The 975,175-nt window shown below is 44.9% G+C and overlaps 7 protein-coding genes across 19 annotated transcripts; 5 read left to right on the top strand and 2 right to left on the bottom strand.

The window, feature by feature from the left end:
- Positions 1 to 3,629: 3,629 nt before the first annotated feature.
- On the bottom strand, positions 3,630 to 142,279 carry MARVELD3 (MARVEL domain containing 3). Of its 4 annotated transcripts, none has more exons than XM_033941782.1 (4): positions 142,130 to 142,267; positions 123,267 to 123,764; positions 93,688 to 93,818; positions 3,630 to 4,713 (listed from the first exon to the last, which is right to left on the bottom strand). In XM_033941782.1, the coding sequence occupies exons 2-4, from the start codon at positions 123,692 to 123,694 to the stop codon at positions 4,133 to 4,135; spliced, it is 1,140 nt and encodes a 379-aa protein (XP_033797673.1). In that variant the 5' UTR covers positions 123,695 to 123,764; positions 142,130 to 142,267; the 3' UTR covers positions 3,630 to 4,132. The 4 variants fall into 4 exon arrangements, with proteins under 4 accessions (XP_033797673.1, XP_033797672.1, XP_033797670.1 ...); XM_033941781.1 differs by lacking the exon at positions 3,630 to 4,713 and adding an exon at positions 72,667 to 74,287 and having other exon boundaries at positions 142,164 to 142,279; XM_033941779.1 differs by lacking the exon at positions 3,630 to 4,713 and adding an exon at positions 72,667 to 74,287.
- TAT (tyrosine aminotransferase) lies at positions 49,177 to 302,185 on the top strand. 2 transcript variants are annotated; one of them, XM_033941777.1, is made up of 13 exons: positions 49,177 to 49,228; positions 220,297 to 220,366; positions 230,149 to 230,391; positions 234,500 to 234,604; positions 240,055 to 240,122; positions 242,680 to 242,838; positions 245,811 to 245,949; positions 254,896 to 254,948; positions 260,662 to 260,814; positions 289,692 to 289,820; positions 291,147 to 291,230; positions 299,033 to 299,131; positions 299,470 to 302,185. In XM_033941777.1, exons 3-13 carry the CDS (start codon positions 230,157 to 230,159, stop codon positions 299,611 to 299,613), a joined length of 1,368 nt encoding a protein of 455 aa, XP_033797668.1. In that variant the 5' UTR covers positions 49,177 to 49,228; positions 220,297 to 220,366; positions 230,149 to 230,156; the 3' UTR covers positions 299,614 to 302,185. The 2 variants fall into 2 exon arrangements, with proteins under 2 accessions (XP_033797668.1, XP_033797669.1); XM_033941778.1 differs by lacking the exon at positions 49,177 to 49,228 and adding an exon at positions 83,634 to 83,715.
- Positions 302,186 to 344,278: 42,093 nt separating this feature from the next.
- KARS1 (lysyl-tRNA synthetase 1) lies at positions 344,279 to 548,796 on the top strand. 2 transcript variants are annotated; one of them, XM_033942263.1, is made up of 15 exons: positions 344,293 to 344,424; positions 353,331 to 353,507; positions 376,610 to 376,751; positions 417,931 to 418,096; positions 418,215 to 418,308; positions 441,395 to 441,581; positions 461,417 to 461,542; positions 463,768 to 463,887; positions 490,947 to 491,109; positions 498,330 to 498,503; positions 507,034 to 507,119; positions 507,902 to 507,987; positions 532,193 to 532,319; positions 532,976 to 533,119; positions 548,547 to 548,796. In XM_033942263.1, exons 2-15 carry the CDS (start codon positions 353,365 to 353,367, stop codon positions 548,628 to 548,630), a joined length of 1,842 nt encoding a protein of 613 aa, XP_033798154.1. In that variant the 5' UTR covers positions 344,293 to 344,424; positions 353,331 to 353,364; the 3' UTR covers positions 548,631 to 548,796. The 2 variants fall into 2 exon arrangements, with proteins under 2 accessions (XP_033798156.1, XP_033798154.1); XM_033942265.1 differs by lacking the exon at positions 353,331 to 353,507 and having other exon boundaries at positions 344,279 to 344,424.
- A 72,087-nt stretch (positions 548,797 to 620,883) lies between these two features.
- ADAT1 (adenosine deaminase tRNA specific 1) lies at positions 620,884 to 668,045 on the top strand. 4 transcript variants are annotated; one of them, XM_033943798.1, is made up of 11 exons: positions 620,971 to 620,987; positions 621,596 to 621,771; positions 633,257 to 633,440; positions 634,648 to 634,716; positions 637,956 to 638,010; positions 644,661 to 644,791; positions 645,501 to 646,092; positions 648,226 to 648,371; positions 653,949 to 654,048; positions 663,588 to 663,674; positions 667,482 to 668,045. In XM_033943798.1, the coding sequence occupies exons 3-11, from the start codon at positions 633,269 to 633,271 to the stop codon at positions 667,612 to 667,614; spliced, it is 1,485 nt and encodes a 494-aa protein (XP_033799689.1). In that variant the 5' UTR covers positions 620,971 to 620,987; positions 621,596 to 621,771; positions 633,257 to 633,268; the 3' UTR covers positions 667,615 to 668,045. The 4 variants fall into 4 exon arrangements, with proteins under 4 accessions (XP_033799690.1, XP_033799689.1, XP_033799688.1 ...); XM_033943799.1 differs by lacking the exon at positions 621,596 to 621,771 and having other exon boundaries at positions 620,884 to 620,987; XM_033943797.1 differs by lacking the exons at positions 620,971 to 620,987; positions 667,482 to 668,045 and adding an exon at positions 665,027 to 665,928 and having other exon boundaries at positions 621,418 to 621,697.
- A 5,791-nt stretch (positions 668,046 to 673,836) lies between these two features.
- On the bottom strand, positions 673,837 to 779,818 carry GABARAPL2 (GABA type A receptor associated protein like 2). Of its 2 annotated transcripts, none has more exons than XM_033941483.1 (4): positions 779,673 to 779,818; positions 731,419 to 731,474; positions 677,007 to 677,179; positions 673,837 to 674,417 (listed from the first exon to the last, which is right to left on the bottom strand). In XM_033941483.1, exons 1-4 carry the CDS (start codon positions 779,677 to 779,679, stop codon positions 674,327 to 674,329), a joined length of 327 nt encoding a protein of 108 aa, XP_033797374.1. In that variant the 5' UTR covers positions 779,680 to 779,818; the 3' UTR covers positions 673,837 to 674,326. The 2 variants fall into 2 exon arrangements, with proteins under 2 accessions (XP_033797374.1, XP_033797373.1); XM_033941482.1 differs by lacking the exon at positions 779,673 to 779,818 and adding an exon at positions 754,822 to 754,973.
- TMEM231 (transmembrane protein 231) lies at positions 753,735 to 931,544 on the top strand. Of its 4 annotated transcripts, XM_033941481.1 has the most exons (9): positions 779,984 to 780,119; positions 781,467 to 781,633; positions 781,958 to 782,209; positions 782,532 to 782,653; positions 821,762 to 821,890; positions 828,943 to 829,086; positions 871,950 to 872,031; positions 906,713 to 906,815; positions 931,039 to 931,544. In XM_033941481.1, the coding sequence occupies exons 3-9, from the start codon at positions 782,137 to 782,139 to the stop codon at positions 931,217 to 931,219; spliced, it is 834 nt and encodes a 277-aa protein (XP_033797372.1). In that variant the 5' UTR covers positions 779,984 to 780,119; positions 781,467 to 781,633; positions 781,958 to 782,136; the 3' UTR covers positions 931,220 to 931,544. The 4 variants fall into 4 exon arrangements, with proteins under 4 accessions (XP_033797371.1, XP_033797372.1, XP_033797368.1 ...); XM_033941480.1 differs by lacking the exons at positions 779,984 to 780,119; positions 781,958 to 782,209; positions 782,532 to 782,653 and adding exons at positions 753,735 to 753,812; positions 804,737 to 804,841; XM_033941477.1 differs by lacking the exons at positions 779,984 to 780,119; positions 781,958 to 782,209; positions 782,532 to 782,653 and adding exons at positions 780,174 to 781,378; positions 804,737 to 804,841.
- Positions 931,545 to 942,301: 10,757 nt separating this feature from the next.
- LOC117359858 (carbohydrate sulfotransferase 5-like) lies at positions 942,302 to 962,046 on the top strand. The gene is made up of 2 exons (XM_033943243.1): positions 942,302 to 942,402; positions 960,285 to 962,046. The coding sequence occupies exon 2, from the start codon at positions 960,320 to 960,322 to the stop codon at positions 961,499 to 961,501; it is 1,182 nt and encodes a 393-aa protein (XP_033799134.1). The 5' UTR covers positions 942,302 to 942,402; positions 960,285 to 960,319; the 3' UTR covers positions 961,502 to 962,046.
- Positions 962,047 to 975,175: the final 13,129 nt, after the last annotated feature.

The raw sequence follows: 975,175 nt of genomic DNA, 5'->3' as shown, positions 1-975,175 counted from the left end.
ACTAAACGGAGCAAATGGTTTTCGCAGTACACTGAACAGAGCAAATGTTTTTCGTGGCATATTATTGAAATTATAAAATTGCAAAGCCAACAAAAAATTAAATCTGAGTTATTTAAAGTTCTTTAACTATGTATGGGTAACTGTAACAACAGTGAAACTAAAGTAGAGAGAATAGAATTTCTTATCAATGTCATGGATATTTTTGGTTTTGAGTGCAAATAACTCAAAATGCAGCTCAATAGTCGACAAGCAAACACGCCATTTCATCATCCACCATCTGCAGTTCTCTTTTTTATTTCAATTTAATTTCTGTTAAAACTTAAAATCTAAGTTCGCTATGATAAATCATTGGCGCTAGCTATTGCAGAATCTGTACATCGGGAGTGGCCGGGACGGTTTCCTTTATGTTGGGTGGACGGCTCTTTCAAGTATTTGGGTGTGCAGCTCACAAGCTGTGTGGGACTGCTCTATCGTGCTAATGTTGATGCTTTGTTGGCCGCTACGACTTGTAGTTTTGCACAGTGGATGTCCCTGCCTCTTTCCTATGGTAGGGTTCAATTGTATAAGATGGTTGTTTTTCCCCACTGGCTATATGTGCTCCAGCTTCTGCCTCTTTGTTTTCGGCACCTGGATATTCAACAGCTTCATCAGCAGTTGACTCGCTTCCTTTGGCAGGGTAAGAAGTTTCAGATCTTGCTAACTTACTTGTTTGGCCCGGGGAGGTCCAGCGGTTTGAGACTTCCGGATATTGGCATGTTTAACTTGGCTTGCCTGCTTCGTTTCTTGGGTAATTGGTGCTTACGGAGCAATGATTATCTTTCTCGGGACTTCAAATCTGCTCTTTTTCATCCTTGGCACCTGTTTTCTTTGTCCCAGATACCCATCCACCATTTGCCCCCTGCACTTTGTTCCAGTATTCTTCGGTCTTAGCGCTTTTGCTGGAGGGCCTTGGTCGGGTTGTTGGGGGGTGGGACCCTCAGGTTTCGGATCAGTTGTCTATTCGGGGGAATCCGCACTTTCTTCCTGGCAACGATAACCCCATCTTTGCGAGATGGGCTGGAGAGGGTTTGTTTCTTCTTGAACATTTATTGGATGCTGAGGGTGCTATGAAATCTTGGGGAGCTCTTCCCATGCTCCATCTCTTGGGGTGGTGACATTATGTGGAGTCCTTGGCTCACCCGGGCCTACGGTTTCGGTTGGGACATCAATTTCATCTCTTTTTTGCCCAGTTTCATGATAGTGGCCTGATGGTGTCTGTGTTGCATGGCGCTTTACGGCGTCTTTCGCCTCGGAAGTCTTATGAGGCTTTGGGACATTGCTGGGGGAGAGATCTAGGTATATCTGTTGAGTCCTTGAATTTTCATTCCCAATTATCAATCATATTTCCTCTATTAGCGCCGAACTGAAGGAATGCCAATTTTGGGTGGTCTATCGAGCATATTTTTCCCAAGAGCAGGTGCACAAAGTCAGGGGTATTTCTTCCCTGACCTGCCCTAAATGTCAACAGGGCTGTAATTCATTTTTTCATGCTTTTTGGGGGTGCCCTCACATGAAAGTTTTTTGGAAGGCTGTACTCTGCTTTCTGGAAAGGCTTTTTGGCCAATCTCTTCCGATGTCGATGTAGGCTTACTTCTGGATCAGTATGAATCTTTGAGGGTGTCTGCTCAGGGACATCGAATGTTGATTCGGAAGGCTGCTGTTATAGGTAAGAATATAAGAACTGCCATCAGCGGATCAGACCTTAGGTCCATCAAATCTAGCGATCCGCACTTGCAGAGGCCCAGCCAAGTGTACCCTGGTGTAATTTTAGTCACCCGTATCCCTCTATGCCTCTCGTAAGGAGATGTGCATCTAGTTTGCTTTTAAATCCTAGAATGGTGGATTCCACAACAACCTCCTCCAGGAGGGCATTCCAGGTGTCCACCACCCGCATGAAGCAGTGTCTGGATGCAATCAACTGCTCCTGCTTACTGGGCTTGGAGGAATCATTTTCATAATTTGATGCTCTTGGAGCAACGCCATACCCGCTTGTTGTTCAAGTGGAAAAAAGTTTTTTTGCAGATCTGGGACTCCTATATTCAATCGCTTTCCCTAGGGCCAGAAGTCTGGTCGTAAATTCATTCTAGATAATGATACCCATACCCTCGGATGCTTTCCCAGGATGGTTGGTATGATGTTTGGCTGAGTGTGGATGGTTGGTATGGAAGTATAGGCGAGTGTTGTATGTAAGTTGGGGAAGTTGGGGATAGATTCTGTGGGAGGGTGGTCGGGGTTGGGGTTGTTCTGTTCGGTGCTGGCTGAGCGGCTTAAGAACACAGCTTGCTCAGCAGTTTCTCTGCTCTCTTTTTTCTTTGAGGTGATGGGATGGGGTATGGGGAGGGGTGAGATTCCAGTGTGGGTGGCATGTTTGCAATCGGGAGTGGGTAGAAGTGGGGACGGGGGTTTATTTGAAAAAAACTTGTTTTGTTGTAATTTTGGTGTTCTCGACCAGGTTATACTCTTGTTTTGTTTTGTGTGTTTGCTGATTTACACTAAAATCCAAGTTCGCAAAGATAAGAAGACCAAATGGTAATAAAGCCTTGAATACTTTGTTGTTCAAGTTAGGATGATGACTGCATAAAAAAATTAAAATAAAATTACTTGCCATTAGTTTTCAATGACCAATCACATAAAAAAATGATGCTTGTCTAGGTGGTTGTATCCTTACAAACACAGATGCTCATAACATTGACAGACTCTTGTGTACATGATATACACATCATCTATTCTAGTGTATTACTTATGAAAGGAATTTTTATACTAAAGTAAAATTCTGGAATCTCTCATGGCACACCCAGAATCTCTTCTGGGCACACCAACACAGTTTCAGAGATACTGCTCTAGATCTAGGGGGTTTGCCCAGGTGACTGAAGACTCCCCACCCCCACGACTACTTCAAAAAATTGCAAACCATGGATTTGAGGGTGAAATACTCACGTGGATTAAAAACTGGCTGGCGAGACTTTCAACAAAATAGAGCAGGGGAAGCAGTTATTTACAATGTCTGATGTGACACGGACAAGAGGACATAAACTGAAGCTGAGGGGGGACAGGTCTAGGACAAATATCAGGAAGTTCTGTTTCACGCAGAGTGGTGGACACCTGGAATGCTCTCCCAGAGGAAGTAATTGCAGAATCCACCGTTCTAGGATTTAAGGGTAAACTAGATGCACATCTCCTTAAGAGTGGCATAGATAAGGGTAAATTAGATGCACATCTCCCTTGAGAAGCATACAGTGATAGGGGGACTAAAACTAGACCAGGGTACACCTGGTGGGGCCTCCGCGTGTGCTGATCACCGCACTTGATGGACCCAGGGTCTGATCCGGAGATGGCAATTCATATGTTTTATGAAACAATCAAGATACTGAAGGGAATAGACTTAGTAGATAAAGACAGGTTCCAAGGTAGGGAGAATGAGAGGGCACTCTCTAAAGTTAAAAGGGATAGATTCCAAACAAACGTAAGGAAGTTCTTCACCCAGAGAGTAGTGGAAAACTGGAACACTCTTCCGGAGGCTGTCATAGGGGAATATACCCTCCAGGGATTCAAGACAAAGTTAAACAAATTCCTGCTGAAACGGAACGAACGCAGGTAGGGCTGGTTTCAGTTAGGGCACTGGTCTTTGACCTAGGGGCTGCTGCGTGAGCGGACTTCTGGGCACAATGGACCACTGGTCTGACCCAGCAGCGGCAATTCTTATGAAAATGATTTAGCTGTTTGTTTATTCAGTCATTCATACATACAATGGGTAGTTACAGTTCTATCCCTTCTCAGCCCTGGTGTTTGGGTTCAGTATCTTACAGCAAATAATCTACCTTGTAAGCCAAAATGGGGTTGGCTGCCAAGTTCAAATTTGAATAGGTGAGTTAGATTGAGGAGTCTGGGAATTGATTTCTTGACTTCTCTAGCTCAATGTGGAACTCAGCCCCAAGGTTTAAGGCTGCTGTCTCCACAGTGCTCCAAACCCCTGCTGATTTGATGAATAGAGGCCAGGGTAAGGTCTCGGGGCAGGATGGCAACAAGCATGTCAATTAAAACAGTAATAATAGATGAACAGTGCTGTTGAGATTTGTGACAGACCATAAGATCCTTATCCTATTCTCTGTTCTTGTTTTAGCTGATCTTTGTAGTAGTTTAATTCTCTGTAAGCTCGAATCGCAAGAATGAAACTAACTCCATAAAATATAACTAGAAGAATACCAAAGGTTGCAGCTGCACCATCTGTTCCAGCAAGATCACAGTTCATCCAGGTGAGTCCATTTCTGGCATACAGCTGCTCTCTTCTCTTGCAGACATCGGTGGAATTTACCTGAAGGGCAAAATGCAGAAAAACACCCACAGCTGCTGTATATGCCACAAAGGCTAAAAGGCTGAATGTAGCTTCAAACAGTAGCCATTTCCTAGAAAGCTGCTTGGATCCTGCTGTAAGAAGCCCCAGAGTAAGTGCACCAAGCACCAAGCAGAAAGCCAAGCCACTGTAAAGAAGGGGAGCCCGGAGTACAGTAAACTGTTGATCCAATTGCCGCACCTGTACCAGATCTTGTCCTTCGAATGGAGAGTAGAAGTTGTTATTGCCAAAGCCAGAGCTGAATCCAGATAGAACAAAATAGGAGGAGATGACACAGAGCAGAACGAGGGCATTCAGCACAACCTCAAGCAGCTGCAGCACACCTAGGAAAAGAGAGATGGAACCCTTTGAAACACTGGGTCCTAGTCATTGATCACATCTGAGCATTAATATTATTAAACAGAATCCTACTACAGGTCTTTATGCTTGAATCAGGCCTGGATGGGGGAGTGTGTGCTGTAGTGGTTAGAGCTACAGCCTTAGCACCCCGAGGATGTGGGTTTAAATCCCATTCTGCTTCTTGTGACCCTGGGCAAATCACATAAGCCCCCCACTGCCCTAGGTACATTAGGTAGAGTGTGAGTCTACTGGGACAGATAGGGAAAAATGCTTGAGTACCTAAATGTAAACCACTTAGGCTATACATAATATATAAATACTAAAAAACTCTGCCATATGCCAAAGCAACAATACAATAAAACACAGTTACTTACTATAACAGGTGTTATCCTGGGACAGCAGGCAGATATTCTCACAAATGGGTGTCGACATCCCCGGCGCCCCGGTAAAGACAGTGAAAAGTGTAGTATCGCTTTAAGCTTTAGCAAGCTTTTTAGACTGCCCACACCGCGCATGCATGAGTGCCTTCCCACCTAATGCCAGCTTGCTAGGTTGGCAGTTTGATGCCCAACTGAAGAAGCCAACTAGGGGAGGTGGGCAGGTTGTGAGAATATCTGCCTGCTGTCCCAGGATAACACCTGTTACGGTAAGTAACTGTGCTTTATCCTTAGACAAGCAGACAGCATATTCTCACAAATAGGACTCCCCAGCTTGAATAAAAAGGGATGGAAGAACTCAGAAAAACTCTAGATGCCACATATACATAGACTTAGGGCTTCTTTTACTAAGCTGCGCTAGCGGTTTTAGCGTGCGCGCTAGATGCTAACGCCAGCATTGAGCTGGCATTAGTTCTTGGTGCATAGTGTGGGGTTAGTGCATGTGGCAATGCAGCATGTGCTAAAAACGCTAGCACACCTTAGGAAAAGGAGCCCCTAATATCTGTTGCGAGATTGCGGAGGCAAGGGAAGGAACCTAATGGACAAAATGAAGAAAGGAACCCTATGCTCCACTAGAGGTAAACGGAAAAGTCTGATAAAACCTATGAGTATGGAAGTTGAAAGATAATAAACGACCTCCTAGAGTCAATTGAATCTAAATATATGTTATGGATATGCCAAAAAGATTCAAGAACCAAATAAGGCTACTGGCTAATGAACCTATATGGAGCAACCGACCCAAAGAATAGTTGAAATCAGTCCTATCTTTGATTAGATACGAATGAAAAGGGAAAGGAATTTCATAATCAAATAAAGATAGGATTTTCTTGAAAAGAATTATCATAGAGAAGACAATGCTAAGGAAGATAAAATCAGAATGACATAGTGGCTTACTGAGAAGAAAATCAACCTCCTGATAAAAATATTTGTAATAATATTATTATTCTTTAAGATCTCACAAAGGCTGAAATAGCAACATAAAAAGCCTTAAAACAAGTAAATCAGTAAAAACAGCAAGGAGAATAATATCATCAAAACAACATGCCAGTAAGATGAAACCCCTCAAAGATTTAACAAAGAAAGTGAGAATGGATGTGTGTAATATCCCTGTAAAAACTAAAAGTTGGTTAAGTGGTTTTGAGTGCTGGTTTTGGGGTGTTTTTTTAAAGTCTCCTCAAGAGGAGCTTAGTAAAGACAGAACACCATGAAAAAATGGGGCCTGAGCCCATGAAAGCGTGTGTAAAAGTAGTTGAACTTTTAAAACTACTGACCCTTAGTAATGGCTCATAGGAAACTGGGGAATCAAAAAATATAAAATGTTACCCAAGTAAAATAAGGAATGGAGAACGAGCCATGATAGATGTGGTCCCTAATATAAGTGCCACATGGAACACAAGTATCTATGAAGGTGACAGGAAAATCATAGTAATAAACTCATGTCACTGAACTTCTGTACCATCTTACTTTACTAGTGAAGAGGAAACATGGGTAACCTGTACCCCCCAAAAATCAAATAATTTACTCCTGAGCCAGTGGCATCAACTGAAGGTAAGGAGATACCATAGAGTTGAGTGTGACATAACTAACCAAAGAGGCAATATGCCTGCAGAGTTGTGGTTCTGAATAGAATCTTCTTAGAAAAAAAGGTCACCAACAGCAGAATGGTAACCTCAATGTTTTCTCTTTTTTTTTTGAGGAAAAAATGTTGCACAGAGAAGTACACAATGGAGAAAAATATATGAGAAATAAAATTGCTCATCTGAAGCTAATACTAGAGGACCAGCAAGAACCAACAGACTCAGAATAAAAACCAGTGTGTGGATTTTGAGAAGTACAACCTAGAGAAAACTTGTGAGAACAGTTCCGCACTCAAAACCATTGAAGGAAATATGATTAGTAAGAAAATCACAAAGTGAAACAGGGGAAACAACACCACACACTCAAAAGCATAAAAACAGTGGAATTGTCCCAGTCAGAATGGTGAGCACCAAAAAAGTGTCCTTCAACTCATCTGATATATACAAATACCTTTATTCATCCAAGAGCTCGTATATATATATATATATATCCAATAACTCAACGATCCGACATGTACATGTTTCGGCCCAACCGGCCTGCCTCAGGAGTCTTTTGAGTCTTCAATGGATATGATGAGTTGAAGGACACTTTTTTGGTGCTCACCATTCTGACTGGGACAATTCCGCTGTTTTTTGTGCTAGTAAGAAAATCACACCACAACCTTTCCTACAGAAATATAAAAGCATAATGGTAGAAAAAGTCAACAGACCAACCACTCTGTAGGAGTCCTGAACTCTTCTTTAGGAAAAGCAAAAAGTAAAATAGCTCTCCGAGATTATTAAGAAATGGTTGTAGTAGAAGACTATGGGCTCCTTTTATCAAGCTGCGGTAGGCCTGCCACGCTAGTCACTAACGTCTCCATTGACGAGGCGTTAGTTTTTTGGTGTGCCGCAGGGGTTAGCGCGTGATGAAATGTCCGACGCGCTAACCCCCGTAGCACACCTTGATAAAAGGAGCCCTATATAAGGTCAACAACCAAGAAAAATTTGTCCTTTTTTTTTTTTTTAAGTAAAGGCCTCCAGGTAACTTTACAGGCTTTTGGCACCACCATGGAGAGGTTTCGAGTCTTTAAATGAGAAATTTCAAAAGAGGGATGAGTCTTAAAAAGATGTGACTATTATGTTAACAGGAACGAATATACCATTGGTAAGAGAGGTGACCTAGAAGTAATCTAGAGCAGTGTTCTTCAACCTTTTTAAATCTATGGACCAGCGGAAATAAAAGAATTATTTTGTGGACTGGCAAACTACTAGGACTGAAATTTAAAAACCCCATTTCTGCCCCGTCTCTGCGAGCTCGGTCCCCGCAAACCATCTGATCCCATTCGCACAAGCCTCAATTATGATTTTATATTGAATGTATTTTATTAAAGTATAAAAAAAAACAATATTCTGTACAATTGTCATTTTATAATTACAAATAATACAGAGCAAAGATCAACAAAACCCCTGTCTCCCCTCCCTTTCACATATATCCCCTCTACTATCAAGAGAACTGAATAAGCCAAATTATTACAGAGTGCTACACAGAAATATCATGATAACAGAATACTGCAGTCACACATGACAGGAATAGTGTTAAAGGAGTGTAACTAGGGCAACTTCCCCCTGGTCAGAGAGAACCCTAAGCCAACTGGAAGCTAAAGAAGCACTGCCTGGGCTTTGCAGTTCCCAGTTATGTCTAACAACAGCTCTAGCAGGATGCATATTTCAAATCTGACATATTCTAATCACAAAATAGAAATAAAATTATTTTTTCTACCTTTTCTCATCTCTGGTTTCTGCTTTCATCTTCATTTCACTCTCTTCTTTCCAGTGTCTGCCCTCTCTGTCTCTTCATTCCAGCATCTGTCCCTTCCATCCACTGTCTGCCCTCTTTCCCTTCCATATGGTATCTGCCTTCTTTCTATGCCCCTCTCCCCTTTCCATCCAGCCTGCGCCCCTCTCCTTTTTACATGATTCATTCCAGCTTCACTGCTCTCTCCATTTTTATCTCTCCTACACCAGATCTAACATCTTTGTCCCTCTCTGCTTATTTCTCTGCTGACCCCTTCCCATCATCAATCTCTCTACTTTCTCATGCCTGTCTCTCCCCTTCCCCTCCTCTAATGTCCCTGCCAGCTGCTTCCTTCCTTTTTTCTTTCTCTTCCCTCCTCCTATCCAGCAGTAACTCTCTTCCCTTCCCCTCCTCCCCTCCCAGCATCATCTCTCCTTCTCTCTCCCTCCAGGTCCAGTAGCAGCTGTCCCTTTTTTCCCTTGTCCAGCAGCTTCCCAGACTCCTTTCCCTCCTCCCTTCTCAGCAGCATCTATCCTTCCCTCCAGGTCCAGTAGCAGCTGTCCCTTTTTTCCCTTGCCCAGCAGCTTCCCAGCCTCCAACCATGGCTTTCTCCCTTCCCAGCGGCTCTCCATACTTGCCAGCACAGCAATTCACTAAGGCAACCACGGGTCCTTTGATGTGTCGTGCCACCTCTGAGGAAGGAGGAAGTTGTGTCATCAGAGGCAGCTGCGACTCAGCAAAATCCCCAAGGCTGTCTTGGTAAATCGCTGCACTGGCAAATACCGACAACTGCTGGGAGGGGAGAAAGCCACTGTCGCAGGCTCCCCATGACCTCACCGGCCCTGCACGGACCGGCAGGAAATTGCAGCTCATCAATCTCGCCGGCCCTTTGTGAACTGGCAGGAAATTTCTACGGACCGGCGGTTGAAGAACACTGGTCTAGAGCAGTGGTTCTCAACCCTGTCCTGGAGGACCACCAGGCCAGTTGGGTTTTCAGGATAACTCTAATGAATATGCATGGAGCAGATTTCATGCCTGTCACTTTTATTATATGGAAATCTCTCTCATGCATATTCATTAGGCCTTGCCTGAAAACCCGATTGGCCTGGTGGTCCTCCAGGACAGGGTTGGGAACCACTGGTCTAAAGCAGTGGTATTCAAACTAGTCCTCAGGGACCGCCTGACTAGTTGGGTTTTCAGGATATCCACAATGAATATGAATGAGGATATCCTGAAAACCCAGCCTGACCAGGTGGTTCCTGAGGACTGGGTTGAATACCACTGGTCTAGAGGACATAATATGTAAACCATGGTATACGAAACCTCAGCATACTGCAGTGAAGAGTAACAGGTAGAAATAGTAATGCACTGAATGAAGATCGATACATAAACCAAGGATCTGTGACAAATCACGTTTGTCTACGTGTTCCACAATTTTATTTTTTATAATCGCTTCTACCATTTTGCCCGGCACTGAAGTGAGGCTTACCGGTCAGTAATTTCCTGGAGATCTGGGAAATTATAGATTGGTAAGCCTCATTTCAGTGCCGGGCAAAATGGTAGAAACAATTATAAAAAATAAAATTGTGGGACACTTAGACAAACATGATTTAATGAGACAGAGTCAGCATGGGTTCAGCCGAGGGAGATCTTGCCTCACAAATTTGCTTGACTTCTTTAAAGGTGTAAATAAACGTGGATAAAGGTGAGCCAGTTGATATAGTATATCTAGATTTTCAGAAAGTTTTTGATAAGTTCCTCACGAGAGGCTCCTGAGAAAATGAAAGAGTCCTGGGATAGGTGGCAAAGTTCAGTTGTGGATTAAGAATTGGTTATCAGATAGAAAACAGGGGTATGTTTAAATAGTCATTTTTCTCAATGGAGGAGAGTAAACAGTGGAGTGTCACAGGGATCTGTACTGGGACTGGTGCTATTTAACTTATTTATAAATGATCTGGAAATTGGAACGATGAGTGAGGTGATTAAATTTGCAGATAACACTAAACTGTTCAAAGTTGTTAAAACGCATGCGGATTGTGAAAAATTGCAGGCGGACATTAGGAATTGGAAGACTGGGTGTCCAAATAGCAGATGAAATTTTATGTGGACAAATGCAAAGTGATGCACATTGGGAAGAATAACCTGAATCACAGTTACTGGATGCTAGGGTCCACCTTGAGGATTAGCGCCCAAGAAAAGGATCTGGGTATCATCGTAGACAATACGATGAAACCTTCCGCCCAATGTGTGGCGGTGGCCAAAAAAGCAAATAGGATGCTAGGAATTATTAAAAAAGGGATGATTAACAAGACTAAGAATGTTATAATGCCCCTGTATCACTCCATGGTGCGACCTCATCTGGAGTACTGTGATCAATTCTGGTTTCCTTATCTCAAGAAAGATATAGTGGCAGCAGAAAAGGTTCAAAGAAGAGCGACCAAGATGGTAAAGGGGATGGAATGCCTCTCGTATGAGGAAAGACTAAAAAGGTTAGGGCTTTTCAGCTTGGAAAAGAGATGGCTGAGGAAAGATATGATTGAAGTCTACAAAATCCTGAGTGGACTAGAATGGGTACAAGTGGATCAATTTTTCACTCTGTCAAAAATTACAAAGACTAGGGGGCACTTGATCAAGTTACAGGGAAATACTTTTAAAACCAATTGGAGGAAATTTTTTTTTCACTCAGAGAATAGTTAGGCTCTGGAACGCGTTACCAGAGGATGTAGTAAGAGTGGATAGCATAGCTGGTTTTAAGAAAAGTTTGGACAAGTTCCTGGAGGAAAAGTCCATAGTCTGTTATTGAGAAAGAACCAGGGAAAGCCACTGCTTGCCCTGTATCGATAGCATGGAATATTGCTACACCTTGGGTTTTGGCCAGGTACTAGTGACCTGGATTGGCCATCATTAGAATGGGCTACTGGGGGGTTTCACGTGATGCGCTCATGGTGATCGGACGTGCGCTGCTGGGCTCCGCACTCCGATTCATTTATACCAGCAATATTCTTTTTCCTCGCCTCCCTGAGCGGCCAGCGCGATTCGTCTTCCGCCGGGAACCTCGGAGGGAGTTTGCCGAACCGGTTGAGCCCCGGTATGCCCGTTAAAGCGGCTAAAGCTGTTAAGGGCAAACTCTGCACGCCGGATCCGAAAATGGCGTCGGCTCCTAGTGCTGCACCTGCGGAGGTGGGAGACTGGGCTCAGGAGATATCTCGCTTGGTCATGACCGCTCTGGAGGACCGACTTAACAAATTGCAGTCGGCGGTGGAGGGCATTCATGAGAAATTTGAAGCCTGGGCTCAATGGCTGGGGGCGGTGGAACAGCGTGTTTCCGTCCGAGAGGATGAGGCCCTTGAGGAGCGGAGGCAAGTTGATGGCCTGCAATCTCAGGTGACGGCCCTCCAAGACAAAGTGGATGATCTGGAAAACCGCCATCGGCGAAATAACCTGAGGGTTGTGGGGCTCCCGGAGCTGAAATCCTCTGATGAACTTTATACTTTCTTTCATTCGTGGCTGCCGGAGCACCTCGGCCTGGAGGTCTCGGAGGCCAAATTTGTGTGCGAGAGAGTGCACCGGCTGGGACCGGCCACGGGGTCTACCTCTAAGCCTAGAGCGGCTATTGCCAAATATGTGAACTGGCGGGAGAAAGAACAACTGTTGAAAGCTTATCGGGCAGCCGGCAATCTGATGTACGAGGGGAGCCGGCTGCTGCTCTTCAATGATTATTCGGCACATGTTTCTTCCCAGAGGCGGGAAATGGCGCCCATCTGCACTTCCTTACATCTAAAAGGGGTTCGCTTTGCTTTGGTTTACCCTGCCAGCTTGCGGATCTGGAGGGAAGGCAAGGTACATACTATGCTGACTAAAGGGGAGGCACAGCGCTTCCTCAACACCATTAATGTTGCCGGTTCTTCTGGGGAGAGCGGTGGAGACTCGGCATCCTGAGTTTGGCGTTGGCATGCCCATGCAGCTGGGGGGTGTGTGCCTAGTTGCCCTAGTGGCTTGCACTTCTCTCTGACTGGCTGTCTTTGTTAGGAATGGTGCTGATTGAGCCTCCTCTTCCTCCTTGTTCCAGTGCTCTAGCATTTTCTGAGATCTGAGGATGAGCTCTTGGAGGCCTCGCTGGTGCTGGCATTTGCCTCTCGTGTGGTGAATGCTGTGGGCGGTGGTCATGCTGTGGTCCTGCCTTCTTTGCACTCGCCCGCTCTTGCTATAGACTGCATGTATCATCCTGCTGGGTTTATGTGAAAGGGGGGTGGGGGGTTTGATACTGTTTTACACTGTTTTATAATGTTTTACCATGGTATATTGCATGAAACCTGTTTTGTACTGCAAGTATCGGATCGTGGATTGCCCAGATCTGTGACCTCTTTAGTTTTTTGCTGTCCCTTATGGGATTTTGTTTTGCTGTTCCATTTTTTTTGGGTTTGGTGGGAGTTCAGGGGGAGTCCTGGGGGAATAATCTCTGGGGTTGGGAGGGGGGACAGGGTTGTGTGAGTGGGGGTGAGTCTGGAGGGGTTGTGGGGGGTGAGTGGTGGGATGTATGGGTATGTTTGTGGGGGTGGGTTGGGGAGTTGAGTGTTGGATCTGCACCTTCCTCCTTTTTCTGGTGGTCCCCGTTCTCCAGGCGGGGCTGGAGGACATTGGGGGCTGTTCTACTGACAGGGCCCTATTTGCAGAGAGGGGGGGGGTCTTAGCTGGGGAGGCCCTCTCTCTTCTTTTTTTTCACTTTTTCCTATCTTGTCATCCCGTACCTCCTTTGATAATGGTTAATCTCCGCTTTTCTACTTATAATGTAGATGGTATTCATTCCCCCGTGAAGAGAAAGAAATTATTAAATTGGTTCAAGCGTAATCGCATTGATATTGCATATTTGCAGGAAACTCACCTCTCTGGTGCTGAGCATGCCAAGTTGCGCAGGGAATGGGTGGGAGAAGTGTGTTTTTCTCCCTTTAACTCCAGACAGAGGGGGGTAGCGATCCTGTTTCATAAACAGCTTCCCTTACACATCCATAAAACTCCCTCGGATAAAGAAGGCAGATATGTGATGGTGTTGGGGGAAATCTGGGGTCAGAAATGAATGTTTTGTAATCTCTATGCCCCTAATGTCTATAGTCACCGCTTCTTCTCTGGGCTCTTGGCTAAGGTAGCTCAGTACTCTGACTACCAACTCCTGATGGGGGGGGGATTTTAACATCTCGGCTGACCCCTTGATGGACTGTAAACCGGCGAGGGTATGCCCGGGGGACCATGGAGCCAAGGGGGTCAATTTTTTGATGGATCAGCTGCATTTGTTGGATTTGTGGCGGACTTTGCATCCCACTGAGCATACTTACACTTTCTACTCTCACCCTCATGATGTTTATGCCCGCTTGGATTACTTTCTGGCGCCGCCCTCACTGCTCCCGCGGGTAGAGCATATTTCTATTGAAGAGGTTCCATTATCTGACCATTCCCCGCTGATACTGTCGGTTCAGCTTATGACTGATACTTCGCGGCGGGGGTGGCGGTTCCCGAGCCATCTGTATAAGGATCTGGAGTTCCACAGGTATCTCAGGGAACACTGGCTGGAATATTGTCACCATAATGCTACGTCTGACGTTGACCCGGTGATATTTTGGGAAGCCTCGCGGCTGTACTTCGGGGGTATATTATAGCTTATGTGTCTCGGGCACGGCGGCGACAGGAGGCAGATCTTTTACGGCTTTCTGAGGAGCTGCAAACTCTGAGACGACGGCATGTAGCTACGCTTTCGGCGGATGATAGGCGTTGACTGGGGGATGTCCGTTCCCAGTTGGAGGTCCTTCTGACGCAGCGGGCCCATAGGGATATTTATTTCTAACGTTATCGCTTGCATCGCTGGGAGGGGGGGAGGCTGGGCGGCTGTTGGCCAATCTTGTGCGTCCTCCTCGAAAACAACAAGTCATTTTGTCAATTAAAGATCAGGAGGGTCGTCTTCATACAGGAGCAGAGGACATTCAGTCCCAATTTGTGAAATTCTATGAGACTCTTTATTCCCATTGCGACTCCCTCGATCACGACCGAACGGAGTTTTTCCGGGATTTAGCTTTGCCTCAAGTGAACGCTGCCCAACTTGATCTTTTGAACGCACCGGTTACGGCGGAGGAAATTCAGTTGGGTATCACAGCTTTGAAACTCACGAAAGCGCCGGGACCTGATGGGTTTGGGCCCGAATACTGTAAGATAGTGGCGGACTTAATTCCTCCGGCATTGGGGGAAGCTTATAATGTGATGCATTCGGGACAGGGCTTAGGCCAGAGAAACATGGCCCATGTGGTCTTGCTTCCTAAACCGGGGAAGGATCCGGCACAGGTGGGATCTTATCGCCCGATCTCTCTGCTTAATCAGGATGTTAAATTACTGGCTGCAATATTGTAACATATACATAGTAACATAGTAACATAGTAGATGACGGCAGATAAAGACCCGAATGGTCCATCCAGTCTGCCCAACCTGATTCAATTTAAATTTTTTTTTTTCTTCTTAGCTATTTCTGGGCGAGAATCCAAAGCTTTACCCAGTACTGTGCTTGTGTTCCAACTGCCGAAATCTCTGTTAAGACTTACTCCAGCCCATCTACACCCTCCCAGCCATTGAAGCCCTCCCCTGCCCATCCTCCTCCAAACGGCCATACACAGACACAGACCGTACAAGTCTGCCCAGTAACTGGCCTAGTTCAATCTTTAATATTATTTTCTGATTCTAAATCTTCTGTGTTCATCCCACGCTTCTTTGAACTCAGTCACAGTTTTACTCTCCACCACCTCTCTTGGGAGCGCATTCCAGGCATCCACCACCCTCTCCGTAAAGTAGAATTTCCTAACATTGCCCCTGAATCTACCACCCCTCAACCTCAAATTATGTCCTCTGGTTTTACCATTTTCCTTTCTCTGGAAAAGATTTTGTTCTACGTTAATACCCTTTAAGTATTTGAACGTCTGAATCATATCTCCCCTGTCTCTCCTTTCCTCTAGGGTATACATATTCAGGGCTTCCAGTCTCTCCTCATACGTCTTCTGGCGCAAGCCTCCTATCATTTTCGTCGCCCTCCTCTGGACCGCCTCAAGTCTTCTTACATCTTTCGTCAGATACGGTCTCCAAAACTGAACACAATACTCCAAGTGGGGCCTCACCAATGACCTGTACAGGGGCATCAACACCTTCTTCCTTCTACTGACTACGCCTCTCTTTATACAGCCCAGAATCCTTCTGGCAGCAGCCACTGCCTTGTCACACTGTTTTTTCGCCTTTAGATCTTCGGACACTATCACCCCAAGGTCCCTCTCCCCGTCCGTGCATATCAGCTTCTCTCCTCCCAGCATATACGGTTCCTTCCTGTTATTAATCCCCAAATGCATTACTCTGCATTTCTTTGCATTGAATTTTAGTTGCCAGGCATTAGACCATTCCTCTAACTTTTGCAGATCCTTTTTCATATTTTCCACTCCCTCTTCGGTGTCTACTCTGTTACAAATCTTGGTATCATCTGCAAAAAGGCACACTTTTCCTTCTAACCCTTCAGCAATGTCACTTACATACATATTGAACAGGATTGGCCCCAGCACCGAACCCTGAGGGACTCCACTAGTCACCTTTCCTTCCTTCGAGCGACTTCCATTAACCACCACCCTCTGGCGTCTGTCCGACAGCCAGTTTCTGACCCAGTTCACCACTTTGGGTCCTAACTTCAGCCCTTCAAGTTTGTTCAACAGCCTCCTATGAGGAACTGTATCAAAGGCTTTGCTGAAATCCAAGTAAATTACATCTAGCATATGTCCTCGATCCAGCTCTCTGGTCACCCAATCAAAAAATTCAATCAGGTTCGTTTGGCACGATTTACCTTTTGTAAAGCCATGTTGCCTCGGATCCTGTAACCCATTAGATTCAAGGAAATACACTATCCTTTCTTTCAGCAACACTTCCATTATTTTTCCAACAACTGAAGTGAGGCTCACCGGCCTGTAGTTTCCTGCTTCATCCCTGTGACCACTTTTATGAATAGGGACCACATCTGCTCTCCTCCAATCCCCATGAATCACTCCCGTCTCCAGAGATTTGTTGAACAAGTCTTTAATAGGACTCGCCAGAACCTCTCTGAGCTCCCTTAGTATCCTGGGATGGATCTCGTCTGGTCCCATCGCTTTGTCCACCTTCAGTTTTTCAAGTTGCTCATAAACACCCTCCTCCGTGAACGGCGCAGAATCTACTCCATTTTTGGAAAAATAACTTGAGACTCCTAAATTTTCCAAAATGTCCCTTAATTTCACCAATGGAGATGGCAAGAAAGTATTTCAAGGAAATTTTGCTTATTCCTATTGAAAGTTTGCCACCTATTGTTAGAGCTAATTATTTTCAAATTAAGAGACCTGTGGAAGTTTCCACTCCTAATGAGATTCAAGGGACCAACAATGAAAATATGAACTTAACAACTTTTCTGGAAAACTCCTTGGAGGTTATAACGGAAAGGAAAACCCTGTTAATAACTCTCGCTTTGGAAAGTGATAGAGAATATATATTGCGTTTGTATTTTCGTCATATCAATGATCAGTTTTTAGGTTCTAATGTTCGAATATTTCCTGATATGTCTTTAAGATCCCAGAGGCGTAGGAAAGAATTCTTGGCATTAAGGCCAAGAGTCCTTGCCTTGGGGGCAAATTTTCTATTGAAATTTCCTGTAAAATGCTTTGTCTCCTATCAGAACAAGAATTACTTGTTTTTTGAACCTAAACAACTAGTAGGATTTATAGAATCCAAAGAGCAAGTAGTGCCTATGACTGAGAATGTATAACCTGCCATGAATGGCTGTAGCACCGCAGATAATTGCCGCTTTCTAGGTTGGATAAGATTGTTTCTATTGTTAATTTTCTTTGCTAAGAATCTCTTTTAAAAGATTGTGGACTAAATATATTGGAAGTATAAATGAATAACCAAAACACTGATTTAAGTGGATTGGTTTATAAGTTTTCTTTTTAATAATTTATGTTAATCTGAAATACAAGTAATGTATTGCTTGTTTGTATTGATAAAATTGAATAAACAAATAAAAACAAAAACAGAATCTACTCCATTTTCTCGTGTAACTTTGCCAGACAGTCTCGGTCCTTCTCCAGGATTTTCTTCTGTAAACACAGAACAGAAGTATTTGTTTAGCACATTTGCTTTCTCCTCATCACTCTCCACATATTTGTTCCCAGCATCTTTTAGCCTAGCAATTCCATTTTTTATCTTCCTCCTTTCACTAATATATCTGAAAAAATTTTTATCTCCCTTTTTCACATTTTTAGCCATTTGTTCTTCCGCCTGTGCCTTCGCCAAACATATCTCTCTCTTGGCTTCTTTCAGTTTCACCCTGTAGTCCTTTCTGCTCTCCTCTTCTTGGGTTTTTTTATATTTCATGAACGCCAACTCTTTCGCCTTTATTTTCTCAGCCACTAGGTTGGAGAACCATATCGGCTTCCTTTTTCTCTTGTTTTTATTGATTTTCTTCACATAAAGGTCCGTAGCCATTTTTATCGCTCCTTTCAGCTTAGACCACTGTCTTTCCACTTCTCTTATGTCCTCCCATCCTAACAGCTCTTTCTTCAGGTACTTTCCCATTGCATTAAAGTCCGTACGTTTGAAATCTAGGACTTTAAGTATCGTGCGGCCGCTCTCAACTTTAGCCGTTATATCAAACCAAACCGTTTGATGATCGCTACTACCCAGGTGAGCACCCACTCGAACATTAGAGATACTCTCTCCATTTGTGAGGACCAGATCCAATATCGCTTTTTCCCTTGTGGGTTCCTTCACCATTTGTCTGAGCAGAGCCTCTTGAAAGGCATCCACAATCTCCCTACTTCTTTCCGATTCCGCAGACGGAACATTCCAGTCCGCATCCGGCAGGTTGAAATCTCCCAACAGCAGAACCTCCTCTTTCCTTCCAAACTTTTGGATATCCACAATCAGATCCTTATCAATTTGCTGCGATTGAGTCGGAGGTCTGTAGACTACACCCACGTAGATAGAAGTTCCATCTTCTCTTTTCAGAGCAATCCATATCGCTTCTTCCTCTCCCCAGGTCCCTTGCATTTCGGTCGCTTGGATATTGATCTTTACATAGAGAGCTACTCCTCCACCTTTATGACCATCTCTGTCCTTCCTAAAAAGATTATATCCCGGTATGTTTGCATCCCATCCATGTGATTCACTGAACCATGTCTCTGTGATAGCAACAATATCTAGATCTGCCTCTAATATCAGGGCTTGCAGATCATGAACTTTGTTGCTTAGACTGTGAGCATTTGTGGTCATCGCTTTCCAGCTATTTTTCAGCGATAATCTCCTTTTTCGTATGGATTTTTGTGTCGTTTCACTTTCCGTTGCAATACTAAGAAATGAGTTGCTGATATTGCTTATGTTGCAGCCTTTACTACTCTCACATCTTTTCTTTTGCCGGGGGTGGTCTCTATAATTGTCCTTCGTACATACACCACCCCCACCTTCTAGTTTAAATGCCTAGAAAAATATTGTCTAAATTTCCCTGCAAGGTTTCTTTTTCCTGCTGTAGTAATATGTAGCCCATCAGTGCAATATAGCTTCTTGTCCTTCCATGTATTTCCCCATCCTCCTATGTACCTGAAGCCTTCTTGATGACACCAGGCTCTGAGCCATCTATTAAAGTCCTCTGTGTTTTTCACTCTTTGCTCTCCTTTTCCATATGCAGGCAGTATTTCAGAAAAAGCTAAAGTCTTTACAAAAGGTTTCACGCCCTCACCAAGCTCCCGAAAAGCTTTCTGTGCTGCAAGTGTGGAGTTGTTGGCCAGGTCATTTGTTCCCAGATGGATAACAACATCAGTGTTAAAATCCTTAGTTTCTTCCTTAATTATAGTCAGTATTTGCCTGGAACTCCTGGTAGCTGAGGATCCTGGAAGACATTTCACTATTTTGGTCTCCTCACCTTGTGTTCCAAGGTTAATGCCTCTGATGATGGAATCCCCCAACAGTAATAGTTTTCTGTTTTTGGCTTTTTTATTTGTACTTAGGGTGCGCTTGTTCTCTTGAGTTACCTTCATTGGTTCCAGTCCCACCTCCCTTCTGTTTTCCTGAGTATCGCAGTGCACTAGTGGAGCGAAGGAATTCTGTAGAGGTAATATTAGTGAAGGTGGATGTTTCTGTGTTACATGTCGCAGTCTTCCTGAGCCTACTGTGACCCATTTATTCCTGGGCTGTTTTATTCTTTGAGGTAGAGGTGGTAAGTTGGTATGATTTTGTGGAGTGATGGAAGCTGCTTTAATTGTATTCAATTCCTGTTTAAGTTTGCAGAGCTCCTCCTTAATACTGGCAAGTTGAAGACAGATGGGGCAAGCCTTAAGCCTCCAAATAGTATGTCTTGGAATTAAAGCACCACAGTGATTGCATAGAATAAAGGTCATCTTGATTGGTTGTGAAGTGACTTGATTTGAGTAGTCCTGATTATATGGGTCTCTATATATGAACAGTGGTCCCTGGGGTTGGTGGGACTATAAGTAAGACTACTAGTAAGGCAGAAATATAGGCTCTATACCACCTAAAACACAGTATTTGAAACAAAACTGCAGGTTCTATCAGTGCTACCCTAAAACACAGGATTTATAACAGGATTTTCCCCACCCTAGTCACCCTGAGCCACAGGCACCAGAAATATAGGCTCTATACCACCTAAAACACAGTATTTTAAACAAAAATGCAGGAAGAGGAAATAAGATTTAACAGAGGAAAGAGAAGGGTTTATTTTTTTGTGCTTTTTTATATTTTTTTTTAGTAAGAAACAGGGAGGAGAAGAGAAATTAAGCAGATATAATGCTGAAAACCAGTGAAAAGAGCAGAATATGAAATGCTGAGTAACTTAGCTTTTAGAAGTTCACAGGGCAGCCTTGTTTCAGCAATGTCCCAAAGATATTGGCCCGCCCTCTGAATGCAGTCCTCCCTCTATTAATTCATGAAGATCAGGTGGGATTTATTCCGGGCAGGTATGCTTCCATGAATCTTATTCGGGCCTTGATGGCATTACACTCGAGACGGGGGACAGGGAGTAAATCGGCTATAGTTGGTTTAGACATGGAAAAGGCATTTGACAGCATTTCCTGGCATTATTTATTCTGGGTTCTGCAGCAATATGGATTGGTCGTCCGCTTTCATGAATGGATTCGTAGTTTGTATCTCAACCCACAGGCGCGTTTGCTGGTGAATGGGGGTCTTACTGCTTCTTTTCCTTTGGGTAGAGGTACCCGGCAGGTGTGTCCTCTTTCCCCTCTACTTTTTGTGCTCGCCCTCGAACCTTTAGCGGCACGGCTGCGCACTGATCCTTCCATACGGGGAATTCGGATAGGTGACAGGGAGAGTCGGATAAATCTCTTTGCAGATGACATCCTACTCTATCTCGATAATCCCCTCGATGATTTGGAGCGAGCACTCGGGGTGGTTCGAACTTTCGGTAATTTCTCGGGCCTGCGGGTTAATTGTGCCAAGTCCGAGCTGCTGCCTCTGGATTCCACTCATGGGGAGGCATGGCACTCCGCTCTTTCTATACCGCCTGTCAGTGGGCCGTTGCGGTATTTAGGAGTGTATCTGACACCTGACTTATCCCTCCTGTACCAGTACAATGTTCGTCGTCCTCTTGAGCAAATCGCGGCTCAGTGTGAACGCTGGAGGGAGTTACCGTTGGGCTTGTGGGGTAGAGTTGCTCTCACAAAAATGGTTCTCCTGCCAAAGATCTTGTATCCATTACAGACTCTCCCCGTGTGGTTCTCTGCCCGGGATGTGCGGGCTTTTCGTTCCACTATTTCTACTTTTATTTGGAGGCGCAAGAGGGCTCGTATTAGCTATACTAAATTGATGCTGGATAGATCGCAGGGGGGCTTGAATCTTCCAGATGTTAGACATTACAATGTAGCGGCTCTGTTCCGTATCATTCATGAGGGTTGGACTGGCCATTATAGGTATGCCCCGGGGGGCTGGCTCGCTTCCTGGTGTGTGCCGCACTCCTTCTTGGCCCGTTTACATCTGCCGCCTTCGGCAGTTCCCGGGGGTTCCTCGACTCTGGCTCTTCTCCAGCCACTTCGGTTGGCCTGGAGGTGGTGGAGGTGACAACAGAAAACGCCAGCTGCGTCGGTACTCCTGGCTTTGTGTGGTAATCTTGCTTTTGTCCCGGGATCGGAGTGCATTTCTTGCATTGTTTGGTCCTCTTAGAACCATGGGGGGCTCCTCTGATCTCCAGGAAATGCAGTTTAAGATATTACATAGGGCATATATTTCTAGGACGCATGGGGCTCGTATGGGCCTTTGGGAGGGGGATGTATGTATTAGGTGTTGCCATGCTGCTGGGACTTTGACCCATCATTTTCTGGAATGCCCGTCCACTGATTTGTGGCTGCAGGCTCTTCCCTTTTTGGAGCGCATTGTGCACCGTCCTATCCCCCATGACTAGGGCATGCTCTTGTTGGGCGACCTGAGAGTATTGGAGGAGGCTGGTTTTTCGACTCCTCAGCAGAAATTTCTTTATTTAGCCTTCCTTTTGGTGAAAAAACTTCTCTTACAATATTGGGTGTCTGATCAGGTGGCTTCCTTTACTCATTGGCTACATCGGATTGCCCAGGTAGCACACTTTGAAATTCACCGTTCTCCCCGGGGGGGACGGATTGACCAGCGTTGCTATGTGGGACTCTGGAAGGCGGCTTTGTCGCTGTGTCCCAGGGATACGGGGGCACGGATGGATACCTGTTCTTGATTCCACAGTTCTTTCTCTTTCTTACTCTCTGTTTCTCATTCTTCTTTCTTTCCCTCTTTCTTCTTTTTGCTTTTCTTAGGGGCCTGTGTGGCAATTCCTTGTGAAGAGTGTGTTGGGGGTGTGTGGTTGTGGAGTGTCAGTTGTGATTTGTATGGAGTGTTGGGGGGGTTCTGTAATTCTGGTATGCCTGGAGGGGTTGCTTCTGCTCTTTCTTTGAAAAATGTTGCAGATTGTGACTGGATGGCTCAGAGCTTGGCCGCCTTCATTTTCTTTTTCTGAGTTTGCCAGATCATTTATTGTTAGAGTTTGTATTCTCTGTATTTGGACCTGGTGTATTTGTAATGCTGGATATCTGTGTCATCTGTGTTGCAATTGCTTCCAATAAAAATTATTTTTAAAAAAAAATGGGCTACTGGGCTTGATGGACCATTGGTCTGACCCTGTAAGGCTATTCTTATGTTCTTATGTAAAGGTACTGCTTGATTTCAGTATTGGAACCATACCCAATGGTACTAAGAGATTCTGGAGTAAAAGGAAAAACATCCTAAAAAAGAAGTAGTGGCCTCCTCCTCTCCTATAGCCATTCCCAAACCTCCAGATTCCTTTAGAATAAAAAAGGAGATGGAGTAAAGGGTATTGTGGACAATGTCCATAAAACAATAGGAGACACGTGTAGGGAAATATATTTCTGAGCAAATTTATGAGCCTTCTGAAAAGTACTGCTGAACATTGATGGTATAGTGGAAGGCATATTCAGAAGAAAAACCTGGTTGATGTTGCTTAGCAGATAAAGCAGAGAACCATGCTGCATTAATGGTTAATATAGAGAATGTCCCTTGATAACGCAGAAGTACAAAAGTAAACACTGCTTGTCTGCTTACTGGTTTGTTTGTTTTTACATGGTAAGGAATCTAACTTATAGACTACACATCAATGTTAGATGCTGCCATTTGTCTTTGAATATTTGTATCCAAACAACTGGGGAAAAAACACCTAACAGGCTCTACCCCCATGGTGGATTCCTGAAACAGTATGGAAAGGTAGTTTCAATGTGGATCGACGCTGGTTAATCCTGGTCAGAAGATAAAACAGAAAATCAGGCAGTGTCCATTATATTGTTTGTTTAAACCATGGTAAGGAATTAAATTGAAAAGGCTCTATACCCATGTTAGATTCCCCCACTAGTCTTTGCTTGATCGAGTTCTCTTTTGGACCTATACTAACGCTCCAAGATAACAGCGATGCCAAATGTGATCCACATGAATTTCTGTTCAAATGCGAGTTTACGCAGCGAAGTCCATAGGAAGATAAGTACTAAACTGCTGGAAATTAAGAAACCTGAGATCACTCACACGAGGTGCAAAAGTGATGGAGATGGAAAATACCACTTCCCAAGTTATTCAGGAAATTTGTCAAGTCAAACTAACCTCAATATATGCCCAGATCCTAATGCTTCTTCTAATCATCCTTCTTGTAATCTCACTGGGAATGCCCAGACCAATTCTTTTGTAATCCGCCTAGAACTGAAACGTATTGGCGGAATAGAAGACACTAATGTAATGTAATGTAATAGTTAAGATGAGTACAAAACATTGGTTCAAATGGAGGTTTCATCAGACTGATGAGAACAACATTAATATCCGGTGGCTGGAGAGGTGGGTTGATATTGAAAAGTTCTTAAACTGGGAAACAAGAGGATGCACAGTCAGAGATTTATGGTGAACCTGAACATTTCTGAAGTGCAGACAGACAATGAGGCTCCAATGAAGATGATCGCCGATGTTGGCATCAGGAGTGATATCCTCTGGATACAGACTGACGCTCTGAAAATGAACAGCAACAATGACTTGAAGTTGAAAAGGAACCGATGTCTTCGGTACCCCTCCATTATCGACACTGGAATCTATGTTCTGCACCGATACCTAAGCCTGAGCGATTATAAATGATGCCAGAGGGATATCCTGCACTGATACCTGAGACTGAGCTGGTAGCAATGGTGGCGCAGGGTGTCAAGGGGTAGAAGACGAGAGGGAACGTGCATCAGAGGGAACATGCTACCGAGGTGGAAAGCGGCCTGCGAGGTTCGCTACAGCCGGCCGGCAAACCTCAACAGGCTGCTTTGAAGAGGAGCAGCAGCAGCGGTTGGTGAGTGAGGCAGGAGGGGGGGAATCACCGGCGTGTTCCCTGCCTCCGTGTTCCAAAATGGAATTCGGCACGGAGAGACACAGCACGGCACAGTGATCACAAAACCCTAGGTGTGCATGCGCGCTTAGGGTTTTATTATATAGATAAGTGGGAAGGTAACTCAATGGGGAAACAAGAGATACATCTTCACTCTGCAGAAAACAAAAAACTGATGACCTCGTGAGCTGGCGTTGGACGGGAAGGCACTCACACATGTGCAGTGTGAGCAGTCTAAAAAGCTTGCTAAAGCTTAAAGTGATACTACACTTTTCACTGTCCGTACCGGGGCTCCGTGGAGGACATTACCCATTTGTGAGAATATGCTGCCTGCTTGTCTAAGGATAAACCATTTTATGACCTGGTCAATTTAGCCCAAAAAACCTTATAGTCTAGATTTGGCTCGTGTTTTAAAAAGCTGTCCCAATGTTTAGTCCATAACTGTCTGCAATGTTGCGCAATCTGTGTTGTGAGTATTCTTTGGGAAAGAGTGTTGTGTGGGCACATGGGTTTCTTGAATGACATGATTGTTTGGAAGAACTGTTCCAACTCCCTATTACATATAAGCACTGACTACCACCATTTATAGGCTGTTTCCACCACTCCCCCCCATCAACACTTCTGCCTTTGTGTTCCGCTTGCATAACTACCTCATAGTATACTGCTTACTTTATATTTCATGGTTGTAACTCCTAAGCGTAATGTAAACTTCTTAATTTGTAAGATGCCCTGAACCTAGATAGGCATAGAGCAACCTGGAAATTGAAGATTAGATTAGATTTTGAAACAGGAAGTGTGGTAGTATAAGCATTCCCTTTAAATTATATAGAAATAATTGTCATCAAATAAGTTGTAGGTAAGACATTTTTAATGAACACTGGACATTTTTAAGAGTTATTTTCTCTGCATGAGACAAGGGAAATGAAATTAATTTACACTACCTCAAAATAGAGCCAAGTCAGTTAGGAAACAGGCCTATACCCTGTATCTCAGAACTAAGCCAGCTTAAGGGATGAGGCATATATCCTGTAGCTCAGCACCCAGGCCCACCTTAACTCTTTAATTGACAGATTGTGAAACGGATGCTTTACGTAACTTGATGTTGAACGAGAGCAACATTGCCAAGTAACAGGCGTTTGGAGAAGACACATGTTGCTTTTGAGCAACAATGCCAAATAAAGGGTTAAGGCAGGGGTGTCCAATGTCGGTCCTCGAGGGCCGCAGTCCAGTCGGGTTTTCAGGATTTCCCCAATGAATATGCATTGAAAGCAGTGCATGCAAATAGATCTCATGCAGATTCATTGGGGAAATCCTGAAAACCCGACTGGATTGCGGCCCTCGAGGACCGACATTGGACACCCCTGGGTTAAGGGATCAGCCAGAGATGCATAGGCTCAGGATGCCAAAGCCCTTAGGCATCAAAAGCCCCATCTTGTTGATTTGCTTTCATAACTTGATAGCATGTCCCTTCACTCCCACCACTGTGCAGAAAATCTCATGCTTTGTTTAATTTTCCCTCTGTATAGGGCTGTAAAAGTAAGAAATTTCTCGATCATACTTTGCCATTCCAGGTAGCTTCCCATGACAATGAATTTCAATCGTTGTTGCTTACAGCTTATTCCTACAAACACTTCATAACACAGTTGAAAACCTATCTCTTTTCAAAGTATTTGGCAAAATAACTTATTCTTATCCTATAGACCAGACATGGACAACTCCGGTCCTCGAGGGCTGGAATCCAATCGGGTTTTCAGGATTTCCCCAATGAATATGCATGAGATCTATTTGCAAACAAAACTGTCAATGCATATTCATTGGGGAAATCCTGAAAACTCGGTTGGATTCCGGCCCTTGAGGACCAGAGTTGCCCATGTCTGCTATAGACTATGTTCATTGTTTATAATCTTTTGTAAACTGTGTTGAACTTACAGTTATGCAGTTAATAAGCACAATGTTATGTTATGTGCTCTCCAGATCCCCTGTGCTTGTTCCAGTACCAGCACAGCTTTAAAAATGAAAACAAGCATTTTCTACTCATGATAAACAAGTTTCCATGTTTAAATCTGCAGCAGGGTGGAGCTGGCTGGATAGGGAAAGTATTTATTTATTTATTTAGATTTTTATCCCGTCCTCCCAGTAGCTCAGAACGGTCTACAATTGAACATACACAATGGAGAGTAATTAGACATATAAGAAGTACAATAGGTTTAAGTGTTTGGACATACAAGATTTACAAACATACTTTAAATACAGGGAGTATACAGCAAATTAAGAGTAGAGTTTAAGAATAAGTAGTTTAGTTTAAGTACAAGTTATTTGAGTTTAGATACAATTTGTCAGAGTATAGACTAAGAGAGGACTATACTGAAATTTAGGGAGAAGATAGACAGGGGAGAGAGGAGAGAGGTGGGCTTAAGGGGGGGAGTAGACTGAGTGTGATCTTTAGTTGAAGAGGAATGTTAATAATGAGTTCTGTTGTCTGAGTTGAAAGGGGAGTTGGTTCCAGAGATGTGGAATGAAGTGGCTGTAGGATCGTTTGCGGGCAGTTTCTGAGAGGAGGGACCTTCCGGGGGGGTGCATAGGCGTATCTCCGATTTTGAGCGGAGGGTGCGAGTGGGGGTGTAGATGGGAAGCTTGGATTTTATGTAGGAGGGGGTGGTGGAGTAAATTCTCTTGTGGACTATTGCCAGGGCCTTGAAAGCACAGCGCTGGCTAATTGGGAACCAGTGTTCAGCACGGAGTGCTGGGGAGATGGGATCATGGTAGTTGAGGTTGTGTAGGAGGCGGATAGCTGCATTTTGGACCCGTTGGAGGCTTGTGAGATTATTTTTGGTTAGTCCATTAAATAGGGAGTTACAGTAATCCATTCTGGAGAGGACATATGCGTAGAGGAGTTGGGCGAGGTCAGGTGTGGAGATGTAGGGTTTGATCCTTTTCAGTTGGCGAAGGTAGTAGAAGGAGATGGAGATTACTTGGGATATGTGGGCAGATAGGGATAGGTAGTAGATGGATAGAGGTCTGATACTGGGGTAGAACTGGCTGGATAGGAGTTGATCCTGGAGGTGGAGCTGGCTGCAAGAAGTCTAAAGTGAGGGGTACAAAGACAGGGTCTGTGGCTGGGAGAAAGGAGCTGATTCTGGGACTGCAACAGAAGATGGATGCTGGCAGATACTGGAACAGGTGGGCGAAAGAGTAGGACAGATACGTGGGGGGAGGAAAGAACAAAGGCACATGCAAGGGAAAATGGAGAGGGAGGGGTATTAGGATAAATGCTAGGGAAAGGAGGAAGACAGGCAGGATACATAGTAACATCGTAGATGAAGGCATATAAAGACCCGAATAATAATAATAATAATTTTATTTCTTATATACCGCAATACCATAAGTTCAAAGCAGTTTACAACAAGTTACATACAATGAGAGTAAGAGATGTTTACAACAAGATACATACAATGAGTGTATGAGATGTAAGGGGAACAGAAAAAGTACTTTCTGGGATACAAATTGCAAATGGAAGAGAACCAAGATGGTTTGAATCAAAAGGAAGTATCTAGTCAGAGATTGGGGTGCAGGGGAAAACAATTTGGGTGGAATACCTTTACAAATGGGAAGAAGGATGAGTTAATCTAAAATCAAGAGAAATGGGGAATGGGATGAGGATAGCTGAGGTGGATTAGGCAAGAATTGGGAATTAGAATTTGTTAAAGAGACGGGTCTTCAGAGATTTTCTGAAGTCGGCATAAGAAGTGGCCTCGAGAATGAGTTTTACGAGCCACGTGTTCAGTTTGGCTGCCTGGAATGATAACATTCTGTCTAGGAACTTCTTGTAAAGACATGATTTCAGGGATGGGTAATTAAAGAGATTTATTCTGCGAGAGCTCTTATTAGAGCTGTTGAGGATGAATTGAGAGGCGAGATAAGTTGGTAGCATTCCAAAGATAGCTTTGTAGCTGATGCAGGCAAACTTGAAGAGTATTCTGGATTCCACCGGCAACCAGTGGAGTATCTGGAAGTATGGGGTGATATGTTCCCATTTTTTTAAACCAAAGATGAGCCGGACCACAGTGTTAAGAACATAAGAACATAAGCAGTGCCTCCGCCGGGTCAGACCACAGGTCCATCCCGCCCAGCAGTCCGCTCCCGCGGCGGCCCAAACAGGTCACGACCTGTCTGTATCACCAGAAGTGGCTCCCTTGCCACCTTGGTTTCTCATTTAAGTCCTGTCTTTCTATCGAAGTCCTAACCCTCCGGTCTTGCACATGCATGACCTGGTTTGGTTTCTATACTCATTACCTGGTTAGCTTTCTATACTTGTGTTACATCCCAGCTCCTCCCTCAGTATCCCATGATCCCTTTATCCTTCAGGAATCCGTCCAATCCTTGTTTGAATCCCTGTACCGTACTCTGCCTGATCACTTCCTCCGGTAGCGCATTCCAAGTGTCCACGACCCTTTGGGTGAAAAAAAAACTTCCTTGCGTTTGTTTTGAACCTATCTCCCTTCAGTTTCTCCGAATGCCCCCTTGTATTTGCTGTCCCCTTCAGTCTGAAGAATCTGTCCCTATCTACCCTCTCTATGCCCCTCATGATCTTGAAGGTCTCTATCATATCTCCCCTGAGCCTCCTTTTTTCCAGAGAGAAGAGCCCCAGCCTATCCAACCTCTCGTCGTATGGGCAGTGTTCCAGCCCTTTTACCATTTTCGTTGCTCTCCTTTGGACTCTCTCAAGTACCGCCATGTCCTTCTTGAGGTGCGGCGACCAATACTGAACGCAGTATTCCAGATGTGGACGCACCATCGCTCGATACAATGGCATGATGACTTCCCGTGTTCTGGTTGTTCTGAATTAATCTCAGCTTAAGTGTCTTCTTATAAACTCCCAGTAATCCAGCGTACTCAAGATGGATGATTGTACAAGTAATCGAAAGGCTGAATCATCGAAGTATTTTTTAATGGTGCGGAGCTTCCATAGGACTGATATACTTTTTTTGAACATTAAATCTGTATGCTTTTCCAGGGTTAGGTGTTTGTCAAGGGTGACTCCTAGTATTTTTATAGTTTGGTCAATTTCGCAATCACGGCCATTCACGTGAATCGTGTTGTCTTATCTTTTCATTGGGAGATGCCAGGAAAAATTTAGTTTTTTCTGTGTTCAGTTTTAGTTTGAAGGCCGTCATCCAAAGCTCTATTTGCTTTAGGGTGTTAGTTAAGAGATTAATAAAATCTGATGACAGACAGGTTAGTGTTAGCACTACAGTAATGTCATCAGCATAAATGTAAAAGTTGAATTTTAGGCTTTGTAGCAAGTGTCCCAATGTGATAAGGTAGATGTTAAATAGGGTCGGAGATAGCGGGGAGCCCTGGGGCAACCCGAAGTTGTTTTCAAAGCTGAAGGAGAATTTGTCTTCTTTGAATACCTGATAGGATCTGAACTCGAGGAATTCCTGGAACCAGGTGTAAGCGTTTTCTGTAATGCCTAAGGATTCTAAACAGTTCATTAAGATGGTGTGATCTACTAGGTCGAAGGCAGAACTTAGGTCCACTTGTAGAATCATTGCACTGGTGCCTTTACTGAGAAGGGCATGTAGGTGGTTTAGGAGTGAGGCCATAATTGTTTCGGTGCTGAAGCCGGGTCTGAAACCTGATTGGTTGTTCTGCAGAAGGTTGAATTTGTCTAGGTAGGTATTTAGTTCAGCGTTTACCAGGCCTTCCATTAATTTAACAGCAAGAGGGATGTTTGCGACAGGTCTAAAATTGGCTATGTTATTGGATGTTTCTTTGGTGTTCTTTTTAATAGGAGTTATTACGATTTGACCCAAGTTTTCTGGAAACTTGCCAATGGTCCATCCAGTCTGCCCAACCTGATTCAATTTATTATTTTTTTTTCTTCTTCTTAGCTATTTCTGGGCAAGAATCCAAAGCTCTGCCCAGTACTATGCTTAGGTTCCAACTACTGAAGTCTCCGTCAAAGCTCACTCCAACCCATCTACACCATCCCAGCCATTGAATCCCTCCCCAGCCCATCCTCAACCAAATGGCCATATACAGACACAGACCATGGCAAGCCTGCCCAGTACTGGCCTTAGTTCAATATTTACTATTATTTTCTGATTCTATATTCCTCTATTTATCCCAGGACAAGCAGGCAGCATATTATCTACATGTGGGTGACGTCATCAACAGAGCCCCCTAGTGGATGTTTTCGCAAGCAGATTTGCTCAAAGACCTTCAAGCTTGCGATTGGCCCGCGCATGCGCGTATGCCCCTCCCACCCTGCCTAGGGCATGCGTCTCCTCAGTGTGTCCTCAGTTCAATGTTTTCCGCGGGGCCAGAAGCACTGCTCTCTTGCTGCGCGCAACCTCGTTGTCCCTCTTGTACCGCGGCTTTCTTTATTATTTTAGTTAAGTCGCTGTGCAAGCGTATTTATTATTTTCATTTTTTTCAGTTTGTATTTTTTGACCAGGTTCCCGGTCTTCCTCTGGCCGCCTGGCCTCGCAGCCGTACTTCTTCTTATGTCCGGGCCTCGTTCGGGTTTTAAAAACTGTACTCAGTGTAACCGGGTTATCTCCATCACCGACCCCCATCGTTGGTGTGTTGAGTGCAGAGCACCGCACTGAGTTGTGCCCCCATTGTGCGACTCTACAACCGCGGGCTCTTCGTTGAAGGGTGGTCAAGATCCTCCAACTCTTTGGCTCCATGAATCCTGCGGGGCAGGCCTCGGCACCCTCATTGGGTGCCTCAGCCTCGAAGTCCTCGGCCTCGAAGTCCCCGTCGGCCTCGAAGGCTCTGGCCTCGGCCTCTTCTGCTACTCCGGCCTCAGGTAAGTCTCCTCTTTCCTCCTCAAGTGTGCCGGGAAAGAAGCCTTCCTCAGAGTCTCATACTAGCACCGCCTCATCGGCGCCTTCGAGACATCACTCTAAGCGTGCCTCCTCACATAGGGAATACTCTTCCTCAAGGTTGCTCCCGAAGGAGCGCACTGCTGCACCTCCGACCCACCTTCCTTTGGTCTCGGTGCCTATGTTTGAGGACATGCTTAAGGTTATCATTACCACACAGCTTTCCTCGGTGGTGATCCAACTAGTCCCGACCTCGACGCCTGTGACCTCAGTCTCGACCCAGTCGTAGTCTGTCCAGACTGAGCGTCCCCTTATTTCTCGAGGCGTCGCACGCAAGACTCGTCGGGTTTCCTTGAGTGATTCTTCCTCCCCTGAGGCGCTTGGGACTTTTTGGGGGCCTGGCCAGGGGCCCGTGTTTCCCCCGCTACTGGGGCGAGGCTTGCCTCTTCTAAAAAGCACCGGTCGGGGCAGGTCTCCAACCTGGAGACCGTCTACGCACACGCTTGTCCTCGAATTGGACTCTAGTTTGTGTTCCCCATCGAGGAGCTTGCCGGCTTCTAAGGGGACTGCTTCAAAGCCTGTTGGGGCTTTTTCCTATGCCCCGTCTTCTCCAAGGCTTTCTCAGCGATTTCCTCAGACTCCGGGGTCTTCCCCGGTCCATTTGGCCTCTACGCGCCTTAGTCGAACCTCTTCAGTCTCATGTTCACGGGACTCTGAGGCTCCGGCTTACTATTCCAGGGAGGTTTCTCATTCACTCTCGGCTGCGCCCCGATCTCGGTCAGAGTCTCCTCCGGAGAATGCTTCCTCTTCTCGGATCTCCTCCTTTTCTCGTTTCATCTCTGACATGGGCAAAGCTCTGAACTTGACTCTTCAGTCTGACTCCCGCTTTACCCAGGAATACCTGGCGGAAATGGAAGTTGACCATATGCCTCTTGAGGCTTTTCGCCTTCCATTGCATCAGGTTCTTCGGCAAACATTCCTCCAGAACCTGGAGACATCTTATGCTGTCACTGCCATCCCCTCCAAGTGGAATCCCGTTACCGGACTACCCCGGTTAAGGGGTTTGAGGGTGCTCAGCTTTCCCACCAATCCTTGGTGGTTAATAATAATAATAATAACTTTATTTTTCTATACCGCCATAGTCAGGCGACTTCTAGGCGGTTTACATTGTAAGAAGGCTGGACATTCAGCGAATAACAAAGGTCTTAGTACAGTACAATGCTAATACAATACAATAAATCCACATATAATACGATACAGTGAGTCTAAATACAATACTATACAATAAGTTTAAATACAGTGCCGAACAAAGAGTCTAGATGCTGTACAATAGTCTAGATGGTAAACTTACATATTAATTGGAGATCTAAGGGTAATGAGTGTCTGAAAGATTTAGAACATCCATGAGGGGGGTCTTAGTGGGGGAGGGGACCGTTTTAGTCAATGAATTTAGCGAATAGGGTGGTTTTGATCGATTTGCGGAATGCATTATAAGTCATATTTGGTTCGTTTATGTGGTTTTTCAGCCAGGTTTGCTGTCTGTTCGCTTGGAACTTAAAGGTTCTGTCCAAGAAGGATTTGTATCTGCAGCCTGTAGTCTTTGGGTATGCAAAGATGTTTTTGTTTCTGGTCGTTCTTGTGGGGTTGTGTAGGGTGAAGTGAGTTTGTAGGTATGAAGGTGCTAGTCCCCAGGCTTGTTTGAAACAGGTGCAAGCGAATTTGAATAGAATTCGCGCTTCTATTGGAAGCCAGTGCAGCTTTTTATAGTAGGGGCTGATGTGGTCGTTTTTTCTAAGTCCGAAAATTAAGCGAACGGTGGTGTTTTGTATTAATCTCAGTTTTTTTATTGTTTTTTGTGGGATGCCTAGGTAGATGATGTTGCAGTAGTCAAGAAGGGATAGGATCAGTGCCTGTACCAGCAACCTGAATGATGAAGGATCAAATAATTTTTTTATGGTTCTTAGTTTCCATAGCGTGTAAAAGCATTTTTTCACTAGTGAGTTTGTGTGGTCAGTCATAGTTAGGTGAGTGTCAAGAGTGATACCCAGTATTTTTATGTTTTTGGAAATTGGGTATTCGTGGTTGTTTATTTTTATCGATGTTTTCGTAATTTTGTCATTGGGACTAGCCAGAAAGACTTTTGTTTTCTCTGCGTTTAGTTTTAGTTTGAAATTAGTGGTCCATTTATCAATTTCGGTCATTGTGTTTGAGAGATTATCTACAGTTTCTTTTGTGATGTCGTTAAGGGTTAAGGGTATAAGGATGGATATGTCGTCCGCATAGATGTAGTATATTAAGTTTAGTTTTTGTAGTAGGTGACCTAAGGAGGCGATATAGATATTGAAAAGTGTGGGGGATAGGGGGGAACCTTGAGGCACACCTGAAGGGTTTTTCCATGGTTTAGAGTAGTTTCCATTACTGATTACTCGGTAGGATCTGTTTGTTAGGAACTCTTGGAACCATTTCTTTGCCTTTCCCGAGATTCCCATTGCTTCAAGGCACAGTAGCATGATTTCGTGGTCTACCAGGTCGAACGCGCTGCTGAGATCTAATTGTAGGATCAGTGCGCTTTTGCCTTTGCTAAAGAGATCATAAAGGTGGTTCAGCAAGGAGGCTAGGACAGTTTCAGTGTTGTATCCTTTTCTGAATCCTGATTGGTGTTCGCTAAGGAGGTTAAATTTGTCCAGGTAATTGACTAGTTGAAGGTTGACCAATCCTTCCTGTATCTTTGTGAAGAGGGGAATGCTTGCTATGGGTCTGAAATTGGGTGTCAGTGCTGAGGAGGCTTTCTGATCTTTGGGGATTGGAGTGATTAGTATATGTCCCATTTTTTTGTTTAGTGTTCCGTTTGCAAGGGCGGATGTTAGCCATGCAAAAAGTTCCTTTTTAAATTCTAGGGGGGCAATTGTCATGATTTTAGGCGGACATGCGTCAAGTAGGCAGTTAGATTTGGTGTACTTGTTAAATAAATTTAGGAATTGCTGCCAGTTTGGGTATTCGAGGTGGTCCCATAGCATGTCTACTCTGGTGTCTTGGTCATGGGGGTCCAGGAATTGAAGAGCATTTGTTGTGGATGTGGGTAGAGTTGCTCTTAATTCGGTGATTTTGTTTTGAAAGAAGTTGGCTAGGGTTTGTGCCGATGGAGTGGGCGCAGTGTCCTTTTTCAGTATTTGTGTTGTATCGGTTATAGTTTTTACTAGTTTGAATAATTCTTTGCTGTTTATTTTTGAAGTACCGATTTTATTTGCATAATGCTTAGTGCGTTTTTCTTTGATCAGATTTTTGTATATTTTCATTTTTTGTTTCCAGTTTGACTTGTCTGAATCATTGTTTGTTTTTTGCCAGATTCTCTCCAGTTTTCTTAGTTCCTGTTTGGTGGTTAGAAGTTCACCGTCAAACCATTCGTTTGGTGGTTTATTTTTCTTTTTGTATGTTTTATATGGTGCTATTTGGTCTAAGAGTTCTTTGCTGTAGCTTTCCCATGTTGCGGGGAAATCCTGAATTTCATTGTTTATAGGTTGTAACTCGTAGTGGGTCCAGAATTCGGTTGGGTTAATAATGCCACGGGTGGTTACTGTGTTCATATTTGCGTTTTTGTGTTTTTGTTGTGTATTCTGTTTTTGCCAATGTAGATTGAACTTGCCAATAAAATGGTCTGACCAGATACATTTTTCCCAGGGGCCTGAGTGATATTGTATTTTGGGGGCTAGTATTTCTTTGTGGGAGAAGGTGATTAGGTCTAGTTTGTGTCCTTTTTCGTGGGTTATTTCTGTGTCTGGGTTTGGAAAGTCCAGTGACATAAGGAGGTTGGCGATTTCAGTTATTTCTGGTTTTGTCTTTTGTTCTAGGTGAGTGTTTATGTCTCCCAGAAGCAGGTTGTATGAACCTTTTAGGTTAGATAAGGTAAGGAATTCGGCGAATTCCTCTTTTGCGCTTGACCATTTTTTGGGTGGGATGTAAAATAGAGTTGTGGTTAATGATTCTTCTAACTGTGCGTTAGTGATTTTGCAAGTTAGTATTTCGAGATAATCTGAAGATTTGGAGTCGGTCTTGGTGTAGTTGTAGTGATCTTTTAGGATGATTGCTAGTCCTCCTCCTTTTTTCCAGTTTCTTGATAGTGGGATAATTTTATATCCCTGAGGTAGAATTTCTTTCATGATAGTGTCGGTGTCAGAGATCATCCATGTTTCTGTCAGAAACAGGAGATCAGGTTTTGTTTGTTGAGTCTTCATTGAAGAAATCTAATCCCTCGAAGGTATATGCTGCCGTCCCTCCTGGCAGGGAGGGCCGTACAATGGACAAATTTGGTTGCCATCTTTATCAGAACTCGATGATGGCGAACCGTGTATTGATACCCTCCGCTCGTTCTGGAAAGTCATGCCGCAGCCTCGGTGTCAGGAGTTTTGTCTCCTCGTGGAGACCCTCTCCCAGCCAGTATTTGTTTCAGGCCTCTTACGACGCCTTTGAATTGTCCTCAAGAGTCACAGCCTTTGCGATCGCTATGCATCACCTCGCTTGGCTCTGACTTGTAGGTATGGATCCGAATCTACAGGATCGCCTTGCCAATCTCCCGTGTATGGGTCATGAGCTCTTTGATGAGTCCATTGAGGCAGCCACGAAGCGCCTCTCGGACCACGAGCGGTTCTTTGCTCCCTGGTGAAACTTAAACCTAAGGCCCCTCCAGCTCGCCAATATAAAATTCCTCTCCGGAGGTATTCACTGAAATCCATTCCTGCTTTCTCTAGGCCTCCTTCGAAACAGCCTCCGCAGCAGCAGTAGCAATGGCTGCCTAAGACTCAGCCGTCGGTCCCGGTGAAGGCCGGGCCGTCTTTTTGACAGTTCCAGTCCAAGCCTTCGGGCTCCCTTCTTTCTGGAACCTTCCCCCTTCCCCATCGGAGGTCGTCTCCATCATTTCTATGCCCAGTGGGAAATCTTAAGATTGGCAAATACAGTGGAGCACTCAATAGTTACATATAATGTGAATAGAATCAGAGGAAAAAAGGACCTCAAAAAACCCCTGGACTAAAATCAAAAAGATCTTAACCAATTGGGGTTGGTTTTCATCACCGGTCCAAAACCCCTGTAAATATTATTTGATTTTTAAATTTTTATGTGAATTTGATTTTCCAAAATTCAATATGTGTTAATACTAGTGAATAAATATTGTGACAGGGAAGCTCCTGTCACCAGTTTAAACCCGGTTTTAAACCCTGCCAGGTAAAGGGCTGCCCCTATTCCTAAGCCCAGGAAGCTGCCCATTAACCCTGTTCCTATTACAAAGAGCCAACAGGCAGGGCAAGGCAGAGAGGGAAGGGCAGACACCACAATACCTGATTTAGGGCACTATAATCCCTTTTATAATTCCTTGGGCAGTTCTCCAGTAAAGCCTCTGGTAAAGAAAACTAGCCCAGGAAGGGTTAAGGAAAGGGGCGGAGCTGACAGGCAAGACAAACCCAGAGGGAGAGTGGGAACGGGCCTGCAGCATAAAACCAACACACCTGGGAACACTCGGGGGAACTCAGGAACTTCAAGAGAGAGACAAGCCGTGCAGAGCAGGAAGGAAACAGCTAGGAGTTTTCTTTCACAGTCCAGGGCTAAAGAACAGGCTGTCCTACAGCCCTCACGAATTAACAAACTTCTGGCTCCCAGGCAGAAGCTCAAGTGAGGAGAAAGGCTTCCAGAGCAGGGCTGGCCGGTAGCTGCCCCTGAAGGGAATTCCTATCCAGCCTCAGAGAGCGGGGAGTCCCTAATGGAGATAGAGATAGAGGTCTCTGAAGGAAGTGAAATGGAGTGCAGACTGGCAGCCTGGGATCTCCTATCTAACTACAGTCAATAAGGTAATGAATGGGGGAGGGGAATGAAAGTTAACGTCTTTCTGTGCAGCGTTCTTTCTCCTTTAAGGAAGTGTGAATGTGTCAATTAGAGCCTGAGAGATAGGCCTTGAAGAGAGAGTGAAGGAGGTGGGAACCCTAATTAACCTCTGAGAAAAGCCTGAACGGGAATTCAGTGACCTGACGTTACATAGCCCTGAATAGGGGAACTTTTGGGTGGGGACTTAAGCCAGTCAGAAAAGGGTGGATGGTTCCACAGCCCCTACCCCAGGAGCATAAGGGTAGTGGGGGCATTGTACTTCAGGTGGGTCAGGTGGGAAAAGCTTCCTGAAGTCTTATACCCTTAATGGCGAGATTCTAGCAAAAACGGTAGCAGAACGAGACTTGGGGGTAATCGTCAGTGAGGACATGAAGTCTGCCAATCAAGTGGAGCAGGCTTCGTCCAAGGCAAGACAAATCATGGGCTGCATACGAAGGGGTTTCGTCAGTCGTAAGGCGGAAGTCATTATGCCATTGTATAGATCCATGGTGAGGCCCCACCTGGAATACTGTGTGCAATTCTGGAGGCCGCATTAGCACATCCTTGCGATGAAACTGGAGTCGGTGCAAAGAATGGCCACCCGGATGGTCTCGGGACTCAAGGATCTACCATATGAAAAACGGCTTGACAAATTACAGCTATACTCGCTCGAGGAGCGCAGAGAGAGGGGGGACATGATCGAGACGTTCAAGTATCTTACGGGCCGCATCGAGGCGGAGGAAGATATCTTCTTTTTCAAGGGTCCCACGACAACAAGAGGGCATCCGTTGAAAATCAGGGGCAGGAAACTACGAGGTGACACCAGGAAATTCTTTTTCACTGAAAGAGTGGTTGATCACTGGAATAGTCTTCCACTACAGGTGATTGAGGCCAGCAGCGTGCCTGATTTTAAGGCCAAATGGGATCGGCACATGGGATTTATTCACAGGGCAAAGGTAGGGGAGGGACATTAAGGTGGGCAGACTAGATGGGCCGTGGGCCCTTATCTGCCGTCTATTGTTTCTATGTTTCTATGAAGTATCCACAGGCACAATTGGTGAAACTGAAGAAAAGAACGTTTTTGTTTATTTTTGGTTTATCTGCCTGAACAGCAGTCTGGACTCTCTTATAAAGGAGAAACATTGCTGATGTATTATTTGTTTCAAGTCCACTCAGCCAAGAGGGACTATTTGAGACCCAGTGCCCTAAACTGGGGATAATAAAAAGAAAAACCTGAACTTTACAAAGTGAGCAGTGTATTGTACTTTCTACTGGGATTATCCAGCGGGAGTCCTCCAGGGAGCGCTCCGTCCTGCGCCTGGAGCGGGAGCCGGGTTGCCAGCGCTAGGCTTATCCCTGGCCCCGCCACAATATTCATAAATACATATCTCTCTGAATTCTTTGAGCATGATATGGTCAACAGCTAAAGTTGAAAATCTCTATAAACAATCGATATAGCCTTATATTGACAAGCACTTATCTTAGTGACCCAACGGAGGCCCAACCGTTTCGCTCCAAACGGGCTTCTTCAGGGGTGATGACAAGGCTTGTGGTTATACGATTGAAAATATTGCTCAAAATTTCTTAAACTGAAAAGAGATAAAATAAAACATATCAATGTTTTTAAAAAACATATCAAGACCTAATGATTTTAAGTACATGACATGTTAACACTGTGACTGTTTAGTTCCAACTCCAATTATGAAACATAATGTAGTATATGTAAGATAAAGGTCATTAAATATGTTGATGATCAAATGTTTGTTCTTATCTATATTGCCACAGTCAACGTTAATCAAAAATTGTATTGCACAATGCAAACATACTCTATGGCTGGCTGTTCATGTATTAATTTAAAACAAAAATTCAAAAAACATGTCTATTGACAAAAAGGGTTTATAACCCAAAAAAACATAACTGATAGTTATGGACATTTTAATCTCACTTGCCTGTGATATAGCTGCGTGTTTGATGCTCTCATAAATATAGAAACAAAATGGTGCCCGTATTTAAACAGGATGCTCAGAATGTTGGACCTATCAAATCACTACCAATGTCGATGAAAGATGATGTGATTTAATCATGTCAAAAATATATCGAAATCATTAAGGTTCTGAATAGAGCCAAAAAATTGAACACAGTGCTGTGATCACTAAGTCCTCACTCGTGGCCATGTTCCAAACTGAGCTCAGAAAAGTTATTTAACTACACTGATATATTAAAAATAACATCCCTATTCAAATGGGAAACTGAGAGAACTAAATCCATCCACTCACTCCCGACTAACTGTAGATGACATAAATGCAATCTGAGGAAAATGTCAAAAACATGATGTAATAAAAGAAGACATGTTGTTATGTGAACGTTAATCAAAATACTACTAGAATTGGCTAAACCCCCTTAAAGTCTGAAAATATGATATTTTCTGAGGGGACACCGGGGTAGAGATCAAGGACATCAGTATGAGCCCACCATAAATCGTGGGAACCTCTGGCTGAGAAAATACCGGCTTAACACTCAGGAAAAAGGGGGAGATAAAGACATGACAAACAAATACCCTTTCAGAGACTAAACCAACACAATAACTACAATAAATGATAATAAATAAGGAAAGTATGTGAATGGCACTTTTCATGAGTATATAATCTTTTTACAGTATTTAAGTCATCAATCTCAGGGTCCTTATATATTTGCACACATTTTTTCATACATTGTTTTTATATATTTGTAATACAATTTCATATTTATTTAGTGAGAATTATTTATTAGATATTATGCACTAATTTTATTGGATGTTACGCATTAATTTATTAATGTCAATGTCTATGTATGTATTTATTAAAACCTAAAACTTAGAATTATGCATGTGGAAATCATTAACTGCCATTCACATACTTTCCTTATTTATTATCATTTATTGTAGTTATTGTGTCTCTGAAGGGGTATTTGTTTGTCATGTCTTTATCTCCCCCTTTTTCCTGAGTGTTAAGCCGGTATTTTCTCAGCCAGAGGTTCCCACGATTTATGGTGGGCTCATACTGATGTCCTTGATCTCTACTCTGGTGTCCCCTCAGAAAATATCATATTTTCAGACTTTAAGGGGGTTTAGCCAATTCTAGTAGTATTTTGATTAACGTTCACATAACAACATATTTTTACCATTTAACTTTTATTACATCATGTTTTTGACATTTTCCTCAGATTGCATTTATGTCATCTACAGTTAGTCGGGAGTGAGTGGATGGATTTAGTTCTCTCAGTTTCCCGTTTGAATAGGGATGTTATTTTTAGTATATCAGTGTAGTTAAATAACTTTTCTGAGCTCAGTTTGGAACATGGCCACGAGTGAAGACTTAGTGATCACAGCGCTGTGTTCAATTTTTTGGCTCTATTCGGAACCTTAATGATTTCGATATATTTTTGACATGATCACATGATTAAATCATATCATCTTTCATCAACATTGGTAGTGATTTGATAGATCCAACATTCTGAGCGTCCTGTTTAAATAAGGGCGCCATTTTGTTTCTATATTTATGAGAGCATCAAACACGCAGCTATATCACAGGCAAGTGAGATTAAAATATCCATAACTATCAGTTATGTTTTTTTGGGTTATAAACCCTTTTTGTCAATAGACATGTTTTTTGAATTTTTGTTTTAAATTAATACATGAACAGCCAGCCATAGAGTATGTTTGCATTGTGCAATACAATTTTTGATTAACGTTGACTGTGGCAATATAGATAAGAACAAACATTTGATCATCAACATATTTAATGACCTTTATCTTACATATACTACATTATGTTTCATAATTGGAGTTGGAACTAAACAGTCACAGCGTTAACACGTCATGTACTTAAAATCATTAGGTCTTGATTTGTTTTTTTAAAACATTGATATAATGTTTTATTTTATCTCTTTTCAGTTTAAGAAATTTTGAGCAATATTTTCAATCTTATAACCACAAGCCTTGTCATCACCCCTGAAGAAGCCCGTTTGGAGCGAAACGGTTGGGCCTCCGTTGGGTCACTAAGATAAGTGCTTGACAATATAAGGCTATATCGATTGTTTATGGAGATTTGCAACTTTAGCTGTTGACCATATCATGCTCAAAGAATTCAGAGAGATATGTATTTATGAATATTTATTCACTAGTATTAACACATATTGAATTTTGGAAAATCTAATTCACATAAAAATTTAAAAATCAAATAATATTTACAGAGGTTTTGGACCGGTGATGAAAACCAACCCCAATTGGTTAAGATCTTTTTGATTTTAGTCCAGGGGTTTTTTGAGGTCCTTTTTTCCTCTGATTCTATTCACATTATATGTAACTATTGAGTGCTCCACTGTATTTGCCAATATTAGGATTTTTTCATTTTGGACACTCAACACAGTTTCCACTAACTTTTCAGTTTTAACAGTGGGAAATCTTACCTCCGACAGCTGGGTGTTGTCTATCGTCAAGGAGGGGTACTCCCTCCACTTCCGTCGCGTACCCCCGGACCTGCTTCCAAGAGAGTTTCCTTCTGCTCAGTCTCAGCTTCCTCTCCTTCTGCAAGAAGCTCAGGTCCTTCTTCGCCTTCGGGCAGTCGAGGAGGTTCCCACGGAACAGTGGAACTCCGGATTTTATTCCCGGTACTTTCCGATACCCAAGAAGACGGGGGATCTGCGTCCGATCCTGGACTCCGTGCTCTGAACAAGTTTCTAGTCCGGGAACGATTCAGAATGCTCACCCTTCCCACGTTGTATCCCCTCTTGGATGAGGGGGACTGGCTGTGCTCACTGGACCTCAACATTCCGATACACCCGGCCTCTTGCTGGTATTTGAGATTCCAGGTGGGGGATCTCCATCTCCAGTATCGTGTTCTGGCAGCCACTCCGAGGGTCTTCACGAAATGTCTGGTTGTGGTGGCTGCAGCCCTTTGCCTCCGTGGCCTGCAGGTGTTTCCCTACCTCGACAACTGGTTGATCAAGACATCCTCTCGCAACGAAGTCCTGCAAGCAACAGAACAGACGATCTTGTTCCTTCAAAGTCTCGGCTTCGAGGTGAACTTTCCAAAGTCTCACCTCTGCTCGTCCCAGTCTCTCAAGTTCATCAGAGAGGATCTGGATATGGTGCATCTCCGCTCCTTCTTGCCTCGTCCTCATCGGGAAGCCCTTATCCGTTTGTGCCGAATGGTGTCCCATCTGCACTCGGCGCCGGCTCGGCTCATGATGGTCCTCCTAGGTCACATGGCTTCCACGGTTCACGTGACTCCTTTTGCCAGACTTCACCTCCATATTCCTCAATGGACTCTGGCATCCCAGTGAACCAGGTTCGAGATCCTCCTCTCAACGCATTGTCGTGACTCCTTTGTTAAGGAAGTCTCTCCGTTGGTGGACGCTTTCTTCCAATCTTTCCAGAGGTTTTCTGTTCCATACTCCTCCTCCGCAGAAGGTCTCATGACGGACTCGTCAACCTATGCTTGAGGGGCTCATCTGGACGGTCTGCACACCCAGGGTCTTTGGTTCTGGGCCGACCGCCTTTGTTACATCAATCTTCTGGAGCTTTATGCGATTTTCCTCGCTCTGAAGGCTTTTTGTCATCTGCTTCGCGACCGAGTGGTGCTGGTTCGCACGGTCAACCAGGTCACCATGTATTATATCAACAAACAGGGGGGCACGGGGTCCAGGTCACTGTGCCAGGGGGCACTGCGGCTCTGGGAATTGCCCATTCACCGCAACATTTTCATTCATGCTATCTACATTCAGGGCTGGCGGAACTGTCTGGCCGACAAGTTGAGTCGTCTTCTGCAGCCGCACGATGGTCTCTCCACTCCGTAACCCTGTCAGGTGTTTGCTCGTTGGGGGACTCCGGACGTCGATTTGTTCGCATCCCCCCCAATCACAAGTTGCCCCGCTTCTGCTCCAGGGTTTACACCCCTCTCAGGATCGAGGCGGATGCCTTCCTTTTGGATTGGACGGACGAGTTCCTGTATGCGTTCCCTCCATTCCCTCTGATTCTGAGGACTCTCGGCAAGCTCAAGTCTTCGCATGCCACCATGATTCTGATAGCTCCTCGGTGGCCCCGACAGCCGTAGTTCTCCCTGCAGTTGCAACTCAGTTCCAGGGAGCCTCTTCCTCTGCTTGTTTTTCCTTCTCTGCTTACTCAAAGTCAGGGTTCTCTGCTTCATCCCAACCTCCAGTCTCTGCACTTAATGGCTTGGTTCCTCGAGACTTACTACCTTCGTTCCAGTTCTCCCAGCATGTTCTGGATGTCCTTGAAGCATCTCGGAAGGAGTCCACTCGCCTGTGTTACCACCAGAAGTGGACCCGCTTTACTTCCTAGTGTGCTACTCGACAGCTGGAGCCTCTATCTGCCTCCTTATCGGCTGTCCTGGATTATCTGTTACACTTGTCTGGCGCTGGACTCCGGTCCTCTTCGGTTCGAGTCCACCTTAGTGCCTTTGCTGCTTTTCATCAGCCGATTGACGGGAAGCCTATCTCTGTTCATCCTGTGGTTTCCCGCTTCATGAAAGGTCTTTTCCACGTTCATCCGCCCCTTAGACCTCCCCCGGTGGTTTGGGATCTCAACGTGGTCCTTGCTCAATTGATGAAACCCCCGTTTGAGCCGCTAGCGTGGGCTCACTTGAAGCATCTTACTTGGAAGGTTCTGTTCCTTATTGCTCTCACTTCGGCCCGTTGGGTCAGTGAGCTTCAAGCCTTGGTTACGGACCCACCTTTCACTGTCTTCCATCATAATAAGATGGTCCTCTATACCCATCCTAAATTCTTACCTAAGATTGTTTCTGATTTTCACATCAATCAATCCATTGTTCTTCCTGTGTTTTTTCCGAAGCCCCATTCTCACCCGGGAGAAGCGGCTCTGCATTCTCTTGCTTGCGTGCGCTGGCCTTCTACTTGAAGCACACCGCTCCTCACCGTACTGCTCCCCAGCTGTTCATCTCTTTCGATCCCAATCGCTTGGGTCACTCTGTTTCTAAGCGGACCATTTCTAACTGGTTGGCCGCTTGTATCTCTTTCTGTTACGCTCAGGCTGGTCTCTCCCTTCCGGGTTGAGTCAAAGGCCACAAGGTCTGAGCGATGGCAACGTCTGTTGCTTTCCTCCTCTCAACTCCCATCGAGGAAATCTGTAAGGCTGCCACTTGGTCCTCGGTTCATACGTTCACCTCGCATTACTGTCTGGATGCTTTCGCCAGTTGTGATGGCCGCTTTGGCCAGTCTGTTTTGCAGCATCTATTCTCCTGAATTGCCAACTTTCCCTCCATCCCATTGTAGTTAGCTTGGAGGTCACCCACATATAGAGAATATGCTGCCTGTTTGTCCTGAGATAAAGCACAGTTACTTACATAACAGGTGTTATCCAGGGACAGCAAGCAGATATTCTCACAACCCACTCACCTCCCCATGGTTGGCTTCTTTGCTTGCTATCTGAACTGAGGACATGCTGAGGAGATGCATGTCCTAGGCATGCCCGCGCATACGCAGGCCAATCGCAAGCTTGAAGGTCTTTGAGCAAGTCTGCTTGCGAAAACGTCCGCTAGGGGGCTCCGTTGATGATGTCACAGGAAGTATTTCTTCACCGAGAGAGTGGTTAATCCTTGGAATGAGCTTCCGGTGCAGATAATCGAGGCCAACAGTGTGCCAGATTTTAAGAGCAAATGGGATCCCTCAGAGGGTTAAGTTAAGGAGATCAGTCATTAGTAGTGGGATCTCTAGGAAAGTAGACTTGGGGGTGGGTAAGTAGTGTAGGCAGACCTGATGGGCTAGGTCCTTATCTGCCGTCATTTTCTATGTTTCTATGTCACCCACATGTAGAGAATATCTGCCTGCTATCCCTGGATAACACCTGTTACGGTAAGTAACTGTGCTGTTCATCCCACGCTTTTTTGAACTCTGTCACTGTTTTCTTCTCCACCTCTCTTGGGAGCGCATTCCAGGCATCCACCACCCTCTCCGTAAAGAAGAATTTCCTTACATTGCTCTTGAGTCTACCACCCCTCAGCCTCAAATTATGCCCTCTGGTTTTACCATTTTCCTTTCTCTGGAAAAGATTTTGTTCTACGTTAATACCTTTCAAGTACTTGAACGTCTGACTCATATCTCCCCTATCCCTCCTTTCTTCAGGGCTTCCAGTCTCTCCTAATACATCTGTTGTGCAAACCTCTCATTTTCGTCGTCCTCCTCTTGACCGCTTCAAGTCTTCTTGTGTCTTTCGTCAGATACGGTCTCCAAAACTGAACACAATACTCCAAGTGGGGCCTCACCAACGATCTGTACAGGGGCATCAACACCTTCTTTCTTCTATTGGTTACGCCTCTCTTTATACAGCCCAGCATCTTTCTGGCAGCAGACACCATCTTGTCACACTGGTTTTTCACCTTTAGATCTTCAGACACTATCACCCTAAGGTCCCTCTCCCCATCCATGCATATCAGCCTCTCACCTCACAGCACATATGGTTCCTTCCTATTATTAATCCCCAAATGCATTACTTTGCATTTCTTTGCATTAAATTTTAGTTGCCAGATAGACCATTCCTCTAACTTTTGCAGATCCTTTTTCATGTTTTCCTCTCCATCCTCGGTGTCTACTCTGCTACAAATCTTGGTATCATCTGCAAAAATGCAAACCTTACCTTCTATCTCTTCAGCAACGTCACTCACTCATAAACAAATTGAACAGGACCGACCCCAGCACCGAACGCTGAGGGACTCCATTACTCACCTTTCCTTCCTCTGACCAACTTCCATTAACCACCACCAGTTTCCAATCCAGTTCACTGCTTTGCGTCCTAACTTCAACCCTTCAAGAGACTCCTATGAGGAACCGTGTCAAAGGCTTTGCTGAAATTTAAGTAAATGGCATCTAGCATATGTCCTTGATCCAGTTCTCTGGTCACCCAATCAAAATATTAAATCAGGTTCATTTGGTATGATTTACCTTTAGTAAAGCCATGTTGCCTCAGATCCTGTAACCCATTAGATTTTAGGAAGTTCACTATCCTTTCTTTCAGCAATACTTCCATTATTTTTCCAACAACCAAAGTGAGGCTTACTGGCCTGTAGTTTCCCACTTCATTTCTGTGACCACTTTTGTGAATAGGGACCACGTCTGCTCTTCTCCAATCTCCAGGAACCACTCCCGTCTCCAGAGATTTGTTGAACAAGTCTTTAATAGAACCCACCAGAACGTCTCTGAGCACCCTCAGTATCCTGGGATGGAACCCGTCTGGTCTCATCGCATTGTCCACCTTCAGTTTTTCAAGTTGCTCATAAACATCTTCCTCCGTGTAACTTTGCCAATCTCGGTCCTTCTCCAGGATTTTCTTCCGTGAACACAGAAGTATTTGTTTAGCACATTTGCTTTCTCCTAATCACTCTCCTAGCAACTTTTAGTTTAGCAATTCCATTTTTCATTTTTCATCCTTTCATTAATATATCTGAAAAATATTTTGTCTCCCTTTTTTACATTTTTTGCCATTTGCTCTTCCGCCTGCGCTTTCGCCAGATGTATCTCTCTCTTGGCTTCCTTCAATTTCACCCGGTAGTCCTTTCTATACTCCCCTTCTTGGGTTTTTTAATATTTCAGGAACGCCAACTCTTTTGCCTTTATTTTCTCTGCCACTAGTTTGGAGAACCATATCGGTTTCCTTTTTCTCTTGTTTTTATTTTCTTCACATAAAGGTCCTATTTTTATCGCTCCTTTCAGCTTAGACCACAGTTTTTCCACTTCTCTTATATCCTCCTATCCTAACAGCTCTTTCTTCGGGTACTCTTCCATTTTATTAAAGTCCGTATGTTTAAAATCTTGGACTTTAAGTATTGTACGGGGGCTCTCCACTTTAGCTGCTATATCAAGCCAAACCGTTTCAAGTTTATTAGGATTTTATATACAATCAGGTACTCAAGCATTTTCCCTATCTGTCCCGGTGGGCTCACAATCTATCTAACGTACCTGGGACTATGGAGGATTAAGTGACTTGCCAAGGGTCACAAGGAGCAGTGTGGGATTTGAACACACAACCCCAGGGTGCTGTGACTGTAGCTTCAACCACCGCACCACACACTCCTCCTTCCCAGGTGAGCACCCACTTGATCATTAGAGATACTCTCACCATTTGTGAGGACCAGATCCAATATCACTTTTTCCCTTGTGGGTTTCGTCACCATTTTTCTGAGCTGAGCCTCTTTGAAAGGCATCCACAATCTCCCTACTTCTTTCCATTTCCGCAGACAAAACTTTCCAGTCCACATCCGGCAGGTTGAAATCTCCCAACAGTAGCACCTCCTGTTTCCAAACTTTTGGATATCCACAATTAGGATTTTTCAAGTTTATTAGGATTTTATATACCGCCTATCAAGGTTATCTAAGCGGTTTTTACAATCAGGTACTCAAGCATTTTCCCTATCTGTCTCACAATCTATCTAACGTACCTGGGGCTATGGAGGATTAAGTGACTTGCCCAGGGTCACAAGGAGCAGCACGGGGTTTGAACCCACAACCCCAGGGTGCTGAGGCTGTAGATCCAACCACTGCGCCACACACACTCAGATCTTTATTAATTTGCTGCAATTTGGTTGGAGGTCTGTAGACTACACCAGTGTTCTTCAACCTTTTTACACCTATGGACCAGCGGAAATAAAATAATTATTTTGTGGACTGGCACCGGTCCGCAAACCGGCGGTTGAAGAGCACTGGGCTAAGTCGTGGGCCAGACCCCGCCCATCTCTGCCCCAAACCCTACCTCCATAATAGTACTAATTGTAACACTATTTTTTTTCATTCATTTTTCATATATACACACGATATAATCTTAACACCACATAATGGTTAACCACAAAATTAAACTACACAAAGCACACTGTAATAATAATAATAATAATAATAATTAATTTTTATATATCGCCAAAGTCATAGTAGTTCGAGGCGGTTTACAATAAGAAGAGCTGAACAGTCAATGAAAAAATAACAATGAAGTCTTTGAATACATGAATATTTGTAGGGAGGGAGAGAGACAGAGTAAAAGTCACAATGTAGCGACATCAAATACATGTAAGAAGTATACAGGGATAAGGCTTTAAGAGTTCTTGTTATGCTTCTCAACATTCATTCCTACCAGAACAGATTGCCCCTATGCAAATATGGGACCACAAACTAAAATTACTAATATATTCAAACAAAACCCTAAGATTCAAGACTCTGTATACAGTACAACCCCAGCGAAAAAGAAACAAAAACATTTCTTCTTGAACAGTGCAAAATATAGACAGCAGATGTAAATTCTCAAAATTGACACAATTCAATCACTAAATTGAAAATAAAATCATTTCCCCTACCTTTGTTGTCTCCCTCCCTCTATGTGCCATCCCTTCATGGCTGGGAGTCCTGCCCTCTCTTGTTTACAAACAACGGCTTGAGAAAGTCAGCTGTCTCTCTTGTCTTCCTCCCCCTCTGCAAGAAACATATCAGCGCTCCCATCTGGCTGTTTGATGCTGCCCATGGCCGGAATATGCCTCGGGCCTGAAATTAGTGCACAAAGCCACGTGCGGTGGCTCCTCGCGCATCATCTGGAAGCTTTTCCTCTGACATTGTGATGTCAGAGAAGGCTTCCGGTTCAGGCGCAGGACGTGCATAGGAGCCGCCTCCGCCCATAGCTTTGTGCACTGATCTCCTCAGACCCAAGGCACGTTTCAACCACGGACTGGCAGGAAATTTCTATGGACCAGTGGTTGAAGAACACTGGACTACATCCACGTAGATAGAAGTTCCATTTTCTCTTTTCAGAGCGATCCATATCACTTCTTCCTCTCATGTCCCTTGCATTTCAGTTGCTTGGATATCGATCTTTACATAGAAAGCAGTCCTTCCTAAAAAGATTATACCCTGGTATGTTTGCATCTCATCCATGGGATTCACTGAACCATGTCTCTGTGATAGCAACAATATCCAGGTCTTACTCTAACATCAGGGCTTGCAGTTCATGAAAATATTGGAAAACAAAGTTGTCAAGCAGATACTGGGGAAGAGGAGGCAGCAGGCGACAGGCAGTGAGGATGTAACAGTGCAGGTAATCGGACATATAATTGGTTTGAGTCACATCTGAGTGATAGATATAGGTGAAGATTGGAGATCAAGTTTCATCTTATTACTCTGTAAGAGCGGGAGTGCCACAAGGTTCTTCTTTCTCAGCAATGCTATTCAATTTACGTGTGATGTCAGTAGGAAATCTTTTTAATGAGATGGAAGCGAGTTACCATATAAGATGTACGTGCATGGTGTGCAGTTCTTTCTCCCTCTAACATCAGGGGCCGATGTTGCTGTGCGACTTCAAAGTTATATGATCAGAGTGAACAATTGGAAGGCAGACAATAAACTGTTGCAAATCTGATGAAAACTGAAATAGTTGTGTTTTGGAAATAAGAAGCATGTCTATCCAAGATTAGCTGCTTATTGAATGATGTGTTGATGTCCACTAATCAGAAGGTAAGTTTTGGAATCATTTTAGATATTCAATTATGAGTTTCTTTTAAAGTGGAACATGTAATTAAGTCTTGGTTTTATATATATATATATATATATACACACACACACGTATGTTGGTACAATTGAAGCTGATGTTAAATAAGATTTGGGGGTTATTCTACAATGTTTGATTTTACCCTGACTGGATTATTATAATGCTTCGTACTTATGACTGGCTAAACAAGAGTTAATGTGCTTCAGGTGATTCAGAATGCAGCGGTGAGGCTGATTTAGGGAGGAAACAGATATGTTTATGTAACCTCAATGTTGAAGCAATTACATTGGCTTCCAGTACAATATCAGATACGTTACAAGGTTTAAACCTTGATTTATTGGTATTTACATCAGCCTATGCCCTGATATTTAAAGCAAATAGTGCAAATGTACAAACCGCAGTGAAGTTTGAGGTTTGCACTCAGCCAATATGTGTCTGTACCAGATATAAATGAGTCACACTGATGAAACTTCTCCATGCACATTTTCTATAGCTGGACGGATATGTACATTGGAACAAGCTTCTGGGCTATGTTCATTTTTGCACATCTTTTTCATAATTTAAAAAAAGTTGAAAAAAAACATGTTTGTTTTTAGAGTCATTTTCTTAAGAAGCAATTGTTTATTGCAATCGAAGCAGACTTCGTTGTGATTTTTTTTTAAACAAATAAAAATAAATATGCAGATACTTGGGAACCAAGAATGAATGCAGAGATGGAGGGGAAATGGTTTGAAAGATTTAGAGGGTATGGGGAATGGTTGGGAGGTTGTTGAAAAGGCTAATATACTATGAAGAGGGTGTGAGAAAATAATTCAGCATTCTCGGGGGCTGATTCTGTACAGGACGCCAGGTTCAGGAGTCGCCTAAGAACCGGCTGAGAATTGCATCTTAAAGAACAGATGCTTTATCCCCCCCAATCCTCTAACCGGTGCCCATGTTACCAGCGCTGTTTAGAGAAACATGCCTGCCTGATCACAAAGATAGGTGCTCAGCCACCTATCTTTGCTGTGGAATCCCTTGCAGTCAGCTGGTTGCGGCAAGGGAATCCCCAATCAGCTAAGTCAGCAGGACTCCCCAAACTTGTGGCTTCAGGAAGTCCTGCCAGCTCAGCTGATCGGGGGGGGGGGATACCACTGCTGCGATCAGCTAAGCCAGCTGCAGCAGAGGACCCCTCCGCAACACCCACTTCCAGTTGGCAGGAGGGATGTCCACTCCCACCTGCCGATGAGTTCCCTCAATCCCCTCCAGATATTCCAATACCCCCTGAAAATCCAACACCCTACCCGACACCACACTTCACCCTGACCCCTCCTCCCTTTGAAGGCCAGCAAAAAGGATGTCCACTCCTTCCTGCCAGCAGGCCTTAGGCACCTGGGCCAATCAGGGCTTATGCCTCCTTCTCAGTGCATTCTGGGATGCCCTAAGACTCCAATAGGTTCAGATACCAAAGGCCATACCCATGAGCATTCCTCCTGCTGGCTTTCTTCAAAGTTTTTTTTTGGGGGGGTAGAGTCAGTGGCTGTCGGGGGAGATATTGGCGTGTCAGGTTGGTGTTTTGGGATGGGATGTTAGAGGTTCAGGTGATCGAGGGGGTTCAGGTGGCAGGAAGGAGTGGGCATCCCTCCTGCCAATCGCAGATGGGGGTGTCGGGGGAGGGTTCTCTGCTAAAAAAAACTTTTGTAATAAAAAATGATTTTCTAACAAATGAAGCCTAGCAGATTCCATCAGACATTATTAAAAAGGCAAGTACTGGACATGTATGTGTAAAGAGACTAGACTATGATTATCACAGCACTTTTTATTATTGATAGATAAAAATAAAAAAAAAAAGATGGAAATGATCCCCTGAATAAAGAAAGCTAAGGAGTTCAAAACTAGCAGATATTTAGGAGACCAACAAAAGCTGAAGATTGTGTTTCTATAAAATTCATCCAGTAATTACAAACAGCAAATGCTTTACTTAGCCTAATTAGAAAGCAAGATTGTCACTCTTATTTTTATTAGGTATTTATCAAAGATAATTGAGAAATACATTAATAATCCAGATATTAGATTTTTAGTTAAGACCATCTACCTCTGAATTCTGAAGACAGGTTGCCAACACCATTGATTTTGTATAGATTATTTCATGCCTGGACACCCCACTAGTTAGCTGCTTTCCCCTATATAAACTGTACCATTCCTGCTGGCCAGCAGAGTCTTAAGACATCAAGGAACCACTTTGCCAATCTGACTTTCCTCATTGGCATGGCAATTTCTAGTCACATAATTGTGAATAAAAGAATGTCTTACTGACTTAACTAGACCTGGCTCCTCAGAGGTATTTTAGAATATTTACAGTGCTGACTTTTCGTAGGTAGGGTTAGCACAGTTTGTAAGCACAGAGGATTCTTGACTGTTCTCTCTTTTTCAGCTGGAGGTGTTCTGGATAAATAAAACTGCCTCTCTTCAATCCCGTCCCCCAAGAATCCTCCTCAATGTATACTGTATACTGGTTAATCAACTCCAAAGAACTTAACTATTCAACAACATGAAGCCCTCCAGGAGTTGAAAACTAATAATGAGTTAGTCATTATCAAAGCTGATAAGGGAGGAGCCACGGTGGTCCTGAATAAAAAGGATTACACCCAGGAGGCTGAGCGTCAGTTGAAAGATGGCACAGCATATAAAAAATTGGAAGTGGATCCCACAGAGGGTTTACGGGAAGAGATAAGGATTTGGGTTTGCCAGCATTATGACAAGAAGATGATAACCAAAAAAGAATATGAGTTTCTAATACAAAGATTTCCAAAGAGACCGGGTATATATTTTGTACCTAAAATACACAAAGGACTGACGCCTCCTCAGGGACGTCCTATAGTGAACACCAGAGAATCTGTATTAGACCCCTTATCTCAGTTTGTTGACTTCTTTTTGTGCACAGAAGCCAGGAAAGTAAAATCGTTCCTGAAGGTACTTCTCATTTTTTGAGAAAGCTACAGGGACTACAATATAGTAGGGAAGATCTATGGATGGTCACAATGGACGTTGTTTCATTATACACCCAGATCCCTCAGACCCAAGCATTGAACATCATTGAAGAGATCTTGGAAAAACGTGAGGTTCCGCAGAGAATCTTCACAGACTTCCTTATACAGTTGGCTCGATGGGTAATAAAGTCTAATTATTTTGAGTTCCAGGGCTAATTTTTCAATCAAATTCAAGGGGTCGCTATGGGGGCCACTTTGGCACCTTCGGTAGCCACTTTATACATGGCCAAATTTGAGGACTTATATGTATACACCGCAAGCCAATTTGAAAACATTTTAATATGGACTAGAAGTTTACATATTCTTACCATCAACAAAAGATTGAATTTTTGGATCTTACAGTAAATCGCACTCATGAGGGTTTCTCCACTACCATCTACAGGAAACCAATGTCCCGGAACACCCTTTTGCATTTTTCCATTCACCACCCAGTAAATTTAAAATTGAACTTACCCATTAGTCAATACTTCAGAATAAGAAGAAACTGTTCTGAATTACAAGATTTTAAACATCAGGCTAAGGTATTGGAAGGTAGATTTCTGGAAAGAGGGTACCCGAAGGGGGCACTAAAGAAAGCCTATTTGAGATCTCGGTATGCTAATAGGGACTTACTGCTTGAGGAGAAGAGAAGCGAGGAGGAAGAACGCCTCATATGTGTTTTACCATTTTCAAGGGCTACAAAATTGCTCATACAAATTATGAGAAAACATTGGCACATATTGGGGCTTCATATTCATTTAAGAGAGTTCCCTATGATAGCTTTTCAGAGAGGTAGAACAATTGGGCAAGTTCTAAATTTTAAGAAGTTCCATGATTATGTTGAAATAAAACATCAAGCGTGTGGAAAGTGTCAATGGTGTAGTAACACCATAGAGGGGGCAAGGTGGGAGGTGCCAGGTAAACACGTTACTATAGAGTCTAGATCCATTACGGATTGCAATAGCAGGGGGGTGATCTATGCAATCGTATGCCCCTGCGACTTAGCGTACATAGGGAGGACAAATAGACCAGTGAAGGTTCGGTTGAACGAACATAAATCACGTATAAAGAACAAAAAGAGAGAGGCTCCGATGGTTCAACATACGTTAGAGTTGAACCATTCTGTATTAGACCTAAGATGGAGAGTCATTGATGATGTTAGCGAGGGGAGGGTGGGTGGTAACATCGAGGCAGCTTTAAATGTTAAAGAACAACATTGGATCCACCGGCTTAATACGGTGGAACCAACGGGTTTAAATATGGAAATAGAGTGGTCTACTTTGTATTGATTCATTCAGGTTTAGTTTAATTTTACACTTGAGTGTGATTGGATGCATAGTAGAGCACGCAGGGGGGTTGGTCTTAAGTCACAAGCTCTTTAAATAGCGACATGAAAGACGACGACGCCATTTTGCAATTTAACTTTAGAGCGGGGTGGATGTTAAGCGGCTTAGGGTGAGTAAATGGAAAAAGTGTATGAAATTTGAATTCACAGTAGGATATTGGTAGCATTGTACTGACATGAGGTATATTTATTTATAGCATGGATCCCTGACGAAGCGGAAGCGAAACATGTCGGGTCCTACCGCTGCATTTATAAGAGATAAGTACATATTTAACAACTAAAGATTTAAAAGGTTGAGAAGTTACGTATAAAAGATATCAAAATCTGGACCGGTGAGGATATATGCACTCAACACTCCCCGTTTAAAAATTTACTGTAACGGATGGAGGTGGGTGGTTCTGAGGTCCATTAGGATTGATAATCCATATCTGAAATGAAAGTTGATTAACCAGTATACAGTATACATTGAGGAGGATTCTTGGGACGGGATTGAAGAGAGGCAGTTGATGTTTCAACCCCAAGATTAAACAGTTAGCCTATCATCAGTGGCTGGATAAATAAAAGGCATTATTTTTCCACTAGTCTTATAGCCCATTACATTAACGGGTGCTAGAATATATGTGTGTGTGTCTCTCTTTATTTCTTTCTCTCTCTTTCTCTCTCCTTAGCCGCTTTCTTTCTTTCTTTTTCCTTGGCTGTCCATCACTACCCCTTGCCTGCTCCCCCTGTCCATTCTCCCTTCCTTTTACCTCCCCTGTGTCCACCACCACCCCTTCACAGCTCTTCTTATGCAGCAGCAGCCCTTCTCCCTTTGTTTTACCTCCCCCCTGTCCAGCAGCACCTTTCCCTCCTCCCATACCAGCTCCCTGTGCACCTGCCCCTGTGTCTTTCTGTCTCCTTTCCTCCCTCTGTCTGTGTGTCCAAAGCAGCATTCCCTCCCCCTCCATTTCCCTCCCCCCACACCAGTTCCCTGTGCACCTGCCCCTGTGTCTTTCTTCTTGTCTTTCTGTCTCCCTTCCTCCCTCTGTCTGTCTGTCCAAAGCAACATTCCCTCCCCCCACACCAGTTCCCTGTGCAGCAGCATTATTGTTTCCTCTATCCCCTTTCCCTTCCCACAGTAGCGACTACAAACGTGGGCCCGAGTCCTTTGGTGGCCCCCCTTCCCTTCCCTTCCCGCGGGTCCGATTACACATGTCGATTCAAGCAGCGTGTCCAGCAGTCTTCACACGCTGCTTCGGGTCCTTCTACTGGCCTGATTTACTCTGGCACGTCCGGAGCAAATCAGGGAAGTAGAAGGGCCCGAAGCAGCGTGTGAAGACTGCTGGACACGCTGCTGAAATCGCCAGTCGTGGCTGCGGTAAGAGAAGGGGGGGCGGCAAAGGACTTGGGTGCCGGGCAGCGGAAATCTTCTACCTTGCCTCTCCTCCACTGTCGGGAGTCAGCGCCAGGAGCTTTAACGGCTGGTGATTCCACGTTGAAAGAATCCCGTGCCTCTTTGAAAACTGTCATGCCGCTGGAGGCGGGAGGTGATGGAGAGGGCAGGGGGTGAGCCGCGCATGCGCACTTCCTAGCTACAGCTCACAGAAAACGGATGCACGCTTAGAAAGTGCGCATGCGCAGCTTACCATTTTATTATATTAGATTCCCTTCCCAACATTCTATTTACTTTCTTAGCTACACCTGTACACTGAGCAGAGGGTTCAACCTAGATTTAATCTAATCCTGTTTTATATACCACATCACAGTATATCAATTAAAAATTTTGTAGAAATTATACTATTAAAAACTCTAATCCAAAATAGCATAAAACAAGAAAGTCTTTAACCTTTTTCTAAAGATTTGATAGATAGTACATGACCGCAGACTGATAGGTAATTCATTCTATAGAGTGGAAAATAGAAAAGAGTGAGAATGGAAAACTTGACTCCTTGACTTAACACCTTTAAACAATGGAAAATACAGCTTATACGCAGTAGAATATCTACAGCCACTTTGTCCTGGCAGACCTAAAGGCAATGGTATGACTGCGTCACCTAATTGTTCATAAGATATTTTAAAAACTAGATAGGCACATTTGAACTTGACTCTTGACTGAATAGGAAGCCAATGTAGTGATCTCAAGAAGTGTAACATGTTTGAATGTATTTTTATTAAAAATCAGCTGAACTGCAATAATCTGTATTAGTTGTAGACTTTTTAAATTACCTTTACTAATACTACAACAAACTGAATTACAATTGTTCAACTGAGTTAATACAGTCAACTGAACAATCATGGCAAAATGATGTTGATAAAATAGGGCTTGTAGTGACTTCAACTGACATAAAAAGGATTGAAAAAAATAAGAGACAGAGCAGATCAGATCAGAAAGCTCCTTCCAGCTCATGTGCAGAAGGAAAAACTGAATGGAGCAGCAGAGCCCTCTGATGAAGGAGGTGGTATTGAAAAGCTGGAAGGGATTCCTTCTGCACCGCTCACAAGCCTGGGAATATTTTCTGCCCATCCAGAATGACACACCTATTGCACTAGAATATTTATTCTGGATATCCTGAAAACCTGACTGGCTGGGATCCCCCAGGACAGGCTTGGGGATCACTGCAGTGGAAGCTCAAAGAAGCAAGATCATGAGACTATGGCTAGAATTTGATGCAGAAAAGTTAAGGCCAGGCAGATCTGCCATTTTGCAGATGATACCAAGATTTAACAGAGTGGACACTCCAAAGGAAGTGGAAAATGAAAAAGGATCTAAATGCCTGGCAACTAAAATTCAATGCAAAGAAGTACAGATCGATGAATATGGGGAACAAAAATCAGAGGGAGCCATATGTACTGGGAGATGAGATGCTGACATGCATGGATGGGGAGAGGGACCTTGGAGTGATAGTGTCTGAGGATCTGAAGACAAAGAAACAGTACAAGGTGGTGGCTGTATATATAGAGAGAGACATATCCAGTAGAAGAAAGAAGGTGCTGGTGCCCCTGTACAGGTTATTGGTGAGGCCCCACTTGGAGTATTGTGTTCAATTTTGGAGACTGTATATGGCGAAGGATATAAGATGACAAAGCAATCTAGATAAAGGCAACAAAAATGGTAGAGGGTTAGAGACTGGAAGATCTAAATAAGTATACAGGAGAGATTATGATACAGATGTTTAAATACTTAAAATGTATTAATACAGAACCAAATCTTTTCCAGAGAAGAGAAAATGGTAAAACTAGAAGGCATAGATTGAGGTCACGAGGTGGTAGACTTAAAGAGTAATGTTAGAAAATTATTTTTCAGGGAGAGGATGGTGTATGTCTAGAATACCCTCCGAAGAGCAGTGGTGAGAGCAAAATGGTGACGGAATTCAAAAAAAGCATGGGATGAACACAGATGATATCTAATCAGAAAATGAAGAGTATACTGTAAATTGAAGAATCAGGGCCAGAACTGGGCAGACTTGCACAGAGAGGGTGGTAGATGTCTGGAATGGCCTCCCAAATAACAAATTTTTGAACAAATAGGTCTTAATCAATTTTCTATAGGTGCAATAAGATGTAGACGACCTGATTCAACAAGCTGCATCTTATTGCACCTTTAGAAAATTGGTTTAAGACCTATTTGTTCAAAAAATTTGTTACTTGACTGATGACTATGTCATAGTTTCTTATTGTATTTTTCACTATTGAAATATTGTACTGCTTTTCTGTGTGCTTTGTATCATCACTGGAATGTCCAGTCCTCTTATTCTGTGAACCACCTAGAACTTTTTGGGTGTTGGCGGTATAGAAAAATTAAATTATTATTATTAGGTGGTGGAGAGCAAAATGGTGATGGAATTCAAAAAAGCATGGGATGAACACAGGATCTCTAATCAGAAAATGAAGGATATAAATTGCAGAACCAGGGCCAGAACTGGGCAGACTTGCACAGTCTGTGTCCTGTATTTGGCTATTCGGTTTTGGATGGGCTGAGGAGGGCTTGACGGGACCTCAGTAATTTGAGATGGTTTACATAAGTTGGAGTGAGCTTCAATGGCGACTTTGGTAGTTGGAACCTAAGGACAGTACCAGGCAGACCGCTATAGTCTATGGCCTGAAAATAATCAAAGAAATTAATTTATAATGCATGTACCTATTTGGGCAGACTGAATGGACCATTTGAATCTTTATCTGCTGTCATTTACTATGAGAAATTCACTACTGAATTAAAAGCGAGAGCAGAGTTTGAAGGTCACAAGCACCTCCTGAACTGTATCGACAGAACAAATAAGCCCATCAGCAAAAAATTGTATATGAGTGTACTTGTGCGATGGCAGAGAGAAAAAATATGAAAGGAGTGAGTCAGAGTGGATGTATTTGAATGGTTTAGAGAAGGAAAGGGAAGTATAATAAATTGGGATGCTACAATATTTGGTCTCCTCCAATGGGTTTGTATTTCTACCATTTTAAAAGTTTATAGACTGCACATATGAATCTTGTTTTCTTTCTTTGAAACAGTTATGACATTGCATAGCATATATTGATTAGATATTGCATATATTGATTAGATATATAGAAATGTAAATGTATTCTATAGAAATCTATTGTTTCTTTATAGTGAATTTATATATTGTCTGGCACTCACAACAAAGACATAATTCAAACAAAAAAGCAATTCTCTCCTCTTGTCATGGTTTTTCATTTATAGGGTTACCTTTCACTATAAATTTCTCACTTGACAAAGCCCGTGAATAGGCTGAAAACTATTTCTGGCCATGGTTGAGACAGAGTACCCCAGCATTAGAAAGCTTAAACTGGTAGTAACAAAACCGTTGCATGGTAATTTAAAAATAAGTAACTCAAAAAACTAATTTGCAAGTGAGTCCTTATAAAAATGTATAATAAACACTGATGTTCAAAAGTGTTCAAATTTTTAATAAAAGAGAATTTTTCAGTTATGGTAGCAATGCATTTCGTGCCCGTTTGGCAGTGTTTATTATACATTTTATAGTCTCTTGCATACGAGGTTTTTTGATTACTTGATATATGGGGGTCACCTCATTTGTATGTTTAGACCCATTAAAGAGACTTAGGGGGATCACGTGATGCTGTGAGCCGGTAAGCTGCTAGCCTTGCCAGCTCCGAAACCTCGTCCCTCCCTTTTGTTGCTAGCGGGAATTACAGCGCCTTTTGCTTGAAGAATTTACTTAGCTCGGGTGGGCTACTATATGGACAAATATTTGGCCAAGAATCAGCAAGCCATGTCGACTAAATCGACGAAAAAGGATAAGGAGAAGGGAAATCCCGGAGAGGAGAAAATGGCAGAGTCCCCTTGTGGCATGCTTAAACAATTTACCATGGAAACGCTGGCGGAGTTTAAACAACTTATCGCTCAGGCTTTAACTCCTAGTATGGAGCAGCTATTGGCTTCCCAGGGTGTCCTGCCTTCCTTTGCAGTGATGCAGACTGATTTCAATTGGACTTCTACTGATTGGTAGGCGTATTCACAGATGGCTTATGTGCGGTCTATTCCACGGGAAGGCCTTACTAACAAAAGCCAGGAGGCCCTTTCGGAAGCGTTATGTTTATCTGCTCAAACTCCGATCCCATTGAAATTTAATCTTCACTTTCTTCGTGAGAGCTTGGGATCCATTTCTTATGATTTTTATGCAGCCAAATGGTCTGGGGACTTATCTTGTGTGGTTAATGGCTTGCATATTTAGAAAGGACTTAAGCGTATTTCTGGCATCACACCTCAGGTGACTTTGATTGAAATGAATTATAAATTTCTTTGACTCCATAGATCCCCAGCTTATCTTCATCGAGCCAAACTTAGTCTCACGGATACATGTCTTAAATGTAATCAACCATTGGCTACTTTAGGTCATTAATTCTGGACCTGTCCTTTGGTCCAGGGCTTTTGGACTCAGCTGTGGCAACATATTACTTCTATGTGGCACCATGGCTATAATAACTGCCCAGAGATGCTTTTTACTTTGGAGCATCTCCCTCGTGTGTCCCCGAAGGGATTCCGGGTTTTTTGGGAACGAGCCATATTGCTGGGAAAGAAAACTATATTGCAGTGCTGGATTGTACCGGATTCCCTCACTTTGTCTCACTGGCATTCTCTCATGATACATCAGCGCCTCTCCTTGACATCTTTGGATACACCACAGGGACATTTATTTTGTTCCATTTGGGAGCCCTTTTGGCTCACATTGACTTCTAAAGCTCGTAGTCATTTGTTCAACCCATGATTTGTCATGCATTCTGGAAGATGGATTGTTTTGTTTCTGTGGGTAATTTGGGTGGGGGGTTGGAGGGTGGATGGGAGGGTGGGGTGTTGCTGTATTTGTATTGTGAATTTTGGTTGTTTTTGATGTGCTTGCTTATCTGGAAAATTTCAATACAAATATTTCAACATAAAGAGACTTAGGGCTCCTTTTACAAAGCCACGCTAGCCGGAAATCTACCGTCTGCTCAAAAGGAGGCGATAGTGGCTAGCGTGTGCGGCAATTTAGCGCGCACTATTCCGCATGTTAAGGCCCTAGCGCGGCTTTGTAAAACAAGCCCTTAGATAATCAATGTTTTGAAAAATAAGAACATAAGCACTGCCATACTGGATCAGACTAAAGGCCCATCAAGGCCAGGATCTTGTTTCCAACAGTGGCCAAGCCAGGTCACAAGTACCTGACCAGATCCCAAAAGAGTAAAACAGACTTTATGCTGTGGATTTTCCCAAGTCCATCTTAATAATGGCTTATGGAATTTTCTTGTAGAAATGGTCCAAAACTTTCTTTAAACCCTATTAACTGCTTTTACCACATTCCAGAGTTTATTTACACACTGAATGAAGAAATATGTTCTCTGATTTGTTTTAAATTCCCTAGACCTTGCTCAAATAGTAACAGCTGCGACCTCCTTACAATTATTTTTTTTTTAAATGTGAAACATTTTTTTGGCTGTGACAGATTTGTTGTTAACCAGTATTTATTTCACAAATTTGTCCTTTTGGTGTTTATACTAACTTTTGAAAGGCTTATCTTGTCTCTCATTTTGAATTTCATAGAACAAGTGTGAATACACGCAAATCTTACTGGTTTGCATTTCCATCACTAAAGCTTGTCGTTATATAAGATTTTTTGATCAAACTTTAGCATTCCAGGCTAGCAAAATGAACACCTGGTGGAGTATTTTAATTCCTCAAGCTCAATCTTACCAAGCTTTTAGAAAAATACTGAAAACCTACTTGTTTGATAAATTCATATCTTAATTCTTTTAGTATTGTATTTATGATTTGTCATGTGGTGCACTTATAAGATTCGCTGATTGACCAGCTTTTCTTGATGCCTAGAACTCATTGGTATGGTGGTATACAAAAATAAAGTTTATTATTATTATATATCTTAAGTTAAAAAAAAAATTCAGTATATTATTGGTGATTTATTATAAATACATTAAACATCACTTCTTATCCTTTTAACTTTTTACTTTATTTTAACATTGTTGTACTCTTCTTATATTGTATGTATTTCTTTTTTATTGAATGCACTTAATTTGTCGAATCTTAAATGAATTGCATTGTTTGTACTATGCTTAACTGTTGTGAACCGCCTAGAACTCATGGGTATGATGGTATATAAAAATAAATTATTATTATTCTCATTTTTGCAGCAAATATACACTACTCTTGCTTTCAGGCAACAATATTCATAAATAATCTAGAAATGGGAACAATGAGTGAGGTGATTAAATTTGCAGATGAATCAGTTATTCAAAGTTGTTAAATCGCATGCATGCTGTCGGACATTGCGGCATGACCCTGTACGATTGGTAGATGAAATTCAATGGCGACAATTGCAAAGTGATGCACATCGGAAAGAACAACCCGAAGTATAATTACAGTGTTAGGTTCCACATAAGGAATCGCTGCCCAGGAAAAGGATCCGGATGCCATAGTGGACAGTATGTTAAAATCTGCAGCCACAAAAAAAAGCAGCAATATTAGTAATTGTTAGACAAGAAATAAAGAATATCATACTGCCTCTGTATTTTATTCACTATCACTCCACGGTGAGACCATACTTTGAATATTATGCATCTTGAACATTATCGCATCTCAAAGATACAAGTACAAAAGATAGAGAAGTATGACCAATACGATTAAGGGGATGCAAATACTTGAGCTTTGGAGAAGAGACACCTGAAGGAGTCTATAAAATCCTGAATGGTATAAAACAGGTAAAGAAAATCTTATTTTCCAAAAAAATAGAAATTATAAATACTAGGATATACAACATAGCACATTTAAAATAAATTGAGGAACATTTTATCACTTAATACATAGTTAAGCTCAGAAACTCAATGCCAAGAATATGGTAAAATCAGTTCGTTTAACTGGGTTTAAAAATGGTCTGGGCAAATGCTTGGAAGAAAATCCATTTACTGTTAAGGCAGATCGGTGGAAAGCCACCGTTTATCTCTGAAGATAAGTAGGGTGGACTCTTGTTACTTTTTGGGATCCTGCCAGGTACTTGTGACTTGGATTGGCCACTGTTGGAAAATGGATACTGGACTTGATGGACCTTTCATCTGTTCCAATATGGTGATTTTTGTTCTTATAAACATGAGTCATTTTGTAGCTTATGTGTTAATGTAGCTGGTTTTAAAAAAGGTTTGGACAAGTCTATAGTCTGCTATTGAGATACATGGGGGAAGCCATTGCTTGCCCTGGATCGGTAGCATGGAATGTTGCTACTATTTGAGGTTCCAGAATCTTGTTACTCTGAGATTATGGAATGTTGCTACTCTGGGTTTTTGCCAGGTACAGTGGTACCTTGGATTACGAGCATAATCCGTTCCAGGAGCATGCTCGTAATCCAAAATGCTCGTTTATCAAAGCGAGTTTCCCCATAGGAAATAATGGAAATTCGCTTTGATATGTTCCCACCCTCCGAGGCCAGCGGCGCTGCTCTATCCTCCCCCCCCAAGAACCGGCATTGCTCCTCCCGAAGGCCCCCTCTGCGATCCAGCACCCTCCCCCCGCGATTCAGCACCCTCCCTGCCGCTTCTTACTGTCATCTGGGCCTGGGCACCGGCATGTCCTTTGCGTTGGTGCCGGTGCCCGAAGATCGGCTTCCTCTTTTTGCTGGGCCTTGAGCATCTGCGCATGCTCAAGGCCTGCGAGTTCACGTTCTCTCCGAGATCTCCGAGAATCAAAGCCCAGCAAGAAGAGGAGGCTGATCTTCGGGCACCGGCACCAACGCACAGGACATGCCGGTGCCGGTACCCAGGCCCAGATGACAGTAAGAAGCGGCGGGGGGGGTGCCAGATCGCGGGGGGAGGGTGCCGGATCGCGGGGGGTGCCGCTCACAAATCGAGGCACGCTCGGTTTCCGAGGCGCCGATTATGCGAATGTTTTGCTCGTCTTGCAAAACACTCGCAAACCGGTGCATTCGTAAACCGAGGTACCACTGTATTTGTAACCTGGATTGGCCACTGTGAAGATGGGATACTGGGCTAGATGGACCATTGGTCTGACCCAGTAAGGCTATTCTTATTTTTCTTAAGGCTCTCATCACTCATACAGTTTTTGCAGGGATAATGCTCAAAACCTGGGTATGTGTACAAATAAGCATTATTTGCCAGCAGTCATGTAGGAGACAGTGGTTTTGAATCCTCTGTGACGTGCTTTACAATTTATATAACTAGTTTTCTAATACACATAAGTGGATGTTCTCGGCATTTTGGCTGCAATGGTACAGGCAGACTGAGATAGTCCCAGGTTTTGCCTCTTTGACTGATTTTCTGAAGAAGCGTGGCGAAACGGGCCCGTCAGAATCATCAATATGAGATAAGTGGCATTGGCAACTGACAATGAACATAACGTTTTTTATATAGAAAAAGGGTTTAATAAGCATATATACAAAAAATTATTAAAAATATTATTTACAATCATTTTTGCACAACTGAAGAATTGCAATTTTGCACACCCAAAATACAGGGTAGCAGTTTGCACATTTAAAATATTATGAAGGTGGCGGAGTATCAATGATTAGAACATGGTTGCTTTGGCTGAACAGCTATTCCAGCTGACTTGTATACATCAGCAAGCTATCTGAGATCCTTCCTCCAAAACTCTCGGGGCCGATTTATTATAAAAATATATAATTCACATCCTTACTATTTTTTGGCAATTAACAAGATCCACTTCTGGTTTTACATATAAGATAGCAATTCCCTAATGAATCCACAACCCCACCCATTAAAAAACTATCATAACCTATAAGGCAATGGTCTTCGCTAATTTTTAAGTGAGGGCTGTTTTAGGTCCAAAAGGGCTGAAGGCGATACTTGGGGCCATGACGGCAATGGTGCTTCTCAACATTCATTCCTACCAGAATACCTGGCCTTGGTCACACAATACAGAACACAGATAAACCCTATGCAAATATAAGACCACAAACTTAAAAGTCCTAATATACACAAATGAAGCCTTAAGATGCCAGACTCTACATGCAGTTCAACACCAGAGAAAGAGAGCAATGCATTTCTTCCTGAACAGTGCAAAATAAAGAGAGCAGATGTAAATTCTCAAAACTGACATATTTCAATCACTGAATTGAAAAATAAAATAATGTTTCCACCTTTGTTGTCAACCACCTTTTCCCAGTCTCTGGCTGCACTTCCTACTGTCTGTGCTCTTAACCGTGCATCCAGTGCTTTCTCATCCATTTGCTATTTTTCTCTCCTTCATTTTGTGCCCTACATACATCTTTGACTTCGCATTCAACACACACCTGTCTATGAAGTGTAATCAATATGTTTTAAGTTGCTCAGAAATGTGAAACTCAACAAGGGGGGAACGCACCCCCCTAGAATGGGAACAGAGTTTACCTCCCAGTCATTGCAACTGTTTCTGTAGAGATCACACTTCAAGCCAGGATGTTGGTTAATAAAGATTGTTACAGTCCATGAAATGATATAAAGTATAGGATTTTCTCCTTTCTTCTTATACTTGTTTTATACTTGTCAGAACATCACTTATGCATGATTAATAGAATCATAACTTAGCTCATTAAACTATATGTACAGAGAAATCATTAAATTTCTAGACATTTTTGTTTTATACTTGCTGTTAATGATTTATGTGTTCTATTTTTAATTTGTTTCTTGTTTTATATATGCTGTTAACAATTCTTGTTTATTGTTTTTAACTTATTATTAATAAGATTGTTAGTCTCCCCATAATTTGTTTTTAATTGTACATCGCTTAGAATGTTTTATATAGGCGATTTATCAAATAAACGTGAACTTGAACTTATTAACCAACATCCTGGCTTGAAGTGTGATCTCTACAGAAACAGTTGCAATGACTGGGAGGTAAACTCTGTTCCCATTCTAGGGGGGGGCGTTCCCCCCTTGTTGAGTTTCACATTTCTGAGCAACTTAAAACATATTGATTACACTTCATAGACAGGTTTGTGTTGAATGCGAAGTCAGTTCATATATTATTTATCAAAGCAATTTCTGACTTCTTCTAGTTTTCACTAGTGACATCCCCGCCATCTCATAAGGAAAATTATTTCTACATACATTTTTGGCACTAACTTTTAACATTCAACTTTCTTCCATTTTTTTACTTCCTTTAAATGCTCTAGTCTGTTTTCTTTGTTATGGGGCTGCACTTTTCAAAGCTTCTTCAAACTTTTGAAAACTACAAGAACAAGAGGGCATTCGGAAAAGTTAAGAGGGGACAGATTCATAACCAATGCTAGGAAGTTCTTCTTTACCCAGAGGGTGGTGGACACCTGGAATGCGCTTCCAGAAGGTGTGATAGGACAGAGTAAGGTATTGGGATTCATGAAGGGATTAGACAATTTCCTGAAGGAAAAGGGGATAGAAGGGGATAGATAGAGGATTACTATACAGGTCCTGGACCTGATGGGCCACCGCATGAGCGGACTGCTGGCCGTGATGGACCTCTGGTCTGACCCAGCAGAGGCACTGCTTATGTTCTTATGTTAATCTATTTTTCCATATCCTCTCTTTCTCTCCAACCATGTGTACCATTTCCTCCCTCTCTTTGCCCTTCCCCTCCCCTCCATCTATGTGTACCATCTACTCCCTCTCTGCCTTTCTCCTCCTCTCCATCCTTATGCACCATCTCCTCCCTCTTTCTCCCCTATGCCCATAAATCCAAAACAGCATTTCTTCCATCTCTTTTTCCTTCCCCCCACACCTCCCATCACTGTTCACCATCTTCTAAAGGACAGGGGAAAGCCGACAGTCGACCACCAGTCGATGGCCCGGGCAACAGGATGTCCCGAAGGAACTACGGACAACTACTCAGACGCAGGAGGGGACGTGCACAAAGCATATGAGAGAGACGACACAGGAGCAGAAACAGATACCATAAAAGAACCAAGGGAGATTGCTAAGCTTAAAGAGTCCAAGAAGGTAACACACAGGGAACTCAAATGTATGTATATGAACGCTAGAAGTTTGAGAAACAAAATGGGAGAATTAGAAGCAATAGCAAAAAACAACGAACTGGAAATCATTGGCATAACAGAAACCTGGTGGAATGATGAAAACAAATGGGATACAGTACTTCAGGGATACAAACTGTAAAGAAGAGATAGAGTGGGGCAGAAAGGTGGAGGTATTGACCTATATGTTCGTGAAGAAATAGAATCTGTGAGAGTGACTATGACGGAAGAAAAAGAGAAGCTGGAATCCCTCTGGATAAAGATTCCCAGACACAACAGTGCTGACACAAAGATTGGCCTTTACTACCGACCGCCAGGACAGGGAGAGGAAACAGACTCGGAAATAATAGAGGAAATTAAACATGAATGCAAGACAGGTAATGTTGTAATCTTGGGGGATTTTAAACTTTCTGGGGATAGACTGGGACCTGGGAACCTCAAATTGTGGCAAGGAGGCAAGGTTCCTTGAAGTGCTAGGGGACTGCTTCCTGGAACAATTGATGGGGGAGCCGACAAGAGAACACGGCACCTTGGACTTGGTCCTAAACAGCATTACAGGGTCGGCTAAAGATGTAGAAGTCACAGTCCTGCTGGGGACAAGCGATCACAACAGGATCAACTTCAAACTGGATGTCGGGAAGGAGAAAGGCACTAAAACCTCAACCACGACTTTAAACTTTAAAAGGGGAAGATACGATAGCATGAGAACCATGGTGAAACAACGGATCAAGAAAAAAATGGGCAAAGTTAAAACGATAGAACAGGCATGGTCACTTCTGAAAAATATTATCACGGAAGCACAAAGCCTCTACATTCTGTGGATGTCCAAAGAAAAGAAAACAAATGGCAAAAGAGAGCCGGCGTGGCTTACTAAAGAGGTGAAGGAAGCCATAAAAGAAAAAAAGGACTCCTTCAAAGCATGGAAACACATGAAAACAACCGAAACTTGGAACAAACACAAGGATGATCAGAAGAAGTGTCACAGGGCGGTGAGGGATGCCAAAAAGGACTATGAGGAGAAAATAGTGCAGGAGGCCAAAAACTTCAAGCCCTTCTTCAGGTACGTGAAAGTGAGAAAACCCGCAAAAGAGGCAGTGGGACCGCTGGATGACCAGGGAAGGAAAGGGTACATCCAGGATGACAAACAAATCAGACAGACAGACTAAATTCCTTCTTTGCATCTGTCTTTACAAAGGAAGACACTGCAACAATTCCAGAAGCAGTGAATGTAGGGAAATGCAAGGTCATGCATATAGGGAGAAAGAACCCGATGTTCAGCTACCAAATGGGGGGATTAGTATTAGAGGGAAGTAACCTTGAAAGAGATTTGGGTGTACTGGTGGATACAACAATGAAGTCAACGGCGCAATGCGCAGCAGCCGCGAAGAAGGCGAACAGAATGTTGGGTATTATTAAAAATGGTATTACGACCAGAACGAAAGAAGTCATCCTGCCGTTGTATCGGGCAATGGTGCGCCCGCACCTGGAGTACTGTGTTCAGTATTGGTCACCGTACCTTAAGAAGGATATGGCAATACTTGAGAGGGTCCAGAGGAGAGCGACACGAATGATTAAGGGCATGGAAAACCTTTCATACACTGAAAGATTGGAGAAGCTGGAGCTCTTCTCCCTGGAAAAGCGGAGACTCAGAGGAGACATGATAGAGACCTACAAGATCATGAAGGGCATAGAGAAAGTGGAGAGAGACAGATTCTTCAAACTTTCAAAACATAAAAGAACAAGAGGGCATTCGGAAAAATTAGAAGGGGATAGATTCAAAACAAATGCTAGGAAGTTTTTCTTTACTCAGCGGGTGGTGGACACCTGGAATGCGCTTCCAGAGGATGTAATAGGGCAGAGTACGGTACTGGGGTTTAAGAAAGGATTGGACAATTTCCTGTTGGAAAAGGGGATAGAGGGGTATAGATAGAGGATTATTACGCAGGTTCTGGACCTGTTGGGCCGCCGCGTGAGCGGACTGCTGGGCACGATGGACCTCAGGTCTGACCCAGCAGAGGCATTGCTTATGTGCTTATGAAAGTGTTCAAAGGAGCAACAGAGGACAGCCTTACCACAGTAGAAGTGGACTTGGACCAGATTTACCACCAGATCGACAAACTCAAAAGTGACAAATCTCCTGGACTGGACGGAATTCATCCGAGAGTCTTGAAAGAGCTAAAAGTGGAAATCGGTGAACTATTGCAAAAACTTGCCAACCTGTCAATCCAAACAGGACAGATACCGGACAATTGGAAGATAGCGAACGTCACGCCGATATTTAAAAAAGGATCAAGAGGAGTACCGGGCAACTATAGACCTGTGAGTCTCATGTCAGTCCCTGGGAAGATGGTTGAGGTGCTGATCAAGGATAGCATAACCGGCACTTAGACACACATGACCTGATGAGAGCCCGCCAACATGGATTCAGGAAGGGGAAGTCATGTTTGACGAACCTACTTCAATTTTTTGAGACAGTGAACAGACAAACTGATAGTGGAGAACCGGTGGATATTGGATACTTGGATTTTCAGAAAGCGTTTGACAAGGTTCCACATGTAAGACTCCTCAGGAAACTGCAAGGCCATGGAATAGAAGGAGACATACTAAGATGGATAGGCAAATGGCTGGAGAACAGAAGGCAGAGAGTGGACATAAATGGGAAATTCTCAGACTGGGAGACTGTGACTAGCGGTGAGCCCCAGGGCTCAGTACTTGGGCCCATCTTATTTAATATCTTCATAAATGACCTGGAGGATGGAACATCTTGTGAGATCATCAAGTTCACAGATGACACAAAGCTATGCCGGGCAATCAAATCGCAGAAGGACAGCGAGGAACTCCAGAGCGACTTGAGCCGATTGGAAAATTGGGCAGATAAATGGCAGATGAAGTTTAATGTGGAAAAATGCAAAGTCATGCATTTAGGCAGAAAAAATAAGGAACACAAGTACAGTATGTCAGGTGCAACTCTGGGAAAAACCGAACAGGAAAGGGACTTGAGTGTATTAATCGATAGGACCCTGAAGCCATTGGCGCAATGTGCGGCAGCAGCGAAGAATGCGAATAGAATGCTAGGCATGATAAAGAAGGGAATCACGAGTAGATCGGAGAAAGTAATACTACCGCTTTATAGAGCAATGGTCAGACCACACTTGGAATACTGCATCCAACTTTGGTCTCCATACCTAAAGAAGGATTTAAAAGTACTCGAGAGGGTGCAGAGATGAGCAACTAAGCTAATAAAGGGCATGGAGAACTTGGAATATGAGGAACGACTTAAGAGACTGGGATTGTTCTCCCTTGAGAAGAGGAGACTGCGAGGGAATATGATCGAGACTTTCAAAATACTGAAAGGATTCGACCAAATAGAGCAGGATAAAAAACTATTTACAATGTCCAATGTGACACAGACAAGAGGACATGGACTAAAGATAAGGGGGGACAAGTTCAGGACAAATATCAGGAAGTTCTGCTTCACGCAACGAGTGGTAGAAACCTGGAATGCTCTCCCAGAAGAGGTAATTGCGGAATCCACCGTTCTAGGGTTTAAGGGTAAGTTAGATGTACATCTCCTTATGAGTGGCTTAAGGTGACATTGGTAAGGGTAAGCTCGATGCACATCTCTTATGAGAAGCTTAGAGTGATATGGGGACTAATACTATGCCAGGGTACATCTGGCGGGGCCTCCGCGGGTGCGGATCACCGGACTTGATGGATCTAGGGTCTGTTCTGGAGATGGCACTTCTTATGTTCTCTCTCTCCCCCTCCCATGTTCTGACATCTCTGTCTTCCCCTTTCCTATGGTCTGGCATCTTTCTTCTCTCCTTCCCAGTCTGGCATCTCTAACCCCTCCTTCCCCCCTACTGTGATATGGCATCTCTCTCCCCTTCCTGACCTCCCCTTTCTCCTTCCTGCAGTCTGGCATCTCTCTCTTCCACTTCTTTCCTTCCTTCCTACTGTGTTCTGGCATCTCTCTCTCTCCTGCCCTCTTCCCCCTCCTTCCAGTAGTCAAACATCTCTCCAAGTTTATTTTAAACTTTCCATCCCACCCTAGGGGAAACTTTCAGAGCGGCTTACAATCTAAAACAGGTTGTAAAAATATTTTGTAAATACAGTAATAATAAAACCAATATAAAACATGAGATTAAGGTTTAGGGGAAAGAACTACAACACCATGGTCTGGTACAGACATGGGCAAACTATGGCCCGCAGGCCATATCCGGCCTGTGGAGATGTTTACTTTCCTCCCTCCCTCCCTTCCATGAAGCCTTGGCTGGAGCTGGTTGGAGGTAGCAGAAGAACTGGCAGATGGAAAACTGAGTAGATTTGCGCTGCCGTTCCGCTGCGCACGAGGAGTGAACAACCAGAGAGCAGCGGATGTGGACAAGCTGATGCAATCTGTGGACCCAGCTAGAACTGCAGTTGGGGGCCCTGGAGCGGCAGAGTGCAAAGGACCCACTACCCGTCTCCGTTGAATGTCCTTGTCTGGCCAAGGAGACCAGCGACGCGTTGCTGGTGTTGGAAGGGCCTGAGTCGGAGGCAGAGAGCCTGGAGAATACCAGCTGCTCGTAGGAGGATATGAACAGCCTGGAGCCACCGGGGGGAGCCCGATCACAGCTGCCTGAGCCACTGCAGCTCCCAGCACCCACACGACTTGGTCTGCCGCTGCACAACCCTTGCTCCATGTCCCTATCAGTCACGGTGACCATAAGTGAGTGAGGGCATGGAGTGAGGGTTGTGCAATGGCAGACCAAGTCATGTGGGGAGAAAATGCTGCTGAAGGGAACTGGGGAAGAGAGAGAGGGGAGAAGACACTGCTGAAGAGAGTGGGGAGAAGACGCTACTGAAGGGAACTGAGGAAGAGAGAGTGGGGACAAGACACTGCTGAAGAGAGAGTGGGGATAAGACGCTGAAGGGAAATGGGGAAGAGAGCGATGCCAGATTATGGGGAGAGCGTACGGAAGAAGATGGGCACCAGACCAATGGGGTTGGGGTGGGGGGTGGAGGGAGACATGGAAGGGAGAGGCACAGTAACAGAGCATATGGAAGAGGCAGAGAGAAGGCAGACAGTGGATGGAAGGAATTGAATGAGGAGACTATGAAAGCAGAAACCAGACAACAAAGGTGGAAAAAAAATTATATTTTCTTTTTTTGCTTTATGATAAAGTAGTATATTAGTTGTGCTGATAAACATTTATAAACAAAGCCCTGCTGGCTGAATATCTCTTTCTCTAGTTCAGCAGCCAGAACTTTGATTTATAAAATGACAATTTGTACAGAATATTGTTTCTTTTTATACTTTAATAAAATAAGTTCAGTATAAAACTATTTGAGGCTTATGTGGATGGGATCAGATGGTTTGTGGAGACAAGGAAGGGGACTGAACTCGTGGGGACAGGACAGGACCGAGCTGATGGGGATGGGATGGGTCCGGCCCCTCTGTCAAATTTAAGAACCCATTGTGGTCCACGAGTCAAAAAGTTTGCTCACCCCTGGTCTGGTATCTATCTCTCCTTGCACTCTGGCATCTTTTCCCCTCCATCCCTTTCCTCCTCTCCCCTAGTGTGGTCTGACATTTCTCTCCTCCTTCCCTTCTCTGGCATCTCTCTCTCTTTTTACTTCTCTCCCGCCCCGGTCTATCTCCCTCTTTCTCTTCCCTGCTTCCCGTGGTCTGCTATCTCTCTCCTCAGAGTCTGGTATATCTATCTCCCCTCCTTCCCTGCTCTGTATCTCTCATCTTGCATCTCTGTCCTCCCCTTCATTTCTTTCTTCCCACAGAGGTCTGGCATCTTTTTACCCTATCTTCCATAGTCCAGCATCGCTGTAGTGCCCTCTCCCTCCCCCTTGTGGAATCTAGTACATTTTTTATCCTTTTTTTTCTAGCGCTTCACTCTTCAGGCTGTGCGAGTGAAGAAAACACACTGCCTTCAGCAGCCCCAGCTTTCCCTTTGCTACAGCTTCCTACAGTGGGGACAGGAAGCTGTAACAAAGGGAAAGCTGGGGCCACTGAAGGCAACGTGTTTTACATTACATTACATTAGGGACTTCTATTCTGCCTATACCTTGCAGTTCAAGGCGGATTACAAAAGAGCTAACTGGATATTTCCAGTGAAGTTACAACAGTTTGTTGTTTTTTTGGGGTTACAAGAGAGGAGAGGTAGCTGGATTAATTCCGGAAGAACTTGCAAATTGGATATTAAATTGACTGTATGTTACTGTGTGATATAACAAATAGATTACAGTTACAGTTTTCTTCACTCATGCTGCCTATGACGCGAAGAGTGCAGTGCTAGGGGGAAAAAAGGGTAAAAAGTGCCAGATCCTGCCAGGGAGAGAGGGATGAAATTCTGGACAGGCTCTGCAGGCCACCCCCAGAGATCTCGGAGGGCTGCCATCGGCTCGTGGGTTTTGCAATGAAGACCACTGCTGTAAGGCATGACCAAATATCGCCTACAAATAAAAGGAGCATCAGGATTTTTATCCCTCTCCATTAAAATGTCTAGAATACAATTCAAGTGTGGCTTTAATGTCATACTGTTCACACCAACCCAAGACGCTTTCAAAGATGCTACAAAATAGCTTCCGATGGTTAAGTTGCTTTAGTTCTGGGGATTTCTCAACCTCAGGACACTCCCAGCCAGTCAGGTTTTAAGGATATCCATAATGAACATGCATGAAATAAATTTTGCATGTTCTACCTCCCTGTGCAAATCTCTCTCGGGTATATTCATTTCAGGTATCCTGAAAACCTGACTGTTAGGTGTGGCCCAAGGACTGGATTAAGAATCCTTGGTTTAGTCCACTGAATATCTGTGAGTAGGTGCAGCAATAACAATCTTTTATGAAGTATTGTTTCCTAAAACACAAAGAATCTTCCATCCCAACTTACAGAAGAGCCCCCTTATTTCCTCAGTCTCACACTAGTATACATGGAATAGATGCTAAAAGAATAGGTGGCTAGTAATTTAGCAAAAACTGTAAAAATACACATAAATGGGACTAACAGGCAAGATTGTTTCCCAAGCACAGGTCCTACAAAGGTTTTCTACCTGTCCTGAGCAAAGAAAATCTGCATAATACAGAAATATCCTGAGAGAGCGGTGCAGTATTTGTAAGTTCCTTTTGCAAAAGAAGCAAAAATATGGCAAGAATTCATGCAGCTTGCACAGGTACAGGTCCTTAGGTACTTAAGGTGTCACATGCATCAGGACAGGCTTTTTCTTCAACAGGCAAACTCTGCGATAAGCCTGGATAGCAAGGACAGCACTTAGGAAGAATGTCACAGCAGCCAAACATCCAAAAATGCCAACAGCAACATCTGCTCCATGAAGGCTACAGCTGAAGCCTTTATATCCTTTGCTACTGTACAGCTCATCCCTGTTCTTGCAGATCTGTGACTCATAGGCATCCAGGAGTTTGCGAAAGTAGAAGTACAATGCTGGTATATAGCCAAATGCAATCAATACATCCAGCATAAATTCTACTAGTAACCACATTGGAAATCGCCAAGGGAGTCGCAGGATACCAATAAGAACCAGGAGACAGGAGTAGCCCATGAGAGCACCTCCAAAGGCCATGGTGGCCACAACCGTTGGAAGCTTCAGCTGGTAGAACTGAGTGTCCAGTCGTTTGGCTGTCTCCCCATCAACACCATCGAAACCACTGTAGGCACCTCCAAAATGGTAATAGTAAATGCCCCCTAAGCTGGTGATGCCAGTATAGCCCCCTGTGGAGTTATAGGACACAGAGCCACAGATGAGGATCAGCATATTCAGAAGGACTTCAACCAGCTGGCAGCAAGCTGCAAAGATGAAAAGAATGCAGGCCCATTAGTGAGGGCCAATGGCTAAGCTGTACTACTGTCAACTCACGTCTCTTCCACTGTTTAGATCCCTAATACACATGTCAGAGTCACTATATACATACACACACACACAATAGTCAGGTTCTCTCTCTCTTTCCCACTCAGGCTTCCATACATACATTATAACTAATGTCCTCTTCCATTCAATAATAAAAAGATTCTATGTGGTAATCAGATTTTTCTATGCTTCATGGCTTGTCCTCTCTAGATAAAAATAGCTTTCATGCATCTGATTCAGCTGAGATCTTTACAAGCTGAAAAACATATTTGGGTCAGAATTCAGTCCCCTCAGACAGCATTTTGTTTTGGACACCTGCTGTGGCAGTCAAAAAACATCTAAATACTCAGCACCACTATCCAGAAAGTGGCTGGTACTGAATATCCAAATACAATGGTCAGTGCTCAAACTTAGCTGGACACAATACTCCAAGTGGGGCCTCATCAACAACATGTAGTTGGTCAGAAGGAAATACTGTACCTGAATGTATCTCACCTCGAGCTACTGAAAAAAGGTATTAATTAAATCCAAAAATAAATAAGGTCTCATATTTGTATGAAATTATTTGTGAATTTATTCAGAAGTACTGCTTACTGTTCCAGTACATTGTATTATGTCACCAACTCATGCATGGGGGCCCCTGGGAGAAGGAAGAAATGTTCCCCAAATGATGGGGGAAATCCTCTGGTCAAAGGTCTTCCAAGACTGGCTGCTCTAAACCTCAAAACCTTGAAAGTGTACAGTTCTATCCTCTTTGAGGAGGAGGGGGCCCAAGAAGAAGGAGATGACCATGGCTACAGAAATAATTCTCCACAGAAAGTGAGACATCCACAAGAACCCCTAAATGGCAACTTTTCTTTTTTTGCAATGTAAAGGTGTAGTGGCCGTGTTAGTCCACTTTCCAAGGTAATATAAAGAAATAAAACAAAACCCAAAGAAAATAAGGTAATACCTTTTTTATTGGACTAACTTTCTAGCATTTTATAAAGGTAATGCATCTTCTTCAGATCAGAAATAAGCAAATGTTAACAAATATCAGTATATATATAAGGAAAACATGAAAGCATTTTAGGGATATGAAGAGGGAGGGAGGGGGTGAGTGGGCAGATGACAGAGCAGTTTTAAATGCCTTTGTAGTGGGAAAGGAAGCCCAAATCTCTGTTACTTCCTGTCTGGTAGGTGTCAAAATATTTTATCATTTTGATTTTAAAGGTTTTACGTTCTTGGATTGTCTTAAAGTTCCCTTTGGAAAAACTGACCACCCCAACAATGATTTTATGGTAAGAATACTCAAAGTGTTGTCCGACAAGAGGTGACATTCTGTTTGGTATTGCAATTTTTAATACATAAAAGCAGATCTTTCCTTCTGCGCTCTCAGCAGACGTTTGATGTACAAGGATAAGAAAAGTAGAAGCAAAGAGCCACAGAGAAAGCAGCAGGCAAAGCAACAGAACAAGTAGAAGAACCACTAATTCAAAGAAATGTATCTTTATAATGCTTTCACTGTTCAAATATAAAATACATCCGAAATAGCTGGGAAACTAGAAAGATAGCTTTAAATATACCTTACAAATCCTAGTAACATTTGGGATGAACGTACGCAACTAGAGAAGCGTGAGCCGGCTGCTGGGCAGGATGGACCTCTGGTCTGACCCAGCAGAGGCACTTCTTATGTTCTTATGTTATGTTCTTATTAAAATTTTGATATATCGCAATATCATAAATTCAAAGCAATTTACAATTAAAAATGGGGTCTCAATTATTAAATACAAACACATGGACATTACAGACTTATACCTGAGGGAAGTGGGGGGACTACAATAAGCATAGTAAAAGAAGACAAAAGATAAGAATAATGGGAGAGTAAGAATTTTTAAAAGAAACTAAAAGTGCTTTAATTTCTCAAGGCCTGGAATAAGGGAACCAGAAATTTTTGCAAAGTGCAGAGTCAAGGGAATAACCTGCAATGATAATGTCTCAAAGGCATCCTTATACAGACAGCAGAATTACATAATGTAACTTTTATCGAATAAACATGAATTGATCCCACATGGATTACAGATTATTAAGGAGCCTAGATTCTTATGACGACACTGATTTTGTAGCAAAAAGGAATCTAATTTTGAACAAGGGTTCCTTGGACCTTAAGATCCTTATTATTGAAAGAAGAAAGGGAAGAGATAGGGGGATGGGGCTTGATATACCATTTTTTCTTGTGGTTACAAATCAAAGCGGTTTACATATTTTTTTTCCCCAAAACAGTTTATTAGAAAAGGCAAGATGCAAACAAACCAGCAGATACAGCATTTTTCAATAGTCAAACAAAGAACAATTAACAAATGGAACATGATAAGACAGTCAGAGTCCAGGTTTGGGTTCTTATAACCTGGACTCGACCAGTCCCCACCCTACAGGAAACCCCCCACTCCCATCCCTCTCACAGCCACCCCCCAACTGACAATAAGGGCACCAGTGGCTTCCGTAACCTATTAACAACTTAACTTTTGATCAGAGGGGGTAAAGTATCTAAATAAGATGCCCAGACAGACAAGAAAATCTTACTCCGATGTCTACAAAACCGAGCTGACAGCGATTCCCACACCATTAAAAGATGGAATTTATTGCACCAATACCAAACGGTGGGTGGGTAGTCCTGAAGCCAATGATTCATAATGCACTTCTTTCCCACTAATCTAATCTTTGGTTTATATACTGGGTCATCTCCCAGTGGAGCTCGACTCGGTTCATATATAATTAAGACTAGAGTACATAGCAGAAAACATAAGAGAAGAAAAAACTAATTAAAAACTAAAGTACATAAGAAAAGCATACTAAAAATAACTATATTATCATTTCGTTGAGGCTGTAGTTAAACCATTTAAAAATTGCGAGAACAACAAAGTTTTCAGGAATTTATGAAATAATTGCAGCTGGCCTAAAAGCCTAATGGAGTCAGGAAGTTCATTCCAGATCTCTACAAGCTTGAAAACAAAAGATCGACTGAGCTTCCCAGCAGATTTAATTCCCTTAAAGGAAGGGAAGGCTTATGGATAAGCAAGCTATCTCTTGCAGAGAGCCCTCCCAGATGGCCCTTAGCCAGAAACAGAATCCCTTCAACTTGCGAGGGGAGGGTATAGCCTACCAGGGTCTGCAAACAGCATCTGACCTCCAGCCAAAAGGCAGCAATAGCTGTACAAGATCAGAGACCATGCACTAAAGAATTATCAACCCGGTGGCATTTCAGTCAAGTAGGAGTAGGGACACACCCAAAATAGAAGGTCTGTTTCTGGGAACTATAACCCCTATGAAGAACCTGAAATTGGCATTCTGAAGATCAGCGCTCTGCACCACCTGGGGGATCTGCTGCACCAATGTAGACAAAGACACCAACCAAGGGCGGCAACCCAGATCCCAAGTACACAAAGTCAAGGAGCTACCAGCTGGCAATGATATTGAGAGACCAAGAACCAATCCCAATCCCAATTAACATCAAAAAAGAAATCCTGCAAAGTGACAAGAAAAGCCAAATGCAAGGACTCTCTGGGCAGGGAAGCAACATAATGGGAAAGCTGCCTATAAGCAAAATGATCCTTAACACTCAGGGATCAGGATGCCCAGAGAGCAGAGAAGGAGAAAGACTACTGTCCGCCGCAACAAAATGCCCCAAATTACAAAGCCCCTTCCGTCTCCAGCGCTACATCAGTGTACTGAGAGTCAGCAAAAAGCCAGTCCCGCAGATGGCGAAGCAGACAAGCCAAATTATAAAGGTGAACCATAGGAAGCCCCCAAGCCACTCGTAGACCAGGACCCTGAAGAAACTTACCATTCATCTTACCCTTCTTGCCCCCCCCCCCCCCCGCAACAGAATGAGAGAACCAGCTGCTGGAGTCTCGCCAAGTCTTTCTTCAGGAGAAACAGGGGAAGCGTTTGCAACATATATAGCCACTTAGAAAAGCCAATCACCATAATAATAAATTTTCCTAGCTTTATTGATTTCATGATTGTATTCTTTTATTTTCTTTCTCCAATTGGACCTATCCACATCTAAATTACTTTTTTTCCAACTTTCTGCATAATTGCTTAAGTTAACGATGATAAAAAGTGTACCATAGTGCATCCTTCTTATGAGAAATCAATTTATTTTTAAGGGGGGCCATAGTATTAAAGATTATTTCAGACTTTTCAAACCAGATTTTTAATATAGACTCAGCGTTAAGACTCCCCAAGTGGAACTGAAAAAACTTGACTCAATTTTTGCCAGAAAATATCAGTGTTAATTGTACTAATTTTAATTTTTTCACTCAAAGAGTTATTCAAAATTTTAGATAAGAAAATAGGTATCCTTAAACATCCTAAAAAATGATCTGTCCAAGGTTGTTTATACCACAGTTCTTCAACCGCTGGTCCGCGGACCGGTGGCGGTCCGCAGAAAATTTCTGCCGGTCCACGCAGGGCCGGCGAGATCAAGTCGGCAGTTAAATTTCCTGCCGACTGCGGTTCCTGCTCACTAATGTTCCTCCCAGCCTCAGGCGATTAAGACAGTCTGCCGACGTCGGGGCCTTCCCTCTCTGAGTCTCGCCTGTTCGGAAACAGGAAGTTGAAACAAAATAGGCGGGACTCAGAGAGTGAAGGTCCCGACGTGGCAGCCTGTCTTGATCGCCGCCCCTGCCGAGTTGCTGAAGAGGGCCACGGGGAAGTTACAAGTAGAATGGAGAGAGCTGCAGATACAGGTGCAGGTGGAGGGAGATGGTCAGCGTGTGCGAGCAAGATCCTGGGGAGCCTTCACAGTGACTTCCTCCCCTTCCACCAGCTCTCCTACTTGTCAGGGCAGTGATTTACCGGCAACTTCCTGCAGGCAAGTACTGAGAGCTGCTGGAAGGGGAGACAGCCACTGTAGGAGGCAGGGAAGCTGCTGGATAAAGGGAGAGCTGTTACTGGACTTGGAGAGAGTTAGAAGGAGAGATGCTGCTGGGAGGGGAGGAGGGAAAGGGATGGAAAGAGAAGAGAGTTAATGTTGGATAGAGGGAGGAGGGAAGGGAGAAGAAGGAGAGATGCTGCTGGAAGGGGAAGAGGGAAAGGGAAGAGAAGAGAGTTAATGTTGGATAGAGGGAGGAGGGAAGGGAGAAGAAGGAGAGATGCTGCTGGGAGGGGAGGAGGGAAAGGGATGGGAAGAGAGTTAATGTTGGATAGAGGGAGGAGGGAAGGGAGAAGGAAAAAAAGGAAGGAGGGAAGGGAGAAAGAAAAAAGGAAGGAAACAGCTGCCAGGGAGATTACAGGAGGGGAAGGGGGTCAGGGTGGAATGGAGAGAGGGGAATGAGAGGAATGAGAAAGTAGAGAGACATTGATGCTGGAAAGGGGGTCAGCAGAGAAATGAAAGAGGGATAAAGATGCTAGATCTGGTGTAGGAGAGATAAAAATGAAGAAGGCAGTGAAGCTGGAATGAATGATGTAAAAAGGAGAGAGGAGGAACAGGCTGGATGGACAGGGAAGTGGGGCATAGAAAGAAGTCAGATACATATGGAAGGGGGAGATGGCAGACATTGGATGGAACGGGCAGATGCTGGAAGGAAAAGAGTGAAAAGAAGATGAAAGCAGAAACCAGAGACAACAAAAGGTAAAAAAAAAATAATTTTATTTCTATTTTGTCATTAGAATATATCAGATTTGAAATATATAGCCTACTAGAGACATAACTGGGGACTGCAGTATTCTGTTAGCATGATATTTCTATGTAGCATTCTATAATAACTTGGCTTGTTCAGTTTTCTTGATAGTAGAGGGGATATATGTGAAGGGGAGGGGAGACAGGGGTTTTGCTGGTCCGTGCTCTGTATATTTGTATTTATAAAATCACAATTGTTCACAATTGTATTTATAAAATCACAATTGTTTCTTTTTATACTTTAATAAAATACATTCAATATAAAATCATAATTGCGGCTTGTGCAGATAGGATCAGATGGTTTGCGGGGACCGAGCTCGCGGAGATGGGGCGTAAACGGGGTTTTTAAATTTTAGTCCTAGTAGTTTGCCGGTCCACAAAATAATTCTTTTATTTCTGCCAGTCCACGGGTGTGAAAAGGTTGAAGAACACTGGTTTATACCAATCAATATCAGAATTAGCAGACCTAAAATGATCCATTTATTCCTGGGTTGCTTTATTCTTTGGGGGAGTGATGGTAAATTGGTATATTTGTGTGGGGTGATTGTAGCTGCTTTAATTGCCTCCAATTCTTGCTTAAGTTTACAGAGCTCCTCTTTGATACTAGCAAGTTGAAGACAGATGGGGCAAGCCTTGAGCCTCCAGATGGTGTGCTGGGAACTAAAGCACCACAATGATTGCACTGAATGAAATTCATCTTGATTGGTTGAAATTGGGATAGATAGACTTTTTGATTATTGGGCTGTCTATATATGAGTTGCAGACCCTGGGATGGGTGGAGGATGGGAGGGTCTAAAGTCCCAGTGAGTCACCAAGATCCCTATCAGCAATTCTATAGGAGGGCCTAGCAATTGAGACACTGATACAAATTATACAAATTCTGCTGGAATCTACCTTTTTTCACCTTTTTTTAAAATTCTAAATATTCCCAATAAATCTAGCTAGCGGCTTCTGTACTATAATTTCCAACTACAGATTAAACCTTAAAGCTGCTTTCTGGTCTGATTGACTATGTAAATAAAATAAACCTTGCCTGCAGTATGAAAGACAAGAGCTAGTGAGACGAGTTTATCCCCTCTAATAACAGAGCTAAGCAGAAAAAGGAGGGAATGCTTGTTTGGTTGTTTTTTTTTTTTTTTTGGGGGGGGGGTTTAGGTGGGGAGGGGAGAGAGAGAGAGGAACGGGAAACTCCCTGGCAAGCAAATCAATTCTGCTCTATAAACAAATGCAACATCAATGCAAAATGAAGTAACAGGTTATGAAACATTGAAACCTGAATGACAAAACCGTGCTATATGGAGACACAGCCTGCACTGTCAGAAGGGGGCATCTGAATTATGGACCTCCCCCAAATTAAGTGCTAAATCCAGTTGATGGCACTCTTATAAAGGCTGGTCAGAAACAGAAATCCAGCTTACCAGTACTTGTAAGACAGACAAGCGGTGAATCCGCCTCTTTACGACTGGTTTTTGAAAAAGCTCCATTTGGGTTTTTCACTTTCCAGGCTTCGGTCCTGGTCAGTTCTCCTATGCCTTTTCCATTCCATCCACAGATCTGGGCCAGGTTTCAGAATATAATCCCCAGATAGCGTTTTCCGATCTGCTACAGCTTTATCTCCTGAATCCTGCTCTTTGGGAGATCTGAATAGCCTGAAGTAGATTCTGCCATGGCGCAGGTTTCCAGCAGCCCTCCCTAGGGCTGGGGAGTGAATATTCAGGTCTCTCATGATGCAGGATGCTGATACAAAATATTCTTTTCTAGCATCCTCAGTTAGCTGAGTGGTCACTTCATTTTTGGCACGCACCTGTCATTCTAGCCTGCGCAATGGGTCCTCTGTGGTGGTGCATGCCTGTTCTCCGCTGGTGCAGGTTGGTGTGGCTGTGGTACCAAGTGTCCTTTATGATCTCTTTTAAGTCTTAGTACATGTTCTGCTGGTGCAGAGTCTGAGTGCCGGTCTCTTGTCTCTGTCTTTGGATGCGGACGCAGCCTTGAAGTTCTCCTTCAGCAGCCTTTCAAGGGCCAGATTCTTGTTGGTATAGATCAGGATGACCTTTTCTCAGATTTGGTGCTCGCCACCCTACATTGCTCCCTGTAATCCAGTTTCGCTGGCCGTCAGGAGGAGATCGTAGTTCTCTTCATTCCTCCAACAGGTGTCGTCAGGGATATTCAGGTTTTTCCTCCTAGAGACATTCATAGGGCTATGCAACTGATACCACACGCGCACACACAAAAAAAATTAGAATCAAAAGTGCTGATGTCACCTGGGGTGGGCATGATTTCCTCACTCACAGGCTGCCTTCTACTGTTTGTCCGTGTGGATTTGACTTCCATCAGTCACTTGTTAATCTTACTTTGCCTGCCTCTGGCTTGGTTTCTGGACTCCAGCAAGTCGCCGGCAACAGAGTTCAGGGTCTGTAGCCAAAATGATGCTAGGCTGTATAGAAAGAGGAATAACCAGCAGAAGGGAGGTGTGATGCCCCTATATAGGTCATTGGTGAGGCCACACTTGGAGTTTTGTATTCAGTTTTGGAGGCTGTATCTGGCAAAGGATATAAAGACTTAAGGCGGTCCAGAGGAAACACAGAAACATAGAATAAGACAGCAGAAAAGGGCCTTCGGCCCAACAAGTCTGCCCACTCAAATAACCCTCTCCCCTAAGTTCTTCTGTGAAGTGAACCCACATGTTGATCCCATTTATTTTTTAAGTCAGTCACGTTACTGGCTTCAACTACTTGAAGTGGAAGATCATTCCAACGGTCAACCACCCTTTCGGTGAAGAAGTACTTCCTAGTGTCACTATGAAATCTCCCGCCCCTGATTTTTAGTGGATGCCCTCTTGGGCCTGTAAGGAAAAAGATGTCTTCTTCCACCTCAGTAACATATTTGAACGTCTCTATCATGTCACCCCTCTCTCTGTGTTCCTCGAGAGAGTAAAGCTGCAACTTACCTAGACATTCTTCATATGGGATATCCTTGAGACCTGAGACCATCTTGGTGGCCAATCGTTGAACTGATTCCATTCTCAGCACAACATTCCGATAATGTGGCCTCCAAAATTGCACACAGTATTCCAGATGTGGTCTCACCATGGACCTATAAAGCGGGATTACCACCTCGGGCTTTCGGCTGACAAAACTTCTCCAGATGCAACCCAGCATTTGTCTAGCCTTGGATGAGGCTTTCTCTACTTGATTGGCTGTCTTCATATCTTCACTAATGATTACTCCCAGGTCCCGTTCTGCCACAGTTCTAGTTAAGGTCTCACCATTCAGAGTGTAGGTTCTGCATGGGTTTCTGCTACCAAGGTGCATAACTTTACACTTCTTGGAATTAAAACTCAGCTGCCAAATAGTACACCAGTGTTCCAGTAAAAGTATGTCCTGTGTCATAGTGTCAGGCACGGTACCTACGCCCACTATGAGAAGAGAATGGAAGACCTAAACATGTATACTCTAGATGAGAGGAGGGACAGGGGAGATATGATACAGACATTTAAATACTTGAAAAGTATTAATATAGAACCAAATCTTTTCCAGAGAAGGGAAAATGGTAAAACTACAGAGCATAACTTGAAGTTGCAGGGAAGAAGACTTAGGACTAATGTTAGGAAATTCTTTTTTGCAGAGAGGGTGGTGGATGCCTGGAATGCCCTCCCATCAAAAATTACAAAGACAGCGTGGCTTCGCGGCGTATGGGGATGGTCAGGTGAGTGAGTGGCTCCTGCAGTGAAAGGTCAATTTTGTTAAAATAAAGCAGTCAAAACTTGTGTAAGTCGGGTGGAAAGTGGAAATCTAGAGTGAGAATGGCTTCGGGTAAGCATGGTAAAAATAATACGGCAAATTTAAACGGGGGGAGTGTAAAAAGATCAAAATTAGATTTGATCTCCCCGTCAACGGTCCCGTTGCCATCAGAGGAAATAGAAAACAAAGATCTGATGAATGAATTACAGAAAATTAAAGAAATTGTATTGGAAAGCGCTAAGAACATAAGAGGTTAAAGAGGAAGTGGAAAGTTTGAATAAAAGAATGCAGGCGGCTGATTTTAAAATTGAACAGTTGGAAAAGCATGCTGAAAAATCTGAAGCAGACTTGAGGGAATGCAAAAAGGATCACAAAGAAATAGAGGCTTTAAAAAGGGATCTGGAGGATCTGTCAAACCGAGAAAGGCGAAATAATTTATGTCTAAATCGGGGTGCCTGAAGGGGTTGAGCAAGAAGATCCTATAAAATTTGTGATGTCCTTTATTTCAAAAATCTTGCCGTTGAAGAGTCCTTTCCCATTAGAAATAGAAAGGGCACACCGGATCCCAATGAGGAAATCAAGCAGTCAAAAGGGTCTCCGTCCAATTATTTTCAAGTTATTACGATATCAGCAGGTGGCAGAAATTATGAAGCTAGCTAAAGATAATAAAAATCTTAAATGCCAGGATTCAAAAGTTTTCATAGTTCCGGACTTTGCAAAAGCCACCACTTATAAAGCAGCTTCTGGATTTGAGACCTAGATTAAGAGCTTTGAGTGCAAGGTATGGATTGGTATATCCAGCAATTATGAGAGTGACCTATGAAAACAAAACATATAATTTTGAGGAGGCAGCTAAATTGAAATAATTTTTGGATCAGTTTGATTTATCTATGGACTCTTGAAAATTAGTTAGATGCTGATTTCTTGTTTATTTGATTTTTGTTTTTGATCATTTTATTATTAAACTGAGAACTTTTAAAAGTTTATAAATGGAGGAAATGGATAAGAAGAATATGTTTTCCAGCAAGGAATCGATGCAGTTAACTTTTGAAAAGAACTCAGCATTCTGACTAGGTCATGTGACCAGCCATGAGGGAGGCTTGCTGCAGTGTTGTGATGAAATGTCAGAGATATGGAAAAATAACATATTTTTGGTTAATGTTTATATGGCAAAGGGTCAGCAGAAGTTTAAAAAGTTGAACAAATATGGAAAATGGTGAATGATTTGACAATATGGAAAAGAAAGTGAGATATGATGTGAAGTGCTAAGACTGATGAGGATCGCTTGTATGATACGGCTGGATCCTCACTTTGATTTATATTTCACATCTGACCTTTGCCTAGATTTAAAGTTTGGTGCTACACATGAATTTTAATAGAGTTGTATGGATGATGCAGCTTAGCATAAGAAGAACCTGAAGACGGCTTTCAGAAAATTGGATGAACTACTGCATTGAAATGGATAGGTGAAGCTGAAAATAGAATGTTAAGACCTGCTGCGCTTTGGAATAGGTTACTGGACTTCTATAATATTTATATAACATAAGCAATGCTTGGAGTTAGGTTCAAGTGTTGATATAGAGTGGTTTAGTTATGTATCATATTATGAACTAACTAAATATAATAAAGGTACAATCGTATTCTGTAAAGAACAATCACAACTCAATGTACGTTGTAAAAAGTTAGAGCAGGGGTTCATTCACTCAAAACATCACCAGGACAGTTGACAAAATCATAAATGAACCAATAAAAATAAACGGAGAAAAATAAACCTCAATTGTGGGTCGCCAGGACTACACAAGTGCCAAAGCTCACCACCTCATCACGGGTTTATGAAAAAACTCCGTACAAATATAATTTGCTTTCATACTTTAATATCTCTTTAGAAGAATAGTTTTCAAAAAATTCTCCAAGGATTTGAAATTTAAATGTCCTGTGATTTTCTATTAGTAAGTGAGACAGCCCCAAGCTAACTGAATATATGGCAATCAGCTACAGCTGTGAATACATTCTGAACAACGTTTAGTAGCGTGGCTAAACACTATTGCAACTTAGCGTATATAAGAGTCAAACACTCATCTGAAGAAACATCTTCGTCCCGATAGATAAGATCTTCTATTTCGCCTGCTAGCAGGCTGCTTCAGGGGATTCTTTAACAATGTTGTCTCCACGCTGTCAGCTGTATAACGGGCGGCCGGACTCTCTCAAAATGGCCCTCAGACCGAGATACGCGCCCGACTCGTTTAAAAACTGCATCGAGTCGGGCGTCATGACGTCATCGCACACACGCGCGACGGGTCAAAGGTCAAACATCACTGCTTCACATACCATACTCACTCCACGCAAATAAACCTCCCATTCATAGAAAAGGTTGCCACTCCTGTTCAGAATTTAAACCTAGTGGTTCTATAGTATGGAGGCGATTTATCCATTGTTGTTCCTTCTGCCATAAAAGTTTTCTCATGTCACCTCGTCTCATTGAAGGGGTCACTTTCTCCACCACCCAACACTTCAGGCTAACAAACTTGTGTTTCGAATTTACACAGTGAGCCACTATTGGAGCTGTCATTTTACATGTGTTCACGCAACTTTTGTGCTCAGTTATTCTAATGGTTAAATTGCGTGATGTTTGGCCCACATAGAATAATTCACATGGGCATTGTATTATATAAATCACATTTGCTGTTTGACAGGTGGAGTTATGTTTAAGAATGTAATTTTTCCCATCAACAGGATTAATGAAATTCGAGATAGTGGACATAATTTTACAATTCGTACAATGACCACATGGGCTGTGTCCTAGAATAGATTCTGATCTCACATCTGTAAATTTTTCTTTAGATGTATGGCACAGCCAGTCATTCAAATTTCTATTTCTGGCCTGAGGAAAAATAAATCTTTTGTTAGAAAAACATGGAAGTGTTTTGAGTAGTGGAAGATGTTTTTTGTATTTCTTAATGATCTGTGGAGATGCACAAGTCTGTTTAATAACGCAGGGAATTATATCAGATTGTTCTTCATTTTCCCGAGGTTTGTTATAATCCAATAATATCTCTCTGGGATTAAATAGCGCTCTTTTCTTTGCTTTCTTGATTATAGATGTTGGATAATTTCTAGATTTTAATCTTTGCTCCAGTACCTTTGCTTCTTGGAGAAAATTTTCCTTACTATTGCAAATTCTCCTATATCTTAAAAACTGAGCAAAAGGAATACTGGTTTTCAGGTGTACAGGATGCATACTGTCAAATCTCAACAGCGTATTTCTATCCGTTGGTTTTCGAAATACCAATGTTGTTAAGCGGGTTCCATCCAATTGTATCCCTGTAGCCGTGTTTTAAAGCTTCAGAACTTTTTTGAGCAATTTTTTCAAATATTTCTAGTGAAGGATCACTAATCATTTTCACATATGTATCTCTTTTAGAAAGTTGACTATTAGCTTCTGCTAAATATAGCTCCAAACCCCATATTACAATCGCACCCCCTTTATCAGCGCGTCTAATAATTATTGTGGGATCTTTCGGGACGAAGATGTTTCTTCAGATGAGTGTTTGACTCTTATATACGCTAAGTTGCAATAGTGTTTAGCCACGCTACTAAACGTTGTTCAGAATGTATTCACAGCTGTAGCTGATTGCCATATATTCAGTTAGCTTGGGGCTGTCTCACTTACTAATAGAAAATCACAGGACATTTAAATTTCAAATCCTTGGAGAATTTTTTGAAAACTATTCTTCTAAAGAGATATTAAAGTATGAAAGCAAATTATATTTGTACGGAGTTTTTTCATAAACCCGTGATGAGGTGGTGAGCTTTGGCACTTGTGTAGTCCTGGCGACCCACAATTGAGGTTTATTTTTCTCCGTTTATTTTTCTTGGTTCATTTATGATTTTGTCAACTGTCCTGTTGTTGTGATGTTTTGAGTGAATGAACCCCTGCTCTAACTTTTTACAACGTACATTGAGTTGTCATATTATGAACTTCCATGGTGGTATGAGCCTGAAGTATCATAATAAATTGATTAACTTGTTTAAGAAAAAAGAAAAAAAAAAAAAGTAGGGGGGATAAAGTATAAGTAGATAAATAAGAAATATAATAAGTAAGATATTAAGTATAGCGTGAAAATGAAAGAATACATTAACTTTCTATTTATTTTAGGCGCTATGGATATAAATTTTATTAGTTCAGGAATAAATGTGAAGGATTTATGGTAGAATGAGTGAATGAAAAAGGAAATTATATGATGAAATAAGTTACTAATTGGGTAGTTTATAAGTTGATAAGAGATGATTTGAGTACATGAAGATTTGAATGTATTGCCTTTAGAATGGAGAGGGGAATGAGGAATATTCAGGAATATGAATTTTTGTGGGATGTAGAATCTTATGTTTAATGGAGGTCTAAGTTATGGAGGTCTAAGTTATGAATTTAAGAAGAAAGTAAATACTATTTGTCATATGTGATTTATAACAAATATTTATTTTATGTTATTTAGGAAAAAAAAAAAGAGTAAGGAAATGGATTGGGAGTAGATTTTAAGTGATTTATGGTTTGCTAAATGACTTACAGTGTAATATTTAAGATGATTATTATATTTAGGAGAGTTGTTATGAATTTGGCCTGGGGGAGTTTCTCATTTACTTGAGCTATGTATATACGCTTCGAAGTTGGGGGGGGGGAGGGGGGAAAAGGTGGGGGGTGTAATGGGAGAGTATTTGAGAGTGGGTTGGGGATTGAATTAAATTTTCAATGTGGGGGAAATGATTATATAATAATTATAATGCAGAAATATGTAATTATTATGTTTCATTTTGTTTAAATGGATTTAAAAAATTTTTCTTTAAACGTTAATGGCCTTAATCATCCGATAAAAAGGAAGAAGACGCTATTATATTTAAAACAGCAGAATGCGGATGTCTGTTTTATACAGGAGACTCACCTTACTGGAGATGAATCAAAGAAACTAATTGGTAATTGGGTGAAGGATTGCTTCTTTGCTCCTGCGGTAGGGAAAAAAGCAGGTGTAGCTATTCTGATTAATAAAAAAATGCACTGCAGTGTTTAACTTGGTGGCTGCAGATCAATTAGGAAGGTGGATACATGTGAACATGAGTATGGGCAGTACTATTGTAGCGCTTTTTAATGTGTATGCCCCTAATTTGAATCAAATTGAATTTTTTAAAACTCTGCAACAAATAGTTCTACCACTGGCTGCCAGTAATTTGATAGTAGCAGGAGATTTCAATGCTGTTATGGATCCTTTATTAGATAAAAAAAACCTAGTAAAATTTTAAAATCATTAGGGTTGGATAATTTTGCAAATTCCTGTAATTTAAAAGATATCTGGTGCATTCTTCATTTTAATGATTGAGAATTTTCATTTTGTTCACATGTCCATAAATCTTTCTCTAGAATTGATTATGTTTTGGTTTCAGATAAGTTAGTACAAAATGTCACTCAAGCTGCTATAGATCCAATAATTTTATCTGATCATGGTGGTGTCTGGATAAATTTAAATTTTGCTGATCAAGATAATGATAGGCCTGTTTGAAGATTCGATAATGCATTGCTTGCATACCCAAAATTTTGTGAAGAATTTCAGACAAAGATAAATGAATAATACGGAAGAAGTCTCGTTAGAAATCTTGTGGGATGCTTTTAAGGCAACTATGAGAGCACAAATAATATCATTTTCAGCTTATTCTAAAAAACAATAAAAAAAACAATTTATTAAGTTAGAGCAAGAGATTAAGATTTTAGAGGCAAAATTGATAGAAAAATGGGAAAATTCCACGCTACAAGCTCTTTTAAAAGTTAAATATAAATATAATGAGATTTCTTCTAAATTGGTTAAGAAAGGTATTCTTTGTCAGCAAGCTTTGTATTATGGTAATTCGAATAAGGCGGGAAGATTACTGGCTAATTATCTTAAAGTTAAAAAAAGAAGGTCTAAAATAAGTGCAATTAAAGATGAAAAAGGAGATACTCAGTCTCAAAATGGACCTATATTAAAACAATTTTTAAATTTTTATAAAAACCTGTATTCTTCCGAGTCTTATTCAGATAAAGAAAAGGATGGAATAGAGTTTTTAAATTTTATTAAAGGACCGAAGGTTCCGGATCATATAAAAAGAAGTTTGGAAGAACCAATATCATTAAAAGAATTGCAAACAGCATTGAAGTCTCTTAGAGTAGGGACTGCTCCAGGTGGTGATGGTTTTAGGGTAGAGTTATATAAAACATTTCAAATTACCCTATTACCTTATTTATTAAATTTATATCAGAATCAACTAAATAAAGGGTGGATTTCAGGCACTAGGGCAGAATCGTTGACCATTGTTTTGCCAAAGCCAAATAAAGATCCCATGCTGGTTTCAAACTACATGCCTATTTCTTTGATTAATGTTGATGGTAAGTTATTACCACTGGTCATAAAACCACTGGTCATGGGTATAGAGAACATAGACGGGACCGATGATAGCTCACGTATCAGTCATTGGCTTTGAAGTATAACTCAGACCTCTGGCTGTGAGCACTTGAGATCCCCGTTAGTCTCTAATAATCCTATGATAGTGTGCATTTCTTTGTGTGACAGCGCATATTTTTAGGTTGATGGTAAGTTATTAGCCAAGCTTTTGGCCATGCTTTTGGCAAAGGCTCTTCCTCATACAGTTGGTATGCACCAGACTGGTTTTGTTGCTCAGAGACACTCTTCTAATAATACTAGATTGTCTTTGCAGATGTTATACCTAACAAAAGAAATAGGAGATCCAGCTTTCTCTGTATCTTTGGATGCAGAGAAGGCTTTTGATCGGGTGGAATGGATGTTTATGTATCAGGCTATGGAATGGTTTGGCATTGGTTCGGGATTTATACAAATGATTAAAACCTTGTATAGCTCTCCTGTTGCTAGATTATATATAAATAATAATCTTTCTGATTGTTTTAAATTGCAAAGGGGGGTTAGGCAGGGTTGTCCTTTATCTCCTTTGCTTTTTCATATAGTGCTTGAACCCTTATTATTAGCTATTCAACAAGTGAAAGAGATACAGGGTATTCCACGTTCTGGAAAGGAGTATAAAGTATCTGCTTATGCGGATGATATATTGCTTCATTTGAGAAATCCTGAAACAACCATTCCATGTTTACTTGAGTTGATTGAGAAATTTGGAAAATTCTCAGGATATAAAATATATTTATTGGTCCAAATCAGAAGTTCTTCCTTTAAACGTGCATTGTACAAGAGGACTATTTGATGCATTCCCTTTTTTAGGAAAGAAGAAGGAATAAAATATTTAGGTATATGGTTAAAAAAATACACTTGATGAGACAGTAAAAGTGAATGAAAAATTGTCGTGGTGGGGAAGAGTCCAAACTGTCAAAATGATGATTTTGCCTGTTGTTTGTTACCAAATGGGAATGATTCCAGTTTTTTTCCAGGGGTCTTTCTATAAAAAGTTAAATAGTATTATTACTAAATTTATTTGGCTGGGTAAAATTGCTAGAATTGCCTTAGTGACTTTACAAAAAACAATTGAGGAGGGAGGGGTAAATTTGCCAAACTTCTATAGGTATCATCAATCCTATATATTGTGTTCAAGGTATGTACTGGGTCCTCCCAGAACTCATGGAGAAACTTCCGGACTAGTTATGGTTGGAATGGCAGCTCATGTTTCCTATAAGGCTTCGTCATTTACTTAGTATTCAAATGCCTAGGATACGAAAAAGTAATAGGATAATTATGGATACATGGAAAACTTTAAAATATATTAATAATTTAACTCCTCTTACAATTCAAAAATTGACTTTTCAAAATATATGGCTAAACTCCAAGATTCAAATAGGCAGTTTTAAGATTGTCTGGAGGGATTGGATTAAAGCAGGAATACGTACTCTAAATGATGTTATAGAAAATGGTAAGATGCTGGAGTTTTCACAATTGCAATCTAAATTTGGACTTGATAAAAAACAAAGTTATAAATGGTTGCAATTGAAGCAGGCTATTCAGGCGGGGTTCCCTGAATGGAAATTACTTAATAATCAATTTAGCTTAGAATTTTTATGCTTTCAGGCAGACTTTCTGGGTCACCAGGCCGCACAGTGGTATAAAGTATTATCTGGCTATTTGAACAAGAAACCAAAAAAATGGACTTAGAGAAATTTGGAGCATTGAGATTAAGCATCAAATTAATGCATCTCAATGGCCACGCATTTGTTCTTGGAGGATGAGATGTACAATGTCTCCGTCTATGAGGCAAACATGGTTTTTCTTGTTGCATAAAGCACTCTGGACCCCTGTGCATTTACAAAAATTGGATTGCTCTAGGTCTAATAGGTGTTGGCATTGTCATCTTGAGGCTGGAACTTTAGATCATTTATTATTTTATTGTCCTTTTATTAATGCTTTTTGGAAATTGATTTGGGATCAAGTAAATTGTATGCTTGAAAATCCTGTAGCTTTATCATATGACACCATCTTATTTGGTATGTCTATGAGGGCTAAATCTCAAATATCTTCCAATAATAATAAGCTTTTAATGATTCTAACAGGAGTTGCCATTCAACAGATAACTTTTAATTGGAAAGATTACACAAGATTAAATTACTCTTTTTGGTGGAGTACGGTGTGTCATGTGTATAAAATGGAGAGAATATTAGCTGTTAGAAAAGGATGTTTTAAGAAATTTAAGGATGTGTGGGGGCCATTAATGAATTATTATAATGAATAATCAGTATTTTCCCCTTTTTAGTATAGATGATATAGGGAGGGTGGGTGGGTTTTTAGTTTTCTTAGGGTTAAATGGAAAAGATGTAATTATTATATTATGGGATATCTAATATAAAGATTATTGTATGTGGGGTGGGGAGGGATTAAACTTTTTTCTGTGAGAATTGTAGAAATTCAAGTGGAATTGTATATTATATGAATGATTTTCTGTATGCTTGTTGTAAAATTTAAAATGAATAAAGATTTACAAAAAAAAAAAAAAAATTACAAAGACTAGGAGACACTCGATGAAGTTACAGGGAAATACTTTTAAAACCAACAGGAGGACATTTTTTTCACTAGAGAATAGTTAAGCTCTGGAACGTGTTGCCAGAGGTTGTGGTAAGAGCGGGTAGCGTAGCTAGTTTTAAGAAAGGTTTGGATAATTTCCTGGAGGAAAAGTCCATAGTCTGTTATTGATAAAGACATGGGGAAGCCACTGCTTGCCCTGGATTGGTAGCATGGAATATTGCTACTCCTTGGGTTTTGACCAGGTACTAGGGACCTGGATTGGCCACCGTGAGAACGGGCTACTGGGCTCGATGGACCATTGGTCTGACCAAGTAAGGCTATTCTTATGTTCTTATGTAGAGGAAAACAGTAATGGAATTCCAAAAAGCATGGGATAAAAACAAAGAATCTCTCATTAGAAAACAAACAAATAATATAAATTAAAGCACTAAGGCCAGTATTAGGCAAACTTGTACAGTTTGTGTCCCATATGTGGTGGCTCGGTCCCATATGTGGTGGTTACTGGCCAGACATTATGGTAGATATCCTGCAAACAACAGGATGGTTGGATAGGCTGGAGTGAGCTTGGAAGGCAACTTCAGAAGTTGGAACCTAGGACATGGACATGGACTTTAGTCTATGGCCCAGAAATACCAAAGAAGAGACAAGTTAACTTAATATGTATTTCTAATGAGAATAACTAATGGGAAGGCAGGATGGACCATTCAGGTCCATCTGCCGTCATTTACTATGTTACTATTTCTGAACGTTTTCACTTGTATTGTTTGCCCAACCTGATAAACCAGAATTTCAGCATTTTAGAGGGTGAGAATGAAAGCAGCAGCCAGGTAGCTTTTCTGGTTTTCATGTACAATAGATCTGATTGTTTTGGGAACAGGCTGTGCTGGAAGAAGCAGACTGTACCTACCATCTTCACTTACCTCTTCCAGTACATAAGTATCTACACTTGTTACACTCCAGGATCCCACTCTTCTGCTCAGTTTCATGGTATTCTAGCTCCTGAACAGTCCAGCCATGTGGATGGGGCATGTATCCTAAAGATGGGGGTGATCTGTCAAAAAAAAGAAACACAGGGGTCTACAGCTGGATTCATATATTGGCAAAGTGTCAAATATTAATAAACCTTATAATCATAGCCTAATGGTAGATTCTGTACACAAAACACAAGAACGCTTTCAGTCTTATCTAGAGCATATTTGCATACATTTACCTGAAATTAATGAACACAAAAATATTAACTTGTTTTATCATAGCCCTTTATTTGGCATTGTTGCATAGAAGCAACATGTGTCTTCTTTGGCTCTTATGGGAGATCTGCCTCTCCAAACACCTGTTACTTGACACTGTTGCTCTCGTTCAACATCAAGTTATATAAAGCAGCTGTTTCACCATCTGCCAATTAAAGGGTTAATAGTCAACTTTTATCGAAAGATTAGGTCCTTACCTTTGCTAATCTTCTTTCTTGTAAATCCTCACTTTATTCTGGAACTGGTGGGTTATTCCCCCTAGCCCCCAGGACATATAGGAAACCTCAAAACTTAAGAAGCTTTTACCCCCTTCCTCTCATACCTTATCACTGAGCATGCTCCTGTGTACAGCAGTCAGTCTTAAAGCAGCTAGGAACATCTGTGAAGGAGTCCTGTAACTAATGATTCAGAATACACTTCTTCCCCACGGTGCAGCATTTACTAAGAAGAAAATTGTCCCCATCGGAGTGCCCCCCCCCCACAGGGCAGGATTAATTCTTCGAGGGCCCCTAGGCACACAAGTACACTAGGCTGCCTGCCCCACCCCACCACGTGTCCAGGCGGAAATAGGAAGCTGCGTCAGAGGGAAGCTTTGGGCAAGCAGCACCACTTGCAAAATTACAGTTACCGTTGCATTTCTTACCCGTGTTGCTTGCTTACATAGTAACATAGTAGATGAAGGCTTGGTCCATCCAGTCTGCCCAACCTGATTCAATTTAAATTTTTAAATTTTTTCTTCTTAGCTATTTCTGGGCAAGAATCCAAAGCTTTACCCGGTACTGTGCTTGGGTTCCAACTGCTGAAATCTCTGTTAAGACTTACTCCAGCCCACTACACCCTCCCAGCCATTGAAGCCCTCCCCAGCCCATCCTCCACCAAACGGCCTATACAGACACAGACCATGCAAGTCTGCACAGTACTGATCTTAGTTCAATATTTAATATTATTTTGCTAGATTCTGTCCCTTCATACATTTTTTGCAATATCCCTTCTTCTGTTATTTCTTGGTTTACAATGTTGGTTAACTATGTTCTTACTAGTGTTTTTTTTTACATCAAATATGGGACGAATTATACTTAATCTATTACTAAAAAATTCGGATCTAGACTCAACTCTAGCCCTTAATTATCGTCCTGTTGCAAATATACCGATGTTAACAAAGATTTTGGAAGCTGTTGTATCGAAACAATTATTGTAATACCTGGATAAATTTTCAATACTTCTTCCATTTCAATATGGATTTCGCTCGAATCATAGTACAGAAGCTCTTCTTATCTCAATGGTTGCAAAAGTTCAACGTTTTCTAGTTCATGGCCATTGTGACGTCTTGTTGCAATTTGATCTTTTGGCAGTTTTTGATGTCGTGGATCATGATATCCTTATACAACTTTTGATTAATATAGGTTTAAATCAAGAAGTATTGAATTGGTTCAACAGTTTTCTTTTTTTTTTTTTTTCCATTATATTTTTATTTTCAAATTTCATAAAAAGTGTACATAATAATAAAATATATTTGATACATGCATGTTATCACTTTTATATCTATCACAATATTTGTCTGAATTTGATTTTCCCCTTCACCCTCCCCCCACCCCTTCACCACTTTAATATAATATTTTCAAATTTTGTTAAAGTATATAACATGTTTGAATACAAATGATAATTATTCAATATCATATTTATGTCTATTGCAATATATTCTAGATAAATTTTATTCATTTTCCCTCCCCCCACCCTTCTATTATCCCTTAATCATTTGTTACATTTTGTATCATATATTATAATATATTATATCTAAATTGTTTTTCTTACCCTCCCTATATGTGTGTCATAAGAAGATCTCTAAAAGAAGAAAAGAAGAAAAAGTATTCTATTATTTAATCATTATAGTATTTTGTCAATGGCCCCCATATTTTTATAAATTTATTATATGTCCCCTTTTGTATTGATATTGTTCTTTCCATTTTAAAAACATGGCATATTGTATTCCACCAAAATGTATAATTTAGGTTGTTGTAATTTTTCCAATTGTTAGTTATATGTTGAATGGCAACCCCTGTCATAATTAATAAAAGTTTATTATTTTCTGGTGAAATTTGACTTTTTTTTCTCATCATTGTTCCAAATAAAATTGTATCATATGATATTGCAATATGATTTTCCATTAATTTATTAATTTGTGGCCAAATTGAATTCCAAAATATTTTAATATAAGGACAATGATATAATAAATGATCTAATGTCCCTGGTTCTAGATTACAGTGCCAGCATCTATTAGATTTAGAACTATCTAGTTTTTGTAAACGAGTAGGGGTCCAAAAAGCTCTATGTAATAAAAAGAACCATGTTTGTCTCATAGACGCTGACACTGTACATCTCATTCTCCAAGACCAAATTAGTGGCCATTGAGATGCATTAATTTGATGTCCAATCTCAATGCTCCAAATGTCTCTTAGACCGTTTTTTGGTTTTTTATTCAAATATCCAGATATTAATTTATACCACAATGCGGCTTGATGTCCTAGGAAGTCTGCTTTAAAGCATAAGAACTTTAAACTATATTGATTGTTTAATGATTTCCATTCAGGGAACCCAACCTGAATGGCCTGCTTCAATTGCAACCATTTAAAACTTTGTGTTTTATTAAGACCAAATCTATGTTGCAATTGTGAAAAATCCAGCAGTTTACCTTCTGAAATAATATCATCTAGAGATCTAATTCCTGCAATAATCCAGTTCTTCCACAGGATTTGAGCTCCGCCAATTTTGATCTTGGAGTTTATCCATATGGATTGATTAGTTGATTTATATATTGGGTTGGGTGTTAATTTATCAATAAATCTCAATGTTTTCCAAGTATCCATTATTATTTTATTTTCTCTGTATCTTTTGGGTATATTAATACTTGGTAAATGTACTAAATTTAGGGGAAACATAAGGCGCCATTCCAAATATAACCAATCTGGTGCATTATCCATAAGTTCTGGGAGGATCCAATACATACCCTGACGTAGAATATAGGCTTGATGGTACCTATAGAAATTTGGAAAATTTACCCCTCCCTCCTTAATTGATTTTTGTAAGGTTACTAAAGCTATTCTAGATGTTTTACCAAGCCAAAGAAATTTTGTTAAAATTCTATTAATATTCTTATAAAAGGACCCCTGAAAATAAATAGGTATCATACTCATTTGGTAGCAAACCACAGGCAAGATCATCATTTTAATAGTTTGAACTCTCCCCCACCAAGATATATGTAGTGGGTTCCATTGTTCACATAACTCCGTTACTTTTTTTAATACATATTTTTCATTTTCTTTTACAGTATCTTCAATTGTTTTTTTAACTTGAATGCCTAGATATTTAAATCCTTCTTCTTTCCATATGAATGGAAAAGTATCAAATAATCCTTTTACACAGTGAACATTCAAGGGTATAATTTCAGATTTATTCCAATTAATTTTATAACCTGAAAATTTGCCAAACTTATCAATTAATTTCAATAAAGAAGATAAGGTAGATTCTGGATTTCTCAAATAAAGCAAAATATCGTCAGCATAAGCCGAAATTTTATATTCCATATCTGAATATGGAATTCCTTGTATCTCCTTCGTTTGCTGTATTGCTAACAATAAGGGTTCTAATACAATATCAAATAACAAAGGAGATAATGGACAACCTTGTCTAACTCCCCTCTGCAATTGAAAACCATCAGATATCTTATTATTAATATTTAATCTTGCAATCGGGAAGCTATACAATGTTTTTACCATTTGTATAAATCCAGAACCTATACCAAACCATTCTAAAGCCTGATACATAAAATTCCATTCTACCCTATCAAATGCTTTCTCGGCATCTAATGAAACTGTAAATGCCGGTTCATCCATTTTTTTTGACAAGTTTAGCATGTGAAATAATAGTCTAGAGTTATTGGAGGAATGTCTTTTAGCAACGAAACCCGTTTGATGCATATCTATAATATGTGGGAGAGCTTTGGCCAATCTCAAAGCCAAAATTTTCGCCAAAAGTTTATTATCAACGTTTATCAAAGATATAGGCCTGTAGTTCGAAACCAAAGTAGGATCTTTATTTGGCTTAGGCAAAACAATTATTATTGATTCAGCCATAGTACCTTTTATATTACCTTTTATAAGTTGTGTCTGATATAATTTTAATAATTGTGGGGAGAGGATATTTTGAAATGTTTTATAAAATTCTACTGTGTAACCATCACCACCTGGAGCGGATCCAACTCTAAGAGATCTCAATGCTGTTTCTAATTCTTTTAATGATATAGGCTCTTCTAAACTTCGTTTTATATGATCAGGAATCTTAGGTCCATTTATTAGATCTAAAAATTTTTTTCCATCTTTTTGTTTCTCCAAATAAGGTTCAGAAGAATATAGATCCTTATAAAAATTTAAAAATTGTTTTAATATTATATTTGTTTGATTTGTTATTATACCATTATCATCTTTAATTCCATTAATATTAGTTCTCCTTTTTTTTGCCTTAAGATAATTTGCTAATAATTTTCCCGCCTTATTAGAATTTCCATAATACATTGTTTGCTTGGAAAACAAATCTTTTCTTATCATTTTTGAAGTTAATTCGTTATATTTACCTTTTACTTTCAAAAGAGCTTGCAAAACTTCATATTCCCATTTGCTTATCAATTTAGCTTCTAATATTTTTATTTCTTTTTCTAATTCTATATGTTGTTTTTTAATTTGTTTCCTAATAAAAGCTGAATATGATATGATATTACCCCTCATAGTTGCTTTAAATGCATCCCATACATTTTCTATAGATGTATCTTCCACTAAATTTATTTGAAAGAATTCATTAATTTGTGTTTTAAAATTTTCCAAAAATTTGTCATCTACAAGCAATGCATTATCAAATCTCCAAAGAGGTCTATTATTTTCTAATTGATCTAATTGTAATTCTATCCATATTCCTGCATGATCCGAAATGATAATAGGATCAATGGAGGCTTTACTCACTTGTTGCACTTTATTTGTTGAAACAAAAATATAATCTATTCTTGAAAATGATTTATGAACCTGTGAACAAAATGAATACTCCTGATCATTAAAATGAAGAATACGCCATATATCTTTCAAATCACATGATCGAACTAAATTATCTAAACCTAAAGATTTAATATTTTTACCTGGTTTTTTATCCAATAATGGATCCATTACAGCATTAAAATCTCCAGCCACCACTAAATTAGAGGCAGCCAGTGGTAATAACATATTTTGTAGCTTTTTGAAAAATTCTGATTGATTCGAATTAGGGGCATATATATTAAATAACGTCAGGGTATCATTTCCCATACTTATATCGATATGTATCCATCTTCCATGTGGATCTGAATTTTTTATCTTTATATTGGCCATACATTTTTTATTTATAAGGATTGCAACCCCTGCTTTTTTACCCACTGCTGGAGCAAAAAAACATTCTTTTATCCATCCACCTGATAATTTTTGTGATTCCTTCATATTAAGATGGGTCTCTTGCAGACAGTAAATATCTGCATTTTGTTTTTTTAAATATGTTAATATTTTTTCCCTTTTAATTACATGATTCAGGCCATTGACATTAATAGAATATATTTTAAAAGACATTATATATTTTAATACTTTTCATTATCTTATTCTTCCTCTCCTCTTTCATATTTAATAACCAAAAAATTTTCTTCATGACACACATACTAAACCCTAATGTATCTCCCTTAATTATTCTAATAAATATTCTTCTTATCCCTCCCTTTCCCACCCAATACATTGGCTGCTTAAGGATACACATTGGAAATATAATCCTAACATTCTCCCCATTCCAGGCAATCAATATTCAATTGTTTAAACAAATTTCCCTTCTATCTATCTATATTGATCTTTTATATTTATTTAATCATTTTCCATAACATTTTATTAATGTATCATTTTCCATTTAACAATGTGTTAATTTGTATTTCCTTAGTGTTTTGATTTCAACATATAATTATTTTAAACTTGTATGCAGTGTATTATTTAATAATTTTCATATATTCTGTTCTTTCTTTCATATAATTATTATTGTCTTTTCTTTGTATTGTTTTCCTCCATTTCTTCAATATTTCGATATGTTGTATTTCCTAATTTTTCATAGAGTCTTCAAAACCTTTTTAATATATTTTGTTAATATATCATAGGTTCTGGTTTAGATAGAAACTCTTTTAGTTTTTCGGGATCCTCAAAATATAACGACTTGTCTCCAGATGACACTCTCATTTTCGCTGGATAGTATAGTCCATATTTAAATCCTTTTTCTTTGAGTAGTGGTCTCATATCTAGTAGTCTTTTCCTTTTAGATGCTGTGTTTTTGGCGAAATCTGGTAAAAACCATAATCTTGATCCTTTATAGTTTAAGTTTTTATCTTTTTTTGCAGCATTTAGTATCTCTAGTGCTTGCTGGTATCTCAACATTTTGAAAATGATTGGTCTTGGTCTGTTTTTATTTTCTGAATTTTTTATTGGGATTCTATGTGCCCTTTCGATTTCAATTGTTTGTTTCAAGTCTAATTGTAGAATTTTTGGAATTAAATTTTCAAGGAAAAGGATAGTATTTTTCCCCTCTAGATTTTCTTGTATTCCAAAGAGTTTGATGTTCTTTCTTCTTCCTCTATTCTCGTAATCCTCCAGTTGATCTTTTAATTTGTTTAATTCCAGGTTGTCGTTTTTACATCTTTTTGATTCACATTCTATAATTTCCATTTTTGATTCTAATTCAGTTGTTCTTTTGTTGTTAACTTCCATTTGTCTATGTATATTTAAAATTTCTTCTTTCATATCAGACATATTAGTAATAGTTTCTTTCAGCATTTGTTTGATTTGTTTTAATTCTTCCATGACTTCAGCTTTGCTTAATGTGTCTGATTCTTCGATAGGAAGTGGTATCTTGCTTGGTGTTATTTGTTCTTGTTTCTGTCTTTTTGCAGATGTACCTGTCTCATTTTTGTTTTGTCTGGTACTTGCCATTTTATTGTTCACTTTTCCTTGGTTATTATTATTTCTTGTATTTAAATCTTTTATATTTGGTATTCTTAGGTTTTTAATCTCTTTTCTTCCAAGATTTTGTTATATCTTTGAATTAGAAAGTTTTCTTTTTAAGTTCTTTTCTTTTCCTTTAGCTATGTTATTTTGAAAATTCTTTTCTCACTTTCACTTTTTCAATGTTGTAGGGGAACTTTTTCCTCTCCTCTTACAAGCCCAATCGCAGCTCTGATTAAGGAGAGCAACCCTTTATTAGAGTTATTTTTTCTATTTTGATCAGCTTTAAGCAATTTTCTTCTGTTTTTTCTCAGCGTCTTTCAAATTCCTCAATATCTTGCTGTTTCAGTTTTTTAGAGTTCCGTTGAATATTTTTTTCGTGTCTCCTCTCTCACAAGCCCAATCGCAGCTTTGCAAGAGGAAATTGATATTGAATTCAGTATTTGTTTTTTATTAGTAAGCTGACATTTATTTGTCTTCAGTGCTAAGGCACCCAATTTTTAAGAGAAATGTAAGTCCTCCTCTCTCTCAATTTTTTTTTTTAAATCCCCTTTTTTATCAAAGAATAATTTTTTTTTTTCAATATAATTGGTCAGAACACAAATTCCTTTTTTATATTTTTTCCATTCAATACTGATCTTTCACTTGTAATTTGCTAGTTTCAACACTGCATTCAATTTCAATGAAACCGCCAAAATCACAAATGGTTTTCTGTCTTCCCTTTTATTGTCAGCACTTATCCCACTTCAACTGCCGCAATTCAGGTTATATTTTTTTTTTTTGGCTATATTTGATCAGATCACCTTTTGGTTTTTCACATTCAACTGTATCAGTATTGCTGCTCGCGCTAAGCTGTAAAGTCTCTTAAATCAGTTGAAATACAGGCAGTTCTCAACTTTCCTGACTTTTAACAGCTTCCTTTTTATGTTTCAGTATATATTTGTTCAGAATATAAACTTTTCTCCTCTATTTCGCCAAACTGTTCAATCACGTATATCACGCGGTTTCAGCGCTGCATTTAAACTTCAATAAACTGTCAGCACAAACGGTTCTATGTCTTCCCAACTCTCATCCGCACAAATCCCGCTTTAAATATAGCAATTCGGCTTTTTTTTTTTTTTTTCTTTAGTTATATTTTGTCAGAATATATTCATTCTTTACTTTTCTCAATTTAACATATATCTCAAAGTCTATTGAAAACGCCGACACTGACAGCTCTCTGCTTACCGATTCCCTTCAGCCTTTTTTTTTTTTCAGTTTACTTTCGTCTCTCCGTCTCAGCGCTGCTTTCAAGCCTCTCCAAACATCCGGAATCACAGACTACTTTCCCGATTCCCCTCAGCTTTTTTGTTATATTTGATCAGAATATAAACACATACTTCGGTACTGTATTCAGTTCTATGTAACCGTCAGTTCAAACGGCTTTCCGTTTTTCCGTCTCCTGTCTGCACATACCCTTCTTCAAATATCGCTATTTAGGATTTTGTTTTGTATCTTTTACTCAGCTTTCCGTATATATATTTATATATAATTATTTTGAAGGAAAATAAATTTTTTTCTTTATTTCATTGCCCGATGGAGAGGAGCTTCAGGATCACACCTCCATCCGTGCTCGCGCTAAGCCACGCCCCCGGTTCAACAGTTTTCTAAAATTACCAATCATACCAAGTACATGCTGAGAATAAATTTTCTTCATCATGGACTCCTGTTTGTGGAGTGCCTCAGGGTTCTCCATTGTCTCCTATATTATTTAATTTATATATGACAACATTGAAATATTTGAATTTATCTGTCTCAGAATCGATTTTTACATATGCTGATGACCTCTTTATTTTACTTGATGTTGATCCATCATTATCAAATTTAACAGCTGATATAAATTCTTGTATTTCACGACTCCAAGAATGGGCCTCTTGTATGAAGTTAAATGCCACTAAAACTAAATTATTATGATTTGGCCCTACCCTACATAATTTACCTTTATCTATAAGATTAAATTCAGGTGATTCTTTAAAGATTGAATTTTCATCTAGAATTCTTGGATTTGTTTTAGATTCTACCCTCTCTTTGACTAATCAAATTAATAACATATCTAAAAAGTGTTTTCTAAGTTTACCGATGCTAAGGAGAGTTCGTGGTTTCTTTCATCAGCATCACTTTGTTATTTTATTCCAGTCTATAATCTTAGCATATTTAGACAGTTTAAGCAAATGTAATATGAAGAGATTAGTGTTAAAGCCCGTTACATTAACGGGTGCTAGAAAGCAGCCCCCTTTCCCTCTCCCCCTCCAGTTCCTCCCTGACTGTCTCTCTGTGGCCCCCTTCTGTCTCCCCTCCCCCAAGCAAAGCTGTCTGCCTCCCAACACACCCCTCCCCCCAAAGCAGCCTCCTTTCCCTCTTGGCCTCTAGTTCCTCCTTGACTGTCTCTCTGTGGCCCCCCCTTTTGTATTCCCCCACGCAAAGCTGTCTGCCTCCCAGCACCCCCCCCCCAAAGCAGCCCCCTTTCCCTCTCCGGTTCCTCCCTTCTGTCTTCCCCCACCAAGCAAAGCTGTCTGCCTCCCAGTACACCCCTCCCCCAAAGCAGCCCCCTTTCCCTGTCCCCTCAGCCCCCTTTCCCTCTCCCCCTCCAGTTCCTCTCTGAATGTCTCTCCATGGCCCCCCTTCTGCAAAGCTGTCTGCCTCCCAGCACACCCCTCCTCCAAAGCAGGCCCCTTTCCCTCTCCCCCTCCAGTTCCTCTCTGACTGTCTCTCCATGGCCCCCCCTTCTGTCTTCCCGCCCCCCCCAAGCAAAGCTGTCTGCCTCCCAGCACACCCCTCCCCCAAAGCAGGCCCCTTTCCCTCTCCCCCTCCAGTTCCTCTCTGACTGTCTCTCCATGGCCCCCCTTCTGTCTTCCCGCCCCCCCAAGCAAAGCTGTCTGCCTCCCAGCACACCCCTCCCCCAAAGCAGGCCCCTTTCCCTCTCCTCCTCCAGTTCCTCCCTGACTGTGTCTCTGTGGCCCCCCTTCTGTCTTCTCTCCCCCAAGCAAAGCTGTCTGTCTCCCAGCACACCCCTCCCCCAAAGCAGCCCCCTTTCCCTCCCATCCCGCGGTGTGGCCGGCTCCCTTAGTCCATTGCCGCCCCCTTCCCGCGGTCCAACAAAAGTCCTTATTCCAGCAGGGGCCACATCACTCTAAACACGCTGCTTCGTGGCCTTCTACTGGCCTGATTTGCTCTGCCGTGTCGGGCAGAGCAAATCAGGGCAGTAGCAGGCTGCGAAGCCAGGGCTGTGGAGTCGGTAGATAAATGTTCCGACTCCGACTCCTCAGTTTTTTGTACTTCAGACTGCGACTCCGACTCCAGGTACCCGAAATTTCCTCCGACTCCGACTCCACAGCACTGGTTAATTTTCAGATCGTTAAAATGGAATGTCAAGTTGAGAGAAATGAGCATTTTCGACACCACCTTCTTTTTGCTTTTAATCAAGGTTCTAAGGCCACAGAAGCTGCTCGCAACATTTGTGTTGTGTATATAGTGGGTGCTATAGCTGAAAGAATCGCTCGTGATTGGTATGCCAAGTTCAAAAATGGAGTCGGTAGATAAATGTTCCGACTCCTCAGTTTTTTGTACTTCTGACTCCGACTCCAGGTACCCGAAATTTCCTCCGACTCCTCGACTTCGACTCCACAGCCCTGCGCAAAGCAGCGTGTTTAGAGTGCTGCGGCCCCTGCTGAAGTAAGGACGTTTGTCGGGACCACAGGGCGGGAAGAGAAGAGGAGCGGCGGCAAGGGACTAAGGGAGCCGAAGGTAGGGTCAGATGGGAGGCTGAACGGGGGTTCGGGTGTGCCGGGGAGAGGAGCGAAGACTACGCTGACGACTTTAGTTCTGACCGAAGTTAGTTTTTAAGTTGTAAGCTGCGGCAGTGGCTGCGGCTTAGAACTTAAAACTAACTTCAGTCAGAACATTACCTTGGGTTCCGCGATCGGGTCCTGTTTGGTCTTCCACTGCCTGGAGGAGCTGAAGAGCAGGGAACCCCGTGTACAGATTCTCTGCCAGCCAGAGAGAGAGATTCGCGCGCATACGCACTCCTACCGGTGCCCTACAACACACGGAAAACAGAACACGCAGATGGAGTGCGCTTGTGCGGCTAGCATTTTATTATATTAGGATGGAAACAACAGTAAGGGCGGACGACTTGGAATCACTATGGGTTAAGCTACCAGGAGGAACTGGAGCAGACATAAAATTGGGTCTGTACTATCGCCCACCTGGACAAACGGAAGAAATCGACCAGGATCTGGAGGCTGAACTGAGGCAGGTATGCAAAAGCGGAAGTGTGGTGGTGATGGGAGACTTCAACTACCCGGGAATAAACTGGAGTATTGGGCACTCAAACTGCATGAAGGAGACCAAATTCTTGGAGGTCACGAGGGATTGTTTCATGGAACAGCTGGTCACAGAACCAACACGGGGTGATGCCACTCTTGACCTAATCCTCAACGGACTCTGGGGACCCACTAAGGAGGTGGCGGTACTAGCCCCACTAGGAAACAGCGATCACAACACGATCCAGTACAGGCTAGAAATTGGATCATCAAAGGTGAAAAGAACTACAACGACTGCACTTAACTTCAAAAAAGGGAATTATGATGCCATGAGGAAAATGGTGGGAAAGAAACTCAACGACAGCGCAAGGAAGATGGAATCCGTAGAAAATGCCTGGACCATACTCAAGGGCATAGTGCACGAAGCACAGAACCTGTGCATCCCCAAGTACAGGAAAGGGTGCAAAAAAAACAGAACAAAAAACCCAGTGTGGATAACAAATGCAGTGAAAAAGGCGATAAGTGACAAGAAAGCATCATTCAAAAAATGGAAAAAGGACAAAACAGAGGAGAACCAAAAGGAACACAACACCAAAAGGAGTGTCATCGAGTGGTTAGGAAAGCAAAAAAAGAATATGAAGAGAGACTGGCAGGGGAAGCAACAAACTTCAAATCATTCTTCAGGTACGTTAAGGGGAAGCAACCAGCAAGGGAGGAAGTGGGACCCTTGGATGATGGGGACAGAAAGGGAGTAGTAAAAGAGGAAAAGGAGGTAGCTGACAGGCTAAATAAGTTCTTCACTTCAGTTTTCACGAGGGAGGACACAACCAACATTCCGGAGCCCGAGGAGATCGTAAAAGGAGAGCAGGATGAAAATCTGGTCCAGCTAGAGGTGAGCAAGGTGGATGTCCTCAGGCAGATAGACAGGCTAAAGAGCGACATATCGCCAGGTCCGGATGGCATTCATCCAAGGGTACTCAAGGAACTAAGGAACGAAATAGCTGAGCCACTTCGACAAATATGCAACATATCCCTAAAAACTGGAGAGATTCCAGAAGACTGGAAAATAGCAAATGTCACGCCCATCTTCAAGAAAGGCTCAAGGGGAGACCCAGGAAACTACAGGCCGGTGAGCTTGACCTCGGTCCCGGGAAAGATGATGGAAGCACTGATTAAAGACAGCATCTGGGAACACATCGACAACTATGGGCAGCTAAAGTCGAGCCAGCATGGCTTCTGCAAGGGCAGGTCATGCCTCACGAACTTATTATACTTCTTTGAGGAGGTAACCAGCCAGGTGGATAAAGGGGAATCAATAGATATCATTTACCTTGACTTCCAAAAAGCCTTCGACAAGGTGCCACACGAAAGACTACTAAGGAAGCTATGGAACCATGGGGTGCAAGGGGAGGTCCACCGATGGATCAAAAACTGGCTGGCGGACAGGAAACAGAGGGTTGGAGTAAAGGGATATTACTCAGACTGGCAATGGGTCACGAGCAGAGTTCCACAGGGGTTGGTGCTGGGACCGCTCCTATTCAATATATTCATTAACGACGTGGAGGCAGGAATAAAATGTGAGGTTATTAAATTTGCGGATGACACCAAACTATCGCAAGGTCAATAACATGGAGGACTGCGAAGATCTCCAAAAAGATCTGACAACACTGGAAAAATGGGCCAAAAAGTGGCAAATGAGTTTCAACATAGGGAAATGCAGGTACGTTAAGGGGAAGCAACCAGCAAGGGAGGAAGTGGGACCCTTGGATGATGGGGACAGAAAGGGAGTAGTAAAAGAGGAAAAGGAGGTAGCTGACAGGCTAAATAAGTTCTTCACTTCAGTTTTCACGAGGGAGGACACAACCAACATTCCGGAGCCCGAGGAGATCGTAAAAGGAGAGCAGGATGAAAATCTGGTCCAGCTAGAGGTGAGCAAGGTGGATGTCCTCAGGCAGATAGACAGGCTAAAGAGCGACAAATCGCCAGGTCCGGATGGCATTCATCCAAGGGTACTCAAGGAACTAAGGAACGAAATAGCTGAGCCACTTCGACAAATATGCAACATATCCCTAAAAACTGGAGAGATTCCAGAAGACTGGAAAATAGCAAATGTCACGCCCATCTTCAAGAAAGGCTCAAGGGGAGACCCAGGAAACTACAGGCCGGTGAGCTTGACCTCGGTCCCGGGAAAGATGATGGAAGCACTGATTAAAGACAGCATCTGGGAACACATCGACAACTATGGGCAGCTAAAGTCGAGCCAGCATGGCTTCTGCAAGGGCAGGTCATGCCTCACGAACTTATTATACTTCTTTGAGGAGGTAACCAGCCAGGTGGATAAAGGGGAATCAATAGATATCATTTACCTTGACTTCCAAAAAGCCTTCGACAAGGTGCCACACGAAAGACTACTAAGGAAGCTATGGAACCATGGGGTGCAAGGGGAGGTCCACTGATGGATCAAAAACTGGCTGGCGGACAGGAAACAGAGGGTTGGAGTAAAGGGATATTACTCAGACTGGCAATGGGTCACGAGCAGAGTTCCACAGGGGTTGGTGCTGGGACCGCTCCTATTCAATATATTCATTAACGACGTGGAGGCAGGAATAAAATGTGAGGTTATTAAATTTGCGGATGACACCAAACTATCGCAAGGTCAATAACATGGAGGACTGCGAAGATCTCCAAAAAGATCTGACAACACTGGAAAAATGGGCCAAAAAGTGGCAAATGAGTTTCAACATAGGGAAATGCAAGGTCATGCATATAGGGAAAAAAACCCCGATGTTCACTTACAAAATGGGGGGATAAGCGCTAGGGGTGAGCGACCTTGAAAGAGACCTGGGAGTGATGGTAGACCCAACATTGAAGGCGTCGGCACAGTGTGCCACGGCCTCAAGGAAAGCAAACAGAATGTTGGGTATCATTAAGAAGGGTATCACGACCAGGACAAAGGAAGTCATCCTGCCACTGTATCGTGCTATGGTGCACCCGCACCTGGAGTACTGTGTTCAATTCTGGTCGCCGTACCTCAAGAAGGACATGGAGGTACTTGAGAGGGTCCAGAGAAAAGCAACTAAGCTAATAAAGGGCATGGAGGACCTCTCATATACTGACAGACTGAAAAAGCTAGGACTTTTCTCCCTGGAAAAGCGGAGACTTAGAGGAGACATGATAGAAACCTTCAAGATCATGAAGAGCATAGAAAAAGTGGACAGGGACAGATTTTTCAAATTAAGGGAATCAATAAGTACAAGGGGGCACTCAGAGAAATTGAAAGGGGAGAGGTTTAGAACAAACGCCAGGAAGTTCTTTTTCACACAGAGGGTGGTGGATACATGGAACGCGCTACCAGAGGATGTGATAAACAGGAGCACGCTACAGGGGTTCAAAGAAGCTTTGGATAGGTACTTGGAAGACAAAGGGATTGAGGGGTACAGATAAGAGTAGAGGTAGATTATAGGGATGGGATTAGAGGTAAGTTACAAAATTAATCAGGGACCACTGTTCAGGCACTAGGCCTGATGGGCCGCCGCGGGAACGGACCGCTGAGCAAGATGGACCTCTGGTCCGACTCAGCGGGGGCAACTTCTTATGTTCTTATTACAGCTTATTCAGAACACGGCTGCCAAATTGATTTTTGGTAAAAATAAATTTGACCATGTTTCACCATTGTTGAGGACATTACATTGGCTTCCGATATATTGGAGAGTTCAGTTTAAGTGTGCTAATGTTGTTTTTAAGAGTTTATATGGGATTTTTTCACCACTGGTTCCTCTTTCTTTTAATTCGCATTGTCTTCAGTCTACTAGGAATATACATAAATTTAAATTTCCTTCTGTTAGAGCCATTCAAACTTTAGGTAAATTCTCACATTCTTTGGCATATACCAGGGGTAGGCAATTCCGGTCCTCGAGAGCCACAGGCAGGCCAGGTTTTCAGGATTTCCACAATAAATATGCATCAGATAAATTTGCATCTCAAGGAGACAGTGCATGCAAATCCATCTCATACATATTCATGGTAGATATCCTGAAAACCTGGCCTGCCTGTGGCTCTCAAGGACCGGAATCGCCTACCCCTGGCATATACTGTGGTGAAAGTTTGGAATGATCTTCCCTTAATCATTAGAACTTCTTTATCTTTGACCCATTTTAGAAAAACTCTGAAAACATATCTGTTTAGGAAATTCCTAACAGATAGTTGAAAGAGTATGTCTTTTTGAAAATTTCTCTAATTATCGATGAATGTTAATATTCATTATGTTTTATTAATTTTATTTCATTACTGTTTCACTAATGCAGGGGTAGGGAACTCCGGTCCTCGAAAGCCGTATTCCAGTCGGGTTTTCAGGATTTCCCCCATGAATATGCCTGAGATCTATTTGCATGCACTGCTTTCAATGCATATTAATGGGGGAAATCCTGAAAACCCGACTGGAATACGGCTCTCGAGGACCGGAGTTCCCTACCCCTGCATTAGTGAAACAGTGATGAAATAAAATTAATAAAACATAATGAATATTAACATTCATCGATAATTAGAGAAATTTTCAAAAGTGAAGCAGGACCAGGTTCAACACACATCTCCACCTCCAGGGACAATGGATCGACCCCCCGAAAAGAAGCGCAGAGTAATAGTCATCGGGGACTCCATGCTGAGGGGCACCGAGGGACCAATCTGCAGACCAGATATGCAGTCAAGGGAGGTCTGCTGTCTGCCCGGAGCCAGAATACGAGATATGACCACCTGTCTTGATAGACTTATCAGACCCCAGGACCACTTCCCCATGATGCTCATCCACGTCGGAACGAATGACACTGCCAAGAACACCCTGGAGGACATAGCCAGAGACTTCGGAGCTCTGGGAAGGAGGCTAAAACAGACAGGAGCACAGGTAGTATTTTCTTCGATTCTTCCTGTTAGGGGCAGAGGAAGGGACAGGGACGAACGCATCCTGAAGACGAATGAGTGGCTACAACGATGGTGCCGAGAAATGAACTTCGGATTCCTGAATCACGGAGAGGCACTACAGGGACTACAGGGATCAGACGGACTCCACCTGACCAACAGAGGTAAGAACGTCTTCGGACACCGACTAGCCCGCCTACTTCGAAGGGCTTTAAACTAGGTAAATCGGGGGTGGGTACCCACTTTTACACCAGAGCAGTAAGTAACAATCCTGATGTGGCGAACCAAAACTCCGCTTCTAAGTCTGAGGTAAGTACCCTTACTGCAAAAGAATCGCTAGGAGACACTTTAATTCAAATGGGTGGCTCTCTACATGAGAGTAATAAACATAAAGAGTGGAGAGCTATGTATGTTAACGCACGCAGCCTAGGGAATAAATTTCTAGAACTGGAAACAGAAATAGTTAATGCAGACCTTGACGTAATAGCAATATCTGAAACATGGTTCACAGACTCTCATGGGTGGGATATAACTATACCAGGATACAACCTGCTTCGCCAAGACAGAGAGGGTAAGTTAGGAGGAGGGGTAGCACTTTACATCAAAGAGATCATCAAGACAACCAGGATCACGGATGTCAAGTATACTGGGGAATCCATCTGGGTAAACCTGGCCAGAGGCGGGGAAAAATGCCTGTACCTTGGTGTGGTATACAGACCTCCAAGACAATCGGAGGACAAGGACGCAGAATTAATTGAGGACATTGAGAATATCACCTTACGGGGGGATGTTGTTCTTTTAGGAGACTTCAACATGCCTGATGTAGACTGGAACACTCTCTCAGCGACAACTTGTGATAGCAGGAGGATATTGACGTCCATGAAGGGAGTACGGCTCAAACAAATGGTACTAGAGCCCACCAGGGCCCAGGCCATCCTGGACCTGGTACTTACGAACGGGGAAAGCGTCTCGGAGGTCTCGGTGGGAGAAATGCTAGCCACCAGTGATCATAACATGGTATGGTTTAACCTTAAGAAAGGCTTCCCTAGATCACAAACAAAAACAAGGGTACTCAATTTCCGGGGCACTGACTTCGCACGCATGGGAGATTTCGTCCATCAGAAGCTGCAGGTTCAAGAAGTAACTGATAATGTGGAAGCTATGTGGTCAACCTTGAAATCGACGCTTCACGAGGCAACTATCCGCTACATAAAATCGGTATCTAAACAACAAAGGAAAAAGAAACCCCAATGGTTCACTGATGAGGTCTTGTACCTCGTCAAGGAGAAGAAAAGAGCATTTCTCTCATACAAACGCACCGGGGAAAAGGAAGCAAACATTGAATACAGGACAAAGTCTACAGCGGTCAAAACAGCAGTCAGGGAGGCCAAGCTTCAAATGGAAGAAACTCTAGTGAAGAACATTAAGAAAGGGGACAAATCCTTCTTCAGGTACATTAGCGACAGAAAAAAGAACACAAACGGGATAACACGCCTTAGAACGCCAGACGGGGATTATGTGGAAACAGACTCCGATAAAGCCAAACTACTGAATGATTACTTCTGTTCAGTCTTTACCTGTGAGGCACCAGGGCACGGGCCACGGCTGGAAACAAAGCAAAGCATGGAAGACCCATTTCAGAATTTTGAGTTCACAACTGCTGATGTTTACAGAGAACTGTCAAGACTCAAGGTGAACAAAGCCATGGGACCGGACAATTTGCACCCAAGAGTGCTCAGAGAGCTATGCGATGTTCTGGCAAAACCGTTTGCCATGCTCTTCAATCTCTCCCTAAGTACGGGGAGAGTCCCCCTGGACTGGATAACAGCTAACGTCGTTCCTCTGCACAAAAAGGGTTGCAGAGCAGAGCCTGCGAATTACAGACCGGTGAGTCTCACATCAATAGTGTGTAAACTCATGGAAACTCTACTTAAAGGTAAATTAGACACGATATTGGATGAGGGGAATCTAAGGGATCCCTGCCAACATGGATTCACTAGGGGCAGGTCATGCCAATCCAATCTTATCAGCTTCTTTGATTGGGTGACAGGAAAGCTAGACTCGGGAGAGTCTCTGGACATAGTGTACTTAGATTTCAGTAAAGCTTTTGACAGTGTCCCACACCGCAGACTATTAAACAAGATGAAATCGATGGGGTTAGGTGAGAAACTAACTGCATGGGTCAATGATTGGCTGAGTGGAAGACTTCAGAGGGTGATGGTCAACGGCACCCTCTCTGAGACTTCGGAGGTGACCAGCGGAGGGCCGCAGGGCTCAGTCCTGGGACCATCCCTTTTCAACATATTCATAAGGGACTTGACCCGAGGGCTTCAGGGTAAAGTAGCACTGTTTGCCGACGATGCCAAACTGTGTAATACAGTAAGCGAAAGCAATCTCAAGGATAGCATGATGCATGATCTGATCACGTTGGAAAACTGGTCCTCGATATGGCAGCTGGGCTTCAATGCTAAGAAGTGTAAGGTCATGCATCTCGGCAGCAGAAATCCATGCAGAACATACACCTTGAATGGAGAAACACTAGCTAGGACTTCAGAAGAACGGGACTTGGGAGTAATCATCAGTGCAGACATGAAGGTTGCCAAACAAGTAGAGAAGGCCTCATCCAAGGCAAGGCAAATGATGGGATGTATCAATAGAAGCTTCGTTAGCCGCAAACCTGAAGTCATTATGCCACTTTACAGAACCATGGTGAGACCTCATCTGGAATACTGTGTGCAATTCTGGAGGCCACATTACCGTAAAGATGTGCTTCGAGCTGAGTCAATCCAGCGGATGGCCACTAGGATGGTCTCCGGACTCAAGGGTCTCTCATACGAAGAAAGACTGGGCAAATTGCAGCTCTATACTCTAGAAGAGCGCAGGGAAAGGGGTGACATGATAGAGACATTTAAGTACGTCACAGGTCGTGTCGAGGTGGAAAATGACATATTCTTTCCCAAGGGACCCTCGGTCACAAGGGGGCACCCGCTCAAACTTAGAGGAGGGAAATTTAGTGGTGACACCAGGAAGTATTTCTTCACAGAAAGGGTGGTGGATCAGTGGAACAAACTTCCGGAGCAGGTGATCAGAGCCACCAGCGTGCTCGACTTTAAGAATAAATGGGACATCCACGTGGGATCCCTGCGAGGGTCGAGTTAAGGAGCTGGGTCATTAGCACTCGGGCTTAATGGGGTGGGTCAGTAGAGTGGGCAGACTTGGTGGGCTGTAGCCCTTTTCTGCCGTCATCTTTCTATGTTTCTATGTTTCTACCCCTGCACTAATGTATTATTAACTTAAAGTTTGTTAACCGGGTCGAATCCCCTTGGGGAATGATCCGGTATATAAGACTGAAGATTAGATTAGAATATAAAATCATAACTATTTGAGGCTTGTGCAGATGGGATCAGATGGTTTGCGGGGGACGGGGTGGGGACCGAGCTCACGGGGACGGGAACAAAAAATTTTCCACATGTCATTCTTTACTGTAGTCACCATCGCAGGCTGCAATGAACTAACCCCCAAAGAGGAACGGGAGAGTCCAGATCATGACTCTATGATGACAACCGCCAAAGAAGCACATAAAAGGATGCATGTTAGCCAAACCCCACCTGACTACTTCCAAGGAGGCCACCATCAACCTCAAGACCTGCAGAAAGTTCTGCACCTGAGGGCAGCAACAAGGCATCAGGGAGCGAATCTGTGACTGCAATTTGTCTACCCTGGCTTCTGGAAGGAACACTCTCTTTAAACTGGTGTTGAACAAAACGCCGAGATACTCTAAGAACTGAGACGGAGTCAACCAGCTTTTAGACAGGTTTACCACCCAGCCCAGGAACTCCACAACCCAAGTAATAAACCAGGAGCTCTCCTGAAAAGACTTTGCATGAATCAACCAGCCGTCCAGCTAGAGGTGTACCAGAATGCCCTCCTTGTACAAGGCCGACACCACCACTACCATAATCTTGGTGAAGGTCAATGGCACCATGGCTAGACCAAAGGAATCGCTGATAGGAGGCCCAAATGGGAACATGCAGGCAGGCTTCCGTCAAGTCGAGAAAAGTCAGAAATTTCCCAGGCTGGACTGCCAGAATTACAGATTTCAGGGTTTCCATATGAAAAGAGGGAACCCAGAGAGCTCTGTCGACACCTTTGAGATCCAAAATGAGATGAAAAGACCCCTCTTTTTAGGCACCACAAAGTAAATGGAGTACATGTCGGTGCAAATCTCCTTGAGGCAGAACTGAGACTGCTGATTTGAAGTCCAGCAACCTGACAAAAAGCCCTCTTCTTCCAAGTCACCTGACAAGGAGAGGAGAGAAAACGATCTGGTAACGGTCGGGAAAACTACTTCTGCATGAGCGGACTGCTGGGCACGATGGACCACTGGTCTGACCCAGCAGCGCCAATTCTTATGTTCTTATGTAAGACCCACTGATCCATGGTGATTTTGGCCTACCCCCGGTAAAACTCCCACAACCAAGCTCCAACTGAAACTGGGGGAAGAACCCGCAATGAATCATTGGGCTGGACGGGCATCTGCTGACCAACCCCAAAAACTACAGGGTACGGTGGGTAGTTACTTGAAGAGCCATGAACTTGGCAGAGGCAGGCAAAAGATCATTCATGGCATTAGAGAGAAAAGAAGCACTCGGCTCAATCTTAGCCACTTCCTGATCCACTAAGGACCAGTCAACTGACTCATGGTCAACTCCTCACTCAGACCACCGGAAACAAGCCCAGGCCACCAGACCGCCACAAACTGCTGTCTGGACAACCAGGGCAGCCACATCAAAGCTTTGTTTAAGTAGATCCTCCACCTTACTGTCCTGAGGATCTCACAGGGCCGAACTTCCTTTAACGGCACTGTATGTCTGTGTGCGGTAGCCGAGACCACTGCATCAACCACAGGAGATTTAAAAGAATCTCTATTGCCATCATGGATGGGGTAGAGTCTTGCCATGGACTGTACCACACGAAAAGGCACGTCCGGAACTTTCCACTGAGCATGCACTACATCCCGAATATGCTGATGAATAGGGAATTAGCAGGATGCTGACCAGATCCCTCTTAGGAGAGGATCCAAAACACAAAAGGGGTCCTTAGTTTCCTCTTCAAAGTGTAACAAGGAAGACACCTGAAGAATAGCTTCTGCAACTCTTCCCAATGAAATATGCACACAACCGATGCATCCTCGCCAACCAGTGCCTCTAAAAAGTCTCTATCCAAAAAATCAGGGCCCCCTAACGGATCTGGAAGGTCATAGAAACATAGAAACATAGAAATAGACGGCAGATAAGGGCCCACGGCCCATCTAGAAGGGCCCACGGCCCATCTAGTCTGCCCACCTTAATGTCCCTCCCCTACCTTTGCCCTGTGAATAGATCCCATGTGCCGATCCCATTTGGCCTTAAAATCAGGCACGCTGCTGGCCTCAATCACCTGTAGTGGAAGACTATTCCAGCGATCAACCACTCTTTCGGTGAAAAAGAATTTTCTGGTGTCACCTCGTAGTTTCCCGCCCCTGATTTTCAACGGATGCCCTCTTGTTGTCGTGGGACCCTTGAAAAAGAAGATATCTTCCTCCGCCTCGATGCGGCCCGTAAGATACTTGAACGTCTCGATCATGTCCCCCCTCTCTCTGCGCTCCTCGAGCGAGTATAGCTGTAATTTGTCAAGTCGTTTTTTGTATGGTAGATCCTTGAGTCCCGAGACCATCCGGGTGGCCATTCTTTGCACCGACTCCAGTCTCAGCACATCCTTGCGATAATGCGGCCTCCAGAATTGCACACAGTATTCCAGGTGGGGCCTCACCATGGATCTATACAATGGCATAATGACTTCCGCCTTACGACTGACGAAACCCCTTCGTATGCAGCCCATGATTTGTCTTGCCTTGGACGAAGCCTGCTCCACTTGATTGGCAGACTTCATGTCCTCACTGACGATTACCCCCAAGTCTCGTTCTGCTACCGTTTTTGCTAGGATCTCGCCATTAAGGGTATAAGACTTGCATGGATTCTGGCTGCCCAGGTGCATAACTTTGCATTTTTTGGCATTGAAGTTGAGTTGCCATGTTCTAGACCATCGCTCCAGTAGGAGTAGGTCGTGCATCATGTTGTCGGGCACTGAATCTTCGTCTGTTGTGCATTTGCCCACTACATTACTCAGTTTGGCATCATCGGCGAATAATGTTATTTTACCTCGAAGCCCTTCTGCCAAGTCTCTTATAAAGATGTTGAATAGGATTGGGCCCAAGACTGAGCCCTGTGGTACTCCACTAATCACCTCCGTCATTTCGGAGAGGGTGCCATTCACCACCACCCTTTGGAGCCTACCTCCAAGCCAGCTCCCAACCCATTTCGTCAATGTGTTACCTAATCCTATAGAACTCATCTTGCTCAGTAACCTGCTGTGTGGTACGCTATCGAATGCTTTGCTAAAGTCCAGGTACACGATGTCCAGGGACTCCCCAATATCCAGCTTCCCCGTTACCCAGTCAAAGAAGCTGATCAGGTTGGATTGGCAGGATCTCCCCTTAGTAAATCCATGTTGTCGAGGATCCCGTAGATTCTCCTCATCCAGGATCTTATCTAATTGGTGTTTGATTAGAGTTTCCATTAGTTTGCTCACTATTGATGTTAGACTCACTGGTCTGTAGTTTGCTGTCTCCATCTTTGAGCCTTTCTTGTGGAGTGGAATGACGTTAGCCGTCCTCCAGTCCAACGGGACGCTGCCTGTACTAAGGGAGAGGTTGAAGAGCGCGGACAGTGGCTCCGCCAAGACATCACTCAGCTCCCTAAGCACCCTGGGGTGCAGGTTGTCCGGCCCCATTGCTTTGTTAACCTTGAGCTTTGACAGCTCACCGTAGACACTGCTGGGCGTAAACTCAAAGTTACTAAACGGGTCAACTGAGCCAACCCTTGTCTGTAGCTGAGGGCCGAGCCCTGGAGCTTCTCGGGTGAAGACTGAGCAGAAGTATTCATTTAATAGTTGGGCTTTTTCCGAATCCTTTTCCACATAGTCTCCGTCTGGTTTCCTAAGACGTACAATCCCGCCTGAGTTTTTTCTTCTATCACTGATATACCTGAAGAAGGATTTATCTCCCTTCTGGATGTTCTTTGCTAGAGACTCCTCCATGAGGAATTTAGCCTCCCTGACTGCTGTTTTGACGGCTTTTGATTTGGCCAGGTAGTCTGCTCTAGAGTCCTGCTTCCCTGATTGTTTGTAAGAGATGAATGCTTTTTTCTTCTCCTTGATCAGGTCTGAGATCTCCGCAGTAAACCACTGTGGCTTATTGTTCCTTCGCCGTTTACTTACTGATTTTACATAGAGGTTTGTTGCTTTCAAAGTCGACCACATGTCTTCCACGTTATCGGTTTCTTCTTGGCTTTGTAGCGCCTGGTGAACGAAGTCTCCCATTTCTTTGAAATTTGTGTCCTTGAATTTGAGGACTTTGGTTAGTGTAGTAGATTTAGTGAAACCTTTCCTGATATTGAACCATACCATGTTGTGGTCACTGGAGGCCAATGTGTCGCCCACCGAGACCTCTGTGACACTTTCTCCATTGGTAAGTATCAGGTCCAGTATTGCCTGATCCCTTGTCGGTTCCAACACCAGTTGCCTGAGGCTTGCTCCTTTCATAGAGTTTAATAGCCTCCTGCTGCTGCCGGAAGCAGAGGTAAGTGTAACCCAATCCACATCAGGCATGTTGAAGTCACCTAGCAATACTGTGTCCCCACGCAAGGTGATATTTTCTATATCTTCGATTATTTCCATATCCAGGTCATCCTGTTGTCTTGGGGGTCTGTAAATTACGCCAAGATACAAGCATTTGTCCTTCCCTCTGGCCAAATTAACCCAAAGGGATTCCCCAGTATGCTGGACATCTGAGATTCTCGTGAACTTAATGTCATCTTTAGTATATAATGCTACACCCCCTCCCTTCCTACCCTCTCTGTCCCGGCGAAGCAAGTTGTAACCCGGTATGACCATGTCCCACCCGTGCGAGTCTGTGAGCCAGGTTTCAGATATCGCCACCACATCCAGGTCGGCATTCCTTATTTCTGTTTCCAATTCCAGGATCTTGTTTCCTAAACTGTGTGCGTTGACGTACATAGCCCTCCATGTTATATTTTTGTTATGTCTCAGTGGGGATATTCCTGTTTGAGCTATTTGAACACCTTTAGCATTGTTTGTGTTATTTGTGCTTTCCTGAGGCTCAGAACCACAATGTGTACTCCCCATATACCCAGAACTACAGTGTGTACTCCCCCTAGACCCGGAATTACAATGTGACCCATAAATATGATGTGACCCTACTCCCGACTCAAAAGTGTGTGCACTCACCCCTGACCCAGAATTTCGGTGTCTACTTTCCTCAGCCTCATAAATGTATTGGCATTTTAGTTCGCCTGGTATGTTGTTTGTGCCTGTACCCTCCCCCGACTTACCTAGTTTAAAGCCCTGTGGAGTAGGCGGGCTAGGCGGTGTCCAAGGACATTCTTCCCTCTTCTGGTTAGGTGTAGCCCGTCGTGTCCCTGTAGTCCTTGCAATGCTTCTCCATGGTGCAGAAACCCGAAGTTCATCTCCTTGCACCATCCTCGCAGCCAGTCGTTCGCCCTTTGTATTCGATCCTCTCTGGCTCTGCCCTTGCCCCTCACTGGGAGAATCGAGGAGAAGACTACCTGCGCATCCATCCTCCTCAGCTTCTCCCCCAGGGCCCTGAAGTCTTCAGGTATGCTGTCCGGGCTGCTCCTTGCGGTGTCGTTGGTTCCGACGTGGATTAGAATCATGGGGAAGTGGTCTCGGGGCTTGATGAGTCTGTCAATGCAAGCAGTGACATCCCGGATCCTGGCCCCTGGCAAACAGCAGACCTTCCCAAGATCCATTTCCTCATCTGGAGAAAATTGATCAGCCATAAAAGAATCCTCGTACCAAAACGCCCGCTTGGACAAAGGCTGCAAGTGTTGGACAGAGGCAGCTGCGGCAAGAGACTAAATGGAAATGGCAGTGGGAGGAAAAAAAACCCAAACTACCCCACGACCCCCGGCACCAAAGCAGGACCCCAAGCTGCCTTTAAAAAAGCCTTGCACATGGCCAACATCAAATCAGGGGGAAAAAAAATCCCTGGTGACAACACAGCATTCATGTTAGGAGCAAGAGACACATATGCAAGACCTGTTACAGTCTTTCCAAGCAGAAGGAAGGTCACCGGAGGCCGTGGGCAAATTAGACGTGCTTACCACCAAAACTGAGAGAAGGGTCATCGATAAACTGTTACCAGAAAACATATGCAGCACCGAAGGTAGAGACGATCCCACCGCTACAGAAAAACCACCAGCCACTGTAGCAGAAAGGGAATCCCCAGCGGTCTACACACTGAAACTGACTGACCACCGGCAGCTGAGGAAATCCCGGTGTGGGCAGCAAGGGAAGCCAGGGCCTCACCTGCTCTGCTGATGAGTGATGTGCGTGCGAAGGAGAACCCGGCATGCCGACACCTGAGGCCGAGTCTCCCTCAAGATGGCAGGAAAATTTCGTGCACACGCCAGCCACATCCACTGCTCAGCACCCACAGAAAATGCACTTTTTCTGCTTTTTTGCAGTGCTCATAATGAATGCGCCAAAAACCCACACCCAACAATGCTGTATAAAAACGGTGGCCTCAGGCCCGAACAGACTTGCCCATCTACAACGTCTGAAATGCTAGCAACGCCAGCTAGATGGCTCTGGTCTCCAGAACATTGATTGACCAAGACGCCTCCTCTGGAGACCAGCTGCCCTGAGCTGAGCAACCGAGACACTGCGCTCCCCAACCTAGGAGACTGACGTCCATGAGAGAACTGTCCACTGGAGCTGATCCAGACTCACTCCCTGCACCAGATTGGAAGACTGTAGTCACCAATGGAGACTGTGATGAACTAAGCCATGAAGAGGAATGGGAGAGTCCAAATCGTGCACCTGGGGTGACCAATGCTGAAGCAGGCGCATGTGAGCCCAGGTCCACCGAACCACATCCAGGGAAGCTGCCATCGACCCCAAGACCTGGAGAAAACCCTGAGCCCGAGGACACCGTAAAGCCATCAGAAGGCGAATATGCGAATGCAACTTGACCACTCGGGCCTCTGGCAGTAAGACCTTCCCCAAGCTTGTGTCGAAAAGAACCCCAAGGTAGTCCAGGCACTGAGTCGGAGCCAACTGGCTCTTAGACAGATTGACTACCCATCCCAATAACTGCAGGAATTGCACAACCCGAGCCGTAACCCGGGAGCTCTCCTGAAATGATTTTGTTTGGATCAACCAGTCGTCCAGATAGGGGTGAACCAGAATGCCCTCTTTGCACAAGGCTGCCGCAACAACCACAATAATCTTGGTGAATGTACGCGGAGCCATGGCCAGACCACAAGGAAGCGTACAAAACTGGTAGTGCCTTCCCAAGAGCACAAAGCAAAGGAACCACTGATGGGAGGTGTGAATCAGAACATGCAAGCATGCCTCCACCAGATCGAGAGAGGTCAGAAATTCCCCCGGCTGAACAGCCAGAATGGCAGATCTCAGGGTCTACATGCGAAAAGACGGAACCCGCAGTGCCCTGTCGACTCCTTCATATTTAAGATGGGTCAAAAAGACCCCTCTTTCTTGGGGCACCATGAAGTAAATCAAATACCTGCCTGTGCCCCATACCTGTGGAGGTACTGGCACCACCGCTTTAAGTTCTAGCAATCTTTGAAGCGTCTGGCTAAAAGCTCACTTCTTCCATGCCACCTGACAAGGAGAAGCAAGAAAAGAATCTGGCAAGAAGCGGGTAAACTCCAGAGCATATCTGTCCCGAATCACCTCCAGGAACCACTGATCCATTGTGAGTGCAGCCCACCCCTGGTAAAAATCGCGCAACTGAGCACCCACCGGAACCAAGGGAGGCGCCAGCAAGGAGTCATTGGGCAAGACGAGTGGCGGAAGAGCCAATGGAGAAATCACATCCTCCCCTTACGGGCCCCCCCGAAAGGACTGCATGGGCTTAAAGAAATGGCCCTGAGGACCCCCAGAGTCTGGAAAAGAAGCAGCCCCTCAGCCAGGACGAAACTTGTGGAAATCACACAAACGCCCCTGAGCAATGCCACCTTGCGTAGGCGGGCAAGCACGGTCTTCAGGAAGACGAGGAACCTTAGAGTCCGTCAAGGTCTGAATCTTTTCCAAATCCTCACCAAACAAAAAAGACCCCCGAAAGAAAAATTTTGTCAGCTTAGCCTTAGATGCTGCATCCACTGACCAAGTCCGAAGCCACAAGGTATGATGCGCGGCCACGCCGAGGGCCATGGACTTGGCCGACACTTGCAACAGGTCATACAGAGCATCAGAGAGATAAGAGGCACCAATCTCAATTTTGGCTACTTCTTGTTCCACCAAGGACCAGTCATCATACTCACGGTCAAGGACATGCTCAGCCCATCGAAAATAGGCCAGAGCCCCCAGACCGCCACACATTGCTGCCTCAACCGCTAAGGCAGAGACATCAAAATTCTGCTTAAGAAGGGCCTATAACCTACACTCTTTAGAGTCCTGTAAGGCTGAGCCATTTTCGACGGGTACAGTATGCCATTTCGCGATTGCCAAGACCACCGTGTCCACCACTAGCGACTTCAAGGTATCGTTATCCCCCTCCAGGATGTGATCCAGGCCAGCCATATAGCATGCAAGATGAAAGGGCGCCTCCGGCACTTTCCACTGCAAAGGATGCATAGGAAAAGAGCAGGATGCAGAGCGGATCCCCCGAAGCAGAGGGTCCACGACACACAGGGGCGCCTTTGCATCTTCCTCGTAGCGCAACACCGAGGAGACCTGAAGAATAAGCTCCTGTAGCTCTTCCCACGGAAAAATGTGTTATCACTTCGAATCCATGCATGCGCTCAAGCCCTTTCTGACTGCCCTGCCTTCTGCCACCCTGCTCTCTGCCCTGTCAGCTCGGATCGCCTGCCTGCCCCAAACTGCCCCAATCGCCCGCCTGCCTGCCCCGAACGTCTGCCTGCCTGCCCCGACTCTCCCACCCTTCCCCACAGTGCAAGCCCGTGGTTTTAAGCAGTTAAACCACGGGCTCCAGTTAAAAAAAAGAAAAAAAAATCTCCACCAGCCTGGAGCGATCCAGGCAGGCAGATGGAGGCGTTCCTCCAATCTCCCCCCATCTGTATATTGTTGTTTTGTGAATTCATCGGACCTGCCCAGATCGGGCCCGATTGGGCAGGTTTGTGAATCTAGCCCTATATGTCTTATCATTCCCTTTGTAATTCCCCCACCTGCTAAGCACCAATATATGCCATTTCCCCCACTGCTAAGCACCAATATCTGTCTTATCATTCCTTCCGTAATTCCCCCACCTGAGCACTGTGTATTGATGCACCTTCTTGTCCAGTTTATCTGTCTTGACTAGATTATAAGCTCTTTTTAGCAGGGACTGTCTCTTCTATATTTTGATGTATAGCACTGTGTATGTCTAGTAGCGCTATAGAAATAATTAGTAGTAGTAGTAGTAGTAGTAGTAGTAAGAGGTGATAGGCTCAGGAGTAATCTAAGGAAATACTTTTTTACAGCTGCATAGAAAAGTCTCCTAGTAGAGGTGGTGGAGACAAAGAGTGTCTCTGAATTCAAGAAAGCACTTGGGATCTCTTAGGGAAAGGAGGAAACAATGGATGCTGCGGATGGGCAGACTGGATGGGCCATTTGACCTTTATATGTATATTACTGTTTCTAAGTAGCAGTTTCATAGATCAGCAGACTAAGAACAAGGGAAGCCAGAGTTCAAATCTCACTGATGCTTTTTGTCCTACTTGGCAAGTCACTTTACCTTTCATTGCCTCAGATAGAAACTTAGCTGGTACGCTCCGAGGGGACAGGAGTACCTACTATATTGAGGAATAGCTTATTCAGGTACAACTTTGGAATCCACTATAAAAAGCTTTGGATTTAAAATTTCAAGCTCATCCTTCCCCCTCTCCACACTTACCTTTCATGCCTGTAGTAATCAGACTCCTGGTGATAAGCTTTGGTGAAACTACTAGCATAAGACTGATCTGGATTCATTCTTTGATGTCTGTCTATATCCCGATGCAGGTCTCCCTTCTTCCAGTTATACTCCTCACAGTTCTGCTCTCCTCTGTAGTGGTGCTGATGCCCTCTGCTTTCCTGGGAATGGCCTTTATACCTTCCCTTTTCACGGTAGGGGTCATTATTTTCTTCTAAGCACTGCTGGCCCTTGTTGTGGTGGGATCTGCTCTCTTGAGACCAATATGCCTCCTTTTTCTGGCATGGTACACTCCTGGTTCCAGGTCCATTTTTCAGCTGCTTTTGTTTCACATTATGGTCTCCACCTTCTTCCCTGTGTCTGTGGTCTCTGACCTCTTGGTTCTCCCTATTCCTAGGTATTCTGCTCATGATCAGGTCTGTTTGAGTATGGACCTACTTTCAGGACTGTTGTCACGTTTTGCAGATACTTTCCTCCTGGCTGAAAAGAAAAGCAGAGAATGAGAAAGCCTTATGAAGTTCAGATCAGAAGCTGACAGTATGGCTCAGCCTCTGAGAGTTCTAAAAGGTGTTTTGTAACAACAGACCATACCACACCCCACCGCTTACTTAAAGCACTCAAAGTGGTAGTTAGAGCTGCAAAACATTTTCCCTATTAATTCCATAACTTTTAGCTTTTCAGGTTTTCTAAAATATTTCTTTAGAAACTTGTTTACAAACTTATATACCATATTGTCTAAGTCTAGGCACAAAAGTACATCCATAATAAAAACAAAACATACAAACACTTTAAATAAAAAAACCAAAACCAAATTCCAACAAAAATTCTAAAAATAAAACCACAATTTTAAAATACATAAAAGAGAAGGAAAAATTAGGTTCTTACCTGCTAATTTACTTTCTTTTAGTCTCTCCAGACCGGCATAGGCATCTTACAAGCTGGTTATATCTCATCATGACCAGCAGGTGGAGACAAACAAAACTTTGGAATAGTACATAATAGGTGTCTCTCCCTATTCCTATCAGTCTGCCGAATAGTCAAGCAGAACTAAGAACTTGAAACAGAAATAAACAAGACTCGAAATAGGAGTAACAACTAATATACCTGAATGCTGTTGGAAATTGCAAAGGAGAGATCCCAGCAAGAAAATGTCCCCACAGCTTGCCAGCTACGCCAGCCGAGCCACAGCTGCTGTTCAATTCTCCCAGGCCCTAGAAAAATACTAGAACCTGCAGAAAAAACAAAATCTGCATGCGCAACACCCACAAGAACAACATGACAAAAGACAAGGTGGGGTCCTATGTCAGTCTGAAAAGGCTAAAAGAAAGTAAATTAGCAGGTAAGAACCTAATTTCTCCTTCTTTAGCAACTCACCAGACCGGCATAGGCATCTTACAAGTGGGACGTACCAAAGCAATCCCCATCATGGGCAGGATCCCCGAAGGGCCAACATCAGAACACACTCACTGAACACCGCATCCTGATGCACCTGAACGTCCACACGGTACTGTCTGCCAAAGGAAGACCAAACAGCAGCCTTACAAATATCCACTGGAGGCACTAGTGAAGACTCAACCCAAGAAGCTGCCTGACCCCGAGTGGAATGAGCCTTGAGAAATACTGGAACAAGCTTCTTCTGAAGAAGGTTTGCGGAAGCAATAATCTCCTTGATCCAGCGCGTAACCTTGGAAAAGCCATCCCCCTTATGAGGACCCACTAGAAGGACAACGAGATGATCTGATTTCCTGAACTCCTAGGTCCTCGGAACATAAGAGCGAAGAACCCGACAGACATCTAGCTCGCTCAATTGTTTCTGCTCTGAAGATCCCTCCTGACTACCCAACACCGAGAGGACCACTGCCTGATTGATATGAAAAGGAGAAACTATCTTTGGCAGAAAGGAAGGAACAGGCCGCAAAATGACCCACTCCCTAGAAAACTTCAGGAAGGGAGACCTACAAGAGAGAGCCTGCAGCTCCGAAACATGCCTAGCAAAAGTAATAGCCACCAAGAAGACTATCTTAACAGTAAGGTCCTTAATGAGCAGGCGCCCAAAGGCTCAAAAAGGGGGGCGCACCAGCCCAGACAGGACCAGATTCAAATCCCAAGAGGGACCAGACGGTCATGGGAGGCTTCAGCAATTTGGCCGTCCACAAGAAGCGATGTTTTGTATGTTTTCAATGGGTAACAAGAAATTTGGACTTGGGAGAGTCTTTGGACGTCGTATACCTGGACTTCAGTAAAGCTGCTAAGCAAGATGGAATCGATGGGGTTAGGAGAGACACTAACTGCATGGGTCAATGATTGGCTGAGTGTCAGACTTCAGAGGGTGGTGGTTAATGGTACCCTCTCTAAAACATCGGAGGTGACCAGTGGAGTGCCGCAGGGCTCGGTCCTGGGTCCACTCCTTTTCAACATATTCATAGGGGATCTGACTCAAGGGCTTCAAGGTAAAATAACACTATTCGCCGATGACGCCAAACTATGTAATATAGTAAGTGAATGCAGTTTACAGAATTATATGGCGCAGGATCTGCTTACATTGGAAAGTTGGTCCTCAACCTGGCAGCTAGGCTTCAATGCTAAGAAATGTAAGGTCATGCACCTCGGAAGCGGAAATCCATGCAGGACGTGCTTCTTGAACGGAGAAACTTTAACTAGGACTTCAGCAGAACGAAATTTAGGAGTAATCATCAGTGCAGACATGAAAACTGCCAATCAAGTGGAGAAGGCTTCATCTAAGGCAAGGCAGATATTGGGTTGTATCAATAGAAGTTTCGTCAGCCGAAAGCCTGAAGTCATAATGCCGTTGTACAGGGCTATGGTGAGACCTCATCTGAAGTACTGTGCAATTCTGGAGGCCACATTACAGTAAAGATGTGCGCAGAATTGAATCGGTTCAGCGGACGGTCACCAGGATGATCTCGGGGCTCAAGGGTCTCTCGTATGAAGAGAGACTGAACAAATTGCAGCTCTACACTCTCGAGGAACGTAGGGAGAGGGGAGACATGATCGAAACATTTAAGTACCTCACGGGACATGTCGAAGTGGAAGATGATATTTTCTTTCTCAAGGGACCCTCGGCCACAAGAGGGCACCCGCTCAAACTCAGGGACGGAAAATTTCATGGCGACACCAGAAAGTATTTCTTCACAGAGAGAGTGGTTGATCATTGGAACAAGTTTCCAGTGCAGGTGATCGAGGCAGACAGCGTGCCAGACTTTAAGAATAAATGGGATACCCATGTGGGATCCATACGAGGGTCAAGATAAGGAAACTGGGTCATTAGGGCATAGACAGGGGCTGGGTAAGCAGAGTGGGCAGACTTGATGGGCTGTAGCCCTTTTCTGCCGTCATCTTCTATGTTTCTATGTTTCTATGACATCAGGAATGGCAGTCAGACGCTGACCCCCATAACAACCCACGAAAGGCTGACAAGGCCACCAGCTAAACCTGAAGAGAAGACCAAGTCAGACCCCTGTCCAGGCCATCCTGTAAGAACTTTAAGATGTGAGGCAGGGAAGTGCAAAGAGACCACACCATGCGCCCCACACAGTCATCAAAGATACACCAAACCCGCACATAAGCCCAAGACGTGGAAAGTCTCTGGGACACAAGAGGGTGGAGATCACTTTATCTGAATATCTCTTCTTACGTAGGCATTCCCTTTCAACAGCCAAGCCATAAGACAAAAGGGACCCGGATCGAACACAGGAATGGGGCCCTGAGTCAGAAGATCGGGCGAAAGAGGAAGAGGAAGAGATCCGACACCAGATGCCGCACCAGATTCACATACTACGGACGTCTGGGCTAATCCGGAGCCACCAGAACCACAAGGCCCGGATGAAGAACAATGTGGAGTAGAACTCTGCCCACTAATGGTCACAGAGGGAATACATACAACAGCCCCTCTGTCGGCCATGGTTGAACCAGAGCATCCAGCCCCTCAGCCTGACTGTCTCTCCGATGACTGAAGAAGCGGGTTGTTTTGGCATTGACACTCGTGGCCATCAGGTCCATGAGGGGCTGACCCCAAGACTGCACTATCAACTGAAAGGCCACGTGGCTTAAGACACCACACTCTGAGATCTAGCACGTGATGACTGAGCAAGTCCGCTTGAACATTCTCAACTCCGGCTATGTGGGAGGCTGAGATGTCCCGAAGATGAGATTCTGCCCAGAGTATGAGCAGAGCAGCCTCCTGCGCCACCCGAGTGCTCTTTGTCCGACAGAACCTTGACTGATTTGCCCATCAAGTAGGAGCAAAAGCTAACAGCACAAGACGGACAGCTCTGGTCTCCAGAACATTGATCGACCAGGACGCCTCCTCCGTGGACCAGGTGCCCTAGACACTGAGCTCCCCAACTGAGGAAACTGGCATCCGTGAGAAGCACCGTCCACTGTGGCTGATCCAGACTCATCCCTTGAACAAGATGGGAGATCTGGAGCCACCAACAAAGACTGCAGCGCGCCAAGTCCCTCAGAGGAACAGGGAGATCCAGACTGTGCCGCTGGGGTGACCACCTTAGAAGCAGAGCATACTGAAAAGGACGCATGTGGGCCCGAGCCCACCTCACTACGTCGAGGGAAGCCGCCATTGATACCAAGACTCGAAGACACTGGGACGCCATTAGCAGGCGAATCCGAGATTGCAATTTGCTTACCTGAGCCTCTGGGAGGTGTCGAACAGAACCCCAAGGTACTCCAGGTGCTGAGATGGGGCTTGGAAAGGTTGACCACCCATCCCAGCGAGTGCAGAAACTACGCCACCCGAGCCGTGACTCGGGTGCTCTCCTGAGATGGCTTTGCTCAAATCAACTAGTCGTCCAGGTAGGGATGACCAGAATGCCCTCTGTCCACAAGGCCGCCACAACAACCACCATAACCTTGGTGAGCATCCATGGAGCCGAGGCCAGACTAAAGGAAGTGCACAGAACTGATAGTGCAAACACAAGATTGCAAAGCGAAGGAAGCATTGATGGGAGGCCTGAATTGGAACATGCAAGTAGGCCTCCATCAGATCGAGAGAAGTCAGATACTCCCCCGGCTGAACTGCCAGAATGACAGACTGCAGTGTCTCCATGTGAAAAGATGGAATTTTGAGAGCCCTGTTGACCACTTTTAAATCTAAGATGGGCCAGAAGGCCACTCCTTCTTGAGCATCACAAAGTAAATTGAGTTCCTGCTGGTACCACACTCCTGAGGGGGTACTGGAACTACCACTTTGAGATCTAGCAAGCGTTCAAGGGTCTAGTGAAAGGCTTGCGTCTTCCATGCCGCCTGACATGGAGAAGCTAGAAAATGACCTTGCAGGGAGCGAGCAAACTCAAGAGCGATCTTGGAGTGATAGTGTCCGAAGATCTAAAGGTGAAAAAACAGTGTGACAAGGCAGTGGCTGCTGCCAGAAGGATGCTGGACTGTATAAAGAGTGGTGTAGCCAGTAGCAGGAAGAAGGTGTTGATGCCCCTGTACAGGTCATTGGTGAAGCCCCATTTGGAGATTGTGTTCAGTTTGGGAGACTGTATCTGGCGAAGGACGTAAGAAGACTTGAAGCGGTCCAGAGGAGGGCGACGAAAATGATAGGAGGTTTGAGCCAGAAGACGTATGAGGAAAGACTGGAAGCCCTGAATATGTATACCCTAGAGCAGGGCTGCCAAGTCTGGTCCTTAGATCTACTGGCAGGCCAGGTTTTCAGGATATCCACAATGAATATGCATGAGAGAGATTTGAATATTAAGAAAGCAGTGAAGGCAAATCTTTCTCATGCATATTCATTGTGGATATCCTGAAAACCTGGCCTGCCAGTAGATCTCGAGGACCGGACTTGGGCAACCCTGCCATAGAGGAAAGGAGGGACAGGAGAGATATGATTCAGACATTCAAATACTTGAAGGGTATTAACATAGAACAAAATCTTAGGACATAATTTGAGGTTGAGGGGTGATACATTCAAGAGCAATGTTAGGAAATTCTACTTTACGGAGAGGGAGGTGGATGCCTGGAATGCGCTCCTGAGAGAGGTGATGGAGAGGAAAATGGTGGTGGAGTTTATAGAAGCGTGGGATGAACACCGAGAATCTAGAATCAGAAAATAATAGTAAATATTGAACTAAGGCCAAGGCAGACTTGCACAGTATGTGTCTGTATATAGCCTTTTGGTTGAGGATGGGCTGGGGAGGGCTTGAATGGTTGGGAGGGTATAGATGGGCTGGAGTGAGCTTTGATGGAGACTTCAGTAGTTGGAACCCAATAACAGTACCGGGTAGAGCTTTGGATTCTTGCCCAGAAATAACTAAGAAGAAAAAAAAAAAAATTAATTGAATCAGGTTGGGCAGACCATTTGGGTCTTGATCTGTCGTCATCTACTATGTTACTATGTTAGCATATTCATCCCGCACCACCTTCAGGACCCACTGATCGGACGTGATCTTGGCCCACTTTGGAAAAAACTCACGCAGCCGGGCACTCCCAGAACCAGAGGGGGTGCCGGCAAGGAATCATTGGGCAGGATGGGTAGTGGGGGAACCGGCAGAGAGATTCCAACCCCTCCCCCCCCCGAAAGGACTGCATGCGCTGATAAAAATGACCCCGGGAAAACCCCAAAGCCGGGAAGGGAGCAGCCCCACACCCAGGGTGGTATCTGCGGAACTACTGCAGACGCCCCCAGGCACTGCCACCCCAAACCGCCGGGTGGGTAAGGTCCTCAGGCAGGCTGGGCACTTTAAAGTCCGTCAGAGTCTGAACCAACTTTCCAAATCATCTCCAAATAAAAACGACCCCCGAAAGGGAAATTTAGTGAGTTTAGTTTTGGACGCTGCATCTGCTGACCAAGGGCAAAGCCACAAGGTATGACGCATGGCCACTTCCGCACCAAGTCACAGAGGGCATCCGAGAGGAACGAGGCAGCCATCTCAATCTTTGCCACTTTCTGTTCCACCAAAGACCAGTCATCAGACTCGCGATCCAGGACACGCTCGGCCCACTGAAAAACAGCCTGAGTTGAACCCCCAAATAGCCGCCTAGACCCCCAAGGCAGAGACATCAAAATTCTGTTTAAGAATGGTCTCCAACTTATGCTCCTCAGAGTCCTGTAATGAGGAACCACCCTCGACAGAAACAATATGCCACTTAGCAATCGCTGAGACCATCGTGTCCACCACTGGCGACTTCAAGGTAGCCCTACCCCACTCTGGGATGGGATACAAATGAGCCATGGAGCACGCAAACTGAAATGGCACCTCCGGCGTATTCCACAGCATCAGGACGAGATCCCAAATATCCTGATGCATAGGAAAAGAGTGGGAAGTAGCGCGGATCCCCATAAGAAGAGGGTCCTCCATATGCGGGGCCTCCGATGGCACCTCCTCGAAATGCAGCACCGTGGAGACCTGCTGAATCAGGTCTGGCAGGTCATCCCCTCTGAAAAAGGTGCACTATGGATGCCTCCTCACCAGAAACTGGGAAACCAAACGCCCCGCCACCAGCAACTGTCCCCTCAAGAGGATCCTGGAATTCCTCAAAAGGGTCCAGATCCTCATCCAGGCTGACACGGTCCTCTAACCACAAATTTTCATCCCAAGGGGAGGAGAAAGAGGGGACACCAAAAGCGGAGAGGGAGGCAAAGCCACAGGAGGTGCGGAGGGACTCCCCCTCTGAAATCCCTGGGCGCAGGCAGGACCCCCAACCGCCTGAAAATAGGCTCTGCACAAAGCAAAAATTAAATCAGGGGAAAAACCCCCAGGGGGTCCCATGGGATTCCCTGCCACAGCAGGAGACCCAGAAGAAACCTGCCCCTGTTTTCTAATACAGGGGGAAGATCACCTGAGGTTTCAGACAAAATGGAGGGGCCTGCCATCAAAAATGGCAAAGATCCCACCAAAAATAACTCCTCCACGGCCTGTAGTGGCTGGGAAGCCTGAACTGTCCCAGCTGCTAAAACAGGCAAGCCGGCATCACTGTGAGGGAATCCCCAGCTGAACCGGCAGTAAGGGAATCCTTTTTACCCTTACTGGATGAGGAAATCCCTCTGTGGGCGGTGGGGGGGAAGACCGGGCTTCCCCAGTGCTCCATGCAGACTCACGAGGCACTAGTGGTGGGGAGCCCTGGACGCCAGCACCCACTGCCGATGAACCTCCTCCACCGATCCGGCCTATACACTGCTTGCACAGGCCAGTCACAAGTGCCTCACATCTGGAGCACAATGAGCGCTTTTTCCCTTGTAAAGTGTTCATTGCTCCATATGTGACCTAAGAAAAAGTGCCGGTTAGTTGAAAAATACAGTAAAATACAGCAAATTTAAAAGGAAAGCAACCCTTCAGATCGGCACTACCTTAGGATTTTTTTTTTTTCACAGAACAGACTCCACTTGGCTCTCAAAGCAGTATGCCTTACCTGAACTAGGGACAAGGCTTACTGCTGAGGCACCTCTACAAAAATGTTGGGGAGGTGGAGGAAAAGGGGGAAGGGACCCAGCACAGGACCCGCCGGGAGTGACACCTCCGAGGTCGGACGTATCCCAAAACAGGGCCCACCCAAGTTCAATCTGGCACAAAAACGGGGACTAGGATCCCTACACTAATTCCAACAGCCCTACCAAGGGAGATGGGTACAGCTCACTTGCAGCTGCTGGAGACTGAAAGAAAACCGATAGGAATAGAGACACACCTATTATGTACTATTCCAGAGTTTTGTTTCAGCCTCCACTTGTAGGTCATAATGAGATATAACCCACTTGTAAGATGCCTATGCCAGTGTGGAGAGTTGCTAAAGAACATTTATTGAACTTGTGTTAAAACAGCAGCATAACCAACCAGATGGTATTAAATCAACCATCATTACCAAAGGTCTGCTTAAAAAAAGTCTTAAGACTTTTATGAAAGGCTAACAATTACAAACCCCTTCTTAATTCACATACCCCCCCTCCTTTACTAATGCATAGCGTGGGCTTTATCGCCTCCAACGTTCATATGAACAGTGGACTAAGAACAAGGGAAGCCAGTTACCGCCGCTGCCAGCGCTAAAACCAGCGCTATGCATTAATAATGAAGGGGGAAAGTAATTCCACAACAGAAGCCAAGCAAGTGCAGTCAGGTGTAGTGGGGACTTACTCAAAGCAATTTAAACAGCTAAGAGAGGCTCCTGGCCATTTAAAATTGTTCGTCTAGGGCTGTCCGGGATGGTTCATAGTCATTTGCGCGTAGGACTTCGGTGCACTGACATTACAGCGCAAGACCCCAACGCTGCCTAAAAAGTTATTTTTAAAGAGCCCCCCACTTTATTTTATACTCTTCGCGCTGCCGTTGGGGGGGGGGGGCGGTTGGGGGGTTGGAACCCTCTATTACAGAGTAAACTTAACTTTTTCCTTAAAAAAAAAAATAATAATAATAATCGGAAAAAGTTAAGTTTTCTCTATAATGTGGGGGGTTGCACCCCCCACCTACCCCCAACGGCAGCACAAAGAGTATGAAGTAAAGTGAGGGTTCCCCTTCACACCCCCCATTGGAGCTCTTTAAAAGTAACTTTTTAGGCGGCGCGCTGGGATCTTGCGCACTTTTGTCCCGTCACCGTCCAGGATTATTCATCAGCATTTAACTGGACAGTGCCGCTGAACATCCCCCTAACCATCTTTACTGAAACTGGCTATTTTGTAAGCAGTGCGGGTGTGATGTAGGTACAGAGACAGAGTAGGGGGATAGTGCAGAATCCTAGCTAGTTAGTAGAGATTTTCAGTCTGTTAACTGCATAAAGCTAGGCATAAGAAAGGATGTCTTAACTTTATGCAGCAAAGTCTGAATAATTGCCAGTAGCCAGTTAACCTCCAGGTTATGGAATGACGTGCTGCCATCTCTTTCCCTCCCAAGCATGTTAAGCGGCTTAACATTCTCTACTAAACATACAAAAATAAACCATGTTTCACTGAGCAATACCCACTTCTCACTCTAACCTAAACATTTGCTGGAAAAGACAAACCTTAAGGCTTTTTTTTAGAGGTACTTCTGGCGGAATTCTTCATCCCCTTGGGATGCACAGAATTCTGCACATGCAGTTAATTCAGTGCAGACACAAGCAATAGAGGAGGAAGTGAACCCCTGCACAGCGGGTCACTTTCTCCTCATGTATTGGCTTAGTGGTTGAGTCTCTTTCATACACACAGAATTCTACCAGGAGTAAAAAGAGGCTAATCTCAAGGATAATGGCAGGACTCAGTGAGTATCAGTATGAAATTAGAAGCACACATTTAAAATTAAATTGCATTTAAATTTTATCATATTTTATTTATCTTATTTGTTCATAATGTAACTTAACTTTTTTGTATTCTTTATTTATTTTTTTAATACTGGTTTTTCCATTTTCATTCTATTTAACCTCCATATTAAATGTAAACCACATAGATGCATTTGCCAATGTGGTATATCAAATACTAAAACTTGGAAACTTAGAATTCCACCACACTGGATCCGTACCCTAAATGTCGTTCTCTGGTATTCCTCTAATCTTACTTCACAAAGAGATGGAATCTCCAGCAAAACTTGAGAGGAAGATCTTGGTTTATGCAGTCTTAACATAGTGACAATCTGTCATTGATGGCTTTATGCTCCAACAGTAATACTGGTATCTTATACTTAATCTGCTGCTTGATGGGTAACAAATACAAGCGCTGCAGTATTGGGGTGACATGATCACAACTTGGTCGATCAATGAATGGGGCAAACCAGTTCAATGGTGAAATATAAATGAGGGTAGACCAAAACAGTTTTGTAGCAAGAAAAAAGCCACTGCTCAAACAGAAATTCAAAAAACTAATTTCACATAAATTTGATATTCCTTACAATAAATATTTCAAACAACAGAGACTTGAAGGCAAAAACAAGGGACATGCCCCAAGAATATTGCCTCACCAACCAGTCATCGTACATGTGTTAGATAGTATCAAAAATCATTATATTTGCTGTACACTACAGTCAAAAACTTTAATTTAGATCATATGCTTAAAAGACATAAGAGATGCCCTCACCGGATCAGACCGAGGTCCATCTAGTCCGGTGATCCGCACATGCGGCGGCCCATTTAGGTACTCCTTTTTGGAGACCCAGATTTACCGTATCCCTCAATATGATATGCAAGAAGGTGTGCATCCAACTTGCGCTTGAATCCCAGTACAGTGGTCTTCTCCACAACCTCCTCCGGGAGTGCATTCCAAGCACCCACAACGCGCTGTGTGAAACAGAATTTTCTGACATTTGTCCTAAACCTGCTGCCACTCAGTTTCAGGCTATGACCTCTTGTTCGTGTCACGTCTGAAAATTTCAGTAAAGCTGCTTCTTGGTCTATTTTATCAAATCCTTTTAATATTTTAAAAGTCTCTATCAAATCCCCTCTCAGTCTTCTCTTCTCAAGGGACTTATCTCAAAGGTTCCGACGGACAGAGCCTGTTTCATTCCTGTGTCAGGGAACCAAAAAGGATATTTAAACAGCTGAAAAAGGTGGTATTAGTCTCTGCTATAAATTTAACAGCAATTCTATAACATGAACAAGGTAGGAAAACACAAAATGAAGAGGACAAAAAAACCCCAAAACACCTCATCAGGCAACCAGGAGGGGTGGCAAAACCCTGATGCTCCTGGCCAAAGGGTAGGTTACTAAGCATATGTCCCGATATAACAATGGGGGAAAAAACAAAAGTATCGACTTGCTAGTTGAAAAGCACAAAATAATACAGAAAATGAAGGCAGGAAAGGAAAATCCACACGACTTCTTTGCTCCATGGCAAATATGAATACACTGATGCATGTGTGCAGGGGCTCTGTGGTTGGCATCAGCTACATGTGAGGTCTGTGAAAATTGCATGTAGACCTTAGGATATTGGAAGACTGGGTGTCCAAATGAAAATTAAATTTAATGTGGACAAATGCAAAGTGATGAACACTGGGAAGAATAATCCAATGGTAGGGTCCACCTTGGGGGTTAGAAAAAGATCTGGTGTCATTGTAGACAATACGATAAAACTTTCCACCCAATGTGTGGCAGTGGTCAAAAAAGCAAAGAAGCAACTAGGAATTATTTAAAAAGGGATGATTAATAAGACTAAGAATGTTATAATGCCCTTATATCGCTCTATTTTGCGACCTCACCTGCAGTATTGTATTCAATTCTGATCTCCTTCTTTGAAGAAAGATATAGCGGCACTGAATCTACTGGAGAGAACACACCACAAAAGACGGATAAGTTAGAGTCTCTATGGGTAAAAATTCCAGGAACAAATGGACTGGAAACGAAGATTGGCATCTACTACCGACCCCTAGGGCAGTCCAAAGAAACTGATGGAGAAATGATGGACGAGATTAAACGCAACTACAAGGGAGGCAACACAGTTATCATGGGTGACTTCAACTATCCAGGGATAGACTGGAACCTAGGCACCTCCGGCTGTGCTAGAGAGACCAAGTTCCTGGATGCTGTAGGCGATTGCTTCCTGGTACAACTTGTCAAGGAAAATACAAGAGGAAATGCAATTCTGGACTTAATTCTAAATGGACTGCGAGGACCGGTACAAGGTATAGAAGGAACGCTGGGAAACAGGGATCACAACATGATCTGTTCCACAAGGACGCAGGGGCGAATCATCGGTCCAGAACGATGGCCATGGCACTGAACTTCCGAAAAAGGAATTATGAAAGGATGAGACTCATGGTGGGGAAGAAGATTAAGAAGAGGATAAGCACTGTAAAAACGCTAGAGCAAGCTTGGTCCATTTTTAAGGATACAGTCACCGAGGCGCAAAATCTATATATACCATGTATCAACAAGGGATCCAAGAGGAAAAAGAACAAGAAACCACCATGGCTCACTATAGAGGTAAAGGAAGCTATCAGAGACAAGAAAAGCCAAGGAATAGAGGGTGAAAGACTCACGTGGATTAAAAACTGGCTGTAGCATAGGAAACAGAGAGTGGGGGTAAATGGACAATAATTGGACTGGAAGAGCGTCATCAGTGGGGTGCCGCAGGGCTCGGTGCTTGGACCCGTGCTCTTCAACATCTTTATAAACGATCTGGACATTGGTACGACGAGTGAGGTGATTAAATCTGCAGACGATACAAAGTTATTCAGAGAAAACAGAAGGGAGGTGGGACTCAAGAAAACAGAAGGGAGGTGGGACTGTAACCAATGAATGTAACTTAAGAGAACAAGCGCACCATAAGCACAAATAAAAAAGCCAAAAACAGAAAACTATTACTGTTGGGGGATTCCATCATCAGAGGCATTAACCTTGGAACACAAGGTGAGGAGAACAAAACAGTGAAATGTCTTCCAGGATCCTCAGCTACCAGGAGTTCCAGGCAAATACAGACTATAATTAAGGAAGAAACTAAGGATTTTAACAGTGATGTTGTTATCCATCTGGGAACAAATGACCTGGCCAACAACTCCACACTTGCAGCATAGAAAGCTTTTTGGGAGCTTGGTGAGGGCGTGAAACCTTTTGTAAAGACTTTAGCTTTTTCTGAAATACTGCCTGCATATGGAAAGGGAGAGCAAAGAGTGAAAAACACAGAGAACTTTAATAGATGGCTCAAAGCCTGGTTTCATCAAGAAGGCTTCAGGTACATAGGAGGATGGGGAAATACATGGAAGGACAAGAAGCTATATTGCACTGATGGGCTACATATTACTACAGCAGGAAAAAGAAACCTTGCAGAGAAATTTAGACAATATTTTTCTAGGCATTTAAACTAGAAGGTGGGGGTGGTGTATGTACGTAGGACAATTATAGAGACCACCCCCGGCAAAAGAAAAGATGTGATAGTAGTAAAGACTGCAACATAAACAATATCAGCAACTCATTTCTTAGTATTGCAACGGAAAGTGAAACGAAACAAAAATCCATACGAAAAAGGAGATTATAACTGAAAAATAGCTGGAAAGCGATGACCACAAATGCTCGCAGTCTAAGCAACAAAGTTCATGATCTGCAAGCCCTGATGTTAGAGGCAGATCTAGATATTGTCGCTATCACAGAGACATGGTTCAGTGAATCACATGGATGGGATGCAAACATACCGGGATATAATCTTTTTAGGAAGGATAGAGATGGTCAAAAAGGTGGAGGAGTAGCTCTCTATGTAAAGATCAATATCCAAGCGACTGAAATGCAAGGGACCTGGGGAGAGATGAAGCGATATGGATCACTCTGAAAAGAGAAGATGAAACCTCTATCTACATGGGTGTAGTCTACAGACCTCCGACTCAATCGTAGCAAATTGATAAGGATCTGATTGTGGATATCCAAAAGTTTGGAAGGAAAGAGGAGGTTCCGCTGTTGGGAGATTTCAACCTGCCGGATGTGGACTGGAATGTTCCGTCTGCGGAATCGGAAAGAAGTAGGGAGATTGTGGATGCCTTTCAAGAGGCTCTGCTCAGACAAATGGTGACGGAACCCACAAGGGAAAAAGCGATATTGGATCTGGTCCTCACAAATGGAGAGAGTATCTCTAATGTTCGAGTGGGTGCTCACCTGGGAAGTAGCGATCATCAAACGGTTTGGATTGATATAATGGCTAAAGTGGAGAGCGGCCGCACGATACTTAAAGTCCTAGATTTCAAACGTACGGACTTTAATGCAATGGGAGAGTACCTGAAAAAAGAGCTGTTAGGAAGGGAGGACATAAGAGAAGTGGAAAGACAGTGGTCTAAGCTGAAAGGAGCGATAAAAATGGCTACGGACCTTTATGTGAAGAAAATCAATAAAAACAAGAGAAAAAGGAAGCCGATATGGTTCTCCAACCTAGTGGCTGAGAAAATAAAGGCGAAAGAGTTGGCGTTCGTGAAATATTAAAAAACCCAAGAAGAGGAGAGCAGCAAGGACTACAGGGTTAAACTGAAAGAAGCCAAGAGAGAGATACGTCTGGCGAAAGCACAGGCGGAAGAACATATGGCTAAAAATGTAAAAAAGGGAGACAAAAATTTTTTCAGATATATTAGTGAAAGGAGGAAGATGAAAAATGGAATTGCTAGGCTAAAAGATGCTGGGAACCAATATGTGGAGAAAGCAAATGTGCTAAACAAATTCTTCTGTTCTGTGTTCACAGAAGAAAATCCTGGAGAAGGACTGAGATTGTCTGGTAAAGTTACACGAGAAAATGGAGTAGATTCTGCTCCGTTCACTGAGCAGGGTGTTTATGAGGAACTTGAAAAACTGAAGGTGGACAAAGCGATGGGACCAGACGGGATCCATCCCATGATACTAAGGGAGCTCAGAGAGGTTCTGGCGAGTCCTATTAAAGACTTGTTCAACAAATCTCTGGAGACGGGAGTGATTCCTGGGAATTGGAGGAGAGCGGATGTGGTCCCTATTCATAAAGTGGTCAAAGGGATGAAGCAGGAAACTACAGGCCGGTGAGCCTCACTTCAGTTGTTGGAAAAATAATGGAAGTGTTGCTGAAAGAAAGGATAGTGTACTTCCTTGAATCTAATGGGTTACAGGATCCGAGGCAACATGGCTTTACAAAAAGTAAATCGTGCCAAACGAACCTGATTGAATTTTTTGATTGAGTGACCAGAGAGCTGGATCGAGGACATATGCTAGATGTAATTTGCTTGGATTTCAGCAAAGCCTTTGATACAGTTCCTCATAGGAGGCTGTTGAACAAACTTGAAGGACTGAAGTTAGGACCCAAAGTGGTGAACTGGGTCAGAAACTGGCTGTCGGACAGACACCAGAGGGTGGTGGTTAATGGAAGTCACTCGAAGGAAGGAAAGGTGAGTAGTGGAGTCCCTCAGGGTTCGGTGCTGGAGCCAATCCTGTTCAATATGTTTGTGACTGACATTGCTGAAGGGTTAGAAGGAAAAGTGTGCCTTTTTGCAGATGATACCAAGATTTGTAACAGAGTAGACACCGAACAGGGAGTGGAAAATATGAAAAAGGATCTGCAAAAGATAGAGGAATGGTCTAATGCCTGGCAACTAAAATTCAATGCAAAGAAATGCAGAGTAAGGAAGGAACTGTATGTGCAGGGAGGAGAGAAGCTGATATGCATGGACGGGGAAAGGGGCCTTGGGGTGATAGTGTCCGAAGATCAAAAGGCGAAAAAACAGTGTGACAAGGCAGTGGCTACTGCCAGAAGGATGCTGGGCTGTATAAAGAGAGGCGTAGTCAGTAGAAGGAAGAAGGTGTTGATGCCCCCGTACAGGTCATTGGTAAGGCCCCACTTGGAGTATTGTGTTCAGTTTTGGAGACCTTATCTGGCGAAGGACGTAAGAAGACTTAAGGCAGTCCAGAGGAGGTCGACGAAAATGATAGGAGGCTTGCGCCAGAAGACGTATGAGGAGAGACTGGAAGCCCTGAATATGTATACCCTAGAGCAGTGGTTGCCAAACCCTGTCCTGGGGGACCCCCAGCCAGTCGGGTTTTCAAGCTATCCCTAATGAATATGCATGAGAGAGATTTGCATACCTGTCGCTTCCATTATATGCAAATCTCTCTCATGCATATTCATTAGGGATATCTTGAAAACCCGACTGGCTGGGGGTCCCCCAGGACAGGGTTTGGGAACCACTGCCCTAGAGGAAAGGAGAGACAGGGGAGATATGATTTAGACGTTCAAATACTTGAAGGGTATTAACATAGAACAAAATCTTCTCCAGAGAAAGGAAAATGGTAAAACCAGAGGACATAATTTGAGGTTGAGGGGTGGTAGATTCAGGGGCAATGTTAGGAAATTCTAGTTTACGGAGAGGGTAGTAGATGCCTGGAATGCGCTCCCGAGAGAGGTGGTGGAGAGTAAAACTGTGACTGAGTTCAAAGAAGCGTGGGATGAACACAGAGGATTTAGAATCAGAAAATAATATTAAATATTGAACTAAGGCCAGTACTGTGCAGACTTGCACGGTCTGTGTCTGTATATGGCTGTTTGGTGGAGGATGGGCTGGGGAGGGCTTCAATGGCTGGGAGGGTGTAAATGGGCTGGAGTAAGTCTTAACAGAGATTTCGGCAGTTGGAACCCAAGCACAGTACCAGGTAAAGCTTTGGATTCTTGCACAGAAATAGCTAAGAAGAAAAAATTTAAAAATTTAAATTGAATCAGGTTGGGCAGACTGGATGGACCATTCAAGTCTTTATCTGCCATCATCTACTATGTTACTATGTAGTGAAGACACAGGGGGATTGCGAAGGTCAGCAATGTGTCATAATCAAGCTCGAGAAATCGGCATCAACATGGCAAATGAGGTTCAACGTTGATAAGTGTAAAGTGATGTATGTCGGTAACAAAAACCTCATGCACGAATACAGGATGTCCGGAGCGGTACTTGGAGAGACCTCCCAGGAAAGAGACTTGGGAGTTCTGATTGACAAGTCGAAGCCGTCCGCGCAATGTACGGCGGTGGCGAAAAGGGCGAACAGAATGCTAGGAATCAGAACAGATCATGATGTTATAGCGGGCCATGGTGCGCCCTCACCTGGAGTACTGCGTCCAGCACTGGTCAACATACATGAAGGAGGACACAATGCTGCTCGAAAGGGTCCAAAGAGCGACTAAAATGGTTAAGAGGCTGGAGGAGTTGCCGTACCGTGAGAGATTTGAGAAACTGGGCCTCTTCTCCCTTGAAAAGAGAAAAGTGAGAGGGGACATGATCGAAACATTTAAAATACAGAAGGGAATAGACTTGGCAAATAAAGACAGATTGTTCACCCTCTCAAGGTAGGGAGAATGAGAGGGCACTCTCTAAAGTTGAAAGGGGATAGATTCCGTACAAAAGTAAGGAAGTTCTTCTTCACCCAGAGAGTGGTAGAAAACTGGAACGCTCTTCTGGAGTCTGTTATAGGGGACAACACCCTTCAGGGATTCAAGACAAAGTTGGACAAGTTCCTGCTAAACTGGAACATACACAGGTGAGGCTGAACTCATTTAGAGCACTGGTCTTTGACCTGGGGGCACGATAGACCACTGGTCTGACCCAGCAGCGGTAATTCTGATGGTACTAGAAAAGATTCAAAGAAGAGTGACCAAGATGATAACGGGGATGGAACTCCTCTCGTATGAGGAAAGACTAAAATGGTTAGGGCTCTTCAGTTTGGAAAAGAGACATCCGAGGGGAGATATGATTGAGGTCTAGAAAATCCTGAGTGGAGTAGAATGGGTACAAGTGGCTCGATTTTTCACTCCGTCAAAAATTACAAAGACTAGGGGACACTTGACGAAGTTACAGGGAAATACTCTTAAAACCCAATAGGGGGAAATCTTTTTTCACTCAGAGAATAGTTAAGCTCTGGAACAGGTTGACAGAGGTTGTGGTAAGAGCAGATAGCCTACTTGGTTTTAAAAAGGGTTTGGACAAGTTCCTGGAGGAAAAGTCCATAGTCTGTTATTGAGAAAGACATAGGGGAAGCCTCTGCTTGCCCTGGATCGGTAGCATGGAATATTGCTACACCTTGGGTTTTAGCCACTGTGAGAAAGGGCTACTGGGCTTGATGGACCTTTGGTCTGACCCAGTGAGGCTATTCTTAGGTTGCTATTTAACAGAGGGGAGAAGCCATGGGCAGGCAAAATAACTTTTTCACCCTGATGTTCTAGACACCACTAACCCCCTTCCCCGCCCATTGGGTCTGAATGGGCCTCTTCTCCCCCCGCCTGAAGATATTTCCTTCTGCTCCGGCCACAGCCCAAGACTGCCCTGCGCGCCATTTTCAGAGCCAGACAGAGAGGTGGGGAGGGAAGGTAGGATGGTGGGGGGAGGAGGAAGAGCCCCCTTTACCCCTCCCTCTCCCCTTCCCGGGGTTTCTTCCTCCGGTATTTCTCTACAAAACTCACAAGCCGAAACGCGCGCTTCTCAGACTTCGGACCTCACCTGGACGTGCGCGTATCCCGACCCGAGCCCTCACCTGGACGTGCGCGTAACTGTAACAACGCCAACTGTTTCTACGTGCGCGAACTAGCACGCTGGAATTGACGTTTCCGGGCAGGACACGCACGAGCTCAAAACGCGTTTCTCCCCACCCCCACTACACACCCCTCCCTCTACCCTCCCCCAATACATACACACACCTCTCCCCACCCACCCCCACACTTTCCCTTTCCTTCCACACACAATACCCCTCCCTCCACAGACATAGACATACACTCCTCCCCCTCCCTCCACACAGAGACATGCCTTCACCTACACCCCCAATACATACACACACCTCCCCCCACCCACCCCCACACTTTCCCTTTCCTTCCACACACAATACCCCTCCCTCCACAGACATAGACATACACTCCTCCCCCTCCCTCCACACAGAGACATGCCTTCACCTACACCCCCAATACATACACACACCTCTCCCCACCCACCCACACACTTTCCCAATCCTTCCACACACAATACCCCTCCCTCCACAGACATACTCTCCTCCCCTATACACTACACACCTCTCCCCTTCCCTCCACACAGAGACATACATTCCCCTCCCGTAAACACTATACACACATTCCAACCCCCTCCCCCATCACACCCTAAACAAACCTTCCCTCACCCCACACACACATCTCTTCCCCTTGCTAAACACACACACATACTACACACACTTCTCCCCCAATACATACATAAACAACACACCCACCACACATTACACACACCTCTCTCTCCCCACACACTTTCCCAATCCTTTCACACACAATACCCCTTCCTCCGTAGACATAGACATACTCCCCTATACACTACACACCTCTTCCCTTCCCTCCACGCAGAGACATACATTCCCCTCCCGTAAACACTATACACACATTCCAACCCCCTCCCCCATCACACCCTAAACAAACCTTCCCTCACCCCACACACATATCTCTTCCCCTTGCTAAACACACACACATACTACACACGCTCCTCCCCTCCCCTCCCCCAATACATACACACACAACACACCCACTACACATAACACACACCTCTCCCTCCCCCCCACACACACTTTCCCATTTCTTCCACCCACAATATCCCTCCCTCCATAGACATACACTCCTCCCCTATACACTACACACCTCTCCCCTTCCCTCCACACAGAGACATACATTCCAACCACCCCAAACAAACCTTCCCTCACCCCACACACACATCTCTTCCCCTTGCTAAACACACACACATACTACACACGCTCCTCCCCCAATACATACACACACAACACACCCACTACACATTACACACACCTCTCTCTCCCCACACACTTTCCCATTCCTTCCACATACAATACCCCTTCCTCCGTAGACATAGACATACTCCCCTATACACTACACACCTCTCCCCTTCCCTCCACACAGAGACATACATTCCCCTCCGGTAAACACTATACACACATTCCAACCCCCTCCCCCATCACACCCTAAACAAACCTTCCCTCACCCCACACACATATCTCTTCCCCTTGCTAAACACACTGACTTCAAACGCATGGGAGACTTCGTCCATCGGGCACTGCAAGACCATGCCGAAACCAATAATGTAGAGGCCATGTGGGTAAACCTGAAATCTACCCTACATGAAGCAATAAATCGCTATATAAAAACAACAAGCAAACGACGGAGGAATAACAGACCCCAGTGGTTCACTACAGAAATCTCGGACCTCGTTAAGAAAAAGAAAAAAGCATTTGTTTCCTACAAACATTCAGGAAGAGGAGCAGCAAAAGAAGACTATCTGGCCAAGTCCAAAGCTGTCAAAACGGCAGTCAGAGAGGCCAAGCTTCAGATAGAAGAGAATCTAGCAAAGGACATTAAGAAAAGGGATAAATCCTTTTTCAGGTACATCAATGATAGGAAAAGAAACACAAATGGGATAGTACGCCTTAGGAAAGCAGACGGGACTTATGCAGAATCAGATTCCGATAAAGCCGAACTACTAAACGAATACTTCTGCTCAGTCTTTACCTGCGAGGCGCCAGGGTCCGGTCCACAGTTGCAAGCAAGGCATAGCTCAGATGACCCGTTCTGGAATTTCGAGTTTACACCCAGCAGCGTCTACTGCGAACTATCAAGACTCAAAGTGAACAAAGCCATGGGACCGGACAATCTACACCCCAGGGTGCTTAGAGAGCTGTGTGATGTCCTGGCAGAGCCATTGTCTGTGATCTTCAATCTTTCCTTGAAGGCGGGAAAAGTCCCCTTAGACTGGAAAACAGCCAATGTAATCCCACTCCACAAAAAGGGCTGCAGGACAGAGGCTGAGAATTACAGACCGGTGAGTCTCACATCCATAGTGAGTAAACTCATGGAAACACTAATTAAGCATAAATTAGATACAATCCTAGACGAGAAGAATCTACGGGATCCCCGCCAACATGGATTTACCAGAGGCAGGTCCTGCCAATCCAATCTGATTAGTTTCTTTGACTGGATAACAAGGAAACTGGATGTGGGTGAGTCCCTGGACGTCGTTTACTTGGACTTTAGTAAAGCTTTTGATAGCGTTCCGCACCGCAGACTATTGAACAAGATGAAATCAATGGGACTGGGAGAGACATTAACTACATGGGTCGGTGATTGGCTAAACAGTAGACTTCAGAGAGTGGTGGTAAATGGTGCCCCTTCAAAAACGTCGGAGGTGATCAGTGGAGTGCCTCAGGGCTCGGTCTTGGGCCCGATCCTCTTCAACATATTTGTGGGAGATCTGACTCAGGGGCTTCAGGGTAAAATCACATTATTCGCCGATGACGCCAAACTATGCAACATAGTAAGTGAGAACACTTTACCAGACAGTATGACGCAGGACCTACTTCTATTGGAACATTGGTCCTCGACTTGGCAGCTAAACTTCAATGCTAGAAAATGTAAGGTCATGCACCTCGGCAGCAGGAATCCATGCAAAACTTACACACTAAATGGTGAAACCTTAGTTAGGACCAAGGCGGAACGTGATTTGGGGGTGATCATTAGCGAAGACATGAAGACTGCCAATCAAGTGGAGAAGGCTTCATCAAAGGCAAGACAAATGATGGGATGCATCCGAAGAAGTTTTATCAGCCGGAAGCCCGAAGTTATAATGCCATTGTACAGATCCATGGTGAGGCCTCATCTGGAGTATTGTGTACAATTCTGGAGGCCACATTACCAAAAGGATGTGCTGAGAGTTGAGTCGGTTCAAAGAATGGCCACCAAAATGGTCTCGGGACTCAAAGACCTCCCGTATGAAGAAAGGCTGAATAAATTGCAGCTATATTCACTTGAAGAACGTAGAGAGAGAGGAGACATGATAGAGACGTTTAAATATATCACCGGCCGTATTGAGGTGGAGGATGATATCTTCTTTTTTAAAGGCCCCTCTGCCACAAGAGGCCATCCGCTGAAAATCAGGGGTGGGAAATTTCATGGCGACACCAGGAAGTTCTTCTTCACCGAAAGGGTGGTCGATCGTTGGAATGAACTTCCACCTCAGGTGATTCAGGCCAGCAGCGTGATGGATTTTAAAAGGAAATGGGATACACATGTGGGATCTCTAGGGGGGTAAATTCAAGGGGGTAGGGTTGTTGGAGTGGGCAGACTTGATGGGCTGTGGCCCTTTTCTGCCGTCATCTTCTATGTTTCTATACTACACACGCTTCTCCCCTACCCTCCCCCAATACATACACACACAACACACCCACTACACATAACACACACCTCTCCCTCCCCCCCACACACACTTTCCCATTTCTTCCACCCACAATACCCCTCCCTCCATAGACATACACTCCTCCCCTATACACTACACACCTCTCCCCTTCCCTCCACACAGAGACATCCTTCCCCTCCCATAAACACTATACACACATTCCAAACCCCCCCCCCCAAAACACCCTAAACAAACCTTCCCTCTCTCCACACACCAAACACACACATATCTCTTCCCCTTGCTAAACACACACACTCCTCCCCCTATCTATACCCCCTCTGCCCTCCCCCAATACATACACACACAACACACCCACTACACATAACACACACCTCTCCCTCCCCACACACTTTCCCATTCCTTCCACACACAATACCCCTCCCTCCATAGACATACACTCCTCCCCTATACACTACACACCTCTCCCCTTCCCTGCACACAGAGACATATATTCCCCTCCCATAAACACTATACATACATTCCAACCCCCCAAACACACCCTAAACAAACCTTCCCTCACCTCTCCCTGCATGCACACTCCCTCACCCCACACACCAAACACACACATATCTCTTCCCCTTGCTAAACACACACACATATTACACACACTCCTCTTCCTACCTACACCACCTCTGCCCTCCCCCAATACATACACACACAACAGCTCTAACAGGATACATATTTCAAATCTGACATGTTGCAATCACAAAATAGAAAATAACATTATTTTTTCTACCTTTTGTTGTCTGGTCATTTTGTTTTCCCATCATCTTGATCCCAGTTTCCCTTTCTGCTTTTTGTCTATATTCTACTAATTTTCTTTCCAGTGTCTGGTGTCCATTTTTTCTCCTCTTCTCTCTTGTTCCATTCTGTCCTTATGCCTGTCTCCAACATATTGATTTTTCCCATTCAGCTTTCTTAAGTTTTTCTTTTCTTTTTTGCCTCTGTCCACTCAAATCTTGCCCTCTTTCTCACTCTTCTTTTTAAATTTTCAGTTACCTCTCAATTCTCCATCTCCTCCCAGTCCCTAGCTCTCCCATTTACCATCTCACTCCTTTTCCAGCCTCCTAATTCCTCTATCTACTCCCCATTACCACATCTCTCCTCCTCTCTCCCCTTGGTCCAACATTTTGCTCCCTCTTTTTTTCTGTTGTTCTTCTTCCCTTCCCCTTTGATGCTGAAGTTTCAAGTTTCTTTATTTTTTATATAGTTTATCAGTCAGGGAGATGAGATGGAAGGAAAAAAAAGAGATGCTGCATTTCTCTCTCCCTTCCACCCCAGACCTAACATTTCTCCCTCCCTTCCACCCCAGACCTAACATTTCTCCCTCCCTTCCATCCCCAGATCCATCTTCTCTCCCTTTCTCTTCCCAACTGTCCCCCATCCCATCTCTCCCCCTGTCTGCCTGCCTCCCTCTCTCTCCCCTGGTCCACCATTTCTCCCTTTCTCTTCCCAACAGTTCTCCTTCCCTCTTCCTCAACATCACCCCAGGTCAAACCTCTCTCCCTCTCTTCACAGCTCAGCATGTCTTCCCTACCACGCCAGTCCCTCTCTCCTCATAGCCCAGCATGTGTTCTGTACCGCACCAGTCCGATGTCGCCGTCACACTGAAAAATCTGCCAGCCTCGGCAGTGATTCAGCAACGTCCGCAGCTCCCCTTCCTGCTTTCCATCTGCTGTGGAAGGGAAGCCACGGACAACATTACTGAATCGCTGCCGATGCCGTCAGATTTTTTTAGTGTGACGGCAACATCAGACTGGCGCGGGAGGGAAGACATACTAGGCTGTGAGAAGGGGAAGTTTGGGAGCACTGCTGCCCGCCACATACAATGGCCAGGTGGGCTGGATTTGGCCCACAGGCCTTGTGTTTGACACATGTGTTGTAAGGATCAAGAATCTGTCAAGTTGAAAGGAAGTTCAGGCAGCGACAGAGAACAGCATGCTCTAGTAGCTTGGATAGGAATGGAAGAAGGGAGACAGCAATAGCTGGACAGGCAGGTGGGGTCTATCAAGGGGGGGTTTGAGAAGCGTCTTAACCACTGCATGTTTGAAGGCAGCGGGGACAGTTGCAGTGGAAGAGGATAGGTTGAGAATATGGCAGATGGGAGGGATAACAGTATGTGAGATGGGGTCAAGTAGAGGGGTCTATATAGGGTCTGATGGGCATGTAGGCATGGCTGAAGACAGAAGTTGTGCAGTTTTTTCCTCTGATTTCAGAGAAGGAAGAAAAGTCAGTGGTAGTTTTTTATTTGTTTTTTTTAAAGAATCATTTTTATTAAGTTTTTGAAATACAGATCATCACACACCAACAACCACTGACAAGAGAAAATGCTGAAACAATCGGGTCTTACGTGTCATTCCTTCACGAAAACCCATGGAAACCTAACCCGCCCAACTGAACCCCCCCTCCCCCACTTCCCCCCAACCTCCACCCCCCCCTCAGCACTCCAGTGTCAAAAGTTCAATAAAGAACTGCGAGCTCTAGGGGACAATCCCTCCCAAATTGGAGCCCAGATTCTCCTGAATTTCCTCCAAGGCCCAGGACCACCCCTCCGAACATCCAGGTATTCAAATTTCAAAAGAGTAAACAGTTCATTCCTCCACATAGTAAGAGTCGGCACTTCAGCTTGGCGCCACAGCAAAAGAATACACTTCCGAGCCACAAAGAGGCCTTTTGTAATAACAGGTTGCCCCCTCTGGACAGTCCTAAACGGACCCCCTGAGAAAAAAGCAGAACATCCGCTCTCACGGGAATCTGCTTACGCAATGCAGACTGCAGATACAGAGCTACAAAGGACCAAAATGTTTGAATGTGGTCACAAGACTAGAACATATGAAGGAGGCCTGCAAGGTTGGACTGGCATCGAGGACACCAAGCATGAGAAGCATATCCAGAAACATAGGCCTGGAATGGAGAGACATGCAGCCGCAGTAGAAACTTGAAGTGTTGCTCCTGCAGAACCACGGAACGAGTCATCTGAGGAAGATGTTTCATAAGAAGACGAATTCCGGAGCCCGTAACACGCTCAGACGGGGGGAGATCCTGATTCCACACAGCTGCCACCACTTCGGGATCCCAAGGGGCCACGAAGCAGCCCAAACTGACTTGATGAAAGGATAAACTAATCCGAGTCAGGCGGGACAGAATCAGGGTCTCACATACCATATCTGCCTTGTCTTCATTCAAAGTAGCAGCATCCAACGAGCGGAGACACCTGGCGGTAGAAAAGCCAGTCCCGAGCCTCCAAGAGACCTGTCACCTGCAGATCCTGAAAAGAGCGAGGCACACCCTCCTCCGACACCACATCACGCACATAGCATAGTCCTCGAGCACTCCAACGTTTTAAGTATAATTTAAAAGCGTCATGATCCAGGTCTCGATTACCCCATAAGGGCAACAGAATCGTAGAGGTGAAAGGTAAATGCATACGTTTGCACAACCATTGCCAGCATTGTCTCATGGAACACAGCAGAAGATGAGACCTAGTAGGAAAAATCTGGTGTAGGCGCTTAGCATGAAGATAGTACATCAGGTGAGTAGGAGCCATCAACTGCTGTTCAAGAGTAACAGGCGTATAAAATTGAGTGTTCTTAATCCAGTCCACCAAGTGCCGAAGAAGGCAGGCAATGTTGTATCTCCTCAGGTCCAGGAGTGCCAGTCCACCCCGTCCCACAGGGAGAGACAATTGAGCCAGAGTCAGTCTAGGTTTCCTATTATTCCAAAGAAATTTACGTAAGACAGTGTGAAACATATTAACATCCTTATTAGTCATATACAATGGAAAAGTTTGCATCACATATACCCACTTAGGAAACAACACCATTTTGTAAAGAGCAATGCGACCCCGTAGGGACAATGGAAACCGAGTCCAAAGACTCAAAAGATCCCGGGACCTGTTCAAGAGCACTGTGAAATTTTCCTTATAGGCCCGGGACAGATCGCCAAGTATTTAAGTTTGTGTGCCACCTTTCGCAGAAAGCTGCACATTTGAGGATTTTTCATGATTGGTTGAGTCATTCCTCTAAGTTATGGGTTCGATTTGAACAGAGTTGGATTCCTTCCACCCCCTTGTGGGCGGTGCCTTGGTTACCTGCCTCTTCTATTCGAGGTATTGCTCAGAGGTTTCCGCTGGCATTACGGAGTCTTTTGGGTATTTGGGGATCAACTAGATCTCAATTTTTCCTAGAACGAAAATACAGTAAAACCTTGGATTGCAAGTAACTTGGCATACAAGTGTTTTGCAAGACAAGCAAAACATTTTATTAGATTTTAACTTGATATACAAGCAATGTCTTGCAATATAAGCACATACAGTATACACACATCACAATTTCAGAACTGAGCTGATGGTTCTTCTCTCTCTGACACTGCAAGAGTGTAGTGACTTTACAGTCTATGGCCCAGAAATATCAAAGAGAGAAGTTAATCTAATCATGTATTTTTTTATGCATATAACTTATGGGCAGATTGGATGGACCGTTCGGGTCTTTATCTGCCATCATTTACTATGTTACTATGACTGTTCTTTTTATTTTTTTTTTTTTGAGTTCAATAATTTTATTGAATATTATAAGTAATATACAGAAAGCAGTTCAAATACATAAAAATTGAATAAGAAATAGTGATGTAGAAACAAAAGAAACCATAATTGCAGTCATTTGCATTTAATAGATTAGTAAGAAGAATTCAGAGTATTTGAAACTGCTAAGAAAAGAAATAGAGAGGATAGAGAAGCAAAGAGGATGAAGTAAAAAGAAAAAAGAGAGATGAAGAAAGAGAGAGAGAAAGAGAGAGAGGCAAAAGTGTCTACAAGGCAGAATGAACATATGAATCTAAGAATGACCAAGGTGATTTATTTCGCACCAAATTTGTAGAATAACGGGATATCATGTTCTTTTCATATGCATATGATTCGAATTTGTGGTACATGCTCAAGGAGTTCCACCAGAAGGTGTAGTCTAATAGTGCGGATGACTTCCAATTTTTCAAAATGTGCATAAGAGCTGTCACAAACATGATGTCAATAAGTTTAGGAGGACAGTTAGATAGTGCAAAACAAGGGTGTTGAGAACGAAGGATTATAATGTCTATGGAAATAGCTTCTGAACATTTGGTAATAGATTTTATGGTGTCCCAGATACGAATCCAAAAGGAATGAACCATAGTGCAGTGAAGAAGCATGTGATCAAGAGTTCCAGGCTCTTTCAAACAGTTCCAACAGGTAGGATCTTGTTTCAGTTTCTGACTGTTCTAAACAAGCAAAGTCTTGCAATACAAGTACATACAGTATACACACATCACAACTGAGCCGATGGTTCTCTCTCCGACACTGCAAGAGTGTAGTGACTTTACAGTCTATGGCCCAGAAATATCAAAGAAGAGACAAGTTAATCTAATCATGTATTTTTTATGAGTATAACTTATGGGCAGACTGGATGGACCGTTCAGGTCTTTATCTGCCATCATTTACCATGTTACTATGATTGTTCTAAATGAGCAAGTACATACAATACAAGTACATACAGTATACACAAATCACATCATCACAACTGAGCCGATGGTTCTTCTCTGATGCTGCAGGAGTGTAGTGACTGTTCTAAATGAGCGAGGTCTTGTAATACAAGTACATAAGTATTTTGTATTAAAGTTTTTGGGTTGTGGAACAAATCATCTGAGTTTTCATTATTTCTTATGGGGAAATTTGTTTTGATTTACGAGTGTTTTGGATTACAAGCATGTTTTTGGAATGAATTATGCTCACAAACCAAGGTTTTACTGTATTTTTTGCAAAGTTCTTTAGGTTATTTGCCTAAGTTTCAGACGGCTTTAATTGATTCTTCTTTTCTGGGGTGGGCTAAGTGTGGGCTATACACCATAGGACAGCTTTGGGAGGAGGAGAGAGTACTTCTTTTTCAAATTATACAGGAGGAATATAGTCTACCAAATAGTGATTTTTTTCATTAAACCCAGATACATACTTTTTTGACTTGTCATGTGGCAGAGGAGCTGACCTTGGCTGAAACACACTTAGAAAAGGCTTTATATAAGGATGCTAGCAAGGGGGTTGTATCCCAAATTTATTTGGCTTTGGTGCATCATGCTGATCCAATTTCCATTTACAAACAACGTTGGGAAAGGGATCTTCGGATTACTTTTAATGAACAGCAGTGAAATCAAAGTCTTTCTAGTTTGCTTAGGTTGTCTGTTGATAGTTCTTTAAGAGAAAACGGACATAAAATGCTGTTTCATTGGTATTATACACCAGCTCGTATTCGAGCCTCGTGTAACCTGGGTGATGGGATTTGTTGGCGAGACTGTGGTAATCAAGGGGATCAAGGGGAAAGTACCCAAGAAAAGGACTTGGGGGTATTAGTGGACAACACAATGAAGCCGTCGGCACAGTGCACAGCAGCCGCTAAGAAGGCAAATAGAATACTAGGTATAATCAAGAAAGGTATTACAACCAGAACGAAATAAGTTATCCTGCCACTGTATCAGGTGATGGTGCGCCTGCATCTGTAGTACTGCGTCCAGTATTGGTCGCCACACCTTAAGAAGAATATGGCGATACTTGAGAGGGTTCAGAAAAGAGCGATGCGATTGATAAAAGGGATGGAAAACCTTTCATATGCTGAAAGATTAGAGAAACTGGGGCTCTTTTCCCTGGAAAAGCGGAGACTTAGAGGGGACATGATAGAAACTTACAAGATCATGAAGGGCATAGAGAAAGAGGAGAGGGACAGATTCTTCAAACTTTTGATAAATACAAGAACGAGAGGGCATTCGGAAAAATTAAGAGGGGACAGATTCAGAACCAATGCTAGGAAGTTCTTCTTCACCCAAAGAGTGGTGGACACCTGGAATGCGCTTCCAGAGAGAGTGATAGGACAAAGTATGGTATTGCGGTTCAAGAAAAAGGGATAGAAGGGTATAGATAGAGGGTTACTATACAGGTCCTGGACCACCACTGTCTATGAAGGCAGTTCTTCATAAATTGGATTTCATCTTTCTTATGACCAAATTAACTGCCTTAAAGTCTGATCATCTGGTGTCTTTTTATAAAGTCTGGGACCAATATATCTCAGAGAGAGGCTCAATTATCCTCTTTTTGAAGTTCTTTTTTCTGATTGGGGCTTTTTCTTTTCTTTTTTTTTTACTGCTGTACTTTATTCCTGTTTGTTGCTTTACTAGTTGATCCATGAACCTCCAAGGGTGTGGGGAGGGATGGGGTGGGGTTTTCTTTTGTTATATTATCAGCAGATTTTTTTTCTGGTGGTTGTTATTGTATCTGTTTGGATAATCTGTTCTATAGTTTGTTTTTTTGTTTTCTATTTTCTGTAAAATTCAATAAAGAAAAGTCAGCAGTAGTTGACGGAGGGACAATAGGGTGGGACCAGGCAAGAGAAGCTTCATGAGTTGTTTGGGTGAAGGATGAAGGGGTGGTGTGTGTTTGAAGTTCAGGTGATGGATGGTGAATAGAGGAAAAAGATGTGACTCTGTAGTGAATTCAAGGGTGATCTTATCACTCAAACATACTTCCCCTCCCTCTATACACATATCCTTTCATCACACACTACACACTTGCCCTCCTCTTCCCTACATACTTGCCTTCCCCACTCCCTATAGACTTCTCCCTCCAACACACTTCTCACACATCTCCCCTCCCCAATACATTACCCATACTCCTCCCCCACTTCCTCTGACACACCATATACTCCTCCTCCTCTAACACACTACACAACCTTCTCCCCCACTCCCTCCAATACACCACATAGCCTTTCCCCTCACTTCTTCCAACACAAAAGTAGAAGTAAGGAAGAAGTAGGGAATTACAGGCCAGTAAGTCTGACTTCTGTGGGAAACAAATTAATGGAAACACTTATTGTTTTTGTACTCTTCCCAGCCACTTGTATTTGTTTGCATTTGTATTTCCCAGTTGCATTTGTATTTCTTGTATGCCCTTTGTTACTTTGGTTTACCTCAATAAACATGATTAAAAAAAAACAAAAAAAAAACCAACCCAGAATGGTGAAGTTTCTGGAATCCGGTGGATTACAGGACCGAAGGCAACATGGATTCACTAGAAGTACATCTTGTCAGACAAAACTGATCAATTTCTTTAACTGGATGACCAGAGAATTGGATAGAGGGAGTGTGCTAGATGTGGTATATTTAGATCAGTGTATCTCAAACTCCTGAGATTCCAAGTGTGCCACGGCACACTGAGGAGGAAGAGAGGCGCCTGCCAGCTGACTTCCCTACACGGTACGGCGCCAGCGCTGCCTGATTCACCAAAGGCCTGCATGTTTCCCCCTTCTCTCTAGCATCCTCCGGTTTCCCCCCTGGCCTCCCGGTCTCACCTTTAAAGCTAATTACAGCAGCCTGCAGAGGATAACCAGTAGATATAATGATTTTATTTCCAATATAGTGATTGAAATATGTCAGTTTTGAGAATTTATATCTGCTGTCTATATTGTGTGTATATGAAAAATGAATGGAAAAATTGCATTAAATTAGTAAAAGGGATGGGATCTGGGACAGAGCTTGGGTGGGCCTAGGGAGGGTGTTTGGGGTACTCAGTTGATATTTGTTAGACTTAAGGGGTACTTAGCTTGAAGTAGTTGAGGAACACTGCTGTAGGCAATCAGCTGGCACCAGTGCCTCTTCTCTCCATTCTCTTCTCTGTTGGCACCACCTACTGGCATCTCAGGGCCCATCGGAGGGCCTCTGCACATGCGTGGACGTCGATGTGATGATGTCACCCATATGCGTGATGTCATCACGGCAATATTCGCACACTTCTGCGTGCCTCAAGCTGTGGCCACTACCTTTAGTGTGCCCTGACTCAAGAAAGTTTGAGACACTGATTTAGATTTTAGCAAAGCCTTTGTCAGTGTTCCACACGAACATAAGAAATGCCGCTACTGGGTCAGACCAGTGGACCATCATGCCCAGCAGTCCGCTCATGCGGCGGCCCCCAGGTCAAAGACCAGCGCCCTGATTAAGACTATCCCTATCAGCGTACATCCTTGTTCAGCAGGAACTTGTCTAACTTTGTCTTGAATCCCTGGAGGGTGTTTTCCCCTATGACAGACTCCAGAAGAGCGTTCTAGTGTCCTACCACTCTCTGGGTGAAGAAGAACTTCCTTACGTTTATACAGAATCTATCCCCTTCCAACTTTAGAGAGTTCCTTCTCGTTCTCCCCACCTTGGAGAGGGTGAACAACCTGTCTTTATCTACTAAGTCTATCCCCTTCAGTATCTTGAATGTTTCAATCATGTCCCCTCTCAATCTCCTCTGTTCGAGGGAGAAGAGACCCAGTTTCTCTAATCTTTCACTGTACGGCAGCTCCTCCAACCCCTTAACCATTTTAGTCGCTCTTCTCTGGACCCTTTCGAGTACCATGCCCTTCATGTACAGTGACCAGTGCAGTACTCCAGGTGAGGGCACACTATTGCCCGGTACAATGGCATGATAAATAAACTAAGTGCCCTCGGGATGGGTCCCAAAGTGACGGGCTAGGTCAAGATCTGGTTGAGTGGAAGGTGACAGAGGGTAGTCATCAATGGAGACTGCTCTGAGGAAAGGGATATTACCAGTGGTGTGCCTCCAGGTTCTGTTCTTGGGCCTGTTCTTTTTAATATTTTTATAAATGATATTGCTGCAGGGCTGTTGGCTAAAATTTGCCTCTTTGCGGATGATACCAAAATCTGCAATAGAGTAGACACGCTGGATGGTGTGAACAACATGAAGAAAGACCTGGTGAAGCTTGAAGAATGGTCTGAAATTTAGCAAATAAAATTTAATGTTAAGAAATTCAAGGTCATGCATTTGGGCTGCAAAAACCCAAGAGAACGGTACAGCTTAGGGGGTGAAGAACTTATGTGCACGACAGAAGAGCGGGACTTGGCTGTGATTGTATGTGATGACCTTAAGTTGGCTAAACAGGTTGAAAAGATGATGGCAAAAGCTAGAAGGATGCTAGGGTGCATAGGGAGATGAATGGCCATTAGAAAAAAGGAGACATTGATGCCCCTGTATAGGACTTTGGTGAGATCTTATTTAGAATAATGTGTACAATTCTGGAGGCTGCACCTTCAAAAATATATAAAAAGGATGGAGTCGGTCCAGAGGAAGGCTTCTAAAATGGTATATGGTCTTCATCATAAGGTGTATGGGACAGACTTAAAGATCTCATTCTGTATACTTTGCAAGAAAGGTGGAGAGGGGAGATATGAGAGAGACATTTAAACTGCAATGAGAGGACATAGGATGAAGTTAAGAGGTGATAGGCAGAATTTTACATATATATGTTTACAAATACTGAGCAAGGGCTCTTTTTTTGCACATATACAGAAAAAGGTTGCATTTTGATTTTAGATATGTTTTAAAAGTATTAACTTACCCCCTCCTTTACAAAACTGTGCTAGCGTTTTTAGCTCCGATGCTCATATAATTCCTATGAGTGTTGGAGTTGTTAACACAGCGGATGGCGCTAAAAATGCTAGCATGGCTTTGTAAAGGAGGGTGTTGTTTTTAATGTTAACATTAATATATATTTATTTATATTGTATTATTTGGTCGTCGAATCTGAATGTTGTTTTGAAATTGTGGGTTGTTTTTATTCAGTTATTTGTAGACTGCTGGGGCAGGCCATAGTGGCCGAAACACATACATGTCGAGTCCTGATCACAATAAAGAAATTGAGCATCACAGGTCACCTTTTCTGGTTTTCTTGTGTCTCTATGCGACATAGCCAGTCACTGCCAATATTCAGCTGCTGGCCAGCTAAGGTACTTTAGATAGATCGTGAGCCCGCCAGGACAGGCAGGGAAAAATATAACATAGTAACATAGTAGATGACGGCAGATAAAGACCCGAATGGTCCATCCAGTCTGCCCAACCTGATTCAATTTAAATTTTTTTTTTTTTTTCTTCTTAGCTATTTCTGGGCGAGAATCCAAAGCTTTACCCGGTACTGTGCTTGGGTTCCAACTGCCGAAATCACTGTTAAGACTTACTCCAGCCCATCTACACCCTCCCAGCCATTGAAGCCCTCCCCTGCCCATCCTCCTCCAAACGGCCATGCACAGACGCAGACCGTACAAGTCTGCCCAGTAACTGGCCTAGTTCAATCTTTAATATTATTTTCTGATTCTAAATCTTCTGTGTTCATCCCACGCTTCTTTGAACTCAGTCACAGTTTTACTCTCCACCACCTCTCTCGGGAGCGTATTCCAGGCATCCACCACCCTCTCCGTAAAGTAGAATTTCCTAACATTGCCCCTGAATCTACCACCCCTCAACCTCAAATTATGTCCTCTGGTTTTACCATTTTCCTTTCTCTGGAAAAGATTTTGTTCTACGTTAATACCCTTTAAGTATTTGAACGTCTGAATCATATCTCCCCTGTCCCTCCTTTCCTCTAGGGTATACATATTCAGGGCTTCCAGTCTCTCCTCATACGTCTTCTGGCGCAAGCCTCCTATCATTTTCGTCGCCCTCCTCTGGACCGCCTCAAGTCTTCTTACATCTTTCGCCAGATACGGTCTCCAAAACTGAACACAATACTCCAAGTGGGGCCTCACCAATGACCTGTACAGGGGCATCAACACCTTCTTCCTTCTACTGACTACGCCTCTCTTTATACAGCCCAGAATCCTTCTGGCAGCAGCCACTGCCTTGTCACACTGTTTTTTTCGCCTTTAGATCTTCGGACACTATCACCCCAAGGTCCCTCTCCCCGTCCGTGCATATCAGCTTCTCTCCTCCCAGCATATACGGTTCCTTCCTATTATTAATCCCCAAATGCATTACTCTGCATTTATTTGCATTGAATTTTAGTTGCCAGGCATTAGACCATTCCTCTAACTTTTGCAGATCCTTTTTCATATTTTCCACTCCCTCTTCGGTGTCTACTCTGTTACAAATCTTGGTATCATCTGCAAAAAGGCACACTTTTCCTTCTAACCCTTCAGCAATGTCACTTACATACATATTGAACAGGATTGGCCCCAGCACCGAACCCTGAGGGACTCCACTAGTCACCTTTCCTTCCTTCGAGCGACTTCCATTAACCACCACCCTCTGGCGTCTGTCCGACAGCCAGTTTCTGACCCAGTTCACCACTTTGGGTCCTAACTTCAGCCCTTCAAGTTTGTTCAACAGCCTCCTATGAGGAACTGTATCAAAGGCTTTGCTGAAATCCAAGTAAATTACATCTAGCATATGTCCTCGATCCAGCTCTCTGGTCACCCAATCAAAAAATTCAATCAGGTTCGTTTGGCACGATTTACCTTTTGTAAAGCCATGTTGCCTCGGATCCTGTAACCCATTAGATTCAAGGAAATACACTATCCTTTCTTTCAGCAACACTTCCATTATTTTTCCAACAACTGAAGTGAGGCTCACCGGCCTGTAGTTTCCTGCTTCATCCCTGTGACCACTTTTATGAATAGGGACCACATCCGCTCTCCTCCAATCCCCAGGAATCACTCCCGTCTCCAGAGATTTGTTGAACAAGTCTTTAATAGGACTCGCCAGAACCTCTCTGAGCTCCCTTAGTATCCTGGGATGGATCCCGTCTGGTCCCATCGCTTTGTCCACCTTCAGTTTTTCAAGTTGCTCATAAACACCCTCCTCCGTGAACGGCGCAGAATCTACTCCATTTTCTCGTGTAACTTTGCCAGACAATCTCAGTCCTTCTCCAGGATTTTCTTCTGTGAACACAGAACAGAAGTATTTGTTTAGCACATTTGCTTTCTCCTCATCACTCTCCACATATTTGTTCCCAGCATCTTTTAGCCTAGCAATTCCATTTTTTATCTTCCTCCTTTCACTAATATATCAGAAAAAATTTTTATCTCCCTTTTTTACATTTTTAGCCATTTGTTCTTCCGCCTGTGCCTTCGCCAAACGTATCTCTCTCTTGGCTTCTTTCAGTTTCACCCTGTAGTCCTTTCTGCTTAAGTACCTGAATAAATTAATGTAAACTGTTCTGAGATCCCCTGGGGAGAACGGTATAGAAAATTGAATTAAATAAAAAACAGGTCTGTCTTTGGCTGCTAGGCCTTAACTATCAGCTTGGCTGGCTAAATCTGCAGCAGCGAACCTTGACCTCAATAGTCAATGGCCCCAGCATTGAATATCCAGGATCGCAATGGACCATGAGAGATTGTCGGGCTGCCTTCTGTGTTCTCACGATTATTGGGCCCAGTGTTTTATATTAAAACTTTTATTAATTACTCTATATTTCAAATATCTAAATTCATTAAGCTAAATTCCTTAGTGAGTAAATAGTCAAAGCCACATTATTAAAATGTTTATCTAGATTGTTTCCAGTTCTGTCCCATTTTAAGCTACAAGTGAAGAAAGAGAGAGAGAGAATAAAGACTAGGAACTCATTTGTTTTTAGTTTACAGTAAACTAAAGGTGGGCAAAGGAGCTCTGTCACAGACGGTGAGCTAAAATGCTGAGCTCACAAACCAAACAAAGCCTCTGAGTTTTGCACAATATTGACAGAGCAAGAACTTCGTCAGCAACTGTTCTAGGAAGAATTTGTACAAAACCCTGTTTGGACAAGAGGGGCTGAGTATAAGAAACAAAGAGAAATGTTTTGGGAGGGTAGAAGGAGGTATGTAATATACAGTGAAGGAACAGTAACATAGAAACATAGAAAGGTGATGGCAGAAAAGGGCCATAGCCCATCAAGTCTGCCCACTCTACTGACCCACCCTATTAAGTCTGAGTGCTGCTCGACCCACGTAGGGATCCCACGTGGATGTCCCATTTATTCTTAAAGTCGAGCACACTGGTGGCCTTGATCACCTGCACCGGAAGTTTGTTCCAGTGATCTACCACCCTTTCTGTGCAGAAATATTTCCTGGTGTCACCACTAAATTTCCCTCCTCTGAGTTTGAGCGGGTGCCCCCTTGTGACTGAGGGTCCCTTGGGAAGGAATATATCGCTTTCCACCTCGACACGACCTGTGACGTACTTAAAAGCCTCAATCATGTCACCCCTTTCCCTGCGCTCCTCTAGAGAGTAGAGCTGCAATTTGCCCAGTCTTTCCTCGTATGAGAGACCCTTGAGTCCAGAGACCTTCCTAGTGGCCATTCGCTGGACCGACTCAGCTCGAAGCACATCTTTACGGTAATGTGGCCTCCAGAATTGCACACAGTACTTCAGATGAGGTCTCATCATGGTTCTGTACAGTAGCATTATGACTTCAGGTTTGCGGCTGACGAAGCTTCTATTGATACATCCCATCATTTGCCTTGCCTTGGATGAGGCCCTCTCCACCTGTTTGGCAGCCTTCATGTCTGCACTGATGATTACTCCCAAGTCCCGTTCTTCTGAAGTCCTAGCTAGTGTTTCTCCATTCAAGGTGTATGTTCTGCATGGATTTCTGTTGCCGAGATGCATGACCTTACACTTCTTAGCGTTGAAGCCCAGCTGCCATGTCGAGGACCAGTTTTCCAACTTGATCAGATCCTGCGTCATACCATCCATGAGATTGCTTTCACCTACTATATTACACAGTTTGGCGTCGTCGGCGAACAGCGCTACTTTACCCTGAAGCCCTCGGATCAAGTCCCTTATGAATATGTTGAAAAGTAGAGAGAGGTTAAGGAGCAGCTAAGAGTATCTTTATTTTACTGGTTTCTGCCTTGTTCTGGGTAACAAAATTTGCATTTGTGGTCTAGTTCAGTATTTCTTATTTTTTTTTTTTCCTTTTTATTAGAAAAAACATAGCAGTTTCAAACAAAGCAATAAAATATAACATCAAAAGATGAAGAAGCGAGTGTATACAAAATGCTTGAGTACCTGATTGTAAAAACCGCTTAGATAACCTTGATAGGCGGTATGTAAAAACCTAATAAACTTGAAACTTGAATTCTGAGCATCAGAGCTGCTACCACCACGGCTGGCGCTAAAAAACGCTCCATAGTTGTGTAAAAGGGGGGATAAAATAGAAATACATAGACAAAGGTTAAATTGAACCAGCAAGAAGCTGGACTCTGCATAAAATGCAACACCACAGAAACAGTGATATGTCTCCTAAAGCAATAAATAAATAGAAAATTTTTGTTCTACCTTTGTCTTCTCTGGTTTCTGCTTTCCTCATCTTCTTGTTACTGTCTTCCTTCTATTCACTGTCTGCCATCTCTCTGCCCCTCCCTATATGGCATCTTCTCTCCTTCTATTCCCCTTCCAGAAACTGTATGCCTCCCCCTTCCATCTCTCCTTTCACCCCCATTGGTCTGGCATCTCTCTCCGCTCCTTCCCTCTCCCACACCTCTCTTCTGCAATCCCTTTCTTCCCTCATTTTCCTTTTCAATTTGTTTTCTGCATCCATCTAGATTACGTTCTTATTACCCTCTCATCAATTTCCTTTTTTACTGTCTACCTACAGCTCTCCACCTCTTTCCCTCACCCCCTCCAGTATTTCCCTAACTCAATCCTTTCCCCCCATCATCTGCCCTCTTTTCTCTCCCCACTTCCATTATCTGCCCTCTTCTCTCTCCCCTTTCTTCCCACTTCCATCATCTGCCCCTTCTCTCAATCTCTCCATCCACCACAGGCCCATCTTTCTCCCTTCCTCACCTTTCCGATTTTGGCAACAAGATCTGCAACTCCCCCCACCCCCCCGCGATGACACTTAAAATCGTCAACGGGCCTCCTTCTACCCCTGGCATCAACAGAACTTCAGATCGGCAACGCAGTGCTCAGTCAAAAGTGGAAACAGGAAGCTGAGTCAGAGGGAAGCTTTTGACGTGAGCACTAGAGAATGACACGGGGAAAAAATCTGTCCCGTCACTGCACCGTCCCCTTCACCGCCCCATCACCGCCATCCCGTCACCGTCCCCGCAGCATACATACAAGCCTCAGTACTGCAATATTTAGCTTATTCCTTCCTTATAAATCAAAGTTCTGGCTGCTGAACTGGAGAAAGAGATGTTCAGCTGGCAGGGCTTTGTTTATAAATTTTTATCAACACAACTAATATACTACTTTATCCTGAAGAAAAAAAAAAGAAAGAAAGAAATAGAATTTTTTTTTTCTACCTTTGTTGCCTGGTTTCTGCTTTCCTCATGTTCTCATTCAATTCCTTCCATCCACTGTCTCTCTTCTCTCTGCATCTTCCATTTGCTCTATTACTGTGCCTCTCCCTTTCTCCCCCCTTCCAAATTGGTCTGGCACCCATCTTCTCCCCTCCGCTCACCCCATAGTCTGGCATCTCTGTCTTCTTCCCTGCCAGCATCTTCTCCCCACTCTCTCTTCCCTATTTCCCTTCAGCGTCTTCTCCCCACTCTCTCTTCCCCATTTCCTTACAGCGTCCTTCTCCTCCCCCCATCTTCCCCATGTCCTGTCAGCGTCCATCTCCTCCCTCTGTCTTCCCCATGTGCTTTCAGCGTCCTTCTCCCCCTCTGTCTTCCCCATGTCCTTTCAGCGTTCTTCTCCCCCTCTGTCTTCCCCATGTACTTTCAGCGTCCTTCTCCACCCCTCTGTCTTCCCCATGTGCTTTCAGTATCCTTCTCCCCCCTCTGTCTTCCCCATGTGCTTTCAGCGTCCTTCTCCCCCCTCTGTCTTCCCCATGTGCTTTCAGCGTCCTTCTCCCCCCTCTGTTTTAACCATTTCCCTTAAGCATCTTTTCCTCTCCACCACCTTTCCTCCCTTTCTCCCTCCCTACCCCTTACCTTCATGACGCTTCCCTCCCCCCCCCCCCCCGCCTGCCCGCTCGACAACAGGCCCGGTCCGACAAACCTCCCTGCCCTGTGGCCGCGAGTCTAAATTACCTTCTTATAACAGCTGGAGCATTGTAGTTGCATATGGCTGCCATAAAGGTCGTCTCTGATGCAACTTCCGGTTGCGTCAGAGATGACCTTTAGGGTACATATTGGGGGGTGTATATGCTAGGGGAACATTTGAGAGAAAATTCTGGATATCTTTGGGGAGAGGGGACTGACAGAAGTATGAGAGGTATATGCACTAGGAGGGATAAAGGCAGGGGTTCAAGCTAGAGAGAGAGTGACACTGGTGGGGGAATCAAGCCTGAGCTGGTAGACAGCTGGAGGAATTCTATGCAAAAACATTTACAAATTTAAAAAATGCAAAATTTTTTTAAATGGTGCACAGAATCGCCTTGCTTTCCCGATGGGGGTGCGGCTTCGGTTATTTTTTGATGGGGTGGCAGTGGCTTTTACTTCGGTGTCGGCATTATATAGGGCCTTGTTGGAGCTTATAGATACTAAGGAGGTGTCGCAGCTTAGGCGAAGCTGGGGTCGTGAACTTGGCCTAGATCTTGGTGCTTGGGATGTTTTGCGAGCGGTGCGTGGGGTCCCTTCTCTGATTACGGGGGCGGAGTATCGTGAGTGTTATGTTAGAGTGATTTATAGGGCCTATCTTACTCAAGTCCAATTGCATAAAATGGGAGGTATTGACTCCCCTTTGTGCTTGAAATGTGGCAGGGCCCCCAATACTTTCGTTCACTCCTTTTGGGATTGTTGGACTATACAGGTTTTTTGGAGGGCTATTGCTCGATATTTCCGTGGGTTATTTGTGAGTGCTATTGTGGGTACTGTAGAGCAGCTGGTTCTTGATCTTCCTGGGGCCTTTCGCGGTCTTCCTAGAGGGGGTAGCCTTTGGTGTCGTAAGGTGTGTCTCCTTGCTCGCAAATGCATTTTGAAATCTTGGACTGTCTCGGAGCCTCCCTCTTTTTGGTCCTGGAGAGCGCTGGTGCATAATTTGGCCATGTGGGAGGCCCGCGAGGCTGTTGGCCACCCTCGTCGCCGACGCCATTTTTTGCTTGTCTGGGGAGTTTATTTGGACTCCTTAACTCCTAGAGGGCGTAGTCTCCTGTTGAATCCTCTGGTTTAGCTGGGCTGAGGCTCTGGGCGTCTCCTGGGTTCGGGCACCGCTCCCTCTTTCTTTCTTTTTTTTTTTTTTTTTTTTTTTTTTTTTTTTTTTTTTTCTTTTTGGTTTTTTGTTTTCTTTTTTCTCTTTTTATTAGTTTCTTCTTTAGGGTTGTTAAGGGAGGGATGGGTGATTCCTTGGGTCAGCTGGGGGCCACCAGAACACGGGCCTTCAGTGTTTGAACGTTACGTCTTTTGGCTTCTGTTTGTTGGGGGTGGGGGGAGGGGCTGTTTTGGGGGGGGAGGGTGGGGTTGGGGGGTTGTTGGCTTTGTACGACTTATTACTGCACGGATTTGGGCAATTTTGGAAGCTTAGCCCTTTTCAGTGTGGTTGTTGTTATTTGTTGCCTTCTTATTCACTTAATAAAAATAGATTTGAACATAAAATGGTGCACAGAATTTTCAATTTTTTTTTACACAGAATTTGCCCAAGAGTAATACAGTGGTACCTTGGAATCTGAACTTAATCCGTTCCAGAACTCCGTTCGAGTTTCAAAACATTCGAGTTCCAAGACAATTTTTCCCTTTGAAAAGAATAGAAACTGGATTAATAATCTAATCTAATCTAATCTAATCCTTAGGTTTGTATACCGCATCATCTCTACGTTCGTAGAGCTCGATGCAGTTTACAGTAGGAGAAATAGGAAGGAACTACAACAGAGGGTTAGAGGTAGAAGTGTGAAGAAAATTTAGAGGACTTGGGATGCCAAGATATAAGAGTTTCCTTGATTCCTAAATTGGAGGGAGACTTACATTTTTTGAGAAAAGCCAGGTTTTCAGATGTTTGCGGAAAACTTGGAGAGAGCTCAAGTTCCGAAGAGGGGAGATAAGGTTGTTCCAGAGCTCAGTGATTTTGAAGTGGAGGGAGGTCCCTAGCTTTCCTGTGTGGGAAATGCCTTTTAGCGAGGGGAAGGATAGTTTTAATTTGTGGGAGGATCTGGTGGTATTAGGGTTTGAGGAATTCCAAGAAAGAGGGATAAAGGGAGGGAGGATACCATATAGGATTTTGAAAGTTAAACAGGCCCATTATAATAATAATTTCTTTTTGTATACCGCTATACCAGAGAAGGTTCAAAGCGGTTCACAACAAGATAAAATATATACAATCAATAAAATTGAAAAGACATAATAAAAACAATCAATTAAAATTGGAATACATCAATTAAGAATCAGTTAGAATTGAAATGCATCAGTTAAGAAACAAAAATTCCTTGGTCCCACAAACTCTGCAAGATCGGGCCTACCTGGCAGAAACAGCAAGATCGGGACCCCCATCAGCAGAGGCAGCAAGATCAGGATCCCCAGGAGCAGAAGCAGCAAGATCGGGATCCCCAGCGATAGGAAAGATGTCAACTGAGCAGGCTCAAAAAATACATACTTTTGTGAAAGATATCACACTACACATTTACAAGGGTGACATAGGTAAAAAATTGCCCCTAAGGCCAGAACCCCCGGTTTCAACAACAAAAATTATTTCCTACATTTTTGAGTATCCCTGGCCAAATCTGGATCCATTTGTACGTTTAAACCTAAAAAAGACTTCTGCTTACTCTTAAAGAAACACTTCATAAGCCAATTTTTATCTGGTGCCATTGCTACTGTAAGTAACAATGTAGCAGGTGAAACAGTTCCTCTATCAGAAAGCTCAAGCAGTTCTGATATATTTAAGTCAGGAGCAATTCCTTGCTGCTGATCTTGAAGTTTTGCTGGTAAATAATAAACCTAAGATAAAGGAGGCAATTGTTCCTCGGTAATCTCCAAGACCTCCATCATAAATCTTTTCAACATTTCCCTAGGAGAAAAGACAGCAGTTCTAGGAAAGTTAATTAGTGTAATGTTGTTGGAGCGTGACAGATTTTCCAAGGATTCCAATTTCCTCCTAAGATTCAAATTATCTTTAAAAAAGTTTCTTGAATTTTTTTAGCCAGACAGTTCATCCAAGAGCATCAAAGCCATGCTGCTCCATAACAGGAACAAATACCCATCTTTTCCACTGGCTCACTCAGTGCACCTCAAAGAGGATTACAACAGCATCAAGACCTTACTAGGTGCCTTGAAGTATGATGAGTATGACTGGGAGGTCATCGGAGACTTCAAAATTGTGACATTCCTAATGGGTCTCCAAGGCTGTTTTACCAAGCTTCTCTAGTATCTTTGCCTTTGGGACATCAGGGACACAAAGGCATACTAGCAAAGGCAGGACTGGCCACAGTGGACTGTAGAGAGAAACAGTGTCAAATGGGAACCATTGGTGGACCGAAAGGTACCAATGCCACCACCAGAAAGGTAGCAATGCCACCACTTCACACCAAATTGGTAATGAAACAATTTGTCAGAGCCCTAGATAAGGAGTCAGCATCCTTCACATTCCTTCAAGACATCTTCCCTAATCTGTCTGAGGCAAAGGTCAAAGCTATTGTTTTTGTCAGACAACAGATAAAGAAGATCCTGGAGTGCTAGGAATTTCCCAAGAAGCTAACTAGGAAGGAGAAAGGTCTTAGAACAGATTTGTCACAGTGGTTCAGGGCTTCCTGGGCAATCACAAGACCAAAAACTATGTGGAGTTGGTTGAAAATCTGGGGAAGAATTACGGTAAAATGGGCTGTAGGATGTCTCTCAGAATCCATGTTCTTGATTCTCATCTTGAGACATTCAAGAGAACATGGGAACATACTCAGAGGAGCAAGGTGAGCGCTTACGCCAGAATATATTGGACTTTGAACACCACTAGCAAGGACAATATAATGAGAACATGATGGGAGACTACATCTGGGGGCTGATTCGTTAAAGTGACTTACAATATAATTGCCTTACTGGCACAGATAGAAGGTCCATCAAGCCTAGTATCCTGTTTCCAACAGTGGTCAACCCAAGTCCCAAGTACCTAGCTAGATCCCAAGTTGTAGAACATATTTTATGCTGCTTATGGTGAAATCAAAACAAGGACTGTAGCAGAACGTGACTTGGGGGTGATCATTAGCGAAGACCTGAAGACTGCCAATCAAGTGGAGAAAGCTTCATCCAGGGCTAGACAAATCATGGGCTGTATCCGTAGAAGTTTCGTCAGCCGTAAGCCCGAGGTCATAATGCCGTTGTATAGATCCATGGTGAGACTCCATCTGGAATACTGTGTACAATTCTGGAGGCCGCATTATCAAAAAGACGTGCTGAGAGTTGAGTCGGTTCAGCGAATGGCCACCAGGATGGTCTCAGGACTCAAGGATCTCCCGTATGAGGATGACTGGGTAAGTTGCAGCTATACTCACTCGAGGAACACAGAGAGAGGGGAGACATAAGCACATAAGCATTGCCTCTGCCGAGTCAGACCATAGGTCCATCATGCCCAGCAGTCCGCTCCCGCGGTGGCTCCCCAGGTCAATGACCTGTAGCCAAAGATCTATTACTCTTTTATTTTACAGCCTTTTGTACTGTATAGTAACCCTCTAGTTGTACCCCTGGATCCCCTTTTCCTTCAGGAACTCGTCCAATCCCCTTTTGAACCCCAAAGTCGTACTCTGCTCTACCACCTCCTCTGGAAGCACATTCCAGGTGTCCATCACCCTCTGTGTGAAGAACTTCCTAGCATTTGTTCTGAACCTATCTCCCTTCAATTTTTTTGAGTGCCCTCTAGTTTTTGCTGCCCCCGCCTGTCTGAAGAATCTGGCCCTCTCTACCTTCACTATACCCTTCATGATCTTATAAGTTTCTATCATATCCCCTCTAAGTCTCTGCTTTTCCAGGGAAAAGAGCCCCAGCTTCTCCAGCCTCTCAGCATATGAGAGGTTTTCCAGGCCCTTTATCATTTTTGTCGCTCTCCTCTGGGCCCTCTCGAGAATCGCCATATCCTTCTTAAGGTACGGCGACCAGTACTGAACGCAGTACTCCAGATGCGGTCGCACCATTGCCCTATACAGCGGAAGGATAACTTCCTTGGTTCTGGTAGTGATATAAATAATAAGTTAGTACAAATAAGCCAATGGCTTAAGGACAACATGTTAGCGTTGAATCCAACAAAATCTTCCGTGATGTTTTTTCCATGGAAAAGAGAGCTAAAGGAACAATTTTCATCTCAGATACTACTAAATAACACTCCCTTACAGCAAGTGAATACAACAAAAATATTGGGAGTAACTCCAGATCAAGAATTTAGTTATCATAATCAAATCAGTACAGTAGTTAAAAATTGTTTCAATAAACTGCGACTTATCAGATCATTGACTAAGGTCCCTCCTCTTCTGACATCCCAGCCCGCTAACACTCTTCCCTCTCTGATCTTCACCCATTCCCTTCCTTGGAGTTCCTTTCTCATTACAATTCCTGTAAACCGTACCGAGCATGTGGAGATGGTGCGGTATATAAATCCAAGATTTAGTTTAGTTTAGTTTAGTTTAAACCGGAAGCACTCAACATTCTTATTCACTTTCTAATCATCTCTAGGTTAGATTATTGCAACACTTTATACTGTGGTATAGCTAATAAAGAAATAAGAAGATTACAGATAATACAAAATACAGCAATAAAAATTATAACAAATTCAAAAAAGTATGATCACGTCACACCACTCTTACAAGATGCACACTGGTTATCTATCACATATAGAATAACGTTTAAAATCATATTATTAACATTCAAAATTCAACAATCACATGAGCCGTTATTCTTGGATTGACTACTAATACCTTACTCCTCACTTAAGACACTAAGATTGACGCAACAAAATTTATTAACTATCCCTTCTTTGAAAATAATTGGGACCAGAAGAGCAACAATTTTTTCAGTACTAGCCCCTCAACAGTGGAATAATTTGCCAATCTATTTACATACCGAATCATCATTACACAAATTTAAACGTGGCTTAAAGAGTTTCCTTTATAAAGATGCATTTAATATATAGACAGAACATTCTAATAATTATAACACCTAGTCCCCAAAGAATTAAACGAATAGGACGTCAATTTGAAATTATAAGCGTTTTTCTAATCTTACTCTTCTTATTTTTCTTTTCCTTTAAAAGGCCATTAATATTTAAACTGATTAACCAATCCAAACATTATCTTCATATCCTGAAAGATTTTAAAAAATAATTAAAGCATTTTTAATCAATTTTTATTATATTCTTTCTTAAATGACCCCTTCCTTGTGTGCAAACCTGAAATGTTTCTTTTTTTTCTATAAGTTGTAATTCTACCCATTACCCAATTGTTCCAGTTTGTATTAATTTGTAATAGAACAAAAATGATTAGTATGTATTATCTTATCTTATTTGTATTTGTCATCCCTGCCTTTTTTCTATATATTAGAAATATGTAATACGCACTGAAATATTGGATATTGCGTAAAAATCAAAATTTATTAAACTTGAAACTTGATACCTTTTTTGATAATGCCTAACATTCTGTTCACCTTTTTTGAGGCCGCTGCACACTGTGCCGCCGGTTTAATTGTTCTATCCACCAAAATCCCCAAGTCCTTTTCTAGGTTGCCTTCCCCCAGTACCATCCCCCCCATCGTGTAGTTGTACATCGGGTTCCCTTTCCCTATGTGCATAACTTTACATTTCTCTACATTGAAGCTCTTCTGCCATTTATTTGCCCACTCAGTCAGTTTGTTCAGGTCCCTTTGAAGTTCTTTACATTCCTCTACAGATCTAACCTTACCTGAGAGTTTTGTGTCATCCGCAAACTTTATAACTTCACACTTTGTCCCTGTTTCCAGGTCATTAATAAATACATTGAATAGCAGTGGTCCCAGCACTGACCCTTGTGGGACCCCTCTCGTGACCCCTTTCCAGTCAGAATAGTGTCTCTTTACTCCTACCCTCTGTTTCCTGTTCGCCAGCCAGTTTCTGATCCATCTGTGTATGTCTCCTTCCACCCCGTGGTTCCACAGTTTCCTTAGTAGGCGCTCGTGAGGTACTTTGTCAAAGGCTTTCTGGAAGTCCAGGTATACTATGTCTATGGGGTCACCTTTGTCCAAATGTTCGCTTAACCCCTCGAAGAAGTGCAGCAGGTTCGTTTGTCAAGATCTTCCAGTACAGAAACCATGCTGGCTTGTTTTCATCAGCTTATTTCTTTCTATATGCTCATTGATGCTGTCCTTGATTAGTGATTCAGCCATCATCCCCGGAACTGAGGTTAAGCTGACCAGTCTATAATTCCTCGGGTCGCCTCTGGATCCCTTCTTGAAGATAGGTGTAACATTTGCTATCCTCCAGTCCTCCGGTATTACCCCCGTTTTCAAGGATAGGTTGCAAATCTGCTGCAGTATCTCCGCTATTTCATCTCTAAGTTCTTTTAGTATTCTTGGGTAGATTCCGTCCGGGCCTGGAGATTTGTCAGTTTTTAGCTTATCTATCTGTTTGAGTACGTCTTTGAGGCTTACCTCCATGCACGATAATTTATCCTCTTGGTCCCCCTTGAAGAATTTTTTTGGTTCCGGTACATTGGATATGTCCTCCTTCGTGAAGACCAACGAGAAGAACGTATTTAATCTGTCCGCTACTTCTTTTTCCTCCTTTACTACTCCTTTCCTGTCCCTCTCGTCCAGGGGTCCCACCTCCTCCCTTGCCGACTGTTTCCCTTTCACATATCGAAAGAAAGGTTTAAAGTTCCGTGCCTCCTTTGCAAGTCTCTCTTCATACTCTCTCTTTGCTGTTCTGACTGCGCGGTGACATTCTTTTTGGTGCTTCCTGTGCTTTTTCCAATTTTCCTCGGTTTTGTCCTTTTTCCACGTCCTGAAGGATTTTTTCTTATCTTTTACTACCTTCTTAACTTCTTTGGTTAAACATGCTGGGTCTTTCGCTTGATTCTTTCTGCACCCTTTTCTAAATCTGGGTATATACCGGTTTTGCGCCTCGTTCACTGTGTCCTTGAATAAGGTCCAGGCTTGGTCCACTGTCTGTGCCTTTCTGGAGCTGTTCTTGAGTTTTCTCTTTACCATTTGTCTCATGGCATCATAGTTCCCTTTCCTGAAGTTGAACGTTGTTACAATGGTTCTCCTCCCCTTTGGCATGTTTAGTTCCACTTTGAATTGGATAGTGTGGTGGTCACTGTTCCCTAAAGGTCCTACTACTTCCACTTCTTGGGCAGGTCCTCCCAGCCCATTGAGGATTAAATCCAGAATAGCTGTCCCTCTCGTTGGTTCATTGACAAGCTGTTCCAAGTAGCAGTCCCGCACAGCCTCTAGGAACTCCGATTCCTTTGAACATTTTGAAGCTCCATGGCTCCAGTCAATCCCCCGGTAGTTGAAATCTCCCATGATTACGGTGTTTGCGTTTTTACATTCTTGCCTCAACTCGGCTCTCAACTCGGCTCTTCATCCATTGCTTCTGTTTGCCCGGGTGGGCGGTAGTACAGCCCCATCTTTATCTCGGTTCCCTTTCTTCCTGGTATTTTAATCCATATTGATTCCAAATGGCCATTTGTTGTTGCTGTGTCCACTCCGGTCGATTGAATGGTATCCCTTACGTAAAGTGCTATTCCTCCTCCTTTCTGTTGTGTCCTGTCTCTTCGGTAGAGCTTGTACCCTGGTAGTGCTGTGTCCCATTTGTTGTCCTTGTTCCACCATGTTTCCGTGATTGCTATGATGTCTAGATTCTCATCTTTGGCCCTGGTTTCTAGTTCCCCCATTTTGTTCCTCAGGCTTCTTGCATTAGCGTACATACAGTTTAAGTTTCGATAGTTTTGTTTTCTTGTTATTTTTCCTTGCGATTCATCATTTGTTCCGTCCTCTTCACGTTCTGTAGACTTTTGCTTATTGTCTCTCTTGTCTTCCCCCTGTGGTGCGTGGTATGTTTCCTCTTTACGTTCATTCCCTTCTTCTTGGTCCTTATTGTCTTCCCCATGTAGTAAATTCCTCCTGTCCCTTTTACTGATTTGTCTGGCTCCATCGGTATTTTGTTGCTTGCTTGACGTTCATGGTGTCTTCCCAGCACTTTTCCCACTCAGTATCTTTTTGAGATACTGTCTTCCGAATCATCAACACCTGGTCGACTGTCGGCTTTCCCCTTCCTCTCAGTTTAAAAGCTTGCTCTATTCCTCTCTTGATGTTGCTTGCTAGTAATCTAGTTCCCGCCATGCTCAGGTGCAGTCCATCTTTCCTGTAGAGCTTGTTCTTGCCCCAGAACGTTGTCCAGTTCCTCACGAAGTGAAATCCCTCTTCTTCACACCATCTCCTCAGCCACGCATTAATTGATTGTAGTTCCGTCTGCCTCTTCACATCTGCCCTCAGTACTGGTAGGATCTCCGAGAACGCTATCCTCCGAGTCCTCATCTTCAGCTTCCTTCCCAAGATTTTAAACTGTTCGGTGAGTGCCTTCCTGCTGTAGTCTCTCCTGGCGACATCATTCATCCCGACGTGGAGTATCACTGCCGTCTCTTCCGACTCTGCTCCTTCCAGGATCCTTTCAATTCTGTCAATGATGTCGATGATGATAAAGACGTTCAAATATGTCACGGGTCGTATCGAGGTGGGGGAAGATCTCTTTTTTCTTAAAGGACCCACGGCAACAAGAGGGCATCCATTAAAAATCAGGGGTGGGAAATTTCATGGCGACACCAGAAAATATTTCTTCACCGAAAGGGTGGTTGATCGCTGGAATAATCTTCCACAACAGGTAATTGAGGCCTGCAGCGTGCCAGATTTTAAGAAAAAATGGGATTGGCATGTAGGATCTCTTCATGGAGGTAGTTAGGGGGTGGGTCATTAGTGTGGGCAGACTGGATGGGTCATGGCCCTTTTCTGCCGTCATTTTTTTATGTTTTTATGTTTCTATCCTAGGAATAAGCAGTGGATTTCCCCAAGCCATCTCAATAATGGCCTATGGACTTCTCTTTTAGGAAATTAGCCAAACCTTTTTTAAACCCTGCTAAGCTAACTGATTTCACCACATTCTCAGGCAACGAGTTCCAGAATTTAATTGCACATTGTGTGAAGAAATATTTTCTCTGGTTTGTTTTAAATCTACTACTTAGTAGTGTCATCACATGTCTCCTAATCCTAGTATTTTTGTAAAGAGTGAACAAGCGATTCATATCTACCCTTTCCACTTCCCTCATTATTTTATAAACCTCTATCATATCACCCCTGAGCCATCTCTTCTCCAAGTTGAAGAACCCTAGATGCTTCAGCTTTTCCTCATAGGGAAGTCGTCCCATCCTTTTTATCATTTTTGGTGCCCTTCTCTGTACCTTTTCTAATTCCGCTATATCTTTTTTAAGATATGGTGACCAGAACTGCACACAGTATTCAAGGTGTGGCTGTACCATAAAGTGATACAAGGGCATTATAATATTTTCATCTTTGTTTTCCATTCCTTTCCTGATAATTCCTAACATTCTTATTTGCTTTCTTAGCTGCTGCAGCACATTGAGCTGAGGATTTCAACGTATTCTCAACAATGTCACCTAGGTCCTTTTCCTGGGCAGTGACTCCTAACACAGAACCCAGCATCACACAATAGTTTGGGTTCCTCTTTTCCACATAAATCACTTTGTACTTACTCACATTAAAAGTCATCTGCCATTTTGACACCTAGTCTTCCAGTCTCACAAGGTCCTCTTGCAATTATTCAGAATCCTCTTGCGATTTAACAACTTTGAACAACTTTGTGTCATCAGCAAATTTAATTATCTCACTAGTTATTCCCAACTGTAGATCATTAATAAATATCCCAGCACAGATAAATATCCCAGCACATTGATAAAGTGTTCCCAGCACAGACACCTGGGGAACCCCACTATTTGCCGCACAGATATTTGCCACACAGTGAGTGTAAAGTTGAAACATTGACAGATTGAATCCATTTGCCCTGAAGCAGCCCTTTGGTGAAATGCCAGCTAGCTATCATCGGCAGCAGACCGGGGCACAGCATATAAAACATATAAGACTTAAGCAAGATAAATTTCATTTAAAATTGAAACATTGATCACGTTATTATAGACAGCTTTATAAGCACAGCTGCTATAACCTATTTATGCTGAAGAAATATTAGAATTAATGTTATTATGCCAGCAATTGCTTAAGTTACGGAGGTTTTTCAGGCCAATGAGGTGTTTTCCCTTTCCAGTATGCTTTTTCAGTCGTGTACTTTTAGCATACGGGGATCTGTGGCCTTTTCCTCTTTTAGGAAAGTGTTTAAAAAGATTTAACTAGTTCTGACAGTGAAGTCCACAGTTTTTCATATTTTGAACAGTTGTAAAATATTCTAAAGCATTTCAGAAGGTTGGTATAAGTGGTGAACCCCACTATTTATCCTTCTCAATTGAGAATATTGACCATTTAAACCCACTCTCTGTTTTCTGTCTTTCAACTAGTTCTCAATCCATAAAAAGACAATATCTCCTATCCCAGTTTAATGGTTCTATCTCTGACACTTTCTCTAACAACTATGGAATCTCACAAGGTTCCATTCTTTCCCCTATGCTGTTTAATATCTTCCTCGCCCCACTTATCATATTAGGGCAATCTATTGGGTTCTCTATCTTTGCTTACGCGGATAGAAACATATAAATAGACGGCAGATAAGGGCCACGGCCCATCTAGTCTGCCCACCCCAAAGACCCTCCCCTATCTTTCTCTGTGAATAGATCCCACGTGTCTGTCCCATTTGGCCTTAAAATCAGGCACGCTGCTGGCCTCAATAACCTGAAGTGGAAGACTATTCCAGCGATCAACCACCCTTTCAGTAAAAAAGAATTTTCTGGTGACCCCGTGCAGTTTCCCGCCCCTGATGCCCCCTTGTTGCCGCTGGACCCTTGAAAAAGAAGATATCTTCTTCCACCTCGATGTGGCCCGTGAGATACTTGAATGTCTCGATCATGTCACCCCTCTCTCTGCGTTCCTCGAGTGAGTATAGCTTTAATTTATCCAGCCGTTCCTCGTACGGGAGATCCTTGAGTCCCAAGACCATCCTGGTGGCCATTCTCTGGACCGACTCAAGTCTCCGCACATTCTGTTGATCTGGACAACCCTGCAGATTTTGCATCTATTAATTTGAAACTGGAGCAAATCAGCCATTGGTTAAGCACAAATATGTTAGCCCTCAACATCAGCAAAACCAAAGTAATGATTTTCCCAGTCAAGGAAGGTCTTACCCTTCCCTGCCCCATAACAATAAAATCAGTTTCAGTTCAGGTAGTCACCTCTATTAAACTTCTTGCGGATTCAGAACGCCGCAGCTAAGCTTATTTTTGCGAAAAGCAAATTTGATCACGTCTCGCCACTCCTGTCTAAGCTCCATTGGCTCCCAGTAATCTCCAGGATCCACTTCAAATGTGCGTGCCTAGCCTACAAGATCCTACATGGCATCCTTCCTGCCGTTATCCCTCTATCCTGGAACTCCCCAACCCCTACCTCCTCCAGATCCTCCCAAACTCTTAAACTATCCTTCCCTTCCACAAAAGGTATTTCTCATGCAGGCAAACTTGGGTCATCCCTCCCCTTTAGAATCACTGAGATCTGGAATAACCTTACCTCCCAGCTCCGATCCTCAAGCTCCCTCCAACTTTTCCGTAAACACCTTAAAACCTGGCTATTCTCAAAACTGTTATAAACAAACACTTTCACTGAAATGAAAAGATGTCACAAACAAGAAGAAAGCAGCACTGCTATAGTTCCAAAAGGGGAGTTACAGTTAACTGGAGGAAAAAGCCTCAGATAGGAGCCCTTCCACCACCACAATGGTGGTCCAAGGTGGTTGGACGTAACACCTCACTGGCAAAAAACCTCCAGACCGGCTCCCCGTAGTGAAGAACTTAAAGCAGGGCGGCGGTGCAAAAGATAGAGGATAACAATCCACTTATCTAGATTAGTAGATCGGTACACCGACGATGGCCAGCGTTTCACTCGTCTGCTGCCTCAGGGTGTAAAGAAATCCGATCAAAACTAAGAACCAGAATCAGAACAAAAATTCAATCAGTAAACTGGTAAAAATGCACAGCTTCCAAAGAAACTAGAAGAAGCCTTAATCCCAGCTCTGTCATGGTACGGCCATCTTATGATCCTGAGATGCAGTTGCGTCCTATCTTAAGGTATGTCATTAAGGCTTCTTCTAGTTTCTTTGGAAGCTGTGCATTTTTACCAGTTTACTGATTGAATTTTTGTTCTGATTCTGGTTCTTAGTTTTGATCGGATTTCTTTACACCCTGAGGCAGCAGACGAGTGAAACGCTGGCCATCGTCGGTGTACCGATCTACTAATCTAGATAAGTGGATTGTTATCCTCTATCTTTTGCACCGCCGCCCTGCTTTAAGTTCTTCACTACGGGGAGCCGGTCTGGAGGTTTTTTGCCAGTGAGGTGTTACGTCCAACCACCTTGGACCACCATTGTGGTGGTGGAAGGGCTCCTATCTGAGGCTTTTTCCTCCAGTTAACTGTAACTCCCCTTTTGGAACTATAGCAGTGCTCTATTATAATTTAAAACAAGTTTCCTATTTAGGAGAAAGAATATTTGTATATCCTGATGTTTCCAAATGGACACAATTAAGAAGAAAAGAATTCTTAGGTTATCGTGATAAAGTGGTTTCATTGGGTGCTTCTTTTCAGTTAAGGTTTCCATGCAAGTGTTTCCTATTGTATCAGGATAATAAGTATATATTTTATGATCCCGACCAGTTGCGTTTCTTTTTAGAAGGGAAAGGGATTTCTCTTGCACCCCAGTGAAGGACAAAGTAATTCAAGTCTGTAATTAAAGCCAAAGTTAATGCTCTAATTTCCTTAATAATATTAATAAGTTGTTTTCTTTCCTGGAAGAATTTCTTTCTTGCCTTCTCTCTCCAAATTTGAGGACTATGTATTAAGGTATATTATTTTACAGCCATGTTGGCTTAATTTAATTTCTAAATCCATTAGTGAATTGGATGTATCAATTTCTGTTAATTTCCTGTTTAAGTTTTGTACTTAAATGAAAATCAATAAATAAAAAAATTCTAAAATATTATGTAAAACCACTTTGAATTTGAATAAAGCAGTATATCAAATTTTTAAATAAACCTGAAACCTAATTTCCTCAAGGCAGGTCCTCAGAACCTCACGTTGTGTGACCGTTGCCATGCCCAGTGGGATGTAGAGTTGTATATCATCCACGAAGGAGTGGATGTGGATTTCGTGTCTCTTTTGATGGCCGGTCTAATGTAGATGTTGAATAATAGTGGAGACAGAAGCGCTCCACAGTTTGTGGTTCTCGGCTTTGCAGTCTGCTATGGAGGAAAAACTAATAATAGAAATTTGAATATAATTTTTTCAAGCTCTTGAGAATGTTTTGTGATTTTGAAAGCATGCTGAATTGCAGTTTAATATTCCTTTTTGTGAGAGTAAATATTTGGACAAGCACCATTCAGAAAAAACATCTATTGTATCTGAATGTACACTGTTTTGATATTCTTCACTCTTGCAGGAGTTTTGTTTTTTTGTAACGCACCCAGTTAGCTTACAAAAGTTAAGTTAAGTTTATTTTGATGGCTGAAATATCAGGTAAGATGTATCTGACTGAAATGATGGTTCATGCTCCCTCCTGAAGGAGTTAAAGTTGCTCTCAGAAGGGTGGTTCTACTGCCCCATGAACCCATGTGAACCCTTGTTGCAGCACTTGCGATTCTGGCTGGTATGCTGGTTGCGTCATTTCTTGCAGTTTGTTGTTGGACAAGGTGACTGTACCATGGCCTTGAGACCCTCCGTGTTTTTATCATCTGCTTGTCAATATGTATGTTACATAAGAGAAAATGCTCACAACAGATTGCAAGAGTAGAAACTGGACAGACAAAAATATTACCAAGCATTCAAATAAAATATAATTATACAATCTGCTGATCTTTTTTTTTTTATATAGAAAATTACATGAACAGAGCCACTCCCAAATGACCAGACTACGGAATCCAAAGAAATTGTGCCTATTTCAAATATCAATCACCACCCCTGCCAACTCATTTTAAAACTGTTCGCCTTTGTGAGAAGTACAAAAAGGCACATCTTATCTCTATTTTGTAAAAGCGACATAGGTGCCTAAGTGCCTTCATAAAATAGAAACCCAGAACCAACTCCTATAGTGCACATTGCTCACACACAAATTCACATCTGCTCCAAAGTTGGTGTAAATATGTGCATTTATTCTGCCTCTGTGTGTGTGGGGGATTTGATAAAATACATACACATACATGACAACTTCACACTCACTCCACCCAAACTACAACCCCTATGCATAGCACGTCTATAAGTGCAAATGACATATCAAAATGAATATAATCACGAGGGAGGAAATTAAGGGTGGAGGGTGGAGTGAAGCCCAGTGGGTAGAGAGCCCAGCTGCAGCTCAACAGGACATGGAAGACAGCCCACATTCTCTTGATCTTCCAGGAAACTCACACAATGTTGATCCTATCTTTTGGATTTTCTGAAATTCTTGCACTCTACGCAAACTAGTTTTTAATTTCAGTTCTCTGCCTGATATTTTAGAACAAGTGGAAAAAGCATGCAGAGCATGCCTCATGACATTCTTTTCAACACCAACACCAATTGCTGCCTGGTTGGCCCAGAGCTTCCTCTTTGACATCAGAATTGACGTCGGGGGAAGGCTTCTGGGCCAGCCGTTGTGCAGTCACTGCACTTGCCTCGCCTTGCCCTGCCCTTTTGCTGCGTCAGGGAAGCAGGGAGAACTTTGCGGCAGCGGTGGTGGCGTGGGGGGAGGCAGGGAGATAGAAAGAAAGAAAAAGTTAGGGGAGTGTGGCGGCGGTCGCTTGGAGGGGCAGGGAGGTGGCGGTAGCTTGGGGGGGGCAGGGAGAGAGAAAGAAGGGGCAAGGAGAGAGAAAGAAAGAAGGGGGCAGGGAGAGAGAAAGAAAGAAATGCAAGAAAGAAAGGATGCACAGTTAGAAGGAAGTACAACCAGAGACTCACCAGACAACAAAGGTAGGAAAAATGATTTTATTTTAAATTTAGTGATCACGGTGGCCAATCCAGGTAACTAGTACCTGGCCAAAACCCAAGGTGTAGCAGTGGCTTCCCCCGTGTCTTTCTCAATAACAGACTATGGACTTTTCCTCCAGGAACTTGTCCAAACCTTTCTTAAAATCAGCTACGCTATCAACTCTTACCACATCCTCTGGCAATGCATTCTAGAGCTTAACTATTCTCTGAGTGAAAAATATTTCCTCCTATTGGTTTTAAGAGTACAGTGGAAGCTTGGTTTACGAGCATAATTCGTTCCAGAAGCATGCTCGTAAATCAAATTACTCGTATAGCAAAGCGAGTTTCCCCATAAGAAGTAAGGGAAACTTGCTTGATTGGTTCCACCTCCCCTCCCCCCTCCAGCCACCAGCGTTGCTCCACCCCACCACATCCCCAAAAGACCCCCCCACCCCCAGGCCACTGGTGCACTTCCACATCCCTCCCCACCAAACGCCGCCCCCCCCCCTCCATGAACTGGCATTGTTTTTTTTGGCTCTAATAGTCTCTTTCACTTCACCTTTTAACCACGCCAGCTCTCATTTCCTCTTCTTTCCACCAGGCCCATAAGTAACTCTAACCACTGTATTCATGGTGAAACATGTGCACCCACCAAAACCCTTTTGTACTGCCATATAGGTGGCACCTGCAACCATTGGGGTGGTAGACAGGTGGGTCTAGTAGGTTTTGGGGGATGACCATGACCTGCAAGGAAGTTGTGGTGAGATGTTTATGTGGCACCTTTTTTGTGAAGTTCACAGCAGTGCCCTGTAAGGTGCCCCACAACTCTGTTGCCATGTCTCGGTGTCCAGTCCATCACTTTCCTCAGCATGCTTCTTTAGCCTCTACATGCTTAGGAAAGTGAAATCCTGCTTTCGCCAACATTTTGCCGTCCTGGTTCAATCTATCATCCTCTTAATGCCATCTACCTAAGTCTAATTTTAAAAAAGTCTTCAAAGACTTCAGCTAATTCAGAACACTGCGGCCAAGTTGATCTTCGCAAAACGCAAATTTGATCATGTTTCCCCACTTCTGGCCAAACTTCGCTGGCTCCCAATAATGTCCAGGGTTCATTTTAAATGTGCCTGCCTAGCTTTTAAGATCCTACACGGCATCCTCCCTCCCCTAATTCCACTATCTTGGAACTCCTCGAGTCCTGACACCACCAGGTCCACCCAAAAACTCAAACTATCCTTCCCCTCGCTAAAAGGTGTCCTCTATGTGGGTAAATTGGGAAAATTTCTCTTCTTCAGAATCACAGGAATAATCTAACTGCCCCACTACGGAACTTGGGCTCCTTCCAACTATTTCGTAAGCACCTGAAAACTAAGCTTTTCACAAAAATGTAATGCTCTCTTCCCCCCTGTCCCAACCTCCAACCCCATTTGCTATTCCTTCTTATATTAAGCTCTTGTAAACCGTGCCGAGTTTAGTTTAGTTTAGTTTACTTTGCTGATCCTGCCCACGTCCAAAAGATCTTGTTCTAGGCGTTTTTGACTTGAACTAATTTTTGGACGAGAATGGAGTATAATGATAGAGGAATTAGCGGTCTGGACGATCAGATAAGAACATAAGAAGTTGCCTCCGCTGGGTCCAGACCAGGGGTCCATCGTGCCCAGCAGTCCGCTCACACGGCGGCCCATCAGGTCCATGACCTGTAAGTGATCCTTTGTCTAAAAGCCTTTCAATTCCCATTGTTCCTTTTTCTATACCCTTTCATAATCCTATCTCTACCTCTATCCTAATCCTATCTCTACCTCTATCTATATCCCTCAATCCCCGTATCCTTCAGGAATTTGACCAATTCCTCTTTGAATCCTCTTAATGTACTCTGTCCTATCAGGAGTTGGCAGGCCAGGAAGGGGACAGAATGAAGCAGGAAATGCAAGGGAAAATAGAAAGGAAGGGAAAATGCCAGGACTTGAACTGCATGTATACTAATGCAAGGAGCCTAAAGAACAAAATGGGGGAACTAGAAGTCATGGCCAAAAATGAGAGACTAGACATCATAGGGATCACGGAAACATGGTGGAACGAGGAAAACAAATGGGACATAGTACTGCCAGGATACAAACTCTACCGAAAAGACATGACTTACCAGAAGGGGGGAGGAATAGCACTATACATAAGGGATACCATTCACTCAACCACTGTGGACACAGCAGAGACAAATGCCCAACTGGAGTCATTGTGGATCAAAGTACCAGGAAGCAACGGATCTGAGATAAAGATGGGATTGTTCTACCGTCCACCTGGGCAAACTGATGCTGAAGATACAGAAATGGTAGCCGAGCTGAGAAGGGAATGCAAGAACCCAAACACCATATTTATGGGAGATTTCAACTACCCTGGGATAGACTGGTGTCTTGGAAATTCAAAATGTGCAAAGGAAATGGAGTTCCTGGAAGCAATCCAGGACTGCTTCATGGAACAACTAGTCGAGGCACCAACGAGAGGATCAGCGACTCTGGATCTGATCCTCAATGGGCTGAAAGGCCCCGCGAAGGATGTGGAGATCATAGGACCACTAGGAACCAGTGACCACAACATGATTCAGTTCAAAGTGCAAGTAGGACTACCTATGGGAAAGAGAACCAAGGCAATAACATTTAACTTCAAGAAAGGGAACTATGATGCCATGAGACAAATGGTGAGAAAGAAGCTCAGAAACAGCTCCAAGGAAACTCGAACTGTGGAGCAAGCCTGGTCCCTATTCAAGGACACAGTAAACAAGGCGCAAAACCTATACATACCAAGATTTAGGAAAGGTTCCAATAAGAATCAGACAAAGGACCCTGCATGGATAACCAGTGAAGTAAAGAAAGTGATAGGAGACAAGAAAAAATCATTTCGGAAGTGGAAAAAGGACAAAACTGAAGGAAACTGGAGAGAGCACAGGAAGCAACAAAAAGAATGTCACAGAGTAGTCAGGAAAGCCAAGAAAGAGTATGAGGAGAGACTAGCCAAGGAAGCAAGAAATTTCAAACCATTTTTCCGATATGTGAAAGGGAAACAACCAGCGAGGGAGGAGGTGGGGCCCCTGGATGAGGGTGACCGGAAGGGAGTGGTGAAAGAGGAAAAAGAGGTGGCTGGTAGGCTAAACAAGTTCTTCTCGTCGGTCTTTACAATAGAGGACACATCCAGTGTGCCAGAACCGGAAAAAATCTTCAGGGGAGATCAAGAGGGGAAATTATCATGCATGGAGGTAAGCCTCGAAGACGTTCTTAGGCAGGTAGATAGATTAAGAACGGACAAAGCTCCGGGCCCAGACGGGATCCACCCGAGAATACTGAAAGAGCTCAGAGATGAAACAGCAGAGTTACTGCAGCATATTTGCAACCTGTCCTTGAGAACAGGGGTAATCCCGGAGGACTGGAAGATAGCGAATGTTACACCGATCTTCAAAAAAGGATCGAGAGGCGACCCGGGAAACTACAGACCGGTGAGCTTAACCTCCGTTCCGGGGAATCAATGGTCGAATCAATGATCAGGGAAGGTATCAATGAGCATATAGAAAAAAATAATCTGATGAGATCGAGCCAGCATGGTTTCTGTAAAGGCCGATCATGCCAGACAAATCTACTGCATTTCTTTGAGGGGATAAGTAAGCAATTGGACCAAGGTGACCCAGTAGACATTATATATCTAGATTTCCAAAAAGCCTTTGACAAGGTGCCCCATGAACGCTTACTGAAGAAACTGTGGAGTCACGGGGTGGAAGGGGACGTGTACAGATGGATCAAAAATTGGCTGGCGGACAGGAAACAGAGGGTAGGAGTAAAGGAGCACTACTCTGACTGGATAGGGGTCACAAGTGGTGTTCCGCAAGGGTCAGTGCTGGGACCATTGCTGTTCAATATATTTATTAATGATCTAGAAACGGGGACAAAGTGCGAAGTTATCAAGTTCGCGGATGACACAAAACTCTCCAGCAGGGCCAGAACTGTTGAGGAATGCAAAGAATTGCAAAGCGACCTGAACAAACTGAGTGAGTGGGCAAAAAAATGGCAGATGAGCTTCAATGTGGAGAAATGTAAGGTCTTGCACATAGGGAAGGGGAACTCCATGTACAGCTATACGATGGGAGGGAGGGTACTCGGGGAAGGCAGCCAAGAAAAAGATCTGGGGGTATTGGTAGATAACACAATGAAGCCGGCGGCACAATGTGCAGCGGCCTCAAAAAAAAGCGAACAGAATGTTGGGCATTATCAAAAAAGGTATCACTACCAGAACAAAAGAAGTTATCCTGCCATTGTATCGAGCAATGGTGCGCCCACATCTGGAATACTGCGTCCAATACTGGTCGCCATACCTCAAGAAGGACATGGCAATACTCGAAAGGGTCCAGAGGAGGGCAATGAGGATGATAAAGGGTATGGAGAACCTTTCATATGCCGAACGGTTAGACAGGCTGGGGCTCTTTACCCTGGAGAAGCGGAGACTGAGAGGGGACATGATAGAAACTTATAAAATCATGAAAGGCATAGAGAAGGTGGAGAGGGACCGATTCTTTAGACTAGCAGGGACAACTAAAACAAGAGGTCATTCAGAAAAACTGAGAGGAGACAGATTCATAACGAATGCAAGGAGGTTCTTCTTCACTCAGAGGGTGGTGGACACCTGGAACGTGCTTCCCGGAGAGGTAATAAGACAGAGTACAATTCTGGGGTTCAAAAAGGGACTGGATGACTTCCTGGAAGCGAAGGGGATAACAGGGTACAGATAGAGGTTTACCGTACAGGACATTGAGCGAATAGGGTATGGATATTTTAGGTTAGGTAGGGAACACTTTCAGGTCATGGACCTGGGGGGCCGCCGCGGGAGCGGACTGCCGGGCACGATGGACCCCTGGTCTGACCCGGCAGAGGCAACGCTTATGTTCTTATGTTCTTATGTACATCCTCCGGAAGTGCATTCCAGGTGTCCACCACCCTCTGAGTGAAGAAAAATTTCCTAGCATTTGTTCTAAACCTGTCCCCTTTCAATTTCTCCAAGTGCCCCCTTGTTCTTGTAGTTCCCAATAGCCTGAAGAATCTATCCCTTTCCACCTTCTCTATGCCTGTCATGATCTTGTAAGTCTCTATCATGTCTCCTCTGAGTCTCCGCTTCTCTAGGGTGAAGAGCCCCAGCCTTTCCAGCCTGTCTGCGTATAAAAGGTTTTCCATAACCTTTATCATTCTTGTCGCTCTTTTCTGAACCCTCTCAAGTATTTCCATGTCCTTCTTTAGGTACGGCGACCAATATTAGACACAGTATTCCAGATGCAGGCGCACCATCGCGCAATACAGCGGCATGATGACTTCCTTCGTTCTGGTTGTAATACCCTTCTTAATAATACTCAATATTCTGTTTGCTTTCTTTGAGGCTGCTGCGCATTGTGCCGTTGACTTCATTGTTGTGTCCACCAGCACACCCAAGTCTTTTTCAAGGTTACTTCCCTCTAGTACTAATCCCCCCATTTTGTAGCTGAACATCGGATTCTTTTTTTCCTAAATGCATGACCTTGCATTTCCCTACATTGAAGTTCATCTGCCATTTATTCGCCCACTCCTCCAGTTTGTTCATGTCCCCTTGTAGGTCCTCACATTCTTCCACAGTTCTAACCCTGCTACAGAGTTTAGTATCATCCGCAAATTTTATAACTTCACACTTCGTCCCCGTTTCTAGGTCATTTAAAAATACATTGAACAGCAGCGGTCTGAGTACCGACCCCTGTGGAACTCCGCTTGTGACCCTCCTCCAGTCCGAGTAGTGGCCCTTCACTCCAACCCTTTGCTTCCTGCCTGCCAACCAGTGTTTAACCCATCTGTGTACGTCCCCTTCCATCCCGTGGTTCCACAGCTTCCTTAGTAGCCGCTCATGAGGTACCTAGTCAAAGGCTTTTTGGAAGTCGAGATAAATGATGTCTATGGATTCCCCTTGATCCATCTGGCTGCTTATCCCCTCAAAGAAGTGCAGCAAGTTTGTTTGGCACGATCTTCCTTTGCAGAAGCCATGTTGGCTCGCTTTCATTAGCCAATTTTTATTAATGTGCTCATAGATGCTGTCCTTTATCAGTGCTTCTACCATCTTTCCCAGAACCGATGTCAGACTTACCGGCTTGTAGTTTCCCGGGTCTCCTCTCGATCCCTTTTTAAAGATAGGTGTAACATTTGCTATCTTCCAGTCCTCCAGGATCTCGCCAGTTTTCAAGGATAGGTTGCAAACTCGTTGGAGTATTCCCGTTATTTCATTTCTTAGTTCTTTTAGTACCCTTGGGTGGATTCCGTCCAGGCCTGGTGATTTGTCACTTTTCAATCTATCTATCTGTTGAAGGACATTCTCATAGCTCACCTCTATTGTCAACAGTTTATCTTCTTGGTCTCCAATGAAGATCTCTTCGGGTTCTGGTACACTGAATGTGTCTTCGCTTGTGAAGACTGACGAGAAGAACTTGTTTAACCTATCAGCTACCTATTTTTCTTCTTTTATCACTCCCTTTCTGTCTCCATCATCCAACGGTCCTACTTCCTCCCTCACCGGTTGCTTCCCTTTAACGTATTTGAAGAACGATTTGAAATTTTTTGGCTCCCTGGCCAGTCTTTCTTCGTATTTCCTCTTTGCTCTCCTAACCACTCAATGACATTCTTTTTGGCATTTCCTGTGTGCCTTCCAGTTTTCCCCGGTTTGGTCCTTTTTCCATTTCCGGAACAATTTTTTCTTGTCTCCTATCGCTTTCTTCACTTCATTGGTTATCCATACTGGGTCTTTCGTTTGGTTTTTTTTGCACCCTTTTCTAAAATTGGAGATGTACATATGTTGTGCTTCTTGCACCGTGTCCTTGAATAGGGACCAGGCTTGCTCCACAGTCTCTGTTTTCCGTGAGCTGTTTCGGAGTTTTTTTCTCACCATTACTCTCATAGCATCATAGTTCCCTTTCTTGAAGTTGAGCATTGTCACTGTGGTTCTCTTCCCTACTTCTATTTTGTACTGGATCATGTTGTGATCGCTGTTTCCTAGTGGTCCTACTATTTCCACTTCCTTTGCAGGTCCCCCTAGCCCGTTGAGGATTAGGTCGAGAGTGGCATTCCCCCTCGTTGGTTCCTTGACGAGCTGTTCCATAAAGCAGTTTCTCACAGCCTCTAGGAATTCTGTTTCCCTTGCACAGTTCGAGTTTCCAATACTCCAGTATATCCCGGGGTAGTTAAAATCCCCCATTACCATCATGTTTCCGTTTTTGCATTCCCGCCTCAATTCTGCTGCCAGTTCTTTGTCATTTGCTTCCGTTTGTCCAGGCGGTCAATAGTACAGTCCCAATTTTATATCAAAACCATTTCTCCCTGGTAATTTAACCCATAACGATTCCAATCCTTCTGCCTTGGTTTCCATATCCATGTCTTTTATATATAGTGCTATTCCTCCACCCTTCTTGTGAGTCCTGTCTCTTCTATAGAGTTTATACCCTGGCAGTGCTATATCCCATTTGTTTTCTTCGTTCCACCATGTTTCCGTGATTCCAATGATGTCTAGGTCCTCTTTTTTGGCTGTGAATTTGGGTGACTAGTGACTTAGGCCCAACATGGACTTAAATGTGTTTTTTTATTATGCTGCTCCACGTTTGTAGGCATTTAAACTAGAAGATGGGGGTGGCATATGTATGAAGGACAATTATGTAGGCCACCCCAACAAAAGATAAGATGTGATGGCAGTAAAGATAGCAACTCACTTTTTAGTGACACAACAAGAGGCAAAACTATAGAAAAAAGAGTTTACCACTGAAAGATAGCTGGAAAGCAATGACCATAAATGCTCGCAGTATAAGCAACAAAGTTCATGGATCTGCAAGCCCTGATTGTAGAGGCAGACCTGGATATTATTGCAGTCACAGAGACATGGTTCAGTGAATCCCATGGATGGGATGCAAACATACCAAGATATAATCTTTTTAGGAAGGCAGAGATGGTTAAAAAGGTGGAGGGGTAGTTCTCTATGTAAAGATCAATATCCAAGCAAATGAAATGCAGGGGACCTGGGGAGAGGAAGAAGTGATATGGATCGCTCTGAAAATAGAAAATGGAACTTCTAGCTACGTGGGTGTAGTCTACAGACCTTTGACTCAAATGCAACAAATTGATAAAAATCTGATTGCAGATATTCAAAAGTTTGGAAAGAAAAAGGAGGTGCTGCTGTTGGGTGATTTCAATCTGCCTGATGCTGACTGGAAAGGTCCATCTGTGAAATCAGAAAGAAGTAGGGAGATTGTGGATGCCTTTCAAGAGGCTCTGCTCAGACAAATGGTGACGAAGCAAAAGTCAATACTGGATCTGGTACTCCCAAATGTGGAGTAACCAGAGTAACAGTTTGGTTCAATATAACAACTAAAGGGGAGGGTAGCCACACAAAACTCAAAGTCCTAGATTTCAAACATATGGACTTTAGTAAAATGGGAGAGTACCTGAAGAAAGAGCTGTTAGGAATGGTGGAAATAAGAGAAGTGGAAAATCAGTAGTCTAAACTGAAAGGAGCAATAAAAATGGCTACTTTACCTTTATGTGAAGAAAATTAATAAAAACAAGAGAAAAAGGAAACCAATATGGTTTTCTAAACTAGTGGCAGAGAAAAGGACTACCAGGTGAAACTAAGCCAAGAGAGAGAGATGACTGGCGAAAGCGCAAGTAGAAGAGCAAATGGCTAAAAATATAAAAAAGGGAGTCAAAATTTTTTCAGATATATTAGTGAAAGGAGGAAAATGAAAAATGGAATTGCAAGACTATAAGATGCTATGAACCGATATGTGGAGAGTGATGAGGAAAAGGCAAAAATGCTAAACAAATACTTCTGTTCTATGTTCACTGAAGAAAATCCTGGAGATGGACCAAGATTATCTGGCAAACATATAAACAAGAATGGAGTAGATACTGCACTGTTCATGGAAGAAAGTATTTATAAACAACTTTAAAAATTGAAAGTGGACAAAGCGATGGGACCAGATAGGAGCTCAGAGAGGTTCTGGTGGATCCTATTAAAGATTGTTCAACAAGTCTCTGGAGACGGGGGTGGTTCCTGGGGATTGGAGAAGAGTGGATATAGTGTCAATTCACAACAGTGATCACAGAAATGAAGCACTTCAATTATTGGAAAAAAAAATGGAAGCGTTCCTAAAAGAAAGGATAATGAAATTCATAGAATCTAATGGGTTATAGGATCTAAGGCAACATGGCTTTAGTACAGGTAAATCATGTCAAACAAATCTGATTGAATTTTTTGATTGTGTGACAAGAGAATTGGACCAAGGACATATGCTAGATGTAATTTACATAGATTTCAGCAAAGCCTTTGACACAGTTCCTCATAGGAGGCTCTTGAACAAACTTGGGCTGAAGTTAGGTCCCAAAGTGGTGAACTGGATTAGAAACTGGTTGACGGACAGACACCAGAGGGTGGTGGTTAATGGAATTCACTTGGAGCGAGAACCAAGGACATCGTGGACAAAATTGGAAAGATCCTGGAAGGAGCGGAGATGGAAGAGACCACAGTAATGATCCACATCGGGACGAACAATGTCTATAGAAGAAGCACGCTGATAGAACAGTTCAAGATTCTGGGAAGGAAACTGAAGATGAGGACCCAGAAGATAGCATTCTCAGAGATCCTACCAGTACCAAGGGCAGATGTGAAAAGGCAGGATGAACTACAATCAATAAATGCGTGAATGAAGAAATGGTGTGAGGAAGAAGGTACCACTTCGTGAGGAACTGGACAACATTCTGGGGCAAGAGCAAGCTCTACAGGAGAGATAGACGGCATCTGAGCAGGGCGGGAACAAGACTTCTAGCAAACAATGTCAGGAGAGGAATAGAACAGTCTTTAAACTAAGAAGAAGGGGAAAGCCAACAGTCGACCAAGTGTCGACGATTCGTAAGAAGGTATCCCATGAAGATACTGAGGGGAAAAAAGGCTGGGAAGAAACAATGGACAAATTACAGGAGTCGACTAACCCAAAAGAGGAGGTTAGAAGGATTGTAACAAAAGAGAAGAAACTAAAAACTGAAGCACTGGGAAAGGAAATGAAGACAAGAAAATACCAGGATCTAAATTGCATATATACTAATGCAAGGAGCCTAAGAAACAAAATGGGGGAATTAGAAGCCATGGCCAATGCAGAGGACATAGACATCATTGGAGTCTCTGAAACGTGGTGGAATAAAGAAAACAAATGGGATACAGCACTGCCGGGGTACAAGCTCTATCGCCAGGACAGAAAGGAGGTGGAATAACCCTATACATAAAAGAAAGCATATACTCGACAAAAATGGGCACAGCAGAGACGACCAACAAGCTGGAATCGCTATGGGTTAAAATACTGGGATGTAAAGGGAATGAAATAAAGATGGGCCTATACTATCGTCCACCTGGGCAAACCGGAGATATCGATGAAGAAATGGAAGCTGACATGAAGCGAGAATGCAAAAGCGGTAACACAGTTATTATGGGAGACTTCAACTACCCCGGGATAGACTGGAGTCTTAGAAGCTCAAAATGCGCTAGGGAGACAGAATTCCTGAAGGCTATATAAGATTGTTTCATGGAGCAGCTTGTAAGAGAACCAACGAGAGGAAATGCCACTCTGGATCTAATCCTAAATGGGTTAAGGGGGCCTGCAAAGGAAGTAGAGGTAGTGGGACCATTGGGAAACAGTGATCATAACATGATCAAGTTCAAGGTTGAAGTAGGAATACCGAAAGGAAAGAGAAACATAGCGACAACTTTCAATTTCAAGAAAGAAAACTACGAAGCAATGAGGGAAATGGTAAGGAAGAAATTTAGGAACACTTCAAAAAAATGGCAAATAGTAGAACGTCTTTTCTCAAGAACACGGTGAGCGAGGCGCAAAATCTGTATATCCCCAGATTCAGAAAGGGGTGCAAAAAGAAACATAGAAACATAGAAGATGACGGCAGAAAAGGGCTACAGCCCATCAAGTCTGCCCACTCTGCTTACCCACCCCCTGTCTATGCCCTAATGACCCAATCCCACATGGGTATCCCATTTATTCTTAAAGTCTGGCACGCTGTCTGCCTCGATCACCTGCACTGGAAGCTTGTTCCAATGATCAACCACTCTCTCTGTGAAGAAATACTTTCTGGTGTCGCCATGAAATTTTCCACCCCTGAGTTTGAGCGGGTGCCCTCTTGTGGCCGAGGGTCCCTTGAGAAAGAAAATATCATCTTCCGCTTCGACACGTCCCGTGAGGTACTTAAATGTTTCAATCATGTCTCCCCTCTCCCTACGTTCCTCGAGAGTGTAGAGCTGCAATTTGTTCAGTCTCTCTTCGTACGAGAGACCCTTGAGCCCCGAGATCATCCTGGTGGCCGTCCGCTGAACCGATTCAATTCTGCGCACATCTTTACTGTAATGTGGTCTTCAGAATTGCACACAGTACTCCAGATGAGGTCTCACCATGGCCCTGTACAACGGCATTATGACTTCAGGCTTTCGGCTGACGAAACTTCTATTGATACAACCCAATATCTGCCTTGCCTTAGATGAAGCCTTCTCCACTTGATTGGCAGTTTTCATGTCTGCACTGATGATTACTCCTAAATCTCGTTCTGCTGAAGTCCTAGTTAAAGTTTCTCCGTTCAAGAAGTACGTCCTGCATGGATATCCGCTTCCGAGGTGCATGACCTTACATTTCTTAGCATTGAAGCCTAGCTGCCAGGTTGAGGACCAACTTTCCAATGTAAGCAGGTCCTGCGCCATATAATTCTGTAAACTGCATTCACTTACTATATTACATAGTTTGGCGTCATCGGCGAATAGTGTTATTTTACCTTGAAGCCCTTGAGTCAGATCCCCTATGAATATTTGAAAAGGAGTGGACCCAGGACCGAGCCCTGCGGCACTCCACTGGTCACCTCCGATGTTTTAGAGAGGGTACCATTAACCACCACCCTCTGAAGTCTGCCACTCAGCCAATCATTGACCCATGCAGTCAGTGTCTCTCCTAACCCCATCGATTCCATCTTGCTTAGCAGCCTGCGGTGTGGGACACTGTCAAAAGCTTTACTGAAGTCCAGGTACACGACGTCCAAAGACTCTCCCAAGTCCAACTTTCTTGTTACCCAGTCAAAGAAGCTGATGAGATTGGATTGGCAGGACCTACCCTTGGTGAATCCATGCTGATTGGGATCCCGAAGATTCCCTTCATTCAAGATCGTGTCCAATTTGCTTTTAATTAGTGTTTCTATGAGTTTGCACACTATTGATGTGAAACTCACCGGTCTATAATTCGCAGCCTCTGCCCTGCAACCCTTTTTATGCAGAGGAACGACATTAGCTAATTTCCAGTCCAGGGGAACTTTCCCCTTACTTAGGGAGAGATTGAATAGCTCAGCCAATGGTTTCGCCAGGACATCACTCAATTCTCTGAGCACTCTTGGGTGCAAATTGTCTGGTCCCATGGCTTTGTTCACCTTGAGTCTTGCCAGTTCACTGTAAACTTCACCTGGTGTGAACTCAAAATTCTGAAACGGGTCTTCTGTGCTTTGTGTTGCCTTCAACTGCGGACCGTGTCCCAGTGCCTCACAGGTGAAGACTGAGCAGAAGTATTCATTCAGTAGTTCGGCTTTATCGGAATCTGCTTCTACGTAACTTCCGACCGGTCTTTTAAGGCGTACTATCCCGCCTGTGTTCCTTTTTCTATCACTAATATACCTGAAGAAGGATTTGTCCCCCTTTTTAATGTTTTTTGCCAGAATTTCTTCCACTCGAAGTTTTGCCTCCCTAACTGCCATTTTGACCGCTGTAGACTTGGTCCTATATTCTCTTTTCTCCGTGCGCTTGTAGGAGAGAAACGCTTTTTTCTTCTCCTTAATGAGGTGCGAGATCTCCGCGGTGAACCATTGGGGTTTATTGTTTCTTTGTCGTTTATTTACTGATTTTATGAAGCGGCTAGTTGCTTCATGTATGGTTGATTTCAGTGTTAACCACTTAGCTTCTACATCATCGGTCTCCGCTTGGTCCTGCAGCGTCCGATGGACGAAATCTCCCATGCGTGCGAAGTCTGTGCCCCGGAAATTGAGTACCTTTGTTTTTGTGTTTGATCTAGGAAAGCCTTTCCTAAGGTTGAACCATACTATGTTGTGGTTGCTGGAGGCTAGCGTATCTCCTACTGAGACCTCTGAGATGCTTTCCCCCTTGGTGAGTACTAGATCGAGGATCGCCTGGGCCCTAGTGGGCTCCGTTACCATTTGTTTGAGACGTGCTCCCTTTATGGAGGTTAAGAGCCTCCTGCTACCACTGGTTGTCGCTGAAAATGAGTTCCAGTCTGTATCAGGCATATTGAAGTTCCCTAGCAGTACAGCTTCTCCTCGTAGAGTGATATTCTCTATGTCTTCAATTAATTCTGCGTCCATATCTTCCATTTGTCTTGGGGGTCTGTTTACCACACCTAGATACAGGCATTTTTCTCTGCCTCTTGCCAGGTTTACCCAGAGGGACTCCCCGGTGTACTTGACATCTGTGATCCTGGTGGTTTAGATGTCCTCTTTAATGTATAGAGCTACCCCCCCTCCTAACTTGCCCTCTCTGTCCTGACGAAGTAGATTGTAGCCCGGTATAGCCATATCCCACCCATGTAAGTCCGTGAACCAAGTTTCAGATATTGCCACCACATCTAGGTCGGCATTCCTTATTTCAGCCTCCAATTCTAGAATTTTGTTACCTAAACTGTGTGCATTGACATACATGGCCCTCCATATCTTGTATTTGCTAAGTTCCTGTGAGGCGTAACCTACCCGAGTCGGTGTGACTCCTAAAGAACTGTTTGCAATGTGGTACTTACCTAGGACATGGAAGCGGAGTTTCAACTCACCTCATCAGGATAATTCCTTTCTGCACTAATATGTGAATGGGTACCCTCCCCCGACTTACCTAGTTTAAAGTCCTGTGAAGCAGGAGGGCTAGTCGGTGTCCGAAGACGTTCTTACCCCTACTGGTCAGATGGAGTCCGTCTGGTCCCTGAAGTCCTTATAGCGCTTCCCTATGGTTTAGGAATCCGAAGTTCGTATCCCGGCACCATCCCTGTAGCCACTCATTCGTCCTCAGGATACGTTCATCTCTGGCTCTTCCCTTGCCTCTAACTGGGAGGATCGATGAGAAAACCACCTGCACTCCTGTCCGCTTCAGCCTCTCACCCAGTGCTCCAAAGTCTCTGGTGATGGTCTCCGATGTGTTCCTGGCAGTGTCGTTGGTTCTTTTGTGGACAAGAAGCATAGGAAAGTGGTCTCGGGGCGTAAGTAGTCTATCCAGACTGGCGGTGACATCTCGTATCCTGGCTCCAGGCAGACAGCAGACCTCCCTAGATTGCATATCTGGTCGAACAAAAGACCCGGCGTGGATAACTAAAATAGTGAAGGAAGCGATAGACAATAAGAGAAATTCATTCAGGAAATGGAAAAAGGACAAAACTGAGGGGAACTGGAAAGAGCACAGGAAGTATCAAAAAGAATGTCACCGAGTGGTTCGAAAAGCCAAAAGAGAGTATGAAGAGAGGCTAGCCAGGAAAGCATGAAATTTCAAACCGTTCTTTAGATATGTTAAAGGGAAGCAACCGACTAGGGAGGAGGTGGGTCCGCTGGATGACAGAGACAGGAAGGGAGTGGTGAAGGAGGAGAATGAAGTGGCAGAAAGACTTAATATGTTCTTTTCGTCTGTATCTACAAACGAAGACACATCCAACATACTGGAACCTGAGCAATTCTTCAATGGAAATCAAGCAGAAAAATTAACATCCATGGAAGTGAGCCTTGAAGATGTACGCAGGCAGATAGAAAAACTAAAAACTGACAAATCCCTGGGTCTGGACGGAATCCATCCAAGGGTTCTGAAGGAATTAAAGGAGGAGATAGCCGAACTACTGCAGCAAATTTGCAATCTATCCCTGAAAACAGGCAGGATCCCGGAGGATTGGAAGATAGCCAATGTTACGCCCATCTTTAAAAAGGGATCAAGAGGTGACTCAGGAAACTACAGACCGGTGAGTCTGACCTCGGTTCCGGGGAAAATAGCGGAAGCACTGATAAAAGAAAACATCGATGAACATTTTGAAAGAAATGAACTTCTGATAACCAGCCAACATGGTTTCTGCAAGGGGAGATCGTGCCTAACGAACTTATTGCACTTCTTCGAAGGAATTAACAAATGGATGGACAACGGAGACCCCATAGACATCATATATCTAGATTTCCAAAAAGCCTTTGACAAGGTGCCCCATGAACGCCTTCTCCGGAAACTGAAGAACCATGGGGTGGAAGGAGACCCCATAGTATATAGATGGATCAGAAACTGGTTGGCGGGTAGGAAATAGAGGGTAGGAGTGAAGGGCCACTACTCGGACTGGAGGAGGGTCATGAGTGGGGTCCCGCACAATTCAATATATTCATAAATGATCTAGAAACAGGGACGAAGTGTGAGATAATAAAATTTGCGGATGACACCAAACTATTTACTGGAGCTTGGACTAAAGAGGACTGCGAAGAATTGCAAAGGGACTTGAACAAACTAGGGGAATAGGCAACGAGATAATAATAATAATAACAGCTTATATACCGCAATACCGTGAAGTTCTATGCGGTTTACAAAAGATTAAGCAAAGGTACAAATTAACTGACTTCAAGAGGGGAAGAAGAAAGAGAAGTAATTAGACAGGAAATTCATTGTTGAGGAGAAAAGTGATCAAAAGGACAGTTGTAAAGTATTACATGTAGGAAGCAGAAACCCGAGGTACAACTATACGATGGGAGGGATGTTATTAAATGAGAGTACCCAAGAAAGGGACTTGGGGGTAATGGTGGACATGACAATGAAGCCGACGGCACAGTGTGCAGCGGCCGCTAAGAAGGCAAACAGAATGCTAGGCATAATCAAGAAGGGTATTGCAACCAGAACGAAAGAAGTTATCCTGCCATTGTATTGGGCGATGGTGCGTCCGCATCTGGAGTACTGCGTCCAATATTGGTCGTTGTACCTTAAGAAGGACATGGCGTTACTCGAGAGGGTTCAGAGGAGAGCGACGCGGCTGATAAAGGGGATGGAAAACGCTGAGAGATTGGAGAAACTGGGTCTCTTTTTCCTGAAGAAGAGGAGACTTAGAGGGGATATGATAGAGACTTATAAGATCATGAAGGGCATAGAGAGAGTAGAGAGGGACAGATTCTTCAAACTTTCGAATAATAAAAGAATAAGAGGGCATTCAGAAAAGTTGAAAGGGGACAGATTCAAAACGAATGCTAGGAAGTTCTTCTTTACCCAAAGTGTGGTGGATACCTGAAATGTGCTTCCAGAGAGCATAATAGGGCAGAGAACGGTACTGGGGTTCTAGAAAGAATTGGACAATTTCATGCTGGAAAAGGGGATAGAGGGGTATAGAGAGAGGATTACTTCACAGATCCTGGACCTGTTGGGCCGCCGAGTGAACAGACTGCTGGGCACGATGGACCTCAGGTCTTAACCAGCAGAGGCATTGCTTATGTTCTTATGTTCTTAAAAGTGAGTAGTGTAGTCCCTCAAGGATCGGTGCTGGGGCTGATTCTTTTCAATATGTTTGTAAGTGACATTGCTGAAGGATTAAGGAAAGGGTTGCCTCTTTGCGGATGATACCAAGATTTGTAACAGAGTAGACACTGAGAAGGGAGTGGAAAACATGAAAAAGGATCTGCAAAAGTTAGAAAAATGGTCTAATATCTGGCAACTAAAATTCAATGCAAAGAAGTGCAGAGTAATGCATTTGGGGATTAGAAATCGGAAGGAGCTGTATGTGCTGGGAGGTGAGAGGCTGACATGCACGGATGGGGAGAGGGACCTTGGGGTGATAGTGTCTGAAGATCTAAAGGCAAAGAAACAGTGTGACAAGGCAGTGGTTGTTGCCAGAAAGATGCTAGGCTGAATAGAGAGAGGCATGACCAGTAGAAGAAAGAAGGTGTTGATGCCTCTGTACACGTTGATGGTGGGGCCCCATGAGGAGTATTGTGTTCAGTTTTGGAGACTGTGTCTGGCAAAGGACATAAGAAGACTTGAAGCTGTTCGGAGAAAGTTGACGGAAATGGTAGGAGGTTTGTGCCAAAAGATGTATGAGGAGAGACTGGAAGCCCTGAATATGTATACCCTAGAGCAGGGCTGTCAAAGTCCCTCCTCGAGGGCCGCAATCTAGTCGGGTTTTCAGGATTCCCCCAATGAATATGCATGATATCTATTTGCATGCACTGCTTTCATTGTATGCTAATAGATCTCATGCATATTCATTCGGGAAATCCTGAAAACCCGACTGGATTGCTGCCCTCGAGAAGGGACTTTGACATCCCTGCCCTAGAGGAAAGGAGGGACAGGGTAGATATGATTCAGATGTTCAAATACTTGAAAAGTATTAACGTAGAACAAACTCTTTTCCAGAGAAAGGAAAATGGTAAAACTAGAGGGCATATTCTGAAGTTGAGGGGTGGTAGACTCAAGAGTAATGTTAGGAAATTCTTCTTTACAGAGAGGGTAGTTGATGCCTGGAATGCGCTCCCGAGAAAGGTGGTGGAGAAGAAAACAGTGACAGAGTTCATAAAAGAGTGGGATGAACACAGAGGATCTCTAATCAGAAAATAATGGTATACATTGAAGAACTAAGGCCAGACTTGCACAGTTTGTGTCACTTATATGGCCATTCAGTTGAGGTTGGGCTGGGATGGTTTAGATGAGCTAGAGTGAGCCTTGACGGAGACTCCAATAGATGTACAATACTGGGCAGAGCTCTGGATTTCTGGTCCAGAAATATCTAAGAAAAAGAACAATTTAAATTAAATCATTAAATTATAGAGAGTGTAGACTGGGCAAACTGGATGGACCATTTACTATGTTACCTCTGTGACTCCCTGTCAAAAATTCCATATCCTCCACTCTGTAGCAGAGGCATTTTTCAGGGGGTCACGCATCTAAAGTAATTTCTGGGAGTTTAGTTATAAGAAATTGAGGGAATTTTGTTATTGATATCAGTACTTCTACATTATAAAGTTTACTCAACCACAACTCCACCAGCTGCCTTCTCTCCTCGCAGGCTATTATGGTGTTTTATTCTTTTATAAAAGCACAAGGAGAAAAGCACAAAACCAGCCTTGATAAAAACAATAACAAAACACAAAAAAGAGGCAAGTGAGATGTCTTAAAACCAACAAAGAGAAACATTCTCATCTGTTGTGGTCCCAACTAGGAATCCAGTTTCGGCACAAGCTTTCCTCAGGGGATTAGTGTGATACTAAAAATGATAATCAATAAAATAACATATAAACAGATTATATCACATGTACATGGCTTAATTCATTTATTTAATAAAACTGATGACAAAAACAATCTTATATAAAAATAACCATGATGATAAAACTGAATGCAAAGTACATATTGAATAAAAAAGATTTTTAAAAGAATATGAAAATAAGGAAATGAAAATAAAGGAACAACAAACAAAATAAAATAAAAGATGAAAAAATGAAAAATAAAGAACTTATAAAGCAGAGCTCTATGAGTACAAGTGTAGGTTTATTTAACCTGCAGCAAAATGCTCAAATGCAGACTGATGGGACATGTCGTGACCATATAAAAAGCTATGCCATGCACTTCATAAACCTATCCTTTTTTTGTGTTTTATTCTTTTATAATACATGGTTTTTACTTGAATTGTAAACTTCTTTGTGGTAGTATGTCAAATTTAATAAATGATTACTGCATCACAGTATTGGCCCTAAGTACAGGAAGAGTTCCGTTGGACAGGAAAACAGCCAACGTCATTCTACTCCACAAAAAGGGATGCAGGACGGAGGCTGCGAATTATAGACCAGTGAATCTCGCCTCGATAGTGAGTAAACTTATGGAAACACTAATCAAACACGTTAGATATGATCCTGAACAAGGAGAATCTGCGAGATCCCCATCAACATGGATTTACATAGGGAAGGCCCTGCCAATCCAATCTAATCAGCTTCTTTGACTGGGTAACAAGAAAGCTGGATATGGGGGAGTCCCTGGACGTTGTGTACTTGGACTTCAGTAAAGCTTTTGATAGCGTCCCACACCGCAGGTTATTGAGCAAGATGAGTTCGATGGGATTAGGTGAAACATTAACTGCATGGGTTAAAGACTGGCTTAGAGGTAGACTTCAGAGGGTGGTGGTGAACGGTACCCTCTCCGAAACATCAGAAGTGATCAGTGGAGTGCTGCAGGGCTCGGTCTTGGGCCCGATCCTATTTAACATCTTCATAAGCGACCTGACTCAGGGGCTTCGAGGTAAAATTACATTATTCGCCGATGACGCTAAACTATGCAACATAGTGGGCAATAGCACAGTGCCAGACAGTATGATGCAGGACCTACTCTTACTGGAACATTGGTCCACGACTTGGCAACTAAGTTTCAATGCCAAAAAGTGTAAGCTCATGCACCTTGGCAGCAGAAATCCATGCAGATCTTACACCCTAAATGGTGAGACCTTAGCAAGGACTACAGCAGAACGAGACTTGGGGGTAATCATTAGTGAAGACATGAAGACGGCCAATAAAGTTGAGAAAGTTTCATCCAAGGCTAGACAAATGATGGATTGTATCCGTAGAAGTTTCGTCAGCCGAAAGCCGGAAGTCATAATGCCATTGTACAGATTCATGGTGAGACCTCATCTGGAATATTGTGTACAATTCTGGAGGCCACATTACCAAAAAGATGTGCTGAGAGTTGAGTTGGTTCAGCGAATGGCCACCAGGATGGTCTCGGGACTCAAGGATCTTCTGTATGAGGAACGGCTGGGTAAGTTACAGCTATACTCACTCGAGGAGCACAGAGAGAGGGGAGACATGATTGAGATGTTCAAATATGTCACGGGCCGTATCGAGGTGGAAGAAGATATCTTTTTTCTTAAAGGACCCACGGCAACAAGAGGGCATCCGTTGAAAATCAGGGGTGGGAAACTTCATGGCGACACCAGGAAGTATTTCTTCACCGAAAGGGTGGTTGATCATTGGAATGATCTTCCACTGCAGGTAATCGAGGCCAACAGCATGCCAGATTTTAAGAAAAAAGTGGGATAAGCATGTGGGATCTCTTCATGGAAGAAATTAGGGGGGTGGGTCATTAGAGTGGGCAGACTTGGTGGGCCGTGGCCCTTTTCTGCCGTCATTTTCTATGTTTCTATGCAACAGTTAACACACTTAGTAAACAGGGATCTATGGCCCCAATACACAACGCTCTGACACCACGACAAAAAATACCATGGCGGGAGTGATTGTACCCCAACGGGTGATGATCTGCCTGAATAGCATGCAAATTATATGCATGCTGTTCACGCGGAGCACCACCATTAAAAGAGAGGGATTGTGCCTGACATATGCTCAGAAGAGCAATTGCTAGGATTAGCTTTCCCCCATCCCTCTTGTGAAACTCTGCCTGCTGCTGCTGCGCTCTCTGCCAGATGAGCTGATTGCAGCAGGGGAACCCCCAATCAGTTGAGCCAGCAGGACTCCCTAAAGCCACCTCCTACTTAAGGCTTTGATTGGCTTAAGCACCCAGGGAGAAGGTACCTTAGGTGTCTGGGCCAATCAGAGTCTTAGGCCCCTCCCCATGCACCCCAGGAAGGGAAAGGTTGACCATTTTGAAGAGGCAAGTCACAGGAGGGAGAAGGCATCCCTCCTGCCAAACTTCATCTCATAAAAGATATGGTGTTTGGGGGTGTCATAAGGCAGGAGGGTGTGGGCATCCCAACTGCCGATTGTCATGTGTGTGTGGGTGTTATTTTATTTATTTTTATTTTATTGGGAGCAGTTGCTGTGCATGTGTTGTGTGTAGAGAATGATGCAGGGGAAAAACTTTGTCCCTGATTCCCACCCTGTCCCCACCCCATCCCTGCAAACCCTCTGATCCCATTCGCACAAGCCTCCAATAGTTATGATTTTATATTGAACTTATTTTATTAAAGTATAAAAAGAATATTCTGTGCAACTGTCATTTTATAAATCACATATAATACAAAACAAGGATCAACAAAACTCTTGTCTCCCCTCCCCTCCCCCTCACAAATATCCCCTCCACTATCGAGAAAACTGAACAAGCCAAATTACTACAGAATGCTACATAGAAAAATCATGCTAACAGAATACTTCAGTCACACATGGCAGGAATAGTGTTAGGAAGTGCAACTAGGGCAACTGCCCCCTGGAAGCTGAATAAGGCACAGCCTGTTAGTGGGCTTCATAGTTCCAGCTATATCTAATACCAGCTCTGGCAGGATACACATTTCAAATCTGATATAGTCTAATCACAAAATAGAAAAAAAAGGTTTTTTTCTACCTTTTGTGGGCTGGTCATATTATTTTTCCAATCATGTTGATCTCAGGTTCTGGTTTCTGTTTCCATAGTAACATAGTAACATAGTAACATAGTAGATGACGGCAGATAAAGACCCGAATGGTCCATCCAGTCTGCCCAACCTGATTCAATTTAAAAATTTTTTTTTTTTTTTTTTTTTTTTTCTTCTTAGCTATTTCTGGGCGAGAATCCAAAGCTTTACCCGGTACTGTGCTTGGGTTCCAACTGCCGAAATCTCTGTTAAGACTTACTCCAGCCCATCTACACCCTCCCAGCCATTGAAGCCCTCCCCTGCCCATCCTCCTCCAAACGGCCATACACAGACACAGACCGTACAAGTCTGCCCAGTAACTGGCCTAGTTCAATCTTTAATATTATTTTCTGATTCTAAATCTTCTGTGTTCATCCCACGCTTCTTTGAACTTTTCTGTCTTTTCTTAACACACTCACCAGGGTCTCCCCTTTGTTCATATATCTCACTGTGTCCAGCTTCTCCCCTATTTTACTCCCTTACACCAATATGTCTTTCATTTTCTTTCCTCCCTCCCTATGCTTTGTTCAGTCACTCCCCCCAAATGGGTCCAGCACCTCTCTCCCTTCCCTCCAGCTCCAGCTCTCCTCCAACATGTGTCTAACACCCTGCAGGCCAAGTCCCTCTGCCCCTTCCAGCCCCAGCCCAAAACATATCCTTCCCTCCAGCACCTCTCTCCCTTCCCTCCAGCTCCAGCCCCTATTTGCCTTCCACTCAGCTCCCCAGATCAGATCCAGTCCAGCTCCCCAGACCAGTCCATAGCATCAGAATCGTCCCATGAGTCCATCGCCCCCCCAAGCAGCAGAATCCCCCCTGAGTCCAGCGCCCCCCCAAGCATCAGAATCCCCCCAAGAGTCCAGTGCACCCCCAAGCAGCAAAATCCCCCTATGAGTCCAGCAGCCCCTCCCAAGCATCAGAATCCCCCCACAAGTCCAGAGGCCCTCCCAAGATGCAGAATCCCCCCACGAATCCAGCAGCTCCCCCAAGCAGCAGAATGCCCCCTGAGTCCAGCATCCCCCCAAGCATCAGAATCCCCCCATGAGTTCAGCAGCCCCCCCAAAGAAGCAGAATACCCTCCGTCCAGCAGCCCCACCCCAAGCAGCAGAATCCCCCCAAGAGTCCAGTGCGCCCCCAAGCAGCAGAATCTCCCCATGAGTCCAGCGGCCTCTCCCAAGCATCAGAATCCCCCCACGAGTCCAGAGGCCCCTCCCAAGATGCAGAATCCCCCCCACGAATCCAGCACCCCCCCAAGCAGCAGAATCCCCCCATGAGTCTAGCAGCCCCCCAAGCAACAGAATCCTCCCCCCGAGTCCAGCGGCCCCCCCCAAACAGCAGAATCCCCCCACAAGTCCAGCGGCCCCTCCCAAGCATCAGAATCCCCCGAGTCTAGCAGCCCCCCCTAAGCAGCAGAATCCCCCCATGAGTCCAGCGGCCCCTCCCATGCATCAGAATCCCTCACGAGTCCAGAGGCCTCTCCCAAGATGTAGAATCCCTCCTACGAATCCAGCACCCCCCCAAGCAGCAGAATCCCCCCAAGTCCAGCGGCCCCCCCCAAGCAGCAGAATCCCCCCACAAGTCCAGCAGCCCCTCCCAAGCATCAGAATCCCCCCATGAGTCCAGCGGCCCCTCCCAAGCAGCAGAATCTTCCCCCATGAGTTCAGCAGTCCCCCTCCCCCAGGCAATTCAGCATCTAAACATTCCTCTTCAACTCCCCACTAGCCCATGCCTCTTTTACCTTTTGCCTCAGCTGCCATGAAGAACAATCTTGGAAAGTATTCCCAAAGCTATGCCTTGGTATTGTTTTCATGCCCAATTTTGTTGCAAAGGTTTCCTCCTGCTCCTTTGGACTTCCTTTTGGGTCAGTTATAATAGCCATTAGCCTTCTTCACAACTAGGGGCTTTTCCACTATTTTATATCCCATTTCCACCTCAGCCCAGCCATCACAGTCATCACAGTTACAGTCTTTGACCAGGGTGTTCTCTGTATCCTGGATAACACAGACCTCAGTCTGTTGAGAAAAGGCTGGGACTCGGTTCTCTCAGGGGCTGTGAATATGAGAGAAGCAGAAACTGGGCTCGAGAATCTAACTCAGATCTTCCATAGAGCATTGAGCCACCAGAGAGGCAAACACCGCTTTTAAAGAGACAATACCATTCTCTTTACAGCATATCACAACACTTCTGTTTTTCATTTCATTTATATGCCCAAAGAGACTTACAAATATGAAAGAAAACAAGTATAATTTAATAAAGGAATTCTACACCCTCATCTAAAATCCCAGCTCAATTCTTTCAACTGTCACATTTTGTCACTTTCCTATTCCAAAAGCCACGTCTTCACCATTCTTGAAAAGGGAAGCAGTTCTCCTGGCATCGATCCAAGGGCCTGGATAAGCAAAAACATATTGTCTGGGGGCACTGAGGAGAGAAAAGAATTCTTTCAGAAACAACCAAATCTGAAAGATCCTTAGGCACCTCTTGGTTCAGTGGTATGAAGATCAAACAGTGGACTAGATTCACTAAGGACACCGATTGTGTCCCGATCACTTTGCAACCCAATTGTTCCCCTACACGATTCACTAACCCTAGTGCCGATCAACATCCAATCCAATCTGATCCGAACATGCAAATGAGGGAAATGGCATGCAAATGTAGGAAGGCAGCGATTCACTAAACAATTTCAGGAACACCGACTGGGCTGACCGATCAAAAAACAAGTGACTGCTGAGGACCAGTTGCTCATGTCTTTTCCTGCTCTCTACCGCCCTGCCTGAATCTCTGCCGCTCTGCTCTCTTTGCAATGTTCTCGAAATCAATAGCATCGATCGACCTATTTAATTTCTTAACTTCTGCCGTCAAAACAGAAATGCACGATGTAGCGATTGTATCCTGCTTAATAGAGTACATCAAGGTTGGGTGGTTTTTTTGTTTTTAAAGAAATCAGGTTCGCTTTTGATAGGTTTGGGGACATTTCCTATAATCATGTGAACACCCCCCCCCTCCGCCCCCATTAATAAAGATACTGGAACAGGTTAACACATTTATCATTTTTAACCAGTCTGATTTTGCTAAAGGTCAGTAGCACAGGAAATATGTAACAGCTCTCTGCCCCAAAAGGAATCAGCGCAACTCTCCTGCTCTCTACTGCCCTTCCTCGCAGTGCGAGCCCATGGTTTTAACCCACGGGTTTAAAGCGGGGCTGTACTGTGGAGAAGGGAGGCAGAGAGCAGGAGAGTTGGGGCGGTACGGGCTTGCGAAAATCCATCTGGTTAGTCTTTTCCTCCCCTTTCTCCTCTGCAGCGGCGATCTCTGCAAAACTCGAAGGAGCACGGAGCGCTTGCGCAGACCATCTAAGGGCAAAGAAGATGGTCTGCGCATGTGTGGGGATCGCTCTTCAGCGATCCATGCCGTCGGTTGGGGGTGTGACTTTGATTGCCCTCATTTGCATGAGGGCGCTTCGTGAATCAGCCCCCCGGCCACGGATCGGATCAGATCCGTGGCCTTAGTGAATCTAGCCCAATGTGTTTTAACCTGAAGTAGAAACTCAGCCAGAAGCCAATGGAGAGAATACAAAAGAGGATAGCCATGGTTAATTGGCTTTATCTTCAAGCCAATTAGCAGATACAGTATGTCACTGAGCGACAGATTCTCTAAGCTCTGACACCATGGTAAAAAATACTGTGGTGGCATCGATTTATGCGTTACTGGCGATTCTCAGCACAATAGCATGCAAATTATATGCATGCTATGTGTGCGGAAAATCACGGGTAAAGGGGAAGGAGTTGTGCTCAGAAGAAAAATCGCTAGCACACTCCTGCCTGTCAACAAAAAAAAGCAGCCCCTGCTCTTTCTGCCTGAACCAGCAAGCAGGGAAAACAGGGGCTGCTTTTCTTTAATGGGTGCAGCTGTTGTGCATGCACAACACACAAGAGCTGCGCCTATATACAAAAAAAAAAAGCCCCTCCCACACACACATCTGAAATTGGGGTACTTTTTGTAATTGGCAGGAGGGATCCCCCCTACAACTCCTACCACACAAACCTGGTGGCCTAGTGGGTCATCACCCCAAAGACCGGCAGGAGAGATGCCCACTCCCTCCTGCTGGCAGGCCTGCCTCTTCAAAATGGCGGGCCTTCCCCTTCCTGGTGCATCCTGGGATGCACCAGGGAGGGGCCTAAGGCCCTGATTGATGGGGAGGGGTGCTAGGGTGAAAGCTTGCTGCCAGTAGGTACTCGGGGGGGGGGGGGGTGTCAGAGGGGAGACAGCCCACTAGACCACCAGACTTGTATGGTGGGGGGCTTTTGGGGGGGAATCTTGCTGTTGGGTGGGCTTCTTTTTTATAGGTGTTCTATAGACACACAACAGTTACGCCTATTAAAAAAAAAAGCCTGCAGCAGGAGGAAGTAGACATCTTTCCTGCCAATCTTCTGCATGGGGTAGGGGGCATTGGCAGAGGACAACAATGGTAGGGGGAGGAGCACTAAATCCCCAGGCTTTGTTTGGGGATATTTTTATGAGAAATGGGGGCTGGTGGTGGGTCTGAGCTGCTTTATTTTCCTGTCAGTGCCTGAGCAAATCAGCGATCAGGCACTGACAGGAAAGTAAGGCTACGACAGCTCAGACCCTGTTTGTAAATATCGGTCCCAATCCCTCATAAATGGAGGGGCATTCCTGTTTGGGAATCCATTGTGCGCAGACTTTCCTGTATCCCAAGTCATCATACATTAAGGCAAATGGAGATCCATAGCTGATATCCAAATTTGCAGCCAATTGAGATACCATTATCCATCGGTCCCTGTCAATGTGCTCTTGTGTGTACGATGTTGATCGGCAACCAGAACATCCTTCATTGGTTACACCTGTTCTTCCTGCTTTAAACCTTTTGTTGATTCATGGTGCTATGTCCATATTGATGGGAATTTCCACAGGTTTCACTCCCTCTGCCCAAAGAAAGCGCACTACTGCAATCTTGTAATGGAGCATCCATGTTTTTGACCTCGTGGCTGCCACATGACTAAAGGCCAAGTGCTGCACCGTGCGAGGACGAACTGTCCAACAGGCAATGTATGAGTACATATGTTGCATTTCACCAGCTCTGTTCTGGTTATCACATAATTTAACAATTGCCTTTAATTTTTGATTCACCCTCATAGAAATGAAACTAAACTCCCAAGAAGCCAGACTTGTACACTGTACAAAATATAAAGATATTAGTGTAAATGTCAAACCCTGACATATTCCAAATACTGCACTACAAATGAAGGGGTTCTTTTACTAATGGATTTAGTATGTGGTAACGCTTAATGCATACCAAATGCTAAGAGGCCCATTTTATACCTATGGGCTTTTTAGCATTTAGTGCACACTCCCTCCCCCCTTTTACTAAGCTGCGGTAAAGGTTTTTACCGCAGCCTGGAGCACTAAATGCCCTGGCGCTGCTCCAACGCTCATAGGAATTCTATGATTGTCGGAGCTGCATCTGAGGATTTAGTGCTCCGGGCCGCAGTACAAACCTGTACTGCAGCTTAGTAAAAGAGAGCCTCTCTTTGTTGACACTTGCTAAATTCATTAGTTAACCTTCGTAAAAGGAGCCTTAGAAGGTAGTTTTGGCCTCTAAAAGCTAACTAAGACATGTATTAACTTCATACAATAGAAAGCTATCACTTCATTTCTCATTTATATGTATATTTAACTTGTAATTCTCCAGTTTTGGAAACTGACATCTATTTTTAAATTTTATGTTTTCTCTTTCTATGTTGTATTGTGTGCTAAGCTTCTTAAGGTTTCAGTTTAATTTTTGCCTACATGTTTGTTTTATTTGTATATATTGACCTTGATGTAGTGTAGCTAGATTTTCAGAAAGCTTCTGACAAAGTTCCTCATGAGAGACTCCTGAGAAAGTTAGAAAGTCATTAGATAGAGGGGCAATGGGGATCTTTTACAAAGCCATGGTAAATGCATCAAAGCCTGTTCAATTGCTATGGACTATGGTGCATTCACCACTGCAGCATTGCTACCACAACTTTGTAAAACAGGCCCAATGTTCTGTTGTGGATTGGGAATTAATTATTAAACAGAAAACTGAGGGTAGGGTTAAATGGCCATTTTTGTTAGTGGATATGTATTGGGACCAGTGTTATTTAACATATTTATAAATGATCTGTACATTGGAACGACAAGTGAGGTGATTAAATTTGCAGATGGCACAAAACAATTCAAAGTTGTTAAAACACATGTGGACTGTGAAAAATTGCACAAAGACCTTAGGAAATTGGAAGACTGGGCATCCAAATGGCAGATGAAATTTAATGTGGACCATAGGTGCTCCAAATGAGAGTCTTGGGGTGACTAAGCTTCCCTAATCCTGAACCTGAGACCTCATATAAGAACATAAGAATAGCCATACTGGGTCAGATCAATGGTCCATCTAACCCATTATCTAACCCTGTTTCTATAGTGTCAATCCAAGTCATAAGTACTTGGAAGAAATCCAAATAGTAGCAACATTCCATGCTACCAATCCAGGGCAACCAGTGGCTTCTCAATAGCAAACTATGGACTTTTCCTCCAGGAACTTGTCCAAACCTTTTTTAAACCCATATGCATTAACCACATCTTCTGGTAACGAGTTCCAGAGCTTAACTGTTCTCTGAGAGAGAAAAAAAATATGTCCTCCTATTGGTTTTAAAAGTATTTCCCTTTAACTTCATTGTGTGTCCGGTAGTCTTTGTAATTTTTGATGGAGTAAAAAAAAAAATCGATTCACTTGTACCCATTCTATACATAGTGACATAGTAAATGACGGCAGATAAAGGCCCGGATGGTCCATCCAGTCTGCTCAACCATACATGCTCCATAAATTAACCATTTAATTTCTTCTTATTATTTTTTTTTTATATCATGTTTATTGACATCAACCAGAGTAACAAAGGGCATACAAAAGATATATACAGGAAAAGCAGAAGCATGTCAAACTCAGTGATAAATAGTGTAATACAATACAAGCAACCGCACCATCAGAGAGCACAGGAATGGTGGGAAGACTATAGTAGGTGCAACTAAAAAGAAGAACCACAGACGAGCAAAAATAAACCAAAAACAAACAAAGAGGGAACCTACTATCCCCCCCTAGAAGACATCCAAAAATAACTGGTATAATAATACCTCAAAATATAGAAAGCTACCGAGCAGAACAAACTGCACAGAGTAGGGAATAACAAAAAATGGGATAACACAAATCTGCAGGTATCTCCCGTCTGCACTCTCAAAACAGCCCAGCCACAAGAACAGCCCTTGTCCCCTGCTGGACCCCATAAAATATTTTTTGTTAATGGAAAACATAATGCCTATCCCTGAAAGACCCCGACTCAAGAAACAGCACTCACACCAGTCATCACAAACCAGACATATCAACAGTCATACACCTCACATCCTCCCCAAACAAACAAGCACCCCCCTACCTCCCCCTCCCCATTGCAAGAGACTAAGGGCAACCGCAAGAACACTCTCCATAAAGCTAGGTACGCCCACATTTCAGGACTAGAAGAACGATGATAATAGCAAAGTTCAAACTGTGCCAGCTCAGACATCTGGTTGAGCCAGCAGGCCAAGGGAATAGCTCCCTCCTGAGTCCAATATTGTAGAATAGTCCGCTTAACCATGAGCAGTGTCAAATAAATAAAGCGGCGTTGAGGTACAGTGAGGCCCTGTGCTTCCAGCAAAGATTGATCACCAAGAAGCAGTGTTTTATAATCCCACTCCAGGTCATGCTGCAGAACCAATTGAAGCTGCGCAAATGAAGAGTTCCAGATGGTGAGTTCAGGACACTCCAAAAAAGAATGCAGATATGTCCCAGGAGCCTGCTGACATTTAGAACACAGAGTGGCATCCCATAAGCCCATACGAGCACCTCGCTCTTTAGTAATGTAAGCTCTATGAAGGATCTTGAATTGGGTCTCCTGCCAAGCTGCGGATTTCACGAAAGCCTGCAAAACGTGAAAGAGCTCCAAAAAGGTGTCAGAAGTATAAGACGCAGCTAGCTCCCGGTTCCACAAATCCCGAAGAGAAGTTAAAGACCCCGAGGAGACAGAGGACCGAACCACGCGATACCACACAGATAGAGAACTTTGTGAAGCCGGCACACTAAGGAGAGACTCATCCAGAGATCCACACTGCCCCGCCATGCTATATTGTAACTGGATACTCTGAAAATAATGCCGAGCCTGCAGATATGCAAAAAATTGTTGGCACCGGATATCCCACATGTTCTGAAGTTGGGTAAAAGTGGAAAAGAACTCCAATTCCCTGTCTATCAGATGAATAAGATGGGACGCCCCTCGGGAAGCCCAACTCACAAATGGAGAATGACCAAGGCCCAGCAAGAAACTGGGGTTACCCTGCAGTTGTAAGAAAGGAGAAGCATGGGGATACCGGGCTTGCGCTGTGCACAACCAACGCCAAGCCATACAAAACGGGCACAGGAACTGCAATTTAGAGGCCAGGACACCTCCTAGAGGGCGGGGCGAATGCAATAGATTCAAAAATGTAAAAGGTGCGCACCAACTGGACAACCACCCCGAAGGGGAGAACCTAGTGATTCCCGTCACCCCTTCATGAATAAAATGCATGAGGGCCACCACATTATATGCTCGAACATCGGGGAGGCCCAGACCCCCCTCCCTCTTAGAAAAGGCCAACTTCGCATACGCAATGTGTGCCGAACGATGACGCCAAAGAAAAGTAGTAAAAAGAGAACACAATCTGCGGATGTCCCGCTGGAGCACCCAAAAGGGCACCGTTTGTAAAGGGTATAATATTTTAGGCAGAATTATCATCTTAACCAAAGCCGCCCTCCCCAGCAGGGACAACGGGAGATCTCACCAGGCGTTGCAAAGAGCTCCAATTTTATCTATAGCAGCCACCACGTTATGATGATACAGAACTCAAGGATCCATATGAAGATAAATGCCAAGATAACACATCGGTTTTCGTACGGGAGGGATTGGCAAGGTGTCATGCCAGAGCTCCCACCCCAGCCCCGACAAAGGTAGCAATTCAGATTTCGCACAATTCACTTTAAGACCAGAGATAGAACCAAAATCAGTCACCAAACGCAATGCCACCGGCATGTGACTGGGAGCCTGATCCAAGAATAGCAAGATATCATCTGCAAATAAGATAATACGACACTCCGTGTTCCCTATGCGGATGCCACTAAGCTCAGGGCTAGAACGAATTTTAATGGCTAAAGGTTCAATAGCCAGGATGAACAGCAGGGGTGAAAGGGGGCAACCCTGGCACGTCCCCTGGCAAAGCTGGAATGGATCCAATAATCCACCATTGAAGATAAGACGTGCCCACGGCGCGGTATACAGGCCCTGAATCCATTGGAAGAAAGGCCCCATGACTCCATACTGCAAAACCCAAGAAAGGTACTGCCAAGAGATACTATCAAAGGCTTTTTCCATATCAAGGCCGGCTATCGCAGAGGTGCCACCTCCACCCCTATGCTCATGTAGCGCCGTCAAAGCTTTAAGAAGATTCATAGAAGCATAACACTGAGGGACAAAACCCACCTGGTGATCCCCTATGAGCTCAGGCAAAAATACATTCAGCCAAGCTGCCAAAATAGCTGCCAAAAGCTTGACATCTTGATTCAGCAACGTAATCGGGCAATAGGAGCCAACCTGAGCAGGATCCTTCCCCGGTTTTGGGAGCAAGGTAATATGAGCTAAATTACAGCAAGGACCCGAAGCAGTGGTGGCCAAGAAATTGAAATAGTTCCCCAAAGGTTGAGCAAGAAGATCAAGCAAGAGTTTGTAGTATTCCGGACCAAAACCATCGGGGCCCAGTGCCTTGGCGAGCTTCAACTTCTTAATCCCCATTCGGACTTCCTCCAAAGATATAGGAGCATTCAACCATTCTGCCTGTTCTCCAGAAAGCCGCGGAAGAGGGAGATTCTGAAAAAATGTATCCCGTTCCTCATCAGTAAAGTCCCTCTTTGCATAAAGAGCGCTATAGAACTCTACAAATTGCTCCCGTATCAGAGGCTCTTGAGTAATACATTCTCCCCTAGAATTCTTTACCATTCTAATAAGCTGTTTTTTCCGATACGGCCTAACCAAAGTCACAAGAAGTTTACCCGCTTTGCCTCCCCATCAGTAAAGACGAAATTTCTCATAATAAATGTCTTGACGCACTCGTTGGTCCAGTATCTCATTGATCTGGAGCCGGAGAGATTTGATTAACTGGCCATCCACCCCATCTAAACTTTCCCGATGATGTCTACGCAGTGCTTCCAGTTGAGGTGAGGAAGCAAGAAGTCGTTCCCCCTGCTTTCTCCATTTAGTTGCTACAAATTTAATAATATGACCCTGCAATACTGCCTTAGAGGCATCACAGAACACCGCTGGGTCCACTGCCGCAGTGTTGTTAAATTCCACATAGTCCAACCACTTGGTCCCTAGGAACGCCTGGAAATCCTTATCAGAGTATAAAGCTGGAGGAAACCGCCAAGTCCTATCCCCCGGCTGATCAGTGATCCGCAAGGTAAGGACCACTGCCGAGTGATCCGACAGGGTGGTGTCAGCAATAGAAACCTGATCAATGCGGGAAAAGAGATTCTGCGACACCAAGATATAATCCAAGCGAGAATACAGAGCATGAGGATTAGAATAGAACGTAAACTCCCTGTCGAAAGGGTGAAGGGTTCTCCACGTATCCACCACTGCGAGATGATCACAGAGGAAAGGCACCCCCCGTCAAGCAGAGTCCCAAGGGCGCGGCTTGGCAAGAGAGCAATCCAGAGTAGGGTCGGCAGTGACATTAAAATCCCCCCCAACAATTAATTGATAGGAGGGATATTGAGCTAAAATGCCCAAGAGCCCAGAATAAAATTTATGGCTGTATACGTTGGGAGCATAAAGATTACAAAATAAAAGCTGAAAACCCCAAAGCTCCCCCAATACAATCACATAGCGACCCTCTTTATCATGAATGGTCTTATGAATGTGGAGCGGTAATTGTTTATGAGCTAGAATTGCCACCCCCCCCCCCCCCCCCCCCCCGTTGTCTGCTATTATAGGCAGAGTATTTTACATCACCCGCCCAATCTCTATGCAACTTCTCATGCTCAGCAGCAGATAAGTGAGTCTCTTGAAGAAACATGACATCAACATGGCGTTGCCAGAGCCAAGTAAGAATTTTCTTACGCTTCATGGGGGAATGTATACCATCAAAATTAAGGGTAGCAATAGTCAAATTAACCAAAGCTACTAAGCAAAAAAAGCCACCACTGCACCCAAATGGTGAGGAAAAGCAAAAAACCTGATGAGCGGACCCCCCAGCTAGGTCCAACTCCTAAAAAAAGCAATGAAGAAATGGACTTGGCCCCTGAAGTCCTCCCAGTCTCCCTTCTGCTAAAGTCCCCCTACCCTCTATCCCACTGCCCACTAACCATCCAACAACCACACTCACACTACACACACACAGCCATTCTCTCCTCCCCCCCACCCCCTCCCAGAAGTCCATCCCGAGACAACCATATCCCAAAATCTGAAAGAAGAAAACAAAAGAAGAAGACACACACACACACAAAAAAAAGGCATTCCCTGCCCTACTATCCGTGCCCCAGAAACGTCAAGGGCTACCCGGGGAACAGCCTTCAAAAACTAGTAGAAGGAAAGAGCCCGCTCTTCCCCCCCACCAACAGAGAAAAGTGGTGCTACCGCTACCGCCTCCCCCGAGCAACCCCAGTGCCACACAGCCAAGAATACCAACGATCACCCCCAGGACCAAATCCCATGCTCCCACCCTATCCAGCCCCTCAAATCTCCAAAATCCAGGTGCCAACCCCACCCTCGTAACCCAAAGAAGCCCTTGATCCCTAACATCCCCCCCCCCGTCCCACAATCAAAGGTAATCCAGGGCAAATGGAGCAATAACAGGACATAGGAAGAAGAAGACATACGTCCCAGAGCAATCATGTACGGCCCGGACAGAGAAAGGGCCAAGGCTTCAGAGCTCCACTAATGCAGCCGTGCTACCATCAAAGTGTAAAGTCTCAGAAGCCCACACTGCCAATAGTGTCACCCAGGATGAAATAACAAACAAATAGAGCTCCAATCCCCCCCCCCCCAGAAGGAAAAGGGAGCAAGAAAAAATTAGAGAGCTGAAAGACTGTATAGAGGGAAAGGAAAATAAAAGAAAATGACCAGAACCAAAGACAAGCAGACCCCCACCTTACCCTCAGGCATGTGCCACTACGAGACAGGCCAAGCACGACCCAGCACTCCGAGTCAGATATCAAAGAATACAGAATAACGGGGGGGAGGGGGGGGCGAAAGAGAAAACAGAAGAAGAAGAGTAAAAGGCTTAGACCAAACAGGCCCCAATCCAGAGAGAGGGAAAGAAAAAGAAATAAAAAGACAAGATAAACAGCGAAAGCAAAGACATAAAAAGCAACAGGCGAAAGAACAGAAAAGTCATGGTAGGCAGGATATATAAGTGTCCTCAGGCAGCATTAGCCAGGTCCCAGTGTCCACAAGCAAGTCCACAAGCAGGGAGCAGAATCAGCGATATCCATTCTGGGTAGAATATCAGCCTGGTAAGCCCTCCAGGAAATCACGGATCTCTGCCGGCGTGGTGAAATAGAGGGTCCTGTTTTCATGTTGTACGCAGAGTTTCGCCGGATACTGCAAGACGAAGCGCATTTTCCTTTGATGTAGCTGGGTGCAATATGGCGCCATCGCTCTGCGTTGCTCAGAGATCCGGGGTGAATAATCCTGGAAGATCAGGATCCGCTGGCCCTCGTACATAAGGCCACCTTTTGCCTTGTAGCATGCCATGAGCTGGTGTTTGTCAGCAAAATTGAGAACACGGGCAAAGACTGGCTGCGGTCGACGGTCTCCCTCAAGACGTATTCCCAATCGATGGACCCGCTCAATCAACAAGGGGGTATCTTCTAGCGCCATGCAGATCTCTTTGGGCAGCCACATGGACACCAGAGTCCGCAAATCTGCCTCTGTAATCGATTCCGCAAACCAATGAGCCGGATATTGTTCTGGCGGCTCTGATTCTCCAAATCTTTGGCTCGATCCTCCAGCCAACATACCTTCTCTTCTAGGGCCCGGGCTCCCGCTTCCAGCGCTCCCATGCGGTCATCCTGCGCAGAGGCCCTATCCTCCACCTGTTGTAAGCGCGCAGCTTGCCTATCCACCGTGTCCTTGATGCCATCCACGTGGATTGCAGGCGAGTCAGTTTATCATTTAGAAAGGAGGTGAGATAGGTTTTTAACTTCTCGATCGCATCCGCCAGCAAGGTAATGGTGAGGCTAGGCAGGGCCCGCGCAGGAGGTGTCGATTCCGCCATTTTAGCAGGAGTAGAAGGGCCTCTCGGAAACCTAGCAGGCTTCGAGGCTCTGGTCGGCATACCGCAGTAAGAGCTCCAAAAATGTAATAGGCAGGCAGCCCACAGAAAATCCTGCAATACAAAAAACGGGGGACCCGCAAATCAAGAAATAAGGTGAGAAAAGGCCGTTAAAGAAGCACTAGGGTCAGGAGAGGTGCTGAAACACGTCTTTCTAGGCTGAGTGCATCACGTGACCCCCAAAATTAATCATTTAATATAAATGGTCCTTTTTCTTAGATATTTCTGGGCCAGAAACCCAGAACCCGCGCTGCTCCTTGTGACCCTGGGCAAGTCACTCAGTCCTCCATAGCCCCAGGTATGTTAGCTAGATTGTGAGCCCACCGGGACAGATAGGGAAAATGCTTGAGTACCTGATTGTAAAACCGCTTAGATAACCTTGATAGGCGGTATATAAAATCCTAATAAAACTTGAAACTTGAAACTTGAGCCCTGTCCGGTAGTGTGCTTAGGTTCTATCTACTGGAGTCTCTGTCAAAGCTCACTCCAGCCCATCTTAATCATTCCAGCCATCGAAGCCATCCCCAACCCATCCTCAACTGAATGTTCATATATGGGACACAGACTATGGCCTTAGCTCCTTCAAATATAGCCATTATTTTTCGATTAGAGATTCTGTGTTCATCCCATACTTGTTTGAACTCTGTCACTGTTTTCCTCTCCACCACCTCCCTTAGGAGCACATTCCACGTATCAACCACCCTCTCCATAAAGAAGAATTTCCTAACATTACTCTTGAGTCTACCACCCCTCAACCTCAAACTATGCCCTCTGAATACCACTCAGGATTTTGTAGACTTCAGTCATGTCTCCCGTAAGCCAAGCTGAAGAGCCCTAACCTCTTTAGTATTTCCTCATATGAGAGAAATTCTATCCCCTTTATATGTTGGTTGCTTTTCTTTGAACTTTTTCTAATTCCACCATTTTTTTTTTTTTAGATACAGCGACCAGAATTGAACACAATACTCATGGCAAGGCCACACCATGAAGCAATACAGAGGCATTAAATATTTTTAGTCTTATTTACCATACTTTTTAAATAATTCCTAGCATCTTGTTTACTTTTTTGGCTGCCACCACACATTGGGCAGATGTTTTCATTGTATTGTCTACAATGGCACCCAGATCCTTTTCTTGAGTGCTGATCCCCAAGGTGGACCCTAGCTTCCGGTAACTATGATTTGAATTATTCTTCCCAATGTGCAACACTTTGCATTTGTCCACATTAAATTGCATCTGCCATTTAGAGGCCCAGTCTTCCAATTTCCTAAGGTCTATCTGGAATTTTTCACTGTCTGGATGCATTTTAACAACTTTGAACAGTTTAGTGTCATCTACAAATTTAATCACCTCACTCATAGAGGAGGCACTTTTTGCCCGGGACCCTCTCCCCCTCCTGGGAAAGAGAGAAGACACCAAGTGGCAGCGGACCTTAACATCATACGCTGAAACCAGTCCAACTGCTTTAAAAGATCTGCCCACCAGTAGCCTGGTGGAAGAGGTACATTTTGCCAGAGAACCCCCCTTCCCCCCTTCCTGGGAGAGAGAGAACAAGAGACCAAGTGCGGTGGTGCTTGATGTTACATACTGCTGCAGGATTGACTGCTTTAAAAGATCTGCCCACTAGTGGCGTGTGACTTGCCCTAAGGGGCAGGCCATCAGGGGCAGCTCTATCCCCTTGGGAGCCTCTTAGGAGTCTAGAATGAGCTGGAATCTCAATCTGTTGATCTCTCCTGAGATATTGTTTTGTTTCTTCTTTATTAAATATGAATAAGTGGAAAAGAAAGGCTAAAGGTGCAAGTACCCAAAGACATCTGGACCTATGGACAAATATGTCTAAATGAAATTACCTGCTGTAACTATAAGGCATTTCTGGTGCCTTTTTGATTGAAGGAGGATGTTCCACTCCTTCCCCTCTTTTACTCCTGTTTGTCCAGCAGGGGCATTTTCCCAAGATTATATAGCTCCAAGGGACAAAGTAGATATGATTGAAGTCTACAAAATCCTGAGTAGAGTAGAACAAGTACATGTGGATTGATTTTTTACTCCGTCAAAAATTACAAAGGCAAGGGGAAACTCGATGAAGTTACAGGAAAATACTTTTAAAACCAATAGGAGGATATTTTTTTTTTCACTCAGCGAATAGTTAAGCTCTGGAATGCATTGCCAGAGGATGTGGTAAGAGCGAATAGTGTAGCTGGTTTTAAGAAAGGTTTGGACAAGTTCCTGGAGGAAAAGTCTGTTATTGACAAAGACAGTGGGAAGCCACTACTTGCCCTGGATTGGTAGCATGGAATATTGCTACTCTTTGGGTTTTAGCCAGGTACTAGTGATCTGGATTGGCCACCATGAAAACGGACTACTGGGCTTGATGGACTATTGGTATGACCTACTAAGGCTATTCTTAGGTTCTTAGGTTCTATGGATTTATGCACTTCTCTTATGCAACCACAAGCTGTTTGTGAGTTTCCAATAGCTGTGGTTTCTCTTAACCTGGCTAAGACTATTAAGAAAATAAGAATAGCCTTACTGGGTCAGACCAATGGTCCATCAAGTCCAGTAGCCTGTTCTCACAGTGGCCAATCTAAGTCACTAGTACCTGGCCAAGACCCATGGAGTAGCAACATTCCATGCTTCCGATCCAGAGCAAGCAGTGGCTTCCCCCAAGTTTTTCTCAATAACAGACTATGAACTTTTCCTCCAGAAAATTGGGGAAGGAGAGATAGAGGAGATGCTGGATAGCAAGAGGTGAGAGAGACAGAGCCAGTACTGCATTGGGGGAAGAGACAGGGCAATGCTGGATGGTAAGGGAAAGAAACATAGAAGACATACTGGATTGTGGAGAGGAGAAAGAACGTGAGAAACAAGAGGGGATACCTACTAAATCCAACTTTACAGCACAGAGAGGGACATTGGTCAGTGTCCCCATCTCTATAGTTCACAGCATCACCCAGTAGGCTACTCTATGAACCTGCTTGCTGCTGTACTAGGACTGGCCATACAGGCTAGTATATTCTGTTTCATTCACATATTTCAGGGCTGGGAGGGGGTCAGTAACCACTAGGGGAGTGCGTGTGAGGGGGGGGGGTCATGCCTTCATCCCTCCAGTGGCCATCTGGTCAGGTTGGGCATATTTTTTGCACTTATTTATTTATTTAAAAACTTATACCCCACTTAAACCTAAGTGGTTCACAAGATATATACAACAAATATTTAAAAAACTCTCCAACAGTATTAAAGTGAGCAGCTTTCAAGAAAACACCTTTTTAAATCTCTGCATGTCAGAGAACATCCTAAGTGATCCTGTCAGATTATTCCATAGTAGCACCCCTGACACTGAGATTCCTGAAGCCCTCCTTTTGTCAGCCCTTTGCTAACTACCCGTAGTGTTCCTCTGACCTCAGGGCTCGACCTGGTTGATATACTTCCAGCTGAAAAACATCCAACAGGTCTCAAAAAACAACTTCCACAATAATTTAATTGAGAGGAAAAAGATCTCAGATGCCTGCACTGATTAATATCATTAGAGATAATCAGCTAGTCAGCAGATCAAACGCTCTTTCATTGATCAAAAAACCTCTCATATAAATAATGCTTATATTGATTAATAAATCTTCAAGTAATTTTTGAAATAAAACTTTAACGATCATGAGAGTGATTTTAGACTCCCGCATTTTTCTTTTAATCAGCCCGATGGAGCCCGTTTCACCAATGTTCTTGGCTTCTTTAGGGGTCTTTGAATACTACAAAATAATCACAAAAGTGTGATCAAAAATCCTCATTCTGGATCCTTTTTTTTTAAATGCCAAAAGTTGTTAAAACATTTAACCAAGATGTACTTACTGAGAACAGCTTTTTATGCTGTATCAATTCAATTCAAAGATGACATGAGCTCTGTAAAGCTTAGGATGAATGATGTCATCGCTATTTGTGCTTTAAACTTTTTACTGATATTAAAGTTTTCAACATAATCTTAATCAAACCCTAGCCTAATCAATGAATATAGAACCTTGTGGAATCAATTTGAGAGGATAATAATGTACTTCATGAGAACAAAGGAATCTATTTAAAGAAATGCATTCCACTCAGTGGAACTGTTTAAACCCATGGAGGGGCCTAAGTCGCAAGTCGCCCAAAGTTGGACATGGGAAAAGGTCCATTTTCAAAAAATACGTCCAACATATATATATATATATATATTTTTTTTTTTTTTTTTAATCATCTAATTGTACGTCCAGCTGTCTGATCGTCCAGACCCCTAAGTCATCCATCTTTATACCCCATTTTGACCAAACATTTGTCCAAGTCAAAAACGCCTAGAAAAAGACCTTTTGGACGTGGGCAGGATCAGCAAAGTGATGGACTGGACACCTAAACATTGCACCAGAGTAGTGGGGTATCTTACAGGGTACTGCAGTGAACTTCACAAAAAGGGTGCCACATACACATCTAACCACAACAACCTTATAGGTCATGGTGAGCCCCCAAAATCCCCCCCAGAACTGACTAGACCCACCTGTCTACCACTCCAATAGCCCTTATGGCTGCAGGTGCCACTTATATGGCAGTACAAAAGGGTTTGGGGGGGTTTTGGGGGATGCACATGTTTCACCATGAATGCAGTGATTACACATCTTCCTCGTTATTCACGAGGGGATAGGGGCAGAGCCGGACTGCAAATAGGGAAATATTGTGAATATCCAGCTCTGACCCACCCTCGCCTCCCTCCCGCCTTCCCCCAGCATCCTGGCCTTACCTGGTGGTCTAGCAGGCTTTCGGGGCAGGAGCGATCTTCCTACGCTCCTGCCCCGTGCAGATCTCTCGAGACTACGACGGGAACTCCCCACAGCCATTTCCTATTGGCGATCTACATGGGACAGGAGAGTAGGAAGATCGCTTCTGCCCCGAAAGCCCGCTAGACCACTAGGTAAGGCCGAGATGCCGGGGGGAAGGCAAAAATATGGGTTTGGTTTTTTTTTCCCCCTCCCCCCAAAAAAATCACGATTATGTGAAATCACGAGTGTGGAAACCGCGAATGGGGAGGGGGAAGTGTAGAGTGGCTTATGGACCTGGGTCCTCCTCTCCATGATTCACTAACCCACTCCCAAGACCACTTAAGCTACCTCTGCGCAGCTCTACTAGGCTTTCCTATGCCAGGCTGCCAGGTGCTGATGTTCTGGAGACAGATAAGTAAAGTTGTTATTACGATTTTTATGAGGTGGGGTGGGGGGTCAGTGATAACTGGGGCAGTGTGTGGGGGACTGTACTTTGTGTCTGCAGTGCTTATCTGGTCACTTTGGATACCTTCTTGTAACTTAGACCTGGTTTTAGATGGCCTAAGTCACAATGTCCAAGTTCCATCTAGACAGTGTTGTAAAACTTTCGGTTATACATGCAGTATGAAAGTGTAGGATGGCCTACGTCCCGCCCAAATCCCACCCTCACCACTCCTTCTGAAACACCTCTTTTAGCTCTAGGCGTACTACAGCACAGTAAAGGCCTATGCTGTTTTTAGATAGGTCTAAAACCCGGTTCGATTATTGGCACTTGGATGACTTGTTTCACTTATCGTCTAAGTGCCGATTTAGGCCGATTTTTAGACATATTTTCATTTTGATTATGAGCCCCATAGGTTTTAAAGCATTCAGTGTGAAAATCCAGTGTGCTTCACACTGTAACAATCTTCTTTGTCGATCTCCTCCGTGGAAGTGCTGTATCTCCTTGTTGATACAAATACATCTAAGATCTAATGAATGATGTAATTCTACACAATGTTCAACAAGCCCAGCACTCAGCTTCTTTCATTTCAAATTGGACATTCTAGTTCTAAGATATGCAATTACATAAACAATGTGATCTGATTTACAATTTAAAAAATTCTACCATCTATCGGATTGGTAAACACTTTTATCTGTAAAGTGATATCACATGTACTACAAAAATCTACATTTATAATGTCCCAAGGGTAAAACACTACAACTCTTTTTGGATTCTATCCTAGTCATGGCTGGACTAAGAATGTCTTTTAAATTCCTTTCTCTTAAGAAGGCAATGCATAAAATAAGAACATAAAAATAGCCTATTGGATATTAAAATTGCTTGTACGTTACTGTGTGATATAACAAATAGATTACAGTCAGAGTACAAATAAGATTATGTTCTTTCCATCATTTCTTTGGTGAGTTTTTCTCCCCTTTAAGTAGGTGCATTAAATCATTTCTTGCTCTTTCGTGACTTGCAGGCTGTTTGTACATTTTTGCCTGACACTTAAATCCTCCCCTGTGATGAGAGATGGGTTGCGTTCTTTGCTAACTTTGGTACATCTGGTTTTCACATTGCCTGTAATATTCTTAAAAGAGACTTCCAGAAGTGAGATTAGGACATGTTTATACGTTTCAGTCCATATCAAAAGAAAATATCCAGCAGGTCCTTTCACTGAATACCCTATAGCAGAAGGTATCTGAAAATCAGAATGAATCTGCAAAAGAGTTTGACAAAAAAACCCCCACAATTTCCAGGCTATGTTTTGTACAGTACTGAAAGAGTTAATCAAAAGATGCTTTTTCCAATCATTTCAATGTGGCCCCTGGACAAAGGGGTGTGACAGGGCGGAGGACACGGCCCTCCTTTTAACCAATAGCAGGAGAGATTCAGACCCAACTCCCATTTTGAGAGCTTTTTATGTAAGACACATTTTCAGCTCTTCTCTGTTCCCTTCCAGCAAGCAGAAACACTGCCGGAGTCCTGAGATTTTCAGCATCCTTGCAAAAGAAGATCCTTCTGTTAGGAAGGTAAAGTAGACATGTGTGTAAGCAATGAATTGTTCTCCATAGTCTACTGAACCGTAGACCGTTATTCAAAATAAGATGTTAGTCTCAATGTTCATTTTCTTGCATGAGTTAAGAGGAAAGTGAGATGAAGCAGGTTACAGCTCTTAGTCTTACTGACTCTCCTATGAGAGCTGGGTCAGATTTATGGAACATGGAGCTTTAGCAAATCAATGACTTCTTTTCCAAGCTGTGAATTTAAAAACAAATGTCTCTTGGTATTCCTTTCTGAATTTCTTCATGTCCTTTTACTTCGCACACTGTGGGAAATGCTATGGGGAGGGGAGAAATCTTTACTACAAATGTTTTGAAATGTGTAAATAAGGAAGGACTATGTTAGAGTCAACAGAAAAAGACCAATAAAGGAAGAAAAGAGAAGGATTTTTAGTAAACTGAAAAGAGAACTTCTGAAACGCAAAGAACAAGGACTGGGCTCAAAGAGTTGATGGAGATAAATATCACGATTACACATTTCTTGTGGGTCTCTGACAATCAGTACAAGTCCGTTTGTGGGTGTCTGACAGAGGACTTTCTGTAGACACTGTACTACACATATTTCTAATTATGGATTTCTGTGACACACTGTAATAAACGTGTTTCTGTGTGTGAGAGTCTGAGTCTGGTATTTCTAATTTATTTAAAAAATTTCTTACCCCACTTACACCTAAGCAGTTTACAAAATACATTTCCAAAATTATCTTGCAATATCATTACTCAGTGAAGGCTTCCAAAAACAAGGTTGTTTTAAGTATCTTCTTGAATTTTTGCCTATCCATAAGTAATCTCAAAGATCCCTTCAGATTATTCCATAAAGATACCCCTGCTATCGAGATTACACATGTTCTTGTGCTTTCATAATGAACACAAAGTCGCATTCTTCCCTCAGACCTCAAAAGATCTGGACAGCTGATATAATTTCATCGCCTGTGCCAAATACCAGGAGATGTGTTTCTGCGTGTGAGTGTCTGAGTCTGGGATCTCTAATGTAAGACTGCAGGAGACGTGTTTTTGCGAGTGAGTGTCTGAGTCTGGGATCTCTAATGTAAGACTGCAGGAGTCGTGTTTCTGCATGTGGGTATCTGAGTCGGTGTAATACAGTAGACATATTTTCATGTGTGGATGTCTGAGTGTGATATCTCTGTAGCAGTGCTTTACATGTATTTCCATATTTATGTTGCTTTCAAAGTCTGATATACTGCCCTTCATGGAGGCTTGAACTTAGGTGATTTATAGTAAATAAAATATTTAAAGACTGAAACATGAATGAGAGATCAGTAGAGCAGAAAAGGATTAGGTGCAGACATTGGCACTACTGCACCAGGTTAAAACCCAGTCAGACCCTGAACGCTTGGTTGAGGCTGTAAACCCTGAGACCAGACGAACTTCTGACAAGTTGTTTTTTAGTGTGGAACTAGCATGAGAGGGAATTTCATACCAACAGACCTAAGGCTTAAAGGGGTACCCTGGCATGTCCAAACAGCAGAGGGAAAGTAAAGAAGACTGCATTGTGTGAGTGTAAAGCCCAGCCTAGATAAAAGGGATTAGGGAGCTGATAAGATGGCTGGCCAGAGTGAAGTATTCTACAAGTTAGGATCAAAATTTTGAATTTATGTCTGGAAATAAGGGTCAGAAACCAAGTTGTAGGTCAGGTGATTCCTTTTCACTGGACCAACTTAATGTATCTTAGGCTTCCAATCTAAGGAAAGTTCTCAAAATCTTGGCAATGTGTGACAGGTGTGAATCTGACCAAAAGTCCAGTAGAGAAAATGACCATTTCCAAAACAGGAAAACGTCTGTTTTTGTTTTGAAAATTGCCATTTCCTAGATGTGTTTGTCCTCTGTTCATCTATTTTTTTTAGAAATAACAAAGTCGAAATGAAAAGCACATCAAATGAGGCATTAGGATGAAAGAGGGACTAGCATCCTTAGTAGTGTAGCCACAAAGACATCCCAGCAGAGAAGTAGCGCACCCTAGGGGCCCTGAAGCAAACTTCATATAAGAAGACCCGGGTACACATCTCACCATAGCCTTCTTACAAAACTCACCCAACTCCTACTGGACCCAACTGTGCCCTTGTGCCTGCAGGTGTCACCTATATGTCGGTACAGTAAGTTTGGGATGGGTTTTGGAGAGCTCACAATTTCCACCACAAGTGTAATAGTTAGAGTGAGATATGGAGCTGGGTCCCCTTCTCTGGTCCATTGCACTAACCACTAGGCTCATCCAAAGACCTGCTTGCTGCTCTTATAAGACGGGCCAGTACTGTTTCTTTCACATCTGTGGGGATGGATGGATGGGTGGGTGGGAAGGGGACAGCGACCACTGGCGAGAGTAATGTGAGGTCATGCCCAGTGGCATAGTAAGAGTAGGGGGTGCCTGGGGTGGTGGTGCCCCTACGCCCTCCTCACAGAGCCTCCACTCCTTCCCGCTCCCCATTCTACACTTGTGCTCTCCCTCCCCCCATACCTCTTAATCTTCACCAGTGCAAGTGGCTTCTGCAAGCATGATCCTCGTGCCAGCGTTGGATTCTCTCTGACATCACTTCCTGGTCATTCAGAGAGGAATAAGGCTGGTGCGAACAACAGCAGAAGTTACTCACGCTAGCGAAGATAATATGGAGGTACGGGATGGCGCGAGGGTAGCATGGTGTGATGGAGAGGACAGATCCCCACGCCCCCACTGACTTACTACACCATTGGTCATGCCTTAATCCCTCCAGTAGTCAGCTGGTCTCTTTGGGTACCTTTTTGACAATTATTCTTTATGGAAACAGGTCCTAGTCTCAGATGTCCAAGTTTTGCCCTAGACATTTCCTGCAATATTCTATTATTGCAGAAAAAAATCCAGATCATAAGTCTGCCTTAATCTCTCCCAAATCCCTCCCCCAACTTGCCCCCTTGAACTATAGACACACTTCAGACAAACAGCGTAGAAAATCATCTAAAAATGTGTTTTGAAAATGGCAATTTGGATATTTTAGCAAATAAAACGTCCAAATGCCACTTTGTATCATTTTTGGGATGCTTTTCTCTTTTGAAAATGAGCCTCAACTTTATCAACTTATAGTAGTAACAAATGTAGTCAGAAGCAACCTAGATAGAGAGTGAATGGATCATCCACTTTGCTCAGAAAGGTTGCCAGGGTTGCCCCCCTCTATGCTCTCTCTCTCTCTCATTCTCTCTCATTTTTTTAACATTTGGGTGAGTCATTCACACAGTGACGTACCTAGCATATGTGACACCCGGGGCCCATCATTTTTTGACACCCCTCCCCATCTATATGAAAAATATGATTTTTAGTAACAATCTACATATCACACAACAAGAGTGTACCTAGGAAAAGGCAGCATCTTAAACACTGCAGTGAGCACTAGAACACCAACACAATACATTTTAAAACTAAACAAACCAGATCCTGCACAGTCAATTGATCCAGTACAGTCGATGCTATCAGAAAGCCATGTCTCTTTCATACACACAGACAAATACACCTTTGCCCAATATGGAATAATCACAAACTAAAAATAGAAATATGTAAACAAAAGTTAAACTGAACTGCCAAGAAACCAGACTCTGCATACAATGCAACACCACAAGACCACAAAAACAGTAATACATGTCCTCTAATACTGTGCAAAATATAAAGACAGTAGATGTAAATTTGAAAAACTGATACATAACAATCACCACTTTACAAATAAAAATAAAACAAATAATGAGAAATATGAAAATACCATTTTATTTGACTAATCCCCGTAAACTCGGTCCTCATCACCACAAATCACCTGATTCCATCCACACAAGCCTTGAATTGTTTTATATTGAACTTATATTAAAGTATAAAAAGAAACAATATTCTGTACAATTGTCAATTTATAAATCAGCGTCTTCGCCTCACTCTCTCTTCCCCATTTCCCTTCAGCGTCCTCAGCCCACTCTCTCTCCACTTTCCTTCAGCGCACGCACATAAAAACAAGCAAGTAATTTTATATCATTTTCATTCTATTCATTCATAGAAATTAAAGTCTAAATAATGCCAGTCACATAACAAAACATGATTTTACAAAAATAATTCCCTGCAGTCAAGCCTGCAAGGATTACTAGATGTCTTTCAGCAGCTCCCCTCCCTCCCTCCCTCCCCGTTACCTTCGTGCCCAAGTCAAAATGATCTACCAACAATAAAATTTTAAAAACACAAAGCACATTGTACGCAGAGAAAATGTTAATTATCATTTATATTCCGCGGGTTTTCAAAGAGGTCAAGGCAGATAACTTTATGCAATGTCACCTCAGCAACAACTATACAAAAATAGACAAATATACCCCCTCCCTTTTTATTAAATCGCGATAGCGTTTTTTAGCGCAGAGAGCTGTGCTGAATGCCCCACGCTGCTCTCGATGCTCCCTGTGCTAAAAACTGCTATTGCAGTTTAGTAAAAGGGACCCATAGTGCAAAATATAGACAGCATATATAAATTCTCAAAACGGACACATTTTGATCACTAAATTGAAAATAAAATCATTTTTCCTACCTTTGTTTGGTAATTTCACCAGTCTCTGGTTGCACTTTATTCTTCTGACTGTGCATCCAATATTTCTTCCCTTCTTTCAGCCTCCTGTATGCTTCCTCTCCTCCAGACTTCATTCCCTCCCCCAACTTTTTCTTTGTTTCATCCCGTCCCCTTCTTTGTTTCTCTCTCCATGCCCCCTTTCTTTCTGTATGTCTGTCTTTCTCTCTCTCTCCATGCCCCATTTCTTTCTTTCACCCTGCCCCCTTCTTTCTTTCTCTCTCCATGCCCCCTGTCTTTCTCTCTCTTTCCCCATGCCCCATTTTTTTTCTTTCTTTCACCCTGCCCTCTTTCTTTCTTTCTGGATCCCTGTCCCCCCCCTTGCTTTCTTTCTGGCTCCCTGGCTTCCCCCCCTTTCTTTCTTTCTCCCTTCCCTCCCCCATGCCACCGCCACTACCACAACCATTCTGCCACCACCGCCGGGGAAAGGCTGCCACTGGCCATCGGAAACAGGCCGGCGCCGAATTCACCCTCCTTCTTTTCCTGCGGGCCGACCAACTCTGGCTGCCCGACGTCAATTCTAACGTCGGAGAGGACGTTTCGGGCCAGCCAGGCAGCGATTGGCTGGCCCAGAACGTCCTCTCCGATGTCAGAATTGATGTCGGACAGCTAGAGTTGCTCGGCTCGGGGAAGAGAAGCAGCAGGGAGGGAGAATTCGGCACCAGCTTCTTTCTGTTGACGGCAATGGCAGCTTTTCCCCAGCGGCAGCCTATTGCCCGGTAAGTGGCCAGCTGAACACCCCCTCGGGCCTTGCACCCGGGGCGAACTGCCCCCCCCCGACCCCCCCTTGGTACGCCACTGCATTCACATTGTACTTGAGTCTTGAGTGGGTGATGTGATACAGACCTTTGAATATTTGAAAGGTATTACTATGCAAAGAAACCTTTTCCAGAGAAGGGTAAGCAGTCCCTACACTGTGTCTACTACTCCGACTTTCTCCCTCTCTACTTGTATTCTCCCCCTCTACATGTATTCGACGACTTCATTGTAATTATTTTCGCTGATTGTCCAGCTCTTCTTGTTGTAAACTGCCTCGAACTACTATGGCTTTGGCGGTGTATAAGAATAAAATTATTATTATTATTAAATGACATGAATTAAGGTTGCAGGGTATAGAGTTGAAACATAGAAACATGACGGCAGATAAAGGCCAAATGGCCCATCTTGTCTGCCCATCCACAGTAACCATTATCTCTTTCTCTCTCTGAGAGATCCCACATGCTTAGCCCAGGCTTTCTTGAAATCAGACACAGTCTTTGTCTCCACCACCTCCTCCAGGAGACTGTTACATGCATCTACTAACCTTTCTGTAAAAAAGTATTTCCTTAGATTACTCCAGAGCCTATCACCTTGTAACTTTATCCTATGCCCTCTCATTGCAGAGTTTCCTTTCAAATGAAAGAGACTCGACTCATGCACATTTACATTACATAGGTATTTAAACGCCTCTCCCGCCTTTCCTCTAAAGTATACATATTGAGATCTTTAAGTCTGTCCCCATACACCTTATGATGAAGACCACATACCATTTTAGTAGCCTTCCTCTGGACTGACTCCATCTTTTTTATATCTTTTTGAAGGTGCGGCCTCCAGAATTGTACACAATATTCTAAATGAGGTCTCACCAAAGTCTTATACAGGGGCATCAATACCTTCTTTTTCCAACTGGCCGTACCTCTCCCTATGCAACCTAGTATCCTTCTAGCTTTCGCCGTCATCTTTTCAACTTGTTTGGCCACCTTAAGATCATCACCAATAATTACACCTAGGTCCCACTCTTCTGTCGTGCACAAAAGTTCTTCACCGCCTAAACTGTACTGTTCCCTCAGAATTTTGCAGCCCAAATGCATGACCTTGCATTTCTTAGCATTAAAATTTAGCTGCCACATTTCAGACCATTGAGAGTAATGTCAGAAGTAGTTTTTCATGGAGAGAGTGGTGGATCTCTGGAATGCCCTCCTGCAAGTGGTGCTGGAGATGAAAAGGTAATGGAATTTAAAAAAAACATGGGTAAATACAAAGGACTCCTATATGGAAAGAGAATGGGAGCAGACTGGATGGGCCATTTGGCCTTTAGCTGCCGTCATGAGGGAAGCCCTGTATCGGTAGCATGTTTTGGCCAGGTACTAGTGACCTGGACTGGCCACTGGGCTAGATGGACCACTGGTCTGACCCAGTAAGGCTATTCTTATATTCATGTTTATAAAACAACTTAGCTGTGCTTAAGCGGCAAATCCATCAGTTGGTAAATAAGGCTTGTGCCAGGCAGACTTCTATGGTCTGTGTCCCAATTATGGATAGATCGATCTGGTTAGACTGTAGTTGAAAATTAAGCCAGTGCCTTTTTGAATTCTGTCGCTGGTTTTCATCCCCAATTCCTCCCAAGTGATCTACCATCCTCCCGATGAAAACCTCTTTCCTGATGTTGCTTGTCAGTTTCTCTCCTTGCAACTTCCTTTTCTGTCCTCTGGTTCTGGAAAAACATTTCAAATATTTAAACAACTGAATCATATCTCCCCTTTCCTTCCTCTCCTCCAGGAAGTACATATTTAAGTCTTCAAACCTCTTCTCATATGCATTTGATTGCTTTCCTAGGAACCACTTTAACTATGTTTTTTGATGATAACCAGAGCTGATATTGATGTCCTTGGCAAGATACTGCTTCCAAAACTGAACACAGTACTCCATGTGCAGCAGATGCCATCAACCTCTTGTACAGGGACATTATCACCTCCTTCTTTCTGCTGGTTATGTCCCTCTCTATGCAGCTTTTATTTATTTATTCAATTTTCTATACCATTCTCCCAGAGGAGTTCAGAACAGTTTACATTCATTTATTCAGGTACTCAAGCATTTTTCCCTGTCTATTCCAGCGGGCTCACAATCTATGGGGGGATTCAAAGAAGAGAGACTGGAAGCCCTGAATATGTATACCCTAGAGCAGGGGTGTCAAAGTCCCTCCTCGAGGGCCGTAATCCAGTCGGGTTTTCAGGATTTCCCCAATGAATATGCATTGAAAGCAGTGCATGCACATAGATCTCATGCATATTCATTGGGGAAATCCTGAAAACCCGACTGGATTCCGGCCCTCGAGGACCGACTTTGACACCTGTGCCCTAGAGGAAAGGAGAGACAGGGGAGATATGATTCAGACATTCAAATACTTGAAGGGTATTAATGTAGAACAAAATCTTTTTCAGAGAAAGGAAAATGGTAAAAACAGAGGACATAATTTGAGGTTGAGAGGTGGTAGATTCAGGGGCAATGTTAGGAAATTCTACTTTACGGAGAGGGTAGTGGATGCCTGGAATGCGCTCCCGAGAGAGGTGGTGGAGAGTAAAACTGTGACTGAGTTCAAAGAAGCGTGGGATGAACACAGAGGGTCTAGAATCAGAAAATAATATTAAATATTGAACTAAGGCCAGTACTGGGCAGACTTGCACGGTCTGTGTCTGTATATGACCGTTTGGGGGAGGATGGGCTGGGGAGGGCTTCAATGGCTGGGAGGGTTTAGATGGGCTGGAGTAGGTTTTGACGGAGATTTCGGCAGTTGGAACCCAAGCACAGTACCGGGTAGAGCTTTGGATTCTTGCCCAGAAATAGCTAAGAAGAAAAAATTTAAATTGAATCAGGTTGGGCAGACTGGATGGACCATTCGGGTCTTTATCTGCCGTCATCTACTATGTTACTATGACTTGCCCAGGGTCACAAGGAGCAGTGTGGGTTTGAACCCACAACCTCAGGGTGCTGAGGCTGTAGCTTTAACCACTGAACCACTCTAGAAATCAAAATGTAGCAGAAGAGAGCCAAGTCTAGGACAATGAAGCCATTGTGATATCAATGATGAGGTTGGCTCTTATTGGTGGATTGAGGTATTATGATGTCACAATATCAGCTCTGGTTATCAGAGACTGAATCTTTTCACACTATTTATTTATTCAATTTTCTATACTATTCTCCCAGGGGAGCTCAGAACAGTTTACATTAATTTATTCAGGCACTCAAGCATTTTTCCCTGTCTGTCCTGGTGGGCTCACAATCTACCCAATATACCTAGGGCAATAGAGGAATTAAGTGACTTGCCCAGGGTCACAAGGAGCAGCATGGGGTTGAACCCACAACCCCAGAGTGCTGAGGCTGTAGCTTTAACCACTGTGCATCTTTTGGCTTTGGCCACTGCCTCATCACATTGATTTGCCACTTTTAGGTCCTCAGACACTGTCACCATGAGGTGTCTTAACTGGTCCATTCACATCTGCCTCTCACCTCCTATCTCCTACTTCTGAAGACTTCTACACCCCCAAATGCATCACCCTACATTTATTCACATTAAAGCTTAACTTCCAAGCATTTGCCCAAACTTCTAATTTGTATACATTACTTCTCATGCTTTCTACTTCTTCCCAAGCATCTACTCTGTTCCAATCTTCATGTCATCTGCAAAAAGACATATTCTTCCTTCTAAATCTTTGCTTCTATTTCTCACAAAAATATTGAATCAGTCTCTTTCAGATGCATAAGTTCTTCACCCCCTAAACTGACCCTGTATTTTTTTAGCATTAAATCTTAGCTGTCAAATTCCAGATCATTATTTAAGCTTCGCTAGGTCCTTCCTCATCTTACCCACACCATCAGGGGAGTCTACCTTAGTGCATATTTTGATATCATCTGCAAAGAGGCAAACCTTAGCAGATAGCCCTTCGCCAAATCGCTTACCAAACCCTGTGGCACACCTCTGGTAACATCTGTCATAATGTCTCATTCCACCAATACCTAAGAGCCAACCTCATCAGTGATGTCACAATGACTTCATTGTCCTATACTTGGCTCACATAAGAACATAAGAATTGCTACACTGGGACAGACCAAAGATCCACTGAGCCCAGTATCCTGTAGATCCCAAATAGTAAAACAGATCTTATGCTACTTATCCTAGGAAGAAGCAGTGGATTTCCCCAAGCCATCTCAAGAATGGCTTATGGACGTCTCTTTTAGGAAATTATTCAAACCTTTTTTACATTGATGTAGAACTAAAAAAAAAAAAATCAGACCATGGTGAGCATGATGGAAGAGGTAGAGTTAGCTTTTGCTCTGTTTGTTTGTCTGCTGTCAATGCCATTGGTTTATTGTGAGAGATCCTGATCTAACAGTGATATTCTCATCATTCTTTTCTCACAGCTGCAGCAATGCAGACAGACTCTTACATAATTCAAGTGAATGGTAATGGAGTTGTCCCCACAGTCCGAGATGTCTGTATTAATGGGACCAGCTTCCCTATAGAGAAAATGAAAGTCAGAAAACCCAGGTGGGCAGTTCGAGCATCAGACATTTCCAAGAAAACCTTCAATCCCATTAGAGCTATAGTCGACAGTATGAATGTGGAACCGAATCCAAGAAAACCTATGATCGCCTTATCCATAGGTCAGTATCATTGAACCTTTGGTTGCCACAAAACCTTTTCTTAATCAGAGGGTCTTTGCACATCATGTAGGGTAAACAAAATGGAGGGAAGATATAACCTATATATTGAGAATGATGATATGCTATATATTGAAGAAAATAAAGGAAGGGAGATCCAGTATACAGTATACCACACTCTGAAAAGGGGAAGATTGGCTGGGGGTGGAGTGAGAAGGTGGAATGAAGGTATTAACCAAGACATGGAGGACAGTGAAGAAGGAGGGAAGAAAATTTGTGACAAATGGAGGAAAGGAAGAATATGTATAAGAAAGATGCACCTCTTACAATGAGCAGTAGGGAAGAGGCAAGTCGTCTGCACCCTATACATTGAGATAGATACAGAAGGCAGCAGTAAATGAGTAGAGGTTTACCTCAGTGGGAAAGGACAGGGAAGAAGATAGTGACATGCAAACAGAACTCATACATTTAGGAGGATAAGAAAGTGAAGCATACCCAGTAACCTGAGTATGGTGAAGGAGGAAGAGGGGACACAAAATCACATTGTAAGGGATGGAGAAAGAAGTAAAAGGTGAAAGAGGAAAGTTACTGTACACATTGAGGAATGAAGAATAGAGATACCTCAGAACACCTGAGCCTGCCAACCAGTTCTTCTGCAGGTATGTTAATACCCATTCATGACTCTATGGTTACATTTTCTAAGATTCTGCAAAGCATGTGTTTCTTAGTCACATTCTCTATAAGTTGTAAGTTATTGATTCTGTAGCTTTGTGCCTTTGATCCTGTAGCATGTTACTGACTCTGTAGCGTACGTATCTCTGTCCCTGAAAACTCTGTGTATGTATCCTTGTAACCCGTTCCGGGCTCCTGGGAAGGATGGGCTATAAAAATGAATAAATAAATAAATATACTTAAGCCAGTTTAATCATTAGGCAGTTGTCTAATATGATGTCAAATTCTGGTGGGAGGTAAATAGCAGCTGTATTGAAAGCAAAAGTCTTGACAAAACTTAAAGAACCATCAGCGTGTACAACATGCAGGGAGGGTGGAAAATTTTCAAATAGCTTCTTTACTTGACTAAGGCCGGCAATAAAAAAGCTTCAAAGAAGGGGGGGGGGGGGGTTAAATGTTCTCTTGCCTAAGTAAATAACTTCTGAAAATTTACCCTCCATGAAATTTCAACAAGGTGCCTTGGCTATACCAATTTCCAAATATAAGGTGAAGTATAAACCAAAACTCCAACAAAACACCCTTCTCAGTGACTAAGGGCTCCTTTTACAAAGGTGCGCTAGCGTTTTTAGCGCATGCATCAGATTAGTGCGCGCTACCCAAAAAACTACTGCCTGCTCAAGAGGAGGCAGTAGTAGCTAGCGTGCGCGGCATATAAGCGTGCGCTATTCCGCACGTAAAGGCCCTAACGTACCTTTGTAAAAGGAGCCCTAAGTATATCCAAGAAAAATCACATAAAATAGTGAGTAGGATCTTCAGAACAGAGATTTTAAAGTTCCAAAGAGGAACTACCATTTGTAGCAACCATCATTAGATCCATTTGAAAAAGAAGTATCCAGTGATTCAATTATATGTTGAATACATGTCCTATCGGAATTACATAGAAACATCCACTATCTCCTCTCCCTAAGAGATCCCATACTTTCTTGAATTATCAAACATAAGTCATGTAGCTAGTCTTTACAATTATTGGCACCTTGAAACAGAGCCAGCGCTCATAATGCGATTGTGTTGATGCTTTCTTTGCTTTATGAAGATTCGTTGGGGTTTTTTTTATGGACATGTGTTCAGAATATAATACAATATTAGGAGCCCATGCTCAGCCTGTGGGAGATGGATAGATAATCAAATTTCCTCTTCTCTAGGAATAACTTCATAAATGTGTTTTCAATCATTTGTAGTCTTCTAAGTTGGGAGACAATTGGAGAGGCATTTTCGATAGGACGACTAAGTCCAGAAGAGATAATGTCCATTTCAAAATAGCCAGATGTTTGTCTTTCATTTTTGAAAATGACCTATGTAGGCATTTTGGTCCTTAGAGTGTCTATCTTTTTGGGCCATTTTCAAAAATAAAAAGTCCACATGAAAAACGCACAAAAGCATATTTTGCAGACGTACCCAACTACCTTGTCTGATTGCAGCAGGGGCATCCTCATCAGCTAAGCCAGTTTCAGGGATTTCTGCCACCTCAACTGATGGGGATTCCCCCTGCCAGGATCAGTTGAACTGGCAGGGAGATTCCTCTCTCTCACAGGCACCAATCCCCTCCAGTACACCTCCAAACTAACCAAATAAAAAAAGAGCCTCCAAGCCTTACACCCTTCCCCCCAACATTCCTGGACACACACCCTGACATCCTTGGACCCTCCCAAATTCCCCCATATCCCCCAATATTCCTGGACCTTCCCCCACCTACCCTGACACCCTCATACCTTCATATGACAAATCGGCAAGAGGGAAGCCATGATTTTGAGCCAATCAGGACCTTAGGCCCCTCCCACTGTATCCCAAGATGCAATTGGAGGGGGAAGGCCTGTCATTCTGAGCACGTGGTCTTATAGACAGGAGGGAGTGGGCTTCCCTCCTGCTGATTTGTCATTTGAAGGTACGGGGGTGTCAGTTAGTATGGAGGTGTATTGGAGGGGATCAGTACTTGAGCTGACAGGAATCCCCAAAACCAACTCAGCTGATGGGGAATCGCCTGCCATGATCAGCTGATGGCAAGCCCTCAATGTACTGCTTTACCCCCCTCCCCCCTTCTTTGGTTGGTGGGAGGGGGGTCAGTGATCACTGGAGAAGTAAGGGGGATTTTGCCTTAATCCCTCCAGTGGTCATCTGGTCAGTTTGGGCAGCTTTGAGGCACTTAGATATAACTAAAATAGGTCTAAATGCTTGCATTTAAGTTCCGTCTAGGATGTCCTGGGAAAGCTTTGATTATCACTGCAGGATGTCCAGGTCTAAGCCTGCCCGATGTCCACCCATAATACAAATCCCAACAGGCCCCTTGAGCTCTGGACGCACAGCAGCCTAAAAGTCAGTTTTGATTATAGGCACTTGGATTTCCCAGCTATTAGGACGTCCAAGTGCCAACTTGGGCTGGGTTTTTTTTATGTTTCAAAGTTTTGATTATGAGCCTCATAGTCTCTGGTATAAAGGATTAGATTAATCCACTCTTGAGGTGACCAGGACCAGAATTTGAATGTGCAGTAATGGAAGGCCTAGGATGGGAGAAGGGGAGACAAACTCTATTTGTTTCAGTGTGGAAAAGCATTTTGTTGATGACAATAAAGATGTGTATGCTAAAGTTAAGATCATTATTGAGTGTGACCCTTGAGGATCTTCAAAGAGTCCTTTAAGGGAAACTGAACACCTGTATTGAAAGATAAAAGAAGTGGAGAGAATGAAGAATGCCGTGAAAACCTTCAATAGTCTCAGATGTATCAATATTTAATTTTAGTCAATTTAAGATCAGTCAGTCCAAGGTTCTATCTTATTTGGAGGCTATAACCACTATAGAGTCAGAAGAGTAAGCATCAGGAGCACAGAGAAGTTGCATATCATCAGCATAAATGAAAAACATAAAGCCAAGGGACTGGATTAACAAAGCAAAGGAGGATATTAGAGGATAGGGTCCAGAATAGAACCCATGGGGACATCAGAGGCAAAGAAAGCATCTGGGACAAGGAGACTCTGAATGTTCTGTTCTCAAGATAGGGCTGATTCCAACAAAAAAACACTATGGAAAATATGGAAGTCAGAGAGCTGCTGTAACAAGATAGAATGGGTAATCAGATCAAAAAAAGCAGATAGATCAAGGGAGATGAGTAGAACACTTTACCAACATCCAGGTTCCCCTTCATGATGTTCACGAGGCCAAGAATATTGAGAAGCAAGACGGAGGATGATGAAGGAAAAGAGTCAGAACCAATATTATAGTTCACACACTTAGATAGAGAAGATGATGCAGTGTGATATATCCCCAATATCAAGGAGGGTGAATGAGAAGGAAAGAAGGGAGAAATACTTTCCACAATGAGAACATAGAAAAAGATGCAGTAAAGATGTAAATATGGATTCTAACAATGAATGTTTCTCTTTAAAGGTGATCCAACAGTATTTGGAAATCTGCCTACTGAGGATGAGGTAATCCAGGCCATGAAAGATGCCCTTGACTCGGGGAAGTATAATGGCTATGCCCCCTCAATAGGTATGGTTACCACAACTTTTTTCAGTGTCTCTTTAATTCTTCTGTGCCATAACAGACGTATCTGTTTCTGTGCAGATTCCAAAAGATCCTGGTAACATAGAACTAAAGTCTAGATACAGCTGTCAGCAGGGACAGAGCCATAGGTGGGCCTGGAGGAGTGGCCAAATGGTTAGTGCAGCAGACTGGGTTCAATTCCCCCTGGTGGAAAAACTTAGATTGTGAGCCCACTAGGGACAGAGAAAGTACCTATATACATCTATAGCACTCTAGGCATTAGTAGTAGGTTCCAGCTTTGCCTCAGGCTTACCATGTAGCTGGTGGGGATTCCAAGCCCCACAGCTGAAGATATCCAAAGTAGTTTTGTGGGAACAGAAATCAAACCTGTCCCCACTGGAATCAAATTTGTCCCCATAAGTAATCTCTTCCGTCCCCATAAACTTCAGAAGTAATTTCATTTAATTATGCTACTGAATTAAAGGATCTGGTAGAGACCCATCTCTCTTTCCCTCTAACTCACACACCCATGCCCAGCAATTGTCCCTTTCTACTCCCTCCCCCTACCTCAGCATCTCCTTCCCTCCCTCTATCCTATGTGCCCTCTTCTTCTCTCCCATCTCTTTCCCAAGTTCATACCCCTTCCCTTCCTTCTGTGTCCAAACATGCTCCCTCCCTTTTGTGTCCCAAGTTTATGTCCCCTTCCCTCCAGCCTTTGTCCCAGGTTCGTGCCCCTCCTATGTCCCAATGCACGTCCTCCTTTATCCCAAGTTCATGCCCCCTCTCTCTCCCTTACTTGGCCCATTGCTTGCACACACGCTCGCTCACCTGTTCACTCCCTCCTTTCTGTGGCCCAACTACTTCTCCTCCTGCGAGACTGTACCAGAGCCGTCCAGGTCGGCCACCTCCATCCTGCCTTCCAGCTGCACTTTCTTCTTGCAGGGCTGTGGGCCACAGTTCCTGCACGCTGCATGACACTGACCCAGAAGCCGTCCCTCTGATGTGAGCTCTGACATCAGAGAGAAGGCTTCCAGGTCAACTGCAGGCAGCATGCTGGAAGCACTGCATGCTGCTTTGTGAAGGAGGTCAAGTGAGGCTAGAGGGCAAAAAAAGGAGGCACACTACTATGTGAGGCTTGTTTAGAAGTATACTGTCCTGACAGAGATTTTACAGAAGTGAATGTCAGGCAGACAAGAGTCCTATATGCCACTCCTTATAAAATGCTTCTTCTCCCATGCAGCATGTATTCAAATAAACTTGAGGTCTGATTTTCACATATTGTAAATCATTAACTTTTAATCCCAAGTGAATTGCCTTTTTCATAGGACCTCAGTGACACCACTCAGGGCTCAAGTATTTTCATTACCCTGAGCTTTAAGGGCCAGATTCTATAAAGGGTGCCTAATGGTGCCTAAGTTCTGCCTAAAGTTAAGCGGGAGTTAAGAGTTCAAACTAAGTGGTTAATGAGTGATTTAAGGGTCTTAACAAGCGATAATTGGCAGATGGAGGTCCTAGGGATGTAGACGCGTGTTTTGAGATGCGTCTACATTTGTGTGACCTCATTGTGACATCATCAAAGTGCACCTGCACTGTAGAATGCCATAATTAAAATATTTTCTGGGAAGTTGGAGATTCAAATCCATGACCTTTTACTCATTGAGCCACAGCAGCTTCTAGGAAGAATCTCTGACTGCCTTGTTATATCATAGCTTAGCGATCTGCTTAGGTATCATCTGCTTAGGTATGATATGACACTTATCTGAAAGAAAGCAGCTCTGGCTCAATGGCTTAAAGCACTGCTTTCATTGTCCCAAAAGGCAGGGGTTAATATCCCCCCTCATCACCAGAAATTTTAAACAGCTTCCTATTTGCTCTGATATAAGAGTATATGGATGTTAGACTTTGACATCTTCAACAGCCCACCGGGACAGATAGGGAAAATGCTTGACTGTAAAACCGCTTAGATAACCTTGATAGGCAGTATATAAAATCCTAATTTAAAAAAACAAAAAACAAAACTTATTTAGATCTTCACATGGCTAGGATATCCTAAGCTCTCATGGTAGGAAGCTCTGACTCAAAAGAAGCAGCTGTGGCTCAGCAGGTAAAGGCACTTCTTTCTTTCTCTGAAGGTCAGGGGTTCAAATCAAAATGATGGTTGGATACCCCAACACATGTTCCATTTTTTTGTGACAATCTACCATCTAGGTGCATCTTGATGATGCCACAATGAGGTCAGCATTGTGCAGCTGCACACCTCCATTTGCAATGAACTAGAAGCCATACTAAGGTTTATATCTGAGTTTTTTTTTCAGTTTTTACCCTTTTGCAAATGAAGTTATCTGTGCAATCTATATATTTATGTCATGTGGTTGCATCTCTTTGAAGAATGAGCTCACTGAAACACTATGTAGTGAGAAAAAAGGGTTGTTTTTGAGCAAGAAACCGAAAGCTGTGTTTTTCATGTGCTGTAATTAGCAAATAACATTGGTGTTTAGCCAGAAAAGTAGTAGGTTTTGCATGCAATATGTTTGTATTGATGTGCCCTGTTTATGTGGTAGCTTATTAAATATATTTTGAGCTAAAGTAGAAATAAAATCCCTGAACCCTATTTACAAGATCGCATTGGAAACGTTCAAAGCCTGCCTAAGTCCCATCCACAGAACTCACATATATCAAACTCACGTCTATCTGAAGACCAAACCACGTTCAAAAGTATACTTCTTTACAATGCCTATAAGACCTAGTTTTACAATTGCTATTCAGCTTGTTAGCTTCCGCTGTAGTACACTGGTTAAAACTACAACCTTCTACGCTGATGTTCCTAGTTCAAATCCAACTCAATATCTGTGACAGAAAATAAATAAATAAAAACATTAAACAGATTTTTTTTAAATGGTATGGTGCAAACATTTTACAATTATAATAAAAAAATAGCATAAATTTCCCATTCTTATAACGTCAAAATTATAACATTAAGGACATTGGTTGAACGTCTAACTCCCGCCTAAAAAACCCCCAATTCTGTAAAGGATGTCTAAAAAGGTGGATGTCCAACTGACACTGAGCACCGCTCAGTGTTGTTGAACACGATTCTACAAAGTGCGTCTAATGAGGACGTTCAAACTATGCCCAAGTGTAGGTGCACTTTGCAGAATCAGGGCCTAAGGGTCTACTCATCATCGATCCTTCATTAACTCCTATATCATTTAGAATTTTCACTTCCTTTTTATCTTTTAAAAAATGCCATATATTTATAAATATTATTACTTAGCCTAATAGTCTTTAAATCTAGGAAGTTTCAACCAACATGTTTCACTCAACGCTTTTTCAGAAACTTCCCTACAAGAGATAATAAATTAGTATCTCACAAATGATTTATTAACTTGCCATATACCTACCAGCATCACTGGCACCATCCAGCTCAGCCACTTTCTAGACCAAGAGGATGGGCAGAATTTTTTCTTTCTCTTTATATTCTACAGAATAACAAAAACAGCTGATTCTTAAGTCATAACTAACTGATTTACTCTCCTCCAATTACAGATCACCTGTTTAAAATAAGAAATATTCATTCAAGCTCTAAATTGAGCCCATACAGAATCACAATATGTAATAGATAATTCATCATTGTTCTTTTAAATGTAATATTTTATCAAATTTGTCCCTGTCCCCAAGGGATCTATCTTCATCCCTGTCCTGTCCCCGCAAGGTCTGTCTCTGTCTCTGCCCCTGCCCCATCCCTGCACGCTCTGTCCTCATCTGCACGAGCCTCGGACACTTTAAAATCATAAATCAAATTTGTCCCCGTGTTATTCTCTAATACTGGATGACACTGAGGACTGTCTGTAAGTTAAGACTGCTTTTTATAATGCGGGAACAGGATATACAGTAATTGTATAGTTGAAATCACAGAGTATATTTGGTATCACCACTTTGCAAAAGTATAATAAACAGAGAGAAGTATATGGTGTAACTTGTGATACCGCCATTTGGAGAGGTTAGCTCCATTCATTAATGTATTGAGCAATGAGTACTGCTGATTGGTTACTGAAATTCTCTCTTTATATATATATATTTACAAATATAAAAAACATGTTCTGTTATTTCATTTTGGTGAAATTTTGCAGAGTTCATAGAGAATGACACAGTGACAAAATTCATCACCGTTCCTGTCCCCGTGGGAAACAATCCCCAAGTCATTCTTTAAGGAGAGAGGGAAGAATCATAGTATGATTAGGCCCAGCCACTGACCCTCAAGCCTTGCATTGAAGAATGCTGGTGTAGAAGAACTGAGGTTCAGAGACACTAAAGAATGATACAGGATGGTTTCCCGTGGCTATCTGCAGGGATGGGAACGATGACAAATTCTAGAGAATGACACGGTGACAGAATGTGTCACCGTCTCTGTGGTAAACCACGGGACGCCATCCCTGTGTCATTCTTTAAGGAAAGAGGGAAGAATCAGAGTATGAATGGGCCCAAAGCTTTGCATTGAAGAACACTGGTGTGGAAGGACTGAGGTTGAGGTAGACACTAAAGAATGACACGGGATGGTTTCACGCGGTTATCCACGGGGACGGAAATGGTGATGAATTTCTATATCAAGCCCCAGTGCTAAATATACAAGTTTAAAATAGCCAGTGAAAGCCAGCATTTAAAAAAATCCTGACCGTCACTGGCTAGAGATCGAGCCCTATGATACCTTTTAAAGGATCAAAACAATCAAAATTAGTGTGGTTAAGAAGTACTTCAAACTACATAAACAAAAAAACCACACACATAAGAAGAAACTGTGAGGTAATCAACCAACTAAAAAATCACTTTTCCAAAACGTGGTTGTATACCTCAGATTATGGAGTGTTTTACCCAATTCATGGGTTACCTAGTGCTTCAAATAGCACACTCCTATTTACCTCATAGGTTTCAAACCACCTACCTACCTACTTATTAAAATCAAGTAGGTAAGTAGGTGTCTTATACCCTGCAGTTCTCAACAAGGAATCTATGCGGTTTACATTAAGAATTGAATCTGGTTCATTAAGTTACATTTTTAAGTCAGATCTTGTGGTTATTAAAGGGAAGAGGTATGTCTTTAGTTTCTGCCGGAAGTCCAGATAAGAGGTGGGTTGTCTTGATCCGGAAACCTATGTCCTATACATGAACTGTAATTCATAGTCAGCATGGGCTTACAAAGGCACACAATGAAATCCAAATCTCCTGAGATTTCTCCTACCTAATGAAAGGTCTTCAAGAGTTCATGCATTTCCTACAAAGGTTCCATTTTCCTCTGGCATCCAGATGTGTCCTTGAGTCAGATTTGACTCCTGGTAACCACACAGTATGGGATCCCCCCTCCCCCTCATGGTTTTCTTGGCATGATATGGAAATATGTTATGAAGTGAAATACAGACATTCACGTTTTAATCACTTATTATCCCACTGTTTATTGACAGGGTATCAAAGCAGCAGAGCTGTGATTGCCAAATATTACTCATGTGCAGACTGCCCCCTGGAGGCCAAGGTGAGACTGGAAACCTGTAATACTTTAAAGCTGTAGTCTCAAACACGTGGCCCAGGGGCCACAAGCAGTCCACCAGGTACTATTTTGAAGCCCTCGGTATTATAAGAATGATTCTTTATGGAAAACTTGTGCCTTAAGTGTCCAGTGGTCATGTCCAGCGGTTGCGTTCTGGAACGCAAGCGCTTTCCTGCATCTGTACACAATTGTCCTCTCCACTCTACCTCACAATCCTGTACAGACGCAGGAAAGCGCTTGCATGAGGTTACAGCAGTGAGGCAGGCAATGTTCCAGAACGTAAGGTAACCATGTGCGTGTGTTCGGTGCTGGAGGAGGCGAGAGCTGAAGGCGGTTGCGGACATGACCACTAGACACTTAAGGCACAAGTTTTGGTTTTTTAAAAAAATTTAGTTTATATCCTTCTTTTAACTTTTACGATATATTATTGTAAACCGTTTAGATACCTGTATGATAAAAGGTATATCAAAAATAAAGAAACTTGAAACTTCCATAAAGAATCATTCTTTATAACACTGAGGGCCTCAAAATAGTTGGTCCAAAATCTTGTCTCTTGCGGTTGATACTTTGATAGTTTTTCACTTTCTGTATGTTGCACTGCTTTCAGCAACAATTATCAGAAGCAATTAAGGAAAGATTTATAAACTATAGTATATAAATCTTTCCTTAATTACTTCAGATAATTTCAGATTTCAGATAATCCACATTTTGGATTTGTAGGTACTTACTTTATGCAAAGTTGCCATTTCTTTAATAAGACATTAACTATTTTTTTTTTGGCAGTCCTCCAAGTACCTACAAATCCAAAATGTGGCCCTGCAAAGGGTTTGAGTTTGAGACCACTGCTTTAAGGGGTTAAATTCTATAAAGTCAGTACTGCTTTTAAGACCATGAGTAGGGTAGAATGTACATTCAGGACTCGGGAAACCTCATGTGCATTTAAGGTGCTTTGAAGTAGGTGTATACATATACCCATGGAAAATCTGTGTGGACTTTCATTTCACTTCCCTTCTCTTCTCTCCTGCCTCCTTTTATACAGGGTGAGGAGGAAATTCTCCATTGAAACCCAATAAAAAAAGCTGCCACGCTTATACCCTACTGATGCACAAACACACCTCCACTAACTATTTCATTATTTAATCCATAAGGAACAATAGTATTCCATTCAAAATTTAATCTCTGTCCTTTAAATCCTAATAACTAAGATATGTCTCCTCCACATTGTTGATACACTTTAATTAATACCACATTTCTTAATTGGTCTAAAGAATGATTATTCTGCAACAGAATTGATACAAGGATCTTTTAAATTAAGTGTTGTAGGTGCGAATGAGGGAGCGTATGTTATGCTTTCTGTTTAGAGCTGTCCTGTTACATATGGAGTTCCTTTTTTTTAATGTATTTATATTGTAAACCAGTTGGAGCTGTCGTAAGAACATGCGGTATAAGAAGTTTTAAGAAAACATAAAACAATGACTCATAAAGGAAGCTTCTGTTTTTTTGTCCTAATAGTGTTTAAGGGTTGTAATCTGGCGACAGTAAATTACTCCCATTGTTTTAGGATCAGTATGATGCTGCAATACAAACTACTTTTCACTATTGCCAGTTTACAATATTTCTTTATTTTAGGTATTTATATACCACCTATCAAAGTTTACAATCAGGTCCTGAAGCATTCCACTGGGCTCATAATCTTTCTAACGTACCTGGAGCAATGGAGGATTGAGTTACTTGCCCAGGGTCACAAGGAGTATTTCCAACCACTACACCACTCTTCTCCTGTAATGTCCCGGATTGGAGTCCCTTTTTTCATTTCCCCCAAATGACGATTCCCCCGTGTATAGACAAAATACACTATCAACCATTTCATTTGCTCCTTCTAATTTTCTAGGCCTATATAAGGCTCTATTACATGATATAACCTGGATATCCTCTCTGGGTATATCGCTTGGCTAATCCTTGTGCATGATATTTAAAATCCTTCACAATGCAGCAAAGAAATTGCCCTGTAGGAATATTATTTCTCAGAGTTTTGGGATGATAAATTGTGTAGTGGAGGAGAGTATTGCATATTAGGGGAAAATCAATCAAAATGTCCATATATGCCTCAATTAGAACAGAAATACAGATATTCACACTTTATCTTCATGGTTGGTTGGAGGAATTAAAGTTGGTTTTGGCTTCTGTGAACACGGCAGATCCCCAGATAGCGTAACCCAGTATCAGTGCACTTAACACTGGCGTAATTGCAGCAGAGATGTAGATGACCTTTCGTAGTCTGTATATCCTTGCCATGTTTCACCCATGTAGAAGCCCCTGACACGCTATGCCACTTACACATGCCATGTAAGCTACCTCTTAGAAACCTGCAGGCAATTAATGGGTAATATGCTGGTTTTCTAGACATTTACGCACACAGGGGCATTAAAATACTGGCACTTATTTATAGAATCTGCAAATGACATTAATGCCACTGACATTAATACTGTAAGTAGCTCCATGATGGTTATTCATGAAATGAGCACGCTCTGTGTTTTTTTAGGATGTAATCCTAACCAGTGGCTGCAGTCAGGCGATTGAACTCGCTTTAGGAGTGTTGGCTAATCCAGGTCAGAATATTCTCATTCCACGACCTGGTTTCTCTCTCTACAAGACTCTGGCCGTCTCCATGGGGCTTGATGTCAAATTATACAACCTACGAGTGAGTAACAAACATGTTGTGAAATTGTTATCTGTCTGTAGGTGGAAGGCCATTCAGATGAGTAAACTGGCCCTCTAAACACCCTCCACCCTCAATGTGCTTAAATGTAAGCAACTAACTAGCAAGTCAGAAGAGTATGTAGCAATATGTAGAGCAATTTTCAAATAATCTGTTTTGGGAAAAAATCAGTGGATATTTTTTTTTTTACCTGTGGCTCTGCCTCAATATCAGAGCAAAAGTATGTGAAGATTTTCTTTATGAAACTTGTCAAGGGTACAACATACCTAAAGTCATAAGAACATATTGTAACCCCAGGTACAAGTGTCCTGCATAGGTGACTGCCTATTGTTGCCCCATGGCACGGAACTAGGTACACAAATTTATTGCTTTTAAGACCAAAGGCTGGGAATGAATAAAATCCAGGTTTTTACTAATTCTCCACTAACTCAGTCAACTCCAGCCAGAGGGATGGAAATGGGGTCATGTTGGATGGGGAAAGGGGATACCACTAGACACCAGGGACATTTCATTTTTAAGTCAGACGGATGGAAAGGGGGTCATGTTGGGCTAGGGGGATGCTCTAGACACCAGAGTGTCGTTAAGAGAGCGAATAGAATGCTAGGTATAATCAAGAAGGGTATTACAACCAGAACGAAAGAAGTTATCCTGCCGTTGTATCGGGCGATGGTGCGTCTGCATCTGGAGTACTGCGTCCAATATTGGTCGCTGTACTTTAAGAAGGACATGGCGCTACTCGGGAGGGTTCAGAGGAGAGCGACACATCTGATAAAGGGGATGGAAAACCTTTCATACGCTGAGAGATTGGAGAAACTGGGACTCTTTTTCCCTGGAGAAGAGGAGACTTAGAGGGGATATGATAGAGACTTACAAGATCATGAAGGGCATAGAGAGAGTAGAGAGGGACAGATTCTTCAAACTTTTGAATAATAAAAGAACAAGAGGGCATTCAGAAAAGTTGAAAGGGGACAGATTCAAAACGAATGCTAGGAAGTTCTTCTTTACCCAGCGTGTGGTGGACACCTAGAATGCGCTTCCAGAGAGCGTAATAGGGCAGAGTACGGTACTGGGGTTCAAGAAAGGATTGGACAATTTCCTGCTGGAAAAGGGGATAGAGGGGTATAGATAGAGGATTACTGCACAGGTCCTGGACCTGTTGGGCCCCTGCATGAGCGGACTGCTGGGCACGATGGACCTCAGGTCTGATCCAGCGGAGGCATTGCTTATGTTCTTATGAGATGATTTTTTTCATTAAATCAGGAGGAAGGTGGTCAGGTTGGGTCAGATATAGTAGGGGAAGTGGAGGCGCTAGTGCATAAAGTTAATGGTGCAAAGAGGTCAAGTCAGAATAAGCTGCCCTGGTCAAAAAATTCAGGCAGTCACTGCCCTCTGTTGTCTTCATTGCTACACCACACTTAATGGCTTTGAAGTACAGTCGTCTAATTTACCTCACTGATGACCCCGATGTGATTAGGTGGCTTTACTTCAGCTTCTTATGCATTTGTTTGAATGCAATGAGCAGCCAAGAATACAGTCAGTAATGCGAGTGTATACCCCAAGGTACCTGTACAGCCAGGCTTGCGGAAGATTTCTCATTGGCCCCTCTGGTAGCAGTTGAGATACACACATGTCTTAGGTGCTATAGTAGGACGGGCTTACCACTCCTACCCTAGCTAAGATAATTTCAAGCACCTTTCAAACTTCATGTGCACCTTTCTATAAAGTTGTCCTTTTATTTTCTTTCTCCTGTTACTGTCTCATATATATACTGTATATATGTTCCATCTTTGTTTACACCCTATGCTATCTATTAAAATGTTTTATTGCGAATTGTAATGTAGTGTACTATGCCATACCTTGTATTGCAATTTGTGGTTGTCTATTGCTGTACACTGCCTTGAATGAATTCCTTCATAAAGGTGGTAAATATACCCTAATAAATAAAATAAATTAACTTTGATGTCACGTGCTAATTTTGTGATGAAACCCATGCACTGATAGTCTCTTGCAGTGTGACCGGGGAGGGGCCTTAGGCCCTGGTTGACCTAGGCTTTTAAGGCCCCTCCCACTGAAATCTTAGGCCCCATTCTCAGTGCATTCTGGGATGCACTGGAAATGGCCTAAGATTCTGATTGGCCAGATCCTTTAGGTCACTCCCTTAGGAAGGGGCAGGCCCACCATTCGTGAGAAAGTGGGCCAGCCAGCTGGAGGCATGAATGATTCCTCCGGCTGACCAACATTTTAAGGTAGGGGGATTCAGGAGGAGGCTGGGGGGCTGATGGGGGTCTGGGGTGCCTGTGATGTTTGGGGGGTTCTGGCAGGAAGGACTGGGCATCCCTCCTGCCGGCAATATTTGAGAGGTGGCGGTGGGGGGGTGTTCCAGCAGGAAGGACTAGGCATCCTACCTGCCGGCAATCTTTGGGGAGGGGGATTCCGGCAGTTGCTGGTGATGTTCGGGGGGTGGAGGGGTTCTGGAAGGAGGGATTAGGCATCCCTCCTGCCGGCGATTTTCAGTGGGGATGGATGGCCGTGACTGCAGCCGCTAAACTTATCATAGCAGGGAGATCCCTTGCATCTACTGCGGACCTAGAAGGCATGTAGGGTCACCTAGGCCCACCTAAGGCTACTTCTGGGACAAGGTTTGCCCACACTTAGCCTTAGGTGAGCTTAGGTGGGCCTACGCGCCTCCCTAGGTTCCCGGAGGCACCTACAATATAGGTGGCCTACCTCAGGTTTTTTTTTAAAATGTGTGTTCTGATTGGCTGGTTAAGCAGCAGTTGGCCGCCTACAATTGGGACATCGTTTATAGAATTTGGCCCTAAATGCTAAGATGCCCATAGGATATAATGGATGCCTTATTGTTTAGCATGCACTCAATTGGTTAGTGCACCTTAATAAAAGGACTCCAGCATTCTTAATTTGCCTCTGAGCTCTTTGTATCTTCTTGTTAATAGCCAGAGAAATCCTGGGAGATTGACCTGAAGCACCTGGAATCTTTGATAGATGACAAGACTGCATGCATCATTGTAAATAACCCATCCAATCCTTGTGGATCTGTCTTCAGCAAAAATCATTTACAAAAGATTTTAGCAGGTGAGTTCCAAGACAAGAGCAATATGAAAGGAAATTGCGTAGTGATGACCTGGTTTTTATTCCTATCTAGAAGGAATATGCCTGAGTCTCTGATGGATGCAAATTGATCTCATGGATGTTCTTCTGGAAATCCTGACAATCCAACTGACTGTAGGGTCCCTTAGAAAGGTGTGGGAAGCCTGCCTCTGATGAAATATCTGGTTGTATGTTGGCTGCTAAAATGTATGCAGTTAAGCGCAACATTCAGCCCTTAACCACTTAAAGTTAGGGCTGGTATTGATGTGGCCTAATTTAAGTGCTCTTCTTATCTGGTTAAGCACTTAACTGCATAAATGCCAACGTTGCCTTTGAAACACTCACAAGTTAGCTAGTTTTAGCTTAGGCTAACTGCAAGTCTTCAGCAGAACTAACCAGTTCTTAGTTGTCTGGTTAAGATAACAGATGAGACTCCTCCATGCTAACTGGTTATGCAACCCTCAGCAGTTGGCGTTAAATGACATGAGATTAAGCAATAACAGGTCTGTGATGCCCTTAGATGTCTGGGGCAGTATGCGTGCTACACTGAACGGATCCGTGTGTATCTACCCTTTGCCGACAGATGCATGTAACCCGCTGAACCCCATTCATGATAGGTGAGCAATAGACACCAGGATCTGCTCTGAGCTATTTACATTGCTTTGAATATGTGTGTATAGATTAGGCATGCCTTGGTGTGTATAGATTGGCATGCTTTGAGAGCAATATGGGGACAAAGATTCATCCCTGCCATCACCACAGTCTAAATTGTCTTCAACGCATCTCTCCGCTCAAAGATGATTTTATGCAATTTTATGAGTCTAAGGCATTATAAATAAACATTTTGGGTCTGATTCTCTTTTGGACACTGACACTGACATCGGTGGTGGCCTAGGAAGCGGCCACCAATCACATATTAATCGCGTCGCGTCTGCATAGACGTGTAGTGACATTTAAGCCTGCCCAAGGCCACATCTGGGTGAAGCTATGATCATGCCCTGCTTTGGGTGCGTTAAACATCACTATGCATCTATGTAGACACTATCCAGAGGCCTACAATGTGCGCATCCAGTCTTGGAGAGTTTAAAAAAAACCCAACATGCATCCTGATCGGCTGCCAGATGGCGGTAGGACGCCTATTGCTGCTTGCCATCGAGACACGCATTTTCGAAAATCAGACCCTTTAAACCTATAGTAGGTCCTTTTCTAACTTTTTTTTTGATTGAAAGAACATCAATAAAAGTGCAACATGCTGGGTTCTGCATTGCACACAGAAACCCAAACATCAACTCAATACCAGTGATATTGTAGTCCTAATTACTCAGTGTGCAAAAACATAACGAGAGCAGCCCTCAGAATATTACACACAAATAACTTACTGCTTTTTCCCCAGTGTCTTAGTGCTTTTCTCAGTGTGAAATGTGAAGCCAAACCAAACAGTATAAAAAGACAATGTCTATTTCCAAGCAACAAAAAATGGAAAATAAGAAAATACCATTTTATTGGACTAACACATTTTTCAGAGGCCAAAACCTCCTTCTTCGGGTCAGTACAGTATACTGTTGTTATGGTAACCTGTCCTAACCTGAGGAAAGGGCTTTTGATCTCCAAAAGTTAGTAAAAAATGTATTGAAAGTATGCAATAAAAAGATTACCTTATTTCCATTTTTTATTTATAAACATTTAAAAATACAGCTACAATACTACTTTATTCTAAAGCAACAACAAAAAAAATCTAGCTTTTGTCATCTGTGTTTTCTACTTTCCTAATCTTCTCTTCTTACCATCCAGTGTGTGTCCTATCTCTCTCTTCCATGCAGCATCTGCCTGCTCTCTCTGTCCTCTCCCCCTTCCATATGGCATCTTCCCTCTATCTATGACCCTGCCATAAACTATCCTGTGCCCATTCTCTCCTTTATACAGTACATGATTCATTTCAGCTGCACCTTCTCTCCATTTTTCTATGTGTCCACTCCTCCCCATGCTCTGACATCTCTCTCTTCTCCTTTTCTTCCTTTCTTCCCACTGAAAGCCCACCCCATTGTCTGGCATTTGTGTCCTTTCCTTCCCTCCCTCGATGCTCTGGCATCTTCACCTTTCTTTCCCTTCCATCTTTACCTCCCTCTCAATGCTCTGGCATCTCTTCTCCTTGCCAGATTGCCTGAGTTCGGGGCAGGCAGATGAAGTCGGGCAGAGGAGGGAGAGAGGAGAAAATCCACCGAAGAAGGCACGAGGGAGCAGAGAGAAGGCTGAGGTACTGAGGTGAGAGGTAGCTCTGCCCACTCCCTGACATCACCCGAAGCAGACTCGAAGCTCCCCCTTAAAAAGGGAGGAGCCAATGGTGCGCGGCCGTTCGGCACGCGGCGAAGGCGAGCAGCAAAGGCACTCGCCTTAGCGAGAGCACCTTTGCAAAGGGCCTCAAGAAGGGCCAAGTCACTACACCCAACGACACCAGGGAAGGACAGCAAGCAGGCAGAGAGAGAGGACACCAGCAGCAGGCAGAGAGAGAGAGAGAGAGGACACCAGCAGCAGGCAGAGAGAGAGGACACCAGCAGCAGGCAGAAAGAGAGAGAGAGGATACCAGCAGCTGGCAGAGAGAGAGAGACACCAGAGGCAGGCAGAGAGAGAGAGAGAGCCGACACTAGTAGCAGGCAGAGAGAGAGAGAGAGGACACCAGAAGCAGGCAGAGAGAGAGTGAGTGGACACCAGCAGCAGGAAGAGAGAGAGAGAGAGAGAGAGGACGCCAGCAGCAGGCAGAGAGAGAGAGAGGATGCCAGCAACAGGCAGAGAGCGAGAGAGAGAGAGGACACCAGCAGCAGGCAGAGAGAGAGAGAGAGAGAGAGGACACTAGCAGCAGGCAGAGAGACAGAGAGAGGACACCAGCAGCAGGCAGAGAGAGAGAAAGAGAGGACATGAGCAGCAGGCAGAGAGAGAGAGAGAGAGGATATCAAAAGCAGGCAGAGAGAAAGAGAGAAGAGAGAGAGAGGACATCAGCAGCAGGCAGAGAGAGAGAGAGAGGACAACTGCAGCAGGCAGAGAGAGAGAGAGAGAGAGAGGACATCAGCAGCAGTCAGAGAGAGAGGACACTAGCAGCAGGCAGAGAGAGAGAGGACACCAGCAGTAGGCAGAGAGAGAGAGAGAGAGAGAGGACACCAGCAGCAGTCAGAGAGAGAGAGAGAGAGAGGACACCAGGCAGCAGGCAGAGAGAGAGAGAGGACACCGGCAGCAGACAGAGAGAGAGGGAGAGAGAGAGAGAGAGAGGACACCAGCAGCAGGCAGAGAGAGAGAGAGAGAAAGAGAGAGGACACTAGCAGCAGGCAGAGAGAGAGAGAGGACACCAGCAGCAAGCAGAGAGAAAGAGAGGACACCAGCAGCAGGCAGAGAGAGAGAGAGAGGACACCAGAAGCAGGCAGAGAGAGAGTGAGTGGACACCAGCAGCAGGAAGAGAGAGAGGGAGAGAGAGAGGACGCCAGCAGCAGGCAGAGAGAGAGAGAGAGGATGCCAGCAACAGGCAGAGAGCGAGAGAGAGAGAGAGGACACCAGCAGCAGGCAGAGAGAGAGAGAGGACACTAGCAGCAGGCAGAGAGACAGAGAGAGGACACCAGCAGCAGGCAGAGAGAGAGAAAGAGAGGACATGAGCAGCAGGCAGAGAGAGAGAGAGGGAGGATATCAAAAGCAGGCAGAGAGAAAGAGAGAAGAGAGAGAGAGAAGACATCAGCAGCAGGCAGAGAGAGAGAGAGGACAACTGCAGCAGGCAGAGAGAGAGAGAGAGAGGACATCAGCAGCAGTCAGAGAGAGAGGACGCTAGCAGCAGGCAGAGAGAGAGAGGACACCAGCAGCAGGCAGAGAGAGAGAGAGGACACCAGCAGCAGTCAGCGAGAGAGAGGGGACACCAGGCAGCAGGCAGAGAGAGAGAGAGGACACCGGCAGCAGACAGAGAGAGAGGGAGAGAGAGAGAGGACACCAGCAGCAGGCAGAGAGAGAGAGAGAGAGAAAGAGAGAGGACACTAGCAGCAGGCAGAGAGAGAGAGAGGACACCAGCAGCAAGCAGAGAGAAAGAGAGGACACCAGCAGCAGGCAGAGAGAGAGAGAGAGAGAGAGAGAGAGAGAGGACACTAGCAGCAGGCAGAGAAAGAGGGAGAGGACAACAGCAGCAGGCAGAGAGAGAGAGAGAGAAAGAGAGAGAGAGAGAGGACACCAGCAGCAGGCAGAGAGAGAGAAAGGACACTAGCAGCAGGCAGAGAGAGAGAGAGAGAGAGAGAGAGGACACCAGCAGCAGGCAGAGAGAGAGAGAGAGAGGACACCAGCAACAGGCAGAGAGAGGACACCAGCAGCAGGCAGAGAGAGAGAGGGAGAGAGAGAGGACACCAGCAGCAGGTAGGGAGAGAGAGAGGACACCAGCAGCAGGCAGAGAGAGAGAGAGGACTCCAGCAGCAGGCAGCGAGAGAGAGAGGACACCAGTATCAGGCAGAGAGAGAGAGAGAGAGAGAGAGAGAGAGAGAGGACTCCAGCAGCAGGCAGAGAGGACACCAGCAGCAGGCCTAGAGAGAGAGAGGACTCCAGCAGCAGGCAGAGAGAGAGAGAGAGAGGACGACAATGGAAGCAGAGGGAAACCAGAAGATGAGCTTTCCAGTGTTCTGCACAGACTGTCATATGTATGACTACCTCCCCTCGGGGAGACAGTCATATGTATGCGGTCGGTACCAGGAGCTGGAAAGCTTGAAGAAGGAAGTAAAGCGACTAGAGGACAAGATACAGGAGCTACAAGGACTTCACACTACAGAGGACCCAATCGGGACAGCTATAGACTTCATGAATGAGAGACACATTGAGGAGGAGGTCAGGGAACTCAAGAAATTCATTGAGGAAGCCTACAGGAGGAGAGTGGAAGAAAACGAACTTCAGATGAACGATGAAGTTACACCAATACCAACATGGAAGGGAGAACAAGAAGCAGATGACCTCATAGAAGACACCCACAGAGGAACATCGCACGAGGGGGAGAAAATGGCTAGTCGATGCCCAGGAGAGGAAGCAGTGAAGCACACTGAGGACATTGACCTGAGACCGAAGCGAAACCTAAAGAAGGAAAAGTTAGCGATCCTAGTGGGAGACTTGATCCTGAGGCATGTGGACAGCTACATAGCAGGAGGGAGAAAGGATCGACTGGTGACCTGCCTCCCAGGAGCGAGAACCAAGGACATCGTGGACAAAATTGGAAAGATACTGGAAGGAGCAGAGACGGAAGAGACCACAGTAATGATCCACATCGGGATGAACGATGTCAGCAGAAGAGACTACAGAAGAAGCACGCTGATAGAACAGTTCAAGATTCTGGGAAGGAAGCTGAAGATGAGGACCCAGAAGATAGTGTTCTCAGAGATCCTACCAGTACCGAGGGCAGATGTGAAAAGGCAGGAGGAACAACAATCAATAAATGTGTGGATGAGGAGATGGTATGAGGAAGAAGGGTTCCACTTCGTGAGGAACTGGACAACGTTCTGGGGCAAGAGCAAGCTCTACAGGAGAGATGGACTGCATCTGAGTGCGGCGGGAACAAGACTTCTAGCACACAATGTCAGGAGAGAAATAGAACAGGCTTTAAACTAAGAAGAAGGGGAAAGCCGACAGTCGACCAAGCGTCGACGATTTGGAAGAAGGTATCCCATGAAGATACTGAGGGGAAAAAAGGCTGGGAAGAAACAATGGACAAATTAAAGGAGTTGACTAACCCAGAAGAAAAGAGAAGAAACTAAAGACCTAAGCACAGGGAAAGGAAATGAAGACAAGAAAATACCAGGATCTAAATTGCATATATACTAATGCAAGGAGCCTAAGAAACAAAATGGGGGAATTAGAAGCCATGGCCAATGCAGAGGACATAGACATCATTGGAGTCTCTGAAACGTGTGGAATGAAGAAAACAAATGGGATACAGCACTGCCGGGGTACAAGCTTTATCGCCAGGACAGGTCAGGACAGAAAGAAGGTTTAATAGCCCTATACATAAAAGAAAGCATACAATCAACAAAAATGGACAGACACAGCAGAGATGACCAACAAGCTGGTATCGCTATGGGCTAAAAATCCGGGAAGGAAAGAGCTTGAAATAAAGATGGGCCTATACTATCGTCCACCCGGACAAACCGGAGATATCAATGAAGAAATGGAAGCGAGCATGCAAAAGCGGTAACACGGTTATTATGGGAGATTTCAACTACACCGGAATAGACTGGAGTCTTGGAAGCTCAAAATGCACTAGGGAGACAGAATTCCTGGAGGCTATACAAGATTGTTTCATGGAGCAGCTTGTTAGAGAACCAATGAGAGAAAATGCCACTCTGGATCTAATTCTAAATGGGTTAAGGGAACCTGCAAAGGAAGTAGAGGTAGTGGGACCATTGGGAAACAGCGATCATAACATGATCAAGTTCAAGGTTGAGGTAGGAATACCGAAAGGAAAGAGAACCATAGCGACAACTTGCAACTTCAGGAAAGGAAACTACAAAGCAATGAGGGAAATGGTAAAGAAGAATCTTAGGAACACTTCCAAAAAATGGCAAATGGTAGAACATGCCTGGTCTTTTCTCAAGAACACGGTGAGCGAGGCACAAAATCTGTATATCCCCAGATTCAGAAAGGGGTGCAAAAAGAATCGAACAAAAGACCCGGCGTGGATAACTAAAATAGTGAAGGAAGCGATAGGCAATAAGAAAAATTAATTCATGAAATGAAAAAGGACAAAACTGAGGGGCACTGGAAAGAGCACAGGAAGTATCAAAAAGAATGTCACCGAGTGGTTCGAAAAGCCAAAAGAGAGCATGAAGAGAGGCTAGCCAGGGAAGCACAAAATTTCAAACCGTTCTTTAGATATGTTAAAGGGAAGCAACCGGCTAGGCAGGAGGTGGGACCGCTGGACGACAGAGACAGGAAGGGAGTGGTGAAGGAGGAGAAAGAAGTGGCAGAAAGACTTAACATGTTCTTTTCATCTGTATTTACAAACGAAGACACATCCAACATACCGGAACCTGAGCAATTCTTCAATGGAAATCAAGCAGTAAAATTAACATCCATGGAAGTGAGCAGACAGTTAGAAAAACTAAAAACTGACAAATCCCTGGGTCCAGACGGAATCCATCCAAGAGTTCTGAAGGAATTAAAGGAGGAGATAGCGGAACTACTGCAGCAAATTTGCAATCTATCTCTGAAAACAGGCATGATCCCGGAGGACTGGAAGATAGCCAACGTTACGCCCATCTTTAAAAAGGGATCAAGAGGTGACCCGGGAAACTACAAACCGATGAGTCTGACCTTGGTTCCGTGGAAAATGGCAGAAGCACTGATAAAAGAAAACATCGATGAACATTTTGAAAGAAACGAACTTCTGATAACCAGCCAACATGGTTTCTGCAAGGGGAGATCGTGCCTAATGAACTTATTGCACTTCTTCGAAGGAATTAACAAACGGATGGACAAAGAAGACCCCATAGACATCATATATCTAGATTTCCAAAAAGCCTTTGACAAGGTGCCCCATGAGCGCCTACTCCGGAAACTGAAGAGCCATGGTGTGGAAGGAGACGTACATGGATGGATCAGAAACTGGTTGGCGGGTAGGAAACAGAGGGTAGGAGTGAAGGGCCACTACTCGGACTGGAGGAGGGTCACGAGTGGGGTCTAGAGTTTTTTTTCAAAATAGCTGCCAAGACTCATGCAGCTGTCTCGCAACACTTCCACGAATCTCGTGAGGCTGCCCCATGTAGTCTCAGCAGCCATTTTGAATAAAACAGCAGTGGCTACAGGTGCAAGGAGCAGGAAAGAGTAGGTTCTTTCCTGTCCCTGAATAGATCACTAGACCACCAGAACCTTAAGGTAGGTCTCCAGGGGGCCAATGGAGACTTGGGGGGCAGAAGGCACAATTTCCCCTCACTGCAGAGATACCAAGGTATGGGTCCCCATTCCCGCTGTGCTACCACAAGGTAGGTCACTGCTACAGTGGTATTCTCAGACTTCTGCCCGGTTCCCTGTTACTGCAGTGTTACCACGGTAACGGCTACCAAGTCACTCTCAAGTAGAGAATGACATGGTGGCTGTTACCTGCGGATAGCTGCGGGTAACCCACCAAAATGGTGACCAAAAAAAAGGTCACCCTGATTACGGGGACAAGGCCATTCACTGCCCCGTGGAGCGGTGAATGGCCTTGTCTCTGCAGTTAAGGGAGTGAGCACGCGTGGTGAACAAGCGCGTGGTCCGGCAGCCCTCTCTCTCCCGACGTCCATCTGGGCATCTCCCTCCCTTCCCTTTGCATTCCCTTCATGGTGATTTCTACAAGGCTATGCATTCTATTGCAGCCAGAGCCTTGAAGTTGCGTCGCATGTGGCTGCTGGAAATGGGGAAGAGAGAGTGGGGAGAAGATGCTGGGAAAGAGGATAGATTAAGAATATTTGTCTCACTATCACTAGGTATCATTCTCCCCTTTTGACTCTTCCCTATTAATTTCCCCTGCCTTTTCTCCCTACCTCCCCACCCACCTCCCCAGCTCCCTTCTCCAATCCCATCCACTTTGGTTAAATCCTTCTACTTAAAGAACAATCTTCTTCTCTCTAGGTTTGTGGGGGTGGTGACGGGAACTGAGCTCACAGGGATGGAACAGTGACTGAGTTTGCAGGGATGAGATGGTGACGGGGACCAAGCCCATGGGGACGGGATGGGACGGGGCGGAGATGGGGACATATTTTTTTCCCCGTGTCATTCTCTACTCTCTATCTCTTATGCCATCCGGCCAAACATCAGGGCACATGTCTGATGTCTTGGGCAAAGAATTGTAACTTAGACCAGTGTGAAAGTGTGTTATGCACAGGAGAGCAACCTTTATGTAGGATCTTTAAGGTCTACATTTCTCACTCAGCATATGTGCTTTGGGTTTTGTAGTGGCTTCGAGGCAGTGTGTTCCCATCCTGGCTGACGAGATTTATGGAGACATGGTAAGCATCTGCTCTATTCAATCATATCACTCCATAGTGTGGCTAGACAAGGCAACTTGAGTAGACCAGTTCAATTAAAAAATGTTTATTTATGCAGCTTAAAGAGCAAAGCACAACTTGGCTATCCTACTCAGTGAGGCAGAAAAGCAGCTTCATTTCATCCTATCATAGCAAGCAGGAGCCAGTTCTCTGCCTGTTATACTTAGCTCCATCTGGATGAAGGAATTTTGCAGGAGACCTGAGCTTCTGTTCTTTCTTTTGACCCTTTCTCTACTCACAGATAGCTCAGGGTTTTATCAGGTGAGTCGGCAGCCTTTCTTCTCTGCAGTTTCACCATTAAAAAAAAATCTAATTCTCCAAGACAGTCTGATGCTTCCCAGGTAAAATCATTCGCTGGTCTAGGGAGAGGCAGAAGGTTTTTCTGCTACAGTTCTAGTTGCTTAATGCCTCTGTCATTACTGTGGGGTAAATAATCTGTATAAACGTAAACTGGCCATTCAAGATTTATTCATGTAAGTCATGGTTAAAGTTATGCAGACAAAATTGGCCAGATACCTTAGGACAGCTACAGTATTTTGACAGTGGGGGCTGTAGTTAGCAGTGGAGGAGAAGGGTGCAATTAAAATGACATGAGGAGAAATAGGGGGAATGGGATTGGATACAACCAAAGCAGTTTAGAAGAATAATAATAGCTTTATTTATATCCTGTCATACCTTTTCAATTCAAGACGGTGTACAATAATAGGGGCAGAGGAATACAGTGAGATTACAATATTAGTTTAGAGTTGATTAGCGAGATAGGGAACGTGTAAGAGGTGGAGTATATATTTTCTCTGTCCCTAGTGGGCTCACAGTCGAACTGGAACAATAGGAGGTTAAGTTACCGGCTGCAGCAAGGAGTGAAACTTTATCTATGATATTGTTTGGGGGAATTTGATATCCTTCCATTCGTAGGGACGTCGTGGTGGTTAATATGATACAAGGATATAATGAAAGGACTGACAACAAATAAACAGGAAGAGACAGTCCGGCAGCCAATGGTGAGAGAGGGAAGGCATTAACAAGTGTCATTTCCATGAAAAGGGAAACAAGGAGAGACCCTGTCAGATGTCGGGCTATATAGGATCAAAGTGAAACCAAACATTGATTCTGGATGTTGTATAACGTTTGATATCATTGGAAAACTTGATTAAAAAAGAGTGAGATGGAGAGTGAGAAAAGTGGGAAAAAGTTTCAGAAAACGGACAAGAGGACGGATAACTAAGTCCTATGATAGTTTATTCTTCCTCAGGGGGAGTTATAAGAACATAAGAAATTGCCTCCGCTGGATCAGACCAGAGGTCCATCGCGCCCAGCAGTCCGCACTTGCGGCGGCCCATCAGGCCCATGACCTGTACGGTGATCCTTTCCTAAGCCCTTTAATCCCTCCTATCTTCTGTCTATACTCTTTCTATAACATATCTCTACCCCTATCTGTATCCCTCAATCCCCCTATCCTTTAGGAATTTATCCAATCCTTCTTTGAACCCCCGTAGTGTACTCTGTCCTAACACAACCTCCGGAAGCGCATTCCAGGTGTCCACCACCCTCTGGGTGAAAAAGAACTTCCTAGCATTGGTTCTAAAATTGTCCCCTTTCAGTTTCTCCGAGTGCCCCCTTGTACTTGTGGTACCCAATAGTCTGAAGAATCTGCCCTTTCTACCTTCTCTATGCCTTTCATGATCTTGAAAGTCTCTATCATGTCTCCTCTGAGTCTCCGCTTTTCCAGGGAGAAGAGCCCCAGACTTTCTAACCTGTCTGTGTATGAAAGGTTTTCCATACCTTTTATCAATTTTGTCGCTCTTCTCTGGACCCTTTCAAGTATCGCCATGTCCTTCTTGAGGTACGGCGACCAATACTAGACACAGTACTCCAGATGCGGGCGCACTATTGCACGATACAGCGGTATGATGACTTCCTTCGTCCTGATTGTAATGCCCTTCCTAATAATACCCAACATTCTATTTGCTTTCTTTGAGGCTGCGGCACATTGTGCCATTGATTTCATTGTTGTATCTACCAGCACACCCAAGTCTTTTTCAAGGTTACTATCCCCTAGTACTGATCCCCCCATTTTGTAGCTGAACATCGGGTTCTTTTTCCCTAAATGCATGACCTTGCATTTCTCTTTATTATAGAGCATTTGCCATTTATTTGCCCACTCTTCCAGTTTGTTTAAGTCCCTTTGTAGGTCTTCAAACTCTGCTGCAGAGTTTGGTGTCGTCCGCAAATTTTATGACTTCACACTTCGTCCCCGCTTCAAGGTCGTTGAAGTTTCTCGCTTCCCCTGCCAGCCTCTACTCATATTCTATTTTTGCTTTCCTAACCACTCGGTGACAGTCTTTCTGGTGTTTTTTGTATTCCTTCCGGTTTTCCTTGGTTTGGTTCTTTTTCCATTTTCGGAACGATTTTTCTTGTCACTTATCGCCTTCTTTACTTCATTTGTTATCCATACCGGGTCTTTTGTTTGATTTTTTTTACACCCTTTCTTAAACCTGGGGATGTACAGGTTTTGTGCTTCTAGCACCGTGTCCTTGAATAGGGACCAGGCTTTCTCTACGGTCTCCATCCGTTTTGAGCAGTTTTTGAGTTTCTTTCTCACTGTTGCTCTCATAGCGTCGTAGTTCCCTTTCTTGAAGTTGAGCGTCGTCGCTGTGGTTCTCTTCATTTTTGATGTTCCAACTTCTAATTTGAACCGGATCATGTTGTGATCGCTGTTTCCTAGTGGGTCTACTATTGCCACTTCCTTTGCAGGTCCCCCTAGCCCGTTGAGGATTAGGTCGAGAGTGGCATCCCCTCGCGTTGATTCTTTGACAAGCTGTTCCATGAAGCAGTCTCCCACAGCCTCCAGAAATTTTGTTTCCTTCGCACAGCTTGAGTTCCCAATGCTCCAGTCTATCCCAGAGTAGTTAAAATCCCCCATTACCATCACACTTCCGCTTTTGCATTCCTTCCTCAATTCTGCTTCCAGTTCTTTGTCGTTTGCTTCCGTTTGTCAAGGTGGGCGATAGAATAGCCCAATTTTATGTCAGCTCCATTTCTTCCTGGTAATTTAACCCATAATGATTCCAGTTCTTTCGCCCTTGCCACCGTATCCATTCTGGTCGAGTCAATGGTGTCCTTTATATATATTGCTATTCCTCCACCCTTCTTGTAGGTCCTGTCTCTCCTATAGAGTTTGTACCCCGGTAGGTCCCATTTATTGTCCTCAGTCCATGTGTCTGTAATTTCAATAATGTCTAGGTCCTCTTTTTTGGCTGTGACTTCCAGCTCTCCCATTTTGGTCCTTAGGCTCCTTGCAGTTGTGTATAAGCAGTTTAAGTCCAGATTTTTTCTCTGCCTTGCTGTTCTTCCTTGAGAAGTTTTCCTCTTACCATCCCCTTTATGGGCTTCCAGCCCCTGAATTCCATTATGTTCTTCCTCTCTCTGTGGTGCGTCTTCTTCGTCCTCAGCCTGTTTCCTCATTTCCACGTGTTCCTCTATCTCCTGCTATTTGCTCTTCTTTTTGTTCCCTAGTTCCATCTGACCCTTGGACCCCTGTGGATTGTCATTCTTTTCTTCCTGGCATTTTTCCCACTCAGTATCTTCATGGGATACTATAGTCCGAAACTTCGACGTCTGGTCGATTGTCGGCTTTCCCCTTCCTCTCAGTTTAAAGCCTTCTCTATTTCTCTATTGACGTTGTTCGCCAGCAGTCTCGTTCCTGCCGTGCTCAGGTGTAGTCCATCCCTCCTGTAGAGCTTGTTCTTCCCCAAAAAAGTTGTCCAGTTCTTCACAAAGTGGAAGCCTTCCTCTTCACACCATCTCCTCAGCCATGCGTTTATTGCTTGTAGCTCGGTCTGCCTCTTCATATCTGCCCTGATACTGGCAGGATCTCTGAGAATGCTATCTTCTGTGTCCTCAGCTTCAGTTTCTTTCCCAGGATCTTGAGCTGCTCAGTTAGTTTAGTACTGCTGTAATTCCTTCTATTGACATCATTTGTTCCAACGTGGATTATCACTGCTGTCTCTTCCTTAGCTCCTTCCAGGATCCTCTCGATTCTGTCGGAGATGTCCTTCGTTCTTGCCCCTGGGAGACATGTCACCAGCCAGTCATCTCTCCCTCCTGCTACGTGACTGTCCACTTCTCTCAGGATTGAGTCTCCCACTACGATTGCAGATTTCCCCTTCCTCAGCTTCCTCTTTGGTCTCAAGTCCGTATCCTCGGTGTGGTCCGATGATTCTCCCTCAGGGTTCTGATGAATCTTTGCCTCCTCTGTTTGCTTGATGTTTTCATACGGTCCTTCTCCCCTGGTGTCTGGTGGCTCCTGTCTTCCTTCTGTTGGTTCTGATGATAATCCTGTTTCTCCGCCCTCCTGTAGGCCTCCTCGATGAATCTCTCGAGCTCCCTTACTTGCTCCTCAATGTGTCTCTCTCTTGTGGGGTCCTCAGTTGCCCAGCACGGTTCTTCCGAGATGCAGAGTCCCTCCAGCTCCTGGACCCTGTCCTGTAGTCTATCGACCTCCTTCTTCAGGCTTTCCAGTTCCTGACACCGACCGCATATGTATGCCTGCCTTCCCGAGGGGAAGTAGTCATACATATGACACTCCGTGCAGTACACCGGAAAGCTCCTCTGGGTTCCTGCTGCTTCCATTTCTCTTTCTAGTCTCTTGGTGTGTGGTGTGCGAAGGTAGTCCCTGCTGTGCAGCTAGCTGAGGAAGGGAGAAAAGAAAAAGAAAAAAGAAAAGAAAAAGAAAGAAAGAATGAGAGAAGAGGGAAGTACTTGTGACTTACTTTCTAGGTGAATCTGCTGGGTGGCCTGGTCTCCTGGCTCCTTCTCAAGGCTCCTTCGCAAAGGCGCTCTCGCTTCGCTGCGCGCCAAATGGCTGCGCGCCGTGGCACTCCCCCTGTTAAGGGGGAGTCCGGTCACACTGCTGGTGATGCGTTGGGGGTGGGCAGAGCTCCCTCTCGCCTACCCCATGCTGCCTGCCTGCTTCTTTCTTTCCCCTCCGCTTTGCTTTTCCGCTCTCTCTTCTCTCCGCCTTCTGCTCTCCGCTTCCTCTGCTCTCCTCCGGTGCCCTCTGCCTCCCGCACTGGCCTGAGCTTCTGCAGTCTGACCTACTGTTAAGATAGGTCATTTGACCAAAGGCTCCCATTTTATGCAATGAGACTTTGAATTAAAATAGCAAGACTTGTGGTACATAAGAACATAAGAGCTGCTATACTTAGGGTTACCATATTTTACTATGGATGCATGGCCCCCATCCCATTCCGCCTCCAGCCCCGCCCCTAAAAATACCTTGTCTCCTTTTCCTGACTGGAGGGCTTCCAGCATGAGCAGATGCATGTGACATCACCCATGCATGCTTGCTGAAGGCCCTCCAGACGTGGCTGGAGCTCGGGGCTTTCTAAAACTCAGACAAACTGCTGGGTTTTGGAAAGTCCATCCAGGAACCCGGACATGTTTGGGTTTTCTTGGATATCTGGTAATCCTAACTATACTGGGACAGACTGAAGGTCCATCAAACCTAGAGTCCTGTTTCCAACGGTGGCCAACCCAGCTCACAAGTACTGTACCTAGCTAGATCCCTTAATGGTAGCCCACACTGATAACTTCCCCCCTAAATGTCAACATAAAGAAAATTAATAAATTCTGATTAAGGTCTGATTTCAAAATGAATCTGTTAATTCCTCAGGTGTTTGGGGATATAAAGTTTCAGTCTTTGGCACCTCTCAGTACTACAGTACCAATTCTCTCCTGTGGGGGCCTAGCTAAACGCTGGCTGGTGCCTGGCTGGAGAATGGGATGGATCCTTATCCATGATCGCAAAGATATCTTTGGAAATGAGGTGAGTCAGAAATGTTTTAAAATAACTTTAATTTCTTGGCATTAATAAATTGCCTTCTTTCCTGTGAATGAGTAGATGCAGAAAAAGCACCAATGGTGACCCGGTTCACAGACAATCAAAATTTATTGTTGGACACAACATGGGCCATGTTTCGGCAATCAACACCTGCCTCAGGGGTCTATACAAAAATAATTCATACATGCAACATATTGAATATATCGAACAAAAGAAATAAAACAATTTGTATAAAAATAAATACTGTAATTCAGTTGAATTAATAAACCATACAGTATCACATATAGAAAACATACCAAGTTGCATTTAAAATACGATGAAATAACCAAGAGGCTAAAAATATAAACCACAGAAACAGAAAATACTTTGGCCCTTCTCTTTACATTATTTTTAATATAGGAGTCACATTTAAAGAGTTTAAACTCTTTTTTTTTTTTAATTTACTAGATCTGATTGCTTAAGTTCAAACTAAGGGCTCCTTTTACTAAGCCGCACTAGCGGTTTAACACACATAATAGCACGCACTAAACCATGGGACGCACTAGACGCTACCGCCTCCTCTTGAGCAGGCAGTAGTTTTTGGCCAGCGCCGGGATTAGCACGTGATGGAAAGTAAAAGTAAAAGTAGCCCTAAATTTCATTAAATTCTCAAATTTAGGAACCTACAAAGTGGGACGCAACAGGGGTGAATTTATAGAGGGGAAAATGTTAGGAGCTCAGCCTTGATTGTCAGCATTAGGCTCATAAATTAGGCAAATGCATAACAAGATAACATTTTGGAGCAGAACTTTTCATCTCCTAAATGTAGGTGAATTTTCAGTTCAAACTTAGGGGCCCTTTTACTAAGCTGCAGTAAGCACAAATGTCAGCTTATTGCAGAGTAGAAAACACTACCAGCCCTCTGCCAACAGGAAATTGCAAGCAGGATGCAACAGAGGGAAAACCCAGGCCAGGGCTGTCCAAAAGTAGCCTGCTGTGCATGCTGTTGTTAACGGCAAGCAAGATAATGTTTAGAGGGTGACGGGGGAAGGAGGAGGGAAGCAAAGCCGAATTAGAGGCAGGAGAGAGAAAAGGAGAACACTCTGGACCAGGTGAAGCATTGGCAGTGAACTCAGGAGTTAAGGATTTCAGCGCCCTGCATCTCTGGCACCCTGGACCAGAGCCTCACCTGGCCCAGTGTTTGAGTTGGCCTTGGGCATGAACATAAGAACATAAGAATTGCTGCTGCTAGGTCATACCAGTGGTCCATCGCGCCCAGCAGTCTGCTCATGCGATGGCCCCCAGGTCAAAGACCAGTGCTCTAAACGAGTCCAGCCTCACCTATGTACGTTCCAGTTCAGCAGGAACTTGTCCACCTTTGTCTTGAATCCCTGGAGGCTGTTTTCCCCTATAACAGACTCCGGAAGAGCGTTCCAGTTTTCTACCACTCTCTGGGTGAAGAAGAACTTCCTTATGTTTGTACGGAATCTATCCCTTTTCAACTTTAGAGATTATGCACATGGATTGAGAGGAGAACAGAAGAGAGAGTGCACATGGATGAAGAGGAGGGGAAGGGAAGAGAGAGGTAATAGAGGTTGCACATGGATGGAGTGGAGGGGAAGGGAAGAAAAACATAGAAACATGATGACAGATAAAGGCCATATGGCCCATCTAGTCTGCCCATCCGCAGTAACCATTATTTCTTCCTCTGTCTAAGAGATCTCACGTGCCTAAGGATGGAGGGGAGGAGGAAAGGTAGGGAAGAGAGAGAAAGGAGAGGGTGCACATGGATGGAGAGAAGGAAAGGGAGAGAAGAGAGAGGGAGGAGAGGGTGCACAAGGATGCAGGGGAGGAGGAAAGGGAGGGACGAGAGAGGGAGGACAGGGTGAACATGGATGAGGGTAGGAGAAAAAGTAGGGAAGTTAGAGGGAGGAGATATACACATGGATGGAGGGGAAGGGGAAAAATGGAAAACTGGATAGATGTATGAAGGAGGCAAAAAAAAAAAAAAAAAATGGAAGAAAGCTGAACATGAAATAAAAATGCCAAAGATGGATACAGGACAAGAAGTGAACAAAGGAGCTAACCTGGTCAAGTTAGGACAACTCAAAACCTAATTGTGTGCATCCATCAAAGAAGGGAAGAAATGTCTTCAGCAGCAGACCAGCTAACCTACGGAAGAGGGCTTTAAACTAAAATCATTGGGACAGGATGATCGAAGCTCCCAGGTAAGTATAAACCCTCAGTAAGTGAATCACTAAATACCTCTGCACAAATGGGAAAAGGGAGCAATGTCTGGAAAGCAATATATACTAATGTTTATAGTATGGGAAACGAGGTTCTGGGTCTAGAGGCTGTGATGGTAGAGACTGAGTTGGGTTTAGCGGTGATCACAGAGACGTGGTTCACAGATAACCATGACTGGGATCTAGTTATACTGGGCTATGTATGGTCTGTTCACTGAGTGCAGCATGAGGCCTTGTTGTAAGGAGTTGAACAGCATCGCAGAATTTTTCCCGACTATCTCAAGAAGACATTGAATGCTTGAGTATGTGGAACGCCATTGGTAGATGACTACACCAAAGTGCATGTGTTTAGCTATTCAAAGTATGTTAAATTTCTGTTATTTTCCACAATAAACTGCAGATATTGAAAGTTCATTTAATACTGCTAGAATTTTTGCACAAAATGTCTTTTTATCATTATTTGATAACAGTAGAATCTTTTCCCATTCTTTTGTGGCTGTTATACTGTATTAGTGGGGTTCTAAGAAAACTGACCCCGCTTATTATAATAAGCATGTTGGAGACTCTAAGAACATAAGAACAGCCTTACTGGGTCAGACCAATGGTCCATCAAGCCCAGTAGCCCGTTCTCGCTGTGGCCAAAACCCAAGGTGTAGCAATATTCCATGCTATCGATACAGGGCAAGCAGTGGCTTCCCCCATGTCTTTGTCAATAACAGACTATGGACTTTTCCTCCAGGAACTTGTCCAAACTTTTCTTAAAACTAGCTACGCTATCCGTTCTTACCACATCCTCTGGCAACGCGTTCCAAAGCTTAACTATTCTCTGAGTGAAAACAAATTTCCTCCAATTGGTTTTAAAAGTATTTCTCTGTAACTTCATTTTTGACAGAGTGAAAAATCAATCCACTTGTACCCATTGTACTCCACTCAGGATTTTGTAGACTTCAATCATATCTCCCCTCAACCGTTTCTTTTCCAAGCTGAAGAGCCCTAACCATTTTAGTCTTTCCTCATATCAGAGGAGTTCCATCCCCTTTACCATCTTGGTTGCTCTTCTTTGAACCTTTTCTAGCGCCAATTTATCTTTCTTGAAATAAGGAGACCAGAATTGAACACAATACTCCAGATGAGGTCACACCATGGAGCGATACAGGGGCATTATAATCTTAGTCTTGTTAACCATCCCTTCTTTTTTAATAATTCCTAGCATCCTATTTACTTTTTTGGCCGCCACCACACATTGGGCAGAAGATTTCATCGTATTGTCTACGATGGCACCTAGATCATTTTCTTGGGCCCTAATCCCCAAGGTGGACCCTAGCATCCGGTAACTGTGATTCGGGTTATTCTTCCCAATGTGCATCACTTTGCATTTGTACACATTAAATTTAATCTGCCATTTGGACACCCAATCTTCCAATTTCCTAAGGTCCGCCTGCAATTTTTCACAATCCACATGCGTTTTAACAACTTTGAACAGTTTAGTGTCATCTGCAAATTTAATCACCTCATTCGTCGTTCCAATTTCCAGATCATTTATAAATAAGTTAAATAGCACCAGTCCTAGTACAGACTCCTGCGGCGCTCCACTGTTTACTCTCTTCCATTGAGAAAAATGACCATTTAACCCTACCTTCTGTTTTCTATCCGATAATCAATTCCTAATCCACAACTGAACTTTGCCACCTATCTCATGACACTTTAATTTTCTCAGGAGCCTCTCATGAGGAACTTTATCAAAAGCTTTCTGAAAATCTAGATACACTATATCAACTGGCTCACCTGTCTGTCTCGCTTATCCCTTTTTAATATGACAATTATTAGTTGATATTTCTTTGCAATTGCTTTCTTTTTGTAAGTATTAATGGTATTGTTAATGGCATTTTTATTATGTTCATGCTATTTTTTATATATATTGCAAACTCGCTTAGAAATTAGATATGCGATGAAATCAAATTTTAATAAAACCTTGAAACCTTTATCCACATGTTTATTCACACCTTCAAAGAAGTCAAGCATATTGGTGAGGTAAGATCTCTCTCGGCTGAAACCATGCTGACTCTGTCTCATTAAATCATGTTTGTCTACATGTTCCACAATTTTATTTTTTATAATCTTTTCTACCATTTTGCCCGGCACTGAAGTGAGGTTTATCAGTCTGTAATTTCCCGGATCTCCCCTGGAGCCCTTTTTAAAAATCATCATAACATTGGCTACCCTCCAATCTTCAGGTACTATAGACGATTTTAGTAACAGGTTACAGATCACTAACAGCAAGTCAGCAATTTCATTTTTTTAGTTCTTTTAATACCCTGGGATGTATACCATCCGGTCCTGACGATTTATCACTTTTTAACTTGTCGATTTGGCTTAGTACATCTTCCAGATTCACTGAGATTTTTTTCAGTTCCTCCGCATCATCACCCTTGAAAACCATTTCAAGACCAAAGCAAAGAATTCATTCAGTCTTTCCGCCATGGCCTTATCCTCCCTGAGCGCCCCTTTCGCTTCTTGATCATCCAACAGTCCCACAGATTCCCTCACAGGTTTTCTGCTTCTGATGTACCTAAAAAAATTGCTATGAGTTTTTGCCTCTTTTGCAAGTTTCTCTTCATATTCTTTCTTAGCTTTCTTTATCAATGATTTGTATCTAACTTGCCAGTGCTTGTGTTTCTTCTTATTTTCTTCATTCGGATCTTTTTTCCATTCTTTAAAGGATGTTTTTTTGGCTCTAATAGCCTTTTTCACTTCACCTTTTAACCACCCCGGCTCTCGTTTCCTCTTCTTTCCACCTTTGCTGATACGTGAAATACATCTGGTCTGGGCTTCCACGACAGTAGTTTTAAATAACATCCACGCCTGGTTTACAGTCCTAACCTTTGCAACTGATCCTTTTAACTTATTTTTAACCATTTTCTTCATTTTATCACAGTCGCCCTTTCTGTACTGATTTATTGATCTTTTAAATAAAGCAGACTTGGCATAAAGCACCTGATTCTATAACGCCAATCTCAACGGCCACCTACGTAGCAGCAGTCATTACGCTTCTGCGTCCTTTGTAGAATTGCACCTTTTATTTTTAACAGACACCTAAAATGTAGGCCAGCATTTTACAGGCTTATATTTAAGGCATCTGTCTTACACCTATGGAAGTGCCTAGGGTTGCCAATGAACGCCTAAGGCCACTTCTGGTAAATCATGCCCACACCATCCTTGGGCATCTGTAGGCATGCCTAGATGTGAACAATGCCTAAAATGTAAGCGTCATTTGGCGCATCCTTTTTTTGTGTGTATGTCCCCGATTGGTTAAGAACATAAGAACATAAGAAGGTGCCTCCGCTGGGACAGACCAGAGGTCCACCCTGCCCTGCGGTCCGCCCATGCGGCAGCCCATCAGGCCTATCGCCTGAACAGTGGTCCCAGACTAATTTTGTAACTTACCTCTAATCCTCTAATCCTATCCTTATAACCTACCTCTACTCCTATCTGTACCCCTCAATCCCTTTGTCCTCTAGGTACCTATCCAAACCTTCTTTGAAGCCCTGTAGCGTGCTCCTGCTTATCACTTCTTCTGGTAGCGCGTTCCATGTATCCATCACCCTCTGTGTGAAAAAGAACTTCCTGGCGTTTGTTCTAAACCTATCCCCTTTCAATTTCTCCGAGTGCCCCCTTGTACTTGTAGTTCCCCATAATTTGAAAAATCTGTCCCTATCTACTTTTTCTACACCCTTCATGATTTTGAAGGTTTCTATCATGTCCCCTCTAAGTCTCCGCTTTTCCAGGGAGAAAAGCCCCAGCCTTTTCAGTCTGTCAGTATATGAGAGGTCCTCCATACCCTTTATTAGCTTAGTTGCTCTTCTCTGGACTCTCTCAAGTACCGCCATGTCCTTCTTGAGGTACGGCGACCAGTACTGGACACAGTACTCCAGGTGCGGGCGCACCATTGCACGATACAGTGGCAGGATGACTTCCTTCGTCCTGGTCGTGATACCTTTCTTAATGATACCCAACATTTTGTTTGCTTTCTTGGAGGCTGCCGCACACTGTGCCGACGCCTTCAAGGTTGTGCCTACCATCACTCCCAGGTCTCTTTCAAGGTTGCTCACCCCTAGTGGCAAGTTTCCCATTTTGTAAGTGAACATCGGGGTTTTTTTCCCTACATGCATGATCTTGCATTTCCCTATGTTGAAGCTCATTTGCCACTTTTTGGCCCACTCTTCCAGCGTTGTCAGATCTTTTTGGAGATCTTCGCAGTCCTCCATGTTATTTACCCTGCTGTATAGTTTGGTGTCATCCGCAAACTTAATAACCTCACATTTTGTTCCTGCCTCCAGGTCATTAATAAATATATTGAACAGGAGTGGTCCCAGCACCGACCCCTGCGGAACTCCGCTCGTGACCCATTGCCAGTCCGAGTAGTGGCCCTTTACTCCAACCCTCTGTTTCCTGTCCGCCAGCCAGTTTTTAATCCATCGGTGGACCTCCCCTTGCACCCCGTGGTTCCATAGCTTCCTTAGCAGCCTTTCGTGTGGTACCTTGTCGAAGGCTTTTTGGAAGTCAAGGTAAATGATATCTATGGATTCCCCTTTATCCACCTGGCTGTTGACCCCCTCAAAGAAGTATAATAAGTTTGTGAGGCATGACCTGCCCTTGCAGAAGCCATCTGGCTCGACTTTAGTAGCCCATTTTCTTCAATGTGTTCCCAGATGCTGTCTTTAATCAGCGCTTCCATCATCTTACCCGGGACTGAGGTCAAGCTCACCGGCCTGTAGTTTCCTGAGTCTCCCCTTGAGCCTTTCTTGAAGATGGGCGTGACATTTGCTATTTTCCAGTCTTCCGGAATCTCTCCAGTTTTTAAGGATAGGTTGCATATTTGTCGAAGTGGCTCAGCTATTTCGTTCCTTAGTTCCTTGAGTACCCTTGGTTGAATGCCATCCAGCCCTGGCGATTTGTCGCTCTTTAGCCTGTCTATTTGCTTGAGGACATCCACCTTGCTCACCTCCAGTTGGACCAGATTTTCATCCTGTTTTCTCTTTGTGATCTCCTCGGGTTCCGGAATGTTGGTTGTGTCCTCCCTCGTGAAGACTGACGTGAAGAACTTGTTTAACCTGTCAGCTATCTCCTTTTCCTCTGTTACCACTCCCTTTCTGTCTCCATCATCCAAGGGTCCCACTTCCTCCCTTGCCAGTTGCTTCCCCTTGACGTACCTGAAGAATGATTTGAAGTTTGTTGCTTCTCCCGCCAGTCTCTCTTCATATTCTCTTTTTGCTTTCCTAACCACTCGGTGACACTCCTTTTGGTGTTTTTTATATTCCTTTTGGTTGTCCTCTGATTGGTCCTTTTTCCATTTTTTGAAAGATGCCTTCTTGTCATTTATCGCCTTTTTCACTGCATTTGTTATCTACACTGGGTTTTTTGTTCTATTTTTCTTGCACCCTTTCCTGTACTTGGGAATGCACAGGGTCTATGCTTCGTGCACTGTGTCCTTAAGTAGGGTCCAGGCTTTTTCTACAGACTCCATCTTCCTTGCGGTGTTGTTGAGTTTCTTTCCCACTATTTTCCTCATGGCATCATAATTCCCTTTTTTGAAGTTGAGTGCTGTCGTTGTAGTTCTATTCACCTTTGTTGATCCAATTCCTAGCCTGTACTGGATCGTGTTGTGGTCGCTGTTTCCTAGTGGGGCTAGTACCGCCACCTCCTTAGCGGGTCCCCCTAGTCCGTTGAAGATTAGGTCAAGAGTTGCATCCCCCCGTGTTGGTTCTGTGACCAGCTGTTCCATAAAACAGTCCCTTGTGACCTCCAGGAATGCTGTCTCCCTCATGCAGTTTGAGTGTCCGATACTCCAGTCTATTCCCGGGTAGTTGAAGTCCCCCATCACCACCACACTTCTGCTTTTGCATACTTGCCTCAGTTCAGCCTCCAGATCCTTGTCGATTTCTTCCGTTTGTCCAGGTGGGCGGTAGTACAGACCCAATTTTATGTCTGCTCCAGTTCCTCCGGAACTGGACCCATAGTGATTCCAAGTCATCTGCCCTTACTGCTGTTTCCATCCTGGTTGAAGGTATGGAATCCTTTAAATATATCGCTATTCCTCCACCCTTTTTGTGTGACCTATCTCTCCTGTAGAGTTTAAACCCTGGCAAAGCCACATCCCATTTATTCTCATCGGTCCACCATGTTTCTGTGACTCCAATTATGTCTAGGCCCTTTTTGCTGGCTAAGACTTCCAGCTCTCCCATTTTAGCCCTTAGGCTCCTAGCATTAGTGTATAGGCAATATAAGTCCCGGTTGTTCGCCTTTCTTGCTGGTTTTCCTTGTGGTTTGGCACTCCTGGCGACCCCCTCGTGAGTTGCCAGTCCCCAAGCCTCGTCCCGGTCATCCTCCTCCTGTGGGGTGTCTGTTTTGTCCTCAGCCCGTTTCCCCATTTTTGGTTGTCCCTCTGGATTCCGTTGTTCTCTGTTAGTCTTGTTTGCCAATTTCATTTGTGCCCTAGACCCCTGCAATTTGTCCTTTGGTCCATCTTCAAAAAATTCCCACTCAGCCCTGAGTCCTCTTTTACAGTGTCCTTGTTCAACATCCTTGGCCCTGGTGCTCTGCATTGCGTCCTTAGGTCCTTTCCCCAAAAATTCCCACTCAGTCCTCTGCATTGCGTCCTTAGGTCCTTTTCCCAAAAATTCCCACTCAGTCTCGAGCCCTCTTTTACAATGTCCTTGCTCAGTATCTTTATTTGATACTTTTGTCCGATGTGTCAGATCGACTGTCGGCTTTCCCCTCTTCCTCAGTTTAAAGCCAAATCTATGATGCTCTGGACGTTGCGTGCCAGCATCCTCGTCCCAGTCGTGCTCAGATGCAGTCAGTGGTAGGATGCTGTTTGTAGAATCAGCCCCAAAATGTTTTTTTTTAATCAATGTATCATTGCTGAGTGTGAAAACATCAAAGTTATAGCTATAATACCAAGAAATTTGTTCCATTAAGCAAAAATAATAGCAAATTTAAATAAAAAATGGAGTTTTATGAAATCTGTGGCTTTGAGTGACTTCAGGTTGGGCTTTAAAAAATGTTTAAAAATTATTTTCTGATCAAGCACAATCAGATTCATGCAAAAAAAACCTTCCAACTTTAGGTTTATCTGGACAACCTTAATGCCCCTGTATAAGACTCTGGTGAGACTTCACCTAACTCCCTATTACCAAACTCCCCTGTATAAGACTCTGGTTAGACTTCATTCACCTAACTCCCTACTACCAAAAACTCCACTGCCTACCACTCGAAGCAAGAGTGGTGTTCAAATTTGCCTGTAATGTAATGTAATGTAATGTAATTTATTTCTTATATACCGCTACATCCGTTAGGTTCTAAGCGGTTTACAGAAAATATACATTAAGATTAGAAATAAGAAAGGTACTTGAAAAATTCCCTTACTGTCCCGAAGGCTCACAATCTAACTAAAGTACCTGGAGGGTAATAGAGAAGTGAAAAGTAGAGTTAGAGGAAAAATAAAAATAAAATAAACATTTTAACAAGACAGCATTGATCTAAATACTTTGGAAGGTAGAAGAGAGGAGAGAAAGGAATAGAAGCAGAAGGGGGAGCCGTTGAACAGTAGAATTCTGGAGAAATTTAAATGATAGAAATAGAGCAAAACAAAGACAAAAGGCAAAACAATAGATAAGATTAAAGATAAATCATAAGCTGGAAAGAAAAATAAAATAAAACTTTGTCTTCAATCCACGGTTTCAGCGTCAGTGATGAAGTGGAGCAAGTAAGTTTAGGAGGAGCGATTGACGTTTCCAGAAAGGGCTTCTTCAGGGAAGAGACTTGGCAGACAGTCCCAGGATGCCTATGTCTCCTCCCCTGTCTCTGTTTCAAATCCATTCTTGGTTCGGCCCCCATGTACTTGGTTCCCCATTTCAACCTTGAACATCCACCCAGACTCACAAGCAGAGTCCATCTATTCAACTACCCAACACTAAAGGCCTGCTGTTATAAAAGATACCTGAACAGAACACTTACATTCCAAGCAGGCCAACTGAACGATTGAATGGGTAACATTATCACGCACTCATTTTCCTACCTAAGTTTCAGAAAACTTATAAAAACAAACTTGTTTAACCAATTCGTAACAAAGTCCTCTTACGCCTTACCTCTCCATCTCTAACCGAATTGTTCTCATGCCTCACCTCTGCATCATGCTCTCCTGTATTCTGATGATCTTATATTGTACCTATATTTGCTGATTGTCTAGCTCTTCTTTGTTGTAAACTGCCTCGAACTACCACGGCTTTGGCAGTATATAAGAATAAAATTATTATTATTATTGTGTACATATCTGGAGACCGCACCATCAAAAAGATATAAAAAGGAAACTACAGAACGGTGAGTCTGACCTCGGTTCCGGGGAAAATGGCGGAAGCACTGATAAAAGAAAACATCGATGAACATTTTGAAAGAAAAGAACTTCTGATAACCAGCCAACATGGTTTCTGCAAGGGGAGGTCATGCCTAACGAACTTATTGCACTTCTTCGAAGGAATTAACAAACGGATGGACAAAGGAGACCCCATATATCTAGATTTCCAAAAAAACTTTGACAAAGTCCCCATGAACGCCTACTCCGGAAACTGAAGAAACATGGGGTGGAGGGAGACGTACATAGATGGATCAGAAACTGGTTGGTGGGTAGGAAACAGAGGGTAGGAGTGAAGGGCCACTACTCGGACTGGAAAAGGGTCACGAGTGGGGTCCCGCAGGGCTATTTAATATATTCATAAATGATCTAGAAAAAGGGACGAAGTGTAAGATAATAAAATTTGCGGACGACATCAAACTATTTAGTGGAGCTCGGACTAAAGAGGACTGCGAGGAATTGCAAAGGGACTTGAATAAACTAGGGGAATGGGCGACGAGATGGCAGATGAAGTTCAACGTTGAGAAATGTAAATTATTACATGTGGGAAACAGAAACTCGAGGTACAACTATACGATGGGAGGGATGTTATTAAATGAGAGTACCCAAGAAAGGGGCTTCGGGGTAATGGTGGACATGACAATGAAACTGACGGCACAATTCGCAGCGGCCGCTAAGAAGGCAAACAGAATGCTAGGCATAATCAAGAAGGGTATTACAACCAAGTTTCAAGTTTATTATAACATTTGATTAATCGCTTATTCCGAATTCTAAGCGATGTACAAGGTAATAAAATTACAAAAGTACAAAATAAGGGGAGACAAACTTAAAAGAAATGTATCATAGCTACTGATACATAATAATGATTAAAATTACAAATATAAACAACAAATTTCGTAGCTACTAATACCTAATAAATTAAGATAGACATACATAGATAAAAAAAGAAACAAGAGGAAAACTCGGGATGAAATACAATTTAGATATAAAAGTAGAACAATTAAGGTAAAAACAATAGGATGGGGAATAAAAAATGATAGAAGTAGTAAAAGAAAAAAAGTTTCAGAGCCAAAAGCAGTTCAATTAAACATTGAATGCATCTTGAAAAAGAAGACTCTTTAATTTACTCTTAAATATTCCAAGATTCCAGAACGAAAGAAGTAATCCTGCCATTGTATCGGGCGATGGTGCATCCGCATCTGGAGTACTGCGTCCAATATTGGTCACCGTACCTTAAGAAGGACATGGCGTTACTCGAGAGGGTTCAGAGGAGAGCGACACATCTGATAAAGGGGATGGAAAACCTTTCATACGCTGAGAGATTGGAGAAACTGGGTCTCTTTTCCCTGAAGAAGAGGAGACTTAGAGGGGATATGATAGAGATTTACAAGATCATGAAGGGCATAGAGAGAGTAGAGAGGGACAGATTCTTCAAACTTTCGAATAATAAAAGAACAAGAGGGCATTCAGAAAAGTTGAAAGGGGACAGATTCAAAACGAATGCTAGGAAGTTCTTCTTTACCCAACGTGTGGTGGACACTTGGAATGCGCTTTCAGAGAGCGTAATAGGGCAGAATACGGTACTGGGGTTCAAGAAAAGATTGGACAATTTCCTGCTGGAAAAGGGGATAGAAGGGTATAGATAGAGGATTACTGTACAGGTCCTGGACCTGTTGGGCCGCCACGTGAGCGGACTGCTGGGCACGATGGACCTCAGGTCTGACCCAGCAGAGGCATTGCTTATGTTGTTATGTTCTTAAATGGCGCATAGTCTTCATCATAAGGCGGGAAAGGGGAGATTTGATAGAGACATTTAAACACCTACGTGATATAAATGTGCATGAGTCGAGTCTCTTTCATTTGAAAGGAAGCTCTGGAATGAGAGTGCATAGGATGAAGTTAAGAGGTGATAGGCTCTGGAGTAATCTAAAAAAATACTTTTTTTACAGAAAGGGTGGTAGATGTGTGGAACAGTCTCCCAGAAGAGGTGGTGGAGACAGAGATTGTCTGATTTCCAGAAAGTGTGGGATAGGCATGTGGGATCTCTTAAGGAGAGGAGATAGTGGATGCTGTGGAAGGGCCATTTGGCCTTTATCTGTCATCATGTTGTGATGTTTCTAAAATGAATGTTATTCTGCTTTATCAAATGGCTCACAGCAAATTACTATAAAAAGAAATGTAGGACAAATCCCATAGATTAAATACAACAGTGAGACAATGACCCTCGTCTCTAGTCATTAACTCCTGACTACTTATTAGTTAAACAATGTGTAAAAAGATAACTTTCTCTTTTTAAAATTTTTTTAGTCTCCGTGATCCCTCTTCTGCTCTCCAATATAGCCCCCTCCCTCCAGCTAGCAATGTGAAGGCTCTGACTGAATACTGGTCTGGCAGTCAGCCCCACCAAAATAATCCCTCCAATGTTTAGTGTCAGTGCCCGAACATGGCCCACCAATGAATATCTGGGACTAAGCTGCAGTGGCGTACCTAGCATATGTGGCACCCGGGGCCCATCATTTTTTGACACCCTCTCATCTGTATGAAAATCATGATTTTTAGTAACAATCCACATGTCACACAAGAGTGTACCTAGGAAAAGGCAACATCTTACATACTGCAGTGAGCATTACGTCAATAAACCCATTGTAAAACTAAACAAGCCAGATTAGTACAGATCAATCCTAACAGAAAACCATGTCTTTTCGAACACACAGAACACCTTTGCCTAGTATGTAATCACAAACTAACCCCTCCCCCTTTTACAAAACTGTAGTGTGGTTTTTAGCCATGGTGTTAACAGCTTAGATGCCAATGCTAAAAAAACACTCTACAGCTTTGTAAATGGGGAGATAGAATAAAAATACATAGACAAAGATTAAACTGAAGCACCAAGAAGCTGGACTGCATACAATGCAACACCACAAAAACAGCAATGCATCTCTCCCCTAAAGCAAAAAAAAAAAAAAAAATAGAATTTTTTTCTACCTTGTCTTCTCTAGTTTCTGCTTTCCTCATCTTCTTGTCACTTTCTTCCTTTCATCCACGGTCTACCCTCTCTCTGCCCCTTCTATATGGCATCTTCTCTCCTATTCACTTTCCAGAAACTTTATGCCTCCCCCTTCCACCTCTCCCACACACCCATGGTCTGGCATTTCACTCTCTCCTCTCCCTTTCCCCCACTTCCATCAGCATCTGCCTTCTTTCTCACCCTTCACCATGCTTCCATCCTACCCTAACCCCCTTTCTCACCCTTTACCATGCTTCCATACCATCCTGATCCCATTTTTCACCCTTCACACTTCCATACCACTCTGACCCCCTTTCTTACCCTTCACCACGCTTCCATACCACCCTGACCCCCTTTCTCACCCTTCACTATGCTTCCGTATCACCCTGACCCCCTTTCTCACCCTTCACCATGCTTCCATACCACCCTGACCCCCTTTCTCACCTTTCACCATGCTTCCATACTACCGATCCCCCTTTCTCACTCTTCACCACATTTCCATACAATCCTGACCCCCTTTTTCTCCTTCCACCACCCTGCTATGCTTCTTTCTCTCTCCATCAAAATCAGCAAGGTCCCGTGATGATTACTTTTGCTGCTGCTGCTGCTGCTTCGGAAGAGTAAGTGACGTTGGAGGGGGGCTGGGCTGGCAGAGGCAAGGTTCCGCGATAACTGTGGCTGCCGGTCCACCCCCCTCCATCACTTACCTCTTCCGAAGCAGCGGCAGCAAAAGTAATCATTGCGGGACCTTCATGCACTTCAGCGCGGCTGCCAACTCTGCTCTGGAATAAATACGGCAGCCGCACTGAAGTGCCATTTTCAGCAGCTTCCGGACCCGGCCAGCTGTGCACCCCTTTGGAGTATGCACCCGGGGCGGACCTCCCCCCCCCCCTGCTTCCCCCCTTGGTACGCCACTGCTAAGCCGTCAGAGTTTAAAAAAGCGTTGACCTCCGTGTCCTGAATATCCAGCCCTGTATTTTAAAATAAAAAGTTCAAATTTCCACAGTTTGGAGCTTCTTTTGTTCATAGACATCTAGGAACTCTCAAAGCCCATGGAGCCTTCCAGACTTGTGCAGGAAAGGAATAAGAGCCAGTGAAATGTTTTCTTGAAATATAGAAGGATGCTTTTTTTAATATTTTGGTGCTATATGAATGTCTAGTTTAATGTTTTAATATTCCATATGTCACAAAGTCACAATTTTACTGTCACTATCCATGAATCAGCTTCCTTTCATCATTATTAGCTCAGTTCTCATTAACTCTTTTTCACTAATGATTAACTATTAGTATATCATCAGCTCCCTTGCCTGGAAAGATAAAGAATATATCATCAGTGTTGTCTCCTTTATCCATTAACCAACGTGTAAATAAGGTCATATACCTCACCACTGCTCACCAAATCCAGAGCAATTACTTTAAAAAACAGGGGTCAGTGTCCAAGCAGTGTAAAGTCTAAGGGTACTTCATATCTGTGCATTTGATATGAATTTTCAAAGATAAATTTTTCCTTTGATACTGCATAGAGGCTACTTCCCCGAAAACCTCTGAAAATCCTAAAGTGTGCAATATCTTTGTATATATTTACACACTTGTTCACTCTGAGTCCCATTTTACCCAGAATGTAGAGACTGGAGCTTGGAATGCACTCGATTCCAGTGATCTTTTAAAAAGGATCTGCTGATGTTGATGAACAAACAGCCTTTTCTATAATACCTGCTGGACAGTGTATAAGTCCATTTCACAACCATAAGTAGTAGTATAGCAATGGGAATAAACCCTGGACTGGCTCAGTCTGTCCTACATGGCCTGCAGGCATCTAGTAACCGGACTTTATTTTGAACTCTTTCCCTGCCTATGACAAGAGAGTATGGTGGACTTCAAGGCTTGTAGTGATATTGATTAAGATTGCTTGTGCTTTCACTTTGATTCAGAAGCACAAAAAGCCTTACAACATAATGGCGGCTGTTCAGAGCATTCCAATAAAGACCATAGTAGACCAGTAGAGAAGTTAGTTTGCGGTCTTTAAAATCTATTACATCTTAACATAAATACTTAAGGTCTCTTCTATTAAACTGCACTAGCAGTTTCTAGTGCGTGGAGCCGCGCTGAATGGCCTGCGCTGCTCCTGACACTCATAGAGTTCCTACGAGTGGGCCATTCAACGTGTCTCTCTGCACCAAAAACTGCTAATGCAGTTTAATAGAAGAGGGGGAGTTAAACTTGTTCTTATACAAGAAACTGAGCAATTGCCCACATAAAGTATGGGCAGAACAGCTGGTAAAGATATATCTTCCTTATCTGTAGATTTTTTGTTAATGTTATAGAATTAGGGTTACCAGATTATCCAAATGGAAAATCCGGACCCCTAGACCTGCCCCACTCCCAGGGGTCGCTGGAGGATCATTGTGGGGGAGGGAGGGAGTGGTCATTAGAGAAATGCTGGCTGTGGGGATGGAGACAACAAAAAAGGAAATATGCTAGACCAGTGGTCCCCAACCCTGTCCTGGAGGACCACCAGGCCAATCGGGTTTTCAGGCTAGCACTAATGAATATCCATGAGAGAGATTTGCTTATAATGGAAGTGACAGGCATGCAAATTCATTAAGACTAGCCTGAAAACCCGATTGGCCTGGTGGTCCTCCAGGAAAGGGTTGAGGACCACTGTGCTAGACCTCCAGGAGAAGGAAGGGAAACAAGGGGAGGACAGAGATGGAAGATGGGTGGTGAGCATGGAGAAAAAAGAAACTATCAAACGGGTAGGAGATCCTGATGAGTGAGTTAACAGAAGACAAACAGAAACCAGAGTCTGGGACCAACATAATTTTAATAATGACCAGCCAACAAAAGGTAGAAAAAATAATTTTATTTTCTGTTTTGTGATTACAATATGTCAGATTTGAAATGTGTATCCTGCCAGAGCTGGTGTTAGACAGTGAGTGTGAGCTAGAACCTAACAGAGAGAGGAAAAGTCTTTTTGCTTGTTTTATTTAAACCACAGCGCAAGCATGGGTAGGAGATGGCAAAGGGGGTGAGGTGAGTGAATAGAATACAAAATAAACCTGTCAGGATGTTTGAAAAAAAACAAAACACCCAATTGGGCAGGAAAAGCGAACTGAATTGAATCAAACTGAAAAATCGATTCAACAGGCTGAATTGAATCAAATTGAAAAATTTCCCCTGAATCGGACAGCACTACCCTAGACCACTGTTCTTTAATGGCCGGCCCGCAGAAAATTCCTGCCAGTCCGCGTAGGGCCGGCGAGATCGAGTCGGCGGTTAAATTTCCTGCCGACTGTGGTAGTGTTGGCGGAAGGCTGCTGTTCCACCCAGCCTCGGGCGATCAAGACAGGCTGCCGACATCGGGGCCTTTTCTCTGTGAGTCTCGCCTATTCAGAAACAGGAAGTTGAAACAAAATAGGCGGGACTCAGAGAGGGAAAGTCCTGACGTCGGCATTCTGTCTTGATCACCGCCCCTGCCGAGTCGCTGAAGAGGGCTATGGGGAAGGTGCAGGTGGAAGGGAGAGATCTGCAGGTACAGGTGCAGGTGCAAGGGAGATGGTCAGCGTGTGCGGGAACAAGATCATGGGGAGCCTTCAACAGTGGCTGTCTCCCCTCCCAGCAGCTCTCGTACTTGCCGGGCAGTGATTCACCGGCAACTTCCTCTTTCCTCAGAGGCGGCAACGGACCCAAGGCTGCCTAAGTAAATTGCTGCTGCAGGCAAGTACTGAGAGCTGCTGGAAGGGGAGGAAGCCACTGTTGGAGGCTAGGAAGCTGCTGGATAAAGGGAGAGCTGCTACTGGACCTAAAGGGAGGTAGAAGGAGAGATGCTTCTGGGAGGGGAAGAGTGAAAGGATGGGAAGAGAGTTACTGTTGGATAGGGGGAGAAGGGAAGGGAGAAAGAAAAAAGGAAGGAAATAGCTGGCAGGATGATTACAGGAGGGAAAGGGGGTCAGGGTGGATTAGAGAGATCAAATGAGGGAAAGGGGAGAGAGAGGAATGAGAAAGTAGAGAGAGATTGACGCTGGAAAGGGGGCAGCAGAGAAATGAGAGAGGGATAAAGCTGCTAGATCTGGTGTAGGTGAGATAAAAATGAAGAAAGCAATGAAGCTGGAATGAATGATGTAAAAAGGAGAGAGGAGGCACAGGCTGGATGGAAAGGGGAGAGGGGCATAGAAAGAAGTCAGATACATATGGAAGGGGGAGAGGGCAGACAGTGGATGGAACGGGCAGATGCTGGATTGAAGAGACAGGGCAGATGCTGGAAGGAAGAGTGAAAAGAAGATGAAAGCAGAATCCAGAGACAACAAAAGGTAGAAAAAAATAATTTTATTTCTATTTTGTCATTAGAATATATCAGATTTGAAATATATATCCTGCTAGAGACATAACGGAACTGCAAAGCCCAGGCAGTGCTTCTTTAGCTTCCAGCTAGCATAGGGCTCTCTCGGACCAGGGGCACTCCCCTAACACTATTCCTGTCATGGGTGACTGCAGTATTCTGTTAGCATGATATTTCTGTGTAGCATTCTGTAATAATTTATTTATTTATTCAATTTTCTATACCGTTCTCCCAGGGGAGCTCAGAACGGTTTACATGCATTTATTCAGGTACTCAAGCATTGTTCAGTTTTCTTGATAGTAGAAGGGATATATGTGAAGGGGAGGGGAGGCAGGGGTTTTGTTGGTCCTTGCTCGGTATATTTGTATTTATAAAATGACAATTGTACAGAATAGTTTCTTTTTATACTTTAATAAAATATGTTCAATATAAAATCATAACTGCGGCTTGTGCATATGGGATCAGATGGTTTGTGGGGACCGAGCTCGCGGAGACGGGGCAGAAATGTTTTTTAAAAATTTCAGTTTTAGTAGTTTACCGGTCCACAAAATAATTATTTTATTTCTGCTGGTCCACGGATGTAAAAAGGTTGAAGAACACTGCCCTAGACCACCAGGAATTGTAAGATAAGCCCAAAGTGGCCATTTACAGGTATGCAGAAGCAGGTGAAGTAGCAACTCCTTTTTCAAGGGGAACAAAGGAGACAAATAGGACAAAAAAGTCCTATTTTATGGCTTCCACCATAAACATATGGTCATTTTCGGCCAAAACTGAAATAATGGGCATAGCCTTGTGGCAGAAAAAAGGATTTTAGCCTTGTTTTGGTACTGTAACTGAAACCAAAATTGCAAATACCAAGACCTCAAATAAAATAGGCAGCCTGCTATCACTGCTGATCATCTACTAGATGTTTGCAGTGCTGTAATTGTTATATGCAGCTACTATCTCTGTCCTCAGTGGGCTCACAACCTAAGTATTGTACCTGAGACAATGGATATTTAGGTAGGGTTACCTTATGGCTACAAAAAAAACGAGACCACAAAATAACCTGCTGCAAAACACTGAGCAGTACCTACTATGTATAATCATATACACTCTTAAGAACATAAGATTTGCCGCTGCTGGGTCAGACCAGTGGTCCATCGTGCCCAGCAGTCCGCTCACGCAGCAGCTCTTAGGTCAAAGACCAGTGCCCTATTTGAGTCTAGCCTTACATGCATATGTTCTGTTCCAGTAGGAACTTATCCAACCTTGTCTTGAATCCCTGAAGAGTGCTTTCCCCCATAACAGCCTCCGGAAGAGCGTTCCAGTTTTCTACCACTCTCTGAGTGAAGAAGAACTTCCTTACATTTGTACAGAATCTTTTCCCTTCTAACTTTAGCAAGTGCCCTCTCGTTCTCTTCACCTTGGAGAGGGTGAGCAATCTCTCTTTCTCTACTAAGTCAATTCCCTTCAATATCTTGAATGTTTCAAGGGAGAAGAGGCCTATGTTCACATGCCTACTTTAGAAATGCAGGAGCTCAACCAGCAGGGAGGAAAAACCTCAGATTTTCAACAGGAGTATAGTGGAGAAATTCTCCAAGCTCCCGATACGATCAAAGATGACTCAATAAGACTGAATGGCACAACTTATTCTATCCTGCTGATTGTAAAAATCCTGGGAATCTATTTTGATTGTAAACTCTCTTTTGATTTCCACATCACCTCTCTAGTTAGTAAATCTTATTTCTTACTCTGGAAACTAAGAACATTTAGATTTCTGATTCAATCTCTTGTTCTCAGTACATTGGATTATTGTAATGTGCTCTATCTTTCGATATCCAAGAAAAATCTAAAAAGGTTGCAGATTACCAGTATCCAGAATACTGCTGTGCATTTCATATTTGGACTGAAAAGTTCCAATCACGTGACACAGTATTACTATAAGCTGCACTGGTTGCCAATAGAGGCAAGAGTGATCTTTTGGTTTGGTTGTATATGTTTTAAGGCTCTCAGTGGGTTATTACCTATTTATCTCGTGGATCATTTTATAGTCAAATGTATTTTATTGAGCTCAACAGAAATACCACAGTATGCAGCATATACAAGAAAAACAAGCTCAAATTATAGCAAAGAACCCACAACATCATACTCAGCCACCCAACCCCCCCAACAATCCCCCCCCACCTCCTGGATCATTTTATATTTGCCAATAGAAAACATCTACGTGATCTTCAGCTCTTTGATTTTCCTTCTGTAAAAGGATGTATGTATAAACGCTTCTTTAGTAAGATCTTAGCGTGTCAGGCAGCATTATAGGATAAACAAATTAGTATGTATCTTTCTATCTCTATTTCTTATTTGGCAATTAGAAAATTTATGAAGACTGATCTATTTGGTAAATATTTAATTAATGAATTGTGTTTACACCATGTATATTTGTATTTTAATTTGTTAACTGCACAGAGCCATGAGGTAGCTGGGGTATATAAGAAATTGTATTATGTTATGTTAAAAACCTCCCCACTGGTGCTCCAAATAACCTTTAAATAATTCCAAAGCATGATCCTCAACCAGTTTCTTCAATTAAACAAACCCTTGTGAAGTAAACTTATTAAAAAAATTTTCTTTTATAGTCACTATATATGAAGTTTCAAAGTTTTCATCGGGCCATCAAACAATTAACAGTCATTAAATTTCAGCATAATTCTTCTATTTCAGAACAACTTTTCTGTTTTAAACAACTTTTATACTTGCTGTATACATTGTAACCCAGAGCTTCCCACTTGACCTTTAACAGGCTTCCTGCTCTTCAATTCAATTTTTGTTGGATATTATTATATATTATTTATAGATATATTTCTGTAGGGTTTTCATTATTGCATCTTGATTCATAAATTATATTTGGGCATTCCCATACAATTCATATTGTATTGTCTCTGTTATTCAGTAACTCCTATAGCAGGCATGTCCAACAGGTAGATTGTGATCTACCTGTAGATCATGGAGGGGTCAGAGGTAGATCGCCAGCCCCACTTGGCTCCATCTCTCCAGCAGCTCACCCTATCACTAGGAGAGAGCTTGTGCCGGCAGGTCGTCTGCCGAGGGCTTGCCACTGTTACTGATCCTTTGCCTGTCTTTTATTCCCTGCCTGCGGGAATCTTGCCTGCAAGTGTATTGGGGCACTTGTTGTTTTCAAGCCAATAGTTTGTGGGTACCCCAGAAGGTCTGCCGCCCATGCCCTGCGACAATACACCACAGGCCCAGTGTCATACCTGATCTCCCGCCTCTCAGAATCACCTATTCCTGCCCCTGCCTCAACACCCCTTAGATGTGTGTTATATACCGGGCGATATCCATTCGTCTGGCTTTACCTGAATACACTTACCATATTAGTTGTGTCATGTGCTGGTCATTGGTCACTTTATAGTTCACTTTCATTAAACATTTTCGGGTAGACACAAAAAAGTGTCAAGAATTTGGTGATTTTGGCGGGCTTTTCCAATTTTGTTCTAACTTGCCTATGCCTTGCCTTTGAATTGGTTCAAGCCACTGTGACTTTTGCTTGCCTCTGCAATTTTATTTTACCTAGCCTTTGCGTTGATTCTACACTGTGTGCAGAATTTATTTATTTATTCAATTTTTTAGCCCGTCCTTCCAAAAGAGCCCAGAACGGGTTACAATGAATATATTGGTGCATTAAGATTATAAGTAAGATAGGTACTTAGAAATTCCCTTATTGTCCTGAAGGCTCACAATCTAACTAAAGTACCAGGAAAAATGACAATTAGAAGAGTAATAAAGAAAGAAAATAGAGATAGAGGAGAAAAATAAGAAAATAAACATACTAATAAGATTACAATGATCTAAAGGAATTTGAAAGGTTAAAAAGAGGGGAGATAGGAATAGATGCAGAGGGAGAACCGTTGAAGCAATAGAATTCTGGGGAAATTTGAATGAAATTTGAATGATAAAATGATAAAATAAAACAAAACAAGTGGTAAAACAATGAGTGAGATTAAAAAAAATATATCATAAACTAAAAAGAAGTGAAAATAAAATCAAAACAGTCAAAACTGAAGTCCAGCTTGAACGGGCCCCCGAGCCAACCGTTGGTCCGATGGCCGGACTGCAGCCCTCCTCCGTCGGTTCTCCCCTGCTGGAATGGGGGAGGAGCGAAGACAGTGTCGGGTGCCCCGCTGGAACGGGCCCCCGAGTCGACCGTTGGTCCGATGGCCGGACTGCAGCCCTCCTCCGTCGGTTCTCCCCTGCTGGAATGGGGGAGGAGCGAAGACAGTGTCGGGTGCCCTGCTGGAACGGGCCCCCGAGTCGACCGTTGGTCCGATGGCCAGACTGCAGCCCTCCTCCGTCGGTTTTCCCCTGCTGGAATGGGGGAGGAGCGAAGACAGTGTCGGGTGCCCCGCTGGAACGGGCCCCCGAGCTGACCGTTGGTCCAATGGCCGGACTGCAGCCCTCCTCCGTCGGCTCTCCCATCCTCTGGCAATGTGTTCCAGAGCTAAACTATTCTCTAAGTGAAAAAAATATTTCCTCCTATTGGTTTTAAAAGTATTTTCCTGTAACTTCATCAAGTGTCCCCTAGTCTTTGTAATTATTGATGGAATAAAAAAAACTGATCCACTTGTACCCATTCCTTCAAACTTATTTCATTCTGGTCAAATCAGTATATACAAAAAGGAAATACAAAGGGAAGTTCCCATAAGCTCCATCAATGGGAGCATGCACGAACCCAAAATCCACCAAAGAAAACCCCATACAATTCTCATATCCATGCAATGACACTCAGATGAAAGCAGGTGCTACCTCTGCATGCAATGAACAGAACAGGGAGCACAGCCTCCTCTTAAAATAGCCCGATCAGTACATTTTCATGATTATAATAAAATCACAGGACACCGAAAAAAATAGAGCTGAGGCACCCAGGACTTCTGAACTGGAATGCTATCTTTTACAATGTAGTGTGAAAGGGGATTTAACAGGAAGGTCATGAGCATGCATCAAATACTTCAAGAAAATCCCCTCAGAAAGAAGGAGAAACCAGCAACTTTTCCCATGTTGACATGGTACAATGTCACAGAAGGCCTCAGAGTCCAGTTTGGCTCAGCTTTGAAATCCATAAGGAGAGAGTCACAAGTGCACACTGTGCAGACACTCAAGGCATTCCTGAAACATCACAAACCCAGACAAAGAACAGTAACACAGTTAGGCAGATTCACTAAAAAAGGAAATACAAAGAAAACATTTTCACTACACCTCTTTGGACCACATCAAAAGGCAGCAAAAATTAAAAAAAAAATAAATACAACAAACCAGCAACAGTCTTAGCAGATGTTGCCACTTCGTACCTGAAGAGGGAATTCTACAGTCCGTTCTTGTTATTTGCGCTTTCCCAATGTGCAATTTCACATATCTGCAGTTGCATCTATTCTGACCAATATTCCCCATTCGTGCTGCTGTGTTTATGTATTCATGGACTTGCTCTATAAAAACCCTTTTCTTTGCTGTCATTAAATCACATGTGGTGGTATTTGAACTTGTTTGGCGTATTTGATTTTGTCTGGTTTGCTGGACAGGTGTTTTGAGGTTTTTTGATGATTGTTTGATGGTATTTGATTATTGGTGCCAGTATGATGAATTCTTATTTTTTACTTTTAGAACTGCATGTGTGGTTTTGGCATCTCCAGTCCTTGCATTGCACATCATTCAGAGGTCTTCAGTTCCTGTTGATCTTTAATACTTTGGGATAGTGACAGTTTTGGACCAGATTCAGCCAGTGTTTATACTAACTTTCGGCCTTCTTACATCCAACCACCCCAGTATAACGAAGATGAGTGTTCCAAAGAAGAGCAAAACCTACCACTTTCACGATGAATGAAAAATGAACTACTTCTTCATCATGGTGAAAGACAAGTGTTGTTGTCTAATTTGTAAAGCCCCAGTATCCTTGCCCAAAAAGGGTAATCTGGAACGTCATTATTAGACTCTGCATAGCAATAAGTTTGATGCTGATTTTCTATCCACAAGTGAAATTTGTAAACTGAAGCTCAAAGAACTTAAATCGAAATTGGCTACTCAGCAACAGTTGATGGTGAAGCCAAGGTCACATCTGGTCAATGCAAACATAGCATCCTTTAAGGTCAGCAACCTGATCACAAAGAAATACAAACCTTTCACTGAAGGGAAATTTGTAAAAGATTGCTTTCTTGAAGCAGCTGACAATCTTTTTGAAGGATTTAAAAATAAGAAAGAGATCATAGTTGCTATTCAAGATGTACAATTATCAAGAAACACCGTCATGCGGTGAATAGAAAAGATGTGTGGAGACACAACTGAACAATTGTTGGAGGATGTTTCAAATTGTGTTACTTTCTCACTCCAACTGGATGAATCTACAGACATAAGAGACATAGCCCAGTTACTAGTCTTTAGCTGGATGGTTTTTGAAAACTTCAGTGTTAAAGAATAATTACACGGAATGATTTCTTTAAAAGGGAGAACTACCGGTCAGGAAATATTCAGTTCTTTCCATTCTTTTGTGACAAAGTGTAATCTTACATTGCATAGACTTGTTTCCATCACTACTGATGGAGCAAGAGCAATGACAGGTGAGGTTAAGGGTTTCATAGCCCTCTGTAGACAGCATGACAACTTCCCAGATTTCCCTTCTTACCACTGCATCATTCACCAGCAAGTTTTGGCAAGCAAGCGACTCAATACAAAGACTGTCAAGAACATCACTTTCAAAATTGTAAATTCACTTCAAAAATGGCTTTTCAATCTTACTCTTGATGAAGGGGCAGCGGAAATCATTTTGCACACAGATGTAAGGTGGCTAAGTAGGCACAAATTTCTGCAAAGATTTTGTGATTTGCTGAATGAAATAAGAAGTTTTTTGAAGGAGAGGGGAGATGACCAAGCAGAGTTGGAAGATGAGGAGTGGTTATGTGATCTGGCATTTCTCGCTGACTTTACAAACTAAGGGCTCCTTTTACGAAGCTGCGTTAGCAGCTTTAGAGCGCATGACTTTTAATCACGCGCTAACCCCTGCGCTAGCCGAAAAACTACCACCTGCTCAAGAGGAGACAGTAGCGGCTAGCGCATCCGGCAGTTTAGTGCGTGCTATTACATTACATTACATCAGTGATTTCCGTCATTACCTCGCGGTTCAAGGTGGATTACATTATTACAGTTATTACAGTTTATAGGTATTGGGTTGATTTGAGATACATAAGAAGTAGTCTGGAACTTTATTAAGATGGGAAGGATCAGGGAGTGTTACAGGTGGTGCTTGGGTCAAATCTGGTTGTGTTAATTTAGTTTAATGTATTTTTTGAATAGTAGGGTTTTTGTTTCTTTTTTGAAGGTTTTGAAGTCTGTGGTTGTGATTAGTAGGTTGGAGAGTTGGTGGTCCAGTTTTGCAGCTTTAGTAGCTAGGAGGTTGTCATACAGTTTCTTTCATTTGATGTTTTTTGTCGGCGGGTACGTGAATGGTGTGTGGATTCTCATTTGAATTAGTCGATTATTCCAGTATTCTGGGCTATCTTCATTTATGGCTTTAAATAGTAGGCAGTAGAATTTGAAGAGTACTCTCGCTTGGACTGGGAGCCAGTGTGTTTCGAGGTATGCCTCTATGATATGGTCGAATTTCTTCAGCGAGTAGATAAGTCTTAGGGCTGTGTTTTGTATTGTTTGAAGTTGTTTTATCATGTTTGCTGGGCATGGGAGATATAGTATGTTGCAGTAATCTGTTAGTCCTAAGTGATATGAACCTTGAACCACAAAATAAAAACAAATGCATTGGCGAGATGAGTACAGTTTAATCCTACAAGAGCAAATTTGAGCTGATGACTGACCTTGCAAACAACACTTTTGATCATTTTCCTAATACGCAGGACCATCTGGGATAATATCCAAATTTTGTTTTTCAGAACGAGAAGTATGTGACGGAAATCTGTTCTGTTATCCAGGAATTCAAAAATAGATTCTGTGATTTTCCCAAAAATTGGAAAAGTTATGGAGTACTTGTCATAACCATTCAAAGTAGATGTGGACATTAAAGAAACTGCAGCTGCTATCAGTAAAAATTACTCATTGAACAAGCCATCTCTTGAAAACAAAATATTAACCCTTAAAAATGACATTTTTCTCAAGACCCGTGCTGAGCAAGAATCGTTTAGGAAGCTAGTGCCTAGAGACAAATTTCCTAATTTGAGAAGATGCAGTGAAGCTATACACTCCTGTTTTGGTTCAACTTATTTATGTGAATCTGCGTTTTCCCATCTGAAAATGACAAATAATACACAACGTTCCAACATGACAAAGGAACATCTCCAGGATTCCCTGAGATTGGCCCTCACGCAATAGTCACCCAACTTCAAAAAGCTGGTGGATGAAATGCATGCTCAGACATCTCACTAATGAGCAAGAGCAAAATATTAAAGATTGTGCAAGCTCAGCCTGGATCAACACTTGAGCTAAATTTAACACAAATTACTCAATAAGAACATAAGAATTGCCATCTACGGATCAGACCTTCGGTCCATCAAGTCCGGCGATCCGCACACGCGGAGGCCCAGCCAGGTGTACACCTGGCGTAATTTTAGCCACCCATATTCCTCTATGCCTCTCGTAAGGAGATATGCATCTAGTTTGCTTTTAAATCCTAGAACGGTGGATTCTGCAATAACCTCCTCTGGGAGAGCATTCCAGGTGTCCACCACTCGTTGCGTGAAGCAGAACTTCCTGATATTTGTCCTGGACTTGTCCCCCCCTTAGCTTCAGGTCATGTCCTCTTGTCCGTGTTACATTGGACATTGTAAATAATTTTTTTTCCTGCTCTATTTTGTCAATTCCTTTCAGTATTTTGAAAGTCTTGATCATATCCCCTCGCAGTCTCCTTTTCTCAAGGGAAAACAATCCCAGTCTCTTAAGTCATTCCTCATATTCCAAGTTCTCCATACCTTTTATTAGCTTCGTTGCTCATCTCTGCACCCTCTCCAGCAGTTTTATATCCTTCTTTAGGTTGGGAGACCAAAGTTGGACACAGTAGTCCAAGTGTGGTCTGACCATTGCTCTATAAAATGGCATTATAACTTTCTCCAATGTACTCGTGATTCCTTTATCATGCCTAACATTCTATTTGCTTTCTTTGCCACTGCCGCGCATTGTGCTGATGGTTCCAGGGTCCTATCTTTCAGTACACCCAGGTCCTTTTCTTGTTTGCTCTTACCCAGAGTTGCACGTGACATTCTATACTCGTGTTCCTTGTTCTTTCTGCCTAAATGAATTACTTTGCACTTTTCCACATTAAACTTCATCTGCCATTTCTCCGCCCATTTCTCTAACTGACACAAGTCACTCTGGAGTTCCTCACTATCCTTCTGCAATATGATTGCCCGGCATAGCTTTATGTTGTCTGCAAACTTGATGATCTCACTGGATGTTCCTTCTTCTAGGTCATTGATTAAAATATTAAATAAGATGGGCCCAAGTACCGAGCCTTGGGGCACACCGCTAGTCACTTTCTCCCAGTCTGAGAACTTCCCATTTATGCCCACTCTCTGCTTTCTGTTCTCCAGCCATTTGCCTATCCATCTTAGTATATCTCCCTCTATTCCATGGCTTTGTAGTTTCCTGAGAAAGTTATTAAGACAGTTAAAGAAAGTTATTACTCAATAAAACTTTAAGAAAAAAATTTACTTTCCATTTCCCCTCGCAGTTCTTACTGGATCTTCGTCTCTCTGTTTTGTTTTTGTTTAATTTGCTTAGCAGCTGATCAAATCCAAGTAAATGACAGAAGGTTCATTTAAAATGTGTGTTGGTGGGGGGAATCCTCCAACTTTATTGGGTTAAAATTTAATTTGAAACTAATTTAAAACTTCATTTTCATGGTGGTAGATCACCGGTACTTTTGTCTAGAAAAAGTAGATCACGACCTGTTCAAAGTTGGACATGCCTGACCTATAGCATATGACTGCCATCTACTGGGTAGGTTCTGCATTGCATTCCTTTTTCACCTCATTCCCATTTATCATTTCATCACTTCATCTCATCAGCTTATTTATACACTTATGACATCTTTTCATTTCATAATATACAAATACACCTTTCATTCACATTGGGTTATTTCTATGAACAGATGGTTTTGTTTATTCTCTATCTAGACTAACACATTTATTATTCATGTTTCACAATTCATCCTCTGACACTTAGGTTATTTCTTTGTAAAGATGTTTTGCCTTATTTTTTCTGTGTAAAATGTATATGTTTAAGCATTCATGGATTTCACTTGTGACACTGGCTGTAAAAGTTGGACATTATCAATATTTGTCAATGTTTATTTTTAAGATGTCTTTGTACCCCTGAGGCAAGCTTTAATGCCGAAACACAGACTGTGTCAGGTCTGCAGCTATGATTGTACTCAATTGATATGACACTGTTTTATTGACTTTTTAATAAATGTTCATCTACTTGTTTATACCTGGCTGATGTGTACAGTTCCATCCCCACTTCTTGATTCTCTGTTAATTTCACGTGTGTGTGTGTGTGTGGGGGGGGGGGGTTCCCTTGCTTTTGGCTGCGTATGCTGATAACATACACATCTTGCTACATTACAAACCACAGAACAAAACTTGCCTTTAAAAATTGGTTTGTTTTCTATAACTTCAGTCAGATGCAGTAATGAAGATCTACCTTAGGTGAAATAAGCATTAAAGTGCAGAGGACCTGAGGAGAGATTTATGTTAGTTATATGTTCAGTTAGCTAGCCTGTACCATTTTATTTGGCCTTCTGTACTACATAATTACTATGGGTCTTCTTCCATTTTAGCTTCAGGGTAGTATAATGGCCATGCATGAACTCACCTTTAGCCTAATATATTTCAGATCAGAGATGGTCTCATCCGATTGAGTCAGAGGATTCTGGGGCCCTGCACAATTGTCCAGGGTGCACTGGAACACATCATCCATCGAACTCCTCAAGACTTTTACCATAACACCATCAGCTTTATTAAGGTATGTTCATTAAAAGGAGTAACAGGAGTATTGCTAAAGTGGTTAAAGCTACTCCCTGAGGCTGTGGGTTCAAACTCATGCTGCTTCTTGTGACCCTGGGCAAGTCACTTATGGGTCTTTTTATCAAGCCGCACTAGCCCGTCAGACATTTCATCACGCGCTAACCCCCGCGGCCGGCTAAAAACTTAACTCCTGCTCAATGCAGGTGCTAGCGGCTAGAACGGCAGGCAGTTTAACGCGCATTAAACCCCTACCGCAGCTTGATAAAAGGACCCCTTAATCCCCCCTATTGCCCCAGGTGAGGCAGGGAGAAATGCTTTGAGTACCTGAATAAATTCATGTAAACCACTCTGAGCTTCCCTGAGAGAGCAGTATAGAAAATGTAATAAATAAATTGGTTTAATGTAGCAGGAAATATTGATCCAGTTGGGTTTCCATTTTGAGTTGTTTAGTATTACTTTTTTTCCTAAAGGACACAGAATCATACCTGTTCACCCTACTGCCTTTTCTTCTGTATCCTTGTTCATAATCAAACTGCTCAAATTAGGATAAAATCCACAAACTCTTAATTCACTAGCCCACTCACTAGGCTACTTAAGACACCTGTGTGCAGCTCTACTAGGCTTTCTCATACCAGGTGCTACTGTTCTAGAAACAGGTATACACTGTTTCATTCAGATCTTTTTTGTAGTGGGAGAGGGTCAGTGACCACTGGGGGAGTGTGTGTGTGTGTGGGGGGGGGGGGGTCATTACTTAATCCCTACAGTGGTCATCTGTTCAGTTTGGATACCTTTTTGGCACTTAGATGCTTACAAAAGAGGTCTAGCCCAAAACATCTAAGTTCCGTCCAGGACATTTTGCAAAAGGTCAAAAGGTTTATTGCCGCAAGACCACTCACAGGGCCCTGGGCAAACTTTTGTGGGTGCTCTCCTTTCCCAGTCTGGCAGTACTCATCCATCAGTTCCCCTCCCCTCCCCCCCAGCAGCCTAGTTTACTACCCTAAACAGAGATTTAAAAAAAAAAAAAAAACAGCAAAAATCATGGATCTACCATCTGTCCATGCTGCTGTTGGCTTTGCCGGTCCTGCCCTTCAGAAACAAGAAGCTACATTTGAAGGGGCAGGACTGACAAAGCCATTAGTAGCATAGACCAATAGACCACAGAATGTACAATCTAATCAAGACAAACATGTAGGGCATAGAATTTGTTCTAGTTTAGTGTTCTTTCTGATGTGGTTGAAGTACATGACATTGCGTGTACAACAAACTTTTAATAAACTTGAATCTTCATAGAATTTTATTCTTTTGTGTTTCTCTATGTCTGCAGGCCAATGCTGACCTGTGCCACAGTACTCTCTCTCTTGTCCCTGGACTGACACCAATCCGTCCAGCTGGTGCCATGTACCTGATGGTAAGGAATAAAAGTCTTCATGATTGGAGGGTGCTGCTTCCCACACTCCTATCCCTACCAAATCTGCCCAGATCAACAGTTAGCTCTGTGAGAGACATACTCACATTCAAACATAAATTTCCAGAATTTCTCCCACAGCATGCATCCAGCCTTCTGGGGTTATCCTTCACATACTTTGTGGCCTTTCATATACCAAACCCCCAAAGCTTGGAGTCTCAAACAATTATCCAGCCCTCTCTGCGTAAAGCCTTAGTAGACAAGGTCTACTAATTCCAGCATCCTGTCACCAACTGAGTCATTCCAGGTTCCAATACTGATCAGATACCAACATAAAATGCAAAATTGAATGATGACTTTCCAGTGTTGTGTACAGTATACATTCATAATCATTATTCAAAATTCCATGCACAATGCATAAAGCTCTAGTAAATAAAATAGCTTTAACTTGCTTTCTAATCTGCAACATATCAGGGTTCGGTAAGCAAGTTCCAGAGTCTAGGATCCACAACAGAAAAAGCCATCACTGGGGCAGAGACTAATTTAGCCATCTTCGTCAAAGGGCTCATCAATTGACTTGCGCCATTAGAATGAAGGCAATGCACAAGCTGATAATGATTTAACGCTATTCACAAATATTCAGGTGCAACATCAGAATCATTTGAATTTAAAATCATTCAATAAACTTAAATTTCAATCTTTGCAAGAGGGGCAAACAAAAAAGAGATCTACGTATTGGCATATTTTTTTATAACTCAATAAAGCTGCATGGAAACAGTTAAGTTCAACCCAAGTCCTGTGTATGTCTGTTCAGTCAAAAGCTGACGGTGGCCAGTCAGCATTTTGCTGTAGCTGCGTCAGGGCAAATAGACTTTAATCAGTACTTCTCCTCCATGCTCAGTGGCACACCTATACGCCACTGAGCACAGAGGAGAAATGCCAGTTAAAGCCTATTTGCCCTGACGTAGCTACAGCAAAATGCTGGCTGGCCACCATCGGCTTTTGACTGAACAAACTTGGATTGAACTGAACTGTTTCCAAGCAGCTTTGTTTCAAGTATAGGTGGAGGCTTCTTTCAAGCACATTCAAGATAAGTAAAGCAGTAAACAGGATTTCTGAAAGAATAGTGACTGGTTTTCAATAATTGAATGGGTCATTTGTGCTTGTTAATGACTGTTTTTCAAAAACTGAACGAGTTAATTGTGCTCAGTTAAGCGGGCAGGAAGATTATTATTGTTACCCCATCAAACGTTATAAGCAAGTTTGATTTGGAAAGGAGGAGGTTTTTTATGCCAATGAGGTATTGCTCGCATACAAAAATATCAGCAAGGGGTTCAGAGTTTGAGGCTTTTTCCTCCTTCTTACACAAACATTGAGCCTCCATAGTTCAGACACTTATTGAAGCAATTTAAGCAATAGGTAGAAATGTGCATTTGGGGTTTGTTTTTGTTTTTTTGCAGATTGGATATTTACAACCCCTGAGTTTGTGATTTTATTTTCACTTGGGTAAATAATGGGGTTCCCCAGGGGTCTTTGCAGGGACCACTGCTTTTTAACATATTTATCAATGATCTAGAGATGGGAATAACTAGTGAGATAATTAAGGACTTTTTTAACAAAGCTGTGGTAGCAGCCGATGCGTGACGAACACACCGATATCCATTAATCCCCTATGGACATTGGCACGATTACCACAGCAGCAGTCTGCTAGCATGGTTGACAAACATCAACAATCTTATTGTTATGACTAGGGTGGCCATGCAATTAATAACTAGAAATTGGAAAAGTTGGGATAGGTTGAATTTTTCTTTTTGGTGGGAAACATTGTGTTTATACTATAGATATGAAAGGATGATAGTGGAACAATCTGGAAATAGTAAAAGGTTCAGAGAGATTTGGAGGTATTGGTCAAGCAATACAAAGATTAAATCCGTGGAGGGGCATAATCAAAAGGGACGTCTAAGTCCGTTTACATCCATATCGTAAGTCGACCAAAGTTAAAAAGAGCCTAAGAGGCTGTGGTAGGCAGAAGCACGTTACAGGGCTTCAAAGAAGGTTTGGATGGGTTCCTAGAGGACAAAGGGATTGAGGGGTACAGATAGGAGTAGAGGTAGGTTATAGGGATAGGAGTAGAGGTAGGTTATAGAAATAGTCAGGGACCACTGCTCAGGCAATAGGCCTGATGGGCCGCTGCGGGAGCGGACCGCTGGGCGAGATGGACCTCTGGTCTGCCTCAGCGGAGGCAACTTCTTATGTTCTTATGACACATTTTGAAAGATACGTCCAACTTTTTTTTACTTTCAAAAATCATCTAATTATACGTCCTGCCGATTTGATCGTCCAAGCCACTAAATCGTCTATCTTTATACCACATTTCTGTCCAACATACCGTCCAAGTCCAAAACGCCTAGAACAAGCCTTGTTGGACATGGGAGGGGTCTGCAAAGTGATGGACTGCACACCCAGACATGCCACCTAAATAGTGGAGTACCTTACAGGGCACCGCTGTGAACTTCACAAAAAGGGTGCCATGGCTTCTCCTCCCTACAGATCCCTTATAGGTGACGGTGAGCCCCCCAAACCACCTCCAGAATCCCCTATACCCACTTACCTACAACTCCAATAGCCTGTATGGCTGCAGGAGCCACTTATATGCCAGTCAAAAAGGGTTATGGGGGTGTATAGGGCAGTGCACATTTCAGTATCAATGCAGTGATTACAGGGGCTTATGGGCATAAATCCTAATCTAATCTAATCTAAACCTTAGGTTTGTATACCGCATCATCTCTACATTCATAAAGCTCGAAACGGTTAACAAGAGTTAGGGTAGAAAGGAACTCCAATATAGGGAAGAGGAAAAATGAAGAGAAAATTTAGGACTAGATTAACCAGAGAGGGAGGAGGAGTTACATTTTTGAGAATAACCAGGTTTTCAGATGTTTACGGAAGAGTTGGAGGGAGCTCAGATTCCTAAGAGGGGAGGTAAGGTTGTTCCAGAGCTGAGTGATTCTGAAGGGGAGGGAAGAACCTAGTTTTCCTATAAGGGAAATGCCTTTTAGAGAGGGAAAGGAAAGTTTCAGTTTTTGGGTGGATCTGGCGGAATTGGGGTTAGAGGAGTTCCAAGAAAGAAGAATGAAGGGAGGGAGGATACCGTGTAGGATCTTGAAAGTGAGGCAGGCACATTCGAAGTAGACTCTGGAGATTATCGGAAGCCAGTGGAGCTTGGACAAAAGCAGTGAGATGTGGTCAAATTTGCCTTTTGCGAAGATAAGCTTAGCAGCGGTATTCTGAATCTGCTGGAGTCTATGAAGGTTTTTCTTTGTTAGGCTAAGGTAGATAGAGTTGCAGTAGTCCAGTCTAGAAAGGATGGTGGATTGGACAAGGACGGCAAAGTGTTTTTGATGGAAACAGGATCTCACTTTTCTCAGGTCCTCCTCTTTATGGGTCCCTCACCCAACCCCAAGACGACTTAAGCTGCCTCTGCACTGGACGACTAGGCTTTCCTATGCCAGGCGGCCAGATGATGATGGTCTGGAGGCTGAAATTTAAAGTTGTGAATAAAATTTTTATGGTGAGGGGGGGGGGGGGTTGGTGATCACTGGGGTAGTGTGTGTTATGTGTTTGCAATGCTTATCTAGTGAGTTTAGGTGAGTTTTTGTGACTTAGACCATGTTTTACATGTTCCGTCTAGGCTCTGTTGTTAGACTTTCGGTTATACATGCTGTACGATTAAGTCTAAGCCGGCCCATGTCCCACCCAACTTCTGCCCTCTACACGCCTCCCGAAACTCCCCATTTAGCTTTGGATGTTGAGCGGCACTATGAAGGCCTAGGTCATTTTTAAATACGTCCAAAACCCGGTTTTATTATCAGCGCTTGGACGTTTTTGAGAAATGTTCATCCAAGTGCCGACTTAGGCCAGTTTTTGGATGTTTTTCTCTTTCAATTATGAGCCCCTTAGTTCCTGGATTTATTAGATTTTTACACACATCCAGGTAGGGAAGGAGGGAAAGGGAGGGGATGGAGTAATTTGTTTCAGATGTTTGCACAAATTTAAGTGTTGTTATTTGTTATTATTGTGTGTATAATTGTTACACTTTTCATAAGTTTTTAAAATCAATAAAGGTTAAAAAAAAAAAAGAAAAGGTACAGAGATGAACGACAAAAATGATAAAAGGGATGGGATAACTTCCTTATGAGGAAAGGATAAAGGGGCTAGGGCTCTTCAGCTTAGAGAAGAGACGGTTCAGGGGTAATATAATAGAGGTCTATAAAATTCTGAGTGGTGTGGAAACGGTAGATGTGATTAATTGGTTTACTCTTTCCATAAATACTAGGACTAGGGGGCATGCGATGAAGCTACTTAGTATTAGATTTAAAAGAAACAGGAGAAAATATTTCTATACTCAATGTGTAATTAAATTCTGGAATTCATTGCCAGAGAATAAAATGAAAGCAGTTAACTTAGTAAAGTTTTAAAAAGGTTTGGCTAATTTCCTATAAGAAAAGTCCATATGCTATTATTGAGATGGCTTGGGGAAATCCATTGCTTATTTCTAGGATATACAGCATAGAATCTGTTTTACTCCTTAGGATTTTGCGAAGTACTAATGACCTGGGTTGACCACTGTTGGAAACAGGATATTGGGCTTGACGGACCTTCAGTCTGTCCTAGTAAGGCAACTCTTATGTTCTTAATATCCAGGTACATTGTCATAGCACTATCTGTTAGTATAAAGACTAACCGGAGGTAGGTCAGGATGGAGTTGGGACTTACTAGGTTAGAAGAGATTTTCAGCTTGTTGACAGTCCTCTCTGCTGCTTTGAGACCTAGTGTAGTGGTGCTCTGTGCATTACCCTTTCTTTGCTTGTCCTGTTTGGTCTTTCACTCCCTTCTATCCTACTATATTTTATGATTATTAATATTCTGTTTTCCTCAATGCTCTACTCCCTCATTATATTATTTTTTTGTAACTTATGTCTTCTTATGTTTGCTCCTATTGTTATTTCATTGACACTTAAAATAGGCAAACTTTAATATAAATCAATCAGATCTTCAGTTCATCAAATTATATCATGCTACTTCCATCCAAAATGTTTTGTAAAACACAAGTGGGGAATCTCAGAACGCCACCCTGTCTGATACAGTACAGTGTGGCAGCACTCTTCACTGGCTCACCCAATCGGGCATTTACTTTCTTAATCTATATTGGTTGTTCTTTTTTTCTTTTTATACTAGTAAAAAAGTATAAAAGAAAAAAGAACAACCAATATAGGTGACAAGGAGGCATTCTGAGATTCCCCACGTGCGTTTTACAAAACATTTTGGATAGAAGTAGCATGATATAATTTGATAAACTGGTTATTTAATTGAAACATGACGGCAGATAAAGGCCAAATGGCCTATCTAGTCTGCCCATCCGCAGTAACCATTATCTCTTTCTCTCTCCGAGAGATCCTATGTGCCTATCCCAAGCCCTTTTGAATTCAAACAGTCTCTGTCTCCACCACCTCTTCTGGGAGACTGTTCCATGCATCTACTACCCTTTCTGTAAAAAAAGTATTTCCTTAGATTACTCCGGAGCCTGTCACCTCTTAACTTCATCTTATGCCCTCTCATTGCAGTTTCCTTTCAAATGAAAGAGACTCAACTCATGTGCATTTACATTATGTAGGTATTTAAATGTCTCTCAAGAAAAAAATTTAACCACAAAATACAAAAAAATGTTATTAGCCAAGGGACGGTGACACCCACTGAAAAAACATTTACTTAAAGTGGAGAAAAAGCCTCAACCTCATTTAATATTTAGACGGCAACCCACTGGGTTTCCAGCTGTTCAACAAATGTATCATAGCCAAAAAACTCCACAAATATCAAAATGCAATTTCAAAATGGTATATACTCCCACCACTGTGCACAGGAAAATAGGGAAAAAGAACAAGAAACAATGTTGAACTTATCTTCACATCATGATGTCAATCTCCCAAAATGTTGTGCTCCAACACAGCATGCCAACCTTCTGCTATAGCATCCTCATCAGATTCATAGCGTTGTGGTGAAGAAAAGCTGTTCTACTTTCCAACAAAGCTCTTGTTTCACCAACGAGTCATACGCATTGACATACGGGTTGCCATCTAAATATTAAATGAGGTTGAGGCTTTTTCTCCACTTTAAGTAAATATTTTTTCAGTGGGGGTCACCATCACTTGGCTAATAACATTTTTTCATATTTTGTGATTTAAATGTCTCTATCATATCTCCCTTCTTTCCTCCAAAGTATACAGATTGAGATCTTTAAGTATGTCCCCATACACCTTATGATGAAGACCACATAACATTTTAGTAGCCTTCCTCTGGACCAACTCCATCCTTTTTATATCTTTTTAAAGGTGTGGCCTCCAGAATTGTACACAATATTTTAAATGAGGTCTCACCAAAGTCTTATATAGGGGCATCAATACCTCCTTTCTCCTACTGGCCATGCTTCTCCCTATGCAACCTAGCATCCTTCTAGCTTTTGCCGTCACCTTTTCAACCAGTTTGGCCACCTTAAGATCATCACATACAATCACACCCAAGTCCCGCTCTGGATTATACCCAAGTCCCAGACTTGATGGGCCATTTGGCCTTTATCTGCCATCATGTTTTTATGTTTCTATTCAATGTTCTAATCTAATCTAATTTCCATCTTATATACCGGATCATTCCAGCAAGGACTCGAGCCGGTTAACAAAGATTTAAAAGAATATAATAGAAAACAATAATGAAGGTAATAGAAAAATTTTCAATAAATTAGATCAGTCCTCAGTTAAGAATCTCTGAAAGAGATAAGTTTTCAGATTTTTCCTAAAAAGTGATAGAGATAATGACGTTCTGATAATCGAGGGAAGATCGTTGGTGTCTGATTTAGGCCTGCCATTGAATATCCAGGTCAAAGTTAGCTAACTGCTGTCACCAGCTGAATATCTGGGGATAGAATATAGCAGTATAAATAAACCTTGTGCTTTATGATGTAGACTGTTGACCATTTTAACAGGTGTGATCTTCAGAACTGTCCACAGTCACCAGAGACTTACTCAAGAGGCACCATCACCTCCTTCTGGGTTTTCCTATTGCCTTCTCTATCTGTTTAGCCACTGAAAAAACAATGGTTTAAGATTAATACCAGATCCCATCCTTGTTTTATGCACCGAACTTTACCCCCATAGTCTACCCCTTACATCCCAAATGCATGAACCTGCATTTTTTTATCATTAACTTTTATCTACTAAACTTTAAACCATTCCTCTGAGGCAGGTACAAAATATGTGTAAAGTATGCTTGCATATTGCAACTTCATCCAAACTATGCCCTTATTAAGAGGCCCTTTTACTAAAGTTTAGTGTGCGCTAACAGACATTAGTGTTGGCTAAGTGCCATGTGGTCCATAGAGTACAAAATAAGATGCATAGCACTTAGCACATGCTAAGCTTTAATAAAAAAGGGCCCCTATGCTTCTATACACCTACTTTTTATGTGCATCTACTCCTACACATGCTACACAGAGAAAATGCATTTTAAAATTATCCCTAGTATTCTGCAAATGCTGATTGATCTAGTAATGCATGAAGCAAGTTTTAATCCATTTAAAATGTTGTTGACCTTTATTTCTATAATTTAAAAGGGAATGATCACATCACAAATCTTCCTGTTTTATAAGAAAGATCAAAAGAAACAAATTCCAGAGTATTAAAGACTGAATCGATAATTATTAAATGAATTTTCTGTCCCAAGTTCCACATCTATTTCTATTTCTTATGCTGCAGGTTGGGATTGCAATGGAACATTTCCCAGAGTTTGAAAATGATATAGAATTTACAGAACGATTGATCTCAGAACAATCAGTCTTCTGTCTTCCTGCAACGGTAACTTGCTTTTCAAATGTACTTTCTTATAGAAAATACATTTCTTGGGCACCATTTCTACAAATTTTAATGCAAAATATTTTGCAAGCTCTAATACTTCAGCAACTATTCTGCATAGATTAAGCTTTAGTCACACAGTAAGGAGCCTGGTTCTGTAATGAACAAGTCCCTGTAATGACCCTGAATCATTTCCTTTGTGTTCCTACTACTTTCAATAGTCAGCTGCATTTCCTATCCTGTCCCTGCAATGCATAAGATAGTTCTAGTAATTATAAAAATTTTTTTAGGAGAACCAAATTGTACAAACTAAACTAATCCTTTTCCCCTGTTAACTGCAGTGTTTTGAATATCCTAATTACTTCCGGGTTGTGCTGACTATTCCAGAGGAAATGATGCTTGAGGCCTGTAGCCGAATCCGGTATTTTTGTGAGCAGCATTACCTGGATTCTGAAGGGGCACAAGAAATGGAGTGCGACAAATAGACGAGAGGGATTACCTTGGGATCTACCTCTCTCTTCTAGGCAAGGACTACCTACAGATAGTGATCAAATAATCACATTATAAATGCATGCTTGAGAATCCATTCAGCCAATGATGTGTACTGTAAACAGTGCCAGCAAACTCACTCATTATACTAGATGCTTGTATTCTTCCCACTGCATGACAAAACAGTTCTTTGTATATTTTTTTTATTTAAAATATGGTTATATAACAGTTACATTAATATGGAAATATGGTGCAGCGTTGCTTGTGCCTTATTATATCACAGCTGTTTGCTCTTCACCTCATTTGTCTTCCCACAAGCTGTTCATCTTTATGCTACAAACATTTATCTTGCCCATCACTACTATACCATACATTTTTCTTCTATATCACCAGTTTCAAATAGGATTCAATGCAGTTTACAATAAGATTACTGATAAGAGGACATGAACATAGAATGAAATATTAAGTGGACAGAGTTCTGAGTTCATGTTATGGGTTCGAGGAGAAAAGATGAGTCTTTTAACCTTTCCCTGAAAATATAGTATGTGCATGTTTGTCCTACCCTTTTTCCTGCTTATTCTTCCATCTGTCTTCTTCATGCTTGTTCTCAATCACTCACTCGTCCTTTTGGTACTTTCTCTTCCTGTTACTCATTTGTCATCATGTTGCTTGCTAACCTGCTCCTCTATCTGTCCCATCGGGTTCACAATCTAGCTAACATACCTAGGGCAACGGAGGGTTAAGTGACTTGCCCAAGGTCACAAGAAGCAGCGCTGAGCTCACACCTTCAACCTCAGGTGCTCAGGCTGGAGCTTTAACCACAAGGCCACTCCTCCCTCTTCTCCAGCCTATTCCACAAAAAGTAGAATAATTACTATATATGAATACTACACTTCCTATCTCTAGAGGAGAGCCAGTCTTCTGATCTAGAAATTGTGAGAACATTCCAAAATCAAAATTGCAGAAAATACTATTATTTTATAGAGCCAGTAAAGATCTTTGCTATTCCCTAAAACCCCCCCAAACAAAACAAAACAGAATTCTAGGACCGCTACACCATTTGGGTAGATAAAGCCATTACATGGTGGCTAGGAGTAGGGTTACCAGATATCTGGCAAAACCCAGACATGTCTCTTTTTAGAGGACTGTCTGGGTGCCCGGACGGACTTTCCAAAACCCGGTAGTTTGTCCAGGTTTTGGAAAGCCCCGACCTCCCAGCCACATCTGGAGGGCGTCTGAGCATGCATGCTCGGAGACCCTCCAGATGTGGCCCAGAGGTCAGAAAACAAAGACAAGGCTTTGCGGAGGTGGGGATAGAGGTGGAACAGGATGGGGCTGGAGTCGGAACAGGGCATGGCTAGGAGCAGAACAGGGCAGGGCCATGTGTAAGGGTTTCGCCAGACAAAACTCTGATAACCTTAGCTATGATGCTTTCCTTTTCTGAGGCTTAGCATTTCCTATCTCTGCCATCTCAAACTACAGTTCTTGGGTCCGGGAACAAAAGCTATCAAGCTAATATTCAAAACAACTTTTGTGTTTGCCAGTGAACACATAATTTGCTTATCTGTGTATTTAAAAAGGTTATACAGATAAGGCTGGGCAATTTAGGGAAGTTTAGGTTCTTACCTCGATAATCTTCTTTCTAGTAAAAAGGCATATGAGTCTTGAACCAGTTTATAGCAGGCATCATCTACCTTTTTGTCTCAGTTCTGCCTCCTGCATCTCTGGTCTGTGCCACATCTCCTTAGTTCATATCAAAGCAATTGACAATTCTAATAAGAGAGATAAGGAGGCGGAAAATGGGGTACTCTTTGCCCAACCAATCCTGTTCTGATTTGCAACAAGTAAAAGGCAACAAATCAATGCCAATATTATAACTGAGAACAAGGTGGATATGAGCAAGTCACTTACCTGAGCGCAACTAGCACTAACACTTACCGTATATCTCTCAAGCCTCTCACTTTTCTCATTGGAACAGAGAGATCAATCAGATCTGTCTGACAATAGACACCAACATCTAGAAATACTGTACATACATGTCTGAGACAACAAGCAGGCTAATTGAAATATAAAAGGGTGGGCCTTCAAGACTCATATGCCTTTCTACTAGAAAGAAGGTTATCAAGGTCAAAACCTAATCTTCTCTTCTAGTGTAAAAGGCATATGAGTCTTGAACCAGTGGGATGTACCAAAGCAGTCCCCTGAGACTAGGGCAGATGATGTTTTATGTGAGCAACTGCAAAGAGGAACATTTAATGTGAGCATGTGGGAAAGAGGAACCTGAACTACAGCTATTTGATGCTGGGTCCTATGCTAGGAGTCACTACCCAGGAAAAAGATCTAGGTGTCATTGTTGAAGATACGTTGAAACCCTCAGCTCAATGTGCAGCCGCAGTGGCTAAGAAAGCAAATAGAATACATAGTAACATGGTAGATGACGGCAGATAAAGACCCAAATGGTCCATCCAGTCTGCCCAACCTGATTCGATTTAAATTTTTTCTTCTTAGCTATTTCTGGGCAAGAATCCAAAGCTTTACCCGATACTGTGCTTGGGTTCCAACTGCCGAAATCTCTGTCAAAACATACTCCAGCCCATCTACACACTCCCAGCCATTGAAGCCCTCTCCAGCCCATCCTCCCCCAAACGGCCATATAGAGACACAGACCGTGCAAGTCTGCCCAGTACTGGCCTTAGTTCAATATTTAATATTATTTTCTGATTCTAGATCCTCTGTGTTCATCCCATGATTCTTTGAACTCAGTCACCGTTTTCCTCTCCACTACCTCTCTCGGGAGCACATTCCAGGCATCCACCACCCTTTCCGTAAAGTAGAACTTCCTAACATTGCTCTTGAATCTACCTCAACCTCAAATTATGTCCTCTGGTTTTACTATTTTCCTTTCTCTGGAAAAGATTTTGTTCTACTTTAATACCCTTCAAGTATTTAAGCATCTTAATCATATCTCCCCTGTCCCTCCTTTCCTCTAGGTATACATATTCAGGGCTTCCAGTCTCTCCTTATATGTCTTCTGGCGCAAGCCTCCTATCATTTTCGTCTGTTAGGAATTATCAGGAAAGGAATGGCAAACAAAGATTAAAATATTATAATGCCCTTGTATTGTTCTATGGTGTTGAATACTGTGTGCAGTTCTAGTCGACGTATCTCAAAAAAGATATAGCAGAATTAGAAAAGGTCCAGAGAAGGGCAACAAAAATGATAAATGGTTTGGGATGACTTTCCAATGAGGAAACACTAAACTGGCTAAGGCTCTTCAGCTTGGAGAAGAGATGGCTCGGGGGTCTATAAAATACTAAGTAGAGCAGAAAGGGTAGATGTGAATCACTTGTTCACTCTTCCCAAAAATACTAGGACTGGGGGCATGCGATAAAGCTACTAAGTAGAAGATTTAAAACAAACCAGAGAAAATATTTCTTCACACAACTTGTAATTAAACTCTGGAATTCGTTGCTGGAGAATGTGGTGAAATCAGTTAGCTTAGCGGGGTTTTAAAAAGGCTTGGATAGTTTCCTAAAAGAGAAGTCCATATGCCATTATTGAGATGGCTTGGAAAAATCCACTGCTTATTCCTAGAATAAGCAGCATAAAATCTGTTTTACTACTTGGGATCTAGCTAGGTACTTGGAATCTGGGTTGGCCACTGTTGGAAACAGGATACTGGGCTTGATGAACCTTCAGTCTGTTCCAGTAAGGCAATTCTTATGTTCTTATGAAGGCCCTCTGTGCTAGGGACCACCACCCCAAGTATAGCCAGTCTGTACATTGTCTCCTCCCAATACATGCGCTACTAATAAGAGTTTCCAGGTGGGCTACTATCCAGAGAAACAATAACTACACTGCCAGTTTCAATGGAACACTCTTGGAGCCTCCCTGCCTATTGACATAGGCCACCACTTTGGCATTGTCTGAGACAACCCTGATCGATTTGCCTTCCAGGATGCTCTCCATCATTTGTAGGACCAGTTGAATGGTGCATAACTCAGGGTGGGGTGGAAGAAATGCAGCCAGCACCTGATCAGTCCTCCGGACTGACACAGGACCACACATCCTGTGCTCAAGCTCCAATAAAGACCAGGAGCGAGCCTTGCTCCCAGGGGAACAGTCCCTGAGCCACCAAAGAATCGGGGCAGGTTGGCCAGGCGGGTTCTCTGTAAAAGGGATCCCGGCCCCCCTCCCTCCCCCCCCCCGGCTACAGACATCTGAACAAAAAGTCAGAATCTTTTCCCAGACAAAGCTGCTCCAGTCGAACTAGGAACCTCTGGAGCACCACAAGTCTCACAGTTCGGACGAATTCCCCAAAATAAAAAAATCTAAATTGGAGCAGATCAGAAAGACACCTTCCAACTTGCTTGTAGAAGGAAAAATTGAGGCAATGGGGCACAGCCCAGAGATGCATGAGGAGGAGCCGAGACAAAAAGGTAGATGATGCCTTCTACAAACTTGTGAGTAAAGGAGAATAACCCACTGATTCAAGACTCATATACCTTTTGCATTAGAAAATTACTAAACAGTTCAATACTATCCACATAGGGCTGGGTTAGGCAAAGGGTAAGGGTGGTCTTATCTAGTTAGTGGCAATATTCAGCCACTCTCTGGATAAGTTATTTCTTCAGGTTAGGTCATCCAAATATCACGGTTAAACTAAACATATATTTGCTGGTAGTCACAAACCAATATATATTTTCAATGTCACAAACTGTATGAATAGCAGCTAAATATACAGATTAAACGCTGGCATTTAACTTAAGCCTGTGAATGTGCCAGTTGATATTAACCTCCGTGTTTCTTTACTGGCAGCATGCAGAGCTGCAACTACTGGTAGGCCATTAATTCTATTTTAATAATTGTTTACTCAGGTACTTTACCTAGATTGTGAGCCTTCGGGACAAATAGGGAAGTTCTAAGTACCTGTATTTTATTGTAAACCGCTTAGATCTGTAATATGCTTAAGTGATATATCAAATGTTAATAAAACATAAAACATAAACACTGTCAGCATTGTCCGAGTTCTAAGTGACTCAGAAAATGCACAAGTGCAGGGACTTTATCTCATAAGCTCTTCATAACCCTCCCACCTTTATGCTAGTAACAACCATCTCCCTCTGTCAGTGTGTCCTGCCCTCAATTAATGCAGGAGAGCAAGGTATTGCCTTATCTTATCTAAGGACTCATAACTTCAAATGTGCATGAGTTTCTGTCTTATTCTACTTCATGGCCATCCTGTTGTGCAAGTATTTTTGTAAATAAGCCTCTCCCAACCTTAAACACTTTAAGATTCCATATCTACAATCAAATAATTATGATATTCAGTGTTAAGATTAAAACAGGTTTTAGAACCATGAAGTCTGAGTTCTTGCATCTTTAGTTTTGAATCAGCATGCCGAAGTTCAGGTTCTGATTCTTGGATAGTTTTCATATGCATATTATATTGAAATGTAACATATTATTTTGGTTTAATATCACATATCTAACTGTAAAACTGCTACTGCTATGTAATATAAATGACATGTAAGTTATTGTATTTTTTATTAATAAACATTAAAAGCACCATTTATTTTCTGTGAATACTTTTCATTTTGCCTGTAGCTTCGGAACATTTTAATGACCTAAATCTTCTCTTTAGAAGCTGATTGGATATAGAATTTGTTAGACATATCATAATATCATAACTCGAATCTGGAATGCAGCCTATGTTGGCACTGCTGGGTACTTACTTTGATGCCTCCAAAGTTTACATACTATATTTTAATAGCAGCCCATTTCTTCTTTTTTTTAAATAACTTTATATTTATTCAGTTTTTCAAATTTCAAACAAGCAAATCAAATACTTGCATACAGATTTATAAAAGTTATTAACAGAAAAATTATAAACCTAATTCCACTTAACCCAGTGATTTAGGTTAATTCCTTATTTTTTAAAATCAGCATATTTAGTCCACCATATTGAGAGAGATTTAGAAAAAAAATATTAATGGAGAAAGAAAAAATCTTATTCAAACTTGGAAGCGTCACTTATCTGCAGATCCTACAGCCGGTTATGACAAGTTAAACATTTTCAGCTACAGGCACTACTTGCTCTTTTGATTCTATAAATCCTAACAGTTGTTTAGGTTAAAAAAAATAGATAATTCTTATTCTAGTAAGTAACAAAACATTTTACAGGAAATTTCAACAAAAAATTTGCTCCCAAGAGGCCTCAATGCCAAAAATTCCTTTCTCCACCTCTGAGATCTTAAAGACAAGTCTGGAAATATTTGTACATTAGAACCTAAAAACTGATCATTTATATGACGAAAATACAATCGTAAGACATATTCTCTATCACTTTCCAAAGCAAGAGTTATTAACAAGGCTTTCCTTTCCGTTATAACCTCTAAAGAGTTTTCCAGAAAAGTTGTTAAATTAGTATCCACTTCATTTGCCCCTTGAATCTCATTTAGAGTAGACACTTCCACAGGTTTCTTTATTTGAAAATAATTTGTTCTAACCGTAGGTGGCAAACTTTCTGTTGGAATAAGCAGAATTTCTTTAAAGTACTTTCTTGCCATCTCCATTGGTCAAATTAAGTAACATTTAGGAAAATTAAAGAGTCTCAAATTATTTTTCCTTAATTGGTTTTCGAAGCTTTCCATTTTCCTGTTCTTTCTTTCCTTGACTAATTCCAAATCCAAAGCCTTCATTTCACAAATTTTTGTCTCCTGTTTTTCTATCTTTTCACTTCTATCTTTAAGGGCCAAACCCTGTTGCTCCACTTTGGAGTGGATAGTTCTATAGTCAATGCTTAAAGTGGAAAAAGACAATTTGAGGTTTGCGTCCATAACTGAAATGGCCTGCCATAAAGCCTCCATGTCTATTTTTTCCAGCTTCTCTAACACCCCAAAGGTGATCTTAATCCCGCCAGAAGCTCCTTTCACCTCTGCTTCAGTGTGGTATAGCTGTTGCTGTTCTCCAGTCTCTCCAACTCCCGATGATATTGGAGCTACCAACCCTCCTTCGCCAAGGTTCAAAATCTCCTCCTGGGACATCGATTCCTCAGATTCTCCCAACACTGTACTATTTCCGGGTTGCAGTGGTGGTTGCCTTTGCTCCGGGCTTAGCAACACCCGAGTCTGTAAGCTGAGTTTGCCCGATGAATTTGGGCTTACCCCCGAAGTAGAAGCTGCTGATTCACCCAGTCGAGCAAAGGCTCCTTCAATTGTTGTCTGCACCAGCCGTTGTGGTGCTGCTGCTGCTGCCGCCGGAGGGTTGCCGCGAAGGGCTCCTTTCCTCTTACCCATTGCTAGGTAAGAGGAATGCTGTTGTAATGCTGGCAGACCCAAAATGACGGTCTTCTTCTCAGGCGTCTGCTCCCGTCCCCATCTTAATTCCCTCTCTCCAATAGCAGCCCATTTCTAATAATGGCCCACCCCTCTGTTTCAGCATCATAAACCCTATAAATTTCACCTTAATAGCCAAATTTAGATTTCTCCAATAATAGCCCCCCCTACAAGTCAAGAGCCATGCCAAGAGAACAAAGTGTCCCAGAGGTGTGACACAGAGGGGTGCCCACACTTTTTGGGCTTGCAAGCTATTTTTAAAATGACCAAGTCAAAATGATCTACCAACAATAAAATTTAAAAAAAGCACACTGTACGCAGAGAAAATGTTAATTATCATTCCTATTAGGGGTTTTTTCAAAGAGGTCAAAGCAGATGACTCTATGCACTGTCAGCTCACTAACAACCATACAAAAATAGACAAATACCCCCCTCCCTTTTTACTAAACCACAATAGCAGTTTTTAACGCAGGGAGCTGCGCTGAATGCCCAGCGCTGCTCTCGACGCTCATAGGCTCCCTGCGCTAAAAACCACTATTGCTGTTTAGTAAAAGGGGACCATAGTGTAAAATATAGACAGCAGATATAAATTCAGACACATTTTGATCACTAAATTTAAAATAAAATCATTTTTCCTACCTTGTTTGGTGATTTCATGAGTCTCTGGTTGCACTTTCTTCTTCTGACTGTGCATCCAATCTTTCTTCCCTTCTTTCAGCCTGTATGCTTCCTCTCCTCCAGACCTCATTCCCTCCCCCAACTTTTTCTTCCTCTCTCCCTGCCCTTTCTTTCTTTCTCTCTTCATGCCCCCTTTCTGTTTTTCTGTTTCTCTTCTTTCCTTCTGTCTCCCTGCCTGCCCTCTTTCTTTCTTTCTCCCTCCCTGCCCTCCCCAAGCCACTGCCACTGCCATCGGATAACAGGCCCCAAAGCTGCTGCCGCTGCCCCAAGTTCTCCCTGCTTTGGGCCAACCAGCATTCTTCTCCCAGACGTCAATTCTGCCATCAGAGAGGAAGTTCCGCTGGCCAGAACTTCCTCTCTAACGGCAGAATTGACGTCGGGGAGAGGAAGGTTGATCAGTCCAAAATCGACCTATTGGGAAAAATGCTGCCGGGTCCTGCCTTTGCGGAAACAGAAAGTAGGCAGGACCCGGCAGCAAGTAGAGCAAATGGTAAGCTTCACTGACCTGTCTCCCGCCTTAGCCCGCGAACGCATGCTTCGGGGCTCTAACATGTGCGTGCCGGCTTCCCTTCTCTTCACCCCCCCCCCGGACATAACTTCCGGTTTTGGAGGGAAGAGAAGGGAAGCCGGCACGAACACGTTAGAGCCCTGGAGCATAAGTTCTCCAAGCCGGTTTTAAAAAAATGTTGAGCAGTTGCAGCAGCAGCAGAATTCAGGAGCGGATGATAGCTGGGCGGTCATCTAAATTACCCGGGCGGACCGCCCAGCTATAAGGCCCTAGGGAGAACACTGATATATATAAACGAAACCCTAATATTTAAGACTCTGTATGCAGTACAACCTCTGATAAATAGAAACAAATGCATTTTTTCCTTAACAGTGCAAAATATAGACAGCAGATGTAATTTCTCAACACTGACACAATTCAATCACTAAATTTAAAATAAAATAATTTCCCCTACATTTGTTGTCTGGTGATTTTGGTTTTTAAACCATCTTTCCCAATCTCTGGCTGCACTTCTTTCTGTCTGTGCTCTTAACTGTGTATCCAGGGCCACCTTATCCATTTGCTGGTTTTCTCTCCTTCACTTTCTGCCATATATCCATCTTTAGCATTAACTTTTAATATTCAATGTTCTTCCATTTTTCTGCTTTCTTCTCAAAATCTACTTTTCCATGCCTTCCCATCTATCCATGTGTACCATCTTCTCCCTCTTTCTTCTCCCCTACTCCCATCTATTCATAAGAAGCATTTCTTATCTCTTCCCTGCCGCACCCATTGCTGTGCACCATCTCCTCCCTCTGTCTCCGCTTTCCCTCCTTTATACCCCTATGTACCATTTCTCCCTCTCCCATGATCAGACATCTCTGTCTTCCCCCTTCATATGGTTTGGCACTATATGTTAAAGAGAGAATTGAATCAAATCAAATAAACATTCTGCATGACATAGATGGCAGTGTGGAATCCTTATGGTTAGAAATTCCATGTGTGAAGGGAAGGAATATAAAGGTTGGGTTATACTACCGTCCCCCGGGACAAAATGAGCAGACTGATGAAGAAATGTTTTCAGAAATTAGGAAAGCTGGAGAAATGGGCAACACTATAATAATGGGTGATTTCAATTATAAAGAAAAAACAAAAAAATTATGCTCGATACAAATATGATCACTCCACTGACCCCTGTGTGCTACAATACAGAATATAGGAGAATTGCAGTATAAGAAACTCAGCTAAACAAAGCATAAATATTTGTGGAGAAAAAAGCCTCAGTTAATGCTTCATGGGCTCAAAAAACTCCACAAAAGTATATTCTCCAAATCTATCTCTATGTCATTGTATTATTTAGTCCACAGAATCAGTCAGCATCGAATACAAAAGCAAACACTGTTGTATAGCAACACCAAGTACTGTACTATCGAAACTACCTCAACATTGACTGGTTAAATGTTACATTGGGGAGTGCTAGGGAGGTAAAATTTCTAGATGTCATAAATGTCCGGGAACCGACAAGAGGGGGGTGATATTTTAGATTTGGTCCTTAGTGGAATGCAAGACATAGTACGGGAGTTAACTGTGTTGGGTCCGTTGGGAAACAGTGATCATAACGTGATCGAATTTGAGCTGATACCGGCAGTAATATTGCAAAAGAAATTTACTGTTGGGGCATTTAATTTTAGAAAGGGTGACTATGATAAAATGAGGAAAATGGTTAAAAAGAAGCTAAAAGGATCAGCTGCAAAGATTAGGACTGTAAACCAGGCGTGGATGTTATTTAAAAATACCGTTGTGGAAGCCCAGACCAGATGTTCCACGTATCAGCAAAGTGGAAAGAAAAGGAAACGAGAGTCGGAGTGGTTAAAAGGTGAAATTAAAGAGGCTATTAGAGCAAAAAAAAAAATCCTTTAAAGAATGGAAAAAGGATCCGAATGAAGAAAATAAGAAGCAACACAAGCACTGGCAAGTTAGATGCAAAGCATTGGTAAAGACAGCTAAGAAAGAATATGAAGAGAAACTTACAAAAGAGGCAAAAATTCATAGCAATTTTTATAGGTACATCAGAAGCAGAAAGCCTATGAGGGTGCTTAGGGAGCATAAGACCATAGCGGAAAGACTGAATGAATTATTTGCTTCGGTCTTTACAGAAGAAGATGTATGAGATGTACCTGAACTTAACATAAGAACATAAGCAATGCCTCTGCTGGGTCAGACCTGAGGTCCATCGTGCCCAGCAGTCCGCTCACGCAGCGGCCCAACAGGTCCAAGACCTGTGCAGTAATCCTCTATCTATACCCCTCTATCCCCTTTTCCAGCAGGAAATTGTCTAATCCTTTCTTGAACCCCAGTACCGTACTCTGCCCTATTACGCTCTCCGGAAGAGCATTCCAGGTGTCCACCACACGTTGGGTAAAGAACTTCCCAGCATTCGTTTTGAATCTGTCCCCTTTCAACTTTTCTGAATGCCCTCTTGTTCTTTTATTATTCAAAAGTTTGAAGAATCTGTCCCTCTCTACTCTCTCTATGCCCTTCATGATCTTGTAAGTCTCTATCATATCCCCTCTAAGCCTCCACTTCTACAGGGAAAAGAGACCCAGTTTCTCCAATCTCTCAGCGTATGAAAGGTTTTCCATCCCCTTTATCAGACGCGTCGCTCTCCTCTGAACCCTCTCGAGTAACACCATGTCCTTCTTAAGGTACGGCGACCAATATTGGACGCAGTACTCCAGATGCGGACGCACCATCGCCCGATACAATGGCAGGATAACTTCTTTCGTTCTGGTTGCAATACCCTTCTTGATTATGCCTAGCATTCTGTTTCCCTTCTTAGCGGCCGCTGCGCACTGTGCCGTCGGCTTCATTGTCATGTCCACCATTACCCCAAAGTCCCTTTCTTGGGTATTCTCATTTAATAACATCCTTCCCATCGTATAGTTGTACCTCGGGTTTCTGTTTCCCACATGTAATACTTTACATTTCTCAACGTTGAACTTCATCTGCCATCTCGTCGCCCATTCCCCTATTTTGAAATTCTTCGCAGTCCTCTTAAGTCCGAGCTCCACTAAATAGTTTGGTGTCATCTGCAAATTTTATTATTTCGCACTTCGTCCCTGATTCTAGATCATTTATGAATATATTAAATAGCAGCGGCCCGAGCACCAAGCCCTGCGGGACCCCACTCGTGACCCTCCTCCAGTCCGAATAGTGGCCCTTCACTCCAACCTTCTGTTTCCTACCCGCCAACCAGTTTCTGATCCATCTATGTACGTTTCCTTCCACCCCATGGTTCTTCAGTTTCCGGAGTAGGCGTTCATGGGGCACCTTGTCAAAGGCTTTTTGGAAATCTAGATATATGTCTATGGGGTCTCCTTTGTCCATCCGTTTGTTAATTCCTTCGAAGAAGTGCAATAAGTTCGTTAGGCACGATCTCTCCTTGCAGAAACCATGTTGGCTGGTTATCAGAAGTTCGTTTCTTTCAAAATATTCATCGATGTTTTCTTTTATCAGTGCTTCCTCCATTTTCCCCAGAACCGAAGTCAGACTCACCGGTCTGTAGTTTTCCGGGTCACCTCTTGATCCCTTTTTAAAGATGGGCATAACGTGGGCTAACCTCCAGTCCTCCGGGATCATGCCTGTTTTCAGGGATAGATTGCAAATTTGCTGCAGTAGTTCCACTATCTCCTCCTTTAATTCCTTCAGATCCCTTGGATGGATTCCATCCAGACCTGGGATTTGTCCATTTTAGTTTTTCTATCTGCCTGCGTACATCTTCAAGGCTCACTTCCATGGATGTTAATTTTTCTGCTTGATTTCCATTGAAGAATTGCTCAGGTTCCGGTTTGTTGGATGTGTCTTCGTTTGTGAATACAGACGAAAAGAACATGTTAAGTCTTTCTGCCACTTCTTTCTCCTCCTTCACCACTCCCTTCCTGTCTCCGTCGTCCAGCGGTCCCACCTCCTCCCTAACCGGTTGCTTCCCTTTAACATATCTAAAGAACGGTTTGAAATTTTGTGCTTCCCTGGCTAGCCTCTCTTCATACTCTCTTTTGGCTTTTCGAACCACTCGGTGACATTCTTTTTGATACTTCCTGTGCTCTTTCCAGTTCCCCTCAGTTTTGTCCTTTTTCCATTTCCTGAATGAATTTTTCTTATTGCCTATCGCTTCCTTCACTATACATAGCAACATAGTAGATGACGGCAGATAAAGACCCGAATGGTCCATCCAGTCTGCCCAACCTGATTTAATTTAAATTTTTTTTTTTTTTTTTTTCTTCTTAGCTATTTCTGGGCAAGAATCCAAAGCTTTACCCGGTACTGTGCTTGGGTTCCAACTGCCAAAATCTCTCTTAAGACTTACTCCAGCCCATCTACACCCTCCCAGCCATTGAAGCCCTCCCCAGCCCATCCTCCACCAAACGGCCATACACAGACACAGACCGTGCAAGTCTGCCCAGTACTGGCCTAGTTCAATATTTAATATTATTTTCTGATTCTAAATCTTCTGTGTTCATAACTATATTAGTTATCCATGCTGGGTCTTTTGTTCAACTCTTTTTGCACCCCTTTTTGAATCTGGGGATATATAGATTTTGCACCTCGGTCACCGTGTTCTTGAGAAAAGACCAGGCATGTTCTACCGTTTGCCATTTTTTGGAAGTGTTCCTAAGTTTCTTCCTTACCATTTCCCTCATTGCTTCATAGTTTCCTTTCCTGAAGTTGAAAGTTGTCGCTATGGTTCTCTTTCCTTTCGGTATTCCTACCTCAACCTTGAACTTGATCATGTTATGATCGCTGTTTCCCAACGGTCCCACTAGCTCTACTTCCTTTGCAGGTCCCTTTAACCCATTTAGGATTAGATCCAGAGTGGCATTTCCTCTCGTTAGTTGTCTAACAAGCTGCTTTCTTCATTCCACCATGTTTCAGAGACTCCAATGATGTCTATGTCCTCTGCATTGACCATGGCTTTTAATTCCCCCATTTGTTTCTTAGGCTCCTTGCATTAGTATATATGCAATTTAGATCCTGGTATTTTCTTGTCTTCATTTCCTTTCCCAGTGCTTTGGTCTTTAGTTTCTTCTCTTTTGTTACAATCCTTCTAATCACCTCTTCTGGGTTAGTCAACTCCTGTAATTTGTCCTTGTTTCTTCCCAGCCTTTTTTCCCCTCAGTATCTTCTTCGGAATCATCGACGCTTGGTCAATTGTCGGCTTTCGCCTTCTTCTTAGTTTAAAGCCAGTTCTATTCCTCTCCTGACGTTGTTTGCTAGAAGTCTTGTTCCCGCCGCGCTCAGATGCAGTCCATCTCTCCTGTAGAGCTTGCTCTTGCCCCAGAACGTTGTCCACTTCCTCACGAAGTGGAACCCTTCTTCCTTACTCCATCTCCTCATCCACGCATTTATTGATTGTAGTTCCTCCTGCCTTTTCACATCTGCCCTCGGTACTGGTAGGATCTCTGAGAACGCTATCTTCTGGGTCCTCATCTTCAGCTTCCTTCCCAGAATCTTGAACTGTTCTATCAGCGTGCTTCTTCTGTAGTCTCTCCTGATGACATCGTTCGTCCCGATGTGGATCATTACTGTGGTCTCGTCCGTCTCCGCTCCTTCCAGGATATTTCCAATTTTGTCCACGATGTCCTTGGTTCTCGCTCCTAGGAAGCAGGTCACCAGTCGATCCTCTCTCCCTCCTGCTATGTGGCTGTCCACATGCCTCAGGATCGAGTCTCCCACTAGGATCGCTGACTTTCCCTTCTTTAGGTTTCGCTTCGGTCTCAGGTCAACGTCCTCGGTGTGCTTCGCTGCTTCCTCTCCTGGGCATCGACTAGCCATTTTCTCCCCCTCGTGCGATGTTCCTATGTCTTCTATGAGGTCATCTGCTTCTTGCTCTCCCTTCCATGTTGGTGTTGGTGTAACTTCATCGTTCATTTGAAGATCGTTTTCTTCCACTCTCCTCCTGTAGGCTTCTTCAATGAATTTCTCGAGTTCCCTGATCTCCTCCTCAATGTGTCTCTCATTCATGAAGTCTATAGCTGTCCTGATTGGATCCTCTGTAGTGTGAAGTCCTTCTAGCTCCTGTATCTTGTCCTCTAGTCGCTTTACTTCCTTCTTCAAGCTTTCCAGCTCCTGGCATCGACCGCATACATATGACTGTCTCCCCGAGGGGAGGTAGTCATACATATGACAGTCTGTGCAGAACAGTGAAAAGCTCATCTTCTGGTTTCCCTCTGCTTCCATTGTCATTCTCTCTCTCTGCCTGCTTCTGGTGTCCTTTCTTTCTCTCTCTGCCTGCTGCTAGTGTCCTCTCTCTCTCTCTGCTGGTGTCCTCTCTCTCTCTCTCTTTCTGCCTGCTGCTGATGTCCTCTCTCTCTCTCTCTCTGCCTGCTGCTGGTGTCCTCTCTCTCCCTCTGCCTACTGCTGGTGTCCTCTCTCTCTCTCTGCCTGCTGCTGGTGTCCTCTCTCTCTCTCTGCCTGCTGCTGGTGTCCTCCCTCTCTCTCTGCCTGCTGCTGGTGTCCTCTCTCTCTCTGCCTGCTGCTGTCCTTCCCTGGTGTCTTGGGTTTAGTGACTTGGCCCTTCTTGAGGCCCTTTGCAAAGGCGCTCTCGCTATGGTGAGCGCCTTTGCCGCTCGCCTTCACTGTGCGCCGAACGGCCGCGCGCCGTTGGCTCCTCCCCTTTTCAGGGGGAGCTTCAAGTCTGCTTCGAGTGATGTCAGGAAGTGGGCGGAGCTACCTCTCGCCTCAGCCCCTCACCCTCTGCCTTCTCTCTGCTCCCTCGTGCCTTCTTCGGTGGATTTTCTCCTCTCTCCCTCCTCGACTTCACCTGCCTGCCCTGAACACAGGCAAGCTGGCAAGCTGGATCTTCAGAAGCTGTGCAGCGTTGGCTCCTCCCCTTTTAAGGGGGAGCTTCGAGTCTGCTTCAGGTGATGTCAGGGAGTGGGCGGAGCTACCTCTCACCTCAGCCCCTCATCCTCTGCATTCTCTCTGCTCCCTCGTGCCTTCTTCAGTGGATTTTCTCCTCTCTCCCTCCTCTGCTTGACTTCACCTGCCTGCCCTGAACTCAGGCAAGCTGGCAAGCTGGATCTTCAGAGGTTTTCAAGGGTGATGATGCGGAAGAACAGAATGAAATCTTGGTGAATCTGGAAGATGTACTGAGCCAAATCGACAAGTTAAAAAGTGATAAATCACTAGGACTGGATGGTATACATCCCAGGGTACTAAAAGAATTCAAATATGAAATTGCTGACCTGCTGTTAGTGATCTGTAACCTGTCGCTAAAATCGTCTGTAGTGCTTGAAGATTGGAGGGTGGCCAATGTTATGCCGATTTTTAAAAAGGGTTCCAGAGGAGATCTGGGAAATTACAGATCCATAAGCCTCTCTTCGGTGCCAAGCAAAATGGTAGAAATGATTATAAAAAATAAATTGTGGAACACATAGACAAACAGGATTTAATGAGACGGAGTCAGCATAGGTTCAGCAGAGGGAGATTTTGCCTCATAAATCTGCTTGACTTCTTTGAAGGTGTGAATAAACATGTGGATAAAGGTGAGCCAGTTGATATAGTGTATCTAGAGGAGGCCTCATTGACACATTATCTGTCCCAATTAGAACTGAGGAAATTGCAAGAATCAGAGACTCAAAATTTAGATGAAGATATATCAGAGGATGAAGTGCGAGGAGTAATACATCGTATTAAAATAGAAACATAGAAACATAGAAAGATGACGGCAGAAAAGGGCTATAGCCCATCAAGTCTGCCCACTCTTCTGACCCACCCCATTAAGTCTGAGTGCTAATGACCTAGTTCCTTAACTCTACCCTCGTAGGGATCCCACGTGTATGTCCCATTTATTCTTAACGTCAAGCACGCTGGTGGCCTTGATCACCTGCATTGGAAGCTTGTTCCAGTGATCTACTACCCTTTCTGTGAAGAAATACCTCCTGGTGTCACCATTAAATTTCCCTCCTCTGAGTTTGAGCGGGTGCCCCCTTGTGACCGAGGGTCCTTTGGGAAAGAAGATGTCGTCTTCCACCTCGACACGTCCTGTGATGTATTTAAATGTCTCAATCATGTCCCCCCTTTCCCTGCGTTCCTCTAGAGCAGGGGTGCCCACACTTTTTGGGCTTGCGAGCTACTTTTAAAATGACCGAGTCAAAATGATCTACCAACAGTAAAATTTTAAAAAAACACAACGCACACTGTATGCATAGAATTGTTAATTATCATTCCTATTCCGGGGGTTTTTCAAAGAGGTCAAAGCAGATGACTCTATGCACTGTCACCTCAGTAACAACCATACAAAAATAGACAAATACCCACCCCCTCCCTTTTTACTAAACCACGATAGCAGTTTTTAGTGCAGGGAGCTGCGCTGAATGCCCAGCGCTGCTCTGAACGCTCATAGGCTCCCTGCACTAAAAACCTCTATTGCGGTTTAGTAAAAGGGGACCATATTGTAAAATATAGAGAGCAGTTATAAATTCAGACACATTTTGATCACTAAATTTAAAATAAAATCATTTTTCCTACCTTGTCTGGTGATTTCATGAGTCTCTGGTTGCACTTTATTCTTCTGACTGTGCATCCAATCTTTCTTCCCTTCTTTTAGCCTGTATGCTTCCTCTCCTCCTGACCTCATTCCCCCCCCCACATTTTCTTCTTCTCTCCCTGCCCTCTCTTTCTTTCTCTCTTCATGCCCCCTTTCTTTTTTTTCTGTTTCGCTTCTTTCCTTCTGTCTTCCTGCCTGCCCTCTTTCTCCCTCCCTGCCCTCCCCCAAGCCACTGCCACTGCCATCGGATAACAGGCCCCCAAAGCCCCCGCCGCCGGCCAAGCTCTCCTTGCTTCGGGCCCACCAGCATTCCTCTCCCCGACATCAATTTTGCCGTCGGAGAGGAATTTCCGCTGGCCAGAACTTCCTCTCCGATGGCAGAATTGACGTCGGGGAGAGGAAGGCTGATCGGCCCAAGATCGACCTATTGGGAGAAATGGTGCCGGGTCCTGCCTTTGAGGAAACAGAAAGTAGGCAGGACCTGGCAGAAAGAAGAGCAAATCGCAAGCTTCACTGACCTGTCTCCCGCTTTAGCCCGCGAATGGGGCTCTAACATGTGTGTGTCGGCTTCCCTTCTCTCCCCCTCTCCCGGACATAATTTCCGGTTTCAGAGGGAAGAGAAGGGAAGCCGGTACAAGCACACGTTAACCCCCGGAGCATAAATTCTCCAAGCCGGTTTTTTGTTGTTTTTTTTAATGTTGAGCAGCGGAGGCAGCAGCAGGCCAGTCAGGAGGGGAAAAAAGAGAAGGGAAGAAGGGAACCCGCTCTGCGATCGACTGGGGTCGCCTGAGCGAGCGACCTGTCGATCGCGATCGACGTGTTGGGCACCCCTGCTCTAGAGTGTAGAGCTGCAATTTGTTTAGTCTTTCTTCGTACGAGAGACCCTTAAGCCCGGAGATCATCCTAGTGGCCATCCGTTGAACCGACTCAACTCTAAGCACGTCTTTATGGCAATGTGGCCTCCAGAAATGCACACAGTATTCCAGATGAGGTCTCACCATGGTTCTGTATAGTGGCATTATGACTTCAGGTTTGCGGCTGATGAAGCTTCTACTGATACATCCCATCATTTGCCTTGCCTTGGATGAGGCCTTCTCTACTTGTTTGGCAGCCTTCATGACTGTACTGATGATTACTCCCAAGCTCGTTCTTCTGAAGTCCTAGCTAGTGTTTCTCCATTTAAGATGTAAGTTTTGCATGGATTTCCGCTGCCGAGATGCATGACCTTACATTTCTTAGCGTTGAAGCCCAGCTGCCATGTTGAGGACCAGTTTTCCAACGTAAGCAGATCCTGCGTCATACTATCTTGCCGATTGCTTTCACTTACTATATTACATATTTTGGCGTCATCGGCGAATAGTGTTACTTTAACCTGAAGCCCTCGGGACAAGTCCCTTATGAATATGTTAAAAAGGAATGGACCCAGGACTGAGCCCTGTGGCACTCCGCTGGTCACATCCGATGTCTCAGAAAGGGTGCAGTTGACCACCACCCTCTAAAGTCTACCACTCAGCCAATGCAATTAGTGTCTCATCTAACCCCATCGATTTCATCTTGCTTAACAGTCTACGGTGTGGGACGCTGTCAAAAGCTTTACTGAAATCCAAGTACACTATGTCCAGAGATTCTCCCGAGTCTAGCTTCCCTGTTACCCAATTAAAGAAGCTGATAAGATTGGATTGGCATGACCTACCCTTAGTGAATCCATGTTGACTGGGATCCCTTAGATTCCCCTCGTCCAAAATCGTGTCTAATTTACCTTTAAGTAGTGTTTCCATGAGTTTACACACTTTTGATGTGAGACTCACTGGTCTGTAATTCGCAGCCTCTGCTCTGCATCCCTTTTTGTGCAGAGGAACGACGTTGGCTGTTTTCCAGTCCAGGGGGACTCTCCCCTTACTTAGGGAGAGATTGAAGAGCATGGCCAACGGTTCCGCCAGTACATCACACAGCTCTCTGAGCACTCTTGGGTGCAATTTGTCCGGTCCCATGGCTTTGCTCACCTTGAGTCTTAACAGTTCGCTGTAAACATCAGCTGGCGTGAACTAAAAATTCTTAAATGGGTCTTCCTTGCTTTGCTTTGCTTCCAGCTGTGGCCCGTGCCCTGGTGCCTCGCAGGTATAGACTAAGCAGAAGTAATCATTCAGTAGTCTGGCTTTATCGGAATCTGTTTCCACATAATTCCCGTCTGGCGTTCTAAGGCGTACTATTCCATTTGTGTTTTTTCCTGTCACTAATATACCTGAAGAAGGATTTGTCCCCTTTCTTAATGTTCTTTACTAGAGTTTCTTCCACTCGAACTTTGGCCTCCCTGACTGCTGTTTTGACCGCTGCAGACCTTGTCCTGTTTTCGATGTTAGCTTCTTTTTCCCCAGTTCGTTTGTATGAAAGAAACGCTCTTTTCTTCTCTTGACGAGGTACGAGACCTCATCAGTGAACCATCGGGGTTTCTTTTTACTTTGTTGTTTATTTGCCGATTTTATGTAGCGGACAGTTTCCTCGTGAAGGGTCGATTTTAGGGTTGACCACATGGCTTCCACATTATCAGTTGCTTCTTGGGCCTGCAGCGTCTGTTGGACGAAACCTCCCATGCGTGCAAAGTCAATGCCCCGGAAATTGAGTACCCTCGTTTTTGTTTGTGATCTAGGGATGCCTTTCCTAAGGTTGAACCATACCATGTTATGGTCACTGGTGGCCAACGTTTCTCCCACCGAGACCTCCGAGACGCTTTCCACGTTCGTAAGTACCAGGTCCAGGATGGCCTGGGCCCTAGTGGGCTCTAGTACCATTTGTTTGAGCCGTACTCCCTTCATAGAAACATAGAAGATGACGGCAGAAAAGGGCTACAGCCCATCAAGTCTGCCCACTCTGCTTACCCACCCCCTGTCTATGCCCTAATGACCCAATTTCCTTATCTTGACCCTCGTAGGGATCCCACATGGGTATCCCATTTATTCTTAAAGTCTGGCACGCTGTCTGCCTTGATCACCTGCACTGGAAGCTTGTTCCAATGATCAACCACTCTCTCTGTGAAGAAATACTTTCTGGTGTCGCCATGAAATTTTCCGCCCCTGAGTTTGAGCGGGTGCCCTCTTGTGGCCGAGGGTCCCTTGAGAAAGAAAATATCATCTTCCACTTCGACACGTCCCGTGAGGTACTTAAATGTTTCGATCATGTCTCCCCTCTTCCTACGTTCCTCAAGAGTGTAGAGCTGCAATTTGTTCAGTCTCTCTTCGTACGAGAGACCCTTGAGCCCCGAGATCATCCTGGTGGCCGTCCGTTGAACCGATTCAATTCTGCGCACATCTTTACTGTAATGTGGCCTCCAAAATTGCACACAGTTCTCCAGATGAGGTCTCACCATGGCCCTGTACAACGGCATTATGACTTCAGGCTTTCGGCTGACGAAACTTCTATTGATACAACCCAATATCTGCCTTGCCTTAGATGAAGCCTTCTCCACTTGATTGGCAGTTTTCATGTCTGCACTGATGATTACTCCTAAATCTCGTTCTGCTGAAGTCCTAGTTAAAGTTTCTCCGTTCAAGAAGTACGTCCTGCATGGATTTCCGCTTCCGAGGTGCATGACCTTACATTTCTTAGCATTGAAGCCTAGTTGCCAGGTTGAGGACCAACTTTCCAATGTAAGCAGGTCCTGCGCCATATAATTCTGTAAACTGCATTCACTTACTATATTACATAGTTTGGCGTCATCGGCGAATAGTGTTATTTTACCTTGAAGCCCTTGAGTCAGATCCCCTATGAATATGTTGAAAAGGAGTGGACCCAGGACCGAGCCCTGCGGCACTCCACTGGTCACCTCCGATGTTTTAGAGAGGGTACCATTAACCACCACCCTCTGAAGTCTGCCACTCAGCCAATCATTGACCCATGCAGTTAGTGTCTCTCCTAACCCCATCGATTCCATCTTGCTTAGCAGCCTGCGGTGTGGGACACTGTCAAAAGCTTTACTGAAGTCCAGGTACACGACGTCCAAAGACTCTCCCAAGTCCAATTTTCTTGTTACCCAGTCAAAGAAGCTGATGAGATTGGATTGGCAGGACCTACCCTTGGTGAATCCATGCTGACTGGGATCCCGAAGATTCACTTCATTCAAGATCGTGTCCAATTTGCTTTTAATTAGTGTTTCCATGAGTTTGCACACTATTGATGTGAGACTCACCGGTCTATAATTCGCAGCTTCTGCCCTGCAACCCTTTTTATGCAGAGGAACGACATTAGCTAATTTCCAGTCCAGGGGAACTTTCTCCTTACTTAGGGAGAGATTGAATAGCTCAGCCAACGGTTTCGCCAGGACATCGCTCAATTCTCTGAGCATTCTTGGGTGCAAATTGTCTGGTCCCATGGCTTTGTTCTACTTGAGTCTTGCCAGTTCACTGTAAACTTCACCTGGTGTGAACTCAAAATTCTGAAACGGGTCTTCTGTGTTTTGTGTTGCCTTCAACTGGGGACCGTGTCCCGGTGCCTCACAGGTGAAGACTGAGCAGAAGTATTCATTCAGTAGTTCGGCTTTATCGGAATCTGCTTCCACGTAACGTAGAAGTTACGTGGTCTTCTAAGGCGTACTATCCCGCCTGTGTTTCTTTTTCTGTCACTAATATACCTAAAGAAGGATTTGTCCCCCTTTTTAATGTTTTTTGCCAGAATTTCTTCCACTCGAAGTTTTGCCTCCCTAACTGCCATTTTGACCGCTGTAGACCTGGTCCTATATTCTACTTTTGCCTCTCTTTTCTCCGTGCGCTTGTAGGAGAGAAATGCTTTTTTCTACAGCAGGAAAAAGAAACCTTGCAGAGAAATTTAGACAATATTTTTCTAGGCATTTAAACTAGAAGGTGGGGGTGGTGTATGTACGAAGGACAATTATAGAGACCACCCCCGGCAAAAGAAAAGATGTGATAGTAGTAAAGGCTGCAACATAAGCAATATCAGCAACTCATTTCTTAGTATTGCAACGGAAAGTGAAACGACACAAAAATCCATACGAAAAAGGAGATTATCGCTGAAAAATAGCTGGAAAGCGATGACCACAAATGCTTGCAGTCTAAGCAACAAAGTTCATGATCTGCAAGCTCTGATATTAGAGGCAGATCTAGATATTGTTGCTATCACAGAGACATGGTTCAGTGAATCACATGGATGGGATGCAAACATACCGGGATATAATCTTTTTAGGAAGGACAGAGATGGTCATAAAGGTGGAGGAATAGCTCTCTATGTAAAGATCAATATCCAAGCGACCGAAATGCAAGGGACCTGGGGAGAGGAAGAAGCGATATGGATTGCTCTGAAAAGAGAAGATGGAACTTCTATCTACGTGGGTGTAGTCTACAGACCTCCGACTCAATCGCAGCAAATTGATAAGGATCTGATTGTGGATATCCAAAAGTTTGGAAGGAAAGAGGAGGTTCTGCTGTTGGGAGATTTCAACCTGCCGGATGCGGACTGGAATGTTCCGTCTGCGGAATCGGAAAGAAGTAGGGAGATTGTGGATGCCTTTCAAGAGGCTCTGCTCAGACAAATGGTGACGGAACCCACAAGGGAAAAAGCGATATTGGATCTGGTCCTCACAAATGGAGAGAGTATCTCTAATGTTCGAGTGGGTGCTCACCTGGGTAGTAGCGATCATCAAACAGTTTGGTTTGATATAACGGCTAAAGTGGAGAGCGGCCGCACGATACTTAAAGTCCTAGATTTCAAACGTACGGACTTTAATACAATGGGAAAGTACCTGAAGAAAGAGCTGTTAGGATGGGAGGACATAAGAGAAGTGGAAAGACAGTGGTCTAAGCTGAAAGGAGCGATAAAAATGGCTACGGACCTTTAAGTGAAGAAAATCAATAAAAACAAGAGAAAAAGGAAGCCGATATGGTTCTCCAACCTAGTGGCTGAGAAAATAAAGGCGAAAGAGTTGGCGTTCATGAAATATAAAAAAACCCAAGAAGAGGAGAGCAGAAAGGACTACAGGGTGAAACTGAAAGAAGCCAAGAGAGAAATACGTTTGGCGAAGGCACAGGCGGAAGAACAAATGGCTAAAAATGTAAAAAAGGGAGATAAAATTTTTTTAAGATATATTAGTGAAAGGAGGAAGATAAAAAATGGAATTGCTAGGCTAAAAGATGCTGGGAACAAATATGTGGAGAGTGATGAGGAGAAAGCAAATGTGCTAAACAAATACTTCTGTTCTGTGTTCACAGAAGAAAATCCTGGAGAAGGACCGAGATTGTCCGGCAAAGTTACACGAGAAAATGGAGTAGATTCTGCGCCGTTCATAGAGGAGGGTGTTTATGAGCAACTTGAAAAACTGAAGGTGGACAAAGCGATGGGACCAGACGGGATCCATCCCAGCATACTAAGGGAACTCAGAGAGGTTCTGGCGAGTCCTATTAAAGACTTGTTCAACAAATCTCTGGAGACGGGAGTGATTCCTGGGGATTGGAGGAGAGCGGATGTGGTCCCTATTCATAAAAGTGGTCACAGGGATGAAGCAGGAAACTACAGGCCGGTGAGCCTCACTTCAGTTGTTGGAAAAATAATGGAAGTATTGCTGAAAGAAAGGATAGTGTATTTCCTTGAATCTAATGGGTTACAGGATCCGAGGCAACATGGCTTTACAAAAGGTAAATCGTGCCAAACGAACCTGATTGAATTTTTTGATTGGGTGACCAGAGAGCTGGATCGAGGACATATGCTAGATGTAATTTACTTGGATTTCAGCAAAGCCTTTGATACAGTTCCTCATAGGAGGCTGTTGAACAAACTTGAAGGGCTGAAGTTAGGACCCAAAGTGGTGAACTGGGTCAGAAACTGGCTGTCGGACAGACGCCAGAGGGTGGTGGTTAATGGAAGTCGCTCGAAGGAAGGAAAGGTGACTAGTGGAGTCCCTCAGGGTTCGGTGCTGGGGCCAATCCTGTTCAATATGTATGTAAGTGACATTGCTGAAGGGTTAGAAGGAAAAGTGTGCCTTTTTGCAGATGATACCAAGATTTGTAACAGAGTAGACACTGAAGAGGGAGTGGAAAATATGAAAAAGGATCTGCAAAAGTTAGAGGAATGGTCTAGTGCCTGGCAACTAAAATTCAATGCAAAGAAATGCAGAGTAATGCATTTGGGGATTAATAATAGGAAGGAACCGTATATGCTGGGAGGAGAGAAGCTGATATGCACGGACGGGGAGAGGGACCTTGGGGTGATAGTGTCCGAAGATCTAAAGGCGAAAAAACAGTGTGACAAGGCAGTGGCTGATGCCAGAAGGATTCTGTGCTGTATAAAGAGAGGTGTAGTCAGTAGAAGGAAGAAGGTGTTGATGCCCCTGTACAGGTCATTGGTGAGGCCCCACTTGGAGTATTGTGTTCAGTTTTGGAGACCGTATCTGGCGAAAGACGTAAGAAGACTTGAGGTGGTCCAGAGGAGGGCGACGAAAATGATAGGAGGCTTGCGCCAGAAGACGTATGAGGAGAGACTGGAAGCCCTGAATATGTATACCCTAGAGGAAAGGAGAGACAGGGGAGATATGATTCAGATGTTCAAATACTTAAAGGGTATTAACGTAGAACAAAATCTTTTCCAGAGAAAGGAAAATGGTAAAACCAGAGGACATAATTTGAGGTTGAGGGGTGGTAGATTCAGGGGCAATGTTAGGAAATTCTACTTTACGGAGAGGGTGGTGGATGCCTGGAATGCGCTCCCGAGAGAGGTGATGGAGAGTAAAACTGTGACTGAGTTCAAAGAAGCGTGGGATGAACACAGAAGATTTAGAATCAGAAAATAATATTAAAGATTGAACTAGGCCAGTTACTGGGCAGACTTGTACGGTCTGTGTCTGTGTATGGCCGTTTGGAGGAGGATGGGCTGGGGAGGGCTTCAATGGCTGGGAGGGTGTAGATGGGCTGGAGTAAGTCTTAAGAGAGATTTTGGCAGTTGGAACCCAAGCACAGTACCGGGTAAAGCTTTGGATTCTTGCCCAGAAATAGCTAAGAAGAAAAAAAAAAAAAAAAAATTTAAATTAAATCAGGTTGGGCAGACTGGATGGACCATTCGGGTCTTTATCTGCCGTCATCTACTATGTTACTATGTTTCTCCTTAATGAGGTGCGAGATCTCCGCAGTGAACCATTGGGGTTTATTGTTTCTTTGTTGTTTATTTACTGATTTTATGAAGCGGCTAGTTGCTTCATGTATGGTTGATTTCAGTGTTAACCACTTAGCTTCTACATCATCGGTCTCCGCTTGGTCCTGCAGCGTCTGATGGACGATATCTCCCATGCGTGCGAAGTCTGTGCCCCGGAAATTGAGTACCTTTGTTTTCGTGTTTGATCTAGGGAAGCCTTTCCTAAGGTTGAACCATACTATATTGTGGTCGCTGGAGGCTAGCGTATCTCCTACTGAGACCTCTGAAACGCTTTCCCCGTTGGTGAGTACCAGGTCGAGGATCGCCTGGGCCCTAGTGGGCTCCGTTACCATTGTTTGAGACGTGCTCCCTTTATGGACGTTAATATCCTCCTGCTACCACAAGTTGTCGCTGAGAGTGTGTTCCAGTCTACATCAGGCATGTTGAAGTCCCCTAGCAGAACAACATTCCCCCGTAAGGTGATATTCTCAATGTTTTCAATTAATTCTGCGTCCTTGTCCTCCGATTGTCTTGGAGGTCTGTATACCACACCAAGGTACAGGCATTTTTCTCCGCCTCTAGCCAGGTTTACCCAGATGGATTCCCCGGTGTATTTGACATCTATGATCCTGGTTGTCTTGATGTTCTCTTTGATGTAAAGTGCTACCCCTCCTCCTAGCTTACCCTCTCTGTCTTGGCGAAGTAGGTTGTATCCTGGTATAGTTATATCCCACCAGGAATGGATAGATTTATTGGTCTATTTTATAAAAAGTTTGTATCCTATGTAACCCCTCTTCTGGTAAGATTGTTTAATAATTGAAAAGATAGGGAACAATTACCATATTATACGAGGCTAGCAGGAATTTCAATTTTACCTAAACTAGGGAAAGATAACACAGTGTGTGCTATCTATAGACCTATCTCGTTGTTGGGAATAGATACAAAAATTATGGCTAGAATTCTTGCTGATAGACTTTCACCGTATATGCCAACACTTATTCACCCGGATCAAGTGGGTTTTATTGGTGGGAGACAGGTGGCTGATGGGATAAGGAAGGTATTAGATTTGGTTTGGCAGACTAAAAAGGAGGGAACAGAATGGGTGGCAGTCTCGGTCAATGCTGAAAAAGCATTTGACCGAGTTGAATGGAAATTTATAGAAGCAGTGTTGGGATGTATGGGATTTGGAAAAAGATATGTAGATTGGATATTCACATTATATAATAATCCATTAGCTTGTGTTAAAATAAATGGGCTTTATTCCCCTACATTTGAACTCCAGAGAGGAACAAGGCAGGGGTGCCCGTTTTCTCTCTTGATTTTTGCATTGATTATTGAACCCTTGGCACAGAGCATTAGGCAATCTCAACAGATTAAAGGTATGAGGGTGGCTGGTGAAGAATAAAAACTATCCTTGTTTGCCGATGATATATTGGCTATTGTTGAGGCTTCAGAGATATCTTTGAATGCCCTCAAAAATGCTATGGATGAATATGGTCAACTTTCAGGATTCAAGGCTAATCTATCTAAGACGGAAGTGATGAATATATCAGTATCTTTGGAAAAGGATAAAGAATTGCTGAGTTCAGTGCCCTTGAGGTGGGTAAGGGGACCTATTCGTTATTTAGGAATAACAATAGGAGTAAACTGGACACTCCTATTCCAGCAGAATTATACATCATTGGAAATGGACATCCAGAGGGATTTAGAAAGGTGGAATAAGTTGTTTATTTAAAGGTTTGGACGTAAGGAAGTGTTCAAGATGATGATCCTTCCCAGATTTCTGTACCTATTTCAAGTATTGCTGATAGAAATCCTGAAACGGTACTTTCAAAAGTGGAACAAGATAATAATGATATTTATTTGGGGAGGAAAGAGACCGAGGGTTGGAAGATATGCAATGTTTAAGTCTACGGCGGAAGGTGGATTAGGTTTACCTTCCTTAGAGAATTATTATAGAGCGGCTCAATTAAGAGCGATAGTTGAATGGCATTCAAATTCACCTAAATTATGGGTAAGAGTAGAACAGGATATGTTAGATGGTATTAGGGATCTGAAATATTTACCATGGTCTGGAGGAATAGAGAAATAATGAATATAAGTAATCCTTTTAGTAGATGTTCCATGGGAATTTGGAAAAGTGTAAAGAAAAAACTTTTAGGAAAAGAAAAAAGCATTTATTACTCTCCCATATTATATGAGCAAGATTTTACACCAGGAAGGGAGGGGGGAATTTTCAAAAAGTGGGAGGTAAAGGGACTGAAATGTTTTGGCCAACTTATAGAGGAAGGAGAAGTTAAAGCATTTGTAGATCTCCAGGATCAATATAATTTGGAATCAAGAGACCTTTTCCATTATTTACAGGTAAAAAATTATATTATGACATATAAGAGGATTGGAAAAGAAGTCTTAAGGAAATCCGAATTCGAAAAAGGTTTGGGGAGCCCAGTTGCTAAAGGGTATTTTTCCTGGTTATATAAAATTATACATGAGGATAATAATATGAAAATATCCTTTATGAAAGCATGGGGAAAAGATTTGAGGAAGGAATGGTCAATTGATGAATGGGGAAGGATTGTAACCCACCCGGCTCTTCCATATAGCCAGAGCAGCTGCTTTGGTGGAAACCGCTATAAAACTTTTAACAAGATGGTATCACTCCGGTTCTAATTAGTAAATGTACTAAGGAGAAAAATTATGTTTGTTGGAAGGGATGTGAGGAAAAAGTACATTTTATCATATGTGGTGGGAATGTCAAAAGATTCAGAAATATTGGGGGCAAGTATTTTGTTATGTGAGTAAATTAATACAGATCCCTCTTGATTTAAGTGCTGATAAAGCACTGTTGGGAATTAGAGTAGAGGGTTTATCATCTTCCCAATCTAAACTTATAGATTTAGCATTTACAGCTGCCCAATCAATATTGGCCCAGCAATGGCGTACTCCAAATATACCGACCATAAGAGATATGAGAGATCGATTAGGAATTGTATGCGAAAAATATAGATTATCAGCTCTTCTAACAAATCAATGAACGAAGTTTACAGATATATGGGACAAATATATAGAAATGGAAAAGGAAGACTTCTGAAAGATCTAAATTGTCCATTATATTATCCTTATGGAAAGAGTCACCAGGCCTCCTGAAGGGGAGAGGTAAGGGTTTTTTTAACTGTTTATATAATAAGATGTTTTATTGTAACATGTATTTATTTTTGAATTATATTAATTATGACATTGCAAATTATTTCTTGCATTGAGACTATTGTACTTTATATATATGTGGTAAGAGCGGATAGCGTAGCTGGTTTTAAGAAAGGTTTGGACAAGTTCCTGGAGGAAAAGTCTATAATCTGTTATTGAGAAAGACATGGGGGAAGCCACTGCTTGCCCTGCATCGGTAAAATAGAATATTGCTGCATCTTGGGTTTTGGCCAGATACTAGTGACCTGGATTGGCCACCATGAGAACAGGCTTGATGGACCATTGGTTTGACCCAGTAAGGCTATTCTTATGTTCCTCTCCTTCCCATAGCCTGGAATCTCTCTCATCTCCCATGGTCTGGCATCTCTCTCTCCTTCCCTCCCTCTTCCCGAGGTCTCTCTACTCTCCTTTCTGCCATTTGGTTTCTCTCTCTCACCTCCTTCCCTTCCATTCTGTAGTCTGGCATCTCTCTCTCTCCTTCCCATTCCAGTGGTCTGACTTCTCACCCTTCTTTGGGTCATGTCTCCTCCCTCCCAATGTAACATTTCTCCCTTCCTCCTCTCCACCACTATCATGTCCAACAATTCTTCCTCTTTTTTCCTTTTCTCTTATGCATCATCTCTCTTTTCCTCTCACACCACACACCTATGTCCAACAATTTTCCATTCCTTTTCCCTTCTCCACTGGCAGGATGTCTTTCTCTCCCTTCCCACCACTCTACATGTGCAGCATCTCTCTTTTCCTCCTTTCCTAACCCTCCCCGCCCATGCATTTGTCCTTCCCAACCCTCTCCCAGTGTGTATTGTATCTATCTTCCCAAACCCCTGAGCATCTGTTCTCCCTGACTTCCCAGCTTCCTACCCCCTGCACCCAGCCTCTCCCTGCCAGGCACTGCACTCAGCCCCCTACCCTCTCCCCGTCACACTCTGCACCCAGCCCCCTCTGTCAGGCACTGCACTGAACCCAGACCTCCTCCCTCTCCCTGTCAGACTTTGCACCCAGCCCCTTTCTCTTCCAGTCAGGCACTGCATTGAACCCAGCCCCCCTGCCCCTCACTCTCAGACTCTGCACCCAGCCCCATTCCCTTGCTCATCAGGCATGGCACCCAGCCCCCTTCCCTCCCCCATCATACTCTGCACCCAGCCCCCCTCCCTGCCCTCCTACTTCGTTGCTAACCCGGTGGGTGGCAGCAGCCACGGGATGTGTATTCTTCTGCTGCTCAGCGGCAATGAGCACAAGTGTGCTTTGGTGCTCCTGCTCGGCGCTGAGTGGCTTTTTGACTGGCTCCCATGAATTCTTGCGATTTGCGAGAATTCACGGGAGCCAGTCTAAAAGCTGCTCAGCGCCGAGCAGAAGTGCCAAAGTGCGTTCGTGCTCGTTGCCGCTAAGTGACAGAAGAAAACGCATCCCGCGGTTGCTGCCACCCACCGGGTTAGCAGCGGGCAGGAGCGCAGAAAGCTTGCTCCTGCCCGTTGCACCTATGGACCACCAGGGCTAAATTTTTTGGGAGGCCACGGCCCTTGTGGCCAACCCCGTTCTACAAAGTTTCAAGTTTTATTAATTTTAATATACCGACCATCGATGTGCATCTAGCCCAGGGATAGGGAACTCTGGTCCTCGAGAGCCGTATTCCAGTCGGGTTTTCAGGATTTCCCCAATGAATATGCATGAGATCTATTTGCATGCACTGCTTTCAATGCATATTCATTGGGGAATCCTGAAAACCCGAATGGAATACGGCTCTCGAGGACCAGAGTTCCCTACCTCTGATCTAACCAGTTTACAATGCTAAAAAAATTAAAAGTTTAAAAAAAAAATATATATATATATATAATAATTATAAGTGGGGGAAGAGTGAACATTAAAAGACAATTTATAAATACAAACTGGGACTTGAGAGTAGAGAGGGGAAGGGGAGTTGATAAATACATCATTAAATACAAAATAAAAGAACAGGGAAGAGGGGGAGGGATATAACATCAGGAGTGGGGGGTCGCTTCTTAAAAGCGGTTGATGATAAGTTTTACTGGCTGTTGGAGAGGAAGTATTTAAGGGCTGTGATATGCATCTTGGAATAAGAACGTTTTTAGTTTAGTCTTAAATTTGTCGAGGAAATTTTCGAGGCAGAGTTGAGGTGGCATAGCGTTCCATAAGGTTGGGGCAACTACGGAGAAGTTAGTTTTCTTGGTGTAGTAGAATTCTTTGATGGAAGGGATGGCCAATAGATTCTGATCTGCTGATCTAAGTGTCCGAGAAGGGCAAAGAGGAATGATAAGTTTATCGAGAAAAGATGGAAGACGAGAAAGTTTGATTTTAAAGACCAGCATTAAGATTTTATAAGTGATACTGTGTGTAATGGGTAGCCAGTGGGCTTCTTTCAGAAGAGGAGTAACATGATATTTCCCTACCTTATGAATAAGTTTAATTGCTGTATTTTGGAAGAGCTGCAGACGACGTAATTCTTTTTGAGGAATTCCATTATATAGAGAATTACAGTAGTCTAAATGAGAAATGACCAATAAGTGAACGAGGGTTGTGATAGCATTAGTTTTGAGAATTGAAGTTAGGGAACGGATAACCCGAAGTTTGTAGAAACAGGTTTTTATGATGGAGCTTATCTGGTTATGAAAAGTTAAATCTTTGTCTTTAGTTACACCAAGTAGTTTTATTTTTGATTCCATTTTTACTGGGCAACTAATATAATAAAACGGTTAGCCACGCATGCGCACTTCCTATGCGTGCGTCCGTTTTCCGTGAGCTGCAGCTAGGAAGTGCACATGCGTGACTTAGTCTGAAGCCGGGACCGCAGCCAGCCGCCGATCTATGTTCCTCCAGCGGGCAGGCGAGCGAGCGAGCGGGCGGGGGGGGGGGTGTCTCAGAGGAGAGGGATCGCCGCCGCCGCTCAGCGCTCCCACCGAGGAGCCCAGCAACTTTCCGCACCGGCTCTTACAATGACCCGAGTCCTTTGCCGCCCCCCCTTCCCTTCCCGCGGGCCCGACTACCTACCCGGCGATTCAAGCAACGTGTGCAGCAGTCTTCACACGCTGCTTCGGGGCCTTCTACTGCCCTGATTTGCTCTGCCGCGTCTCTAATGATGTCATCAGGGACGTGCCAGACTAAATCAGGCCAGTAGAAGGACCCGAAGCAGTGTGTGAAGACTGCTGCAAACGCTGCTTGAATCGCCGGGTAGGTAGTCGGGCCCGCGGGAAGGGCAGGGGGGTTAGAGGAAACGCTAATGCTGCTGTACAGGGAACTGCTGTGGGGAGTGGGAAATGGAGGGGGAGGGAATGCTGCTTTGGACAGACAGACAGAGGGAGGAAGGGAAACAGAAAGAAAAGAAGAAAGACACAGGGGCAGGTGCACAGGGATCTGGTGTGGGGGAAGGGAAATGGAGGGGGAGGGAATGCTGCTTCGGACAGACAGAGGGAGGAAGGGAGATAGAAAGAAAAGAAGAAAGACACAGGGGCAGGGAGATACACAGAAAGACAAAGACAGACAGAAAGAAAGACAGCGGGAGTCGTGTCAGGAGGGGTGCGGGATGCGGCAGAGGGAACTTTTCCAATGGGTGCAACTGGGCGGACAGACACAGGGACAGACACAGGGACAGAGACAGACAGAAAGAAAGACAGCGGGAGTCGTGTCAGGAGGGGTGCGGGATGCGGCAGAGGGAACTTTTCCAATGGGTGCAACTGGGCGGCTGTCGGGAACCTCTGATCAGGGGCAGAGCAAGGTAAGTGTATCATAGGGATAAGAAGGAGGAGGGGGAGAAAAAGGAAGGGTCGCCTACTGCTGGAGAGGGGGAGAAGGAAAGAGGTGATGATGGACAGGGGGGAGGTAAAACAAAGGGAGAAGGGCTGCTGCAGCATAAGGAGAGCAGTGAAGGGGTGGTGGTGGACACAGGGGAGGTAAAAGGAAGGGAGAATGGATGGGGGAGCAGGCAAGGGGTGGTGATGAACAGCCAAGGAAAAAGAAAAACAGAAAGAAAGAAAGCGGCTAAGGAGAGCGAGAGAAAGAAATAAAGACAGACACACACACATATTCTAGCACCCGTTAATGTACTGCTGGACAGGGGGAGGTAAACGGAAGAGAAAAGGGCTACTGCTGGACAGGGGGAGCAGGAAAGGGGTGCTGCTGGACAGAGGTGAGGTAAAAGGAAGGGAGAAGGGCTACTGCTGGACAGGGGGGAAAGACAGAAAGAAAGGGGGTCAGGGAGAAAGAAAGAAAGACACATACAGAAAGAGAGAAAGAAATGCCTAAGTCTATACATCTATTCTAGCTATTTTAGATTGTAATTTGGATGCTTTTCCTGAGGGGGAGCAAGAAGGTCCATGTATAGATAATAAAAGATGAAGCTTAAGGATATAGAAATGCTATGTTTGACCCAGTTATATCCTGTTTCAGGAAAGCAGCTCTAGCTCAGTGGTTTAAAGTGCCTCTTTGTCTGAAAGGCAAGGGTTCAAATCACATATCTCCAGTACTTTTTGGTTAAGAACATAAGAACATAAGAAGTTGCCTCCGTTGAGGCAGACCAGAGGTCCATCTTGCCCAGCAGTCCGCTCCCGCGGCGGCCCATCAGGCCTAATTGCCTGAACAGTGTCCCTGACTAATTTTGTAACTGCCTCTAATCCTCTAATCTTATCCCTATAACCTACCTCTACTCCTATCTGTACCCCTCAATCCCTTTGTCTTCCAGATACCTATCCAAACCTTCTTTGAAGACCTGTAGCGTGCTCCTGCTTATTAAATCCTCCGGTAACGCGTTCCATGTATCCACCACCCTCTGGGTGAAAAAGAACTTCCTGGCGTTTGTTCTAAACCTTCCCCCTTTCAATTTCTCTGAGTGCCCCCTTGTACTTGTGGTTCCCCATAATTTGAAAAATCTGTCCCTGTCTACTCTTTCTATGCCCTTCATGATCTTGAAGGTTTCTATCATGTCTCCTCTAAGTCTCCGCTTCTCCAGGGAGAAAAGTCCCAGCTTTTTCAGTCTGTCAGTATACGAGAGGTCCTCCATACCCTTTATTAGCTTAGTTGTTCTTCTCTGTACTCTCTCAAGTACCGCCATGTCCTTCCCGAGGTACGGTGACCAGTACTGGACACAGTACTCCAGGTGCGGGCGCACCATTGCACGATACAGTGGCAGGATGACTTCCTTCGTCCTGGTTGTGATACCCTTCTTAATGATGCCCAACATTCTGTTTGCCTTCCTTGAGGCTGTGGCGCACTGCGCCGACGCCTTCAATGATGTGTCTACCATCACTCCCAGGTCTCTTTCAAGGTTACTCACCCCTAGCGGTGATCCCCCCATTTTGTAAGTGAACATCGGGTTCTTTTTCCCTACATGCATGACCTTGCATTTCCCTATGTTGAAGCTCATTTGCCACTTTTTGGCCCACTCTTCCAGCGCTGTCAGATCTTTTTGGAGATTTTTGCAGTCCTCCGTGTTTTCAACCCTGCTGTATAGTTTGGTGTCATCCACAAATTTAATAACCTCACATTTTGTTCCTGCCTCCAGGTCGTTAATAAATATATTGAACAGGAGTGGTCCCAGCACCGACCCCTGCGGAACTCTGCTCATGACCCATTGCCAGTCTGAGTAATGGCCCTTTATTCCAACCCTCTGTTTCCTGTCCGCCAGCCAGTTCTTGATCCATCGGTGGACCTCCCCCCTGCACCCCATGGTTCCATAGCTTCCTTAGCAGTCTTTCGTGTGGTACCTTGTCAAAGGCTTTTTGGAAGTCAAGGTAAATGATGTCTATAGATTCCCCTTTATCCACCTGGCTGTTTACCCCCTCAAAGAAGTATAACAAGTTTGTGAGGCATGACCTGCCCTTGCAGAAGCCATGTTGGCTCGGCTTTAGCTGCCCAGTGTTTTCGTTGTGTTCCCAGATGCTGTCTTTAATCAGCACTTCCATCATCTTTCCCGGGACCGAGGTCAAGCTCACCGGCCTGTAGTTTCCTGGGTCTCCCCTTGAGCCTTTCTTGAAGATGGGCGTGACATTTGCTATTTTCCAGTCTTCCGGAATCTCTCCAGTTTTTAAGGATAGGTTGCATATTTGTCGAAGTGGCTCTGCTATTTCGTTCCTTAGTTCCTTGAGTACTCTTGGGTGAATGCCGTCCGGACCTGGCGATTTGTCGTTCTTTAGCCTGTCTATCTGCCTGAGGACATCCACCTTGCTCACTAGTTGGATCAGATTTTCATCCTGCTCTCCTTTTACGATCTCCTCAGGTTCCGGAATGTTGGTTGTGTCCTCCCTCGTGAAAACTGAAGTGAAGAACTCGTTTAGCCTGTCAGCTATCTCCTTTTCCTCTTTTACCACTCCCTTTCTGCCTCCATCATCCAAAGGTCCCACTTCCTCCCTCGCTGGTTGCTTCCCCTTGATGTACCTGAAGAATGATTTGAAGTTTATTGCTTCCCCCGCCAGTCTCTCTTCATATTCTCTTTTTGCTTTCCTAACCACTCAGTGACACTCCTTTTGATGTTTTTTGTGCTCCTTTTGGTTGTCTTCTGATTGGTCCTTTTTCCATTTTTTGAATGATGCCTTCTTGTCACTTATTGCCTTTTTCACTGCATTTGTTATCCACACTGGGTTTTTTGTTCTATTTTTTTTGCACCCTTTCCTGAACTTGGGGATGCACAGGTTTTGTGCTTCGTGCACCGTGCCCTTGAGTAAGGTCCAGGCTTTTTTCTACGGACTCCATCTTCCTTGCGGTGTCATTGAGTTTCTTTCCCACCATTTTCCTCATGTCATCATAATTCCCTTTTTTGAAGTTCAGTGCTGTCTTTTCACCTTTGATGATCCATTTTCTATCCTGAACTGGATTGTGTTGTGATCGCTATTTCCTAGTGGGGCTAGTACCGCCACGTCTTTAGCGGGTCCCCCTAGTCAGGTGAAGATTAGGTCAAGAGTGACATCTCCCCGTGTTGGTTCCATGACCAGCTGTTCCATGAAACAGTTTCTCGTGACCTCCAGGAATTTGGTCTCCCTTGTGCAGTTTGAGTGCCCTATACTCCAGTCTATTCCCGGGTAGTTGAAGTCCCCCATCACCACCACACTTCCGCTTTTGCATACCTGCCCCAGTTCAGCCTCCAGATCCTGGTTGATTTCTTCCATTTGTCCTGGTGGGCGATAGTACAGACCCAATTTTATGTCTGCTCCAGTTCCTCCGGATAGCTTAACCCATAGTGATTCCAAGTCATCCGTCCTTGTTGTTGTTTCCATCCTGGTTGAAGGTATGGAATCCTTTATATATAGCGCTATTCCTCCACCCTTTTTGTGTGACCTATCTCTTCTGTGTGACATCCCATTTGTTGTCATCAGTCCACCACGTTTCTGTGACTCCAATTATGTCTAGGCCTTTTTTGTTGGCTAAGATTTCTAGCTCTCCCATTTTAGCCCTTAGGCTCCTAGCATTTGTGTATAGGCAATGTAAGTCCCGGTTGTTCGCCTCTCTTGCTGTTTTTCCTCGTGGTTTGGCGTTCCTGTCGACCCCCTCGTGAGTTGCCAGTCCCCAAGCCTCGTCTCGGTCATCCTCCTCCTGTGGTGTGTCTGTTTCGTCCTCAGCCTGTTTCCCCATTTTTGGTTGTCCTTCTGGATTCCGTTGTTTTCTGTTAGTCCTGTTTGCCAATTTCATTTGTACCCTAGGCCCCTGCAATTTGTCCTTAGGTCCTTCTTCAAAAAATTCCCACTCAGTCTTGAGCCCTCTTTTACAGTGTCCTTGCTCAATGTCCTTGGCCCTGGGCATCTGCATTGCGTCCTTAGGTCCTTTTCCCAAAATTTTCCATTCAGTCCCGATCCCTTTTTTACAATGTCCTTGCTCAGTGTCTTTGGCCCTGGGCCCCTGTAATGCATCCTTAGGTCCTTTTTCCAAAAATTCCCACTCAGTCCCGAGCCCTCTTTTACAATGTCTTTGCTCAGTATCTTTATTTGATACTTTTGTCCGATGTGTCTGATCGACTGTCGGCTTTCCCCTCTTCCTCAATTTAAAGCCAAATCTATGACACTCTGGACGTTGCGTGCCAGCATCCTTGTTCCAGTCGTGCTCAGGTGCAGTCCGTCTCTCCTGTAGAGCTTATTCTTTCCCAAGAAAGTTGTCCAGTTCCGAACAAAAAGGAAACCCTCCTCTTCGCACCATCTCCTCAGCCAACCGTTTATTGCTTGTAGTTCACTCTGCCTCCTTGCGTCCGCTCTCGGTACTGGCAGGATCTCTGAGAAGGCTATCTTCCTTGCCCTCAGTTTCAGTTTCCTCCCCAGGATCCTGAACTGATCAGTTAGTGCAGTCCTGTTGTAGCTCCTCCTGCTGACATCGTTGGTTCCAACATGGATTACTAGAGCTGTCTCCTCCATCTCGGCCCCTTCCAGGATCCTATCAATTCTGTCGATGACGTCCTTTGTTCTTGCCCCCAGGAGACATGTCACTAGTCGGTCCTCTCTCCCTCCAGCTATGTGACTGTACACTCCTCTCAGGACTGAGTCTCCCACTACGATAGCAGATCTCCCCTTCCTCAGCTGTCTCTTTGGTCTCAGGTCTGTGTCAGTGGCGCAGTCCGCTAGTCCTTCCTCCGGGTTCTGTTGGGTCTCCTCCTCATCTGCCTGTCCGGATTTTCCGCAGGGTCCTACTCCCATGGTGTCTGGTGGATTTTGTTGTCCGACTGTTAGTTCTCCCCTGATGTGCTGGTGGTCCTGAGCCTCCACCATCCTGCAGGCCTCCTCGATGAATTTCTCGAGCTCTCTAACTTGTTCCGTGATGTGGTCCTCTCTGGCGGTGTCCTCAGTTGCCCAGCTCTGTTCCTCTATGGTGCACAGTCCCTTCAGTTCCTGTACTCGGATCTACAGTCTCCCGACCTCCTTCTTCAGGCTATCCAGTTCCTGACATCTACTGCATATGTACGCCTTCCTCCCTGAGGGGAGGTAGTCATACATATGACATTCGATGCAGTATACTGGGTAACTCCCCTGGATTCCTGTGGTCTCCATTCCTTTATCCTTGCTCCTATGGCCCGTCGGTGATTTGGGAGTGGTGCCTGGCGTGCAGCTAGCTGAAAAAGTAGAGAGAAAGAAAAGAGTGAGAAGAGGAGAAAAGTACCTTTTTTTTTTTTTTAGAAGTTAGAAGTATTTAGAAGTTAGAAGTTAGATTTACTGCTGGGCTGCCTGGGCTCCTTCGCAAAGGGGAGCCCGGGCGCCGATGCGACCTGTGACGCGGTGGGGGGGCGGAGCAACCTCTCGCCGCGACCCCGGGTCTTTCTGCCTGATTCTGGCTTCCTCCCTCATTGCCTCTCCTGCCTTCTCCGGCCCCTGCCCTGCAACAGCAGAATCTACAAAAAAAAGAACAAGAAAAAGCAAAACCGCCGAGGTCTGCCTCGTGCCCTGGCTTCCCTTCTACTTAAAGGGGAGCCCGAGCGCCGATGCGACCTGTGACGCGGTGGGGGGGCGGAGCTACCTCTCGCCGCGACCCCGGGTCTTTCTGCCTGATTCTGGCTTCCTCCCTCACTGCCTCTCCTGTCTTCTCCGGTCCCTGCGCTGCAACAGCAGAATCTACAAAAAAAAAGAACAAGAAAAATCAAAACCGCCGAGGTCTGCCTCGGCGGTTACTGCAGATGGGCAGACTAGATGGGCCATTTGGCCTTTATCTGCAATCAAGTTTCTATTTTTCATTAACAGAATAGAGGATATGTCTATATCCTAGAACAGGGAAAAGGTCACTGTGCCCTAAGCTAAGCTGTCAGGATCGAAATTGAAAAGCATGTGATAACTAATCATTATTATTGCTAGGGAAAATTACTAATGAAATAAATCATGTGATCAAAACTAACCAAAAGAATATTGCTAGAATATGCAAATTTGTCATTGAACCTTAATGAAGCTATTATAATTTTGTTGGAAGATGTACCAACTATATATATTTAATTATTTCCTTAAGTGATGCCAGCAGGGGAGAGAACTATAGGAGGAGCAGCGCTGACGGTGCTCGGCACCAACTGCCAGTTTCACTAATGGCCAGATCGGGAGCCCTTTCCAGCAGGCACCTAGCATCATCTACACCCCTCCCCCGTTCCAGCAGGGGAGAGAACTACGGGAGGAGCAGCGCTGATGGCGCTCGGTACCAACGGCCAGATCGGGAGCACCCGACACTATCTTCACTCCTTCCCCATTCCGAAGGGTCTCTGAGGATCTCGCATCATGTGCGGCAGCGGTGGAGATTACCTTGCCAGAGATGTCGCCTGCTCCTCCTGTAGTTCTCTCCCCTGCTGGCATCACTTAAGGAAATAATTAAATATATATAGTCCACAGTGCAAGGCCAGCCGAAGGGAGACTAGGAGCTGTGCCTAGTCCTGAGCACATGGTAGAAGAGTCCTGAGCACATGGCAGAACAGTGAGCGGAGAGTGTGCTAGCAGGAAGAAGCAGAGAGAGGAGCAGAGAAGGCGGTGCTAGCAGGGGATGAGGCGAGAGCTAACTCCGCCCACCCCTGACGTCACCAGCCAAACTCCCCCCATAAAAGGGGACGAGCCAACGGCGCTCACCTTAGCGAGAGCGCCTTTGCGAAGAGCCTTAAGAAGAGCCAAACTACACAAGACAACGATACCTTAGGGCAACAAGTGGACCTCTCAAACACACTATCCCTTCACCCTAATCGTACAGGCTCTCATACTAACTCACAGACAGCAACCCTCTCAGACATCTCAAACTCTCAGACACCCTTATCTTTCAAGCACTAGATACCCCAATCTTCCAACTCTCAGACACCCTAATCTTTCAAAATCTCACACCTGCTCACAGACAGATTTTTCTAATTTTCCTAATTCTCTACCTTACTGACAGGCAGACCTCAATTACAACTCAGCAATGGCAGGGAGGACAAGAAGCGTGAAGTCTACAATCAAGACCAGTATTCCAGTCGCTATGGGGATCCAGGAAGCAACCACGGACAGCGTGCAGGAGGAGGACCCAGGACGGTGGACAGAGGTCTCTGTGCAGACCGAGACCATCCCCCAGCGCTACACTACAGTCTCTACACAGACAGAGGAGGCCGCGCAGCTGGATGGAGATCTCATGCAGGAACTAAGGAGCCTCAGGGAGGAGGTGATATGCCTGAGAAGCATCCGAGAGGACAAGGCCTACATCGACAGAGTGGTCCAGGAGCTGTCTCAAATCACCGAGCAGGCCCATGACAAGTCCATCCTCGAGACGCCCAAATCATCAGCTTTGAAACCAACAATTGGGATACAGGAAATGGCTAGCGGCACTGACTCCTGGCAGCTGGTGACCTCCTCCACGGACAAACATAGGAGACCCCCCCCCCTTTTTCAATCTCTTCATCTTCTCCTTCTTCTTACAAACAGGGCAGCTATACATCAACCCCTCAACTCACCCTGTGGAACAGATTCCAGATTCTTCAGGAAGGAACTGCCGATGAGGAACAGGAGCAGGCCCAACACACAGCTCCATCTCCAGGGATAACTGACCGGCTCCCCCCAAAGAAGCGCAGAGTAATAGTCATTGGGGATTCCATGCTGAGGGGCACCGAGGGACCAATCTAGGGAGGTCTGCTGTCTGCCTGGAGCCAGGATACGAGATGTCACCGCCAGTCTGGACAGACTACTCACGCCCCAAGACCACTTTCCTATGCTTCTTGTCCACTGCCAGGAACACACCGGAGACCATCACCAGAGACTTTGGAGCACTGGGTGAGAGGCTGAAGCGGACAGGAGCGCAGGTGGTTTTCTCATCGATGCTCCCAGTTAGAGGCAAGGGAAGAACCAGAGATGAACGTATCCTGAGGACGAACAAGTGGCTACAGGGATGGTGCCGGGATATGAACTTCGGATTCCTAAACCATGGGGAAGCGCTACTTGGACTTCAGGGACCAGACGGACTCCATCTGATCAGTAGGGGTAAGAACGTCTTCGGACACCGACTAGCCCGCCTGCTTCACAGGGCTTTAAACTAGGTAAGTCGGGGGAGGGTACCCATTCACATATTAGTGCAGAAAGGAATTATCCTGATGAGGTGAGTCGAAACTCCGCTTCCATGTCCAAGGTAAGTACCCACATTGCAAACAGTTCTTTAGGAGTCACACCGACTCGGGTAGGATACGCCTCACAGGGACTTAGCAAACAAAAGATATGGAGGGCCATGTATGTCAATGCACACAGTTTAGGTAACAAAATTCTAGAATTGGAGGCTGAAATAAGGAATGCCGACCTAGATGTGGTGGCAATATCTGAAACTTGGTTCACGGACTCACATGGGTGGGATATGGCTATACCGGGCTACAATCTACTTCGTCAGGACAGAGAGGGCAGGTTAGGAGGGGGGGTAGCTCTATACATTAAAGAAGACATCAAATCCACCAGGATCACAGATGTCAAGTACACCGGGGAGTCCCTCTGGGTAAACCTGGCAAGAGGCAGAGAAAAATGCCTGTATCAAGGTGTGGTATACAGACCCCCAAGACAACTGGAAGACATGGACGCAGAATTAATTGAAGACATAGAGAATATCACTCTACGAGGAGAAGCTGTACTGCTAGGGGACTTCAATATGCCTGATGCAGACTGGAATTCATTTTCAGCGACAACCAGCGGTAGCAGGAGGCTCTTAACCTCCATAAAGGGAGCACGTCTCAAACAAATGGTAACGGAGCCCACTAGGGCTCAGGCGATCCTCGACCTGGTACTCACCAAAGGGGAAAGCGTCTCAGAGGTCTCAGTAGGAGATACACTAGCCTCCAGCGACCACAACATAGTAAGGTTCAACCTTAGGAAAGGCTTCCCTAGATCAAACACGAAAACAAAGGTACTCAATTTCCGGGGCACAGACTTCATACGCATGGGAGATTTCATCCATCGGACGCTGCAGGACCAAGCGGAAACCAATGATATAGAAGCTAAGTGGTTAACACTTAAATCAACCATACATGAAGCAACTAGCCGCTTCATAAAATCAGTAAATAAACGACAAAGAAACAATAAACCCCAATGGTTAACCGCGGAGATCTCGCACCTCATTAAGGAAAAGAAAAAAGCGTTTCTCTCCTACAAGCGCACGGAGAAAAGAGAGGCAAAGGTAGAATATAGGACCAGGTCTACAGCGGGCAAAATGGCAGTTAGGGAGGCAAAACTTCGAATGGAAGAAATTCTGGCAAAAAACATTAAAAAGGGGGACAAATCCTTCTTCAGGTATATTAGTGACAGAAAAAGGAACACAGGCGGGATAGTATGCCTTAGAAGACCGGACGGAAGTTACGTGGAAGCAGATTCCGATAAAGCCGAACTACTGAATGAATACTTCTGCTCAGTCTTCACCTGTGAGGCACCGGGACACGGTCCGCAGTTGAAGGCAACACAAAGCACAGAAGACCCGTTTCAGAATTTTGAATTCACACTAGGTGAAGTTTACAGTGAACTGGCAAGACTCAAGGTGTACAAAGCCATGGGACCAGACAATTTGCACCCAAGAGTGCTCAGAGAATTGAGCGATGTCCTGGCGAAACCGTTGGCTGAGCTATTCAATCTCTCCCTAAGTAAGGGGAAAGTTCCCCTGGACTGGAAATTAGCTAATGTCATTCCTCTGCATAAAAAGGGTCGCAAGCCAGAGGCTGCGAATTATAGACCGGTGAGTCTCACATCAATAGTGTGCAAACTCATGGAAACACTAATTAAAAGCAAATTGGACACGGTTTTGAATGAAGGGAATCTTCGGGATCCCAGTCAGCATGGATTCACCAAGGGTAGGTCCTGCCAATCCAATCTCATCAGCTTCTTTGACAGGGTAACAAGAAAGTTGGACTTGGGAGAGTCTTTGGACGTCGTGTACCTGGACTTCAGTAAAGCTTTTGACAGTGTCCCACACCGCAGGCTGCTAAGCAAGATGTAATCGATGGGGTTAGGAGAGACACTAACTGCATGGGTCAATGATTGGCTGAGTGGCAGACTTCAGAGGGTGGTGGTTAATGGTACCCTCTCTAAAACATCGGAGGTGACCAGTGGAGTGCCACAGGGCTCGGTCCTGGGTCCACTCCTTTTCAACATATTCATAGGGGATCTGACTCAAGGGCTTCAAGGTAAAATAACACTATTCGCCGATGACCCCAAACTATGTAATATAGTAAGTGAATGCAGTTTACAGAATTATATGGCGCAGGACCTGCTTACATTGGAAAGTTGGTCCTCAACCTGGCAGCTAGGCTTCAATGCTAAGAAATGTAAGGTCATGCACCTCGGAAGCGGAAATCCATGCAGGACGTACTTCCTGAATGGATAAACTTTAACTAGGACTTCAGCAGAATGAGATTTAGGAGTAATCATCAGTGCAGACATGAAAACTGCCAATCAAGTGGAGAAAGCATTTAAGGCAAGGCAGATATTGGGTTGTATCAATAGAAGTTTCGTCAGCCGAAAGCCTGAAGTCATAATGCCGTTGTACAGGGCCATGGTGAGACCTCATCTGGAGTACTGTGTGCAATTCTGGAGGCCACATTACAGTAAAGATGTGCGCAGAATTGAATCGGTTCAGCGGACGGCCACCAGGATGATCTTGGGGCTCAAGGGTCTCTCGTACGAAGAGAGACTGAACAAATTGCAGCTCTACACTCTCGAGGAACGTAGGGAGAGGGGAGACATGATCGAAACATTTAAGTACCTCACGGGACGTGTCGAAGTGGAAGATGATATTTTCTTTCTCAAGGGACCCTCGGCCACAAGAGGGCACCCGCTCAAACTCAGGGGTGGAAAATTTCATGGTGACACCAAAAAGTATTTCTTCACAGAGAGAGTGGTTGATCATTGGAACAAGCTTCCAGTGCAGGTGATCGAGGCAGACAGCGTGCCAGACTTTAAGAATAAATGGGATACCCCTGTGGGATCCCTACGAGGGTCAAGATAAGGAAATTGGGTCATTAGGGCATAGACAGGGGGTGGGTAAGCAGAGTGGGCAGACTTGATGGGCTGTAGCCCTTTTCTGCCGTCATCTTCTATGTTTCTATGTAAACTCGGGACCCAGATGATAGCCATCGGAACTGGGGTTGACGGCAGTTAAAGAATAGAATGGGAATAGTGGTTGAAGTGAACTGGGGTGGAGATGGAGGTGGGTATGGAGAGGGATAGGATATGATGTATTCCGGAAAGGCATTTAAGATCTGGTGTTAAATGATCATAATAATTACAAGTCAAAGATCTTGATGCTTTTTTGGAGTGTGTTTCTGTTTCTCTCTATGCTTATTTTTATCTCTATTTTGTTTACTTTAATTATTATTTTAATTCTATCTTTAAATTATTTATTCATTACTTGTTGGAATATTTCATTTCTATCTCTATCTCTACCTCTGTCTTTTTATTTTTCATACTGTTTCTTCAGGTACTTTAGTTAGATTGTGAGTCTTTGGGACAGTTAGGAAATTTCCAAGTACCTATCTTATTTATTTAGTTTTTATTTATTGTATCTTTAATGCATCATTTTTGTAAACCGCTTAGAAACCTCACGGTTATTAGCGGTATATAAGAATTAAATTAAAATTAAATTAAATATCCAATAAAATGGCCAGTCACTTGTAATTCAGGAGATTCTTGACTGGTACCCTACCAGTTAATAGGACGCCAAGAACTCCCAAGGTGTTTAAAAACTACTTTTCTGTTTGGTAACATATTAGATGACGGCAGATAATGGACCCGAATGGTCCATCCAGTCTGCCCAACCTGATTCAATTTAAATTTTTTCTTCTTAGCTATTTCTGGGCAAGAATCCAAAGCTCTACCCAGTACTCTGCTTGGGTCTCAACTGCCGAAATCTCCGTCAAAACCTACTCCATCCCATCTAAACCCTCTCAGTCATTGAAGCCCTCCCCCCCAAACGGCCATATACAGACACAGAGTGCAAGTCTGCCCAGTACTGGCATTAGTTCAATATTTAATATTATTTTCTGATTCTAGATCCTCTGTGTTCATCCCTGGCTTCTTTGAACTCAGTCACCGTTTTCCTCTCCACCACCCTCTCCATAAAGTAGAATTTCCTAACATTGCTCCTGAATCTACCACCTCTCAACCTCAAATTATGTCCTCTTGTTTTACCATTTTCCTTGGCCTCCTCCAGAGATGGAAGGAAGAAAGGGCTGCGGGGTATGAAACCTGTTCATGTAGTTATTAAAGGCAAACAGCCTCAGCATTACAAGGCGCGCTGATGACACCACCCGGGGCCTAATCGCCTCTGGGCCTTTGAGCTCTCTCTCTCTCTCCAAGATGGCGGACATGCGGCAGCAGTGAGCGGGAACAGGACGCGCTCTCTTGACGTCACTCCGTGGTGGGCGGGGCTATGCCATTAGTCCTCGCTCTCGGAAGCAAGTGTGTCGGGAACTTTCGTTCTTTCTACAGCTGCAAGACATGGCGGATGTCACAGAAATTCTTGTGGACGGTGAAGTGAACCTAAGCAAAAAGTGAGTGAAAGGTGGGAGTGGTGTAGCTGGTGCCTCGCTTTTAGTTCTTTCTTCACCAACCGCTGGGTTTCCAGAATTAGACCACAAAAGCAGTGGGGAGCCGCAGACTCTTCTAGGCCGGTTTGGAGTGCATGATGGGATTTGTAGTTCTGGTTGTGCTCGGCTGTATAATATCCCTTTGGTTGCGGTACTAGGACTCCCAAGCATACTTCTTACTTGTGGTTTCCCGGACGTTATGGCAGTGAATTCTGGGAAATGTAGTTCAATAGACTGCTCTGTTTCTTAGAAAACAACAGGGTGTTTCGGTGTGTAGCCTACAATCCCCAGAGTGCATAGCAAAGATGAGGATGGAGCTCTCCCGATTAAACAGCGTGGTGAGGCTCCATCGGTTAATTTGACAATTTTCTCGACCCAGTGGTCGAACAAAACACAGAGCTCCTTAACATGACTTTCAGAGAGAAGAGAAACTGAAAACGTTTTCTAGAGCTAAAAAAAAAAAAAATCATATAAACAAGAAGTCCTGGCAGCAGGCTCCAGATCCTATTGATACCGTGACTTGGACAAGTCATTTCACCCACTGTAGTCTCAAGTACAGACGCCTTCGGGGGTTAAAAGAATACCAACAAAATGCAATGTGCCTTACAATACCCGTAGTCAGGTAGCTAAATCCAAATAGAAAAATATTTTGCGTATGACAATATTACAAGTTTCCAGGTTTAGTTTGTATTTGATATATCGCCCACACAGCCATCTGTGTGGTTCACAACCTGATCAGATACTCTGATTTTCCTCGTCTCTTCCAGTGAGCTCACACATTACCTGGGGTAATAGAGAGTTAAGTGACTTGTCTAGGGTCATGAGGAGCAGTGCTGGGATTGAACCCACAACCTCAGACTGCTGAGGCAGCAGTTCTAACCATTAGCCACTCCCCCACTATGACAAACTTAAGCTGTGAATTTATTTCCCGTACTAATCCACTCTGGTAAACTCTTTCCCTACTTCCAGGGCTCTGGGACACCTGCCCTCTCCCTCCCTCCAGTCTGTCCACCTGGCACTTAATAATTACTGGATGATCATTCTTAAGGTAGTAGAATGAAATATATATGGTACCTCATTCAGGAGTCCTTTTACTAAACTGACAAAAAATGGCCTTAGTGTTCCCCCTACATGGGTCATTCCCATGGACTAAGCTCGCTTTTCCCATTTCTCAATTTAATGATCACATGCTAATTTTGCTGTTAATGCATGGCTAAAAAAAATGAGAGCATGAGCCCCTACCTTCTCCTAATTTGTAGGTGGTAATGGCCCCTGTGTTAACCACATACTAAGAATATAAGCATCGCCTCTGCTGAGTCAGACCATGGGTCCATCTCGCCCAGCAGTCCGCACCCGCAGCGGCCCTCCAGGTCCATGACCTATAAGTGATCTTTTACCTAAAACATTTTATTCCCTATTCATTTAATATCTTGTATGGTAACCATCTAACTATACCCTTCAATCCCCTTTTTCTTCAGGAAATCATCCAATCCCTTTTTGAAACACAAAATCGTACTCTGTCCTACCACCTCCTCTGGAAGCGCATTCCAGACATCCACCACCCTTTGAGTGAAGAAGAACTTACTAGCATTTGTTCTGAAACTGTCACCTTTCAGTTTTTTTGAATGCTCTTTTGTTTTTGTTGCCCCCGCTAGTCTGAAGAATCTGTCCCTCTCCACCTTCTCTATCCCCTTCAAGATCTTATAAGTTTCTAACATGTCCCCTCTAAGTCTCCGCTTTTCCAGGGAAAAGAGCCCCAGCTTCTCTAGCCTTTCCGCATATGGAAGGTTTTCCATACCCTCTTCTCTGGACCCTTTCGAGTATCGCCATATCCTTCTTAAGGTACGGCAACCAGTATTGAACGCAGTACTCCAGTTGCGGGCGCACCATCGCCCGATACAGTGGCAGGATAACTTTCTTCGTTCTGGTCGTGATACCTTTTTTTATAGTCAAATATATTTTATTGAGCAATCAAGAAAACAACAGAGTAACACAACAAGGTCAAAAACCAGCTCAAAAGAGTTTGAAATGTCCCCCCAAAAAACCTCCCTCCCCCCAAACCCAACCCAAAACTCCCCCCCCTCCCCCCCTCCAGTCCTACTCCTGGGTCCTCCTTCCAATTACCAAAAGAAGCAGAAGAGCAAGCTATACATAAAATGAAACAAAAGGATAAGCACAACAAAAAGCATCAAGTATCCGGCTACGAGCCAGAGGGGTCAGAGTAGTCCAGAATGGTTCCCAAGTGGTCTGGAAAAGGCGGCCCTGGCGAGAGGACAAATCAGTCACATCCCGTCTCTCCCACATCAAGAGATAAATCATGCGGCTTCTCCAAAGGGAATAGTCCGGAGCCTCAGCTTCAAGCCATTTCAGCAAGATGCATTTCAAAGCAATCAGGATAGACCACTTGAGGAAAGCTGCAACTCCTTTGGAACGTGGAAAGTAGTGAGGAATAGTCCCAAACAAAAGCAAAGGTGAGCTGCGAATGGTAACATGCCAAAGATTCTCCACAAAAGCAAAGATAGCAGTCCAAAAAAGCTATACCTGAGGACAAGTCCAAAACATGTGTCCCAAACTGGCTTCCGGAGCCTGGCAACGAAGGCAGATTGCGTTTAAACGAAAGTGAGCCAAATAAGCCCTTTTAGGAGAGATATATATAAACGAAAAATCAATTTAAAATGTTCCCAAAAGGTGGTGTATTTACGAAACGCAGGCAGACGGCGGACAGCCTGAAGAAGTATGTCCGAAGGCAAGTCTACAGCAAGATCACAAGACCAAGCATCTCGCAGCCGAGAATGGTCAAACAAAGGGCATTCATCTTTCAATTGGCGATGATGGAACTTGAGGGGAACCGGTTCCTGTGAACCAATGGTAAAGGCCGTGGACAACGACTCTTGGCAGGAGGCCTGCAATGAGCTAGGAGGTAAGGAAGAAATGTAATGGTGGATTTGCATATAAGCAAAAGAGTCAGTAGGGGGAAGATCAAATTCAATTTGCAAGTGAGCAAAAGATTTAGGGGTACCATCATCATTAACCACGTGAAATAGATAATGAATGCCCTTCGTTTCCCACCGAGCAAAACTCGGCCCATCAATCCCAGGCAGGAAAGAACCATTAAAGCGAAGAGGTAGAAAGGGAGAGACAGAGGAAGAAAGAGTGTGAAATTTACAGACCCAATGCCAAACCTTCCGCAAGGGTCGATGCAATACTTTCAGAGAAAGAGTCTGAGCGGGCCCCGTTGACAAGCAGAGAAGCATGCGGTTTGGAATAGAGGGAACTCACGGCATCCAAAAAGAACCCTCCGAGCCCCACATACTCTAAGGTACGAAACAAAAAAGACCAGTGAATGCTGTCAAACGCCTTGGACGCATCCAGGCTAACAAATAGAGTCGGAATTTGGTGAGATTGGCACTGAGCAAGAGCAAAAAGTACCTTGCGGACATTGTGTACAGACTGGCGGCCCCGAACAAAACAACCTGATCCTCATGTATAAGCTGTGGTAAATGAGGAGCAAGACGATCAGCCAGCATGCTGGCTTGAGGTCAACATTTATTAAAGAAATGGGGCGATAAGACCCCGGCAAATCAGCATCCTTACCCGGCTTCAAGAGCAAAGTAATAAGGGCCTCGTTCGCAAAGCGCAGAAAAGAACCACGGGCAGTAGCTGCATTAAAATACGCCAACAAAGGTCCATAAAGAGAAGGGGGAAGGAGCCGGTAGAAGTCACCTGAGAACCCATCTGGGCCCGGAGCCCGATCAGAGCGGAGCGATTTAATGGCAGACTCCAGTTCAACTGCCCGGAACGGACTATTAAGAGAGGAAATCGTAGCCTCCGATAAACGAGGGAGCTCAGAAGAGTGAAGATAGTCCGTCATCATCTCCAAAGAAGCATCATCCGGAGCGTCATATAACCGACAAAAAAAGTCAAATAAAACCCCGGAGATCTCAGAAGTTTGAGACACCACCCCACCGCCCCGGGTCCGCAAAGATAAAATCGGCTTCCTACCATCGTGATACCTTTTTTAATAATGCCCAATATTCTGTTTGCCTTCAAGGCCGCTGTGCATTGTGCCACCGGCTTCAGTGTTTATCCACTAAAATCCCCAAGTTCTTTTCTAGGTTACCTTCCCCCAGTACCATCAATTAATGTATGGCAATGCCCCAACATTCTAACTGATTTACACTGTCACACCTACTCCCTGCCCTCAGACACATTTCCTTTCAGGAAAATAAAATTTAATTTTTTTGCCTTCACTGTGCACATTTTACTACATTACACTAAAGTTTGTCCTGTGGTAAGCATGCACTAGTGCAGTGGTCTCAAACCCTTTGCAGGGCCACATTTTGGATTTGTAGGTACTTGGAGAATTATGAAGGGACCTCCCAAAAAGGACTCCAGAACACACACTCCCCCACCACAACCATGCCAAAACAAACAATAAAAGCAAAAAAATTAACCCAATAAACTCAAAATCCCCAGCAAAATAAACCATTCCAAACAAACTCCCACTCACTCCCCAATACCCTGCAGATACCAACAACCCCCACCCTACCCCCCAATCCATACCCACAGTTAGACTAACCCCTAACCCCTCACTGCACCCACCCAAACCAATCTGGCAAAGATGAGTGTGGAATCATGCTCAGATGCTACAGGGATCTCTGGCACCATCAGCCCAAGTAACCCCTGGAACCTACTTCAAGAAAACCCAGCATAAAACAGCTAACACCAAAACACAATAATTAATATATATATATATATATATATATACACTCCGGCAAGCCTAGGATACGCATATTTCCCCGATGGGATCTATTTTCCAATTCATCCAATTTATCAGCTTGAGCCCTCGCCAACGCCTGCAGCGTATGGAGCTCTGCATGTAGACCATGAGAGTCATCTTTGATAGTTGAGGCTCTGGCTTCCAGTTCTATAGTGCAGCGGGTAGTATCAGTCAGCAATTGTTCCATCCGAGTCATAGAACCCGAAAGTTGTTCAAAGTGTGGCTCCAAAGCTGCCACCATTGCCGAGGTAAGATCAGCCAGCGCCGAATCGGTGAATTGAGACCACTCCACTAGGCCTCTCTACCATTTTATCCTCTGGGAGTTTTGCACGATCTTTCTTTGCCCCTTTAGCCGTCATCACTGGACCTGGCGACGAAGTTAAATATCTGTCCATAGACCAGGTCACAGGAAAAGACCAGGGCCCAGTGTCCAATGATAATTTAAAACAAAGTTAAGGCGGATGATGCTGGAGAAATCCTGAACAGGGCTGAAACACGTCCTACCCTGTTCACAGCATCACGGGACTTCAAATTTAAGCATTATAATATTTGCATACAATTTAACTCTATTATTAAGATTGCTTGGAGAAATCCACTGCTTATTCCTAGGATAAGCATTATAAAATGTAATGTAATGTAATTTATTTCTTATATACCGCTACATCCGTTAGGTTCTAAGCGGTTTACAGAAAATATACATTAAGATTAAAAATAAGAAAGGTACTTGAAAAATTCCCTTACTGTCCCGAAGGCTCACAATCTAACTAAAGTACCTGGAGGGTAATTTAGAAGTGAAAAATAGAGATAGAGGAAAAATAAAATAAAAATAAACATTTTAACAAGACAGCATTGATCTAGATACTTTGGAAGGTAGAAGAGAGGAGAGAAAGGAATAGATGTAGAAGGGGGAGCCGTTGAACAGTAGAATTCTGGAGAAATTTAAATGATAGAAATAGAACAAAACAAAGACAAAAGGCAAAACAATAGATAAGATTAAAGATAAATCATAAGCTGGAAAGAAAAATAAAATAAAACTTTGTCTTCAATCCACGGTTTCAGCGTCAGTGATGAAGTGGAGCAAGTAAGTTTAGGAGGAGCGATTGACGTTTCCAGAAAGGGCTTCTTCAGGGAAGAGACTTGGCAGACAGTCCCAGGATGCCTATGTCTCCTCCCCTGCGATGTTCTCCCATCCATGCATTCCCTCCCAGACACACTGCCCGTGCCCCAGCCGCTCCAAGGAGGCTGCCCCAGATGAGGCCCACGGTGAATGCAGGATTCTCTCCTCTGCGGGAAAGCCGCCCAGAGCCGACAGTCGATCTTCTTAGCGGATTGCATGGGGGGAAGAGTTCACACTCTTGGTAGGATCGGGTCTGTGTGCTCTCGGTGGTTGTGGCGGGTCTCGTTGCTGCTTAGGTGTAAAAGCAGTTGATCTCCACTGCTGCTGATATTTAAAAGCAGGCAGATTGATCTCTCCAATGGACTGCAGGGGGAGGAGTTCACACTCCTGGCAGGATCGGGTCTGTGGGCTCTTGGTGGTTGCGGTAGGTCTCGCTGCTGCTTGTATGTAAAAGCAGTTGTTTTTATACTGCTGCTGATATTTAAAGCAGGTAGATTGATCTCTTAAACGGGATATAGGGGGAGGATTGGGACAAAAGCTCTCGATAGTGGCGGCTGGTCTTGGTGCTGCTTAGGTGTAAAAGCAGTTGATCTCCTACTTCTGATGATATTTAAAAGCAAACATATTGATTTTTCCAACGGAATGCTGGGGGAAGAGCTTACTTGTTTGGCTGGATCAGGGCAAAGGGCTCTCGGTAGTGGTGGCTGGTCCTATTGCTGCTTAGGTGTAAAAAACAGTTGATCTTCCTAGTGGACTGCAGGGGGAGGTGGAGCTCACACTCTTGGCTGGATCGGGTCTGTGTGCTCTTGGTAGTTGCGGATAGTTCCGCTGCTGCTGAGGTGTAAAAGCAGTTGATTTCACTGTTGCTGATATTTAAAAGCAGGTAGATTGATCTCTCCAATGGACTGCAGAGGGAGGAGCTCACATGCCTGGCTGGATCGGGACAAAGGGCTCTTGGTAGTGGTGGCTGGTCCTGTTGCTGCTTAGGTGTAAAAAACAGTTGATCTTCCTAGTGGACTGCAGGGGGAGGTGGAGCTCACACTCTTGGCTGGATCGGGTCTGTGTGCTCTTGGTAGTTGCGGATAGTTTCGCTTCTGCTGAGGTGTAAAAGCAGTTGATTTTCCTAGCGAACTGCAGGGAGGGTGGAGCTCATATTTTTGCAGGACCGGGACTGTGGGTTTTTGGTGGGTTGGTCCCGTTGCTGCTTAGGTGTAAAAGCAATTGATCTCCCACTGCTGCTGATATTTAAAAGCAGGCAGATTGTCCAGGGAGAGGAGCTCTGCACTCAAACTGCCATCCTCCATGAGAACACATTCCAAGGTTCTTTTTTACTACTTTGGATTTAGCTAGGTACTTGGGATCTGGGTTGGCCACGGTTGGAAACAGGATACTGGGCTTGATGGACCTTCAGTCTGTCCCAGCATGGCAATTCTTCTGTTATGAGTTGGAGTCAGCACATTTTCACCAACTTCACAAAAAATGTAGATGACTTTTTGAGAGGAAGTTGGTATATAGACCCAATTAGAAATAGAGGACCTGTATATTCCTCTATAAGTGTTACCACACTTTCTCCTCTTAGCTGCTATACCACAGACTCAGCTTGTGGTATGAATAAAAATAGTTACCATTAACACTACTTTGGCAACACAGCACACAAAGAGATTTCCAACAGTGAAAAATAGGAGAATTGCAGGTGGCATGATGGGGTGAAGAAGTAAGATCGTCAGCCAGAGGGTAAAGGACGAGGCATGAGGGGATTAGGAAGAAGACCGTGAATCCTCAGGGAAGCAAGGATTGTCAGAGGCTGGAGGGATCTGGTTGTGGCCAGAATCACTGGCACTGGAAGGAGTCATCTGTAGGCCACTTGGTTTCTTGTAGTTCCTCACAAGTGTTAGATTATGTGGTAGAAGGCCCCCAGTCAGTCATTCTTTTTATCTTGATGTGAAAGTATATTAATAATAACTTTATTTTATTTACCGCAATACCATGACAAATTCTAAACGGTTCATAATAAGAGGCAAATGACAACCAGGGAAGTACAAATGACGAGAAATACAAAAGCAGTTATAAAATAATGGAAAAAAAGATACTAAGGAAAATTATGAAGGGACAAATTTATCAGAGGTAGGTCTTTAACAATTTCCTAAAAGATTGATAGGAAAAGGCCTTTGAGATTGTTTCACTTAACCAAGTATTCATTTTATCAGCTTGGAATGACATTGTCCTATCTAAGAATCTCTTTTATAGTGACAAAATTTAGGTGTAGGAAATGCAAAAAGATGAGAACTTATTAATGCATTTAATAGTATGAACCAGCTCAAAATGAGAAAAGAGATTAGTTGGAGCCAAGCCAGTTAACGTTTTGAAACAAAGCAAAGTAAATTTAAAGATACCGTAAATTCTTGCCTCCACTGGCAGCCAATGCAAAAGTTTATAGTAGGGATTTGCAAGATCTATTTTTTCAATCTAAAAATGAGATGAATGGCAGAGTTCTGAATAATACTCAATCTTTTGATGGTTCTCTTACAAGATCCCAGGTATATTATGTTACAGTAATCGAGAATACTCAGTATCAAAGATTGAGCTAATAGTCTAAATGATACTGGATCAAAGTATTTTTTGATAGTGCAAAGCTTCCACAATACAAAGAAACATTTTTTAACCAGTGAGTCAATCCAAAATACGGTATTCATGTCCTTACAGCTGTTTATTGAATTAAATGATTTCTATTGAGAAGCTTTTTTGTTCTCAATCCCTTTTATAATTCTCCTGTGTGTGTTGTGTTCGTATCCCATTAATAGTAAGAATGGCTAATGATGTGATGCCTCTGGTAGACTGTACATTGAAGAGCAACTCCTTTTATCACTGATTTCTAGGTGGACGAGCAGTAGTGGCCCCTTTTATTATTCAGAGGTCCCACAGGATCATTTTTGTGAGCGCTGGGAATGGCTTACTTCTTGTGTTTTTTGCTAGGTTCTAGTTTGGGATCAGTCTTTTGCCATCTGCCATGGTAACACGGGCTGTCCTTAGGCTGTATAGGAGGCCTTTTCACCAACTCTGCTCTGCATTGTGGGCTCAGAAGACTGAGGCATTGCACTGCCAATTTGCCACTTTTACTCTTCTCGACAAGGGACTTAGTGGTGAGAAAAGGTTTGTGCTTAAATTTTACCATCCTTTTTGTCTCATTTATGTAAAATTATTTATTACCTACTGGTCTGAATAGATTGCTCCAGTGGTTAATAACAACACAAAATAGTGACGATCTGGTCTAGAGAATGACACGGTGACGGTTTACCCGCGGCCACCGCATTTAAGCCGCGGGTCACCGCCGAAAACGGGGAAGAAAACTAGCAGTCGCTGCGGTGACGGGGACAAGGCCATTCACCGACCGCGGAAACGGTGAACAGGTTTGTCCCCGCGGGCCAATGTACCCCCTTTTAGGAACCGCTATTTACCTGTGTTTCACCGTGCTCCTCATTTGTCAGATCAACCCTTCCTGCCAATCGCAGCAGAAGGGTACCCAACCCCTCCTGCCGGTCCTCCCAATGGCCTCCCCTAAGATCGCCGGCAGGAGGGTACCCAACCCCTCCTGCTGGACCCCCCCCCAACGAACCCTCCCACCCCGGAACCCCCTTAGTCTTACTTTCCAAGTTGGACCGGACAGCTCCTCGCTCGTCTGGCCAGCAGGCCTGCCTCCGTCCAAATGAGGCGGGCCCGCCCCTCCCCTCCCCTGCCTAACCCACAGGCTCCTAGGGCCTGATTGGCCCAAGCACCTAAGGCCCCTCCTATAGCGGGAGTGGCTTTAGGTGCCTAGACCAATCAGGCCCCAGGATCCTGTGGGTTGGGCAGGATAGGGGCGGGCCCGCCTCATTTGGACGGAGGCAAGCCTGCTGGCCATACGTGTGAGGAGCCGTCCGGTCCAACTTGGAAAGTAAGACTAAGGGGGTTCCGGGGTGGGAGGGTTCGTTGGGGGGGGTCCAGCAGGAGGGGTTGGGTACCCTCCTGCCGGCGATCTTAGGGGAGGCCATTGGGAGGACCGGCAGGAGGGGTTGGGTACCCTTCTGCTGCGATTGTCGGGAGGGCCGTTGGGGGGGTCTACAGGAGGGGTTGGGTGCCCTCCTGCCGTGATCGCTGGGGGGAGGGGAGACTTGCAGCCGTAGCCGCGGTCACTATGCTAATCACGGCAGGGAGATCTTTGCCGCGATTAGGTACAGCGGCCGCGTCTAATTACCATATAGGCTAACATTGTAAGCATTTAAAGTACATGTCGTGTTTGTTTTTGCATTGCTAGCCCCAGGGGTGGTGGAAGATTAGTGATTGAAAAACTGTATGAAAAATAACTATTTTAAATTTAGTGATCAAAATGTGTCAGTTTTGAGAATTTATATTAATTAATTTTTTCTCTGCGTGTTTTGTTTTTGTATAGTTATTAACTAATATTTAACTAAGTTTTAAAGTTTTAAAGAATGTTTCCTTTATACGTAAATAAAGAAAAGTGAATGGGATTGCAGTGGCGGTGACGGGGCGGTGAATGGGGTGGCAGTGGCGGTGATGGGGCGGTGAAGAGGATGGTGAGACGGGGACGGGGCGGTGACGGGGATGGTGAGATGGGGACGGGGCGGTGACGGGGATGGTGAGACGGGGACGGGGCGGTGACGGGGACCAATTTTTTCACCGTGTCATTCTCTAATCTGGTCTTTAATTCAGCTTGGTTTGTAATCAAAAGTTCTGGGGAGAATATCACAGGGTCAGTATTTCTATAACACATTTACTTTTCTTAGCTCTGTGTTCCACTAGATCAGGGGTGCCCACACTTTTTGGGCTTGCGAGCTACTTTTAAAATGACCAAGTCAAAATGATCTACCAACAATAAAATTTAAAAAAACACAAAGCACACTGTACGCAGAGAAAATGTTAATTATCATTTATATTCTGGGTTTTTTTTCAAAGAGATCAAGGCAGATGACTTTATGCAATGTCACTTCAGTAACAACCATAGAAAAATAGACAAATATACCCACTTCCTTTTTACTAAACCGCAATAGCGGTTTTTAGTGCAGGGAGTTGCGCTGAATGCCCTGCGCTGCTCTCGATGCTCATAGGCTCTCTGCGCTAAAAACCGCTATTGCGGTTTAGTAAAAGGGGGCCTTAGTGCAAAATATAGACAGCAGATATAAATTCTCAAAATGGCCACATTTTGATCACTAAATTGAAAATAAAATCATTTTTCCTACCTTTGTTGTCTGGACATTATTCAAATCTTGTTGGTTCCAGGCTCTGGTTGTCTTCTGATAACTTGCTTGCCATGGTCTCCATCTTCTATCTCTGTCCTCCACTTCCATTTTCCTTCCCTCCCCTGGAAATCTGGCATCTTTCCTTTTTTTCATCTCCATCCACAGATCCACCCTTCTCAACTACCCTTTCATCGAGCATCTCTCCCTCCTTCCCCACCACCCCAGGGTCTACCATCTCTCCCTTTCTTTTCCCAACTACCCTCCTATCCAGTATCTCTTTTCCCCCCTCCACACCATCCCTTGTGTCCAACTTCTCTCCCTTTCTATTCCTTCCCTCCCTAAATCCACCATCTCTCTCCCACTTCTCTGTTTTTAGACCCATTATTTCTTCCCCCCCCAAAGTCCGGCATGTGCATGTCTCTTTGAATCCCCCTTCCCACCCTCCCTCTCTCCCTCCGTGTATTTCTACACCAGGGCCCCGAAGGCTTGCTACCCACCCTTTGAAGGCCTGCCGGTCCCCCTGAAGGTCTGCACCCCCCCCCCAAAGGCCTGCACATTCCCCCTGAAAGCCTGCACATTCACCCCTGAAGGCCAGCACTACCCAATGAAGGCCTGCCCCTGACCTCCCCCCCCTCCCCCGCAAGGCCTGCGTATTCCTCCCTGCCCTCCCACATCCATTTACCTAATTCCTGCAGGGAGCAGCCTGCAGAGAGGATCGCTGGTACTTTAGCAATCCTTGCAGGTTGCCATAGGCCTCAGGAGCTGTCTTCCCTCTGCCCCGATCCTGCCTCTGACTCAGAGGAGGGGCGGGACCGCGGCAGAGGGAAGCCAGCTCCTGAGGCCAATGGCAATCTGCAAGAATTGCTAAAGTACCGGGAGGCCAGGGAGAAAGCCGGATGTTGCCCAGTGGCAGCTGCTCACCCATTGGCTACAGCAAGATGTGGATCAACGGGGCCAACCCCAAACTCTCTATGGAGAGCAATGACGGCAAGCTGCCCTGCGCGGACTACATAAACATGTCCCCAGCCAGCGGCTCCATGACCAGCACCCCTCCCGATTGCTACCTAAACCCGCTCCTTCAAGCATGTCCACCGCCAGAAGGACGAGAGCGTGTTACGCCCCTCTGCCGCCTGCTCTGCGCCGAGGACTCCTCTTCCTCCTCCACCAGCAGCGGCAGCCTGGGGGGCATGGAGGGAGGCGTGGACTGAACAAGCTGACTTTTGATTGGCCTGCGTTCTTCAAGAGGTGGGCCAGTCAGGAGGGGGAAAAAAAACAGAAGGGAAGGGAACCCGGCTCTGTGATCGACTGGGGTTGCCTAAGCGATCGACCGGTCGATCGCGATCGACGTATTGGGCACCCCTGCACTAGATTATCCTTTATATTGTATGTGATTTTGATTAAATTTTGCAATCTGCTTTGTGCATTCAAATGAGTTAAAAGGTGGGTTATAAATATATTTTATTAAATCAGAAATGGATCACTATGTAAATCACCTTATGTCCCAACAAGAGGGGTGATAAATTCAAGGCATGTGTAAATGTTAACAAGAGCTTGCCTTGTGATTAGATACATAGAAACATGATGGCAGATAAAGGTCATACGGTCCATCTAGTCTGGCCATCCGCAGTGATCATTATCTCTTTCTCTCTGAGAGATCCCATGTGCCTATCCCACACCTTCTTGAATCTCTGCTATCCCCATCACTTCTTCTGGGAGACTGTTCCACGCATCTACCACCCTTTCTATAAAAAAAATATTTTCTTTGAATACTCCGAAGCCTATCACCTCTTAACTTCATCTTATGTCCTCTCATTCCAGAGCTTCCTTTCAATTGAAAGAGACTCGACTCATGTGCATTTATGCCACATAGGTATTTAAATGTCTCTATCATATCTCCCCTCTCTCGCCTTTCCTCTAAAGTATACATATTGAGATCTTTAAGTCTGTCCCTATACGCCTTAAGATGAAGACCACATACCATTTTAGTAGCCTTCCTCTGGACCGACTCCATCCTTTTTATATCTTTTTGTACATGCGGCCTCCAGAATTGTACAGGGGCATCAATACATCCTTTTTTCGTACTAGCCATACCTCTCCCTATGCAACCTAGCAACCTTTTAGCTTTCACCATCACCTTTTCAACCTGTTTGGCCACCTTAAGATCATCACATACAATTACACCGAAGTCCCGCTCTTCTGTTGTGCACAAAAGTTTTTCACCCACTAAACTGAACCGTTCCTTCGGGTTTTTGCAGCCGAAATGCATGACCTTGCATTTCTTAGCATTAAATTTTAGCTGCCAAATTTCAGACCATTCTTTAAGCTTCGCTAGGTCTTTCTTCATGTTATTCACACCATCCAGGGTGTCTATTCTATTGCAGATTTTGGTATCATCTGCAAAGAGACAAATCTTACCTGACAGTCCTTCAGGAATGTCGCTTTTAAAAATGTTAAAAAGAACAGCCCAAGAACAGAACCTTGAGGCACACCACTGGTAATATCCCTTTCCTCAAAGCGATCTCCATTGATCACTACCCTCAACCAGCTCTTGACCTAGCCTGTCACTTTAGGATCCATCCCGAGGGCACTCAGTTTATTTATTCGACATCTGTGTGGAACACTGTCAAAGGCTTTGCTAAAATCTAAATACACCACATCTAGTGTACTCCTTGAATCCAGTTCTCTGATCACCCAGTCAAACAAATTAATCAGATTTGTCTGACAAGACCTACCTCTAGTGAATCCATGTTGCCTCTAGTCTTGTAATCCTCCAGATTCCAAAAACTTCACCATTCTCTGTTTTAAAAGCATTTCAGGTTTCATGTTTTATTTAAAATTTGATACAAATGCTTATTAAAAAATTTCTAAGCGTGTACAATATTATAAGTAGGGGAATATTTGTACATGAAAATTACACGTAGACAAATCAGACTTGACTAACCCATAAACATGAGGTAAAATGGGGGAGAACCACAAAATATATAGGACAGAAAACAATTATGGTCTGAACAAAAGGAAGGGATAAGGAGAAAATGGAAAAAAAGTTTCTGTTAGGTAAGGGAATGAATCTAATAATAGTCAATATTCAATCCACTAGATAGCAAAGGTGTCCTGGAAGAGAAAGCTCTTCAGGGAACATTTAAATCTGTCTAATCTAGTTTCCTCCCTGAGATAAGTAGGTAATAAATTCCAAAGTTGGGAAGCTGTAACCAAGAAAATATTGTTTCATCTTGTATTGATGACTTTCAGGGATGGGATAGATGGCAGATGTTGCTCATGCGATCTCAAAGTCCACAGAATTCAGACTTACTAGCCTGAATTAGTGCTGCCCAATTAACATGTCACCCCTTTCTATCACCAACTACACTGGCTACCATTTGAATCTAGAATTCTTTTTAAATTTGCATGCTTCTGCTACAAATCGGTTAACGGCTCCTCCCCAAGTTACATAAACACACACTTTAACCTTTACTGCAGCAACAGGACATCACGGAGAACTCAATTGTTCGCCTTCCCTTCGCCTAAACACTGTCCTCTCAAAAGATTCCTTGATAGAACTTTTGCCTTCCAAGCAGCCAAGTCGAACCCATGGCTAGCACAGATGATACTCGAGGCCCCCACTTACCTATCATTCAGAAAACTACTAAAAACGTACCTTTTCAGCAAACACGACCCTTAATAATCCATTCACCTCACATGACACTTACCCCACCCCTGCCCCCTTCCTCCTTCACCAGTCCCTCCCTCCCCCACTCTCTACCTCCCCTACCTAGCTCGATCAAACCTGCAATTTCTGTAATATTGTTGTAAACCTGCCCTCTTTGCAGACAGATAAGAATCGCTGTAATTTCACGGCTGACTGCGGCAAATCACTGTAATTTATCGTAACTCAGCCTGCAATTTGCTGTTAAAAAATACTTCTAATTATGCTGTAAATCTGCTTCTAATTTTGTAAACCTACTTCTAATTTTGTTGTAAATCTGCTATTCAATGCAGATCATTTGCTAATTGATGTAAACCGCCTAGAACTCACTGGGTATGGCGGTATATAAGAATAAAGAATAATAATAATAATAATACTAGGCCATTTTTGAGATGACTTGGGGAAATTCACTGCTTATTCCTATGATAAGCAGCATAAAATCTGTTTTACTAGTTGGGATCTAGCTAGGTACTTGGGACCTGGTTTGCCACTGTTGGAAACAGGATACTGGGCTTGATGGAACTTTGGTCTGTCTTAGTATGGCAAGTCTTACTGTATGTATTCAAATATAAACCTAGATTTTTGGGTCAGAAAAATGGCCCAAAAATGGGGGTCTCTCTTTATATTTGAGCTACCACCTGACCACTTGGTACAGCTGTCCGCATCCTGCCGAACTATCCGAGCTGCTATCCACAATACATTTACTGTCCCTGGAGCTGCTATCCACCTACATGCCCCCACCCCGTAGTCCCTGATCCCCATATACCCATTGGTGTCGCCGCCACAGACTAGTTATCCACAATACATGCCCCCATTCCCTGAGTCACTGACCTTCAAATACCAGTTGGTGCTGCTACCGCTGCAGATTCGCTAACCTTCATTCAGCCCCCAGAGCTAATGACCTCCATACACTCGTGGATTGTGCTTCCACTGATTCACTGTACGTTGAACCGGGTGGAGCCTTGAGCTGTGCATGCTCAAGGCCTGCTATGTTCTCTGAGAATCTTGGAGGGGGTGGGAGCCAGCAGATCCTGAGCATGCGCAGATGCTCAAGGCTCCGCTCAGTTCAACATACAGCGGATCGGCCGTGGCAGAATCTACAGGTGTAAGGAGGTCAGTGGCTCTGAGGGGGGTGCATGGATGCTGTGAATCTGCATCAGCATTAACAGGTATTTGGAGTTCAATGGCTCAAAGGGTAGGAGCATGTATTGTGGATAGCAGCGCCCCCCCTCCCCCTAGACAGGATAGTGACCAGTGGCGTATCGGGGGGGGGGGAGGGGGTGGTATCAACAACCTATTTTAGAGCAGCAGCATTGTTCCCAATCCACTTGGCATCGGGCCTTCCTCTCTGCCGGGCCCCATCTACTTCCTGTTTCCGCAAAGGACCCGGTAGAGAGGAAGGCCCGACGCCAAGAGCAGCGAATTGTGAAGGTTGCGCTGCAGACTGGAGGATGACAAAGAGAAAAAGAAAGAGGGGAGAGAATTGCTGCACTCAGTTGGGGAGAGGGAGGGAGGGAGAAGGAAGACCAGGGAAGGGAGAGGAGACAAAAGAGAGATGCCAGACCATAATGAAGGAAGGGAAGGAGATACCAGGCCACGGAGGGGGAGAAAGAGATGCCAGGGCATGTAAAGTCCTTTGTAATAGAGCATATACTGGACCCCAACACAGTCCATGTTTCGACCACAGGGGCCTTCTTCAGGGTGTAAAAGTAGCCTTGCAAAAAAGCTCGCAAAGGTGCCTGCCGCCTAGCACAATATGAAATAATCAAAAGTGATAAAAGAAAAATGCTGTGATAGCCTGTAACCTTTTTGCTTTCTTAAGGCTAGTCAAGCTTTTGATGTTACTCCACATTTGTAAAATTTACGTTATTAACATCTTTGGTAGGTATCTTTCACTTTTGTCATTCTCTCATGTCTTTTTTGCATTGTGCAGCCATTTCTCCAGAAGCTGGCTTGTGGAATTTGGTATACGTGACAAACAGTGAATCTCAGGATACTTCATTAGGGGGGGTGGAGGCTAGTGGAGGCTGGAATCTTATCTTGACTTAATGAATGTCCAAGCCTGCTGTTTGCTGCAGAAGCACAGAGTGAGGCATGATAGTCAAGTCATGTAGCAAGTAATGTGAAGAGAGTATAAAAAAAGTAAGTACGGGACTTTTTCTCGGAATCCATTGGTGTTACATAGTAACATAGTAGATGACGGCAGATATAGACCCGAATGGTCCATCCAGTCTGCCCAACCTGATTCAATTTAAATTTTTTAAATTTTTCTTCTTAGCTATTTCTGGGCAAGAGTCCAAGCATTACCCGGTACTGTGCTTGGGTTCCAACTGCCGAAATCTCTGTTAAGACTTACTCCAGCCCATCTACACCCTCCCAGCCATTGAAGCCCTCCCCAGCCCATCCTCCACCAAACGGCCATATACAGACACAGACTGTGCAAGTCTGCCCAGTACTGGCCTAGTTCAATATTTAATCTTATTTTCTGATTCAGATCCTTTGTGTTCATCCCACGCTTCTTTGAACTCAGTCACAGTTTTACTCTCTACCACCTCTCTCGGGAGCGCATTCCAGGCATCCACCACCCTCTCCGTAAAGTAGAATTTCCTAACATTCCCTTTGAATCTACCACCCCTCAACCTCAAATTATGTCCTCTGGTTTTACCATTTTCGTTTCTCTGAAAAAGATTTTGTTCTACGTTAATGCCCTTCAAGTATTTGAACGTCTGAATCATATCTCCCCTGTCTCTCCTTTCCTCTAGGGTATACATATTCAGGGCTTCCAGTCTCTCCTCATATGTCTTCTGGCGCAAGCCTCCTATCATTTTCGTCGCTCTCCTCTGGACCGCCTCAAGTCTTCTTACGTCCTTCGCCAGATACGGTCTCCAAAATTGAACACAATACTCCAAGTGGGGCCTTACCAATGACAGGGGTATCAACACCTTCTTCCTTCTACTGACTACGCCTCTCTTTATACAGCCCAGCATCCTTCTGGCAGCAGCCACTGCCTTGTCACACTGTTTTTTCACCTTTAGATCTTCGGACACTATCACCCCAAGGTCCCTCTCCCTGTCTGTGCATATCAGCTTCTCTCCTCCCAGCATATACGGTTCCTTCCTATTATTAATCCCCAAATGCATTACTCTGCATTTCTTTGCATTGAATTTTAGTTGCCAGGCATTACACCATTCCTCTAACTTTTGCAGATCCTTTTTCATATTTTCCACTCCCTCTTCGGTGTCTACTCTGTTACAAATCTTGGTATCATCTACAAAAAGGCACACTTTTCCTTTTAACCCTTCAGCAATGTCACTCACAAACATATTGAACAGGATTAGCCCCAGCACTGATCCCTGAGGGACTCCACTACTCACCTTTCCTTCGAGCGACTTCCATTAACCACCACCCTCTGGCGTCTGTCCGACAGCCAGTTTCTGACCCAGTTCACCACTTTTGGTCCTAGCTTCAGCCCTTCAAGTTTGTTCAACAGCCTCCTATGAGGAACTGTATCAAAGGCTTTGCTGAAATCCAAGTAAATTACATCTAGCATATGTCCTCGATCCAGCTCTCTGGTCACCCAATCAAAAAATTCAATCAGGTTCGTTTGGCACGATTTACCTTTTGTAAAGCCATGTTGCCTCGGATCCTGTAGCCCATTAGATTCAAGGAAGTACACTATCCTTTCTTTCAGCAAAACTTCCATTATTTTTTCAACAACTGAAGTGAGGCTCACCGGCCTGTAGTTTCCTGCTTCATCCCTGTGACCACTTTTATGAATAGGGACCACATCCGCTCTCCTCCAATCCCCAGGAATCACTCCTGTCTCCAGAGATTTGTTGAACAAGTCTTTATAGGACTCGCCAGAACCTCTCTGAGCTCCCTTAGTATCCTGGGATGGATCCCTTCTGGTCCCATCACTTTGTCCACCTTCAGTTTTTCAAGTTGCTCATTCCGGAACTTGGAGGCTGGATGGTGGCTGGCTGACAGTTGAGCTCCCTCCTTTTAAACAACAATTCTTCATCTATTTAATTATAAAATCCTCTAAAAGGACATCAACCAAGCAAAAGAAGCATATGGTATATGCGTTATGAGAAAAGACCAGCTGTAAATTCTAAACATCAGAAGATACTATGAGCCGTTTGTCTGCTCCTGCCTTTTGCCTGCTCTCACCATAACTGACATCTCCAGGGCTCCCAGACCACCTCTCCTCCTCCGGGGCTTGGCGTGTGATCGAGTGCCGCCCCCCAGAAGCAGCCGGGAACCCTCCTGAACTGCGGCAGTTAAGCCATTCACCTGCTCCAGCCTGTTCCCTGCTCGCACCGCAACTGACACCTTCGGGACTCCCAGGCCTCCTCTCTTCCTCCGGGGCTCAGTGTGTGAGCAAGCTCCGCCCCCAGAAGCAGCTGGGAACCCTCCTGACCTGCGGCAGTTAAGCCATTCACCTGCTCCAGCCTGTTCCCTGCTCTCACTGCAACTGACACCTCCGGGACTCCCAGGCCTCCTCTCTTCCTCCGGGGCTCGGTGTGTGAGCAAGCTCCGCCCCCAGAAGCAGCCGGGAACCCTCCTGAACTGCGGCAGGTGAGCCGTTCGCCTACTCCTGCCTTTTGCCTGCTCGCACCGCGGCTGGCACCTCCAGGGCTCCCAGGCTACCTCTCTTCCTCCGGGGCTCGGCGTGTGAGCAAGCTCCGCCCCCCAGTAGCGGCCGGGAATACTCCTGATCTGCGGCAGTTGAGCCGTTCACCTGCTCCTGCCTTTTGCCTGCTCGCACCGCAACTGACATCTCCAGGGTTCCCAGGCCACCTCTCTTCCTCCGGGGCTCGGCGTGTGAGCGATCTCCGCCCCCCAGTAACAGCCGGGAACACTCCTGAACTGCGGCAGTTGAGCAGTTGAATTGGGGCAGGTCGCGTCGGTGAGGATTGCCGAGTTGGAGCTGAAGTATGTGGGCAAGGAGATGCCTCTGGCGCAATCGCTCACCCAGCCCCTCTATCTCAACATCGCCGTCACCCCTGTCGCCGAGAAGCCGGCAGCCAACCCGGCACTCGCCCGCCGTTAGAGGCACCCGGCCCTGACACCAGCCTGGGCCTGCTGAGCAGCGTCGACTCAGAGAAGGCGCTGCTGCCGCTAGCTTCGGCCATGATGAGGAGCGACCCCCCCCCCCTTGACCACCACCGCCACCACGAGGGGGAGGCCATGGTTGGCGCCTCAAACGGTCAGAGAGACGCGAGCGGTGCCTGTCCTGAAAGGAGACAGATTCAGCGAATTTGACATGCAGGAGGAGAGAGTGAACATCTTAGACGAGTTGATGACCGGAGACACTGGATTTGGGGCTTCCGGTTTGCTGACAAGGATTGGATGACATCTGGAGAAGTTTTGCAGCCAAAGCAGTGAAGTCATTTCAAGCTGGACTTCAGTCTTGACTGTTTGTTTTTTATTTTTTCACTTTCTTTTTTAGTTTATGATATTTTATTTTTAAATCTCATTCATTGTTTTGCCACTTGGTTTTTGTTTCCTACTTTATTATTTAAATTTCATCTAAATTTCCCAAGAATTCTATAGTTTCAACGGTTCTCCCTCCTACTTCTATTTCCTATCTCCCCTCTTTTTTCAACCTTTCAAAGTCCTTTAGACCATTGTAGTCTTATTAGAATGTTTATTTTCTTATTTTTTCTCATCTCTTTCTATTTTAATTTTTTCATTACTCTACTAATTGTAATTTTTCTAGGTACTTTAGTTAGATTGTGAGCCTTCGGGACAGTAAGGGAATATCTAAGTACCTATTTTACTTATATTTTACTTATAATTTTAATGCACCCTATTGTCTGTTTTTTTTCTGTAACCGCTTAGAATCCTAACGGAGTTTAGCGGTATATAAGAAATAAACATTTCTTATTACATAAACACCCTCTTCCGTGAACGTAAAGGGATAGTCCCGTGATTGACCCGGTCCATTGGCTGCCTGAAAAGGGGGATTTCCTGGCCGTGAGGGGCGGTGTTGCTATGATCATGGTGAAGTTGTTCTAATTCATTTGTCTTTTGTATATTACTGCTATGCAATTTATATAACGATTAAATTAGTATAAGCATTACCTTGTGTATGTCTCTTTGTATGCCGTGAAGTGCTGACTACTTAATGAACGGCATTACATGCATGTTTAAGCATTTCATCTCGGTGCTATATCACTCTTTATGCACACATCTTTGTCATCTTCACATCTCACTTTGTTATTTCATTTTCCTGTTTGTATAGCAGTTCATCACTGAGCTATAATAATAATAACTTTATTTTTGTATACCGCAATACCACGAGCAGTTCAGAGCGATTTACAGAGGAAGAGACTGTACAAAGAGAACGAAGTTACAAAGAAAATTTTTTCTAATTACATTGGTAAGCCGGGAGTAGCTAGGTCTATCCGGAAGTGTTTCAGAGAAGTTGCAAGGCAGGAAGGAGTCAGAGGAATTTGTCAAAGAGTTAGGTTTTAATTGATTTCCTGAAGGATTGGTAGGAGGGTGAGTTGTAAATGATGGTGGTTAGATATTTATTCCATTTGCCTGCTATATCACATATGACTCCTATATGGACATAGGTATATTAGAATTCTCCACGGTTTTTCCTTATATGCACATATACATATAAGTCTATTACATATGTAAGTCCTTTATTTATCCCAGGACAAGCAGGCAGGTATTCTCACTAATGGGTAACGTGATCCAACGGAGCCCCGATGCGGACGCTTCTTTGAAGAAAACTCGAAGTTTCGAGTCACCCACACCACGCATGCGCAAATGCCTTCCCGCCCAATGCACCGGGCATGTCTCCTCAGTTCTTACTTTTCCGCAGAGCCGAGAAGTCCGTCTTCGACTCTCTGCGCAAAGTTCCTTCACTTGTGCCTTCTAAGTCCGCGGTTTTGATTTTAATTGATCGTAATCGCTGATTTTCAGCCACAGACCTCTGGGTTCTCTCCATCATAAAAGAAGGATACTCCCTTCAGTTCCACCAAGCTCCTCCGGAGCACCCTCCAAGAGAGTATCCTTCCAACTTGACCCAGACCGCCCTTCTTCTTCCCCCAGGACCAACAGAACAAGGGGCCGCATGAGCAGTCGCATGAGTTTCACGCTCCCGTCTATTCCTTGACATAATTTGTCCACTTAAACCTTTACCTGTTTCACGATGCCGAAGAGGAGGGGACGTAGCGCTGCTGGAGCCTCGCAGCGCTCCAGAACAGCCGTCTTCGGGAACATCGAGGACTTGATGAGGAGAATGCAGGGCACGCCGATAGCTTCGGGGAGTTCCCCGCAGGAGACACACGGCGGAGGCGCGTCAGTGGCGTTCACCATGGGGCTGGAGACATCGTTGAGCCCCGAAGTGAGAGCACCACCCCCACGCCCTCAGTCGACCAGTTCCCCGTGAGAGGAGGAACTTCCTGAGGTTGGAGTTCACTTCCTCTCGGAGGCTAAGGAGGAGAACACGGGGACTGTGCCACGGGACTCCCTGCTGGAGCAGAGGAGTCTTAACGAGGAGACTGTGGAAGAAGCAGTGGGGGATAAGAAAATCCAACAGACTGCAGGAGGAGATATGTTGCCAGAGGGTGAGCTAATTAACTTAAAATTACAACCATTGCAAATTTTGAAGCCCCGAGAGGTTACATTAGACTCTCTGTGGGACCTGGTAGCCAATTTGGCAAAATCTATTAATCCACAATTACAAGAAGTAGAAAAGAAATTAGAAAATCATGGAACTGAGATTAAAAATTTAAAGACTGGACTTGAGGACTCAAAAATTTCAATACAAAATATTCATCAAGAACTTAAAGTATCACAACAAATTACTGAGGTATTAATTAAAGATAATACTAATTTAAGAAGGAAGATGGAAGCAATGGAAAACTTTTCTCGTAACAATAATCTCAGATTGATAAACTTCCCTAGGGTCTCTGTGATAGCCCCAAGGGAAATGTTGAAACGTTATATGACGGAAATATTGGAACTCTCTGATGAATCATTACCACCATTTACGCAGGTTTATTATCTTCCAAGTAAGCCTCAAGACCAACAACAACAGCAATTACAACAGAAGTCGGGACCTGATTTAATGAATATATCCAATATATTGGAAATGTCTGATAGAGAATTAGTGACCCCTGCAACCTTATTATTGACAGTAGCTCTCGCACCAGATAAAAACTGGTTGCTGAGACTTTTCTTTAAAAATAAGCAAAAAGAGTTTTTAGGTTGTAAAATTCAGATGTTCCCAGATTTGGCCAAGGAGACGCAGAGAAGGAGAAAAGAATTTCTGTTAAGGAAACCTGGTGTTTTATCTCTGGGGGCGACTTTTTACTTGCGACACCCATGTAAATGTGTTGTTAATTACCATTCTCATAAATATGTTTTCTTTGAGCCATCTCAACTGACAACTTTTCTCACAACTGCATCTTTGGAGAAAGAAAGTGCTTAGTTTAAGAAAGGGTGCCTCAATCTCATTCGACTACCTATTACTTTGTTTTAATAATTTTTTTGTCGCCTATTTTCCTTCTTGGATCCTTTTGAGGACTTGAGTAGAAATTTATGCTTATATGTTCTTTGATATATGTTTCCATTTGTATTAATTTCTTGCTAAATTTCCTTTCTGTACAAGTTATAATATGCTTGAATATATTGAAAATTTCAATAAATATTAAATAAAAAAAAAAAAGAACAAGGGGTTGTACTCCCGATACTTCCTTGTTCCAAAGAAGACGGGTGACCTGCGACCCATCTTGGACCTCAGGGTACTCAACAAATATCTGGTCAAAGAAAAGTTTCGCATACTGACCCTGGCATCACTGTACCCCCTCCTCGAGCAGAACGACTGGTTATGCTCTCTGGATCTCAAGGAGGCCTACGCTCACATTCCAATTCATCCAGCCTCCCGTCAATATCTCAGATTCAGGGTGGGACACCTTCACCTCCAATACCGAGTGCTACCCTTCGGCCTGTCCTCATCACCCAGAGTCTTCACCAAATGCCTGGTTGTGGTGGCTGCAGTACTCAGGAGCCATGTCCTCCAGGTGTTTCCTTACTTGGACGATTGGCTCATCAAGGATTCCACATCTCAGGGAGCCGCTCTCGCGATCCAGAAGACAATTTGGTTACTGCAACATCTGGGATTCGAGATCAACTTCCCCAAATCCCACCTGCAACCTTCCCAGACTCTTCCCTTCGTCGGAGCGATTCTGGATACTACCCAACTCAGAGCGTTCCTCCCGCCCCCACGCAGGGATTCTCTCCTTCATCTCTACCACTCGGTATCCTCTCGCATGTCCAAATGATGGTCCTTCTAGGCCACATGGCCTCTACAGTTCACCTGATTCCGCTTGCCAGACTTCACCTCAGGATCCCCCAATGGACCCTGGCGTCCCAGTGGCCCCAGACGTCCGACCCTCTGACTCGCCTCATCCTGGTCACTCCTGCTCTACAACAGTCTCTTTGCTGGTGGATGCTCTCCTCCAATCTATCCAGAGACTTGTTATTCCACACCCCCCACCACCAGAAAATCCTCACGACCGACTCGTCGACTTATGCCTGGGGGGGCCCATTTGGACGGCCTCCGCAACCAGGGTTATTGGACCAGCACGGACCGCCAGTGCCAAATCAATCTCCTGGAACTCAGGGCGATCTTCAACATTCTCCAGACCTTTCAACATCTCCTTCGCGACCAGGTTGTCCTCATTCGCACAGACAACCAGGTCGCCATGTACTACGTGAACAAGCAGGGAGGCACGGGATCGGCCTCCCTCTGCCAGGAAGCTCTGAAGGTGTGGGATTGGGCGACTCACAACAACACCTTCCTCAGAGCGGTCTACATTCAGGGGGCGGACAATGCCTTGACAGACAGCCTGAGCTGTCTTCTGCAACCTCACGAGTGGACCCTCAACTCCACGCCCCTGCATCATATCTTCTGTCTGTGGGGGATGCCTCAGATAATCCTCTTTGTAGCTCCCCACAACTTCAAACTGCCTCACTTCTGCTCCAGGATCTACACCCCTCAGCGCTTCGAGGCAGATACATTCCTCCTGGACTGGACGAATCGCTTTCTATATGCGTTTCCTCCATTTCCCCTCATCCAAAAGACTCTAGTCAAGCTGAAGTCAGACCATGCCACCATGATCCTGATTGCTCCACGGTGGCCCAGACAACCTTGGTATTCCCTTCTACTTCAACTCAGCAGCAGGGAGCCATACCTTCTACCAGTCTTTCCATCTCTGCTTACACAGCATCAAGGATCTCTGCTTCACCCCAACCTGCAGTCTCTACACCTGACAACTTGGTTCCTCTCAACGTAACCCCTCTCCAGTTTTCTCAATCTGTGAGAGATGTCCTGGAAGCTTCAAGAAGCCCGCTACTAGACAATGCTACCACCAAAAGTGGACTAGATTTTCTGCTTGGTGTTTTTCTCATCATCATGAGCCACAACACTCCTCCTTGTCTTCAGTCTTGGATTATCTTTTGCACCTTTCCCACTCTGGTCTCAAGCCTACATCGATATGAGTCCATCTTAGTGCAATTGCTGCTTTCCATCAGCCTCTTCAAGGGAAACCTCTCTCTGCTCATCCGATGGTTTCCAGATTCATGAAAGGTCTCTTCCATGTCAATCCTCCCCTCAAACCACCTCCGGTGGTTTGGGACCTCAATGTGATTCTTTCTCAGCTTATGAAACCTCCTTTTGAACCTCTTCACAAGGCTCACCTGAAGTATCTCACTTGGAAAGTGGTGTTTCTCATTGGCCTCACTTCTGCCCGAAGAGTCAGTGAGCTACAAGCCTTGGTTGCGGACCCGCTTTTCACAGTATTCCATCATAACAAGGTGGTTCTCCGCACACACCCGAAATTCCTTCCTAAGGTTGTCTCAGAATTTCATCTCAACCAATCCATTGTCCTGCCAGTGTTCTTTCCGAAGCCACACTCTCACTCTGGAGAATCTGCTCTTCATACTCTGGACTGTAAGCGTGCTTTGGCTTTCTATCTAGAACGCACCAAACCTCACAGAACTGCTCCTCAACTTTTCATCTCCTTCTATCCGAACAAGTTGGGATGCCCCGTTTCCAAGCGCACCATCTCCAACTGGATAGCGGCTTGCATCTCATTTTGCTATGCCCAGGCTGGATTGCCCCTTGACAGAAAAATCACAGCCCACAAGGTTAGAGCGATGGCAGCTTCTGTAGCCTTCTCAGATCAACTCCGATTGAAGAGATTTGTAAAGCTGCCACTTGGTCCTCGGTTCATACATTCACCTCACACTATTGTCTGGATACCTTCTCCAGACGGGATGGACAGTTTGGCCAAACAAAGCTACAAAATTTATTCTCCTATGTTGCCAACTCTCCCACCATCCCATTCTGGTTAGCTTGGAGGTCACCCATTAGTGAGAATACCTGCCTGCTTGTCCTGGGATAAAGCAATGTTACTTACCGTAACAGTTGTTATCCAGGGACAGCAGGCAGCTATTCTCACGTCCCACTCACCTCCCCTGGGTTGGCTTCTCTGCTAGCTAGCTGAACTGAGGAGACATGCCCGGTGCATCGGGCGGGAAGGCACTCGCGCATGCGCGGTGCGGGCAACTCGAAACTTCGAGTTTTCTTCAAAGAAGCGTCCGCATCAGGGCTCCGTTGGATCACGTCACCCATTAGTGAGAATAGCTGCCTGCTGTCTCTGGATAACAACTGTTACGGTAAGTAACATTGCTTTCTCCACACACAGTCACTGCTCCCTGCGTACTAGCATTTTAAATGCACACCTTTCACTAGGCACCATTTGTTCTTTCTTCTTTTTTTATCATTTTTTATTATTCATCATTCACCATATTTTACAATCATACTCTCATTCAAATCAAATTTACATCATAGGATCCCTGAGGAAGGCATATTATGCTGAAACACAGCCTGTATTTTAAAAGGATTTGTTAAATAAAAGCAGCGTCAAGAACATTGGATTTCCACAGGCTTGTTTGTTTGGATTGTCTCAGATTCAGGACACGTGGGATCTCTTAGAGCAGGGGTGCCCAATACGTTGATCGCGATCGACCAGTCGATCGCTCAGGCAACCCCAGTCGATCGCAGAGCTGGGTTCCCTTCCCTTCTGTTTTTTTTCCCCTCCTTACTGGCCCGCCTCTTGAAGAATGCCGGTCAATCAAAAGTCAGCTTGTTCAGTCCCCGCCCCCCTCCAGGCCCCCCAAGCTGCCGCTGCTGGTGGAGGAGGATGAGGAGTCCTCGGCACAGAGCAGGCAGCAGAGGGGCGTAACGCTTTCTCATCCTTCTGGCGGTGGACATGCTTGAAGGAGCGGGGAAGGGAGTCGGGTTTAGATAGTGTCACAACCCTAGCCTTAAAGCTAAACTTGTTCCAGGCAAGTCTTCTCCTAACCCTAGCCTTATCATAAAAAGGGCTAACCAATGTGACAGGGGAAACTCTAGTTTACAGCTAGGAGCAGATTTGCAATTGAGACTCCAAGTTCCTGAGCCCTGGGGAAGGCAGGAAGAATATGAGAATAGCCCAGAGCAGCAGGAGGGGTGTCACCTAAGGGAACAGCCTAGGAAACAAACTCCTAGGACAGGTAGTACTCAGCTGCCAACAATGATTAAAACCCCAAGGAAAATGCAGTGCAAGCAGCAAGCTGCCCTTCCCCCTTTCAGGTTAGGGCGTGGTCAGCTGCATGCATTAGAGGCTGCCCTGAGAAGAAGTAAGGCAGTCTATCCTGGCTCTGACCAGGAAGGATCCTCTCAGGACCGGGCTCCTGACTCAACTATAGGACAGGACATTGAAATGCCAGAGGCAGCTCCTGTCCCTGAAGCCAGCCAACTCTTCAATCCTGAACCTATGGAATTTATGGAGATACAGTGATGGACGAAAGTTAAGTGCCATTACTTTGTTTGTTTTTCTATATTGGAAAAGTTGGGGAATTTTGTGGTTTGAAATGCCTGCTAAATCCCAGTGGACAGCTAAGTGAGCAGTGCTGAGCTCACTGCTACAAGTGTGCCTATTTCTGTGGGACATTGAAGCAAGTTTGATGTTATTGGACAATTTTTGAGTTTTTGCCTTTTTGCAGTTTGTTTGGGACTTGTTGTGCTAATTGAGTGAAAGACAGTAGCGGGGAGAATCCACCAACCATCCTTGGGTTGGGTTTGTGGGGCCAAAATTTTGGCAAGCTAATTTGAAGCTAATTTCAGGTGGATTCAGCTACTCCCTTCCCCCACCAGTGTGCTTAGTTGGTTGGGGCAGACCGGTTGCAAACCAGGTCTCTGCAACGTAGCTCAATCCAAGGAGCAACCTTTTGGAAAGACCCTTTTAAGGCTGAACAATTAAGATAGCTGTATGTGATTTTTTTCTTTACCTGCTCGGTTATTGAGACTATTGAAGCTGAGCTATCAGGTATTACCTGTAACACTTACCTATTTGTACCTGACAAGAAGGTGAGGGCTATATTATTGAAAGCCCTGATTTACTTTTGTATATTGTTTGTGACTGTAGCATTTACCATGAATGAAGTGTTTCAAGGCCAATAAATTGAGACAATCTTTAGAAAAGAACTTTATTCATTCTGACCATTTTGTTGTTTTTTCTTATTATGAAGCCAGCAGCACCTTTAACTTATTTTGAAGGCACGTGTAGGTCGGCCGTGGCAGAGCGGTGAACGGGGCTTAAGTCAAAACCCGGCACCGGCCTCGCCACAATAGCAATCGGGAGGGGTGCTGGTCATGGAGCTGCTGGCCATGGACATGTTGATGTAGTCCGCACAGGGCAGCTTGCCCTTGTTGCTCTCCACGGAGAGTTTGGGGCTGGCCACGTTGGTCCACATCTTGCTGTATCCTTCGGGCGAGCAGCTGCCGCTGGGTGACATCCGGCTTTCTCCCTGGCCTCCCGGTACTTTAGCAATTCTTGCAGGTTGCCTTTGGCCTCAGGAGCTGTCTTCCCTCTGCCGCGGTGCCGCCCCTCCTCTGAGTCAGAGGCAGATCGGGGCAGAGGGAAGACAGCTCCTGAGGCCTATGACAACCTGCAAGGATTGCTAAAGTACCAGCAATCATCTCTGCAGGCTGATCCCTGCAGGAATTAGGTAAATGGATGTGGGAGGGCAGGGAGGAACATGCAGGCCTTCCGGGGGGGGGGAGAAGGGCCGGGGCAGGCCTTCAGGGGTGATTGTGCAGGCCTTCAGGGGGGAATGTTCAGGCCTTTGGGGGGTGCAGATCTTCAGGGGGACAGGCAGGCCTTCAAGGGGTGGGGTGCAAGCCTTCAGGGCCCTGCTGTAGAAGTACACAGAGGGAGAGGGGTTCAAAGAGACGTGCATATGCCGAACTTTGGGGGGGAAGAAATAATGGGTCTAAAAACAGGAGTGGGGTGAGATGGTGTATTTAGGGAGGGAAGGAACAGAAAGGGAGAGAAGTTGGACACAAGGGATGGTGTGGAGGGGGGAAAGAGATACTGGATAGGAGGGTAGTTGGGAAAAGAAAGGGAGAGATGGTGGACCCTGGGGTGGTGGGGAAGGAGGGAGAGATGCTCAATAAAAGGGTAGTTGAGAAAGGTGGATCTGTGGATGGAGATGAAAAAAAGGAAAGATGCCAGACTTCCAGGGGAGAGAAGGGAAATGGAAGGGGAGGACAGAGATAGAATATGGATGGTTAGCACGGAGAAAGAAGAAAGAAGGAGACCCTGGCAAGCAAGTTATCAGAAGACAACCAGAGCTTGGGACCAACAAGATTTGAATAATGTCCAGACAACAAAGGTAGGAAAAATGATTTTATTTTTAATTTAGTGATCAAAATGTGGCCAATTTGAAAATTTATATCTGCTGTCTATATTTTGCACCATGGCCCCCTTTTACTAAACCGCAATAGTGGATTTTAGCGCAGGGAGCCTATGAGTATCGAGAGCAGCGTAGGGCATTCAGCGCAACTCCCTGCACTAAAAACCGCTATTGCGGTTTAGTAAAAAGGGAGGGGGTATATTTGTCTATTTTTGTATGGTTGTTACTTAAGTGACATTGCATAAAGTCATCTGCCTTGATCTCTTTTTGGAAAAAAACCCAGAATATAAATGATAATTAACATTTTCTCTGCGTACAGTGTGCTTTGTGTTTTTTTTTTTAATTTTATTGTTGGTAGGTCATTTTAAAAGTAGCTCGCAAGCCCAAAAAGTGTGGGCACCCCTGACTTCGAGAGAGGAAGAGATAATGGTTACTGTGGATAGGCAGACTAGATGGACCATTTGGCCTTTATCTGCCATCAAGTTTCTAGGACACTTTATTGACCTGTTAATTGTACATGTGTTGCCAAAGCAATAACTAAAGAGAATAAAAGAAAAGGTGTACAATAATGATAATAACAGTACAATCAAATTACAGGCTATAAAATATACAAAGATGATTTTTTGGGATCTGATGTTGGTCAATATTGTTCCAAGTCAGGTCACATGGTTTTTTCTGTTTGCCTGAATTATTTTAAATTAGCAGATTACCCGGCGTTGCCCGGATATTTATTTATCACAATATGTCCCCCCTCCCCCCCACATGTCCCACGGGAATGTCCTTCTCTATGGGGCTGAACATGGACTTAAACGGCATCGGGAGTGTCAGTATTCATCTCAGTGAGCCCGAAAACTATGAGTTAGACACTGTTGTTTTTGATAATTTTTACGTCACCCCCCTTCCCACCCCCACAGTATTATACCCCCTTCCCACCCACATATTATTTTTCCCCAGATAGTAAGTCATATTTGTACCAAGTTTGGTTGCAGTCTCTCCATGCGTTTATGGATTAGACACTAATATCTGTTGTTTTTGATGTCACTCCCTTCCTACCCCCTTCCCCCCCCCCCCGTCCACAGTATTTGTGCCCAGATAGTAGGTCTTATGTATACCAAGTTTGCTTGAAATCTGTCCATGTGTTTCAGAGTTATGCTGTGTATTCATCTCTGCGAACTCGAAAACACTATGGGGTAGACATTAAAATATGTTGTGTTTGATAATTTTTACATGTCACCCCCTACCCACCCCCACAGTATTTTTCTCCACATAGTAAGTGATATGTATCCACATATCACTTGGAAGGGTTTTGCAACAGAATATCAGTCTACACCCCAAAGGTATTCTTTTAAGACAAATAGCAATATTAAAGATCCAGGGTAAAGGTGCTCAGCTTTGGCTAATAAAGGCCTGTATCCTAGGGAAAATATGTATCTTTCTTACAACAATTTGGCTCCTTCATTTTGGCATTGGAGGAATCATCTTCATGAGTTACTGTTTTTTGAATTTTGGGCCCTCGGATGTACATTTAAAACCTCGGCAATTTTATTCGGTGTAGGGGCCTTGCATACAAACTTTGTTCCCTCGACTTCAGTTATTTCTTAAATAGGCTTGGGGTATTTGCCTCTCATACTTGACTGCTCCTCTTTAACCCATAGTTGCTTATTTTATTTTGATCACCACCAGTTTTTGAGAGTTATTACTTGGTGGGGGGGGGGGCTTGAAGAGGGGATTTCAGTTTCAATATAGTTTTTTGGCTCACTTCAGTTGAGGTATCCTGGAGACACCATATTTCTTGTGGGTTCTTTAGTTGATCTGGTCTTTCTTTGGTCAACTTGATACTTGGTAGTCATGGCCAGGGTAGGGTTCAGCGTAATTAAGAATTTTTGTCCCTGGAACTTAGAGATTAGCTTGCATTGCAATATCCCTGGTCTCAGTACTTTTGGAGATGGTTTGGGTGTGGGGGGGTTGGGTTCTGAACAACAGCCTCATCCAAACCACCTCAACCAGACATAGAAAAACACACACCCCTCGATCAAAGAAGTAAAACGGAAAAAACTATATGATGACCTCCTGGCCACTCAAACAGCTAAACTAGATAACCAAATCTCCAATCTACTGATAACGACACCAGACTACAAGACGTTCAGAAAAGAAATAAAAACTATACTATTTAAGAAATTCCTGAAACAGCCATAACTTCAGAAAAGAAATAAAAACTACATTCTTCAAGAAATTCCTGAAACAGCCCTAAGTTCAAACTTACCATCCTTCCCCCCTCCCTCTTCCCGCCACACAGAAACAACATAACTTACTCTTTACCTCTCCAGAAAGGACAAATGTTCTTCCATTGTAACACTCCGTTTTTTATTTCTTTTGTAATCCGCCTTGAACCGCAAGGTAATGGCGGAATAGAAATCTCTAATGTAATGTAATAAAAATGTTTGACTTGTACTTATTGTTCTTTGATTGGTGGCCCAGTTGGGCAGTATTGTATATTATTTTTGTCATCAGTAAAAATGTTTCAACATAACTTTCTATTTCTGTTTCAGTGAGTTGAAGAGACGCATGAAAGCTGAGAAAAAAGCAGCAGAAAAGGATGCAAAGCTGAAGGAACAAAGTGAAAAGTCACAGCTATTATTGGAGACATCAGAGGATGATCCAAACGATGAGGAGGAAAGCCTGGACTCTAATGTAAGCTGCTGTTGTATTCACTTAAAATTTCCAGTACCTTTCAGACTCTACCAAATCAGTTGATAATATAGTACTACTACTGCTACTTATCACTTATGTAATCCTGAAAGGCATAAGCAGCGCTGTACATTTTGACATTTAATAGACACTCCCTGCTCGGAAGAGCTTACAATCTAACTTGGACAGACTTGACATATAGGCAGAATAGTAACAGAGTAAATAACGGCAGATAAAGCCCTGAACGGTCCATCCAGTCTGTCCATTATATATGAACCGACGCGAGGGGGTGCTACTCTTGACCTCATCCTAAACGGATTAGGGGGGCCTGCAAGAGGTGTAGAAGTGGGAGGACCACTAGGCAACAGTGATCACAACGCGATCAGATTCACATTAGAAAGGGGGACACCCATAGTAAGGAGGACCGCAACAACTGTGCTCAACTTCAAGAAAGGGAACTATGTTGCTATGAGGGAAATGGTGGGGAGGAAGTTCAGAAACATCTCTAGGATGGAGACTGTGGGAAGCGCCTGGACCCTATTCAGGGACACCCTGCAGAAAGCACAAAGAATGTACGTCCCCAGTTTCAGGAAAGGCTGCAAGAACAAGCGATCAAAGGACCCGGTTTGGATGTCAACTGAAGTAAAGAGGGCAATAAATGACAAAAAAGTATCCTTTCGGAGATGGAAAAAGGACCCAATGGAGGAAAATCACCAGGTGCACAGGAAATGCCAAAAGGAATGCCACCGAGAGGTTAGAAAAGCGAAAGGGGAATACAAAGAGGGGCTGGCCAAGGAGGTGAAAAACTTCAAGGCATTCTTCAGTTACGTAAAGGGGAAGCGACCAGCGAGAGACGAGGTGGGGCCGTTGGACGATGGGGATAGGAAGGGAGTGATTAAGGAGGATAAAGAGGTAGCTGAGAGGTTGAACACGTTCTTCTCGTCGGTTTTCACGAGCGAAGACACATCTAATATACCGGACTCAGAGGAGCTCATGAGTGGGGAACAGGCCGAAAAATTGGAGCACATAGAGGTAAGTAAGGAGGATGTCCTCAAACAGATAGACAGGTTAAAATGCGGTAAATCACCGGGCCCGGACGGGATCCACCCAAGGGTTCTGAAGGAACTAAGACAAGAAATAGCGGGCACAATCCAGCATGTTTGCAACCTATCCTTGAAAACTGGTGAGGTACCAGAGGACTGGAAATTGGCGAATGTCACACCTATCTTCAAGAAGGGATCGAGGGGTGACCCCGGGAACTACAGGCCGGTGAGCCTGACTTCAATTATAGGGAAGATGGTGGAAGCTATGATCAAGGATGGCATTTGCGAGCACATCGAGAGGAATGGCCTACTGAGAACAAGCCAGCACGGATTCTGTAAGGGAAGGTCGTGCCTAACGAACCTTCTGTACTTCTTTGAGGGAATAAGCAGTCGGGTGGACAATGGGGAACCCATAGACATCATTTACCTTGATTTTCAAAAGGCTTTCGACAAGGTGCCACATGAAAGGCTGCTTAGGAAGCTGTGGAACCACGGGGTGGGAGGGGATGTGCACAGATGGATCAAGCACTGGTTGTCGGGTAGACTGCAGAGGGTCGGAGTGAAGGGCCAATATTCTGACTGGCGGGGAGTCACAAGCGGTGTGCCACAGGGATCGGTGCTGGGGCCGTTACTCTTCAACATATTTATCAATGACCTGGAAAAGGAGGCAAAGTTCGAGATTATAAAATTTGCAGACAATACCAAACTGTGCGGCAGAGTTAGGTCCAGGGAGGAGTGTGAGGACCTGCAAAGGGACCTGGACAAGCTGGAAGACTGGGCAAACAAATGGCAAATGCGTTTTAACGTAGAAAAATGCAAGGTCATGCATATAGGGAAAAAGAACTCGTTGTTCAACTACAAATTGGGGGGGGCATTGTTGGGAGACAGCAGACTTGAGAGAGACTTGGGTGTGCTGGTGGATGCATCACTGAAGCCATCTGCACAGTGCGCAGCAGCCTCGAAAAAAGCCAACAGGATGCTGGGCATCATAAAGAGGGGCATAACGACCAGGAAGCGGGAAGTCATCATGCCAATGTATCGAGCGATGGTGTGTCCACATCTGGAATACTGCGTTCAGTATTGGTCGCCGCACCTCAAGAAGGACATGGCGGTACTTGAGAGAGTCCAAAGGAGAGCAACGAAACTGGTAAAAGGGCTGGAACACTGCCCATACGCCGAGAGGTTGGATAGGCTGGGGCTCTTCTCTCTGGAAAAAAGGAGGCTCAGGGGAGATATGATAGAGACCTTCAAGATCATGAGGGGCATAGAGAGGGTGGATAGGGACAGATTCTTCAGACTGAAGGGGACAACAAGTACGAGGGGGCATTCGGAGAAACTGAAGGGAGATAGGTTCAAAACAAATGCAAGGAAGTTTTTATTCACCCAAAGGGTCGTGGACACTTGGAATGCGCTACCGGAGGAAGTGATCAGGCAGGGATCAAACAGGGATTGGACGGATTCCTGAGGGATAAAGGGATCGTGGGATACTGAGGGAGGAGCTGGGATGTAACACAAGTATAGAAAGCTAACCAGGTAATAAGTATAGAAACCCAACCAGGTCGTGCATGTGCAAGACCAGAGGGTTAGGACTTCGATGGGAAGATAGGACTTCAATGAGAAACCAAGGTGGCAAGGGAGCCCCTTCTGGTGATTCAGACAGGTCGTGACCTGTTTGGGCCGCTGCGGGAGCGGACTGCCGGGCAGGATAGACCTATGGTCTGACCCGGCGGAGGCACTGCTTATGTTCTTATGTTCTTATTAAATTAACTTGTCTCTCCTTGGATATTTCTGGGCCGTAGACTGTAAAGTCCACCTGATATTGTCCTAGGTTCCAACTGCTGAAGTTGCCATCTAAGGGCTCCTTTTACAAAGGTGCACTAGGGCCTTAATGCACGGAATAGTGCTCGCTAGCCGCTACTACCTCCTTTTGAGCAGGCGGTAGATTTTTGGCTAGCGCGCGCTATAGCACACATGCTAATCCGGTGCGTGCGCTAAAAACACTAGCCCACCTTCATAAAAGGAGCCCTAAGCTCACTCCAACTATCCCGTTATTTGCAGGATACCTACCCTAAATGTCCTCTGGTTCCAAGTTAGTGGAATTCCCATTGATGCCCTCCCCAGCCCATCCTACACCAAATCACCAAATCATAGAAACATAGAAATAGACGGCAGATAAGGGCCCACGGCCCATCTAGTCTGCCCACCTTAATGTCCCTCCCCTACCTTTGCCCTGTGAATAGATCCCATGTGCCGATCCCATTTGGCCTTAAAATCAGGCACGCTGCTGGCCTCAATCACCTGTAGTGGAAGACTATTCCAGCGATCAACCACTCTTTCAGTGAAAAAGAATTTCCTGGTGTCACCTCGTAGTTTCCCACCCCTGATTTTCAACGGATGCCCTCTTGTTGTCGTGGGACCCTTGAAAAAGAAGATATCTTCCTCCGCCTCGATGCGGCCCGTAAGATACTTGAACGTCTCGATCATGTCCCCTCTCTCTCTGCGCTCCTCGAGCGAGTATAGCTGTAATTTGTCAAGCCGTTTTTCGTATGGTAGATCCTTGAGTCCCGAGACCATCCGGGTGGCCATTCTTTGCACCGACTCCAGTCTCAGCACATCCTTGCGATAATGTGGCCTCCAGAATTGCACACAGTATTCCAGGTGGGGCCTCACCATGGATCTATACAATGGCATAATGACTTCCGCCTTACGACTGACGAAACCCCTTCGTATGCAGCCCATGATTTGTCTTGCCTTGGACGAAGCCTGCTCCACTTGATTGGCAGACTTCATGTCCTCACTGACGATTACCCCCAAGTCTCGTTCTGCTACCGTTTTTGCTAGGATCTCGCCATTAAGGGTATAAGACTTGCATGGATTCTGGCTGCCCAGGTGCATAACTTTGCATTTTTTGGCATTGAAGTTGAGTTGCCATGTCCTAGACCATCGCTCCAGTAGGAGTAGGTCGTGCATCATGTTGTCGGGCACTGAATCTTCGTCTGTTGTGCATTTGCCCACAACATTACTCAGTTTGGCGTCATCGGCGAATAATGTTATTTTACCTCGAAGCCCTTCTGCCAAGTCTCTTATAAAGATGTTGAATAGGATTGGGCCCAAGACTGAGCCCTGTGGTACTCCACTAATCACCTCCGTCATTTCGGAGGGGGTGCCATTCACCACCACCCTTTGGAGCCTACCTCCAAGCCAGCTCCCAACCCATTTCGTCAATGTGTTACCTAATCCTATAGAACTCATCTTGCTCAGTAACCTGCGGTGTGGTACGCTATCGAATGCTTTGCTAAAGTCCAGGTACACGATGTCCAGGGACTCCCCAATATCCAGCTTCCCCGTTACCCAGTCAAAGAAGCTGATCAGGTTGGATTGGCAGGATCTCCCCTTAGTAAATCCATGTTGTCGGGGATCCCGTAGATTCTCTTCATCCAGGATCTTATCTAATTGGTGTTTGATTAGAGTTTCCATTAGTTTGCTCACTATCGATGTTAGACTCACTGGTCTGTAGTTTGCTGTCTCCATCTTTGAGCCTTTCATGTGGAGTGGAATGACGTTAGCCGTCCTCCAGTCCAACGGGACGCTGCCTGTACTAAGGGAGAGGTTGAAGAGCGCGGACAGTGGCTCCGCCAAGACATCACTCAGCTCCCTAAGCACCCTGGGGTGCAGGTTGTCCGGCCCCATTGCTTTGTTAACCCTGAGCTTTGACAGCTCACCGTAGACACTGCTGGGCGTAAACTCAAAGTTACTAAACGGGTCAACTGAGCCAACCCTTGTCTGTAGCTGAGGGCCGAGCCCTGGCGCTTCTCGGGTGAAGACTGAGCAGAAGTATTCATTTAATAGTTGGGCTTTTTCCGAATCCTTTTCCACATAGTCTCCGTCTGGTTTCCTAAGACGTACAATCCCGCCTGAGTTTTTTCTTCTATCACTGATATACCTGAAGAAGGATTTATCTCCCTTCTGGATGTTCTTTGCTAGAGACTCCTCCATGAGGAATTTAGCCTCCCTGACTGCTGTTTTGACGGCTTTTGATTTGGCCAGGTAGTCTGCTCTAGAGTCCTGCTTCCCTGATTGTTTGTAAGAGATGAATGCTTTTTTCTTCTCCTTGATCAGGTCTGAGATCTCCGCAGTAAACCACTGTGGCTTATTGTTCCTTCGCCGTTTACTTACTGATTTTACATAGCGGTTTGTTGCTTCTTGTATGGTTGCTTTCAAAGTCGACCACATGTCTTCCACGTTATCGGTTTCTTCTTGGCTTTGTAGCGCCTGGTGAACGAAGTCTCCCATTTCTTTGAAATTTGTGTCCTTGAATTTGAGGACTTTGGTTAGTGTAGTAGATTTAGTGAAACCTTTCCTGATATTGAACCATACCATGTTGTGGTCACTGGAGGCCAAAGTGTCGCCCACCGAGGCCTCTATGACACTTTCTCCATTGGTATCAGGTCCAGTATTGCCTGATCCCTTGTCGGTTCCAACACCAGTTGCCTGAGGCTTGCTCCTTTCATAGAGTTTAATAGCCTCCTGCTGCTGCCGGAAGCAGAGGTAAGTGTAACCCAATCCACATCAGGCATGTTGAAGTCACCTAGCAATACTGTGTCCCCACGCAAGGTGATATTTTCTATATCTTCGATTATTTCCATATCCAGGTCATCCTGTTGTCTTGGGGGTCTGTAAATTACAGTAATCAAATACTAAAGAAGTGTAAACCTCTATTGAATATCCAAAATCACCTCTTGGTCATAAGTAGAAAATGCACTTATTTAAGTATAGACTATACCACGCCTCAGAGACCGAGTATAATAGCAAAATTTGCAATATACTTAGTTCGGTTCAAATCTCAATCATTGGCAAGTGGTATGGAGTATGTTATACTTTCACTTTACTTTCACTGTGTATATACTAGCTTTGCTTTGCTTTTGCTCAGCTCTTTGCTTTTATCAAAAGAGATGTATAAACATCTTAAACACCACTATGAGAAAAATAAGATAGTGCAAATTTTGAAAGGAAAGCACTTATCTTAAAGTTGTTCACACTGTGTTTGATCCCAACGGGGCCACCGTTTCACCTTAGGTGGCTTCTTCAGGGGAATTTAATAACCAGTGTCTGTAACAGATGACAAAAGACACAATTAATCTATAAAATGGTGTTTAAATGCATGCAAAAGCTTAAATTTTAAAGTTTAAAGTTTAAATTGCATATAATCAATCTACTAGCAAACTTACGGAGCCGGTATTCGCTTCAACAGAAATTTCTCAAAAAATGGCGTCGGCACACACCGACGCCGAGCCATTTAAAGGGCTTAAAATCAGCTGTCGGTACAGCGTTGAAAAACGTCAAAAACGTCAAAACGTAATGACGTGCACAGAGCTGACAATTTTTTTGTAATTTTCCCGACTTGTCAGCTCTGTGCACGTCATTACGTTTTGACGTTTTTGACGTTTTTCAACGCTGTACCGACAGCTGATTTTAAGCCCTTTAAATGGCTCGGCGTCGGTGTGTGCCGACGCCATTTTTTGAGAAATTTCTGTTGAAGCGAATACCGGCTCCGTAAGTTTGCTAGTAGATTGATTATATGCAATTTAAACTTTAAACTTTAAAATTTAAGCTTTTGCATGCATTTAAACACCATTTTATAGATTAATTGTGTCTTTTGTCATCTGTTACAGACACTGGTTATTAAATTCCCCTGAAGAAGCCACCTAAGGTGAAACGGTGGCCCCGTTGGGATCAAACACAGTGTGAACAACTTTAAGATAAGTGCTTTCCTTTCAAAATTTGCACTATCTTATTTTTCTCATAGTGGTGTTTAAGATGTTTATACATCTCTTTTGATAAAAGCAAAGAGCTGAGCAAAAGCAAAGCAAAGCTAGTATATACACAGTGAAAGTAAAGTGAAAGTATAACATACTCCATACCACTTGCCAATGATTAAGGTCTGTAAATTACGCCAAGATACAAGCATTTGTCCTTCCCTCTGGCCAAATTAACCCAAAGGGATTCCCCAGTATACTGGACATCTGAGATTCTCGTGACCTTAATGTCATCTTTAGTATATAATGCTACACCCCCTCCCTTCCTACCCTCTTTGTCCCGGCGAAGCAAGTTGTAACCCGGTATGACCATGTCCCACCCGTGGGAGTCTGTGAGCCAGGTTTCGGATATCGCCACCACATCCAGGTCGGCATTCCTTATTTCTGTTTCCAATTCCAGGATCTTGTTTCCTAAACTGTGTGCGTTGACGTACATAGCCCTCCATGTTATATTTTTGTTATGTCTCAGTGGGGATATTCCTGTTTGAGCTATTTGAACACCTTTAGCGTTGTTTGTGTTATTTGTGCTTTCCTGAGGCTCAGAACCACAATGTGTACTCCCCATATACCCAGAACTACAGTGTGTACTCCCACTAGACCCGGAATTACAATGTGACCCATAAATATGATGTGACCCTACTCCCGACTCAAAAGTGTGTGCACTCACCCCTGACCCAGAATTTCGGTGTCTACTTTCCTCAGCCTCATAAATGTATTGGCATTTTAGTTTGCCTGGTATGTTGTTTGTGCCTGTACCCTCCCCCGACTTACCTAGTTTAAAGCCCTGTGGAGTAGGCGGGCTAGTCTATCCAATACCAGCCTTAGTTCTTTAATTGATACCTTGGTTCTTTAATTAATACCATAACTTCTAAAAACGACTCCACCATTCTCCCCTCCTCCCCATCAGCAGACCACCTAGCAAAATTTTTCAACGAAAAGATCATTACCATAAGGAGCTCCTTCCCTCCAGCAGTCTCTTACAATTCTCTGGCCCCCAACGACTCTATCCCTATCCCAGCAGACAGATCCTGGACTACTTTCGAACTCGTATCTGAACCCCAGATCTCTAAACTCTGCCTCAAACTAAAATCCTGCAAATGTGCCCTGGATCCATTCCCTTCCTATCTGTGTGAGTATATTTTCACACAGGCCATCTCATCCCTCACCAGACTTATAAATTCTGTTTTATTATTGGGCCTATTCTCCGCAGAAATGGGACATATTGCCTTGTCCCCGTTACTGAAAAAAGCTGATCTTGAACCTTCCTCTCCTTCAAACTACCGTCCCATTGCAAGCTATTACCTTCTGTTGAATATAGAGGTTTACTACTAAGGTCAGCTGAACACAAATTTTGAATATTACGTACTGTTACCATAAGTCACTGCCATTAGTTGATAAACTAGTTGCATTTTAAAGTTTAATGCCAATATTAGTCAAATTGTTTAATGTTAATATTAGTTGAATGTAAAAATCTGACTATTGCAAACTATTAACATTTGTTGAATATAGAGGTTTACTACTAAGGTCAGCTTAACACAAATTCTGAATATTACGTACTATTACCATAAGACACAGCCCCTCCCCCCCCCCCCCCCCCCCCCCCCCCCCCCGAGCCAGCAGGGGATCCTGCTTAAAAGACTGCAGGTCCGACCAAAATAAGAGCACAGCGGAATCCCAACCAATAAGAACTCCACGGCACTACCTTGCACACCAACCAACCCCTATAGCTCTAGCACTCCCCCCCATATACAATCAAAAATGACACAACAAAACTCCTGCTCGCCATCCTACTACTCTTCCCGCTCCTAACAAAATGGAACACATCTGGATACCACATCTCCCCCATCCCAATTCTGACAGAGTCCAACAGACACATCCAACCTTCAAGAAAACCCCATCCACCCAGAAATCTGATAGACTGTTCAATGATCACCTACAAAAGCATCCCCCCCAGTTGGGGAAAAAGGCCACCTCCCAAATCAAAAACAACAACCCATAACACCCATCCACAACCAAGAAGCCTCCTCCATCCAAAATGCACCCTCAATCCCAATACAACTTACACATCAATAGCCTGTGCATATATGAACATAAGATCGATAAACCCAAAGGCAGACCTCATTAAGGACTGGATAATCAAAGAACATCTAGGCTACCTATTCCTAGCTGAAACCTGGTTAACATCTGACTCAGACCCTTGCATAACAGAATTCTGCCATAAGGGATACAAAGTAGAGCTTATCTGCAGAGAAAAAAAGCGAGGGGGAGGATTGGCAATTCTAGCCAAAAACAATCTCAACATAAAAGTCCTAGACAAACACACGACACCCGATCTAGATCTACTAGCCTGCCAACTATCTGGCGATACACTCAAAGACACCATAACCTGTATTCTCTGCTATATAGCACCAGGAAAATGGAGCACTACAAAACACACGCTTGAAGACTTCATCTTCCAGAATTCACTAACATCAACTTACAACCTACTACTAGGAGACATTAATCTCCACCTCGAAGACCATACCTCCAATCAAACAGAAAGCCTACTCGCCTACTTCAAAACAATATTCTACCCAGTGTTCTCCCCAGAAATTTTTTCCAGCTGGGTGGCATGAAAAAGTAGCCGGGTGGGGTGGGGAAATTTGATAGTGGAGAAAATTAAGGGCTCCTTTTACAAAGTGCGTTAGAGCCTTAACACGCGGAATAGCGTGCGCTAAAATGCCCCGTGTGCTAGCCGCTACTGCCTCCTCTTGAGCAGGTGGTAGTTTTTCAGGTAGCGCACGCTAATCTGGTGCGTGCACTAAAAACGCTAGAGTACCTTTGTAAAATGAGCCTTAAATGTGTACTATTTTTATTAGTTAATTATTATTGTTTTCCAATGCTCAATATGATTTCCTTTTTTAAGGTTTGACACTTGTGCCAGAATATTTTACTAAATTTAAGAAGTATCCAATTCTAGAAGTGAATAATTAGATATGCGCCCTCTTTCAAATGGTATAGAGATTTAAAAAAAGGAAAATGCGTTAATGAAGTCATTAAGTTCAATCTAGCCATTTATTTCTGCATGAATTTAAACAACTAAGAAAAAAAAGATAAATAGTATAGCTCATCCAGTCATACAAGAAACAGCTCTACAGCACCTCTAATGTTTTGATCACTAGGTTCCTTCCTGAGGTCTCACTGAGGATATGAAATAAATGCAATCCCCACTTCCAGACCTCTTCCACATAATTTATGGAGAGGTGTTACTGAGCCTTGAAAGAGACCTGTGTGATTGCACTACAGTAAAATAATAAAGTAGCAGATTAAGATCAAAGTGAGAGCTAGGGCAAAACAGTTTAGGTAAAGATGCAGGTAATAATTAGCAATGTATTAAAAATATTTTATTTTTATTTGCTTATAATGTCAGTTGAAAGCTGCTTATTAATACAACTTTAATGTGTGTGGTGATAGTGGGGGGACAACGCCCACATCAACAGTAAAGTAAGAATAGGGTTATTAAATCCTGTGGCGTACCTAGTATATATGACAGCCAGTGCTGATCATTTTTTTTAAACCCTTCTCTATATAAAAAAGATATTTTTAGTAATAATCCATGAGTCACACAACAAGGGTGCACCTAGGAAAAGGCAGCATCTTAAACACTGCAGTGAGCACTAGAACACCAACACACACATTGTAAAACTAAAGCCAGATCCTGCACAGTCAATTGATCCTGTATAGTCATTGCTAACAGAAAGCCATGTCCTTTTTATACACACAGAACACAGATACACCCTCGCCCAATATGGAATAATCACAAACTAAAAATAGAAATATGTAGACAAAAGTTAAACTGAACTGCCAAGAAACCAGACTCTGCATACAATGCAACACCATAGAAGCAGTGACACATGTCCCCTATTACTGTGCAAAATATAAAGACAGTAGATGTAAATTTGAAAAAACTGATATATAACAATCACCACTTTACAAATTAACAATTAGAAATAAAACAAATAATGAGAAATAAGAAAATACCATTTTATTGGACTAATCCATTTTTCAATTAGCTTTCAGAGACTAAATCTTTCTTCAAGACAGTACAGTATAAAGCTGTTATGGTATCCTGTCCTGACTTGAGGAAAGGGGTTTAGTCTCAAAAAACTGCCTTATTTCCATTTCCTATGTATAAACTTTAATCAATAGTTACAATACTACTTGATTCTACGTAGAGCAACACATTTTTTTTTCTACCTTTTGTCGTTTCTGCTTTAATCATCTTCTCTTCACTCTCTTCTTTCTATTCAACGTTTGTCCTCACTCCCTTCCATGCAACATCTGTCATCTCTGTTTGCCCCTTCCACCCAGCCTCTGCTCTCTCGCTCTCTACCCCTTCCATCTACTGTCCACCCTCTCTCTGACCCTTGCATCCACTGTCCACCCTCTCTGACCTTCCTTTCCTATGACAGTCCATCCCTGGTGTTTCCATCTAGGGCAAGAACATGTACAGGAAAAAGATCCTTAAGGAACAACTTTGTTTGATACCAAAAAGAGACCCAAGAAAAGTATAATTAGTCACTTGTCCCCCAAAACACCACAAAAAATATGTATTTTGTGCATGACATGCATAGTGACAACACACAAACCTAGCGGACTGGGTAAAACGAGGATCTTACAGCCCAATGAACCTCGCGGATCTCTACCTCACATCCTTAAAAATTTGCTTACCTCAAGGGTGAGCGGGAACTGTGAGGTCTGCGGGTATTAAAATGCCCTGCAGACCCCATGCCACAGAGATGTGCGAGGTCTGTGGGATCTGGGCAATCCTTATTTTACCTAATCCCAGAGCAATTTTTTAAGCTGTTTACCCAGATGCTGTTTCCAGAAAAGGAAGGTTTAAATCTATGGGAATACTTATTTTCTTGGATGACTTTTTAAAAGAGAAAGTGCTCAGTGCTCTTAGTTTCATGATGGATGTGGTGACCAGTTATCAAAGAGAAAGCACCCACAAATTTTTCATTGGCCTGAAGTTTTGAAAAGAGCCCAGAGAAAACTCGATTTCTGTCATGGAACTACAACTCTATCTTCTTGCAGGACTTGGAAACAGCAGTCGTGCACATAGCCCTGTTTTCACGATCATTAACTCATACCAACATATGTGCACAATGCATAGCATGAAAATCCCTGCACTTCAAAATCATATCATCATAGGAGCTTCAAGTAGCAGCTCTCATCTGATGATTTGCCAAGATTTTTTCCCTGTATTGTAAGGGATAGGATTTTTTTTTCTAAACCCACAAAAAAACACCTCTCTTCTGAGCTGCACACGTTAAGTACTGCTGTTCAAATAGCAAACAGCACTGGAACCCAGGGAGAAAACTCTCTTTGCTACCCATAGATGCATACAACTGATTAATAATGACTTGCTGTCCTGCCTCTTTTGGGGGGTCAATGGGCATTTGCTGTGATTTAGGAAAGATCAGAGCAACTGACCCCCTTCCTTCGCCAGGAAATTCAAGTGGCAGAGGCACAACTCGGATTCTGCTCTCTCTCAAGAAAAAAAATGATGTTACAAACCGAGTAACAATCCAAGATTCCAAAAACTAAACTTTCCCGAGGCAGAAACACCCCACATGGTCTTGATCACCCTGCTTGCCGGAACTGAAGGGAACTTGACACCTTTGTTTCCTCCCAGAGTCGTCCCAGACTCACTGCAGCCGCACGATCTGAGCAGAGGCATTATCAGCAGCTTTGTGGGAGGTGTTGTTTACACTTAACGCAGCAGAATTATTCTGCTTTCTGGAGACAGGGAAACATACCCAATCAGAGGACAGAGCCTGGTTAAAAAAACAGCAAAATAGCTCAGTAACCCTCCGGAGCAAAACTGGAGGCAACCTGAGGACTGCCCTTCAGATCGGCTTCTGATGTGCCATCCTGTGCTTATCGGCAGTGATTTGTATTTATTTCACAGGCAGCTGCCTTAGCCCATAGCGAACTCATGCTTTCGGGGCTCTAAGTTGTGTGTGACGGCTTCCCTTTTCTTCCCCCCCCCCTCCGGACTTAACTTCCGGTTTCAGAGGGAAGAGAAGGGAAGCCGGTACGCACACCTTAGAGCCCCGAAAGCATGAATTCGCTACGGGCTAAGGCAGCTGCCTGTGAAATAAATACAAATCACTGAGTTCGAGTCTTCAAGCCGGTGAGAGGTGTTTTGTTTTTTTTTTTGTTTTGTTTTTTATGTTGAGCAGCGGCGGCAGCAGCAGGATTTGCATAGATGACAGCTGGGCGGTCATCTAAATTAGCTGGGCGTAGCGCCTGGCTGAAAGGCCCTGGGGAGAACACTGCTACCAAATACTCAACCCCCAACCCACTCACGAAAAAGGCCATCAACTAGATATTGCTGCATTCATGACCCAACAACCTCAAACACCAGAAATCCACATCTCAAATGGATCCTGGATCCCCTCCCTCTGGTCAGATCATTATAAATACACCTTCAACATCAACTGGGCTCAATGCAATTATAAACACAAACCCCACAAATCCCCCATCAAAACCCGCCCAAAAATCGAACCAACCACTTTCTGGGACAAAGCAGATCTCACAATCGACTCCATAGACCCTAAAGAATTCATACCACAATGGCAAACATTAAGCGAAACAATCCTAAATGAGCTAGCTCCAATAAAATCAAAACACAAAATCTGCAGACAATCAGACAAATGGTTCGACGCTGAACTGCTCCAACTCAAAAGGCACTGCAGACAAATGAAAAGAAACTGGAAAAAAAAGAACCAAGAACAATCCAAAATAGCATGGAGAAGTCTAATCAAACAATACAAGACCAAACTCAAAGAAAAAAAGAAAAGATTACTACTCCAAGCTGGTAGGCATGGAGTCCATAGACTCAAAAAAACTTTTCAATCTAGTAAAAAACCTCACCAACACCAAACCTTACCTAGCAGCACAAGGAAAGCACCCTCCAACAGTCACTCAACTCGCAGACCACTTCAAAAACAAGATTACAACAATCAGGACTATCTTCAATAACACACACACCCTCCTCGACGAGATAACAACAAATCCCCCAATAGGAGAAGCCATTGCTGCAGACAGGACCTGGACCGAATTCCCTGCGGTAAACTGGACAGACATGAATCGACTCTACAAAAAATACAGTCATGCCTCATGCGACCTGAACTATTGTCCCGCGTATCTAATAACCAACGCCACCCCCAAATTTAGGGCCAGCCTCATGCAATGGATCCAAATTACACTCACTGAAGGTCAATTCCAGCAGCACCTAGGAGAAATCATAATCACTCCAATTGTGAAGGACCACAAAGGCCTTATAGATAACCCCGCTAACTATAGACCCATCGCCTCAATACCAATATATGTCAAACTTATAGAAGGACTAGTTGCACAATTCCTCACAAATTACCTGGAAGACTACAATCTTCTCCACCCCTCTCAATCAGGATTCAGATCCAACCATAGCACGGAGACTTTACTAGTAACCCTACTAGACACAGCTCGACAGCACCTCAGCAAAGGCAGAAGGATGCTGATAATTCAACTCGATCTATCTGCAGCATTCGATCTGGTCGACCACACCATCCTACTACAGACACTAAAAGCCATAGGGATCTCAGGCAGGGTATACAATTGGTTCGAAGGATTCCTTAAATACAGATCTTATAGAGTAAAGTCAAACAATCTTAAATCAGAACCATGGTCCAACCCCTGTGGAGTTCCTCAAGGATCACCACTCTCACCTACTCTCTTCAACCTCTTCTTATCCTCCCTTGGGTCTACCCTAGACAATCTGAATGTAACTTCATTCAGCTACGCTAACGACATCTCCATACTCCTACCCTTTGATGCTCCTGACCCAACTTCTACAGAAAAATTGGAAAAAACCCTTCAAGCAGTGGAAAAATGGATGGCAGATCACAAATTGAAGCTTAACACTGACAAACAAAATTTCTACTGCTTGAAAAGGATAAGAATCCCTCCATCACAGAAATAGAAATAAACACCTCCAAATACCCTATACAACCTACCGTAAAACTCCTAGGAGTCACAATAGACAGGGCTGCACAATGCAGGCCCAAATCAACAAGACAACCCAGAAAGCATTTCTAACCATGCGCAATTTAAGAAAAGTCAGAAAATTCTTCGACAAAGAGCAATATAGGCTAGTAGTCAAATCCCTAGTACTAGGTCTATTGGACTACTGCAACATACTCTATCTGCCTTGCCCTGCAACAATGATAAAACAACTACAGACAATCCAAAACACTGCACTCAGATTAATCTACTCACTGAGAAAATTTGACCACGTCACCGCAGCCTACCTGGACTCACACTGTTTGCCAATGCAAGCACAAATTCAATTCAAACTATACTGTCTATTATTCAAAGCAATAAATGGCACAGCCCCCAATTACCTAAACAACCGCCTGTACCAAAACCCCACCACTAGGCAAAGAAGAACTAAGACCCTTTTTACCTACCCCCACTCAAAGGCACCCAGCGCAAGAAGATATTTGACAGTCTGCTGGCGACGCATGCAGCGAAACTGGACCACACTATCTCCAACCTGCTGATAACAACAAACGACTACAAATATTTTCGCAAAGAAATCAAAACCCACCTATTCAAAAAATTCTTACAGATGGCTTAACCCCAACCGGACCCCCCTCAACGCAACTCCCCCCTCCTCCCCCCTTCACTAGTTCCCTTCTCTTTAGCCTCAAGCATGTCAACTGTTTCCTTAAAGGTATATATACTGGATCTGCACTATTTCCTATTTGTAGCTCTTGAAATATACAGCTCCATTATTCTTGTAACTTCTCCTGGAAATGACCAGAATTCTCTCTGTAATTATCCTGGAAATGTCCAGTTGTCTCTTTTGTAATCCGCCCAGAACTGCAAGGTTTAGGCGGAATAGAAATCAGTAATGTAATGTAATGTAACATCCCTCTCCTGACTAAAATGCTAGAGACCATTATTTCCACCCAGCTCTTATCCTACCTAGAGAGATTCGCCATTCTCTTAACCTTACCAATACAGCTTCAGACCCAACTTCAGCACCGAATCCCTACTGGTTTCATTAATTTCAAAGGTGCAACAATTACACTCTCATAATAAGTTTGCTGTCCTATTACAATTCGATCTCTCTGCAGCTTTTGATGTCATCCACCACGATATTCTAATTTATCAACTTTCCAAGACAGGCATCAACTCCACAGTCTTAGAGTGGTTCTCGAACTTCTTACGTTCCCGCTCCTACACTGTCAACACAAATGGCACCATGTCCGCTCCTTGGAAACCGATTTGCAGAGTCCCGCAAGGATCACCCATATCCCCTATTCTCTTCAACATCTACATATCTTCCCTGAAAATTTTCCATCTATCTTCCATTGAAACAATCTATACATATGCTAACAACATCCTTGTCCTTCTCGAGACAGACTCAAACCTCACCAACCTTTCTGAGAACATAACAGCCTGCTTAACGAAACTCCAATCCTGGTCCCTCTCGGTTCAAATGAAACTGAACGAGTCCAAAATGAAATTTCTCTGGCTCGGTCCAAAACTAGAACAGCTACCCACCTTCTTCACACTACCCTCTGGCGCCACACTGCAGCTTGAGTTCTCAAGCAAAGTTCTAGACATCATCATCGACTCCTCCCTTTCCTTCAACAATCACCTCAACTCCCTGGTAAAATCGTACTTTCTCAGCCTCCACATGCTGAGGAAAATGAGATCCTGCTTCTGCCACAAGCATTTTGCCGTCCTTGTTCAATCCATCATCCTTTCCAGACTGGACTATTGTAATTCCATCTACCTAGGACTAAATAAAAAAAGTCTTCAAAGACTTCAAGTAATTCAGAAAACTGCAGCCAAGTTGATCTTCGCAAAACGCAAATTTGACCATGTTTCCCCACTTTTGTCCAAACTCCACTGGCTCCCAATAATTTCCAGAGTTCATTTTAAATGCGCCTGCCTAGCTTTTAAAATCCTTCACGGCATCCTCCCTCCCCTAATCCCACTCTCTTGGAACTCCTCGAGTCCTGACAACACCAGGCCCACCCAAAAACTTAAACTATCCTTCCCCTCACTGAAAGGTATCTTCTGTGCAGGAAAATTGGGAAAATCTCTCTTCTTCTTCAGAATCACAGGGCTTTTGAATAACCTCACTACCCCATTACAGAATCAGGTCTCCTTCCAACTATTCCGTAAGCACCTGAAAACTAGGCTTTTCACAAAAATGTAATGCTCGCCGCCCCCCTATACGTGTTATACCTTACTTTATTAAGCTCTTGTAAACCGTGCTGAGCTCTATAATCATGGAGAGGATGCGGTCTATAAACTTAAGGTTTAGTTTAGTTTAGATTTGTTTTCTAATTAGAGATCCTCTGTGTTTATCCCATGCTTTTTTGAATTCCATCACCGTTTTCCTCTCTACCACTTCCCTCGACTAATGTGAGCTGCTGTTGTATCCACTTAAGATTTCCAGTATCTTTCAGACTTTACCTAATCAGTTGATAGTATAAGTATAGATATTGCTTAAATAGTTTAATATTTAAACTTTGGTTTTAAAACCATATATACCAATTGGTTTGATAAATTTATTATCTGATTTAGATGGTTGTATTGCTGTATCTTTGCACTTTTTTCTACAATTGTATCTTTTCACTGATTGTCCAGCTCTCTTATGTAAACCGCCTAGAACTGCTGGTGTTGGTATCTAATATAATAAAACGCTAGGCCGCGCATGCGCAGTCCTATCGCGTGGGTCCGTTTTCCGTGAGATGTACAGCATCTCAGATAGGAGTGCACATACGTCCGAAACACTCTCTCTCCTCCCCCGAGATGGATGTCGGACACGGCGTTTGTCTCCCCCGAGGCGGATGATCTTATGGGAATCAATGTTCTTCGCTCTGCCCTTACTATATTTTTAAGTTGAAAGACGAGGCAGCGGCTCCTCTCAGGATCCCCACCTGCGTCGGAAGTCCAATGCAGTCGGGGATCTTGAGAGGAGCCGCCGCCGCCGTGTCTTTCAACTTAAAAATATACTAAGGCAAGGAGCAGGGCAGGGTGGGGGGGGGTCTGGGAGTAGAGGGATCGCGGCCACTCAGCGCCCCCACCGAGGAGCCCAGCAACTTTCCGCTGTCATTTGCCGCCCCCCCCCCCCCTCTTCCCTTTCCGCGGGCCCGACTGCCGATTTAAGCAGCGTGTCCAGCAGTCTTCACACGCTGCTTCGGGCCTTTCTACTGCCCTGATTTGCTCCGGACGTGCCAGAGTAAATCAGGCCAGTAGAAGGACCCGAAGCAGCGTGTGAAGACTGCAGCACATGCTGCTTGAATCGCCATGTGTAGTCGGGCCCGTGGGAAGGGAAGGGGGGGGGCGGCAAAGGACTCGGGCCCACGTTTGTAGTCGCGACTGTGGGAAGGGAAAGAGGGTAGAGGAAACGCTAATGCAGGCACAGGGAACTGGTGTGGGGGGAGGGAAATGGAAGGGGGAGGGAATGCTGCTTTGGACAGACAGACAGAGGGAGGAAGGGAGACAGAAAGACAAGAAGAGAAAGGTGGGACCGCCGGAAGAGGAAGCAGGGTAGACCGCAGCGTAGACGCAGGGCTAAGAGAAGAGGCAGGACCGCCGGCAGAGGAAGCAGCAGGACGACGGTAGGAAACTTCTTCATGATGGTGGGGGGTGGGGAGGCTATGGGGGTGCGAGTTGTCCTTCGGGGTGGGGGTGCGGCTGCGGGTGCGTGTTCCAGCACGAGCGGTCCTTCGGAGTGCGGGTGTGAGCGGTCCTCCGGGGGGGGGGGGGTGAATCGGAAATCAGGGGGGAACTATGTAAAAAAAAAAGGGATAAAGCGCTCACGCATATAACGCGCATGGCTATACACAGTTTGTAAAATCTTGTATAACGCGCGTGTTAAATGCGTGAAAATACGGTACTCAGCCCCCTGAGCAGAGGGGTTGGGCGCGACCCTTTTCACTTTCATGGACTGAAACGGATTTTCGATATATGGACATATGTCTTGCCCTGAACCCACATCTGTTGTATACACTTCTCCCTCCGTATTCGCAGGAGATACGTTCCAGCTATAGTCGCGAATATGGAAAAACCGCGAATAACTATTGTATATGTTGTTCGCGGGTTTTTGTAAAAGATAGCGGTTTTGTTATTAAAACCACGAATAACATATACAATAGTTATTTGCGGTTTTGTGAAAGGAAATACTATTAATATTCACAATGTTGGTGGAATAACGATACAGTACTGTATTATTGAATACTGTAACAATATTTATTGAACAATACAATAATACTATAATCTCAGGGTAAACAAAAAAGTTCAATACAGTACTGCTTTCTCAACAAGGAAAAAAAGAAATGTTAAATACTGAAAGTTCAATATTGGAATACCTGTACAATACAGTAATTAGGCAGTGTCTTCATCCTTATCGTCCTGTACAACTACCGCAGGAGGAGGAGACAAAGCAGATAATTGTGCAACAGGGGCCTGTACACAGGCAGTGTCTTCGTCCTCATCGTCCAGTACAAGCACTACAGGAGGAGACAAAGAGGATAAGCAAGCCCCAGGGGCCTCCACAGGCAGTGGAAGTGGGTCTTCAGTACGAGGAAGACAAAGAGACGAAGGTAATGCCTCCTCATGGGTGGAAGAGGTCGATTGTGAGGCAGTGGATGTAGAGGCAGTCCCTCTCGGTATCTTTTGGAAATACATTGTGATTTCCGTCTGGCTCTTCTCCTTAAGCATTTCTTTATATATATATATATATATATATATTTTTTTTTTTTTTTTTTTTTTTCAGTTCAATATTTTTATTAAGTATTGAAAAATTACAAAAAGCAGTTGAAATACAAAAAACAAAAAGAAACAAGTGTACAATGGTCTCATGCTAAACAATACAATCAGAATAGGAGATAGTAAACTCTCAATCAGCATGAAGAAACTTATAAAGAATCCACAATATGAAAACTGCTAAAGAAAATGGAAAATAAGAAGAGAAGAAGAAAAGAAGGAGAAAAGAGGGAAAAAGGTAGAGGAGAAGAGAAGAAGAAAAAGAGTAGACAGGAGTGTCTATTTAGTAGACTGAACCTACAAATCCAGAAATGTCCAGGGAGATTTGTGACGGGCTGGCCGAGTGGAAAGCAGGGATATACTTTTCTTTTCTTACGCATAGGACTCAAATTTATGGTACATGCTTAGAGAGTTCCACCAAAAGGTGTAGTCCAGTAGTGAAGGAGCCTTCCAGTTTTTCAGAATGTGCATAAGAGCAGTCACAAACATGGCATCGATGAGTTTTGCGGGACAGGTCGACTGAGCAAAGCATGGATGTTGAGATTGAAGAATTATAATGTCCAGGGAAATCTCAGCTGAGCAGTGAGTAATAGATTTCACGGTGTCCCAGATACGAGTCCAGAAGGAGCGAACCTCAATACAATTAAAAAGCATATGGTCGAGAGTACCAGGGTTTTTCAAACAGTTCCAGCATGGCTTTCCACATACGAAATGGAGTCCATACCGCATTCCACATAACAAAGAACATTGACTGTGAGACTCTAGAGCAATGTTCTTCAACCTTTTTACACCCGTGGACCGGCAGAAATAAAATAATTATTTTGTGGACCGGCAAACTACTAAGACCGAAATAAAAAACACATTTTCGCCCCGTCTCCGCAAGCTCGGTCCCCACAAACCATCTGATCCCATCTGCACAAGCCTCAGTTATGATTTTATATTGAACGTATTTTATTAAAGTATAAAAAGAAACAATATTCTGTACAATTGTCATTTTATAAATATAAATATTCAGAGCAAGGACCAACAAAACCCCTGTCTCCCCTCCCCTTCACATATATCCCCTCTATCAAGAAAACTGAACAAGCCAAATTATTACAGAATGCTACACAGAAATATCATGCTAACAGAATACTGCAATCACACATGATAGGAATAGTGTTAGGCTTTATCCCAGGACAAGCAGGCATGATATTCTCACATGTGGGTGACGTCATCTACGGAGCCCCGGCGCGGACAGCTTTTCAAGCAAACTTGATTGAAGTTTCAAGTTTGCACACTGCACCACGCATGTGCGTGCCTTCTCGCCCACTAGAGGGCGCATCCCACCTCGTGGTCCTCAGTTCAATTTTTTCCGCGGAGCAAGAAAGCCCTGTGGATCTGAGCTCCAGTGTTTTTGCCTTCTAGCTGCCGCGTTTAGTTTATTTTCCCATCGAATTAGTTCGCGGTGCTGTTTTTCTTTTCGGTTCTTTTCAAAAAAAAAAAAAAAAAAAAAGTATTTCGTTTTTCGTCTGGCTCCGGGGGCTCCCGGAAGCCGTGGCCGCGGGACGTCGGTACGTTCCCGGCCTTCTCCTTTTTCTTCGTGGATGTCCCGTCCTGTTACGGGATTCAAAAAGTGCAGCCGGTGTGAGAGGTTGCTTTCCATCACTGACCCTCACCGGTGGTGCATTGTCTGTCTTGGGCCCGAACATCCGACAGAGTCGTGTGATCGCTGTGCTACCTTCCAAAACAGGGCCCTCCGTCGCCGCAAGGCCAGAATGGCGGAATTGTTCGCCGTCGACGCGCCGCCTAAGGCCTCGACGTCGGCCTCGGCTTCGGCCCCGGCCTTGACCTCGGCCTCGGCGTCCTCGGGGGCCTCGGCCTCGCCTTGGCCCTCCTCCTCGAAGGCGTCGTCCGTGAAGCAAGCTTCGGGTAAGTCCTCTGTTCCATCCCCTTCAGCAAAGAAGCCATCCTCGAGTCAGGCCAAGGCGGGTGGGTCGACCCCGGCCCCGCATCGGACCTCGACTCCGCACACCCCGAGGGAATACTCGAGACCGAGGTCGCCCTCCAGGGAGTGTGCCCCGGACTCGGAACTCCCCACCTTCGTGGGGATTCCGGCCTCCCAGGATCTCCTCCGAGCTCTGATCTCATCGGAGCTGTCGGGAGCCCTGGAAGTGTTGCAACGTGTTGCGGTTCCGGCGGCCTCGACCTCGGCCGGGGCGCCTTCGGTCTCGGAGGCCCCGGCCTCGGCTCCCTCGACCACGGGAGCCCCGGCCTCGGCGACCTCGGTCTCGGGTACTGTGGCCCCGTTTACCTCGGTCTCGGCCCCGCCCCGGACCTCGACCTCGGGGGAACCCCCTGAGCGGAGCGTAAGGCCCAAAGAAAAGTTGCGCAGAGTGCGCCGCCTTTCCTCCTCTTCCTCCGGGTCTTCCAGGCACGCCTCGCCCTCGACGCGACCTCGGACGGGGCGTCGATCGAGGAAGTCTAAGCGGCCCCGAGGCTCACCTCGGCGCGACCGTTCCTCGTCGTTCGGGGGCGAGGCGCTGCAGGTGTCGGAGTTGCGCCTCGACAACCCGAGGCTCCTCCGCTCACCTCGTGGGAAGTCTTCCCGGGCCGCCTCGCCGAGGAAACGGGAGAGTGTCCCACGAACCCCGGGGTCCTCACCCAAGGGTTCTGCGAGGAGGACAACTTCCCCTTCCCCCTCGAGGGCCCTCGAGAGGGGATCCTGGGATTCGGGATCTGTTAGGGATCCTCATTATTCCCATGAGGCCTCCCCCCTCTCCTCGGTGGGGCGGTCGAGAACCCCGTCTCCCCAGGCTAGGCCGTCCTCGTTTTCATCCTTCGTTCAGGACATGGCCCAAGCCCTGGGGATTGACCTGATGGTAAGTTCTCGGTATTCCAAAGAATTTTTGGAGGAACAGGACCTCCCCACTCCTCCTAGAGAGGTGCCTAGACTCCCTCTCAACAGTGTCCTTCTGCAGACCTGGCTGAAGAACTTGTCAAACCCTCTTACAGTCACGTCTGTACCTTCAAAAATGGAATCGAAGTATAGGACGATTCCTCCTAAAGGGTTCGATAAGGCGCAGCTCTCACACCAGTCCCTTCTGGTAGAGTCTGCTCTTAAAAAATCACAGCCCTCACGGGTTTCTGCGGCGGTTCCACCAGGCAGGGAGGGGCGGACCCTGGACAAGTTTGGCCGTCGCCTCTATTCGAATTCCCTGATGGCCACCAGGGTTCTAAATTACGCCTTCACCTTTTCCTCCTATTTGCGGGGTATGGTGAAGGACCTTCCTCAATATCGAAACTCGTTACCGGACTCCCAAAGAGCAGGATTCGATAAGTTTATGTCCAACCTGTCTCAATTGCGGTTGTACCTATTCCATGCAGTGTACGACGCCTTTGAGCTGGTTTCGAGGGTGTCGGCCCTCGCAGTGGCCATGCGCCGTTTGGCCTGGCTTCGCACCCTCGACATGGACCCAAACCTGCAGGAACGCCTTGCGGACTTGCCTTGTGTGGGGTCCGAGTTATTTGACGAGTCATTGGATGCGGCGACCAAGCGCTTGTCGGAGCAGGAGCGCTCTCTAGCATCCCTGGTCCGCCCCAAACCTAGGCCCCCGCCGCAGAAACCCTTTCGACCTCCGCCGCGCCGATACCCTCAGAAATCGACCCCGGCTTTCTCGAGACCGCCTCCGAGACGTCCGTCTCAGCGAGGCAGAGGGGGACAAACCCAAGCCCCGGCGCAGGGCCCTTCTAAGCCCGCGCCTTCCTTTTGACGGGCTGAGCGGACGGGGCGGGTTCCCCTCCGCACTTTCACAGGAACCCCTTCCTATCGGGGGCCGTCTTCGGTCCTTCCGGGAGGCATGGACCGGGATTACCTCAGACGCTTGGGTGCTCCGGATCGTCTCCGAGGGCTACTCGCTCAACTTTGTGTCCTCGCCACCGGACAGTCCCCCAAGTTTAGTCCCCTGCAACCGTTCGCAGCTACCGACCCTTATAACCGAAGCCAAAGCCCTCTTGAAGCTTCGGGCGGTCGAGCCGGTCCCCAAGGACCAGTGGGGTACGGGGTTTTACTCCCGCTACTTTTTGGTTCCAAAAAAGACCGGGGACCTGCGCCCCATACTGGACCTCAGGAAGCTCAACAAATTCCTGGCCCGGGAGAAGTTCCGAATGCTATCTCTCCCGGTTTTGTATCCTCTCTTGGAGGAAGGGGACTGGATGTGCTCCCTCGACCTGAAGGAAGCATACACCCATGTTCCGGTGCACCCCGCCTGCCGAAGATTCTTACGATTCCAGGTGGGGGACCTCCACCTCCAGTACAGGGTACTGCCCTTCGGCCTGGCCGCGTCCCCACGAGTATTCACGAAGTGCATGGTGGTGGTTGCGGCAGCCCTGAGGTCACGTGGACTCCATGTGTTCCCTTACCTGGACGATTGGCTCATCAAAGCCCCGACCAGGGAGGGGGTTATCTCAGCGACCCGACAGTCTATTGCCTTCCTGCAAACTCTCGGGTTCGAGATAAACTTTCCAAAGTCTCAGTTGAGGCCGTCTCAGTCTCTTCAATTCATAGGTGCGGTGCTGGACACGGTGCGCCTGCGCTCCTACCTGCCGACCCAGCGGTTGGAAGCCTTGGTACGGATGAGCCGCCAGGTCTCTCAACTATCGAGGGTGTCGGCCAAGCACATGATGATGCTGCTGGGCCATATGGCCTCGACGGTACATGTCACGCCGTTTGCGAGGCTACATCTGAGGATCCCTCAGTGGACCCTCGCGTCCCAGTGGCGTCAGGAGTGCGACCCGGTGTCTCGCCTCATTTCGGTGACTCCGCTTTTGCGGAAATCGCTGCGTTGGTGGACAGACTCTTCAAATCTGTCCATGGGGCTACTGTTCCGCACTCCGCCTTTTCGCAAGGTCCTGACCACGGACTCCTCGGAGTACGCGTGGGGAGCCCATCTCGACGGTCTTCGCACGCAGGGCCTGTGGTCGGCAGAAGACCGTCGGTGTCATATCAACGTGCTGGAGCTGCGGGCCATCTTCCTAGCACTTCGAGCCTTCGTTCACATATTGCAGGACCAGGTGGTCCTCGTCCGCACGGACAATCAGGTGGCAATGTACTATGTGAACAAGCAGGGGGGAACGGGGTCTTGGCCCCTCTGTTCCGAGGCTCTTCGCCTTTGGGAGTGGGCGGCCTCCCGGAACATCTTCCTCCGGGCGGTCTACATCCAAGGAGAACGGAATTGCCTGGCGGACAAACTCAGTCGACTTCTGCAACCACACGAGTGGAGCCTACACTCAGCAGTTCTGCGCGAGGTTTTCGCTCGCTGGGGAACGCCACAGGTGGATCTGTTTGCCTCTCCGGAGACACACAAACTACCACTATATTGTTCTCGGATGTACTCGCGGGACCGTCTGGAAGCGGATGCCTTCCTACTCGACTGGGAAGGGAGGTTCCTGTATGCATTCCCTCCGTTCCCCCTGATCATGCGAACGTTGGTACACCTAAAATCGTCCACGGCCACGATGATTCTCATAGCACCTCGGTGGCCGCGTCAGCACTGGTTCTCCCTGCTGCTCCAGCTCAGTGCCAGGGAGCCTCTTCCCCTGCCTGCCTCTCCTTCTCTGCTGTCTCAGAGTCAAGGATCCATGTTACATCCCAATCTGCAGTCATTGCACCTGACAGCTTGGTTTCTTGTTCCCTGACTCCTCCGGACCTGTCTCAATCGGTGAGGGAGGTGTTGGAAGCCTCCCGCAAGATCTCGACGAGGCTTTGCTATGCGCAGAAATGGACCAGGTTTTCCACCTGGTGTTCGTCTTCTCACCTGGATCCGGTATCAGTTCCGGTATCCTCGGTTTTGGACTATTTATTTCATTTGTCGCGCTCTGGCTTGAAAACCACTTCGGTGCGGGTTCATCTCAGTGCGATTTCTGCTTTCCACCAACCTCTGGATGGACGCCCTCTGTCACTCCATCCCTTGGTGACACGCTTCATGAAAGGGTTACTCAGGGTTTGTCCCCCTCTGAAGCCTCCGTCTGTCGTGTGGAATTTGAATGTGGTCCTGGCTCAACTGATGAAACCCCCTTTTGAGCCACTCAACAAGTCCCTCTTGAAATTTCTGACTTGGAAGGTGGTGTTTCTGATCGCCCTCACCTCCGCCAGGCGGATTGGGGAGTTGCAAGCCTTGGTTGCGGACCCTCCTTTCACTGTCTTTCATCACGACAAGGTGGTTCTCCGCACCCATCCTAAATTTTTACCTAAAGTTGTTTCTGACTTCCACCTCAATCAGTCCATTGTCCTTCCTGTGTTCTTCCCGAAGCCCCACTCCCATCCTGGCGAGACGGCGCTTCACACGCTTGACTGTAAGAGGGCGTTGGCATATTATCTTCAACGCACCAGGTCTCATCGGAAGGTTCCTCAATTGTTTTTGTCCTTCGATCCCAATCGATTAGGGCATCCAGTTTCCAAGCGCACTCTGTCTAACTGGTTGGCCGCTTGCATTTCTTTTTGCTACGCTCAGGCTGGCCTTCCTCCCCCGGGCCGAGTCACGGGGCACAAGGTCCGAGCAATGGCAGCTTCGATAGCCTTTCTCCGATCCACTCCGATGGAGGAAATATGTAAGGCTGCCACTTGGTCTTCGGTTCATACATTCACCTCTCATTACTGTCTGGACACTCTATCCAGGAGTGACGGCCGGTTTGGCCAGTCAGTTCTGCAAAATCTGTTTTCCTAAATTGCCATCCTCCCACCTGCCCTGTTTTGGTTAGCTTGGAGGTCACCCACATGTGAGAATATCATGCCTGCTTGTCCTGGGATAAAGCACAGTTACTTACCGTAACAGGTGTTATCCAGGGACAGCAGGCATATATTCTCACAACCCGCCCGCCTCCCCGGGGATGGCTTCCTTGCTAGTTATGGAACTGAGGACCACGAGGTGGGATGCGCCCTCTAGTGGGCGAGAAGGCACGCACATGCGTGGTGCAGTGTGCAAACTTGAAACTTCAATCAAGTTTGCTTGAAAAGCTGTCCGCACCGGGGCTCCGTAGATGACGTCACCCACATGTGAGAATATATGCCTGCTGTCCCTGGATAACACCTGTTACGGTAAGTAACTGTGCTTTTCAGTCCCCAGTTATGTCTCTAGCAGGATATATATTTCAAATCTGATATATTGTAATGACAAAATAGAAATAAAATGATTTTTTTTTTCTACCTTTCGTGGTCTCTGCTTTCATCTTCTTTCCACTCTTCCTTCCAGCGTCTGCCCGTTCCATCCACTGTCTGGCCTCTCCTCCTTCCATCCAGCCTGTGCCTCCTCTCTCCTTTTTACATCATTCATTCCAGCTTCACTGCTTTCTTCATTTTTATCTCTCCTACACCAGATCTAGCATCTTTATCCCTCTCTCATTTCTCTGCTGACCCCCTTTCCAGCATCAATCTCTCTCTACTTTCTCATTCCTGTCTCTCCCCTTTCCCTCCTCTAATCTCCCTGCCAGCTGTTTCCTTCCTTTTTTTTTCCTTCTCCCTTCCCTCCTCCCCCCTATCCAACAGTAGCTCTCTTCCCATCCCTTTCTCTCTTCCCCTCCCAGCAGCATCTCTCTTTCTACCTCCCTCCAGGTGCAGTAGCAGCTCTCCTTTTATCCATCAGCTTCCCAGCCTCCAACAGTGGCTTCCTCTCCTTCCAGCAGCTCTCAGTACTTGCCTGCAGCAGTGATTTCCTTAGGCAGCCTTGGGTCCGTTGCCGCCTCTGAGGAAAGGGGAAGTTGCCAAAGTGAATCACTGCCCTGGAAGTACAGAGCTGCTAGGAGAGGAGACAGCCACTGTTGAAGGCTCCCTGCACATTCGCGACCCCCTCAAAAAAAAAAAAAACTGCTTTGCACCGCAGGCCCTGAAGCCCAAGACAAGCCGGAGGCCCCTACCCGCCGCATCCTGCACGTGGGCAGACTCTCAGCACAAACGCTGCTGATGGCCCCAATCGAAACGCTGACCTCCCCGCGCACGCTGACTATCTCCTCTCTGCCTGCACTTTCCCCGCGGCCCTCTTCGGCGACTCGGCCGGGGCAGCGATCAAGACAGGCTACCCACGTCGGGACCTTCCCTCTCTTGAGTCCCGCCTATTTTGTTTCAACTTCCTGTTTCCGCATAGGCGAGACTCACAGAGGGAATGCCCGACGTCGGCAGCCTGTCTTGATCGCCCGAGGCTTGGAGGAACAGAAGATTTCCGAACACCACCAGGGCAGAAAATTTAACGGCGTTCATCTCACCGGTCCTGCGCGGACCGGCAGAAATTTTCTGCGGACCGGCACCGGTCCGCGGACCGGCGGTTGAAGAACTGTGCTCTAGAGGACATGAGAGGTCGATTTGTTGAAGACCAAAAAAGTTCCCAGTCAACCTCAGATAGTGGAGTTGTCAGTATAGAGGTCCAATGTTGCATGGATTGAGGAGAGAAAGTGAAGGTATGATCCCTCAGGATGCTAAAAAAGAGGGAGATCGCTTTACCTTTCATTAATGCCGATTTGGACCAGTGGCGCACAGTATGTATGGATGTCATAAAATCATAGTGGATGGATAGCGAAGAAATGGCTTTATATATATTTTTGTATGTCAAAATCGTTGCTTCTGCTAACTCCCTCACCTTTAACGCACGTACCATGGATGGGTCAATGTCATAGAAAAAATCAATCGCACCATTGAACATGCGTATGCCCTCTGCAATATCATCCAGTGTAAACTTGTCTTCAGGCACCTCTTCTACTCCTCCTTCCTCCTCTTCATCTGGTATTGCCTCTCCTTCAGGAGCAATCAGGTCAATGAGATCATTTTCTGTTAGTTCATTTGATCTGGTGTCTATTAAGTCTTGAATATCCTCCATAAGTATATCTTCAGAGCCTTCCCATCCACCTACTTTGCCAAGTCAATGATGCCTTCCATAATTTCTTAGCCTGGCTCTGTGATATTTACATTGATATCCCTTTTTACACATTCAGGCCAAAGATTCTTCCAGCACAATTTCACTGTCTCTGGCTTGACAGCTTTCACCGCTCTTTCAATAATATTGATTGCATCCACAATAGTGAATTCCTTCCAATTTTTCATGATGTTCTCAACGTTGTAGCCTTCATCCATAGCGTGGACAATCCTCTCTAATGAATACCGTGTGTAGTGTGCTTTGAAGGTCCTTATTACCCACTGGTCGAGAGGCTGGATGATAGATGTGTTGGGGGCAAGTAGACAATCTCAACACCCTCTATGTGGAACTCATGTGTGTTTGGGTGTCCAGGGGCATTGTCCAATGCTAACAGAACCTTGAATTCCATTCCTTTATTGGCCAGGTATTTTCTTACTTCTGGCACAAAACACTGATGAAAACACTCTAGGAACAGAGCTCTTGTTGTCCAAGCCTTCTTGTTGCTCATCCAGTAAACAGGCAGCTGGAACTTATCTTTTCCCTTCAAGGCTCAGGGGTTTGCGGCTTTATAAATCAGTGTTCACTTTATCATATGGCCTACTGCATTTGCGCAAAGCAGCATGGCCAATCTTTCCCTTGCAGCCTTGAAACCTGGTGCTTGCTTATCCTCTTTGCTAATGAAAGTCCTCTGTGGCAGTTTCTTCCAAAAGAGAGCAGTTTCATCAGCATTGAATGTCTGCTCAGGTTCATATCCCTTATCTTCAATAATTTGCTTAAAGGTAGCAGGGAACTCTCTAGCTGCCTCTTGATTGGCAGATGCTGCTTCTCCTGTCACTCTAACATTACGCAGGCCATACCTGTGACGGAATTTATCAAACCACCCTTTACTGGCCGGAAAGTCGGTGGATTGTGACATTCCACCTTCCCTGCTCTTCAAGTTTTCACATAAAGACTTTGCCTTTTCTCTTATCATCACAGAGTCTATCGGTATCCTTTTTTTGTAGCAATCCTGCACCCACAGAAATGTTCCAGCTTCCGTGTGCGAGAGATTGGCATCTCGCACAACATGTAATCTCTTCGCACCTGCTGGTGCAGCTGCCGCAACAGCTTCACGGATTTGTTTTTCATTCTTTTTATGTACTTAACAGTTGACTCATTAATGCCATAGTGTCGAGCAACAGCGGAGGAGGACTTTACTCTCTGAAGCATATCCAATAATTCTACTCTTTCTTTTTTTTTCCCTTTTGGGAGTACTTTCAGTAGCACTTGAACTTTTGCGCTTTGTAGCCATGGTGGGAGACCTGACCTGTTCCTGAAGGAGAGGCAATATCCCAGATATATTAGTGCTTTTGGCAGGCAAGCAGCAATTCAAGAGCTTTTAGAGCTTTAAGCATGCAAGCAGCGATTCAGAAAGCTTTAAGCAAGCAAGCGATTTTCTCCATGCATGCCGGGAAACAGCATTTCACTCTATGGATGCTGGGAAGCAGTGTTTCTTTAGCACTCTCCAGACCAGTAGAGGTTAACTTTACGAATGGGTATATATCTAATCATGACCAGCAGGTGGAGACTGAAAACAAAACTTTGGGACAGTATATCCTAGCCCCTCCTCTCTATTTCCCTCAGTCTTCTTTCAGTCTCCAGCAGGTGTTGAGTGATCTGTACCCATCTCCCTTGGTAGGGCTGTTGGAATTTGTTTAGGGGGTTTATTGTCCCTGTTTTTAGCCGGACGGAGCTTGGGCGGACTCTGTTTGGGGGTTCGTCCGACCTCGGGGGTGTCAAACCCGGCGGGTCACGAGCGGGGTCCCTCCCCCCACTTCCTCCACCTCCCCACATTTTTTTTAGAGGAGCCTCAGCAGTATCCCTTGCCCCCTAAATCAAGCAAGGCATATTGCTTTGAGAGCCTGTGGAGTCTGTTCTGTAAAAAAAAAAAAAAAAAAACAAATCCTGAGGTAGTGCTGGTCTGGAGGGTTGTATCCCTTTAAGAAAACTGTATTTTACTGTATTTTTTCATGTAACCAGCACTTTTTTCTAGCTAGGTCGCGTCTGGAGCAATTGTGCCCTTCTCCGGGGGAGTAGGACACAAATTTAGTCCAGCCGCGAGGCACTCGCGGCCGGCCTGAACTCGGCGGTTTGGGTCGGTGAGGTGGTGGAGCTCCATCGGCAGCGGCTGCAGGCGCCCAGAGCTCCCCGCCGATGGTGCCTCGCGAGTCGGCTTGGAGCAGTGGGGAAGCCCGGTCTTCCACAACCGCCCACGGAGGGATTCCCCGAAGGATTCCCTCTCAGCTGATTTTTTGACAGCTGATGCCGGCTTGCCTGCTTTAGCGGCTGAGACTATTCAGGTTTCTCAGCCGCTTCAGGCTATGGAGGGAGCTTTTTTGGCGGGAAAACCGCCATCTTCTCTGTCTGGCCCCTCCATTTTGTCTTCCACCTCAGGTGACCTTCCCCCTGTTTTGACTATGCAGGGGCAAGGTTCTGCTGGGTCCCCTGCTGTGGCAGGGAGTCCCTTGGGACCCTCGGGGGGTTTTCCCCTGAATTTTTTCTTTTCTTTATGCAGAGCCTATTTTCAGGCGGCTGGGGGTCCCGGTTGCGCCCAGGGGGTTTCGGGGGGTGGGGTTTCCTCCGCGCTCCCTGCGGCTTTGCCTCTCTCGTCTGACGTGACGTCCCCTCCGCCGCCTCCCTTGTCCAAGCGTCCGCGGGTGTAGTGGGACGAGAATTTGTGGTCGGAGGAACGTGTCGGTCTGGAGGAGGACCTGGACCCTTCAGAGGAATTCCAGGACCCTCTGGAGGGGACGGAAGCTGGCGGCGGGTTGTCGGATTTCCCGTTCTCCAGTGACGAGGCGTCCGTTGTGCGCCTTTTTCAGAAAGATGAGCTGCCTGACCTTATTCAGCAGGTTTCTTCGGTTTGGCGTTTTGAGGACGCGCCGCCGGGGACTCCGCGTGTGGGGGACCCCCTGTTACGGGGGATCCGTTCCGTTTCCCGCTCTTTTCCTATGCATCAGGATATTCGGGATATTATTCTGGAGCAGTGGAAAACGCCGGAGACGCCGTTTCGGCTGGCGCGCAGCATGGCTCGCCTGTATCCCATTCCTGAAGGGGATCGAGCTACGTTAGCTTCGCCAGTCGTGGATGCGGTGGTCTCGGCAATTTCCAAGCGGCATACCGTGCCTGTTGAGGGCGGTTCTGCCTTGCGGGACTCTGAGGAGCGCAAATTGGAGAACATCCTTAAGCAAAATTTTCAGGTCTCTGCCTTTGGGGTCCAGGCGGCTATTTGTGGGGGACTGGTCGCTCGCGCCGTGTTTCGGTGGGCGGAGCGGGTCTTGGATCGAGAGTCTGACGACTGGTCTCTGGTGGATCAGGAGGTAGCGAAGATTGAGATGGCGGCCTCATTCCTCTCAGATGCTCTATATGACTTGGTGCGGATCTCGGCTAAGTCTATGGCTTTTGGCGTGGCCGCAAGGCGTGTGTTGTGGCTGCGCGCTTGGGCGGCGGATGCTGCGTCCTAAACTAAGCTTACTAAATTTCCCTTTCGGGGGTCGTTTTTATTTGGAGAGGACTTGGATAAGTTGATTCAGACTCTGTCGGACTCGAAAGTTCCCCGTCTGCCGGAGGACCGTGCCCGCCCGGCGTCTCGGGGGGGTGCGGCCCGGGGGCGTTTGCGGGAATTTCGCAAGTATCGCCCTGGGCGTGGGGGCTGCTTCTTTCCAGTCTCCGGGGTTTTCCCGGGGTCGGTTCTTCCAGCGCATGCAGCCCTTTCGGGGGGCCCGTCGGGGGGCAGGGAATCCCTCCGCCGGTTCCCCCGCTTCCCGTCCTGCGCAATGACTCCTTGCCGGCGCCCCCTTTGGTTCCGGTGGGGGGCCCGGCTGCGCAAATTTTTCCCCAAATGGGCCGAGATCACGTCCGATCAGTGGGTCCTTGAGGTGGTGCGGGACGGTTACGCTCTGGAGTTCACCCGCTCTCTGCCGGACCTTTTTTCTCGCTTCTCCATGTCAGACTCCATGGAAGACGCAGGCTTTTCGTCAGACCCTTTGTGGTGGCCATAAAGGAGGGGACCTTTCGGCCCATCCTGGATTTGAAAGGGATCAACAGAGCTCTCAAGATTCCGTCTTTCCGCATGGAAACGCTGCGGTCGGTCATTCTGGCGGTTCAGCCGGGGGAGTTTCTTACGTCTCTCGAGCTGACGGAGGCCTACTTGCAGGTTCCAATTCGGGCCTCTCATCAGCGCTTCCTTCGCTTTGCGATCTTGGGGCGGCACTTTCAGTTCTGTGCGATTCCCTTTGGTCTGGCCACGGCTCCTCGGACGTTCACCAAGGTAATGGTGGTCGTCGCGGCAGCCTTGCGGTCGGTGGGCATCCTGGTTCACCCCTACCTGGACGACTGGTTGATTCGGGCAAAGTCGTTGCAGGAGAGCTCCCGGGTTACGGCTCGGGTGGTGGAGTTTCTCCGGTCGCTGGGCTGGGTGGTCAACCTTTCCAAGAGTCGGTTGGTCCCGGCTCAGCGTCTGGAGTGCCTTGGGGTTATGTTCGACACCTCCTTGGGGTAGGTCTTCCTTCCAGAGGCCCGGGTGAGCAAATTGCAATCTCAGATTCACCTGCTTTTGGCGTCCCGGGGTCCTCGGGCGCAGGATTTCCTCCAAGTCCTGGGGTCAATGGCGGCGTCCCTGGACGTGGTGAGGTGGGCGCGGGCCCACATGCGTCCTCTTCAGTATGCTATGCTCCGGAGGTGGTCTCCCCGGAGGCAAGATTTGGATGTTCCGGTTCCCCTGCGAGGCTTGGCGCGCTGCAGTCTGCGCTGGTGGCTCCGGACCCCTCACCTGGTTCAGGGGGTGGGTCTGGATCTCCCGCGGTGGACGGTGCTCCTTATGGATGCGAGTCTCCTCGGTTGGGGGGCTCAGTTTATGGGCCACTCAGCTCGGGGCACCTGGTCCGCGGAGGAGGCCTCCTGGTCGATCAACGTGTTGGAGACCAGAGCGGTCAGGCTGGCGCTGTTAGCTTTCCACTCCCTTTTGCTGGGCAAGTCGGTCAGAGTCCTGTCGGACAATGCCACGGCGGTGGCTTATGTCAATCGTCAGGGGGGCACCAAGAGCACTCCGGTGGCGCAGGAGGCGGCTCGGCTCATGGTTTGGGCGGAGTCCCCTCTGCTGGACCTCTCAGCCTCTCATATAGCCGGAGTAGAAAATGTTCAGGCAGACTTCCTCAGTCGGCACTTTCTAGATCCAGGAGAGTGGTGTCTCGGCGCCGAGGTTTTTCAGTTGATAGTGCAGGCTTGGGGGCAGCCCCTGATGGACCTGATGGCCACGGGTGGCAATGCCAAAGTGCCCCGCTTCTTCAGTCGTCGCGGGGACGGTCTGGCCGAGGGTCTGGATGCTCTGGTCCAGCAGTGGCCAACGGAGGGGCTGTTGTATGTGTTCCCTCCTTGGCCACTGGTGGGCAGAGTACTTCTTCGCATTGTTCACCATCCGAGTTTGGTGGTGCTGGTGGCGCCGGATTGGCCTCGCCGTCCGTGGTATGCGGATCTGGTGAGGCACCTGGTGACGGATCCTCTTCCTCTGCCTCTCTCGGACGACCTTCTGATGCAGGGTCCCATTCCCATGTTCGACCCGTCTCCCTTCTGTCTTACGGCGTGGCTCTTGAAAGGGGTCGCCTTAGCAAGAAGGGATATTCAGACAAGGTGATCTCTACACTGTTGGGGTCCCGGAGGCTTTCTACCTCTCGGGCTTATGTGCGGGTTTGGCGTCTATTTGAGGAATGGTGTCGGGCGCGGGGAGTGACCTCTTTTCGCGCTTCTCTGCCTATCATTCTAGAGTTCTTGCAGGATGGCCTGGATAGAGGCCTGGCTTGGTCTTCTCTCCGGGTTCACCTTGCGGCCCTGTCGGCCTTTCGAGGGTTGGTGTCAGGTCAGCGTTTATCGGCTCTTCCTGATGTGATTCGATTTTTGCGGGCGGCCAAGTTGCTTAGGCCTCCCCTACGGCCCTCGGTTCCCTCTTGGGATCTTAATCTGGTTCTCTCTGTTTTGGTGCGTCCGCCTTTCGAGCCCTTGGACAACTGTTCTTTGAAGGACCTTACTTTGAAGGCGGTCTTTTTGGTGGCCATTACGTCTGCTAGGCATGTTTCTGAGCTACAGGCTTTCTCTTGTAGGGCTCCCTTCTTGGAGTTTTCTAGGGAGCGGGTCGTCTTGCGGCCTGTTCCTTCCTTTCTGCCGAAGGTTGTTTCTCCTTTTCATGTCTATCAATCGGTGGTTCTCCCGGTCTTGGGTGGTCGGGAGGGCTCTTCTGAGCAACGGCAGCTGCGCAAGTTGGATGTCGGTCGGGTCCTTCGCTCTTATGTGCAGCGGACCCAGGAATTCCGGAAGTCCGATCATCTCTTTGTCCTCCTGGCTGGTCCTTGTCGGGGAGCTGGCGCTTCTAAGGCTACTATTGCGCGCTGGATCAAGGAGACGATTGCTTCCGCTTATCTTCTGAAACAGCAGCCTGTTCCGGAGTTTCTCAAGGCTCATTCCACTCGGGGTCAGGCGGCTTCTTGGGCTGAGTCGTCGCTCGTGCCTCCAGTGGATATTTGTAAGGCTGCGGTTTGGTCCTCCTTGCATTCCTTTGTTCGTCATTATCGGGTTGATGTGCAGGCGCGTCGGGACGCGGTGTTCGGTGAGCGTGTACTGGTATCGGCCCTTCGGGGGTCCCGCCCGTGAGAGGGACTGCTTTGGTACGTCCCATTCGTAAAGTTAACCTCTACTGGTCTGGAGAGTGCTAAAGAAGGAGAAATTAGGTTCTTACCTGCTAATTTACTTTCTTTTAGCTTCTCCAGACCAGTAGAGGTCCCCACCCTGTCTGTTGTTGTTGTTGTTGGGGCTGTTGCGCGGGCAGTTTTTGGTTTTTGCTGCGGGTTCTAGTATTTTTCTAGGGCCGGGGAGAATTGAAGAACAGCGGCTGTGGCTCGGCTGGCTTAGCTGGCGAGCTGTGGGGACATTCTTCCTTCGGGAATTTCTCCTCTGCATTTTCCAACAGCATTTTTGGGTATGTTCTTTGTTACTCCTTTCGGAGTATTGTGTTTTCTCTCTGTTTTTTGTCCAGTTCTTGGTTCTGCTTGGCTATTCGGCAGACTGAGGGAAATAGAGAGGAGGGGCTAGGATATACTGTCCCAAAGTTTTGTTTTCAGTCTCCACCTGCTGGTCATGATTAGATATATACCCATTCGTAAAGTTAACCTCTACTGGTCTGGAGAAGCTAAAAGAAAGTAAATTAGCAGGTAAGAACCTAATTTCTCCTTTTCACTGTGCACAATGTGAACCAGCGATTTTCAGGGTGAAAGTTTTGTAGGAGAAAGCATGGAAGCAGAGTGAATATTGGTAAAAGTTAGGAAAAGAAACTTTAATCATGATGTGCACGCTGTGAACCAGCGATTTTAAGGGTGAAAGTTTTGAAACTTCGATTTTGTAGGAAGAAGCATGGAAGTTGAGTGAATGTTGGTAAACACTAAACTTTTTTTACAGTACAGTAAAAGTAAAGGAACTTTAATCATGATGTAATTTTGGGGGGGCAGAGTCACCTGACGAAAAATCGTGAATATGTGAAACCGCGAGTGCTGAAACCGCAAATACGGAGGGAGAAGTGTAGATGTAATGGTGATAAATTGCTGTTGGACACCAAATCACTTTTAGCTTAGTGGATGCATTTACCACTAACCTTGATGGGTAGAATTAATCTTTATAAAATGATTCTTTTCCCTCGTTGGCTTTGTTTTTCAAAAGCTGCTCTTTTAGATCTTAGCTAAAGATCTATTGCAACTATATAAACTACTAAGTCAGATTTTCTGGGGTAAGAAGAAAGTAAAATTGAAGGAGGCCCTGTTTCTAGGGGGTTGGATGGAGGGAAGCCTAGGAGTCCCCAATATGAGACTAGACAACCAGGCATGTCTACTTAGACATATAAAAGATTGGATCTTTTCCACATCTACTTATACAGACATACAATTTGAGAGAGAATATTTTCAATCCTGGCATTTTAACTCGTTACTGCATGCCAAGCGTTCACAATTGCAGGTAGCTCATAGAGGGAGTTTATTGTTTGAGCCTCTCCATTGGACATGGCGTTTCTTAATGAAAAGTTGGAGCTATGATGCTACTGTTAGTTCCTTGCTTCTCTTTATGGGTAAAGTAGATTTTACCCTAGGATAAGAAAACACAACTTTTCAGAGATGGGGTACACAAGGAATTTACTTACTGGTAATAGAACACTTGTTGCGGGAAGATGGACAGTCCCTGACCTTTTAAGATTTTCACTAGTGAATGGCAACCCATCCTGCAAATTTTTTTTTTGCTTTCTTGTCAAGTTTCATGTTATATGCATTCTTTGGGTCTTATCCACTTGTCTCCCACAGTGAGCACTAAAGTAAGAACTCTCCTGCAGGGGGATGAGGAGGGTCATGTATCTGTATTGGGTCTCCACAAATTATTGCTTCAAGATCTTCCCCCAAAAGATTGCACCTCGATTCAGGCAGCATGGGAACGAGATTTTGGACCCTTAGCCCATTCACTTAATTTCCCCCTTGTTGGTGTTGCAGATTCTGCAACTAGCACACAATGCAGAACTACAGGAATGTCAGTATAGAGTACAAAGCATATTTCTCACAACATAGAGCTTTTTTGGCAGGTTGTGTAAACATGTCAGAGTGTAATAAATAATAACCACACTCTCTAAAATTCACAGCACAGCAAACATACAAACCATGAGGAACACACAGAGCCCCTAGAAAATACGTTTACACATTCATGGAGTCATTCAAACAACCCTGGTTCAACACAATTATGGCTTTCCGTTCTCCGTGTTTGAGGAGCTGCCATGTTGTAACGCAGAGTTCCAGTGAAAGATTAATCACCTTCATATCCTGAGGCAGTTAATGATTGGCGAAACGCTGGCCATTGTCGATGTGTGGTGTGCTTGTAACTTCAGATGAGTATTCCTCTATCATAGTTATGAAGTAATGCCACTTATTTTACCTCATTGGAATGACTACCAGACGGCTTTGTATTTTCCAAAACAGACAATATTTTTTTATTGTAAGTATAAAAACTTACAAAATTACAGCAGCAAAGACATAGCAGAAGAAATATTATATTGTCAGTTCAGAATATGCAATGGAGAGTAGAACTTACACTGATATACCAGACGGGGCTAGCACATCCTCGTCGACATACACAGGTTAATCTCTCTGGTTTTACCTGTGATGTATGGATTTTTATATAGAGAAATTCTTTCTTTGTTCCAAAAAAGCACATCCCAGAACTCTGGTCATGTACCTCCCTATTGGTACAAAAATGTATACCTATCTATTCCCCCCCAGTCCACGCCTCCCTACCCCCCTTCTTCCAGGAGGGGGGAAGGGGCCGAGCAGGAACAGAGGGCACGTCTTAAACTTTCTTCCTCCATGTCGCCAGATTGTGGCGGTACAAAAGAATAAAGTTATTATTATTATTATCACCTTGCAGATACTGATTTGTGGTTTTACAACACTGTACATCATCTTCAGGATGGCGTCCTTGTAAACAGTCTTATGCAGGAAGTTGAAACAAAGATGCAAGGGTGACATTCCAGCACCCTGGCCGTGCCTGGTTCCCATGGCTTGCTTCAAAGACGGGCAGCAAATGTCCAGCCTGTGTTTTAAAAGTTATTTCTTGGTACCAAGCCCCCACATCCCTTCTCCCCCTTCGTCCTTCAGGGGTTGTTGCTTGTTATGGGTGTGTTATGGCTTTTCATGGTGCCTTGCATATGTTAAGTACTCTTGCATAGAAACATAGATTATGACGGCAGAAAAACAAAGATTATGACGGCCTATCAAGTATGCCCACTCTAATGACCCTCCCCCCTAAGTTCTTCCTTGAAGTGATCCCACATGCTTATCCCATTTTTTCTTAAAATCTAGCACGCTGCTGGCCTCAATTACCTGCAGTCATACAGCACTGATAACGGCTCAGCACAAATGAACAATGGCCACAGAACCTTGGAGAAGTATCCTCCCAGCAGGGAATGGAGACAAGAACTTTGTAGCAAAGGCCAGCAGGGTTAGCATTTCAAAAGGATACATGTGTTCACAGATAGCAAGGTACAGGCTGTTCCATCTGGTTAGCTTGTAAAGGAAGGCTGTTTTAGGCTGTGGGAAAATATGTGTTAAAATGTCTTATGTCCAGCATACACAAGGGAGACCAGTATGTCCAGGTTATCCATCTCAGTTACAAGAGCACTAATTTGTAAAAATATCATTTTCATGGTGGTTTCATTCAAATACCCTAGAGCAGGGGTGCCTACACTTTTTTGACTTGCGAGCTACTTTTAAAATGACCAAGTCAAAATGATCTACCAACAATAAAATTTTAAAAAAATACAACGCACACTGTACGCATAGAATTGTTAATTATCATTCCTATTCCGGGGTTTTTTCAAAGAGGTCAAAGCAAGATGACTCTATGCACTGTCACCTCAGTAACAACCATACAAATATAGACAAATACCCACCACCCTCCCTTTTTACTAAACCACAATAGCAGTTTTTAGCGCAGGGAGCTGTGCTGAATGCCCAGCGCTGCTCTTGACGCTCATAGGCTCCCTGCGCTAAAAACCACTATTGCGGTTTAGTAAAAGGGGACCATATTGTAAAATATAGACAGCAGATATAAATTCAGACACATTTTGATCACTAAATTTAAAATAAAATCATTTTTCCTACCTTGTCTGGTGATTTCATGAGTCTCTGGTTGCACTTTCTTCTTCTGACTGTGCATCCAATCTTTCTTTCAGCCTATATGCTTCCTCTCCTCCACACCTCATTCCCTCACCCAACTTTTTCTTCTTCTCTCCCTGACCTTTCTTTCTTTCTCTCTTCATGCCCCCTTTCTTTTTTTCTGTTTCTCTTCTTTCCTTATGTCTCCCTGCCTGCCCCCTTTCTTTCTCCCTGCGCTTCCCCAAGCCACTGCCACTGCCATCGGGGAACAGGACCCAAACGCCACCAATGGATAACAGGCCCCAAAGCCGCCGCCGCCCCATGCTCTCTCTGCTTCAGGCCGATCAATCTTCCTCTCCCCAACGTCAATTCTGCCGTCGGAGAGGAAGTTCCGCCCAGCCAGGCAGCGATTGGCTGGCCCGAGCTTCCTCTCCGACGGCAGAATTGACGTCGGGGAGAGGAAGATTGATCGGCCTGATAGATCGCCAAGGCAAACGGAGTCCTGGATGATCGACTCACTTTGCCTCGGCGAGCTACTGGTCGATCGCGATCGACCTATTGGGCACCCCTGCCCTAGAGATTTGCATTGCACAAGGCTTTTTTCTAGTAAAATATCAATCGAGGAAGTTTTTTATGCCAATGACTTAACTTTACCCCATGATAGCTTCCACTTTTTCATGACTTCTGTTGTTTGGTTGGTGGAGGCGGGGCTCTGAGGCTTTTTCTTACCTCGAGGTGATTTTTTTTCAAGGGAAAGCCATAAATGTGCTGAACCTGGGTTGTTTGAATGACCCACTAATACATATACTCTCATGAAAAGGGTCAGTTAAACTCCAATAATATTACCTCTAAATCAGAACCCCATGTTTGAATGACCCCATGAATGTGTAAACATATTTTCTAGGGGGCTCTGTGTGTTCCTCATGGTTTGTATGCTTGCTGTGCTGTGAATTTTTGAGAGTGTGGATATTATCTGGATTATTTTTCTCATTATGCTTGTGTGGTTTTGGCTAGAGTGTAATAAATGTCATCTAGCCCCTAAAACTTTTTATCATGGTATTTGGGACTGTCTGAAAATACAAGCATTATGGATGGCTCTCTTTCAATACCTACAAAGGGTCTTACAGCTTACCTTGACTTACTCAGAATTGGAAATTTTATTTCATGAAGCTTGTTATTTGGGTTGTATGAGTGGTGGGGAATGCAGATTTTTGGGAAAGGCCTATTTGGTGGGGAAGAAGAGCATCCTAAACTATTGGTAACAAGAGCAGCCTCCATCCTTTTGCTACTGGTGAAACAAATTACATATCCTGATGCTATGAGAATTCTATGGTGTTCATAGTCGTCGCAAAAAACAAAAGGTGTTTTTTACAGGTCTGTGATAACTCTTTCACCAAGAGCACAAAGCCAAACATTGAATGGATTTATGAACTTACATTGCTCCTGTTAGGCACATGTATTATTCAGAGAGGGGAGGGGGTTGCGTTGGGGGTTTAAAATTTTTCTGTGGGAATGTTATATAGCTGGGGTGTCTAAGAGTACCGATACCCTGGCCATTTAGATCTTTTGCGGGAGGGAGGATGGGACCTGGGCAGAATTTAGGAGGGGGTACTGGGATGATGTAATACTATACTTGATCCATTGAGTTGTATTTGCTATCAGTATTGTACAATTGATGCATGGTTGGTTCTTAAAATAATTTTATCAAAATATTTTTTTATTAAGTATGTTGTATAACTAATGACTGAAATGTTAGTTGGGCATGTGTTCTCATAATGCTTCATTTTAAAAATTAGTTGGATATTTGTTGACAGAAACAACCTTTTAGAAAGCGTCATTTGAATGTTTCCAAGGGCGTAGTGTTGATATTCCTGGAGCCATGCTCTGAAAATAATAATTCTTTGTTTCCTCAATAGCAATACTATGAGATACGAAAGCAAGCAATCCAGCGGCTAAAAGGCACCAGTGAGGATCCTTACCCTCACAAATTCCATGTGAATATGTCGCTCACGGATTTTATTGAAAAATACAACTACCTGCAGACTGGACAGCAGTTACCAGATGTTACTGTCAGTGTAGCAGGTAAGACTGTGTTCATCTGTAATCTGCTTGCTTCAGCATAGCTGATGTTTATCTTTATGAATCGGTCAAGGAGGGATATGACACAAGAATTAATATGAATTGTTTCTTCTGTTTTTAGGACGAATCCATGCTAAGAGGATTTCTGGCATTAAACTGATCTTCTATGATCTCCGAGGAGAAGGAGTGAAGTTACAAGTAATGGCCAACTCTAGGCAAGTCAGGCTTTGTGCTTATAGTATCTACACTGCTGGCTACCTCCATCCTATTTTTCATTTCAGTAGCAAAGACATTAGATTCTTTACAATAGCTGTTACTTCCCAATAGTTATGAATCTGCAGATTTGTATCATTTTAAAACTCTGAACTCCTCTACTTCTGCAGTAGAGAACAGCTCCCTCTTCAGTTTTTCCTTCTGCAAGCGAACTCAGGTGTGTTCTGATCTGTTCTGCTTTTTTTGTTATTTTCTGGTATTTTTGCCATCAGTCTTCGAGGTCCCCTTCTTGGTCTTACTCTACCAGGGAAAGAACACAGTCCCATGTGGGTGGACTGCCACTCCCAGGAGTACCTGTGCAGCCAGCCTTCTTTGTGTCCCTTCAGGAGCTTCAGTTCTGTTCCCCTGGGAGATGCTTGTTTACTGATTAATCAGAGACTTGAGCGCAGGCTGTGGAGCCCTCTGGGTATTAGGTAGCTGACTGTGAAGTCCACTAGACCGGCAGCCCGAAGAACACCATTGGAGGACTTGTACTGGCTATCTATGAGATAGAAATCCTTTCCATGCAGGCAGACTGCTAAGAGCTGACAGGCATTAGAAGTCGTGGGAGTGGGTGCTCTGAAGAAGTCACAGTGTGGATGGGGGCTCTGAAAAGTCAGATTTGAGGATTTCTGGGGTTAGAGTCAGATTCTCCCACTACTAAAATCCCTTTTTCACTATTTTTTTTTTTTTAGTTCAGCTCCAACAGGCTGTTTTTGGCATGAATTTTCTGGTGGCGGCTATCTTGGAATTTTAGTAAACTTTTCTTTTCTGCCTCAAAACCCCTCGTTTTGCCTGGGGATCATCTGCAATGGAGTTCCCAGATCGATCTACTCCAATCTATGTAAGATAGTAACATAGTAGATGACAGCAGATAAAGACCGGAATGATCCATCTAGTCTGCCCAACCTGATTCAATCTAAAAATTTGTTGGGGTTTTTTTTTTTTCTTCTCCTTAGCTATTTCTGGGCAAGAATCCAAAGCTCTGTCCAGTACTGTTCTTAGGTTCCAACTACTGAAATCTCCATCAAAGCTCCCTCTAGTCTGTCTACACCCTCCCAGCCATTGAACCCTCCCCAGCCCATCCTCCCCCAAACGGGCCATATACAGACACAGACCATGCAAGTCTGCCCAGTACTGGCCTTAGTTCTTCAATATTTACTATTATTTTCTGATTTTAGATCCTCTGTGTTCATCCCATGCTTTTTTTAACTCCGTCACCGTTTTCCTCTCCACCACCTCTCTTGGGAACGCATTCCAGGCATCCACCACCCTCTCCGTAAAGAAGAATTTCCTTACATTGCTCTTGAGTCTCCCACCCCTCAACCTCAAATGATGTCCTCTGGTTTTACCATTTTCCTTTCTTTGGAAAAGATTTTGTTCTACATTAATACCATTCAAGTATTTGAACGTCTGAATCATATCTCCTCTGTCCCTCCTTTCCTCTAAGGTATACATATTCAGGGCTTCCAGTCTCACCTCATACGTCTTTTGTCGCAAACCTCCTATCATTTTCGTCACAGTAAAGTTTAGGGGGTGAAAAACATACACAAAAGAGGAGCAGGCTTGGGTGCAATAGTATATGATCTTAAGGTGGCTAAAGAGGTTGAAAAGGTGACCGCAGAAGCTGGAAGGATGCTTGAATGCATAGGGAGAGGAATGGTCAGTAGGATGAAGGAGGTATTGATGCCCCTGTATAAGACTCTGATGAGACCTCATTTAGAAAATTGTGTACAATTCTAGAGGCCGCACCTTCAAAAAGATATAAAAAGGATGGAGTTGGTCCATAGGAAGAGTACCAAAATGATTGCTGGTCTACGTCAAAAGGTGTACAGGGACTGAAGCCCAAGTTTTACCTTTTCCCAAGTTTGAATGCCAGCTGGTAAAATATTCCAATGGAGTTTTTCTTCCTCATAGCAGATCCTCACTTAGCACCTCTTCTGGACAACTGCTGATGACACAAAGTTGTTCAAAGTTGAAAAATTGCAAGACGACCTTTGGAGACTGGGCGTCAAAATGGCAGTTGACGTTTAATGTGAGCAAGTGCAAAGTGATGAATCTTTATTGCGTATTGCTTATTGGAAGCTTCTATACCGCTACTAATGACGGGAGTCAATTTTGAGCAGTTTGCATGAGCTCCAGTAATGGTTTTACAATACATGAGCTAAATATATGTGAATCTTACTTATTTATATCATCTATATACATATACTTTAATTATTGTTTCTGTATTGCCATATACTTGCCTTTCTTTGTATTATTTGTGAGTTCACCCTTTCATGTTCCAAGTGTGTGTGTGTGTGGGGGGGGGGGGTAGATTGCAGTTTCCTCCATGTTGCTATTCCCCCTAAATGTTCTGTAAAGAGTATTGTCTTTATTTCTTTCTTGAAGTTTTTGGTGTCCTTTTCTTGTTTTAATTCCTTCGGTAGGGAGTTCCACCACATTGGGGCAATCACTGAGAACATTCTGTTCCTGACACTTTTGTATGTGATGTCTTTGAAGGAGGGTATTTCCAGTAGGTATTCTTGGCTCGAGTGTAGGGTGTGTGTTGGTGTATAGTTGTCTAGTCTAGTTGCTAGGCATTGCCATTCTGACAGATGAATGATTTTGTATGTCAGCAACATGATCTTAAATTTCATCCTACTTTCAATCGTAGCCAGTGTAATTCTTTTGTTAGTTTGTTTGGATTTTCCCAGCAGAAATCTAGCTATTGTATTTTGTGCTATTTGGATCTGTCTGATCATTTACTTTGGAATGCCCAGCAGGATTGCATTTCAGAAGTTGAAGTTTGAGAGTACCAGGCATATTACTGTATATACTCGCATATAAACCGGGATCTTTGGGCCAAAAAATTGGAGGCAATTAAAGCAGCTACAATCGCCCCACATAAATATACCAATGTACCACCATTCCCCAAAAGAATAAAAAAACCCAGGAATAAATGGATCACAGTAGACTCAGGTAGACTGTGGCATGTGACACAGAAACATCCACCTTCACAATTATTGCCCCCTAAAGAATCCCTTTGCTCCATTAGAGCATTGTGATGCTCAAGATAAGAACTGAGAAGGAACAAGAACCAGTGAAGATAACTTGGGAAGTAAAGCACCCCTAAGGCACATATAAAAAAAGCTCAAACCAGGAAAGTATTGCTGCTAGGGGATTCCATCATCAGAGGAATTAACCTTGGAACACAGGAGAAAGAGCTCAAAATAGTGAAATGCCTTCCAGGATCCTCAGCTACCAGGAATGCCAGACAAATACTGACTGTAATTAGGGAAGAAGCAAAAAATTTGAACCCTGATATTATCCACCCTGAACAAATGACCTAGCCAACAATAACCGACTTGCAGCGCAGAAAGCTTTTTGGGAGCTGGGGGAGGGGATAAAACCTTTTGTAAAGACTGTAGCTTTTTCAGAAGTACTGCCTACTTATGGAAAGGGAGAGGAAAGAGTATAAAATACTGAGAACTTCAGTAGTTGGCTCAAAGTCTGATATCATTAATAAGGCTTTAGGTACATAGGAGGATGGGAAAATACATGGAAAAACAAGAGACTATTGTAATGATGGGCTGCACTTCACCATGCCAGGAAAAAGAATCGTAGCTGAGAAATTCATAAATGTTTCTAGGCATTTAAACTAGAAGGTGGGGATGGCGTATATATGTAGGTTACTTCCAATGGCCACCCCCAGCAAAAGACAAGATTTGATGATGATGAAGATAGCAATGAAAACAACAATAACAACAATGGAGTTCACGGGGGGGGGGGGGGGAAGAGTTCAGTGAATGCACTTGTAAGTCAGTAAGAGAAGTTTGAACTGTATTTGGAAACAGAAGAGGAGTCAATGAAGTGACTTGAGGAGAGTGGTAATGTGAGAATAGCAGCTTTCACGAAATATGAGTCTTGCAACAGCATTTTGAATTGATTGAAAGGATGAGAGATGCATGTGTGGGAGGTCTGAGAGAAGTATGTTGCAGTAGTCTAAACGTGAGATGATGAAAATGAGGAGATTGGCTTGACTGACTTGACCAATCAGGGTTTTAGGCTCCTCCTTCAGTATCCTGGATACAGAAAGAGGTGCCTAAAGCCTGATTGACTCAGATGCCTATGACCCCACCCTTTGGGAGTGACTTTAGGTGTCTGAACCAATAAGGGCCTTTGGCCCCCCCTCCCTGTGTATCACATGATGCACCGGGGAGGGGAAGGCCTGTCATTTAGACAGGCGGGTCCGAAGCAGGAGCATAAGAGCAGGCTTTCTGCTTCCAATGTTTTAAAAAGGTATGGGGGAGGTTTAGCGGTGGGGTGGGGAGAGCGTCCGGTGGCAAGAGGGAATGGGCATCCCTCCTGCTATGTTTTTTTTTTGGGGGGGAGGGGGTAGTGGCCTGGTGCAGGGGGAGAGGCCATGGCATGGGAATGTTGCTTCCTGCCATTGGGTATCCCTCTTGTTATTTGTTTTGGGTTCAGAGAGAGAGAAAGAGAGGACACCAGCAGCAGACAGAGAGAGAAAAAGAGAGGACACCAGCAGCAGACAGAGAGAAAGAGGACACCAGCAGTATAGAGAAAGAGAGGACACCAACAGCAGACAAAGAGAGAGAGAGAGAAGACACCAGCAGCAGAGAGAAAGAGAGAGAGGGAAGCAGAGGGAATCCAGAAGATGAGCTTTCCAGTGTTCTGCACAGTCTGTCATATGTATGATTACCTCCCCTCGGGGAGACAGTCATATGTTTGCAATCGGTGTCAGGAGCTGAAAAGCTTGAAGAAAGAAGTTAGGCAACTGAAGGACAGGATACAGGAACTGAAAGGACTTCACATCGCAGAAGACCCAATCAGGACAGCTGAAGACTTCACGAGAGAGAGACATATTGATGAACAAGTCAGGGAGCTCGAGGAGTTCATTGAGGAGGCCTAAAGGAGGAGTGTGGAAGAACACGATCATTAGAGGAAAGACGAAGAAACACCCACATGGAATGGAGAACAAGAGGAAGCTGACTCCAAAGAATGGAGAACAAGAGTAAGATGACTCCAAGGAAGAAGAAACCCACAGAGGAATCCCGCAGGAAGGGAAGGCAAGGTCTTGCCGATGCCTAGAAGAAGAAGCAGCGAGGCACACCGAGGACATAGACCTGCAACCGGAGCAAAAACTGAAGAAGGGAAAGTCTGCGATCCTAGTGGGAGACTCAGTCCTAAGGCAAGTAGATAGCCACATAGCCTCAAGGATCACCCCTTTCCCCTATTCTCTTTAACATCTACATGTCCTCCCTGAAACTCTTTCAACTATCCCCCCTGGAAACAATCTACACTTATGCAGATGACATCCTTGTCCTCCTTGAGACTGACCAGAACCTCACCAACCTCCACGAAAACATTATAGCTTGCATAATGAGACTCCGTGCCTGGTCCCTCTTGGTACAGATGAAACTAAATGAATCTAAAACAAAACTACTCTGGCTCGGCCCAAAATTCGAACACCTGCCCACACTTTTCACACTACCCACAGGCGATACACTACAGTTCAAGTTCTCATGTAAGGTCCTTGGTATCACTATCGATTCCTCTCTCTCCCTCAATGACCACCTCAACTCTTTGGCAAAATCATGCTTTTTCAGCCTTCACATGCTGAGGAAAGCTAGATCCTACTTCAGCCAACAACACTTTGCCATCCTTGTCCAATCCATCATCCTCTCCAAACTAGATTACTGCAACGCCATCTACTTAAATCTATCAAAAAAAAGTATTCTAAGACTCCAGCTAATCCAGAATACTGCAGCCAAACTGATCTTCTCAAAACGCAAGTCTGACCATGCCTCCCCACTCCTTGCCAAACTTCATTGGCTCCCAATAATCTCCAGAATCCATTTCAAATGTTCCTGCCTGGCTTTCAAGATCATTCACGGAATCCTGCCTCCTCTTATCCCACTGTCTTTCAACTCCTCCAGTCCCAACTCCTCCAGAACTGCCCAAAGGCTTAAACTAGCCTTCCCCTCTCCACGTGGCATCCACTATTCAGGCAAACTGGGAAAATCCCTTCTCTTTAAAATCACAGGTCTTTGGAACGACCTCACCACCCCGCTGCGGAACCTGAGCTCCCTTCAGTTATTCCGCAAACAACTGAAAACCTGGCTTTTCAGCAAATTGTAGCTCTATCCTTCCCCCCTTTCTCTCCCCCCTTCTACACATAAGTTCATGTAATCCCTTTTCTTCTTCTCTACCCACTATTTTAAGTTCTTGTAAACCGTGTCGAGCTCCATTCTCATGGAGATGATGCGGTATATAAACTTAAGGTTTAGATTAGATTAGATTAGATAGCAGGATGGAGAGAGGATCGACTAGTGACCTGCCTCCCAGGAGCAAGAGCAAAAGACATCGTCGACAAAATTGAAAAGATCCTAGAAGGAGTAGAGACGGAAGAGACTACAGTGATGATCCATATTGGGACAAATGATGTCAGCAGGAGAGATTACAGTAGAAATGCACTGATCGAACAGTTCAAGATTCTGGGAAGGAAGTTGAAGATGAGGACTCAGAAGATAGCATTTTCAGAGATTCTACCAGTACCAAGGGCAGATGTGAAGAGGCAGACGGAACTACAGTCATGGATGAGGAGATGGTGCGAGGAAGAGGGGTTCCACTTTGTGAGGAACTGGACAACGTTTTGGGTTAAGAGCAAGTTTTTCAGGAGAGATGGACTGCACCTGAGCGTGGTGGGAACTAGACTTCTAGCAAACAACGTCAGGAGAGGAATAGAGTAGGCTTTAAACTAAGAAGAAGGGGAAAGCCGCCAGTCAACCAAGGGTCGACGATTTGGAAGAAGGTATCCCGAGAGGATACTGAGTGGGAAAAATGCTGGGAAGACACGACGGGCAAAAAACAAAAGTTGACAGATCAAGAAGAGGATGATAGGAAGATCGTAGCACAGGAAAAGAAAATGAAGGCAAAATAATATCAGAACTTAAATTGCATGTATATTAGTGCAAGGAGCCTAAGGAACAAAATGGGAGAACTTGAAGTCATGGCCAAAAAAGAGAACCTAGACATCATTGGGGTCTCTGAAACATGGTGGAATGAAGAAAACAAATGGGACATAGCACTGCCGGGGTACAAACTCTATCGTGAAGACAGGTCAGGTCAGAAAGAAGGAGGACTAGCCCTATACATAAAGGATAACATACACTCGACCAGAGTGGACACAGCAGTGACGACCAACAATTTGGAATCACTATGGGTTAAAATATCGGGAAGGAATGGGCCCGAGATAAAGATGGGCCTGTACTATCGTCCACCTGGGAAAACCGAAGCAAATGATGAAGAAATGAAAGCCGATATGAAGCGAGAATGCAAAAGCGGTAACACGATTGTTATGGGAGACTTCAACTATCCCGGGATAGACTGGAGTCTTGGAAACTCAAAATGCGCTAGGAAGACCGGATTCCTGGAGGCTATACAGGACTGCTTTATGGAGCAGCTTGTCAGAGAACCGACGAGAGGGAATTCCACTTTAGATCTAATCCTCAATGGGCTAAGAGGATCTGCAAAAGAAGTGGAAGTAGTGGGGCCGTTGGGAAACAGCAATCACAATCTGATCAAGTTCAAAGTTGAAGTAGGAATATCAAAGGGGAAGAGAGCCACAACGACAACTTCGAGAAAGGAAACTACGAAGCGATGAGAGTAATGGTAAGGAAGAAACTTAGGAACAGCTCAAAGAAATCACAGACTGTAGAGCAAGCCTGGTCTTTATTCAAGGACATGGTGAGTGAGGCGCAAAATCTGTATATAAGAACATAAGCAATGCCTCTGCTGGGTCAGACCTGAGGTCCATCATGCCCAGCAGCCCGCTCACGCGGCGGCCCCAACAGGTCCAGGACCTGTGCAGTGATCTTCTATTTATACCCTTCTATCCCCCTTTCCAGCAGAAAATTTTCCAATGCTTTCTTAAACCCCAATACCGTACCCTGCCCTATTACGTCCTCTGGAAGCGCATTCCAAGTGTCCACCACACGCTGGGTAAAGAAGAACTTCCTAGCATTTGTTTTGAATCTGTCCCCTTTCAGTTTTTCTGAATGCCCTCTTGTTCTTATATTTTTTGAAAGTTTGAAGAATCTGTCCCTCTCTACTCTCTCTATGCCCCTCTTGATCTTATAAGTCTCTATTATATCCCCTCTAAGTCTCCTCTTCTCCAGGGAAAAGAGACCCAGTTTCTCCAATCTCTCAGCGTATGAAAGGTTTTCCATCCCTTTTATTAGACGTGTCGCTCTCCTCTGAACCCTCTCGAGTAACGCCATATCCTTCTTAAGGTACGGCGACCAATATTGGACGCAGTATTCCAGATGCGGGCGCACCATCGCCCGATACAGCGGCAGGATAACTTCTTTCGTCCTAGTTGTAATACCCTTCTTGATTATACCTAGCATTCTATTCGCTCTCTTAGCGGCCGCTGCACACTGTGCCGTCGGCTTCATTGTCATGTTCACCATTACCTCCAAGTCCCTTTCTTGGGTACTCTCGTTCACTAACATCCCTCCCATTGTATAGTTGTACCTCGGGTTTCTGCTTCCCAGATGCAATACTTTACATTTCTCAACGTTGAACTTCATCTGCCATCTCGTTGCCCATTCTCCTAGTTTGCTCAAGTCCCTTTGCAATTCTTCGCAGTCCTCTTTAGTCCGAGCTCCACTAAATAGTTTGGTGTCGTCTGCAAATTTTATTATCTCACACTTCGTCCCTGTTTCTAGATCATTTATGAATATATTAAATAGCAGCGGCCCAAGCACCGAGCCCTGTGGAACACCACTCGTGACCCTCCTCCATTCCGAGTAGTGGCCCTTCACCCCTACCCTCTGTTTCCTACCCGCCAACCAGTTTCTGATCCATCTATGTATGTCTCCGTCTACCCCATGGTTCTTTAGTTTCCGGAGTAGACATTTGTGTGGCACCTTGTCAAAGGCTTTTTGAAATCCAGGTATATGATGTCTATGGGGTCTCCTCTGTCCTCTGTTTGTTAATTCCTTCGAAGAAGTTCAATAAGTTAGTTAGGCACGATCTCCCCCTGCAGAAACCATGTTGGCTTGTTTTCAGAAGTTTGTTTCTTTCTAAATGTTCATCGATGTTTTCTTTTATCAGTGCTTCCGCCATTTTCCCCGGAACCGAGGTGAGACTCACCGGTCTGTAGTTTCCCGGGTCACCTCTTGATCCCTTTTTAAAGATGGGCGTGACGTTGGCTATCTTCCAATCCTCCGGAATACTCCTGTTTTCAGGGATAGGTTGCAAATTTGCTGCAGTAGTTCTGCTATCTCCTTCTTTAATTCTTTCAGAACCCTTGGATGGATTCCGTCCAGACCCGGGGATTTGTCAGCTTTTAGTTTTTCTATCTGCCTGCGCATATCTTCAAGGCTCACTTCCATGGATGTTAATTTTTCTGCTTGATTTCCATTGAAGAAAAGAATGCAAAAAGAGCCGAACAAAAGACACCGCGTGAATAACTAAAGAAGTAAAGAAAGCGATAGGAGATAAGAAGAATTCATTCCAGAAATGGAAAAAGGACAAAACCGAGGAAAACTGGAAAGAGCACAGGAAGCATCAAAAAGAATGTCACTTCGTGGTTAGAAGAGCAAAAAGAAACTACGAAGAGAAGCTAGCCAGGGAAGTACGAAATTTCAAACCGTTCTTCAGATATATTAAAGGGAAGCAGCCGGCTAGGGAGGAGGTGGGACCGCTGGACGACGGAGATAGGAAAGGAGTGGTGAAGGAGGAAAAAGAAGTAGTGGATAGACTAAACATGTTCTTTTCATCAGTATTTACAAAAGAGGACACATCCAACTTGCTGGAACCTGAAAAAATCTTCAAAGGAGATCAAGCAGAAAAATTAACATCTATGGAGGTAAGCCATAAAGACATACACAAGCAGATAGATTAAAAACTGACAAATCTCCGGGCCCGGTATTGAAAGAACTAAAGGAGGAAATAGCAGAACTACTACAGCAGGTTTGTAATCTATCCCTGAAAACAGGTGTGATCCCGGAGGATTGGAAGATAGCTAATGTTACGCCCATCTTTAAAAAAGGATCGAGAGGTGATCCAAGGAACTACAGACCGGTTAGTTTGACTTCGGTTCCGGGGAAGATGGCGGAAGCGCTGATAAAAGACAGCATCGACGAACATCTAGAAAGGAATAAACTGATGAAAACAAGCCAACATGGCTTCTGCAAGGGAAGATCGTGCCTAACGGACTTATTGCCCTTCCTCAAAGGAATTAACAAACGGATGGACAAAGGGGACCCCCATAGACATCCTATGCTTAGATTTCTGAAAAGCTTTTGACAAGGTACCCCATGAACGCCTACTACGGAAACTGAAGAAGGGGTGGAAGGAGACGTACATAGATGGATCAAAAATTGGTTAGCAGGCCAGTACTCGGACTGGAGGAGGGTCACGAGTGGTGTTCCGCAGGGGTCGGTACTCGGACCGCTGCCATTCAATGTATTTATAAATGATCTAGAAACAGGGACGAAGTGCGAAGTAATAAAATTTGCAGACACCAACTATTTAGTGGAGTTGAGATTCAGAAGAGGACTGTGAAGATTTACAAAGGGACGTGAACAAACTAGAAGAGTGGGCGACGAGATGGCAGATGAAGTTTAATGTAGAGAAATGTAAAGTCTTGCATGTAGGAAACAGAAACCCGAAGTACAGCTATACGTACCCAAGAAAAGGACTTGGGAGTAATAGTGGACAACACAATGAAGCTGTTGGCACAATGCGCAGCGGCCTCTAAGAAGACAAATAGAATGCTAGGTATTATCAAGAAAGGTGTTACAACCAGAACGAAAGAAGTTATCCTGCCGTTGTATCGGGCGATGGTGCGCCTGCATCTGGAGTACTGCATCCAATATTGGTCGCCGTACCTTAAGAAGGATATTGCGATACTCGAGAGGGTTCAGAAAAGAGCAACACGATTGATTAAAGGTATGGAAAACCTTTCATATGCTGAAAGATTAGAAAAAAAATGGGGCTCTCTTCCCTGGAGAAGCGGAAACTTAGAGGGGACATGATAGAGATTTACAAGATCATGAAGGGCATAGAGAAAGTGGAGAGGGACAGATTCTTCAACCATTCAAAAACCACAAGAATGAGAGGGCATTCATAAAAATTAAGAGGGGACAGATTCAGAACCAATGCTAGGAAGTTCTTCTTCACCCAATGCAGAGTAATGCATTTGGGGATTAATAATCGGAAGGAACCATATATGCTGGGAGGTGAGAAGCTGATATGCACGGATGGGGAGAGGGACCTTGGGGTGATAGTGTCCGAAGATCTAAAGGCGAAAAAACAGTGTGACAAGGCAGTGGCTGCTGCCAGAAGGATGCTGGGCTGTATAAAGAGAGGCGTAGCCAGTAGAAGGAAGAAGGTGTTGATGCCCCTGTACATGTCATTGGTAAGGCCCCACTTGGAGTATTGTGTTCAGTTTTGGAGACCTTATCTGGTGAAGAACGTAAGAAGACTAGAGGCGGTCCAGAGGAGGGCGACGAAAATGATAGGAGGCTTGTGTCAGAAGACGTATGAGAAGAGACTGGAAGCCCTGAATATGTATACCCTAGAGCAATGTTCTTCAACCTTTTTACACCTATGGACCAGCGGGGAAAAGAACTATTTTGTGGACCGGCAAACTACTAGGACTGAAATTTAAAAACCCCGTTTCCACCCCGTTTCCGCGAGCTCGGTCCTCGCAAACTATCTGATCCCATCCGCACAAGCCTCAGTTATGATTTTATACTGAATGTATTTTATTAAAGTATAAAAAGAAACAATATTCTGTACAATTGTCATTTTATAAATACAAATAATACAGAGCAAGGATCAACAAAACCCCTGTCTCCCCTCCCCTTCACATATATCCCCTCTACTATCAAGAAAACTGAATAAGCCAAATTATTACAGAATGCTACACAGAAATATCATGCTAACAGAATACCGCAGTCACAGATAGCAGGAATAGGGTTAGGGAAGTGCAACTAGGGCAACTGCCCCACTGGTCAGAGAGAGCCCTAAGCCACTGCCTGGACTTTGCAGTCCCAAGTTATGTCTAACACCAGCTCTAGCAGGATATATATTTCAAATCTGATATATTCTAATCACAAAATAGAAATAAAATTCTTTGTTTCTACCTTTTGTTGTCTCTGATTTCTGCTTTCATCTTCTTTTCACTCTTCCTTCCAGCATCTGCCCCTTCCATCTACTGTCTGACCTCTCCCCCTTCCATATGGTATTTGTCTTCTTTCTATGCCCCCCCTCCCCTTTCCATCCAGCCTAAGCCCCTCTCTCCTTTTTACATGATTTATTCCAGCTTCACTGCTCTCTTCATTTTTATCTCTCCTACATCAGATCTAGCATCTTTGTCCCTCTCAATTTCTCTGCTGACCCCCCTTCCCATCTCATTCATGTCTCTCCCCTTCCCCTCCTCTAATCTCCCTGCAAGCCGTTTCCTTCCTTTTTTCTTCTCCCTTCCCTCCTCCCCCTGTCTAGCAGTAACTCTCTTCCCTTTCCTTTCTCTCCTCCCATCCCAGCAGCATCTCTCCTTCTCCCTTCCTCCAGGTCCAGTAGCAGCTTCCCAGACTCCTTTCCCTCCTCCCCTCCCAGCAGCATCTCTCCTTCTCCCTCTCCAGGTCCAGTAGCAGCTGTCCCTTTTGTTTTCACCATGCCCAGCAGCTTCCCTCCTCCCCTCCCAGCAGCATCTCTCCTCCCTCTCCAGGTCCAGTAACAGCTGTCCCTTTTTTTTTTTTTTCACCATGCCCAGCAGCTTTCTCCCCTCCCAGCAACTCTCCTTACTTGCCAGCGCTGCGATTCAGTAAGGCAGCCTCGGGTCCTTTGTTGGGTCGCACTGCCTCTGAGGAAAGCGGAAGTTGCATCATCAGAGGCGGCCCGACTCAGCAAAAGCTCCAAGGCTTCCTTCCTGAATCGCTGCGCTTGTAAGGAGAGACGCTGGGAGGGGAGAAAGCACAGTCTGAGGCTCCCCATTATCTCTCCGGCCCTGTGCAACTACAGCTCCTCGATATTGCCGGTCCTGTGCGGACCGGCAAGAAATTGAAGATGTTGATCTCGCCGGTCCTGTGCGGACCGGCAGGAATTTTCTGCAGACTGGAACCGGTCCGCAGACCGGCGGTTGAAGAACTGTGCCCTAGAGGAAAGGAGAGACAGGGGAGATATGATGCAGACATTCAAATACTTGAAGGGTATTAACTAAACTAAACTAAGCCTTAGGTTTATATACCGTAGAACAAAATCTTTTCCAGAAAAAGGAAAATGGTAAAACCAGAGGACATAATTTGAGGTTGAGAGGTGGTAGATTCAAGAGCAAAGTTAGGAAATTCTACTTTATGGAGAAGGTGGTGGAGAGGAAAACGGTGACTAAGTTCAAAGAAGCGTGGGATGAACACAGAGGATCTAGAATCAGAAAATAATATTAAATATTGAACTAAGGCCAGTACTGGGCAGACTTGCACGGTCTGTGTCTCTATATGGCCGTTTGGGGGAGGATGGGCTGGAGAGGGCTTCAATGGCTGGGAGGGTTTAGATGGGAGTCGGTTTTGATGGAGATTTTGGCAGTTGGAACCCTAGCACAGTACCGGATAGAGCTTTGGATTCTTGCCCAGAAATAGCTAAGAAGAAAAATTTTTGATTGAATCAGGATGGGCAGACTGGATGGACCATTTGGGTCTTTATCTGCCGTCATCTACGATGTTACTATGATAACATATAAAGTAGAAAGGTCAGTAGGGATAAAGACAAAGATATTTGAAAGAAACCATGGCCCATTGTAGGGGGAAGACACCACCCCACTGAGTGCGGATAGAAGGATGGGATGGCAAGGCAATTTATCAAGATTAATTACTAGACCAGAATAGTACCCATATTCCGCTATGAGATCCAGAGCCACTGGAAGAGAATGAGCAGGGTTCATGAGAATGAGCATTAAATCGTCAGCAAAAGTTTTAAGTTCCTGCCCAGCTAAACTCAGCCCAACAGCGATCATCTATAAAAATGTGAAAACAAGTTAGCAACGATTGCTGACTTTAGTTCATCCCCAACTAAAAAGGTTAGGGCTCTTCAGCTTGGAAATAGATGGCTGAGGGGAGATATGATTGAAATCTACAAAATTCTGAGTGGAGTAGAACAGGTACTAGTGGATCGAATTTTCACTCTGTCATAAATTACAAAGACTAGGGTACACTCAATGAAGTTACAGAGAAATACTTTTAAAACCAATAGGAGGAAATATTTTTTCACTCAGAGAATAGTTAAGCTCTGGAACGCATTGCCAGAGGATGTGGTAAGAGTGGATAGTGTAGCTGGTTTTAAGAAAGGTTTGGACAATTTCCTGGAGGAAAAGTCCATAGACTGTTATTGAGAAAGACATGGGGGGAAGCCACTGCCCTGGATAGCATGGAATTATTTATTTAAAAAATTTCTATACCGTTTAAAATTAAACGGTTTACATAATTTATATACATAATTTTATAAAAACATAATAAAACACACAGAAACAATCATCAAAAATCATATCTGCAAACAAATACCATAGCTTGTATAATGAAAATCATGAATAACATCATCAATGTTGCTACTCCTTGGGTTTTGTTCAGATACTAGTGACCTGGATTGGCCACCGTGGGCTACTGACCCTGTAAGGGTTATTCTTATGTTCTTATGAAAAGGTAGGTTCTTTTGAAAAGGTACTCGCTCCAAAAATAATAGGATTAGGGGGCATACGATAAAGCTACTAAGTAGTAGATTTCAAACAAACCAGAGAAAATATTTCTTCACACAATGTGTAATTAAACTTTGGAATTTGTTGCAGAGAATGTAGTAGAATCAGCTTAGCAAGGTTTAAAAAAGGTTTGGCTAATTTCCTAAATGAGAAGTCCATATGCCATTATTGAGATGGCTTGGGGAAATCCACTCCTTATTCCTAGGATAAGCAACATAAAATCTATTTTACCACCTGGGATCAAGCTAGGTATTTGGGATCTGGGTTGGCCACTGTTGGAAACAGGATCCTGGGATTGATGGACCTTCAGTCTGCCCCAGTATTGTAATTCTTATGTTCTTATCTCAATATTGTGGCGGGGTGCAGGGTAAGCCAATGGCAGAACACTGACCTCAGCATAGACCAGCCGAGCAGTAACTGGAGTGGCCTTGAATAGGAGCACTATCAACTAAAAGGCAAAATACTTCTCTTGTGCAAAATAAAACTTTTATTGTTATCCCCTTTCCAGGGTGTGCAATCTGACTGGACTGGAGGACGGCTAACGTCATTCCACTCCACAAGAAAGGCTCCAAGATGGAGACAGCAAACTACAGACCAGTGAGTCTAACATCGATAGTAAGCAAACTAATGGAAACTCTAATAAAATACCAATTGGATAAGATCCTGGATGAGGAGAATCTACGGGATCCCCGTCAACATGGATTTACAAAAGGGAGATCGTGCCAATCCAACCTAATCAGCTTCTTTGACTGGGTGACGGGGAAGCTAGATATTGGGGAGTCCCTGGACATCGTGTACCTGGACTTTAGCAAAGCATTCGATAGCGTACCACACCGCAGGTTGCTGAGCAAGATGAGTTCTATAGGATTAGGTGACACATTGACGAAATGGGTTGGGAACTGGCTTGGAGGTAGGCTTCAAAGGGTGGTGGTGAAAGGCACACCCTCTGAAATGATGGAGGTGATCAGTGGAGTGCCACAGGGCTCGGTCTTGGGCCCAATCCTATTCAACATCTTTATAAGGGACTTGGCAGAAGGGCTTCGGGGTAAAAAATCATTATTCGCCGATGACGCCAAACTAAGTAATGTAGTGGGCAAATGCACAATAGATGATGTTTCAATGCCTGACAACATGATGCACGACCTACTCCTACTGGAGCGCTGGTATAGGTCCTGGCAACTCAGCTTCAATGCCAAAAAATGCAAAGTTATGCACCTGGGCAGCCAAAATCCATGTAAGACTTACACCCTAAATGGCGAGATCCTAACAAGAACTGAAGCAGAACGTGACCTAGGGGTGATCGTCAGTGAGGACATGAAGACTGCCAATCAAGTGGAGCAAGCTTCATCCAAAGCAAGACAAGTCATAGGTTGCATACGCAGGGGTTTCGTCAGCCGAAAGCCGGAAGTCATTATGCCATTGTATAGATCCATGGTGAGGCCCCATCTGGAATACTGTGTGCAATTCTGGAGGCCGCATTATCGCAAGGATGTGCTGAGACTGGAGTCGGTTCAGAGAATGGCCACCCGGATGGTCTCAGGACTCAAGGATCTCCCATACGAGGAACGGCTAAACAAATTGCAGCTATACTCTTCGAGGAGCGCAGAGAGAGGGGGGACATGATTGAGACGTTCAAGTATCTCTCGGGCCGCATAGAGACGGAGGAAGATATCTTCCTTTTCAAGGGTCCCACGACAAGAAGAGGGCATCCGTGGAAAATTAAGGGAGGGAAACTACGAGCTGACACCAGGAAATTCTTTTTCACAGAAAGGGTGGTTGATCGCTGGAATAGTCTTCCATTGCATGTGATCAAGGCCAGCAGCATGCCTGATTTTAAGGCCAAATGGGATCGTCACATGGGATCTATTCACAGGGCGAAGGTAGGGGGAGGGACATTAGGGTGGGCAGACTAGATGGGCCTTGGCCCTTATCTGCCGTCTATTTCTATGTTTCTATGTTAAACAGGTGCCTTCCCTGGCACTACAGTATGTCCATGTTAAACAATTCAACGTAACAAAACATGCAGTTTCTTCAATTGCATAAATAAAGTTGTAAAACACCAAAACATATGCTATCTTCTCCTGTTTGTTCCCTCATAAGGCAGGCACAGGATAATTAAGCTCTTTAGCTAGATTCCTTAGCCAAATGCTCTTGTTACCATTGGCTACAGTTAACAGTTCATTAAAACATTAACTTTTATCTTTACAAGACTTCTTGCAGCCTTAACACTGGCCCTGATTTTTTCCTGTAACTATACCATCCCTTCAGGAAAAAGCCACTACTGAGGAACATAATCCGCCTATCACCTGTGTGCACTGAGTTAATCGGCCACAAAATACTCTGGGCTAGATTCACTAAACCTACAGATTGGATTGGATCCATGAGCAATCCGATCCGTGGGCCGGGGGGCTGATTCAGTAAGCGTCCTCATGCAGATGAGGACACTTGGAATTACGCCCCCAACTGACTGCACGGATCACTGAATAGCGATCATAGATGGTCTGCGCATGCTTTCAGAATAGCGACCTTTTTTTTAACTTTTAACTTTTTTATAGCGGGCCCATGGTTTTAACCCGCTTTAAACCCTTGGGTTAAAACCACGGGCTCGCACTGCGGGGGAAGGCCAGGAGAGTCGGGGCAGAAGCAGGGCGGCGATCAGGGCAGAGAGCTGGAAAGTCTGGGCAGGAAAGCAGGAGAGGCAGGGCAGCGATCGGGGCTGAAGCAGGGTGGCGATCAGGGCAGAGAGCAGGAGATGCAGTTGGAAACGACTGGTCCCCAGCAGTCGCTTGTTTGTTGATCGACTAGCCCACTTGGTGTTCCAGTTTTTTTGTTAGTGAATCGCTGCCTGCCTACTTTACATGCCATTTCCCCTCATTTGCATGCATGGATCAGATTGGATTAGAGGATGATCGGCCACGAGGTTAGTGAATTGGGTTGGAGGGAAATTGGGTTGCTAAGTGGTCGCAAAGTGGTCGGGACTTGATCGGTGGGCTTAGTGAATCTAGCCCTCTGTCTTTTGCCGTCACTGCAAACAGGCACAGGTTTTTAAAGCAAATAAACATTTCACAAACACTGTTTCTTTGCCCCAGCTTGAGATCCTCTTAATAAAACAGTGAGGTAAACCTAGTTTTAAACCTCCTGCATCTTAGGGAAGATTAGCAGTTCTTTCCCTCAGGTAACATGCTTCAATGGGCTAGATTCAGAAAGCAAACTGATCGTGTACCGATCGGTTTGCGACCCCTTTACAAACAGATTTCCCTCCGGCCTGATTCACTTACCTCTCCTGTGATCTGCTTCCAATCCGTTCATGCAAATTAGGGGAAATGCATGCAAAGTAGACAGGGACGCGATTCACCAAAGAAATTTTTGTGCTGGCCGATCAACGCAAGAAGCGACTGCTGGGGACCAGTCGAAAATGTCTTTCTGACTCTCCTGCTCTATTGAAGCCCTGCTCTCTGCATGTCCTGCCTTCTGCCGCCCTACTCTCTGCCCTGTCAGCCCTGATCTCCTGCAGCCCCGACTCTCCCGCTGCCCTGATCACCTGCCTGGCCCGATTCTCCCACCTTTCCCCGCAGTCTCTTTCATCTGTTTGCTCATGCTACATTGGTGGGCTTGTAGTTTGACAGCTTCTTACATTGGGCAACGAGCAATACAATTTTACTTTCATTGTTTGTACCTTTGCTCCGGTTATTCTCTGGGGTTTTATTAGACAGTATCTCGCTGAATGTTTTCCAGCAGGACTTTTAAGTTTTACTTTCTCTTCCTCACGCCGTTTGGTTCTTTCCTTCCTCATAGCTGCGTCGGCATGCAGTGAGTTTTTGGTTGAATTTTTTATTCTTAATTCCAGCTCATATGTGTGTTTTCCCTCTTGCCAGTTTGATATATCAGCATAGTGGTGGCACTCCCACAGGTAGGATAGTCACATTTTTGGTCTTCCATATATTTGTCACACATCAGAGATTAGTCATGTGCCTGGACTATAACAGATACAACATGGTCAGCATGCTGTTACCCTTCTGATATCCCCTATATTATCTTCCCAACCACCACTGTGAGTGCCATCTAGCATATTTCCTGCATGGACGGATCCACTATAGACCATTAGGGAATCCAAAAAAGTTTATAAAAGTAAAAAAAAAAAAAATCTCTGCTGGGCCCGGAGATCCAGCACAAGCGCCGACCATCTACAGATGGTCAAGTTTCAAGTTTATTATAACATTTGATTAATTGCGTATTCCGAATTCTAAGCGATGTACAAAGTAATAAAATTACAAAATATAGGAAGACAAACACAAAAGAGATATACCATAACTACTAATATATTGTAGTAAATAAAATTACAAATATAAACGACAAGTTTCATAACTACTAATACATAATAATAAATTAAATTATACGCGGCGGCAGACTATTTTTTCTGTTACGGCTCCTCAATCCTGGAATTCTCTTCCAATTCATCTGAGAGATGAAAAGAATCTTGAAAAATTTAAGAGCAAACTAAAGAGTCTTCTTTTTCAAGATGCATTCAATGTTTAATTGAACTGCTTTTGGCTCTTAATCCATTTTTAACTACTTTGATTGTTTTTTATTTCCCTTCCTATTGTTATTAACCTTAACTATACTACTTTTATAGCTAGATTGTATTTCATCCCGAGTTTTCCCTATGTTTTTATTAATGTACATAGAAACATAGAAGATGACGGCAGAAAAAGATGATGAAGATTTCTGCCATCATCTTCATCATCTTTTTCTGCCATCATCTTCATCATCTTTTTCTGCCGTCATCTTCTATGTTTCTATGTACATTAATAAAAACATAGGGAAAACTCGGGATGAAATACAATCTAGCTATAAAGTTAAGGTTAATAACAATAGGAAGGGAAATAAAAAACAATCAAAGTAGTTAAAAATGGATTAAGAGCCAAAAGCAGTTCAATTAAACATTGAATGCATCTTGAAAAAGAAGACTCTAATTTGCTCTTAAATTTTTCAAGATTCTTTTCATCTTTCAGATGAATTGGAAGAGAATTCCAGGATTGGGGAGCCGTAACAGAAAAAATAGTCTGCCGCCGCGTATTAATAACTTTAAGAGAAGGGATGACCAACAAATTTTGGTCACTTGACCTCAGGAGTCTAGGTGATGTATATGGAATTAAAACCCTATAAATAAAGGCTGGGGTTTTAAATACCAGAGATTTAAAAGTAAGGAGGCATAGTTTATACATAATGCGGTGAGCAACAGGAAGCCAATGAGCTTTCTCAAGTAAGGGAGTGACGTGATCAAATTTTTTGGCTTTCATAATGAGTTTGATTGAAGCATTCTGGATGATTTGCAGACGTCTAATTTCCTTTTGAGACAGTCCTTTGAACAGGGCATTACAGTAGTCAATTTTAGAAATAACTAGAGAGTGAACTAGAATATTTAGAGATCTGGGCAGGCAAATGGAGGCGTTCCTCTGATCGCCCTCATCTGCATATTGTTGTTTGGAGAATTCATCGGACCTGGCCTGATCGGGCAGGTTCGTGAATCTAGCCCAATGTTCTCTTATTCACAAAACATATCCTCATCTGCTTGTGTGCCTGTAATAGACTTCCTCATCCAAGCTCAGGTAACTGGCTATCTCTGGGGTTTCCATTAAATTATCCTCTGATACATTTTGCATATCACATTCAATGTCAATCTGTTTGTGTTGTAGTGAAACCCTCCCTGTCAGCCTACTGGGCTCAGCTTCCCTCTGCTGTTGTCTCCCGTTCCTCTGGTTCCATGTTCCTGTTCTGGATCTCGGGTCCTTTCTGTATCTGATCTCCAACTGCTCTCAAACCCTGGCTGTTTAACTGCAGCTGTGGCTGAGGCTGTCCCTATAATGATCTGATTGTCTTCAGGGAAACTGATCTGCAATGTGTGTTTGTGCTGTTTCTCTTACCCCACCCCACCCCCTCCTTGCCTTCTGCTAGGGATAGTGGGTGAGAAACCTGCCTCTTGTCTCTTGCTGTGCTTTACCTCAAAGACAGGGCTTAAACCTATGGGAATCCTGGCTGTTGCAGGGGTTCCCGCACTCTCCCTGTCACAACCTGTATACTTTGGAGGAAAGGCGGGAGAGGGAAGATATGATAGAGATGTGCAAATATCTGCATGGCATAAATATGTTTGAGGCAAGTCTTTGAAAGGAAACTCCAGAGTGAGAGGGCATGGGATAAAGTTAAGAGGTGATAGACTCAGGACTAATCTGAGCAAATACTTTTTTACTGAAAGGGTGGTGGATGCATGTAATTGTCTCCTGGTAGAGATGGAGACGAAGACTGTGTCTGAAGAAAGTGTGGGACAGGCACATGGGATCTCTTAGGTAGAGGAGGAGATAGTGGATGCTGCGGATGAGCAGACTGGATGGGCCTTTTGGCTTTATCTGCCGTCATGTTTCTATGAGAGTTGGGAGAGTCATTTTAACAATGACCTCTCAACAAGTCTGGCTCATTTAGGCCTAGATTCACTAAAGCTACCGATCTGGATCGGTGTTGGCCGATTCTTGGCCGAGTTTTGCCAAGCAACTGACTTACTACAGATTCTACATGCAAATGATCTGATTGGATGCAAGTCCTATAGCGATCCCACTGATTGCTGTAAGAACAATTGAAACACATGGGCAGAGTATCCTTGTTGTTTATTTATGCAATTTACGCATGCGCTAGCTCTTCACCCTTACTACGTAGTTTATTCCTGCACGTCATTGGCGGCAAAGCACAAGCAAACTCAAAAGAAAGGGAGAGGGGTGGCTGCAATTTACTTTTGCTGGCCCTTCGAGTTGGACATTTTTAAAAAGGAATGATTTCTGACTGACGCAGTGAATTATTTTGTGTAGCCAGATTATCGAACAGAACACGCTTTCCAGTTTTATATTTAGTTTGAAAAGTTCAGTAAATAAACAAGTTAAACAAATATTTTTTAAAAAGTTAAATTTCTTAACATAGTCTTCACCGAGGGCTGTACACTTAGTTTAGCGAGTGTCCTATTTTTCCATCCTGTTGGAAAAACAGGTTTTGTCAAATTAAAAAAAATATTTGTTTAACTTGTTTATTTACCAAACTTTTAAAACCGTCCTTGTAAGGTAAAGAAGTCCAGACGCTGGTCTACATTGTAGACATTATGGCCTGGATTCTGTATAGGATGCTCGGGAAGGGCGTTCTATACAGAATCCGGCCTAATAAACCTGATTCTGTAACCCATGTTCATGTTACAGATGCTAATTACAGAACCAGGTTACTGTAGATGCAGCCGCTATACTTATCGAGGCAAGGGTTCTCCCTTACGCGATAAGTATAGCAGCCGTGGCTGCCAGTCTCCCCACCCTAGTACGATCGTGGCAGGAGAGAGCCCAACCCCTCCTCCCCGATGACCGCCCACCCTTTCCCGAAGATCACCAGCAGGAAGGTGCCCAGTTCCTCTTGCCAGACCCCCCTCCTAAAGAAACTCCCCACCCCCCCCCCTCTCCCGGCTCACCGAGAAAATTGGCCAGCTGGATGGGTCCTTGTACCAGCTGGCCGGCAGGCCTGCATTGGTCCAAATGAAGTGGGCCCACCCCTCCCATGCTCAATCCACAGGAGCCTAGGGTCTGATTGGCCTAGGTGCCTAAGGCCCCTCCTATGGGTAGAGTCTTCTTTGCCCATGTACCTAAGGCCTCGCCCATAAGAGGGGCCTTAGGTGCCTGGGCCAACAGGCCTTAGGCTTCTATGGGTTGGGCAGGGAAGGGGAGGGCCGGTCGGTGTGAGGACCCGTTCAGTCGGCAAACTTGCTCGGTTTGGGGGCGGGGTGTTTCGATGAGGGGGTTCCGGGGAGAGGGCATGGGGGGGGTTTCATTGGGGGGGGGCTATATTGTAAGCGTCTCCCGCTCTACTAGGGAGACATACAGGGTCGCCTAGGTTCACCTAAGGCTACCTCCCTAGGCTCCCAAAGGTGCCTTCAATATAGGCGGCCTATCTGGGGAGTATTTTTATTTTTTTAAATGTGCGTCCCGATTGGCTGATTAGACAGCTGTAGGATGCCTACAACTGCCCACAATCGGGATGCAGTTTACAGAATCCTGGCCTATGTCAGCAAAGACCACTTAATCTGGGTCTCAATATTTAATGGGTGTGTCCATTGTATTACTGGTTCTGGGTATAGTTATGGTACTTGTATTAGCTGGGTATGAAGATTTCCTATAATAAGGTCTTAGTGTTAACTGAATTTTGTCCCAGTAATTGATCTGTTAATGTATTCTGGAAGTTTAATTTTGTCTCTCCTTTCAACTTAGGAAGTATAAGTCTGAAGAAGACTTTGCAATAATTAATAATAGACTTCGTCGTGGTGATATTATTGGTATTCAAGGGTATCCTGGAAAGACAAAGAAAGGGGAGCTGAGTATAATTCCTCATGAGATGAAGCTACTCTCTCCATGCCTGCATATGCTGCCTCACCTTCACTTTGGGCTTAAGGACAAGGTAACCTCTTCTTCACCCTCAATATTCTTTACTATGGACCATGTTGTTTACCTGTCCTCTTTCCCAGGCCGTATTTCCTGTCCGTGAAATTTAGTCATAATAATCACGGGTCTAAGACAATTGGTAGGATCTTACTACCAATTTGTACTACCCTGTCAGAACGGCTTGCCATCAGCTGATCGCAACGGGGGAATCCCCAATCAGTTGATCCAGCAGGACTCTGTAAGGATTGTAGCGTGTAATAATAATAATAATAATAATAACTTTATTCTTATATACCAGGATGGTAGCGGTCCCCCAATGTAAGGTTGTAGGGGTTATGTGAGGCGCCTTTACAAACGCCAGGTCCCGAGTTCAATACCTTCACAGAAGATTCACCAGGAGTAGAATCAAATAAGAAACACAGCCAGAGGTGATGGCATAAAGAATATATTATAGAAATAGGCTTACAGAAAAGTAAGATTCATAAACATTACAATTAAGGAGAGAGCAAAGTTCCAGAAATAGAAAGCAAGAGATAGAGAGAGAGAGATAAGTTTTATAATTACAGAGAATGCTTCTTTGCTCTTGTGAATGAGAGAGAATAGGTGCTGTGAGGACAGAGAGGTATAGAGAGAAAGGTGGGGGGTGATGTTCCCAGCTTCAGGTTCCAGAGATAGATCAAGAGAGAAGGGTGATGCAAGAGGAGCCTTTTATAGCTTGGAAACTTATTCTAAATATAGAATCTATTGAACTTCAATAGAATCTATTGAAGTTAAGCATCCCCATCCTTAGTATACTATCTGAAACAATAGTTAGTTTCACTGACCAGGAAGCTGAATGAAGTGTGCTAGACTAGAGAAGAATAGACTGAAGTCGCATGTAATTTCCAGTATGCCTCTGACAATGACTGTGCACCTGGATCCATTGTATATCCTAAGCTGTCAGACATTAACACATCTTCTTAGCACCTCTTCGCCCCTCTTAGCTGCAAGTTCGTTTGATACCTTTTAAGCATGATTTAATTAGGGCTGTTTGAAACAGTCTGCCTGGATGCTTTCTGTATGTGAATTCTGTGCATGAGTACTTAGGGTCTATCTGCATCCACATCTCAGAGTCAGATTGATATGATTTCCCATAGGCCTTTGCTGACATTGGTTAGGGCAACCAAAAATGCTGATTGCTAGCAATAGCTATGCTGACAGACTCCCCAAAGCCTAAGGCCTGCACTGGGAGAGGCCTAAGGCCCTGATTGACTCAAAATTGTGATTCTTGGGATGCACTGAGAGGGAGAAGGGCTGCCATTTGAAGAGGAATGAGCTTCCCTCCTGATTTTTCATCAAAAGGTGTGTGGGGGGGGATGTCGGGAGTGGGGGGGGGATGTCAGGAGGTGTTGGGGGATATTGAAGATTGGTGGGTGAGAGGGAGGGAGAGAAGAATCAGGGAATCTCCCTGCTAGTTGTGAGGGGATGTTAGAGGGAGTATGGAGGGTTGTCGGGGGATGTTGGGGATGTATGTGGGGGGCATCAGGCTCAACAGAAGGGGGCTCTCTTTGGAGGAGATTTGTTGGATCAGTGGGTGTGAGGGAGAGAGGAATTACGGATCTCCCTGCCAGTTCAGCTGATTGTGGCAGGGGAATCCTCAATCAGCTGAGCCTACAGGACTCCCTGAAGCCCTGATTTCTGGGAGTCCTGTCGACTCAGCTGATTGGTGATTCCCTTGCCGTGATCAGGTGATGGCAAGGCGTTTTGACAGGATAGGATAATTGGTAGGTGTAGGACAACTGGGGACAACAATTTGTAGTAGGATCCTACCAATTGTCTTCCTATCAGTTGTTGGGGTCCCCATAATCATAAGGTCTCTTTTGGTTGATCCACATGGACTTCTTCCTCAGGCCATATTTCCCTGTCATTGAAACGTAGACATCATCACAATGTGGTTGATCCACATTGGCTTCTCACCAATCTTTTTCTCTTATTCCTCATTCCCATAATCATGTCCTGTTCCTCAGATTTCTGCTCCAATGCATGATTGCACCTTTTTGAAAGATTTGATGCAAAAAAGATGCAGAGCCATGTATATGGGTGCAGAAATCTGAGGAAGGAAGTGAGAAGCTGTTGTGCTTTGATGAGGAGCAAGGCATTGGGTGCCTCAACATAATCAGAAATTATATGTAATGCAGTGTCCAGAGCCAGATCAACACTGGGGGGATATAGGCATAATAGCGGAAGTAAAGGAGGTGTTTAATGCATCTGTACAGGCTGATGGTAAGTAGGTGGAGAAGACTTGTCAAAAAGCATTTCTATGGATAAATAATCTATATATATAAAATTGGATGTATGTATGTATGTTCCGCAGACGCGAAGGAGTGGAAAAGTCCAAAGAAGACTAGTGAACTCAAAATATTTCACAAACACCCTTTATTTCTTCAATGAAACATTCAACAAGTCGACATGTACATGTTTCGGCCCAAAGGGCCTGCCTCAGGAGTCTACAATCATAGACATACATATTAATAACAAGCATAATACATAACCATGAAAATTAATAATGTAATATGAAAATATCAAAAAACAGTCTATCGGTTAAAAAGGAATATACCATACTACCAAAAAGAAAAATAGAAAGGACAAAAGAAAAATTCATAAAAAAGACATATTAATCACATATCCAAAAATAACATATCATAAAAAAATGTTCATAACATATCATAAAAAATTCACCATCACATACACATCACATTAAAATTTCATAAAAATGCATCCTAACTAAACATACAAAGTTATTGTAAACATATATTTGGTAGCAGAAGATAAAAAACAATGTAGGTCAATGCTTCTACATTTTTTTAAAAAACATGAATGAATATATATAAAAACTATAAAAATATATCTCCTATAAAAAGCTGATAATAACCAATCGTGCAACATAAAAACATGTTAAATAAGGATCTAGCCCAAAATAAAAACCTAGCCCCCCAAAAAGGTATGTATGGGAAAGAGATATTCTATATCATCAGTTACAAATAACCAAAACATACCTCACAAGTCTATGTTAGAGTCAAAGAGTTCACATCCGATGATCCATCCAATCTTGCACTAATAGTTTAAAAAGAAACACTCGTACAGTGTTCTCCCCAGAAATTTTTTCCAGCCAGGTGGCTTGAAAAAGGAGCCGGGTGGGGCGGGATGGGGAAATTTGGTGGTGGGGAAAATTAGCCCCATCTTTTACTAAGATGCGCTAGCATTTTTAGCGACGCAAACTCCCGTGCTATGCGGGAAAACTAATGCCAGCTCAATGCTGATGTTAGTGTCTAGCGTGCGTGGCAATTCTGCGCATGCTAAACGCACGCTAAAACCACTATCGCAACTTAGTAAAAGGAGCCCTAAATGTGTACTAGTTTTATTAGTTAATTATTATTATTTTCCAATGCTCAATATGACTTCCTTTTTTAAGGTTTGACACTTGTGCCAGAATATTTTTACTAAATTTAAAAAGTATCCAATTCTAGAAGGGAATAATTAGATATTTGCCCTCTTAAAAAAGGGAAAGGCGTTAATGAAGTCATTAGGTTCAATCTAGCCATTTATTTCTGCATGAATTTAAACAACTAAAAAAAAAAAAAAGATAAATATAGCTCATCCAGTCATACAAGAAATGGCTCTACAGCAGGAGTGCCCACACTTTTTGGGCTTGCGAGCTACTTTTAAAATGACCAAGTCAAAATTTTATTTTTATTTTATTCAATTTTCTATACCGTTCTCCCAGAGGAGCTCAGAACGGTTTACATTCAGGTATTCAAGCAATTTTCCCTCTCTGTCCCGATGGGCTCACAATCTATCTATCATACCTGGGGCAATGGGGGGATTAAGTGACTTGCCCAGGGTCACAAGGAGCAGCGTGGGTTTGAACCCACAACCTCAGGGTGCTGAGGCTGTAGCTTTAACCACCGCGCCACACTCTCCCCCAACAATAAAATCTACCAACAATAAAATTTTAAAAAATACAAAGCACACTGTACGCAGAGAAAATGTTAATTATCATTTATATTCCGTGGATTTTCAAAGAGGTCAAGGCAGATGACTTTATGCAATGTCACCTCAGGAACAACTATACAAAAATAGACAAATATATCCTCTCCCTTTTTACTAAACCACAATAGTGGTTTTTAGCGCAGGGAGATGCTGAATGCCCTGAGCTGAATGCCGTGAGCTGCTCTCGATGCTCATAGGCTCCCTGCGCTAAAAACCGCTATTGCGGTTTAGTAAAAGGGGGCCATAGTGCAAAATATAGACAGCAGATATAAATTCTCAAAATGGACACATTTTGATCACTAAATTGAAAATAAAAATAATTTTTCCTACCTTTTTGTCTGCTGATTGTATGAGTCTCTGGTTGTACTTCCTTCTTCTGACTGTAAATCCAATATTTCTTTCTTTCTGCCCCTCCCCTTTTCATTCTGTCTCTCTTTCTTTCTCTCTCCCCCCTGCCTGCCTGTCTTTCTCTATCCCCATGCCCCCCTCTTTATTTCTGTCTTTCTTTCTCTCTCTCTCCCCCTGCCTCCGTCCCAAGCCATCGCGCCGCTTTCTCCACTAATTCTTTCCCTACTCCCTTAGCCACATGCCGATTTAGCCAGGCCAGGCACGTACAAGCACCGGACTCGCAAGATTTCACCTCTGACATCAATTCTATAATCGGAGAGGAAGTTCCAGGCCAGCCAGGCAGCGATTGGCTGGCCCAGAACTTCCTATCCGACGTCAAAATTGCCATTGGAGGTGAAGTCTTGTGAGTCTGGCGCTTGTACATGCCTGGCCTAGCTCGGGGAGGCAGGAAGGAAAAAATTGCTAAGGCAACGCGATCAACTTACATTGCCTTTGAGATCTACTGGTTGATCGCGATCGACCATTTGGGCACCCCTGCTGTTATGGTAGCCTGTCCTGACCTGACCTGAGGAAAGGGGTTTAGTCCCAAAAAACCTGCCTAATTTACATTTCCTATTTATAAACTTTAATCAATACAGTTACAATACTACTTGATTCTACGTAAAGCAACAAAAACATTTTTTTCCTACCTTTTGTCGTTTCTGTTTTAATCATCTCTTCGCTCTCTTCTTTCTATTCAGGCGTTTGTCCTTGCTCCCTTCCATGCAACATCTGTCCTCTCTTTGTCCCTTCCACCCAGCCTCTGCCCTTTTTCTCTCTCTCTCTCTCTCTCTATCCCTTCCATCTACTGTCCACCCTCTCTCTGCTCCTTGCATCCACTGTCCACCCTCTCTGCCCTTTCCATCCAGTGTCCACCCTCTCTCTGTTCCATATAGCATCTTCCCTCTTTATATGTCCCTTCAATAAAATGTATATCCTGTACCCTTTCTCTCCTTTGTACATGATTCATTTCAGCTTCACCCTCTCCCCTATGCTCTGACATCTCTCTTATCCTTTCCTTCCTTCCTTCCCTCTCCACCCCATGGTCTGGCATCTCTATCTCCTTCCCTTCTCTCCCCCCATGCCCTGGCATCTCCCTCCTCCCCCTCCCCCCATATGCGCTGACATCTCTCCCCCCTCCATGATCTGGTAGCTCCTTTTCTTTCCCTCCCTCCCATGGTCTTGGCATCTCTTGCCTCTCCTCTCCTTTCCCTGGTCTTCCTTCTCCCCTCTCTCTCCCCATTGAGTGCTGCTGCAGCAGCACTTCTCTTCCCCCTCCCCCTCCCCAATTGGGTGCAGCAGCAGCACTTCTCTTCCCCTCCCCAATTGGGTGCAGCAGCAGTTTTTCTCTTCCCTCTCCCCCCAAAAAATTGGGTGCAGCAACATTTCTCTTCCCTTCCCCCCAAAAGTGGGTGCAGCATCAGAACATTTCTCTTCCCCCTCCCCTCCCCCATTCGGTGCAGCAGCAGCATTTCTCTTCCCAGCTCACACACCAGTCGGCAGAGTCGCTAGGCAAGTTGTAAGCTTCCCTCCATCGCTGACCTATCTTTCATAGGACAGCGATGGAAGGAAGCTTACAACTTGCTGCTTTTACTTGCTTCAGGCCTTCCTTGTTGCCTGGTCCTGCCTACTTTCTGTTTCCGTGAAGGCAAGACCTGGCAGCGAGGAAGGCCCGAAGCAAGTAAAAGCAGCAAGTTGTAAGTTTCCCTCCAGGACTCTAACGTGTGCATGCCGTCTTCCCTTCTCTTCTCTCCCCCCCACGGGATGTAACTTCTGGTTTTGGAGGGAAGAGAAGGGAAGCCGACATGCACACGTTAGAGCCACGAAGGGAAGCTTACAACTTGCTGCTTTTACTTGCTTTGGGCCTTCCTCACTGCCGGGTCCTGCCTTCGTGGAAACAGAAAGTAGGCAGGACCCGGCAATGAGGAAGACCCAAACTTTGTCATTGCCAGATCCTGCCTACTTTCTCCCAAAGCAAGTAAAAGCATGCTGGCAAAAAAAAAAAAAAAAAAGGCAGGTGTCAAACAAAATTTTTGCTGGCGAGTCAGCCCGGGAAGGAGCATCGGCGGCAGCAGCAAGATTCGCCGGGCGGTCATCTAAATTAGCCGGAAAGGCCCTGGGGAGAACACTGCTCATAGCATTAAAAACATATCCAAATGTGTGGAAATCATAATATAAAACACTTTTTAAAACTTCAGCTGAGGATCAAATAAATGAACCTGCCAAAACATAGCCAGTGAGTCCTATGCGTGAATGCCTTTAAATATACAATTACCAAACCCAGCAAACAAAAACCCATACCGGCCATAGTGAGTTGCATAGGGCTAACTAAACCTTGAAACCTCAGTAGGGTCCCTAGCAAGAAGAGTGTAATACACTTGATCGAACACCTGACGTTCAATTTCTGCAATATATGTATTTGTGGCTGTTTCTTTTTCGCCATATGCACTTGTGAATGGTGGCGTTTTTCTCAAAGCATAATTCAGTAAGTTTCTTCTTTTCTTTCCTTCCTTTGTAGCCGGTGTCTGCTTGTTTTTGTGGTGGGTTGATAGCAGCAGTATCGGGTATTTGGTAGCCTTTTATTATTTTGTAAGGGTACAAGTTTGTTTTTTTCACGTTCGTTGGCTCTGCCCTGCTTTTTAATTAGTTTTAAGTTTAAAAATTAGTTTTTGGTCTTAGAATTGCGGGTGCATTCTTTCAATGTTTATTTAGCACTTATTCACGTTGAACCTCATTTGCCATTTCGAGGCCCATTCCTTGAATGTGTTTATATCTCGTTGTAGGTCTTCGCAATCCTTCTGTGTCCTCACTACTCTGAATAACTTTGTATCGACCACAAATTTAATCACCTCATTTGTACCAATTTCCAGGTTCTTTATAAATATGTTGAAGAGGGAGTCACGTGATGTGCTGAGCTGAGCAAGATATGCGTTGCTCGTGCTCTGGGGCCCCGGGGCCCTCTGCGCCTAGCCTACTCTCGAATCTACTTTTTCCGATGGTATTTTGCCTTTGCACTGTATGGAACACTATCTCCAATCTAGTAGCCCGGTTATGAGTGGGAAGGAGAGCCGCGCTTCAAAGGATCGGGAGGTGAGAGCCTTGTGGGCTGATACCAAGATGGCGGTGGCAGCCGAAGCGGGTTCCGCGCTCCCCTTATCGGCGGCTCACATAGAGGCATTGTCTGCCTCGGTGGTGCGGGCTCTGGATGCTTGCTTTGATCAGCTTTCCACCCAGCTCTCCTCCTTGGAATCTCTTCTCACGGACACCACCCGCCGCACCGGGGAGCTGGAGACCCGAGTCGCCCACGTGGAAGAGGCCCACTCCGTTTCTACTGCGGACCTTACCTCCCTCAAAGCTCAGCTTCGGCGCCAGGAGAATAAAATTGAAGACCTGGAAAACCGTTCGAGACACAACAATTTGCGTCTGATTGGGCTGCCTGAGGTGGCTTCTGAATTCTCGATTGCTCCCCGCTCTGGAGTCCTGGCTTCAGGCAGCACTGCCGCTCCCTGCTGGGATGGGGCCCTTACGACTGGAGCGCGCTCACCACCTTGGCAGGCGAGCTGAGGACCATACCCGTGCGAGGGTCACTATCTTCAAAGTCCTTAATTCAGTGCATAAAGCGGAATTGATGAGCACCTATCGGAAGAATCGCAACACGCTCACATACAAAGAGGCTCCGGTCCGCTTGTTCCAGGACTATTCCCCTGCCTTACAGGAGTGAAGGTTTTCCAGGGTTTGCTCTGCCTTATTCGAGCGCAAACAGCGCTTCCAGCTTAACTATCCTGCACTATTGAGAATCTGGACGGCTACCGGGTGGAAGAGCTACACCTCGGCGGAGGACGCGCAGGCATACTTGGATGCCTTTCCGGTGGAGGCTGGCACTTCCTCTGCTTCCTGAGGATTTTGTCTTCCTTGCTGCACTTTCCTTCTTAATGTTGTCCCTCCATCATGGATGGTTACAGGCCTTTTCTTGGGGGGGGGGCCTTCTTGTTGGCTATGGCTCGAGTTTTGACCTTTGACCTTTGGCCCCCTTGTAGGGGTTCTTCCCCCCCCCCCTCTTGTGCCGGGGTTGGACCCGACTGGCAGTGCTGAGCTGGCAGGAGAGGTGCGGGCATACCAAGAGGCCCTTCCGGGGAATATGGCCCTTCCTCGGCCCCTTGAGGATCCAGGTGTCATTGTTGCTGTTTTCCTCTTGCGATAGTCCCCTCTCCGTGGATTATTGAGAGCTGGTTTATTGGGGGAGATCTCAGTTTGGATCTGACTGTGTTTTGGCCTTCGGCCCCCAGTTGAGTTTTCCCTCTCTCCCGGTGTCTGGGGGGCAGTGATGTGCTTCGGTGGACATGGACATCTTTCGCTGCTATGCCGGGAGGGCCTGCTCTCGGGAGGCCTGGGACTTTATGATGACTTTGTATGCCTTCCTTACACTGTTTGTCTCTTGAAGACTCTGTTAGGGGTATCTGTGCTATGTTTGGGGGGGTTTTGCTTGTGGTTGGGGGTTTGTTTGGGTTGTATGACTGGGACTGCATTACTCGTGGGGAGTTCTGGCTCTTAGTGTGAGTGGGGTTCTGCATCTGAGTTCGTTTTGAGCTGGAATGGCTAGTTTGGTGGTTGGGTGTGTGGAACCTTGACGGGAGGGCGAGTGCAAGTTTTCGTGTCCATCATTGGCTGGGCAGTAATGTTTGCTGCTTCCTAGAGCAGTGTATGACCTTTGCCCTTTAGTTACTGCTTTGTGCTGGGAGTTTGAGGGGGGGTGGGGGGTGGATGGTGAGTGACTGGACTTTTGTGTACGAGTGTGAGGGACATTTGCTTTGCTATGTTTAAGGGGGTGAGTGGGGTGGGGGGGACTGGGGGCCCTTGTTACATCTTTACGTGGTTTCCTCCACACTCCGAGTCTGTTGGCTGGGGTGTGATTGTGGTGGGGGTCTTTGGGGGGTCTGGGAAGGCCGGGAAGAGGTAGGGTTTGGGTTACATAGAAACATAGAAATAGATGGCAGATAAGGGCCACGCCCCATCTAGTCTGCCCACCGCAATGACCCTCCCCTACCTAACTCTGTGAATAGAACCTACGTGTCTATCCCATTTGGCCTTAAAATCAGGCATGCTGCTGGCCTCAGTGACCTGAAGTGGAAGACTATTCCAGCGATCAACCACCCTTTAAGTGAAAAAGAATTTCCTGGTGTCACCGTGCAGTTTCCCTCCCCTGATTTTCCACGGATGCCCCCTAGTTGCCGTGGGACTCTTGAGAAGGAAGATATCTTCTTCCACCATGATGCGGCCCGTGGGGTTCGGGTGGGTTGTGTTTGTGAGGGTGGGGGGTCCTCCTTCGGTATGACTTATCTGAATTCACATTACTCACGTTTTTTCTTTCAGGTTTTGCTGTTCGTTTGGCATTACTGCTCTGGGGGGTGGCTGGGCCCCTGGGGTAGTCTACCCTTTTTTCCTTTGCCTTTTCTGAGCTGTTTCTATCTTGACTTGGAATGTAGGGGGCATTACATCCCCAATTAAGCGGTCCAAAATTTTGGCTGCTTTGCAGCGCTATCGCTCAAATATTGCTTGTTTACAGGAAACTTGCCTGACTGATGTGGAACATCTTAAATTGGCCCGCTCCTGGGTGGGGGAGGTTTATTATGCTTCCTCTCAGGGCCGCCATGGTGGGGTTGCGGTGTTGGTCCGAAAATCTTCGCCTCTTGGGGTGCAGGTTTTGGACAAGGCCCCTGATGGGAGATCTTTGCTTTTGCGCCTCACATTGGGTGCTCGATCTTATCTCTTGCTTGTGGCTTATGGCCCCAACTCGGGGGAATCCGCATTTTTACAATGTTTGCTTCAGCTATGCTCTCGTTTTTCTGGGGACCCGCTTCTCATCTTGGGCGATTTTAATTTGGTACTGCGTCCGGACTTGGGTAAGTCCGGTACCTCTGTTGCTTCTTTGGGGGCTAAGGGTCGTCTTCTTTCTGATTTTTGTGATACTCTTTCTGTGATAGATCCTTGGCATCTTTTACATCCTGAAGTTCCTGATTATACGCATCTTTCTCGGGCCCATGGGACATGGTCCCGGATAGACCATATTTTTCTGTCCTCGACATTGTTCCCCTTTGTTCAATCGGCTGAGATTGGCCCCCTGAATATTTCTGACCGTACTCCGATTTGGGTTGATATTTCTCTGGATTCCGAATATAATCGGACTCCATTTTGGCGATTTCCCGCCTACCTTGCTAAAGACAAGGAATTTCATACCTTTTTGCAGGCCCAATGGGAGGACTATTCTACTAACAATGCTCCCCATTTGGATGATCCTATTTTGTTTTGGGAGGCGGGTAAGACGGTGCTTCGGGGACGCATTATTTCTTTTCTGAGTGCTCGTAACAAGTGTATCAATAAAGGAATTATTAATTTAGAGCGGGCTCTACGAGTGGCTAAGCGGTCTTTTAATTTGACTCCCTCACAGGAGACTCGAGAATGCTATTTGTCTACCCAGGAGGCTTTAAATTCGTTGCTTCATTCTCGTTCCCAACGGTGGCTGGCTTTTCATAAACACCGCTTTCAACGTTTTGGCAATAAACCTGGGCATCTCATGGCCCGCTTGGTTAAAGTTGAGGCTAATAGAAAACCGATCTTGTCTCTTCGGACCCCGAATAGGGGGGTGGTGACCAAAACGGCTGATATTTCTGGAGTGCTCTTTGACTTTTTTAGCCGGTTATATGCTGCTCCCGATGAAGTTTCCTCGGAATTGTTGATGGACTATATTCAGTCCTCTGGTCTTCCTCACCTGCAGGACGCCGTAGTTTCTTCTCTTAATAGCCCCTTTAGGGCGGCTTAATTAGAATCTGCTATTAAAACTCTTCATTCTGATAAAGCCCTGGGTCCGGATGGCTTTTCAGGTGACTTTTACCGACTTCTTTCTCCTCATCTTTGTGGCCCTTTGTTGGCTTACTTTAACGCTGCTATCGCTCAGCAAGGAGGCTGATTCCCCGGGATCTTATCGTCCCATCTCCTTGATCAATGTGGATCTCAAGCTTTTTGCCCGCATGTTGGCTGATCGTCTTGCTCCACATCTTCCTGCACTTATTCATGAGGATCAAGTTGGATTTGTCCGGGGGCGTCAATCCGTCTGTAATGTCCGTAAGGTTCTCTTTGCCCTTGCCCATTGTCATTCTCATCAGATTCCGGCTCTGTTTGTCAGCCTTGATGCCTCTAAAGCGTTTGATAGTGTCCATTGGTCCTTCTTGTTTCACACCCTAGAACATGTTGATTTGGGGGGTTTCTACCTTGATGCTATATGTTTTCTTTACTCTAATCCGCGGGCTTCACTTCTCATCAACGGGACCCGCACGGATTCTTTCCCTATTCTTCGTGGAACCCAACAGGGTTGCTCTCTTTCTCCCTTGTTGTTTCTTCTTTCTTTAGAACCTTTGCTATGTACCCTTCGGGGATTTGCGGAAGTGAGGGGCCTTCGCATTGATGGGATTGAGTTGAAGACGTTGGCATTTGTGGATGATATGTTTTTGATTCTCACTAGGCCTGAAGATTCCTTACCGATTGCGTTGGATCTCATTTCCGAATTTGGCTTTTATTCTGGTCTGTCTCTTAATTTGGATAAGTCCTTGGCCTTACCTTTCCCACCTGAGCTGTGTTCCCGGTGGAGGGGTGCTTTCCCCTTTTGTTGGGCGGACTCTACCTTGAAATACTTGGGGGTCTTTATTCCTCAAGACTTGTCTAATTTGTATCGCTTGAATGTGGAACCGTTGTTCCAGGCCCTTCAGAATAAATTACAGCTATGGGGAACTCTTCCTTTTTCACTCTTAGGCCGGGTGCACCTTTATAATATGTTTATTGTCCCCTGTTGGCTATATGTCTTCCAGGTCCTTCCTCTTTATTTGTCTTCTCGAGATGAGAGACATCTGGTACGCTTGGTTCAGAGATTCCTTTGGTCTGGGAAGCAGCCTCGTCTGCCTTATAAGAGGGCCGTGGCTCCGTGGTACAGGGGTGGATTGGGTTTATTGAATCTTCGTTATTTGACTGTTGGTTGTGGTATGCGCCACATTAATGATCTTTTCAGGGGTACTTCAGCATTTACCAACACTTCTTTGGAACTTTTCTGTTTTCGCTCTACTCTAGATCAAAGGGGGCAGGGATTCTACTCCCGTTACTTCCTCGTCCCCAAAAAAACAGGGGATCTCAAACCAATTTTAGATCTTCGCGATCTCAACAAATGCTTGGTCAAGGAAAAATTCAGAATGCTTTCTCTAGCCACTCTTTACCCTCTTCTCACTCAAGGCGACTGGCTATGCTCCCTCGATCTCAAAGAGGCATACACCCACATTCCGGTCAATCTGGTCTCCAGACAGTACCTCCGCTTCATGATCAATCACTGTCATTACCAGTACAAGGTGTTACCCTTCGGTCTTGCCTCCTCCCCAAGAATGTTCACCAAATGTCTGATTGTGGTCACTGCTTTTCTACGCTCTCACCACCTTCAGGTCTTTCCTTACCTGGACGACTGGTTAATCAAAGCCACTTCCTCTCAGACAGTGCTCCTTGCCACCAACCAGACCATCCTGTTTCTACAACTTCTGGGGTTCGAGATCAATCTACCCAAATCTCATCTCATCCCCACTCAGAGACTTCAATTCATTGGAGCGGTCCTGGACACAGTCCTCATGAGAGTGTTCCTGCCGTCCAACCGTCTTCAAACTCTTCAATCTATGTCAGCAGGTGCTTCCACAACGTTCCATCCCTGCCAAGCAAATGATGATACTCTTGGGTCACATGGCCTCGACAGTTCATGTCACACCCTTCGCACGTCTTCACCTGCGCACTCCTCAATGGACCCTAGTTACCCAGTGGTCCCAAGCGACGGATCCTTGCTCACGACACATATTTGTGACATCATCTCTTCGTCAATCTCTACAATGGTGGTTGATATCCTCAAATCTCTCCAGAGGTCTTCTGTTCCATCTACCTCCTCATCAACTAGTCATCACCACCGATGCCTCCCCTTATGCCTGGGGAGCTCATTTGAACGAGTTCCAAACTCAAGGCCTTTGGACAGTCCAGGAAAAGAAGCATCACATCAATTTCCTGGAACTCAGAGCGATGTTTTATGCACTCAAGGCTTTCCAACATTTTCTCTTCCCTCAAGTTCTCCTACTGTACACAGACAATCAAGTTACAATGTACTACATCAACAAACAGGGTGGGACAGGCTCTCGCCTCTTGTGTCAGAAAGCCCAGAAGATTTGGTCTTGGGCGACAGATCACCAATTATTCCTGAAGGCTGTCTACATTCAGGGAGAGCAGAATTCCTTAGTGGAAAATCTCAGCAGGATTCTCCAGCCTCACGAGTGGACTCTCGATCCTTTGACTCTCCAGTCCATTTTTGCTCATTGGGGCACTCCTCAAGTAGACCTCTTTGCAGCTCCTCACAATCATCAGCTGCCCCTCTTTTGCTCCAGACTCTACTCTCCTCACCGTCTGGCAGCGGATGCATTTCTTCTGGATTGGTCCAATCTGTTCCTGTATGCTTTCCCTCCTCTGCCGCTCATGTTCAAGCTCAAGAGGGAACAAGCCACCAAGATTCTAATTGCTCCACGGTGGCCCAGGCAACATTGGTTCTCCCTTCTACTTCAACTCAATTCCAGGGAGCCTATTCTTCTTCCATTGTTTCCTTCTCTGCTTACACAGCATCAGGAGACCCTTCTGCATCCCAACCTCCAGTCTCTGCACCTGACAGGTTGGTATCTCTCGGGCTGACTTCAAATGATACTCTTGTCTCAGCCCGTTCGTTCTATTCTGGATGCCTCCAGGAAACCTGCCACTCTTCAATGTTACCATCAGAAGTGGACACGGTTTTCTTCTTGGTGTCTTCTTCATCATCATGATCCCACTTACCTTGCAGTGGAGACCTTATTAGATTATCTTCTTTCTTTGTCTGACTCTGGTCTCAAGTCTACTTCCATCAGAGTCCACCTCAGCGCTATTGCTGCTTTTCATGAGCCAGTTCATGGTAAACTTCTCTCAGCTCATCCTTTGGTTTCCAGATTCATGCGGGGTCTTTTCAATGTGAAACCACCTCTTAAGCCTCCTCCTGTTGTCTGGGATCTCAATGTGGTTCTTTCCGCCTTAATGAAGCCTCCGTTTGAACCTTTAGCTACAGCTCCTTTCAAGTTTCTCACTTGGAAAGTGGTGTTCCTTATTGCTCTTACCTCTGCCAGGAGGGTCAGTGAGCTGCATGCACTAATTGCGGATCCTCCTTTTACAGTCTTTCATCACGACAAGGTGGTTCTGCGTACCCATCCAAAGTTTCTCCCTAAGGTTGTCTCTGAATTTCATCTCAACCAATCAATTGTTCTGCCTGTATTCTTTCCAAAACCTCATTCTCATTCTGGAGAACAGGCTTTACATACTTTAGACTGTAAGCGGGCTTTAGCTTACTATTTGGAGCGTACTAAGCCCCACAGATCAACTCCCCAACTCTTTCTGTCCTTTGATCCGAATAAATTGGGACATCCTGTTTCTAAACGCACGTTGTCCAATTGGCTTGCAGCGTGCATTTCATTCTGTTATGCTCAGTCCGGACTGACACTGGAAGGTTCTGTCATGGCCCATAGAGTTAGAGCTATGGCAGCATCTGTAGCTTTCCTCCGTTCCACTCCTATTGAGGAAATCTGCAAGGCTGCTACTTGGTCCTCAGTTCATACTTTTACATCTCATTATTGTCTGGATGCTTTCTCCAGACGGGATGGACACTTCGGCCAATCTGTTTTGCAACATTTGTTTTCCTAATGGCCAACCTTCCCTCCATCCCTCTTTTTGTTAGCTTGGAGGTCACCCATCAGTCAAGAATATGCTGCCTGCTTGTCCTGGGATAAAGCACAGTTACTTACCGTAACAGGTATTATCCAGGGACAGCAGGCAGATATTCTTGCGTCCCTCCCACCTCCCCGGGTTGGCTTCTTAGCTGGCTTATCCTAACTGGGGGACCGCGCGCCTCCGTCGGGCGGGAAGGCACTCGCGCGTTCGCAGTGTGGCCTACTGGAACTTTCCAAGTTCTTAGAGTGCAATCACTCTAAAATTGTCCGTACCGGGGCTCCGTCGGTGCCGTCACCCATCAGTCAAGAATATCTGCCTGCTGTCCCTGGATAATACCTGTTACGGTAAGTAACTGTGCTTTCCCACAGAGATTATGATCAATGATGATACCCTAACCCCAAAATTGGTTTCCTTCTATTGACTGGACTCCAGGGGTGTTTTGAGATCTTTTCTCTCTTAAGGTATTATTTTGCATTTTATTATCAGAGAGTTCTATATTATATGGTATTTTGAAGAATTTGTAATTTGAACATTCTAACATAGGTTTTCACCTTTCGGTCAGTTAATACTAAAGATCTACAAAGTGACATAATCAAGCTCGAGAAATTGGCATCGACATGACAAATAAGGTTCAATGTGGATAAGTGCAAAGTGATACATGTCGGTAACAAAAATCTCATGCACGAATACAGGATGTCTGGGGCAGTACTTGGAGAGACCCCCCAGGAAAGAGACTTGGGAGTACTCATCGACAAGTCGATGAAGCCGTTTGCACAATGTGCTGCGGCGGCAAAAAGGGCAAACAGAATGCTAGGAATGATAAAGAAGGTGATCATGAACGGATCAGAGAAAGTTATCATGCCGTTGTACCAGGCCATGGTGCGCCCTCACCTGGAGTACTGCATCCAGCACTGGTCACCGTACATGAAGAAGGACACGGTACTATTTGAAAGGGTCCAGAGAAGAGCGACTAAAATGGTTAAGGGGCTGGAGGAGTTGCCGTACAGTGAGAGATTGGAGAAACAGGGCTTCTTCTCCCTTGAAAAGAGGAGACTGAGAGAAGACATGATCGAAACATTCAAAATACTGGAGGGAATAGATTTAGTAGATAAAGACAAGACTGTTCACACTCTCCAAGGTAGGGAGAACGAGAGGTCACTCTCTAAAGTTGAAAGGGGATAGATTCCGTACAAACGTAAGGAAGTTCTTCTTCACCCAGAGAGGGTGGAGAGCTGGAACTCTCTTCTGGAATCTGTTGTAGGGGAAAACACCCTCCAGGGTTTCAAGACTAAGCTGGACAAGTTCCTGCTAAACTAGGACATATGCAGGTGAGGCTGGACTCATTTAGAACACTGGTCTTTGACCTGGGGGCTCCTGCGTGAGAGGACTACCAGGCAGGATGGACCACTGGTCTGACCCAGCAGCAGCAATTCTTATGTTCTTATACCTTGTGACAGTCCTCGTAGTCCATTTAAAATTAAGTCCAGAATTGCATTTCCTCTCGTATTTTCTTTGACAATTTGTTCCAGGAATCAGTCGCCTACAGCATCCAGGAGTTTGGTCTCCCTACTGCAGCTGGACGTGCGTAGGTTCCAATCTATCCCCAGATAATTGAAGTCACCCATGGTAACTGTATTGCCTCCCTTGCATTTGTGTTTAATCTTGTATATCAAAGCACATTTCCCCATAGAAAATAATGGCAATGCAGACAATTCATTCCTCAAGCTGTACCTATTTCGGGGTCCCCGTATAACTGCTGGTGGAGGAGGAAGGGGAGTCCTCTGCGCTGAGCAGGCGGCCGGAGAGGGCAGTGGATGTTCTTGAAGAAGCGGGGAAGGGAGAAGTAGGAGTAGACAGGGACGGGCTTGTGCAGGTCATCGGCCGGATTTAGGTAGCAATCAGGAGGGGGTGCTCATCGAGGAGCCACTGGACGGGGACATGTTCGTTGCTCTCCACGGAGGAGTTTGGGGTTGGTCCATATCTTGCTGTAGCCGTTGGGCAAACACTCCTTGGGGTTGGCACGAAGGCAGAGTGCCGGTAGGGCGCCGCCCACAGGCAGTGGTAGGAGGGCTTGGAGGCAATGGAGGATTGTGAAGGGGTATTCTGGTGCAGCACAGCAGGCAGGCAATTTTAAACGAGCGCCGTCCCGATAAACAATCACATATGCTGAACACAATACTCCAAGTGGGGCCTCGCTATCGACCTGTACAAGGTCATCAACACCTTCTTTCTTCTACTGGTTATGCCTCTCTCTATACAGCCTAGCATCATCAGGCAACAGCCACCGCCTTGACACACTGTTTCTTTGCCTTTAGATCTTCGGACACTATCACCCCAATGTCCTCTCCCCATTCGTGCATATTATCCTTTCACCTCCCAGGACATATGTCTCCTTCCGATTTCTAATCCCAAAATGCATTATTCTGCACTTCTTTGCATTGAATTTTAGTTGCCAGATATTAGACCATTCCTCTAACTTTTGCAACTCCTTTTCATGTTTTCCACTCCCTCCTCAGTGTCTACTCTGTTACAAATTGCCGAATCATTTTCTAACAATGGCATTGGCTTTTGTCGACAAAAATCAGTGACTGGTCCAGGGGTGCCGGTACAGTGACAGCACTGTTTAAAACCCCGGCAGCACTGTTTTAAACCCCAGCAATGAGAGAGAGACCCATTCTCTCCTGCTGCCACACAACACCCCTTCATTGCAGCAGGAGAGATGCCCATTCTCTCCCGTGGCATCACAACCCCCCCTGCCTCAGACTCCTCTCCCCTGTACCTTTAATTAGATGGCTGACCGGAGGGATGCCTGCTCCCTCCGGCCAGCTGTCCTGCCTCTTTCAAAATGAGTGTACCCCTCTTCGGTGCATCTGGGAAGGGGCCTAATGCTCTGATTGGCCCGGATGCCTAAGGCCTCTCTTATGGGGTATCAGAGGCCAATCAAAGCAGCCCCTTTCCGGATTCATCCGGAGATGGACCTGAGGCTCTGGCCCAGGTTGTATAAGGCCCCTCCTATGGGAGGGGTGTTAAACAACCTGGGCCAATCAGAGCCTCAGGCCCTCCCGGATGCAGCGGTGAGGGGAAGGCCCATTTTGGAAGAGATGGGCCAGCTGACCAGAGGGAGTAGGTATCCCTCCAGTCAGCCATCTAATTAAAGGTACAGGGGAGAAGGGTTGGAGGCAGGGGGGGCTGTTGTGATGCAGAAGAAGAGAATGGACATCACTCCCACTGCTGGGGGTGGGTGTCGCTTGGCAGTGGGAGAGTGGGCATCTCTTGCGCTGAAGGGAGGGGTGTTGGTTGGCAGCGGGATAGATTGAATATTTCTCCCGCTGTTGTGTTTTGGGAGGGTGTGTTTGTTTTTGCATTTATTCTGCGCATGTTCTCATCTCTATCACCAGCCAGGGTTTTCTTGGCCTAAATGAATGTGTCTATGCCTAGATGAAAAAGATGCCCATGATATGCCCTCTAACCATGCCTTCTTTCTTGTAGGCGCTTTGAACTAGTGGTAGGCCTACCATCCAATTCATTATTCTACTGCATATTCTACAATCCAATTCAAATTCTACTGCATATTATTTAAAACCCTACACGGAGACAGCCCATCATACTTGAACAATCGCCTCATCCAAGCACCCACTACCAGACACAGAAAAACGCACTCCCCATTCATACCCCCCCCAATCAAGGAAGTCAAAAGAACAAAACTACACGACGGCCTACTAGCCACTCGAGCCGCAAGACTGGACAACCAGATCTCCAACCTTCTGATGACCACCCCAGACTATAGGACGTTCAGAAGGAAATAAAAACCATACTTTTCAAGAAATTCCTGAAGCAGCAATAACATCACGACCTCTTAGCAACTCTAAAACTGACATTAGACCTACCCATTACCGCACTAAAAATAACAAAAGAACCTCCACTGCGACCACCTATTAATTCTTTTCAAACCACCTCACCCACAACAACACGTTAAATGTTTATAAGATCTACAACTTACCTCTCTAGCTAATCATTGTAACTCTACTTTTTTAATTAACCTTTTGTAATCCGCCTTGAACCGCAAGGTAATGGCGGAATAGAAATCCCTAATGTAATGTAATGTAATTACAATTAACATCAATTATGAGCTGTTAATTGCCAAATATTGGTGCAAATTAAGCTTTTTAAACAATTAAGATCGGCTAGGCATCATTTATAGAATCTTGGCCTTAGGGCTTGGTTTCCATCCTCTGCCATTTAGGGATCCGCTATGTAGAATCGACACCTTTTTGAATGTTAGCACTATTTTTACAAATAAATCCTCCATGGGCTGCCAGCCTCTTAGCCTCTTTATTTTGTCTCTCTGAGCTGGTTCTCCTGGAGAAGTGATTGTCTTTTCTTTGGAGACTAGAAACATTTCTGTTGGACATTTATAAGTCCTTCTTTTCTTGTATAAACAAACAGGATCTCAGTCTGTTGTTGCTCTTCTGGTCCAGAGTGAGTAGCTTTTACCATATCTGACCCTTCCTGGGGATATCTGGTGCTGCTGGAGGAGCACATGGCAGGAGTTGAGGAGGAACTTTTCCAGATTTAATTTGTAATTTTTGTCCAGGAATGTCTGAATATGTGTGTTTTATTTTTCAGGAAACCCGATTTCGTCAAAGGTATCTGGATTTGATTTTGAATGACTATGTGCGTCAGAAGTTCATCATCCGTTCCAAAGTAATCACTTATATGCGCCGGTTCTTTGATGAGCTTGGATTTCTTGAGGTGAAGTTAATTTGCCAGGCCTGTCTCACAAGCTTTTGGTCCCCATTATATAACTTTACAGAAAAAGGGCACGGTATAAATATAGATTATTAATATTATTTTTATATTCTGTATATTAAAGATCTATATCATTTTAATATTTCTTTTATGTTATAAGTCAATGCTCTATGGCCATGACATGAGTACATCAGGCAGGGAAGCGTTAGAGCTGTCTTCCTTTTGAGAGCAAAGGCGTGTGTGGGCCCTGTTCCTGAAATTTGTTCTGTCCCTTCTGAGAGCAAAGGCATTTGGGCCCTGTTCCTGAAATCTATCCTGCCCCTTCTGAGAGCAAAGGCGTGTGTGGGCCCTGTTCCTGAAATCTATCCTGCCCCTTCTGAGAGCAAAGGCGTGTGTGGGCCCTGTTCCTGAAATCTATCCTGCCCCTTCTGAGAGCAAAGGCGTGTGTGGGCCCTGTTCCTGAAATCTATCCTGCCCCTTCTGAGAGCAAAGGTGTGTGTGGGCCCTATTCCTGAAATCTATCCTGCCCCTTCTGAGAGCAAAGGTGTGTGTGGGCCCTGTTCCTGAAATCTATCCTGCCCCTTCTGAGAGCAAAGGCGTGTGTGGGCCCTGTTCCTGAAATCTATCCTGCCCCTTCTGAGAGCAAAGGCGTGTGTGGGCCCTGTTCCTGAAATCTATCCTGCCCCTTCCGAGAGCAAAGGCGTGTGTGGGCCCTGGCCCTGAAATCTATCCTGCCCCTTCCGAGAGCAAAGGCGTGTGTGGGCCCTGTTCCTGAAATCTATCCTGCCCCTTCTGAGAGCAAAGGCGTGTGTGAGCCCTGTTCTGAAATCTATCCTGCCCCTTCTGAGAGCAAAGGCGTGTGTGGGCCCTGTTCTGAAATCTGTCCTGCCCCTTCCGAGAGCAAAGGCGTGTGTGAGCCCTGTTCCTGAAATCTATCCTGCCCCTTCCGAGAGCAAAGGCGTGTGTGAGCCCTGGCCCTGAAATCTGTCCTGCCCCTTCTGAGAGCAAAGGCGTGTGTGGGCCCTGTTCTGAAATCTGTCCTGCCCCTTCCGAGAGCAAAGGTGTGTGTGGGCCCTGTTCCTGAAATCTATCCTGCCCCTTCTGAGAGCAAAGGCGTGTGTGGGCCCTGTTCCTGAAATCTATCCTGCCCCTTCTGAGAGCAAAGGCGTGTGTGGGCCCTGTTCCTGAAATCTATCCTGCCCCTTCTGAGAGCAAAGGCGTGTGTGGGCCCTGTTCCTGAAATCTGTCCTGCCCCTTCTGAGAGCAAAGGCGTGTGTGGGCCCTGTTCCTGAAATCTATCCTGCCCCTTCTGAGAGCAAAGGCGTGTGTGGGCCCTGTTCCTGAAATCTATCCTGCCCCTTCTGAGAGCAAAGGCGTGTGTGGGCCCTGTTCCTGAAATCTATCCTGCCCCTTCTGAGAGCAAAGGCGTGTGTGGGCCCTGTTCCTGAAATCTATCCTGCCCCTTCTGAGAGCAAAGGCGTGTGTGGGCCCTGTTCCTGAAATCTATCCTGCCCCTTCTGAGAGCAAAGGCGTGTGTGGGCCCTGTTCCTGAAATCTATCCTGCCCCTTCTGAGAGCAAAGGCGTGTGTGGGCCCTGTTCCTGAAATCTATCCTGCCCCTTCTGAGAGCAAAGGCGTGTGTGGGCCCTGTTCCTGAAATCTATCCTGCCCCTTCTGAGAGCAAAGGCGTGTGTGGGCCCTGTTCCTGATATCTATCCTGCCCCTTCTGAGAGCAAAGGCGTGTGTGGGCCCTGTTCCTGAAATCTATCCTGCCCCTTCTGAGAGCAAAGGCGTGTGTGGGCCCTGTTCCTGAAATCTATCCTGCCCCTTCTGAGAGCAAAGGCGTGTGTGGGCCCTGTTCCTGAAATCTATCCTGCCCCTTCTGAGAGCAAAGGCGTGTGTGGGCCCTGTTCCTGAAATCTATCCTGCCCCTTCTGAGAGCAAAGGCGTGTGTGGGCCCTGTTCCTGAAATCTATCCTGCCCCTTCTGAGAGCAAAGGCGTGTGTGGGCCCTGTTCCTGAAATCTATCCTGCCCCTTCTGAGAGCAAAGGCGTGTGTGGGCCCTGTTCCTGAAATCTATCCTGCCCCTTCTGAGAGCAAAGGCGTGTGTGGGCCCTGGCCCTGAAATCTATCCTGCCCCTTCTGGTGTATGCCATTAACATTTCTGCTGCTGTGGAGATCATCTTTGCTTCATTGCTGTCATTTTCTATTGATTTTGTTCTTCATCAGATTGAAACTCCAATGATGAATATTATCCCTGGAGGTGCTGTGGCGAAGCCCTTTATTACTTACCACAATGAGCTGAACATGAATCTTTACATGAGAATTGCGCCTGAACTTTACCATAAGGTAAGTAGAGAGGGGGAAAGAGTAAGAGTGAGTTACTACTACTACGATTAATTATTTCTATAGCGCTACTAGACGCACGCAGCGCTGTACAGAGTCATAAAGAGTAAGAAAACAGTCCCTGTTCGAAAAAGCTTACAATCTAAACAAGCAAGACAGACAAACAAGATGTCATGGATACAGTTAAGGGGAACAGTTAATCAGCTGACTGGGTTGGAGGGCAGTGGAGTAGGGTTAAGGATTGAAAGCTATATCAAGAAGGTGGGTTTTCAGACTGCTTTTAAACAAGGGAAGGGGCTTGACGGACAAACTCTGGTTTGTTTATTTCTCACCCGCCCTTAACCAGGGCGAGTTACATATTAACATACAAAATTTACATTTATCGTTCAAAACACTTCAGAGACACAGTATAACAAATTACGTACTTGCATATCAAATCAAATTATTCCAGGCATAGGGGTCAGCTAGATGAAAGGAATGAAGTCTGGAATTGGCAGATAGATATGAATGATTATGTTAAGGGAAAGTGACAAAGCACAGCAGTAAGTAGGAAAAATAAATGAACACAGATCATTGAGCCAAGCATTCTTCTACAATCCCACTTTATGCTGGGAACTGGTGGGAAATAGTCATTCCCTGCTGCCAGAGGCTGTAGGAACTTCAATTAATAGAAATTGAGCCCCTCCTACTGTGCTAATCTCCTGGAGCATGCTCCCTGGATACCAGTTTTGTATTCCTATAAGCCAAGCTGTAGGAGCTCTTCTCTTCTGCTCGTGTTTCATTTCCTAAATTTAGTGTATTATTTTGCTCCCTTTTCACAGGTTTGCCCTTGAGTTATGGAAATACCCTGCGGGGACATCCTTTCGGCAGGAGATCGCAGACTTTTGAGTAAAGTCTGCCTTTGGGGGTGGGTTACCTGCTACTGCAGTAAGCCCCCGGACAGCCTGCACCTCAGATTGGGACTCCGGGATTGGGAGCTAGCTCACTCCGGGTTCGTCCGCTAGTGGGTAGAGCGCAGGCTGCGCGGTTCCTTGGAGGTGCACCCGGGATCGGGACCGGACTGCGTACCTTCCCTGTGTAATCTGGAGGTCTTGGAAATCACTGACTGGGGTGACCGGGCAGGTGAGGCAGTCAGAAGACTTGAAATCCAGTTTTCCAGCTTCCTGAGGCTTGAGATCTCCCTGCATACTGTGTTCAGTTTGACTGCCATTTCTTCCTTACAGCACAGAGTACAGTGAATAGCTGTTTGCCTGCCTGGTTTAGCGATTTTTGGGGGGTCCTAAAAAGGGGTTTCTGGGGGGTTTCCCTGCATGCCTTAACCACCCCCACCTCAAAACTCACAAAATCGCCATTTTCCAGGGTTCCCTATGTTTTTCCGGGCTATTTTAGGATCTTGGATTTTTTTCTAAACTTTTTAAATGAATATTTTTTATAAATAGAAGCTTCGATTTTTCTCCAAACTTCTCAGATGGTCTCCTCAGGACATGATGGCATGGATTCATGCATTGTTTGCGGCGGATGGCTGTTGGATTTGCTGACATGTTCCATGTACACCACAGCACGTGAGGGAGGCAAGCTGTACACTGATTTGGTGCCTTTCACCTCTGAAGAGGTCCTTCTTGGATCTATTGCTTCATGCGCCGCAAGAATCGCACCTGGAGACCCTCAGAAGGGTGATTGCAGCATTTCGCTGAAACGCAAGCACAGTTCTGGTGAAAAGTCTCAAATCTTCTAAGCACTCCAAATCTGAGGCAAACAGAGCGGCCCTTGCTGGGGGGGGGGGGGGGGGGTGGAGAATTTCTTGCCACCCCACCCCGGAATATGTTAATATGATATATCAGGCATTTTTGGTTAAAATGTCCATGCCTGTGGGTCCTCCTCAGAAGCCAACACAACCTGCTGGTTCTTCGCTTCTACTGGACGCTAGTCTGTCCCTGTGCTCTCAGACAGGGACCCCGGAACGGAGATGGACGATGCTTGCCATTGAGTCTGTATCTCTTTCCATCCCACTTTCTCAGGATGCCTCAGGGGCATCCACTGATGTGGCTAACCTAGCTGACCTTCGTGAGCAGGATTTGTGTGGCTCCTGAGATCTAGCAGATGATCCCTCCGTTCGCAGATTCTTCAAGCCTAATAGTCTTGAGGATCTCATCTCAGAATCCCTACGGGAATTGAACCTGCAGTCGGATCAGACTACCAAGGCGGAATGTTCCTTGATGAGTGATCAAAGATCACTCTCTACCTCCTTTCCTGGTCCAGATGCTTTCGGAGGTTTGGGATAACCCAGAGGGTCCCCTTAAATGCACTCGGGCCATGGCAAAGCTTTAACCACATGGCGCCAGAGTTTTCCAAGCACTTTAAACATAAAAACATGATGGCAGATAAAGGCCAAATGGCCCATCTAGTCTGCTCATCCGCAGTAACCATCATCTCTTTCTCTCTCTGAGAAATCCCACATGCCTATCCCAAGCCCTCAAATTCAGACACAGTCTCTGTCTCCACCACTTCCTGTGGGAGATTGTTCCATGCATCTACCACCCTTTCTGTAAAAACGTATTTCCTTAGATTACTCCGCAGCCTATCACCTCTTAACTTCATCCTTTGCCCTCTGTTTGCAGTTTCCTTTCAAATGAAAGCGACTTAACTCATGCGCATTTACATTACGTAGGTATTTAAATATCTCTTATCATATCTCCCCTCTCCTGCCTTTCCTCTAAATTATACAGATTGAGATCTTTAATAGAGAATGATGCGGTGGTTGTTATCCGCGGCTAGCCGCGGGTAACCCGCCAAAACAGTGACCAAAAAAAAGGTCACCGCGAGATCAGGGACAAGGCCATTCACCGCCCCGTGGAGCGGTGGATGATTAGATGGGGCGGTGAACAAGCGTGAACGCGCAGTGAACGAGCATTCGATCCAGCAGCCCACTCTCTCCCGCCGGCCGGCTGGCCATGCATCTCCCTCCCTCCTTTTCCATAATGCTATGAGCTATATTACAGCCGGAGCCTTGAAGTTGCTTCGCGTTGCCTGCTGGGAAAGTCTCCTCCGACGCAACTTCCTATTTCTGGTTGCATCGGAGGAGACTTTTCTAGCAGGCAACCCGATGCGACTTCAAGGCTCCGGCTGTAATACAGCTCATAGCCTTATGGAAATCGCCAGTTTCAACAAGTAAAGGAAAAGGAGGGAGGGAGGGAAATGCACGGCTGGCCGGCAGGAGGGAGCTGCTGGACCGCGTGAAGGGTACTGGGGGTGGGGGAATGGAGAGGAGAAGACGCTGAAGACGGGGACGGGGCAGTGAAAGGGACGGCAGAGACGGGTCGGGGCAGTGAAGGGGACAGCGGGGACGGGGCGGTGGAGAGGATGGTGGTCCGGGGACGGGGCGGTGACAGGGACAGAAATTTTCCCCATGTCATTCTCTAATCTTTAAGTCTGTCCCCATATGCCTTATGAGGAAGACCACATACCATTTTAGTAGCCTTCCTCTGGACCGACTCCATCCTTTTTATATATTTTTGAAGGTGCAGCCTCCAGAATTATACACAATATTCTAAATGAGGTCTCACCAAAATCTTGTACAGGGGCATCAATACCTACTTTTTCCTACTAGCCATACCTCTCCCTTTGCAACCTAGCATCCTTCTAGCTTTCGCTGTCACCTTTTCAACCTGTTTGGCCATCTTAAGATCATCACATACAATCACACCCAAGTCCCGCTCTTCTGTTGTGCACATAAGCTCTTCACTCCCTAATCTGTACCATTCCCTCGGGTTTTTGCAGTCCAAATGCATGACCTTACATTTCCTAGCATTAAATTTTAGCTGCCAAATTTCAGACCATTCTTCAAGCTTCGCCAGGTCTTCATGTTGTTCACACCATCCGGCATGTCTTCTCTTTTGCAGATTTTTGTATTATCAACAAAGAGGCAAATCTTACCCGACAACCCTTCAGCAACATTGTTTATAAAAATGTTAAAAAGAACAGGCCCAAGAACAGAACCTTGAGGCACACCACTGGTAAAATCCCTTTCCTCAGAGCGATCTCCATTGATCACTACCCTCTGTCTCCTTCCACTCAACCAGTTCTTGACCCAGTCCATCACTTTGGGACCCATCCCAAGGGCACTCAGTTTATTTATTAGACGTCTGTGTGGAACACTGTCAAAGGCTTTGCTAAAATCTAAATACACCACATCTAGCGCACATCCTCTATCCAATTCTCTGGTCACCCAGTCAAAGAAATTGATCAGATTTGTCTAACAAGACCTACCTCTAATGAATCCATGTTGCCTCCAGTCCTGTAATCCACAGGATTCCAGAAACTTGACCATTTTCTGAAGGTGGATTCAGCTGTGGCTCAGGTCACCTCTCTCCCCTCTGATGGTGGGGTGGTCCTGAAAGACGTTCAGGACAAGTGGGTAGATTTCATTCTCAAACTCCTTTTTGATTCTGCGGCGGCTGGGATCTGAGCAACCGTGGTCACTTCTTTTGTTGCTTGAGTGTGCCATTCCAAACTTCGCCATGATCCTGATGTCATGGTCCTCCGTGATCTGGATTTTTTGAATCCCGGAGTAGACTATCTGGCGGATGCCCTATATGACATGATGAAGGTCTTCGCCAAGCTGGTCGCTTATTCAGTGTCCACCAGGAGAATGCTGTGGAAATGACAGTCCAGGGATCCTTCCTCTAAGACCACTATGAGCAGGTTACCATTCAAGGTACAACTCCTGTTCGGCCAAGGTCTAGATGACCTCATAACGAGTGTTCAGGACCGTAAACCTAAGGTTTTGCCAGGTAGTAGACCTCGCCCCTCTAGGAGTTCGGGGCGTTCTAATTTTCATCCCTTCAGGCACCCACATCAGTACGCTGGGCCCCCAGCCATGGGGCAAAAATTCAGTTCTTCAAGACATTTTGGAGGCCCGTCCCATCAACAGTCTTCAAACAGACATCCTCCTGCTCCCCCAAAGAATCAGTTCTTACGCCAGACCTTTGGCCTCTCTCCCATGCATTGGAGGGCACTGATCGAACTTTCTGACGGAGTGGGAGACAGTGACCTCAGATCGATGGGTCTTGAAGGTCCTAAGTGACAGCCTCAAGTTGGAATTTTACTGACCTCTGTCGGATATCTTTCTGGAGTCTCCTGTGGGGTGTTCCAAAAAGACACTTGGTGTAGGCCATGGTTCACCGGTTGCTGGATCTTGCGGCCATTGAGTCCGTTCCAAAGAATGACTTGGGCTCAGGGAGATACTCCATTTCCTTTATCATTCCAAAGAAAGGCTCCGATGATTGGAGACCGATTCTAGACCTCAAGACGGTCAACGTGGCACTAAAGGTACCGCGTTTCAGAATGGAAACTATGCAGTCAATCATTGCGGCAATGGCACCATGGGAGTTCCTGGCCTCCCTGGATCTCACAGAGGTGTATTTTCATGTTCCCATCTTTCCGGATCACACGAGATTTCTACGGTTCCATGTTCTGGGTCACCACTTTCAGTTTGCTGCTCTTATGTTCGGCCTGGTGATGGTGCTCAGGACCTTTACCAAGATAATGGTAATAGTAGCTGCTCACCTGCGCTCGCAGGGTATCCTGGTCCAACACTATCTCGATGACTGGCTGATCAGAGCTCCCTCCTTTGGGGAGGGGACCTGTTCGGTGCAACAAGTGGTACAATTACTGCAACACCTGGGATGGGTGATCAATCTGAAAAAGAGCCAACTTGGCCCTACGCAGGATCTGGAGTATCTGGGGGTCTGGTTCCACACGGTTCAGAACAAAGTATTTCTCCCCATGTCTCAAAGAGAGAAACTTCAACATGTCATTCGAGTCATGTTAGCCGTTCTGGCTCCAACGGCCTGGCAATATCTCCAAGTTCTGGGGCTCATGATGGCATCGATCAATGTGCTGCCAGGGCTCGTCTGCATCTTCTTCAGGAGTCGTTGTCCTGATGGAACCCGCAATGGGACTCGTTGCATGCTCCGCTTCCCTGGATGGCGGTGGCCTGCCACTTCGAATTTCAGACTGGGTGTTTCTCTTCATGAACGCGAGTCTCTCCGGTTGGGGGGCAGTCTGTATATCTTCCACGATGCTGGGCCGGTGGTTGCCCTCAGAGAGCAAGTGGTTGATCAATCGCCTGGAGCTGAAGGTGATTCATTTTGCCTTGCTACATTTACAGAAGTGTCCCCATCTTCAAGCTGTCCGGGTGGTCTCGGGCAATTCCATGGCGGTGGCATATGTCAACCGGCAGGGAGGCACCTTGAGTCTTCTTCTGAGCATGGAAGCTAGGCTACTCTTTTCCTAGATGGAAAAGCACCTAGTAGCTCTGTCCATGGCACACGTGGCGGGCTTAGAAAATGTTCAAGTGATTTTCTCAGTTGACAGACACTGGATCCTAGAGAATGCTCTCTACTAGAGAGCATTCGAGTGCATAGAGCGTCAGTGGGGTCGCTCAATGTTTGATCTCATGGCGACCGCCAAGAACAAGAAAGTGGAAAGATTTTACAGCCGTTGGCGAGAGGCCAACAACGAAGGCCTGGATGGTCTGATGCAGTCCTGGCCTTGGGGTGGTCTCCTCTACGTTTTTTTCCCTTGGCCCATGATAGGATGCGTCTTGCGTCGCATTGCAGCACATGGGGAAGCAGTGATATTGATGGCCCCAGATTGGCCAAGGAGACCGTGGTAAGCAGATCTGGTTCAGCTCCAGCACAGTCGGGGTTTTCAGCTTCCCTGCCACCCTTGTCTTCTTACTCAGGGTTCAAGCGCTCTGCAGGATCTGGACCGCTTTGGTCTTACAGCATGGCTCTTGAGAGCGCGGCCTTGACAGCCAGGGTCTACTTGACCGTGGTAATTGCTACGCCGCTGCATAGCAAGCGGAAGTCCACGGTCATGACCTATGCCAAGGCCTGGAAGTGTTACCAGGCTTGGTGTTCAAGCACTCGGCTGGATTCCTTGATTTCCTTGGTGGCGCAGGTTCTGGATTTTCTGCAGGCTGGCTTGAAAAAGGGCCTTGCTGTGGCTTCCTTCAGGGTACAGATCGCGGGTCTTTTTTGTTTGGGTTCTGTCTTACTCAAAAGCTCCCTAGCGTCTCATCCGGATGTTGTCTGTTTCTTGAGGGGAGCGGTTTGGTTTAAGCCTCCCTTGCGTCTAACATGTCCAACGTGGAATCTGAGTCTGGTTCTGTACTCGCTGGCTCGCCCGCCCTATGAACCCCTTGACCAGGCCTCATTGAAGGATTTTTCCATCAAGATTGTTTTCCTGGTGGCGGTCATGTTTTCCCATAGGGTCTCGGAGCTTCAGATCCTCTCATGCCGGGATCCTTTTCTGTGAATCATGGATTCCGCTGTGCTCTTGCAGATGGTGCCTTCCCTCCTTCCGAAGGTGGTTTCGGTATTCCATGTGAATCAGAAAGTTTGTCTCCTACAGGCAAAAGTTCAGCTGAAAGAGGACTGCATCATTGATCACCTTGACGGACACAATCTGATGAAAACCAGCCAGCACAGCTTCAGCAAAGGAAGATCTTGCTTGACAAAACTTACTGCACTTCTTCAAGGGAGTAAATAGGCAGATAGACAAGGGTGACCCGGTCAACATCGTATATCTGGATTTTCAGAAGACGTTTGACAAGGTTCCGCATGAACGACTACTTCAAAAAAATTGTGAGCCATGGAATCGAGGGTGAAATACGTGGATTAAAAACTGGCTGGCGGATAGGAAACAGAGAGTGGGGGTAAATGGACAATACTCGGACTGGAAAAGCATCACGAATGGAGTGCCGCAGGGTTCGGTGCTTGGACCCGTGCTCTTCAACATATTTATAAATGACCTGGAAATTGGTACGATGAGTGAGGTGATTAAATTTGCAGACGATACGAAGTTATTCAGAGTAGTGAAGATGCAGGAGGATTGCGAAGACCTGCAACGTGGCATAAACACGCTCGAGAAATGGGCTGCGATATGGCAAATGAGGTTTAACGTGAATAAGTGTAAGGAGATGCATGTCGGTAACAAAAATCTTATTCACGAATACAGGATGTCCACTGCAGTACTTGGAGAGACCCCCAGGAAAGAGACTTGGGAGTACGGGTCAACAAGTCAATGAAGCCATCCACAAAATGTGCATTGGCGGCAAAAAGGTCTAACTGAATGCTAGGAATGATTAAGGAGGGGATCACGAACAGATTGGAGAAGGTTATCATGCTGCTGTACCGGGCCATGGTATGCCCTTACCTGGAATACTGTATCCAGCACTGGTCTCCGTACATGAAGAAACATAGAAACATAGAAAGATGACGGCAGAAAAGGGCTATAGCCCATCAAGTCTGCCCACTCTACTGACCCACCCCATTAAGTCTGAGTACTAATGACCTAGTTCCTTAACTCGACCCTCGTAAGGATCCTACTAGGGCATCCCATTTATTCTTAAAGTCAATAACGCTGGTGGCCTTGATCACCTGCTCTGGAAGCTTTTTCCAGTGATCTACAACCCTTTCTGTGAAGAAATACTTCCTTATGTCACTATCGAATTTCCCTCCTCTGAGTTTGAACGGATGCCCCCTTGTGACCGAGGGTCCCTTGAGAAAGAAGATGTCTTCTTCCACCTCGATACGTCCCGTGATGTATTTAAATGTCTCAATCATGTCCCCCCTCTCCCTGCGCTCCTCTAGAGTGTAGAGCTGCAATTTGTTTAGTCTTTCTTCGTACGAGAGACCCTTGAGCCCCGAGATCATCCTAGTGGCCATCCGCTGAACCGACTCAACTCTAAGCACGTCTTTACGGTAATGTGGCCTCCAGAATTGCACACAGTACTCCAGATGAGGTCTCACCATGGTTCTATACAGTGGCATTATGACTTCAGATTTGCGGCTAACGAAGCTTCTATTGATACATCCCATAAGTTGCCTTGCTTTGGATGAGGCCTTCTCTACTTGTTTGGCGGCCTTCATGTCTGCACTGATGATTACTCCCAAGTCTCTTTCTTCTGAAGTCCTAGCTAGTGTTTCTCCATTTAAGGTGTAAGGTTTGCATGGATTTCTGCTACCGAGATGCATAACCTTACATTTCTTAGCGTTGAAGCCCAGCTGCCATGTCGAGGACCAGTTTTCCAACGTAAGCAGATCCTGCGTCATACTATCCTGCAGATTGCTTTCACTTACTATATTACATAGTTTGGCGTCATCAGCGAATAGAGTTACTTTACCCTGAAGAAGGACACAGTACTACTCGTAAGGGTCCAGAGAAGAGCGACTAAAATGGTTAAAGGGCTGGAGGAGTTGCCGTACAGTGAGAGATTAGAGAAACTGGGCCTCTTCTCCCTTGAAAAGAGGAGACTGAGAGGGGTCATGATCGAAACGTTCAAGATATTGAAGGGAATAGACCTAGTAGATAAAAACAGATTGTTCAGCCTCTCCAAGGTAGGAATAACAAAAGGGCACTCTCTAAAGCTGAAAGGGGATAGATTCTGTACGAACGTAAGGAAGTTCTTCTTCACCCAGAGAGTGGTAGAAAACTGGAACGCTCTTCTGGAGGCTGTTATAGGGGAAAACACCCTCCAGGGATTCAGGACAAAGTTTGTCAAGTTCCTGCTGAAGAAGAATGTACGCAGCTACGGCTGGACTCAATTAGGGCACTGGTCTTTGACCTAAGGGCCACTGTGGGAGCGGACTGCTGTGCATGATGGTCCATTGGTCTGACCCAGCAGTGGCAATTCTTATGTTCTTAACTTTCTTTAAATAAATACATGAAAGAAGCAAGACTAAAAGGGGAAAATAAGAATTAGAAGAAAGATTGGGCTAGAGAAGAGAGCAGTGAATAGTGTCCATGCCAGAACAAGCTGATGAAGCCTAACAGGGGACTTGGATTTGGCTTAGCCTTCCTTGGTAGTTTGTTTTTCCTCAGTTTGGAAGGTTTACAATCTAAAAGACCTTGCAATAGAGCTGCACATGGCTTCTACCACGAGATTGCCGTGGAACATTTTCTCAATAATGCAGTTAACAAATCATTTGCAAATGTGAAACATATAGAAGTGTGTGCTAATGAGGAAAATTTGCCAGACACATGTGCACAAAGGCTCTATGTTGAGGCGCTGTCTGTTTGCCCAAAAAATAAGAACATAAGAATTGCAGCTGCTGGGTCAGACCGGTGGTCCATCGTACCCAGCAGTCCACTCACACAGTGGCCCTCAGGTCAAAGACTAGTGCTCTTAAATGAGTCCAGCCTCACCTGCGTACATTCCAGTTTTGCCTCCACAGAATCCATAAGTCCTTGCAGCAGCATTTTCTGATGGGGAAAGTCCCCATCTCCCACCGGGAGGAAACCAAGTGTTTGTATTGCTCGTTCTTTCATTTTATTATTTTCCTTGCCAGATGGTATTCGGGCCAGTAAATTTTCCACAACATGCAGCTTTGTAAATCCAATACCATCATTAGGGATTGGTAATGAGCCATTTTTGCCAATTTCACCAAGAGCAGTGCAAGCAGCTATCGCTAGGAGAGCAGAAGACCCATCCAAAAAGGAACCAATGGTTTCTGTAGAGGTTCGTATAAGTTTTTCCTGTTCTGGCATCATAGCAGAGTTAGGCTGTTCTAAGTCATGCAATACCACAGTCGTATTTTTCTTCTTCGCCAAGTACCTTCCAACTATGTATCCCAGAGCTAGTAAGGATCCATGTTGTGTCTCTGGATTATGATTGTCTTTAGTGGTTTTGAGAAGGCTCTGGATGGCTGATTTCATTTCATCACCAGACATTGTTGATACCACTACGGCATAAAGCTGTGCTGCCAGTTCACGCATTTCTTCTTTGCTGGAGTTCAACAACCCCTTAATCCAGTCTGTTTTATCTATAAATTTAACAGCTAGTTTCTGAGGATAAACTGAAATTGCTTCAAGAAGGCAGTACATCACTGACACACCTCCAACGGCAGATAGTAGCTGCTGGAGAAAGCCAATGTAGATCAGCACTGGGTTTGTTTCTGCACTCTTGGCTGATGAAGAGGATATGAAGTTGTCAGACATCAAGTTCCTGATGTAGCGTCCAATAGCAGGGGAGTGATCTTGCATATCCACCAGATTCTGAGAGGTAGGCACTGCTCCTGCACTGTAAGCCAAGCACATCCGCAGATACAAGACAATCTCTCCAAAACCAGAAGGATTAAATGGAAGAACTACATTTCCTGTCACATATTTAGCTGGAGTTTTAATTCTCTGAGAAGCCTTTTCATGGATATACTGGACCATATCTGGAAAAGGAGGCAATCGTCTGCTAGCGCTCTCTTTTTCATTATTGCTGGGAAGGGCTCTAAGAGCACGCTGGGCTTCTCCATGCACCTCTTCCCGCAAATCTCCTGCTGCTAATAAAAGCAAATATCTGGAAGTTACGTGGTCCGGTGAAAACACTGTACTAACAAACTTTGTCTTGAATCCTTGGAGGGTGTTTTCCCCTATAACAGACTCCGGAAGAGCATTCCAGGTGTCTACCACGACGTCAGCGCTGACAATCATGGAAGACTTCCGGTCGGCTGTGTGCTGTGGAAGGGCAGGTAGGGAGAAGATGAGCCTCGCGAGTACATCCAACCCCGCGACCCTAGGGGGGCGTCCCCACAGGATCCCCGTGACCCGAAGGGGGAACCCGCGGGATCCCCGCTGGTCCTGCGGGATTCCTGTCGTCCCCGTTCCCGTGCAGCTCTCTGGTTCACTGGTCTTGTTCTGGCTGCCTGGCCTCACAGGGCTGCAGCTGTCCTTTTTCTTATGTCCCGGCCTCGTTCTGGGTTTAAAAACTGTACTCAGTGCAACTGGGTTATCTCCATCACCGACCCTCATCGTTGGTGTGTGGAGTGCCTAGGAGTGGAGCACCGCGCTGAGTTGTGTCCATGTTGTGCGACTTTGCAACCGCGGGCTCTTCGTCGGAGGTTGGCCAAGATTCTTTAACTGTTTGGCCCTATGGATCCTGCGGACAGGCCTCGAGCTCAACCTCGGCGCCCTCGTTGGGTGCCTTGGCCTCGAAGTCCTCAGCTTTGAAGTCCCCCTCAGCCTCAAAGGCTCTGGCCTCGGCTCCTCCTGCTACTCCAGTCTCGGGTAATTCTCCTCTTTCCTCCTCAGGTGTGCCAGCAAAGAAGCCTGCCTCAGAGTATCATGTCAGTGCCGCCTCGTTGGCGTCTTCGAGACATCATTCTAAGCGTGCCTCCTCACATAGGGAATACTCTTCCTCGAGGTCGTCCCCGAAGGAGCTCACTGCTGCACCTACAATCCAACAGCCTTTGGTCTCGGTACCTATGTTAGAGGACATGCTTAAGGCTATTCTTACCACGCAGCTTTCCCGCTCAAACTCAGGGGCGGAAAATTTCATGGTGACACCAGAAAGTATTTCTTCACAGAGAGAGTGGTTGATCATTGGAACAAGCTTCCAGTGCAGGTGATCGAGGCAGATACCCATGTGGGATCCCTACGAGGGTCAAGATAAGGAAATTGGGTCATTAGGGCACAGACAGGGGGTGGGTAAGCAGAGTGGGCAGACTTGATGGGCTGTAGCTCTTTTCTGCCGTCATCTTCTATGTTTCATCTTCATCTTCTATGTTTCTATGAGTTCGATGTTTCTGACTTCGGTCTCGACCCAGCCTCGGTCTGACCAGCTTGGGCGTCCTTCTCTCGTGTCTCGGTGCCGTGCCTGCAAGACTTGGGTTCTCTCGAGCGATTAGAAACATAGAAAGATGACGGCAGAAAAGGGCCACAGCCCATCAAGTCTGCCCACTCCATTTACCCACCCTATTAAGTCTGAGTGCTAATGACTTAGTTCCTTAACTCGACCGTCGTAGGGATCCCACGTGGATGTCCCATTTATTCTTAAAGTCGAGCACACTGGTGGCCTTGATCACCTGTACCGGAAGTTTGTTCCAGTGATCTTTCACCCTTTCTGTGAAGAAATACTTCCTGATGTCACCACTAAATTTCCCTCCTCTGAGTTTGAGCGGGTGCCCCCTTGTGACCGAGGGTCCCTTGGGAAAGAATATATCGTTTTCCACCTCTACACGACCTGTGACGTACTTGAATGTCTCGATCATGTCACCCCTTTCCCTGTGCTCCTCTAGGGTATAGAGCTGCAGCTTGCCCAGTCTTTCTTCGTATGAGAGACCCTTGAGTCCAGCGACCATCCTAATGGCCATCCGCTGGACCGACTCAGCTCGAAGCACATCTTTCCGGTAATGTGGCCTCCAGAATTGCACACAGTATTCCAGATGAGGTCTCGCCATGGTTCTGTAGAGTGGCATTATGACTTCAGGTTTGCGGCTGACGAAGCTTCTATTGATACATCCCATCATTTGTCTTGCCTTGGATGAGGCCTTCTCTACTTGTTTGGCAGCCTTCATGTCTGCGCTGATGATCACTCCCAAGTCCCGTTCTTCTGAAGTCTTAGCTAGTATTTCTCCATTCAAGGTGTATGTTCTGCATGGATTTCTGCTACCGAGATGCATGACCTTACACTTCTTAGCGTTGAAGCCCAGCTGCCATGTTGAGGACCAGTTTTCCAATGTGATCAGATCCTGCATCATACTATCTTTGAGATTGCTTTCACCTACTATATTACACAGTTTGGCGGCGGCGGCAAACAGTGCTACTTTAACCTGAAGCCCTCGGGTCAAGTCCCTTATGAATATGTTGAAAAGGGATGGTCCCAGGACTGAGCCCTGCGGCACTCCGCTAGTCACTTCCGATGTCTCAGAGAGGGTGCCATTGACCACCACCCTCTGAAGTCTTCCACTCAGCCACTCCTTGACCCATACAGTTAGTTTCTCACCTAACCCCATTGATTTCATCTTGTTTAATAGTCTACGGTGTGGGACACTGTCAAAGGCTTTACTGAAATCCAAGTACACTATGTCCAGAGACTCTTCCAAGTCCAGCTTTCCTGTCACCCAGTCAAAGAAGCTGATAAGATTGGACTGGCATGACCTGCCCCTAGTGAATCCATGTTGGCAGGGATCCCTCAGATTCCCCTCATCCAGTATTGTGTCCAGTTTGCCTTTAAGTAGTGTTTCCATGAGTTTACACACTATTGATGTGAGACTCACTGGTCTGTAATTCGCAGCCTCCGCTCTGCAACCCTTCTTGTGCAGAGGAACAATGTTGGCAGTTTTCCAGTCCAGGGGGACTCTCCCTGTTCTCAGGGAGAGATTGAAGAGCACGGCTAACGGTTCCGCCAAAATATCGCATAGCTCTCTGAGCACTCTTGGGTGCAAATTGTCCGGTCCCATGGCTTTGTTCACCTTGAGTCCTGACAGTTCTCTGTAAAAATTAGCTGGTGTGAACTCAAAATTCTGAAATGGGTCTTCCATGCTTTGCTTTGCTTCCAGCTGTGGCCCGTGTCCCGGTGCCTCGCATGTAAAGACTGAACAGAAGTAATCATTCAGTATTTTGGCTTTATCGGAATCTGTTTCCGCATAATTCCCGTCTGGCGTTCTAAGGCGTACTATCCCGTTTGCGTTCTTTTTCCTGTCGCTAATGTATCTGAAGATAGATTTGTCCCCTTTCTTAATGTTCTTCGCTAGAGTTTCTTCCGTTCGAAGTTTGGCCTCCCTGACTGCTGTTTTGACCGCTGCAGACTTTGTCCTGTATTCAATGTTAGCTTCTTTTTCCCCGGTGCGTTTGTATGAGAGAAATGCTTTTTTCTTCTCCTTGACTAGGTACGAGACCTCATCTGTGAACCATTGGGGTTTCTTTTTCCTTTGTTGTTTGGTTACCGATTTTATGTAGCGGATAGTTGCCTCATGAAGGGTCGATTTCAAGGTTGACCACATAGCTTCCACATTATCAGTCACTTTTTGAACCTGCAGTGTCTGATAGATGAAATCTCCCATGCGTGTGAAGTCAGTGCCCCTGAAATTGAGTACCCTTGTTTTTGTTTGTGATCTAGGGAAGCCTTTCTTAAGGTTAAACCATACCATGTTATGGTCACTGGTGGCTAGTGTTTCTCCCACCGAGACCTCCGAGACGCTTTCCCCGTTCGTAAGTACCAGGTCCAGGATGGCCTGGGCCCTTGTGGGCTCTAGTACCAGTTGTTTGAGCCATACTCCCTTCATGGACGTTAATATCCTTCTGCTATCACAAGTTGTCGCTGAGAGTGTGTTCCAGTCTACATCAGGCATGTAGATTCTTCGTCCCCTGAGTCACCTGTGCCTTTTCGAGGATCCAGGCCTTTTGGCCGCTTTTTGCCCGCTAGTATGTCGAGGCTTGCCCCTCCTAAAAAGTTCCCGTCCTCTCCGCCCCTTCAGGGTAGGTCTCCGATCGCAAAGCCTTCCAGGCACACTCTTGTCCTTGAGTTGGACACTAGTTTCCATTCCCCGTCGAGGCAGATGCCAGCCTCTAAGGGGTCGTCTTCGAAACCGGTGGAGGAATTTTCCTTTGCCCCATCTTCTCTGAGGCTCTGCTAGCTGATTCCTCAGATCACGGGGTCGTTCCTCAACGTCCCCCAGACATTTTAGTCGAGCCTCTTCTATTTCCCATTCGCGGGACTCTGAGGCCCTGGTTTACTATTTGAGGGAAATTTCTCCCTCTTTCTTGCTCAGGGTCTCCTCGGGGGAAGAGTCTTCTTCTCGAAACAACTCCTTTACTCATTTCATCTCTGACATGGGTAGGGCCTTGAACCTGGACCTCCAGTCTGAGTCCCGTTATACCCAGGATTTCTTGGCGGAAATGGGTGTTGATCATCAGTTCCATGAGGCGCTGCACTTGCCATTGCACCAGGTTCTCCGGCAAACATTTCTCCAGAACTTGGAGACCCTCTAAGGGTCACGGCCATTCCCTCCAAGTTGGAGTCCCGTTACCAGACGATCCCAGTTAAGGGGTTTGAGAGTTCTTAGGTTTCTCACCAATCCTTGGTGGTTCAGTCTTCCTTGAAATCCAACCCCTCAAAGGTTTACGCTGCCGTCCCTCCGGGCAGGGAGGGCCGTACGATGGACAAATTTGGTCGCCATCTGTATCAAAACTCAATGATGGAGAACCGTGTCCTCAACTATAATTTTATCTTCACGTCACGTTCTGTGTGGACGGCCTCCGCTCATTCCGGGAGGTGATGCCAGATTCTCTGCGTCAGGAAGTTCGTCTCGAAGAGACCCTCTCCCAACTCCGCCTCTATATGTTTCAGGTGACCTATGATGCCTTCGAGTTGTCCTTGAGGGTCACGGCGTTTGCAATCGGCATGCGTCGCCTCGCTTGGCTCAGGATTATGGACATGGATCCGAATCTCCAAGATCGTCTTGCCAATCTCCCTTGTGTGGGTAATGAGCTCTTTGATGATTCCATAGAGGCAGCCACCAAGCGCCTCTTGGAACATGAACGGTCCTTGGCTTCTCTGGTGAGACTTAAGCTGAAGATCCCTCCGGCTCGGCAATACAAAATTCCTCTCCGGAGGTATCCACAGAAATCTACTCCTGCATTCTCTCGGCCTCCTTCGAAGCGGCCGCAACAGCAGCAGCAGCAACAAGCTAAGGCCCAGCCGCCGGCTCCGGAAAAGCCTGGGCCGTCTTTTTGACAATTCCAGTCTGAGCCTTTGGGCCTTCCCCCTACCCATCGGGGGTCGTCTCCATCATTTCTATACCCAGTGGGAAAGTCTTATCACCGACAGTTGGGTACTTTCCATCATCAGAGAGGTGTACTCACTTCACTTCAATCGCGTGCCCCCGGACCTTCCTCCAAGAGAGTTTCCTTCTGCCCGGTCTCAGCTGCCTCTCGTTCTGCAGGAAGCTCAAGCCCTTCTTCACCTTCGGGCGGTCGAGGAGGTTCATCCGGACCAGTGGAATACCGGATTTTATTCCCGGTACTTTCTGGTACCCAAGAAGACAGGGGATCTGCGTCCGATCCTGGACCTCCGTGCTCTGAACAAGTTTCTGGTTAGGGAATGGTTCAGAATGCTCACCCTTCCTACCTTGAACCCCCTCTTGGACGAGGGGGACTGGCTATGCTCACTGGACCTCAAGGAGACGTACACACACATTCCGCTACACCCGGCCTCTCGCCGGTATCTGAGATTCCGGTTGGGGGATCTCCACCTCCAATATCGTATTTTTCCCTTCGGCCTGACTGCCTCTCCGAGGGTTTTCATGAAATGTCTTGTTGTGGTAGCTGCGGCCCTGCATCTCCACGGTCTGCAGGTGTTTCCCTACCTTGACGACTGGTTGATCAAAGCATCCTCGCGCCACGAAGTTCTGCGAGCGACGAATCAGACCATCTTGCTCCTTCAGAGTCTCGGCTTTGAGGTGAACTTCCCCAAGTCCCACCTCTGTCCGTCCCAGTCTCTGGAATTCATCGGAGCGGTCCTGGACACGGTTCGTCTCCGCTCCTTCTTGCCTTGACCTCGTCAAGAGGCCCTTGTTCGTTTATGCCAGAGGGTGACCCATCTGTCTTCGGCCCCGGCTCGGCTCCTGATGGTCCTCCTAGGTCACATGGCCTCTACGGTTCACGTGACTCCTTTTGCCAGACTTCACTTCCGTGTTCCTCATGTATTCTAGCGTCCCAATGGAACCAGGATCGAGACCCTGTCTCTCGACTTATTGTCGTGATTCCTTTGTTGAATCAGTCTCTCTTCCACTCTTTCCAGAGGTTTTCTGTTTCATGCTCTTCCTCCGCAGAAGGTCCTGACGACAGACTCATCAGCCTATGCTTGGGGGGCTCATCTGGACGGTTTTCGCACTCAGGACCTTTGGTCCAGTGCTGACTGCCTTTGTCACATCAATCTGTTAGAGCTTCGAGTGATTTTCCTTGTCCTGAAGGCTTTTTGTCACCTACTTCGCGACCGAGTGGTGCTGATCCGCACGGACAACCTGGTCACCATGTATTATATCAACAAACAAGGGGGCACGGGGTCTCTGTTCCTGTGCCAAGAGGCTCTGGGATTGGGCCATTCGCCGCAACATGTTCCTTCAACCAGTCTACATTCAGGGCCAGCACAATTGTTTGGCGGACAGGTTGAGTCGTCTTCTGCAGCCTCACGAGTGGTCTATCCATTCCTTGACCCTGCGTCAAATGTTTGATCATTGGGGAACTCCAGACGTCGATCTGTTCACATCCCCTCTCAATCACAAGTTGTCCCGCTTCTGCTCCAGGGTTTACTCGAGGTGGATGCTTTCCTGTTGGACTGGACGAACCTGTTTCTGTATGCTTTCCCTCCATTCCCTCTGATTCTGAAGACTCTCGTCAGGCTCAAGTCCACAAGTGCCACCATGATTCTGATAGCTCCTCGGTGGCCCTGACAGCCATGGTTCTCCCTTCTGTTGCAACTCAGTTTCAGGGAGCCTCTTCTTCTGCCTGTTTTCCCTTCTCTGCTTACGCAGAGTCGAGGTTCTCTTCTTCATCCCAACCTTCACTAAACTAAACTAAACCTTAGGTTTGTATACCGCGCCATCTCCACAAGCATAGAGCTCGGCATGGTTTACAGAGTTAGGATAGAAAGGAACTCCAATGAAGGGTTATAGGAAAGGAACAAGAAGAAAGAGAGGGACAAGGGTCCCAGAGAGCAGGAGGTGTTAGATTTTTGAAAAGAGCCAAGTTTTCAGGTGTTTGCGGAAGAATTGGAGGGAGTTTGAATTTCTGAGCGGGGATGTGAGATTGTTCCAGAGTTCTGTGGTTCTAAAGGGGAGGGATGTTCCTAGTTTTCTTCAGTCTCTGCACTTAACGGCTTGGTTCCTCGAGACTTAGTGCCCTCGTTCCAGTTCTCTCAGCCTGTGCTGGTCGTCCTGGAGGCGTCTCGGAAGGAGTCCACTCGCCAATGTTACCATCAGAAGTGGACCTGATTTTCTTCCTGGTGTGCTACTCGACAGCAGGAGCCGATGTCTGCCTCCTTACCTGCTGTTCTGGATTATCTGTTACATTTGTCTGGCGCTGGACTCGTATCCTCTTCAGTTCGGGTCCACCTTAGTGCCATTGCTGCCTTTCATCAGCCGATTGATGGGAAGCCTATCTCTGTTCATCCTGTAGTTTCCTGCTTCATGAAAGGCTTTTTCCACGTTCATCTGCCCCTTAAACCTCCTTCGGTGGTTTGGCATCTTAACGTGGTCCTTGCTCGCTTGATGAAAACCCCGTTCGAGCCACTAGCGCGGGCTCACTTGAAGTATCTTACCTGGAAGGTTGTGTTTCTGATTGCTCTCACTTCTGCCCATTGGGTCAGTGAGCTTCAATCCTTGGTAGCGGACCCACCTTTCACTGTCTTCCAAGCAAACAGGATGTTGGGCATAATTAAGAAGGGGATCACGAGTAGATCGGAAGAAGTTATAATGCCACTTTATAGAGCAATGGTCAGACCACACTTAGAATACTGCGTCCAACACTGGTCTCCATACCTTAAGAAGGATATAACTCTGCTGGAGAGAGTGCAGAGGAGAGCCACAAAATTAGTCAAAGGATTGGGGAATTTGAGCTACAAAGAACGCCTCGAGAAACTGGGACTGTTCACCCTCGAAAAGAGAAGACTGCGAGGGGATATGATAGAGACTTTTAAAATATTAAAAGGATTTGACAAAATAGACCAGGAATCAGCATTACTAACATTTTCAGATGTGACACGGACAAGAGGTCATAGCCTGAAATTGAGCGGCAGCAGGTTCAGGACTAACGTCGGAAAGTTCTGTTTCGTACAACGAGTGGTGGGCACTTGGAATGCTCTCCCGGAGGAGGTTGTGATGGAGACTACTGTTCTGGGTTTCAAATGCAAGTTGGATGCATACCTTCTTGCTAATCATATTGAGGGATACGGGAAATCCGGGTCTCCATAAAGGAGTACCTAAATGGGCCTCCGCGTGTGCGGATCGCTGGACTAGATGGACCTAGGTCTGATCCGGAGAAGGCATTTCTTATGTTCTTATTATGTTCTTATGATAAGGTGGTTCTCCGTACCCATCCTAAGTTCTTGCCTAAGGTTGTTTCTGAGTTTCACATCTTCCAATCCATTGTTCTTCCTGTGTTTTTTCTGAAGCCCCATTCTCATCCTGGAGAAGTGGCTCTGCATTCTCTTGATTGTAAGCATGCACTGGCCTTCTACTTGAAGCGCACTGCTCCTCATCGTTCTGCTCCCCAGCTGTTCCTCTCTTTCGACCCAAATCGCTTGGGTCGCTCTGTTTCTAAGCGGACCAGTTCTAGCTGGTTGGCCACTTGTATCTCTGTTACGCTCATGCTGGTCTCTTCCTGCCGGGTCGAGTCACAGGCCACAAGGTCAGAGCGATGGCAGCGTCTGTTGCTTTCCTCTGCTCGACTTCAATTGAGGAAATCTGTAAGGCTGCCACTTGGTCCTCAGTTCATACGTTTACCTCGCATTATTGTCTGGATGCTTTCTCCAGGCGTGGCGGCCATTTTGGCCAGTCCATTTTGCAAACTCTGTTCTCCTAAATTGCCAACTCTCCCTCCATCCCATTCTGGTTAGCTTGGAGGTCTCCCACATGTAGAGAATATGCTGCCTGCTTGTCATAGAAACATAGAAATAGACGGCAGATAAGGGCCACGGCCCATCTACTCTGCCCACCCCAATGACCCTCCCCTACCTTTCTCTGTGAATAGATCCCATGTGTCTATCCCATTTGGCCTTAAAATCAGGCACGCTGCTGGCCTCAATAACCTGAAGTGGAAGACTATTCCAGCGATCAACCACCCTTCAAGTGAAAAAGAACTTCCTGGTGTCCCCATGCAGTTTCCCGCCCCTGATTTTCCACGGAAGCCCCCTTGTTGCCGCAGGACCCTTGAAAAAGAAGATATCTTCTTCCACCTCGATGCGGCCCGTGAGATACTTGAATGTCTCGATCATGTCACCCCTCTCTCTGCGTTCCTCGAGTGAGTACAGCTGCAACTTATCCAGCCGTTCCTCGTACGGGAGATCCTTGAGTCCCGAGACCATCCGGGTGGCCATTCTCTGGACCGACTCCAGTCTCAGCACATCCTTACGGTAATGCGGCCTCCAGAATTGCACACAGTATTCCAGGTGGGGCCTCACCATGGATCTATACAATGGCATAATGACTTAGGCTTACGGCTGACGAAACTCCTGCGTATGCAACCTACGATTTGCCTTGCCTTGGATGAAGCTTGCTCCACTTGATTGGCAGTCTTCATGTTCTCACTGACGATCACCCCTAAGTCTCGTTCTGCTTCAGTTCTTGTTAGGATCTCGCCATTAAGGGTGTAAATCTTGCATGGATTTTGGCTGCCCAGGTGCATGACTTTACATTTTTTGGCATTGAAGCTGAGTTGCCAGGACTTAGACCAGCGCTCCAATAGGAGTAGGTCGTGCATCATGTTGTCGGACATTGAATTTATGTCTGTTGTGCTTTTGCCCACTACATTGCTTAGTTTGGCGTCATCGGCGAATAATGTTAAATTTTACCTCGCAGCCCTTCTGCCAAGTCTCTTATAAAGATGTTGAATAGGATCAGGCCCAGGACCAAGCCCTGCAGCACTCCACTGATTACCTCTGTCATTTCGGAGGGGGTGCCGTTCACCACTACCCTCTGAAGCCTACCTCCAAGCCAGTTCCCAACCCATTTCGTCAATGTGTCGCCCAATCCTATAGAACTCATCTTGCTCAGCAACCTGTGGTGTGGTACACTATCGAATGCTTTACTGAAGTCAAGGTATACGATGTCCAGGGACTCCCCAACATCCAGCTTCCTCGTCACCCAGTCAAAGATGCTGATCAGGTTGGATTGGAAGATCTCCCCTTAGTAAATCCATGTTGACGGGGATCCCGTAGATTCTCCTCGTTCAGGATCGTATCCAATTGGCGTTTGATTAGAGTTTCCATTAGTTTGCACACTATTGATGTGAGACTCACCAGTCTGTAGTTTGCTGTCTCCATCTTGGAGCCTTTCTTATGGAGTGGAATGACGTTAGCCGTCTTCCAGTCCAACGGGACGTTACCCGTACTAAGGGAGAGATTGAAGAGCGCGGATAGTGGTTCCACCAAGACATCACACAACTCCCTGAGCACCCTGGAGTGTAGGTTGTCAGGCCCCATTGCCTTGTTAACCTTAAGCTTTGACAGCTCGCAGTAGACACCGCTGGGTGTAAACTCGAAATTACTAAACGGGTCATCTGCGTCAACCCTTGTCTGTAGCTGAGGGCCGAGTCCTGACGCCTCACGGGTGAAGACGGAGCAGAAGTATTCATTTAACAGTTGGGCTTTTTCCGAGTCCACTTTTACATAGTCTCCGTCTGGTTTCCTAAGACGTACTATCCCGCCTGAGTTCTTATTTCTGTCACTGATATACCTGAAGCAGGATTTATCTCCTTTCTGGATGTTCTTCGCTAGAGACTCCTCCATGCGGAATTTGGCCTCCCTAACTGCTGTTTTGACGGCTTTTGACTTGGCCAGAAAGACTTCCCTAGAGTCCTGTTTCCCTGATTGTTTGTAAGAGATGAATGCTTTTTTCTTCTCCTTGATGAGGTCCGAAATCTCCGCAGAGAACCACTGTGGCTTATTGTTCCTTCGCCGTTTACTTACTGATTTAACATAGCGGTTTGTTGCTTCTTGTATGGTGGCTTTCAAAGTCGACCACATTTCTTCCACGTTATCGGTTTCTGCTTGGCTTTGTAGCGTCTGGTGAACGAAGTCTCCCATTTCTTTGAAGTTTGTGTCCTTGAATTTGAGGACCTTGGTCAGTGTGGTAGATTTAGTGAAACCTTTCCTGAGATTGAACCATTCCATGTTCTGATCACTGGAGGCCAATGTGTTGCCCACCGAGACCTCTGTGACACTTTCTCCATTGGTAAGTATCAGGTCCAGTATTGCCTGATCCCTTGTTGGTTCCAACACCAGTTGCCTGAGTCTTGCTCCCTTCATAGAGTTTAATAGCCTCCTGCTGCTGCCGGAAGCAGAGGAAAGCATGTCCCAATCCACATCAGGCATGTTGAAGTCACCTAACAATACTGTGTCCCCACGCAAGATGATATTCTCTATATCTCCGTTTAATTCCATATCTAGGTCATCCTGTTGTCTTGGGGGTCTGTATATTATGCCAAGATACAGCATTTGTCCTTCCCTCTGGCCAAATTTACCCAGAGGGATTCCCCAGTGTAGTGGACATCTGTGATTCTGGTGACCTTAATGTCATCTTTAGTATATAATGCTACACCTCCTCCCATTTTGCCATTCCTGTCCCGGCGAAGCAAGTTGTAACCCGTATGACCACCCGTGGGAGTCAATGAGCCAGGTCTCAGATATCGCCACCACATCCAGGTCGGCATTCCTCATTTCTGTTTCTAATTCCAGGATCTTGTTTCCCAGACTGTGGGCGTTTACGTACATTGCCCTCCATGTTGTATGTTTGTTACGTCTCAGTGGGGATGTTACCGCTTGAGCTACTTGGACACCTTTAGCATTATTCGCATGTTTTGTACTTTCCCTAGACCCAGAGTTACAACATGCACTTATCCCGGACTCCCCAGACCCAGAACTACAGACTCGGAAATGTGTGTACCCTGTGGGGGTATTTCCGCTTGGGCTACATGAACTCCTTTAGTACAATTTGCAATGTGTGTTCTCTCGCTGGATCCAGAATTACCTTAGTCTCAAAAAAGTATTGGCAGCTTAGCTTGCCAGGTAGGTTGTTTGTGCCCGTACCCGGCGAGCTAAGCTGCCAGTACTTTTTTGAGACTAAGGTAAGTAAACACCGATCTGGGTCAGGGGAGAATATACACACTTTCGAGTCTGGGGTTGGCTCACATTATAATTCTGGGTCACATTGTAATTCTGGGTCTAAGGGGAGTACACATTGTAATTATGGGTCTAGAGGGAGTACACATTGTAATTCTGGGTCCAGCGAGAGAGCACACATTGCAAATTGTACTAAAGGAGTTACTTACTGTAACAGGTGTTATCCAGGGACATCAGGCAGATATTCTCGCAACCCACCCACCTCCCCGTGGTTGGCTTCTTTGCTAGCTATCTGAACTGAGGCTACGCTGAGGAGACGCATGCCCTAGGTCGGGCAGAAGGGGCACGCACACATGTATGGGTCAATCGCAAGCTTGAAGGTCTTCAAGCAAGTCTGCTTGCGAAAACTTCTGCTAGGGGGCTCCGTCAGTGACGTCACCCACATGTAGAGAATATCTGCCTGCTGTCCCTGGATAACACCTGTTACGGTAAGTAACTGTGCTTTCTCCAATCTCTCACTGTACGGCAACTCCTCCAGCCCCTTAACCATTTTAGTCGCTCTTCTCTGGACCCTTTCGAGTATTACCGTGTCCTTCTTCAAGTACGGCGACCAGTGCTGGACGCAGTACTCCAGGTGAGGGCGCACCATGGCCTGGTACAGCGGCATGATAATCTTCTCTGATTCTTTTTTATGATCACCTTATTTATCATTCCTAGCATTCTGTTCGCCCTTTTTTGCCACCGCCACAAATTGTGTGGAAGGCTTCATCGATTTGTCGATCAGAACTCCCAAGTCCCTATCCTGGGAGATCTCTGTGCATGAGATTTTTGTTACCGACATGCATCACCTTACAGCAGGGGTCTCAAAGTCCCTCCTTGGGTTTTCAGGATTTCCCCAATGAATATGCATGAGATCTATGTGCATGCACTGCTTTCAATACATATTCATTGGGGAAATCCTGAAAACCCGACTGGATTGCGGCCCTCAAGGAGGGACTTTGAGACCACTGCCTTACACTTATACAGGTTAAACCTCATTTGCCATGTAGATGCCCATTTCTCGAGCCTGATTATGTCACGTTGCAGATCTTCGCAGTCCCCCTGCTTCTTCACTACTCTGAATAAATTCATATCGTCCACAAATTTAATCACCTCACTCATCGTTCCTATGTCCAAATCATTTATAAAGATGTTGAAGAGCACAGGCCCAAGCACCTAGCCCTGCACCATCCCACTGGTGACGCTATTCCAGTCCGAGTAAAACATAGAAACATAGAAAAAGCGGCAGAAAAGGGCTATAGCCCACCAAGTCTGCCCATTCCAGGTATCCCCCCCCTGAATTTACTCCCTTAAAGATCCTTAAAGAGTATTGTCCATTTACCTCCACTCTCTGTTTCCTATGCTCCAGCCAGTTTCAAATCCACGTATTTCACCCTCGATTCCATGGCTCGCAATTTTCCAAAGTAGTCGTTCATGCGGAACCTTGTCGAATTTCTTCTGAAAATCCAGATATACAATGTCGACCGGGTCTCCCTTGTCTATTTGCCTGTTTACTCCCTCAAAGAAGTCCAGCAAGTTCGTCATGCAAGATCTCCCTCCCTCCCTTCTATGTCCCATGTTCATTCCCTTTCCCTATCTTCTGTGTCGAGTTCGTATCCCCTGCCCCTCCCTGACTTTATCCCAAAATTAGGTTGTATGCCAGGGATCCCTGCCCGCCTGCACCTGCTGAAGCTTCTGCTGGGGATCCCTCCCTCCCTCCTTGCCTGCCTTCTTGCAGCCCCCCTCCCCAAAGCTGACCCAGTTATTTGTTAGAGCCACACTTGATCCCTCCGTCCCCAACAAACTCCGTGCATGGATGGTGCAAGCAGCGATTCACATGCTGCACTTGGCTGGCCCACAAGCCTTCTCTCTGATGTCAGAGAGGAGGTTTCCATGTCAGTTCCTTACATGCAGCACGTGAGTTGCTGCCTGTGCTGTCTCTATATGGAGTTCGCTGGAGGTGGAGGGAATGAATGCGGCTCCAAGAAATAACTGGATCGGTTTCGGGGGGGTGGGTGGGGGAAGGCAGGAAGGGATCCCTGGCAGCGGCCTTAGCGGGCGGGAGGGGGGGCAGGGAATACCCTTGTGGCCAGGCTGTGTACCCCTAAGGGTACACATACTGAGTGTTGAGAAACACTGCTATAGGGAAACTGGTCTCTGTGTCTGTGCCATAATATGTTTTTGATTTCAGTTACCCCAATATTGACTGGATAAAATATATGGCTATTCTTATGTTCAAGGTCAGTGTGTCTCAAACTTTTTTTAGCTCTGGCACACTAAATGGAGCAAATTGTTTTCATGGTACATAATAACTGAAATTATAAAATAGCAAAATCAGCAAAAAATTTAAATTGAGAGTTATTTATTTAAAATTCTTTATGCTATGTATGGGCAATTGTAATAACAGTGAAACTAAAGTAGATAAAATAGAATTGCTAATCAATATAATGGATGTGCTTGTTTTTGAGTGCAAATTAACTCAAAACGTGTTTTGATAGTCGACAAGCAAACACGCATTCCATCATCCACCATCTGCAGTCGTTCTTTTTTTTTTTTAATTTAATTTCTGTCAGAGCTGAAATTCCAAGTTCACAAAGATAAGAAGATCCAAACAGTAACAAAGTCTTGATTGCTTTATTGCTCAAAGTTAGGATAACTATAGTATAAAAAATAAAACTAAACTTAGTTTTCAAGGACCAATCACGTCAAAAAATTATGCTTGTCTGGGTGGTTGTATTCTTATGCATACAGACCCTCATAACATTGACAGACTCTTGTGTACGTGACGTACATGTCATCTATTCTAGGGAATTTTTTAAAATAAAGTACAATTCTGGAATCTCTTCAGGGCACACCACTGTGCCTTAGCACACAGTTTGAGAAACACTGTTCTAAGTGGTGTAATTAAATAGGGCAGCTCTATAAAGGAGCACCTCCATTTAAGCATCAAGATGATACCTGTTTTGAAGCCCATTCTGTAAAGGAAAGCAAGTGCTTACTTTTCTTCAGATAGTAGTGTAGCCAGACATATATGCATTTACGTGTTTAGACATGAGCACTTTTACCAGGCATAGAGCTGTTGGCAATGCCCATGTTAGACTGGGGAGATAGTATTCCATACTGTGTTGGATGTCGCCCATGTGAATACCCACCTGCAAGGTACATGCTACTGAGGATAGGCGTGTAGCTATATTATTGTTGTTTACATTATGTTTGTGCTGACATTTGCACATAAATGACTACTAGTATTTACATGCCACTTTTTCTAGAATCATCTCCAAAAGAATCTTAGTGGTAGAGGAAAGAGAATGCTGTGATTGGTACAGGTGGTTAGACATGTTCTGTGTACTGTAAAAGGGGTGCCTTTCTGGATCATACAGTTATTGTAGAGCTTGTTTATCTCCTCTAGATGCTGGTGGTTGGAGGTATAGATCGAGTCTATGAAATTGGTCGACAGTTTAGGAATGAAGGAATTGACTTGACTCACAACCCTGAGTTTACTACATGTGAGTTTTACATGGCATATGCAGATTATAATGACCTGATGGAGATCACCGAGAAACTTCTTGCAGGTATTTATCATTTTTATCACTATATACTATGAACTGGGGAAGAGTAATAGTGTAGCAGTTGTTGTTCTACATCACAACTATCTATAGAAGAATATTCCTTGGACTGTAACATCTGAGGAAATGTAGAAAACCATTGTGTTTTGAGAAGCCTTTGTGACTGTGGTTTTATATGAATACAATAGATTTTGTACAGCAAAGTTCAGGTACTTACCGTATATACTCGAATATAAGAACATAAGAAACGCCTTCGCCGGATCAGACCGAGGTCCATCTAGTCCAGCGAAAGTACTCCTTTTTGGAGACCCAGAATTACCGTATCCCTCAATATGATATGCAAGAAGGTGTGTATCCAACTTGCGCTTGAATCCCAGTACAGTAGTCTCCTCCACAACCTCCCTGGGGAGTGCATTCCAAGCACCCACCACGATTTGCCCAAGATTTGGGGGCAAAAAAATGGCCCAAAACTGGGGTCTCGGTTTGTATTTGGGCTATTGCCTACCCTCCCCCTCCTGGACTTATTGCAGGCCTCCACAGGGCCTGCTGCAAGATCCGTCTTCCGTCTTGGCTGAATCCAAAAAATACCCCTCCTCCCTCGCGGTCTTGTGGTGGGCGAGACAGGAGGAATCCTTTCTGCCTCCTATGCCTGTCGAAACTGACATCCACACCTCCCCCACGTACCTTTTGTGTCCCATGTATCCAGCCGTTGCAAGGAGCAGGAGCAATCTTCCTGCTCTCCCGCTCACGAGAACTCATAGCAGCCAATCAGCCAGCAACCTCGAATGGAGCTGGAGAGCAGGAAGATCACTCCTGCTTTGTGTGCCAGCTGGGCATCAGGGACCCGAAAGGTATGCGGGGAAGGTAGAATCAGCCAGTGGCGTCAAACGGAGCAGGAGGGCAGGAAAATCGCTCCTGCTCCATGCACCGGCTGGCTACTTGTTACCCAAACGGTTTGTGGGGGAAGTGGGAAGGAGGTATGGATATAAATCTCAGCAGGCACAGGAGACAAAAGGGATTCCTCCTGTCCCACCCACCTTGAGGCCACCGAGGAATTGGGGGGAGTGTGCAGGGGAGATGAGGGGATGCGTGTGAGGGGGTTGGATTTTGCTGGGATGGGAGATGGGGGATCCCTCAAATCCTGGACCACCGGGTCTTGCGGCAGGCCCGGTGGATGCTTGCAAGGCATCGGGAGGGAGTGGGATGGTATAGGGCAGGGAGGGAGGGGGAACAGGGTGCAGAGTCTGGCAGGGAGTGAGGGTGGATGGGTGCAGGGCCTGGCAGGGAAAGGAGGGAAGGGGACTGGGTGCAGAGCCTGGCAGGGCAAGAAGGGAATGGGGGCTGGGTGCAGAGCCTGGCAGGGGAGAGAGTGAGGGAGGAGGACTGGGTGCAGATTCTGGCAGGGCAGAGCACTTGAATATTAAGCCCCCATCTTATAATAGAGTCAACCATTTTTCCTCCTTTTTGGGGGGAAAATGGGGGTCTCTACTTATATTCGGATTGACTTATATTCGAGTATACGAGCATCCTGTTTGTAGGTAGGTTGATGAAGGCAGTGGGGAACATATATATCTGAAACTTGGTTAACAGACTCTCATGGGTGGGATATGGCTATACTGGGTTATAACTTACTATGTTGGGACAGAGAGGGTAGGTTGGATGGTGGGGTAGCACTATACATTAAAGAGGACATCAAAACCACCAGGATCACAGATGTCAAGTACACCGGGGAATCCCTCTGGGTAAACCTGCAAGAGGCAGAGAAAAGTGCCTGTATCTTGGTGTGGTATACAGACCCCCAAGACAACTGGATGACATGGACGCAGACTTAATTGAAGACATTGAGAATATCACTTTACGGGGGGACACTGTACTACTAGGGGACTTCAATATGCCTGATGCAGACTGGAAAACACTTTCAGAGACAACCAGCGCTAGCAGGAGGCTATTAAACTCCATAAAGGGAGCACGTCTCAAACAAATGGTAATGGAGCCTACTAGGGCCAAAGCGTCTCAGATCTCGGTAGGAGATACGCTAGCCTCCAGCGACCACAACATGGTAAGGTTCAGCCTTAAGAAAGGCTTCCCCAGATCAAGCACAAAAACAAAGGTACTTAATTTCCGAGGCACAGACTTCGCACGCATGGGAGATTTCGTCCATCGGACGCTGCAGGATCAAGCTGAGACAGGTAATGTGGAAACTATGTGGTCAACCCTGAAATCAGCTATACACGAAGCAACTGACCGCTACGTAAAATCAGTACATAAATGGCTAAGAAACAATAAACCCCAATGGTTCACCGCAGAGATCTCGTACCTTGTTAAGGAGAAGAAAATAGCATTTCTTTCCTACAAGCGCACGGAGACAAGAGAAGCTAACATAGAATATAGGACCAGGTCTACAGCGGTCAAAATAGCAGTTAGGAAGGCCAAACTTCGTGTGGAAGAAACTCTGGCAAAAAACATTAAGAAGGGGGACAAATCCTTCTTCAGGTATATTAGTGATAGGAAAAAAAACACAGATGGGATAGTATGCCTTAGCAAACCGGACGGGAATTACGTAGAATCAGATTCCGATAAAGCCGAACTATTGAATGAATACTTCTGCTCAGTCTTCACATGCGAGGCACCAGGACACAGACCTCAGTTAAAGGCTAATTCAAGCATGGAAGACCCGTTTCAGAATTTTGAGTTCTCACCAGGTGACGTTTACAGCGAACTGACAAGACTCAAGGTGAACAAAGCCATGGGACTGGACAATCTGCACCCAAGAGTGCTCAAAGAGTTATGTGATGTCCTGGCGGAGCCGCTAGCCATGCTCTTCAATTTCTCCCTAAGTACGGGGAGAGTATTCTTGGACTGGAAAACAGCCAACGTCATCCCTCTGCACAAAAAGGGTTGCAGGGCAGAGGCTGCGAATTACAGACCGGTGAGTCTCACATCAATAGTGTGTAAACTCATGGAAACATTAATTAAACGCAAATTAGACACGATCTTGAATGAGGGGAATCTACGGGATCCCAGTCAACATGGATTCACCAAGGGTAGGTCTTGCCAATCCAATCTCATCAGCTTCTTTGACTGGGTGACAAGGAAGCTGGACTTGGGAGAGTCTATGGACGTCGTGTACCTGGACTTCAGTAAAGCTTTTGATAGCGTCCCACACCGCAAGCTGTTGAGCAAGGTGAAATCGATGGGGTTAGGAGAGACACTAACTGCATGGGTCAATGATTGGCTAAGTGGAAGACTTCAAAGGGTGGTGGTTAACGATACCCTCTCTAAAACATCGGAGGTGACCAGCGGAGAACCGCAGGGCTCAGTCCTGGGTCCACTCCTTTTCAACATATTCATAGGGGATCTGACTCAGGGGCTTCAGGGTAAAATAACATCATTCGCCGATGATGCCAAACTATGTAATATAGTAAGTGAATGCAATTTGCAGGATAGTATGGCACAGGACCTGCTTACATTGAAAAGATGGTCCTCGACCTGGCAGCTGGGCTTCAACGCTAAGAAATGTAAGGTTATGCACCTCGGTAGTGGTAATCCATGCAGAACTTACACCTTGAATGGAGAAACTTTAACTAGGACTTCAGCAGAATGAGATTTAGGAGTAATCATCAGTGCAGACATGAAAACTGCCAATCAAGTAGAGAAGGCTTCATCTAAGGCAAGGCAGATGATGGGATGTATCAATAGAAGTTTCGTCTGCAGGAAGCCTGAAGTCATAATGCCATTGTACAGAACCATGGTGAGACCTCATATGGAATACTGTGTACAATTCTGGAGGCCACATTACTGTAAAGATGTGCTCAGAGTCGAATCGGTTCAGCGGATGGCCACCAGGATGATCTCGGAGCTCAAGGGTCTCTCGTACAAAGAGAGACTAAACAAATTGCAGCTCTACACTCTAGAGGAACGTAGGGAGAGGGGAGACATGATTGAGACATTTAAATACATCACAGGACGTATCGAGGTGGAAGATGATATCTTCTTTCTCAAAGGACCCTCGGCCACAAGAGGGCATCCGCTCAAACTCAGGGGCGGGAAATTTCATGGCGACATCAGGAAGTATTTTTTCACAGAAAGAGTGGTTGACCGTTGGAATAAGCTTCCAGTGCAGGTGATCGAGGCCAGCAGCATGCTGGACTTTAAGAATAAATGGGATGCCTATGTGGGATCCCTACGAAGGTCAAACTGAAGAATTGGTCACTAGGTATAGACTTAAGAGGATGGGTCAGTAGAATGGGCAGACTTGATGGGCTATAGCCCTTTTTTGCCGTCATCTTTCTATGTTTCTATATAAGAATTTGGGAACTTTAATGTATTCCATTCTTATATGCTTTATTAGCTATAACAATTTACCCAGATAAATATTGTAGCTGTTTATCCCTGTAAAATTTTCCCAGCTACTCCTGAGTAGGCCTGTTCATACTGGGGAGTAAAACAATGCATATTCATTTACAGATGTTTCTCACTCTGTCTTGCTGTTGCTGAAACTACAGATGTAGAATATGCAGCTGCTTTTATCAAGTGTACTCCATAGCTGCTGCTTTCAGAAGGAAGCTGTGCATGTGGTTTTCCTTTCACAAGTAGCTGCAATGTATATAAATTAAAAGTGCAGACAACTTTGGCTATTCAGAATTCTGTTATGTCGCTTCCGGATTCCCAACCGCAATCTGGGAGTTGCAGAACTCCAAACACTTTTTTTGAGTACATGCTCCGCCCCCTTAGCCTGAGAGCTAGCAAACATATCCAGTTACAATTTCTTGCAAGAAATCTGTACAGAAGTCTCATGACAAGTTGCTCTGCTTTTTCTTATTTTTTCGCTTAAAGTTTGCTTATCGGTGGCTTCAGTGCCTTGAGACACCTTCCCAGGGGTTCTCTGTAGGAGGAAAGGACGCAGTCCTGTGGTGCTGGAAACTCTGGTGGATCTGTGGAGGCAGCCTGCTGTGTTCCACCATTTCTAGACTCCGGGTCCCTTCCCCTGTGAGTCTGCTTGCCGGTGACCTTATCACGAGTTTCAAGTGCAGGCTGTATGTGTCTGGAGTGAAACCCACCCGTGTTTTAAGGTGCAGGCTGTCTTTTCAGCTCCCAACTGTGTGGACAGGGATCCGTGGGGGTGGAGGTCAAAGTCGAAGAAAAATCCTTCCCTCCAATCTGACACTGAAAAATGCTGACAGACTGGCACTGAAGAAGCTGTGAGTAACTCTCCATTATTGCCCATGGGAACTTCGGGGGTGGATTATTAAAGTTGTTTTAAACCATTTTTCACAGACCCCCAAATCGCTATATTTTATTTTTGGATTTTGTTTGTTTTTGCTGTTTTGGATGCGAATTCATGGCGGTGGCCATCTTGGATTTTAAAAAGGATCTTTTTTTCTAACCTTTCATTTTTGCCTCAAAACCCCTTGATTTGATAAAAAATCATTTAGGATGGACTCCCCAGCCCCTAATCTGTTGAATGTGGACATTGATTTTGCATGATTGGTGCCAGATCAGCGACGGGTATATATTGAAGGAACTAAGACCAGTACTGGGCAGACTTGCATGGTCTGCGTCCCGTATATGGACATTCAGTTGAGGACAGGCTGGGGAGGGCTTCGATGGCTGAAATGGTTAAGATGGGCTGGAGAGAGCTTTGATGGAGACTCCAGTAGATAGAACCTAAGCACACTACCGGGCAGGGCTCTGGGGTTCTGGCCCAGAAATATCTAAGAAAAAGGACCATTTAAATTAAATAATTAATTTATGCAGCATGTATGGTTGGGCAGACTGGATGGACCATCCAGGCCTTTATCTGCCGTCATTTACTATGTTACTATGAGTTCTGTAGCACACTGGGGGAGGGGGCAGGAGCTTCATACTTTGCCTCCTCCAAGTATGCGTCAAGAGGAGAAGCTTCCGCCCACACACGCATGCTACTGCTTGCAGGCTCTGATGGCTTGTGAAGAAGTTACTCAAAATGTGCTGCGAAGGTAAGGGGGAGGGAGATAGATAGATTCTTGTAGGGAGGAAGGAGGGAAGGGGCCGCGTGCATTCCCTCCCTTAACTGCGGGGACAAGGCCATTCACCGCTCCATGGGGCGGTAGATGGCCTTGTCCCCGTACCCGCAGTGAGCACTATTCCCCTCATTGTTTCGGCGGGTTACCCGCGGCTAGCTGCAGGTAACAGCCACCATGTCATTCTCTAGTCTCTTTCATTTGAAAGGAAGCTCAGGAATAAGAAGGCATTGGATGAAGTTAAGAGGTGATAAGCTCAGGAGTAATCTAAGGAAATACTTTTTTTACAGAAAGGGTGGTAGAGGCGTGGTGGTGGAGACAGAGACTGATTTCAAGAAAGCCTGGGATAGGCACGTGGGAATAGAAACATGATGGCAGATAAGGCCAAATGGCCCAACTACTCTGCTCATTTACAATAACCATTATCTCTTTCTCTCTCCGAGAGATCCCACATGCCTATCCCAGACCCTTTTGAATTCAGACAAAGTCTCTGTTTCCATCACCTCTTCTGGAAGACTGTTCCATGCATCTACCACCCTTTCTGTAAAAAGGTATTTCCTTATATTACTCCGAGCATATCGCCTCTTAACTTCATCCTATGCCCTCTCATTGCAGATTTCCTTTCAAATGAAAGAGACTCGACTCATGCGCATTTACATTACATAGGTATTTAAACGTCTCTATCATATCTCCCCTCTCCTGCCTTTTCTCCAAAGTATACAGATTGAGATCTTTAAGACTGTCCCCATACGCCTTATGATGAAGACCACATACCATTTTAGTAGCCTTCCTCTGAACCGACTCCATTCTTTTTATATCTTTTTGAAAGTGCGGCCTCCAGAATAATGGTTACTTTGGATGGGTTGCCTGGATAAGCCATTTGGCCTTTATCTGCCATCATGTTTTCTATGTAACAGCATCTGCTGTGTGGAGAATTGCAACTGAATAATTCCTAGAAGGTAGTTACTGACAAGACCTATAGGTAGCTAAAATCAGAATTCCTTGGCACATTCCGACAGGTTGCTCTTTGACTGATAAAGAAAGCCTTAATGTGTACACTGTGATTTACTCAGCCTTTTAAAAATTCTGTTAACCGTATTAATCTGCAAGGTATTGCGCTATAGAAATCCTCTTTTCTTACCCTTCCAGTTGTTTACATTTTCTGTTGTCTTGTTTATAGTCTATAAATAGCTGCACCCACTGCTCAGATATTCTGTGTTACAGGGATGGTGAAAGACGTCACTGGTGGGTATAGGGTAGCTTACCATCCAGACGGTCCAAAAGGCGAGACTTATGAAATTGACTTCACGCCCCCCTTTTGCAGAATCAGCATGATAGAAGAGCTTGAAAAAGCACTGGGGAGAGCACTCCCTGCTACGGACCAGCTTGAGACCGAAGGTAAGAAGCAGTGTTTTGACGTTACTTTGTATCTTTTGTATTTTCTACAACTGTTGTAACTCTATCGCCTTTTCCAGGTTTTGTTGATTTCAGTGTAATACAGATGTTTCTAGACCTGGAGATGCAGAGCATCTATGTGTTCCAAAGATGACTTAGGAACTGGAGAGTAGCAGTTTGCCACGTGCCATTCAGAACTTAATGTCTAATGAAGAGACCATTGCATGCACCAGAAAAAAAGAAACCAGCTATTTGGCTTAAGTTTACTCTGGCTTTGGGACTCAGTTTTAACTCCAAGATACTAGTGGTAGAGCCTTGCATTAAACAAAATATCCTCACTAGATGACATAAGCTCCTGCCCTTCAAGTGACTGACAATGCACAGAAGACAAGACTAGAGAGACAAAAGGGAGAAGCAACTGTTAAACCAAAACATTAAGATGTCCAAAATGGCATAAATCAGCACTTGGACATTTTTCTCGCAAACACATCCAAGTGCCGATTTTCAAAACCATCTTTCTGAACGTCTTGTGAGGCGTCCTAGCTGCTGTATGTTCAGAGCTAAAGGGGGGGAGGGGGCGGTGTCGGAGGCATTTTCTTGGCAGCCTTTGGACAGGCTTAGACAGGAAATAATCGAACCTTTCCCAAGACATCCTGGATTGAACTTAGATGTTGTGAGCTAGACCTGTTTTTAAAAGCGTCTAAGTGCCAAAAAGGTATCCAAACTGAACAGGACTACATTACATTACATTACAGATTTTTCTATTCCGCCATTGCCTTTTGGTTCAAAGCGGATTACAAAAAGAGTTATAGAAGAAGGGTTACAACGTTAGATCAGAGAAGGTTTCCAAGAGAGGGAAAAGTAGGATCTGGGGTTAGGGAGGGGGGTTAAGCTTTATCATGGTATTAAGCTTTATTAAGGGATTTCTTGAAGAGTATAGTTTTTATTTCCTTTCTGAACATCTTGTAGTCTGGGGTTGTTGTCAATAGGTTGGAGACTTGGTTGTCTATCTTCGCTGCCTGAGTGGCCAGTAGTCCGTGGCCAGTAGTAACTACCTTCTAGGAATTAAATAGTATACAATAGAATTTAAATTGTATTCTTTCCTGGATTGGAAGCCAATGAGAATTGATGAATGCCTCAGTAATGTGATCATGTTTTTTCAATGAATAGACGAGTCTCAGAGCTGTATTCTGAATTGTCTGTAGTTGTTTAATCATTATTGCAGGGCAGGGGAGGTAGAGGATGTTGCAATAGTCTAGGATACTTAGGATTAGAGATTGTACTAGGAGCTGAAATTGTGTTTTTTTTGAATAATTTTCAGACTTGTCTAAGGTTTCTCATAACTGCGAAAGATTTCTGTATTGTTTTGTTAATTTGCGGTTGCATGGTGCAGCCTCTGTCAATAGTCATACCTAGAAGTTTTAGGGTGGTTTGCAAAGGGTAGTTGATAGAGTTGATTTCTAAGTTGGTTATGGTTGGGATTTTGTTATTTTCTAGGAGGATGAATTTAGTTTTGTCTGGGTTGAGTTCCAGTTTGTGGTCTTCCATCCAAGTCGTAACTGTAGCTAGAGTTCTGTTTAGTGTGTCTGACATTAAGAGCATTGGTTGGTCGAAAGGAATGAGGATGGTGATGTCATCAGCATAGCTATAAGAGGATAGGCCTTGTTTGTTCAGGTAAACGCCAAGAGAGGCCGTATATAGGTTGAAGAGAGTAGGGGACAGTGGGGACCCTTGTGAAACGCCGCAGGGGTTGGACCAAGGTTTGGATTTTTCTTTGTCTGATTTTACTTTGTATGTTCTGGATTTTAAGAAACCTTCAAACCATGAGTATACTTTATCTGAGATGCCTATTGAGTCCAAGATTTGCAGTAGGATGTTATGGTCTACCAGGTCAAATGCCGCCGTCAGGTCCAACTGTATGAGCAGCATTTTTTTTCCAATGCTGAGGTGTTGTCTTGCTGTATCGATAAGGGAGCCTAGTAGTGTCTCTGTGATGAAGTTAGTTCTGAAGCCAGATTGCGTGGGATGGAGTAAGTTATGGTGCTCGAGATAGTTGGTGAGGAATTTGGCTACTAATCCTTCTGTTAGTTTGATATATAGAGGTATTGAGGCTATTGTTCTGTAGTTGGATGAGAGGTCTGTTGGTCCTTTTGGGTCTTTTAAGATTGGGGTGATGATGATTTTGCTGAGGTCATTCGGGAAAATGCCATCTGTGAGCATGGTTTGTATCCAGTGTAGGAATAAAGTACGGAACTTAGTGCTCGCTGATGACAGGAGATATGGCGGGCAGTGGTTGAGTTCACATGATGCGTGGCTGTACTTATTGTAGAGTTTGTTGAATTCGGTCCAATGTATCTTAGGGAATTGGGACCAAGATCTGTCTGCAGCACAAGATTCATTTTCTGTGGGGAGTATTGTGACTTCGAGTAGGTGGGTTGGGTTACTAATGAGAGTAGCTCTGGTGTTTGTAATTTTATTCTTGAAGTGTTCAGCTAGGGGAGGAGTTATTGTTAGTGGTCAAATAGGGTATGGTGTTAGTTAGATCTTTTAATATTTTGGAATAGTTTTTTGGTGTCTTGGGTTTCCGTGCCTATTAGGTTGGTGTAATGTTTTTTTCTCTTTTCTTTTGGAGGGATACCCCCCCCACACAAATACACACACTGTCCCCCCATGGTCACTGACCCCCCTCCCACTCCACAAAACTCTGAATGGAATAGGATAGCAGCACCTGGTATGGGAAGTCTAGTAGAACATCTTAAGTAGCCTGGTTAGTGATCTAGTGAAAACCACTAAAACATGAAATAGAGCTGTATAGGTGATCTTACAACATTTTTTTGAACGCCTTACAAATTTTTGTAAATCTTTATAGGTGTGATTTTCTTAAAAAGCGTGGCTTGCCTCAGGAAATGGAGCCATACACCCTATTCAGGGCTTTTTTTATCTGCTCCTGCTTACATCATAGGCGTCCAACCCCCTCCTAACTACACTGTTCTTATTTTATTAATTCTATTTCCTTTATTGAACAAAGTTACAAAAAAACAGGTTTTTCTAAAAAAAAAAAAAAAAAAAAAGCAGACAAGGATATTTCCCATTGCTGCCTATGCATAACTATGACACACCCTTCTTTTTATCAAACGTTAAAAATCTTCTTAATTATGACGGGAACAGCTATGCAGTTGATCACGTGTAACTGGAAAAATTGGGACCGTCTTAACTTTCTGGTGGGCAAATCTATGTTTAGTGTATAAATATGAAAAAATGAATGCAGATTTGTTAGGAAACACAAAAATATTCAAATTAGTGTGGGGTCCATTGTCATCTTTTGTAGAATTGCTGTAGTTTTATTTTTGCTGATATAGTATTTGGGATGGGATGGGAGGGTGGGTATATATTTATATGATTCTTTGTTCTTTTCTTTGATGGTTGGGAAGGGAGGAGGTATTTTGGGGTATTGATAAACTGATTCTGAATGTTTATAAGTGCTTAATTGTTATGGTTATGACATGTAGGTAATGATGCACTTTTTGTAAGATCTGAAAATTTAATAAAGATTAAAAAAACAAAAACTTAACGTTGAAATCTTCAATACCATACAGATATTTCAAAATTGGAATTGGCAGACAGTGCAAATGCAGATTTACATACTATGTTAGTTTGATAAAGCAGTACTTATCTTGCTGTCTTATTTCTTCAGCATTTCATATAAACTGTTGAGTTAGGAGCTGTTGCTGGATTTTAAAGGCTTACTAGCTTTTATTTTACTTTGATCTGATGTAGCCTGCGTTTTGCGGGGCCGTCTATGCTCCCACTGCATCAGGGATTTAATTGCAACGGAATATTTGGATCAAAAACACTTATTTAAGCTTATTTTTACCACTATTTATTATTATAACCCTTATTTAAAACTTCTTACCTTCCAAATAAAAGCTAGTAAGCCTTTAAAACCAGCAACGGCTCCTAATCCAACAGTGATCAGTGGATTATCTCAGCTACCTCTCCAACCCATAGAAGGCCTTAGGGCTAGATTCACAAAGGGCATGGATCGGATCCAATCCTTGAGGGATCTGATCCGGTCCGTGTCCAGGGGGCTGATTCATGAATCACCCTCATGCAAATGAGGGCGATTGGATTCACACCCCCATCCGACTGTTGGGATCACTCTCTAGCGATCCCGACGCATGCGCAGACCATCTGCCTCGTTGGACCAGCCCAGGTTCACCCCCTCCCCTTTTTCTTCTATCATTCGCTTGAGAGACGAAAAAGTGGGCAGGTTTCCTACTGTTGCAACTTTTCTTTTTTTAATTTTAGTCCTACATTGCCGTATTTTAATTCTTTTTTATATCATGCATCTTTTACAAGATATTTTTGTATTACTTATTTTGCCTTAGTGGAAGGACATTACTATTATAATATTATCCTATCCGCACACTTCAGTATGTTTGGTTTTTTTTTAAAGATCCTTTCACGCTTGTCTCGTTTTGTTTTGCTCCTCTTGCCGCACGCTTCTGCAGCAGAAACATAAAAGATGACGGCAGAAAAGGGCTACAGCCCATCAAGTCTGCCCACTCTGCTTACCCACCCCCTGTCTATGCCCTAATGACCCAATTTCCTTATCTTGACCCTTATAGGGATCCCACATGGGTATCCCATTTATTCTTAAAGTCTGGCACGCTGTCTGCCTCGATCACCTGCACTGGAAGCTTGTTCCAATGATCAACCACTCTCTCTGTGAAGAAATACTTTCTGGTGTCACCATGAAATTTTCCGCCCCTGAGTTTGAGCGGGTGCCCTCTTGTGGCTGAGGGTCCCTTGAGAAAGAAAATATCATCTTCCACTTCAACACGTCCTGTGAGGTACTTAAATGTTTTGATCATGTCTCCCCTCTCCCTACGTTCCTCGAGAGTGTAGAGCTGCAATTTGTTCAGTCTCTCTTCGTACGAGAGACCCTTGAGCCCCGAGATCATCCTGGTGGCCGTCCGCTGAACCGATTCAATTCTGCACACATCCTTACTGTAATGTGGCCTCCAGAATTGCACACAGTACTCCAGATGAGGTATCATCATGGCCCTGTACAACGGCATTATAACTTCAGGCTTTCGGCTGACGAAATTTCTATTGATACAACCCAATGTCAGCCTTCAACCCCCAGTAGGCAACCAGCCCCCTGTATACTGTAGCAATGGCTACCTCCACCCCTGTTGCCACACGGCATTTCGCAGCTGTAGGAGAGGAGATTTGGGGCTGAGAGCAGAGAGCTGGGTGGCTGAAGGGTAGGGCAATCGGAAAGGACCTCAGCAACTGGTCCTCAGCAGTGGCTTATTTTTGGATTAGCTAGCCCAGTCGGTGTTGCTTTTTTATTTTAGTGAATCGCTTCCTGCCTGCATTTGAATGCCGTACCCGCTCATTTGCATGTGCGGATCGGAGGACGATCAGGACAGAGGTTAGTGAATCTGGTTGGAGGGAAATCGGGTTGTAAAGGGGTCGCTAAGTGGTCGTAAGTTGATTGGTGGGCTTAGTGAATCTAGCCCTTATTCTCTTATTTCATCAATGCTGGACTCTCATTACCACAGACTTCTGGGTCCTCAAAGTCATACAGGAGGGTTACTCTCTTCATGTTATCACAATTTCTCCAGACAACCCTCCAAGAGAGTCCTCTTTCACATCTCAACAGATGTCCCATCTTCTTCAGGAAATCAAATCTCTTCTACAAAAATGCTAAAGAGCCAGAAAAATCACAGGTTCTACTCCAGGTATTTCCTAATTCCAAAGAAGATGGGAGGTCTTCATCCCATTCTCGACCTCCAAGCTATCAACAAATATTTGGTCAAAGAGAAGTTTCACATGCTATCCCTGGAGACTCTATATTCACTTCTAGAACAAAATGATTGGCTGTGTTCTCTAGACCTCAAAGAGGCCTACATATACATTCCCATCCATCCGGACCACGGAAAATTTCTTCTTTTTTGTGTAGGTTAGAGAATGACACAGGAACAAATTTTTCCTAGTCCCTGCGGTAACTCATTTTCCCGTTCCGTCCCAGCGAGTTCTTTTCCTGTCCCTGCCCCATTCCTGCAAGTTCTGACCTCATCTGCACTAGCCTCAAACACTTTAAAATCATAAGTGTTTGAGGCTTGTGTGGATAAGGCAGAGCTTACAGGAATGGGGCAGGGACAAGGACATCGACAAAACTTGCGGGGATGGGGGAAATTGAGTTCCTATGGAGACAGGGAAAAATTTGTCCCCGTGTCATTTTCCAGTGTAGGTCATCATCTTCAATGCTTATCCCAACAAAGACAAAACACCTTGCTTCAACTTTGCATTCATGTATCCGCTCTACAAAATATCTCAACAAGAAAAATGATGTGTTTCATGGGTCACATGACATCCATAGTTCATGTAACCCCCCGACGTCAATTCTGACATCGGAGAGGAAGTTCCTGCCCAGCCAGGCAGCGATTGGCTGGCCCGGAATTTCCTCTCCGACGTCAGACTTGACGGGGGGAAAAGCTTGTGGGCCCTGCGCTTGCATATACCTGGCCTGGCATTGAGAAAGCAGGGAGAACAGAACACAAATGTAACGTGAGTCTATCACGGAGCCCGGGATGGGCTCCCCGATCAGCTCACGTTGCCTTTGCAATCTACTGATCGATTGTGATCGATCTTTTCGGCATCCCTGATTTACAGTATTTCATCACGATAAAGTGGTCCTTAGAAGTCATCCTAAATTCCTTCCAAACATTGTCACAGAATTTCACCTAAATCAGTCCATTGAGCTACCTTTGTTCTTTCCATACATCCTTTCACATCTGATCTACTAACATTGACCGAAGATCTAAATCTAATCTCGTTCAAGAACCAACCCATTCTGCAGGCCACACAATAGATATGTTTTTTTGCTCCTAAACCCTGCAATGATCTGCTCTTATTTAATACTAACACTTTCCTACCAAAGACTGACCATTCATTGCTAATCATCTCATTTAAGCCAATTCTCTCCCAGAAAACAACAAAGACTAGAATTTACAATTAGAGATTTAAATAAAATTGAAGAAAGTCATATACTAACCTCATTTAAACTTGACCTAGATCATTTCAGTACTCTCTCTCCCACTAAACGAGCAAAATAACATATGGGGAATTAACACTAAAACACTATTAGAAGAAATTGCCCCAATCAAACAAATCACAAATTATGATAATGCTAAAGGAAATCCATGGTACACAGCTGAATTAAAACTCCTCAAAAGACAACTTTGAGCAGCAGAGAGAAAATGGAAGCACAAAAAAATCTTTACACTCGTTAAACGTATGCAAAGAAAGAGCCAATTACTATAAACAATCAATAATTCCTGCCAAAAAGAAATATTACTCTAAACAGATTAACAAGGCATAAAACACCTCTGCCCTAAACACTATTATTCAATCTCTCACTACAAATGATAAACAACACCTTATTACCAGCGACAGCCCTCAAGCTCAAGTACTAGCTCAATACTTCAATAATAAAATAGAAAAATTATGAACACAACTATCTAACGGTACTACCAACACACCTTCAGAGCCCTCACCCGAAATCCTAAATCTACCATTGAGCAAGCTATCCATGTTTACTTGAAATAAAAAAATAAATGAGTCAAAATGTTGTGCAATCATGGCACCAAGGTACCCCCCTCTTCAAACCCAACATGCACCCAAAAAGAGGGAGAAAAAGCCTCAGCAGTATAGAACCAAAAGATACAAATCAAAACTGCTTTAAATACTTTCACTGGCAAAAAACTCCCTCACAGAACAGCTCAGGTTTAGAAAAGCGCAAAGTCACCCGGAGGCACGTTCAAGGACTTAATACAGCCTTGAAAAGTGCAGTCATGCACTATTTGTTCCCCTGATGAGCCAAACATTGGTGAAACAAGGTCGCTTGTTGGGAAGATTGAAGAAGACATGACAGCGTTGGAGCTCAAGTCGTCTTTTGCCAGCTAAGTCCTTGAACATGCCTCCGGGTGACTTTGCTCTTTTCTAAACCTGAGCTGTTCTGGGAGGGAGTTTTTTGCCAGTGAAAGTATTTAAAGCAGTTTTGATTTGTACTTTTTTTTTTTTTTTTAATTTCTTTATTGAAATATAACACCAGGTACACAACTGTTACAAGAAAAATTGCAGAAAGAAAAGCAATACAAACATCTGAAGCTCAAAACAGCTGAAATACACTTCCACAAGAACAGCACCCCCCATCCCAACCCCCTTCCCCCTCCCCCAACCTTAGAACTCTCAGGGGTCCGAGGAAAAAAAATCCTAAACACCAGACTTCCAAGAAATATAAGGATCCCAAAGTTTATAAAAAGGTCCTAATCGACCAGACTTCAATGCTGTCAGTTTAGTCATCAAAAACATATAATCCAACTTATGAATAACAGAAGTCTTTGACATTCATACCATTCTGAGCAGAGCCATAGGAAGCATTCGTTCACAACCATTTTACACTTGCTTCCATTCTCACTTTCTTGTCTTTTATTCAGTAACCATTTTTTTCTGAACACAGAAACTCGCAAGTTGCTTGATGAGATTTGTATTGAGAAAGGTGTGGAGTGCCCACTTCCCAGAACGACAGCTAGACTTCTGGACAAGGTAAAGTCATCGGGCCTTGTGGCTTTTCTTAATTCTTAACAAACAATGCAATGTCTCCAAAAAAAACAGCTAAAGATACTTCAAAAACCACACAAAAAAAAGCAGTAAAAGTCAATAGGTTCACTGAGCGGGAACAACCTGATATCTCAGCACTTGAGGAAAAGACCACGCAATAATGTTTATAAAATAAATCATACAAATTATTATAGTGAAGCGGGGTGTCCTCAGCATGAGAGGGAAGTGAAGGGAGAGAATTCTCCAGCACTTTACACAATAAGGCACAGGTTAATCACCCTCTGCCTGCATACCATCATAGGACACCTCACGTGTGCTCAAATTAATCAATGTGATAAATTAAACAGTGGTATACAATTGTTCAATCACATGAGTGCAAGATCAAACAGGAAGTCCTGCTCTGAGAACTCCCCAGCCAGCTCCTAAAAATAAACTCAGACTTAGCTTGAAAATATGTCCATTGGTCCATAATCAAGGAAAGAAGGCAACATTCCTGCCCTCCCTTGAAGCTTGGCCGTTAAAAGCAGAGTAGAGCCCAGCCCCTCCCCGTGACTATGACACTAGATCTTACCCATCATATACATTAACAAGGGTGTAATATATGGTGTATTGTGACTAGTTGGTTATGAAAGAAAAAGTGTGAAGTTTCCAGAAGGTTTGTATTTCAGCTCTGAATAATAACACCCTCCTTGCCCTATAGCCTTATAATAGTCGAAACTAATCAGTCACTCCTATTAGCTAAATGGTTTCTGGGCTCTTTCTTTCAGCTGGTTGGCGAATTCTTGGAAGTCACATGTATTAACCCCACATTCATATGCGACCACCCTCAAATCATGAGTCCCCTGGCCAAATGGTAAGATGGATTCTTCCTCTTTCTATACAGGAAAATACTCCAGTGAATTAAGGACCTATCATATTGCCAAAAGTTGTGACATTGTGCTCAACGTGAAACATTCTGCATGACTATGAAAAGAAGATTGGGTTGGAGGCAAAAACACATAATGAAAACTTTATTAGGTGGATTAGCAGCAAGAAACCAGTAACAGAATCAGTTAGACCATTAGAGGACTGATGGGTAAAGGGGGGGATCTCAGAGAAAACAAGGCCATAGTGGAGAGACTACATGAATTCTTTGCTTCAGTCTTCACCGAGGAATATTTGAGGGACATACTCCATCCTTTTTATATCTGGGTCAAGAACTGATTGAGTGGAAGGCGAAAGAGGGTAGTGATCAATATAGATCGCTTTGAGGAAAGGGATGTTACCAGTGGTGTGCCTCAAGGTTCTGTTCTTGGACCTGTTCTTTTTAACATTTTTATAAACGATATTGCTGAAGGTGTGTCAGGTAATATTTGCCTCTTTGCGGATGATACCAAAATCTGCAATAGAGTAGATATGCCAGATGGTGTGAATCACACAAAGAAAGACCTGGAGAAGCTTGAAGAATGGTCTGAAATTTGGCAGCTAAAATTCAATGCTAAATTTTTTTTTTAAGTTCTATAATACTTATAGATACAACCAAGTTCTTCTTCACCCAGAGAGTGGTAGAAAGCTGGAACTCTCTTCCAGAGGCTGTTATAGGGGAAAACAAGTTTCTGCTGAACAGGAACGTGCGCTGGTGGGGCTTATCTCAGTTAGGGTGCTGGTCTTGGACCAGAGGGCCGCTGTGTGAGCGGACTGCTGGGCATGATGGACCACTGGTCTAACTCAGCAGTGGCAATTCTTATGTTCTTATAACAGATTTACATCATACATAGGAACCAACAATCGTCCTATACAATAATAGTTATATAATACATCAGAAGAAAAAAAAAGTATTAATTAACACAATTAAAACAAAGCACAAATAAAGGTAGTTCTTGTACAGGCTCTCTGGATGCTGAAAGGATGGGGATCTTGTATCTTTATTAGCTTCAGCTGCAGGCAACTAAAAGATGATCCCTCCCCTTTGGGCTACCTGCCCGGGAGCTTCCTGTCTTGCCCAGTTTGTTCTGCAGCTTCTCTGCATGCTATCATCTCAGTTAATTCTGCTCACGGATCGCGCTGATTTGGCAGAAATGCTTCTGGAGGTTTGGGAGGCCCCGGAGGGTCCTCTGAAGTGCGCTAGGGCCATGTATCTAATGACTTCGGAATTTTCCAAGCGCCTAGTCCTGCCGAGGGTGGATTCAGCTGTGGCTCAGGTCACTAAACATACCTCCTTGCCCTCAGATGGAGGGGTGGTCCTGAAGGATGTCCAGGACCGTAGACTGGATTTTGTCATGAAGCATCTTTTTGATTCTGCTGCGACGGAGGTGCAAGCAGCAGCGGCCACTTCTTTTGTGGCCCGGGCATGTCATACTAAACTTCATCAGGATCCTGAGGAGGTTGTCCTTCAGGATCTCGATTTCCTGGTCTCTGGAGTAAATTATTTGGCTGACGCCCTCTATGATATTTTTAAGGCTTTTGCTAAGCTGGGAGCTTATTCAGTCTCTGCTAGGAGAATTGTTATGGATTTGCCAGTTGTCATGTGATTCTTCTTCCAAGGCTACTCTGAGCAAGCTGCCATTCAAAGGTTCGCTCTTATTTGGTCAGGGTTTGGATGACCTTATGGCGAGTGTGCAGGACCATAAGCCTAAGGTGCTTCCTAGCCCTAGATCTCGTCCACCCAGGGGGTCGGGACAGCCAAATTTTCATCCCTTGTGGAGGACCTCGCAGCACGCCGGACCCCCTGCAGTGGGACAGCGTTTCGGAGCCTCCTACAGACCTCGCTTTGGAGGTACAGTGTGCCTGCATCCTCCCAAGTTGACTTTCGGTTCCTTCCAAAAGAAAATTATGACGCCAGGGATCTTGCGGGGCCTCCCTGAATTGGGGGGCAGCTGTCAGCCTTCCTTCCAGAATGGCTGAGGATAACCTCGGACCAGTTGGTTCTAGAGGTACTCAGGAAAGGTCTGCGACTGCACTTTTTCCGGCCGCCAGTGGACTTCTTTATGTTCTCTCCTGAGGGCAATCCGGCCAGGGCTGGCAAGGTGCGTGCTACCGTGCGCAGGTTGCTAGATCTGGCGGCCATAGAGCAGGTCCCACAGGACGACCTGGGCTGTGGGAGATACTCTATTTACTTCATCGTGCAAAGAAGAACTCCGTCGATTGCAGACCAATTCTGGACCTCAAAGCATGCTTGCGAGTTCCGCGTTTTCGGATGGAAATGGTGCGTTATGTAATAGCAGCAGTGGCACCCGGGGAGTTTTTGGCTTTCTTGGATCTCACGGAAGTGTATCTCCACATCCCGATTTTCCCAGAACATCAGAGGTTCCTGCGGATTCATGTTCTCCCTGGAAAAGCGGAGACTTAGAGGAGACATGATAGAAACCTTCAAGATCCTGAAGGGCATAGAAAAGGTAGATAGGGACAGATTTTTCAGATTATGGGGAACCACAAGTACAAGGGGGCACTCGGAGAAATTAAAAGGGGACAGGTTTAGAACAAACGCTAGGAAGTTCTTTTTCACCCAGAGGGTGGTGGATACATGGAACGCACTTCCGGAGGCTGTGATAGGCCGGAGCACATTACAGGGCTTCAAAGAAGGTTTGGATAGGTTTCTAGAGGATAAAGGGATTGAGGGGTACAGCTAGGAGTAGAGGTAGGTTATAGGGATAGTCGGGGACCACTGCTCAGGCAATAGGCCTGATGGGCCGCTGCGGGAGCGGACCGCTGGGCGGCATGGACCTCTGGTCTGCCTCAGCGGAGGCAACTTCTTATGTTCTCGGGAGGCATTTCCAGTTTGCGGTGCTCCTTTTTGGGATGGCATCGGCACCCAGAGCCTTTACCAAGATCATGGTGGTGGTGGCTGCCCATCTGCGATCTCTGGGTGTGTTGGTGCATCCGTACCTCAACGACTGGCTGATCAGAGCTCCCTCATAGGAGCAGGGCCGCTTGGTGGTTCGCCAAATGGTGTCTCTACTGGAGCATCTCAGATGGGTGATCAATCTGAAGAAGAGTTGCCTCATGCCGTTCCAGGAGTTGGAGTACCTGAGTATCCAATTCAACACGGGTCTAAACCGGGTGTTTCTTCCAGAATCCAGAAAACTGAAACTCAGGGGTGCGATTCGGAACATGTTGGCAGTCCCCGCTTCGACGGCCTGGCAGTACCTGCAGGTATTGGGTCTCATGGTGGCAACCATGATGTAATTCCGTGGGCAAGAGCTCGCCTGTGTCCTCATAGAAACATAGAAAACATAGAAAGATGATGGCAGAAAAGGGCTATAGCCCATCAAGTCTGCCCACTCCACTGTCCCACCCCATTAAGTCAGAGTGCTGCTCGACCTACGTAGAGATCCCACGTGGATGTCCCATTTATTCTTAAAGTCGAGCACGCTAGTGGCCTTGATCACCTGCACCGGTAGTTTGTTCCAGTGATCCACCACCCTTTCTGTAAAGAAATACTTCCTGATGTCACCACCAAATCTCCCTCCTCTGAGTTTGAGCGGGTGCCCCCTTGTGACTGAAGGTCCCTTAGGAAAGAATATGTCGTTTTTCACCTCGACACGACCTGTGACGTACTTAAATGTCTCAATCATGTCACCCCTCTCCCTGCGCTCCTCTAGAGAGTAGAGCTGCAACTTGCCCAGTCTTTCCTCGTATGAGAGACCCTTGAGTCTGGAGACCATCCTAGTGGCCATTCGCTGGACCGACTCAGCTCGAAGTACATCTTTACGGTAATGTGGCCTCCAGAATTGCACACAGTACTTCAGATGTGGTCTCACCATGGTTCTGTACAGTGGCATTATGACTTCAGGTTTACGGCTGACGAAGCTTCTATTGATACATCCCATCATCCGCCTTGCCTTGGATGAGGCCTTCTCTACTTGTTTGGCAGCCTTCATGTCTGCACTGATGATTACTCCCAAGTCCCGTTCTTCTGAGGTCATAGCTAGTGTTTCTCCATTCAAGGTGTATGTTCTGCATGGATTTCTGCTGCCGAGATGCATCACCTTACACTTCTTTGCGTTGAAGCCCAGCTGCCATGTCGAGGACCAGTTTTCCAACTTGATCAGATCCTGCGCCATACCATCCGTGAGATCGCTTTCACCTACTATATTACACAGTTTGGCGGCGTCGGCAAACAGCGCTACTTTTCCCTGAAGCCCTCGGGTCAAGTCCCTTATGAATATGTTAAAAAGGGATGGTCCCAGGACTGAGCCCTGCGGCACTCCGCTAGTCACCTCCGATGTCTTAGAGAGGGTGCCATTGACCATCACCCTCTGAAGTCTTCCACTCAGCCAATCATTGACCCATGCCGTTAGTTTCTCAGCTAACCCCATTGATTTCATCTTGTTTAATAGTCTACGGTGTGGGACACTGTCAAACGCTTTACTGAAATCCAAGTACACTATGTCCAGAGATTCTCCCGAGTCTAGCTTTCCTGTCACCCAGTCAAAGAAGCTGATAAGATTGGATTGGCATGACCTGCCCCTAGTGAATCCATGTTGACAGGGATCCCTCATCCAATATCGTGTCTAATTTCCCTTTAAGTAGAGTTTCCATGAGTTTACACACTATTGATGTGAGACTTACTGGTCTGTAATTCGCAGCCTCCCCTCTGCAACCCTTTTTGTGCAGAGGAACAACATTGGCAGTTTTCCAGTCCAGGGGGACTCTCCCCGTACTTAGGGAGAGATTGAAGAGCATGGCTAACGGTTCCGCCAAAACATCGCATAGCTCTCTGAGCACTCTTGGGTGCAGATTGTCCGGTCCCATGGCTTTGTTTACCTTGAGTCTTGACAGTTCTTTGTAAACATCAGCTGGTGTGAACTCAAACTTCTGAAATGGGTCATCCATGCTTTGCTTTGCATCCAGCCGAGGCCCTTGCCCTGGTGCCTCGCAGGTAAAGACTGAACAGAAGTAATCATTCAGTAGTTTGGCTTTATCGGAATCAGTTTCCACATAATTCCCGTCTGGCGTTCTAAGACGTACTATCCCGTTTGTGTTCTTTTTCCTGTCGCTAATGTATCTGAAGAAGGATTTGTCCCCTTTCTTGATGTTCTTCGCTAGAGTTTCTTCCATACGAAGTTTGGCCTCCCTGACTGCTGTTTTGACCGCTGCACACTTTGTCCTGTATTCAACGTTTGCTTCTTTTTCCCCCATGCGTTTGTATGATAGAAATGCTCTTTTCTTCTCCTTGACGAGGTATGATACCTCATCTGTGAACCATTGGGGTTTCCTTTTTCTTTATTGTTTGGTTACCGATTTTATGTAGCGGATAGTTGCCTCATGAAGGATCGATTTCAAGGTTGTCCACATAGCTTCCACATTATCAGTTACTTCTTGAACCTGCAGCGTCTGGTAGACGAAATCTCCCATGCGTGCGAAGTCAGTGCCCCTGAAATTGAGTACCCTTGTTTTTGTTTGAGATCTAGGGAAGCCTTTCTTAAGGTTAAACCATACCATGTTATGGTCACTGGTGGCTAGCGTCTCTCCCACCGAGACCTCCAAGACGCTTTCCCCATTCGTAAGTACCAGGTCTAGGACGGCCTGGGCCCTAGTGGGCTCTAGTACCATTTGTTTGAGCCGTACTCCCTTCATGGACGTTAATATCCTCCTGCTATCACAAGTTGTCGCTGATAGTGTGTTCCTGTCCACATCAGGCATGTTGAAGTCTCCTAATAGAACAGCCTCCCCCCGTAAGGTGATATTTTCAATGTCTTCAATTAATTCTGCGTCCTTTTCCTCCGATTGTCTCGGAGGTCTGTATACCACACCAAGGTACAGGCATTTTTCTCCACCTCTGGCCAAGTTTACCCAGATGGATTCCCCAGTATACTTGACATCTGTGATCCTGGTTGTCTTAATGTTCTCTTGATGTAAAGTGCTACCCCACCACCTAGCTTACCCTCTCTATCTTGTCTAATCAGGTTGTATCCTGTTATGGTTATATCCCAATATAATAAAGGTACAATCGTATTCTGTAAAGAACAATCTCAACTCAATGTACGTTGTAGATAGTTAAAGTAGGGGTTCATTCACACAAAAAATCACAAAAACAGGACAGTTGACAAAATCATAAATAAACGGAGAAAAATAAACCTCAATTGTGGGTCGCCAGGACTACACAAGTACCGAAGCTCACCACCTCATCACGGGTTTATGAAAAAACTCCGTATATCCCACCCATGAGAGTCTGTGAACCATGTTTCGGATATTGCTACTATGTCTATGTCTGCATTAACTATTTCTGTTTCTAGTTTTCACTTCAGTTTTCACTTCTGTCGAGGTGGAATCCCCAGAGAGATGTGCTAAGGATGAAGCTGCCTTGGTTGGCAGCGGCGCACAGCAATATGCTGTGATAGTTGAACCCAGTCACTGTCCACAGGGCTTCCTCTGCGGGTCTTGGATTGGGTGACCCTGACTACGGACACATGTCTTTCTGGTTGGGGAGCAATTTGCATGTCCGTCCCGGTCCAGGGTCACTGGACACCGAGAGAGAACCAATGTCGATGAATCGGCTGGAGCTACAAGTGATATGGTTAGCTCTGCTACGGTTCCAAGTGAGTCTCCACAGGAAGACTGTCCATGTGTTCTCAGACAATGCGCCGGCTGTTGCCTATTGTCGCAACCCGGGCTCCTGATTAGTGTAGCGAGCCTGGTTCACAGCGACTGGTACTGATCCCAGCACGTTCCCTCCAACTAGGGAATCCTTCAGGCTCCCTAGGCACCGGCCTAGGGTGAAAACATCAGGTAAATAACCACGGTAAAAGCAGGCAAAGAAAATCACACACATACAGAAAGGTAAAAAATAAAGATAAACTTTTATTCCTGACCCTGAGTCAGGTTGCTCTGATATTAGCAGAATGCTATAATACTTTCCAAAACATTCATTCAGAAACCAAAACATACAATGCTGGGCCAACCCTGGTCACACTGGCTTCATAAACAGTAGAATGGTTCTTATTTCAAAAGTCAAAAGGAAAAAAAAACATAAACCAGAATGGTGGATGGACTTCAGTCTCTGCAATTCAGTCCTCTTCACCAGCTTTAAAAGGGTAAAGATAAGTTCAGCAATACTCTCTTCCTATGAAGGAGCAGTAGAGGAAAATATGCAAGGTTCTTGTTACATGAAAATAAAACTTTTCAAAAAAACAAAAGTAAACTGCCAAAGTTGGAACTCTGACACAGACTGACTGCAGCTAGGAAACTTATACCAAATGGAGCTCCTCCGTGGCTGACGTTCCCTGCAGTAGCTTATCACCAGATAATTAGCCTCCAGCTGTGTGGGAGAGGAGAGCAAGCAAAAATGCTCCGTAGTTTGCAAATGTTCAAGCAGTTCAAGGTAACAAACAGTGTGAAGGAATTCCTCAGAGCCTAGCTCTGGAAAGTTAGTCAATTCTGCATACAAAATAAACTCAGTCCTAAAGCTTTCAAAACAGGTAAGAATCAAAAATATCATAACACTTCCAACCTTTTAGCTTGTGTCCATGGCTTCCGATCTCTCATTAGGAATACTTGGCAAACCATGGGTATCCCATGGGTTCCCAGTCTCCATGGGTTCCCAGCCTTCCAACTGACTCTCACTGGTGGGTTCATTCACCTCTTAAATGTCCACCATTTCAGTATTGTCACAGCTCATCAGCATTCAGGTGGGGAGCTGTGTTGTGCTGCCTCTCAGGCTCACATTCCCAGCTTTCTGCTCCTCCCCCCTAGTCCTCAGCTGCCTCGTTTTAACAGGCTCCAAGCCACCCCTCCATGCTCTGAAGAGGGGGCAGGGAGAAAGCTCCCTCTGCAGCTGTGTCTGCTCACGTGACAGCTTCCTGCTAGTTCTCTGTCCTTCTGGGAGATGTAGTCTCCTGGCTCCTGAGGTCTTATGTGATCTAACAGCAGTTTTGGTAGAGTGACCTGCAGCTGGCCTGAACTCTCTCTGGCAGTCACTGTCTATCTCATCAATCTCGGTGCAAGGGAGGTCAGCGCTATCATACTCAGCAGAGCCAACCTAGTCAGCTCTCCTGCATAGGGGCTTACTGCTCTTCCTAGTTAATCCTGTGACGAAGCTAGGAGAGCTAGATTTGTCACACTATGTCAACTGTCAAGGGAGCACGAGGAGTCCCCGGCTGGGATTGGAGGCTTGGATGCTCTTTGCATGGGCGGAGCGTCATCTCTTGGCTTTATCCGCGGCTCATGTGGCCGGCGTCAACAACATTCAGGCAGACTTCCTCAGTCGTCAGACTCTGGACCAGGGAGAATGGTCCCTATCTGAGCTGGCTTTCAGAGCCATAGTGTGCCGCTGGGGGCATCCCACCTTCGATCTGATGGCATCCTCAGTGAAGAGGAAGGCGGACAAATTCTTCAGCCGCCGCCAAGAGGTTGGCGTTGTCGGACTCGACGCTCTGGTTCAACCTTGGCCCACAGGGGAACTTCTGTACATCTTTCCTCCGTGGCCCATGATGGGGTATCCTCGCACCAGGGTCCGGTGATCCTTGTGGCTCCGGACTGGCCCAGGTGACCTTGGTATGCAGGCCTTGTGAGGTTGAGCTCCGGGAGCGGTCTGCGTCTTCCTTGCCATCAGCAGTTACTTACGCAGGGTCCGTTTGCTCTTCAAGGGTCGGACTGCTTTGGTCTTACGGCCTGGCACTTGAGCGGGCATCCTTGATGGCCAGGGGGGTATTCCTCTGTGGTTATCGCCACACTCCTGCAGAGCAAGCGGAAATCGACAGTTTCGGCCTACGCGAAAGCCTGGAGGTGTTTTCTGGCTTAGTGTGCGGGGCTCCAGTGGACCCTTTGGTCCCGTCAGTGGCTCAGGTTTTGGACTTCTGCAGGATGGCCTCAGTAAAGGTCTGGCAGTCTCTTCTCTACGTGTTCAGATTGCGGGACTCGCTTGTTTGGGTCCCTCTTTGTTCAGGGGTTCTCTGGCTTCTCACCCGGATGTTGTCCGGTTCTTGAGGGGGGCAGGGAGGCTGAGGCTTCCCTTGTGACTGCCTTGTCCATCGTGGAGCCTGAATTTGATCCTGCGCTCCCTGACTCGTCCGCCTTATGAACCCCTGGATGTGATCTCTCTGAAAGATCTTACCATTAAGACCGTCTTCCTCATGGTGATTACTTCTGCACAGCGAGTATAGGAGCTTCAGGCTTTGTCGTGCAGAGATCCTTTTCTCCACATTACGGAGTCGGCAGTGATTTTGAGGACTGTGCCTTCATTTCTTCCAAAAGTGGTTTCTTCTTTCGACATCAACCAGGAAGTTTGGTTGCCAGCCTTCTTTACTTCGGGTTCCAAGTCTCGGGACCATGTTCTGCGGTCTCTGGATGTCCGATGTCTTTTCTTGAGATACCTGGAGGCCACTAACAACTTCCGTCTTATCAGACCATCTGTTTGTCCAGAGAGAGCGAGAACTAGAAGGCCTTGAACATGCGCAGATGCTCAAGGTCCAGCACAAGGAAGAGAGCAGATCTTCGGGCACTGGCATGTCCTGTGTGTTGGTGCTGGTGCCAGATGGGAGTAAGACAATGTGTTTGGGTGGGTGAGTGGGGGATGCCAGATCGCGGTGGGGGGATGCCGGATTGTGGGGGGGAGGTGGAGCAGCACCAGGGGGGGTAAGCTACAGCAGCGCCTGTGGCCACAGGAAGGGGGGGAGGAGGTGTAATGAATCAAGCGAGTTTCTCTTACATCCTATGAGGAAACTTGCTTTGATATACGAACGAATTATGCTCGTAAACCAAGGTTCCACTGTACCTATATCTTTGCCACAGGACCAGCATTTATTTGATTCATTAATTTTGATTTTGCTCAATTTGTATGGTGTCCATATGGCTTTTTGCACAACAAAGTATATAGATTGGGTCATAGCTGTAGACTTTAAAGCTTTACGTATCAAGAGCCATACTTGTTCCCAATTTTTAACAAATACCATATTTTTCACTCCATTAGACGCACCTGACCATAAGACGCACCCTAGATTTAGAGGAGGAAAACAAAAAAAACATTCTGAACCAAATTCTCCCTGCCATGCTCTGCATCCAACCTCACACTCCTTGCCAAGCTCTGCATCTTGTTCCCACTCCCTGCCAGGCTTTGTACCCTGTTCCCCCTCTAGTCTAGTAGTAGGCCGGGACAGGGCAGGCAGGCCTAGTGGTTGGCGGACAGGGTAGGCAAGCCTAATGGCTGGCAGGCAGGTAGAGACCGGGTGGGCGGGTATGTAGGTAGGTAGGCAGGAAGGCCTCTCCCCCCCCCTCCAGGCAGGCAGGCCTCGGCCTATCCCTCATCCCCCATACAGGTGGCAAGCAGGCCCTGGCCCTCTTCCTCCTCCCCGCCACCTCCGGCACGTACCTTTAAAAAAAAAAAAAAATTCTGGACACGGCGCCTCACTGAGAGCGGCGCACTAGGCTGGCTGGCTGCCTGGTTCCCGCCGCTTCCTCCGAGAACTGCCATCTGACATGGCTGCCTCCTCTTCCATTCTCTTGCAGCATAGCAGCGCACCAGGTTGCCTGCCTGGTCCCGCGCCGCTTCCCACGAGAACAAAATACTAGGAATTATTCTAAAAGGGTAGGTTAACAAGACTAAGATTGTTATAATGCCCCTGTATCGCTCCATGGTGCGACCTCATCTGGAGTATTGTGTTCAATTGGGTCTCCTTATCTGAAGGAAAGATATAGCGGTGCTAGAAAAGGTTCAAAGAAGAGCGACCAAGATGATAAAGGGGATGGAACTCCTCTCGTATGAGGAAAGACTGAAAAGGTTAGGGTTCCTCAGCTTGGAAAAGAGACATCCGAGGGGAGATATAATTGAGGTCTAGAAAATCCTGAGTGGAGTAGAACGAGAATAAATGTATCGATTTTTCACTCCGTCAAAAAGTACAGGGAAATACTTTAAAAACCAATAGGAAGAAATATTTTTTTCACTTGGAGAATAGTTAATCTCTGGGATGCATTGCTAGAGGTTGTGGTAAGAGCGGATAGTGTAGCTGGTTTTAAGAAGGGTTCGGACCATTTCTTGGAGGAAAAGTCCATAGTCTGTTATTGAAAAAGACATTTGGCAAGCCATTGCTTGCCCTGGATTGTTAGCATGGAATGTTGCTACTCTTTGGGTTTTGGCCAGGTACTAGTGAGCTAGATTGGCCACTGTAAGAACCGGCTACTGGGCTTAACAGATCATTGATCTGACTCAGTAAGGCTATTCTTATGTTCTTATGATTTGGCTCAGTATATCATCAGGTCCACTAATCAGTTCTTTCGCATTGTTGCCCCTGAAAACGATTTATCCCAGAACAAGCAGGCAGCATATTCTCATGTATGGGTGATGTCACCGGACCACTTCAAAAGTGCGTCGGTTCTTTAAGTGTTTAGAAAGTTCACAATAGCCCGCATTGCACATGCGCGAGTGCTTTCCCGCACAATGTAGGCACTCGGTCCCTCAGTTTCTTAGTTTCCGCAGAGCTAAGAAGTCACATTTCAACGGTTGTTGAAAATTTTTATTTTTTGCTGCCTTCCTGCTCTCACAGTTTGTGACTTCCCAGTTACTTCCCGTCAATGTCCTGCCCGCAGATGGGTTTTAAGAAGTACAGTCGCTTTGCTCGGCCCATATCTGTAACTGACCCGCATCGCTGGTGCCTCGTGTTTGGGGCCTGAGCACATCCCAGAGACTTGTACCCGGTGTTCTTTTTAGAAGAGGACATTAAAAATCGCCTTCTTCAACAGAAACTTGTTTTTGGCGCTGCTATGGAGTGGGAGCTAACATCACTACCAATTTCGGCACCAACCAAGGCAACACCACATCCTTCGACACCGGCAGAAACATCTCCAGTGTCGCAACCTTCTATGCCAGCTAAGAAGCCTTCCCCACCCTTTCTGGGACTCAGGTCAAACGGGCATTGAGCCAAGTCATGCCAACCTCGAAAAAGTTCCATAAGCTCCCGGTCCCGATTTCGGTGAGTGCCTTGACATTGGCCTCCTCATCGCCAGGCCGGAGTGCAGCACTAGTGGTACTGGCTAAAAAGCAAATGGTATTGGTGCTTTCACTAAAGCAAAAGATTGACAATTTGCTTAGGGAGGAATTGGGCGAGCATTTTCAAATGCTGGTACCGACCCAACTCATGCCCAAGTCGACACCAGCTCTCTAGGTGACAGTTCAGTCTGTGCAAATAGTGACACCAACTGTACCCCACATTTATGCTCCACCGGTGCAGACACTATCGACACAGGAGTCGATTGATCCAGTCCCATGGCACCAGTCGTTTTCAACACAGACATCTAGAGAGGAGACTCCGGTGTGGTCCTGGAAGGCCTCTCATAAGATGAAGCATCTTGAGCCTTCGACATCGAGTCTTCGACACCGGCCTCACTCTATTCAGGACTCAGATTTGTTTGGAGACTCAGAGCAGGAACCACTCTCGTCTGATGATGAGGACTCAACCAGTTCAGATTCACCTCAGCGTTCTTCTCAACCTGCTGTTTTTTTCTGAGAGATCCTCTTTTTCCAGATTTCTTAGGAAGATGTCTGAGGACCTTTCTATTCACTGGAGGTGGACTCCAAATATAGTAAGCAGTTCTTGGAGGCTCTAGACTATGACCAGCTACCAAAGGAGCTGCTGAAGCTTCCTCTTCATGACATTCTATGTTTTTTTTTCCCATTCCTGTGGCTCCTAGAAAGCTTGACTCATTGTACAGAGTGGTTCCTATTCCTGGGTTTGATAAACCTCAGCTTCTTCATGAGTCTCTTGTGGTGGAATCAACCTTGAAGAAGTCTGCAGGAGCTAGTGTCTATGCTTCTGTACCACCTAGCAAAGAAGGTAAAGCCATGGACAAATTCGGTAAACGCCCTTACCAAAATGCTATGTTGGTGAACTGAGCTGGAAACTATAATTTCCATTTTTCATTCTACCTGAAACATATGGTTCAGCAGTTTTCATCTTTTCAAAAATATATTCCCTCACACAAAGCTCAAGCTTTTCAAAATCTTATTGCTTCAGTTGTACAATTGAGGAAGTATATGGTTCGCTCTACCTATGACACGTTCAAACTTACCTCACAAGCAGCAGTCATGTCGGTGGTTATGAGACGTCTTGCCTGGCTCCGTGTCTCCAAACTTGATGTCAACCATCAAGATCGTTTAGCTAACATTCCATGTCTTGGAGATGAACTTTTTGGACCATCCATGGATACTGCTACCCAAAAACTGTTTGCCTTTGAGACCTGGTGGGATACTTTGGTCAAACCTAAGAAAAAGCCTCTACCACCTCGTGCTTTCAGGCCTACCTTTTCTTATCAATGCAGATTTTCTGCTAAGCCTGCTCTTCCTGCTCCTCAGCCTAGAAAGCAGAAGCAGCAACAACGTCAACAGCTTAAGCAACAGGCTGCTCAACATAAACCCACACAGCCTTTTTGACGTGTTCCTCAAGAGAATAGCCACAATTCCCATTCTCCAACCGTTACCTCAGCCGATCGGAGGACGGCTTCAACATTACATCAGTCATTGGGAACTCATCACTACAGATCTCTGGGTGTTGACCATCATTCGTCAGGGTTATACTCTTAATTTTCACACCCTGCCTCCAGATCATCCTCCAACAGAGTATTTTGGACCCTGCGCAGTCCTCTCCTCTTCTTCAGGAGGTTCAATCCCTTCTTCTGAATGCCATCGAGGAAGTTCCTCTCTCTCAGCGGATTCAGGGATTCTATTCCCGTTACTTCTTAGTCCTCAAGAAGATGGGAGGACTGCGACCCATTCTGGATCTCGGAGATCTCAACAAATTTCTAGTCAGAGATATTCTGGATGCTCTCCCTTGCTCTTCTTTATCCTCTTCTGGACCAGAACAACTGGCTATGCTCTCTGGATCTCAAGGAAGCCTATACCCACATACCAATCCATATGACTTTCCGCAAATATCTTCATTTTCAAGTCAATCAGCACCATTACCAGTACAAAGTCCTTCCTTTCGTCCTGGTGTCGTCTCCCAGGGTCTTCACGAAGTGTCTAATTATAGTAGCTGCATCTCTTTGTTTGCATGGCCTGCAAGTCTTTCCTTATCTGGACGACTGGTTCATCAAAGCTGTCTCAGGAAATGGTCCTCAACACATGTCGGACCATCTCCTTCCTACAGGTTCTAGGATTCGAAGTCAACTTCCCCAAATCACACTTACTTCCGACTCAACGTCTACAATTCATATGGGCAATCCTGGACACCACTCTGAGAGCATTTCTCCTTTCAGATTGCATGAACACACTACTTTGCCTCTGTCAGCAGATGTTTCAAATTCAGTCTATCTCAGCGAGATGCATGATGGTTCTTCTAGGCCACATGGCACAGGCTACATCTTTACACTCCTCCATGGGTCCTTGCTTCTCAGTGGTCTCAAGTGACAGATCGTCTTTCCAAACATATTTCTATGACATCATCTCTTCTACAGTCGCTTCAATGGTGGTTGACATCTTCCAGTCTCTCCAGAGGTCTACTGTTTCATTTGCCCCCTCATCAACAGGTACTAATGACGGACGCATCCCCTTATGCATGGGGTGCGCACCTGGATGGTCTTCAGACCCAGGGTCTTTGATCTGCCAGGGAGCAGAAGTTTCACATCAATCAGAGCTCAGAGCAATGTATTATGCCCTCAAGGTTTTCCAGCATCATCTATGCCCTCAAGTCCTTCTCTTTCGCACGGACAATCAAGTAGCAATGTACTACATAAACAAGCAAGGAGGCACGGGCTCTCTCCTATTATACCAGGGAGCCCAGAAAATTTGGACTTGGGCAACTGCTTGCAACTTTTTCTTGAAGGCTGTCTGCATTCAAGGGGAGAAGAATTCCCTAGCAGACAACTTCAACAGAATTCTTCAGCCTCATGAATGGACTCTCAGTTCGGCAGCTCTCCGTCCCATCTTTGCTCAGTGGGGTACTCCACAAGTGGACTTATTTGCGGCTCCCCACAACCACAAGTTGCACCAGTTTTGCTCCAGGCTCTATTCTCCTCACCGTCTGGAGGCCGATGCATTTCTGTTGGATTGGATGGGCCTGTTTCTGTATGCATTCCCTGCAACTCCTCTCATGTTGAAGACTCTTTTTGAATTAAAACGAGAGTCAGCCACTGTGATTCTCATTGCTCCTCAGTGGGCCAGGCAACACCGGTTCTCTCTTCTACTTCAACTTAGCACCAGGGAGCCAATTGCTTTACCAATCTTTCCTACTCTGCTTACTCAGAATTAAGGATCACTTCTACATCCCAACCTGCAATCGTTACACCTGACAGCTTGGTTTCTCTCGGGCTGAATCCATCTACTTTACATAGTAACATAATAGATGAAGGCAGATAAAGACCTAAATGGTCCATCTAGTCTGCCCAACCTGATTCATTCTAAAATTTGTTGTTTTTTCTCACTTTTTCTTCTTAGCTATTTCTGGGCAAGAATCCAAAGCTCTGCCCGGCACTGTTCTTAGGTTCCAAATACTGAAGTCTCCGTCAAAGCTCACTCCAGTCCATCTACACCCTCCTAGCCATTGAAGCCCTCCCCAGCCCAACCTCCCTCAAATGGCCATATAATAATAATAACAGTTTATATACCACAGGACCGTGAAGTTCTATGCGGTTTACAACGATTATAAGGTATTACAGATCGAGTTGAATGAAACAAAGTTCAGAGTTGATGAGTAGCAGTTCTAAAGATCATTTGTTGAGGACTAAGAGTGTATAGATCAGTTACCTAAGTACTTCAGGAACAGATGTGTTTTAGGCGTTTCCTGAATTCCCTATAAGTAGTAGGCACGAGCAGTTGTTCCAGGTCTTTACCCCATAACGCTGCTTGAGGTGAGAGAAGATGTTGGTGATGACTTTTAAATTTACAACCTCTAACAGGTGGAGAAACAAAGTTTGTATGTGAGGTTCTCCTGAATCTGTTGGTTCTGAAGGAGAAAAGGTATATTTAGGGGCTAAGCTGTAAAGTACCTTGAAACAAAAACAACCAAACTTAAATTTCACACGTGCCTCCATCGGCAGCCAGTGCAGAAGTCGGAAGGAAGATGTCACGTGATCAAACTTCTTCAATCCACAAAGTAACCTAACCGCTGCATTTTGTACCAGTTGCAATCGCCGCATGCTCTTCTGGGAGAGTGCCAAGTAGGCGAAGTTACAATAATCGAGTTGACTCAGTATGAGGGATTGTACCAGAATTCTAAATGATGAGACATCGAAGTAAGCTCTGATGGACCGAAGGTTCCAGAGGGTGAGAAAGATCTTTCTAATCAGGGAGTCAACCTGGTCTTTCATGGTAAGGCTCTGGTCCAGTGTTATTCCCAGTATCTTCATAGTGGGCTGAATGGGATAACTAAGGTTATTGATTCACAATGATGCTTTGGTATCAAGTGGGCGTGGCGATGATATAAAAAAATTTATTTTCTCTGAATTTAGCTTTAGTTTGAATTTGGTCATCCATTGCTCTATCCAATTCAGTATTTCTGTTGCTTTGGGGGTGACTTCTGAGACGGAGGTAGTAAATGGGATAATTATCGTGAAGTCATCAACATAGCTAAATAGTTTTATCCCCAGTTGGGACAATTGCGCACCCAATGAGGCCATGCCCGGTACTGGCCTTAGTTCTTCAATATTTACTATTATTTTCTGATTCTAGATCCCCTGTGTTCATCCCATGCTTTTTTGAACTCCGTCACAGTTTTCCTCTCCACCACCTCTCTCGGGAGCGCATTTCAGGCATCCACCACCCTCTCCGTAAAGAAGAATTTCCTTATATTGCTCTTGAGTCTCCCACCCCTCAACGTCAGATTATGTCCTCTGGTTTTACCATTCCCTTTCTCTGGAAAACATTTTGTTCTACGTTAATACCTTTCTAGTATTTGAACGTCTGAATCATATCCCCCCTGTCCCTCCTTTCCTCTAAGGTATTCATTTTCAGGGCTTCCAGTCTCTCCTCATACATCTTTTGTCGTAAACCTCCTATCATTTTGTCGCCCTCCTCTGGATCAATAAAAGCCTTTTTGTGTCCTTCGCCAGATACAGTCTCCAAAACGGAACACAATACTCCAAGTGGGTCCTCACCAATGACCTGTACAGGGGCATCAACACCTTCGTTCTTCTACTGGTTAGGCCTCTCTTTATACAGCCCAGCATCCTTCTGACAGCAGCCATGGCCTTGTCGCACTGTTTTTTTGCCTTTAGATCTTCGGACACTCGAGTAACGCCATGTCCTTCTAAAGGTATGGTGACCAATATTGGATGCAGTACTCCAGATGCGGTCGCACCATCGCCTGATATAATGGCAGGATAACTTCTTTCGTTCTGGTTGTAATACCCTTCTTGATTATGCCTAGCATTCTGTTTGCCTTCTTAGCGGCCGCTGTGCACTGTGCCGTCGGCTTCATTGTTATGTCCACCATTGCCCCCAAGTCTCTTTCTTGGGTACTATCATTTAATAACATCCCTCCCATCGTAGAGGTGTATCTTGGGTTTCTGTTTCTCACATGTAATACTTTACATTTCTCAACGTTGAACTTCATTTGCCATCTCGTCGCCCATTCCCCTAGTTTGTTCAAGTCCCTTTTGTAATTCTTCACAGTCCTCTTTAGTCCGAGCTCCACTAAATAGTTTGGTGACGTCCGCAAATTTTATTATTTCACACTTCGTACCTGTTTCTAGATCGTTTATGAATATATTAAATAGCAGCGGCCCGAGCACCAAACCCTGCGGGACCCCACTCGTGACCCTCCTCCAGTCCGAGTAGTGGCCCTTCACTCCTACCCTCTGTTTCCTACCTGCAAACCAGTTTCTGATCCATCTATGTACGTCTCCTTCCACCCCATAGTTCTTCAGTTTCCGGAGTAGGCGTTCATGGGGCACCTTGTCATAGGCTTTTTGGAAATCTAGATATATGATGTCTATGGGGTCTCCTTTGTCCATCCGTTTGTTAATTCCTTCGAATAAATGCAATAAGTTCATTAGGCACGATCTCCCCTTGCAGAAACCATGTTGGCTGGTTATCAGAAGTTCGTTTCTTTCAAAATATTCATCTATGTTTTCTTTTATCATTGCTTCCGCCATTTTCCCCGGAACCGAGGTCAGACTCACCGGTCTGTAGTTTCCCGGGTCACCTCGTGATGCTTTTTTAAAGATGGGCGTAACATTGGCTGTCTTCCAGTCCTCCGGGATCACGCATGTTTTCAGGGATAGATTGCAAATTTGCTGCAGTACTTCTGCTATCTCCTCCTTTAATTCCTTCAGAACCCTTCGATGGATTCCATCCGGACCCAGGGATTTGTCAGTTTTTAGTTTTCTATCTGCCTACATCTTCAAGGCTCACTTCCATGGATGTTAATTTTTCTGCTTGATTTCCATTGAAGAATTGCTCAGGTTCCGGTATGTTGGATGTGTCTTCATTTGTGAATACAAATGAAAAGAACATGTTAAGTCTTTCTGCCACTTCTTTCTCCTCCTTCACCACTCCCTTTCTGTCTCCGTCGTCCAGCGGTCCCACCTCCTCCCTAGCCGGTTGCTTCCCTTTAACATATCTAAAGAACAGTTTGAAATTTCGTGCTTACCTGGCTAGCCTCTCTTCATACTCTCTTTTGGCTTTTCGAACCAAAACAGTGACATTCTTTTTGATACTTCCTGTACTCTTTCCAGTTCCCCTCAGTTTTGTCCTTTTTCCATTTCCTGAATGAATTTTTCTTATTGCCTATTGCTTCCTTCACTATTTTAGTTATCCACGCTGGGTCTTTTGTTCGACTCCTTTTGCACCCCTTTCTGAAACTGGGGATATACAGATTTTGCACCTCGCTCACCGTGTCCTTGAGAAAAGACCAGGCATGTTCTACCGTCTGCCATTTTTGGGAAGTGTTCCTAAGTTTCTTCCTTACCATTTCCCTCATTGCTTCGTAGTTTCCTTTCCTGAAGTTGCAAGTTGTCGCTATGGTTCTCTTTCCTTTCGGTATTCCTACCTCAACCTTGAACTTGATCATGTTATGATCGCTGTTTCCCAATAGTCCCACTACCTCTACTTCCTTTGCAGGTCCCCTTAACCCATTTAGGATTAGATCCAGAGTGGCATTTCCTCTCATTGGATCTCTAACAAGCTGCTCCATGAAACAATCTTGTATAGCCTCCAGGAATTCTGTCTCCCTAGCGCATTTTGAGCTGCCAAGACTCCAGTCTATCCCGGGGTAGTTGAAGTCTTCCATAATAACCATGTTACTGCTTTTGCATTCTTGCTTCATCTCGGCTTCCATTTCTTCATCTCCAGTTCTTCATCTCCATTTCTTCATCTCCAGATATCTCCAGTTTGCCCGGGTGGACGATAGTATAGGCCCATCTTTATTTCAGGCCCTTTCCATCCCGGTATTTTAACCCATAGCGATTCCAGCTTGTTGGTCGTCTCTGCTGTGTCCATTTTTGTCAATTGTATGCTTTCTTTTATGTATAGGGCTATTCCACCTCCTTTCTGTCCTGGCGATAGAGCTTGTACCCCATTTGTTTTCTTCATTCCACCACGTTTCAGAGACTCCAATGATGTCTATGTCCTCTACATTGACCATGCCTGATAATATGACACAGGATCTGCTGCTGCTGGAACGGTGGTCAGCAACATGGCAGCTAGGCTTCAATGCTAAAAAGTGTAAGGTAATGCACCTGGGAAAGAGAAACCCGCACAGAACTTACATACTAAATGGTGAGACCTTGGCCAGGACCACGACAGAACGAGATCTAGGGGTGATCATTAGTGATGACATGAAGGCTGCAAATCAAGTGGAGAAGGCTTCCTCCAGGGCAAGGCAAGTTATGGGTTGTATCCGTAGAGGTTTTGTCAGCAGGAGACCTGAAGTCATGATGCCGCTATACAGGTCCATGGTGAGGCCTCATTTGGAATATTGTGTTCAATTCTGGAGACCACACTACCGGAAAGATGTGCTGAGAATCGAGTCGGTTCAGCGCATGGCCACTAGGATGGTCTTGGGACTCAAGGATCTCACGTATGAAGAAAGACTGAATAAACTGCGGCTGTACTCACTTGAGGAACGAAGAGAAAAGGGAGACATGATTGAAACGTTTAAGTATATCACGGGCCGTATCGAGTCGGAAGAAGATATCTTTTACCTCAGGGGACCCTCGACCACCAGGGGGCATCCGCTGAAAATCAGGGGAGGGAAGTTCCATAGCGACTACAGAAAATACTTCTTCACTGAAAGAGTAGTGGATCATTGGAACAAACTCCCACTGCAGGTGATTGAGGCAAACAGCGTGTCAGACTTTAAGAGAAAATGGGATATTCACATGGGATCCCTAAGGGAGTAATTTAAGGAGGGAGGGTATTTGGAATGGGCAGACTTGGTGGGCTATAGCCCTTTTCTGCCGTCTTTTTCTATGTTTCTATGGCTTCTAATTCCCCCATTTTGTTTCTTAGACTCCTTGCATTAGTATATATGCAATTTAGATCCTGGTATTTTCATGTCTTCATTTCCTTTCCCAGTGCTTTGGTCTTTAGTTTCTTCTCTTTTGTTACAATCCTTCTAACTTCCTCTTCTGGGTTAGTCGACTCCTGTAATTTGTCCATTGTTTCTTTCTAGCCTTTTTTCCCCTTGATATCTTCACGGGATACCTTCTTCCGAATCATCGATGCTTGGTCGACTGTCGGCTTTCCCCTTCTTCTTAGTTTAAAGCCTGTTCTATTTCTCTCCTGACGTTGTTTGCTAGAAGTCTTGTTCTCGCCGCGCTCAGATGTAGTCCATCTCTCCTGTAGAGCTTGCTCTTGCCCCAGAACGTTGTCCAGTTCCTCACGAAGTGGAACCCTTTTTCCTCACACCATCTCCTCATCCACGCATTTATTGATTGTAGTTCCTCCTGCCTTTTCACATCTGCCCTCGGTACTGGTAGGATCTCTGAGAACGCTATCTTCTGGGTCCTCATCTCCAGCATCCTTCCCAGAATCTTGAACTATTCTATCAGCGTGCTTCTTCTGTAGTCTCTCCTGCTGACATCGTTCGTCCCGAAGTGGATCATTACTGTGGTCTCTTCCGTCTCCGCTCCTTCCGTCTCCTTTCCAATCTTGTCCATGATGTCCTTGGTTCTCGCTCCTGGGAGGCAGTCGATCCTCTCTCCCTCCTGCTATGTGGCTGTCCATATGCCTCAGGATCGAGTCTCCCACTATGATCGCTGACTTTTCCTTCTTTAGGTTTCGCTTCGGTCTCAGGTCAATGTCCTCGGTGTGTTTCGCTGCTTGCTCTCCTGGGCATGAACTAGCCATTTTCTCCCCCTCATACGATGTTCCTCTGTGGGTGTCTTCTATGAGGTCATCTGCTTCTTGCTCTCCCTTCCATGTTGGTGTTGGTGTAACTTCATCGTTCATTTGAAGTTCGTTTTCTTCCACTCTCCTATAGGCTTCCTCAATGAATTTCCCGGTACTATGCTTGGGTTCCAACTGCCAAAATCTCTGTTAAGACTTACTCCAGCCCATCCTCCACCAAACGGCCATACACAGACCGTGCAGTACTGGCCTAGTTCAATATTTAATATTATTTTCTGATTCTAAATCTTCTGTGTTCATCCCACGCTTCTTTGAACTCAGTCACAGTTTTACTCTCCACCACCTCTCTCGGGAGCGTATTCCAGGCATCCACCACCCTCTCCGTAAAGTAGAATTTCCTAACATTGCCCCTGAATCTACCACCCCTCAACCTCAAATTATGTCTTCTGGTTTGACCATTTTCCTTTCTCTGGAAAAGATTTTGTTCTACGTTAATACCCTTCAAGTATTTGAACGTCTGAATCATATCTCCCCTGTCTCTCCTTTCCTCTAGAGTATACATATTCAGGGCTTCCAATCTCTCCTCATACGTCTTCTGGCGCAAGCCTCCTATCATTTTCGTCGCCCTCCTCTGGACCGCTTCAAGTCTTCTTACGTCTTTCGCCAGATACGGTCTCCAAAACTGAACACAATACTCCAAGTGGGGCCTCACCAATGACCTGTACAGGGGCATCAACACCTTCTTCCTTCTACTAACTACGCCTCTCTTTATACAGCCCAGCATCCTTCTGGCAGCAGCCACTGCCTTGTCACACTGTTTTTTCGCCTTTAGATCTTCGGACACTATAACCCCATGGTCCCTCTCCCCGTCTGTGCATATCAGCTTCTCTCCTCCCAGCATATACGGTTCCTTCCTATTATTAATCCCCAAATGCATTACTCTGCATTTCTTTGCATTGAATTTTAGTTGCTGGTGTCCTCTCTCTCTCTCTGCCTGCTGCTGGTGTCCTCTCTCTCTCTGCCTGCTGCTGGTGTCCTCTCTCTCTCTCTCTCTCTCTCTCTCTCTCTCTCTGCCTGCTGCTGGTGTCCTCTCTCTCTCTCTCTCTCTCTCTCTGCCTGCTGCTGGTGTCCTCTCTCTCTCTCTCTGCCTGCTGCTGGTGTCCTCTCTCTCTCTCTCTCTCTCTCTCTCTCTCTGCCTGCTGCTGGTGTCCTCTCTCTCTCTCTCTCTCTCTCTGCCTGCTGCTGGTGTCCTCTCTCTCTCTCTCTCTCTCTCTCTCTCTCTCTCTCTCTCTCTCTCTCTCTCTCTCTCTCTCTCTCTCTCTCTCTCTCTCTCTGCCTGCTGCTGGTGTCCTCTCTTTTATAGTCAAAGCGGTTTCCAATTAAAACAAAGTATTAAAAAGTTTAAAATCTAAAATAAAGGGAACAAATTCACAGTTACAATACAGACGCAATATGATACACATGGGCAAATGGAGAGGATAAATTGCATAAAATAAAAGAAAGGGGAGGTAAAAAGGAAATCTTTAATGTAAGGCCTGACGTCTGAGGTTTTGAATAAAAAATTAAGTATAAATCTCAAAAGCATCTCTGAAAATAAATATTTTAAGATTAGATTTATGAGATTTTTTTTCTTGTCTTAAGGTCAGAGGTAAAGCATTGCAGTGTAGGAGTGGTTACAGAAAAGATTGTTTTATGTGTTGTATCATAAAACAATTTGCGGACTGAAGGGACCACTAAAAGGAATTGTTGGGAAGAATGTAGTGTCCTATGTGGATCATATGGGATTAACATCCTATCTATAAAGGATGGAATGTGATTAGATTGAACTTTAAAAGTAAAAAGTAGTATTTTGAAAGTAATCCTATGTGAAATGGATAGCCAGTGAGCTTTTCTGAGGAATGATGTTACATGGTCCAATTTTTTAGCGTTAGAAATGATTTTTATAGCAGTGTTCTGAATGACTTGTAGTCTCCTGATCTCCTTTTGAGTGATGCTTTGATAAAGTGAGTTACAATAATCTAAAGTTGAAATTATTAAAGAATGGATAAGAATATTGATTGAATTCAGATTAAGTAGGAAGTTCTTCTTCATCCAGAGTGGTAGAAACCTGGAACGCTGTTCCAGAGGCTGTTAGAGGGGACAACACCCTCCAGGGATTCAAGACAAAGTTTGACAAGTTCCTGCTGAACCAGAATGTACGCAGGTAAGGCTAGTCTCAGTTAGGACACTGGTCTTAGACCTAAGGGCTGCCGCGGGAGTGGACTGTTGGATCAATGGTCTGACCTAGCAGCGGCAGGACATGATTAATTTGTCAAGGGCCCCTAGGCACACAAGTACACTGGGCCCCCTGCCCCGCCCCACCCCACCATGCGCCCCGGCGGAAACAGGAAGCTACGTCAGAGGGAAGCTTTGGGCAAGCAGCACTGCTTGCACAATTACAGTTCCCATTGCCTTTCTTAGCCGCGTTGCTTGCTTGTCGATGGGGGGGGGGGCCGCATTGCCGATCAGGGTGGGACCCACGTTGCTGATCGAGGGAGGGGCCCGCATTGCCAATCGATGCTGGAGGGGCCCATCGCCGTTTGGAAATAACAATGTTGATGCCCTCCATCGGGCCCCCCTGACCATTTCAGGCCCTAGGCACGTGCCTACTTGGCCTATTGGTTAATCCTGCCCTGAGCAGCGGCAGTTCTTATGTTCTTAAGGCTTATGTTCTTATGACAGTTTCTGAGACTCATAACATAGTCTAAGAAATTCAGTGGCAATTGATTATATTTTATAGCTGATGCATATTCTCCCTAGAAATCTGTAAATTGCAGTTGATCATCTCCCTCTACTGTAATAGGTGTTTGTAATTGTTTTGTAGGCATCGTTCTAAGAAGGGACTGACAGAACGCTTTGAGCTGTTTGTGATGAAGAAAGAAGTGTGCAATGCCTACACAGAGTTGAATGACCCTCTCAAACAAAGGGAGCTCTTTGAGGATCAGGCAAAGGTAAGGAAGTGGTAGCATGTGAAGTTTAGACACTCTTTGAAGAGGTAATTGTAAATATAGATGGATGAGATTGGGTCTCTGGATTCTGAGAGTGGATATTTTGAAGTGGTTTGCTTAATAACATTTAAGCGGATGTGTGATCAAACATGACTTCTATTCCGCCTGTACCTTGCAGTTCTAGGCAGATTACAAAAGAAGCTAACTGGAACATATCCAGGAAAGTTACAATTATGGATTTAAGATTACAAAAAGATAAATAGACATTTCCAGGAGAATTACAATTTAGGGAGATGTTTACATGGTGGAGACTTTGAAGAGAAAAATTGCAAGAGTAGAAGAGACTTTGAGGGGGAATTTACAAGGGAGGGATTTTGTTTACTGGTTTTATATTTTTCTGTTTAAAATTTGATTTAATTATACTTGTAGATTTAAATGCACAGGAAATGCATAACTGAAGTGTATGAATATATATTTGAATGATTATAATCCACCGTGAGCTGTTTTATGGCCAGTTGGAATAGAAATGTCCTTCACAGGATCCAGGTCAATCATAACTGCTACAGTAGGCGTAGATTAGGAACTTTGCTGCTTCTGAAATATGCCTTTTCTCACCGCGTGCTGCAGTGTCTGGTCTCATTCCTTCATTCCATCTTTAGGCGAAAGCTGCTGGTGATGACGAGGCCATGTTTATAGATGAGAATTTCTGCACTGCACTGGAGTATGGCCTGCCCCCTACTGCAGGATGGGGGATGGGTATTGACAGACTCGTCATGTTCCTTACAGATTCCAACAACATTAAGGTAAATTTGTTCAGTCTGTCCACACATTCAACTTGACTTACTCGTGGTACTTTCCATATTGCGGTGTTACATACAGAAACACAATGTGCAGGTTTTTTTTAAAGCAAACCTCACGATCCTGGAGTCATGCTGCATTTGATTAACGGCTCATTCTGGAAGGTAATGAGGATGTATGTAATAAAAGAGATTCTGAGTAGCCTTAAGGTTAGTGCAGCAGGTTTGATCTGGCAAAATGTACTTCATTCCTAATGCAGCTCCTTGTGACCTTGGGCAAGTGATGTAACCCTCTGTTTCCCCAGGTACAAATCAGATTGTGAGCCCACTATAGACAAAGTACTTTCATATAATGTATGGGTCTAGCAGTAATAGTTTTATATGTTGCTGTTTAAATTTGCAGATAAAACTATTTATTGTAGGATGTTCATTTCCTGGAATATTTGGGAATTATGCATTTCATAAATTGGATAAAATACTACAGCAGCTAATGTGTTGGTGAATATCACTGCAGCTTTTGGGATTTCCAGTATTGAAAACTGTTACAGCAGCACCCAGGGTAACATTTTTTTTTTTTGGAATCCCAGTACTGATTCTCAATCTCTGGCCTTTTTACCTGTAAAACTGCTTCTGATACCTTCTGTGCCCTCCGTGGAGTTATCTGATGTGTTTAAGACCGCCTCCTCTGCTCCCACTACACTCTCTCTTACTACTTTTCACAGTTGTGCCTTGTCCTCCCTCCTAGAGACTTCAAAAATACTCTTAACTTTAACTCTTCTGCTTCACTAGATGATTATCTTCCCACTAATATTTAAGAAGGTTCATGATTCTTTTCTTCCTTTCTTTTATAACCACAGTCTTAAGTCATAGCATCTTTCCAACTGACTGGAAACAAGTCATACTCCTTCTTCCCTTAAAAGATCCCAAATCCATTATCTCTTTGCCACAATTTCCAATCTCCCTTTCTTCTCCAACCTAGATCTTACATAGTAACATAGTAAATGATGGCAGATAAAGACCCAAATGGTCCATCCAGTCTGCCCAACCATACAAACTCCATAAATTAATTTAGTTTAAATGGTCCTTTTTCTTAGATATTACTGGGCCAGAAACCCAGAGCCCTGCCTGGTAGTGTGCTTAGGTTCCATCTACTGGAGTCTCCATCAAAGCTCACTCCAGCCCATCTACACCCTCCCAGCCATCGAAGCCAATCCTCCACCAAACGGCCATATACAGACACAGATCGTGCAAGTCTGCCCAGTACTGGCCTTAGTTCAATATTTAATATTATTGTCTGATTCTAGATCCTCTATGTTCATCCCATGCTTCTTTGAACTTAGTCACCGTTTTCCTCTCCACCACCTCTCTCAGGAGCGCATTTCAGGCATCCACCACCCTCTCCGTAAAGTAGAACTTCCTAACATTGCTCTTGAATCTACCACCCCTCAACCTCAAATTATGTCCTCTGGTTTTACCATTTTCCTTTCTCTGGAAAATATTTTGTTCTATGTTAATACCCTTCAAGTATTTGAACGTCTGAATCATATCTCCCCTGCCCCTCCTTTCCTGTAGGGTATACATATTCAGGGCTTCCAGTCTCTTCTTATACGTCTTCTGGCGCAAGCCTCCTATCATTTTCTTCGCCCTCCTCTGGACCGCTTCAAGTCTTCTTACGTCCTTCGCCAGATAGTCTCCAAAACTGAACACAATACTCCAAGTGGGGCCTCACCAATGACCTGTACAGGGGCATCAATACCTTCTTCCTTCTACTGTCTATGCCTCTCTTTATACAGCCCAGCATCCTTCTGGCAGCAGCCACTGCCTTGTCACACTGTTTTATCCCAGGACAAGCAGGCAGCATATTCTTAACACATGGGTGACGTCACCGACGGAGCCCTCGGTACGGACCTTTTTAACTAGAAGTTTCTAGTTGGCCGCACCGCGCGTGCGCGAGTGCCTTCCCGCCCGACGGAGGAGTGCGTGGTCCCCAGTTTCTTCGTTTCCGCGGAGCGAAGAAGACGCGTGTGTTTTTTCAACGGCCGTTGAAACCACTTTTTTGCCTTCCCGCTCGCGCTTTTTTCCTTATTTTTTCTTTCTTTACCTTCGGGTTTATTTTTTCTTTGATTTGCAAAAAAAAAAAAAAAAAAAACTTTGCTTTTTCCCTTTTTCTTTCGTTTTGCCCCGGCGGGGCCTGTTGCCAGTATACAGGCCTCGGGCTTCGATTTTGCGGAGGCTATCTTCCCCTTCATGCCCCCGCAGGTCGGTTTTAAGAAGTGCCAGCGGTGTGCACGCCCGATCTCCTTAACTGACCCACACAATTGGTGTTTGCAGTGTCTGGGTCCGGAGCATCGGGCGGATTCCTGCACCCGCTGTGCCACTCTTAAAAAGAGAACTCTTAAAAACCGAAGAATCCAACAAACTCTTCTCTTCGGTACCGAGTCGGCGATGGACTCCTCACCTTCAACGGCGGTACCTCAAAAATCGGCACCGTCGACCTCGACACCGACCGACCCCGCATCGGCGCCGCTGGCGCCAGGTAAGCCGGCTAAGAAGCCTTCCTCTTCCCTCGAGCGCCCTCCAGCCACGGTGGCGACACCGTCCTTACCGGCATCGCACCGGTCCCGCAAACGCTCCGCCCCGATCTCGGTGAGTGCCTCGTCATCGGCCTCCTCATCGCCGGGGCGTGGAGCGGCATCTAAGGAACCGAAGAAAAAGAAAGCGGTTCCGATGCCACCCCTCGATGACCGTATCTCGGCCATCTTAAAGGCTCAACTCCAGGAACAGTTGAAGAAACAACTTGAACAACTGTTGCCCACTATCCTGGCACCGCTCCTTCCGGTACCAGACCGGCCCGAGCCCCGTACCGAGCCCCCGGTGTCCACACCTTCGGTACCGGTGAACACCTCCATGCCGATCCTCTCGGCCCAACAACTTCATAGCGATCCAGTGGTTCATTCTCAGGCCACATTGGATCCTCCTCGGCACCAGGCGGTACGGCACTCTTCTCGGGACCGAGATAGACGCCGGTCGTCCTCCCCTGGTACCGTTTCGGTGCGCTCTGGAAAGTCTTTGTCCAAGACTCGCCATACCGCGCCCTCCACCCCGGTGTCTCGACATGCACCAGAGGTCAGGGACCCTGACTTATGGGAGGACACTCCTCTCGGTACCGAGGAGGATCCCTCCTCATCTGATGAGGAACCATCGGCACCCGATGCCACCTCCAAACCAGAGCAGTCCTCTTTTTCTAAATTTCTGAGAGAAATGTCTGCTGCCCTGTCACTTCCTCTAGAATCTGACTCAAAAAAGTCTCAAGCCTTTCTAGAGGCCTTAGACTTTGAGCAACCTCCTAAGGAGTTCCTCAAGCTTCCCGTGCATGACATCCTACGGGAAACGTTCTATAAAAACTTGGAAAATCCCCTCACGGTACCGGGAGCCCCCCGTAAACTGGACAACCTTTACCGTGTCATTCCTATTCCTGGATTCGACAAATCTCAATTGCCCCATGAGTCCCTTCTGGTGGAATCCACTTTAAAAAAGACTCAGGGCTCCAGTGTCTATGCCTCTACCCCTCCTGGCAGAGAAGGTAAGACCATGGACAAGTTTGGCAAGAGGCTTTACCAGAATGCCATGCTTGCCAACAGGGCAAACAACTATTCCTTCCATTTTTCTTTCTATCTGAAACATTTGGTCCAACAACTGTCTGCCCTCCAGAAGTACCTTCCTGAGCGCAAGGTCCCGTTATTCCAACAACACATCTCTGGTCTTCTCCAGATGCGGAAATATATGGTCCGCTCAATCTACGACTCCTTCGAGCTCACCTCTCGGGCCTCTGCCATGGCCGTAGCCATGCGTCGATTAGCCTGGCTCAGAGTCTCAGACCTGGACATCAACCACCAGGATCGTTTGGCCAACGCCCCCTGTCTCGGGGATGAACTCTTTGGAGAGTCACTGGATTCCACCACCCAGAAACTCTCGGCCCATGAGACCAGGTGGGACACCCTAATCAAGCCGAAAAAGAAGGCTCCGCCTGCTCGACCCTATTGGCCTCAATCATCTTACCAGCGGAGGTTCTCAGCCAGGCCACTCAATCCGCCTCCTCAACAATCTCGGCGACCCCGCCAACAGCAGCACCATGCCCAGGCTCGATCTCAGGCCACTCAACCCTCTAAGCCTTCTCAGCCTGCTAAACAATCTCAGCCCTTTTGACTCTTCTCTCCAGGGCATAGCCAGTCATCCACCCTCGCTGCCTCTTCCACAGCCTATAGGGGGTCGTCTCACCATTTTCTCAAGCCGTTGGGAAGTCATCACGTCAGACCAGTGGGTCCTCAACATCATCCGCCACGGCTACTCTCTCAACTTCCAGACTCTTCCACCGGACAACCTTCCCGTAGAGTCTGCTTCTCACTCCTCTCAAACCCCCCTCCTCCTGAGGGAGGTTCAATCCCTCCTCCTTCTCAATGCCATCGAAGAAGTACCTCCAGATCAAAGGGGTCAGGGATTCTACTCCCGCTACTTCCTTGTACCCAAAAAGACGGGAGACCTCCGTCCCATTCTCGATCTCAGGGACCTCAACAAGTGTCTGGTCAAGGAAAAGTTCAGGATGCTCTCCCTTGCCACACTTTACCCTCTTCTTTCTCAACACGACTGGCTATGTTCCCTGGACCTCAAAGAGGCCTACACTCACATCTCCATCCATCAGAACTCTCGCCGCTACCTGCGGTTCCAGGTACTACACCACCACTACCAGTACAAAGTACTACCATTTGGCCTCGCTTCCTCCCCCAGAGTCTTCACCAAATGCCTGATAGTGGTGGCGGCCTTCCTCAGGTCTCACAACCTCCAGGTGTTCCCCTACTTGGACGATTGGTTGGTGAAAGCACCTTCATCTCAACTCGTGCTACAAGCTACTCATCACACCATCTCTCTCCTCCACCTCCTGGGATTCGAGATCAACTACCCCAAGTCGCATCTGCTTCCCACCCAGCGACTTCAATTCATCGGAGCAGTCCTGGACACCACGCTGATGAGGGCCTTTCTCCCCTCAGATCGCAAGCAGACCCTGCTCCATCTCTGCCGTCAGGTACTCATGCATCCCTCCATTCCTGCCCGACAGATGATGGTCCTCCTGGGTCACATGGCCTCGACGGTGCATGTCCTTCCTCTGGCGCGACTCCACCTCAGGACACCTCAATGGACTCTCGCCAACCAATGGTCACAGACTACGGATCTTCTTTCTCATCCCATCTCTGTGACATCATCTCTTCAGCAATCTCTCCAATGGTGGTTGAACTCCTCAAATCTTTCCAGGGGTCTACTCTTTCATCTGCCCCCTCACTCTATGATCATCACCACCGATGCGTCCCCCTACGCATGGGGAGCTCACCTAGGCGACCTACGCACCCAGGGTCTTTGGACCCCACAGGAGCGTCGTCATCGCATCAATTTCCTGGAACTCAGAGCCATGTTCTATGCCCTCAAGGCTTTCCAACATCTTCTCTGCCCTCAAGTCCTCCTCCTGTGCACAGACAATCAAGTCGCCATGTACTACATAAACAAGCAAGGCGGCACCGGATCTCGCCCCCTTTGTTTGGAGGCTCTGCGCATCTGGACCTGGGCCACGGACCGCAATCTTTTTCTCAGGGCGGTCTATATCCAGGGCGAACAGAACTCTCTGGCCGACAATCTCAGCCGCATCCTTCAACCTCACGAGTGGACGTTGGACCCTCCGACTCTGCTCTCCATCTTTGCTCGATGGGGCACTCCGCAGGTGGACCTCTTTGCAGCACCTCACAACCATCAGCTGCCCCACTTCTGTTCCAGACTCTTTTCTCCTCACCGTCTGGCACCGGATGCATTCCTGCTCGACTGGAGGGATCGGTTCCTCTATGCCTTCCCTCCACTTCCTCTGATGTTGCGGACCTTGTCCAAACTCCGCAAGGACAACGCCACCATGATTCTCATCGCCCCTCGGTGGCCTCGTCAACACTGGTTCTCCCTCCTGCTCCAACTCAGCTCCAGGGAGCCCATTCCTCTTCCTGTGTTTCCTACTCTACTTACACAGCAGCATCAGTCTCTACTGCATCCCAATCTGTCTTCCCTCCACCTGACAGCTTGGTTTCTCTCGGGCTGACCTCTCCGGAGAATCTATCTCAACCGGTCCGCCTCATTTTGGACGCCTCCAGGAAACCGGCCACTCTCCAATGTTACCATCAGAAGTGGACCAGATTCTCCTCGTGGTGTCTCCGGCATCATCAAGAACCCACCTCTTTGGCGGTGGAAACTGTCTTAGAATATTTGCTCTCGCTGTCCAACGCTGGCCTCAAAACCACCTCCATCAGAGTCCACCTCAGTGCCATCACTGCGTTTCACGAGCCTATTCTCGGAAAACCCCTCACGGCTCATCCTCTGGTTTCCAGATTTATGAGAGGGCTCTTCAACATCAAACCGCCTCTCAAGCCTCCTCCTGTCGTCTGGGACCTGAATGTGGTTCTCTCAGCTCTCATGAAACCTCCGTTTGAGCCTCTTGCCACAACTTCACTCAGGCTTCTTACCTGGAAGGTGCTTTTCCTAATTGCCATCACCTCTGCCAGGAGGGTTAGCGAACTGCATGCACTGGTTGCCGACCCACCTTTCACTGTTTTCCACCATGACAAGGTTGTTCTGCGTACCCACCCTAAATTCCTTCCCAAGGTGGTCTCAGCTTTTCACCTCAACCAGTCCATTGTGCTGCCCGTCTTCTTCCCTAAGCCTCACTCGCATCCTGGGGAACAGGCGTTGCACACGCTGGATTGTAAGCGTGCCCTTGCTTACTATCTTGATCGTACCAGAGCTCACCGAACAGCCCCTCAGCTCTTTTTGTCTTTCGACCCCAACCGTTTGGGTCATCCTGTCTCCAAACGGACACTTTCCAATTGGCTTGCTGCCTGTATTGCTTTCTGCTACGCTCGGGCCGGTCTCTCACTGGAAGGAACTGTCACGGCCCACAGAGTCCGAGCTATGGCTGCTTCTGTAGCTTTCCTCCGCTCCACGCCCATCGAGGAAATCTGCAAGGCGGCCACTTGGTCCTCAGTTCACACGTTCACTACTCACTACTGTCTGGATGCGTTCTCCAGACGGGATGGACACTTCGGCCAATCTGTGTTACAAAATTTATTTTCCTAATGGCCAACCATCCCACCTCCCTCTTTGTTAGCTTGGAGGTCACCCATGTGTTAAGAATATGCTGCCTGCTTGTCCTGGGATAAAGCACAGTTACTTACCGTAACAGGTGTTATCCAGGGACAGCAGGCAGATATTCTTACGTCCCACCCACCTCCCCAGGTTGGCTTCTTAGCTGGCTTATCCTAACTGGGGACCACGCACTCCTCCGTCGGGCGGGAAGGCACTCGCGCACGCGCGGTGCGGCCAACTAGAAACTTCTAGTTAAAAAGGTCCGTACCGAGGGCTCCGTCGGTGACGTCACCCATGTGTTAAGAATATCTGCCTGCTGTCCCTGGATAACACCTGTTACGGTAAGTAACTGTGCTTTTTCACCTTTAGATCTTCAGATAGTTTACCCCAAGGTCCCTCTCCTCATCCGTGCATATCAGCTTCTCTCCTCCCTGCATATAAAGTTCCTTCCTTACTCTGCATTTCTTTCCATTGAATTTTAGTTGCCAGCCATTAGACCATTCCTCTAACTTTTGCAGATCCTTTTTCATATTTTCCACTCCCTCTTCGGTGTCTACTCTGTTACAAATCTTGGTATCATCTGCAAAAAGTCACACTTTTCCTTCTAACCCTTCAGCAATGTCACTCACAAACATATTGAACAGGATTGGCTCCAGCACCGAACCCTGAGGGACTCCACTAGTCACCTTTCCTTCCTTCGAGCGACTTCCATTAACCACCACCCTCTGGCGTCTGTCCGACAGCCAGTTTCTGACCCAGTTCACCACTTTGGGTCCTAACTTCAGCCCTTCAAGTTTGTTCAACAGCCTCCTATGAGAAACTGTATCAAAGGCTTTGCTGAAATCCAAGTAAATTACATCTAGCATATGTCCTCGATCCAGCTCTCTGGTCACTCAATCAAAAAATTCAATCAGGTTCGTTTGGCACGATTTACCTTTTGTAAAGCCATGTTGCCTCGGATCCTGTAACCCATTAGATTCAAGGAAGTACACTATCCTTTCTTTCAGCAACACTTCCATTATTTTTCCAACAACTGAAGTGAGGCTCACCGGCCTGTAGTTTCCTGCTTCATCCCTGTGACCACTTTTATGAATAGGGACCACATCCGCTCTCCTCCAATCCCCAGGAATCACTCCCGTCTCCAGAGATTTGTTGAACAAGTCTTTAATAGGACTCGCCAGAACCTCTCTGAGTTCCCTTAGTATCCTGGGATGGATCCCGTCTGGTCCCATCGCTTTGTCCACCTTCAGTTTTTCAAGTTGCTCATAAACACCCTCCTCCGTGAACGGCGCAGAATCTACTCCATTTTCTCGTGTAACTTTGCCGGACAATCTCGGTCCTTCTCCAGGATTTTCTTCTGTGAACACAGAACATAAGTATTTGTTTAGCACATTTGCTTTCTCCTCATCACTCTCCACATATTTGTTCCCAGCATCTTTTAGCCTAGCAATTCCATTTTTCATCTTCCTCTTTTCACTAATATATCTGAAAAAATTTTTGTCTCTCTTTTTTACATTTTTAGCCATTTGTTCTTCCGCCTGTGCTTTCGCCAGACATATCTCTCTCTTGGCTTCTTCAGTTTCACCCTGTAGTCCTTTCTGCTCTCCTCTTCTTGGTTTTTTTTATATTTCACGAACGCCAACTCTTTCACCTTTATTTTCTCCGCCACTAGTTTGGAGAACCATATCGGCTTCCTTTTTCTCTTGTTTTTATTTATTTTCTTCACATAAAGGTCCGTAGCCATTTTTATCCCAGGACAAGCAAGCAGGTATTCTCACTAATGGGTGACGTGATCCAACGGAGTCCCGATGCGGACGCTTCACAAGCAGTCTTGCTTGAAGAAAAACTCGAAGTTTCGAGTTGCCCGCACCGCGCATGTGCGAGTGCCTTCCCGCCCAGACCAGTTCTTACTTTTCCGTGGAGCCGAGAAGTCCTTCTTCGACTCTCTGCACAAAGTTTTCTTCACTTGTGCCTTCTAATTCCACGGTTTTGGTTTTATTTGATCTTAATCGCTGATTTTCGTCGTGTTTTATTGTTTTTTTTTTAAAAAAATTCTTTGTTCCGTTCGACCGGGCAGGCCACGTGGCCGCAGCCCCGTGGCTTCGATCTTGCGGCAGAGCTTTTTCGGCCTATGTCCCGGCCTATCACTGGTTTTAAAAAGTGTGCCAAGTGCCAGCGCACGATTTCGCTAATGGACCCTCATCGACCTGTATTCGGTGTCTCGGGCCTGAACATATCCCGAAATCGTGCTGGCCTTGCTCCACACTCACCACATGTGCCTTCAAGCACCGTTGCGTTTTGTGGGAATCGCTGGTCATGGAGTCCTCGACGGAGCCATCGACCTCGAAGGGACCTTCGCCTTCGACATCATCCGCAACTCCACAGCCTACCACCTCTGCGGCGCCAAGTCTCATCAAGCCCGCCTCGTTCGTCCCGGCTCAGACTCCGGCGCCCACTGCGATGCCTTCCTCAACCTCCTCAGGTCAGGTAGCTCAGCAGCCCATTCCCCCAGTATTGTTGAAAGTGCCCAAGACCTCGAAGTCTCTGCGAGTGTCTGGTCTGGCAACAATGCATGCATCGCAAGGAGCAGAGTCTGCCCATGCCTCCATTGGAACCGATACACTCGATGCAAGGAGTAGAGTCTTTGCGAATGCCTCCATTGGAACCATTTTTATCACTCCTTTCAGCTTAGACCACTGTCTTTCCACTTCTCTTATGTCCTCCCATCATAACAGCTCTTTCTTCAGGTACTCTCCCATTTCATTAAAGTCCGTACGTTTGAAATCTAGGACTTTTAAGTATCGTGCGGCCGCTCTCCACTTTAGCCGTTATATCAAACCAAACTGTTTGATCGCTACTTCCCCGGTGAGCACCCACTCGAACATTAGAGATACTCTCTCCATTTGTGAGGACCAGATCTAATATCCTTTTATCCCTCATGGGTTCCGTCACCATTAGTCTGAGCAGAGCTTCTTGAAAGGCATCCACAATCTCCCTACTTCTTTCCGATTCCGCAGACGGAACATTCCAGTCTGCATCCGGCAGGTTGAAATCTCCCAACAGCAGAACCTCCTCTTTCCTTCCAAACTTTTGGATATCCACAATCAGATCCTTATCAATTTGCTGTGATTGAGTCGGAGGTCTGTAGACTACACTCACGTAGATAGAAGTTTCATCTTCTCTTTTCAGAGCGATCCATATCTCTTCTTCCTCTCCCCAGGTCCCTTGCATTTCGGTCGCTTGGATATTGATCTTTACATAGAGAGCTACTCCTCCACCTTTCTGACCATCTCTGTCCTTCCTATAAAGATTATATCCCGGTATGTTTGCAACCCATCCATGTGATTCACTGAACCATGTCTCTGTGATAGCGACAATATCTAGATCTGCCTCTAACATCAGGGCTTGCAGATCATGAACTTTGTTGCTTAGACTGCGAGCATTTGTGGTCATCGCTTTCCAGCTATTTTTCAGCGGTAATCTCCTTTTTCATATAGATTTTTGTTTCGTTTCACTTTCTGTTGCAATGCTAAGAAATGAGTTGCTGATATTGTTTACGTTGCAATCTTTACTACCATCACATCTTTTCTTTTGCTGGAGGTGGTCTCTATAATTGTCCTTCATACATAACACCACCCCCAACTTCTAGTTTAAATGCCTAGAAGCATAGAGGGGCATAATAAAAAAAAATTTCCAAGAACCCTTTTGGCCTTACACGTTGAAAGTAGAAGCAGGGAAAATGTCTATAATAAAAAAAAACTTCCAAAAGGAGGTTTTTTTTTTTTGTTAATGGCCTGCCTCTACGTTCAGCTGTTTAAACGCCCAGACCACCGCTAAGTCTAAACTTATACCCTATAATCAACCCAAAAAAAGCCTAAGCCCCAAATGTCCAAAACAAGAGCTTTTAGGTGAAGGAGGAGCCAATCCTTCACCTAAAAGCTGGATTCTATAGCCGGTGTCTGTCAAAAACAACACCGGTTACAGAATCCACCCCCCCCCACGACATCGGGGCAAAAGGGAGCCCAAGCCCTCCTGCCCCGCGGCCCCCCCCCCCCCCGATTATGTTCGGGGCAAGAGGGAGCCCAAGCCCTCTTGCCCCGGCGGCACCCCGACTCCCCGATTACGTTCAAGGCAGGAGGGAGCCCAAGCCTTCCTGCCCCGGGTACCCCCGAACTCCCCGACGGGTTGGGTCCATGTGCTTAAGGCCCCGCCCACAGGAGGAGCCTAAGGCTCCCGGGCCTATTCTGTTTGGTCCAGGCACCTCAGGCCCCACCTGTGGGCGGGGTTTCCGGAGCCGGCTGGCCTGCTGGACAGGCGGGCTTGGCACCCATCCGTCTGGCCAACATTTTGAGGTACGGGGAAAGGGGGTGGGGGGAGGGATCATGGGGGTCGCCGGGGGGTCGCGGGTCGGCCGTTCGTTGGGAGGCAGTCAGCGGGGGGGGGTTGTGCCTGGGATCCCTCCTGCCTGTATTGTAGTGGGGGGTAGGGGGTCCACCTGGGCAGGAGGGGTTGGGCTCCCTCCTGGCCCAATCGTAATCGGGGGAGCCGCGGAGCAGGAGGGCTTGGGCTCCCTCCTGCCCCAATGTTGGGGAGTTCAGGAGTGCCCGGGGCAGGAGGGCTTGGGTTCCCTCCTGCCCTGAACGTAATTGGGGAGCCGGGGTGCCGCCAGGGCAAATGGGCTTGGGCTCTCTCTTGCCCCGAACATAATCGGGGAGTCTGGGTGCCGCCGGGGCAAAGGGCTTGAGCTCCCTCTTGTCCTGATCGTTGTCGGGAGGGGGAGGAAGGGTGGATCGCGGCAGGGGAGATGAGCCATCTCACCTGCCGCGATCATTGCTGTAGGGGGGTAGGCAGGTTGCTGGGGCCGCTGAGCTGATCGCAGCAGCCACGATCAGCTCAGCAGCCCCTTTTTCGGCACTTATACCTGCTTTGACTTGGTCTAAGTCAAAATGTATAAGTGCCGACTAGGCAACCTGTCAAATGTTTTGGTTATACCTGCTGCACACCTAGGTCTAGGTCAGCCCACCTCCTGCCCACCGCCCGCCCTTTCCCCTCCTCTAAAAACGCCTCTTTTCTCTCTGTGCGTTTAGAGGCAGGGGAAAGGCCTAAGCTGGTTTTAGATACATCTAAAACCAGCTTTGATTATGGGTACTTGGACGATCAGGCTTTTTGATCGTCCAAGTAGCCATTTAGGCCACTTTTTAGACGTTTTTTTCTTTTGATTATGAGCCCCATATTGTCTAAATTTCTCTGCAAGGTTTCTTTTTCCTGCTGTAGTAATATGTAGCCCATCAGTGCAATATAGCTTCTTGTTCTTCCACGTATTTCCCAACGCTACACTCAACTCATGCATAATAATAAACTACCCTCAGCAAACGATTTAGCACAGCATTTCGATTCAAAAATTAAAAACCTAAAAAATAACTGTTCAACAAATGACATATACCAACATCAACTAACTAACATACAAGGAACTGAAATACCAGCGGACATGACTTGGAGTTCCTTTCAAAATTTAGAATGGAATAATTATATCAAATTATATAACAAGTACTCTAAATCGTACTGTGTTTTGGACCCATGTCCCCCAGAAATTATGAAAGCAGTTCCATTAGACTTTAAACTATCTTTGCTGAATTATTTAACCGATAATTTAAAAAATGGAAAATTCCTCACTAATAACGGTCATATCATAATAACCCCAATTCTAAAGAATCATCAGCATTAGTAACCAACTACAGACCAATAGCATCCATCCCTTTTATTGTAAAAATCATGGAAGGATTAGTACATGCCCAATTGATGGAATACCTTGATCAGTTCTCCTACATGAAACTCAATCTGGCTTCAGACCTTTGTTCAGCACTGAGACAGTAATTGCAGCTATCTTGGATAATTTACGGTTCCTGTTTAGTAAGGGCCTTAATGCTCTGGTCATGCAATTTGATATGAGCTCTGCCTTTGACTTAGTGGACCATGGGAAACTGTTATAATGCTTAGATGCAATTGGTATCAGAGAAGAAGTGTTAGACTGGTTTTGAGGTTTCCTTACGATCTCTCTGATACCTGGAGCAATCCATCTGGTGTACTGCCAAGGGTCACCATTATCCCCACTGCTTTTCAATGTCTACATGCCGTCATTAGGTGCACAACTAACCCAGCTGGGGATAAAATTATTTAGTTATGCAGATGACTTTACAATCATTATCCCATTCGCTACCCCTCTCTCGGAAGTCACTCCTAAGGCAACAGAAGTACTAAACTCGATGGAGCAATGGATGACTGAATTCAAACTGAAGCTTAATTTAAAAAAAAAAAAAAAAAAAAATTTTTGTTGCTTCGCCACACCCACTTAACACTAAAACATCACTGTGCATCAGTAAATGTAGTTATCCCATCCACCCATTATGAAGATATTGGATGTAACATTGGATCAGAGTCTAACCATGAAAAACCAGGTGGACTCCTTAGTTAGAAAGGGTTTTTTTACTCTCTGGAAGCTTCGGTCCATTAGAGCATATTTCGATGTTTCATCATTTAGAATCCTAGTACAATCCCTTATATTGAGTCAACTAGATTATTGCAATATCGCCTACCTGGCAATTTCCCAGAAGAATATGTGGCGATTAAAATTGGTGCAAAATGTGACAGTCAAGCTAATTTTTGGGTTGAAGAAGTTCAATCATGTAACACCTTCCTACCGACTTCTACATTGGCTACTGATGGAGGCACACGTGAAGTTTAAATTCAGATGCTTTTGCTTTAAGGCACTATTCGATTTAGCCCCTAAATATATAACTGACCTCTTCTCTTTCTCAAACAAGAGACATAAGAGAAGCTCACACTCGAATTTTGTTTCCCCACCGGTTAAAGGATGTAAATTTAAACACCATCAACATCTTCTCTCATATCAAGCGGCATTATGGGGCAAAGATCTGGAACAATTGCTCACGCCTACTACTTAAGGGGAATTTAGGAAACACCTAAAAACATATCTGTTCCTGAAGTATTTAGGCAACTAACCTGTACAATCCTACTCCACAATAACTGATCTCTAGCGATGTTAATAACTAACTTCTAACCTTGTTAATTCTAATTAATTTGTAACATCTTTTAACCATTGTAAACCGCATAGAACTTCACAGTCTTGCGGTATATAAACTGTTGTTATTATTATTATTATCATCCTTCTATGTACCTGAAGCCTTCTTGATGACACCAGGTTTTGAGACATCTATTAAAGTCCTCTGTGTTTTTTTACTTTTTGCTCTCTCTCACTTTCCACATGCAGGCAGTATTTCAGAAAAAGCTAAAGTCTTTACAGAAGGTTTCAAGCCCTCACCAAGCTCCAAAAAGCTTTCTGTGCTGGAGTTGTTGGCCAGGTCATTTGTTCCCAGATGGATAACAACATCAGTGTTAAAATCCTTAGTTTGTTCCTTAATTATAGTCAGTATTTGCCTGGAACTACTGGTAGCTGAGGATCCTGGAATTGATCAGATTTTTTTATACAAGCTCTGCCTCATCCCTCTTCAACCCGCTCATTCCATATGTACCATTCATACTCTTCACTCTTCTCAACACAGCTTTCTGACCATTCCATCTCATCTGGCTCTTGGATTTCATTATAGTCGAATTTTAGTTTAGCGGCCCCTACTGTATAGAATAGATTTCCTCTCAATATCCAGTGGGAATCGTCATTGCAGAAATTTAATAAAATTTTAAGGCTCTATTTTTAAGTTTATTCAAGCATTCACCCTGTTAAACTCTGAAGTTGATGTTGTCTGCTGCTTAGGTATACCCACTGCTTCTACTCCTCTTGGCCTCAATTCTGCTGGTACACAGTTGTACCCCTCCTTGTACGTACACTTCAGTTGTTCATTTCTCATCACCCCCATTCCTATTGTATCTTAATATTGAATATTATGTTCTTTAATATATACATTATTGCATATTGTAACCTAGGCATCCTTATGTTCGGTCCCTCTTCCTTCCCTAAAATCTGTTGTACTCCTATGTGAACTGCTGATATATTCTCTTGATGAACAATATATCAAATAATTTGAACTATGAACTATAGTGGTGCTCCAGCAGAATATGGAGCAGTCAGTACTGGGGAGTCCCTTTTCCACTGTGTGCTGCAGCTGTAACACTAGACGGAGCACTCGGTACTGGGGAATCACTGTGCATTGTGTTTCTACTGCAGCTCATAAGTTGTCATTTAAATTTTCCACAGTATAATTTAGAGAGTGTATGTTTACTTTAATAGGAAGTCCTGCTGTTTCCTGCCATGAAACCTGAAGAAAAGAAAGAAACACAGTCCCAGACAGTCTCAGAGGGCACCTCTGTGTGAAAAAAAGCTTCATAGGTCTGAGTACTAAGCATCTACCACTGAATAAAGAAATGCAGACAGTTCTTATCTGTGATCCAACTTGTCATAGCAGATTTCATGGCAATAAGGATAATTTCCTAAAAGAATTAATTTGTACTTAGAATGAGTAAATGTATAAATTATGTATTTTCTTTGCTGTGTCTTTCTTTTAGCAGTTTTAAACATAGGAAAATCCTGTCACATACACACACACACATATCAAAAGGTTTGCACATAATCAAAACTCTCAGCTGAATACCTCATTATTACACAAAATCAATAATGCAGCCATGTTATTCACGAAACAATAATACAGCTTGAAGCTGGCAATCTCATTCTCCAGTTCAAAATTCTTTAACACAGAAATTGCCAGATCACCAAGGCACCTAGGAATTGTACCCTGACACTCATGAATACTATGCATTTAATGTTTTTATAAAGCTGAATGGTGTACGCAGCACTGTACATTTGATATGTAATAGACATGAAAGTCCTTTCTCTGAAGAGCTTACAATCTAGTTTGGACAGACAGGACAAAAAGGGATAGAGAAGTTCCTTGCAGAGAAAATGATAGGAAGGACATAGATAATTTTACGGTGAGTGGGAGTTAGGAGTTGGAAGCAGCCTTAAAAAAGTGGACTAAGAACATAAGAAATGCCTGCACCGGATCAGACCTGGAATCCATCCAGTCCGGTGATCCGCACACGCGGAGGCTCAGCCAGGCGTACCCTGACGCATACATTAGTCACTCGTATCCCTCAATGTGTCCTGCAAGAAGATGTGCGTCCAATTTTCCCTTAAATCCTAGAATGGTAGTTTCCTCCACCATCTCTTTCGGGAGAGAGTTCCAGGCGTTCACCACTCGCTGTGTGAAGCAGAACTTTCTGACATTTGTCCTGGCCGTGTCCCCTCTCAGCTTCAGGCCATGACCTCTGGTCCGAGTCTGGGTCACATTCGCCAATGTGAATAAGGCTATTTCTTGCTCTCCATCCTTTCCCCCTGCTGGTGAGTGAGCTTGCTCCATTTTGTCGATTCCTTTTAGCAATTTAAAAGTCTCTATCAGATCCCCTCTCAGTCTTCTCAAGGGTGAATAATCCCAGTTTTCTGAGGCGATCCTTGTAGCTCAAGTTCTCCATACCTTCTACTAGCTTCGTCGCTCGCCTCTGCACCTTCTCCAGCAGTGTTATATCCTTCTTCAGGTATGGAGACCAGTGTTGGACACAGTATTCCAAGTGTGGTCTGACCATTGCTCTATAAAGCGGTATTATGACCTCCCTTGATCTACTCGTGATTCCCTTCTTTATCATGCCTAACATCCTGTTAGCTTTCTTTGCTGCCGCTGCGCATTGAGCCGACAGCTTTAGGGTCCTGTCTATCGCTCTTCCCCAATGTTATATCTAACAGTTTATACTCATGCTCCTTGTTTTTTCTGCCCAGGTGCATCACTTTGCATTTTTCCACATTAAAACTCATCTGCCAATTTTCTGCCCATCTCTCAAGTTGCTTCAAATCTCTCTGAAGTTCCTCACTGTCTTTTTGTGACCTGATTGACCGGCATAGCTTTGTGTCATCTGCAAACTTGACAATAACACTGGTTGTTTCTTCTTCCAGGTCATTTACGAAGATATTGAACAAGATAGGCCCAAGAACCAAGCCCTGAGGCACACCGCTAGTTAACAAATTAATTATTTTTCCAGTCTGAGTACTTCCCATTTATGCCCACTCTCTGTCTTCTGTTTTCCAGCCATTTTCCTATCCATCTTAGTATATCCCCTTCTATTCCATTACTTTGTAGTTTTTTGAGAAGTCTCGCATGAGGTACTTTGTCGAACGCTTTCTGGAAGTCCAAGTATATTACGTCTACCGGTTCTCCGCTATCGACTTGTTTGTTCACTTCCTCAAAAAATTGAAGTAAGTTGGTCAAGCACGACTTTCCTTTCCTGAAGCCATGCTGACTACCTTTCAGCAGGTCATGGTTATCTAGATGCTGTACTATGCTGTCTTTAATCAAAGCCTCAACCATTTTCCCAGGGACCGATGTGAGACTCACAGGTCTATAGTTTCCCGGTTCTCCCCTTGATCCTTTTTTGAAGATTGGGATGACGTTCGCTATCTTCCAGTCTTCTGGTATCCGTCCGGTTCTAATTGACATGTTAGCGAGGGATTGCAGTAGTTCTCCGATTTCCACCTTTAGTTCCTTTAATACTCTCGGGTGAATTCCATCTGGGCCAGGGGATTTGTCACTTTTTAGTTTGTCAATCTGATAGTATATCTGGTCCAGATCCACCTTCACTGTGGTGAGGCTCTCCTCTATTTCTCCCTTGAAAACTTTCACTGTTTCGGGTATTGAAGTGGCATCTTCCTTGGTAAAGACAGAAGCAAAGAAGGAATTTAATCTGTCTGCAATCTGTTTGTCTTCTTTGATGTATCCTTTTCTTCCTTGGTCGTCGAGAGGGCCTACTGTCTCCTTTGCAGGTTTTTTCCCCTTAACATATCTAAAAGAGGGTTTGAAGTTTTTGGCCTCTTGGGCAATCTTTTCCTCATAGGCCCTTTTGGCTTCTCTCACCGCCTTGTGGCACTTCTTCTGGTCGTCTTTGTGACTGTTCCAAGCCTCGGTTGTATTCTCACGTTTCCATTTTTTAAAAGAGTCCTTCTTTTCCCTAACTGCATCCTTCACCTCTTTGGTTAGCCAAGCTGGTTCTCTTTTGGCTTTAGTTTTCCTTCCTTTGGTTATCTGTGGAATGTATAGATTCTGTGCTTCGGTGATAGTATTTTTTAGTAGGGACCATGCTTGCTCTACCATTTTGATTTCAGCTATCCTTTTTTTGACTCTAAGCTTGGATTTGAATACTGCAAGAGATTGAGTCTGACACAGTGACTCAGGCAGTCTGTTCCATGCATACAGTGCAGCAAGATAGAAGAGACGGAGTCTGGTATGTTTCTTGTGTCCCCACTACATTTGGTTCTCTGTATGCTTTAGGCATGCAGTAAGTTTGGGAAGTCTCATTAAACTTGAAACCACATTTATTTTATAAAAGTTTAAAAACTTATTTGAGAAACATTTGAAGTAGTGTGAATTAAATTCTTTGATGTATCAATCTAATATAATAAAAGACTAAGCCGCGCATGCGCACTCCCACCTGCGTGCGTCCGTTTTCCGTGAGATGTAGGGCACCTCAGGTAGGAGTGCGCATGCATACCAATCTCTCTCTCCTGCCAAGGAGCAGCTAAGTTTTTAAAGTCGTGAAAAGCCGTCGGCCATGAAGTATGCAGGCGGCATACTTCACGACCGACAGCTTTTCAAACCCCCCCCAGCACCGCCGTCGCTGAACCTTTGAAAACCCTCCACCCCCACCAGCACTGCCGGCTGCGGTTAAGGCGAGAGAAAAAATAAGAAAAGGCATGATAATTACAGAGAACTTAACCTCCAAAATGAAGGCGGAATCCATCTTGCTCAAGGCTTTACACAAGGTGAGATAGAATGGGTTAGTGGGGCCTTTAGCCGAGATGCTAGGTAAGGTATTGCTTTTGGTCACAAGACAAAGGGAAAGAGTTACCGAATCCCATACCAAGACAGAGGATGAGGTAGAGCACTCCCATTCGGATATCCAGGCAGAAGAAGGCGATGTTGGCCGCCGCGGCTGTCAGCGGCTGTAGGCCGCGATGGCTGCAGGCTGCGGCGGCCGAGCATGGAGCCGGGCCGAAGTTTCTTTTTTTAACTTCAAAGACGCTGCAGTGGCTCCTCTCACAAGATGCTCCTGCATCGGAGAAGGCGGCGATTGTGAGAGGAGCCACCGGGAAGTTACACTGCTGGGGGCTCGGGCTGTTAGGTCCATGGAGGCTCCTCTCGCGGTAAATGGAGGGAGAGGGAATGCTGCGGCTGCTGGACAGGGAAGTAGGGAAGGAGATAGGAAGAAAGACACAGGGGCAGGGAGAGAGACAGAAAGACAGACAGACAAAGGGGGCCAGGGAGAGAGACAGACAGAAAGAAAGCCAGCAGGACAGAGAGAGAGAGACGGAAATAAATACAGACAGACATATATTCTAGCACCCATTAATGTAACATGCTAAAATACTAGTATCCTATAATAGACTGCTTGTTTCAGTAAGATAACTAATATAGTATTTTATGATTGGTTATATATTGCTTTAGACCACAGGTGTCAAAGTCGGTCCTCGAGGGCCAGAATCCAGTCGGGTTTTCAGGATTTCCCCAATGAATCTGCATGAGATCTATTTGCATGCACTGCTTTCAATGCATATTCATTGGGGAAATCCTGAAAACCCGACTGGATTCCGGCCCTCGAGGAGGGACTTTGACACCCCTGCTTTAGACTATCATAGGGACTGAGGAGTTATAAAAAGAGATCATGTATTTACCCTGGTAAACTCTTTTCCAGTAGATAGGTGAGACATTCTAGACAGATGGGTAGTATCCCTATGGCCACGTGCCATCTACAGAAGAAATACACTCTGGATTTTTCACTCCACCTCTGCTGTACTTCACCAGGATCTCTAGCTAGTTAGTACCCAACCACCCACATGTGAAGTAGAGGTACCTGAAGCAACAGGCTTAAACAAAACCTTCAGGATTCATCTAACTATCGTCCGATCTCAAACACTCCATTTTTGGCTAAACTAACTGAGAAGATTGTATTTAATCAGGTCTCAGAATTAACTGAATCAACGATTGTAATGCATCCCAACCAGACAGGATTTCGCAAACATCATTCTACTGAGCACTCTTTAATAGGAATGACGACACACTTACTGTATCAACTTGACCTTCACAGATTAGTCATCATTATCTTACTTGATCTTTCAGCGGCCTTTGACACTATTGATTATGATCTAGTGCAGGCATGTCCAATTTCGAACAGGTCGTGATCTACCATATATACTCGAATATAAACTGGGATTTTTGGGCCAAAAAATTGGCCTAAAAATGGGGGGCTCCGGTTTATATTCAGGTCATTGCCCCCTCCCAGAATTTTTAAGGCCGCCACCAGGCTCTGCCCACCTTCTCCTCCCTGTCTATCATACCTCTGCCGATCTGTGGTGGAGGTGCAGGTGCAGCAGGTCCTCTGCCAATCTGTGGTGGAAGTGCAGTGGGCAGGAGCAAGCTTTTCAAACTCCTGCCCTGCTGCTAACCGGCTGTGCGATTGAATTTCCTCATCTGAGTGGCACGAGCAGCAGCACGATTGGCACTGCTCGGCACTGAGCGGCTTCCTTACTGGCTCCTGAAAATTCTCACTTGGAAGGGAGGGGCTGGGTGCAGAGCCTGACAGGGCAGGACACTTGAATATTAAGCCGCCCGACTTATATTCGAGTCAACCATTTTTCCTCCTTGGGGGGGGTCTCGACTTATATTCAGATCGACTTGTATTCGAGTTTTGCTGTACTTTTTCTGGCCAAAAGTGCCGGTGATCTATCACCATGAAAATTAAATTTTCAAATTAGTTTCAAATTAAATTTTAACATAATAAAGTTGGAGGATTTCCCCCCCCCCCCTTTTTAATGAACCGTAGTTTTATTGAGTAACAACTTTCTTTAATTTAATCTAATCTAATCTTCTATTTCTGCGTCGCACATACCTAGGCAGGCTCAAGGCGACTTACAAAGAGAAGATATAGGAGTGGAGAGGGAAGGGGAGAGAAATTGCAGGAGTATTGTTTGGCATCCTGTACTGAGTTGTTTGGTTTTGGTGATTAAAGTGAGGATGAGAAGTTCAGTTCTGTGTTGATGGAATCGATGTAGGTTGCAAGTTGTTTGCTTACGTGGATCTCGATGATTTTTGTTAGAATAGGTATGCCAGGGATGGGTCTGTAATTGGAGGACATGGAGAGATTTGCCTTTGGATTTTTTGTTATCGGAGTAAGTGCAATTTTCCCCATTGTTTCTGGTAGTTGGCCTTGGTTTAGGGAGGTATTGAGAAGATTGGTGATCCAGATGATGATTTGTTTGGGCGCGGTTACAAGGAGGTAGGTGGGGCAGTTGTCTAGGGGACTGCAACGTGCTGACAGTTTGGATAATAGTTTTGTTGTATCTGAGATGGACAAGCTGGAGAATGAAGTCCAGATTTGGTCTGCTTTAGTAGGTTCTGTGGACTGCCTCGGATAAAGAAAAGGGAAATGAAGTCCCTGCTGTTCACTGAAGAATTAAGGGAAAAAAATCCTAAAAAGAATGTAGTGGCCTTCACCTCCCCAATAGCCACTCTCAAACCTCTGGGCTATGATAAATAGGAGGAAGGATAGAGAAGAAAAAACATTGAGGTAATGGAATACCTGTAGGAATAAACACAGGCTAACATTAGTGATACAGTGGAAGCTTAAGAACATAAGAATAGCCTTACTGGGTCAGACCAATAGTCCATCAAGCCCAGTAACCCATACACACGGTGGCCAATCCAAGTCACTAGTACCTGGCCAAAACCCAAGGAATAGCAATATTCCATGTTACCGATACAGGGCAAGCAGTGGCTTCCCCCATGTCTTTCTCAATAACAGACTATGGACTTTTCCTCCAGGAACTTGTCCAAACCTGTCTTTGTAGTCTTTGTAATTTTTGATGGAATGAAAAATCGATCCAACTCAGGATTTTGTAGACTTCAATCATATCTGCCCTCAGCCGTCTCTTTTCCAAGCTGAAGAGCCCTAACCGTTTTAGTCTTTCCTCATATGAGAGGAGTTCCATCCCCTTTACCATCTTGAATGCAATACTCCAGATGAGGTCACACCATGGAGCAATACAGGAGCATTATAACATTCTTAGTCTTGTTAACCATCCCTTTTTTAATAATTCCTAGCATCCTGTTCGCTTTTTTGGCCGCCACCACACATTGGGTGGAAGGTTTCATCGTATTGTCTATGATGATATCCAGATCCTTTTCTTGGGCGCTAACCCCCAAGGTGGACCCTAGCATCCGGTAACTGATTCAGGTTTTTCTTCCCAATGTGCATCACTTTGCATTTGTCCACATTAAATTTCATCTGCCAGAAACTATGGACAATGTTTTAGATTTGAGAAGAGTATCAATAACAGCAGAATATCCTTTGCACTCTAAGACTGCGCGCTCAAGAGCCATGCCCTAAGAGCAAAGTGATTTGGATCCTCCATGCAGACTGGACCCTGAGTAAGCAGGTCCAGATGGGCACTCAGCCAAAGGCTGTGACCCCTGCGCAGATGCATCAGATCTGCATCCCACAGTCTGCGAGGCCAATCTGGAGCCACCAGAATGATGCAGCCCTTATGGACCACGATCTGCCAAATGACCCGACCTATCATTGGCCAAGGAGGAAAGACAGGAGAATCTCCTTAGGCCACAATTGCACCAGAGCGTTAAGCCCCTCTATTCCTGGGCTCAGATCTTCAACTGAAGAAGCGATCTGCTTATTTCTTGCCATGGCCATGAGGTCAAAACGGGGCTGACCCCAGCGCCAATCTATGGCTCAGAATGCAGCTGCAGACAACATCCACGTGCCCAGATCCAGAGTCTGTCTGCTGAGGAAATCTGCCTGAACACTATCTATTCCCACTACATGCGCTACGGTCAATGTTTTATTTATTTAAAAAATGTATGAGGAGATCACGTGATGCTGTGAGCTGGTCGGTAGCACCTCTCGCCAGCTCCAGAGCCCTGTTCCCTTAACATTCATTATTTGAGACAAATTCGGTGGGAACACTAAAATCTTTATCAGCTTTCTGGCTTGCAATTACATGGACAGATTCTTGGCGAGATCGCAGCCTGCCATGACCTCCAAAACCGCAAAAAAAGACCGTGAGAAGGCCAAAGCTGGAGAGGAAAAAATGGCGGAGGAGCCTCGTGCAACTAACCCGATGTTTACATCCGAAATGCGCACGGAATTTCAACAAGTCATACTACAAGCCTTGGATCCTCGCATGGAGCAGATTTCACTACAACTTAATAAATTGGAGTCGCTTTTGGAAGATCACTCCATGCGAGTCACAGCTCTAGAAACCAGAGTTTCGACGGTAGAAGACGAGGCCACCTCTATGGCGTCTGATGTTGCGACGCTCAAAGCCCAGCTACATTCCCACCAGGAAAAACTCGAGGATCTGGAGAACAGATCGCGCAGAGATAACCTACGATTTATAGGCTTACCGGAGCACATTGCTGATTCTGTACTTCTATCTGTAGTGGAGTCGTGGCTGGCTAGTGAGCTGCCGATGCCTGCTTCTCTGGGTCCCGCACGGTTTGAGCGGGTACATCGGGTGGGCTCCCGTGTTGGGGCGGACCAGCGGCCGAGAGTAGTGATCGGGAAACTTCATAATTACCGGCACAAAGTTGAACTGCTGAGAGCATACCGCTCAAAGCGAGCCTCTTTGACCTATGAATCCCATCCAGTGCGGATTGGCCAGGACTATTCAGCGGCCTTAACAGATAAGCGGAGGGCGTTTCACCCCCTCTGTGCTCAACTGGTCGAACAGAAACGCTGCTTTATGTTTTTATATCCGGCAGTACTAAAAATTCAGCACAACGGAAAATGGCACGTTTTAGACTCTGCTTCTTTAGCAGGAGATTTTATTAATCACCTGGAGCCCTCCTCTTCTTCTCCACCTTGAATATTCTGGACATGCTGGTTTCTAGCACTAACTGACTTAAAAAGGTGGTTCCAGGTTTGCATCTCAGGGCAGGCTGCAGTTTCTGTCTCTCTATCTGACTACTTGTTTTAAGTTGGGGATGGGGCTTTGATGGCTTCATACTTGTGATCACCCTTCCTGTTGCCCGGTTGGCATTAGGAACTTTAGTAGCGTTTGGGATGGGTAGAGGTGGGGGTTTGGGGGGCTTGTTGGGAGGGAGAGGGATTGGGGTTGGGGGGATGGGGAGTGAAAAGGGGGTTTATTTACAGTATATTCCAGTGTGTCTTTGCGTTTCTGAGTTGTATTTTCTTTTTGCAATATCTGGTGGGGATTTTCAACTTTCCTCTTGGGTGAGGGCTGGGTGCCCGAGAGGAATATATGGTGAACCTGCTTCTAATGGTGCATTCTTTGTGGTAAGTGGGGGGTAAAACCTTTAGGATAGTGTCTTGGAATGTGGGTGGTATCACGTCCCCAATAAAAAGAACGAAGCTAATCCAGCGCCTTAACCATCATCACGCTGACCTGGCTTGTCTGCAGGAAACCAGACTTACGGAATTGGAACATGCAAAACTACAGAAGGGGTGGGTGGGGCAGGTCATCTCAGTTTCTTCGCCTAATAAGAAGGCGGGGGTGGCACTATTGATAAGGAAGGGATTCCCGGGCAGGGTGGAACGTATATTTGGAGATGAAGCGGGGAGAACCCTCTTGTGTAAAATTACCATGTCTGGCCGCTCCTATCATTTGTTGGTGGTGTATGCCCCAAATCATTATGATCACGCTTTCTTTTCTTCTCTGGTTCGCCATGGGCTTCGGGATCCAGACATTCCTCTGATATTACTGGGAGATTTAAATCAAGTCATGGACCCAGACTTAGATAGAACGGGACCGGGTACTTCTCAGTCATCTAGCATAACTAGAGGGGTTCCTTACTTGTGTGACACTTTGGCTCTGTCTGACCCCTGGCGTCTCTTACATCCTATGGACCACGATTTCACACACCAATCAAGGGCACACAATACATTCTCTCGAATAGACTACATATTGCTTTCTACAACCTCTTTTTCGCAGGTTCATTTGGCGGAGATTGGCCCTCTTTCTGTGTCGGACCATTGTCCTATTTGGGTTGACATTCTTCACGGTGATGGCTTTCCATCCCGGGGGTTATGGCGCTTTCCCTCTTATATGACTAAACATTCTGACTTTATCACTTACCTTCAGACAAAGTGGGATGACTATGTCCACTTTAATGCACAACACGTTGACACACCATTATTGTTTTGGGAGGCAGCTAAATCGGTACTTAGAGGGGACATCATCTCATATGTTGTGGCTCAGAGAAAAAGAATTTCTCAAGGGATTTTGAGATTGGAAAAGGAATATCGTGCGTCCAAGCGGACATACCTAGCTCATCCCTCTTCTCTATCGAGAGAGGCGATGACCGCAGCGCAAATTGCTTTGAACACGCTCTTGCACGAACGTACGCAGCGATATCTTTCTTATGCTAAATTTCATTATTACTCCTTTGGAAATAAGCATGGTAGATTGCTGGCTGCTTTGACTAGGACTCAGCGACCCAATCGCCATATCTCTCGCATTCTCCTTCCCTCGGGAGTAGAGGTGACTACTACACCTGAGATAGCCGACAGTTTTCGTGCTTACTATGCTTCCTTTTACGCTACAAGGGAAACATTAGAGGGCCCAGAGGTTATGGATTATTTGGTAGATGCGGGTGTGCCTAGGTTATCCTCTCGGGACCGCCTACACTTGAATAGGCCCATACAGGGGAAGGAACTTCAGGAAGCGGTGAAACAACTTAAACAAGGTACCTCTCCGGGGCCGGACGGGTATTCTCCCGAATTTTATAAACTTTTATTTCCATCGTTATGTGGGCCGTTAGCAGCCTATTACACGGCGGCCTTGGAGGGGGGCGGGTTCCCTGCTGGCGCGAACCATGCACATATAACCTTAATACCAAAGCCGGGAAAGCCGGAGGGAGACATTGAATCGTATCGTCCGATTTCTCTTATTAATGTAGATATTAAGATTTTGGACAAAATATTGGCCAATAGGTTGGCGCACTTATTACCACATCTGATTGTCCCGGAACAGGTCGGCTTTGTAAAGCATCGGCATTCTGTTCTAAACGTTCGTAGGTTGTTAACTGCCATACAGCGAGCGCAAGACCTGGGTGTTAAGGGGATTATGGTTGGTCTCGATGCTGCTAAGGCTTTCGATCAGGTCAATTGGAATTTTCTTTTTCAGGTGCTCTCCTACATGGGAATTGAGGGTTGGTTCTATGAGATGGTCCGCTTGTTATATAAAGACCCTACTGCTAGCATACTGATCAACGGAACTCGAACGTCAACATTCCCGATAGCCAGGGGTACTCGTCAGGGCAGTCCGCTCTCCCCTCTTCTCTTTCTTCTTTATCTGGATCCCTTTTTACGTTCCCTTCTCTGTGACGCTGATTTACAGGGCCTGCCAGAGGGTGATTCCCAGTTACGAGTTTTGGCCTTTGCGGATGACCTCTTACTGACATTGGGTGACCCACAGAGATCCCTTAAACGGGCTTTGGATCTTCTGGATGAATATAGCATGTACTCTGGTTTGATCTTAAACAAACAAAAATCAATGGTGTTGCCATTATCTTCGGATATCCCGATTGATTGGAGGGGACCTTTTCCTCTTACGTGGGCATCGGGATGTCTGAAATACTTGGGAATACAGTGGTGCCTCGCATAACGGACGCCTCGCACAGCGAACGCTGCGCACAACGAACTTTATGTCTTGATTCGTACAACGAACTTCGTTTCACACAACGAAGTCGCCCGAGCTGCATCCTTCCGCGCAGGCACTGCGCTTAACTGCCCTCTCTCCGCCTGGCTCCCTCTTGCCCCCCCCCCCCGACTCCCCGACACGATCGGGGCAAGAGGGAGCCCAAGCCCTCTTGCCCCCCCCGACTCCCCGACACGATCGGGGCAAGAGGGAGCCCAAGCCCTCTTGCCCCCCCGACTCCCCGACACGATCGGGGCAAGAGGGAGCTCAAGCCCTCTTGCCCCCCCGACTCCCCGACACGATCGGGGCAAGAGGGAGCCCAAGCCCTCTTGCCCCCCCGACTCCCCGACACGATCGGGGCAAGAGGGAGCTCAAGCCCTCTTGCCCCCCCCCGACTCCCCGACACGATCGGGGCAAGAGGGAGCCCAAGCCCTCTTGCCCCCCCGACTCCCCGACACGATCGGGGCAAGAGGGAGCTCAAGCCCTCTTGCCCCCCCGACTCCCCGACACGATCGGGGCAAGAGGGAGCCCAAGCCCTCTTGCCCCCCCGACTCCCCGACACGATCGGGCCAGGAGGGAGCCCAAGTCCTCCTGGCCACGGCGACCCCCTAACCCCACCCTGCACTACATTACGGGCAGGAGGGATCCCAGGCCCTCCTGCCCTCGACGCAAACCCCCCTCCCCCCAACGACCGCCCCCCCCCCAAGAACCTCCGACCGCCCCCCAGCCGACCCGCGACCCCCCTGGCCGACCCCCACGACACCCCCAACCCCCTTCCCCGTACCTTTCTGTAGTTGGCCGGACAGACGGGAGCCAAACCCGCCTGTCCGGCAGGCAGCCAACGACGGAATGAGGCAGGATTGGCCCATCCGTCCCAAAGCTCCGCCTACTGGTGGGGCCTAAGGCGCCTGGGCCAATCAGAATAGGCCCGGGAGCCTTAGGTCCCTCCTGGGGGCGGGGCCTGAGGCACATGGGCCCAACCCGACCATGTGCCTCAGGCCCTGCCCCCAGGAGGGACCTAAGGCTCCCGGGCCTATTCTGATTGGCCCAGGCGCCTTAGGCCCCACCAGTAGGCGGAGCTTTGGGACGGATGGGCCAATCCGGCCTCATTCCGTCGTTGGCTGCCTGCCGGACAGGCGGGTTTGGCTCCCGTCTGTCCGGCCAACTACAGAAAGGTACGGGGAAGGGGGTTGGGGGTGTCGTGGGGGTCGGCCAGGGGGGTCGCGGGTCGGCTGGGGGGGCGGTCGGAGGTTCTTGGGGGGGGCGGTCGTTGGGGGGAGGGGGGGTTTGCGTCGAGGGCAGGAGGGCCTGGGATCCCTCCTGCCCGTAATGTAGTGCAGGGTGGGGTTAGGGGGTCGCCGTGGCCAGGAGGACTTGGGCTCCCTCCTGGCCCGATATTGTCGGGGAGTTGGGGAATCGGCGGGGCAAGAGGGCTTGGGCTCCCTCTTGCCCCGATCGTGTCGGGGAGTCGGGGGGGCAAGAGGGCTTGGGCTCCCTCTTGCCCCGATCGTGTCGGGGGGGGGGCAAGAGGGCTTGGGCTCCCTCTTCCCCGATCGTGTCGGGGAGTCGGGGGGGCAAGAGGGCTTGGGCTCCCTCTTGCCCCGATCGTGTCGGGGAGTCGGGGGGCAAGAGGGCTTGGGCTCCCTCTTGCCCCGATCGTGTCGGGGAGTCGGGGGGGCAAGAGGGCTTGAGCTCCCTCTTGCCCCGATCGTGTCGGGGGTGCCAAGGACCACACGGAGTCACCCACCGTACCACCCGATTCGGGTAAGCGCAGGTATCGGTGGGTGGCTTATTTGCGGGGGGGTGCCTTATTTTACATTTTTTTCTAAAAAGGGGGGGCTGTCTTATTTGATGGCCCTGCCTTATCATCGGGGAAACACGGTAGAAAAAAAAAAAAATGAACAGTTAAGTCCCAGTTTTTGCCGCTGAGACTCTGCCCTCTCTCACTGTAAAATTAGACTCTACTTAGTCTGTCTTTAAATTTAAAAAATGTGTGTTGTTTTAAAAAACAATTATGTTTTTAGATGTATCTAAATAAAAATAATAACCAAAAATTTATCTTTTTTTATGTCATCTTAGCATATTTTATGCTGCAGAACGAATTATTTTTTTTTACATGTATTCCTATGGGAAAACGCGTTTCACATAACGAACGTTTCACATAACAAACTTGCTCCTGGAACCAATTAAGTTCGTTGTGTGAGGCACCACTGTACTTATTTCTTCTGACCTTGCTCAACTATACTCTTTGAATATAGAACCTCTTTTAAATGTCACGAAGCAAAAACTGCACAATTGGAGGGCATATCCGCTTTCATTGCTGGGGCGGATAGCATTATATAATATGGTATTGGTGCCCCAATGGTTGTATGTATTTCAAATGTTGCCTGTGTTGCTTTCGGTCAAACATGAAAAAGAGGTGGGGAAACAATTACAACTTTATCTGTGGAACGGGAAGAGGGCGAGGATGTCTTTATCTCATATGACTCGACCAAGAGACAGGGGGGCTTGGGATTGCGAAGTCTCCGTCTGTTGTCGCAGGCTTGCCAGATGAGACATTTGAACGATTGGTTTCGTGGTACTCATCACTTTTCAGCGACAACTCAGGAACTATCTCTTTGCGATCCCTATCACTTTAGCTACCTGCTACACACCAAACGTTTACCCCGAAAGCCATTGGCGGCCTGGCGCCTTTTTCTTCAGCCATTGAGACGTCTGTGGAGGATTCTCTGTCAACATATTCATATCTCGTCCACTGTAACACCATATTTGCCTTTGCGGGGCAATGGAGACTTTCTTCCTGGACTTTCCTCTGGGCCTGCTTCCATCTGGTCTCGGCCCTCTAATGGCTACTTATTTCAATTGGTTCGCTCTAATGGAGAATTGAGAACGCTGGAGTCTCTTCAACGGGATACTCACTGGACTCCTCAATCTTGGTATTCTTATAATCAATTGTCCTCATATATACGCACACTGCCGAGGGACTGTCTTACTGACAGGCGCATGGAATTGATCTCTGAAGCTTTGAGTCTGTCAGCCCAGGTGCAGATTCCGCTTCGCTTTCATCATCGTCATCTGCAGGAGTGCTTGGGCGAACTTTCTTACGACTTTTATGCCAGTAAATGGTCGATGGATTTATCTTGTGAAATTTCTGGCTCAGCCATTAGGAGAAGTCTTCACAAAACAGCACGTTTGACTCCACAAGTGACACTCATTGAAATGAATTATAAGTTTCTGCTGCGACTTTATAGATCGCCTTCTTACATGTATCGGGCGTCCTTGAGTGATTCTGACTGCTGCTTAAAATGTCATCATTCCCCCGCTACGCTTGGACATCAATTTTGGTCTTGTGAGAGGGTGCAGCGATTTTGGCACCATGTACATCGCCACATAGCGGGAATGTGGAGCTATTCTTATCCCTTTTCTCCGATAATGCTGTTCACATTGGAGTCCCTTCCCAGAGCCTCTCCAAGGGGCTTCAGGAGTTTTTTGGATCGCGCCATCCTTTTGGGGAAGAAAGTTGTGCTTCATTGCTGGATATCTTCGGATACGCCTACGCTGACACATTGGCGTGTATTGATGCTCCAACATGCTTCTATGGAACGCTTGCGTTTCTCCTCCTGGAATTCAGTGTTGGGGAAAGCATACTGTTCATGCTGGGAGCCATTCTGGAATACTTTGACACCTAGAGCTCGAAGCCACTTGTTGAATGTTTGATCTCCACTGGTATATGACACACTGGATTGGAATGTTTCTAGTATATTGGGTGAATTATCATTTGAGGTGTGGGGGGGTGGGTTGGGGGGACGGGAGTGTTTCTGGTATGGACTGTTGTACTCATTTGGTATACATGTATCGTACTCTGTGTTCTTGAGTTTTTGTTCTGTATTGAAAATTAATAAAATATATTTCATTTTAAAAAAATGTATATACCGCATAAAACTATGCGGTTTCCATATTGTCACAACCCACAAGCTCCTGTTCACGGCAGCGAGCTGTGGACCCCGTGACCGCAACTGTCCAAACGTGTACCCTTTGACCAGGGTATTCTTCAGGACTTCTTAGGCGCCTGCCTAAGGTACAATAACAGGTTCTGTGTCATTACAGAAACCAGGCAAGGGAAAAGAAATTCACACACCTTCAAAACAAGATTAGCAGAATAAAGTTAAGTTTTATTCTTATGTTTCTGGATTATTTTGTACAGTTATTCATAGCATCTTGCAATAATTCTCACACAGGTTGTAGAAAACATAAAACTTTAGGTTAAGTTGAACACTCTGGTTTTATGCATACCAGCCTAACTCTCATGTCCAGAAGATAAACTCAAAATAAACCCTTTAGGCTGGACTCTAGTCTTTGTAACATAGTCCTCTTCACCAGCCTTTTTGTGTGTCAAGGATGGCCTCAGCAAAATTCCTTCTCCATGCAAAGACAGAAGAAAAAACAAAACTATACACCTGCAGTCCAGGCAAAATAAAGCTTTTACAAAAAGAAAACAGCTAACGTTGCAGCACTGCTACGGAGTGCCTGCAGATAAGGACCCCTCCTTAAAAGAAGCTCCCCTGTGCTTGCCATTCCAGCGAAGCTTTATCTTCCTTAATTAACCTCCAGCTGGGCTGAGAGGAGTCAGTGCTACAGCGAAATTCCACAGTTCAATTATATCAGTGCTTCTGAAGATAAGCTTTGCTAAGCTCCCCAGCGTTTGGCATATAAGCACTTTTCACTCAAACCTTTAAGCAAAAAAAAAAACTGATAAGCAACAAAACAAAGCCATTCACTTCCCACCTTTTCTCAGTTTGTGTCCATTGCCTCCAAGCATTCACTAGGCAGACTAGATACTCCAATGTCCATGGGTTCATAGCTTTGGACTTGTTCCTCTGCTTCAATCTCCAGCACCTCAGACATCTTCACAATTAGGGCTAAGTTCCCCATACCTCCGTGGAGGAGCAGTGTGCCCTCCTGGGCTCCCGGGCTTCCCACTCTGTCTCAGCTGCTCACTTTTAACCCCAATCAACTCGCCCCTCCCTGCTCTGAAGAGGGGGGAAGGGAGAGCAAACTTTCTGCAGCTGAGCTTGCCTCAGTGACAACTTCCTGTGCTGAGGCTGGCCTTCTGGGAGCTGTAATTTCGTAACCCCCTGAGCTAGCCCGAGTGAAGTCAGCGCTTTCAGTAAACTGTGGCGCCAACCTAGACAACTCTCCTGCCTCAGGGTCTCCTGCTCTTCTTCCCTAAATCCTGTGCCAAAACTAGGAAGAGAGCTAGATTTGTCACAATATCACAAACATAAAAATCTTGTTTCCCTCCGATTATCACATATAACAGACATGTCTAAACAACATTGTTAATCATCCCTGTTATAATAGGGATAGAGCACAAATTTAATCAATTCATAAATACAACCAAGCTTTAAATCATACATTGATGTCAGAAAAATTCTAAAAGGTGATTATCAACTGAAATATACCTTAGAATAAGGCATTGGCAAATAATTGAGTTTTCAGCATTTTCTTAAAATTCATCCTCCCCATACAAAACCGCAGGACATTCCATAGTTCTACGTCAGCCACAGATATCATTGATGCTCCGATCCTAGCATGCATAGTCAACCTTCTACCCTCCAAACTTAATTTCATCCCATTTACGTCTCTAAGCTCTCTTGGTTTATAGATCTGGAAGAATTCTTGTAAGATCTTTAGGGAAGCATGATACAATGCCTGATGTATAATCGCAACAATCTTAAACTGCACTCTTTGTTGCATAGGTAACCAGTGTAGTTTCTTCAACACAGGAGTTATATGGCAGTGGAGTTGATAAGCATTTGCAAAACCCTCAACTTCCCTTTCACAACTCCTCTAAGTATAGTGTTTCACTGTTTGTATATTTTTAGTACTGTATGTGAACCGCCTAGAACTATGTGGTAGGGTGGTATAAAAAAATAAAATTGTTATTATTAGTGAATTACAATAATCCACCCTACTCAGGATCAATGTCTGATCCACAGTATGGAAATCGTGTGCTGGTAATATTGGCTTCGATCTATAAAGCATTTGAAGTTGCATGTATCCCACCCTTATTATTTTTAATATATGGTTTTCCATTGTCAAACAGCTATTTAAGCACACTCCCAGAACAGTCATCTCCTTTTTTACCGGCAGTTTTTCGCCCATAACAACCACATTTTCCAACTCAAAATTATCTCTAAGGCCTTTCACCACCATTACCTCTGTTTTGTTAACATTTAATATCAAATCATGTTCACTCATCCAACTTCTGATCATTTCCATATACTTTTGCATGCAAACATCTATATTAGGGTTGTCTTTTATCGGGAAGAACAGAATATCATCGACATATTGCACACCCATCTCTTTAAATTTCTTCCCCAATGAGGCCATATAGATGTAAAACAGCATTGTTGATCTCTTGTGGGACTCCTTTTTTAACTTCCACTATTCTTGACACAACACCCTTACTTCTCACCCTTAAAGCTCTTTCATTTAAATAAGATGTGAACCATTTTTAACACATCTGCTAAACCTAGTTTCAATTTCACTAATAAAGTTTCCAAATTTATAATGTCAAATGCACCAGAGACATCTAAGGAAACTATGAGATATTTGTTACGCTTATCTATCTTCCCTCAAAGTCTCCAATACTGAGATCATTAACAATTCAACACTGTGTGTGTGCATGTCGGAATCCAAATTGGAACTCATCAAGGCAAATTTTTTGTAGTATATAATCATTTAACTGATTCAATACTACTTTCTCGATTACTTTTCCTAAGAATGGAACTACGGAGATAGGATGAAAGTTTTTTCAATCCTCAACATCCAAACCCTTTTTCTTTAACACAGAAGTTACAGTTGATTCTTTACATGCCTTAGGTAGTTCTCCTTCAGTTAAAGATTTATTAACAAAAGCAATAACAAAAGCACAGTAGGGAAACAGGAAGTGGGCTATTTATTTATTTAAAACGGTTCACAAGGGGTTACATACATAAAGGCCCCGATTCTGCAAACTGCACCTAACATTAGGCGTGGTTTAGACGTCCGTGGAGTGCAAGTTGCACTCCGCGTTACATAGGCGTGAGATAGACGTCAGATAGGTATCTCCAATAATATATTTTTTTCACTTGTAGACGCTAGGTGAACGTCCCTACAATGTATTTAGTTATATGTAAAAATGTGTTTTTTACAGATTCTGTTCCATTATTTCAGGATTTTAAGCTTTAACATAATATAAACACAGTATACCATCTTTAAAAGGATAATAAAACCCAGTGTACTATCTTTAAAAGGATATTTATAATATATTATTTTCAGTGGGATTTGAACTGGGAACATCAGAGTGAAAAAAATGTGACATGTTAACATGCTAACCTTCATTCTAATCCGCTATGCTAGACAACGAGCCATACAAGAATAGAAATTCTGGTTTATTATACTGTTCCGTATAGGCAATTAATTCTGCTAGGATAGATGCCAGGAGACAACACAAGCTTGATCTTACTGCCCTGTCATGTTCTTTTTTTTCATTATGTCAGGATTGTAAGCTTTAACATAACAAAAACAAAGTAACACAGTATGCCATCTTGAAAAGGATATTTATAATATTTCATCTTCAGTGAGAGGTATTGACTGACTGGGAGTTGAACTGGAAACAGCAGGGTAGAAGGCTGTTACTTTAACCACTGTGTCACATAGACAGCTGTATAGCAATTGTAAAATGAGCTCCTTCAAGCAGTGGAAAGAATAGCTGTTTGAGCGTTGTTTGGGATTTAGCTAGACATGGTTTAGGCTTCAGAAAGACATTAGTAGGATAGATTCTATTTAGGCTGCCCTGTTGGTCTCCCATTGAGCTTTGTTTGAGCCTGATAGATGTTTTTTTCAGATTTTGGACATTTCCAAAGTGATCTTCTAAATACAGTTCAGGCATTTTATTCTGTGATTCAGTCACCACATAAACAGGACACATCCATACAAGCATATTGATTTAAAACTGCCTAAAGAAGCATGAAAATTACAGCTTTAGGTTTCAAGCTCCAAATAACACCTCCTTTCTCACTAAACTTTGCTCCAATCAGCTCATTCTTCAAAGCAAAGAATGCCCATAACTTCATTTGGCAAAGCTTAAAAACAGAATAAAACACATAATAGACCTGAATGTGGCTTCTAGTTCACTGCAAAGGGAGGTGTGCAGCTGCACATTGCTGACCTCATTGTGAGATCATCAAGATGCACCTATAAGGTACAATGCCACAAGTAAAAGATGGCCTAGGAGTTGAACTCGCAACCTCTGCAAGATCAGCACAGAGCTTTTATTCATTGAGTTACACCACCTTCTACTCCAGTTTCTCTGACTCCCCTGTCATATCATAACTTAGTGATCTGTTAAGGTAATCATCTGCTTAGCTCTCATATCACAGTTAGTTGAGACAAAAGACTGGTAGCTCAATGGCTTAAAGCACTGCTTTCATTGTCTCAGAAGCCAGAATCTCAAGTATGGTTGATTAAATGTGACATGGCGTCAAATACTGCTGTTTTTATCAATTGCAAACTCCACTTTGGAATTGATTACTTCTAGTATTGCTAATGTGCTGTTTGAGATGAAAATTAGATTTGATTGGTCTGTAGCTTGTAATTTTTATTAAAATGAGTATTGTGTCAGCTGAAGTACATGAGGGAGTCAAACCCACACCAGGCTCACACGCCAACCTTCATTCTAACCGCTGTGCTACACAATGAGCCATAAAATCATAGTAATTCAGGTTTGATTATGCTGTTACGTTTAGGCGTCGTTATGGCTTTAGGTACAGCGTGCTTGCGACTCTGTAGCGGAGCGTCCGAAGCATGCCGAAACGGCTGCAGTTAAGCATATCTTAAGCTGTCAGGGTAGGAAACTTCTCTCCTGACTGAAAGAAGCCATTTCTGGCTCACCAAGTTAAGGCACCTTGTTGCACCTTTTCATCCTCTTCAGCTCTCATATAATTTCATTTTCTCAGATATTATGCTGGTTGCAGGCTGTGATGCAGGAGACATGCCAGTCCATGTGCTTCCCTCCCGAAACATAGCACAGCTACCCTGTTTGCCACCCCCTAAGGGCCTCCCCACTTCTCTCTTTTGCAGCCTGGGCCTCATGGAACACTAGATAAGACAAAGGTGAATGTGACGAAGTAGCTGAAGTGGTGCTTATTAAGGAAACACTAATGCCCGGCTGCTACTCAATGTAAATAAGCACAAGGTAAAAAATGGTTTAAGATTTTTATTGTAGAACGTCTAGAATCATTGCATAATCCAGGAAAGCAGCATGCAAGTGTAATATCAGGCAACTGCAGTTTGATGAGATGGATGAGAGATATGCAGAGTAAGCCACTCCTAGGTCCAAGTTGTTACTGTGGTAGAATTGTTAATGTCACATAATCTGCTCCTGGTAGGAGAAGGCAGTCTGAAGAAAAAGGAAGATGGATTGAGACAAATTAAGAGTTTATTGGTGAGTTTTAGGCTATCTTTTACAAAGGTGCGCTAAATCAACGCACGTGCTAACTACTAACGCATCCATAGGGTACATGCAAGCATTAACATTTAGCAAACGCTAACAGCGCCCTAAACGGCACCGCTTTAAGTGCATGGTAAATATTAAGTGCATGCTATCCTGTGGACGCATTAACAGTTAGTGCATGCATTGATTTAGCGCACCTTTGTAAGAGAGCCTAAAACTCACCAATCTACTGTCCTCTCAGAAAATCACTAACTACACCCTTCTGAAGGAAAAAAAAGTGTGAAACATGTTAGTATTGTGAAAATGTATATAATTTATCACAAGGGCAAACAAAGCAAACAAAGGTTGCAGTTACATCATTCTCACCTATTCTTTCTGTTTTGGTATTTGAGCTGCTGACTCTTTGGCTGTTAAAACTGGGTTCAGCACACCATGTCACAGCACAGTCTCAAAATAACAGCTAGAATGAACAGAAGTACAAACACTGTTCTCTTTTTATAATAAGGATGCCTAACAATTAAGACTCTAAAAAGATTTACCTTTAGCTCTATGAAGGAAAGCACTGCTATAGGTTCCACATATTCATGTAACTTGCATATCCATTTTCCTGGCACCAAAGTTTCAAACAGCATGGGTGTTTTTTCAGCCAGCGCACCTGGAACCAATTTTTATCATCACTAATTCTCAGACCTGCTAATGACCCTGTGGAATGGAGAGAGTTGTGGCAGAAATCAGGGGGACAAAAAGTTAATGGAGAATCACCATAAGCAATAACAGAATGGGAGTCCAAAAGAAGTAATCAGTTCTGCCTGAGCTTTCTTCTAATAAAGACACGTAAGTAACTAGCAATATATCATTCTCACCTGGATTTGGTATCTGAGCTGCTAGCAAGAGGTTCCTTGCATAGGTGCAGCATAGTCACCTGGAAAGATGAAAAAGGTTAGAAAGACATCAAAATTGCAAATTACTATAGCTGCTAATGGTCCTGTGAAATAGAGAGAGTTGTGGCAGATATAGGAAAGAAAAGGTTAAAAGATAATCAAGAAAGGTAAGTTCTCAGAAATCAGCATAAGCAATAACACAGGAATCCTAAAAGACAAAACGCTGCTCTGATGGACCTTCTTATACTAAGCACGCTTAAGTAGCGTCTGATGTCATAGGCACTGTTAGGACTTCCGCCAGAAAACTTTCAAATCTGATTGGGTGTGCTTTAGGTGTGGTTTGGGCAAACACACCTGTACTGACTTTTAATCATTTCCTTTACTTCTCAAAGCTTTGACAAGAAGCCTTTTCTCATCTGCTTAGTCTGTAGAGGCTCTGTTACCAAATTCTAAATGAAGTTCCCTCTAAAGCTCTATGCCTTAAGGCACTGCTTTTATCTTCCATACATCAAGGGTTCAATTCTTGAGTGCAGTTAGCAAATATTTTATATTCATTTTTCTACCAGAAAATCTTCAAACTCTTTGGCCATTCCTTTGCTTAAAATATTTGGGTTGAGCTTTAAAATGATATGCAGCAATTCTCAGATGTCTAAACCAGTCTGGTCTCTCTCATCCTAACCCCCCTCCCCAACACACACATCCCAGTTCTAAAGCCAAGCTGAATTTACCAATAGTAATGTCTCTAGGATACATCTCAAAACATGTACCTTCCTTCAACAGCTGTCTAAGCTCTCTGAAGTTTTAGTAAATTCTTATACCTGTTGCCCTGTGTGATTATTGCATAAAAAGAAATACATTCCTACCACAATGGCTTGTAGTTGAGAGCAGATGAATGTATCTGATGCACCTGTGCCTGCAAACCGCAGAATGCTGATGAAAAACAGCAAAGTCCACCATTTATGAGAGCTGTTAAAATGAGTGAAAGTGAGGGTGGGATGTGAACAGGTGAGCTGGAGAGGACAGACAAGATGCAACAAGGTGTTTTAACTTGGTGAGCTCCAAATGGCTTCTTAAACGCAACTGCAAGGGAGGTAATGCAGTTATCGTGGGTGACTTCAATTATCCGGGGATAGACTGGAACCTAGGCACCTCCGGCTGTGGTAGGGAGACCAAGTTCCTGGATGCTGTAGGCGATTGCTTCCTGGAACAACTTGTCAAGGAAAATACGAGGGGAAATGTGATTCTGGACTTAATTCTAAATGGACAACGAGGATCGGCGCAAGATTTAGAAGTAGAAGAGACGCTGGGAAGCAGTGATCACAATATGATCCACTTCAACCTGGATACGGGGCAAACATCAATCCAAAACGACGGCCACGGCACTGAACTTCCAAAAAGGGAATTACAAAGGGATGAGACTCATGGTGGGGAAGAAGATTAAGAAGAGGATAAACACTGTAAAAACGCTAGAGCAAGCATGGTCCCTTTTTAAAGACACGATCATTGAGGCACGTATTGACAAGGGATCCAAGAAGAAAAAGAACAAGGCGTGGCTCACTGTAGCGGTGAAGGAAGCGATCAGAGACAAGAAGACTTCATTTAAGGAATGGAAAAGGTCAAAAATGGACGAAAACTGGAAAAAGCACAAATAACATCAAAGCAGGTGCCATAAGGCGGTAAGAGGGGCTAAAAGAGACTATGAGGAGAAAATAGCCAAGGAGGCAAAAAACTTCAAGGTGTTCTTTCAATATATTAAGGGGAAACGACCCGCGAAGGAAGCGGTGGGGCCATTGGATGACCATGGAATAAAGAGAGCGCTAAAGGAGGTCAAAGCCATCACCGACAAACTGAACACATTTTTTGCATCTGTATTTACCGAAGAGGATATACACAACATACCGGAAGCCAACAGGCTATATGCAAGAAATGAAGACGGGAAACTGACAGGGTTGACGGTCAGTCTAGAAGAGGTATGCAGGCAGACTGATAGGCTTAAAAATGATAAATCCCCGGGACCGGATGGTATCCATCCAAGGGTACTCAAGAAACTGAAAGAGGCTATAGCTGAAACTACTTCAACTAATAGCAAATCTGTCGATCAAATCGGGAAGGATTCCGGAAGATTGGAAGGTGCCGATCTTCAAGAAATGTTCGAGGGGAGAACCAGGAAACTACAGACCGGTGAGTCTGACCTCAGTACCGGGAAAGATGGTAGAGGCGCTCATAAAGGACCACATCATTGATCACCTTGACGGACACAATCTGATGAGGACCAGCCAGCACGGCTTCAGCAAAGGAAGATCTTGCTTGACGAACTTGCTGCACTTCTTCAAGGGAGTAAACAGGCAGATAGACAAGGGTGACCCGTTGACATTAGAACATAAGAAGATAAGAACTGCCATCTCCGGATCAGACCCATGGTCCATCAAGTCCGGCGATCCGCACACGCAGAGGCCCAGTCAGGTGTACACCTGATGTACTTTTAGTCATCCATATCCCTCTATGCCTCTCGTAAGGAGATGTGCATCTAATTTGCTTTTGAATCTTAGAATGGTGGATTCTGTAATAACCTCCTCTGGGAGAGCATTCCAGGTATCCACCACTCGCTGCATGAAGCAGAACTTCCTGACATTTGTCCTGGACTTGTCCCCCCTTAGCTTCAGTCCATGTCCTCTTGTCCGTGTCACGTTGGACAATATAAATAATTTATTTTCCTGCCCTATTTTGTCGATGCCTTTCAGTATTTTGAAAGTCTCAATCATGTCCCCTCACAGTCTCCTCTTCTTAAGGGAGAACAGTCCCAGTTTCTTGAGTCATTCCTCATATTCCAAGTTCTCCATACCATTTATTAGCTTCGTTGCTCGTCTCTGCACCCTCTCCAGCATTTTTATATCCTTCTTTAGGTTGGGAGACCAATGTTGGACACAGTATTCCAAGTGTGGTCTGACCATTGCCCTATAAAGCAGAATTATAACTTTCTTCGATCTGCTTGTGATTCCTTTCTTTATCATGCCTAACATTCTGTTTGCTTTCTTTGCCGCTGCCGTGCATTGTGCCAACGGCTTCAGGGTCCTATCTATCAGTACTCCCAGGTCCCTTTCTTGTTCGCTCTTACCCAGAGTTGCACCTTCTATACTCGTGTTCCTTGTTCTTACTGCCTAAATGCATTACTTTGCACTTTTCCACATTAAACTTCATCTGTCATTTCTCCGCCCATTTCTCTAATTGACACAAGTCACTCTGGAGTACCTCGCTATCCTGCGATCTGATTGCCTGACATAGCTTTGTGTCGTCAGCAAACTTGATGATCCCACTGGATGTTCCTTCTTCTAGGTCATTTATGAAAATATTAAATAAGATGGGACCAAGTACCGAGCCTTGGGGCACACCGCTAGTCACTTTCTCCCAGTCCAAGAACTTCCCATTTATACCCACTCTCTGCTTTCTGTTCTCTAGCCATTTGTCTATCCATCTTAGTATATCTCCCTCTATTCCATGTCTTTGTAGTTTCCTGAAAAGTCTTTCATGTGGAACTTTGTCGAACGCTTTTTGGAAGTCTAAGTATATTATGTCCACCGGTTCTCCATTATCAATGTTTGTTCACAGTTTCAAAAAATTGAAGTAAATTCGACAAACATGATTTTCCTTCCCTGAAGCCGTGTTGACTGGCTCCCATCAGGTCGTGTGTGTCCAAGTGCCGGACTATGCTATCTTTAATCAGTGCTTCAACCATCTTTCCAGGGACAAACGTGAGACTCACCGGTCTGTAGTTGCCCAGTTCTCCTCTTGATCCTTTTTTGAAAATTGGCGTGACATTCGCTATCTTCCGATCGTCCGGTATCTGACCAGTTCTAATTGACAGGTTGGCAAGTTTGTGCAATAGCTCTCCGATTTCAACCTGCAGTTCTTTTAATACTCTCGGGTGAATTCCTTCAGGTCCAGGGGATTTGTCACCTTTAAGTTTGTCAATCTGGTAGTATATCTGGTCCAAGTCCACCTCTACTGTGGTGAGGCTGTCCTGTATCACTCCTTTGTACACTTTCACTACTTCTGGTATTGTTGCGGTGTCCTACTTCATAAAGACAGAAACATAGAAGATGACGGCAGAAAAGGGCCATAGCCCATCAAGTCTGCCAACACTAATGATCCACCCCCCTTAATTTTGCCCCCCTAGAGATCTCACATGTGTATCCCACTTCCTTTTAAAATCCAGCACGCTGCTGGCCTCAATCACCTGAAGTGGAAGTTCATTCCAATGATCAACCACCCTTTCGGTGAAGAAATACTCCTGGTGTCGCCATGAAATTTCCCACCCCTGACTTTCAGCGGATGCCCTCTTGTGGCCGAGGGTCCTTTAAGAAAGAAGATATCATCTTCCACCTTAATACGGCTCGTGATATATTTAAATGTCTCAATCATGTCTCCTCTCTCTCTACGTTCCTCGAGTGAGTATAGCTGCAATCTATCCAGCCTTTCCTCAAACGGGAGATCTTTGAGCCCCGAGACCATCCTAGTGGCCATTCGTTGAACCGACTCAACTCTCAGCACATCTTTTTGGTAATGTGGTCTCCTGAATTGTACACAATACTCCAGATGAGGTCTCACCATGTATCTGTACAGTGGCATTATGACTTTGGGCTTCTGGCTGACAAAACTTCTACGGATACAACCCATCATTTTATCTTGCTTTCGATGAAGCCTTCTCCACTTGATTGGCAGTTTTCATATCTTCGCTAATGATCACCCCTAAATCACGTTCTGCTTTAGTCCTAGCTAAGATTTCGCCATTTAGTGTGTAAGTTCTGCATGGATTTCTGCTGCCAAGGTGTATGACCTTACATTTTTTGGCATTGAAGTTTAGCTGCCAAGTTGAGGACCAATGTTCCAATAGAAGTAGGTTCTGTGTCATATCGTCGGGCAAAGTGCTCTTACTATGTTGCATAGTTTGGCGTCATCGGCAAATAATATTATTTTACCTTGAAGCCCCTGAGTCAGGTCTCCTATGAATATGTTGAAAAGGATTGGGCCCAAGACCGAGCCCTGCGGTACTCCACTGGTCACCTCCGACGTTTTGGAAAGGGTACCGTTTACCACTACTCTCTGAAGTCTACCGCTTAGCCAATCATTGACCCATGCACTTAATGTTTCTCCCAGTCCCATCGATTTCATCTTGCTCAATAACCTGCGGTGTGGGACGCTATCAAAAGCTTTACTGAAGTCCAAGTACACGACGTCTAGGGACTCCCCCACATCCCAAAAAGGAATTTAGTTTGTCAGCAATTTGTTTGTCTTCCTTGATGTACCCTTTTCTTCCCTGGTCATGCGCTATTTTCTCCTCGTAGTCCTTTTTGGCATCCCTCACCGCCTTGTGACATTTCTTCTGCTCCTCCTTGTGTTTGTTCCGAGCTTCGGTTGTTTTCGTGCGTTTCCATTCTTTAAAGGAGTCCTTCTTTCCCTTTATTGCTTCCCTCACCTCTCTAGTAAGCCATGCCGGTTCTCTTTTGCCTTTATTTTCCCGTCCTTTGGTTATCTGTGGGATAGAGGTTTGTGCTTTCGTGATAGTAGTTTTTAGTAGGGACCGTGCCTGATCAACCGTTCTGATTTTATCTATCCTTTTCCTGAGCCGCTTTTTTACCATGGCTCTCATGCAATCATATCTTCCTTTTTTTTAAAGTTGAAAGTTGTGGTTAAGGTTTTGGTATGCTTCCCTTTCTCGATGTCTAGTTTAAAGTTGATCATGTTGTGACGCTCGTCCCGAGTGGGACCGTTACTTCTACTTCTTTTGTCCGACCATTTAGGACCAAGTCCAAGGTGGCGTCTCCTCTCGTCGGCTCTCCCACCATTTGTTCTAGGAAGCAGTCCTCTATCATTTCCAGGAACTTTGTCTCCTTGCCAGTGGCATACCTAGCATATGGGACACCCGGGGCCCATCATTTTTTGACACCCCCCCAATCTGTATGAAAAACATGATTTTTAGTAACAATCCACATGTCACACATGAGTACCTAGGAAAAGGCAGCATCTTACATACTGCAGTGAGCAGTACAACATCAATATACCCATTGTACAACTAAACAAGCCAGACTAGTACAGATCAATCCTGCAGTCAATCCTAACAAAAAATCCATGTCTTTCGAACACACAGAACACAGAAAACACCTTCGCCTAGTATGGAATATGTAATCACAAACTAACCCCTCCCTCTTTTACAAAACTGTAGTGTGGATTTTAGCCACGGTGGTAACAGCTCTGACACTCATAGAATTCTGAGCATCAGAGCTGCTACCACCACGGCTGGCACTAAAAAACGCTCCACAGTTTTGTAAAACGGGGGATAAAATAGAAATACATAGACAAAGGTTAAATTGAACCAGCAAGAAGCTGGACTCTGCATACAATGCAACACTACAGAAACAGTGATACATGTCTCCTAAAGCATAAGAACATAAGCAATGCCTCCACTGGGTCAGACCTGAGGTCCATCATGCCCAGCAGTCCGCTCACGCGGCGGCCCCAACAGGTCCAGGACCTGTGCAGTAGCCCTCTATCTATACCCCTCTATCCCTTTTTCCAGCAGGAAATTGTCCAATCCTTTCTTAAACTCCAGTATCGTACTCTGTCCTATTACGCCCTCTGGAAGCGCATTCCAGGTGTCCACCACACGCTGGGTAAAGAAAAACTTCCTAGCATTCGTTTTGAATCTGTCCCCTTCCAACTTTTCTGAATGCCCTCTTGTTCTTGTATGTTTTGAAAGTTTGAAGAATCTGTCCCTCTCTACTCTCTCTATGCCCTTCATGATCTTGTAGGTCTCTATCATGTCTCCTCTGAGTCTCCGCTTTTCCAGGGTGAAGAGCCCCAGTCTCTCCAATCTTTCAGTGTATGAAAGGTTTTCCATGCCCTTAATCATTCGTGTTGCTCTCCTCTGGACCCTCTCAAGTATTGCCATATCCTTCTTAAGGTACGGTGACCAATACTGAACACAGTACTCCAGGTTCGGGCGCACCATTGCCCGATACAACGGCAGGATGACTTCTTTCGTTCTGGTCGTAATACCCTTCTTAATAATACCCAACATTCTGTTTGCCTTCTTCGCGGCTGCTGCGCATTGTGCCATTGACTTCATTGTTGTGTCCACCAGTACACCCAAATCGCTTTCAAGGTTACTTCCCTCTAATACTAATCCCCCCATTTGGTAGCTGAACATCGGGTTCTTTCTCCCTATATGCATGACCTTGCATTTCCCTACATTGAAGTTCATCTGCCATTTAATCGCCCACTCCTCCAGTTTGTTCAGGTCCCTTTGTAGGTCCTCACACTCTTCCGCAGTTCTAACCCTTCTACAGAGTTTAGTGTCATCCGCAAATTTTATAACTTCACACTTCGTCCCCATTTCCAGGTCATTAATAAATACATTGAACAGCAGCGGTCTGAGTACTGACCCCTGCGGAACTCCGCTCGTGACCCTCCTCCAGCCCGAGTAGTGACCTTTCACTCCAGCCCTCTGCCTTCTGCCTGCCAACCAGTGTTTGACCCATCTATGTATGTCCCCTTCCACCCTGTGGTTCCACAGCTTCCTAAGTAGCCGCTCATGGGGTACCTTGTCAAAGGCCTTTTGGAAGTCAAGGTAGATGATGTCCACGGGTTCCCCTATGTCCAACTGGCTGTTTACCCCCTCAAAGAAGTGCAGTAAGTTTGTTTGGCACGATCTTCCCTTGCAGAAGCCATGTTGGCTCGCTTTCATCAGCTCATTTTTTTCGATATGCTCACAGATGCTGTCCTTTATCAGTGCTTCTACTTTCTTGCCCGGAACTGATGTCAAACTTACTGGCCTGTAGTTTCCCGGGTCTCCTCTTGACCCCTTTTTAAAGATAGGTGTAACATTTGCTATCTTCCAGTCCTCCGGGATCTCGCCAGTTTTCAAGGATAGGTTGCAAACTCGTTGGAGTATTCCCACTATCTCATTTCTTAGTTCTTTTAGTACCCTAGGGTGGATACCATCCGGGCCTGGTGATTTGTCACTTTTCAATCTATCTATCTGTTGGAGGAAATCCTCATGGCTCACTTCTATTGTTGACAATTTTTCTTGGTCTCCATGGAAGATCACGTTGGGTTCTGGTACACTGGATATGTCCTCGCTTGTGAAGACTGACGAGAAGAAATTGTTTAACCTGTCGGCTACCTCTTTTTCCTCCTTTATCACTCCCTTTCTGTCTCCATCATCCAACGGTCCTACTTCCTCCCTCGCCGGTTGCTTCCCTTTAACATATCTTAAGAATGATTTGAAGTTTTTTGCCTCCCTGGCTAGCTTCTCTTCGTATTCCCTTTTCGCTCTCCTAACCACTTGATGACATTCTCTTTGGCGTTTCCAGTTCTCCCCAGTTTGGTCTTTTTTCCATTTCCGGAATGATTTTTTCTTGTCTCCTATCGCTTTCTTCACTTCATTGTTTATCCATGCGGGGTCTTTTGTTTGGGTTTTTTTGCACCCTTTTCTAAATCTGGGGATGTACATATGTTGTGCTTCTTGCACTGTGCCCTTGAATAGAGACCAGGCTTGCTTTACGGTTTCTGTTTTCTTTGAGCTGTTTCTGAGTTTTATTCTTACCATTACTCTCATAGCATCATAGTTCTCTTTATTGAAGTTGAACGTTGTCACTGAGGTTCTCTTCCCTTTTGCTGTACCTACTTTTAATTTGTACTGGATCATGTTGTGATCGCTGTTTCCTAGTGGTCCTACTACTTCCACTTCTTTTGCAGGTCCCCCTAGTCCGTTGAGAATTAGGCCAAGAGTGGCGTTCCCTTTTGTTGGTTCCTTGACAAGCTGATCCATAAAGCAGGCCCTCATCTTGTTACTTCCTTCCACCCACTGTCTGCCATCTCTCTGCCCCTTAAGGGAAAAAAAATTACCCTGACTATACCAGATTGTCTGAAATGAGGAAGAAAAAAGTGAGTGGAAGAGAAAAGAGAAAGTAATAGCGGGGAAGACAGAAAGCTAGATTGGAACAGAACCAGTACTTTTGTTATTCCTCGTATGCAGTGGCGTACCAAGGGGGGGGGGGCGGTCCGCCCCGGGTGCACGCCTTCAGGCAGGTGACAAGTCTATTCTCTCTTCCTCCTGTGGTGTGGCTGTCCACATGTCGTATAATGGAGTCTCCTACAATGATCCCCATCTTCTCTGTTCGGGGATTTCTTATATAAGTTTTTTATTGATTTTTTCATTTAACAACAAGTGTTATAAATTTTCATACAATTATCTTAACAATACACTTGATATTTCTATAATGTATTTTATACATAACATTTATTATCTTATTTTTCTTATAATTTTGTATATCATATAATTGTCATTATTTTCCTAATAAAGTTATACAACATATATATTGTAATGATTTTGTCAATTATTTTATATAATAAAGAGAATAAATCCCCCTCCCATATCCCCTCCCTCCCTTCATTCTTTAATTATTTTCTTATTATGGGAAAATGAAATTCAATTATTGCAATATTTTGTTAATGGTCCCCAAATCTTTTTGAATTTATCTATATATCCTTTTTGTGTTGCAAATGTATGTTCCATTTTATATATATGGCAAATTGAGTTCCACCAAAAATTGTAGTTCAATCTGTCACAATTTTTCCAATTGTGTGTAATTTGCTGTACTGCTATTCCAGTCATTATAAATAAAAGTTTGTTGTTATTTGATGAAATTTGACTTTGAGCTCTCATTGCAGTACCAAATAGAATTGTATCGTATGTCAAGGCTAAAGGATTTTCTAACATCCTATTGATTTGGGGCCAAATTGATTTCCAGAATGCTAATATGAATGGACAATAGAATAAAAGATGATCTAATGTCCCTGCTTCAAGATGACAATGCCAGCATCTATTAGACTTAGAGCTATCAATTCTATGTAATCTTGTAGGGGTCCATAAAGCTCTATGTAAAATAAAAAACCAAGTTTGTCTCATAGATGCTGACAATGTACATCTTATCCTCCAAGACCAAAGTCGTGGCCATTGAGATGCATTAATCTGATGCTTAATCTCAATGCTCCAAATATCTCTAAGACCATTTTTTTTTTTTTTATGTACGAATCCAGATATCAATTTATACCACCTTGCGGCCTGGTGACCCATGGAATCTATCTGAAAACATAAGAATTCTATACAATGATAATTATTAAGATTTTTCCATTCAGGGAACCTTACCTGAATGGCCTGCTTCAATTGCATCCATCTGAAATATTGTGATTTATTCAAACCAAATTTATTTTGCAATTGTGAAAATTCAAGCAGTTTACCTTTATTTATTACATCTTCTAAAATCCGAATTCCAGCAATCATCCAATGTTTCCAGATAATTTTAAAACCGCCAACTTTGATCTTTGGATTGAGCCATATTGTTTGAGTCGTTGATTTAGTTATTGGAATAGGAGTTAGATTACTTATATATCTTATTGTTTTCCAGGTATCAACCAATATTTTGTGATCCTTATATAATCTTGGCATTTGAATACTGATAACATGACTCAGACGTAAAGGGTACATTAATCTCCATTCTAACCAGAACCAATCTGGTATATGTTCAATGGGCTCTGGGAGGATCCAATACATACCCTGACGCATAATATAGGCTTGATGGTACCTATAAAAATTTGGAAAATTTACCCCTCCCTCCGCAATTGGTCTTTGTAAAGATACTAGAGCAATTCTGGGGGGTTTTCCAAGCCAAATAAATTTTGTTAACATCTTATCTAATTTTTTATAAAAAGACCCCTGAAAAAAAATTGGTATCATACCCATTTGGTAACAAACTACTGGTAATATCATCATTTTTACAGTTTGCACTCTCCCCCACCAAGATATGCACAAAGGATTCCATTGTTCACACATTTCTGATACTTTTTGTAATAAATTTTTTTCATTAATTTTCATTGTTTCATCCACAGTTTTTGTAATCCAAATTCCTAAGTATTTTAATCCTTCTTCTTTCCAAATAAAAGAAAATGAGTCAAATAGATTTTTTGTACAATGTACATTGAGTGGAAGTACTTCTGATTTATTCCAGTTTATTTTATATCCTGAAAATTTTCCAAATTTTTCAATCAATTCTAGCAAATTTGGAATGGATGTTTCCGGATTTCTCAAATAAAGTAAAATATCATCAGCATATGCTGATAATTTATATTCTCTATCTGAATGTGGAATACCCTGTATTTCCCTTACTTGTTCTATAGCTAATAACAAGGGTTCTAAAACGATATCAAAAAGCAGTGGAGATAGTGGGCATCCTTGTCTAACTCCCCTTTGTAAAATAAATTTTTCTGAAATATTATTGTTAATGTATAATCTAGCAACAGGGGAGTTATACAATGCTTTTATTATTTGTATAAAACCGGATCCTATACCAAACCATTCCATTACTTGAAACATGAAGGACCATTCCACTCTATCAAAAGCTTTTTCAGCGTCTAATGAAATAATGAATGTTGGATCATTAATGGATTTTGTCAAATATAACATGTGATGTGCCAATCTAGTATTATGAGATGAATGTCTTTGAGCAACAAAACCTGTTTGATGCATATCAATAATGAAAGGGAGAGCTTTAGCCAATCTTAATGCTAATGCCTTGGTCAGAATTTTTCCATCTACATTTATTAAAGAAATAGGTCTATAATTTGAAACCAAAGTGGGATCTTTATTTGGCTTAGGTAAAACTATAGTTAATGATTCAGCCATAGTACCTGTGATAAAACCTTTAGTTGTGTCTGATATAATTTTAATAAATAGGGCATTGTAATGTTTTGAAATGATTTATAAAACTCTACTGTATAACCATCTCCACCTGGAGCGGATCCAACCCTAAGGGATTTCAATGCTGTATCTAATTCTTTTAAGGATATTGGCTCTTCTAAACTTCGTTTTATATGTTCAGGAACCTTAGGTCCTTCTATTAACTTTAGAAAATCTAAACCATCTTTTTCCTTTTCTGAATAAGGCTCGGAAGAATACAATTTTTTATAGAATTTCAAAAATTGTTTTATTATGTGATCATTGTGAGATAACATTTCTCTATTCTCATTTTGAATTGCAATTATTTTTGTTTTCTTTTTTTTGCTTTAAGATAATTTGCTAGCATTCTTCCCGCTTTATTTGAATTTCCATAATACAGGGCTTGTTGTACAAATAAATCTTTTCTAATGATTTTTGAAGAAATTTCATTATATTTACCTTTAGCTTTTAACAATTCTTGTTGTGTCAAATAATCCCATTTTTCAATTAATTTTGATTCTAGAGACTTTATTAATTTTTCTAATTCTATAAATTGTTGTTTTTCTTTTTTTATTTTCATTGCTGAATAAGAAATAATTTGTCCTCTGATATATGCTTTAAAAGCATCCCATAAAGTCTCTATTGAAATTTCTTCTGTATCATTAATTTGAAAATAATCTTTCATTTTTTCCAAAAGATTTTCATAAAAGTCAGTATCTGCAAGCGATGTATTATTTAATCTCCATATAGGTCTATTTCTATTCTGATCTATTATTTTAATTTCAATCCACACTCCAGCATGATCAGATAGTATAATTGGATCAATGACAGCCTGTGTGACTTGATGTACTAATTGATTAGAAACAAAAATGTAATCTATTCTAGAAAAAGAATTATGAACCTGTGAACAAAACGAAAATTCCCGACCATCAAAATGAAGAATACACCAAATATCTTTTAAATCACAAGATTGTATCAAATTATCAAGGCCTAATGATTTTATAAATCTTCTCGGGTTTTTATCCATCAATGGATCCATCACAGCATTAAAATCCCCTGCCACTATTAAATTTGAAGTAGCCAGTGGAAGAATCAACTGTTGCAGAGTTTTAAAAAATTAATTTTGATTTGAATTAGGGGCATATATATTGAAGAACGTCATGGTGGTATTTCCCATGTCCATTTCTATATATATCCATCTTCCTAGAGGATCAGCTGCCTTAAACTTAAATGAAGTGGAACATTTTTTATTTATTAATATTGCAACTCCAGCTTTTTTTCTTATTGCTGCAGAGAAAAAACATTGTTTGACCCAATTACCTTTTAGCTTTATAGATTCATTATTTGATAAATGGGTCTCTTGTATGCAGCATATATCAGCGTTTTGCCTTTTCAAAAAAAATAATGCCTTTTTTCTTTTAATCGGGTGATTGAGACCATTAACATTTAAAGAGATTATTTTAAGGTCCATTTAATTTTAATGTAATTTGTATTATAACAATCCCATCTTTAGTTGCTGTTATGTTTCAACAGTTTTTATTGGTGGCTTCACAGCAGTAAAATAAGGAAAATATGTTACAACTCTTGTCATCCACTTTTGTATTTTAATTACATCCTTCCCCCTTCCTTTTTGTATTGAAACGGTTTTTATTGATGACTATGCAAAACAATATAAAGTATGATCAGAAAAATACAAAATTTCAGTGTGATAAGTATATTTCTGAAACTGTTTCATGGCAGTCCTATTAACTTTAATTTTATTGATTTTAACTCTACCTCATTCATTGTATTTATGTTTATATTTGCTCTTTTTACTACTGTTATGCTGTTAACAAAATTGTAGTTTTATGTTGTGTACACTGCCTTGGGTGAATCTCTTCAGAAAGGTAGTTAATAAATCCCAAGCAATAAATGAGAACAAAGTATGTGCCTAAGTCTAGCCAAGCCTGAAAGTGAAAGCACCCATCAGAACTTGGTTTTCTGCGCTTAAATATAAGCTTTTCAAGAACTGTTTGCACTTTCAGTTTTGAAAGACGTTTTTAAAAATGCAGCTGAACTATGCTGATGTGTGCTTGCACATCCGAGTTTGTCTGGGCATGCGCTCAAGAACCATGCTTACTGCAAATCCTTTGCACGTATGTGCCAGCCATGATGCCAGTTAACCAAGTTATCATTTGCAAAAGGTTTCATTTGAACAGTGCATGCTATTGTTCTGTGCTGTTGCACTATGGAGTTTTGCAGTGTGGGCTTTAGTGCCTGGCTTTGAGCACTGGCTTCTTAGTATGGGGAGAGGCAAACTGAAAGAAGCAGACACTTAACAACTCACCAAGAACCCTCCCCCCTCCTCTTTGGCATCTCTCCTATCTCAAACCCAAATCCCCAGTCCCAATCCAGCATATCTCTTTCTCATTCTTAAACTCCGCATCCCATCTTCAGACTAAAGAGTTGCACAGGGACAAAAATTTCACCCATCCGCACCAGTATCCAGAAGTAGTTATTTCATTTAATTATGTTACTGAAATAAACATTAGAGGCTTAGGCAGAATATGTATTTTTCCCCATTAATATTTCCAAATCAGCAAAGATCCTTTATTAATTTGAAAATATTAAACTGAGAAAAATATGTACTTTATAAATGGGTCTCTGCTAGAGCCTCTAAAGCAGGGGTGCCCAATAGGTCGATCGCAATCAACCGGTAGATCACCAAGGCAAGGTAAGTCGATCGCGGAGCCCATCCTGCCGCCCCAAGCTCTCCCTGCTTTCCTGCGTCGAGTTGATCAGCCTTCCTCTACCCTACGTCAATTCTGCCATCGGAGAGGAAGTTCGGGCCAGCCAATCGCTGCCTGGCTGGGCCGGAACTTCCTTTCCGATGGCAGAATTGACATCAGGGAGAGGAATGCTGGTCGGCCCGATGCAGGGAGAGCTTGGGGCAGCGGCGGCTTTGGGGCCTGTTACCCGATGGCGGCAGTGGCTTGGGGGAGGGCAGGGAGAAAGAAAAAAAGAAAGGGGCAGGCAGTGAGACAGAAGGAAAGAAGGGAAACAGAAAAAAAGAAGGGGCATGAAGAGAGAAAAAAATAGAAAGGGAGGCAGGGAGAAAGAGAGGGCAGGGAGAGAGGAAAAAAAAGTTGTAGGAGGGAATGAGGTCTGGAGGAGAGGAAGCATACATGCTGAAAGAAGGGAAGAAAGATTGGATGCACAGTCAGAAGAAGAAAGTGCAACTAGAGACTCGTGAAATCACCAGACAACAAAGATAGGAAAAATGATTTTATTTTAAATTTAGTGATCAAAATGTGTCTGAATTTATATCTGCTGTCTATATTTTGCACTATGGCCCCCTTTTACTAAACCGCAATAGCGGTTTTTAGCGCAGGGAGCCTATGAGCATTGAGAGCAGCACAGGGCATTCAGCGCAGCTCCCTGCGCTAAAAACCGCTATTGCGGTTTAGTAAAAAGGGAGGGGGGTATTTGTCTATTTCTGTATAGTTGTTCCTGAGATTGCATAAAGTCATCTGTCTTGACCTCTTTGAAAATCTGCGGAATATAAATGATAATTAACATTTTCTCTGTGTACAGTGGGCTTTGTGTTTTTTAAAATTTTTTATTGTTGGTAGATCATTTTGACTTGGTCATTTTTAAAGTAGCTCGCAAGCCCAAAAAGTGTGGGCACCCCTGCTCTAAAGTATTATGTACATGTAAGGGTTCAATTGAATTCTCCCTGAAAATAATGTTACAGTACTTTTGTGTTCACTGCATTTTTTACTACATCGAATATAGAAATCTTCATGTAAAAGGAAATAAGATTCAAAGGAGAAAAGCAGATATGAATTAACTACTACTACTATTATTTTTATCGTGCTACCAGATGTTCGCAAGGCTGTACAGTCTCAAAGAAGACAGTCCCTGCTCGAAAGAGCTTACAATCTAAACAGACAAGACAGACAAACAAACAATATCATCAATACAGTTAAGGGGAACGGTTAATCTGCTGTCTGGGTTGAATGAACCATGGGAAACTATTCCTTAATCCTACAGGAAACCAGAGGGACAGTAGCTATGGCAATAAAATATGTTGGATTCTCCCACCTAGCCATAACACTAATTTGAGCAGGAACAATACTACTACTATTTATCATTTCTATAGCGCTGAAAGGCGTACACAGCACTGTACATTTAACATTCACTAGATGGTCCCTGCTCAAAAGAGTTTACAATCTAATTTGGAAAGACAGGACATCTCAGGGTTGGGGAGTTTCTGGCAGAAGGAATGATACGATGGGTGAGTGTGAGTTGAGTTGAAAGCAGCTTCAGCACCTGGCATTTTACTGACACATTTTATAAATTATTTCTTTTTCTGTACCATTAGCTCTTATCTTTATGCCCATGTTTAGTGGTTACATTCATTTAAATTGCTACACTTGTACATGGATAAAGTGGTGGGATTGCTGTTAGTCTATTTTAGAGCATGGAAACATATTAATAAAAATAAAAAATGAATAAAGTGATACTTTTTTATTGGACTAATTTACCCCCCCCCTCTTTTTTTTTTTTTTACTAAAGCTGGCAATGCAGATCAGTACAGTACATGCTCCAACACCCATAGGAATTGAATGGGCATCGGAGCATTTGCTATTTGGCTTTCTAAAAGGGGGCTTTAATCCAGCTCCAAACAGGGGAAGGAGGAAGAACTCCACCATCTTGTCCCTCCTTCCCCCACCTGATCTTCACTGCACCACCAATCTTGCTGAGCCCTGCTCCCTCCACCCTTCAGCTCCTCTTTGGCCCTGTAAAAGGGCCAATGGACAGGTAGACCTCTGCCACCATGAGGACCCTGCCAAAGGGTCACGCCAAAGGGCCCTTTTTGAGGATTGGGAGAAGATGCTGACCATTCAACACAATGTCATTCCACCTAACATGCTACTCAACCACCCAACCCAACTAGGAATGCCCTGGTTACTTGCAGGCTGCATAACCCTCCTAGGCCTCTCCGCAGCGATAGGGGACACACATGAAGACAGACATTGTATATCCAGGCCTGGTTTGTCTAACAATTTAATGCATATATGTTTAATATTGTAGATAAGTCTGTCTTTCTGTAATTTTTAAATTTTGTTCAACACTTTGTACTGTTGGATAAGCGTTTAATCAAATATTTTAAATAAAGATAAAGATGCTTATATTTATTAAAATCTTTCTATACTGCACATATAGCCACAAAAAGGATCAAAGCGGTTTACAATAAGAAGAGAAAAAAAAGAACAAAATTTTTAATACATCATATCCCATAGCATCCAATATTAACAGATAAAATTAAAAATTGTTAATAAAAATTAAATATAAATACTGACTGCAGTCCCGAAATTCATTTTAACCATTTAAAAAGGCCATCTGAAAGAAATATGTCTTTAGATGTCTTAAAAATTTTGAAATGATTCTTCCTTCTGTCACAAGATATCAGCACAAAATCCTTAAGAGTTATTCCCAAGCTGACTGCTATTACCACGCAGTTAATGGATTATTGTTCAATCTCTCTCCTTCAACATGATTAGAACATTATTACTCAGCATTTTGAATGTTTGATCTACTTAAACTTCAGACAGTTTGTTGGGTGTGTTCTTCACTGCTGCGGTGAGAGTGAACACCATGGTGAGATCAAAAGAGCTATCTGAGGCCTTCAGAAAGAAGATTGTAGCAACTTATAAGTCTGGTAAGGGATTTAAAAAGATCTTGAAAGAATTTGATATTAGCTATTCCATGGTCTGGAAAATAGGCACTAGAGCAGGGGTGTCAAACTCAATCACATAAGGGGCCAAAATCTGAAAAAAAAAAGACTAAGCTGCGGGCCAAATTTTAAATTAAGATAATTAGGGGTCTTTTAATTAAGGTACGCTAACCGATTTAGTGCACGCTAAAAGTGCACCTTAATAAAGGACCCCTAAGTGACTAAGGCTTAGTCTTAGTAGAAGTATAGGGTTACAACCCCACACCAGCTCACAAAACAGAAAATAAAATTATTTTTTCTACTTTTTGTTGGTCCCAGGCTCTGGTTGTCATCAGATAACTCGCTTGCCAGGGTCTCCTGCCCATTTGTCGTTTTCTTCTTTATCCGTGCTAACTATCCATATTTCATCTCTGTCCTCCCCTTCCCTCCCTTCCCCTGGAGGTCTGGCATCTATCCTTTTTTTCATGTCCATATCCTCAGCTGCAGCAATGGACCCCACCATCCCCAGAACCACCATCTGTCTTTTTCTCAACTACCCTTTCATCCAAGTTTCAAGTTTATTAGGATTTTATATACCGCCTATCAAGGTTATCTAAGCGGTTTTTACAATCAGGTACTCAAGCATTTTTCCCTCTCTGTCCCGGTGGGCTCACAATCTATCTAACGTACCTGGGGCATCTCTCCCTCCTTCCCCACCACCCCAGGGTCCACCATCTCTCCATTTCTCTTCCCAACTACCCTCCTATCCTGTATCTCTATCCCCCCTCCACACCTTCCCTTGTGTCCAACTTCTTTCTCTTTCTGTTCCTTCCCTCTCCCCCTCTCCTCTGTTTTATTTCTTCCCCACCCCACCCTCCACTCAGTCCAGCATTTGAATATCTGGACCCCTTCTTCTCTCCCTCCGGGTATTTCTACACCAGGGCCCACCCATGTCCCGAAGGCCTGTATGTTTTCCATCCTTCCTAGTCTCACCTTCACATTTAGTCCACCGTTCCTACCCTCCCTCCATCCCGGCTTCTTGGTCTCCTCTGACCCACCGGTACAAGCCGCTGCTGCTCTTCACTCACGTCTGCCTTCATCTGGTCTCCTCTTCAAAGCAGCCGGCCGGCTGTAGCGAACCTCGCAGGCCGCTGTCCACCTCGGTAGCACGTTCCCTCTGACGTGATCCTGCCTCTCCTCTGACGTATGAGAATTGCGTCAGAGGGAACGTGCTACCGAGGTAGACAGCGGCCTGTGAGGTTCGCTATAGCGGGTGGCGATCCTCAGCAGGCTGCTTTGAAGAGGAGACCAGGTGAAGGCAGACACGAGTGAAGAGGAGCAGCAGCGGCAGAAGTTCATGTCGACGGGCCAGATTTACTATAAAATTTAAAATGGCTGGCGGGCCAGTTTTTAACACACCGTGGACCAAAATTTGACATGTCTGCACTAGAGTGTTTAGAAATTATTTAAATTGTTTAAAGTTTGCTTTGCATTGCATGAAGCCACCCTTGTGTTTATTTTGAAATATATTTATTAAAGTTTTCAAGAAAAAGTGCAAGTAAAATCACATAACAGTGCAATCTAGAAACTCTCACATGTGCATAAATCAAACCCCTACCCCCACCCCCCCTCCCACTCCCTCCCCACCCCCACCAACTGCAAAGATATCAATATCTAACAGTCTGACATGTGGCGTGGGACTCTACCCTTGTGTTTATAGTGAAGGAAGTTTTTTTATGCCAGTGATCACCCCATTAGCCATCTATCCATATTCAAATAGGGAGGTGGTGGGGTTCTGAGGCTTTTTCCTCCTCACTCCTCTCACGTGTTGTTTGATTTGTTGATATTTGGCCTACATCTACAGTAGGATTATTGTATTTATCAGTATTTATAGTTTATTTCCTACTTGCTTGTGTTTTTGTTACAAATATGACATATGAGACCCCAACAGTTATCATCGGTAAGGGAAGAGAGAGACCTCCGCCTATTCATAAAAGGCAGGAATCGAGGAATCTTGAGAGCTGCATTCACATGCTGCAGATCCAGAAAAGGTCTCCAATCTTCTGATCCTTTCTTTGGCACGTTAAAGTATACAGAGTATCTGCCTGAGCCCAAGAGGTCGTATGGCACCGGCTCTATAGGACTTTGCGTGCTTTGTCCAGGCACCTGTACAGAGAAGCCATGAACTAATCTGACATAGCTTGGTAAATTCCGGCTTTTAGCTTGACCAAATAATTTCCAAGACCCACTGGTATACTGTAATGCGCATCCAGGCAGGCAGAAATTCTGAGAGCCGACCCCCTATCTGCAAAGGGGTACTCAGCTCCCTGGTGTCAATGTGTCTTTCAGGCAGGACAGGTGGCGGAAGGTTGGAAACGCCTGTAGCCCCCATACCGACCCCGGGAACTCTGTGGAAAATCTCTGCAATGAGGAAGGTGCATATTGCCTGGAGTCACGAAAATTTCATTGAGAGCCACGAAAAGTAGAATGCCTAGAACCCCTGGAGGATCTGGCTCTATCAGGTAGGGTCTTCGGGCAACGGTCCATTACCGAATCCATGAAATCAGCCAGGTCTAGTCACTTTAGCCACCAAGGAATCAGCCTTCGTCTGTCACTCATGTGCCAGAGGATACAAGCAGGACATAGCTCTAGCATTTCTCAAAGGATCTTCTGGAGAGTCAGACTGCTCAGAGACCATAAAGCACAGTTACTTACCGTAACAGGTGTTATCCAGGGACAGCAGGCATATATTCTCACATGTGGGTGATGTCATCTACGGAGCCCCAGCGCGGACAGCTTTTCAAGCAAACTTGATAGAAGTTTCAAGTTTGCACACTGCACCACGCATGTGCTAGCCTTCTTGCCCACTAGAGGGCGCATCCCCACCTCGTGGTCCTCAGTTCCATATCAAGCAAAGAAGCCATCCCCGGGGAGGAGGGCGGGTTGTGAGAATATATGCCTGCTGTCCCTGGATAACACCTGTTACGGTAAGTAACTGTGCTTTATCCCAGGACAAGCAGGCATGATATTCTCACATGTGGGTGACCTCCAAGCCAACCAAAAAAGGGCAGGTGGGAGGATGGCAATTTATGAAAACAGATTACGTAACACCGACTGGCCAAACCGGCCGTCGCTTCTGGACAAAGTGTCCAGACAGTAGTGGGAGGTGAACGTATGAACCGAAGACCAAGTGGCAGCTTTACATATGTCCTCCATAGGTGTGGATCGGAGGAAAGCAACCGACGCTGCCATTGCTCGGACCCTATGTCCCGTGACTCGACCCGAGAGCGGGAGACCAGCCTGAGCGTAGCAAAAAGAAATACAAGCAGCCAACCAGTTGGACAAGGTGCGCTTGGAAACAGGACGTCCCATCCGATTAGGGTCAAAGGACAAAAACAATTGAGGAACCTTCCGATGAGACTTGGTACGTTGGAGATAAAAGGCCAACGCCCTCTTACAGTCAAGCGTGTGAAGCGCCGCCTCACCAGGATGAGAGTGGGGCTTCGGGAAGAATACCGGAAGAACAATAGACTGATTGAGGTGGAAATCAGACACAACTTTAGGTAAAAATTTAGGATGCGTGCGAAGAACCACCTTGTCATGATGAAACACAGTGAAAGGAGGATCCGCAACCAAAGCCTGCAGCTCGCTAATCCGACGAGCGGACGTGAGCGCAATCAAAAAGACCACTTTCCAAGTGAGAAATTTAAGAAGAGATTTGTCGATAGGCTCAAAAGGCGGCTTCATCAGTTGAGCTAAGACCACATTAAGATCCCACACTACAGGAGGAGGTTTCAGAGGAGGATGGACATTCACGAGACCCCTCATGAAGCGAGTAACCAGAGGATGAAGAGAAAGGGAACGACCCTCGAGATGCCGATGGAATGCCGCAATGGCACTGAGATGCACCCGAATGGAAGTCGTCTTCAGACCAGACTTCGACAGATGCAACAAATATTCCAGCACCGAAGACACGGGAACTGAACTCGGGTCCAGATGATTGGAGGAGCACCAGGATGAAAATCTGGTCCACTTCTGAGAATAACAAAGCCTTGTCGAGACCTTGCGCGAGGCTTCCAAAATCTCCCTCACCGACTGAGAAACAGGAACCGAAGTCAAGGGGAGAGGAACCAAGCGGTCAGATGTAAAGACTGAAGATTGGGATGTAACAGCGAACCCCGACTCTGAGACAGCAGAGAGGGAAAGACAGGCAGAAGCAGCGGTTCCCTGACACTGAGTTGAAGAAGCAGGGAGAACCAGTGCTGTCTGGGCCAACGAGGCGCAATGAGAATCATAGTGGCCCTGGTCGATTTGAGATGTACCAACGTTCTCAAAATCAGAGGAAAAGGAGGGAACGCATAAAGGAACTTCTCCTCCCAGTCGAGAAGGAAGGCGTCGGCCTCGAGACGGTCCGGGGAGTACCTCCGAGAACCATAGAGGGGCAGTTTGTGAGTCTCCGGGGAGGCAAACAGATCCACCTGAGGAGTCCCCCAGCGGTCGAAGACCTCGCGTAGAACCCGGGAGTTCAGCGACCACTCGTGCGGCTGGAGCAGACGACTGAGTTTGTCTGCCAGACAGTTCCGCTCTCCCTGAATGTAAACCGCACGCAGGAAAATGTTCTGGGAGACTGCCCATTCCCAAAGTCGCAGGGCTTCCTGACACAGAGGCCAAGAGCCCTTCCCCCCTTGCTTGTTTACATAATACATTGCCACCTGGTTGTCTGTCCTTACGAGTACTACTTGATCGTGCAGGAGATGACAGAAAGCTCGAGCAGCCAGAAAAATGGCACGAAGCTCCAACACATTGATGTGACAAAGACGGTCCTCGGCCGACCACAGACCCTGCATTCGAAGACCGTCGAGATGTGCCCCCCACGCATACTCCGAGGAGTCCGTGGTCAGGACTTTGCAATGCGGAGGAACGCGAAAGAGCAAACCCCCGGAAAGATTCGAAGAGTTGGTCCACCAATGGAGCGAGCGTCTCAAAGAAGGAGTCACCGTAATTGGACGAGATACTGGGTCGCGATCCTGACGCCACTGCGAGGCCAAGGTCCACTGAGGAAGCCTCAGATGCAAGCGGGCGAACGGAGCAACATGGACCGTTGATGCCATGTGGCCCAGAAGGACCATCATGCGCTGAGCAGATAAGACTGGCATCAGCAAAATCTGACGACTCAATCGAAGGAGGGCCTCCAACCGAGGAAGGGGGAGGAAAGAACGAAGGCGAACCGTGTCCAGCACGACTCCTATAAACTGGAGGGACTGAGCCGGGCACAACTGAGACTTGGGAAAGTTCACTTCGAACCCCAGGTCTTGGAGAAGAGATATAGTCTGTTGGGTCGCTGAAATAACCCCTTCCCTGGTCGGGGCCTTGATCAGCCAATCGTCCAGGTAGGGAAAGACCTGCAGTCCCCGCGAGCGCAGGGCCGCCGCGACCACCACCATACACTTGGTGAAGACCCGAGGAGAGGACACCAGACCAAAGGGAAGCACCCGATACTGAAGGTGCAAATCTCCCACTTGAAACCGTAAAAACTTGCGGAAAGCGGGATGCACCGGAACATACGCTTCCTTCAAGTCCAGGGAGCACATCCAATCCCCCTCCTCCAACAGAGGATATAAAACCGGGAGCGATAACATACGGAACTTCTCCCGGACCAGGAACTTGTTGAGCTTCCGGAGGTCCAAAATGGGGCGTAAGTCCCCGGTCTTTTTCGGGACCAAAAAGTAACGGGAGTAAAACCCCCGACCCCTCTGGTCGAGAGGCACAACCTCGACTGCCCGTAGGCTCAACAAGGCCCTGGCTTCGTCCCGGAGAAGGGCCAACTGGCTCAGATTGGGCGGGCAAGCCCCGGGTGGCATGTCTGGAGGCTGCACGGAGAAGTTGAGCGAATAGCCCTCTGAGACGGTCCGGAGCACCCATGCGTCTGACGTGATCTCTGTCCAAGCCCCGGCAAAAGCCTGGAGTCGACCCCTGATGGGAAGGGGGTTTAGCGAAATTGCGGTGGGGGCCCGCCCCCAACCGCCCATCCCGTCAAAAGGACGGCGCAGGCTTGGACGTTCCCTGCGCGGCGGGCTTAGAGGGACCACCCCTACCCTGTTGGGGTGGGCGCCTGGGTGGAGGCCTGGAAAAGGCCGGTGTAGTCTTTTGAGGATAACGTCTCGGGGGCTGCCGAAAAGGCCTTTGCGGCGGGGCCTTAGGTTTCGGGCGCACCAGGGAGGCAAGAGAGCGCTCTTGATCCGAAAGCCTCTTGGTCGCCGCCTCCAAGGAGTCGTCGAACAACTCCGACCCCACGCAGGGCAAATTAGCCAATCGCTCCTGCAGGTTGGGGTCCATCTCGAGGGTACGCAGCCACGCCAGCCGGCGCATAGCTACAGCACAGGCCGATACCCTCGAGGCGAGTTCAAATGCGTCGTATACCGCATGGAACAGATACAGGCGCAGTTGGGAAAGGTTCGACATAAAGGTGGCGAACCTGTCCCTATGAGAATCCGGGATCACCTCCTGGAACTCGGGAAGGTCCTTCACCATTGCTCTTAAATATGACGAATAGGAAAAAGCATAATTCAGGACCCTCGTCGCCATCAGAGAATTCGCATAAAGGTGACGGCCAAATTTATCGAGGGTCCGACCTTCCCTCCCAGGCGGGACCGCAGCAGAGACCCTGGAGGGCTGCGACCTATTAAGCGCCGACTCCACCAGGAGCGATTGGTGCGAGAGTTGTCCCTTTTCGAACCCCTTAGGAGGAATGGTCTGGTACTTCGACTCCATCTTGGTGGGCACTACCGCGACTGTAAGAGGGGCTTCCAAATTTTTTAGGAAGGTCTGATGGAGGACCTTGTTCAGCGGGAGGCGAGGAGATTCCCGAGGGGGAGCGGGAAGATCCTGCTCTTCTAAAAATTCCTTAGTGTGATGTAGAGAATGACACGGGAAGCAATCCCCGCAGCGAACCGCTGCGTGGCTGCGGTTTGGCTGCGGGTTATGGTGACCTCATTAGCAAATCGCAGCAGACGCGGGGACAAATCCTTTCACCGCCCGCAAAAACGGTGAATAGATTTGTCCCCGCAGGCCAATGTCCCCCCTTCTAGGAACCGCTATTTACCTGTGTTTCACCGTGTTCGTGACCGGGTGTTAGATGTCTCCGCCATGTTGTCTGTCTCCTCCAACTTTCGATCCAACTCGCACGTTGCCGCATTTACTCTCGATCCAACTTGCATTTGTCAGATCAACCCTTCCTGCCAATAGAACCCGCCCCCCCCCCGACGATCGCCGGCAGGAAGGTGCTCAGCCCTTCATGCCGACAGAACCAGCCCTCCCCAACGATCGCGGCAGGAGGATATCCAACCCCTCCTGCCAGCTCCCCAACAGCCCCCCTATGATCACTGGTAGGAGGGTGCCCAACCCCTCCTGCCGGCCCCCCCCCCAACAAACCCCGCCATCCCGAAACACCACCCTTAGTCTTACTTTCCAAGTTGGACCGGACAGCTCCTCGCTCGTCTGGCCAGCAGGCCTGCCTCCGTCCAAATGAGGCGGGCCCGCCCCTCCCCTCCCCTGCCTAACCCACAGGATCCTAGGGCCTGATTGGCCCAAGCACCTAAGGCCCCTCCTATAGCGGGAGTGGCTTTAGGTGCCTAGACCAATCAGGCCCTAGGATCCTGTGGGTTGGGCAGGGTAGGGGCGGGCCCGCCTCATTTGGACGGAGGCAAGCCTGCTGGCCATACGTGTGAGGAGCCGTCCGGTCCAACTTGGAAAGTAAGACTAAGGGGGTTCCGGGGTGGGAGGGTTCGTTGGGGGGGGGGTCCAGCAGGAGGGGTTGGGTACCCTTCTGCTGTGATTGTCGGGAGGGCCGTTGGGGGGGGGTCTACAGGAATACACAGTCTAGTACCCGAACTCGCAATCTGGGCAACTGCAACTGGGCAACCTGATCCCGAAATCTGAGCAACTGCCTGCTGCCGTCGCATATGCTGGGACTCCTGCCTTCGTGTATCTGCCGGATACGCGAAGGCAGAAGTCCCGGCATACGCGACGGCAGCAGGCAGTTGCAAATCAGCTGACGCTGGCGCAATCTTGCACACTGGGAAAGAAGAGAATCTCCGGCGTCAGCTGACTAGCAACCCCCCATCGTATGGGACACCTGCCTTCGCATATCTGCCGGATACACGAAGACAGGAGTCCCAGCAAAAGATGCAGCTGCAGGAAGTTGCTAGTCAGCTGACGCTGATGCCGGAGCTTCTCTTCCTGCCCAGTGTACACCAGGTACTGCTGGACAAGGGGAGGAGGGGAAGAAGGAAGGGAGAAAGGATACTGTTGGACAGGAGGGAAGGGGTACTGCTGGACAATGGGAACAGGGAAGGGAGAAGGGGTACTGCTGGACAAGGGGGAAGTAAAAGGAAGGGAGAAGAGGTACTGCTGAACCTGGCAGAAAAGGAGGGAAAGGAAAGGTGCTACACACTGGAGGGGAAGGTGAGATGGTGCATGGGGAGAGAGCATGTTGGGTTGTGGGGTGCGAAGGAGGGATACCACTGAGGGAAGAGGCAAGGACAGAGAGAGAAAGTGTGCAGGAGGCAGAAAGTGTTGGACTCATGGAGAGGGCAAGATGGATGGGGAGGACAGAAAGGAGGGAAGGAGAAATGTTACATTGGGGAAGGGGGAGAGCGCAGAGAGTGAAAAGTTGGACTCATGGAGGGAGAGAGAGAGATGCTTGGTTGAGGGAAGGAGGATCAGAGGAGAAGCATACAGGAGGGGTTGGGTGCCCTCCTGTCGTGATCGCTGGGGGGAGGGGAGACTTGCAGCCGTAGCCGTGGTCACTATGCTAATCACGGCAGGGAGATCTTTGCCGCGATTAGGTACAGCGGCCGCGTCTACTTACCATGTAGGCTAACATTGTAAGCATTAAAAGTACATGTCGTGTTTGTTTTTGTATAGTTATTAACTAATATTTAACTAAGTTTTAAAGTTTTAAAGAATGTTTCCTTTATACGTAAATAAAGAAAAATATATAAAATCGTACCCGTTTGAGGCTTTTATGTATGCAGCGGTGACGGTGACGGGGCGGTGAATGGGGTTGCAGTGGCGGTGACGGGGCGGTGAATGGGGTGGCAGTGGCGGTGACGGGGCGGTGAAGGGAATGGCAGTGACGGGGCGGTGCAGAGGATGGTGAGACGGGGACGGGGACCAATTTTTTCACCGTGTCATTCTCTAGTGTGATGGGAACCCGCTAACAAGTCGACCCCCAAGGCCCCCGCCATATCGTGCACGAACTTCGAAAAAGACGAAGGCCTCGCCGGAGGAGAGGGTGTCCGAGATCTCCCCGCCGAGCCGAAGGGAGAGGCCTGGTGGGAGTACCTCGGCTCCCTACCCGACCCCGATCCCCACGAGGCACAATCCCGTGACCTCGAAGGGGTCGGGGACCGAGCTCGCCTAAAAGAGTCCCTGGGGGCCCCCTCCGGGGTACGGGGTATCGAGGCCCGTCCCTTCCGCCCCGGCGAGGAGGCACGGGAACTCTCCCCGATCTGGGAACGAAAAAGCCTGGGGTTATCCAAGCGGAGTTCCTCGACTCTCAGGGACTCGCCCCCGGGCAGCGACGAGCGGCCGCGCCTCCGAGGCGAGGCCCGAGACCGCTTGGCCTTCTTCGGGCGGCGCCTCGCCCGAGGCCTGCCCGCAGGCGAGGAGCCCCGCGAGGACCTCGAGGACGAGGTGGATGAGATCCTCCGCACCCGGCGCAGCTTGTCCCGGGACCGCACACTACGCTCAGGCTGTCCCATCGAGGCCGGGTCCGAGGGTAACGCCGAGGTCGAGGCTATAGGTGCCTCGGTAGCCGAAGCCCCGGTACCCGAGGCCGAGGTCGCCAACTGCGGGGCCGCCGAGACCGAGGCAGTCGAGGTCGAAGCCTGCTGCAGGTGCTCAATGGCCCCGGACAGCTCCGAGGCGATTAAAGCCCGGAGCAAGTCCTGAAACGCCGTGATCGACAGCCCCGGCGGCAACACCTGTCGATGCTCCTCAGAGGGCGATCTCGGTCTCGAGTATTCCCTCGGGGCTATCGATTTGGACACCTTGGGCTGGACGGAGGCAGACCCACCCGCCATCGCGGGGCCCGAGGATGGCTTCCTGGATGATCCTGGAGCTGAGGAGGGAAGCGGAGACTTACCCGAGGCCTGCTTGGACGAGGCAACCGGCTTCGAGGGCAGCGAGGGACGAGGCGAGGCAGAAGGGCCCGAAGCCGAGGTCGAGGCCAGGGCCGAAGCCGAGGCCGAACTCGAGGCCTTCCCCGACGGGGTCTCGACGGCAAAAAGTTCCGCCATGCGGGCCTTGCGGCGTGTGAGAGCCCTCTTCTGGAAGGTGGCACACTTAGGACACGAGGCTGTAGGGTGCTGGGGCCCCAAGCACCGTAAACAGCACCGGTGAGGGTCTGTGATCGACAAGAGTCTTTCACACCGACCGCACTTTTTAAATCCCGTAACGGGCCGGGACATGGGCCCAAAAAGAGGCCGGGAACAGACGAGGTTCCTTGGCCGCGGCTACCGGGAGCCCCCGGAGCGACGGAAAAAATAAACTTTTTTTTTTTTGAGAAAACGAAACTAGAAAGAAAAAACACAATACAAACGCAGCGACCGCGTCGAAAAACCGTACACAGCCGCGGCGACAGAAGGCAACACGAGCACAATTTTTCCACAGGGCTTCTGGCTCCGCGTATGAAATTGAACTGAGGACCACGAGGTGGGGATGCGCCCTCTAGTGGGCAAGAAGGCTAGCACATGCGTGGTGCAGTGTGCAAACTTGAAACTTCTATCAAGTTTGCTTGAAAAGCTGTCCGCGCTGGGGCTCCGTAGATGACGTCACCCACATGTGAGAATATCATGCCTGCTTGTCCTGGGATAAAATTCATATCCAGATGCCACGGAAAAGTCGCAGACTGCGAGCACACACTGCAAAGCCAGGGAGAAAAAGCAGAAGTGAAAGGAGCTGGCTAAGAAGCTAAGTTCAATTCCTGTAAAGATTCAGTAATAAGCTCAGGCAGAGCCACAAACTTAAATAAGCGCAGAACAGCTGGATCATCACCAGATCTGGAGCCCTTAAGGGATCTGCAGATCCAGTACCCAAGTCCGGTCCCCTAATCCATTAAGGGCTGCACTATCAAACAAAGGATCAAAGAGGTCAGGATCAGCCGCTGGATCTCCCAGGACAGGAGTTGAAAGATTAACAGCCGGAGCAGGCAGAGGCGAAGATATCCTGAATGGCACCCTGCTGCCCAGAGATGTTGAAGAGGGGTGCAGAGAGCACCCAGCAGCAGAACCTCTGGTTTGAAATTCAGACCACAAAAACCGCATAAATTCAGAAAAAGTATCTGGTCCCTGGTACATAGAGTCACCGTTAGATGACTTAGACTTGCGTTTCTTAGGCTGTGGAGGGCCCACCACCTGGCTAACCGAAGGACCAGCTGAGCTAAGCCCCAAAAGCAATGGCAGCTGCCCCACTGGGCTAGCCAAGCGTGAAATCACCTGCTTCTGTGAGGGGGAAGCTGAACAAGCCATAAGCGCCCCCTGGCTGAAATATGCAGCACATGCCACAATGATGCTCCAAAAGCACTAAATCTGCACAAACTTTGCATGAATTCACAAGAGGAGACCCTAAGGACTCCATCCTAACAGGTTTCCTGGCAAAAAGAAAAAGTTTTAAAGAAGCAAGGAGAAGAAGAAAAAGAGTGCTAAAAATCCAAGATGGCTGCTGGCACTGAATTTGTGTCAAAAATGTGCTATTTTAAACACTTCCCGAAAATAAAAAGATGGCAATTTTAGGATTTTTTAGATGGGGAAACACCTGGAAACAAAAAAAACCCCTTGATTTTAAATTTTCCCGAACTCTCTGAGAGCCTGTCAGCTCTGATTTACTTACTGTGACAAGAGACATTGTGCTGCACCTGCTTCCAGCTCTCCAGTAGCCAGTTTAGAATTCACTGCTGCAAAGCTGGGAATGCTTTCTCCAACCTGATCTTTGGGCTGCTGGTCAGACTCCACTGTCTGACTATGCCTCCATCCCTGCAGACCACTGGATGCGCACCAGGACGGGCAGAGGCATGAAAATGCAGCCGGCAGAACCACTGAACACTGCTAAGCCTCCTAAGTGTGCCAAACAGTCTGCACTCGACCCCTGCTTAACAGAAGGTGAGACTAGTTCAGTGACGGTCCTGAGCTCCAAGGAACACTATGCAGACTGGCTGATAGGTATCCAAATCAAAGTTTGTGAATTCTCAAGCAGGCAGAGCTTCAAATTCCTTTCAAACACGAAAATACCCACAAAAGTGATGGAACTACATCAAATTAAAATGAGAGCAGAACACACGTAGCTACAGACATGCATAAAGAAGGAAAGACTGTAGAGAGTGCTAAACTATTCTGTTAAGTACACTGGAGGCAGAGTGAAAAATCCAGTGGATTCCTTCTGCAGCATGCAAGTATGGGGAAATAACCCTATAGTCTAGAACAGTGTTTTTCAACCTTTTTTGGGCAAAGGCACACTTGTTTCATGAAAAAAATCACGAGGCACACCACCATTAGAAAATGTTAAAAAATTTAACTCTGTGCCTATATTGACTATATATAAAGTAATTCACTTGAGTGCCACCGCCGCCATCGGGAACAAGCCGGCGCCAAGTTCTCCCTGCTTCTCTTCCCCGCGGGGCCGACCAACTCTCGCCACCCGTCATCAATTCTAACGTCGGAGAGGACGTTCTAGGCCAGCCAGGCAGCGATTGGCTGGCCCAGAACGTCCTCTCCGACGTCAGAATTGACGCGAGTGGCGAGAGTTGGCCGGCCCCACAGGGAAAAGCAGGGAGAACTTGGCGCCGGCCTGTTCCCGATGGCGGCAGTGGCACTCAAGTGGCTAAAGAGCCACAGTTTGCCGGCCTAGGGACAACACTGGAGGGTGGCCAACTGTGCACCCCCTTGGGACGTAAACCCAGGGTGGGGCAGACCGCCCCCCCCACCCTGGTATGCCACTATCTGTACCTCACTCCCTCCCTATGACCAAAAATTCTCCTTTCTTCTATTCCCCGTGTACACAACCATCTCTTTCCCTCCCTTCCTCTCTCCAAAGTCTATGCCTTCTGTGTCCAAACACTCATTCCCTCCCCCACCTCAGCATCTCTTTCCCTCCCTTCCTCTCTCCCAAGTCCATGCCTTCTGTGTCCAAAAACCCATTCCCTCCCCACCTCAGCATCTCTTTCCCTCCCTTCCTCTCTCCCAAGTTCATGCCTTGTGTCCAAAACGCACTCCCTCCCCCCTTTTGTGTTCCGTGTTTGCCTCCCAGCCCATCTTTGCAACTTTCTCAGCAAAACGAAGCTCAAGCCGCGAGGCTTGTCTTCTGCTTCCTGCCTGCCCTGCCGCGCACAAATAGCCGAACGGAAGTATTCTCCGACGTCAGCACTGACGTCGGAGGGCAGGCTTTGCTTAAGCCCTCCCTCCGACGTCAGCGCTGACATCGGGGAACGCTTGCGATCGGCTATATGTTAGCTGCAGGGCAGGCAGGAACAGAAGACGAGCCTCGCGGCTCGAGATGTATTGAACTCCGCGGGTCCCCCGTCCAGCTCTCTCCTGTCCACGTGGGGCGGACCGCCCCTCTCCCTAGACTGTGGCCTAGGACCCTGGGGGAGCCCGGGCCCCCTGTCAGCTCCGGGCCCCTGAATGCAGGACTGGTGGTACTGCCCTGATGGCGGCCCTGACTGTACGGCACACCAGGCAACATCTCGCGGCAGAACAGCGGTTGAAAAACACTGGTCTAGAACAGGGATGCCCACACTTTTTTGGCTTGCGAGCTACTTTTAAAATGACTAAGTCAAAATGATCTACCAACAATAAAATTGTAAAAAACACAAAGCACACTGCACACAGAGAAATTGTTAATTATCATTTATATTCAGGTTTTTTTTCCCAAAGATGTCATGGCAGATGACTTTAAAATATGCAATATCACCTCAATAACAACTATACAAAAATAAACAAATATACCCCCTCCCTTTTTACTAAACCGTGATAATGGTTTTTAGTGCAGGGAGCTGCGCTGAATGCCCCCGCACTGCGCTCGATGCTCATAGGCTCCCTGCACTAAAATCTGCTACTGCGGTTTAGTAAAAGGGGGCCATAGTGCAAAATATAGACAGCAGATATAAATTCTCAAAACAGACACATTTTGATCACTAAATTGAAAATAAAATAATTTTTATTACCTTGTTATCTGGTGATTTCATGAGTCTCTGGTTGCACTTTCTTCTTCTGACTGTGCATCCAATATATTTTTCCTTCTTTTCTGTCTCCTGCATGCTTCGTCTCCTCCAGACCTCATTCCATTCCCCAACCAACATCTCTCTCTATCCCTCCATGAGTACAACTTTAAGAACATAAGCAGTGCCTCTGCTGGGTCAGACCAGAGATCCAGCAGTCCGCTCACACGGCGGCCCATCAGGTCCAGGACCTGCATATTAATCCTCTATCTATACCCTTCAATCCCCTTTTCCTTCAGGAAAACATCTAATCCTTTCTTGAAACCCAATACCGTACTCTGTCCTACCACGCCCTCTGGAAGCGCATTCCAGCTGTCCACCACCCTCTGGATGAAGAACTTCCTAGAATTGGTTCTGAATCTGTCTCCTCTTAATTTATCCGAATGCCCTCTCGTTCTTGTAGTCTTCGAAAGTTTGAACAATCAGTCCCTCTCCACTTTCTCTATGCCGTTCATGATCTTGTAAGTCTCTATCATGTCCACTCTAAGTCTCTGCTTTTCTAGGGAAAAGAGCCCCAGTTTCTCCAATCTTTCAGCATATGAAAGGTTTTCCATACCTTTTATCAATCTCGTTGCTCTTTTCTGAACCCTCTCAAGTATCGCCATATCCTTCTTAAGGTACGGCGACCAATATTGGACGCAGTACTCCAGATGCAGGTGCACCATCGCCCGATACAACGGCAGGATAACTTCTTTCGTTCTGGCTGTAATACCTTTCTTGATAATACCTAGCATTCTGTTCGCCTTCTTAGAGGCTGCTGCGCACTGTGCTGATGGTTTCATTGTCTTGTCTACCAGTACCCCCAAGTCCTTCTCTAGGCTACTTTCTCCCATTACCAGCCCTCCCATCGTATAGTTGTACCTCAGATTTCTGTTTCCTACATGCAAGACTTTACATTTCTCTACATTGAACTTCATCTGCCATCTCGTCGCCCACTCCCCTAGTTTGTTCAGGTTCCTTTGTAAATCTTCGTAGTCCTTTTTAGTCCTAGTCCCATTAAATAGTTTGGTGTTGTCTGCGAATTTTATTACTTCGCACTTTGTCCCTGTTTTTAGATCATTTATAAATACATTGAAGCGGTCCAAGCACCGACCCCTGCGGAACACCACTCGTGACCCTCCTCCAGTCCGAGTAGTGACCCTTCACTCCTACCCTCTGCTTCCTACCTGCCAACCAATTTCTGATCCATCTGTGTACGTCTCCTTCCACCCATGGTTCTTCAGTTTCCGAAGTAGGCGTTCATGGGGTACCTTATCAAAGGCTTTTTGGAAGTCTAAGTATACGATGTCTATGGGGTCCCCTTTGTCCATCCGTTTGTTAATTCCTTCGAAGAAGTGCAATAAGTTCGTTAGGCATGATCTTCCCTTGCAGAAGCCATGTTGGCTTGTTGTCATACGTTTATTCCTTTTTAGATGCTCCTCGATGCTATCTTTTATCAGTGCTTCTGCCATTTTCCCCAGAACCGAGGTCAGACTTACTGGTCTGTAGTTCCCCGGGAGGAGTGTGAGGACCTGCAAAGGGACCTGGACAAGCTGGAAGACTGGGCAAACAAATGGCAAATGCGCTTTAACGTGGAAAAATGCAAGGTCATGCATATAGGGGAAAAAATCCGTTGTTCAACTACAAATTGGGGGGGGCATTGTTGGGAGACAGCGGTCTTGAGAGGGACTTGGGTGTGCTGGTGGATGCATCACTGAAGCCATCTGCACAGTGCGCAGCAGCCTCAAAAAAACCAACAGGATGCTGGGCATCATAAAGAGGGGCATAACAACCAGGACGCGGGAAGTCATCATGCCATTGTATCGAGCGATGGTGCGTCCACATCTGGAATACTGCGTTCAATATTGGTCGCCGTACCTCAAGAAGGACATGGCGGTACTTGAGAGAGTCCAAAGGAGAGCAACCAAACTGGTAAGAGGGCTGGAACACTGCCCATACACCGAGAGGTTGGATAGGCTGGGGCTCTTCTCTCTGGAAAAAAGGAGGCTCAGGGGAGATATGATAGAGACCTTCAAGATCATGAGGGGCATGGAGAGGGTGGATAGGGACAGATTCTTCAGACTGAAGGGGACAACAGGTACGAGGGGGCATTCAGAGAAACTGAAGGGAGATAGGTTCAAAACAAATGCAAGGAAGTTTTTTTTCACCCAAAGGGTCGTGGACACTTGGAATGCGCTACCGGAGGAAGTGATAGGCAGAGTACGGTACAAGGATTCAAACAGGGATTGGTCGGATTCCTGAGGGATAAAGGGATCGTGGAATACTGAGAGAGGTGCTGGGATGTATCACAGGTATAGAAAGTTAACCAGGTAATAAGTATAGAAACCCAACCAGGTCGTGCATGTGCAAGACCGGAGGGTTAGGACTTCGATGGGAAGCTAGGACTTAAATGGGAAACCAAGGTGGCAAGGGGACCCCTTCTGGAGATTCAGACATGTCGTGACCTGTTTGGGCCGCCGCGGGAGTGGACTGCTGGGCAGGATGGACCTATGGTCTGACCCGGCGGAGGCACTGCTTATGTTCTTATCCCTTTTTAAAGGCGGCGTAACATTGGCTATCTTCCAATCCTCCGGGATCACGCCTGTTTTCAGGGATAGATTATAGACTTGCTGTAGTAGTTCCGCTATTTCCTCCTTTAGTTCTTTCAGTACCCTAGGGTGGATTCCGTCCAGACCCGGAGATTTGTCAGTTTTTAATTTTTCTATCTGCCTGTGTACGTCCTCAAGGCTTACTTCCATGGATGTTAAGTTTTCTGCCTGGTCTACTTTGAAGATTTGTTCAGGTTCCGGTATGTTGGATGTGTCCTCTTTTGTAAATACTGACGAAAAGAACATGTTTAGTCTTTACGCCACTTCGTTCTCCTCCTTCACCACTCCCTTCCTATCTCCGTCATCCAGCAGTCCCACCTCCTCCCTAGCTGGCTTTTTCTCTTTAACATATCTGAAGAACGATTTGCTTCCCTGGCTAGCCTCTCTTCATATTCTCTTTTTGCTTTCCTAACCACAAGGTGACATTCTTTTTGATACTTCCTGTGTTCTTTCCAGTTCTTCTCGGTTTTGCCCTTTTTCCATTTCTGAAATGAATTCTTCTTATTACATTACATTACATTACATTAGGGATTTCTATTCCGCCATTACCTTGCGGTTCAAGGCGGATTACAAAAGGTTAATTTAAAAACAGAGTTACAATGATTAGCTAGAGAGGTAGGTTGTAGATCTTATAGACATTTAGCGGGTTGTTGAGGGTGAGGTGGTTTGTAGTAGAGTTGATAGGTGGTCAAAGTGGAGGTTCTTTTGTTATTATTAGTGAGTAATGGTTAGATCGATCGTCAGTTTTGGTGTTACTAAGAGGTCGTGATGTTATTGCTGCTTCAGGAGTTTCTTGAAAAGTGTGGTCTTTATTTCCTTTCTGAATGTCCTATAGTCTGGGGTGGTCATCAGAAGGTTGGAGATTTGGTTGTCCAGTCTTGCGGCTTGAGTGGCTAGTAGGCCGTCGTGTAGTCTTGTTCTTTTTACTTCCTTGATTGGGGGGGGTATGAATGGGGAGTGCATTTTTCTGTGTCTGGTAGTGGGTGCTTGGATGAGGCGATTGTTCAAGTATGATGGGCTGTCTCCGTGTATGGTTTTAAATAATATGCAGTAGAATTTGAATTGGATTCTTTCTTGGATTGGAAGCCAATGTGAGTTGATGAAGGCATCCGTAATGTGGTCATGTTTTTTCAATGAGTATATGAGTCTCAAAGCTGTATTTTGGATTGTTTGGAGTTGTCTAATCATAGTTGCAGGGCAAGGAAGGAAGAGGATGTTGCAGTAGTCCAATATACCCAGTATTAGAGATTGTACTATAAGTTGAAATTGTGTTCTTTCAAAGAATTTTCGGACTTGTCTCAGGTTTCTCATGATTGCGAATGATTTCTGAATTGTTTTATTTATTTGCGGTTGCATAGTGCAGCATCTGTCTATGGTCATGCCAAGTAGTTTTATGGTGGTTTGGATGGGATATTTGATTGCGTTTATCTCTAAGTTGGTTGTGGTTTGGATCTTGTCATTTTCGAGAAGGATGAATTTGGTTTTGTCTTGGTTGAGTTTAAGTTTGTGATTTTTCATCCAGGTTGTGACTGTTTCAAGTGTTTGGTGAAGTTTGTCTGTCATGGTAGGTTTGGAATGATCGTATGGGATGAGGATGGTGATGTCGTCAGCATAACTATAGGTGGTTATGCCCAGATTGTCCAGATGCGTTCCTAGAGAAGCAGTGTAGAGATTGAAGAGGGTAGGGGATAGTGGAGATCCTTGTGGTACGCCGCAGGGGTTTGACCAGGATTCTGACTTTTCTTTGTTTGATTTTACACTGTAGGTTCTGAGTTTTAGGAATCCTTCAAACCAGGAGTAAACTTTATCTGAAATACCCACTGCGTCTAAGATCTGTAGAAGGATGTTGTGATCCACTAAGTCGAATGCCGCAGTTAAGTCCAGTTGTATGAGAAGCATCTTTTTTCCTGTACTAAGGTGTTGTCTGACGGTATCCATAAGGGAGCCTAGTAGTGTTTCTGTACTGAAGTTTGTTCTGAAGCCTGATTGCATGGGGTGGAGTAGGTTGTGGTCATCTATGTAATTGGTGAGGAGTTTGGCTACTATGCCTTCTATAATTTTGACATATAGCGGAATTGAGGCTATAGGTCTAAAGTTAGAAGGGTGGTTTTGTGGTGCTTTTGGGTCTTTTTGGATTGGGGTGATGACGATTTCGCTGAGGTCAGCAGGGAATGTGCCTTCTGTGAGCGTGAATTGAATCCATTGTAGCATTATGGTGCGGAATTTTACACTAGCGGTGGTGAGGAGATATGAGGGGCAATGGTTGAGGTCACAGGAGGCATGACTGTATTTTTTGTAGAATTTGTTGAGTTCTGACCATTGTATGTTGGGGAATTGAGTCCAAATTCTGTCTGCTGCAGTTGCCTCTTTTCCTGAAGGGTGGATTGTGATTGTGTTTTGATGGGATGGGTTAAGGATGAGAGTGGCTCTGGTGTTGGTAATTTTGTTCTTGAAGTGTTCTGCTAAGAGGGTGGGTGATGGTGGGGGGGTGTTCGTGGTGGTTGTGTATGGTTTGGTGTCTGTTAATTCTTTCAGGATTTGGAATATTTTTTTGGAATCTTGGGTTTCCGTGCCTATGAGATTAGTATAGTAGTTTTTTCTCTTATCCCTTAGTAGGTTTTTGTATTGTTTGTTGATTTTTTTCCAATCGGTTTTTGTTTGACCTTGGTTCTTTTTTCTCCATTTTCTTTCTAATCTTCTACACTGTCTTTTGAGTTGGAGTAATTCATTATCAAACCATTGGTCTGATTTCCTGCTGGTTCTGGTTTTGGTTTGTAGGGGGGCCAGATCATCGAGGATGTTGGTGGACACATTTTTCCAGTGGGAGATGAAGTTTTTTGGGTCGCAGTCTTGTATGGTTTCGTCTACTTTTGGCCAAAACGTGGTTGGGTCGATATGCTTGCGTGTGGTATATGTGGTTTTTTTTGATTGAGGTGTGTGTTTGGTCTTGGTCCAGTTGATGTTGAAGTTATATGTGTAGTGGTCTGACCATAGGGATGGGGACCATGTTCCGTTAGGTGTTTGGATTGCTGGGTTGGATGGTTGGTGAGTCATGTATGCAGCAATGTCCAGTTGATGACCTTTTTCATGGGTGGTTTGTGGGTTTAGGATCTGGAAGGATAAGGCATTGAGGAAGGATAGACAGTTATTTGCAGGTGTGGAGGTTGTGTCTTCTAGGTGTAGGTTTAGGTCTCCTAGGATGAGGTTGTATTCTGCTGTTAATGAGTTTTGGTAGATGAAGTTTTCAAATTCAGGTCTCACTGTGGTCCAGTTTCCTGGTGTTATGTAGCAGAGCAAGCAGTTAAGTGAGTTTTTTAGTGTTGGGTTTGTGAGGTGACATGCTAGGAAATCCATTTGCGGTGTGGATGTTTTTTCAATTATGTTTAGAGTTAGGGAGTTCTTGATTATTATAGCTAGTCCTCCTCCTCTTTTTTTTTCTCTGCAGGTTACTGTTATTTTGTATCCTGGCGGGCATACTTCTTTTATTCTAGGGTCTGTGTCTGAGGTTAGCCAGGTTTCAGTGAGGAATAGGCAGTCAAGTTTTTCTGTTTTTATCCAGTTTTTTATGTTTTCTGTTTTGGGTCCTAGTGCTCTGATGTTGACATAGGCACATGTAAGGGAGGTCGTGTCAGTCTGAGGAGTGTGAGTTGTTTCCGGGTATATGAGTGTTGTGGGAGATGGATGAGATTTTGTTTTCGGAAGTGTTGATCTTCTTCTCCAGGTAACAGTGATGGAGTGTTGATTGCTGGTGTGGTGGTTCGAGTTTCTTGATGTGAGTATTCTTCTGTTGGGAAGTTGGAAGTTGGTTGTACTGGAGGATGTGGTTGTGGTGGGTAAGTTGTTTGCTGCTGCTTTCCAACTAGAAATGAGGAGGATTATCAGAAGGGAGGCTAGTGTGTGTGTATGCAGGGAGAGCTTCATTTTTTGATGTCTGGTTCGGAGTGTTAGGTGGAAGGAATGGTTCTCCCTTTGAGTCCCGGCTGGGGGGCGGAGCAGGGCTCCCACGCCGGCCCGATCTGGCTGGTTTCTATGAAGTGGTGTGCTGGGTCGTTTTTAGTGTAAAATGTCCTCCGGTTGGTTCGGGGGGGCGGAGCAGGGCTCCCACGCCGGCCCGATCTGGCTGGCTTTTATGAAGTGGTGCGCTGGGTCGTTTTTAGTGTAGAAACGTCCTCCGGCTGGATCGGGGGGGCGGAACAGGGCTCCCACGCCGGCCCGATCTGGCTGGCTTCTATGAAGTGGTGCGCTGGGTCGTTTTTAGTGTAAAATGTCCTCCGGCTGGATCGGGGGGGCGGAACAGGGTTCCCACGCCGGCCCGATCTGGCTGGTTTCTGTTAAGTGGTGCGCTGGGTCGTTTTTAGTGTAGAAATGTCCTCCGGCTGGATCGGGGGGGCGGAGCAGGGCTTCCACGCCGGCCCGATCTGGCTGGTTTCTATGAAGTGGTGCGCTGGGTCGTTTTTAGTGTAGAAATGTCCTCCGGCTGGATCGGGGGGGCGGAGCAGGGCTCCCACGCCGGCCCGATCTGGCTGTTATCAATAATATATTTGCAGAAGGTTGCAAGTGTATTATTGTAAGATTGGGGGGGTTTGAGTTGGGGTGGCAGTCGGCTATGTGTTCTCCTGTGTCAGGAGGGGGGCGGAGTAGGGCTCCCACGCTCCTCTCCTTGATGCAGGGGGGGCCGGAGGTGAAAAAGTCTGCAAAAGTCGGCTCTCCTGTGTCGGGAGGGGGGCGGAGCAGGGCTCCCACGCTCCTCTCCTTGATGCAGGGGATGCCGGAGGAGAAAAGCAGGCTCCTCCGGTGAGATGGCTGCAAAAGTCGGCTCTCCTGTGTCGGGAGGGGGGTGGAGCAGGGCTCCCACGCTCCTCTCCTTGATGCAGGGGGGGCCGGAGGTGAAAAAGTATTCAAAAGTTCGGCTCTCCTGTGTCGGGAGGGGGGCGGAGCAGGGCTCCCACGCTCCTCTCCTTGATGCAGGGGATGCCGGAGGAGAAAAGCAGGCTTTCTTCACTTCTTTAGTTATCCATGCCAGGTCTTTTGTTAGGCTCTTTTTGCACCCTTTTCTGAATCTGGGGATATACAGATTTTGTGCCTCGCTCACCATGTCTTTGAATAAAGACCAGGCTTGCTCTACAGTCTGCCATTTCTTTGAGTTGTTCCTAAGTTTCTTCCTTACCAAAGTTGTCGCTGTGGTTCTCTTTCCCTTCGGTATTCCTACTTCAACTTTGAACTTGATCATATTGTGATCGCTGTTTCCCAACGGTCTCACTACTTCCACTTCCTTTGCAGGTCCTCTTAGCCCATTAAGGATTAAATCCAGAGTGGCATTCCTCTCATCGGTTCTCTGACAAGCTGAACCATGAAGCAGTCCTATGTAGCCTCCAGGAATCTGGTCTCCCTGGTGCATTTTGAGTTTCCAAGACTCCAGTCTATCCAGGGATAGTTAAAGTCTCCCATAATAATTGTGTTATCACTTTTGCATTCTCGTTTCATCTCAGCTTCCATTTCTTCATCGGTAGCTTCAGTTTGCCCAGGTGGACGATAGTATAGGCCCATCTTTATCTCGGGCCCTTTCCTTCCCGGTATTTTAACCCATAGCGATTCCAACTTGTTGGTCGTCGCTGCTGTGTCCACTCTGGTCAAGTGTATGCTTTCTTTTATGTATAGGACTATTCCCCTTCCTTTCTGACCTGACCTGTCCTCGCGATAGTTTGTACCCCGGCAATGCTATATATCATTTGTTTTCTTCATTCCACCATGTTTCAGAGACCCCAATGATGTCTAGGTTCTCAGTTTTGGCCATGACTTCTAATTCCCCCATTTTGTTCCTTAGGCTCTTTGCATTAGTATATATGCAATTTAAGTCCTGGTATTTTTTTGTCTTTGTTTCCTTTCCCTGTGCTTCGATCTTTATTTTCTTCTCCTGTGCTACTATCCTCTTATCCTCCTCTTCTAGATCAGTCAATTCCTGTGTTTTCCCGTTGTTTCTTCCCAGCATTCTTCCCACTTAGTATCTTCAAGGGATACCTTCTTCCGAATCGTCGACACTTGGTCGACTGTCGGCTTTCCCCTTCTTCTTAGTTTAAAGCCTGTTCTATTCCTTTCCTTTCTATTCCTTTGTTTGCTAGAAGTCTAGTTCCCGCTGCGCTCAGGTGCAGTTCATCTCTCCTGAAGAGCTTGCTCTTGCCCCAAAATGTCCAGTTCCTCACGAAGTGGAACCCTTCTTCCTCACACCATCTCCTCATCCTCTCTCCTTGCCTGCCCCCTGCCAACTAACACACTCTATTCCCTCCCCCAACTTTTTCTTCCTCTCACCCTACCCCTTTTTATTTTTTCTCGCTGTCTTTCTGTCTCTCTGCCACCTTTCTTACTTTCTTTCTATCTCTCCCTGCCCCCCTTTCTTTCTGTCTCCCTGTTCTGCCTCCCTGTCTTTCTGTCTCCCCTTTCTTTCTCTCTGTCCATCCTTTCTTTCTCCCCAAGCCACCGCCAGGGCTGTCGTCTGGAAAGAAGCCTTCAAGCCACCAATGATGTCTAGGAACAGGCCCCCAAGCCACCGCCACAGAGCTCTCCCTGTTTCCCGATGCCAAAGGCCAGCAGCCTTCCCCCCCCCCCCCCCGACATCAATTCTGACGTCGGAAAGGAAGTTCCGGGCCAGCCAAACAGCGATTGGCTGGCCCAGAGCTTCCTCTCAGATGTCAGAATTGATGTCGGAGAGGGGGAAAGGCTGGTGTGGCCAGCGTTTCTGTAGTCGCTGCTGACCTGTTGTGGCATCGGGGAACAGGGAGAACACTAAGGTAACACGAGTCAGTTTATGGAAGGAGCATAGAAAAAGGGAAGATACCATATGGAACGGGGAGCAGCGGACAGTGGATGGAAGGGGCAGAGAGAGAGGACAGACAGTGGATGGAAGGGGCTGATGCTGCATGAAAGACAGAGAGAGGACAGATACTGGCTAGAAAGAAGAGAGTGAAGACAAGATGATTAAAGCAGAAACGACAAAAGGTAGAAAAAATATTTTTTGTTGCTTTAGAATAAAATAATATTGTAGTTGTATTGATAAAACTTTTATAAACAAAAAATAAGGTAATCTTTTTATTGGACTAATTTTAATACATTTTTTTACTAACTTTTAGAGACCAAAACCCCCTTTCTCAGGTCACGACAGTATAATGTAACTAGGCGGAAGGGTTGGAATCCCTATGGGTTAAGTTACCAGGGAGAAAGGGAGCTGACACCAAATTGGGACTATACTATCACCCACCTGGCAACCAGAAGCAAGCAACAATGATCTAGAAGCAGAACTGAGGCAGGAATGCAAAAGCGGAAGTGTGATGTGATGGGGGATTTCAACCACCCTGGGATAGATTGGAGTATTGGACACTCCAACAGTGCGAGGGAAACCAAGTTCCTAGAGGCTGTAAAGGATTGCTTCATGGAACAGCTTGTCAAAGAACCAACTCGAGGAGATGCCACTCTCGACCTCATCCTCAACGGACTAGGAGGACCCGCCAAGGAGGTGGTAGTAGTAGGGCCACTAGGAAACAGCGATCACAATATGATCCAGTATAAATTAGAAGTGGGAACATCAAAAGTAAAGAGAACCACAGCGACAGCACTCAACTTTAGAAAAGGAAACTACGATGCTATGAGGAAAATTGTGAAAAAGAAACTCAGAAACAGCTCACGGAAAATGGAGACCGTAGAGGAAGCCTGGTCCCTACTCAAGGACACGGTGCAAAAAGCGCAAAACCTGTACGTCCCCAGGTTTAGGAAAGGGTGCAAACAAAATCGAAAAAAAAACCCAGTGTGGATAACAAAGGAAGTGAAGAAGGCAGTAGGAGACAAGAAAACATTGTTTAGGAAGTGGAAAAAGGACCAAACTGAAGAAAACCGGAAAGAACACAAAAAACACCAGAAAGAATGTCACCGGGTGGTTAGGAAAGCAAAAAGAGAGTACGAAGAGAAGTTGGCTGGGGAAGCGTGAAACTTCAAACCGTTCTTCAGGTACATGAAGGGGAAACAACCGGCGAGGGAGGAAGTGGGACCGTTGGATGATGGAGACAGAAAGGGAGTGATAAAGGAGGAAAAAGAGGTAGCGGACCGGTTAAACAAGTTCTTCTCGTCGGTCTTCAAGAGCGAAGACACATCCAATATACCAGAACCCGAGGAGACCATAAGTGGGGATCAAGATGAAAAGCTGGAGCGAATAGAGGTAAGCCATGAGGACATCCTCTGACAGATAGATAGATTGAGAAGCGACAAATCACCGGGCCCAGACGACATCCACCCACGGGTGCTAAAAGAACTGAGAAAGGAAATAGCGGAAACACTCTGGCAAATATGTAACCTATCTTTGAAAACTGGGGAGATCCCGAAGGACTGGAAAATAGCAAATGTCACGCCTATCTTTAAGAAGGGATCTAGAGGTGACCCGGGAAACTACAGGCCGGTGAGCTTGACTTCGATTCTGGGAAAGATGATGGAAGCACTGATCAAGGACAGCATCTGCGAGCACATAGAAAAGAATGGGCAGCTGAGGGCGAGTCAGCATGGCTTCTGCAAGGGAAGGTCATGCCTCACGAACTTACTACACTTCTTTGAGGGAATAAACAGCCAGATGGACAAAGGGGAACCCATAGACATAATTTACCTCGATTTCCAAAAAGCCTTCGACAAAGTACCCCACGAACGGCTGCTTAAGAAGCTGTGGAACCACGGGGTGGAGGGGGATGTACACCGATGGATTAAACACTGGTTGGCGGGCAGAAAACAGAGGGTTGGAGTAAAGGGCCAATACTCAGACTGGCAATGGGTCACGAGCGGAGTTCCGCAGGGGTCGGTGTTGGGACCGCTCCTGTTCAACATATTTATAAACGATCTGGAGACGGGGACGAAATGTGAGGTTATCAAATTTGTGGATGACACCAAACTTTGCAGCAGGGTTAGAACCACGGAAGACTGTGAAGACCTGCAAAGGGGCCTAACGAAGCTAGAAGAGTGGGCGAAAAAGTGGCAGATGTGTTTTAATATAGAGAAATGCAAGGTCATGCATATTGGGAAAAAGAACCCTATGTTCAGCTATGCAATGGGGGGATCATTGCTAGGGGTAAGCAACCTCGAAAGAGACCTAGGTGTGCTGGTGGATACAACAATGAAAGCATCAGCACAATGTGCGATGGCTTCAAAGAAAGCCAACAGAATGCTGGGTATTATTAAGAAGGGTATCACGACCAGGACGAAGGAAGTCATCATGCCGCTGTATCGTGCTATGGTACGCCCTTATCTGGAGTACTATGTCCAGTATTGGTCACCGTACCTCAAAAAGGACATGGCAATACTTGAGGGGGTCCAGAGAAGAGCAACGAAAATGATAAGAGGTATGGAAAACTTGTCATATGCCGACAGGCTGAAAAAGCTGGGGCTGTTCTCCCTGGAAAAGCGGAGACTTAGAGGAGACATGATAGAAACTTTTAAGATCCTGAAAGGCATAGATAAGGTAGATAGGGATAGATTCTTCAGACTGTGGGGAACAACAAGTACAAGGGGGCACTCGGAGAAACTGAAAGGGGACAGGTTTAGAACCAATGCCAGGAAGTTCTTCTTCACCCAGAGAGTGGTGGACACATGGAATGCGCTCCCGGAAGCTGTGATTGAACAGAACACAATACAGGGATTCAAAGTGGGTTTGGATAAATTCCTGAAGGAGAAGGGGATTAAGGGGTACAGATAGAAGTAGTGATAGGTTATAGGATGAGTTCAGGGACCACTGACAGGTCATGGACTTGATGGGCCGCCGCGGGTGCGGACTGCTGGGCGCGATGGACCTTCGGTCTGACCCAGTGGAGGCAACTTCTTATGTTCTTATGTATACTATATTGACCTGAAGGAGGCTATGGCCTCTGAAAGTTAATTGAAAAATGGATAAGTCCAATATAATGGTATATTCTTATTTTCGATTTTTGTTTTATTTCTAAACTAAACTAAACCAAACCTTACGTTTATATACCGCATCCTCTCCATAATTATAGAGCTTGGCCCGGTTTTACAAGAGCTTAATATAAGAAGGAACAGCATAATGGAGGTTGAATATAGGGGGGAAGAGAGCATTACATTTTTGTGAATAGCCTAGTTTTCAGTTGCTTTCGGAATAGTTGGAAGGAGCCCAGATTCAGTAGAGGGGCAGTAAGATTATTCCAAAGCCCTGTGATTCTGAAGAAGAGATTTCCCCAATTTTCCCACATAGAGGATACCTTTTAGCGAGGGGAAGGATAGTTTAAGTTTTTGAATGGACCTGGTGGTATCAGGACTCGAGGAGTTCCAAGATAGTTGGAGGGAGGATGCCATGTAGGATCTCAAAAGCTAGGCAGGCGCATTTAAAATGAATCCTGGAAATTACTGGAAGCCAGTGAAGTTTGGACAGAAGTGGGGAAACATGGTGTCAGGTCAAAAGCGCGCCGGGACAAAGATCGCGCAGCGTTGTTGGGGGTGTGGAGGGTTGTAACCCCCCACATTTTACTGAAAACTTCACTTTTTCCCTGTTTTTAGGGAAAAAGTTAAGTTTACAGTAAAATGTGGAGGGTTACAACCCCCCAAGCCCCCCACAACGCCGGCGCGATCTCTATTCAGTAAACTGGGGGGGCTCCCCAACAAAAACCCCCATCGGAGCCCCTAAAAACTGTAATTTTCTTCTGCGCGCGCCTCCGTCTTGCGCTCAGTTGTCGGTGCGCGCCTTTGTCTTTCGCCAAGTTGTCTATGAACTGGGAAACATGGCCAAATTTGCTTTTTGCGAAGATCAACTTGGCCGCAGTGTTCTGAATTAGCTGAAGTCTTTGAAGACTTTTTTTAGTTAGACTTAGATAGATGGAATTACAGTAGTCTAGTCTGGAGAGGATGATAGATTGAACAAGAACAGCAAAATGTTGTTGGTGGAAGCAGGATCTCACTTTCCTCAGCATGTGGAGGCTAAAAAAGCATGATTTTACCAAGGAGTTGAGATGGTCACTGAAGGAAAGAGAAGAGTCGATAATGATGCCTAGAACTTTGCTTGAGAACTCAAGCTGCAGTGTGGCACCAGAAGGCAGTGAGAAGAGGGTAGGTAGCTGTTCTAATTTTGGGCAGAGCCAGAGTAGTTTCATTTTGGACTCGTTCAGTTTCATTTGTACTGAGGGATCAGGATTGGAGTTTCGTTATGCATGCTGTTGTTCTCCGAGAGGTTGGTAAGGTTAGAGTCTGTCTCGAGAAGGACAAGGATGTCATCAGCATATGTATAGAGTGTTTCAAGGGAAGATAGATAGAAGAGTTTCAGGGAAGACATATAGATGTTGAAGAGAATAGGGGATAGGGGTGTAAAGTGGTGATTGTTTGTCAGTTTCTTCAAATTTACATCAGCTATATTTATATTTTGCAGAGTATTAAGGGGCTGTATCATTGTTTCTGTGGTGTTTCATTGTAAGCAGTTTGGCTTCTTGGCGGTTCAGTTTAACCTTTGTCTACATATTTTTATTTTTAGTTTGTGATTACTTATTCCATACTGGGTGAGGGTATATCTGTGTTGTGTGTATGAAAGACATGGTTTTCTGTTAGCGTTGACTAGCCTTGTTTGGCGAAATGCATCTGGCATAGTTCTTGGGAGCACCTTGAATAAACCCGATTTGAATCTCATTATTTTCTGCTGATCTTCTTTTGTTTCATGTTGTATTCTTTGGTGGATTGCTTGCCTTGGGGAACATACTAGAGTTGCAGATTTGGTTGTTTATCCATACATATGGGTTATAGTTGGTTGACATAGAGTGAGGCGTTGTAAACTTGGTTATTAATATACTGTAGACTTATACAGTATTTTGGATAGTATTACTGCTTTACACTTTTATATACATATGGAAAGAGTTCAGAGTTTAAGGTGCTAGATTCACAAAGCAAACTGATCATGTACCGATTGGTTTGCGACCCCTTTGTGAACAGATTTCCCTCCTGCACTATTCACTAACTCTCCTGCAATCCGTTTCAAATCCGTGCATGCAAACGAGGAGAAATGCATGCAAAGTAGACAGGGACACGCTATTCACCAAAGAAATTTCGGGCTGGCCGATCAACCCAAGAAGTGACTGCTGGGAACCAGTCGAAAATGTCTTTCCAACTCTCTCTTCCCTGCTCTCTGCCCGCCCTGCTTTCTGCTGCCCTGAATCTCTCCTGCCTACCGCACCGATGCTCTTCCCCGATATCTCTTGCCATCATAGAAGGATAGCGCTTTAGTGAAGCAAGGCATAGGGCTACCCCTCTGCATACCAGTACTGACCACATGCCGCCATGACTCCTACATGAAATAAAAGCACTAGTTAAACACCCTTACTCCAGGCATCTGTAAAACTGCAAGAGCCCCCGACACACTTTGCCCCGGTTTTCTCCTGCCTGCTGCCTTGAATCTCTCCTGCCCTTCTCTCCACTGCGAGCCTGTGGTTTTAACCCATGGGCTAAAACCATGGGCTTGCTGGGCTACAAAAAAAAAAAAAAAAATCACAGCTCGGAGGTCTGCGCATGCGTGGGATCGCACACTTGTTATCTGTGTAGGCCAGATGAGGGCATTCCTCTGAACGCCCTCATTTGAATTTTCAAGATTGGAGAATTCGTCGGGCCTGCTAGGATCGGCCACGGATCGCCCTGGAAAAACGGGTTAGTGTGTAGGGTCATGAAATGGTTAACTGTTGTTTAAAATATTGTTCTGGCCTACATAGCTGAAGAAAGTTTACAATCTATAGACTTCATCTGCCTAAAATGTATGTCCCCCACCTTACCACATTGTAAGCTAAATAGATAAGAGTTTGAGCCATGATGTACCCTGCCCTTCTGTACATTTAACATTTAGAACTGTAAGAGTTAGATAAGTGACCTGCTAGTGTGAGCCTAGGACCAATAATAATTGTAGAAAAGTTATAGAAGTAACAAATGAAAATTGTAGTTTTTGCATATATTAGTTTGCAAAAAGGGCATAAAAGTCCGTGTATTTCCTGTTTCTGACACTCTAGTAGGCAGGCTATTAACTGCACTAGAGTCCGGTATACTGTAATAAATCTCTTGTACTTTCTTCACGCCTCTGATTTTGTGTGTCCAAGTGACCTTTCAAGTGAATCTAGCTCAAAGTCCTGGATAAGTAGGTGAGAAGGGAAGGAAGGGAGATTTGTTCAGAGATGTTTGGGGGTTGCATAGAACAGTGTTTTTCAAGTGTGCCGCGAGATGTTGCCTGGTGTGCCGTACGGTCAGGGCCACCATCAGGTCAGTACCACCAGTCTAGGGAGAGGGGCGGTCCGCCCCACGTGGACAGGAGAGAGCTGGACGGGGGACCCGCAGAGTTCAATACATCTCGAGCCGCGAGGCTCGTCTTCTGTTCCTGCCTGCCCTGCAGCTAACATATAGCCGATCGCAAGCGTTCCCCGATGTCAGCGCTGACGTCGGAGGGAGGGCTTAAGCAAAGCCTGCCCTCCGACGTCAGCGCTGACGTCGGAAAATACTTCCGTTCGGCTATTTGTGCGCGGCAGGACAGGCAGGAAGCAGAAGACAAGCCTCACGGCTTGAGCTTCGTTTTGCTGAGAAAGTTGCAAAGATGGTCTGGGAGGCAAACACGGAACACAAAAGGGGGGAGGGAGTGCATTTTGGACACAAAGCATGAACTTGGAAGAGAGGAAGGGAGGGAAAGAGATGCTGCGGTGGGGGAGGGAATGGGTTTTTGGACACAGAAGGCATGGACTTGGGAGAGAGGAAGGGAGGGAAAGAGATGGTTGTGTACACGGGGAATAGAAGAAAGGAGAATTTTTGGTCATAGGAAGGGAGTGAGGTACAGATAGTGGCATACCAGGGTGGGGGGGGGCAGTCTGCCCCACCCCGGGTTTACGTCCCAAGGGGGTGCACAGCTGGCCACCCTCCAGTGTTGTCCCTAGGCCGGCAAACTGCGGCTCTTTAGCCACTTGAGTGCCACCGCCGCCAACGGTGTTGTTGTTGGCGGTGGCAGCATTATAAAATACTTTCTTTGTGTTTATTTGATTCCTATTCAAGAGAATTACTTTATATATAGTCAATATAGGCACAGAGTTAAATTTTTTAACATTTTCTAATGGTGTTGTGCCTCGTGATTTTTTTCATGAAACAAGTGTGCCTTTGCCCAAAAAAGGTTGAAAAACACTGGCATAGAAGAAAAACTGTGCACTGGTATGCTAATCTTTGTTTGTTTTGAATTTAAAAAAAAAAAAATTACAAGTGGAAACAAAGTAGTAAATAAGAAAACATATAAATGGGGCTTGAAAATTAATCCTTCCCTGATTGTGAGCCACACAGTCAAAACCTTTGCTGTAGTCGATGAAGTAAAGGTACAGCGTTTTTTGGTATTCTTTGTTCTTCTCCAATATCCATCTAACAGTGGCAAATAATGTCTCTTGTTCCTTGACCTTTTCTGAAACCAGTCTGAACTTTGGCTAGTTCTGGCTCAACATAAAATTGGAGTCTTCATTGTATTTTTCAGCAATATTTTGCTAGTGAGTGCAATTAATGCAATTGTCTGGCAGCTACCCTAGAATACTCACGCAACTTACTCAGCAAGGGACATAATGCCTTAATCATGCAATTTGACATGAGCTCGGCCTTTGACCTGGTGGATCACAAAAAATTGCTACAATGTCTAGAAGCAATCGGCATCGGAGGTGAAGTACTTGACTGGTTCCGAGGATTCCTCACATCCCGCACCTATCAAGTACGCTTCAACTGCAGCCTCTCTAAAACATGGAGAAACCCATCAGGCGTTCCACAGGGGTCCCCTCTATCCCCACTACTCTTCAACGTCTATATATCTTCACTAGGCATGCAGCTGGCCCAACAGGGTATAAAAGTATTCAGCTACGCGGATGACTTCACAATCATTATCCCATTCAATACTTCTCCCTCCGATATCACCCCCACAGCAACACAAGCACTAAACCTGATGGAACAATGGACCTCAGAATTTAAACTGAAACTCAATTCAGATAAAACTAAATTCTTTATAGCCTCGCCACTCTCAAATATCACGACAAAATCATTACACATAAACAATCTTAACTACCCCATCCAGCCAACAATGAAGGTACTGGGGGTAATACTAGACCAAGGTCTAACTATGAAAGACCATGTGGACTCCCTAGTCAAAAAAGGGTTCTTCACTCTCTGGAAACTTAGGTCCATAAGAGCATACTTCGACGCTTCAGCATTCAGAATACTGGTACAATCCCTAATATTAAGCCACCTTGATTATTGTAACATCACCCACCTGGCAATTTCCCAGAAGCAAATGCAGAGACTACAACCGATACAAAATGCAGCAGTCAGGCTGATTTTCGGGCTGAAGAAGTCCGATCATATAACCCCTTCCTACCGACTCCTGCACTGGCTACCAATGGAGGCACGCACGAAGTTCAAGCTGGGATGTCTATGCTTCAAAGTACTATCAGGTCTAGCCCCTAAGTACATAACAGACCTCTTCTCATACCCAACCAACAGACATGAGAGAAGATTACACCTGAAATTCGTCTCCCCACCAGCCAGAGGATGCAAATATAAGAGATACCATCAACAACTTCAATCCTATCAAGCAGCCTTATGGGGCAAAGACTTAGATAAACTAATTACACACACAAACAACTATGGAGAATTCAGGAAACACCTGAAAACATACCTGTTCACAAAATACCTAGGCAACGAACAAGGACAATCACTCCCCAAATCTGTTCTTGTAAACTGATAACCCCAATCACTAACTTCCAACCCTGTGCAAACCGCAAGGTACTTCACGACCCTACAGTACATAACTGTTGTTATTATCATTAATGCTGTTACTATCAGATGTACATTGCAATATTCTTTGCTGTAAACCGCCTAGAAGTCGCAAGATTGTTGGCGGTATATAAGAATAAAGTTGTTATTATTATTATTAGTTCTGCAATTTATACCCTTCATTTTAGAGATCCTGGGTGTAGCCATCCCAGGCATCCCCCACCCTCTCCAAGCCTCATCTCAAGTCCCTTCACACTAGCTGCAAGTGAAGGCCCCCCACACGCATGCGCCAGGAGAACTTTAGCCTAGCGCAGCGCGGCATCTGGAAGGAGGGAGGCGGTGCTCGAACGTGGCGGAGGATCCTGGGCACGTGAGCGCCGCACGAACTATCTCCGTCCCTCTGCTGCTCTGGCGCGACTTCCTGTTTCCGGCGAGGCGGGACATCCAAGGGGATCGCCGCTTGACGGTAACAGGGGGCGAGGACTCAGGGGGTTCCACCTAACTTTCAAATCCCTACCTTGAAGGTCTTGTTACTGTTCCAAAGGCAGTATAGGCGCCTATGTGCATTTGTAAATTAGGCACCTGCAGCACAAAAGTTTTAAAACTGTATTTTTGTTATCCAACTACGATTTTATATGGTGCAAGATATAATTATTTTTTAATTATATGCATAAATGTTTTGCTCATGAAGGATCCGAACAACCCACTGCACAATAAACACATGCTAAAAACAATCACTGTGCTTATTTTCGAAAAGCCTGTGTCAGTTAATCATCCTGCTGCTGCATATACTGATATCATATAAAAAAAATAAACAAGTACAGTGTTCTTCCTTTTAGCCGGACGCCCGGCTGTCTTCCTCCAATGAGTAACATTTTGAGAGAAAAAAAAAGTTCTGTGTTGGCATTTTCTCCTACTATGTCCCCTTCCCGCAGGGCATCTCTCGCACCCTGCCTTTGTATGGCTCCCGCCGGTTGGTCCAAGCGGTAAGGCTGCGATCGGCTCAGCCAATAGGAAGAGCAGCAGCAATGAGGGGCAGATTTTGATTGGACCTCTTTGCATTCTTCCCCCTAGCTTCTATCATACCGCATCGCTTTCTGGGGGAAGATGCCCCGGAGGAGAGCGTTGGGGATGTGGGGGTCGGCCGTCTTCCACAAGGACCACCAGTTCTTTGAGGTAGAGAAGGCTATGTCCCGAGTCAGTCTCCACTTATTAGTATCCTCATCAGGAGACTTGAGTGTAGAAAATTGGTGGGTATGAGAGGCTGGGACTCAAATCTTGAATTTGTTTTCTTGTCTTGAGGCTCTGGACTGTAAATGTTGGTTCTTAAAGGCAGCTCGATAAAGTATTTGGGTGGAGAGAGTTTAAAGGCCTAAAAGTTCCAGTATTATTGTATTGTTTCAGCAGTAATCCTGAAAGCTTTCATCACTAGCCATTGCCTAGACGTACAAAAGTATATCATCTCTGCCCATCTACTTTGTTGACTTACTTTTACCTAATTGTAATAGATTAATATAGTTCTCCCTTTCTACCTGGATAACATGTATTGTGTATCTGTGAATGTATTTCTGGAGTCCCTCTATGAGTCCAACTTTTCTTCCATTCTCCACCCCATTGGCAAATGTCTCCCTCACATTCACATTCTCATTCCCTCCCCTGCTGCAAAGGTGGGAGGACTCCAAATGTTAGTAGGAGGAAGATAGAGGGAGAAACCTGAAACAAAGGGGAGGCAGAAGAGAGGGGGTAGATGTGGGACTTGGGAGTGTATAGAGGGAAGAGAGAGGTGGAAAGATTCTGGACCAAGGAGGGAGGAAGGAAGGAAGGAGAGAGAGTGAAGACCCAGAAGGAAGGAGATTGAATGCAGGACATGGGGGGGAGGGTTGTAAGCTGAAGGAAGACAGAGAGAGAAGCCTGGACCAAAGTGGAAAGACAGGAGGCAGATACTGGACTATGGGAGGTGCAGACAGAAGAGACAGAGGGGGAGAGTCCCTGAGGAAGAACAGAGAGATGCAAGATCATAACAGAGGAAGGAGAGAGAAGGTGACATGTTGCCAATAGGGGTGGAGGAGAGAGGAAGAAAAGTTGGACTCATGGAAAGACAGAGAGAGATGTTGGTTTGGGAAGGGAATGAGGTCCGGAGGAGAGGAAGCATGCAGGAGATAGAAAGAAAGAAATGTTGGATACACAGTCAGAAGGAAGTCCAACCAGAAACTGATTAAATCACCAGACAACAAAGGTAGGAAAAATGATTTTATTTTAAATTTAGTGATCGAAATGTGTCAATTTTGAGAATATCTAATCTGCTGTCTATATTTTGTACTAAATATGTCTATTTCTATAGTTGTTACTGATTGCATATCTGCCTGACCTCTTTGAAGACCCCCCAATTGTTAATGATAATTAACATTTTCTCAGCGTACAGTGTGCTTTGTGTTGGTTTTTAAAAAAAATTTTGTGGTTACTATTATGAATTAATGAGATTATATTGTGTGTACATGAAAAATGAATGGAAGAAATAACATTACAATTAGTACTCTTCCAAACTGGAAGAGGCATTAACCGTGACACTATTTTACATTCCCCCCAAAAAGTGGAATAATACTAAAGAAGAGTTTTTCAAATACCTCACTATTAATACCATAAAAGGAACGTACAACCTGCTACTGGGAGACGTAAACGTTCACCTAGAGCAGGTGGAAAAACCAGACGTAATAGAAATTAACACCTTCTTAAAAACTCTCGGTTTCATAATACCAAAACCAGAGAAAACACATGAAAAAGGCCACCAACTAGACATAATTACCCTTTTGCAAAAAGAAATCCCTGACCCAAAGATCCATCATAGCACAGGGACCTGGGAAAAATGCATCTGGTCAGATCACTACATATGTAATTTTGATATATATTGGCAAAAAAAAATCACCCCAACAAAAATATAAAAGAAAAAACCCAAAACCAGCCACAATCACCAGAAGAGGAACTATAAATCCAACAGAATTCTGGGCCCACTACTAACTACAACCAAAAATTGAGGAAATACAGGACTTCCCAACTAGATGGACAAAGTTTAGCAAAGAAGTGTTAGATCAAATAGCACCTTTCCAAACATACAAAAAGAAAGAAAGGGAACTAAATGAATGGTTCGACTCTGAATTACTAACTCTAAAACAGGAACTGAGAAAACTAGAAAGAATCTGGAAAAAACAAACAAAGAGGATGACAAAATACATTGGAAACTAAAAATGAAAAACTACAAAAATCTGATTAGAGAAAAACAAACAAAACACTATGCACAAAAAATAGGGACACGCAAAACAAATAGCAAAAAACTGTTCAAGTTGGTAAACAGACTAACAGACACTACCCAAATCCTGCTATGGGAAAATGAATGTATGCCCTCAGCAGAAACCCTTGCCACTTTTTTCAACAACAAAATCTTAGACGTAAGAGCAACCATACCTTCACCCTCACTCAACTTCGAATTCCAACTCATAGAAACATAGAAAGATGACGGCAGAAAAGGGCCAAGGCCCATCAAGTCTGCCCACTCTATAGACCCTCCCCTTAAGATTAGCCAATGTTTTGCCCTGACCCACGTAGGGATCCCACATGGGCGTCCCATTTATTCTTAAAATCTGGCACGCTGCTGGCCTCGATTACCTGTACTGGAAGCTTGTTCCATTGATCAATCACTCACTCCGTGAATAAATACTTCCTGGTGTCGCTGTGAAATTTCCCGCCCTTGAGTTTGAGCGGGTGCCCCCTTGTGGTTGAGGGTCCTCTGAGAAGGAAAATGTTATCTTCCACTTCTATACGTCCGGTGACGTATTTAAACGTCTCAATCATGTCTCCCCTCTCCCTGCGTTCCTCGAGAGTGTAGAGCTGCAAATTGTTTAGTCTTGCTTCGTACGAGAGACCTTTAAGCCCTGAGACCATTCTGGTGGCCATCCTTTGGACCGACTCGACCCTCTGCATGTCTTTGCGATAATGTGGCCTCCAGAATTGCACGCAGTATTCCAGATGAGGTCTCACCATGGTCCTGTATAATGGCATTATGACTGCAGGCTTTCTGCTGACGAAACTTCTACGGATGCAACCCAGCATCTGTCTTGCCCTTGAGGAAGCCTTCTCCACCTGATTGGCAGATTTCATGTCTGCACTAATGATTACTCCTAAATCTCGTTCTGCTGAAGTCCTGGTCAAGGTCTCCCCGTTCAAGGTATAAGTTCTGCATGGGTTTCTGCTACCCAGGTGCATGACCTTACACTTTCCAGCATTGAAGCCCAACTGCCAGGCTGAGGACCAGCATTCCAATGTATGCAGGTCCTGCGCCATAATATCTTGTAGATTGTCCTCGCTTACCATATTACATAGTTTGGCGTCGTCGGCGAATAATGTTACTTTACCTTGAAGCCCTTGAGTCAGATCTCCTATGAATATGTTGAAGAGGAGTGGACCCAAGACCGAGCCCTGCGGCACCCCGCTGGTCACCTCCGATGTCTCAGAGAAAGTACCGTTAACCATCACCCTCTGAAGTCTGCCACTCAGCCAATCATTGACCCATGCTGTCAGAGTCTCTCCTAACCCCATCGATTTCATCTTGTTTAACAGTCTGCGGTGTGGGACGCTGTCAAAAGCTTTACTGAAGTCCAGGTACACTATGTCTAGTGAATCTCCTTCGTCCAGTCTTTTTGTTACCCAGTCAAAGAAGCTGATGAGGTTTGATTGGCAGGACCTACCCTTGGTGAATCCATGTTGATTGGGGTCCCGTAGATTCCCTTCGTCCAAGACCGTGTCCAATTGGCGTTTGATCAGTGTTTCCATGAGTTTGCATACTATCGATGTCAGACTCACCGGTCTGTAATTTGCAGCCTCTGTCCAGCAACCCTTTTTGTGTAGAGGAACGACGTTAGCTGCTTTCCAGTCCAAGGGGACTGTCCCTGTACTCAGTGAGAGATTGAAGAGCACGGCTAACGGTTCTGCCAGGACATCACCTAACTCCCTGAGCACTCTGGGGTGCAGATTGTCCGGTCCCATGGCTTTGTCCACCTTGAGTTTTGTATGTATAGTGCTATTCCTCCTCCTTTCTGGTAAGTCCTGTCTTTTCGGTAGAGTTTGTATCCTGGCAGTACTATGTCCCATTTGTTTTCCTTGTTCCACCATGTTTCCGTGATCCCTATAATGTCTAGTCTCTCATTATTGGCCTTGACTGGAAATTAGCTAATGTTCCTCTGCATAAAAAGGGTTGCAGGGCAGAGGCTGCGAATTATAGACCGGTGAGTCTCACATCAATAGTGTGCAAACTCATGGAAACACTAATTAAAAGCAAATTGGACACGATCTTGAATGAAGGGAATCTTCGGGATCCCAGTCAGCATGGATTCACCAAGGGTAGGTCCTGCCAATCCAATCTCATCAGCTTCTTTTACTGGGTAACAAGAAAGTTGGACTTGGGAGAGTCTTTGGACGTCGTGTACCTGGACTTCAGTAAAGCTTTTGACAGTGTCCCACACCACAGGCTGCTAAGCAAGATGGAATTGATGGGGTTAGGAGAGACACTAACTGCATGGGTCAATGATTGGCTGAGTGGCAGACTTCAGAGGGTGGTGGTTAATGGTACCCTCTCTAAAACATCGGAGGTGACCAGTGGAGTGCCGCAGGGCTCGGTCCTGGGTCCACTCCTTTTCAACATATTCATAGGGGATCTGACTCAAGGGCTTCAAGGTAAAATAACACTATTCGCCGATGACGCCAAACTATGTAATATAGTAAGTGAATGCAGTTTACAGAATTATATGGCGCAGGACCTGCTTACATTGGAAAGTTGGTCCTCAACCTGGCAGCTAGGCTTCAATGCTAAGAAATGTAAGGTCATGCACCTCGGAAGCGGAAATCCATGCAGAACGTACTTCTTGAACGGAGAAACTTTAACTAGGACTTCAGCAGAACGAGATTTAGGAGTAATCATCAGTGCAGACATGAAAACTGCCAATCAAGTGGAGAAGGCTTCATCTAAGGCAAGGCAGATATTGGGTTGTATCAATAGAAGTTTCGTCAGCCGAAAGCCTGAAGTCATAATGCCGTTGTACAGGGCCATGGTGAGACCTCATCTGGAGTACTGTGTGCAATTCTGGAGGCCACATTACAGTAAAGATGTGCGCAGAATTGAATCGGTTCAACGGACGGCCACCAGGATGATCTCGGGGCTCAAGGGTCTCTCGTACGAAGAGAGACTGAACAAATTGCAGCTCTACACTCTTGAGGAACGTAGGGAGAGGGGAGACATGATCGAAACATTTAAGTACCTCACGGGACGTGTCGAAGTGGAAGATGATATTTTCTTTCTCAAGGGACCCTCGGCCACAAGAGGGCACCCGCTCAAACTCAGGGGCGGAAAATTTCATGGCGACACCAGAAAGTATTTCTTCACAGAGAGAGTGGTTGATCATTGGAACAAGCTTCCAGTACAGGTGATCGAGGCAGACAGCGTGCCAGACTTTAAGAATAAATGGGATACCCATGTAGGATCCCTACGAGGGTCAAGATAAGGAAATTGGGTCATTAGGGCATAAACGGGGTGGGTAAGCAGAGTGGGCAGACTTGAGGGGCTGTAGCCCTTTTCTGCCGTCATCTTCTATGTTTCTATGACTTCTAGTTCCCCCATTTTGTTCTTTAGGCTCCTTGCATTAGTATACATGCAGTTCAAGTCCTGGCATTTTCCCTTCCTCGCTATTTTCCCTTGCATTCCGTTATTCATTCTGTACCCTTCCTGATCTGCCAACTCCTGAGTATTGTCTCTTTTGTCTTCTCTTTGTGGTAAGTTCCTATTGCCTTCCCCTTGTGGTGTGTTCCTATTGTCGTCCTCTTGTTCCTTCTCATCATCCAGTCCCATTTTGACTTCCCCTTGTAGTATGTTCATCCTGTCCCCCTCTCGCTTCATCTGACTCCCTTGTTTGTTCATAGTCTGTTGCTTGCCACTTATGTCTTCCCCGCAATCTTCCCCCTCAGTATCCTCACTGGATATTGTTTCCCGAACTGTCGATACCAGGTCGACTGTCGGCTTTCCCCTTCTACTTAGTTTAAAGCTTGCTCTATCGCTCTTCTGACGTTATTTGCTAGTTGTCTAGTTCCCACCTTGCTCAGGTGTAGACCATCCTTCTTGAAAAGCTTGTTCTTTCCCCAGAACGTTGTACAGTTCCTCATGAAGAGAAAACCCTCTTCCTCACACCATCTTCTCATCCATGCATTAATTGATTGTAGCTCCGTCTGCCTCTTCGTTTCTGCCCTCGGTACTGGCAGGATCTCTAAAAACAGACAAATCCCCGGGTCCGGATGGAATCCATCCAAGGGTTCTGAAGGAACTAAAGGAGGAAATAGCAGAACAGCAAATTTGCAACCTATCTCTGAAAACAGGTGTGATCCCGGAGGATTGGAAGATAGCCAACATTACACCTATCTTTAAAAAGGGATCAAGAGGTGACCCGGGAAACTACAGACCGGTGAGTCTGACCTCGGTTCCGGGGAAAATGGCAGAAGCACTGATAAAAGAAAACATCGATGAACATTTTGAAAAAAACGAACTTCTGATAACCAGCCAACATAGTTTCTGCAGGGGGAGATCATGCCTGACTAACTTATTGCACTTCTTCGAGGGAATTAACAAACAGATGGACAGAGGAGACCCCATAGACATCATATACCTAGATTTCCAGAAAGCCTTTGACAAGGTGCCTCATGAACATCTACTCCGGAAACTAAAGAACCATGGGGTGGACGGAGACGTGCATAGATGGATCAGAAACTGGTTAGAGGGTAGGAAACAGAGGGTAGGTGTGAAGGGCCACTACTCAGACTGGAGAAAGGTCACGAGTGGTGTTCCGCAGGGCTCGGTGCTCGGGCCGCTGCTTTTTAATATATTCATAAATGATCTAGAAACAGGAACGAAGTATGAGATAATAAAATTTGCGGACGACACCAAACTATTTAGTGGAGCTCGGACAAAGGAGGACTGCGAAGAATTGCAAAGGGACTTGGACAAACTAGGGGAATGGGCAGAGAGATGGCAGATGAAGTTCAATGTTGAGAAATGTAAAGTATTGCATGTGGGAAGCAGAAACCCGAGGTACAATTATACAATGGGAGGGATGTTATTGACTAAGAGTACCCAAGAAAGGGACTTGGGGGTAATGGTGGACATGACAGTGAAGCTGACGGCACAGTGCACAGCGGCCGCTAAGAGAGCAAATAGAATGCTAGGTATTATCAAGAAGGGTATTACAACCAGTATGAAAGAAGTTATCCTGCCGCTGTATCGGGCGATGATGCGCCCGCATCTGGAATACTGCGTCCAATATTGGTCACCGTACCTTAAGAAGGATATGGCATTACTCGAGAGAGTACAGAGGAGAGCGACACGACTGATTAAGGGGATGAAAAGCCTTTCATATGCTGAGAGATTGGAAAAACTGGGACTCTTCCCTGGAGAAGAGAAGACTTAAAGGGGATATGATAGAGATTTACAAGATCATGAAGGTCATAGAGAGAGTAGAGAGGGACAGATTCTTCAAACTTTCAGAAAATAAAAAAACAAGAGGGCATTCGGAAAAGTTGAAAGGGGACAGATTCAAAACGAATGCTAGGAAGTTCTTCTTTACCCAACGTGTGGTGGACACCTGGAATGCACTTCCAGAGGACGTTATAGGGCAGAGTACGGTACTGGAGTTTAAGAAAGGATTGGACAAATTCCTGCTGGAAAAGGGGATAGAGGGGTATAGATAGAGGTTTACTGCACAGGTCGCCGCGTGAGCTGACTGCTGGCCGCGATGGACCTCAGGTCTGACTCAGCGGAGGCATTTCTTATGTTCTCTCAGAGGTCCTCGACATAGCTCTCCAGGTGAAGTCCGACCCAAATTCCCCCTTTGCCAGATTTCTAGCACTGGCCACTCCTGTATCACATTGGTCACATGACTTCTTCATTTCTGTACCTCAAAGGCATGACTCGGCTCTTTTGCACCTGAACTCTGATATCCATTAGCCTAGAACCAGCACAATGACTGGCAGCGGGAGTTCATCTAATCTAATCCAGCACTGGTCACCATACATGAAGAAAGACACAGTACTACTCTAAAGGGTCCAGAGAAGAGCGACTAAAATGGTTAAGGGGCTGGAGGAGTTGCCGTACAGTGAGAGATTAGAGAAACTGGGCCTCTTCTCCCTTGAAAAGAGGAGACTGAGAGGGGACATGATCAAAACATTCAAGATAATTAAGGGAATAGACTTAGTAGATAAAAGACAAGTTGTTCACCCTCTCCAAGGTAGAGAGAATGAGAGGGCACTCTAAAGTTAAAAGGGGATAGATTCCGTACAAACGTAAGGAAATTCTTCAGCCAGAGAGTGGTAGAAAACTGGAACGCTCTTCCGGAGGCTGTTATAAGGGAAAACATCCTCCAGGGATTCAAGACAAAGTCAGACAAGTTCCTGCTGAACCAGAACGTAGCAGGTAAGGCTAGTCTCAGGACACTGGTCTTTGACCTAAGGGCAGCCATGTGAGTGGACTGCTGGGCACGATGGACCACTGGTCTGACCCAGCAGCGGCAGTTCTTATGTTCTTAAGTTCTAGGCGACTGATAAGAAAAAGTAGGAGGGGAAGGGTAGGAGGGATGAACAAGAAAGGGGAGAGGAGGAAGGAGGGGATGGCAGATAACATTAGTCAGGTGCACCTGTGATCCTTTGCAGGCTTCCCTAATTAGCTGAAGGGCAGCACTATTTCCAGCCTGAGGCACATGGGCCCAACCCGACCATGTGCCCAAGGCCCCGCCCCCAGGAGGGACCTAAGGCTTCCGGGCCTATTCTGATTGGCCCAGGCGCCTTAGGCTCTACCAGTAGGCGGAGCTTTGGGACGGATGGGCCAATCCGGCCTCATTCTGTCGTTGGCTGCCTTCCGGACAGGCGGGTTTGGCTCCCGTCTGTCCGGCCAACTACACAAAGGTACGGGGAAGGGGGGTGGGGGTGTCGTGGGGGTCAGCCAGGGGGGTCGCGGGTCGGCTAGGGGAGCAGTCGGAGGTTCTTGGGGGGAGCGGTCGTTGGGGGGAGGGGGGTTTGCGTCGAGGGCAGGAGGGCCTGGGATCCCTCCCCGTAATGTAGTGCGGGGTGGGGGTAGGGGGTCGCCGTGGCCAGGAGGGTTTGGGCTCCCTCCTGGCCCGAACAACTAGTGGGGGGGGGGGGTCGCCAGGGCCAGGAGGACTTGGGCTCCCTCCTGGCCCGATATTGTCAGGGAGTTGGGGAGTCGGCGGGGCAAGTGGGCTTGGGCTCCCTTTTGCCTCGATCGTGTCGGGGAGTCGGGGGGGCAAGAGGGCTTGAACTCCCTCTTGCCCCGATCATGTCGGGGGTGCCGCGGTTGGCTGGGGCAAGAGGGCTTGAGCTCCCTCTTGCCCCGATCGTGTCGGTTAGTCGGGGAGTCGGGGCAAGAGGGCTTGATGTCAGAGAAAGGGCGGGACCACCGGAAGAAGAAGCAGCGCAGGAGCAGGGCTCACAGAAGGGCCGGGACCGCCAAGAGGAAGCAGCAGGACACCGGTAGGAGCTTCTACATGATGGGGGGGGGGTCGAGAGGCTGTGGGGGTGCGAGTGGTCCTTCAGGGTGGGGGTGCGGGTGCGTGCAAGCGGTTCTTCGGGGTGGGGGTGTGAGCAGTCCTGCGGGGGGGGGGGGTGAATCGGACGTCGAGGGGGGAAACTATGTAAAAAAAATTTTGTACTACGCGCTCACGCGTATAACGTGCAAGGTTATGCACGGTTTGTAAAAATCGTGTATAACGCGCGCGTTATATGCGTGAAAATACGGTAATATAGAACCAAATCTTTCCAGAGAAGAGAAAATGGTAAAACTAGAGGGCATAATTTCAGGTTGCAGCCCCCTGGGGGAAGACTCTTTTTCACAGAGAGGATGGTGGATGCCTGGAATGCCCTCCTGAGGAAAGTGGTGGAGAGGAAAACGGTGATGGAATTCAAAAAAGCGTAGGATAAACTTAAGAGGATTCCTAATTAGAAAATGAAGAATGTAAATTAAAGAGCTAAGGCCGGTACTGGACAGACTTGCACGGTCTGTGTCCCATATGTGATGATTTGGTGTAGGATTGGGCTGGGGAGGGCATCAATGGGAACTCCACTAACTTGGAACATGAGGATGTTATTGGCCAGACTTTATGATAGATATTTATTTATTTATTTTTTTTAATTTCTATACTGTTTTATCCAAAACAGTTCACAAGGGGTTACATACATAAAATGTTAAAAGTTAATACAAAATAAGAAAATAAAAAGACATATTCAATGTAGCATAAATTCAATGTAGTATAAATCCATTGCTCAGAAAAATGCATTAACAAATAGTTGAGTCTTTGGCATTTTCCTAAAAGAATTCCTCTCTCCACATTTTCGAATCTGGCCAACAAGACCGTTCCATAGCTTAACTCCTGTAAACAGGATGGTTGGATAGGCTGGAGTGAGCTTGGATTGCAGCTTCAGCATTTGGAATCTAGGACAAAACCAGGTGGACTTTACAGTCTATGACCCAGAAATATCAAAGAAGAGACAAGTTAATTTAATCATGTATTTTTAATGGGTATAACTAATGGGCAGGTTTTTATCTGCCGTCATTTACTATGTTACTAGAGAATAGTTAAGCTTTGAAACACATTGACAGAGGATGTGGTAAGAGCAGTTAATGTAGCTGGTTTTAAAAAAGGTTTGGACATAGCCTGTTATTGAGACAGACATGGGGAAAGCCACTTGCCCTGGATCGGTGGCATGGAATGTTGCTACTATTTGGGTTTTAGAATCTTGTTACTCTTTGGGATTTCAGAATCTTGCTTTTCTTTGGGATTCTGTATGGAATGTTGCTACTTTGGGCTTTTGCTAGGTACTTTTTGACCTGGATTGGCTTCCGTGAAGATGGGATACTGGGCTAGACTCTTATGTAAAGTAGATGTGAATGTGCAAATACAAGATATAAAAGGAGCTGCTTTATTAATACAGTGGTGCCTCACACAACGAACTTAATTCGTTCCAGGAGCAAGTTTGTTATGCGAAAAGTTCGTTGTGTGAAACGCGTTTTCCCATAAGAATACATGTAAAACAAAATAATTCGTTCTGCAGCCCTACATTTCCCTCCCTCCACCTCACCTTATATGCAGAGTTTGCCAGCTTTCTTTTTCACCCAGCCGCACGCTTTCAAAAAGCTGTGCACGCGCAGCTGCTGAAGTTGATCAATGTTCTCCTCTCCTGCAACTTCCGGTTTCCGGTTGCGTCAGAGGAGAAGATTGAACAACAGAGCATGCGCGCATGTGCTGCTCTTTGAAAGTGTGTGGCTGGCCGAAAAAGAAAGCCGGAAAACTCGGCATCTAAGGTAAGGTGGAGGGAGATGATGGAACACTGCATTCAGACAGGAGGGTGCTGCTGTTCCCGGCTCACATTAGGAAGCGGCGAGAGTAGTTCCGCCCCCCCCCGGGCCCCTCGGGCGACTTCGTTGTGTGAAACGAAGTTCGTTATAGGGAGCAAGACAAAAAGTTCTTATGCGCAGCGTTCGCTGTGCGAGGCGTCCGTTATGCGAGGCACCACTGTACTTCATAATTTTGTAAAAAGGGAGCTTTATGCATAACTTTACACATTGCCTTTTGAAATGCACATGTCAACATTAGGCATGATATGCTATTGACAAGCTCTGAAAATGATTTGTTAAAGGTGGCTGTAAGAATGTGGTCTGCAGATGAGATTGCTGCACTCTCTTATAAGCACTACTCTACCAAGTTGCCCAAGCAAGGTATGCCTAATCCCGAACGAGAGTGGACATTGTTGGCAGCCGTAATACAAGTCGAGTTGTCGGACCTTAAGAAGGACGATGGCCCCAGCCAGGAACCTTCACAGAGTAAGTGCCTTTATTCTGCTAATTGCTTCCTTTGTTTTAATGTGCATTACTTATTTTTGTGTTGATTTCTTGTACATTGCATTGCTGATATCTTCAAAGAATAATCAAATTTATGAAACATTATCAAGTAAACATAAATGGATAGAAATGGTTTTATTTTTTTTCATATTTGAAGCAAATAACTTTCAGTCCCATTGCTAAAAAGCTTTGCTACTGTTCAGTTTTTTTCTTCTCTCAAGTTTTGACTACTGCAGACATTTAATAGTAGCCCATATGTGTTAACTGTTGCCTTATCCTTGATGGATGGTATCTCATAAGCTTCCCTTATATTGTTCCACTGTCATTTTAGAAACTTGACAGCAGATAACAACCAAATGGCCCATCCAGTCTGCTCATCCACAGCATTCACTTTCTCTTACTCTCCCCAAGAGATCCTATGTGCCTGTCCCACACTTTCTTGAATTCAGGCAGTCTTTGTCTCCATCACTTCCACCCTTTCTGCAAAAAAGTATTTCCTTAGATTACTCCTGACTTCATCCTATACCCTCTCCTGACGTTTCCCTTCATTTGAAAAAGACTTACCTCTTGTACAGTAATGCCACAGAAATATTTAAACACAATGCAGGTACTATTACAATTCCAAGTGACCAAATGAATAGGCAGGGAGTGCACTAGATGTGGTGTATTTAGATTTAGCAAAGCCTTTGACAGTGTTCCACACAGATGTCTAATAAATAAACTAAGTATCCTCGGGGTGGGCCCCAAAGTGACGGGCTGGGTCACTCTGAGGAAAGGGATGCTGACAGTTGTATGCCTCAAGATTCTGTTCTTTTTAACATTTTTATAAGCGATATTGCTGAAGGGCGTTATGCATGCTTTAGGGCCTAAGAGTACAGAATATGAGCATAACCAATATTAACACGCTTAACATTTAGGTGGTGGTACTTATGTCAGCCGTAGAACTGCAAACTCCATAGTGGGGCAGGTACCTTCTTTGCCCATGTTTTGCCGCTATGTATGCAAATTAAGCAGGTATTTGCAGATTAGCACTTCTGTACCTAAAGTGTGCCAGGTTATAAAATTACCCAGTTTTTGGATATATTATAAATACAGAAAGAAACTTAAGACAAATGACATTAAGCAAGGTTTTACCAAGAGAGTGAAATTTTTTTTTCTTTTAATAATGTTACACTTTCTTTTTCTTAAGTAATCAAAGAAGTCGTTGCTATGGGAACTGGCACAAAATGTATCGGTCAATCAAAAATGAGCACAATGGGTAAGTAAAATTGTTGTAGTTAACCTTTTTCTGAGTAAAATCTGAACTGTTCCTCCCATCCCCTGACAGTATTCAGTTCTTTGGTCTTGTTTATTTAGCATCATTTTGTGCAGCCTTTCAAAGAACTCAGTTATTCACAACAAGTCAGAATAAAATTGTAAGGTTAAAGTATTTAAAAAACAAACCTGTTACCCCACAGCTGCGCTGGTAAAAAATCCAAGCAATCCTTTTCTAATCAATTTTAACCCAGGACAAGCAGGCAGCATATTCTCTACATGTGGGTGACATCACCGACGGAACCCCCTAGCGGACGTTTTCGCAAGCAGACTTGCTTGAAGACCTTCAAGCTTGCGATTGGCCCGCGCGTGCCCCTCCCGCCCAGTCTAGGGCATGCGTCTCCTCAGCGTGGCCTCAGTTCTCTGTTTTCTGCTTTGCGCAGTATCGTTGTCCCTCTTGCACCGCGGCTTGTTTGGTTAGTTTCAGTTCAGTCACTGTGCCCGCGTCTTTGTTTTCCTTTGTTTTCATTTTTTTCAGTTCGTATATTTTTGACCGGGTTTCCGGTCTTACTCTGGCCGCCTGGCCTTGCTGGGCCGTGGCTGTATTTCTTCTTATGTCCCGGCCTCGTTCCGGGTTTAAAAACTGTACAAAGTACAACCGGGTTATCTCCATCACCGACCCTCATCGTTGGTGTGTGGAGTGCCTGGGTGCAGAGCACCACGCTAAGTCGTGTCCCCGTTGTGTGACTTTGCAATCGTGGGCTCTTCGTAGGAGGGTGGCCAAGATTCTCCAATTCTTTAGCCCCATGGATCCTGCGGGACAGGCCTCATGCTTAGTCTCGTCGCCCTCGTTGGGTGCCTCGGCCTCGAAGGCTCCGGCCTCAGCTCCTCCTGCTACTCCAGCCTCGGGTAAGTCTCCTCTTTCCTCCTCAGGTGTGCCGGCAAAGAAGCCTACCTCGGAGTCTCATGTCAGTGCTGCCTTGTCGGCATCTTCAAGACATTACTCTAAGCGTGCCTCCTCACATAGGGAATACTCTTCCTCGAGGTCGCCCCCGAAGGAGCGCATTGCTGCACCTAAGACCCACTCACCTTTGGTCTCGGTGCCTATGTTCGAGGACATGCTTAAGGCTATACTTACCACGCAGCTTTCCTCAGTGGTAAGCCAACTGGTCCCGACTTCGACGCCTCTGATCTTGGTCTTGACCCAGTCTCGGTCTGACCAGCCTGAGCGTCCCCTCATATCTCAAGGCCATGCCCGCAAGACTCGCCGGGTTCCCTCGAGTGATTCTTCATCCACCGAGTCACCTGTGACTTTTCGGGGGTCCAGGCCAGGGGCCCATTTTTCCCCCGCTGCTATGTCGCGGCTTGCCCCTCCTAAAAAGCACCGGTATTCTCCGCCCCTTCGGGGCAGGTCTCAGACCACAAAATCTTCCAGGCACACGCTTGTCCTCGAGTTGGACTCTCGTGTGTGTTCCCCATCGAGGCGGCTGCCAGTCTTCTTTGAAACCGATGGAGGAATTTTCCTTTGCCCCGTCTTCTCCGAGGCTTTGCCAGCTGTTTCCTAAGACCCCGGGGTCTTCCCCGGTCCATCTTGCATGTGGTCTTTCCTCGACGTCCCCCAAACACTTTAGTCGAGCCTCTTCGGTCTCCCATTCGCGGGACTCCGAGGCACCGGCTTACTATTCAAGGGAAATTTCTCCCTCTTTCTCGGTTGTCTATGCCCTAATGACCCAATTTCCTTATCTTGACCCTCGTAGGGATCCCACATGGGTATCCCATTTATTCTTAAAGTCTGGCACGCTGTCTGCCTCGATCACCTGCCCTGGAAGCTTGTTCCAAAGATCAACCACTCTCTCTGTGAAGAAATACTTTCTGGTGTCGCCATGAAATTTTCCGCCCCTGAGTTTGAGCGGGTGCCCTCTTGTGGCCGAGGGTCCCTTGAGAAAGAAAATATCATCTTCCACTTCGACACGTCCCGATCATGTCTCCTCTCATCGTCTAGAGGCAGACGCCTTTCTCCTGGATTGGACGCACAAATACCTTTATGCATTTCCACCGATTCCTCATTGTCAAAGATCCGATACTCCTGCAGATCTTTCCATCTCTTTTCATGCAGAATCAAGGGTCTCTTTTGCATCCCAATCTACTGTTGCACCCGACAGCTTGGTACTTTTCAGGATGACCTCAGCAGACACTGATCTTTCTGATCCTGTCAGAGTTATTTTAGATACATCCAGAAAACCGTCTACACAGCAGTGCTACCAACAGAAGTGGACACGGATTTCAACGTGGTGTACTCTTCATCATCAAGATGCTTCATCTTCCTCCATATCGTCAGTGTTGGATTACCTTCGCCACCTATCCAATTCAGGTCTTTAAAACCACTTCAGTCAGAGTTCACCTTAGTGCTATCAGTGCTTTCTATATGCCAGTCAACAATAAATCTCTGACTGTTCATCCTCTGGTTTCCAGGATCATGAAAGGACTTTTCAATATCAAATTACCTCCAGTGGTTTGGAATCTTAATGTTGTTCTCACCAAATTAATGAAACCTCCATTTGAGCCAATGTCTTTTGCTCATCTTAAATATCTAACTTGGAAAGTGATATTTTTAATCTCCATCACTTCTGCACATTGAGTGAGTGAGCTTTAAGCGTTGGTGTTGGACCCACCACAATATGGTAGTTATCCACACCCATCCAAAATTCTTGCCAAAAGTAGTCACAGAATTCCATTTGAATCAATCGATTGTGCTTCCAGTTTTCTTTCCCAAGCCTCATTTTCACCATGAAGAAACAACTCTTCATACTTTAGACTATAAACAAGCCTTGGCTTATTGCTTTCAACGGACTAAGCCACATAGAAAATCTCCTCAACTGTTTATCTCCTTTGATCCTAACAGGTTAGGCCAGCCTGTAACCAAGAGAACTATTTCTACATGGTTGGCGGCCTTTATTGCCTTCTTCTAAGCTCAGGGGTCGTGTAACTACACATAAGATCCGAGCTATGGCAGCTTGAGTTGCTTTCTTACGTTCCACGGAGAGAGAAAGAGATAATGGTTACTGCGGATGGGTAGACTAGATGGACCATTTGGCCTTTATCTGCTTTATCTTACTGTATAACATACTCAGTTTAGTAATATAAATAATTCAAATGAGAGAGAATAGCATGTTTCTCACCCAAGTAAAGTTATTTATGTTTTGACTCGTGGAATATCTATCTGCTTTTTTGGTTTGTCTATAGGAGATGCCCTCAATGACAGCCATGCCGAAGTTGTAGCTAAGAGAAGTTTTCAGAGGTGAGAATTCATTGGTAGTTCCTTTTCATATTAATGGTTATCAAATTAAAAGGGTTTCAGGGGAAGATTCTCAAATGTTTGTGGTAAATCCGACGGGCTACTGTAACGATTTCAAAAAGGTGAGTCATTTTTATAAAACCGCACATATAAATGAGGTTCATGGAGGTTTGCTAAATTTGTATGTGCCGATCGCTGGTGATAGTGATCGGCATTTGCGCAGAATAAACACATAAATAAAAAAAATTAAATAATTTAAAAAAAACCCAAATTGAAGATCGGCAAAAGGGATGCCCACTCTCCCCTGCTGCTGACATCATGTCTGAAGTGATGCCCATTCCCTTCCGCTGCTGCCATAAAGCAAACCCCCCCAGCAGCGGGAGAGAATCCCACTCCCTCCTGCTGCCAAGCAACTCCCCTTACACCTCCCCCGGTAGTGGGAGAGATGCCCACTGCCTCCGCCATAGTACCCCTGACAACCCCCTCCCTTGCCTCCGATGATCCTCTGCCCTTCTATTATCTTGTTTATGAAGGCCTGCAGGAGGAATGCCTCCTATCTCTGGACAGCAGGCCCGCCTCTTCAAAATGGCGAGCTTTCCCATCCCAGTTATCTTGGCAGTCATAGTCTTAGGTCCCTCAGCGTGTTCCTGAATGCACCAGAGAGAGGAAGACTCACTATTTTGAAGAGGCGGACCTACTGGCTGGAGATAGGAGGCATCCCTCCGGGCTGGCCTTTGTAAACAAGGTAGTGGGTCAGGGGGACGTCTGAGGCACAGGAGGGAGTCATCGGGCATACGATGGCAGTGGTGGGAAAGAGTGGGCATCCTCCTGCTGCCAGAGGGGGTTGTTTGATGGCAGCAAATCATTCTGGCAGGTCTGACCTGTCAAGCCTTACTTTCTGTTAATACTTGAGCCAATCAGCGCTCACACTGACCAGAAAATAGGGCTAGGACAGCTCAGACCTGCCAGAAAATTTTGCTCGCAAATGTTGGTTAGCGAGGTTAGGATGACAATAATGGAGATTTCCCCGGAATGCTCATTTAAATATTAATGACCTCGTTGTAATACCTTTGCATGGCAGAATGCTATGAAGCTCAGAAAATATCACGATAAGCTGTTTTGATAATCCACCGCTAAAATACATGAAAGCTAAACCGGCTGGAACCGGTTTAGTGGCCACGTTAAAGTTGTGAGAATCTTCACATCTGCTAAGGTTTGTTTGGTTTTTTTTTAATGAATCCTCTGTCCTCCTTTAAACCAGCCATTGCAGCAAGTTATTAGAGATCACAATGGAATCCAGGGCATGTCTATCTTAAATCTCATTCATAAGTGTTACTGTGATTCTGTGGGTGATTTTGCATAGGTCATCTAGGTAGGACATGCACAATTTCTCGAGTATTTTACAAAAGGCTCGCTGAATGGTGCAAAATGCGGTGGTCAGATTAATTTTCAGGTTGAAGAAATACGATCATGTAACACCTTCTTATCGAGTGCTGCACTGGTTGCCATTGGAGGCGCGTGTGAAGTTTAAGTTTGGTTGTTTTAAGGTTTTATTTGGTTTAGCTCCTAAATACATAACTGAGCTTTTCTCTTTTGCAACCAACAGACATAAGAGAAGCTCACACCTGAATTTTGTTTTTCTGCCAATTAGAGGATGTAAACTTAAAAAACATCATCAATATCTTTTTTCATATCAGGCAGCATTATGGGGCAGAGATCTAGAACAATTGTTTCTGCTTACTGATACTTATGGGGAATTTAGGAGACATCTAAAAACATATCTGTTTTTGAAGTACTTAGGTAGCTGATTTTGTAGAATTTTATCAGGCAATAATCAGATCTTTTTAGGGTTTTTTTTTAGTTATTGGCTTTTCCCTTTATAGTTTTATTCAATTTGTTATATTTTTAACTATTGTAAACCGCATAGAACTTTACGGCCTTGCGGTATATAAATTGTTGTTATTATTATTTGTAAAGTACATTGAGCAGGAATAGCTATTTTACAGAAAGAAACAGTATATTTTGGAAGCGGTGGTTAAGTAACATGTTACGAATTATTAGGAAAAGAATGTAGAACAAAATGAGAATATTATAATGCTTTTGTATCACTCCATGGTATTGAATACTGTGAGCAATTCTGGTCACTGCAACTCAAAAAAGATATAATGGAATTAGAAAAGGTACAGAGAGGGACGATGAAAATGATAAAGGAGATGGGATGACTTCCTTAAGAGGAAAGGCTGAAGAAACTAGGGCCACGTTTTTCCAGTTAGAGAGAAATTTGTAACTCGTGATCCTATTGAGTGATATTTGGCTTTAGGTGCAATGCTTTCTAAGAATAGGGTCTTACAAAAAAAGTCACTAGTCCTTTAGAGGTATAAACTCTCCATCAGTGCAGGCCCTAAATTAGCTAGCATGAGTACCCCACAGATAGGTAGTTTACAGATATCAGGTTTGGAGGCATCTATCTCATGGGGCGTCCCAGAAAGATGGGAAGATACAGCAAGGTCCAGCTGGCAGTAGGTCACAGAGGCATTGGGGACAAAGACACACACTCACATCCCTGACAAAAACTGTACCAAAGGCCCCATTCTTGCAACAGCATGGAGCATTACTATCTCCCAGCCAGTGCCTGCTCACCCAGAGTAATCCCGAGAGGGCCAGGACCTATCCTGCTTGCCTGTAGGCAGACAGCCATCTCAAGGGACAAACAGCTCTCATATCACAGCTTCTGGGATTCCTGCTATTTCATTTTGTTGGTGCCTCACTTCAGACATGTCCTTCAGGGAACACCAGCAGCCCCCAGCCATCCCTGTCCCTGCCTCCCGAAAGACAGCTGCACCACTATTCAAACCATATGGAATCCCAAAGACACCACCTAATATACCACATGGAATCTCGCTAAAACTCGCATGTCATCGCAAATATAACCTGAATTACTACCACATTCTCTGACAACAAAGATGCATTCACCTGCAAAGAAAAGCTACTTTACTTCCTAGTATATCTACACTGAAAATGCTGCAATTTAAACCACCCTATGCCCACTAAGTCTGCATGTTATGTCTATACTGTAATTGCTGTAATCTAAACCCCTTTGTCCATGCTATAAATACTGTAAAGTCTATGTCTTACTAAAATTTGCCCTATCCATACCATGAATGTACGCCTGTAACCCATTCTGGACTCCTTTGGGAGGACGGGCTAAATAAATGACCAAATAAATAAATTGCAAACCTTTTAAACTTGGAGGGCACCCTCCAGCTGCCGACCAGGATGCTCAGGACCTGCCTGCCCCCGAGATGGCCTTAGAGGGATATCATCATTGACCCTGGGCCCTAGAACATGCCAGTTGCTCCCCAACAGGTCCACAACTCACAACATTGGGAGGGCAAGGTTGAGGAGGATGACACCTGGAGGGATATGCCTGCACAGGAGGGGAAGGAAGAGGCATGTGAAGAGCTTCCTACCCACCCACACTGACAGCAAGGCTGCCCTGAACTGGCTGTTATGCCTGCTGGCAAGCCCCCCTATAAAGACATCCTAATACAGCTCCTACTGCAAGTCTCAGCCATGCCCAGATACATGCAACAGGAGCTGGTGGCCCTACGACACCTGCAGGGCCAGATTTTGGTGGCACTCAGGATGGTCCTTGGGGAGTGGTGCCAGCTTCAATGTGGTCTGTGCCTCCACTCTGTAAAAAAAAGTGTTGATTTCATGATATGCAAGGCTGAGAAGTGCTGTGGTTTAAGCAGAACTAGGCAAACCCTTGGAAAGGCTTGGGAGACTGCAGAATGGGGGAGGGAGGGAATCGGGGAGAGAAGTATCCAAAGGGATCTCAGAGCAGCTCTACTAGAGAGGGTGCACTATGGGAGAGGGATTGAAAGGGCCATACAAATTATCAGTTTTATCAAACTTGGCAAAGATTATTGATACGAGAGAGTTGGTGGACCAATAAAAGTTGAATCATAGAACCTTTAGGTAAAAACTGATGAAACATAGTTTATTATGAGAAAAAAGACCTTAGGTCTACATAAAACTAATTCCTAAAGGGTAGTGGAAATTCAGAAGGTGGACTCAATTTGGTTCAGTGTTTCCGTGCTAGGCATTTGCATCAGGAGTCAACCATCTTCTAAAGCAGTGGTTCTCAACCCTGTCCTAGGGGACCCCCAGCCAGTTGGGTTTTCAAGATATTCCTAAAGGATATGCATAAGACATATTTGCATGCCTGTCTCCTCCATTGTATGTAAATCTCTCTCATGCATATTCATTAGGGATATCCTGAAAACCCAACTGGCTGGGGGTCCCCTAGGATAGGGTTGAGAACCACTGTTCTAAAGCCACCAATAAAACCATAGTTACAATCCTTCTAAATTTTTACTACATTTGGTGTTTTATGTGGATCTGTAGTCTTTTTTTTTTTTTTCTCTCATAATAAATTTTGTTTTATATCAGTTTGTACTCCTAGATTCAGCAATTCAGTTTTTATTGGCCTGCCCCTACCTCCTTGTCCTTTTGGCATGTTTTGTTTTGTTTTGTTTTTTGAATTCTTGCACCCTTGTCAGTATAGATTTCAAAGAGTCATAAGAACAGCCTTACTGGGTCAGACCAATGGTCCATCCAGCCCAGTATCCCGTCTTCACGGAGGCCAATCCAAGTCACAAGTAGCTGGCAAAACCCCAATTAGTATACACAGAGAAAAAGGGGGTAATAAGATGTTCATACAAATCTCTATATTTCATATTTTGAAATAATAGCTACTAACATAAATACCATTTTACACTCATTTCAACAGGTTCTCGTGAAAATATCATATTATATCAATTTTATGAAAGTTTCCCCAAAAATTTTTTTATAAATCTTTCACTTGGGATTTGAGGTGAGCATATCATACTGTACTAGATGATCAGATCATAGGACCTCTTATGATCTATATATCATTCCAGGGCCACATCCTGGATTGAAATGTTGTAATCATTTATGCTACAAGCCTCCTACCTACCACACAAATGCTTTATCCACAAGTGCTGAAAAAATGTTTAAATAGTGTGAAACCCTATCTTTCAAAGTCCTTCAATATACATAACTAGGGTAAAATATACCAGAAAATACCATGATGTTGTTTAAAACACACTTAAAGAAAAAGGCAAAACTTATCTGAGTGGAACCAGCCACAACCAGCACTGGTTATGATCAATGCTACTCCCAACACTCACTGGTAAGAGCGTTTCAATCCTGAACAGATCTTCGGGGGATGAATCAAAAGAAAGCTGCCTTCCTTATGAGCAATTCAAACGCAAATCAATGCTTGATGAAGAGTTCAATGCTGCGACTAAACGGTCTGTGAATCTTATAACCCAATTAGTAGCAGCATTCCACACTATAGAGACCCTTTTGTTGTCTGCACTGGATGTAGCTAGGAAGGATATGGATAAAAATGTTCAATTTTGATTTTATCGTTGAATTGATACAGTAGATCATGTGATCTTCAGTGTTGTGTTTTTGCTGGATTTAGAGGTAATGCATTTTTTTATTTTTAATTTCTATTCCACTTAAAACCTAAGCAGATTACAATTTACATACAAAGTAAAAATAACTAAACTAAACCTTAAGTTTGTATACCGCATCATCTCCATAAAGATAGAGCTTGGCACGGTTTACAGGTAATTCAATAAATGAGGGAAGAACATAAGAAATTAGAGGTTATGAAGAGGATAGCTAGCTTTACATTTTAAATAGATAGCTTTACGTTTTGGAGAAAAGCCAGGTTTTCAGATGCTTTCGGAATAATTGGAATGAGCCTAGGTTCCGCAACGGGGCAGGGAGGTTATTCCAAAGCTCAGTGAATTTGAAGAAAAGGGATTTCCCTAATTTACTTGCATACATGACGCCTTTTAACAGTACCATAGACTCATTAATAGCTTAATCATCCATACAATTCCAACATCATAGGGCTACCAGTTTTTAAAAAAATGTCTTAACAAAGAGGTGAGTCTTCAAAAATTTCTTAAAACTCTGCAGATCTTGACACAGCTTCATTGACCCATTTAAATCATTCCATAATTAAGGATCTACTACTGAGATTGCTGCCATCCATGTTTTTTATAATGTACCTCATGTACAAGGCTCAACCTCCTAGCAGATTCTGATCTCAAAGAACGAAATGGTAGGTATTTTCTTAGAACTTGCATCAGAATCGTCAAAACTTTGTATTCAACCCAAAACCTTACAGGTAACCAATGTAGTTGTTTCAACATTGGGGATATATGTTGATAATGAGATACCCAAGTGATCATTCTTGCAGCCATGTTCTGCACTACCTGTAATGCCTACATTTTAGATTTTGTCATTCCCAAAAACAAGGCACTACAGAATTCCAGTTTTTTGATAACAAGACTCTGTATCACTGTCCGAAACAACATTGGCCTTATCCTAGAGAGTACACACACTGCATAAAAGCTCCTTTTATAACACACAGTATGTGATCCTGCATTGTAAGTTGGCTATCCAAATAAACTTCCAGTAGCCTCATATATAGTTATGGTTTACTGGTTGTTCTGCAAAAGTGAAATGGGATGATGTTCTATTGGATGTGCTTTTATCATCTCTTCCAAGGTAAATCAAAGTTTCCACATATTTCTTTTTCATTGCAGATATCTCCTTCATCAGATTTCACTGGCAGTCTCTCACAAACAGAATTCCATTTTCATTCCTGCAGCTGAAACCGGGAAATGGAAATTGAAACCAGAAATTTCTTTTGTGTTTTTTACCAGCCATACTCCTTGTGAGTATTTCTCTTCTTTTATACACCCTTGGGAGAAGGGGCTCATCCCACGTTCACATAAGATAGGGTAAGGGTCGTGAATTTGATAAACCGCCTTTCTTTGGTGCAAGCAAAGCAATTTACATATTATATACAGGTGCTTTCTCTTTCCCTAGTAGGCTCACAATCAAAGTTTTGCATCTGGGGCAGTATCACAAAGTGCTTCTCACAGCTTCAGGGGTCCGGGTTCAGAAAGGAAATAAAAACTATACTCTTCAAGAAATCCCTTAATAAAGCTTAATACCATGAACACCCCTTCTTACCTTCCCCAACCCCTGATCCTTCTTATCCCTCTCTTGGAAACGATCTCTGATCTAACTTTGTAACCCTTCTTCCATAACTCTTTTTGTAATCCGCTTTGAACCGAAAGGTAATGGCGGAATAGAAATCTGTAATGTAATGTAATGTAATGTAATTCTTTGCTCTGGACCAAGTTAGTAATACATTGAAATTTTAATTTTACAAGTTCCACAAGCATAAAGACTTGGACCTATAACTCTCGTATCTCTAACATTATGGTTAGTTATGTTTCAATTAAATTACACTGGAAATCCTATGTATATGACTCAGTGTTTTATAATATTTGTATCTGTATGATGAAGTACAGATTGAACATCTGTTGAATTATTATTATTTCCATCATATATGAACTGATTTTTCTCTGTGCAAGGTGGCGATGCTTCTATTATTCCAGTCCTAGAACATGAAGTCCTTCCGCATCTGCTTGTTGCACCCCCAGGTGCCCCTCGCATCTCTTTGCAAGTTGGGAAGGTTGCTAGCCAAGTGATCATAGAGAATAATAAAAGAAAGATGGAGAACATTACAAGCTGCTCACCCACCAAGAGAATGAAATACACGGAACAAGTGAAAAAGCATAGCACCAAAGAAATGACAATTTCAGCAACCCAGGAATCTGGTGTGGATCAATCTGCAAAAGTATTAGCTAACCAGAAAACAGATCCTACGCTGCCAGAAGTGGTGGATATTTACAGGACTGGAGCAAAGTGTGTGCCAGGCGAGAGTCAGGATACACATAGCCCTGGTATTAATTATCATTCTGTGGGGTTATTACGGGTCAAACCGGGGCGAGGAGACCAGACACTCTCCATGTCCTGCAGTGATAAAATGGCCTGCTGGAATGTGCTGGGGTCTCAGGGGGCACTCCTTATGCATTTCCTGCAGTCCCCACTATATTTTTCTACAGTTGTAGTTGGAAAGTGCCCCTACAGCCAAGAAGCCATGAAGAGAGCACTTATTGACAGGTAAAATATACATGTTGAGTCATGAAAAATTTCTGAGAGCACTAATGACTAGATCTGAGATGAAAAATGCCTCAGTGTCTTTGGTTTATAGTATATTACGTGCTATGTATCTAACTGATCCAAATTCACACTGACTGGGGGTTTTGTTTGTTTTGGGTTTTTTTGCATTCTATATCCATATGACACATTCTATTTATATCTGTCCTTTCAGACTAAAATTTCATAGAAATATAAAAATAGAAGCATAGAACATGATGGCAGATAAAGAGCATGGCCTATCCACCTATCCTGCCCATCTATATCAACTACTAATCTCTATTATTCTCCTTTCTTTTCCTTAGAGATCCTCTGTTCTTGTCCCAAGTGATTCAAAATTCAGATAAAGTTCTCATCTCCATCCCATCCATTAAAAAGGCTGTTCCATGCCTCCAATATTTCCTTAGATTATTCCTGAGTCTTTCCTCTTTCACCTTCATCCTATGCCCCCTCATTCCAGAGCTTTTTTTTTAAGTGAAGGAGACTCCCCTCTTTTACATTTTGTAATGCTTTATTTTGGGGCATTACAAAGGCCAAGGATTAAAGCCCTGTCAGAATGATTACTGGGATATCGAAATATGAATTACTCCGGTGTTAAAAAAAAACTACACGTTGCCGATTGAGGCCCAAATTGAGTATAAAGTCCTAGCTGTAATACACCTGATGGTTTATGGTGTGGCACCATGGCACCGGATTCAAATTTTGAAAAAATACTCTCCAAAATTTATGGTTGGAATCAACTTCGAGACTAATTGAGGAAAGGAATCAGGACATACATTATAAAAAGACCAGCAGAGCTGCTGTATCAGTGGCGGGCCCAAGACTTAGGAACATTAAGAGTTTGACAGAAGAACACCTTGCCTTGAGATATAGACAGTCTAACAAAAGGGAGGCATCTTTTCAACCAATGATCAAGTCTTTATTTAAATCAATATAAAGACTTGATCATTGGTTGAAAAGACGCCTCCCTTGCCTTTTGTTAAACATTAAGAGTTTGCTGCTGTTCACATAAGAATTGCCATACTGGGACAGACCGAAGATCCATCTAGCCCAGTATCCTGTTTCCAACAGATCCCAAACACCAAGCTAGATTCCAAGTAGCAAACAGATTCTATGCTGCTTATCCTAGGAATAAGCAGTGGATTTTCCCAAGCCATCTCAATAATGCCCTATGGACTTCTCTTTTAGGAAATTATCCAAACCTTTTTTAAACCCCACTAAGCTAACTGATTTCACCATATTCTCTGACAGTGAATTCCAGAGTTTAATTACACATTGTGTGAAGAAATATTTTTTCCGGTTTGTTTTAAATCTAGTACTTAGTAGCTTCATCGCATGTCCCCTAGTCCTAGTATTTTTGGAAAGAGAGAACAAGCAAGTCACATCTACCCTTTCCACTCTCCTCATTATTTTATAGACCTCCATCATATCACCCCTGAGCCATTGAGTCCTAACTGCTTTAGCCTTTCCCTTTTTATTTTTTTTGTCACCCTTCTCTACCTTTTCTAATTCCACTATATCTTTTTTGAGATATGGCGACCAGAACTGCACACAGTATTTGGTTACCATATCAATTTTCTATATTGTTCTCCCAGGAGAGCTCAGAACAGTTTACATGGAAGCCATACAGTTATGTGCAGTATATAAATTTTTAAATAAATAAATAAAAATTTATTCAGGTACTCAAGCATTTTTCCTCAACTGTCCTGGCGGGCTCACAATCTACAGTATCTAATATACTTGGGGCAATGAGGGGATTAAGTGACTTGCCCAGGGTCACAAGGAGCAGCGTGGGTTTGAATCCACCACCTCAGGGTGCTGAGACTGTAGCTTTAACCATTACACCACACTCTCCCCATGTTCTTATGACTGCTTTACCAGCTTCTCTTAACTTTCCCAGACATTGTTGCTTGTCTTCTTTCTGCTGACTTTTGTAATTTATAAAGGTGAACATTTTTTTCTTTTCCTGTTCAACTACGTTTTTTGATAAACATCTACTTCTTTCCCTTTATTAAGCATGAGGTAAAATGGTAAACCCTGATATGTGGGTTGTTTTGTTTTGTGTTTGTTTTTTTTTTTTTTTGCATTTTTATCCAGATGCCAAAATATTTTGTCCCTTCCTGATGGTTTCAAAGTTCAGGAGGTGAAAATTCTCCAATCAGATTTACAGTTTACACATGGTCGCCTTGCTGTCACTACCTCCTGTGGCAATGGGAAAGAAAAATTTACTCCTTGTGGTGCAGGTAAGCTATAAAAAGATCTTTCTAGTGCCAGAGGGGGAGATAAACAAGTTGTATTAGAGACTGGAATTCTCTGGGAACTTACTTAATATTAGACATCTAATTGTTTATGGTTATGTTTATTAAAACCATTTGATTATCCACTATATCTGAACACAGGCCATAGCAGTTTACATTAAGCCAAATAAAATGTGGGAAAGTAAAAAGACTAATCATGCCACAGTTATGTTCAAATAATTTTTATTAAAGTTTCAAAAAAGTGCTAGAAATACATACATAAAGTGTAGCTGAAATCTTATAAAGGTGCACAAAACAATTCCCAACTCCCAGCCCCCCCCCCCCACCATTCCCCCTTCCCAAAGCCTGAGGTTAAACATCAAATGCAAAGCAAGCTATACAAAAGAACTATAACATCACAGGTTCAGAAGTCGACTTCAAGCATGAAGAGTAAGATCCATCCAGAAATGTTCCCAGATCAAACAGAAGCGGCAGCCTGGTCCTGCATCAAGAGTAGCAAAATGTCTGCGTTCCAAGGAGGCATGAACTATCATCAATGACCGCCACTGACCATAAGAGGGTGGGTCATTGGACAGCCAATTAGTAAGTATGGCTTTCTTGCCCATAAGCATCACTCTGGCAAGAAAAGCTGTCATTCCTTTTGGCTTTGGAGACGTAATAGTATAATATCCAAATAGTTCTCGAGGAGCTGGAGTCCAGCATCGGCCCCACAATGTGGAAATATAATGATCCAAGCAGAGCCAGAACTGATGAATGTGGGGGCAAGACCAAAGCATGTGGCCCAAGGAAGCATGTGCCTGTGTACATTTAGGACAAGTATGCACCGGCGTAATTCCCATCCGGTAAGCACGCATGGGCGATATATAGAGTCGTAAAACAATCTTCAGGTGAAGTTCCCAATGAAGGATATTAGTAGACACCCGCCGCAAGTTCTTAAGGACTTGTAGTTGAGATGCCATCAAAGAGCAGTGAAGGTCCTCCGCCCAAGAAGTGGCCAATACCTCCAGATTAGGACCAGGTTGAGTATCACGCACGCTCACATGATGAAATCGAAGAGGTACCGATTGTTACGCAGACAAACTAAAGAGTTCAGAGATGGCCTCTCTACAATTCTCTGTCAAAGTAGCAGCAAGCAATGAATCAATATAATGTCTGATTTGATAATAAGCAAAAAAATCTGCAAGAGGTAAGTCAAAAGTACGTTGTAAATCAGAAAAAGAAGCCAAATGTCCCTCATCAGTAAACATAGAAACATAGAAATAGACGGCAGATAAGGGCCACGGCCCATCAAGTCTGCCCACTCCAATGACCCTCCCTATTTATCTTTGCGGATAGATCCCACATGTCTATCCCATCTGGTCTTAAAATCTGGCATGCTGCTGGCCTCAATAACCTGGAGTGGAAGACTATTCCAGCGATCAACTACCCTTTCAGTGAAGAAGAACTTCCTAGTGTCACCGTGCAGTTTCCCGCCCCTGATTTTCCACGGATGCCCCCTTGTTGTCGCGGGACCCTTGAAAAAGAAGATATCTTCCTCCACTTCGATGTGGCCCATGAGATACTTGAATGTCTCAATCATATCTCCCCTCTCTCTACGTTCCTCGAGTGAGTAGAGCTGCAACTTCCCTAACCGCTCCTCGTATGGGAGCTCCTTGAGTCCCGAGACCATCCTGGTGGCCATTCTCTGAACCGATTCCAGTCTCAGCACATCCTTGCGGTAATGCGGCCTCCAGAATTGCACACAGTACTCCAGGTGCGGTCTCACCATGGATCTATACAGTGGCATAATGACTTCCGGTTTGCGGCTGACGAAACTCCTGCGTATGCAACCTATGATTTGCCTTGCTTTGGATGAAGCTTGCTCCACTTGGTTTGCAGATTTCAAGTCTTCCCTGACAATCACCCCTAAGTCTCTTTCTGCTTCAGTTCTTGTCAGGATCTCGCCATTTAGGGTGTAAACCTTGCATGGATTTCGGCTCCCCAGGTGCATGACTTTGCATTTTTTGGCATTGAAACTGAGTTGCCAGGACCTAGACCAGCGCTCCAGTAGAAGTAGGTCATGCATCATATCGTCTGCCATTGAATTTTTGTCTGTTGTGCTTTTGCTCACTACATTGCTTAGTTTGGCATCATCGGCGAATAATGTTATTCTACCTCGGAGCCCTTCTGTCAAATCTCTTATATAGATGTTGAACAAGATCGGGCCCAGGACGGAGCCCTGTGGCACTCCACTTATCACCTCTGACATTTCGGAGGGGGTGAAATAAATATTGTATCAGCCCATCGCTGAAAGGTTATATTGCGTAGTCCAGGCAAGAAGTTACAATTGCCTTGAATCGACAGGTAGGGAGAAGATACAGATGATAATTTCAGACAATTACAAACCCAGTGCCACGTCCGTCTTGCAGAGGCAAAAATAGGATATTGTGCCACCACTCGACGGAAAGCTGGAGTAGAAACATGTAATAAAAAACTAATATGATAAGGAGGTAACTACACTAACTCTGAGTGGCAGTGTAACAAGATGTGCCTCTAAACCAGTCATTAATGTGTCGCATCTGACAGGCCAGTGCATATCATCGAACATTTAACATCCCATACCCCCCCTTTCCCTGGGTAAACACAGCCTAGAAAAAGTCATACGAGGTCTTTTACATTGCCAAACATAACGTTGTAGGCCTCTGGTAAGTTGGATATTGTGAGTATGAGATAACAATAAAGGGAGTACCTGAAACCTATATAACCATAGTCACTTTCCGCCCCCCCCCCCCTTCCCTTCCTGCGGACCCGACAAACCTGTGTCTCCAGCAGCATCAGCAGCACTCTACACACGCTGCTTTGGGGCCTTCTACTGCCCTGATTTGCTCTGCTTCGTCTCTGATGATGTCATCAGGGACGTGCCAGAGTAAATCAGGGCAGTATAAGGCCCCGAAGCAGCGTGTGTAGAGTTCTGCAGATGCTGCTGGAGTCGCAGGTTCGCGGGAAGGGAAGGGGGGGCGGCAAGGGGGTAAGTGAGCCTTACCGATCGTGTGGAGAGCAGGGAGTCCAGTGCTGGCGGCCAGTCCTGCGAGTGTAGGTAGGGGCTGGGGACTCGCACATGTGCACTCCTGCAGCCACGGACCTACATCTCACGGATCAGGGAAAATGGAACACGCAAGTAGGAGTGCGCATGCACGGCTAGGGTTTTATTATATAGGATATCAAGGCATTCAGTGCAAAGTTGATACTTCTGGAAGGCTAGGTAAAAGATTGTAACTTTGCTCATTTGCCATACTGTGCAGAATTGCATAAAAAGGATGAAGCTGAATTTCCTTTCTTGTTCGCAAATTTAATTATTGAGATCTTATACAACAATTTCAGAAGCGATTTGCTGATTTGGATGCCAATGCTAATTAAATTAGATCGTTTCAAAATCCATTTGACTGTGATGTTGCTAATGTCGCTAATTATAAGTCAAATTCAAATGGAAAGTATTGAACTTCAGGTCAATGAACATATTCAAGATAAATACAAGGAAGGAAACGTGATCGATTTTTATACATTTTTGAACTCTGAGCTCTTTCCAAATTTGAAAAAATTTGTAAATTTATCTCCATTATTGGGATAACGTATCTTTGCAAACAAACTTTCCTGAATGAAATATATCAAGTCAAAATACAGGACAAATTTATCTGATGAACACTTGAAGTCGCTACTTCCAATCTGCTGACTTCGACCACAGACTACAAAACCTTCAAAAAAGAAACAAAAACCCTATTCTTCAAAAAATACATAAAACCAATATAATACAACCAAACATGTTCCAAACTCCTCCTGCAATTACCAACTACTCCTTAGCAAATTGAAAATGTTCAAACTATTCCTTAAGTACTTCTTAATATCTTAACAATATGTACTTCTTAATATTATAACAATTCTTATGTAATCCGCCTTGAACCGCAAGGCAAAGGTGGAATAGAAATCACTAATGTAATGTAATGTACTTGTAATTAGCATTTCAAAATTTGAACCTCAGTTTTTAATAAGATTTAAAAAACACAAAAACAGTTCCTCAGTCATATTAATGTATTTTTTATAATTTGCGATGAAAGTATGAGAATTTGCTGGTAGTGTTCGTTATCATTAATATACGATAATTTAATCTCACATACTCTGAAATTAGTTTACAACATTTTCTGCTTTCAATAAAACTCAAATCTAGAGTTATTTATCTTTCTTTTTTTTTTTTTCTTTTTTTTTTTACTATGGCCCGCTGAAAAGTGTGAAGTACCCAATGTGGCCCTCGTGGCAAAACGTTTGGAGATCCCTGCCTATAGAGCTTGATTGCTTTGGGACATAACTGAAAGGGGTCACTGGGCTCCACCTCCATGTGGGAGGTGTTCAAAACTGCAAGTCCAGTTTGCAGGAAAAGATTTGATCACATACATACGGACTCTTGAGAAGATCAACATAGAAACATAGAATATGATGGCAGAAAAGGGCCATCGGCCCAACAAGTCTGCCCACTCTAAGAACCCTCCCCCCTAAGCACTTCCTCGAAGTGAACCCACATGCTTATCCCATTTTTTCTTAAAATCGAGTACGTTGCTGGCCTCAATTACCTGATTATTCCAACGATCAACCACCCTTTCGGTGAAGAAATACTTCCTAGTGTCACCATGAAACCTCCCACCCTTGATTTTTAACGGATGCCCTCTTGTTGCCGTAGGTCCTGTAAGGAAAAAGATGTCTTCTACCTCAATACGGCCAATAACGTATTTGAATGTCTCTATCATGTCTCCCCTCTCTCTGCGTTCCTTGAGAGAGTATAGCTGCAACTTACCTAGATGTTCTTCATATGGGAGATCCTTGAGGCCTGAGACCATCCTAGTGGCCATTCGCTGAACCGACTCCATTCTCAGCACATCCTTTTGATAATGTGGCCTCCAAAACTGAACACAATATTCCAGATGAGGTCTCACCATGGAGCCTAAGATTGCTTGTATGGTCTACATCAGGGATCTCAAAGTCCCTCCTTGAGGGCCGCAATCCAGTTGGGTTTTCAGGATTTCCCCAATGAATATGCATTGAAAGCAGTGCATGCACATATATTTCATGCATATTCATTGGGGAAATCCTGAAAACCCGACTGGATTGTGGTCCTCAAGGAGGGACTTTGAGATCCCTGGTCTACATGGAGAGAATTCTAATGGATTAGTATCTGACATTAAAGTCACAAGTTCCTTCTCTAGTTCAAGAACAACACAACGCTTTAAGTTGACCTTTCCTTCACCTCAAAAACTTATTTGAGTCTACCTTTGAGTAGCAACTTTCTTCTTGCTGTCAATTCAGAAAAGTGTTAAAAGACATATCTCTTCTCTCTGTAATTCTCCAGATCCTCATTTATTTAAAGTTTAGGTCTCCCTACTGTAACTACAATGTACATCTAGGAATCTTATTATAAACTGCAATTAATCCTTGTTGAAATTTGTGGGTTATAAGAAATTGTATGGCATGATATGGAATAAGTTTGTGCTTTCCTTTAAATTACTTTTTCTTTTAGCTAGTTCTTTTGTTTTATAGCTATAAGCTGGAGTGCTGTCCCTGAACATTCACTGGATGTCACAGCCAATGGCTACAGGCAGGGAGCAACAAAGAAAGTAATTGGAACACCACGAGCCAGGTAGGGGAGATGTTTATAACAGACACTTCTTGTACAATCCCACTCTATTCCTGGACAAGTGAGTTGAGAACCTATAGGGAGACATAAATATTCAGAGTCTACAGCACCTCCCCTCTTATCTCAGCCTCTCAGAGAATCAGTTTTAACCTATAAACCAGACAGAGGGAGCATCTCATGTTTATTTTTATGTGTAAATCTTTTTATTGAGCAATGACATCGGCAGGTATAACCATAGCAGAAAACAAGGTTTACAATAACAACCAACTACCACGGAGGACTGGACTCTGATGTCCTCCACGATCCAGATCAATATCCCAACCCCCCCCCAGACAGAACCCCACCCTCCCCCCTTCCCCTCCAAGAAAAATATACCCCAACACCCAAACAGGGGGAGGAGAAACGTCAAATAGAGATATGCCATTACATCTGGAGTCTATTCAGGATATGGCTACGACTCGCAGGGGACAAAATGTTCAAGTATGGAGTCCAAGTATTGACAAAGTCTCTGCTCCGGCGACGAGAAGAACATGCCAAATGGGCCTCCCAGCCCATAAGTTCATGAAGTCGATTCCGCCAAAGCCAAAAGGAAGGGGGCTCAGGAGAGAGCCAACAACATAAGATACATTTCTTCCCCAGAATGAAACACTTACTAAGAAACAGTTTTTCTGAAGAAGTGTACACAGAGAAGATAGAAAAATGAGCAAATAACATAGGAAGCACTAGAACAGGCACGGGAACCTGCAATAGGTCATGTAAGAAGGAAGCCAGCGCCTTACAAAAGGCCTGAATCCCCACACAACTCCAAATACCATGAAAGTAAGAGTTAACCTCCACAGAACAACAAACACAGAGTTGAGAGTCAGTACAGCCCATATAGTACGCCAGACTTTGGGAAACATAAGCCCACAGGACTGTGCGATAGTGACATTCTTGCAATTCAGCACTATAGACCAATCTAGCTGTACTTTTCAACACCTTTAACAAAAAAGTGCCCCCCAAGTCCCTGCCCAAATCACGCTTCCAAGCATCCAAAACCCCGGGAAAAACCCTAGGCGGGCGAAGGGCCATAATCTGGCTATGAAAATATGAAATCGAGACCCTAGTGTCTTGCTCAGCTGTCAAAAAAGCACAGAGACGAATCCCAAAGTCCTCGCCCAGGGAGCCCCCCGGGAGAGAGCCCACATAATGCCTTAGTTAACAATAAGCAAAAGGAAGGCCAAGCCCCGGAACCCCCTTCCTCTCCAAAGCATCACAAGAAAGAAGGGTCCCATCAGCCTGCAGAACATGCCATAACTGCTCCACTCCGCCAGCCACCAAAAATGGACGGGCCCACCCCCGGAGGGAAAGCTAAGTTCCCAACCAATGGTAAAAATACACTAACATGGGAATCCTGATTCCACAACCCAAGATCATGTTTATTTTTAATATCAGTATTTGTGCATTTTTGTGGCGTTTGCCACAGTGCTTCAATGTTCCCTGCATGGGTCGTCTTGGACTGTGGGAGATCACAGACCTTTGGGAAGTCTGCTTCCAGGGGGGTTGACTGCCTGGACAGCCTGCTCCTTTGTTCAAGGGTTCAGGGATCCGTCCCTTGGGAGCTAGCTCACCCCAGGTTAGTCCACTTGTGGGTGGGCACAGGCTGCGTGACTCCATGGAGGTGCAACTGGGATTAGAGCCTACTGGGTTCCTCTGCATATTCGCTTTGGCACTGGTCTGGTGGTGGTCTCTGGCCATTGTTTTCAGCCTGGGGGTGGGGGCAGTCAGAGGAATCCAGTGCACAGACTTGTTCCAGCTACTTTTCCTGCAGTCTTTCAGCGTCATGTGGCACAGTAAGTAATGAACTGACAGGCTGTATCAGAGATTTTTGGGGATCTCCAATAGTGGGTTTTGGGCAGTTTGGAAGTGAGCCCTAGTCCCCCTTCTCCCCTAAAATCCTGAAATTGCTGTGTTTTGGGGATTCCTGTGTTTTTTCCAGGCTGTTTTGTTTTGAAAATTGCACAGGGGCCATCTTGGATTTTTTTCCTGATTTGAATTTAAGATTATTTTTTAACCTTCCAAGCATCTTTTTTGAAAGATAACTACTCGGACTCCCCAGGGCAGGATTGTTCAGATTCATGCCCCATTTGTGGTGGGATGGATGGATGGCTGGCTGGTGAGCGGCTGTGTTCCACATGTGCTGCAGCACAAGAGGGGGATGAAATTTCATCGGCCCAGTTTCCCTCGACCTCAGATGATGGTCCTGCAGCCCAGCACACCCAGGGGCACTTGAAAAAGTCAAAAGTGGTCCCCGAGTAGAGCACGTCTGCGGCCCCCACGAAGCACAGCAGTGATTTGTCCAAAGCCCACAAGTCTTCTAAGGGATTCATGTCCCAGAGGATGGTTTTTCACCTGATTTTATTAATATGCTATATCAGACTTATTTACATAGAAACATTATGGCAGATAAAGGCCAAATGGCCCATCCAGTCTGCCCATCCGCAGTAACCATCATCTCTTCCTCTCTCTAAGAGATCCCACATGCCTACCCCAGGCTTTCTTGAAATTAGCTAAGAAAATGGTGTCTTCTGCACCTCTCCCAGCTCTTGCATCAGTACTGGGGATCCCATCATGTCTTCCTCAGTTGCGCTGTGGTTGACCCGTATTCTCTGAATGCCTTGACCATGTCTTTAATTATTCAAGCTGGTACTACTCCAGCAGGGAATGTTGGTACTCTCGCTAATTTCCAGAACCAGTATCCGGGAGGTCTTCCTGATCTGGAGAAGGATCCTGAGGTACTGATATTTTTTAAACCCGCAAACTTGGTTGATTTGATATTTGAGTCCCTCAGGGAATTACAGCTGGAAGTAAGTCTTTCTGCTGCAGATTGCTCATTGATGGATAGCAAGAGACCACACTCTGCATCCTTTCTGGACTACCCGTCTATTGCAAAAATGCTCGCAGATATCTGGATAGCTTCTGAGAGTCCCTTAAAATGTGCTTGGGCCGTGTCCCATCTCTATCCCATGGCTGACGCTTTTAATCAGTGTTTTGCGCCCTAAGGGTTGATTCCTCGGCTCAAGTGACTAAGTGCACTTCTCTTCCGAGTGATGGAGGTGTCTTCCTGAAGGCCCATCGGCTGGACTTTGTCCTTGCCTTTTTTGATTCAGTGGCAGAGGGCCTTTGGGTGACTACCGCCTCTTCTTTTGTGGCTAGAGCTTGCCATTATAAGCTTCGCCGTGATCCTGACACTATAGTACTCCAGGATCTCACCCTCTTAATTTCAGGGTGAATTACTGTTTTGCTTTGTGGTGTTCTTTTGGGTATCTTTGTACCAGATAATACAAGACACAATATTATGCAGAGAGCAAGCTTTAATTCCATATACATCAGTCTAACAAAAAGTTCATGCAAATATACACAAGTTAAACATAAAGTAAATATACATCACCGTTGAAGCAGAGGTACCCATCATCTATGCCAATGACTGGAAAGAACCAAGTTGCAGTCAAAGATAAGAGAGCTTTCAATGGGCCAATCACCCCTTTGGACGTCCACACATAAATATCTCCAAAGTTTAACTGTCACTTGCTCCCTTTTATACCTTATCCAAGTAGGATAATTAGCTGATTAATCAATAACTGGCATTTTATGGCCTAAACATCCGCGTTTAGACACTCAAGGAACTGGCCAGGTTCCAGGGTGAACCAAAGGCCAGTGTTATTGCTCCTAAAGTCAGTAAATTAATTGCAAAAACTTTGCTTTTCAAGATAGGTAACGTCATTCCTGCCCCTAGGTCATTAAGTGAGATGAACACACATATAGAATAAATATTGTATGTGTGTGTTCAATTAATACAAAACTTTTCGGTACCAAAAATCTATTCTGTACCCTAGTCTGATCATAATCTAATAATAATAAAATATTTTCAATCATCTTATTCAGTTTCAGGGTCACCCAAATTAATATCTGTTCGCGACTACTCTAATCTAGATGACTCGTCAGTCGCCTCATTTATTAAGTTGAACATTAACGACATTGATAACTTGTCGCTCAAAGACCAATTATCCAAGTGGAATAATCTTTGCCTAGATTTGATGAACGAATTGGCTCCTACCATAACAAAATTGATTTTGGTTAAAAAACAAAAGAACCCTTGGTATACCGCTGAGTTAACATTAATTAAAAATCAGTTGCGTGCTCTCAAACGAAAATAGTCAGACTAAGACACCTTCGAATTTATCAAAATATCAGGAACAAGCAAACCACTATAAGATTAAAATAAACGCAGCAAAGAAAGAGTACTATAAGACATGAATTGGAAAGGCAAAAAACTCTGCCATGTAATTCTCAATATTAAAATCATTAACTACGTTTAAACCCCAAAGAAATACCAATTCTGATATTACAATTACTGCTTAAGATCTAGCACACTACTTTAAAGAAAAAAATCATCAACATTAGAATAGAGAGCTGAACGGGGACGGGAATCCCACGGGTTCCCCCTTCGGGTCACAGGGATCCCGTGGGGATGCCCCCTAGGGTCACGGGGATCCCATGGGGACACTTAAGGTTGCGGGGATCCTGTGGGGTTCCATACAACTCGAGCCGTGAGGCTCATATTCTTTTTCCTACTTGCCCTGCCGCAGCACACATAGCTGACCGGAAGTCATCCCTGATGTCAGCGCTGACGTCAGAGTAAGGGTTTAAGCAAAGCCGTCCCTCTGACGTCAGCGCTGACATCGGGGAAGACTTCCAGTCGGCTATGTATGCTGCGGCAGGGCAGACAGAAAATAGAAGATGAGCCTCGTAGCTCGAGCTCCATTTGGCTGAGAAAGTTGCTAAGGAAATTTGCTTGCAGATGAGAGCTGGGAGACAAACACGGAACACAAAAGGGGGGGAGGGAGTGCATTTTTGGCTACAAGGCATGAGCTTGGGAAAGAGGAAGGGAGGGAAAGAGATGCTGAGGTGGGGAGGGAATGTATTTTTGGACACAAAAGGCATGAACTTGGGAGAGAGGAAGGGAGGGAAAGAAATGCTGAGGTGGGGAGGGAATGCGTTTTTGGACACAGAAGGCATGAACTTGGGAGAGAGGAAGGGAGGGAAAGAGATGCTGAGGTGGGGGAGGGAATGCGTTTTTGGACACAAAAGGCATGAACTTGGGAGAGAGGAAGGGAGGGAAAGAGATGCTGAGGTGGGGGAGGGAATGTGTTTTTGGACACAGAACATAAGAACATAAGCTGTGCCTCTGCTAGGTTAGACCTGAGGTCCATCATGCCCATCAGTCCGCTCACGCGGCGGCCCAACAGGTCAGGACCTGTATACTAGCTCTCTATCTATACCCTTCTATCCCCTTTTCCTTCAGAAAATTGTACAATCCTTTCTTGAACTCCAATACCGTATCCTATCCTTCCCTTTGGAAGCGCGTTCCAGGTGTCCACCATCCGTTAGGTGAAGAAGAACTTCCTAGCAATGGTTCTGAATCAGTCCCCTTTTAATTTTTCGGAATGCCCTCTCGTGCTTGTAGTTGTCGAAAGTTTGAAGAATCTGTCCCTCTCCACTTTCTTTATGCCCTTCGTGATCTTATAAGTCTCTATCATATCCCCTCTAAGTCTCCGCTTCTCCAGCGAAAAAAGCCCCAGTCTCTCTAATCTTTCAGCTTATGAAAGGTTTTCCATACCTTTTATCAAACTTGGGAGACAACATCCATGAGCCCCTGAGGTGCCAGCATTTGTGACTCAGGGACACTATTGCTGCCTGCCAAGCTTGGCAAAAGGGACCCCCGGCTAACTGCAAAGGAAGTCCTCAGCTGACAGCTTGGGGGTTCTCATCAGCTGAGTATTTATATTTTATATTTACATTAGAGGCTCTGGTAGAAACCTGTGTACAAAGTATGTATTGTTCCCAATTAAAATTTCCAAATTAATAAAGTGTCTTTGCTTATTTGTAAATGGGTCTCTACCAGAGCCTTTAATTCAGTAGCATAATTAAATGAAATAACTATTTCAGAAGTTTATAGGGACGGGCGGGGACAGAGGGGATTCCTCGCAGGGACGGGTGGGGATGGTAAATCAGGTAATTGATAATGAGTATAGAGGTGAGAGAAACGTATAAAGAACAAACAGAGAGAAGCAGAGGAGGTAGTAGTCTTAAACCAAATAAAACAATACTAACCAAGACAGATAAAACAATTAAACTTGAATAAAACTTAAGAGCAGTTATAGTACAAAATATAAAGTGGCTAAAATGGCTGTAGGTGGTAGGTGAGACGAGCTTATGAGCAGGTAGGTCCACTATCCTATGTTTTTTTATCCTGCCAGTGTTGAACTAGAGGTGCTTCTATACTTCCTGTATTAATCTTAGACTTGTGCTCTGTCGCCGAACCGATACCTTTCTGCTTGAACGTCCCACATAAAGGAGACTACAGGGGTATTTTATTAGATATACCACAGACGTACTAGAGCATGAAGTAGAGGAGTTAGCATAATAGGTTTTCTTTGACCTAGGGTCTATCCAGAAGGGGCCCGCTATAGTTTAAGCACACCATTGACACTGTCCACAGTGTCATGATCATCACTTTTGATTTCAAATTTATGCAGTGCCAGTATTTCACCTATCATTCTTCCCCTTTTATAGGATACAATAGGAGGTGACTGAAATAATGGATTTAATTGAAGTACTCCCTAGTGTCTGTTAAGAATATTAAAAAAAGAACCACTCAAATCTGATAAAGGTAGTACACAAATAAGATCTTCCTCTTGTCCAATCTGGTTTTCTTGAATCAAAAGGGCACGATTTGCATATTTAGCTCTTAAGTATGCCTTCCTAATAGCTTTAGCTGGATATCCACTTTCTTTAAAATGTACAGCTAAAAGCTTCGCCTGAACTTCATATTCTAATATATTTGTACACAATCTCTTCCCAACCCACAGCCAAGGTTCTCTCCGTTCTCCAGGCCCCGATCCTTTAATCTCCATCCACCCCCCCCCCCTGGGCCTACCGTGGTACCTGGTGGTCCAGTGGGGAGTCTTTGTAGCATGAGCATGGCCCTCTCGCTCCTGCTTCCACACAGCTGCCTTCTAAAATGACTGCTGTGATCTTTTGCGGCTGCTCATAGCATTTTCTGTAGTACTGCAAGCTATCATGAGATCGCAGCAGCCAGTTTAGAAGGCAGCCATGAGGATGCAGGAGCGAGAGGGATGTGCTCCTGCCACGAAGATCCCCGCTGGACCACTAGGTACCTTGGTAGACCTGGGGGAGGGGGGGAGAACACGAATTGTAGGCTTTGGAGGGAGATTAGAAGGTTGGGTCTTGGAAAGCCACAGCCACATGGCAGAAGAGCTGCAGGTTGCTGACCCCTGGTCTAGCATCTCTCTCCCCTTCAGTAGTCCTTTCTCCCTTCTTGTGGCTTTGTATCTCCCCTTCCCTCCTCCTCCCTACTGTGTTCTGGCATCTCTGTCCTCCCCTTCCTTCCCCTGGAGGTCTGGCATCTTTCTTTTTTCCTCCATAACCTTGTGGTCCAGCATTTCTCTAATAACCACCCCTCTGCGTTACTCCTCTCCACAGGATCTGGTAATTCCTCACCCTTTTCTTTCCTGGCAGCTGCTCTTGCACTCTTCAGGGTGCTGGCAGCATGAGTGAAGTAAACATGCTGCCTTTGGCGGCCTAGAAGCTTTCTCTCTGCTACTGCTTCCTGCCTCTGGGGGCACAGGAAGCAGTAGCAGAGAGAAAGTTTTCCAGGCTCCCAAAGGCAGTGTGTTTACCTCACTTACTTTGCTGGTGTCCCAAAGTGTGCACAAGCAGGTACCATGAAGGAGAAATGTTAGATCCTGGGGGGAGGGGTGGAACTCCGAACTGCAGCACAGGTCGCCATTTGTTCTCAGGCCTTGGAATGAAGTCCACTGGCCCAGAAAGTTTAATAGGTGAAATATAAATATTTTAAATAAATAATAATTCTGAAGACTGCACCTTCCAAAAGGTATAAACCAAGATGCAGTCTGTCCAGAGGGTGGCTACTAAAATGGTCAATGGTCTTAGTTGTAAAGTATATGGGGATAGAGGTAAAGATCATAATATTGTATACTGTGGAAGAACATAAGAAATGCCTCTGCTGGGTCAGACCCGAGGTCCATCGTGCCCAGAAGTCCGCTCACGCGGTGGCCCAACATGTCCAGGACCTGTGCAGTAATCTTCTATCTATACCCCTCTATCCCCTTTTCCAGTAGGAATTTGTCCAATCCTTTCTTGAACCCCAGTACCGTACTCTGCTCTATTACGTTCTCTGGAAGCGCATTCCAGGTGTCCACCACCCGTTGGGTAAAAAAGAACTTCCTAGTATTCGTTTTGAATCTGTTTCCTACCAACTTTTCCGAGTACCCTCTTGTTCTTTTATTATTCGAAAGTTTGAAGAATCTGTCCCTCTTTACTCTCTCTATGCCCTTCATGATCCTATAAGTCTCTATCATATCTCCTCTAAGTCTCCTCTTCTCCAGGGAAAAGAGACCCAGCTTTTCCAATCTCTCAGAATATGACAGGTTTTCCATACCTTTTATCAGACGTGTCGCTCTCCTCTGAACCCTCTCGACTAACGCCATATCCTTCTTAAGGTACGGCGACCAATATTGGACGCAGTACTCCAAATGCGGGCGCATCATCGGGAGAGATATGCCACAGAGGTAGTTAAATGTCTCGGTCAGAAATATGTAGGAGACAACTGAAAGGAAACTCTGAAATGAGGGTATATATAGGATGGAGGTGAAAGGGGAAAGATTCAGGAGTAGCCTGGTGAATTCATGGAACTGCCTCCGGATGGAGTAGGTAGAGACAAAAACTGTATCTGAATTCAAAAAGGTTTGGGACAAGTACATTAGATCTCTAAGGGAGAGGAAAATAGATGGCTGACTGGATAGGTCATTTGGTCTTTTGCTGCCCTCATTTTCTCTGTAAGAGATGATGGTAGCTGATGTATGGGGATGGGGTAGGGGAGGAGACGTGGTTGTAGAAAGGGTAGAGGTAGGTAGTAGAAATGACTACAGCAGCAGCTTTGGATTAGTAGAGCCAGAAGAGAGACAGATGAAAGGATAGAGAGATCAGCACAGATGACAGAAATGCTGGTTAACTGTAGAGTAAGGGGCCCAGGAAAGTTGGCTGCAATGGCAGTTCTGTGTAGAAGTCCAGAACAGATAGTGAGGCTGGTAGAAAGAGCTACTGTAAGCCATGGGAAGGAACCAAACACCAGCCTAGGAACAGTGGCGTACCAAGGGCAAGGAGGGAGCTCGGGAGTGCTGGAGCGGTCATGGGTTTGTCAGCTCTGCCAGCCCCCGCCCCCTCGTGTTAGCTTCCTTTTCTGGGGTGAGGTCCAGCAGAGCTGGCATCCTGCAACCCAGTAACCAATCCACGCACCTTCCCAATGCCTGGAAGAAGGGGATGTTCCAGTCAGAGGAGGGGGTGCTCTGTCCCAGGTTCCCACCCAAACCAGGTACACCACTGCCTAGGAGAGAGAGGTTTCTACACTTAACAAAACAATAATTCAAGCAAGTTCTTCCATGTTTGTTTCTTTGTAGGTCCCAAATCTGTAAAGCAGAGCTTTTTCTTCTATTTAAGAAGTTGGTAGCCTCTATGACAGATGATGACCTGCCACAGTCGCTCAGGTAAGGATGATCTTTTGCTCTGATTGGCTCATGTAATCCCTCAAAAATTCAGAATTTCTCTTCTGCCTCTAGCTCATTTTCATTCTCAAGATATAAACCTCTCATCTCTATTATGTCACTTTCATGCTGGTCTCTTTCCATCTGTGTGTACCTTGTTGGTTGTGTGCATTGGTGTTACTTAAAGGGTAAAACAAAGTGAAAAGAAATGGTTGTTCTAGTGCAATGTGTCTAGTGGTCCTGAAATAATAGGGTTCTGTATCTCAACTCGCAAGTTGCTTGCATAAAACTGTCAATCATGTTTTCAACTCCGCCTCCTTCCCAGGGAGCTGCTCCTGCCTTCTCAGTTTGTTTTCTGCAAGCAAGATGCTCAGTGGTGCTTCTGATCTGATCTGCAGTTTTATTATTTTGGGGTCTTATTCTCTGTTTGGAGGCTCGGTGCCCAGAGGTTCCCACTTGTTAGGACCTCTGCCTGGGAGAAAAGGCAGACCCGCGTGACAGGATCAGTTCTTGGGTACACCTGGCTTGCCAGTTAGTGAGCTCAGGAGCCATCCCCTGTGTAGCTGCTCACATCCCTGATTTATGCAGCTAGAGCGCAGGCTGTTTGGCTCCTTCCCAACTTGGCTGGGATTAACAGTGGACCAGCTGTGTGGTCTTCCCCCCCCCCTTTGTGGTGAGATTTCCTAGGGGTTGAGGCTCAGTTCAACTTAGGTCCAACTGGTAGCCTGAAGACCAGGTTCCTCCAGCAAATCTGTGAAGCAGAGTTCTTCTCCATTTGTTCCAGCTAAAACCCTGTGCTGAGGCAGGCAGGCACCGCATGGCAGTGAGTAAGGTTATTATAGCCTATGGGTAAAATTGGTGTGGACCAGGAGGTTCAGACTGGGAGGATGGAAAGTCCGATTGCATGCCACTTTTGTCCCAAGATGAAGTTTCTCTGGTAGAGTCCGCTTCTTTGCATGAGAACAGAGGTCAAGAGGCAGTTGTGGCCTGGATCAGGGGAAAGACACCACTGTGCCCCAGCTGTTCAAAGCTTGCGAAGGAGTGGCTTAGTGGTTAGAGCTACAGCCTCAGTCCCCTCAAGTGGTGGGTTCAAGCCCTGTGCTGTTCTTGTGACCCTGGGAAAGTCACTTAATCCTCCATTGCCACAGGTACGTTAGATAAGAGTGTGAGCCCGTAGGGACAGATAGGGAAAAATGCTTGAGTACCTGAAAGTAACCACTTAGACAACATCCATTGATAGGCTTTATATAAATAAGTTAAATAAATTATTTCTGCCTCGCTTCCAGCTTCCTCGTCCCAGTGTGCAGTTTGGAGCAGCTCTGTGGCTCTGACCACATTCTTTTCCTCATATCTAGATATCATCAAGTTGGTTCCTATGAGTGGCTAAGGCCAAACTTTATCCGATGCCAGATTTTCAGCAGCTGTTTGTTCAACCGAAGGTGGATCCACTGGTGACACAGGTCACTAAATGAACATCCCTGCCTACTGAAGGAGGGGTGATGTTAAAGAATACTCAGGACTATAAAGTGGACTTGCTCCTTAGCCAATGCTAGCTCCGCCTGATGGATACTCTAGATCAGACAGTGGGCGAATGACCCTGCCTCTAAAGCTAAGCTAAGCAGACTTCCTTTTCATGGACAGATGCTCTTTGGCAAGGGCCTAGATGACCTGATAGCTAGTGTTGTAGTCTGTCGCCCCAAGGCCTTACCAGACAGCAGAGCCCAGATAGCCCAGAGTTTGGGATGCGGAATTGAGGCTGACATTTACAGGCAGGTTCTGAGCTGTCATAGCCTTACTTTCCTGTCAGTGCCTGAGCGCTGATTGGCTCAGGCACTGACCGGAAAATAAAGCAGCTCCGACCTGCCACCAGCCCTGATTCGTGTAGCCCCCAAAAAGCCTGGTAGTCTAGTGACACCCCCCCCCAATGTGGAAGATTGGCAGCAGGTATACCCACTCCCTCCTGCCGCAGGCATTTTTGTGACTCTGGGCAAGTCACTCAGTCCTCCATAGCCCCAGGTATATTAGTTAAATTGCGAGCCCACCAGGACAGATAAGGAAAATATTTGAGTACTTGATTGTAAAAACCGCTTAGATAAACCTTGATAAGTGGTATATAGAACACCTAATAAACTTGGAAACTATTACACATGAATGGGCGCAGTTGTGTGTGCTTAGTACACACATACCCCCTGACAGCCCCCTACCACACAAGCCTGGTGGTCGAGTGAGCTGTCTCACCCCATCCAAACCCCCATCATACCTTTTTAGAAGACCGGCAGGAGGGGAGCTCACTTCCTTCCAAGGGCAGGCCTGCCTCTTCAAAATGGCAAGCCTTCCCCTTTCTGGTGCACCCTGGGATATACTGGGGAGGGGCCTAAGACCGAGGTACCTAATACCCCTCCTAGGAGAGGGGCCTTAGGCACCTGGGCCAATGCACCCTCGGATGCACTGGGAGGGAGATGCCTGATTAGCCCGGGTGCCTGAGGTCCCTCCTATTGGGCACTTGGGCAAATCAGAGCCTTATGTCCTTCCCCAATGCATTCCAGGATGCACTGGAAGGGGAAGGCCCACCATTTTGAAAAGGTGGGCCTGCTGACGGGAGTGAGCTCCCCCTCCTGTTGGTCTTCTAAAAAGGGACGAGGGGGTTTGGAAGAAGGGATGGCCCACTAGATCACCAGGCTTGTGGGGGAGGGGGAGTTGTTATAGGTGCAGCTCTTGTGGGTGTGCTGGGCACACTAGAGATTGACACGGGGACCGTTTACCACAGTAAACTGTGGTCACCAAAGTAAATCCGCAGGAATGGAGACATTTGCAACTGGTTTACCGCAGTACATTACATTAATGACTTCTATTCCGCCCGTACCTTGCAGTTCTAGGCGGTTTACAAAAGAATCTAGCTGGACATTTCCAGGAGAATACAATTTAGGATTTTTGAATTGCAAAAGAAAAAAAAAAAAAGATAACTGGACAAGTCCAGGAGAATTATAATTTAGGGATTTGTTTACATTTCCTGGAGAATTGCAATTTAGGGAATTGTTTACATGGATGGGACCTTGAGGAGAATGAAGTAGTAAAAGAGGAGCTACTGGTGACTGCTCCAGTAGCCCACTAGTGTGGGGTAGGGAGTTTGAAAGAGCTGTTTCTATCTGGAGGACTCACATGTTAGGTAGATGGATTCTGTCATCCCTTGCACATTTGGAAGAAAACTAGATGCTTCTTTTCCCTACATGTAGCTTTTTAAAATTGTTGATTCTGCTGAATGTAGTGAGACATCAACATTTACTCTGGTGTGTTCTTATACATATTTAACAATAACCCTAACAGCAGTGATAAGAGGCTGCTTCCCCTGTCACTGCTTGTAGTGCTCTGCACATGTATCAATCGCTCACTGAGCGATTGATCTGGCGGGTTTGCATGCAAATGTTTTGTACCTTCTTGCAACTCATTTGCATGTAAACTTGATAGTGCATCGCTCGCTTGTCCAAAATCAGCCAGAGAATTGGCCAACAACGATCCATTTGGTTTTACCGATTATCTTTAGTGCATCCAGGCCTAAATGAAATTCCCAGAGGACAGTACCTAACCATTATGCTAAACACTGCTGTAGTGTATTCTTTGTTTTATACTCTAGTACTCTCCTGTTTGATTGTTGTTAAAGTACACTTTGGGTGTTTTTCCTAAGATGTATAATTGTAAAATGCTGTGTACTCTGATGATACTAATGCTGAGCTAAGAGAAATTCTGCCAAATAAGAATTCATAATATTTTGTTAAAAATGGAGTTTTAAAAAATGCTTAAATATTCCTACAGAAACAAGCCGCTGAAGACATATTGGGAGTACAAGGCAGCTGCGAGCAGTTATCAAGAAGCCTGGAATAAATTACAAGCACAAGTATTCAGGAATTGGATCAAAACTCCACGCAGTTACTTGGCATTTACCTGAGAACTCAAAAACTTCTATCTTTTTTAGCATTTTTTTTTCTGCTCATCTGGCACATAGGACCTAGTGCTGCATGGACAGGATCCTTCAGGGGCAGGGACAGAATGGGGGGACTGCAGCTACCAGAACAGTCCTTGCCTGAGTTACTGCTGATATCTTCTTCCTTCTCCTGTGCTGGTGCAATATCCCCCATTTCAGAGACAAGGCTGCCAGAGACAAAGCTGGGCCTGATGCAAATAGTCTAAAGGGGGCAGCTATGTCCTACCCCTCCCTGCCTGTAGTATGAATGCAAAAGAACCACCTGATTATGAAGCAGTAACTTACATCAAAAGAATTTCAAGCAGTGTTGAAGTCCCTTAGAGTTGGATTTGCCTCAGGTGGTGATGGTTTCACTGTAGAGTTTTATAAATCATTTCAAATTACCCTTTTGCCTCATCTTTTAAATTTATATCAAGCATTACTAACTAAAGGTTGCATTTCAGGTACTATGACAGAATCTCTAACTATTGTTTTACCAAAGCCAAATGAAGATCCCATGTTGGTTGCAAATTACAGGTCTATTTCTTTGATCAGTGTTGATGGGAAATTGTTGGCTAAGTTATTGGCATTGTGCTTGGCCAAGGCTCTCCCTTATAGAATAGGTATGCACCAACGGGGTTCATTGCTTAAAGGCATTCTTCAAACAATACCGGGCTGGCTTTTCACATGTTAAATTTAACAAAAGCCATGGCAGATCCTTTGAGTGTGTGGAGTGAACTTTCATGTATCAAGCAATGGACTGGTTTGGTATTGGTTCCGGATTTATACAAATAATTCAAACCTTGTATAGTTCACCTTTTGCTAGACTATCTAATATAATAAAATGCTAAGCGCGCATGCGCACTCTACCACCATGTTGCCTGATCTGTAGTTCCGTGGTCAGCAGAGTGCGCATGCGCGCATACAACGGTCCCTCTCTTGCAGGTGATGTGCAGTCTTGCCGGCTCCATCTCCCTTGCACTTCACAGCCGACGTTTGCAATACAGAGGCAGGGAACACGCCAGTGACTCCCCCCTCTTCCCCTCACTCTGTCTAACATAGCGGTCTCGGCAGTGACTCCCCCTTCCCATCCTCACTTCGTCAAACTGGCTGTCAGCGCTGGACTCCCTGCTCTCCACCTCTCAAACTGCGGTGTTGGCTCCTCTCACGAGCCTGCCCCAGCGTCGGAGAAGGCTTTCGATGCTGGCGGGGATCGTGAGAGGATCCGCCGCCGGCACTTTTAAACTTAAACAAAACCCTTCGGCCACAGCAGGCCAGCCCGTGGGAAGGGAAGGGGGGGGCGAAAAGGAACAGGACTCCAGCTACAGGAACGCAGGCTAGAACGGGGGAAGGGAAGGGGGAGGGGCCGAACGGAGCAGGCTAGATCACCTTAAGAGAAGGGAATGGGGGTGGGGGAAAATGCTTCTACTGCTTCACAGGGACCTGGAGGTGACATCAAGGGAGATACAACCCTTCTAAATTAACTTTGTCATTTGTCTAGCTTACAGTGCAATCACCCTAACGCAGCTGATCTGTTATCCAACCCTCTGAAAAGGGCCAGCAAGGGAGATACAACCCTGCTTAATAATTTTATCACTTGCTTAGCTTAGAGTGCAATCTCAGCTCTGCCTGTGGGAACTCGCTCTGTATTTCCACTTGATCGAAGCTGGGCCACCTTAACGTTCCACCGGATACTTCTACGCACTGCCTGGTGAAAAGCATCATCATTGACTGATAAGCACTTTGAATTTCATACTTTTAGATCATTATAATCTTAATGTCAAATGTAGAGATACTAATCCAATTTTACACTAATAGACAATCTATTTTTTCCTTTTAACCTCTTTTAACTTCAGGTTAGTATCATGGCTTTGTTAAATTACTGTGTACGTATTTGGCTTTTTTTATTTTATCTAATTTGCTCCAGAAGAACTGTTGCAAATGTATTGTACTCAGCCCCAATTCCTGTACATTATTCTATCAATCGTGCAGCAAAGGGAAATACCGCTGCTACTTCTGCACAGGGAAAAGGAGGGAAATAATGATAGACAGTGGGAGGGAGGGAGACAGAAAGAAAGGAAGAAAGACACAGGGAGAGGGACAGAAAGACAGACAGAAAGGTGGCCAGGGAGAGAGACAGAAAGACAGACAGACAGACATATATTCTAGCACCCGTTAATGTAAAGGGCTTAATGACTAGAGAGAGACAGAAAGAAATACAAACAGACAAAGGAGGCCAGGGAGAGAGACAGACAGACAGGGGACCAGAGAGACAGACAAAGGGTGCCAGGGAGAGAGACAGAAAGAAAGGAAGAAGAGACAGGAGCAGGGAGAGAGACATAAATAAAGACAGACATCATATATTCTAGCACCTGTTAATGTAACGGGCTTAAACACTAGTATCTATAATAATAAAACCCTAAGCGCGCATGCTCACTCCTACTTGCGTGCTCTGTTTTCCGTGATCAGTAGGTCCCTGGCAGGTAGGAATGCGCATGCGTGCTTAGGGTTCTGTTTTTGTGTAAGTCAGTTCATTGTCGTCACCCCCCCCCCCCCGGCGCACCCAAACCCCCATTAACCCTCCCATCCGACCCTCCCACCCGAGACAACCACAAACCTCCCGGCTCCAGCAGCGTCCGCAGCATTCTAAACACGCTGCTTGGCAGCCTTCTACTGCCCTGATTTCCTCTGCCGCGTCCCTGATAATGACATCAGAGACGCGGCAGAGAAAATCAGGGCAGTAGAAGGCTGCCAAGCAGCGTGTTTAGAGTGCTGCGGACGCTGCTGTAGCCAGGAAGTGTGGTGGGAGGGTCAGTGGGGTCAGCTGTGTGGCGGGGGGGGGGGAGATGGAAACATGCTGCTCATGGGTTATTTGCACAAGGGGGTGAGAGGGAAGCAGGCTTCGGAGGGTGGGGGTGGGACAAAGTCTGGAAGGCAGTGAGGGGGACATAGGAAGGAGGCACTGGTGGCATTAAGGACACAGGACGGAGGCACTGGGGGCAATAAAGACATAGGAAGGAGGCACTGAGGACACTAAGGACATAGGATGGGACACTATGGACATAGGAAAGGGGCCACAGCGAGACAGGCAGACATGGCGCAACAGAGAAATGCAGGCAGGGGGCCACAGACGGACAGTGTCCAAGGAGAGAGAGACAAAGACAAAAAAACCAGACAGACAGACATGTACTCTAGCACCCATTAATGTAATGGGCTTAAACACTAGTATTAATAATACTTTTTCAGAGTGTTTTCATCTGGAGAGGGGAGTTAGACAAGGATGTCCATTGTCTCCTTTGTTGTTTGATATTGTTCTGGAACCCTTGTTTTTGGCTATTCAACAGGTAAAGGAGATACAGGGTAGTCCTTATGCAGGTTGGGAATATAAAGTCTCTGTGTATGCAGATGATACTTTGCTTTATTTGAGGAATCCTGAAAGTACCATTCCACATTTACTAAATTTGATTGATAGATTTGGAAAATTTTCTGAATATAAAATAAATTGGAGTAAATCAGAGGTTCTTCCGCTAAACGGACACTGTCAAAAAGAATTGACACATTCCCTTTTCTTTGGAAGGAAGAGGGTATAAAATATTTAGGCATTTGGATATAGAAAACGGAGGAAACGATGAAAGATCCTTATTGCTAAAGGTCTCAGAAATGTGTGAGCAATGGAACCCATTTCATCTGTCTTAGTGGGGGAGAGTTCTGACGGTTAAAATGATGATTTTCCCTGTGGTTTGTTACCAAATGGGTATGTTGCCAGTTTATTTTTAGGGGTCTTTTTTAGAAGAAATGAAATAGTATTCTTACTAAATTTATTTGGCTGGGTAAAACTGCTTTAGTATCTTTACAAATACCAACTGCAGCAGGTGGAGTAAATTTTCCCAATTTTTATAGGTATCATATACCTATAGGTATACTGCGTCAGGGTATGTATTGGATCCTCCCTGAGCTCATGGAACATCTCCCGGCTTGATTATATTTAGAGTGGCAATTGATGTCCCCATTGCGACTGTTTCAAATGTTGAGTATCAGATTACCCAGATATGTTAAGGACAATAGTATTATATTTGACAGCTAGAAAACTTTAAAATTTATTAATAAATTAACAGATGTTCCAGTAGAGAAATCCACTTACCAATCCTTGTGGCTAAACTCCACGATTAAAATTGGCAAGTCTGGGATCTCCTGGAAGCAATGGATGCACTAGATGATGTTACATGCTTGATTTTTCACACAGGCAATAAACATTTGTTATTGCTAAGTCTCAAAATTATAAGTGGTTGCAGTTGAAGCAAGCCATTCAGAAGGGGTTCCCTGATTGGCAAAATCTAAAAAATTATTACAGCTTGCAGGGCCTATGCTTCCAGATGGATTCGTTAGGGCAGCAGGCTGCCCGGTGGTATAAATTAATATCTGATTTCTTGAATAAAAAACCAAAAAATGGTCTTAGAGACAGTTGGAGCATTGAGATTAAGCAGTATATTTCTGCATCTCGATGGCCACGAATTTGGACTTGGAGGATGATATGTACAGCGTCAGCATCTATGAGACAAACATGGTTTTTTCTGTTACATAGATCTTTTTGGACCCCTGTTAGGTTGCACAAGTTAGGCAGTTCTAAATCTAATAGATGCTGGCATTATCAACTGGACAGAGGGGCATTGGCTCAACTGTTGTTCTATTGTCCTTTGGTAAATTAACTTTTGGAGGTCAATATAGGGTACAATTAACAACATACTGGAATCATCAATTCCACTGATGTATGAGGCAATCATATGTGGAAAGTTATTACATGTTAAACCCCCTAAGGATCGTTATAAATGCCGCCTTTTTCTTGATTACGCACACCTTCAGGACACTCCCTCTGCCTTGAGAAAGTGCGAGTAGGATCTTTTCTGGGATATCTACCAGCCCTCTAGAACAAATTACCACTGTGCATCAGATCAATAGGACTACTGAACTTCAGAAAGGCAATAAAAACTCATTTCTTCCTCTAATCTTCCATGAAATAACTCCAGTCTCAATACCACTGTCTATGCCACAAGATCCATCATCACTGATACTACCATGCCCTGTCACACGCTCCGCACCATATCATACCTAACACATCTCATCTGCTGTTACATATTACCTTGCCATGCTACGTATTGTCATTGCTGACACTTCCACACTTTGCCAGACATTCCATGCTTTACCATACCTAGCATATATCATCATTCATAGTTATATATTGTCCTACCAGGCCATGTACTGTTATGTTCCTGCCATACTCTTATATGTATTGTCTGCCATATCATATGTTGTCATGCATCATAATCGATGCCTCACCACGCTTCATACGGTCAGGCACTATAATGTACTGTCAAACTGTATTACCACAATGTCATACCAAACTCATAACATCCCCATCACTGTATGAGGTCTTGTCCTGTCATATCCTATTAAATAATGCCATGCTTTTGAGTACTATCATGATCCCCTATGTATTGTCCTATCATGTCATGAACTAAAATGTACTGTCATGCTCTTCTATACCATTATATTTTATTATGTATGTAAACTTTTAACCCGTTCTGAGTTCTTCTGGGAGGACAGGATATAAATCATACCTAAGCGGTTAACAATAAAACATTCACAATAGTTCAAAACAGCATACATGAACAACACTTTTAGTTACAATACAGTCACAGAACAACATAGTCCCCTCAAGGTTACCTCCAAAACTAGAGGAAGTGAAAATCAATCTTCGCTAAGTCAAATCATAATGATCACAGTTCAAGGTATCATAACCAACGCTACAGCAAAGTTCAGAGAAAGGCCTCAACATATAGTTTAGTCTAACATTTTCCTGAATTTGTAACACTTTCATAATAGATAAGTGACAAGAGCCTAACTTGCAAGGTGTAGTCTTGACAAGCTGACTGTGCTCTTTCCTTACGCACTGGCTGAGATTCTTTCCATAAGGAATAATCATCCAGTGAGATAGCACCAGAGTCAAGAATTTGAACTTAACACCACAGACAGGAGAGGATATATCATATTTAATAACTGAAATGAAATGCTTCTCCTTGCAAGATACACTGCTGACAGCGGGAAATCTTTGCTCATTCAGCAAGTGGTTGGCTAGGTAATAATTCCCCTGCAGATGTTTGTGAGCTGAAGTGATCACCCAGAATTATGGCATAAACAATCACAGCTATGTGGAATTTCAGGAGTGCTTTTTATTGGCAATATTTTATTCTCCTAGGATCCAGGATACAGAAAAGAGTTGAGATTAATAGAATTGACAGTTTGTTAATAATTACAACAATCTACTAAACTGTAGTGCCCCTTCTAATAATTTAATTCATCTTTAATACATGGAAACTGACACTTCAAACATGATGCAAAATAAACTGTTATGAATCTTCCATTTGATTTGTTATCCAGCTATGTCACTCCAAAATATCAACAATTTCAAATTATAGTATCTCAACAAAAGGAAAGCATCAGAAACACAAGGTATGGAATTGAACCTGCACAAAAATATAAAATCAGGGAAGTAATTTTCATATTTAGCAGAATACTACCTTTTAATATATTATAGAATAAATTCAATTACAATTGCATCCATACAATAAGTACCGTAAGAGATCATGTGGTATTCCAACAGGACAATATATTTACAAAATACACAAGCTTTCAAAAGTACTCAGAAGCCAAAGGTGTTCTCTCCACTGTACGCCACATACAAAAATCCATCTTCATCTTTTTCTTTCTCATATAGTTGTCCCATAGTGAGGCTTCAGAAGGAAATAAGAAAACAAATACAAGCTGTAAGATTAGATTAAACATGAAAAGGCTCTAGCTCTCTGCTAACCATGAAATTCACTTCTTAAAAAGGAGGCTCTTAATGTAGGTAGACGACAATGCCTTACAAGAAGGCTAAAATAGGTCTTAAGCTAGGTTAACTTGCAGACAGCATCCATTAGAAGCAACAGAGTATACAATAAGGTTGTTATCACCCATCCCTTCCAGCAAGGCTTTGTCAGTTGTTCCTAGAACACAAAATCAAGGCTGGTGCCAGACTACCATATTGCTTAGCCAAAGGTGTGCTTCAAGGTTTACCCTTATCACCTTCCTTAATATATATATGAGTGAATTAGGAAATATCTGTTTAAATTTACGCTACACAGTATATACCTATTAGATATAGGATTAAGTTTAAGGTATGATGTCTAGTACACAAGGCTTTACATGGTAATGCTCCAATACAATTAACATCTCTTTTATGTATTCCAACTAATTTTACTACTACACAGAGTAACTATAGCTTTAAACTTCAGTTTCCAACTATTTTTAGAGTAATTAGGAAGAGTCAGCTGGTATGATCGTTTTCTTATCAGGCAGTTCATATGTAGAACAGTCTTACTTTAGAAATAAGAAACCTGTATTTCTATATTATTTTTCATAAAGTTTTAAAGACCTACTTTTTTATAAATGTTATTCTTGATATTTTATCTCTTTGTGCAATCATTTTTAACCTTTTCCTATCGTAATAAATTTTACGTTACGCTGGTTCCAATCGTAATTAGTTTAGCAAAGTTTTGTATTATTCACCGTTATCATTTACGGCTATTGTAAACATAATGTAAATAAGTCATAAGTCTGTAAATTCAAATATTTTGTGTTCCTGGCTCTTTATTAGTCCATACAGACTGTTTATCCACTGTCTATGTCATTTTTGGAATGTCCCGTCATCCGGGACACACGATAGGAAAAGGTTAAGTATATGTGCTCCCCTTAATGTAGGGTTCTTCTCGTTGTAATCTGCTCTGAATTGAAAAATAGCGGAATATAAGACTTCTGATTAGATTAGATCCATTGTACTGCATGAAAGGGTGAGTTAAAAATAAAAGTGATTGTTACACTTGGAATGCGCTACCGGAGGAAGTGATCGGGCAGAGTACGGTACAGGGATTCAAACAGAGACTGGACAGATTCCTGGGGGATAAAGGGATCGTGGGATACTGAGAAAGTATAGAAACCCAACCAGGTCGTGCATGTGCAAGACCGGAGGGCTAGGACTTCGATGGGAAGATAGGACTCATCAGGAAACCAAGGTGGCATGGGGGCCCCTTCTGATGATTTTGACAGGCCCTGTTTGGCCCTGTTTGGGCCGCCGCGGGAGCGGACTGCTGGGCTAGATGGACCTATGGTCTGACCCGGCGGAGGCACTGCTTATGTTCTTATGTTACAGTTCTCCGGGTCTCACCTAGTTTATGTCTAAGGGAAAACACAGACAATTAAAGCATTAAAATTTCAAATTGTGTCATGATGGTTTATTCCAGAACTTCCCAAATCTGTTCTGGGGACCCCACAATCATTTAGATTTTCAGGATATCTACAAATATGACTGAAAGATAACTGTAAATTCATCTTGAGCATATTCATTATGGATGATATGTAAATGGAGATTACCATATATACTCAAATATAAATCAAAATCCCCATTTTTCCCCCCAAAAAGGAGGAAAAATGGTTGACTCGAATATAAGTCAGGGGCTTAATATTCAAGTGCCATGCCCTGCCAGAATCTGCACCCAGTGTCCTCTCCCTCACGCCCTTCCCTGCCAGACTCTGCACCCAGCCCCCCTCACTACTTGCCATGCTCTGCACTGCACCCTGTCCCCCTCCTCTTCCACCTCTGGTGGTCTAGTGGTAGGTCAGGACAGGAGGGATCCCTCCCATCTCCTGCCCCAGCCAACACTAATAATTGCCACCCTTCCTCCTTCCCTCCCTTGCGTACCTCTTCCCTGGTGGTCCAGCGTGTATCCCTCACTAAAATCCTTTGTAAAGGTAGTAGCGAGCGGTGCACTCAGGCCGGCACACAGGAGCAAGCTTTTCGTGCTGCTGGCTGTCCCTGCACCGCTCCTTGATAGGCTGCCATAAGAACCGTGAATCCCACAAGTTGGGGGGGGGGAGAGATGTAGGTGTAGTTTATGGGTTGGAGGTAGATGTGGGAGGTACTTTTTGGGCTAAGGACAGTAGAGAACAGAATTAGACAAATTGAAATTAGGAATTCCCTAACTGCTAAGTTTTTTTTACTTATGTAAGTTTCTATGCTGCAAAAGCAGGACTTGCTTCTCCAACAGAAATGGACTAGGCCTTTTTTTTTGGGGGGTGGGAAGGTATTTCTTTGGAGCCCATTTCCCAATTTGATGTGTCAGGTAGATCTTCCCCCATGCAAGTTTCATCTCATTCCATTAAATTTTCACAGTTCTTTTATACCTAGAATGGATAGGCAAGACATTTCTTGACCCTTTTTGTATAATTCTTTCCAGCTTTGGGTGGGATGAAAAGAATAAAAATTACTACAATAGAATCCTTACCTGGACTGTGGAACAGTCTTGTCTACAAACAGGAAGATTGCTTTCTCTGATGGTAGCTGGATCCGTTTCCTGATAATCCACATAAACTGAGCAACAGTAATATCTGAAGGAACTAAGTATTTTCGCTTATCAATATCCACAATTTGAGAACCTGAAACTTTTTCCACAATGACCTGAAAGGACAGAAGAAACTTAGTGAAGAGAGGGAACTAGATTTATCCTCTGCAAACACAAAACAATGGTTATACAAATTGATCCAAACCTTTGTTTCTACTAAGACAGAATAGTAGTTACAAAAAAGCAAAGATTCTGCTAACAGGAATAAAAGTACTCAAAACAAAGCAGCTGAACAACTTCCCTTTTGGGCTCCTGTGCTCATGGATTCAAATGAACAGTCTGGTGTCTTCCTAATTTGAGGCCTCAAGCATTCATCTTACCTGCCTACCCCTTACAACAGTGGTCTCAAACTCACGGCCCGCCAGGTACTATTTTGAGTAAAATACTATTTGGTACTATTTATTATTTGAGTAAAATAAAACAGTTTCTTAATCATATGTCTCTTTAGCTATAAATTACAATATTATTATTAAGACTTAGCCAAAAGGAAAGATTTATAAACTATAGAGTTTTACCTCATGCAAAATTGTCATTTCTTTAATAAGACATTAACTATTTTTTTCTGCAGCCCTCCAAATACCTACAAATCCAAAATGTGGCCCTTCAAATGTCCATGAAGTGGATCTAAGGAAGGCCTGGGCTGGGGCCAGGGCAAAATATTCAGTCACTGTCTATACAACTCTTTTTGAGAAGGCTTACAATCTTAAGTATGCACCTAAGGCAACGGAGGGTAAAGTGGCTTTTAGCCAAGTTAAAAAATAAATAACTCAAGAAATGACACTGGGATATCAACTTTGGCTTTCGTGTTATTTATATTTCTTTTCATTTAGTTTTGTGGCTAGTGTGGTGGTGGCCCTCATAGTCCTTTTAGTTCTGCTTTAAAGTTTTTATATCTCGGCTCATGTAGTTTTTTATACCTCGGCTCACGTAGTTTTTTAAATCCCGGCTTACTAAGTTTTTTGGGCACACATTTTAGTTGTTACTTTATATAAAGTTGTTATCTATATATATAAAATCGGAGGTATGTATGTATGTATGTGTGTGTGTGTGTATGTGCCGCGATCAAGCAAAAACGGCTTGACCGATTTGAACGAAACTTGGTATGCAGATCCCTCACTACCTGGGATGATATGTTCTGGGGGTCTCGCGGCCCACCTGCACACGTGGGCGGAGCTACAAACAGAAAATCAGATTTCACCCATTCACGTCAACGGAAAAAATGTAAAAAGCTGCCATTCTCACAGTAATTCAAAAACGGCTTGACCGATTTGAACGAAACTTGGTATGCAGATCCCTCACTACCTGGGGTGATATGTTCTGGGGGTCTCGCAGCCCACCTGCACACGTGGGCGGAGCTACAAACAGAAAATCTGATTTCACCCATTCATGTCAATGGAAAAAATGTAAAAAGCTGCCATTCTCACAGTAATTCAAAAATGGCTTGACCGATTTGAACGAAACTTGGTATGCAGATCCCTCACTACCTGGGGTGATATGTTCTGGGGGTCTCGCAGCCCACCTGCACACGTGGGCGGAGCTACAAACAGAAAATCTGATTTCACCCATTCATGTCAATGGAAAAAATGTAAAAAGCTGCCATTCTCACAGTAATTCAAAAATGGCTTGACCGATTTGAGCGGCCCACCTGCACACGTGGGCGGAGCTACAAACAGAATATCTAATTTCACCCATTCATGTCAATGGAAAAAATGTAAAAAGCTGCCATTCTCACAATAATTCAAAAACGGCTTGACCGATTTGAATGAAACTTGGTATGCACATCCCTCACTACCTGAGGTGATATGTTCTGGGGGTCTCGCGTCCCACAACTCTATGTTGCTTGCTCAAGGCTGGGTTCACCCAAGAATTTATATGTTCTTGCTCCAGGAGGTGAAACTAAAAATGTTGTTTATAATTACGTTTTGCGTTAGTTGTATTGTATTCATTTTGTCAAATATTTCACATTATAATTTGAATATTGTACTTTTTATTAAGCTGTAAAAAAATTATTTCATTCACCACTATAAAGTATCTTTATTTGAATCCATTTACAGTGTTATTGCTATAATTAAATACCCGTGCAACGCTGGGGCATCAGCTAGTACTTTATAAGACAAATCTTTTCCAGTTTTAACACAACGACCTTTTTTAATGCCGGCTTGTCCATGTCAGGTGAGGGGTTTTCTTTTCCCTCTTACTTTTGACTATCTCCTGTTTTTGCACAGTTCCCATTCTTAAGAGCATCAAACTGCATTCAAACCACTGTTGACTTACATTCTTTTTATTAATCTTAATGTCCACTAGTCATTATATAGATCCATTTTATTTTTTTAAGTCATATGCTTTTGTTTAATCTGTTCGCTGTAAGTCCATTATGACGATATACAGTATATGCATTTTGCCTGTCACTCTCTTACATTTATAATATTTACGTACCTGTTTATTCTCTTTGGTTCTTTATTCATCTCTTTGTATGTCTGCTATATTAATTTTATCAAATCATTCAACTGACCTGCATTGATAACAAAATTCATGGAGAGTGATCAAAATAAAATTTATAAAATTCCTCAGAGATGTGGAACTCTGTAAGGAAGGCTTGAATACCTCCCTTGGGTGAAGAGTTCACCTTCCAGTCATTGTTTGTTTTATAAAAACTTTGATCACTAACTCCACAGAATATTGCTTAGCTCTGTTTCAAAAAACTTTTATATTAGAAGATTTTTAACGTATTTGAGAGTCACTGTATATTATAATATATGCTGAAATGACACTTAGCCACCTTCAATATGTGGGATGCACCACTAGAAGCATCAAAGTCCGAATAGGTGAGCATATAGCAATGTTACTTACCGTAAAGCACAGTTACTTACCGTAACAGGTGTTATCCAGGGACAGCAGGCAGATATTCTTAACGTATGGGTGACGTCACCGACGGAGCCCCGGTACGGACCTTTTTAACTAGAAAGTTCTAGTTGGCCGCACCGCGCATGCGCGAGTGCCTTCCCGCCCGACGGAGGAGTGCGTGGTCTCCAGTTAAGATAAGCCAGCTAAGAAGCCAACCCGGGGAGGTGGGTGGGTCGTAAGAATATCTGCCTGCTGTCCCTGGATAACACCTGTTACGGTAAGTAACTGTGCTTTATCCCAGGACAAGCAGGCAGCATATTCTTAACGTATGGGTGACCTCCAAGCTAACAGAGAGGGAGGGGGGATGGTTGGCCATTAGGAAAATAAATTTTGTAACACAGATTGGCCGAAGTGTCCATCCCGTCTGGAGAAGGTATCCAGACAGTAGTGAGTAGTGAACGTGTGAACTGAAGACCAAGTGGCCGCCTTGCAGATTTCCTCAATAGGCGTGGAACGGAGGAAAGCCACAGAAGCAGCCATAGCTCTGACCCTGTGGGCCGTGACAGCTCCTTCCAGTGACAGGCCGGCCCGAGCATAACAGAATGCAATACAGGCAGCAAGCCAATTGGACAGCGTTCGTTTAGAGACAGGACGACCCAGACGGTTGGGATCGAAGGTCAGAAAAAGTTGAGGAGAGGAACGGTGAGCCCTGGTACGGTCAAGGTAGTATGCAAGGGCACGTTTACAATCCAGTGTGTGTAACGCCTGTTCTCCAGGATGAGAATGGGGTTTCGGGAAGAAGACAGGCAATACAATAGATTGGTTGAGGTGAAAAGCCGAAACCACCTTGGGAAGGAATTTAGGATGGGTACGCAGAACCACCTTGTCATGGTGAAAAACAGTGAACGGTGGATCGGCGACCAGTGCATGCAGCTCACTAACCCTCCTGGCAGAGGTGATGGCAATGAGGAAAAGCACCTTCCATGTGAGAAGTTTGAGCGAAGTAGTAGCAAGAGGCTCAAAAGGAGGTTTCATGAGGGCTGACAAAACCACATTGAGGTCCCAGACGACAGGAGGAGGCTGTAGAGGTGGTTTGATGTTGAAGAGGCCTCTCATGAACCGGGAAACCAGAGGATGAGCCGTGAGAGGTTTTCCGAGGATAGGCTCATGAAAAGCAGTGATGGCGCTGAGGTGAACTCTGATTGAGGTAGACTTGAGGCCAGCATTGGACAGAGAGAGCAAATAGTCCAGTACAGTCTCCACCGCCAGCGAGGTGGGATTGTGGTGGTGCAGGAGGCACCAAGCGGAAAACCGGGTCCACTTCTGATGGTAACATTGGAGCGTGGTGGGTTTCCTGGAGGCATCCAAAATGCGACGGACAGGCTGAGACAGGTTGTCTGGAGAGGTCAGCCCGAGAGAAACCAGGCTGTCAGGTGGAGGGAAGACAGATTGGGATGCAGTAGAGACTGATGCTGCTGCGTAAGCAGAGTAGGAAACACAGGAAGAGGAATGGGCTCCCTGGAGCTCAGCTGAAGCAGGAGGGAGAACCAGTGTTGCCGGGGCCACCGAGGAGCGATGAGAATCATGGTGGCCCTGTCCTTGCGGAGTTTGAACAAGGTCCGCAACATCAGAGGAAGTGGAGGAAAGGCATAGAGGAACCGATCCGTCCAGTCGAGCAGGAAAGCATCCGGGGCCAGACGATGCGGAGAGAAGAGTCTGGAACAGAACTGGGGCAGCTGATGGTTGTGAGGAGCTGCAAATAGGTCCACCTGCGGAGTGCCCCAGCGCGCAAAGATGGAGTGGAGTGTGGGAGGGTCCAGGGTCCACTCGTGAGGTTGAAGGATGCGGCTGAGATGGTCGGCCAGGGAGTTTTGTTCGCCCTGGATATAGACCGCCTTGAGGTAAAGATTGTGGGCCGTGGCCCAGGTCCAGATTCGGAGGGCCTCCTGACAAAGGAGACGAGATCCGGTGCCGCCTTGCTTGTTGATGTAGTACATGGCGACTTGGTTGTCCGTGCACAGGAGAAGAACCTGAGGGTAGAGGAGGTGCTGGAAGGCCTTGAGAGCATAAAACATGGCTCTGAGTTCCAGGAAGTTGATGTGATGTTGACGCTCCTGAGGGGTCCAGAGACCCTGGGTGCGGAGATCGCCCAAGTGAGCCCCCCATGCATAGGGGGAGGCATCCGTGGTTATAATCATGGAATGAGGGGGTAGATGAAAGAGAAGTCCCCTGGAAAGATTTGAGGAGTTCAACCACCATTGAAGAGATTGCTGAAGAGACGATGTCACAGAGATGGGATGAGAAAGAAGATTCGTGGTCTGTGACCATTGGTTGGCAAGGGTCCATTGAGGTATCCTGAGGTGGAGTCGCGCCAGAGGAATCACATGGACTGTCGAGGCCATGTGGCCCAGAAGGATCATCATCTGCCGAGCAGGGATAGATGGATAGAGTAGCACCTGCCGACAGAGGTGAAGTAGGGTGCGGTGCCGGTCGGCAGGGAGGAACGCCCTCATCAGATTGGTATCGAGAACTGCTCCGATGAACTGAAGGCGCTGTGTGGGAAGCAGATGCGACTTGGGATAATTGATCTCGAATCCCAAGAGATGGAGGAAAGAGATGGTTTGATGAGTGGCTTGCAGCACGAGTGGAGATGTAGTTGCTTTCACCAACCAATCGTCCAAGTAGGGGAACACTTGTAGGTTGTGGGATCTGAGAGAAGCCACTACCACAATCAGGCATTTGGTGAACACCCTGGATGATGATGCGAGACCAAAGGGCAGTACTTTGTACTGATAGTGGTGATTCTGTATCTGGAATCGGAGGTAGCGACGTGAAGCCTGATGGATTGGAATGTGAGTGTAGGCCTCCTTGAGGTCCAGGGAACATAGCCAGTCGTGTTGAGATAGAAGAGGATAAAGTGTGGCAAGGGAGAGCATTCTGAACTTCTCCTTGACCAAACACTTGTTGAGGTTCCGGAGGTCGAGGATAGGACGAAGATCTCCTGTTTTCTTGGGTACCAGGAAGTAGCGGGAGTAAAATCCCTGACCTCTTTGGTCTGGTGGAACTTCTTCGATGGCATTGAGGAGGAGAAGGGATTGGACCTCCCTGAGGAGGAGTGGAGTCTGGGAGGAGTGAGAAGCAGACTCTACGGGAGGATGGTCTACTGGAAGAGTCTGGAACCTTAGTGAGTATCCGTGACGGATAATATTGAGAACCCACAGGTCTGATGTGATGGCCTCCCAGCGTTGGAGAAAGATGGTGAGGCGGCCTCCTATAGGTTGAGGAAGAGGCATCGACGGTTGGAGACTGGCTATGCCCTGGAGAAAGGAGTCAAAAGGGCTGAGGAGGTTTAGTCTGAGGGAGAGGCTTGGTTGCCTGATGAGACTGAGAGCGAGCCTGAGTGTGCTGTTGTTGGCGAGGCCGGCGAGATTGCTGTTGAGGAGGATTAAGCGGCCTAGCAGAGAAGCGACGTTGATAAGAGGATTGAGGCCTGTATGGTCGCGCAGGTGGAGTCTTCTTTTTAGGCTTAATGAGGGTGTCCCATCTGGTCTCATGAGCCGAATGTTTTTGTGTTGTGGAATCTAGAGACTCCCCAAAAAGTTCATCACCAAGGCAGGGCGCGTTAGCGAGGCGGTCTTGGTGGTTCACATCGAGATCAGACACCCTCAGCCAAGCAAGGCGTCGCATGGCTACAGCTAGTGCAGAAGCTCGGGAAGTGAGCTCGAAGGAATCATAAATCGAGCGCACCATGAATTTTCTGAGCTGAAGGAGGTTGGAAATCTGTTGTTGGAATAGTGGGACCTTACGCTCAGGTACATACTTTTGCAGAGCAGAAAGTTGTTGGACCAAGTGTTTCATATAAAATGAAAAATGAAAGGTGTAGTTGTTGGCTCTGTTAGCCAGCATGGCATTCTGGTACAGGCGCTTTCCAAATTTGTCCATTGTTTTTCCCTCTCTGCCAGGAGGGGTGGAGGCATAAACACTGGAACCCTGAGATTTTTTGAGAGTGGACTCTACGAGAAGGCTCTCATGGGGCAATTGGGGTTTATCAAATCCCGGAATAGGGATGACCCGGTACAAACTGTCCAGTTTTTTGGGGGCACCTGGAACAGTAAGGGGATTTTCCAAATTTTTGTAAAACGTTTCCCGTAGGATATCATGTACGGGCAGTTTTAGAAATTCCTTGGGAGGTTGGTCGAAGTCCAAGGCATCTAAAAAGGCCTGGGACTTCTTAGAGTCGGACTCAAGTGGTATCGAGAGAGCCGCAGACATCTCCCGAAGGAATTTCGTGAAGGAGGATTGCTCAGGCTTGGAGGTGGTTTCAGCCATGGAGGGTTCCTCATCTGTAGAAGAGGCATCCTCCTCGGTACCGAGTGGGGATTGTTCCCATAAGTCTGGGTCCCTAATGGCAGGCTCAGTATGGCGGGTTTTAGAAAGGGACTTGCCAGAGCGCATGGATACGGTGCCGGGAGATGAAGACCGGCGTCGATCCCTGTCCCGGGAGGAATGGTGCCGATCCCGGTCCCGGGAAGACCGGAGTCGATCCTGGGGCCGGGAGGGGTCCTCTGCAGAGCAAGTCTGAAGTTCAGGCTGTGCAGATAAGACCGGCATGGAGGTGTTCATCGGTACCGAGGGGGTGGACACCGATGGAATGGTGCGAGGCTCGGGCCGGTCTGGTACCGTAAGGAGCGGTGCCAGTAGAGTCGGAAGGAGCTGTTGGAGTTGCTTTTGTAGCTGCTCCTGTAGTTTGTCCTGGAGGATGGCCGAGATGCGGTCCTCCAATGGGGGCACAGGTACCGTTTTAGTTTTCTTCGGTACCATAGGTGCTGCTCGACGCTCCGGCGATGAGGAGGCCGATGACGAGGCACTCACCGAGATCGGAGCGGAGCGTTTACGGGATCGGCGGGACGCCGGAAGGACCGGAGTCGCCGCAGTAACTGGAGGGCGCTCTAGGGAAGTGGAAGGCTTCTTAGCCGGCTTACCTGGCGCTGTCGACCCCGAAGGAGGATCAGGCGGTGTCGCTGTGGTCGGTGCCGATTTAGGCGGTGCCGTCGACGTCGGGGCCTGATCCATGATAGAAACGGTGCCAAAAAGGATATTTTGTTGGATTTGCCGGTTCTTAAGAGTGCGTTTCTTTAGAGTAGCACAGCGGGTGCAGGTGTCAGCCCGATGCTCTGGACCCAAACACTGAAGGCACCAATTGTGCGGGTCAGTTAGAGAGATCGGGCGTGCACACCGCTGGCACTTCTTGAAGCCCGGTTGGGGGGGCATGAAGGGAAACACGGCCTCTGCGAAATCAAACCCGGAGGCTTGTATGATTACAACAGGCCCCGCCGGGGCCGGCTGCAAAAAACAAAAGAAAAAGACACGAGGTTTTTTTTTTTTAGGTAAATTAAAGTTCAAAGACAAAAAGGAACAAAAAGGGATCAAAAAATCGCGAGCGGGAAGGCAAAAATCGAGATTTCAACTGCCGTTGAAAGCACATGCGTCTTCTTCGCTCCGCGGAAACGAAGAAACTGGAGACCACGCACTCCTCCGTCGGGCGGGAAGGCACTCGCGCATGCGCGGTGCGGCCAACTAGAACTTTCTAGTTAAAAAGGTCCGTACCGGGGCTCCGTCGGTGACGTCACCCATACGTTAAGAATATGCTGCCTGCTTGTCCTGGGATAACAGTTGTTATCCAGGGACAGCAGGCAGCTATTCTCACTAGTGGGTGATGTCATCCGACAGAGCCCCGATACGGACGTCTCACAAGCATGTCTTGCTTGAAGAAACTTAGAAGTTTCGAGATGCCCGCACCGCGCATGCGCCAATGCCTTCCCGCCCGATGGACCGGGCGTGTCTCCTCAGTTCAGGTAGCTAGCCTGAGAAGCCAACCCAGGGGAGGTGGGTGGGACGTGAGAATAGCTGCCTGCTGTCCCTGGATAACAACTGTTACGGTAAGTAACAATGCTTTATCCCAGGACAAGCAGGCAGGTATTCTCACTAGTGGGTGACCTCCAAGCTAACCTCAATGGGATGGTGGGAGTGTTGGCAACTTAAGAGAATAAATTTTGTAACACTGTTTGGCCAAACTGTCCATCCCGTCTGGAGAAAGTATCCAGACAATAATGAGAGGTGAAGGTATGAACTGAGGACCAAGTGGCAGCCTTACAAATCTCCTCAATTGGTGTCGATCTGAGGAAGGCTACAAAAGCTGCCATTGCTCTGACCTTATGGGCTGGGACCCTACAAGGAAGGGATAATCCAGCCTGGGTATAGCAGGAAGAGATACAAGCCGCCATCCAGTTGGAGATGGTACGCTTCGATACAGGTCGTCCCAACTTGTTCGGATCAAAGGAGACGAAAAGTTGATCTCGAACCCTAGACTCTGCAGGAACCAGATAGTGCACTGAGTCGCCAGGATGACTCCCTGAGACATGGAATCCTTTATGAGCCAGTCTTCCAAGTAGGGAAACACCTGAAGACTATGGTTCCTGAGCGCTGCAGCCACCACAACCAGACACTTGGTGAAGACTCTGGGTGACGATGCCAGGCCGAAAGGGAGCACTCGGTATTGAAGATGAAGATGTCCCACCCGAAATCTGAGGTATTGACGGGAGGCCAGATGAATGGGAATGTGTGTGTAGGCCTCCTTGAGATCCAGAGAGCATAACCAGTCATTCTGCTCGAGGAGGGGATACAGAGATGCCAGGGTCAGCATGCAAAACTTTTCTTTGACTAGATATTTGTTGAGCACTCTGAGATCCAAAATAGGACGCAGATTGCCTGTCTTCTTCGGAACAAGGAAGTACCGTGAGTAAAAACCCTTGTTCTATTGAGCCAAAGGAACCCGCTCAACAGCCCGGAGCTGCAGCAAAGCTTGAGCTTCCTGAAGAAGAAGGGCGGTCTGGGCAGAGGAGGAAGGATACTCTCTTGGAGGATGTTCCAGAGGAACTTGATGGAATTGAAGAGAGTATCCCTCCCTTACAATGGAAAGAACACAGAGGTCGGAGGTAATAGTCATCCATCGGTGGTAAAAATAATGGAGACGACCTCCGATAGGGGGAAAAACGGGGAAAGGCAGAAAGACTGACGTTATGCTTTGAAGGAGACAGTCAAAAAGGCTGAGAAGCCTTGGGGACAGCAGACGGCTGAGGCTTCTGCTGTTGTTTCTGTGGATGCTGCCTCTTAACAGGCTGACGGATGGCAGGAGCCTGTTTAGGTGGAAAACGCCGCTGGTAAATCAAAGGCGGGTGTGAAGGACGAGGAGGAGCTGGCTTTGGCTTCGGGCGGAGAATAGATTGGAAAGACTTCTCGTGGTCCGAAAGCTTCTTGGTTGCCGCCTCAATGGACTCATCGAAGAGGTCAGTACCAGCGCAAGGGACATTAGCCAGCCTGTCCTGCAGATTGGGGTCCATGTCAATGGTCCGGAGCCACGCAAGGCGTCACATGGCCACCGAGCAAGCAGTAGCCCAAGCAGACAGCTCAAAGGCATCGTATGAGGACTGCATCAGTTGCAACCGGAGTTGGGACAAAGAAGCCAGGACTTCCTGGTACTCAAAATGTGCTCGAGAATCCAAGTAGGGCATGAACTTGGGAAGGACAGAAAGGAAAAATTCAAAATAGGTAATAAAATGAAAATTGTAATTGAGAACTCTGGACGTCATCATAGAGTTCTGGTAAATGCGCCTGCCGAACCTGTCCATCATCTTGCCCTCCCTGCCAGGTGGAACAGTGGCATATACTATGAGGGGTGAGACCGCTTCAATGAAGATTCCACCGAAAGGGATTGATGGGATAGCTGGGCACCGTCAAACCCCTTATGATGAACCGTACGGTATCTGGAATCCAATTTTCCCGGAACAGCGGGGATGGAATAGGGGGTCTCCAGACAGCGGACAAAGGTCTGATCCAGTAGCTTATGAAGAGGAAGCTTGAGGGATTCAGCAGGAGGTTGAGGGAGATGCACGGTCTCGAGATACTCCTTTGAAAATTTGGACCCAGTGTCCAGTTGAATGTCCAAATCAGCTGCCATCTGACAGAGAAAAGAAGAAAAAGATAGCTGGTCAGCCAAAGCAGTGCCTCGAGAGGGACTCGAGGAAGTCGAGGCCTCTTGATCCAATGAGGACGGGGATCTAGATGGAGAAAAAGACCCCACCGTGTCCTCGAGATCCGGTAGTTGAGTAGGAGAAGTAGCCGATGGAGAATACTGACGAAAAGGCTGTTTCCGATGAGGCAAGGCATGCCTGGATGAGTGCTTCGAAGAGTGCCTCGATCGATGATGCGAGCTGTGTCTTGAAGCAGGCCTGGACAAACGAGGCGAATGTGTCTTCGCTGAGGGCCCCAGAGAGTGGATGGGGCTGGAAGCGGTGGATCGAAGCAGAGGTGGTTGACGGAAAATAAATTTCTCTGTCACTTCTCCTACACTATGGAATTCTTTACCTCAACCACTTCGTGACGAACAAGAACTGGATAAATTTAAGATAGGCCTAAAGACTTTTCTATTCCGTGATGCATTTATTTCAGTTTAGTATCTATTTCTTAGTTTTTTAATTATTTAACTTCAAAAAAAAAATAAAAAATAAAAATAAATAAATAAATCAATAAACAAATAAATAAATTACTTCAAAGACTTTTCCCCATCCTAATGTTTTTTCCCATCCCCTCTCTCTCCCTTTTCTCTCAACATTGTAACTTTACCCTACCATCAACCCCTTCCTTCACAATCAAGTTTGTCAAGTCTATGTTTTAATATACACTGTCTGTCCTCTAAATATAGAATATATTAACTCCTCTTCTTTTTTAAAATTTTATTGTAATGTACACCGGCCAGATATTTATTTGATGGTCGGTATATTAAAACCTAATAAACTTGAAACTTGAAACTGGAAGAACCACGAGGCACTCGCAAAGACTCGAGCCCTTGCATCGAGTGGACAGGTTCCAATGGAGGCACTTGCAAAGACTCTATTCCTTGCATCGAGTGAATCAGTTCCAATGGAGGCATGGGCAAAGACTCTGCTCCTTGTGATGCATGCATCGATGCCAGACCGGACACTCTGCTCCCTGTAGAGAGTGTGCATATGGCTGAGGCACCGGAGGCAGCTCGACTTCGCGGGAGACCTCCGTGTGCCCAGGCTGGATTTGAGAGAGAAGCTTCGGCCCCATTGTGGTAAAGAGCTGAATGAATTGCTTCTCAAGTAAGGTCTGGAACGAAGCCGGCAAGGATGGATCCGCGTCACCAACGGGACCACCTGCACGGGCTTCGTGCTCCTTCGAGGTAGTGTGAGAGTGCTTGGACTTAGAAGCCTTGGGCACTTTAAGCACTACCGGGGGATGGGCTGCTGCGCTATCTGACCTGAAAAGACAGAGGAAGGTACCACAACCTGCGTCGAAGACAGAGCTGGTACAAACGAGGCTGGTTTGATAAGGCTCGGAGCAGAAGATATGGAAGCCTGGAGAGCCTCAGGAGAGGCCGATGGTGAAGCACCCTTCGATGACGAAAGCTCCATCGAAGACTCAATGCTGTATAGCTGCTCCCACAAGATGCAACGGCACTTGAAAGCACGGGCTGTAAGTGTTGAGCAAGGCCGGCACGATTTCGGGTGTTGAGGCCCGAAATACCGAAGACAGCGTCGATGAGGGTCCATCAGTGAAATCGCGCGCTGGCACTTGGAACACTTTTTAAAACCGGTAACAGGCCGGGACATAGGCCGGAAGAGCTCCGCCGCAAGATCGAAGCCGCGGGGCTGCGGCCAAGTGGCCTTTCCCGGTCGAACGGATGGAAGAAATTTTTTTTTTTTTTTTTAAAACAAGAAAAGTACGACGAAAATCAGCGATTAAGAGAAAAAGAACCCAAAACCGCAGACTTAAGAAGGCACAAGTGAAAGTACTTCACGCAGAGAGTCGAAGACGGACTACTCGGCTCCGCAGAAAAGTAGAACTGAGGAGACGTGCCCTACGCTGGGCGGGAAGGCACTCACGCATGCGCGGTGCGGACGACTCAAAACTTCGAGTTTCTTCAAGCAAGACTGCTTGTGAGGCATCCGCATCGGGGCTCCGTTGGATCACGTCACCCACTTGTGAGAATACCTGCCTGCTTGTCCTGGGATAAAGTAGGACTTCAGGGGGCAGAAAAGAGGAAGGGAGAGAGAAATGTTACACTGGGAGGGGAGGGGACGAGAGATGACTCAAGGAAGGGAGAGATGCCAGACCAGGGAATTGAAGAGAAAGAGGGGAATCAGGTAGCGCTATAGAAATATTTAAAAATAGTAACAATAGTAGTAGTACTAGTAGAAAAGAGAAATACCAGATTGTGGAAGGAGAGGAGAAAGATGCCAGACTGTGGGAAAGGAAGAAGTCAGACAACTGGGAGGAGGGAGGGAAGGAGGGAGATGTTGGACAACTTGGAGGAGAGGGGTTAGGGAAGGAGAGAGATGTCAGACCATGGAAACAGGGAAGGAAAGAGAGAGAGAGAGATTGGGGAAGGAAAGACATGGAAAAGTACATTTTGAGAAGAAAGCAGAAAAATAAAAACGTTGAATGTTAAAAGTTATTGCCAAAGATGGATGTAGGTTTAATCCAAACAGACCGTGGATTTTAAATTACAGTCCACTTGAGGGGGCAATACTTTCAAAATAGAACAAAACACAAAAAAAACCCTCTCATCAATACTGGGCAAGTTTCTCAAATAATATCTTCATATAACATTTAAAGGCTTTTAAATATTTAAATGTGCTCATAAGCTCTTCAGCAAGGCACCACAGCAGCAGTACAATGTCGCTGGAAAGGTGCTTGAACTCCAGTAGAAGCAAGAATCCTTGCTCCATGCAATGTGTTATGATTAAAATTCAAGCACTTTTCCAGCGACATTGTACCGCTGCTGTGGCGCCTTGCTGAAGAGCTTATGAGCACATTTAAATATTTAAAAGCCTTTAAATGTTATTTGAAGATATTATTTGAGAAACTTGCCCAGTATTGATGAGAGGAGTTTTTTGTGTTTTGTTCTATTTTTGAAAGATGGATGTAGAGCAGAAAGTGAAGGAGAGAAAAACAGCAAATGGATAAGGCAGCCCTGGAAACACTGTTAAAAGCACAGACAGAAGGAAGTGCAACCAGAGACTAGAAAAAGATGATTAGAAACATAAAATCATCAGACAACAAAGGTAGGGAAAATTATTTTATTTTCAATATAGTGATTGAAATGTGTCAGTTTTGAGAATTTATATCTGCTGTGTATATTGTGTGTATATTAAAAATGAATGGAAGAAATTGCATTACAAATAGTAATGAGAGTGGGGTTTGGGGTGGTGCTTGGGCGGTCAGTAGTTGGGAGTTACTCAGTTAATATGTGTTAGACTTAAGGGGTACCTGGATTGAAGTTTCTTACTAAAAAAAAAATATAAAAAAGCACAAAAAAACAAACCCTTCTCTTTCCTCTGTTAAATCTTATTTCCTCTTCCTGCAGTTTTGTTTAAAATACTGTGTTTTAGGTGGTATAGAGCCTATATTTCTGGTGCCTGTGGCTCAGGGTGACTAAAGTAGGGAAAATCTGTTATAAATCCTGTGTTTTAGGGTAGCACTGATAGAACTGCAGTTTTGTTTAAAATACAGTGGTGCCTCGCATAACGGACGCCTCGCACAGCGAACGCTGCGCACAACGAACTTTATGTCTTGATCCGTACAACGAACTTCGTTTCACACAACGAAGTCGCCCGAGCTGCATCCTTCCGCGCAGGCACTGCGCTTAACTGCCCTCTCTCCGCCTGGTTCCCTCTTGCCCCCCCCGACTCCCCGACACGATCGGGGCAAGAGGGAGCTCAAGCCCTCTTGCCCCCCCCCCGACTCCCCGACACGATCGGGGCAAGAGGGAGCTCAAGCCCTCTTGCCCCCCCCGACTCCCCGACACGATCGGGGCAAGAGGGAGCTCAAGCCCTCTTGCCCCCCCCCGACTCCCCGACACGATCGGGGCAAGAGGGAGCTCAAGCCCTCTTGCCCCCCCCCGACTCCCCGACACGATCGGCGCAAGAGGGAGCTCAAGCCCTCTTGCCCCCCCGACTCCCCGACACGATCGGGGCAAGAGGGAGCTCAAGCCCTCTTGCCCCCCCGACTCCCCGACATCCCCGACACGATCGGGGCAAAAGGGAGCCCAAGCCCTCTTGCCCCGCCGATTCCCCAACTCCCCGACAATATCGGGCCAGGAGGGAGCCCAAGTCCTCCTGGCCACGGCGACCCCCTAACCCCACCCTGCACTACATTACGGGCAGGAGGGATCCCAGGCCCTCCTGCCCTCGACGCAAACCCCCCCTCCCCCCAACGACCGCCCCCCCCCAAGAACCTCCGACCGCCCCCCCAGCCGACCCGCGACCCCCCTGGCCGACCCCCACGACACCCCCAACCCCCTTCCCCGTACCTTTCTGTAGTTGGCCGGACAGACGGGAGCCAAACCCGCCTGTCCGGCAGGCAGCCATCGACGGAATGAGGCCGGATTGGCCCATCCGTCCCAAAGCTCCGCCTACTGGTGGGGCCTAAGGCGCCTGGGCCAATCAGAATAGGCCCGGGAGCCTTAGGTCCCTCCTGGGGGCAGGGCCTGAGGCACATGGTCGGGTTGGGCCCCTTTGGTTCGGGGGAACAGGCTCCACCGCCCGAAGGCTCAACAAGGATTTGGCTTCCGATAAAAGAAGAGGAAGCAGGTCTCGACAGCCAAGAGAAGCCCCCGGCGGATGCTCCGGTGGCATGGCTAAAAAGTTTAGTGAGTAACCCTCGGAGATGATCCGGAGTACCCATGCGTCCGACGTGATCTCGGCCCAGGCTGGGAGGAAGGCCTGCAATCGGCCCCCGATAGGAAGGGGGTCCTTTGACAATGCGGAGGGGGCCCGCCCCCAACCGCGCATCACGTCAAAAAGACGGAGCGGGTTTAGACGCTCCTTGCGTCTGAGGCTTTGGTTGGGACGCCCTGCCCTGCTGCTGGGAACGCTGGGTCGGAGGCCTGGAGAAGGCCGGCGTCAACTTTTGCGGGTACCGCCGCGGAGGAGGTCGAAACGGCTTCTGCGGCGGAGCCCGGGTTTAGGACGGACCAATGAGGCAATAGAGCGCTCATGTTCAGACAAGCGTTTGGTCGCCGCCTCCAAGGACTCGTCGAACAACTCGGAGCCAACACAGGGGAGGTTGGCCAGACGTTCTTGCAAGTTCGGGTCCATATCCAAAGTACGAAGCCATGCGAGACGGCGCATCGCCACCGCAAAAGCGGATACGCGAGAGGCCAACTCAAAGGCATCGTAGACTGTGTGAAAAAGGTAGAGGCGCAGCTGGGATAAATTGGTCATAAAGGCTCCAAAATCCTCCTTATGGGAATCAGGCATGACTCCATAATACCTGGGTAATGCCTTCACCATCTGCCTTAAATAGGAGGAGAAGGTGAATGCGTAATTAAGGACCCTGGCGGCCATCAAGGAGTTGGAATAGAGGCGACGACCAAACTTGTCCAGGGTCCGCCCCTCCCGCCCGGGGGGACCGCCGCAGAGACCCGAGAAGGCTGGGACTTCTTCAACGCCGACTCCACCAGCAACGACTGGTGAGACAACTGGGCTTTATCGAATCCCTTGCAGGGGACTGTGCGGTATTTAGACTCCATCTTAGACGGGACAGCTGTGACTGTAAGAGGGGAGTCCAAGTTCCTCAGGAAGGTCTGGTGTAGGACCTTGTTAAGAGGCAGCCGGGAGGTCTCTCTGGGAGGAGAGGGCAAATCCTGCTCCTCCAAAAATTCCTTTGTGTATTGAGACCCAGCCGCCAGATCAAGGTCCAAAGCCCTCCCCATATCAAGCACAAATCTTGAAAAGGAGGAGGGCTTCGAAGGAGGCGAGGGAGAACGAGAAGCCCTCGTCGCCAAGAAGGAAGGGGAAGCCTCACGGGAATAACGAGGTTCCTTCCCCGTGCCCGAACCCGAACCCCAAGAGGCCGCACCAATCGACCTCGAAGGGGTCGGGGACCGGCCATGTCCCGAGGAACCCCTGCGGGAAGTCCCCGGGGTATGAGGGACCGAGGCACGCCCCTTCCGTCTCGGCGAAGTGTCCCTCGAGTACTCAACCTCGGAGGAGCGGAGAAGCCTCGGATCATCGAGGCGAAGCTCGGAGACCCGAAGGGTCTCGGCCCCGGTCGGCGAGGAGCGGCCGCGTCGTCGAGGAGAGACCCGTTGACGTTTGGGCTTCCTCGACCGACGCTTCGCCCGAGGCCGACGAGCCCCTGGAGGACCTCGACGAGGACGAAGAGGAAGAGATCCTCCGAACCCTCCGCCCCTTGTCCCGAGGCCGCACGCTCCGGTCAGGCTGGTCAGCCGAGGTCGAGGGCAAGGCCGGGGCCGAGGCCGAAGCCGTCCCGGGGGCCGAAGTCGAGGGTGCCGAGACCGAGGCCACCGACGCGGGGGCCTCCGAAGGCGGCTGGAGGTGCGCGAGGGCGCCGGACAGCTCCGAGGTAATGAGCGCACGGAGTAAGTCCTGAAAGGCCGGTACCGCCATCATGGCAGGTAGATCCGGGGCCGGCGGGTGCTCCCTCGAGGGCGACCTCGGTCTCAAGTATTCCCGCGGGGCACCCGACTTCGACGCTCAGGGCGGGGCCGAGGACGACCCACCCGCCCCCGTCGATGATCCTGAGGATGGCTTCTTCGCTGGAAGAGAAGAAGGAAGTGAGGACTTACCCTTCGCCGGCTTCGGGGTCGAGGAGACCGGCTTCGACGAAGCGGGCTGTCGGGGCGAGGTCGAGGGCGACGAGGTCGAGGTCAAGGCCGGGGCCGAAGCCGAGGCCGACGTCAAGGCCTTCCCCGCCCCGGTGTCCACCGCAAAGAGCTCCGCCATCCGAGCACGACGGCGGCGGAGGGCCCTGGACTGAAAAGTAGAGCACTGAGTACAGGAATCGGTCGGGTGCTCCGGGCCCAGACAAAGTAAGCACCACCGGTGAGGATCGGTGATCGAAAGAAGCCGATCGCACCGGGTGCACTTTTTAAAGCCCGTCAAGGGACGGGACATGGACACAAAAAACGGCCGGGCACGAACGAGGTCCCGTGGCCGCGGCTACCGGGAGCCAAACGGAAAATCTTTTTTTTTTGAATTTTTCGACGAAAACTGATACACAAACAAATAAAACAACAAATTAAGCACAGCGACCGAGAAAAAAATCCTCAGCCGCGGTGTCAGAAGGCAAAATCAAAGAGAGCACAATTTCCACAGGGCTTCTGGCTCCGCGGAAAAGACTGAACTGAGGACCACGAGGTGGGATGCGCCCTCTAGTGGGCAAGAAGGCATGCACATGCGTGGTGCAGTGTAGCAAACTTGAAACTTCAATCAAGTTTGCTTGAAAAGCTGTCCGCGCTGGGGCTCCGTAGATGACGTCACCCACATGTGAGAATATATGCCTGCTTGTCCTGGGATAATGTGTCATATGTCAAATTCAATGTTTGTTTGGAAATACGAGTGGATTTCCATTTATGAATACTCAATTAATTAACAATATAAAAGAAAAACTATTTTTTCTTTACTTACCATAACAGTCTCGAAAAACTTCTAGCAGTCTTTCTCTCTGCCTTCTCTTGGAAATTATAAGAAGAAATGTTACTTCCTCTTTTTTTTTTTTATTCTCTGGTATACGCAGGAATACTTCCTGGTTTAACACAATGCAATCAGCGTTTAGCTTTATTTAAAAATGGTTCTAACTTTGCTTAAGAACTTTTCTAATAAGTTGCTGAAGAAAATGTCCAGTCCTATTGATTGAAATTCAGAATATTCAAAATACTGAAAGGAATCGACAAAATAGAGCAGAGAAGATTATTTACATTGTCCAATTTGACACGGACAAGAGGACATAAAATGAAACTAAGGGGGGGCAAGTTCAGGACTAATATCAGGAAGTTCTGCTTCACACAGAGAGTGGTTGACATCTGGAATACTCTCCCAGGGGAGATTATTGCAGAATCGACAGTCCTAGGCTTCAAGGGCAAACTAGATGCATATCTCCTTGAGAGAGGCATATAGAGATATGGTTGGCTATAGGGTAAGCCAGGTGTATACCTGGCAGGGCCTCCGCGTGTGCGGATCACCGGACTTGATGGACCGAAGGTCTGATCCGGAGATGGCGCTTCTTATGTTCTTAGTGAAAATCTTTTTCAAATTTACCACATACCGAAGTGACCGAAGCAAAAGTAACTAACTTCTGCTTATTCATCTCCCTGGTCCCAGATGGGAAAATTTCTCAAGCTAAGCTTTGAGTGTTTCAACAGAGAGATATACACTGTACGGTTAACCCATTATAGGCTGTGCACTGCTTGTTAGAAAAATCGTTTGTCTAATTTTAAACAATATGTATTATTTTACTTTGGTTTCTTAGTGAAGTATATTTGAGCCAAACAAAATTATACCCTTAACTTTGCCAGAATTCCATGGGAAGGACATTTCTCCCATGAATCCCATCTCATTTTAATTTTTAGGTGTTATCTTTACTTTAGCATGTTTCAATATAACCAATGTGTTAATAGGTCTAAATCTATGGCTTTGACATTCTGTTTGCTTAGGTCAGATTCCTGTCAGATTCTTTGCTATAATTTTACATCATATGCCACTGTAACTATAATTCCTTTAGGTTGTCAGGTATAATTTAATTAGTATATTAGGACTTAACTTATTTGAATTAAAAGTAGATAAGTTTTAACTTTTGCCTTAGTTAGCATGTTTAATGCTGTGCCTATCTTGTTAGTAATATTACTCAGGTATAGTTGGAAACAAATTAAATGACATATATAGTACAGATATTTCTGCCTTATTAATTGCGGATCACTGCATAAAGACATTTGTCATATCAGAGGAAGCTGTTTGCTACATGAAAATCCGTGTTTGCGCCTTTTGATGTCTATTAATGACTTATTTGCACAATCATGGACTAATGCTATTTGAAATATCATTGCTGAGAATCTCCATCCGTATGAAACCCTGACGATGGATGAGACCCAGCGGAAGACCTTGCTACCCGAGAAGGGATCTGATAAGCACCTAGACTTACCAGCAAAGACTCCTTGACTGTTTCTACTAAGGACAGGATGACCTTCATGACCTTGAACTTCTACAGCTTTAATTATGGACTTATTGATTTGCACTTTAACTCTTTTATGGACTCGTGCAGTATTAGTATATATATATTTTCGTGTGTTAGTAATTATTTCTAACAGCCCTATTGCAAGACTCATGTGTTTCATTTGATTGTGATTTTTATGCATTTTCATCCTGTTTTGACTCCCTGGCTATTTTTTCATTTCAATTAGATTCTTTCCATCCCCTTTCTTGCTGCTAAGTTGAGAGAAAGTGCAGTGAAGAAGTAACGAGCCCAGCTGAAGGATGATGATGTAAGATTTGATGTGGTTACCTGGACTTCCACCCTGGCCTTGAGCATAACTAGATGGCATCTGGACCCAGCCAAGTCTGCACTGATCCCAGCTATTTTGGAAGAGCATGGAAATAATCTAACTGGTTAAGTTATCCCTTTTGGATATAGTATGCTCATGACAAGATGAAGCCATAAAAGAAAAGTATATTAAAATGTTAGCCACTCATACTTACTGTGAACTTGAACCACATCCTGAATATCAGATCAGATTATGAACCCCCGCAAATACTTAGTTGCCCGAACTATCTCAAATGTTGAAATAGGGACTCCCTACACTTACAATAATGCCCATGTGGATCAGGATATGACAAGTTATTAAGAGTCATTGGTATAGCACCTTCTTTGCTTGAACAAACGGTAAATTAATAATCTATCACCATTATTCTTTTCTAGTAACGGTTACATTTATGGCCTTATAGAATTGCTGAATCATACTGTGACACATGCCTTGAGAATGAATAGTTTAGTTGGGGTTGGGTTAGTTTATTTGTCCTCTTAATCCTATATCAAGCCTACTTATTGAGTATCAGGGCCTTATGCCTGTGCTCCGTGACCAAGAACCTGCATGACCTTGTCAGCATAGCTATTGCTAGCAATAAGCATTTTTGGTTGCCCTAACCAATGTCAGCAAAGGCCTATGGGAAATTATATCAATCTGACTCTGAAATGTTGATGCAGAACTCTGTGCTCCTGCACAGAATCCACATACATTAAGCATCCAGCCAGACTGGATTGTTTATCAAGAAGATAGGCTGCTTGATCCCGGGAAAGATGATGGAAGCGCTGATTAAAGACAGCATTTGGGAACACATCGAAAAAAATGGGCAGCTAAAGCCGAGCCAACATGGCTTCTGCAAGGGCAGGTCATGCCTCACGAACTTATTATACTTCTTTGAGGGGGTGAACAGCCAAGTGGATAGAGGGGAATCCATAGACATCATTTACCTTGACTTCCAAAAAGCCTTCGACAAGGTACCACACGAAAGACTGCTAAGGAAGCTATGGAACCACGGGGTGCAAGGGGAGGTCCACCGATGGATCAAAAACTGGCTGGCGGACAGGAAACAGAGGGTTGGAGTAAAGGGCCATTACTCAGATTGGCAAAGGGTCACGAGCGGAGTTCCACAGGGGTCGGTGCTGGGACCGCTCCTGTTTAATATATTTATTAACGACCTGGAGACAGGAACAAAATGTGAGGTTATTAAATTTGCGGATGACACTAAACTATACAGCAGGGTCATAACCATGGAGGACTGCGAAGACCTCCAAAAAGATCTGACAACGCTGGAAGAGTGGGCCAAAAAGTGGCAAATGAGCTTTAACATAGAGAAATGCAAGGTCATGCATTTGGGAAAAAGAACCCGATGTTCACTTACAAGATGGGGGGATCGCCGCTAGGGGTGAGCAACCTTGAAAGGGACCTGGGAGTGATGGTGGACACAACATTGAAGACGTCGGCGCAGTGCGCCACAGCCTCAAGGAAAGCGAACAAAATGTTGGGTATCATTAAGAAAGGTATCACAACCAGGACAAAGGAAGTCATCCTGCCACTGTATCGTGCGATGGTGCGCCCACACCTGGAGTACTGTGTCCAGTACTGGTCGCTGTACCTCAAGAAAAACATGGCGGTACTTGAGAGAGTCCAGAGAAGAGCAACTAAGCTAATAAAGGGTATGGGGGACCTCTCATATACTGACAGACTGAAAAAGCTGAGGCTTTTCTCCCTGGAAAAGCGACGACTCAGGGGAGACATGATAGAAACCTTCAAGATCATGAAGGGCATAGAAAAAGTGGACAGGGACAGATTTTTCAAACTAAGGGGAACCACAAGTACAAGGGGGCATTCGGAGAAATTGAAAGGGGAAAGGTTTAGAACAAACGCCAGGAAGTTCTTTTTCACCCAGAGGGTGGTGGATACATGGAACGCGCTGCCGGAGGATGTGATAGGCAGAAGTACGCTACAGGGCTTCAAAGAAGGTCTTGGCAGGTACCTAGAGGACAAAGGGATTGAGGGGTACAGATAGGAGTAGAGGTAAGGTTATAGGGACAGGATTAGAGGTAAATTATAAAATTAGTCAGAGACCACTGTTCAGGCAGTGGGCCTGATGGGCTGCCGCGGGAGCAGACCGCTGGGCAGGATGGACCTCTGGTCTGCCCCAGCGGAGGCAACTTCTTATGTTCTTATGTTGAATGGGACAAAGAAGCCAGAGACTAATCCCATCTACCACGCCTGCAAGTATCACACCTTCCTTAACCATTGTTTCAAACAGTTTACAAATTCTAAACAGAAAGTTACTGGGAAATACAATAGTTTCTATATTTAGAATAAGATTCCAAGCTATAAAAGGCTCCTCTCTACAACACCCCTCTCTCTTGCTCATAAGAACATAAAAACATAAGAAGTTGCCTCCACTGGGTCAGACCAGAGGTCCATCATACCCAGCGGTCCGCTCCCGCGGCGGCCCATCAGGTCCATGACCTGTGAAGTGGTCACTGACTATTCCTATATCCTACCTCTACTTCTATCTGTACCCCTCAATCCCCTTTTCTTTTAGGAACCTATCTAGACCCTCCTTGAACCCCTGTAGCGTGCTCTGGCCTATCACAGCCTCCGGGAGCGAGTTCCATGTGTTCACCACCCTCTGAGTGAAAAAGAACTTCCTAGCATTTGTTCTAAACCTGTCCTTTTTCAATTTCTCCGAGTGCCCCCTTGTACTTGTGGCTCCCCACAGCCTGAAGAATTTGTCCCTGTCTATCTTCTCTATGCCCTTCATGATTTTGAAGGTTTCTATCATGTCTCCTCTAAGTCTCCGCTTTTCCAGGGAGAATAGCCCCAGCATCTCCAATCTGTCAGCGTATGAGAAGTTTTCCATACCTTTTATCAGTTTTGTCGCTCTTCTCTGGACTCCCTCAAGTACCGCCATGTCCTTTTTGAGGTACGGCGACCAGTACTGGACACAGTACTCCAGATGTGGGCGCACCATTGCCCGATACAGCAGCAAAATGACTTCCTTCGTCCTGGTCGTGATACCCTTTTTGATGATGCCCAACATTCTGTTCGCTTTCTTTGAGGCTGTCGCACACTGTGCTGATGCTTTCAATGTTGTGTCCACCATCACCCCCAAGTCTCTTTCAAGGTTGCTCACCCCCAGCAATGATCCCCCATTTTATAGTTGAACATCGGGTTCTTTTTCCCTACATGCATGACTTTGCATTTCTCAGTGTTAAAACTCATTTGCCATTTTCTTGCCCAGTCTTCCAATCTCATTAAGTCCCTTTGCAGGTCTTCACAGTCTTCCTTGGTTCTAACCCTGCCGTAGAGTTTGGTGTCGTCCGCAAATTTAATAACCTCACAGTTCGTCCCTGTCTCCAAGTCGTTAATAAATATATTGAACAGGAGCGGTCCCAGCACCGACCCCTGTAGGACTCCACTCGTGACCCATTGCCATTCTGAGTAATGGCCCTTTACTCCAATCCTTTGTTTCCTGCCTGCCAGCCAGTATTTGATCCATCGGTGGATATCCCCTTGCACCCCGTGGTTCCACAGCTTCTTTAGGAGCTGCTCGTGGGGTGCCTTGTCGAAGGCTTTTTGGAAGTCAAGGTAAATGATGTCTATGGATTCCCCTTTATCCATCTGGCTGTTTATTCCCTCAAAGAAGTACAGCAAGTTCGTGAGGCATGACCTTCCCTTGCAGAAGCCGTGCTGGCTCATCTGGCTCCTTTTGCTCCTCTTGCTCTCTTGTGTATCTCTGGGACCCAAAGCTTAGACCATCACCCCCATCCTACTTTCTCTCTCTCTCTCCCTGGAACTTCACACTTCTCTCTGGACTCTGTAAGGCAGGGAAACTGCTTTGCTCTCTCCTTAATTGTAATGCTTATGGATATTGCTTTTCTGTGAGCCTATTTCTATAATATATTCTTTATGCAATCACCTCTGGTTGTGCTTTTCATTTGAGTCTACTTCCTGGTGAATCTTCTGTGAAGGTATTTAACTCGGGACCTGGCGTTTATAAGGGCGCCTCACATAACCCCTACAACCTCACATTACCCCTACAACCTCACATTGTGGGGGCGCCTCAAACCTTACAGACCTTTTAACCACATCCTGACCTTGGAGTTTTGAAGATTTCGCAATCTTCGAAGAGGGGAATGAGGAAGGGTGGAAAAGTCCTGTGTAGAAAAGCCTAGGTGAAGACCCCTGCCCCGTATAGCAGAAACAGGCCAAAACAGCTAAAACCTAAAATGGTTGCCGAAAGAGCAAAATGGACACTCTGACTAAAAAACTGTCAGCTCTGAAAAACATTTCTGCTTTCTTAAGAGTAAGGTCAAACAGAGGGCATAGCTAGAGAGAAAAACAATTCCAGTGAAAAAGGGATCTTGGCCCTATATTAGCAGGTAATTTCTGAGGCCTTTTCCCGTTATAGCTAAAAAGTGAGTGCACTTCTCTGAATAAGTGATAGTGGAATTTTTTCTAGGATATTATTGGATCCTATATTAGCAGGTCCAACTGATAGAAGTTTCACAAGAAAAGGGATGCTGATGTGAGAAACTCACCATAGAAGTTTCACAAGAAAAGGGATGCTGATGTAAGAAACTCACCATAGAAGTTTCACAAGGAAAAGGATGCTGATGTAAAAAACTCACCAAGATACTGACGGATGCTGCGCAAGAAGTAAGAGATGTGAGAATGCAAGAGAGCTAACCACAGGACTAAAAAGCCGTTAGGCCCAGGTACTTGAAAGAGGATCTTGGTATATTAACAGGACATTTATTGGAAAATAGGATAGAATTAGATAAGGAAGGGCGTGACACACACAGTATCACTCATTATGCTAACCAATCAATAGATTAATAAATGAGATAATAAATATGCTTAACCAATGAAAATATGAAATGTAACCTGCACCAGGGCGGACCAGAGCTGTCAGAATCATATAAAAGAAAGCTGCCTGGACCGTAGTTTCAGAACTCTTCGGTAGTTCTCCATCAGTCTGGCCAGCCTAGTGTATGCTCTATCACTCTGTATGCTGTGTGATTTATTCCTGTAAGAAATTACATAAGAACATAAGAGATGCCGCTGTTGGGACAGAACAGTGGTCCATCGTGCCAAGCAATCCGCTCACGCGGCGGCCCTTTTGGTCAAAGACCAGTGCCCTAACTGAGACTAGCCTTATTAGCGTACGATCTTGTTCAGTAGGAACTTGTCTAACTTGGTCTTGAATCCCTGGAGATTGTTTTCCCCGATAGACTCCGGGAGAGTGTTCCAGTTTTCCACCACTCTCTGGGTGAAGAAGAACTTCCTTACGTTTGTACGGAATCTATCCCCTTTCAACTTTAAAGAGTGCCCTCTTGTTCTCCCTACCTTGGAGAGGGTGAACAACCTGTCCTTATCTACTAAGTCTATCCCCTTCAGTATCTTGAATGTTTCGATCATGTCCCCTCTCAATCTCTTCTGTTCTAGGGAAAAGAGGCCCAGTTTCTCTAATCTGTCACCGTACGGCAGCTCCTCCAACCCCTTAATCATCTTAGTTGCTCTTCTCTGGACCCTATTGAGTATTAATATTGCTGTTTATTATTAAATTGATGTTATTTGAACCAGCATAGAGTTGAGTGGTCTATCAGTGGAGGCCGTAATAGCCGGCTTTTCAAAATGGCAGATGAAATTTAATGTGGACAAATGCAAAGTGATACACATTGGGAAGAATAACCTGAATCAGTTACTGGATGCCAGGGTCTACCTTGGGGATTAGTGCTCAAGAAAAGGATCTGGGTGTCATCGTAGACAATACGATGAAATCTTCCACCCATTTGCAGATGACACTAAACTGTTCAAAGATGTTAAAATGCATATAGATTGTGAAAAATTGCAGGTAGACCTTAGGAAATTGGAAGACTGCAAAGTGATGAGCATTGGGAAGAATTACCTAAATCACAATTACCTTTGGGATTAGTGCCCAAGAAATAGATCTGGGTGTCATTGTAGACAATACGACGAAACCTTCCGCCCATGTGAAGTGGCAGCCAAACAAGCAAACAAGATAAGAATTATTCTCCCCCAAAACCTCCACTTAAATAATCTCTTCCTCCCCAAAACACCAACCAAGTATTCAAATCCCTGAAATGTAATGTAATCTTATTTGTACTCTAACTGTAATCTATTTGTTATATCACACAGTAACGTACAGTCAATTTAACATCCAATTTGCAAGTTCTTCCGGAATTAATCCAGCTACCTCTCCTCCCTTGTAACCAAAAAAAAAAACAACCAATACTGCTGTAACTTCACTGGAAATGTCCAGTTAGCTCTTTTGTAATCCGCCTTGAACTGCAAGGTATAGGCGGAATAGAAGTCCCTAATGTAATGTAATTAAAAAAGGGATGGTCAACAAGACTAAGAATGTTATGCCCTTGTATCGCTCCATGGTGCAACTTCACCTGGAGTACTGCATTCAATTCTGGTCTACTTATCTCAAGAAATAGTGGTACTAGAAAAGGTTCAAAGGGCGACCAAGATAAAGGGGATGATGTTCTCTCTAGGGCCTTTTAGCCGAGCGCTCCGCCCAGCTAATTTAGATGACCGCCCGGCTCTCATCCGATTGCGAATCCTGCTGTTGCTGCCACTGCTCAACATTTTTTTTAAAAACCCCTCGCACCGGCTTGGAGATTTCCCGCCTTAGCCCGTAGCGAACTCATGCTCCGGGGCTCTAACATGTGCCTGCCGGCTTCCCTTCAAAATCAGAAGTTACATCCCGGGAGGTGGGGGAGAAGAAAGAAGGGAAGCTGACATGCACATGTTAGAGCCCCAGAGAATGAGTTCGCTACAGGCTAAGATCAGCGACGGAGGGAAGCTAAGGGAGACAGGTCAGCGATGGAGGGAAGCATACAACTTGCTGCTTTTACATGCTTCAGGCCTTCTTTACTGCTGGGTCCTGCCTACTTTCTGTTTCCATGAAGGTAGGACCCAGCAACGAGGAAGGCCTGAAGCAAGCAAGAGTAACATAGTAACATAACATAGTAGATGACGGCAGATAAAGACCCGAATGGTCCATCCAGTCTGCCCAACCTGATTCAATTTAAATTTTTTCTTCTTAGCTATTTCTGGGCAAGAATCCAAAGCTCTACTCGGTAGAGTTGTCAGCCTATGGAAGATAGGTAGGCGATGGAGGGAAGCTTACAACTTGCCTAGCGACTCTGCCGACGGGTATGTGAGATGGGAGGGATGGGAAGAGATATGCTGCTGCTGCACCCAATAGGGGGGAGGGGGAAGAGAAATGCTGCTGCTGCACCCAATTTATTGGGGGGTGAGGGGGAATAGAAAAGCTGCTGCAGCCAATTAGGGGGAGGGGAAGAGAAATGCTGCTGCTACACTCAATTGAGGAGGGGGAGGGGAAGAGAAGTGCTGCTGCACCAAATTGGGGAAGGGGGAAGAGAAGTGCTGCTGCTGCACCCAATTGGGGAGAGAGAGAAGGAAGATCATGGAAGGGAGAGGAGAGGAAAGAGATGCCAAGACCATGGGAGAGAGGGAAAGGAAAGGAGCTACCGAACCATGGAGGAGGGGGAGAAATGTCAGGGCATATGGGGAGAGGTGGAGGAGACAGATGCCAAACCAGGTGAAAGGAAGGAAGGAGAAGAGATGCTTAGAAATCTGATAGCGGGATAACAAATTTTAATAAAACTTGGAACTTGGAAGGAGAGGAGAGGAATGCCAGGGCATGGGGGGAAGGAAGGGAAAGTAAAGGAGACAAAATTCCAGACCAGAGGGAAAGAAAGGAGATGAGGTGCCAGAGAAGAAGGAGGGAGATTGTAGGGGTATTTCCGTATTCAGAGATAGGAGAGGAGAGAGATGCTAGGGCATGGGGGGGGAGAGAAGGGAAGGAGATAGAGATGCCAGATCATGGAGTGGAGTGGGAAGTAAAGAAAGAAGAAGAGAGAGATGCCAGAGCATAGGGGAGGTGTGGAAACAAAAAAATGGAGAGGGGATGGAGCTGAAATGAATCATGTACAAAGGAGAGAAAGGACACAGGATATAGTTTATTGAAGGGCCATAGAAAGAGGGAAGATGCCATATGGAAGAGAGTGCAGACACTGGATGGAAAGGGCAGAGAGGGTGGACAGTAGATGGAAGGGGTAGAGAGAGAGAGGGCAGAGGTTGGGTGGAAGGGGCAAAGAGAGAGGGCAGATGTTGAATGGAAGGGATAAAGGACAAACGCTGTATAGAAAAGAGAGTGAAGAGAAGATGATTGAAGCAGAAACGACAAAAGGTAGAAAAAAATTTTTTGTTGCTTTACGTATTGATAAAAATTTATAAATAGGAAATGGAAATAAGGCAATTTTGGGGGGACTAAACCCCTTTCCTCAGGTCAGGACAGGATACCATAACAGCAGTATACTGTACTGTCTTGAAGAAAGATTTAGCCTCTAAAAGCTAATTGAAAATGGTATTTTCTTATTTCTCATTATTTGTTTTATTTCTATTTGTTAATTTGTAAAGTGGCGATTGTTATGTAGCAGTTTTTTTCAAATTTACATCTACTGTCTTTATATTTTGCAAAGTATTAAGGGACGTGTTACTGTTTCTGTGGTGTTGCATTTTGTACAGAGACTGGTTTCTTGGTTCAGTTTGTTTTGTCTACATATTTCTATTTTTAATTTGTGATTATTCCATATTGGGCGAGGGTGTATCTGTGTTCTGTGTGTATGAAAATGACATGGCTTTCTGTTACCATCGACTGTACAGGATTAATTGACTATGGAGGATCTGGCTTGTTTAGTTTTACAATGCGTGTGTTGGTGTTCTAGTGCTCACTGCAGTGTTTAAATTATCTCCAGAACATCTGTATCCACAGTTTTTGTTTTCATCGGTGGATTGTTTTCACTGTGGATCATTGGGTCTCCCTATTTTTCTTTGTTTTGTTTAAGATGCTGCCTTTTCCTAGATGTACCCTTGTTATGTGACTCATGGATTATTACTAAAAATATCTTTTTTATATAGAGGAGGGGGTTGTTAAAAAAATGATCAGCACTGGATTTAATGACCCTATTCTAACTTTACTGTTGACTTAGATGTTGTCACACACACACACACACACACACAATAAAGAATTAAATTAAAGTTGTATTAACATCAAGCAGCTTTCAAATGACATTATAAGCAAATAAAAATATTTTTAATACATTGCTAATTATTACCTGCATCTTTACCTAAGCTGTGGAACCATGGGGTGGGAGGGGATGTGCACAGATGGATCAAGCACTGGTTGTCGGGCAGACTGCAGAGGGTCGGAGTAAAGGGTCAATATTCTGACTGGCGGGGAGTCACAAGAGGTGTACCACAGGGGTCGGTGCTGGGGCCGTTACTCTTTAACATATTTATCAATGACCTGGAAAAGGAGGCAAAGTGCGAGGTTATAAAATTTGCAGACGATACCAAACTGTGCGGCAGAGTTAGGACCAGGGAGGAGTGTGAGGACCTACAAAGAGACCTGGACAAGCTAAAAGACTGGGCAAACAAATGGCAAATGCGCTTTAACGTGGACAAATGCAAGGTCATGCATATAGGGAAAAAGAACCCGTTGTTCAACTACAAATTGGGGGGGGTATTGTTGGGAGACAGCAGACTTGAGAGAGACTTGGGTGTGCTGGTGGATGCATCACTGAAGCCATCTGCACAGTGCGCAGCAGCCTCGAAAAAAGCCAACAGGATGCTTGGCATCATAAAGAAGGGCATAACAACCAGAACACGGGAAGTCATCATGCCATTGTATCGAGCGATGGTGCGTCCACATCTGGAATACTGCGTTCAGTATTGGTCGCCGCACCTCAAGAAGGACATGGCGGTACTTGAGAGAGTCCAAAGGAGAGCAACGAAAATGGTAAAAGGGCTGGAACACTGCCCATACGACGAGAGGTTGGATAGGCTGGGGCTCTTCTCTCTGGAGAAAAGGAGGCTCAGGGGAGATATGATAGAGACCTTCAAGATCATGAGGGGCATAGAGAGGGTAGATAGGGACAGATTCTTCAGACTGAAGGGGACAGCAAATACGAGGGGGCATTCGGAGAAACTGAAGGGAGATAGGTTCAAAACAAACGCAAGGAAGTTTTTTTTCACCCAAAGGGTCGTGGACACTTGGAATGCGCTACCGGAAGAAGTGATCAGGCAGAGTACGGTACAGGGATTCAAACAGGGATTGGACGGATTCCTGAAGGATAAAGGGATCATGGGATACTGAGGGAGGAGCTGGGATGTAATACAAGTATAGAAAGCTAACCAGGTAATGAGTATAGAAACCAAACCAGGTCGTGCATGTGCAAGACCGGAGGGTTAGGACTTCGATAGGAAGACAGGACTTAAATGAGAAACCAAGGTGGCAAGGGAGCCCCTTCTGGTGATACAGACAGGTCGTGACCTGTTTGGGCCGCCGCGGGAGCGGACTGCTGGGCAGGATGGACCTGTGGTCTGACCTGGCGGAGGCACTGCTTATGTTCTTATGTTCTTATGTTTTGCCCTAGCTCTCACTTTGATCTTTATCTACTACTTTTTTTATTTTGCTGTAGTGCAATCACACATGTCTCCTTCAAACCATTCTTCAGATATGTTAAAGGGAAGCAGCCAGCTAGAGAGGAAGTGGGACCGCTAGACGACGGAGACAGGAAGGGAGTGGTGAAGGAGGAGAAGGTAGTGGCAGAAAGGCTTAACATGTTCTTCTCGTCTGTATTTACTAACAAAAACACATCCAACTTGCCGGAACCTGAGCAATTCTTCAACAGAAGTCAAGCAGAAAAATTAACATTCATAGAAGTGAGCATTGAGGACGTTCGCAGGCAGATAGAAAAACTAAAAACTGACAAATCTCCAGGTCCGGATGGCATACATCCAAGGGTTCTGAAGGAATTAAAGGAGGAGATAGCGGAACTACTGCAGCAAATTTGCAACTTATCCCTGAAAACAGGTGAGATCCTGGAGGATTGGAAGATAGCCAACGTTACGCCCATCTTTAAAAAGGGATATATTCGAAATTAACCGTAAGCTGGCCAAAGTTCATGATTGGTTGAACAATAATCAACTTTCTTTAAGTATCAATAAATCTACATCTATGCTTTTCTCAGGGAAAGAAGGTGTACAACTCATCAACCCGATCTTAATAGATAACAAACCCCTAAATCTCACTACCAATACAAAAATCTTGGGCGTCATTATAGACAATAATCTTACTTTCCGATTACACATCAGTGCTTTGGTTAAAAATTGTTTCTATAAACTAAGAATGATTCGTTCGTTGGTTCCCCTTCTCGATTCATTTTCGCTCAATACTTTAATTCACTCTCTAGTGATTTCAAAACTAGACTACTGCAATTCCTTGTTAAAGGGGGCATATCTTAAGGATATAAGGCGCCTCCAAATCATACAAAACACTGCAATAAAGGTAATCTCAGGTTCAAAAAAATTCGATCATGTTACACCTCTGCTTCAAAACGCTCACTGGCTACCAATTTCATATAGGATAACATATAAAATAGCTCTATTAGTCTTTAAGACACTAAGAAATAATACTCCTGCATTTATAGATAGGCTCCTGATTCCTTACAGCCCGTCAAGAGTTCTCAGATCATCCTCACAAGCTTCCCTATATGTCCCCTCTTTAAAAATCATTGGTACTCGCCGTGACCTGATCTTCTCGGTTACAGCCCCAACTATTTGGAACTCACTCCCTCTATATTTACGACTTGAACAAGATTTGAGAAAATTCAAAAAAAGCTTAAAGTGTCTTCTTTTCAAAGAAGCCTTTAACTAAAAGTTCATTTTCCGTTTGATTCCTAATTTCATCGTCTTTTATTAAATTCAGATTATCTACCCCCTCTCTTTAGATTTTCCAGTTCTCAAATTCTTTTCCTCACACCATCCTTATGTTCTAACCTAATCTGATTAACACATTTTTTTTTTTTTTTAATTGTATTTTTTCTTTTTCCCTCCTTTCCTACTGTTTCATGTGTTTGTTACCCCAGTTCGGTTTTTTTTTATTTTTAAAGTAATTATTTTTTTTTATTTTTTTTTTTTTTTTTTTTTTGTTTGAAATAATTTTTATTAAACAGAAAAGTACTGCACAGCCAAGAAAAAACATTGCATTACAGACAGGATTGGGAGTGAACAAAACAGCGAATCAAATCAGACAGGGGAGCCCCCCCGTAAATGAGGGGGAAAGTCAACCCCGCCAGGCCCCAAAGAGGGCAAGCCAAACAAAAACCACCCCAACTCAGTCCGCATAGGCAAGAGGCATATAATACACACAAGCTGAGCAGTACAAGTCAACGTTTTACAATTAACAGAATCCCCAAGTTAAGTACATAGAAAGAAACCCCAATAGTCATCCAGCTCATACACACCATACTCCAATCACACCCCAGTCGCACCAATCCACACAGTCACATACCAACAACCATCCAATCCAGCAAGTAAACAGATATATACCCCCCACCCCCCCCAGTTCAGTGAAAGTGAGTGTGGGCAAGACATGCACAGTCACTCACAAAGAGCCAACTTCCAATATAGTGGCATCCCATAGAGAACGGTACAGGCGCCGGGACGCCGAAAGCGGCTCTGGATGAACGCGGAGTTCCCAGCGAGCCACCTCGAGTAAGGAACGCTTCCAAACCAGCACCTCGGGTGCATTGACATCCATCCAGAGACGGAGCACTCCACGTTTAGCCACCAAAAGAGCGGTGTATAGAAAACGCCAGTGCTCTGAGCTAAGGCCCTGGTCCAGCACCTCTCCCTCACACCCCAGTAGAATAAGTAGGTAAGACCACTGAAAAGGCAGCTGCACAACCCGAGCCAGAAATTCCAACACCCCATTCCAGTAAATTGCCAGCTGCGGACATTCCAATAACATGTGTACAAGGGTGCCACGCATACGCTGACATTTAACACATAGATCAGATCCCCAAAGGCCCGCCCTCTTGCCCCGCACCCTAGTAAAGTATGTGCGGTGTAGTATTTTGAATTGTATCTCCTGCAGGGAAACATTCCGTGCCCCTCGAGGGATGCAGGAAAAACATGCAACCAACATCTCAACCCCGACCGGCTCCCCGAGCTCCTCAGCCCATTGAGAAGCCAAGCCAAGGAGCCGAGGATCCGGTCGTTCCTCCCGGGCCATCCTATACCAAGTAGAAAGAGAGTTCAGAGAGGTAGGAAGAGATAGAAAAATGTGATCAACCTTCAGGAAGCCATGGCCGGTAGGGGCGCCTTTTCGATAGGCCTCATAAAAATGCCGTAACTGCAAATAAGCAAAGAAAGGCATATCAGGGAGAGACCAGTGACGGCGGAGGTCAGCAAGGGGAGGGAATGTCCCCGCCACAGATGTCGATGCCGCAACATGCCCCAAGCAGAAGCACGCGCCAAAACTAGCCTCCAGGCCGCGTGCCACACCGACACCCGGTGGGAACTCAGGGTTGCCCCTCACAAATTGAAAAGCCCAGTTGTCCCGCGATCCCCCCCCAATCCGTCGCCGCCACCAGAGCAGCGCACGCCTCAGCGGATCTAGCCAAAGAGAATTACAACCCGTCCTGGGGCGTCGCCATCTAGGGATATCAAGACAAGCCAGTGCACAGTACGGGGCCACCCAAGAATCAAACAATCTCGGGGGGGCAAATCGGGAACCCAGCGTATATAGTTCATGCACCCAGCGCATCAGGGCTGCGACATTGTATAGCCGGATGTCCGGGAGCGCTAAACCACCCCGAGCTCTGCTCTGCGTAAGTCTCCAAAACCCCACACGGGCCCTCCGGTTCCGCCAGATAAAAGAGCCAACAAAGGACCTGTAGGCCCTCTCCTCAGACGCTCGCAGCCACAAGGGGATCATCTGTAGAGGGTAAAGGATCTTGGGCAACAGAACCATTTTTACTAAGGCAATACGACCAAAAAGCGACAGGGGGAGGTCGCCCCATCGATGGCAAGCGTCCCGAAGTTGGGCAAGACGATTCACAATGTTGCTTCGATAGACCACAGCCCAATCAGCGCTGAGAAAGATCCCAAGATATTTAAGCTCTCCCACCGCCCACCTAAAAGGAAAAGAGGGCAAAGCTCGCGATGCGCAAGGCAAAGTAACCGGGAGCGCCTCGGACTTACTGAAATTAATACATAATCCGGAGAAGGCCCCAAAAGAATCAATGAAGGAAGTAATGCAAGGGATAGAGGTCCGGGCATTGCCGACAAAGAGTAACATATCATCCGCAAACATGGTAATCTTGCACACCTCCGCCCCCACTCGGATGCCCGCCACCCCCGGGGCATCTCGTACCTTAGCCGCCAGCGGTTCAAGCGAAAGTATAAACAACAGCGGCGACAAGGGGCACCCCTGCCGGGTCCCTCTCCGTAAAGGAAAAGGAGCCGTGCGCTGGCGGTTAATAAGGAGCTGAGCAGTAGGAGCCGTATACAAACGAACCACCCATTCGAGAAAGGATCCTGTAATGCCAAAGCGGCGCAGGACCCAGAAAAGGTAAGGCCATACAACCTTATCGAAGGCTTTTTCGGCATCTAAACTAGCCAACAAGTCGTCTCCCGATCGTTCCTTGCCCTCTCTCAAAGCCACCAGAGCCTTAAGAATGTTGGCCGAGGAGAAACGGCCAGGCACAAAACCCACCTGGTTAGGGTGTACCAGCATAGGGACAACCTGCGCTAGGCGCTTAGCTAAGATGGCCGTAAGGAGTTTCATATCCTGATTAAGCAAGGATATGGGTCTATATGAACCCACCAAAGTGGGATCCTTGCCCGGTTTAGGAAGCACTACGACATGAGCATGGTTCTGCTCCGGGAGAATTCTATCCGAGGCTTGCATATCACCAAACATGGTGCATAAAGCAGGGCCCACATGATGTTGTAAAATCTTATAGAACTCGGGCCCCATACCGTCCGGTCCAGCAGCCTTAGCAAGTTTCAGACGGCCAATAGCTACGGAGATCTCTTGACAAGTAATAGGAGCATTGAGCAGGTCGCGGTGCGTCTCCGAGGCAGTCGGAAGATTCAAGCCTCTAAAGAAAAGATCACGAGCCTCAGTATCGTACGCGCCCGCGCTATATAACTCGCTATAAAAACGTACAAATTGAGTCTGGATAGCCGTCTCAGTCCGATGTGATACATTCGAGGAGTCCCGAATATGGGAAATACACGCAGCGCGACGGTGTGGACGAACCAGGTTGGCCAGGAGCTTCCCCGCCCGGTTACCCCACCTATAAAGTTGAAACTTGTACACGTCAAGGTGGGTCAAAGCCCGCGCAGAAAGGATGGCGTCAATTTGTTTGCGCAGTCGGAGATAAGATTGTCGAGCTGCCTCGGAGCTGTGCCGCAAATGATATAACCGGCATTCCCTCATCTGTTTTGCCAGCGACGTAAGTTCAGCATCCCGGAGCTTACGCTTACGAATAGAGTAGGCTATTATACAGCCTCGGAGGTAGGCCTTCGCCGCTTCCCAGAATATCGTGTCCGAGACCTCAGTCCCTTCATTTGTCTGCTTATACTTAGACCATTCCTCGATGAGGTAGGTGTGAAATTCCTCGTCAAGGTACAGGGAGGGATTAAAACGCCACACACGATCGCCCTGAGAGCCACTACCCCACTTAAAAGTCAATGTCACAGCAGCGTGATCGCTAAAAGGGACGTCCAATATGTGGGTGCGCACCACCCGCCCGATGGTGCGAGAGGGAAGTAAGAAATAGTCCAGACGAGAATGACAGTGGTGAACCCCTGAGAAAAAGGTAAAATCCACCTCCCCAGGGTGGTACACCCTCCACACATCCTGGAGGTCCAGTTCTCCCATCAGGAAATTCACCCCCCGACGCTCATTGTCCGCCGCCACTGGTCTCGGAGGCTTACAATCTATAGAAGGGTCGCTGGTGATGTTGAAGTCCCCTCCCACCAGAAGTTCGTAAGTCGGTAGTGCTATCAATTGGGCCACTAGAGTAGAGAAGAAAGAGGGAGTGTAGACATTTGGAGCGTAAACATTGCAGAGTACCACAGGCCTGCCATTCAGAGTCCCCACCCAGATGATAAAGCGGCCCTGAGGGTCCCGGATAGCTCTGTGTGTGACCGCTACCACCGCCTTATGTATGAGGATAGCCACCCCCCTCTGTCTAGATGAGTAAGAGGACGCCACTACTTCCCCCACCCAATCACGCTGCAACTTCTGATGTTCGCATGCCGTGAGGTGAGTCTCTTGTAGAAAAGCCACAGAGACCTTTTCCTTCTTCAAAAACGATAGGACCTTCGTGCGCTTTACCGGCGAGTTGATGCCTGCCACATTCAACGTAAGACACACCAAGTCAGCCATAGCCGTGGGAAGAACCCAGCACCAATGCACCGTCCCAGCGAAGCAGCCCAAATTCCCCGAGGGTCTCCCAGCTGAACCCCCAAGTACAAGCGATGAAGCCCCCAACCCCCCACTGAACTAGGGAATCACCCCCCCACAACCAAACCCCGGCTCCCTGTCCCGTATCCACAGCACACAAACATACACACCCAAGCACACCCCACACAGACAGTCCACAACTCACCATACATGCAATACCCCTTCCGTTCTTCCACCCGCCACTCCCACCCCTACCCATCCAACATCCCGACCATCCCCCCGAACTAAAAACATATTTCTGAAAGCCCCCCCCAACCCCCTCGCGCAAAAAGACCCATATAACCTCGAAAATCCACCCCACCCCCAGTAACAAAACCGCCCCCCACAAACATGTCCAAGGGCGACAAAGAAGCCAAACAGAACAGGAAAGAAAACAAGGGGCATAGAGGAAAACACCAGACACTCAAAGTCCAGAGTCCAGGATCCCCGCGTGTAAAATAAGAATGCAGCAACCCAAAACCAGGCATCCGGATAGGCATGTCCTAAGCAGGTGGTAAAGCTGAGGAAGCGTCAGGTACAGCAGGGTATCACACCCCTGAAGCATCCAGCAGGGCAGCCAGGAACTCGGCAGAGTGGGGAACCAGTTTAGTCCCCGAAGCCCCTCCATAAGCGAAGCACAAGGCAAAGGCTCAAGACTGTCAGGCCCCCGATTCAGGTACCAGATATGCAGAGACCACAGATAGTCTTAGGGCAGCAAAGCAAAGCAGTGCTACTCATGGGTCCGGAGGTACAGGCGCCAAAGATCTGATATAGGCCTGTAACGCCTCCACATCCTCGCAAGTCTTCGGTCCCCCGGCTTCAAACACCCGGACCCGTGCAGGGTATTGCACCACGAAGCGTAGACCTCTGTTGCGGAGCTCGGTGCAGTGAGGTGCCAGGGCACGCCGGCGGGCAGCTACTTCCGCGGAGTAGTCATTGAAAAGTAGAATCTTGGCGCCCTCGCGCTCCAGCGCGCCCTTTTTCCTATACAGAGCCATGACCTGGGCCTTATCAGCAAAATTCAGATACCTGGCGATGACAGGTCGGGGCCTGCCCGCGCCCTCACGGCGCTGGCCCAGGCGATGCACCCTCTCCACCAAGGCGCGTGATCCTGCTGGGGTAAATCCCACAGCGCCAGGTAGCCACCGCTCCACCAGGTCACGCAGGTCAGCGTCGCGGATATTCTCTGTCAGGCCCACCAGTCGGATATTATTGCGACGTCCACGATTCTCTTGGTCCTCCAATCGCTCATGTAGAGTAGCGCATTTAGCCTGCAGGCCACGAACCTGCTCCTCCAGCACTCCGGAGCGATCTTCCTGGGTGGCAATGCGAGACTCCGCTTGCTGAAGGCGGTGGCCATGCCGCTCCAGGCAGTCCCGCACATCCTCCACAGTTGCCTGGAGTTTGGTGAGCCGCTCATCAATTGCTGCCGATATAGTTCGGGTCAGCTCCTGCACCGCGTCTTCCTGCAACAGCACTCTCGGCGGGGTCGCAGATCCGGCAGCCATCTTGGGTGCGCCGTGCAGTCGCTGGGCTCGTATCGGCCGCGGGGTCTTGACTGGCATAACTCGCCCGCAAACCAGCACAGAAAGCCGCCGAAGCAGCCGGTCGCTTCCCACTGCTGTCCGCTGGTCAGGTCGCCGAGAAAGGCAGAAGAGTAGAGCTGAAAGGCTTTAAAAAGCGGAGATTAAGGCGTGAGAGGGTCGGAGCACGAGCCAGGAGCCGCCGTTCAGCTCAGCGTCATCACGTGACCCCCTTTTATTTTTTTTTTACGATGTATTTGTGATTTAAGAAATCCAATTTTATTTCTTTGTAAAACGCTTTGTATCCTGAAAAGCGTTTAATCAAATAATATAATAAACTTGAAACTTGGATCAAGAGGTGATCCGGGAAACTACAGGCCAGTAAGCCTGACTTCAGTTCCCGGGAAAATGGCAGAAGCACTGATAAAAGAAAGCATTGATCAACATTTTGAAAAGCACGAACTTCTGATAGCCAGCCAGCATGGTTTCTGCAAGGGACGATCGAGCCAAACAAACTTATTGCACTTCTTCGAAGGGATTAACAAACAGATGGACAAAGGAGACCCCATTGACATCATATATCTAGATTTCCAAAAAGCCTTTGACAAGGTGCCCCATGAACGTCTACTCCTGAAACTGAAGAACCATGGGGTGGAAGGAGACGTACATAGATGGATCAGAAACTGGTTGGAGGGTAGAAAACAAAGGGTAGGAGTGAAGGGCCACTACTCCAACTGGAGGAGGGTCACGAGTGGTGTCCCGCAGGGCTCGGTGCTCGGGCCGCTACTATTTAATATCTTCATAAATGATCTAGAAACAGGGACGAAGTGCGAGATAAAAAAATTTGCGGACGATACTAAACTATTTAATGGAGCACTAAACTATTTAATGGAGGAATTTGAAGAATTGCAAAGGGACTTGAACAAACTAGAAGATTGGGCGACGAGATTGCAGATGAAGTTCAACGTTGAGAAATGTAAGGTATTACATGTGGGGAGCAGAAACTCGAGGTACAACTATACAATGGGAGGGATATTATTGAATAAGGGTACCAGGAAAGGGACTTGGGAGTATTGGTGGACATGACAATGAAGCCGACGGCACAGTGTGCAGCGGCCGCTAAGAGAGCAAATAGAATGCTTGGTATAATCAAAAAGGGTATTACAGCCAGAACGAAAGAGGTTATCCTGCCGTTGTATCGGGCTATGGTGCGCCCGCATTTGGAGTACTGCGTCCAATATTGGTCGCCGTACCTTAAGAAGGATATGGCGTTAGTCGAGAGGGTTCAGAGGAGAGCGACGCGTCTGATAAAAGGCATGGAAAACCTGTCATATGCTGAGAGATTAGAGAAGCTGGGTCTCTTTTCCCTGGAGAAGAGGAGACTTAGAGGGGATATGATAGAGACTTATAAGATCATGAAGGGCATAGAGAGAGTAGAGAGGGACAGATTCTTCAAACTTTCGAATAATAAAAGAACAAGAGGGCACTCGGAAAAGTTGATAGGAGACAGATTCAAAACAAATACTAGGAAGTTCTTTTTTACCCAACGTGTGGTGGACACCTGGAATGCGCTTCCAGAGGACGTGATTGGGCAGAGTACGGTACTGGGGTTCAAGAAAGGATTAGACAAATTCCTACTGGAAAAGAGGATAGAGGGGTATAGATAGAAGATTACTGCACAGGTCCTGGACCTGCTGGGTCACCGCGTGAGCGGACTGCTGGGCACGATGGACCTCGGGTCTGACCCAGCAGAGGCTCAGTAACACCTCTCCATAAATTATGTGAAAGAGGTCTGGAAGTGGGAATCGCATCTATTTCATATCCTCAGTGAGACCTCAGGAAGGAACCTAGTGATCAAAAAATGATTAGAGGTGCTGTAGAGCCATTTATTGTATGACTGGATGAGCTATATTTATCTTTTTATTTTAGTTGTTTAAATTCATGCAGAAATAAATGGCTAGATTGAACCTAAGACTTCTTTAACACAGTTCCCTTTTTTAAACTTCTATACCATTTGAAAGAGGGCGCATATCTAATTATTCACTTCTAGAATTGGATACTTCTTAAATTTAGTAAAAATATTCTAGTACAAGTGTCAAACCTTAAAAAAGGAAGTTATATTGAGTACTGGAAAATAATAATAATTAACGAATAAAAATAGTACACATTTAATTTTCCCCACCACCAAATTTTCCCATCCCGCCCACCTCACCAGGCTACTTTTTCATGCCATCCAGCTGGAAAAAAATTTCTGGGGAGAACACTGGGGATGAAACTCTTCTCATATGAGAAAAGATTAAAATGGTTAGGGCTATTCAGCTTGGAAAAGAGATGGCTAAGGGGAGATATGATTGAAGTCTACAAAATCCCGAGTGAAGTAGAACGGGTACAAGTGGATCGATTTTTCACTCCATCAAAAATTACAAAGACTAGGGGATACAGGGAAATACTTTTAAAACCAAAAGGAGGAAATATTTTTTTCACTCAGAGAATAGTAAAGTTCTGGAACACATTGCAAGAGGTTGTGGTAAGAGCAAATAGTGTAGCTGGTTTAAAGAAAGTTTTGGACAATTTCCTGGAGGAAATGTCCATAGTCTGCTATTGAGATAGACATGGGGGAAGACACTGCTTGCCCTGGATCGATAGCATGGAATGTTGCTAATTTTGGGGTTTTTGCCAGGTACTAGTGACCTAGATTGGCCACCATGAGGGTGGGCTACTGGGCTAAATGGACCACTGGTCTGACCCAGTAAGACTGTTCTTAAGAATAGAACTGCTGTGCCCTAAACATAAAAACATGATGGCAGATAAAGGCCAAATGGCCCATCCAGTCGGTCCACCCGCAGCATCTACTATCTCCTCCTCTAAGAGATTCCACATGCCTGTCTCACACTTCCTTGAACTCATGACACAGTCTTTGTCTCCATCACCTCTACCAGGAGACTATTCCACGCTTCTAATACTCTTCCTGTAAAATAAATATTTCCTTAGATTACTCTTGAGCCTATTACCTCTTCATTCAGTGTCCTCTTGTTCCAGAGTTTCCTTTTAAATGATTTGCCTCATGCACATTTAGCCAGGTAAGTATTTAAACATTGCTATCATATCTTCCCCTTTTCCGGCTTTCCTCCAAAGTATAAATATTGAGATCTTTAGGTCTGTCCCCATACGCCTTATAATGAAGAACACTGAACATTTTAGTAGCCTTCCTCTGGACTGATTCCATCCTGTTTATATCTTTTTGAAAGCATGGTCTCCAAAATTGTACACAATGAGGTCTCACCAGTCTTATACGGGGGCACCAATACTCCTTTTTCCTATTGGCCACATCTTTCCTTATCCGCCCTAGCATCCGTCTAGCTTTTGAAATCGCATTTTCAACCTGTCTGGCCACCTTTAGATCATCACATACTATCACACCCAAGTCCCACTCCACTTTTATGCACAAAATTTCTTCACCCCCCTAAACTGTACCGTTACCTCAGAATTTGCAGCCCAAATGCATGACCTTAAGAACATAAGAATTGTCATACTGGGACAGACCAAAGATCCATCAAGCCCAGTATCCTGTTTCCAACAGTGGCCAACCCAGGTTCCAAGCACCTAGCTAGATCCTAAGTAGTAAAACAGATTCTATGCTGCTTATTCTAGGAATAAGCAGTGGATTTCCCCAAGCATCTCAATAATGGCCTTTGGACTTCTCTTTTAGGAAAAACCTTTAAACTCCGCTAAGCTAACTGATTTTACCACATTCTCTGACAATGAATTCCAGAGCTTAATTACATATGTGAAGAAATATTTTCTCCGGTTTTAAATCTACTACTTAGCAGCTTCACTGCATGTCCTCTAGTCCTTTAAAGTGAACAAGCAATTCACATCTACCCTTTCCACTCCACTCAGGATTTTATAGACTTCTGTCATATCACCCCTGAGCCATCTCTTCTCCAAGCTGAAGAGCCCTAGCCGCTTTAGCCTTTCCTCATAGGGAAGTTGTCCCATCCCTTTTATCATTTTTGTTCGCCCTCACCTTTTCTAATACCACTATATCTTTTCTGAGATATGGCAACCAGAACTGCACACAGTATTTAAGATGTAGCCGTACCATAGAGCGATACAAGGGCATCATGACATTTTCATTTTTGTTTTCCATTCCTTTCCTGATAATTCCTAACATTCTATTCCTATTGTTTTATCCTTTTTCATTCTCTTTTCTTTACTATACTTTATTATAGTTCACCCCTAGTCTTTTGTGCCATGTTAGTCCATTTTGTCTTTGTCACCATGTAATTTTGATGTGTATCCCCTGATTTTAAAATATTTTGTATAATCGCTTAGTATTACGATAAGCAATATATCAAATTATCATTAAAACTTGAATAAACTTGAAAAACTCTCTTAGCAGCCGCCGCACATTGAGCTTTCAATGTATCCTCAACAATGACACCTAGATCAGTGTTCTTCAACCACCTGTCCATGGACCAGTGCCGGTCCACAGAAATTTCCTGCCGGTCCACAGGGCCAGCACGTGCATCAGGCCCAAAACAGTGTTCTTCAATTGCCAGTCCACGGTGCGATCGATGCGGCGTTATCTTCGAGCCAGCACCCTCTTCCTCACTGATTCAGTGCACAAAGCCACGGGCAGTGGCTCCTACAGGCATCCTGCGCCTGAACCGGAAGCCTTCTCTCTGACGTTGCAATGTCAGAGGGAAGGCTTCCAGATGAGGCACTGGACGTTCAAGGTGCAATTAGTACTATTATGAGGGTGGGGTCTGGGGTGGAGATTGGGTAGAGATGGGCAGGGTCTGGCCCACGACTTAGCCCTGTGTTCTTCAACCGCCGGTCCACGGACCGATGCCGGTCCACAGAATAATTCTTTTATTTCTGCCGGTTCATAGGTATAAAAAGGTTGAAAAACACTGAACTAGATCCTTTTCCTGGGCAATGACTCCTAACACAGAACCCAGCATCACATAGCTATAAGTTTGGGTTCCTCTTTCCCACATGCATCACTTTGCACTTGCTTATATTAAACATCATCTACCATTTTGACCCCAGTCTTCCAGTCTCACAAGGTCCTTTTGCAATTTTTCACACTCCTCTTGCGATTTAACAACTTTGTGTCATCAGCAAATTTAATTATCTCACTAGTTATTCCTATCTCTAGATCAATGATAAATATGTTAAAAAGCAGCAATCCCGGGTCACGTGATGCCATGTAACTGACTGGACGTGCCTCTGTACAGCTCCGGGCCATGCAGCTCTAACTTTCATTTTTAAGCACTTCTCCCCGATCGGGCTCGCTTGCTTTTTATACTGCAGCTTACCCGAGATTGATTGACACGAGCGGAGCAACTTTTCGGCGGTCTCTGTGCCCGGTATGACAGCGAAATCGCAGCGGGACACCCGAGGGAAAGTGAAGCTCCCTGATCAAAAGATGGCGGAGGGCCACGAGGTGCCCATGTTCACCATACAGGAAGCGGCTATTCAGGAGCTCACAAAATCTCTTACCCTGGTAATGGAGGACAAACTTGCTAAGATCCAGACATTCAAGGAAGACTTCCGGGAGATGCTAGAGACCCACGCGGGCAGGCTGCAGAGAGTGGAGGATCGGGTGACTCAACAAGAAGACCGCACCGCTAATTTTGAGGAGTGTCTGCGGGTCCTGGAGACTGCCAAGACAACCTGCATGGATCGCCTGGATGACCACGAGAACAGGAGCCAGAGAAATAATTTAAGGTTTATCGGGCTACCTGGTTCGATCCGGGATGTTGACCTGCGGGCCTGCCTGGAGACATGGCTACAAGGCATGATGGAGCCCGGCGAGTCCGGGGAGCGGGTGCTGATAGAGCGTGCACACCGTGTGGGAAGCAGGAGAGAGGGCGAACAGCGGCCCCGGCCAGTCCTTGCCCGCTTCTTAAACTTCGCTGTGAAAGAGCGTGTCCTTGCTCGTTTTCGGCGAGGACCTGGCTTTGACTATGAGGGGCAAAAATATTAGTATTCCAGGACTTCTCCCCCCAGGTGTCCTCTAGACGCAGGGCTATGGCGCCCCACTGCAATGCCCTTTATCGGCGTAATATCAGAGTGTCTTTACTGTATCCTGCCAGGGCTCGTGTTTCCTTCAACAACAAGATCCACTATTTCGAAACACCACGCGAGCTGGAGCGCTTCATCCAGGATCTGCCGGTGCCCGCGCGTGAGGACCCGGGCCTGGCCTGATTGATCGTCCCCTGACTGCCGTGGGCGCCCGTGGCTTCGGTGTTTTGTCCACGGCTGGGGGTCTTTGCTGCTTTGCTGATCTCGCTGCTGACAGATCGGCAGAGGTATGGCGGGACCACCGTTTCTCGTAGGGATGTTGTGATCTACAGTTGTCCCCTGACTTGGAGTTGGTGGCCTCGTTGAACCTTTTCCTCGAGAGGCCCAGGGGAGTCACGGCACGGACTCTGATCCCGAGATCTCTTTGTCTTTTCTACCTCTGACCGGCGTGGCATTGTGCCCTGAGTTAGTGCTGGTTGTCTTGCCGAGGGTGCCCTATGGATCTGCTTGTGGCTGGGCTGACGATAACGTAGGCACCCCCAGCACCTTATACCCCTACCATCAGATTTTTGTTCTTTGGACATGGGGTGATCCACCTACTGCTTGGACCGCTAAGATACCAACGAGGTGCCGATGTCTTTTCCACTGACCCGGCACTACACCACAGTATGAGTCTTGTTTTAAGTGCACTTTCATCTGTTTTTGTTTTGCATTGTCTTGCAGGGTTGTTCGATTATTGGCCCGGAGTTGTTCGATTGTTTATTCATTGTTCTTTGGGTTAGCATGGTTATCTGTGCTGGGTATAGGGACCGGGTGGGATTTGGGAGGGCGGGATGGGGGAGAATGTATGGGGGTACGTATGGAGGTATAGCTGGGGTTTGCGTGGGATGTATATCTGTGGTGTGTGTGGCTGTATGTATGGGTTTTTCCCTTGGGGGATTCTATGCTGTATCTGGGCAATGTATCATTGTGTATTTTGAGAGAGTGGAGGCATTGGCTGGGACGGCCTCTACCTCTCTTGTTCTGGTTTTCATTTATGTTTCTACTGTCTGCCATGGTATTGTAAATGGTGCAATTGCTTGTTAAATCCTTAAATGTGGATGGGATACACTCCCCAATCAAACGCACGAAAATCCTAGCGTATCTTAAACGCGAACACACGGACATAGCATTTCTACAGGAGACGCACCTGACTTCTTTGGAACATGATAAATTGCGTAAGGGGTGGGTGGGTCAGGTGTGCTCTGCTTCATTTACATCTAGGAAATGTGGGGTGGCTATCCTTATTCACAAGAATATTCCCTTCCACATTCATAGTCAAATTGCTGACCCCAATGGGAGGTACCTTATCCTGGTGGGGGAACTTTGGGGTAAACCATTAGTACTGTGTAATGTCTATGCCCCTAACGTTTACACCTATGCTTTTTTTACGTCCTTGGTGGGTCACTTAGCGCCTCTATTGCCTCAACCGATCATACTGGGAGGTGATCTCAATTTTGTAGCTAACCCTCAGTGGGATCATAGGCCAGCTAAGCCGGTACCGAAGGGCCACCTCAGCAAAGGGGTAAATTTTCTTTTGAAAGAATTGGGGTTACTGGATCCTGGCGCACTATGCATCCTGATGACCTGGATTTTTCTTTCTACTCTCACCCTCACTCAACTTATTCTCGCATTGATTATCTTCTCATCTCTGCCTCCTTCTTTCCGTACTTGACGGATGCTCACATTTCTACGCCTCTGGTCTCTGACCATGCTCTTCTGGGACTTGCCTTACAATTTGGTTCCCAGACGGCGGGTCGTGTGTGGCGAATGTCCCCTTTCCTGTTCAAGGATGCGGCGTTTAGAGAATTTTTCCAGAAAAGATGGGATGAGTTTCTTCAGACTAATTCGGAGGAGGATGTGGGCCCAGTCGTGTACTGGGAAGCTGCTAAAGCGGTTATGCGGGGGCATATCCTGGCTTACTCGGCATCCCTGAACAAGCGTCGAGATGGGGAACTTCTAGCATTGTCGCGGGATCTTGCTGCTTACAGGTCCCTTCACATTTCCCGAATCGACGCAGCTTCTAGACAGACTATGAGCGATCTTAGGGCACAAATTAATATTCTTTTAGAGCAAAGAGCTAGGCGTAATATATACTGTTATAAATACAAACTTCACCGATGGGGTGACAAAACGGGGAGGTTGCTGGCTAATCTGGTGCGCCCACACAAGGCTAGACATACCATTACATCCATTAAAGACAACCAGGGAGTAACGCATGTCACCCATCAGGCCATTACGCAGCAATTTGTGCAGTTCTACTCCGACCTTTATGCAGCACAACCTTATGATGCGGACGCTAGCGAACAGTTTTTTCAGGGACTTTGCCTCCCTACTCTGACCGACGCTCAATGTCTTGCGCTTAATGGCCCTATTGCGGGAGAGGAACTGCAGGCCGCCATCAAAAAACTCAAACTCGCGAAGACGCCGGGCCCCGATGTCCTTGGCCCGGAGTTCTATAAGCTATTGGATGCATCCGCTTTACTCCCGCTACAACAATACTTTATGGGGCTCCGTCACTCCGCTCCCCCGGGCGATTCCCATAATAGGGCACATGTCATCATTCTACCCAAACCGGGGCGTCCGCTTGATGCTCTCGGGTCTTACCGCCCTATATCCCTTCTCAACCAAGATGTAAAAATTTTGGCTAGTATTCTAGCGGCGCGACTTAACAAATTTTTGCCGTCTCTCATTCACGAAGACCAGGTGGGTTTTGTGCCGGGCAGGCATGCGTCTATGAACCTTTTGAGGGTCTTATCCGTGCTACAGTCTCCTCATGAAATTCACGATCGTGCGCTCATCACCAGCCTGGACGTCGAAAAGGCGTTTGACATGGTCTCCTGGCCCCACCTATTTCGGACACTTGAGCGTTTCGGGATCCGGGGTGACTTCATAGCATGGGTGCATACTCTGTACCATCATCCTCGATCTCAACTCTTAGTGAATGGTGGAGTATCTGACCCCTTCCTCTTGGGACGGGGCATGCGAAAGGGTTGTCCCCTGTCGCCTCTCCTCTTCCTTCTCTCTCTCGAACCCCTGGCTGTGCGCATTCGTCAAGACGAACTGCTAGAGGGCCTCCAAGTGGGCAGTAATGAATTTCGCATAAGTATGTTCGCTGATGATATGCTTCTTTATGTTAATCATGCAGATCGGTCTATGCCCACCTTGATGTCCCTCATCCACGCTTACGGCGTCTTCTCCGGATTAAAAATTAATTTTGATAAGACGGAGGCCCTATTGTTGGGAGGCGCGACGACGGAGTCTTGGTGTGGGGACTTGGGCGTGGGTATTGCCCCGGGAAAATTGAAGTATCTAGGTATCATGCTTTATAGAGACCCCCGCAAAATGTACGAGGCCAATATTACGGCAGCCATCGGACGAATAAAAACCCTCTGTAATAAATGGCTCGCGCTACCTCTCTCGCTACTGGGACGTGTGGCCTTGGTCAAAATGGTGTTATTTCCGAAATTACTCTACCCATTGCAAACCATACCAGTGTGGATTTCGCGTTCGGATGAGCGCTCCTACCAGGCCATTATTTGCTCTTTCGTATGGCGGGGGAAGAGGGCCCGCATTAATGCACTTAAATTGTCCCAAAGTCGCGACAATGGGGGCTTGGGGTTGCCCGATCTGCGGGTCTATAATGTGGCGGCGCTTCTCCGATGGATTCACGAACACCTGGTATCCTCACGCAGGTACTCTCCTGCGGCAATGCTTGAGGACTGCTGTTCGCCCTGGTCTTTTTCTTCCTTTCTTCATGGGGCGGGCGGAGGGGGGAGGGGCCACGTTCTTCTACTCTGCCTTTTCTTCTTCCTTTCCGTCGGGCTTGGCGATGGTGGCGTGTTTTACAGGACCGTTTACATACTGTATCCCCGTTTCTTTCTCTCCTTCACAACCCTAACTTTGCTTCTGGAGTGGGGGGCATGGCGGGGTTAAGAGATCGTACTGAACGTGACACGACTTTGGGTGACGTGTTAGCTTTGGGGGGAGGGGAATTCCCTTCCTTTGCTCAGATGAGGACGTCGTGGCACCTGCCCCCAGCGCACCTTTACACTTATCTACAAATTCATCACTACTATCACTCTCTGGTGCGAGCCCATGGGAACCGCTGGAGCTATGGCCCTTTGGATCTGGTTTTCCTATCCATGCCCACTGCGTCCAACAAAATTTCTACCTGGTATAGGGTGGGGAGGGATAGTCTTGGAGAGGGATGCCTTCGCATTCTGGGGGGCGAGTGGTCTGGCGAGCTTGGGATGTCTGTATCCATCCATGATCTAGAGCTCCTCTTCCGGGCACTCTACCTCAATGTGAAGGCTGCGGGTCTACAAGAGACGCAATTCAAAATTTTACATCTATCATATATCACTCGAGCCCGGGGCTATATTATGGGTCTGTGGCCTGATGATCTCTGTATTAAATGTAAATCTCATAGGGGTAACTATATTCACACGTTCTTTAACTGCACTAAGCTGCTCTTCTGGGAGTCTGGGAGGACCTGTTTGGCTGCTCTCCTACAGTGTTCAGTACCCTGGAATCCCTCTGCACTGTTATTGGGAGATGTTACTGAACTCAGTCATCAGTGCATGGATCTTCCCTCCCAGAAGTTTATCCTTCATGTGATACTTGTGGGTAAACAACTCATTTTGAAATATTGGACTGTAGAAGAGGTACCGTCCTACACTCTGTGGACATCCCGGATGCGACAGCAGGCGCGTTTTGAATTGGACACTTACACCTCTCGACCCCAGCCTCATTGGAAAATTTATTGCTCACTTTGGCAAAGGACTTTAGATCTAGCTGACTAACCGCTTAGGGAGGATTATGCATAGACTGTTGTGGTTTACTGCCTTTATTCCACTTTACCCCTCTTATTCTTATTGAGTGTATGAGTATGCCTGTGTGATTGAGTTGCATGCGGTTTGCCTGAGGTTCGAATGGTTTGACTGTGTTGGAGTGATTGTGGTGTGGCTTGAATCGTTTGGGGATTCTGGTTGATTCTCTAATAGAAAATGTAGATGGGGGATGCTGGGCTGCGTGCTGCTTCCCTTTCATGTTAGTTTTTGCGCCCATCGAAGTTGTGCGCTGTCGCTTCTATTCCTGTGCATAATATTGCTTTCTGTATTGTTCCGGCAATGTATTCTGTATACTGTTGCACGCTGTTTGATTTGTATTTCTGTGCACCTGTATTGTTGCTATGTGGACGGCAGCTGTTGTCCGAGTGTTCCTTGTCTCAATAAATATGATATTTAAAAAAAAAAAAAGCTGCAATCCCAGAACAAACCTCTGGGGAACCCCACTATTTACCCTTCTCCATTGAGAATATTGACCTTTTAAACCGAGAAATTGACCATTTAAACCTAGAGAATTGAATAGAGGAAGTGTGTTAGGGTGGTTCTATTTAGATTTTAGCAAACTTGGGTGCCCTTGGTATGGGCCCCAAAGTGACAGGAATTGGTTTAGTGGAAGGTGACAGAGTGTAGTGGTCAGTGAAGATCACTCTGAGGAAAGGGATGTTACTGTGTGCAGTTCCGTTTGTCATTATCTCAAAAAAAGATATAACGGAATTAGAAATGGTACAAAGAAGGGCGCCAAAAATTATAAAAGGGATGGAATGGCTTCCCTATGAGGAAAGGCTAAAGGGGCTAGGACTCTTCAGCTTAGAGAAGGCTTAAGGGTGATATGATAGAGGTCTATAAAATAATGGGTGGAGTGGAAAGGGTAGATGTGAATTGCTTGTTCACTCTTTCCAAAAATACTAGGACTAGAGGGCATGCGATGAAGCTACTAAATAGTAGATTTAAAACAAGCCAGATAAAATATTTCTTCACAGAACATGTAATTAAACTCTGGAATTCATTGCCAGAGAATGTGGTGAAATCAGTTAGCTTAGCAGAGTTTAAAAAAGGTTTGGATAATTTCTTATAACAGAAGTCCTTAGGCCATTATTGAGATGGCTTGAGAAAATTAACTGCTTATTCCTAGGATAAGCAGCATAAAATCTGTTTACTACTTGGGATCTAGCTAGGTATTTAGGACCTGGGTTGGCCATTGATGGAAACAGTATATCGGGCTTGATTGACCTTCAGTCTGTCCTAGTATGACAATTTGTATTACTACTTAGTAGCTTCATTGCAAATGTCAATCATCAGATAATAAATGTGTGTGAATGTTTTTTCATAGAATTACTACTAGTTCACTCAAACCACTCACACCAGTGGTCTTCGTTTTTAAGCTGGGGCCACTGTGAATTCTAATGAGCTGAAGGGAAACACCAAATATCTTCTCATGCAGGGCCAAGATGCTACTAATTGATGTGTGTCAATGGCATCTATCCCCACCAGCCCTCCTTCAAACTTCATTGGGGGTTTCCTAAGGTTGTGAGCATTTACAAATTCATTCTCTTTTGTCTTTTTTTTCTTCTCACCAATCTCTCCACTCCCTCATCCTCCTATCCAAGAACAATGTCTTCTATCCCTACCATATGGGGTCGCAGACCGCCCAAACATTCACTCAATTCTACCCAAAACGAAACCCACCTAAGACACCTTATTTCCATACCATTACATTCTCCATCTGTTTCACATACTAATCAACATAACTCCCCTCCCAAACTTAATATAGGATTGGTAAATGTTCGTTCCATAAAAAATAAATATCACTTAATTCACGATATCATTATCCAACATAATCTTCAAATCTTATGTATTACAGAAATTTGGTTAACTGAGGGAGAAGATGCCTACATTACCCAAGCCTGTCCTCTTAACTATAAATCAATCTTCCAACCTCGCTTAAACAAAAAAGGAGGTGGTTTAGCTGTTATCTATCACTCTTTAATTCCTCTTCAGTCTAATACCTTCTCTATTTTCTACTGCCCCAATTGAAACTCTTCATTTCTCTATAAAACTCTCCTCTCCTCTTAACTTTCTTCTTACTTACCTCCCCCCTCCAGTATCTAAAAACTCACTCTCTACTCTCATCTCTTCTATATCTGATTTTAATATCACTTATCCTGACTCCATAATTCTTGGAGATTTTAACATCCATTTCAACTCCCCTAATCATTACAATACTTCTGAACTTCTAACCCTGACTTCTGACCTATCACTATCTCCCCTCATCTCTATGCCTACTCATTCTGCTGGTAATACTCTTGATAATATTTTCTGTCCAACCTCTAACATTCAACTCTTTCAAAAATTTCAATACCATTCAATACCTTGGTCAGACCACATTCTAATTACCTGGCAACTAGATACTCCAACTCACCCCATTCGAGTTCAACAGCAAAAAAATAATAATTTAAACACCCGCAATCTTAATAACATAACTCTATCTACTATTCAGACCTCCTTTAACCTAAATATTAAAGATTTTTCATCTCTTTCCATCACCGAACAATCTTCTCTCTGGGAAACATCCACAAAATCATTGCTAGACTCTCTGGCACCTAAAATAGAAACTATAAAAAAACCTCTTTCTAATCAATATTCAAAAAAACTACATCAACCCTGGTACAATGAACACCTGGTTCTTCTCCGTCGACAACTTCAATCGACAGAAAACAAATGGCGTAAAACACGTCTCAACAGCTTTCTCACTCTTTTTAAAGAAAAAGCCATCCACTATAAAACAACTATACAACAAACAAAAAAAGAATACTTTTCCAAACTTATCTCTATCACTCGTAACTCTTCTACACTCTTTAGCCTAGCTCAATCACTTTCAAAATATTCCAAAAAAAAACAAAACCTACCTATTTCAACTCTACCATCTGCAAATGAATTATCTCTATTCTTTGACACTAAAATTAAAGACATTAGATCTCATCTTGGACCCTCATCACCAACCGCTTCTATCCAAACCCTCAATGATCCTACTCAACTACCTTTCAGCTCTTGTTCTAATTTCAAAATGCCATCTCTAACTCAATTATATCCCATTCTACAATCTTTAAACTCCCCCAATAATCCCCTAGAGAGCATTCCTCCTATACTTCTTAAAAAATTCTATTCATTTTTTGGCCCATTCATTTGGGAAATGATTTCAAAGTCTATTTCTGATAGCTTAGTACCAGCCTCTTGGAAAACAGCTCTTATATCTCCAAAGCTCAAACAACATAATCTAGACTCCTCTCTCCCCAAAAATTATCGTCCTATTTCTAATCTACCTCTAATCTCCAAACTTACAGAAAAAATCATTCATTCCCAACTGACAGAATTTCTTGAAAAAACCCATGCATTACATCCCTGCCAAACTGGCTTTCGCTCTTTACACTCTACAGAACTATCTTTATTAGGCCTTACTTCCACTATACAATACCACCATGAGCATCAAAAATCTGCTATCCTAATATCTCTCGATTTATCCGCAGCCTTTGATACTATTGACCACCCTCTTCTTATTACAAGACTTAAAGACTGCGGGATTACTGGCTCTGCACTTTCTTGGTTTATATCTTACTTTCACAAACGCTGCTCTAAAGTCCACCTTAAAAATGAAACTTCGCCAAACCTACCACAAACTTTCGGAGTCCCTCAAGGGTCAATTCTATCCCCTCTGCTATTTAATATTTTTCTTTCCCCCCTTCTTACATTAGCACAATCAATAGGATTTACGATTTTTGCATACGCAGACGATATACAACTCCTTCATTCAATCAACACCACCAACATCTCAGAAATAAAAGACATAAACAATAAATTAGATAAAATATATGATTGGCTCTACACAAACAAGCTTTCTCTCAACATCGAGAAATCCCGTGGTCTCCTTCTTCCAATTAAAACTTCTGAATCTTTATTAGGAACTATCTCTATTAAATCTATTCCACTTCCCATGGAAAGTAAAATTAAACTTTTAGGTGTCATTATTGATAGAGATCTTACTTACCATGATCATATCAGTTCAATCGTTAAAGTCTGCTTCTTCAAAATGCGTATTATTCGATCTCTACTTTCTATCCTGGACACTGATTCTATTACTGTTCTGACTCATTCTTTAGTAATCTCCCACTTAGATTATTGTAACTCCCTTCTCAATGGCCTCCCCCAAAAAGAATTACGTCGCCTTCAAATATTACAAAATACTGCAATAAAACTTATTTATAAAAAAGGCCGATTTGACCATGTTACTCCACTCTTAAAAGAAGCTCATTGGCTCCCTATCACCCACCGTATCACCTATAAAATCATCTTACTCTGCTTTAAAATTAAACAATCTCATCAACCTTCATTCCTTGACAAACTCCTGATACCTCAATGCTCCTCCCGCACTCTAAGATCCTCTGATCAAAAACTTCTTTTCATCCCCCCTCTAAAAGATTTCTATTATACTCGTAAAACAAATTTTGCTGTAACTGCCCCCACATTATGGAACTCCATGCCACAATACCTCCGCGACGAACAACAACTTGTTAAATTTAAATCCTGTCTAAAGACTTTCTTATTTCATGACGCGTTTAACCTAACCTAGATTTTCTACTATCTATCTTTTTCCTCTTCTCTTTTATTTCTATTTTCTCTCCTCTCGCAAGCAATTACTACTACAACATGCCCTCACCTTCATGTTTTTTCCCTACCCACTCATCCCATTTCTTCTTATTAAATGTAACTTTTTCCCCTCCTCCCTTACTATCCTCACTGTCAAGTTTGTCTGGTTTTTGTCATTTATGTCCCACTTAAATATTTTATACATTTTTCTCTTTTTACTCCCTCTTTTAAATTATATTGTTAACCGGCCAGATATTTGTTTTATGGTCGGGATATCAAAAACTAATAAACTTGGAAACTTGGTCTACTGAGAAATGCTTTGTCCTTCCCACCAGCGATTCCCTCTTTCTGTCTGGAACGTTGGTTAAGATGCAAAGTAGCAGGGGGAAAAAATGACAATGGGGCTACCAAAGAGGGCTCTGGGGACCACCCTTGGCTTTACACGGAAGAACAACGCCTCTCATCAACCCAGTTAAAAATGTATCATATTGTAAGCAGTATATTATATTGTCAGGAGCATATTAAACTCCATAAGTACTTTATAATTAATAAGAAAAACATGGAAAAGCGAAGACAAACTCACCGGAACACGATCAGGATACTTTGCTCGAATTTTTGCAGATTCAACATATCTATGCTCTGCAAATAATAACAAAAATAATGTAAAAACATAAAATCACTAAACAGAAAGATTAGTGAGCTAATATTTAAATGCAAATAGCGAGATGAACTTCAGAAATTATCCAGATACTTTAGATAGTGCAGGTTAAACATTTTTAAATAAATAAATATTTGCACTTACTGTGATTGCCCGCAACTCTCTCAGAATAGTACTGTACTGCTGAATATACTTACAGAATATCTTAACACTATCCAGATAATGTTAACAGTATGGCAACACAAACTTTTATTAAAGGAAGCCATTATATAAACCTCTCTTTCCCATCAGCTGCTCTAATATAAACATCTCCATACTCTTGATCTCATATCAGGCAGCAAAGTTATGTTATACTTTAGCACTGACTAAAACCTTAAAATAAGAATTTTGTTTATTCTCAGCAGGTTGAATGCACTATTTCTTGTTGCTCTCCACAGTGAGCCCTCATAAGGTAAATGAAGAATAAAGAGCAGTTTTTTGTTGTAACTTAAGGCAGCCACATTTTGGCTCATGTCCGCATTGTGCGTACTCGTATCTATCTTTGCTTTCAAATGGTTTCTATTTTATTAGCTCTCCATACTTACTTTAAAATGGGGTGTCCAATCTTTTGGCTTCCCTGGGCCACACTGGCCAAAAAAAAAATTTCTGATGCCGCACAAACACTAACACTTGCTGATGAGCATAAAAAAGGTTGAGCAGGTCCCAAATTTACAATCACTAATATAGAAGATGTAAGTATCCAATAATAAACCTTCATTAAAGGGACACTGTGGAGGGGAATCCAAAAAAGCAGTAATACTTACCCTGACTGAGTGATCCTCCATGTGTACCGCTGACAGTGGGAACAGCCACAGGCTTCTGCAGCCCCACTCTGATGAGCAGGGATGCGCGCTCCTGGTTTTCCCATTCACTTCTATTACAGCTATGGTGAGCCTCTTCAGAGCGGGGATGCTGAATCAGCTGTCAGCGGCGCACATGAAGGATCATCCAGTCAGGGTAAATATTACTGCTTTTTTGGGCCTCCCACTTTGAGCTTAGCTCCCTCAAAATGAACAACTCCCCTGCTGTAGCTAGTAGGGATCCCCAAGCCTCACCAACTGACAGCCACCTCCTCCCTCTCCAACTTCTCAAGTTCTGCAGCTGGCAGCAATAGTGAAGAGCTGCTGTCTTCCCTCCTCCCTGCCCCCCCTCCTGGCTTTCATGCATGCATGAAAGCAGTGGCAGCTTGAGGATATTGCCATTGGCTGCAAAGTTTGGAGATTTTGGGTTTCCAGACTGAAGGAAGATGTCTCCAGGTGGCAGGGCTTGGGAATCCCCACTAGCTCATGTATTTATAAATTGCACTCAGGCAGGGAGAAACTTTGTTGCCCATCCACTAATTTTGGGCTCCAGTCCTTCCCCCAAATCAGCTGTATATGACTAGGGCACTAAATACAAAAAGCTAAAATATTCCAGTTAATAAATTCAAAATAAAACAATTATCCCTACCTTATCAGAATATTTTGTTTTTCCATCATCTTGGTCCCAGTTTCTCTTTCTACTTTTTCTCTATCTTCAACTAATTCTCTTTCCAGTGTCTCCTGTTCATTTTTTTTCTCCTCTTCTCTCTTGTTCCATTTCCTCCTTATGCCTGATTTTTCCCTTTCAGCTTTCTTAATTTTTTCTTTTCTTTTTTGCATCTGTCCACTCAAATCTTGCCTTCTTTCTCACCCTTCTTCTTTTTAAATGTTCAGCTACCTCTCAATTCTCCATCTTCTCTCAGTCCCTAGCTCTCCCATTTCCCTTCTCACTCCTTTCCCACCCTATTTCTTTCTATCTACTCAACATTACCACATTTCTACCACTGTACTCATTGCTCTCTCACTCAACTTGTCATCTCCCTTTTGACCTCATCCACACGGCTCAACACTTTCAGAATCCCCCTCTCCACTGGTCAGGCTATAACTCCCTGTCCCTTTCTTTCCATCCCCTAGCATCATCTTATCCCAGCTCTTTTCCCTCCTGCCTTCCCATGGGTCCATCTCTCCTGCTCTATCCCCATGGTCAAACAATTTGCTCCCTCTCTTTTCTGTTTTTCTTCTTCCCTCCCCCCTTGATGCTGAACAATGAAATGGAGGGAAAAAAAGAGAGATGCTGCACCTCTCTGCCTTCCATCTACAGGCCTAACATTTCTCCCTCCCTTCCATCCCCAGATCCAACTTCTCTCCCTTTCTCTTCCCAACTGCCCCCATCCCATCTCTCCCCCTAACTGCCTGCCTCCCTCCCCCAGGTCCACCATTTCTCCCTTTCTCTTTTCAACAGTTCTCCCTTCAAGTATCTCTTTCCTTCTTCCTCTACACCACCCCAGGTCCAACTTCTCTCCCTTCAGACCTTTGCTCACCATCTCTCTCTCTGTTCTCTGTTTCTGGCCCCATAAGCTCTCCCCCCATGCCTAATCTGGCACTTCTTTTAATACTCTCCCCCCTCTGTACTTAAAAAAAACAAACCATAGTAATATAGTATCATAGTAGATGACGGCAGATAAAGACCCGAATGGTCCATCCAGTCTGCCCAACCTGATTCAATTTAAATTTTTTTTTTTTTTTCTTCTTAGCTATTTCTGGGCAAGAATCCAAAGCTTTACCCGGTACTGTGCTTGGGTTCCAACTGCCAAACTCTCTGTTAAGACTTACTCCAGCCCATCTACACCCTCCCATCTATTGAAGCCCTCTTCAGCCCATCCTCCTCCCAACGGCCATGCACAGACACAGACCGTACAAGTCTGCCCAGTAACTGGCCTAGTTCAATCTTTAATATTATTTTCTGATTCTAAATCTTCTGTGTTCATCCCACGCTTCTTTGAACTCAGTCACAGTTTTACTCTCCACCACCTCTCTCGGGAGCGCATTCCAGGCATCCACCACCCTCTCCGTAAAGTAGAATTTCCTAACATTGCCCCTGAATCTACCACCCCTCAACCTCAAATTATGTCCTCTGGTTTTACCATTTTCCTTTCTCTGGAAAAGATTTTGTTCTACGTTAATACCCTTTAAGTATATGAACGTCTGAATCATATCTCCACTGTCTCTCCTTTCCTCTAGGGTATACATATTCAGGGCTTCCAGTCTCTCCTCATACGTCTTCTGGCGCAAGCCTCCTATCATTTTCGTCGCCCTCCTCTGGACCTCCTCAAGTCTTCTTATGTCTTTCGCCAGATACGGTCTCCAAAACTGAACACAATACTCCAAGTGGGGCCTCACCAATGACCTGTACAGGGGCATCAACACCTTCTTCCTTCTACTGACTACGCCTTTCTTTATACAGCCCAGAATCCTTCTGGCAGCAGCCACTGCCTTGTCACACTGTTTTTTCGCCTTTAGATCTTCGAACACTATCACCCCAAGGTCCCTCTCCCCGTCTGTGCATATCAGCTTCTCTCCTCCCAGCATATACGGTTCCTTCCTATTATTAATCCCCAAATGCATTACTCTGCATTTCTTTGCATTGAATTTTAGTTGCCAGGCATTAGACCATTCCTCTAACTTTTGCAGATCCTTTTTCATATTTTCCACTCCCTCTTCGGTGTCTACTCTGTTACAAATCTTGGTTTCATCTGCAAAAAGGCACACTTTTTCTTCTAACCCTTCAGCAATGTCACTCACAAACATATTGAACAGGATTGGCCCCAGCACCGAACCCTGAGGGAGTCCACCACTCACCTTTCCTTCCTTCGAACGACTTCCATTAACCACCACCCTCTGGTGTCTGTCAGACAGCCAGTTTCTGACCCAGTTCACCACATTGGGTCCTAACGTCAGTCCTTCAAGTTTGTTCAACAGCCTCCTATGAGGAACTGTATCAAAGGCTTTGCTGAATTCCAAGTAAATTACATCTAGCATATGTCCTCGATCCAGCTCTCTGGTCACCCAATCAAAAAATTCAATCAGGTTCGTTTGGCATGATTTACCTTTTGTAAAGCCATGTTGCCTCGGATCCTGTAACCCATTAGATTCAAGGAAGTACACTATCCTTTCTTTCAGCAACACTTCCATTATTTTTTTCAACAACTGAAGTGAGGCTCACTGGCCTATAGTTTCCTGCTTCATCCCTGTGACCACTTTTATGAATAGGGACCACATTCGCTCTCCTCCAATCCCCAGGAATCACTCCTGTCTCCAGAGATTTGTTGAACAAGTCTTTAATAGGACTCGCCAGAACCTCTCTGAGCTCTCTTAGTATCCTGGGATGGATCCCGTCTGGTCCCATCGCTTTGTCCACCTTCAGTTTTTCACGTTGCTCATAAACACCCTCTTCCGTGAACGGCGCAGAATCTACTCCATTTTCTCGTGTAACTTTGCCAGACAATCTCGGTCCTTCTCCAGGATTTTCTTCTGTGAACATAGAACAGAAGTATTTGTTTAGCACATTTGCTTTCTCTTCATCACTCTCCACATATTGGTTCCCAGCATCTTTTAGCCTAGCAATTCCATTTTTCATCTTCCTCCTTTCACTAATATATCTGAATAAATTTTTGTCTCCCTTTTTTACATTTTTAGCCATTTGTTCTTCCACCTGTGCTTTCGCCAGACGTATCTCTCTCTTGGCTTCTTTCAGTTTCACCCTGTGGTCCTTTCTGCTCTCCTCTTCTTGGGTTTTCTTATATTTCACGAACGCCAACTCTTTCACCTTTATTTTCTCAGCCACTAGGTTGGAGAACCATATCAGCTTCCTTTTTCTCTTGTTTTTATTGATTTTCTTCACAAAAAGGTCCGTAGCCATTTTTATCGCTCCTTTCAGCTTAGACCACTGTCTTTCCACTTCTCTTATGTCCTCCCATCCTAACAGCTCTTTCTTCAGGTACTCTCCCATTGCATTAAAGTCCGTACGTTTGAAATCAAGGACTTTAAGTATCGTGCGGCCGCTCTCCACTGTAGCCGTTATATCAAACCAAACCGTTTGATGATCGCTATTTCCCAGGTGAGCACCCACTTGAACATTAGAGATGCTCTCTCCATTTGTGAGGACCAGATCCAATATCGCTTTTTCCCTTGTGGGTTCCGTCACCATTTGTCTGAGCAGAGCCTCTTGAAAGGCATCCACAATCTCCCTACTTCTTTCCGATTCCGCAGACGGAACATTCCAGTCCGCATCCGGCAGGTTGAACTCTCCCAACAGCAGAACCTCCTCTTTCCTTCCAAACTTTTGGATATCCACAATCAGATCCTTATCAATTTGCTGCGATTGAGTCGGAGGTCTGTAGAGCTCCAGGAATAATCAAAGGAGTTTCTAGATTTTTATAGAAAGTTTCCCTCAGAATGTCATGAAGGGGTAACTTTAGAAACTCTTTGGGAGGTTGATCAAAGTCTAAAGCATCTAAAAATGCTTTTGACTTCTTTGAATCAGATTGCAATGGGATGGAGAGTGTCTCAGCCATTTCTTTCAAAACTTTAGAGCAGGGGTGCCCACACTTTTTGGGCTTGCGAGCTACTTTTAAAATGACCAAGTCAAAATGATCTACCAACAATAAAATTTAAAAAAAAACACAAAGCACACTGTACGCATAGAAAATGTTAATCATCATTCCTATTCCAGGGCTTTTCAAAGAGGTCAAAGCAGATGACTCTATGCACTATCAACTCACTAACAACCATACAAAAACAGACAAATACCCCCCTCCCTTTTTACTAAACCACGATAGCAGTTTTTAGAGCTGGGAGCTGCGCTGAATGCCCAGCGCTGCTCTCGACGCTCATAGGCTCCCTGCGCTAAAAACCTCTATTGGGGTTTAGTAAAAGGGGACCACAGTGTAAAACATAGACAGCAGATATAAATTCAGATACATTTTGATCACTAAATTTAAAATAAAATAATTTTTCCTACCTTGTCTGGTGATTTCATGAGTCTCTGGTTGCACTTTCTTCTTCTGACTGTGCATCCAATCTTTCTTCCCTTCTTTCAGCCTATATGCTTCCTCTCCTCATTCCCCCCCCCAACGTTTTCTTCCTCTCTCCCTGCCCGCTCTTTCTCTCTTCATGCCCTCTTTCTTTTTTTCTGTTTCTCTTCGTTCCTTCTGTCTCCCTGCCTGCCCTCTTTCTCCCTCCCTGCCCTCCCCCAAGCCACTGCCACTGCCATCGGATAACAGGCTGCCGGCCAAGCTCTCCCTGCTTCGGGCCCACTAGCATTCCTCTCCCAGATGTCAATTCTGCCGTAGGAGAGGAAGTTCCGCTGGCTAGAACTTCCTCTCCGACGGCAGAATTGACATCGGGGAGAGGAAGGCTGATCGGCCCAAGATCGACCTATTGTGAGAAATGCTGCCGGGTCCTGCCTTTGAGGAAACAGAAAGTAGGCAGGACCTGGCAGCAAGAAGAGCAAATCGCAAGCTTCACTGACCTGTTTCCCGCTTTAGCCCGCGAACGGGGCTCTAACATGTGCGTGCTGGATTCCCATTTCCCCCCCCCCCGGACATAACTTCTGGTTTCAGAGGGAAGAGAAGGGAAGCCGGTACAAGCACATGTTAGCCCCCGGAGCATAAGTTCTTCAAGCCGTTTTTTTTTTTTTAATGTCGAGCAGCGGCGGCAGCAGCAGAATTCAGGAGCGGGCTAGTCAGGAGGGTAAAAAAAGAGAAGGGAAGGGAACCCGCTCTGCGATCGACTGGGGTCACCTGAGCGAGCGACCTGTCGATCGCGATCGACGTATTGGGCACCCCTGCTTTAGAGAAAGGAGTTTGTTCTGGTTTACTAACAGGTTCTTGTAAAGATGGATCTTCATCAAAGATATTTCATCCTCTGAAACCAGAGGATCTTCAGAATCATCCCATAGATCTGGATTGCGTACAGGAGGTAAACGATCCTGAGACTCTGGTGTCAAAGATTCAAAGTGAGCAGACTTTCTGAGTGACTTACCCGATTGTACCAAACCAGTACCGGGAGAATTATGTGAAGAAAGGTGCCAAGAAGAATCTAACACCAGCACGGGAGCAGTAGACACTGAAGCAATCCTATGAGATGAAACAACCCTAGGAGTAGGTTCCACAAAACGAGACTCCGATACCCTCGGTTCTACCGATAATTCTGGCATAGACATCGAAGAGGTAGAATGATGCGGAGCCAAAAGTGCCGCAGCCGATAAAATAGGCTCAACAGCCATCGGCACCGAAATGGTTGGTGTCAAGAGCGCAGGAAGCAGTTGTTGTAACTGTTCTTTCAATTGGACTTGCAATATAGCTGCAATGCGATCGTCCAATGAAGGCACCGGTACCGCTTGTTTCTTGGAAGGTACCTTCGGTGCTGCTCTGCGCTCCGGAGATGAGGAGGCCAATGACGAGGCACTCATCTCAATGGGAACCGAGCGTTTCCGAGGACGCCGCGAGGTCTGCAGGACTTGGCTCACTGCTGGTTCTACCTGAGGGCCCGCAGGGATAGGGGAAGGCTTCTTAGCTGGCTTACCTGCTGGAAGCGAAACCGAAGAAGATCCTTGCAGTGTCGATTGTGACGGTGTCGATTTCGATGCAGCAGTCAACGTCGGGGCCGATGTCGACGCACTTTCCATCTCGACACCAAAAAGTAACCGTTGCTGAAGTTGACGGTTTTTTAACACACACAGCGCACAGAAGCACAGCGGGTGCAAGAAGAAGCCCTATGATCAGGACCCAAACACTGGAGGCACCAATTATGAGGATCTGTTTGAAAAATAGGGCGTGCACACCACTGACACTTCCTAAAACCAGATTGAGGAAGAACAGAAGAAAAAACTAGAAAAATAACGTGTCAAGCGGGAAGGCAAGAAAGATTTCAACAGCCGTTGAAAAACGCGACTTCTTAGCATCGCGGAAACTAAGAAACTAGGGACCGCGCATCTATATCGGGCAGGAGGGCATGCGCGGTGCGGCATATCTAGAACTTTCTAACATGCCCCCACTTTCCCAGTCCAGTATGACCCCATCCCACGTGGGTTCCATTACCAACTGCTGGAACAGTTTTCCTTGTAGAGAATCCAGGCTCTCCCTAGTTCTAGAAGACCCCACAATAGGGATACCCCAATCAACATATGAAGGGTATGGGACATATTGTATGAGGTTTAGGGTTTAATATATGGTATATTGTTAGCTTCTATACCGCTAATGACTGGGATGTCAACTCAGAGCGGTTTGCATGAGCTTCTGTAAAAGGTGTTACAATACTTGAGTTTCTGTGGAGGTGTTATAATACAGAGTTACAAAGAGCTTCTGCGAGGTGTTACAATACATGGGCTCTATATAGAGTTACAGGGGATTCTGTAGTGGTATTACAATACATAGTTATTAATACCAACAATTATGGCATAATCAATCAATCATCCTACATCTATTATACGATTTTGAGTATGGTATGTTGTGTAGGGGTAGAAGGTATGGGATATGGAGTAGGGCAGTGCTTTTCAACCTTTTCAAGCCCCTAAGCCTAACAAATACCAACCAAGTACCCCTGATCAAACTGTGCCCAAAACCCACCCAAATTCCACCCCAGACCCGCCCAAACTCCACTCCATAATAAGAATACTAATTTTAATTCAATTTCTTCCATCCATTTTTCATATACACACAATATAATCTTATTAAAACATAATGGTAACAATAAAAATTTTTAAAAAACACAAAGCACACTGTATGCAGAGAAAATGTTAATTGTCATTTATATTTAGGGGGGTTGCAAAGATGTCAAGGCAGATGACTTTAAAATATGCAATATCACCTCAGTAACAACTAAAGAAAAATAGACAAATATAGCGCAAAATATAGACAGCAGATATAAATTCTCAAAACTGATACTTTTTGATCATTAAATTGAAAATAAAATCATTTTCCTACCTTTGTTGTCTGGTGATTTCATGAGTCTCTGGTTGCACTTCCTTCCGACTGTGCATCCAATCTTTCTTTCTGCTTCCTGCATGCTTCCTCTCCTCCAGACCTAATTCCACTCCCCAACCAACATCTCTCTCTATCCCTCCATGAGTCCAACTTTTCTTCCTCTCTAATTCCCCAGATCATTTTTCACCAAGGCCCACCAGCCCCATGCCCATTTCTCCTATCACCCCTCTTCAACATCATGCCACATCTCTCCCTCTATCACTATGCCCAACATTCCTCCCCCTTGCATCAAGTTTCAAGTTTATTTAAAATATTTGATTTGATCGCAAAACCCAAATCCAATGTGATTTACATTTAGTTAAAAATTAGGTTAAAATAAAAAAACAAGACAATTAGTTCAAATTTTAATAAAATAATACGTTTGAAAAAGAGGATTAAATACAATTCATAAAAAAATAAAAAGGGACAAGTAATGAAACAAGAGGTTGGGGAAGGTTACCCACTTAATTTTCACTTGGCAGTATTCCTAGTCCACTGTAAAATAATAAAATTTAAATGAATCCTGATCCCTCTCTACCACCACATCCAACATTTCTCCCTCTCATCCTTCTATTCCCTATGCATCTCTACCTCACTCCTCTCTATGCCCAATTTTTCACTTCCTTTTCCCCATGTGCACCATCTCTTTCAATCTCACACACTCAGGCCCCTTTCTATTCCCTCCCTCCCTCCTTCCTATGTCCCAAGTTAGTTCCCCCTTCCTCCCTACTTCCTTCCTATGTCCCGAGTTCATGCCCCCTCCCCCTCACTGCCTTCCAGCCTTTGTCCTTCCTCCCTCCCACACCAAAGCCTGCCTCCCTCCCTCCCTGCTGCGCCGAAGCCTGCCTATCTGCCGCCAATTCCACCTCTCCCAGATCTGCTGCCGCCACTCACCGCAATTCCAAGAAGGGAAGGGTGCGTGCAGCTATTGCACGCCGCCAGCCCACAAGCCAGCCAAGCAGCGGACCTTCTCTTTGACATCAGAATGGACGTTGGAGGAAGGCTTGTGGGCCAGCAGCGTGCAATCGCTGCACGCACTTGGCCCTTCCCTTCCCAGAGTTGCGGCGGTCAGCAGCGGCGGCAGGCAGGGGGAAGGCGAGGGGTGGGGGGTCAGCCCACGTACCCCCAACAGGCAGTCCACGTACCGCCTAGGGTATGCATACCACAGTTTGAGAAACCCTGGTGTAGGGGATTTGGGTCATTCCATGCCAAGTGATATCAAATAAAAAAATGCTCCCCACCGTTATGTCTCAGATTTTGTTCAAAATTTGTATGTAGAACTAGCATAGCATTAAAAAAAAAATTAAATAAAAGTTTACCAAAATATCAGATCCTTAGTTGCAAATGGCACTGAGCTAGAAGACCCTTTTGTTTTACTGGGTGCTGATAACATTGACATTTTATTCACTGCTATGCACATTCTTAGATGCTCATAAAGCTGACAAGAAAAATACTAATTTTTTGTAATCCACTGCAACTTTTTATGCTAGTTTCAGCAATGCTAGTATGAACATCATGGATGCAAAAGCCCACTTAAAACTTTTGCTCAAAGTGTGCCTTAAAAGTTGTCACAGTTTTGTCATGACAGATTTTGACCAGTTTATCAGCTACTATAGCTCCAGAGCAAAAGCAGATAAAGACTTCAGATTTTTATCATAGATTATCCTTGCATTGGACACTATACTGTCAAATTTGCAGCTATTCACATCAGAATATTCCTTCAAATTTTGCACCACTGACACAAGGGCTGAAATTTTCAGGATCAACTATAAAATAAGAGTCTGCCTGATTCTTTTTCTAACTATTACCATCTGAAAGAGGAAATATTACTCTATAAAATATTTACAGTGTTCTCCCTAGGGCCTTTTAGCTGGGCGGTCCGCCCAGCTAATTTAGACGAGCGCCCGGCTATCATCTGCTGCTGCTGCCACCGCTGCTGAACATAAAAAAAACCCGGCTTGGAGATTTCAGCCCGTAGCGATCTTATGCTCCGGGGTTCTATTGGGGGAAATGCTGCCGGGTCCTGCCTTCGTGGAAACAGAAAGTAGGCAGGACCCGGCAGCAAGAAGAGCAAATGCTTCACTAACCTGTCTCCCGCCTTAGCCCATAGCGAACGCTTGCTTCAGGGCTCTCAACATGTGCGTGCCGGCTTCCCTTCTCCCCCCCCGACATAACTTCCGGTTTCAGAGGGAAGAGAAGGGAAGCCGGCACGCACATGTTGAGAGCCCTGAAGCAAGTGTTCGCTATGGCCTAAGGCGGGAGACAGGTTAGTGAAGCATTTGCTCTTCTTGCTGCCGGGTCCTGCCTACTTTCTGTTCCCGCGAAGGCAGGACCCGACAACATTTCCCCCAATAGATCGATCGCGATCTTGGGCCGATCAGCCTTCCTCTCCCCGATGGCAGAATTGATGTCGGGGAGAGGAAAGCTGGTCGGCAGAAGCAGGGAGAGCCTGGGGCAGCATCGGCTTTCGGGCCTGTTATTGGTGGCGGTTCGGATCCTGGTCCCCGATGGCAGTGGCAGTGGCTTGGGGGAGGGCAGGGAGAAAGAAAGAAAAAGGGCAGGCAGGGAGACAGAAGGAAAGAAGAGAAACATAAAAAAAAAAGAAAGGGAGGCAGAGAGAAAGAAAGGGCAGGGAGAGAGGAAGGAAAAGTTGGGGGAGGGAATGAGGTCTAGAGGAGAGGAAGCATACAGGCTAAAAGAAGGGAAGAAAGATTGGATGCACAGTCAGAAGAAGAAAGTGCAACCAGAGACTCATGAAATCACCAGACAAGGTAGGAAAAATGATTTTATTTTAAATTTAGTGATCAAAATGTGTCTGAATTTATATCTGATGTCTATATTTTACACTAAGGTCCCCTTTTACTAAACCGCAATAGAGGTTTTTAGCGCAGGGAGCCTATGAGCGTCGAGAGCAGCGCTGGGCATTCAGCGCAACTCCCTGCACTAAAAACTGCTATCGTGGTTTAGTAAAAAGGGAGGGGGTGTATTTGTCTATTTTTGTATGGTTGTTACTGAGATGATAGTGCATAGAGTCATCTGCTTTGACCTCTTTGAAAAACCCTGGAATAGGAATAATAATTAACATTTTCTATGCGTACAGTGTGCAACATTTTCTATGCGTACAGTGTACTTTGTGTTTTTTTTAAATTTTATTGTTGGTAGATCATTTTGACTTGGCCATTTTAAAAGTAGCTCGCAAGCCCAAAAAGTGTGGGCACCCCTGCTCTAGAACATGGCTCCTTAGTTTTATCAAATGGTGCAGTGAGGGACCAGCACTTTACATCTTATCACCTCATTCTTTCTTTTTTCTCCTCATGTACAGCACGGTTCTTTATTCTTAGCAGCTCTGGCACTAACAGTACTACGGGTGCCTTATGCTACTTTCACTACCACTTGCAGTCAGGTTCGGCATTTTATCATGGTTTTGGTTTTTTATTTAGTTTTTCACCAGTATTTTCATTTATTTATTAAAGCAGCCTTTTTTAACAGCCCGATGCCCCTCCCCTATCAGTGTGCATTCAATCCACTGCCGACACTGTTTTGGCGCCTCTTTCAACAGATCAAATATCATAGCCCCACTGTCGCATGTTCACATTTATTCTGCGTAGGAGTTTATCTCATTAGTGCAGAGACCTTTTCGTTAAGTCCATTTTACTCTCCCTTTTTTACTTTCCCGAGTGCTGTGGTTTTATTCTTTGGTTTTAATAGAAGCTCATTTGAAGAATAATTTAGATCTTTTCCAGGTTTCACTTTTCATCTACCCGGTCTTTTCTGGTTTCCTTTCTATAGTCTGCTTTTCATCTGGAGTCTTTTGAGTTTAGAATTACATTTTACGACATATTTTTATGGTTATAATTGTATGACATGTCTAAATCGGTCAAGTTATCCATTCTTTTTATTATTTTTTGTCCCCTTGTACAGTGGCAGACCGCCCCGGGTGCCAGCCTTAGGGGGGTACACAGCCGGCTGGATCCAGAACCTTCCGAGCTGCTCTAAATGGCACCTGCACCTCAGCGCGGCTGCCGTACTTATTCCGAAGCAGAGTCGGCAGCCACACTGAAGTGCAGGAAGGTCCTGCTATGACTGCATTTGCCACCTCTGCCTCCGGAAGACGTAAGTGGCGTCGGAAGGGGTGGACTGGCAGCTGCAGTCATTGTGGAACCTTGCCACAACTCCCTGCGCCTGCCGGCCCACCCCCTCCAACATCACTTGCATCTTCCAGAGGCAGAGGCAACAGAAGCAGTCATCATGGGACCTTGCTGGTTTGGAGGGAGAGAGGAGCATAGAAGGGTGGTAGAGGGAGAAAAAGGGGGTCAGGGTGGTATGGAAGGGTGGTGGAGGGAGAGAAAGGGGGCAGATGCTGATGGAATTGGTGTGCAGGGAAAGGAGAGAGACACATAAGGGGGAAGGATACTGGATGGAATTGGGTTGGAGGGAAAGAAAGGGGGCAGATGCTGATGGAAGTGGGGGGAAGGGAGAGGAGAGAGTGAAATGCCAGACCATGGGCGTGTGGGAGAAGGAAGGGAAGAACAGGAGAGAGATGCCAGACCATTGGAGGAGGGAAGGGAAGAAGATGGATGCATAATAATAGGGATGAAGGGAGAGATGGAAGGGGAATACAAGGAGAGAAGATGCCATATAGAAGGGGCAGAGAGAGGGTAGACAGTGGATGAAAGGAAGAGAGTGACAAGACTATGAGGAAAGCAGAAACCAGAGAAGACAATGTAGAAAAAATTCTATTTATTTTTTTGCTTTAGGGGAGATGCATCGCTGTTTCTGTGGTGTTGCATTGTATACAGAGTCCAGCTTCTTGGTGGTTCAATTTAACCTTTGTCTACGTTTTTATATTTTATCCCCCCTTTTACAAAACTGTAGAGGGTTTTTTATAGCACCGGCCATGGTGGTAATTGCTCAGAATTCTATGAGAGTCTGAGCTGTTACCACCATGGCTAAAAACCACATTATAGTTTTGTAAAAGGGAGAGGGATTAGTTTGTGATTACATATTCCATACTAGGCGAAGGTGTTTTCTGTGTTCTGTGTGTTCGAAAGACATGGTTTTCAGTTAGGATTGACTGTGTAGGATTGATCTGTACTAGTCTGGCTTGTTTAGTTTTACAATGGGTGTATTGATGTTGTACTGCTCACTGCAGTATGTAAGATGCTGCCTTTTCCTAGGTACACTCTTGTGTGATGTGTGGATTATTACTAAAAATAATGTTTTTCATACAGATGGGGGGGTGTAAAAAAATGATGGGTGTCACATATGCTAGGTACACCACTGCCTTCATAGTTTATATCTAATCCACAAGCCTGCTTTTAGGACCTACAGGGTATGTATCCCTCTGATTCATGACAATTTCACTTCTCATGTTATCTTATCCATTCTTTTTATTATACAACTGCCCAGATAAGCATCAGTCTTTGACATGATTGGACCTTGAAAACTAACGGCAACCGTTTTCTCCCCAGAAATTTTTTCCAGCCATGAAAATTATTTGCCGCATTTAGTGTGCCACAAAAAACATTTGCTCAGTTTAGTGTGCCGGAGTTAAAAAAGTTTGAGACGCGCTGCTCTATACTATTTGAAAGAGGGCAAATATCTAATTATTCACTTCTAGAATTGGATACTTCTTAAATTAAATAAAAAATTATGGAACAAGTGTCAAACCTTAAGAAAGGTTGCCATATTGAGCATTGGAAAATAAGAACATAAGAACATAAGCAGTGCCTCTGCCGGGTCAGACCACAGGTCCATCCTGCCCAGCAGTCCGCTCCCGCGGCGGCCCAAACAGGTCACGACCTGTCTGTATCACCAGAAGGGACTCCCTTGCCACCTTGGTTTCTCATTTAAGTCCTGTCTTCCTATCGAAGTCCTAACCCTCCGGTCTTGCACATGCACGACCTGGTTTGGTTTCTATACTCATTACCTGATTAGCTTTCTATACTTGTGTTACATCCCAGCTCCTCCCTCAGTATCCCATGATCCCTTTATCCTTCAGGAATCCGTCCAATCCCTGTTTGAATCCCTGTACCGTACTCTGCCTGATCACTTCCTCTAATACAAATACAAATAACTAATACAAATAGTACACATTTAGGGCTCCTTTTATTAAGCTGCGCTAGCGGTTTTACCACACGCTTAGCTCGCACAGAATTGCTGCACGTGCTAGACAAAAATGCCAGCATTGAGCTGGCGTTAGTTCTAGCCATGTAGCGCGGCAATTCTGCACGCGCTAAAAACGCTATTGCAGCTTAGTAAAAGAAGCCCTTAATTTTCCCCATCACCAAATTTCCCCGTCCCGCCCCACCCGGCTACTTTTTCATGCCACCCGGCTGGAAAAAATTTCTGGGGAGAACACTGTATTTATATTATTTGTTTTGGAATGTAACCCTTATCTACTATAATAAAACACTAAGCGCGCATGCGAACTCCTACCTGCGTGTTCCGTGATCTGTATGTCCGTGGCAGGCAGGAATGCGCGCTTACATCAGCCCCACAAAGTACTCCAATGAGCGAAATGCCCTGGAAGCTGAACCCAAAGTGAATCATAGCCCCACACAGTACTACCGCGCTTATAACGGCCCAAGACAGTACTCCAATGAGCGAAATGCCCTGGCAGCTGAACCCAAAGTGAATCGCAGCCCCACACAGTACTACCGCGCTTATAACGGCCCAACACAGTACTCCAATGAGCGAAATGCCCTGGCAGCTGAACCCAAAGTGAATCGCAGCCCCACACAGTACTACCGCGCTTACAACGGCCCCACACAGTACTCCAATGAGTGAAATGCCCTGCGTGTCTCAAGACCTCAGAGCTGAAGAAAATTGCACAAAGAATGAACCTGTCTCTCTCTCTCTCTGCAAAGAGAAGGAACTTTGTTGCATTGATCCACAGAGTGGAAAATGGTTTGCAAGATCAAATGCAAATAGAACGGCTTTCCAAATACAACGGCTCTCCATTAGCAGAGTTATTTGTAAGTTCAAAGATGCAGCGGAGGCTCCTCTCACGATCCCCACCTGCGTCGGAAGGTCTTGAGAAACGTACTTTGCTTCTAAACTGTCCTGTTACAGGGGGAGCAGGGAAAGGAGAAGGCCTACTGCTGGACAGGGGGATCAGGTAAGAGGTGCTGCTGGACGGGGGAGGGGGGGTAAAAGGAAGGAAGAAGGCCTACTGCTGGACTTGGGGAGCAGGGAAGAGGTGCTACTGAACAGGGGGAGTAAAAGGAAAGGAGAAAGAAGGCCTACTGCTGGACAGGGGGAGGCGTAAAAGGAAGGGAGAAGGCCTACTGCTAGACAGGGGGAGCAGGGAAGAGGTGCTGCTGGATAGGGGGGAAGGTAAAAGGGAGAAGGCCTACTGCTGGACAGGGGGAGCAGGGAAGAGGTGCCACTGGACAGGAGGGAGGTAACAGAACTCTTGCCTTCCAAGGTCAACTTAGCGATTGGCTGGGCAATATTATCTCGCACTCCTCATCCTACCTAAACTTCAGGAAATTATTAAAAACTAACCTATTTAATCGATTTATAATCTAACTCCCCTATGCCTGTCCCCTTGTTCTCCTATATTATATTGTACCTGCATCCTGTTTCCCCTTAATTGCATCTCCATTCGCTGACTGTACCAATATCCGCTGACTGTCTAATCCTTCTTATTTTATATTATATGCGCTGATTGTCCAGCCCTCTCAATTGTATCTTCTTTCGCTGATTGTACCAAATTTCGCTGTTTGTCCAGCCTTCTTTATTGCAAACCGCCTTAAACTTCTACGGCTTTGGCGGTATATAAGAAATAAATTATTATTATTATTAAAAGGAAGGGAGAAGGGCTGCTGCTGGACAGGAGGAGCAGGGAAGGGGTGCTGCTGGACAGTGGGGAGGTAAAAGGAAGGGAGAAGAGCTGCTGCTGGACAGGGGGAGTAGGGAAGGGATGCTGCTGTACACGGGGGAGGTAAAAGGAAGGGAGAAGGCCTACTGCTGGACAGGAGGGAGCAGGCAAGGGGTGCTGGTGGACAGCCGAGAAAAGAAAGCGACCAAGGAGAGAGAGAAAGAAAGAAAGACACACACATCTCTTCTAGCACCCGTTAATGTAACAGGCTAAAAGACTAGTTGAAATGTAAAATCGCTTAAAAGTGTGGGATATTTTGGGTGCACGGCCCATGATATACATATATCACAAGGATAGAAAATGTATTGTGTTGATTCATGGTGGCTTTGTCATTAGTGGTTTCCAAATAAGCAAACCAGCATCCCCATCACCATAGGGGCCGTGCCTAATAGCCATGCAACAACAGCCATAGGTGGGTCTCTTTCCCACAGGTTCCCCAAGCCTGATTGAGTTTCTTAATTAAAGGATCCCAAGCCTCATTGTAGGTTTCTTTTTCCACAGAATCTGCAGCCTGTTTGTGGGTTTCATTATTTTGATTAGATTATTTTGTAAACTGCTTTGATCTTATTTGTAGCCTAAGCAGTATATAAAGAGTTTTAATAAAACAATGTCACTAATGGAGCTGGAGTAACTGCAATGATATGCTGTTCTGGAACCCAGCAAGTATCACTTCTTGAAGGTCAGTCAGTTAAAAGAACTTGCTGGGCCATGAGAATGCATAAAGCTTATTAAGGCATCTTTCTGTTCAGTGGTGGTTTCATGTATGTTTCCAATCCACCACTCTTGTCATAAATACAAGCAATATTTCAGTTAATAATCACCTTTTAGAATTTTTTTTTACAGCAATGTACGATTTAAAGCTTGCTTATATTTCTGAATTGATGATTTAATTTGTGCTCTATCCCTGTTTATAACAGGGACAATTGATGATGTTGTTTAGACATGTCTATGTTATATGTGATAATCGTAGGGAATCAAGAGGTGACCCGGGGAACTACAGACCGGTAAGTCTGACCTCGGTTTTGGGAAAAATGGCGGAAGCACTGATAAAGATAGCATTGAGAAGCATCTAGAAAGGAATTTATAGTACTTATGACAACAAGCCAACATGGCTTCTGCAAGGGAAGATCGTGCTTAATGAACTTATTGCACTTCTTCGAAGGAATTAACAAACGGATGGACAAAGGGACCCCATAGACATCGTTTACTTAGACTTCCAAAAAGCCTTTGACAAGGTAAACATAGAAACATAGAAATAGACGGCAGATAAGGGCCACGGCCCATCAAGTCTGCCCACTCCAATGACCCTCCCTATCTATCTTTGCGGATAGATCCCACATGTTTGTCCCATTTGGCCTTAAAATCTGGCACGCTTCTGGCTTCAATAACCTGAAGTGGAAGACTATTCCAGCGATCAACCACCCTTTCTGTGAAGAAGAACTTCCTAATGTCACCGTGCAGTTTCCCGCCCCTGATTTTCCACTGATGTCCCCTTGTTGCCGCGGGACCCTTGAAAAAGAAGATATCCTCTTCTACTTCGATGCGACCCGTGAGGTACTTGAATGTCTCGATCATATCTCCCCTCTCTCTACGTTCCTCGAGTGAGTAGAGCTGCAACTTCCCTAACCGCTCCTCGTACGGGAGCTCCTTGAGTCCCGAGACCATCCTGGTGGCCATTCTCTGGACCGATTCCAGTCTCAGTACATCCTTGCGGTAATGTGGCTTCCAAAATTGTACACAGTACTCCAGGTGCGGTCTCACCATGGATCTATACAGTGGCATAATGACTTCCGGTTTACGGCTGACGAAACTCCTGCGTATGCAACCTATGATTTGCCTTGCTTTGGATGAAGCTTGCTCAACTTGATTTGCAGACTTCATGTCTTCCCTGACAATCACTCCTAAGTCTCTTTCTGCTTCGGAAACTGAAGAACCATGGGGTGGAAGGAGACGTACACAGATGGATCAGGAACTGGTTGGCGGGTAGGAAGCAGAGGGTAGGAGTGAAGGGCCACTACTCAGACCGGAGGAGGGTCACAAGTGGTGTTCCGCAGGGGTCGGTGCTTGGACCGCTGCTATTCGATGTATTTAGAAATGATCTAGAAACAGGGACGAAGTGCAAAGTAATAAAATTCGCAGACGACACCAAAACTATTTAATGGGGCTAGGACTAAAGAGGACTGCAAAGGTTTACAAAGGGACCTGAACAAACTAGAGGAGTGGGTGACGAGATGGCAGATGAAGTTCAATGTAGAGAAATGTAAAGTCTTGCACGTAAGAAACAGAAACCCGAGGTACAACTATACGATGGGAGGGCTGGTAATGGGTGAAAGTAGCCTAGAAATGTTAGGAAATTCTACTTTACGGAGAGGGTAGTGGATGCCTGGAATGCGCTCCCGAGAGAGGTGGTGGAGAGTAAAACTGTGACTGAGTTCAAAGAATCAGAAAATAATATTAAATATTGAACTAGACCAGTACTGGGCAGACTTGCACGGTCTGTGTCTGTGTATGGCCATTTGGTGGAAGATGGGCTGGAGAGGGCTTCAATGGCTGGGAGGGTGTAGATGGGCTGGAGTAAGTCTTAACAGAGATTTCGGCAGTTGGAACCCAAGCACAGTACCGGGTAAAGCTTTGGATTCTTGCCCAGAAATAGCTAAGAAGAAAAAAAATAAAAAAAATAAAAAAAAAATTTAAATTGAATCAGGTTGGGCAGACTGGATGGACCATTCGGGTCTTTATCTGCCGTCATCTACTATGTTACTATGTTAGAAAAGGACTTAGGGGTACTGGTAAACAAGACAATGAAACTGTCGGCCCAGTGTGCAGTGGACTCTAAGAAGGTGAACAGAATGCTAGGTATCATCAAGAAAGGTATTATAACCAGAACGAAGGAAGTTATCTTGCCATTGTATCGGGCAATGGTGCGCCCGCATCTGGAGTACTGTGTCCAATATTGGTCGCCGTACCTTAAGAAGGATATGGTGATACTCAAGAGGGTTCAGAAAAGAGCGACGAGATTGATAAAAGGTATGGAAACCTTTCTTATGCTGAAAGATTGGAGAAACTGGGGCTCTTTTCCCTGGAAAAGTGGAGGCTTAGAGGGGACATGATAGAGACTTACAAGATCATGAAGGGCATAGAGAAAGTGGAGAAGGACAGATTCTTCAAACCTTTGAAGACTACAAGAACGAGAGGGCTTTCGGATAAATTAAAGGGTACAGATTGAGAACCAATGCTAGGAAGTTCTTCTTCACCCAGAGGGTGGTGGACACCTGGAATGCGCTTCCAGAGGGTGTGGTAGGACAGAGTACGGTATTGGGTTTCAAGAAAGGATTAGATGTTTTCCTGAAGGAAAAGGGGATTGAAGGGTATAGATAGAGGATTAACATGCAGGTCCTGGACCTGATGGGCCACCGCATGAGCGAAGTGCTGGGCATGATGGACCTCTGGTCTGACCCAGCAGAGGCACTGCTTATGTTCTTATGTATGTGATATGGAAACCACATAATTGTATGCGGTATATAAATTTTTTTAAAAAATAAATAAATATTGCCCTAGCTGAAGGTCTTCTACTAGATTTCCTTTTTCATCATTGTCACTAATCTTGGCTAAAAATGATGGAGCACAGGGCAAGGAAACCAAAATAGTGAAATGCCTTCCAGGATCTTCGGCTACCAGGCACAAAAGGAAGAAACTAAAGATTCTAACAATGATGTTATCTATCTGGGAACAAATGACCTGGCCAACTTGCAGTGCAGAAAGCTTTTCAGGAACTGGGGGAGGGCTTAAAACCTTTATGGAAAGGGAGAGAAAAGAGTTAAAAACACAGATGACTTCAATGGGTGGCCCAAAGCCTGCTGTATTTGCTTTGGGATACAGGGTAAGGGATATGAGGTACTGTGTATGGGATATATTGTATGGATTTAGGGTATAGTATAAGGTGTACGTGTGATTTGGGGTATGAGGCAAGGGATTATATTACATTAGTGACTTTTATTCCGCCATTACCTTGCGGTTTAAGGCGGATTACATAAGAGGTTATATCTGGACATTTCCAGAAGAGTTATAGAGTTGAGCAGGTTAAATTGGGGGATTGAAATGCTTCCTGCGGAATGTTTGGTGTAGGGGATTTTGGATATGATGTATAGTGGAACCTTGGTTTACGAGCATAATTCATTCCAGAAGCATGCTCGTAAACCAATTTACTCGTATATCAAAGCAAGTTTCCCCATAGGAAGTAAGGGAAACTCGCTTGATTTGTTTCCCCCCCTCCCCCTCGAGGCCACCGGAGATGCTCCACCTTAACACCCCCTCCCCCCCGAGGCCACCGGTTCTGTTTCACACACACCCTGTGATCCGGCATCCCCCACTCACTCACCCACCCACCCAAACACAATCTCTTACCCTGATCTGGCACTGGCACCAACACCAACACACATGGCCTTCTAGTTATCGCTCTCTCCGAGATTCTCGGAGATCTCCGAGAATCTCAGAGAGAGCGAGAACTAGAAGGCCTTGAGCATGCGCAGATGCTCAAGGCCCAGCCCAAGCAAGAGGGAGGATCTTCGGGCACCGGCACCAGCATGTCCTGTGCGTTGGTGCTGGTGCCCGACAGGGGTAAGAGATTGTGTTTGGGTGGGTGAGTGGGGGATGCCGGATCGCAGCAGGGGGGGGGGGCGATGCGAGCGGGGGATGCCGGATCATGGGGGGGGGCTCGCAAATTCAAGGCACAATTTGCGGGAATGTTTTGCTCGTCTTGCAAAACACTCGCAAACCATGTTACTCGCAAACTGAGGTTCGACTATATTTGCTTTGGGGTATGAGGTACTGTGTTGGGATATATTGAACAGAGTTTGTGGTATTGTATATGGTTTATGCGTTTTGAAGTATAAGGTAAGGAATATGGTATTGGGCAGTGGTTCCCAACCCAGTCCTGGGGGACCCCCAGCCAGTCGGGTTTTCAAGATATCCCTAATGAATATGTATACCAAAAAAAATTTTTATGGAGCTTATCATAAACTTTAAATAGCTAATATTCTTATATCATATATACAAAAAAGCTGGGTTCAGTTAAAGCAGGGGTGTCCAACCTTTTGGCTTTCCTGGGTCGCATTGGCTGAAAAAAATGTTTCTGGGGCCGCATAAACGCTGCAGCAAGACAGAGGAGGGAGCCGGCAAGAGGAAAACACTGCATCACCCTCGACTGGGGCCGCACAAAATACTTCACCGGGCCGCAGGTTGGACACCCAAGTTAAAGCATAGGGTTAGTGATATGAGATTTGTTGTGTTAATGCAAGTCCATATGACTAAAGGGGTAATGTGACAGAAGTGTTGTTGAAGAAAAAACAGCATATGATCTATACATAGGGATAGTTGAACCCAGGGGATTAAATAAAGATGTTGAATGGCACCTGTTGTGAATTACTGATTAGTGTGACGAATAAAAGTGAACCAGGAAGTGCGATAGGTATATGTAACTTCCCTTCATTGTGTAGTGAGGAGAGAGATCCTGGTTTGGATCTTCCAACTGCTTGAGCTGCATGAAATGAATAAGTATAATGAAGCAACAAGGTAATGTGAAATTTGGAAATTTGATAGAATGGTTTATAGTTATTTAAAAGACTGGGATAGCTTTAGATGTGATATATTTTAGTACGTGGATTAGGAGCAGAGCTGTGACCAGTTTAAGCTCCTGAAGACGCCTAGTGGCGAAACATGGACTCGTGTCGAGCTGGATGAGATTGCTATTTATGTATTTACCATTGAAAAATCAACTGCATGTCTGCAAATGAAGTGATTTATGGATTTTTTTGTATGAGAATTTTAAGTCCAAGCACATTTAGTCCTGGCTTTTGCTGTTTATAGTACTTGGTTGCTGCTACACCCAGATGGTGGGTGAAAATTTTTAAGATTAGCTATTCTAGTATTTATATGAACTGGGGTGACTCTGTATGTATATGAGAAATTATTGTGCGAGGTATGTAAGAATTATATATGAATTGTTAAATGAAATATTTAATTGATATGACCATATTTATGATATAGTTAACAAATTAATAAGTATCTAGCTATTTTTCGTGTATATGATATAATGAATAAGCACCAGAGAGATTTGCATATACTGTAATGGAAGTGACAGGTATGCAAATCTCTCTCGTGCATATTCATTAGGGATATCTTGAAAACCTGATTGGCTAGAGGTCCCCCAGGACAGGGTTGGGAACCACTGGTGTGTGGGGGGGGGGGGTATAGGATATGATGTGTCAATTTGGGGATACATGATAAGGGACATATTGTACGGGACTTGGGGAGGGAACCTTCTCCTCTTTATGCGATGGGGATCCGGGTAGGGTTTGGTACCGTCTGTGACCAGCTGCTGAAAAGCCACTTGTGCGCTCCCGGCTCGAATATAAGGCGCAGAACACGCTTCCCGCCCTTACAGGATGCGTCTACGTAATGCGGGCGAATCGGTACCGCCACCAGGATGACGAGAATCGACCCGAAACGGGCCAAGCATGATTCCTGCGCCACTCTATCGGCTCCGGAGCAGGCCGCGGCCGCTGTCGTCACAGCCACCTACCTAGCGAATGGTCCTCTTTAAACATCCACTTCATGGTACCGGTACCGGCAGCGGACACCGGGCCAAAGCGCGAGCGACGACACGACAACAACACCAGCTGCAGCCAACGCGCAGACGTGACCACACACTTCTGACGTCACCACGCAGCATAACCTTGCAAAGACGCAAGAGGCGTGACTATTGCTGGATCTCGTAATTCTGCTGCCTGAGCCTACATTTACCTCAGCTCTTTCCGGCCCCACTGCCCAAGGCTGCAAGAGCGTCAACACATCAGAAAACCCACTCCTTCTCCTCACTTCTATGTCACATGATTGATCAACACAAACCAAACCAACTCCTTCCCTCACTTCTCTGTCACATGATTATCAACACAAACCAAACCCTCACTTCTCTGTCACATCAACACAAACCAAACCTACTCCTTCCCCCTCAATTCTATGTCACATGATCAACACAACCCAAACCCTCACTTCTCTGTCACATCAACACAAACCAAATATACTCCTGAAAGATCACTTTGGGAAGCCACAAAACTTAGAGACTTGAAGAAAGCACAGATGGTTTATTAGCATACATATGCGACTCCTGAGCTCCAAGCTGGCTTCAGAAGTCCCGAAAACAGGAAGTTACAGAGATATTTATACATTCTTCTAGCTAAACAACTGAATTCTAGAAAAAATTGTTCACATGTTACTTTTCTTAACAATCATTGGTGCTAAGCTCACACTAACAGGTCACTTATCTAGGCCCTGCAGTCTTTCTGTTAAATGTCGTTTATGCTGAGATAACCATAAGAAGTTAGAATGTCCAAGCTAACACCCAAGGCAGGCAGGCTAGAACATGAGATAAGTTAGGTCTGCAGCTAAACAATTCAGCATTTTATTAAAGAGAAAACTTAGTTCAATACTTAGGAAAACCAGTCCCAGACTCCTTCAGTCCCCCCTTTCAGGCTAGTCGAATGAAGGAGGAAGGAGACGAGCCTGATAAAGTACAAGAAGGAGGAAGGTCAGGATCAGTTGTAGGGACTGGCTGATACTTGGGAAGCGCAAGGGCCATAGCAGCAGTGGAACGGTCAACAGTTCGGTGGAGCAGCTTTATGACTATGGAGACCACACAGGGCAAGCAGCAAAGGAGCAGAGAAGACAGGGCGGCAACCAGCAAGATGGTCTTCATTGCTGAACCAGAAGGGCAACCAGGAGCCGAAGGTGCCAGAGATCCAGTCTGAAGTGAGGCCACGCCAGGCCTGGACAGGAACATGAGCCAGTTTGGTGATACGATCCACAATTTCTCAATCACTTTACCATCGTCATCAAGTTCAAGGCAGCAGTTGGAGAGGTTGATTTTACCACAGGCACCACCTTCTATCTAGAGTTAGGCAGTTCTGATAGATAGCAGTGCGCATTTTAGCATTCGCTCTGCCAATGGTACTCAAAGCTCAGGAGGTCTCATTAGTTATCAGTTCGAGTACATCTTGTAGACAAAGGTTCAGCATATAGATTGGGGTCCGATAGCCCCAGGTGTCATCCTCGGCCCATGTGGCAGGTCCATAAACAGCAATGATCCATTCTGCAGGACAGTCATCTCCCGATTCACCTATTTTAAGGGAATTAGTGGCAATAGACCACTTTTGGCGACCCCTGTTGTCGAATACAGGGGCTCCCAGGTGTTCACCATCGGCCAGCGGTAACAGGAAGAAGCTGGGACGGATCATGCCAAGTACACATGTATCAGTCCAGTTAGCAGGCAACCAAGAGTAAGCAAACAGATCACAGAGCCAATATCGATCATCAGGAGCTGGCCATCATTCATAGGAAGTTCCATTAAGCAGTGTCTGAAGGGCGCTGAAGACAGTGGGAAGCAACAATGGAGGTTCCCAAGGCCCATCGTGAAGGTCGTGGACCTGACATAAAAGTGAGGTTCTGTGAAGTCAGGTTTAACATGTCCAGCTGCTTTGCCTCCCATGGCCACTGTTCTCCCATACCAGTCCCTCCTCATACAAAACAATTGCTAACATTAAGAGTCTGACCTATAGTTTCAGCAAACTGTATAAAAAGATTTCTTGTGATTACAGGAATATCAGTATCTACTTTCATAATTTCATAAAACTGGGGAAACACCACAGAGTGATGGACAGGAGCACTTGAGCCGGATATAATACGGACATATACATCAGTACCTGGGTCTCACCTTTTACCATCAATATACAGTGCCATGCAGTCTCTGGCCCTCTGGACTTGGACATTGACATTCCAGTTATGTGGGTCAGTGATAGTGAAAACCATGGGATTGCAGTGGCCTGTAGTACACAAGGGGCCGTAGCTAGGACCTAAAGTAAGGGAGGCAGAGGGGGTATTGGCTGGGTATTAATGAGGGTTCTTGTAGGTGGCCCACGAGACACATTCCTATAAAGGACAGGCTCCACCATTAGTGAAGGTTTCCTCATAGGGGCAGTTTAAAGGCATCAGGTTATACAGACATATATACTTAGCACATTTGGTATAATAACGCTGTCAATCTAGGGAGCCACACAAAACTGTATTAGGGACAAAACCATGACCCTGGGCAACATCAAATAACACACATGTATCAAAAATACAAAGACAACGGGCGAGTGGGGTCTACAATAAGAGTCTGGTTGATAAGTAGACCCTTAACATTATTAATGCAGATTTCTGCTCATTTTTAAACTTCATCACCAGTAGGTTGGAAACAGAAAATACCCTCTGATGTTCTTATTGCGCTTCCAGAGGAAGTAATAGGGCAGAGTACGGTACTGGGGTTTAAGAAAGGATTGGACAATTTACCGCTGGAAAAGGGGATAGAAGGGTATAGATAGAGGATTAACGCACAGGTCCCTGGACCTGTTGGGCCGCCGCGTGAGCGGGCTGCTGGGCACGATGGATCTCAGGTCTGACCCAGCGAAGGCATTGCTTATGTTCTTATGACACTTTCTGTACTTAACTCCATCATGCAAACAAACATCAGGCAAAGGGGCTAGGGGCCCTTATTAAGTACAATAGGAAAGAAATACAGAAGAAAGAAACATAAGGCAGTGAGGGCAACACTTTATATGTCCTCCCTGAATCTTCTCCACCTATCCCCCCTAGAAACACTCTACACTTACGCCGACGATATCCTGGTCCTCATCGAGATCGACGCGAACCTCACCAATCTCGCAGCTAACATTTCTTCTTGCATAACCAAACTTCAATCCTGGGCTCACACTGTACAAATGAAATTGAACGAGTCCAAAACTAAACTACTTTGGCTCGGCCCTAAACTTGATCAATTACCCACTTCCATCCCACTGCCCACAGGCTCCTCTCTACAGCTGGAATTCTCTAGCAAAGTTCTGGGCATCACCATAGATTCATCATTATCCTTCAACGACCACCTCAACTCCCTGATAAAAAAATGCTTTTGCAGCCTTCATATGCTGAGGAAAGTGAGATCTTGCTTCCACCAAAAACACTTTGCCGTCCTCGTACAATCCATTATCCTCTCCAGATTGGATTATTGCAATTCCATTTACCTAAGCTTAACAAAGAAAAGCCTCCACAGACTCCAACTAATCCAGAACACCGCGGCCAAACTTATCTTCTCAAAAAGTAAATTTGACCATGTCACACCGCTCCTATCCAAACTCCACTGGCTTCCCGTTATTTCCAGGGTCTACTTTAAATGTGCCTGCCTAACCTTCAAGATCCTCCACGGTATCCTTCCTCCTTTTATCCCTCTATCCTGGAATTCCTCAAATCCAACCTCCACTAGATCCACTCAAAAATTAAAACTATCCTACCCCTCCTTAAAAGGCATCTCCCTTGTTGGTAAACTTGGCTCTTCCCTCCCTTTCAGAATCACTCAGCTCTGGAACAGTCTCCCTTCCCCTCTCCGCAATTTGAGCCCCCTTCTACCATTCCGTAAGCATCTGAAGACCTGGCTCTTCTCCAGAACGTAACCCCGTCCCGCTCCTGGCACTCTCACACCAACCTCTCTTCTCTCATACTTATATAATTCCACTGGAGTTCCGTTCCTTCCCTAACCATGTAAACCGTGTCGAGCTCCATCTGCGGAGATGATGCGGTATATAAACCCAAGATTTAGATTAGATTAGATTAGAACACAAATATCAGATATATATAAGATAAAAGGTGCCTACAATGCTAACATAGGAAGCTCAATTTTCTTTCAGGCACAACTTAGAAAACTTCAAACAGTTATATTCAAGACACTTGCTAAAGGCAGTGGTGAACCACAGGCAGTCAATTAAACTCAAACACTTGTAAAGAATTATATTCAGAACACCTGCTAAGTACAGTATTAAATATTCTGAACTTTTGAGGTCTTAGAAAGCTTCAGCTGAAGATCCGTGTTGTAGTGGAACCAAGTTTCGTGTCTGGACACCTTGACAACTATAAGAGAAAAAATTAGGACAGTAAAAAGACCTATCCATCTAGGTTTCAGGGAGTCTGACTTCCAGGTTTTCAGCCATACCGTATTTCCAGGGATATACCCATGAACTTGTGTAGCTATCGGTAGTGAGGCCTTTTCCAGGACCCATTTGTGGAGCTCTTGAAGGGCTTTAGCTAAAGATTGGACCTGACTCTGGAAGATATCTGATCCCAGAGTAGCAAAAGAACCAGGGTCTGGATTCATAATGGGTGGTGGCCGGCCGAACATGAACTGAAACAGGGACTGTCCAGTGAGTTTTGACAGGGTATACCTGATCTGAAAAAGAACAGAAGGCAACAAGATAGGTCAGGGCAGATTAATTTCTTCAATTCGTTTGGTGAGAAGGGTCTTAAGATTCTGTTCATCCTTTCAGCTCTGGGGATGGTAAGCAGCATATACTTTCCATTCAATTTGGAAGGCCTGAGCAATTTGTTGTACGACATCAGCAATGAAGATGGGGCCATTGTCACAGCCTATGGAAACAAGGAGACCGAAGCACGGAATTATATCATTCAGGAGGTGTTTGGTTACGTCCCTGGCGCGTTCAGTACAAGTAAGGAAGGCTTCGACCCATTTAGTCAGGGTGTCTGTGAAGACTAGGAGGTGACTGAGGGAACAGGAAATGGGCATGTGGGTAAATCTACAGACAGAACCTGCATCAGATATGTTCCAATGGGTTGGTGTCCAAGAGGTAGCAGTCGTCTGATTGGGGAATTTATTCTAGAACTGACAACACACTGTCGGACCATATTCCGGACTAGCTGATCAATGTAATGTAATGTAATGTAATTTATTTCTTATATACCGCTACATCCGTTAGGTTCTAAGCGGTTTACAGAAAATATACATTAAGATTAGAAATAGGAAAGGTACTTGAAAAATTCCCTTACTGTCCCGAAGGCTCACAATCTAACTAAAGTACCTGGAGGGTAATAGAGAAGTGAAAAGTAGAGTTAGAGGAAAAATAAAAATAAAATAAACATTTTAACAAGATTTTAGTTTCCAGAAAAAGGGCTTCTTCAGGGAAGAGACTTGGCCGACAGTCCCAGGATGTCTATGTCTCCTCCCCTGCGATGTTCTCCCATCCATGCATTCCCTCCCAGACACACAAGGTGATTGATAAAGAAATGTCTCTTGAGAGTCATTTTCATAGCGGGTTCTCCAGAGTGCACCAGATCATAGCATCTTTTGACAATCGTGAGGGCCAGATGTTGAGGAATGACTATGAGGGTACCCGCTGTGCTTGCGTTTGAAGTATCAGTGTGTGGGTCTGGATTGGCACTTGAATTGGCGCATATTTGTATTCTGTGTATCCAGCCCCCTATCAGGACAGACTGGCCCGAAAGAATGCAGACCCAAGTCTGTTCCTGAGTATCCAAAAAAGGAATGATGGAGTACAGAGGAGACGAAGGAGGGGGCAGAGGCTGGCAGCTCAGGCTGTGTGGTCAGTAAGGGCATTGCCGCATGAGACAAGATCAGTGACACAACGGTGGGCTCGACAGTGCATAACCGCAATATGGGAGGGCAATTAGATGGCCTCGAGGAGGTCAAGAATGAGGGGAGCATGATGGATCAGGCGGCCAGAGGCTGTAATGAAACCTCAATATTTCCAGATGGCCCTATGGTAAAGAAAGCATATTTGTAGTCAGTGTAGATGTTACAAGACTAAAGAGGCAGAATATCGCAGGGCAGAAGTGAGGGCATACAGCTCAGCTGCTTGGGCGGAAGGGCCAGAGGGCAGGGGCCTGAGTCAGAAGTTTTTGGAGGCATCATACAGAGGGCGGGCAATAGTAGAGAAATCAGGGATCCAGATACGACAGTATCCGACAATACCAAGGAAGGTGCGCAGGGCTTTGCGATTGTCAGGAACAGGAAGACTACAGACAGCCTGGACACGGGTGTAGGAAGGGACCTGGTACCCTGGGAGATTTGAAAGCCAAGGTAGGTGACACGAGGAAGGCATACTTGAAATCAGTGTAAATATGGCCATAGGAACAATTAAAAGGCAGACCCACTATCTACTGTCTACTAGCACATAAGAATTGTTCTCAATCCCTATTCTGTATTAGGTTCCTACCCCAAAGAGCTGACTTGTAAAAATTAAGTAAAATTCAGCTCTGAGTCCACCCACTAAGCAGGGTAGTTTGACACAAGCGCTCTCTAAAGCGGCAATCCCTTTACTATCATCTGACTGGCAAAAATATTTACTTCCATACAAAAGCATTCCTAAAAATTACATTCTTATACCTAAAAGTTACATTCTTATACTAAGCTTACATGATTTATAAAAAGAAATACAAAACAAAGATTGGAATATACAGTAAAACTTTGGATTACAAATAACTTGGTTTGCAAGTGTTCTGCAAGACAAGCAAAACATTTTATTAAATTTTAACTTGATATACCAGCAACGTCTTGCAATACAAGTACATAAGGTATACAAGCATCACATTATCACAAATGAGCCAATGGTTCCTCTCTATATGATGCTGCAGGAGTGCAGTGACTGTTCCAAACGAGTGAGGTCTTGCAATACAAGTATGTATATTTTTGTACACGAGTGCCCTGGAGTACAAGTATGCTTCTGGAACAAATTACGCTCGCAAACCAAGGTTTTACTGTACTCACAAAAGATAATCCATACACACAACTTTAAACCTTTTTTTTTTTTTTTTTTACAATTAACATACGTCTCAGTAGAGACTTACTCCCCCTCTCTCCAGAATTTCACAGAGGAGAGAGAGTTGCTTAAAGATCAAAGAGATCAAATTACAGATGTAGTCCTTTTCAGAATTTTAAATTTGGACAAAGAACTTCTTTTTAGCATGGAATATAAGTTCCAGAAATCATATTTTTTGTTTACATTCATTTCTGAATATACATAAGCATTTTATAACATAGCCAAAAACTTTAAATCTAAACCTACTTATCTGTTTCAGGAGAAACTGCATTTGAAGTGCTGAAAACTTCATGGCCCTTATCAGCACAAAAGGAGGAGGAGGGGTATTCCCCCCTCCTGCTTTGAACAACTGACAGTTTCAAATTACACTGATACATTTGGTCAGACAGAACTCATAAGGAACCCGGGATAGCAATACAGACAAGGAAGGGGATTTTGAATGTCATGCACACATAAAAAACCACACATACATGCAGATAAACAGTCCGTGCAAACAGCAATCTCTGTACTTTTGTACAATTTTAGTCTCATATCTTTCTTATAAATGTGGTATCTTGGTTGGAATAAAATTTTTCCTACACAAAAGATTCGTTCTTCCCTATTGGGCTGCTCAACTTCATTGCCCCTTATAATCCTACCTACATCTGCTGATTCCAGCTACATGAGCCCTTTTAATCAGGTCAGAATTCATGCACATACTTTCTCTAAAACACTTTCAACATACGTGTATATTCTTGATTCCACTACCTGCTCTGAGCAGCTAGAAACACATAACAGTCATTAACAAGCCTAGCAGGCAAAAATCCAACAGATATTTATTACCCCTCCTCAATCTTCCTTTACAAATACAGCACAATAGCAATATAGTCAGTTCTAACCAATTCCCTGACTCCTGCAAACAGCTTACATCTATTGTCTAACTTCAGATCTACAGATTCAGTTTCGTTTACCAAACAGACAGACACAGTTCCTAGAATCCCTCCCCGCTGCTTCAATGATGGATCAAGTCATTTACTAGAGCAAGGGAAAAGAAACAGGAGGAATGATCAGTTCCTTACCAGTTTGGTGGCCAACCCCAGACAGATACCTGTGCTTTAAACCAGGACTCAATTAATCAGCTGAGCCGGCCAGAGCCACGAGGTCTACAAATTCCAAGAGGAATTAAGCCGGCTTAGCAGACAGGTCGGTTCTCAGACGAGACACAAGTGACCAATCAAGTAGCCAGTGGTCAAAAGACCTTCAAGTCCCTGTTCGGAAGCCAAATGAAAGGTCACTTTGGGAAGCCACAAAACTTAAGAGACTTGAAGAAAGCACAGATGGTTTATTAGCATATGTATGCGACTCCTGAGCTCCAAGCTGGCTTCAGAAGTGCTGAAACCAGGACATTACAGAGATATTTATACATTCTTCTGGCTAAACAACTGAATTCTAGAAAAAATTGTTCATGTGTTACTTTTCTTAACAATCATTGGTGCTAAGCTCACACTAGCAGGTCATTAGCAGGTCACTTATCTAGGCTCTGCAGTCTTTCTGTTAAATGTCGTTTATGCTGAGATAGCCATAAGAAGTTAGAATGTCCAAGCTAACACCCAAGGCAGGCAGGCTAGAACATGAGATAAGTTAGGTCTGCAGCTAAACATAATTCAGCATTTTATTAAAGAGAAAACTTAGTTCAACACTTAGGAAAACCAATCCCAGACTCCTTCACTCCTTACCCCTCACTTCTATGTCACATGATTGATCAATACAACCCAAACCTACTCCCTCCCCATCACTTCTCTGTCACAAGTTCAACACAACCCAAATTCTCCCTTCTCTCTCACATGATCAACACAAACCAAACCTACTCTTTCCCCTCAATTCTATGTCACATGATCAACACAAACCAAACCTACTCCTTTCCCTCACTTCTGTCACATGATCAACACAAACTAAACCTACTCCTTCCCCTCACTTCTATGTCACATGACTGATCAACACAACCCAAACCTACTCCTTCCCCTCACTTCTATGTCACATGACTGATCAACACAACCCAAACCTACTCCTTCTCTCTCACTTCTGTCACAAGGTCAACACAACCCAAACCCTCACTTCTCTGTCACATTATCAATACAAACCAAACTACTCCTTCCCCTCAATTCCATGTCACATGATCAACACAACCCAAACCAACTCCTTCACCTCACTTCTATGTCACATGATCAACAACACAAACCTACTCCTTACCTTCACTTCTATGTCACATGAACTAGAGAGTTGCACGGGGACAGAAATCACACCCATCTCCGCCAGAATCCCCACCATCCCCGCGAGGAATCCCCTCCATCCCCCCATAAAAATTGCCTGTCCCCATAAAAAACAGCAATTCCACAATTTCTTTTGTGTTTGTGCTGCTGTTTTCCTTGTGGAATCTCTTTTGTGGAACCCTTTTTTTGTTTTCTGTTCAGATAATTAACTTATAAACTCCCTTTTTTACTAAGGCGTGCTAGCTGATTTAACATGCGCTAAATGCTCGGGTCTGAAAAAAATCACTCGATTCCTTGTCTCCTGCCTCCTCAGGTCAGTCTCTTCGAGTCTCGCAATGCAAACATGAACCTTCTCCAAAGGGAAACACCGAAGGCAATGCAGATACTTCCCTCCATTGCTCAGCTTCTGCTCCTGTCTGGGCGACTTCTGTTGAGGACAGATCTGCAGCAGCACTATTTCCTGAGCGGATCACTAAATACATCCTCTGTCTTCCTGCTCTAGCCTTGCCGACCAATCAACAAGCAAGGCTCTCAGCTGTGTACATGCTGAGCAGTGAACTCAGCATGTACATAGGTTCAAGGTTTATTAACATTTGATTTATCGCTAAATCTGTTTACAAAGCGATGTACATAAGTAAAACATAAAATATGGAGATACAAAATTAAAACTCAGTAACATAAGTTTAAGGCAAGACAAACTTGAGATGGAGGGAAAGAAAGGGCAAAGATTACATCTGTTTTAGTTAGGAAAACAAATTCGAGAAAAAACATAAGGGAAAGGGTTTGGTTAAAAAATTAAAATGCTAAGAAAAGATTATATATTATTAAGTATTAAAAGCATCTTTAAAAAGGTGCGTTTTCAAAGATTTTTTAAAATAATGCAAATCTCTTTCAATTGTAATATATTGTGGAAGAGAATTCCACTATTGTGGGCCCATGACAGAAAACATGTCTGCTCTTCTTATTCCTATTGTTTTAAGGGAGGGTATGACTAATAAATTTTGGGAGGATGATCTTAGTGAGCGAATGGGATTGTAAGGAATTAACATTCTTGATATGAACTGAGGCTCATTATAAACTAAAGTTTTAAATATAAGCAGCAATACCTTGTATAAAATACGGTGGCTTATAGGAAGCCAGTGAGCATCGATAAATAGGGGCGTAACGTGATCAAATTTCTTTGCATTATAAATCAATTTAATGGCGGTGTTTTGAATAATTTGAAGACGTCGTTTTTCTTTTTGAGAGATGTTAAGTAATAAAGAATTACAATAATCGATCTTTGTTTTGACTAATGAATGGATCAGAATATTACGTGATTTAGGCTCCAAAAATTTGGTGATCGATCTTATTAGTCGCAGTTTATAGAAACAAGATTTAACTATATTATTGATATGTTCATGGAAAATCAGTTTATCATCGATTATAACTCCCAAAATTTTTAGATTATGAACAATCTCTATAGGATTATTATTTAGGACGAATGGTGTTTTAAGAGTTATGTCGTTTTTCCAATTAAAAATCATAATTTTTGTTTTCTTGATATTTAACGCTAATTTATTCATGTTAAGCCAATTATGTACTAGATCAAGTTTTTTATTTATAGACAATATGTCTTCCTGGTTTTCGGGGTCAAAAGGGTACATTAGTTGGATATCATCTGCGTATGAAAAAGAGGTAAAACCGACTGATTGACAAAGACTCAACAATGGAGAGAGAAAAATATTAAATAAAAGTGGCGATAAAATAGATCCTTGAGGGATACCAAAGGATGTGGAGTAAGGATTGGAGTATTCATTGTTAAACTTAACTAAAGAAATACGGTTAGAAAGATATGAAGTGAACCATCCGAGGACTTGACCACAAATGTCTATTGATTCAAGTCGACTAAGTAGGAGATCATGATCAACTGTATCAAATGCAGCAGATATATCTAATGAAAAAAGAGCGACTGATTTGTGATGATCTAGAAAATATTGGATGTTATTTGTTAAACCAATCATGGAATATTCTGTATTGTGATATTTACGGAAGCCTGTTTGGTTAGGGTACAGGACGTTTGTTGTTTCAATGAAATCAGATACTTGGTTAAATATTAATTTTTCTGTCAGTTTAGCTAAAAAAGGGATATTTGCAATTGGTCGGTAGTTAGTAGGGTCGTTATTGCTGATTTTATAATCTTTAAGTAGAGGAATAATGACAGCAGTTTTCCATGATGTAGGGACTGAAAAAGTAGCTAAGCTCTTTAAGACGATTGAGTGGATTATAGGCCCTAACTGTTTGAAGAATTTTTTTATGTAAAAGGGAGGAAAAATTTCAGATCCAGAGCTTTTTAAGTTAATTTGAGAGAGAAGTGTTTCAATGTCATTCAGAAAAGGGAGTTTAAAGTTTGAACATTTAGCTGTTGGAACGAGTTCAGTGTGGTGTGTACTGGTGGCACTACTAGTTATATTGGGGAGAAATGTGTTTGGTTATTGATTTTTTGATTAAGGGCATCGGCTATATCTTGTGCGTTCAAAAAAATTGTCTGAGGAGATGTCATTTTTATTTTTATTCTGTGGTGAGATGGATTTTAAAATAGTGTACAAGGTGGCAGGGTTTTTTGCTTTGTCAATTTTATCAGAATAAAATTGAGTTTTTGCCTGATTAATTTTTGTTTTATAGAAAGCTGCCTTTTCTTTAAAATTTCGGAGGCTTATTGAAGATTTAGTGTGTCGCCATTTTCTTTCCAGGGAGCGAAGCTGCTTTTTAATGAGGTGGAGAGCCTTGCTTGCTGTTCCCACACCGCAGGACTAATCAGCAAGGTTTTCAGCTGTGTGCATGCTGAGCTCACTGCTCAGCATGGCCACCGCAGCAGCGCTGGACTGGTCTCTCAGCTGCATCACCAGAATTTAGGTAGGCCTCAGGAAGTGGAACCCTGTTTCCAATCCCGTGCGAGTCCCATGGGCCTGGCGGGAGTCCCCATGGGAGTCCTGTTGATCGTGGGGGGGATCCCCTCTCCAGTGCAGATCTCTAACATGAACAACACAAACCTACTCCTTCCCCTCACTTCTAAGTCATATGATCAACAACACAAACCTACTCCATCCCTTTACTTCTATGTCACATGATCAACACATCACAAACCTACTCCTTGCCTCTCACTTCTATGTCACATGATCAACATACAACCCAAACCTACTCCTTCCCCCTTACTTCTATGTCACGTGATCAATACAACATAAAGCTACCCAGTTGGTGAGAAATTATATCTGTATGCTTGATGCAAAGACCTTCTGACTCTCAGAGAATGATTCCGTCCTCTTGAGGCTAAAATTGCAGAATTGTAGGAGCTGAGGGAGACAGAGAGGTACACAGAGGAGACCTATTGGAATGTTGTAGATAAGTCTCACCTCCAGTCTGGCAGCCCCTGTTCTGCCTTGGAGGAGAGAGGTCTCCTAAAATGAGAACATCACCCTTGATGATGCAGAAAATGAATCAGTAGCTAGGACCTGCCCACCAGGAGATACAATATCCTCTTACACTGACGATCTATCTTTGAGGGCTTCTGCCCAGAATGGAGGAGTAAGGACTGCTGTTACGGTCTAATCTACTCTTCTATTTGTGCATTACACATACCTATGCAGGCTCAAGGCGACTTACAGAGAGGAAGATTGGAAAAGAGCAGAGCAGGGGAAGGGAAGGGAAGGAGTGAGTGAAAGTGACTAGCACAGTGGTCGACTCTGTAGCCACTTGAATGCGGCTCGCGGCTCTGCTAACTAGAGCAGGGATGCCCAAACCTGCTTCCCTTCCCCATAAAGAGGACGCTGAAATGCCGGGCCAACCAACATTCGCCACCCGACGTCAATTCTGACGTTGGAGAGGAAGTTCTGGGCCAGCCAATCGCTGCCTGGCTGGCCCGGAACTTCCTTTCCAACGTTAGAATTGACGTCGGGTGGTGAAGGTTGGTTGGTCTGGCGCTTCAGCGTCCTCTTTATGAGGAAGGGAAGCAAGGAAAGCTCAGAACTCGGCAGCGGCCTGTTCCCCGATGGCAGTGGTGGCCTGTTCCCCAGTGGCAGTGGCTTGGGGGAGGGCATGGAGAAAGAAATTTCATCAGTCTCTGGTTTCACTTTATTCTTCTGACTGTGCATCCAATATTTCTTCCCTTCTTTCAGCCTCCTGTATGCTTCCTCTCCTCCAGACCTCATTCCCTCCCCCAACTTTTTTTTTTCATCCTGCCCCCTTCTTTCTTTCTCTCTCCATGCCCCCTTTCTTTCTCTATGTCTGTCTTTCTCTCTCTCCGTGCCCAATTCTTTCTTTCACCCTGCCCCCTTCTTTCTTTCTTTCTCCATGCCCTTTCTGTATATCTGTCTTTCTCTCTCTCCGTGCCCCATTTCTTTCTTTCTTTCTTTCTCTCTCCATGCCCTTTCTGAATGTCTGTCTTTCTCTCTCTCTCCATGCCCCATTTCTTTCTTTCACCCTGCCCCTTCTTTTTTTCCTCTCCATGCCCCCTTTCTTTCTTTCAAGTCTGTCTTTCTCTCTCTCCGTGTCCCATTTTTTTCTTTCTTTCTTTGTTTCACCCTGCCCCCTTCTTTGTTTCTCTCTCCATGCCCTTTCTTTCTCTATGTCTGTCTTTCTCTCTCTCCGTGCCCCATTTTTTTCTTTCTTTCTTTGTTTCACCCTGCCCCCTTCTTTATTTCTCTCTCCATGCCCCCTTTCTTTCTCTATGTCTGTCTTTCTCTCTCTCCATGCCCCATTTTTTTCTTTCTTTCTTTGTTTCACCCTGCCCCCTTTCTTTCTTTCTTTCTCCCTGCCCTCCTCAATGCCACCGCCATTGGTAAACATGCCGCTGCCGGGAAAAGGCTGCCACTGCTGCCATCGAGAACAAGCCAGCGCCGAGTTCTCCCTCCCTGCTTTTCTTCCCCACAGGGCCGACAAACTCTCGCCGCCCGTCGTCAATTCTAACGTCGGAGAGGACGTTCCAGGCCAGCCAGGCAGCAATTGGCTGGCCCAGAACGTCCTCTCCGATGTCAGAATTGACATCAGGTGGCAAGAGTTGGTCAGCCCCGTGGGGAAGAAAAGCAGGGAGAACTTGGTGCCGGCTTGTTCCCGATGGCGGCAGTGGCAGCCTATTCCCCAGCGGCAGCCTATTCCCTGGTGGGTGGCCAGCTGTGCACCCCCTTGGGGCTTGCACCCGGGGAGGACTGTCCCCCCCCTTGGTACCCCACTGGAAGAGACCCTGAGGAAGAACAGAGAGATGCAAGATCATAACAATGGAGGGAGAGAGAGGGAGACATGTTATCAATAGGGGTGGAGGAGAGAGGAAAAAAAGTTGGACTCATGGAGGGAGAGAGAGAGAGATGTTGGTTGGGGAAGGGAACGAGGTCCGGAGGAAAGGAAGCATTCAGGAGGGAAGAAGAAAAAAATGTTGGATGCACCAGAGACTCATGAAATCACTATACAACAAAGGTAGGAAAAATGAATTTATTTTAAATTTAGTTATCAAAATGTGTCAGTTTTGAGAATTTATAATCTGCTTTCTATATTTTGCACGATACTTGTCTATTTTTCTATAGTTGTTACTGAGGTGACATTGCATATTTAAAAGTCATCTACCTTGACCTCTTTGAAAAATAAAACTAATATAAATGATAATTAACATTTTTTCTGCATACAGTGTGTTTGTGGGTTTTTTTTTAATTTTGTGGTTACCATTATGAATTAATAAGATACTTTGTGTACATGAAAAATGAATGGAAGAAATTTCATTACAATTAGTACTATTATAATGGGGATGGGGGTCAGGGGCGGAGCTTGAGCTGGGGTACTTGGTTGGTATTTGTTAGACTTGGGGGGTACTTGGCTTGAAAAAATTGAGAAACATTGGTCTAGGTGACTATATTCTCTCAGTAAGGGCCCCTTTTTCAAAGCCACAGTAACAATTCTCCCATGGCAAATGCATCAAAGTCCATTCAATTCCTAGGGGTTCGGTGCATTTGATGTGGCAGAATTGCTATTGCAGCTTTGTATAAGGAGCCCTAAGGCAGGAACTACTGTCTCTGTGCTTAAACAAAAACCATATTGCTGGGGATGCAAAGCATTAACTGATTCAACATGAGTTTGAAGTTGGTTGACTACCACTCTCTCAAGTACGGTAGTTTTAAAAGAAATGGAAGGTTTGATACTGGCCAGTAGTTATTCGTAATAAGAGGATCTGCATTACTTTTTTTCAAGGGTGGATTAAATGCTACTGGAACACTGTCTAAGTGTCAAATCTTAAAAAAGGAAGTCATATTAAGCATTGGAAAATAATTAATAATAATTAACTAATAAAAATAATGCATATTTAATTTTCTCCACCACAAATTTTTTTTTAATCATTAAATATTTATTGAAAATTTTGAAATATAAAACAGAAATGTGGATATCAATAACAACATAAATACAAAACAGCAATAAAATCAAGGAACAATCAACATAGCACGAAAGCACAAGAAGCAAAACCACCAGTGCACTATGCTGTGCACTATGCTAAGATTGTTCAACAGATTCGGAATGACATTCAAAGATGGAATAGAACATAAGAACTGCCATCTCCGGATCAGACCTTCGGTCCATCAAGTCCGGTGATCCGCACATGCAGAGGCCCAGCCAGGTGTACACCTGGCATAATTTTAGTCACCCATATCCCTCTATGCCTCTCGTAAGGAGATGTGCATCTAGTTTGCTTTTAAATCCTAGAACGGTGGATTTCGCAATAACCACCTCTGGGAGAGCATTCCAGGTGTCCACCACTCGTTGCGTGAAGCAGAACTTCCTGATATTTGTCCTGGACTTGTCCCCCCTTAGCTTCAGTCCATGTTCTCGTGTCAATTGGACATTGTAAATAATTTTATTTCCTGCTCTATTTTGTCAATTCCTTTCAGTATTTTGAAAGTCTCGGTCATATCCCCTCGCAGTCTCCTTTTCTCAAGGGAGAACAATCCCAGTCTCTTAAGTTGTTCCTCGTATTCCAAGTTCCCCATACCTTTTATTATATTTGTTGCTCGTCTCTGCACCCTCTCCAGCAGTTTTATACCCTTCTTTAGGTTGGGAGACCAATGTTGGTCTCCCACATCCCCTCCCCAAACCCCAGAAACCTAAGCACACCAATGGGGCACATTCTGTTGTTTCTTCAGGAGTGCACCCCAACCAACAGCACCCCTCCCCCCCACCCACACAGGTAAGCTCAAAGCAATGAGTCCACTTTGTCCATAATCAAAGACCAAGTCCAGGTATATGTATAGTAGTACCCATGTCTTTTTGCAATGGAAAGTTCTATGTTGCTAATGGTCCAAAGTTTCAAGATCCACTCCAACTTGGTAGGCGCAGCCAGCTGTTTCCAATGGTTGGCAATCAAACATTTAACTGCAGCCAAACCCCATCATCTAAGTTTAGTTTGCCAGGTATGTAAGGACACATTATAACGGTCTAACAAACAGCCCTGTGGAATAAAAGGTAAAAAAATTTGCAGCAACTGAGACAGACATCCTATCACTTGCTTCCAAAAAGACTGGACACTCACACCAAATATGTAAAAGGGTCCCCGAGCCGACCCCACATCTCTAACACAGAGCAGAAACTCCTGGAAACATGCGGTGCAGACGCACCGGAGTGAAATACCACCTGGTAAACACCTTATAAGCATTTTCCTGAATAAGAACACAGGAGGAGGCCTTACCCACTTCAGTACAAATTGTAGCTCACTCCTGGTCGGAAAAATTACATCCCAGATCCAATTCCAAGGCCCTTTGGTAGGTAGATGGAAAAGGGAAGGAGCCCTGAAAATATTGGTAAAGAACCGAGATGGGTTTAGGAAGACCCCGAAGAGTGAACCACATTTGTACAAAAGGGTCAGAAGAGCGAGGGGACCCCCTATCCCAACCCCCGGAGCTAATAAAATGGCAAATTTGGGAGTAAGCCAGAAACTCACCCTTAGGCAATGCACAATTAAGCTGGAAGGTTTCAAAAGACACCAGGAGCCCCCTATGGAGAACATCCCAAAATGTAATCAAATCACAATGTGCCCACTGTTCAAAGGTCCGACTCTCCCGACCAACAGAGAACAGTGGTTCAACACGTATAGCACCAAAAATCAATGGGACTACCCCTTCTCCCCAATGCTTACGTGTGTTACACCACAACTTCAAAAGGTGATCCAAGAAAGGATTCCCCCAACCCTCCAGGGATACGCCACCAGGGGAAGATGACCAAAGCCAATACTTCAAGCGATGACCCACGAAATGTTGCTCTATACGTACCGCAATTTTAGAGCCTGCTATCTCCCAATCCAACAAAAGCCTTATTTGGGCGGCCCGGAAATACCAAAACAAATTAGGCACAGTACAATCCCCACACGACCAGGTGGCCCATAATGCTTGCCTAGAAAGACGAGGGGGGTCTCCCCTGCCAAATAAACCTAAAAAACAGGGCGTGTAATTGTTTCAAAACCAAAGATGGGACTGGAATCAGTAAAGTTTGGAATAGAAAAAGTAAGCAGGGTAACACATTCATTTTTATAACTGCAATTCTACCCCACCAAGACAAGAAAAGGACCTGGGTGTACTGATAGATAGGCCCCTGAAACCATCGGCACAATGCGCGGCAGCAGCAAAGAAAGCAAATAGAATGTTAGGCATGATAAAGAAAGGAATCACGAGTAGATCGGAGAAAGTTATAATGCCGCTTTATAGAGCAACTAGTGTTTAAGCCCGTTACATTAACGGGTGCTAGAATAGATGTCTGTCTGTCTTTCTCCTGCCCCCCTGTCTCTTTCTTCCTTTCTTTCTGTCTCTCTTCCTGCCCCGTTTATCTTTTTTCTTTCTGTCTCTCTCCTTCTATCTTTCTTTCTCCCTCCCGCTTTATTTCTTTCTTTCTATCTTTTTTTCTTTCTGTCGCTCTCCCTGCCCAGACCCTCACTGAATAGGCCATTACATTAACAGGTGCCAGAATATATGTGTGTCTGTCTTTATTTATTTCTCTCTCTGTCTCCTTAGCCGCTTTCTGTATTTGTCTTTCTTTCTTTTTGTCTTTCTTTTGGCTGTCCACCACCACCCCTTGCATGCTCCCCCTATGCATTCTCCCTTCCTTTTATCTCCCCTGTGTCCACCATCACCCCTTCACTGCTCCCCTTATCCAGCAGCAGCCCTTCTCCCTTTGTTTTACCTCCCCCCCTGTCCATCAGCACATTTTCCTGTTCCCCCTGTCCAGCAGTAGACCACCCTTCCTTCCCCCCCCCCCACCAAGCAGTCTGCAATAGTTACATTTGTGAACTTCAAAAAAGCTGAGAACATTGTTATCGAGAAATAAATGCTTCAAGTCAAGCAGACCTCGAAAATCCAGCCCTGTTCCATTTCTGCTTGCATGTTTGTGTTGGGGGTAACTGCTCCCTGTCGCTTTCAGGCCTTTCCTGGGGCGCTTTAACCTGTGGTAATGTGCGCAAACGGCTCCAGTACCAGCTTCTCCACCCGGACCCTGGGCACGCACCACGCTCCGCCTCTTAGCTACCCGGAACTACCGGGCTTCACTCGCCTGCTCCCGGAGAGTAGCCCGAGAGGGCGGGAGGGGGGGAGCGGCTGCCTTGGTGATCTTGCCGACTTCCTTGCCAGAGTTATTTTTCAGTTTAAAGGTGCCACGGCGACTCCTCTAACGATCCCCGCCTGCATTAGAAGTGTTTTCTGAAGCAGGTGCGGCTGGTGACAGGAGCCGCGGCGGCACCTTTAAACTGAAAAAATAACTCTGGCAAGGGAGCCGGCCAACTGGCAGTTCAATTGGGAACTTCGGTCTGGTCTTGTCTGCTTCCTGCTCGCCTTCCGTATTTTTTTTTTAGTTGAAAGACGCGGCGGTGGCTCATCTCATGATCCCCACCTGTGTCGGAAGTCCGACGCAGGCGGGGATCGTGAGAAGAGCCACCGCTGCGTCTTTCAACTAAAAAATACAATACAGCAAGGAGCAGCAGGGAGCAGGCCAGACGGAAAAACGGAACCCTAAGCAGCACATGCACATTCCTATCTGCGGGTCGCTACAGCTCACGGAAAATGGACGCACGCGATGGGAGTGCGCATGCGCGGCCTAGCATTTTATTATATTAGATGGTCAGACCACACTTGGAATATTGTGTCCAACATTGGTCTCCCAACCTAAAGAAGGATATAAAACTGCTGGAGAGGGTGCAGAGACGAGCAACAAATATAATAAAAGGTATGGGGAACTTGGAATACGAGGAACAACTTAAGAGGCTGGGATTGTTCTCCCTTGAGAAAAGGAGACTGCGAGGGGATATGACTGAGACTTTCAAAATACTGAAAGGAATCGACAAAATAGAGTAGGAAATAAAATTATTTACAATGTCCAATTGACACGAGAACATGAACTGAAGCTAAGGGGGGACAAGTCCAGGACAAATATCAGGAAGTTCTGCTTCACGCAACGAGTGGTGGACACCTGGAATGCTCTCCCAGAGGAGGTTATTGCAAAATCCACCGTTCTAGGATTTAAAAGCAAACTAGATGCACATCTCCTTACGAGAGGCATAGAGGGATATGGGTGACTAAAATTATGCCAGGTGTACACCTGGCTGGGCTTCAGCATGTGCGGATCGCTGGACTTGATGGACCGAAGGTCTGATCCGGAGATGGCAGTTCTTATGTTCTATTCCATCTTTGAATGTCATTCCGAATCTGTTGAACAATCTTAGCATAGTTCATAGCATACAGTTAGGTTAAATCTGTGGGCAAACGGATCCCCAAATATCTAATCACCCCGGAGCCCACCGGAAGGGGAACCGAGCAGGCAACCGTTGTATATCCAAAATAACACCCAGTATCTCAGATTTATCCATATTCACCGTGAACCCCGATTCCCTCCCATACTCTGAAAAAAGGTCAACTAGAATTGGCAGGGAGACCTCCGGGTCGCGTACATACAACAAAACATCATCGGCAAACAGGGCTATACGATGTTCCAGATCACCTACCCTCACCCCCCCCCTGCAGATCCACATGTTCCCAAATATGAATGGCCAGAGGCTCAATAGAGAGAGCAAATAAAAGGGGAGACAAGGGACAACCCTGTCATGTTTCCCTAGCGATGGAGAAAAAATCTGTATACCCCCAATTAATCCTAATATTTGCCTTCGGGGCCCTATAAAACGATTGCACTCAAGCTAAAAAGAAAGAGCCTAACCCCATCCTGTGCATCACCTGCCATAAAAACTCCCAATCTACCCGATCGAAAGCCTTCTCAGCATCAATCGCCAAAAAGGCGATTTTATCAGATGTCCGTCGGGCTGCCCACAATAAATTTAATGTTCTCCTAATATTATCACTAACCTGACGACGTTGAATAAATCCCAATTGATCTATATGGACCAACTTTGGCAGGAGCTTACCCAAGCGAAGAGTTAAGACCTTTGTTAGAATTTTGGCATCAGTATTCAAGTGATATTGAACAGTACGCTCCACACCCTAATGGCTTGAGCAGGACCAAGATCGCCGCCTCACCCATGGAGGAAGGCAAGGGAGAACCACCCCTCACCCCATTTGCAACTCGGACCAACAAAGGGGCCAAAACAGTAAGAAACTGTTTGTAGAATTGATTAGTATACCCATCAAGCCCCGGTGATTTCCCCAATTTCAAGCTGGCAATAACACCCAGAACCTTCCCTAACATGATAGATTCATTAAGGAGCTTGCGGTCAGACACCGACAGCTGAGGAAACAGTAACGCAGAGAAATAGCCCGTTATAGCATCAACGTCCCGCCCGGCCGATGCACAGTAAAGGGCAGTATAGTAAGAAAGGAAAACTTTCCGAATGGCCTGATCGGTGCAGTGTGTTTTACCCGCGGAATCCCGTATACAGGTAATGGCCGCCCTTGCTTGATTTAGCTTAATAAATCGGGCTAAGCACAAAAACTCATATTGTTCCAGCTCCAGTAAGGAAAGCTCTGCACAGACCTTCAAAAGTTGGTCATATACCAAAGGGTCCTGGTGTCTCTGATGTAAACTCCCCAAGCGCACCAATTGCTCATGAAGAGACAATGATCGTTGAGCTTGCAATCGTTTACGGCAAGCCCCCCATTTTATAAAGACTCCTCGGACCACCACCTTCAGCGCATCCCACAAAATAGCATCGCTGACCGTATCATTATCATTATGCTGAAGATACTGGTCCACAGCAATACCACCTCCCAATTTACTTCAGGATCTTTCAACAAAGACTCATTGAGCCTCCAAAAATGATGTTTCCCCTGCCTCCCAAAATCCGGTACAAGCTATCCAGACTGGAGCATGATCCGAAATCTGGATTTGACCAATCTCTGCTTGCTGTATCCCACCCCACAAATTACGATGAGCCCATATCTCATCTATATGTGCGTATGATTGGTGTGCATGGGAATAATGAGTGTAAGAGCGTGGGGTGTGAAAGCCTCCAGCAATCTACCAAGTCCAAAGATGAGAACAGAGACAGTGAAGCCCTATGAGGAGCCCTAGAAGGTGGACGAACCCTCCAGAGGAATGGTCCAGGTGCACATCAGGAGTAACACTAAAATCCCCACCAAGATAAATATAACCCCCCACAAAACTCAGCAACTCCTCCCGAATAGCCTCATTAGAAAGTAGCAATCAGCACACAATAATGAAAACTATGAAACTTCCAGACAAGCTCCATTCACATTCACACAAACTGTCTCCCCGCATGCACTTCTCCCTCACCCCAGCTCCAGGCACCCCCACACAGAACCAACTACAAACACACCACCAAAACCACCCCTGAATGAGCCCAAGCCCGAGCAACCCCATAACAGGATTAGCACAAAAATCCCAGCGCGCCTACAATGCTGCACGCGCTCTATGAGGTTACCCAAACATCCACTAAGCACACATACATAACCTGCAAGTATAAAGGCAAATTAAGGAAGCAGATAAATAACTGCAACTCTCACTCCAGTAAAAACACTAAAACCATCTAATTAGCAAAGATAAAATTCAAGGCACAGGCTTGGCGGATTTTTTGCCGGAGTGCAAGGCGGTATGCCAAGTCCAACTCTGTTTAGACTTGGATGCCACCGCTGGAGCCTGAGATCTTTCCAGCGCACTCACACATCCCAGGTCTCTCATCACCGCTCAGGCCTCCGCAGCTGTGCTCACATGTTTAGAGATACTGTTGACTGTCAGCCACATTTCAAAAGGAAAGAGCCAGTGATATTTATGGCCCCCTGCAAGGAAAGCTTGAGTAACATCCTTAAACGCTCTGCGCTTCTGTAGTGTAGACCAAGCAAGATCCTGGAACACTCCCACAGTGAGATCTTTCCACCGTAAAGTCGCCTGTCGACATCCAGCCAACAAAATGCCTTGTCCATGCGCCAGCCCCAAACTTCGATGGGCCCGCACTAGAACAATAGACTCAGGCACTTCAGCACCATCAGCCCGCAACAAATGTTCACAAAAATCACGCACCACCACCTTGCAATCCCGATAAGCCTCTATGTCAGGGATTCCCTTGAAGCGCTTCCAAATCCTCGACTTGGTTCTGAAGATCTTGCAACTCAGTGGAAAGGCGATCCGTGGTATCTTTGTTAGCGGACACCGAGAAGGAAAGTGTTGCCACGTGGTCCTCCGAGGCTGACACTCGTGCTCCCAGCTCACTGACCTCTGCTCAGAGCTCTGCCATCGCCGCCTTGACATCAACCCGAACCCCAATCATCTCCGCTTTCAGTTCCTGAAAACCTGTGGTCATGGATTTCTTGGGCACCTCGCTCTCATCTCCCATTTGGTCAGTAATGCCTTTGTCCTTGGACTCTGAGTGGGCCGCCTGCCCCGCCGCCATCTTCTTTTTCTCCACCATCCCTCCAGACCCCTCGGAGCTCAACTTTTTGGCTGTCTCGCCAAAATATTTATATTTTCCCAGTTGTTTTCAGGTCACCACGGTGTCAGGAGCACAACTCACTCGAAGTGCCGGCAGAAAACGCGCTCTGGAAGCTCACTGCACACTTGTTCACAAAAGCCCCGACAGAGCTCCTGCTCTAAGCAGTCATTTGACAGGATGACATCACTTCATCCTTCCACCTTAAAATTTCCCCATCCCACCCCACCTGGCTACTTTTTCATGCCACACGGCTGGAAAAAATTTCTGGGGAGAACACTGTAACAGTCTCTATATATAATTACATCCTGCAATAATTAACACTATTAGAAATATATTAGTAATTCATTATATTATGAATTTCATTTCTCACAGCAGGGAGACATGGTGCATCGCTTCTATACAACCTCGGCTTCCGTGACCCCATTACTCCAGCGCTCTGTGCAGCCCACTGGTTACCAGTCAAAAAGCACTGTATCTTCAAAGCCCTGGTTATGACCCACAAGAGATTCCACCAAAAATCCCCTGCCTACATAGCATCCAAGTTGTGCCCATACACCCCTAACTGCCAGTGGAACACAGAATCACTTACAAAATTCTTCTGTTAACATTTAAGACCAGACAAAATAATCAACCCGAATTTATTAATAATCTTATCCCTTATAATCCTTCTAATACTCTAAGATCAACAGCCAAAAATATTTTTTCTATTCTGTCACTGAAGTATATAAATACCATTTTCTCTCCCTCTCTCTGGAATAGCATCCCAAATTACTTTCGTGAAGAATCAATTCTTAATAATTTCAAGATGAAGCTAAATACATTTCTCTTTCTTGATGCCTTCAAGATCTAACTGTCCTTTTATTTATAGCTGCCCCTCCTATTTTTTTCTCCCTAATTGTTCTCTTTTACTTTGACTATTGTAGTTCTTGCCCTTTTACCTTTTGTTCCCGTTTGTCTTTGTTTTAAAAGTCTCTGAAAGTTATTGTTATTGTTAAGTGACGCTCTGTCATCTTAAATTTGTATTTTAGCTAAAGTATGTTTTTGTACACTGCCTAGAAGGTTGAATGGGCGGTATAAGAAATTTTAAATAAACTTGAAAGCAGAACAAAGACTCAATATTCCTGCAGGGAGATCCCTCCGGATCTCCTACAGCCATTTCCTCCCTGAGCTATCCACACAGATAAGGTCACTAATGTCCTTCCTCTTCCAACAATAGTGCCTCAATTGAACAGCTTCTTCCATTTACTCTCTGCTATGATTAGGCTGGACTCTCGAATAATTCTGTAATTGTCTAAATGTAACCTAATTGTTGTCATGACTAATCTATTCTTAAATTGATTATGAATGTTAAATTGTAACCCTTCTGAGCTTCTGGGAAAACGGGATACAAATCGAAAGAAAGAAATGTTGCACCTTAATGGAGGGGAGGACAGGAGAGATGCTGCATGGAGGGGGATAGAGAGATGGTAGACAGTGGGAAATAAACAAATGTTGGATAGAACAGTGGAAGGTAGAAAAAAATCTTTTCTATTCTGTGATTACAATATGTCAGATTTGAAAAGTGTATCCAGATGTCCTGATTTACCTGACATATCCTGTCTGACTTTGTCCAGCTTTCCTTTGGGACCCTCTCCCGGCCGAGAACAGGTTGAGGGGTCGGGCTGGGGTGTGATTGAGGCTCTAACGTGCACTAGCCTCCCCCCCCCCCCTCCTTCCTTTAAAATTCCGCGGTAATCGCTCCGACGTCCATAGGGAATTACTGGACGTCGGAGTGTTTGCCGCGCGGCTTTGTAACAGAAAACACCACGATTCTATTACGTGAAGACGTCCAAAATACGTTTATTCCTCAACGCCACAATGCGAGGCTATGCTGAGCCCCGCACTCAGGCTGACGCAAACACGTTGATTGAATTATAGATCTACGTTAAATGGTTGCTGGCGTCGGTTGCTATGGTGACAGAACTATGGTAACGGATAGAGTCCAAACCTCGTAACGCGCTCCATCTTTCAACTTCAGAGGGAGGCGCGCGGTGTGAGTTAGGCCTGCGGAGCGCGCGGCTACCGAAGCAGCCTCCGGTTCTGCAATCAGGCCTCAGGGTGGGGAGGGAGGGGAAGGAAGAGGGGCGGACGCAGTGCGCTAGAGTCAAAAGGACAGACAGACAGACAGACTGAGCTTGGACTCTGGAGGGCAAGGGGGATAGAAAACCACAGGTTAAAAGAAGAAGGGACAGACAGACAGACTGAGCTAGAGGACAAGGGGGACAGAGAGCCCCAGTAGAAAAGGAGAAGGGACAGACAGACTGAGCTGGAGGGCAAAGGGGACAGGCACAGATGCAACAGAGAGTCACGGTGCAAAAGGAAAAGGGACTGAGCTAAGGGGACATATAGCCACAGGGCAAAAGGAGAAGGAACTTACAGATAGAGAGACACAGTGAGCTATAAGCACAGATGGGACAAATAGCCACAGGGCAAAAGGAGAAGGAACTTACAGATAGAGAGACACAGTGAGCTGGAGGGCAAGAGAAACAGACACAGAAGGGGTAAAAGAAGGGACAAAGAGGCACATTGAGCTAGAGGGCAAAGGAGACAGAAATATTGGACGGCGGAGTAAAAAAGACGCAGAATGGGTGACAGAGCCATAGTAATTCAGATCCACACTGAGCTACAAAAGCAGGGAGACAGACAGATACAGTGAGTTACAATAGCAAGGAGACAGACTTAGCATTATTATTATTTGTTAGCATTTGTATAGTGCTACCCGGGTATGTGATGCACTCTATAGTCACACATTGCAGATATCTCTTCTTGATGCTTTCAGGATAATAAGTAAGACAGAAGAAATGCAGACAAACTGTAGGTCCTTTAATTAAAAAGATGGCAGATGCATGATTTCATCTAAGGGAGCATCCACTGAGCAATGAGAGGAGACCATGTGTTACATGAATAGCATAGAGCTTTTCATGTATTCTTAGCCCTGAGTTTTTGTGTATGAGTGAAAGTGAAGAAGAGAACGTTTTAGGAGAAAATATTCTATAATAATATACCTGTAGATTTGAACAACTTTAACAAGGACTGGATTTTTCACCTAGACTTCTTTGAAGAGAAGGCGTGAATCCTGAATTTTACTTTCATGGTGTGAAATTTATGCCACAATGGCTCTATATGAGGTTTATTCTCACCCAAAATTGATTAAATATAAAACTAGTGTCTGCTCCAAGGCTACTTTGTTTGTATTGCTACTTTTGGTGTTAACCTACATCTCTCCATTGCTGGTGGCTTTTAGGAGTCAAGGTGAAGATTGATTGATTGATTACATTTCAATGATTCCTTTCTTTGTATCTAGTTGTCAGAATGGTGATTCTATTTTTATATGTTTCAGGGTTCTGGCTGAAACAAAGTATTTATGAGGAGCAGCCAACTATCCGTTTTCAGTATGAAGTGTTATTGATTGTTCTTACTGGTTCCAGTGGAAGTTACGCTGCTTGGAGCACATTTCCAAATTTCAATATCTTGCAGGGTGACAACCTGAGGATTCCCTTGGTTTTGGTAGGTTATAAAAATATCAGTACTATAATATCCTTCTATGTTGGAGGGGGGAGGGTGAAAAGGGGGTTGGCATAGCTGTTAGGATGGAAGGGGAGGGTAGTAGGAAGGGGGCTTTTTTCTTTTTCTGTTCTTGTTATTGTAAACCAGGGTGAATTTTTAACTCAAATTCTGTTGAGATTCTGGATATTACCATTTTCTCTTAATAAAGAAAAAATTCATAAAGATGTTATTTTGTCTTGCAAAATTGCTTTCCTGCTTCCCAAAACAATCCCAGGATTTGGATATGCTATTGATTATTTTTCCTATACTCTTCCCATTTCTCAGTCAAAAATTTATGAAAAGAATTGCTGACTGTTGGGTCAGACCAGTGGTCCATCCAGCCCAGCTTAAGGATATCATAACACTCTTAAGGAATATACTACCTGTTTTGTCTGCCAATTAAGAACTGTGGCCTTGAGCACTTCCCGATTCTCCGAGAGAATGAGAGCCAGAAGGCGCTGAGCATGTGCAGATGCTCAAGGCCCAGCCCAGGCAAGAGGCGGGAGCTCGCATTCACCCTTACAACGAGCAGAAGGGGTAAGGACCATGCGCTTTCAGCACGGGGGTGCTTTGTGGTTCTCATGGGGGGGTGGCGTTTGCGTGGGGGGGAGGGTTGCGATGCCGGTTTGGGGGGTGCGATGCCGGTTAGAGCGTGGGGAGGTGCTCGTACACCAGAACATGCTCGGTTTGCGAGGCAAAAGTTTGCTGAGTGTTTTGCTCGTCTTGCAAAACACTCGCAAACCGGATTACTCGCAAACCGAGGTTCCACTGTATATCCTTATTTTGGACCTTCCAGAGTGCTTGTGATATTCCTTGCCTGTTTTCATTGAGGTCATTTGTCCTATGGTTTTTACCCTAGGCGGTTGCCCATATAGCCTGAAGGATTCCCTAGTTGAAGGGAACACGCTGGGAGAAGTTACAGTCGCGGTGAACCCGGCTCGCTGTGGTGATCAGGAGTCTGCGGGATGCGACACTGTAAAAGTATGTAATTCAAGTGGCTTTTAGGGCTCCTTTTATGAAGCCGTGTTAGCGGTTTAACATGCGTAATAGCGCGCGCCAATTTGCTGGCTGCGCTAGCCGCTACTGCATCTTGAGCAGGCGGTAGTTTTTCGGCTAGCTCGGGGGTTAGCGCGTGATAAAAAGTTGCAAGCGATAAAGCTGCTAACGCGGCTTCGTAAAAGGAGCCCTTAGTCAAATGGGCCCACAAGATTTGGGTAAATGATCACTCTTGCAGATGTAACACCCGCCGCATATTTACCAAATGATAGAGACATTTAAATGCCTATGTAGCATAAATGTGCATGAGTTGAGTCTCTTTCATTTGAAAGGAAGCTCTGGAATGAGAAGGCATAGGATGAAGGTAAGAGGTAATCTAAGGAAATACGGGCTCCGGGGTAATCTAAGGAAATACGTTTTTACAGAAAGGGTGGTAGATACATGGAACAGTCTCCCGAAAGAGGTGGTGGAGTCAGAGACTGTCTGAATTTAAAAAAGCATGGGATAGGCAAGTGGGATCTCTTAGAGAGAGGAAGAGATAATGTTTACTGTGGATGGGCAGACTGGATGAGTCATTTGGCCTTTATCTGCCATCATGTTTCTATGTTTCTAATAACATAGTAACGTAGAGGGGCATAATCAAAAGAAACCTCTAAGTCCGTTTTGGGCCCAGGGCACTAGTCATCCAAAGTCCATTCTTGAAAAATATGTCTAGGTCGTCTATCTTTATACCACATTCTCGTCCACGAAATCATCCAAGTCCCAAATGCCCAGAACAAGACCTTTTGGATATGGGAGGGGCCAGTAAAGTGATGGTCTGGCCACCCAGACATGGCAACAGAGTAGTGGGGCACCTTATAGGGCACTGCTGTGAACTTCACAAAAAGGATGCCACAAACATCTCACCACAACTCCCTTGCAGGCCATGGTGAGCCCTCCAAAACACCCCCAAAACCTACTATACTCACCTGTCTACAACCCCAATAGTCCTTATGGCTGCAGGTGGCACCTATATGACAGTATAGTAGGGTTCACTGTTCCCTCTAAGCTGTGCGCTTGTGCGCGCACTCAACTTGCCGAACCAGCGCACACAAATTAAAATAGCATGCACAAAAAAATAAATTTTTGCCTAAAATGATTTTCACTGCTAAAATGAAATGTTGCAGAAGACCAGCTGTTCCGATTTCCCATTTATCACATTTATTGAAGCGCTATAATATAAATTTTAAGTCATTCTCGTGATTCCGTTATCTTTGGCAGTTGAACTTGACACGTCACGTGCCCCATAGGGCCATAGCCTATGGCCCATAAGAAATGAAACACTTCCGATTCTTTGACTTCCTGAAGTTCAGCCATATTGTTTATTTCGTGGAATTGTAGTGTGTAGTGTAGTACTGAGGTTGTATAACTGCATTTGTTTATTAAATTGCAACCAGATATAACTCTTAAAATGTCTAAACCGCGAATGGTGAAAAGTGTAAAACGCAAGAGAGCTGCAACAGCTTTTAGGTCTGAATTAGAGAATGACATGGTGGTTGTTACCTGCGGCTAGCCGTGAGTAGCCGCGGGTAACCCGCCAAAATGGGGAAAGAAAAATAGTAGTCGCTGCGGGGATGGGGACAAGGCCATTCACCGCCCTGTGGAGCGGTGAATGGTCTTGTCTCCTCAGTGAGGCAATCAAGGATCGCGCGTTTAGCGTTTAGCAGCCCCCACCTGCCCGATCGCAGCGTTTAGCCAGCTCCCTCCCTCCACCTCATCTTATATTCCGAGTTTGCCAGCTTTCTTTTTCACCGAGCCGAACACTTTCAAAAAGCCGCGCACACGCGGCTGCTGGAGTTGTTCAATCTTCTCTGCTGCAACTTCCTGTTTCCAGTTGCGTCAGAGCAGAAGATTGAACAACTGAGCAGCTGCGTGTGGGCGACTTTTTGAAAGCGTGCAGCTCAGCGAAAAAGAAAGCTGGCAAACTCGGAATATAAGGTGAGTTGGAGGGAGGGAGCTGGCTGAATGCTGCAATTGGGTGGGGGCTGCTGGACCGCGCGATTGCGCGTGTTCCCGGCTCACACTAGGTAGGAGGGAGTGAAAGGGAAAAAGATTCTGGGCCAAGGGGATGAAGAGGGAAAGAAAAAAAAACCCATAGCAGAAAAGAAAGGGGAGGACAGGCAGGTGAACCAGATGCTGGAAGTAGGGGGGGGGAGAAAGAGGGAAAGAAGCTATATGGGGTTGAAAAGAAGAGACACACTGATATGGAAGAGGAAGATAGGGGAAATCTGGACACAGGAAGGTAACAGAAAGAGGGGAAATTATGTGCATGGGGGCATAGGGACAGAGACATAAAGGGGACATGCCATGGGGATGGTATATGGACACAGGGAGGGGGGGCAATGCCAGATACATAGGGGAGATATTAGAAATGGGGAAAATAGGAACACAGAAGCGAGATGGTTTGTGGGGATGGGACAGGGACCGAGCTTGTAGGCTCCAACGGCTTGCACAAATTACATTGTAACGTGCCGTGAAAATAAGAGGGAGGGAGGGAGATAGATAGATAGGCCATTCAAGAGGAGCTGAAGGGTGGTAGAAAGAAACAGATGGTAAAGGAGGGAGGGAAGGGTGGTGGTGGAAAGGAATAGAACAGACATTGAAAGAAGGTAGAGAGAAACAGACCCTGAAGGGAAATGTGGAAGACAGAGTGGGGAGAAGACACTGGAAGGGAAGAAGACAGATGCCAGACTATGGGGGAGCGGAGGGAAGAAGATGGGTGCTAGACCAATTGGGGGGGGGGTGAAGGGAGAGGCACAGTAATAGCAAATGGAAGACGCAGAGAGAAGACACACAGTGGATGGAAGGAATTGAATGAGAAGATATGGAAAGCAGAAACCAGACAACAAAGGTAGAAAAAAAAATTCTATTTATTTATTTATTTTTTGCTTTAGGATAAAGTAGTATATTAGTTGTGTTGATAAAAATTTATAAACAAAGCCCTGCCAGCTGAACATCTCTTTCTCTAGTTCAGCAGCCAGAACTTTGATTTATAAGGAAGGAATAATCTAAATATGGCAGTACTAAGGCTTATATAGATGCTGCGGGGACGATGACGGGGCGTTGAATGGGATGGCAGTGACGGTGACAGGGCGGTGAAGGGGATGGCGGTGACGATGACAGGGCGATGAAGGGGACAGATATTTTCCCCGTGTCATTCTCTAGTCTGAATGGCTTGAAGAAATTGTTGAAACAGAGACACTGGAATCTCGAAATACAATGCGTGTTCAATTGTGTGAAATATTTACCTATGATGAAGACGATGGAGTTGTGTGTTGTTATTGTCAAGATGCCAAAGCAACTGGAAAATTCTCTACTGGAAAAATATGGGATGATGTTTGGAAACTGGACTTTCTGAAACTCCATCTATCAAGTAAATCTCATACAAACAGTATTAGGAAACTCAGAAGTAGAAATCCGAATTTAAGAGGGGGACTGGTTAACATGTTGATTGAAAGTCCAACCAAAAAAGAAAATGGGCAAATTAGTAATGAACGGAAGCATTCCAGTCCTGATGAAATTAAGGTTCTTGTTGACAGTGTTGTGCTGGCCATTAAGATGAATATCTCAATGCTCTCTGTTCAAGATATCATTGAGCACATGGCAAAGTATGTTAGTATACCTGATAGCTGGAGAAGCAAAAACTATGCATTTGAATTTCTTGGAATTATCAATGGCATCGTGCAAGATGATCGTATGGCAGACATTAAATTAGCAACGTATCATACGTTAACTGTTGATGAAAGCACAGACATTTCTGTCAACAAGTACTTAATACTCTACTTTAAGTATCGGCCAGTCAATTCAAATGAGTATAGGACATCATTTGGTGGGATGCTACAGTTGGAAGCATGTGATGCTACATCAATAGTAACAGCAATTAGGGAATTCTATAGGAAACATGAACTTGACCTGAATAAAATGGTTATGTTCACCTCTGATGGTGCCTCTGTTATGCTGGGCAAAATAGATGGTGTTGCAGCACAGCTGAGAAAAGACATTCCACATTTAGTGCAGCAACATTGTGTTGCACATCGGGAAGATTTGGGACTTTCTGATTCATGGAAAGAAGTAAAATTGATGAAAGAAGTAGAAACTGTAATGAGAACTGTGTACACAGTGTTCTGTCGGTCTTCTACTAAACGATGCAAATTTCAAGAAATAGCAGATGCATCTGAATGTGAATCAATTGCTTTCAGACCTCTGAATGAAGTGCGCTGGTTATCTAGACACTTTGCACTTAAAGCAATTATTCGAAATTATGATCCCCTGTTAAATTATTTTGAAGAAGACAAAGATAATGATCCTATTGCAAAGTACTGCTATAAGAACATAAGAAGTGCCTCTGCTGGGTCAGACCAGAGGTCCATCTTGCCCAGCAGTCCGCTCGAGCGGTGGCCCAACAGGTCCAGGACCTGTGTAGTAGTCTTCTATCTGTACCCCTCTATCCCCTTTTCCTTCAGAAATTTGTCCAATCCCTTCTTGAACCCTAATACCGTACTCTGTCCTATCATGCCCTCTGGAAGCGCATTCCAGGTGTCCACAACCCATTGGGTGAAGAAAAACTTCCTAGCATTGGTTTTGAATCTGTCCCCTTTCAACTTTTCTGAATGCCCTCTCGTTCGTGTATTTTTTGAAAGTTTGAAGAACAGTGAACAATTTCATATTACACTTGAAGTTTTGAATGATGTCTTATCAGAACTGGCTTCCTTAACCATGGCATTTCAAAAACGTGGTTTGACACCATTGGAAACTTATCATCTTGCACAGGGTAAATTGAACAAACTTCGAATGCAATACTTAGGTGACAAGGTTAAGTGGAGTGATAAAGTCAGCAGTCTTCTTGACAACAGGATGAGGTCTGGAGAAAAAGTTTCAGTGGATACTAATTCCATATTAACCTTCATCAACATCCTATGTTTGCATCTGGGTGAAAGATTTCCTGAAAATGAAGTTGAGGAATGGTCTGCTTTTGACTGTACATCGATATCACAATGCGACTTTGACTTCGGAAAAGGACATATTAGATCTCTTTGTTTAAAGTATAAACAATTTTTTCCGGAGGAAAGTGTTATTATTCAGCAATACAATGACTTTAAATTCCTTGTTGCAGAAAAAAATCAAAAGCAATCTGATAAACAGCTTTCCAGATATGATGAAATTTGCATTTCAGAATGATCAATTTGCAGATTTAGCAAAATTGATGGACATTGGTGCCACATTCTTAGTATCTAGTTCAGATTGTGAGCGTGGTTTTAGTCTAATGAACAATTTGAAGACTAAACAAAGGAATCATTTACATTTAGAGCATTTGGAAATGCTGATGTGTGTTAAGAGTCACCTTCAAGATGGAGGCTCAACAGATCTTGATAGAATTTATTTGGACTGGATAAATATGAAAGATCGCAGGGAAAAACTTTGAAAACTAAATAGCTGTTATTTTCTAAATTTTAAGTATAAAGTACAATGATACCTTATTTATAGGTAATGCTCAATGAAACATAATTTATGTTTATTGAAATGAGACTTTATGTTACATAAAGTGTAACTAACATAAAGTGTAATTAAAATTACATTGTGTTTTCATTAATTCAGACCAAACTCAAAGACTTGCCCATAACTGAACTCCGGGCCCTCTGGCAATCATTTTTATAGCGCACACAAATTTAGTTTTTCTTTAAAATGCGCACAGATGAAATTTTTTTTCGCACACAGCCTATGAAAAATTAGAGGGAACATTGGTAGGGTTTTGTTTTTTTTGGGTGGACTCACATTTTCTACCATGAATGCAGTGATTAGAATGGCTTATGGACCTGGGTCCTCCTCTATGGTTCACTAGCTCACCCCCCAGACTACTTAAGCCACCCCTACTAGGCTTTCTTATGCCAAGTGCTGATGTTCTAGAGGCAGGTATGTATGTTTTTATTCTGAATTTTATGGCGGTGTGAGGGGGTCAGTGATCACTGGGGGAGTGTGTGTGGGTCTGTACTTTGACCCTGCACTGGTTATCTGGTTTCTGGACACTTAGACCTGTTTTTAGATCACCTAAGTCACAACATATAAGTTCCATCCAGGCAGCCTTGCTAAACTTTTGATTATCCCTTCAGTACGACTAAGTCTAGGTTGGCCCACATCCCGCTTTCACCACTCCTTCAAAAACGCCCCTTTCAGCTCTGGGTGCACAGTGGCATTCAGAGGCCTAAAAAGTCTCTGAATACGACTAAAAACCCATTTTGATTATCAGCACTTGGACAACCTGTCTTTTAGATCATCCAAGTGCCGATTTGGGTGGGTTTTTGAACGTATTTTTGTTTTGATTATGAGCCCCTTAGTAAATGATCAAGTACCATCAGCACAAGCCCTCGTGACTTACTTCATAGACAAAGTACAAAGAATCAGAGAGACATTTTCGCAAACTCCTATCCCTAGCTGTTCTAAAGATCATACTGATTCTACCACTTCTTCAAATCTGTCCTTTTCTAAATGCTTTCGTTTCACCCTCCCAACTTTACAGGAATTACAAAGATGTCTTAACTCACTTAATACAAAAGTGACCAGCTCAGAAGTCATTCCTCCTTTCCTCTTAAAACAATTCTTTTCTATTTTTGGTCCATATATCAAAGAATTGGTCAACTCAAGCTTATCATCGGGTTCGTTACCCAAAACTTGGAAACAATCAATTATTTATCCAATCATCAAGGATCAAAAAACCAGCATTCAAGATATGTCTAATTATCGACCTATAGCTAACATACCATGTATAGCTAAACTTACTGAAAAAATTATCTTCCATCAAATTTCTGACTTTGTTGAGAAAACAAAAGTTCTACACCCCAACCAAACTGGTTTTTGTCATCATCATTCCACCGAACTCTCTCTGCTAGGTTTAACCACAAAAATACTTTACCATCTTGACCATCATCAGTTAGTTCTGCTCTTCTCCTTAGATCTTTCCTCTGCTTTCAATACCATTGACCATAACTTATTATTATCACGCCTTCACGAAATTGGCATAACAGGTCAAGTCATGGACTGGTTCACCTCCTATTTTTCAGATAGATCGTCTAAGGTTATTTTTAACGATATATCATCTGAGCCTTCTTCCATTAAACATGGAATTCCACAAGGCTCTATTCTGTCACCATTACTTTTTAACATCTTTATGTCCCCTCTTTTGACTGTGGGACAATCTATCAGGTTTACCACAATTGCTTACGCCGATGATGTGCAATTAATCCACCCCATTGGTCTTAATAACATAGAGGATGTTGCTTCCATCAACTACAAACTAGAAAAAAATCAAATTGTGGTTATATTCAAATAGGTTTTCACTCAACATCAATAAATCAAAACTGATGATCTTTCCCTTTAAAGACGGAATAACTCTTCAGGCCCCCTTGAAATTGAATCTCTCACAATTAAAGTTGTACCCACTTTAAAGCGGCTAGGAGTCACTCTAGACTGTAAATTTTCCTTTCATAATCATATTAGTATGGTGGTCCAGAAATGCTTCTACCGCCTTAGAATGATACGTTCCCTGACCCAGCTTCTTTGAATACACTGATCCATTCTTTGGTAATTTCTTGTATGGATTATTGCAATGCCCTTTATAAAGGCATTACAAAAAAGGAAATAAGACGCCTTCAGATAGTACAAAATACAACTATCAAGATCATTTATGGCGCAAAGAAATATGATCATGTTTCTCCTCTTCTGTTTAATGCACATTGGCTACCCGTTGAACATAGAATTAGCTATAAAATCTTATTATTAACTTTTACAACTCGCTCAAACAATCAACCAGAGTTTATTGATAGACTCCTAATTCCCTATAATCCCCACTAAATCTCTTCGTTCTATGTCACAGAATCTCCTTGTTGTACTATCTTTCACTAAAACTCATTAACACATTGAGATCCAACAACTTCGTTGTCACTGCACCTTCTCTCTGGAATTCGCTGCTGAATCATCTATGGAAGGAATCCGCGCTAAAGCAATTTAAAGCAAAACTAAAAACATTCTTATTCCAAGATGCTTTTGAATAACAACTGTCCTTTTAAGGACTAAAACAAATTATAGCTTTTACCTTCACCCTTTGTTTTTCCCCTAAATGTGTGCTTTTTTCTTAAAGATTTTAGTTCTAACCTTCTTTCCTAACTGTGTGTAGTTAGTTTATATGTTCTTGTTTGTGTTTACTAACCTAACCTGGTTCTGTTTAGTATTTTAACTCTAACTTGTTTTACTTCATTTTTAAGATAATTTTTATTCCTGTACACTGCCTAGAAATTTGATTAAGTGGTATAAATTTTTTTTAATAAACTTGAAACTTGAGATAGACCTGAATGGTCCATCCAGTCTGCCCATTAATTATAGTCATTAAAAATACATGATTAAATTAACTTGTCTCTTCTTTGATATTTCTGGGTCATAGACTGTGAGGCCCTGATTCTCCAAAAGTGCGTCCCGATTTTAGGCAGCTGTAGGCGTCCTACAGCTGTCTAATCAGCCAATCGGGATGCACGTTTTAAAAAAAAAAAAATGCTCCCCAGGCAGGCCGCCTATATTGAAGGCGAGGCCCGCAAGACACCTAGGCCCTGATTCTGTATAGGACGCCCGGGAAAGGCATCCTATTCAGAATCGGCCTACACTAGCGGGCCTCGGCCTGTCCGATCGGATGCCCCCCCCCCGACACTACCGACCGCCCCCCCCGACATTACCAATCTCCCTCCCCCCCCACATTACCGATCTCCCTCCCACCCCGACACTACCGATTGCTGGCAGGAGGGTGTCCAATCCCTCCTGCCCGAAGACGCACCCCCCCCCGGCGCTAACAACCCCCAAACCTCCAAACTAACCTGTTCTTCAGGCCAGACGGTTCTTGCCCGTCCAGCCTGTAGGCCCGCCTGGTCGAAATGAGGCGGGCTCGCCCCTTCCCGGTCCATCCCGCCGAAGCCTAAGGCCTGATTGGCCCAGGCTCTAGAAGCCTGGACCAATTAGGCCTTAGGCATAGCGGGTCCACCCATCCCCACTTAATCTAAGGCCTGATTGGCCAATCTAAGGCCTGATTGGCCAGTAACATCCTCATGTTTCAAGTTAGTGGAGTTCCCATTGATGCCCTCCCTAGCCCATCCTACACCAAATCGCCACATATGGGACACAGACCATGCAAGTTCTTTAATGTACAGCATTCATTTTCTAATTAGAGATCCTCTATGTTTATCCCACACTTCTTTGAATTCCATCATCTCCACTAGTGTTGCCCGATTCAGGGAAAAAAATTTCGATTCGATTCAGCCCATTGAATCGATTTTTTTTTTTCGATTCGATTTTCCTGCCCAAGTGGGTGTTGTTTTTTTTCAAACATCCTTTTCACCCCCTTTGCCTTCTCCTAACCACACTGGCGCTGTAGTGTAAACAAAATAAACAAACAAAAAAGACTTTTCCTCTTTCTGTTAAATCCTAGCTCATGTTTGCTAGCTCTGGCAGGATACACGTTTCAAATATGACATATTGTAGTCACAAAACAGAAAATAAAATTTGTTTTTCTACCTTTTGTTGTCTGGTCATTATTCAAATCTTTTCGGTCCCATGCTCTGGTTGTCTTCTGATAACTTGCTTGCCAGGGTCTCCTTCTTTCTTCTTTCTCCGTGCTAACCATCCATCTGCCATCTCTGTCCTCCTCATCCATTTCCCTTCCCTCCCCCAGAGGTCTGGCATCTTTCCTTTTTTTCGTCTCTCTCCCCAGATCCACCTTTTCTTAACTACCCTTTCATCCAGCATCTCTCCCTCCTTCCCCACCACCCCAGGGTCCACCATCTCTCCCTTTCTTTTCCCAACTAACCTCTTATCCAGTATCTCTTTCCCCCCCTCCACAGCATCCCTTGTGTCCAACTTCTCTCCCTTTCTGTTCTTTCCCTCCCTAAATCCCATTGTCCACCATCTCTCTCTCACTCCTCTGTTTTTAGACCCATTATTTCTTCCCCCCAAAGTCCGGCATATGCACGTCTCTTTGAACCTCCCCCTCCCTCCCTCCGTGTAATTTTACACCAGGGCCCCCCTGAAGGCCTGTGCCACCATCCCTGAAGGTCTGCCCCCCTTGTAAGGCCTGAACCCCCCTGCCCAGGCTATCCCACCATGCCTTGCCCACATGTACCCATTTTCTTATTTACTTCTTTTCCCCTTCTTGCTTCTCTACTTCTCCTCTTCACTGTTCTCTTTCTTTCCCTTTCTCCCACCAGACCTTTTTTTCTGCTCACTCCATCCCTCTCTCCAAATACTCTTTATCCTCTTTCCAATCCTATATTTCTCTCCCTGTCTCCTTTCTCATTCCAATCCTTTTTTTTTAACTTTCTTTATTGATATTTTGAACTTTAAAATGTATACATTTGAAAAATCAGAAAAACTATATGAAAATACATTATTAATATCAGAATTATTACAATAAAGAATTTTTAATCCCTTCTTAACCTATAACAGTAATGATGTATATTATACTATCAATATTATAAAATATTATGAAATTTATTCCTCTAAATAAATATTGCACCCCCCACCCCACCCTGGATGTGCATAGGAATCTAACATAAAGAAAAAGGAATCACTTTAATTATAATGTGACAAAATTAGTTAATGGACCCCAAATCCCCCTAAAGGATTTAACAAACCCTAGACGTTCTGCCATAATCTTTTCATATTTATATGTTGCACATACAGTTAGTTGCCCACCAAAAACTAAAATTAATCCTATCATGATGTTTCCAATTAGATGTGATCATTTGAACCCCTATTTCTGATAAAATCATGAAAAGGCGACTATTATTTTTATCCAAAGTGGGTTTAACATGAAGAATCGTTCCAGAAATTATTGCTTCATATGTCAAAGGAATAGAGGATTGAAGAATATTGTTAATTTGCCCCCAAATCGACTTCCAAAAGCCAAGTATCAATGGACAAAAAAACAAAAGATGATCCAAAGTCCCTATATCAATATGACAATGCCAACATCTATTAGATTTAGAACTAACCACTTTGTTCAACCGAACTGGGGTCCAAAAAATCCTATGTAATAAAAACAACCATGTTTGTCTCATAGATGCTGACATTGTACATTTTAATCTCCGAGTCCAAATTCGTGGCCAACGAGAAACAGAAATATGCTGTTTTAACTCGATACTCCAAATGTCTCTAAGACTATTTCTTGGTTTTTTATTTAAAAATCCAGAAATCAGTTTATACCACTGGGCAGCCTGATGTCTTATTAAATCTGTTTGGTAGCAAAGGATTTGCAAGCTGAAATAAGTTTTTAAATTTTTCCATTCAGGGAACCCCGTCTCAATAGCCTGCTTCAACTGTAAGCACCTATATTGTTGAGTGGTGGTTCAGTGGTAGAATTCTCGCCTGCCAATCCTTCATTCAGTACTTTTTCACTTCTTGCCTCCTTCCCCTCAGCTCTCCTCTCAGGCTGCCTACACTTGATTTCTCTTTTTTTTTTTTAATCGCGCAGCAGTCTGATGGCCTCCCTTCCTCCCCCCAAAGCCTGCCTGCCTTCCCTCAAGCCGACCTGCCACTGATTCGGCCTCTGGCCACTCACCTGCTGCCCGCAACTGCTGCTAGCTGAATCCATTTAACACCCCCCCCCCCCCGCTGTTGCCGCAACTCCAAATGGGCCAACGTGTGCAGCGATTGCACCCGCCAGTCCATAAGCTTTCCCCAACATCAATTCTGATGGAGAGAAGGCTTATGGGCCGGCGGCATGCAATCACTGCATGCGCCTGGCCCTTTTGGAGTTGTGGCAGCAAGTGGAATTAAATGGAGCCAGCGGGCGGGTCGCAAGCAGGCAAGGACCAACAACAGTATTGTCTATCGAAGCCTGCAGTCATCGTAGCAGCGCATTGGGCCCACCCTTTAATCTGGCCATGGATGCGCGGGAGGCTAGGGGAGAAGCCGGAAACCAGCATTTCCTGACTGACCCTCCCCCATCGCCCTCTAAAGCTGAAGTGGCAGCGGCCGGCCAGCAAGAGGCAGCGCTGCTGCTCCTGCTTTAGGGGGTGAGGGGGGGAGAGTCAATAAGCAAATCAGGAGGCTGATTTTTTTGTTTGTAGAGGTAAGGTTATAGGGACAGGATTAGAGGTAAATTATAAAATTAGTCAGAGACCACTGTTCAGGCAGTGGGCCTGATGGGCCGCCGCGGGAGCGGACCGCTGGGCAGGATGGACCTCTGGTCTGCCCCAGCGGAGGCAACTTCTTATGTTCTTATGTTTGTTTTTGAATCGATTCAAATCAATTCACCCAAAGTGAATCGGTGAATCGATTCGAATCGTGAATCGGGCAGCACTAATCTCCACCACTTCCCTTGGGAGAACATTCCAGGCATCTACCAACCCTCTCAGTGAAAAATAATTTCATAAGAACATAAGAATTGCCACTGCTAGGTCATCGTGCCTAGCAGTCTGCTCCCGTGGCGGCCCATAGGTCAAAGATCAGTGCCCTAACTGAGACTAGCCTTACATGCGTATGTTCTGGTTCAGCAGGAACTTATCTGACTTTGTCTTGAATCCCTGGAGGGTGTTTTCCCCTATAACAGCCTCCAGAAGAGCGTTCCCGTTTTCTACCACTCTTTGGGTGAAGAAGAACTTCCTTATGTTTGTACAGAATCTGTCCCCTTTTAACTTTAAAGAGTGCCTTCTTGTTCTCTCTAGCTTGGAGAGGGTGAACAACCTGTCTTTATCCACTAAGTCTATTCCCTTCATTATTTTGAATGTTTCGATCATGTCCCCTCTCAGTCTCCTCTTTTCAAGGGAGAAGAGGCCCAGTTTCTCTAATCTCTCACTGTACGGCACAATTAGTCCTATCCTTTGGATTCTGTTTTGTGTGTTCATTCTTGCCTTACATTCTGCTTGATTTTCATTAACAATAACCTCTGTGTACTGTATGAGCTTTTTTCTAAGCATATCTTCAGTGTACTACAGTCTCAGTATGTTAGAAAACCCAAATGCAGCTGAATCTAGGGTAAATTTCACAACAGACTTTTAGAAAGGAGAATTGAGAAGGAACTCTAACCTCATGCAAGTGCTTTCCTGCATCTGTCGTGATAGTGGAGTGGAGAGGACAATTGCATACAGACACAGGAAAGTGCTTTCGTAAGGTCATTGGAGCAGTGAGGTGGGCAATGTTCTAGAACGTGAGTTTGCTTACTAGCCATTGGAGCAATGGTTGGAGGCAATGATTGAAGGCAGTGCAGCTCGTTTTATTTTATTTATTTATTTATTCAATTTTCTATACCATTCTCCCAGGGTAGCTCACAACGGTTTACATTAATTTGTGCGTGTGTCTGGTGCTGGAGGAAGTGAGTGAGAGCTGTTGATATTTTGATAGTTTTTCACATTCTGTATGTTGCACTGCTTTCAGCTGTGTATAGTTGAAATCAGAAGCAATTTTATGGGATCCTACAAGGCCCATTATTACAAGATTCTATATGTTTTGTGCCTTCAGCAGTTTCCTTCACCTCACATATACTGTGTGGACAGCTATAGGCAGTAGTATTTCCACAGCCATGAAAGTAGACAGGACTAAACTGAAGAAATCTCCCACAGAGGCAAATTGAAATAAAACATTTTGTATCGTAAAACTCCTGAGTCCAGGGACTGGCTCCACTTGGTGTTCTTTGTGGACGTTCCTGCTTTTTTTCTGGAAGCCTGGTCTTTTCCTTCTGATTTTTGGATCGCTGTTTGTACAGAGCACCCCTTCAGTGGCTTTGTGGATTGTCCCTTTTTTCATCAAACAATCCAATATTGTGCTCTAGGGAGGCCTGCCTTGAAAATTCTGCCATCTATCATTCGCCAATTGAGTTACATTTTAATAATACGGCTGCAAAGCCATTGTTTTGTATCGAAGCCACTAGCAGCGCTAGAAGTTGCAATTCCATTTTCTGATTGGATGGTTTGTTTTAATTGCTGGGACGCACCATATTTGTTGAATCCAAGCCGCGTGGTAGCAGCGGCGAAGAGAGAAGGAGAGAGCAGATAAGCCAGGGGAGCCGGAGAGAGGAGACAGGGGAGCTCCAGCTTACAGCAGCGGCGAGGAGTGGATAGTGGCGAGAGGAGGCTCCGCCCACTCCCACCGCATCGGCGCAGTGTCATCACCCGGACTCCCCCTTAAAGGAAGGGAGCCGGGGCGCAGAGGCAATCCAAGCTGTGTGGTAGCAGCGGTGAAGAGAGGAGGAGAGAGAGCAGATAAGCCAGGGGAGCCGGAGAGAGGAGACAGGGGAGCCGGAGACCAGCTTACAGCAGCGGCGAGGAGCGGGTAGCGGTGAGAGGAGGCTCCGCCCAACCCCACCGCATCAGCGCAGCGTCATCGCCCAGACTCTCCCTTAAAGGAAGGGAGCCAACGGCGCGCAGCTGTTCGGCGCGCAGCGAAGGCGAGCGGCAAAGGCGCTCGCCTTAGCGAGAGCGCCTTTGTGAAGGGCCTTAAGAAAGGCAGGCCAGGTCGCTACATCCAAGGACTCCAAGAAAGGAAGACAGCAAGGTAAGGAAGTATACACATACACGCACAAACACAAGCAAAAGGCAAAGGGGCAGCAAACACAGAAAAGAAGGAAGGAGTAGGCCCAGGGAGGACCACACACCAAAGGAAACGACAGGCAAGGAAGGCACTGAAAAACAGAAACAGGGGCAGAAGACAAGGTAGGCAGGACAAGAAAAGGCAGACTCGAGAGAACACGAATACATGAGCTAAAGGAGAAGGCAGCCACAGAAGTAAGCAAGAGGCAAATAGCACACGTGCACAAGTAAAGGGAAACGGAAGACGAAGAAGGTAAGGAAGAGCCAGGCACAAGAGTGAACACACTAGCAAAGAGCACCAGGACTCCTAGAGGGCGGACAAATATGGAAGCTGAAGGAACCCGGAGGATGAGCTTCCCAGTGTACTGCACGGACTGCCACATGTTTGACTATCTCCCCTCCGGGCGGCAGTCGTATGTGTGCGGACGATGTCAGGAACTGGAGAGCTTGAAGAGCGAAGTCAGTCATCTGAAGCTCAGGATCCAGGAGCTGGAGGGACTCTACGTCTCAGAAGACCCCTTCCAGACAGCCAAAGACCCCATGAGAGAGAGGTGCATCGAGGTACAAGTCAGGGAGCTCGAGAAGTTCATCGAAGATGCCTACAGGAGAGTGGAAGAACAGGAGCATGGAAATGAGGAAGACACACAGAGCAGAGGACAAGAAACATCTGACACCAAGGTAGAGGATACCCACGGAGGAACCTTTCTGGAAGAAGAGGAGACACTATATCAGTGCCAAGAGTGAGAAGAAACGAAGAACACCAAGGACACAGACCTGCGACCGAAACGGAGGCTGAAAGAAGGGAAATCTGCAATCCTGGTGGGAGACTCAATCCTGAGGCAAGTTGACAGTCACATAGCAGGAGGGAGAGAGGATCGGCTAGTGACCTGTCTCCCAGGAGCAAGAACGAAGAACATCGTTGATAAGATTGATAGAATCTTGGAGGGAGCAGGGACGGAAGAGACAGCAGTGATAGTCCACGTCGGGACAAACGATGTCACCAGGAGAGACTACAGCAAGAATGCACTGACTGAACAGTTCAAGATCTTAGGAAGGAAACTGAAGATGAGGACCCAGAGGATAGCCTTCTCAGAGATCCTGCCAGTACCGAGGGCAGAAGCGAAGAGGCAGACGGAGCTACAATCAATAAATGCATGGATGAGGAGATGGTGTGAGGAAGAGGGATTTCTCTTTGTGAGGAACTGGACAACGTTCTGGGGCAAGAACAAGCTCTTCAAGAAGGATGGTCTAACCTGAGCATGGCGGGAACTAGACAACTAGCAAATAACGTAAGAAGAGAGATAGAGCAAGCTTTAAACTACGCAGAAGGGGAAAGCCAACAGTCTACCTGGTATCGACGGTTTGGGAAACAGTATCCAGTGAAGGTACTGAGGAGGAAGATTGCTGGGAAGACACAAGTGGCAAGCAACAGACTATGAACAAACAAGGGAGACAGATGAAGCGAGAGGGGGACAGGATGAACATACTACAAGGGGAAGTCAAAATGGGACTGGACGATGAGAAGGAACAAGAGGAGGACAATAGGAACACGCCACAAGGGGAAGGCAATAGGAACCTACCACAAAGGGAAGACAAAAGAGACAAGACTCAGGAGTTGGCAGGTCAGGAAGGGGACAGAATGAAGAATGGAATGCAAGGAAAAATAGCGAGGAAGGGAAAATGCCAGGACTTGAACTGCATGTACACTAATGCAAGGAGCCTAAAGAACAAAATGGGGGAACTAGAAGTCATGGCCAATAATGAGAGACTAGACATCATAGGGATCACGGAAACATGGTGGAATGAGGAAAACAAATGGGACATAGTACTGCCAGGATACAAACTCTACCGAAAAGACAGGACTTACCAGAAAGGAGGAGGAATAGTACTATACATAAGGGACACCTTTCACTCAACCAGTGTGGACACAGCAGTGACAAATGACCAACTGGAGTCATTGTGGGTCAAAGTACCAGGAAGCAACGGATCCGAGATAAAGATGGGACTGTTCTAACGTCCACCTGGGCAAACTGAAGCAGAGGATACAGAAATGTTAGCCGAGCTGAGAAGGGAATGCAAGAACCCAAACACCATAGTTATGGGAGATTTCAACTATCATAGAAACATAGAAAGATGACGGCAGAAAAGGGCTATAGCCCATCAAGTCTGCCCACTCTACTGACCCACTCTACTGACCCATTAAGTCTGAGTACTAATGACCTAGTTCCTTAACTCGACCCTCGTAAGGATCCTACTAGGGCATCCCATTTATTCTTAAAGTCAATAACGCTGGTGGTCTTGATCACCTGCTCTGGAAGCTTGTTCCAGTGATCTACAACCCTTTCTGTGAAGAAATACTTCCTTATGTCACTATCGAATTTCCCTCCTCTGAGTTTGAACGGATGCCCCCTTGTGACCGAGGGTCCCTTGAGAAAGAAGATGTCTTCTTCCACCTCGTCCCGTGATGTATTTAAATGTCTCAATCATGTCCCCCCTCTCCCTGCGCTCCTCTAGAGTGTAGAGCTGCAATTTGTTTAGTCTTTCTTCGTACGAGAGACCCTTGAGCCCCGAGATCATCCTAGTGGCCATCCGCTGAACCGACTCAACTCTAAGCACGTCTTTACGGTAATGTGGCCTCCAGAATTGCACACAGTACTCCAGATGAGGTCTCACCATGGTTCTGTACAGTGGCATTATGACTTCAGATTTACGGCTAACGAAGCTTCTATTGATACATCCCATAAGTTGCCTTGCTTTGGATGAGGCCTTCTCTACTTGTTTGACGGCCTTCATGTCTGCACTGATGATTACTCCCAAGTCTCTTTCTTCTGAAGTCCTAGCTAGTGTTTCTCCATTTAAGGTGTAAGGTTTGCATGGATTTCTGCTACTGAGATGCATAACCTTACATTTCTTAGCGTTGAAGCCCAGCTGCCATGTCGAGGACCAGTTTTCCAATGTAAGCAGACCTGCGTCATACTATCCTGCAGATTGCTTTCACTTACTATATTACATAGTTTGGCGTCATCAGCGAATAGAGTTACTTTACCCTGAAGCCCTTGGGTCAAGTCCCTTATGAATATGTTAAAAAGGAGTGGACCCAGGACCGAGCCCTGTGGCACTCCGCTGGTCACCTCCGATGTCTCAGAGAGGGTGCCGTTGACCACCACCCTCTGATGTCTTCCGCTCAGCCAATCATTGATAAATTCAAGAAGAGCTTAAAAACATTTCTATTTCTTGACGCATTTTCTTCCGTTTAAACTTCTCTTTATTATCATACTTTTACATACTACTCTACATCACATACATTTTTCCCCACCCTATTTGTTATAACCCCAACCCTTCTATCTCCATTTTTCTCTCTACAATGTAACTTTACCCACCCTTTCCCCTTTTGCCCTCACTATCCAGTTTGTTATGTTAAAGTCATTAATGTTCACTACATATTTTAATTTATTTAATATTTTATAATTACTTGTACCTTTTTTTTAGAAAATTTTTTTTAAATTTTATGTAAACCGGCTAGATATTTGCTTGATAGTCGGTATATTAAAATTCTAATAAACTTGAAACTTAAACTTGAAACATGCAATTAGTGTCTCACCTAACCCCATCGATTTCATCTTGTTTAATAATCTACGGTGTGGGACGCTGTCGAAAGCCTTACTGAAATCCAAGTACACTATGTCCAGAGACTCTCCCGAGTCTAGCTTTCCTGTTACCCAATCAAAGAAGCTGATAAGATTGGATTGGCATGACCTACCCCTAGTGAATCCATGTTGACTAGGATCCCTTAGATTCCCCTCATCCAAAATCGTGTCTAATTTACATTTAAGTAGTGTTTCCATGAGTTTACACACTATTGATGTGAGACTCACTGGTCTGTAATTTGCAGCCTCCGCTCTGCAACCCTTTTTGTGCAGAGGAACGACGTTAGCTGTTTTCCAGTCCAGGGGGACTCTCCCGTACTTAGGGAGAGATTGAAGAGCATGGTTAACGGTTCCGCCAGGACATCGCACAGCTCCCTGAGCACTCGTGGGTGCAATTTGTCTGGTCCCATGGCTTTGCTCACCTTGAGTCTTGACAGTTCTCTGTAAACATCAGCTGGTGAGAACCCAAAATTCTGAAATGGGTCTTCCTTGCTTGGCTTTGCTTCCAGCTGTGGCCCGTGTCCAGGTGCCTCGCAGGTAAAGACTGAGCAGAAGTAATCGTTCAGTAGTTTGGCTTTTTCGGAATCTGTTTCCACATAAATCCCATCTGCTGTTCTAAGGCGTACTATCCCGTTTGTGTTCTTCTGCCTGTCACTAATATACCTGAAGAAGGATTTGTCCCCTTTCTTAATGTTCTTTGCTAGAGTTTCTTCCACTCGAAGTTTGGCCTCCCTGACTGCTGTTTTGACCGCTGCAGACCTTGTCTTGTATTCAATGTTAGCTTCTTTCTCCCCGGTGCGTTTGTATGAAAGAAATGCTCTTTTCTTGTCCTTGACTAGGTGTGAGACCTCATCAGTGAACCAACGGGGTTTCTTCTTTCTTTGTTGTTTATTTACCGATTTTATGTAGCGGATAGTTGCTTCGTGTAGTGTCCTTTTCAGTGTTGACCACATAGCTTCCACATCATCCGTTGTTTCTTGAGCCTGTAGCGTCTGATGGACGAAATCACCCATGCTTGCGAAGTCAGTGCCCCGGAAATTGAGTACCTTCGTTTTTGTTTGTGATCTAGGGATAGACTGGTGTCTTGGAAATTCAAAATATGCGAGGGAAACGGAGTTCCTGGAAGCTGTTCAGGACTGCTTCATGGAACAACTTGTCAAGGCACCAACGAGAGGGTCAGTGATTCTGGATCTGATCCTCAATGGGCTGAAAGGACCCGCAAAGGGTGTGGAGGTCGTGGGACCACTAGGAACCAGTGACCACAAAATGATTCAGTTCAAAGTGGAAGTAGGATTACCTAAGGCAGGGGTGTCCAATGTCGGTCCTCGAGGGCCGCAATCCAGTCAGGTTTTCAGGATTTCCCCAATGAATATGCATGAGATCTATGTGCATGCACTGCTTTCAATGCATATTCATTGGGGAAATCCTGAAAACCCGACTGGATTGCGGCCCTCGAGGACCGACATTGGACACCCCTGACCTAAGGGAAAGAGAACCAAGGCAACAACGTTTAACTTCAAGAAAGGGAACTATGATGCCATGAGACAAATGGTGAGAAGGAAGCTCAGAAACAGCTCCAAGGAAACTCGGACTGTGGAGCAAGCCTGGTCCCTATTCAAGGACACGGTAAACGAGGCGCAAAACCTATATATATCAAGATTTAGGAAATGATCCAAAAAGAATCAGACGAAAGACCCTGCATGGATAACCAATGAAGTAAAGAAAGTGATAGGAGACAAGAAAAAATCATTTCGGAAGTGGAAAAAAGACAAAACCGAAGGAAATTGGAGAGAGCGCAGGAAGCATCAAAAAGAATGTCACCGAGTAGTCAGGAAAGCCAAGAAAGAGTATGAGGAGAGACTGGCCAAGGAAGCAAAAAATTTCAAACCATTTTTCCGATATGTGAAAGGGAAGCAGCCAGCGAGGGAGGAGGTGGGACCTCTGGATGAGGGTGACCGGAAGGGAGTGGTGAAAGAGGAAAAAGAGGTGGCTGGTAGACTAAACAAGTTCTTCTCGTCGGTCTTTACAATAGAAGACACATCCAGCGTGCCAGAACCGGAAAAAATCTTCAGGGAAGATCAAGAGGAAAAATTATCATGCATGGAGGTAAGCCTCGAAGACGTTCTCAGGCAGATAGATAGATTAAAAACTGACAAAGCTCCGAGCCCAGACGGGATCCACCCGAGAATACTGAAAGAGCTCAGAGATGAAACAGCAGAGTTACTGCGGCATATTTGCAACCTATCCTTGAGAACAGGGGTAATCCCGGAGGACTGGAAGATAGCGAATGACACACCGATCTTCAAAAAAGGATCGAGAGGCGACCCGGGGAACTACAGTTCCGGGGAAGATGGCCGAATCGCTGATCAGGGAAGGTATCAATGAGCATATAGAAAAAAATAATCTGATGAGAACAAGCCAGCATGGTTTCTGTAAAGGACGATCATGCCAGATGAATCTACTGCATTTCTTTGAGGGGATAAGTAAACAATTGGACCAAGGTGACCCCGTAGACATCGTATATCTAGATTTCCAAAAAGCCTTCGACAAGGTACCCCATGAACGCCTACTGAAGAAACTGTGGAGTCATGGGGTGGAAGGGGACGTGCACAGATGGATCAAAAATTGGCTGGCGGACAGGAAGCAGAGGGTAGGAGTAAAGGGGCACTACTCTGACTGGATAGAGGTCACGAGTGGTGTTCCGCAAGGGTCAGTGCTGGGACCGCTGCTGTTCAATATATTTATTAATGATCTGGAAACGGGGACGAAGTGTGAAGTTATAAAGTTTGCGGATGACACAAAACTCTCCAGCAGGGTCAGAACAGTTGAGGAATGCAAAGAACTGCAGAGTGACCTGAACAAACTGAGTGAGTGGGCAAAAAGATGGCAGATGAGCTTCAATGTGGAGAAATGTAAGGTCTTGCACATAGGGAAGGGGAACTCCATGTACAGCTATACGATGGGAGGGAAGATACTGGGGGAAGGCAACCAAGAAAAAGATCTGGGGGTATTGGTGGATAACACAATGAAGCCGGCGGCGAAATGTGCAGCGGCCTCAAAGAAGGCGAACAGAATGTTGGGCATTATCAAAAAAGGTATCACTACCAGAACGAAGGAAGTTATCCTGCCACTGTATCGAGCAATGGTGCGCCCACATCTAGAATACTGCGTCCAATACTGGTCGCCATACCTCAAGAAGGACATGGCAATACTCGAGAGGGTCCAGAGGAGAGCAACGAGGATGATAAAGGGCATGGAGAACCTTTCATATGCCGAACAGTTGGACAAGCTGGGGCTCTTTACCCTGGAAAAGCGGAGACTGAGAGGGGACATGATAGAGACTTATAAAATCATGAAAGGCATAGAGAAGGTGGAGAGGGACAGATTCTTTAGACTAGCGAGGACAACAAAAACAAGAGGTCATTCAGAAAAACTGAGATGAGACAGATTCATAACGAATGCAAGGAAGTTCTTCTTCACTCAACGGGTGGTAGACACTTGGAACGCGCTTCCCGGGAGAGGTGCTAAGACAGAGTATAATTCTGGGGTTCAAAAAGGGACTGGATGACTTAGTGAAGGGGATAACAGGGTACAGATAGAGGTTTACCTTACAGGACATTAAGCGAACAGGGTATGGACGTTTTAGGTTAGGTAGGGAACACTTACAGGTCATGGACCTGGGGGGCCGCTGTGGGAGCGGACTGCCGGGCACGATGGACCCCTGGTCTGACCCGGCAGAGGCAATGCTTATGTTCTTATGTGTTCTGTGTGACCATACCAGTGTTAAAGTATTGATATTTATACGTGTGTTTGTGTTCTTACAGATATGTCTTTTTCTAAGCCGAGCTGCAGCAACAAACGATCAATTGAAGATGAACATAGAATTTTCAACAAGAAATGGGAATTACAGTACTTTTGTTGTGAGAATGGTAATCGTTTGTTATGTCTTATTTGTAAACAGTCCTTAGCCGCCCCAAAGGAGTACAATTTAAGGCGCCATTTCATACTGTTCATGGAGAGAAGTATGAATCTGTGCAAAGGACGCTACGGGAGGATAAACTTAAGAAACTGAAAGTTGATTTAGTGCGGATGATACAAAGTTATTCAGAGTAGTGAGGACACAGAAGGATTGCGAAGACCTACAAAGAGACATAAATACGCTCAAGGAATGGGCCGTAAAAAGGCAAATGAGGTTCAATGTGAATAAGTGCATGTCGGTAACAAAAATCATATGCACGAATATAGGATGTCCGGAGCTATACTCGGAGAGAGCCCCCAGGAAAGAGACTTGGGAGTACTTGTAGACAAGTTAATGAAACCGTTCACGCAATGTGTGGCAGTGGCAAAAAGGGGAAACAGAATGCTAGGAATGATTAAGAAGGGGATCACAAACATATCTGAAAAGGATATCATCCCGTTATACCGGGCCATGGTATGCCCCCACCTGGAATACATTGTAATAAAGAAAAATCACTCTATAGACCTGTTCAAAGAGCTATATGAATGATATAACTGAGTTCACAAAAACTTGCTCAGAATCATGGAGGGGAAAACTGGGGCGAACCCCAGAAAAAACCACCTCACAGCCCAATCATCGCATGGAGAGTAAACAAAACATTATATCATCTCATACACATTTTATGTTGTGAAAAACCACTAATGTTGAACAAATTGTTTACTGGGCATACGTCAAAACAAACTTTAAAAAAGAGGCTTAGCAAACTAAGCTGCAAGTTAAGTTTGCTAAGTCTCTTTTTTAAAGTTTGTTTTGACGTATGCCCAGTAAACAATTTGTTCAACGTTAGTGGTTTTTCATAACATAAAATGTGTATGAGATGATATAACGTTTTGTTTACTCTCCATGCGATGATTGGGCTGTGAGGTGGTTTTTTTCTGGGGTTCGCCCCAGTTTTCCCCTCCATGATTCTGAGCAAGTTTTTGTGAACTCAGTTATATCATTCATATAGCTCTTTGAACAGGTCTATAGAGTGATTTTTCTTTATTACAACATATGCACTTTATCACTCTTGTTACATTGGTTGTAACTCGTCCCCTCTTTATATTTTCCCCACCTGGAATACGGCATCCAACATTGGTCACCGTACATGAAAAAGGACATAGTACTACTCGAAAGAGTCCAGAGAAGAACAACAAAAATGGTTAAGGGACTGGGGGAGTTGCCGTACAACGAGAGGCTAGAGAAACTGGGCCTCTTCTCTCTTGAGAAGAGAAGACTGAGAAGGGACATGATCGAAGAATTCAAGACATTGAAGGGAATTGACTTAGTAGAGAAAGAGAGACTGTTCACCCTCTCCAAGCTGAAGAGAATGATAGGGCACTCGCTAAAGTTAGAAGGGAAAAGATTCCGTACAAACGTAAGGAAGTTCTTCTTCACCCAGAGAGTGGTAGAAATCTGGAACGCTCTTCCGGAGGCTGTTATAGGGGAAAGCACCCTTCAGGGATTCAAGACAAGGTTGGATAAGTTCCTACTGGAACAGAACATATGCATGTAAGGCTAGACTCAAATAGGGCACTGGTCTTTGACCTAAGGGCCGCCACGTGAGTGGACTGCTGGGCACGATGGACCACTGGTCTGACCCAGCAGCAGCAATTCTTATGTTCTTATGCTTGATCCAATTCTCTGGTCACCCAGTCAGAGAATTCAATCAGATTCATTTGGCACAATTTACCTTTAGTAAACCCATGTTCCCTCGGATCTTATAATCCATTAGATTCTAAGAATTTCACTATCCTTTCCATTATTTTTCCAATAACTGAAGTGAGGCTTACCAGCCTGTAGTTTCCCGCTTCATCTCTGCAACCACTTTTGTGAAGAGGGACCACATCCGCTCTTCTCCAGTCCTGTGGAACCTCTCCCCTCTCTAAAGATTTATTGAACAATTCTTTAAGAGGACCCGCCAGAACCTCTTGGAGCTCCCTCAGTATCCTGGGATGGTTCCTGACTGGTCCCATAACTTTGTCCACCTTCATTTTTTCAAATTGTTCATGAATACTTTCTTCTGTGAACGGTGTGGTATCCACGCCATTCTCGGGTGTAACTTTGCTAACCAATCGCAGGCCTTCTCCATGTTTTTCTTCTGTGAATACTGAACAGTAGTATTTGTTTAGCTCGCTTGCTTTGTCCTCATCCCTCTCCACATAGCGGTTCATAACTTCTTTCAGTCTCGTAATTCCATTTTTTGTCTTTCTCCTTTCACTAATATACCTGAAAAAATTTTTGTCTCCCTTTTTTATATTTATAGCCATAAGAAAATAAGAATAGCCTCACTGGATCAGACCAATGGTCCATCAAGCCCAGTAGCTCATTCCCACAGTGGCCAATCCAGGTCATCAGTACCTGGCCAAAACCCAAGGTGTAGCAATATTCCATGCTACCGATACAGGGCCAGCAGTGGCTTCCCCTGTGTCTTGCTCAATAACAGACTATGGACTTTTCCTCCAGGAATTTGTCCAAAGCTTTCTTAAAACCAGCTACATTATCCGATCTTACCACATCCTCTGGCAACGCGTTCCAGAGCTTAACTATTCTTTGAGTGAAAAAAATTTCATCCAAATGGTTTTAAATGTATTTCCCTGTAACTTAACTGAGTGTCCTCCTAGTCTTTGTAATTTTTGACGGAGTGAAAAATCAATCCACTTGTACCCATTCTACTCCACTCAGGATTTTGTAGACTTCATTCATATCTCCTCTCAGCCATCTCTTTTCCAAACTGAAGAGCCCTAACCATTTTAGTCTTTCCTCATACGAGAGGAGTTCCATCCACTTTACCATCTTGGTTGCTCATCTTTGAACCTTTTCTATCGCCACTATATCTTTCTTGAGATAAGAAGACCAGAATTGAACGCAATACTCCAAATGAGGTTGCACCATGGAGCGATACAAGGACATAATAGTCTTAGTCTTGTTAACCATCCCTTTTTTAATAATTCCTAGCATCCTATTTACTTTTTTGGCCGCCGCCACACATTGGGCGGAAGATTTCATTGTATTGTCTACGATGACACCCAGATCCTTTTCATGGGCGCTAATCCCCAAGATGGACCCTAACATCCAGTAACTGTGATTCAGGTTATTCTTCCCAATGTGCATCACTTTGCATTTGTCCACATTAAATTTTATCTGCCATTTGGACGCCCAGTCTTCTAATTTCCTAAGGTCCGCCTGTAATTTTTCACAATATGCTTGCGTTTTAACAACTTTGAACAGTTTAGTGTCATCTGCAAATTTAATCACCTCACTCGTCGTTCCAATTTCCAGATCATTTATAAATAAGTTAAATAGCATCAGTTCCAGTACAGACCCCTGTGTTACTCCACTGTTTACTCTCCTTCATTGAAAAAAATTATCATTTAACCCTACCCTCTGTTTTCTATCTGATAGCCAATTCCTAATCCACAACTGACCGTTGCCACCTATCCCATGACACTTTAATTTTCTCAGGAGCCTCTCAGGAGGAACTTTATCAAAAGCTTTCTGAGAATCTAGATATTCTATATCAACCGGCTCACCTTTATCCACATGTTTATTCACACCTTCAAAGAAGTCAAGCAAATTTGTGAGGCAAGATCTCCTTTGGCTGAACCCATGTTGACTCCGTCTCATTAAATCATGTTTGTCTATGTGTTCCACAATTTTATTTTTTATAATCGTTTCTACCATTTTGCCTGGCACTGAAGTGAGGCTTACTGGTCTGTAATTTCCCGGATTTCCCCTGGAGCCCTTTTTAAAAATCATCATAACATTGGCTACCCTCCAATCTTCAGGTACTATAGACGATTTTAGCAACAGGTTACAGGTCACTAACAGCAGGTCAGCAATTTCATTTTTTAGTTCTTTTAATACCCTGGTATGTATACCATCCGGTCATGGCGATTTATCACTTTTTAATTTGTCGATTTGGCTTAGTACATCTTCCAGATTTACCGAGATTTCTTTCAGTTCCTCTGCATCATCATCCTTGAAAACTATTTCTGGTTCAGGTAAATCTCTTACATCTTCTTCCATAAAGACCAAAGCAAAGAATTCATTCAGTCTTTCCGCTATGGCCTTATCCTCCCTGAGTGCCCCTTTCACTCCTTGATTATCCAACGGTCCCACAGATTCCCTCACAGGTTTTCTGCTTCTGATGTACCTAAAAAAATTGCTAAGAGTTTTTGCCTCATCTGCAAGTTTCTCTTCATATTCTTTCTTAGCTGTCTTTATCAATGCTTTGCATCTAACTTGCCAGTGTATGTGTTTCTTCTTATTTTCTTAATTCGGATCTTTTTTCCATTCTTTAAAGGATGTTTTTTTGGCTCTTATAGCCTCTTTCATTTTACCTTTAAACCACATCGGCTCTCATTTCCTCTTCTTTCCACCTTTGCTGATACATGGAATGCATCTGGTCTGGGCTTCCACGACGGTATTTTTAAATAACATCCATAAGAACATAAGAAGTTGCCTCCGCTGAGTCAGACCAGAGGTTCATTGCGCCCAGCGGTCCGCTCCCGCGGTGGCCCATCAGGCCCATTGCCTGAGCAGTGGTCCTAGACTATTTTTCTAATCTATCTCTACTCCTATCCCTATCCTTAATTCTTATCTGTACCCCTCAATTCCCTTGTTCTCTAGGAACCTATCCAAACCTTCTTTGAAGCCATGTAACTTGTTCTGGCCTATCACAGCTTCTGGAAGTGCGTTCCACATATCCATCACCCTCTGGGTGAAAAAGTACTTCCTAGCGTTTGTTCTAAACCTGTCCCCTTTCAATTTCCCTTGTACTTGTGCTTCCCCATAATCTGAAAAATCTGAACCCTGTCCACTTTTTCTGTGCCCTTCAGGATCTTGAAGGTTTCTATCATGTCTCCTCTAAGTCTCCGCTTCTCAAGGGAGAATAGCCCCAGCTTTTTTAGCCTGTCAGTATATGAGAGGTTTTCCATACCCTTTATCAGTTTAGTTGCTCTTCTCTGGACTCCCTCGAGTACTGCCATGTCTTTCTTGAGGTGTGGTGACCAATACTGGACACAGTACTCCAGATGTGGGCGCACCATTGCGCGATAAAGTGGCAGGATGACTTCCTTTGTCCTGGCCGTGATGCCCTTCTTAATGATTCCAAGCATTTTGTTTGCTTTCCTTGAGGCTGTGGCGCATTGTGCCGATGCCTTCAGTGTTGTATCCACCATTACTCCCAGGTCTCTTTCAAGGTTACTTACCCCCAGCAGTGATCCCCCCATTTTGTAGCTGAACATCGGGTTCTTTTTTCCTACATGCATGACCTTACACTTCCCTATGTTAAAACTCATTTGCCACTTATTGGCCCACTCTTCCAGTGTCGTCAGATCCTTTTGGAGATTTTCACAGTCTTCCGTTGTTTCAACCCTGCTGTATAGTTTGGTGTCGTCTGCAAATTTAATGACCTCGCATTTTGTTCCCGCCTCCAGGTCATTTATAATATATTGAAAAGGAGCGGTCCCAACACCGACCCCTGCGGCACCCTACTCGTGACCCATTTCCAATCTGAATAATGACCCTTCACTCCAACCCTCTGTTTTCTGACTGCCAGCCAGTTTTTGATCCATCGGTGGACCTCCCCTTGTACCCCGTGGTTCCATAGTTTCTTAAGCAGTCTTTCGTGTGGTACCTTGTCGAAGGCCTTTTGGAAGTCAAGGTAAATGATATCTGTCAGTTTGAAAGTGGCCCCCACAATATTAAGTGGTAGGGGTTAAGTGAAAGGCGTACTGACAAACGCCAGGTCCCAGGTTCAGTTCCTTCACAGAAGTTTCATTAGGGATAGAATCAAATAAGAAGCACAGCCAGGGGTGATTATATAAAGAATATATTATAGAAATAGTCTTACAGAAAAGTAATATTTATAAGCATTACAATTAAGCAGAGAGCATTACACTTAAGCAGAGAGCAAGCAATCTCACTGCCTTACAGAGGTCAGAGGTAGAGAGGGACATAGAAGGTTGCAGTTCTAGGAAGCTTCGTGTTTCATAGATAAAGGGCAGGATAGACAGAGAGAGGGAGAGCCAAGACAGAACCAGAGTGCTCCTGATAGTTCCATAGAAAAAGAGAGAGAGCTGTGTGTTGCAGAGAGCAGGCTTTTATACCTTGGCTCAATATAGAAACCTGTATGCCCCAGTATCTTTCTGTTTAGAATTTGTAAACTGTTTGAAACAATGGTTAATTTAATTAACAAAGGAGGGTGAGAAACCTGATGGGATTAAGTCTCTGGCTTGATCTGTGGACCCTTGTCCTAAGCACCCTCTTAATCAGACATTAACACCTTTTAGCTAGCCATGATTCAATCAGGGCTACTTGAAACTTAAAATATATCAATCAGGGCTACTTAAAACAGTTTCCCTGCACTAAGGGTCTATCTGCCTTCCCATGCCAGGGTCAGATTGATATAATCTCCCAGAGGCCTCTAGGCTGACATCTCCCATAATTTTTTTATTTTTATTTTTATTCTTTGAAATGAGGGCAAGCTTGTGGTACCCTCGCTTACCTCCAACAGTACGTCCCCTGTCTTGCAGAATCTCCAAGCTATGAAGATAGGTTGTAAACAGTTCCCATTACGAGTTCAAACCTCTGTCTTAGGTCGTATAGGCCATAATCTGGGCGGGGATCCCAGTATGCCCATATCTTACCCGTCGTTGAGCGAGTGAACGTTACATAAGGGATGCAGGAAGCTTTTTCAGGAGGTTCAGGTATAAAGGTACCAAGATGTCATAAGAGAGAGTATCTAAGTATGGGATATGGGATAATATTATATCTGACCCTGGTAATGGTAATGCAATAGGCCATGCCAAATTAAAACCAAATTAGAACCAAATTAGCAAGTGTCAGAAAAGATACTGGAAATACATGTATAACTGCCTTAAAAGTTAGAAGGAACCTTGTGAGATAAAGAAAAGTACATGTGTTTCACTTTACAGCAAAGAAAAATCATAATAATACATAACAAAATTTGTACAATAATTAAGATAATGATAGGGTGAATTAAAACATTAAATACGTGGTTTGCAGTGGGCGAATACCCAAAGAAAAGTTCCCAAACTGAGACATGAGCGTCTCTTATTAAATTTTGTGCAATCTGTCCATTTTAAAAAGTGATAGTATGAATCACTTCTTTGGAAGTTTTCTTAAGTTGTTTAATGTAAGTATGGAGTTCAGTAAAGTTCAGCAGCTTGTGGAATGTCTCATTCCCCATTCCAAGAGGTAGTGGATGTACAGCATAAGAAATAGAGTCTGGAATGTCCATAGAATAGGTTAAATAGGTTAAATTGTACAGCAAAGCGTTCTTAGGAAGGTGGCTATATCCGATGAACAGGAAACATTGTGTACAGCATGTGTGGAAAAGTCTTTGCAGTCAGGGTGCAGGAAGATGAATTAGTCCAGTAGGAACCGGCATTCTCTTTAAACTGGTGAGGTTCACACTTGAAATGAAAGGATGTTTGCACAGGATCTGATGTTTGCACAGGATCAGTCAAGTCACTGGAAACTGGTGGTGTTCGCCCTTGAGATGAAATGATGTCTGTGCATACCGGGAGGGATTTGAAAAGAGTCCCGATATCATTCAGCAGCTGTACTCCAGTGTGATCCAAATAAGAGATAGAAAATGGAAGAGAAAACATGTTGCCTGTACTGAATGTAGAGAGAGAGAAACCAGGTTGCCTGTACTGAATGCATAGAGAGAGAGAGAGAGAGACTAGTTGCCTGTACTGAATGTGGCAACATGTAGTTATGGCAAAAGACAGACAATAATCAGGTACTTAAGGTTCTTAATCAGACATTCCAAAAAGATATGTTTTTGTGTGCTGCATATAACTTATGGCAATTCAGAGAAACCATAATTCTGTACTGAATGTATATATAAAAAAAATTATGTCAGAGAAACCATAATTCTGTACTGAATGTATATATAAAAAAAATTATGTCAGAAATGTGTACTGAATCTAATGAGGAGCATAGAATAAACATGGTATAGATATAGAATAAAACATTTTCTTAAAAAGATAACCCCTAACTAAGCTACATTTATGCAAATTATAGGGAAAAAGAACATTGCGCAATTGGGCTAGTTAAAAAAAATTGGGGAAAAGAGCTCTAGAAATGGCCAATGTTATGTATCCTGGGGTACCCCCTAAACTAAAACAAATAGACAAAAGACAGACCACATAGCACAGACAACATAAAACACAAATTTTGAGGCGTCGGCATTATTCTTCCATCTGTCAAGTGTTCAGGGCTGAATTTAATTCTGCAAATAAACACATTGTTATAGAAAAACACAGCAAAGATGAACACCTGAGTGCACCATCTCATATTCAGAAAAGGCATAAAGCTAATATCTTCTTTGGAACATCTTTATCTCTGCAGTGATAAAGAGGAACCTTGGAAAACACTAGAAATATCTTTGTGCCAAAATTGGTCTGGGATGGCTATATCCGAACTGCTGCTAGGAAAAAGAAAAAAAAATTTTAAATTAGCAGCAACCTCAAGGTCACTTAGAGCAAACTTTGTCCATGTTCCATTCAGGCCGACCTGGACCACATGTCTGCCACCTGGGTCCCACTGCACTCGGAGGAGTGGGCACTGCGGTGCAGAAGTCAGGTGCAGGCTAGATTTGTCTTCTTTTGTCTGCACTGTTGTGTCCTGGCATTCAGAGGCAAGGGGCAAATTCCGAAAATCATTAGTCATGTCTAGGACAGAGAAAAATGCACATTTAGGGTTAAATGTCACAGTCATTTCAGAGTGAGAGGCTGCCACTGGTACTACGGGCTTTGAAGTCTTAGTTAGGGCCTGAGAGTGTATAGTGAGCCTAACAGAGCCCTCTGAATTAGCAAATGACCCAGTTGGAGAGCCACATGCTAAAGAGATAGGTCCACTCAGACCTCTCTCCTCCTTCTTAGGCACCAGTTCTGTTGCTGGAGGAAGTACTGGTTGCTGTGTTTGTGGTGCAGGATCTTTGCCCTCAAACAAAATTTCTGTGTACCTTTTCCCACAATCTTGTGCCCAAACTGAAAGATCTGTAGCCTCTGAGTGAGTTACACTACGATCATGCTTCTGCACTGGCATGCTACACAGTGTGGCTAACTGCACAGGAATAACCTTGTGAACCAAAGGTTTAGAAGCATTAGGAATTCCTGTACCTAATACAAGACCAGCCACCGCAACAATTTCTTTGCCTGTATTCTCACTCGTGCTGGCAGTAGTTTTTACAATGTCTTTCATTTGTTCCTTTTGTGGAATAGACACACACTTTGAAGCTTTGTCATTTAGACCCTGAATCTCACAAATTTCCATATTTTTCTGATCTCCAGTAGGAGGCGCTCTATCTGTGAAACTGATTCTAGCCCCTGTATCAATCAATTTTAATTTATCCTGACCCTCTATGGTAGTATTAACCTTGGGGCTTTCGGAAGTGTCCAAAATCAAAGGTGCAACATACCTCAAGCTGAATTCTGAGTCTGACTTCTTTCCCTTATCCTGTGTCTCCAAAAGTGAGTCCACAGGTAAGTGAAAGGAGTCTGGCTGGGCTGTGAAGGCCTGAGTCACCTTGGCATTCGGACACAGAGAGTCAGGACATCCCTATGCACTAACAGTGTTTTTCCTGGCTGTCAAATCACTTTTTACCCTGTCCAATTCTATCTGCATTGTGTGACGATCCTGTTCCCATTTCATTTTCTCTTTTTCTAATGCTTCTGTCTGTGCTCTGAGTTCATGGAAAGGAATGTAAGTAGAGGCATTTCTGTAACTACCTCTGACATGCCCTCTATTTCCTGTGTGTGGTGTTTTCTTGTATTGGGGTGCTCCCTCAGCACGCCACCTTCTAGCTTCTGAGACTGAAATAATTTGAGCTGGCTGGGTCTTCCACACAGACCCAATCCTGAGCAGTAAAGTGTCAAAAGGCGTAGTTTTAGGGTCCTCCGAGAACAACAGAAGGTGTTTAGTAATCTCGGGAGATAATAATTCTAATAGGAATTCTTTATGTTCTTTCTGGCCATAATCTGAGGAAATGGGCCAATGTTCATGTTCGTTAAGTACCGCGTTGATTACCCACACTCTATATGCAAACTGCTCTGGTGTATCACTTGGCAGGGGTGAAAGAGTTCTAAGTACTTGCAAAGAGGTGCAGCGAAATAGTTGTTCGATGCCCATCTTTACAAATTGGTATGGATGAACAAGAGATCCAAATTTATAATAATGTGGACCCAAGGCTAGGTGCATAAGCTTATCAAAATCTGCATTGTTCCTTTTGTATTTCCCTAGACCCCAGTGAATCAGTATGTCAGTAGCCCATTTGCACCATTCATTTATGTTAAAAGGCATAGGGCCCACTTTCTCCACTATTCTTTCAATGTCACTATCTTTCATATGTCCCTGCAGCACTACAGTTACTGGAGCTGTGTCACTTATAGGGGTACTATTGGTATTGCTCTGGCCTGGTAATGAATTTTCCTCACTTTCGTTTGTCGGGTCTTCTTCCTGTTCTACATCTGTAGCTAGTTTACCTTTTCGCTGGCCTGCTACAAAAACAGTGTTTTGTTTTTCAATAAACTGACTACATGGATTATAGGGTGAATGATAGGGTGAATGTTGCACTGGTGCAGACGGCAGAATCTGTGAGGAGACAGCATTAACCTGTCCCGGTGAGGCACATTTTGACTTTAAATACTTTAATTCTGCCTTGGCCTCTTCTAATTGTTCATTTACAGTTAAAAAGGTATTTGTGGCCTGAACAATTTGGGTTCTTAGCATGGATATATTAATTTGTGCCTCATCTAAGTCTTTGGACAGCTGATGGCACTGAGTGTTCAAGTCAGTATTATCTTGTCTTAGGCTAATAAGTCCTCTACATAAGCCCTGAATGAAAAGGCATTTGCGTTTATCTGTTTTCTTTCTAAACTCCTGAGAATGAGAAACCATTTGTTTCTGAATATCGTGCCATGTGTTTTCTGGAAAATTACCCTCATATGGACCCCCTTTCTTGTCAAAATATTTGTGTACAATATCTGTGAGTTCTTGAAAATCAAAAGGGTTCATATTTGAGGCTGCAGAAGTCTGCCTTGGTTCGTGGGCCTTGCTCATATATTTCATGAGAGAGAATGGGCTTCTAAATGTCCCTGTCTGTGTGTAGCCTTTGAGATTGAAATGCTCCCACTTATGAAGGAGGGAGACTTTAGTTAATAGGTAGAAAATCGAGGTAAAGCGTGTTAGGCAAGAGTCATTGGCATAAATAATACACTTATGCCCACACTTGCCCACACTGGTTACTACCTGAAATTTACAGGCAGAAGTTTAGCAGGATAAAATATAGAAGAGCAGAGGTGTCAGCTGCCAGTTCCAGTCCAGTGTGTACTGGGCCTTTCACCAGGGCAGAGACTGACAAGAAATAGAATTAAAAGCACAAGGTAAAAAAAAAAAAATTTAAAGTTAGTACAGATGTGGCGTGTCTTAATTGAGTGACTGTTTTCACTTTGAACCCTGCTTTTCTTCAGAGCAGCTCATACATGCAACACCCTAGCAAGCATATCAAATCATACAATGCAAACTGGCACAGGTAAACTACAAAGACTTTTGATAGTAAAATCTCACCAAATATAAAACCCAAAATATTACTGAAACTTTTCACAATTGTGTCATCCAGTCTAAAACAATTTAAGGGTTCCAAAAGGACTTTTGATTTCTATCTCACTCTGTCTATCAATCAAAAATTGAAATAAAATCTCACCAAGTATAAAACCCCACAATATTACTGGAACTTTTCAACAGTGTGTCATCCAGTCTAACGTACAATCAATCTAAGGGTTTTCCAAGGACTTTTGATTTCTATCTCACTCTGTAATCCTATTGCACAGTGCATAAAAAAAAAACTTAAATTCTACTTACCCAGATGAAATCATCAGGAAGGACCGAGACAGAGCCCCCAAAATGTCAGTTTGAAAGTGGCCCCCACAATATTAAGTGGTAGGGGTTAAGTGAAAGGCGTACTGACAAACGCCAGGTCCCAGGTTCAGTTCCTTCACAGAAGTTTCATTAGGGATAGAATCAAATAAGAAGCACAGCCAGGGGTGATTATATAAAGAATATATTATAGAAATAGTCTTACAGAAAAGTAATATTTATAAGCATTACAATTAAGCAGAGAGCATTACACTTAAGCAGAGAGCAAGCAATCTCACTGCCTTACAGAGGTCAGAGGTAGAGAGGGACATAGAAGGTTGCAGTTCTAGGAAGCTTCGTGTTTCATAGATAAAGGGCAGGATAGACAGAGAGAGGGAGAGCCAAGACAGAACCAGAGTGCTCCTGATAGTTCCATAGAAAAAGAGAGAGAGCTGTGTGTTGCAGAGAGCAGGCTTTTATACCTTGGCTCAATATAGAAACCTGTATGCCCCAGTATCTTTCTGTTTAGAATTTGTAAACTGTTTGAAACAATGGTTAATTTAATTAACAAAGGAGGGTGAGAAACCTGATGGGATTAAGTCTCTGGCTTGATCTGTGGACCCTTGTCCTAAGCACCCTCTTAATCAGACATTAACACCTTTTAGCTAGCCATGATTCAATCAGGGCTACTTGAAACTTAAAATATATCAATCAGGGCTACTTAAAACAGTTTCCCTGCACTAAGGGTCTATCTGCCTTCCCATGCCAGGGTCAGATTGATATAATCTCCCAGAGGCCTCTAGGCTGACAATATCTATGGATTCCCCTTTATCCACCTGTCTGTTCACCCCTTCAAAGAAGTGTAATAGGTTAGTGAGGCATGACCTACCCTTGCAGAAGCCATGCTGACATGATTTAAGCTGTCCATTGGCTTCGATGTGTTCACAGATGCTGTCCTTGATCAGCGCTTCCATCATCTTTCCCGGGACCGAGGTCAAGCTCACCGGCCTGTAGTTTCCCGGGTCGCCCCTCGAACCCTTCTTGAAGATTGGCGTGACATTTGCTATTTTCCAGTCCTCTGGGATCTCTCCAGTTTTTAAGGATAGGTTGCATATTTGTCAAAGTGGCTCTGCTATTTCGTTCCTCAGTTCCTTGAGTACCCTTGGGTGAAAGCCGTCTGGACCTGGTGATTTGTCACTCTTTAGCCTGTCTATCTGCCTGAGGACATCCTCTTGGCTTACCTCTAGTTGGGCCAGCTTATCTTCCTGATCACCATTTACGATCTCTTCTGGCTCCGGAATGTTGGATGTGTACTCTCTCGTGAAGACTGACGTGAAGAACTCATTTAACTTGTCAGCCATCTCTTTTTCCACGCCTGGATTACAGTCTTAACCTTTGCAACCGATCCTTTTAACTTCTTTTTAACCATTTTCCTAATTTTATCATAATCACCCTTTCAAAAATTAAATGCCCATACAGTAACGTGGAGGGGCATAATCAAAAGATACGTCTAAGTCCGTTTTGGGCTTAAGTTGCTAGTCAGCCAAAGTCGGACATGGGAAAAGGTCCATTTTTGAAAACTACGTCCAACATATTTTTTTCTTGAAAATTGTCTAAGTATATGTCCAGCCGTCTGATCGTCCAGACCGCTAAGTCATCCATCTTTATACCCCATTTTCGTCCAAAAATTCATCCAAGTCAAAAATGCCTAGAAAAAGACCTATTGGACGTGGGCGGGGTCAGCAAAGTGATGGACACCCAAACATTGCACCAGAGTAGTGGGGTACCTTACAGGGCACTTCTGTGAACTTCACAAAAAGGGTGGCACATACACATCTCACCACAACAACTCTATAGGTCATGGTGAGCCCCCCCCAAAACACCCCCCAGAACTGACTAGACCCATCTGTCTATTACCCCAATAGCCCTTATGGCTGCAGGTGCCACTTATATTGCAGTACATAAGGGTTTGGGGGGTGCACATGTTTCACCATGCATGCAGTGGTTAGAGTGGCTTATGGGCCTGGGTCCTCCTCTCCATGGTTCACTACCCCACCCCCCCAGACCACTTAAGCCACCTCTGTGCAGCTCTACTAGGCTTTTCTATGCCAGGCTGCCAGTTGCTGATGTTCTGGAGGCAAATGTGTAAAGTTGTTATTACAATTTTTATGGTAGTGGGGGGGGGGGGGGGTCAGTGATCACTGGGGGAGTGTGTAGGGGTCTGTACTTTGTTCCTACAGTGGTTATCTTGTCACTTTGGATACCTTCTTGTGACTTAGACCTGGTTTTAGATGGCCTAAGTCACAATGTCCAAGTTCCGTCTAGCACTGTTGTAAACTTTCGGTTATACATGCAGTACGACTAAGTCTAGGACAGCCCATGGCCTGCCCAAATCTCGCCCTCACCACTCTTCCTAAAACACCCCTTTTATTTTTGGGCATACTGTAGCACTATGAAGGCCTAAGTCATTTTTAGATACGTCTAAAACCCGGTTCGATTATTGGCACTTGGACGACTTGTCTCACTGATCATGTAAATGCCGATTTAGGCCAGTTTTTAGACGTATTTCCATTTCGATTATGAGCCCCATAGTGCCTGAATTTCTCAGCTAGGATTCTTTTTCCTGCCATGGTAAGGTGCAGCCCATCATTACAATACAGTCTCTCTTGTTTTTCCATGTATTGCCCCATGTTCCTGTGTACCTAAAGCCTTGTTTAATATCAGCCTATCTCTTAAATTCAATAAATGTGAGGAAAGATTTGTTATACTGAAGTCAAAAAGTATAAATATGTGACTAAAGTCACCATAAATGATGTTTTCATGAATTCTCTTAGAGCATACAATTTGTAATACAATAGTCTAAACCCTATCCTTTTATGTGACTAAGATAAAAAAGTGACAGGAGTTAAAATATGTAACTTTTGTAGTCATTCTCAATATTTTGAATCTGCTACTTTTAGTTATCTTTTCCTATAGATGGTCACATATTTCTGGATGTTTCATGCAGTCAGGGCTTAATTACTGGGGCAAATGCCTGAAACACAGTTCCACCACTTCTTGACAGTCTGCAGAGCTAGAGAAGCATGAAGGAAACAGACTATGGGCTCCTTTTAAGAAGGCGCATTAGGGCCTTAAACACGCGGAATAGCGCTTGTGCTAGCTGCTACCACCTCCTCTTGAGCAGGTGGTAGTTTTTTGGCTAGTTTTTGGGCAGACTGGATGGGCCGTGGCCCTTATCTGCCGTCTATTTCTATGTTTCTATGTAATCCAGTGCGTGCTCTAAAAACACTAGTGCACCTTCGTAAAAGGAGCCCTATATCTGAATTCAAGAGGTCCTGGGATAGGCATGTGGGATCTCTCAGAGAGAAAAAGAGATCATGGTTACTGTGGATAGGCAGACTAGATGGGCCATTTGGCCTTTATCTGCCGTCATGTTTCTACAGCCTGCAGGGAAGAGGAAGGGAAAAACTGTGCCCAGAATAAAGCCAAGAACAGTCACTCTGCTCCATAATCCGGACCTTCTTCTTGTTGCTTCTACCCCAATTCCACCCCTCCCCTGTCTTCACAGTTCCACTTCCCCGTTGTCTGCAAATTAAACTCTGCATGCAGTACTCAGGTATGTAGGAAATCCTTTTTTTATGTTTCCTATGTAAATGTTTTATTTCCCTTCAAAATAAAAAGTTTCAAGTTGATTTTTAAAGCAATTTAACTGAAAGATATGGCTTCTAGCTGACTAAATCACTTTTCAGAGCTAACTGGTCCAGTTTTAGTGGCACTTAAGCAGTTAGGCGCTAACCAAGCATTTTTAGCAGCACTATCTAGAAAGCGGCTATTTTGAGGGTGTTTTGGGGGCAGCCTTCTTATTTAGAGAAATCCCTAAAAGCCTACTGTCCAGTTAGGTTGCTGAGGTCTAGGAACTCATCTCCTTTCATTGCCCCTCACCAGTGCTGCTAGGTTAGTGGTGACCAGAGAATGGGCATTTTAGTGGAAGTTGCCGGTAGAATTATGGGAAGAGCAATCATTAAACTACTTCATAAAGAAGTTAAAAACCTATCTTTTTGAGAAGACAGTAGGAAGGCACTAAAAATGGTAATAGCCATTCTCTCTTATTTTTTTGTGATAAAGGTATTTTATTGAATGTTTAAATTTTTTTTGTACACCACTGATATTATTGTGAAGGGTGGTATAATAAATGTATTAAACTATTAAACTTGGCTGGTTAAGTGCCAATATTCAAGGTCACTGCATATATAGGACTACAGAAATGTCAGTTCTATTTTTATGCTATGCCCCATAGCTGGTTAAGTGCTGAAAATCGTACTTAACCAGCTATGTATTAGTCTGCTCTGCAAATGCTGAAGCCCAGGCATGGCCTGGTATTGAATTTTTAGGCATAATGGTGGTGGCAGACAGCAAAATGCTGCCAGCTGAATATTGACCCCATGATTTTCTTGGATGCATTAGAGCTCAAAAATTTTATTAAAGAGGCATCCTGGGAAGGATGAGGCTTGATCTTCTTCAGTAAGAGCCAGAGGTGATTGATGGTGGGGACCAGGATTATGGCTGTAGTTGTGGGTGTTTTCTTCGTGTTGTACCCTATTACTCCTCTTGACATGGGCTGAATTTACTGGTATCCTCTTTTGGTATAATTGATTTTTGCTACTCTTTGTTGTTATAATAGTGAGTTTTCTTTAATTTGTTATTTGAAAATTTATTTTCAAAATGTAACAAAAAAAGGAAGAAGTTAAATGCATATGTAATCTCGAATCACTGGTTTTAGCCTTGTATTGTACCTCATTTTTAGTAATATGCATTTTACTACATTCATTTAAATGTCCTTCAAAATATTACTTGGAAGTTGGTTATCCAATCTGTTCCAGTAACTTTCAGTTGAGCTGAGTTATAGTTATGCTTACAGTAACCATAACACCGTTTTTCATGTGCTTCTTATATCCATTAGGCTAGAGAAGAAGACAAGAATCAGGATGGAAAAATGGATATTTTACATTTTAAATTAGAGCTTCCTTTGCAACCCACAGAGCAAGTACTGAGTGTGCAGCTTATTCTGACCTTTTCATACCAGCTACATGTGCGTATCCTCAGCAAAACTTTATAACTTATTGTTATTAGTGTATTTGTGTTAAACTTTTAGCTAAAGCACTGTAGAAAGCTTAGTATGAAAAATAATAGAAAAAAATCCTGAGCCTATATAACTTGTTTTTGTGGGGATATTTAAGCACCTCTAATTCTACAGCAGGATTATCTTTGTTGGGAGCCAGTCTAGTGGCTCAGCAGCTAATGCTTTTCTTGGGTTCTCTACCGAGATGTGGTGTGGACATATAATGCAGAAACATTTACTGTCTTTATGAGGAAGGAAGTGATTTATATTGGCAATATTGGCATGCATTGGTACTGCATTCCAGAGTTAGCCCAAGGAATATTACAGATGAAGGCTCATGGCTAGTTATGGCTAGTTATAATTGAACTGAAAGTCTCTAAAAGAGCAGGAAGGAACTGTGTGGCAAAAAGAAAAATACTCAAATTGCATTACGAGTAGAAAACTACTTATCCGAGTAGCAACACCTGTTGCCTGGGTAAGTAGCACTGACTGGAACATTATTTTGATAATTATTTGCAGACCACCCTCATACTATCCAGATAATGCCTGGCTGATATGGAGATGAAGTGAGGACAGAAATTTATATTATCCAGTTAGTGGTATTCAGTGCCAGGATCTGGACATCTTAGGATAGTTATCCCTATACTGTTTATTTTTATTTATTCACAATTTCTTGTACAATCCCACTTTATTCCGGGACCAATGGGTTATTTCTGTCTACCTGCCAGGACTTTGTAGGAAGCCTCAAATTTCAGAGACTTAAATCCCATCCCCTCTTACCTCAGCACTGGCCCTCTAGAAATCGGTTTTCCTTCCTACAAGCCAGGCTGAAGGAGCTTGTATTTTTGCTTGTGTTTTATTTCATGTGATTTCAGTGTTTGTGTTGTGGTACGAGGAAAAAATAGCCAAGGAGGCAAAAAACTTCAAGCCATTCTTTTGATATATTAAGGGGAAATGACCCGTAAAGGAAGCTGTGGGACCGTTGGATGATGATGGAATAAACGGAGTGCTAAAGGAGGACAAAGCCATCGCTGATAAACTGAACACATTTTTTGTGTCTGTATTTACCAAAGAGGATATACACAACATACCGGAACCCAACAGACTATATGCTGGAGCTGAAGACGAGAAACTGACAAGGATGACGGTCAGTCTAGAAGAAGTATGCAGGCAGATTGATAAGCTTAAGAGCGACAAATCCCCGGGACCGGATGGCATCCATCCTAGGGTCATTAAGGAACTGAAAGGGACAATAACTGAACTACTTCAACTAATAGCCAACCCGTCGATCAAATCGGGAAAGATTCCGGAAGACTAGAAGGTGGCGAATGTTACGCCAATCTTCAAAAAATTGGAATCGCTTTATAAAGTTATTCCTATTCCAGGGTTTGACAAACCTCAGCTTCCACATGAATCTTTGCTGGTGGAGTCAACCCTCAAAAAATCTGCAGGCTCTAGTGTGTATGCCTCTGTCCCTCCTGGCAGAGAGGGCAAGGCCATGGACAAATTTGGTAAACAACTTTACCAAAATGCTATATTGGCCAACCGTTCAGGTAACTATGCGTGCCACTTTTCAAAAGTATATTCCTGACCGCAAGCTTTCTGCTTTTCAACAATGCACTGCCAGTCTCTTGCAGCTCAGGAAGTTTATGGTCCGTTCCATCTATGACACTTTTGAACTGACATCCCGAGCTACTGCTATGTCTGTAGCGATGAGACGATTGGCATGGCTTCGTGTCTCAGACCTTGATGTGAACCACCAGGACTGCCTTGCCAATGCTCCCTGCCTGGGTGATGAGCTGTTTGGTGAATCTCTGGATACCACCACTCAGAAGCTTTCTGCCCATGAGACGAGGTGGGATACTTTATTGAAAAACAAAAAGAAACCCCCTCCTCCTCGTCCTTTTAGGCAGCAGACGTCGTATCAGAGGCGTTTTTCTGCTCGGCCAATTCAGCCTCATCCTCCTCAGCCTCAGAGGCAACGGCAGCAATAACAACAGGCTCGCCAACAACAGCTGCCTGCCATAAAGCCTGTTCCTCAGCCTAAACCGACTCAGCCCTTTTGACTCGCTTCTCCAGGGCATTGCCAGTCTTCCTCCCTCATGTCCTCTTCCACAGCCCATAGGAGGTCGACTAAACATTTTTCTGACTCGACGGGAAGTAATCACCACCGACCAGTAGGTGCTCTCTATCATAGCCCACGACTACTCCCTCAATTTTCAGACTCCTCCGCCGTTAGGCCTGCCAAAAGAGTCTGCTTCCAACAAGTCTCAGTCCCTCCTTCTCGCTCAAGAGGTTCAATCCCTCCTTCTTCTCAATGCCATCGAAGAAATTCCTCAAGATCAGCGAGGTCAGGGATTTTACTCCCGGTACTTTCTAGTTCCCAAAAAGACCGGAGACCTCAGACCAATCTTAGATCTCAGAGATCTCAACAAATGTTTGGTCAAGGAGAAGTTCAAAATGCTCTCTCTGGCCACCCTCTACCCTCTTCTCACTCAGGGCGACTGGCTATGCTCCCTCGATCTAAAAGAGGCTTACACACATATTCCTATCCATCTGACGTCCAGGCAATATCTGCGCTTTCTCATCAATCAAAATCATTATCAGTACAAGGTGCTACCCTTCGGTCTGGCCTCCTCTCCCAGGGTATTCACCAAGTGTCTGATTGTGGTAGCGGCCTATCTCCACTCTCACAATTTTCAAGTCTTCCCTTACTTGGACGACTGGCTGATCAAGGCTCATTCTCCTCAGGCGGTTCTGCTTGCCACCAACCAGACCATTCATTTCCTTCGACTGTTGAGTTTCGAAATCAATCTACCCAAGTCGCACCTCATTCCAACCCAGCGACTTCAATTCATTGGAGCCATTCTGGACACTGTTCTGATGAGGGCGTTTCTTCCATCCGACCGCCTTCAGACCATCCTTCATCTCTGTCGGCAGGTGTTTCAACAGATGACCATCTCTGCCAATCACATGATGGTGCTCTTGGGGCACATGGCTTCCACAGTACATGTCACCCCCTTCGCACGTCTCCACCTGTGTACTCCTCAATGGACCCTAGCGACTCAGTGGTCTCAAGCGACGGATCCTTGCTCACAACACATATCTGTGACCTCGTCTCTTCAACTGTCGCTTCTTTGGTGGTTGACATCTTCAAATCTATCCAGAGGTCTACTGTTCCATCTACCTCCTCATCACTTCGTGATCACCACGGATGCATCCCCTTATGCCTGGGGAGCTCACTTGAACGAATTCCAAACTCAGGGGTTTTGGACTGCCCAGGAAAAGAAACACTACATCAATTTCCTGGAACTACGAGCGATGTTTTATGCCCTCAAGGCATTTCAACAACTTCTCTTTCCTCAAGTACTACTCATTTGCACAGACAATCAAGTTGCAATGTACTATATCAACAAACAGGGAGGGACGGGCTCTCGCCTGTTGTGTCAGGAAGCCCAACGGATTTGGTCTTGGGCAACAGCTCATCATTTATTCCTGAAGGCTGTCTACATTCAAGGGGAGCAGAATTCCTTAGCAGACAATCTCAGCAGAATTCTCCAACCTCACGAATGGACTCTCGACCCCTTGACTCTCCAGTCCATTTTCGCTCAATGGGGCACTCCTCAAGTGGACCTTTTTGCAGCTCCTCACAATCATCAGCTGCCCCTGTTTTGCTCCAGACTCTACTCTCCTCACCGTCTGGCACCCGATGCATTTCTCCTGGATTGGACCAATCTCTTCCTATATGCATTTCCTCCTCTACCGCTCATGCTGCGGACATTGTTCAAGCTCAGGAGGGAACAAGCCACCATGATTCTCATCGCTCCACGGTGGCCCAGGCAACGTTGGTTCTCCCTTCTACTTCAACTCAGTTCCAGGGAACCCATACTTCTTCCACTGTTTCCTTCTCTGCTTACTCAGCATCAGCAGACACTACTGCATCCCAACTTACAGTCTCTGCACCTGACAGCTTGGTATCTCTTGGGCTGACTTTGGCTCACTCACTCCTTTCTCAGCCTGTCCGTTCTATCATTGATGCTTCCAGGAAACCGGCCACTCTTCAGTGTTATCAACAGAAGTGGTCTCGGTTTTCTTCCTGGTGCCTCTTACATCACCATAATCCCATGTCTCTAGCGGTGGGACTGGTGTTGGACTATCTTCTTTCCTTCTCTGACTCTGGTCTCAAATTTACTTCCATCAGAGTTCATCTTAGTGCCATTGCTGCCTTTCATGAGCCAATTCATGGAAAACCCCTCTCGGCTCATCCTTTGGTTTCTAAGTTCATGAGGGGCCTTTTCAATGTGAAACCACCTCTCAAGCCTCCTCCTGTAGTCTGGGATCTCAATGTGGTTCTTTCTGCTTTAATGAAGCCTCCTTTTGAACCTTTGGCCACAGCGCATTTCAAATTTCTTACTTGGAAAGTGGTCTTCCTTATAGCTCTCACTTCTGCCAGGAGGGTCAGTGAGCTGCATGCACTAGTGGCCGATCCACCTTTCACTGTTTTTCACCACGATAAGGTGGTCCTCTGTACACATCCAAAGTTTCTCCCTAAGGTTGTGTCTGACTTTCATCTTAATCAGTCCATTGTCCTACCTGTATTTTTTCCAAAGCCTCATTCTCATCCAGGTGAACAGGCTTTGCATACCTTGGACTGTAAATGTGCTTTGGCTTACTACCTTGAACGCACCAAACCTCACAGATCATCTCCTCAACTGTTTTTGTCCTTTGATCCTAACAAGTTGGGTCATCCTGTATCTAAACGCACCCTATCCAATTGGCTTGCTGCTTGCATTTCATTCTGTTATGCTCAGTCGGGCCTGACACTGGAAGGTTCTGTCACGGGCCACAAGGTTAGAGCTATGGCAGCGTCTGTAGCTTTCCTTCGTTCCACTTCCATTGAGGAAATCTGCAAGGCTGCTACTTGGTCCTCAGTTCATACTTTTACATCTCACTATTGTCTGGATGCATTCTCCAGACGGGATGGACACTTCGGCCAATCCGTTTTACAAAATTTGTTTTCCTAATGGCCAACCTTCCCTCCATCCCTCTTTTTGTTAGCTTGGAGGTCACCCATCAGTCAAGAATATGCTGCCTGCTTGTCCTGGGATAAAGCACAGTTACTTACCGTAACAGGTGTTATCCAGGGACAGCAGGCAGATATTCTTGCGTCCCTCCCACCTCCCTGGGTTGGCTTCTTAGCTGACTTATACTAACTGGGGACTGCGCACCTTCGTCGGGCGGGAAGGCACTCGCGCACGCGCAGTGCGGCCTAGCTAGAACTTTCTAAGTTCTTAGAGTGCAATCACTCTAAAATTGTCCGTACCGGGGCTCCATCGGTGCCGTCACCCATCAGTCAAGAATATCTGCCTGCTGTCCCTGGATAACACCTGTTACGGTAAGTAACTGTGCTTTTCTCAACGTTGAACTTCATCTGCCATCTCGTCTCCCATTCCCCTAGTTTGTTCAAGTCCCTTTGCAATTCTTCGCAGTCCTCTTTAGTCCGAGCTCCACTAAATAGTTTGGTGTCGTCTGCAAATTTTATTATTTCACACTTCGTCCCTGTTTCTAGATCATTTATGAATATATTAAATAACAGCGGCCTGAGCACTGAGCCCTGTGGGACCCCACTCGTGACCCTCCTCCAGTCCGAGTAGTGGCCCTTCTCTCCTACCCTCTGTTTCCTACACACCAACCAGTTTCTGATCCATCTATGTACATCTCCTTCCACCCCATGGTTCTTCAGTTTCCGGAGTAGGCGTTCATGGGGCACCTTGTCAAAGGCTTTTTCAAAATCTAGATATATGATGCCTATGGGGTCTCCTTTGTCCATCCGTTTGTTAATTCCTTCGAAGAAGTGCAATAAGTTCGTTAGGCATGATCTTCCCTTGCAGAAACCATGTTGGCTGGTTATCAGAAGTTCGTTTCTTTCAAAATGTTCATCGATGGTTTCTTTTATCAGTGTTTCCGCCATTTTCCCCGGAACCGAAGTCAGACTCACCGGTCTGTAGTTTCCTGGGTCACCTCTTGATCCCTTTTTAAAGATGGGTGTAATGTCAGCTATCTTCCAGTCCTCCGGGATCATGCCTGTTTTCAGGGATAGATTGCAAATTTGCTGCAGTAGTTCCGCCATCTCCTCCTTTAATTCCTTCAGAACCCTTGGATGGATTCCGTCCGGACCTGGGGATTTGTCAGTTTTTAATTTTTCTATTTGCCTGCGTACATCTTCAAGGCTCACTTCCATGGATGTTAATTTTTCTGCTTGATTTCCATGGAATTTAACTCATACCCACAGTGCCCACTAAGATCCATTTCATCTTTACAATTAAGCTCCTTCATCCCTACCTATTCCCTTAGGAGATAACACTATTTACTTGTTCAGCTCCCTCTGTTTTCTCCGAACACCAATAGCTTACTATGTTTTTTTTGAGGATAGTATTCACTATTCAACCAATAAGTGTTCTAAACTTCAATTTGGTGCTCCAGTTGCCTCTCTCTGTACATTCCAAGCCTCTGGAGTCACCAGAGATTTTAAGTTCCTAAAGTAACTTTTTCCATATCTGCGTGATCCCCGCATCCCCATTCCCAAGCAGCTGTGTAGTCTCCACCCCACTCTTTAACTTGTTTATTTTGGTGAAGTAATGTTGATTGCTGGGTTGGCATTCTTTAGAGCAATGCTTCTCAATCCAGTCCTCGGGGCATACCCAGCCATTTAGGTTTTTAGGATATCCATTATGAAAATGCATGAGACGGATTTTCATACCAAGGTGGTACTGCATGTATATCTATCTCATGCAAATTCATTATGGATATCGTGAAAAGCTGAGTAACTGGATTGAGAAGCACTGCTTAGCCAGCTTTACTTTTGTTTAAAGTAGGAATGCTATTGTACCAACAGAAAGGGCTTCAATTATTATCCTCTTAGAAGTTACTATGGTTAGTGAAGAAAGTTTTAATGATAATCAGTGTGTGTAGAAGAAAATTAATCTTTCTAGGTGTTTATCTAAGCTTGTTTTGAATTTCAGAAAATGTCAACGTTTGTGATGCAGAGCATGGGTTTCCTTCAGTACTCTTCTCCAGTTCCAGGGTCAAAGTTGTATGTGAATGCAGATTTAAAATTGCAACAGAGGCAGCCTTTGAATCACCGTGGATTGGACACAAGATACAACGTAAGAGAGGTTTTCTAGTCTAATTTACATGATTAACACATGGGCAGTAGTGTTTGGTGAGCTTTGCTGTATTTGAATCTCTAGGCCAGTGATTTTCAACCTTTTTCATCTCATGCCACACTGACATGCTAGTTGCAGTGCTTTTGTATAAAAACTGCTGTCCATGGTGGCCTACAGGGCTAAAGACATCAATAGAAGATGGAAAAAAACATTCCTGAGGCTGTTGCATAAGTCATTTTCCAGTGCAATAGGTGAGACATTCTAGACCAGATATGGGCAACTCCGGTCCTCGAGGGACGGAATCCAATCGGGTTTTCAGGATTTCCCCAATGAATATGCATGAGATGTATTTGCATGCACTACTTTCAATGCATATTCATTGTGGAAATCCTGAAAACCCAATTGGATTCCGGCCCTCGAGGACTGGAGTTGCCCATGTTTGTTCTAGATAGATGGGTTAAATCTCCATAGCCGCATGCTGCATAAGGAATCCACTCCGGATTTTTCACTCTGCCTCTGCTGTACTTCACTGTGTTCTTTAGCTCTATCTACAGTTCTTTCCTTCTGAACGCGTGCCTGAAGGAGTGTTTGTTCCCCGCAGCTTAAGAAACGCAAATTTAAGTCATCTAAGGGTAACTCTATGCCCCAGGAGCAGGACACCTTTTCTAAATTTATGAAATTTTTGTGGTCTGAGTTTCAGAACAGGTGTTCTCCTACTGAGCAGTCCCAAGCCGCCTACACGGCATCTCTTAGTGGCATTGTGACTTAGGGCATGTCCTTGCCTCAGCCTGCTGCTACTTTCATGCTGCCTAACCCTGATCTGGGGGGACCCTCATGCAGATGTTTCTCTTACTGATCCCTTATTTGCAGGTACAGCGCTTCCCGGAGAGGGAGATCAGGAGCTGTATGCTGGATCTGCAGATCCCTCTGGGGTCTTGGATCCTAGAGATGATCCTACTGTCCTGTGCTTTTTTAAGTTTGTGGCTCTGTTGGACCTTATTTCTGAGCCTTTGCAGGAATTGAACTTAGTCACTCAGCTGGCTCCATCCACTTCTTACTCCTGGCTTTATGGTGTTGCTCGCAGTCTGCCACCTTTCCCTGGCACCCTGATATGAGCGTTATCCCAGGACAAACAGGCAGCATATTCTCTACATGTGGGTGACGTCATCCACAGAGCCCCGTAGTGGACAGCCTCGCAAGCAAACTTGCTTGAAGATCTTCAAACTTGCGAATACTACACCGTGCGTGTGCCTTCCCACTCGAGTCAGGGCGTGCGTCTCCTCAGCGTGGCCTCAGTTCTTGTTTTTCTGTGGAGCCAAGAAGCCCTATTCTACAGCTCTGCTGTTTTACCTACTTGCCTTCTCGCACCTCGGCTTTCTTTGCTTTATTTTATTTCTTTAAGTCGCTGTGCAGCGCGTCTTTTTATTTTTTTAAAAAATTTGATTTTTTCCTGCTTGTTTTCATCTGTCGGGCCTTGCTTGGGCTTAGGCCCTGCCGCTGGCCCTCGCTTGGCTGTGGCTGTATTTTCTTTTTCTCTCCCGGCCTCTTACCGGGTTCAACAAGTGTAGGTAGTGTGGCCGGGCCATTTACTTCATAGGACCCGAACATTGTCCTGAGTTCTGCCCTTGCTCTGCTATTCTTCGGAAACAAAATTCTTGTAGTAGTCTTCAGAGACGACCTTGGCCTCGACCCCCAGTGGCGGCCTCATCTTCCCATATCTCGACCTCGAGTCTCATCTGCTGTGCCTCGTAAGGTTCCGTCCTTGGGTAAGTCTCCTTTTTTCTCCCCAGGTACGCTACCTAAGAATTGCCTCCAGCTGAGTCTCAGGCAATCCAGGCAACGAGTGCAGTCGTGCCAGCCTCTACGAGACCTTCGAAGCGTGCCTCCATTAATAGGGAATACTCTTCCTCAAGATTGCCCTCTATGGAGCGCACTGCTGCACCTTCAATACCAGTTTCATTAGTATGGTGCCAACTTTCCGGACAGGATCAAGGAGCTTAGCACTGTGTTTGCTCAACTTGCTCCAGCCTCGACCTTGCTCCCTGCAAGCCAGTCAGAGCACGTCTTCAAAGCGCACCCTGCTTGGTCTGTGACGCCTTGTGCCTCGACTGGACCTGAGGCTTTGTGCTTCGACTGAGGTCTCATGCCTTGACTGAGGCCTCGTGCCTCAACTGAGTCCTCGCCCCGTCAATCCAAGCCTTGTACTCTAACTGTCGGGTTTTTTAGGCCATTAGGAAGCCTCGATCTGCTTCAGCCTCGAGGTACTCCTCCCCTTCGAGGCACCTCTGTTTGAGGCAGGATTCGGATCCCTCTTTTCCTTGTCCTTCACGGCTCTTGTGGGAACCTTCCAGAGCTGGGATGGGTCTCGGCCTCGACCAGCTTCCTGCATGACTGTGCATGTTTTTGAGGCACACCCTGCTTGGTCTCTGTGGCCTTGTGCTTCGTCCTCGACTGAGTCTTCGCCTAGTCGATCCTGGCCGTGTACTCTTGCTATTAAACTTCGAGGCAGTCAAAATGCCTCGTTCTGCTTCTGCCTCGAGGTACTCTTCATCGAAGCATCTCTGTTTGAGGCGGGATTCTGATCCCTCTCTTCCTCATCCTTCGAAGCTCTTGAGGGAACTTTTTGTCCCAGGCAGGGTCTCAACCTCGACCCAGCTTCCTGTAAGCCAGTGGGAGCATGTCCTCGAGGCGCCCCCTGCTTGGTCTCTGCGGCATCGTGCTTCGTCCTCAACTGCATCTTCACCTGGTCACTCCAGGCCTTGTGCTTTAGCTGCCCGGTTTCAAGGCCTTTATGAAGTCTCGCTCTGTTTCTGCCTCATGGTACTCCTCTTCATCGGGGCACCTCTGTTCGTGGCAGGATTCGGATCCCCTTTTTTTCCTCGTGCTTTGAGGCTCTTCGGGGACTGTTCCAGGTCCAGCTAGGGTCTCGTGCTGGAGGTCCTTGTCTGCCTCGTTCTACGCCATCTTGAGTTATTTTTTTGAGGCCCCGAGCCTTCTCTCCTGCCCATAGGAGGTCGTCTCAGTCCCCTTTGTCCTCAGTGGGAGCTGATTACCTTGGACCTCTGGGCTCTCACCATTATTCGGGTGGGGTACGTTAGATAAATTGTGAGCCCACCGGGACAGATAGGGAAAATGCTTGAGTACCTGATTGTAAAACCGCTTAGATAAGCTTGATAGGCGGTATATAAAATCCTAATAAACTTGAAACTTGAATTCCTGGAAGTACCACTCGACCTGCCTCCAAGAGAGTGTCCTTCCAACAGGTCGCAACTTCCCTTTTTTCTTCGGGAGGCTCGAGCTCTCCTTCGCCTCCGGGCTGTAGAGGAGGTACCCTTGTGCCAATGGAACACGGAGTTTTTACTGCCATTCTGGATCTACGAGCACTCAACAAATTTCTTGTCAAAGGAATGTTTCACATGCGCTCTCTTCCCACGTTATACCCCCTGGCGGATGAGGGGGATTGGTTATGCTTGCTGGATCTCAAAGAGGCTTACGCTCACATCCCGATTCATCCAGCCTCTCGCAGATTTCTGAGATTTCATAGTAACATAGTAACATAGTAGATGACGGCAGATAAAGACCTGAATGGTCCATCCAATCTGCCCAACCTGATTCAATTTAAATTTTTAAATTTTTTCTTCTTAGCGATTTCTGGGCAAGAATCCAAAGCTTTACCCGGTACTGTGCTTGGGTTCCAACTGCCGAAATCTCTGTTAAGACTTATTCCAGCCCATCTACACCCTCCCAGCCATTGAAGCCCTCCCCAGCCCATCCTCCACCAAACGGCCATATATAGACACAGACCGTGCAAGTCTGCCCAGTACTGGCCTTAGTTCAATATTTAATATTATTTTCTGATTCTAAATCCTCTGTGTTCATCCCACGCTTCTTTGAACTCAGTCACAGTCTTACTCTCCACCACCTCTCTCGAGAGCGCATTTCAGGCATCCACTATCCTCTCCGTAAAGTAGAATTTCCTAACATTGCCCGTGAATCTACCACCCCTCAACCTCAAATTATGTCCTCTGGTTTTACCATTTTCCTTTCTCTGGAAAAGATTTTGTTCTACGTTAATACCCTTCAAGTATTTGAACGTCTGAATCATATCTCCCCTGTCTCTCCTTTCCTCTAGGGTATAATATTGGTCGCCGTACCTCAAGAAGGACATGGCAGTACTTGAGAGAGTCCAAAGGAGAGCAACGAAACTGGTAAGAGGGCTGGAACACTGCCCATACGCCGAGAGGTTGGATAGGCTGGGGCTCTTCTCTCTGGAAAAAAGGAGGCTCAGGGGAGATATGATAGAGACCTTCAGGATCATGAGGGGCATAGAGAGGGTGGATAGGGACAGATTCTTCAGGCTGAAGGGGACAACAAGTACGAGGGGGCATTCGGAGAAACTGAAGGGAGATAGGTTCAAAACAAATGCAAGGAAGTTTTTTTTCACCCAAAGGGTCGTGGACACCTGGAATGCGCTACCGGAGGAAGTGATCAGGCAGAGTACGGTACAGGGATTCAAACAGGGATTGGATGGATTCCTGAGGGATAAAAGGATCGTGGGATACTGAGAGAGGTGCTGGGATGTAACACAGGTATAGAAACCCAACCAGGTCGTGCATGTGCAAGACCGGAGGGTTAGGACTTCGATGGGAAGATAGGACTCAATGGGAAACCAAGGTGGCAAGGGGGCCCCTTCTGGTGATTCAGACAGGTCGTAACCTGTTTGGGCCGCCGCGGGAGCAGACTGCTGGGCAGGATGGACCTATGGTCTGACCCGGCGGAGGCACTGCTTATGTTCTTATGTTATGTTCTTACATATTCAGGGCTTCCAGTCTCTCTTCATACGTCTTCTGGCGCAAGCCTCCTATCATTTTCGTCGCCCTCCTCTGGACCACCTCAAGTCTTCTTATGTCCTTCGCCAGATACGGTCTCCAAAACTGAACACAATACTCCAAGTGGGGCCTCACCAATGACCTGTACAGGGGCATCAACACCTTCTTCCTTCTACTGACTACGCCTTTCTTTATACAGCCCAGAATCCTTCTGGCAGCAGCCACTGCCTTGTCACACTGTTTTTTCGCCTTTAGATCTTCGAACACTATCACCCCAAGGTCCCTCTCCCCATCTGTGCATATCAGCTTCTCTCCTCCCAGCATATACGGTTCCTTCCTATTATTAATCCCCAAATGCATTACTCTGCATTTCTTTGCATTGAATTTTAGTTGCCAGGCATTAGACCATTCCTCTAACTTTTGCAGATCCTTTTTCATATTTTCCACTCCCTCTTCGGTGTCTACTCTGTTGCAAATCTTGGTATCATCTGCAAAAAGGCACACTTTTCCTTCTAACCCTTCAGCAATGTCACTCACAAACATATTGAACAGGATTGGCCCCCGCACCGAACCCTGAGGGACTCCACTACTCCTTACCTTTCCTTCCTTCGAGCGACTTCCATTAACCACCACCCTCAGCCAGTTTCTGACCCAGTTTCCACCTACAGTACCAAGTTCTCCCTTTCGGACTTGCTTCATCCCCAAGGATCTTCACGAAGTGCCTCATTGTGGTGGCAGCAGCCCTGCGGATGCAGGGTCTTCAGGTGTTTCCATACCTCGACGACTGGCTCATCAAGGCGTCGTCTCGTCAGGCGGTTATTGCAGCGCCCAACAGACTATTGCACTCCTTCCAAATCTGGGCTTCGAGGTAAACTTTCCCAAGTTCCAGTTGTGTCCTTCTCAATCTCTCCAGATTAGATGTTAATACAACAAATAGCCTAACAGCCCACGATCTCGCTGACAACTTCTGCAAAAAGATTAGTGATATTTGGAAAACAGTTGTTCCTGCCACAATTAAAGAATCTACTTGCACCCCAAACGATTACCACCTACCATTTGCTAAATGTTCTACATTTAATCTTCCTACTTTGGATGATGTGAAGCGTCTTTTCCAAAGAGTCAATTTAAAAGGCTTTTGAGCAGAGATCATTCCCCCACTAATTCTAAAAAAATTTTTCTCGTTTTTTGGTACTTTCATCCACACTCTTATTCTAAATAGTTTAAAACTTGGTCTGTTACCTTCAGCATGGAAAAAGGCCTCGATCCTTCCAATAATAAAAGATTACAAAGCTAGTCCAGAAGATGCCTCAAATTATCGACCTATAGCTAATATTCCATTTCTAGCTAAACTAACAGAAAGATTAGTATTTGAACAACTATCAGACTTTGTTGAGACAACCAATGTTTTATACCCAAACAAACAGGATTCAGGAAAAACCATTCTACAGAGTATTCGCTAATTGGTCTGACCACAAACATACTTTATCATTTAGATCATCAAACTCTGTTATTCTTTTCTCTCTTGATTTATCAGCAGCATTCAATACCATCGATCATGTATTGCTTCTTGAAAGATTGAAATCCATAGGAGTCTGCGGCCAAATACTTGATTGGTTTAATTCCTTTCTTTCTAATCGCTCATCTATAGTTACTTTCAAGGATACAATTTCAAAACCCTACACTCTTAATTATGGTATTCCTCAAGGTTCCAATCTGTCCCCGTTATTATTCAATATTTTCCTATCCCCTTTACTAAGCTTATGTCAATCTATTGGCTTTACTACTTTCACATATGCTGATGATGTTCAACTTCTACACCCTCTAAATCCAGAAAATAAAGAAGAAATAATGGAGATTAATAGAAAATTGGTGGAAATTAAGCAATGGCTCAATTCTAATATGTTAGCTTTAAACATTCAGAAAACTAAAACCTTAGTTTTCATATGGAAAAAAGACATGTCTGACTACCCCATTCATCCTAGATAATACCCATCTAAAGTTAGTAAAATCTTTGAAAATATTGGGCTTCACTATTGATGAAAGGCTTTCCTACCATGAACATGTAAGCAACACCGTTAAATCTTGCTTTTATAGGCTACGAATGATTCGCTCAATTTCTAAGTTTCTTGAGCCAAAATCACTCAACATACTAATTCATTCCCTAGTTATCACTAAACTTGACTACTGTAACTCTTTATTATTAAATATTACTCTAAAAAAAAAGAGGCGTCTTCATATAGTCCAAAATACCGCCATTAAATTGATTTATAATGGAAAAAAATACGATCATGTTACTCCCTTTCTGATCAAATCCCACTGGCTTCCAGTTAATCACCGAATTACTTTCAAAATCTTACTTCTAGTTTTTAAAACTTTGTCTTCTCAATTTATCAACAAACTACTCATTCCTCATAATACATCATGCTCTCTTAGATCTACCAATCAAAAACTTATAACAGTTCCCTCATTGAAAGTAATTGGAACTCGTCGTCATGACATGTTCTCAGTAATGGCCCCACAAATATGGAATACTTTACCTCAATATATAAGAGAAGAAAATGATTTAAATCGCTTCAAAAGCAATCTGAAGTGTCATCTTTTTAAAGATACTTTTAATCTTTAGTTATGTTCAAAGTTTATTTTAGTCCTTCTCTATTTTTTACTTTACCTCCCTATTGTTCTGTCCATTTATGTCCTCTCCTATATTATATTATAAACAATTGTAGTTCTGCCCTTCTTACCTTATGTATCTGTCAGTCTGTCTGTTTAACCCATTATATTTAAAGATTAAACTGGTATATGCTTATACCTTTTAAATTTGTAAATCGCTTAGTAATGTAAATAAGCGATTCATCAAGTCAAAAAAAAACTTGAAATCTTCATCAGAGCGGTACTGGACACGCTTCGACTCCGCTTGTTCCTGCCTCAACCTCGTCAGGATGCCCTCATTCGCCTTTGCCAGAGGGTGTCTATTTTGTCGACAGTTTCAGCCAGGTACATGATGGTCTTACTGGGACACATGGCCTCCACAGTTTATGTGACTCTTTTTGCCAGACTTCACCTCCAAGTTCCTCAGTCGACCCTAGCATCGCAGTGGCGACAGGATCGAGATCCTGTCTCTCAATACATTGCAGTGACTCCTTTGTTAAGACAGTCTCTCTGCTGGTGGATACTCTTTTTCAATCTTTCCAGAGGTTTTCTGTTTCACGAACCCCCCTCTGCAGAAGGTCCTTATGACAGACTCTTCCATGTACTCATGGGGGGCTCACCTCGACGGTTTCCGTATCCAAGGCCATTGGTTCAGCACGGATCGTCACTGTCACATCAACCTTCTGGAGCTTCGAGCCATTTTCAACGCTCTCAAAGCCTTTCATCATCTGCTTTGCAACCACGTGGTCCTGGTTTGGACGAACAACCAGGTAGCCCTGTATTATGTCATCAAACAGGGAGGTACGCGATCCCTGTCTCTTTTCCAGGGGGCTCTAAAGATTTGGAATTGGGCGATACATCACCACATCTTTCTCAGAGCGGTCTACATTCAGGGCCAGCAGAACTGTCTGGCAAACAAATTGAGCCGCCTTCTGGAACCTCGCGAATGAACATTCGATTCCTCGACTCTGCCTCAGGTGTTTGCTCGGTGGGGGACTCCGCAGATAAATCTGTTTGCGTCCCCCCTCCACCACATGTTGCCTCGTTTCTGCTCCGGGATTTACCGACTCAAGGTGTATGCTTTCCTTCTGGATTGGACGAACCTGTTTTCTATAAGCGTTTCCTCCATTCCCTCTGATTCTGAAGACTCTCGTGTTGAGGTCAACCCACGCCACCATGATTCTGATAGCTCCTCGGTGGCCCAGATACCCATGGTTCTCCCTTCTACTGCAACTCAGTGCCAGGGAGCCTCTGCTTCTGCATGTTTTTCCTTCTCTGCTTACTCAGTCAAGGTTCTCTGCTTCATCTCAACCTGCAGTCTCTACACTTATCAGCTTGGTTCCTCTCAACATGATTGTCTCGTTCCAGTTTTCACAATCTGTTCAGGATGTTCTCGAGGCTTCTTGGAAACAATCCACTGGGCAGTGTTACACTCACAAGTGGACATGATAGCGAATGTCATCCCAATCTTCAAAAAGGGATTGAGAGGAAAACCGGGCAACTATAGACCTGTGAGTCTTACGTCGGTTCCTGGGAAGATGATCGAAGCACTAATAAAGGATAGCATAGAGCAACACTTGGAAAATCACGACCTGATGAGAGCTAGCCAACACGGCTTTAGGAAAGGGAAGTCATGTTTGACTAATTTACTTCAATTTTTTGAGGAAGTGAACAAACAAATTGATAGCGGTGAACCGGTGGATATAATATACTTGGACTTCCAGAAAGCGTTTGATAAGGTTCCCCACGCAAGGCTTCTGAAGAAACTACAAAGCCATGGAATAGAAGGAGATATACTAAGATGGATAGGCAAATGGTTAGAAAACAGATTGCAGAGGGTGGGCATAAATGGGAAGTTCTCGGACTGGGAAGAGGTAACGAGCGGTGTACCCCAGGGATCGGTTCTTGGGCCCATCTTGTTCAATATCTTCATAAACGACCTAGAAGATGAAACAACAAGTAATTTAATCAAGTTTGCGGACGACACAAAACTATGTCGGGTAGTTGGGACACAAAAGGACAGAGAAGAACTTCAGAGAGATTTGAACCAGCTAGAGAAATGGGCAGAAAAGTGGCAGATGAAGTTTAACATAGAAAAATGCAAAGTGATGCACCTGGGTAAGAAAAACAAGGAACATGAATATAAAATGTTAGGTATGACACTGGGCAAGACCAAACAAGAAAGGGACCTGGGGGTACTGATAGACAGGACCCTGAAGCCGTCAGCTCAATGCGCAGCGGCAGCAAAGAAAGCAAATAGGATGTTGGACATGATAAAGAAGGGAATCACAAGTAGATCAGCGGACATCATAATGCCGCTTTACAGAGCAATGGTCAGACCACACTTGGAGTACTGTGTTCAACACTGGTCTCCCTACCTAAAGAAGGATATAACCCTACTGGAGAGGGTGCAAAGGTGAGCCACGAAGCTAGTAAAAGGTATCGAGAATTTGAGCTTCAAAGAACGCCTCGGAAAACTGGGATTGTTCACCCTCGAGAAGAGAAGACTGCGAGGAGACATGATAGAGACTTTTAAAATACTAAAAGAATTTGACAAAATAGAGCAAGAAACATCGTTATTCACATTGTCAAATGTGACTCGGACAAGAGGTCATGGACTGAAACTGAGGGGCACCAGGCCCAGGACAAATATTAGGAAGTTCTGTTTCGCACAACAAATGGTGGACGCTTGGAACGCTCTCCCTGAGGAGGTCATGATGGAGACCAGCATTCTGGGATTCAAGAGCAAGTTGGATGCACACCTTCTTGCAAATCACATTGGGGGATACGAGTAAACAAGGTTTCTCAGCTTAGCCTCTGCGGGTGTGGGTCGCCGGACTGGATGGACCTAGAGTCTGATCCGGCGAAGCCATTTCTTATGTTGTTATGTTCTTGGTGTGCTACGCATCAACTGGAGCTGCTGTCTGCCTCCTTGTCTTCGGTGCTGGATTATCTGCTGCACTTGTCTAGGACTGGTCTCAAATCAACTTCTATTCGAGTCCACCTCAGTGCCCTTTCTGCTTTTCATCTACCTATTGCCAGAAAACTGCTCTCTGTCCATCCTGTGGTTTCCCGGTTCATGAAGGGTCTTTTCAATATCCATCCTTCTCCGGTGGTTTGGGACCTCCATGTTGTCCTTGCTCAGTTAATGAAGCCTCCCTTTGAGATGATTGATAAGGCTCATTTAAAGTCTCTCTCTTGGAAAGTAGTGTTCCTTATTGCCCTCACGTCTGCTCGCAGGGTCAGTGAGCTGCAAGCTTTGGTTGCGGATCCACCTTTCACCGTTTTCTGTCATAATAAGGTGGTCCTCCGTATCCATCCTAACTTTTTGCCTAAAGTGGTTTCAGATTTCCACCTCACCCAATCCATTGTTCTTCCTGTGTTTTTTCCTGAGTCTCATTCCCATCCTGGAGAAGTGGTGCTTCATACTCTGGACTGTAAGCGTGCGTTGACTTTCTACTTGCAACACACTCAGGCTCATCGGACTGCTCCTCATCTTTTCATATCTATTTGATCCGAATCGGTTGGGGCATCCTGTTTCTAAGCGAACAATCTACAACTGTTTGGCTGCTTGTATCTCTTTCTGCTACGCTCAGGCTGGGGTCGAGTCACTTGGCATAAGGTCAGAGCGATGGCGGCGTCTGTTGCTTTCCTCAGATCAACTCCTATTAAGGAAATCTGCAAGGCTGCCACTTGGTCCTCGGTTCATACATTCACCTCTCACTTCTGCCTGGATACTTTTTCCAGACGTGACGGCCATTTTGGCCAGTCTGTTTTGCAACATCTGTTTTCCTGAATTGCCAACTCTTCCACCGTCCCTTCTGGTTAGCTTGGAGGTCACCCACATGTAGAGAATATGCTGCCTGCTTGTCCTGGGACAGTTACTTACCATAACAGGTGTTATCCAGGGACAGCAGGCAGATATTCTCGCAACCCACCCACTTCCTCTGGTTGGCTTCTTTGCTAGGTATCTGAACTGAGGCCACGCTGAGAAGACGCGTGCCCTGACTCGGGTGGGAAGGCGCATGCGTGGTGTAGTACTTGCACGCTTTAAGATCTTCAAGCAAGTTTGCTTGCGAGGCTGTCCGCTACAGGGCTCCGTGGATGATGTCACCCACATGTAGAGAATATCTGCCTGCTGTCCCTGGATAACACCTGTTACAGTAAGCAACTGTGCTTTCTGGTCTTAGAACAGTTTGACTCTCCAGAAGGTAGTCTTAAAATTGCTAGAACTATGTCCACTGGAACAGGAATATCAACAGCTTTTGGGTCAGCCCAGGGTGGATTCTTTGGCGCAGGTGACTAAACACACCTCTCTCCCCAGTGAAGGTGCTGTAGTGCTAAAGGATATGCAGGACTGCTGTGTGTTTGTGGTCCTTAGGAAACTCTTTGAGGCAGCTACTTTAGGCATCAAAGCTGCTTCAGCGACATCTTTTGTCTCACACGCCTGTCTCTCTCGACTGTGTATACTGGAGAGTGAGGCGGTGGCTCCGCCTCCTCAACTTCTTTTGGCTGGGACAGATTATATGGCTGTTGCACTGTATGACTCCCAACCTTCCACCTTCCATTCTGCACCCTCTGCCAAAAAGGCACAGTGACGCCAAGCCAAGGGATGTCCCTCTTCAGATAGAGGGCCGGCTCTCAGCATTTCTTCTCACCTGGATGCGCATTACGTCCGACCAGTGGGTCTTGGATATTATTCGGTCAGGCTACAAGCTGGAATTTGCCCGGCCTCTGAGAGATTGGTTTGTGCTCTCTCCTATAGGTCGCCTGGACAAAGCGCACAAGGTTCAAGCCACCGTACTGCGCTTGCTGGATATTCAAGCTATAGAGCTGGTGCTACTCAACCACTCGGGCTCAGGCAGATACTCTATATATTTTATCATTCCAAAGAAAGGCTCTGAAGATTGGAGGCTTATTCTAGATCTTCAGCACATAAATGTGACTCTCAAGGTTCCACGCTTTCACATGGAGACTATGCGTTCAATCATTGCAGCACTGGTCCCAGGAGTTTCTTTGCCTCTCTGGATCTCACAGAGGCGTAATTGCACATTCCCATTTTTCCAGCCCACTGCAAATTTTTGCAGTTTCATGTTCTGGAAAAGCATTCTTAATTCTTGGATCTGCCTTTTGGGCTGGCGACAGTGCCCCGGATATTCACCAAGATAATGGTGCTTGTAACGGCTTATCTATGAAAGATGGGTCTCCAGGTTCACCCTTACTTGGATGACTGGCTGATCAGATCTCCCTCAGCCGAGGGATGGTGCACGATGGAGCAGGTGCTCCAGGTGCTGGAGGACCAGTTCTGGATTTCAACTTCAGAATGAGCCACGCAGTTGCTGGAATACCTGGGAATTGATCTTGGGGTGATCTTTGACGCCTCTCTCTCCTTCTCTGCTCAGATCCAACAGACCGCCAAATTCTGTTGCTTCCTTCTCTATAACATTACCAAAATACGTCCTCTTTTCTCTGAACACACGACTAAAACCCTTGTCCACGCTGTACTGCAGATTGGATACATGTCCTCCAAATGTCATGAAAACCGCCCTGGTCAATTTTAAGGTCAAGCTGTTAATTTGGGTAAACTTTTTATTATCCTTAGGAAAGTTCCCAGTGGAACAAGGTCATATTATGATTACACCAATCAAAAAAAATGCAAAAGAACCATCTAATATTGCATCTAATTTTAGACCTATCGCTAGTATTCCTCTGGTTATTAAAATAGCAGAAGGGGTGGTAAATGCTGAACTCACTACATATTTGGAGAAATATAACATTTTACATGACAACCAATCTGGCTTTCGATCGGGTCACAGTACTGAAACAATTATAGATTCGTTGTTTGATTATCTGCACTCACTTTTTAGCCAAGGATCAAGTGCTATGATCTTGCAACTTGACCTGAGTAGTGCATTCGATTTGGTTGATCATACTATTCTTCTGGACTGTTTGGTATCCATTGGAATCTTGGGTTATGTCCTCAATTGGTTCCATGGGTTTTTGGGAAATAGATCCTATAAGGTGTTTAAGGATGATACTTTCTCCTATGGTTGGGACAACTCTTGTGGAGTTCCACAGGGCTTCCCTTTGTCCTCTATTTAACATCTATCTTGTTTCCTTAGGTAATCTCCTGCAGAGTTAAAGCTCAAATTTTTTATCTATGCGGATGACATTAGCATAGTCATTCTGTTAACTTGTTTTACATCAGAGTTTTTAAATTCTCTATCAATTATTTTGAATTAGGTTGAACTTTGGATGTCTGCTTTTAGATTAAAATTAAACTCAGAAAAAACTAAATTTTTCTTAGCAGCTCCTAATGATAAAATCAAGGAAATCACGATACATGTGAATGGGATGGATTATTTCAATAAACAATCCTTAAAAATACTAGGAGTTACTTTAGATAAATATCTTACACTGGAGAAACATTCTGATTTAGTATATAAGAAGATTTAGTATCTCAGTGCTTTGGAAACTTCGCACCATAAAAAAGTACTTTGATGATGCCTCTTTTCGTTTGTTAGTACAATCTTCCATTCTGAGTATTCTTGAACATTGCAACATCATATATCTGGGCACCTTTAAGAAAACTACCAGGAAACTGAGGATGGTTCAGAATGCGCCTGAATTGGAAGCCTTCTCTCTGACGTTGCAACAGATGAGGCACGGGATGTGCAAGTTGCAATTAGTACTATTATTGGGGCGGGATCTGGGGGTGGAGATTTGGTAGAAATGGGCGGGGTCTGGCCAACGACTTAGCCCAGTATTCTTCAACTGCCGGTCCACAGAATAATTCTTTTATTTCTGCTGGTCCATAGGTGTAAAAAGGTTGAAAAACACTGCCCTAGGAGCATTGCTCCATTCACAAAGTGACATTATCATAGCAAGACTGGTACTCCCAATAAATTTTTGGCTTGAAGAAATGGGAACATGTTACCCCTTTCTATCAAAAGTTACACTGGTTGCCATTTGAATCCAGAGTTCTGTTTAAGTTCTCATGTATCTGCTATAAAACAGTATTTGGTATGTCACCAGGTTATCTTAACCCGCACTTTACTTTGAGTTATAACAATAAGAGCTCTTGCAGAATATATCTGTTTGCTTTTCCCTTATTAAAATTATGCCATTACAAAAGTTTCTTTGAAAGAACCTTTTCTTTCCAGGCAGCTAAACTAAACTCATGGCTTGCCCAATTTGTGCTTGATGCCTCTTCCTATCTTGATTTCAGAAAGCAGATTAAAACTCAATTATTTAACAGGCCGAGTTCTTAATATTTTTATCATAATCCTTTATTCTTTTAAGATTGTTGTATCCTCTTTTTATGGCATGTATGTATTTTTTCTTATATTATATGCATGTAACTTGTTGATTTTAATGATTTGCATTGTTTGTATTTCAATTTAATTGTTGTGAACTGCCTAGAACTTTCTGGGTATGGCGGTATACAAAATAAAATTATTATTATTATTATTCATCACCTCGCGCTTAGACTACTGCAACGTACTTCTCTCGGGCCTCCCACGCACCTGTCTCTTGCCTCTTCAATCCATTCAAAATGCTGCTACGTGACTCATATTCCGTGAGAGCCGCTATTCTCACATTACCCCTAAGAACATAAGAAGTCGCCTCTGCTGGGTCAGACCAGTGGTCCATTGCACCCAGCAGTCCGCACCCGCGGCGGCCCATCAGGTCCATGACCTGTATGTGATCCCTTAAAATTCGCCTTGATCTTCTATCCATACCCTTTCTAAATCCTATCTCTACCTTTATCTGTATCCCTCTCCTCAAGTCGCTTCATTGGCTCCTTGTCCATTTCCGAATACAGTTTAAACTCCTCTTGCTGACTTACAAGTGCATTCACTCTGAAGCCCCCCGATATCTCTCCTCACTCATTTCCCCCTACGCTCCCCCCGTGATCTCCGTTCATCGGGCAAGCCCCTCTTATTTGTACTCTTCTCTTTTTCTGCCAACTCCAGACTCCATCCCTTCTTCTTGCGGCGCCGTATGCCTGGAACAGGTTGCCTGAATCAATGCGTCGTGTTCCATCCTTGGCAAATCCAAGCTAAACCCCCACTTTTTTGAAACTTCTTTCAACTCTTAACTCCCCCTCACTGCTGTCAGACCTATACCCACTATAATCTCCCCAACCTTGAAATGTCCTGTCTAAATTAGATTGTAAGCTCTTCTGAGCAGGGACTGTCTATTGTATGTTAAAATGTACAGCACTGCGTACACCTTTCAGCACTATAGAAATAATAAATAGTAATAGAAGTAGGAGTTCTCTTCAACATTGCTGTGAACCATGTCTATCCACCAGAAGCCTGCTGGCTGAAACTGTATGCCTAGATTTCTTCCTTTCTAGAATAGCTGGCTCCTTTGGCAAGGGACTCTCTTCAAGTTCAGGGCTTTATGGTTACCACGCTGGACATAGTTCCTTGAGCGAGGGCACAAATGCATCCTCTTCAGCATGCTTTGCTCTCTTGATTGGCTCTGCACAGAGATGCCTTGCGGTCCTGTCTTCATTGGACTTTGGAAACTTGCACAAGCATGGCCTGGTGGCTTCTCCCGCAATTGCTCTGCAGGTGCATACCGCTACACATTGTCTCCTGTGATTAAGGATGCCAGCCTTCAGGGCTGGGGAGCCCATTGCAATTGTTGTCCTGTTCAGGGGTGTTGGACTCCCTCTCAGAGGAAATGGTCAATCAACCAGTTGAAGCTCAGGGCAGTTCGGCTGGCTCTGGTGCGATTGCAGAAGATTCTGGAGGGCCAAATGGTCAGGGTCTTCTCTGACAATGCAACGGCAGTAGCCTATGTCAATCGCCAGGGAGAGGGACCAAGAGCACTTTTCTGGCTCAGGAAGCCCACCTTTTTCTTTAGGCCAATGTGTGGCGGCGGCTAAAAAAGCAAACAGGATTCTAGGAATTATTAAAAAAGGGATGGTGGGGGGTCACGTGATGTGTTGAGCCGAGCAGGACGTGCCTTGCTCGAGCTCCGGGGCTCGGGTCCCCCCCTGCACCTTTCCCCAGTGTTTTCGTGTAATTGCACCACTGATTCTGTTTGAATGTTTTAAGGATCGTTTTGTGCAGTCCAGGAGTCCTGCTATGAGTGGTAAATCAACACGCAGCAACCAGGATCGGGAAGGGAGGACGCTGCGATCCGATCCTAACATGGCGGCGGTGGGGGCTGAACCGGGCTCGGAGCTCCCGTTGTCGGCAGCTCACATAGCAGCGTTGTCCGCTTCCGTTGTCAGGGCCCTGGATGCCCGCTTTAATCAACTTTCGGGCCAACTGACATCGCTTGAATCTTTACTGTCAGAAACGACTAGGTGAACGGGAGAACTGGAATCCCGAGTAGCACATGTAGAAGAGGTCCAAACAGCCTCGGGGACGGATTTGAGATCTCTGCAGGCCCAGTTATCCCGGCAGGCTGACAAAATTGAGGACCTCGAGAATCGCTTGAGACGGGACAATTTACGCCTTATTGGCCTGCTGGAAACGGTGCCTGAGTCCCAACTGATTGCGGTGTTGGAGGCCTGGTTACGTGCTGAGTTACCGCTCCCTGAAGGTATGGGGCCTTTGCGGTTGGACCGGGCCCATCGTCTTGGGAGACGAACTGACGATCATACCAGGGCCCGGGTCACAATTTTTAAAGTGCATAACTCGGCCCACAAGATGGAGTTAATGAAAACTTACTGCCAAAAACGTAATACCATTACTTATGAAGGTACCCCAGTTTGTCTCTTTCAGGACTACTCTCCTGCACTCCAGGAACGAAGGCGTCGCTTCTCCAGAGTGTGCTCGGCACTTTTTGATCGTAAACTTCGCTTCCAGCTACTCTATCCTGCCCTGTTGAAGGTCTGGATGACTACAGGATGGAAGACTTATGCATCGGCGGAGGAGGCCCAGGCATTTGTGGATGCTCTGCCGGGGGAGTCTGGGCCTTCCTCAGCCCCTTGGGCGCAAGCATGTGACTTCTACTTGCTTGCCGGAGTTTGGTCTGAAACCGCCAGAGCGCTGGACATTGGAACTTCGCAGTGCCTTCCTCCCCCAGTTTGGCTGAACTGATCACTGGCGGATTTTGCTATGTGACTCCTGGCCTATATCATTTTGGTTACCACTTGATTTTTGGGCACCGTTTTGTGGCCTTGTTTGTTGGCCCTTCACTTGTGTGGGTCCCCCCCCCCCCTTTGTTTCTACCTGAGTTTGTTCTTTGGCCACCCAACAAGCAATTTCTTGCTCCTATGGTGCTCTGTTGGCAGCTGGGTGATCGAACTTCACAGTGCCTTCCTCCCCCAGTTTGGCTGAACTGATCACTGGCGGATTTTGCTATGTGACTCCTGGCCTGTATCATTTTGGTTGCCACTTGATTTTTGGGCACCGTTTTGTGGCCTTGTTTGTTGGCCCTTCACTTGTGTGGGTCCCCCCCCCCTTTGTTTCTACCTGAGTTTGTTTCTTTGGCCACCCGACAAGCAATTTCTTGCTCCTATGGTGCTTTGTTGGCAGCTGGGTGATTGAACTTTGCCTACCTTATTGGTCTTGCTGGACTGTCTTGTTGTTTTAAAGCAATTGTGACCTATTTGAGGGGGCTTAGCTTTCAACTGGGTTGGATTGTGTGCCTGTGTTTTGGGGATTGGTTTCCTGGGGGGGCGATTGTTTGTTTCTAGTTTGTATGGGGTACCAGTTTGATTCTGGTTTGTTAACTGTGTTGAGTGGGGTTTGTGTGAGCATTCGATGTGAAGGTGTGGATTTTACAGGGTTCCTGTATACTTGAGTAGGAGCTCCCTTTGTGCGACTACTCTAGGAGGGTCGGATAATTTTGGGAGCCCTCGCTCATTGCTCTCTAGATTCCTTCTGACCTTTTGGTTTCTTGAGTTTTGGACTTCTTGGGGGGCTGATTGGATGAGTGTGGGGAGTGGTGGGTTTGATGGGATTGTGTTTGAGGGATGGTCTTGACTGGGGTTTTGGTGGGGGGTGTCTGGAGTGAGTGGGGTGGGGGGGACCAGGGGGCCCTGTTTACATCTCGGCGTGACTCCTTCTCCGTTTCACAAGTGTGGGATGGAGAGTGCCTTTTTGGATGGGACCTTGGGGGTTTTGGTTTGGGTGGGGTTGAGGTGGGTTTGGTTTGGGGCTTCGCTCCACTTTGGTGGGACGGAGCGTGGGTTGGTTGTTGGGGACATGGGGGGATTGATTTTACTCTCACTGATGCTTGGGGGTTTGTTTTTTGGGTTTGAGGTACCTGATGTTTTGTATACTCCCTCCTGGGAGTTGGGGGTTTCTTTTCTCCATTTTTCTCTGTGTGACACTAACCTTCTGCCTGTGTGGGATGCTGGCTTTTGAGTTCTTTTCCTTTTCCTTGTTTCGGGTTCTAGTACTTAGTGAGACTGATGTCCCTGGGGGAGTCTGGGCTCCTGGGGTTTTGCTTTTGTGGTATCGCTTTGTAGGGTCATGAAATGGTTAACTGTTGTTTAAAATATTGCTCTGGCCTACATAGCTGAAAACAGTGTATAATCTATTGACTTCATCTGCCTAAAATGTATGTCCCTACCTTACCACATTGTAAGCTGAATAGATAAGAGTTTGAGCCATGATGTACCCTGCCCTTCTGTACATTTAACTGTAAGAGTTAGATAAGTGTCCTGCTAGTGACCTGCTAGTGTGAGCTTAGAACCAATGAGTGTTAAGAAAAGTAACACGTGAAAAGCTTTTTCTAGAATTCAGTTGTATAGCCAGAAAAATGAATAAATATCTCTGTAACTTCCTGGTTTCGGCACTTCTGAGCCAGCTTGGAGCTCAGGGGTCCAGCATGCATGCTGTGAATAAAACTTGCACTTTCTTCACGCCTCTGACTTTGTGTGTCCAAGTGACCTTTCATTTGGCTTCCGAACAGGGACTTGAAGGTCTCTTGACCACTGGTTACTCGATTGGTCACTTGTTTCTGGTCCTACGGCTGATGTGTCTGCTTAGCCGGCTGCCTTCCTTTTGGGGGGTTGGCAGACCTCAGGACGTTGGACCGCTTCAACTGACTTATCTAGTCTCAGTTTAAAGTACAAGAATCTGTATCTGTATCTGTACCTGGAGTGGCCACTATCTGGTAAGTGGGGATTGATCATCCCTATCCTGTCTCTCGTCTCCTGCCTAGTAAGCCACGTGATCTGTCGCTGAAAAGTTGTGGGAAAGGGATTCTAGGAACTGTTATTTTCTGGTTGAGTAACTGAACTGAAATCTGTTGTGTTTTGTGTGTTGAGAGTGTCTGAGATGTCCTTGAGGACGAAGCGAGTGTGGACCTGTTAGTACTGCATTTCCCTAGTCCGGAGACAGGCGGGGCCAGGAATTCAGGGAAGTGTTTTTGTCCTCCATTGCACAATGGGGGGATGTCTGTCTACCTGTGAGGATCCCTTGATATGTTAGCTAATTTTAAAAAAGGAATTTGTCTTTGATTATACTTAACAAATCAACCCTTATTTGTCTGTGCCAGTTAGAATGGCCGATATTTGGTGTGGGCTGGCCCCCTCTGGCTCCCTGGAAGAGGACATAACCAGTCAGGTTTTTATGCATTCGTTTGCTGTCAGTTCCTCTTCCAGTCAGCCAATTTTTGCATTCTAATGGGAAAACCCTTCCACTGGACAAATCTCCTAAGTAACCTGGACTCGTCTATCCCAGGGCTTTAAAATTAGCCCCACTCTATTCAGCACCGTCCTTGCTTCAGACCTTGCCAAATTCTTCCCTTCATCTGATTCCCAAGTCCTGCAGTATCCCGGGTTTTTTTTATGAGTTCTGTCTGTCCAAATGTATTAGTGAAGCTTAAATTGTCAGTTGTTTAAAGCAGGAGAGGGGAGTACCCCTCCTCCTCCTTTTGTGATAAGGGCCATGAAGTGTTTAGCACTTCAAATGCGGTTTCTCCTGAAACAGATAAGTGGTTTTGCATTTGAAGTTTTTGGCTATGTTATAAAATGTATATGCATATTCAGAAATGCATATAAATGAAAAATGTGATTTCTGGAACTTATATTCCATGCTAAAAAGAAGTTCTTTGTCCAAATTTAGAAGTTATTTGTCTAAATTTAAAAATTCTGAAAAGGACTACATCTGTAATTTGATCTCCTTGATCTTTATGCACTTCTCTCTCTCCTTTGTGAAATTCTGTAGGAAGGGGGAGTAAGTCTCTACTGAGACCCATGTTGATTGTAAAAGAAAAAAATTGAACAATGTTTAAACTTGTGAGTACAGTAAAACCTTGGTTTGGGAGCATAATTTGTTCTAGAAGCATGCTTGTAGTCCAGGGCACTTGTGTACAAAAATATACATACTTGTATTGCAAGCCCTTGCTCGTTTGTAAGGGTCACTGCATTCCTGCAGCGTCATATAGAGAGGAACCATTGGCTCAGTTGTGATAATGTGATGCTTCTATACTGTATGTACGTGTATTGCAAGACGTTGCTGGTATATAAAATTTAATCATTGCTTGTCTTATAGAACACTTGCAAACAAAGTTATTTGCAATCCAAAGTTTTACTGTATATTCCAATCTTTGTTTTGTATTTCCTTTTATAAAAAAACTAGCTGATGCCCTGGCGTTGCACGGGTATTTAATTATAGCAATAACACTGTAAATGGATTCAAATAAAGATACTTTATAGTGGTGAATGAAATTATTTTTTTACAGCTTAATAAAAAGTACAATATTCAAATTATAATGTGAAATATTTGACAAAATGAATACAATACAACTAACGCAAAACGTGATTATAAACAACAATTTTAGTTTCACCTCCTGGAGCAAGAACATATAAATTATTGGGTGAACCCACCCTTGAGCAAGCAACATAGAGTTGTAGGCCGCGAGACCCCCAGAACATATCACCCCAGGTAGTGAGGGATCTGCATACCAAGTTTAGTTCAAATCGGTCAAGCCGTTTTTGAATTACTGTGAGAATGGCAGCTTTTTACATTTTTTCCATTGACATGAATGGGTGAAATCCGATTTTCTGTTTGTAGCTCCGCCCACGTGTGCAGGTGGGCCGTGAGACCCCCAGAACATATCACCCCAGGTAGTGAGGGATCTGCATACCAAGTTTTGTTCAAATCGGTCCAGCCGTTTTTGAATTACTGTGAGAATGGCAGTTTTTTATATTTTTTTCCATTGACATGAATGGGTGAAATCTGATTTTATGTTTGTAGCTCCGCCCACATGTGCAGATGGGCCGCGAGACCCCCACAACATATCATCCCAGGTAGTGAGGGATCTGCATACCAAGTTTCGTTCAAATCGGTCAAGCCGTTTTTGCGTGATCGCGGCACATACACACACACACACATACATACATACCTCCGATTTTATATATATAGATGTAAGTTTAGGTATAACAATGTAATTTGTAGGAATGCTTTTGTATTGAAGTAAATATTTTTGCCAGTCAGCTGATAGTGAAGGAACTGCTGCTTTAGAGAGCGTTTGTGTCAGACTACCCTGCTTAGTGGGTGGATCCAGAACTGCATTTAGCTTAATTTTATAAGTCAGCTCTTTGGGGTAGGAACCTGATATAGAATAGGGATTGAGAACAATTCTTATGTGTTAGTACACATCTTAAGTTCAATTATTTTGTACCTTCTCTAATCTTTTGTAAACCACATAGCTCTTCACGGTATTGCGGCATATAAACTGTTATTATTATTATTTATCTGAGTCTTTCAGATAGTGGGTCTGCCTTTTAAATTTTCCTGTGGCCATATTTACATTAATTTCAAGTATGCCTTCCTTGTGTCACCTACCTTGGCTTTCAAATCTCCAAGGGTACCAGGTCCCTTCCCACACCGAGGTCCAGGCTGTCTGTAGTCTCCCTGTTCCTGATAACTGCAAGGCTCTGAGCACCTTTCTCAGTATTGCAGGATACTGTCTCATCTGGATCCCTGATTTCTCTACTATTGCTTGTCCTCTGTATGATTCCACCAAAGGCGCTGACTCAGCCCCTTTTGTCTGGACCCAACTTCAGGAGCGGTCTTTTCGCTGCCTCCAAAAACTTCTGACTCAGGCCCCTGCCTTCTGGCCCTTCTGCCCAAGAAGCTGAGCTGTATGCCCTCACTTCTGCCCTGCGCCACTCTGCCTCTCAGTCTTGCAATATATATACTGACTCCAAATATGCTTTCCTTAACTTGCATTCCCATAGGGCCATCTGGAAATATCGAGGTTTCATTACAGCCTCTGGCCGCCTGATCCATCATGCTCCCCTCATTCTTGACCTTCTTGAGGCCGTTCAACTACCCTCACGTGTTTCTGTTATGCACTGCCATGCTTACAGACGCGTGACGGACCTTGTCTTTCGTGGCAATGCCCTTGCCGACCGCACAGCCCGAGCTGCCAGTCTCTGCCCCCTCTTTCGGCCCCTCTGTATATAATCATTCCTTTTCTGGATTCCCTTACACCCCAGTACGCTTCTCAGGAACAGACTTGGGCATGCATTATTTTGGGCCAGTCTGTCCTGAAAGGGGGGTGGATACAAAATGCGCCAATTCAAGTGCCAATCCAGACCCACACACTGATACTTCAAACGCAAACACAGCGGGTACCCTCATATTCATTCCTCAACACCTGGCCCTCACGATTGTCAAAAGATGCCATGATCTGGCACACTCTGGAGAACCAGCTATGAAAATGACTCAAGAGACATTTCTTTATCAATCACCTTGATCAGCTAGTCCGGAATATGGTCCGACAGTGTGTTGTCGGTTCTAGAATAAAATTCCCAATCAGATGACTGCCACCTCTTGGATACCAACCTATTGGAACATATCCAATGCAGGTTCTGTCTGTAGATTTTACCCACATGCCCATTTCCCGTTCCCTCAGTCACTTCCTAGTCTTCACAGACACCCTGACTAGATGGGTCAAAGCCTTCCTTACTTGCACTGAACGCGCCAGAGACGTAACCAAACACCTCCTGAATAATTCCGTGCCTTGATCTCCTTGTTTTTATAGGCAGTGACAATGGCCCTGCTTTCATTGTCAATGTTGTCCAACAAATTGCTCAGGCCCTCCAAATTGAATAGAAATTATATGCTGCTTACCATCCTGAGAGCTCTGGTCAGGTCGAAAGAATAAACAGAACTCTTAAGACCCTTCTCATGAAACAAATTGAAGAAACTAATCTGTCCTGGCCTGTCCTGCTGCCTTCTGTTCTTTTTCAGATTAGATGCATCCCATCTAAGCCCCATTTGAGCTCATGTTCGGCCGGCCACCACCCATTGTGAACCCAGATCCTGGTTCCTTTGCTACTCTGGGATCAGATATCCTCCAGAGTCAGGTCCAGTCTTTAGCTAAGGCCCTTTAAGAGCTCCACAAATGGGTCCTGGAAAGGGCCCCACTATCGATAGCTACACAAGTCCATGGGTATGTCCCTGTAAATACAGTATGGCTAAAACTTGGAAGTCAGACCTCCTGAAACCTAGGTGGATAGGTCCTTTTACTGTAATAATTTCTTCTCTTACAGTTGTCAAGGTGTCCAGACATGAAACTTGGTTCCACTACAACACGGATCTTCAGCTGAAGCTTTCTAAGAGCTTCAAAAGTTCTGAATATTTACCATTGTACTTAGCAGGTGTTCTGAATATAATTCTTTATAAGTGTTTGAGTTTAATTGACTGCCTGTGGTTCACCACTGCCTTTAGCAAGTGTCTTGAGTATAACTGTTTGAAGTTTTCAAAGTTGTGCCTGAAAGAAAAATGAGTTAGTATATATAGATATAGATATATATAGATATATATAGATATGATATTTGTGTTGCCCTCACTTATGTTATGTTTCTTTCTTCCTTCTGTATTTTGTACTTAACAAGTGCCCCTAGCCCCTTTTGCCTGATGTATGTTTGCATGAAGGAATTAAGTACAGAAAGTGTCAAACATTTGAGGGTATTTTCTGTTTCCAACCTACTGGTGATGAAGTTTAAAAGTGGGCGGAAATCTGCATTGATAATGTTGAGGGTCCACTTATCAACTAGACTCTTATTGTAGACCCCACTCGCCCGGTGTTTGTATTTTGATACATGTGTGCTATTTGATGTTTCTCAAGGTCATGGTACTACCCCTAATACAGTTTTGTGTGGCTCCCTAGATTGACAGCATTATTATACCAAATGTGCTAAGTATATAGGTCTGTATAACCTGATGCCTTTAAGAACTGCCCCTATGAGGAAACCACTAATGGTGGAGCCTGTCCTTTATGAGAAAGTGTCTTGTGGGCCACCTACAATAACCCACACAAATATCCCCCTAATACCCCGTCTGCCTCCCTTACTATAGGTTCTAGCTCCGGCCCCTTGTGTACTACAGGCTACTGTAATCCCATGGTTTTCACTATCACTGACCCACATAACTGGAATGCTAATGTCCAAGTCCAGAAGGCCAGAGACTGCATGGCATTGTATATTGATGGTAAAAGGTGAGACCCAGGTACTGATGTATATGTCCGAATTGTATCCCACTCATGTGCTCCTGTCTATCACTCTGTGGTGTTTCCCCAGTTTTATGAAATTATGAAAGTAGATACTAATATCCTGTAATCACTAGAAATCTGTTTATATAGTTTGCTGAAACTATAGGTCAGACTCTTAATGTTAGCAATTATTTTGTATGAGGAGGGACTGGTATGGGAGAATAGTGGCTATGGGAGGCAATGCAGCTGGACATGTTAAACCTGACTTCACAGACCCTCACTTTTACGTCAGGTCCACAACTTTCACGATGGGCCTTGCAAAACCTCCATTGTTGCTTCCCACTGTCTTCAGCACCCTTCAGACACTGCTTAATGAAACTTCCTATGAATTATGGTCAGCTCCTGATAGTTGATACTGGCTCTGTGATCTGTTTGCCTACTCTTGGTTGCCTGCTTAATGGACTGGTACATGTGTGCTTTGCATGATTCGTCCCAGCTTCTTCCCGATGGTGAACACCTGGGAGCCCCTGTATTCAACACCAGAGGTCGCCAAAAGCGGTCTACTTCTACCAATTCCCTTAAAATAGGTGAATGGGGTGATGACTGGCCTGCAGAACGGATCATTGCTGCTTATGGACCTGCCACATGGACTGAAGATGACACCTGGGGCTATCGGACCCCAATCTATATGCTGAACTGCATTATTTGTCTATAAGCTGTATTCGAACTGATAACCAATGAGACCTCCTGAGCTTTGAGTACCATTGGCAGAGCGAATGCTAAAATGCGCACTGCTATTTATCAGAATCGTCTAGCTTTGGACTATTTACTAGCTGCTGTGCCTGTGATAAATTCAACCTCTCCAACTGCTGCCTTGAACTTGAGTAAAGTGATTGAGAACGATGTGGATCGTATCACCAAACTGGCTCATGTTCCTGACCAGACCTGGCGTGACCTTACTGCAGACTGGATCTCTGGTACCTTCAGCTCCTGGTTGCCCTCTGGTTCAGCACTGAAGATCATCTTGCTGGTTGCCGCTCTGTCTTCTCTGCTCCTTTGCTGCCTGCCCTGTATGGTCCCCATAGCCATAAAGCTGCTCCACTGAACTATGGACTCTGTTGTCAAACGTTCCACTGCTGCATTGGCCCTCTCCCAGTATCGTCCCTTACCCACTGGGGACCCCGACTTTCCTGACCCCTAACTTTATTTTGTCAGCCTGAAAGGGGGGGAATGTAGGGTCATGAAATGGTTAACTGTTGTTTAAAATATTGCTCTGGCTTACATAGCTGAAAACAGTGTATAATCTATTGACTTCATCTGCCTAAAATGTATGTCCCTACCTTACCACATTGTAAGCTGAATAGATAAGAGTTTGAGCCATGATGTACCCTGCCCTTCTGTACATTTAACTGTAAGAGTTAGATAAGTGTCCTGCTAGTGACCTGCTAGTGTGAGCTTAGAACCAATGAGTGTTAAGAAAAGTAACACGTGAAAAGCTTTTTCTAGAATTCAGTTATATCGGGCAATGGTGCGCCCACACCTGGAGTACTGTGTTCAGTATTGGTCACCGCACCTTAAGAAGGATATGGCAATACTTGAGAGGGTCCAGAGGAGAGCGACACGAATGATTAAGGGCATGGAAAACCTTTCATACACTGAAAGATTGGAGAAGCTGGAGCTCTTCTCCCTGGAAAAGCGGAGACTCAGAGGAGACATGATAGAGACCTACAAGATCATGAAGGGCATAGAGAAAGTGGAGAGAGACAGACTCTTCAAACTTTCAAAACATAAAAGAACAAGAGGGCATTCGGAAAAATTAGAAGGGGATAGATTCAAAACAAATGCTAGGAAGTTTTTCTTTACTCAGCGGGTGGTGGACACCTGGAATGCGCTTCCAGAGGATGTAATAGGGCAGAGTACGGTACTGGGGTTTAAGAAAGGATTGGACAATTTCCTGTTGGAAAAGGGGATAGAGGGGTATAGATAGAGGATTATTACGCAGGTTCTGGACCTGTTGGGCCGCTGCGTGAGCGGACTGCTGGGCACGATGGACCTCAGGTCTGACCCGGCAGAGGCATTGCTTATGTGCTTATGTATAGCCAGAAAAATGAATAAATATCTCTGTAACTTCCTGGTTTCGGCACTTCTGAGCCAGCTTGGAGCTCAGGGGGTCCAGCATGCATGCTGTGAATAAAACTTGTACTTTCTTCACGCCTCTGACTTTGTGTGTCCAAGTGACCTTTCAGCTTAGCTGTGGGTCCTACTCATTATGTCTTCTGGCTGCTGTAAGCTCGCCTTTTAGGCTAACTTCTTGGAATGTTGGGGGCATTACGTCCCCGATTAAGAGGTCTAAAATTTTGGTGGCGCTTCAGCGACATCATGCAGATATTGCCTGTTTGCAGGAAACTAGGCTTACCGATGAGGAACATCTTAAGTTACGGCGTTCATGGGTGGGAGAGGTTTATTATACATCTTCCCCTGGGCGACATGGTGGGGTAGCGATGTTGTTTAGGAAATCTTCACCTCTTGGAGTGCAGGTCCTTGACAAATCTCCGGAGGGTCGTTATTTACTTTTACGAATTTCGTTGGGAGACCGGAGCTATTTGTTACTGGTGGTTTATGGCCCAAATTCGTCGGAATCCGCATTTTTGCGTTTATTGGTTGCACTTCACTCCCGGTTTTCTGGTGATCCTTTGCTCTTGGTAGGTGATTTCAATTTGGTTAGCGATCCTTACTTAGATAAATCGGGGCCTCCCCCCTCTGATTTTGGGGCTCGAGGATGTCTTCTTGCTGATCTTTGCGACACGCTCTCTGTGGTGGATCCCTGGCGCCTCTTACATCCTGAGGTCCAGGACTATACTCATCTCTCCAGAGCCCATAATACTTGGTCTCGCATCGATTACATTTTTGTATCCGTGGGTCAGTTCCCCTCCGTTTCGTCAGCGGAGATTGGCCCTTTGGCCATTTCTGATCACGCGCCCATTTGGATTGATATAAATTTAGATCCGACCTACGTTCGTTCTTCTTCTTGGCGATTTCCCTTTTATCTGGCCCAAGATGTGGAGTTTCAAACCTTTTTGGAGACTCAATGGGACGATTATCTACAACATAATGCACAACATCAAGATGATCCCAAAACCGCCAAAACCGTGCTTCGGGGTCACATTTTTTCCTTTCTTTGTGCCAGACACAAACGTATTAATCGTAGTATTATAGCCCTACAACGTGATCTTGGCGCAGCCAAGCGTGCCTTTCAGGCTGCTCCATCTCCCGCTACTCGGGAACACTATCTGTCTATTCAGGCTACGCTTAATTCGTTACTTCACTCCCGTTCTATGAAATGGGCGGCCTTCCATAAACATCAATTTCATCATTTTGGTAACCAACCAGGGCGGTTATTGGCCCGTCTTGTGGATGCTCAGCTAGGCCGCAAGCCGATCCTGACCCTTCAGACGCCTAGGGGATATCGGGTCACCAAAACATCACAGGTGGCGGAGACGCTCCTGGATTTCTTTTCTCGACTCTATGCTGCGCCGGATGAGATCTCCGAGGACCTCACTTCTGACTATTTGCACTTGTTTGGCATGCCGCGTTTGGCTGCGGAAGCGGCGACGTGTCTTAATGCACCTCTTCAAGCCTTGGAATTACAGGTTGTCATCAAATCCCTTTGATCGGGTCGGGCTCCTGGCCCGGACGGGTTCTCTGGCGAATTTTACCATATTCTCTCTCACCGCGTTTGTGGGCCCTTACTAGACTATTATAATGCGGCTATAACTGGGGGCTCCTTTCCTCGCTATGCCAACGAGGCCTTGATTACTTTATTATTGAAGCTGGGTAAGGCGGCTGATGACCCGGGGTCTTATCGCCCTATCTCTCTGCTTAATGTTGATTTAAAATTGTTTTCCCATATTTTGGCCAACCGTCTTGCGCCTCTTCTCCCTTCTGTTGTCCATGAGGACCAGGTTGGATTTGTTTGGGGTCGACACTCAGTTTGCAACGTGCGCAAGGTCCTCTTTGCGCTGGCTCATTGCCAGGAATTGAGAATTGATTCGCTGTTTGTTAGCCTGGATGCCTCTAAAGCATTCGATAGTGTTAACTGGTCCTTCTTGTTTCCTACACTTGAACATGTGGGGTTGGGGGGGTTTTACCTCAATGCAATCCGTTCATTATATTCTAATCCAAGGGCGTCTCTCTTGGTTAATGGTATTCGTACGGATTCCTTTCCTATCTTCCGAGGTACTAGACAGGGCTGTCCCCTCTCTCCTCTGCTTTTTCTGCTTTTTTTGGAACCCTTACTTTGCACTTTGCGCCACACCGATGAGGTGCGGGGCCTTCGGGTCGCAGGTGTGTCTTTGAAGACGTTGGCCTTTGCGGATGATATGTTTTTAATCCTGACCACTCCTGAGGTTTCTTTGCCCCTTGCATTAGATCTTATTTCGGAATTTGGTTTTCACTCCGGCCTTTCCCTGAATATGGATAAATCTCTGGCTTTGCCTTCTTGCCCGACAGTTCGTACTTCTTGGTGGGGTTCCTTCCCTTTGCGGTGGGCGGAGTCTGAGCTTCGCTATTTGGGGGTCCATATCCCTATGGATCTCGCCCACCTCTACTCTCTAAATGTCAGCTCTTTGTTTTCTACCTTTGGGACGCGGATACAGCTGTGGCGGGGTCTTCCCCTTTCTTTGTTGGGCCGGGTGAGCCTCTATAATATGCTTGTTGTACCACAGTGGCTATATGTGTTTCAGGTTCTTCCCCTTTATCTGTCCCCCCATGATGAAAAGCGTCTTGAGCGCATGGTACAACGGTTCCTTTGGATGGGCAAGCGTGCTTGCCTTCCTTATCGGAGGGCAGCCTCCTCTTGGTATAAGGGTGGGTTGGGGTTGTTGAATATTCGTTTCTTAACGATTGCTTGTGGAATGCGCCACATCAATGATCTTTTTAGTGGCACCTCCACGTTTACTAACACCTCCTTGGAACTTTCATGCTTTACCTCTACCCACTTTAGTGCGTTTCTTCACTCTTCTTTGCTTTCCAAATGGGAATCTGCGCCCAGTGTGTTGTTGCATTGCCCTCTTCGTCGGGCCTGGCACTGGGTTTGTAGGTTTCATTCCCTTAGCTCTACGGTCTCTCCTTTTTTACCATTACGCAATAATGCACGTTTCCCTCCTGGGGTGGATAATGTTAGCTTTGTGCGTTGCGAAGCAAAGGGGATTCGTTTTTTGTTTAATTTGGTTGATGACGAGGGTATAATTAAACCCTTTGATCTGCTTTGCGAGGAATTTGCTCTTCCTCGTACAGATGTCTATGCCTACCTACAGATTCATCATTACATTTCCTCCTTGCCGAGTACTCATCTTTCGGCCTCCTGTCGGGAATTGTTGATGGAGGCCTTTACATTTGGTTCCTAACAGCCTGTCCCATTGAAATTTCACCATAGACATCTGAAGGACGAATCCCCTATGCTTGATTGTCGCACATTGCAGGATGCTTGGGTGGGAGATTTGAATATGGAATTTTCTGATGATGTAATTCTGATTGCTATCAAAAAGCTACCTTTGTACAGTAAATATACAATTTTGTGGGAACAACACTATAAATTGACTCTCCGCCTGTATGTTTCTCCTCGGAGAGCTTTCCTGGCGGGGCTCTGCTCGACTGCGGACTGCCGGCGCTGTGGTACTCCAGACGCAGGTCTCGGCCACATGTTTTGGTCTTGTCCATCCATATAGACTTTTTGGAACGCTGTTTTTCTTTTTGTAGATACTACTTGGAACATTACAGTTCAGAGATCTGCCTTGGTGTTATTTGGTGCCTCCTTACATTTTCATCCCCTCCGGCCCGGGGCCTCCGCATTCCTTCGTTGGACTACAGTGATTGCTATCAAATGCATTTTGCTCAAGTAGATGGAAGTGGAGGCACCTGACTATTCCCTCTGGTGTAGTCACATGATTATGTTGCTTTCTTGGGAACGGAGGGGAGTCCAGGACATTTCTTCCTTGTCTGGACGGACCTTTCAGCGAATTTGGGAGCCCTTTTGGACAACATTGTCCCCGGTGGCTCGTAGTCGCCTCTTGAACTGCTAGCCCCTGATATTTGTCCTTTCCTCTGTTTATTATGTTCTGTTTGTCATCAGTGAGAGTGGGAGGGGGGGGATGGGTTGTGGGTTGGGTTGGTGGGGTGGGTTTGTTAGATTTTTGTGTGAAATCTGGAGCTCCTTTGTTGTTCTTTGTACCTGTTTTTGACTGTTGTTTTTCTTGTTGCTCAATAAATATATTTGACAATAAAAAAGGGATGGTTAACAAGACTAAGAATGTTATAATGCCCTTTTATCCCAGGACAAGCAGGCAGCATATTCTCACATATGGGTGACATCACCAACGGAGCCTCGGTACGGACCACTTTAAAAGTGCATCACCACTTTAAGAGTATAAAAAGTTTGTGATAGCCCGAACCACACATGCACGAGTGCCTTCCCGCCTGATGAGGGCGCGCGGTCCTTCAGTTTCTTAGTTTCCGTGGAACTAAGAACTCGCGTTTACAATGGTCATTGAAAATCTTTTTGCTGCCTTCCCGCTCTTGCGGTTTTCTGACTTCTTAGTCAATTTTTTTCTTTTCTTTTCTTTTAATTAGTGAAACAAATATAAAAAAAAGAGACAAAATATTTTTTCTTTCTTTTTTTTTTTTTTGCTGTCGTCGGTTTAGCTTTGGTGGGGCCTTATGGATCGCCATACTGTTGTTTCTTCACCTTATGGCTGTTTTTCTATTCAGGATACCCCTGATAATTTTCTCTCCAGGCAGTTGCTTTGCTGGGGTAGTTGTCTTCACCGACATCCTCCAACAGTTCTCGCAGTGTTGGGACCTCGGCCTTGCCACTTTCTACTTCCCCTGCTCTTCTCTTAGCCAGTACATTCTCATGCGAGTTCTTCAGAAGAAGTTTCCCTTCAGCGCTGTCAAGAATCTGACACCCACCGACGTCTGTAATCCAGTGCACTACCAGCACCACTACTCCAGCTCACACGAGATTGACATTGCTCAAGCCCGATTCTATTTAGGTAAGTTGGCTCGCAAATTTCTCCTTTGGGATTCAGGTCATTGTAGCAGTGAGTCCAATCCTACCGACCTCGGTCATTGTAGCAGTGAGTCAACTCCTGCCAACCTCGATCAGCCCCATCTTTGGCTCTGCTTCAATATTGATGAGTGCCTCGATACAGGCATACTCATCTTCAGAGCGTGGAGCGGCACCAAAGGTATGGGCAAAAAAGCCAGCAGTACCGATGTAGACTCTTAAGCAGCAAATTCAAGCAGTGCTGCGAGTGGAGTTACGTGAGCAGTTGCAACTTACTCCCTGTCATGGCGACACCAGCTCCTCTGATGCTGGTTCAGTCTGAGCCTTTCTTATCGGCATCGACCCTTACGGCACCGGTGTCTACTGTCTCGGCACCAGATTCCCGAAAGCCTTCATTGGTGCCGACGGGCTTGGTGTGCCTTGATACTGGCATTCTCATCTCTAGAACGATGGTACCAGTGATGCAGCCAATGGTACCGGTGTTTCCTCTTATGCAGCAGATGTCATTTAGTACTTTGTGTACTTGTCCAACTGTATTTTCAATTGTTTGTACCAACACCTTTGTTGACACCGACTCCTCCGGCGCCTGTCAGATTTGAGTTCTCGACACCGGCACTTGCACAGGCATCTCCAACGGTTCCGACACATCATATGAAGCGACGCCAGTCTTCTTTAACGTTGCTGGCGTCAGTCTGGTTGTGAAAGGCCCTGCAGACATTAAACTGTCTCCAGCCTTTGACATCGAATCCCTGACATCGATTCTATATAGTTTGGAATTTGAATATCTGGGAGGGAGGTTTTTGCTTGTTTGTTTGTTTTTTTGAGCAAGCCCCCACATCTCTGCAGCAGTGTTTTGTTTTTTTTTTACCACATTCTTCTCTTTCCACTTCACTAGTGTTAAGAATTTATCTTTTCAAGATTCCTTGAAGAATGTCTGCATCTTGTGCCATTCTCTTGGAAGTTGACTTTGCAAGGATCTTTTGATAGAAACACTGAGGATGTTTCAATGAATCCCTACTGGTGGAGTCAACTCTACATGCTAGTGTGTACACTTCTGTCTTTCTGGGCAGAGTGAGCAAGGCTAGGGACCTACCAGATTCCTATTCTGCCTTAATGGTCCAGTACCTATTTTACTTGGCATAAATTTTTTCCCATGTTCCACGTTCCACTTTCTCTGCTTACACATACAGTGCCTGTGTGTTTCAGCACCTCTTTTCTGTTCCAACCGGACGTGGTCTGGCTTTGAGTGTCTGACTTAACATTACCCACCAGGACAGGTTGGCAAATACGCCTTGTTTGGGGGACGACCTTTTTGGTGCTTCCCCTAAACATGCTTACTCAGTAGTTGTCTGTCCACTAGACCAGGTGAGACTCTCTGGTCAAGTCCAAGTAGCAGTCTTCACCTTCACCTCAATCTTCTTCTCAATGAAGATTTGCGGTTAAATTTTTTTCCTATATTCAGGGATAGTCAACGTTTTACATTCAGAGGCTGTCTTCAGTTCCTCATTCATCGCTGAGAGCTCATCACTTTAGCTCTCTGGGTTTTCTTCATAGGGCGGGTTTCTATACTCAATGTTTTCACCCTGCTCTCAGACCTTTTTTCCAAGAGAGTCTGTTTTGGATTCCGCACAGTCCTCCCTTTTTTCTTCTGCTAATTGCTATCGAAGGGTCCTCTTCGATTAGTGCAGTCAGGGATTCTAATCCCATTTCTACTTAATTCCCAAGTACATTGGAGGACTGAGATTTTTCCTGGATCTCAGTGTTCTCATCATTTTTCTGGTCGAGAGGTCCTTCAGGACTCGTTTCTCCTCATTCAGACCTAATGGCTATGCTCTTTCCCACTTTCCAATACCACTCCCTAATACCTTCCCGATTCCCCAAAGCAACCTCATCTACTCCATATCTCCTCTAGAAATTACTAGATATCTTCTTCATGTAATACTTTTTTTGTAATTCTTTTGTAATCCGCCTTGAACCGCAAGGCAATGGCGGAATAGAAATCTCTAATGTAATGCAATTTGGACGCCCAGTCTTCCAATTTTCTAAGGTCTTCCTGCAGTTTTTCACAGTCCGCATATGTTTTAACAACTTTGAATAGTTTAGTGTCATCTACAAATTTAATCACCTCGCTCGTAGTTCCAATTTCTAGATAATTTATAAATAAGTTGAACAGCATCAGTCCCAGCACAGATCATAAGAACATAAGAACATAAGCAATGCCTCTGCCGGGTCAGACCCGAGGTCCATCGCGCCCAGCAGTCCGCTCACGCGGCGGCCCAACAGGTCCAGGACCTGTGCAGTAATCCTCTATCTATACCCCTCTATCCCCTTTTCCAACAGGAAATTGTCCAATCCTTTCTTAAACCCCAGTACCGTACTCTGCCCTATTATGTCCTCTGGAAGCGCATTCCAGGTATCCACCACCCGCTGAGTAAAGAAAAACTTCCTAGCATTTGTTTTGAATCTATCCCCTTCCAATTTTTCCGAATGCCCTCTTGTTCTTTTATGTTTTGAAAATTTGAAGAATCTATCTCTCTCTACTTTCTCTATGCCCTTCATGATCTTGTAGGTTTCTATCATGTCTCCTCTGAGTCTCCGCTTTTCCAGGGAGAAGAGCTCCAGCCTCTCCAATCTTTCAGTGTATGAAAGGTTTTCCATGCCCTTAATCATTCGTGTTGCTCTCCTCTGGATCCTCTCAAGTATTGCCATATCCTTCTTAAGGTACGGTGACCAATACTGAACACAGTACTCCAGGTGCGGGTGCACCATCGCCCGATACAACGGCAGGATGACTTCTTTTGTTCTGGTCGTAATACCATTTTTAATAATACCCAACATTCTGTTTGCCTTCTTCGCGGCTGCTGCGCATTGCGCCGTTGACTTCATTGTTGTATCCACCAGTACACCCAAATCTCTTTCAAGGTTACTTTCCTCTAATACTAATCCCCCCATTTGGTAGCTGAACATCGGGTTTTTTCTCCCTATATGCATGACTTTGCATTTCCCTACATTGAATTTCATCTGCCATTTATTCGCCCACTCCTCCAGTTTGTTTAGGTCCCTTTGTAGGTCCTCACACTCTTCCGTAGTTCTAACCCTTCTACAGAGTTTAGTGTCGTCCGCAAATTTTATAACTTCACAATTCGTCCCCGTTTCCAGGTCATTTATAAATATATTGAACAGCAGCGGTCCAAGTACAGACCCCTGCGGAACTCCGCTCGTGACTTTCCTCCAGCCCGAGTAGTGACCCTTCACTCCAACCCTCTGTCTCCTGCCTGCCAACCAGTGTTTGATCCATCTGTGTACGTCCCCTTCCACCCCGTGGTTCCACAGCTTCCTAAGTAGCCGCTCATGGGGTACCTTGTCAAAGGCCTTTTGGAAGTCAAGGTAAATGATGTCTACAGGTTCCCCTTTGTCCAACTGGCTGTTTACCCCCTCAAAGAAGTGCAGTAAGTTTGTTTGGCACGATCTTCCCTTGCAGAAGCCATGTTGGCTCGCTTTCATCAGCCCATTTTTTTCGATGTGCTCACAGATGCTGTCCTTTATCAGTGCTTCTACCATCTTGCCTGGAACCGATGTCAAACTTACCGGCCTATAGTTTCCCGGGTCTCCTCTTGACCCCTTTTTAAAGATAGGTGTAACATTTGCTATCTTCCAGTCCTCCGGAATCTCTCCAGTTTTCAAGGATAGGTTGCAAACTCGTTGGAGTATTCCCGCTATCTCATTTCTTAATTCTTTTAGTACCCTAGGGTGGATTCCGTCCACCCTATTTTTTCGCTGCCTTCCCGCTCACGCAGCTTTTTTTCTGACTTATGTCAGCTTTTGTTTTCTTTTTCTTTTAGTTTAAAGTAAAAAAAAAAATTTTACTTTTTCACTTTCGCGGTTGTGGCCTGACAGGGCCTCTTCCACGCTTCAAGCCTCGACTTTTGATTTTGCCAAGGCCTTATTTCTATCCATGTCCCGTCTGCAAATGGGTTATAAAAAGTGCATAGGGTTTGCTCGCCCTATTTCCCTTACTGACCCGCATCGCTGGTGCCTCCAGTGTTTGGGGCCAAACCAAAGGACTGGTTCTTGCACCCGTTGTTCTTCCCTTCAAAAGAGGACCCTCAAGAATCGTCAAATTCAACAACGTTTGCTTTTCGGGTCCGGTATAGAGGGAGATTCGGCATCGGTTCCGGTGTCGGAATCCACACCGAAGTCGATGTCACATCATTTGATGTTGCTGGACTCCACCTTGGTATCGCAGCCAGTGGGTAAGTCAGCTAAGAAACCTTCTCCTACCCCTTCAGGCCCTCAGGTCACTTCAGCAGTGAGCTAAGTCCTGCAGACCTTGAGGTGTCCTAAGAAACGCTCGGCTCTGATTGAGGTGAGTGCCTCGTCATCAGCCTCCTCATCTCCGGAGCGCAAAGTGGCACCAAAGGTACCGGCAAAAAAGCCAGCGGTACTGGTGCAAACTCTTGAGGAGAAAACTGCAGCAGTGCTGCAAGTCCAATTGCAGGAGCAGTTGCAACTCTTACTCCCTGTCATGGTGACACCGGCTCCTCCGGTGTCAGCCCGGTCTGAGCCTTTGCTATCGGCATCGACCCTTGCGGCACCGGTCAGGTCTGAACCTTTCTTGTCGACATCGACTTTTATAGAACCGGTGTCTACTGTCTCGGCACCAGAACAAAAACCTTCTTCGGTGCCGACAGGCTTGTTTTCAGGTGCGATGTCGGATTCAGCTCGACATCATTCTTCTTCACACACATCTCCCGAGGCGATGTCGGTCAAATCGGGGAAATCATTGAAGAAGATAAAACATGAGGAGTCATCGACACCCAGTTTTTGACGTCGTCTTCCACCGACGCAGGACTCGGATCTCTAGGAAGATTCTTAAGAGCCTATTTTGACCGATGATGAGGCCTCTTCTAATGAAGATCCTTCTTAAGAGCCTGTTCCAAAACCAGAACAGACATCTTTTTCCAAATTTTTGAGGGAAATGTCAGAGGCACTTTCCTTCCCTGTAGAGGCTGATTCCAAAAATTCTAAAGCATTTTTGGATGCATTAGATTATGAACAGCCACCTAAGGAGTTTCTTAAGCTCCCGCTTCATGATATTCTAAGGGAGACTTATTATAAAAATCTTAACTCCTTTGACTGTTCCTGGGGCTCCTCGTAAACTTGATTCCCTCTATAGAGTGGTTGCAATTCCTGGCTTTGACAAGCCTCAGCTCCCTCGTGAGTCTCTCCTGGTAGAGTCCACTCGTAAAAATTCTGCAGGAGCCAGTGTTTATGCTTCTGTCCCTCCTGGCAGAGAAGGTAAGACCATGGATCGATTTGGCAAACGTTTATTTCAAAATGCCACACTTGCCAACCGGTCCGGAAATTATGCTTTCCATTTTTCATTCTATCTTAAACACTTAGTCAAGCGAGTATCTACCCTACAGAAATACTTACCTGAGCGTGAGGTTCCTGTTTTGCAGCAGTACATCTCTAGTTTGCTGCAACTGAGAGAGTTTTTGGAGCACTCTATTTATGACACTTTTGAGCTCACATCTCGTGCTACAGCCATATCTGTGGCTATGCAGCGCTTATCTTGGCTTAGGGTGTCTAAGCTGGATGTTAACCACCAAGATCGTCTGGCCAATGCTCCTTGTTTGGGCGATGGACTTTTTGGGGAGTCTTTAGATACCACAACCCAAAAGTTGTTAGTTCATGAAACCAGGTGAGATACTTTGGTTAAGAACAAGAAAAAGCCTCCACCTGCTCATCCTTTCTGACAACAGTCTTCCTATCAACGTTTTGCTGTTAGACTTTTGCAGCCACCTCAGTCTCAACCTTGCAGACAAAGGCAACAACAGCAGCAGCAACCATGCTAACAACAGCAAAACAGGCTGCGCAGCCTAAAGCTACACAGCCTTTTCGACCTGTATCTTCAAGCATAGCGTCTACTCTTTCTCAACCATTACCTCAGCCCTCAGCCTGTCTTCAGTTGGTCATCAATCGTTGGGAACTCATAACATCGGATCTTTGGGTCCTCAACATCATTCGTCATGGTTACTCTCTCAATTTCCAGTCTCTCCCACCAGACAGCCCTCCAAGAGAGTCTACTTTGGACCCTGCTCAGTCCTCCCCTCTTCTGCAGGAGATGCAATCCCTTCTGCTGAATGCCATCGAGGAAGTTCCTCTCGATCATCAGGGCCAGGGATTCTACTCCCGTTACTTTTTAATACCCAAGAAGACCGGGGGACTGAGACCAATCCTGGATCTCAGAGCTCTCAACAAATTCAGGATGTTGTCTCTTGCTCTGCTTTATTCTCTCCTCAATCAGAATGACTGGCTATGCTCCCTAGACCTCAAAGAAGCCTACACACATATCCCGATTCATACGGCTTCCAGGAAGTATCTCCAGTTTCAGATCAGTCGTTGTCATTACCAGTACAAGGTACTTCCCTTTGGCCTGGCATCTTCTCCCAGAGTATTCACGAAGTGCCTGATTATAGTGGCTGCATCTCTCCGATCACATAGCCTTCAAGTCTTTCATTACCTGGACGACTGGTTGATCAAGGCTTTTTCATCTCAGGAAGTGGTCCAAGCAACATCTCAGACCATTTCTTTTCTTCAGATTCTGGGATTCGAAGTCAACTTCCCCAAATCGCATCTCGTTCCGACTCAGCGTCTTCAGTTCATTGGGGCAATCCTGGACATCACTCTCATGAGAGCGTTTCTTCCACCAGATCGACTTCAGACTCTCATCTGTCTCAGTCAGCAATTGCTTCCTCTACAAACCATCTCTGCCAGACACATGATGGTTCTTCTAGGCCACATGGCAAGACTTCATCTGTGCACTCCTCAGTGGAGCATGGTATTGGGGTTCAAGAAGGGATTAGATAATTTCCTGAAGGAAAAAGGGATAGAAGAGTATAGATAGAGGGATACTATACAGGTCATGGACCTGATGAGCCGCCGCATAAGCGGACTGCTGGGCATGATGGACCTATGGTCTGACCCAGCAGAGGCAATGCTTATATTCTTATGACTCTGTCTTCCCAGTGGTCTCAAGTGACGGACCATCTTTCACAGCACATATCTGTGACATCGTCTCTTCTGCAGTCGCTTCGCTGCTGGATGACCTCATCCAAACTTTCCAGAGGTCTCCTTTTTTACTTGCCCCCTCATTTACAAGATCATCACGACAGACGTGACTCCTTATGTCTGGGGGGCACATATGGACTGCAGACTCAGGGTCCTTGGACCGCCAGAAAGCGGAAATTTCACATCAATTTCCTAGAACTCAGAGCGATGTTTTATGCCCTCAAGACTTTTGAACATCTGCTCTGCCCTCAAGTCCTCCTCCTTTGCACAGACAATCAAGTAGCAGTGTACTACATAAATAAGCAAGGAGGCAAGGGCTCTCTCCTGTTGTGTCAGGAAGCTCAGAAAATCTGGTCTTAGGCGACAACTCACAATCTATTTTTAAAAGCTGTCTACATTCAAGAAGAGAAGAATTCACTAGCAGACAATCTCAGTAGGATTCTTCAGCCTCATGAATGGACTCTCGACTCTACAACTCTCCAGTCCATATTTGCTCAATGGGGCACTCTACAGGTGGACTTATTCGCAGCTCCTCACAATCACCAGTTGCCCCAGTTTTGCTCCAGACCTTACTCTCCTCTTCATCTGTCAGCGGATGCTTTCCTTCTGGATTGGACAGGTCGATTTCTATATGCCTTCTCTCCACTTCCTCTCATGTTGAGAACTCTGTTCAAGCTCAAGAGGGAAGCAGCCACCATGATTCTTATTGCTCCATGGTGGCCCAGGCAACATTGGTTCTCCCTTCTTCTTCAGCTCAGTTCCAGGGAGCCCATACTTCTTCCAGTATTTCCTACTCTGCTTACTTAGAATCAGGAATCGCTTCTACATCCCAACCTGCAGTCTCTACACCTGACAGCTTGGTTTCTCTTGGGCTGAATTCTTCTCAAATTCTCCTCTCTCAGCCTGTCCGTCAGATTATAGATGCCTCCAGGAAACCAGCCACACAGCAATGTTACCAACAAAAGTGGACTCAGTTTTCTTCCTGGTGTCGTCATCTTCATCATCATGATCAAACTTCCTTGGCAGTGGAATTGGTGTTGGATTATCTCCTTTCTCTGTCTGACTCTGGATTTAATCTAAATCCATTCAAGTCCATCTCAGTGCTATTACTGCTTATCATGAACCAGTACAGAGAAAACCTCTTACTGCTCATCCTTTGGTCTCCAGATTCATGAAAGGGCTTTTCAATGTGAATCCACCTCTCAAGCCTCCGCCTGTCGTCTGGGACCTTAATGTGGTTCTTTCCAGTCTGATGAAGCCGCCATTTGAACCAATGGCCACAGCTCATCTCAAATTTCTTACCTGGAAAGTGGTTTTTCTTACTGCTCTCACCTCTGCCAGGAGGGTCAGTGAGTTACAAGCACTAGTAGCAGATCCACCCTTTACAGTTTTCCATCATGATAAGGTGGTTCTGCGTACACATCCAAAGTATCTTCCAAAAGTTGTCTCTGACTTTCATCTCAATCAGTCGATTGTTCTACCAGTATTTTTTCCTAGGCCTCATTCTTTTCCTGGAGAAGCAGCCTTGCATACTTTTGACTGTAAACGAGCTTTGCTTACTACCTTGATTGCACAAAACCTCACAGAACTTCTCCCGAACTCTTCATCTCATTTGATCCAAACAAGTTGGGGCATCCTGTATCCAAGAGAACAATTTCCAACTGGCTTGCTGCCTGCATTTCATTCTGCGTTGCTCAGACCAGGCTGACAATGGAAATCTGTGTCACAGCCCATAAAGTTAGAGCTATGGCAGCTTCTGTTGCTTTCCTTAAATCCACTGCCATTGAGGAAATCTGTAAAACTGCCACTTGGCGCTCAGTTCATACCTTCACTTCTCACTACTGTCTGAAGTCATTCTCCAGAAGGGATGGGCACTTCGGCCAATTTGTATTACAAAATTTATTTTCCTAAAGACCAACTCTTCCACCATCCCATTCTATTAGCTTGGAGGTCACCCATCAGTGAGAATATGCTGCCTGCTTGTCCTGGGATAAAGCACAGTTACTTACCGTAACAGGTGTTATCCAGGGACAGCAGGCAGATATTCTCACATCCCACCCACCTCCCTGGATTGGCTTCTTAGCTGGCTTATCTTAACTGAGGGACCGCGCACCTACGTCAGGCAGGAAGGCACTCATGCATGCACGGAGCGGACTATCAAGAACTTTTTAAGTTCTTAAAGTAGCAATGGACTTTTAAAGTGTCCGTACCAGGGCTTTGTCGGTGTCGTCACCCATCAGTGAGAATATCTGCCTGCTGTCCTTGAATAACACCTGTTACGGTAAGTAACTAACTGTGCTTTTTGAGCACTAATGCATAACTTTAATGAAGTAGAAATTGTTCATGGAGTTTGCTTCAGTGTTCTTTTGTTTATAAAATAGTGCTATATGTTACAAAAGTAAGTCTGCATAATTATTGCTATAAAACAAACTATGTACACAGTATGGTGCTGGAATGTGGACAGCGATTCAGACAGCCTGCTCGCACCAATCGAGCCCTCTCTCTGACGCTTCCTGCCAAAGTAGAAGTGGAAAGTTACATCATAGAGAAGGCTTGGGGGTTGGCACTATCTATCCCCTTTCAATTTTAGAGCGTGCTCTTTCGTTCTCCCTACTTTGGAGAGGGTGAACAATCTTTCCTTATTTACTAAGTCTATTCCCTTCAGTACCATGAATGTTTCGATCATGTTCCCTCTCAATCTCCTCTGTTCGAGGGAGAAAAAGCCCAGTTTCTCTAATCTTTGCTATACAGTGAAAGATTAGAGAAACTGGGCCTTTTCTCCCTCGAACAGAGGAGATTGAGAGGGGACATGATCGAAACATTCATGGTACTGAAGGGAATAGACTTAGTAGATAAGGACAGGCTGTTCACTCTCTCCAAAGTAGGGAGAAAGAAAGGGCACTCTCTAAAATTGAAAGGGGATAGATTCCGTACAAACGTAAGGAAGTTCTTCTTCACCCAGAGAGTGGTATAAAACTGGAACGCTCTTTTGGAGTCTGTCATGGGGAAAACACCCTCCAGGGATTCAAGACAAAGTTAGACAAGTTCCTGCTGAGCCGGAAAGTGCTCAGGTAGGGCTAGTCTCAGTTTAGGGCACTGATCTTTGATCAGGCCACTGTGTGAGCGGACTGCTGGGCACGATGGACCACTGGTCTGACCCAGCAGCGGCAATTCTTATGTTCTTACAGAAGAAATCTTCTGGGTTATTGACTGGTGACTGGACCATGGAACACTTGGGGAGCAGCTGCGGCATGTCAGTGTACTGTGGTAAATCGGTTGAAAAATACTGATCTAGGTCATATGAAGTTTCTTGTCTCTTTCTTAAAGGTTTGGGAATTGGGATTGTGAAGGATTAGGATTTTTAATTAATATTTAGTTATCTTTCAGTGGCATGGAATGCTGCTACTATTTGGATTGGCCTCTGTGAAGATGCGACACTGGACTAGATGGACCATTGGTTTGACCCAGTAAACATAAGAACATAAGAAGTTGCCTCCACTGGGTCAGACCAGAGGTCCATCCCGCCCAGTGGTCCACTCCCGCAGTGGCCCACCAGGTCCTTTGACCTGTGAAGTGATTTGACCATTTTTATATCCTACCTCTGCTTCTATCTGTACCCCTCAATCCCTTTATCCTTTAGGAACCTATCCAAAGTAAAGCTATTCTTATGTTCTTAAAGTGTTCATCTCTGGAGTTAATGTTAACAACTGACTGGGTTTAAGAACTGAGATTCGTGAATGTGTGTTACCTTTAAATTTTAATTGTATAAGCTCTAATGATAATAAGTAACATGTTGATCACACATATTTTGCAAATTGTATTAGATATCTGTAATTGATGGAACAAGTCCATTTGCAAGTGCCTATGACCTCGCTAACATCATTGCAGCCTATCGGGATAGGAATGGTAAGTCAGCTTTAAGAAATGGGTATATTTCCTGAGATAAGCAGAATCCCCTAAAATTTGTGCATGCAAATTAAAGAGCCAGTTAACATCAGTAATTGTGTGCATCTCTCTGCATGCTATAGCTCTACTAGCATGCCAATAGATGTGTCTGGGCTGTTCCAGAAGGTTGTGCATGGAATTATAGAATAGGGCCTTGACGCTCTTAAATTGAGCATCAGTATTTATACCAGGTCTCAGCAGGCACCTAAAGTTAGTTGCAGGGATTGACACGAAGCACAGTTGTTTAAAGGGCACGCACACCTTATAGAATTGTGCTTAGTGCCGATTTTTTCAGCATCAAACTTTGAGCACTATTTACTGAATCCAGCCCAATGCATTTATCTGTGTTTATTAAATTCCTGATGTACCATCTTTCTGTAGTGGAGTCAAAATAGTTTACATATTACATAGAGCAGTAGTGTTCACTAATTTTTAAGTGAGGGACACTTCATTCAAATGAGCTGAAGGAGAGCCGCCAGATATCTTCCCATATGAGGCCTTGACACAGCTGATCAGTGTATGTTAATAAAACTAACAAGTCCTCACGAAAATTAGAAATCAAATACAAAAAGAGTGGGGATGCTTCCATATGGGATCTTTATTGTAAAACAGTAGAAATTGACTCAACGTTGTCAGCATTTCAGTACTCGAAAAGTACTTTTGTCAGGAGTCTTCTAAAACAGATCAGATCAGCTGTAGTAAACATTTCTAGGTACAGTCTGTAGAAAAATATTTGCTAGCTAGTGGGTTGTCATCTGTGCTGGCAAATGACCATCAAACCTTCCAGTTTAGGGTAGAACTAGAAAAGTTTGTTAGGAAGCTTCAGTTAAGATTATATTTTGATCAAATGGGGGTTTATGATATAATAGAGAGAGATAGATCTGTAGTTAGGGATAAATCCGACCTCCCCCTGGCCCCTTGGACTCCACTCTGGTGGCCTTTCGATCAGCTGTGTTAGCAGAGGTGGGTAAGTAGGAATAGGTGCAGGGAAGATTTTGTCACAACCTGTCCCGGTTAGAACAAGATGCCCTTAAAAATTTGAAGGATGAATCCTCAATTGTTATACAACAAGCTGACAAGGGGGGGCGTCATAGTGACATGGGACAGAGAACAATATCTTTTGGAAGGGTGGTCCTAGTTACTGGATAAAGCTAACTATATCCCCCTTGACTATGATCCCTCAGATGTGGTGTTCACGGAGATATGCCGGGTGGTTTCAGAGGATAAGAAAATGGGATTTCTAACTAAGCTGGAGTTTTCTTATTTGACTTAACAGTTCAAGGTACCTGTTTTTTTATTTGATCCCCAAGATTCATAAGAACCTTGTAAAGCCTCTGGACGCCCTATAACAGGGGGTACGCAGGCTGCTCGTTGGGGGTACATGGGCTGACCGCAGCCTGCCTGTCCATCCCTTGTCCACTCACCCGCCCACTACATTTACTTACAGCCCTGCTGGTGCCACAAAGAAGGGAAGGGCCAGGCGCATGCCCACAAGCCTCGCCCTGACATCAATTCTGACGTCGGAGAGAAGATCCATGATTGGCTGGCAAAGGACCTTCTCCCCGACGTCAGAATTGACGTCGGTGGGAAGGCTTGTGGACATGCACCAGGCCCTTCCCTTCATTGCTGCACCAGCGGGCCTGTAAGTAAATGAAGAAGATGAGGGACAGGCAGTGGACTGGGAGGGGGTGAGGAGGAAATGGCGGCAGGTCGGCTTGGGGGCAGGCTTCAGGGGAAGGTGGGAAATAATTAAATGCAGCTGGTGCGTGACAGGTGGCGGCGGGTCGGCTTGGGGGGGGCAGGCAGGCTTAGATGCAACTTCGGGGGGATGCAGGCTTCGGTGCAACTTCGGGGGGAGGGAGGAAGGGGGCACTAAGGACATAGGAAGGAGGCACTGGGAGCACTAAGGACACGAGAAGGAGGCACTAAGGACATAGGAAGGAGGCACTGGGGGCATTAAGGATATGGGAAGGGGCACTAAGGACATAAGATGGAGGCACTGGGGGTACCAAGGACATAGGAATGGGAATTAAGGACATGGGAAGGAGGCACTGGGGCACTAAGGACATAGGAAGGAGGCACTGGGGGCACTAAGGATATAAGAAGGGGGCACTGGGTGTACTAAGGATATAGGAAGTGGGCACTAAGGACACGAAGGGGGCAGTGGGGCACAAGGCATGGGAAGGAGGCACTGGAGGCACTAAGGACATAGGAAGGAGGCACTATGGCACTAAGGACATAGGAAGGAGCACTGGGGGCACTAAGGACATAGGAAGGGGGCACTGGGGGCACTAAGGACATAGGAAGGGGGCATAGGGGGCACTAAAGGCATGGGAAGGAGGCACTGGGACATAGGAAGGAGGCACTGGGGGCATTAAGGATATGGGAAGGGGCACTAAGGACATATGTTGGAGGGACTGGGGCACTAAGGATATAGGAAGGGGGCACTGGGGGCCCTAAGGACATAGGAAGGGACAAGTACATAGGAATGGGAACTAAGGACATGGGAAGGAGGCACTGGGGCACTAAGGATATAGGAAGGGGGCACTGGGGGCCCTAAGGACATAGGAAGGGGGCACTGGGGGCACTAAAGGCATGGGAAGGAGGCATTGGGGGCACTAAGGGCATGGGAAGGAGGCACTGGAGGCACTAAGGACATGGGAAGGAGGTACTAAGGACATGGGAATGAGGCACTGGGGGTACTAAGGGCATGGGAAGGAGGCACTGGAGGCACTAAGGACATGGAAGGGGCACTAAGGACATAGGAAGGAGGCACTGGGTGTACTAAGGATATAGGAAGTGGGCACTGGAGCTCTAAGGACAGAAAGTGGGCAGTGGGGCACTAAAGGCATGGGAAGGAGGCACTAAGGACATGGGAAGGAGGCACTGGGGGCACTAAGGGAATGGGAAGGAGGCACTGGAAGCACTAAGGACATGGGAAGGAGGCACTGAGGGTACTGAGGACATGGGAAGGAGGCACTGGGGGCACTAAGGACATGGGATGGGGCACTAAAAACATGGGAAGGAGCCACTGTGGGCACTAAGGTCATGGGAATGGACACTAAGGACATGGGAAGGAGGCACTAAGGGCTTGGGAAGGAGGCACTGGGGCACTAAGGGCATGGGAAGGAGGCACTGGAGGCATTAAGGACATGGGAAGGAGGCACTGGAGGCACTAAGGACATGGGAAGGGGCACTAAGGACATAGGAGGGAGGCACTAGGGGCACTAAGGGCATAGGTATGGGCACTAAGGTCATGTGAAGGAGGCACTGGTGGCACTAAGGACATGGGAAGGGGCACTGGGGCACTAAGGACATAGGAAGGAAGCACTGGGGGGCACTAAGGATATGGGAAGGGGCACTAAGGACATAGGAAGGAGGCACTGGGGCACTAAGGACATGGGAAGGAGGCACTAAGGACATGGGAATGAGGCACTAGGGACTTGGGAAGGAGGCACTGGGGGTATTAGACATGGGAAGGAGGCACTAAGGACATGGGAAAGAGGCACTAAGGATATGGGAAGAAGGCACTGGGGGCACTGACATAGGAAGGAGGCACTAAGGAAATGGGGAGGCACTGGGGACATGGGGGAGAAGGCACTGGGAGCACTAAGGACATGGGAAGGGGCACTAAAGACATGGGAAGGGGCACTAAAGACATGGGAAGGAGGCACTGGGGGCACTAAGGGCATGGGAATGGGCACTAAGGATATAGGATGGAGGCACTTGGGGCACTAAGGACATAGGAAGTAGGCACTGGAGGCACTAAGGACATGGGAAAGAGGCACTGCGGGCACTAAGGACATGGGACGGGGCACTAAAGACATGATAAGGAGCCACTGGGGGCACTAAGGACATGGGAAGGAGGCACTAGTGGTACTAGACATGGGAAGGAGGCACTAGGGACATGGGAAGGAGGCACTGGGGGCACTAGGGACATGGGAAGGAGGCACTGGAGGCACTAGGGTCATGGGAAGGAGGCACTGGGGCACTAGGAACATGGGAAGGAGGCACTAAGGACATAGGAAGGAGGTACTGGGGCACTAAAAATATGGGAAGGGGCACTAAGGACATAGGAAGGAGGCAGTCTGGGTACTAATGACATAGGAAGGAGGCACTGGTGGCAGTAAGGACATAGGAAGGAGGGAGGGAATAGAAAGGGACAATTGTTGGGCCTGAGTGTATAAAGAAAGAAAGAAATTAAAGAAAGAATGCACAGTCAGAAGGAAGTGCAACCAGAGACTCATGAAATCATCAGACAGCAAAGGTAGGAAAAATTATTTTATTTTCAATTTAGTGATCAAAATGTGTCTGTTTTGAGAATTTATATCTGCTTTCCATATTTTGCACAATACTTGTCTATTTTTCTATAGTTGTTACAGAGGTGACATTGCATATTTTAAAGTCATCTGCCTTGACATCTTTGAAAACCCCCCAAATATAAATGATAATTAACATTTTCTCTGCGTACAATATGCTTTGGTTTTTTTTTTTTAATTTTGTGGTTACTATTATGTATTAAGATTATATTGTGTGTATATGAAAAATGGGATTGAAGAAATTGCATTATCTGCAATTATTATTATGGGGGTGAAGTTTGGGCGGGTCTGGGGCGGAGTTTGGCCAGGGGTACTCGGTTGGTATTTGTTAGGCTTAGGGGGTACCTGGCTTGGAAAGGTTGAGAAACACTGCTCTATAGTTTCAGCGCAGGGCTTCTTACTGGAGAAGAGCGACTAAAATGGTTAAGGGGCTGGAGGAGTTGCCGTACAGCAAGAGATTAGAGAAACTGGACCTCTTCTCCCTTGAAAAGAGGAGACTGAGAGGGGACATGATAGAAACATTCAAGATACTGAAGGGAATAGACTTAACAGATAAAGACAAGTTGTTCACCCTCTCCAATGTAGGGAGAATGAGAGAGCACTCTCTAAAGTTAAAAGGGGATAGATTCCGTACAAACGTAAGGAATTTCTTCTTCACCCAGAGAGTGGTGGAAAACTGGAATGCTCTTCCGGAGGCTGTTATAGGGGAAAACACCCTCCAGGGATTCAAGACAAAGTTAGACACGTTCCTGCTGAACTGGAACATATGCAGGTAGGGCTGGTCTCAGAACACTGGTCTTTGACCTAGGGGCCGCCGCGGGAACGGACTGCTGGGCACCATAGACCAGTGGTCTGACCCAGCAGCAGCAGCAATTCTTATGTTCTTTATGGGTGTGCAAGTTTGTGGATGTGTTCTTGCATCCCTGTCTAGTGCATGTTAAATTTCTATTGAAGGACACTATTCATTTTTTTGAAGCAACTCCATCAATGGGAGAATAAACTGGATAAGATTACTTTTTTGGTTACATTTGACGTAGCTGCTCTCTACACCTCAATCCCCCAAGGTGAAGTTTTGCAAATGTTAAAATTTTTTCTGGACCAGCAGCCATGTCCACAGTTGGTCCCTTCTGAGTTTTTGGTACATTTGAGTGAGATATCTATAAGTCTGAATTATTTTTTGTTTGAAAATCGTTTTTTCCCGCAATGTGCTGGGATGGCTATGGGGCTTCTTTTGCTCCGGCTGTGGCCCATTTGTTCATGGCAATGTTTGAGGAGAACTGGATACACAACTCTCATTTTGAATCCAATATAGTGAGTTGGTCAAGATTTATTGATTTTAGCTTATGAGACTGTTGGGTAGGCAAAATGTTTTAGCCCATTACTGATATGGCTCAATTCTCAATCATTGCACTGGTCCCTGTAGTATCTATAAGTATAATACTCTCTCACTTTTTTTGATCTTTTTAAAATACATTTTGTCTTTTTAAATGCTCAACTTTAATGCAGGGGTTCAACGGGTTCTGACACATTTCGCCATGCTGCCTCAGAGAACCCACATCAACATGAACTTAATTCTGCCCCTACCATGTCTGTTTTTACTTCAACTGCTCTTGCTAAGACCAAGCTCTGAGCACTGAGAAGTGTTAGAAAGTTTGTGCTATAATCAGCTGTGTGCACATTAATTCATATCTGTTTGCAAGATTTATTGATGACATTTTTGTTTTTGGAAGGGGTCTCTTGAGGAATTGCTGGAGTTTAAGATCTACATTGACACTTGCTACCTGTCCCTACATTTTGAAATGCATTATGATGCTGTGAGCATTGTGTTTCTGGATGTAAAGATTGTGAAGGAGGACCATAGGTTTATGACCACTGTATATGTGAAGGACACTGACCATAACTCCTTATTGGATTATAGGAGTATGCATCTGTTCTCTGAGATCAAATAACCAGTATGCCCAGATAAAGGCCAAATGGTCGTTCTATTCTGCCCATCCAAGCGGATTTTCTCACTCAGGGATCAGTTCCTATTGAGAATCTGGAACACTTTGGGTTTATGGCATGGCTCTTGAGAGGGTGGCCCTGACAAGCAAGTGTTATTTGGATGTGGTCATTACCATGTTGCTCAGAGCTAAGAAGCCATCCATGGTGGCAGCCCATGCTAAGACCTGGAAGTCCTTTCAGCACTGGTATGTAGTGAAGGATATAGAGCTCTGATGAGCTCCAATTTTGGTAGTCCTAGACTTTTTGCAAGAGGAACTTCAGAAGGGGCTGTCAGTAGGTTTTGTGAAAGTGCAAGTAGCAGACCTTGCCTGTTTCCAGGTGCAGAAGGAAAGAGGCTCCTTGGCCTCTCACCCAGTTCATTAAAGGAGCTCTGCAGTTGTGCCCTCCGGTATGTTCCCCTTTCCGTTCCTGGAACCTTAACATCATGTACAGGCTCTTGCATTGTAAATCTGCATTGTATCTTCGCTGTATAAACACCCATGCTGAATATGTACAGTCCCCTGCATTGTAAACTGCGCTCAACTGCATAGTACACTCCCTTGCATTGTATCTTCGCTGTGTATGTACAGTCTCTCTTACATTGTAAACCGCTCTGAACTGTTTGTGGTATTGCGGTATACAAAAATAAAGTTATTATTATTATCTCACAAGGTCTCAGTACTGCTCCAAATATGCCCAAAAATAGTATTGTCCTTCCACATCAATCAGGAAGTCCGTTAGCCCACTTTTTGCCCTATGGTGTCTAAGATAAAGGATAAAGCATTTCATTTGCTGGATATTGTGACTGGGCCAGGCCCCAGGTGAGTGGGCAGACCTGGCTTGGACCGCAGGTAAGATTTATTTGTGCGCCTTTTATATGGTGGGTTGAAGGAAAACCCAGACACTGGATTTCTTCCAAAACTTAACCGGGTTTATTAAGGCAAAAGAAAAAAGTCCCAAAATAACCAATTGCTTCTCCTAGACATTGATTATGCAGTTCCTTCTCACTTAAGTCCAGTGCACTTTCTCTGTGCCTCAGTTCAGGGACTGAACATAAGAAGTTGCCTCCACTGGGTCAGACCAGAGATCCATCGCGCCAAGCGGTCCGCTCCCGCGGCAGCCCATCAGGCCTATGGCCTGTGAAGCGGTCCCTGACTATTGCTATGCTCTACTTCTATCTGTACCCCTCAATCCCTCTATCCTTTAGGAACCTATCTAAACCTTCCTTGAACCCCTGTAGTGTGCTCTGGCTTATCACAACCTCCGGAAGCGCGTTCCATGTGTCCACCATCCTCTGTGTAAAAAAGAACTTCCTAGCATTTGTTCTAAACCTGTCCCCTTTCAATTTCTCCGAGTGCCCCCTTGTACTTTTAGTTCCCCACAGTCTGAAGAATCTGTCCCTGTCTACCTTTTCTATGCCCTTCAGGATTTTTAAGGTTTCTATCATGTCTCCTCTGAGTCTCCGCTTTTCCAGGGAGAATAGCCCCAGCATGTCCAACCTGTCAGCGTATGAGAAGTTTTCCATACCTTTTATCAGTTTTGTCGCTCTTCTCTGGACTCTCTCAAGTACTGCCATGTCCTTTTTGAGGTATGGCGACCAGTACTGGACACAGTACTCCAGATGTGGGTGCACCATTGCCCGATACAGTGGCAAGATGACTTCCTTCATCCTGGTCGTTATACCCTTTTTTTAAAAAATTTATTTATTTATACAACTTTATAAAAATTTTTCCAAGCATAAACATCTTGTACAGAAAAGTACGATCAAGACATCTCTGTTTAAATTAATTTTCAGTTCTGAAATGTAATTCACTCAAATTATAATAGGAAAAGAAAAGAACAGCTTCCCTTGAACGCACACAAGTCCTCTAAATTAAACTAGATCCAAGATTTAAAGAGTATCTTAATTAAATGCAAACTAATATAAAGAGGCACTTTAACTATTACTAATACAGAGAACTAATTTCCAATAGGAGCTGTTGTTACTTCATTCTCAAGGCGTTTCATTGAGATAGAGATCCAAGATGGCCGCAACTTACTGACTGCTGCTCAGACGCTCGTAACTTCGCTTCTATCTTGAAAAGAAATGCTGAAAAGGAGGGGGAAAAGCGCTGGTGTTGCCTCCCTACGCTTAGTACCCCCATCGGCTACAATTGATGACTTCATACGGCGACTGCAACGGGAACAAGAATCGCCAGGGACAGCACCGCTGGGAACGCCGCTGGAGAGTATCGCTGCGGCGAATTCCCTAGGGCCCGACATCTCTCTGAGCCCTGACGAACGGACGCCACTCCACCAGCCACAAACACAGGCAGCCAGCTAACCGCGAGAGTTGAGTGCATCCGGACAGGAAGTTCTCTCTTCTCGAGAGGCAAACATGCTGGAGGGCTCGCTGAATGGGACATCTCAGCCTGTAACCGGGACACCAAGTGCTGGAGGAGGACAAGGCTTCACTGAGGTAAACCAGCTCCAAGAACAGACTCTAACCACACAAGTACAATTATTTTCAGTGGTTAAACCCCCACAAGTCACATTAGAAGCTCTTTGGGATTTGGTAGTTAATTTGGGGAACACTTTAAATCCTCAAATAAAAAACTTGGATACAGAAATAAAAGCTCAGAAAGAAGAAATTAACTCTTTAAAACAAGATATATCTTTATTAAAGCAGGAAACCAATAAATAATTAATAACTGTCAAACAATCAAGATCAACTGGTTAAAGATAATACAATCATGAGGAGGAAATTGGAAGCTTTGGAGAACAATACTCGGGCTAATAACCTGCGGATTGTAAATTTTCCTAAGATTTTATCAGTTTCCCCTCGAAATATGATAAAACGATATTTTATGGAGATTCTTAAGATACCTGAAAATTCTCTACCTCCCCTCACAAGGGCTTATTATCTTCCTGTTAAAGCTCAAATTCTTCAAAAAGAAAAAGTCGAAGAACCTCAGGAACATCCATTGGATATTTCCGCTATATTAGAACAATCGGACAGAGAAGTGGCTACGCCAGCCACTTTCCTGTTGACTGTGGCTTTGGCTCCAGACAAGGACTGGATCCTGAATCTTTACTTCAAGAATAGATCCAAGGATTTCCTGGGTTTCCATATTCAGATTTTTCCAGATGTCTCAAGAGAGACTCAAAAAAGAAGAAGAGAATTCCTAAATTTGAAGCCTGGAGTGACTCAAATTGGGTTTTTTTTCTTTTTAAGATACCCATGTAAATGTGTCGTTAGATATGGTTCATTGAAATATGTACTTGTAGATCCTTCTCATACCCTTTTTAATGATACCCAACATTCTGTTCGCTTTCTTTGAGGCTGTCGCACACTGTGCTGATGCTTTCAATGTTGTGTCCACCATCACCCCCAGGTCTCTTTCAAGGTTACTTACCACTAGCAATGATCCCCCCATTTTATAGCTGAACATCGGGTTCTTTTTCCCTATGTGCATGACCTTGCATTTCTCTATGTTAAAGCTCATTTGCCACTTTTTTGCCCATTCGTCCAGCCTCGTTAGGTCCCTTTGCAGGTCTTCGCAGTCTTCCGTGGATCTAACCCTGCTGCAGAGTTTGGTGTCATCTGCAAATTTAATAACCTCACAATTTGTTCCCACCTCCAGGTCGTTAATAAATATATTGAACAGGAGCGGTCCCAGCACCGACCCCTGTGGAACTCCGCTCGTGACTCATTGCCAGTCTGAGTAATGGCCCTTTACTCCAACCTTCTGTTTCCTGCCTACCAGTCAGTGTTTGATCCATCGGTGGACATCCCCTTGTACCCAGTGGTTCCACAGCTTCTTAAGCAGCCGTTTGTGAGGTACCTTGTTGAAGGCTTTTTGGAAGTCAAGATAAATGATGTCTATGGATTCCCCTTTATCCATCTGGCTGTTTATTCCCTCAAAGAAGTACATTAAGTTTGTGAGGCACGACCTTCCCTTGCAGAAGCCGTGCTGGCTCACCTTCAGCTGACCATTGTTTTCTATGTGTTCACAGATGCTGTCCTTGACCAGTGCTTCCATCATCTTTCCCGGAACCGAGGTCAAGCTCACCGGCCTGTAATTTCCCGGGTCACCCCTTGATCCCTTCTTAAAGATGGGTGTGACATTTGCTATTTTCCAGTCCTCCGGGATCTCCCCAGTTTTTAAGGATAGGTTACATATTTGGCAAAGTGCTTCCGCTATTTCGTTTCTCAGTTCTTTTAGTACCCTTGGGTGGATGCCGTCTGGACCTGGTGATTTGTCGCTCTTCAGTCTGTCTGTCGGAGGACATCCTCTTGGCTTACCTCTAGTTGGACCAGCTTTTCATCCTGGTCCCCGCTTATGATCTCTTCAGGTTCTGGAATATTGGATGTGTCCTCTCTCGTGAATACTGATGAGAAGAACTTGTTTAACCTGTCAGCTATCTCTTTTTCCTCCTTTACCACTCCCTTCCTGTCTCCATCATCCAATGGTCCCACTTCCTCTCTGGCTAGTTGCTTCCCCTTCACGTACCTGAAGAATGGTTTGAAGTTTCTTGCTTCCCCCGCCAGTCTCTCCTCATATTCTCTTTTTGCTTTCCTAACCACTCGGTGACATTCCTTTTGGTGCTTTTTGTGCTCCTTCTGGTTGTCCTTGGTTTGGTCCTTTTTCCATTTTCTGAACGATGTTTTCTTGTCACTTATCGCCTTTTTCACTGCATTTGTTATCCACATCGGGTTTTTTGTTCAATTCTTTTTGCATCCTTTCCTAAACCTGGGGACGTACAGGTTCTGTGTTTCATGCACCGTGCTCTTGAGTAGGGACCAGGCTTTTTCTACGGTCTCCATCTTCCTTGAGCTGCTGCTGAGTTTCTTTCCCACCATTTTCCTCATGGCCTCATAATTCCCTTTTCTGAAATTGAGTGCTGTCGTTGTGGTTCTTTTCACCTTTGATGTTCCTATTTCTAGCTTGCACTGATCATATTGTGATCGCTGTTTTCTAGTGGCGCTAGTACTACCACCTCCTTTGCGGGTTCCCCTAGCCCGTTGAGGATTTGGTCAAGAGTGGCATCTCCTCGTGTTGGTTCCATGACCAGCTGTTCCATGAAACAGTCCCTCATAGCCTCCAGGAATTTTGTTTCCCTCGTGTAGCTTGAGTGTCCAATACTCCAGTCTATTCCAGGGTAGTTGAAATCCCCCATCACTACCACACTTCCGCTTTTGCATACCTGCCTCAATTCAGCCTCCAGGTCCTGGTCGTTTGCTTCCGGTTGTCCTGGTGGGCGATAGTACAGTCCCAATTATATGTCTGCTCCATTTCCTTCTGGTAGCTTAACCCATAGCGATTCCAAGCCATCCGCCCTTACTGTTGTTTCCATCCTGGTTGAAGGAATGGAGTCCTTTATATATATAGAGCTATTCCTCCACCCTTTTTGTATGTCCTGTCTCTCCTATAGAGTTTGTACCCTGGTATTACCACGTCCCATTTGTTGTCTTCGGACCACCATGTTTCTGTGACTCCAATTATGTCTAGGTCCTCCTTACTGGCTATAAATTCTAGCTCTCCCATTTTGGCTCTTAGGCTCCTAGCATTGGTGTATAGGCAATTTAAGTCCCGGTTGTCTACCTTCCCTGTTGGTTTTCCTCGTGGTTTGGACTGGACAGTCCTTGTCCACAAAAAGGATAAATCAAAATCAAATATGCTTTTCAGTCCCTTCAATGTCCAATATTCTCCCTTCTCAGGGTAGCTGGCTTCTATTAGCCACAGTTCTTGAAGCATGGCTGAGCACCACAGGTGCCAGCCCTCCTTTCAAATGTCGTTCCAGTCAGAGAAAAAAAACGTTTTCTCTGCCTCTGTTTTCCTCTCCAACACTTTGTCCCCTTTTAAGGATGCTCACAGCCCTGCCTTGCAGGCTGTGTGGAGCAAGCCTCCCTTTACCAAGGTCTTCAGACCCACCCGATATACCCCCTATCGTCCTTTAGCTTTAGTCCTTTGGGGACTTGGTGAAATGAAGTTTAAAGAACCACTGTCTTAATTAGGCACTGCTGTCTTACCACTACCTGCAGCCTTACTCTAGCTCAGGTTTCTTTGGCAGAGACGTCTCCTTACTGGGAGGAAGAAAACAGCCACACATTGCTCAATCATATGTCCATGTCCTCCTCCAAAACACTTTCTTCTGGGACAGCTTCACTGTACATGTCCCATTCTGTATCCCTGGGACTAGAGGTTTCCATTAAGTCCTCCACTTCCTGCTTTACCTCCCATCCCCCTCTCGGAGTGCTTGGGAGCTTTTCTGAACATTTTTCTTCATCATCATCATAAACTTCCAGCCCTTCACCCCAAGGCTTAGTTGGAAAGTTACTTTAGCTCCCTGGAGTTAGACTTTCTTTCCTTGCTGGCTGGCCTCGTGAAAACCCTCTTTCCTGGTGGTTAGGAGAGGTTTGGCAACTGCTCTCCCAGTGTGGTGCTCTGCTTTCCCAGTTGGGATCAGCTGTGTCCCCCTGATCTCCCTCCAGTCTTGCTACTTGAGGCTTACGAGCCTGCAGACCACGGTGACTGACTCCACTCCCTTCTGGGTTGGTTTCACGTTTCTCCCTAGCTCTGGGAAAGGAGTAATAGGGGATAGGCTCTGTTTTCTGTGCCCTCCCTGCCTGAATTCCTGGCTGTGACATCACCTGCCTTTTCTCCCATCTCTCTGGCTGTACTGAACTAGTGCTTTTAGCAGGGTGTACAGGCTTTATTTTAGGGATTGCAGGTTTAAGGGCAGTACTTTTGACTGGGCTAGCAATCTTTTTAACCATGACAGGAGCTTCCCTGTCACATACCCCCCTACTTAAGACACTATTAGTCCTTTCCCTTATAGGTTCTTCTATCCAGTATATCTTCAATCCGGGGCATGGGGTACGCATCAAACTCCGATATTGCATTTACTGCTCGGAAGTCTATGCAGAATCGTGTCGTTCCATCTGCCTTGGGCACCAGCACAATGGGGCTGTTTCACGGCTATGCGACTCCTCAATCACCCCCAGGTCCAACATTTCTTGCACTAGTTGCCTCACTTCTACCCGTCTACTCTCGGGCAGCCTGTAGGGTCTTCGGCATACAATCCTTCCTGGGGCTGTAATAATTTCATGCTCTCCCAGCCTAGTATACCCCGGCCTAGAGGACAACACCGAGGAGAACTGCCCCAACATCAATCCCATCTGGCGCTTTTGGGCCTCTGTCAGAGTGTCCCCTATCCTGGGTGGCTCTGCCTGCCCTATCTCGGTCATTTGGGGTCCCAACTCATCTTCCTCTTCATCACCCTGTGTGTATAACACGGTTCTTTCCTTCCATGGCTTCAATAAGTTGACATGGAAGGTTCGCTCTCGCCCCTTATCATCCTTCACCCGGTATTCCACAGCATTTAATCTCTCTACAATTTCTCCGGGATCCCTCCACCGGGCAGCAAACTTATGGAGATCATCCGGAACTAAGACCAGGACCCTCTCTCCCATGGATAAGTCCCTTCTGTGGGTTCTCTGGATAAGTCCCTTCTTTTTGGCCTGACTCTTTTGAAGGCCTTTATGGCTCAACTTTGTTATCTCCCTCAATCTACCCCTCATACCTTGCAAGTATGATAAAACGTTCATATCTTGTTCCTTTTGGGGTTCCCAATTCTCTCTAATGACATCCAGAAGGCCGCGTGGGGGCCTCCCATAAAGAAGCTCAAACGGAGACACCCCTAGTGACCCCTGTATGCTCTCCCGGGCCGCATACAGGCAAAATGGCACCCACAGATCCCAATCTCTAATATCCGAGGCTGCTTCCTTCCTTATCATTCTCTTCAGGGTCTGGTTGAAACGTTCAACTAGACCATTAGCTTGGGGATGGTAAGCTGAAGTGTTCAGATGGCAAATGCCAAAGGCCGCTAGGAAGGCCTCAAACACTCCCAATTGGAAATTGGTACCCCTATCTGTTAATACTTCTCGTGGAAACCCCACCTGGCAGAAGATTTTAATCAATTCCTGTATGAGAATTGGGGCTGAGGTAGACCTAAGGGGAACTCTCCATGGAAACCTCGTCACGTAATATATTACCACTAAAATATATTCATGACCCCTCTGACTTTTATCAAGAGGTCCCACTATATCCACCCCTATTTGAGGTAGGGGCTCTTCAACTCTCGGCAAAGGTAGTAGCGGGGCTTTTGGGGTTTACACCCTGTCAACTTTTGACATGCGGGACAGGTATCACAGAATTCTCTCACTTCCCGGTAAATACCTGGCCAATAAAACCTGGCCAAGATCTGTTCTAAAGTATTGTCCCAGCCCCGATGTCCTGCCAAGGGATGCTCATGTGCTAACTTTAGAATGGTCTGTCTGAAAACCCGGGGCACCACTAGCTGCCTCCAAGGCCTTCCTCCTCCTTTCCTCAGGGTTTCCTTATACAGAAGGCCACCTTCCTTCTTAAATCTTAGGTATAAGGTCGAGAGATTCTGTGCTTGTTCCCATGCATGCTTCAAAACCTCATCTTTTTTTGTTCCTGTGGGAAAGCTGGAAATTTCTCCAGAACTTCCCCAGGAATCCAGGGTCGAAAGGGGATATTCTGCTTGTTCTTTCCAGGGCCTCGTCTAGGAGTGCCCACCGCCCCCTTTTTGGCCAGAACTATTCCCTCTCTCCGATATTGCTCAAACCCTACCCAATCTCTTCCCAAAATCAGGGGTACTGGGGGGTCTGGATACAAGGGCTAGCTTCACCCAGCTTCTTCGGCCCTGGTATTGGATGTTAATTTTCCTTAATGCATATGGTGTTGAAACCTCATGCACACAGTTCAATTTCACCGCCCCTGCGGAGCGTACATATTCAGGACCTGCCTCCCTTACAATATTGGCCCAGGTGGAGAGAGCAATCGGGGACTGGTCAGCCCCCGAATCAACTAAGGCAGGCATCTGTATTCCCTCCGCCTCCACCAATATGGTAGGTTCCAGGGATGACCCTGCCTTGGCGGCTACCATCACCTTCTTTCTCGCTAATGGACGACCTGGGACCCTCTTAGGGCCTGGGAATGCCTGAGGGGTCCCCCTGGCTTCCTCTGCCTCCATATAGCAATCCAAATCCTGACCCACCCGGTCCAAAGATTGGGGCCCCTCCTCATTAATCATACCTTAGCCCCTGGGGGAATAGCCTCCAGCAATTGTTCCCTCATCATTTCTTCTATGATGTCCTGCACTCCCTTTATCTGAGGTTGCAGCCATCTCTCACACAACCTTTTAAGCCTTTGTATCAGGGCCTTAGGGAATTCTTTCGGGGCCATGTATGCCACCCGAAACTGCCCTTGGTAGTGTTCTAGGGCATAGCCCAGGTAATCAAGTAAGGTTTGTTTCAAAGTCTGATAATCTGCAGCCTGCTCTGCACTTAAGGTCTGGTATGCCTCTAAGGCTCTCCCTCCTAGGCAAGGTATCAGTCTAACAGACCACTGGTCCACTGGCCAGTGTGAGGCAACAACTACTCTTTCAAAACCTACAAGGAAGTCTTGAATATCATCCTCAGCAGTTAACTTATTCAGTCTTATAGGCTCCCCGAAAGGAGCGCCTACCGGCCCGACGACTGCTCCAGCACTGCCAGCTACTGGTGGTGTAGGCCGCTGTGCCAAGTTGTTAATGGCCTGTATCTGGGCTCCCTGCTGCTGTAATGATTTGGCATGGTGTGTTTGCTGTGCCTGGTGGTCCGCTTGCCATAAATCCACTTGGGTCTTTAAAATGTCTTGGAACCACTGCTGTAGTTTGTGCATCTCTATCTCCAAACCGACCAAGAACTTGGACGCCTCCATCCTGAAAAATAAACAAGAGAGAAAGGAAACCCAAGTGCGGCTGTTAACTCAGGGCTTATCCCCTCTCTATTTCAGAGCTCTCTGGTCCCCTTACTTTCCAATCCACACCAGCTACCCCCTAAGCACTATTACCTTGGGGACTGATGTGTTTCAGCATTGGGATTTTAGGGCCTCCCCAGCCACTCCACCGATCAGGATCTCTGGAACACTTCTCACACGTCCGAACTCCTTTCCACTCCACAGCAGACTCCTCTCCTGGGCACCTCGATGCTGCTCCTTATTCCTCGCCTGTAACCATGCCCTCCTGGTGCTGCACTTCCTTCCTGCTTGGTATTTGTAATCCACAACAGTTGGTTCACTTAAAATCCAAATAGCCCATTCAGCAAAATCCCTGTTTTCCAGCCTCAAGATTTCTCCAGGAAAAAAAATATTTGTCCCAAAACCCACTAGGGTCAAAAGACTGGGGTATTGCCTGTCCTTGCACACAGTATCTGCTGGCAATACTCCCCTCAAAAATTGCAAACAGTTTTGTTTTTCTTCCAAGTCACCAAAAAAATTTCACCACTTTTTTTTTTTTCCTTTTTGGTGCACTTGCTCCACCAACCTGTGGGCGGCGCCAGATCCCACTCCTGATACCAACTTCCTGTGGCCTGGCCAGGCCCCAGGTGAGTGGGCAGACCCGGTTCAGACCGCAGGTAAGATTTATTTGTGCGCCTTTTATATGGTGGGTGGAAGGAAAACCCGGACACTGGATTTCTTCCAAAACGGCTTACGAGCCTGCAGACCACGGTGGCTGACTCCACCCCCTTCTGGGTTGGTTTCACGTTTCTCCCTAGCTCTGTGCCCTCCCTGCCTGAATTCCTGGCTGTGACATCACCTGCCTTTTCTCCCATCTCTCTGGCTGTACTGAACTAGTGCTTTTAGCAGGGTGTACAGACTTTATTTTAGGGATTACAAGTTTAAGGGCAGTACTTTTGACTGGGCTAGCAGTCTTTTTAACTGTGACAGGAGCTTCCCTGTCACAATATCAAGTGAGTTCTTCTTTGGTACCTCAAAATTACCAATGAGTTTTGAGTATCAGATCACCTTTTTGTTCTAACCAGTCATGCCAAGAAAGGGAGAGTGTTGTCTAGGGCCTCAATTTCCAGATGGATTTAAATGGCCACTTCCTCTGCTTATGTGGGCTGTGGTAAATAGCCACCGATCATATTGAAAGTGCATGCCACTAGAGGGGTTGCCACCTCTTGGGCAGAGACTAGGGCTGTCTCACCTAAGGAGATTTGTAGAGCACCTACATGGTCTAACCTTCATACCTTTACCAGGTTCTTTAGGGTGGATGTAGCATCCAGGAAAGACACTGCTTTTAGGTCCTTTGTATTGAAGGTAATTTCAGTGGGGTCGCCTTAGACACTGGGGACTGCTTTAGTGTGTCCCTAGCGATCAGGACTACTAGACACATTTCACTAGAAAGAAAGATTAGGTTCTTACCTTGGTAATCTTCTTTCTTGTAGATGTGTCTAGTGGTCCTTATGTATGGGCTTTGCCTGCCGTAGAACCAGTCTGGATTTGACAAATTTTCTATCAGAGGAGCTGAGAGGATAAACTAAAGAAGAAATATGATGCCTAGGTAAATTCTCATGACCATACAATCTGAGTTCAGCCTCTGCTTGATAGGTCATGCGAGTAGCTATGAGCTGTATATATATAGTGCTGGGTGCATAAGTTTGAATGTTATAATATTATTTCCTATGTTTGTTACAGAGCAGAACAAAATTGTAGTGTCAGGAACTCTCCCCCCATTTTCCGTTATGTCTTTTATTACAGTGGAGGACTGTACCCGAACAACCCAGGAAGAAGGCCTGGACGATAGAAGAGATGACACCCCTGCAAATTCTGGAGAGACGGAAGCAGAGATAAGGGGTGATTGCACACCAGGAGTAAGAAAGAGACTGCATGGGGACGACCCCCACCCGAAAAGCAGAAAATAACCTCAGGAGTACCGCAGGAGAGAGAAGATTGGTCCTATACCATGGATGTCAACCTACGACTCCCCAAGGAAACCCCGAATAAAGAAAATGGGGATCATCGTTGGAGACTCCATTGTACATCATGTGGACAGCCACACCGCAGGAGGGAGAAAGGATAGAATCGTCACCTGCCTGCCTGGAGCAAGAGTGAAGGATGTGGCCAACAGGATCTCCAGGATTATAGACAGCGCTGGGGGAGAGGACACTGCTGTGCTTATCCACGTGGGAACCAACGATGTGAGCGGATGGAAGTATGACAGGGAAGAGATGAAGGGACAGCTCCGCTCACTCGGAAGAAAACTGAAGAGCGGATGCAAAGAGACAAGGGGAACTGCAAGCAATTGGATGAGACGATGGTGTGAAGAGGAAGGCTTTGACTTCGTGCGCAACTGGATGGCGTTCTGGGGAAAAAGCAAGTACTACAGAAAGTACAGACTGCACCTCAACAAGGAAGAAGCAAGAGTACTGGCAGGCAACATGAAGAGGGCCATCGAGAAGGCTTTAAACTAAAGGACAGGAGAAAGCCGACAGTCGACCACCAGTCGATGGCCCGGGTGACAGGATGCCCCGAAGAAGGAACTACGGACAACTACTCAGATACAGGAGGGGTCGAACACAAAGCAAATGAGGGAGACAACACAGCAGGAGAAAAGGATACTGTGGAAGAACAGTAGTAACTGCTAAGCTTAGAAAGTCCAAGAAGGTAACACAAAGGAAACTCAAAGGTATGTATACGAATGCTAGAAGTTTGGGAAACAAAATGGGAGAGTTAGAAGCAATAGCAAAAAACGACGAACTGGAAATCATTGGCATAATAGAAACATGGTGAAAAGATGAAAACAAATGGGACACAGTACTACAGGGATACAAACTGTACAGAAGATATAGAATGGGGCAGAAAGGTGGTGGTATTGCCCTATATGTTCGGGAAGGAAGAGACTATGGCGGAAGAGAAAGAGAAGCTGGAATCCCTCTGGATCAGGATTCTCAGACACAACAATGCTGACATAAAGATTGGCCTTTACTACCGACCGCCAGGACAGAGGGAGGAGACAGACTTGGAAATGATAGAGGAAATTAAACAAGAATGTAAGACATAATGTCATAATCTTGGGGGATTTCAATTTCCCGGGGATAGACTGGGACCTGGGAACCTCTAACTGTAGCAAGGAGGCAAAATTCCTGGAAGTGCTAGGGGACTGCTTCCTGGAACAGATGGTAGGAAAGCCGATGAGAGGAAATGTCACCTTGGACTTGGTCCTAAATGGCATTACGGAACTGGCAAAGGAAGTAGAAGTTACGGTCCCGCTGGGGATGAGCGATCACAACATGATCAACTTCAAACTTGATGTCGGGAAAGGTACCAAAACCTCAACCATGACTTCAAACTTTAAAAAGGGAAGATAAGACAGCATGAGAGCCATGGTGAAAAAACAGATCAAGAAAAAGATGGGTAAAGTCATAAAGGTGGAACAGACATGGTCCCTACTGAAAAATATTATCACGGAAGCACAAAGCCTCTACATTCCGCAGATGTCCAAAGTAAAGAAAACCAAAGGCAAAAGAGAGCCAGCATGGCTTACCAAAGAGGTGAAGGAAGCCATAAATGAAAAGAAGGACTCCTTTAAGACGTGGAAATGCATGAAAACATCCAACGCTTGGAACAAACATAGAGATGCTCAGAAAAAATGTCACAAAGCGGTGAGGATTGCCAAAAAGGTATACGAGGAGAAAATAGCGCAAGAGGCCAAAAATTTCAAGCCCTTCTTTAGATACGTTAAGAGGAAAAAACCCGCAAGTGAGGTGGTGGGACCGCTGGACGACCTGGGAGGAAAAGGGTGCGTCAAGGATGACAAATAAATTGCAGACTTCCTTCTTTGCGTCTGTCTTTACAAAGGAAGACACCGCAACAACACCTGACACAGTGAAAGTGTTTAAGGGAGTCGTACAGGACAGCCTCACCACAGTAGAAGTGGACTTGGACCAGATTTACCACCAGATCGACAAACTTAAAAGTGATAAATCTCCTGGACCGGACGGAATTCATCCGAGAGTCCTAAAAGAACTGAAATTTGAAATCGGAGAACTATTGCAAAAACTTGCCAACCTGTCAATCAAAACAGAACAGATACCGGATGACTGGAAGATAGCGAACGTCATGCCGATATTTAAAAAAAGGATCGAGAGGAGTGCCAGGCAACTACAGACCTGCGAGTCTCACGTCTGTCCCTGGAAAGATGGTTGAGGCACTGATCAAAGATAGCATAGTCCAGCACCTAGACACACACAGCCTGATGAGAGCCAGTCAACATGGGTTCAGGAAAGGGAAATCTTGTTTGACGAACCTACTTCAATTTTTTGAGACAGTGAACAGACAAATTGATTGTGGAGAATCGGTGGATATTGTATACTTGGACTTTCAGAAAGCGTTCGACAAGGTTCCACATGTAAGACTTCTCAGGAAACTACAAGGCCATGGAATAGAGGGAGATATACTAAGATGGATAGGCAAATGGCTAGAGAACAGAAAACAGAGAGTGGACATAAATGGGAAGTTCTTAGAATGGGAAAAAGTGACTAGCGGTGTAACCCAGGGCTCAGTACTTGGGACCCATCTTATTTAATATTTTCATAAATGACCTAGAAGAAGGAACATCCAGTGAAATCATCAAGTTTGCAATCGATGCAAAGCTATGCCGGGCAATCAGATCACAGAAGGACAGTGAGGAACTCCAGAGCGACTTGAATCAATTGGAGAAGTGGGCAGATAAATGGCAGATGAAGTTTAATGTGGAAAAATGCAAAGTGATGCATTTAGGCAGAAAAAACAAAGAACACAAGTATAGTATGTCAGGTGTAACTCTGGGAAAGACCGAACAGGAAAAGGACTTGGGTGTACTGATAGATAGGACCTTAAAACTGTTGGCGTAATGTGCAGCAGTGGCGAAGAAAGCAAATAGAATGCTAGGCATGATAAAGAAGGGAATTACGAGTAGATCAGAGAAAGTTTTATAATACCGCTTTACAGAGCCATGGTCAGACCGCACCTGGAATACTGCGTCCAGCATTGGTCTCCATACCTAAAGAAGGATATAAAACTGCTAGAGAGGGTGCAGAGACGAGCAACAAAACTAGTGAAAGGTATGGAAAACCTGGACTATGAGGAACGACTTAGGAAACTGGGGTTGTTCTCCCTTGAGAAGAGACGATCTGATCGAGACTTTCCAAAATACTGAAAGAATTCGACAAAATAGAGCAGGGGAGTGTCTGATGTGACACAGACAAGAGGACATAAACTGAAGCTGAGGGGGGACAGGTCCAGGACGAATATCAGGAAGTTCAGCTTCACGCAGCGAGTGGTGGACACCTGGAATGCTCTCCCAGAGGAAGTAATTGCAGAATCCACCGTTCTAGGATTTAAGGGTAAACTAGATGCACATCTCCTTAAGAGTGGCATAGAGTGATATGGGTAAGGGTAAATTAGATGCACATCTCCCTTGAGAAGCATACGGTGATATGGGGACTAAAACTAGGCCAGGGTACACCTGGAGAGGCCTCCGCATGTGCGGATCACCGGACTTGATGGACCCAGGGTCTGATCCGGAGATGGCAATTCTTATGTTCTTATGTTCTTATTTCTTTTGTACAAGCTGAGGGGGCAGAAGCAGCTCCTTGGGAAGGAGGTGGAGTGAAAACATGAGTGACAGTTTTCTGCAAGCAGCTTTCTAGTTTAGATACAAGACCCTAGCATTCAGGACCACTAGACACATCTACAAGAGAAGATTACTGGGATAAGAACCTAATCTTTCTTTATTCATAGATAAGTGTTGAGTAGTCACTTCATTGCTATTGGCAGAGATTGTCGACTGGTCACTCGTGCATATCTGCTCTCTCTTTCTTTCTGGTCTCTTCCAGTCATCACCAGTCACTCTTGTCTCTTTTGGTCACCACCAGTCAATTCAGGTCTCCTGATACGTTGGTCCCTGCAGACCAGCTAGTCACTGGTTAATTCAGGTCTTTTGGTACCTTGGTCTCCACTGATCACCGATCAGTTCAAGTCTCCCAGTATCTTGGTTCCTGCAGACCCACTGGCCAATGGTCAGTTCAGGTCTCTTGGTACCTTGGTCCCCACAGACCCGCTGGTCACCAGTCAATTTGACTCTCCCAGTACCTTGGTCCCCGCAGACTTAGTCACCGGTCAATTTGGGTTTGAGCTTACTGGGGGTTAGGCAGGTGCCAGCATGCATCCCCCCCAAGGGTCAATTTTAGGAGTTCCTATTGCCAGGAACTCTCCCTCAGTTGTTTTTCTTGGCTCCAGGTCTTGTCTGCAAGCTCCTGTTTCTCTCTGAGGTTTCGGTAGGCGATACGCTAGCCTCCAGCGTCCACAACATGGTATGGTTCAACCTCAGGAAAGGCTTCACTAGATCAAATACAGCAACAAAGGTCCTTAACTTTCGGGGCACTGACTTTAAACGCATGGGAGATTTCGTCCATCGGTCGCTACAAAACCAAGCTGAAAACCGATAATATAGAGGCTATGTGGTCAACCCTGAAATATATCCTACATGAAGCAACAAACCGCTATATAAACACAGTAAGCAAACAACGGAGAAAAAATAAACCCCAATGGTTCACTGCGGAAATCTCATACCTCGTTAAAGAAAAGAAAAAAGCTTTTATTTCCTACAAGCAATCAGGAAAACGGGTGGCAAAGGTAGACTATCTGGTCAGGTCCAAAGCTGTCAAAACAGCAGTCAGAGAGGCCAAGCTTCGAATAGAAGAGAATCTAGCAAAGAACATTAAGAAAGGGGATAAATTCTTCTTCAGGTATGTTAGGGACAGAAAACAAACCACAGATGGGATAGCACGCCTTAGGAAAATAGATGGGAATTTTGTAGAATCGGATTCTGATAAAGCTGAGCTACTAAATGAATACTTCTGCTCAGTCTTTACCTGCGAGGCGCCGGGGAACGGTCCACAGCTGCAGGCAAGGCATAGCTCAGAAGACCCGTTTCGGAACTTTGAGTTCACACCCAGCAGCGTCTACTGCGAACTATCAAGACTCCAAGTGAACAAAGCCATGGGCCAGGACAATCTACACCCCAGGGTGCTTAGTGAGTTGTGTGATGTCCTGGCGGAACCGTTATCCATGCTATTCAATCTTTCCCTGAGTACGGGAAGAGTCCCCTTGGACTGGAAAACAGCTAACGTCATTCCACTGCACAAAAAGGGTTCCAAGACGGAGGCTGCGAATTACAGACCGGTGAGTCTCACATCAATAGTGAGTAAACTCATGGAAACACTAATTAAACATAAGAACATAAGAAATGCCTCCGCTGGGTCAGACCCGAGGTCCATCGCGCCCAGCAGTCCGCTCACGCGGCGGCCCAACAGGTTCAGGACCTGTGCAGTAAATTTCTATCTATACCCCTCTATCCCCTTTTCCAGCAGGAATTTGTCCAAACCTTTCTTAAACCCCAGTACTGTACTCTGCCCTATAACTTCCTCTGGAATTGTATTCCAGGTGTCCACCACCCGTTGTGTAAAGAAGAACTTCCTAGCATTAGTTTTGAATTTGCCTCCTTTCAACTTTTCCGAATGCCCTCTTGTTTTTTTATTCTCTGAAAGTTTGAAGAATCTGTCCCTCTCTACTCTCTCTATGCCCTTCATGATCTTGTAAGTCTCTATCATATCCCCTCTTAATCTTCTCTTTTCTAGGGAAAAGAGTCCCAGTTTTTCCAATCTCTCAGCATATGAAAGGCTTTCCATCCCCTTAATCAGTCGTGTTGCTCTCCTCTGAACTCTCTCGAGCAATGCCATATCCTTCTTATGGTACGGTGACCAATACTGGACGCAGTACTCAAGATGCGGGCGCACCATTGCCCGATACAGCGGCAGGATAACTTCTTTCGTTCTGGTTGTAATACCTTTCTTGATTATACCTAGCATTCTATTCGCTCTCTTAGCGGCAGCTGCGCACTGTGCTGTCGGCTTCATTGTCATGTCTACCATCACCCCCAAGTCCCTTTCTTGGGCACTCTCATTCAAAAACTTCCCTCCCATCGCATAATTATACCTCGAGTTTTTGCTTCCCACATGCAATACTTTACACTTCCCAACATTGAATTTCATCTGCCATCTCTCTGCCCATTCCCCTAGTTTGTCCAAGTCTCTTTGCAATTCTTCGCAGTCCTCCTTTGTCCGAGCTCTACTAAATAGTTTGGTGTCGTCCGCAAATTTTATTATCTCACACTTCGTCCCTGTTTCTAGATCATTTATGAATATGTTAAAAAGCAGTGGCCCGAGCACCGAGCCCTGCGGAACACCACTCGTGACCTTTCTCCAGTCTGAGTAGTGGCCCTTCACCCCTACCCTCTGTTTCCTAAACGAGGAGAATCTACGGGATCCCCACCAGCATGGTTTCACAAAGGGTAGGTCCTGCCAATCCAATCTAATTAGCTTCTTTGACTGGGTAACAAGAAAACGATATAGGGGAGTCCCTGGACGTCATGTACTTGGACTTCAGTAAAGCTTTTGACAGCATCCCACACCGCAGGTTGTTGAACAAGATGACATCGATGGGGTTAGGAGAAACATTAACTGCATGGGTCAGGGACAGGCTGAGCGGCAGACTTCAGAGGGTGGTGGTTAACAGCACCCTCTCCAATACGTCGGAGGTGACCAGTGGAGTACCGCAGGGCTCGGTCTTGGGCCCAATCCTTTTCAACATATTCATAAGAGACCTGACTCAGGGGCTTCAAGGTAAAATAACATTATTCGCAGATGACGCCAAACTATGCAACATAGTAGGTAAAAGCCCTTTGCCCGACAGCATGACGCAGGACCTACTCTTATTGGAACATTGGTCCTCGACTTGGCAGCTAGGCTTCAATGCTAAAAAATGCACCTTGGCAGCAGAAATCCGTGCAGAACTTACACTCTAAATGGTGAGACCTTAGCTAGGTCTAAGGCAGAACGGGATTTAGGAGTGATCATTAGTGAAGACATGAAAACGGCCAGTCAAGTGGAGAAAGCTTCATCTAAGGCTAGACAAATGATGGATTGTATCCGTAGAGGTTTCATCAGCCGGAAGCCCGAAGTCATAATACCTTTGCACAGATCCATGGTGAGACCTCATCTGGAGTATTGTGTACAATTCTGGAGGCCGCATTATCAAAAGAATGTGCTGAGAATTGAGTCGGTTCAGCGAATGGCCACCAGGATGGTCTCAGAGCTCAAGAATCTCCCATACGAGAAAAGGCTGAATAAATTGCAACTATACTCACTCGAGGAACGTAGAGAGAGGGGAGATATGAATGAGACGTTTAAATATATCACAGGCCGTATCGAGGTGGAAGATGATATCTTCTTTCTTAATGGACCCTCAGCCACAAGAGGGCATCCACTAAAAATCAGGGGCGGGCAATTTCATGGTGACACCAGGAAGTATTTCTTCACCAAAAGGGTGGTTGATCATTGGAATGAACTTCCACTGCAGGTGATTAGGGCCAGCAGCATGCTAGATTTTAAGAAGAAATGAGATACACATATGGGCTCTCTGGTAGGGTGAAGTTAGGGGGGCGGGTCATTACGGTGGGCAGACTTGATGGGCCGTGACCCTTTTCTGCCGTCATTTTTCTATGTTTCTAAATGACTCAACATGCAAATGAGTTTGCTTCGCTTGGCCTGCTGAGAAGAGCCTATACCCAGCAGGTTTTAACATGCAGCTTTCTCTCCGTGGTGAGTAGGGTGATAGCGACTCTACACCATTACAGTAAGGAACTACACCCAACTACATGCAGTCATACAATTGAAGTAAAGGCTGCTTTGTTTACCTCATTGGAATAACTACAAGACGGCATTGTATCTTCCAAAACAGACAATATTCGTTTATTGTTAGTATAAAAACTTACAGTATTACAGCAGCAGAGACATATCAGAAAAATGTATTGTCAGTTCAGAATATGCAATGGAGAGAAGAACTTGCACCCATATACTTAGCAGGGGGCTAGCAGATCCCCGTAGCATAAGTAAGTGAATCTCTCTGGCTTTACCTAGAATGCACGTGTTTTTTATACAGAGAAATTCTTCCTTTGTTCCAAAAAGTACATCCCTGAATTCTGGTTATGTAATTCCCTATTGGTACATAAAATAATGTATACCTAACTCCTCCTCTCAGTCCACGCCTCTCTCACCTCCACCCCCCCTCCCCAGTAGGGGGAGGGCCTTGCAGAAACAGAGAACTCTTGGTGAACTTTCTCCAGCGCTGAGATCTGTAGATGCTAATTAGTCTGCATCTTCGGGATGGTGTCCTTGTATGCTGAAAGTTGGCTAATGTGACCTTTCAACAATCCAGCTGCTTGGTTCCCATAACTTGGTTCAGAGACAGGGAGCAAATGTTTTGGTACCAAGTTCTCTCATCTCGCTACACCCACATCATCCTGCAGGGATCCTTGCTCATTATAAAAGTTTTATGGCTTTCCAGGGTGCCTGGCATATGAAGTCATACAGCACTGATAACAGTTCAGCAGAATCTTGGAGAAATATCCTCCCAGCAGGGAATGGAGGCAAAAACGTTAGCATTGCAAAGGCTGCAGGTGTTTACAGACAGCAAGGTACAGGCTGGGCCTGGCTATGGGAAAATATAGGTCTTTAGTGTCTAGCATACACAAGTGAAAATATAGGTCTGTAGTGTCCAGCATACACAAGTGAGGCCAGTATGTCCAGTTGAATCATCTGTATGTTCAGGTTATCCATGTCAGTCCCCTCTTGGCGGGCTGAAGTACGGCAAGTCAGAGGCCCGCCATGCAAAAGGTAGCAGAGAGAGGAAGAAACAAAGGCGTGGAGGAGGGGCAGCCCTCCCAACTATCTATCTACACTGAACAACTACATGCCAGAACCAGAGGATGTAGGCACAAAAGGCTAATAGGTGAACAATAAAAACAACGGACAAAAGCAGAGGCACAGAACATAACAGGCATAGATTGCAGAACTGGGAGTCATCGTACACAGCATGAAAATTGGGATGCAGTGTCTCAGCAGGATTCCATAGCATCTCATAGAAAAAGGAAGAATGAACAAAGGAAAAATCACAAGGATAGCATTCAAGACAACGCATTAATCATTGCTAATTAAAGAACAGCAGTAAGAGTCTTTAAAAATATGAGAACCAGACCAGAGGAAGCTATGAAAGCAATAAAGACATACAGGACATATGTTTTTCTGTTCAGGTTGTAGTATAAGAGGCAAGCTATCAAAATATAAATAAAGCATTAAAAGAAACGAATGACATGGCAGTAAATAATAAAAACAAAACAAAAAAATGGACAAGCTTGACAGGTCCATAACCTAGCCTAGGCATCACAGCATAAAAACAATAATGTAACTTAAAAAGAATATACAGAATAAAACAAGCAGTCCTTCACAGAAATAATGTCAAAACTGAAGAAAAGATAAAGTCCAGCAAACCGGCAAAACGGGCATAAACAAAACATGGGAGAGAAAGTGTCCAAGAAAGTAAAAGTTCAGGATGTAGCGTTTCAAGGCACGCAGTCACTATAAACTAGTACGGTGCACACTCGGAAGGAAAGGAGTCTGCACATACAGGGAAGGACACACCATCTTGAAAGAAGTCCAGGTATCATCATCCAGCAGCCGAAATCCAGTGAAGAGAGCCAAAGAAAAGAAAGAGAGAGAACAGGTTGCCTGTACTGAGGGCGGCAACAAGGGACAAAAATAATGCATTTACTGGTCATAAGTACAGTAAGAAAGATACAAGATTCAAGTACACAATATGCAGAAGAAGACATGTTACAAGGTGTAAACTCAGTGGAGTGCACAGAAAAATATCATTAAGTCTATAGAACCTTCTCTAAATAAGATAACCCCTAACGGAGCAGCGCTCAGGCCAGGAAAGGAAAAAATAAAAATAAAAAACAAAAAATATTGCGCAATTGAGATAGGAAAAAACAAAAATGCAAAAAGGGAGAGAAAATCTCCAAAAATGGCCAATGGTATATTTGGTTTCCCCGGGGTACCCCACAAACCAAACAGATAGACAACACAAAGAGTACAGGGCACAAACAAACATAGAAAACACAAAAGGCGTGGAACTTTTCTTCCAGCTGGCAAGGATTCAGAGCTGAACTTAGATCTGCAGAGAAATGCACAGTTATACAAAAACAAACGTCTATCATAGCACGAGGGAAAATGCTTGAGTACCTGATTGTAAAAACCGCTTAGATAACCTTGATAGGCGGTATATAAAATCCTAATAAAACTTGAAACTTGAATCATAATTGTGTGCACATAGGGGCAAAGTAAAGTGCTATATAACACATGGCATAATAATCACATAATCATAAAAGGCATCTAAATGGTTACTGGAACTTCGGAAAGAGAAAACGTAAGAATGTGATCACTCTGATTCGGTGCCCTGCCTATTTCATTCATAATGCAGACAGGGATGCAACTGCTAGGGTGTGCTTCAATCTTGAAAAATAAGCAAAACTTACTAGGAAAAGTAAGATACAGTGTACAATGTTAAATATAGAGGTATTCTGAAGTATGGCAATGTCAATTCAAAGGGAAAAAAGAAACATGTTAAATGTTAAGGGCAAGGTCATTTCAAGGTTACTGAAAGCATAACATTGTCCTCCTTCTCTGGGTTAGAAAAAGGCGCATTGTAACAGGTCCAGAACAGCTCTGTATGTATGACTGCGAAGACAAAGAAGAGACATTTTAACGTGACACCACCCCTGAGGTCACTTAACCATGTTCCCTGCAGGCAGACCAGGAACCCTTGTCTGCCACCTGGGTCCCGCTACACTCTGAGGAGTAGGCACTGCTGCAGACTAGATGTAGCTACTTTAGTCTGCACTACCAAGTTTATTTTAAATGTATTTCAGTTTCCAATTGTATTTAGAATCTGATTGATAATAACACTTTATACAAACGTGCATGGGAAGAAAGAATTCATAAAGAACACCAGGATAAAGACACAATACGGGAAAGCAAGGGAGACTGTTAGCACAAAAGAATTATTCTCAATCCATCCGGTATCAATGTTATCAATCCCATGTTTAGCAAATATTTCAAATTTCAGAAAAATATGGATACTTAACCTCTATCATTGTTAGTCTTGTACTTTAAATCCCCCAACACTGGGATACAAAGGCAGGGATGTACCCAACACAAACCCCACATGTCTGACAAATGGTCGCTTTTTGTTTGTTTGTTTTTTCTTTTTTTATTACCAGCAGACACACTTTTACAACTGCGAGAACACGTAAACTATCTGGCTCAACTCTCTTTAAATTACTAGTTCCTTCGAGCTTGACAAAATTATATGTCTAAAATCACAGTCCTTATTCTCGTTCATCAGTGCGAAACTCACATTCTTAATTCTGGCTAGAGCCACATGCATTTAACCCTGTTTAGCAACTTACACTATCCTGTCTGCAACTTTCGGCAACAATCATGCTGTCTTGCTTTACCAACCTTTCCCAGGTTTCCAACCTAAATGCTTTTTCCATCTCCCCGGGTAATTTCTCAACATCACCAATTTCTCATTCTCTGTGTCTTGTCTGGTGTCCCCAGAGATTTTGTTTTATCAATTTGACAAGTATGGCAAAAAGTTGATTAAATTCCAAATACTAAGCCTCTGACAACAATAAAAATAAGGGTGAAGAAAACAATAAAGAATTACAAAATTACAAAAAACCTCTACAAACCCAGAATTAAACATATAAGAAACAAGGAAAGAAAAAAGGACTTCAAGGAGGAAAGGAAAGAGAACATAGATGGAAGAAAAGCAATAGGGCAAAGGGAAAATGTTTGGGTGTTTGTTTTGTTGCTTTGAATTTATCTAAATGGTGCTAAACCATAAGATTAGAAGAGTGAATCCAGTCCAAGCATGACTGTGTAAAAGCCTGAACCAATTCAGAACTAATGAGAATACTTTATTTTATTTATCATAGGCAAAATACATTGCAATCCCTAAAGCCAAACACTAGTGTTTGTTGTTCCTGTCAAATCAAATTCTAATCTAAATAAAAATACACATTACGGTGTACAAATTTCATATAACCAACGCAGAAAGGTTTGCCATCAGAAACTGATGCTAGTAAAAGTCACACACCCACAGCGGTATAAACGAATTATAATGTCTCCTAAAGTCAAAAGATATCCTAAAACTAGTAAGTCAGAAATAGTTTATGTAGATCAGAAAACTAGTTCTTGGCTCCCACAACCACAGGTCTAGCTAGCTAAGTGTTTTGTTTTATTAGTATTCAAACTCAGTTAACATTGAATCTCCATAATTACCCAAATAAAGATTGCATTGTATTATATCATCTTCTGCAAGCCTGCCATAACTGGCAGGGTTGAGATGTTACATCTCATGATGAAAAGCAGGACTATGTACGCTATGTATTACCCCCTCTTGTAAGAAGAAAAAGAGGAACAGTCAACAACAACATAAAAGAAAGAAAACACTATCCTTATTATCTCTAGACCCATTCTGTTTAAAATAATGTATACCACTGTTTTCAATTCTTTTTCCAACGTAATAGAACAATTGTCCACTGTGAGGGGTTAGCTTGTTTGGTTTTCCCCTCTTACTGAAAGCAAGATAAAGGCACCGATTTACAGTGTAACTGTAAATCCATAAAAAACAGAATTTAAAATACTATGTCATTTATAGACATGGGAAATTATATCATAGTTATAGTTACCTGCGTAAAACTATCCAGTGGCACCTCGGTTCAAGCATAAATTAAATACTAAGGCATAAGTAAACTTTTTCCTCTTTTCCCCACTCTTGCTCGCAGGCTCTAGCGTAAAGCGGGAAACAAGAGAAGATTCCTATGGATTTATGACATTTCACATACGGTCACACATACAAAAACATTTAGCCCTGTTGCACTCAGTAAAGCGTCTTATTACAAAGATCTCCATGTCCTTAGTTGAAATGGGCCGACAAACTCTCTAAAACCCATAAATCAAGTTGCAAGTTAAGTAAAAGACTTTTTAAACCGCTTAATCAGGTTTCTAAGCAGTGTACAATATAAGGGTAACGGGCAGCTTAACAATTTTTTCCTAACTCCTATTGCTCCACAATTTTCCAAGGTATACAAACTACGTTTGCTTTTCAGTACAGGAAGCCTCTAATGATCTGTGAAGTCAACTGGCACACTGGGAGTGAGCCTTCTAAGCTCTAAACCGGGAAAAGTAATCCGTCTCTTTGGCAAAATCTAATCTTTGTTGTTGTTTTTTTTTTAATTATATATTAACATACATATACACAACAGAACGTTACCTAATGCTGTAGCTTCATAACGCTGGCTAAGCAAATATAGAGATATACAGGCAGCAAACAAAAACAGATTAGAGAATGTACATTTGCAGTCGGCTGGCCACACCTTCCATAAAATGTACCTTCACTGTATGGGACAATCTTTACTGTACAGGACACTCCTGAGCTACAATTTTAGCCTCCATGCCGCCTCCCATCTCTGTTTAAGGCATCATCTTAAATTATTCTTTTTCCTAACTTAAAAACTTTAAGGGGTCTCATGGGCAGCACCTCTTTGCAATGCCCTTTGTTTTTCAACAGGAAAACATTTCTAGCTTCCTTAGTTCTGCATGCAATTCTCCTACGAATGGCAAAATTTGACATAGCCAATTGTTTTAGTTTTAGTTTGTTTTTTTTTACTTCCACACTAAACTTTTCTCTTAATACTGAACACACTGTCATTATCACTGCAGGATCTTCTCTAAGGGCTTTTCCAGAGGATTGCTGTCTGGGGAGGTCTCTCACTTCTGCTTTACCCATTATTCTATCTCTTTGAGCTACCCGTATTCAACAGAAATCTTTTGCTTTGTCCGTCTCTGTCCATGCCCTTCACAGGACAATGGAAACGCAAATAAGGACTCTCGCTCACTTCGTGCCACTGGCATGTCTCATACACACAGAATTGCAGGGTGCACAGAAAAAACTTAATCCAGATCTTGACTCAACCCTATTCTTTCCCCTAATATATATATATATATATATATATATATATATATATATATATATATATATATATATATATATATATACACACAGTATATATACAAATGTACAATGTCAACTGTCTTTTCCTATCACTAGCCTGACGTCTAATATATAAAAATTAAAATAAAAGGTTGTACTTACAATTTGTACAGTATTAATTCCGTACGGTCTCTGTGTGACTAGAAATATATTTTGTGGAGTTTTGGAGTCCAATTACGGCACAAAAAGTGGACCACGATGTGGCCCCCAGTCCCTGCCACAACTGGCCCCCCCAAAACTCCCCCTCACACAGGAGCACCATCCGCCCAGCACCAAGGCGAAATATTTACGCCCCCTGAACGTGTTTCTCTTTGGAGTTCACCGGAACACCTTAAAAAATAAAATCTGTTAATCACGCAAGCGCGTGAAACCCAAGCTTGATCATGTCGGGCAGTCACCACTGAAGTAAAGGCTGCTTTGTTTACCTCATTGGAATAACTACAAGACGGCATTGTATCTTCCAAAACAGACAATATTCGTTTATTGTTAGTATAAAAACTTACAGTATTACAGCAGCAGAGACATATCAGAAAAATGTATTGTCAGTTCAGAATATGTAATGGAGAGAAGAACTTGCACCCATATGCTTAGCAGGGAGCTAGCAGATCCCCGTAGCATAAGTAAGTGAATCTCTCTGGCTTTACCTAGAATGCACGTGTTTTTATACAGAGAAATTCTTCCTTTGTTCCAAAAAGTACATCCCTGAATTCTGGTTATGTAATTCCCTATTGGTACATAAAATAATGTATACCTAACTCCTCCTCTCAGTCCACGCCTCTCTCACCTCCACCCCCCCTCCCCAGTAGGGGGGGGCTTGCAGAAACAGAGAACTCTTGGTGAACTTTCTTTCTCCAGCGCTGAGATCTGTAGATGCTAATTAGTCTGTGCATCTTCGGGATGGTGTCCTTTTATGCTGAAAGTTGGCAAAGGTGACCTTTCAACAATCCAGTTGCTTGGTTCCCATAACTTGGTTCAGAGACAGGGAGCAAATGTTTTGGTATCAAGTTCTCTCATCTCGCTACACCCACATCGTCCTGCAGGGATCCTTGCTCATTATAAAAGTTTTATGGCTTTCCAGGGTGCCTGGCAAATGAAGTCATACAGCACTGATAACAGTTCAGCAGAACCTTGGAGAAATATCCTCCCAGCAGGGAATGGAGACAAAAACGTTAGCATTGCAAAGGCTGCAGGTGTTTACAGACAGCAAGGTACAGGCTGGGCCTGGCTATGGGAAAATATAGGTCTGTAGTGTCCAGCATACACAAGTGAAAATATAGGTCTGTAGTGTCCAGCATACACAAGTGAGGCCAGTATGTCCAGTTGAATCATCTGTATGTCCAGGTTATCCATGTCACAATCTCTAAAACAAAATAAAAAAAAAGCTGTGATCTATATTGAACTGTATCCATAGTCTGCTGTTGAGTCAGGCATGGGACAGTAGCATGGAACACTGCTACTGTTTGGGTTTTTGCCAGATACTTGTGACTTGGATTGGCCTTCGCAAAGACGGGATACTGGGCTAGATGGACCATTAGTTTGACCCAGTAAGGCTATTCTTATGTTAACCTGATTGCCCACATCAGTCTTTGGGTGCAGATGAATAGAATGTGAAAAAATGAGTCTTAAGGTCTTGAAGCAAGGGAATGACTGGTTCTTATAAAATCAGGGAGGGAATTCCAGAGGTACAGTGTGAGAAAATAAAAAGCAGATGCCCATATTCTATAAACAGCGCCATAAGGGCTCCTTTTACAAAGCCTTTGTAGTGGTTTCTACTGTGGGCTGGTGAGGTAAATGCTCAAATGCTCATAGGAATTCTATGAGCGTCGAAGCATTTACTTTGCTGGCCCATGGTAGAAACCTCTACTGCAGCTTTGTAAAAGCCAGCATAAAGTAGGTGACCTACTTGTGCCTAACTTAATGACAAAAAATAATTTAAAAATCTGTAGGTGCCTTTATCACGTCGACAGAGGTGCCTTAGAACGCCTAAGGTCAAAGGCACGGTCAACATCAGAAACGACCTTAGGTGTTCTTAGGTGTCTCCATAGGTGTTATTCACATCAAACATAGGCGTTGGAAATGAAGGCCTTCAAAACCCTGGCCTACATTTCAGGTGCCTATGTTTGAGGTAGCTGCAATTCTACAAATGGTGCTGTTGGGTGACTGACCTGCGATCATCTGCCATTTTTTAGGCAACTGCCGATATTGGCGCCATTTGTAGAATCCAGCCCAGAATGTCTAGTTGATTCCAAGTGAGCCTGTAGAGGGTTAGGGAGTATCAATATGTTTGAATCTAGAAATGGAGGGTACATGCAGGGGTATAAGGTACTGAGATGAAGAAAGATAAGTGAGGACACCAGTTTAAAAAGCTCTATAAATAAGAGTGAGAATCTTAAACTTGATTCTGAAAGGCACAAATGAAGATTTGTTTCTCTGATGTCATTGCAGTGACAACAGTGCTCTCTGACTTCAACCCAGTCTGGCTGGTGGGAAGAGCTGCAGATTCATTTGTGATTGATGCTGTTATTCGATATCCAATGGAAGTTATTTCATATCCTTTGGCTGATATATTAGCTTATTGCTCTCCCTAGAACTTGAAAGCATTCTTCTACTACCTCTAGAAAAAGTGATATATGTAGAGTGGAATTGCTATTATTACAAATACTCCTAAAGCTGAAGAAGAAATATGTAGCTGGAAACCTAGCTTTTGTAGTATATACTGTGGAGAGAAAGGGATATAGAGGTGTTCCAAATGGGGCTATGTATAAAAGTCATAAACAATGTGATGTAAGCTCCTAACCCTAACCCTCTTAGATACACAAAGTACCATACATAAAGTCTCTTTATGTAGTAGAAACATCAAACATAATAATAACATAGGAAATATGGCAGGTGGGACCAGGAAGGTGACTAGAGTTGTACCTACTGCTCTCTGTAGGATGGGGAAAGGAAAAGAGCATGGGACTTGATATACTGCCTTTCTGTGATTACCTAGGGCAATGGAGGGCTAGGTGACTTGCCCAGAGTCACAAGGAGCTGCACTAACCACTAGGCTACTCCTCCACTTAGGTAACTCCTCTATGGCTTTTTTGAAATATGAAAATCATTCCCATTCTTTTTCTATATAAAGATTCTCTGTATTGTAAGCCATTTTGAATTTTGTCATGGTTTTTTGTCCCTCTCATGTCCATTGGGTGGGCATTCCAGTCATCTTCCACCCTTTTTGTGAAAAAGTATTTCTCCAAGGACAGGCAAGACATCATACATTCACATATAGATAATGTCATCCAATGAAGCCTAAGACAACAACTTCCCAGCTTCTTTCTAGAAGTATTTGGAATAGCACATCTTCTCACCCTCCATTGCTGCACGGGACCAAGCAGTCTTCATCCGTGGGGCAGTGAAGACATATTCTTCCATTTTTGTTGTAGCCGGAGGGAGGGAGGACCGACTAGTGACATGTCTCCCTGGGGCAAGAACGAAGGACGTCATCAACAGAATTGAAAGGATCCTGGAAGGGGCCGAGACAGAGGAGACAGCTGTAGTAATCCATGTTGGAACCAATGACATCAGCAGGAGGGACTACAACAGGACTGCACTAACTGATCAGTTCAGGATCCTGGGGAGGAAACTGAAACTGAGGGCATGCAAGATAGCCTTCTCGGAGATCCTGCTAGTACCGAGAGCAGACACACGGAGGCAGAGTGAACTACAAGCAATAAACGGATGGCTCAGGAGATGGTGCGAGGAGGAGGGTTTCCTTTTTGTTCGGAACTGGACAACTTTCTTGGGAAAGAATAAACTCTACAGGAGAGACGGACTGCACCTGAGCACGACTGGGACAAGGATGCTGGCACGCAACGTCCAGACCATCATAGACTTGGCTTTAAACTAAGGAAGGGGGGAAAGCCGACAGTCAATCTGACACATCGGACAAATGTATCAAAACAGAATACTGAGCAAGGACATTGTACAAGAAGGCATGGACATTGTAAAAGAGGGCATGGGACTGAGTGGGAACTTTTGGAAAAAGGACCTAAGGATGCAATGCAGAGGACCAGGGCCAAGGACATTGAACAAGGGCACTGTAAAAGTGGGTTCAGGACTGAGTTGGAATTTTTTGAAAAAGGACCTAAGGATAGATCGCAGGAGTCTAGGGCACAAATGTCTTTGGTAAGAAGGACTAAAAGAGAACAACGGATCCCAGAGGGACAATCAAAAATGGGGAAACAGGCTGAGGAGGAAACAGATACACCACAGGAGAAGGATGACCGAGACGAAGCTAGGGGACTAGCAACTTACGAGGGGGACGCCAGGAGTGCCAAACCACGAGGAAAACCAGCAAGAAAGGCAAACAACCGGGACTTACATTGCTTGTACACTAACATGGGAGAGCTGGAAGTATTAGCCTGCAAAAAGGGCCTAGACATAATCGGAGTCACAGAAACGTGGTGGACTGATGACAATAAATGGGATGTGGCCTTACCAGGGTTCAAACTCTACAGGAGAGATAGGTCACACAAAAAGGGTGGAGGAATAGCGCTATATATAAAAGATTCCATACCTACAACCAGGATGGAAACAACAGTAAGGGCGGACGACTTGGAATCATTATGGGTTAAACTACCAGGAGGAGCAGGAACAGGCATAAAATTGGGTCTGTACTATCGCCCACCTGGACAATCGGAAGAAATCGACCAGGACCTGGAGGCCTATCTGAGGCAGTTATGCAAAAGCGGAAGCGTGGTGGTGATGGGGGACTTTAACTACCCGGGAATAGACTGGAGCATCGGGCACTCAAACTGTACGAGGAAGACCAAATTCATGGAAGTCACGAGGGACTGTTTCATGGAACAGCTGGTCATGGAACCAACACGGGGAGATGCCACTCTTGACCTAATCTTCAACGGACTAGGGGGACCCGCTAAGGAGGTGGCGGTACTAGCCCCATTAGGAAACAGCGATCACAACACGATCCAGTACAGGTTAGAAATTGGACCAACAAAGGTGAAAAGAACCACAACGACAGCACTCAACTTCAAAAAAGGGAATTATGATGCCATGAGGAAAATGGTGGGAAAGAAACTCATCGATACCGCAAGGAAGATAGAGCCCGTAGAAAAGGCCTGGACCCTATTCAAGGGCACGGTGCACGAAGCACAGAACCTGTGCGTTCCCAAGTTCAGGAAAGGGTGCAAGAAAAATAGAACAAAAAACCCAGTGTGGATAACAAATGCAGTGAAAAAGGCAATAAGCGATAAGAAGGCATCATTCAAGCAATGGAAAAAGGACCAGGCAGAAGACAACCAAAAGGAGCATAAAAGACACCAAAAGGAGTGTCACCGAGTGGTTAGGAAAGCAAAAAGAGAATATGAAGAAAGACTGGCAGGGGAAGCAACAAACTTCAAATCATTCTTCAAGTATGTCAAGGGGAAGCAACCAGCTAGGGAGGAAGTAGGACCCTTGGATGATGGAGACAGAAAGGGAGTGGTAAAAGGGGAAAAGGAGATAGCGGACAGGTTAAATAAGTTCTTCACGTCAGTTTTCACAATGGCAGACACAACCAACATTCCAGAACCCGAGGAGATCGGAAAAGGAGATCAGGATGAAAATCTGTTCCAACTAGAGATGAGCAAGATGGATGTCCTCAGGCAGATAGACAGGCTAAAGTGCGACAAATCGCCAGGTCCGGACGGCATTCACCCAAGGGTACTCAAGGAACTAAGGAACGAAATAGCTGAACCACTTCGACAAATATGCAACCTATCCCTAAAAACTGGAGAGATCCCAGAGGACTGGAAAATAGCAAATGTCACGCCCATCTTCAAGAAAGGCTCAAGGGGTGACCCAGGAAACTACAGGCCGGTGAGCTTGACCTCGGACCCGGGAAAGGTGATGGAAGCGCTGATTAAAGACAGCATTTGGGAACACATCGAAAAAAATGGGCAGCTAAGATCGAGCCAACATATCTTCTGCAAGGGCAGGTCATGCCTCACAAACTACTTATACTTCTTTGAGGGGGTGAACAGCCAGGTGGATAGAGGGGAATCCATAGACATCATTTACCTTGACTTCCAAAAAGCCTTGGACAAGGTACCACACGAAAGACTGCTAAGGAAGCTATGGAACCACGGGGTGCAAGGGGAGGTCCACCGATGGATCAAAAACTGGCTGGCTGACAGGAAACAGAGGGTTGGAGTAAAGGGCCATTACTCAGATTGGCAAAGGGTCACGAGCAGAGTTCCACAGGGGTCGGTGCTGGGACCGCTCCTGTTCAATATATTTATTAACGACCTGGAGACGGGAACAAAATGTGAGGTTATCAAATTTGCGGATGACACTAAACTATACAGCAGAGTCATAACCATGGAGGACTGCGAGGACCTCCAAAAAGATCTGACAACGCTGGAAGAGTGGGCCAAAAAGTGGCAAATGAGCTTCAACATAGGGAAATGCAAGGTCATGCATATTGGGAAAAAGAACCCGATGTTCACTTACAAGATGGGGGGGGATCACCGCTAGGGGTGAGCAACCTTGAAAGAGACCTGGGAGTGATGGTAGACACAACATTGAAGGCGTCGGCGCAGTGCGCCACAGCCTCAAGGAAAGCGAACAAAATGTTGGGTATCATTAAGAAAGGTATCACGACCAGGATGAAGGAAGTCATCCTGCCACTGTATCGTGCAATGGTGCGCCCGCACCTGGAGTACTGTGTCCAGTACTGGTCGCCATACCTCAAGAAGGACATGGCGGTACTTGAGAGAGTCCAGAGAAGAGCAACTAAGCTAATAAAGGGTATGGGGGCCCTCTCATATACTGACAGACTGAAAAAGCTGGGGCTTTTCTCCCTAGAAAAGCGACGACTCAGGGGAGACATGATAGAAACCTTCAAGATCATGAAGGGCATAGAAAAAGTGGACAGGGACAGATTTTTCAAACTAAGGGGAACCACAAGTACAAGGGGGCACTCGGAGAAATTAAAAGGGGAAAGGTTTAGAACAAACGCCAGGAAGTTCTTTTTCACCCAGAGGTGGTGGATACATGGAACGCGCTGCCGGAGGATGTGATAGGCAGAAGTACGCTACAGGGCTTCAAAGAAGGTCTGGACAGGTACCTAGAGGACAAAGGGATTGAGGGGTACAGATAGGAGTAGAGGTAAGGTTATAGGGACAGGATTAGAGGTAAATTATAAAATTAGTCAGAGACCACTGTTCAGGCAGTGGGTCTGATGGGCCGCCGTGGGAGCGGACCGCTGGGCAGGATGGATCTCTGGTCTGCCCCAGCAGAAGCAACTTCTTATGTTCTTGTATCTCTTATATTGTTGCTCAGATAGCCTTTTCCTTTGTTTTGTAAGTGCAGCCCAGGACCAGTATTTTTTTCTAACCCCTCCCTTATTATTTGACTTAGATTTATAGACACTTTTAATTTTTATCTAATTCTGCAGCTGTCAACCACACAAAATGGTGACACAAAAATGTCAACTTCCTCTGAGCAACAGCCACTGTTGATATCTATTGTTTCTGATCATATTGGTACCTTCAATTCACATTTGAATATACTAAAATTTGGACTCCTGAAGAAGGCATCTTTTAAGTGCCAAAACACTTGCCCTGTTGAGTCAGTATTGTTTCAGAATTTGATTAAAATCCCAATGGAAACATCTTTATTTGTCTGTCTTCGATATTGTAGAGTTTGGACATTTCCTGGTGTGGCAGAACCAGGTCTCTTACAGACATTCATAATTTGTGCTTGTCATGTTTATGGCTCATGTATAATCTTTCTTTTTGCAAACTCAGTTGCCAGGTGTTGAAAAGAACCATTAAGAGTTGTAAGGAGAAGAACAGCACAGATATATTTTGGCACTCACAAGTCTGGCCGATTGGCATTGGGGTTCTTGATCCCTATGACCCCTGGAACTGCATTGGTTACTGGGATGAATCACAGTAACACTATAAATGATGGCAGAAAAAGACCCTCATAGTCCATCCAGTCTGCCCAACAAGGTGACCACAGCCTCTCCCACCACTCTATGTAGGCCCAGATCACCCATGTTTAAATGCTGACTGTGAAGTCCCCACAATGCCAACCATGATGGAGATGATATGTGGTGTATTGCTGACAGTATTCAATTTACCAGTCAAGATGCCTTCCATTCCCTCCTAAGTTGCACAGTTCCCCCAGTCACAGTATGTGACAATAAAATGATCAACACACTGGAGTTGTCGAACCTTCACCTTCCCACATGTGGGACACATATTGCACAAGTTTGTCCGGCATCGGGCTCTGTTCCCTATACTGGATTTGGCCACTCTTTGTCTCTTGTCACTTGCAGGACACAGACCATACAAGTCTATCTGGCATCAAACTCCGTTCCTTCATGTTGGATTTGGCCACTCTGTCTCTCACCATGTGTGGGAGACAGACCGTACAAGTCTGTCCGGCATCAGGCTCAGCTCCCACTGTTCTTGTCCAAGATAACATCTCAACAACAATGTTGTGTCTCCATCTTCCTTCTATTTAAGCATTGCCTGTGTCTATCCCATGCATTTTTTAATTCGTTCACAGTTTTGGACTCTACCATCTCTCTCGGAAGGGCATTCCAAGCATCTACCATCCTCTTTGTAAAAAACAATTTCCTGACATTACTTTCTGACAACCTCCATTCATGTCCACTGTAAGCTTTTAACTTAGACAAAATTTTAGATAATTTCAATTTTAAATATCTATTTGTACTGTATGTATAATGATTGATTGATGTGAACCGCCTAGAACTCCCCGGTATGGCGATATATAAAAATAAACTATTATTATTAGTTCTACCACCTCTATGTTTCTGAAAGAGGTTTGTTTGAATATTAATACCTTTCAAGTACTTTAAAGGTCTGTATCATATTACCTCTTTTTTTCCAGCATATACATATCTCCAGTCTCTTTTTATACATCCTATGGCGCAAACCTTGTACCATTTTTGTCGCCTTTCTCTGAACCACCTCAAGTACCTTTCTCTGAACCACCTCAAGTGCCAGTTCTGTTCAATATATTTGTGAGCAACATTGCTGAAGGGTTAGAAGGTAAGGTTTGCCTTTTTGCGGATGATACCAAGATTTATAACACGGTGGACACCCCAGAGGGAGTGGAAAACAGAATCTGTAAAAGTTAGAAGAATGGTCTAACGTTTAGGAACTCTGTGAAGAAGTGCAGTGTGACTCCAAGAGCCTTGGGTATGAAGGCCATCGAGGTGGGTTCAAAAAATAAGAAGGGTAAGACCCTACTTTTTCCAACAACACTACAGGATACTAGTGCAGCCAATGATACTGTCACTACTGGACTACAACACAAATAAGAGGCAAGGATCTGCCACAAATCAAACGCAAAACCAAAAAAGCAGATGAATCGAAATAACAGGAGTTGATCAGCCCAAATAAAGTCCAATTTATTAATATCAGTGACCCAACAGGAGGAAGTGATGTCACAGAGAGTAATGGCAGCTTAGCTGCTGAGCTCCTCCGAACCTCGCTACAAAATTAGCTTCTTTTTATGCTGAGTTGGAATTTTGAATCATTTTTCCCTCCTTACTGTGTATGGGATACCCTGGCTCTCATGGCAGGAAAAAAAGGATGGACAGACTTAAAATATTTTGCTTACCAACCCACAGAGGTGGTAGGCTCTCAACTGCCCTTAGAACAGCAGAGGCATGCAGACAACACCATGCCTGGATTGCGGCCTACAATACCTGAAACATGCCCGGCTACGTGTAGCGAATTACAAACCTGAATGGAAGATCTTAAAGACACTATACTCACGATCCAGCACTCCCTACAATTGGATGTGGCAAAAATAAAACAATCATTGGAAGAAATAGGTGCGCACCTCCAAGATTTTGAAGAGCGGGTTATAGATCATGACTCGAATATTGAGGTGTTGCATGCCCATTGTACCCACCTGGAACAAAGGAACAAGGATCTCCTTTGGATCGAAGATAGAGAAAATAGAAGCAGGCGTAACATTCGAACCCAAGGGGGGTGCCTCAGTCATCGACGGACCAAGATGTTTAATCTCTGCTCGCTAATATTTGTCATCGATTTCTTTGGGCAGTGGAGCCTGATGTGAACTTCCATCCTTGGACTTTGAACGCGTTCATCGTGCATTGGGGCCACGCACTGGAAATCAGCCTTGGGATATCGTAGCCTGTTTTTCATGTTACCCTGTAAAAGCACGTATGCTACAGGCAGCTAGGCAAGTGGGCCATAGTACATGGGAAAATTCTAAAGTGAAACTTTTTGCAGACCTTTCAGCTATCACTTTGCAAAAATGTCAAGATTTTTGAGATGTTACCAAGTGCTTAACCTCTGATATAAGTAGCTTTATCCCTTTGGGCTTTCCTTCCAAGTGGCTAACTGGCAACATAAAGTAACAAAAGTGGAGGAAGCCCTGACAGTGCTTCGAGAGGCCCAGCTTTTAACATCTCAAAACGAAGACTCCTTATTGCATCGTGGATCTGAGTCCATGGCCTCTCATCCTACCCAGCACTGGAAAAGCATCCCGCACAGTGGCAAATGCTTGCAATGGCGCTCCGGCACTGAGCTGGGGACCTCAGGGAAGGCTGTTTGAATACTGTTTGTGGTTGCATCACTGAGGGTTTCTTTACTATGGAGGACCTTCAGATTCTCTTCCCTAAATTTGGGGGGACAGTTAATTGCTACTATGTTGAGAAATTGAGTCTTGTTATTTTATTTGATTCTGTGCTTATCTCCACATTCTATCTGGATTGGGTAGTGTGGTTTGGTGACTGGCAGTACCCTGCTGCTCGGGAGCTAAGCTTCTTCACTTTGCCTGAATTATTGAGGGCTTTTTTCTGGAATTGGAAGGGGGGTGGGTTTCTTGTTAGAGACTGGGGATTATAGGGGTATGGGAGGGTGGGGGGGACCGATAGATGGTTTGAATGATATGATGATGGGCTGGTGTGATTGTAGCTTTGGCATGACAGAGGAGATTGAGAGGGGACATGATCAAAACATTCAAGGTACTGAAGGGGATAGACTTAGACATTCTAACAAGATGGCGGACAGTTAAGTCATCTACTGTTCCATCTCCTGATTACTTTTTTGGGTTTTTTTTTCTTTTCTTTTGTCTTATATAATTTTTATTGTTGATTTCTAATTTTTGCTTTTGTCTTTGATATTAGTTTCTTTTTCTGAGTTTCTTTCCCGTTGTTCTATATTTATTTTTTCAAATTACTTACTGTTTTATGATTTGACCGTTGGATCCAGCTCGGCAGTTGAAGGGCCCTGCACTTGTAGTTCGATTGACTTTATGGTGGCAGCTGGGAGAGACCGGACTGAGACCTTGTCCTGATTGAGGTAGTGGAAGACCTGGTCTGAATCCTTTGCTCCGGTGTGCAGATGGCTGCGTGCTGCAATTTGCCCCTATTTGGGAGCGAAAAAGGAGGAGGCGGATCCCGGGCGGGCGGCCGGAAGCTACGATCGAGCAGGGCTCCTGAAGCGAGGGCAGCGCAGATGCCGCACTACTGTCGACAGACTGCAGTTGGAGGAGCTGAAGGGAGCTTTCCGCAAGATCCACTATCCAGATGTGTTTGTTGGACTGTACTGGAACGGTGAGCCTGGATATGACAGGGTCTGGAGTGCAGGTTTGGCTTCAGGACCGGGGAGCCAGGTGGAGGAAACGGGAGAGGACTGGGGTGCAGAGTGGTGCTCCGGGTGTGTCATTGCCTCCTCCACTGGGACTGTGTTTGGTTGTTCCTCTGAGCCCACCTCCTTTTCTGATCACTGTATGGAGGTCGGTGCCTGTGTCGGCAGTGACCAAGCCTCTTGTCATACCGGCTTTTGGCCCTGCTGTCTTAGGCCTACTTGGCCTCACTGGCCTCATCCGGACATCCCTCTTCGGAGGTCCCATTCTGGGTCCCTATTTTTGGCAAATGTCTCAATGCTCTGGAACCTTTCATGTCGATAGCCGCCGTTGCCTATCTGCAAACCACAACCAAAATCTTTCTGAAACACACCGAGAGTCACCTGCCAAGCTTCCAGCGGCGTCAGCACACACCGACAATCAGATCCGGGCGGCTTTCCCGCAGAGGAGAAAATCCTGCAATCACCGTGAGCCTCATCTGGGGCAGCCTCCTTGGAGCGGCTGGGACACGGGCAGTGTGTCTGGGAAGGAATACATGGATAGGAGACCATCGCAGGGGAGAAGACATAGGCATCTTGGGACTGTCAGCCCTTTTTCTGGAAACGTTATCCCTCCTCCTAAACTTACTTACTCCACTTCATCAATGACGCTGAAACCGTGGATTGAAGACAAAGTTTTATTTTTATTTTTCTTTCCAGCTTATGATCTATCTTTAATCTTATCTTGTTTTGCCTTTTGTCTTTGTTTAGTTCTATTTCTATCATTTAAATTTCTCCAGAATTCTACTGTTCAACGGTTCTCCCTTCTACATCTATTCCTTTCTCTCCTCTCTTCTACCTTCCAAAGTATCTAGATCAATGCTGTCTTGTTAAAATGTTTATTTTTATTTTATTTTTCCTCTATCTCTATTTTTCACTTCTCTATTACCCTCCAGGTACTTTAGTTAGATTGTGAGCCTTCGGGACAGTAAGGGAATTTTTCAAGTACCTTTCTTATTTTTAATCTTAATGTATATTTTCTGTAAACCGCTTAGAACCTAACGGATGTAGCGGTATATAAGAAATAAATTACATTACATTACATTACTTAGTAGATAAGGACAGGTTGTTCACCCTCTCCAAGGTAGGGAGAATGAGAGGGCACTCTCTAAAGTTGAAAGGGGATAGATTCCGTACAAATGTAAGGAAGTTCTTCTTCACCCAGAGAGTGGTAGAAAGCTGGAACGCTCTTCCGGAGGCTGTTATAGGGGAAAACACCCTCCAGGTTGGGGTTTGAAGTCAACTTTCCAAAATCTCAACTTCAGCCTTCTCAGAGCCTACAATTCATAGGGGCCCTACTCGACACCATTCACCTCAGGGCATTCCTACCTCAACAAAGACAAGACAACTTGATTCAACTTTGCAATCAGGTTTATCACCTTCATTCCATCTCAGCCAAGTGAATGATGATGCTCTTGGGCCACAAGGCATCCACGGACAATTTGCCAGACTTCACCTCAGGATACTTCAGTGGTCTCTCACTTCTCAATGGTCTCAAGCACTCGATCTACTGCTCCATCACCAACCAATATTGTAAGATCGTATGTTTGACAGTCAACAAAGTCAGATAAATAAAGCTGGCACGTTTCGAACTTTGTTATCATAAGCGTTCCTCCAACCCTGAGGTGTTGACTTATCTGGCTCTTTGGAGGGTATTTCTGCGGTTACCTCTGGTTCTCCAGTGAGGGGGGCGGGTAGGGAGGGGGGACTGTATGAATGGGGAGCATGAGAGGGGTCTGACTGCCTGTTTGACTGCTATGTGTTGGTTGGTACGTGTGTTGTTTCTTGTGTGGGATATTCCTGGGTGGATTGAAACATCTTAAAAACTTTATGGGGCTACAGGGAGAGGTGGGCTGTTTTTGCTATTGGACAGTACTGTGTTTTCTTGGTACATCTTGAACTTTTGTTGCTGCCTGTTATGCCTTTGTACTGATTGCCAGTGTTTGCAATTTTCCTATGTTATTTTGGACCCATGCTTGTTTCTCTTGTGGTCTCCTTAATAAAAATGATGTTCAAATGAAAGCTCATACGAGAGACTGAAAGAGTCTCTCATCACTGCGTGTGATCCAAACTGTGATGGTTTGTAGTGGATGTAATAACTTTGGGAACACCATTTTAACTAATGCTACTCTGCCCATCAAGGAGAGAGGAAGCAAGTGCCATTTATGACAGAGTTCTAATTTTTCCAATTGTGGCAGTGATGTTAGCTTCATACAATTTGCTAGGATCATGATATAGCATAATGCCAAAATATTTCAATTTCCCAGGTATAATACCTATGCCCAGCCATTCACACCAGCTTGTAGAAGTGAAGGCTCCAAGTAACAAAGCCTCTGTCTTATCAAAATTAATTCTAAGTCCAGAGAATTTCTGGTATAGTGTGATGAGGGATATCAGGGAAGGGACATTCTTGTCAGCATGTTTGACATACAACAACATGTCATCAGCAAGCATGCTGATGCGAAACTCCTGGTTGCCCACCCTCAAACCCTCCAGGCCAGGGTTGTGACTGATATGAGTCGCCAGTGGTTCTAGGGACAAAAGCAAAAGAAGCAGAGAGAGAGGACATCCCTGTCTGGTACTACGTTCCAAGAGAAGGATTGGATACTCCCCCATTCACTAGAAGCTGAGAGCGAGGGTTGTGGTATAAGGCAAGCAAAAAAGTCACCCTGTATGCCAAAACGTTCCAGAACCCAAAAAAGATGATTCTAGGAGACCATATCGAAAGCTTTTTCAACGTCCAGGCTAGTAATCAAAGCCTGGTCAGTCGAGGCATGAGGAGACTGCAAAACCACCAACACCTTCATCAATTTCATTGAGGCATGTCTACCCGGCAGGAAATCCACTTGATCTTCATGAATGATGACGAGAGAAAGACATTGAGATGTGCTGCCAAAATACTAGCTAAGATCTTAACATCCTGGTTAAGAAGAGATATCGGTCTATAGGACCCAAGAACATCTAAGGGCCATCCCGGTTTAAGAATAATAATAATGTGGGCCCTATTATGAGAATCACCGGGCGGTGTTTCTGTATGAAGTCCTATAAAATAGGCTTGTAAAGGTAGAAGTACCATGGAGTCCAGAAGTTTATAAAATTCGGGGCCCAGCTCATCAGAGCCAGGTGTTTTAGCTAGTTTGAGTTTTTTGATAGCCTCTTGAATTTCTTCCCCCATGACTGGACAATTAAGGATGGTCTGTTGCTCTTCAGACAACTTGGGCAACTCTAAATTCTGAAAAAAGTTCTCTCTAGCAACAGTCAGCTGGCTGGGCTGAATATAATTCTGCATAGAATTTCACAAACTGTTGCGTAATAGCCTGATGATTGGTATGTACCCTGTCCTACTTATCCTTAATAGATGTAAGATGCCTAGCTTTGGGTGGATGCACTAGATTAGCTAGCATTCATCCCGTTTTGTCTCCCCATTGATGTAGTCTGTATTTATAGCAGTAGACCGGCAGAAGGAGAGGAGAGAGCGGATCGGAGGAGGAGGTGTGCGAGAGGAGAGCGAGGCAGGGAGGCAAAAAAGGGCGCTAGGTGCGCCGGAGCACGAGGGAGACTTCGGGGCAGAGGCGGGACAAGCTCCGCCTACCCCCACTGTGTCAGCAGCTCACGACCGGGCTCCTCCATTAAAGGAGGCAAGCCAACGGGCGCTGCAGCGCTGAACGGCAGGAGAGGAGAGCGAGGCAGGGAGGCGAAAAAGGGCGCTAGGTGCGCCGGAGCACAAGGGAGACTTCGGGGCAGAGGCGGGACAAGCTCCGCCTACCCCCACTGTGTCAGCAGCTTACGACCGGGCTCCTCCATTAAAGGAGGCAAGCCAATGGGCGCTGCAGCACTGACCGGCAGAAGGAAAGGATAGAGCAGATCGGAGGAGGTAGGCGAGAGGAGAGCAAGGCACAGAGGCAAAAAAGGGTGCTAGGTGCACCGGAGCACGAGGGAGACTTCGGGGCAGAGGCGGGACAAGCTCCGCCCACCCCACTGCATCAGCAGCTTGCGACTGGGCTCCTCCATTAAAGGAGGCAAGCCAACGGTGCACAACCGTTTGCCGCGCGGTGAAGGCGAGCAGCAAAGACGCTCGCCTTAGCGAGAGCGCCTTTGCGAAGAGCCTTAAGAAGAGCCTAATCTTTTACCCTATTCTTTAAACTTTCATTCTAAACTCACAGGCAGACACCCTCTCATATACCCTAATCTTTCAAACTCTCACTCTGATCTTTCAATCTCTCACTCTAATCTTTCAAACTCTCACTCTAACTCGCAGACAGTTATTTCTTCTAACTCTAACTTCTAACTCTCTAATACCCTAAGCTTTCAAACTCTCACATTAACTCACAAACAGATATTTCTTCTAACTCTCTAACTTACTTACTATCAGGCAGACCTCAGCTACAACTTGGATATGGCAGGGAGAACGAGAAGCGCCATGTCTGCAATCAAGACCAGCTTTCCAATAACCGAAGGGATCCAGGAAGTGACCAAGGCATGCGTGCAGAAGGAGGAGTACCCAGGACGGTGGTCAGAGGTCTCTGTGCAGACCGAGATCACCCCCCTCCCCCACCAGTTCTCCACAGTCTCTACACAGACAGAGGAGGTCGACCAACTAGACGGAGACATTATGCAGGAACTAATGAGTCTCAGGGAGGAGGTGAAACGCCTGAGGAGCATCCGAGAGGATGAGGCCTACATTGACGGAATCGTCCAGGAGCTGTCCCATATCACCGAGTTAGCCCATGACAGATCCATCCTTGAGAAGCCCAAATCACCAGCTTTGAAACCAACAATTGGGTTACAGGAGATGGCTGGAGACGCTGACTCCTGGCAGCTGGTGACCTCCACGGGCAAGCACAGGAGATTCCCCCCCCCCCCCTTTCAATCTCTTCACCTTCTTCTTCTTTTTCTCACCATCAGGGCAGCTTTCCATCAACCCCACAACTCACCCTGAGGAACAGATTCCAGATCCTACAGGAAGAGGTTGCCGACCAGGAGCAGGAGTAAGTCCAACACATGGCTCCAACTCCGGGGAAAACTGATCGTCTCCCCCCGAAGAAGCGCAGAGTAATAGTCATCGGGGACTCCATGCTGAGGGGTACCGAGGGACCAGTCTGCAGACCAGATATGCAGTCAAGGGAGGTTTGCTGTCTGCCAGCAGCCAGGGTCCGAGATGTCACCGCCTGTCTTGATAGGCTTCTCAAGCCCCAAGATCACTTCCCCATGCTCTTCATCCAAGTCGGCACAAACGACACTGCTAGGAACACCCTGGAGAACATAACTAGAGATTTTTGAGCTCTGGGTGAGAGGCTGAAGCGAACAGGAGCGCAGGTGGTCTTCTCCTCGATCCTCCCAGTTAGAGGCAAGGGAAGTGCCAGGGTTGAGCGTATACTGAGGACTAACGAGTGGCTACAAGGATGGTGCCGGGAGATAAACTTCGGATTCCTGAACCATGGAGAGACGCTGCAAGGACTTCAGGAACCAGACGGACTCCATCTGACCAGTAGAGGTAAGAACGTCTTCGGACATCGACTAGCCCGCCTGCTTCGTAGGGCTTTAAACTAGGTAAGTTGGGGGAGGGTACCCACTCATTTACAAGTGCAGTAAGTAACCATCCTGATGAGGAGAGTCGAAACTCCGATTCTAGGCCCGGGTAAGCACCCTCATTGCGAACAATTCTCTAGGAGTCACACCAACTCAGGTGGGAAACTCCCCTCAGGGACTTAGCGATCACGGGGTATGGAGGGCTTTGTATGTTAAAGCACACAGTATAGGCAATAAAATTCTAGAATTGGAAACCGAAATAATGAATGCCGACCTAGATGTGGTGGCGATATCTGAAACTTGGTTCACGGACTCTCATGGGTGGGATATGGCTATACCGGGTTACAACTTACTTCGTCAAGACAGAGAGGGAAAGTTATGACTTCAAAACCACCAGAATCAAAGATGTCAAGTACACCGGGGAATCCCTCTGGGTGAACCTGGCCAGAGGCAGAGAAAAATGCCTGTATCTGGGTGTAGTATACAGACCTCCAAGACAACTGGAAGACAAAGACTCAGAATTAATTGAGGATATGGAGAATATCACTCTACGGGGAGACGCTGTTCTAGGGGACTTCAACATGCCTGACGCAGATTGGAACACATACTCAGCGACAACAGGAGGCTGTTAACATCCATAAAGGCAGCACGACTCAAACAAATGGTATTGGAGCCCACTAGGGCCCAGGCGATCCTGGACCTGGTACTCACCAACGGGGATAGTGTCTCGGAGGTCTTGGTAGGAGATACGGTAGCCTCCAGCGATCACAACATGATATGGTTCAACCTCAGGAAAGGTTTCCCCAGATCAAACACGAAAACAAAGGTACTCAACTTCAGAGGCACCGACTTCAAAAGCATGGGAAAGTTCGTCAATCGGACACTGCAGAACCAGGCTACGACCGATAATGTGGAGGCTATGTGGTCATCACTGAAATCTACCATACACGAAGCAACAAGCCTCTACATAAAATTAGTAAATAAACGGCGGAAAAACAATAAACCCCAATGGTTCTCCGCAGAGATCTCGTACCTCGTCAAAGAGAAGAAAAAAGGGAAGTAAACTAGAACATATGGCTAGGTCTGCAGCGGTCAAAAAGGCGGTTATGGAGGCCAAACTTCGAGTAGAAGAAACTCTAGCAATGAACATTAAGAAGGAGGACAAATCCTTCTTCAGGTATATTAGAGACAGAAAAAGAAACACAGACAGGATAGTACGCCTTAGAAAACCAGAGGGAACTACGCAGAATCAGATTCCGATAAAGCCGAACTACTGAATGAATACTTCTGCTCGGCCTTCACCTGCGAGGCACCGGGGCACGGTCCACAGTTGCTGGCAAGGCAAAGCGCAGAGGACCCGTATCAGAATTTCGAGTTCACACCCGGTGACGTTTACTGTGAACTGGCAAGACTCAAGGTGAACAAAGCCATGGGACTGGACAATCTACACCCTAGGGTGCTCAGTGAGTTGCATGATGTCCTGGCGTAACCATTAGAAGTGCTCTTCAATCTCTCCCTGAGTATGGGGAGAGTCTCCTTAGACTGGAAAACAGCTAACGTCGTTCCATTGCACAAAAAGGGTTGCAGGGCAGAGGCTGCAAATTACAGACCGGTGAGTCTCACATCAATAGTATCAATAAACTCATGGAAACATTAATCAAACGTAAATTAGATGCAATCCTGGATGAGGAGAATCTACGAGATCCCAGTCAACATGGATTCACCAAGGGTAGGTCCTGCCAATCCAATCTCATCAGCTTCTTTGACTGGGTAACAAGAAGGCTAGACTTGTGAGAATCCCTGGATGTCGTGTACCTAGACTACAGTAAAGCTTTTGATAGCGTCCCACATCGCAGGCTGTTGAGCAAGATGAAATCGATGGGGTTAGGAGAAACAATAACTGCATGGGTCAATAACTGGTTGAGTGGTAGACTTCAGAGGGTGGTAGTTAACGGTACCTTCTCTAAAACATCGGAGGTGACCAGTGGAGTACCGCAGGGTTCAGTCTTAGGCCCGCTACTTTTCAACATATTCATAGGGGACCTAACCCAGGGGCTTCAAGGTAAAATAACATTATTCGCTGACGATGCCAAACTATGTAATATAGTGAGCAACAGCAATCAGCCCAATAGTATGACACAGGACCTGCATTTGTTGGAGCATTGGTCCTCGACCTGGTAGCTGGGCTTCAACGCTAAGAAATGCAAGGTCATGCACCTCAGCAGCAGAAACCCGTGCAGAACTTACACCTTGAATGGTGAGATCTTGGCTAGGACTTCAACAGAACGAGACTTGGGAGTGATCATCAGTGCAGACATGAAAGCTGCTGATCAAGTGGAGAAGTCTTCAGCTAAGGCAAGACAGATGCTAGGTTGCATCTGCAGAAGTTTCATCAGCAGGAAGCCTGAAGTCATAATGCCATTGTACAGAACCATGGTGAGACCTCATTTGGAATACTGTGTGCAGTTCTGGAGGCCACATTACCGGAAAGATGTGCTGAGAGTGGAGTCAGTTCAACGGATGGCCACCAGGATGGTCTCGGGGCTTAAGGACCTCTCGTACGAAGAGAGGCTGAAAAATTTGTGGCTCTACTCTCTCGAAGAACGTAGGGAGAGAGGAGACATGATCGAGACGTTTAAATATATCACCGGCCGTGTAGAGATGGAAGAGGAGATTCTTTTTCTCAAGGGACCCTCGGCCACAAGAGGGCATCCGCTCAAACTCAGGGGTGGGAGATTTCATGGCGACACCAGGAAGTATTTCTTCACCGAGAGAGTGGTTGATCCTTGGAATGAAATCCCGGTGCAGGTAATCGAGGCCAACAGTGTGCTAGATTTTAAGAGCAAATGGGATGCCCATGTGGGATCCCTTAGAGGGTTAAGTTAAGGAGATCGGTCATTAGGAGACTTAGGGGTGGGTCAGTAGAGTGGGCAGACCTGATGGGCTATGGCCCTTATCTGCCGTCTTTTTCTGTTTCTGTTTCTGTCTAGATACTACAATTCTCCCTCTGGTTCTAAAGTTCATTAATTTGGTTCTTTAAGAGACCCATAGCATTCTTAGTCGCAGCATCCAGATGCACCATGTGTATTTTGCACAAGTTATATAATTCCTGAGAAAGCGAGAGTAGTTTCTGATCCCGACGTTTTTTCAGTGCTGCAGAATATGCAAGTATGTGCCCTTTCAAGACTATTTTTGCTGCTTCCCAGTATATAACGGGGCCTATATGGGATCCCTAAGAGGGTGGAGTTAAGGATTGGTCATTAGGAGCATGATCTCCAGGAGTGGGCAGACTTGATGGGCTGTGGCCCTTATCTGCCGTCATTTTTCTATGTTTCTATGTTTTTTACATCCTCCACAGAGTTAGTTTGTACATATTCCTCCCATTTCTTTTTAAAGTAAGTATGAAAGTTAGCATCCGAATAGAGATGGGGAGACATTCTCCAAATGCGATCAGCAGTAGGCAGACTATACTGCAGAGTTAGGCCTAGAAGTGCATGGTCAGACACCATCGGCGCTGTAATATGAGCTGCAGTCAGTTTGGGAAAAAGCGATTCAGAGATAAGGATATAATCTATGCAGTAGTACACTGCGTGGGGATGTGAATAAAATGAGAAGTCACGCTCACCCAGATGCATGGTGTGCCAGGAGTCTAAGAGACCCAGTTCCTTCATAAGAAAGTTCACCCCCATAGCAAAGTGACCTTTCGACTCAGACTTAGCTGGTTTACAGTCTCAAATGGGGTTGGCTACCAGATTAAAGTCCCCTCCCAGTATAAGTGAGTTGGAATCAACCGGGTCCAAAAGACCCACCAAGGATGAAAAAAACCTATAGGAATAATTGGGGGCATAGACATTGCATAGTACTAGGGGATGGCCCCAAAGCTCCCCTATCAAAATAAGATCTCCCGTGTGGATCTGCAATTTGTTAGTGAATATGGAAAAGTATATTCTTATGTATTAGTATAGTTATACCACATTTTCGAGCTGTGTAAGAGGCATAACCCACTTGGCCCATCCAGTCCCGCCTAAGTTTGACATGTTCTGTAGGAGTTAAATGTGTCTCTTGTAAAAATGCTATGTCTCTGTACGCTCTTTCTTGAGGTAGGCCAAGATCTTGGTGTGCTTGATTGGGGAGTGAATCCCATTCACATTAAGAGATTTTACATTCAAGTGAGCCATAGCATGAAACATTACCATGAATCGTAAGCAAAGATATATAAGCTAGTACCCATGCGGGGGTGGGACGACCCAGCCAAATCCCCCCACAACTCAAAATCACTCACTGTCAATAACATGAGGTGAAAGCTTGTAGATACTAGAGCTCTCGGTGTCCAGATATTACACACAAGCAATACAGTCACAACCCAGACACACCCCACCCCCATACACTCCCCACCCCCACCAAGCATTCTATCCCCCTCCCCTGTTGTTGCACGGAAAATCTATGCTAAACCCAGATAATAAAAAAGCAACGTACAGCCCCGGGCTATGCCCGGAGTAGCAATAACACAGTTCTGCATTTGAAACCTTGAACCCCCACCCAGAAAGAAGCCAACTTTAAACAAACAGGGCCTCAGATGAACAGCAAAATGCTTAGAGCAGGAGTGTCCAACCCGTGGCCCACGGGTCACATATGGCCCAACAAAGAGTTTCGTTTGGCCCAGATTCTCCCGCCCTCCCTTCTGTACCTCCCTCTGGCTGATAGTTTTCTGGCCAGCTCCCTTACTGCAGTCGACCGTGGTCAGTGTCTGCTCCTCGTGCACAATCTGTGGTTGTGTCAGAAGCATTCCCTCTGAGATTAAGGAACACTTCTGTTTGCCTCATTTTGGGCTTAAAAAAATGGGAGCATATTATTCCCTTCTGTCACAAACTGCACTGGTTACTGGTGGAGTCCAGAGTATTGTTTAAATTTTCTTACATTTGTTACAAAATAACATTAGACTGAACACCAATTGGTCACCTTTGTTGTTGAATTTACCAGTAACCCCCTCCCACATCTTCCTCGGTGAAGACTGAGGCAAGAATTAATTTAATCTCTCTGCTATGGCATCAAGGGACCACATTAAGAGGTCCCTTGATGGCAATTTTTTCATGTAATCTTAAATAATAAAATGCTAGCCCGCGCATGCGCACTTGCCTCAAGTGTGGTCGGGATGTGGCAAGACAAGTGCGCATGCGCGCCCTTCCCTGCTCTCCACCTCACAATACAGACCGCACCACGCCGACCCTTCACAATGGCAACGGCCCAGCCACAAGCATCGCCGCCGAGCGCACCCGAGGGTAGAGGCAGCCCACACGCACGATGGACAGAGCGCGAGGACGGCTGCCCGACCGCAAACTGTAAATTCAAAATCCTGCCGCGGCTCTGCCCCCGAGGACAGCAGCCCTTCATTGACTGCCGGTGACCTGTTCAGCTACTCTCTAGAAACCTTCCCGCGGTCCCGACTCCAGCAGCACTGTACACACGCTGCTTCGGGGCGTTCTACTGCCCTGATTTACTCTGGCACAGAAGCAGAGCAAATCAGGGCAGTAGAAGGCCCCGATGCAGCGTGTGTACAGTGCTGCAGACGCTGCTGGTGTAGCAGGTTTGTCGGGACCGCGGGAAGGGAAGGGGGGGGCCGGAAAGGAACTAAGGGAGCCAACCAGACCGCGGGAAGAGAAAGGGGGGGGTAGGGTAAATGCTGCTGCTGCACAGGAAAGTAGTGTGGGGGGAGGGAAATAGAGAGGGAGGGAATGCTGGTAATATACATTAAAAAAAAAAACAACTTACTCTGTGAAACTTCAGTTATTACAAAAAAAAATAGGTGACATATGACACCTCCATATACAAACAGAGAGACACACACAGGAAAAAAAAACCCCTTAAAGACAAGGAGCAATAGAGAAAGATTGAAAGAAAGAAAAAAATAAAAGGAGAGAGAGACACAGAAAAAAAAAATCCACATACATCAGCCAAAGAGACAAACACCAAAACAAACACAGGGCAGGGAAGCGCCAAAAAAAAAAGACTTCAGCCGCTCGCCGCTCAATGGGACCAGGCAGGCAGCCACGCGAAGGAGGGCTCAGAATGAAAAAAAGGTAACGTGCAGGGAGAAGCTGGGCCTGCCTGCGGGGAACACAATAAGGGAAGGGGGGGGCCCTTGGAGCAGGCTAGACCGCGGGAATGGAAGGCGGAGGGGCCAAAAGGAACAGGCCACATCGTGGTAAGAGTAGGGAAGGGGGTGGGGGAAAATGCTGCTACTGCTGCACAGGGACCTGGAGGGGGAGGGAAATGCGAGCAGGAAGAGGTGATGATGGACAGGGAGGAAAAAAGGAAGGGAGGCTTATTGCTGGACAGGGGGAACAGGAAGAGGTGATGATGGACACGGGGGGGGAAATGAAGGGAGGCTACTGCTGGACAGGGGGAGCAGGAAGAGGTGATGATGGACACGGGGGGTGGGAAATGAAGGGAGGCCTACTGCTGGACAGGGGGAGCAGGAAGAGGTGCTCATGGACAGGGGGGGAGGTAAAACAAAGGGAGAAGGGCTGCTGCTGGATAAGGGGAGCAGTGAAGGGGTGGTGGTGGACACAGGGGAGGTAAAAAGAAGGGAGAATGGACAGGAAAAAGCAGCTAAGGAGACAGAGAAAGAAATAAAGACAGACACACACATATATTCTAGCACCCGTTAATGTAACGGGCTATAAAGCTAGTAATAATAATAATAACAGTTTATATACCGCAATACCGTTAAGTTCTATGCAGTTTACAAAAGATTAGTGGGGTACAAGTTGAGTTGACGTACAAGTTGAATTAACTTAAGGGATGTGGGAACAATGGGGAGAAAGGGCAAGAGAGGGGAAAGAGGGAAGTGGATCAGCTGTCTAGGTCTTTCAGGAATAGGTGGGTTTTGAGGCGTTTCCTGAATACCTCATAAGTGGTGGGCAATAGGAGTTGTTCTAGGTCTTTACCCCATAAAGCAGCCTGATGTGAGAGAAGATGCTCATGGTGTTTTTTTAGTTTGCATCCTCTAATCGGGGGAAAAACGAAGTGCGAGTGGGAGCTTAGTGTAGTGAAGGTAGAGATAAAGTTTTAATTAGTTTCTTTAGGAAAAAAGGTTGGCTCATTTTCATGGTTCTCCTACTAATGTTTTTCCTGATCGCTCTCGGAGAACTCAGGTGATCTATAGAGAGTTTCTCAAATTGAGACCTAAGGCATTATCCCTGGGTAAGACCTTTTCTTTGAGATTCCCCGGACAATGTTTGGTGAAGTTTCAGGAAAAGGTGTATTTTTCAAGACCCTAAACATGTAGAAAACTTAATTCAAACTTAGGAATCAGCTAAATATGTATCCTTTGATGAGAAGAAACAGTGATTAACATTGCTGATTATACTAGGTAGCTAGATTAGACCAATTTATGATCTTTTCTTGTTGTTGCCTTAAATTATTCTAAATCTGATTGTTTGCGCTCTCCTCTCAATTTCCTTTATTTCTTTAATTCTCCTATTATAGAGAGAGCTTGTATTGTAAGCACTGAATATTTGGGTTTTATATTTCCAGTCTTAAATTTATGGGAATTTTGTTTCATAATGATTGTAAATTTAAAAGATTTACTAAAAGAAAAGAAATATTCAAAGCCCCTAATATCTAAAACTAGTTAACTGGTCATGAACGGCTCCTGGCCAGTTAAATAGTAATATCCAAAACTAGTTGACTGGCCAGGAATGGCTCCTGGCCAGTTAAATAGTATTATCATCAACTACTGTGGATATTCACTGGGAGATAGCTGGCTTTGTGGTTAATGGCTGGTTGCTAACTGGCTATATTGCATGACATAGCCGGCTATATATGGATATTCAGCACTTAACCGACTAGTGTCTAAAATATCTTTAACCACTAAGCACTTAACAGGTTAGCACTGACTATCGGCCTAACTGGTTAAGATGCTGTGGCTAAAAATAAAACCTGATATTCAATGCTGGTTGCCGAAAATGGCCTGGCATTGATTATCCAGGTTGATCAACAGCATCAGACAGACAACGCGCTATCTGGCACTGGCTAAATATTGGCTCAAACGTTATTATGTCATTCTAGCAGTGTATCTAGGGTAAATATTTTGAAAGATATGAATGTTTTCTACGTGCTGCTGAGGCTCTTTGACAGCGGTTCTCAGCTTTTTTCAGTTGAGATGCTCCTGATGGACGACTCACATAGATGAACTTCACAGATATTTGACCCTGGGTTGGAAGGGTCTTTCCTGTCTTCCCTCCTTCCTTACCTTCTGCTCCACCCCAGTTCAACATCTTTCTCTCTTCCTTTCTCCTTCCCCCATTGTCTAGTATCTTTCTCTCCCTCCCCTCTGCCCCATCTTTCCCTCTGGCTTCCTTCCCTTCCATTGTCCAGTCTCGTTCCCTCCCCTCTTCTCATCTTCCATCTCTCTTTCTTTCCCCTCTGACTTCAAGATACAGGATTCCCCCTGCCTCAACCTCTTCCTGTGGCACAGGGTCTAGAAACCCCCCTCCCATTCTCAGTGTGCTTGAAAGTGTTTTCTGTACAGGTCACAGTCAGCCCAGAGAATGCTCTCTGCTGCAAGCCACCTGTGGAAGCAGAAAGTTAGGTCACAAGGAGATGGGGTACAGTAGAGAGCAGACTCTGGGCTTAATGGCAGATGGCCTGTATAAATTGCTGCCAATGACCTGTACAGAAAAATGCTTTAAGATAGATTGGAGGGGTTGTTAATATTCAGGGAGCGTTCTGGACCCGGGGTTGGAGAGGAGGGAGAGAGAAGTTGGACATATGGGGGAGAGGCACTGAGTCCCTAAATGCTCTGGATTCAGTCATTGCCTGGTTGCCTAAATGTCAGTCCTCCTCTGCTTGACAGAGTTTATAATCTATTCAAGACAGGCAAAGTGGACAAATAAGGGATTAGGGAGTGTCTTTTATTATGGGAATGATTGAAGACAAAATGTGTATTGAACAGGTTAATAATAGTTTAAGAGTTAAAAGCAGCATTTAAAAAGTGGCACTCTATAAGCCTGGATTTGAATAGGGCCAGAGACAGACCATAACATAGGGGCAGGGCCAGCTCAATCTATGACCCAGGTGAGACCCTGAGCCAGTGCCTCACCTGGACCAGTGGAAGAGGGAGGCATCAAAGTCCTTTGGCCGGCCCTTCATAGGAGTAATGCTGTTGGGGTAGAAAGGTGTGTAAATGATCTCTTATAGCAGAACAGTATATGCCATGATATGATAGTATGTGCTTTTACCACATGGTTAGAGGGCACATAGAATTCTATCATTCATGCACATGTGTGCTAATACCTTCTTGGCACTGCAGAGGGGCTATGTATGTGATCATGCCTTCATTTAGGTGCATTCTCAGTCATTTGTGCTGATTTTCTGTGAAGAGAAGTAGGTGCCTGTTTTTCTGTATAGAATAGACTTAACATAAGTACGATAAGCAACACCTATTGTGGGTGTCCTGTTTTAAACTGATCTTGTCCTGAATATTTTCATATTAAAACATTTCTAGATAAAGGAATGTTTTATCTCTACCCTGCTGCTTTATTCCTTAACATTCAGCACATACCAGCCAGGTTTCTGGGAGATGATTAAGTTTGCCTGGATTCAGTATGTCAGCATTCTACTTGTTTTCCTCTGGGTGTTTGAAAGAATTAAAATCTTTGTGTTTCAAAATCAGGTATTAACAACAATGCCAGTATCACCAGTTCCCCTAGTGCCTTTGTACAAACAGCACCAGTGTTAAACAAGCTTACAAAGATTTAGTGACTGATACCAAAAAGAAGATGCCTTCTTGACTACACGTGTTTAGATTTTAATAAGGGGTTCTGTCATTGTGGTTTTAGGGAAAATGCAGTGGGTTCTAATTTTCTTGTCTTATTGTCATTCTCTAGCCTCAGTCATATATTGTTTCCAGAAATGCTATTTTGAACATGAGTTGAAAGATGAAGCACAAACTGAATATTTTTCTTTGCAGACATAAACTACTGTTCTTTGTCATGTGTCTTCTTACTGCTTTTCTCAGAAATAAAAAAATTAAAATCTGTCATTAAATTTCTGCTTTCCTCAGGTATGTGTTTGAGTGCATTTAATGAAAAGAGCGGGCTGATGAACACAAGAGGCTTCTTTGTCTGAAGAAGCAAGCTTTTTCCTTTCACTTTGAAATACTTTTAGATTGAGTATTAAAGGATTACAGTTGATATAGCCTGTCTTTAAATGTGACCAATCTTTTGCCAAAAACTGCAAACATACTATTTATTATAACAGATCACACATTTTCTAACCTTTTCTTACATTCCTGTCTATCTTTACCCCCTAATATAAGAACATAAGAATAACCTCACTGGGTCAGATCAATGGTCCATCAAGCCCAGTAGCCCGTTCCACGGTGGCCAATCCAGATCACTAGTACCTGACCAAAACCCAAGGTGTAGCAATATTCCATGCTACCAATACAGGGCAGATAATCAAAACCGGCAAATATCTCTCAAAAAATATTCGAGAGTAGAGTGATCAAAGAACAGGAACAAGAATGAAAAAATAGTCACTCAATATTAGATGGTCAAGTACTTGTAATTGTATACAACTGATAGTGAATCAATTTGCTCAGAGAAATGGAGAACCCAACACTACCACCTCACCGCCCAATCATCGCATAATTCAAAGCACCAGCTGTAAAACTTTTAAAGTAATGCACCATTGTCTTAAGTGTGCCAAGCTACTGTTTTAGTAAAATAACAAACATTAAGTAATTAGTGTGAAACAGCAAACTTATCTTAAACTTGCGGGTTCCGACGTGACATAGACACGTTTCATTCCTGCCTCAGGGAACCGAAGGAGAGTTTATAGAAATACTCAGAGCGTGTGGGCAAAGTTTGACTCTAAAAATACAAAAAGATAAAAGAAGTGTACTTTATTCTTACTCAACCTTAAAAACTCTAATAATTTTGTGAATTATAAATAAATAAATTACGGCTGAGAATGGGACTTACCATATATTTAAAGTGCTTATACCAAATGCACGGCTTCTATCATGTCGGTTATTAGTGAAACTGCCTCCTCACAGCGTGTCAGCTGCTACACTGACACCTTGGAGAGATTTAAAAAAATTTTTACGTCCTTGCGAAGTGACGTAAAGAACAAATCAACCTATAGGGGATCATGTAGATATACTAATGCCAAAAAAGAAATGTGAAAAATGAAATGCAACCTATATATACATCAGGAAGATAGTATTATAGAAAGGCACGCCATTCGATCTCACTATTAAGGCCTTTAGGGTGCAACGTGTCTAACTTAAAGATCCAGCTTTGTTCTTGCGTGTAAAGCCTCGCTTTCAAATTACCCCCCCCCCCCCCCCCGGGGTAGTCGAGGGACTTCCAGAATAGAGTATCGTAATGATGACACTTGGTTATTTTCATGTAACCAATGCTGAGTAAGCGGGGCTTCAAGGACATAGTAATCTTAGATATATGTTCCCCAATACGAAATTTGAAAGCGAGGTTTTATGCACAAGAACAAAGCTGTGAAAACATTCTTTTTCTGAGAGGAGAGAAGTAAAAGACATATCTTTGGGTAAGTGTGCATTATTTTGCTCTGAGCTTTGATAGGTTTGGGGAGAGAAGCTCAATTGTAGGTTCCCTTCTAAAGACAGTTTAGATCTTAAAAGAACAAACTTCTAATAAAATCCTAAGGCTCTCTATATGTGTCTAATATATTCCTAGTAGCTTAATAAGGTTAATTAATTAGCTCAATAACAGACAGTAGTCCAGCAGCAAGAGGGTTGCTATCCAGTCGCAGTGAGTGTCACGTGTATGACTTTCTCCTGGTTGGCGAGAAGTTATATGTGTGTGCTTGATGCAAAGAGCTCCTAGCTCTCAGAGAATGAGTACATTCCCTTGAGGCTAGAATAGCAAACTTGGAGGAGCTGAGCGAGACAGAGAAGTACATAGAGGAGACAAACAGCAATGTTGTAGAGCAGTGTTATTCAACCTTTTGACACCTATGGACCAGCGGAAATAAAATAATTATTTTGTGGACCGGCAGTTGAAGAACACTGGGCTAAGTCATGCCCATCTCCACCCAATCTTCGCCCCAGACCCCGCCCCCATAATAGTACTAATTATAACACCATTTTTTCCATTCATTTTTCATATATACACACACTTAATATAATCATATTAACAACACATAATGGTTAACCACAAAATTAAAATACACAAGCACACTGTATGCTTTTCAACATTCATTCCTACCAGAAAACAGATACCCTATGCAAATGCAGGACCAAAAACTAAAAATACTAATATTTACAAATAAACCCTAAGATGCAAGACTCTGCAAACAGTACAACCCCAAAGGAAAAGAAACAAATGCATTTCTTCCTGAACAGATGTAAATCAATCACTAAATAAAAGCATTCCCCCTACTGTTGTTGTCTCTCTTCCTCCATGCTGTGCCTTGCCTTCTGGACTGCCCTCCGGTGTTATCTTCGGGCCAGTCCATGGTGCGATCAATGCGGCATCTTTGGGCCAGCTCCCTGAGTGCTGCATTGCACAAACCTGTGAGCAGTGGCTCCTCGCACTCATCCCACGCCTTATCTGGAAGCCTTCTCTCTGATGTTGCAATGTCAGAGAGAAGGCTCTGGTTCAGGCGCAGGACACGCGTAGGAGCCTTTTCCCATGGCTTTATGCACTGCAGCACTCAGGGAGCTGGCCCGAAGATGCATTGATCACACCGTGGACTGGTGGCTGAAAAACACTGTCTTCTGCCCGATGGACGTGCCAACCCTGTGGACCGGCAGAAAATTTCTGCAGATCGGCGGTTGAAGAACACTGTTGTAGAGAAGTCCCACCTCCAGTTTGATAGCCCCTGGGCTGCCTTGGAGGAGAGAGGTCTCCTAGAAGGAGAGCATCACCCTGGTGAAGTAGGAAATAATCCTGTAGCTAGGACCCACCCACCAGGGGATGCAATATCCTCTTGCACCAAGGATGTGTCTCCAGGGGCTTAAACATAGAAACATAGAAGATAACATAAGAACATAAGCGTTGCCTCTGCCGGGTCAGACCAGGGGTCCATCGTGCCCGGCAGTCCGCTCCCGTGGCGGCCCCCCAGGTCCATGACCTGAAAGTGTTCCCTACCTAACCTAAAATACCCATACCCTATTCGCTCAATGTCCTGTAAGGTAAACCTCTATCTGTACCCTGTTATTCCCTTTGCTTCCAGGAAATCATCCAGTCCCTTTTTGAACCCCAGAATTGTACTCTGTCCTATCACCTCTCCGGGAAGCACGTTCCAGGTGTCCACCACCCTCTGAGTGAAGAAGAACCTCCTTGCATTCGTTATGAATCTGTCTCCTCTCAGTTTTTCTGAATGACCTCTTGTTTTAGTTGTCCCTGCTAGTCTAAAGAATCTGTCCCTCTCCACCTTCTCTATGCCTTTCATGATTTTATAAGTTTCTATCATGTCCCCTCTCAGTCTCCGCTTCTCCAGGGTAAAGAGCCCCAGCCTGTCCAACCGTTCGGCATATGAAAGGTTCTCCATACCCTTTATCATCCTCGTTGCCCTCCTCTGGACCCTCTCGAGTATTGCCATGTCCTTCTTGAGGTATGGCGACCAGTATTGGACGCAGTATTCCAGATGTGGGCACACCATTGCTCGATACAGTGGCAGGATAACTTCTTTTGTTCTGGTAGTGATACCTTTTTTGATAATGCCCAACATTCTGTTCGCTTTTTTTGAGGCCGCTGCACATTGTGCCGCCTGCTTCATTGTGTTATCCACCAATACCCCCAGATCTTTTTCTTGGCTGCTTCCCCCGAGTACCCTCCCTCCCATCGTATAGCTGTACATGGAGTTCCCCTTCCCTATGTGCAATACCTTACATTTCTCCACATTGAAGCTCATCTGCCATTTTTTTGCCCACTCACTCAGTTTGTTCAGGTCGCTCTGCAGTTCTTTGCATTCCTCAACAGTTCTGGCCCTGCTGGAGAGTTTTGTGTCATCCGCGAACTTGATAACTTCGCACTTTGTCCCCGTTTCTAGATCATTAATAAATATATTGAACAGCAATGGTCCCAGCACTGACCCTTGCGGAACACCACTTGTGACCCCTATCCAGTCAGAGTAGTGCCCCTTTACTCCTACCCTCTGTTTCCTGTCCACCAGCCAATTTTTGATCCATCTGTACACGTTCCCTTCCACCCCGTGACTCCACAGTTTCTTCAGTAAGCGTTCATGGGGCACCTTGTCGAAGGCTTTTTGGAAATCTAGATATATAATGTCTACTGGATCACCTTGGTCCAATTGCTTACTTATCCTCTCAAAGAAATGCAGTAGATTTGTTTGGCATGATCGGCCTTTACAGAAACCATGATGACGGCAGAAAAGGGCTACAGCCCATCAAGTCTGCCCACTCTGCTTACCCACCCCCTGTCTATGCCCTAATGACCCAATTTCCTTATCTTGACCCTCGTAGGGATCCCACATGGGTATCCCATTTATTCTTAAAGTCTGGCGCGCTGTCTGCCTCGATCACCTGCACTGGAAGCTTGTTCCAATGATCAACCACTCTCTCTGTGAAGAAATACTTTCTGGTGTCGCCATGAAATTTTCCGCCCCTGAGTTTGAGCGGGTGCCCTCTTGTGGCCGAGGGTCCCTTGAGAAAGAAAATATCATCTTCCACTTCGACACGTCCCGTGAGGTACTTAAATGTTTCGATCATGTCTCCCCTCTCCCTACGTTCCTCAAGAGTGTAGAGCTGCAATTTGTTCAGTCTCTCTTCGTACGAGAGACCCTTGAGCCCCGAGATCATCCTGGTGGCCGTCCGTTGAACCGATTCAATTCTGCGCACATCTTTACTGTAATGTGGCCTCCAGAATTGCACACAGTACTCCAGATGAGGTCTCACCATGGCCCTGTACAACGGCATTATGACTTCAGGCTTTCAGCTGACGAAACTTCTATTGATACAACCCAATATCTGCCTTGCCTTAGATGAAGCCTTCTCCACTTGATTGGCAGTTTTCATGTCTGCACTGATGATTACTCCTAAATCTCGTTCTGCTGAAGTCCTAGTTAAAGTTTCTCCGTTCAAGAAGTAGGTCCTGCATGGATTTCCGCTTCCGAGGTGCATGACCTTACATTTCTTAGTATTGAAGCCTAGCTGCCAGGTTGAGGACCAACTTTCCAATGTAAGCAGGTCCTGCGCCATATAATTCTGTAAACTGCATTCACTTACTATATTACATAGTTTGGCATCATTGGCGAATAGTGTTATTTTACCTTGAAGCCCTTGAGTCAGATCCCCTATGAATATGTTGAAAAGGAGTGGACCCAGGACCGAGCCCTGCGGCACTCCACTGGTCACCTCCGATGTTTTAGAGAGGGTACCATTAACCACCATCCTCTGAAGTCTGCCACTCAGCCAATCATTGACCCATGCAGTTAGTGTCTCTCCTAACCCCATCGATTCCATCTTGCTTAGCAGCCTGCGGTGTGGGACACTGTCAAAAGCTTTACTGAAGTCCAGGTACATGACGTCCAAAGACTCTCCCAAGTCCAACTTTCTTGTTACCCAGTCAAAGAAGCTGATGAGATTGGATTGGCAGGACCTACCCTTGGTGAATCCATGCTGACTGGGATCCCGAAGATTCCCTTCATTCAAGATCGTGTCCAATTTGCTTTTAATTAGTGTTTCCATGAGTTTGCACACTATTGATGTGAGACTCACCGGACTATAATTTGCAGCCTCTGCCCTGCAACCCTTTTTATGCAGAGGAACGACATTAGCTAATTTCCAGTCCAGGGGAACTTTCCCCTTACTTAGGGAGAGATTGAATAGCTCAGCCAACGGTTTTGCCAGGACATCGCTCAATTCTCTGAGCACTCTTGGGTGCAAATTGTCTGGTCCCATGGCTTTGTTCACCTTGAGTCTTGCCAGTTCACTGTAAACTTCACCTGGTGTGAACTCAAAATTCTGAAACGGGTCTTCTGTGCTTTGTGTTGCCTTCAACTGCGGACCGTGTCCCGGTGCCTCACAGGTGAAGACTGAGCAGAAGTATTCATTCAGTAGTTCGGCTTTATCGGAATCTGCTTCCACGTAACTTCCGTCCGGTCTTCTAAGGCGTACTATCCCGCCTGTGTTCCTTTTTCTGTCACTAATATACCTGAAGAAGGATTTGTCCCCCTTTTTAATGTTTTTTGCCAGAATTTCTTCCACTCGAAGTTTTGCCTCCCTAACTGCCATTTTGACCGCTGTAGACCTGGTCCTATATTCTACTTTTGCCTCTCTTTTCTCCGTGCGCTTGTAGGAGAGAAACGCTTTTTTCTTCTTAATGAGGTGCGAGATCTCCGCGGTGAACCATTGGGGTTTATTGTTTTTTTGTCGTTTATTTACTGATTTTATGAAGCGGCTAGTTGCTTCATGTATGGTTGATTTCAGTGTTAACCACTTAGCTTCTACATCATCGGTCACCGCTTGGTCCTGCAGCGTCTGATGGACGAAATCTCCCATGCGTGCGAAGTCTGTGCCCCGGAAATTGAGTACCTTTGTTTTCATGTTTGATCTAGGGAAGCCTTTCCTTAGGTTGAACCATACTATGTTGTGGTCGCTGGAGGCTAGCGTATCTCCTACTGAGACCTCTGAGACGCTTTCCCCGTTGGTGAGTACCAGGTCGAGGAAAAGTTAGGACAGCGGTTGTAGTTGGTGATTCTATTATTAGGCATGTAGATAGCTGGGTGGCTAGTGGACATGAGGATTGCCTGGTCACTTGCCTGCCTGGTGCGAAGGTGGTGGACCTCAAACATTACATAGATAGGATTTTAGATAGTGCTGGGGAGGAGCCAGCTGTCCTAGTACATGTAGGTACCAATGACAGGATATTGTGAGAGGGAGGTTCTGGAAGCCAAATTTAGGCTCTTAGGTTGAAAGCTGAAATCCAGATCCTCTAGTTGCATTTTCAGAAATGCTCTCAGTTCCATGCGTAGGACTCAAGAGGCAGGTAGAGCTCCAAAGTCTCAATGTGTGGTTGAGACGATGGTGCAAGGATGAGGGATTTAGATTTGTTAAGAACTGGGCAACCTTCTGGAAAAGGGGGAGCTTGTTCCGAAAGGACGGACTCCACCTTAACCGGGATGGAAACAGGCTGCTGGCGCTAATGTTTAAAAAGGAGATAGAGCAGCTTTTAAACTGAGATGTGAGGGAAAGCTGACAATTGCCCGGGAGCGGATGGTTCAGTGTAAGGTATCCTTGGAGGATACTATTGAAATAGGATATTTAAGAAGTCCCAGTAGAGAGGTTCCAATAATGGTGAAAGAAAGCCCAGAAGGTTTAAGAGGAAGGCAGAATAAAAGACTCAAATCTTCACTGTCTTAGCAGAATGTAGTTGCAAGGAAAAAAATACAAATGCTAGAAGCCTAAAAAATAAAATAGGAGAGTTAGAGTAAATAGCACTGAATGATGAGATAGATATAATAGGCATCTCGGAGACCTAGTGGAAGGAGGACGATCAATGGCACACTGTGTTACCTGGGTACAAATTATATCGCTAAGATAGAGTAGATCAAATTGGAGAGGGGGTTGCGCTATATGTTAAACAGCGAATTGAATCAAATAAAATAAACATTCTGCATGACATAGATAGCAGTGTGGAATCCTTATGGATAGAAATTCCATGTGTGAAGGGAAGGAGTATGGTCAAATATATTTTATTGAGCAATCAAGAACACAACAGAGTAACACAAAGTACAGAACCTGCTCAAAATTTTGAAATATTCCCCAAAAGAACCACCCCCCCCAAATCCCCACCCAACCCCCCTTCCCCACCATACCCACCCCTGGGTCCTCCTTCGAAACACAAATCAACAAAATCTGAATAACAAACTATACAAAAGAGTCACAAAAGGGTAAGTACAAACAAAAGCTTCAATTAAGTATCCGGCTACGAGCCAGAGGGGTCAAAGTATTCCAGAAAGGTTCCCAAGTGGTCTGGAAAAGACGACCTGGACGAGAAGACAAGTCAGTCACATCCCTTCGCTCCCACATCAAAAGAGCGATCATGCGGCTCCTCCAAAGGGAATAGTCCGGAGCCTCAGCCTCAAGCCATTTTAACAGGATACATTTCAATGCGATCAGGATAGACCACTTGAGGAAAGCCGCAACTCCTTTGGAACGAGGAAAGTAGTGAGGAACAGTCCCAAATAAAAGCAAAGGGGAACTGCGAACAGTAACTCGCCAAATAGTCTCCACAAAAGCAAATATAGCAGTCCAAAAAAGTTGTGAAGGGAAGGAGTATAAAGGTAGGGTTATACTATCATCCCCCGGGAAAAAATGAGCACACTGATGAAGAAATGTTTTCAGAGATTAGGAAAGCTGGAGAAATGGGCCACAGTGATGTCAATTACTGTATCCAACAAGAGAAGCATATATCGTAAATCAGCGGTCTCAAACACGCGGCCCATGGGCCGCATGTGGCTCTCCAGGTTTTATTTGCGGCCTGCAGTCTGGAGGCATCATTCTCTTCCTTTTGGAGCAGCAGCTGGCTCGTTCGTTCAAAGCCGCGGGTTGGCGGCTCCTTGCGCTATCCACTCCTGCATCGGAAGCCTCTCTGATGTCACAACATCAGAGAGGCTTCAGATGCAGGCACGGATCTCGCAAGGAGCCGCCACCCGCGGCTTTGAACGAACGAGCTGGCCAGACACGCTGCTGCTCCAGTGGCGTACCAAGGGGGGGGGTCCATTGTTCTCCCTAGAGTGCGGCTCGCAGCTCGTCTAGAGCAGTAGTGCCCAACCTGCTTCCCTTCCCTTCTCACTGCTGCCATCGGGGATCAGGCCGGCACCGTGTTCTTTGATCTCCCTGCTTCTCTTCCCTGCGGGGCCAACCAACTCTCGCATTTCTGAAAATGCAACTAGAGGATCTGGATTTCAGCTTTCAACCTAAGAGCCTAAATTTGGCTTCCAGAACCTCCCTCTCACAATTTCCTGTCATTGGTACCTACATGTACTAGGACAGCTGGCTCCTCCCCAGCACTATCTAAAATCCTATCTATGTAATGTTTGAGGTCCACCACCTTCGCACCAGGCAGGCAAGTGACCAGGCAATCCTCATGTCCACTAGCCATCCAGCTATCTACATGCCTAATAATAGAATCACCAACTACAACCGCTGTCCTAACTTTTCCTCGACCTGGTACTCACCAACGGGGAAAGCGTCTCAGAGGTCTCAGTAGGAGATACGCTAGCCTCCAGCGACCACAACATAGTATGGTTCAACCTAAGGAAAGGCTTCCCTAGATCAAACATGAAAACAAAGGTACTCAATTTCCGGGGCACAGACTTCGCACGCATGGGAGATTTCGTCCAGACGCTGCAGGACGAAGCGGAGACCGATGATGTAGAAGCTAAGTGGTTAACACTGAAATCAACCATACATGAAGCAACTAGCCGCTTCATAAAATCAGTAAATAAACGACAAAAAAACAATAAACCCCAATGGTTCACCGCGGAGATCTCGCACCTCATTAAGAAGAAAAAAGCGTTTCTCTCCTACAAGCGCACGGAGAAAAGAGAGGCAAAAGTAGAATATAGGACCAGGTCTACAGCGGTCAAAATGGCAGTTAGGGAGGCAAAACTTCGAGTGGAAGAAATTCTGGCAAAAAACATTAAAAAGGGGGACAAATCCTTCTTCAGGTATATTAGTGACAGAAAAAGGAACACAGGCGGGATAGTACGCCTTAGAAGACCGGACGGAAGTTACGTGGAAGCAGATTCCGATAAAGCCGAACTACTGAATGAATACTTCTGCTCAGTCTTCACCTGTGAGGCACCGGGACACGGTCCGCAGTTGAAGGCAACACAAAGCACAGAAGACCCGTTTCAGAATTTTGAGTTCACACCAGGTGAAGTTTACAGTGAACTGGCAAGACTCAAGGTGAACAAAGCCATGGGACCAGACAATTTGCACCCAAGAGTGCTCAGAGAATTGAGCGATGTCCTGGCAAAACCGTTGGCTGAGCTATTCAATCTCTCCCTAAGTAAGGGGAAAGTTCCCCTGGACTGGAAATTAGCTAATGTCGTTCCTCTGCATAAAAAGGGTTGCAGGGCAGAGGCTGCAAATTATAGTCCGGTGAGTCTCACATCAATAGATTAGCAAGCGGAGTTCAGAACCATACGTTGGTATGGAAATCACAAACAGGGACTAGCCCTTAATTGTGTTTCACTATGTCTATCATTGCTCCATCTTGAAATAGTTTAAAGGTGTTTAACACTGTAAAATGGCTTTTTCATCTTTTTTGTCAGAATGAAGCTCTTCTCTTGAATGCTATCCAGCGTGAGTGGGTTCTCTGAAGAAGCCATTCTGGCAAAATGCTTCAGACCCCGCTGCAGTGAGATAACGTCAGCCTTGCCCTGACTTGCATATAAGCTAAATTCAAGTTGAAAAATTATAGTTTCAAAGTTTAAAAAAAAAATTTTCTGCATTAGAAATGGACATTTGAGCAGTTGAATTAGGGTTGAATTAGGGTTAGCAGTTGAATCATATGAAACATCTTTAAACTATTTCAAGATGGAGCAATGATAGACATAGTGAAACACAATTGAGGGCTGGTCTCTGTTTGTGAATTCCATACCAACTTATGGGTCTGAGCTCCGCTTGCTAATCTATAAAGTGCATCTATGATTACTAGTGTCTTCATTTTTGTTTTTGTTGAGTTGATCATACCCTTTTGGAACACATCTTTGATTAGAATCTTTCATCACCCAGCAGTCTGTTAGGGGATCACTGATAGAGCAGCCTGGGCTTCTTCCCCTCCCCTCCCTCTCCTTGCTCCAGAACAGAGCCACGTCTGAAAGGGGCTCATTGTCTGCCTTAGAGACTGCTCTGCGCACTTTCCCTGCAGCTGAAGGAAATGCTCTGATGGTTCAGACAAACGGGTAAGAAATTGCTTAAAGTGCAGCCCTGAAAAATTCCATGTCCAGTTAGCTCTTTTGTAATCTGCCTTGAACTGCAAGGTATAGGCGGAATAGAAGTCCCTAATGTAATGTAATGTAAGTATTCGTTTGCAAGGACAGTGCTTTTGTACATGTTACAGTGCTTTTTTTCTGGCTGGGTTAGGGGATGCAGAGTGACCTGTGCATGCCTGCATTGATTCAATTGGTGGTCCGAGTGTGAAAAGGTGGGTTCTACGTTTTGAAATCAGATGCTGTGTGTGTTTCTATATGTTTATATTGAGAGTAATTAGCTGAATCATGGCACATATCTCTAGGACTCTGGTTCTCAACCAAATAGTAAAATTAGTAACAATTGCCTAGAGTAAGAGGAGTCATTTATATCTTTCTTATCAACCTTAAACATTGGGGTCACTGTTGTGAGCCCTAGAGAGTGAGGAAATTTACTTGTATTAAGAGCTAAATTAAGAAAATAAGCAAAAATGTTCCCCTGTAGGTAAGGTGACCATAAGTCCCGTTTTGAACAGGACCGTCCCGTTTTTAGATCCCCTGTCCCATTGCCCCCATGCACAGCTTCGGGACGCCGAAATGTCCCATTTTCAGTGATAGCATCCCGAAGATGTGCGTGGGGACAACGGGACAGGCGATCGCTTCCCCTCCCTCCCTGCTGCACCAAAGCCAGCCTGCCTGCCTCTCTCCCTCCAGCACCAAAGCCTGCTGCCCCCCCCCCCCGGACCAGCCCCCACTGCTGCTTGCTACCTGACGAAGCCTATCGCTGCTTCAAACCCCCCTCCTCCCGATCCGCTGCTGCCCGCCGCCCGCTGCAACTAAAGAAAAGGAAGGTCCAGGTGCCAGTCCACAAACCTTCTTCCCAACATCAATTCTGATGTCAGAGAGGAAGTTCCGAGCCAACCAATCACTGCCTGGCTGGCCTGGAACTGCCTCTCCGACATCAGAAGAAGAAGGTTTGTGGCCCAGTGCCTGGACCTTCCTTTTCTTCAATTGCAGTGGGCGGCAGTGGCAGCGGACTGGGAGGGGTGGGAGGTTTGAAGTGGTGTTGGCTTCTGTGGGTAGCAAGCAGCAGTGGGGGCTAGTCAGCAGGCTTTGGCCTGGAGGGAGGGAGGGAGGCAGGCAGGCTTGCTTTGAGGGAGGGGGGTGGGACAAAGGCTGGAAGGCAGTGAGGGGGACCAAGGTACAAAGGAGAACTGACACTGGATCTGGGGGCACTAAGGACATAGGAAGAGGCACTAAGGACATAAGAAGGAGGAACTGGGGCACTAAGGACATGGGAAGGGGCACTAAGGACATAGGAAGGAGCATTGGGGGCACTAAGGATATAGGAAGGAAGCACTGGGGGCACTAAGGACATGAGAAGAGGCACTAAGGACATAGGAAGGAGCATTGGGGGCACTAAGGACATGGAAAGGAGGCACTAGGGGTACTAAGGACATAGGAAGGAGGCACTGGGGGCACTAAGGATATGGGAAGGGGCACTAAGGATATAGGAAGGAGCACTGGGGGCACTAAGGACAGGAAAGGGCACTAAGGATATAGGAAGGAGGCACTAAAGACATAGGAAGGAAGGAGGGAGGGAATAGAAGGGGACAATTGTTGGGCCTGAGTGCAGAAAGAAAGGATGCACAGTCAGAAGGAAACGCAACCAGAGACTCATGAAATCACCAGACAGCAAAAGTAGGAAAAATTATTTTATTTTCAATTTAGTGATCAAAATGTGTCCATTTTGAGAATTTATATCTGCTGTCTATATTTTGCACATTTGTCTATTTTTCTATAGTTACTAAGGTGACATTTTCTCTGCGTATAGTGTGCTTTCTGTTTTTAAAAAAATTTTATGGTTACCATTATGAATTAATAAGATATTTTGTGTACATGAAAAATGAATGGAAGAAATTGGGGGTGGGATGGGGGGCATGGCTAGGGCAGGATTGACAATTAATAGATGTCCCATTTTGATGAAAAAAAATAAATGGTCATGTAACCTATGGGGAGATATCTGAATAGATTAACAGGACAAGGATCTAAACATAAGAATTGCCGCTGCTGGGTCAGACCAATGGTCCATTGCGCCCAGTAGTCCGCTTACGCGGTGGCCCCCAGGTCAAAGACCAGTGCCTTAACTGAGATAAGCCCTACCTGCGTTCATTCTGGTTGAGAAGGAGCTTGTCCAACCTTGTCTTGAATCCCTGGAGGGTGTTTTCCCTTAATGAAGACTCTGGAAGAGCATTCCAGTTCTCTACCACTCTCTGGGTGAAGAAGAACTTCCTTACGTTTGTACAGAATCTATCTCCTTTTAACTTCAGAGAGTGCCCTCTCGTTCTCCCTACCTTGGAGAGGGTGAACAACCTGTCTTTATCTACTAAGTCAATCATGTCCCCTCTCAGTCTCCTCTTTTCAAGGGAGAATAGGTCCAGCTTCCCTAATCTCTCACTGTATGGCAACTCCTCCAACCCCTTAACCATTTTAGTCACTCTTCTCTGGACCTTTTCGAGTAGTACCGTGTCCTTCATGTACAGCAACCAGTGCTGGATGCAGTATTCCAGGTGAGGGCGTACCATGGCCTGGTACAGCGGCATGATAACCTTTTCCAATCTGTTCATGATCCCCTTAAATCACAGTGGGAAACTTGTACTGAGCTACAATAAGCATTAGCATGTGCTTACTGCTGTAAAAAAGTGCTTGCTGAGGGGCGCTCAGGTCCCCACAGTAATTTTACACTCTGCTCAAGCTTCTCCTGCTAAAAATAAATATTTGGTAGCAGTGGGAACAGGTTAGAGGGGAGAGAGAGCAGGAATTATTCTGCGCTAATTGCTGAATGCTAACTAATTAGTGTGGAGTTAGTGCATGAATCTTCACCGCCTACAAAAGAGGTGGCGGTAGGGGCTCACATGCTAATTGGGAAAATTGGCACATGGCCATAAATACAGAAAATAAGATTTTCTACCATTTTACCACTACAGTAAATCGGCCTCAGTGTGTGGGAGAAACCTGCATAAGGCCACAATTTATGAATAGGGTCCCAATAGCCTTTACTAAGGAGCTCATTTACTAAAAAGGGGGGGGGAGTAGAATCTGGGTTTACTGAGGCTGACAGTGCCATTTAGGTGGCTGGGAATGGCTCCTCTCTGAATAAATGGCACATAGTTGCAGTGGCGTACCTAGGGTATGTGGTACCCGGGGCCCATCATTTTTTGACACCCCCTCCCCCCCATGTAAAAAAAATATTTTTTGTAATAACCATGAAGCGGAATAAATGGTCATAATAGAAACAGGCAGTGAAAATTTTTTTGTATTGAACCTCATACATGTAACCATTATTCCAAACATACCATAACATAACATAAATTATGTCTGAATTGTCATGACATCAGAAGTACATATGGAGTAGTTGCAGGTGATGCTTGGGACAGTTCTAATTGTGTTAGTTCGGTTTTATGTGTTTTTTGAATGGAAGGGTTTTTATTTATTTTTTTAAGGTTTTGTAGTCTGTGGTCGAGGAGGTCAATAGGTTGTAGAGTCAAGTGTTGCAGCTCGAATGGCAGCTCGAACTGATTTTTTCTTTTGACGTTTTTGGTTGGAGGGTGTGTGAATGGTGCGTGAGTTCTCCTATGTCTGGTTGAGGTGGATTGAATTATTTAACTGAAGAAATTAGTTCCCCCCCCCCATTCCACACACATTAATTCTCTTCCATTTTTGTTCCCATTATAAAAAACACTGATAAGTTCCCCCCAAAAAAAGTACATTAAAATAAGTGAAAACAAAGGCCCATACAGATGAGAACATAACATAAGAATAGCCTAACTGGGTCAGACCAATGGTCCATCATGCCCAGTAACCCATTCTCATGGTAGCCAATCCAGGTCACTAGTACCTGGTCAAAACCCAAAGAGTAGCAACATTCCATGCTACCGATCCAGGGCAAGCAGATGCTTCCCCCATATCTTAATAACAGACTATGGACTTTTCCTCCAGGAATTTGTCCAAACCTTTCTTAAAACCAGCTACACTATCTGCTTTTACCATAACTTCTGGCCACTTCATTTTTAAGCTGAAATCTTTCCTTCCAAACAGAGACCTTGCTAGATGTCAAATACAGAACAAGATAACTTCACACGTACTTAGCTGTGCAGGAAATGTGAATCTCCTCATACACCCACCATATAGTGCAAAAATGTGCAAAGGTCTGGTTTCTTCTTTCGATCACACAAGCAGCGCTGTTACAAACATATTCTGAAGGTCAATACCAAGGTTAACAAAGTTTCCTTCCTTCAACCACAAGGAGATACTGACAAACCACTGGAAGAAATCCCAAAACAACTACCCAGGCACAACACCCAAAGACCCACTCAGTGTGTGAACCAGTTGAGTGGAGTGGACTAACTGGGGGGGTGGAAATGGGCCCGGAGTTTGCTCAGCAGAATTTCCCAGACCTCCTCTTCCTCTCAACACATTGACACGCTGCCACCACCACCACCACTAGGAACACCTCACCGGGTAGGCCAGCAATGCTTATAAACTTTATAAAACACATTATTAAATTTTCTTATAAAGCACATATTTTAACTGAACTCTCTGACATCCTCAGCCTTTCCATTCACAAAACATAAGGAAGAAAAGTTCCCATTTCCTGCTGTCTCATGTCCCCGGCCTATACAATATTTTTCTTCTGCAGACCCTTCAAAAGTCTGACCAAATCCTCGTTTCACTTGCATTATAAAGTACTGAGGATGCCATCTCTCCCCAATCCCAGGTCCTAAAGTCTAAGACAGTAGCACAAACTAGTGCTGCCAGATTCAGGAAAAAAAAATTCGATTCGATTCAGCCTATTGAATTGGTTTTTTGATTCAATTTTCCTGCCCAATTGGGTGTTTTTTTCAAACATCCTGGAGGGTTTATTTTATAGCTTTTTCACCCTCTTTGGCTTCTCCTAATCACACTGGCGCTGTGGTGTAAACAAAATAAAAAAACAAAAAGGACTTTTCCTCTCTCTGTTAAATCCTAGCTCAGGTTTGCGGTCTAACACCAGCTCTGGCAGGATACACTTTTCAAATCTGACATATTGTAATCACAAAACAGAAAATAAAAATTATTTTTTCTACCTTTTGTTGTCTGGTCAATATTCAAATCTTGTTGGTCCCAGGCTCTGGTTGTCTTGCTTGCCATGGTCTCCTTCTTTCTTCTTTCTCCGTGCTAACCATCAATCTGCCATCTCTGTCCTCCACTTCCGTTTACCTTCCCTGCCCCGGAGGTCTGGCATCTTTCCTTTTTTTTCATCTCCATCCACAGATTCACCTTTTCTGAACTACCCTTTCATCCAAGATCTCTCCCTTCTTCCCCACCATCCCAGGGTCCACCCTTTCTCTTCCCAACTATCCTCCTATCCAGTCTCTCTATCCCCCCTCCACACCATCCCTTGTGTCCAACTTCTCTCCCTTTCTGTTCCTTCCCTCCCTAAATCCCATTACCCACTCCTCTGTTTTTAGACCCATTATTTCTTCCCCCAAAGTCCGGCATATGCACATATCTTTGAACCCCCCTTCCCTCCCTCCCTCCGTGTACTTCTACACCAGGACCCCCTCCCCTGGAGGTCTGTCCCCCCCAAAGGCCTGTCCCCCCTTGAAGGCATGTTTCACCCGAAAAGACTGCACCTCCCCCCGAAGGTCTGTCCCCCCTGAAGGCCTGCACCCATTCTGAAGGCCTACACCACACCCCTGTAGGCCTGCACCCCCCAAAGGACTGTACTTCCGCCCCCGAAGGTCTGTCCCCCCTGAAGGCCTGTCCACCCCTGAATCTCTGAAGGCCTGCATCCCCCCGAAGGCCTGTCCCCCCCTGAACCCCTGCACCCCCAACTGAAGGCCTGCCCCCTCCCTGAAGGTCTGTCCCACGTGAAGGCCTGTCCCCCCTTGAACCTCTGAAGGCCTGCACCTCCACCTGAAGGCCTATCCCCCTGAAGGTCTGTCTCCTGCCTCCCCCTCTACACCCAAAGGACTGTCCCCCCTCTCCCCGGGAAGGCCTTGTGTTCCCCTCTGGCCTCCCTTTACCCGATTCCTCTTCAAAGCAACCTGCAGAAAGGATCGTGGGTACTTCAGCGATCCTTGCAGGTTGCCATAGGCCTCCCGAGTTGTCCCTCTGACCGCGGTCCCGCCCCTCCTCCGATGTCAGCACGGCTTCAGAAAAGGAAGATCATAGAAACCTAGAAAATGACGGCAGAAAAGGACCGTGGCCCAACAAGTCTGCCCACTCTAATGACCCACCCCCCTAATTTCTTCCTTGAAGTGATCTCACATGCTTATCCATTTTTTCTTAAAGTCTAGCACGCTGCTGGCCTCAACTACCTGCAGTGGAAGATCATTCCAATGATCAACGACTCTTTCAGTGAAGAAATACTTCCTGGTGTCGCTATGAAATCTCCCACCCCTGATTTTCAATGGATGCCCTCTTGTTGCCGTAGGTCCTTTAAGAAAAAAGATATTTTCTTCTACCTCAATATGGCCCGTGACATATTTGAACGTCTCAATCATGTCTCCCCTCTCTCGGCGTTCCTCGAGTGAGTATAGCTGCAATTTACCCAGCCATTCCTCATACGGGAGATCCTTGAGTCCTGAGACCATCCTAGTGGCCATTCGCTGAACTGACTCAACTCTCAGTTCATCTTTTTGATAATGTGTCCTCCAGAATTGTACACAATATTCCAGATGAGGTCTCACCATGGAACTGTACAACAGCATTATGACTTCGGGCTTCCGGCTGATGAAACTTCTTCGGATACAACCCATCATTTGTCTAGCCGTGGATGAAGCTTTCTCCACTTGTTTGGCAGTCTTCATGTCTTCACTAATGATCACTCCCAAGTCTCGTTCTGCTGCAGTTCTTGCTAAGGTCTCACCATTTAGGGTGTAAGTTCTGCAAGGATTTCTGCTGCCAAGGTGCAAGAGCAACAGGAGCCAGAGGGTCATCCAAACATGGGGAGCAGGCTGAGGACAACATAGACACACCGCAGGATGGGGATGAACACAACAAAGTTCGGGGGCTGGCAACCCATGAGGAGGTTGGCAGGGGCGCCAAACCACGAGGAAAACCAGCGGAAAAGGCAAACAACCAGGACTTAAATTGCCTATACACTAATGCTAGGAGCCTAAGAGCCAAAATGGGAGAACTAGAAGTCATAGCCAATACAAAGGACCTGAACATAATAGGAGTCACAGAAACGTGGTGGACTGACGACAACAAATGGGATGTGGCCATACCAGGGTACAAACTCTACAGGAGGGACAGGACACACAAGAAGGGTGGAGGAATAGCGCTTTATATAAAGGACTCCATACCTTCAACCAGGATAGAAACAACAGTAAGGGCAGACAACTTGGAATCACTATGGATTAAGCTACCTGGAGGAGCTGGATCAGACATAAAATTGGGCCTGTACTATCGCCCACCTGGACAACCGGAAGCACTCGACCAGGACCTGGAGGCTGAGCTGAGGCAGATATGCAAAAGCGGAAGCGTGATGGTGATGGGAGACTTCAACTACCCTGGGATAGACTGGAGTATTGGACACTCAAACTGCACAAGGGAGACCAAATTCCTGGAAACCACGAGGGACTGTTTCATGGAACAGCTGGTCACGGAACCAACACGGGGGGATGCAACTCTCGACCTAATCCTCAATGGGCTAGGGGGACCTGCAAAGGAGGTGGCGGTGCTAGAACCCCTAGGAAACAGCGATCACAACATGATCCAGTGCAAGCTGGAAATTGGACCATCAAAGGTGAAAAGATCCACAGCGACAGCACTCAACTTCAAAAAAGGGAATTATGATGGCATGAGGAAACTGGTGGGAAAGAAACTCAACGGTAGCGCAAGGAAGATGGAGTCTGTAGAAAAAGCCTGGTCCCTACTCAAGGGCACGGTGCAAGAGGCACAGAACCTGTACATCCCCAGATTCAGGAAGGGGTGCAAAAAAAACCGAACAAAAAACCCAGCGTGGATAACAACTGCAGTGAAAAAGGCGATAAGTGACAAGAAAGCATCGTTCAAAAAATGGAAAAAGGACCAAACAAAGGACAACCAAAAGGAGCACAAAGAACACCAAAGGGAGTGTCACCGTGTGGTTAGAAACGCTAAAAGAATATGAGGAGAGACTGGCGGGGGAAGCAACAAACTTCAAATCGTTCTTCAGATATGTGAAGGGGAAGCAACCGGCAAGGGAAGAAGTGGGGCCATTGGATGATGGAGACAAAAAAGGAGTGGTAAAAGAGGAAAAAGAGATAGCAGACAGGTTAAATAAGTTCTTCACGTCAGTCTTCACGAGGGAGGACACATCCAATATTCCGGAACCGGAAGACATCGTAAATGGGGATCGGGATGAAAAGCTGGTCCAACTAGAGGTAAGCCAAAAGGATGTCCTCAGGCAGATAGACAGACTAAAGAGCGACAAATCGCCAGGTCCGGACGGCATTCACCCAAGGGTACTCAAGGAACTAAGGAACGTAATAGCAGAGCCACTTCGCCAAATATGTAACCTATCATTAAAAACTTGAGAGATCCCGGAGGATTGGAAAATTGCAAATGTCACACCCATCTTCAAGAAGGGTTCAAGGGGGGACCCGGGGAACTACAGGCCGGTGAGCTTGACCTCGGTCCCGGGAAAAATGATGGAAGCACTGATTAAGGACAGTATCTGTGAACACATAGAAAACAATGGACAGCTAAAGTCGAGCCAGCACGGCTTCTGCAAGGGTAGGTCATGCCTCACAAACTTATTGTACTTCTTTGAGGGGGTAAACAGACAGGTGGATAAAGGGGAATCCATTGACATCATTTACCTTGACTTTCAAAAAGCCTTTGACAAGGTACCGCACGAAAGACTGCTTAAAAAGCTGTGGAGACACGGGGTGCAAGGGGAGGTCCACCGATGGATCAAAAACTGGCTGGCAGACAGGAAACAGAGGGTTGGAGTGAAGGGCCATTACTCAGACTGGCATGGGGTCACGAGCGGCGTTCCGCAGGGGTCGGTGCTGGGACCGCTCCTGTTCAATATATTTATAAATGACCTGGAGGCGGGAACAAATTGTGAAGTTATTAAATTTGCGGATGACACCAAACTCTACCGCAGGGTTGAAACCATGGAAGACTGCGAAGATCTGCAAAGGGACCTAACGACGCTAGAAGAATGGGCCAAAAAATGGCAAATGAACTTTAACGTAGGGAAATGCAAGGTCATGCATGTAGGGAAAAAGAACCCGATGTTCAGCTACAAAATGGGAGGATCACTACTAGGGGTAAGTAACCTTGAAAGAGACCTGGGAGTGATGGTGGACACGTCTTTGAAGGCGTCGGCACAGTGCACCACAGCCTCAAGAAAAGCAAACAAAATGTTGGGTATCATTAAGAAGGGTATCACGACCAGGACAAAGGAGGTCATCCTGCCACTGTATCGTGCAATGGTGCGACCGCATCTGGAGTATTGTGTCCAGTATTGGTCGCCGTACCTCAAAAAGGACATGGCGGTACTTGAGGGAGTCCAGAGAAGAGCAACTAAACTGATAAGAGGTATGGAAAACCTCTCATATACTGACAGACTGAAAAAGCTGGGGCTGTTCTCCCTGGAAAAGCGGAGACATGATAGAAACCTTCAAGATCCTGAAGGGTATAGAAAAAGTAGACAGGGACAGATTTTTCAGATTACGGGGAACCACAAGTACAAGGGGGCACTCGGAAAAATTAAAAGGAGACAGGTTTAAAACAAATGCCAGAAAGTTCTTTTTCACCCAGAGGGTGGTGGACACATGGAACGCGCTTCCGGAGGCTGTGATAGGCCGGAGCACGTTACAAGGCTTCAAAGAAGGTTTGGATTTGAGGGGTACAGATAAGAGTAGCGGTAGGTTATAGGGATAGTCTGGGACCATTGCTCAGGCAATGGGCCTGATGGGCCGCCGCGGGAGCGGACCACTGGGCGAGATGGACCTCTGGTCTGCCTCAGCGGAGGCAACTTCTTATGTTCTTATGTTCTTATCATCCAGAATCGTGTCTAATTTGTGTTTGATTAGTGTTTCCATAAGTTTACTCACTATCGATGTGAGGCTCACCGGTTTGTAATTCGCGGCCTCTATCCTGCATCCCTTTTGTGGAGTGGAATGATCTTGCTTGACAAACTTGCTGTACTTCTTCGATGGAGTAAGCAGGCAGATAGACTAGGGTGACCTGGTCGACATTGTATATCTGGATTTTCAGAAGGCATTCGACAAGGTTTCACATGAACAACTACTTCAAAAAATTACGAGCCATGGAATTGAGGGTGAAATACTCATGTTAGATAGATTTTGAGCTCACCAGGACAGATAGGGAAAATACTTGAGTACCTGATTGTAAAAACCACTTAGATAACCTTGATAGGCGGTATATAAAATCCTAATAAACTTGAAACTTGACGTAGATTAAAAACTGGCTGGTGGATAGGAAACAGAGAGTGGGGGTAAATGGACAATACTCAGACTGGCAGGGTTCAGTGCTTTGACCCGTGCTCTTCAACATATTTATAAACAACCTTGAAATTGGTATGACGAGTGAGGTGATTAAATTTGCATACAATACGAAGTTATCCAGAGTAGTGGAGATGCAGGAGGATTGCGAAGACCTGCAAAGTGACATAAACATGCTTGAGAAATTGGCTGTGACATGGCAAATGAGGTTTAACGTGGATAAGTGTAAGGTGATGCATATTGGTAACAAAAATCTTATACACGAATATAGGATGTCTGCTGCAGTACTTGGAGAGACCCCCAGGAAAGAGACGTGGGAGTACTGGTCAACAAATCAATGAAGCTGTCCACGGCAGTGGCAAAAAGGGCAAACAGAATGCCGGGAATGATTAAGAAGGGGATCACAAATAGATTGGAGAAGGTTATCATGCCGCTGTACCAGGCCATGGTACGCCCTCACCTGAAATACTGTGTCCAGCACTGGTTGCCGTACATGAAGAAGCACAGAGTACTACTCAAAAGGATCCAGAGAAGAGCGACTAGAATGATTAAGGGGCTGGAGAAGTTGCCGTAAAGTGAGAGATTAGAGAAACTGGGCCTCTTCTCCCTTGAAAAGAGGAGACTAAGAGGGGACATGATTGAAACATTCAAGATAATAAAGGGAATAGACTTAGTAGAGAAAGACAGATTGTTCACCCTCTCCAAGAGGGTGAAGAGAACAAGAGTGCACTCTCTAAAGTTAAAAGGGGATAGATTCCGTACAAACGTAAGGAAGTTCTTCTTCACCCAGAGAGTGGTAGAAAACTGGAATGCTCTTCCGGAGCCTGTTATAGGGAAAAACACCCTCCAGGAATTCAAGACAAAGTTAGACAAGTTCCTGCTGAACTAGAACATACGCAGGTAAGGCTAGTCTCAATTAGGGCACTGGTCTTTGACCTAAGGGCCGCTGCGTGAGCAGACTGCTGGGCACGATGGACCACTGGTCTGACCTAGCAGCGGCAATTCTTATATTCTTATGTTCAGTCTCCGACAATGGCATATACCGTATTTCTCACTTCATAAGAAGCATCTGACCATAAGATGCACCCTAGATTTAGAGGAGGAAAGCAAGAAAAAAACATTCTGAACCAAATTTTCCCTGCCAGGCTCTTCACCCAACTCCACACTCCTTGCCAGGCTCTGCACCCTGTCCCCCCTCCCTGCAAGGCTCTGTCCCCTGTCCTCCCTCTGTTAGTCTAGTGATAGGCTGGGACAGGGTATGGGGCAGGCAGGCCTAGTGGCCTAATGATTGGCAGGCAGGCCATATGCCCTGATATCTGTCCCTCCCCCTCCATGGTCTGGTATCTTCTTTCCTTTCCCTCCCTCCCTCGGTCTTGCCACCTCTCTTATCTCATCTCCTCTCCCTCCCCAGTCTTCATTTTCCCTTCTTCCCTCTCTCTCCCCAATTGGGTACAGCAGCAGCAGCAGCATTTCCTTACCCCCTTTGCAATTGGGTGCAGCAGCAGCATTTCTCTTCTCCCTCTCCCCCACCCCAATTGGGTGAAACAGCATTTCTCCCCCCCCACCATTAGGTACAGCAGCAGCATCCCCCCCCCCGGCAGTGCAGCATTCACAATTCGCTAAAGGCTAAGGCGGGAGATAGGGCAGTGATGGAAGGAAGTTTAGAACTTGCTGCTCTTTCTTGTTTCAGACCTTCCTCACTGCTGGGTCCTGCCAACTTTCTGTTTCTGCGAAGATAGGACCCGGCAGCGAGGAAGGCCTGAAGCAGCAAGAGCAGCAAGCTTTAGCTTGTAGTGAATTAAACCCATGCTTCAGGGCTCTAACGGTAACACTGTGCATGCCGACTTCCCTTCAAGTTTCAAGTTTAATAAATTTTGATTGTATGCAATATCCAATATTTCAATGCGTATTACATAATTCTAATATACAATAAAAGCCAGGGATGACAAATACAAATAAGACATAATTATACAGACTAATAATTTTTTTCTATTGATACAAGCTGGAACAAATAGGTAAAGGGTAGAAATACAATTTATAAAAAAAAACATAACTTCCGGTTTCAGAGGAGAATAAGGGAAGCCAGCAAGCACAGTGTTATCGTTAGAGCCCTGGAGCATGGGTTCAAGTCACTTGCTGGCACTTTAAAAAAAAAAAAAAAAAAAAAAAAGTCAGGCTGAGGCGGAACACTGAACTTCTAGTAGCTCTTCGGGCTGTGCCAAGTCAGCCCGGAGAATCCCCATGCCGGTGAGAGGAATTTTATAAAAATGTTTGAGCTGTGGCTGCAGCAGCAGGATTCGTGACCAAGATGACAGCCGGGAGCTGCCCTAAATTAGCCGGGCGGAGCGCCCGGCTAAAAGACACTAGGGAGAACACTGACCAGTCTGCCGTAGGATCTAAATATGGTAACGGGGGGAGGGGGGGTTGGGTATTCGCTCTTTTGGTGGGGAAATTGTGAATCTTAAAGAGCGAAAAATATGGTAAAATGTGCTCTTTAACATTGAAATGAGCACTCCGGTGGATTCTTAAAAATCGCTAAGACATTTTTGAAAAGCAGCATCAGCTTTTAGCAACAAAAAGCAGCAACTGGTTCAGGGGTGCCGTTACAGTGCCAGCACTTGTCTTTTGACTGTAACTAATGGAAAAAAAGTGTATCTATATATTTTTATTGGAGGGTAGTAAAATCACGCTTCTTTTGAGTTTTTGGGAGAGACAGGAATGTTTCATGCGCACTTGCTAAAAGCAAATGTTTCTTCTTGAGTGTGTGTATAATACTCTTGTCTTGTATGTTTCTGGCTGTGGGTCTTGATTAAATTTTGCATTTAAAACAAATTACAAGATTTACCTGAATTATAGTAGTTTTTTGGAGAGAAAGGTATTTTTTATGCACAATTGAAAAAAGTTGACATTGCTTCTCCCTTCCATTCGTCCAATAGTACAGCAGGAGAATGTTTGGGGGGTTTTGTTATGGTGTTTTGCTGTGCATGTGCCCATCAGCGATATATAACATCCTATAAACAATCAAATAATAAAGTTCATCAGTCATACTGCTTGAAAGATTGATAGGCTCAAGAGTGATAAATCCTCGGGACCGGATGGCATCCATCCAAGGGTTATCAAGGAACTGAAAGGGGCCATAACTGAACTGCTTCAATTAATAGCCAATCTGTCGATCAAAATGGGAAAGATTGGACTGGAAGGTGGTAAATGTTACGCTGATCTTCAAAAAAGGTTTGAGGGGAGACCTGGGAAACTACAGACCGATAAGTCTGACCTAGGTACCGGAAAAGATGGTAGAAGGGCTGATAAAGGACCACATCATTGATCACCTTGATGGACATGGTCTGATGAGGACCAGCCAGCACGGTTTCAGCAAAGGCAGATCTTGTTGGACAAACTTGCTGCACTTCTTCGAGGGAGTGAACAGGCAGATAAACAAGGGCAACCCGGTTGACATTGTATATCTGGATTTTCAGAAGGTGTTCGACAAGGTTCCGCATGAACGACTACTTTGGAAAATTGCGAGCCATGGAATTGAGGGTGAATTACTCACGTGGATTAGAAACTGGCTGGAGCATAGGAAACAGAGACTGGGGGGTAAATGGACAATACTTGGACTGAAAGAGCATCACCGGGGGGGTGCCACAGGGCTCGGTGCTTGCACCCGGTGCTCTTCAACATATTTATAAATGATCTGGACATAGGAACGACGAGCGAGGTGATTAAATTTGCGGGCGATATGAAGTTATTCAGAGTAGTGAAGACGCAGGGGGACTGCGAAGATCTGCAACGTGATATAATCAGGCTCGAGGAATGGGAATCAACATGGCAAATGAGGTTTAACGTGGATAAGTGTAAGGTGATGCATGTCAGTGACAAAAATCTCATGCATGAATACAGGATGTCCGGGACGGTACTTGGAGAGACCTCCCAGGAAAGGGACTTGGGAGTTCTGATCGACAAATCGATGAAGCTGTCCACGCAATGTGTGGCAGGAGTGAAAAGAGCGAGTGCTAGGAATGATAAAGAAGGGAATCACAAACAGATTGGAGAAGGTTATCATGCCACTGTACTGGGCCATGATGCGCCCTCACCTGGAGTACTGCGTCTAACACTGGTCGCCGTACATATAGATTCCGTACAAAGTTAAGGAAGTTCTTCTTCACCCAGAGAGTGGTAGAAAACTGGAACAATCTTCTGGAGTCTGTCATAGGGGAAAACACCCTCCAGGGATCCAAGACAAAGTTAGACAAGTTCCTGCTGAAGAAGGACATACACTGATAGGGCTAGTCTCGATTATGGCGCTGATCTTAGACCAGAGGGCCGCCACGTGAGCGGACTGCTAGGCGTGATGGACCACTGGTCTGACCCAGCAGCGGCAATTCTTATGTTCTTATGTACCATAATTAAATGTGTTTGGACACATTTACTAAAAATAATTCAAGAGACAGCTTCAGCTGCATGCTGAGCCCAGCAGGGTGAAAAAATTTCCAAAATTCTCAAAAATATTTAATGTTTGGTCTTGAAACCCTTTGGTGGTCCTAATCTACTTGTTCAAAGCTCATAAAAAACTTCCATAGCATTGAAAAGCAATGTCTACTTCAGTTACAGAGTATCATTTGTTAATTGAACAATATATTGTCTGGCTTTTAAAACCGAAATATTAGATCCTGGTATGATACAAAGTGTTAACATCTATTCGCATAGGCGTTGGAACAGGGGGGCCACAGGGGCCATGGCCTCCCCAAAATTTGCCCGTCCTGTAGGTCAGATGTGTGCTGGCTGACCGCCGCCTGATGGCAAAGCTGCTCCCTGCCCGCCACCGCTGCTCTCTGCTGTAACTGCAGGAAAGGAAGGGACAGGCGCATGTAGCCAATGCACACCACCACCCACAAGCCTCCCCCTTACGTCACTTCTGATGTCGGGGGAAGGCTTATTGGCTGGCACTGCTGCACATGCCTGGCTCTTTCCTTCTTGCATTTTCTGCAACAGCGGGTGGTGGGCAGCAGTGGGCCAAGAGGGGGAGGAAGATTTGGCGGTGATAGGCTAGGCTTTGGCGCGGCAGGGAGGGAGGGAGGCAGACTGGTTTCAGTGGCGGACCAGGGGGAAGGAAGAATCGGCGGCGGGTAGGCCAGGCTTCGGCGCGGGAGGGAGGTAGGCAGGCTTGCTTTGGGGGAGGGGGTGGGACAAAGGTTGGAAGGCAGTGAGGGGGACATAAGGAAGGAGAGAGAGAGAAAGGCAGAGAAAGACCAGGGGTGTTGTAAGCAGAAGAAAGACAGAGAGAGAAAGGCCTGGACCAAAGGGGAAAGACAGATGGAAGATGCTGGACTATGGGAGGTGCAGACAGAAGAGACAGAGGGGGAGAGACCCTGAGGAAGAACAGAGAGATGCAAGATCATAACAGAGGAGGGAGAGAGAGAGAGACCCGGAACAAAGGTGGTGGTAGGTATAAAGGAGAACTGACACTGGATTTGGGGAGGGTAAGCAGAGGGAAAATAGAAAGAGACCTTGACCCAAAGAGAATTGGGCTGGATTGTGAAAGAAATGTTGGATAAGAAAGAAAGACTGGATGCACAGTCAGAAGGCAACCAGAGACTCAGGAAATCACCAGACAACAAAGGTAGGAAAAATGATTTTATTTTCAATTTAGTGATCATAATGTGTCAGTTTTGAGAATTTATATCTGCTGTCTATATTTTGCACTATATTTGTCTACTTTTCTTTTTTTTTTTTTTAATATTTTTTATTGATATTGCAGCCAAAACCATTATAAGAAACAAAATTCGTAATACAATGTTATACAAATGTTACTGAGGTGACATTGCATATTTTAAAGTCATCTGCCTTGACATCTATGAAAAAACTCCGAATATATATGATAATTAACATTTTCTCTGCGTGAAGTGTGCTTTGTGGTTTTTTAATTTTGTGGTTACCATTATGTATTAATAAAATTATATTGTGTGTATATGAAAAAATGGATAGAAGAAATTGCATTACAATTAGTATTATTATTATGGGGTGGAGTCAGGAGCGGAGTTTGGGTGGGTCTTGGGCAGAGCTTTTGGCCACCCCCCCAACAAAAAAAGCATTCCTCTGCCTATGCCTATTTGGAAACATTATTTAACTATTTGAGAGCTTTGAACAGTCTCCTGGAATTGGTGGTAGAGACAGAGACTGTGTCTGAATTCAAGAGGGCCTGGGATAAGCACGTGAGATCTCTGAGAGAGAGAAAGAGAGAATGGTTACTGCGGATTGGCAGAATAGATGGGCCATTTGACCTTTATCTGCCATCATGTTTCGGTCTATTTTGAGCTGCTGAAAACTGAGCCAGCCATGTTAGTATTCAGTGCTGGCCGGCTATGTTTATTGCAACCAAAGATAGACCAGCTATTCAGGTGGCTCGATTTGGCTGCTTGACTTAGATGACCAGCAAGGTCATGTGTTTTTTATACATTAGGGTGTGTGTATAAGGGAAGTTATGAGGGAAGCTATTGAGAAGATTAAATTATGTTGGAGAGTTCATGTAGGACCATTTTGGGACGTGTATGTGTGTGTGTGTGTGTGTGTGTGTGCAGGATTGTGAATCCTATTGGAAGTAGTAAGCATGTTGGGTGGTATGGGGGCAATTTTACAACAGGTACCTCAGTTTTGGTACCCCAATAAAGCATGCCCAAATTCCATTATAGAATGGTTGCACTGTGTGCCATTAGCATAACTATAGCTGCCTAAATGCTTTAAATTTTATGCATACCTGGGCGCTCCATTCTACCTATGCACACGCCATTTACATGCATTTAGGTGCTGTGCTGATACTTTTGCAGAGACGCATACGCTGGCATGCATGAGTGACAGAAGTTGATAAACTTGCACACACAAGACATTTGTAAATTTGGGCACCACGTTCTAAAATTTTTGCTTATATATGTAGATGTTCTCAGAAATTGCACATCCGAGGTGAGAAGAGAATGGGCATGGTAGTCGGTGCTATCTGGCTGCTCTACTTAGCTAGTCAGCCAAAATTGGCCATGTCACGCAACATAGCCAGTGCCCAGGCATGCCACCCAACTGAGGTATTCAGCGGCTTTCTTCCATTGGATATTGGCAGTTAGCCGTCAGCAGTCCCAGCTGGCTAAGTAGTACTGAATATTGGGCAGTCAATGCCAGTGCCCGGCTAGGACCCAGCATTGAATATCCAGAATAAAGCCAGCAGCAGACAAAAAAATTGGTGACCAGTGTTGGTTGAATACTGGCTGGACTGTTTCTTTCATTATATCCACACAAATCCATGTTTTGTTTTAGTGACTATAGATTTTATGATAGCACTGCAGCTTGTATTAAACACTTGCCTTTATCTCTTTTTCTTAGTGACTTTGAATAACAGTTGCTCTCATTCCACCATCATGATAAGAATAAGGACTACCAGTGCTCTGGTTGCAATATTCCTTTTGATTCAGGCAGCTTTATTAATCTTCAAGCATGCACAGCAAACAAATGGCATACATCAGTCTGATAAAAAAACAAGCAAAGTGCACATCCTCATTCTGTCCTCCTGGAGATCAGGATCATCTTTTGTGGGGCAACTTTTTAGTCAACACCCTGATGTCTTCTACTTAATGGAACCAGCCTGGCATGTTTGGGTAACCATGTACAAGAACAGTGCCAGGGTTTTACAGATGGCAGTTCGGGACCTAATTAGATCAGTGTTCTTGTGTGACATTTCTGTTTTTGATGCTTATCTGCCTGGAAATAGAAATATATCCGATCTATTTCAGTGGGCAGTCAGCAGAGCCCTCTGTACATTCCCTGCCTGTGAATTTTTCCAGCGCACTGATATCGTAGATGAAATGACTTGTAAAGCACTTTGTGGAAAAAATCCCTTTGGTAATGTGAAACATGCTTGTAAAACCTACAGCCACATTGTCCTTAAAGAGGTCCGATTATTTGATTTAACAGTTCTTTATCCCCTTGTAACTGATCCCTCCATGAACCTGAAAATTTTGCACCTAGTCCGAGATCCAAGGGCTGTTGTAAAGTCACGGGAACAAGCTGTCAAAGCATTAGCACGTGATAATGGAATTGTTTTGAATACAAATGGCACTAGAGTGGATGACAGTAAATATGAAGTGATACGGGAAATCTGCAGAAGTCATGTACAAATTTTTGAAACAGCTACACAAAAATCTTCCAGTTTCCTAAAAGACCGTTACATGATGGTACGTTACGAAGACCTGGCCAGAGAACCCTTAGCTGAAATTTCAGAAATGTACAATTTTGCAAGTCTTACACTAACTAGCAAACTTGAAAGATGGATGTATAATATCACCCATGGTCTTGAGCCAGGGAAAAGAGAGCAGGCATTCAAAATTACCTCTCGTGATGCAATTAATGTTTCTCAAGCTTGGAGGAACAATCTTTCTTTTCAGAAGATTAGAAAAATTCAAGAAGTTTGTAAGGGTGCCATGAAAATGCTTGGCTATCGGTTAATAGAGACAGAAAAGGAACAAAAGGATTTATCATTAAATCTAGTGTTGCCAAGACAACAAAACCAATTTGCTTGGTCTTCTTTTAAGGTACAAAAATAAGACTTGTTTAATGAATAGTTGAAATATTTTTTTGCCCCCAGTGAACTAACTCTAGAACTCATTTCTTATCTTTCCTCTTTTTGCTGATGTAACAAGAAAAACCCTTCAGAATATCCTTCTAATTAAAAGATATAGAAAGCTAAATATTTTAGTTAATTAATTTTTTTGCTAGGAGGTTGCATTTATTAAACTTGAATGGTTTGTTGTGGTGTTTTGTTCCAGTGATTTATAATTTATACTAAACAGAAATTGAAAGCATAATTATGAAAATATCAATAAACTTTTCTGTTGATTATATATAAGATACCCCATGAAATTTTATTAGAGCTATTTTCCACTTGTAAAACATGCTTTACACATGAGAACTGTTTAAAAAAATTATCCCCCCAACATGGGCAGTAATCAAAGAGACACGCCCAATCATAAAGCATTCAATCCTATATAAATATAAAACCACTAAGAGCCTGATATTCAGAGCGATTTAAATGGGCTAGAGAGGTTCTGGCCCACTTAAATTGTCAATCGATGGTCAAATCCTGATATTCAATGACACAAAGCCAAGCAGTGCTGCAGAATATTGACTCTGCTAGCCCAATATAAGTGGGCTGGTCAGGGGCAGGCCAGGGGGCAGTGGTGGGGAGAAGTTAGTGCTCAAAAGCTGTCCTAAATTCAGCCACTTATCTAATGTGGGCCCCAACTGAATATCGGGCAGAGGCCTGCATAAGTATTTTATGCCTTGAAATAAAAAAGCCTGGAGTCCCTGATTCCTTGATCTCCCACCAGACTGGCCTCATACTGTCCCACCCACTCTCCATACCTAAGTAGTATTGCCTGGTCCAGTGATGGTAAGAGCACAGCCCCTTTGCACCGGTCATCTTGTGGCAGTCTTTCAAAATAGCTGCCATTACCTCATGATGCAATTTGTGGTGCTTTTTGAAGTACCATTAATTGCTGTGAGAGGTCACAGTGGCCATATTAAAAGACTGCCCCGAAGGTTGAGAAGATAGCTGTGGACCTTTTCATTAAACTGACCTTGCAACAACCCAATTGCTATATATAATACAGGTTTATTAGCAATAGACAAAAGTCAGCTTTCATGAAACAACAAAGTACAGCACATTGAGCCAATGGATAACATACACAGAGTGGCCATCTCCTGTCATGAATCCATCTTAAAGTCTACTACTTATATACTTTAGTTGAGTAACCTAAAGTAACACCTAGTTACAGATTACATACTCACTTTCTATTGGGTTGACACATCTGTTATATCTATTGGTTGTATAGTCTGCATATTTATCTTGGAGCCATATTAAAGCATGATGTAATTCATTGTCAAATCTGACTCTTCTCTCTATTTCCCTGACAATGCATTCTTAATACTAAGTTCAATAATTTCTGAGAGTAGGCCCCCCTCCTTTCTGAGCTTCATTGTCCTTCATTAATAGTTCAGATAACTTTTGGCAGGACATTTTATTTTGGTTTGTCGTCTTCTTGGACAGTCCTGAAATATCCAAGGCTGCTATAGTCAGCAAATATCTTCTAGCTACTGAGCCAAAGTTGAACCTCTTACATAGCCTTCTTGTTTCTTGCTGACAGGGAGAGATATGATTGTTCAGAAGCTTGAATTTATAAGCACAATGTCTCTCTTCAAAATATAACTTTTAGGGTCTCATAGGAGTCTTCATCTTTATTCTCATGATGGTCTTATTCCCTATTCTTCCTCATTCCCCTCTTTCAGCCTAAGGAGGCTTCACCAGTCTAGATCAAGGCATAGATAAGGTTTATCGTTGTTCCCACAAAGTCGTCCATGTCCAGGAGGAGGAAAGGAGGAAGGATCATCACTCAGGAATCAAGCTTAGTAAAATTAAGAAGACAAGTGTCGCTACCACCCCTAATCTAACATGACACCAGCTTCATTAGGACTCTGGATAAATCACAGTACCGGGTAGAGCTTTGGATTCTTGCCCAGAAATAGCTAAGAAGAAAAAATTAAAAAATTTAAATTGAATCAGGTTGGGCAGACTGGATGGACCATTCAGGTCTATATCTGCCGTCATCTACTATGTTACTATGTTACAATAATACACGAAAGCAAAAGAAAACAAACAAAAAACATTAAGCATAGAAATAGTTAACTAGAAAAACATCTGCAGATGTAGAGACGTCATTCTGAATCAGGGCGAGGCCAGCACACTGACTTTTCTAAGCCCCTGTGACAGAATGCTGAATCATTCCCTCTCTCCCCCTTACTTGTCACAAATTAACTCTTATCTTATTTAAGTAGTCCTTATTTTGTAAAAGGACATCAGTTGACAGGCATTGAATACGTGCAAAGACTCAGGTATTGTCTACGTGTTAATCAGGCATTGCCTACGTGCAGAGTTGAGGGTGACACGATGTAAAAGCATGTACCTTTGTATCTACCAATCATTAGAGATGAACACGGGGGAGTTACTATGATGTCATTAGCATAGAAGCATAATAAAGGGATTCAGAGCTTGCCATGGCAACGCCTCCGCCTAACTCGCATCCTGTGTGTGTGTGTGTGTGTGCTGTGTTCCATCCCTACAAGTGGCACCTGGAACAGGGACCCTTCGCCATTGTGGAGTGGCACTCACTCGTGGGCTGTAGGGGGGTGCTAATGGAATGGATAGTGTGCAGTATTTTATGGAGTTTTTTCTACAAAAATGTCTGCTTTTCATATGGTTCTGGGTAACTCTAGTTAGATATAAACATATGTGTTAGTTAAGGCCACGCCCAATAGAAGCATACAAAAAGTTGGTGAATAAAAATCTGAATATGGATGTAGCCAAGGCCTGAAAAACACACTACAGATTAATATTAAGGAAAAGCATAATAATATTCTCTGTATGTATTTTGCTATTAAGCTAGACCATAGAAGAAATCAGGTAATGCATAACATACTTCTAGAGGGATTAAAAACTCCATATTGTATTAAGAACTCCATTTTGTTTTAATGACTCTATCTTGATTTTCTGTCTGTTCTTTGTTCTCTCTGAGTCTTCCCGCCTTGAGCCTCGTGGCTCTAATTAATACCAGACCTCTCAGTTTGGCTTGTGGAAGATATAGGGTTTCATATTTTTTAATACAGATAGTTATATGTATCTTATGAATATAATATGTGTGTTGGTATGTGTGTGTGGGATCCCATGAGTGATTATGTGTGTGATATGTGGTATGAATGATGTGTGAATATATATTAAACATGAGAATGGGTTTTGAAAAACATATTTTATATATTTTAAACCTGAAGAAAATTCAAGGGAGCCTAAGAAGCAACATCTGTACCAGTCTTTGAGAGACTCAGAGCATGAAGGGTCAGCTGGTTTGACCTCCAGCATAGTAGGGAGGGGGAGTAGGCCTCCTCCTTCTTCTAGTGCTGACAGGGCCACAAACTTTTCAGCAGATGCAGAAAACAGAAATGCAGGCTGGCTTTAACACAGACAAGCTGTTTGATTTAAGTTTTGAGAATGACAAAAAGGGTATTTGGTATGTTATAATGGTTTTAGGCATATTTAGAAAGTTAAGGTAAACAAAAATATGATTTGTGAAACTTTTTCGGTGTCAAAAAGTTCTTTGTTTAAACCTAAGGACAGCCTCCATTGGCTGATTGACTGACAAGTAGTGATGTCATGCTGGTCTGAAGGTATATATTGGTGAACGACAATTAAAGGATGGGGATTCTTTGTCAAAAATGCCAGTGTTTGGCACTGTCAGCATAGCTATTGCTAACATTCTTAGTTGGCATTACTAATGTCAGTGAAGGCCTATGGGAAATTATATCAATCTGACTCTGAATGCAGAATTCTGTGCTCCTGCACAGAATTCACATTTATTAATCATTCAGCCAGACTGGATTGTTTATCAAGAAGATAGGCTGCTTGAATGGGACAAAGAAGCCAGAGACTAATCCCATCTACCATGCCTGCAAGTATCACACCCTCCTTAACAATTAAATTAACCATTGTTTCAAACAGTTTACAAATTCTAAACAGAAAGATACTGGGACATTGTCACCAACCCTCCACAGAGTAGGGCTGCCGGGTGACAAACACAGGGATTCTGGCGTGTCCCCTCCAACCAGGGGTACCTTCAGGACTTTTTCAGGTGGCCCCGGGCAATTGCCTGGGCCTAAGAGATGCAAGGTAAGTAAAAAGGTTTCACCATATCACCAGCCAAAACAAGTTCTTTAGGAAAGAATAAGTTGTTTATTCTGACCCACAGGTCAAAAGTATGCAACAGAAAACAAACATCACTTTTGCAGGTCATTCAACAAAAATAGTAAATTTGCCAAAAATAAAGCTTTACTGTAAATTCAAACTAAATCAAAACTCCTTAGGCAAAAATAGCCACAGCAAACTCTGGTAACAGTTCAGCTTTTCTCTCAGCTCCCACATGCAGGCAAAATCACACAGCTGAGACAGATAATCTAATTAGCTTCAAGAACGGGAGTCACAGCAGGATTTCTAAAGTTCCAAAAACCCCAACTTAAATATTTCAGCTCGAGCTTCTGGTTCACAAACTTGTTTTAAATCCCTTCCTTAGTTTGGGCTTCAGGCAAGTATTATTCTTACACTCAAAATACTTATAAAGTTCAAACATAACTCAACTTCTTCAGGCATAGTTTGCACAGCAGAAACAAACCAAACATATCAGCAAAAGAAAGAAAAAAACACAAACCACTAATAGTTTCTCAGTTGCTGCATTCTTTCATTCTAATTCCATACCTTCCGTCTGGCTTTCTAACATAGGGCCAGCCAGTTCTATCTCCATGCCTTCCACACGATCTAGAACCTGGTAGTTTGAAGTAGGCAGGATTTCCTCTAGCTCCTGCATGGGATAATCCAGCACCTTTTCCTCTCCTGCTCTGTTCCACAGCTCTTCACCTGCCTTGAGCTGTGGGAGTGACTCGCCCTGGTCACTCGCTCCTCCTCCTCCTGCTTGACTCAGCCTGCTTTTAAACAGATCAGAGCCAATCCCCTTCAGCCTGTAGCGGGGGATGGGTTTTGGCTCTACAGCAGTTTTTCTCTGCCTAGGTTTTTCTACTGCAGCTACCTTCCTCGTGGCTTCTCTAGCTGCTCTAAAGCCAGGAGGCTGCTGTTGCCAATCTGCCTGCCTCTGTTCCAGTTCACTATCTCTTTGGTTATGGGGGCAAGGGAGGTCAGCCTCAAGGTGAGTGCCAGAATCAATCTGGTCTGCTCTTCTGCATCCGATCCTATCAGGGACCGGACTAGTGCTGGTGCTGGGTTTGTCACAACATACAATAGTTTCTATATACAGAATAAGATTCCAAGCTATAAAAGCCTCCTCTCTGCAACACACAACAATCTATATCAATCTATCTATCTCTTGGCTCTTGGGTCTTGGCTCTCTTGTTCTTTCTTTCTTTCTTTCTCTCTCTCTCTGGCTCTCCCTAGAACTTCAGACTTTCTGTCTCTTTGTCTCTGAACTATGTAAGGCAGGGAAACTGCTTTGCTCTCTACTTAATTGTAATGCTTAATTGTTGTAATGCCTATGAATACTACTTTTCTGTAAGCCTATTTCTATAATATATTCTTTATGCAACCACCTCTGGCTGTGCCTCTTTAATTCTACTTCCTGGTGAGTCATCTGTGAGGGAACTGAACCTGGGACCTGGCGTTTGTAAGGGCGCCTCTCAAGTGACCCCACCAACCATACATTGTGGGGGCCACTAACAAACCTGACAGGCACCTGTAACGACTACCACCGATGATGCAATAATCTTTTGATAAATGTTATGGAAATAAATAAAATTAATACATTTTTTAAAAATACATTTTGCATAATGTGCCATCATTCATGTACACTTTACCCACCTATGAGCAAACCTGGCTGCTCACCCTGCTTGCTCCATCTGGCGATAAGACTTGGTGCTCCTCATCCTATGGGATCCTATCGAGTAAATATGGGAAATTCCCTGTCCAATTTGCAGCGTGCTCATGTGAAAGAATTGAAGTATATTCTGAGACATACAGATAGAGAGGTATCTGATTCGCAGTTAAAATGTTTAGTACAAGAGATAGGAGAGCACTGCCCCTGGTATCCAGAAGAGGGATCCCTAAAATTAGAAGATTGGATTAGAGTTGGGAAAATATTGTATGCTGAGCCTAGAGCATTCAAATAAAAGAACTGTCTTCTCATTCAAATTGGTAACCAAACTTCAGGATTGCAACCGTCACGTTTGAAAGTCACTCAGAGGTATAGAGTTCTTCAAGAAGAGAGTTGCGCCCTCTAGTGATGAACCAAAGTATATTTTTCAGTCGTTGCAACTTTATTAGTTCTGGTTACGCTCCAAGTTTGATTACAAAAGTAAATAAATGTCTTTACAGTATTTCAAACACTTGTATGAAAATACTTTGTTTTTTCTTATCTTTACAAATCTTTTCAAATGAACATCGCTCTGAGACCCCGAACCTGTTATAAACTGAATTATCAAACTGCTCCCAATTTTCTCACAGAGCGATGTTCATTTGAAAAGATTTGTAAAGATAAGAAAAAACAAAGTATTTTCATACAAGTGTTTGAAAGACTGTAAAGACATTTATTTATTTATTTACTTTTGTAATCAAACTTGGAGCGTAACCAGAACTAATAAAGTTGCAACGACTGAAAAATATACTTTGGTTCATCACTAGAGGGCGCAACTCTCTTCTTGAAGAACTCTATACCTCTGAGTGACTTTCAAACGTGACGGTTGCAATCCTGAAGTTTGGTTACCAATTTGAATGAGAAGACAGTTCTTTTATTTGAACTCTAATATTTTTCTGACTTCCACTAATATTTAACTATTAGTATCCCAGTGACATTATAAAGAAATTATATTTGAGCCTAGAGCATTGGCAGCCATATTAATGATATGGCAGAAGTGTAAATGTGCTATGGAAAAGGTAGGAACTGAGGCATCATCCAAGCTGTCAACGGTCTCATTAACCATTCCCCCCGACTATTCCAGTCAGAACACATATCCAAAAATCAAACCTCCTGCACAGTTACCTCCAGTTCTTTTAAGTGCAAAAAAGGAAGAAACATTAGCGCATCCTTTAAGTGCATTTCAAACAATGATAAAAAAGGCCAGAGAGGAAGGGTAATTGGAAGCTGAGGATATGAAAGATTTAATTCAAGCCTACCCTGTCACACATGCCCGAGATCCTAATGGTCCAGGACAGATAGCTACTTATTAACCATTATCCTTTGCAATGTTGCGAGAAATTCATAAATCTATTTCAGAGACAGGTTTACGAAGTAATTTCCCAGCTGGGTTATTTGAAACCCTGGCTTGGGCACATACTTAAATACCACAAGATTGGAAAGACATAATGCGCATGGTATTGACTACGGGTCAATATGTTATGTGGGATAGTGAATATCAAAGGGAAGCTCAACGGAGAGCTTTACAGTCTGGAGGTCTTTATATACCAGATCAGTTATATGGAACAACGGGCAAAACACAGGAGCGGATTGAGCCAGAGGAGGAGGATAAGAGGATTGTAGCACAGGAGAAGAAAATAAAGATCGAAGCACAGGTAAAGGAAACGAAGACAAAAAATTACCAGGACTTAAGAACATATGAACATAAGAATTGCCTCTGCCGGGTCAGACCAGGGGTCCATCGTGCCCAGCAGTCCGCTCCCGCGGCGGCTCTCCAGGTCCTTGACCTGTAAGTTCCCTCCACCTGAATTGTTTATGCCCTAATCCTGAAGTACCATGTAAAGTACTCCTCTATCTATACCCTGTAATCCCTTTTTTCTTCAAGAAGTCATCCAAGCCCTTTTTGAAACCCATTATTGTACTTTGTCCTATCACCTCTCCTGGAAGTGCATTCCAGGTGTCCACCACCCTCTGAGTGAAGAAGTACTTCCGAGCATTCATTTTGAATCTGTCTCCTTTCAGTTTTTCTGAGTGCCCTCTTGTTTTTGATGTCCCCCGCTAGCCTGAAGAATCTGTCCCGCTCTACCTTATCTATATCTTTCATGATTTTATAGGTCTCTATCATGTCCCCTCTAAGTCTCTGTTTTTCCAGGGTGAAGAGCCCCAGCCTCTCCAGCCTTTTGGTATAAGCAAGGTTTTCCATGCCCTTAATCATTTTTGTTGCTCTTCTCTGGACCCTCTCGAGCATCACCATATCCTTCTTAAGGTGCGGCGACCAGTATTGGACGCAGTACTCCAGATGCGGGCGCACCATCGCTCTATACAGCGGCAGGATAACTTCTCTCTTTTTTGATAATACCCAACATTTTGTTCGCCTTTTTTGAGGCCGCTGCACATTGTGCCGCTGGCTTCATTGTTGTATCCACCAATACCCCCAAGTCTTTTTCAAGGTTGCCTTCCCCCAATACCCTCCCTCCCATCGTATAGCTGTACATCGGGTTCCCTTTCCCTATGTGCAAGACTTTACATTTCTCTACATTGAAGCTCATCTGTCATCTATTTGCCCACTCACCCAGCTTGTTCAGGTCACTCTGTAGATCTTTGCATTCCTCAATAGTTCTGACCCTACTGGAGAGTTTTGTGTCGTCCGCAAATTTTATAACGTCGCACTTCGTCCCTGTTTCCAGGTCATTAATGAATATATTGAACAGCAATGGTCCCAGCACTGACCCCTGTGGGACACCACTCGTGACCCCTTTCCAGCCAGAGTAGTGTCCCTTTACTCCTACCCTCTGTTTCCTGTCCGCCAGCCAATTTTTGACCCATCTGTGCACGTCCCCTTCCACCCCATGGTTCCACAGCTTCTTTACTAGGCGCTTGTGAGGTACCTTGTCAAAAGCTTTTTGGAAATCCAGATATACGATGTCTATAGGGTCACCTTAGTCCAATTGTTTGCTTATCCCCTCAAAGAAATGCAGTAGGTTCGTTTGGCATGATCTTCCTTTACAGAAACCATGCTGGCTTGTTCTCAACAGATTATTTTTTTCTATGTGCTCATTGATACATTCCTTGATCATTGATTCAGCCATCTTCCCCGGAACTGAGGTTAAGCTCACTGGTCTGTAGTTCCCTGGGTCCCCTCTCGATCCTTTTTTGAAGATAGGCGTAGCATTTGCTATCCGCCAGTCCTCCGGGATTACCCCTGTTCTCAAGGATAGATTACAAATCTGTCGCAATAACTCTGCTGTTTCGTCTCTGAGCTCTTTCAGTATTCTTGGGTGGATTCCTTCTGGGCCCGGAGATTTGTCAGTTTTTAATCTATCTATCTATTTGAGCATGTATTCGAGGCTGACCTCCAAGTATGATAATTGTCCCTCTTGATCCCCCTTGAAGATTTATTCCGGTTGAGGCATGTTGGATGTGTCTTCTCTTGTAAAGACTGATGAAAAGAATGTGTTTAGTTTATCAGCCACCTCTTTTTCCTCCTTCACTACTCCCTTCCTGTCTCCTTCATCCAAAGGTCCCACCTCCTCCCTCACCGACTGCTTTCCTTTCACATATCGGAAGAATGGTTTAAAATGTCGTGCTTCCTTGGCTAGCCTCTCTTCGTATGCTTTCTTTGCGTTTCTGACCACCCTGTGACATTCTTTTTGCTGCTTCCTGTGGGTTAGGGTTAGGGTTCTAGATCCGGTCTTAAGTCAAATTTAACCCTGAGTTCTAATCCCTGCTAGGGTTAGGGTTAGGGTTCTAGATCAAAGTTAGGGTTAGGGTTCTAGATCCTGGCTTAAGTCAAATTTAACCCTGAGTTCTAATCCCCGCTAGGGGTAGGGTTAGGGTTCTAGATCCGGGCTTAAGTCAAATTTAAACCTGATTTCTAATTCCCGCTAGGGTTAGGGTTTGGGTTAGGGTTCTAGATCCGGGCTTAAGTCAATTTTAACCCTGAGTTCTAAACCCCGCTAGGGTTAGGGTTCTAGATCTGGGCTTAAGTCAAATTTAACAAGTTTTTTTCAAGTTTTATTAGGATTTTATATACCGCCTATCAAGGTTATCTAAGCGGTTTTTACAATCAGGTACTCAAGCATTTTTCCCTCTCTGTCCCGGTGGGCTCACAATCTATCTAACGTACCTGAGGCTATGGAGGATTAAGTGACTTGCCCAGGGTCACAAGGAGCAGCGCGGGGTTTGAACCCACAACCCCAGGGTGCTGAGGCTGTAGATCCAACCACTGCGCCACAAACACCCTGAGTTCTAATCCCCGCTAGGGTTAGGGTTAGGGTTCTAGATCAGGGTTAGGGTTCGGGTTCTAGATCTGGGCTTAAGTAAAATTTAACCCTGAGTTCTAATCCCCGCTAGGGTTAGGGTTTAGGGTTAGGGTTAAGGTTTAGGGTTTAGGGTTAGGGTTAGGGTTTAGGGTTAGGGTTAGGGTTAGGGTTAAGGTTTAGGGTTCTAGATCCAGGCTTAAGTCAAATTTAACCCTGAGTTCTAAACTCCGCTAGGGTTAGGGTTAGGGTTCTAGAACCGAGCTTAAGTCAAATTTAACCCTGAGTTCTAATCTACGCTAGGGTTAGAGTTAGAGTTCTAGATCAGGGTTAGGGTTAGGGTTATGGTTCTAGATCCGGGCTTAAGTCAAATTTAACCCTGGGTTCTAATCCCTGCTAGGGTTACGGTTCTAGATCCGGGCTTAAGTCAAATTTAACCCTGGGTTCTAATTCCGGCTAGAGTTAGGGTTAGGGTTAGGGTTCTAGATCCGGGCTTAAGTCAAATTTAACCCTGGGTTCTAATCCCGGCTAGGGTTAGGGTTCTAGATCCGGGCTTAAGTCAAATTTAACCCTGGGTTATAATCCCGGTTAGGGTTAGGGTTCTAGATCCGGGCTTAAGTCAAATTTAACCCTGGGTTCTAATCCCGGTTAGGGTTCTAGATCCGGGCTTAAGTTAAATTTAACCCTGGGTTCTAATCCCGGCTAGGGTTAGGGTTAGGGTTCTAGATCCGGGCTTAAGTCAAATTTAACCCTGGGTTCTAATCCCAGCTAGGGTTAGGGTTCTAGATCCGGGCTTAAGTCAAATTTAACCCTGGGTTCTAATCTGGGTTAGGGTTAGGGTTAGGGTTCTAGATCCGGGCTTAAGTCAAATTTAACCCTGGGTTCAAATCCCGGCTAGGGTTAGGGTTCTAGATCCAGGCTTAAGTCAAATTTAACCCTGGGTTCAAATCCGGGTTAGGGTTAGGGTTCTAGATCCGGGCTTAAATCAAATTTAACCCTGGGTTCTAATCCCGGCTAGGGTTAGGGTTCTAGATCCGGGCTTAAGTCAAATATAACCTTGGGTTCTAATCCGGGTTAGGGTTAGGGTTCTAGATCCAGGCTTAAGTCAAATTTAACCCTAACCCTAACAAGAGGACGAAGAAGAAGCCCTAGTTCGACGGCCTTTCTTACCCTTCCCCTTCCCCTTTCCCCTCCCCCTCCTCCCTTTGCCCCCAGTCCCAGCCACAAGGGCCATGTTACCCATTGTCCTGTCGCTGTCCGTCCTGCGTCCGGCAACTTTCTCTCCAGGAGTGGCGCCTTCCGAAGCAACCACCATCGCCGAACCTCCACGAGCTGCTCGCGCTGGCTCCTCGACTCTCGGCTGATGAGCTGCAGCCAGTCCTCCGCTTGATACATCCGCAGCAGACGGCCCGGAACTGCTCTCCCGTCCAGCGATGACATCCTGGGGGAAAAAATCCAAAGAGGGGCCAGCAACCTTCACAGCATGAGGGTAAGTTAGCCCCGGAGTCCATGCGCCCGGCTGCCGATCACCCATCCCCTCGAACCCCCGTGGACCACCACCAACCGCAGCCCCCGCGCCCCAAGGCGGTGGCAGAACTGCTCCAGGAAACGGAGGCGGAACCACTGCCCATGGACCAGATCCCCAAGGAGCCCCCCAAGGCCCTGACATCCAAGGCGGCCACCAACCAGGGGAGTTGACCGGGAACCCCTGACCCGTCCCTGACGTAGACGGGAGGACAGGAGGATCGAACGTCCCCCCCCCACAGACTCCCCCCCCTTGTGGAAGAAGACGCCTCCCCCAACCGGCCTAAACCCGGTCCATCTCCGGCCATCCCGACAGCACCCAGCGCAGCCACAGGCAAGCTGGACGCTGAAGGAACCCCAGCAGCAGGAGGGCCCATAACCCCCCCCCCCCCCGAGAGCCCCAGCAGGAGTTATCTGTAATCCAGCCACACATCGAGACGCCCCACGGCTCCTCCCCCTGACAACCAGCCTCCTGCCACCGCCCCTGCGGGTCGACCCCGCACCACTATGCAGAGCCGGCACCTCCCCTGCAACCTCCAGCGCTATCGCAGTTCGGGCTGCCGAACGCGAGCGCCATGGAGGCAAAGATCTACCCCTCCCCGCCGCATTACTCACCGGCTCCGGGTCCGCCTCATCCAGGGAATCACCGGCCAAAAGGGACAGCTCAACGGGATCAGAGGAGTCATCGACGCTCAAATTTGCCATCGCCACGAATACCAGCAAAACTGCACCGTCGGGGAAAATGAAACCGGACACGTGGTAGGCCTCAGACCGCTCGACCCTGCCGATACCGCTGAAAGCTGCCTCGGAGGACCGGAAACCGTTACGGTCCTCCGAGCATCCAGCTTATATACCCCCCCACCCACCCAACCCTGCGGCCCCAATTTGACCTTATAGGAGGTCCATCCCACGGCGGGAAAGACCTCCTCCCTTCTTTAAAAATTTTTCCTGCCTACCCACCTCCTCCTATCTATTTTCCCGACGGACGGCAACGCGGGCCACCCAGCTCCGCGTTAGAGCCGCCCGTCGAGACAGGCTCTCGGGCTTTTTATAACACTAAGAGAGAAAGAACACATGAATATTGAGAGAGACAGAATACTAACACTGAGAAAGAGAACACTAATACTGAGAGAGAGAGAGAACACTTGAATACTGTGAGAGACAGAACACTAACACTAAGAGACAGAGAACACTTGAACACTAAGAGAGAGAACACAAGAAAACTGAGAGAGAGCGAACACTAACATTGAGAGAGAGAACACTATTACTGAGAGAGAGAATACTAACACTGAGAGAGAGAGAACACTAACAGTGAGAGAGACAGAGCACTAACACTAAGAGAAAGACAACACATAAATACTGAAAGAGACTGAACACTAATACTAAGAGAGACAGAACTCTAACGCTGAGAGAGACAGAACACTAAGGCTGAGAGAGAGAGAACACTAACACTGAGAGAGAGAACACTATTACTAAGAGAGAGAACACTAACACTGAGAGAGAGAACACTATTACTAAGAGAGAGAACACTAACACTGAGAGAGAGAGAACACTAACAGTGAGAGAGACAGAGCACTAACACTAAGAGAAAGACAACACATAAATACTGAAAGAGACTGAACACTAATACTAAGAGAGACAGAACTCTAACGCTGAGAGAGACAGAACACTAAGGCTGAGAGAGAGAGAACACTAACACTGAGAGAGAGAGAACACTAACACTGAGAGAGAGAGAACACTAACACTGAGAGAGAGAACACTATTACTAAGAGAGAGAACACTAACACTGAGAGAGAGAACACTAATACTAAGAGAGACAGAACTCTAACGCTGAGAGAGAGAGAACACTAAGGCTGAGAGAGAGAGAACATTGAAACTGAGACAGAGAGAACATTAACAGTGAGAGAGAGAGTGAACACTAACAATCAGAGAGAGACACAACACTAACACTGAAAGAGACGGAATACTAACACTGAGA

The sequence above is a fragment of the Geotrypetes seraphini genome, chromosome 4 (assembly GCF_902459505.1).
Source record: "Geotrypetes seraphini chromosome 4, aGeoSer1.1, whole genome shotgun sequence".
Classification (NCBI taxonomy): domain Eukaryota; kingdom Metazoa; phylum Chordata; class Amphibia; order Gymnophiona; family Dermophiidae; genus Geotrypetes; species Geotrypetes seraphini.
The sequence above is the reverse complement of the archived record's forward strand: the minus strand, read 5'-3'. Positions and strand labels throughout refer to the sequence as shown.

Coding starts and splice junctions, on each gene's coding strand:
- MARVELD3 (XM_033941781.1), bottom strand. CDS start 123,694: ATGAGCAGAATACCTAGGAATAGGGAGAACCAAGAGGTCAGAGACCAC. Junction 93,819..123,266: donor GATTACTACAGGCATGAAAG/GTAAGTGTGGAG, acceptor TTTTTTTGACAG/ATCACCCCCATCTTTAGGAT. Junction 74,288..93,687: donor ATACTTATGTACTGGAAGAG/GTAAGTGAAGAT, acceptor TCATCTTTGCAG/CTTGCTGCCAGCTGGTTGAA.
- TAT (XM_033941777.1), top strand. CDS start 230,157: ATGCAGACAGACTCTTACATAATTCAAGTGAATGGTAATGGAGTTGTC. Junction 230,392..234,499: donor TATGATCGCCTTATCCATAG/GTCAGTATCATT, acceptor TTCTCTTTAAAG/GTGATCCAACAGTATTTGGA. Junction 289,821..291,146: donor ACACCATCAGCTTTATTAAG/GTATGTTCATTA, acceptor CTATGTCTGCAG/GCCAATGCTGACCTGTGCCA.
- KARS1 (XM_033942263.1), top strand. CDS start 353,365: ATGGTAACACGGGCTGTCCTTAGGCTGTATAGGAGGCCTTTTCACCAA. Junction 353,508..376,609: donor GGACTTAGTGGTGAGAAAAG/GTTTGTGCTTAA, acceptor TTTCTGTTTCAG/TGAGTTGAAGAGACGCATGA. Junction 463,888..490,946: donor CGCCTGAACTTTACCATAAG/GTAAGTAGAGAG, acceptor TATCTCCTCTAG/ATGCTGGTGGTTGGAGGTAT.
- ADAT1 (XM_033943795.1), top strand. CDS start 621,629: ATGCCCCGGAGGAGAGCGTTGGGGATGTGGGGGTCGGCCGTCTTCCAC. Junction 621,698..633,256: donor AGGACCACCAGTTCTTTGAG/GTAGAGAAGGCT, acceptor GATTTGTTAAAG/GTGGCTGTAAGAATGTGGTC. Junction 644,792..645,500: donor TTTTACCAGCCATACTCCTT/GTGAGTATTTCT, acceptor TCTCTGTGCAAG/GTGGCGATGCTTCTATTATT.
- GABARAPL2 (XM_033941482.1), bottom strand. CDS start 754,855: ATGAAGTGGATGTTTAAAGAGGACCATTCGCTAG. Junction 677,180..731,418: donor AGTATCCTGATCGTGTTCCG/GTGAGTTTGTCT, acceptor CTGTCCTTTCAG/GTCATTGTGGAAAAAGTTTC. Junction 674,418..677,006: donor AAGACTGTTCCACAGTCCAG/GTAAGGATTCTA, acceptor TTCCTTCTGAAG/CCTCACTATGGGACAACTAT.
- TMEM231 (XM_033941477.1), top strand. CDS start 781,240: ATGGCTCTATATGAGGTTTATTCTCACCCAAAATTGATTAAATATAAA. Junction 804,842..821,761: donor GTACTTTTGTTGTGAGAATG/GTAATCGTTTGT, acceptor TATATCCATTAG/GCTAGAGAAGAAGACAAGAA. Junction 829,087..871,949: donor GATTGGACACAAGATACAAC/GTAAGAGAGGTT, acceptor AAATTGTATTAG/ATATCTGTAATTGATGGAAC.
- LOC117359858 (XM_033943243.1), top strand. CDS start 960,320: ATGATAAGAATAAGGACTACCAGTGCTCTGGTTGCAATATTCCTTTTG.